General features: G+C 45.1%; 1 protein-coding gene across 3 annotated transcripts; it reads left to right on the top strand.

The window, feature by feature from the left end:
- The first annotated feature begins 349,759 nt into the window (after positions 1-349,759).
- On the top strand, positions 349,760-933,681 carry SPRED1 (sprouty related EVH1 domain containing 1). 3 transcript variants are annotated; one of them, XM_078659440.1, is made up of 8 exons: positions 349,760-349,899; positions 437,516-437,689; positions 748,982-749,156; positions 842,120-842,288; positions 861,667-861,716; positions 892,472-892,597; positions 902,506-902,655; positions 919,188-933,681. In XM_078659440.1, exons 2-8 carry the CDS (start codon positions 437,685-437,687, stop codon positions 919,845-919,847), a joined length of 1,335 nt encoding a protein of 444 aa, XP_078515566.1. In that variant the 5' UTR covers positions 349,760-349,899; positions 437,516-437,684; the 3' UTR covers positions 919,848-933,681. The 3 variants fall into 3 exon arrangements, with proteins under 3 accessions (XP_078515566.1, XP_078515565.1, XP_078515567.1); XM_078659439.1 differs by lacking the exons at positions 349,760-349,899; positions 437,516-437,689 and adding an exon at positions 563,356-563,772; XM_078659441.1 differs by lacking the exons at positions 349,760-349,899; positions 437,516-437,689 and adding an exon at positions 563,589-563,772 and having other exon boundaries at positions 892,472-892,561.
- The last annotated feature ends 180,083 nt before the right edge of the window (positions 933,682-1,113,764 follow it).

Here is a 1,113,764-nt window from a genome sequence, read left to right on the forward strand (position 1 = left end):
TGCTTTATTTACTTTGCCCAAACCCTGTACTCCCCCTCCTCTTTTACTCCCATATTTTACAGCCCCTTTACATCCACGTTACTCTTTTTTCAAACCACCTACTCCCTCTCAAGCTTTACTCCCTTTTTACATACTATTCACTCTTTTTTTATAAATCCTTTCCTTCCATTCCTGCTTTGCCCTTTATTAAAAATACTTACTCCCCCAGCTTTTCTCCTGTTTTCTATAAACCCCTAACTCGCTTACCAACTTTAGTCAATTTGTTTTAATAGCCTTACTCCCCCTCCAGCTTTACTCCTGTTTTTATGAACCCCTACTATAACTCCTGCTTTGCTCAATTTGTTTCAAGCCTTTTACTCTCCTTCCTGCCTTACTCTCTTTTTTCCAAACTCTTTATTCCCCCTCCAATCTTACTTCTGCTCTCATTTTACTCCCTTATTTGCAAACTTCCTTCTTTACTTTATTTTTTTTAATTCCCTACTCCTTTTCCCATTTTAATTTAATTGCAATCCATTTTTTTATTATACCTATCCTACTTTATTCCATTTTTAGCAAAGTCTTTACGATTTCCCCATCTCCATCCATGCCTCCCGCCACCCTGTAGCCCCACCCAGTGTCCCCCTCATACCTATTTATCATTCCGTGCTTTAAAATAAACATTTACATTTCCCCTGGAAAAATTATATTTTCCTTCAAAAGGCATCTGTCATTTTAACTTTTCTTTAAATTGATGCTATGTCAGGCTGTTTTCTCCAGGCTGACTTTCTTCAGTTTGGAAATGTATCAAAATGACAAATTACCAATAAAATAAGGATGTCAGAGACAAATGTGAGGCACACCCTGATGCCAAACTGAGTCAGCAGCAAGGGAGGGTTCTACAGAAACAGAAGGACAGGAGGCTTGAGGAATCACCATGAACCAAAAAAGCATATTATAAGAAGAAATAGGCATTTTTACGGATCAGATGAAAATGAGCCTTTTTAAATGGGAGTGGGCTTAGAACATAGATAATGGAGACAGTAATAGGAACATCACAGATAATTGGCCTTAAATGAAATAAATAGGGATAGAGAATCTATTTGAAATCATGGCTCAAGTAAGTAAAACTAGTGCTAAATTTGTAAAATAAGTGAGTGCAGGAGTCCAATGTTTTTCCTAGGTGCAGCCGAATGCCAGGATTGCCAAATAACAAAGATGTGTAGAGGCTTTAAAAGATCATGGCGCGCTGAGGTGAGTTGCAGTTTTCTTTTTTATGCACATTTGTTCCTGCGGTATTGCTCATTATGCATTTGTCTCCATCCTCTGCCCCTTGTACAGATATATTTTCACAGTCCAGCCTATTGTTTTAGCTTACAGCACTTTCCATTCGTAAACTTATAGGGCCCGATTCACAGAACTAACTTAAGACAAAATCCTAAACTTACTGCCACTTTGCTATTCACAGAAGGCACTTACTCATTTCGCTATTCACAGAAGGCACTTACTCATTTCGATATTCACAGAAGTTAGGAGTCCAAACTTTAGGCCTCCTAAATGCCTTCTGTGAATACCGAAAGTCTTAAAGTTAGGATTTTTCTCAGTTTAGGAGTATTAAAGTTAGGACTCCTAACTTTAGGACTCATTATGCCTTCTGTGAATACCGAAAGTCTTACAGTTATGATTTTTCTCAGTTTAGGAGTCCTAAAGTTAGGAGTCCTAACTTCTGTGAATACCGAAATGAGTAAGTGCCTTCTGTGAATACCAAAATGAGTAAGTGTCTTCTGTGAATACCGAAATGGTAGTAAGTTTAGGATTTTGTCTTAAGTTAGTTCTGTGAATCGGGCCCACAATTTTTCTTCCCACCATAATGATGGCCCAACCCAGACCGTTTTCTTCCACCACCCAGCACTTTTCGTTCATTTATGTCACATTTGCAAGCTCTTTTTGTCCTTTCTACTCTCTTGTTCACTTTTTTCCTATTTTTCTCTTCCTTCTTTCCCTCTATTTTGCCTTTCTCTCTCTTGATCTGGGTCAGAGAATGATGATGGCAAATACGTCATGAGCCCCAAAAATGAGTGCCCACCACTGTCATTCGCAGTATAAAATGAAGCAATATGTAAAATTGTTGTCTGCAACACTCTTCGGCTGGCCACATCACTGCTAACAATCCTCATTGACATCCCTGTACATGACCAATAGAGGTGGGATTCACACTGACCCCCTCTCAATCTACAGTTTCAGTCTGGTGACAGTGGCTCTTGCTGCAGTGCAGTCCAGAGATGCCGAACGTGTTTGCAAGTTAAGCTAGGAGGGGGAGGGGAGTGCTCATCATGATGGCTTTGTAAATGATGCAGCTGGTTTTGAAGATGGTGTGGGCCAGCAAGGGGAGACCGGGATGGGGTGATGTGATTATACTTCCTCTGGACCTGGATGATGTGCTTGGGTGTGCATGATGCCCTACAGGGGTGGAAATGTGGTGTCTGGGAGGCCCGGAGCAGGGCGTTACCACCATCAAGATGCAGGAGTAAGGAGGCTTGAACTGCGGTTCTGAAGTCGCGTCCTGAAGAAACAGTTTCTCTTTCTTGAGGTGCCAGGCCTTCTTTGCTTTTTGAACATACGTTCCTTGAGGGTGAGGTAAATCCAAGTGGTTTGACATTCAATGAAAGTTGGGGTTTAACCCCTTCCACACTGATGACGAGCTGGGCTCGTCATGAGGTAGCCTCCTGCTACGCTGATGACGAGCCCAGCTCGTCACGTAAAATGCGGTTTCGCAAAACTCCGCGTACGAGCGGAATTCCGCCCGCAGGCATGCGGTTAATGTTGTCACAGTTCATTTTACGGTTTCTTGTTTATTGTTCTTTGCATATAGCAAGAATTCTGTCTTGATTCAAATGATTTTCAGGTAAGCGCTGTGCATCCTGGTCTGGATGATGTACAGTCAGTGTTTGAAGCACTGGGTGTCTGAAGAAGAGGAGGATTTCAAGTAGAGTTGCTTATCATTGCAATATTGGTAAATCCAGATGCTGTTATCTATGTGTAGATTACCAGGTGGTGTTATGTAGAAGCTGAAAATTACAGAGAAGTGTTTGGAATCCTGGCACACTGACAAGAAGGTGCCCCTTTATATAAGTGAATGATCAGAGCCCCCCCACTTCCAGACACTGCCCTCTCACTGGGATTGGATAGCTGGAGGCTTGTCTCCTCCTCTTTCTGTATTTGATTATCCTGATAGGATAGCTGACGTTGGGGATGACTGTAAGCTCCACCCTTGTATGTGCTGACCCAACCCGCAGCCTGGGATGTTGTTGCGTTTGAGAATGATAGGATATGGCAGCATCCTTAACCCCTTGGCGGGATCCATACCACTCACTAACTCCATCAACTTAAGGTAAGTACTTGGCATGTGGTGAACTATGGACCAGATTCATAGAATAGAATAGAATAGAATATGCTCTTGTATAGCGCATGGCTACCCGAAGGTATCCTAGGGCTGCAGACATGCGTTAGAGAGTAGATGGAATGTTATTATTTCTTTTTATTTTATTATGGAAAGAGCCAGGTCTTCAGTTGTCTACGGAACGCTAGGTGGTTGGTTTCCTTGCGGATGTGGAGGGGCAGGGAATTCCATAGTCTAGATGCATTGTACGAGAAAAGGCGCCCACCAGTGCGGGACTTCCTGATTCTAGGGACCTCAGCTAGAAGTAGGTCATTTGAGCCAAGGTTCCTGCTTGCTTTGTAGGGTTTGGTGAAGATAGGGGGTCCTGTGCCCTGCATATTTTTATGGGCGATGCAGAGGGCTTTGAAATGAATTTGTTCTTGTATCCCAATAACGCTGCTGCCCAGCCACGAGAGTGGGAGAGAGTGGGAAGGTCCATTTAAGAAGCCTCCACCACTTCTCGTACTGCTCCCCTAGTGGCACTGTTTATGGGGACTTTCACCTCCCAGCTCTGTATGCTATAGGATGGCTCCCCATCATGTCTATCAGCACCACTGCCCAACCGGCAGATGCTGGCAGACAGACAAACACATATTAACCTGTAGCCTCAACATTCATGTTACTTCCCCTACACAGCATAGAACTAACAGTAAAACAATGTCAGTAAGTGACAGGATGGCACGGCTGACTTAGAGTTGGTTGGTAATGGGCCTTCTTTGAATTTCTGATGAAAGTATTAAACTCTCTGGAAAATTCCACTGGTGGAGTCTCCTGTGGAATTAGCCCTTCCCCCGGACAACTGTGGATTTCTGATTACCCCTCAACTCTAATTCTTTCCTTTTAAGGGTTTCCATTTATACTGTTTGATGAAGGAGTGAGTGTGGAAACACAGAGAGGAGCCTGAAAAAGTTGGTATAACAATCTTTGGCTGTTTTAGGCTTTAGTCTAGACAAGCAGGAGCCGGGAAGGCACCTGAGAGGCTTGCCACGACCAATACCCCTGCACCTCAAGTCTAAAACAAGTCTGCTGTTGACCAGTTGGCCAACAGGTAGGAGGTTATATACATGTTGCATGAAATATGGAAGGGGTCATAGTTTGGAACGTATTTCATGGGTGATGGGTCAGGGAGTCACTGAGCTTCATGCCCTTAGAGCCAGGAAACACATTTTCAAACCCACTATATCCAATTTGTTATGACTGGAGAAAAAGACTGGAAAGCTATTTCTTTTTATTACTGCAATAGTACAAAATCAGGCCTCACCTTTTCGTCTTGGCGGCATGACGTTGTCAAAGCAAGCTCCCCCATGCCTTGCACAAAAGGCGCAGCTCCCTGGAGGCTGGGTGGCTTGATTTCAAAATAGATGGGTGGAGAGGCTTTAGAAGGCGGTCAAATCGCAACCACTCACAACATTGCGTAGAACTTTAAAAACAGTGATAGAATCCAAAACAATACTGAAAACTTTACAAGAACAGTTAAAGCTGTCATTTACAATGTTGCACAAGCTTTACATAAACAGCATTGGTATCTTTCATCTCAGAGAATTTACAAGAGAAGTAGCAGCAGAATTTGAAATACTTCTGAGAATTTACGAGAAGATACTAACATGCTTTACAAAACTGTAGATGGTTTGAGAGCAGTATGTGCAGTCATTTACAATTCTACAGCGATTTTACGATAATAACAGCACTCTTCATAAGACTACAGGGACATTACAAGGATACTAATATCACCCTTCTTAATATAACATAGCATTTACAACAATAATACCATGCTATACTAGACTACAGAGGCTTTACAAGAACAGTGATATCTTTCTTTATAAAGGTACAGGAACTTTATAACAGTCCTAAAATGTTTTATTAACCCTCAGAGGCTTTACATGAATATTAATATCATCCTTTATGATGGTACTGAGGCTTTACAAGAATAATAGCATCCTTTACGAGATTGCAGACACTACAGGAAGAGTAATGTATTATTTTATGATGCGCAAAACACACAAGATGATGGACGGAATGTTGCACAATGGCGAAACATTCACCCCCAGTCACAGATCTGGGTTTAATCCATCGTTATTTTGCTCACCAAGCCACCCCAGTTCAGACATGGCCATATGCAAATCAGTCTTGACCCTGTGCCTCATGGCAACAGTCCAGCCCGAACTGCCAAGCCATTGCTTCCCTGGACCGGAATCAAGCATCCTAGGACCGGTTTCTGGCTATCAGCCGTCTTAAGCTTGACTCCAGTGGCTTAGTGAGCATGGGACCCACACCTGGGCATACCCTTCCCACATAGGGTGAACAGAAAAACACACAAGATGATGGACGGAATGTTGCACAATGGTGAAACATTCACCCCCAGTCACAGATCTGGGTTTAATCCATCGTTATTTTGCTCATCAAGCCACCCCAGTTCAATCAGTCTTGACCCTGTGCCTCATGGGAACAGTCCAGCCCGAACTGCCAAGCCATTGCTTCCCTGGACCGGAATCAAGCATCCTAGGACCGGTTTCTGGCTATCAGCCGTCTTCAGCCAGGATAGCTTGACTCCAGTGGCTTAGTGAGCACAGGACCCACGTCTGGGCATACCCTTCCCACATAGGGTGAACATCAAAACACACAAGATGATGGATGGAATGTTGCACAATGGCGAAACATTCACCCCCAGTCACAGATCTGGATTTAATCCATCGTTATTTTGCTCACCAAGCCACCCCAGTTCAGACATGGCCATATGCAAATCAGTCTTGACCCTGTGCCTCATGGGAACAGTTCAGCCCGAACTGCCAAGCCATTGCTTCCCTCGACCGGAATCCAGCATCCTAGGACCGGTTTCTGGCTATCAGCCGTCTTCAGCCAGGATAGCTTGACTCCAGTGACTAATGTCATCCTTTATAATGGTACAGAGTCTTTACAACATTAATAACATGCTTTATAAGAGTACAGAGACTTTACGGTAAGAGTAATATCATCCTTTATTATGGTACAGAGGCTTAACAACAATAATAACATGCTTTACTAGACTACAGAGACTTTACAGGAAGCGTAATATTAAGGTAAAGAGGCGTTACAACAATACCAACGTTATTGCAGGGACTTTACACGAATCGTAATAATATCCTTTATAGCTCAGCTATGCGACTCTATCATAAAAACATCAGAGCTGCCCGTAAGTCCCACATCATCTCCCAACTCTCTGAAGCTAGTAACGACCCCAAATTGCTGTACCAGGTGCTTTGCACATTCACTAAACCTGTCGCCTGTGACAGTGCAGAGGTGCTAACCCAAAAACTGTGCGACGAAACAGCTGGCTTTTTCACGGAAAAAATTGACGCCATCTACCAAAAGATCTCCCAATCCAGCACATCCGCGGATGATAACGATCCCTCTTCCAGTTTACAGTCTGGAACAGCCTGCGCTGTCCCAGCCTCACTATCTCTCATCCCGGAGATCACCTTAGACCAGGTCAACTCCCTGATTGGGACCATCAAGTCAGGCAGCCCAGTTGACCCCGTACCCGCCCGTGTCATGCACCTTATTGGGAGTGTTATCAGCCCCTGTATTCAAACGGTGATCAATCGCTCCCTGTCTGAGGGACTGGTCCCCCAGGTGTGGAAGGAGGCCATGGTCAAGCCTATCAGGAAGAATTCCACCATTCCCTGGTCGGACTTGACCAATCTGCGGCCAATCTCTCTGCTGCCATTCATCGGCAAATTGACGGAGAAGCACGTCAACCATCATCTCTCCGCTTTTATTGAGCAGACTGGCAGCCTTGACCACTCTCAGTCCGGGTTCAGGCCTAGGCATAGTACCGAGACCGCCCTCCTCTCTGTTACGGATGCCATACGCCTGTCCCTGGACAGAGGTTTGTCTGTGGTGTTGGTGCTGTTGGACTTGTCCGCAGCATTCGACACCATATCCCACGACATTCTCCTCTCCAGATTAAAGGAGATAGGCATTGACAGATCTGCCCTGGCGTGGTTCACCAGCTTTCTCTCAGAGCGGACCCAGAAGGTGAACATGGGCTCCTTTACTTCCGCCTCGGCCAACATCATCAGAGGAGTCCCGCAGGGCTCCTGCCTTAGCCCTACGTTGTTTAACGTATATGTCTCCTCTCTGGCCAACATGATTAGGTCCTTTGGGTTTATGCCTATCTCCTACGCTGACGACACGCAGCTGCTGTTCACTTTTAAAACCTTTACCCCGGAGATAAGACAATCATTCTCCAACGGCATGACTGCAATTGCCAGCTGGATGGCCAAGAAATTTCTACAGTGCAACGTGGGAAAGTCTGAGGTCATGTTAATTGGGGAGGCGAAAATCCTCTGGACCCCAGACTGGTGGCCTTCAAGCCTGGGACATGCCCCGCTCCCTAAACAGGTGGTCAAAAACCTGGGGGTTCGTCTAGACCAGGACCTCACCCTTTCTCACCATGCCGGCACTACGGCGGGTTCATGCTTCCACGTCATTGGCCTCCTTCGGAAGGTGTTCCCCCTTCTACCCGATGACACCCGGAAGACCTTGGTCCAGGCCCTCGTTTTGAGCCGCCTGGACTACTGTAATGGCCTACTCTTAGCGGCCAGTGAGGGAGTGCTCAACAAACTACAGGTGGTGCAGAACACCGCAGCACGGCTGGTGACCAACTCCCCCCCTAGAACTCCTTCCCTCCCCCTCCTCAAAGCCCTTCACTGGCTTCCTATCCGGAAACGGGTAGAATTTAAGATCTGCTGTGTGATACACAAGAGTCTTCACAATCTGGGACCCCATTACCTGGCGGATAAATTTGTCTTCCATCGTCCGTCTCGTATCCTCAGGTCTACCAACCAACAGCTGTTGCAGGTTCCCAGACATTATAAGACCAGACAGGGAGGCCGCGCCCTCTCCATCATGGGTCCACGTCTATGGAACTGTCTCCCCCTCTCCCTCAGAGAGTGCCCCAGTCACCCAGCTTTCAGGAAGCGCCTCAAAACTGTACTATTCTAGGAGGAGGCTTCTCCACCTGTCCACATCGCAGCACCGCGCGGAGATACACCTTCGGGTGTGATGCCGGCGCGTAACAAACCCATAAATAAATAAATAAATAAAATAAATTCTGAAAAATGTGCAACATTAACAGCAGTGTTTTACAATACTGCAGATACAGTATAAGAACAATATGCTCACATACAAGACAGAAGAGACTTCGAAAAATCTTAGACCTCCTTCCCATTAGTGCAAGAAAAACCATTGTTCATGCCCTAGTCACACCCCATCTTGACTATGGTAATGTCGCACTAGTGGGCCTGAGTCAAAAGCACCTCCACCAACTGCAGTGCGTTCAGAACGCAGCTGCACGATTGGTGCTCAACCTACCTCGCAGAGCCTCTGGGAAGACTGCCTTAACCAAACTCCACTGGCTCCCAGTTAGGGAGCGCATCAAATTCAATTCTCTCTGCTTCGCGCACCGTATAGCCTATGGCAAATGCCCAGACTACCTGCAAAACCTTCTTGTTGTCCACCGTCTCATCCGGAACCTGAGATCGTCCGGAACAATGCTGCTCAAGCCCCCTCGCATCACACGTGCCAGGATGGGCGGGCGCTCGTTCAGGTATTTAGCTCCCAAACATTGGAATGCGCTTCCGCTGGATCTCCGCATGGAACCCTCGGAAGCCAGTTTCGCGGCAAACTTAAAACGTTCCTCTTCCCTCTGACTTAATCTCTTTCTGCTAAGGCCTTGGCCTCCCCCCTACCTCTGCCTCTCGACGATTTAGTAGCATCTAGCACGGGGACACACTGTTTTGTGCAGCCAGGCGCTTTAGAAATGTTTATTATTATTATTATTATTAAGAGACTTCACAAGTAGAGTAATAGCATCTTTTCCAAAACTGAAGACTTCACAAGAACAGTAATAGAATCTTATAATAATGCAGAAAGTTTACAAGATCAATTGTATATTAATACAACTGCTCTGGACAAAGTCAACTCAGTCATCCATCCTTCAAATGTTGGTCAATTAAGTACCATTATAGTGAGTAGTGATAACACTTCCTATTTACAGCACTTCAAGTCAGTAAAACTGCCACTGGAAGCATGATGTAGAAAATAGGTTAATACTTATCAGTCTTATACTGGACATTGTTTAGTTGATAAGGACTACAGTTACTGTAAACTAGAGGACCCTTGGAGGACTGCACGGACTTTACACGAACATTAAGATAAACTGTATATAGGACCTCATGGTTGTTCACAAGAACAAGACAACTTCACAGGACTGCATGGACTTTACAAGAACAGCAACAACTATCCGTTACAAAACTAAATGGAGTTTATAAGGACAGTATCAATAGCTCTTTACAGGATGTAGCATAACTATTCAGTAAAGTAAGAACTACATGGAATGTAAAAGAACCATTCCATTATTCCTTTGCAGATCAATATGAATGAATGAATGAATGAAGGAAAGCATTTATAAAGCGCAACGTTCACCCAGAGGAGCATCGTGACGCTGCCAGAAACATGGAAGTCTGAGGTGAGAAGATTAGGGAGCACAGAAGGATGTAGGGATTAGATGAGAGATAGCATTGTGTGATCTGGGGCAGCAAAGATCCAGGTTTTTAGGAGTTTCTTGAATATAGGTTAAGACTGCGCCAATCTCAGTTGAGTGGGAAAGCTATTCCAGGCTTTCATTCATTTCTAGGACTGCCATTGGCTTTCCCCCTCTGGATGTCAGGTGGAAGGGGGGGTGCTAGAATTTTTTTTGAAGATGACTGCAAGATCCGTTGAGTGATATAAGGTCTGATTCTGGACCTTAGGTATTTGGGTCCCGTTGCCCTGATGGCCTTGAAGATATTTACTAGGATTTTAAAGAGAAGCCTCTCTAAATGAATGGAAATATTTACCAGTGCTGTCCCTTGCTCACTTTGCCACTGGATTCAAGCAAGCTTGGCTGAAGACAGCTGAAATGCCAGAAACCGGTCCTCGGAAGCTTGTTTCCGGTCCAGGGAAGGCATGGCTTGGCAGTTCGGGCTGGACTGTTCCCATGAGGCACAGGGTCAGACTGATTTGCATATGGCCATGTCTGAATTGGGGTGGCAGAGTGGGTTAAGAAGGTGATGGATTAAACCCAGATCTGTTGACTGGGTGTGAGTGTTAGATTGGTTCAGATGCTCTGTCCATCACCACCCCCTTTTGTACCGCTTTGTGTGCCAATAGTACTCTGCAGTCAAAGTGAACTCATTTTATTTCAAATACTGCCTTGGTAATAGCAGTATAAATAACTTTAGTAATATCACTAAAGAAAAAGTCATTTTCTACTAATACTGACCATCTTAAAGTATTTAAATCGACATTTTCACTTGGTTCTTTTGGCCGAACACTGGTACCTGCTGTTAGCTGTTGTCACAAGAAATGAGTCAGCCTTCTAGCCTCCACACAGCCTGCCTGCCTGTTCCCCTCCAGGAGTCTGTAAATGGACAGATGGAGGAGTCAGGAGGGTTTCTAGTCTTTTTTTGACTGAAAAATTGATGTCATTGTCAACACTGGCAAGGAGAATGAGTGTATTTGCTGGAGTCAGTCACGCCGCAGGGGAGGGGAGGGAGCGCCGTGAACAAACAGCTTGTCTGCAATGTCTGTCGCATGTTTGTATCCAGTGAGGAAACACTCTGTGCCCGTATAAGAGGGTTGGTCGTGTATAGCATAGCTTCTAATGGCAGCTGGAACCTCGCCAGATTTGAGGTTGCCTGGCTGTTAATTTAGCAGTGCCAAAGGGGCTCGTTTTGTGCCTGCCATTAAGACCTACTGACTTTAATAAGCACACACACGATGTGTATATATATATATGTATCCAAATCAACGTCAATCCTCGAATTAACGAAAAGAGCCGCCACTCACAGCCAATGTCCTCTGCAAAGCATATATTTATTCAATGTGATCGCACAGAAAACCAACGCGTTTCGGTAGTCACATCTACCTTGTTCACGGTTACTTTTCACTTTGAAAGTGCATTATTTAAATTACCCATGCTTCCCAAAATCATGTGATTACCACACTTCCTGTGTGTTAACCTGCAGGGCATTCTGGATAATGTAGTTTACCTTATTCCCATCATGTTTTTACATAGGTATTAAAAAAGAGAAACCCCATCTGTTTAATCATACCAATTCAAACCCTCCAGTGGGCCATGATTCTCCTCATATTTTTACATTGGTATTGACAGAACCCCTGTCCCATTATTCCAGTCACAATACGTATGCAATATATTCAATATATACAACATATGCTGTTTTAGCCCTCCAGTGGGCATTTTGTAATTGTAGTATTGTCTTTTAATTAAATCCTTACTGTCCTCCAGTGGACTGTAATCTCAGTTTGTTATCGGCCTAGGGGGTGGGGGGCTGGATGGGGGGGGAGTAGAAAAGGAGGGAAAGTGTTTTGGGTGAGGGGGAAGGGAGGGTACAGTGTGAAACGGAAATCAATGGAGTGGAGAAAGTAGTCATTAGTTTATAAGTGGATGTACAGTTCTTCCGACTGATTCAATCCTAGAGGTGTCATGGTTCGAAAATTCAGAATGTGACGTGACTCTTTTTGTCTTAAAAGTTTTTCCCGATGGCCACCACGATCAGATAGAGACATAGTTTCCAGACCCCAAAATGTAAAAAGTTTCCAATTTCCATCATGGAGGCTCTCCATGTGTTTGGCTACAGCGTTGTTTCTGTCCTTGTTGACTGTTGCGCGGACATGCTGTAGGATTCGTATTTTCAGTTCACATATGGTACTACCTATGTACCTCAACTTACATGGGCATTCTATCATGTAGACTGTGTACTGGCTTTTGCAAGTTATGAGTTCTTTTATTTTCCAGGTTTTCTTGTTAGCCATAATTAATTCCTTTGTTGGTTTGGCGATCTCACACACTTTGCAATTATAACATTTTACGAATCCTTGTGTTTTTAGCCAAATGTTTTTGAGTTTGTTACTTTGGAAATGACTGTGGACCAGTTGGTCTTTTAAATTTGTTGCTCTTCTGTAGGTGATTACTGGATGAGTCCCCATCCTTTGTCCCACCATCGGGTCTAATTGGAGTATCTTCCAGTTCTTTCTCAAGATTTGTGAAATTTTTTTGGATTCTTGACTGTAATCCAATATTAATCTTATCGGCTCATCATCGGGTTTTTGTTCAATCTGTTTAGTTTTTAGGCACTCCCATCTGGGTTTTCTGTCTGCTTTTTCCCAACATTTGTTTATTAACTGTTTTGCATATTTCCTGTTCTGAAACCGTTTGATTGTGTTTGCCCTGTGTTTTTTCCATTCTGACTCTTCACTACAAATTCGTCTTAGACGGAGAAATTCCCCGTAAGGGATACTAGAGATCAGTGATGGTTGGTGAAAACTGGTTGCTTCTAGGGTTGCATTTGTTGCAGTAGTTTTGCGATGAAGTGTGGTCTCCATCCGGTTGTTTTTAACGTATACCTCCGTGTCTAAAAAGGTCACTTTGGTTTTGCTCATTTCATAAGTGAATTTAAGGCACGTTGTGCTGGAATTAAGATATTCAAAATATTGTTGGAACTCCGCTGCACTTCCACTCCAAATGATGAAGAGGTCATCAATAAACCTTTTCCAGGTTACTATGTGTTGGGTGAAGTTTTGATTTTGGTGGTTCCACGCCACTACTTCCTCCCACCAGCCCATGGCTATGCACGCATAGCTTGGGCTGAAGGAAAAGCCCATTGCAGCCCCATTTCTTTGCCGAAATATTTTGTCTCCGAATAAGAAGATGTTGTTTTCTAAACAAAGGGAAATCATGTTCAATATCATGTTGTTGTGTTCCGTGTAGTGAATATTACGGTTTTGCAGATAATGTTTGCAGGCTTTCATGCCCAATTGATTGTCAATGTTAGTATAAAGGGCGATTACGTCCATTGTTATCATCCAGTACTCGGTTTGCCAGGTTAGTTCTTTTATTGTGCACAAAAAGTTGCTCGTGTCTTTTATGTATGATTTCAGTGTCTGGACATAAGGGTTCAGGTAATAATCGATAAAATTAGCCATTGGTTCTAATATTGAGTCCTTTGCCGACACAATTGGTCTCCCTGGTGGTCTTTTAGGATCCTTATGTATGTTTGGTAAAAAATACATTGTTGCCATTCTGAGAAAATCCACCACTAGGTATTTCTTTTCATCCCAATCGATAAGTTTCTCAGATTCCCAAATGTCCAGTTTTTTATCAATTTCTCTTTTGATCTTGCCCGTTGGATTTGTTTGCAGTTGTTCATAAAAAAGAGGGTTGGATAATTGAGATATTGCTTCTGTGATGTATGCGTTTCTGTCCCATAACACCACATTTCTACCTTTGTCCGCCATTTTGATTTCAATTTGTTTGTCATTGATCAATTTAGAGAGTGCTTCCCTTTCTTGAAGGGTTAAATTATCTTTGCCGTGGGTTTTGGAGATGTACAAATCATGTGTCACTGCCTCTTGAAAGATATCTATTTTATTCCCAGGCGGTGATTGTGGATAAAATTTTGATTTAGCCTTTTTCTTGCTGGTTCCTGCCCCTAATTGTAAGATCACCGAATAGAGTTGGATTTCCTCACCCTCTTCAGAGTTTAGATTTAGTAATGTGAGGTAACTTTCAGCTTCTTTAGCCATTAGTGTGGATGTGGGTTTCGGAAGGTCTTGGATTGGTTTCGATTTATTTTTCAATTCCATGAAGTGTTTTGCCAATTTGATTTTTCGTATGTACAGATAGAAGTCTATTCTGGTTTGGGCCAGATCCATTCTTTTCATAGGGCAATAATTTATACCTTTTTTGAGTAACGAGATTTCTGCTGGTGTTATGTCTCTTTTGGATAAGTTTACCACTTGTAATTCGTCCTTCATTTGATCTGCCTTTGTCTCATACTGCGTGTCTTGGTGCCAATCCTTTCTGTGGAGCTGCCTTCTTCTCCACCCTCTTCTGGTTGTTGATTTCCCATTCTTTGTTGCCATGGCCTGCCTCTTCCTCTTCCACGTTGTTGTCTAGGCGCCCCCTGAAATTGTTCCCACTGGCGTTGCTGGAGAACGAGGCGCATGTCCCCTAAAAAACGATTTTTTGCGCTGTCCATTGTTAATTCTTCTTCGCTTTGTCCATTGGAGGATAGGGAGGTAACAGAAGATAAACTGGTGGATGATGCTCCCGTTGTATGCATTTTGGTTTTGAAAGGATCGAATTTCCGGGCAAATGTAAATATGCGTCCTTCTGCATAGTCATTAGCATCTCTTACGAATTTATTGTGTTTTCTCACTCTTACAATCTCTTCATGTTTCTCAATTTGTTTCTCCAAGTTTTCCTTGAATTTAACCATTTCCGGGGTTAATTTCATTTATTCTAATTCTTTTTCCACTTTCTTTAGATCTTCTTTAACGTTATCCAGGGCGATTTCAATATGTTTAACTAATATCTTGATTAATCCCAAGGATGTGTTTAATGTATATTCACCCCATTCACATAACAACTCATTGGTGGCGTCCTGTTGGCTTGGCATCAACATGATTCGGAGTCCTCTTGGGACTCTTTCCACCTCCAGGTATTTTCGTAATGCAATTATTTCCCAGGATTTATTTATTTCCTTTTTATTTAGTTTCTCCCAAAGTCTCAGCTTATTTTTGGGATCATTTTTGACGGCTGTGTTAGATTTATCCTGAATTTTGTCCATGTTGCCTTTGTCAAACATTGTTGTTATAAGTTCCTTCCTTTTAGCCTCTCTGATTTCCATTATTTTCTTTATATCTTTATCTCTGTGCTGTATTTCTTTTGTATGGTTGCAATTTTGACTGGCTGTGATCGTATTTCCGAAAGTATTCAAATTGTTTTAGTAGTGGTACAGTCAATCGGTCCAGTCTAGGACCTCTATGATGCAGTAAGGATTTAATTAAAAGACAATACTACAATTACAAAATGCCCACTGGAGGGCTAAAACAGCATATGTTGTATATATTGTATATATTGCATACGTATTTTGACTGGAATAATGGGACAGGGGTTCTGTCAATACCAATGTAAAAATATGAGGAGAATCATGGCCCACTGGAGGGTTTGAATTGGTATGATTAAACAGATGGGGTTTCTCTTTTTTAATACCTATGTAAAAACATGATGGGAATAAGGTAAACTACATTATCCAGAATGCCCTGCAGGTTAACACACAGGAAGTGTGGTAATCACATGATTTTGGGAAGCATGGACAATTTAAATAATGCACTTTCAAAGTGAAAAGTAACCGTGAACAAGGTAGATGTGACTACCGAAACGCGTTGGTTTTCTGTGCGATCACATTGAATAAATATATGCTTTGCAGAGGACATTGGCTGTGAGTGGCGGCTCTTTTTTTGTTAATTCAAGGATTGACGTTGATTTGGATTGTTTGGCGGCTTGGTTCGGCCGCGGGAGCAACGCACCGCTAAGCAGCGCCATCACGGGGGAAAACAGAACCACCGAGTTGGATATATATATATATATATGTATATATATATATATATATGTATATATATATATATATATATATATATATATATATATACATATATATATATATATATATTTCCAAAAAGTTGCCCAATGCAATGCAAAGAACTTTACCGAATGCGCTGTGATTGCCTCTGATGAAGGAGATTGAGACTCTGAAACGCGTAAAGCCAAGGGTGCACAAAACGGGATCGGAAGCTGCCTGTTTTATTGAATAAAAAGATGCCTCCTTACCTGCAATGTGTGTGCGGCCTCAAGCTTTTTGGGCAACTTTTTGGAAATATATATATATATATATATATATATATATTTCACACGAAGAAAATAATTACTCTGGCACTCCACTTGGTAATTTATATTAAATTATTCCACAAACTGTGATGGCCATATAGATAGATAGATAGATAGATAGATAGATAGATAGATAGATAGATAGATAGATAGATAGATAGATAGATAGATGTATATTTATATATATATATATATATATATTTCCCACACCATTCCTCCATCTAGAGAAACAAAACGGGTCGCACTCCACAGGTCGTTTTGCAATTTTTTAATTTTCTTACATTCTCTTGAGATTTAACACGGGCAGCTATAACGATCTACGCGTTTCGGTATTCCAGATACCTTGCTCACGATCAATCGACCACTTGGCTCCCCCCACTTATTATACTAAATTACATACCACATCATTTCCTGTTTGGGGTTTGCCAGCGCCTCTATGCTTTCTGGGAGATGTAGTTTTTATGTTACATATACAGTTCTTTGTTAATTCATTTGCTCATTATTATGCTATTTTACAGTCATTTTTCGAACTGTTGGTGATATATATATATATATGTGTGTGTGTGTGTGTGTGTGTATATATATGGCACTCACTATGGATTTTACAAGGCGCAAACTACATGAACCAGAATGCCTTGCGGATGGCACGCCCAATGGGGCGGGACCAATACCTTTACAACACCTGAAAATGATGTGGCTGCTCTCTTCCCACTTTGTACGCCAAGCCATGATTAAGGGAAACCTCTCCTGAAACGCGTAGGCGAATGGTGTTGATATTTTGAACTCAGCTTAAAGGAGAATTCATATCCGTTGTAGCTACCCTGCAATAAAAGGAGTAAACTACCGCTACGTGGGTGTCTTCATTTGCGGAGCAAATCTCTTTTGCAATATATATATATATATATATATATATATATATATATATATATATATATATATATATATATATATACACATACATCTGATCTCCCATGTTTTTTTGGTTGCCATTTGTACTTTCTTTGTAGGTTTCGCTATTTGGCACGCCTTGCATGCATAGCATTTCACAAATCCTGTTGATTTCAACCATATGCCTTTTTTTGTTTTTATAGACTTCCTGAAGTGGCTGTGGATTAAGTGATCTTTTAGATCTTTGTTGCGAGACTTTGGCTGTGCCTGTGATCAAGGGCGTTGTCCGCCCGAAACGCGTAAGGCTGCAATACTTGTTTTTTGGCTTCGAAGTTTGCGCACTCTCTGCACCTTTATTGAAGGAAGAAACTATACCTACCTGTGTGGCTCTTTCCGTAGGGGCAACTCTTTTTGTGTATGGAATAAATGACGGCCCGCCTGGTCGTGGAAAGTGCCCTCTGCATGTGTGCGGATCCTGGTGACAACAAAAAATGTGTCATCGCAAGGACTGGTGGATTTCCGATGAAGGCTGTGATATTTGTAGAGGGTATGTAAATCTCCGGAGTTCAGCCCACTGTGGATGTTAATTTTTGTGCCATAGAAGCGAACAACACGGAAACCCACGTGGGTAATACTACCAGAACTCCAAATACCAGAAGGCTTAGAAGCCCCATTGGGGGCGGGACTGCCATTCATTTAAACGGAGGAACTGTGAATCTGTGTTGCGAGACTTTGGCTGTGCCTGTGATCAAGGGCGTTGTCCGCCCGAAACGCGTAAGGCTGCAATACTTGTTTTTTGGCTTCGAAGTTTGCGCACTCTCTGCACCTTCATTAAAGGAAGAAACTATACCTACCTGTGTGGCTCTTTCCGTAGGGGCAACTCTTTTTGTGTATGGAATAAATGACGGCCCGCCTGGTCGTGGAAAGTGCCCTCTGCATGTGTGCGGATCCTGGTGACAACAAAAAATGTGTCATCGCAAGGACTGGTGGATTTCCGATGAAGGCTGTGATATTTGCAGAGGGTATGTAAATCTCCGGAGTTCAGCCCACTGTGGATGTTAATTTTTGTGCCATAGAAGCGAACAACACGGAAACCCACGTGGGTAATACTACCAGAACTCCAAATACCAGAAGGCTTAGAAGCTCCATTGGGGGCGGGACTGCCATTCATTTAAACGGAGGAACTGTGAATCTGTGTTGCGAGACTTTGGCTGTGCCTGTGATCAAGGGCGTTGTCCGCCCGAAACGCGTAAGGCTGCAATACTTGTTTTTTGGCTTCGAAGTTTGCGCACTCTCTGCACCTTCATTAAAGGAAGAAACTATACCTACCTGTGTGGCTCTTTCCGTAGGGGCAACTCTTTTTGTGTATGGAATAAATGACGGCCCGCCTGGTCGTGGAAAGTGCCCTCTGCATGTGTGCGGATCCTGGTGACAACAAAAAATGTGTCATCGCAAGGACTGGTGGATTTCCGATGAAGGCTGTGATATTTGCAGAGGGTATGTAAATCTCCGGAGTTCAGCCCACTGTGGATGTTAATTTTTGTGCCATAGAAGCGAACAACACGGAAACCCACGTGGGTAATACTACCAGAACTCCAAATACCAGAAGGCTTAGAAGCTCCATTGGGGGCGGGACTGCCATTCATTTAAACGGAGGAACTGTGAATCTGTGTTGCGAGACTTTGGCTGTGCCTGTGATCAAGGGCGTTGTCCGCCCGAAACGCGTAAGGCTGCAATACTTGTTTTTTGGCTTCGAAGTTTGCACACTCTCTGCACCTTCATTAAAGGAAGAAACTATACCTACCTGTGTGGCTCTTTCCGTAGGGGCAACTCTTTTTGTGTATGGAATATATATATATATATATATATATATATATATATATATATATATATTTATATATATTGCAAAAGAGATTTGCTCCGCAAATGAAGACACCCACGTAGCGATAGTTTACTCCTTTTATTGCAGGGTAGCTACAACGGATATGAATTCTCCTTTAAGCTGAGTTCAAAATATCAACACCATTCGTCTACGTGTTTCAGGAGAGGTTTCTCTTAATCATGGCTTGGCCTACAAAGTGGGAAGAGAGCAGCCACATCATTTTCAGGTGTTGTAAAGGTATTGGTCCTGCCCCATTGGGTGTGCCATCCGCAAGGCATTCTGGTTCATGTAGTTTGCGCCTTGTACAATCCATAGTGGGTGCCACTCTCAAGTCCCCTCACGTAGTGTTCCCCATCAGGTCACTCTCCGGGTAAACTCAGGCCCGTTGCGTTTCTCGTGCTGTTCCTGTAGGGCCCGCTGCTCCATCAAGCGTGTCTCTGTTAAGACAAACGGACCTGCCCAACAGCGGTGGGGTAATCTTCGTGACCCGAGCCGGCCACACAACATTGCAAGGAGATTTGCTCCGCAAATGAAGACACCCACGTAGCGGTAGGTTACTCCTTTTATTGCAGGGCAGCTACAACGGACATGAATTCTCCTTTAAGCTGAGTTCAAAATATCAACACCAATCGCCTACGCGTTTCAGGAGAGGTTTCCCTTAATCATGGCTTGGCGTACAAAGTGGGAAGAGAGCAGCCACATCATTTTCAGGTGTTGTAAAGGTATTGGTCCCGCCCCATTGGGCGTGCCATCCGCAAGGCATTCTGGTTCATGTAGTTTGCGCCTTGTAAAATCCATAGTGAGTGCCATATATATACACACACACACACACACACACACACATATATATATATATCACCAACAGTCCTGAGCCACAGAGTATATCCGGTAGACAAATCAGGTACAGACCACAGAAGCGCGATGTATGACATTTTCAGTGCTTTATTTCTCCGAAAATCAGCATGACGCGTTTCGGCTGCGTCACTGCAGCCTTGATCCATGACCCCCCGGATACAAGTTAGTGCTTATATAGTGACTTCCTGGCTGAACAGATCACGCGCCGTGTAATGTAGAGCTAAACAAAATACTTCAAATGTCAGTATATTTGGAAGGATCATACAAAACTCTGTTAGTTGTATATAAATAATTAAAATCTTATAAATATACATACCATACATAAAAGATGTAAAAATATGATTTACAAAGCAGCAAAATACATAGGAATTGTTAAAACTGTTTAAAATACATGATCAACACAATGGTTCCTAATATCATGCTAGCCAAGTGGCCCAATGCTATGTCTATACATGGGATGTATGACGTTACAACGCATACTTTTACCACGCCTACCTTTACCACGCAATTTTTACAACGCAGGATCCATTACAACGAAGTACCATTACAACGCATGTATTTACAACGCAGATACCTTTACAACGCATACCATTACAACGTAAGTATTGGTAAGTTTATAATAATTTTTTTTATGTAAATTAATTAAAATTAATATAATTTAATTTAATTTGATTTAATTAATTTAATTTAATTTAATGTAATTAATTTAATTTAATTTAATTTAATTTAATTTAATCAATTTAATTTAATGTAATTTAAATTTTACTGTACTTAATTTTTACCCTGTACCCCTTTACCCAAATACCCAAAACTGACCCTGAACCCTAAAAATACCCCTTTACCCAAAAAAACCAAAACTGACCCTGAACCCTAAAAATACCCCTTTACCCAAAAACCCAAAACTGACCCTGAACCCTAAAAATACCGCTTTACCCAAAAACCCAAAACTGACCCTGAACCCTAAAAATACCCCTTTACCCAAAAAAACCACAACTGACCCTGAACCCTAAAAATACCCCTTTACCCAAAAACCCAAAACTGACCCTGAACCCTAAAAATACCCCTTTACCCAAAAACCCAAAACTGACCCTGAACCCTAAAAATACCCCTTTACCCAAAAAAACCAAAACTGACCCTCAACCCTAAAAATACCCCTTTACCCAAAAACCCAAAACTGACCCTGAACCCTAAAAATACCCCTTTACCCAAAAAACCCAAAACTGACCCTGAACCCTAAAAATACCCCTTTACCCAAAAACCCAAAACTGACCCTGAACCCTAAAAATACCCCTTTACCCAAAAAACCCAAAACTGACCCTGAACCCTAAAAATACCCCTTTACCCAAAAACCCAAAACTGACCCTGAACCCTAAAAATACCCCTTTACCCAAAAACCCAAAACTGACCCTGAATCCTAAAAATACCCCTTTACCCAAAAACCCAAAACTGACCCTGAACCCTAAAAATACCCCTTTACCCAAAAACCCAAAACTGACCCTGAACCCTAAAAATACCCCTTTACCCAAAAACCCAAAACTGACCCTGAACCCTAAAAATACCCCTTTACCCAAAAAAACCCAAACTGACCCTGAACCCTAAAAATACCCCTTTATCCAAAAACCCAAAACTGACCCTGAACCCTAAAAATACCACTTTACCCAAAAACCCAAAACTGACCCTGAACCCTAAAAATACCCCTTTACCCAAAAAACCCAAAACTGACCCTGAACCCTAAAAATACCCCTTTACCCAAAAACCCAAACTTATAATATTTTTGATAACATTATATACTTACCAATACTTACGTTGTAATGGTATGCGTTGTAAAGGTACCTGCGTTGTAAATACATGCGTTGTAATGGTACTTCGTTGTAATGGATCCTGCGTTGTAAAAACTTGCGTGGTAAAGGTAGGTCGTTGTAAAAGTTGCGTGGTAAAGGTTGTATACCCTATACATCATATAATGGATCCTAGGCTCTCATAAATACATTCAAAACGCCTTGTAATCAGAACAGAATAATAAAGTGCTTGTGCAAAAAATTCCTAATGTGCAAAATAGTGCAAAGTGCAAAATATCACGGCGTACTTGATATTAAAAATTCCATATAAAAAATTCCAGGATAAAATAGTCAATAAAACATTAAATAGAGGAAGCTTTGCGATATTAGGGTGAAAGTGCTTGAATCATAAATCAACCCCAACATTTAAGTGCAAGTGCATTAAAACCATTAACCTCTTCTCTTTCTGAATCTCAGAGGTGGTCACTACAAAAATGTATATATTCCAAGATACAGCTCTGGAATGACCTCTTACTGTTATATAGCATAATTACGCTGCATAAATGACTGAGTGCAAATTTTACAATTACCTGAGATGTAATGTAGGAAAATAATTAATCGTGGTGGTAGAATAGCTAGAAAGTTATTGTCTAATCACAGTGGTTACAGAGAGATACACCCATGATTCGGCAAGTTACTGGCTAAACTCATACATTGTCTGATACGCCTATGACAAGGGGGTTATTATAGTTTCCTGCTACTGTTTAAAGGAAATTGTGAAGATCTTTCCCTGTATTCAGCCCTTTAGGGATCCTAGTGTCTAATAGTAGGATGTACTTGTTTTCCAATTATCTTAGTTGTTTTTCCCTATTGCCGCCCCTCACACTTTTGGGCACTGAGTCAATGATAAAATAGCTCAAGTCCTTCAAATTTTTGTTATGTACTAATTTGAAGTGACAGGCTACCGGATAACTATCATCTGAATTTACTATTGCCCTTAAATGCTGCAAAATGCGGTTGAATGCTTGCAATTTGGTGCTGCCAATGTATCTCAGTTTGCAAGTACATTCTAATATATATATAGTTGTGTGGCGGTACCACGATTGTGATTACCACGCATGCCGGTTCCACTCAGTCTTAACCACGCAATTCTTAACCTTGCATATGCCTTTATCATGCATGCCTTTACAACGAGATTTGCGTTAAGTCAAGTATAGCACAGACATATATGTGGTTAAGACTTATCAGGCAAGTGTCCCCATCCCTGAGACCTAAAACTGCCCCATCCCTCCTGAAAACCAACCCCCTCCCCCAAGCCCGTAAAACTTCCATGTCCCCCCAAGCCCTAAAAACAACTGAGCTCTCCCCTAAGCCTTCAAAACTACCCTAACCCCCCCAGCCCCAAAAACTACCTCAACCCCCTGAGCCCTAAAAACGTCCCGACCACCCACTAAGCCTTAAAAACTACCCAACCCCCTGAACCCTAAAAACTACCCCCAGCCCTAAAAACAACCCCGCTTTCCCCTAAGCCCTCAAAAGTACCCCAACCCCCCCGAGCCCTACAAAGTACTTCAACCCGCTGCGAGCCCTAAAAACTTCCTGACTCCCCACTAAGCCCTAAAAACTACCCCGACCCCCAGCCCTGAAAACTACCCCCAACCCTTAGAAACCACCCCAAACCCACCGCTAGTACCACTTACCTCACTGCGTCCTCTCTCGATCCTTACTGCTTTTGCCCATTCCATAACCAGACTGGACATGCATGATGTGTGCTGGACTGGTTTTGTGGCTGTGCGTTGGTCATTTTTGTTCCTCTAAGTACCAACAAGTGCCACTCCTTTGCACAGATTAGTGTCGCATGGGCATGGAGCAATGGCGTCACTTCAGGGGAAGTTGGGTGCAGATTTATGTAACTTAAATCAGATGAAATGCTGTCACCTGCACTGGTGCTGCTCTGCCTTTCCCACCAAGCCTCTGATCCCACAACATGCTCAAGCTTCCAGTCAACACCCGCTGCCCAGCCCACAAAGATTGGCAAATGGTAGGATTTGGATGTGCAGGCCAATGGGGAACGAGGCAACCGTGACTTGGCCAATGAAATATAGAGGTGCACGTTGAAGGAGGGGGTAGAGAGGAGAGGGTACAGTGTTGCCTGGTAGGTTCATTGACTAGACTGGCCAGAATTAATATGAAATGCATTAGATGGGGGAACCCACAACACTGAGTAATTTGATGAGTCACAGGTCTCTAACAATCCAAGGCATCGCATGTGGGGTCCAGCTGATTACAACTCAAGGGCTCAAATGTTACTGTGACAATAGGGTGACCAGGCGTCCCGGATTTGGCCGTACGGTCCCTGTTTTTCACCTGTTGTCCGGGCAAATTTCAGGAAATTTAGCTCTTGTCCCGGTTTTTAGAGAGGGGTGACTGAAAACTCTTAATGTTTTGCAGAGCAAGGATAGTTAGCAGTTGTTTCAAGAAAGCAATCTAATTAACAGGCATGTTTCTGGGTTTAAAAATTGCATTTTATGTATGTTCTCGCTGCCTGTTGTGTAATTCTTTGCTGAGGAGCACTGTCATTCTGTGCGCTCGCTTGAAATTAAACTGCAGTCCTTCTTCTATTTTCGTGAAATGTCCCGGTTTTTAGATTTAACATTCTGGTCACCCTATGTGACAAGTGAGTCAGGTTTGAGTATGGTGCAAGTGGCAAAAGAGCAAAGACTTCCCAAAGCACATACCAGATATGAATAGTGATATCTCCCCATCTAAACCCGTCTCCATGAAGGTATACTTTTTAAGTCTTGCCTCAGAAAGCCCATGCGCTGTCTCTTGTGAGACCTTTTGTTAACTAAAAGGGTCTTGGAGCCCACCAATTGCTTACTATTTGTTGGCTTCGTTGTAAGGCTTATTTGCTGGCTCCTGATTGGTCAACACATGCAAATTTAACTTTTTCTTCATTAGTTTATTCCTTCCATGGAGCAAGGACCAAGTACTTGCTTCTTTTTGATTAGTGTCCTTCTACTGCTCGTGCTGGGATTAAAGTCCTTTTTTTTTCTTTCTTTTTTTTCTGTCATTGTTTTTGTTGCTTGTTCCCCTTTCCACCCTCCAGTGTCATTTCTCGCCCGTTGTTATTTGCTCCAAAGAGCTATTTGGCTTTACCATCGTGTTTTTAGCCGTGTTGCACAGCAGCATGGCTGCTGTGAACCAGGGTTGAAAGTAAAAGCAAAATCATATCACTTTTGTTTTTACTTTCAGCCATGCTGCAAAGCAAACACGCTGCTGTACAACAAGGCAAAGAAGGGGAAAAATATCGACAAAGCCAATGCAGCTTGTTTAGGCGAGACCTATTGGCTATGCCAATGCTTGCTTTAAATGAATTTACATATAGGGCCAACGGTCAAAAGAAGACTGTGTCGCGTAGCCTGGACCACCCACCATGTGCGTTCTTACTTGTAAATGAGGCTGTGACTTACAAGTCATTGTAGAAGAGGTACCCTGAACACTATCATGTCTACGCCTGGCCAATAGGATCCATCTCTTGCACTCATACAGTCTGTGAGGTGCGGTCTTCGGAGGGGTCATTTTAGGCTCACCGTAGTCTGAGTGTTCGAAATTGTTTCTCCTATTGGGAGAAGGAAAGCTAAAAGTCAGCTGAGAAGTATGGCTGCCTGAGCCCCTTGCCCAATTCTCCAATTCTCTCACCCTCCCTCCCTTCCCTACTCTGTTGACGCAACAGTCACTTAAGTCACTTAAGTCACAACAGTGACTTAAGGAGGTTCTGTATAGATTTCTAGTGTACAAGCAGTCTTCACCTCTAGCACCCTGATACAGTGGTTCAGTGTTCCTGGGTTGTGTCAACAGAGAAGGTTTCAGAGTTTCCAGGGCTCACGCGAGAAATACAATGATGCTGATGGGCTCACGGTCACTGTACCTCTGTGGGTTGACTTCACCTATCAAGCAGAGTCAGGAGTAAATGAAGACAAGGCTGCATGGTTCATCTGTTATCAGTCTGGGGGTTTAGTCCCAGAACCCACCAAAAATGTTGTCCAAGCAGCTAGCTTAGGAAAATAATCTGTTAATGGAAAAGTCAACAAAAATATATGGGATGGGAGATGTGGCATAAGAAGAAATGTAAAAGATGTGACTCATCACTTCTGAGGCACAATAATTAAGATAGAACTGGACCTGAAGACACTACATAGCAAAGAACTATAAGTGTTAAGAGCAATTTAATACTACATTGACCTGGTGTCTAGCGCAATGCCCATGGAACGCCGCACTCATGTAGAGTAAGGCAGCACAGCGATTTGCCCTGCATTGCCTTACTCAAGAATTATGAAGCCACTCAAAGCCATGCAATGTGTCTTATTCTTTTCATGCGATTCAATCACTCCTCAAAGACTTCCAATCTCCGGCAGACCTGATGTCTCAGTAGAAAGACACATCTCCTATTCTGGCTGTGGTGGAGTAGCAACAGGTCAGACTTTTGTCAGGCATTTTTTTTACTCCCTAGGTGTGGCGGCATCTACTTCAGGATCTTCGTGGGTTGAGGTCATGGAAAGCCGATGCAGCTAAAAAGGGATTACTGATGAAAATTCCTTTTTCAGGGATGAAATTATACGGCCCTCCTTTGGATGATGAAAAGAATCAGCGGAAGATGGCAAGCTGCTGGCTCCTGAGAAGACAGCAGGTCCTCAGTTACTTGGAAACAGAAGAGCTTTTAGTCCAGGCCATCAGGGTAAATCAAATCAGCCCTTTCATGGTAGGGGGCATGGCAGGGGTGCCCCTACCCACGACAATTCCCGGTTTTAGCAGCTAGCTTCCTCCTCAACAGCCACGCCAAACCCTGACTATATGACAGTGCTATCTCTCTAATTTCCAAAGTCTGGGAGAAAACTCTGACAGACCAATGGGTGCATCAGGTGGTTCAAGAGGGGTTCAGGATTGGTTTTACGGAAAACCTGCCAGATGTTTTTCGAGTCAGTCCTTGTCCGCTGGTTGGGATGAAATGTCAAGCTCTCATAGACAGTATTCAGAGCCTCCTAACAATGGGATCCACTATTAAAGTGCCTTATTTGCAGGAAGGGCAAGGTATTTATTCTTTTCTCTTTCTGGTGGAAAAGCATTCAGGCAATCTCAGGCCTGCAGTAGATCTGAAATGGCTGGATAAATTCATCCTCAATGTAAAGTTCAAAGGATGCTTCTTCAACTGATTCTGCCCTTCATCAATCATGGGGACTTCTTGGCATCTCTAGACGTGTAGTTGCATGTGCCAGTCCATCTGACATCTCCGGGTTTATGTTCTGGGTCTCCATTACCAGTTCAAGGTATTACCTTTTGGTCCGTGTTCTTCAAAAAGGCTGTTTACTAAGGTTTTGTCTCCATTGATTGGTGTTATGCATGGTTTGGGCATTAGATTGTTCCCATATTTAGATGATTTGCTGATATCCGCTTGTTCTTTTTCCAAGGAGGAACAGCATGTCATGGATGTCTGCATGGTGTTGCGGGATCATGGATTTTTGGTGACCCCGACACAGAATCTGACTTACATTGGGGCCCAGTCAAGACTCTGGTGGGAAAGGTTTCCCTGCCTGGAATGTGACTTTGGTAATGGAAATTCAGAGGCTGCTATCACAGGGTTGTTCCCCAGTGAGCCATTGGTTGAGGCTTTATTATGTCTACTTCTCTGATGGTGTGGTTTTGGGCTCATTTGCATATGTATCCAGTGATCAATCACAAGTTGTCCAGAAGTCCCAACTGGGGGTATCAGTAACTCCACATGTCCAGGAGGTTTTGAGCTGGTGGTTGAAACATGTGAATCTGTCCCAGGGATGTTGTTTTCATGTGGTGCCTACCAAAATTGTGACCACGGATACCAGCTTATTGGGCTGGGGAGCAAACTTGGAGGGTTTTCTGTTAAAGGGAAATGGTCGAAGATTCAGACGGCTTGTTCTTCCATCTACTGGAAGTTAAATGCTGATTGGTGAATTGGGGTCTTTCTTGAGACCAGCACAGTGATTTTGAGGGCTCACCCTACTTTTGTTCCTAAAGTTGTTTCGTATTTCCACAGGTCTGCATACGTGGTGGTACCTGTTTAGTTTCCTGATCCTCAGGTGTGGGAAGACTCCCTGTTGCATCCCTTGGATGTGAGAAGGGCATTATTGATTTACTTGGCCAGGACTGAGCCATTCTGTATGGTAGACAGTGTCTTTCTCACATTTGGGGTAGTTCAGAATGGTTTGAAGCCTTCAAATTCTACCCTTAGTCACTGGATCAAGCAGAAATATTTGTTGGCCTCTGAGTCTCAGGGCAGGGACCTGGAGAACCATGTTCTAGGTCATTCTATGAGATCTTTTGCTGCTTCTTGGGCTTCTTTTAAGGGAGCATCCACGGAGGATATTTGCAGGGCAAACACACGGGCTACCCCTCATACCTTTAAGAAACATTACAGGCTAGAGTTTGGGGGTAGGGCATCTGCTTCTTTTGCTACTTCTGTACTGAGTTCCAGTGTGGATCAGTATGCATGTATGGGTAGATAGATATGTTCTTGATTTTTATTAAAGAGGGTGCTGCAATTTTATACTTTCTTGAATGTATTGTTTGCATGTTTTCATGAAGTCGACGTTTGCTTTGGTATCAGCTCATCATCTTATTACTGTGGCAAGGAAGACGGAAGAGTAGGTAATGTCCCAGTTACTTACTGGTAATATCCATTACTCCAAGTCCCAGTCTTCTACACCACAGTATATTTTCCCAACCCTCCCTACCCTGTGTATGGCTTCATCCTATTGATTGATTTGTTTACAGGTGAAGCTGTGGGTGCACTTCCTTCTTCTAGTGTATGGAGGAAGAGGAAGTCGGCCATAGTGAAGAGATGTGAACGAGTGTGCTAACTTTTATTAGATGTTTCTGTAGGCAGACTAAAGCTCATGATATTATTACTGTGGTGAGGAGGACTAGAACTCAGAGTAATGAAGATTACTGGTAAGTAACCGGGGCATTCTGTTTGCAGAGTTCTGATTTTCAGTACCTGTTTAATTGTGTTCACCTGGCTCTCTCCCTGTGCTTCTGCTCCTTCCCAGAGCTGCTAGCTATACCATCGCTCTGAGCCCAGCACACAGTGACCTTGTATATGACTTGCTGCTGAAGGCACATGAACCTTGCAGCTCTACTCCTGGGCCTCTTAGCTCCTTTTGGCTTGTTTATCCTGTTTCTTGATGTCCTAGATCCTGTCTTGATGTTACCTATCAGGTTGCAGCACCAACCTTGTTTGCAAAATATTATCTGTAACTGTAATTGTAAATAGGGATATACTAGCAATATTTCTGCATAACTAACTCTCCATACACCAATTGAGCACATGGGAATTTGTGAAAGCTAAACAGAAGAAAACATAAATATCTTTAAAAATGCATGTGCACTCAAACCTGTGCCTATATTTAGACTATCTAATTCACAAGTAGTCTTTACATGCTCCATGCGTAAGATGCGTATATTTTGTTCTTGACTTCTGTAGAATGCAGAAATAAGGGACCCCATTAGCAACCTGTGTGTCCCTTCTCTAAATAATATAGACACATGCTGAAAATCTGATACCTTGCACACGCTGTTCAAAAATATATACATTCATCTGTAATGTTCTCTTTAAGAATCAGTCCTGTTCGGTGACAGTGACTTTAAGCAGAACACACAACCACTGACTTAGACTGAAGATAACTGTAACCCAGCCTTTAAGAGTTTAAAATACACGTGCCAGGAATAGTTCAAAGTTTGCTTTCAATCACACATGACTTCAGGATGCTTCAATGTATTCATAAATATCCATAGAACAATCCTTTAAGAAGCCAAAGGTCTTGACAGATGGAATCTACCATCCATGTTGCAAGGTGATGGCTGCAGCAATATTGTAGCACTGTTGCCTAGCATAGATGCTGTGGTCACTGTCTCTCTACACATACAAGAGTATGTGAGGCCTGATGGGAACTGTAGTTCATTGTCGGTGCTCTGACACACAGTGCATCCTCCATCCGCTCACAGCTTGAATCCAGCCAGCACGCGCACTCTGCAATGACATCCAGTCTTTCCTTTGCTGAAAGGCACTCAGGGTTGAGAACTTCAAAGCACTGCTTCCACACACTCAGACCATACTTAATGCAAAGCAGTACTCCCAGCCCACTTCCTGACAATACCCCCTTCCTCTTCATGTTCTCTTATGCTGTAGAACCCTTGTTTTGTACTCTGTGGTTGCTTGCTCTATTTTGCATATTACCTATCCTTGCTTTTTGTATCCACCTTTCCTAGTCTCCTCTATTTGCCTAGTTTTCCAAGGTAGTTAGTTTGCTTTCTCTCCTCTTAGTGTATTCTGGTATGCTTTCCCCGTTCCCTGCAATCCAGTCGCACTTTTCCTGAGCCCTGTTTTTCCATTGCTCATCTCCCCCCATTCACAGTTTCTCAAAATCCAGTCCTGCTTCTCCAGGGCCCTCTTTCTGACTTCTGTTCCTCTTGCTCTGTTGCATTTGTCCTCTCTTGTGTTTGTGGTAGTACTGAGTTCTGGGGCTTGGTGGTGCATTGTCCATTGACTCACTTAGCTCTCATTGAATAGAAGCTGCTGGGCGCCTGGCACAACTCTGTGAGGTGAACTGCTGTTAGCCTTTATTGTGAACTTTTGAGTTACAGAAGGATCATTTCCCATGGAGCATGCAAACTAGCACTTATAATAGTTATGCTGTTGTTCTTCAGTGTTGTACTTCCCTGTTGCCATTATATTTGTTTATTGTACAACACATATGTTGTCATTCTAGTTGTCTCTCCGACAGGTATTACCCCGTTTCTGTCCAGTATTCGGATACCAGCCCAGGGCAGCCTCGCCCAGTCTTCAGCTTCTGTGTTCCTTCTTATGCAGATCATATAGCTATCTACACCACAAACCCAAGTTTAGCAAGAGAGACTATACAGAGCTTGGCAGGTAAATTGGTCGGTCAATGGTTGGTTTAAACTAGTTGTGTTACAATATTAAGGTCAATTACCTTAAGGTGTGACTCTGCTGATGAATGTTCACCAGTGTACTGGGTGCACAGGCATGGATCAAGAATCAAACTACACCAATTTACATAACAAGAAGCAAATTAATACACAATTGTTTTGAAAATGTATAAGTATTATTATTACCAATCACTGTGCAATCATTTCAATGGCAGTATCAGTTTTCACATTCATTGTGACTAATCAAGTATAGAACAACTGAAAATCAAACATGTGATTAAAGTCGTGTGCAACAATCTAACACAATTTCGGTGAAAATAACCAGCCCAGCCCAATGCATTTCGGGATCTGATGCATCCCTTCTTCAGGGGCCATGGTTACTGAAACAGCCGTGAGCCACAATATGCTACTGTACCACAGTAACTTGGACTCTGGATTTCACAACTGAAGTAAACTCAGCCCAATAAAGGAGATTGACTAATACGTCACAGGAACCACCAACAATCTTAAAAACCTGACAATATGGTGGACATGCAGAAACTACGTTCCGTTCTGCTCTTGGACACTCCCTTCTTTCAGCTTGCTGTATCACTTCTCAAATGTCGCCCCACGTAATCCAGGATTACGTGGGACGACATTCACATTAGTAACACAACTTTAATCACATGTTTATTTTCCATGATTGATTTTCATTGTACAATGAATGTGAAAACTGATACTGCCATTGAAATGCTTGCACAGTGATTGGTAATAATAATACTTATACATGTTCAAAACAATGGTGTATTAGATTGCTTTTTGTATGTAAATTGGTGTAGTTTGATTCTTCATCCATGTTTGTAAAGAAAAAGAGGTACCCCCAACTATTATTCCTAAATCGGGGCAAGTAAAGCAGTGGTAAAAATATATTTAGGAAGAACAATTACAAATGGACCTGGACACAATAACATATAATACCAATAATTTGACATTAAGAAAGGTCGTTCATCGAAATTCTAATCATGGCTACCTGATGAAGGCTGATAGCTGAAACGCGCGTAGGATCTACTTATCTGTCGAGCCATGAAATTATTGTGTATTGTTTATGCTTTGAAATAATGTTCTGTGCCTATATGAATCTTTTGTATCAATTTCTGATTATATGTATTTTTGGAGTCAAATTGAGCACATATAAATATCAGACATCCATTATACAGATAATATTTTTTATACATCCAAATCTGTTAATAAATATAAAAATAAAACTCGCAACTCTTTTTGAACTCCGTTCCCTCCATTTTTGTTGGTTAATTGATTATCACAGCATATCTATATTGTTATTATTATTATTATTATTATTATATGTTATTGTGTCCAGGTCCATTTGTAATTGTTCTTCCTAAATATATTTTTACAACTGATTCTTGATCCATGCCTGTGCACCCAGTACACTGGTGAACATTCATCAGCAGAGTCACATGTTTTATAGGTTGGCTGCCTCTCACTGGGTAGCACGCAACTTTGATCCAAATAGATTAAGTTCATTCTTTTGGTACAAGAGGAGTGCACTGACAATTTATTCATTTTCAATTACCTTAAGGGCCATTTATTGCAGCAAAGTATTTAGAAGTAACCATTATAATCAGCTCCCCTTAATTAGAAAGGTTGTGCTCTCCTAGAGTTCATGTTCTTTTGCTGGGCAGCTCTTGGCATCTGAATGATGCGATTAATGAGTAGCAATTTGTTTGGACAAAGTATTTACTATCTGATGTTTGATGTGCAGTACGCCTGACTACTTAAAGGTTGATACTATTATATGTTACAATAAAGTCAAAATGAAGACACAGCAATGTTGTATCAGGTCTGTCGGTACATGAGGCAAACCTTTGGGTCACCGAAGATTATCCTTTATACTCCACTGTAGGATAACCCTACTATTCCTGATGTTAGGAATCAGGTTAGGCGACAGACACCTAGAGGCTGGAAGCACTTGAGAAGTTTATACGGGCAGGGACTCTAGACTGCTAATACCCTGAGGATGCATGTTTACTCACTTCCTGGGCTGAGGTAATTTCCAGGTCAGGAGAGGTAGAGCCCTATTTACACTTCCTGAGTTCTTAGCTCACTGCCTGGCAACAAGTTGATTAGTTGCTGATGTGATGTCTTAATAAAGAAATTCTGGAAAAATATAAATTGTAGGTTCTTAGGTTTATTGTATACAAACGAGCTACCGCTCCTCTCGCCAAGACAGAGAGGTACCAACTGACACAACTCAGAACCCGAACCCCACCAACCCCATGACAACAGCAGAGTTCTGGAAGATATGCAACTAACAAACATATCTAAATACAACATTATCTCTTTTTTTTTTTTTAAATAATACAAATATTAAACAGTACAAGAAAAAAATGAACAAGTAAAAAAAACAAAAAGAACACAAAATAAATTAAACAAAATTACAAGGCATAAATCCACGTACCAACCAAAGATGCATAAAGAACAACAATCAATAGGTTTGTTGTATACAAACGAGCTACCGCTCCTCTCGCCAAGACAGAGAGGTACCAACTGACACAACTCAGAACCCGAACCCCACCAGCCCCATGACAACAGCAGAGTTCTGGAAGATATGCAACTAACAAGCATATCTAAATACAACAGTTGCATTGGCGTTTGCTATTCTTTCATACCCATTTTGCCATCACCTACTGCTGTTGTTTTTTCTTTTGGTTCCCTCAGTTCCATCGTTAGTGCCTCTTTAGTTTTTACCTCTTGGTTGTCTGTCTGTTATCCTCTTCTATTGTGTGTGTCCGGCAGCACCCAGGAGCCTTCGCCGGATTCCTGGTCAGCTGTGGGCTTTTCACAGTATCACCCACTGCTGGAACCGGTAACATTTGTTTTAGTTGTAACCTATATGTTACTTTTCTGCTGGTATCTATACTGCCCCTCTGCCCTCTGCTGGTCAGATCCACCCAAGATCCATATCTTCAAGGCAGAGTGGGGCATCCCTGGAAACACACGAAGTCTATGAGAGTGAGCATCCATCCTGGATTTATCTCTTCCACCTCATGGCTGTTTCTCCTCCGGTTGTTGTGTCTGGTGATACTTAACACTATTATTCAGCTAAAGGGATAGCGGGGGCTTTCAGCGGGCCCCTGACTCCAAATTCTGGCACCTGATATATTTCAGGGAGCAAGTTCAAGATGCTGGAAAAGTGTGGGTACCACACAATCTCCACAGTTATGTGATGGGGAGAATGAAAGCATTACTGTGTACCAAGCTAAATTTTGCTTATCTAAATCAGAGGTTTTTTAAATGATGATAGTAAAGCCGGTTGCGACAAGCAATCCAAGCAGGCTGACGGTGGTAGTTTACGCGAGACGCCTCCTTTTCCCCATCATAGAACAGCACCTTGCTGGAGTTGCCTGGTCTTAGGAATTATGCACCCCATAGGAACCAGATTGTGCAACTTGATATTGCCCCTTCCAAAACAGTTTTCGAAGATGTTACCATGTGACGCATATTAGGGGTGCAATACGAAGGGTTTTTGTGTTGATATATTTTTTGGAGTATAATTTTCCTTTTCTTACTCTTTCACTATAAGCTCCTTTTTCGAAAGTAGTCCCATGAGTAGTATGAAGGGCACTGGGACACTAACAGAACAAGCAAGTTACTCACATTGGCATTGTCCTCTTACCAGTAACTGTCCTTGGATTTCTAGACAAGGTCTGCCACTCTTCTGAAACACCGTATAACACCTGGGGGATATTTACAATAAAATTGCACAGCGCGGCGCGGCAAGCAATTTTTCTGCACTGAGTGGCATCATTTAAGAAATGCAGGGATGCGCTGTATTTACAGAAATATGGTGCACCCCTGTGCTCTCCCCTGCGCCAGCACTAAAACAGCAGCTGTGCGCCCATGCAGGCACCCAGGCGCCAGTGTGCAAGGGTGCCTGCGTTGCAGGGATGATAGTGTTTGTGTAGGAAGGACCACTTTCCTGCACAAAAACAATCATTAATGGCGTTTTGCCTCTTCTATGTGTGCTGCCAAATGCAGCACACATAGACAGAGCAAAAAAAGAGGACAATAAAAGTATTTCTCCTCGTTGCGACACTTTAACACCTCCCCCATGGAAGGCGTACGTTTTTGGAGCCGCCTCAGATTTACCAATCCTTGAAAATCTGGGGCAGTGTCAAAAAGCCATGGGTGTGGCGTGGGGACACCCACAGCAACACCCATGACACGCCCCTTTAACGCAGAATCCTGCGTGAAAGGGGGTCATATTTACAAGGCTGTGTAAAGCCACGTAAAGTGGCTTTGTGTGGCCTTGTAAATATGGACCAGCACACAGTGCCAGCGGAATGTCAAAAAAGTGACTCTCCAGTGGCACTAGGGTGTGTAAAGATGAGGGCGACATACACGTTTGCTATCATTTTGTGTTCCGAAGAATGCCTCCATTTTTATGCGAATGACACCTTGCTCTTAGACAGTGCTGACTTTGCACTTGTGGCAAAAGGAGAATGCTGTATCTGTTGCAATGAAATGTCTGGGACTTCAACATGAAAAGAAGAATCAGGGAAAGATGTCACACTACAAATGCTATATTCAGCTACTCCCACTTCCTCTGGCGGTGCTTTTACAGGAAGTGGGAGGAAGCTGGTTTTCATCTGAACAATGTGGTCTCCACGCCATCAACCACAGAGACAAGGTTTAAATGTTTCGAACCGGAGGTGTTGTGACACTACTCCGTCCTCAGGGCTAAGAAAGTAACCACACCGATTTGGTCAAAAAGGATCTCCTTGAAGGAATTTGCTCTTGATCCAAGTTGGGACTGCTGTTACAATTAATGGGGTAACCCAGTAACCCTCAGAACCTGGGTAAGGGATATATACAACCAGTCCTGATGAAGACCCGCCATAGATGCTCATAAATCAACACATCACATCTAGGGTCGAAACTCCGACGTTCTGTCTATATATCCGTCTACACAAAGTCCCCATGAACTAAAGAAATGATTTAAGTCTCCTGGGACTATTGTGAGTAACGGTGGATATATTTTTGATGTATTGTTTGTTCTAAGTGTAGGATTTGGTCTGTATTTTGTTTAACCGTTTTGTCACTAAGTCACCGGTCACGACTCACTCACTTAATGTATTTTTAGGTTTTGTATTGTCTTGTTCTGGACAGCTTGCCCAATGCATTTCTGACTATCTAAATACTAAAGATTTACCTTCCCTTCTATTGTGGTCAGTGTTCATTTGTTGTCTAATTTAGAATTCACGGAAATATTGTTTCCTTATATGTATTCAATAAATTTTTTCAATTCTATTGTGTCCCCAACAGAACCAAGTTGGGGCTGGCCAAACTGAGTCGAGACTACTGGCAAAGCCTTCTCCTCATTTGGGCTTACTACTTTGTATTTCCTACTGCCTACATCTGAAACACGGTGCCAGCAGGGGGCGTGCTCTGGTGGTTAGGTTATACATTTAAAATCAGTAGACCTGGGTTCTATCCCTTGCCTTCTCCACTGGACAACGATACACTATCCTGGGAACATTGTTTGGTTCTCAGTTGCCTCATTTTATGTATTTGACAAAAATTGCAAGTCCTTAGAGGCAAGTGGAATTCTGATATTTACCAAGCAGTGGTTCACCAAAGTAATGATACTGGTGGCATCTTCAGGTGGCAGATCTCTTTGAAACGACACAAAACTCATTTATAAAAAAAATGAATAAATATGATTATTTTTCAGTTATCTGACTGAAAAATAAAGTTTCAGATTAACAATTGACGGGAGGGAATCTGGATTAATAATTGAATTAATTGTGGTACTTGAAACGCAAACCATGCCCAGGGATTTCTTGAAACCGGTCCCCTAAATCTCATAAAAGGGGACTATCTTATGGGTCTGTCGCCCCTACCTTTTAGTTCTATAAACGCATGATCAGCGGTCTTTGCTCCTGGGTCTTTAGCTTTGTAGCTGGATGCTATAGAGTGAGTCTTTCTTCCAAGTATCCAGGACAACCCTGTTTATACATTGTAAAATTAGCGCCATGAAACCAATCCGGTGTGCATGCGCTTTATAATACATTTTTACGTAACATACAACATTAGTGTGCCTAGTAAGAATAACATTCTGTTCTGGACTGGCAGGCAGTGTAGTGTAGTGTGGGGGTAGTGTCTTCTCCCTAGCCCTAGTGTCGAACGTACTGCTGCGTTCTGTGCTCTTTGCAAACACTGGATGTGGCGAGGTGGATGGCCGAAGAAAAGGCCGTTGTAGTAGCCCAGGCAGAGGTTTTTACTACTGTTCTACTAGTTTTGTGTTGTAATCTCACTTGTTCACTTGGTTCCTTCCGCCCCCCCCCCCCCCTCCCTGATCGCTGTTGGTATTGCCCACACAAGTATGTTCAACATTCCACAGCAGCCTTTAGCTGACTGGAACCTGTGATGGTGTATGGTTGGAATAAAGAAGACCTCTTTCTATTTACCGTGTATGCTTCACTTTATTACATTTTGCTCTTTGTTAACACCTCTATCTTCTGGCTCTTAGGTCCACATTCTTTTCCTGGAAAGAGCCCTAGTTTGTTCGGGAGCTGCTGCCATTTTCTCTCTTCCTCCTCTGCCAAACCAGAGCAGCCATCTTTGTCGACAGAAGGGCACAGCGGATATGCTGAAAGCATGCATAAGACAATCCTGTCTGTGCCTGTCTATGGCTCAGAAGGGGTCTAGCGAAAGGATGCTGTTTCTCTGTTTTCTCAGGTCAATAGCTTATTTTGTCTCTTTGTGATACCACTTTAAGCACTCTAAAACCAGTGCTTAATTGGAGCCGTTGGATTCACAACCCACTGGCTCTTGTGCAGGAAGGGACACCTTCCTGCACAAAAACAATCATTAATGGCGTTTTGATCCTTCTATGAGTGCTGTCGAATGCAGCACACATAGAAAGAGCAGAAAACGAGGAGAAATAAAGTATTTCTCCTCGTTGCGACACTTTAACACCTCCCATTGAAAGGCGTAAGTTTTTGGAGCTGCCTCAGATTTACCAATCCTTGAAAATCTGTGGCAGTGTCAAAAAGCCAAGGGTGTGGCGTGGGAACACCCACAGCAACACCCATGACACGCCCCTTTAACGCAGAATCCTGCGTGAAAGAGGGTCATATTTACAAGGCTATGTAAAGCCACGTAAAGTGGCTTTGTGTGGCCTTGCAAATATGGACCAGCACACAGCGCCAGAGGAACGTCGAAAAAGTGACCCTCCAGTGGCACTCGGGGCTCGTAAAGATGAGGGCGACATACACGTTTGCTATCATTTTGTGTTCCGAAGAATGCCTCCATTTTCATGCTAATGACACCTTGCTCTTAGACAGTGCTGACTTTGCACTTGTGGCCAAAGGAGAATGCTGTATCTGTTGCAATGAAATGTCTGTGACTTCAACATGAAAAGAAGAATCAGGGAAAGATGTCTCACTACAAATTCTATATTCAGCTACTCCCACTTCCTCTGGCGGTGCTTTTACAGGAAGTGGGAGGAAGCTGGTTTTCATCTGACCAATCTGATCTCCACGCCGTCAACCACAGAGACAGGGTTTAAATGTTTCGAACCGGAGGTATTGTGACACTACTCCTTCCTCAGGGCTCAGAAAGTCACCACACCGATTTGGTCAAAAAGGATGTCCTTGAAGGAAGCTGATCTTAATCCAAGTTGGGACTGGCCAAGATGAGCAGAGACTACTGGCAAAGCCCTCTCCTCGTTTGGGCTTACTACTTTGTATTTCCTATTGCCTACATCTGACACAGGGTGCCATCAGGGGGTGTGCTCCAGTGGTTAGGTTGTAGATTTAAAATCAGCAGACCTGGGTTCAATTCCTCGCCTTCACCACTGGACCACAATCCAGTATCCTGGGAACATTCTGATATTTACCAAGCAGTGGTTCACCAAAGTAATGATACTGGTGACTTCTTCTGGTGACAGATCTCTCGGATGCAAAGACAAGGAGATGATGGACAGAGACACTTTTCAAACACGCACCCCTAGTCACAGATCTGGGTTGAATCCATCATCGTTCTTTAGCTCACTTCGCCACCCCAGCTCAGACACAGCTATATGCAAATCAGTCTTGAACCTGTGCCTCATGGGAACAGTCCAGCCCGAACTGCCAAGCCAGGTCTTCCCTGGACCAGAAACTAGCATCCTAGGACCAGTTTCGGGCTAACAGCCCTCATCAGCCAGGCTAGCTTGAATTCAGTGGCAAAGTGAGCAAGAGACCCACGTCTGGGCATAGCCTGCGAACGTAGGGCGAACAAAGCAAACACAAGGAGGTGATGGACGGAGCACTGAAACTTTTCAGACACTCACCCCCAGTCACAGATCTGGGTTGAATCCATCATCGTTCTTTCAGTTCAGACCCAGCTATATGCAAATCAGTCTTGACCCTGTGCCTCATGGGAACAGTCCAGCCTGAACTGCCAAGCCATGTCTTCCCTTGACCGGAAACAAGCATCCTGGGACTGATTTGCATATAGCTGTGTCTGAACTGGGGTGGTGAAGTAAACTAAAGAACGATGATGGATTCAACTCGGATCTGTGACTGGGGGTGAGTGTCTGAAAAGGTTCAGCGCTTCGTCTATCATCTCCTTGTGTTTGACAGATCTCTTGGAAACAGCACAAAACTCATTTATAAAAAAAACTAATGAATAAGAATATTTTTCAGTTATCTGACTGAAAAACAAAGTTTCAGATTAACAGTTGAGTAGAGGGAATCTGGATTAATAATTGAATTAATTATGGTACTTGAAACACAAACCATACACAGGGATTTCTTGAAACCGGTCCCCTAAATCTCGTAAAAAGGGGACTCTGCTTCCCCTACCTTCTAGTTCCATAAACGCATGATCAGCCGTCTTTGCTCCTGGTTCTTTAGGTTTGTAGCTGGATGGTTCAGACTGAGTCTTTCTTCCATGTAGCAAGGTGCACCCGTTTATATATTTTAACATTAGAGGGCCTAGTAAGGATAACATTCTGTTCTGGACCGGCAGGCAGTGTACTGTAGTGTAGGGGTATTGTCTTCTCCCTAGCCCTAGCATCAAACGTACTGCTGCGTTCTGTGCTCTTTCCAACACTGGATGTGGCGAAGTGGATGGCCGAAGTAAAGGCCATTGTAGTAGCCCAGGCAGATGTCTTTACTACTATTCTGCTAGTTTTTCTCTTTGTTACCCCCTCTGTCTTCTGGCTCTTGGGTCCCCTTTCTTTTCGCGGAAAGAGCCCTAGTTTGTTCGAGAGCTTCGGCCATTTTCTCTCTTTCTGCTCTGCCAAACCAGAGCAGCCATCTTTGTCAGCAGAAGGGCATAGCAGACATGCTGAAAGCATGCATAAGACAAGCCTGTCTACTCCTGTCTATGGCTCTGAAGGGGTCTAGGGCAGGGATGCTGTTCCTCTGTCTCCTTAGGTCAATACACTATTTTGTCTCTTCGTGATGCCACTTCAAGCACTCCAAAGTGCCTAATTTGAGACTGTGGTTTCCAGTGCTTGGCACCAGAACTTAGTTGCTGGCACTGGCATTTATGACAGGTGCCACATGGTGGCACTGTCGGTCTCATTTAGAGATGAGCAGAACAATAGTTTATTATTAATATACACTAATAGCTGGCTCCCAAGCCATTCTTAAAGCTTTGGGGGTCTAGAATAGTCTGTAATGTCATTAACAAATTAAGCACTATGCAGCTATATATCTGGTCTTGCAACCGCCAACTCTAGTGCCTGAGCAAAAACTAATACCTCAGTGCCTGAATCTCGTTACCTCACCGGCCATCCCCTTTAGTTTTCTTTTTTGCGTCCCAGACTATTCTGCCTTAAGTGACTCCGTTACTCCTATCCAACACTTCTCTCGCTTCCTCAAAGACAAAATTATGAAGCTACTTCGCTTCTTTCCCTCTGGTAGGACACATATTCCTGCCTCTTTTCCTTATACCACTTCTTTTTAGCATACTTAGGGCCAGATGTAGGTCGCCAATTACAGGTCGGTAACGGCTGATTTCGGCCGTTACCGACCGGTAATTGGTTTTCGAGATGTAGGGGCAAATATTTTACAGATTCGGTAAATTTACCGAAACGGTAAATTTACCGAATCTGTAAAATACCGAATCGGTAATTTTACCGATTCGGTAAAACCCAGATGTAGGTAGCACTGTTGACAGTGCTACAGGCCTTCAGAATTCGATATTTTACCACCCAATCCAAATGGGTGGTAAAATACCGAATACAGGCGTGCATGCACATCTGTGCATGCACACCTGTGCCATGTGGCACACAGACATGCCCTTAGGGCATGTCTGTGTGCCACATGGCACACATGCCTGTATTTGGGGTGCTAGAGGGTGTCAAAGTGACACCCCCTGCACCCTTGCTGTAATCGGTATTTACCGAATCTGTAAATACCGATTCGGTAATGCCCATTCGGTATTAACAGAATCGGTAAATACCGAATCTTAACGATTCGGTATTTACCGATTCAGAAATACCTACATCTCCCCCCCTCTATTTTACCACTTCTTAAATACCGAATCGGTATGATTCGGTATTTAAGAAGTGGTAAAATAAAATTACCTACATCTGGCCCTAAAGCTTCTGTCAGGTCATCTTTTGATGCTGTAACTACAGATGAAATTCTATCCAAACTTATTACCATAATATCAGGCTCCCCGTTAGATCCCTTCCCAGCCAAAGTTGCCAAAGCAGTTGCCTCCTTTATTGCTCCATATGTGAGCTTGCTTTTTATTACCTCATTAAACTCCGACATAATTCCTGATGATTAAAAAAAGCAGAATACATACAGATATATCCCTAGGTCTATGCATATATAGGTACACGCATAGTACTTCACATCAAGGCTTTCTCTATAAACAATCCTGAAAAAATATTAAATACATTTTCGGATTCCCATCACTTACCCAACCAGGTGACATGCTTCATCATCTGGGTCTCCTTAGATAGTCAGACTACTGACAATCAGGGATACAACTCTACCATATTGATGGAGGAGCCCAAGGATGTTTTATGACGCTTAACAGATGTGAGCAGAAAAAGATTTTAGTCCAGGGTATGGGAAGATAGTGCAGTGCAATAGTGAAAGTGCAAGTTAAAATTAGAGAGTGGCAAGACCACAATTTTATTCCTGTCTGCCAAGATCTAAATTATAAACAGTGCAATGAAACAGTTTCAACAGATAGCTGTTTTTAATAGTTAGATGGTCAACATGTTTCAGCACTCATAGGCAAATCTATACCCCGTGCTTTCATCAGGACCTTTCCAAATATTTATGCTACTGCAATAGTGAAGAAAACTAATAAAGAAGTTTAATAAAGAGGTTATCAGTGTGACATCTGTCCAGATATATGACTTAGTTGGAAACAATACAACCTCGTCACCTGTTTCCTACTGTTTCTATTCCATCCTCAAGCAGATAATCATAACTCTCGAAGATTCTCAAATACTTGAGGGACTTCTTTCCCTCCGGTAGGACACGTATTCCTGCATCTTTACCTTATACCACTTCTTTTTCGCATACTTCAGCTTCTGTCAGGCCATCTTTTGATGCTGTAACTACAGATGAAATTCTATCCAAACTTCATACCATATTTTCAGGCTCCCCGTTAGATCGTTTCCCTGCCAAGGGTGCCTCGTTTATTGCTCCATATGTGAGCCTGCTTTTTATTACTTCATTAAACTCCGACATAATTCCTGATGATTAGAAAAAGCCCCTCATCATCCCCTTTAGAAACAGGCTTCTCTTGACCTCTCTCTTCTGTCCATTTATCAACCAATCTCCTTGCTTCCTCAGACCACTAAAATCTCTCAACTTTCTAAGTATGTTGCGGCTCATGCTTTGTTTAACCCCTTTCAACCTGGTGTCCATTCTATTTTTAGCACTGAGACTGGATTACTTGCAGCAGTCAACAGCATCTGGCTGAGCTTAGATGCTGGTGGACCAGCTGCACAGCAGCTCTCAATACATTCTCCTGAGTCACCTTGCTGGACAGATGTGACGTCAGTCGCGTCAAGGGCACAGACTATAACTGGTTCTCGTCCTTTCTACAAGGACACTCTCAAGCACTCGTTCATTTTCGTTCCTCATTCAACACCATCCTCTGTGGGGTCGCCCAGGGCTCTATGGTAAGTCTCACACTTTCCAAAATCTACGAGACCACCCTAGCCACACCCATTTCTTCTTTGCGCCATCGTTTTTATGTGCATGTAGGTGACACCTAGTTGCTTCTTCATCTTGACAGAGACCTTGATCTTCTGCATAACCGGTTCAATGGATGGCTTTGCTGGGTGCACAACTGGATGACTTCCAACTCCCTCAGGGTTGATGCAAATAAGAAGAAAGTCCCTGTGTTTGGCAACACCTCTATTAGGTCCTTAAATTGGCGCTTGGTTCCCTTGGCCTTTCTCATGTGCTATCTACCAGTGCTCGGAACCTTGGAGTGACCTTTGATGACAAACTCTCTTTTCAGGCGCACTTACCTTGCCTCTACTTGTTTCTTTATGTTTCAAGTTATTAGGAAAATAATTTCGCTACATAGTAGCTGCCCCAGGAAATCCTTGGTGCAAACACTGGTCATCTCGAAGCTGAACTCTTTCTTTATAGGCCTACCCAGATACCTTCTCTATGAGTTTCAGTTTATTCAGAATGTGATGGCTTGTCTTATCTAAGGGTTAAGCAGTTATTATCAAAGCCCATCTCCCTTCACTGGCTATCCATACATAATTATTGTAGTTTCATGGCCCTCTGTTTCTGTCATAAGGCACTATATACCTTCCCCCTGATAGCTACATAGCCTGTAATTTCTCTTCCCACACTCCTGTGAGATTTCTTCCTTCTAGCACTCTACATTTTGTTCATATTCACAAATTTAAGAAAGCTTGCATTTTTTTTTTTGGTATTCATTTTGAATGTATTGTTATTTTTTAATTCGTAATTAATTTTTATTAATTGCCAATTAATTTGTATTAATTGATTAACTGTTAATTATGTTAATTTTCTAAATTTATTTTCTGTAGCGGGTTGTGGGTTTATAGGGGAATAGGGTGGGAAGTAATTTAATTGTAATTAAGTAATTCATTTTTTTCATTTATTGGTATTGATTTTAAATTTATTGTTAATTAAATTTTAATTGGTAATCAATTTCTATTAATTGGCAATTAATTTTTATTAATTGGTAATTGTTTTGTATTAATTAAATATTTGATAATTATGATAATTGTATTAATGTATTTTCTGTAGTGGGATGTGGGTTTATAAGGGAATAGGGTGGGAAGTAATGTCATTGTAATTAATTACATATTAAAAATACTTTTTGTGTATTGATAATTAATTTACTGTTAATTTTTAATTGGTATTAATCGTATTATTAATTAGTTTTTGTTATTAAAAATAATTAGTTGTTAAATAATTATGAATAGGTTATTAATTGTTAATAACTAATATGTAGTTGTATTTTTAATTAATTATTACATAATATTAAATTGGTTATTAATTTCAATTAATGTTTTATTGGTATTGATATTTAATTTATTTGTAATAATATATTAAATCATTACTTTCCCTACTGTTAAACTCACTGGAGTGGGAATAGTAATTTTCACCCTCCCGCTATCCAACGCTTTCCCTACTGTTGCACTCTCTGGAGTGGGAATAGTATTTTTTACCTCTACGCTATCCAATGCTTTCCCTACTGTTGCACTCTGTGGAGTGGTAATAGTAATTTTTACCCCTACGCTATCCAAAGCTTTCCCTACTGTTGCACTATCTGGAGTGGGAATAGTAATTTTCACACTCACGCTATCCAACGCTTTCCCTACTGTTGCACTCTCTGGAGTGGGAATAGTATTTTTTACCCCTACGCTACCCAACGCTTTCCCTACTGTTGCACTCTCTGGAGTGGGAATAGTAATTTTTACCCATATGCTATCCAACGCTTTCCCTACTGTTGCACTCACTGGAGTGGGAATAGTATTTTTTACCCCTACGCTATCCAATGCTTTCCCTACTGTTGTACTCTCTGGAGTGGAAATAGTAATTTTTACCCTTCCAATATCCAACGCTTTCCCTACTGTTGCACTCTCTGGGGTGGGAATAGTAATTTTTACCCCTACGCTATCCAACGCTTTCCCTACTGTTGCACGCTCTGGAGTTGGAATAGTAATTTTTACCCTCCCGCTATCCAACGCTTTCCCTACTGTTGCACTCTCTGGAGTGGGAATAGTAATTTTTACCCTTTTGCTATCCAACGCTTTCCCTACTGTTGCACTCACTGGAGTGGGAATAGTATTTTTTACCGCTACGCTATCCAACACTTTCCCTACTGTTGCACTCTCTGGAGTGGGAATAGTAATTTTTACCCCTACGCTATCCAACGCTTTCCCTACTGTTGCACTCTCTGGAGTGGGAATAGTATTTTTTACCCCTACGCTATCCAACGCTTTCCCTACTGTTGCACTCACTGGAGTGGGAATAGTATTTTTTACCCCTAAGCTATCCAACGCTTTCCCTACTGTTGCACTCTCTGGAGTGGGAATAGTAATTTTTACCCCTACGCTATCCAAAGCTTTCCCTACTGTTGCACTCTCTGGAGTGGGAATAGTATTTTTTACCCCTACGCTATCCAACGCTTTCCCTACTGTTGCACTCACTGGAGTGGGAATAGTATTTTTTACCCCTACGCTATCCAACGCTTTCCCTACTGTTGCACTCACTGGAGTGGTAATATTAAATGTTACCCTCCTCTAATCCTACGGTAAAATATTGTACATTTTTTATTAATAACTTAAATTAATTATATCTTAATTTTAAGGTTATTTGAGTATTTTTAAGTATGTTTTAGTTAATTATATTTATTATTTCATTAATTTTAAATTACCTTTAAGACATTTAAAAAAATTCGATATTTTGACTGACTATATTTTTTACAGACTATATTTTGGATTCAATATTTTTGTACTCACCTGTTTGTAGATAGGAATTCGATATTTTGGCATTCTATATTTTGGTGACTATATTTTGGTAAGTCTATATTTTGTCATTCTATATTATGTCAGTGATCCAGTTCAAACATGTGCGAACCTCAACATTACCACCACTTCCCCCTCTTTGTCCCACTCCTTAAGTTATTAAAAAGGAATCTGGTTTCATGCAATATCAAAGTCCAGACCTGCCAGCTCACAAGTGTGGGAAGCTTCACTGACTATGACACAACTACTATGGAAGAAAAGGGGAATGTTGTCATGGGTCATTACGAGTTCCTGGGAGAAGAGGGGGTTGCCGACTAGTATGTATGAGTATGAATGTATGGTAAGTATGAGAAGGACTGGAGTGGGCGTGGGGACTACGAGTAATAAGCTATGTCATTGTATATATATTTGAATTGAGTAAATTATTGTCGCAATTGGTAAAACTATATGCAAACAATGTATTTTATAATGTGTTACGCTACCAAGATGACATAGATAATGAGAAGTTAGATAAAGATATTGAAAAAGAAAGTGGGTCAGCTAATAATCGTATGATTAACTCTATGGAGAAGAAATAGATGTTAGGGACAATGTTTACAGCTGAAAGAGTTGGTAATTTCCCCCTTTCCTAAAAACTTTTCTTGGGGTTCCCTATGTGTCTTGAACTCACAAGATGCCACCGTGTGTCACACGATATCCGCTTCCTTGACAGTCACCCGGGGAAGAGTAGATAAGTTGGAAACCCCACTTTGTGAGTTTTATTTGGAGGCTATAAGCAGCCAAAGTCCACTAAAGGGTGTTAAATGGCCCAGGACATTAGCAGCAGCCTCCGCAAGCTTTTGTTTGTATTTTGTAGGGGAGGGGTGGGCAGGGTCGCCTTGGGGGTGGGGGCAGAGGTGCATCTAAGGCAATCCATGGCATGAAGCCCCGCCCTCTAAAGCTCTCACCGCTTCTTCATACTATGACATGTTTATGGACATTTGTTGGTAGGCCTGCACTTCACTGTAGTAATTATGAAACAGCACTTCGGCGCTGTTTGGTAAACTTTACCAGACCACTCTGATGAAGTGCCAAGCCACAATGAGTGTTTCATTTGTCAGTACTGCTCTTCAACTACCAGCAGAGGGCGCATAAAGCACAGGAATGCCCCACGTTAAATCTCCGAAAACGAGAGATACTTTTATTTTGCTTTTTCTTCCTAATGAGTCCAGCTCCACGCTTTGTGGGCCAAATTCGTGAACAAATGCTGGAGGTGCTCGCCCATGCTCCTGAAACAAGCACGGGGAAAAACACAGTTAAACCTGTTGTTCCTCCCAAATGATGCGTATATCAGGCGATGTTTGCTGCTCTGTTTTGCAGCCTCTGGAGTCGGGTTCCTGTCACATCCCACATTTTCGCCTCCTGGATCTGGGCTGCTGACGTCACACAGGGCCTTCTGTCTCGCGCGCGGCGTTCCAGTAAATTGTTCTGTTTTCCCCAGCCCCTTGGCTCGCATCTCGCCAGTGGACAATCTGGAAGCGCGCGGCGGAAGGGAGTGGGAGGCCTGCCCGGGAATGCGAAGAAAGGAAATGCATAGAGTTCAGTCTCCAAAACACACGAGCTTTGCAAGTGCATCACATCCGGTGACAAGTGTCTCAGGCAACTCACTCAAGGTCACTGGAAGTTCGAGCACATCACGATCTCATGTCGTGCGTGCACGCCACGCATACCGGAGGACCCCTCCGCAACCGAGGGTCACGGTGCAGGCCATGACGTACCGTGTGTGAATAACAGGTAACCAAAGAGTAACCGAAGAAGCTACACGTATTGTCTCCTACTACCCTGTTACTCTCAATTTCTCATGTAACGTTCTTTGCTCTACTGTAGATAGGGTGCCCAACTGGCATGGGTGCAAATTCAGGACAGTGAGTCTAAAAATTCAGGACAAAGGGTCAAAATTCAGGACAGAAGGTCAGAATTCAGGACAAAAATTTAGGACAAAAGGTACATTTTACCGACACATCAGAGGAGGTCGCGCAATATTACATAAGTTAACATAAACTTATTTTGACTTGTACTTGTGTTGGCTGTCTATTAGATTGAGAGAACCTTGCACTGCATCTGTTGTGTGCTGGAGTGAAACTTAAATACCTGTGTTTGCATATTGGATGCACCTGGGTAACATTAGCCAAAATGAAACCTCCACCCCCCAGAGCTGGGCCCCTGGTGAGGTGACAGGAGCCCATAAACTAAAACAGTTTGCCATGCCCTGGGCTCCGCAGGAGCAGTTGCCGCTGGTTACATTTGAAAGTGGTGGGCGTAAAAGTTTGTGATGAGTGCCCGGTAGCGAGCCTGAACGTCATTAGGAGAGGTGGTGGTGGTAGGGGAGTTCTTCCCTGGGAAACGTTTGCAAAAAGAATGGGCAAATGGTGCCTTTCCAAGAATATTTGAGAAAGAAAGATGGTTAATAAAGCAATTGTGAAAGTGTAGGTATTACATCAATAAGGAGATTTGATGTAGGAAACCGCTTATTTAGTATAACCACATAGCTGTTAGCTTGTCTGACATGGCTGCCCATATCTTTCTGCCCTGGCTCCTCTCGAGCCCCAGCCTCTATCTTCCCTCCTGCCAGGCCCTACTGTTTTTGTGCTCTCCCTTATCTCCACCTAGTTCCTAGACAGTCAACCTCTTGTGCTGCCTGTGTTCCCTCGGTTCCAGCACATTGTTTGTGTGCTAGAAGTCTCATGTACTATCGTTTGACACCTTTACATTGCTCGTATGCTCCCTTTCCAACTGATGCTCTTTCTGGGCAGTCAGCCTCCTGTGCCTACACACAGGCATGCATCCATCTATCCCGGCCATGGTCCCACCATTCGCTGTCTCTCTAGGTCATATCCACCACCAACATCCATGCATTCCCATGTCCACCCACACCAAGTCTGCATGCATCAGTCCAACAATACAACTGTTTCAATCTCCCCACAACACTGTAGACACCCACAGCTTTGAACTGCCTACTCACCCTTCTTTACACAGCCATCAATCCACACATTCATCCAACTGTCATATAAATATGACTGTATGGGGTCTTATATGTGTTGTTTGACTGAATGCATATCTAAATACATTTCTCTGTGTGTTTCTGAGTGTATATGTGCATCTTGGTATTGTCTAGTGCATATGGGGAGCTTAGATGTGTTTTTTCTGTTCATGCAGTATACAACCATGTTACTGAAGAACATTCAACACATAAACCTAAACAAGCCGTACCTATTGGCTTTGCCAGTGTTTATTGGTAGTGTGGCATAAGCAGTAAACCCCCGCCCTCTTGTGATGTGTGGTGTTTGCAACCAAACAACAATGCTGTTAAAAATAAGAAGAATTAAAGGAATACATTAATTTTAATAAAATGGGGAAGGAATGGTAAGTGACAAAAATCACAGGGATAATGCTAAAATATACCTACTTACACAAAAAGCAAACAAGTTGCAGGTTACCAGTATGTTTTCCAGTAGATTCATGAGAAGAGTTGGATATTGCTCCCTGCTGTTGGTACGGGAATTATTCCAAGTAGCACACACACTGGCTTAAGATGTCTCCTGTTCTGGCAGAGTGCCAACCTTACATCTGAGGAAATCTCCCAGAAGTCATTGTTAGCAAAATCCAACGTGGCCCAAGTCATCATCAAGACAGAGCTCTTCACAAGGTTGCCCTTTCCCAAGTACAAAGGAATTCGAGTGCCTTCTAGAACTGATCCCAACAGGGCATACCAAAAACAAAAAGCATGTGCAATTCAATAGGTTTAGCTTTTACGTGAATTTGAACTATTCACATTGTAAATAACAATGCCTTTTCTTTTTGTTTTCGTTTTAAAACATAAATATAAGGCATTGTTATTTACAATGCCAATAGGTTAAACTTGCGTAAATGCGAGACCTATTGCATTGCAAATGCTTGTTATTCATATCTCTGCTCTTCCAGTCGTCCACTGAGTAGTAGTTCCACTACACCCTAACAATGCTGAGCGAGTAGGACAAAGAAACTTAACTTATCCTAGCTTATTAACCCCATGGATGCTCAGCATATTCCCCTGCTGTGCTGAGAAATCGGAAATCCCACCCATCATGACGAGCTGGGCTCGTCATGAGCGTGCGAGGAGGCTACTTCATGACGAGCCCAGCTCGTCATGAGCGTGGAAGGGGTTAAGTCTCAGTACACTTGCCTAGTTAGCGCCGAGATGCCCCAGGGTGATTTGAGCGCTTTATAAATATTTACATAACATAACATTTAACATAACACAGCATAGACAGGAGTATATAAAGCTTCACTGGTCCCTGTTAACTGAAGCCATTAATGGAACCCCTTAACCTTAAAGATGAAAGTGGCATTGCAGTGGCAGCTGGTAACTCTCACTGAGCAATGCTGCTGCTCACACGATCGATCTGAGAAGAGCAGTGAGTGAAAGAGGAGGACCAGCAAATGCTGTCACTGGCCCATTATCATTCAGTATGTGATAATTAGGCCGACATACAGAATGATATTGGGCCTGATAGCAGTCTGTGCCAGGTCGGGGAGGGGCTGCCACAGGCCACTGATCACAGCAGGAGCGCAAGATGGCCCCTGCTGTGACATTTACAGGACTCTCAGACTGCTAGCAGGGGGCATCTGAAATTACGGACAAAAGGCGTCCGTGAAAGAATCCTTCACGGACAACGGACAAGATGCCCAAATTACGGGCAGTCCGTGAAATTTACGGACGGTTGGTCACCCTAACTGTAGAGCGCTCTGACACCTCTGGGTAATGTCCGCGCTATATAAAATAGCATAAATAAATAAGGGAGTTTAATGGAGAGACAATCCATGCCCCTGTGTTTATTGCTGTTGCACCATGACTGCCTGCACGTACCCACACCACAGACCGGTCCAAGGCCTGACACATCATACCCCAAGCACCGGATTCCTCTGTCTTAACTCTTTTCAAACACTTCCTACAGGATAAATCCTTCCAGGTTCTGCAACGCCCCTTTAAGTCTGAGATATGCCCTCTGTCCCAAGGGGTGACACCGGGTTCTGCCCTCAGCCCAACGTTATTTAATGTGTATATGCGTCCACTAGCAGATATTGTATTGAAACATGGGGTCAGGCTGTCGTCATATGCGGATGACACTCAGCTGATCATCACTTTGGTGCAGAAGGAAATAGAGGCTGCGCCTAAATTCAAAGCCTGCCTAATTGATTTGGCAAATCGGATGAAGTTCAGTTGCGTTCAATGAAATGCAGGTAAAACTGATATCATGATAATTGGCAAACAGACTTCCATCTGGTCCCATAGAAGGTGGCCAAAAGAATTAGCGCCAACCCCGATTCCCCAAAATTTGGGAGTCTGGTTTGACAACACCTTATCTTTTACAGAACTGATATCAGCTCTGGCCGGCATATGCTTTGGCCTTTTAAGATTGCTACGAAAAATCCTAAATCTTCTACCTCTAGATGCCAAAAAGATTACTGCAATATCCTCTACTTAGTGGTCACTAAAAACAATATGAAAATGCTGCAGAAAGTCCAAAATGCAGCTGCCCAGATGATATTGAACATCTTGAGGCGAATCCCTGAGGGGGCTACATTGGCTACCAGTGCAGTCCAGAGTTAATTTTAAAGCTCTACATTTCTACCATAGGATTGTCAATGAGAAAGGACCTAGTTACCTTCGCCCCTTACTCATCCCTTACAGACCCATTCGGAATCTTAGGTCCGCGGGCACCGATAAGATGGTAGTGCCAAAAATTCAAAATGCACGTTTGGGAGGCAGATCCTTTAGTTTTTTATCAGCTGAAGCCTGGAATCAACTGCCATTGGAGCTGAGGATGCTGCCCTCTGAAGTGCTGTTTCGTGGAAAAATTAAGACATGGTTCTTTCAGTCATCCTCAGGGGGCTGGTGTTAATCTCTGCTGTTTTTGGATAGGGCTTCTCTGTTAAGGACTCTGGTTTTTTTTAGCATAGGGATTTGCTGTAAGGACTGGGATGTCTTAGCGTGGGGATACTCCATTGGAGTAACCAAGCACTTTATGAGCTTCAATCTAATCTAATTTCTTTTCACTTGGTATGCCCGTGTGCATGTGGCATCTCTTTCACCTACCTGTTTGCTCCTCCCAGAAATGGTCATCTGGTTGTTCAGCAAATAAATTGAACGAAAGTGCATGAACTGTTAGTGAAAATCATTGGTGCACCGTGAGCTGGTGCACGCTCCTAAGTGTGCACATGATCACCACCACACACGCTGCACAGTCTCACTATCTTCAAGTCCTGGCAAATCACCAACAAGGCTGTTATGGCAAAACCACCACCTTACCCGACTGGAATCTGGCCTTCTCCTACAGTCATAGCATAACAAGAGCTAAACCCTTCCAAGCCTGTGAAAGAAAAAATAACCACCACCCTCTTTCCAAATCAGATTTCCCCACAAACCTACAATTTAGGAAGAGCGCAAGGGTCATCTGTGTGATATTATATCACGGTGTAACTTAATATCTGTCTTTTAGCTAAATGTCCCAAGCTTGCCTCATGGAGTGGGGCTGGTTAATGCCAGGGCATCTCTCCCATCACGGCTCCTACACAGTTCTTGTGTCTCTACGGATTCTAGTGGCGTGGAGAAGTGTGGCTCAATGGTTAGAGCGGCAGACCCTGATGCAGAGGTCTAGCCCGGGACCAGGGTTCAATTCCCCGCCTCGGCGGGTCTTGAGCGCAAAAATCCCACGGACCTGATAATTCTCGCCTTGGTGCCTATTCCAATCATGGAGTCCCACTCTGCAACTCTGGGCAATAGCTTGCTTAATCTCCACAACGGCCCCCACAACACTAAGGATGCCTGGCCTCCAACTTGGGGGTGCCCAGGAGTGAACACCTCACAGGGAAAGCCAGGATGGGTTCCACAGCGGTATTCGTACAAGCGTTGAGACCCTTGCGGGTGAGTAGTGCGCTATACAAGTATCAATTTACATTTTTTTACATTCTATGTTTGCCACACTATCTTGCTTCTGGGATGGCGAAGGCTTAATCTCTGTCAGTGGTCTGCCGAAGCATGGTGTATCCGGGCAGGAAAACATGGTGGACGGGACCTTAGAAGGGAGGTCCAAACGTCGAATGGTGGTGGTTGGCCAATCATCCCCGTACTGTATATCGATACGCTTTATGGGTAATTCTCTGCTTATGTTTATAAATGGCTGATTGTCCTCAGTTCAAAGGGCTGCCAATGAACTTGTCCTAAGAGCTTCATTTTAGAGGCATGAGGTAATGGAGCATCAGCAAAAACGGGCAGATGTCTGGTCCGCTCAAGTCTACTAGCCACGCCTCATTTAGAGTGCAGAGAACAGACTGCTGAGTTACCAGCAATTGGGCCCTAAGGGAAATCCTCATGGTTGGTCAATCGATCGCATTCGATGGCATATACGGCATCAGAAGACCCACCCTACTTAAGGCCAGCCTTCAGGGGGTATGCCCACCACGCTTTATCGTGTCTGAATCCACCATTCTGGTCATGGCAGTCCCAGGCACAAAAATCAATGACAGTCTCCCACATGATGGAGACTTTAAGTCTATGAGGTTCCCACGCGGATAATAAAAAAATCTACTATGTACTTCAATAACAATTTCTCTTGTGCTTTCTTTTCTTCAGAATAATCAGTTTTTCATATACACAATCTTGGGTCCCCACCTCTGACTTTAAGGACTTAGGAGTGACTACGTTAATCTCAATTTGTATTAATGTTAAAACATTCAGTGAACAGTTTACAATACCAATAGAGAACCACAGTACATACAGTAAACCATCAATGTTCAGACTAAATCACCCACCTAACAGTTTCATGACTGTCACCCTCAATAGCAAGAATCCAGTAAACTGCTCCAAATTCTTTTAAAATCACTTTTCTCGTGCAGTTTCCCTGGTATCCACTCAAGAATCCTGAGTTCCATTTCCTTTCAATCATTTCACTCTTTGAAAATGTTCTCAAATATTTGTATAGTGTGGTTTGATCCAGATTAAAACATGTTTACTTAGGTTTTTCATAGCTGCTAAGACGCTAGAGATGATTAATGAATCACATTCCTGTAATCGATTTCGAAACTATTCCTTTAAAACGTTTTCAGTTTCGGAATAAAAGGTCTATTACAACATGTGTGGGATTAGAAATATAGGCTCGCAGGGGAAAAGCCCTTCCCGCTTGCTGTTTTGAAACGGAAATAAGATAATTAGTTATTTCCTTGACCATATGAAATTTGCAACCACTTTCTCTAAAACCCAATGGAAAAATGTATATAAATCATCTCTAGTTATAGGAAGCACCTATATAACCAAATTATTGCTGTCCCAAAGAAAGTCATTCATGGGAAGTCCGGACGATCAAAAATATATTCACAATTCAACAAATGTTTTTTCAACAATGATGGTATTGATGGAGCGAGCTCCAGAAAAATATTTTGTTTTGACTCGCAAAGTTATACTTCCATAATAAAATAATCGTATTAATCAGCACGAAGTGAAATATACTAATCAACTTAGATTAAAATGTATACACGACATAAGGGACTAATATGTGTGCTCTATGTTGCTACAGCAAGTATGTGAAAAATAATAAACTAACCTTGTCTATTGTCTTTGTCAGTATTAAAAACGGCTGTTTAACTAATGGCATGTGCTTATTTGTGTGTGCTTATGTTATGTCTTTCCGTCTTTATGTGGCACAAGCTCGAGAAGAATTTCGTGGCCTTTGAGGAAAAAATAAACACGGATGCTGCTAAAATGCTTTGGCTAGGTAACATTTATTAACGGGTTAATAATTAGCAAAGGAGGGTGGGTAACAGAATGAACTCTAATTCTTTCATTAATTGATGTCTTGTGTTTGTTTATACATTAGTTTTCGAATGGGCCTAAGAAAAATGGCTGGCAGTGCTACAGAATATGAAACTTGACCAGAGTGAAGCCTTCACTCATGCGCAGACGAAAGAGCTTTTTTGCTGAACAATCAACGTTTAATGCAGAAGCAGTTTTGGTCGAGTTGAATGTGTTCTTGGTGTCATTTCCAAGGACAGGATGTGGCATGGCCTGCCAAGATTAGGAAGTAAAGTTTTGTGCTCGGATGAATGTATATTTCTTGAGGAAGCAAAAAGGATGGACAAACTAAGAACAATAAGGGCTATGATGAGGCCCCGGACTTGGTCAGGAGTGTATGACCTAATGGTGGACTGACATGGCTCAGCCAATTGAAAGTTCGGATTTCCAGAAAGAATGTGTGATAAAGATACTTTAGCTAGTCAGAAAAGGTATAAAAACTGTCCCCTTTGGCAGGAGGGCGCTTCTCGCTTTCCGATTCCTGAAGGGCGTTACGTACTGAAGGACTTTTGGAGCACGTAAGGATAATAGGGTTAAATGACTTTTCCTTTAAGGTGGTGCGAGTTTTAGACAGGGAAGTTAAGGCTTAGGTGATGGAAACTGTTTATTCATCTTTAATCATGCTAATTGATTTTGCTTGGAAATGCCAGTCTAATTTGCTGATCCTCAATTAAAAGCTGCTAACTTTATGCTAATAAAGAGAAATTTTTAAAAATGCACTTTCTTTGAATAAATAGTTAATAAATAAGATTTTGAAACGACAAGTTGGTCTTGTTCATTCATGGTCTTGTTACCATCAGCAGATCCATTTGCCTAAGTGACTTAATTAAATGATAAGAAATTCAAAAATCATGATAAAATCGTTATACTGCAGTTGTATATAAATGTTTAAATATATTGTGAATAGGTTCTGATTAATTAGGTCACATGATTCAGTTGCCCAAAAATATTTCCCGTTAGTTTATGGGCCTTGTGGATGTTTTATGATTAATGGGGAGTATTGTGGAGTTGGGTAGCGTTGCTGAATCATTTTTTCTATAGGGGCGCTGGATCAATTCTCTGGTAGCAGAGTTCGGTTGCTATGGTAACTGACATGTTACATGGTAGTTACATAGGATCTATGACTAAAATATGTTAAGTTTGTCAAGTTGTTATATGTTGTCGAAAGGTTTTTTCCAGCAGTGTGAAAATTCCTAGTTGTGCCGGCACACAAGTAGTGTGACAAGTGAAGTTGCACAGTGCATTTGTTCTGTTTCAAAATAGTGGTATTGTCATATATCACTAGTGTTGTGGACGTACAGCACAAGTTTAGGGATTTTAGGTGTGCTAGGTAGAATGTATAGTGAGGATTGTCTATGAAATTATAGCTTTTGAGTATAGGGACTTGAAGCCTGTTTTAAAACTCACTGCGAAAAAGATTAGAAGAATTTATCTAAGCTTGAGTGAAGGTTAAGGTAACGTTGTTTATTTTACTGGCAAATGTGGTTTCCTATGGTTGGTTAAAGTCCTGCCAGGAATTCATGTATGTATGATTAGGGATACTTTCTGTTTGAAAGTGCGTAAATGATTTTGTAATTCCGTTCGAGTCAAACTTTGAACTGTTACTTTATGTGCATTCAGAGGGAAACTAGTTCGCTATTACCTGTTAGAAGGGTAGAGTAAAGCTTACTTTATCAACGATTGAATATTCTATAAGAATAGCGTTGTCTATTCCGCGCAAAAGAATACTTGAATGATTGTAAAAGCTATCACTTTATTTTAGCGAAACAGACAAATGGTTTGTTTTTCTGTTGTTATTAATTGAAAATCATTGAAAAAGTTTTCTTAAAATGGCGCTGTGAAAATATTTTGTAAAGGAGGGGTGAGCTCTAGGAGTGAGAGATGAGAAGCGGCAGCGGCAGTGTACGTCACAGGGTCCGCACTGTGATTGGCTAACGTACGTCACAGCTAGTGCGCTGATTGGTTCACGTGACTAAGTCAAGCTGTAAGCTGATTGGCTTATCCTGAAAGCAGCAATTCTATTGGTTGAGCAAGGTGGTGACGTAGCTTAACCTGATTGGCTTGTTGGTGAGTTTCGCGCACGGATTGGCTGGTTTTGCGGAACAACCAGGAAACATTTACGATCATTTAGATTTAAGCGGATTTTGATTAAAAACATGAGTTATTACTACAAGAAATAGGAAAAGAAGCTTACATGGTTTCAGAAATTGAGGAATATATTTAAACCTGATAAGAAAATTGAAACGCGAGGTGGAAAACTACTTCATAAGTACAAAACACCTGCAGCCTATATGGAAGGTGAATATGGTTATCATACTTGCCTTTGGTTTGATAATTGGATGGAATATACCAAAAATGATGGTGTATTAGAATGGCCGGAAGACGGACCATTTAATATGAGGATTTTGAAAAATTTGAGAGAAAAAATGATGGCTCTTGTGCCGAAGCCTAGACCTACACAATTTGAAGCTTTAGTTGAATGGGAGGATGAGATGTTTGAACTTGAACGGGAAACCAGAGGTGTGACAAGAGGTCCAAAATTAGACATTAATAGAGAAACTCATGAAGATAGAATGCGTCGATGGAGACGTGCAGACATGTGTGATGGTTTGTACCCAGTAAGAGTGATGATTACTGAAATTCCAGGTCAAAAGAACACCCAAAAGAAAAATAATATTGAAGAAAGTGAATTAGAAGATCCAGTTTTAGAAGAAATTTAAATTACAAATCAGAAACAGACTCCTTTTAAACCAGCTTGTACATGGTCTACCCCGATGGTTTCTCCAGGAACCACTCCAAGTGCACCACCACTTAATGAGGAATCACCCAGATTATATTCGAATAATACAGAAACTCCCGAAAGAGTAGAAACGAGAACTAATTCTAGTATATATGGTGAAAATAGAAATTTTCCTGAAACCCCAGTTTTGAGAAATGAGATTTCCAGAAATCTAATGAGAACTGGAAGAGGTGAGGAAACTCCAAGTACTTCAGAAGGTAAACAACCTTTACAATGCAACTTTTACCACGCAGTGCCTTTACAACACAACTTTTACAACGCAAACCATTACAACGCATTGCGCTGGGGGGCGCTCTAGGATAGGGAATAGGTTTAATGTACTATCCAACACCTTCCCTACTATCCACGGGGACTGGAGTTGGAATAGTAAATTAAACAATTCACTATCCAGCGCCTAAAAGCACTATGCGTTGTAATGGTATGCGTTGTAAAAACTGCATTGTAAAAGCATGCGATGTAAAAGCATGCGTTGTAATGTCATACATCCGTAACAATTGGTCCTGTTCGACCAGTATTTGATCAAGGAGAAATTAGACATACAGGTTTAACTATGCCATTAAATGCAGACATTCAGAAAGTGGCTGAAAATTTTTATTCAGATTTATCTGAAATGCACCGAGAGAAAACAATGATGCCTGATTTAACTTTTATTCAAAGTCCAGCATGTAAAACTCCAGCTGGTGCAGAATCTGATACTGATACTCCAGAAAAGAGTGTAGATAAAATAGATTTAACAACCCAAAAACTTGATGTCGCAAGATTAAAGGTAGACTTAGAGGAATTAATTATTGGCACAATTGGACCTGACAATTTAAAGCATTATCAAGATGATGAATTATTATTTATTTGTAAAAGCATTCAATGGAAAACGAAAAATAAATATGAACAGTTAGAAGAATTGGCTACTGAATTAGAAGTTGATTTGAGCAAACAGAAAAATTTGGGAAAACATTACAGAATTGAATTCTCTGAAAAAGACATTGAAAACTTCAATACAATGGGAAGAATATTGCATATAAAAGATTTGATTGCATACATAAAAAGATTAGGAGATTTAAGTAAATGGAGAGTGAAATGGACAAAGAAAAGAGAGGAAGAAAGGAGAGAAAGGGGTATGGTGGCTAATCAGTATCCAATGAGAGAAATAGCAGGAGGTGGATATGTGCATGTTCCTTGGTCAATACAGGACATCTTATTGTTCACAAATGATTTTCCTCGGCTGAGAGAAAAGCCTGTGGAATGGTATCGACAGGTGGATAGATTCATAAAAGTCTCAAAAGTTTTGTGGATTGATCTTGATGGATTCTTTGACATTGTTGTCCCATCAGATCTTTGGACAAAATGTAAAGTTTCTGTAAGTTGGCCAAAAGTAGAACCTGCTCGAGATGCTATAACAGGTGCTCCATCATCAGAAGTTATGGGTCTGTATGATAAAGTAATTTACTGGTTGAAAAACAAGAATCCCCCGAAAGAAGTTGCTTGGGTTAAAATAGACAGAACAAATCAAGAGCCAAAAGAATCAGTACATTCATTTTATGAAAGATTACTGCTGGTATTTAAACAATACAGTGGCTATGAAAAATTAAGTGAAAAGGACATGAGCCATTTCATATACAGGTCTGTTTACTGCTTGAGACCTGAAATTGGTGAGATGATTAGAAATGGAATTGTAGGATGGCAATCACTCTCAGTTGATGACATTTTGAGGAAAGCAAAATACTGCAGTGATGAGATAGATGCAAAGCAAAAGAAGCTTAAAGAAAAGGCAATGTGGGCACAGATGAAGGTTGCTGAACAGCAAATAGCAACTCTTGAAAATAAAAATGTCAATGTTAATCAGAATCAGAATCAAGGTAAATTTAAGGGTAATTATAACAAGCCAAAATTCAATGTTAATATTGAAGAGTTGAAACAAAAGCTCCCTTGTTTTAATTGCGGCGAAATTGGGCACTGGAAGCGTGAATGTAAAAATACGCCCAGAAATTTTAAAAATGCATCATTAAATCCACAGATGCAGAATGATGTAAATCTGCAGCAACAGCTACAGCGACAGTTAAATGAAATAAATCTGCAGCAACAGCTACAGCGACAGGTAGTGAATCAGCAGAGTCAGATTCCATAACCGCCACTTCCAAATTGTGTGAATGTGCAGAGGTACAATACAGAAACGGGATTCTGTGGAGGTGATCAGGTAAATAGATTACAAAGAGTGAATGTGCCAAATGTTTCTCAACAATTTTTGATGACAGAAAATGGAGGAAGTGATTCTGAGGATTACTTATGACGGTGCCTGAGAGAGGAGGAAGAGTGTGTGCTTGGAGCCACTCTTGAGGTAGACCAATCTGGTCCATTTGTAAATGGTAAAGTGAAAGATGTAGAAATCCCTTTTCTTGTGGACACTGGTGCTACCCGTTCTACTGTTAGATCAGTGGAAATAGAAAACCTGCCTCTCTCTGGTGACACCATCCAAGTAGTTGGCGTAGCTAATCAACAAATTAAAACAGATTTGACAGAGCCTGTCAAGGTTGAAATTGGCAAATTTAAAGACAAACATAGATTTGTAGTTTGTAACAGCAGTCCTGTGAACTTGTTAGGAAGGGACATCCTTTGCAAAATGAATTGCAAAATGTATTGCTCACCGGAGGGTATTGAGCTTCAAACACTAGAAGAAGATGGGCTGTATAAATTAACGATGTTAATGGTTGCAGCAGAGGAAAGTAAATTATTTCCTGCATTTGATAAAGATAATCTACCTGAAGAGCTTAAAAAGACAGTCAAAGCTGAAATTTGGGATTTGACAGGAAGTGAGATGGGTTTGATGAAAAATGTAGACCCAGTTAAAATTACAGTGAAACAAGGAATAGATTTTCCAAACATTCCTCAGTATAAAATGAAAGCAGAAACTATTGAAGGTGTCATACCTGTAATTGACAAATTCATAAAACAAGGTGTTCCAAAAGAAATTGAAAGCAGTCCTTGTAATTCACCGATTATGGGGATCAAAAAGCCAAACGGAACTTACAGGATAGTTCAAGACCTGAGAAAGGTTAATCACATAGTTGTTCCATGTTGCCCAGTTGTTCCAAACCCAGCGGTGATTCTTTATCAGATTCCGCATGATGCAGAATGGTATACAGTTATTGACCTTTGCAATGCATTCTTTACTGTTCCATTGCATCCAGATAGTCAGCAAATTTTTGCGTTCAGGTTCCAGGATCGCATCCTAGCATGGTGTCGTATCCCTCAATGGTATACAGAGAGTCCATCTATCTTTAAACAGTTGCTAAAGAAATCTTTGGAGAATTTAGATTTACCTGGAAAATCGACATTAGTTCAATACATAGATGACCTCCTTGTTGCAGCAAAAACACGAGATAATTGTGTTACAGATACTATTACTCTTTTGAATCACTTGGCAGATGAGGGACATAAAGTGTCTCCTGCAAAATTACAGTTTTGCAAACAAGAAGTAAAATATCTTGGTCACAGAATTGCAAAAGGAATCAGACAGGTAACAATTGAAAGAATAAAAATGATTCAGGGAATGCAACCTCCAAAGACACAGAGACAGGTCAGAATGTTTCTGGGAATGGTTGGTTATTGTCGACAATGGATTAGTGGATTTTCAGTAATTGCAAAACCACTGCAAAGACTAACAAAAGCAGATATAAAAGACCCAATTGTTCTTACAGAAATTGAAATCGAAGCTTTTGAAAAGCTAAAAAGAAGCTTGTGTGAAGCTCCAGCTCTGGGTATGCCAGACTACCAAAAGGAGTCTGAGTTGTACTGCAGTGAAAGAGAAGGATGTGCATTGTCAGTTTTAATTCAGAGACATGGGAAACTGAGAAAGCCAATAGCATACTTCTCAGCAGTGCTTGATCCTGTTGCAAAAGCATTACCAGGCTGCTTAAAAGCAGTAGCTGCAACTAGCGTGAGCCTTGAGCAAAGTGAGGGAATTATAATGGGATTTCCTGTAAAAGTTTATCTACCCCATTCTGTTGAGATTCTTCTTACCAGAAGTAAAACACAGCATTTGACAAGTAACAGGCTTACCAAATACGAAAAGGTTATTCTGGGATCAGATAACGTCTCGATAGCAAGGTGTGTGAATTTAAACCCTTCCACATTGTTGCCTGATGGTACCGTAACAGAAATCAGAAATGAAAATGACATTGATCACGAGTGCTTGGATGTTTTGGAATATTGCACCAAACCTAGGCAGGACATTAAAGATGTTCCTTTGCCTGAGTCAGATTTTGTTTACTTTGTTGATGGTTCTTGCTTGAGCACAGACAAGGGTTTTCTGAGAGCAGCATATTCTGTCTGCACAGTTGCAAGTGTGGTTGAAGCATCATGTCTCGAAAGAATTCGTTCAGCTCAAGTAGCAGAATTGATTGCTTTGATTCGTGCTTGTGAAAGAGCAAAAGAGTTACAAATCACCATAGTGACTGACAGCCAATATGGATACGGAGTTGTCCATGACTATGGTCAGCTCTGCTCTCAAAGAGGTTATTTGACCTCTGCGGGAACTCCCATCAGAAATGCAAAATTGATCAAAAGATTGATTGATGGCATCCAGTTACCAGAGAAAATTGCTGTTGTGAAATGTGCAGCTCACAAAAAAGGCGAGGATTATATCACAAAAGGAAATGCCTATGCAGATGAGATTGCAAAGTACTGTGCGAAAAACAATTTTTCAATCAATCGGGAAAAAGACAATGAACATGTTTTGAATTCACTCATGCTAACATCTGTAGTTGAAACATGGCAAGGAGTAAAAGATTTACAAGATGAGGCAAAGGATGAGGAAAAAGACACTTGGTTAAAAGCAGGTTGCAGACAGCGAGAAGAAGATGAGATTTGGGTTTACAAAGATGACAGACCAGTTTTGCCAAATAGCATGATTGCTGACATGGCTAGAATGTACCATGGTCCAGGACATATAGGAAGAGATTCTATGATAAGGCTATTCAGACAAACTTGGTATAACCCAAAATTCAGAATAATTGCAGAATCTTTTTGTCAGAGGTGTTTAATTTGCCAGCAAATGAACCCAAACAGAAAAACAGTTGTGAGCATGGGAACCATAGGACGGGAGGGTGGTCCTTTCACCAGGTTGCAAATGGATTTCATTGACATGCCACCCCATAACAAGCTACGATATGTCCTTGTGATAATCTGTTTGTTTTCAAGGTGGGCTGAAGCCTTCCCAACATGTCACAATGATTCAGTTACTGTTGCAAAATTACTTTTAAGGGAGATCATACCAAGGTACGGTTTTCCGGTCACTGTGGAAACTGATCGTGGAACACATTTTGAAAACAGACTATTACAAATGATTTGTGAAGCATTGAACATAAAACAAAAGTTGCATTGTGCCTACAGACCAGAAGCATCAGGTGTTGTAGAGCAAGTTAATGGTACGATCAAAAACAGAATAGGTAAAATGTGTCTAGCTACAGGAATGAAGTGGACTGATGCACTTCCACTTGTTTTGATGTCTCTAAGAAGTACTCCTGATAAAAAGACAGGTTTAAGCCCACACGATATTGTCATGAGCAGAGTCATGAGACAAGCATTTATACCAGTAGGGAAATTGATGAGTATAAATGATAGCGTCATTTTGGAATACTGCAGGAACCTTTCTGACGTCCTGACTTCTGTGTTCCATCAGGTGGGAACCGAAGTGTTAACGAGACTGGGTAAGAACAAAAGTTCACCGAAGAAAAAATTGTCCAGTACCCAGGTGGCAGAAAGCAAGACAGGTGATTCTTGTCACAACAAATGCAGTAAAGTGCAGGGGTTTGAAAAGGTGGATTCATGCGAGTCACACCATTCGTGTACCACCACCTGAAAATCCTGACGAAGGTGACACTACTACTGATTCAGATTCTGAAGAAGAACCTGAGAAAAATCCAGATCCTGAAGATCGACAGGAGAGTCGACATCTGGAGAGTTCAATTGCGAATGAAGCTTTGAATGAAAATCCTGAAGAAATTGTGATAATAGACTCTGGAAATGAAGAGGATCTGCTAGAAAAAGAGGCAGAAAAAAAGTCTGATCAAATTGTGATTCAAGAACAGGAGAGTATTGAAAAGCAGAACAGAAGCTCTGAAAGCAGGCACAGGAATTCTGAAACTGGGAAGTTGAAGGTAATTGAAAAAGAAGAAGAAGACGAATTACCAAGTACCAGCTGTAAGGATGATGTTCCTAACAGAGTGAAGCTGCCGAGTAAAGAAGGTCCTAAGTACAAATTTGAAGTCTCAGATACAGAATCTGAAGAGAGTGATGAAGATTTTGAAATAAGAAAATTCAGAAAGAGAGCATGGAGAGCAGAATGTAATGTGACTGAGCCAAAGAAGGAATTAACGAGAAAAGGTGATGACTGGCCAAGAGAAAATGAAAGCTTAAAATATAAATTGGTGAACAAATCAAAAGAACAGGTGAATGAGGTGTCAAGTCAAAAAGGTGATCCTGAAAAGAAAGGTGAAGCAGGAAAGAAAATAGAAGTCATTAGTAGTAGGGCAAAGAGAGTTGTAAAACCTAACCAGAAGTACAAGTCCCCTGAGTGGACATACATAATCATCCCACCTGTGGTGGAGGTGAACAGTAGTAGTCAGGAAGAGTTAGATGACGCAAGTGAAAACGATTGAAATGTCTTCTGTAAAAATTTGAGGTTTTGTTTTTGGCATAAGGCTGAAGAAATTGTGTTAGGTGACACAAGGTCGAAGAAATTGTGTTAGCTGGAAAAACACATTGATGTAAGACGCAAGGTCGAAGAAAAGCTGTTAGAAAGTGGAGTTTTCTATTAAAAAAAAAAAAGGAGTGACATACAATATGCTTCCTCTTACTTATGGCATAACTTGCAGTGTGATAGCTAGTTTATTTTATCAGACTGGTCGTTTAGAATACTACTATTCGAACCACGATGAGATCTTTGCAAACTTGAAAATTGACAAAAGCTTAAATAAGCATAAACATGCTAAACAGATGAGGGAATTTTTCATTGTAACTAATGAACTCACCTACGAGTATGCTTTTAAAAACAATTTAACTTGTAAGTTGAGAACTGAGGAAAAGTCTTTCTTGAATTTAATTGAAGAGAGAAGAGCAATTTATAAGAGAAATGAAATGCTTAAGCAAACTAAATCAAAGTTTTGGCAAATAGAGGACAAAAAGCTTAATGGTAGATCTTTTGAAAATGTTGCTATTCACATAAACCTGTTAGCGGAAAATTTTGTAATAGGAGAGATAATACGCTGTTTGACAATTACTTTGTGGGTGCCAGTCAATGTGAGGATACATAGAATCAAATTATGGGTGGATGGGGATTCAAAGGTGGCAAGGATCCGATTTTCCCTGGAATTTATTTTGTGTGTGGAGACAAAGCCTATTACAACCTCCCAGACCACTGGTATGGGACTTGCTTTGTTGGATTAGTTTTTCCAAAAATATTCCATGTTGACAGAAATGCAGAGGGTTCATTTGAAATCAGCAATCATCTAAATAGATTTAAAAGAGAAAGCGTCTCAGAAATTTTGGGAGATATTTTTGAAGCAGTAATACATTTAGTGGGTATAACCCTGAATGCAGTTAAAATGAGAAAACTGTCCACAATTGTTGACAGATTGTCAACTGATACAGCTAGTGGCTTCCAATTAGTGGATACTGAGCTTATTGCCATAAGGTCCATGGTGATGCAGAACCGTCTTGCCCTAGACATTCTGCTAGCTAAAGAGGGAGGAGTTTGTGGCATTTTGCATGTCCAACATTGCTGTACCTATATTCCTGATAAGAGCCAGAATATCGAGTTGTACATTAAAAACATCACTGAGTTGCAATCCGAATTAAAACCTTTAGAAGTTGATGATTTTTCAGAACGTTTGAGCAAGAGATTTGCAGCAATCAAAACCTGGTTTCAAGAGATTGGTAGTTCAATCCTAGGCAAAATACTGACACCTTTATTAGTTATAGTCTTTGTGATACTGTTGTTGAAGATCAGTTGCATGTTACACAAGAGAAAGAAATATCTTAGAGAGAAGAAAAGAATTTATAAGCTCAGAAAGGAACAGGAGAGGGAAATAGAGCTGGAAGAGTTTTCGTAGAACTCAATAAGAGAGTTGCAGATAAACAGCTGAATCAAGACTTTAGAAATACTAACACAGTGAAAATCAAAACATGTTCAAAGAATACAATTTTGCTAAATTTTTGGGTGTAGTTTGGTGATTTTGAAATCACCAGATGAGGGAGTTGATGGAGCGAGCTTAAAAAAATATTTAGTTTTGACTCGCAAAGTTATACTTCCATAATAAAATAATCGTATTAATCAGCAAGAAGTGAAATATACTAATCAACTTAGATTAAAATGCATACACGACATAAGGGATTAATATGTGTGCTCTATGTTGCAACAGCAAGTATGTGAAAAATAATAAACTAACCTTGTCTATTGTCTTTGTCAGTATTAAATGCGGCTGTTTAACTAATGGCATGTGCTTATTTGTGTGTGCTTATGTTATGTCTTTCCGTCTTTATGTGACACAAGCTCAAGAAGAATTTTGTGGCCTTTGAGAAAAAAATAAACACGGATGCTGCTAAAATGTTTTGGCTAGGTAACATTTATTAACGGGTTAATAATTAGCAAAGGAGGGTGGGTAACAGAATGAACTCTAATTCTTTCATTAATTGATGTCTTGTGTTTGTTTATACATTAGTTTTCGAATGGGCCTAAGAAAAATGGCTGGCAGTGCTACAGAATATGAAACTTGACCAGAGTGAAGCCTTCACTCATGCGCAGACGAAAGAGCTTTTTGCTGAACAATCAACGTTTAATGCAGAAGCAGTTTTGGTCGAGTTGAATGTGTTCTTGGTGTCATTTCCAAGGACAGGATGTGGCAGGGCCTGCCAAGATTAGGAAGTAAAGTTTTGTGCTCGGATGAATGTATCTTTCTTGAGGAAGCAAAAAGGATGGAGAAACTAAGAACAATAAGGGCTATGATGAGGCCCCGGACTTGGTCAGGAGTGTATGACCTAATGGTGGACTGACATGGCTCAGCCAATTGAAAGTTCGGATTTCCAGAAAGAATGTGTGATAAAGATACTTTAGCTAGTCAGAAAAGGTATAAAAACTGTCCCCTTTGGCAGGAGGGTGCTTCTCGCTTTCCGATTCCTGAAGGGTGTGACGTACTGAAGGACTTTTGGAGCACGTAAGGATAATAGAGTTAAATGACTTTTCCTTTAAGTTGGAGCGAGTTTTAGACAGGGAAGTTAGGGCTTAGGTGATGGAAACTGTTCATTCATCTTTAATCATGCTAATTGATTTTGCTTGGAAATGCCAGTCTAATTTGCTGATCCTCAATTAAAAGCTGCTAACTTTATGCTAATAAAGAGAAACTTTTAAAAATGCACTTTCTTTGAATAAATAGTTAATAAATAAGATTTTGAAACGACAAGTTGGTCTTGTTCATTCATGGTCTTGTTACCATCAGCAGATCCATTTGCCTAAGTGACTTAATTAAATGATAAGAAATTCAAAAATCATGATAAAATCGTTATACTGCAGTTGTATATAAATGTGTAAATATATTGTGAATAGGTTCTGATTAATTAGGTCACATGATTCAGTTGCCCAAAAATATGTCCCGTTAGTTTATGGGCCTTGTGCATGTTTTATGATTAATGGTGTGTATTGTGGAGTTGGGTAGCGTTGCTGAATCATTTTTTCTATAGGGGCGCTGGATCAGTATCACAGACAAACATTTGATAGGAATACATGGTTTGTCTCAGAGTGAAATTTGGAATTATCTGCGTTAAAGAGACTGTCTGCATAATATTCTACCAAGGATTCTTAAACCAAACTCCAGGGCTGAAAATATTCTGAAAACAATTGGTTTGACCACAAGTAGACAGGTCAATGACTTTCCAACTTCTTTCTTTTAAACGAACATGAACTTGTCTGGAAAACTAAAATACTCTGGGAATATGCACAAGGAAGTGGTGAAGCGCGGTGTTATCCACCCTGTCTCAACGCTGCGCTCCGCCACTTCTGAAACGCAAGGCTGCGCCATATTTACAAGAATCTGGTGCTGGCTTGCGTTTCCCCATGCGATGGTGCTAAGTTTAGCAACTTAGCGCCAATGCAGGCACCCTTGCACCATAGTGCAAGGGTGTCTGCATGCAGGGGAGTATGGTGTAGGAAGGTGTCCCTTTCAGCACATTAACAATCCTAAAATGCCATTCTGTCACTTTCACGTGTGCTGATTCATGCAGCACACATGAAAGTGACAAAATTACATTTTTGTAGTGGTTTGTTTATGTACTGGAAGGGACACCTTCCTGTACGTTAACAAACCATGGCATTTTGCTTTTTTATTTGTGCTGCACAAGGCAGCACACATGGAAAAAGCAAAAACGAGGAGAAATAATGCATTTCTCCTTGCTTCTCCTACTTAAGACCAGGATTTACCTGGTCTTAATTTTGGTGCTGCCTCCTATGTATGCCACCCTTGTACATAGGGGGCAGCATCAACATGAATGGGTGTTGAGGTGGAACGCCCACCGCAACACCCACTGCCCCCCCTTTCACGCTAACCATAGCGTGAAAAGGGGCCTTATGTACAAGGCAGCGTTAAGCCATGTTAAGTGGCTTCACGCTGCCTTTTACATAAGGCGCAACCCCTATCGCCACCACAACGTCGGTAAAAGTGACGTTGTGGTGGTGATAGGGGCTTGTACATATGCACCTCTGTGTCACAATTTGAAAGGACTGTTAAATTATGTCATTCAAATACACAAACTTGCTGTAACTTGCATACTGTGATGATACAACAAAATATTCCAACAGCTATACCCCTACTAAATGGGAAAGCTGGGTATACTGCAGAAAAGAAACTGTTAAAATGCCAAAATCTTCAAGTTGGAAACTGTTGGCTATATGTCGTACTGGAGTACTATATGTGAGATATGTTTCTAGCCTGTTTGAATTCACAACAGGTAGAAAGGGCTAACAACATCTACAGCATTAACTCTTTCAATTAAATATATTTTGTTTAATGACAGCAAGAAAATAAACATGTTAACTGCAAATCAAATTAAGTGCCTACTACTGGGCTTAATGGTGGCAAAGAAGATTTTGCTAACATCGTGTGTTGACTTACAAGTTATGGAAATGGCGAATCTAGACAAAATTGATAAGGTAACTTACCAACTCAGAGTTCACAATTACAGATTTAAGGGAATTTTAAATGACTTTTGAAAATTTGGTACTGGGCCTTTTTAAAACAGTATTGCAGATGTGTGTTGTTAACTAACCCTCCATTAAGCTCGCTCTGCTGCCTTTCCTGTGTGATTGTCTGAGTTACAGTATTTTAATTGGTTAACAGACTTTCTTTTTCAGGCTAAAGTCTTCAGAAATCTTAACAAGTCTATTTTAAACTTCTGGGGAATATAATTTTGTTAATTATCTAGATTACTTTAAAAGATGAGCCAACGCTTTTTAGATGTTTGAAGTAAACCTAGATATGTGTATTTGGTTTCATGTTTAACAACATTTTAGGAATGAAAAAGGTCTTTTTAGCCAGAGGAATAATTTAGGAAATTGAGTGAGATAAAATATCAGAATGAGATAGGACTTTTGATAGCACATATATGCTTTCTTCCTTCCATTTGTATCGGGATAAATAGTGTTGCAAACATTATATGTATGTATATGGTATGTTTTTAGTGCAAATCTAGTAAAAAGGCAGTGGAGAGCTGTACGTGGTCAAAACCACTGTTCCAACTACTTTCTCAAGAAGATGCAAAGAATACTGGAGATATGCATACAAGTCCAAAACTTGAACTAGATCTCAAAATCCAGGGAATCCTAACAGCAATAACTCTATAATAATTAAAACTTCCTGAAATGTTAAATCATAGAAGACCTATATATCTACTGGTATTATGTTGGCGTTATATGCTCTCAGCGATGGTGTCACAGCACAACTAATTTACATTCTAAAGCTTATAAAACAGTGGTGTGTGAAATCTGTAACTTTGACTATAAAGTGTTTGTGAAGTTTATCATCTTTGCAAAGAATCCTGAAAAAAACAAGGATTTGTGGAATTATCTGTGGAAGAATGTTCTTGCGCAAGCCGTTCTTCCAAGAGAAGTCCCCCATGGGAGTACATTTCTGAATGAGTATTTGGGTGTCCTCGGTGTAGTTATAACAAGTGAGCCCGAATGTCTGTAAAAAGACAGGCATGGGCTTGAAGACACCGAATGAAAAAGAGGTGTCGGATGGGAATCTTACCAGGCCTAACAGGTAACCACTTGGGAAGAGTAGTGCAAGTGGAGTCATCAGGGTGTGCTCTGCCAGGAAAGAGTAACACCAGCCCAGGGCATGGTCATTGATCCTAATAAAAGAGATCACAATGGAGTTGCTGTGTCAAGGGCTACACTGCCATTGCCCTCATCCAGCTCTAGCTGGATGCTGCTGAGGACTGAAACAAGTTCATCCACCATATATTATGCTCTTTCACCACGGCTAGTTGTTTCTGGCCTCCTTCTCTTCTGATGTTGACCATGAATCGGAAGCCAAGACAGTGGCTCTAGCCATCCTGTCTTTGGTGGAACTTGATCGTTGTTTCTGTCACTTGACTATTGCTTTTTTCTTATAGGACTCCTCTGTGCGACCCGTTATCCTAGTTTCCTCAATTTACGAGCATCCCAAACAAATGGTGGTCTTATGTTCCCGTCACAGAATCCTCTACAATTTGATCAACCACTCCCTATACAGGAAAAAGACCACGAGAAGATCTTCAAAAAGTCCTACAGAAAGAAGCAGTCATCTACTCCTTCTTCAAAGTAGCATAGTGCATACATACAATGTTAAATCTAACCACATGAATTTAACCGATTATACACTCTGCTCCTTTGCCTATTCATTCCTTGCGGTGGGTTGTTTGGAAAAAGGAGGCGGCTAAGTCACGCTTTTTTCACAACTGTGTGTCTAGGGATGGAGCAACTATTTAAGTGACTAAATCATACCAGGAGTGCCTCAAAGATATTTTATGCTAGTAGTAAAGAGTATATTTTTCTGTCTCTCTCTATAGATAGCAAGCAAGGGTAACATCAAAGCATGTCTTACGTGTATCCAACACAGTTCTGGTATGCCAATTCATCGGCTGTCTCCAAACTAACATCTCCATTATAATTGCACGTTGTTCAGGCGCGTACAGGTACCTTTCCGCTATTCCAAATCAGCACACAAGGCACATTCTCTGGGACAATGAAGCATGTATCACCTTAGCCAAGGCTAAGTGTTGCTTCGTCTTTAGCACATCCATATGCTTTCACAGACTTACGTAGCCAAACTCGATACACTTACTGTTACAAAGACGCCTGGAACAGGTAGGTGAAGTTCAAGTTACTCTTTTATTATGGCCTCCACTCTAGAACCTCTGACACGTCGCTGTGAAGGCACAGCTCACGAACTCTGCCAGGCCGGCTGCACGTGTCAACATTCCAAGGCAGCCTTTGGCTCAACTGTAGGAACATTCCAAAGGGTAGAATGAGGAAGGGGGGCAGAGATAGAGAGAGAGAGACCAAAGGAGGTACATGGAAATGCAATAGTCCAAATAGTAAAAGTGGGTGAATTATTACACTTACACTTCACACAATAGCAATAGGGTCATGGGACCAAACATTGACACCCTAACCACACAACCATATCCTCTCATAAACCTACATATCAAACCCATTCAGAACATATTACATTAAACATACAACACCCATACGTGCACAACATTGCATCAAAGTCATATAGTCAGCTAAGGATGCCTCCCAACAAAACAGCGTCCTCAGGCTGAGCAATGGACAACCGTGCACCACAGCACAATGGAACACACCATCCTTTCAGCATAGACATCTGTACTTAGAATGCACAAACATCCCTGACTGGATCACCCACATTCTATTGTGCCCTTTCACCAAACTAAGCCACTTCTATAAATTCATTGGACAGACAGATCTACCTTAAATAAACACAAGGAGAAAACTCATAAACTTGACTTTAATCAAAAGGAATGCCAGTGTTGAAAAGTGCACTTGGGTGTCAATAACTCTATTCGACCATACGTATGATCGAAGTGTCTTGATAACACGACATAGAACATGATACAGTACCTGCATGGACCAGGTGGAAAATGGCATGTGTGTCCACGGCATAGATTGTCCATAGGCATCATCTCTTTCAGTTTTGCTGGCAAGAGAGTATTAGACAGTGGCCACCAGAAGCCCAGATGCAGCTGCTCATCAAGAAGAATTTACTGGTTGAGCCAAGAATGCCTGTCCCTCTATTGGGGGTAGTTTGGGGTTGCAAATTGCAGAGAGGGGTGAATGCAAAGGAGCCAGAACAGTTGTGGCGCACACATCATTAAAACGTTATCAAGTTGCACACTTTGAAACTTGCACTCACAGTGCAAAGGTCCTGAGGTTGCAATAGGCAGCTACCAAGCATACAGACCAGATGTGAGGTTCAATGCTGGTGTCAATCATGATCATTTTATTTGATTTGAAAGAAAATTGCTCTGCTGATATGGATGCATTGTTCAGGTTAAGGAATGGGATTCCTGATATCCCAGGCCAATGTAAAGAGACCTACCTGACAGAAAGCAGCATCTAAAGGTACTCTTTAGAGACTTTGCATGTCCTCTCATCATCTTTCTTGTTTCTCAGGACTCTTCCTAACTCTTAGGGTTCCCAGATAAGCTTTACGTTTCTTATCTTCACTGAGTCTGAGTTTAAGTAGTGCCTGAGCTCACAAGACCCAGATATTCTTGCACTCATTTCATCTTCTTTTATGAAAAGCTGACATTCTCTTGGGTTTTCCACCCTCCTAATATGCGTCATCCTTATCTTCACAGAGGTTTGGTGCATCTATAATAATCTTTTCCACTAATCTTCATGTAATCTTCAAATTCAAGGGCTTACATACCTTCCACCTCTCAGTATTTAACATATAAGGTAAGATCTACCTTTTCCTCACTTTCCTTGCACCTAGGATTCTTCTGTATTCAAATCCTCATCGTTTACCTCTTGATCCATATTTTTAATTTCCACGGCATCTCGCAGATTTCCCACTCATGTAATACAACAATACAAAGTCTTATTTTAATTTTTTGCAATTGCAGAACCATGTGGCGGAAAGCATCTGTGGTTGATGCATGAACACATGGCTGTCTGTTAGGGAGGTAAAGCAAAGTGTCCATCATGCACGTCAAAGACGCCTCAATGTGGATCCTGGAAAGGTACTCACACTTTGGGTGCATCCTTCCAAGAACCACGTTTGGTCCATGGGGAGCAAGTTGCAAGGTGGTGGAGTCAAGGCAGGAGCCACAAGAAAGGGTTGGTGTCATGGTGATTAAAGGGAGGCAACCAAGGGAACACGGGAGGCAAGGTGTCATTTCAAAGGGTGGAGTCTAATGAAGCACAGGGCATGTCACTGGGCTGAGGGATGGAGGAGTCATGGTAGGTGAGACATGAAGGTGAGTGCCAACATCTGCGGTGATATTTTTTCACCAGCAGTTACTCCTACCATTCAGGAGATAGCATTTGTATGTAAACATTAGCAAAACTGCAAGGTCTTGCCATTGAGACCTACTGGCTTTAGCCATGCCGTACAGCATCAGCGAGATGCTGTGCAGTATGGCGAAAAGAGAAATTAAAGTTTTAGAAAAAGGCGTGCCAACAAATTGATGCGGGTGCCATTTTTTAAAATTTACCAATCCAAGATGGACCAGTAAATATAAAAAAAAGAAAGAAACAGAAGTAGCACAAAAGCACTTTTAGGTGGACAGGGCTGACAGCAATTTACTGTATATACGCAGCAAAACGAAAAACAAAAAAATTATAAAAAGACTGCTGGTGGGGAACAGGAGGCAACGAGGAGCAGGAATGAAGTGACTCAAAAAGCAATGGGGGAAGAAGCACACAAGGTCAAGCACAACAGATGGGGTTGAGGAAGAAATATGTGGGCAAGAGAGAGCAACCTGGAGTGCAGCAAGGGGTAGAGAAGTACTTAGGGGAGACAGCTGCAAAACACATGCACTCTCATCGAGAGCTTAATAAAAAAAACAAAAATGCTGCTCACAAAAAGTAGGCAGTAAAAGGACAAAAGTAAAGAGGCTGTGCTCTAGGGGAGGGACAAACACTGAAGAGGAAGGCAAGCCCACAAAAGGCAATGAATAAAAAGCAAGCTAATCAGAGAGACACTAAAGCTGGCAAATTGTAAACAATGGGTGGCTCTAAGTCTGCTGTAAACTCACAATATGTCTTTTGCAACCAGACAGCAGAACTATCTAGTAGGCTCGACCTAAAAATACTGGCCACAATGCTGGGATACTAAGTACCAAATTACAAGTCTGGTGGTCCGAGGACTGCCAGACTCGTGGTGGTAGCACAGCAGTGGCATTCTAGCCACTGCCGCACCGGCGGTCCAACCTCCCTATTTTGACTTGGGTGGTTGGACTGCCATGGGACCGCCGTGAGGGAACAGCGTTCCCTGAAGGTGGCGCAGAGGTCCTGAGGCCCAATATGTTTTGCAGGACTGTCATGGTACCGCCAAGCATATTAGGAGTTTCCTCTCCGCCACCGTTTTCATGCAGTTCCACCCCCATGAAAATCGTGGCAGAAAGAAATAAAAGGGAGCCCTACAGGGCCCCTTTGTGCTTCACGCCATCTGTATGCACACAGGACAGCATAACATGTCCCCCCTGTGTGCATGCACACCAGTTCCTGCATGGCCTGGACGCTACAGTCCATGCCGTGCAGGGACCTTGTGTGACATTCCCATTGCGGTACCTTTTTCACAAGCAATACCGCTTTTGAAAAGGGTACTGCCACGGGACCGCCCCCCCACCAGACCATTTTTAAGTTGTAATCTGGCGGGCAGACGGAAACGACTCTTGGCGGTGTGGAGGCACGATGGTGCCTGGCCGCCCACCTTTGCACCACAAAAAAGCCGTAATCAGGCCCTAATTATGTAGGCAGTTTAACAATGGGCCTCTAAATGATCTCCTACATCTGAAGAAGAAGCGTTCGGTTGAATTTCCTCCACTATACTATCCCGAAAGTGACGTTAATTCCACTGATGGATTCTTTGAATTTAGCATACCTTTGAACAATTGGAAGGTTTTCGATTATCACCTAGGTATTAATCCTTGACGCTGAAAAGTTACAATGAGACCAACAAGTTGATTGGGTCATTGTGTCTAATTATTGTGACACAGGCAGGTTTCTCTAATTACATCTATTGGCATTTATGTCTGTCTGCCAGGGATCAAGCTGTCGGGCACATGCATCAAGCTATTTTGCAATTGCAAACAGAGCGATTTGCAAAATTTGCCGTTTGCGAATGCAAAATGGCCTCTCCCAATGCATGTTTTTTGCTTTTGTAATTTAGGTAATCGCAATTTTTTGAGATTCCCTAAATTGCAAATGCAAATATGGAATCACAATTTGCGATTCCCTAATGCACATGCAAGAAACCTTTCCTAAATGCGAACTGTGCATTCAGGAAACGCTAATTAACATCAACTTCATGTTGATGTTAACCATGTGCATACGTTGAAAAATGCACAAACTACATTTTTCAAAGTGCCATGTGGCGCACACATGTGTACCTTACATGTGCACCTTTTTCTTTTAGGGGCGGCACAGGAGAGCCTTAGGCCCCCGGGCACCCTTGCCTTTCTATTACCTAATTTGCGATTACCAATTAGGTAATCGCAATTTAGGTAATGCAAGACCATTCTCACCTATGGGTCTTGAGGCCCACAGGAAAGAATGGAGTCGCAATTGCAAACAGCGATTCCCTAATTGCGTTTGCGATTCTTAAAGAATCGCAATTAGTGATTCACTATTTACTGCCTGTTTTGTTGCATTCCATTTTGCGCTTACCATATAGTGATTTCTGAAAAATCAGGATTTGGTAATCGCAAAATGCAACTTTTATGCACATGCCTCTAAATGTATTAACAATTTAGCCTGAGGGAGACTTTTCTGTAAAACAGATTCTAGTGCAAGTCCATTGCTTCCAAAGGAAGGGGAATAGAGTAATGAGGAAAAACAGGGAACTTCACTAACAAACCAGCAATGAAAATAAATTACATTTAAGAAGTCTTACAGGGTTGTGGGCCATAGGCACTTATAATTTGCCTAAAAGGAAAGACATTTAAGTATCTGCTGTTTGAGATCAGCAGCCGGAAATCAGCAGGCAGCCATACAGAAGACAGTCTATTTTTGTTAACTATGTGGGCAAAAGCAGAATAAAAGGAACATCTGTGTCTCTGTAATTCAGCTCTGTCTCTAATTATTCCCGTGGTTGAACGATGTGAAATTAGTGACTTGGGCACCTATCAGATCTCCAATCAGGCATATTTTAAGATTTCAGTACAGGCTGTCTCATACCCGCCCACATTCTCAGACTCACATGCATGCACGCTTAAGGGGAGACACACAAACACGTGTTTATTTAGAGCCGCATTTAGTCTATGTCTTGGTAGTTTATGTTTTAGACTGATTTGGTAATTAAAGTATAGGGAAATTCAGTTAATATAATATGTTGCTTCGTTAATATATACAAATATATTTATATGTCAAAACCACTTATACCAGTTATAATAATCTCAAGTAACTATAACTCGTGCCCTCAACTAACTATGACTCACGCCCCCACCATGTAGAGTTGTCATCAATTATGTCATTTCAGATGTTGCAGTGATGTTATCAATGATATTATACAACATGTCATGAGTAATGTAATATGTGAGGTAGTTAGCAGTGCTTGGTGAGGGTGTTAATAAACAATAGCAACCCCTGGCACATGTTTCGCTTTAATTAGAGCTCATCACAGAGATATAGTTTTGTCCAGATGCAAGGAAGCGGAGAGGAGGAGAACTACCCAGAGTTCCCTGCTTTCCTTTTTGCATGATTTATGCGCCACTCTAAGCCTGAACGGGTATTGCCTTGACTTATACTGGGTGCTCCCTACTGTCTGGACAAAGTTATGCCTCTCTGATGAGCTCTGATTAGAGCGAAAAACGTGTCAGTGGTTACTTTAGTTCATTCCGTTGGTTTGGGTGGTAATTTAACTATCCGAAGCTGTAATACTGTGCCTGGAGTGGTAAAAGGCTTTTTTCATTTTACCACTCGGCATGGATCGCACTGTGCTAATCCTATGTATTTAAATTCTACTAGAAACACAGACATTTGATGTGAGTAAATTCAGTGTCTGTGGTATTGCATGTGCTCCACATAAAGGAGCTGCTCTCTGCCTAAAAAAAGAATCAAAGGGTAGTATGTGCAGCTGTCTAGTTACAAAATTGCTATCTCGGTGTAGGGTTTTTAGTAAAGCCAGGAAGATTGGTGCTCAGGCTAGTTCTCGTTGTATCTATAATGCTATTATTATTATTATTATTATTATTATTTATTTTTGTAAAGCGCGTAGTCACCAAGAGGTATCCCAGCGCTGGTAGACCCTGTCTCCTAAGTGCGAAAGGACGGGGGGGAAATAAGAAGGGGGGGAAATAGAAGGGGCAGAACAGTCAGGAATATGGCAAAAGTGACTCATTGGGGAAAAAGATAAGTTTTAAGCAACTTCCTAAAGCGGAGATATTGTGGTTCTAGTCGCAGGTCATGGGGAAGCAGGTTCCAGAGACGTGCAGTGTGGACCGCGAAACGTCTTCCTCCAGAGCGGGCTTTCTTATGCCTGGGGGTCGTGATAAGGTTTTCCGTGATCGAACGGAGGGGTCTTGTGGGTTTGTAGGGTATAATGAATTTCCTGAGGACAAGGGGGCCTTGATTTCGTAGTAATTTGTGAGTCAGGCATAGAGCCTTAAATTTGACCCGCTCCCTTATCGGTAGCCAATGGAGGAGTTTTAGGGCCGGTTTAGCCGAAGCTCTGGCAGGGGTGTTTGTGAGAATCCGCGCCGCCATGTTCTGGATTCTCTGGAGCTTGTTCAGCGTTGCTTCGGGGGCGCCCAGATAGATCACATTGCTGTAATCCAGCCTTGAGAGTATTAGCCCTTGGATAAGCAGTTTTTGGGATTTAGGCGGTAGTAGGGGCAGGACTTTCCTCAGTGATTTCAGAAGCCCGAAGCAGATCCCTGCTACTGTCTTTGCTTGTGTAGTGAACGTGAGGTTTTTGTCAAGCCACACACCAAGACTTTTTACTTCTTCTTTTGGAGCAGGGGGGGGGCCCATACAGGCTGGCCAGATGTTGGAGGAAAGTGTGAGTCCTTTCGGGCCAAGGAGCAGAACCTCAGTTTTTGTCCCGTTTAGTTTCAGGGCCGAGCTGTTCATCCAGCCGTGGACCTGCGTGAGGCAGTTGAGTAAGTCAGCTGATTGTTGTCTAGGGTGGGATAGCGACACCACTAATTGAGTGTCGTCCGCGTAGCTTACTACGCTCACTCCGAACGGGGTGATAACCTCCTCCAATGTGGACATGTAGATATTGAATAATGTTGGGCTCAGGGAGGAGCCCTGAGGCACCCCACATTGGAGGGGAATTTCGGAGGAGCGAGCGTTTTTCTCCCAGATCTGATAGTTCCGTTGGGTCAGAAAAGATGATAGCCAGGAGAGTGCCAGGCCATCTACACCAACTCTCTTGAGTCTTCTGATGAGAAGTTGGTGATTAACGGTATCAAAGGCCGCACTTAGGTCGAGGAGGATCACTGCCACTGACCCCCCTTCGTCCAGTAGTGTTCTGGCCTCCTCTACCGCCGCCAGGAGGGCGATGTCGGTGCCCTGCCCCGGGCGGAAGCCCGTCTGGGAACTGTTTAGTTTATTATTGTCCTCCAGGAACTGGGAAAGTTTCTTGTTAACCAGCTTTTCAGCAATCTTGCTGATTCCTGGGAGTAGGGAGATGGGCCTATAGTTGGCTAGATTTTCGGGGTCGAGGGAAGGTTTTTTTAGTAGAGCTTTTACGACCGCTGTCTTCCAGCTTGGTGGTACAACAGCCTGTTGGAATGAGGCGTTGATCAACTGGGTCAGAGAGGGAATAACCGTGGGGGCTACCTCCTTGAGGATCCGAAGTGGGGCGGGGTCCCTGGGGGATCCGCTCTTTATGGTTTGTAGCGTGCTGCCTACTTCTTCGACCGTGACTTGGCCCCAAGAGGAAAGGCCGCTGGGTATTGAGGAGTGTGGGAGGTCGTTTTCTTCGCAATGATCGGCAGTGGGGATTGTATCCAGTATTTTTTGGATTTTTTCATGGAAGAAGTTGGCCAGTTGTTGGCATTTTTCCTGGTCGGCTCTGGGGTCTGTGGGGTGTCTCGGTCCCGGATCTGGGGTTTTGAGGAGTTCTTTAAGGATAACGTAAGATTCCTTGCTTGAGCTTGCCGCTTTCTCTATTCTTTCCTGAAAAAAGGAGCTTTTGGTTTTCCGAATCATGGTTTTATACCTTGAGAGAGAATTCATATAGGCCTCTTTGTTTGGTAGCGTTTTATTTTTCCTCCAAGAACGCTCCGTTCTCTTACATTCTTGGCGCAGTGCTTTGAGCTCTGGGGTGTACCATGATGTAAGCGGTACTCTTTTGGGGTGTTTAAGAGAAGTAGTTTTGGGGAGGAGGGTATTAAGAGAGGAAGTGATCCATTCGTTGAACTGCGTGTCAGCCGTGGCCGGATCAGTGGAAAGCTCGGGGCGGGACTCTGCAAGGATAGTGGCCCATTCCCTAGGTAGAAGTTTCTTCCACCTCCTATCCGAGACCTGGATCTTAGTGGTTTGGACGGTGGTGGTGGGTATTTCCCAGAAAATAGGTACCAGAAGATGGTCTGTCCATGGAAGGGTCAGGGGTGGCCTGGTGGTAATGGTGGCTACATTGGTAAGGACGGGGTCTAGTAGGTGTCCCCTATCATGGGTGGGCTCGCTGTTGACCAGTCGAATGTTGAGTGTCAGAAGGTCTTGAAGGAGGTCCGTGGCGATTCGATCAGTAGGGTCCATAAAGTGAAAGTTCAGGTCCCCTACGATCAGAAAGTTGGAAACTGAGGATGCTAGTTGTGAGGCGGATTCAATAGCAGCATTGAGGAAGTTCCCAGGAACTCCTGGGGGGCGGTATATCAGAAGCCCTGACAGGGAGTTGGTGGGTGAGGTTTGGATGGCGAATTGACAGCTTTCGCAGTCCTCGATGTTAGCGTTGGAGATTCTACAGGTCAGTTGTTCCCTGAATATTATGGCTACCCCTCCTCCCCTGCCTTTGGGTCTATGTAGGGCTTGGCAGAGGTACCCTGGGGGGAGGGCCGTGACAATGTCTGAGTCGGAACTATCAGATAGCCACGTTTCCGTTAGAAATAATAAATCGAGGTTGTGGTCTTGGATCATTAAATGCGTTTCAAGCGCATGTTTGGGGAGGGAGCGGCAGTTAAGAAGTCCCATCCGTAGTCCGCGGTCTGCTGAGCCCATGGGGGTAGGGTTGCAGCGCTTGCAATTAAAGAATGGCTTACCGTTGGTGTGAGTATGGTAGCAGTCCAGGGTTTCCTTAGGTTGGAGCGCGCGGAGCATATCTCCGGTGTACTCCTGCCGCTTATGGAGGACATCCGGCAGAGTCTCTGGGCCTGGGTCCGGCTGGGCCCGGACGGGCCCAGACGGGCTTGCCTTTGGCGCGCCTTCGGCGCGCTGACGGCGCGTCCGCTGCGCTGCCTGAATTGACACATAATTTATGGTCGGGGGCTGAGCGATGGAGGGGTGGGCGTGGCCACTGGAGGTGGGCGTGACCGTTTGCTCCTCGCGGCCGGTGATGGCGGCGAGCGAGCGGAGTTCTGTCCTGACGGTGCCAAGATCGACCGTCTGGAGGACGTGAGGTCAGTGCTGGGGGGGAGTGCACTGTGCAATTTTAAAAACAACAAGTTATCACAATTTTAAAAATTTCAGGTAGAAATCATGCAAGGGTTCACTCCCGGCTTTCCGCCTCAGGAGACTCGAGATCAATGCGGCTCTAGTGTTCAGAGCGGGCTATTTGTAGTCTAGTGAGGGGTGGGCGTGGCCACTGGAGGTGGGCGTGACCGTTTGCTCCTCGCGGCCGGTGATGGCGGCGAGCGAGCGGAGTTCTGTCCTGACGGTGCCAAGATCGACCGTCTGGAGGACGTGAGGTCAGTGCTGGGGGGGAGTGCACTGTGCAATTTTAAAAACAACAAGTTATCACAATTTTAAAAATTTCAGGTAGAAATCATGCAAGGGTTCACTCCCGGCTTTCCGCCTCAGGAGACTCGAGATCAATGCGGCTCTAGTGTTCAGAGCGGGCTATTTGTAGTCTAGTGAGGGGTGGGCGTGGCCACTGGAGGTGGGCGTGACCGTTTGCTCCTCGCGGCCGGTGATGGCGGCGAGCGAGCGGAGTTCTGTCCTGACGGTGCCAAGATCGACCGTCTGGAGGACGTGAGGTCAGTGCTGGGGTGGAGTGCACTGTGCAATTTTAAAAACAACAAGTTATCACAATTTTAAAAATTTCAGGTAGAAATCATGCAAGGGTTCACTCCCGGCTTTCCGCCTCAGGAGACTCGAGATCAATGCGGCTCTAGTGTTCAGAGCGGGCTATTTGTAGTCTAGTGAGGGGTGGGCGTGGCCACTGGAGGTGGGCGTGACCGTTTGCTCCTCGCGGCCGGTGATGGCGGCGAGCGAGCGGAGTTCTGTCCTGACGGTGCCAAGATCGACCGTCTGGAGGACGTGAGGTCAGTGCTGGGGGGGAGTGCACTGTGCAATTTTAAAAACAACAAGTTATCACAATTTTAAAAATTTCAGGTAGAAATCATGCAAGGGTTCACTCCCGGCTTTCCGCCTCAGGAGACTCGAGATCAATGCGGCTCTAGTGTTCAGAGCGGGCTATTTGTAGTCTAGTGAGGGGTGGGCGTGGCCACTGGAGGTGGGCGTGACCGTTTGCTCCTCGCGGCCGGTGATGGCGGCGAGCGAGCGGAGTTCTGTCCTGACGGTGCCAAGATCGACCGTCTGGAGGACGTGAGGTCAGTGCTGGGGGGGAGTGCACTGTGCAATTTTAAAAACAACAAGTTATCACAATTTTAAAAATTTCAGGTAGAAATCATGCAAGGGTTCACTCCCGGCTTTCCGCCTCAGGAGACTCGAGATCAATGCGGCTCTAGTGTTCAGAGCGGGCTATTTGTAGTCTAGTGAGGGGTGGGCGTGGCCACTGGAGGTGGGCGTGACCGTTTGCTCCTCGCGGCCGGTGATGGCGGCGAGCGAGCGGAGTTCTGTCCTGACGGTGCCAAGATCGACCGTCTGGAGGACGTGAGGTCAGTGCTGGGGGGGAGTGCACTGTGCAATTTTAAAAACAACAAGTTATCACAATTTTAAAAATTTCAGGTAGAAATCATGCAAGGGTTCACTCCCGGCTTTCCGCCTCAGGAGACTCGAGATCAATGCGGCTCTAGTGTTCAGAGCGGGCTATTTGTAGTCTAGTGAGGGGTGGGCGTGGCCACTGGAGGTGGGCGTGACCGTTTGCTCCTCGCGGCCGGTGATGGCGGCGAGCGAGCGGAGTTCTGTCCTGACGGTGCCAAGATCGACCGTCTGGAGGACGTGAGGTCAGTGCTGGGGGGGAGTGCACTGTGCAATTTTAAAAACAACAAGTTATCACAATTTTAAAAATTTCAGGTAGAAATCATGCAAGGGTTCACTCCCGGCTTTCCGCCTCAGGAGACTCGAGATCAATGCGGCTCTAGTGTTCAGAGCGGGCTATTTGTAGTCTAGTGAGGGGTGGGCGTGGCCACTGGAGGTGGGCGTGACCGTTTGCTCCTCGCGGCCGGTGATGGCGGCGAGCGAGCGGAGTTCTGTCCTGACGGTGCCAAGATCGACCGTCTGGAGGACGTGAGGTCAGTGCTGGGGGGGAGTGCACTGTGCAATTTTAAAAACAACAAGTTGTCACAATTTTAAAAATTTCAGGTAGAAATCATGCAAGGGTTCACTCCCGGCTTTCCGCCTCAGGAGACTCGAGATCAATGCGGCTCTAGTGTTCAGAGCGGGCTATTTGTAGTCTAGTGAGGGGTGGGCGTGGCCACTGGAGGTGGGCGTGACCGTTTGCTCCTCGCGGCCGGTGATGGCGGCGAGCGAGCGGAGTTCTGTCCTGACGGTGCCAAGATCGACCGTCTGGAGGACGTGAGGTCAGTGCTGGGGGGGAGTGCACTGTGCAATTTTAAAAACAACAAGTTATCACAATTTTAAAAATTTCAGGTAGAAATCATGCAAGGGTTCACTCCCGGCTTCCGCCTCAGGAGACTCGAGATCAATGCGGCTCTAGTGTTCAGAGCGGGCTATTTGTAGTCTAGTGAGGGGTGGGCGTGGCCACTGGAGGTGGGCGTGACCGTTTGCTCCTCGCGGCCGGTGATGGCGGCGAGCGAGCGGAGTTCTGTCCTGACGGTGCCAAGATCGACCGTCTGGAGGACGTGAGGTCAGTGCTGGGGGGGAGTGCACTGTGCAATTTTAAAAACAACAAGTTATCACAATTTTAAAAATTTCAGGTAGAAATCATGCAAGGGTTCACTCCCGGCTTTCCGCCTCAGGAGACTCGAGATCAATGCGGCTCTAGTGTTCAGAGCGGGCTATTTGTAGTCTAGTGAGGGGTGGGCGTGGCCACTGGAGGTGGGCGTGACCGTTTGCTCCTCGCGGCCGGTGATGGCGGCGAGCGAGCGGAGTTCTGTCCTGACGGTGCCAAGATCGACCGTCTGGAGGACGTGAGGTCAGTGCTGGGGGGGAGTGCACTGTGCAATTTTAAAAACAACAAGTTATCACAATTTTAAAAATTTCAGGTAGAAATCATGCAAGGGTTCACTCCCGGCTTTCCGCCTCAGGAGACTCGAGATCAAAGTATGTATGGTGCTACCAGGTCGGGGGAAATACCCTGTAACCCCCGTAAATGTGTGAGTCAAGAAACCCACACCAATAATGAGAACACTGTCCCGGGCACACATAATAAGGAAAAAACAATGGTTGAAGAGTCTCGTATTGTAAGGGTGACCTACACCCTATACCCACTCTCTTTGAGGACTACAGGTTGCTATTGGGCCTCACGATAAGCGAACCCAAGTCATATGGTTACTGCTTTAATGACACTGAACCGTCTACACCACTACCATTTCCGCCGTACACTTTCCAACTGGCGGACACCACTTTCCGCTACCTCGGGATCCAAATCTACAGAGGGGCGGAGGAAATGATAGACGGCAACTTGGGCAGGGCAATGAGAGCGCTCAAATGACAGGTGCAATTCTGGCTGTCACTGCCGTTGTCAGTCGCAGGTAGGGTGGCAGTCTCCCAGATGGTGGTGCTTCCCCGACTCATTTACTATTTCACTAACTTGCCATTCCTGATTCCGGCCTCTACCTTCAAGGCACTAGACACATTACTAACGGAGCTTATATGGGGATCAGCCGGAGACGCATCGGCATTGGACGAACATACACGACTCACTTGCCAGAGCAGGAACTTCCTTATTACCCCGCACCCTAGAACACACAATTCTAGGGCTAGGGCCAGGCGCGCGTAAAAGAAGTGTGTCGACACGCTTCACTGATATGGCCATGCTACTTGCGAAACGCGCGATAACCATGCGGTGGAAATCGCCCAAACCACCGGAACCTGACATGTGGATAGCGGAGGTTATACGGTGGGGCAAAGCAGAGGGAGAGGCACTGCAGCGAGAGGAACGTAGGGGCCACAGAAAGACACTGATATCGCTGGACTGGTTCACCATACTAGGAGCCTTTGAGTCGGAGGGGGAGGAGGGATCTGATGTCTCGTTATCTGCAGCTTGAACTGTGAACCACCCTCATTGCACCACACCCTACCGCGATACTGACGGGTGCACCTTGAAACGTGCCAACGGGGAAACCCACGCATTTTGTTGTTTATATCTCTGGCTGATTGTACAGGTCGATGTATTAGGAAGGAGCTATGTATGGGAGCAGCCAAATACCACTTGATAACTGCAATCACAAAGTATGAGTGCCGAGGGTGGGTTTAATAGGGGTGGTGGGTGGGAGGTTCATGGGGGTTCTGTTGAGTTAACTACGATGCAACAAAATAGAAAATTTACATTACGACTGTTATTATTGTACCGCAAGGAGCATGCCATTATGAGACTGCCTTTTTTATGTAGACTGTAATACATTTATGCTCTACTTGATATGCAAATAAACAAATTTTCAAAAAAAGAAGAGTCTCGTATTGTACCAATATCTATGGTCGACCCCAGAGTGTTATTCAAATGTATTTAATGATGCTACAACGAAAAACAACCAGCCAACACGTGTTTCGTCACATGAGACTATCCTGTGACTTCTTCAGGGCTGTGTGGCATTGCAGAGTATCATGTCAGTGTCAAAAGGCCGGCGAAAAAATCCAAACCGGCCTGGGAGTGTAGTATGCACTTGCATATTAAATAAGTAAGAAATCCTGATATTGTTGAGATTGAAGTTAAGATTTTATTTCCAGATAAGGTAACCCACGACCAGCTCAGAAGTTCAACAGGATTATAATAACGGTAACATTAGAAACATCACATTCTAAGAATTAGTTATGACATATTACAGAATGTAAGTGAAAGATTCCTAAATAGAGATTCTTTAAAGAAACAGTATAAGTTAAGAAGTACACATACTACACATCCTTCCCCTAATAAATAAACTTAAACAAAAGATAAATACAATCAGACATAAGAAAATAAATTAATACATTAAATGAAGCAAAGTAATATGAGTGTGAAAAGAAACTCTTCTATATGCAAACTAATCTAAAACATAATCGTGCAGTCTTAAAGGAACTATCCCACCCTCGTCGCCAATAAATGTAGTATGCACTTGCATATTAAATAAGTAAGAAATCCTGATATTGTTGAGATTGAAGTTAAGATTTTATTTCCAGATAAGGTAACCCACGACCAGCTCAGAAGTTCAACAGGATTATAATAACGGTAACATTAGAAACATCACATTCTAAGAATTAGTTATGACATATTACAGAATGTACGTGAAAGATTCCTAAATAGAGATTCTTTAAAGAAACAGTATAAGTTAAGAAGTACACATACTACAGGGAGTCAGCGAGGACCAATAGGTCAACGTAGCAGAACTTGCTATCAGGGGATCCCAGAGTAGTGAGACCCCTGCAGGACAGTGCTGTTAGAAGGATTCATTCCGCATCCGAAAACCATTCCAGAACCAGTGTCTTTTACCCCATAGCACAGATACTCGAGATCATCTCGAATAGTACGGCGTACCCGCCCTCCTTATTTCGTGAGACACTGGACGGATCCTTATAATATTCCTCATGGCTACTCATATATCGCCATACTTCACTCCGGCGCACTCACACGTCAATTCCAGACGTGTCATACTCTATTTAGAGGTCTGCCTCCATTTAGTGGCTACACCGCCCTTCTAACAGCCCTGTAGGGCTAGTCCTTAAAGGTTTCTTTACCACTGAGAGCTACGCAATGAGTTTTTCTCACAAGTTTTTCTTACTGCCTAGCATGAACATTGCTGTCTGAATAATAGTAATAGTAAATAAATTAGGTAAGTAGGTCACATTTGACTTCTTACAGTAGGTGCCATACATAAGGATATTCTATTATGCTTTTCTGAAAATGTTCAACATAAATTTCATCCTAACTCACTACTTGTTCAGTTTTTGCAAAGGTACGAATTGCAGTTGTCTGCATACAATGACAACTAAAACCATCTGGTGGCACCAGCACAAAAACAAGCACCGGCAAAGCCAATAGGTCTCGCCTGTGTGAGATCTATTGGCTTTGGCAATGTGTTTAAGCTGTGTTGTACACCAGTGTGGCTGCTGTTCAGCATGGCTGAAAGTTAGTGAGTGAGTATAGTGAGGTGGGGTAGATTGGAGTGAGGTAGATTGGAGTACAGTGGAATGGGGTAGACTGGGGTAGAGTTGAGTGGGGTAGATTGGCGTACAGTGGAGTGGGTAGATTAGCGTGGTATATTGAATTGTAGTAGATTGGAGTGAGATAGACTGGGGTGGGGCAGATTGGATGGGGAAGATTGAAGTAGTGTAATTTGGAGTGGAGTGGGGTAGGGTAGACTAGAGCTGGATGGAGTGGGGTGGAGTGGGTTAGATTGGACTGGAGTGGAGGAGATTTAGGTGGCATGTGGTAGATTGGAGTGGAGTGGAGTGGTGTAGATTGGGATGGAGTGGAGTATATTGGGTTAGGGTAGAGTAGATTCGATTGGAGTAGATTGGGGTAGATTGGAGAGTTGCGGATTCGATGGGGTAGATTGGAGTAGGGTAGTTTGGAGTGGAGTGGAGTGGGGTAGGGTAGGGTAGTGTAGATTGGAGAGGGATGGAGTGGGTTGGATTGGGGTGGAGTGGGTTAGGTTGGAGTGGAGTGGAGTAGATTTAGTTTGCATGTGGTAGATTGGAGTGAAGTGGAGTGGGGAGGGGTAGATTGGGATGGAGTGGGGTAGACTGGAGTGGGGCGGATTGGATGGGGTAGATTGGAGTTGGGTAGTTTAGAGTGGAGTGGGGTAGGGTTGATTGGAGAGGGATGGAGTGGGTAGATTGGGGTATAGGGGATTAGATTGGAGTGGAGTAAATTTAGGTGCCATGTGGTATATTGGAGTGAAGTGGGGTAGATTGGCTATAGTAGAATGTAGTGGGGTAGATCTTGTGGATTTGAGTCGGTAGATCGGAGTGGGGTAGATTGGGGTACAGGGGAGTGGGCTAGCTTGGAGTGCAGTGGGATGGAATGGAGTTGGATACATTTGAGTGGAGTTGTGTAGATGTGCAGTGGGGTAGATTACGGTCGAGTGGGTTAGATTGGGTGGATTAGAGTAGGGTAAAATGGATTGAAGTAGGGTATACTGAAGTGGGGTAGATTGAAGAGGGATGATTGAAGCGGGGTAGGTTGGAGTACATTTGAGTGGAGTGGGTTGGATTGGGGTGGGATAGAGTGGGGTGGGATATTCGTGTACAACGTTCTGAAGTCTTGACATTTTCTATCCAAAACATGTTTTGTCTTATGCTGTAAGTACACCAGCAGACTTCATTAGGGCTAGTATCATATCAGCAGTGTATACATTTGACTCCAATGACACAAATAAGAGGACATTGGGGAATTTTACATGAAGGAAATTTGCACTGAGCATTTGGGAGTGCTTGGGGTTCTCTTTTTTATGCCTTGAACTTGTTCCTACATAACAAGATCTGGTGGCTTTTCTTCATCACCGAGCACCCAGGAGTTAATGCATTCAACTGATTGTATATTTCTTTGTCTAATTTTGTCTACTGAGCGTGTGTGCGCTGCACTTCCCCAGCCTCCTTCTGTTGTTAAACATTTGTGAAAGGGTTTACCACAATGTCACAGCCGTTGGTGGGGTAGATAAAAAAAGGAGTGACCTTTGATAGAGGGCAGGAGAAAGAGGAGGTTTTCCTATAGCCTTATAGCCCGCCGTAGAGGGCTATACTGGCTATTAAAGGCCCTCTCTAGCGTTAAAGGCCCGATCCAAAGGCAAGGGCCTTTAACAAGGGAGAGGGACTTTAATAGCCGGTATAGCCCAGCTACGAAGGGCTATAAGGCTATTAGAGCATTCTGTCAATAGAGGGCAGAATGTTCTAACAAAAAAGAACAAAGCCTTATGGGAGCGTGAGGGGATTTGAATCCCCTCAGGCTCCCTGAAGCCTTTGTTCACAGCCAGAGCTGTGAACAAAGAAACATTGGAATGTTGGAGCTCCAGGCTTATACGGCCCATAATAAGCCTGGAGCACTCCATTGTATTCAATGGAGCTCCCAACATTCCAATGTTCTAATAGCCGGTATAGCCCAGCTACAAAGGGCTATAAGGCTATTAGATCTTTCTGCCACTAGAGGGCAGAATGTTCTAACAAAAAAAACAAAGTCTTAAGGGAGCGCGATTAGATTGAAATCCCCTCAGGCTCACTGAAGCCTTTGTTCACAGCCAGAGCTGTGAACAAAGAAACATTGGAATATTGGAGCTCCAGGTTTATACCAGCCATTATAAGCCCAGAGCACTCCATTGTTTTCAATGGAGCTCCCAACATTCCAATGTTCTAATATGGATTAGGACGTCATTGGTGTATGCCTATGCTCCTGTAACTGATGTAATTTTGTAATTCGCTAATCCTCATGTAAAGCGCTATGATACCTCCGTGTCTAGCCAGCGCTATATAAAACTCTGCAAATAGATTGCAGTTGGTTGGAGTGAAGTGGTGTAGAGTGGAGTAGATTGGAGAGGAGTAGATAGGGGTAGTTTGGGGTGGGGTAGATTGGGAAAGGGTGGAATGTAGTAGGGTGGATTGGGGGTGGGGTGGATTGGTGTGTAGAGGGTTAGACTGGAGTGGAGTGGGGTAGATTTGAGTGGAGTGTGGTATATTGCAGTGGGGTCAATTGGAATGAAGTGGAATGGGTTAGATTTGGGTTGAATGGTGTTGAATGTGGTAGAGTGGAGTGTGGTAGTTTGCAGTGGATATGGGATAGATTAGAATGTGGTAGATTGGAGTAGAGGGGCCTAGACTGTGGTAGATTGGAGTGGGGTAGATTGCGGTGGAGTCGAGTTGATTGGAGGGGGGTAGAACAGAGTGGAGTGGAGTTGGATAGATGACAATGGAGTGTGGAGTGGAGTAGGGCAAACTGGAATGGAGTAGGGTAAATTTGACTGGGGTAGATTGGAGTAGGGTAGAATGGGCTGGAGGTTGGTAGATTGGATTGGTGAGGGTTGGATTGGGGTACATTAGAGTGGGGTGGTTTGGAGTGGGGTAGATTAGAGGGGATTGAGTGGAGTTTTCTTACATCGATACTCAGCAGGATTGTCACATAAATTCTCTCACTTTGAAGTCAGAGAAAGAAATGTAAACACCAAGTTCCCTCAGAAGAAGGAGCTTGACATTTGACCTCTGTGTTTGAGTGCACTGCAAATGTGACAAGATAAGAACATGATTTAAAGGCCTGTTTACTGTAAGTGAGTTTGTGTAAGAATACAGTAAACAACTTTTGGGCAATAGGAAGAACGAACTGAAGCTGGACAGCCTAAAGCAAATAAAGCCAGCATATAGAAAGCCAGAAAATGTGAGTTACAAACCACAAAGCCAATGGTAAGCAATGTGTGGAATGTATTCCTAGGTCAGCTTTCTGGATGTCCCCAAGATGTGTTTAGCAAACCAGACAGCTTTGCTGTCTGGTAGGCTTCGACCTAAATAGCTGTTTGGTGTAATTATCTCAATACAAAATTGGTGAAACAGACTGGAAAAGAGGAACTTTATAAGAGAAAATCATAGTATTTTATTACAAAAACGCACAAAATTGACTTGCATGTTTGTGCAGGTTGATTATTCAAGGCTTCACAAGTCACATTTGCAACCTTATTTCGCTAGACGATCCAAACACACCGACCACAAATGGTATCTGTGTAGATCATAGCTAGAAAGTTTTGCTGTGACCTTTGAGGCTTCCATTGTCTGCTTAGATATAGTAAACAGGCTAGGAAGCAGAAGACGCATCTGGAGACTGGTAAGTCAATCGTTATTTTGGCAGCAGCAAGGTAAGTACTGAGTAATCTAATTGGCTGCTGCGGGAAAAAAATGCAGTTACTCGGCTGACGTAGCCACTGCTAGACACTCACCTCCTGCTCCACAGTCTGTGTACTATGTCCATGGGGTTTGTGAAGTTTTTTCTATGTCCATGAAAGTATTTATTATATTGTATTAATATATATATAATGTTTTCCATCCCCCTTCGATGAATAAGGCGATAACCTGTGTGTTCCGTTGTATAATTTATGTTGCACTTCACACTCCTGGAGAGATTGCCAAGCACTCCGATTTACATCAGGTTTAGGAGTGCCCTTCAAAGTGCATGGTTGAAAGGTGTTGTTTGAACAAATGTGTGTCATGTTGATCTGGTGCATGATGTTTGATGATGCAGTGGGTGCACTGTACAATAAGTGTCGCTGTGCATAAGCACTGGTGTAGCAGAGAGTGTGAAGTCTCCACAATGTACCACCTTTGGAGTGAGCTCGATTATACACAGAAAAAACATTTGATTCAGTGGGGATGATTGTGGTATATACGAAGCCCACCCGGGAGCATTAGAAAAGCTTACCCATTGGAGGTATTGTAAAACCCCCACCGTGCATTATATGGAGTCTACCTGTGTGTGACAGAGGAGCAACCCAGGAATGACAGAGGACAACCTATTTAAAAAAGCTTTGAAAGCTCCAAGATGACAAATGGGAAGGAGCTATTCTAGGAGGTCCTGGGTAGGGTGTAAATCTCTGAGAAGCCCCATACAGCAAAAAAATGAAATTGCCACAGAAACCACAAATAAAGCATAGTGGAGAAAGCATGACATGGGTGAACATGTTGGGGAAAGATACTGAAGGGCACACACATACCACAGAATGCCGATAAAACTTCCAGTGATCGTGGGGAAGAGCGCTTACCATCCCAAACCGCCCTGGCCACCTCTTCTCACTCCCCTCTAGTTTAGATCAAAGAGGGACTTACCGGTGGTAGCTAGATTTTAGAGAGATCAGGGAGAGTGACAAGGAGTCAAAACCAGCCACTGTGATCTCTTAGAACGTATAGCTGTACGCTGTCTGGAGCGTTCTACTCACAGTACATGGTTGTGCAGCGTGGTCGATCTGTTGGAAGCCATCAGGAAGTGGAGCAAACAGGGGGGAAAACATTGAATAGAGGAGGAGCCTCTAAAACAAAATCCTACCTTTGTGTCCTCCAGAGTTCAGAGTTACATTCCAAAATGCAATCTCAGATTGGCCCACCATGATCTGCTAGTTGTTCCTAAATTTAAAAAGAAGAGACTAGGTGGTGCCAGTTTTTCTGTGATTGCTCAGAATCTTTGGAACTCTTTTCCTCATGACATAAGAACTACAACTGTTTATCCTAGATTCAGGCCACTTTTAAAAACCTGGCTTTTTAAACAAGCTTTTGGCTAGGCTTTAACTTTGGTTCCCTCTGTTTACTCAGCGTCATGAAACCTTTTTGGCGTACAGGTGCTCTACAAAATCTGTATAACATAGCATAACATTCTAAAATTCCTAGATGATATACGAACTTCCTTAGACCAAAACATACCTTGTCTGCTCATATTTCTATATTTATTAGCAGCGTTCACAAGGAAATCCACAAAGACTCAGAGAAACATCTGAAGTCAGAATCGGACTATCAGGAACCGTCCTTAACTGGTTCAATTCCTTCTTGCAAAAGCAACAATAAAGAATACAAATCTGCAACTATCCGATGTAGCAGACATCAACAGGGGCGTCCCGCAAGGATCTACAATTTCACCAATGCTCTTAAATCTATGCATGAAACCACTCACTGAAATCCGTAAACAATCGAAAATCTCGTACAACATGTATGCAGATGACACGCAACTCTACATCAATCTCTCCTCTCAAAATGATATCCGGAGACTGGATGATACACTAAGTATACATAGGCCTGGCTGGCACACAACCATCTAAAACTAAATCCACTGAAACCCTAATTCACACAATTCTCCCTACCACTTAGACCCGAACAACCTCAATCATGGTCTCTCAATATTAAATCGCTCAACTGGACCCCAACCTTTTGCCACTCCATAAAATCCCTCGGCATTACAATAAACTCAAATCTAAACATGCGAGCTCACATAGAACTGCAACCAGGAGCGTTAAACTACATCTGCACCTTCTGAGGAAACTGAAACCCTCCATACTGCCAGAAGACCTCAAAACAGATGTTCAATCTCTAGCGCTTTCAAGACTGGATTATGGAAATGCCACACCCATAGGTCTACCTAAAGCTAGCCTAGCCCCAATGAAAGCGACAATAAATATAGCAGCAAGACTCTTAACAGGCACACGTTGCTATGATCACTTTTCCCCATCACTCAGAGCCCTCAACTGGCTCCCAGTTGGAGCTAGGATAGGACTGAATAACATACAAAGCTCTCCACAATGTTGGAGTCTACCTCTGAGTGACAGAGGAGAAACCCATGAGTGACAGAGGATCAACGCATCGGGGGTACTGTTAGATCACTAACAAGCAGTATCTGGTGTCTTCCCAAGAGTGACATAACAGAGACACATTGGAGGCACCGTTAAGGTGCCATGGCTCTTTATTTTAATGGCACCATGGAGTCATTGGAAGCAACCCAATGGAGTCGGGAAACATCCTTTACGACGCAACTTTTACCACGCAGTGCCTTTACGACGCAACTTTTACAACGCAAACCATTACAACGCATTGCGCTAGGGGGCGCTCTAGGATAGGGAATAGGTTTACTTTACTATCCAACACCTTCCCTACTATCCACGGGGACTGGAGTTGGAATAGTAAATTAAACTATTCACTATCCAGCGCCCCAAAGCACTATGCGTTGTAAAGGCATGCTTTGTAAAAAACGCGTTGTAAAGGCATGCGTGGTAAAAGCATGCGTTGTAATGTCAAACATCCAATGGAGTCATGTGAGGTCACCAAGGCGCATTATATGGATTCAGCCTAAGAGCGACGGAAGAGCGACCCATCAGAAGAACTGTTAAACCACCAATGAGGATTGTATGGCGTACTCCTGTGAGTGACAGAGGAGCGAACTTTTTGAGTCACTGTGAAACCACCAAGGAGCATTATATGGAGTGCACCGAGAGTATTCCACCAAAACACAGACTGCAGAATATTGCCGGGCAAATATATTACAACTGAGGTCAGATATTGATGACCAAAATATCATGAGCGTACTTTTATATCGGTAAGCATAGGTTTACTAATTTAACTCCAAATTTATGTACCTGTATGGTATTTATACACATAGATGTGGAATTTAGAATAGTAAATCTCTACTTACCTATAAGCACTTACCTTCTCTGTGTTCTGGTCCTCAATATTTAGGCCTTAATATTTTCCAATTTGATATTTTTGGACTCAATATTATGTCATACAATCCAAACCAGGAGCGACTCACTGAAGGCACAGTTAAATCCCAGGTGTGTACTACAATGGACTTTACTCAGGAATAATGTAGTAAACAGCTGTGGCCAAACAGAATGGGAGAGTTCACCAGTGACAAATTGGTAGGTAAATATTTAAAAGTACATACCTGGAGTGTCCTGTTGCCGCCTTGCCTCAGCTAGAGAGCTGTAGCTCAAAGAAACAAAATTGCAGAAGCACACACTCCTCTGTAGATGTAGGAAGAAAATTAAAAAAAACTCCCAGCTGATGGCCTGCCCTACCCAGAATTGCTTTACAAACCCACATAGATTAGGTACTTCTCCTTATTTTATAGAGACAAGAATTACTGGGCACGCAAACTTTGAGAAGGTGCAGGTAGATCTGATTGACCTAGGAGTAGAGTGACTAATGCCCAGAGCCTTCAGTGGGTGCCGCGCGGAGCCATAAGTGCACCTTTGGAATCTCACCCATGGTCATCTGCAGTGAAGATGCTACAGCTATAAAAGTGAAAGCTACAAATGGAAAGAAGGTTGGCCCTTGAGCAGTAGAAGCAGACTGACCTCAAGGAAGAGGAGAAGAAAGGAGATTGCTTCAGCTCTATACAATGAAGCATACAATGACCCTGGAAGAGAGAAAGAAGAGACTAAAATAGCTCGATTGGAGGCCTTATCAATGAGTAACCACAGCTCTCATCTCTGCAGACAAGAGGTGCAAACACACACACACAAACACGTGATTAAAAGTAGTCCTCATAGCTTGCTGGTTCTCACATAGCTGGTAATTGTCTGGTTTTGTCATGGTTTACCAGCAGTGTGAGGACCGGTCTGGTCCTCACAGTGGGGGTTGAACATGCCTAACCCTCCCCTTTTTAGATCTCGACTATTATATCCCGCAAGGGATAAATAGACGAGAGTATAGTGGGCAAACCAAGGTCTTAAACCATTGCTTATTTCGGACAGTTCGTGTGGTGCACTCGTGCGGAAAGCGCGTCCACATCAAAGCCATCAGCCTCCCTCCCACAGGCATCTGTTGCTTCACCAGAGTGCGCAGTGCGCGCTCGGCCTCACTTCTCCTCCCCCCTATTTACATCCCTTCTTTCACTTTCACGCCCGCGAGGCCATGAGCTTCACTTCAAAGAGATCCGCTCCCCCGCCCCCTGCTTCACAGTACAAAGGAATGCGCATTTCCCGGCCGCTTTTCATTATTTCTTTCGCCGATGTTCTTGTTTAGATAGTCTGCTTGGAACCGCTTCAAAGTATTTGAAGAAGTTTTGGACTAGTACCAAAAAGCCAAGCCTATCTTTGGAGGTACAACTCGACGCAGCACTGAGGTCATTCGGTGGCTGAATAAAGGGCAACAGCACTTAGACAGATATAAAGTGGGTGAGTGTTCTACAGGTTCTCCAAGACTTGCCACGCCGGGGTCAGTGATGCTAGTGAAATCGGTAGGACAGCCAATCATCATTGTATGAGTCAGATGATCGCCAACATGATGTGGGTGGAATTTAAAAAGAGTATATCCAAGGCACTATTATTCAGCAAAGGAATAGGGGCCTCAGAGCATCTGAAGATTGAGAAGAGATGAGGTGTACAGAAAATTAAGATTGTCCCCAAGATAAGCAGGATTTGAGAATTGTCAAAGTACAAAGAAAGCACACCTCTACATCCAGGAGCACACACTATATGTAGGGCAGTAGAATGCCCTACAAGGGGCAGCCTTCACCCTGCCCAGCCTGACTACCGACCCCATTACCCTGTGGCAATCAGACTTTTCTTGTCCCCATCTGCACAGACTGGGCGGAGCTGGAAATGACCTACAAAACACATGCAACAGGAGCGTACCCTGGGAAAGGAAGCAGCTACAGGACTGGAGACCCAAGAGGGTGTGTGCTGCTGCAGAGACCCATTTAAAAGAAGGGGACAGGAGCTATCCTGTAGCAGGGTGTTGAATTAAGGGTCATAGCAGACTGTTGAGAGCTAGCTAGAATGGTTGTTGAATCTCCTCTCTCCGAGTTATAGGGAAGGCACTTCACAGCCAATCAAGCCTGATGTAGAAGGGGTGCAAAGGTAATGGCACATTCAACCCATTGAGGCTAGAATATTCCAAAATAAACAGGATGAAACACAAAGCCAAAGATTGGAATGTTGGAGTAGAAAGGCTTTATCTACAATTATTGGTTTTGTAACTCATTCATTTTAAACAGGGCTTCCAACATTCCAGGGTTCTAACATGCCTGCTAACACTGTCCGGTACCTCCAGAAATACTCAGGCAATTTAGTGGACTTTCTTTCCTATTATTATATCTGTGTCTTTAATAACTTAAGCATTCAGCAGAAACAACACTGTATGATAAACTCCTAGAATCTGTGATGTTATGTCTACGTTTATAATAAAGAGCTGAAGGGTGTCATGGTGCAAAAAAAGTAATAGAAACCCAGATTTAAAAAAGCAGACCCATGCGAGCATAAATCCAGGTGATCTTGGCTTGGGGAATTGTACAGGTGTGGAAATGGCATGAAGCTGAGCAGGCAGGATGTGAGTTGTGATAACGCCGGATTCTTATCTTATCTTTATCTGATGTCACCATTGCTAAAAATCATTAGTCGACTGGATCTTTTTATCTGCTAGGAAGAGTAAAGGAGAGAACTCAAATGTCCTTATCACAAACAATGTGCACTGATCAACTCGGACTCGGAAAAGACCACTAACTCCACCTTACCATTTAGAGATTTTATTACAAAGCCAAAAATAACTGAACATACAAACACCGCATGAAAAGGTTAAAAAAATAGATGGGCAATGATAGAAAAAGCATTGTATGTATCAATCTGATTCGGTGTAACATAAAAAGGATCAATAATTCTATAAAAATTAGGCAAGCAAAGACTGCTCCAATGTCTAAGTAAGTCTTCATCAGTTACATCAAAAGGAAAAAAGTTATCAGTTAGTTCTATCCCTACTCTAGCACTAAGGTGACATCCCCATTTACCATTTCCCAACTCAGATCGAGTGAAGGTGTCAGATCATGATGACTTCCTAAGAAGTACACTCACATTGCATGAGTCTATAGTCAAAGCTGAGTCTCTCTTCTAAGATTCGATTCCTCTCTTCCTTCCTAACTGTTCTCTGCTCCCATCTGCTCTTCTCTGCCCTTCTCTCCTCTCCTCTCTTCTTCTCTCTCTCTTCTTCTCTCTCTGCCCCTCCACCCTCGGACACTGTCCCTAATACAAAATGAACAATGAATAGAAGATGCCCCGAAACACCTCCTTTGGCTGAACACCTCTTGTAGGTAACTTTCCAGAAATGTGCACTCTGTCCAATAACGGTTTGCACGACCTTGGGTCCCAGGCTTCTCCTGCAAGCTTCCAATTATCAGCATTCCACAATACTCTGTAGCAGGTCTCCTCCATACCTAACTCCTAAAACAAAGAGCATCAGTCTAACTAACAAAGACGATGTCCTTGCACCTGCAACGGAAAGCATGAGAATCGAAATAACCTTGTACGTACCTGAAATCTGCGGACTGTCTTCATCTGAAAGCTCTTCCAGGGAAACGCATTTCAAGCCTACACGATTCGGTTAACATAAGAAATAATTAGGCCTTTCAGAACAAACGTGAACAACCAGTTAGGCCTTTACACATCCAGGGTTGCACATTCAAACATTACATTTATAAGCAATGCATTTATTCACGTTAGGGCACATTTGAACATCTATACTCGTGCAGACTTTTGTGATGCATGTTTAAATCTAATGCATTACATTACACATTAACTAATCCATTAGGCGATTGTAATACGCAGTTAAATTTTTAAATGTCATTCGCCTTTTCGTCTACCATTAACTAAACTTTTAACATTGCATTCGCATTATTCATTATTACATTAACTTTCTAATGATTACCTGTTAATATAATCCAATAACATATGTGGGTGCGGACTATCAGTGATTATGATGCACCCCTACAATTTCCAGAACATCTTGGCACTCTATCAGTTATATGAAGTCGACAGGAGTGGTGGCCAAGTTGGGCACGGTGAAAGAGGGGACATTTTGCAGACAATGGATACAGATCTTAACTTTCTGGAAGGAGTCTATTTAAGGCATGCATTCCCAGTGAAGGTGTATCAGAGGCTAGAAAACTGTTTTGAACAGAAACAGGGTGAGCTTTGTAAAGAAAAAAGTGGGCCAATAAAGTTACCCCAAAACAGGAGACTGTAAATCGAGCTGCTGCATTGTATGCATCTGCTGGCTCCAAACTCAATCTCGGAGTTCAAGATATCTGGTGTTTCCAAAACACTGGCTGGCAGAAATAGAGGCATTTACTTCTAACCACTCTACAAAAATTACAGCAGAGAGGGGAAGACCTGTTGAAAACTTAAGACTTGTTAAACCACAGAAATCTGAGTTCTCATAGTGAGATAAGAGCCCACCAAAAAACCCAGGGGCCTGATTCACAAAGATAAACTAACATTTTTGTGTAACTTTACGATTGTTTGCTATTCACAAAGGTATTTTACAAGTAGGGTCTTTACGAGAGCAGAGTCTCCGCTCATAAAAAAATTGGGGACGGTCCTATCTTTTTACGTGCACAGATGCCGCAGTTGTTAAACTCCTACAAGTAAAATAATTTTGTGAATAGCAAATAATTGTAAACTTGCACAAAAGTGTAAGTTTACTTTTGTGAATCAGTCCACAAGTGTTTACCAACAAAGTTGCAGGCATATACTGTCCCGCTGAACAGGCATATACTGTCCCGCTGAAGACAGGCAAAAATGTACTTGGTTTTAGTCATCATGCCATGATGCTTAAAGAAATGCTTTGTAGGTAACAAGGACCCCCTGATTTGAATTGTGCTCCTGGGTCAGGGAAAACTGTTTTTTGTGCAAAGGTAACAACCCAGGCAGACAAATAAGAACAAAAACTGGCTAATGAAAGAGACACATATTTATAAACAACTCATTAAAAATGCAATGGACTGTAATGATATCAAAAAGATTGATTTTAATATAATTATAAAAAATATATATGTGGATAAATCTGATTCAATAAAATACAATGATATGATTTGAATAGACATGAATCATTTAAATAATATATGGCAAACGAACATATCAATATACATAATACTAAACATAAGACACTTTGTTCTTAAAAATAATTTCTCAAGTACAAGATGTTTCTAAGGCTGTTTATTTAAATGATTCATGTCTATTCAAATCATATCATTGTATTTTATTGAATCAGATTTATCCACATATATATTTTTTATAATTATATTAAAATCAATCTTTTTGATATCATTACAGTCCATTGCATTTTTAATGAGTTGTTTATAAATATGTGTCTCTTTCATTAGCCAGTTTTTGTTCTTATTTGTCTGCCTGGGTTGTTACCTTTGCACAAAAAAAAAAAAAAAAAAAGGTTAAAGAAATGCTGCCTTGAAAACCAATTTCTCCTGAGATTCAGAGACTAACATTGAATCCAATTTAAAAAGCCACAAAAAGGTTTCTCATGCCCCGATTGTCAAAGCCATGAAGTCAAAAACAAAACACTCTAATATCCAGAGTCTTACTTCAGGCCTATGATCTGCGGGCGCTATACTGATATGTTAGCAGGAGAGTCCTTTGGGCCAAAACGTCAACTTTCTAAGATCCCACAATTTAGGCTTGGGAAGTACTGGGTTAGGCGTGGGTGTCCAGGGTGGGCCTTTCTGTCTCGACAGTGTGAATCTAGGAGAACTTCAACCTAGTTGCTTGTTTTGGGTTAGTCTGCTGGAGCCGGAGAATAAACAGCAGCAGTAAAGACCCCTCCAGGAAATTGGTGGTCTCCTTCCTGTCTTGCTAGGACATTCATGCTTCCAGAGGTTGTTGACTGGCCCACTTGCCCCCAACCCTCCTCTTCCTCTTTACCCACACCCTCTACATCCCACAGTTGTGCACCTCCCCCACCCTCCCTCCCACCAGCAAAGATTACTGTTTAGGTCCGGCCTACAGACAGCTTTACCTCTCTGTTTGAAAAAGACCTTTTGGAGACCATACCAAATACCTGAACCCCCCTCACACGTTCTGCTTTCCCTCTCTCTTGTGCTTCATCTCCGCCCCCAATGTGATCTGTGTTACGCTCTCTCTCATGTGCTGCTCTCGCTTGTATGCTTCTCCCCCATGCTCCATGTTGTTCTCCCCCTCGTGTGCTGCTTTTTTCCCCTTTCCTCATACCCAGCTATATTTGTTTCTATTGCCTCCCCCCATCTCCTCTCCACTGATATCCCATCCATTGCCCCTCACAGGTATTTAAATGTTTTCGATTTCTGAAGGCCAGGCAGCTGCCCTTTGCTGCCCGTGGCACCTCAATACGTGGTATTGGTTAGTGTTCGAGAAAAACTGGAAAGTGTTAAGTGAGAGGGGTGTAGTAATTGAGGTAGAGGTGAAAGGTGCATCTTCATACTTTAGTAGGGTGAAGATGGCCTTCACTCGGTTTTGGATGGTAGAGGAACAAGTTGAGAAATGACAGAGGGCATAAGAGGGTGTGCAACGTGTTGGGTATTCAATGTGAAAGGGATGGCAGAAATTAAGGGTAAAGTAGGTAGTGTTTTTGAAGGGCAAGGAATGATTGAGGGAGAGAGAAGTTCCCTTCTTATTTTGTTAGGCAGAGTAGAGGTAGCAGGAGTCTTTTTGAGGAGGATTGGACTAAGAAGTTGGTGTTTGCGTGGGTGCCAGGAAACATGAGATCAATGTGATATTGTGAAGTTGGCTGAGAAACGAGAGGAAGATAACGTGGGGGGGCTTTTAGTAAAGTAGGGGCTAAGGGGCAAAATGGTGGATGGGAATCTGGTGTGTGAGGCAGGGTGAGAAAGTTTCCAAGAAGAGAAAGTGGGAGGGCTAAGGTAAGTTTGGAGGGGGAAGAGGAGAGTACATGAAGAGAGTGTGGAGTTACATTGAGGTTACAGAGAGAAGAAGTACTACCTGAGAAGGAATGAAGGAGTAAAAGGAGGCACTGTCAGGGTGGAACAAGTGATGTGTATGGAGGTTGGGAACAAGGGAAGAGCTTAGGAATATGAGTTGATGGTGAAGAGAGAGAGAGTAACATTAAGAGAATGTAAGATGGAGGCAGAAGAGAGAGGTTGTGTGGTGGCCTTAGAGGTTAGAGAGATTAAGAGGGGGTGCAGGACACACAGGCAGCGATGACACAGTGTCAACACCATTTATTTGCCCTTAAAGATATGTTAGTCTGTAACCCCTATAACCATTGTTTACATGTGTGCACACATTATTGTACACACTATTTTATATTTAGATTGAGTCAAGTGAATGAACCATAAGTTTGAATACCTTTAATATTAAAATGTGCAATCAAACAAGAGTGGGCCTAGGTGTACTACTTCATATTTTTTAAGTTAACTGTGTATTGCTGCTTGGTGTGTGTAACTCTTCTTCTGTTTCGGGCACCAGAGTCACTGTGTTCTCACAAAAAATATTATTCTTAGTTAGTTTACAGTATAAATGTCGTAGTGAAGCAATTAACTATCTTGGGCGATGATTCTCAGCACTAAGCCTGGGCGGTAAACTCCACTCGCGGAGTGCAGAAAACTCCACTTTGCGTAGTGCAGTGGAGGCTTTTCCCCGCAGCTCACGTAGAATTTCTACTTGAGCAGCAGGAAGATCCGCCACTTGCGAAACTCAGCTGAGTTTTTTTGTCACTATGCGGAGTTCTGTATAGCGCAACTACGCGAACTCTTCCCAGGCCTACTCAGCACCTGCACAGGATGGGGGACAGAGGAAATGAATACTCCTTTGAGAGATATTCTCAAGTCCATGATGATGGAAAAAGCTGGCATTGTATTATCCCTGAGAAGATTGACACAAAGTGCAGATGGAACACTGATTTTAATTTGTTTTTACTCAGTGGGAACCTGTAGAATGTATCTGTGGGACTTAATGTCATGTTTTTACTGAATGAACTGAGTTAGTTAAAACACTTGCCCCATCCACCCTTATGAGCAAATGTCCTCTTACTCATTTGAGATTCAACGTTCATTACACTTCTGTTCAAAGACTTACTTTCTAGAGCAAATACTTTACTCCTTTTCTTGATCTGAACCTTCATTTGGTTCTACTTTCTATGCTATATTTGCGGACACCAGCTGCTTTGAAACTTTCCGACTTGCCCACAACCTTAGCTTAGTAATAGGGAGTTTCCTTTAGCTGAATAGAATCTTAACTCACTTTGCATGTGCTGTCTTTAATAACGTGTACTTGCATTTTGGCTGGATTATATTCATATGTGCTGTATTCAGGTGACTATTGATTTATGCTTAATTGATTCGATTTTAGATTGTAACTATATTAACTTAATAAATCTTTGCAGTTTGCAAATTTACTCCTCTCTGTCTTTACGGCAGCCACGGTCCATGCAGGTAACAGCGGTGGGGCAGTGGGGCCGAGTAAAGGGGGATTTCGAGGGATGATGCCAAGGGAAAATTAATAATTTATTTAACTGTCCCTCTGCATCGTCCCTCGAAATCCCCCCTTTCTCTGCCCCACCGTTGTTTACTGCACAGACCACGGCTGCATTACGGTGGAGCAAAACATGCTTCACTGTGATTGAAATATTAAAATAGAAGACTGTAAGTCACAGTTCGAAATCACGGTTCCACCAGAATACGCGCAGCGTGACTGGAGACTGCGCCTAGTTTGTGCAGTGCATCCTCAGCGGCATCGAGGGACTTCGAGGCGTGATGCAAAATGTGTCTGTAGTATAGGACATCCTTCGGTTATCAGGTGCTGATGACCTGAGGTTCTTGTAGACGAACGTCTACGTGTGCGGTATGTGTATTTGACTATTATCCTAATGCATGATCATTATTTCAATGAAGGGGTTAATTACTGGTGCCTGGGAAAGTCATTCATAGACACCACTTATGGCCAAAGGGTCTGTGGAAGTTCCCCTTTTAGGAACAGACTTTCGGTGCTTAACTGTGGACCAGCGGGAGCTCAGGCAATTCCATTACTCTGAAAGATGCCCCTGCGCCTGCCTAGAGTATCTCCAGATACCTGCTGCCGCCCACGTCTACAAAAGACACACAATTGATGGACGGAATGCAGAACAAATCAAAACATTCACCCCCCAGTCAAGAGATCTGGGTTAAATCCATCATTCTTTAGCTCACATCGCCACCCCAGTTTAGACCTGGCCATATGCAAATCAGTCTTGACCATGTGCCTCTTGGGAACAGTCCAGCCCGAACTGCCAAGCCAGGTCCTCCCTGGACCGGAAACAAGCCTCCTAGGACCGGTTTCTGGCTATCAGCCGTCATCAGCCAGGATAGCTTGACTCCAGTGGCGTGGAGAGCACGGTACCCACGTCTGGGCATACCCAGCGCACTTAGGGCGAGAAAGCAAAAGACACACAATTGATGGACGGAATGCAGAACAAATCAAAACATTCACCCAAGTCAAGAGATCTGGGTTAAATCTATCATTCTTTTGCTCACCGTGCCACCCCAGTTTACACCTGGCCACTTCTACTGCAGACATAACATAATATAACGTGTATTTGTAAAGCGTACATTCACCCATAGGCATCTAGGCGCTGAATAAAAGATGCTTACTGTACATTGTATTTATATAGAGGGTGCAAATTCTCTGTGTGGTGAGGGTCATTGAAAGGATTGAAACAATCGACACAACAATTCACAAAACCAAAATCCATGTTTAATGCAAACCATAACTTTTTGTAACTAAACTCACCTTGTGTGTTCGTGGGTGCAAAACCACTCTTTTCTGACACTCACTGGACGACCGGCGAGCCAAGGTACAGAGCGGGATAGCCAGTACTTTGTTACTAAATACAGAAAGAACATTTTATTGAATAAAGATGTTCAAAGGCCATAACTCACTCTGCGCTGGCCAACACATGTGAATTGTGCTGTGGTCTAAAAACACGTCCCATGCTCCAAATAAAGGAAGGGGAAACCTCTGGGTGGGATGGGGAAACATAACCCCTCGGGGGCAAATTCCCTTCCACTTTCCTAGTGAGACTTAAGTACTTCCTGGCTGGGAGGCCGGAGAGCTCGCGAGGGCAGGCAGCGGTGCCCGCGGAATGCACCGCACGTGCACGGCGCAGAGCCTTTTGTTGTAGGCCCGTCTTGGCCCCCCAGCCCCCCCCGTCCTCCCGTGCTCATTATGCATCGGGGAAACGCAGCCCTCCGCCGGGGAGGACTTGGCCCCGGTCCCGCAGGCCTTCTTTCCACGTCGGAGGCCAGGGAGGAGGGGGTGGTACCTAGGAGGCCGCAGACGCAGCGGGGCGGTCCTTTTTCTATTTTTAAATGGCTGGTGGAAGGGAGGCTGGGAACGTGCAGGGGGGTGGGCGCGGTGGTGGAGAGAGAGGGCTCATTTCTATTCCACCCCATCCGGCCGCTGCTGCTTATTACGGGCTCTGCGGGAGCGGAGCGGAGCTGGGGGGCCCGCAGGGAGGGCCGGAAACAATGGCCCCATTGAGGCTGAAGGGCAGCATCCCCTCTGCACCACTCTCTGACCACACCACACAGAGGCTGGCTGGCTGACTAGGGTGGTGGCAAGCCCGGAGCGCGCGGGCGCCGAGGCCACTTGGGTATTCTGGATTTGTCTTGGGCCACGAAGACTTCCTCTTTTTTTTTTGTTTGTTTACCAGCGTGAACCAGAAAAAAAAGGTCAGATAACTGTGTCAACCTAAGAAGTCTTTTCAAGGAGTCCCAGCAACTGGGTTTAAAATTCAAGGCGAGCGCTTCGCCTTTGAGGCTGAAAACACGCTGTCTTCCAGCACAAGACACATGTTTTCCCCGGTTTTTTTCTTGCATATGGGGTGATGCAAAATGAAATAAAATTATAACCCATTCCCTCTGATGTACAGATAATTAATTTCTATTAGTTGTGGTGTTGTTATTTTAGTCTTCATTTCAGCTGAAAACTGCCCAGTGTTACACCAACCAGCACAGCCATGGCTTTCTACTCCTTGTTAACAGCACGTAAAGAACCTTTGCAGAGGGCACTAACGGCTGTTAATGGTCTGCTCTCTAACGCCTTAAAACAAAAGTGCATAATGAGGAAAAGGGCAACAGAGAACTGTTAACACCCAACACTATGTGGACAGTAAGGTTATTAGCATCCATCGCCCTAACCTCACCCAACAGAGGCCAAAAAGCAAACTTTCTTTCTTCGTGCCCCACCCACACTGACTCTATAACACAAGCAGGGCCACTGGAATTGTGCGACTGGGACGACCATTTTACGTGCAGAGGTGACTAAACTATGCGGCAAGGAAAGGTAAATTATGTGGACTAATGCAGGACATTTCCTGATAGTACTATTTCATTATTTTGTGCAGATTTTCAACCTCGTTAGTATCAATTTAACTCCAAAATACAGCAATAAGCAGCAGAAAGTTGCGAACAGTGAGTCTTTGCAAAGGGCCTTCCACAGAGCGCAACAGGTGTTGCTGCGTTTTTAGTAACTTTTGATCCATTTGTGCTAGAAACCATTTTGTTTTGTTAAAGTCTGCACATTTTGCAGCCGATAATGGATTATGTGGAAACTGTGGCAGTCCTATAATCCACATAATTCTAGAGGCCCTGGATACAGGCATACGGTAGTTAGTGGTAGCCTTTTAAGGATTGTGAGTGACTGAGCCAATAACAGCATTGCAGGGAGGGTATGATTAGGTGTCACTGTGACTCTTCAGGGCACTAATCATGCGTTAACTGCAGTTAATGCATTCGCAACAGGGCAGAAAGCACTGTTAATTGCCCGCACTGCAATTATGGGCCAACAGTGTAGGCTCATAATCAGGAGAAATACAATTTACAGCTATTGACACCCAACAGCATGCGGGCAATAAAGCTATGACGATGAAGGGTAATGTTATAATGATTGTTCCGGCTCGCAGACACAGGGCCGCTTCGTGGCGCTAGGCCGCTTTCAGAAGGCGTCCCTGTGTGTCTGCCATCTCCAGGCCGTGCCAAGTCCCTGTCCCCGGAAGCATCCGCCCGCCGCGCCTCCCATCTGCATTTTCAGTGTGATTCAGTGGTTAGTCTATCATTAGCCTGCTCTCGGCCGCCATTCCCAGGCTTGGAAATTGAAAAGCAAGCTTTCTGTAACCGCAGTGGTTGCAGGGAGATTGTTAGTCATCGGTTTCCATGCCTATTTTTTCCGGGTTCTTTTGCATTTAGAGTCTGTTTGGCATTTTAAAACGAAGCGTGCAGGCAGCAGGACTGCGAAGGCAAAAAGTTGCTGGAAGGCAGCAGTGGTATGAAATGTTAGTTTTTCACATGGCACAAGTCTCATGCCATGGGGATGGGAAACCCACTGTCGAGAGTCCGAGAAAGCGCTCTAAAGAAATGCAATTGCAATTGTAGACAGTTGAACCGGAAGTGAATATTCACTGAGCTATGCCCTTCCAATCAATCAATCGATCAGGGAATTGTGAGGCCCACTACCATACATTGCAACATTTTAGGACAGGGACATGGGAGATTTAAATTAAAAAATCGGGGGGATTAAAATTCCCCATTGACTTCTATTGTTGAAAATGCAATTTCAGGCGGGTCTGAATTGGGTCTATTGGCATGTATGCCACTACTCACCCACGAGGGTCTCAAGGCACTGAGGAGTGGGATGGGGGGGGGGGGGAGCAGCTCCGTTCAGTCAAAGAGCCAGGTCTTGAGGCTGTTCCTGAAGATAATCAAGGAGGGGTCGCGTCTGATGTTGATCGGGCGCTCGTTCCAAGTCTTTGCTGCAATGTGGGAGAAGGCTCTTCCACCAGTTCTGGCTCTGCGGATGCGCGGGTTTCAGCAAGGTCGGCGGATCAGAGGTTTCTCTTGGGTACTTGGAAGGGGGTTCTTTTTGTTGAGATATTGGGGTCCGGTGTTGTGGAGGCATTTGTAGACGTGGGTGAGTATCTTGAAGGTTACTCTCTTCTTGATGAGGCGCTAGTGGAGGTCTCATAGGTGTTGGGTGATGTTTAAGCGTCGAAGGATGCTGAGGACGAGTCTGGCTGCTGTTCTCTGTATGGTCTGGAGCTTGCGGAGCAGAGATTTGTTGATCCCGGCGTTGAGGGCGTTGCCGTAGTCCAATCAAATGCCATGGTAATGCATGAATCCTCACACACACCCCAGTGCCCGCACATATTCCCACTACATGTAGAGTTGGATACACAGAAGGCTGTGCCAGGGGCTCTGCTGGTGTCTAAGATTTAAAGCCAGAGGAAGGATGCTCTTCCTGGGAGCCCATGCTTCCCACTGGCCCCCCTCGTGGGGATGGCTTCTGATCTTGGGTATGGACATTCCTTTGTTCAGGATGCTCTTCCTGGGAGCCCATGCTGCCCACTTCCACCCACCCCCCTCGTGGGGATGGCTTCTCCTCTTGGTTCTGGGGCATTCCTTTGTTCGCTCTGGCCTCCCTATCTGGAGGTGAGCTCCTAGGTGGTAGCCTCCGCTGGTGTTGCGTACCCATGATGCTGTTGCTTCTTGCTACCTCTTGATTAAAGAACCAGTAGATTCCACTAAATCCAGTTCTCATTTCCATTAGGTTCATGTATGTGTTTTACATTTTTCTGTCTCGCCTGAAGAAAAAAACCTGTTGAGTACAATATCAATATTTACAGTGAGCTTTGGGCCCGCCTATTGCTTTTCATTGGCTGGCTTTCTTGTCAGTCTTGTTTGCTTGATTCCCATTTGATAACTTTTCTGTGTTTATCCCTCACATAGAACATCACTTCTTTATGACCCATCTGACTGCATAACTTGTATCCTTCCACTGCTTACATTAGGAAAACATTTTTCTTTTTTGCTTTTAGCACTCCATTGGAGTGCATATGTCTTTTTGCTGTTCCCTCTCCACCTTGAGCAGTTTCCTTTTCACATACACCCCACACTCTGTGTTCTCTCCCACCTTGTCTATTGCTTCCCCTACCTCTTCCTGTCTCCCTTCAACTATTTTCTCAACAACTTTTTATTTTCATTTTATTGCATTACATATATGCCTGATTGATATGATCCCCAGATAGCACTTTATGCATTTAGGCACTATATTGAAGTTTATTCTTTAAAAATTCCTAACTCCGGTTCTACTTATTGGATCTTTGTCGTTTTGGTCTTCCTTTGTTCATAAATTAAGTTATATTTATGTAACCACATGTGGGATCTTTTTGTGTGGTGTTTTCACTGTTTGAAGGGTTGCACAGATTCTTTACACATTGCCTCTAAGTTATGCCTAACTGCTCTGTGCCAAGCTACCAGAGGGTGAGCAAGGGTTAATTTAGGGTGTGTTTGTGACCTACCCTATCTTGGATTGTGGTTACTGCTTGACCAGGGCTTATACCCAAGTCAACTAGGAACCCAGTTTTCAACAATCCCCTCCACTGGGGGCCTGTGCTGGTATAAGTGCAAAAGAAAGGGGGTTTGAGGCTGCGGGGTGAGGGGGTGGACTGGTCAGAAATCTGGCTGGTGTTCCAACGTGGTTTGTGGGAGCCACACCTGTGGCCCAGAAAATGCAAATAAGCCTGCTGGCCTTGGAGGCTGGGAGATAAAGGACATGGTTGGTAGCTTCTCCCGTCGCTACAGAAGGGGTGAAAGGCAGACTAGGGCTGGCAGGGGACCAAGGGGTGGCCCAAAGACCTGGCCGTAGCTCTGCTCTCTTTAAAGTGCTCCATCGCTGAGTCTGCCTTTATCATCAAAAAGGCAAGAGCCATCAAATCACTTGTCTACGTGGGAAGTTTGGACATCCCCTGAAAAGCCATTGCTTCTCAACAACACATGGTGTCTAAATGTCAGATATGGCTTGGGTGAGTATGGCTCTGGCCTCTTCCAAGACCATATGCAGCACTCATGCAACCAAATCCCACAAAGTGTGTGTGCACTGGCCCAAAAGGCAGGCAGTGTTCATTGACTCCAGTGCTCGGCTGGCAGAAGAGAACAATCCCTTGCCAAAGGTATCCAGCCTTTTATATTCCCGCTCCAGCGGAGTGGTGGGGAATGTACCGGGTTTGAACCTGGGGATGGAGGCTTGGATCACTAAGCTTTCTGGGTGGGTTGCTGCTTGAGGAAATTGAGATCCCCAGGAGCGAGTTGATGGCGGAGGGCAATCGCACTGTGCTCAGAAACTCCTGTGTAGGGCTTGGACCAGGCCCCAAGTGGGACATCAGTAAAGGCTTTTCTGAGTCGGGGGAGAGGTTCGAAAGGGGTGACTTCAGGCTGAAGTACCCTTGTCAAGTCGTTCATCTTGACTGCCAGCGAGGGCAACTGAAGATCCAGTACCCCTGTCACCTTCTGCACCACCATTGCAAAGGAGGCTCACTCCTCCGTAACTACGGTAGGAAGAGAAACCAAGCCAGTGTCTGGTGAAGTGTCTATCCCACTGGCATCCGCCAGTTACTCATAACAGTTGTCGTCTGGTTTATCAAGGGTGTGATGGAACCTCTCCTAATCATCTCCCTCTCTACACCTATCAAAACAAAAAAGGCATTGGCTCTGACTTGGAGGGCATGGTACAGGTCAGCGCCGGAATCAACATCGGGCGAAGCTGGTCCTGGTAGCTTAGTAGACTAATGCAGCCACTGTAGGGGCTTGTTATGACCTCATCGTCACTGATTCAAATCCTGGTGGGTCCACTCAGCCTTTCATGCTTCTGAGGTTGATAACACAAGTTGGGTAACACTATATATCTGTTATTCAGAGTCAAGATATCCTTGGGTGAACATGTGCTTTCCAAATACATGTGTTATGTTATGTTATGCTGATCCAGCTCTGTACCAGAGTCAGGAATGACCACACTGAAGCAAACTCCTTGGAAGGTCGTGGTCTTGTGAGAGCAGTCACTCTAGATCCAACACTGGATCAATGGAGCCCTTACTCAATCACCAAAGGTGTATCCAGATTGGCTTTGCTAATATAACGCTGACCCTATGTCAGACTCCTAATAATTATTCCAGCTGCACACTCCTAATGACAAATGAGAGATCTCCCACTCAGATGTCAACTGTGTCTGACTGCCCCTTCTGTGTTGGTCCACAACACCATTCCCACTGCGGTTGCTAACTGAGCCTAAATAACTCCAACCAGCAGAGCCACTAGAATTATGCAATTGTCTGACCGCAGCGGGTTTCACATAATTATAGATTTGCCACATTTGCCACAATATGCATCTTCTGCCGCATACTCTGCAAAGTTTAAGAAAAAAAATGTTCCTAGCTCAAACGGTTCAAAAGTTAAAAAAATGCAGACACGAGTTGCCACGTGGTGGATGGCCCTTTCCAAAGCTGGACTGGTCACCGTTCTTTTGCGTATTGCTATATTTGGGTGTTAAACTGGTACTGATGAGGTGAACAAATGTCCAGACAGCGCAAAAATTGCGAAATAATGAAATAATACTATTAAAAAATGAGAGGCATTATGCTGCATAATTTGTCCGACTCCTGCCGCATAATTCCATTGGCCCTGGTAATAAGTGAATCTAAATGACACATATAACAGACATGCCCTCATCTTTCTCTTTCATACATTCTGTCCTACTTGCGGTTGCGGTACACCACTGAAATTACTTTATATTTAACCATATTAATTCACCACTAATCCTTTATAGGCTTCCTGAATAGCGTGCGTCAACAAGCGCTATATAAATACAAACCTTTGTCCTCCTCTATCCTTCTGCTATCATTCCAAATCCAAATAACTGACTAACCTATCCACCACTTAAAATGTACTTACTTGCATGTTTCACTATACTAATTCAACACTAATCCTCTATGGGTCCCGGAGTAGCGTGCTACTCGCCGAAAAAGCGCTTCGACGCCTCGTCAGGGGTAGTAAACGCTATATAAATGCAATTACAATACAATACAATACATGTGTCAGCAGCTGGGAATAACCTTCCCTCAGTGGCACTCAAGTGGGATCCCGGGGTGTCACGTGTCTTCCTGTGAAGTTTGGGTTCAACCCTCGCCCTCAGTGTCACACTGAAGGGGGGTGGGGGGCGGGCGTTTGGCTCTACCAAAACAGGCCATGCTTTCAGAAGCCCGGGCCTGTCTCACCTTTAAGGGAGAGATGCAGTGGGTAGTGCATTAAAACAAGAATTAACCGAGGGGTCACATGTTTGAAGTCTGGCAGTGCTCTGCTCCTGGCCTCCCACACTCCGAGATCAGAGCCCACGCTTGAAACATTCACCCCACACAGTCGAGCACACAGCTTCCTTGGAGCACGCATACGGGCATTCCATGACATCACAGGGTGTTCCAGTCCTGGCTGCCACTGCAATGTTCTCAGTAGAAAGCAATACACAACATTAGCATAGTACAGTGATGGCGGCAGACAAGACATTCCACAGTGTAAAACAATTCGTAAAAACATACCCAGACAGAAGCAAGAAGTTTTACACCACGGATTGTGAAACAATCACTTCTGTCAGATCATGCATAAAAACAAATCAGGACTGGACACTCCACAAGTGCTATCTCATCTTTTGTATCGCGTGCAGTCTCACAAAAACCTCTTTAGACAACAGAGTTAGTTTAAATGGGGTGACACGAATATAAAGCACCTTTTAGAGCTGCACAAATAAATTGGTATGAAAGGTTTTCTTATGCGCATTCTCTTCAATAAAAAGCTTGTCACATAATGATTAGCTGAATACCACATTATCAATTTTATTACAAATAATAGCTAGAACAAGCTGAAGAGCAGGTTCCCTCACAAAAATGGCCCAAGGTACATAATTTACATTTTGCACCGCTCACTTGTACCCTATCGAGGGGGAGATGGGTGCAGATACTGGTTTGGAAGAGAACAGGGTGGGAATTTGTCTCACCCTAGCCAAACTTGGTGTTGGGTGCAATCTGGCAAGAGATCAAGGGCCACATGCATCAGACTTAGGAATTGTGATTCGTAAATTGCTATTTTTGCAATTCCATATGCATGAAGGAATCACACAAAAATGTGCAATTGCTACACATTCCTTATTTGCGACTCGCAAATTGCATATCGCAAATAAGGAATGGCTTCCTATTCAATCCTATGGGCCTAGAGGCCCATAGAAATCAATGATAATTGCATGCACAATTTGCGAGTACCAAATAGGTACTCGCAAATTGTGCATGCGATTTCAAGGGTGCCAAAAGGCCATCCTGATGCACCCCTGAAAGTGCAATTAAAAAGCATGTTGCACACACACATGCCCCACGGGAATGTTTGTGTGCAACATAGAACTTTGAAAAATGCACTTCTGTGCATTTTTCAAAGTTTTCGCAAATTACCATCAACTGTAAGTTGATGGTAATTTGTGTTTCGTAAAAGCAAAACCAGATTTTTTTGTTGCATTGCATTTAGGGAATCACAATTTGCGATTCCCTAAATGCAATAGCAATGTAAGTAATCGTAAATTTTGCGATTACTTAAATAGCAATTTTTGCATTTGGAATGATGCATCCCAAATGCAAAAATTGTGGTCGTAAGGTGGCAAATTCTGCGATTCTGCCCTTTTGCGACCGCAAAATACAATGATGCATGTGCCCCTTGCTCTGTTATGTTTTGTTATATGTTATGTATACTGTTATATTATATTTTATGTTCTATTATGTCATTTCACATGTTATATGTTATGTTATTTTATGTTATGGATTTGTATATTGCGCACATTACTCTGGTCAGGATATCCAGCACTGAAAGATTACTGGACTAACTGGAGAAGATTCAGTAAAAAATAGAAAAGCCAGGTTCTGAGTTTCTTTTTGAACTCTTAAGAGGAGCATGCGGATCGCAGGATTAGTGGAGGTCTGGCAGTGGGGTTTTGCACCATTTGTACCTCTTAAACAGATTATATGGTATGCCTATAAGGAGGGTGTTTCAATAGATTAGTCTGCTTATGATAGGTGTCTACATGACAACCCGCAGTTGCAAATGGGCAGCCAGGAAAAGGTTTTGTGAAGAAACTTCGGAATGCTGAAGCAGGTGACTGAGGCAGCTGTAATTTGATTGGACTTCAAGAGTAGACTGTCAATTATAATTAGGGCTCCCGGTTTTATGGTATTTATTTTTTAACATTTCCATCTGTATTTAGCCATATTTATTTTTTTGCCATTTTATTGGGATTTATCCATATTTATTTTGTGTTTCAAGAGTATATGTAGCTGTAAAATGGTATATTTCTGCGTTTATATAACTCTTTGACGTGCACTCAAACATGGATGCCTGCCACGTTTTAGCAAACTAAGCAGCCACGTATAACAAAAGACTACACTCACAGGTACATATTAGCACTATACTACAAATATATGTTAACATATGTCTGTATTTAAGAAAATATCCTGTATTTTAACCCTCCCTGTTGTCTGCCTGCTCAGCTGTTGTTTAGAATTCATGAAAGACAGGTTGGAGTGTTTCTCACAAGAAGCATAATTTTCAGTCTTTTTCCGTTTTTAAAAGTAAATACAGTCAGGAAACACATTGCTTTCTGTCTGTATTTATCTGTAAAAATCAATAAAAACGGAAGACCGGAAGCCTTATTTATGATCTTCAGGTTCTTAGCTGAAGTGACTGGGATTGCCGTAGGATCCAGTTCTCATGGTCACTAGTCTCTGGACAAGTGTGTAGTATTTTTTTCAAATATGTTTACCTTGGACTTCTTGCCCTTTTGCTTCAGGCTATTTCAATGGATCCAACAAGTGACTTCAAGCATGCAAGTGTTAAATTTGAATAGAGTAGCGCATGTCATCAGATGAATATGATGAGGTGAGTGTCATCAGCGCAGGATACAACCTCGAAATCTCGTTATCCCATCACTTCTGCCAGGAGAGCAAGTTACACATTAAAAAGTGCAGGACTTAAGAAAGATCCTTGAGGGACTCCACATATGATTTTCGAGAAGTTGGACTGGAATGGAGCGAGGCATACTGAATAGGTGCGTTCAGCCAGAAAAGACTGATGCCATTTAAGGGCAGACACACAGATGCCAAAACCAAGGAGCGGTTTAAGCAACATGGCATAAGAAACTGTGTTGCAAGCCACTAAGGGTCTATTAGGATAAGGACTGCAGAGGAACCTTAATCCAAAATGCAGCATATATCGTACATTCTGGCAATCAGGGCAGTCGCCATGTTAAAAAAATTTCAGAAACCTGAATGGGGGCAGGGGGAGGGGGGTCAACTAGCTAGTTAGATTAATTATTCTTTCTAGGGCGTTAGCAGGAATGGGCAGTAAGGAAATAGGCTTAAAGTTGAGAATAGCTGGAAGTGGGGTGAAGGGTAGGGACTGGCCCAGTGCTCACAGGATGCTAGCTGCTGTCTGTTAGTTTGCAATGTGTCCTGGGTAGCTATGTGTCTCAATGTGGCCTTAGGTCGACAAACCGTGCCTTAATGAGTCAGTCGATGTGCGTATGTGATGTTCTGATGCCAAATGGGGGGATGTTATTGTATGTTATTTTGCACAAAATGATAAAAAAATACAGTTAAAAAAAAAAAAGTTGAGAATAGCAGTGGCCCACTGCGGGGAAGAACATTGGCATGCTTCAAGCCAGCGGGCTAGGTGGCAGGGGCAATAAATTGATTAAAAAGGAGCAGTGAGAGCCCGATCTACAGCCAACAGATATAAAGACAAAATGTAGTGAGTGTAGGGGGCACCAGGAGAGCCTGATCTGATGGTATGCCTAAAAGTGATGACATTGTCTGTGCTGATTGGGGTAAGGTTGGACATAGTATTACCAGTTGCAAAGATGCCCCAAATGCCTGCTATAGACAAGGGCCCAAAACCTATTGTGGAGACATCAAAATGATCTATGACAAAACGACCTGGTTTTGAAAGGGGGGCATCTGCGTTTTTGTTCCTGGGCTCAGCGGCCATCTAGGGAAACCTATCAAACCCAGACATTTCTGAAAACTAGACATCTGGGAGAGTCCAGGCAGGTGTGGCATATGTGGATCACCCAACATTTTCTTACCCAGAATCCCATGGAAACCTCAAATGTTGCTAACAAAATCAAATTTTCCTCACATTGCTGTTTGGATCACCATGCTGACACAAATTTCCTGGAAGGACTCTGTACTGATAATAGTTGCAGTAAAGTGAAGATATTTGTGGTGTTTGGGATGTATGGGAATGTGGAAATATGCATTCTGTAAGTCCAGAGTTGTCAAATAGTCTCTGTGGTTTAGAAATTGCAGGATGTCAGAAAGAGTGACCATGCGAAAGGATTGCTTCCACAAAAATGTGTTTAACTTCCTGAGGTCTAAGAAAGCCTTCCATTCCCATGTTTTCTTTTTGATAAGGAAATAATGGGAGTAGAAACCCACACCTTTCTGGGAAAATTGAACTTTTTCGATTATTCCATTGGCAAGTATGATGAGGGCTTCCATTTTGAGTAAATGAAGACGAGGGGGGTGCACTCCCCCTGGTGTATTGTTTGGCGGTCTCTCGATAAACTCCAGGATATGGCCATAGGTGACAAGATCCAATGCCCATCTGTCTGAAGTTATTTTTCGCCATTGATTGAGTTAGTCTGTAATGTTCGCACCCATGGAATGAGAAAAAGTGGAGGTAGACGGGACCTGATTGAGGTCACTGTTTACAACCGGTGTCTCAACTCTGGGTGGGTTGTTTCTGTTGAGAGCCTTGCTTTGTATATGTCGCTGTGGGCAGTTGACAATAAGGTTATTGCTGGTAAGTAGCTCTGTGCTGTGAACAGAAGAGCTTACACTGAAGGGAGCACTGGTATCCTTCTATGTAGGTCAAAAAACATCTTCCACGGCCCCTTGAAAGGGCATCTTTCTGAATTGCAGAGTGCCAAGAGATCTGGCCATATCTATGTCTGTCTTGATGGCCAACAGAGCATTATCTGTGTGCTTTCCAAAGTCGGTTTCCCCATCGTAGGCCATAGCCAGGATTTTGGACTTCACTCCCAGCCTGAAGGTTGTTGTCTTGAGCCAGCCATGCCTTCTTAAGACTGCTTCTCCTCCCAATTGGCAAAAGCCAGTGGTGGCTATGTCCATTGCGCAGTCTATTATTTCGGATAACGTGTGCTTGCCTTCCTGTAAGATCTTTCTTGCCTCCGATTTCTTGTCTTCGGACACTAGGTCAATGAGGGCACCAATGTCAGACCACATCTGACTATCGTAGTGACCCTGAATTACCAGGGAATTAGCTGCACGAACAGTGATGGCAGACAAGGTGGAGAACCTCTTGACTATGTTGTCCAAGCGTCTCCCCTCTTTGTCTGGTGGGACACAGATTAGAGCGGAAGGATTTTTAAAGCTACACTGTGCCACTTCAAAAATAAATAACTGAATCTGGCCTGGGATGTCCTGTGAGGCAAGAAGGAGAATCTTCTGGGGCCCTGTATTTCTTGTAAATATGAGGCAGAACTGCTGCCATTGTTGCCGGTTTCGGTCTAAATATCGATTCCAAAATATCGAGTAACCTAAATATCGAGTCCAAAATATAGAATGGACAATGTACAGGAATTTATATAGCGCAAATCACCAAGCGGTCTCTAAGCGCTTGCTTAGGGAACCCGTCCTGGTATTCCCCTGTGAGATAACCCCGGCAGGGTATCCACAAGGTGAATGCCAGGCATCCCGCCGCGAGGGGCCGTTGTGGAGATTAAGCAAGCTATTGCCCAGAGTCACAGAGTGTGAACCCATGAATTGAGTAGGCACTGGAGCGAGAATTGTTGAGTCCATGGACATTTTAGGACTCAAGACCCCGCCGAGCCGGGAATTGAACCCTGGTCCCGGGCTGACCTCTGCTTCCAGGTCTGCCTCCTCTAACCAGTGAGCCACACTTCTCCACAATATATTGACTGGACAGAATATAGACATCCAAAATATCGTTTTGAAGGTAAGTACTGTAATAACAAATTAAAAATATAGACAGTCAAAATATCGAAGTACATAATATAGGTTATTAAAAATATCGACTTTTTAATAATATCAAATTTTTTAAAGTGTTTTGTATGTTAGTATATGTGTGAAAAGTATATATTTATTTGTAATTTATTGTAAGTAATTAATTTTATGTTATTTAATTTTTGCGTAATTTAATTCTGTAGCGGGTTGTGCGTTTATAGCAGAATAGGGTGGGAAGTAATTTAATTATAATTAATTAAATATGTTAAATAATTAATTGGTATTTAATTTGAATACATTGTTAATTACATTTTAATTGATAATTAATTAATTTTTAATTGGTAATTAATTTTTATTAATTGATTAATTAATAATTATGTGAATAATATAATTTTATTCTCTGTAGCGGGTTGTGGGTTTAAAGGGGAATAGGGTGGGAAGTAATTTAATTATAATTAATTAAATATGTTAATTAATTAATTGGTATATATTTTGAATATATGGTCAATTAAATTTTAATTGGTAATTAATTAATTGTTAATTAATAAATATTTTTTATTAATTGATTAATTGATAATTATGTGAATAATATTATTTTATTTTTAGTAGCGGGTTGTGGGTTTATAGGGTAATAGGGTGGGAAGTAATTTCATTATAATTATTTAAACATGTTAATTAATTAATTGGTATTTATTTTGAATACATTGTTAATTAATTTTTAATTGGTAATTAATTCTAAATTGCTAATTAAAATGTATTAATTGATTAATTTATAATGATGTGATTTACATTAATTTATTTTCACTACAGTGGGGATAGTAAAATTTACCCCTATGCTATCCAACGCTTTCCCTACTGTTGCACACACTGGAGTGGGAATAGTATTTTTTACCCCTACGCTATCCAACGCTTTCCCTACTGTTGCACTCACTGGAGTGGGAATAGTAATTTTTACCCCTACGCTATCCAACGCTTTCCCTACTGTTGCACTCACTGGAGTGGGAATAGTAATTTTTACCCCTACGCTATCCAACGTTATCCCTACTGTTGCACTCTCTGGCGTCGGAATAGTAATTTTTACCCCTACGCTATCCAACGCTTTCCCTACTGTTGCACTCACTGGAGTGGGAATAGTAATTTTTAACCCTACGCTATCCAACGTTTTCCCTACTGTTGCACTCACTGGAGTAGGAATAGTAGTTTTTACCCCTACGCTATCCAACGCCTTCCCTACTGTTGCACTCTCAGGAGTGGGAATAGTAATTTTTACCCCTACGCTATCCAATGCTTTCCCTACTGTTGCACTCACTGGAGTGGGAATAGTAATTTTTACCCCTACGCTATCCAACGCTTTCCCTACTGTTGCACTCATTGGAGTGGGAATAGTCATTTTTACCCCTACGCTATCCAACGCTTTCCCTACTGTTGTACTCTCAGGAGAGGGAATAGTAATTTTTACCCCTACGCTATCCAACGCTTTCCCTACTGTTTCACTCACTGGAGTGGGAATAGTAATTTTTACCCCTACGCTATCCAACGCCTTCCCTACTGTTGCACTCTCCGGAGTGGGAATAGTAATTTTTACCCCTACGCTAGCCAACGCTTTCCCTACTGTTGCACTCACTGGAGTGGGAATAGTAATTTTTACCCCTACGCTATCCAACGCTTTCCCTACTGTTGCACTCATTGGAGTGGGAATAGTAATTTTTACCCCTACGCTATCCAACGCTTTCCCTACTGTTGCACTATCTGGAGTGGGAATAGTAATTTTTACCCCTACGCTATCCAACGCTTTCCCTACTGTTGCACTCACTGGAGTGGGAATAGTTATTTTTACCCCCACGCTATCCAACGCTTTCCCTAGTGTTGCACTCTCTGGAGTGGGAATAGTAATTTTTACCTCTACGCTATCCAACGCTTTCCCTACTGTTGCACTATCTGGAGTGGGAATAGTCATTTTTACCCCTACGCTATCCAACGCTTTCCCTACTGTTGCACTCACTGGAGTGGTAATAGTTATTTTTACTCCCAGGCTATCCAACGCTTTCCCTACTGTTGCACTCTCTGAAGTGGGAATAGTAATTTTTACCCCTACTCTATCCTACGGTAATAATATTGCGTATTTTTATTACTATTATGTTTATATATATATATATGTTTTAACAGATATGATAGTATTTTTTTTATAAGTTAAATTAATTATTTAATCATTTAAAGGTAATTTAAGTATTTTAAAGTATATTTTAGCTATTTATTTATAATAATTTTTTTATTTTACATTATTTTTTACAAATTCGATATTTTTACAATGTATATATATATATATATATGTATATATATATATATATATATATAAACGATATTATTTTGGACTCAATATTTTGGTACTTACCTGTTTGTAGATAGGAATTCGATATTTTGTCCGTCGATATTTTGGGTAGTCTATATTGTGTCCGTCGATATTTAGTCGGTGATCCGCCGGTTTCCTCATCATTTTAATCCCCTCATCCCATACATAATCTATAATGAGGATGGCTCAGACTGATTTCCTCGCCTGCTCCTTAAAATCATATAGGAAGCAGTGGAACTGCTTGACTGAAATTGGTAGGTGAAACCTTATTGCAGCCCGGTCCATTAAATCATGACAACCTCCAATGTCCTCCGGAGGAGAGTCCACAGGCTGTGGTGCTGGAGGTGATGTAAGTGGGTATGAGGTAATTGTTCCATTCATCTCGGGAAGCTGAGGATCTGGAATTTCGCTTTCTTCTCTATCATCATCTGATGATGCTGGGTCTTCTCTTGGTGGCACTGCTTTGTTGGAAGCAGGTGTAGTCCTGGGTGTTATAGGTGGAGGAATAGACCTTGGAGTTGCAGGAGATGTCTGCTTAGGTGGAGCCACTGGTTGTTAATGTTGAAATTCAGGGAACCTTTTTCGATAATCTCTTGTAACATGGCCTGTATTTTTGAAAAAGTGACATAGGACACTTGAATGTCACCCTCTGTGGCATGCAGTTCAGTATAGTACTGATAATGCTGATCGTAATGCCTCTACTTTGCATGAGGATTATAGTAATGTCCATAATATTGTTCTTCCTCCTCAACATCATCGTCATTCTCATATTTAACTTGGAGGTCTGTAGTGACCGGGTTTTTGGCTCTATTTCTGAGTGATGGTGACTTTAAGCTTGCTACCATCCTGGATCCCTATTCTTGGCTTGGTTTGGTCCTTTTCAGGCCTTTTTCCAGACCTAGAAGCATAAACTAGAGGATAGCTGCTTTATATGATGATAGATCCCTTATTCCTGACTCTAATCCATCTATTGCCTATTGGCTTTGACATAATTATGTGTCCTTTCATCATCCTACCTATAGTAGAGGGTGGATCCTGTAGTCCTGACTGTATAGTATGGTTTGTGTATGTACTCTGATAGAGTTAAGAGTCTATTTCATCCTTTTCGGGCCTACAAGGCCCAGAACCAGAGAGACTCCATTTTGCTTTCTGTCCCTGCAGACTGAGATGCTTGCAGGGTAAAGGTGATGTTTTAGTTATGAGGTGTTGTTCGCCCTTTGCAAACTGGAGAGAACCGGCCAGAGCTGAATCTTATCAAGAAGTGTCCCAGGGCTCAAGTCTCTAGACGAAACAAGCAGCTGATCACTGTGAAGGCGTCTAGAGCAGGGAGCCTGGTACATGGACCTGGTGGGAGGGGGCTACTGGCTGGAACTTTCCACTAGAGGAGAGCATTCTATATTAGCGAATTGCAGAGAGGCGGAGGGGAGCAGTTGGTATTGAAGCAGTTGGTATTGGAGCAGTTGGTATTGGCAGCAGAGAGAAGCAGATGTTTGTTGGAGCCGGAGAGAGCAGTCAGATGAATCCTGGAATGAAGCTGGAGCTGCCAGTTTATATGCATTAAAGCAGAGAGAGACAGTTGGAGGAGTGATAATAACAGGAAAGAGGGGTTCCGGTGACTTGGAGGAGATTAGAGAAGAGACAGAGCATAGCGTTGCAGACGTGTATCCGTGACTGCAGGGGTGGTCCCAGAGATGGTCCAAGGACGAGCAGGGACCCGAGATGACGACTGAGTCCTGACCCCATACTCACAAGGTGAATTCTACCCTTTCTTAGTAGTGTGCACATATCTATTCTAATTCTTATTGCTTTCTAGGTTATATGTCTATTAGTGTTATTGTTGATATTGTGTAATAAAAGGGACCCCAGGTTCATAGCGAACCAGTGTGTGTGTGTGTGACTCGTGTTCCATGCCAAAGCTAACCTTTTCTTCTAGCTGGATGCTGCTGTGTGGACGGAGGCTTTTCCCGTCCGGGTAAGTGGTGTACAGACAAATAGGAAGAGGGGAGAGTTTGGGTTGTTCTACAATTCCCATACACCATGATTTTGGCCATATTTGTGTGAGAGGATTGGATCACCATTCCACTACATACAGAATTCCAAACATATATATTATATACCATATAGTAGATAGATAGTGATGTGTCCCATATAGATAAGGAGGTTTATATAGGAAGAAATCGCCGCGGCGTAGTGAGGCCAACGCCGGATTGTGTTGGTCGTGTGAAGTGCCGGGAGGATACGGTACATATGTGGCAGTGCGTGACACGCTGGGGGGATACAGCGTTTATACCCGACGGAAGACCGCGGCTTGCGTGAGCACCAACCAGGGTTGGTGTGTAAGAGTAATCTCATAGGACCTGCTCCTTCACAGGTGGAAGTGGGTAGTATAGCCTGGGTATGACCTACCGCGAGGCTACTGAGTATGAATAAGTGTAGTTTAGACTAGTAATCCGATAAGTATTGTTATTAGCAATCCCTATAGGTGTAGAGATATTGTACATATATGTATATATGATATAAGCTTGTATATTGCTTATTCCCCATCCTCGGGTAGGTACCCAGGTGCCTGGACAGATAGATCCTGAGGAGGGAGGTGGTTACGTTTCGGCTGGGTGTGTGATATTCTGGTGAGCTAATCCATCTAGTCTGAAAATCCAGTCGTTACAAGGTCTGAAGGGCTGTGAGCTCCTTCAAAAGGGGCCTCATTATCTGACTCATCCAGGTCTAGCAGGTGACTTGGGGAGAGAGGAGAGAACTTGCTGGGGGAAGAGAGTTCAGGCCGTACGGTAGCTTTTGTATTTTTTGTAATTTTGTTGTTTTGTTGTTGATGGTGTAGACGGCGACATTGTCGTCAAGGTGATGGTCACTGGCATGAAGGTGTGTGGCTACCTTAAGGTTTTTGGTGTCGTCGTTGGCGATGTCCTCGACGGTAGCGTCGGCATGGTCTTTGACGGAGTCTTCATCAACGATAAAATTCTCGTTGGCAAAATCAGTGGGGCGATGGATGGTGTTGTTGTCTTCGTCATCGGCGGGCTCGTCAATAAGATGGTAGTAACCGTCGTCGTTGACGATATTGCTGTCGACGGTGATGGTACCGTCGATGGGGCTCTAAGATAAGTCTGGTGTCCTGTCATTAATGGCTCTGAGGAAGATGTGTGTGAGAGGTCCCCAGCCCTGGTAGATGGTGTGCTGGGCTCAGATTAGGCAGCCTCTGTAGATATGTGTTTCTTTTTCTCCTTTTTCAGAGCTTCTTTGGCCTGGTGGGAAGCTTTAAGGGTCTTTCTGTTTTCCTCAGAGGTCCCTTGGTCATGGGGCCTTGCTCTTTTGTGAGACTTGCAGAGGTATCACAGTCCTTCTCAGAAGATGTAGATTTCTGTGTTTTGGCTTTCTGAAGCCACAGAAGAAGCCCCCTTCCTTTAAGGTTTTGAATGAAAAAGGGAGGGAAATTTTACACTCCTTTACCTTGTGCTGCGGTAGGAGGCAGTGGAGACAGTCCTTATGTGGGTCATCCACATGTAGCCTTTTCTTTCCACAGGTTTTGCAGGGTCTAAAAAGGCCTTTTTTCCCCCGGATATTTCAGACATTGTAGCAGTCATATTAATAATTTACAGAATCTAGATTGAAGAAAACAGATCAGAGCTGAGTGAGACTCCCTTCATGCAACGTGCGGTAGAAAATCACCATTCTCAACGGGTACTTATCTTACAAAATGTTTAACTACAATAACTGCTTGCTATTCTGATTCAAGCATGTGAATCTATGAAAGATCCAATATTGGAGAAGAAAATGAGTTACTTACCTGTAACTGCAGTTCTCCAGTATTGGTATCTTTCATAGATTCACATGCAACCCACCATCCTCGCCTGCGAGGATCCCCATGTAGCTCGGGATTGTTTCATTCCCACTTGTGCTTGAAAATATGAGGGATTCAGCCTTGCTTGGTAGTGTTCTACAAAGTGCTATCACTTGATTGGTTAAAGTGTAAAGCTTGGTCTATTTTAAAAAAGGACGTAGATAGGCTAATAAAGTGATTGTTCATTGCCATTATAGCCTATGATAGGGATACATACTGCTTTATTATGGTACCCTTGAACTTCCACTTCTAAGACAGGGAATAATTCAAGCATGTGAATCTATGAAAGATCCCATACTAAAGAAGCATTATTTTGGAACAGAAGAGAAAATAGTACTTAAATGTCAACCTTCTCCACAGTGGGTGTTGGTGAGAAAGAATTTGCTAATTTTAACATTGCAAAGCATATTATTAACATTCATTATTGTGTAAAAGTTGATGTATTTGAAAGGCAAAGGTTTATGCCAGCCAGCAATTATCAGAGGAATCAATGAAATGTTATAGTTTGCAAGGACAGAAACTTACATTACAGACACAATGGTTTAGGATGGCTCAAGGGTGCTCACACAAACTATTCATAAAGGTAGAAGCGCAATCCAGAGTGCTTTAGGAGTATAATGTACCTGTGATATTGAGGGAAGGTTTGAAAACAGAGTTGGTATATTTTTCTACTGAAGGAATAAATGAGTTATACAAAACAACAAGGGCACCCAATCGAGTCAGCACAGGACCTCGGGGAACATATTAATGACAACAACAATGGTCCCATGCACAAAACAGTTTAAAGTGCAAAATAAATATAGACACAATGGAAGCTATATTAAGTCTTGACTTGTCCAGCCGGACAGAGGTCCAATTTTTACTTTAGACTGCAGATGCAATAAAAGGATACCTTCAACAATTCCATAGAGAGGGGCACAAGCCTGTACCGAAACATGTACAAATTGTCACAGAAAAGAAGGTGACCAGAGAATAGAACAGAGTTTTTTAGGCAAAAGCTGTTGTTTTCTGTCAATATTACAATAGCAGAAATTCCATTAACACCATTACTGGTTCACCATAATAATTTATACATTTCACAGTATATGGTGTTGTAAATTGTCGACGGCGTTTCGATCCCATTTAAAGAATCATAGGGATCATCATCAGGACTGAGTATTGCCTAAATAATACAAGCCATGATAGCCGCAATGGGCCCGATAAAGTTTGACGAACACGGGGAGATCTATCCCAACTCGGAAACCTGATACCTATTACAAAACGGAACATATCCCTCGTTGTTCCTACCCTGAATTAAATTCACCCTATTCTACCTGGCCGGCATCAACTGTGTCCAGACCGCCCATTGCGGCTATCATGGCTTGTTTTATTTAGGCAATACTCAGTGACCACATCAGACAAGATTACATTAGTAGCCACAATAAATCAAGATTACCTGTGGTGATCAGGCAAGGTTGCCTGCAGTAATGTAAAAAAAAGCTTTATCAATTCGGAATGCCCTTACCAGGAAAATATAAAACAGCCATATCTGCAGTGCCCATGGCAGCAAGGTAATAATATGTAAAGGACACTTCTATAGCGCTCCTATCACTCCAAGGAGTATCTTGGCGCTCACCCAACCCAGATGAAGGGGTTGGAGGGAAAAAGATGACCTGCACACTGCACCACATATTACACCAGCGCCCTACATGCCGCATCGGATAAGGAGAAGACCCAAGTTTTTAGTGCTTTCCTGAATTGGGTTTCTTGGGACAATGATCGTAGAAAGGGCGGAAGCTTATTCCAGGCCTTGGTGCCTAGTACAAAAAGGGATTTACCACCTTTTGTTACCAGCTTGAATCGAGGGATTGTGAGCAGATTCTGACTGGCAGACCTCAGACAGCGTGTTGGGTGATATCTTTTAAAACCATTACACAGGTATTTTGGACCTTGCTGATGGAATGTCCTGAAGGTGATTATAAGGATCTTAAACAGGATTCTTTTACCTATTGGTAGCCAGTGGAGTGTATTAAGTGCTGCTGAGGCTGAAGACCTACGGGGCCAACGTAGTTCAAGGCGGGCCGCTGCATGTTGGACCATTTGTAACCTATGGAGAACGGTTTTGTTAACTCCAGCATATAAACCGTTACAATAGTCCAACCTGGAATTTATTAAGGCCACTGCAACCGTTTTTCTGGCCGGCAACGGGAGAAGATCAAAAAACATCCTCAAAGCTTTTATAATCTGGAAGCATCTCCCAGCTACAGCCACCGCTTGATGTTTAAAAGATAGTTGGTCATCGAACTTGATGCCTAAGTTGCGCACAGATGTAATTGTGTTGGGAGGGACTTCTGCATCCGCAGGCCAACATATTTTTGGGGAGAACAGATTGTGATTCCCAAATGGCAGGATTTCTGTCTTTCCAGCATTACATTTTAAATGATTGTCAGTCATCCATTTAAATGTTGCTGCTAGACATTCCTTAAGATCTTCCTCGGCACCAGGCCGTTCCCTGTCCAACACCAGGATGAGTTGGGTGTCGTCAGCGTATGATATTGAACTGATCTGAAATGATGCGATCAGTTTCACTAGGGGTACCATGTACAGGTTAAAAAGTACAGGGCTTAGACTCGAGCCCTGGGGGACCCCTGAGCTGACGACCTTTGCTTCAGACTGGTATTGACCCAGCACTGTGACTTGGCGTCTATTGTTGAGGAAATTCCTGAGCCATGCCAGGACCTGCCCCCCTACACCTGCGGCAGCCAACCGGTCCACTAAGACGTTATGTGAGACCGTATCGAAGGCTGCCGACAGGTCGAGTAGGATTAGGACAGCCTTCTTTCCCTGGTCCATGGCCGCTCGTAGGGTCTCTGCTGTAAATAGCAGGGCCGTCTCGGTAGAGTGTTTTGACCGAAACCCTGACTGGTTGGGGTGGAGAATGTTATTCTTCTCCAGGAAGCTCGTCAGTTGACTATTGACAAACCTTTCTGTCAGTTTGAACAGCACAGGAAGCAGGGAGATGGGACGCAGGTTGGAAAGAATGGTAGGGTCAGCAAGTGCCTTTTTTTGGAGCAGCTTGACAGTTGCAAGCTTCCAATCGTTAGGAATGACTGCCGTGGCTAATGATGAGTTAATAATCCTATTAATTATAGGATTGACCATCTCTACTAGGGTCTGTAAAACTAGAGGGGGACAAGGGTCAAAAGGGGATCCAGATTTGCTGGTCAGAATAGCCGTGGAGGTCTCTTCAAGAGAGACCGGGCAAATTTCTCCAGGCGGGCAGAGGTCCTCATCTCCTCTGTCAGCTCGGAAACCACCGACATAGTTGGCGCTGAGGGAAAAGTCTTCACGATGGTAAGGATCTTATTGTCAAAATAGTCAGATATCGTCTTGGGACGGAGGAATCTCCTGCGATAGAGCTGATGGATTCATAAAGTCCTTTACAATCTTGAAGATTTATTTTTGTCCCTGGCCCGCCGTGGAAAGGGCCTGTAGATAATGGGCTTTCTTGGCTAACTTTATTCCAGCATGATGCTTCCGTCTCGCTGACCTATAGGTATTACGGGTGGTGGCATCATAATTTCTACGCCACCTCCGTTCCAAAGCTCTTACTTCTCCCAGTTCTAATTTCAAGGCCAATGAGAACCAAGGGGCACTCTTTTTGGTCTTAATGGTTCTTGAATTATTATTGCTGGTTGATCTTAACAAGGCCCCCGCTCTGGCAATCCAGTCACAATAGGTCTGATTGTCTGCAGAGGTGTGGCCACATAAAGCCGGTATACTGGCTTTTAATTGTTCTACGACATCCGATCTACTGGGTAGTTCTTTCCAGTTAGGAGTGTGTTTATCTTTGGGACTTTTAGTACTTATTATAGAAGTGATTATAGATGTGGAGTTTAATACAATATGGAAAGGGATGAGAAAGTGATCGGTCCAAGTCTGGGGGCTGGGGGATTTAACTCTCAGGCTAATGGAATTAGAGCAGATACAGTCCAATAGATGTCCCGCTAGATGAGTGGGTTCATGATTCAGGAGAGTGAGTCCGAGCACATCAATGATGTCCATAAAGCAGCCTACTCCAGGTTCTTTAAGGGAGTCTAAATGCAGGTTTAAGTCACCCAGTACTGTGAAATGGGAGAATCTAAGCGCTAATTCGCTCAGTACATCACCCATAGTTTCCAGGAACTTTGTTGGGGGTCCCGGAGGGCGATAAATGAGGGCGCCAGAAAAGGTAAAAGAGTCATGGATGCCCAAAGAGAAGGCTAACGCCTCTGCCCCTTTAATATCCGCCAGTTCTTGAGTAGAACACTTAAGAGAATTACGGTAGATAATAGCTAGGCCCCCTCCCCGTGATTTAGTTCTATCCAAGCGCTGGATGAGGAAATTCTGCGGGAGGGCTATGGCTAAATCGGGATTACTCCAGGGATTTAGCCACGTTTCTGTAACCAAGAGCCAGTCAAGGTTAGTCTCCACGATAAGATCATTAATATTCTGGGCATTCTTGGAGAGAGATCGTGCATTAATTAATCCTCCCCGTAGGACAGAGGAATACGAGGATGTTTTCGGGGTAGGCTCAGGGGTCAGCGTGAGCCTACACCGACTACAACAAACTGGGCCAAGCCAATTATCAGGATGTAAAACATCATGCCAGGATACATGGGGCCCTTTGTGGGACAACAAGAATTCCCTAGACATACCTAGATGTGGGTAGGCGAATGGCAGTGTTCGCGTAGAGTCTCCCGCCTCACTCGCCTCCTTAGCGCTGACGGGCGCAGACGGGCAAGACTCTGGCTCGACTCAGGCGCGAGTCGGGCGCGCCCGCTGCGCGTCACCACTGCGCGAGTGGTGGGAAGATTAAGTAGAGGCTCACCTGATCGTCCGCCTGAGCACTGGAGCGCTCAGCCCGATGGCACCATGAGAGCTCCCCGGCTACCCCCAAGATGGCGGCAATACACCACGAGCACTAACCACAACCACAATTCTGTCCGCTCAGAACAGCGGTGGGGACACAATTATTGTGCAAGTGTGTGGGCAAAGGGATGAATTAAAAGCAGGGGGAAAATAAACGATATTAAAATAAAATACAATAATGCGGTAAGTTTTAAAAAAAAATGCGCTAGTAAATCCTATTGCACGCTCGCTTAAGCGCTGGTAGAATATGAATGCGCCGCGAGTACAAAATACAGCCTTTCCAGCCTTTTTCATAATATGAATAATATGTCTCTCCAAAGCTTCCTAATGTATCACTCAAATACCAGCTTTGAAAATATTTTGAAAAAACAATGCTTCTCTCCAAACACCAGTCTAAGATTCCTGAAAAACACACAGTTGAATCTCATATACGCACCTTTCAATTTTGGTATAAAAATATTAATTCAACCAAGAAAAAACTTCTAATTTAGTAGGCTGGCTGTACAGATGAGAGCTACTTAGATGTTGCTGGAGACCTACCAGTAGCTCACAAGCTACTCGTTGGAGAACCCTGTTGCTCAAACAAGCAGAATTCGCCAACAGAAAATTGAACTAGCAATGAAAAGAACATGATAAAGTCTGCTCACAAATCATTCACAGGTTCAGGCAAGTTCATGAAGGCCTCCCCCCTCCTCTCCTCCTGTTGTCCAGAATATCTTTGAAGCAAGGAGCTGCACACATGGTAAGGCTGGACCATCTACAAAGTTAATATGTTTCTCTCTATAGCCCAGATGTGGCAAGAGTCTGCATATGGTTTAAAATATTGAAGGTTCGTAACTTAAACATGGTAAGATGCACTTGAAAAGAGATTTAACACGTTGCATAAACTCTACAAATGAGACCAGTTCTGAAAAAAATCTTCTTTATGGCCACATAATATAGTACTTTTGTAACTGAACAATGTGGCCTCTTCTACTACACCTGGAACCCTTTGCACCTGTAAGGTCCTTTACATCACCAGGAGCTTGTCGATTGCTGCCTTGATAAGCCAGATCAAGCCCTTGCTTGGCTGAGTGAAAAGAATGCCCTCTCACTAAACTAAAAGCTATTTGTTATATTTTCCTTTTATATGTGACATTCAGGCTTGTTTTCAAGCTCAGAAAAGAGAAAGGTATTGCATGAATTGAGTGCCTTTTCTGTTACCGGCAAGCCGGGTGGGGAGCCACTGCTGTGTACCGCTGCATAAAAACAAATACAGTGTGCTGGCTCTGCTCCACATAATGCTAAGGTGAGTGGAAGGAAATAAGTTCTTAACCCCTGCCGTGCTTATGACGGTGGCCGTGTGCTCATGACGAACTGAGCTCGTCATGACACGCGCGGCGCTCACATGCGGTGCTAATTCCCCCGCGGTGCTGAGCATTCTAAGAAACGGGCACGGTCATACGAGCTTAGCTCGTCATGAGCACAGCGCCACCGTGCAGCGTGACGAGCCGAGCTCGTCACGAGCACCGTGGCGCTGCGCGCGACCCCCTCCCCCTCAGCGCCGCAGGAGAATTAGCCCCGTGGCGAAGGTATTAAACCAGCTACCTGAAAAGAAACTACACACCAACAAAGGGCTGGTGATGGGGATGATGAGTCCACCAGGACATAGGACACAGGATACAAGCACACAAAAGGGCAGCAAGCTTGTAGGCAATCTCTGAATACTTCATGCAGCAAGCCTTTACCAATGAAGCGCCCTGATTGGATGCCCAACTCTCAACGTTCTACTAGCGGTGATACCCAGCCTTAAAACCCAACAAGACATCATTGAAAGAGTCATTGTGGAATACTTATTGATGTGGTTGCTTGTGCTGCCTGATTGGGTAAAGGAAATTAACCCCTTCCACGCTCATGACGAGCTGGGCTCGTCATGAGGTAGCCTCCTCGCACGCTCATGACGAGCCCAGCTCGTCATGTAAAGTGCGGTTTTAAAAATCTCAGCGTGCGAGCGGAATTCCGCCCGCACGCATGCGGTTAAGGCACTTTAATCTTTGCTTGATGGTCTCCTTAAAGTGTCTTCAAGAATGAAAAGGGCAAACTCGACTAACCAAAAACTAGGAGTAAACAGCGGACTTCAGCGCGTCCTACACAGATTTTAAAGCAACTCCCCAAAACATGCTTCGGGGAAGATGAACATCTGTTGTTGTTTACAATGCCCTACCACATCAGAGCAGAGAGAGTTAGATGAGTTTTTCAAGGGGGGGCTGAAGTTATCATGTTCCTTCTTGGTACAACCACAGAGCTGTGTGGTGTCACCGCGAAGCTGTCTGTCCCATGACAGAAATTAAGGTTGGAAGATGGTGGCAGAGTTTCCAGGGAAAGACTAAATCTTCACAATAACCAGAAACAAATGTTTAGCACCTACCTGAAGCGTAAACCCACCAAAAGAGAATTCATGCTGTTCACCAAAAGCAGCAAGCAAGAACTCATCCAAACCTGGCTAAAAGACATGAACCTGAATGGATTCAACCCTGAACTTTAACCCAATGGCAAGTCTCTTGGATTCCCTCTGGAAACATATCTTACCCTCTAAAAATACATTACCAAGAAGACAAAGAATGGCTGGTGCTATGACTGTACTAAAGAAAGTGAAACCATTCCTCCCAGAGAGCAACTTCAGAACAGATCTGCTGATTCCAGTCCTCCTATTCTTGCATATGGATGTTGGCCATTCTTTGCTCCACTGCCTCTCAGATTTCACATTCCCCTTCGTAAGGACATCCTACATGCTACAGCATTCCCTACCAAGAAACTGAAGATATATGACCACATCACCCCCTACCCTGATGGAACACCCACTGCCCACAGCACCATCTGCAAACAGTTGCATCGTCCCCAAAATCACTTAAAATGAGACGAAAAATATCCGAAAACAGCAAACGCCTTAGGACAGGTTCAGACCCTTCTAAGAGCTCTTTCCTGGCCTTCCAGTATTGATGTAGGTTTACCTTGAAAGGTAAATGTTATATATGATCTAGAATGACCCACAGTCCCAGGTTTACTTGTTTAGTTCCCTTTTTTCAAGTCTGTGCCAGCAAATTTCAGCAAATATAGCGCATGATTTGGTTTTCAGATAGGGTCAACTGAATACACTGGGAGGCAAGTGTTCTTCTATTACTCTGTAGAATTAGTGAGCAGACCTTAGCAGAACGCAATGAGTTAAGCCAGATGATACTGTCTGTAGATGTTGCATTTAATTATCATTTAGTGCCGCAAAGTCTGCGTTTTCCATGTTGATGAGCACTGTCAATTAATTCATTCTGTGCCCCTCGAGAATGGTAAATTGTAAACATCAAGTCTGATGTGATGGTCATCCCCTGCCCCAAGCTCACACGCCTGCCTTGGTGTGGTAGTGATTCTCGGGTTGTGGTGCGTGTACAAAGAAGGGTGGTGGTGGGCTATAAGGATCCCTGAGCTCACCTGGGTTCTCAGTCCGGGGAAACAAATGTTACAACGCAGTCATTACATCGCACTACATTTACAACCCAGTCATTACAACGCAACAATATTTTACATCACATGCCATTACAACGCAGCCATTACATCGCATGTCACTACAACACATGTCATTACAACACATGTCACTACAATGCATGCCATTGCAATGCAATATAAGGTAAGTAATAAGGAATGGTAATTTGTACCCCTCCCCTATCCAATACTTACCCTACTGTTGCACTGGGTGGGGATAGCAATTTTTACCCCTACTTATCTATATATAAGCCCCCTAGCAACAACACAGAGAAAGTACCATTAAACAATATGGCTGCCTTTAGCATTTGTAAAGGCAGACATTAGCCAATCAGATAATGCCTTGCCATCTGTATGTAGCGCGGTAGTTTCACAAAATACTGCAAAATTTCACGAAACTACTGCAACAACAGATATCGCTTAGTTTAAATGCCTTACAACGTAAAAAAATACTTCCCCCTCTGAAATACAAAACGGATCATCTGCACACCATAATCTACAATCCTGCCACATTTCATGGAAATCCGACGGGGTGTTTGCCCGCTATGCATGAGTACAAAGTCTATGGAAAAATGCATTGGTGCTCAAACCTGTTTTGGGATCCCTCCATTTTATCTTTGCACCCTCTTGACCAATCACCACAAAACTTTCCATCTCCACCAATGTAGGAAAAGCAATAGGTTTGGAAAGTTTCATAGAGATTCCTCAAATGGGGCAAAGTTACCAGCTTTAGTGATGGTGGCGCGTGATGTTCCAATCGTTTTGGGCGCCCACCCCAATGACCTCCTTCTCCACAGATTCCCTCACTACCATCCTTTATTTCTTTCACATGCATTTCGTTTTATAGTGTTACTCATACCAGTGTAGGGTGTCAGCGCACTATACATCACACACATATTATACACAGACAATGAATTATACGTGTGCAATTCAGTCAATAGGAAATATTGCATTATTGAAATGAGGATTAAAGGTGTAGGAATTGCATGTCATCCATACTGGTAGTCAGTGTATTTTAAGAATGTTTGGTCTGGAAAAGCACAGACTCAGGATTTAAAAAAACACCTCAGTGGTTGTGGTTGGCTTTACTAGTAAGAATGTATTTCTACCTAAACTAACCTTTTTTAGCAACATTATGAAAATGAAAGACTGGGAAATAAACATAACGTTCTAACCTATACCATGCAGTTTGCATGCAGCTTTTTGATGAGTTGATAAACTGCTAGTAACTAAAGGATCTCTATGACAAATGCCGTAACCCGCTGAGATTTCTGAATAAAATACAATTCTGTGATCTACATGGTACACATTTTTTGCAGCAGACATATTAACCCTCTGCGCTATTTTATGATGAGTCGAAACTCCCACTAAACAAAACCTTGACACTTTTATTGTTGCCTTAAAACTGGTGGGGTGTACATTGGAACTTTGCAGCAGGTGCTTTTAAACCTATATTGTTTCTAAACACAGCACCCTCCAAGGTAAGTGCCAGGTGCGGCTGCGCTGGTTGCACCCCACTAAAGCTGGTCCTGGCCCTAACTCCCACCAAAAACCTATTCAGCTTGTGGGCAGCTCTGGTAAACAATAATGGGGAGACTCAAGTTGAGATCTGAGTGCAGACACTATGAAAGGGGGGGATGTCAGTCTCCAGCTCCTCTGGTCTACTTCTGTGCGTAGTCAGACACCTCAATTGGCTTCCATGCTTTTTAACCCTCTGATAGGTACCGTGCTCACCCTAAACACAGACACATAAATTCATACTTTCATGTTCTATCTTCATAAATCTCCTTTTGCCACGCCTTACCGTAAGTTCACCAACTTACCAATAGCTGCCAAGTTTCCCAGGTCTAATAATAATTTATAATGGAATAAACAAGACTACAAGTCCCAGAATTCAAAGAAATAACCTGGCCTGGAGCAGCACATCAGGCATGGACCCACACAAGTTGGCAAGGCTCAAGAGGAAGCTGGGTCTGAGCTACAGACCGTGTGAGCTAGAATAATTTGCAAGCACTCCCTGTGTAGAGTCATTGTGCATGGGGAGGGCAACACCACACCCTTCTCAATCAATACCTGAAGGTCGGTTACCCATAATGCTCAATTTGGTTCCAGGCAGTTAGGGAAAGCTCATTCTAATTACAATGCACCCAAGATTCTCTCTTCACTGATCATCAGGGATGCATTCAGTGACGTACAAGCAAACAAAAATAACACAAACTTATGTCAGTCCTTAGTACTATGGAACTTGAGGTTTCACACTTAATATGTTAAGTATGTTATGAAAACCCAATCATGCAAAGTGTTGGCCTAAAAGTCAGATCTGGTGTAAGGCGTCACACATGCAAAAGGGCGTTGCCAGCTCGGTGTGTGCAGGGACTCAACTACTTTATATCTGTGAAGTCTGAAGGTGGCCAGTTCGTAGGGTTGTTGAACTACTCCATGTTTACGAGACAACACGTCTCCAGCACCGGTCATTCTTTTAACAAATTAGAGCATTCTAAGAGATGTAGTCTGGGCCACTAGAATTATGTGGCAGGAGAGCACCAAATTATGTGGCAGGGTGCACCAAATTACGCAACAAGAAAAGGCAAATTATGCAACATAATGAGGCATATTTTGTGATTGTATTATTTCTAATATTTTATGATTTCTACACATGGTAACACTGTCAGGGGAAATATTTCACCACATGGGGCCCTGTTTAACTCCCTAAAACAGCAATGAGCTAATAAAAAAATGAGCAGTCAACTAACTTTCCAATGCTTTGGAACACGTTGCCACGTTTTTATATTAACTTTTGATCTATTTAAGGTAGAATCATTTTTTTGGTAAAATCTGCAGTTTATGCAGTAGATTATAGACCCATAATTATGCGGATAACGCCACGGTTACAAAACCTCATATTTCCATTGGCCCTCGTTATAGCCATCATTATATTTCATTAAACCAAATAGCCCAGAGCACCTGTTAACAATTATTTATAAAACAAACATGGAGGAGTGGAAACTTGAAGTTGTGTTTGATGTAGGTGGAAGAAACTGGAAAACTTACAGTGAGGTTTTAGTCTTTCCCAGAGTACACGAGTTACCAGAGCTCCTGGTGAGGTGTGAAAGGTATGAATGAAGTGAACTGTCCACATCTAGCTGAGGTCAATCCATTTATTCAGCCCTCTCAAGTGTGCCAGGTCCATGCCAAATAACACATCCAGCCAGGAATTATCTTTGCATTCTGGGACTTGTAGTTCAGATTTTACAACGGAATAAGCAAGCCAGATGCCTAAACAAAATTTGCGCTGGTTGAGCTACCCACTCATGCTCCCGCAGAAGTCGGAAACTCTGGGGCAGATTTACAAGCCCCGTACGCCACTTTTGTGCCGCTGTTGCGTCACTTCTGTGACGCAGCATAAAGCCAGCGCCATGCTGCGGGGTATTTACAACATGATGCATCTAGGGAGATGCATCACGTTGTAAAGCCATGCGCCACATGAAACCTGCATCAGGTTTCATGTGGGCGTTCCGACGCATGGTGGGCGTTCCGGTGCAGGACCGCCTCGGAAAAGTGGCTGAGTGAAATCTACAAGTTTTCACTCAGTCACTTTTCCGACCCCACTGCGTCAAAACCTTGAGCTTGCTTGAAGCAGGCGTACGGTGTGATGCATCAGGTTCAAGATAGGCCGGGTTTGCACAGTGCTGGAGTTGCGTCGCACCCGCGACACAACTCCAGCACTGTGCCAACGTTACGACAGCAGATGCGACACACATCTGCATTTCCTTGCGCCTTGTTGCGCATCCGTGGTGGCGCAAGGATTGAGATGCGTGTCACAAGTTTCCTGGCGCATCCCTGCTGATTTTCAGGGATGCGCCAGGAAACGTAAATCTGCCCCACAGATTTTAACATGCAAGAAGATTTCTCGGCAGTACCCGGGACTCCACAGATGTACCTCAAGCTGTCTGAGCCTCCACTCGGATCTGTAAACAAATGTAATACGGTGTCTTAGGCAAATCCCTCCCCCACTCTCTGCTGCTTATTTATCTAAATTACAGGAAAGCTTAGCTAAATTGCGATCATGTGTGTCCTCGGCACGCATGGCTATGAGAAAAGGTCGGCATTCCTGCACTTTGTGGTGGGCGAGGCACCGCGTTCCCTGCTCAGGGCCTTTTCATCATGCCTTGCCTATAAGAGTGTTTGTGTGACACCCCTTTATCTCAGAGCACGGGTGAGTGTGTCCTGTTACTAGATAACCACTCAGAACACATTATCTGGCATGGCCGGACACCGGGAAGGTTTCCCTGAACTGAGTCCTCTTTGGCCATCAAGTTACCTCTCCTGAAGGGCCTTTCACCTACAAATCACTGCAATAAGGCACTTTAGTCTGCCAAGGTCTTTTTAAGAAAACCAAAAAATAGTCCTCCCCTGGAAAATAAAGCCAAAAACAACAACTTTGGGTGACACTGCACCTGCACAAAGTGTAAGTGTAAGTAAACACTTCACTATGAAAAGTGCACTATGTAAGCATTTACTAATAATGTAGGCCCAGTGAACAAACCATATTTTAGAGCAAGCGAAGCAGCACTACTTATGTACTATAAAATATAGGGGGATATTACCAAGCAATAGCGATAATTATCGCTATTGCTTGGTTAGAGACCTAATTTTACCGCTGAGCTGCGGCGATTCTTACCGCAGATAAACCTTGGTATTACCAAGGTTTATCGCAAATGCGATAAAAAACGGCCGCAATGCATGAATATCGCTGAAAAGTCCGCGATATTCATGCATTACCGAGCTAATGCTCTTAGCCATGTTATCCACATCCCATTGGATAACATGGCTAAGAACTGCTCAGGGCAGGTGTTAGCTTTTGGAGATATTCGCGCTTAGCGCGAATATCTCCAAAAGTTGGTAATAGGAGATAGCGATGTTAGCGACTGTTTCCAGTCGCTAACATCTTGGCACGCCCACTTTGCATGTCATTAGTGATAAATATCACTGACATGCAAAGTGGGGCCCAAGATGGTCGCTATCTCCTACTAGCTGTCGCTAACTGGTGTTAGCGACTGCTAGGTAATAGGGAGATCATTTTATCTCCGCTTTCTTGGCTTTTAAAGCCAAAAAAGCGGAGATAAACCCCCTTGATAATATGCCCCATAGTTCCACTCTTCCCATATTTTCTGTGCAGAGGTTTCCACCATGTGTGCGATATCTCTGCTCACACAGATATACGTTTTTAGGTCAAGCCAGAGCGCATGCGCTGCTCTGGCAGACTTGTTGTGGTGGAGTAGCAAATAGAAGCACCGCCCACTCTCCACCCATATTTGCCATTGGTCCCTTCTTAGTACTGCCTCCTCTTCATTTGTTACCTTCCATGGCGACTGGCCCCTTTACTTTGGTTGTTACACGGTACGTGTTATGTAGACTGTGGGCAGTATTTCCTTTATTCAGTTTCTCTTACTGCAGGCACGACGTGCTTTGATGCCTTCTTTACTCCCCCCCCCAGTGGCGTAGCATGGTCAGGTGGTACCCGGTGCGGAAAATGTGTTGTCACTCCCGGCTTGACAAAATGGCAAAAATATGTGTTTAAAACACATATTTTTTACATTTTGTCGCCAGTGATCAGTGATGACACCGGGGCGGCCCGCACCCACCGCACCCTCCTTCCTACGCCACTGCCCCCTCCCTCCCGCTGTCATGCCATGTTTATCCTCCCCGCCCACCCTCCCATTGTCCGTGCATTCTCACTCCCTGTCACCAACCCTCTGCTTTTCGTGCCTTCTCCCTCCCGTCCTGTCCGCCCTCCCATTGTCCGTGATGTCGTGCATTTGCAATGCAATAGGTCTCGCATATACGCGAGTTCCAGCTATTGGCATTGTAAATGACAATGCCTTTATTTATGTTTTAGTTTAGGAATTTGAATTTTTAAATCACAATTTAGGTAAAACTGCATGTATATACGGGCTTCCTAAGATTCACAAAAATCCGAATGATCCGCCCTATCGCCCAATAGTTTCAACCATAGGCACTGCCACTGAGCCACTATCCAAATACATAGATAACTACCTACGTCCGTTTATACCCAAAATCAAATCATATGTGCGAGACACAGGTGACATGATACAAAAGACAGAAGGTTTAGCCTTCAACTTCAAACGAGATCTCTTAGTCACGATGGACGTCGAGTCCCTGTATAGCAATATTCCACTCACTGAAGCAATGAAAACCACATCTTGGTTCATTGATCTGCATAACATCCCTTTCCCTAAAACATTCCTGCTGGCATGTTTGGAAATTGTTCTAACTGACAATTTTTTTGAATTTGGATCTAATACTTACCGCCAGATCAAGGGCGTAAGTATGGGCGCATCGGTGGCACCTTCGATCGCAAATATATACATGGCGGCATTTGAAGAAAAATACATTCATAATGAAATGGCCCCCTTCTTTGAGTCTGTCTCCCATTGGTCCAGATATATAGACGATATATTCTTTGTCTGGACCGATGGGAGGGAGACTTTGGATGAGTTTATCTCTTGGATAAATGAGGCAGACCCCAATCTTCGTTTTACGTCGCACATTAGTTGCGATAGAGTGGAGTTTCTGGACATTGAAATTATAAATGATGTGGGCATTTTGAAAGTTGATTTGCATATAAAACCCACAGCTAGGAATACCTTGCTACATTACAGCAGCTTTCATCCCAAATCACAAAAAGACTCCATTCCATTCTCTCAATTTCTAAGAGTCAGACGAAACTGCACAAGTCTGGCAGATTTCGATAGACAAGCCCTATTGATGAGAAGCAAATTTATCGAGAGAGGTTATCCTCACCGGTTAGTGAGACACTCCTACAAGCGTGCCCGTTATTACGACCGTGACTGCCTACTCCAATCCAAACCTGCAAAAACTAATGAACAAGTGATCTGTATAACAAAACATTCAACCATTGATGCCAAAATCAAGCAAGTAATAAACTCGAATTGGCATATTTTGAATAGCAACTGTACCTTGGAACAGAAATTAGCCAAGCCACTTTTCGCCTACAAAAGAAATAAAAACATTAAGGAATATATTGTTCATTCACGTTTCCAAACCACATCGGTCGGAAGAAATTTGGCCCAAAGGTCGATTGTATCAGGCAACCCAGTGAAAGGAACTTTTCCTTGTTCCTCTTGTACTAATATCATAAGAGGAGAGGAATTCACTCATAATGGCCATAAAACAGTTGCAAAAGAAATGTGGAATTGTAGATCCTCAAATTTGATCTACTTTATACAATGCCCCTGTCTCCTGGGATACATAGGAGAAACATCCCGTGCAATACAGATACGTCTGAATGAACATCGCTCTGCGATTAGAACTAAAAAACTTGCTGCTCCAATGGTGAAACACTTTTTGGAAAAAGGACACAATGCAGAAGACTTTACATGGAGAGTCTTAGAAAAAATTCATACCCCAGACACTAATGGTGGATCTGCCATCAGAAAGAAAAGGGAGGTGTTTTGGATATTTGTCTTTAATACCTTCCGTGAGGGAATGAATAGTGAATTGCCTTGGGAACACGCCATATGCTAGAACAGAATCAATTCCTTACAGTCCTTCCTGCCCTATTATAAACACACTGTATTTCACTTTTTTGTTTTAATTATTTATTGTTTTATTTCTCCACTTTATAGTTTGGAAGCTACATGAATCTTATCTTTCACAGATAACCGTTACAAAATTCTTTGTTCCCTCCGCTTGTATGAGGTTTTGTGAATTTAATAATATACATATATAATCTTCTTTTTTAAGTCATTTTTAATAGGATCACAGTTCCCTTTTCATTTTGTAATAGTAACGATTTTACTGTCCCTATATCCCCTGTATAATTTTTTTGGTTTATGCACCGCTGGTTCTGACAATCTACATGCAGTGCGCTAACATGTAGCGTATAGACAGCATTAACTAGACTCCGTTTTTTCATATAAAAGGAGTCCCTCTTCTATCACGCTCCTTTGCAGTCCCCCGGAGATCCCATTGACTTTGCATTCCGTCGTTTATTTCCATGCCGGAGAGCATCGTCGTTTAGAGTCAATGCGATTTCCCTTAAGAACCAAGTCCTCTCTTTATTGCTCCGATCAGTTGGTCCGTTTTTTCTCTTTACACGGAACACAGCTGCACTAAATCTTCCAATTGGCGGCAGTATAAAAATGCAACCTCAGGCGCATTCAAACACTATCGCTCGTGAAAGGACTACAGAAACCTCGTGTCCCGCCGCCGGAAACCAGGAGCCCTGTTAATATCAATTGGGTAAGACTAAATAATCACTTAGCGTGATACCTGTAGCTTAATATTTTTACTACTGACTTCTTACTCATAATTATAAGTCTTCTATATTATTTTTATATTTTTATTTTGCAGACAGGGAGTTATTTTAACCTTACCTAACCAACCCTATTGGAACATAACCAAAAAGGTAACCAATATTTACTTGTCATTTCATGAACAAAAATTCACTAAGCTGTTACTTGATCATAAAAATTAAACAAACGCTTACTGCGAAACATTTCCTTTTAACATACAGGAAATTACCTCTAACAAGATCCCCACATCAGGAGGAGTGTATTTTCGCTATATCAAGCAAACAAATATTCTTGTGATTCATACGCTGTTTCCGGTCGGCGGGTTTAAATGAAACTCTTCTTCACACTTCAGGTAAATTAATCGACCTGAGTTAACAATGTGAAAACGCTTATTGTGCATATCTTTAGTCATAATATTTCCTAAAACTTAAAGATCTACTTATATATATATTTTTTTAGGAAACATAAAACCAAAAACACTAATACCTGAAATCATCTGACAGCATTGACTTCATTTGGAAATCCATCCCTGGACAGAAATCGAAATAGGTAAACACCAACTCTGTTAAAACCTTGATTTCGAAATAGTAACCATGGACCTATTTATAATATTACTTTGTCCCCCCATTGTTTTCTTTTGGTCTATAGTACTAGCTTCAGAAATCAAGAGAGGATATATTCTTCGCTTATGAACCAGATTCATTCTTCGTGCTATACATATTATACTCCATTTTTTTAAGTAAGTGATCCTAACCATTGGATATACGCATTTAAACAAACGTATAGGTCCCTTTATGGTCAAATAATAGGAGAGTATAACCTTTCACTTACGATTTTTATTAATTTAGGCCCCATATGTATAAACTTTTATCTTTATATAAGTGGCCTGCAATTGAGGGATTTATATTAGGAACTTTATATTATATATCCTTTTTCAAAGTTTCTTATTTGCAATCTTTGGTATCACTACTCCTATATAATATATCATCTCCTGTGATTATATTTTATAGCTAGAATTGAATGGCTCCATCTTAATATCCTCCAGCCTCTGCCACTTTTTGGGTCCCCATATATGTCTCTATATCCCAAAATGCATTCCAAATTCTGTGACTGCCAGTGAGGCAAGGAAACGAAATTAAAAAATGTTGAAATGTCAGAATGTTATGTTCAATGTAAAATGGAAAGACTGAGACTACTGTTAAAACATTAGAAATTAGAAATTTCATGTATTAAAAACTAGGATTTAAAGAATATGTATGATATTATGTATAATTTTCCTTGTATGGTATTTTCTTTTTAGAAATTATCGTGGCTGCTCCAGAAGAAGGCGCTGGTCCGCCGAAACGCGCGTAGAGATATAATTTGCCACATTCTCTTTTTACTGTGTTTCTATTTTATGTATATCCATATACACAATTGGATTTCTCTTTTTTAATGATGTTCTGATTTTCTATTTTATTGTGTTATATTTGCCAATTGCTGATATTGAATTTGTAATTTGTAACATGAAATTATGTGTTTTGATAACTCTGAATAAAATTGTACTCTTTTTAGCAAAAACCAATGTTGTAGCTCAGTCCCTTCCTATTTTTATTGTTTTTGTTGCCTAGATTGGTACATATCATTCATTTGTTTTTCCCTGGTCTAGGAACTGCATTTCCGTGTATTCAGGGGGTCCTTGTTAAATATATGCTTGTTTTAGTTTTTAAAACATAAATAAAACACATTGTCATTTACAATGCCAATAGCTTAAACTTGAGTAAATGCGAGACTTATTGCATTGCAAATGCTTGTTATAGAGGGGCTGGAAAATGGGGAAAACTTGCTAGTACTATTGGGGGCCTGCGGGTGCATTAACATATTTTTGAACTTTAAAGTAATAATAATAATAAACTTTACTATATTTCCCTAAACTTTCCTCTAGGGAGATCTCCATCACCATAGTGGAAGCCTCCGCTCCTATGGTGGACACGTCTGCCATCAAGGCTGAATGTAAAATACGACCTTAACTGTAGTAACTTTATGGCCGTAAATCCAACCCATGCAGGCTCCACCCCTCATTTGAGGCGGTGGAGAATTTGCAAGTTTACACAGAGGTGTAAATCTCCACTCAAAATGGTGAATAGAAAAAAGGTGTAGTATTATATATAGGCCTAAGTAAATAAGCACACGTATAAATCAGGCACATGATAATAACCTTTGATGTTATATTTAGAATTATAATTGTTTTTGCATTTGTACTCTGCACACATCACTACAGCGACTCTTCTAGGCACACCCCATGGCACTTTTTCACATACTTCAGTCAAGGGGGTTGGTAAAACTCTTTCTGGATATTATCTAATTACAGACTCATCACCTTATGAATTTCCCTCAGGTGTATGAACAGTTCTGAAAACTCTTGCAATAGCTGCTGCCCACCGGTAGGCCTCGGTGAAGCCTACATCCCACCTCCAGATATGATGACACAGAGCCGCAATTAGGCGCCACCCCTGCATGCTAATGTCAGTTTATTCATTAGAATTTTCTGCGTCCACAGACGCAGAGCATGATTGACGTACAGAAATGAACTGGCAGTGTGTGACTCTAACATGGAACCGTACTAATTTCAGAAAATGGAGACGAGGGCGGGCATTGGGGAATATGTGGTCTGACAGAGCATTCACCACCAAGAGCTTTACAAAAGGAAAGTAACTGTAGACCTAATTACGAGTTTGGCGGTCTATTGAACCGCCAAGAACACGGTGGAGGTGCGGTGGTGGCCGGGGACCGCCACACCAGTGGTCCAACCGTTGTATTACAAGAATGGCAGTCGGACCACCATAAGCCCACCACAACCGCCAGGGATCCACGATCCCTGACAGTGGTGCGGCAGTCAGGGGAAGCAATATGCTCAGTTGCAGCCGGCAAGACTCGCAGATGGGGGTATGGGGGGAGAGGGTCGCACAGGGAATTCAAAGGATTTCAAAATACAAAAAAAGTACCTTACCGGGTCCCGTGCTGCCTCCGCTCCTGGCCACGTTTTTCTGCTGCTTTGCTGCTCTCCTGCCTAAGGCAGGAACAGGAAGTAGGCAGCCTCCCTCCCCTCCCCAAGCCAATCACAACGCTGCAATGGCAGCTTTGTGATTGGTTCAGACGGCATCCAGCCAGGCACCTACTGGGAGGCCATTTTCTCTATGTAGGCTGCATGCAAAGCAGAGCCCTTTCCAACAAAATGGAATGTACACTGGGAAGGTCTGTAGAACCTAAAGGAAATAATGGCCCTCTTGCGGAATAGTGAATTGAGGCAGCAATGCTTGGTGAAAATATGAATGGATGTTCAAATGGCCACCAGGAGAATGACCAAAACAGGTGCTCACCAAGCCCAAGACATAGTCCTGGCTTTCACCGCGGTGGAAAGAACATTAAGGCACTGTAGAGGATCCTTATTCGCCAAGGCATAACACAGTTTTATGCAAAGGACAATTAACTGTGATAATTCCGTTTCAGGGTCACCTTCTTTTCTTCGCACTGGCATATGCAACAATAAAACAGATCTTCCATCCAGACATTAATTGCTGACACTTATTTCAATCAGCTGGGGGGCGACACATCTATGCATTCCCTGTTCTTTATGGTAGACACCATGTCGTGGCAATGTTCTTTCATGCTCCATTATTTAAACCTCAACAGCTAAATGATACCCGGAAGACAACATAAAGTAGTTCCCTCTCCGTCAAGTTCAGTCCCCATAACGGGAAACATCCTTTACAACGCAACTTTTACCACGCGGTGCCTTTACAACGTAGGTTTTTCAACGCAAGTCATTACAACGCATTGCGCTGGGGGGCGCTCTAGGATAGGTAATAGTTTAATTTACTATCCAACACCTTCCCTACTATCCAACGGGACTGGAGTTGGAATAGTAAATTAAACTATTCACTATCCAGCACCCCCCAACGCAAAACCTGCGTTGTAAAAGCATGCGTGGTAAAAGCATGCGTTGTAACAACGTACATCCCTCATAACGATACATTGTAGCAACAATGGAAGGATAATGGTCCAAGATAAGCATAGTACCCTACAGACCACTGAGCATCAGTTTCCTATTCTAAAAAACACCTGGCTCAGCCAAAGTCAACCTGATATCGACCACGCTGAACTCTACACAACTCCGACTGCTCACCTTACCCCCAAAACCGCATTTCAAATAATCCTAACAAGCTCAGTGCCATCTCCTATGATGTATTTTCCACACCACGATTTACCGATCTCATCCCGGATATAAAACTTTATTCACTTTTTGCCTCTCCTATCGCGGTTACTGTCACCCACACATCACTCATGCTAATCTCCCACTCACCACCGGGCAGACCCATCCAGACTTCCTGGAGCCTGGCATGCCAGCCAGCTCCAGCCAATCACGCTCCATCACCCTCACAGCACATGCACACATATCTCAATGTCCAGAAGTAACACTTCCCTTCTAGACACATACAAGCCGCACATACCATTGCGCAGCATTCACTCTCACGAGTTCATACATACTAAACTCGAGCCTGCACTCCCCACACATCAGGAACTACCAGGGCACACACATTCCCCATGCATTCCTATGGGAGGGCAGGCCAGCCATGCTACACGCACGCACTTTCACTCTGGGACCCAGGGAAAAGTGCGCAGAGACCCAAAATCACTGACACAGGGTCACACATAAGGCAAAAAGTTCAGGGGCGAACCTGCCCTGCGGGCCAAGTCCAACAGATACATTGTAGCAACAATGGAAGGATAATGGTCCAAGATAAGCATAGTACCCTACAGACCACTGAGCATCAGTTTCCTATTCTAAAAAACACCTGGCTCAGCCAAAGTCAACCTGATATCGACCACGCTGAACTCTACACAACTCCGACTGCTCACCTTACCCCCAAAACCGCATTTCAAATAATCCTAACAAGCTCAGTGCCATCTCCTATGATGTATTTTCCACACCACGATTTACCGATCTCATCCCGGATATAAAACTTTATTCACTTTTTGCCTCTCCTATCGCGGTTACTGTCACTTCCACTGATGTCTCCTCTTTATCACTTGCCAAACACCTTATTTTGGGTGGCCTCATTGATGCTAGATCTGCTGCAAAAAATTTCCTTTACATATAACATCTCATCATTTCTCATATATTTCAGTTCCTGACCATCACAGAAACTTAACTCAAAGACTTCTGTCACTTACATTGCAAACCTACTTCCACCCAAACTACAATATAATATTGCAAAATAGAGTCCAAGGTCCAGGGGGAGATGTAACTCCAGTACATTCCCTCCCTTTCAAAATTCTCAGTGGTCCATATTTCACCTCATTTTAGTACATCCTACAGAAGGGCATCACCTCCTCCATGGTCTGCACAGTTGTCTGCCATCCCCTAAAACAGTCTACCTTCCTTTAATTCAGACATAATAACCTATTGGCTTTCTAACCATGTTTTTGTCCTTGGAGGTATGAATATCTGGTCTGATGAATCCGCAAACACGTTCCCCAAAACCCTTTTGAAGGACATAGACACCATACACAGAGGATGATGGAATCAATTCATGAAGGTGGCCATATTCCTAACCTCTTGTTTTCCACTCTCACCGCAGTCAACCTCCTCAGTACCGACGCCTCCTGTCATGGTCAAGCAACTTCCTAATTGCATTCATACACATTGTGCTAGCCAAAGTCTGCAATCCTTAGCATAGGACCTACTCTGCATAAAGCAACCTCAATAACTTGCAGCCAGATAAATTCACTCAGTTGACTGATGAAATCCCAGACCCCCACTCGTTCAATCTGGAGACATTTGGAACCACCTAACCACCAAACACAACTCACTGGCCCACTGCATTATTAAGAAGCATTCTCCAAAGGCATGGTAGAGCCCTGTGATGGAATACATTCAAGCTTCCATCCAACCAAGCCTGGTCCAGCCTGCAGAGCATTTAGCCAACTTAGTCACTTCCACCCAATGACATTACGCTGTTGGAATTTGCATCAATATCTGAGTGGAAATGAGGAAAAATATTGTCCTCATTCAAGAAGTCATTTCAATGAAGGGACGTACCCTATGCTAAAGTCATCGACCTAGAATTACCTGCATTCAAACTAGTTATTACCAACCTTGCAAACTACTCCATAGTTAGCCAGAAAACCTACCAAGGCCTCAAACATGCAACAATTCCCCCCATTCTGCAGATCCCAGTCACTTGGCAAATTATAGACCAATCTCTGATTTCCCCTGCAATGCCATGGATATCTTAATAATTGTGTCTTCATTACTCTCCCACTATCATGAGATCAACAACCTCCTCCATGACCTCCAATCAGGACTTAGGCCAAGAAAAAGCATAAAAAGTACCGTACTAAACACAAAGGAGGAACTGCATAGCCCACGACCAAGGTCACCACAGTGTCCTGATACTTTTAGCTCTCTCTGCTGCATTTGGTACCATAGACCATGAGATGCTCCTTCAAGGATCATCAACCATAATGGCCATCAATAGCACAGCACTAGCATGGTTCACAGGATTCCTTCACAACTGCACCCAACAAATTAAAATTGACCCCTTCTTTCCCTAGACCTCCAATATTCACTGTGGTGTACCCTAAGGATCCTATATCATATCTGCATGGCACTGTTGACATGCATCCCGGTTGCCTATAAGATCTGATTCCACTTGCATGTGGATGACACCCACCTCCATCTAAGGACAGACGTTGATCAGGGCTTCACAACCAAGATTTCTCTGTGCCTGTCTCACCTCTGACAAAACAGGAATCCTACTTTACAGGAATATAAACTCATCCTCCCTGTCCCTCCCATGGCACAAGGACCTAGGCTCTCGCCTAACTCTTGTAAATCAAGCTCATAATCTGGATGTGATCTTCAACCGTGATCTTTCACAGCGTTGTGAAAACATATTTGTTATATTTGATCTATGTCTCTTTTCCATGGCTGGGATTTTTAAAACAATATCCTTGTATTCATATTGCTTTCACGCTCATGCCCCCCTGTACCTGTACATCACAACGACGCCAATATATTTTGTAATCAAATGAGGATGTTGCTTTCTATTAATCGGCAGTGCCCTTTAGCTTCAATATACCTGCTAAGTTTTATGACTCCAGTACGGCAACAAGTACATATGCACATTTCATTTAACTTGTAGCAAATTGTAGCCTTGCTTTCAATGTTGATAACCGGAAGCATGATTTTAAGGAATTAATGAAATCAGCAGTATGTGCATGTATTTGTGTCTTAGTTTTAAGTGTCACGTGGTCCATGTGGTCACTGTTGTTTCCCCTATGATAGGATAAACCCAGGGCAGACTGCCTTCTGCTTTGCGCATATTAGTATACTAACGTATTTTTGCTTTGTACCATAATGTAACTTTCACACAGAACATACTGTTGTGTTTTGCGTTCTGCTCTTTCCTAGGATTTAGCCTGAATACTGCAGACAAGGTCGAACAACAATGCCCCTTGTTATTCTGTTCTGGTAAGGCCCTAGCACCTAGACAAAACATACAGATGCAACTGTTGTTTGGGAACAAGTACTTTGATGATATAAGTATACACGGGTGGGTAGCACATTTGGAGAGGGATCTTTCCAGAGAAGGGAGCGTGACAGAACTTATGATGTCAGTCTTTCATCTATAGACTGAGGTACGGGGTCTGTTGCACATACCCAGAAATCTTCTGATATATAATCATTTTGGTTCTATAGAAAGGGAGGGAGGTTAGGCTACTCTGTCGTGCACAATGACAGTACCTTTATGGATTTACAGACTACTTGCTATGCTAACCGTATTTCTGATAGGCATTTTTCTTGTTGTGACATGTATACTGCACACTAGGAAAAATACATTTTAAACTTCCCTCGTGTCTCTGTCAGATCTTATTGCGGACTGGTACAAGAGCGTGAGTGAAAGGCTGTGTGCTGCAACTACAATTCCTGAGATGGTCGGGAGAGTTGTGTTCTGGTGTATCTAATCACTTGTTCCTCTGTGAGTGAGTAGGAGGGCAAGTGAGACACTATAACTAGTCGTCCCCGGGCTCATGGATACTCAGGTGGTGGGAAGACACAGTTCCTGCCAACTAAGGTTCCATGATCCAAAGCATAGTTCTGGGACTCCGCAGAATCCCTGTAACACAAGGAGGTCTCACATTTTTTTCTGTGAGAAGATCCTCCCACCTGCAAATTAGATGCGTTTTACTGAAGTAACAGGTTTCTGTCTCTTGTTTATGATCTTTAGATGTCTACTGAGAGACAAGGGTATCAAATGTGTAAACATTTTCATTCATTCTAGCACAGGCGTCTCCAATGAGTAGCTCACAAGCTACCAGTAGCTCTCCAGCTTCCTGTAAGTAGCTCTTCTGTGTGCAGCCCAGCCTACTAATATACCAGCGTTTGCTTGGTTGAATTATTTATATTCATATCAACATTTAAAAAAACATTTATTCGAAATGAAAATGTGTGTATTTTCAGTACACATAAGGTGTGTTTGGAGAAGAATGGTTGAACTTTCAAAATGTATTTAAAGATATTATTTGAGTTGGAGAGTCTTATTATTCACATTATTACCTTGATGACAGGTGAGTTGCAGATACGGCTGTTACGCATGACCCATTTAGAAGCATTCAAAATTGATAATGCTTTTTTGCTTTTCTGCTAGCAACCCTGACTAATGCACTGTTGTGATCATTGCTGACAATCCTGGATGGAGTGGTCACTACTATGTCACAAATATTAGTAGCTAAGTATGATTTTCATTTAATATAAATAGCTCTTGTTACAGAAAAGGTTAGGTACACTGGCCTAGGGTCATCCTTGAATTGTTGAGCATGTGCTTGTTTAAGAGCCTTTGCTATTTTTAAGTTTCAAAGAGACTTTATTAAGAAGAGATTGCATGAAATAAGGGTACAAATACGACAATATGATAAATAAGCAATCAGCACAAAATAGAAGCAAAAATATCTTACGAAAAAGAAAAAAAGGGAAAAAGGGGGGAAAAAGAAAGAAAAAGAGGAGAAGGAAAAGAAAGGAAAGAGAAGAAAAAAGAAGTAGTAAAGGAAAAAGGAGAAGGATATAGAAAAAGGCATTAATGAAGCGTATCAGGAATAGAGAAAATCAGAAAACAGGAAATAAGTAAAATTTCATAAAAAAGTAATGCCAATACAGAAACAGCAAATTATGCATATACAGGAAAAAGGTAACACAGTCAATTCAGGGGGGTTTAGGAACTTCTTCATGGGTAGGGGTATGCAAAGGACGGGATTGAGCAGATACATCTAAAAAAGTAGTAACTGGTAACCACAATAAATCACGTTTGATAGCAAGTTGAATAGGGTATACATACGCTCTGTCAAGTCTATGGTTGTAACAAACACCATACCACCATGCTTGAAATGAAACATGCGTGGCATTTTTCCAAGATTTAGTAATCTGTTGGAAAGCAACTGCTAGGAGAAGGTCGATGATGGAAATATTAGAAAAGGAGGTTTGGGAAGACCATATGTCCGAAATACTACCTAGAAAAATATGAGTGAGTGAGAATGGAAAGTGTGTAGAAAAAATGGAATTGATTTGTTTCCATACTTTGGTCCAAAAAGTGTGAACAAGAGGGCATGTGAAAAGCATATGTTTAAGGTCTGCATAAGCAGCAGAACAGGACCAACAAGTAGAGGGAATAGAAGGGTTGATAGTGTGTAATTTAGAAGGAGTAACTAAAAGGCGATTATAAATAAAAAATAAAGTCTGAGTGGTGTTAGCGGCCCTAGATGATTTCCGTATTTTATTCCAAATGTTTTGCCATACTTGAAAAGAGAAGGAAGTATCAAGATCAGATTCCCAATCCTGTTCTACTTTCGACTTGTCACGAGTATGAGGGGCGTCTTGGAGACGTTTGTAAATCTGAGAAGCGGCAGGAGAGGATGAGAGAAAAGAAATAGTAAGCGAAGAAGAGGTAGGAGGAGCAGAAGAAGAAGCAAAAGAGTCATATGAAGATTGAACGACAGTACATAATGAAATATATTTGGAAAGGAAAGAAGCAGGGGGAGAAAAGTCAGATTGGATAGATGAGAAAGGAAGACAAAGACCGTCTTGTAAGAGTTGATTAACCCAAAAGAGACCAAGGGAATACCAGTCTTTCCAAAAGAGAGTTTTATTTTTAAGCTTTATAAGTGGATTGTACCAAATGGAAGAATGCAAAAAACGTGATCGATCATCCAGACCGTCAAAGAAAAGAGGAAGAAAATTTTTCCTGGAGAATTTAAGAATAGGAAGAGACAATCTAGGGGGGACATGCTTTAAAGAAACAAATTCTTTAAAGGAAAAAGGACGAAAGAAAGAAGATTCAAGATCGCACCACAATGGGGAGGAAGAAGTATCTTCATGTGATTCTAAAAGCAAAGAAGAATGAGAAAGAAAAAAGGATGCATGATAAGAAGAAAAATCCGGAAAATTAACACCACCTAAGGCTTTAGGACGTTTAAGTTTTGCAAAAGACATCCTTGCCTTTTTGTGGTGCCAAAGGAAATTGGATAGAATAGAGTAAATGGATTTAAAACAGGATTGTGGAACATTGACCGGGAGATTAGTGAGATAGAATAAAATTATTGGGACCAACATCATTTTGATAGAGTCTAGTCTACCCCACCAAGATAAAAACAAAGGGTGCCACCTAGTAGTGGAATCTTTTAAGGACATAAGAAGATTTTTAATATTTAATGCAACCGTGTCTGTAATCGAAGGAGTGAACCACAGGCCCAGATATTTTATTTTAGTCGGACTCCAATGAAAGGAAGAAGACAAGAAATCCACGTGAAAACAAAATTTATTAAGGGGAAGGATTTCGCATGTCTACATTAAGCTTATAACAAGAAACATTAGCATAAGAAGAGACTTCAGATAAGAAAGCTGGGATAGAAGTAAGAGGGTGAGAAAGAAATAAAAGAATATCATCTGCATAAGCAGAAAGCTTTAATTGAGTATCCCCGTACGGAAAACCTGATATAGCAGAATTCATTCTAATTCGAGATAAAAACGGTTCCAACGCTAAAATAAACAGAAGAGGAGAAAGAGGACAACCTTGACGTACACCTCTAAAAAGGGGGAAAGAAGAAGAAACCAAACCATTAGCAAAAATGAAAGATCTCGGAAAGGAATATAATAAAGAAATATAAGAAATTAATTTAGAGCCAAAACCAAACCAAGATAAAGTAGATAACATAAAAGACCAATTGACCCTGTCAAAAGCTTTCTCAGCATCTAAAGCAATAGCAGCGAGAGGATGGGGAAAATTAGATGACTTGCTGAGAACATTAAAGAAAAGGCGAGTATTATCGGAAAGATGACGACCTTTGATGAAACCAGATTGCTCTTTGCCGATAAGTTGGGGAAGAATTTTATCTAATAGTAATGCAAGAATCTTAGCAAAAATGTTATAATCTACGTTAATTAAAGAGATTGGTCTATAATTTTTACATAGAGTATGGTCCTTGTTATCTTTGGTGAGAAGACAAATAAGGGCTTCCTGAAATGAACCTTCTGATTTTTTAGATGTAATAAAGAAAGAAAATAATTGATGGAGTTTAGGAAGAAGAAAGGAGGAAAAATGGGAATAGAATTCAATTGAAAAACCATCTGGACCTGGGGCCTTACCTGTCTTAAGGACACGAATAGCTTTTAAAATGTCTGCAGGAAGAATATCTTTATCAAGAGATGAAAAATCCACGTTTTCAACTTGAGGGGGAGGAATGGAGGAAAGATAGGTTTCAATATTCGAGGGGGAAGGAGGACATTCCGGGGTATAAAGGGTTTGATAAAAGTGAGTGAACTCGTCTAAAATCTCTTCATCTTTATGAAGAGTAACATTAGTAGAAGAGATGATTGACTCAATTTTTGTCCGTTCTTTTTTAATTTTAAGGTAGTTAACAAGAACATTACCAGCTTTATTTTGAGAAGAATAAAATTTAGCACTGGATTTAAGAAGAATTAAATTAGCAGAGTCAGTGGACAGTTTATTAAAGGAGAGTTTAGCTTTAATAAGTTGATTAAGAACAGAAGGAGATTTAGTAGAGAAAAAGGAATGTTCCAGTTGTTTGATTTGGGAAGTTAAAGAGGACAAGGATTGTCGTGCAAGACGACGTTTTTTAGCAACATATGAAATAATGAAATCTCTAGAGGCCGCTTTGAAGGTGTCCCAAAGTAATTGGGGGGAGGTTTGAGGAGACTCATTTTCTGCAAAAAAGCGGGGAGCAAAATCCAGAAAAGCAGATGTGAATTGTGGATCAAAGAGAAGGAAATTATTGAATTTCCATCTACGGGTTCCTTTAATAGGGGGGAGTAAATCAAGACCTAAAGAAACAGGGGCATGATCGGAAATCAAAATGGAGCCAATATCTGAGTGAGTAATGTGTTGTGTCAGAGATTTGGAAATAAAGAGATAATCGATTTGGGATTGGGAAGAGTGTACAGGAGAGAAAAAGGTATACTCTTGTGAGGTAGGGTGGCAAAGTCTCCAAGAGTCTACAAGGGAGCGTTGAGATATGGTGTCTTTAAACTGAGAATGGGCTTGGGATGGGGAGAGGCGAGAAGTAGATTTTCTGTTTAAAAAGGGGTCTATAATCATATTACAATCCCCACCTAGAATAAGATAATCATCGGAAAGCTGCATAGCAGAAGACAGAATTTGGGGCCAAAATAACTTATCGTGCACAGTGGGAGCATAAACATTGAAAATCGTCAAGGGGATCTTATTAACTAATAATGATACAATTATCCAACGACCTTCAGAGTCTGTAGTTTGATTAATGAGTTGAATAGGGAGACGTTTATGACACAAAACAGCAACCCCATTGCGTTTACCAGAACCCGGGGAAGCAAAAACCTGGCCCACCCAATTTCGACGTAACTTAGAAACTTCAACATCCTTAATATGAATTTCTTGAAGTAAAACAATATCTGCTTTTAAATGGGCTAAATGTGAAAGAACACGCTGTCTCTTAATAGGAGACCCTAAACCTCTAACATTCCATGAAACTACGTTTATCGACATTCACATTTGTTGTTGTTGGAAAATAACAAAAGGCATAATAACAATGCATTAAGAACAATAAGAATACAAACGAAAATATAAAACGCCATAAAAATGGGTTGTAAGAGGAGAAGAAGAAAGGATAAGAAGAGAAAAGATGATAGAGAGAGAAAAAAGGAGGAAGAGAGTAATGGATTGAATAAAAACAGAGCAAGCAAGAAAAAAGGCGGGAAAATGAAGAGAAAAGAAAGGAGATGAAAAGAATGAGAAAAAGATGAGGGAAAAGAAGAGAGCAAGAGGAGAGTACTCAACGAAAGGTATAATACCAAAAAACATACCACAGAAAAACGAAAAGAACAGGGTGGTGAAGCCACATGAGGAAATGGAACGCTGAACAGGAATCTCCAGTACGGGACCATGAGGAGAAGAACAACCCTCAGGATGGAACAAATAAGATAAAACGATGGGAGGACCACAACACCGCTACCTACAAGGGGAATGAGGAAAAAGGGGATTAGAAACTGCAACAAAATAAACATAATATAACAACCAGAAACCGCAAATACGAAAAACAGTACAACATAAAGAACAAAATCAGAAAATATGAATTTATCCTGAATAAAACATCAAAGAGAGATCATCAGTTCATCATGGCAGAGGTACTTCCATGGAGCTGCTACCACAATTGTCCAGGAAACGTTGAAGTAACGCAGAATCTTCATACGTGATGGTTTTATTATTGTAAGTCACACGAAAAAGGCAAGGGTGAAAAAGACCGTAACGGGCATTAAGACTGCGTAGTGCAGGTCGCATTTCCAAGAATTTCTTTTGACGGTCCGCCGTTGCCTTAGCATAGTCTTGGGCGAAGAAATGGTTAGAGCCATTCCAAGATATTTTACCACGTTGTTTCGCTGCATGAAGCACTTTGAGCAGTTCGGTATATTCCAAAAAATAAAGAATAACCCCTCTTGGCTTTGAAGAAGTAGAAGCAGAATGAGGAGGAGGACCAAGGCGATGAGCTCGTTGAATATTCAGAGCTGGAGTGTCAGGAAGCCCCAATAGAGTTGGTAGGAATGTCTGAAAAAAGGATATAGGATTAGGGCCTTCCAAATTTTCCGCCAGTCTATAAATACGCAAATTATTGCGCCTGTTACGGTTCTCTAATTGCTCAACTTGCTGTTTGAGAGATTTCCTTAGACATAAGGGGAACTTGATCTGTGATACCCTGAACAAGGTCCACACGAGACTCCAACACTCCAATCTTTTGTTCAGTAAGCGACCATGAAGACTAAAAATTTTGTAGACGAGTATTAGTTTCTTCCATATGAGGCTTAAGAGCCCGAATCTCTTCCAGAAGGAGCTCCATGGAAATTGTGGAAGACGAATTAGTCGGAGAAGGCGGATTTGTTTTCACTCGTTTACCAAAAGGAGCCGACGATGGCAAGGGCACCTTAGTAGATGGTTTGGAGCTGGAGCGAGAGTTGGAAGTTAATGGAGTCGACTTAGAAGCAATGGAATCAGCGACGTCTCCGTCAATAGATTCTTGTAAAACGCTGAAGGGATTGTAGTCATCCAAAGCAGCTGGTTTCGAAGGAGTAGCACGGTTGTGACGAGATGACGCCATGAGACGATTATGAGGAGTCTCGAAAAAATAGCAATTGGCAGAACAGCAAGAGTAGTAATGTCACAGTTCACGAGCAATGGAGAAACAGAAAACGTGAACAAAAAAGGAAGAATTCTTGAGAAAAATTAGCGGAATCATTGGAAACAAAATGGCGGCCACAGAGTTACGCTGAAGAGCAGCAACAAAATGAAGAAAACTCAGTCCAAAGGCTCACCATGAGTGCCGTTTTTTCGTCGCATTAGATGCAGACGAGGTTCCGACATGCAAAACGGAACAAATTGAAGTCCGGACAGAAGAAATAAGTCCTCGGGTCGAACTAATTCCTCACGTCGCGGCGGAGCTCCCAAGAACCGCGGCCATCTCCGAAGGCTCCTAAGCCATGCCCCCCAGCCTTTGCCATTTTTATCTTGGGTCCGATCTCCTTCTCACTGACCCCATTATGTTACACTAGATTGCGCAAATTTGCAGTTTGAAATTTCAAAAATTAACCCATTCTTTTCCAAAATACTTTGTTTTTTCCAACATGGAATTGTGCCCCGTTTTAGTAGACAGTATGACTACAATATCAGAAAATACTTTATGCCATTAACTCCCTTAAGAACCCTGAGATACAGCAGCAACTGATGCTAACCCAAATGAATCCAGCTGGATTGGACACCCCCCAGTGGAGTTATGAATGCCGTATGTTTCTTGATGTAAGGGCGCAATGGAACTTGATGTTATGAAGAGATAGTCTGAGCTCTAAGTTAAACTGTTTAGATGCTTTTGCTTCACTTTGGTCATGGGTATATGCAAACATTTTTCCAGGGGCCAAAACGTTTGGTGTGTGACATGTCCACGGGACTCATTGGTGCCAGCGGGGTGGCGGTCGGGTGACTGGCGGTAAGGTGGGCGTAGGGAAATCAAAGCATATACATCTAGTGGCTGAACTGAACAATGTGAAACCAGTAAACCTGGGATTATTGCTGACTTTCCCACTTTACCAAATTGTGTGATCCTAGGCAATTGTTTTATTTCACTATCCCTCCTTTTTCTTCATTATCACATGCAAGAGGACCTCGAAATACATGGCTTTGTGATGTGCGCTGTACTAAACCTTCTCCTTAAATGCTGTTCATTTATAATAGGAAGCCAGGTCAACCCAAGAGTAACAACTGACTTGCCTATTTAGTTCACTGCTGGCATTGTTCTAAGGGTAGAGGGAGAAACGATGCTCCTCACCCAGACACACAAGGCACTCCACAACACCGGACCAGCGTACCTCAACAGCTGACTCAACTTCTACACCCCCACCCGCCAGCTCCACTCCACCGACCTCGCCCTGGCCACAGTCCCCCGCATCCGAAGAGCGACCTCCGGCGGCAGATCGTTCTCCCACCTTGCCGCCAAGACCTGGAACACCCTCCCCATCCACCTACGGCAGACCCAAGACCTGCTGACCTTCAGAAGACTCCTCAAGACCTGGCTCTTTGAGCAGTAGCAGCACCCCCCACCGCCCAGCGCCTTGAGACCCTCACGGGTATGTAGCCATGATTGATGCCATGATTGATTTATTGATTGATGTTTCCTAATTCATGTTTCAAACCTAGCACTTCTAAATTAATGCTTCTAAATGAATTGATATAATAAGTTGTACCAGGGTGAAAGGGTTCAGGATGTTAATTAAAAACACTTTTTCAATGTTGAAGAGACTGATATTTTTAAACATTTGCTGCAAGATGTCTTTAAAAATGAAGGCGTTCCTTAAGTTAAACGGTGCAGGAATCCCTAGTTACATCCTTTCTTTAACACCAATTAACCTTTAAACAAACTCTTGCCTGTGTATTTAACATCTCTTTATTGTTACTTCTGAGTGGAGTAAACAGCAGCCCAGTGCTTCTGTTGATACATGTCGGCTGCATGTAAACATCAGGGGGGTTGCATGCTATACTTGGGGGTATCAATACTTTAGGTCAGCTGTGAATGGTGAGTCGCGCATTTCTTTCCAAATTCTGTGTCGCAGATCACGTGGATCATTTCATGATTGACCTATTTTGCAACAGAGTGCAGGAGGTTCTTATTCACCAGTGAAGGGGGATAAGTGGCAGAGGTGAACTAAAGGACTGTGTTGTTTTTTTTATTGACAGCAGGAGTTACCAAATGTCAGCACCCAAGATTATCAGGTTAAATTGGAATACCCCATTTCTCCCTTGCTTGGGAAGGAATATAGGGCCATATGTATCATGGAAATTCGCATTCGCAAAGGCCGAAATGCGCAGAATTTTAGCCTTTGCGAATGCGAATTTGCTAAATGGAATGTATTAAGCAAAACTGGTGCAAAATAAGGAATCACACAATTTGCGTTTCCTTATTTTGTAATTGCATTTAAGGAATCGCAAATTTTGCGATTCCTTAAATGCAATGTATGTAGCAAAAAAATGTAGGAAAATGCTGTTAAGGAATCGCAAATTACCACCAACTTCTAGTTGGTGGTAAGTTGCGAATTCCTTGAAAAATGCACATTTTTGCATTTTCCAAAGTGCCATGTGATGCACATACATGCCCTTAGGGCATGTATTTGCGCCACATGTGCATCCATGCACATTTCAGGGGTGCAACAGGGTGTTCTTTGGACACCCCTGCACCCTTGAAATTATTCTCAATTTGCGATTAGCAAATTGCGAATCGCAAATCGAGAATAACTTCCCATTCATTCCTATGGGCCTCCTGGCCCTTAGAATTGAATGGGAAAGTATTTCTTAATTGCGATTCGCAATTTGCTAATCGCAATTAAGGAATTCTAAGAAATCGCAAAAAAATGCGATTTTGTACATACATACCTATTTGCGATTCTCAAATAGCGATTTCTTAAAAATTGCTATTTCGGAATCGCAAATGGGTATCTTTATACATATGGCCCATAAAAGCCATAGCTGAAATCAAGGCATGCAAGTCTCTCCATGGACGAGGCTCCCACCGTAGGGTACTTGCAAAGCATGAAGGCAGACAGCGATCAAGGTTAACAGGAGCACTGTCCCTCCCCAGGTCACAGGTAGAGAGCTGAGGTAATCCTTGAAATGATGTCTTCGCTTTCCCTTGCTTAACATTCTCCCATGGTGAGTCTCACACTTCTTAGACCGAGCTTTACTCAGCCTCATGTGCTCTCCATTTGATGCTGAACCAATGTCTGTTGCAGGCTTCCACTTTATAACTCTGACCACAACACATTTTCTAAACCATTGTTTTTCGATTGTTCATATGAAACCTCTACCCTAATAGACCCCAAGTATTGTTCTCCAGTTCAAATAATCAATTTACCTTATTTCGGCTCATATATAACCATAAAAGTGCATTCACCAAGATCCAACAAGGATTCGATTTAAAATACAAATAATCTATGCAATATCTCTAAAATAACAACATGTGAATACAAAAGTACTAAAATCTACATATATAAAAACAAAAACAGTTCAACCAAAGGGTGGGGGTATAATATTCAGCGTATGTGCATATATTAAAACATACTCCCAGAATGAACTGGCAGATCTAAAGTACTTAACCCATATTGTTCTCTAGTTCTTTATGTTCTTACCTATTTAACACACGACCCACCGTGGAGCTCAATCGCCTTCCATAATGTTCCCTGCTCACACTCTATTGAGTGATTGGTTTTGCGACTTGTGAGGTGCACTGCTCCAATCAGCTCTGACCGAGAATGCACAAGCTGCCCCATGTGCACTGCACGCGTCTGGTACCATCTGAAACTCCTAAAAGAAGAGAGCAGCATAAGGGAGGGGGCACAGGGCAGGCATCCAGTGCCAGTGCACAGGCCGGTAGAATGATACCTGCACTGTAGGCTGCACCTGAGGGCTTCCAAAGTCACTCTGCTCCCACCGGGAGCCGGTGAAGCTTTCAAACATGGAAGCCGTTCACAGAGTCAGGAGGAAGACCAAGAAGGAGGCATCCAGCAGTAGTTTGAATAATTTGATGGACGAATATGACATCTTTCGTCTATTCTCTGCTGTAGGCACTGCTCTAATCTAGTGTAAGTGAGAATGAGGCTTGGGCGAATTGTTGACATCCATATTTCCCCAATGCAAACATTGTTCTTGTGGTCTTCGACAGCCAGAACACAGGTGACAGCCCCCCTGCTTACTTTCGGGCCCAATGCGAGTCATTAGTAAGGGTACCAATACAGCAATTGTTTCCCACAATAAATGCATTGCCCTCTACATTGTAGAGTGGCCATTTGCCCCCGCAGACATGATGCACAAATCTTTGCCTCCAGCCAGCACTGTGCGGTAGTGATTCAGTAGTCATCAACCTCTACAGCACTCGATGGCCATTGTAGACACGATACAGTGGTCATTGTCTTCATACCAGAGCTTGTCGTGGAATGGGTGACACAATATTTTGCTGATATCTTCCCTACAGGAAAGACGGGAAATGCAGCCTCCCAGGGGCTCACCCGGGTAGGGGCTCTGGCTCCACCCACATGTTGGAAAACAGGAAAACATGTTTTGATTGGGCAGAAGTTGTGTGCTTCCACAAAGAAGTACTTGCCCTCCACACAGCTGTGATCATTTTGCTTATTTATTTAGCTGCCCAAGTTTGAACTTTCACGGGCACACACATGAGACTGTAAAGCTATTAAAGTGTTTCAGAAAACGATGTAATCTCTGGCAGCAGCACAGATAGGAAGAGGACATTAACCTACATTAGGGTGACCAGAATGTTAAAGCCAAAAACCGGGACATTTCACAAAAATAGAAGGACTACAATTTTACTTCAAGCGAGGAGAGCGTTCCTCAGCAGAGAATTACAGAACAGGCAGTAAGTGCATTCATAAAATGCAATTTTTAAGCCCAGTAGCTTGCCTGTTAATTAAATTGCTTTCTTGAAACAACTGCTAACTATCCCTGCTTTGTAAAACATAAAAAACACCTCCCACCGTTTTCAGTCGACCCTCTCCAAAAACGGGGAGATGAGCTAAATTTCTTGAAATTTGCTGGGACAGCTGGTTAAACACAGGGACTGTCCTGGGAAAACGGGGACGCCTGATCACCCTAACCTACATGGATGTTTAGGTCTGGCTTGACAGTGCAACTGTCACCTGACCTTTTAAAACTACACCAATATTATTCTACAGTTCTCTGCTTCCACACAAATACATATCCCTTCCTATGCTATTTACTTGTAATGGCTCATATTACCATCCAGCATTCCTTTAAAACAACAAGTATTGTCATAACCTCATCCTGCTACACTGTTTACCGGAGATCCTAGAATCACTAACAGAGAAAACGGACTGCAACACCGGATGGCGTCAGCCATCTTTGTCCGGGGCACACAGTCTTTCCACATTCCTGCCTACTCCAGCCTCGACATACCTCAACTAGGATAAACTGGAGTAGGACTAGCCACCATCTATCCAGCAACAGACAGCCATTTTGGAGGCTCTCCCTTCCAGTAAGGGCACAAAAACTGCTGAAGGACTACTCCTTCTTCTCTAGGGTCTATTGTAATGCTTGACTGACCCAACCCGAATAATGTTAGGCCGAGAGGCACAGTCCCTGATGGCTGCAGACAAAGGGACTGCCATGTGTGTATGCCCACCATCTGTCTGAAAATGGATCATTGTGTACTTCCATCGTATCTCGTTTCGTATACTATCTTAGGTCTACTTTCGGTATACACTGTTGCCTGTGTATATCATGCTATGCTATATAATATCATCATGCTATTTCTATATCCTTTGTGCCCACTCCCTGCCAATACTCTTTGAGCTCACTTCCCGCCAATATTGGCAGATATCTACGCTGTTAGTTTAAATTGCACGTCTCTCATACGGATTGTAACATTTTCTTTTTGTGTTTAGACGCATGTATCTATTTTTTTTAAACAGATTTTATTGGCATTTATCATTCAGCGCAATACAATTACATTATCCTTTTGAGCAGTAAACATCCACAGTTCCCCCTGCAGGATTAGTCGCAATATGCTCAGGTGCTGCCCTTCCCAGCTTCCACTTAACCTTCGACTGACTACCACATTTGGCGATGGTTGCCACATTGAATTCTCGACAATATTAACAGTCTAACAGTACCCCCCCCCCTCCCCTGCTGCTGCCGACCTCCTTGCCACTTCCATTCTCGCTGCGGATATGGTCTGGGTCCTAGTCTTGCTCGCCATACCTTTGTGCCTTGTTCAGAGAGCACGCCATGTGAGTGGAAGTCAGGGTACCATGGCCCAGTTACATCCCCTCCTCGACTCTGTCCTGATTCTGCTCCCCAGGACCCACCTGCGGAGATCCCGCCCGTGGTGAACTAGGTGTCGACTCTTGGTCCTCATTCTGCAGGTCATCGACCAACACCCCCTAGGCCTGCGCCCGCTCCAATCTCCCTACACCCCTTTTCGCATTAGACGCATGTATCTATTTTGTATCTTGTATGTAATCCATGTACTCAGAAGTACTTATGTAATGTAACTGGTTCTATTGTAAAGCGCTTTGAGACCTTCGCGTGAAGTAAGCGCTATATCAAAACGCATAAATAAATAAATAATGCCTGTCGTGATCTGTGCTGTGCCCCTCGCTCAGCATACCACATCACATGCATAGTGAGCACCCGCCTGGTCTGCAGCTGAGCAGACAGGAAGTGAAAGGAAGGAAGATCCTCTCAACGCCCTATCTTCTGCCCCTCGCATCCGTGAGAAAGCAGAAGGATGTCATGCCTCAAACAGAAAGCCACTCAGTGTTCTGCTTCCCGAACAAAAACCACGCATGAGTCACAATCCTTTGTTCGCACGAATTGGAAATAGGTGCGAGATAATCAGACGGTAACCGAGGGGATGTCAGCTGGGCCGAGTTAAGAGGAACCTTTCCAAGAGAAAATAAAAATAAACACATCTGTTTTCAAATTTTAACTGCGGTTTTTTGATTATTTCTTTACCAGAACATCCTCAATTAATGATCCATAGCTTCTGTTTTAAAACAGTTTTTTGTAATTTTTTCAGTTTTTGAATAGCTGTCTGTGAAACTTTGTTACAGCTCTGGTGAGTCAAATCACATAACTTTTGAAACACCACATAATTAAAATAAAGTTAATCGTCAGCTAAAGGATTCTGAGTATTCACTTCCCTAAATTAGATTTCCTCCCCCTCAGTGAGATTAGGAGACATTTTAAGTGAAAACCCTTTCTAGCCTCTTGATAGAGGATAGACCTAGGAAAAACACATTGCTGCTACAGTCTATAAAATTGCCACCATCCTGTGACATTCAAGCTCTGTTTTGACTGTGATGAATCTAATTTTTCAGTGGCTACACAAGCTGAAGCAGAAACAAGTACTTACCAACCACAAAGGTTTTATCGAATCAGTACCTTCAGTTTAATTACATGATTAGTTTATTCTTTTTTTTTTTTTTTTTTTTTTAAAACCTTTATTGTACAGAAATCGCTCACAGATACGGGCCTACAACCCATCGGGCCGGCCACCACAATAAAAGAAATATATCAGGCAATACAGAAGCTCCCACAGGACATCACAGCGATCCATACGAGAAGGAAAGGCAAAAAGCCACCGAGCAACCATCACGTACAGGTTGAGAGAAGGTTGATTTTATAAAAGAAGAAAGGGTGTCTCAGAATAAGGGCAATCCGTAAAGTCCAGAGGGCCGTGGTGGGCCGCGAACAAGCAGAAGCATCGAACACAGGAAAATTAAAAAAGAACAGGTACATTTTGGCAAAGGCAGAACGTGAGCCCACAGTAATAAGCAATTGCAACCGCTGCCCAGCGCCCTCCCACCACTACGAAAACACACAATAATACACAAAACTAAAAGTAGGCTTACAAAACAAGGAGCCCTCTGCCACAACAACCCAGGGGAGGAAAGAAAAAGGGGGAGAGGGGAAAAAAGGGGGGGGGGAAGACATAGGAAAAAAAGGGGGGGGAGAAGTAAGAACGCAGCATCCCTGCACGCGCCCCACGGCTAACGAAGCACTCAAGAATAGATCAGCACATGGAACCAGTGGTAACAGGAGGAATGAATGCGTAGTAAACCGTGACTGCAGGAATACCAGAAGGCCCATGCTAGCAAAAACACCCCAGGGGGCCACATGCCGACACCGCGTCTCGAAAAAAGGGGATACATAAGAGCCATAGAACCAAAAAAAAAAGGAAAGAGGGGAAAACACAATATGACAGACCCCCCCCCACCCCGCACATCCCACCCTGCACCCCTGCAGAAGGCTATGGCCTACCCCCCGGCAGCGTGCCTGTCGCCCTAATCAGAACCCGAAATATAGAGGAGATAAAAGTAAGAAAGAACCACAAAGACAAAAAGAAGAAGGGAAAACAGGGAAGCAGCAACGGGAGAGGAGCCATATAATCATAACCCCATCAGCTCCCACCCTCCCGTCCGAAAATACTCAGAACCCACGGGAAGATAATAAGCACAAGGATAAACTCCAGGAACATGAAGGAGAATCGAACACAGTCATACAGTTACAAACGGATCATCCGACCATACCGCAAGATAACAGTCCACCGAGGCAAGTTCATCTCAACCCTGTCCTTGTTTATCCCAAGCTGTAGTCGTCCAACGCACAAGGAACCAGATCATGTGGAACAGGAGGTGAATAACAGGGAGTCCGATCGGCAATCCACACAAGTCATATCGATTGCGACCCGGATGAACAGGAAAGGACGGCAACCACCTCAGGCAATGCAGGCACAGTTCCGACGACAATATGAGGGAAGCCGATCCGGCGGAGCAATCACAGGATCTTCGTTCGGCCAATCGAGGCAGAAAAGGAAAGGGAGATCCAACAAGGCCGGTCCGGACGGGACCCGGCCGGCGGACCCCCTGCACAGGGGGGAGCACAGGATGAAGGAGGGCAGCGGACATCCGTACATCCACACCAACGGCAGCCGCCGGGCCCACGACCTCCAGGAAAGTTCCAGCAGCACACAACAGAGATGGAGCCGCACACACCGGGGGGGGCTCAGCAGGCCCGGCAAAATGATCCTCCTCCAGGTCAATGATAGGTGCGGCCATGGGAGCACTCCAGGAGCGCAAGGCGGCGAGGATGTCGCCAAGCGTAGGCTCACCTTTACGGTATTCAGGAAACGTGCCATGCGGCGGACCAGCGTCGCCAGTCTCGGCCAGACCGAGAGACATGGGGTCGGCCGCCATCTTAGAAGCCCGGCGGGGCCGCGGCAAACTCCGACCCCCGTCCGGACACCAGTGGGGCAAACAGGATACAGCCGACCACCAGCAGAGGCACCACCAGAGCAGGACGGGGGGCCACCAGAAGAAGGCAGGTCGCCGGCTCCCCACACGCTACCGGCTCCGTTCTCCGAGTCCGGGCGGAGGGACTCAAAATGGCCGGACCGGAAAACAAAGGGGAGACGAGCCACATACACGGTCAACCCCGTCCATGGAAGGTAGCGCCCCAACACCAGGCCGCATGACCGCCGGATCAGGCCCGGATAGCCGTAATCGGTCTAATTGCACATCGGCCTCTCCGACCGAACCCACACCTCCACCAAGGGCCGGCCACAGCGCTCCGCCCCGCCCGGGCGCCGCCAAGGAGTGTCAGGCCCGCTCGCTCCGGAGGCCCCGAAGCAGACAAGGGTGCAGCCCAGCATCCGCGGCACCCAGGAACAAACGGATCAAACGGTAAGTGCCTGTGAAATGTCGTAGTTCCATAGTCTATCAAAGAATACTTCCCGGGGCAGGATAAAACACAGGATAGACGTTCCAGACAGGAAAGCGAACGGAGCCGAGCTAAAACGCGGCCATCTCGGACGCGAGCTTGGCTCCTCCCCCCTATTCTTAATCTTAAATACCTGGCATGTGGGAGGAACCAGGAATTCTCCTATTAATTTTGCCTAACGAACCCAGCTGGTTAAATCCGAGCACAACATGTCAGATCCGTACTTTAGAGAGTAAATAACAGTGATCTCAGAGCCAGGGCATTGGTACGGCAGGACTTACAGAAGTCGCAGAAGACATCTCTGCCGAAGAAGAAAGCACATTCGAGGCAGAAAAGAAAACAACTTGTTTGTGTACAAAGTAAACCACCTATAGACTGAATCCAAGGGCATTGGGGAGGCATAGATGACACAGAAGGACGCATAAGAAGAAATAATATAAGCTTGGCGGGAATACTGGAGGGTGTGGAAGGCAGTAAACTTGAAATTTGTTTGCGAACGTGACTGGAATTATAAGTATTCAAGGAACAGTTATCTTACTTCTTCGTGTTAGAGTGAGCACACTGGGCCTTGATGTCAAAACCACTGCTATGCACACTACCTAATTCTCTGCTGATCCTTTATGGGTTCCGGAGTAGCGTGCTGTTCACAGAAAAAGCACTTTGTCGCCTTGTTAGGGGTAGTAAGCACTATATAAATGTAAACCTTTTTCCCTTTATCTCTCCACTATCCTTCTCAATCCAAATAACTGACTAACATATTCACAGCTCAAATTAATTTCATGTTTTCGCTATACTAATTCACTACTAATCCTTTATGGGTTCCGGAGCAGCGTGCTTCTCGCCAAAAAGCACTTCAACACCTTATATGGGGTTGCAAGCGCCATATAAATGCAAACAGTTTTCTCTCTTCTATCCCTCCACTGTCCTTCTCAATCCCAAAAAATAATGTATCCACCACTCAAATTACTTTAATATTTCACTATATTATTTATCACTAATCCTTTATGGGTTCCAGAGTAGCGTGCTACACGCAGAAAAAGCACTTCAATGCCTTGTCAGGGGTAGTAAGCACTATATAAATTTAAGCCTTTTCCCTCTATCCCTCCACTATCCTTCTCAATCCAAATAACTGACTAACATATTCACCACTCAAATTACTTTCATGTTTTCGCTATACTAATTCACTACTAATCCTTTATGGGTTCCGTAGCATCGGGCTTCTTGCCAAAAAAGCACTTCAACACCTTATCAGGGTTAGCAAGCGCTATATAAATGCAAACCTTTTTCCCTCTTCTATCCCTCCCCTGTCCTTCTCAATTCAAATAACTAAATTACCCACCACTCAAATTACTTTAATATTTCTCTATACTATTTACCACTAATCCTTTAGGGGTTCCGGAGTAGCATGCTACTCGCAGAAAAAGTGATTCAACACCTCATCAGGGGTAGTACGTGCTATATAAATGCAATTAAAATACAACAATACCTAGAGCAATCATGGCCAAATTAATGAATTAAGCAGCTCGAGGTAACATCCTCTGCATGGCTCATCCCCAAGGCGATATAAAATATAATTCTCACAAAGAATGCTGTTCCCTAAATACACTAAACAAGTACAAAAATAACATAAACATTCCAAGGATTAAAGCAGAAACTACATGTCATTCAGCTGGACTATAAGCTTCTACATCTGGCCAAACTAAAAGTGATCCAGCAAGGGGTCTTTTTCTTTGAGACTCTGAAGGTGCTTGTAGCTGGATCGAGGAAGGGGGTCATCTACTACCTCTGTAACATCAAGCATTGGCAATCACTTTTAGCCATGTCGTAAAGCAGTGTGGGTGTTGAACAGCATGGTTAAAAGATATTAAAGAAGTGCTACAAGTGTTTATGTTGCTTAATAACTTTTACAGCACTTTATTTCTTTATAACTTTTAACCATGCTGGAAAACAGCCTTGCTGCTCCACAACATGGGCACAAGACTATGTCAAATCTAATAGGTCTCATATAGGTGAGAAATATTGGGTTTCCCAAAGCTTGTTTGTGAAAAAATGCAGAACTCAGCACACAGTCCTGTCTCATTAGAGAAGGAAAGTATCGTGTTTCATCTGCCTTGAGCCAGGGAGAGGCTATGCACACCTCTTGGAAAGGGGAAGGCGTCTGCTGAGAAGCAGGACACTGTCATATTTACATACAGCACGAGCAGATCACACAAGCATATATGGTGTTTAGAGTTCAGAAAACCCACATGTATACATACAGTGTGTGCAGAATACACAGGCAGACACTGCACAGACTGTAAAGTCCATATTCATACAGCATGCAGAGAATACACAAGAACACGATGCACAGAATGCAGAGAAAACATGTTTACATGCAGTATGCGCAGAACACACGCACATGTATAAGGTGTATAGAATGCAGTGCATGCGTTTACATACAGTATTAGAAACATAACGGGAAGAAGAAAATATAAAAATAAGTAACATGACAACAAGGCAAAAAAAGCATTGGCAAAGCCAATAGATCTAGCCTACAAGAGCTATTGGCTTTGGAAATGTGTTTAGCCATGTTGTACACCAGCATCACTGCTGTAAAGCATGGCTAAAAATTAATGGCATAGAGGAGAGTGGCGTGGAGTGTCATAGACTGGAGTGTTGTGGAACATGGTAAAGTGGCGTAGTGGTGGGTACGGTAGAGTGGAGTACAGTGGAGTGGAGTGTCATGGAGTGGTGTAGAGTGGAGTTGAGTGACATACAGTGGAGTAGAGTGTAGTAGAGTGGAGTGGCATAGAGTGTCATAGAGTGGAGTGGTTTAGAGTGAAGTAAAGTGTCATAGAGTACAGTGGAGTGGCATAGAGTGGAGTAAATCGGCATAGAGTGGCATTGAGGTAATAGCGTGTAGTGGAAAAGAGTCTTGTGGTGTACAGAGTAGTAGATTGTGATAGAGTGGAGTAGAGTGTCATAGAATGGAATGGCATAGAGTGTCATGGAGTGGCATAGAGTGTTGAGTGGAGTACACGAAGAGTACAGTGTTGTGGAGTGGAGTGGAGTGGATTGTCATGTAGAGGCATAGAGTGACATGGAGGCAGTAGAGTGGAGCAGAGTAGAGTGGAAGGTTTAGAGTAGAGGGAGGTGGAGTGGCATGGAGTGAAGCAGAGTGATGTAGAGTGGAGTAGAGTGGCGTAGAGTGGAGTGGTACCGAGTAGAGTAGAATGTCTTAGAGGACAGTGGAGTGCATAGAGTGTCATGAAATGTCATGGAGGGAGTAGAGTGTCATAGAGTGAAATAGATTAGAGTGTCATAGAGTGGAGTGGCATAGAGTGGAATGAAGTAGAGTTGAAAGGCATAGAGTGGGGGAGCATAGGGTGGAGTAGAGTGTTGTACAGCGGAGTGACGTAGAGTGGAGTAGAGTGTCGTAGAGTGTCGTAGACTGGAGTGGCATAGATTCTCGTAGAGAAGAGTAGAGTGTCACATGGGATGGCATAGAGTGGAGTAAATTAGAATGGAGTGGTATAGAGGGAATTGTGCTATATCAAAAAGGACCCCCTGAATCTGCTAGATGTTCCTAGGACAGGGAAACAATGATTAAAGTAGTATCAATTCCTGTCGTAAATCAGGTCTTAGACATAAAGAATAATAAACAGCAACTCAGTGTACCACAAAGGACAATTAAGAACACTTCAGTTTATTCATACATATATTTTGTATTAAAACAAATACCATAACATCAATGACATGACAAGAAAGATGTAATATTATCTTCAATTTACATCCATCCTTGCATGAAGATACACAAAGGACACATACATTTACATCATATAATACAATAAATCAAGAGTCTCTAGATCTAAGTAGATGAAGATGGTAATCTCTACGCACGTTGCGGCGTAACCAACGCCTTCTTCTGGAGTCACCACTTGAATTTCTAAAAATAAATTTGTGAACCACCGGGAAGTAGACCACAGTCACAAAGAGCTTGATATAGCTGTCCTCAACCTTGAGTTGCCCGATGGAGGATATACGAAAGGGTCAAGAACCATAATCTGAACTCCCTGGTAAGGAATCTGAAAAACTGGTCACCTCTGGAGTGGAGTGGCGTAGAGTGGCATGAAGCGAGTCGAAAAGAGTGGAGTAGAGTGGAAGGGTATAGAGGGGAGAAGCATAGAGTGGAGTAAAGTGTCTTACAGTGGAGTGGAGTAGAGTGTGTTAGAATGCAGCGGAGTGGTATAGAGTGGAGTAGCATAGAGTGGAATAGAGAATCATGGAGGGTGTAGAGTGTCATAGATTGGAAAAGAGTAGAGGGGTGTGGAGTAGAGTGTTGTAGAGTGGAGTGGTACAGAGTGTCGTAGAGTGGAGTAGAGTGCCACTGAGTAGAGTGGACTGACGTAGAGTAGAGTAAAGTGGCATGCAGTAGAGTAAAGGGAGTTCCGTAGAGTGAAGTAGAGTGCTGTTGAGTGGAGTGCCGTTGAGTGGAGTGTTGTGGAGTAGAGTTTCATAGAGTGGAGTGTTATAGAGTGGAGTGTTATAGAGTGTTGTTGAGTGGAGTACAGTGCTGTAGGGTGGAGTGGCATAGAGTGGAGTAGTGTGGAGTGACGTAGTGGAGTAGTGTGTCATAGAGTAGGGTGGAGTAAAGTGGCATGGAGTGGAATAGAGAGATTTACGTGCAGTGTCACAGAGTGCCCTAGAGTGGCATAGTGTGGCGTAGAGTGGAGTGGCATAGAGTTTAATGGTGTAGAATGGAGAGTTCTAGAATGGCGTAGACCGGAGTAGAGTTTCATAGGGTGCACAGACATAATATCGACTCCAAAATATCGTTTGGACAGAATATCGAGTTTTAAATATCGTTTGGACAAAATATCGACAGGACAGAATATCGACAGCCAAAATATCGTTTTTAAGGTAAGTGAAGTAATATCGACTGTAAATAATATAGAAAGTGAAAATATCGTTTTTTAAATAATATTTAATTATTTATAGTGTTTTTATGTTATAATATGTGTGAAAAGTGTCATTTTATGTTATAATTATTTTTAATTAATGATTTTTTTTTTATTATTGTGTAATTTTATTCTGTAGCGGGTTGTGGGTTTATAGGGGAATAGGGTGGGAAGTAATTTAATTATAATTAATTAAATATGTAAATTTATTAATTGGTAGTAATAATTAATTAATTGGTAATTAAATAATATTTGTTAATTATTTAAAATGTAATTGGTAATTAATTTAATTTAATTGATTAATTGCTAATTATGTAAATTAAAATAATTTATTTCCTGTAGCGGGTTGTGGGTTTATAGGGGAATAGGGTGGGAAGTAATTTAATTATAATTAATTAAATATGTAAATGTATTATTTGGTAGTAATATTTAATTAATTGGTAATTAAATAATATTTGTTAATTATTTAAAATTTAATTGGTAATTTATTTAATTTAATTGATCAATTGCTAATTGTGTAAATTTAAATAATGTATTTCCTGTAGCGGGTTGTGGGTTTATAGGGGAATAGGGTGGGAAGTAATTTAATTATAATTAATTAAATATGTAAATTTAATAATTGGTAGTAATATTTAATTAATTGTTAATTAAAAAATATTTGTTAATTAATTAAAATGTAATTGGTAATTAATTTAATTTAATTGATTAATTGCTAATTCTGTTAAATTAAAGGGGTATTTTTAGGGTTCAGGGTCAGTTTTTGTTTTTTGGGTAAAGGGGTATTTTTAGGGTTCAGGGTCAGTTTTTAGTTTTTGGGTAAAGGGGTATTTTTTGGGTTCAGGGTCAGTTTTTAGTTTTTGGGTAAAGGGGTATTTTTAGGGTTCAAGGTCAGTTTTTTGTTTTTGGGTAAAGGGGTATTTTTTGGGTTCAGGGTCAGTTTTTAGTTTTTGGGTAAAGGGGTATTTTTAGGGTTCAGGGTCAGTTTTTAGTTTTTGGGTAAAGGGGTATTTTTAGGGTTCAGGGTCAGTTTTTAGTTTTTGGGTAAAGGGGTATTTTTAGGGTTCAGGGTCAGTTTTTAGTTTTTGGGTAAAGGGGTATTTTTAGGGTTCAGGGTCAGTTTTTAGTTTTTGGGTAAAGGGGTATTTTTAGGGTTCAGGGTCAGTTTTGGGTTTTTGGGTAAAGGTTTTTTTTTAGGGTTCAGGGTCAGTTTTGGGTTTTTGGGTAAAGGGTTTTTTTTAGGGTTCAGGGTCAGTTTTGGGTTTTTGGGGTACAGGGGTACAGTGTAAAAATAAAGTAAAATTAAATTTACATTAATTTAATTTAATGAAATTAAATTAAATTAAATTATATTAAATTATTTTTAAATATTTTAAATTATAAAAATTATTATATACTTACGTTGTAATGGTAGTGCATTGTAAAAGTTGCGTTGTAACGTCATATATCCACTGTTGCACTCTTTGGAGTGGAAATAGTCATTTTAACCCCTACGCTATCCAACGCTTTCCCTACTGTTGCACCCACTGGAGTGGGAATAGTAATTTTTACTCTTTTGTATTTGTACGTTAATAATATTGGCTATTATTTAATTAAATGTTGTTACTATATATATATATGTTTTAAGAAATATGATAAAAAAATATTATTTTTTTACTTTCATTAATTATTTAATTATTAAAAGTTATTTTAAGTATTGTTAAGTATATTTTAGTAATTAATTTTTTATATTAATGTAATTAAACATTGTTTTTATTAAAGTCGATATTTTTTACAACTATATTTTTGTAAACGATATTTTTAACTCGATATTTTTGTACTTACCTGTAGATAGAAACTCGATATTTTGTCTCTCGATATTTTCTCAACGATATTTTTGTTGGTCGATATTCTGTCCCTCGATATTATTTCAGTGATCCGTTTCATAGAGTGGATTAGAGTGTTGTGTCGTAGAGTGCTATGTCATAACAAGTCATGTAACGAAACTTGAGACACCCCCGCTGCAAAGTACATGGAGGGGCCCCACTCCGGACTCACCCAGGAGCCCTCAGGCGAGGCTACTGTGTGAAGGGGGCCCCATGGAGGTCGAGCCCCCCTAGCACCGTGGGGCCTTCATTACACCACTGGTCGTAGCATAGAGTGTTGTGGCATAGAGTGCTGTGGCATAGAGTGGATGGGCATACAGTGATGGGGCATAGAGTGGAGGGGCATAGATTGGGGAGGCATAGATTGGAGTGTAGTAGAGTGGAGTGGTGTGTCATAGAGAAGAGTGGCATAAAGTGGAGTGGTGTGCTATACCGTAAAGTGGAGTGCAGTGGAGTGGTGTGGTGTGTCTTAGAGGTGCGTGTCATGGAGTGGCATAGAATGGAGTGGCATGTCGTAGAGTGGCGTAGACTAGAGGAGCATAGAGTGGAGTAGAGTGTTGTAGAGTGGAGTGGTGTAGAGTGGAGTACTGTAGTGTGGAGTATGCATGGTGTGGTAGCGTACTGCTATTACAGACAACACATTGTCAATTGAAATAACTAATGTCATCACCTAGTGTATTGATTTGTTTTGATCGCATTCAAATATTTGCTTCCACCACACTTCAAGATTACGAAAAGATGTGCTTTATTTGTGCTTTCCCAATTTTTTTTATATATTCTGCAATATCTGTACAGTTCATTTACAATCATTTACATTTTGCTTTGTCCTTGAAAAAAGCCTCTGCATTCACAGCAAGATTGTCACACAAATTCTCTCATTTTGAAATCAGAGAAAACAAAAATGAAGACCAAGCTCCCTCGGAAGACAGAGCCTGACATTTGACATCTGTCTTTGAATGCACAGTAAATGTGAATAGATAAGAACAAGATTTAAAGACCTATTTACAGAAAGTGAGAGTCCATGGAAGAACGTAGTAAACAGGCTATGCTTCACGGGAGCGACAAACTCAAGCTGAACAGCCTAAAACAAAGCCAGAAAACATATAGCAAGCAAATTTGAGTTACAAAATACAAAGCCAATGGTAAGCAATGGACAGAATGCATTCCCAGAAAAGTTTTCAGAATGTCACCAAAATGTTGTTAGCAAAGCAGACAGCGGTGTTGTCTGGTAGGCTTCGACCTAAAAAAGAAAAGTGCCTCAATCATAGTGCTGGCTGCGGAAAAACCCTAATCAAGCTGAAGAGATCTGTACTTAGTTCACACTCCAGAGGTAAGAAGAGGAAGTGAAGCTGGTACGCGCTAAGTGCCAATGAACCCAATGACTGCTAAGCAATGGGCGTCTCAAAGCCCATTGTGTATACAATATCTCTTGCAAGCAAGAGTGCATGCAGTATATGCACTGTCGCAGGTGAGGCCTAAAATAGGGAGACTCATCAAAACGCACCATTCTGATAAGACTCCCTCGGTCACTATAAAAGAAAGAAGCAACTCCTTATGTAACAATGGCGTCCTACTGTTACACAGCAACAAGCAGGGCAACAGGATATGGCACAGGAGCGGAGAAGAATGAGAACACAGAAAATTAACTGTTTTTGAGGATACTGTCCAAATTATGACTGGAGAGAGAGGCTCAACTAGAGCCAAATTTCGGGGGAAGGGGCTACAAAAAATGTCGGGGGCTGATTCTTCCAGCAATAGGCAGAGTGGAAATGCAAGGGCTCTAAGAAGGAGTGAAAACACAACAAAGCCTTGTTAGCAAGTAAATTGTATGTTAAAGACCTGTGAAGTACTCGGGTGCGGCTGTGTGTGTGCACGGAAAGCTACGGGGGGTGTGGCTGAAGCCCTTTGAGTCCAATGGGTGTTGCGCGCCTGACTGAAGGTTACCAAACAGACATTGATGGCGCTATATTAGCTTACTAGATTCAGGAGAAAACTGACATGTTTGTACATCAGAGTCATGCAGCCACTGAAACGCTTACAGTACATGATGAATAGGTGAAACCAAGTCATGTTTACATGGTTAAAGCTGTACGAGGAGGGGTGGAGTGAGCAGATGCGCATGGGACATTACTAATTGGACATTATTTGTGCCCTGAATTGATGAAAGATCACGACTAGACATGCATATCTTACAAGATTGTGGCACCCTCAGTTGATGACTCTACGAACTCCCAATTTACAATCTCCAATACGTGCAGCCAGGTGCGTACCGCTCATTGGGCTCAAAGGGCTGCAGACCTCCCCCCCCCCCCCCCCACGTCGTGTGTGGCAGCCGGGGCTGAGAAGTATGCCTCTATGTGGTTAAGTGATATTGTAATATGCAGCACCACCTTGGAAGACCATACTGATTATCTACCAGCAGTTATTTTTGATTTGGAACACCTCAGTCTTCATATTAATGCAAAAAAATCTATATTTTCCCATAATAAAATTAAATATTTAGGCTATGTGTGACTAAATTGTCTCAGTGAACCATAAAAGGACGCCTCTGAAATTGGGATTGAAGCGGACCTTTCTCAGCAAGATGCAGTGGGTTAAAGAAAAGTCCATCCTATTCATCAGCCCTAAGCTATTTCCCTAAGAACTACATTATAATTAGGGTTCCCGGTTTTATGGTATTTATTTTTTCTACATTTCCGTCTGTATTTATCCATATTTATTTTTTGCCAATTATTTCTGTATTTATCCATTTCTATTTTGTGTTTTCTGTATAAATGAAGCTGCCATGGGTATTTTTCCACATTTACTTGACTGATAAATGTATTCTCACCTTGGAATGCCCAAAAGGTTTCAGCAGTATACCATGCAATAGCGTTATCTGAAAACACTTGCATTGTAGAATAGCATCAATAACTGTAAATCTGCACCTAATTAAGCTTAACTAGGAAATCTGTTGCCTTTTTTCATCTCCCCTAACTCTCAATCTGTACACCTACTGACCTGCAGGCCCGGACTGGCCGTTGTGGGCACCGGGCAATCCCCCGGTCGGCCGCAAGGGTGGGGGCCGGTTTTGGGCCCTGGGGGCCGTTTTTGTTGCAGAGCCGGTTTTGCAGCATAGCTGCAAAATCGGCCCTGTAACAAAATCGGCTGAAAAGCGGCCCTGGCAAAGCGCTCGCCCCCCTCCCGCCCGGGGTGTGGGGCGGCCAAGCACTTTGCCAGGGCCGGTTTTGGTTCCCAGTCCGGCCCTGCTGACCTGGCACTCTTGATTGACAGCAGAAAAAACATCCAAAGAAGACATATTTTCCATATTTTTCTGTATTTCAAAATAAATACAGACAGGAAAAAAATAGTTTTCTGTCTGTATTTATCTGTAAAAATCAGTAAAAACGGAAAACTGGGAGCCCTAATTATAATGTAATTGACCAAGAATGCTTGACTATTAAGTGGGCAGTAGATAAGCTAAGCTATTATCTAGGAGGGACTCTCTTTATTCTCTAAACCGACCATGCCATACATACATACATACATACATACATACATACATACAATACATACATACATACATACATACATACATACATACATGCCCCCTAACTTGGTTAATCCGCATTAATGGTTTTTATACTACAGTTCTCCAATGGTTCCTGTCCCTTCAACCCTTTAAATTTGAGGTGCCACATCGCGAGGGTAAAGGACAATGTTCATTTTTAGTTTATAACTCCCCCATTTCTTTATGGTATCTGAAAATTATAATTTAAAGTTTTATGTTATCAGATTCTTAATCAGTTAATCAAAGTCTCTATTGATACTCTTTTATCATTGAACTCCAATCCAAGTACTCACCAGGAGTATTCTGTAAAATACACAGAACAAAGGGCTCACAGGAAAGCCTATCTTTGCGTACACCAAACTACCATGCCTCTGTGGGACGGGAAGGGCTGTAGTCTCATGGGGTGGGGATTGGGGTGTGACATCCCCAAAATGCATTCTTGGCTTCATAATTGGTTCTGAGGGCCTTAAGTCAGGTTCATGCTCTCTTTATCTGTTTTTCTCGTTGCTCTCATTTTACTTAGAACTTTTAACTTGTTCACTTTTTGGATCGGAAGCTTAAATATATAGTGACTGGTTTAACAAAAAAAGAGTAAATCTGCATCCATAGAAGTATGCCTTGAATGGGTGCAGATGTACTGCTTTTTGGAATTCACAGACATTGCCAGTAGTGGCCTGTAAAGCTGTGTCAGTCTCAAGGTTCCAGGCATACGACTGGCAATCAAACACCCAAAAGGTGATGGGATGAAATCTAGCAAATAGTCTAGCCAGTGGCACTCGCTTGTGGTAACGTTGAACCCAACGTTTTTCACCACTGTGCCACACTAGACAGAGATTCTCCACATAATGCAAATCTGTACTGATCCTGTTCCTTTTTGGAACAGTCCATCGCGAACCTTGGTCGTCTCACCCTTGCACCCTGCAGCCCACTGCTCTTTATTTGGGAAATCTGAGAATCACACCCGACTTCCGTATCTCACTGACTAAGCTTCACCCCTGCTCACCAGTTAGGGTTAATATATAAAACATTCATGCGGTTCGAGCCAATAAAATTAAAATAAATACAGTTCTGGAATGGATTATTTAGTTTGCTGATAATGTCAGTCGAAAACACGTCATATTAGAGACTAAGAACCAGATAAAAAAAATAATGCAATGCAACAAGCCAGCTTCCTGCTCTGCATGAAAGGATAAGGGCAGGAATGCACCATATTTGCCATTATACAGTGCATTTCTGTCCTTTCCTAGCACTGGCACACTTTTGGCTGTCTAGTGCCAAAGCAGGCATCCTTGTGTCATCTTGCAAGAGTGTCTGCGTTACAGTCAGGATTGTTTTTGTGCAGCAAGTGGCACCTTCCAGCACAGAAGAACAAGTTACTTCCCTTCGGTAATGATATGGCTGTAAGAAACTTTAGTCAGTTATAGATTCCTTACCTTAGATTTACCCCCAGGCGTCAGACCGGATCAGGAAAGTTTTTTCGTCAGCAGTACCTCTGCGCGGCGGAAGGTGGCGTCGGTCGGCTCCGTGTCCATCATTGGCGTCGTGGTCGCCAGGATGACGTCGCGGTAGCTACTTAGATGCCGCCATCGCGCGCTGACGTCAGTTCTGTAAATTACTTTCCACGCCAGAAACGCAGAGTCATGCAAGACACTGACCACTGGTGCACAAATCTAGGACCCTGGAAGGACATCCTTAACCCTAGAAATCAGTTTGCAGAATGGAGGATAGGTGGAGTGGTAAGGAATCTATAACTAACTAATGTTTCTTACAGATATATCATTACTGAAGGTAAGTAACTTGTTCATCTGAAAGAAACACGCTAGTTATAGATACCTTACCTTAGAATAGATACCCCAGCAATACCAACCCTGTAGGTGGGTCTTCGAACCAAGATCACACAAGAAAGTCCTGGAGAACAGAACGGCCAAAGAAGCCATCACTCCGAATTTGATTGTCAAGGCAGTAGTGTTTGGTAAAGGTGTGCAACGAAGCCCACGTAGCTGCCTGACAAATATCATTCAGAGGAACTCCATATCCCAAGGCAGTAGTTGCTGCAGTCGCCCTGGTGGAATGGGTGCGCAGCCCCACTGGAGGCTCCTTCTTTGCCAGGGAATAACAGGCTTTGATACACAAAACGATCCATCAGGAGATAGTCTGCTTGTGTACGGCCTGACCTTTTTTGGCGCCCATGTAGCCAACAAAGAGCTGGTCATCCACCCGGAACTGTTTTGTGAGAACCAGATAAAAGGAAAGCGCAAGTTTTGAGTCCAGACGATGGAGCCTCTCCTCCTCTTTCGAAGGATGCAGTGGCAGAAAGAAGGTAGCCAAAGTGATGGTCTGCCCAATGTGAAAGGCGGTACAAAAGGGGATGGTGATGGACGGAGCATCTGAATCAATCAAACACTCACACCCAGTCAAATCACCGTCCATCACCACCCCCTTTTGTACCGCTTTTGGCTGCCATAAGTGTGGCAGGGTATGCTCAGACGTGAGTCCCTTGCTCACTTTGCCACTGGATTCAAGCAAGCCGGGCTGAAGACGGCTGGAATGCCAGAAACCGGTCCTCGGAAGCTTGTTTCCGGTCCAGGGAAGACATGGCTTGGCAGTTCGGGCTGGACTGTTCCCATGAGGCACAGGGTCAGACTGATTTGCATATAGCCATGTCTGAACTGGGGTGGCAGAGTGGGCTAAAGAACGGTGATGGATTAAACCCAGATCTTTTGACTGGGTGTGAGTGTTTGATTGATTCAGATGCTCCGTCCATCACCACCCCCCTTTTGTACCGCAATGTGAAAGGCAGTAACAACCTTGGGCAGGAAGGATGGATGAATCCTGAGAACCACCTTGTCCGGATGGACAGACAGGAAAGGAGGCTCGGAGGAAAGGACCTGGAGCTCACTCACCCGCCAGGCAGATGTGATGGCTACCAGGAAAGCAGTTTTAAGCATCAGAAGCCTTAAAGGACAGTTGTGAAGGGGCTCAAAGGCAGCGAACATTAAAAAAGTTAAGATTAGATTCAAGTCCCACTAAGGTATAACAAAGGGGATAGGAGGAAAGAGATGAGTTATGCCTTTCAAGAAAGGATTAACATCCGGGGACTTGTAAAGAGAAGGCTAATCGGGAAGCCAAAGGAAGGCAGAGATGGCAGAAAGATAGCCTTTGATAGTGCCCAGAGTAGAGCCCTGCTGGGCTAAAGAAAGAAGGAACAAGAGAACTTCAGAAAGAGGGGCAGAAAGAGGGTCCACATCCTTTGCTGTGCACCATGCCACAAAATTGTTCCACCAGCAGGCGTATACTGTCTTAGTGGAGGGGCGCCAGGACTGCCAACATGCCAGGGAGGCAGGCCAAAAGACGCCAACTGCCGCCTCTCAAACTCCATACAAGGAGTTGGAGGTTGGACAGATTCGGGAGGAGGACCACTACCCTGCTGCTGCGACAGAAGATCCTCCCGTAGAGGCAGTCTGATCGGAGGATCGATGGCCATGTTGAACAGCTCGGGATACCAGACTCTTTGTGCCCAATCCGGAGCCACAAGAATGATTTGGGCCCGGTTGCGCCTGATCTTCTTCAGCACTCTGGGCAGAAGTGGTATAGGTGTAAAGGCGTAAAGCAGGCCGCAACTCCACTCGCGATGAAAAGCGTCACCTAGCGAGTGCCACCATGGAAATTCCAAAGTGCAGAATTGCTGACATTGCGCGTTCTCTTTGGTGGTGAATAGATCTAACCAAGGCTTTCCCCACTGTCGAAAGAGACCTTGCACCACCTCTGAGTGAAGAAGCCATTCGTGATCCATCATGCACCTGTGGCTGAGTTCGTCCGACCTGACGTTCAGGGAGCCTGCCAGGTTTTGAACCACCAGGAATATGCCCTGATGTTCCAGCCATGTCCAGAGGCGGAGGGGCTCCTGACATAGGGTCCACAACCCCACCCCGCCCTATTTGTTTCAGTACCACATGGCGGTGGTGTTGTACACCTGCACTACTCTTCCCCGACAGAGGGAAGGAATGCCTTGAGTGCAAGACGAATCGCCCCAAGCTCCAGAACGTTGATGTGGAGCCCAGACCAAAAGCCTCGGATCTCCACCTCTCCAATGTGGCTGCCCCATCCAAGAAGGGATGCGTCCATCCCTGCCATGTGCTCTGGTTGGGGAAGGGAGAGGGATCTGAAGTTGACCCAATCCTGGTTCGTGAGCCACCACTGCAACTGTCGAGCAGTGTCCACCGAGATCTGGACGCAATTGGACAGATTCCCCTGATGCTGCGCCCACTGGACCTTCAAGTCCCACTGCAGAGCCCGCATTTGCCACCTGGCATGATCGACCAGCAGGATGCAGGAGGCAATGAGGCCCAGCAGCACCAGGGTCATTCGGACCAAAACCCCGGGATAGAGGCTGAAAGATTGGAATCATAACCCAAATATCCCAGCTCCGCTGTTCACAAGGATAAACCTGAAACCGTGTCATGTCCAGAACTGCTCCGATGAAGAGGAGCTTCTGAGAGGGAATCAGGTGTGACTTTGGCACATTAATGGAGACCCCAGCGAATGCAGGAGGTCGGCCGTCGTCTGGAGGTGGGAGCCTACTGCCTGGGGCGAGCCCACCTTCAACAGACAATCGTCGAGATAGGGGAAGACTGGAACCCCTGATCTACGACCACCACCATCAGTTTTGTTAACACCTGAGGGGGGCTGGTAAAGCCAAAGGGCAGCACAGTAAACTGAAAATGCTCGTGGCCTACCGTGAACCGCAGGTAATGCTGGTGGGCCGGCAGGACGGGGATGTGACAATAAGCGTCCTGCAAGTCCGACGCTACAATCCAGTCTCCAGGGTCGAGGGCAGACAAGACCTGAGCGAGCATCAACATCTTGAACTTCTCCTTCCGGAGGAAGCAGTTGACATTCCTGAGATCCAAGATAGGACACCGGCCCTTGTCCTTCTTGGGTACTAGAAAGTAGTGGGAATAGCAACCACGACCTACTTCTGGGGCAGGAACGCACTCGATGGCTCCCTTGGCCAAGAGAGCCAAAACTTCCTGTTGGAGAAGTGCCAGGTGATCATCCGACATGCGGTGGTATTGAGGGGGCATGGCTGTAGGGGGAACCTTGAAGGGGAGGAAGTAGCCCCTTCGGACTATTTGCAAAACCCACCTGTCCGATATGGTGGTGCGCCAGTGGGGGAGGTGATGGCGAATCCTGCCGCCCACTGGTGTTTGATGGGCCTGAAAGGTCAGACTAGGAGGGTTTGGAGGCTGCTGCAGAGGGGGTGTTGGTGGACTGGCCCGCCCGCTCGCCCCCTGAACCACGGCGTTGGTTCCCACGTCCCTGGCCGCACGAAGGTTGGGAAACTTTCTGCAGCCTATGGCTCTGGGCGGGACGTAGTGTGGCACCCCTTCCGTAGTCACGAAAGGGGCGAAAAGCAGACTGCACCGGGCAGCTGGAGAAGCCCAAGGACATGGCCGTAGCTCGTAAGTTCTTGAAACGCTCTAGAGCATTGTCCGCTTTGTCACCAAAAAGGCGACGGCCATCAAAGGGCATGTCCGTCAAGGTGTTCTGGACATCTCCCAAAAAGCCAGTCGATCTCATCCAGGCGTAGCAACAAAGGGCTACAGACTTAGAAATCGTCCTGCCTAGAGAGTCAGCGGTATCCAGCCCACAACATATGGTAAACTTAGCCTCATGCCTCCCGGCGGCGACAGCCGGGGAGAGCACTGTCCGGGCCTCCTCCGGACACTGAGGCAGCACCTGCGCAACCGAATCCCACACAGGGGGGGATAACGGCCCAATAGACATGCAGTGTTTACAGAGCGCAGTCCCAAGCTGGCGGAAGAGAACATTTTCATCTCAAGATGTTCCAGCTTCTTGGATTCCGTTTCCGGTGGAGCAGTAGGGAATGCGCTCTTGGAAGTGGAGGCTTGGACCACCAAACTCTCTGGGGTGGGGTTTTGGGAGAGAAAAATGGGATCGCCTGGAGCCGGGCGGTGGCGTCGGGCAATCATCCTATCCACGTGCCCAAAAGGACATTGGTAAGGGCCTCATTGAATGGCAGCAGGGGCTCCGAAGAGCTTGCTGTCGGCTGAAGCACCTCTGTTGGGAGGTTAGTCCTGACCGCCACCAAAAGAAGCTCAAGGGCCTCGGCCACCCTATGCAAAACCACTGCGTATGACGTTCCCTCCTCCGTAGCCACGGTAGGAGGAGACAACATTCCATGGTCAGGAGATGTGTCAAGACCACTGGCATCCCCCAGTTCCTCTCTCCAGTCCTGCTCAGATTCCATCTGATCAGTTAAAGGGTCACCTGACCCCTCTCAGTCCTCCTCATTCTCAGGGCACCAATCTGTCCGAAAAGGGACCCCAGGAGTGAACAGGGGCACAAAAACCCCACTCGTCGCCGGATCCGGCGTCGGGCGACGCCGGTCTGGCTCCGGGTCCACATCGGGATGGAGGCCAGGGTCGACGCCAGCCGGGGACACGACCGGTGTCGGTTGCGGTGCTGGAGGAAGCGGAGCCGGTGGAGGAGTAATAAGGTCAACCGGCTCCAATTCGGATCCAGGCCTGGATCCAAAGTGGGCCTGCGGTGCTGTGGCCGGAGCTGACGGCAGAGAAGGCCTAGGCCCCCCCAACCGAGTCCATGGGGCCAGAAGGCACGCCGACGGGTTCGGTCTGCCCAGAGATGGCATGCATCGCCTCGTAAAACTTACGAAGTTGGGCGGGAGTCGCTCCGGGTCCCAGGAAAGGAGGGAAGCCTAGAGTTGACTATTCGGGCTACGTGCGCGGAACCTTGGGCGGGGCACCTCCCGCATCCCTCGTCGCGTCAGCCGACCAACAGGGAGAAGTCGGAGAGCGACAATACTTCTTCGACTTCTTTTTGTGCTTCAATTTACCCGAGTGCGAAGACTTCGATGATGTGGACGAGTGGTGATGGCTCCAAGACATGTCCCTCTACCTCCCTTGCGACTGGGACCTCGAACGGGGCGGAGCCGACTGCCGGCACTCAAGCAGCTTTCGGGGCAACTCCCGCAAAGCCTTCGGCGCCATCGACCGGCAGTCGGAGCACAACTTGGGGTGGTGGTGGCGCTCCAGGCAAAAGAGGCACATGCAACATCATTCGGTAACAGGACCCACATGCCTTGAAGCTAGGGCATCCCTCGTGCACCAGCAGTCAATGGACTCAAAAAAGGTAGTTGACAAAAGTCGAGAAAAAGTCAGTCAAAAAGTGACTGGAGGTACCACTCTCTCTGGATCTGCACTGGCTGTCGCGGAAAAAGAAAGAACTGACGTCAGCGCGTGAGGGCGGCGTCTTAGTAGCTACTTCAAAGTCATCCCGGCGCCCACGATGCCAACAACAGACGCGGAGCCGACCTTCCGACACGCAGAGGTACTGCTGACAAAAAAACTTTCCGGATCCAGTCTGACGCCTGGGGGTAATTCTAAGGTAAGGAATCTATAACTAACGTGTTTCTTTCAGATACAATACTCAGAAGCATTTTCCTCTTTCTAATAGAATGCAGCACACTTAGAAAGAGGAAGCAACTAGGACATATAAAAGATATTTCACCTCGTTGTGCCTCTAGTGGGGAGGCGTACAATTCTGATGCATCCCAGGTCTACCAATGTTGGTAAATCTGGCAATGTGTCAGAATCCATGGGGGAATGCTTGGGAACACCCATGCTCCACACATGGCACGCATCCCTGCCGCAGAGTTACTCAACGCAGCGATTTGCGCTGCTTTGCATTATTCTAGATTTATCAAGCCACCAAGCGCCAGGCAAGGTGGCCTTGATCAGCTTAGTACGCATGTGCATATGTAGTTCGTGCAAGATGTACGCGAGGAGGAGGAGGGCAGCTCGGGGGCACTGCAATAAGGTAAGCTACTTTTATTCTTTTTAAATTATGTTGTACCAGTATTTAATTTATGCAGGGTAAAGGCGGGTGGCGGAGCGGAGTTCCATAGAGTTTCCCCCCAACTCTGTGGAACTCCGCGTAACTGCACTCCGCCAGCTCCGCCCGGACGGAAGAGCATTGCAAAACCTTGATAAATATGCCCCTACATTTTTCGCATCATAGGGCCTCATTTATGAAAAGTGACGCATCGCTGCGTGAAAACAGCGATGCGTCACTTTTCACTTTTCACTGCGCACGCCTTGCGACACCAATGATGCGTCATATTTACAGTATGACGCATCATGGCGCAAGGAGTTACAGATTCGTCAGTATTTCTGACGTATCTGTAAGCGCAAAAGTGACGCATTGCTGGAGTGTGTCACAAAAGTGACGCAACTCCAGCAATGTATCCTTTCACATGGGGCAAGCCCCATGTGAAAGGGCCTGCGCCAGTCTTACGCCTGCTGTGAGGCAGGCGTAAGAAATTTACGCATTTGTGTCCTAGAAGTGGCACAGTGAAATCTTATAGGTTTCACTGCGTCACTTCTATGACCCTTTCTTGCGTCATAACGCCACCCCTGCATACATTATACCTGGCGCAGGTATAATGTGGCGCAGGGGTTTCCAAAGTGACGCATCTACCTAGATGCATCACTTTGTAAATATGGTGCAACAAGGCACATTATTTATGCTGCTGGTGCGTCACAAAAAGTGACGCACCGGCGGCGTAAAAGTGACGCCCGGCCTCATAAATGAGGCCCATAGTATTTAGGGCCCTTGTCACTCAACTGGTTTCTGCCCTCATTTTTTGCTGCACTCCTGGGGTCAAATTACTAAAACTAAATAACAGTTGAAATCCATTTGCAACATTTCAACTGATTTTGTAAATGTAAAGGAGCAAACATATATTGTTTCAGTCCTTAATGCAGAATAATGTTTGCACCAGTCCAAAAACGGAGAAAACAAACAGATAAACAATATGTTATACATGTATTGGTTATAAATATTTCTAAAGTGATACACACTTTTACAAAGAAATCTCACTACGTGATGAACGTTAAAATAGACCCAACTACGCGAATAGCGTATGACAAACTGACGAGGAGCTGGTATGAGGGAGGCGTAGCTTTACCTAACATACAACTGTATTATTGGGCAGCACATCTCAAAACAATCAACCAATGGATACATGCCCCAAGAACCGACCCAGCGTACAAGGCCGATTGGTCACAACTGGGATCGGACGGCATGCTTGCAGTATTATATAACAAGCCACAGGTACGGACACTATGGGGCCCGACACACCACACTGCGACCATATGGCACATTGCACAAAAGCGGCTGTGTTGGCAAGGGACACTCACCAAAATGACTCCACTCTGGGACATAAAAGCCCTGGGGGCACTACGTTCCTGCAAGAGATTCACACAATGGGACCGTATAGGTATCTCTACAATCGGAGACCTATGGGACAAAGGTACAGTGATCGGGTTTCCGCAACTACAACGCCAGTACGACATGGGCTCGACTGAGACATTCCGATACGTGCAGATAAGGCATGCACTACTTCGAGCGATCCCAGTGGGAAAAGACTTACCAGAATCCTCACCGTTAGAAGATAGACTATTAACTGACTTCATGCCACAAAGCGCCACCTCCCTCACATATAAAAAATTGGTCAACAATATGGGAGACCCAACAGAAAGGCTGAAAGATAGGTGGGTTGGAGATATAGGAGAGGTTACTGAATCTGAATGGAATGAGGCACTGGCCTCCCCACGAGAGGTCGGCATCTCGGCAAAATTCAGACTGGTTCAACTGAAAATCTTACACCGTGTTTATTACACTAGGACACTGCTTCATAAAATACATCGGGCTCCACATCCCTTCTGTCTTAGGGGATGCGGGGAGGAGGGGACACTATACCATACACTCTGGGAATGCACACAGATACGAGAATTCTGGAGACAGGTTATGCGCACTGTCTCGCAGGCGCTTGGGGTCTCAGTTCTGCCAGAACCGCGGAAATGCCTATTGAACATTTGGGACCATAATGACCTGAATAGACACGGACAGATATGGGCTACATTAGCCATGATGGTAGCGAAGCGAGATATTGCGCAGAAATGGGGAGTGCCGGACTCGCCTACAGCTTCTAGGTGGGGTTTGCCCCCGCAAATGGAATAAGATATGGACGGCATGGAACACCTATAGGGGTGACCTCTGTGAACCACTGCCGGAAGAAGAAGACCTGGAGTCTGAGGACGAGGAGGAATAGAGAGCGGGGGTGGGGGGGTGATAACAGCAAATGCCATGGTGGGCCTTATGCAGCGTGGAGGCAGGTTATAATGAGAAATGGCGGGGGAAGTGCGGGGTACCTCTGAAACGATATCGGTGTTGCAAATGTACCTATGGATGATGACTCTTTTCACTGTTTAAAGTTGATATATTGTAGACTGTTATGTTACACACTGAAAGCAGAAGATCCTTGTGCTTACACGTACAACAGCAGTGGGGGTAGACGTTCAACGGTCTAAACACACTCATGCAATGAACGCATACTATTCTTGTTGGCATATGGAAATGTTATGTTTTGCAGAGGGAAGACGATACACAGATGGAATAATGCACTGAAGAAGATCTTGTGATTGTAATAAATGCTGACATCAATAAAAAGTTTTTAAAAAAAAACGCTGAAGGAATGCCGACTAATAAAGTGAGTTTGTGGATTTGGAATTTTGTCAATAAATATTAAAATCAGTTTGCCGCAAAAAAAAATAAAAAAAATAAAATAAAAATAGACCCAACTATTTTCCCCCAGGTTTGCTCTTGCTGTAATAAAAATTAAGCAAACTTCTTTTGGCTCAAATCTAGTGTTAATGTTCCAAATGTATATTATGTAAACACGGGGAAAATAATGTGAAATCAGTTTGCCAACTTCGTCATCGTGCAAATACCATGTCTCCGTTCGCCTGTTGCATAAGCAACAAAGATAGTGCACATTTTTATTTTATTTTTTGCACTGGTGCAACGTTTGTGTAATACTGCCCCTGATGATTCACCTATCGGTGCACCATGCAGGGCAGAGGGAAGGCACGAGGAAGTGACGCAGTTCCTTCCAGGTGGTCGCTCTGGCTCTCTGAAGGCTGACACCGTGAAACTCTATGGCATTTGAAAGTAACTCTAAATACATCACTCACTGTGGGGATAAAAGTGACGTTCAGTTCAGGTGGAGGTGTGCCCTTCCAAATAGAACATTTTAACATATTAATGAGGTAAGTGTTCCTCCCAGGGAAAGATGCAATCGTTGACTTTGTCTTTCCAGCAGAATATTACATCAATGGAGGGACATCACTTACTCAGAGCCGCAGCAAGTCTGAGCAGCGTGTAAGGTAATACCCTATTAGGCAGCACAGGCCTCTGGTGCAACCGAGTCTAATAATTAGTTTAATGAAAGCTGTTAAACTGGGTGACAGGGCTATTGTGTTACGATTATGCTTGCTAATTCCACGCCATCCCTTCTCCTGCTGCATAAGTGTCATGGATTATCACTGCTTCAAGGACTGATGGCTGCACTGAATTTAATGCTCTAATGGGACCATCGCCAACTGACTGTGCTGCAGGTGCAGCTGACACCTGGATTAGTGGTCGTTCCTGTCCCACTGTTTAGGGAAACAGTAGGTTTCCAGTTTTGTCCAGAAAGCTGGCTGGGGTTCGGCGCCTGTGCCTTTACCTTCTCTGGTGCAGTTTGGTGTAATTCAATCGACAGGGGAATCTCCCTTTCTGCATCTGCAGACTGATATAAGAACATTTTACTGACAGAGGTGGGTATCTCGAAGCCGGCCACAGAATTTCCAACCATCCGATCTTTTAATGGGAGGTATATGCTTAGAGTGGTGTTAGAAAACTGAGGCCAGCGTTGATTGGTGGGAAGGCATCCAGTCAAAACTGTCGCTGCTGCAATTCTGATTGGCAGCCCTACAAACCAATCCGAAAAGGCTCCTATGGTTTCCCCTGTTCTCATTGTCTCTTAGGTAGGAACTCAACATAGTAAAGGACAGTTTATCTCTCTGTGGTGTTAGCAGACCAGGAAGGTACAAGCGACCTGAACTTAAGTGTTTCCATGTGCAGGTATGCAGTCTGCTTGAGGGGGGATTTTATTGATTTGTTAAAGCAAAATCTATTCTGCAGATGGGCTAACAAAAGGTGGGTGTGGTGTGTGCACTTGTGTCTGTGTATGTTCACTTTTTGTTGGATACTTATGCCCAGTCTACAAGTGCTGGCTAGAAGGTGGGGCGTGGTGGAGCAAACACACCCAAACGTGTATTTACTGTATGTGTTGCAGAGAGTGCAACATGACTGCCATGCACAGTGCTATGGAGAATGTTGCATGTTCTTTTTTTTATTTTTTTATTTTTTACTATTTTTTATTGTTTAGCTTGACACCCTACATTGTTAAATAGCATACAGAATAGTATATCATGGCAATCATTAAGCAATATTACGACTAAACATATTTACACTATATACAAAATCGAACAAAGGAAATCACAAATTTCATGGCGTTCAGCTGATTCCAAAATATGAAGAGCAAGAATCCTTGCTCTCCAGTTAATAAAGGTAGGGGGGTTAGGATTAATCCATTCAGAAGTTATACTTAACGAATTACAGACATAGCAATACAAAGGAAAGCAGATTCATGAGCTGATCTAGTAAACAAACAATCGTTTTCACACCCAGTTATTACTAACTCAGCTGAAAGCGACACGGGAATCTTAAGAGCACTACTAATGAAAAATTTAACATCTTGAAGGAATAAGTCCAGTTTCGAGCATGTAAAAAACATATGAACATCATTAGCTACTGGTTGGCCACATCTTGGACACCCATGACCACTGGCACCTCCCCATTTAGATATTTTAGCCGGGGTGTAGTAAAGATCAAAGAGGGCCATATAACTTTGGGAGCGTAAACTCCCAGAGATTAGAACCGAGTTGGCTAAATCCAATATTGATGAAATATCAATGCCACTCTTACCTAGCTTGATATCCAATTTAGTGTTCTGAGAAGAGAGACCGTCTGGTAAGCCTGATAATAAATTATTATACAAAGCCCCAATACGAGCCTTTCTCAGAATAAGTTCCATAAGTGAGTTTTTGACGAGTGCAGTAGGAGTGCCTTGCAGAAGTTTATCAATATAGCTACGTAACTGTAAATATTTAAAGAATTCATGTGTGCCTAGTCCGAACTTTTCTTTTAGAAATTAAAAAGAAGCCATATTGCCCTCATAGGCTAAGTCCCCCAAATAAAAATACCATGTGTTCTCCACCTGATTCTAACAAAATCTTGAAAAATAGAGGGTAACACCCTAGCAGCAGCCAATGGTGTATAGAAATTGACCATTTCCGTCGTATTTTCCTCCAAACCGAGTACATTGCTTGAATCACCTTGAACTTGTTTTTTTTTTATAGTAGCTGGGCTCAAGCACCGAGAGAAGAACCCCTTTTCCGTCATCCCCCAGACCTATCTCAAAAATAGAGGGGGAACATGCTGGTGAAATTGGAGCTCTTGCCCCAAAAAGAGGTATAGCTAAGTGTTGTAACAAAGCTGACCAATTATACAGCAACAGATCGGGGACTGACCCCCCCCCCATCCAATGGTAAATGTATTCATTTAGCAGCCCTCCGAGGGGAATGATAACCCCACAAAAACCTGTTACGACACCTTTCTGCTCGAGCTAGACTGGACTGAGCAAATTCCAGAGGAATAGTCCTGAAAATGTACAAAAACTTTGGTAAAATAAGCATTTTTAAAACATTCCTCCTGCCAAATAAAGAAAGATGTAGATTATCCAGTCTACTCAAAGTAGCATTAGTTGTTTCAATGATTGGCAAGATATTTATTTCCGGTAACAATTCCACTGCTGCTATAATTTTGACCCCCAAATATTTTGCAATTTGAACGACCGGCGCATCCGAGGGGCCCATAGTGGTAGTTTGTATAACCTGGGTTTTCTGAATATTTAACTTATAACCTGAGAGTTGGCCATAAGTATCTGCCAAACTCTGTAAAGCTGTAAATGAAGATGACACATTAGTAGTTAGAACAGCAATGTCATCGGCATACGCCAATACTTTGAATTCGTGCACGTTAACTTTGACAGGAACAATATTTAAAGAAGACTCTATTTTATTAATGAATGGATCAATATATAAGGCAAATAGCAGGGGCGAGCAGGGACACCCCTGTCTAGTGCCTCTACTAATATCAAAGGAATTTGAAAGGAGGCCTGATATAGATAGCATTGCTCGGGGGGGGCGATATAGAGTGATTGTATAGCATGTATGAAACTTGGACAAAACCCCTTCCACTGAAGGACCTTCCACAGGAACCCCCAGGCAACCCTATCGAACGTCTTTTCGGCGTCCAATAGGATTAGCCCTAGCGGAGATTTTGTAACTTGGCCCAGTCCAGTAAAGCTATAACTCGACGTACGTGATCCGCCGTGTCCCTTCCAGGAATAAATCCGTGCTGACGGATAGAAACTAAGGGGGATATAACTGATGCAAGTCTGGCAGCCAGGATTTTTGAGAACATCATGCTGTCCGTGTTGATTAGTGAAATCGGGCGGAATGAGGCAGGATCCAGCTCTGGCTTGTCTTTTTTTTTAATCAAAATGATGGTTGTCAGACGCCAAGAGTCTGGAATGATTCCAAGCTGGGCATCTCTAAAAGTTGTTAGGAGATCCTCACGAATCTCCAACCGAAATGTAGTGTAAAATTCTAATGGAATGAAGTCAGGACCAGCTGCTTTGCCTTTAGCCAGAGAATTTAGCGCTGATTCCACCTCATCCCACCCTATAGGAGTGGTGAGAAGGGAATTCTGATAGTCCGAAATTTTACAACTATTGAGCTCAGCCACAAAAGTACCAAATTCCTGATCTATGATAAGGTCACTGACTTCCTCAGTATACAAAGACTGATAAAATTCCGAAAAAACAGTTAGTACCCCTTCGGGAGTGTCATGTACATGCCCCTGAGTATCTTGGATCCTAACAATGCGGTTAGCCAAACAACGCTGCTGAAGTCGCTTGGCGAGGACCCTACCTGACCTTTCGCCAAACTCGAACATTGTCGAGCGGTACTGTAAATATTTGGCTGCAAGGTCCTGGCCAAAGAACTCCAGCAGAGAAGCCTTAATGCAAGCAACCTGTAACTGAATAGGAGCTATGTCATGGCCATCCCTGATCGCACTAATAAGGTGAATCTCTGCCCGACGTAATTCATCAACATGCTCATTAGTTTGCGCTTGGACTAGCCACTGACGAGAGAATGAGACGCTTTTGGTCTCACCACGAATTGCAGCCTTAAATGAGTCCCACAGAATATCGCTGGAGGCAGAACCTCTATTAATGTCCAGGAATTCAGTTATCCAAGATCTCATATGGTCTAAGTATGTTTTATCCAATAATAATTTTCTCTCAAACGTCCATGACCTTGGGGTTCTTGCTACGCCTTTTAAAGTACAACTGATAGTCAAAAGATTATGATCTGAAATGATTCTAGGGAGGATAGAAATTGAAGTGGTATCTACAAATTGATCTGACAGAAAAAAATAATCTAGACGAACCATTTTTTTGTGAGGGGCTGAAAAATATGTTGAGCCATCTATATTCTTACAATGATGAAACCAAAGGTCTACCGTTGGGTGTTCTTGGACCAAAGCTTGCAAGGCCCTAAAGACCCTGGGTTTCTGACCCACATATTTCTGACCTTCAACTAAATTAAAATTAGCAGGTAAATTGATATTAAAATCCCCACAGAGACACACAGGGTGCGGCCAAAAGGCCAGTACTACGTTTAGATAGTCCAAGATTGTGGGGCCATCAGAATTTGAGCTGTATACAGTGCATACCGTGAAGGATGTACCATTGATCAAGAGCTCGGCAATTGCCCATCTCCCCGCAATATCCTGTTTAGATCTTACACATGAGTCCAATCCACGTTTTAATAATATAGCTACCCCTCTTATCATGGAAGTCTGTTGGGAACATGCTACTAAGTCAAACCCAGGAATATTTAAGCAATTGCGATTGTTCCAGGGTACATGTGTTTCCTGCAGACACAAAACCTCCAAATGAAGACCCTGAATAATTCGTGAAAGCAGAGCCCGCTTCTTACCATTATTCAGGCCACAGACATTCCATGAGGCTATATGCATTTTACCCAACGGCATTAAAGTATTTATAAAAAAACATCGCAATTGAGATAATTAGCTGTTTTAATTCGTGATTACCATAATCATTTTTTTTTTTCAAGCTGATTTTTTGGATGCGCCCACACCCCTCCCCCCGACCAACCCCCCCAACCCTGCCACCTACCCACCGCCCCCGCGCCCCCTCACCCCCAATCTAGGCAACAGGACCAAAGTCCGGGTGATGGAGAAGCTGGTATGAGCATAGACCCTCCTCACAGTCACCGCCAATTTACAAAAAAAGAAAAATAATGTTTGTTTTTAACAAATGTGGGATATGCCCCAACGAGGTCTAAAAGAGGATAACTAGAAACGCTGTATTTCAATAATATCCCCTACAGGAGCATAATCACTGCGACTGGGAGAAAAGGAGAAAAAGAACATAGTACCCCATTATAGTATACACTTATACTCATACATTTGCAAATGTTACATCTATTCACAATGAGTCCAGGAATAGTTTCACCTGGATTTCTGACTCAAAATATCTGGTCTGGCCTTGATAAATAATCTTGAGTTTGGACGGGAAGAGCAAAAAAACCTGCGCCCCCTTTGACTGAAACGGGGTGATAAGCTGACGGAGCTGCCACCTCCGCTCAACCTTAGCTGGGCAAAAATCTGGCCTAACAAAAAATTGGCAGCCCTTCCCTGATCTTTGTTTATCTGGCCTGGCTAGATCATAAACTCTTTCTCTGGCTAAAAAATTTTGAAAACAAATTAAGGGTCTATTAGTTGTTTGACCTGGTCGTAGTTTAAGCTTAAAAGGAAAGCGGTGGGCACGTTGGATGTCCAACTGCCAGTCCCATTCCTTAACTTCCGGGAATGCCTCTGCAAAAAGATCAACAACAAATTGCCGGGTGTCCGACCCTTCCGTGCCCTCGGGCACCCCCAGAATCCTTAAATTATTGCGCCGTGCACGATTTTCCATGTCCACAAGTTTCATTTGAATGTCGAGCCTCTGCGATTGAATTGCATCAATTGTAGATTTTTGGGCAACTACCTCGTCCTCAAGGGTAGAAATCCGGGTTTCTGCCTCTGTAATCCTGGTTGCAATGTCCGTACAAGTCTTGATTACTCTACGGAGGGAGTTTTGTACTCTGCGGCATGACCCCTGTGCTCGGGCACTCTCCTGACGTGTCTCCTCCCGATGGGCCATTATCGTTTGATAGAGTATAGCAAGTGTCATCTCGCCCGGGGGAGATCAGCGTTAGAATCCTGAACATTTGAGACTGGAAAACAGGAATTATCTTGTAATCCAGGATGGGTGGAAAATGAGTAATCCCAGGCAAGGGGTCCAGAGTTTAAACCATGGCCAGAGTCTTGAGGTAACTTACGAATCTCTCTATGAGCTACAGTTTCACAATGATTTCTGTGTATGGCCACTTTGCTTCAGATTTATCAATATTTTCTAGGTCTAGACTGCAGGAGCTAAACAGGGACATATCCATTTGGTCACGCCCCCGGGTGCAATCCTGTTTATATATTTTTTGAATTAAGAATAACATACATTTACCATTAGCCCCCTTCCTTTTATCAAGTAAGCTCTTGGTCCCTAGCTGCTTTTTTTCTCAAATTACAGCCATTTGCCAGAACTCATCTATGCCCAGCCTCAGCAGATTCAATCAATGTCTATGATTTGCAAAGCTGTGACAGTCCACAGGCAAGGGAGCTGGATTTCTCTATATCATTTGGCTAGTGGCTTGAGGTTCAGAGTAAACGGCTGGGGGACTCAGAGCAACCTTGTCTGTCTTCTCCTCTTATTGGTTATATCAATCAAGTGAGCCATTTTGGTGTTTTTTTTTTCTCGCTTCCCGCAACTTCTTCACCAGTCGCTCCAGATCCCTTCCGGATTACGTGTGGGGGTAGGTTTGCAGGCAGTGACCTCACACCGCATGGGTCCCTGACTCTTCTGTGCAGGTCCCACAGAGCAGACTGCAAGGCATCTTAGGGATTCGCTTAGGGTTGCATTACTCCAGGCAGGACCAGTTGGCCTGTCCCACTACAGACCTTGAGACAAAAGGTTGTATAACTAAAAGGTTTTCACTCACTGTGTAGTACTAGCACTAAGGTCCTGAGGAATTGCTAGATTAGCAAGAAACATGTCGACCTAAACTGAGGGTTGCAGATATCTTCGCCGCATATACTCGTGGCGTCTATCTCCCCTCCCACCATTTTTAATCAAGGGAGTTAGCCACATTAATAAAGTTCTTTGTGGACTAACCCACCTTTCTTAATTAACCACCACTTATCCACGACTTCACATTCACCTACCCTCTCACACGCATGCACCATATGGCTGGAACAAAAGATCTCCGCTAAAGAGCCCCTTCGCGGGCGCCCGTCAGACATTGCAGCACCAGTCTGACGAGGAGCAGGACCCATATGATGAAGCATGACACCTAGCTTGCTGGGTGTGTGAGGGTTCTAGTTCCCAAGAGGGAATTCCCCCTCCCCTTCCCTCTTGGTTATTTTCCTTCTACACTACACACACCTCCCTTTCCACCCAGTCCTCCCGGGGAACTTTGTGTATCTTGTTTGTTGCTAGCCATTTTGGTGGTGTCTGCAACCAGCCTCTTAGAGATACAAAGCCGCCAGGCCTGGATGTATTGTTTTGGGCAGATTGTGCAGCTTTTAAGCCAAAATCTAAGTAAAGACTGAGGGGCATGTTTATGAGAGGCATGCGTCACATTTGCATCACGCAACATGGTACATACATGACGCAAACCTCTAAATCAGACTTTTGAAGCCACCCAAAGCCACTTTTATAAAATCCTGCTTGCACGAAAAGTATGCTAACAGGTGGGTGGCTAACCTACTGGATATTAAAGTGTCCCTAGATTTTGCAGTAGGGGAGGAACTCCAAGGGTTGTCTGCTACACAGCAGAAGAAAACTTTAAAGCATTTAGTAAAGGAGGGCTCTAGGAGTAGCGATTAAGAAGATGTATACAAGATAGATAATCTGAGTCACCTAAAGGATGTAAGGTAGGGGGGCATATTCAACTTTATCTGCAGGATATAAAGAGTAATTACATAAGGCGGGTGGCACTGAAGGTTAGATTGTTGCAGGTACCAGCTTTTATACGATGGAAGCTGGTTCGGCAAGGTGGTTTGGATATAGGTAAGTGTCCCTTCTGCCTAAAATGACTACTGACCTTTTTACCCTTACTTATAACTTGCTACTGTTTTGCTGCTAGTAGAAGAAAATTGTTGCTACCGACCTTTAGATTGATTCAGAACTGTCAAACATAGGGTCTAATGCAATTAATTTTAAGAAGCGACAACATACCTTTGTGTTATGTAGTAGGGAAATTCTTGTCTGTCATTTAAGATATGGTAATGAAGCAGCACAGCTTCCATTAAAGATGTGGAATGGATGAATTGAGGTTGCTTTGTTTTAGTTAAACCTTCAATATAAAAAGGGTATTTAACAGTATTTTGTATAAAGCTCATGTATCTTGCATTTTGATTGTTTTATTTTGCACACAGGAAATAGCATTTTTGCACATTAATAATTGATCTTTTTTAGTATAGATAAGTCTGGTGTCTGTTCTGACTAAGTGCCCTCGTCTAAAGTTGATTGTAGATTTATAATTCCTCCTGCATTATCATTGATAATGCATGATTACAAGAAATTGTCTCTGTGTATGGTGAATTGTTTATCCAATGTCTATCTTGCTCACTTGCTGAAAGAGATAAAACAATAATTGCATTTATAATACTACTGATCTACTTAGCATTTAGTGGATTGTATTTTGCACAAAGATAATGTTAACAATGTTCGGAAATAAGATTGAAGAAATATTCCTGCCGGGGGTTAAGGTTGGTTGATTTATTATGGATAGAAAATAGATAAGATTTTAATGTTTTTTAAATATTGATTGGGTAGCTGGTATAATGAATATTTGTTGATTTAAATGCAATTATGTTGGTGGATAAGGTAAGGTAGTAACATTTTTTATTGTAAATCCATAAGGTTTCACATGATCTGTGTTTTTTTGGATTATGTGTATGCATGAACTGTTTATATTGCCTTTTTAGGGATGATGTCAAACTGTAAAAAAACTGAAGCCTAAAATATCTGGAGTAACGCAACACAACGCTAATCGCTGATTTACTCTGCCCTGGGAGGGCGTTCCATAAGCGTTGCATGGGTGTTCCCATGCAATTCCCATTGTATTTGAAGCAGTTACCAGTACTGGTAAACATGGGAATGTGCCAAAAAGTTACACCTTCCCAGAGGAGGCATAACGAGGAGAAATATTACTATTGCTCCTCTTTTCTTCCTCTTTCTATGTGTGAAATGCAGCACACATAGAAAGAGGAAAATGCCTCTATGAATTGCTGTTGAGTAGGAAGGTGCCTCTTCCTGCACAAAAACAATCCTGCATGCAACACAGGCACTCTTGCACTGGGGTGCAAGGGTTCTGCATTGGTGCTAGGCTGCCAAAAGAGCACAAGCGCAGGGGAAAGGACATGAATGCATTGGATTGGCTTAAATACAGCACATTCCTGCTCTTTTACAGTCTCACAGCACATCACGATGACTTGAGGTGCTGCATGGCTTCCCTTTCACATAAATGAGCCCCTTAATGTCTACATTTCCAAGTTTCAACAGTACTGATGTCCTAACCTCTGTCGGTGTGTCAAAGCTGTTTAATAGCTTTGTTATAAAGCCTATTAGCACTTTCAACAAGGCTGTGTAGAGGATGAGAGTAAGCCTATCATGGCCAGGTGATTCATTGGGTTGAAGAGCTTTGATCACCTCTTCCTGAGTGATCCGGATCCCTAATGCTCCTTTCGTACTCTCTATGCTTGTATGTATTGGGACTTGCCTCAGATAGGTGACCGTCTCATCCATGTTCACTGATTTCCTCAGATATATGCTGTGGCAGAACTGGAAGAACAACTACAGTATTTCTTGTTCCTAGGTCCATTTCCTGCCTGTCCCTCCTCCACACAACATGCATGTGCTTGGGTTTGTTGCTTTCTCAGCATTGTCGCTAAGGAGCACCTCGCTTTTTTTTCCCCCTTGTAGTATTTCAGTTTGAGTTAAGCGAAAGCATTCTCACTCATATTCAGTTCAATTAGTTGCATCTGGCCCCTGTCTGCTGATATTTTTCTGCACCAATAGGGTTCATTTATGTACGGGCTGCAGTTTATGGAGGTGACTCTGAGCCCTTGTGTGTTTCTTCCCCTTCTCACGTGACCAGATAGGTCGGGGCTCAGACTACTCCGAATCATGCAAATCTTTGGAGAGACATCTGGTCTCTATATGAATGCTCGCAAATCATATCTGTGGTATTTACGGAGTGGAGGACATGTGGGCGAATGGGCACGCGAGGTGACGGTGGCGCGTGAGGGATTTAAGTATCTTGGAGTCTTTTTGTTGTCCTCTCAACCTATATCTTGGGAAAAGAACCTAGCCCCGCTGTGGGCACAGATCGAGTAACAGACCCAATCCTGGTCCCATTTACCGCACTCCCTATCTAGCAGATCCACCATCATTAAGATGGTCACACAACCTCGCTTATTATACCAGCTCCAAAATCACCCATACCTGATCCCTCCCATGTGGTTTAGACAACTAATTTCCTTCTTCGACATTTCCTCTGGAAGGGTTGTGAAGCTCAGTGGCACTGAAAACATGCTTCCAATCCACTTATTGTGGAGGCATAGCGACACCAGATGTTCAAGCATATTATGCGGCCTTCCAACTTCTCGTCCTGAATGATTGATGGTATGGGGACAGAGGGGATCCCGCTTATGCACTTGAGTGCCTGCAGATGGGTAATATGTCACTTCATATAATTCTATGTACAAGCTCAACCCTGAAAGCACTGCCTCCAGCTACTGTCAGGATTTGGAAGAGAACTTTGCAACAAATGGGATGGTGGGGTCGATTAACAAAAGAGACGCCTGTTTGGCACAATGGTCTCCTCCCTTCCCTGGCGGGGCTACCCGGGTTCTCTGGTTGGGAGGCCATAGGTATTTCCAGGATAGGCGAAGTCCTTCATGGTCAGACACTGAGGTCCTTTCAAGAAATGCAACAAGAATATACAATGCACAAATCACAATTCTATAAATACCTCCAGTCCGTCATTCCTTTTCCCCTATCTCACACACCAGGAAACCATGCCAGAATTCAGCCCCATTGAAGCTAAAGTATTTATGGGAGACCTAGGGGAGCATAAGATTACCAAGATCTACTGAACATTAGTAACAAACAGCCCCACTACCCTTGATAAAACACGTGCTCGGTGGCAGCAAGATATTGGCCCACTAGATGATGATGACTGGGCAGAGGCTCTGGAATTCCCAAGAACTACGGCCATTGCGGCATGTGTACAATTTATCCAATTTAAATATCTTCACAGGGTCTACTACACCAGGAATAAGCTCTGGCGGGCCGGAATGATTACCTCTTTGCTTTGCCTGCAGTGCCAAATGTCCGATGGTACTCTTAAGCACACGGTGTGGCAGTGCACCGCACTCTCCAGGCTTTGGCAGGGGGTTATTAATGTTTGTCAGAGGTTCTCGGGTGACACATCCCTTACATACCTCGTCTAGCCTTACTTCACATTACAGATGACATTGGGGGTAGCATCTATAAACAAAATGTACTATTACTGGGTCTTACATTGGGTAAGCGTGACATTGCACAGGCATGGATAGATGCGTGTGTGGAAAAAGGGCCTCGATTTTTGCATGGGGTTAGAGTTGCCAATTTTTAAAGCGAGAGGATGCCCGCAGAAACACCCCAAGATCTGGAAGAGGTGGGCGGAATACCGTGGGCTGCTTCTGGAAGCTATCTTGGTGGTCTCCATAGATTAATATGTGCGACAATGGAGGTGGGGATATGCGGGGGGACATGGGCGTGGGTGTATGAATAATAGAGCAATATGGCTAGACCTGATATATGATAGGCAATGCAGCGGTGATGTGACACTCAGCTCCCTGTTGGGGCATTATGCTAAATTGTTGTTGTTCTTTTACTGCTTGATAGATATAAAAAAAAAGCCACCATCTCATTCATGTACATGTATCTTGTATTGGTTGGCTACCTGGCCTTGCCAGGTCCATTGTGACTGCTGACAATAAAATTTGTTGTGAAAAAAAAAATATGGAATCCTTAAGCAAGTCACAACTGGATTCCCTTTGGTGTCAGCGGCCGGCCATTACAAAGTTCCGATTAGCAGGGCGTCAGGCCTCCATGGCCCATCATTATCAATGCACACAGTATGGGAACAGTCCACAAATGACATATTGATCCTGGTGTATGTATTTTGGGCCACCTATAATAAGCGTAATATGTCTCCCGGGGCTACTTCTCCCTCCAAACGTATAGCAATACCATACCCTCAAACCACTCCCTTCAGAAAGTGCCACCGTGCCCCCATATCTATGATCAATTTTATCCCTATGTTTGTCCAGCTACATATTCCAGCGAGTCCCCACCCAACCTCCATAAGAAGCGGCCCCGGAGGTTTGTCTATGAGTGTCTCTGCCACTCTCCTGTACAGGGGCACTCACCCACCAGAAGACTAACTCTCTTGATATATGTTCATGTGCTCAAGGAAGAACACAGGAACGGATGTATGATGGTACAACGCGATCAAAATGATCGCGATACATCACAATGCATCTTTAACAGCGCAAGTCGTTACCACGACTTGCGCTGTAGGGTGCTGGACTTAGGAATAGTAAGATTTACTATTCCAACTCCACCCTACGTACAGTAGGGAAGGTGCTGGAATAGTAAATCTACTATTCCTTAATCTAGAGCGCCCTTGCGCAAGTCGTGGTAACGACTTGCGTTGTAAAAGACGCGTCGTAATGGCACCGCGGTGTTTTGACCGCGTTGTGCCGTCTGCTCACCCAGAGGAACACATTCTTTAAAAAGATTATCCTCCATTTTTTAAAAGGATAATCTCTGGATATTATTTCTTACAAATAAATACAACAATAATGTCTAAAATTTGAATACCTCAAGAACAGTACCCTGAGGCGAATGACAGAGATGTTCTCTGTTGAAGGAGAAGCATTAAAAGAGAAGCGCTTCCAGAATGTCAAGGGCTTTGACCTGAATGTTTGTTTCAAAGTTTTCTACATTAGTTCTGTATTGCTGTTGAAGGAGTGATAATTAAAGGGAAATTAATATAAAGTACAGCCTCCTCTATGTATGTATTTACATTTATAGGTATGTATATGTTTCATATACAGTGCATATACAGTGCAAACCTTGCTGAAAGACAGCAGATCTTTGTACAAGCTCCAAGGCAAAAATAGGGTAGACATGTGACAGCAAAGATGGCTGGTTTGTTGCAAATGTGGACTCTTACTGCGTCATGATGTAGTGTCTTTAAAGAACTGGGTCTTCTGCACTGTTCAAAATCGGAGCTGAGTTGGGGCAGTCCTATTGGCTACTGGGTGCACAGAGAGAGAGGGAAAGCCTGCTGCCTTTTTGTTTAATTCCCTCTTTTTTAACACTACCACCAGTCTGATGATGGGCTGTGGTGTGCCGAAAGCCACCACATATGATGAGCTTGTCAGCCAGGTAGGTATTGATGTTCCTGTAAATGATGCCGCTGGTTTTGAAGATGCAGTCACTGCCATCAGGGTGGTCGTACTTCTTCAGGCCCTTGATAGGTGTGCTGCTGCAAGTAAGATGTTTATGTATATTATTATTACTAGCAGCACATAGAATGTGTGTAATGTGTGTATTTGGCAAGGGCAATTTATTTTAAAATCTCGCGGTAGACAACATTTTTTGTTTCATCAGAATAGGGACAGAGAAGGGCCAGCTGCAGCCCTGGTTGATGTTAGCAGGCGCGTGTAATTGGTGTGGTGATCCGCTGCCTGAGCCCGGCTACAGCCCTGGTTGATGTTAGCAGGCGCGTGTAATGTCGTTGAATGAGAGAGTTATCAGCCGCAGGTAAATCCGTTTAATGAGAGAGTTGAGTGACAGTGAGTAGGAGAGGCTGCAGTAATTGTCCCTGCAGACACGCTCATTTGCGTGTTCCTCCGCTTGAGGCCCAGATGCAGGCCTGTTTGATGTTAGCAGGCGCGTGTTCCGCCGCTTGAGGCCCAGCTGCAGCCCTGGTTGATGTTATCAGGCACGTGTAATTAGTGTACTGATCCGCCGCTTGAGCCCGGCTAGAGCCCTGGTTGATGGTAGCAGGCGCGTCTAATTTCGTTGAATGGGAGAGTTCAGTAACAGCGCGCAGGAGAGGCTGCAGTAATGTTACTTACCAGGCCTCCAGCTGAACGAGTTTGTCATGCCCCCAGTACACGGCCACAGCAGACGATCTTCTGATTAATGTACGACCCACATGGCATTAAGGGCGGAACGTAGCACACGCCCCCAGCGTTTCTCACGCCCCCAGAGTGCCCCTTGATGCGGTGCAATTGCGTTCACATGGCATGAAGGCCGGACACACGCCCCCAGCGTTTCTCACGCCCCCAGCGTTTCTCACACCCCCAGCGTGTCACGCCCCCAGCGGGCCCCTTGATGCTGTGCAGCAACGTAATTGGCGCCTGTATGTATGACTCACATGGCATGAAGGGCGGACACACGCCCCCTGCGTTTGTCACGCCCCCAGCATTGCACACGATGTGATGGCCGTACCACACGCCTCCAGCGTTAGTCATGCCCCCAGCCCACGCCAACAGCACAACGCAGACACGCCCACAAGGAACTACTTTGCTGGCACGGTTCTTTTACTTTTTAAATGTATATGGTGTCCTACGGTACAATTGTATGTCTTGCACTGTATGATTGGGATGAACACCACTGTTTCTTGAAAAGTTAATAAAAACAATTTAAAAAATGTATATGGTGGGCGTCTGCATAGCCTATGTCCTTCTTCTGCAACTGCCCTTTCCAATGCTGTATTGGGTGTTGTGATTTGTGCTGTGGTTACTGAGATTACCCGCCTGAAAGGTTTGGGCTCTCTCTTTATAATGTTAGTATGGATTATAAGATGTTTATTGTATAATACTACAATCAATTAAAGTTAATGGGGCTAGTATGTCCTGTCTTGACATCAAACATCTTGATCTTTTTTTTAGCTATATTTTCACGCCCTTCAGTAGGAGTGTCTCCTAATTATTTAAAGGACGCTCTCCCTACTTCACTTCAGGATCCGGGGTCTACATTCTACTTCTCCAGAGAAAACGAACAAGAAGAGGCACTGAAACTAGGGGCGCAGGGGGTGTTGCAGCACCCCGCCCCCCCCCCCCCCCCCCACTTCATGGAGGAAATGAAAACCAGCTGGATGATAAAAAAAATAATGATGCCTTTCTTTTGTAGCTTCTTTGTTCAAATGCTGTGAAGTTCTTTGTTAAGTGACAATACACCGTATACACCATAAACAACGTTTAGCAGGTATTACTTGGCAAAGAGTGCATCTAGAATAAAACACAGGTTTGTATTTGCTTTAGACACGTGATGTTAAATTGAGTGCAAAGAAACATTTGTACTTAATTTTACATTTTCCTCTGGACTCTTAATGTGGCCTGCATGTTATTTTTATTTATTATACCTTCTAGGAGATAATTCATAAAATTGCTTGGTAATGGCAAAGCCAGCTCAGCTCACTTTGTGAAAACAAAACATTGGTCTGCAATTCCATCACGTGATTGCTTGTTCTGTTTCCTAACAACTCACAAAGTAAAGCACAGAGGCTTTTTAACCTCCCTGCTGTCGCCAAGCATGGACTGGCCACAAATAGTAACCATATGAAGAAATGGAGTGATCATATCTGCCAGCTTACACTCTCTACTAAAAAAGGCTTTTAATGATAGAGTTATTCGAACTTGTAGATCTGCAATCATTAGAGGACTTGGCACTACAGACCCGCAGCTGACTTGTAAAATGATGAAATTCCTCTTGTTTTATGAGAAAAATGATGTCGCACTACAAGATCAATAATGTTAAGTAATCTAAAGGAACATAATAACAATGATGTTCAGAACTTTATTTCAATTTTTTAAAATTGTTTAAATTGTTTTATAAGTCATTTAGTACTAAAAACCATAATTTGACAATAATATGATGTTGTAGAATTTTAAACAAATTTTTAATGTGCATTATGATAAGTACACCGCTATCGCTTTTTAGGTCTAAAATAATTAATAAGTTTTTTTAATACTTTTTTATACAGTTCATATGGATACCATATTTGTACTATGACATTGTTATGGTTTAAAATAACTTAAACAATCAAGATTACTTACTTACTCTCAATCTCCAGACTGTGAGCATTGCTAAGATCAGGCAGCATGCTCGTGGACCACAGAATTTGTCCACCCCCCTCTGATATCCATTTCACAAGTAGTCACTTTTTGTGGCTCTGCAACCCTTGTTCCTTTAAGGCACAGTGGTCTAAAGGCTGGAACATTGCTGAGACGGAGTTCTGCCCTCTTATGCAGACCTCCATCCCAGCATTCACTCCTGTTCCAAAGGAGGCTTAAGATCAAAACTCAATAAATATGTTTGAATGAGATAGGTGTTGTGCTCCTCATTATGCACAACCTCTATGTACTGAAAAGGATTAGAAAATCCATCACAGCACAAAGAGCGAGGCTGCTTGTAGTCCAAGTCATTCTATCAAAACACAAATGCAACCCTACTCAATAAGAACCAGGATCTTGAATAACATTGTAAACAACAGCGGTTCTCATTGGAACTATACAAGTAATGGGAGACAGCCATGACAATGCGGGCTTTACACCGCGCTGCCATTACGACGCTGCCATCACAACGCAAGTCGTTACAACGACTTGCGCTGGAGGGCGCTCTTGGTGAAGGAATAGTTTTATTTTCTATTCCAACACCTTCCCTACTGTTACGTGGGCTGGAGTTGGAATAGAAAATTAAGCTATTCCACAATCCAGCGCCTACAGCGCAAGTCGTTGTAACGACTTGCGTTGTAATGGATGCGTCGTAATGGCAGCGCGGGGTAAAGCCAGCGTTGTCATGACATACATCCCAAGTAATTTCCTCTAACCAGGGATAAGTCTGCTCAGTTACTGTTTGTCTTTCTTCCTAAACACACTGTACCCAACAGGTCCCCCGTGTAAGTACCCTTACTCTTGTAAACACGTGTGCTGGGTTGCACTACTTTCTGTTTCATTCTCTTCCATCTGCTTTGCCTTTAACCCCACTATTAACTTTCCTATATTTTCTTTCACTAAGGAATTTCTCCATTTATTTTGTTTTCTCAGGTGTCCATTTCATTCTTTGATCCTGACGAGACGCCATATCCTATAGAGGGTTAAAAAGTCATCAACAGTGCCAAATGAACCTTACAACTCCACCCTTTAATTGATAAGAGCTGATTGATACACACATTTATACTTGTTTAGATCGTTTGTTTAAAACTTTGGAAACATTTTCTTCTATGTCTTAGTTGTATACTGAGATCACTGTACTGTTGTTTTTTTGTGTATGGCTGGTTCCGTTTCACTTGGAACACTTTGTGCAATGTATATGTATGTTACATAAATTTATATTAATGATTACAAAAACTACTGGATATATGGGACTCCTTTTGAGTGTCTCTCTCTAGCTACATCCTAACACAGTTTAATTTGTATAGTTCATATGTAGTCCAAGTCAAGGACTGCACTGCAAGTGGCCTCATTGCGAATCTGCCCTTGATGACATATCGCGGTAATTGCAAACACAACAGTGATGGACAGAATGTGGATCAATGTCACACATTCACCCCAGTCAAAAGATCTGGGCCCAAATCCATCGTTTTTCCACTCCACACCACCCTGGGTTAGAAAATGGCGATATGTAAATCAGCGCTGACCCTGTGCCCCATGGGAACAGTCCAGTCCGAACTACAAAAGCCATGTCCTTCCCAGAACGGAAACAAGCATCCGAGGACCGGCCCGGTTTCGAGGTAACACCTCTCATCAGCCCGGCTAGCTTGACTCCAGTGGTGTGGAGTGCCTGGGACTCACGTCTGAGCATCCCCAGTACACTTAGAGCGGTAATTGCAAACACAACAGTGATGGACAGAATGTGGATCAATGTCACACATTCACCCCAGTCAAAAGATCTGGGCCCAAATCCATCGTTTTTCCACTCCACACCACCCTGGGTTAGACAATGGCGATATGCAAATCAGCGCTAACCCTGTGCCCCATGGGGCACAGGGTTTCTTGATGACATATCATCAGATGCATAACTGTGTCATTGGTGCTTCCCATCGGTTTGGGGCTTTGCGGTCAGTGCACAAGGTGCATGCACCCACTGATATATCTTACCACTTAAAATATGATTCATCGCTCACCTGCCTGTTAGGAGAATCCTTCTGCTCCAGTTATTGAAATTCAGACAACCAGCATACTCTGTCATGCACATGGTGTTGAGAACAAACAGCCAGATTCATGAAGGAAAAATCGGCTCGCAAAGGGCCGGTTTCTGCGAATCTGGCCCTTTGCGAGCACTTTTTTTGCATTTGGGATTCATCATCCCAAATGCAAAATTCTGAAATCGCTAAATTGCGAAGAATTGCATTTAAGGAATCTCTATTTGAGATTCCTTAAATGCAATTCATAAACCATTTTAGAATTGCGAATTCGCAATTTTTGGCCGCTATTTACCGCGAAGTCTGACTTCGTGGTAAATAGCGAAAACTTAGAAAAATGCACTTTAGTGCATTTTTTTAAGTTGGGTGTTACACACACACATGTCCTTTGGACATGTGTGTTCGCAACACCAGTGTAAATCACGATTTCAGGGGTGCTACAGGGTGTCCTTTGGGCACCCTGGCACTCTTGAAATCGCTTTCTTATTTGCGATTCGCTAATTCCTAATCGCAAAAAATGATTGACTCCCCATTCATTCATATGGGCCTTTGGCCCATAGGAATGATTGGGGAGTCATTCCTTATTTGCGATCCGCAATTAGCGAATCACAAATAAGGAAGATGTAGGAATCGCTATAAATTTTGCGATTTCTACATGCATCTCGTTTTGTGAGTCTTTAATAGCAATTCCTTAATAATCGCTATTAAGGACTCGCAAAAGAGGAGCATGATGAATCTGGGGGAAAGTACCTATCAAATGTAAATACATTAGTGCTTCCAAATGTATCTGTATTTAAGAAAAATACAGAAAATATTGTTTTAATTATACTTTAAAAAGAAAGGTTAGCCACACAAACATTCATTGTTTACAAGTTCCAAAGTAAATGAAAGATATCACAAGACAAATGTAATACATTTTTAAAGCTAACTGGTAAGGTCGCTCTGCAAGGCTGAGTAAATTACATTTGAGTGTTTGGCCAACTAAGTTTTTCATCTTTCAGAGATCAACACACCTAGTATCAATAAAATGGGTACCAATTACAACTGTTCTTTATAGTGCTTAAAAAAATAAAAAAATATGTAATTAAGAGCTTGTTAAAAAGTAATCAATACCAACAGCATAAATGCAATGGACAGAGGAAGGCAGCAATTCATGAAATACCTAAAACACATGCTAATTTGAGAAGTTGGACACTCAGAATCTACTTGTCATCTACCAAGGAAGGTATAATGATCGCATTATAGCCAGTATTCAACATGAAGGTACGCCATCCCTGCACATCTGACACTAAACAGTGACTTCCCAAGGACTTATACACTACTCAAGAATCATCTTTGCAAGTAGCATATACCTAATGGGGTCTTCAATTCTACATGAGCCCTCTTTATCACAACCTCAGCCATTCTCAGCTTACTCTAATCAGTAATTTGGCCCAAGATCCGACAGTCTCCTACCAACGTTTTGGATGACTGTCACTTATCAAGGTTCAATATCCATATGACCAGACTGTCTCCAATAAGCATTGGAATATCACTACCTTTGGCCATGTTTGATCTCAGCTGTTCCATTACTTGCCTCACTTATAAAACCTGTCTCTTAATCCGAAAATCATTCTGATGCTATTGTTATTGGCACATAGAGCTTTACAAAACCACTAATTAATTAATAGGATTATTTGTCACATAAATATAACTAATCCCACGGTAAATCAAACTGTGAACTAAAAGACCGCTCTAAAAAGCAAAGACTAGGAATTTAGGGCTAGATGTAGGTAATTTAGATTTACCGATTCGAAAATACCGAATGTTACCGATTCGGTATTTTCGAATCGGTAAATGCAATGTAGATAATTATTCGGTAAAAAAGTACTGAATCGGTAAGATTGGGTATTTGCCATTCATTCCTATGGGCCTGTAGGCCCATAGGAATGAATGGCAAATACGGAATCGGTAATTACCGATTTGGTAAATACCGAAAAATTCAAGGGTGGCAGGGTGTCACTTTGCCACCCTGTTGCACCCCTGATTAGTGCTGGTGTGCACATCTGGCATACATACATGCCCTAAGGGCATGTATGTCTGTCACATGGCACAGGTGTAAATGCACATTTATGTATTTACATAGGAATTCCTAATTTACCACCAACTAATAGTTGGTGGTAAATAACGAATTCTTAAAGCTCAGAAGCACTGTTTACAGTGCTTCCTACATCTCATTTACCGATTTGGTAAATACCGTATCAGTAAAGGATGATTCGGTAAATACCGAATCGGTAAATACCGATCCGTTATTTCGGCCATTACCGACCGGTAAAAGCCTACCTACATCTGGCCCTTAATTCATACTAGAAAGGAGTCTAGGTATTATCGAAACCAGAGCTTGCAGTTCAGGTCATTATCATGAGTAGATGCCCAAGTGAGTATGAGTGTTATCAGTGTTAATTCTCATCAAACATAGAGCCCTCTGCAAGAGTATCTGTTAACATGACCAGAACATTGATCAGTTTGAAGACTTGATATTACACGCAGAGGCTCTGAGTAAGTCTCCCTGTTAACAAGCGTAGAGCTACAAGTGAGTTGGATGATACATTAGGATCTGTGTTTACCCTGGGTTTTTGGAGCATACCTCTTAGTGACACTGTGTATCTTCAAAAGTAGAACTCTCAGTAACTTTCGTTTTTATCAAGAGCAGTTCTTTTCGTCAACCACATTATTGAGAACGATCAGTGAGGTTATCAGAGGGTGACTGTATTATCAAAGGTCAGAGGTCTGAGGAGGAGGTATTCCACTGATTTAATCTGTTTTAACAATTAAAAAACAACAATGGGCCATTTCATGTTCATTGTGTAGAACGTTACAGAGTCTGCTCTGGGTTATTAATTGTACATCAAAAACAACCAGAAAGCAATTTAAGATACTTTTTTGGGGGCCGATTTACAGAACTAATTTAAGACAAAGTCCTAAACGTACTACTTTTGGTATTCACACAAGTTAGGATTTTGTCTTAAGTTTGTCTTAAGTCTGTTTAAAGTCGGTCTTAAGTTTGTCTTAAGACAAACTTAAGACAAAATCCTAACTTTACTACTAAATGCCTTCTGTGAATACCAAAAGTAGTACGTTTAGGATTTTGTCTTAAGTTAGTTCTGTGAATCGGGCCCTTTATATTGTATATTATTACAATTCTTCTCTACATTCTTATAGGTCAAAAGCCTGATCTGATGCAACTCATGATGCAAGTACTCCTATTGAACAGCCTTGTATTAGCAAACAACTATATGAGTAAATCACTGAAATGTATATCCTGAGGCAATATTATTTAATATACTATTCTTTGAGTTTGAACTGAGTCTGATATTTGGAGAGTAATTGTTGGACAACAGAATATTTTGAGTGGCATAGTACCAATGCACCAACTATGAGGCATTGATTTTAAAGTGTGCATACTTATCATGGTGGCTAGTACGTTTACTTACGCAGTATGTTTGATTGATAATATATCTGTGAATTGGTGACTTGCTCAGTGTTTCAGAATCTTGGTGTTATCAGTAGCATAACTGTCCTTGATATTTGAGTACTATCAGGAGTGAACTTTGTGTGAGTCTGAGTATCATCAATCAATCAATCAATCAAAGCATTTATATAGCGCACTACTCACCCAGAGGGTCTCAAGGCGCTAGGGGAGGGGGGTCCGCTACTGCTCGAACAGCCAGGTCTTGAGTTGCTTCCTGAAGGCGAGGTGGTCCTGGGTCAGGCGGAGGTGGGTCGGGAGGGAGTTCCATGTCTTGGTGGCGAGGTAGGTGAAGGACCGTCCCCCTGTGGTGGCTCTTCGGATACAGGGGACGGCGGCGAGGGCGTGGCCGGTCGATCGGAGCTGGCGTTTGGGAGCGTAGAAGTTGAGGCGACTCTTGAGGTACCCTGGGCCTTGGTTGTGTAGGGCTTTGTGTGCGTGGGTGAGGAGACGGAAGGTGATTCTCTTGTTGACCGGGAGCCAGTGCAGGTCTCTCAGGTGTCCGGAGATGTGGCTGCGACGGGGGATGTCCAGGATGAGTCGTGCTGAGGCGTTCTGGATCCGCTGGAGTCTCTTCTGGAGTTTGGCGGTGGTTCCGGCGTAGAGGGAGCTGCCGTAGTCCAGGCGGCTGTTGACGAGGGCCTGGGTGACCGTCTTCCTGGTCTCGGTGGGGATCCACCGGAAGATCTTACGTAGCATGCGCAGGATGTTGAAGCATGACGAGGAGACGGCGTTGACTTGTCTGGTCATGGAGAGGGAGGAGTCCAGGATCATCAAAAGCTTAACATTGAAAGAGTCTGAGAATTGTTAGTGACACTTGGTATTATATGGCCCACATCTCTGAGAAACTCTGTGGATTTAGAAGAGAGCCTCCTGCTAGCCTTTACATCACAATGTGCCACTTCCATCCAGATCTATCTTCAAAACCGACCATAATTCTTAATTTTTTTTAAAGTATATAAGATCGGATTGTTAACTCATAAAGACTGATTTGGTACAGTTATTTCTTTTTGGTAATTTCACAGCACCAGGAGGTCACTCGAACAGATAATACAGTCCTATAAAGAAGCATAACAAAGCCAATAGATTTTTTGCTCTGGAGGAAGTCAGAGCGCAAGTCCTAAAAAAAGAAGTAGGGGAACTAACCAAGTTAGGCAGTATGCAAGTGACATCATAGTGCATGATATCACAGCGCATGACATCACAGTACGAAATTTAATAAGGTAGCATTACTGGAAGTGACCTCACAGGAAGTGACCTCACAAGAAGTGATATCAGGTTTTAAGACCTCACACATATTTTTACCAGGTCTAGCATGAGTACATGCAAGTGCATTACGAGATTTAAAAAATGAGATTTTGCTTTGGGGTTGTGCCAAAAAGTGGTGCAACTGGTGCATTTTAAAAAGAAAATCTGCCACAAAGAAATTGGCAACTAGGAGGGACATAGCAGTAGAAATGTTCTGCTTAATTGGTTGCAAAGTCTCCATTTTAAAATAGCTTAATGCACCTTCTGCAGAGATCTTTGTGTGGCCAGTAAATCTCAGGGAATTATTATAGTGGTAAAATAACTCGGGACGTTAACACATTTGCTGGAGAGATCTGTGTTTTGTCAAGTCCCGGATTGGAATTAAAGTAGTATAGTATAGTTTAGTGTGTCTCCTGTAAAGCACATCATGTAACATGCAGATGACATATTTTAATTTTATGTAGATAGGTAAATGGGTTACTGCTTTTAACACAGAGTTCCTTTTGTTACTTGCAGTTACTAAACTGTAATGCTTCTTCAATAGCAAAGTGAGCTATGAAGGACGTGTGATTCCTACTCCTTGTAACCCTCACTGTCTTAGGTAACACATTGTGTACATTGATTTACACACTTGATTTATTATTAATGTTTAGTGTATATGTTACATAAAGTGCTTTGACACCCTATATTGGGATAAACAGTGCTATAAAATAAATACAATGGTGGTATTTACATTATTTGTGTAAATACTATGACAGACCAACACATCAGACATTTGTATAGTGCAAGCATATCTCTTAAATACAAGAACTGTACAGAGTCAAAAGCATGCCTCTCTTAAGTGCCTGTGAAGTGATAACAAGCTGTGTTATTTTTCCCCTCAAATGAATTTGCATCTAAGTGTGAGGCTACAGACCGCACCCAGCCAGGATCATACTGGAACAAAAGGAGGCATGATGGCCCCTTAACATTGGCCTTTATCTTTGAGCCAGCTGGAAGTAAAAATAAAAAAGCCCACTCCCTACTTGCACATGCAGGCGCTGCTGAATGTGTCCCGGTGCCTGAAAATTACACTGGCCAATTTCAGCATATTTCAGTGGGGTCCAACTTCTTCACAGGGTTGACTGAGTTTACCCTATGAAAATAGTGGTGGGATGCCGTCCAGGGCTCGAAAATTCCACTCGACCACTCGCATAGTCGAGCTAAATTTAACAAGGTCGAGCTGTTTTTAGGTCCTACTCGCCCTTTCTGGCGAGTAGGAAAACAAACCGACTTTTGTCCTCTATCTGTGAAAACGGAGCAAATGTGACAAGATAACAAGATTTAAAGCTATTTTTATTGCTCACAAAGTTAATGGGCAATAAAGATGCCTTTAAATTTTGTTATCCTGTCACATTTGCTCCGCTTTGAGAGACAGAGGTCAAGTAGGTTGCAGTTAGGTCGAGGACATTTTTTAAGGTACTAGTCCTGCAGGACTAGTACCATTTTTAGGTTTCGCTGGAGGGCGGAGCTCTTAGCTCCGCCTCCAGAGAAATCTCTTGATTTCCAGTAAGGAGAATGGAATACGCCCCCCTGTCCCATTGGCTAGCTCCATAAATGGAGGCTAGCCATTGGAACAGAGATCTGTCCGTCAAGGCCGGACCAGATTCGGGGGCGTTCCCGAGATTTTTTCCCAGGGCGGAGTTACGTTTTCTCCCGTTCCCTCCCCTTTCACTGATGTGCTGTCCATTTCCGCCCCCCCTCGCTGTCCTGTGCACGTTTCCCACCGTCCCTGTCCTCTCCCCCCCCCTCCCGCCGTCCGTGTCCTGTCCCGCCCCCTCCCGCCGTCCGTGTCCTCTCCCGCCCCCTCCCGCCGTCCGTGTCCACTCCCGCCCCCTCCCGCCGTCCGTGTCCACTCCCGCCCCCTCCCGCCGTCCGTGTCCGTAAAAATCAGCCCCCGCCTGCCTACCTAAGGAGAAGGGCCGCTGCGCTGCCCGCAGCGACCCGGAAGTGGTTGGCCGGCCAATCCCAGCGCGGCCGGCCGGAAGTGCCCGCCCCCGCAGCCCGGGGGGAAGAAAGAAGAAGCATGGCGGGGCGAGGCAGGGCGCCATCGCAGGTATGAAAAGCTCACACAGACCTCTGTACCTTGACGCACGGGGAGGTCGCTTTGTTTTGAGGGGCTCGGGGCCGCGCAATAGGTGTTTCTCTGCCTACGGCTTATAGAATTTTGTGATCAGATATATATTCGCTGTCCTTAATGCACTTTAATGATTCGCGGGACAGTTCAGTTCTCATGCAACCTGGTATAACCTTTGAGATGGGAGTTTTTTTTTACCGCGGTGCATTAAAAGGGCCGTATTCGGGCTGCCCGTTCCTTATCGAATAAAACGGGACCACCCATGTTCTGGTCCCATCATTGTATTTTAACTTATTTTATATAGTGATTTTGCAATTGGATTTCTCTGATGGAAACTGAGGATGCTACAATAGTAATTACTTGTAACCGGCGTAGATTTGGGGGCTGGGGGTCGCGAGCTTTTACCTACAAATTCGTAATTGCCGGACGTGCGAGATCTGCACGCGAGAACCTCTATATACAGCTCAACGTAAACTGCAATCGACTGCCCACCCCACGTGTGATAATCTTGATATTTACGGGATCCTTCCTTGTGCCGCACCCTTGCTCGCTTCGGTTCTCACGCGCACCCATTCTCTGGCACTTGCTTCTAAAAGCTGCCCGCCCCTGTATACATTCATTTCAAAGTTGCCAGGACCATGCCTCATTCAGTGTCAACGTCCCCTCCCGTACATTGGCTTTATGTTTGAAGAGCATGCCTTGCTGGCCATATAGTACTGCGCATTTTATTCACTACTCAAACAAGTTTCGCCTCCGTGGCTGCCCTCGACATCACCCTGCTGGAGTTCATGTTCTCCATTATAGTGGGTTAGAGCTCGATGGTATGAAGCACGTTCGCCCCTTCACGTGCTCCGATTTTTTGTTTGTCCAGAATCCCCCCAAAAGCACACACCCCCTAGAACCAATGCACATTGTGTATGACTTCCAGGAACCCCGCCATCCTCCGAGCATTGCACTGATGTGAGGTCACAGATTCTTTTGTATCATCTGTTTAACCTCGCCGTGTTTGCCGAATCACAAACATACATACCAACATTTGAACAAGCATTTACAATGCAACGGTTTCGCCTTTGGAAATGTTAAAGCTATTTGCAATGTAAATGACAATGGCAATTATTTATCTGTTTTCAAAACCAACACATAAATACAAATGTTGTCATTTACAATGCCAATAACTCAAACTTTTCCAAAGGCGAAACCGTTGCATTGTAAATGCTTGTTGGATTTTTCGAGCCCTGCCGTCTACCCGTGTTTACCCCCGACTTGTGCCCATACTTTAAAGGCTCACTTTGACTCTTTTTTTATGGAGAAGGATGGTGCACCAGAATTAGCAGTCCAAAGAAGCTGTAGTATTTTTGAAAAAAGACCTTTATTATTTTCAATCTTTAAAAAGGCCTCAGCCAACGCGTTTCGTTCACATACGAACTTCGTCAGGGCATCCGGAGCTGGCCACAAAGAGCTCCACTGTCAAGACAGCAATCAAATTTTATGGAGAAGGATGGTGCCTCAGCCGAGGCCTTTTTAAAGATTGAAAATAATAAAGGACTTTTTTCAAAAATACTACAGCTTCTTTGGACTGCTAATTCTGGTGCACCATCCTTCTCCATAAAATTTGATTTCTGTCTTGACAGTGGAGCTCTTTGTGGCCAGCTCCGGATGCCCTGACGAAGTTCGTATGTGAACAAAACGCATTGGCTGAGGCCTTTTTAAAGATTGAAAATAATAAAGGACTTTTTTCAAAAATACTACAGCTTCTTTGGACTGCTAATTCTGGTGCACCATCCTTCTCCATAAAATTTGATTTCTGTCTTGACAGTGGAGCTCTTTGTGGCCAGCTCCGGATGGTAATGTGCACAATGTCATACTGACAATCCGACATTGAAATTTATAGTGCGAAACCTTAGTCAGCCACAGTTGTGTTGTTAACACACTTTGACTCTCTTTCAGAAATGTCAAGGGGAGGGAACAAGGTGGTCGCCACTCTCCTACAGAAAGAGTTTGGCCATTTTTAGGCCGAGCTTAGGCAGCGCTTGTGCTGTCTCTTCAAGTCATGTGGAATATACTTTGTGGGCTTACAGCCTGCCCATTGCTTTTCATTTGTTTCTTCGGGTGTCCTTTAAAATACCTTGCTTCTAAGTGTTTAATATTTCCTATTTGTCCCTACTTTAAGTGGGTTGGTCCCTCCCACAGAGCACTGCCTCATTAATTGTAGCCTGACATTTATCCCATTTAGCAAAGTTTTGGGGACTACTTTGTTCTTTGATTAACAGCATTTTTCATGAGCGCTCATGCTTTCACTTGTTTCTTGATCTTTGCACCATCCTTGAGGGTAAGTCTTTGTCAGCCTGCTGTATTTTATTTTTATTTGAAGCAATACTGCTGACTGAACTGCCCAAACCCCATGAACCATGCTCAATTGATGAGCAGGGTTCATGGGTTTAGAGCAGTTCAATCAGAAGTATTGCTTTGTTTTAGGCTTCACCACTGCTACCGTTTTGGAACTTCTACTACCCCAGCTGGGCATGGGTTCTAATCCCTCTCCCGTTCCATGAGCTATATCGGTTCTTTCGCTCCAAGTTCGTTTGCCTTTGTAATTTTGCAGGTTAGTGCTGAAAAGGCAGGTGGTTGCTGCAAACGAGTTTACCTCTCCAAGATGTGCAAGAGAGCTGTAATTAAGGAACCAGGTTGGAATCCCAACCTCAGCTCAATTTTCTGTGAAGTGAGATGCTGCACTCGACACACAGCTGTAAACAGCTGAGCAAATGTTTGAAATGTAATGTTTAGCACTCACGTGATAACAGTGTAGTTGGGTTGCAAAGCACTGAAATACCCCCATACAGAGTGCCCGCTATACGGATCCACGGATTACATACATAAGCATCCCATGTGCCTTTCCTTTTTAAAGCTGCAATGTTATTTTAAGAACTAGTTATAGTATTGAGTTGAACAAGAAAAGTATAAATTAGTGCAACATTCCTCCATAGTAATGGGCCCAGGCATCTTATCTATTTGCTTATCGGCATGAAACATCGGCGCAAAACTCACAGGAGAGAAATAATGTGGCATTACCACCAGAGCTGCCTACTTTAGAGCTAGTGAACCAGTTTTGAGTCTCAGCTTTGGCTCACCATCCTGTGATTCTGGGTAAATCACTTCATATTCTAGTGCCTAAAATAAAAACATGTTTAATGTAACCAGTGCTCAGCTAAAGCCCTTCTTCTGGTCTGGTTTGCAATTAATGCGAGCAGCTTTATTCAGAAGAGGTCAGCGCATGTCTAGCACCTCGAAGGCCAAAAATGCTGCCTACACATGCCAGGCAGTGTCGAGAGGAGGCCACTGTGTATACAACTCCCGTTTTTTATTTCATTTAATCTAATTTGTGTATTTACCTTGCTTTTAGGTTGCGGGTCGTCCTCTCACTTGCACTATAATTGTTTAGCACCGCGCTTTGGCGGGTCCCCGGATTCACTTCTGACTTTGGCCGCCATCTTGGGGGAAGTTTTTGGATGCCTGGCGGCGCCATTTGGGCTAGCAGACCAGCTGTCACAAGGACACGCTGACCTGCATATAAAGCGACCATTCTACGTGCAGCGTTTTCGCCGGAGTCACGCCGGAGTCACGCCAGAGTCCATCCCGTCTGCGCCCGTCCGCGCTAAGGATGGGCTAAAGGGCTGTGTTATACTGGACCTGGCTCGTTTTTGTTATGTTTCCCAGGGTAGACCCTCTATACTCCCATCAGGATCTTATTTGTCTGAGACCCGACTGGCTTCCATGCCACTTTTCTTGCTCCCCGGACACTCTTCGAGAACCCTTCAATTGCAATTGTTCCAGCACTCATGACAAGCCTCCGTCAGCTTCTTTCAGACCTCCCTTTCCTACTGCCTCCTCCTCTATGGTGCCTCCCATGAAGGAATGGGGTTTCTTGATCAACACTAGATCTTTGGTGAAGAAGAACATCGCCTTTCGGGATTTTGTTACAGCAAGGAAACCCACATGGGTGTTTCTTACCGAAACTTGGGCTAATGAGTCTTCGGAACCGGACCTGGTGGAAGCTGTTCCTGACGGGTACTCTCTAGCTAGAATGGATAGAGCGGGGCGTAGAGGAGGTGGTCTTGGTATTCTTTTCAAAACCTCTCACTCTTGCCACACTATTCAACTTTCCAAGCCCTCTGATTCATTCCAAGCCCTTTATTACCTTATTAAATCCCCAGAGGCTGCTCCTTTTGTTGGCATCTTGGTGTACAGACCCCCCGGGCCCAGGACAGATTTCTGCAAGTCTCTTCTTGAAATCTTGGACCCATATTTTGGATCTGCTAGTTTGACTGTCCTGGGCGATTTAAACTTTCACCTGGATGATTTGGACTCTAAAGATTCCTCGGCCCTGCTGGAGTCACTATCTGCATGTGACCTTGTTCAATTGGTCAAACATCCTACACACCAGGCAGGTCATATATTGGATGCGGTATTCTCCAATGATGACAGGCTTAAAATAGAGGTGCCCTTGCCATTGGCCTGGTCCGACCACTTTGCTGTCCCTTTGGCGTTGTACATCGCCCCGTCTCCGGCAAAGATTGGGGCTGCCAGTAAATTTACATCTAGGAGAAATTTCAGAAAAATCACGAATGCCTCACTGGCCCCATTGATGCACAACTATAAGGCTGATCTCTTTGAGGATGTTAATCATGCCGCTTCGGAACTGTCCAATATCATAAGAGCTGCAGTTGATGTGCTGGCTCCCCTGTCTTCTTGCTATTCTGCTAGGAAAAAACCTTCGGCACCCTGGTTCTCGGAGCCTCTTAGGCTCATGAGACAGGGTTGCAGGAAGCAGGAAAGGGTGTGGCGGAAGAGCTGGAGTATGAAGGAGAGGGACAAGCACAAGAATCTCCTTAAGGAGTATAAGAGGGAGACTGTCAGGGTGAAGCAAGAGTACTTTGCTAACCTGACAGTCGCTCTTTCTTCTCCGAGGGATCTTTTCAAAATAGTGGACACGCTCTGTACGTTACAGATGCCGGATCCCGTTGTAAGCTCCCAGGAATTCTGCGATGAAATCGCAGGTTTCTTTCACTCAAAAATCGCAGATATTTACTCTGATCTTGAGATACAAAGATCTGCTATTCCTCTCCCACCCGTCTCTTCTGTTCTGCTCGCGAAGGAGGCTCTTCCCATCATCTTTAAGACTTTGCCTGAATTTCCGCCTATTTCTTATTTGGAGCTTGATCTGCTTTTGAATAAGATAAAGTCGGGGTCTCCACTTGACCCTTGCCCCCTTAAAGTCCTGAATGAGTGCAGAGACTGTCTATTGCCCCCTCTGTTGGATATCATGAACAGGGCTAGGAGTGTGGGCATTTTTCCATCTCAATGGAAGAGCGCGGTGGTCAAGCCCCTTTTAAAAAAGCCTACACTCGATCCCGAGGTGCTTAAGAATTACCGCCCCATCTCTCTGCTCCCAGCACCGGCAAAGATGATGGAGACCTATCTCGATCAACATCTGGCGGCTTTTCTGGACTCCTCGGGTCTCCTGGATCATTCCCAGCATGGATTCAGGAGGTACCATAGTACCGAGTCGGCCCTTACGGTGGTTTTGAATAACATCCGCATGGAGGTAGACCAGGGACACACTACCATTCTGGTCCTTTTGGACCTGACAGCTGCCTTCGATACCTGTCCCCTTCGGTTTTAACATCTCGCCTGAGGGAGATAGGGGTCGAAGGGACGGCTCTGAGTCTGCTGGCCTCCTTCCTGGACCAGAGAGTGCAGAGGGTCAAGTTGGGAGAGTTCCTATCTCCATCCCTTCCGGTGCAATGCGGGGTCCCACAGGGGTCGGCATTAAGTCCGACACTATTCAACATCTATGTGACCCCGCTTGCTAGGCTTGTAAGATCTTTCGGGATGGAGGTAGTCTCTTATGCCGACGACACACAGATCTTGGTGTCCCTTTCCCATCTGGGGAACTTGTCGCCGTTCAGTTTTAGGAGCTGCATGGAAGCAGTTTCCTTGTGAATGATTCACAATTCACTTAAACTGAACGGCGAGAAGACTGAGATCTTGGTGTTTGGCCTTAACCAGAACATCTGGTCGCCTGATTGGTGGCCGCCCTCTCTGGGAGCCTGTCCCACGCCTACGGAGTCGGTGCGGAACCTGGGAGTGCTGATTGACCCCGCTCTGTCCATGTCCTTGCAGGTAAACAGAACGGTTGCGACCTGTTGGGGTATTATTAAAATACTCAGAAAAATAAAACACTATCTATCCCCTCAGGCGCGGAAGCAAGTGGTGGTAGCTCTTGTCGCTTCGCGACTTGACTACTGTAATGCGCTATACATTGGCATGAATAAGAACTTGCTACAGCGTCTTCAGACCGCCCAAAACGCGGCAGACAAATTTGTTCTGGATGCTACCAGATCAGCGTCAGCAACAGCAGCCAGGAAGGCCCTACACTGGCTTCCAATTGAATCGAGGATTACTTTTAAAATCCTTTGCCTTACCTACAACGCTCTCTCTGGTAAAGGTGCTGGGGGCGTTAAGAAGTTGCTTCTACCATATGTACCGGGGAGAGAGCTTCGCTCCTCCTCAAAGAATCTGCTTGTGGTACCTCGTTTCCGCAGGATTAAGTGGGGTGGTAGGGCCTTTTCCACAATCGCTCCTAAGCTATGGAACACTCTCCCTGGCGAAATTAAATCAAGTCCCTCCGCTTTGCTGTTTCGAAAGGCCTTGAAAACTTGGCTTTTCGCTAGGGTGTACCCGTAGTTGCTTTATACTTATTTTTATGGTTTTGTTGTTAGGCGCCTTGATGCCTTCGGGCTTAGTTGCGCATTATAAGACTTCCTTCATTTCATTTAATTTCATTATGTCTTGTTCTGCATGTTTGAAAATGAACAGAAGAAATTGGACACTGATATTCAGAGTGTACCAAATTCCACTTCTAATACAGGTTTACGGAAGCGTGCATAAAGAGTGCCTCAGGCAGCTTGCCCCCATCCACAGGATGGTTAACATACATTCAGGGTACACATAGATATAGTATATGTACATGGAGCAACAATGATTAAAGAAAAGTATAATTCTGGCACAGTGCACTGAATCTAACATTGCCGCCACCATATTGATCCTCATAAATGCAATTTAAGGCGGAGGGCACTTTCGGTGCCTGGACTGACGAGTGATTACCAAACACAGGGAGTGGAGTGTACGCAATGAAACAGCCTTTCCTTATTTGCCATTTGCATTATTAAACCATTAATACATGATTAAATGTTTAATAAATACTATCAATCTGCAATACAATCACGGAACTTACCTTATCCGTGTTTTGGGAGGTTTACCATTGTTAATGTCCAACAGCAAACTGTTGTGAATGTTTATTGTACTTGTTGAGATCATGCACTTGATGCTGCTATTGAATTGTCGATTGATTGCTGGGTCCACGGCATGTTGTGTTGGCATGGCATGGTGTTCTAGCAGAACTTCGGGGCGGTTCTCTCAGCGGATTAACATTTTCATCGCCAAGGGTTAGTTTTTATGTGACATCGCATGTCTGCATCCATTTAACATGGTCTCTCTCGGTGTGACCATGTTTAACTCACAGTGTAGCACCATTTACTTTGAAATGTATATGCTCTTGCAGTGTGGGCACAATGTAAAACTATATGCATAAAATATCCTCGCCAGTTCCATATTGTTATTTGCTCTACCAAACCCCCCAATACAGCATCAAGCCGCCAAACTGGCGGGCACATATGCATACATGCCTAAGGACTCGATTAAGGGGTCGATTAGGATCGCGGATGGACTTGAGTCCGTCTGCGACCCCTGAGGAGGAGGGAACGTCCGCATGGGCTGCGGCGTTCCCTCCGAGCAGATTAGGATGTGACCGCCAGGGTGGCGGTCACATCCTCTATCTTTAACATTGTGGCTGGTGCTGCTTCAAGCTGCACCCGCCGCAATGTTAAAAATGCATGCATCGCATTTGCATGCACAAAGGGGCAGGCACCGCGCGGTGCCTGCTGCTTTGTGCACCCAAATGCAGGGGGGTACCATAGGTACCCCCCATGTGCACCCCCCACCCCCTCCCCCCTTCACCCAGTGGGCCCGCAACGGGCCCCCGAAGTGAAACTCCGTATGCTTTTCCACGGCGGAAAAGCCGCCGCAGAAAAGCATGACATTCACACCATCCTAATATGGCTGGCGGTGTCTGACAGATACCGCCAGCCATGTTAGAGCTTTTACGCCGCGGTCGGAAGGCGACCGTGGCGGAAAAGCTGCGGACGGAATCCCAGACGCACCCCCATCCTAATATGGCGGTGGGTCTTTTGAGGCTCCGCAGCGGTTTTTCTGCATCCTCCGGGCCGGCGGTTGCTTCCGCCGGCCCGGAGGATGCGGGAAAAAACGCTATCATAATCGGCCCCTATGTTGGGAGACTCCTGAGTTTTTTAAGCCATAAATAGCCTTATTTTGTCTGTCCCTTGCCCTAATAGAAGTCGATGGGGGAAATACTTTCTCCTAAATATTTTTTTTTTTTTTAATCTCCCACTTTCCACTTCTACGGTGTTGGTATTATGTACAAGCCACCTTTGGCATGGTACTGGAAGCCTCTTGCAAGCATAAAATATCTGACCTTCACATACCATAAGGCGTTTACTGCTCTTCCAGGCACACTATTGGGATGGATTTAAATCATTTTAAGAGCTGGGTGGTTTGTTTTTATTACAAAATCACATTCATATTTTGTGCATAGGGAGAATAATATTGTACCCAGAATCAAAGGATGCCAAGACTCAAACCTACTTCCCCAGTTCCAAAGTCCGCAGCTCTGCCCGTAATCACATCTTCCTGCTTCATCCTCTGAGCAAAAACGCGTGAGACAGTTTTACAGCTAGCAACATATTTTGTTTTAAGTCCCCTTTAAAGCCAAAACAAATACCTGGTAAAGTCAATGAACCGCATTTTATTACAGTCATGCTGCAAGCTGCAAACAACGCCACTTAGAATAATTTCAGAATCACTGATAACAATCCAAAACATTGCGATGCTACATTCGTATTTGTAGAAGAGGGATGTTGTCTTTGTTTAAAAACAGGGTTACACAGCTAAAAGAAATTGGCAAAGCCAATAGCTCTTGCATAGGCGCGACCTATTGACTTTGCCAATGTGTGCTTGTTTGTTTAGGGTGGAGCTTGCCAGAGCATGCGCTAGCGCATGCTTCTCACTTGCAAGACACTGTTCTTAACAATAAGGGCTTGTAGCCCGCCTGTTGTTTACCATTTGTTGGCTTGCCTGGCACCTTTCTATACATCCTTGTAACTCGTCACTGCAGGCCTAGGATCAAGTCAGTTCTTATCTGTAGAGCAGGGATCAACCACTGATTGATTCAACTTGATCAGTGTCTGTCCTCTGTTCCCTATGTGATTACAGTGCTATATATTTTTTTTTTACTTTTACTACCTTGCAAACGGAAGGCTTGTAATTGGCAAACGCGTGCCCCGAAGGACAAACACAATTGTAAAGATTTCTTTTCTATAGTTAACTTTCTTTTATTTTGCGAACTCTTCTTTAGCACTCATGTTTTCTTTTGTTTTTGCTCTTGGTTGTTTTTCTCAAAAGATAAAGATTATCTTGTTCTAAACATTGCAAAGCAATATTATTTCCTACATATGTGTATAATTTCAGAAATGATGCTTTAACACATAAACATGCAGTACACCCCAATTCACCCCACTCCAATCCTCCCCACTCCAATCCACACGAATCCAACCCACCTCACCCCACACCAGTCCACCCCAGATGAATCCAATCAACCTGACTCCAGGTCACCCCACTCAAACCTAAAACAATCTGTTCAATCAATCAATCAATCAATCATAACATTTGTATAGCGCGCTACTCACCCGGAAGGGTCTCAAGGCGCTTGAGGGAGAGGGTCCGCTACTGCTCGAACAGCCAGGTCTTGAGTTGTCTCCTGAAGGCGAGATGGTCCTGGGTCAGTCGAAGGTGGATGGGGAGGGAGTTCCAAGTTTTGGCCGCCAGGTAGGAGAAGGATCTTCCTCCGGCGGTGGTTCTGCGGATGCGTGGAACGGCGGCGAGGGCGTGGTTGGTCGATCGTAGCTGGCGGGTGGGAGTGTAGAAGGTCAGGCGGTCGTTGAGGTACTTGGGGCCCAGGTCGTGGAGAGACTTGTGTGCGTGGGTGAGGAGCCTGAACGTGATCCTCTTGTTGACGGGGAGCCAGTGCAGGTCCCTCAGGTGGCCGGAGATGTGGCAGCGACGGGGGATGTCCAGGATGAGTCGGGCGGCGGCGTTCTGGATGCGTTGGAGTCTTCTCTGAAGCTTGGCTGTGGTTCCAGCGTAGAGGGTGTTTCCGTAGTCCAGTCGGCTGGTGACGAGTGCCTGGGTGACCGTCTTCCTGGTTTCGGTCGGGATCTATCGGAAGGTCTTGCGGAGCATGCGTAGGGTGTGAAAGCAGGATGAGGAGACGGCGTTGACTTGTCTGGTCATGGAGAGGGAGGAGTCCAGGATGAGGCCCAGGTTGCGTGCGTGATCTGCTCCACTGCAATCCAAAACAATCTACCCCACTCCAAAACAATCTGCCCCATTTCAATACAAAAACAATCTGCCCCACTCCCTTTCAAAACAATCTGCCACACTCCACTCTTCCCACTCCAATCCACCCCACTCCGATCCAAAACAATCTGCCCCACTCTAATCCACCCAACTCCAATCCAAAACAGTCTGCCCACTCCAATCCGCCCCATTCCAAAACAATCATCCTCACACCAATCCATTCCACTCCAATCTTCCCCACTCTAATCCAAAACAAAATGCCCAAATCAAATCTGCCCCACTCCAATCCATTTACTCTAATCCACCCCACTCCAATTCAATCTAGTCCAATCCACCCCAATCCCTGCGCACCAATCCAATCCTCCAGACAACAATCTAATCTACCCGACTCCAATGTAATCTACCTCACCCCAATCTAATCCACCCCACTCCATCCACCACAATCCACCCCACTCCAATCCAAAGCAATCTGCTCCTCTCCAATCTGCCGCACTCCAGTCAAAACAATCTACCCCACTCCAATCTAAAACAATCTGCCTCACTCCAATTCAAAACAATATGTCCCAGCCCAATCCAAAACCATCTTCCCCACTCCAGTCCAACTCCCTCCACTGTAATCCACCCCACCCTACTCCACTCCAATCCAATCTACACCAATACACTGCACTCTATTCCAATCCATCTCACTGCACTCCAAGCCACCCCACCCCACTCCAATCCATCCCACCCCAAACCAATTCCCCTTAATCCACCCCCTCTAGTCCATTCCAGTCAACCTTAATCTGCCCCACTCCAATACACTCCACTCCAAACCACCTTAATCTACCCCACTCCAATCAAATCCACCCCACTACACACCAATTCAATTCACCCTACTCCAATCAAATTCAACCCACTCCACTCCAGTCCAATCCATACCACTCCAGTCCAATCTACCACAATCCACCCCACTCAAATCCAGTCCAGTCAAATCCAGTCCACTCCATTCCAATCCACCTCACTCCAATCCACCTCACCACACCTCACCCCAATCCAAACCTCCTCATTCCAATCCACCCTACACCAATCAAATCCACCCTAATCCAATCCACCCCAATCTAGTCCACCCTACTCCCTTCCACCCCACTTCAGTCCAATCGACCTTGTCTAATCCACCCCACTCAATCCATTGAACCTCACTTAATTCCACTCCTATTCAACACAATCCACTGAACTCCAATCCACCCCACCTCACCCCAATCCACCACACCCCACCCCAATCCAACCTACCTAGCCCACCCCATCCAATGCACCCCATTTCAAGCCACCTCACTCTAATCCAATTCAGTCAAGTCCACTCCAATCCACCCCACTCAATCAGCCCAAATCCATTCCAATCCACCCCATTGTACTTCAATCCACCCTACTCTACCTCATTCCAATCAGCCCCACCGCACTTCAGCCCAACCTACTCCAATCAATCCAGCCCACCCTTCTCCAATCCACCCCACTCAATTCCAATCCAATCAACCTCATTCCACTCTACCCCATTTCACTCCACCCCACCCTAACCCTGTCACTTCAATTGAATGTGCCCACCTCAATCCAATCTAATCCACCCCACTCCAATCCACCTCACCCCATTTTAATCCACCTCAATCCACTCCAACCCACTACCTCAATCCACTCTAAACCACTGCACCCTATTCCACCCCATGCCACTCCACTCTATGCCACTGTACTCTAGGAAACTCTCTGCCAATGAACCATTGAACTCTACACCCCCTACTCAACTATACAACACTCCCCCCTACTCCTATCTATGACAATGTACTCCAACAAATCCACTCTACGACACTCCACGCCCCTACCTTTTGGCCATGCTGAACAGCAGCCACACTGGTGTACGTCATCACAAAAACACAATGCCAAAGCCAATAGCTCTTGTATAGGCCAGACCATATCGGTTTTGCCAATGCTTCTTACACTGACTTGTTTGCTATTATCACTTTAGTTCACAACGCCTATGACTTTGGTGAGGTGGTGCCACTACAAAACGGTTCCAATACCACTGTTAAAATGCACTTGGTTGAAAGTTTTAAGGGGCAGTTCATAGACTTTGATCTCAAATGGGTCAAAACAAGATTGCAATCTATACTTGTTGTTAGAATGTTTTCCCCTTGCAGCGGGCATTGTGCACTCAACACATGCTGCTTTTCTTGCAAAATGGAAATAAACAAGACACTTCAGAGTCCTAACTGTGCTACTGCGTACGTGCATTATTATTAGGGCTCCCAGTTTTATGGTATTTATTTTCTTGACATTTCCGTCTGTATTTATCCATATTTTTTTTTCTTCAAATTTTATTTATATTTATACATTTTCATTTCAGGTTTTGTAAGACAAATGAAGCAAAAATAGTACATTTCCACATTTATTTTAATGATAAATGTAAACGCTTATCTAAATGCATGCGCGATTTCAATAATATGAAGTCCGACAGATGATAAATCAATGCACATATATGAAAATATGAACGGTCTAGTATCAACCTTTTGCATATATACGGGAGTTAAAGCCTCATAACAATAATTTCTTTATTTTTTAACCACTTACCTGTAAATCTACACAGCTATTGGCCTGACAGTCATGACTGATAGTATTTAGAATCACTCTAAAAAAGAGACACATTTCCGTTTTTACCTACATTTACATATAAATACATACATGAAAAAATATGGTTTTCTGTCTGAATTTATCTGTAAAAATGGAAAAAAGGGAGCCTTATTTATTACATGTAATCAGTAATATTTCAATGTCATTGTTTCCTACTGTAGACACGAACCGTGTTTGTACCTGTTTTGAATTTTACAGGTTGGCCTTGTTGGCGGCTGTGCACTGCAGCAATGCACACTTTAAGCTCTCCTTTCAAGGTAGGCTTATCGGTTCATTTGCAAGCATGTTCCTGAGTCGGCCTCACTGAATCTGAGCTTTTCCCGAGGCAAACTGACCTGTATTTACTTCATGCTCCACCTACTGTCTAAGACAGTCCTTGCACACCTCTGCCTACCTCTATTGGGGAGCCTATTTCCTAGTACCTTAGTTATAAAGAAATAAACCATATACGGAATACAACTACTGTTAATATTGTGGTTGAACTTTTACACGGCATTGGGTAAAAGGATGCAATCCATCTCGTCCAGTGACACCTGGCATCCGGTTATTCCGGTTGTGCATTATACACTGCTCTGAAAACAGCTTTGCACAGGGCCTATCAGCAGGAAGTGAAAGTAGCATTCTGCTAGTTCAGCAACCCTGGTCTGTGTTTAGCATAATTACAGAGATGTTTTAGACTTCCGCATTTTGTTGTTGACATAACACGAGGTGCAGGAGACAAGCAGAACCTTTCTGGGGATGTGTTATTGTGGACACATCCGGGCGATTATATTTATATTTAGTCAATATGTGCTCAGTTGTGATTGGACTTGGATTGTAAGTGCATTTTGTCGACAATACCTGTGCTCGGAGCACAGACTCTAGAATCAAGCCCAAGTTCCTTTAAAGAGAGGGCGTGACAGTTTGGTAAACCATTCCATGCAGTGTCAGTTCCTGCTGCGCAGTCAGATGGCATTTAATTAACATTTTTAAAGTTTCTTGGAAAGACGCAAGGTGTTTTATTATGTTTTACGCTGGATGAGGGGTTGCAAACGTCAGACAATTGGGGCTCCTTTATTTTTGGTACCGAATACCATGGCAATGATGCAGCTGGGAGCATTAACATTTTCCCAGCATCTATCTCAACAAAAACAATCTCTAGATTTCCAAGCATCCGTCTCAAAAGGAAGTAACATCACTACATTCCCAGCATCCATCTCAAAAGTATGTGACATCACTGCATGTGGCGACCCACGAATACCACATATAATATACAGTCATAATTATACATATATATGTCTTTTCCACAAACTAGTGTTGTTGGATTTTTTTATCCCACAGAGGGGCCTCTAAAAATAACTTGAGCTGGTGCCGTGAGAGGCGAGGCTTATCCCTTGAGAAGCAATGGTAAGCCTTTTCTGGAACTTTTATTAACAATTTTGACTAGGTATGATGACGTTGGAAGGCTATGAGATACAGAGATATGTAATGCTCATTTATTATTTTTCCTAGATGCAGTAAGACATCATGCTTTTATAGAGGATCAGAATACTGATACAACAGAATCTGTACTGTATGTATGACTTTTCGTGTTTTTGCAGTGACAAAATTTTGTCTAGGTCCTGAAGAAAGCCAGGGAGAATAATCCTAGTGGCTGAAACATGTTGACCATCGAAACAGTGATTAATTCCTAACTGTTTCCTCTTTTTTCACCTTCACACTGTTTTTAGTGGGAAAATATACTAGAGATTGTTAGGAAAAGTACTAGAAAGGGTAGTATCTCATCTCTGTTGTTTATCCTTTTTAATCACAGTTTTTTGCACTGCATTCTATAATTATCCTAATTACTAATACTAAAAGTAAGAGTCCCGTCTGTATTTATCTTTCCTTTTGTGAGAACCACACAGAAGGATACAACTTATTCTCCCTGTTCCCCTCTGTGAACTAAGAGGGACGGGAGAAGGTTGTTCGGAACCCCAGATGATGACACTGGGCACATGATTGTGTATTGATGAGACACCAGCCATCCTTAGGTGGTTCTTGAGTATATTTTCTCTGTTTATCTTTGCTTTCCTTTCTCTACCTAATACTTATCAGCACTTCGGGCTGTCAGTGCCTCCATACTTGTTTTTTGAGGTACGTTTTTTTCAGGTCCACGGATTCCATTACGTTTTGTGACCTACGAATGCCGTCAAAGGCCTGAACCCCCACACTTTTCCACCCCAGAGTCTGTCACCGAGGTATCCCAGCCAAAAAAAGCAGCCAAGACAAGGGCATTGCCTATTTCGACTTGTTTAGGCCTGAAGGACCCAGGGCCAGAACCCCGACTGCCGACTCACAAAGACCCCGTAAACATATTCACCATACTTGCACATGTGACACCAGCAACCGAGACTACCCACATCACCTACATCACACCATCTTCAACTCACGTTTATAAATGCACACTCATCAATGAGTCCTGCACTGACATCGCCGACATCATCAAACACTGCAGCCCAAATACTCTTTACATCACAGAAACCTGGTTCACCCCTCCTCCTTACAGATTCTTGATATTCTCCTCCACTCTGGATACAACATCCAATATATAGACCGCACCTGCAGAACATGGAGGTAGGCTCGTGGTGTTATCCACGTCAACATGGCTCTGCATCAGCTTCAAAATGGCCACATCCAAGTCATTTGAGCTGTTCTCCAGCTACTTTCCTCTCTTAGACTGCAAAGCCTCCTTTCATTTCATCTACAGACTACTAGAAAGCACAAGGACTTCAAAAAAATATATCATATATCACACCTCACCACCTCTGCCTCCATCCAACACTCTTACTGCACCTTTTTTCGGAGACTTCATTCTGCCCAGCTTCTTCAGCATCAAAACCATGAAGGAACCTTCTACTCAACATCCTAGAAAGAAACACAAGATCACCAACCTAACTCAGTCCAAAGGAAAAACCTCTGCATCCCAAAAACATTAACTTTCCAGCCCCTTATACTCACTGACTGAATTCATCATCTTGCCATTCAATTTACCATCACAAATGCCACTCCTTATGACGAGCAGCAGAAGAAGGAAAACGTTTTACTTTTCGCTTCATTAAGGACTATATTATAGATGAACTCCAAGAAAAAACAATTCATTTGCCCCGACACACCCAGCCCTCAAAAGATATAAGCACCCTTCTCAACATCTACAACACCACTCTGAAGAATTGTGTGGAATGCTACGGACATCTACATACCAGCATCTCTAAGCCTAAGCTGCCAGCACCCTGATACACCCCAGAACTGAAAACAAGCTCAACATATGAAGGCGGGAGAAGAAATAGTGTAGATCAAAACAACAGGAGGACCTTACCCGTCTAAAAGTGCTTCACTGCAACCATTGTTCTGTCACCATCACAGCTAAAGTCACCCACTGCAAGACCACTATCAGGTAAGCAATCAACAGAAGCAAAGCCATCTTTGAGGCCATCAAATAATGTGCCAACCTAATCCTAGGACCAGCTTTATCACCAACAGCTGATAGATGCAACGCTATCAATTGTTTCTTCTTGGAATAAAACCAAATCTAACATCACCCATTCATCATCTTCAACCATTCCATCAGTTATACCCAGCTGCTACACCCTTATTAACTAGTCATCCATCAACATTATCTCCCACACAAACCTCTCCAACATTCTGAACTCACTCAAAACCACCTTCTATAAAGATGACATGCTTCCCGTCCTCCATCTTCAAGTCTCTGCTAGGAGACGCTCTCATACCCCTTCTCCGCATTGTCAACTATTCGCTAATCCAGGGCACCTTCCCAGCACCCTCAAGACCAATCCTCTCAGTACTGAAATACCATAAACGTGATGCAAACATTCCTGCCACCTTCTGTCATACAACCCACCTTTCATTTGTTGGAAAAATCACCAAGAAAGCAATTACCACCCAGCTATGGGAGCACATCAGAAGGAATAACCTTCAAAACTATAAATTGAGGGTCAGACCATAATGTAGGATTGAAACAGCTATGTTCTCCGTAGTCAACAAAGCCCTCTTCCTAACTGAGACAAAAACAAGCCTTGCCTTCTGATTTGGCTCGAGCTTTCAGCAGCTTTTGGCATCACCCAAGCATCAATTGGCACCCTGAAAACTGGCATGGGCTTCACTTGCACAATTCCACAATGGTCCACATTCACCCTCGAGAACCCACAGCAACTTGTTCAAGTAAGAACTATCAGATCCAGGGCTCTCCACACCTCCTCCAGAGTCACCAAGGGTTCCATCCTGCCACTCATCATTTTCAACTTTTCTATGGAACCCCTGGGAGCCATCCTGGCAGACAGCAACATCAAGACCCTCCAGCATGCCGATGAAACCCAATTCTATCTGAAAATCACCCCAACCAACAACATACAGAGACTCAAAGACTGCCTCCAATGCATCCAATTCTTGATGTCAGCAAACTACCCGATGCTACACCCCACAATGACTGGATTGCTCCTATTTGCCAACAACGCCAAACATTCTCTGATTATGTCATGGCTCTCCAACTTTGACCTAACAGGCCTCACATCCCAACAGAGATTGCCAAATATCTTGGATTAGCCCTTAACTCAAAACTCTCACTATAGAACACAGTGCCAAGAAAACCACAACAGCCTGGTTTCAACCTTTTTTCCTAAAAATGCAAAATCGTTTTTCTAGGAGAAGACTACAGAATGGCAGTTCAAGCCATAGTCCTTTTCCACCCAGAGGCAATGCCCTGCTCAACGGCACCCCCAAAACACCCTGGCTCCCATGCAAGGGATCATTCATGCAACAGCACAGCTCATCATGAGGCTGAAGAAATCTGATGACATCTCTCTTGCACTAAAGGATGTAACCTGGCTCGCCCGCAAGCCCAGATCCTATTCAGGATCACCTGCATCACTTATAAGGTCTTTTACACTAAGACACCTGTTTACCGAACTAACAAACTATTAATAGCTAAACGTCTACGTCAGACGAGGAGCTACAGCATCGCCAGCTTCAACATCGCCAGTTTAGAGGCTAAAAGTTAAAGGAAGGACAAAACAAGCTTTCTTAGCCCACTCCCCCAAGTTTGGGAAGAACAATCCCTCTGAAATCAGAACAGCACCAAGCCTCCTAAAGTTCAGGAAGCCACTGAAAAGGCACCTTTTCAAAGAACACTATCTCAGATAGGCTGACTTCTCACCATCTCACCACTTACATTACCTCTACCTCCTGCCTCTGTCCTCTTCTGCTCCCATGTATCTTCCCTAAGGATGTTTCCTGCACAGAGCTCCACTGTTAGCCAGCTGGGTTCACGCTCTAGAAACACCAAAACCTACATACAAATATTATAACAGCACTGTAACTGTATTTCATATGCATGAGAAGCATGATAACTTTTTCTAGTTTCTTGTGCATAACATAGCCACTGAATTATCTAGGACGGTTGTACGACGGTACTATGCAGGTAAAGACATCGCATGCATTAACCACGCATGTTTTTACTACGTATGTTTTTACCACAAACATGCTTTTACAACCCATGCCATTACCACGCATTCTTTTTAAATATAAAAACAATGTATTTGTGGCGGGAGACCCCTGCACTCCCAACTTACCTTAAATCCATGGTAATGGCATGCACGTGGTAAATATATGCATGCTAAAACATGCGTGGTAAAGGCTGCTTCCGGGAGATATAGCTTGACTCTACACACAACTTAAAGCTGTAACCAATGTGTCTGAGGTTTGCAAGAGGAGGTTAGAGTCATCGGTGAAATATATAAATATTGAGTTGTTCTTCAAATCCACTGTAATTCACGTTCGCGAGATAAACTTCGCTTTGGACTGGTGAAGTTCTCCTGGCACGAAGGATGCATTATACCTTGGATGGATTTAGTTTGCGGTAAGCACTTCCCATCCTTATTTGGATAACAGGAGGCGGTCAATGTCCTGGATTGTGGTGACCTTCTATGACATTTGAGTATCATCTGCATATTGTATGTATATATGTACTGATATTTATCTAGCTGGGAAACAACACAAAGTTGATAATAGTGAATGGGGAACAACCATACACTTAAAAAAGAGAGGCGCTCAACAGGAGAGAGTGTGCTACAAAGGCGCTCAATAACACCAGTTACTTGTGTTCAACTGAATTAAGAGCCAAAATCACAGGCAATATTGGCTCACTCCAAGGTAAGTAATGGTGTTAGCGCATACATCGGTACAGCTGTCATCATTCCCATCCCCACTACCAATAAATCAGTGATTTGTATTTTTCGGTCTTTTGCTTCGTGTTATAGGAGCTGCATCCGAGGGCATTTACCAGTGGTTATGGACTGAATTACGAGGAATCAGATTGGCTACACGGTGTTAAAAATCCAATAAGTGCTCCAAGGAATGTTTTGCACACTGATTTTAGGTCACGCTATTAAGTAGACACAGATAGCCATTTCTGCCAAAGTAGGAACTTCTGGTTAAGGTACTGAGTTTATACACTAGATAAAAAAAATTAAAAGGCATTACACAAAAAGTTGGCAACCACTGCGTATCCAGAGAAGAGCAATTTCAAGGACACCTCTATTTACCGAAAGCAAACGCAAGGGCAACCAACAGAGCTTCCCAATAAAAACCTGTTGACTGTGTACCAAAGCTGGGAGCTTGGAACTGAAGTTTGTTTCTGGTCATTAAATGCACATTGACGGAAACTCATTAACTAGCTGAATGCTTTTCTGACACAATACAAAGAAAACTCGCAGAAGAAAAGCCAAGCAAGACCCGATTGGTGGCTGAATGCCAGTGCGCAGAGCATTAAATGACTGATTTATAAGTTATAATGCTGATTCCCTTACAAGAAAAATTGGACATTGCATGGCACATAAGCTCATTCGCCAGAGGACCATTAGACCTCCACATATGATCATATGCAATGCAAGGCATGGAGTTTTATCTACGTGACTTCTGTAAAGCTAAAATGCATGAAAGCATGTATGCATGCATGTTAGGGGGTTTATAAATCAAGAACCTAGGCCCAGATGTAGGTAAAAAATATTTACCGATTCTTAATTACCGAATTTTACCGATTCGGTAATTAAGAATCGGTAAATATGAAGGGTGGACATGTAGGTCCATCCAGATGTGTATTTTACCGAATCGGTAAAAATCGGTATTTACCGAATCGGTAAATACCGACCGGTAATGCTCCATTCATTCCTATGGGCTTTGAAGCCCATAGGAATGAATGGGGCATTACCGGTCGGTATTTACCGAATCGGTAAATACCGATTTTGACAAGGGTGCAGGGGGTGTCACTTTGACACCCTCTAGCACCCCCAAAAAAGGGTCGGGGGCCATATGGCAGGCATACCTGCCCTAAGGGCAGGTTTGCCTGTCATATGGCACAGGTGTGCATGCACACATGTGCATGCACACCTGAATCGGTATTTCACCATCAAATTGAATTTGATGGTAAAATACCGATTTCTTAGGCCTTGTGGGACTCATAAGAGTCCCACCTACATATCAATTTTACCGAATCTGTTAAAATACCGGTCGGTAAATTTACCGACCGGTATATTTACAGATTCGGTAAAATTACCGATCGGTAAATTTACCGAACGGTAAATTTACCGATTCTGCCCCCTACATCTCAAAATCCTTTTACCGGTCGGTAACGGCCGAATTCGGCCGTTACCGACCGGTAAAACCCTACCTACATCTGGCCCCTAGATACAAAATAATGAAGTGCTGAACAAAAAATAGGAGTCCAAAAGTAATGAATGATTGCACATAGCAGGTCTTTTCAGCAGCTGCCAGACCACTAGGAATTGTAGTTCATATAGATGAAATGTTGCTTGAAGAAATATATTTTAAGCGCTTTCTGAAAGAGAAGGAGTGAGGAAGCCTGTCAGATCTGTGTCTGGATGGACTTTCTGATTTTAGCTACATAACAGTGAAACCTGTTCCCATCTATAGATTCACGGATGCCCGAATAGGAGTAGTTGCTAGTTATTAATGGGATCTCCTTTTTCTTTTTTGCCTCATTCTTGCATTCTCTTTTTCAATCAGAACGACATGTAGAAAAATCAGTTTACCTTGAGACTATGAACCTTGCTATTCCCATGTTGACGCGAAGTACAAAAAACCATGAACCAGATTTACTTACATTTGACGAAGTGCAATACAGCAAGATAACTTGCTTCGCTGCGCCAAATGCATAGAGCAGGAATGAACCATATCTACTAAAATATGGTGCATTTCTGCTCGCTCTCTCTCTTTCTCTCCCTCTGTGCTCGTGCATACAGTGCAGCCTAGCGCCAATCCAGGCACCCTTGCACCAAGGTGCAAGGGTGCCTGCATTACAGGCAGGATTGTTTTTGTGCAGGAAGAAAAAGTTTCTTGCACCACAACAATACTCAGAGGCATTTCCCCCTTTCTATGTGTGCTGCACAGAGCAGCACTCAGTGCAGCACACATGGAAAGAGGAACTGATGAGGAGAAATAAAGATATGTCTCGTCGTTACGCCTCTGCTGGGAAGGAGTACCATTTTGACGCATTACAAGGTGTATTCTTCTTAGCTAAATCTGGGAATGCTCCAAAAACATGGGTGGATGTGTAGGAACACCCAGTATACATCCAATGAACGCTCTCCCAGCCCAACGTAATACAAGGCAGCGACTTGCGTTGCCTTGCATTTCTCTAGATTTACTAAGACACACAGAGACATGCAAAGTGACATTACGTCTGAAGCCCTTGCATTGCCTTGCACCTCCTTGCGTGACACAATGACAGTGCAAAGGCTTCATAAATCTTGGCCCATGTATCTGAGAGTCGAATCCTAAAGTTCACCAGGTAGGGAGGATAGCGCTAAGAATATTCAGGCAGAAGGCAACATAGGCCTGTCTTCTGCCACCTTGTCAAGATGGTGAAAAGAAATTATGGAGCAGGCTGGTGCTGATGGCAATTTTTGGTTACATTCTGCATTGCATGGCCGTAGATCCTGATTTTATTAAAGTCGAGGAGGCAAATAGTATCCCTCTCTTTGAAATAACTCACCCTTAAATATATATGTATATGTACAATTTCATTTTTTTAGGGTAATGACAATGTGGAATTATGTAAAATAGAACGGGATGCGGAAAGGCATCTAAGGAAGAGAAAAAGGTTTTTGAGTTGACAAATTTTAAATTTGTATGTTTTAATTTCGCAGGAAAAAAATAACAGCTCCTCGTTGCTTTGTTTTATGCTTGTTCTGGAATTTTGAATTTTTCAATTAAAATACTGTTTTGAAGTATTGCTTTTGAATGGGACAATAAAACAAAACATGCATAAAAAGTGTTGATGTGTATTTCCATCGGTCACTCTTTCCCATCCCTCCTAAATTCTGTTAAATCAGTTCTCGACTCTTCCGTCATGTGTAATATGTTTTCCTACTTCCTTTGTTATAATAAACTTTTCTATGGAGGCTAACAGCTCAAGAGACTATCTGGCACATGCATCAAAAATGGCATTTGCGATTTCTTATTAGCGAAAAATAAGTATTTGCTAATAAGGAATCGCAAAAGCCTATGCATGTAGAAATCGCTAAAAAAATAGAGATTCCTACAAATTCCTTGATTGCGAGTCGCAATTAAGGAATGGCTTCCCATTCATTCCTACAGGCCCTTAGGAGTGAATGGGAATTGCATGCCCAATTTGCGAGTACCCAACAGGTACTCGCAAATTGCGCATGCAATTTCAAGGGTGCAACGGTGCCAAAAGGACACCCTGTTGCACCCCTGAATTTGTAATGCAAACCCATGTTGCGCACACACATGCCACAAGGGCAAGTGTTTGTGTAACATGTAACTTTGAAAAATGCACTTTAGTGCATTTTTCAAAGTTTTTGCTAATTACCACCAGGTATAATTTTCCGGTAAATAGCGGACCCTAATAGCGAAATCGCTATTTTAAATGGCATCTCGCATTGCATTCAAGGCATCGCAATTTGAGATTCCTTAAATGCAATTGCAATTTGCGATTTTTGCATTTGGGATGATGCATCCCAAATGCAAAAATACCGGTCGCAAAGAAGCAGATTCTGAGAATCTGCCCGTTTGCGACCGTTTTTTTCCTTGATGCATGTGGGCCAATGTTCCTCTGTGAAAGTGAAGCCACCCGGTTACTCCAGGAACAGACCAGTGTAAAGCTGTTTTACGTCTCCCATCTCCACCCTTGAACACTCGTCTCCCCCTTCTGAGAGGCTGTGACCCTGCCCTGGTGCTGTCATCTAAACTGACTTGTTCACCTTGACAATCAGTTGTGCTTTTTGTAGTTTAGGCGATATTTTATGTTTTCTGTGATCAGGAGACAGCTGGCCCTTTAAGCCTGGAATGTTGTCCCACGTACACATGCAGGTAATGGTAAGATCAAGTGTGGGGGTCATCAGCTGTTGACCACACTCAAGTATGGCACTGTATATGGACAGCTCAGTGTGGTGCTTCATGCTGCAGCTCCGCCCCCCTGACACCAGCAGTCCCTTAATACAGCAGGGGAGAATGGCATTAAACGTGGGTGCAGATAAACCTCACGACTGAAAGGGATAGTGGAAATGGCGGAGGGACATATCAAGAGGTGAGCTGGGGGGGCGAAATATTCAGGCAAATAACGCAACATGCGAAGTTCCCCAGTCTTTTTTCTGCCTGCGCAGCGGAATCAGCAGTTCCAATGCGCAGGCAGGTGGAAAACAATCCCAATAAATTTGCTTTTAGGATCACTGTGCAAGATCAGGTAATGTATTTACCGTGGTGATAGTTGCATGACGGTAAATACATTGTCTGGACCTCTTTCTGTGCTCTTGAAAGAAACTTCCCCTGCGGGCAAAGCTTCGTGCAGTGCCTGCTTGAAGTGTCGCCTGGTGCTCTATGAGGCATGAAGGAAGTGCGGACTCCCTTGCTGGTGAACGTGCTTTTATGCAATGTCAGCAGCTGGGCAGTTTTATTACCTTTATGGAATTACCATTAAGTTAAGTACATTATCCTGCCCTTGACAGTGCTGGACAGCACAATCATTTCTCATTCCAAGCATTCCTCACTGCGGGAAACAAGGAATTATTGTATAGTGGGTCGTGGTGACGGCATTCCCCCTTTTGTTTAACTGAAAGTGGGCCAATGCGAAACTATAGGAAACTGGCAGACTTTTCTGAGCTTTTACATCTACTTACTGTACAATTCCCAACTTTCTGCTCAACATTCCAATCCATCCTAGCCCCCAATATATCTCACACAATCTTTTTTATTGAGCGTCATGCCTGGATGAACTTCATGCATGAAATCCAGCAATCTCTTTCTGAACATCACCCCTCCGTCAATAGAGGTTTCTGCTTTCAACTTCTTGTACACTTGCAAACCCAATGGCAGAGCACTTTCCCTGGGCCACCCTCTCTTGACACTACATTTTTTTCAAAAAGTCAACATCTGTCTCAAGGGGCTTGCTCCACTCCTGCTCTTTGACCCATTCTTTCTTGGATCAAACAATACTTGCCACCAAGCATTTCCCATCCTCTAAGACATCCATGCCCTTATCATCCAACCTGCTCAGCTGTAGCTGTTAAGGAAAGTCCACTTTGGGCGGGGCGGAGCACTGACAAATAGGTTTCCTGTTTCCCGGGGTGTTAGGCAGGGTTGCGTCCTTGCCCCTACTCTTTTTTGCCTGTATGTGAACAGCGTCATCTCACACTTAGCTAATGTTGGGGATAATGACGCCCCAGTCTTGGCAGGCAGGAGGGTACCAGCAATCATGTTTGCTGACGACACCCTCCTGCTTTCCAAATCACCCATGGGAATCCAGAGAATCCTTGATGGCTTCGATCTCTTCTGCAGGCAGCATGGCCTTGAGATAAACGCAGGGAAGACCAAATATATGATTTTTAACCCTTCACCTACAACCAGACCTAATCCATCCCTAAATTCTACGGTCCTAGAGAGGGTTAAAACATTTCAGTATTTGGGTGTAACCCTCCAAGAGAACCTCTTATGGGGCCCTCAGATCGCAAGCTCGCGATTAAGTCTCTCTCAACTCTCCGGGGCTATTCTAAAGGTTACTAACACCTCAACATATAAACCTATAGCTCCTGCAGTTGAGATGTATAAAGTGCAAGTCAAACCTGCTGCACTTTACGGTAGCGAGCTATGGGGGCACCAAGCGGCAACAGAGCTGGTAAGTGCCGAAAATAGTTTTATGAGGCGTCTTTTGGCCCTCCCAACTGCAACTCCCCTGCTCCCCTTACGTCTTGACCTGGGTTTACCTTCCATTAGGGAGGATCTCAAATCCAAACCTATAAGATTCTGGCATAGACTCTGGTCAACAAAGGAGCTTAGTCACTACAGGCATGATCTTGTACATGTTATGAGCCTAAACCACAATGACAAGATCCCCTGGCTAGCCTTTGTTAAAAAAGAATTGTATAGGCTTGGCTTTAATGAGCTGTGGGTGACTCCAGAAATTGGTTGTAACAAGGTCTCCAGGAAAAGACTAGTGGAAGTATACAAAATCTTGCATCCCACATGACTGCACTTAATATTGGCACCCTAACTAATTGTTTTACTCAATCCAAAAACTCTTATAAATGTGAAACTTTTTTGGATTTTATATATCCGATCATGGCAAGGAAGCTGTTCATACAGTGGCGGTTTGGCTCTCTACCTATTAAATCCTTCACTAGTAAATGGACCAATGGAGGGGATAAACTATGCCCTGGCTGCAATCTGTGTGATGAGGAGGAAATCCATGTTCTGTTTTTTTGCCCCACCTATAAATCCCCAAGGAAATATTGGTTGGTGCCCTTATGCAGGAACATGGCTATAAGGAACTGTTTGACATCTTACAGAATATTGAAATCTGACCCCTCCCCCCACATTGTTTTTGCAGTTTCAAAATTTCTCCTTGCCATGTGGCGTATTAGGTCCAAGCTGGTTAAGGATAAACCAATATAGAATGAATGTCCTTGCCTTTGCCCCACTGTAACATATGGCTTCTGTTGGTAAATGCCTTTTATTATATTGTTTATTTTTTCCCATGTCATGAACTATGCTGTTCCCTGTTTATGTATTTTAACTATATGATTTTTTTTTTAATATTGCTGTATATATTTGCATGTATCTTTTATGGTCTAGATGGCCGAAATAAAGATTTTTGGATTGGATTGGATTGAAAGTCCACTTTCATGCCCCGACCCTAGGAACATATTCAACCTCAAATTGGTGATCTTAACAATTTATAGCTTAAGGTCAGTGAACATGCATGGGCTTTCTCGATCCAAAATCCATGCAGTTAAGGAAAGGAACCAAGGGTTTGTGGTCAGTCTGAATGACAAACCACACCTCCCAAATATAAGTCCTGAATCTATGCTCTGGCCATACACACACCAGCATTTCTTTTGTATCATAGACTGCATGTGTTTCTGACTCGTCAAAGTGCACAAAGCAAAGGTCAAAGTTTTCAGTTTCTCTGCATCTCTCTAGGTTAGCACATCTCCCAAACCGCATTCACTTTCATTCACCTTAACTGCATCGGTGCGGCACATTTTCCCGCTGTGCGCTGAACATTTGAAAATACCGCGGTTCATGACGAGCTCAGCTCGTCATCAGCGTACGAGAGGTGTACCTCATGACGAGCTGAGCTCGTCATCAGCGTCGATGTGGTTAAAGCTGAAGAACATATGGACTGCGGCATACACCAATGATGTCCTAATCCAAAGGAAAACCTCCTCTTTCTCCTGCCCTCAATCAAATTTCACTCCTTTTTTGATCAACCCCACCAACCGCTGTGACAATGTGGTAAACCCTTCCACAAATTTTTAACAACAGAAGGAGGCTGGGGTAGTGCGGCACACACACGCTCAGTAGACAAATAAATATACAAACAGTTGAATGCAATAACTCCTGGGTGCTCGAAGATGAAGAAAAACCACCAAATCTTGTTCTGTAGGAACAAGTCCAAGGCATAAAAAAGAGAATCCCAAGCATGCCCAAATGATCAGTGCAAAGTTTCTTCGGGTAAAATCTTTCAAAGTTCTTTTATTTTTGTACATTGGAGTCAAATGTATACAATGCTGATATGAAACAAGCCCTAATGAAGTCTGCTGGTGTACTTACAGCATAAGACAAAACATGTTTTGGCTAGAAAACGTCAAGACTTCAGAACGTTGTACACAAATAAAGGACATTGGAACATTTTACATGAAGGAACTTTGCATTATTTGGGAGTGCTAGGGATTCTCTTCTATATGCCTTCCACAAATTTTGTATGTGCCATACTCATGATCGATAAGAGCTGTTTTCTACATCTGAGTGCAGGTGCTTCCTCAATGGCCCTCAACGACCTAAGCCTACATGCGATGCACCTCCCGAAAATCAAATGCCCAAAGTATTCAACCTCTTTCACACCCAGAATTCAGTTTTCCTTCCAGAGTTTGAACCCTCTGCTCCTCTTTTCCAACAGTGCATCCAATCTTTCAGCACGTTCCAACTCAACACAGCCATACTCAAATGCATCATCATGAAAAATCAGCACCCTTTAATACCTTCAAACCACCTGCATCAGTCTGTTAAATACATGACCCACTGATGGAAGCCTAAAAGGCATTCTGAAGAATTGATATAACTCTGTTCTGGTGTGACAAACACTGTTGAATCTTGACTCTTTGGCCAAAACTATATGGTAATAAGCTGTGCATATCTGACTCGGAGAAAATGCATGCCCCATTATGTCTACCTACCATCTTGTCAAAGGGAGGAAACTGATAACTGTCAACCCAAATGGACATGTTGACGCTGCTAAAGTCAATGCACATTATCCGTTCCTTGTTACATTTATTTGCCACAACAGTAGGTGGCAACCACAGGGAGCTACCAATAGGTTTAGTCCTACTTTGCTTCAGTTAACATTTAATCAACTCCTCCTTGTTGCTTCATGGCACCTCCCTCAACTTATGTTTGACTGGCACCACACCATTCTTGGTCTTAATAAACATTTCAAATCTTGTACTCATACCCAGTTCTTCTTGAAACACCGGGATTTCTTACAATCACAGTCCACAGAATACATATCTCATCACACATGCTCTTTTCAGTTACCAACAGTAAAAGCCGTTTGGTCCCTGTTTTGTTTCGTAAGCAACCCTGGTGATAACACCCCAAATGAAAAGCACAGCTTTGTAAATATAAACGTTGCCCCAGATACTGTGTCCTTAAAACCAACCTCTCACTAAAGATCAATTTCCTTGCCCTCATATTCTCCTGGGTTCACATCTGAGGATAAACGTTTCATGACCTGTCCACAATATCCACTGTCTTCTAGGACTAATGGTATGATTTTATCATATCATTAGTGTTTCCTGTATTTTTTTTATTATAGCCCCTTGTGACAAGGTGGTCTCCTATTAAAGGCTTTGTAAAACACTCAAACTCACATGTTGCTGCCAGGGTTCATGTGTTTCCTCACCAAGTTAAGCAGCTTATTGAAGTGTCACTCCAACCTTTTCACTGCTTCCTCATTACCATTGACTTCTTCAGCACCTTCCCCAGATTTAAAAACATGCAAATGTTCAAAACTTTCCTGTCCCCATATACCTTTCCCGTCAGGTTAAAATGTAAATCCATCTATGGCACCCATACACAAATGTAATTCCCTAAACCTAATTGCAAGAGGGGTGGAGAAAAAAAGATGGCTTGCATAGACCGAAAATAAGTGGAAAGAGAAAAACAAGCTGATTGAAAAATTAGCAATAAACACCCTTGCGCTGTCACTGTCGTTAAGTCACACCAAGTACATTTGGATTTTCCAGAAGATGCCCAAAAACAATTCAGTGGGCAAAAAAAGCTTTATTTTGCAATAACAAATCCATGATGAAAAAAACATTAAGAACCTGAGTACCAATAATTTCCTTCTGCTGTGTGTTTGCAATGTGTCCCTGCATCCCCAGTTAGTAATCCACCTGTGGCTGTAAAGAACAGGGAGCCAAAAGTTGCTGTTACAGCACTCAATATAAATTTGTTTTAGTAATGATTGGTCCGATGCCAACGCAATGCAAGTACTGTTTGATTTCCATATGGCACACTTCATCAGGTTTTTGCTTCACAAGCATGTTAGATGCTCTGGGTCACATGCGTCTCCAACTTGAAGAGCATGTTGCAAGGTGACAGTGTCCTGAAGCCGAGGAGGCAAGTCTGTCAGCCGCGCCTTCAACCACTGACAATAGCAACCTCATGATGTGAGAGTGTTTGGTTTTGGAGAAAAAGAAATCAACATGTAAGGTTATTTTATTGCAGATATTTCTTTCAAACATAAGACGATTATTGGCAAGAAGCACGCCTCTCTACTAAAGAAACCAACAGCAGACCCCACCGAACTCAAGAACTACGGCCCCATCTCGCTCCTCCCGTTTCCAGCCAAAGTCATTGAGAAGACAGTCAACAAGCAGCTGGCCGCCTTCCTCGAGACGAATGGATCCCTCGACCCCTCACAGTCGGGCTTCAGGGCCAACCACAGCACCGAGACCGCCCTCATCGCTGCCACCGATGACATCCGTGCCCTGCTTCACAACGGAGAAACAGCGGCCCTCATCCTCCTAGACCTCTCCGCGGCATTCGACACTGTCTGCCACCGCACCCTAGTGCAACGCCTCAGGAACGTCGGAATCCAGGAGAAGGCACTGGAATGGATCATCTCCTTCCTCGCTGGAAGAACACAGAGAGTCCGCCTACCCCCGTTCAGGTCAGAGGCCACCGAAGTCATCTGCGGCGTTCCTCAAGGCTCCTCGCTCAGCCCCACCCTCTTCAATGTCTACATGAGCCCCCTTGCGGCCATCGCACGCCAACACAACCTCAACATCATCTCCTACGCCGACGACACACAGCTGATCCTCTCCCTGACCAACGACCCCGCCACCGCCAGAGCCGACTTACACGAAGGGATGAAACACGTAGCCGAATGGATGATGACTAGCCGCCTGAAACTGAACTCAGACAAGACGGAAGTTCTCATCCTGGGCTCCTCGCCCTCCGCCTGGGACGACTCCTGGTGGCCACCCGCCCTGGGCTCCGCACCCAAACCAACAGACCACGCACGCAACCTGGGCTTCATCCTGGACTCCTCCCTCTCCATGACCAGACAAGTCAACGCCGTCTCCTCGTCTTGTTTCAACATCCTGCGCATGCTACGTAAGATCTTCCGGTGGATCCCCACCGAGACCAGGAAGACGGTCACCCAGGCCCTCGTCACCAGCCGTCTGGACTACGGCAACGCCCTCTACGCCGGAACCACCGCCAAGCTCCAGAAGAGACTCCAGCGAATCCAGAACGCCTCAGCAAGACTCATCCTCGACATCCCCAGACGAAGCCACATCTCCAGACACCTGAGAGACCTGCACTGGCTCCCGGTCAACAAGAGAATCACCTTCCGCCTCCTCACCCACGCACACAAAGCCCTGCACAACCAAGGCCCGAGTTACCTCAACAGCCGCCTCAACTTCTACGCTCCCACATGCCACCTTCGATCGACCAGCCACGCCCTCGCCGCCGTCCCCCGCATCCGAAGAGCCACAACAGGAGGAAGATCCTTCTCCCACCTGGCCGCCAAGACTTGGAACTCCCTCCTGACCCACCTCCGCCTGACCCAAGACCACCTCGCCTTCAGGAAGCAGCTCAAGACCTGGCTGTTCGAGCAGTAGCGGACCCCCCCTCCCCAAGCGCCTTGAGACCCTCCGGGTGAGTAGTGCGCTATACAAATGCTATGATTGATTGATTGAAGGTGTATGTTGCAATTAATGGGTTACATGTTCTGGGATGGAAACATCAAGCTAGATTTAACATTAGATTGAATCCCAATGCTAAAGTGTAAGTGTGTATCATAGAAGAATTATTATCCATACAAAATGACTATAATTAAAAAAAAGAATTGGAAGATTTCTTAAATGAGTATAAAGAGTAGGGAAGAACTTGGGGAAGTAAAAGGGTTTTCCCACAAGATTCAACTTAAGAAAAATGCAATAACAACTAAACACAAATTAAGACATGTGCCATTATCTGTCAGACATGAGTTGTCTGATATGATCAAGAAATTATGTGAAGAGGGTGTAATAGAACCGGTAGATGACTGGGAATGGGTTTTGCCTTTTGTTTAAGTTAAGAAGAAAAATGGAGAGCTCAGAATGTGTGTGGACCTGAAATATGTCAACAAACAAATTTTTGTTGAGTGTCATCCGTTACCCAAAGTGAGTTATTGGCGAAATTTGATGGAGCTAGATATTTTACTACAATTAATTTAAAAGCAGCGTACCATCAAATTGTACTGACAGAGGAATCCCGATATATTACTACATTTATAACTCCTGAAGGTACTTTCAGATATGTCAGGATGCCTTTCCTTTGTAATCTGCCGCATTGGTTTTCCAGAAGTTGATGCATTGTCTTTTTAGAAATATCGATGGGGTGGTGGCATTCCAGGATGACATCCTGATTTACTCTAAAGCAGCTAACAAAAATCGTGAGATAGTGGGAAAAGTTTTGACCACACTCAAGCAAAAGGGTATGACGGTTAGACTAGATAAGTGTACATTTTTTACTTCAAAAGTGGAGTATTTAGGCCATACCATTAGTAGGTCAGGTATTGCCCTAAAGAAAGATTTACTTGACTCCATCTGGAAGATGGCAGAGCCTCGGAACTAAGATCAACTCAAATCATTTTTGGGGCTATGCGAATATAACTCTAGATTTGTAAGCAAGTTTGCGGGCATAGTTCTTCCTTTGAGAGTTTTGTTGAAAAAAGGATTTAAGTTCCTATGGTTAAATGATCACCTTGAAGCTTTTAATGCAGTTAAGGAAGCGATCACTGGTTGTGAACTGTTAACTACATTTTCACAAAATGCGACCAATATTGTCACTGTAGATGCTAGTGCCACTGGTCTGGGAGCGGTGTTGAGTCAGCTGACGGGAGATGTTGAGAGTACTGTTGCCCTTGCGTCAAGGCCACTCGCCATCAATGAAACAAAATACTCTTAAATAGAGAGTGAGGCTTTGGGTTGTACAATGTTACACCTGATGACAAATTGATTGCTCATGAGGAATGAGTAGTTGCTTCTGTGGAAGATGTGGTACTTTCTATGGGCCAAGTTACATCGAAAGAAGAATGGATGGTAGCTTCTTTGGATGATGAGACAATAAAAGTATTGAAAGATTATATCATTAATGGTTGGCCATTAGAGAAGCACTTATCCGAGGAATTGTGTGTGTATTCGAAAGCCAGAGAGGAGTTTTCGTTGAGAAATGATATTTTGTTGAGAGGTGAAGTAATTGTTCATTCTGTTGGGATTAGAAAAAAGTTGATATCTATTGATCATTTGGGACATCTAGGGCAAACCAGTACCATCAAGAAAGTAAAGGATCAATTTTGATGGCCATACATCGACACTAATATCATTGGTTTTGTAAAGGATTGTTTAGCATGTGCAGATTCTGACAAAGTACTAAAAACTCAGCATGTTACCCATTTACATTCAACTGTCTCTAAAAGCCATGGAAAAGGTTAGCCATTGATGTATTAGGTCCCTATGAAGGTATCTTATTAGCCTATATTATTGTGGTGATAGATTACTTTTCCAGATGTCCAGAAGTTAAATGGGTGTCACATGCTCATTCCGACACTGTAGTGGAATTTTTGCAGTAATCGTTCAGGAGGGAAGGTTTACCAGAGTTTTTAGTATCAGACAATGGTACTCAATTTACGTCTAGTTCTTTCACATCTTTTCTCAAGTAGGCCAACATTCAACATTTAAAAACAGCCTTATATTCACCAAATATGAATGGTTTAGTTGAAAGATTCAATAAACGTTAGTTGACGTCATTTAATTAGCTCTTAAAGCACACACGGATATTAGAAACCATGTATCTGATCTCATTTGGTCTTATCACAGTACACCTCCTTTTACGACCAAATGTTGACAGTTTTTGTTACTCAAAGGAAGGAAACCTAGACAGGAGTTAAACCCTTCTTGGTTAAAACCAAAAGAGAATGTGATTGATATCAAAGAGATGTACAAAATGATGAATCAAAATTGTATAAAAAGAAATAAGAGCATGGTGGAAGGGAAAGTTTGCAAACAAAAATTGAGTATAGGGGATAATGTTAAAATCAAGCTACCTTTACATGTAAGAAAGGCTTTTCCAAATTTTGTAATTCCAAATTTGTAAACTTGGTAAAACATCGGCTTATTTAAGCAATGGTTCTTGGTGGAGTCTATCCAGGCTAGCCAAAGTGACTCTTCCTACACTTAATGAATGTGATAATGACAATGTTCCTGATTTCAGAAGTGACACTGTGGAAGTAAAACATGTGGGACCTTTGAACTTTGTGTCAGATGGAATTGCTCGTAATTCCAATTTGCAAATTAGAAGGAGATGTTTCCCTAAAAGATTTGAAGGTTTCATATTTTACTGATTTTACAAAGTTATTGTGTTTGTTTAAAAAAAGGCTATTGTGGTTTATCTTTAAGTTGCATTTTTTTAATGTATTTTTTATAAGGAAGGAAGCTATGTGGTACTGCAGTCGATTGTTAGTTATAGAAGATCCAGATCTGGGTTGAATCCATAGCTGGGTCTGAACAGGGGTGGCGAAGTGAGCTAAAGAAGGATGATGGATTCAACCCTTATCTGTGACTGGGGGTGAGTACTGAAATGTTTCAGCACTCCGTCCATCATCTTCTTGTGTTCACATTTCTATACACAACACATTGGCTGGTTGAACGTGTTGCCCTAAGCCAGCTTTAAGTGACCATACACCTTCCGGTGCTGAGGGAGGAGGAGGAGCTGGCAGGCTTGGAGTGGGGTAGCATAGCATAGCAGAGGAGGAGTAAACTTGTGGCCCTAGCCAGAAAGTGCCATGGGGCATGTTATTGTGAAGGACCATGGGGCATGTTATTGTGAAAGGGTCACATCTTCCATGGTGGGGAGCTCCGTATAGGGTTCACCAGAGGAAGTGGGATGAAGGCTTCACTTACCAGGTTTACCCACCGGAGACAAGCACACTAAGCTGAGGCTGGAGCAGTTTTACCACACATACTGTCAGAATGCTGTATGGTTTGGGACCCAGACTGAGGGCTGTGAGCATTCAGAACAAGGAGTTGTGGTCTTATTAGTACAAGAGTGTTAGATAAACATAAAATATGGGTTGCTTATAGCTATAACTTGACAAAAGGAGCAGGAGGTAGGTTAGGCCAGTGGGAGGATGGGCTTGTTTTTGGAGTTGTAAGGTCAGTGTGCTCCTTTCACAGCTGAAATAGGGCCTGGGAACATTTCCTGAAGAAGTCACTGGGGCTTGGTCAAGATGGCAGCCGCATCGCACGCTCAGTAAACGAGCTCTGAAACCAAGCCCATTAATTATCTTGAATCCCGCCACCCACCTTGTAGATAAGGTCCCGAGGGGGGTGGGGTGGTGGGTACCGGAGCCTAAACGAGCACCCTAGTGCTCTGATTGAGTCGACAGCTGCGGTGCCTCCTTCTCCTAACAAAGATTGCGGAGTGCAGAAGCCTGGCCACTTGAATTGCAGCCTTGGCTCCTGTGCTGGACAATGCCAGGAAACCTGTGGGAGCATGGAGAACAGAAGTGGTGCAAGCCAGGGTTGGATTGGGATTAAAAATCGACCCGGCCACGCTAAAAAGAAAGTGGCCCACATTTGTATATTGCCTTAGGCAAAATTGTATTTAAAAAATGGGGGAGGTAGTCTGGGATTGCCTTGTACTTCACAAATTTTGGAGGGGGGTGTTCTCCTGTCTGTCGGAGGTTTTGGCCTGGGAGCTTCCGTACTCTCCGAGGCTGGCATTGTTGCATGTGCTGGAGGGTATTGGGGGCAATAGATATAAGCATCACCTGCTACTGCTGGGCCTCACACTGGCAAAGAGGGATATAGCCAGGGCTTCGCCGCTGGCTGCCTGGCGATCTGGGATGGACTTCTGCATGGGGCTCGAACTGCCAATATTTCTTGCTAGAGGATGCCCCCGTAAGCATTTTAAAATTTGGAAGAGATAGGCGGACTATAGGGGATTGGAGCTTGACCCGCCGCCAGATGGGCCATCCATTGTACCTGTCTGAAATGGGATGCTGATAGTGATTTGTGGGGTGCGGAACGGACTCAGTGCACTTTATTGGTCATGTAATCATTTAGTTGAGATGGCATATACGCAATCGGGGGGGGGTAGGGGTTGTTTGTTGATATAAAAGTCTACGGCATTATTGTAACTTCATTGATGTGTGCTGCAGTCTCCGGATTACAAAGCTATGCGATATATGTGACCTGTGACAAATAAAATCTGTTTAAAAAAAGAAAAAAATGGGGGAGGGGTAAAAAAATGCACAGATTAGTTTAAACTGTTGAAACACACCTGAAACAAGTTAGGCCACTTCTGCTCAGGCCCCCTGCCCCGCTCAGTATACATACATGAATGGGCCAGCCCAGCGAGAGAAAGGGAATGCCACCTTTGCCGTTGATAAAAGGGAGGCAATAGAAGCCCATCTGCCTCTAGAAAGGCCACTCAGACACCCACTAGGCCGCTGGCTGTACCCAAACAACAGTGACACCACCCAAATCGGCCCCCAGACTGCTAAAAAAAGCAGCCCACAAATGGAACTGGACACTGGCCCCTCGGGCATTGCCCGAGTGCCCGCATTACCGATCCGACGCTGGTGCAGGCACCTCAACAGGAGCAGGATTCCTAAGACCGGAGGCAGGGATGGGTGCTGAAAAGGCACACGCTGATAGTGATCTGACGGCAGCCACGGCCTGTGGAGGGAGTTTCGGTGGGGCGGAGAGGCGGGGCAGGGGAGGGGCAGGCTGGGGGTGCTAAAAACTGGTGTATGGATAATTGAAGGTAAGTAAACAATTTAATAAATAAAACGAATTTCGTAACGCACCCTGCATCGCATTTTTCACCCCCCAATGCCCCTCCCCCGCCCCGCCTCTCCGCCCCACCGAAACTCCCTCCACAGGCCGTGGCTGGTGGCTACGCAAGACCCTGGGACACCGCCACACCCAACAAGAGTACAGCGGTGAGTGTGACCAGAGCCTGGTAGAGGGGCTGAGTCCTGCACCTCAGCCACAGAGCGGCCTGCAGTGAAAGCCCAGATAAGCATTTCTAGGAAAACATAGCTCGGCAAGCCTCAGTATCGGCCTCTGTGAGGCCTGCTGCAGCCTGAGGGCCCCCCTGGAAAGACCTGAAAGAGCGAGGTAGCTCTGGCAGGAGATGCACTCCTGGAGGCCCCCTAGATTGATTGCGGGCCGCCATGTCCCTTATGCCCCCCTTGAGCGAAGCCACCTCATAGTGGAGGGAGCCTAGATCACAAGGTTAGGGGCATCATTATACCTGCTTTGGAAGACTGTGATACGCCCTGGAGCCCACAGGGCAGGCGGGAGACGCATTGAGACCTGAGATCCTGTGGGAAGTAAATAGCCCTGTGGGTCATGATGCAGGATTGGCACTAGCTGCATAGAGAACCTGCAACCCGCATGGGGCGCGGAGAGACAGCACCACAGCACCTCTTCCCCTACTGCCTATTTGAGGGACCGGGAAGAAGTGCACACAAACAGAAGGCAGAGACAGGAACACCCACAGTGCTCCCATCGGCACACAGGGAGTGTTTGCGGAGGAACTGCCCCACTTGGGTACCATCCTAGACTGGTGTTTGCCCCAAAATTCCTCACGCTGGTGACGGGGCCACCCTGGGTCTGATGAACTTAGCTGCTGCAGAGTGAGATCGGTTTACTCCCAATGCTGTGCGGAAGGAGAGAACTGCCAGTTTGTGTCTGTTGAGAAGACGCAGGATTTTCGGAACACAGGACCTGCCCTGCCGCAGCGCCGAAAATGGGGAAACCCAGAACCAGACATGGAGGAGTCCCACCTGAAACCCAGAACCCAGCCCACGATGCTCCCACAGAGACTGATACGCCCCCGTGGACCCCGTATGGCTCCAATTGGACAAGATCCTGGTGACCATAACAGATACCAAGGCTACCCTGCAGCAAAACATAGGTGCAGTGTCTGTGGGCCTGGGTCTGCTGAGGGCAGAACACCACAAATTAGCACACCGCGTCAAGGGAGTGGAAACCTCCATCACCGAGCTGAAACCGGAATACAAGATGCTCTCCAGCCTAATTTCTGAACTGAGAGACAGCGTTCAACTCCTTGAAAAACATGCTGAAGATGCGGAAGGCCGCAACAGGCGCAATAACATTAGAGTAGTTGGCCTGCCAGAAGAGATCTAAAAAGGGAACAAGGTGGATTTTCTGGAAAACTGGCTACGAACTGAAGTGGCCCCGGAGTCGCAGATTTCCTTTTTTGCGCTGGAGCGAGCCCACCGAGTTCCATCAAGGCCGCTGGCCCCGGGCATGCCCCCCAGAGTGTTACACTACCGAGATCGTGACGCTATTTTGCGAAAAGTGCTCTCGGAGGGCCCCTTTATTGTGGTCAACAGTAGTGTCCATATTCCCGAACGACACAGCGGTGGGACAGGCCAAAAGAACCACTTTCTTGGAGGTCAAGAAGGCGCTCAGGGACAATGGCATACAATACTCCCTGATGTTTCCCTCCAGACTCAGGATAGCAATTGATGGCACCACATATTTTTGTGAAGAGGCGGACTCCACCTGCACATAGCTGGAAGCATACAATGCTGGGACGACCCTCCAGACAACACACTCAAGATCATTATCTCCCAGGAGAGGGAAACACAGGTGCCCTTGTGGGGCCAGATAGAGTGGAGCCAGGAGTGGAATGTCTCCTTCAGAGGCTGAAATAGAGAGAGCGGCAGCCCTACGGACAGTGGTGGAGATAGGGTCAAAACAACAGAAGACCCCGGAGATGGATACCTCTGAACAGAAATCAGAAAGATCTGACTCTGTCTCCTCGAGAGGGTACGAGGCTGGCCTTCCTGTGGTAACACCCCAGATGGCAGATGATATAATCTGATATCCTTTACCGAACGCTACTCTGATGTTATGAAACTGTGGAGAACTCAGATGGGAGGGAAGGGGGAGGGGCAGATTCATTTAGAGCTGCCTGCCATTACCAGGGGCCCTTGTCTGCAATTTATTATATGCAAAGCAGTACATGAGCCAGGAGAACCACAACCTACTAATTAAGAGATGGGCTAGCACAGAGTGTTTTTGATACACCCTTCTTGGGGAACCCCTTCTGGTGAGGCCCTTATAGGCTGACCAGAGGAGATATTGGCTAAACGCATGTTTGTACTTTACAGTTTGGATGGTCAGCCGTTGCTGCACTTGTCTGGGCATTGTTGTTAGGGATTGTTTATGTTTCTTTTTGTTTTCTTCCCTTTTTTGTTTGCATGCGGAGTATAGGGCCAAACATGGGACTGGGGGATGGGGGAGGAATAGAGTTAAATGTTGTCCCACATGCCTAACCCCAGACGTTCAGTGACACTCATGTCCTGGAACATTAGGGGGATGGTATTGGCGTCTAAGAGGCATAACATCCACAGATATGTTAGACGGAGAGGGGTCCAGGCGGCCATGCTCCAAGAGACGCATTTAGTTGGGTCTGAGATAAACAAGTTGAGGTGAGGATGGCAAACTCTACGCCACCTCTTACTCTGCGTACTCCAGGGGAACTTTAATATGTATACGAGCCAGGACAAAGTTTGAGCTAATTTGTACACTGACGGATAAAAAAGGCAGATATATCCTTCTGGAGGGCAGATTGTGTGGTAAAGAGATTACAGTAGGGTGAATCTATGCCCTTAACCAGGATCAGACTACCTTCATCCATTCCCTTTCGATGCACATAGCAGGTACGTCACCAGACAACTTGTTAATAGGGGATGACTTCAACTGTGTACTAGACGTACAGCTAGATCTCTCAACCCCCCCCACCCTAATGGAGACTGCAGCTAGAAGACTGGCGGAAGTGCTTTGAGATTGGGTAGGCCACTGGGGACTAGTAGACGTTTGGAGAATGCAACATGGAAACAAATGCACCTTTTCATACTTCTCCCATGCACTTAGCTTACATACCAGAATAGATTGTTTTGTGTGCTCCCAAAAACTGGCCCAGAGTATCGCCCAATCCGAATATTTAGGGCAAAGTATATCAGAACGCAACCCTGTTTTAATACTATTTGTACCAATAGGGGAACGCGCACCCGCCCCAACATGACGGCGCCTCAATCAGGACTAACTACCACAACTCGGTGGCAGAGGCGATCTCGGATTATTTTACTAATAACCAAAGCTTGGCATCCTCGAGCCTAATAGAATGGGAGGCTTTCAAGGCCGTAATATGAGGCCAATGTATTGGGCTAACAGCCGGCGTCCAGGTGGAGCTACACAAGGAGCTTCAGGCCTTGGAGGACAAACCACACGCCCTAGATAACTTTCTTGGTACCCAACTCAAACTCTTAGAGGAGGTCAGAGAGACGAGAAATCGTTACAATACCATACTAGAAAGGCTGCGGGCCCACAACTATAAACAAGTATGTTGCAAGAGTTCACAACGAGGTAGGGAAGTCCAGCCTACTTTTAGTGTGGCTTATTCGGACGGAATCCTGAGGGTCTCCTATTAAATACATGCGGAAAATTGATGGTCAGCTTCTGTACTCACCCACACTCATTAATAACGAGTTCTGTGACTATTACACAAGTTTGTATTCTGCCCCCGTACTCCTCCAGGAGGAAGATCTAACCACTTTCCTGGTGCACATACCCATGAAAAAATTGACCAGAGAACACCGTACAGAACTGGGAACCCCCATTACTATTCTGGAAATTGAGCAGCCATCAAGGGCATGGCGACAGGTAAAATGCCAGCCCCTGATGGCCTCCCAACCGCATTTTATGCTGCAAACATTAGAACTCTGGCCCTACGCCTCAAAAAGCTATATGCAGAATCCTGGCGGCTTGGTACCCTCCTGGACTCCTCCAATTATGCCGTAGTTATCCCCCTGCCCAAAGCTAAGGCACAGGGAGCTAAGCTCCAATAGTTCCGCCCCCTTTCTATGCTAAATTTCGATTTCAAAATCCTCAGTAAGTTGCCTGCCCCCCGGCTACTCCCATGCCTGAAGGCACTAATACTTATGGAGCAAAGTGGTGTTATTCCCTTGCGTAACACCTCCCACAACATCAGGAGACGCTACCATGTAGTGCATCACTCCACAACAAGTGTGAACCAGGAAGCAATGCTGATGTCTGTGGACCTTGAAAAAGCGTTTGATACAGTATGTAGGGATTTTTTTTGCTGTGATGAAGCAGATGGGGGATAATTGGATGAACTGAGTCAAACTATTATACACAGCCCGACGGCCAGAGTTAGGACTGGCACAATGCTCTCCCCACAGTATCAGGTAGGCAGGGGCACAAGGCAGGGATGTCCACTATCCCCACTGCTGTTCACCCTGGCTATTGAGCTCTTGCAGAGCTCTTCAGACAGAGAGGTCAGGGCTGGGGATTGGTGGTCGCGGGGCGGTAACATATTATCTCATTCTATACGGATGATGTACTCCTTTATTTGAGAGAATGGAAGTCTGCTGTTCCCAAAGCTCTGGAGCTCCTACGAGCCTTAGAAACAGTGTCTGGCCTTCGGGTCAACAAAGCCAAGACCCATGTGCTCTCTGTCTCCCCTGAGGCAGAGAGACCCGTGGGTTTACCTCTAGATCTGATCTGGTCACCCATCTCCTTTAAATATCTTGGGATACGGATATTCCACAGAGCAGAGGACCTTCGAGATAGTAACCTAGGAGGGGCCCTCAGCCGACTAAGATACTATGGGCTAGATGTAGGTAAATAGGATTTACCGATTCTAAAATACCGAATTTTACCGATTCGGTATTTTAGAATCGGTAAATGCTATGTAGGTAATAATTCGGTAAAAATTACCGAATCGGTAAGATTCGGTATTTACCGATTCGGTAATTGCCATTCATTCCTATGGGCCTGGAGGCCCATAGGAATGAATGGCAATTACCGAATCGGTAATTACCGATTCGGTAAAATAGGGAAAGAGTCAAGGGTGGCAGGGTGTCACTTTGACACCCTGTTGCACCCCTGAATAGTGCTTGTGTGCACATGTGGCACACATACATGCCCTAAGGGCATGTATGTCTGTCACATGGCACAGGTTTAAATGCACAGATTTGCATTTACAGATGTATTCGTTATTTACCACCAACTAATAGTTGATGGTAAATAACGAATCCTTAAAGCACAGAAGCACTCTTCAAAGTGCTTCCTACATGTCATTTACCGATTAGGTATATACCGAATTTGTAAATGATGATTCGGTAAATACAGAATCGGTAAATACTGATTCGTTATTTACCGAATCCTCCCCTAAATCCCAGATGCCCAATACCGGTCGGTAACGGCTGAAATTCGGTAATTTCGGCCGTTACCGACCGGTATTGGGCCACCTACATCTGGCCCTTTATACCCTTTTGGAGATTGTTCAAGTTGCCCATTATGGAACGAATGGCGATCCCCAAAATGGTCATGCTACCGAGACTTCTATATTTTTTTACAAATCTACCGGTGAATATGCCGACCTCCAGGTTCAGACAATTGGACGCCCTGCTGTGTGACTTGCTTTGGGATAAGAGCCGACACAGGATATCACTGGCAACTCTTAGGCGTCCCCTCGAGGAAGGAGGCCTGGGGTCACCGGACTCCGAACTTTATTTTTTAGCATCTCAGCTCCAGTGGATCACACTGTGGCTGTTTGGGGTCCACCAAGAAGAAATGGGACAATCTGAACGGACGTCACAAATAGAACTATTAGTGGCCAGAATTCTTAATTCCTCAATAATGATTCAAAACCCTGGGATACTGTTCTCGACAGCATTGTGATGTTGGCGCAGATGTGTCCTAAAAACTGCAGGAACGCCCTTATATGCACCAGCATTGCCCCTGGCAGGGCTCCCACATGGCAACCCCATTACCTACTTTACTCAGGGGTAATTATCCGCCTGGACAGAAACCGGATTGATCACAGTTGGAGATTTCTATCAACAGGGTTCATTGCTCCCGATGGAGGAACTAATGGAATGTTATAAGTTGCCTCCAGGCCAGTTTCTTATCTACAAGGCACTGACTTGAGCGTTACAAGACCTGTGGAGGGGATGACGGGGGAACCCACGAAACACGATGTCCTACAACTACTAGTATCGATGGGCGCAACTAAACATTTGGTGACTTGGTTTCACAGATCCCTCACGGGTATGGTAAGTAGCCCATTGACTGCTTTATGGAATAGATGGGAACACATTTTGAGGCTCCAACTAACAGACCCTGAATGGCAGAAGATACTAGCCTCCCCCCAAAAAATCTCTAGGAATAGAAGGCTGAAATACTTCCAATTCAACTATATACATATGACCTATATGACACCACATAGGATAGAAGTGGCCTATGGAGGTGACCCCAGCCCCTGTCCTAGATGCAGACATTTGAATGCTGATTTTGTTTGTATGGTGTGGGAGTGCCCTCGAAACAGCCCTACAGGGGGGAGGTGCTCTCAGCCCTGGATTCCACACTTGAGCGTTCCCCCCGCTCCTTGGAGGCTTGTATTTTGGGATTATTGTTTCCGAGACCAGCCTTGAAGAAAGTAGGACCTAGGTTCCTAGACCTGGCACTTGGCTTGGCCAGGGGGCGAATAACTGTGGACTGGAAATTAGCGGCGGGTCCACAGGCTAGGGCTTGGAGGGCGGAGGTATCACAAGGGTACTCATAAAATGTGATAACACACCATGGAGCCATGGTAAGGCGCATTGAAAGAAATACAAGGAGGAACACAAGGTAGAAACTCACAGAGGTAGTAAGTTTCAGTGGCGTCTGGAGGAGGCAGCAATGGGAACAGTCTGACAGGCCGAAGTATGGCCGAGGTATTTTGGATAAAGATTAGGTGAGCCAGTGTTAAGGACCTATGGTTTGGTGGACAAAGTAAAAGTGGTCAGGGTAGCAAAGGACATTACATCGGCCACCCTACCTTTACTTCACCAGCCAAATTTAGAGATGGCCAACTGCCCCTCGAACATCTATATCCATTGGCTTAAACTGCCATCATGGCAATTTCTGTCAATGTTGGAAAGTTTGACAGATAACTCTGTTAAACATAAAATACGGCTGTCAAATGTTTCCTTAGTTTTTATTTTTTTAATTTGAAAAACAATTATTCACCCCAACGGCCTTGGGAGTTTTCTTCCATGTTGTGCGGGTATTTTTCTCTTTTTGTTACTATCCCTCGCTGACAGGATATACCTGGTGGTGACAGACAGTGAAAACAAAAATATTTGACTGCCCACTGTAATAAAGGCAAACAGCCAGATAGTTTACCTCCAACAGTCCCTACTCCTTTGGGCCACTGAAGGATGGTTTATGCCTTAGTAAGTTAGTACATTTAGTACATATTACTCCATCGGTCTGCTCATGTCTAATTATGGCGGACGGACCAAGAGTTTAGTGGAGAGGGTACGTAACTGGCATTGCAATGGAGTGCCCTCCGCGCCAACCTCCAAATAAAGGGTCTTATTTAGGGTTTGGGGAAAGGAGCAAAGGCAGGCAGGTTGGAGGAGGACTTTACATCTGCCACCCTGCATTTACTCAGCCTGCCAAATTTAGAGATGTATGACATTCATGGTGGCTCCTGTCAATGTAGGAAACGTTTGATGGACAGGTCTGAAAAAATGACGGCCAGCTGTCCAACATTGTGGCCAGTCGCAAAAACTTTCCTAGGTTTTGTAGGAGTTTGTTTATCAAAAATAAAAAGCTAATGACTGCCCACACCACAGGCGGTTTCTCCCATGGTGTGGAGGGCATTTTCTTTTTTTACTCTCTTACTGCCATGTGAAAAAAGCCACCAAACCGCCCACCCTAAATAGGGCGGACATTAGTATGGCTTACATCTGCCAGCCCTTTGATCTTGGGACATTAGGAGAAGGTTTATGCCACTGAACAAAATTTTACTCCATTGGAATAAACCTGGCAGAATGCTCACCTCTAAAATAGGTGGGCGGACTGAGAGTTCGGGAGAGAGGGCACGCCTTCTCTGCCAAACTCTAACATAGCCCCTACGTTGCTTAAGGCACAAAAGGTGATAGTAGAAATGCTTGAAAATAGTCCAACCTTGGGGAGGAGCAAAGATGGCGATCGGGATGGGTGTATAAACGCTTGGCTCCGTGCGCCCTCCCGCCTTGCACGCATATCCTGGTGCTTATCCTGAGCAGCGTCTGTAAATTTGAGTAGGTGAAGGGAAACATTCACTTACCGTCTGCTTCTGCGGCCCCTCCGTGCAGTAGACCCGAAGAACTGTCCCTTATCGTTTGGCGGCCTTCGAGGTGTTGAGACCGGGATCCCAAGTGAGGAGAGTGTCCGGCCGGAAGTGAATCGCCAACGACCTCTGGTTCCGCTGGGACGCCGGTCGTAGAGATTCTAAGATCCGCGAACCGAAAGAGATGAGATCCACCCACTCCCCATAGTGGGTTGCCCGGCGGAAGGTGTGATATAGCTGTGCCGGTGAGAAATTCGTGATGCCCAGCTCCCCTTTGGTGAGATCCCCGGTCATGTTCACAGCCCGCCCCGGGAGCCTCTGGGTGGCTCCCGAGAAGATACGGAGGCTGATCTAGCCTTTTGGTGTCTCTCCTTTCTGTCGCCTGCCCCGACCTGAGATCCCGTTGAGAATCCTGCAGTGGCCGGGTGCTGGACCCGTTCCCACGGTGAGGTGGAGGGACGAGAAACCGAAACGGCTGAGATGGCGGATGATGCCCTCCTGTGTGCCCCTCACCCGGGCAGGGAACCCAGTGCACTAGAGAATTCCGGGGTTTGGCACTGTGAGAAACCACCCACTCCCAGAGATGTCCTGGCTGCATTAACAACTTTGCAAGCTACCCTTATCCGGGAGGCCCGAGACTTGGGGGAAAAAGTGGCCGCCGTCTTTGTTCCGCCATTTTGTGATGACATGGACCGCTCTCATGGTGGCGCCGCTGTGTCTGCCTTTGATACATTGACCCCGAATGAATCTGCTCTCGTGGAGACGAGGATAGCTTTGGTTCATGAGCTGGCTGTGGCTACACCGGTTACGTATGTGATTGTCTCCTTGGGGCATATCTTTCAACTGCGTGTGGAGGAACAATATCGGTCCATGGATTGGGCGGCTTTGGCATGGTATCGGCGCTTTCTGCTTCGTGTGATTCCTTGTTCAGGGATGGCGGGACTGTATTCTGACTTGAGACTGTTGGCACTGTTGATATCGTCCCGATCCGTCTCCCGCCGTGCATCATTGACGAGACTCCGGTGGCTTGTGTCCTATGGCACGACGGCATTGCCAGGTCCTCCCGGTGCGATCGAACCTTAAGTGCTATTTGATATCCTGTCTGAAGACTGGTTCGACGTTGGTACTATCGACAGAAGAGGCCAAGGGTGAATTTGTTTGGGACATGGAGGGACTCATAGACGGTTTATGGTGATTTAAGGGGCGCTTTGCAGAGCTATAACTGATTGCGTTTTACATGACTGCTGTTATTTGTACTTTTCGTTTGCTGCTGTTTAGATTTTTTAGCATGCGGAGGTGGGAGGAGCCGGGACATTAGATTGAGGGCCCTCCTCCTGTATATTTTCTTTTTCTTTTCTCTTTTTCTTCTCTGTATTTCGGGTCTCTTATTTAGGGCGACAGGCACGCTGCCGTAGCCTTCCGCAGGGGTGCAGGGTTGGGGGTTGGGTGTGTTGTTTTGTTTTTCTTTTGTTTCTATGGCCCTTTGCCCTTTTCTTTTTTGATGTCGTTGTCTTTCATGTCACCCTTAGTGTGTTTCGCCACGAGGGGTGGGACTTGTTCGCCATGATTACTTAGTGATTGTCGCGTTTCTCCTTCCCTGATGCCCCTTTCCCCTCATTCTCAATTTATGTATATCGCTGGCGTAATTTCTTGCTTTTAAATTAGCTGTACTGGGGGTGTGTATGACTGTGCGACATTGATACCATTTAATTTTTTTGATATTGCAAAATGAACCGTCTCTGATCCTTTTTATTGCGTGAAACTTTAAACATATGACATATCCTGGATGTTGATCTGCCTTCGACCCCCGGACCGCTGTGTCTTGTATATTATATTGCTCCTTTATCCTGATTTGCGTAGCGGCCGGCCGGATTGGTTGTAGGCCCATGATTGTCTCTCTATGCTGATACAATAAAGGTTCTTAAAAAAAAAAATAGTCCAACCTTAAGGAATTACTCATTGTAGCATTCCAACCCATTGTTTTTTTACCCACTAAGCCACTGTAGACACAAGTCCGCCTTATGCAAGTCAGTCCTGTGCCTGCCCCTCATGGAGACAGACCATTCTGTGAGGCGACGCCCCCTCCGAAAGAGAAGACAAGTAACTCCAGACCAGTTTTGGATTATTTAGCCATGTAAGTGAGAGGTAGAATGGGTCCTCTGGCAAACTGAAGAAGGAACCCTCTTATCATTTAGGTTTCTGATTTAATGTTGTCAGTCTCATGCAGCAATTTTTCTGCAATTCCTTTAGATGGTGGAGGTAGTGCACTGTAATATGTCACAGTTGTAAGCCTAGGGTTTTCTTCTCCATGAAGTAATGTGAGCTAGGCCTTCTTTCAATTACACCTTGAAGTAGCCAGCGAAAGTGCCGAGTGCAATGTTGAAGACAGGTTTGAGCCAAAACTTGATTGAAGAACCATGGACAGAATTACAGATCAGGGCTAAATGTGTGCACTAACACCGAGCAAACTATATTTGTGTTCATTTTGCATGTAATATTAATCCTCGAACTATGAATTTCATGTGCAAGTTAAGTTACACCAATTACTACTTGGTAGCACATGCCAGTGCAAACATAGGAGTGCCCACAAATTCTGCTGGCATTGTGATAGGGGCTAGTGCTAAACAGGCGCAAATTTTATTGACACCCATATTGGTTGTACGTCAGAATATTGTGTGGGAAATATTGATTTGTCAAAATATCACAGCCTAAATGCCGAGGACCAAATTATCAAGAAGGTTAAGTCATACCTGACAATTCACACGGTGCCACAGTGTGTCACACAATTTCAGCTCTCTTCACACTATCACCCGGAGAGGAGCGAAAATCACAGGTGGCTGGGAAAACAAGCTAAAAACCATTGTAAACAGTGGATTTCCAGCTCGTTAGCAGAGGCTGTAAGCAGCCGATGTCCATTAAAAGGTGTAAAAATACCCCTGGGCATCGGCGACAGCCCCAATGAGCCTTTATTTTGGGGGTTTTTGGGACGTGGGTGGGGGGCTTGGTGAGGGGCAGAGTGCCTCTTAGATAGCTGTCAGCACCACGTTCCGCCCCCTCCTCACACAGTGAAGTTATTTTGTAAGCTTGCAGGTATGGTAACTATATATATAACTAAAGATTTACTTAACTCCACATCTATGTCTCTTGAAAATATATATGTTCTCAAGGTACATGTAAATGGAGTTATGTACAGTAAAGCTATACTTCCCTATATATGCTTACCTTCACAATATTTGCATCCTTTATTTTCAGGCTATGATATTTTGACACATCGATACTCACCGCACAATATTCAGATAGCATACCACTGATTAACACGAACTAGCTGGTGGGGCTAAATACCCCACCCATGAATACTGTTCCATCTGACTCTTAATCAGGTTCTAACCCGAGTGTCATAATGTTTTTGAACATAAACTCGTCCTATTAAAGCAGCCTTTTACAGGCTACTAAAGGATCTAGTCAATTATGCGGTTTCACCAAAAGGAGCTCGGAGGGGAGTTAAGATATTCTGTTCCACTGGTGCAGTCTACCTTAACTAGCCATCCCTCAGAGGCATGTGTTGGTTTTAGGGTTGGATTATACAGTCTTACCCCCAGATGCATCAAGAACCTATTTTGCTATTCCTTAATAGCGAAAAATAATGATTCGCTATTAAGGAATAGCAAAATGAAATGCATGAAGAAATCACTAAAAAAATTGCGATTTCTTAAAATTCCTTAATTGCGACTCGAAAATTGTGAGTCGCAATTAAGGAATACCTCCCCATTCATTCCTATGGGCCTAAAGGCCCATAGGAATGAATAGGAAGACATTCTCAATTTGCGAATCGCAATTAGCAAATCGCAAATTGAGAATGCGATTTCAAGGGTGCAGGGGTGTCCAAAGGACACCCTGTTGCACCCCTGAAATTGATCTGTGCACATATGTTGTGCACACACATGCCCTTAGGGCATGTGTGTGTGCATTATGAAACTTTGAAAAATGCACTTTAGTCATCAATGTCTGCAGTCTCTATGCTGGACTTAATGTTGATTCTCCAAAAGACCTTACAAGGTCTATAGAAGTAACCCTATCTAATAATACGGTGTTAAAAAATCAAACTGTTTACTTAGGCAAAATAGAGGGGGAGCTGCAAGGGATAAGGGCCCTCATGCCAGCAATGGGAAGACAAATCCCCGATCATGAGTCATCAATACAGATACAGGAGGAAAGTAATAAACCACCCTTAGGGAAGGAGCTCTTGTTAAAGATTGCTGATAAAACGTCAATGCCAGAGAGAGATATTAAGGGGAAAAGTCAGCTACAAACCGATAACCTCCTCAAGGAGAAACCTCAAGCATATATATCAAAATGGCCTATGAGGGTAATAAGGAGACCAGAGCATAATAGACGTGGACATAGAAGCAGTGAAACCAAATTTGTAAGGGGGGTAGGTAAAAAAATCGTAAGTAAAAGGAAACAAATAATGGTTGAGGAAACGGGGATGGTAAAGGCAGGAGGTACACAGGGAAGAGTCATAAAAGGATCTATACACCCTAGTGGGACACAAAAAAAGGAAACTGCAAAAGGGCAGTTAAACGCGACGCCCCGTCTTAAGAGTTCGAACTCACAAAAGAACCTAGATAGAAATAACCCCCTAGCAGTGCCCAAAGTGACCACGAGGCAAGTGGGAGGAAATCTGCAGTCCTGGGTCACAAGGGAGATTAGACAAGGTAGTTCAAATGAAAAAGTAGTTAAAGCAAATATGAAAGAATTATCAGCACCAACTAGAGTAAGAAAGGAGAAAAACAGGAACATGGTGTTATACTTTGAACAAATTCCGAAAAGAAACGGGGGGAAAAATCTTGGAAAGAGGCCGCCCCTGAATAGGTCACAACTGCTGCAAGGTTTTGCAAAATGTCAGAATCTCAAAGCAATTGGTACAAACGACCTAAGGGTAGTGGGATTCAGTCAGGTCAGAGAAGGGAAGGAGATTACAAAAGTTACACTGTATTCCAATCTGGTAATAGAGACGATCATGAAAGCAGCGACTGAACTACATAAGGAGGGAATAAGATTGCTAGAGGAGAACGAATTATTGGTAGACATAGGTGAGAAGGAAGGGCAGGGACAACACTTGCTTAAATGTCACGCAGGTCTAAGAAAAAGACAGGTCAGGTTGTGTGAGTACGAGGTTGAGGACGGCGAGACGCCAGGAAACATAAAAATAACAGCAAATAACTCAAATATTGACCAATGGTGGGGGAACTGGAGCAAGGAGTTAGAGCAGGGAGGCCCATCACAGAAATTCGTGGAAGAACAGGGGGACGAAGGTTGGTTAGAGGACATTGAATAGGAAAAAGGTATGCCACATAGCATAAGACTGGCCTCCTGGAACATAAATGGTCTAGGAGCTGATGAAAAACAAAAAAACATAAATGAACTTGGAGAAAACGTAGAAATTATGTGTATCCAGGAGACCTGGCTATGCGGCAAGACTCTAATCTTCGATGGTTTCTGCCAGTTAGTTCGACCTGCAAAGAAGAATAGATTTGGGCGTCCAGCGGGTGGAATAATGACCCTGGTGTCTACAAGAATTATGGAAAAAGTAGTGGAATTAACTGTAAGATGCAAATGGCTGCTGGTATGTAGGATAATGTTATCAGAGTGTATAAATCTTGATACAATACTGATTATAAATGTGTACATCCAATGGGCCTCTATGGAGCAATATGTGGTGGAAATGGCTCTTTTTAAAGAGGATCTGGTTTCTCTATGTGAAAAGTATTGTAAGGATATCATTTTGTTTCTTGGAGATTTTAACCACAAATTACACACAAAGAATGTAGACTGTTGTTTTCGAGAATTACTAGAAGCATTTGACATACCGCAGGCAATATTCCCAAAATGTGTACTAGGTACAAAGGACACACAGTTGGCTAACTTCCTAGGAGCAAAAAATCTCTTCTGCCTAAACGGAAGGGGCCCTCAAGATTGTCCTGCTAAGAGAACATTTAAATTGGGTACACAGAGCTGCCCCATTGACTATGTTTTTTTGGCACCCTGGAACTTCCATTTAGTCTCAGGCTTTAGCATCACAAATAGAGAAGGGAGTGACCATAATATGCTATCACTAGAATTTCCTGTAGTAAAGGTAGAATCGCACCCTCAAGTGTTAGAGCAACAGATGGATTACCCTAGACGCCGTACAACTAAATTAACGGATGAATACATCTCAAAACTAATAAGGTTACAACAAAATCTAGACCTACAGATAGCTAGTGGACAAACCCTTGACTGGTATGTAAGAAAAATAGAGGAGGTTGTCCTAATACTCTGTAAAGGTTTAAGAGATGGTAATGGGGGAAATAACAAAACCAAAGTGAGAAATAAAAAGATAGGTAAAATAACAGGCTGGTTTACAAAGGAATGCCTAGAAAAGAAAAGAGAAGTTAGGAGAATGGCTCGCCGGTTTGCCCGTTATGGGAATCAGGCCAGTGGAAAGGCCTTGGTGGCCCTAAAAAGAGAGTATAACATGTTAACAAGGAGGGTAAAAAGAGAATTCAAAGAAGGATGTTGGTTAAAACTTCTAGAGACAATTGAAACAAGGAACCTACGCCAGTTCTGGCAGTTAGTGAACTCAGCAGCAGAAGGCCACAAAGGGGCTATGAACTGCGTTGTCGAGGAGGCGGCCTGGGAGGAATATTTACAGGACCTGTATAGCGCAAAAACAGATCAGGTAGAGCACCTGTACACAGACTGGAGCGGTCTGGTAGTAGGTATGAAACCTGAATTTTCTGTCGATGAGGTTAGAAAAACGATAAAGAGTTTAAACCTCACAAGAGCGGTAGGTCCTAATAATCTCCCGGCACTGATAATTAAAACACAGCCAGACTGGTGGCCAAAATTCATCGCGGATATGTTTCAAATAATCCTCGAAACCGGGAGAATCCCTGACTCCTGGAAAGGGGCCATAATACGGCCCATACATAAGAAAGGGGATATGCATAGTCCAAAAAACTATAGACTAATCAATTTACTTGACATTTGGGAGAAGATCTTTGCCAAAATAGTCCTAGGTAAATTAAAAAACTGGGTAGAAGTAAACCTAATCGTCCCTGTGGAACAGGGAGGATTTAAGGAAGGCCATTCCACAATAGACCACTGCTATGCACTTTGGGCGTTGGCCCGGAAGTCGATAGAGCAAAGGGGAAACTTGTTCTGCTGTTTTGTCGACTTCCGGGCAGCCTTCGACTCAGTGGACCGCGGGAAACTTTGGGAGTGCCTGATTAAAAACAATATCCCAATTGACCTATTAGCAATACTAAAAGAACTACAGAGAGGAAACTGGGCCCAAGTAGTAAAAGATACACAGGGAGCTCTCACAAGGAAAATAGCTATAAACAATGGACTCCGACAGGGCTGCGTGTTAGCTCCTCTACTCTTTTCAATCTTCCTAGCAGACTTGCCGGTAGTATTGGAGGTGGAAAAGAGCGCTAGCCCCAGAATAAGTGGCAAGAAAGTATCATGCTTATTGTATGCAGACGATCTTGTCATTACTGACCAAACAGAGTTGGGGCTACAGAGGAAATTAAATGCTTTTAATGAATACTGCAAGAGTAAACTGTTAATAGTAAATATGGACAAAACAAAGGTTATGTGCTTTGGTAAAAAGCCAAAAAGCTTTTGCTGGTACCTAGATAAAATTAAATTGGAAACAGTAAAAGAATATAAATATCTGGGCCTATGGTTTGAATCATCTTTAAAATGGAATAATCATGTAAAAAAACAAAATGCAAAAGCTTCTTCCTCCATCTGCGGCCTGAAAAAATTCAATAAAATGTACGGAGATATGTCACACAAACCGATGATAAAAGCTTTCTCAGCTATGGTCCCCCCACAAGTACTATATGGGGCAGAGGTACTATTCCTTAGTGGTAAAGGGGATTGGAATCGGGAGGAGGGTAAAGCTGTAAAAACACTACTGTCCTTGCCAAAGTCAGCCATGCTACAGGCAATTAGACTCGAAACAGGATTGGTAGGGTGGAATACCCAGGCCAGAATGGCGGTGGCTAGATTTTGGAAACGCCAAACTCTAGAGGAAGCACAAAAAGTGTCACATTGGTGTAGTGAGGAAATACAACACAGCAACCTATGATGGGCAGTGGAGACAAAAAAGAAGATAAAAGAGACAATTCGTGGCCTAGATGTGGGTACAACCCAAAACCCCCTAGAAGTAGTCTTCACAAGAGTGACACTTAGAGCAAAAGGAAGGGAGCACTCGAGAATGCAGGACCTAGGTTATTTAAGAAATAAAAAATCGGTAAAAAACATGATAGAAGTATGGGAAACCGATATGGGATATCCATACCTAGAAGCACTCCCGAACTATGGCTTTAGATGGGATATTTTAAAAATGAGAATTGGCATCAACCCCTGGCGAGTGGAGGAGAAAGTCACGGCAGAAATGATGTACCCAGATGGTTTATGCAAATGCGGTATGGGGTCTAAATGTGAGATCATGCACATTCTTCTTGATTGTCTCATGTGTGTTGAAGTGAGAAAACGGATCCTACGACCCATATTCATTAAATATGACACAAGAGTGAGAGCCCAAGCAATTGATTTAATGCTAAGAATGGAATATCTAGAAATAGCTATAGCTCTGGGTTACTACCTGAAAGAAATAAATCTAATGGTCAGGGGAAAGCCCAAAGAAGTGCAGTGAGAAACCCCAGTTACCGTGCAAAAGATAAAAGAAGAAGAGTAACTTAGACGGGACAAGTCCTATGGGTATTAATATCTTTTTAATCTCCTTACTGTAGTGGTGCACCGCTGAAGATAACGAATAGCCTTGATTTTAAATGTCCAAGACGATTTAGCTTTTAAGCAGAATGTTTTGTACATTTTTATACCTTTTAAAGATTTTAACAAAAGCTGTATATTGTTTACTAATAACTAATTATGTACAATACCCTGAATTTTACTCAATTGGTTTTAAAGACTAAGGTCTAAATAAACAGAGTTTTTCTCTCTCTCTCTCACTTTAGTGCATTTTTCAAAGTTTTTGCAAATTACCACGAAGTTCCACTTCATGGTAATTTGCGATCCCTATTAGCAAAATCGCTATTTTTTAAATTTTAATGCATTATTAAGAAATCTCCATTTGAGATTCCTTAAATGCAAGTTATCGCAATTTTGCGATTTCTTAATTTGCGATTTTTGCATTTGGGATGATGCATCCCAAATGCAAAAATACCGATCGCAAAGGGGCAGATTCTGAGAATCTGCCCCTTTGCAAGCGGATTTTACCTTGATACATCTATGCCATAGTCACAGGAACCGTCACCGTGTTGTACGCAACATTTGCATTGTGCAACCACTATTGCCATTTTATTCTGCCTCCCCAGTGGTTTTGGGATAAGATATGTCAGAATATATTTCGCATTGAACTTTTTGATGTTACAGAATAGGGATTTGAATATGTGACCCTTAACCCGGTCACTCCACTCACCGCACGGCCCCCGTGTGCCCTGGTCACCGCTGCTGCCCTTCTTGCCGCCACTCCTGCTGCCTGGGCTTCCGCCCTCAGGCCTGCCCCCTCGCCGCTTCCTGTGACTGCTTTTCCCGCCGCTGCTTTTCCCGCCGCTCCCTCCGTGACTGCTTTTCCCGCCCTTGTCCCCCCCGCTCACCGCTGCCGCTCCTCTGCGGCTCCGCCCCCTTCCTTCTCCCCGGTCCCCATTCGCCACCCCGCTCCCGCCTCCCAGCTGCTCCTCCCTCCCACTTGGCCATATATGGCGGGGACCGCGCGGCAGTGAGCTGTGACCCTTAACCCGGTCACACCACTCACCGCACGGCCCCCGTGTGCCCTGGTCACCGCTGCTGCCCTTCTTGCCGCCACTCCTGCTGCCTGGGCTTCCGCCCTCAGGCCTGCCCCCTCGCCGCTTCCTGTGACTGCTTTTCCCGCCGCTGCTTTTCCCGCCGCTCCCTCCGTGACTGCTTTTCCCGCCCTTGTCCCCCCCCCGCTCACCGCCGCCGCTCCTCTGCGGCCCCGCCCCCCTTCCTTCTCCCCGGTCCCCATTCGCCACCCCGCTCCCGCCTCCCAGCTGCTCCTCCCTCCCACTTCGCCATATATGGCGGGGACCGCACATACGCGCAGCGGCCACGCACAGCGGGCGCGCCAGATGCGTGCCAAAGGCAAGCCCGTCTACGCCTGGACCGCGCCCAGAGTCAGGACCCCTGGCCCCCGACGATGCCAGCCCACACAACGGACCTACGACGCCGCCACCCTCAATGCACTCAAACCCGGCCGGAACCCCGTCTGCTACCAAGCCACCCCGAAACGCACCCACGGACCCTTCACCTGCCAAGCCTGCAATTTCACCTGCCTCCGGACCTGCACCGCACCCGAAAAGCCTGGCACCAGCAACAACCACCTCAAGTGCGTCCTTCTCAACACCCGCTCCGTCCACAGACACGCCGTCGAACTCTGGAACCTGCTCGACACTACATCACCAGAGGTCGCCTTCCTCACGGAAACCTGGATGAACGCCTCCTCAGCGCCCGACATCGCCATAGCCATCCCGGACGGATACAAGATCACCCGGAGGGACTGTGTCAACCAGACCGGAGGAGGCATCGCCATCGTCCACAGAAGCATCACGACCAACTCCGACGACACCCTCACCGCCGCCGAGCACCTTCACTTCCAGATACACACCGACCCCAAGACCACCCTCAGAGGCACTCTCATTTACAGACCCCCGGGACCACGCACACAATTCAGCGAAGCCATCGCAGACTTCATCAGCCCGCACGTTCTCACCTCCTCAGACTACATCCTCCTAGGGGACCTCAACTTCCACCTGGAGAACAACAATGACAGCAACACCACCACCCTGCTGGACAACCTCGCCAACCTCGGACTCAAGCAACTGGTGAACACCCCCACCCATTACGCCGGCCACACGCTTGACCCCGTCTTCTCCTCCAGCAAGCACATCTCCTTCAGCCACTCCACCGGACTTCATTGGACTGATCACAGCTGCGTCCACTTCAACTTCAGGAGAACCACGACCCACCACCACCCGCAACAAGTTCCCCGCAGGAGCTGGAGCAAGATCACCGCCGACCAGCTCACCACCTCCCTCAGCCAGAACCCTCCCGCCAACACAACGGACCCCAACGAAGCAGCCCGCAACTTCACACAGTGGCTCACCAACTGCGCCGACGACCTCGCACCTCTGAAGAACCCACCCAGCAGACCCGGCAGCAAGAAAGCCTCGTGGTTCACCAACGAGCTCAAAACCTCCAAGAAAAACTGCCGCACCCTCGAAAAAGCCTGGCGACACGACCAGACTACAGAAAACATGACAGCCCTCAAGAACGCCACCCGCATACACCACCAGTTGATCCGCACCACCAAAAGGACAACATTCAAAGAACGACTGGACAACAACACCCACAACAGCAAGGAACTCTTCAGCATCGTCAAAGAGCTCTCCAACCCCAGCACCGGAAACAACGACATCACACCCTCGCAAGACCTCTGCGACTCACTCGCCTCGTTCTTCCACCGCAAGATCGCCGACATACACAACAGCTTCGGAGCACAGACCACGCACCCAATCACAAAACCATCGCCCCCCACCACCACCCTCTACAACTGGACCCCGGTCAGCACCGAAGACACCACCCGCACGATGAACACATCCACTCCAGCTCCCCTACCGACCCCTGCCCCCACCACGTCTTCAACAAGGCCGTCTCCATCATCGCACCCCAACTCCGGGACATCATCAACATCTCCTTCACCACCGCCACCTTCCCGGAGAGCTGGAAGCATGCCGAGCTTAGCGCCCTCCTGAAGAAACCGACAGCGGACCCCACCGACCACAAGAACTTCCGCCCCATCTCGCTCCTCCCTTTTCCTGCCAAAGTCGTCGAGAAGACCGTCAACAAACAGCTTGACGCCTACCTCGAGACAAACGGATCCCTCGACCCCTCACAGTCCGGTTTCCAAGCTAACCACAGCACCGAGACCGCCCTCATTGCAGCCACCAACGACATCAGATCCCTGCTTGACAACGGGGAAACAGCTGTCCTCATCCTCCTGGACCTCTCTGCAGCGTTCGAAACAGTATGCCACCGCACACTAATACAGCGCCTCAGCAACACCGAAATCCAAGAGAAGGCACTGGAGTGGATCATCTCGTTCCTCGCCGGAAGAACCCAGAGAGTCTGCCTCCCCCCGTTCCTATCCGCGGCCACCGAAGTCATCTGCGGCGTACCTCAAGGATCCTCGCTCAGCCCCACCCTCTTCAACATCTACATGAGCCCCCTCACAGCCATCGCACGCCAACACAACCTTAACATCATTTCCTACGCCGTCGACACCCAGCTGATCCTCTCCCTCACCAACGACCCCGCCACCGCCAGAGCCAGCCTACACGAAGGAATGAAAGACGTCGCCGAGTGGATGAAGAACAGCCGCCTGAAACTGAACTCAGACAAGACGGAAGTCCTCATCCTGGGATCATCCCCCTCCGCCTGGGACGACTCCTGGTGGCCCCCTGCCCTGGGCACCACCCCCAAGCCGACGGACCACGCACGAAACCTGGGTTTCATCCTGGACTCCTCCCTCTCGATGACCAAACAAGTCAATGTCGTCTCGTCATCCTGTTTCAACACCCTGCGCATGCTCTGAAAGATCTTCCGATGGATCCCCACCGAAACCAGGAAGACGGTCACCCAGGCCCTAGTCACCAGCCGACTGGACTACGGGAACACCCTCTGCGCTGGAACCACAGCCAAACTACAGAAAAGACTCCAGCGCATCCAGAACGCCTCACCACGACTCATCCTGGACATCCCCTGCCACAACCACATCTCCGCCCACTTGAGAGACCTGCACTGGCTCCCCGTCAGCAAGAGAATCACATTCAGACTCCTCACCCACGCACACAAGGCTCTCCACGACCTGGGCCCCAAGTACCTTAACAACCGCCTCACTTTCTACACGCCCACCCGCCAGCTGCGATCGACCAGCCTCGCCCTCGCCACCGTCCCACGCATTCGCAGAGCCACCGCCGGAGGAAGATCCTTCTCCTACCTGGCGGCCAAGACATGGAACTCCCTCCCCATCTACCTACGGCTGACCCAGGACCATCTTTCCTTCAGGAAGCAACTCAAGACCTGGCTTTTCGAGCAGTAACGGACCCCTCCCCTCCCAGCGCCTTGAAACCCTAGCGGGTGAGTAGCGCGCTTTATAAATCTGTTTGATTGACTGATTGATTGATTTTTTGCTTTAAGACAAAGCAATGCTGCTGCGGTTGGGACAGGTCAAACAAGACATTTGAGTGGTTCACAGGTTCTGATGGTTGGTTTTGGTTGCTTCAGATACTGGTGTGACAGCAGTACTTACTCTGCTATGCACACAGGTAACTTGAGGAGCCTTGGAGCCATTAGCCTTGGGAGAGCTATTGACCCCAGGCTGAAGGGTTATTAAATCCAGGCTGAAGAAGAGTGACTCCCTCAACATGAGGGTGAGAAGAGGAGCAGAGAGCCCAAACTTAGGGGCCTATTAGGATGGCGGACGGCCCTGCGTCCGTCCGCCACCCCTGAGGTGGAGGGACCGTCAGCAGGGGCAGCGGCGGTCCCTCCGGTGCAATTAGGATGTGACCGCCACCCTGGCGGTCACATCCCGTATCTTTAACCTTGCGGCGGGTGCCGCTTGAAGCAGCACCCGCCGCAAGGTTAAGAATGCATGTTTCACATTTACATGCACAAAGCGCCAGGTACCGCGTGGTGCCTGCCACTTTGTGCATGTAAATGCGGGGGGTACCATAGGTACCCCCCATGTGCACCCCCCCGACACCCTGGGGGCCCGCAACGGGACCCCAAAACACCAAAGACCACATGCTTTTTCACGGCGTAAAAGCCGCAGTGGAAAAGCATGTGTCAATACACATCGTAATTTGGCTGACGGTGTCTTGCAGACACCGCCACTAAATAGCCCCCCACACCCCGCGGATCAGCGGCAGACGGACCTGCCGTCCGCCGCTGGTCCCACCGCCATCCTAATCTGGCGGTGGGTGATGACTGTGGCCGTGGCGGTGAATCCGCATCCTCCAGGCCGGCGGTGGCTTCCGCCGGCCCGGAGGATTCGGATTCACCGCCATCCTAATCGGCCCCTAAATACTTCTCAATAATATCACCCATTTGAAATCAAAGGCTGTAATAGTGCTTCAAAGATCTACAGCACACAAAGGATTTCAGGCATCTCATCTTGCCCCCACCACTTCCTTTCTGCTCATCTGCTCATGCAGTATTTTTTTTCCCTCATCCCACACGACTCTCTGAGATTCCTTTTTTTCTGTGTATGTGGGAGGGTTTGCAGATTGACGGAGGCAATAAGGAACTGAAGTGAATTTAGAAAAGCAAAAAAAAAAAAAGAATATTGTTACTCATCTGATTGCTGCAGCAAGTCTTTTTTAAGCTCGCTCGGGAAAGAATCAGGAGGCATGATTACTGTATTTCTGTTCAAGCCAAACAGCAAATCTAATAAGCCCTAGTACAGTGAGTGTGATGCCTGCTTAGCTCATGTGGCTTAAGACGTTGTTGGCTCTGTACCTGGAAAGCACAATTATTAATAGCTGTTATGTGCCAACCCTTCCTCTTTTAAAGAGAATGAATATAACATGTCAGACTTATTTCTACATGTATCTAGGACCTTACACTGTGTTTGTTAATGGCCTTATTTGCCTATAAGAGGGGACTACCATCAACTTATTTTTTATTAGTATAAATCCTCAATGTGCACACTCCACTACGCTAACAACTTTTCTGGGGTCACATTATGCCACCTTCCTTCCCTATAGGGTTTTTCTGAGTGTATAGAATATGGGTGTGAATGCTGACTACAGGAAATAAGTAAGGACCCTCGACTAGTCTGCAGGGCCAGTGCTTTCATAGTGTGAGCAAAGGAAGACGTAGGATGTCACCTAATTGTGGTGCCCAATTATTACTAAAGTCAGAGGGTCCTATTTACAACTGCCTTTGTAGTACTTTAGTAGTACTATTAAAGTTCTACTAAAGTACTACAAACTGCTCTACACACACCTATGTGCACTGGTCAACGCCTCCATGTCCTGTCTATTTCTGTGTGGGGATCTCAGCCGCAACTCAAGAGTCTTCAGGCATGTAGATATACATTTTACTATAAAATGTGAAGGGGAAGGGGGAGTGGCTGGAAATGGACATTACTTACTACTAAATATTTAATTTGCCATTTTCAAGTCAAAATTAATTGTATCCTAATTTTTTATAAAATGTTTAAACATATTTTAAATAATTCTAAGCACGACTTTTAACATAGTTGATACATTATAAATTAAAATTAAATGTATACTTATTTGGGAAATGTATTTATTTAAACTTACAAATACAATGTATTTGAATTTAATACATGAAAACTATTTTATTAATTAACTATTATATAAGCTAAAAGTGCAATAGCATTTGAAATCATTTCTACAAAATGTTAATTAAATGTATCAAATGATTTAACATTAAACATTTTTTAAATTATTTTATATATTAACTTTACTAAACTTTAAAACATATTCCTGTAGTTTTCTATATGGAGAACTCCACAACAATTGCAGAGGCCCGCAAATTGTCCAGAATTACAAAGAAGGTCATACATTCATCACCAGTAGTAAATGTATGGTTGTATATGACGTTTTTACTGACTTTCAGGATGTGGGGGAAATGTAAGGCTACACTTCTGCGTTACTTTACACCCAGACTTTGGAGTAGTGCATGGTACTAAAGTTACTTAAGAGTTTAAGGGTAAATTATTTGCTAAAAAGTAAACCTGCACTTGAATATTTACATGTGTCAATAAGCTCAAGAGGAACTATTTTTCAGTGCATAAAAAGCGCCCCCTGAGGAAAAAACCTATCTTGCCTTTAGCGCTGAAAATCTTTGCACCATACTTATTGGTCAAGGAAAAGCCTATTATTCAACACAACTGTCAACTTTTATTCATCTAAAACATTAACGACCTGACAAAATTTCACTTACCACACACATTGTGATGATTAAATCACTTTCCTGGGAGGTCTACAAACATAATTCATATAGGGCTTCATACCCTTGGAGAGCCCCTCAATCACTCCAGTTCCATTCAGGTGCCAGGGTGGCCTATGGAGTGCATGGCTGACAGGGTTTTGTTTGGCCTATGTGGAAGATGTTGATTTAGTGAGTTATGTTTTTTGATGTGGTGGGTGCAAAGTGGGCTGAGCGTAACTACGGGTGAGCATTGGTGTTGCAAAGGGTGAGAGAATAGACACAGCCTTGCATCTAGGTATGTACAAACCTCTGGGGTCAACAGTACCATATGAAGAAACCTCAGTTGATGTGATGTGTTGGAGCTCACCCAGAGACATTAAAGGAGCCAAACTCTTAGACCAGAAAAGAGCGTTAGATGGAATTTAACCAGTAGCGACAGATGAGAAACTCACTGGAGGAGCTGTTAATCATTAAGGATCATTATATGGATTCTATGAAGAAACTACGATGGAGCATCTTATTGAAGGCACTTTTAATTCATCAAGCAGCATTATCACAAGTCTTTCCAGAAGCAACGCATTGGAGGCACTGTTAAACCATCAAGGGATATTATATAGATAGTACCCAGAAACAATGAGGAGAAAACCATTGTAGGCATTGTTAAACCACCAAGGAGCGAAAGAGAAAGAACCCATTGGAGGCGCTGTTAAAACAACAAGGGGCATTATATGCATTCGACCAGTAGTCAGAGAATAGAAACCCATTGGAAGCGTTGTTAAACCATCAAGGGGCATTATATGCACTCTACCAGTAGTGAGAGAAGAGAACCCCATTGGAGGCACTGTCTAACCACCAAGGAGCATAATGAGAAGTTCTCTACCCAGGAGCAACGCTTTAGACTTAGAGGCACAGTCTAACCACCAAGGGACATATTATGGATAGTACCAGGGAACAATACGGAGCAAACCATTGGAGGCATTCTTGAACCACCAAGGAGTGAAAGAGAAGGAACCCATTGGAAGTGCTGTTAAAACATCAAGGAGCTTTTGTATGCATTCTACCAGTAGTGACAGAGGAGCAACGCATTGGAGGCACTGTTAAACCATCAAGGGCTATTATATCGATAGTACCCCGAAATAATACAAAACAAACCATTGGAGGCACTGTTAAACCATCAAAGAGCGAAAGAGAAGGAACCAATTGGAGGCGCTGTTAAAACCTCATGGAGCTTCATATGAATTCTACCAGTAGTGACAGAGGAGAAAACCATTGGAGGCGCTGTTAAACCATCAAGGGGCATTATATGCATTCTACCCAGGAGTGACAGAGGAACAATGCGTAGCAGGCGCTGTTAAATCATCAAGGAGCATTATATGCATTCTACGAGCAGTGACAGAGGAGTGACCCATTGGAGGCGCTGTTAAACTATCACAAGAGCTTTATATGTATTCTACCAGTAGTGACAGAGGAGCAAACCATTGGAGGCGCTGTTAAACTATCAAGGGGCATTATATGCATTCTACCAGCAGTGACAGAGGAGTGACCCATCGGAGGCGCTGTTAAACTATCACGGAGCTTTATATGTATTCTACCAGTAGTGACAGAGGAGCAAACCATTGGAGGCGCTGTTAAACTATCAAGGGGCATTATATGCATTCTACCAGCAGTGACAGAGGAGTGACCCATCGGAGGCGCTGTTAAACTATCACGGAGCTTTATATGTATTCTACCAGTAGTGACAGAGGAGCAAACCGTTGGAGGCGCTGTTAAACTATCAAGGGGCATTATATGCATTCTACCAGCAGTGACAGAGGAGTGACCCATCGGAGGCGCTGTTAAACTATCACGGAGCTTTATATGTATTCTACCAGTAGTGACAGAGGAGCAAACCATTGGAGGCACTGTTAAACCATCAAGGGGCATTATATGCATTCTATCCAGGAGTGACAGAGGAACAATGCGTAGCAGGCGCTGTTAAAACATCAAGGAGCATTATATGCATTCTACGAGCAGTGACAGAGGAGTGACCCATTGGAGGCGCTGTTAAACTATCACGGAGCTTTATATGTATTCTACCAGTAGTGACAGAGGAGCAAACCATTGGAGGCGCGGTTAAACTATCAAGGGGCATTATATGCATTCTACCGGCAGTGACAGAGGAGTGACCCATTGGAGGCGCTGTTAAACTATCACGGAGCTTTATATATATTCTACCAGTTGTGACAGAGGAGCAAATCATTGGAGGCACTGTTAAACTAGCAAGGGGCATCATATACATTCTACCCAGGAGTGACAGAGGAGCAACGCATAGGAGGCGCTGTTAAAGCATCAAGGAGCATTATATGCATTCTACCAGTAGTGACAGAGGAGCAACACATTGGAGGCACTGTTAAACGATCAAGGAGCCTTATATGCATTCTACCCGTGAGTGAAAGAGGAACAACACATAGGAGGCCCTGTCTAACCACCAAGGAGCATAATGAGAAGTTGTCTACCCGGGAGCAACAATTTGGAGGCACGGTCCAACCACCAAGGGACATATTATAGATAGTACCAAGGAACAATACGGAGCAAACCATCGGAGGCATTGTTAAACCACCAAGGAGTGAAAGAGAAGGAACCCATTGGAGGCGCTGTTAAAACATCAAGGGGCATTATAAGCATTCTACTCAGTAGTGACAGAGGAGCAACACATTGGAGGCGCTGTTAAAACATCAAGGAGCTTTATAAGCATTAAACCAGTAGTGACAGAGGAGCAACACATTGGAGGTGCTGTTAAAACATCAAGGAGCTTTATATGCATTAAACCAGTAGTGACAGAGGAGCAACACATTGGAGGCATTGTTAAACGGATAAAATCTTTGCATCTTCTGATTCTGTACCACAACTGCATTTCATATGTTTGTATATTGATGTATCGGAGCGCCATTTTTTCATTTATAAAGTGTGCTGCGCTTAGTGTTGATTGCAGATGTATATCATATAACATGTAACATTTGCTTTACTATTGCTTGATGGTACATCAATCATTCATAGATATGTATCAGTATGATTTATAATGTGTGACATAATTTAGTGAAAGTGCAACAGATTTCATATTCTAATTCTTGAATTTTATATCATTCATTACAAACGTTTAAGCTTGGTATTGACAAGTATTAGGCAAAGACGAATTCTCAGCTTCCTAGGAGACTGGAAGTGAAGAACATGTAAGTTGAGCTGCAAACATCACAAGTTAAGGCCAAACTCAGACCCAGTAAGAGAACAGTTTACCAGGCTTGTTTTTCAGCTAAGATTTGTGGGCTAGAGGCCACCTTAAGAAACTCAGAAAGGCACATTTTGGCGTAAAGACAGGTCAGCTGAAGGCTAGAAGGAAGAATTTGGTTAACCAAGACTAATTCCATCATTCAATGCAATGATTTGCTGAAACACCATGCTGCAATTCTTTTTTAAGACACCTTATTACCGATCTCAGTTAACATTGTACTATATGATATCTACCTAGGAGTAACAGAGGAACAACCCATTGGAAGCACTGTTAAATCACCAAATAGTATTGTACGTAACGTAGTCTACATAAAGTCATGGAGAAAAACACGGATCTTCTGGCTTCATGAGCATTTCCCCTGAATAACTAAAGTTGTGGGTGTCTTCCTTAGGAAAGCGATGAACCACAAAGATCTACGATAACCCTGTGTGAGAAGTTGGCCTGATATATGATGCTCACTAGTTCTAGTGATCACCTTGTATCAGTCCAAACAACCCTTATGGTGATTGGTTGTAAGTCAACCTTATAGACCAGCTATCCTAATGGTAGCATGGACAAAGCAGTCTTAGGCTAAACTCTTTTGGCATGTGAAGCCAGCTGTTTTACCACAATATAACCCCTTGAATACCAAGTGAAAGGACACCACACAGGTTGTTATGAAAATAACCAGTATATTTATAAATAACAACACCTCTGAACTCTTTATGAGGTCAGAGGGCTAAGCACATGACAATCTCTTTCGAAAAATACTACAAGTTGCACAAAATTACAATGGTGCCCTAGGGGCACGACAAACCATATACTAAGTAAGTGGAATGTGAAAGTCGATAAAAGGAGTGGAGCTGTCCAGAGGCTGTAGGATCGATGGGACCACGCTACACTAACTTCAGGTAAGTCATAGGAGGCCCACGGAACGCGTGTGCAGAGTGTGAACTCACACGCGAGATGCGTAACAGCGTCTATGGACAGTACAGTTCAAGTTAAAGGTGAGTACGGACAATCCTGACTAGGTAGGACTAAAACGACTGTGGAACTGGACACTAGGACAGTTAAACTACCCTTGAGCACAGAAATGCTCTCGTTACCTCACCCACGGGCTGCGGGTGCATAGGTGTCAAAGTGCGTCGGGTTCTCGCGTTGAAGTCAATGGAGCCTGAAAGAAAAGATGCTGCAGGCGACCAGGAGGAAGATGTCCGGTGCAATCCAAGGGTGGATTGTTGAAGAAGAAGACCTGAAAGCAGAGGGGACAATGTTCACAGTCACTAGCCAGTGACTGGAGTGGAACCAGGAAGGAACCAGATGTCGTCGTCGCGATCAGGTGAAGAGTGGACGCTTGACTCTGCAGCCACGTGGACCAGGAGGTGTCTTCGACGACCAGGATGGAGGCACGAGCTGTCCCACGCAGGCTCTCGCTGTCGGCGGTGTCGGATCCGGGATTGGACTCAAAAGGCCTTGGCAAAGGCAACCCACGCGGTGAGTGAAGAAAGCGTCTGGTGCGGACTAGGAGAGTCCGGGGTGCCCCTCTTTTGGAAGGGAGCAAGGGCCAGTCTGGAGCAACCAGACCAGCAGCAAAGATTCAAAGGTTCGTCGTCTAGGAGGCCACTAGCCAGCCGGCAAGTGACCAGACAACGCGTCGAGCAACAAACAAGCAGAAGGGCCCCACGCAGGGATGTATGACGTTACAACGCATACTTTTACTCCGCGTACCATTACAACGCGGTATTTACAACGAATACCGTTACAACGCATAGCGCTTTGGGGTGCTGGATAGTGGTAAGTATAATTTACTATTCTAACTCCAGTCCCCGTGGACCCTAGGGAAGGTGTTGGATAGTAAATTAAACTTACCTCTTATCCTAGAGCGCCCCCCAGCGCAATGCGTTGTAATGCCATGCGTTGTAATGCCCGCGTTGTAATGGTAGTGCGGAGTAAAAGTTGCGTCGTAACGGGTGTATACCCCCACGCAGATCTCGTGGATGCTGGAGGGCTGATCTTCGGTGCAGGGGCTGATGGGGGCTGGGGCGTCTCAGTCCCCAAAGCACTTGGTCGAGTTTACCTCGGGAGTCGTGCTGGAAGTGAAGTGCAGTTTCTTCCAAGATGGCCGGTCCCACGTGTCTCGTCGCACCCACGGATCTCAGCTGTGCTGCAGATGTAGGTTGAGGTCGGAGAGGTCTGGGAATCCGGGTCTCGTCGGGCTCTGAAGTCTGGATCCTCGAGGGAAGACGACAAAGGGAAGCCGCTGGACGCTTGATGGTGCCTGCAGTTGCAGGGTGGACACTCCTTGTCCACAAGGGAGATTCTTCAGTCTTCTGTGGAGCAGAACGTCGAAGGCCAGAGTTTCTTCTTGTTGAATAGTTCAGGATAATCTAAACTGGAATGGGACCAGCTCCTACCTTTATTCTCCTAAAGGGGGCTGCACTACTGACTAGGTCCCTCCCCCGGGTGGGACCCGGAAGGGGGGTGGCTACACCCCCTATCCTTTGTCCGGTTTCCCGCCAGAGCTGGGGCAGGGATGCCCCAGCAACTGGTTTGAACCGGTGTATGCACAGGGCACCTTGTGTGCCCCAGGCATGTCTCATTCCTTTCAGGCCTCCCTACCTCAATACACAAAATCCTGTCTGGGGTGGTGCTAGCACCTCCCAAGGCAGGAAACCCTTTGTCCAGGCCATCCTCGCTGGAAGGACTCCCAGCAGCAGGAGGTCAGACATGTGTCTGTGGTGGCAGCATCCATTTTGTGATGCTGAGGCTCGAGTTAACTTTAACCGGGGTTCACAGTTACATACATGTTGTGTCCCTCTAGAAGAGTGGAATGCTACCCCCGTCGCCAGAATTGGCGAGGGGGTAGTATTCCAAATCGTATGACACCTTACTCGACATGTTTTGATAATGTTATACCAGAGTTCGCATTTAACCACGAGGTTGATAATGCACTTAAGAGTATATGGTATAGCGTTATCATGGAACAGCTATTAGGACTTGGTTCCGCAAGCTGCAAACGGGCTCAGCTCATGCCAGAGCACCATCTCACATAATTCCAAGCACTCTGCCTTCAGGATTGATAAGGCCTTCCATAGGAGTGACTGATAGGAATGTATGTGTCCATTTTAGGGTTAGATATAGGTATACTATATCTACAGCAAAGGGTGTTTACACCACCTTGCCCCAGCTGTCATGCAGCCAGTTGTGTCAGATTTAGATGGCCAGCCAGGGGTGGCATAATACATGCTTCAGCCCCTGGTAGGCCCTGGGTGCACCTATGCCCTGGGTACAGGGACTGATAAGGTGGCCCAGTACCAATTGGTAAATGCACCTAAAGTACATGTTTGTCAATTTAGAGAGAGAACAGCTAGGCTGTGGGTCTGATTAGCAGGCCCACAGCCAGGGAAAGTCGTAAACCAGTGAAGCAAAAAGCAAACATCTGGGGTGACCATAGGATTGCAGACCCCACTATCCTACATACCCCCCCCAAACTTAGGGACATTAAACTAACCTTGACCAGGTGAGTCTTCCTGTTCTAAGTGGAAATACCTGGAGAGATCATCTGCATTGCCATGGTCAGTCCCTGGTCTGTGCTCCACTGTAAAGTCCATCCCCTGTAGGGAAATGGACCACCTAAGAAGTTTGGGGTTTTCACCCTTCATCTGATTTAGCCATAAGAGGGGCTTATTGTCGGTCTGAATCTTGAAGTGAGTTCCAAACAAGTATGGCCTCAACTTCTTCAGGGCCCAAACCACAGCAAAGGCCTTCCTCTCAATAGCTGACCAACGTTTCTCTCAAGGGGTCAGCCTTCTGCTTATAAAAGCAATGGGCTGGTCATGACCATCAATATTCAGTTGAGAAAGAACAGCTCCCACACCCAATTCAGATGCATCTGTTTGGACAATGAAGGTTTTGCAGTAGTCAGGACTCTTGAGAATAGGTGCAGTACACATGGCCTGCTTTAGGTCATCAAATGCCTTCTGACAGCTAACTGTCCACTGAACTTTCTTTGGCATTTTCTTGCTTGTCAAGTCATTAAGTGGTGTCACAATGGACCCATCATTTTTGACAAACTTCCTATAGTAACCAGACAGGCCCAAGAAAGCTCTGACCTGTGTCTGGGTGGTTGGAGGAGCCCAGTCCTTTATGGCCTGTATCTTGCTCTCCAATGGTTGAACCTGGCCTCCACCCACAAGGTGGCCCAGGTACACAACCTGACTCTGCCCTATCTGGCACTTAGTGGCCTTGATAGTGAGGCCTGCCTTTTGCAGGGCCTCCATAACTTTCCTCAGGTGGATCAGGTGATCCTCCCAGGTGGAGCTAAAGACAGCAATATCATCTAGATATGCTGCACAGAAGTCATCCAACCCAGTGAGAACTTGGTTCACCAACCTTTGAAAAGTGGCAGGTGCATTTTTCAAACCAAAGGGCATCACCACAAATTGGTAATGACCTCCTGGGGTAGAAAATGCTGTTTTGGCCTTGGCATCCTCAGCTAACCTGATCTGCCAATAACCAGCTGTTAGGTCAAATGTACTTAAGAAAGTTGCAGAAGCCAACTTGTCTATCAGTTCATCTGCCCTAGGTATTGGATGGGCATCTGTCTTAGTGACAGCATTGAGACCCCTGTAGTCTACACAAAACCTCATCTCTCTCTTACCATCCTGGGTGTGAGGTTTAGGCACTAGAACAACAGGACTAGCCCAAGGGCTCTCTGAGGGTTCAATGACTCCCAATTCCAACATCTTTTGGACTTCTTTCTTTATGCAGTCCCTGACGTGGTCAGGTTGGCTGTAGATTTTACTCTTGACAGGCAGACTGTCACCAGTGTCCACCTCATGGGTGCACCAGTTTGTCTGACTGGGGGTCAGTGAAACCATTTGCCTGAAGGATTGAAGAACCTGTTTACAATCCTCTTGTTGATGGGCAGAGAGGCTGTCAGAAAAGACTACACCATCTACTGACCCATCATCAGGGTTCTGAGTGAGCAGGTCTGGCCATGTCCTGGCCATGAGCAAGCCCATGTCCTCCCTGCTGATAAATGCTTTGAGCCTGTTTACATGAAGCACCCTGTGGGGGCTCCTGGGAGTTCCCATGTCCACCAAGTAGGTGACCTCTCCCTTTTGCTCAATGATGGTATGGGGTCCAGACCATTTGTCTTGGAGAGCTGCTGGGGCCACTGGCTCCAACACCCACTCCTTCTGTCCTGCATGGTAAACAGTTAGGACAGCCTTTTGGTCATGCCAAGCTTTTTGAAGTTCTTGGCTGGCCTCAAGGTTTTTAGATGCCTTCTCCATGTACTCTGCCATCCTGGAGCGGAGACCACGTACATAGTCCACTATGTCAAGCTTAGGCTTTTTGAGAGGTAACTCCCATCCTTCCTTCACAAGACATAGGGGTCCTCTTACAGGATGCCCAAAACAGAAGCTCAAAAGGGCTGTAACCAACCCCCTTCTGTGGGACCATTCTGTAAGCAAACAGGAGGCAGGGTAAAAGGATGTCCCATCTTCGCCTGAGCTTTTCAGGTAACCCTTTTATCATCCCTTTGAGGGTCTTGTTGAATCTCTCAACAAGCCCATTGCATTGTGGGTGATAGGGTGTGGTGAATTTATAATTGACACCACACTCCTTCCACATTGCAGTCAAGTATCCTGACATGAAGTTTGCACCTCTGTCAGAGACAACCTCCTTAGGTAACACCACTCTCGAGAAAACTCCAAGTAGGGCCCTGGCCACAACAGGAGCTGTAGTGGTCCTAAGGGGAATAGCTTCTGGATACCTGGTGGCATGATCCACTACCACCAGTATAAATCTGTGCCCAGATGCTGTTGGGGGGTCCATTGGTCCAACAATGTCAATCCCCACTCTTTCAAAGGGAACCCCCACCACAGGTAGTGGTATAAGGCGGGCCTTTGTTGTGCCACCTGATTTGCCACTGGCTTGGCAAGTGATACATGAGCGACAAAACTCTTTAGTGTCTTCAGACATGTGAGGCCAGTGAAAGTGTGGGGCAAGCCTGCCCAAGTCTTGTTCTGGCCTAAGTGACCTGCAAGGGGAATCTCATGGGCTAAGGTGAGAAGGAAACCTCTAAGAGACAAGGGGATGACCAGCCTCCTGGTAGCACCAGGCTTGGGGTCTCTTGCCTCAGAGTATAGGAGTCCATCTTCCCAATATACCTTATGGGCACCTGTAGCATTCCCTGCAGCCTCAGCAGCAGCCTGCTGTCTGAGGGGTTCAAGAGAGGAACAATCTAATTGGGCCTGTCTCAAGTCTGCCCTAGAAGGTCCCCCTGTCCAAAGAAACTCAACCTGATCAGGTTCAAGTTCTTCCAGGACAGTTCCTTCTGGGGTCTCTGGGTCAGCCTCCTGAGAGGGCTGATCCTCAACCTGAGGCAGGGGGGAAGGCTCTGCCTTAACCCTACCATTCCTTCTCTTGGGTAGTGTCTGATCCATTCTTCCAGGATCTAGCACTTGTTCAGCTGGGCGCATTTCTTGGCCTGTGACCTAGTCACAGCAAGGACATGTGAGGAGAGACCTAGCATTTCTACATGAGTCCTGTACTCCACATCTGACCACAGTGAGGATTCCAAGTCATTGCCCAAAAGACAATCTACTGGGAGGTCTGAACTAACTACAACCCTTTTGAGGCCAGTTACCCCTCCCCAGGAGAAATTAACAATTGCCATACTGTGATTGGTAGTGACATTGCTAGCATTGGTCACTAGGTAATCTGAACCTAGCATGATCTGGTCAGGGTCCACAAATGTTGGTGTCACCATGGTGACACTGGCACATGTGTCCCTGTAGGCCTGAGCCATTTTTCCATTAATTAAAGGCGTTTGTCTGTATTTGCCCAGAGTACTAGGACTTACAGTAGGGGTCATATCCATGTCCCCAGTACAAACAAGAACTGCCTGAGTAGGAATTCTGACTAAGTCAGAACCCACCTCAGTTCCCAGGGTTAACCCAACTATAGCCTTGGGAGGTACACTACCACTACTAACTGTACTAGGGGGTGCAGGTGTCTTAGGGACAGTAGTGGTAGGAGTTTGGCCTTTCTTGGTGCACTCACTAAACCAGTGAGTCTTACTTTTACAGTATTGGCACCATGGTTTCTTAGGACCATCATTCTTCTAATTTTGGGAAGTTTGGGACCCACCCTCCTTAGGTTGTTGGGGCCCTGTTGAAGACTTCTGGTCATTTTGCTTATTCTCATTACCCTTCTGGTCTGCTTTCTTCTGGCCACCACCCTGGTTCTGGTTCAGCTGCTTGACCCTTGTCCTGACCCATCTGTCTGCCTTCTTCCCCAATTCTTGGGGAGAGGTCAGATCTGAGTCAATCAAGTGCTGATGCAACAACTGGTTCTGACAATTATTTAAGATTTGCTCTCTCATGATTAGATTATACAATCCTGTGTAATCAGTAACTTTACTTCCCAGTAACCAGCCCTCCAGAGCCTTAGTGGCACAATCAACAAAGTCAGTCCAATCTTGAGCCTGAGTTTTCTGGGTATCCCTGAACATCAACCTGAACTGTTCAGTGGTTAAGCCAAACCCATCAATCCGAGCAGTTTTCAAGACTTGGTAATCATTTACATCCTCATCTCTAACAGTGAGGAGCTTGTCTCTACCTTTAAATTCACAGGAGAGCCACAATATAGCTGCCCACTGACTTTGGGGTACCTGCTGTACTTTGCAGGCTCTCTCCAAAGCAGTTATCCACTTGTGGATATCATCTCCTGTCTTATAGGAGGGCACTATTTTACTCAGGTGTCTATTATCAAAACTCCTGTCTCTATCCCTAGGGATAGTGCTGCCACCAGTGGGGACTACCCCACTCAACTGTTGCTCTCTAGCAAAGGCAAGCTTCTCTTTGGCAGGGGCAAGTTCTTCCCTCTGGATCCTCAGATTAGCCTGCTTCATCCTTGCTTCATGTTCTCTCCTCTGAGGGGAAGTCATTCTCCTCTGAGCAGAAGCATGAGAGTGCACAGATCTATTGGAGTCCCTAGAATGAGATCTATCTCTCCTAGCTCCAAAGTTAGGCCTGCTCAGGGTCAGTACTGGGGGTCCCCCAGATCCTTCCCTATGTAGGTCTAAGTTGGCCCTTGTGAGTCTGCTGACTATCACAGAACCATTGTCTGCCTCATCCCCAGACTGGTCTTCTTCTTCCTCCTCCTCTTCTACATTCTCTGTTTCAGGGAGGTCTGGATCTCCAAGAGTACCTTCTAAGGCTGGCATGCTCCCATCTGTGTTAGAAGCCTTTCTAGCATCATATGTCTCTAAGAGACCTAACAGAAAGGGAGTGGTAGGGTTAGAACCCTGTTTCAATTTCCTGGAGGTACACAATTGTCTCATCTCCTGGAAACTGAGAGCTGCATATCTGGAAAGGACCTGTGGAGGGTCACTAACCACAAGGGGAGTCACTGAGGTCTCTCCTGTGGTAGACATGCTTTCTAGTGAGGTGTAAGTGGTGCACTTACCTACGCTATGGGTTTTCCTACTGATCCCTTGCTAAGAGTTGTAGTCAGGGTGTGCTAGGCCCTTTCTACTACAACAGCTGGTTCAGTAGAACTGAGAGTATTTCTAAGCTTGTTATATGTACCTAGAGTACCTTATGTGATCTTTCAAATGATATTTCAAGATTATATGTGGTAAAAACAACAGCAAGCTCAAATCCCAACCGCTGCACACCAATGTGAGAAGTTGGCCTGATATATGATGCTCACTAGTTCTAGTGATCACCTTGTATCAGTCCAAACAACCCTTATGGTGATTGGTTCTAAGTCAACCTTATAGACCAGCTATCCTAATGGTAGCATGGACAAAGCAGTCTTAGGCTAAACTCTTTTGGCATGTGTTTTACCACAATATAACCCCTTGAATACCAGATGAAAGGACACCACACAGGTTGTTATGAAAATAAACAGTATATTTATTAATAACAACACCTCTGAACTCTTTAGGAGGTCAGAGGGCTAAGCACATGACAATCTCTTTCGAAAAATACTGCAAGTTGCACAAAATTACAATGGTGCCCTAGGGGCACGACAAACCATATACTAAGTAAGTGGAATGTGAAAGTCGATAAAAGGAGTGGAGCTGTCCAGAGGCTGTAGGATCGATGGGACCACGCTACACTAACTTCAGGTAAGTAATAGGAGGCCCACGGAACGCGTGTGCAGAGTGTGAACTCACACGCGAGATGCGTAACAACGTCTATGGACAGTACAGTTCAAGTTAAAGGTGAGTACGGACAATCCTGACTAGGTAGGACTAAAAACACTGTGGAACTGGACACTAGGACAGTTAAACTACCCTTGAGCACCGAAATGCTCTCGTTACCTCACCCACGGGCTGCGGGTGCATAGGTGTCAAAGTGCGTCGGGTTCTCGCGTTGAAGTCAATGGAGCCTGAAAGAAAAGATGCTGCAGGCGACCAGGAGGAAGATGTCCGGTGCAATCCAAGGGTGGATTGTTGAAGAAGAAGACCTGAAAGCAGAGGGGACAATGTTCACTGTCACTAGCCAGTGACTGGAGTGGAACCAGGAAGGAACCAGATGTCGTTGTCGCGATCAGGTGAAGAGTGGACGCTTGACTCTGCAGCCACGTGGACCAGGAGGTGTCTTCGATGACCAGGATGGAGGCACGAGCTGTCCCACGCAGGCTCTCGCTGTCGGCGGTGTCGGATCCGGGATTGGACTCAACAGGCCTTGGCAAAGGCAACCCACGCGGTGAGTGAGGAAAGCGTCTGGTGCGGACTAGGAGAGTCCGGGGTGCCCCTCTTTTGGAAGGGAGCAAGGGCCAGTCTGGAGCAACCAGACCAGCAGCAAAGATCCAAAGGTTCGTCGACTAGGAGGCCACTAGCCAGCCGGCAAGTGACCAGACAACGCGTCGAGCAGCAAACAAACAGAAGGGCCCCACACAGATCTCGTGGATGCTGGAGGGCTGATCTTCGGTGCAGGGGCTGCTCGGGGCTGGGGCTTCTCAGTCCCCAAAGCACTTGGTCGAGTTTACCTCGGGAGTCGTGCTGGAAGCGAAGTGCAATTTCTTCCAAGATGGCCGGTCCCACGTTTCTCGTCGCACCCACGGATCTCAGCTGTGCTGCAGATGTAGGTTGAGGTCGGAGAGGTCTGGGAATATGGGTCTCGTCGGGCTCTGAAGTCTGGATCCTCGAGGGAAGACGACAAAGGGAAGCCGCAGGACGCTTGATGGTGCCTGCAGTTGCAGAGTGGACACTCCTTGTCCACAAGGGAGATTCTTCAGTCTTCTGTGGAGCAGAACGTCGAAGGCCAGAGTTTCTTCTTGTTGAATAGTTCAGGATAATCTAATCTGGAATGGGACCAGCTCCTACCTTTATTCTCCTAAAGGGGGCTGCACTACTGACTAGGTCCCTCCCCTGGGTGGGACCCGGAAGGGGGGTGGCTACACCCCCTATCCTTTGTCCGGTTTCCCGCCAGAGCTGGGGCAGGGATGCCCAGCAACTGGTTTGAACCGGTTTATGCACAGGGCACCTTGTGTGCCCCAGGCATGTCTCATTCCTTTCAGGCCTCCCTACCTCAATACACAAAATCCTGTCTGGGGTGGTGCTAGCACCTCCCAAGGCAGGAAACCCTTTGTCCAGGCCATCCTCGCTGGAAGGACTCCCAGCAGCAGGAGGTCAGACTTGTGTCTGTGGTGGCAGCATCCATTTTGTGATGCTGGGGCTCGAGTTAACTTTAACCGGGGTTCACAGTTACATACATGTCGTGTCCCTCTAGAAGGGAAGAATGCTACCCCCGTCGCCAGAATTGGCGAGGGGGTAGTATTCCAAATCGTATGACACCTTACTCGACATGTTTTGATAATGTTATACCAGAGTTAGCATTTAACCGCGAGGTTGATAATGCACTTAAGAGTATATGGTATAGCGTTATCATGGAACAGCTATTAGGACTTGGTTCCGCAAGCTGCAAACGGGCTCAGCTCATGCCAGAGCACCATCTCACATAATTCCAAGCACTCTGCCTTCAGGATTGATAAGGCCTTCCATAGGAGTGACTGATAGGAATGTATGTGTCCATTTTAGGGTTTGATATAGGCATACTATATCTACAGCAAAGGGTGTTTACACCACCTTGCCCCAGCTGTCATGCAGCCAGTTGTGTCAGATTTAGATGGCCAGCCAGGGGTGGCATAATACATGCTTCAGCCCCTGGTAGGCCCTGGGTACACCTATGCCCTGGGTACAGGGACTGATAAGGTGGCCCAGTACCAATTGGTAAATGCACCTAAAGTACATGTTTGTCAATTTAGAGAGAGAACAGCTAGGCTGTGGGTCTGATTAGCAGGCCGACAGCCATGGAAAGTCGTAACCCAGTGAAGCAAAAAGCAAATATCTTGGGTGACCATAGGATTGCAGACCCCACTCTCCTACACCAAGTTGTGGAATACTCTTCCTCTGACATTGAGGAGTAGCCTTGATCTACTCACTTTTAAAAGGGACTTAAAGACCCATTTGTTTCCAAGGGTAGTGTAGTTATGCAATAGATGGTTCTGGATCGATCTCAGCGCCAGGATGCCCTTTGGGTGACAGCTGCGCTTAACAAGCAATAAAATACATACATACATACATACATACATACATACACCCTGTAGCACAACTGTCGGACCCGGCCTCGTGGCGTGGTTCGCCTCTGTCCCTCCACACCCTGTGAGCGTAAGCCTGCACCCCGAGCCTGGTCGTCCCCCCCCCGAGAACCTCGACCAGGCCTGCCTTTTCCGCTCCACGCCCGGCTCCGAGCGCCTAACATTGCATGCCCCACAAGGCCCGGACGCCATCTTCCCTTCCCGACATCCCTGTCTCCCTGGGCCTAGCGTGACCCCGGCCCCAGCGAACCCCAGACTCCAAAGGCGCGCCAGTCCCGGCTGGGGGGTAAAGGGCTCCCCGAGTGAGATAAGCCGATGGCACCTCCGGCCTCCCCTGAGGGGCTGGTTTCTGTCACACCTTTGGCCCTCCCCTGTGAGCCAGTTTCGATCGCACCTCTGGCCTCCCCGAGCGCTGGCTCCAGACCCGCTGGGCGTCTGGGAATTCCCGGACCCATCTTTCAAAGGGATCAAAGAGCCGACCGCCGGACCTCGCCAACGACCAGCCCCCTGGGCAGGAGACCTCTGCCTGCGAGGGTCCGGAGATCAAAGAGCAAAAGGACTATAACTAGGCCCGCCCGTCAACTAGCGGGCAGTTGTATCTTGGACCTGAAGCCTGCTGATCTGATCGCGGCTGACCCTAAGAAGACTCATCCTGAACCTCTGAGCCCTGCTGACGCTGTCGCGGCTCCTTCTTCGCCTTAAGGAACTGAACCACCTGAGCCCTGCTGACGCTGTCGCGGCTCAAGCTGAACTTGTAACCATCGGAGCCCTGCTGACGCTGTCGCGGCTCGATCTCTCAGACCACCGGAGCCCTGCTGACGCTGTCGCGGCTCAAGCTGAACTTGTAACCATCGGAGCCCTGCTGACGCTGTCGCGGCTCGACCTCTAAGACCACCCGAGCCCTGCTGACGCTGTCGCGGCTCCTCACGAACTTCTCCAGATTGAGCCCTGCTGACCTCGTCGCGGCTCGAGGAGTACTCTGGTCCGGCTGGACCATCGAGACCACCATCACGACCAAGCCGACTCGACGGAGGTGAGGCAGCCAGTACGACCATCATCCCGTATCCCCCCGGCTCGAGGATTGAGAGCTGTGCGTAGGGTACGCCTCGTACTGACCCAGGGACTAAAAGACTGTCCCGCTTCCCCCTTCCTGAATCCTCCAAGACTTTGTGGTCCCGCGACCACTGTGTATATAAGAGTGCTTCCTTCGTTTATTGCTATATAAAGAACTTGTTACTTGAATCCAACGGTGTGGTGTCTGTTCATAGTGTGGTGTGAGCTCCGTGTGTACGGTCCTAGACTCGAAGTCCTCCCCGGTGAGGACCTCACAATCAAGACTCGGCAAGTTCTGTGGAAGAGGTGGGTCTTGGGGTGTCTGGGGGAGCACAACCTGGCCCTCTGAGATGGCCTTTTCTAACATTGGTAGCAGCGTCGCAATAAGAACCTATGTCTAGGGATCGTACAGCACTGACACACTACCCGAACGAAGAGCAACCATGAGCATCACCAACGACGAAAACCACCTTCCAGATGGAACTTCTGGGAGATTATACACACCGGCAGCTGAAGCAGTTTTGCATAAATCGCCAAATCCCGACAACGGGACTAAACACCAAAGAGGACTTTCAACAAGCTCTAACAGCCTGGATGGAGACCGGAGCCCAACCTCCAGCACCGACAGAAGCCGATGGAGGGGGAGCCCCCCGGATCGAAACCCACGCCCCAGAGCAAGAAAGAGCAGAGTCCCCGACGCGGACTCACAGCACAGAGAGAGGTCTATCTCGAGAAGAGATGACCGACCGAGAACGCAACCGAAGCCACGAGCTAGAACTAGCCCGTTTGAAGATGGAGGTAGAACTCAAGCTGGCCGAGAAGAAGCTAGCCATCGAGCAGCTGCGGCTGCAAGGAGAACTGGAGGACAAAAAACTCCAAAGAGAACTGGAGGAGAAGAAACTCCAGCGAGAACATGACGGAAAGAAGCTCCAGCTGGAGCACGAGCGCAGCATATTGGAAATAGAACTAAAGGCCCGGAACAAAGACAACCGAACAGCAGCGACCCGAGAGTCCGTCCCCCGGTGGAACCCAAGGTCCACATCCCCAAGGATATGGTCAAAGAATATTACAAAAACGATGACATCCAGCAATGGTTCAAGGCCTACGAGGTCGCCATGACCTCCCACCGAGTTTCGCAGAAAGATTGGGGAGCCGGGCTGTGGGGTCGATTCCTGAGTGAGGGGAGAGACACCCTACTCGACCTACCGTCTGCCGAACAGACCTCCTACAGCCACATGAAAGAGGCCCTCCTCACAAGGTACGGGCTCACCCCAGAAATGTACCGCCAACGCTTCCGAGAATGCAAGAAGATCCCCGGCACCACATGGGTAGAATATGTCAATTTCTACAGCCGGGCCCTGAAAGGGTGGATCAAGGGCAGCAAAGTATCCACCTTCGAGGGACTCATCGACCTCATTGCGTATGAACATTTGTCCCTGAATTGCTTTGTGGAACTCCGACAGCACCTCCTGGACAGCAAGTTGGCTGACCCACGGAAACTGGCCGTCGAGGCCGATCGCTGGGTGAGCACCAGAGTACCCCGGGGGCCCGGGGGAGACTCTGGCCGAAATGAACAGGGATCTTCCCGCCCAAGGGGAGGGGATCCCAGGGAGGGTCCCCGCGCAGCCCCCCCAGAAACCAGCCTGGCACCTCGCCTCCCACAGCGCGCGCAGGGTTCCCCCCAGCTAAGCCAGGGCCCCGGGTCAGCCAAGCCTGCTACCATTGCCAGCAACCAGGGCACTATGCCAATGACCCCCGCTGCCCTTTGTTCAAGAAGCCTGCCGCTGCAGGGCCCCCAGTGCGCCACATCACCTCAGTAGCCCTAGAAGAGGAGGGGGAGGAAGAGTTCGAGGGAGCGGACCCCACAGCGATGATGTTAGTCTCCCTGGGTGATAGGGATATGGTCCCAGGAGCCCCCCTACCCGACAACACAGAGAAATACCGACAGCAGGTGACTGTCAATGGCCATCACATAGGGGCGCTCTGAGACACGGGGGCCAGTATCACCGCTGTCAAACGGCACCTCGTCACCAAAGCCCAGATTGTTCCCCACATTTCCTGCAGGGTGATCGCAGCCGATAACTCCGTCCGCACCTGCCGGATAGCTCAAGTCCCGTTCGAATGGGGGGGTGTCTCCGGAGAGTTACGAGTGGCGGTCCGCTCAGACATGCCCGTGGACTGCCTGCTCGGCAACGATCTAGAGAGCTCCCCATGGCAGCGGGTTGAGAAAAGGACCCACTTGGAGATGGTGGGCCTGCCCGAGTGGGCCTGTGTGAGTACCCGGTCGATGACCGCCCGATGACCGCCTGAGCTAGTCAGGCCGAGTGCTGGTGGTACCCCTACGCTTCCGCGGCTTTCTCCTGAACCTGGCCCACGATGTGCCCCTGGCGGGACACTTGGGTCAAGACAAAACATATCACCGCCTAGTCACCCACTTTTACTGGCCGGGCATGCGCTCCGATGTGGAGGCCCACTGTAAGTCCTGCCCCACGTGTCAGTCCAGCGGAAAGAGCGGGGGGAAGCGCAAGGCTCCCCTCCAACCCTTCCCCGTGGTCAGTACCCCCTTTGAAAGGGTGGGAATCGACATCGTGGGCCCCCTCGACCCCCGGACCTCCTTGGGGCACCGCTTTATCCTTGTCCTGGTGGACCCGATACCCCGAAGCCATTCCCCTCCGAACGGTGACCGCCCCCGTAGTGGGGCGGGCCCTCATGGCCATCTTCTCCCGGGTGGGATTCCCCCGAGAGGTCGTCAGCGACCGAGGGACCAACTTCATCTCGAAATACATTGACACCCACATGCATCATCCCGGCCGTTTGCGAATTCCAAATTGCGAAAAATAGCGAATCGCAATTTGGAATTCGCAAAACGGGATGCATGAATATTTTCCAATAATATTAGCGATTCGGTAAAATTCGCATTTTTTACCGATTCTCAAATATTATGCGAATTCTAATTTGCTAATTCGCATTTCCCATTGATTCCTATGGGCCAAAAGGCCCATAGGAATCAATGGGAATTGCGAATTTGCAAAATAGAATTCGCAATATGTTCATGCATTCCATGGGTGCAGGGGGGGGTCCAAAGGACCCCCCCTGCACCCCTGAAATGTATTTTTAAGTGGATGTTTCACACACACATGTCCTAAGGACATGTGTGTCTGTAACATCCAAGTTGAAAAAATTCATTTTTTTGCTTTTATTAAAATTTTCGCAATTTAACACAAGGGTCAACCTCGTGTTAATTTGCACTTCCAATTTCCAAATTCGCAATTTTAAAAAAAATGATGCATTGCATTTAAGGAATCGCACAAATGCGATTTTTTAAATGCATTCGCATTTTTTAGAAATGCTAAAAAATGCGAATTGTGCAAGAAAGTTTGATGCATCCAAAAAAAAGATTTTGCATTCGCAAACGGCCGATTTTTCCGAATCGCACCGTTTGCGAATGCAAAAAACGTTGATGCATGTGGGCGTAAGTCCCTGTGGCAACAATGTGGGGTGACGTACAAATTTACCACCCCATATCACCCCCAGGGTAACGGTCTGGTGGAGCGATTCAACCGGACCCTCAAGGGAATGATCATGGGTCTCGAAGAGCCCCTGAGGCGTAAGTGGGACATCCTCCTTCCCTGTCTCCTCTTCGCATACCGCGAAGTCCCCCAGAAGTCCCTGGGGTTCAACCCCTTCGAGCTCCTCTACGGGCACCCCGTCGGGGGACCCATCACCCTGGTCAAGGAAGGGTGGGAGACGGCGGCCCCAGAGCCCCCTCCCGATGTGTTTCGATACATTCTGGCCCTCCGGAACCAGACGAGGAAGTTCAGAGAACTGGCCGAGGCAAACCTCGAGGCCAGTCAGGAAGAAATGAAACGGTGGTATGACCAGAATGCCACTCTGGTCGAGTTTCAGCCCGGACAACAGGTCTGGGTGATGGCCCCCGTGGAGCCCTGTGCCCTGCAAGACAAGTGGACAGGGCCCTTCAAGGTGGTGGAACGTAAGAGCCAGGTGACCTACCTCATTGATGTAGAGTCCCCCAGGAACCCCTTGAGGGTCCTCCACGTGAACCGCCTCAAGCCCCACTTCGCCCGGTCCGAGTTGAGCTTGCTCCTCGCCACGGACGATGGAGAAGAAGAAGAAACGGAGCCTCTCCCCGATCTCCTGTGCGTGAAAGAAAAATATGGCTCCGTAGAGGGGGTGAGTCTCTCCTCCTCCCTCTCTCCCGAGCAGCGCGAGGACTGTCGCCAGTTGTTGGGACAGTTCTCGGACCTCTTCTCCCTCACCCCCGGCGTCACCAACTGGTGCGTCCACGACGTGGACACCGGGGACAGCCCACCGGTACGGCACAGAGCCTACCGCGTCCCTGACCGAGTCCGGGCCTGCATCAAGGCCGAGGTATCAAAGATGTTAGCTCTCGGGGTGGTCGAAGCCTCTGACAGCCCATGGGCTAGCCCTGTGGTCCTGGTTCCGAAGGCAGCCGCCCCCGGTGCTGTTCCCGAGCTGAGGTTCTGCGTTGACTACCGCGGGCTCAACGCAGTCACCAGAACCGATGCGCATCCCATCCCCCGAGCCGATGAGCTTATCGATCGCCTCGGGGCTGCTCGCTTCCTTAGCACGTTCGACCTGACCAGTGGATACTGGCAGATCGCCCTCACCGAGGGAGCTAAGGAAAGATCCGCTTTTTCCACCCCGGATGGTCACTACCATTTTCGGGTGATGCCCTTCGGGATGACAAACGCCCCGCCACCTTCCAGAGGCTGGTGAACCAGGTACAGGCGGGGTTGGAGGCGTTCAGCGCTGCGTATCTGGACGATATCGCAGTGTACAGTTCCCACTGGCCCGAGCACCTCCAGCACCTCGGGGCGGTGCTGACGGCCCTGAGAAGGGCCCGTCTTACCATTAAGGCGAGCAAGTGCCAGATCGGACAAGGGTCCATAGTCTACCTCGGGCACCAGGTCGGAAGCGGCCTCGTAGCCCCCCTCCAGCCCAAGATCGATGCCATCGTGGCCTGGGAGGCCCCCACGACCCAGACGGAAGTGCGGGCGTTTCTAGGGCTCACGGGGTACTACCGCCGGTTCATCAAGGGTTACGGCAGCATCGTAGCCCCCCTCACGGAGTTAACCTCCAAAAACCAACTGAAGAAAGTCAGATGGACCTCCACCTGCCAAGAGGCGTTCGAAACGTTGAAAGACGCCATGTGCACCGCCCCCATCCTACAGGCCCCCGACTACTCACGAGAGTTTGTAGTCCAGACGGACGCGTCCGAGCATGGCATCTGAGCAGTCCTGTCCCAGGTGAACGAGAGCGGCCTAGACCAACCAGTGGCATTCATTAGCCGGAGGCTACTCCCTCGAGAACGAAGGTGGAGCACCATCGAGCGGGAGGCCTTCGCGGTGGTTTGGGCCCTGAAAAAGCTGAGGCCCTACCTATTCGGTACTCACTTCCGGGTCCAGACCGACCACCGACCTCTCCGGTGGCTAATGCAAATGAGAGGGGAAAATCCCAAATTGATGCGCTGGTCCATCTCCCTCCAGGGGATGGACTTCACTGTGGAGCACCGGCCTGGTTCGGACCACGGCAACGCAGACGGCCTGTCCCGATTCTTCCGCCTCAGCGAAGAGAACCCCCAAGAGGATGGGTAGTTCTCCCCGCCTTCAGCTGGGGGGGACGCGTGTTGGACCCGGCCTCGTGGCGTGGTTCGCCTCTGTCCCTCCACACCCTGTGAGCGTAAGCCTGCACCCCGAGCCTGGTCGTCCCCCTCCAAGTAAACCTAGATCCCCCGAGAACCTCGACCAGGCCTGCCTTTTCCGCTCCACGCCCGGCTCCGAGCGCCTAACATTGCATGCCCCACAAGGCCCGGACGCCATCTTCCCTTCCCGACATCCCTGTCTCCCTGGGCCTAGCGTGACCCCGGCCCCAGCGAACCCCAGACTCCAAAGGCGCGCCAGTCCCGGCTGGGGGGTAAAGGGCTCCCCGAGTGAGATAAGCCAGGGAGTTTCGATGGCACCTCCGGCCTCCCCTGAGGGGCTGGTTTCTGTCACACCTTTGGCCCTCCCCTGTGAGCCAGTTTCGATCGCACCTCTGGCCTCCCCGAGCGCTGGCTCCAGACCCGCTGGGCGTCTGGGAATTCCCGGACCCATCTTTCAAAGGGATCAAAGAGCCGATCGCCGGACCTCGCCAACGACCAGCCCCCTGGGCAGGAGACCTCTGCCTGCGAGGGTCCGGAGATCAAAGAGCAAAAGGACTATAACTGGGCCCGCCCGACAACTAGCGGGCAGTTGTATCTTGGACCTGAAGCCTGCTGATCTGATCGTGGCTGACCCTAAGAAGACTCATCCTGAACCTCTGAGCCCTGCTGACGCTGTCGCGGCTCCTTCTTCGCCTTAAGGAACTGAACCACCTGAGCCCTGCTGACGCTGTCGCGGCTCAAGCTGAACTTGTAACCATTGGAGCCCTGCTGACGCTGTCGCGGCTCGATCTCTCAGACCACCGGAGCCCTGCTGACGCGGTCGCGGCTCAAGCTGAACTTGTAACCATCGGAGCCCTGCTGACGCTGTCGCGGCTCGACCTCTAAGACCACCCGAGCCCTGCTGACGCTGTCGCGGCTCCTCACGAACTTCTCCAGATTGAGCCCTGCTGACCTCGTCGCGGCTCGAGGAGTACTCTGGTCCGGCTGGACCATCGAGACCACCATCACGACCGAGCCGACTCGACGGAGGTGAGGCAGCCAGTACGACCATCATCCCGTATCCCCCCGGCTCGAGGATTGAGAGCTGTGCGTAGGGTACGCCTCGTACTGACCCTGGGACTAAAAGACTGTCCCGCTTCCCCCTTCCTGAATCCTCCAAGACTTTGTGGTCCCGCGACCACTGTGTATATAAGAGTGCTTTCTTCGTTTATTGCTATATAAAGAACTTGTTACTTGAATCCAACGGTGTGGTGTCTGTTCATAGTGTGGTGTGAACTCCGTGTGTACGATCCTAGACTCGAAGTCCTCCCCGGTGAGGACCTCACAATCAAGACTCGGCAAGTTCTGTGGAAGAGGTGGGTCTTGGGATGTCTGGGGGAGCACAATCTGGCCCTCTGAGATCGCCCCTTCTAACAACAACCAAATAATTAACTAAATTAAAGACAATCCAAATATTATGTGTCTATTTGAACAAAGCTGAAAGTCTCAAGATGAATGTAATATAAAATTACAAACTGGATCATATTTTCCTGTGGGTGTCCAGGCACTAGGCAAAATTCAGCAGACCACAGCAAGTGGGCCCAAGCCAAGCAAGGTGTAAAAAATAACCATGTCTTGAGATGTCTTCTGAAACTTAACAGGGTTGGAAGGCATCTGAGAGATTCAAGAAAATGGAAACATTTGTAAAGTCAAATAAGGAATCTGAGGAGGAATCCCGCGCTCTCGCACTCTCCTATAATGATCCTACCATCTCCTCCAGTCCCCTAGACCTCACAGAAAGTGAAATTCTAGCCATCATCCAAGACCACAACTCTGTCCCAACCATCCCCCGCCTGCTACATATGAGTCCTGAACACCCCATCAGCACAGTTACCATCAACCCAAACAAGGGAGCCACTCCCCATAACAGAAGTGTGGTAAAAAGCAACCTCGAGCCTATATCCATATCCGCCCAGACTCCTAGACACTCCTCCAGACACCCCCCTATCTGGTCTATTAATCTACTGCCGTTCAGCAGTCAAACATGCCGCTGATATTGCTGAACTCGTCCTGGACAAAAACCTAGACCTAGCCATACTAACTGAATCTTGGCTAAACTAATACTCTTCTCCATGTCTGGACCTATTAATCCCGCCTAATTACTACATTGCCAGACTGGACAGACACTCCAACAAGAAAGGAGGAGGCATTGCCTGTATCTACCGATCCTCTCTGCTTGTCACAGAACTAACAACAATCTCCACTGACTCCTGCGAATACCTTGCACTCTCCGTCAGCAGCAACTCATTACACCTTTGTAACCTGCACATTTTCTACCACCCCCCAGGCTCCAACGACTCTTTCACTGATCACCTCTTAGAAATCATGACAACAAAGATTTCCTCCAATTCCACAGAGATTTTCCTGGGTGATTTCAACCTGCACTGGAACGACACTAATGATCCCCACGTCATCACAATCAAAGCCCTTTTAAGTGACCTAGCCCTGACTCAAGCCTGATCACGGCCAACCCACTCAAAAGTGGCCATCCTAGACTGGATCATCTCTAAGGATTCCGCAGTCAAGCTCATCTCCATAGACCCTTGTGACTGGTCTGACAATCACTTCATCTCTTTCATTTTACCGGGGGCCCGCAAGACAAAGTCGTCGCAACCGGTGATTCCCAAACGCTGGACCAGAGATACTAAGAATCTTGACCTGATGAGACTTGAGTCACGTTGCAAATCCGACCTCCCCCCTCTTCGCACATAACCATGGTCAGTGACCTCAATGAGCATTACTCGTCATCCATCTCAAACATTCTGAACGACCTTGCCCCCCTTAAACTAAAAAGAACTCAAATCAAACACAGAAACCCGTGGTTCACTATCTCCCTCAATATGGAGAGGAGATCCCTACGGCAATCTGAAAGAATCTGGAGGCAACACCCCTCTGCAACGCATCTAAAGCTCCTCCTCCAGGCGAGAAATGCCTACAATAAGCACATCCTCAATTGCAAAAAAGAATATTTCAGATCAGAACTGGGGAACGCCAAGAATAGACCCCAAAAACTCTTCGAACTGGTCAAACTCCAATCTAATAAACTGGCAAAAACACCAAAAGAATCCCCCAAATCGCTTATTTCGTCAGATGAATTCTCCTCTTTCTTTGCTGAAAAAATATCGGCACTAAGAATTGAACTCAGTACCACCACCAACTCCCAACCTCTTCCCGCCCTGCCCCATTCTACTGTACCAACCGTCCTAGCCCCACCAAAGAACAAAGCCCACTGGACTGACTTCGAATTCTATTCCGAAGATACTATCTCAAAAATCCTCTCTACATTAAAGCCTAATAACCACTTCAACGACCCGCTACCCTCCAACTGCCTCGCTGCTGTCTCCCAATCCATCGTCCCTTGCTGGACTACAATTAAAAATGCCTCTCTTCAACAAGGCCTGAAGCCGGACCCCTTGAAAGCCGGCCAAGTCCTCCCCAGCTTGAAAAAGCCCACTCTGAACCCAGCCTCCCCTGACAATTTTAGACCTATCTCCAATATCCCGCTTTTAGCCAAAGTTTTGGAGAAGTGTGTACAACAACAACTAAGCCAGCACATCAACAACTTCCACCTACTTGACGACTTTCAATCTGGCTTCAGACCAGGGCACAGCACTGACACTGCTATGCTCCACATCGTGGATGATGCCCTCCAAGCCCTAGACCAAGGCAAAACCTGCCTTCTAATCCTGCTTGACCTATCCTCTGCGTTCGATACGGTCAACAATGAAAAACTACTTGAACGCCTCAAAGTCAGGATGGGTTTGGATGGCATGGTACTGGAATGGTTCAGGTCCTTCCTCAATAATCGCTCTCAGAGATTTCTCATTAACGGTAACCTATCAGTTCCCACCCCGGTCACGGTTGGAGTCCCCCAAGGCTCAACCCTGTCCCCCACCCTCTTTAATCTCTACCTAGAGCCACTCACCGAAGTTCTCCGTACTGCCAACATCTCCTACCATATGTATGCGGACGATACCCAAATTTACATCAATATCTCTTCGCTCAAGGAGATCCTCCGCCTGAACGAGACCCTGGAAATTACCGTTCAATGGCTAGCCAACAACCAACTCAAACTTAATGCAAAGAAAACGGAATTTCTCCTAATCTCCCCTTCTAAAACCAACCCGGAGATTCAAAATTGGATCAAAACCATCACAGCCCTGAATTGCCCACCAACCATTGTGGACTCTGCCAAATCCCTGGGCATAATCCTCGACTGCAACCTAAACATGCAAGACCACATTGACGCAATGGCTAAAGCAGCCAGATTCCACTTGAGCTACCTCTGGAAGCTGAAACCTTTCATCGAGGCTCCTGACCTAAAAATGGCAGTTCAAGCACTAGTCATCTCCAGACTTGAATATGGCTGTTCCACCCTCACTGGACTGCCCAAGATAGCCCTAGCGCCTTTAAAAGCCTGCCTCAACGCGGCCGCCAGGCTACTTACAGGCACTGGGAGATTCTACCACATCTCGCCACACATGAAAGCACTGAACTGGCTCCCTCTAGAGGCCAGAATTCAGCTGAAACTTGCATGCATTACTCACAAGGCCCTATACACAAACTCCCCCGCCTACCTGGCACAGAAACTAGTGCTATCTGGAGGAAGCAGGAATTCACGGTCCACTAGAAACCTCCTACTCCAACCTGCCTCCTTTCAGAAAAATAAAACCTACAACAGGGCGTTCACCGGAGCAGCACCAAGAATTTGGAATTCTCTCCCACCATCCATCAGAAGAATCCCTTCTCTAGCACGTTTCAAAAACGAGACCAAAACCTTTCTCATGGGTAAATTCCTCGTCTAAGACATACTCGCAACCACTGCATTGCCTGACTAATCCAAGACTACCACTTTCCCTGATCACCAACTCTTTACACCGAGAACTTATGGGTCCTACGGGAGTACAAACTTTCTTGTGATTGTAACTTTACTTGTTGATCTTGTATATTTCTGCACTAAACTTTTCCTATTTGTAGCACTGTATATCAATGTAAAGCGCTCTGATACCCCCGCAGGTCAAGTTCGCGCTCTATAAAACATAATAAATAAAAATAAGAAAAGCGATCCGCTTCTAATCTTGCTGCGGGATTCTTGGAATAGTCAACAAATTGAAGGAGGTGAATAATGCTGAGTTTGACTTATTTTTCATAAGCAAAGATTGTAGAAACCTGAATCGTATGTCATGATAAGGCTAGAAAGATAAGCAGATGCATTTAAAAATAACTGTTTTGTGCAATGCGAGCTAGTGAAGAACAGAAATATGGTGGTTAACATGTTTTGCAGTTATGCATTTGGGATCCCCCAATTAGTTGCGCAGTTTAAGTAAGAAAAAATTGCTGCCTTTATTATGATCCTTCACTATGGTGAACCACAGACCTATCTATAGAATGGACAGAATTTTTGTCAGTGTCTTTAAATAAAAAAACTGTTGAAAGTGAACTTACTCACCTGAGATTTTTGCATAGGAACAAGTCAAAAAGCAAATCAAAACCAAGGAAAATGATGGACTGACATGACTGACACTGAGGGGCCCTCAGCTCAGGGGCCAGGTATACAGCAGCATTAAAAAACAAATAATCAGCAACAAGTAACATTCCTACAAACAATGCCACGTCTAGTTTTTTTTTTTTTAAGTTTATCTTGTCACCTCTATTTTCTACAAGCAGATTTTCTATTTGGCAGGGCTTATGATTAGTGCATTGTGCTCATCCAGATGGCAACCGCTTTACGGCAGGTTTTCAAGTGTTGCCGTATCACTCTGAAATTGGTGTCTATAGTAGGAATGTTTCTCAAATCATGTTTTAAAACTATCACTTTTAATAAATACATGCCTGAAGCATGAGGTGGTAGCACACTTATTTGCAATCAGCAGATTTCCAATTGAAACTGACACATTTCCCACTGATATGTGGTTTTTCTGATAAAACTATTTAGTGTACAGTGTTTGGAAATCAAGTTTCTGCAAATATTTGGCATTTGCACATCACCAAGTAAACTGTTCAGATCTGTTTTGCTCCTACTTAAATCGTTGTTTGCATAACACTTCTGAATTACCTAAAGAAATGTTTTTGTAATTCTTGATATATTTTGAAATACTTGCACTATTCATTTACAAGCTGTTTAAATGTGTGTTAGAAAAAACCTGACATCCTACTGCCTTTTGTTTCAAAATGATTGTCAGACAGCTCACTTGACAAAATCCTCCAGGATAAGATGAAAAACTATTAACAAAAAGAAAAACTGACGTTTGACCTCTGTCCTTAATCAGACAGCAAATTTGTCACTTTCTCAACCTGATAAAATCTGACTAGCCATTGCGAGTGGGCGAGTAGATTTTTCGAGGCCTGATAGTGCATGTGCTCTGCTCTTAAAAGGGCACTGTGAAACTAGTTTCAAGCAATTGGTGTATTTAACTTTCCAGTAAGGCCATTACAGGTTGGCAAAGAAATTGCACCAGTAGAGTCGAAGTTAAATGTCAGATGTGCGTTGCACCACCCACATATAGGACAAACGTCTATGGCAATCAGGAGCACCACCGTGCTCTGTCTAAGCTGCAGCTTAAAAGCATTCCAGTACACGACTGGGGAAGTGCCTTTGCCATGTAGTAAAACCTATTTTATATTTACTAAGTCACCCCTAAAGTGTGCCTCGTAAGCCCATAGGGCTGAGTGCTTAATATATAAAGAGTGGCATACTACATATTAGGGACAGTATGCCCTCACAGTGAGTAAAAACGAAAACGCTGTGTTACTGTGTAGGCTACATTAAATTTTCCATAAATAGACCTGGGAGAGATTAAACTCTTTATTTCATAACTAGGCTTAGAAAAATTCTAGTAAACTGATTCAAAGTTAATTTCCACTTAGAGTTATAAAAAATCTACTTTAACAGTAAATTCAGATAGTGATAACTTTAGTGGAAAAAGTGTACTTTGTGCTACACGATCCAAAACTGGTCCAGAACGAGCATGACACTCAGTCACAAAACAACAGCTTACTACACATTTCTCACAAAAAGTTAGCAACCCTGTTCCCAGAAGATAATGACTTGGGGCCCGATGTAGGTAGAATAGATTTACCGATTCTTAATTACCGAAAATTACCGAATTTTACCGATTCGGTAATTAAGAATCGGTAAATCTAAGGGGTGGATATGTAGGTATTCCAGATGTGCTGGAATACCGAATCGGTAACATTCGGTATCGTGTTCCGAGACTTACCGAATCGGTATTGACCGATTCGGTAGATATCGATTCGGTAATGGCAATACAACCGTATGGTTCAAAAGTCCCATAGGAATGCATTGGCAAAACTGAATCGGTATTTACCGAATCGGTAGTTCCCGAATCGGTAAATACCGAATAGGTAAATACCGAATCGGTAAACACGGAATCGGCAAGCAAGAAAGTGAAACTAATGAAAGCAGCCAATGAGGTGAAAGCACCCTCCCCCACCCTAGCAGGGAGTGGCAACCCAGGCAGGTGCAACTCATCAGAACTTTCTGGAGAGGCAGCCAGAGCTGAGCAGTGAGAGTGAGCAGCAGAGAGAGTGTTTGGAGATCTGTGAACACAGTGGAAATGGCAAGCAGCTCTGAGAGCCAGAAGGCTGAGAGAAAGCGCAAGGTGAAGTTCAGCAGCATGGAGCTGCAAGTATTGGTGGAGGAGGTGGTGAGGGTCCACAGGCAGCTGTATGGGAGGCTGTCCCTCACAGTCCCTGAGTCGACAAAGAGGAAACTGTGGAGTGCCATCAGTGAGAGGGTCAATGCTGTTGGTGTGACCCCCAGGAGCATGGATGACCTCAAGAAGAGGTTTTATGATATCCGGAGCCTCACCAAGAGGAAATTGGCGGAGCTGCACAAGCAGGCAGGACTGACCGGTGGAGGCAGGAACCCCGCGTCCCCCCTCACTGAACTGGAGGAACTGGTATCCACAACGATTGAGACTGCGAGTGTGGTTGGAGTTGGGGACATGGACAGCTCAGCCAGAGCCAAAGCAAAAGGTAAGAAGCATGCACCGCATGACACACCCTACCAGACACCTCCCCATTGGCCCCAATGTACAGCCAAACCCCAGTCCAGTACTGCTAGCAAAATACATGAGCAATGCATGATGGAAAATGTAGACAGCTAATGTAGGAACAATTTACAGTGCACATTACACTACAATGCACTTTAAGAAAGAAGCAGAGTAATGAAAATGACATGTGCAATGCATTTATTATAGTGACAGTAAGACATTTCCGCTCAGTTGACAAATGCTACTTTATTCCTAGGGGCGCCATCAGGTAGTGGAGCAGCAGCTGCACAAGTCTCAGCTCCAGCAACAGCAGACAGTGCGGTGGCAGGGCCAAGCAGCATGGATTCCTCGCAGGAGGTGGAGGACAGCAGTGCCATGGCCAATGAGGATGACTCAGGACATGCCCTCTTATCTCCCCACTCCCCCCAATTGTCACAATCCTCACCATTGCAGTTCTCACCAGAGAACTCACCCACACGGTCCCAGCCAGCAACTGCCACTGCTCCAGCCAGGAGGAGTATTGTGGCCCCATTGTCCATCATGGAGGGAGCTGCGGGTCAGTCACCAGCACCCACACCTGTGACACCTGTGGCACAGCAGGACACCCAGCAGACCAGCACCAATCGCCGCCACCCACGCACTTCCAGCAGTGCAAATCCATCACGGGAGGGCACCGTCTTCCAAGGGCTTGAGGGGAGCATGGTCCGAATCCAGCGGATGCAGGCCAAGTCAATCCTCGCTTGCCACCGGCAATTGCGTGCGCATAACCTGCAGATGGTGGAAATGACAAAGGGATTTGCAGAGTTTGTGGCAAGTAACCGGGAAATTGCAACAGGAATGGGGCGCATTACAACTGCCATAACACAGCTGTGTGCCAAGATGGACCAGCATGAGCACATAAGGCGCAGGGATGCCCGTGTACAAAACCGGGCAATTAACCGGCTTGCCGCAGCAACAGCCCTGCTATGCCGCCGAGGGGCAAATATGGAAGAGTGCCTCACTCAAAACACTGCGGAGGTGACCAGGGGCATGGCCCGCATCACCAGTGCCATGGAGACACTCATCATTTCCAACGCAGTGGTGAATCCTGCCCTGGACGTGGCCGAGGCTGGGGACAGCAGCAGCCGCAGCAGTCCGGCCAGCACAGTGTCCGAGCCGCGCCGGAGCTCCAGGCGCTCCGCAGAGGTAGCCGGACATGCAGAAGGGGAGGAGCCGCATCCCAGTGGGTCTGCAAAGCGCAGCAGGAAATGACACTGCCAGTGTGGGTGAGGTAACCCGGCCAATTTCCTGTCCCCACATTGTAGTTAATCATTTCATTTGTTGCACATCAGTGCTGTAACGTTGTACCACAATTAAAAAAGTTTCATTTCTTCACATCCATAACGTGTCTGTGCATCTGTGCTCACTCAGAAATAGTTGTCTGTTATCTCCTCACGTCTGACCCTGCCATCACTTGGTGTAGACACTCCAGCAGGTTGTGTTTGTGGCACAGCAATGTCATCGTCCTCGTAGTCAGACAACTCTACCTCTGTGCCCTTCTTGACCGCAAGGTTGTGCAACATTGCACAGACAGCAATTATCTTGCAGCAGGTGATGGGGGTATATTGCCTTGCACCTCCCCTCTTGTGCAAGCATCTGAACCTGCTTTTCCAGATGCCTAAGGTCCGTTCTACATCATTCCTTGTGCTTTTGTGCGCACGGTTATACCTCCTTTGGCTGGGTGTTGAGGGGTTGAGGTAGGGGGTGAGAATGAATGAGCGGAGGGCATATGCACTGTCGCCTAGAAGGAAAAGGGGTAACATTACTCACATGCATACATGTACTTCACACTGCTAATTAGGTTATGGGGGTCTGACACTGTGTTTTACCTAGGAGGTATCCTTCACCGAATTCCCCTGCCGTCAGCCGTGCATAAATTCCGCTATTTTGGAAAATGTAGGAGTCGTGGGTACTCCCTGGAAATTTTGCTACCACGTCAGTGATGACACACTTCGCATTACAAATCACCTGCACATTTATGGTGTGCCGTGACTTCCGATTGCGGTATACGTATTCCGTGTCAGCAGGGGGGCAAATCGGAATGTGTGTGCCATCTATGCAGCCAATGATGTGGGGGAATCCTGCCATCTGGTAGAAGTCTGCTTTTGTCTGTACCAGTTCTGCATGGGTTGCAGGGAAGGAAATGTATTGGTCCATCCTTTGTATCATGGCGTCAAGGAACTTGTGGAAGAACCTTGACAGGCTGCTCTGGGTCACCCCTCCTACCACAGCTGCTGCACTTTGATAGCTGCCAGACGCAAGCATGTGTAGGCTGCATAGCACCTGCACGTGCACTGGGATTGCGTGTGCCCTTGGGGTGGTGTGCTGCAACAGGGGTTGGAGGTCCCTAATGAGCTCTAAGATGGTGTCTGGGTCCAGCCTGTACCTCTGTAGGATCTCTGCATCTGTCAGCATGGACAGGATGATCCGCTCTCTATACACCTGCTCCTGTCTCAGCCATTCCCTCTCTCCTTCCTGCTGTAGCCGTAGCCGTCTTGCTATGACATAAAATGCAGCCATGGTGCAAGAAGTAATGCATTTTGGGTCCATTTTTATAGGTTGCACCTGGTTACCACCTGATTCCAATCTATGGTAAATACTGACTCTTAAATACCGAATTTGAAGCTAATTCAGTATTTCAGAGCTTTCCTACATCTCAATCTTCAGTTTTACCGAATCGGTATTTTTAACGAATCGGTTTGTTAACTATTCGGTATTTTTTTCCGAATCGGTATTCTACCAATTCGGTGATTTTTCCGAATCCCTATTTTTACCGATTCGGTTCGTTAACGATTCGGTATACTTACCGATTCTGTGTATTTTCCGATTCGGTATTCTACCGAATCGGTAACTTTTCCGATTCGGTATTATCACCGATTTGGGCGGTTTTCGGACTGCTACATCCCGATGGCTCGATACCGATCGGTAACGGCCGAAAATACCGATTTTCGGCCGTTACCGACCGACCTACATCGGGCCCCTAGGTCTTTGGCCCGGAAAGACAGGGAACTCTCTGCTAGAAATAATACAACCAGAGTGAGTATTATGAGCATTAGCTACTATTGTGTATGTAAGTACAGGTGAATGGGAGTTATCGAAATCAGTAGAAATCATGGTCCTGAAGAAAACCTTTAACCCCTAGTGGCCCTCAGAGGCTGAAACATGTCGACCTAAGAGACAGGGGAGAAAAAATGTCCTCTCAATACATTGAGAGGACATTTTAGTTTTCCAGGATCTCTTGCCCCTGAAAGTGGAATTTGACCAAAATCAAAGAGCTTTCTGTAAACACAGAAAGTCTATCCACACCCCTAACAAATTGTCGTGTGTCAACCCAAAGATGATTCATGCCACCTCGGTTGGTGGGTGCGGGTTTGTCATAATTTTTAATAAGAATCCTGAGACATCTACAGTCAGAGCTAATAGGATTCCCGGATCAGAAAATTCTTCTTTGGATGACTCATTAACCCAGATAGCCCATTTTGTTTTGTGTTTTTCTTCTTGTCAGCCGTTTTTTTCGAGGACACTATCCAGGTTTATGTCTCAGTCCTTGACTGGCAAAGTGGCTTGTGCAGACGATAGCCCCAGCTTCAAGTCACGAGCATAACAACAAAGAACCCAATCGTCTTACCCAACCTTTGAGAGATTGTGACACCAATGTCGCCCGTCAACAATGGACACTATTCAAATTCTTTCAGGAGACTAGCCAACAACAGAGTGTGAAGATGGATATTCGTCAAAAAGAAACTAACATTTTGTGGTAATCACTTTCCCTCCGAATTACAAGTCTCTGTAGGAACTTTACATTTTGATTGCAATCCGAAAGAGTTCTTAGATTAACTTATGGCGCATTTTCCTTTCCAGCCTACACACTTTTCTCTAGAAAGAACCAAGGTAGAATATATGATCAATTGCCTTACTGGAGCCGTCCTGCGCTACCCCCTTTTTTCCTGCAGATCCCAGTTTGAATGACTATTCAATCTACCTGACAGCCTTTTTTCGTATGTTTGAGAGATCTAATGTAGAGAGCTCTGTGAAGAAGGCCCTCTGTGAGATGCAAAAAGTAACACAAGATGCGCTAACCTAAGTTACTAACTTCAAGCATTTAGCAGCTGAAACTATGTGGGTCCATAAGGGAACCTTTTTAACCTTGTTCCGACGCAAACTAAAAGAGGAAATAAAGGACAAGTTAATCCATGATCCACACCCTACGCCCCAACTGAGGCTTTTGAGTCCACTTTATACACTGAACACCATCTAAATGAGCAAAGAAAGGAAAAGCAGGGGGTCCTGATTCAATCCTCACCAGTCCAGTCTATTCCGTACAGAGCAGAGGTTCCCAGTCCATGTTCTGTCACCGGAGAACCTATGTAAATAGGAATTACTGTTATGTTAAAAATAATTTGTAGAGTGCACTTACACCGATTGGTTTCATGGCGCTGTAGAAAAAGGCAGAGTGCGAAGCTCGAGAGGAACTTAGTTGTAAGCTTGCTTATAGAGCCAGGTTTTAAGTGCTCTGAATGTCATGAGGTCCAGGCAGGCTCGGATATCGAGGGGGAAGGAGTTCCAGAGACGAGGAGCGAGTGTGGCAAATCTGCAGCCTCCTGTGCGCTTCCGTCTGAAGGATGGGTATGGAGAAGTGAGAGGTGAGCCGAGCGTAAGTTGCGGGTAGGGGTGTGCCTGACTATCAAGTTGTCTATGAATTTGGGGCTTTTGCAGTGCAAAGATTTGAAGATCATGCAACCAGTTTTGAAGGTGCAGCGTTGGAGCATGGGGAGCCAGTGTAATTTCCTAAGTAGTGGGGTGGCAGGTTGCCATCTGGGTTGGCTTAGGATCAGTCTGGCTGCGTAGTTCTGGACCATCTGCAGTCGCTTCAGTAGGTAGAGAGGCATGCCAAGGTATAGAGAATTGGCGTAGTCCAGGTGAGATAGGACAGTGGCTATCAGCACCTGGATAAGGGCCTCTGGTGTAAGGAGGCAACGTACCTTTCTTATTTTCCTGAGTTGGAAAAAACATTTGGAGACCACAAGACCCACTTGTGATTTCAATGAGAGGTCGCTATTTAGTGTGACTCCGAGTGTTTTTACCGATGGTGAGGGAGAAGGTGGTGAGCCCATCTCTGAAGACCAATAATGTGAGCCCCAGTGCTTAGGACTGTCCCCTGTGAGTACCAGCTCAGTCTTGCCAGGGTTTAGTTTAAGATGGTTTTGGTCCATCCAAGATTGGATGAACCTCATGGTAGACTAAAAGATGGTAATTGAGCTCTCGGTGTTATTGATCGTGAAGAGCAGTAGTAGGTCGTCTGCATAGTTGAAGACCGTCACCTTCCTGTCTCTGAGGGACTGAATTAAGGGAAAGATGTAGATGTTGAACAAGTGGGGGGACAGGGAGGAGCCCTGTGGGACACCGCAGGTGATTCTCTGTTTAGGGGCAACCAGTTTGCCAAGGCCGACGGCCTGGGATCTGTTCTCCAGGAAGGATTTAGCCAGCTGGCCGCTGTGCCCTGGATGCCGGCCTGGCCGACACGGTCGATCAAGATGGTATGATCGACCGTGTCGAACGTGGCCGAGAGGTCCAGGAGCACCAGGGCCTGGGGGGAATTATTGTCTGAGCAGTTGCAAAGTGTGTCCAGTACGGTGAGTACGACAGCTTTCGTCGAGTGCGCAGGCCGGAAGCCTGCCTGATGGGGCTCGAGATAGTTGGACTCCTCCAGAAAGTTAGATAGACATCTGGCTACATGTGCCTCCATCACCTTTGCTAGATAGGGAGATGGGGCGGTAGTTTGACATGCATGTGGGGTCAGCCCCAGGTTTTTTCAAAAGCGGCACAACTGTCGCTTCCTTGAACGGGGAACTTGGCCAGATGATAAGGAGCAATTCAGGAGGGTACAGGCAGGACCTGGGAGAGAAGAGAAGCAGTATTTTAGTATGTGAGGGGGACAGCTGTCTGAGGGGGCATCCAGATTTGACTTTAGCATGGAGCTCTTGAAATGTCTCTAAGGTGATGGGGGGAAGCTGTTGATAGTGCGATTATTATTGAGCGTAGCGATGGCGGCTGTGTTGGTCTTTTGTCAAATTAGGAAAGAAGACAAAGCCAAAAGGGTCTTTGCACGTACTGTGGACAAGAGGGATGCCTGATATGTAAATGTCCAGTCAGATCGAATAAACCTGCAGGAAACATGTAACAAGTAAGCTCATCCTTTGACAGAATGGAGTCCTACTACCACTTCTTAAATGTATGTTTTCACGAATCTCTGACAGTAGTTACCTATTTATTTTGCCAATATCTGTTGTCTCTGATGGAATGGCCCTTTTATCTACCATGGCCTTCTTGGACAACAGAACAACTGGAATATTTATTGAGAAGGATTGGGCATCTCTGCATTAATCTCTTCATAAACATCGCAGACAAGCACAGAGTAAAGTAGAAATAAAGCAGATGGTGGATGTTTCCAAAATGTTTGAGACAAATCATTGTCTCCGCGTTGGACTTTTGATTGTGCCATAAACGTGTTACCAGGAGCCGAAGTTCCTTATGGAAGAATGTATGCTTTCTATGAGCCTGAGAAGAAGGTATTCAAACAATATTTAGATGAGAATCTGGAAAATTGCCTGATTTTTCTTTTTACCTCTCCTGCAGCAGCACCCCTGTACTCTGTTTCGAAGAAATGAAATGAGTTGAGGCTATGTATTTTTAACCAGGGATTGAATAAGAACATAGTAAAAGACCATTACCCTTATTGAAACGGTCAAGGATGGTCAAATCTTCACAAAACTTGAGCTCTGAGGGGCATATCATTTGCTTAGAGTAAGAGCTGGGGACAAACAGAAGACAGCTTTCAGGACGCCATTTTGGGTATTTTGAGTCCCAGGTTCTGCACTTTGGTTTAAGTAATGCGCCTTCAGTGGCACAATGCTTTATGGCTGGAATCTTTTCTGACATCTTTAATCTTCATGCAATAATTTATTGGATGACATCCTGATTTTTTTTTTACGTCTTTGAGAAACATCAGCGATAGGTTCGAGTTGTGTAACGCTTGATAAAAAAACGATTAAAGTACAAATTAGATAAATATTTGTTTGAACAGTTTGAGATTGAACATTTGGGCTTTATATTGTCTGCTGAAGCATCAGCCATGGACTTCAAAACGTTAAAGGCAGTGTTTATTTATTTATTTATTTTAACGATGCGTGCAAATACCCATGGGTGTCTCAGCGCTAGAGGATCGTGGACTGGTTTCAAATATCAGCGAGCCGCTGGCTGAGTAACCGGTTCTTGTCTTCCTTCTATTGGTTGAATAACTAGGTTTTTGTCTTTTTTCTGAAAACCAATAGAGATTGGCTGGATCTAATCTCTGCTGGTAAGGTGTTCCAGAGTTTTGCAGTGGCCACGGTAAAGCGTCTATCTCCCCAGGTAACAGTTCTTGTGCGGGGGATCAAGAGGAGATTAGCCGTGGAGGACCTGAGGTCTTTCGAGGGAACATATGTTTCTAAGGCATTGTTGAGGAAGAGGGGGCCAGCTTTGCGAGATGCCTTGTAGGCAATACATAGAGCTTTGAACCTTATGCGGTTTCTCCCAGGAAGCCAATGATAGCGTCGGATGATGTGCGAGATAGATTGTCGTTTCGGGGTTCCAGATAGCATACTGGCTGCGGCGTTTTGCACAAGTTGAAGTCTGCTAATGACTTTAGTTTGGGCATTCATAAATAGAGCATTACAATAGTCGATGGTAGACATCACTAAAGTGCTAACCAGTGTTTTCCCTGCATTTAGGGGTAAGAATGGGAGTAGTTTTTTTTATCATTCGCAGCTTGAAGAATGAAGATGATACCACAGTATTTGCGTGAGGTGCAAAGAACAACCTGTCATCAAATATGACACCCAGGTTTCTGACTTTGGTGACAGGTACGGAGGGAGGGCCCTGTGACGCCGGCCACCAACTGGGTGACCAAGTAGGCAGTAAATTACCGAATATCATGACCTCTGTTTTCTCAGAGTTCAACTTGAGACAGTTTGTGGTCATCCAACTGCTGATGGCAAGCATGCCTTTCTGAAACTTGGCTGCTACTATGTCACCGTCATTATGTACCTTGAGCACCAGTTGGGTGTCATCGGCGTAGGATGTGAGTCCCATCCCGTGTGATTTGATGACTTTAGCTAAGTCCGACACATAGATATTAAAGAGTGTCGGACTTAGGGATGATCCTTAGGGAATACCACACGGGAGGGCTAGTTGAGAGGAAAAAAGGGGGCGATGTTTACCGATTGAGTACGGTCGGTAAGGAAGGAAGATAGTAAAGCTTTGGCTGTCTGCTGGATGCCCATGTGAGAGACACTGTCGATCAAGATGGTGTGATCGACCGTGTCAAAAGCTGCTGATAAATCCAGCAGTATATGGACAGCCGTTCCTCCTTGATCGAGAGTGATTCTTAAATCCTCAGATGCTTTAATTAACGCAGTCTCTGTACCGTGGCCTTTACGAAAGCAAAACTGAGTATCATCCAAAAGTTGGCGATCTTCAATATGTTTAGAGAGCTGTGTGTTGATCACTTTCTCAAAAATGTTGGCAGGGAAAGGAAGACTTGCTATTGGCCTATAGTTCTTAGGTTCATTCATGTACAGATTAGATTTCTTTAGTAGTGGTTTAATAAGGTTTTTTTTCCAAATCTTTGGGTATGTGCCAGATGCAAATATAGCATTGCAGATGGTACACAATGTGGGTGTGACTAGGTCCACTAGTGGCTTAAGTATTGATGGGGGACAGGGGTCGGTAGCAGATCCAGATTTAATAGTAGCTATTAAGTTTGAGATCTGTTCAGGAGTGGTGCTTTCAAATTTTGCTAAGGAGTGTTCGCATTCGGGGGTTTCATGGTTCAATGACAGGTTGTTTTTATGAGTTTGAGATGAGAAATTGATGTAGATATCGTTAACCTTTTCAAAGAAGTAATCAGCAAGGGAGTTGCATAATGTCTGAGAAGGGGCTGGATTAGACTTTGGTACTTGTCCAGATAATTTACCAACTACCTGATAAAGCTGTTTACTGGAATTTTGGGCGGTCTCAATCTGAGTAGTGTAGTACTTGCGTTTCTCCTGAGCAATTAATAGTTTGTATTTGTTGAAGGAGTCTTTGTAGCGAGTTTTCTCTTGATTATTGTAGTTTTTACGCCACTGCCTTTCATGATTCCTGCAGATTTTCTTCTGTGCTCTTAGGGTTTCAGAAAACCAGGGGGCTGATGGGGAGCAGCGGTTTTTCGAAAATGTTTTTTTTGGAACTAGTACATCAAAAGCATTATTCAGCCAAATAGAGTAGTTTGATGCTGCTAAATCAGGATCTGGGCAGGGTTCTGGTTGGGTGAGGGTTAGGTGTGCTTTGAGTAGTTCAGGGTCTATACTCCTCCATGCTTTAGTGGGTATATGGGGAGTAGGAACAGTATGCAATATTGATTTTCTGTCAGTAATAATATTAAATATAATGGTGTAGTGGTCAGTCCAGATCAGGGGGGAAATGGTTTTTATAGATATGTTCAGTGCATTGGATAAAAGGTCATCTAACGTGTGTCCAGCTGTGTGTGTAGGGTCAGCTATTTGTTGTGAGAGACCCAGTGCCTCTAATTCTTATAATAGCAAGATTGTATCGTTATCAGGTTTATTTTCGAGATGAAAATTAAAGTCACCCAGGATGGTAATGGTGGGTTCAGTGGCCACACGTTCCAGCAATTTATTTAGTGAGGCAAGGAAGGCAGCCCGCGATCCTGGGGGTCGATACAGCAGGATGCCTTTGAAGATTTGGGAAGGGGTGAGCATGATGGAAAAGCTCATTGCTTCGCAAGTTTGAGGAGATATATTTTCAATTTTAATGGAGATTTTTTTGCGGTAGATTATCGCTAGCCCTCCCCCTTTTTTGAAGGGTCTATCTTGACGGACGGATGTGTAACCCTCAGGAGTGGTGGCCGTGAAGTCTGGACCTGAGGATGCGTCAGTCCAAGCTTCGGTTATAAACATCACATCAAGGTCATGTTCCGTGATAAAATTATATATCTCATATGGATTGGCATTTTCCCTCTTTGGTGAAGGAGACCCAGTGCTTTCTAGGATTTGACAACTTTTATTTGGAAATGTATTTTAACAAATTGCCAAGCAAGCCTTTTAAGCTTTAAAAAGAAAATGTACTATGTGCTGGTCTCGACCCCACCAAGAAATGTATTGTCATGTATGATGTCCCTCAAATATCTGTTGGTGAAGAGGATGATCATTTGGAGCATCTAATTTTCTACTATTCCACTACGTTATCCACCTCCAAACAAAACTAATCTATAATTGAGCGGGAGCTAATGGTCATTAACCCCTTCGATGCTTGTGACGGAACGGTTCCGTCACGAGCTCCGGTTGGGCAGTGCTTATGACGGAACCATTCCATCACGGACACGCCCGTTTTTTTAGAACCTTCAGCACAGCGCGAAAATTCGCGCCGCGCTGAAGGTGTTAAGGAAGCTTGTCTTGAATGGAGACATAATTGGCAAGGAACTCTACACCCTTTTGAAATCAGGACTGATTACCTCAATCTCCAAGTATTACAATAATTTCCTTGCAGGAAAATTCAACCTCATATTTTTTCTCTCAACAGAACTTTGTGATCACTTATGTCAAAAATGTCCTGGCACATGCTTTGTCCCTTCAAGATTCCGGCTCCCAGTATTTACTGCCTCTAGAACGCATAGTTTTCTTGGCAACTTCTTTGCTAGAATAAGTCAACAGGGCCTATCCAGCCATGGATCCAGACAAATTTCGGAAATGATGCGAAAGGTTTAAATTACAAAAACAATATCAGTGGTATTTCTGGAAAAAATGCTTTGTTTCCCTCTTCCTCTCCTCAAAGAACGGCTCTAAATATATGGCATAATTCCTTGGGTGCTGACCATCGTGGTAAAAGAAAAAAAATTATACTTATTTCATTGATCCTACTAGTGGCCATCGTTGGCACCAGATGTGAATTGATATGTTGCATCTTGTACTATCTGTGCTCAATTTAAAGCAACTCATTCAGAAACATATGGAATGTCACAGCCATTACTCAATGAACCCAGACTATGGGATACTATCTTTATAGACTTCATAATCAAACAACCACTTTCTGAAGGATTCACTCCCCTCATAGTTATAATGTATACATTTTCCAATCTGGTCTAATTTTTCTGCATTCAAAAAGATTTCAGCAGAAGTACAGAAAGCTAAATGTTTTAACAAGGGTATCTTTACTCTTAACAGACTGCCCTCCGTGATTATTTCAGACAGAGACTTGCAGTATTTCTCTATATAAGTCTTAGAAAACAATGGGGTCGATTACGATCCGGTAAAAAGCGCTCCGAATTGCTGTTCGGAGCGTTTTTCCCCGTACGATCACAAATGAAAGCGTCACTCCGTACGACTCGTAAAAAACACCGTACAAATCGGAAATCCATACGAATTGCAGTCGGCTGACGCACCACGCAGCGTCCGTACGTAAATAGACCGCGCCTTCCGACCCAGGAAGTACGATCCGTGTTGAACACACTCTGTACGGCTCTTTTGCTACGAGAGCTCCAAACTACCGTAAACCCACACTCCGTCAAAACCGGCACCCGGTACACGACAAGCAGGACATGAACGCCATCGTCCGTGTCATCCCTATCCTGTACGCCCACCACCTCGTATTCAGAAACCGACGACGGCGCAGAAGGTGAGTACAACGAACTCCAACATACCTGTACGTGTTGCCACACGGGCACATCTCCATTGCACGACTGTCATGTCTGGGTATGTTGCACCACACACTCCCGCACTTCACCAGTGTAATACGGAGACGTACTGCACCTACGTCATCGACGTCGGGGTACGGTACGTCACCGCACAACACCAGTGTAATACGGAGACGTACCGCACCTACGTCATCGACTTCGGGGTACGGTACGTCACCGCACTCCACCAGTGTAATACGGAGACGTACCGCACCTACGTCATCGACTTCGGGGTACGGGAAGTCAGCGCACTCCACCAGTGTTATACGTGCCGCATGTACGTCATCCAGCTCGGGGTACGGTATGTCACCGCACAACACCAGTGTAATACGGGTGACGTACCGCACCTACGTTATCGACTTCGGGGTACGGTAAGTCAGCGCACTCCACCAGTGTTATACGTGCCGCATGTACGTCATCCAGCTCGGGGTACGGTACGTCACCGCACAACACCAGTGTAATACGGAGACGTACCGCACCTACGTTATCGACTTCGGGGTACGGTAAGTCACCGCACTCCACCAGTGTTATACGTGCCGCATGTACGTCATCCAGCTCGGGGTACGGTACGTCACCGCACAACACCAGTGTAATACGGAGACGTACCGCACCTACGTCATCGACTTCGGGGTACGGTAAGTCACCGCACTCCACCAGTGTTATACGTGCCGCATGTACGTCATCCAGCTCGGGGTACGGTACGTCACCGCACAACACCAGTGTAATACGGAGACGTACCGCACCTACGTCATCGACCTCGGGGTACGGTAATGCACCGCATAACACCAGTGCCCCGCATCAGAGTGTGTGTGTGGCTAAGACCCCCACCAGTGCCCGGCATCAGAGTGTGTGTGTGGCTAAGACCCCCACCAGTGCCCACCAGTGCCCAGCATCAGAGTGTGTGTGTGGCTAAGACCCCCACCAGTGCCCACCAGTGCCCAGCATCAGAGTGTGTGTGTGGCTAAGACCCCCACCAGTGCCCAGCATCAGAGTGTGTGTGTGGCTAAGACCCCCACCAGTGCCCACCAGTGTCCACCAGTGCCCAGCATCAGAGTGTGTGTGTGGCTAAGACCCCCACCAGTGCCCACCAGTGCCCAGCATCAGAGTGTGTGTGTGTGGCTAAGACCCCCACCAGTGCCCACCAGTGCCCAGCATCAGAGTGTGTGTGTGGCTGAGACCCCCACCAGTGCCCACCAGTGCCCAGCATCAGAGTGTGTGGCTAAGACCCCCACCAGTGCCCACCAGTGCCCAGCATCAGAGTGTGTGTGTGGCTAAGACCCCCACCAGTGCCCACCAGTGCCCAGCATCAGAGTGTGTGTGTGGCTAAGACCCCCACCAGTGCCCACCAGTGCCCAGCATCAGAGTGTGTGTGTGGCTAAGACCCCCACCAGTGCCCACCAGTGCCCAGCATCAGAGTGTGTGTGTGGCTGAGACCCCCACCAGTGCCCACCAGTGGCCAGCATCAGAGTGTGTGGCTAAGACCCCCACCAGTGCCCACCAGTGCCCAGCATCAGAGTGTGTGTGTGGCTAAGACCCCCACCAGTGCCCACCAGTGTCCACCAGTGCCCAGCATCAGAGTGTGTGTGTGGCTAAGACCCCCACCAGTGCCCACCAGTGCCCAGCATCAGAGTGTGTGTGTGGCTAAGACCCCCACCAGTGCCCACCAGTGCCCAGCATCAGAGTGTGTGGCTAAGACCCCCACCAGTGCCCACCAGTGCCCACCAGTGCCCAGCATCAGAGTGTGTGTGTGGCTAAGACCCCCACCAGTGCCCACCAGTGCCCAGCATCAGAGTGTGTGTGTGGCTAAGACCCCCACCAGTGCCCACCAGTGCCCAGCATCAGAGTGTGTGTGTGGCTAAGACCCCCACCAGTGCCCACCAGTGCCCACCAGTGCCCAGCATCAGAGTGTGTGTGTGGCTAAGACCCCCACCAGTGCCCACCAGTGCCCAGCATCAGAGTGTGTGTGTGGCTAAGACCCCCACCAGTGCCCACCAGTGCCCACCAGTGTCCACCAGTGCCCAGCATCAGAGTGCCCACCACTGCTCAGCTCGTACATCAAAAACATACCATTGCAACCTCATTACCCTCAGGAGATAGACTCATTTTAGTAGACCTAAATGTGAACATCACACCAGCTCCCAGGCACCCAGTAGTCACAGACATCATCACACAAACTACAAATCTGAAAATGAAAAAATTTGCTTTATTCAGCGGAATCACAAAAGAAAAGCAAATGAGAGTCCTCGCTCATTAAAGGCCAATGGCCAGTCCTATAGAGTCTCTGCAACAGTTTGTGCCTCCATGGGTGTCATCTCACCCAAACCTGCCTGCACATGGCGTTTAATCAGCTGTGCTGACCATGGGGGCACCATCTGTGGAATCCTCCGGCACCGCATGGACAGGAGAGGGAAGGACAGGTGGAGTGGGTGCAGGTGTAGTGGAATCATCCACACTGGTTGGGGCTTCGCCGAAAGCAGATTCAAAAACCTGGCTGCACACCTCAGCCAGGGCGGAAAAACTACCACCTGAACCCGGGGACACATTGGGGGTGGAGGTACAGGGCTGTGAGTCTGTCCTACTGGGTGTGTGGATGCGTGTGTGAGGTGTCTCCCCTCTCCCTGTGGGTGTGCCTACTTGCCCTTGAGACGGTGTGCGTGGAGCTTTGAGCTTCTTATGCTGTGTGTGTGCGCTGGGTGTGTCTGACCTGTGGCGTGTGCGTGTATGCTGTGTAGGTATGTGAGAGGCAGAGGTGGATGGCTCTGAAGGAGGGGGGGGGGGACAGATGCTGCTGGGTGTAGAGAGGTGCCGTCAGTGTTGATTCAATGGCAGCCACACTCCGACGCAGATCAGACATGGCTGATGACATGCCCTCCATGAACGACACCACCTGTGTCAACAGTTGTGTATGTCCATGGAGGACAGACAGCATGGATGTCTGACCTACAGCAATCTGCCGGAGTAGGTCCACTGTCTCAACACTGAGGGCAGCAGGGGACACAGGGGCAGGGGCTGCGGTGCCGGGAACAAAGGAGACACGGGGGCTAGCACGGACCCTAGGCACACCAAGGACTGGGAGGTTGGAGATGGGACTGGAGGAGGGGAGGGCAGCCAAAGATGAATGAGTGACCATTGCTGCATATTCCCCCCCCTCTTGAGAGTCTGTCTCGGATTCGTCGGCATGGTAAGATGTGTCAGTCACATGTCGTCCGGCCTGCAGACTCTCCTCCCACTCTGTGCCACTGCCTCCCTCTGACACCTCAAAGCAGGTGGCACTGTCGGTGTGTCCCTCCGCCTGGTCCGCGCCTCTGTCTCCTCCAGATTCAGATGATGATGCTGTGAGCAAGGAGAAGAATGAAAACATATCAGTCACCTGTACACATCAGACATATCAGCTGCAAATCATTTGGCCTCATTCCTCAACATGGCATGCATCATGAGTCACATGACACATAACTCTTCATGACAATTCTACTTGTGGAGAAATGTCACAGACACAAAGCTCAATGTAAGGTAGGAGACAAGGTATAGGCAAGGAAAATACTTGTATGAGAGACACAATCATGATCCACTGCCTGACAACAGGATAGCTGATGATGCATAACAGTTCATTAGCCAACCCTGCCACCCAAATCAAGACCTGGTCATGTTTGATTCGCTTTGACTCTGTGCCACATTAGAAAAGTCCTGGGCGAACTGCCATGTGATGCCATCCTGGGACCTGAAACAAGTCTTCCATCACCTCACACTGCCATCACCGCTTTGTACATCCAAAGTCACATTGTGTGGCAAACCATCAATACTATGTACAAAGAACATGCCACAGATGTTGAGAATATGCACACACGCACTGCCCAGTGTGAGTATGCAGAAGCCCAAAATATAGCACATGTACATTGTGCACCTGTAGCTAACACAAGATAATTAGAAAGTGTACCATGGACAAAGGCCACTGAGGCTGACTTGTGCATAAAACACTTGTTGAGACTCAAGAACAGTGCCACAATATGAAGAAGGGCAGACATAGTGCACATGTGGTGCTACATTTAAGGTACGAACAGGTGTCACATACCCCCCTACAACATGATGATGTGCAAAGGAAGATGCAATCTGAGACACTGCACCATAGGAGTACATGTCAAAAACAAGCATTAGCCAAAGCAAACCTCTACTGTGGAGTAGGGCAAGGCATGTAAAGAAGCAGCTGCTGACAGAGGGACAATCGAATTCCAATGCATGAACTGCCTGTCTGACCACACCACTCAAACTATGGGAGTGTGACCATGCCTTAGAGCTCTTCAGGTACCATTTCTCACACACATGACTACAAACAGACATGTACCTACCCCCTTCGTACTGCTGTTTCTCCTGCAACTGCCTATGGAGGTCTGGGAACACCACTTCCAGGACCCGGAGCATGTTGGGGGTGAGTTGGCGGCTGCCGCCATGCCGGCGTGGAGCTTCCAGCTTCAGCTGGACTCGGGCGATGCGGCGGCTCCAGCACCGGATGTCCTGCCACCTCTTCTTTATGTTTCGAAGCCTCCTGCGAGGCCCCCCCTCTCTCCGGACAGCCCTGGCGATGTCCACCCAGATTTCACCCTTCTCATAGGCAGATACCTGTCACAAATGTAAAGTTACAGAACATCAGTATACCTGGTGCATGTTCCCGAGACACCCATATGTGCACAAAATACATGAGGACAACAGGGCAACGTATGGCACACACATTAGCATCATTGTCCAGGAGTATGTGGCCTGTGTGCTAACACAACTGCTTTGCATGACATTGAAAATCTACAGATTACATCAGGGCTGTAAAACACTCTTTGAGCATGACACTCACTGAACAATATATGCTATATCTGGGTGCAATGCAGCACGTGACATGCTGTCACACACCACACTACAACAAATAACTCTCTTCTAACAACACTGTGCACCCTGGCACTCACTCACAACAACATTGCATCTATCCACTATTACTACACAGTGGCTATGATGTCACACACACAACAGGTGCACACTCCAAGGTATTGCACACATCACTCACCTGATCCTCTGGTCTCCCATACAGCTTGCTGAAGTTTGGCAGGAGGGCATCCAGCAGGGCCTTGTTCTCACCATCAGTGAATGCAGGTGCCCTCTCCATGTTCAGCTGATCAGGGTCCAGAGGATTCAGAGACAGCAGCTGTGGTTAGCACACCAATGTTGTGCAGGCAAGTGCCCTCCCACAGCCACATGCTGCCTTATATCTGTGCTGCAGAGGGTCTGTGAGTCCAAGGAGTAGTGTGTGATAGGCCACTATAATTTGCATCCTATGTTCCATCCAATCACATCACACCTAAGCCCATTACACACATATGCATGGTTTGAAAATAGAGCCAGAGCAGAACAACAACTTTCGCAACATTGTATACTTTTTGCTAACTGATTCTTCCTGGACACCTGTAGGAGTTTAAAAAAACTCTGTATCCATGACAACCTGGTTGCATTTTGAACAGTACACTGTTCCCCTAGTTGTTCCCTATGCATATTTTAAAATCCACACACAAGTACGGTGACATTGCCATTGCCAATGCTACACATTGAATGGTGTAACGATGCGTACACACGCACGTACCATTGGGGTACGCTTAGCTCGCGTAGAGCCTAAAGGCGATAGGGAAACGATGCGTACACACGCACGTACCATTGGGGTACGCTTAGCTCGCGTAAATGTAAATGTAAATGTACAGGAATTTATATAGCGCAAATCACCAAGCGGTTTCTAAGCGCTTGCTTAGGGAACCCGTCCTGGTATTCCCCTGTGAGATAACCCCGGCAGGGTATCCGCAAGGTGAAAGCCAGGCATCCCGCCACGAGGGGCCGTTGTGGAGATTAAGCAAGCTATTGCCCAGAGTCGCAGAGTGTGAACCCGTGAATCGAGTAGGCACCGGAGCGAGAACTGTCGAGTCCATGGACATTTTAGGACTCAAGACCCCACCGAGCCGGGAATTGAACCCTGGTCCTGGGCTGACCTCTGCTTCCAGGTCTGCCTCCTCTAACCAGTGAGCCACACTTCTCCACGTAGAGCCTAAAGGCGATAGGGAAACGATGCGTACACACGCATGTACCATTGGGGTACGCTTAGCTCGCGTAGAGCCTAAAGGCGATAGGGAAACGATGCGTACACACGCACGTACCATTGGGCTACGCTTAGCTCGCGTAGAGCCTAAAGGCGATAGGGAAACGATGCATACACACGCACGTACCATTGGGGTACGCTTAGCTCGCGTAGAGCCTAAAGGCGATAGGGAAACGATGCGTACACACGCACGTACCATTGGGGTACGCTTAGCTCGCGTAGAGCCTAAAGGCGATAGGGAAACGATGCGTACACACGCACGTACCATTGGGGTACGCTTAGCTCGCGTAGAGCCTAAAGGCGATAGGGAAACGATGCGTACACACGCACGTACCATTGGGGTACATTGTGTCAGACATGGTCAAGTGAACGATTGTGTAGGCTGCGTCCCTGTCCACCTTCATGTCACCATTGGGAGAGTCACACCAGGAAATCACACAGCAGGGATGTAGTCTACACTCATGTCAACCATGTGGATGCATACATCAGCATGGCACACATACATCAGTATGTGCCAGGTTTGGCAGACATTGAAGAAGCACAGGGATTGTGACCCTGTGCCTCAGTTGATGTGTGAATAGCTTGCACAACATGTCATCATTCATGATGCACATGTGCATCACATGCATTCAACAATTTCAACACGATTAACGTCTGCAACATGTAGCGAGGCACATGAACACTCGAATGGGCCACAATTCAGTACAGGGAACTGGCACATGATGACAGGAAGATGCCCACTGTCACAGAGGTGTCATAGCCGCACAGCATGACCCTGTGTGACCACGTCATGTGTGTGCCATGTGCTACATTGTGCATGCTGTTAGCATATGCCATGAACAGGTCAGTAAAGTATTACTCACCTCAGAATATCCCCACATGTCATCCTGGACATGGCAATTTCCGTAATACCGTACACTTGTGTGTTGGTGTGTAAATCCTCTGGCTCTGCAAGTATCCTTGGCGTTGTGTGTGCCCTGATGACGTTATCTGAGTAGTCATATGTCACCTCTGCGTCCACACGTCAGGTCCTCTGTTTGTTTCTCAACACCAACGCAGGTCCGGTCTAAGTTAAAGCTTACACATTTTGTACCCTAAATCATTGTACTAACACTTCAGAACATTTACCTTTTATTGTCATACTCAAGACCGTGCCAATAGGGATGTCACTTACAAAGCCTGTGAGGAATGAAAACGCCTCATGTTGGTGAGTGACCCTCACCGTCTGTGTCTCCACGGTTTTCACGTCAGGCACAACAACAAGAGCTGCTCCAATTGCGGGGACCTGACATATGAATCCAGGTGTGATATGTCCCACAAGCCACTCAGACTCCAGCAGTTGGCACAGCACCACAATAGCTCATGGTTGGGATGTAGGACCAGTGCATGTGTGTGGGTGTGGAGACATGTGAGCACCTTATTAGTACATCATTCCCCAGGGCAAACTCGTCAGGTAAACAAAAAAAGTCAGAGATGTGTAATTGCATTAACAAATAACCACGATGCAAGTGCAATGCAGCATGGGATTAGGGTGACGGCGACCACACGGCTCCATCAGAATAGCAGCCATCGTAGCCAGCACCACGACCTACGGTCCCAGCCCTGCATGTGACACAGGAGGAGTAAGTGCACTTCCTCATGTCCATGATGTCCCTCACCCCGCCCACTGACTGCGCATCAGCTTCTGGCCCACCGTACCCGTCAGGGGGCAGTTGCGCCTCTGTTGATATGCCCCTGACGCCATCACTCGCTGAGTGACGGACGCAGGCGGTGCATACGTCCCAGAACCGCTGTGACAGACATGATCGGAATGTTCATCCTGGTCCCCGCTGGTTCAACTCACAACCTCACTGCCAGATCTCCCCCAGGTGTCAGCCGTGGCACCATTCTGGGGTGGTGCTGGCCCCGATACCACACACCGTACGGCTCCGCCGTGGTAACTGTGTGGCAGAACACCGCTCTTAATGCTGCATGGGAATGTAAACATCAATGAGCTGGCCACACCTCATTACAATTGGCGCTAATGAGTATTGGGAGGGTCAAGAAGACCCACTGGCACGTGAGTGTCAGTCCCAAGACCACAGGACAGGTGGACTGGGGGATGCGAGTGTTGTGGACACCTAGCCAGACACAGGTGATGTCTCAACTCAAAAGATGCATTTGGATGATTGGGCAACGTTCAGTGTAGTGTTTATGTGGGCGGTTGGAACCATGGCCCTTCATCTCCCTGTTGCTGCGGTGAGGACCAACTTGTCACTCAGGTCCTTCAACTACACTAACGCTACGCTGAGCCTCTGCAGGCCTATCTTGATGAGAGTACTGTATGTATATTGGCAAGCATGTACAGCCACGCAGCATGTTTGTCTGTACATAGGCACGTTGTCAGACCCCCACTGCCCTACCCGGACTGACCATGTTCCCTGTCCTACCACCCCATCCCAGGAAGCATCTGCATGCAGCCCTCAAAACTACAGAACACATTCCCGTTAGCTACGCTGTAGAGGGTATCCAAGAGGTACAGGCACTACGCAAAGATGTCATCATCCTCCCTGACTCTGGGAGTGATGTTTAGCTACTTGACATGCATCTTTGCCTGCTACCCACACTCTCTGTGGGATATGTTTGTGTAACAGCTGCCAGTGTATGCGTTGTAGGTACGGCCAAAACGTGGCCACGCCCTTGTCGGATGCCAATCTACAACACTGGTTTTGTTCCGGTGTGGCCTGGATAGCCACCACTCACTGGTCAGATCGATGCCACCCAGGGAGGCTAATTAGTCCTAAGCTATGTATGTATTGAAATGTGACACTTTGCTACTGCCTACTGTTCCTTACAGATATTGGTTTACAAAAGGTAAGTAACTAGTCCTTGAAAGTACTGTGCATCTGCTGTAGGAGCATCTATGTTGTGTCCTTGCTGTGATGGCAGGGTGACTAATGTACACACACCATGCCACGTGTGTTAATGACCCGTTCACATGTGTGATGGCATCACAGACCATCAGTGACAAATGTAATTATCATGCTGTAGGATGATGGTCATGTCATTGTCACTGAAAGTACACACCGCGACATGACTAAGGCTGAACAGTGCAAATGATTGCACATGTGGTGTGTGTATTGCAGTCAGCCCTCTGGATGTGCAGACAACCTCCTACTGACATTGACATGACGTGTCTCACTGACATGATACATTGTCATGGTCACTAAGACCTTTACATCTGATCGTTTGTATGCATGTCACATCCATTCCACACACTACAGGTATTTTCCTTCGCCACGGAGGAGTGTGTGGGAGCTGGCATCAGTGTGTATCCCACGCCACACTCCAAATTGTCTACATTATTTGAAGCAGTGTTGCTTGTGCCATGTACATTGTTATAGTCTTAGTCAGACAGTTGTAGACATTTCCTTAAAATTGTGTCTTGCAGGGCACCCCCTCTGGAAAGGCCGTTGCCTGACTTGGAAGCCATGAGGGAGCGCAACTGCATCCGTCGATATTGCTTCGGCAGACAGTTGATCAAGGACCTGACGGGCAGGCTTGAGGCTCACCTACAACCACGCCACAGGTATCCAAGTGCACTGACACCCAAGGTAAAGGTGATGGCAGCCCTCCATTTCTTTGCCACAGGTACCTTCCAATTTACCATAGCTGATGTGGGAGGGATGTCTCAGACCATGTTTAGCCGGGTATTGGGTGATGTTTTGGGAGCAATGTTGCTCCACCTTGATGAATTCATTACATTCCCTACTCCAGAAGAGTTGACAGATGTCAAGGGGGAATTCTATGGCCTGGGCCGTATGCCACATGTAATTGGTGCAATTGATGGTACACATGTTACTCTTGTCCCACCACAGGCTCAGGAGCAAGCGTATCGCAACAGGAAACACTACCACTCGATAAATGCCCTGGTGGTGTGTCTTGCCAACATGATTATCTCACATGTTTGTGCACGTTATCCAGGATCGTGCCACGATGCTTTCATCATGAGGCGTAGCAGGGTACCACAGATGATGCTTCAGCTGCACAACCACCGGGCATGTCTAGTTGGTGAGTATACACTGTGAGCTCTGTATGTCAGTATGTCACAACTTCATGATCTGCATCATATGATTCACTCTTGTACATGATGTCAAATTGCAGGAGACGCTGGATATCCAAACATGCCGTGGCTAATGACTCCGCTACGCAACCCCAGGACAGCTGCAGACCAGCGTTACAACAATGCTCATGTGAAGACCAGGCAGGTGATCGAACGGACCTTTGGACTCCTGAAGAGCCGCTTCAGGTGCCTGGACAAGACAGGCGGAGCCATCCAATACAGCCCACGCAAGGTGTGTGACATCTTCACCGTGTGCTGCATGCTACACAACATGGCAGTGGAGAAGGCTGTGCCACTCTACCTGGATCCTGATGAGCTGGAACATCCGCCCGTTGAGGATGAAGGCCTTGGCCAGGATGCCAGTGACGAGGAGGGTGAAGATGATATCCGCGGTAACCTCATCCGCAACTTCTTTTCATGATGGTGAGTCCTTTCATCTTTTAAGTAAAAGATGGACTATAGAGTTGCATGGGTAGCATGCTGTGTATGCAACAGACTGTAAGCAAGATCACTTTGATGTGTGTTGTGCTGTGTCACATGTTCAGTTGTAATGCTACACACATACGTGCTATGTGTGCACTTGGAATGTACAGGTGTCATACTACATCTGGCTATTCAACAGACATTGACAAAATGACATTATACCGAACTTGACCCCTTGTGTGCCACTCTCATCCACAGCTCGCCCTGCCTGTTGTCCGTTGGGGTACATCGTGGTCATCCTGCTACTGCTCATTATGATTGCAACGTCAGCCACATCAACGGAGCATGCTTGAACATGTGGAGAAGTCAATTTGGGTAAGGACTCATATGAGGCTGTTTAGCGTTGGTATGTGTAGAAATGTGTGGTACATGTTCATGTGCATGTGGTGTCATCTTGCATACATGCTACTCCATTATGTACCTCATGACATGTATGGCCACTCCCATGACAGGATAGTCACCCCTTCTGTCATCTGTTGTACTTTGATACTCTGGTGAATGCATCAATGTGTGTAGACATTGCCACAGCAACATTGCACATACCATGGCATGACATTGTGTCAGAGGTCACAACCACGGACTCTGTGGGGGATTGCAGCCTCACTGTGTGCATTAGAATGTGACTGGATCCTCACCTCCAGCTTGTGGGCCAGTCCAGTGTGATTACCATGAAACCATGTGGTGTTGGTGTTGCCCAGTGTATGTTCCACATCTTAAGACAACTGTCCTGTGAATCAGTTAACATGGATGCATTGCCCCTTGCAGCAGTATATCATGTCACTGTCATGTCGTTACCTCAGTGCAGGTTGAGAATACTGCTACGCCAGCCTTCACAGTGAGTAGCCGTGATGTTTAGATGCACATGATGCCATGTATGTTTAGCATGACAAAGTAAAAAGTGTGAAAGATGCATATGTGAATTTCTGTGTAGCACCAGTGGAGTGCGGTCATTCACATGAATCTCTGGTCGCCGGCACCATTACTGTGCTATGGTAGGGTCTGATTATGTAGCTTGGATGGACATCACTTGCACTTAATATTTATTGTACATGCATATCATGTTTAGCATTGTGATGCATACTTGACACACCAAAAGACTGGCTACAGAGTGCCTTCATTGCATGTCGATCATTAGCTTCCTCATCATATGTGATACTAACAGCTGGAGTGGATTTGCTCAAGTTAGCCTACAGGGCCCTTATGGCTAACCAATATCACATACAGACTTTAGAGTTAGCGGTAGTTGGATTTCCATATGTTTCCATTTGTTACTGAGGTCCACCTCATCTGTGCCTGGGAATGTGTTTATACTACATAGATCTTTTTGCATGGGTGCTCACTTGTGAGCGTTACACATGACTCTAATGGATGACAGACTGTCCCAGTTTTTATGTGTCTGTGTCACAGCATCGTATCTGATGTGATGGCATGATTAATCATTATTATTTGTCACCAGACAGTACACTTCACAGGTGTGACTGGTACAGTGTAGCTAATGAGGTTTTTGAAGTGTCTGTGACATGAGAATGTTGTCCGAATGCTTAATTGCCTCTGTTTCAGGTCTCCCTCCCAGCAGTTCCCATCCTCTCCTTCCCTCGCCTGATCACCCGTTTGTGTCTGTTGTTTGTACTCAGACCAATGGGCTATTTGGAGGTGGAACCCTTAGAGCATCACACCAGTCTGATGAAGAAAGGTACGGCCAGTCGTTGACAGCCTTGTAGGTATTCGTAAAGCGGCATTACAGGTGACATCATGATTAGTGTAAATTGGACTTATTGACAATGCACATGTATGATTGTGAAAGCTCCATGGGCTCACAATGTAGATTATCATGTTGTGCATGACGTCTGACTCCTACAGAATATAGTGCCTGCTTGTGGCTCAACACACATGTCCGTCTAATGTGCACATATACTATTTTGAACGTAGTTACCTCATGCTTGTTAGGTGTGTAACTGTATATTGACCACACGCATGGGGTGGGTGAAGGCTAGAATACTATGTTGTGTGTGAGGTACATGTCTTTGTTGGTGCAGTTTTCCTTTGAACATACTAGCTCTTGTATACACCTGCTGACGCTGTGTGTCTTGTGCCCCACTTGACCGTAAGGGCCCTGATCCACTGACTGTGATGTGTGGTGATTACTGTGCCATTTAGTTGTCAGTGATCCTGAGTGAGGCAGACACTCCTGCCTTCACATCCACATGTCACTTTGTGCATTGCGGGTGCCCTTGTGTTATGTGTTTGTTTAGCAATTAGTCACACCCCTCCTGCCGTCATGTATTCACTCATTGCTGCAGCTGCATACACAGCCAACATGCAGCGCACACTATCCAGGAACACAGACACCTACAGGATGACCCTCCTTCCATCCATTAATAGAGCATGCTCCGGCCACCCTACACACAGACAACACCAGACATTCACCCTCGTGCTATAAAAATGCTTTGTACTCAGCCATAGCTGCTGCTATGCGTGTGTGTGCAACACATACTGGCACGACTATGCAGATTCACATGACATTGGGTCTACGTACCACCAGGTCATGTGGCGTGTCCAACACACACACACCTTACATAGGCACAATATTGTACAGTGTTAGCTTGTCAACACCACTAGATCAGAAAACTGTTAGCTTACAGTCACGTGCCAGAACACAACATGCTCACACCACTTCAACATTGCTGTCACAGTCAGTCAAGTTGGCACATGGGACACACACCATGACCCTGTCTCTTGGGTGTGGTGTGATTTGGCCGTTCCGGGGTTGGTATTTGTCTGATGTGTGTCGTTTTTCTGTATGCGTTGCTCCCATTACAGTAGTATAGTACTTGTAGCTCCATAGGGGTAGGTCACCTAATCAGGTGTGCTTGTCTAGAGTGCTCCAGCCCATTGCCCACAGTCTGTCCTGCCACCGTAATCCTGTGCGGCATTAATCACATACACAGTAATGCATCATGCTGATGGTAGCTCACATACCTGAGGACACAGTTGTAGGTACTCCCTACATGGACTACTACTTTTGTGACACTGACATGTACTCCTCAAAGTGACTCTCCTGGGCCTGCCTGTGCTAGCAGTATTGGGATTCAATCCCCCCTCCAGCATTGACTGTCCCACACAGGTGTGTCTTACCATCCATGTATGTAGTTTGTGGAAATTTCTGACCAATGTGTGTCCTCACTCAGATTCTGATCCAAGTGTGTGGATGACTGCTGTTTGTTGTATACCTTGCATTTATGACATTTGCTGACACATATACATGTATGCTGTTTCAAAGATTACTCACCAAATGCGTATGATGTTTACATTATTTATTGGGTGCTCTAGTGCATGAAACGTGAATAGGTGCTGTACAGAAAGGGGGGGAATCCAAAATTCACTGCTGGAGATGAGATGCCTTACTGTTTCAGTCAACAGAGTCCAGCCCACAGTGCCTGACATCATTGGGCAGACTGGGACCAGCAAGTCCATGTGGGAGAGTCTCATAGGGGATGCTGTTGCACCCAGGGGCTATATGCAAGGTCCAGTGTCCTGGGAGAAGTCCATGGGCCTCATACAAAGCTAACTCAATTGAGAAAGCACCTCTGCGCACAACAATGAAGACCAAGAAGTCTAATTCTTTATAAACATGAGTGTAAAGTCATTGATTCAAAGTGAAGTATTCATCAGCTGTCACATTTTATTCATGTCTTGCAGATGAGAATCAAAAGAGTATATCCAAAACGTGAATTTCAACCCACAGATAAGGCTATTCCAGACATATAGTCACGGGTCCCAATGCATTTCGGGCCAAGCCCTTCATCAGGGGAATGTTCTAAGAAAACAATCCAAATGAAAGCAATTCAGTCTAATGTTCAAATAAAACATGCTAAATTACATGCGTCGCGTAACAGTGAATCAAAATGTATTGTAAAGTCAAAATGTATTATCATGCCACAAAACTTGAAAAACATAAAAATTATTAAAAACAAAAAGATTTGCGTGCCCCCTTGATTAATGATAACAAAAAAACGTGCCGGTGGTGTTGCAAGCAAACGTTGCGATAAGCTATCGGTAATCTTTAATCTCGAGGTGAGGAAAAACAAAGAGTGAAAACTATCAGGTAGTCCGCTGTAATGGTGGTTTGCCTTAGCCCAAGAAGCGTGATAGACATCGGTAATCTGTGAACGTTAAAACACCTCGTGTTCCCAAGTCAGGAAGAACCCAAGTGTCATGCAGCTAAATGCGTCCGGGCGCCGGTACTTACATCGTGTGGGTGTTAGATCAGCTCTGAGTGGAACCGCCAGGTCGGTAAACAGTCAAAGGAGCCGTGAAAGAAGCATTCAATAAATCAAGAGTGATCCGGAAACCGAGTCCGGGAAATAGACAAGGGACTATCGAAGTCAGTTAAGAGAAATGTAGAAACCCAAAATGGGGGCCATCTTAAAACAGCAAATAAAGTGAAAGAAAGTGAAGGAAACGAAAAAAGCATGCAACATGGATAACAAAGTGTACAGTAAGATAACGAAACAGACATGTAATGAGAACGAAGCTATTGATATGGCCACAGGCCCTCAACGTCTTCGGCGTGGGCGACCTACCTTCCTTGGGGGACCCTCATGTGCAGGCATGGACGGTGCATGGGACGCTACGTCAGAGGGTTCCTCCTCCTCCCTCTCCTCCCTCCCTGTGGCTGGTGTTGCACTTTGCCGTGATGTTGCTGGCCTTGTGACACAGGGAGGGGGCTGCATGTTGGCAGCCATCTGACGTAGCACATGGACAATGTCCCTATGCACCATCAAGAGCTGAGCCTGGTGTGCCTCCACCCGTCCATAATGCAGGTCTTGCCTGGCTATTTGCTCTGCCTGCTGTTCTTTGAGCTGGTTGAGGGTCTCCGCAAGCTGGCTTACCTCACTGGTGTCCCGCCGGTATGCCTCAAGGATGTTACCGAGTTCAGCCATACCGGTCCCTGCAGCTGACTGCCCAGATTCTCGCCTCCGCCTTGCGCCACTCCCACCACCCTGACCCACATGAGCACGGCCTGCGCTTGTGGGCACATCCGATCGACGGGCCCCCCCGAGTGCTGGGAGGGTGGAGGTTGTCACCAACCTCAGGGGCGCCCGACAAAGGGTGTCCCTCATTTTCAGACTGGCTCTCTTGTGAATCATGGGCAGGGCTCTGACCTGTCTGCTGGGATGTGGTGGGAATAGGTCCGGTGGTTGGCAGAGATGTAGCTGGTACAGTTGCTGCAGGGGTTTGGGATCCAGAGGAGCCAGGTTGGTTGGGATCATCCACAGTGCGTTGAGGGACGGCGCTGGCGGTGGGGTCTGGGTCCTGCTGAGCCTGGGACTGGGATCCTTGGCCCCCCTGGCTGGGGGGGAGATCCGCACGTTGCCCTGTGTGTGGGAGAGAGAGACACTGTTAAGGCAATATCAAGTGACATGTGGTTTGGTTATCCATTATCAGCATCACTGTTCCACAAGCTATACATTGTTGACATTGTACAGTTGTGTATTTAGTGGTAGAAAAAACAATAGTACGATGGGGTATATACATTCTTCCAATCTCTTGACAATGACTGACACAGCCATTGCTGTGTCTTGTGTTGCCGGCACCACACGTGTAAAGCATTTGTAAGTTTCACGCAACATCCTGGATACGGTGAAAATTCTTATGTGTGCGTCAAGCATGCACAGAGTTTAGATGCAGCATGTTGATGTAAGAGACAGAGCATCATTATTTAGCATGTCAGCTACTACTTTGGATGTCTTTTGCTGTTCCATGCTGGCCAAACAATGCCAACACCGCTGGACCTGTACACCCACTTGTAGATCATGGCTTTAGAACTTGGCACTTCTCTAAGACGCATCACCTTGTCAATACCCATGTCCATGTTGGTACTTATGTACATCCACAAAGGTAATGAGATGGGGCACAAGCTTTTTTAGAGGGGCACAATGGACTGGAGCTTCTGTTATGTGCATGTATGAGTTGTATGCATATTCATATGAGTACGTGTTTTGTTGTGGTACATGGCAATTGGGACAGTGTTGCAATACAACGCCTGTCCCCCGGGGATGAGTTTCTGTAAGGGGTGTGTACAACAGGCCATGCTATTACTTTGTTTGAGAATTGCAAGCGTCCATTGTTCATGATTTGGCTGTCCCCTCATGTGGCATGCTGCCATTATGTTGGATTTGTGTTGGTGCACAGGATGTGTGACCTTGTCCTGATGTTTGTGTTAGCAATGAGCACAGGAGGGACTTGTGCTGCCTACACCTGTGCCCATTGTGTACTATAGAGCTTTCTGAGATGTGTGTCCTGACACAGTACAGTGTTGACAGCAAATGGTGGGTGTCTTACAGGCACATAGCAGATGTTTGTTGGTACTTGTGAGACATCCCTTAACATTCAGCTCTATGGAGTTTGTGAGGCCTGTGCAGTGCTTGTGTGCAACTGTGTGTGTGCCCCAGGGATGTGCGTTGAGGTGACCGAGGGACAAACACTGACTGATGGAGACAGAGGGAGAGGGAGACAGAGGGAGAGTGCGACAGAGGGAGACAGAGGGAGAGGGAGACAGAGGGAGAGGGAGACAGAGGGAGAGGGAGACAGAGGGCGACAGAGGGAGAGGGAGACAGAGGGAGAGGGAGACAGAGGGCGACAGAGGGAGAGGGAGACAGAGGGAGAGTGCGACAGAGGGAGAGGGAGACAGAGGGAGAGGGAGACAGAGGGAGAGAGCGACAGAGGGAGAGGGAGACAGACACAGAGGGAGAGGGCGACAGAGGGAGAGGGAGACAGAGGGAGAGGGAGACAGAGGGAGAGGGCGACAGAGGGAGAGGGCGACAGAGGGAGAGGGCGACAGAGGGAGAGGGAGACAGAGGGAGAGGGCGACAGAGGGAGAGGGTGACAGAGGGAGAGGGCGACAGAGGGAGAGGGAGACAGAGGGAGAGGGAGACAGAGGGCGACAGAGGGAGAGGGAGACAGAGGGAGAGTGCGACAGAGGGAGAGGGAGACAGAGGGCGACAGAGGGAGAGGGAGACAGAGGGAGAGTATGACAGAGGGAGAGGGAGACAGAGGGAGAGGGAGACAGAGGGAGAGGGCGACAGAGGGAGAGGGAGAGGGAGACAGACACAGAGGGCGACAGAGGGAGAGGGAGACAGACACAGAGGGCGACAGAGGGAGACAGAGACAGAGGGCGAGACAGGGATGGAGACAGGTAGATTGTGCTTGCTCTCTTGCTACACTGCCTTACTTTGTCACAAAATGATGCATCTCTGTAAGGTGTGTCAGCAATTAGTAAATATTTAGAAGCTGTGGTCTAGTATCTTGTGTGATCTTTACCTATCCCTATGCATTGGTCATTATGCTTGTGTGTGTCCCTGGGACATATGGCATGAGAGCAGCCTCTTACCCTACACATTGCACCCTATGTGCCTCCCCCTTGCAACTACCACCATTTGGTTGTGTACTGCTTGGAGTCATGGCCACCCACCCCATGCTGCTGGGCACTGTTGTTAGTCTACCCATGTAACTTGTGTTTTTTGTACACTCACCAGACTCAATGGCTCCTTCTATTCCATGTACTCCCACCGCTGGCAGTAGGACCATGACCTTCTCCTCCCAGGGCTGGTATACAGGAGGTCTGCGGGGACCACCGCCTCCAGTGTGGTGTGCATTGGCGTAATCCTGGGCCATCTTTTTCTTCACCATTCTCCGCAGATCGTACCACCTGGACTGGCAATCATCCCTGGTGCGTCTGATGGGTGCAACAGCATTGACCCGGTCTACAATCCTCTCCCACAGGCGTGTTCTTTCTGCCAGGCTGGTCTCTCTGACCAATGCGCCAAACAGCTGCGGCTCGACTCTGATGACTTCATCAGTAAGTATCTCCATCTCTGGGTTAGTGAATTTTGGATTCTTGTGTGCGGTCATGGTGTGTAGTGTATGTGATTGAGGGGTTGATGGTGTGTATGAATGAGGGTGTTTGGGTCAGAATGTGAAGGGGGTGGTGTGGGTGTAGGTGAGATAGGGTGTATGTGTGAAGGTATGTGTCTGCAATAGTTTGTGTGCTCTCAGTTTCCTCGCAAGAATGGGTATGTTGCAAAGGATGATGGGTTGTATGTGTGGTCCCTTTTATTGGTCAAATGGTGGGTGTGGCTTAATTTGAATTATTGGGGTGGGTGTTATATGGGGTGGGTGTTGGTGTTGTCCTCTGTTTGGCTGCTTGGCTGTGACCAGGACATTGATTGTCAAAGGTGTGTACACAGGAGACATGTTCAGTGTGGTAGTGCGACTCGTTAGCAAGTTCCTTGTGGTCGTTTTGGTGTTGGCGTTATGTGTGCGTGTTGTACTTGTGCGTGCGAGTGAGTGGTACCGGCCGTTGGCGTGTGGGGGGGTTCGCGTAGGCTTGTTGGGGGGGTGTGCGTGTCGTATTTGTGCGTGCGAGTGAGTGGTACGGGCCGTTGGCGGGTGGGGGTGTTCGCGTAGGCTTGTTGGGGGGGTGTGCGTGTTGTACTTGTGCGTGCGAGTGAGTGGTACCGGCCGTTGGCGGGTGGGGGTGTTCGCGTAGGCTTGTTGGGGGTTGTGCGTGTCGTACTTGTGCGTAATAGTGGTACGGGCCGTTGGCGGTGTTCGCGTAGGCTTGTTTGGGGGGTGTGCGTGTCGTACTTGTGCGTGCGAGTGAGTAGTACGGACCGTTGGCGGGTGGGGGTGTTCGCGTAGGCTTGGCCGAGGGGTGTGCGTGTCGTACTTGTGCGTGCGAGTGAGCGGTACGGGCAGTTGGCGGGTGGGGGTGTTCGCGTAGGCTTGTTGGGGGGGTGTGCGTGTCGTACTTGTGTGTGCGAGTGAGTAGTACAGACCGTTGGCGGGTGGGGGTGTTCGCGTAGGCTTGGCCGAGGGGTGTGCGTGTCGTACTTGTGCGTGCGAGTGAGCGGTACGGGCCGTTGGCGGGTGGGGGTGTTCGCGTAGGCTTGGCCGAGGGGTGTGCGTGTAGTATGTATTGGTGGAGCGTGCAGTGAGGCGAATGTCCCGTACAAATCAATGTAGAAGCGTGAATACTTTGGCCCGTGCGTATCTCGCTCAGGCATTTCGTTCCGAATCGGAATAGTGAGTTTGTACGGACTGATGACGAATCGTACGGTGGTGTGCACGGGGCTTATTCGTACGGGTAAACGAATGTCATTCGTACGGGTCGTAGCAAATCGTACGGAAATCAATGGAAACGGATCGGAATTCGCTGGTCGGACGGTAGTTTCCCATTCGTACGGAATCTGCTACGAATACGATTCGTACGCCGGATTATTTTACCGGATCGGAATCGACACCAATGTGTTCTATTTCCAGAGCCTTGTCTTCAGGTTTTCACCCTCAGACAAATGGCTTAAGGGAACAGAAGAACCAAAATGAGGAATAATTCCTGAGATGTTTTTTAATGCCATTTGTAGCAATTGGGACTCTTAACTACCTTATGAGGAGTTTGTCTACAACAATAGCCACAGGTGTGTCACCTTTTTTCGTTAACAAGTATTCACCCCAGAATGAGTCCTGAGCAAATCTCAGATAATTCTTTGGAACCAGCTGTTTCTGGGTTCTATAAATTAGAATCTTCAGTTAGAAAAAACGTCAAGGAAAGTTTAACATTTAGCCAAGTGTAGAATGAAGAATCAAGCCGACACATCTAGATGAACTTAGACTAATTATTCTGTAGATAACAGTGTCTGGGTATCTTCTCATTTTCTGCTCCTTAAGGGTAGGCATCCTCAGCGTGGTCCTCATTTCTTAGGGACTTTCTCTATTACTGAAGTTGTGAATCCTGTGGTGGTGTGCCCTGAGTTACCGGTAACCTGGTACGTGCACCAAGTATTCCACATTTCTCAGCTAAAGCCTCACGCCCCTGATCCATTTCTTCTTGATAACACATGCCTTCCTCCAATCCAAGTTGATGTGATACCTGAATTTGAAGTCTCAGATATTTGATATTCCTGTTATTTTTCACCTCTCTGGGGCGACAATTTTTTACCTTCTAACCAAATAAGCCCGGAGCACCGAAAGGAGGCTATACTGTTAAGCCGTTCCCATGTCGGACACGTGTTCAAGTTGGCACTCACTGGTGGGTGCCCTCTGGGGCAGGAAACGTCAAGATCTCTGTGCCCACACCTCTGTGTCTTGTTCCGGGAGCGGTTCTGCAGGGTGTTGCCAGGTCTTAGTGGAAGGAGGGGCGAGAGCTCTGTCACCCATAGATGGAATCAGGGAGGGATGCCGAGATGGGAATTCAGCAATGTCATTTCGGCTGGGACTTCCAGTTTCCCAAAATATTTTTTTTCTGGGTCATTTCAAATTCTTACAGGTCAAGCTAAGCTATTTAAACCTGGCAGTCAGGCATGATGGTGCGTAGCAGTGCTTCTGGATTCTTTTACAACTGTCCTTCACGCCAGAGTCCCTTTCTGCCCCTTAAGTTTCCCTAGCCGTATTTCTTCCTCCTCGTTTCCTTCCTCCCTCCTTACTGTTCCCGCTTGTCAGCTCTGTTTCACTGTTGTCAGCCAACCTGTGTTTGCTATTTTTGTTGCAATACTACAGGTTTTTTATGCCACTGTTTTTTCCCTCCTGTTGGAGGGCACTCTCCATCTTCTTCTCAGTCACTGGCTGGCAAAGTGGCTTCAGTAGATGATCATCCCATCTTCAAGTCACAAAACTATAGACCAAGAAACCAATTGTCTCACCCAGACCTTGAGAAATATACTGGCTGAGAGACATGGCGCACTATTTACATATGGAAACTGATATGTGACTACAGAGTTTTCCGATATGTGTACAGCTGTAGGAAAAACCAGGAACTAGCGATGAAGTCATGCATGGGCTATTGAGAAGGATCTGGAAATGGACAAGAAGACATTTATGTTGCGTTAGAAATACTGAAGGTATGGCATACAATATAGCAGAATTAAGAAACCGTGCACAGACATAATATCGACTCCAAAATATCGTTTGGACAGAATATCGAGTTTTAAATATCGTTTGGACAAAATATCGACAGGACAGAATATCGACAGTCAAAATATCGTTTTTAAGGTAAGTGAAGTAATATCGACTGTAAATAATATAGAAAGTGAAAATATCCAAGTATATAATCTAGATAGTAACAAATATCGTTTTTTAAATAATATTTAATTATTTATAGTGTTTTTATGTTATAATATGTGTGAAAAGTGTCATTTTATGTTATAATTATTTTTAATTAATGATTTTTTTTTAATTATTGTGTAATTTTATTCTGTAGCGGGTTGTGGGTTTATAGGGGAATAGGGTGGGAAGTAATTTAATTATAATTAATTAAATATGTAAATTTATTAATTGGTAGTAATAATTAATTAATTGGTAATTAAATAATATTTGTTAATTATTTCAAATTTAATTGGTAATTAATTTAATTTAATTGATTAATTGCTAATTAAGTAAATTAAAATAATTTATTTCCTGTAGCGGGTTGTGGGTTTATAGGGGAATAGGGTGGGAAGTAATTTAATTATAATTAATTAAATATGTAAATGTATTAATTGGTAGTAATATTTAATTAATTGGTAATTTGTTAATTATTTAAAATGTAATTGGTAATTAATTTAATTTAATTGATTAATTGCTAATTATGTTAAATTAAAGGGGTATTTTTAGGGTTCAGGGTCAGTTTTTAGTTTTTGGGTAAAGGGGTATTTTTAGGGTTCAGGGTCAGTTTTTAGTTTTTGGGTAAAGGGGTATTTTTTGGGTTCAGGGTCAGTTTTTAGTTTTTGGGTACAGGGGTATTTTTAGGGTTCAGGGTCAGTTTTTAGTTTTTGGGTAAAGGGGTATTTTTAGGGTTCAGGGTCAGTTTTTGGGTAAAGGGGTATTTTTAGGGTTCAGGGTCAGTTCTTAGTTTTTGGGTAAAGGGGTATTTTTAGGGTTCAGGGTCAGTTTTTAGTTTTTGGGTAAAGGGGTATTTTTAGGGTTTAGGGTCAGTTTTGGGGTTTTGGGTAAAGGGTTTTTTTTAGGCTTCAGGGTCAGTTTTGGGTTTTTGGGGTACAGGGGTACAGTGTAAAAATAAAGTAAAATTAAATTTACATTAATTTAATTTAATTAAATTAAATTAAATTATATTAAATTAATTTTAAATAATTTAAATTATAAAAATTATTATATACTTACCAATACTTACGTTGTAATGGTAGTGCGTTGTAAAAGTTGCGTTGTAACGTCATATATCCACTGTTGCACTCCTTGGAGTGGGAATAGTAATTTTAACCCCTATGCTATCCAACGCTTTCCCTACTGTTGCACCCACTGGAGTGGGAATAGTAATTTTTACTCTATTGTATTTGTACGTTAATAATATTGGCTATTATTTAATTACATTTTGTTACTATATATATATATGTTTTAAGAAATATGATTAAAAAAATATTATTTTTTTACTTTCATTAATTATTTAATTATTAAAAGTTATATTAAGTATTGTTAAGTATATTTTAGTAATTAATTTTTTATATTAATGTAATTAAACATTGTTTTTATTAAAGTCGATATTTTTTACATCTATATTTTTGTAAACGATATTTTTAACTCGATATTTTTGTACTTACCTGTTTGTAGATAGAAACTCGATATTTTGTCTCTCGATATTTTGTCAACGATATTTTTGTTGGTCGATATTCTGTCCCTCGATATTATTTCAGTGATCCTTAAGAAACATTTACGGCTCTGAAGCATTAGTATATGGACCACGAAAGCAAGACAACACGGTAAATATGGGTGTGCATGAGGAATTCGTACATAATTACTAACAGTTTTCATGGATGAATTTAATTTGGAGTTATTCTTATTCAGAGCAATCAGCTTGCATAGGTCTTCTGATAGGTGATATGAGATACTTCAAACAAGTTGAGTGATTGTTAGATACAAAATAAAATACAAAAAATTAGCTGCTGTTGAATAAATGAATTATGGAGTGAAATTTCCAGGAATAGACAAAAAATATTAGATGAATAAATGAAAGCAATAATAATCCAGATGTAGTGTGCTTTTTGGGGTGTTCATATCAAATAAATATGTTACAGTGAGATAATAGTGACTATCCCTCAGACCAAGCGATTTATAATTTGCACCTAAAATATATGGAATAATATACTTTGAAACATTCCGTAATATGCATTTATAAAGTGCGCATTGACCCCTTGAGGTACCTTGGTGCTGAAAAACAGACGTTTATTGTTAATTAACTCAGTGGTACTCTTTTATCAACCTCAAAAGAATTCAGCCTGGCAGGACTTGAAACTGTGCCCATGGGGTCAAACACAGCTTTTGGAGTGGCTGCAATAGTAAAACGGAGCTACCAGAGCAGGCACATATTCCAAACATCTGAAGCCAAGTAGTAGCTTTGTGAATGATCCAAAGTTGTGATATGGTGTACTTAGGGAACCTATATGCCTACAAGGGCCCACGTCTTAAAACACCCTTTCACCACCCAGACCTACTTATAATCCTTGTTGGCAAGTGAGACCTATGAAGTAAGGTTACACAAATGCTCAAAAGTCCATGATTTAGAACCTCCCATGCCCACTCTCAGTTATTCTCAAAGGCTGCCACCAAACCATTCTAAAACTCTATTTCCAGTAACTTGGGAGAGTACCCTATCCTGTTGTATTTCCCTTTGTGGAAACTAGCAGAGATGGCTGTTAGCATGAGCTGAAGCCATTTTGCTTGTGGCATCCATTTTAGTTAGCCATGTGTTTGCCATGTGCTTCCCCGTCTTCGCTGTTGCCTGCTTCTCTATTACGCCTGAGTCATCATCTATAGTTAACTCCTTCAGCACTGAGCCTGAGCACTGTGCATGCTCAGAAAGGCCTGTAGCTGCTAGAATGCACCTGTTACAGACTTAACTGTCAGGCTATTTTAATTGATGTCAGCAACTATTTAACTCCTCCCACTCTGTTGACTAACTGATTCTCATGTACCCTTATATGTGAATAGTTATTCGTGTGTACACGTGTACCGCCTCTTTTTGAACCTCCATGCTTACACTGCAACTATCACAGTGTAAAAGCACCATGGTTTCTGGGCTCCATGGACTGCCTCACACAATGCCTAAGGGTTATGTATCGATGCAGTTCCACTCATGAGTGTTAATAAAATATTGCTTTAATATTACAGCTTTTGTGCCAATCTCTATTTTGTCAGTCTAAAGGACCAGTGCGCAAAGAAGGGTGAACCCCTGCACCGGTGGGCCCCTGAAAAGGCTCACCCCCACAAATTGGCACCCGTCACGTAGGGCTCATTGGCGACTCGGATGCCTGATGGAGTGGGCTCGACGGAGGTTTGGAATCTCGCTAAGGATGTACATTGCATGAGGAGACCCTTGTCGAAGCAGACCGAAGTGCTTTACCGATTTTCCCGAATTGACCCTCCGGGTGTTGCCGGTCTCCGACTGAGATCCCTTTGGCGTTCGTCTTACAATGACCATTAGGTCGATTCAGAGCTTGGCAGTTGAAGGCTGGAGACTTTGGCTTGGTAAGGTCGCTAAAAGCAACACTTTTTGTTTTGGGTTTACTTGGCCAAGATTCTGGTTTAATATATAAATTGCAATTTATATAGGCAGGCAATGTGGAGATTTTTCTCTAAATTGTGAATTCTTGAACGGTACTGTATTTGCGATAAGTATTATTTTTGATATAATATTATATTTATAATAATATTTTTGTCATGCCTGTTTATTTATTTATTTATTTAAAATATTTATAAAGCGCGACTGTCACCTGGCAGGTATCCTGGCGCTGTTGGCTACTCCTAAGGTTCTTAGACGGAAGTTGAACAAAGGTTAGGGATTTAAAGGGACGGGGGAAAGAGCCAGGTTTTAATTCGTTTTCTGAAGGGAAGGAGATGGGGGATTTGGCGAATATCGACAGGCAGACTGTTCCACAACTTGGCAGCAGCTACTCTGAACGATCTTCCCCCAGTCCTGGCCTTCTTACATCTGGGCACTTTCACAAGGCAGGCAGTTGTCGACCTAAGTGTTCTGGTGGGAGTATACCACGAGAACAGACGTTGGAGAGGCCTGGGTCCGGCACCGTGTAGTGCCTTAAAGACCAGGCAGAGGGCTTTAAAGGCAATGCGTTGCTTCAGCGGCAGCCAGTGCAGCTCGGCCAGTGCTGCAGTGGCCGAGGATCTCCTGGTCCAGCCAAGGGCCAGTTTGGCTGCTGCCGACTGAACTCGTTGGAGTCTGTCCAATAGTGTCGCAGGAGATTCAAACAGGAGCGCATTGCAATAGTCTAGGCGACTAAGAATAGTACACCTGACTATCAGTGCTCGGGCAGAAGATGGTAATAGAGGTAAGACTTTGCGCAGTGAGCGCAAGAGGCCTGAGCAGGTGGCGACTGTTCTTGAAACCTGCGTTTCCATGCTTAGTTGGTGGTTAAGCATGACGCCCAGATTGCGGACACTAGTGACCGGTGGCGGGTTATTAGAGTTTTCCGGGGGCCAAAACTCAGCAGGCAGAGGGCGCGGTATTCGGCTCGCCGGGCAAAACAGAACCTCAGTTTTCGAGGAGTTAAACTGGAGGGAGTTTCTGTGCAGCCAGCTCGCAGTGTCTCTTAGACAGTTGTGAAAAGCTTCTAAGGGGATGGAATCTTCGCCCTCCCAAGAGAGAAGAAGCTGCGTGTCGTCCGCGTAGTTTACAGTGGTCATGTTATATGATTTAATTAGGGTTTCAAGCACGCTTCGAAGGATGTGTTGCTTTCTTGGAGGTACCAACATGGATTTAAAACAAAGTCAGCCGGCTCCCCCTGAGGGGACACCAAATAGGTATATGTACATTAAAAACTGTGTTTCTTCCATAATATATAGTGCATTGTGGAATAAATACACTAAAAGGGATCCTGATTTACAATGGCCAATAAATGGGTCATTTGATCTTAGAAAGATTCAGTATGTGGAACAATTTATGTTTAAGGGCAAAAGTAGACAAAATATGTTTGACTGTGTACGAATGTGGGAGAAAGAAGTGCATGAGAGAGTGAGGAAAGAGCAAGCTTTAGTAGATAAACAACAGTGCAAAAACATCTATATGAAAGCACAGGAAATGAAAAATAAAGAAATGTAGGAAATAAAAGAGAAAGAGGGCTGTAGCGTCGTCTACAGGTAAATGGCCAATACCCTGTCCGGCGCCCTCTCTATCCTCTACTTAATAAACCACAGGACGATTCAATTTTGTTAGATCGATCTCCACCTCTATATGCTTTAACCTTTGCCCCCGAGGATGATTCTGATGACGATCAATCTCACTCAGGTCAGAAAGGGACAGAAAAAAACACTAAACAACAGACTCGCTCCTTTTTGACCACTGACCGTGCGGCCACTCTCAGATTTGCTGCTCGTAAAGCAGCTCCTGGTGACACCTCTGCTCTAGACATTATAGCAAATGTTCAGCAAAGGCCGGAGTCAGAGCAGTTATATTTTGTAGAGTAGTTTACTGGAGAAGTAATAGAAAATTTCAGGAAACACTCCAAAAACTTAGACCCTGTTGATATAAAAACTGATCATAAACATTTGAGTGACTGTCTTTTTCTTCCTTCCCAGGTGGCCGATTTAATTGCACGTGTGGTTAAACTACGAACTGATGCGTTCCGTTTGCGAGAGGAGAAAAAGGCAGCTGCTGCAGCTGAACAAACAGCTCAGATCCCCGTGCCGCAGGAGGAAGTTCCAGGGACAGATAAGGATATTGTAGTTCATGGCAAACCAATGCGTGAAGATGCGCCTTTATATGTCCCTCCTAGGGGTGCGGGAACAAGCGACAATAAAGATTCAACTGTTGGGAAGGGATATTTTCTTTATAATTGGGTCTATACTCCTTCGAGTAGAGCAGATGTCATGGCTTTTAAAGTTGCTTTGCCTGACCCGCGAAAAAATCCGGTTGCTTTTTATGAAGAAGTTGAAGGAGCTATTAGTTCTTGCATTATGACTTTGCCTGATATTGATATGTTTTTTGGGCTTATCTTACCCCGATATGTAGAGATCTATTTGTAAAGTAGATGATCGTACAGCTTTTGCAAACATTTGGGCAGAAATAGAGAGAAAAGATGTAGGAAGGGAACCTGCACAGAAACCGCAACAAGAGATATTAGACCTCCCAAAGGCTATAATAACTAAACTGAATACCTTTATACCTCCTAAAAAGATAGATTGAACTATGTTAGCGTCCTGTAAGCAGAAAGCGGATGAGTAGATTTCTGATATCTTTACAAGTTTTGAGGACACATTCCATGATTTTAGTGGGCAGTCATTGATAGATGACACGAGCAAGCATCTGTTCGTTGACAATTTTGTCACAAACATGTTGCCAGGAATAGCCAGTTGCCTAAAGGCCAGCGAGAGTTCATGGACTACGTCTTCCCCTGTTTCCCTCTTGACTATGGCCCAGTATTATGAACGTCAGGAATTGGAAGACAAGGGCAAGGAGGATAAAAAGGCAAGGACTTAAAAACAAAGGTGATGCTGGCTCAGATTTATGGGCCATCTTATAGAGGTGGTGGTAGAGTTGGACGTGCGATGTTTCATCCTGGCGCACCCTCTTTCCCTCAAGCTACTTTGTCTTCTGATCAGTGTGCTTATTGTAAGGAGATTGAACATTTGGCGTTTTGAGTGCCCACTTTTGCGAGGTCAACAGTATCAGCGTGGTAGAGGATAAATGAGAAGCCGCCCAGGGAACTCAGGAAATAGGGGAGGTATGGATAATCACACTAGGTTTGAGGCAGTAGAGCAATGGTTCCCAAAGTTCATCTACCAAGAATGAATCAGTTGCCGTCATTAAGAAAGAATAAAATTAGACCATACAATAATACAAATTCTTCCTCAAAGCCTACAAACAAATTTTGTTCACAATGTGGCAGTAAAGGTCACACGTCAGACTCTAGGTTTTGTTTTGCCTCGAACAAAGAATGCTTAAAATGTGGTCGTCTAAGACATTTTTCTAAAATGTGTAAAGACTCAATGGGTGAAACCAATAAACAAGGAGACAGATTGTTAGCTATTGATATAGATGTTTTTTCTGATGATGATAAGAGACAAAACAGACCTAAAGCTCTTTTCATGATTGACGGTAGGGAAGTGTCCCTAATGGTGAACACTGGTTCAACATAACCATTATTCCACAATCCTTGTTGGAAAGTCAATGGGGAATTACATCTCTAGTTAAACGTGGCATATCTCCAACTGGGTATCAGGGAGACACCATTGACATTTTAAGGTATTTTAAGTAAAATATACTCTTCAAAAACAGATCCATCAATGGTAGGATTTATGTCTCTGTTGATAGCCCTCCTATACTAGGATGGGTCCATCAATATGATTGACATATTATCATTACTCCCAGAGCACCCTCTCAAGTCATGATTATTGATGATTATTCTTTAGATGTTATATTACAGGAAACTAAGTCTGTATTCGATGATGAGTTAGGTGAATTGAAAGGTTATTCACACTTCATTCAGTTGAAAAAAATAGTCTTCGCATCCAACATAAACTCAGAAGAATTCCTTTATCGATTAGGGATGATGTTAAATCCTTGTTGAATGAAAGTGGGGTAATTGAGCCTGTTGAAGCTTCCTCATGGGTGTCTCCGGTTGTTAATACTTAAAAATCGGACGAAAATTGAGGTGCTGTGTGGACTTAAGATCCTTAAACAAATGAGTTGTTGCCGATACCTTTCCTCTACCAAATATTGGAGAAGTAGTATCTACTTTGCAAGGAGCCAAGTTCTTTTCGAAATTAGATCTTAAGAGCGCGTACCATCAGATAAGACTCCATGAGGAGTCTAAACATCTTACTGCATTCATAACTAAAGAAGGTACGTTTCAGTTCACGCGATTTCCTTTTGGTCTAATTTCAGCGGCCAGCGTGTTTCAATACATGGTTACAGAAATTTTCAAAGGAATTCTGAAGGCAGTGTTTTTCCAAGACGACATTCTTGTGTTTGGAGACTCCATCGCTGATCTCAATCTTGTACTCAGGGATGTTTTGCACAGGATTTTAGAAGCCAGCCTTACCTTGCGAAAGGCGAAATGCTCCTTTGTTGTGCAACATATAGAGTATCTTGGTTATGAAATATCAGCACAGGGAGTCAAACCCAAGAAAAATCTCTTGGAAGCAAATCATTCGGCCCCATGTCTCACTGATAAGGACCAGCTCAGGTCGTTCATGGGGTTGATAGAATATTACTCCAAATTTGTGAAGACTTTCTCTCACAAGATGTTACATTTGAGACTACTGTTAAAAAATGTGCAAAATGTGTGTGGGAAGGTGAACACAATTCTTGTTTGAAGCAAATCAAAAGAGAAATATGTGAAGCCAATGTTTTAGCTCCATTCGACACAAAACGTATTTCTGTTATCATGGTCGATGCAAGTGCCACTGGTTTGGGTGCTGTTCTATTGCAGAAATACACTGATGGGGAGCGAGCATTTGCTTTCGCCTCTCGCACTCTCATGTCCTCAGAACAGAATTATTCTGTCATTGAGAAAGAGGCGTTAGCAGCTGCTTGGGGTGTCCAGTACTTCCGCACTTATTTATGGGGCACCAAATTCCATCTCAAGACTGACCACAAACCCGTAATTCGTATTTTGTCTCCTGGTGGTGCAGGCAAGGTTTCTCCTAGGTTAGCCAGATTAGCTGCTAAACTTCAAGAATACCAATATGAGATCTCTCATGTACAGGGTTGGCGAAATTTCCAAGCGGATTGTCTGTCTAGACTTCCTATTAAGTGGGAGGACCTTGATGATGTTTCTTTTGAGTTGGATAATTAAGAAGAGGCCGTTGCTTATGTTCAAGATGTTTTAGCATTCAGCAAAGGCACTTTTACACAAGATGATTTGTGCAAAGCTATGGCCAACGACCATATGCTCAAAGAAGTTATTCTTCTTATTAAATTGGGTTCCAGATGGGAGAGTTGTGTTCATATTTCGGCTCGTCCTTTTTTAAAAGTTCTTGATGAATTATCAATTTGTGGAGACAATATTCTCATGCGGGGTAACAAATGTTTTTCTCCCTCTAATTTAAGAGAAAAGTTACTTGACATTGCCCATGAAGGACATTTGGGACAAACATTGACTCAGCATATTTATTTATTTATTTTGAAAGTTTTATAGAGCGCGAACAAGATCCTGACGGATATCAGAGCGCTGTACAACCATTAAAAGTTACTTATACATGAGACTTAAAGCCAATTTTTGGTGGCCTGGCATGGATTCACATGTGTCTTCGTGGATTGAAAAGTGTTCAGCATGTAAGGAAGGTGAAAAAAGGCTTAAGGTCGCTGTTGGTTCTTCCATGGGTCATTTAACAAATCCTGGTAGTCCATGGCATAGCATTTGTCTTGATTTTATTGGACCAATAAAAGAGCTACCTTTGGGTCAACGTTTTGCCATTGTTTCCATTGATGTGTTTTCAAAATGGCTTACAGTTAGTTTTGTCAAGGATATCACTACTGAAAGTACCATTACATTTTTAAAAGTACTATTTCAAGAAGAGGGATATCCAAATGTTCTCATCACAGATAATGGTACTCAGCTTGTGTCCCATAACATGTGTTCTTTTTTTATCTAGTTGTGGTGTCACATATCATCGCACATCTTTGTACAATCCACAGGGTAACGGCCTATGAGAAAGGTCTAACAGATTGGTCAAAAGTATAATTCAAATGGCTTGTTCTAGTGGTGTTTTTGCTCATGATTTGGTTCAAGATATGGTTTGGGCCTATTGTACCACGACACCTGGTTCAAATGAAAAATCACTGTTTGAGTTGATGCGTGGCAGACTACCTAATACTAAACTTACTCCTAGCTGGTTCAAAGAGTGGGTTTCTAAAGGTGGTCATATTGAGTCCTCACCACTGTTCCCTGGAAGGTGCTTGCGTGGGCACGCACCCAGCTATTACACTCCGAGCGCGCAGTGTCTTTTATGGAGCGCACACCCACACAGCACATCCCCTAAGAGACAGGTGTTCATGTTAATCGCAGCGCCCTGTAGAAGCATGACAGGCACTGCGATCAACATGAATACTTTTTTAAAAAGCAGACAATCTGCACCAGCCGATCTCTATGAAGAAAGGGCACATCTATATCTTCTATCACTTAGGTGAGCCGGAACACTGATTTTACAAACACCAGGCACACGCGAAAGTGCAGGGATAAAGGAGCAACATGGCTGGAATACAAGAGCATTCAGGAATATCCCTGTACTGACATATGAAGGGGAGCATGGCTCCCTCATGCATTGCACATCCCTAGAATATGAGGATTGTAGTGAGAATTCACGTATCAGACGGCTGACAGTGCAAGAATATATTGGATACTTGAGGTGGGAGTACGCACCTCCCGCTGAGCATTTTACAGAGGGTTGCTTGTTTCCCCATAGGACGGAGACCCTGCTAATCCCTCAGCCCCACGGCTCATCCTTAACAAGCATGCACATATTACCGACCGTCTATCTACAGATCACACCTAGGGGTGTGTTTCTCTTTATTGTATACCACCTGCCCCTCGGCGACCACCGGCAAAATCTGTTCCAGGGCTTATCTCACCGCTAAGACAGGTCAGTGAGTTTACTGTTCACTGCTGACATCAGGGGTGACAGTCTGGTTACAGCTTTTATTTCTGAGGAGTCCAACTCCCTCTGCTATCCTTCCGAGGTCAGTACATGGCGTGCCATTCTTTGGGTATTGGTAATGCTATATGCACGACTTGTGCTTTCACAATCACTAACATATATTAGTGATTGTGAACGCACATGTCGTGCATTTAGGCTTGCTGCGTGCCTTTTGTTTATAGAGCGCGGCAAGCCTTAAAGCATGACGTGTGCTTTTACAATCACTAATATATGTTAGTGATAGCGAAAGCGCACAACGTGCTTCTGGACTTGTTGAGTGCCCTTTCTTAATAGAGCGTGGCTGCAGGCGGATTGTGTGCATTTTTTAAAAGTATTCATGTTAACTGCAGCGCCTGTCATGCCTATACACTGCGCTGCAATTAACATGTGTACTTTCAAAAATGCACACAATCTGCCAACAGCCACGCTCTATTTACAAAAGGAATGCAGCAAGCCCTGGGCTTTAAGTGGTCGGTCCTGCTGGTACGGGTCCCTATCGGGCTCTTCGTTTTTGCCCTCACACTCAGGGTAAATCTTAAATCTGCAGCAGTGCAACTGCTCAAAGCCTTTGGTGTAACTGTAAAGAGACTTGCTATAGTTCTTTCAGTCTCATCATTTCAGAACTGAAGCATCTTCAATATTAGATTCAACAAAGCCCTAGTTGTGGCTTATGTATCTTATGCAACTAACAACCATTGACAAAGCCAATAGTCTTGGCTTGTTGTAGGTATAATGTTACTTGTTGTACTATATATTACAAAAACGATTCACAAAACAAAGTGCATCTGAGCTACAACAGCCTTGTATTGAACCTTCAGGAGGACAGTTTTGCTAGAGCAAGGTACGTATGCAGTTTTTGTTATACTCACAGATTCTTCTGATGACTCTCTGTATTGGACTTTAATATTTACATGTCCACCTGAGATTCATCCTGTTCTGTACGCCTGCGGGGAACAGGGGTGCCTCTGGGGACCTCGTGCCAACTGTTGCCAAAAGCACTGGAAGTCTCATCCGGAATAGCATGCTTAGTTTACAGCTGTTGTGCCAAGTATTTCTTGGACAGTTATGGGGCTATTTCCTGAAATAATTCTCCAGAAGAGTAAAGATATTGGAAGCAGTAGAAACCGACGATAATCCCACAAAAAAGGGACAGGAAATATGATTATTAGATTTTTTTTTCAGCTGAAGTAAAGGTAAATATTTTTTTTCTGTTTGGTAGGCCACCAGAATCTCCAAGTCATGCTTTACATAGACTAAGGCATGGTGTATTAAAAGAGTTATTGGTACAGAAATCAGTAACGCCTTTGAGGGGGAACGGGTTGAGATATAAAGTTAAAACATTTTTTTTTAAAAGAATGCTGAATAAACAAAAGGTACTCCAGTCAAGCATTAGGACATTGATCTCCAATTTGGGTGTTGTGACGTTTGTCTCTCTCCCAGCAACACATACACACAAATCTACCAGGAGGGACTACCTCCCCATGATAAGATATCTGCACCATCGCACTCCTTACCTCAGGTCCCCTTTGTATATTTGTATCTCTTAGAGCGAATCTGTTTGTTCTGCATTCCGTTATAACGGATAGGAGTCAATGGGAAATGGTGAATAAGCTGAATTGCCTATAAAAGCTTACTGTCTCGGTGCCCAGTGTAGCTGTCATTAGGGCAACTGGAGAAATCGCACCAACATAGAGGGGTAACAGTGGCTCTTTGCAAGCAAGTTATGCTGCAAGCAAGTTATGCTGTTCAATCAGTTTAGCAGTGCTTGCAATGGAGCACATGTCTAAATGCAGGATTAACATGCAAAACCCCACATAACTCGGTATTTTAACATGTGTTTTCAAATAAATGCTGAATTTCACATGGAGACACAAGTCCAAAAATTGGCAGGTTCATGCTTTGGCATTTTAAGATCCCCAAGGAAATCCTTGCAGATGCTTTCTTTCCCTACTAGAAGGATAGTTGTGCAGAGTTTTATATAAAATATATATATATTTCTAAATCCTTCCCTCTTCTTTCCCTCCACTATTCTTTTCAATCCAAATAAATGACTAAAATATCCACCACTCAAATTACTTTCATATTTCACTATACTTATTCAACACTAATCCTTTATGGGTTCCAGAGTAGCATACTACTCGCCAAAAAATTCTTCAACACCCCATCATAGGTAGCAAGCACTATATAAATGCAATTACAATACAGCATATCTGATTGCAATGACCGAGGCAGCACAATAACAATCATGTGGCAAACTATGCTAAGCACAGATTTTTAGCTCATATGTTTTTAATCCTCACCCTTAATTACATCAGTCACGCCCCTTTGAGAGACCCCCCCCCCAGTTTTTTCATCTCACTTAAAGCCCTGAACAAGCCTAAAAGAACCATGTAGGCTTTCAGAATAACTAACATACATTAGTGATTCTAAAAGCACACGTGGTGGACTTCTATGCACATTCCTCCCCCTGCGTATCCAGGAAAGCATCTGCAGAGCTGATAAGTGAACTAATGATTATCATTTCTGAAGAGTGAGTGGAGGGACCCCCCATAGAGCCGACTCTGTTCTGCAGAGTCTTGCCCTGCTTACCTTGAATAACTCTTAAACAGATTGTTGCAAATAGCATATTCTTTTAATTTATTTTAAATCTGGGTAATGTGTGAGAGTCTGTTACAGACAGTTTGTGACAAATGTGTTTTGGTTGCATGCAGCATTCATAAAACATTTTCTTTTAGATCCTAACAGGATCTCAGATATGAGAAATAGGAGGATGTCACAGTGACTATTTGCAGTAGTATTAGTGAGCCACTACTATTTTACAATATTGGAAAAATACATCACCATCCCTGAATATTAACTATAAACACATTTAGAATATGAACCCATGTGTCTGTGCACTGTTTGTGATCTGGCCAAAGAAGACACGAGAGAGCTGAAACGGAATCATAAATTCAAAGGGGATCAGCACAGGGACCCCTAAATACATTTGGCCTAGGGCCCTTAAAATGCTGAAGATGTCCCTCAGTTGCGGCTGTGTAGTTAGTTAGGAAAGCAGAGGTTCACTGGCACTGTGGATTGAGGCAGGTTGCCCTGGTTTACTAATATATATTAGTGTAGCTTTGTTGTGGTTGCAGATGCTCTGCACTGCATCTGTTAATTTCCAACATGACACAACCAGTGTATGTCAGTCACCAACAAGAAAGGCCTTCCCCAGGGCCAGACTGGCTGTAGCAGGATACTGGAAGGGTGTGGGCCCATTTAGGAGCAGTGGGGGACGGTGTTGTTACTGGGGGCAGTTTTGCAGTGATGCTCCAATATCGGCCCCAGTAACAAAAGCAGCGGTGCTGGGGATCAGTTTTGTTCTGCAGTGGTTGACACTTGCCCCCTCCCCCCAACCCCTTCTAAAAAAATCACCAGGGCTGCTCTGGGTTCTCAGTCAGGCCCTGCCTTCCCCATCACAAGGCCTCCTGCATTCCAGTACCTAGGTCAGTTATCTGCACAATCAAGCAGGAACCCTTCTCGCTGTACCCATTCGCACGGTTGGGTTCTTGGTGCACAGAGCCTTGGCGGCAGTGCACAGAAACCTTACACTGAGGAAAAAAATTAGAGGGAACATTGGCTCCTCACCTATCATTCATTCAAAAAAATGTGGGTTCTCATATTTCTAAAGGTGATCTTGTCAAAGTAAAACCTGGAAGAATTTCAAAAGGTTTATCTAAATTTAAAGGACTGTTTTGTGTTAAAGAAGTGTTTCCTCACTATGTTGTGTTGACCAATGGTGAGAAATGTAACCTTCGTCGTGTTGCTCTTTATCAAAACAATCCTTTGGTTGTAAGGATGTAGTTGGTAAAGTCTTATCACTCTCCAGTTAACAGTGGTAATAGTGGTTACATGTTGTCTACTATGGATGATACTACCATATCGTCTGTTCCCGTCAGAAGAAGGAGTATAGGTGATGGTGATGTTTGTAACTTAAACAATACTTGTGATTCTAGTATCAATTCTAACAACCTTCTTAATTTTCAGGATTCTTCTTTGTCTACAAACACCAGAGTCACAAGGAGTCGCAGACCACCAGCATATCTTAATGATTATTGTTGTTAATCATATATTTATAGTATTTATTTATTGTTTTTTTTATTTCTTTTCTCTCAGGAAGGTGTGTTGTACATGTTACTTATTGTAATATGGGCTATGTATTTCGTGTGTGCTTTCTTCTATGTTTTCTTTCTGTACCCTTCCAGAATACCTGTGTGTATTCTCTATTCTATTCTAATATTCTGAGAGTTTCAGTTAGTAATTTGGTCAGCTGGCACTGTGTTGTTTCTAGCTGTGCTCTACAATAAAATTACTACTACTCACCGATGAAGTGTCCAGAGAGTCATCTTCAACATACTGCAAGTAGAAAAGTGGCCTTCAGGTGCCCAGCAACAAAACTAGCCCCCACTCTGCCAGCCCAACAAAATGCCCGGTAGCCTGACCAGTATTGCCAACTGAATGGCACTCATTCATTTGCAGGAGGAAGGATGCAATAGAAATCAAACCTGAGACTTTCCATTCATACATCCAAAAGCCAGATGCATTTAACCCAGTAAGCTCAATGTCCAGAGTGATTTACAAGTGTGCAGCCTCCAACAAGCAAATAGCACAATATTTCCTTGAACAGACTGGAAACGTACTTTTGGCCAACATTCAGCCAGGAGTGTCTTTCCGAAGATAGAATTAAAAATATTTCATAGAAGGAATTTTCAAATCACTCTTTTCTCTTTTGAAAGATCTCTATGAGCATCATATAAACGGTGCAAAATCCAGTAAAACATCATGTATAAAATACACCACAAATCACTCACTTTTCTTGTATTGGCACTAAGAATAGCTCCGCCCAACTGTATGAAGCGGTAGTCCGCCCCAACTCCACACTCGCCCAGACTAAAGTCCAGGTTTAGTTGCGCTCTTCCTGCTTCTAGCATGGAGACCTGCGTGGGTAAGTAGTGCTTAAATAAACTTCCTGTTAGAAAGACCGTTTAGCTCTCTTCAGAACCAATCATTCACGCCCGATGAACCTGGGCTTTGATTGGCTGGCGGTGTCGCCGAGTGACGAGTTCCGGTCCTAATATATGGCTCGTTTACCACGTTCCGCAGTTGAGGGCCCCATTGTGTCACGCGGCCTCATTCCTAACCTGCAGTGCGTAGTTCTTCCGGTGTCATCAATCGTGGTGCGCACGCGCCTTGCCGCAAATTTCCCGCCAAATCCCTCTCAAGGCGTGCGCGGCCCACTCCTCTTAATCTCGCGTGTACGGCACGTGCCCGGTTGCGTCAGGGGTTTATCGGTTACAAGTGCCTTCGGCGAACGTTTGGCTCCGGCCGGTCAACCAGTTGGTATCTCCCGCCTGTCACGCACGCGCGCTCCTCCAGCGCTTCCTCAGTCTCTTCAGGCAGGTCATAAATACCCGGCGCTCGACGTCTGATTCGACCTCTGGCCACGGCAAGAAGTCAGTAATGTTTAAATATTTAGTTGTGTGTATGGGTATTGACAAGGCTTTAAGTGAGATGAAAAATATAGGTGGGGGGAGGGGGGGGGGTGTTAAAGGGGCGCGGGCTGTGTAATTAAGGGCGTGGCTTTTAAAAACACTGAAGCTAGAAATCAGTGCTTAGCATGGTGAGCTGCCCGACTGGTATTTTGCTGTTTTTGTCATTGCATCTGGATAAATAATATGGCAAGTAACATACCTACAACAAGCCAGGGCAATTGGCTTTGACACCGGCTGTTAGTTGCATGAGATAAATAAGCAAGGACTATGGCTTCCTTGTATAGAATATTGAAAATGCTCTGAAGTGAAGAGATTGTGCAAGAACAATAACGAGTCTCTTTGAACTTACAACACAGGCAGTGAAGGGTGGTGCTGATGCTGATGCAATATTTTTTCCCCCACTCTGAGGGTGAGGTCAAAAATGGATAGCCAGATAGAGACCTGTTTCGGCACCTGCTTTTTAAAACTGCTGGTGCTGAGCACAACCTGGCCCACTTAAAGCCCCGTGTATTGTATTCTTGAACTTTACGAACCGTGTGAAAATTACTCAATGCATTGTCAGATAAGAGAGAGACACACACACACATCTCTTATTAAAGTGTTTGGAGCCAAATTGCACTACGCAGTGTATTAAGAGTGCCATAGGCCCTATTACAAGCAAGTGAGGAATATAACTATCAATAGTATACTGCATCGCTCAAAAGGTGTCTGAGCAGGAGGGCCCACAGCACCTCAGTTATAGTTATAACTGTTTATTACCAAATCAGGGATGGGGACCCTTTATCTTTGCTTACACTTGATCCCCTGACACCCTTGCTACATCAAAATACCCTTGTTTTGTAGTAAAAGACAACCTTCAAAAGGATCCTAGAATTTACCCAGCCTACAGCACTTATGATCACTATGCCACTCAATGTCTCTTCTCATACTTTTCCATTCAAGATACATTTGTTATTTTTCGCATGCTTTTTACATTTTAGATAAGAAATGTGTGGAAAAGCCTCTGCAGACCTGTTGTAGTGCGTTGAGATACATTTATTCCAAGTCATGAGAGTGATTGTTACCAGTACTAGTTTTGAGCAACAACACCGAGCAAGCGGGGACATTTGGGCACATGCCATTTACGGTATAAATAAAACTATCTGCATCAATCTGTATTGTATTGTAATTTCATATATATATAGCACTTACTACCCTTGGCGAGGCGTCTAAGCACTTTTTCGGTAAGTAGCATGCTACTCCGGAACCCATTAAGGATTAGTGTTGAATTAGTATAGTGAAATATGAAAGTAATTTGAGTGGTCGATAGGTTAGTCAGTTATTTGGATTCAGAAGGATAGCGGAGGGATAGAAGAGGGAAAAAGGTTTGCATTTATATAGCGCTTGTTACCCCCGATGGGGTGTTGAAGCGCTTTTTTGTCGAGTAGCACGCTACTCGGGAACCCACAAAAGGATTTGTGGTGAGTTAGTATAGTGAAATATGAAAGTAATTTGAGTGGTGGATATTAGTCAGTTATTTGGATTAAAAAGGATAGCAGAGGGATAGAAGAGGGAAAAAAGGTATGCATTTATATAGAGCTCATAACCCCGATGGGGTGTTGAAGTGCTTTTTTGGCGAGTAGCACGCTACTCCGGAACCCATAAAATGATTAGTGGTGAGTTAGTACAGTGAAATATGAAAGTAATTTGAGTGGTGGGCTGGGAAGACAGATTACAGACATTGTGGAGATCGCGCCACGGGTATTTGGCATGGCACTGAGGGCATTTCCAGATGGTGCATCACCCTCTACACTTTCAGAGTCGATGGAGGAGCTATGAGAAACAGGGGCATGTCTTCAGTAAAAGTCTCCAAAGCATGTTGAGGAAGCAGGCAAGGAGCGACCATCAAATAAAGAATTCTTCTTAGCGACTGGAAAGGAGGATTTGACCATGTGGGCATTGCATACTCCCTGCAAACAAATTGAATGCTTAGTGATTTTGCTGAAGAAATAGGACTTGCGTAAATGTACAACCTGGACAACTTTTTTTCAAGCATTCTGTGTTGTGTACAACAGAAGAAGCAAGTTTACATAGGTCTAAAACTTTGTGGTTGATTTAGAGTTTAGTTGTGTTGGTGTTAAATATTGATGGGACTTCCACCTTCCTACACTCACAATTCCATGCGTCATTTTGCTATGGTGGAACCAATGGTTTTAGGATGGCGAAGCATTAGCTAGATCCACCATTGGAAACCCTTGACCTAGTAACTCATCATCAGGAGGATGCAAGCATGCAGACCATCAGTATGCAGGGACTCTGCCAGTGATTTCCCTAACCTGGGTCCACCATATGGACAAACAGGAAGAGTAGTCCTCGTGTCAGTCAGATCAATTGATTTACTAGTTTTGTGCAAACAAGCTCTAGTTTTGGGAATTTGTGTTAAAAAAAAACACTGCATGTGGCCAAAAACACAGCGCACTATCTGAATTCAGCTGTGTCTATAGTCCTTCTGCCTCATGGGCAGATGCACTGTGAGTGAGGATAGCTCATAGGCAAAGGGGTCCATTGACATGCAGGGCCACTTGCTACACTTTTTATCACCCCCTTTTTCTTACATGAATTGTGATGTTATTAGCAGGTTAGGTCTTGAAACAATCTCATATTTAAAGTAGACATCACAAGGTGATTTGTCTTTTGATGTAGAAGTAACAGCTATTATCATTATCTAATTTAATGGTACTCCTATTTATCAATCCTGGATGGATGAAAGGCTGAGTTGCTCTTGCAAGGATATTAACCTATGGCCTCCAGGATTCTCAAAGATATTTGCACTGCCTGTTCTTTCGTCTGCCTGGTGTCAGTATGATTTGCAATGTTCAACACTCTGTCCATCATCCCCTTTGGTTTTGCTTTGTTCGCCCAACGTTGGCAGGGTATGCCCAGAAGTGGGTCCCTTGCTCACTTTACCACTGGATTCAAGCTAACCTGGCTGGTGACGGCTGATTATCCAGAAACCGGTCCCAGGATGTTTGTTTCCAGTCCAGGGAAGACATGGCTTGTCAGTTCGGGCCGGACTGTTCCCATGAGGCACAAGGTCAGACTGATTTGCATATCGCAATGTCTGAACAGGGGTGGCGGAGTGAGCTAAAGAATTATGATGGATTATACCCAGATTAGTTCACTGAGGGTAAGTGCTTGCAATGTTCAACACTCCGTCCATCATCCCCTTTGTTTTGCCCTGGATATTATGTGGCACAGGAATTCTGTATTTGTCAACCTAGTGCATGCCTCTGTCATGCCGAAGATCATATCTGTTCTGGTGTGTAGTTTGTGTAATGCAAATATTCCCTCCCAGTGGAGTGTAAATCCCTCCAGAGGTCCATCACTTGAGCATTGAGGCCCTTTATTGTAGTGTGCGAGTATTGGCGAAGTCTTGTGCCCCTGGCAGCCGCAGCCTGTGCATGTAAGAGCGGTGGGGGGATTTCGACGGACAATGATGAGGGAAAATTAAATAATTCATTTTCCCTTGTGGTCGTCAGTCAAAATCCCCTTCCAACCGGCCCCACTGCTCTTACCTGCATGGGACGCGGCAGGCCCCTGGTACCAGCGGAACAGATCTATCAAGATCCAGATCTAAGACACAATTAATGTCGCTGCACCACAGCTTTGGGATCTGGATTGTAGATAGGTGTGCTAGGTTGAGTAATGTGTACAATGGCCGTTGGTGCATATGTTGCCACAAGAGCACGCGGAGCACCATCTAGCTCGCCCTCCACCACAATGTAGCACCCTTCTGTGTCTATTCGATGACAGTGTGCGACAAACGGTACACCGGAGGCAATCCACATCAGCACCCCTCTGGCGTAACTTGAGTATGTTGTGCCATATACTCAGCCGCGGCCCGTGCAGATAGGAGTGGGGGGTGATTTCGACAGACGATGACAAGGGGAAATTAAAAAATAAATAATTAATTTTCCCTCATCATCGTTCGTCGAAATCCCCCCCAACCCGGCCCACCGATCTTACCTGCACAGGCCGCCTCTGCTTCTTTTGGCTATCTTCTGCAATTCCCCCTAGTAATAAATGGGTCTCCTGGAGACAGGCAAAATACACCATTCTGCACTTCAGGTATAAATGTATTTTATAATGTTTTGTATGCGTGGCCATGCCACATACAGTTCACGTCAATAGGTTATACTTGTTGAGTGTCATGTTGTCCTGAGTCCTAGTATTCCCCCTGTCTCCCCTCCCTAACACTTCTCCTCCCCATCATCCCAACCAAACTTAAGTCTTGATTGACCATTTGTTCATCGGTTGTCCCAAAGTGTCCTGTCAAAACTCCCATCTCCAAGCCAAGGTGGCAAACAAACTCCACCAAACAAAACACATAACAATCCGGTGTGTGTAACTCCTCCATTCTGATTGTGAGGGTCAATGGCAATAGACAGTCTACCCGTTGACAAGTACATGTTCATTCAGGCGTCTGTGCTTAGCCCCCTAAGGTCTGAGTTACCGCCCTTCCCACGGTCGCCCATGCCTCATGAAGAAGTAAAGCCGGTGAGGAACCCCATGTCTAATTACAATGAGGGATTTGTGATTATCACTCTCATGTCACCAATTCTACTGTTATGGGGGTGACCACAGGCCCCGTGCTTAGGGCATCCATCATCTCATCAATTGTTTTATGGCTAGAAAATGTGGAGGCTGATTATCGTGGTCCAAAGTTCGCTGACTCAGGTCTCCCTCATTGCTCTCTGGCTGCTCCAACCTGTGCTCTTTCTCACATAGACTACTTCTCCGTGGGCTTATGCCCTCTTTACCGGGAGGAATGTTTGCCACTCCTGGCAGGGAACCATCCCATGTCATTCCTTTTTTTGTCTGGTCGGGTAATCACACCCTTGGACTCCAGCCAATCCCATGCTATTTGTGGTGTTTGAATGGAGAAAATCTTTTCCCCACCCTGATCCAGAGTGGTCCGGGAAACAACAATGTATTGGATGTGCAATTGACGCAGCTGTCACTTAGCTTCTGTGAAGGATTACCGCTTTCTTCGAACATCTGTGGCTTATTCGGCAAATATCATTACTTTGCCGTTTTTCACCTTCCAGGGGACCCTGGAGCAGACAAGCTGCAGGATATTGTCTCCGTTCTGACAATTAAACAACCACCCTACAACCGGGCTGGGCAGAGTGCTGGGATGGGGCGGCCGGGCTGGGACTCTGCGTGCCCTTTCCACTGAGAAATGGTGGATGCTTTACCTCAGAGCACCGTGTTGGGCAGCCAATTTTAATTGAAGAGTTCCTTGCTCGGATCTTATACCTGTTCCGGCAGCCCCACCAGTTTGATGTTGTTGTGACAAGTGCGTCCCTCTGCATCTTCAGCTTTTTGTCTCAGGAGTCTCACTTTGTCTTTCAATTCCTTTATCTGAGATTGAGCTTCAACCAGGGATGGACACATCGCAGTCAGGATTGATTCAGCGGAGTCCACCCTGTCTCTGAGCTTTTTATGGTCTTCACGCAAGAAGCCTACGTCTGTAACCAGCATGTCTATCTTTGGGCCCATTGAGGATTCTATGTCGAGGACAGCCTGCAACAGCTCAGCAAATGCCTCCAAGTTAGCCTGCAGAGTTTTCTGCACAGAATATGATTGAGATATTGCTGTAGAAGCAGCTGTGGTGTGGTGCAGACTACTTGATAGGCCTCCTCACCTTCCTTCGGTCCTTTTGGTTTCCCCATTGTTATGGCATACGTGTTTGGCGTATCCTGAGAGTTGGAATTCTAGTGTAACTGGGGAGAGGGGGCACCCCGGAGTCCCCTGAATGTCCCCTCAAAGGTAGGCCATCAATGGATTGCGAACAAAGTGTAGCGCTCATGTCATGGCTATAGGTCTAGTGTTACGGGGCCAGCAGCAGCTGTGCACTGTGGTCTAGAATGAGTGTATCTTCTAATTGTTTAGTGCCGGTCCTCCTGTTGATTTCCACTGGTCAGTAAGGTTGAGCCCCACGCACTTCCTCCCCTCGCCTCTGGCAGCTCCACACAATTAAGTTCAAGACGGGCTTGCCATCTCAGTGTACACTGCGTTCAGTTGCCCTTATGAGCATCCGCCTTTCCTCCAGGGCCCCCCTGGCTCAGGCAGCAAGCTGGTAGCTGAACCCTGTCGGCCCACATCTCTCGTCTCCCCCAGTACCACTGATTGTGCGTTTCTTGGCTCCTTCTGAAGCCACAGTGGTTCACCAAAAAAGGGGGGAGTTGTCAAGCACACTCTGCCGGAAAGGAGGGCCGATCCCGCGGCACAGGCAGTCTGCTGCCTCTCACTGCAACCCAATGCAGCCTCACGGTCTCTCCGATCTAGGCTGCACAGGTTTCGAGGGTTCCCTTTCTTTGTCCTGCGCTAGGCGGCTCCAATAGAGGGCTCGTAAAACTCACTCCTGACTCTCTGCTTTTGTATTTGGGTGCCAGGAAGGGAAAAATCACAGTATTACAAAAGGATTATAGGAGAAATGATCCAGACAGCGTGTGGTATTCGCATGGGACGCCCGCGCTTTCAGAGGGTCCGGAAGACAGGAGGGGTGCATCAGAGATGCAGCTTGCATCTGGTCTCCAGGCTATTAAGCTCATATTCTAGAGTCTTGTGTACCCCAGACTGTAAGCCCATGCAATGTCCCCTACTCACCACCTTAAGGTTGTACGGCATTACAACGCAGGCTTTTACCCCGGATGCCATTAAAAAGCAGTTTTTACAACGCAAGTCGTTACAACGACTTGCGTTGGGGGGCGCTGGATAGTGGAATAGTTTAATTTTCTATTCCAAATCCAGCCCACGTTGACAGTAGGGAAGGTGTTGGATAGAAAATTAAACTATTCCCTATTCTACAGCGCCCTCCAGCGCAAGTCGTTGTAACGACTTGCATTGTAATAGCAGCGTTGTAATAGCAGTGCGGGGTAATGCCCGCGTTGTTATGGATGTTTCCCGCAGGGAATCACGGAAAACCTCGTCGAACAGGAACTCCAGTCGGAGCCTCCACCAGTGTAAAGGCAGCATGAGCAGTTTGTGGTCAGAGTAAGTACAGGCCAAGTATTCAACTGTGCGGCCTTGTCAGTGACCGCAGGGGATTCCAAGATCCCATCCAGATGCATGTGGTGGTCGTGCACTGGAGAGTAAAATGAATACTCCCGCCTCTGGTTGTGGTGGATCTGCCAGACGTCCAGAAGGTCCCTGTCTGTCATCCATTGCTGAAAAATCGTAGCTAGTCTCCAGACGGGCGAATATAGTAGCGGTGGGGAGGGGCTGTCTACAAATAATCTCCTAGCAGCCTGTAAGGACATACCCAGGTGTGGTGCCAGGGTTTCCGGTAATGCGGACTGATTAACATTGGGGGCGTAAATGCAACCCAGACCCAAAGGAGTAGGTATCACCCGCCCTTGTGATAGAGCGCGCAGGTCACCCGACTATAATTTTACCATATATGTATTGGACCCATACATTTTCTCAATACACCATATTTATTAATCGGGTAACCTTACACTCTACTACCAGTAACCCTGTTCCTTCCTATTGTATTTCCAGTGTACCCGACTTACCAATCCACCGCTACGGGTACCTATGACCACAATGGATCAGGGAGCTAGCTATAAAAGAAAGGCAGACACCAAAATACAAAATACCTTTTCTATGTTTACACTCATATAATAACCACATACTCAGGAAGTTTTAAAACCTTTATCTAGTTTTCATCAAGTTCAGAAAGCATAAGGTTTACAGCAAGTAAACTATCAATAACTAAGATTATAAAGAGCACTTATCCATATAAGAAGAAAATAAGACCAACCATTTAAAACTCTAAAGGAAGGTAAGAACAGGGAACATGCTAGTAAGAACTTTCAGGAATTTAGACTAGATGTGGAGTGACTAAAGGACGGGGAAAAATAAGGAACATACTAGAATGTCACAATATCTCAGAAATTAAGCAAATCACGGGAGCTTTTAATCAGTCTAAGGAAACGTGAAAGGTAATATGTAACTATAGGGAAGGTAAAAGTGGAACACGCTAATTTTCCAGAGAAAAATCACTTTATTGGGCTAAAGGAGGGTAAAGAGAAGGAACATCTATATTTTATGAACAGTACGTAAGATAGATTACTTATAGGATGGGGAAAATTGGAACATGCTAGTATAACAACTATAATGTATGACTTTTTCATTTATCAGTGCAAAAGGAAATACATGGAAAATCAATATGCAAGAACACGTCTTTATTAAAGCAAGAAAGAATGAAGGATGCAGAATAGGTTCCCCCAGCGTTATATTTACCTAGAACGGTGTGAAGACCAACCCTGGCCACGGGTCAGTTAAGGACAGGAGAACCCCCAAGGAAGGACAGTCGCCAGTAGGCCAGCAGGTGCAGAATGGACACCCCAGGACAGGACAGGAAAACCAGATTAGGATCAGGACAGGACCATCAAGGAAAGACCAGCACCCGCAGTTCGGTAGCAACGCCTGCGCTACACCCTCTCTGTAGCTATTAGTCAGAACCCCGATTGGGTTATCGAATTCCCCAGCAAAGTGCTCCGCCAGCACTTAAGGTTCTTAAAACCCCGCTTGGGTCTATGGAAATTTCGGACAGAGTGCTCCGCAGCTCTCTGTATCAGTCACCTATTGAGTGCGTTGGGTCAGTGACAGGTCAGCTATTCGGACAAGTCGGACAAATTCTCTAGCTAAACCTAGGCTAGTTATACTGTTTTCGGGTCAGTGTACCACCCCCCAAATATTGCAAGTGTAAGAATCCCCAATTTCGATTGGTCCTCAAGTAGGACAGGTCAACACACCAACCAGGATTAGACTTTTACAAGCCCCAATTTACATCTTTTGGGGCCGCCTATTGAATTTGGGGTTCCCAGGATATGTGCTCTACCTAACAATGGTGCACACAGATTTTATTACAATTGTTTCAAAATGCAGTACATCTCGGCTTCGTCCTGCTGAGTCACAGGTCGGTTCTCATGAGCATCTTGACCGTGGCTGCCAGCTGGCTGGGTTCCACTGGTACAAGGTTTTCTTCCCTCTGCCAGGGTGACATGCGCAGTAGGGACTTCTAAGATGGGGTTTCATACACCTCCCCGGCCCAAAAGACTCGCCACATGAAAAGTAAAGGAAAACAATTTAGAACATAGAAATAAATGAATACACTGTATACCAGGAATCCCTATATGACTCCCCTTACTTTATATTAACTATAGCATTAATGTTAGTGCAAGACGAACAGCAGTGCATAAGCTGCAGGGCAAGCTTCGGCATGTGAGAACACAAAGCGGCCATTTTAATGCTAGTGCGCAAGCGCAAAGTTTTCCCACCAGAACTGCGAGTACGTCATGTCACGTGAGTGTGACCGACGCATGCGCAGAAGAAATTTCTGCTACGGAGCGGCCATTTTAGTGGCAAGCGTTTTAGTATACGTAAACACATAGGCAAGCATCACTGGGACACCCAAAGTGGCAGAATAAAAGGGAAATTAATAACACAAACAGATTGATTTAGTTCATTAAGGTTATTCGAGGTTCTTGAATACGAGCAAGTCGCTTTACGTGCGAATCCTTGCTCCATCACTTGTTAATGTGTTGGGACTCGCAGTGGACGGGGATCCTGGCTCGGATCCATATGAGTGTGCCCCTGCCAAAGGAGGACTAGCTGGTGTGTCAGTTTGGGCCCTGACAAGTGAGTTTCCTGGAGAAATGCAATGTCCATCCCCCACCTTATTAGATAAGAGTATATCATGAGTCGTCTGTGGACTGAGTGCATCCCCTTAACATTCCAGATGAGGACAGTTTAGCAGGGGATCTGTATGGTCATCATATAGTGTGTATGAATGACAAGAATCCCTTGGCCCCCAGCGCAGCCTGGCACGAGGGTCCAAGCTGCAAAGACATTGACCTGAGGCCCAGCACTGCCCAGGCATGGGTGATGTGCTCCTTGTAGGACAAATGTGAGGAGCTCAGTATGTCCAGTATGTCGTAATAAACCAACCCCTTTTCCCATCCGTCCGTGCACACTGACAACAGTCAGGTGACTAAACCCCAACAAACCAATAAATTGAGTATCACCAGGTGTACAGAGGCAAGGCTCACCTTGGATCTCCAAGGAGCGCGCCTGCACCTCTGATTACAGCATTGGGGCGAGGTGGAAGTCCTGGAACTGCCACCCCTGCACAGTGAAACTTGATCCAGAACTATGCTTCTAGTGGCGTATCACAGAAGAATGAGGGGCCATCAGAATTTTTTTTAAGGCGAGTCGAGAACAGCAGCATATACTGGAGACCCAAGTCCCGGAGGGAGCGCTTTCTCTCAGAATGAGAGGCCCGTCTTTGCTGAACTACCAGGGTATATTCTGGGAAGAAGGTGATTTCGACGTTTCCAAGTTGTAAAGGGCGATTCATGCGGGCTGCACATAACAGTAGGTGTGCCACTACTGGAGGAGGGTGCATCCCTGGTGGGGGTGTCGCTCCCGCACTCAATGGGACCTTTCCAGCATGAAGAACTGGGGCAGGCTTTGAAGCACTACCACTGTACGGAGCTATTGTTCAAGAAAGGTCACCATATTGAGCCCCTCTGTTCCCTTGGGGTGGCCAACCAGTCTGATGTTGTTAGGCCTGCTGTGGCCCTTTGTGTCTTCAGCTCGCTGATCCAGCAACGCGTCCTCCATGGTGTGGGACACCACCTGTTTTTGGAGCGCATATACAAGAGGGTGCACCTCTTGAAGGATAGGTTCGCTAGTTTTCACAATGTCTGCCAATTTACGATGTTCGTTGCGTACGAGATTCTTGTCAATCGCCATCCCATTGATCTTGGTCTCTAAAGTCTCATGCGATGGCCACTAGAATGCTGTCAAGTTTGTCTGAGGAGCCTCGTGGCACCAGAGGTTCATCACCCTCAAGGTAGGTCTCCTCTACATAGGGCGGCTAAGTGTCTGACCAGAGTGGGCATATTCCCCAGGGTGTCTGGTTGACCTCGTGCGACCCATGGTATCCATAGATAGTTCACTGGGCAGGTGAGGGGGAGGGCTGCGAGATAGGTGAGAGTGGAGGCCACAGCCACTCCCCTGAACCGGAAAACGGTGTCTCCTGGAGGCCTCTCAGTTGTTGACCACTGAGATATAAACAATAGTTGTAGGAGTGGCGCGTCTTCATTAGGTGCGGTACCTGTGGGTGGGCGCTGCCTGCCCCATGTTTTGCTGTGACTTCCTCCTAGGGGGTATTCAGCCCTGCCACTTCAATGGGGGTCATAGGGTGGGCTGTCACAAGGTGCGGGCCCTCTGCACTTGCAGGCGTTTTCATGCGCTGTTCCTAGCAGCAAAGGATTTACGGTTCTAGTGTCCAGCACTGAAACCAATCACAGGAGGCCTCAGGTTCTTGGGCCTCACTGTAGGGGGTTGTGTGGGATACAGCATGGGTCCTGGAGTAAAGTCCTCCGCCTCAGGGCATCTTGTTCCCACAAGATGTGGGTCCCTTAGCCAGTCTCATCCTCCAGGGTGTACAGGTCGAGGGACTCACAGCGTGAGCATTATAGAAGGGCCTTGGCTGCCGCCAATCCTCTCTTGTGCAGGCCTCGTGTGTTGGTTCATCAGTGTCCCCTGTAGGAGGCACTCAGATGGCGTTGCCCCCTATATGACTGCGTGTCTCGCAGTGGGGTCCAGCCCTGGCTGGGGGTGTGTAGAATTAAACGGGAAGCTCGTCATGCCCGCAGCTATTGGCTCTTCTCTGCTGTGTTGTTGCAGCCGATGTAAAGAGGTGGGTCGCCGCAGCCCCAAGTCTGTAGGTGCCCCATAGGTGACATGCATGAGAGCAGCGGAGCCAGCTGCTCCACGTTGTCTGGCATGGTGCTCTAGGCCGCGCCCTGGTCCTCCATGACTTCTGGGCTGGTCATGGGCCACTCTGCCTCCGCGCACCAGAGAAAACCCCCAGTGGTGCTCCAGTGCCCATCACCCGCCCCCACAGTATCTGGCCTCCGGACTACTTCACCCCCATAATGTGCCGGGGCGTGATATGACACTATTCTGGACAATAACAGGGGCAAAGCATCACATCAGACCAATTGGTGCTTCAGATCGTAGAGCATGGCTACTTCCCACCTTTTCTGTCCTCTTCCACCGACATGTGACACATATCGCAACACTTCCCAAAGGATCACTTGTCAATCCCCCGTGAAAAAGTTCAGGCTCCCTTAGCCATATGAGCAAAAGAGAGGCTACCAGCACTAGAGCTCGGGACTGGCTATTATTGCTTTTTCCCCCTGCTACTGAAAATGGGCCGAGGCCTTCGACCGAACCTAGATCTTTGCCCTCTTAACAAGTTCCAAATGCTCACTTTGGCCCAAGTTCTGTCTGTCCTGGATCTAGGAGACTGGATGGTGGCACTCGACTTGCAGGACACATTTTTAATTTCCCTCACCCAGCAGTCCTGCAGATGTTACCTGCGGGTCTAGGTGGGCCAAGGGCACATTCAGTTCCATATGCTCCCTTATGGCCTGATCAGTACACCTCATGTATTCTCGAAGGTGATGGTGGTGGTCGCAGTTAATCTGTGGAGGTTGGGCATACCAGTCTTCCAATATCTTGAAGACTGCCTACTGAATGGGGCCTTACCTCAAACAGTCATAAACCACCTCTAGACAACGGGCAATCTATTAACATTGTTGGGTTTTTCCATTAAAGTGCCAAAATCCCACTTGACTCCTTCACAGCGGCTCACTTTATCAGAACCATCCTGGATACAGTACTCAATGAGTCCAAGACATCCGTACTATGATCCCGATGTTTCAGCCATTGACCTGCATCTCTGAGAGAGAGGCTCTGAGGATCCTGGGCCTTTTGGCCTCCTGCATTCTGCTTTTGGACCATGCCAAGTGGCACATGAGGACTCTACAGTGGTATCTGAAGTCTCAGTAGGCTCAACACCAAGGCAACCTGTGAGACTTCACTCAGGTGTCGAAGGAGATGAGGAAAGGATCTTCAGTGGTGGCTGTTGGACCACAATTGGACCAGCAGTAGACCCATCTCCCAACCCCACCCAGAGCTAACGGTAATGGCAGATACATCATAGGTGGGTTAGGGAGGTAATCTGGAAGAGGTTTTCGTCTGCATTGGGGATCGGGACTCCTGTATGCCTTTCCACACCTCCTTCTTCTGCCCAGATTGCAAAAAAAAAGATCAGTAAAGACCGTGCACAATTCATCCTAGTGGATCTGGACTTGAGAGTGTGGTACCAGAACTTCTGGCCATGAGCATTTGTCCTTCATTCTAGCTGGCTCTTCGGGAGAACCTCCTGTCGCAACAGCATTGCCTGGTCTGGCACCCAAGCCTGCACTACCTACACCTCCATGCGTGGCGATTGAACTATGACAGCTTTTTATCTTCCACTCAAAGTAGTTGGTATCATTCTGGCAGGCAGGCGCCCTTCCACTAAATCTGTAAATTCAGGGCGCTGGGAGAAGTTTGTTGCTTGGTGTTTCCCCCATCATGTTCAACTTTTGCAGGCAAGCTTGTCATACATCCAGCAGTTTTGTCTTTCATTGGCCCAACTAGGCCTTGTGTGGCCACAGTTAAAGGTTATTTGTCTGCCTTTTTGCCTTTTTACAGTTGCTGGATCAGCTTCCCCTCTTTAGGTCACCTGTTGTGATACGTTTTTTGAAGGGACTGACCCACATGTTCTCACCAACACCTTTTGTAATGTCGAAGTGGGAACTTAATTTGGTTCCCTGTGCATACCTCTTCCAATGAGCATGGAGATCCAGAAATGGACTCCCAACCCAGGAGATCCAGAGACTCGATGATGCACAGAGTGTTAATCAGTAAGAGAGTTGACATTACCAAGTGGGGTTCTTTGGGATTTTAGTGTCCATGATTTGAATGCCGCATTGGCACATATGATGTTTACTCTGTGAGGGTCCTGGCAATTCCTCCAATATGAAATGTGATTTGATACTAACACTCGCTAACATGCTCTTCCTCTATTGGGATTTTTGTTTGTATGTATTCCAATTAAATTTTAATGTGCACCTCATTCAAACTGTTGCACAGTTACGCCTAATGCATATTTGCCATCAAGACGGTGTTCCTTGGCCCAAACGCATCTGCTTGATGAGTGAGTAAACTCCAGGCATTGTGTGTCCAACAGCCATTCACTTCGATCTTTCTGGACAAACTAGTCCTCCAGACAAAGTTGTTTTTTCTGCCAATGGTGGTTACGGCCCCACATAGGGAACGGGAATCCATGCTCCACCTCATCCCTTTAAGGAGAAAGACTGACTTCACCTTGACCCTAAGAGGGCTCATATTTTTACATCAATCAAACCATAGAATACCAGCAAGATAACCAGCTTTTCGTTGGCTTCTCTGGAGTGAAAAAGTTAAAAGCGTAACAGAAGAGCACCATCTCACGATGGATTGTCCTAAGCATAAAGATCCGCTACTGACTAACTAGGAAGCAGCCTCCAGAAGGGTTATGTGCTTACTCCACCGGAGCAAAGGCTGCTACCACTGCGCTGCCATGTGGTGTGCTAATCATTTGCCAGGCCACTACGTGGGTGTCCCTGCAAACGTTCACAAAGCACTACTACCCGGACAACGAGGTTCCGCGGGATGGGCATTTTGTCTGATCTGTCTTGCAGGATATCCTGGTCTGAGTCAATCTCAGACCCACCACCTACAAAGGTACTACTTTACTATTTATGCACAAGGTGAGGAATCTGTAGTTAGAAGTCTCTATCAGAAGAATAAGTAACTTACCTTTCTAATTCTGTTCCTAGAATTAGACTGTCACGCATGGGCAGTCGATCCTTTGCCTACTTAGGCTCCACTTTGTGAAACTCTCTCCCTGCGTCGCTTCGCAATGAAACTGTCTGAGAATTTCCGTAAAAGTTAAAAAACGTGGCTGTTTAACCAATAATCATACCTTTCCTTCTGGTCCTTTCTAGTTGGTGCCGGGAAACCCTTTTTGGGTAGCTATTGCACCTTACAAATTAAAATTAACATAACATAACATTACCTTCTGTAATGACTTTTCTGGTGGAGACGTTATCTTATTATAGATTCCTTTCCAACCCACCCTACTCCCCGATCTGGTTAATGGACTCAGCCGATTAATAAGATCCCAAATCTGAAATCTCTGTACACTGTTCTTCTGATTTCACTGTCTCTGCGTCCGACAGAACGGATGGAGAGCAGAAAGAAACTGTCATCAGTGCAGGGCAGTGGCAGCCCTATAGTGGCCCTGACCTCACATCCAAAACCGATGGGCCTGACACAGAGCCACAGGATGACACCAGTCGGCACGCACGGGAATTGCTATTAAAGTTTCTGGATGCAGGCTGGGGCCTGGGAGAAGTTCACAAGGTGAGGAATCAGTTAGATAGAGTCTCTGCCAGAAAAGGCATTACTGAAGGTAAGAAACTTGTTCTTCACCCAATTGGAATAGGAGCTTGCACTATTTCCAACAGATTAAAAAAACATGAGATTAAATAAAATGGGAAATGGGGAATCGACCTTTACAAGTCAAGCGCCTACAGCCAGTAGGAAACACATACCTGAGCTGAAGGAGGTGTGCAATATTACAACTGACATAACCACAATTGTTTGGTTTCTTAAGTGTGCCTTCCAAAATTAATCAAGGGGCTAAAAAATGTGTGTATGGTGGCTGGACACCAAATGATATATTTTCTAGATTTCTCTCAAGCAGAGTTTGGCTTATAGAGCCCTGGAACTAAGGTCTCAATCAATTTGCCAACGGAGACAAAAAAAACTGTTGTACCGTGACCATCCCACAACCAACTAAGTAATATTTCAAGGAGATGCAATTCAGGTAAAAATCTGTCCCATGAGACATTGCAACGATAGTTGGTGGAAAACAATTCGCATTTTCATTAAAGAATATCATACTCAAGAACACTAGAACACAAGGGATACATTTTAAGGATTTATTTTAAACCCTATTCTAGTGTGTATGATATGAAGTATAACTACAATAAAGACAAATAAAATGGCAGCAGCAACATTTGCCAAAAGGGTGCATAAAAGGAAAACTCCAACAATTTCACCCCATTCTGCTACATATAAGCACTAAGATAATTCTAGCAGAGCAGAATATAAAAACCTAATTCAAGTTTCAGAGGTGGTCCACACCTGCATACCTGTTTGAGCAATGCAACTTGTGTTTAGTATAACAGCAAGGCCTGCTATTCTTGTCGTGCAAGGCCACCTGCGCTGATAAGTTCCGTGGGTGAAGGCTAAGTGCCTCCTATTTAGGTAGCAGTCCGAATCGGTGATATGATTCTGTACGTCCTGTCCTATTGCCGCCTGGCATTGAAGTTTCCTCTCTAGCCCCTTACACTTTGTGCTCAGATTTTAAAACATGACTTCACTGTTGTTGAAACTCTCAGAATAAACAACCAGCAGAGAGTGGCTGATGCTCTTTCATTTATTTTCAACCTGCAAGACTGTGTTCTTTTGAACAACAGCAATCAAGACATGAAGTTCTCAATCTTTTAGAAACTCTTGAAAATAAATAACAAATAATGTGAAACAGAACAACCAGTGTTTAGATTTAATCCTGCAAATGTATTCAAACAAACTATATTATCAGATTGAGGAACCAAATAATAAAAACATAATTAGACAGTCTATTTGTACACTTATTCTTGTTTGATTGATTGATTGATTAGCTAGCTATCTCAAAAAGAGGAATACCCAGAAGAGAAAAGACTTAAATTTCATGACAAAGCCTTTACTGCTTGCAGGAAATGTCCTTCACAAACTCTTTTTTCAGAGTGTGAGTCATTAGTGGATTCCTTGAGGTAATAAAAAAGTATTTGTACTATCCATGGGAAATAATTGCAGTCCTCTCAAAATTCATGGGTCCACTATTTAAATTGATGCATAAAACTTCCTTCCATCATATTTTGTGGAAGGATTGCCTTTAGTTTAGGAATCGGATCAACATGCATAGGTATAAAGTTCAAGTCCTGTGCTCCAAGTACTCCTATACTTTATTCCATATGAGTAAGGTAGTCATGAGAAAGTATCTTCACACGTAGGTATCAGATTTCCACCTTAATCCATTTCATTTTCAATCTTTTTTCCGAACACTTCCTTTCTGCCAGAAAGTTCTTTGCAGACACAAGATGTAGGAGGGCCCTAAAATAATACCAAGATAAAAGACTCTAGAAAGGCTAAACATTTGTTTTTTAATGTTGGGCTCCCTCATTCAGAATTACCCACTTCAAAATAGTACAGGAATGAGTGGATTGTCTCTTTTATCACATGTTATCAGAAAGACAACAAGTCCCAATAGGAGAGAAGAGAAACTCACTCTGCTAGAAGTAAAGCTGTACAAGCACTCCGACTCCTGGACCCTTGAACTCTAGGGTCATGCCATCTGACTAACTCCCTCAACCACAGCATTCGAAAAAGCCCATACTGGCTGGCACTAAAACACACCTGGACACCGAGAGACCCAGTACCTTGAACTTCCATAGTAGGCAGAGATATTTTTATGCATTAGAAAAGGTGATGCGTGCTCTATCCATCAAATATGGTTTCCAAATAATGATTGCATCTGTGCTCTGGTGGCTGTTTCAGTGCCTCCACTGAAACATTTGCCCCTGTTTACGGTCTATATTCTTAATAAACTCAGGAGCTCTAGATTCTTAATACATCCAGAAGCTGTGAAATAAAACCAGCTTTGAGTTGTCAGTTTCCAAGGCAATGGAACAACAAATGCAGAGCACCAATGATTTAATATATAACCTACAAGCTAGACAGTTATTTACTACATCCTTTCTGCCTACTCAACTATTACGAAGATTATGGTACATGGCACTTGTCCAGTGTGGGTCTGTACCATGATGCCGCTCTTGCACCCATTGTACTGGGATGTGAGTGAAGGGTGCACATCACTATAAAGCTACATAATAAGAACTTTGAGTGGTTGGTGCAATTCATATGAAAGGGGTTTTACAGAAGATCTGCCAATTTCTCCTAACTGGGATACTAAGGGGTATATTTACTAGGAATAGGTGCAGTGTTGCGAGCAATTTAGCACCCTTGCGCCATAGTGCAAGGGTGCCTGCCTGTGTTGCAGGGAATCATCCCTGCAACGCAGGCAGCCTTGCAAACACCTTCCTGCACATAAACAATCTTTAAAGGCGATTTGCTATTTGTATGTGTGATGTAGAATGCAGCACACATAGAGCAAAAACGAGGAGAAATAAAAGTATTTCTCCTTGTTGCCCCAATCTAACGCCTGCTATTCAGTGGCGTACGTTTTTGGTGCTTTACAGATCCTTGTAAATCTGGAGCAGCATCAGAAAGCAATGGGTGTTGTGGTGGAACCCCTATAGCAGCACCCATTGCAGATACCTTCGTGAAAGGGGATGATATTTACAAAGTGGCGTTAAGCACTCAAAGTGAATTAATGCTGCATTATAAATATGGAGCAGGGCTTGCACCACCGGAGCGCTGAAAAAAGTGACATTCTGGTGGCGCAATGCCCTTGTAAATATGCCCCTGAGTGTCTTATGAGAGCTTGATGGGTGTTTATTTCATTAGTTGCAGATTACCACATAATACCAATCATAAAATAGATGCTTTGTAATCGCTATGTGGGCATTTCAGTAACAGGCATGGACAGAAGTGCATTTTCAGAATCTTATCAAGTCTTGTCCTGAATAGCAGAGCAAACTGCAAATTCAGCCCTATACATTTTGCAGTAGGTCTAAATAGGTATCAAAATCATACATACATTTCCCCCTACATACATTTTAATGTGCACATATCACACTATGAATCATTTGCTTCCATTTATACCAAAAACTGGGGTTGGGGTTTATAAAGTAAATCAACCAAGTATGAGGGAAGTGAGTTTGATTGCATTTAGGGATTTACCGGTCGAAATATTTGTTGGGCAACCTTCGTGTAACAATGAGAATTTGTCAGTATATATTTCTGACTTTATGTTTTTGCAAAGGATGCTTATAATTAATTTCATTAATGTTTTTAATATTTATAAAATGCAGCATCCACCCGCGGCTATATTGGTGCTTCCAAAAACAATACAGTCACCACAGATAACACTACTGGCAAACAAATAACAAAACTGAAAAAAGCCAGGTTTTCAACTGTTTCCTCAGTTTCAGTATTTAGCCTTCGGAAAGCAAACATGGTGGCCTAGCTACTGCGACCAATAAAGCTCTGTCCAAGGTTGATTCGACTAATGAATGTGAAGTGTTACTAGTATAGCCTTTTCAGACCTTAGGCATCATCTAGATTTGTAGAAGGAAAACGCCTGCGGTAAAGGCTTTGAGTTGCGGGCCAAAAAGCACTTCATGGACCAAGCAGAGAGATTTATTTAGAAAAAAAATTGGGGGATTTTCCACAATATGATAACATTAGCATCTGCTTTACAACATAATCCAATATTGAAATTACACAATGACAGTAGTTTGAGTGGCTTAGGCGGGATGCCCAGTGAATCCTAGCCAGTGAGAAGGAAGGTCCACATTGTTCTCAGTATTGCCTCACATGTCCATAGTAGAACACATTTATGTACAATTTACACGAGTCGTAAGTACAAAAGGAAAACCCTTCATCATGACACTGATCAATTCCATCATTGAATCATATGTGAGCAACAATGTAAAATAACATGAAAAAGAAGAACTATAGGTCGATCTCTGCGTGTGGGCACAAGTCAAAGTGTACCTGTCAGTATAACTTATCAGTGGGCATCATGTATGCAGCTAGATGTGCGCTGTGGACCACCCGGTGTCGATGAGCCGAGCGAGAGGGCAACGGGGAGGGGGGGCAGGGGGGAGGGGAAGGAAAGGGGGAAAAGGGGCGACTAAGAGGGGGAGGGTTTGTCCCAGCCAACCTGGCCTCAAATAGTGACAGGTAGTCCCGCCATTGAGTAGGATTCTGTCGTGGGGGCGCTAACGCTAGCTGGTTCGTGTGTTCCAATACCAGTGCCCTCCGGAGATCCAACAGCCACGAGTGTATGCTGGAGCCAGTCTGCGCCTTACATATCATGGCTATTTTGCATTTGGCGAGGCCCAGGGCTAGGAACTTTTTCAAGCCTTTACGTGAAGCTCTGCGCTTCATGACGCCCAGCAGCAAATGGGTGTGCTGCGCCATCACCTGGGTGTCAGCTGCTTCTGTGAGTATAGTGGCTATATTTATCCAGTACGTTTGAATGCTTGTGCATGTCCACACTATGGGGCCGATTAGGATGGCGGACGGACTTGCGTCCGTCCGCCATCCCAGAGGTGGAGGGACCGTCCGCATGGACTGCGGAGGTCCCTCCATGCAAATCAGGATGTGACCGCCACCCTGGCGGTCACATCCTGGATATTTAACATTGCGGCGGTTGCTGCTTCAAGCAGCACCCGCCGCAATGTTAAAAGTGCATGTGTAACATTTACATGCACAAAGCGGCAGGCACCGTGCGGTGCCTGCCGCTTTGTGCATGTAAATGCTGGGGGGTACCATAGGTACCCCCCATGTGCACCCCCCACCCGCCTACGCCCTGGGGGCCCGCAACGGGCCCCCAAAAGCAAAAGTACACATGCTTTTCCACGGCGGAAAAACCGCCGCGGAAAAGCATGTTTACTAATGCTTCCTAATTTGGCTGACGGTGTCTGATAGACACTGCCAGCCAAAGGAGAGCTTTTCCGCCGCGGTTGTAATCCGACCGCGGCGGAAAAGTAGCGGACAGAATCCAAGACCCACCAGCCATCGTAATGCGGCGGTGGGTCTTTGGTGACTCCGCAGAGGATTTTCCGCCTCCTCCGGGCCGGAGGTGGCTTCCGCCGCCCCGGGGGAGGCGGAAAATCCTCTATCATAATCGTCCCCTATGTGTGTGAATGTGGCCCCCAGGTGACGGCACCTGAGGCATCTGTCAACAGTTGTTGGGTACATGAGGTCTAGCCTGTGGGGTGCAAGGTACGTGTGATGCAGGTAATTGAGTTGGGTGTATTTCAACCTAGCGTTGGTTGAAAACGTTTTTGGGTGGCTGAGACATTGCACCCAATGTTTATCTGAAATAGTGGTGGCCAGCTCGGCTTCCCAGTACGCACGTAGGGTTGTCAGTGCAGGTGTATCATCCAACCTGAAGGAGGTGTAAATGGCTGTTACTGCGTGTCTGCCCCGTCCATGCGTCAGTAATGTTTGCAAGAGGTGCGATGCGGGAGGTTCAGTATGATCATTGCCCCACGTTTGTAGGAAGTGGCACGTAAGCAGAGCATGTAGGAGGAATGAACCCTGTGGCACCTCATAAGTATCTACTAACTCTTCAAATGTTTGTAGTTGTGAGTCTGCATACATGATACCCCAATACCCTCTCCCTCAGGGTCCGAGCTCCAAGTGTCCTTGGCAGATGAATGTGCCGGGTAGTACCTCCAGTGGCAGGCCAGGGGCATACAGAGCTGTACGGCCTTTGGGTAGCACATATCTGGAGCAACTACGTCTGGCCGCCATCATTAGGATGTTTCCACGTTGTTTCTGGATCAGAATGATAGTGCCCGACAACCACTCAAGTAATATTGTTTGATCCCAGGACATGGCCTCCGTTATAAATTTGGTAAGGTTACTCCTACCCAGCCATCTCATTGGCCATTGCAATTGTGCTGCAGCGTAGTAGAGCCCATTATTCGGAGCACCTTGGTCACCCTCTGATAATGGCAGATATAATTTATGTAGCGCCACCTTGGCCCTAGAATGTCCCCATATGAGGGAGACCAAAAGGGATTCCATATTTTTTAGAGTTTCCATGGCAGGCGATAGGGGAGTGTGTAAAAAAAGTACATGAGACGCGGAAGGACCAGCATCTTGGAGATTGCCACCTGTCCCATGGGGGATAAAGAAAGGCTTAACCTGAATGGTAGACCTGGACCCCCAGGTATTTAAAAGTATCAAACGCCCATTCCAGTGGCTTATTCGGTGCAGCCTGCCTCTGGATTAATTACATACATGTCATCAGAAACAGCTATATGTAAATCAGGCTTTACCCTGTGCCTCATGGGAACAGTCCAGCTCGAACTGCCAAGCCATGTCTTCCCTTGACTGGAATCAAGCATCCTGGGACCGGTTTTGGGGTAACACCCCTCATCAGCCAGGCTAGCTTGAATCTAGTGGCAAAGGGAGCAAGGGACCCACGTCTGGGCATACCCTGCCAACTTAGGGCAATCAAAGCAAAAACAAGGAGATGATGGACGGAACGCTGAAACGTTTCAGACACTCTTCCCCAGTCACAGATCTGGGTTGAATCCATCAACGTTCTTTAGTTCACTGTGCCACCCCAGTTCAGACACAGCTATATGCAAATCAGTCTTGACCCTGTGCCTCTCGGGAACAGTCCTGCACCAAACTGCCATGCCATGTCTTGCCTGGACCGGAAACAAGCATCCTGGGACCGGTTTCGGGGTAACACCCCTCATCATCGAGGGTACCGAAACTAGTCCTGGGATGCTTGTTTCCAGTCCAGGGAGAACCTGGCCTGGCAGTTTGGGCTGGACTGTTCCTATTGGGCACAGGGTCAAGACTGATTTGCATATGGCTGGGTTCAAACTGGAATGGCATGATGAGCAACCAAACAATGGATTTAGGCCCAGATCTCTGTACTGGGGTGAATGCATGGCATTGTTCTGCATTCTGTCCATCAATTGTTCTTTTTGCATTTGTCACCCTCAGTGGGACGGGTATGCCCACACGTGGGCCCCGTGCTTTCTGTGCCACTGGAGTCAAGCTATCCTGACTGATGAGGGGTGAAACCCCCAAACCGATTCTAGGATGCTTGTTTTCAATCCAGGGAGGGCCTGTCCTGGCAGTTCGGGCTGGACTGTTCTCATTGGGCACAGGGTCAAGACTGATTTGCATATGGCTGGGTTCAAACTGGAATGGCATGGTCAGCAAAAAAACGATGGATTTAGGCCCAGATCTCTGTACTGGGGTGAATGTATGGGATTATTCTGCATTCTGTCCATCAATTGTTGTTTTTACACATGCTTTTAACTACAGTAATGATATACTAGTGTGTGGGGCCACACGAAAGTAGCATGACAAAGCTCTTACACAAATATGTTGTCAGCTCGCAGATGCAGGTCTCAGAGAATTGTGAGTTTCACTAGACCAAGCTCAAATTCTTTGGGCATATTTTCTGTGAAGGGGAATGACTCCAGACCCTGAAAAGGTGCAAGTATTGTCATCCACCTGTCCACTCAAGAAGTAATCGTGATGCGATCCTTCTTAGGCATGGCCAGCTATTGCTCCAGATACATGTGTGACTTTACCACGGTGAGTGCCCCATTAAGAGACTTGACAAAGAAGAATATTTCCTTACACTGGTCCTCTGAATGTGACCGAAACTTAAAAAAAATCAAGCATGCAATTGAAAATGCAACTGAATGGCTTACTTTGATTCAAAGGTACATACTGACATTATGGTAGACCCAAGCCCCGGGGGTTAGGCGCGATCCTTGCTCAACACAATGGACATCCAAATGCTCAGAGACACATTGTAGCCTTTGCCAGCAGAAGTCTATCTCAGACCGAAAGTACCTATTCTCGCCAGAAGAAGATAGCCTGGGCACGGGGTGAAGATCGTAGCTTATCTCGATGGAACACCAGGCTAGACCCCCCACCCCCCATTGACACTGTTATAATGGGAGCGTATTTGCAAATTAACTGGCAGACTAACCCCAAATGGAAATCTCAGAATAATCCACTTGAAATGTATTCACCAAATCTACCATACACCTCTTAAATTACATATTATAGGCCTCCGGAACAACAATAACTGCAAACGGTGTGGTTGCCCCGATGCAGATTTCTGGCACCTAGCGTGGCAATGTGATCTTGTCATGAAATACTGGGAAGAGGTGGTAGAGTGTCTAAGGAACATGTCCAATGTAATCTTGCAGTGTACACCTTCGATTTGCTTGCTGTGTTTTGTGCCACAGGTTAAGGGTACTGTGGGGAAGTTTTTAAGAATTGCTCTGTTATTGGCAAAAAGACGAATAGCACTTACTTGGGAGAGTTTGTTGGCCCCCGTACTGAGCATTGGATAAAGGATATGGTGTATTGCAGAGAAAACCTTGAACTCTATGCAGGAGAACTCCTGTCATCGTCCAAGACCAAGGACATTTGGGAGCCGTTGAGGCAATATCTGGTAACAAAAGCCCAAAGCGATTTCATATGTGATGGCTAAAAGGTATCATTATGTAACATGGATTCCTCTCTTTATGATTCTGGTGTAGTATGTGGTGATCAATATATGCACACAAAAACTGTGATATGTACAATCAACTTGGTTTGTTGTTCTTTGATTGTTTAATGATCAATGTGTTGCCTTGAGAGGCGACATTGTGATTTAAAAGATTTAAACAACAAAAAGTTAGCCTGGCAGTAGTGTGGCCTTGTGAACATTTTCATGTGTTTCTGTTTGGAAAGCATTTTACCATTGTCACTGACCATCAGGTATTGCTCACCATTTTTGGAAATCCGAAAGCCAAGATGCCCCCTCCCATCGAGAGGTGGGGGTTGAGAATGCAAGAGTATGATTACCCTATTGAACATGAGCCGAGGAAAGATCAAAACCCCGCACATCACTTCTCGCGAGTGCTGTTACAGCTTCACAGTGCAACGTCTAAAGCGGCTGAAGAATATATCAACTTCATAATAAAATCTAGCACCCCTGCAGCTCTATCTATTGAGCAGATCATTGCTGATCACAACACCAACAGAAACATGCTCACTCTCAAGTATATCATTGCAATGCAATCATGGAGAAAACATATTCAACCTCCCACAGATGATGCTGAATATAACAAATTCTAAAATGTGCCGCAAGATCTGTCACTCAGGAAGGCATTATACTAAGAGGTTCGAGAGGCTACAAGTTATTGAGCTTGTACACGAAGGACATCGTGGCATTGTAGCTACTAAGCAAGCCCTCGAGATCAAGTGCGGTTTCCTCGTCTTGACGAATGAGTTGAGAAGGAACAAAAATTATGTCACCTGTGCAACTGCTTATCTCCCAAGACAATACAGTATTCGCTAAATATGTCTGATCTTCCAAAACAAACTTAAGAGAAAAATGCAGTTGATTTCTTTGGACCTTTAAACAATGGCCATCATCTCATTGTAGTTATTGTTGAATACTCACAACGCTTTTGTTTCCTGGGGTTCGTTAGCATCTTTGTGCTGTTTCCCTTTGCCAGACCGGAGCACTGCCTGCAAACACTATCGCCACTGCCCTTGACCCCATCCTACCATCGTTGCAGTCCTCCCGCCGCCGCTATTCCCATCAGTGGCCGCCGAGTGGAGGACTGCACTACCCAGGGGGCCGAGCGGCAGGAGCCGCCAAACGTCATCATCAGGCACCCGCGGCGCTATTAATACAGCGCATTATCGGCGGAGCGGCTGTCACGCTTTTGTTTCCTGGGGTTTGTTAGCATCTTTGTGCTGTTTCCCTTTGCCAGACCGGAGCACTGCCTGCAAACACTATCGCCACTGCCCTTGACCCCATCCTACCATCGTTGCAGTCCTCCCGCCGCCGCTATTCCCATCAGTGGCCGCCGAGTGGAGGACTGCACTACCCAGGGGGCCGAGCGGCAGGAGCCGCCAAACGTCATCATCAGGCACCCGCGGCGCTATTAATACAGCGCATTATCGGCGGAGCGGCTGTCACGCTTTTGTTTCCTGGGGTTCGTTAGCATCTTTGTGCTGTTTCCCTTTGCCAGACCGGAGCACTGCCTGCAAACACTATCGTCACTGCCCTTGACCCCATCCTATCATCGTTGCAGTCCTCCCGCCGCCGCTATTTCCATCAGTGGCCGCCGAGTGGAGGACTGCACTACCCAGGGGGCCGAGCGGCAGGAGCCGCCAAACGTCATCATCAGGCACCCGCGGCGCTATTCATACAGCGCATTCTCAGCTACGCGGGACGCGAGCGGGACGCCGGGCGAAGCCCGGGCCAAGGGCGGGCCCGTCCTATCCCGTCACATACCGGAACAGACTGGACTGGGCCCCCCCTCCAACATCTGCTATCACCTACAGACACGGGACTTTCAACCAGCTGGTCTGTATATAGACATATAAGGCGTAAAATTATCCCTAATGTGTATCCACCATTTCAGTTGTGCTTGTAATTATTAACATGTCTCCTAGAGGTAGTCGTAGCAAAACAAAGCAACGCATGGCTGAGTTTACAGGTCCCATTGACCAGTTCATCATCAAATCCAACAAAGCCATAGATCAAGGGATAATACTGTTGGACAGAAGAGTCTCACAGGATTTAGTACAGGCAAGACGACCCTCACTTGGGTCCCTGGCAATGGCCCAGACTCCCGCAAATCAACGTGAGAAGGCCCTAATGTTAGAAGTAGACGCAGATGTACATGGTATTCCCAGTTTAGTTGATCTTTCTGCTACAATGTCTATGTCGGACTCACAAACCATAGAGGCCCTTGAAAAAAACCCTGACATCTTTGCAACACAATTGCTAACTGACCAGGCACAAGCCGTAGAAAAGGGAATTAAGGAGGGCGCTATTCCAAAACAGAAAAAGCCAATCAATAAGAGAAAGAAAACAAAAAACTTAAACCCAGGTAACACTCGACATAAATTACAACCTAACATCCAGGGGAAGGGTAAGGTTACATCTGGCTCCACAACGAACAATTCTAATTCACCTAACACAGATAATGAAAGTATAAATCTCCTTTCCACGGCTGTGGATCTTAGCGTAACAAATAGAACTACAGACGATCGTGCTAACAATGACATATCGGGTAATCAAATAGGGGGTGGTAACCATACATGTGGTGCTGACCAATTCTTGCTAGCTCAAATTAGAGAACTAATAAAAACGCAATTACAGCCGTTCCAATTGAGTCTAGCAATTATTGAAAAACAACTAGCAGTCCTAACGTTGACTTTGAAGACATCTTCCTATCAGAAGAACTTGGAGGCAACAAATGCAGGAGAACTGAAAACCAAGGACACCAATCCTAAAAAAACGGAAGGCATAAAGAAAATTCCCTCAGGATCCGCAACTCCAAAAATTACTGCCCAAAAAGAAATTGCTAATAAGGTCCCTTCACAACAGGAAAAGATACCCCCAGTAGCTGCCACTCCTGTAACTCTAAATCCTGCTCCAATCCTTTCTAAACCAGCTCAGACAAATAAGGACCAACAAGACCCTCCGCTGAGACATAGTCAGCTGGGACAAAGGCCTAAGGGAGGGGGGCGCAAACCGATAAATCTACCCCCTGAAGCAACTCCCTACGTAGTCGTGATGACAGGGGTCCCTGAACTGACCTACAATAGTGAGGAACCAAACTGGTCCCTAAAAAATAAGGTCCAGTATTGGTTGAACAATAATAGACCACTCCCAAAAAACTGTCCTAGTAGGATTACTGCAGTGCGTAGAGTCCCCTGGATAGGCTATCAACCAAAAAAAATCTCTGGTGACTGTATTATAGTTAATTTCGACGACCCACATACAGCGGATTGTATCTGCTCGTGGGGCTCGATGAGTAAACCTGACGGGATATCAACTAAACGACTGTCTTACTTTTACCCATCAGCATCCCGCCACAACGATGGGCTATACTGGCCCTGGAATGAACCAGTTAACTATCAATGGGGTGGGGACACAGAATACACCAGACAGGAGAGGAATGATTGGGCAGTATGGGCAGGCAAGGATAGGAGAAATCTACCATATAGGGACACTTGGGGAGGGATACCAACATTTAACAGGTACAGTGGACTGGAGATGGTTGATTGACCACTATTAGATAATAAATATGATAGCTTAGGTCTGACGCATTTAAGTAAACTAACACCACACACAGTGAAGGAATCCACAGGCCACATTAAAAACTATTATAGTATAGTTGCCCCAGAAAGCTGTTCCACTACTGCAGTATCTGCAAAAGATGGTCCCAACCTCATAGATAGTACCCTGAAAGTAACTACTGAGATACGGAGGGTATACTCTCCTATGACATCGACTAATGAGCTGCCGCAGACGCCTCCTAGATTATCTACTTCGGTAGCTTCTGATAAACAAGTCACCTTTCTTTTTTGGAACATAGCAGGTTTAGCCTCTAAGCACATGGAAACTAGTTACCTGCAGACTGCCAACTCAAGCAATATTATCTGCTTACAAGAAACATGGCTTAACGAACCAATACATCTTTTAGGCTATAAGACCTACTTCTCGCCAGCTAAAAAGTCCACTGCTGGTAGGAGTAAGGGAGGGCTAATTACTTACATCTCAAACCTTTGGCCCTGCTATGATATTACCCCTGTGAAAGTAGAACTTAATTATCAACTACTTACCCTCCAAAGATCTACCCAGGTAGTATATTTCTTAATTAATCTCTATAATAATTTGAACTCATCCGATTTCTTATTATTGGTAGCTGAGATCTTTGATCTCCTTCAAGCCCTGCGTTTAAAATACGCCAGTAAGACATACACTTTAGTCTGGGGAGGGGACTTCAATTTGCACTTGTACTTAAAAAGTAATACCCCTAACTGCGGGATCATTGATGAACAAGATAATGGGCACACACATTTCACCCACACGCCTGAGGGAATAAAAATGTATGAGATAATGGTGGAATTAGAGATGGGCTTTGCCAATGAATTAAAAACCCCAGCAGCTGCATTTTCTCCAACTTTTAATGGAAGAGGTGCACAAACTGTGATTGATTATATTTTAGTTTCCACTAACAAAGCCCCTCACGTTAAGAACTTTCAAACTTTTAACAATGCACTCAGCGATCACTCTCCTTTAAGTGTGACCCTTCAGACTGGGAATAGTCAAATCAACGTAGATTCATTGCAGACCAATGTTTTGGACCAACAAGAATTGGTATTGGATCGTCTGAATGGTTACACTTTAAAATGGGGCAAATTAGACCAGAAAGCAGAAGTGGCAAAAATAGTGGAGGAAAGCAAGTCACATATAATGAAGTGTCTTGACCCTTTGACTAACTCGGTCCAAATTTTAGCTAGCTATGCTGCGATTGTTGAAGTCATAAAGAAGGATTTGACCAAAGTCTGCAAACATAAGAAGAAGCCTAGGAAGGGATGGTTTAGTCCTGTATGCACTAAAGCATACACATTATTAAGAAAGGCCTTAGCTAAGGAAACGAGATAAAGACGAGATTATTAGCTTAAGGAAGGCCTACTCCGTAGCTATAAAAAATAGAAAAAAGGAAATTAAAGATGATCTGTGGGACCAATTACAGAAGGGCAGCGCCCTAAAGGATAGTTCTGCCTTCTGGCAGGTAGTGAGATCCCCTTTCCTCCTTGCTCAGGCAGACGTTCCAACTTTGGACGTTGCTATTGACGCCAGAGAATGGGTTGAGTACTTTTCGGAGGTCTTTCGTATGGAGAATCCCCATGAGATGGCTCCTACTGAAGCACTCTCCCATGTTAAATATCCACTAACCCTCTGTTTTGATCATAAAGAGGTACAAAACGCATTAAAATTATCTAAAGGGGGGAAGGCGCCAGGCCCAGACACAGTCCCAGTAGATCTCTTCAAACATAACCCGCACCTTTGGACCCCGATTCTTACAAACGTATTAAACGCAGCCAAAGAGGTGGGCCTGGTAAAATCGTGGTCAACCTCGATACTGGTCCCCATTTACAAAAAGGGTGATAGGAACAGTCCATCCTGTTATAGACCCATTTCACTCCTGGACTCGCTCGGGAAGATGGCTGGACGCATTCTTCTCGAGCGACTCCAGGAGTGGACAAATCAACAAAATGTGATCTCGGATTTGCAATATGGGTTCAGGGAGGGACTGGGTACGGTTGACCAGGCATTGAATCTGACGCTCTTGGCTGAGAAATATGTACATGCTAAAGGTGCCTCTCTCCATATGGTATATGTTGATTTGTCCGCAGCCTTTGATTGCGTTGTGCACTCAAGGCTGTGGACAATCATACTCCAGATGGGCATTGATCCACCGATTGTGGATTTCCTGCGAGAGCTGTATACTGGGGCTACAGGGAGAGTTAGATACGGAACTAACGGCCAGTTAACGGATAGCTTCCGGGTAGAGAAGGGGGTCAGACAAGGGTGTGTTCTGGCCCCCTTCCTCTTTACCCTTTACACAAACGGGCTTGAGGCTGCTCTACTCGAGGGCACGGATGACCTTCCAGCCATTGGTCGTCGGTATATTCCAGCCCTACTATATGCCGACGATGCGGTTCTCCTTGCCCGAACCCCAGTACAGCTTCAACGGGTTCTGGACAAGTATTGTTCATTTATGGCTGGCCTGAATCTAAAAATAAACATAAAAAAAACCTATGTGATGCATGCTGGCTTAAAACATAGAAACCCGAAGACAATTTGTGTTAACAAAGTGCCCCTTGAACAAACATTAACATATCCTTATTTAGGAATTTTAATTGATAACAAGTTTAAATGGAGGGAAGCTATTAAATCTCGTAAGTTAGTATTTCTCAGAATTGTAACAGCGCTCAAATCCTTTGCGCAAAAGTTAGGGAAAAAACCACCATCAGAAATGATTAAAATATATAAGGCAAAGTGTATAAGCGCCGCAACCTATGGGGCAGGGGTCTGGGGAGAAGCGAATACGGACCAGCTCCAACTAATTGAGAACTCTTTTCTAAGGTATCTGCTATCGCTTCCGAGAAGCGCGACTACTTACGGATGCCATAACAAACTGGGATTAGACTACCTCTCGGATATAATAAAAATTCAACCAATTATGTTGTGGCGGCGAATTTGGGTTACGGACCAGTGCCACCTGACAAGGGCAATTGTGCAGGATTGTCTGAAGCTTGAAAACATGAGGAGGATCAATTGGTTGGCCTATGTTAAGACATTTCTTAAGGACATGGGCCTCGAGAAATACTTTGATGATCCCCCCGCAATAGCGGACATAACAAAAACTGAACTAAGAACAGCTTGCCTGTCACATTTGAGCGAATTGCGCCTATCGAAGGGGGCCGGGAAAACATCAGTTCAACACTGTCTCTTAATCCAAAATGTGCCCACAATTCAGCCGTACCTAAATTACAGTATAAATCAATATGGGAAATTTTTGTTGACCCGCTTTAGATTTAATTTGTTACATCGTATGCTTTCCTTTCCACTTCAAAATGATTGGTCCTCAAACCTATGCCCCTGTCCGTGTGATTCCACCTCTCCACAATCTACCATTCATGTGGTATTTTTTTGTAAGTTCTATACGGCTCCACGCAAGAGGTGGGTTGTTCCTATTCTGAGGGTAATGGGGTTGCGGCAGTGCCGCCCAGCATATCTGGTACTCCAGTACCTGGAACATGAACTGATTGCTAAATCCCTAGTTTATTTCTTCAAATTCTGTGTTAGCCATCGTCGTAACCTATGATGTTTTGTTCGTCTATTGCATCCTGTGATGACACTAGTATGAGCTAAGTGCTCCGTGATTAATTTTTAAATGTTGGCTAAAGTAGCTTTTTATAAATATATAATATTTTAAATTCTGCATCTGTACATTTATGTATAATTAGTTTTTAAAAGCCGTGTAAAATTCAAATCGCTTTTTATTAATTTTAAACAGTTATCTAAAAGTTGCAATGTATTTTATGTACTTTCATGGAATTTCAATAATTACGGAAATCCGAATAAAGACAATTTGATTTGATTTGAATACTCACATTTACCCTTAGTGGAAGATCTATTATTGACCATACATGACAAAGTCACTGAGAGGCTGGATGATATCTTCACAGCGTAGGGTGTTCCATCCATTCTTAAATCTGACAGTGGTCCACCCTTCAGTAGCAGAGGGTTTAAAGACTTTCTTAATACCTTGAATGTAAAGCATCAGAAAAGCACACCGCTTTGGTCACAGGCCAACAGCCTTGTTAAACAATTTATGGGCACCCTGAATAAAGTGGTTCAGCATGTTGCGCTCGAAGCAATTGATCTCAAGACAGCCCTTCATGCCTATTGGTCAACTCCCCATTCTACAACAGGTGAAAGCCCTTCCACCTTGCTGTTCGGGAGAGCCATTGGGACAAAGCTACCACAGTGGACCATGAGCTGAGTACTATTATTATCATGGCAGTTTATAAAGCACCATGGTTGCTCCATTATGAAGTGTCCTTGCATTGAATTCCATTCAGAGGCTGAGATCATGAATAGCATAAAGGATAGAGAGATTCTAGGTAGCTAAACCTTTCCTACAGAGCCAAGTTTTGAGTAGCTTCCTAAAAGCTACTTCTAATGGCTCCTGTCTGAGGTAAACGGGTAGAGAGTTTCACCTCTTAGCTGCCACATACCTAAAAGAGGTACCTGCCGAAAAGTTTCCTATAGAATTTAGGAATGCAGACCAGTCCTGTTCCAGCTAATCTCTGGCTGTGCGTGGGGTGGTAGGAGTGTATCATGGGACGAATATATTTCGGGCCCCTGCCCTGTAGTATTCAGTGGACATAGCATAGGGCTTTAAAAGAGATCCTCTCCTCAACAAGGAGTCAGTGCAGAATCTCCAAAGCGCTACCAGTTGGGGCAAGTCTAGGGATGTTTAAGGGCATCCAAGCAGTCACTTTTTGCCCCATCTGGAGCATATGTATGCTCCTCTTTGGTGCCCCCAGATAGAGGACATTGCAATAGTCCAACCTGGATGTTACATGCGCCTGTACCACTGTCTTCCTAGCATTGTCCGGGATGAGTCCTAAGATTTTTTTCAACATTTTTAAAATCCCAAAACAGGTGCCTGTAAGGGCTGTAATCTAGTCAGAGAAGGATAGGGTTGAGTCAAACCAGACTCCAAGACTTTTAACTTTCTGACTAGGGGAAGGTGGAGATCCCAACACGCTGGGCCACCATCTCATTGACCTGATGGAGGGTTGTTTTCCCACCTCTAGCATGTCTGTTTTGCTGGCATTAAGCCTAAGGCAGCTATATTTCATCCAATTTGCCATGTCCTCCAGGCAGAACTTGAAATCCACAGCCGCTTTTCCATTGTCATGGGCCAGGGTAGGAATCAGTTGTGTGTCATCTGCATATGACACCGTCTGCACCCCATGTTTGTTCAGCAGATCTGCCAGAGGACACATATATAGTTTGAAAATGGTCGGGCTCAAGGCAGAACCTTGAGGCACCCCTTGTTTCAGATGTTGAATAGACGAGACATAAGGTTTTAGAGTAGTTTGAAAGGTACGGTCTTTCAGAAAGCTTGCCACTAGTCCATAACCAAGCTACCTATGCCAGCACGGTGTAGTCAGTCAAGTAGCAGGCCATGGGAGACTGTATCAAAGGTGGCGCTTAGGTCAAGCATGATAAGGGCAGCCGTTTGACCATTGTAGTGAGGTTCCTATTTCCCTTTAGGCTCTGCGCATTGGAATAATATACACTATAGTTTTAGCATAGGACTGAGGTCAGTATGCTCCTATCGAGTACATTAAACTTAATTACTTTATGTGCCAGCTAATTCAGAGGTCACTAGAAACTTCTAGAATGAACAAGAAGGGATTAGTTTCTGACAACCGCATAAACATGACAACTTTGTTTCCCTTTAGAATCGGAAGAGTCTCAGAATCGTGGAAACAATAGATAACAGCTTCACTCAGTCAATCGTGCATGCTCCGTTTCCGCAGAGTTACACAGAAAGAATAGACGGGCGTTTCAATAAAAGGATTTATCGAACAGTCTTATTTCTCGTGCAAGAGATATGAGCTGTTTCTATCGTTAAACAGTGTGCAAGATATAAAATGTACAGCGTGAGCAGTAGGCAGAAATAATCTTGTAATAGCATTGTCTTTTACCTATGACCTATATTCATATACATACATAAAGAACACAGGCTAAAATGTGAATACTCGTCTGGTGCTTCTAAATAGTTCTACTCCAGTGTACCTACCCTAAGTGTAGTATGAGTTAAGAAGTAGATGGTATGCTATAGGTTAAGTTTAGTTAGGAAGTATGCAAGAGTCCCTCTAGATTCTAGTCTGCTCCATACCTTAGAATGTGTATCTGGGTCTCGATCTCTAACACCCTGCGAAGGGAGTCAGAAAACACTGGAGCTGGATTCTCTGGGAGGAGGATGACAGCGCCTGCTCAGTGCGTCAGGCGGGGACTCAAATTCCTTCCGAACTTGCCATGGCGAGCCGCAGCCGAGCTGTGCAAGTATGCAGTCATGCCGTAACTTGCCATGGCAAGTGAAAGTATATTTATACCTGGAAGGTACTTAGGAATGCTAGCATTGACATAAAGTCGGGCAGAGGAAGACGTCATGAATGAACCCTTAGGGTATAGCGGTTCATGCCTAATAAATGAGTTCTTGAAGAAATCAATAATCCAAGCAGGGAATGTTCCAATGGCTTAAGGGTCTGGTTTCTAAGAACTCGTTGTGACGTGGGATGGACGAATGTAGGGGACCATGCCTGTATTTGGATTGCATGGTCAATGCCTAAATAAGGTCTGGGATTCTATGCCGAAAAAAGGGCAATGCGAATTGTGCCTATATAAGGACATGATTCAGTAATCCTATGTACGGGTTTCTAAATCGACAGACAACACCATCATCAGCAATTTTGCGTAGTGAATCAGAAGCTAGAAGTAGTAGTGCTGGTTCCACGCTGAAGAGAGGTCTAAAACCAGACTGTGTTTCATGGAGGAGATCGTATTCCTCTGCAAACTGCATTATTTGTTGATTGATGAACTTCTCAGCCACATTTGCAAAGTAAGGGAGTAGTGAGATTGGTCTTAAATTCTCAGGCTGTAAAGGGTCTAGGTTAGGCTTTTTGAGCAGGGAGTGGCTCTGAATTTGACACTGACCGGGCTGCTGTTTGACCCGCGACTGGTAAACTTACGGCCGGTAATTACCCTCCAAACCGACGCCGAGCACAGCTCCCACATTGAGCTGCACCGAGGCACAGCTGCCTGCAGCGAGTGAGCTGAGGATCTGGAGAAATTTGTGGCTGGCCGGGGCAAAGTACCAGGCCCTGTGGGTGCAGGGAGATCCCTGACTGAGTGACTGCAAGATCGGACGGAAAGGAGCTGCGGCATGATGGAGGCACCTGCGGCGTAGTCCGGCCTGCGTAGACGGTGGTGAGGGTGCTCGCTGTGGAGGCAGTAAAGAGAGTGGAACTGGGACCCTGCAATGATCAACGAGGTCCCGAGAAGCTAAATCAAGCCCCCCCCCCGTGGCACACACGGCTCATATGTGGAGGCTGTAGTGAAGTCTTCTGAGTGACAGCCATATTGGGAAAATATTTTCGAGCTGACCGGCACAAGATAACGCAGCGGACCTTTCAGGGCATCTTTGTTTTCATGAAGAAATCGCAATGCATGGAGGCATGCGACGGACTGTGTACTAGGGAAAAAGATCAGAATATAGTGGAGGTAGGGCTCCGGGAAAGTTTGGTTGCTGAACTTTCCCCCACTAAGGATATGAACATATTTACAGCCATCACATGGAATATTGCAGGTTTGGGGCTGAAACTGTTGAACCAGGATTGGCTAAAATATATTGACACTTTCAATTTAATATGTCTCCAAGAGACTTGGGTGAAGGGCCCTATCAGTTTAGATGGTTACATGTCATTTCACACCCCAGCAATTACTTGAACTGCTGGGAGGGCAAAGGGCGGCATTGTGACCTTTTTAAACAAGCATTTGCAATGCAATAGGTCTCGCATTAGGAAAGTGTGAGCTATTGGTATTGTAAATGACATTTTTTTAAATATGTGTTAGCTTTGAAAATACATAAATTAATAGCATTGTTATTCACTAAGCCAATAGCTTACACTTTCCTAATGCGAGACCTATTGGCTATGTCAATGCTTGTTGGTAGCAAGCAAGGACAGTGCTGTTGTGGTGCTGAGTGATGCTGTTGTGGTGCTGAGTGATGATGTGGTTGGGCTGAGTGATGTGGTGGTGTCCCAGACTGATGTGGTGGTGTCCCCGAGTGATGTGGTGGTGTCCCTTAGTGGTGCCCCTGAGTGATGTGGTGGTGTCTCTGAGTGATGTGGTGGTGTGTCTGAGGTAAGGTAAGTATACTTGTAAAGCGCACTGTTACCCCATCTTGGGGTGTCCTGGCGCTGTATACCGCTGGGGAACCCGTCCTGGCTTTCCCTGTGAGATGGTCCCTCCAGGGCACCTCCAAGGTGAAGCCAGGCATCCCCGGCGTTGATGGGGCCGTTGAGGAGATTAAGCAAGCTATTGCCCAGAGTTGCAGAGTGGGACCCATGGTTAGCGTAGGCACCTCGGCGAGAATTATCGAGTCCGCGGACATTGACACAAGACCCTGCCGCACCGGGAATTGAACCCTGGTCCCGGGCCGATCTCTGCTTCAGGGTCTGCCGCTTCTAACCAGTGAGCCACACTTCTCCACTTCTGAGTGATGTGGTGGTGTCCTAGAGTGATGTGGTGGTGTCCTAGAGTGATGTGGTGGTGTCCCAGACTGATGTGGTGGTGTTCAAGAGTGATGTGGTGGTGTCCCAGAGTGATGTGGTGGTGTCCCAGAGTGATGTGGTGGTGTCCCCGAGTGATGTGGTGGTGTCCCTGAGTGGTTCCCCTGAGTGATGCAGTGGTGTCCCTGAGTGATGTGGTGGTGTCCTAGAGTGATGTGGTGGTGTCCTAGGGTGATGTGGTGGTGTCCTAGAGTGATGTGGTGGTGTTGTGAGGCGTGCAGCAGTATGAGGCGTGCAGCAGTGTGTGGCGTGCAGCAGTGTGAGGTGTGCAGCAGTGTGAGGCGTGCAGCAGTGTGCGGCTTGCAGCAGTGTGCGGCGTGCAGCAGTGCGAGACGTGCAGCAGTGTGTGGTGTGCAGCAGTGTGTGACGTGCAGCAGTGTGTGGCGTGCAGCAGTCTGGCATGCAGCAGTGTGTGGCGTGCAGCAGTGTGTGACGTGCAGCAGTGTGAGGCGTGCAGAGAGAGAGGTAGAGAGAGAGAGAGAGGTAGAGAGGTAGAGAGAGAGAGAGAGGTAGAGGGAGAGAGGGGTAGAGAGAGAGGGGTAGAGAGAGAAGTAGAGAGAGGGGTAGAGAGAGAGGGGTAGAGAGAGGTAGAGAGAGAGGGGTAGAGAGAGAGAAGTAGAGAGAGAAGTAGAGTAGAGAGAGAGGTAGAGAGAGAGAGAGGTAGAGAAAGAGGTAGAGAGAGAGAAGTAAAGAGGGAGGTAGAGGTAGAGAGAGAGAGGTAGAGAGAGAGGTAGAGAGAGAGAGGTAGAGAGAGAGGTAGAGAGAGGTAGAGAGATAGGTAGAGAGATAGGTAGAGAGAGAGAGAGGTAGAGAGGTTGAAATGCAGATGTTCACCCTGGGGCAAGTTATAAAACTTTGCAGTGTTTTGGGCTTTTTCTTAAAGTGATTTTTTTTTTACATGATTGGGAACACATTCATGCCTCCCGCCCTGACGACTTTGCCACGAGTGCACAAAGAGTCGATGTGGGTAAGACAATGAATGCCAGCTAAGCTTTTCACGTCTTTCCAATGACAGCAGACTGAGCACGGGTGAATTTTGACAAAGCAAACCAAGTTACTTACTGGTTAGCGCTGAGAAAAAGCAAACTGCAGCATTTGGTGCTATCTTAAAAGAAAGTTATAATCAACTGCCAATGTAGCGGAGAACAACAAGCATCGGGGTTTATTAGTCAAACAAAGACGCAAGCACAGTGTGAGGGGGCAAAGCAGGGGGCAGGATTACAAACGCCACGGGAGGGGGGAGCAATTGGAGTGCGGCGGAAGCATCAAAGGGCTGGGAATGCGTGGGGGGAAGGGGCGCACCACTGTGACATGGAGCAAGCTGGCGCTGCACGCGTACACGCGCACATGCACGCAAGCATGCAGCCAGGGAAAACAGGGGTAGCAATTTAAAAAGCCCCTGTACAAAATGTTGGGCAAGCTCGACCTAAAAAAAAATGGGCTAGTGGCATTAATATCTAAGAGATCTGATCTGACAATCATGATGGCAAAAAATGACAATGAAGGTACGTGGCTTCTCACAAGACTGCACAAAATGGCACTGAGATCTATGCTTATATCAATCAAATCAAGACTCTCAAAACATCAGGGTAGTCTCAGTATAGCTGCTTTTTTCTAAATACCAAACAATCTTTCCGGGAAGTTTCCATTAGACTGTAGAAAACAAACAAAGACCCCCCTCCTTGACTCTTAAATGAACAAGACCTGATACAAACTCTTCAACTATTATCAAAGATCACAATGAACTGTACCAGCATGCAAAGTGAACATAATAAACAGTAACGAGAACTATTGCATTGTAAATGCTTGTTTTAAAAGTCGTTATCTCACTCCCATACATGAGTGCTAAAAGCGAGCCTTAGCGCCTTGACAGCCTGTAGGTGGAATGGGTGCTACACAAACCTCTGATAACATTCCAGTTAGATCGTAGCCTGAGGTTAAGCTAGAAACAGCAGAAAAGAGAGGAAGATGGAGAGATGAGAGAGAGCTAGAGACGGCCCGAACAGAGAGTCTGCGGGGGGTGGGGGGTTGGCTGGAGGAGAGAGGAAGAGCAAGAAATGAGGAAAGAAGAGTAAAGAATTGTTGAGAAAGCAAGGGGGGGTGAGACACGGAGAACGATTTAGAGGAGGGCAGAGATTTAGGAATGACGGGACAATAGAATAGAGAGGCGGGGTGGGGGGGAGAACAAGTCGGGAGAGAACCGGCTGGGCGAGAAGCGGAAAGCTAGAGAGACAGCAGCGAGATAAAGTGAGGATGGAAGAGAAACTGGGGCAGAGAGAGGGGGAGAGAGACGGGCCTCTGCAGAGGAATAGCAACGAGTGACTTGAGCAGAGAGTGACAGACAGACGCGGACAGAGCAAAGTAGGGAGGGACAGTGCAGAGATAACAATGGACTGCGCGGATTTTAAATGAGGCCGGGGGAGGGAGAGGGCAAAAACAGAGACATCAAGAGAGAGGCAAAACGGATTGGAGAAAACACAATTTCGGTGTGTCCTGCTTCAGGGGCGTGTGTCCCCTGCACCTGCTATTATTTTCGAGTTCTGCTGGCAGAAGTTACTGAAACCTGAAATATAATGCATGGAATTACCACAAACACCAGATGCAGAAATGTAATTACTGATGCCCATCCTTTGCATACAAGCTCTTGGCATTGCTGTGATTAGGGGGGGGGAGAAATGCAGCTCGGGAGCAAATGGTAACGAGCGCGTGAATGGGAAGAGCGGCCGTGGGAGGTGGGAGGGGAAGTTGGAGAGTGCGAAGTGCAGCCGGGGGGGGGGAGCCGAGCCTTTGAAGTGTGTGTGGCTTTCATGTGGTGATGCGAGGCAGGCGGATAGAAGCGCGTTCACGAGACCACATGCACTTCTGGAAATCCGCATTTTTCGAAGCTTAGTTTAGCTCTTAGTTTAGCCCCAATAGTCTCGTCCTATCCATTCCTTGCGGAATGGGATAGGCGAGACCTAAAAATACTTTAAGATTCGAAATCTTATCTTCCTATAATGAGTTTCAATTTTTTAATATGTTACACCTCAAAGGCCCTGATGGCAATACTATTTTATTGATCAATTTTTACAATAACTTGTTTGGGAGTGAAATGTTTAAAGTGGTTGCCATAGTGGAGGAAAACATGAATAAGATCTTAGGCGCAAGTAAGAAAGACCCATTGTTGCTTTGGATAGGAAACTTTAAAGTACATCCTTGCCCTGCTGCATTAACCCCAATCTGCGGCCTTGTAGATGAGGTTGGGGGACCAAACATTAATTTTACACATGACCCCTATGGAAACGCTCAAAATAAATTCATTGTTATAAATAACTTGGAGGTTATGAACCCTCTATCTGAATCTACTGGTCTCCCGCTAGAAACTTTCTGCTCCCCCTTACATAGCTCCTCCATAGATTTCTTAATAGCATCAGCCAGATTGGGAGAAAACCTGAACAAGAGGCAAGTTGAATTCCTGGGTTTTAGTGACCACACAGCCATAAGCTGGCATATGAACTGGCCAGGTATTCACGTCACTACCTTTTTTCATTCAAAACCCACTATAGGAAGAAAAAAAACGGGATAACACTCAAGTGGGAGAGCATTGATAAGATTGTACTCATTCCCCAGGTAATCTCAAACACAATGAATGAAATAGAAATATGTCTTGACCTAAATCAGGATCCAGGGTCCACCATTGAAGCCTTCAAAACTATCCTGCAAGAGGTCAAAAGGAACCTCTCTAAGAGTGGCGGGCCTCATAAATCTAGGGGACCGAAAAAGTTCGACCATGAGTGCACTAAAGCACGTTTTGACTTACACTGTGCACAATTGTAACAAAAGATCCCCTACTTGTGAAACAGGCCCGTATAAGTTCTTTGATGGCAAGGAAGAATAGATTAAAGAATCTGGAAGTAGAAGCCTGGGAGAAATTATTGGCTGCATCTGTCACAAATAATGTAAGGGATTTTTGGCGAATGATTAACGCCCCATTTAAAATATAATGCGGAGCCGACTTTTGGATACGCATGTCGATGAGGACTCATGGGTGGCGCACTTCACTAACATCTTTAATGTACCTCCAGCGAGCCCAGGGCCTATGGATGCAGAGTCTGTTCCATCTTCTATTAATACCCTCGCTTTTGATAACGGGGAGGTACGTGTAGCCCTGGATCAAAGTTCCAGCAATAAGGCGCCTGGCTTCTATGGTGCTCCAATAGAATTTTTCACGAACTGCCCTGACCTTTGGAGTCCACTGCTCACTAACACCTTTAATGCAATAGCGGGACCTCCCGCCTCCTGGATTAAAGCCATTTTAGTTCCAATTTTTAAAAAAGGTGACAAGCAAGACCCCAGGAATTACAGACCTATTTCCCTTCTAGATAGCACGGCTAAATTAATGGGCAGAGTGCTATTAAATGGATTGGAGACATGGGCATCGACAAATAATATCCTGATCCCTGCACAATATGGGTTTCAAAAAGGGAGAGGCACACAAGATCAATGCCTGAATTTGAACCTGCTTATAGCAAAGTATACTCATGCGAAGCAAGACAATTTATACCTGGCCTTTATGGACCTCAGTGCGGCCTTTGATTGTGTATCTCACCAACAGCTTTGGAGAATTATGAGGGAAATGGGGGTAGACCAGGCAGTGATTACCTTTATTAGACACTTGTACTCAAGGGCTGAAGCATGTGTTAGGTATGGGTCACGGGGAGAATGCACTAGGCGGTTTCCAGTAATGAGAGGAGTTCGCCAAGGGTGCGTTCTCGCACCTTTTTAATTTTCTCTGTATACTAATGGGGTGGAGTCCAAATTACTAGAAAAAGCGATAGATGTGGCCAGAATAAGGAAATTGCACGTCCCAATTTTATTATATGCAGATGATGCAGTTTTAATTGCGCAAACGGTAAGATCCCTCCAGACAATGTAAAACACTTATGTGGATTTTATGAAAAGTTTGGATCTCCGTACAAATGAATCCAAGTCATTTGTTTTAATTGCAGGGCAAAAACTGAGTAAACCACCATCCTTTTTTTATCTCAAATCGTAAAGTTGCACACACTATGGGGCTCATTAGGATGGCGGACGGAAGAGCCACCGCGGCCCTGGAGTAGGCGGAAAAAGCCTTTTCCGTGTCCGCCTGCCGCGGATACTCCGTCCGCCATATCAGGATAGGAAAACGTGTCAAATTTCCGTCCGCGACGGAAAAGCACGCTCCGCCGCCGAACTACACACGAGACCGTGGCGGACGGAACACATCCGGAGGCCCCGCCGTACGTACTGACGTCGAAGACCGTCCCCCAAATCAAGATGGCGGAAAATACACATAAAACCGCAGCGGAAAAACAACCTGTCTGAACACGGCGGAATCCCCACTGCGAAGACAGGTGACATAGCAGAGATACCCACCGCAAGCTGACCAACACCATGGACCCAGCGCTACACGCTTTCCCGATGCTCTTCGCGATCCACCACGTCCTAGTCATGGCCCACCATGGACGACGACGCAGGTAAGGCACAAACCATTGGCTGTCTGCAGTGGAATACCAGTAAGGGACGTGACGTAGGGAGGGGGAGTGTCATGTTACCGAAACCATGATGAGAAGCAAATACAAATACACATTAGTAGTACGCAAGCAGGAATGACAACGACAGACCACGAGACCTGATAGACTACCTTTATTGTACAAAATAGGGGTTAAATCACAGTGTATGCGTGAGCATGGGCAAAGTGGGCACCACAGCAGCTACATCATTGGCAGTCAACGAGAGGGCAGAATGCAGTATCAGAGCATCAACAGGGCATTGTGCAGTACAGAACAGGTACATCAGAGCAGGTAACGAGAGGGCAGCATGCAGTATCAGAGCATCAACAGGGCATTGTGCAGTACAGAGCAGGTACATCAGAGGCAGCACGTGAGAGGGGCAGTATGCAGTATCAGAGCATCAACAGGGCATTGTGCAGTACAGAGCAGGTACATCATAGGCAGTAAACGAGAGGGCAGAATGCAGTATCAGAGCATCAACAGGGCATTGTGCAGTACAGAGCAGGTACATCATAGGCAGTAAACGATAGGGCAGAATGCAGTATCAGAGCATCAACAGGGCATTGTGCAGTACAGAACAGGTACATCAGAGCAGGTAACGAGAGGGCAGCATGCAGTATCAGAGCATCAACAGGGCATTGTGCAGTACAGAACAGGTCCATCAGAGGCAGCACGTGAGAGGGGCTAAGTGCATCAACAGTCCATTGCACAGAGCAGGTCCATCAGAGGCAGCACGTGAGAGGGGCAAAGTGCATCAACAGTCCATTGCACAGAACAGGCCCATCAGAGGCAGCACGTGAGAGGGGCAAAGTGCATCAACAGTCCATTGCACAGAACAGGCCCATCAGAGGCAGCACGTGAGAGGGGCAAAGTGCATCAACAGTCCATTGCACAGAACAGGCCCATCAGAGGCAGCACGTGAGAGGGGCAAAGTGCATCAACAGTCCATTGCACAGAACAGGCCCATCAGAGGCAGCACGTGAGAGGGGCAGTATGCAGTATCAGAGCATCAACAGGGCATTGTGCAGTACAGAGCAGGTACATCATAGGCAGTAAACGAGAGGGCAGAATGCAGTATCAGAGCATCAACAGGGCATTGTGCAGTACAGAGCAGGTACATCATAGGCAGTAAACGATAGGGCAGAATGCAGTATCAGAGCATCAACAGGGCATTGTGGAGTACAGAGCAGGTACATCATAGGCAGTAAACGAGAGGGCAGAATGCAGTATCAGAGCATCAACAGGGCATTGTGCAGTACAGAGCAGGTACATCAGAGGCAGCACAACTACGTGTCCCTACCAAACCGTCACAGGGACCACAAGAGTGCCACGCAGTTCTCAACGGACACACCATGTGAACTAACATTTGAGTGAAGTGTACAGCACCTCACATCACAGAATCAGGGGGACTGCGTGAACTACCTGCCTCGGACACACTGGCAGCACCAGCAACAGGAGTGTGAGACACAGCCACAGCCCGAGTGACACACACATGGGCCACGGACCCAGACACACAGGCAGCACCAGCAACAGGAGTGTGAGACACAGCCACAGCCCGAGTGACACACACATGGGCCACGGACCCAGACACACTGGCAGCACCAGCAACAGGAGTGTGAGACACAGCCACAGCCCGAGTGACACACACATGGGCCACGGACCCAGACACACTGGCAGCACCAGCAACAGGAGTGTGAGACACAGCCACAGATGTAGTCACTGACACGTGAGCCACTGACCCAGACAGACTGCCAGCACCAGAAACAGGAGTGTGCAACACAGCCACAGATCTCCTAACTGACACGTGAGCCATAGACCCACATACCCTGCCAGGATCTGCAACAGGAGAGGGCACAACTGACACTGTGCCACCATCTGATACATGAGAATCAACTGCACCAGCGCCACTGGGACAACTGAAATGATGAGCCACAGGGCTGTATGGGCCAGGAGGCAGGGTGGGCCTGGGAGCTGGGGATAGCTCACCTAGAGCCAAATCGGGGTTGGCAGGTGTCAATGGTGTGTGTCTGCGTTTCTTAGGGAGGTGTGAGTGCACCCTGGACAGGACAGGACTGCCAAGTGGTGGGGACTCCAAAGAATCACCACCCAGCATAGGTGGAGCAACTGCTGCCGGGGATCTGGTTTCGGGGGACGTGCTGGAGCCTGCTTGTCGTTTGCTCTGTGCCTGCCGCCTGGACTCGGAATGATGTGTAATGGGGGATGCAACAACAGGGGACACCCTCCTCTGCTTCTGACTGGCCTGGATGGGAGTGGAGGTATGGGGGGACTCCGCCGCGGAGACATCAGTTTGGCGTTTAGTAGAAAACATCAGCCTCAGTGCAGCCAGGGGTGAAGTATGCCTGTCCTTGATAGCGCCATTGTCCATGCTAGATGCCTTGTCCGTAGGATGTGCCTTATCCTTAGGTGGAGTGTTGTCTCTGGATGTAGCCTGTGCCCTGCTCGCCGCCCTGTTCCTGCCAGCAGACTTGTCGTCTGTGGTGCGCCTGTCTCCAGCAGACACCTGCTCTCTGTGTGTGTCCCTGCCCTTGGGAGTGGTCCTATCCACTGCTGTGGGCCTGCTCTTGGGAGTCTCCCTGCTCTTAGTAGGTGCCTTAGTCTTCTCACTGTCCTTGGGAGTGTCCCTTACCTCTGCTGTGGGCCTGCTCTTGGGAGTCTCCCTGCTCTTAGTAGGTGCCTTAGTCTTCTCACTGTCCTTGGGAGTGTCCCTTACCTCTGCTGTGGGCCTGCTCTTGGGAGTCTCCCTGCTCTTAGTAGGTGCCTTAGTCTTCTCACTGTCCTTGGGAGTGTCCCTTACCTCTGCTGTGGGCCTGCTCTTGGGAGTCTCCCTGCTCTCAGTAGGTGCCTTAGTCTCCTCACTGTCCTTGGGAGTGTCCCTTACCTCTGCTGTGGGCCTGCCCTTGGGAGTCTCCCTGCTCCTAGTAGGTGCCTTTGTCTTCTGACTGGCCTTGTCCAAGGAACAGTCCATGGACATGTGAGTATCCCTTACCTTGGGAGTACCTTTCGTGTTGAATGCCTGTGTAGCTCCGGAAGGCATGTCCCCCAACAACACTTGTGGATCCTGTGTGTGTACTCCAGTGCATCTGACGTCGTCTACGTGAACAGATTTAGCTGATCTAGGGGATGGGGTCTGTGCCCTGCGTGCCCTGACGTGCTGTCTGACGCTGCTTCTAGTGCAATAACCTGTATTTGAGTCCTGCTCAGAATAATCACTACCCCCTGAGACATCCAGCGGTGTAGATGGTGAAACAGAAGTAGCACCCTGTTCGTTCGACTGTACTATTGCAGACGACACACTGCTTGCCAATGACTGCACTGTCCTGTGTAGACCTGCAAGATCGCCATGCATCCCTTCCATGAATGCCACCACCTGCCCCAACTTCCTATCATGGTCCTGGAAAGCATTTGTCATATTGGTCTGCCCCACACACAGCTGTCGCAGCAGATCAACGGCCTCAGCACACAGTGCATTTTGGCTCACCGTGGCAGGGGCAGCGGTGCCTGCACCGAACGCCACTCTGCTCCCCCTACTCCTCCGGCCACGAACAGTACATGGTGCAGTTGGCGGAAGTGTGGGCCCTGTGTGCTGTCTTACGACAGAAGGTGATGAGTGCCCACTCCCAGTCTGTGACAACAGTGCAGGCTCACCAAGAGTGTCCGACGAGGAGGACGATGGTGTCTCCACATGCGAGTCCTCAGGGACGGTCCTGTCCCCCTCTCCGGCGCTGGCCTCCTCCGTGTCAGTCTGCGTGTGTGCGAAGTCTGAGCCGGACTCATTTCCTCGGCTACTCTCCACCGTCTGTGGCTGAGTGTCCTCTGTCAAAGCTGAAATGCACAGAAAAGATGTGTGAGTCATGGGCACACTCACGTACAGAAGGAACAGGATAGCCAAATCACATAGCAGACAAAGGTTTAGGAGCCCTCATCCTGCACATGGCCCACCCCTACCAGTCATCCTCACATTTTCTGCCATGGGGCCATGGACCACTAGGGGATGTGCTTTTACACTCAACTACTAAGCAAGTGGCGTGTCAACATGGCGGACCTGGATGTCAAATGAGTACCACCCAATGGGACCAAAATGGCATCACAGGCATACATACGCAACACGGAACTCAATAGTGTGTCTGTGCACCAATACATGCATAGCACTCACAAGTTTCCTACACAGACAGTATGCTCACCGCTAGTTTGCTGTTGATCGGCACTCAGACGTTCGGCCAGTTCAGGATGCGTCACTGCAATGATACGGTGCATGAGAGGGGTCATGGAGCGTCGGGACAGACGGGGCGTCCTTGGAATCAGGCCCAGTGTTACTTCCGCTACATTCTTGCTCAGCCTGGAAATGTCGTCCCAGCGTTTGTGGCAGTGTGTATGTCGTCTGTTGCACACCCCCAATGCCCGTACTTCCCGTGCTATGCTCCTCCACAGGTCCTTGCGAAGGTGCAGCTTGACCTACCATGATGGGAGACAAAAGGGTGTAAGTCAGTGGACAGGTGGCCTGTCACACACATAGGGGCAAGACGTTACTGTCAGCAGCCATGCACAATCAGGAACATATGTCTAGCCCACACTACACAGCTAAGATAGAAATAGGCCTGATCATTTGGCCCCCTCATGCACACCAACATGTCCCACACTGCACTTACCACCCGTCCCGGTGCGCCGTAGAGGCGTCCATAGTTGCGGAGTACACCGTCCACGAGGACATCAAGCTCCGCGGCGGTGAAGGGTCGAGACCGGATCTCTTTGCCTCTCGACATGGCAAGATCACGGAGTATGGCACTAGAGCAGCAGTCGGTGGTCAGCTCAGCAGCAGCAGCAGGTCGAGGTGATGGTCACAGGCAGCAGTCGGTGGTCAGCTCAGCAGCAGCAGCAGGTCGAGGTGATGGTCACAGGCAGCAGTCGGTGGTCAGCTCAGCAGCAGCAGCAGGTCGAGGTGATGGTCACAGGCAGCAGTCGGTGGTCAGCTCAGCAGCAGCAGCAGGTCGAGGTGATGGTCACAGGCAGCAGTCGGTGGTCAGCTCAGCAGCAGCAGCAGGTCGAGGTGATGGTCACAGGCAGCAGTCGGTGGTCAGCTCAGCAGCAGCAGCAGGTCGAGGTGATGGTCACAGGCAGCAATGGTCCCCAGGGTAGGAAGTTTCATTTTGGCCAACACACATATATAGGGCCCTCAGCACGTGTCAGTGGCATACGTCGCCAGCAATTGGTCAGCCCTGGAAGCGTGATCGTGAAATGGGCCAATGACTGGCCCTGTTGTTGCGGTGCACAGCTTCCGCTACTTGCGATTGGCCGTATGCGGCCAGCGTCCCTCTTCCCATTGGCTGCATGTGCAGGGACCGTCACGGGCACACATCGGCAACCGCACGTGCAAGCCTCAGGCACGGATGCTATAGTTGCAACAATGTACTATCACTGGCGCCTCCATGGCGGTGCACGTACACAGCGGGGGAGGTGCAGGCCTATACACCCTGTAGATGTACTCAATGGACATGCCAGTTCATGACCCCCCTTACAGTCACCTTGCATCATCCACCGTACACCGGCCGGAGCGGCCGGCCCATGAACAACCGCCGTGCCAGGCCCTGCCCAGGACCGCCGTGCCGGCCATGGCAACAACCGCCATTGCACGGCCCTTCCACTACCGGCGTTCCCTGGCGGTCCGTGCAATGGCGGTTGTTGCCATGGCCGGCACGGCGGTCCTGGGCAGGGCCTGGCACGGCGGTAGTGAAAGGGCTGTGCAATGGCGGTTGTTGCCATGGCCGGCACGGCGGTCCTGGGCAGGGCCTGGCACGGCGGTAGTGGAAGGGCCGTGCAATGGCGGTTGTTGCCATGGCCGGCACGGCGGTCCTGGGCAGGGCCTGGCACGGCGGTAGTGGAAGGGCCGTGCAATGGCGGTTGTTGCCATGGCCGGCACGGCGGTCCTGGGCAGGGCCTGGCACGGCGGTAGTGGAAGGGCCGTGCAATGGCGGTTGTTGCCATGGCCGGCACGGCGGTCCTGGGCAGGGCCTGGCACGGCGGTAGTGGAAGGGCCGTGCAATGGCGGTTGTTGCCATGGCCGGCACGGCGGTCCTGGGCAGGGCCTGGCACGGCGGTAGTGGAAGGGCCGTGCAATGGCGGTTGTTGCCATGGCCGGCACGGCGGTCCTGGGCAGGGCCTGGCACGGCGGTTGTTCATGGGCCGGCCGCTCCGGCCGGTGTACGGTGGATGATGCAAGGTGACTGTAAGGGGGGTCATGAACTGGCATGTCCATTGAGTACATCTACAGGGTGTATAGGCCTGCACCTCCCCCGCTGTGTACGTGCACCGCCATGGAGGCGCCAGTGATACAACATTGTTGCAAATCGACCATCCGTCCCGGAACCTTGCACATGCACTTGCCGGTGTGTGGGCGTGACGGTCTGTGCACGTGCAGACAATGTGAATGTCGAAGGCGGCCCGCGTATGCCCAGACGTAAACAGCGGATGCAGTGCACCGCCATGGCGTGGTCAATGTTTGCATCTTAGCCGATGATGCACCTTGTACCATTGTCTGCAGCTGCCTGCTCACGGTTGTGTGCGTGATTGCGTGGCTACACATGTCATGCTCCATCCCATGTGTGTCCATACCATGGGCATCGGTGAGCCACAAGTGTCCATCACGTGTGCATGTCCACATCGGGTAGTACCCTACACAATTTTGTCGTACCTCACATGTACACAGTAGATCCCGTATGTATGGGCACCTGTGAATCAGTTGTCAGTGAGTGGTATGTGTCAGATGATGACTATGGTGGGGGTTCTGTTGTGTACTGTACATGTGTGTTGCCTATTGTGTCCCCATGCATGTGATGTCCGTATGCCCACCATTCCTGGTGTTGCCATTGGTGCATCATGATATGGGGGGGTGGGGGGGTGTTTAATTTAGTATGTGTGCATGTACTTGCATGTGTGCATGTGATGTTGGGCCTACACATGTGGGTCATGTCACATGTCTGGTTGGCAGTGATGTTGAGGTGAGACAGTGTGCATTGCACATGTTGCTAAACATCATGTTGCTAGTGGATGCACATTGTTGCTACGTCGATCCATGTTGTCCTGACAATCAGAGGAGTCACACATATGACAAGCATACACTGGATACTACATGTTGGTAGAGGGCGTTGACATGTGATTGAGGTGCACACACATGCGTTGTATGTGATTTGACTTCCATTCCATCTACTCCCACACAGGAGGGCTCCAAATGTCCATCGCCCATACACTGTGCTGGAGGATATGGTGGACGAGGAGGTGATCCGGAAATTCAGGCTGGATCGCCGTCGATTGTTGGAACTTGTGACCCTATTGTCTCCTCACCTGCAGCCGCGAAGAACCTATCCAGGTTCCATGACACCCACGCAAAAGGTGATGGCGGCACTCCATTTCTTTGCAACAGGCACATTCCAGTACACAGTTGGAGATGCCGGGGGAATGTCACAGGCCATGTTCAGCACGGTACTCCGGGATGTACTGACAGCCATGATGCTGTACAAGCATGACTATATACATTTCCCTCAGGCGGCGGAGTTGGCAGCGGTCAAAGCTGACTTCTATGCCCTGGGTCGTATACCACACGTTGTGGGTTCCATTGATGGCACGCATATCGCTCTCATTGCACCACGGGCACGTGAGCAGGTGTATAGGAATCGGAAACACTTCCATTCCCTGAACGTGCAGGTGGTGTGCCAGGCCGACAACATCATCTCACATGTGTGTGCAAGATTCCCTGGCTCTGCACATGACGCCCACATCATGCGGAGCAGCATGGTCCCCCAACTGATGGCTAATCTGCGTCCGGCACAAGCGTGGCTTGTTGGTGAGTATGCTGTGGTGACAGGAGTGATATCTGTGTGGCATGGTGTGCCCCACAATGCAGGTTGTGATGTTTCTCTCTCTCTCTCTTCCACCAACACAGGCGACTCGGCTTACCCAAACAGGCCATGGCTGCTCAGTCCCTTACGCAATCCCACTACAGCTGGAGAAATGAGATACAATGATGCCCATGGTAGGACACGTCGAGTGGTAGAACGGACATTTGGCCTGCTCAAGTCTAGGTTTCGGTGCCTGGATAAGACTGGAGGGGCCCTGCCTTACTCACCAGGCAAAGTATGCAAGATCGTGATAGCGTGCTGCATGCTTCACAACCTGGCTGTGCGCTATAACATTGAACTGCTCTTGGACCCTGATGAACTGCAAGTTCCTCGCCCTCCCGACCCAGCCATGTCAACTGATGAGGATAGTGGTGAGGAGGAAGGTGTGGACCAGAGGCGCCAGATCATTGATCGCTACTTCCCTTGATTGTGAGTGTGCTCCTCTTGTGCTGCTTGGGTATGCCCTGTGAATGTGTGCTGGTGTTGTGGCATAGTGGTGTGCTTCATCTCTGTGTTCTGCTATGTGATGCATGCATGTGTGTGTGTGTGCTAAATTGTGGCCAATGCACGTCTCCATGATGTGTGTCGTCTCATCCATTACTGTTGTGATGCGTGTGGGTTGTTAAATGTTGCACTGCAGTGTGTTCTGATGAGTGTGATCATGTTTCCTGACGTGTCTTTGCGGTTTCTATTTTCCCTAGGTCACTCCCGCAGCGCCATGATTCTGTACCAGTTGGATACCTGTACCTAGTAACATCTGTTTCTGATGCATTCATGTGAATAAACATGGAGGCAACACATGATTGAGTGAGTAAGTGGCTTTTATTTACAAATTGTGCATGGGTGTAGGTGCATATTTACAAATGAGTGAAGGGGTGGGGGAGTGAGAGTAGAAGGTTATGGCAGATGAAATGTCCGTGCGGACACCACATAGGGTGGTGTCTGCCTAGTACAGCAGGCCTGTGGCAGGTGGGACCGGATAGTTGGCAGGGTGAATGGCATGCGCAGGTACTGGTACAGTCATTTTCTGTTCCTCTTGGAGCGTGTGGCAGCTGCTTCCACACTGCTGTCGCCCACTTCCAGCCTCGGACGGCCCCTCCGTCTTTGTGCCGGTACGGAGTCAGCTGGTTGCGCTGGGGCATCGGGTACCACATCCGCCGCAGTTGGCGGTGGCGGTGGCGTTGGCGGTGGCGGTGGCGGTGGCGTTGTTTGTGGCCTGATTGTCCTGGTGAAGATGTCCACTAGTTGGCCAAGCCGCCTCTCAATGGCCCCCAACATTGCAGTGTTATCTACAAAGTCCTGGTGGGCCCGGTCTGCCTGTGCCTGACCACGTTGGTAGCTCACCTCCACCCTGCCCAGTGCCTCCAATGACTGTTGCACTGGATTGGGTGTGTTGGTATCCTCCCGTCTTCTTTGGCGTATGCTCCTGCCTGCCGGATCTGGCCTTGCATCTCTGCCTTGCCTCACACTCTCCCTGCGTGGCTGGGATGGCGCTGGCACGGCGTTGGCCGTTGGGTTGGGCAGGGTGGCAGGGGCAGGAGTGGTGGTAGTAGTGGTGGTGGTGGAGGTGGTGCTGGTGGTGGCTGTGCAGGTCACAGTGGCCGGTGTTGTCACAATGGCAGAGGCCGTAGTTGTTGGTGCAGGGGTGACCTGGGAGCCAGATGGCCCTGGCTGGCTGCTTGTGCCGGGATCATCCTCTGCCCCGGAGGTGGCTGGCCAATCGTCCCCTGAGACGTCTGTGATTGGCGAGTCTGGAGGGCGGGTGTTGCTTCCAGCTGTCAGATTAGGATGACCTGCAAAACAAAAATGTGAGGATGAGTAATGTGGACTTGACAGGTTGTTTTCACTTTTTTTGCCGATTCTGTCTGCACTGGTACTCACCCCACCCACCACCACCACCGCCATCCCTATGGACATGGGGGCCTGTTGGGAGTTGTAGTTACATCCCCTCACACCCACCACCACCCACCACCACCACCACCACCGCCATCCCTATGGACATGGGGGCCTGTTGGGAGTTGTAGTTCCATCCCCTCACACCCACCACCACCCACCACCACCACCACCACCGCCATCCCTATGGACATGGGGGCCTGTTGGGAGTTGTAGTTACATCCCCTCACACCCACCACCACCGCCATCCCTATGGACATGGGGGCCTGTTGGGAGTTGTAGTTCCATCCCCTCACACCCACCACCACCGCCATCCCTATGGACATGGGGGCCTGTTGGGAGTTGTAGTTCCATCCCCTCACACCCACCACCACCCACCACCACCACCACCGCCATCCCTATGGACATGGGGGCCTGTTGGGAGTTGTAGTTCCATCCCCTCACACCCACCACCACCGCCATCCCTATGGACATGGGGGCCTGTTGGGAGTTGTAGTTCCATCCCCTCACACCCACCACCACCCACCACCACCACCACCACCGCCATCCCTATGGACATGGGGGCCTGTTGGGAGTTGTAGTTCCATCCCCTCACACCCACCACCACCGCCATCCCTATGGACATGGGGGCCTGTTGGAGTGATTTCGACGTTGGTGAGTATGTGGACTGCATGCATGGGTTGGGGTCTGGGAGATGTGTCTTCACAGTTGTGTGAGGCACACCATGTAGTAGTGCTCGTGGTGCTTGGTTTGTACTTACCAGCCTCTTCTCCCTCAGGAAGTCCATCAAGGCTCTCAGGGTGGATGATGGTCATCACCTTGTCCTCCCACTCGGTGTAGGGTAAGGGCTCCGGAGGGGTTCCACCGCCGGTGTGATTAGCCCGGAGATAGTTCTTGGCTCGTATGGCTTTGACTCGGGTCTTTAGATCGTGCCACCGCCTCTGGATGTCCTGCTTCGTCCTCGGGACGCTCCCGGAGGCATTCACCCTGGTGACTATCCGGTCCCACATGCTGTTTCTCCTGGCTATGCTGGTCTGCTGCACTAGGGCCCCGAATAAGTGGGGTTGCACACGGATAATCTCATCTACCATAACCTTCAACTCGGTGTCAGTGAATTTTGGTTTTTTTTTTGGTGCCATGGTGTGTGGTGCTCGGGGTGTGGGTTTGCGTGGATGGGGAGGTGCAGGTGTGTGGTGTGTAAGAATGGTGTGGTGGGTGTTTGTGTGGTGGGTGTGTTTGGGTGTGGGTTGTGTGAATGCTATTTCTCTTTGGTCTCAGTTCAGTGGTGTGTCCTGCTAGCAGCTATGCTGTGATGCAGAGGAGTTGTGGAGTGGGTGGGAGTTCTTTTATGGTGTGTGTCTAGACCGTGTCTGAATGGTTATTGGCAGTCAGGTGCTAGGTGGGAGTGCTGCCAGGTGTGGATTGTGTGGTGCTTGGCGGTGGATCATTGTGTGTTGGGATTGGTTTGGATGTTTTCGGTGGGTGGGCGTTTTTTTTCGTGTGTTTGGTGATTAACTTCCGTGCCAATGTATGGCATTGGTTTGACAGTAGGGATGTTGTTTGTGTTGTCGTTCCGCTGTGGTGCACGGATTCTCGGTGCATTTGTACCGCTGCGGACGTGGATGGCGGTGACTACCGGGGTACTTGCGGAGTTATCCTAATAGCGGACACGGACATTGCGCAGGTATCGCGGGGGTGGTGGATGTATTCGCGGTCATGTGCGTACGCGGCGGTCGGTGTTTTTACTGTTCCGTCCGCCTGCCGCGGACTCAGGTGTACTCCGACCGCCGCGGACGGGGATTGGTGTGCTCCGTACGCCGCGGTCGGCGTTTTTTGCATGTTTTATCCTAATTGCTGTTGCGGATTTTCCGCGGACAGGTCCGGAGTATCTTGCCACCTTCCGCGGCGGACGGTACACGTTTCCGTCCGCCATCCTAATCGACCCCAGAGTCTTTCCCATACCTAGAATCACTTTCGACTATAAGGCATCTTGGAGGAGTATGGTAGAGAACCGTGGTATTATGTTAGAAAAGAGCACTAATGCTATTCGCTCATTCTCAAATAAGCTGGGAACAAGAAACCCAGACATTTTAAGAAAGGACTATGGGGCTGAATCAAGAGCAGTAGCCACGTATGGTGCAGGGGTGTGGGGCCATGTTGACGCAAAGAGGATCCAAACAATAGAGGATTTGTTTTGGAAATCAATGATGAGTCTCCCCACCAGTTGTCACAATTTTAATTTACATGAAGAACTGAGCATCCCTTATATAATTGATTGGATAAATGTTGCTCCCATCCTCTTATGGCACTCCGTTTGGCGTAGAGACACAGTGTCATTGACCTAACAAATAATACAGGATTGCCTATCCCTTGAGTACAAGGAGAACATTTTATGGCTAAAGTATGTGAAAGATACTTTATACACTCTTGATTTAGGTAGCTTATTTGAATCACCAGATAAATGTAGCTCTGTCTCGAAACAAGTACTAAAGACCTGTTTTATGATCGCTGCTAAAGAAGGGAGATTGAATGTACAGCGTAATAAACCTACCGTTAGAGAATATATTGAAGGGCCATTGCAGGTTGAGGGGATATTCCCCTATCTGGACTTTGTAACAATCCCACGGCACACGTTTATTTTGCTAAGGTATCTGCTCAATTATATCTCTTGCATGTTGGGCCACCCCGCTGGTATCTTTTCTTCGAATGATCTCCCGTGTTGCCCGTGTGATGACACTTCACGACAGTCTGATTTGCACATCTTTCTTTTCTGTAAATTTTATTGTAACCAACGGAAAAGGTTTTTAATTCCACTTTTACGTAAGCACAATTTTAGACAATGTCGTTTGGCCCTGTATTTCTTACGTATGCTGCCTGATCTGCTAACCTGTTACAGTGTTGCCTCTTTTTTAATGTATGTGTCTCAAATCCAGGAAATCATTTATTGACTGATACTGATGAATTGCTTCTTTTAACATTTTTAATAGTGATGTATACATACTGTTATGATTAACTTGTATTAGTCAAATAAAGTAATTTTGATGATGATGATGAGCAGGGCAATTACCTTGGCGGGCTTCCACTCTTTCGGAACTATGCCAGAGCAGAGCGACAGGTTGAGCAGCTCCGTTAGTACTGGGGCAATGGCAGCATTGCCTTTATCCAGGATGGCCGGGGATGTGGGGTCTAGAGGGGATCCTGATTTGATTCTCAGCATAAGGCTGTGAGTATCAGCCTCAGCGATGGGTTGTAAATGGAGGAGCTTACCCATGGTGTCTGGTAAGGTGTTGGAGAGAGGCAGCATCTTAAAGGTCCTAGCACTCTTCAGGAAAGAGGTGTAGATGCTATTCACTTTATTAACAAAATATCCTGTAATTTTATCACAGTGCTCAGTAGATGGAGGGATTATCGCTGTGGTAAGTTCTAAGGAGGTCAGTGTTTTAATTATCTGGAGGAGCTATCTTGTGGAGTTTTTGGAATGTTCAATTTGAAGGGCATAATACTTTGCGCAGGTCTGCCCAAGATCCTTGTGGTACTTTTTTAAGGCTGCCAGGTAAGTGGATTTATGATGTTCGTTGAACTCTCTGCTCCATATTCGCTCTAACTTTTTGCATGACCTCTTTGTTTCCTGGAGTTTTCTGAGAACCAGGGTGCAGAGGGCTTAGATCGCCTGCTAGTGATGGATTAGATGATGCTAGTGTATCCAAGGCTAGATTAATCCACCCCTTAATCTGAGTATTTGCTGCCGATGGGCATTCTACGCGATTTGGTCTGTGAGAATTTTAAACCTTCGTGAATGTGGAGGGTGGAATCCGTGTCCATTTACGCGCGGTAGGTTTAAAGGGCAGTGCAATTTCCAGTGAGGGTTATTTAGTTCCAAAGGGAATCAAGTGGTGGTCTGACTACGCCACCGGGATGGGTTCGGCTGCTGTTGGGGGAGGCGAGTTGGTAAAAATGGGGTCCAATAGAGGGCCCAGCTCATGTGTAGAGACCTTAACTAATTGAGTGAGTTGGCACGTACTCAGATCACCTATTAACTTTTTCGTGACCGGACAGTCCTTTTTATCTACGTGAATATTTAGGTCCCTTAAAACTCTGAAATTAGCATATCTGACTGCGTAGTCCGGAATCATATCGGCTAAGCTTTAACAAAAGTCGGTGCTGGACCCGGTGGATGATAGATTAGATACCCAGTCAGTGGCGCAGCTGCGCAATTGCAGTGAATTTGTTGCCCGCCTCTAGGGGCGTGGCTACAGGTCCCACTCCACCTCAGGAGATCAAAGGCAACTGAAGCGACGTGGCAGGCAGGCAGGCAGAGCAAGGAACCACGCCTGAGCTGCAACGCAGCAGCGATAAGCACAAGGTGAGAAAAAAATTAATTTTTAAAAGCCAGGACAGTGCAGGGGAGCCAGGCTTCGCCTAATGCGCTTACAAGGAACTAAATAGGTATAAATTAAAGACAAAACATGTAGGAGCCAGGCAACTCTCAGTGCCTAGCACGCTTACAAGGATCTTAAAAGATAAAAGCTAGAATTTAAAAGGGCCAGTAAGCTCAGTGGTGATCACTCACCAGGAAGGAATCCACTCTAACTGTGCAGCTGCCATGAATTTGTAGCCCGCCTCTACGGGCGTGGCTACAAGTCCTTCTCATGGAGATCGGAGGCATCTGAAGCGGATCACTGACATAATATCGACTGTCATAATACCGAGATGTCAAAATATTGAGGTAAAAATATCGACTGACAAAATATCGACTTCCTATCTTCAAACAGGTAAGTACAAAAATATCGACTTTAAAATATCGAGTGTAAAAAACATAGACTGTCAAAATAACGTTTTTTTTAAATGTCTTAAAAGTAATTTAAAAGTAATATAATAATAAATAAAATTATTTTTAACTTATTTAAAATACTTAAATAAATATAACATTAAAAAATAAATATTATAACTTTAAAAATAGTAAATTATTTTGAATACATATATATATATATATATATATATATATATATATACTTATTATTAACAAAACATATACAATATTTTTACCGTAGGATAGCAAGAGGTTTAAATGTACTCTAACGACTCCAGTGAGTGCAACAGAAGGGAAAGCGTTGAATAGCGTAGGGGTAAAAATTACTATTCCCACTCTAGAGAGTGCAACAGTAGGGAAAGAGTTGGATAGTGTAGGGGTAATAATTACTATTCCCACTCCAGTGAGTGCAACAGTAGGGAAAACGTTGGATAGCGTAGGGGTTAAAATTACTATTCCCACTCCAGAGAGTGCAACAGTAGGGAAAGAGTTGGATAGCATAGTGGTAAAAATTACTATTCCCACTCCAGAGAGTGCAACAGTAGGAAAAGCTTTGGATAGCGTAGAGGTTAAAATTACTATTCCAACTCCAGAGAGTGCAACAGTAGGGAAAGCGTTGGATAGCGTAGGGGTTAAAGTTACTATTCCCACTCCAGAGAGTGCAACAGTAGTGAAAGAGTTGGATAGCGTAGGGGTAAAAATTACTATTCCCACTCCAGCGAGTGCAACAGTAGGGAAAGCGTTGAATAGTGTAGGGGTAAAAATTACTATTCCAACTCCAGAGAGTGCAACAGTAGGGAAAGAGTTGGATAGCGTAGGGTTAAAAATTACTATTCCCACTCCAGAGAGTGCAACAGTAGGAAAAGCGTTGGATAGCGTAGGGGTAAAAATTACTATTCCAACTTCAGAGAGTACAACAGTAGGGAAAGCGTTGGATAGCGTAGGGGTAAAAATTACTATTCCCACTCCAGAGAGTGCAACAGTAGGGAAAGCGTTGGATAGCGTAGGGGTTAAAATTACTATTCCAACTCCAGAGAGTGCAACAGTAGGGAAAGCGTTGGATAGCGTAGGTGTAAAAATTACTATTCCCACTCCAGAGAATGCAACAGTAGGGAAAGCGTTGGATAGCGTAGGGGTAAAAATTACTATTCCAACTCCAGAGAGTGCAACAGTAGGGAAAGCGTTGGATAGCGTAGGTGTAAAAATTACTATTCCCACTCCAGAGAATGCACCAGTAGGGAAAGCGTTGGATAGCGTAGGGGTAAAAATTACTATTCCAACTTCAGAGAGTACAACAGTAGGGAAAGCATTGGATAGCGTAGGAGTAAAAATTACTATTCCCACTCCAGAGAGTGCAACAGTAGGGAAAGCGTTGGATAGCGTAGGTGTGAAAATTACTATTCCCACTCCAGAGAATGCAACAGTAGGGAAAGCTTTGGATAGCGTAGGGGTAAAAATTACTATTCCAACTCCAGAGAGTGCAACAGTAGGGAAAGCGTTGGATAGCGTAGGTGTAAAAATTACTATTCCCACTCCAGAGAATGCAACAGTAGGGAAAGCGTTGGATAGCGTAGGGGTTAAAATTACTATTCCAACTTCAGAGAGTTCAACAGTAGGGAAAGAGTTTGATAGCGTGGGGGTTAAAATTACTATTCCAACTACAGAGAGTGCAATAGTAGGGAAAGTAAATACTTTATATATAAATATAAATAACATAGATAGTAATACCAATTACAAATTAATTAAAATATTTAACAATTGGATAAAACATATTAAATAATTATTTATAAATACAAATTAAAATTATTTAATTATAAAAATTACCTACTAATACTAATTAATTAACTATTAACAATAAATTAATTTACAATTTAAAAATAAATCTATTAATTTTAATTACAAATTATATTTTAATTAATTACCAATTCATAATTATTTAACAATTATTTCTAAATAAATATCAATAAATAAATTTACAAATTTAATTAATTATAATTAAATTACTTCCCACCCTATTCCCCTATAAACCCACAACCCGCTACAGAAAATAAATTACTAAAATTAAAATATTTATCAATTAATCAATTATAATGAATTACCAATTATATTTTAATTAATTACCAATTAGTAATTAATTAACAATTAATTCTAAATAAATATCAATAAATAAATTGACATATTTAATTATTTATAATTAAATTACTTCCCACCCTATTCCCCTATAAACACACAACCCGCTACAGAAAATAAATTACTAAAATTAAAATATTTATCAATTAATCAATTATAATTAATTACCAATTATATTTTAATTAATTACCAATTAATAATTAATTAACAATTATTTCAAAATAAATATCAATAAATAAATTAACAAATTGTATTAATTATAATTAAATTACTTCCCACCCTATTCCCTTATAAACCCACAACCCGCTACAGAAAATAAATTACTAAAATTAAAATATGTATCAATTATAATTAATTACCAATTATATTTTAATTAATTACCAATTAATAATTAATTAACAATTAATTATAAATAAATATCAATAAATAAATTAACATGTTTAATTATTTATAATTAAATTACTTCCCACCCTATTCCCCTATAAACCCACAACCCGCTACAGAATTATATTACACAAACAATTAAAAATAATATTAACTTACCTTAAATTCGATATTTTTGTTGTCTATATTATGTCTAGTCGATATTATGTTCATTCTATATTTTTGATTCGATATTATGTCCATTCTATTCGATATTAATTTTTTCAAGTCGATATTTTTGTTGTCTATATTATGTCTAGTCGATATTATGTCCATACTATATTTTTAACTCGATATTGTGTCGAGTCGATATTATGGACTCGATATTTTGACTCTATACCATCTGAAGCAACGCAGCAGGCAGACAGGCAGGCAGAGTAAGGAACCACGCCTGGGCTACAACGCACCAGCTATAAGCACATGGTGAGAAAAAATTAATTTTCAAAAGGCGGGACAGTGCTGGGAGCCAGGCACCTCCCAGCGCCTAATGCGCTTACAAGGAACATAAAAGGTGTAATATAAAGACAAAATGTGGTGTAGGAGCCAAGTAACTCCCAGCGCCTAGCGCATTGCATGGAACTTAACCCCTTCCGCGCTCATGACGAGCTGAGCTCGTCACGAGTTGTGCCGCTCGCACGCTCATGACGAGCTCAGCTCGTCATGTAACGCGGCTTTTTCAAAACCGACGCGCACAGCGGGAAAACCGCTAGCGCGCATGCGTTTAAAAGATAAAAGCTAGAAGTGAAAAGGGCCAGTATGCTCAGTGGTGATCACACACCAGAAAAGAATGATGAGATTTGTGTCACGGGCACTTCTCGTAAACGAAAGATGAAGGCCATGCAGATAAGCGCAGATGCACTAGGGACATGGTTTTCGAAGAAGGAGTCTCGGCCCTAGTCAAACAAAAACAGAAATGCAAAATTGATGATCCGTTTGATGTTGAAACATTGAGAGTCATGACATGTAAAGGACATATGGTGACCGCTCAATGTCCAGGAATGTCCTTTGCGAGAGACTTGTCACATATCAAGCATCTGCCTCGAAGTTCATTGGCTCCAGACCATTACGAGAGAGACAAGTCTACCTGAGTGCCTAAGTCAAGCATCTGAGCCTACATCTACGATGCCCGATGATAGTGCAACTCTTTCACCTCATACGACTCGATCTGGAAGACTGGTGCGAGCACCCCGACGATTCATTGAATAACTCTAATGTATATATTGTGTCCGTATTTATTACTTAACAAAGAGGGAGATGTAATGTGTGTTCATGAGCAGCAGGACCCTTGTGGCGGCATCCTTACAAAATTACGTAATCAGCTGGGAGGTATTTGGATGTGTCTGGGTGTGGTTAATAAAGTCTGTGATGCATTGCATTCAGTTAACGGTTGTATGCTGAAGAATGAAAACGTTTATTAGAAAGCTCCATGTGTGGCGTAGATATTTACCTGCTCCAGAGCTGGGGTGGATGCTACAACTGCGACACATTTCCAATGGGGATTGTGAACAGCAACCTTATTCAACGGAAGTTTTTTCAACCTCCTCCGTTGACAACTGTGATTAATGCTTCCACCTTAGGGTGAGAAGCTCCTCTGGAGGAACTGGAGATCAGATGTCGTTGGTCTCAAGAAGAAAAGATTTTACACATTAATCTGTTGAAATTGCGAGCAATACATCTAACACTCAAAGCCTTTCTCCCTACCCTTCTCGGTCAGTCGGTCCAGATCCTAACGGCAACACAACTGCAATGTGGTACATCAACAAACATGGAGGAGTGGTGTTTTCTTTTCTCTGCAAATAAGCTCTATAACTGGTCCTGGGCTCAGGACCACCAGATTTGGGTATTAGCAAATCATCTAGCGGAATGCTCACTTTTGGTACGGACAGTCTCAGTGGATCATCTAGTTGAACAAGAGTGGCTTGGAATTTGTACTTAATGTTTTTTTGACCACTCCTAAGATAGACCTCTTTTCCACTCAGGACACCATGCACTACTCGACATTCTGTATCCTCCAGTATCCACTTTAGAAGGCATTGTAAGACACATTTCATTTGAACTGGAGTTCTTAACTTCTCTATATGTTTCCTCCCATACCTTTGATTCCTCTGGTGCTGAGGAAGATTCGCATCAACTAAGTCCAAGTAATATTGATTACACCAGACTGGCCAAGAAGGGTGTGGTAAGCATACCTCATCCATCTCTCCCTGCCCCCTCCCCTCCGTCTCCCTTACAGGGCAGACCTCCTCTCACAGTCGCAGAGGCAGATTCTTCACCCCCACCTCCAGAGCATGCACCTACCTGCCCGGAGTTTGAACAGGGCAATCAGAGTTATTTTCTTCTTAATCCTGAAGTTGTAGATGTTATATTATGTTCCAGAAAATACTCCACCAAATCCATTTAAGCTAACAGATGGGCAAAATATGTTAAATCGTGTGAGGACAATGCTTAGATCCTCTTCACACTCACCTTCCTGACATTCTACGTTTTGTTCTTTCACTAGCCCAACAAGACTGTGCAGCTTCTACAGTGAAAGCTTATTTGTCTTCCATTTCAGATTTATATGTTTGTAACATCAGCCATCCCTGTTGAAATCTCGTATTGTTATGAGATTGATTAACCTCTTCGCTGCTGGGCCGCTAAGCCTTTTTTTGGCTGTTTGGTGGAGTTCGCGCTTAGCCCCCTGTAATTTTTTGACCACATAAGTTGTCCACACCAACTTTGCGTCCTTTTCTTCCAACATCATGGGGATTTTAAAGGCACCCCGGGTTTGTTGATTCCCCTGGATGAGATCCAGAAATTAGCCAAAATACAGCAAAATGTTGTTTTTGGGGGGAAACATGGGAAAAAAGTGCTGCAGATGAAAGCATCTGTTTTTTTCCCTGCAAATGGTATCAACAAAGGGTTTGTGGTGCTGAAATCACCATCTCCCAGCTTTCAGGAACTCACAGACTTTTGTCAGAAAACCAACATTTTTTACACAGTTTTGGCATTTTGCTGAGACTTAGCCTAGTTTTGCTATTTTTTGTGCTTTCAGCCTCCTTCTAGTTAGAGGTAGAACTGGGTATGAAAGCAATAATGGATCTTGGAAAGCTATGCATTTCAGAAAAGTAGACAACATTCTGAATTCAGCAAGGAGTCATTTGTGTAGATCCTTCAAGGTTCTTTTTATAGAAACTAACAGCTGACACATTTTTTAAAGCAAGATACTGTTACATCCGCTGGACCCTTCTGGTTGTGGAGATATATAGGACTAGTGGGTTCACCAAAAACCCGATACCCAGAGCCAATAACTGAACAGCGACTTGCAATGATTTTTTATTGTGTACCGGCTATGTAGCAGTTCATTTGGGAAAATTGGTATGAAAGACACCTATGTATTTCTGAAATGGGAAAAAAATATAGAGTTTAGAAACAGTAGCTATTTGCACATCTCTGAAATTGTGGGTACCCTTACTAGCATGTGAATTATAGGACATTTTTCAAAGTGACTTCTTTTGATTGTCTTACATTTGGAAGGCAGAAAAGCATCAAAAGTCAATAGAAAATAACCATTGTTCTACCATTCCGTGTTCCTGTAAGTCTCCGGATAAAAATGGTACTTCACTTGTGTGAGTAGGCCTTATGCCCGCAACAGGAAATGTCCCAAAACGCAACGTGGAAACTCCACATTTTTACAGTGAAAACCAACCTCTTTTTTGCAATGTGCCTAGCTGTAGATTTTGAACCCTAGCTCTGCCGGGACATAGGGAAAACTAGCAAACTTATACATTTTTTAAAACTAGACACCCAGGGGAATCCAGGATGGGGTGACTTGTGTTACTCAAAATCCCTTTCAAACCTCAAACTTAGTAAAAAAAGAAAATCCCACATTTCTGTGATGGAAAGTTCTGGAGTTTGTGTGGGTCCACAAACTTCTACCCACCCAGCATTCTCCAAAGTCTCTCCAAAAAAAGGTATCTCACTCGTGTGGGTGGGTCAAGTACCCGCAACAGGCAAGAGCCCAAAACGTATTGTGGAGACACAAAACAACCTGGTTTTGCAAGGGGTGGGCACATGGGTTTTTGGCACCGGGCTCCGCGGCCATCTAGGGAAACTTACCAAACCCACACATTTCTGAGTCAATTGAGGTATGGCTTGCGTGGATCCCCCGTTTCCCTACCCAGAATCCCCTTCAAACCTAAAATTTAGCACAAAGAAAACACACTTTTCTCACTTTTCTGTGTGGGAAAGTTGTGGGACCACTGGGCTGACACAAATGTCCTACCACCTAGCGTTCCCCCAGGTCTCCCAATCAAAATGGTACCTCGCTTGTGTGGGTAGGCATAGTGGCTGCAAAAGTAAATGGCCCAAATCGTACTGTGGAGACTTCAAAATTACCTATCATAAAACTGCTGGGTTTTGCAGGGGGGGGTGGGGATGGCCCCTTACCAGATTTCACCCGATGGTTCTGACAAGTGAATGCGGCTCTCGGGCATTTCCTATGGGAAAGGGGGTAAGGTGCGTGTGGCCATGCAGACGTGCTTTTTGGCTACTTATTGCGGGGGCTAGCGTCCTCTGACATTCTCTCATATTATCAGGCTTCACATCTGCTAGTCTTAAATGAATGGTGGTATGGCAATAGAGAGGATCTGGCATACGCAGTCGAGGGACGACTTATGGGAGAGTGCTCGCTACATACGATCCAGTATTCAGCAACGCTGCTGGGCTTGCTGCCGTCAGCAACAAGGGTTGTGTTTCAGGTCTGGAGGCAGGGGCTGCGAAGGATGGGGTGGTGGAATACAGTGACTCGGGAAACTCCCCTCCGGAATAATGGGTGTTTGCCGCATCTGGCAGCCCTGCACGGATTCCGGGGGTGGGATAATATCAGCATCTCGGTCTTGGGTGATGTTATTAGGGCATTGGCACTCAAATCCTTCCAGGACCTTCAGACAGAATTTCACATATCGAAGTCCCAATTCTATTGATACCTTCAATTTCGGCACGCTCTGTCTCCTGGTATAGAGGGCTTGGAGTCCTTGTCGGAGTTCGGCCCGCTAGAGGCGAAAGTTTTTATCGGAGACCTCCAGGAACGTAAATTCTCCAAGATTTATCAATCCCTACTTACCCATTGCTCCCCCACACTACAAAAACTCCGGGGGTATTGGGAGGGTGATGTGGGTCGGTTGGATGAAGAAGACTGGACAGAGACTTTAGCTGCTCCGCGGGGGGCTGCCGTAGCAGTACGACTCCGCCTCGTCCAGTTTAAGTATCTACATAGTGCCTAGTTTACACGGGTACGTTTGTGGAGGACGGAGCTGATTGCCTCTCCTGTGTGCCTTCAACGCAATCTGGAGGAGGTTACACTTACACATACTTTTGGCAATGTCTCTCCTTAGATCGCTTCTGGAGGGGGGGTCTTTACCCGTCTATCAGAGGCACCGGGTTGGGATCTCCCCCGCTCGCCGAAACTTGCTGTGTTGCATGTCATGGAGGGGATAGGAGGCAACATTTATAAACGACACCTAATGCAATTGGGCTTTACCCTGGCAAAAAGGAACATAGCTAGGGCCTGGAAAGCACTGAGGGCCCCTTCAGTAGCTGCGTGGAAGAATGGCCTAAACTTCTGTATGGGCCTGGAGAAACCCATCTTTATTGCCAGGGGGTGCCCACACAAACACTTCAAAATTTGGAAACGGTGGGCAGACTATCGAGTACTGCTGTTGGAGCCGGACTCTGTGGCAACCCCCCTATGATGTGATTCTTATTTTAATGGTGGGAATGGGGGGTTTCCTTGTGTGAGATGGGATACTCTGATGGGCAGACCTTTTGTTCTCTCCAAAAGATTTGGTCTAACTGTGGGTGTATAGTGCGATCGGGAGGGGTTGGAGGGGAGTTAGATTTTATTTGTATTGCGTTTCTATCTCCTGTGTTTTAAATTAAAAATGTCAAAGTCAATATAAGAGATCTGATTGTGCAGATGTCTCTGGGGTACAGAGCCCTGCAATATATGTGTAACTTGACAAATAAAATCTGTTTAAAAAAAAAAGACCAATCATAAAACGACATTGTTTTGCGGGGGGGGGGCGGATGTCACCTGGGTTTTTGGCCCCGGGCTCAACGACCATCTAGGGAAACCTACCAAACCCATGGATCCTCCAATGTTTCCCTACCCAGAATACCCTGCAAACCTCAAATTAAGCTGAAAAAAACACATTCCCACACATGTTTCGGGTCTAGAGATTCATCAGTCAACAAGTACCGACTTGCACCCACCTGGGTGATCCACTATTGAACTACAAGTGCCAGAGTCCTGAGGGGCGATCCGGAGGAGGGGCTAGCGGTGTGCGCTCCATTGCGGTGGTTTCTATCACTTGTTTGGGTGGGCCAAAGGCCTGTGACTGGGAAGGGCCAAAAACATATGGAGTAAAGGTATAGCACCACAAATTCTAAGCGCTACATTTAAAAAAAATACGTTTTTAACTGATTCTACATTCGAAAGCCACACAAGTGAGGTAGCATTATTCTGTCAGTGGGGGAGATGGCATGCCCATTTTGGGCAGCCCCCTCACCTATGTATATTAAAAAAAAATCCCTGGTGCCTAGTGGGCTATCTCCTCCCCCGGGGGGCAGATCAGGGGCTATTGCCCCCATCTGCCTCCTGCTGGGGTAGAAAGTATTTTGCTTTCTTTGGGAGATAGGGGGGGGCATTCGCATGCCCATTTTGGGCAGCCTCCACCCCTGACCTAAAAAGAATATAGTCCCTGGCATCTAGGGTGCTTTCTTCCCTCTGGGAAAGGAGATTGGGGGGCTCTTGCCCCCATCTGCCCCCGGGGGGGGGGGGGATGAAAGACTGTCTGTGGCAAAATGTAATAGGGGAGCAAAGGCCCTGGTTGCTATGGGGTGGAAAGCAACCAGGCTGGGATCCACTAGGCAAGGGTACCATTGGGAAGGAGTGATTCTCCCCTTTCCAATGATACCTTTCCAAAGTGTTTTGGTGATTGGGGGCTCAGAAAGCCCCACAAGCACCGAAACTTTGAAACTGAAACTGAGTTTTAGTTTCATTTTCAATGTAATGACGACAGCGCGCCCATTGTGCGCGATCGTCATTACATTGAAAATAAGAAATAGGCCTCGGGAGGTTGGGGAAGCTCTTACCCACCTCCTGAGGTCCACCTAAAAAAGGAAGTCCCTCTGCGTTTTGCAGCAGAGGGATTTAGTGCGCCTGTGCACATGACAGAATGGTTTTGCTCATGACGGAACCATTCCGTCTTGAGCACCGAAAGGGTTAAAGGACTTAGAAGGACGTTCCCTCCAACTCCGTTTATTATGCCACAGTGGGATCTGAACTTAGTCCTTACATTTCTTATGTGTTTTCCATTTGAACCTTTTCACAGCTGCCCCTAACGGTTGTTCACTTTCAAGATGATTTCTTAGTGACAATCACTTCGGCCAGAAGAGTTAGTGAACTCCAAGCCTTATGAAACCTCCATCCACCTCCTTTTTCCCTGGCACGTTGGTGTTGAGAATCAGAGCTGCTTTCCTACCAAAGGAAGTTACTCCATTCTACTTAAGTCAGTCTATCACCCTCTCCATGTTTTATCCTCCTCCACACCCTACTAGAGGAGAAAATACTTCATTGCCTCCATCCTAACGGAGCTGTAAGCTTCTACATAGATAGAACTCAAGAGTTCAGGCTGGACGATTAACTCTTCATAGGCTACATTGGAAACATGAAAAGCAAGTCACAAGTGAACTATCTCCGGATGGATTATCCTTTGCATCAAGATCTGCATTGCTACGGCTCACAGGGAACCTCCAGAAGGTATACATACACATTCTACTAGAACAAAGTCCTCTACTTCTGCTCTTCCAAGAGGTGTATCAGTAACGGATATCTGTAAAAGAGTAACCTGGTCTTCCCTTCACACTTTTGAAAAACATTATTACCTGGATTCTTAAGTGAGAAGGGATGGGTACTTGTTCTGCAGGATTTTTTTTTGTATAATCAACCGCCGCAAGGGGAAATGCTAGGGGAATCTATTCAAAAGATGAGAAATCCGCAGGTAGATGTATCCATCAGAAGAACAAGTTATCTTCTGTAATGCGTTTTCTGCTGGATATAGTATCTATTTGCAGATCCATCACCAACCCACCCTCCTGCCCGTTGCATGTCTGAAAATACCAAAATGATCCTGTTCATCTATTTATTTTTAGGTCTCGGCTCTTGACATCGCATGCGCTATCTTGAAAAGAGTCATATTGTAACTACTTTGTAGGCTTCAGTCGGCTCATAGGCTTCCTATTTGCTGGCTTGATCGTCTCTCCATTGTTCGTTCTCCCTATTTGACCATGGCATGCATGTGTCATGCCTCTTCCTCTGTTTAACCCTCCCTGAGAGCATGGACCAATTACTTATACCATTTGAGGGCATTTTTTCAGGACTACTTTTTAATTTGTTTAAGAGCGCTTTTCACAACTGCTCCTGTTTGTACTTGCACCGTTCTCAGCGGCAACTGCTTTTTTGCCTAGCAATATACCAACCTACAACTTATTTCGGCAACACGTACGATTTTTGTGCCATAAGTATGTGTACGGGTCCGCTTCTGTTCTGCATATCTTCTCCATGTTGCTAACACCCCTGCATGTTGTCCGTGTTTGTTTACAGGGCACCTTTCATCAGCCTCCTTTATCTCCATGCGGGAAACATGACAGTTGAATAGCACTCCTGACGTCTTGCATTTTTGTTTTTAAATTGACCAACTGACTCCATGGTCATAGGTTTAAAGCAGGAGTCTCTAACCTTTTCTGTAACAAGAACTACTTATGATCAATGAAAATCATCCAGAGCTACTGATATTATTAGTATTGTATTAATGACCATATCAGACAATATTGAATTAGTAGCCACTCCATTGAAGATTACTAGCCATGATCACCTCAGTGCATTATCCATGCTAGCCAGAATGTGAAAAAGGCTCTGTCAATTTGAAATTCTTTTACATAAGTAATACATATTAGCTATAGCTATTCAGTTTTAGGTCTCGGCTCTAGACAAAGCATGGGATGTCTCAAAAAGAGACATGTATCTACTTTGTGGGCTTCAGCCCGCCCATAGGCTTGCAATTTACTGGCTCCATCGTCTCTCCATTATTCGTTCTCCCCATTTGACTATGCCATGCATATATCATTCCTCCTCCAGTGTTTAGCCCTCCCAGAGAGCATGGACTAATTACTCCTAAACATTCATAGCGGTCATGTGAGGGCATTTTTTCAGGCCTACTTTTTAATTCAAGAGCGTTTTTCACGAGCACTCTTGTTTTTACTCACACCGTTCTCAGCAGCAACTGCTTTTTTGCCTAGCAATATACCAACCTACAACTTATTTCGACAACTCATAAGATTATGTACCATGAATATGTGTACGGAATGCTTCTGTTAAAAGTATCTTCGTGTTGCTACCACCCCTGCCTGTAATCCATCCTTGTTTACAGGGTAGCCGCCTTTCATTGGCATCGTTTATCTCTGTGCGGGAAACATGACAGTTGAATAGCATTCCTGGAGTCTTGCATTTTTGTTTTTAAATTGACCATCTGACTCCATAGTCATAGGTTTAAACAGTAAGCATTTTAGCCTTCGCCAGCATTTCTTAATCATACAATAAAAACTTTAAAGAAATCAGTCATTCTATATTAAAATAAAACTCTCTTAAATGATGGGGTTTGTTCTCACATTTAGTACTGTTTTGCAGTAAATTCTGCATGTTAAACCTGGCTCATACACTGACACAAGCTAAACAAATCAACGATAAAGTGTAAACCAGTAAACTGACCAATAAACAGGCAGCTTACAGCTACCAATTAATGCCACTTTTCTTCTGCAATCTATAGCTGCTTTACGACTGCTCTCCAGAATGTAGTTTACAGAAGATGTTTCTGTTTTGAAGATGTCTTGTGATTTTGGTGCGGTTCTGCGGCTTCACTTTCACTCTTTGGAGCTAATGACCTGATGCTGACCGGAAACCAGCCAGTAGTTGTAAGAGAGAAGGCAAGGGGCACTGAATCACTGCTGGAGTTTGGAGATTTTAAAACGGGGTCAAGATGAGCGGTTCACCCGTGCACACTATAAAGAAATGGGACCCTCTCACTTCACCAGGGATCTGTGCCCAGATTATCATTAAATGTCGGTGCAGCATGTAGCATGCATTCCGGTACTTCAATGCCCAAGACCAAGCAATCAAGCAATGAACCCAACCTGGCAACTTCAGAAACTTTAGATGACAATGTTAAGAGAAACATAATTTTCAGAAGACATTCTCGAAACTTCAATATTATTGGAAGAAATTAGCAGATTCTGTTAAAATTAAAAATGTTCTTGAAGATTTGTAGAAATGGAGTACTTGATAATTAGGCTAAGCACCGCCATTTCACACATTTTGTTTTGTTTCTTGTGACAGATCAAATCTCAGTAATTGGTATTTTTATGCAATTTCTTCACATAATCACATCTGCCGTAACTAGAGAGCTTGGTAATGCCAGCTGATGTGTGTGGTCTCGGATTTGGAAAATAATGCACGTGAACAGAGCCGCAGACAAATGGGGACTGTGCACTGCCTGCCATATTGATCAACTCCATGCAGGACTCTTGGGACCTTCCTTTCTGGGTTTGCACATTTAATTAACCATTCCCGGAATAAATACACACTCACAGGCTCATCACATGAGCATGTGTAAAGGCGCACAAAACACACATGCATAGGCAGCCCGATGACACCTAATCGCACTCAAGCACTGCTATATCACACAACCTGTAAACACACACAAACATGCACACATAACACACAGCTACAGGCACCCCCTCAAAAGTAATAACACACACATTTGAACACAGGCACACACGACTCATCAGCAACCTCCCAAACATACAGCTAAAAAACATTCGCATTGACACTGCCAAATGATCAGAGCTCTGCCATTGCCAAGACCTATTGGTATATATGTGTGTGAATTTAATGAAAACTGCACCTATACGTTTGATGTTAGTTTCATCCGTTCGCCTTGAAGACACATAAAAAAGAGATAGACCCTGATGTCATCACCCTAACGGGGGTGCTTTATGGCTCCAGTGATGTCACACAGTGCTGCGCGCAGTGCTGTTTTGGAGCAGGCGCCCCTTATGGGCCTGGGAGAGATATTGGGAAGTTTCCGGTCCCAGCTGGCACATGGGGATATTCAAAAGGTAAGGTTGATACTATATCCACCAGAAAAGCGTTATCGAATGTAAGTAACTTGTTCATCTGCCGCAACCTGCAACTATAAACGTGCTATGATGGAACAACTCCGTACCATATGAAGGAAGTCAGCATCCGCAAGGGTACATGTGAGGTAGGCCAGGTCAGTGGCGCACAACATGACATTCAGTTGGTGGAATGTGAGGTATGTACAGAACAGATATAAGAAGCGTGCTAACTTAAACAGCGTCATAAGGCTCATCAAGGGATAACAAAGAAACAGTGCAGGGTGGTATAACACCACTGCGCTATCCAAGACCAGCTGACCAGCTAACTGGTACATCAAGGTAATAAAGAGTAGGGAAAAGTGGTGTGTACTAATGTAACCCAGGCTACTCCCCTGGACCCTCCAGAATTCAAGAGTTCACATTAAGTAATGGATACAAACAAAACAAGCTTACCTATTCACAACACAGATTCTGATGCCCTTCTCATCATAAATATACAAACTTCTCCTACAAGGGACCTCCATTGATTATCGTAGGCTCCGAATAGTCCTGCCCACGTTCAGGATTCAGGAGTATTTTTTCCAAAGCCACATTTTGTGTAGTATCTTCACCTTACTTCAGAAAGGACAGATAGTACTTATGACCGAAATGTATAGTTGAGCCTAAAAACAGGCTATATTGCCAATGGCAGAAAATACATGCAGCCTTACCAGGTCACTAAAAAGAAATAAAAATTACATTTAAAAACTTCCTTCACACACCCTTTTTATTTTTTGTTAAATGGAATGATAAGGAAGTATAGGGCAATATAACTGTATATGCTGCAGCAATGTAAGTAAGAAAGTAGAACACTGCTTTTAAGGACACCCTGATCTTCAGTGTCTCGTCATGCCCTGTATGTGGCAGTTGACTCAGTTTTGTTTTCTGGCTCCTGCTGACAGGATCTTAAGTGTAGGTTTTTTTTCACTTTAACTGACTTCAGAACCTTTTGAAAAGCCATGTTCGAGGCATATGAGCTGCAGAATGTACACTTAGCATTAGATCGCCACCTGGTGTTGGGCTCGGATGATTGCATGTTGTTGTCGTCTTGGAAGAAGTCTTTGTAGTCACGAGATAGGTGACTCCTCCCTTGGGCGGTAGTGCGCATGGGCATCGGCTCCATCCTTAGATTGTTTTTTTCTGCCACTGGGTTCGGATGAAAGTTTTCCGCTCCGGCTAGAAATACACTTTCCCAGCACTTCGAAGTGCAAAAAACGTCCCAAAATTCTCCAAACTAATTTCGATACCGACTAACATTGTCTCGATTCCGGTCGTCGACGCGGGCCGTTTGGCCTATTCACGCTGTGAGGCCTACACCTCATGGAAAGGACGCCATTCAAGAGATGCTCCGGGTGTGGAGCAAAGTTTCCACGCAGTAACCACCGCGAACTCTGCAATCTCTGCTTATAGCCAGAACACGACAAATCCAGCTGTACAGCCTGCGCGTCCTTTCGATCCAAGAAAACCATCAGAGATCGGAGGGCCCGTCGACACGACATGCAGAGATCAGCTCCGGAACCAGTGGACATCTTCGACAAGGAGGTTCTGCTCGTACCTGAAGAAGATTCCGATGATCTCCAAATCGTATCAGAGGCAGACGACTCAGATGACTCCATACCATCGGGTCAGCGCGTGAGTACTACTGCCCCTGCACCACACACAGCACCCAGACCGAAGGCAAAGGTTAACACTCCGCCTCCGGGGCCCAGTCGCGACCGAAAAACCACTTTGACAGCCCCGCCATCGAGCCCGGCTCCGAAGAAAATTACTAATACTTCCTGTAGCTCAGTACTGAGCAAGCCGCACGTGCCGATCCCACCAGCTCCCTCGGCACCAAAACCGAAAGGAGTCTCGGCTCCGAAACCGTCAACTTCTAAAGACAAGGGTACCAAGCCAGCATCCGACGTCTCGGAGCCGACGAGACCAGCTTCCACTCCGAAGACACTGTCTTCGATGCCGAAACCGACAAGGCCTGATTCCGACGCGTCAAAGCCCTCGAAACAGCCTACGACACCGAAAACAACACCTTCGGTGCCGAAAACTATGCCAAAGGACACTGTAACACCTCCTAAGGCTAAAGATAAACAGCAACCTCGTCCGGTACCGAAACAATCGGCGCCGACAAAGGTTCCACAAGGAGAAGAACATTTTCAGCCAGATCCTCTGCAAAAGAAGATCTACATTGACCCAAAAACAGGTCATGTGTCCACTACACCACACAAAAAAGGAAGGCAGATGAAACACCCACACCTGTGGTTCCTGCCAAGAAGGACTCTGCCACATCCGCTATGCACCCTTCTTCACCTATACTTCCTTCTCCTTCATCTCCTGTTCCTCCTAACAATTCACCACAGATGTCTCCTTCACATTCTCCTCCTTTATCCTCACACTCACCTCAAAATGATGATGAGTATAGTTTAGGAAGAGGAATAGACACAGATGAGCCTTTCCCATTCCCTATAGATGATTACAGACTGGGAGTACCCAAACCCACAGGATACACTAGATATTCCTGACCCACAGTCATACCCTTCAAAACCTTCTCCCCCAGAGGATAACATTGGTATTGGGCACCTATTGAACAGAGCTGCCATTTACCATGGGGTCACTATGCATTCTGATGAGGCAGAGGAAGATTTTCTAAACTTCACCAGGAATATAATCCGGTCCGGCTGCTTTACCGTTAGCAGAGCTTTTTACTGCTTTATCCAATTCTTCCATAGTGAATGGACTATCCAGCCATACCTTATCACTATCTTATTCACTATCTTTCAACTGCACAAACTCCCCTAGATCGAATCTTGCACTTGTTGTATCAGCTAATTGTTTTGTGTATAATTCTGCATAATACTGTTGAAGTATATCCAGAATTTTATCAGGGTCCTGATGTAAGTGACCATATTTATCCTGCATCTTAGAAATAGACCTTGAGGTTGACTGCATCTTTAACCTTAGGGCCAATGATCTCCCAATTGCCTCACCATATTCATGCACTTGCCGTTTGTGAACCAAATACTTTTTCGCATTTTCCCTGCTCCACACCCCGGTTATCTTAGCTCGAGATCTTGCAACCTTATCCTCAGCGTCTACAATATTCCGTTGAGTCCTTTTTTGAATTTTCCTCTGTAAATTCTCTTCAGAGTTTCTTAATAACATGTATAAATCTTGCATTTCACCCCTGATTTTTTTCTGTCGAAAATTCCCATAACTCATCACCTCCCCTCTGAAGCAGGCTTTAAGTGTGTCCCACACTATATCAATACTGGCAGTATTTGCGTTAAAATCAATAAATTCCGTTATCCAGTTAGCCATAGTTGTCTTAAACTCTGCATCAAAACATAGTTTCCTATCAAAAGAAAAGGTTTTAACATTATAATCAATCGAAGCATCCGGTATCCTTAACATGATAGGTGCATGATCAGATGTTACTTTAGGAAATATTTCAAGATCAGCCGTTGTTAATATCGATAGGGGGGCAAAAAAATAATCTAATCGTGCCATTTTTTTATGTGGGAACGAATAATAAGTATAACCGGGTGATGCAGATTTCAAATTACTCCAAGTATCTACCAGGCCGTGATCTGTAACCAAATTATATAAAGCCTTAAAGACCCGAGGTTTACGTCCCACATAATTATCAGGACCACCCTCCAGCTCTGTATTATTTAAATTAATATTCAAGTCTCCACATATTATCAGAGGAGTGGCCCAATTTGCTAATTCCATGTTCAAATTAACTAGTACCTCAGGTTCATCCAAATTTGACCCATACACTGAGCACAGAGTTATATGTGAAGATTTGATTTTTATCTCGGCTATAGCCCATCTTCCCCATTTGTCAGTTAAAGTGCGAATTTTTGTATACAATTGTAATTTACCTAAAATCATAACACCCCGAGTAGTAGTAGTCTGTTGAGATGCACAGATTAACGAATACCCCAGATCATTTGCTAAAAGACGATTCCCCCAAGATAAATGCGTCTCCTGGAGACATACAATATCAGGTTGAATGTAGCGAAGCTCCGAAGCCACCTTATAGCGCTTTTTCACATTATTTAAACCGGAGACATTTAAAGAACATATTTTAATACTGCGAGCCATAAAGAATCAACTTAACATTCCAGCCTAATATGCCCATCCCTCTTATATTCAAAAAACTCATGATGCCTATCATTTTTAAATCAAACAATTTTCCTATTCTGTGCTGTTTTTTGTCCCCATCAGGGTTTTTCCCCTTTTAACCCCCACCGTGCCACTCCCCCCTTCCGAACCCCACCACCCAAAGTTCCCCTCCCCCCTCCCCCACACTTCTCCCCTTCCCCACCCACTTACCGAGACTTTAGGACTTATGGTCCTTTGATGTAGAGCTTCCCCAGTCTCCAGCTCCCCCCTGCAGGGATACCAAACACAAAACAGACTAATTGTCCTTAACTAATCACAAGAGAAAACTAACGCCATTAGGGTTACATCCGAAATGACCTGCTTAACTCATTATACCCCGCTTTTTCCCTGCATACTATGCAAGTATTCCTTTGCTGCCAACACATTAGTAAAATAGCGAGAATTTTCATTGTGAATCACTTTCAATTTGGCAGGATTCATTATGTAAGCCTGCGCCCCCTTACTCTGGAACTGTATAACCATCTGCCGTAGCTGCCATCTAGTATCCATTGTGTATTTAGAAAAATCAGGCGTTGCAAAAAACTCAAAGCCATCCCCCTTTCTTTTCTTGTTAGGGCGTGTATTCACATACACGTCCTCCCTAGCCAAAAAGCTATTAAAGGCTACCAGAAAGGGCCTTGGTCTGGCATTAGATGCACCGGATTGTATACGAATGTTGAATGGAAACCTATGCGCCCGCTCTATTTCTCTATCCCAGTCCCATTTGGTAATCTCCGTGAAAGTCTGTTGAAAAAGTTGTACAATAAATTTCCGTGGATCTTGTCCCTCTTTCCCCTCCGGAATGTTCATGATTCTCAAGTTATTACGTCGGGCACGATTTTCAAAATCGGCTAATTTCCATTGTACATCATCATTATCCGCCCTCAGCAGTTCTGTTGTAGATTTCTGCTGTACCAATTGATCTTCTATATTGGAGATCCGAGTCTCAACTTCCACGATTCTTTCTCCAAAGTCAGTGTGGGATTTTGCCAACCGTCTTATAGAGTTCTGGAGTCTTCGACAGGAGTTTTGTATCCTGGCACTGTCCTGCTCCGTCTTATCCATATGTGCAAGAATAGTTTGATAGATAGTATGTAGGGTAATGTCCTCTCCTGCAGACACTGGTATTCTGCCACTGAGAACTTCTCCTGGTGAATTACTATCTGCCACTCTCTCATTCATCGATTGGCCCCTTTCCCGTATAGTAGCGGGGCTGCTTTCCTCTAATTCAACTGAGTCCTCTAACTCAGCATCACTATCCTCTCCCATATTCATTTGTCTAGAGTATTGCGCCGTTAGGTCTTCGCATGATGAGATTGACCCTTCCGATACAGAGTAGAAATCCCCTGATTCGGCGTCTATAGGTGGAGGATAATCTGTCCTAACTGACGGTGACAAAATAGTAGATTGAGTCTGCATGGATGCCGGTGCCTGTACCTGTGTTTCATTCGTGTTGGGGGTTGGATTTATATCACTACTGCATGCTGCATGTATATTGCTAGTAGCTAAATTTGTATCTAACACTGTATCTAAGTTCTCAGTCTCATTAATCACTCTCCCCACTGACTCTGATATTTCCATTGTCCCCACGCTACTCGGTACAGCTTTCTCCAAATTGCTCTCCACATTAATCCTCCCCTCAGTTGTGCTAGTTCCGGCACTGCTCGCAGTTGCACTTGCACTGTATTCTCTCGACATCGAATTATCCGCCTTATCAGCGTTCGCGCCGGTCACTGTACTCAATTGAACAATTGCCGGTTTGGGTGAAGCAGCGTCTAATCTCCCCTTGCGCTTTTCCTCAGCCACATTAAATATTGCCGGTATCGTGGTAATCTTAGACTTACCAGCCTCAGCTCTCTTCTTATATTCCTGGTGAAGTTTATAAATTATTTTTTGAACAATTAAAACATATTATGATAGATACTTTCAGAGCTGCGCAGAAGGGTAAATCACCAAACTCATGGAATGATGCCCTGATTGCTGTGTTCAGTAAAAAGGGCAAGTCTCCAGAACTTCCGGGATCATACCGTCCAATTTCATTACTCAACTGCGATAGTAAGTTATATTCTAAAATTTTAGCAAATCGAATTTCAAAAGTCATAACTCCACTAGTTTCTCCAGATCAACATGGATTCATCCCTAAACGCAGCACAGTGACACACATAAATAAAGTCATTACTCTCATGGATGTGGCTCAGGCTGAAAAACGCCCACTATCTTTGATATTATTAGACGCGGAGAAAGCGTTTGACCGTGTTGAATGGCATTATTTATGGGAGGTAATGAGAAAATCAGGCTTTGGAGAGAAGTTTATTACAGCAGTGCAGGCGCTATATACAGCTCCTAATGCAAGAATTGCTGTTACGGGGAGGAAATCAGCAGTGATTAATATTACAAGAGGTACAAGGCAAGGTTGCCCTTGTTCCCCCTTACTATTTGCCTTATTTATTAATCCATTATTAAATAGTATATCTCATAATCCGCTAATCAAACCCTTTGTAGTGCAAAATATCCCACACACGGTATTCGCATATGCAGACGATGTGGCAGTTATGACGGTTAATCCGCATGAAACAATAAAAGAAATTGAGCGGTTGGCCCTAAAATTTGGTTCATTATCAGGGTATAAATTAAATTCTGGTAAGACTCAAGTGTTATGTACGGAAAATATGTGTTTTAATGACCCCAGAGCTGTATCTGAAGTAATATATCTGGGCATTATAATTAAAACCTCTATGACTGACATAGTGGAAGCCAATTGGAATAGTACATTTCGGCACATTCAGCAGTCGCTAGAAAGGTGGGGACGATTACAATTAACACTCATAGGAAGAGGGAATATTATTAAGATGAGTATCTTGCCGAAAGCTCTTTATATTTTTAGAGCTATCCCATTGGAGATTCCCTCTAAATATATACAACAGCTACAGTCCATCTGCGCAAGATTTTTATGGTCACCTGGGAAACCTCGGAGAGCGATGAAACTGATGACTCTCCCGGTTGAAAGAGGTGGTCGGGCGATTCCTGATTTTTTGTTATATTTTTATGCTTGTTTTTTACAGAGATTGCGATTGTTATTAACAGGGGAGCCGGTAGTGGAGGTGGCTGAAGCGCCCTCAATATATTATTTATTGTTAAGTATTCATGCTAAACGTAGTTTATTTAAAGAGCTAGAGGGAAATTACTATAAGAGAACACAGTACAAAGTGATGGAATCAGCTTTCGCAATATGGCGAAAGGTGGCTAGATTGATAAATATAGGGAAAGTGTCATATTACACGCCCTTTAATGCGGAGAAAATATTACCCTCTGTGTTCCAGGATCAAGTTGCTCTAAAATGGGCACAGTGCGGGATTTCGCAAATTGGGGATTTGTTCGAATTAGATGGGACATTTGCCACTTACGAGAGTTTGACTCTTAAATATCATTTGACTAAATCATCTTTCTTTAAATATCTTCAATTAAGGGATTTCATCAATAGAAGACCTATGGCTGTCGGAATAAGCCCCGTAGTAGAAGCAATTCGTAAAGGGGAGAAAATAGGACTGCTTTATAATTTATTATTGGAACATAGACCTGACGATTTGCAGAAGTTTAATCTGTATTGGCAGAATCAATTCGGGGAACCTTTTCTGTTAATGGAAGATGTTCTAATTATGTCTAAGGAAACTTTCCTTTCTGCTAATTTGAAGGCTCAACTTTTTAAGACTGTTTTCTGTTTATATTATACACCAGAACGTATGATGAAGTGGGGTTCACAATATGATGGGAAATGCTTCCGATGCAAATCTGACAATGCAGACACTGTTCATATTTTTTTTAGTTGTAGCAAATTACGCCAATTTTTGATTCATATAGAGAATTTTCTTTCTATGGTCACACATACCACCGTCGAGATTTCTCCAGCTTTGATGATCCTAGGCATGGGTGAAAATGTGAAGAAGGGCACTGTTTTATTTAAATTTAGATATTTGTTATTTGTTGCCATGACCGCTGCCCGTCTTTGTATTGCATCTGATTGGTTACAAGAAAAACCCCGCCCTTTTGAGTTTTGGCGATCGAAGATGTATAATCTTTTTGAATTGGAATGGAGTCTGTTCGCCTTGAAGGGGGTTAGGAAACGCCAATTGGGAATATTAATTTGGGGTGCAATCCAAGAACATTTGGAGATGTGAAATGCTAATTATTGTATTTTTATGTTTGATTTATTTATTTATTTTTATTTTTTTTCCTGACAGTCAAGCTTTGTAAATATTGTTTATTTCTGTGCTTATGTCTTGTCCCTACGGTGGAATAATAAAAAAATTAAAAAAGGAAGATTTTCTATTAGACACATTTGAACAATCTGTTCAAATTCTTCCTATGATCAAAGGGGTCATTAAACATGCTCCAGAAATTTTTAAAGACCCTGTACGTACTAGGATTTTGAACCCTAGAATTGAGAAAAAATATAGGCCTGCACCTACAGATCCAACCTACATTAAAGCACAACTACCATTAGATTCACTAGTTGTGTCAAATGCTTGTAAGAGAGCAAACTCACAAACTTCCGGTGAGGCACCCCCACCAGACAAAGAATCCGAGGTCATAGATGCCTCAGGCAAAAAAATAGCTGCGCAGGCTACCAACATATGGCGTATAGCTAATACACAAGCCCTCCTTTCCCGATATGATAGGGCTCATTATGATCAGTTAGAGAAACTGCTAGAACATCTACTTGACCAATATAAAACACAGGCAAATGATCTTATACAAGAAGGCAAGCTTATTTCCAAGGCCTCAATCAAGTACGCACTAGATGTAGCAGACACTGCATCTAGAGCTGTAACTACTAGTGTCGTACTTCGAAGACATGCGTGGCTACGCATTTCACGGTTTAAACAGGAAGTACAAACCACCATTTAAAATCAACCATTTAATCAAAACCAATTATTTGGACCAGAAGTAGACACATCACTTGAAAAAAATTAAGAAGGATACAGACATTGCCAAATCTATGGGAGCTTTACAGTCCACACAAACTAGAGGTTCCTTTCGTCGCTCCTTCTATAGAGGGGGCTCCAAACAAACTGGTGCAGACAACACAACGTCCTTCAAATCCAGCATACAAACATCCTCTAACAAGGGATATTTTAGAGGAGGATATAGAGGGAATAACAACAAAGGAAGAGGTCGGGTAACAACAGTAATCGAACCTCTTCCGCCACAAAACAGTGACTTCCCTCTGCTCCCCCAACAGCATTCCACTCCTGTGGTGGGCCGATTAACACAAATCTTGCCTGTCTGGAACTCCATCACAACAGACAAGTGGGTAGGACAGATTATCCAGTATGGCTACTGCCTAGAACTTACAGCAACCCCTCCACACATACCGCCCAGGCAACGTCCAATCTCTACAGAACACCTTACTCTGCTCAAACAAGAAGTTCTGTCACTTATACAAAAGGACGCAATACAAATAGTTCCTTTACAAGAACAAGGAACAGGGGTTTACTCGCTGTATTTTCTAGTTCCCAAGAAGGACGGGACACTAAGACCAATTCTCGACCTCAGGCCCCTCAATCATTACATATAATCAGATCATTTTCATATGATCACTTTACTACAAGTGCTCCCACTGCTGCAACAAGGCGATTTCCTCACAACACTAAACCTGAAGGACGCCTACTTTCACATTCCTATACATCCTGCTCACAGAAAGTATCTAAGGTTTGTACTGGAAGGACAACATTTTCAGTTCAAAGTCCTTCCATTCGGAGTGACAACGGCACCATGAGTATTCACAAGTGCCTAGCAGTAGTAGCAGCAGATCTCAGGGGACAAAAAATACATGTCTTCCCTTATCTAGACGATTGGCTCATAAAAGCCAAGTCATCCAATCAGTGTGTTCAACACACACACAGCAGACAATTGAAACATTGCACGACTTAGGGTTCACAATCAACTACACCAAGTCGCACCTGCAGCCCTCTCACATACATCAGTATCTAGGGGCTCCAATAAACACGTCTACGGCTCTAGCGTATCCCAGTCCAGCAAGGATACAGAGCATTCAAGCCTTAGTCACAGCCTTTCAACGGTTGTATGACATTACAATGTGGGCTTTTACCCCGCGTGCCATTACGACGCTGTTTTCACAACGCAAGTCGTTACAACGACTTGCGCTGTAAGCGCTGGATAGTGGAATAGTTTAATTTTCTATTCCAACTCCAGCCCACGTTACAGTAGAGAAGGTGTTGGAATAGAAAATTAAACTATTCCTTTTCCAACAGCGCCCTCCAGTGCAAATTGTTGAAACGACTTGCGTTGTAAAAGCAGCGTTGTAATGGCAGCGCGTGGTAATACCCGCGTTGTGATGGCTGCTCACCCCTTTCAACAGCAACAATCTCTGCAAGCCAGAGTGTTCATGAGACTAATAGGCATGATGGCATCTTGCATTTTCATAGTACCATATGCAAGACTACAGATGCGTCCGTTACAGGAATGTCTAGCACAACAGTGGAACCAGGCTCAAGGTCAACTAACAGACCTGGTGTTGGTTGACAGCCACACACATCGCTCTCTGCAGTGGTGGAACACCAAAAACTTGACTAAATGGCGGCCGTTCCTCGAACCTGTTCCACAACTAGTGCTCACAACAGATTCATCCCTCACTGGATGGGGAGCCCATCTCCCACATCATACAATGGAACAGTCAACAAAAGTTGTTCCATATCAACAATCTAGAGCAGCTAGCAATATTCTTAGCACTCAAAACTTTCCAAGTACTAATGCAGAACAAAGCTGTCTTGATCCGGACAGACAAAATGACAGCCATGTATTATATACAAAACCAGGGGGGGGACACTCTCTACAACTGTCCCAGCTTGCCCAGAACATTTGGAGATGGGCCATTCCACAGAACATATATCTGTTGGCAGAGCACCTTCCAGGAGTTCACAATCAGATAGCAGATCTGTTGAGTCGGCAGACACAAAAAAATCACGTATGGGAACTACATCCTCCGGTTCTTCAACCATTCTTTCACAAGTGGGGTCATCCAGACATAGATCTGTTCGCCACACACGAAAACGCAAAATGCCCAACCTTCGCCGCCAGGTTTCCACACCCGCTGTCCAAGGGCAATGCGATATGGATGAACTGGTCAGGCAGATTTGCGTACGCTTTTCCGCCACTACCTCTGATACCATTAGTGGTACGCAAGCTCAGACAACAGTCTCTCAAACTAATCCTAGTATCTCCCACATGGGCACGTCAACCGTGGTTCACCACACTGCTAGAACTTTCTCTAGTTCCACGCAAAAAGGTACGACTGACTCCATCCCTGCTAACGCAGAATCATGGAGACATCCAACATCCAGACCCAAATCATCTGAATTTGGCGATTTGGCTCCTGAAGTCTTAGAGTTTGGTTATCTTAACCTACCACCAGACTGTATGAACATTATTAAAGAGGTCAGGAGACCTACTACCAGATCTTGCTATGCTGCTAAATGGAAAAGATTTTCCATTTACTGCAACATTATCCAAATTGATCCCTTGGATGCTTCCATCCAGAATATCATTTGTTACCTTTTACATTTACAAAGGTGTAACTTGGCATATTCATCCATACGCCTACACCTTGCAGCAATTGCAGCATATTTACAAAATAGACAACATCTGTCTCTTTTCAGAGTGCCTGCAATTTTAGCATTTATGGAAGGATTAAAAAGAATTATCCCTCCCAGGTTGCCACCTTCTCCAGTATGGAACCTAAACGTTGTTCTTACAAGACTCATGGGACCCCCTTTTGAGCCTTTACATAAGTGTGAACTGCAATTCCTCACGTGGAAAACAGCTTTCCTTATTGCCATTATCTCCCTTAGAAGAGTAAGTGAAATACAAGCATTTACAATACAAGAACCATTTTTATAACTACATCGTAACAAAGTGGTTTTAAGAACTAATCCAAAATTCCTTCCAAAAGTCATAACTCCTTTTCATTTAAACCAATCTGTAGAGTTACCTGTGTTTTTTCAAAACCCAGACTCTGTGGCAGAAAGGGCTCTACACACATTAGATGTTAAAAGAGCTCTTCTCTACTATATAGATAGGACATAGGGCCAGATGTAGGTAGGGAAAATGTACCGATTCTTATTTACCGAATTTTACCGATTCGGTAAATAAGAATCGGTAAATAAGAAGGGGGGAGATGTAGGAACATCCAGATGTTCCTTTTACCGAATCGGTAAAAATCGGTATTTACCGATTCGGTGAATACCGACCGGTAATGCCCATTCATTCCTATGGGCTTTGAAGCCCATAGGAATGAATGGGCATTACCGGTCGGTATTTACCGAATCGGTAAATACCGATTTTGACAAGGGTGCATGGGGTGTCACTTTGACACCCTCTAGCACCCCCAAAAAAGGTTCGGGGGCCATGTGGCAGGCAGACCTGCCCTAAGGGCAGGTCTGCCTGTCATATGGCACAGGTGTGCATGCACACATGTGCATGCACACCTGAATCGGTATTTTACCATCAAATTGAATTTGATGGTAAAATACCGAATTTGTAGGGCTTGTGGGACTCAGAAGAGTCCCACCTACATCTCAATTTTACCGATTCTGTAATAATACCGGTCGGTAAATTTACCGACCGGTATATTTACCGATTCGGTAAAATTACCGAATTGGCCTGTTTCCTTCCCTCTACATGTCAAAAGCCAAATACCGGTCGGTAACGGCCGAAATCGGCCGTTACCGACCGGTATTTGGCTACCTACATCTGGCCCTAAGTCTTTTAGGAAAACAAAACAACTGTTTGTGTCTTTCTCTCCACCTCATAAAGGCAACCCCATCTCTAAAGGTGGGATTGCAAGGTGGATTGTAAAATGTATACAAATATGCTACCAAAAAGAAAAACGTACATTAACAGTTCCTCCTAGAGCGCACTCAACACGCAAACTAGGAGCCTCTATGGCTTACTTAGGAAACATCCCCCTAGAGGACATATGCAAAGCAGCAACATGGTCTACAACACACACCTTCACTAAACACTACTGTGTTGATGTGCAAGCCAAGCAGCAAGCTGCAGTAGGCCAAGCTATCCTTAAAACTCTCTTTCAAACCACTGCAACAGATACAGTTGACCACCGCTAGGGGAGACACTGCTGCACAATCGATGCTAAGGGTACAATCTGCAGCTCATATGCCTCGAACGGAAAATGGTACTTACCAGTATGCATCTGTTCTTGGCATGTAGAGCTGCAGAGTTGTACACGCCCTCCCACCTCCCCGGGACCTATATCTGTTCCAGTTTTATCTTACTTAGATGCACACGCATGGACATCATTTTTCTTTACTTCTACTAACACCATCATTTCCCATCATGGTGAAAAACAATCTAAGGATGGAGCCGATGCCCATGCGCACTATCGTCCAAGGGAGGAGTCACCTATCTCGTGACTACAAAGACTTCTTCCAAGACGACAACAACATGCAATCATCCGAGCCCAACACCAGGTGGCGATCTAATGCTAAGTGTACAACTTTGCAGCTCTACATGCCAAGAACAGATGCATACTGGTAAGTAGCATTTTCCTTACTCAATGTCCTTTAGGGCAAAAAGTATTTTTCTGTAATTATCTGCATGAAAAATGCGTAAAATGCTGTCGCTTTTTGAGAACTGCTCGGATTTTGGGTTGATAAATGGCCAAAACAGACCCTCACCTGCTCTGCAACCTATGTTTGCCAGATTTTCGTAACCCCTGAAGATGCTGTCACTACAGCTCCTCTCCAGGTGTGGAAATGTACCCCTGTGAGGGCACACTGGTGCAGGGTCACCCTCTCGTCCACGGGTCCAAAGACTAACAAAAGAGAGATCGCACTGGAGAGAAGTAAAACAAACCAAGTTTATTAAATGCTCGTGAGCAGAACTGCGTACGAACAACACCCTCAAGTGTTGTGGGAGGAAGTACATTGAATACAAAAACCATCACCCTTATATACAGTTTGTTGCAGTGTAATCGCATTGGAAGGAAAACTGGAGGGAACAGGTTTAAACACCGAAATAGCTACAGGCAAACAAGAGCGATGGGTGACCAGGTGGAGATGAGGAGGGGGAGTAAGGAATGTTTATGGCGGCAATAAGCAATCAATTGATAACATCTAAGACCAGGTGCACCGGCAGCTGCAGCTCCTCAGCACGTACATCAGATTGACCATGTCAGAGAGGTCAGCTAAAGTTAAGTACACAGGCTGGTTGAAAAGGCGAACAGCAGAGAGTAAAATGAACAGGGCGGAAATTAAATGGACGTGACAGACAAAATGGCTGCCGCTTATGATAAAACAGAATTTTCACTTCTCCACAGACAACCCTTTTAGCATAAGCTAAGACAATTTCTGTCCCTTCTAAGGGGCATACCATACATCCTCAACGTCTAATATCATTAGCCTATGTATTTCTTGTTCCACTGCTAAGCGGGCATTTACATTTTGGACATTTGCTGTAGACGGTATGCAGGCAGTACAGGCAGAAGTACAGAGTAAACAGAGCATTGGTCCACAATGAACACACAAACAACAAGAGAAGATAATAGCTACTAATATGAACAGAACTGATAATACTTTCAAACCCCCAAACTGAAAGTAAGTTCCAAAACCACGCAGTCCAAGTCCATGTTCCTGGGTCTTGATGTATTTCAGTAGCTATCTTGTGTAGTTTGGAGATGGCTGCATAGACAGATGGTGAATTGTCCGGTATGAAAACATAGCAGCTGGATCCGATGACACGGCATGCTCCACCACAGTCAGCTAGAACAACATCTAGAACAAGTCTATTCTGTAAAGTGACCATGCAGATTGATGCTTGTTCTTCCGTCAAGTTTGCTAAGGCCGCAGTTGTCTGATTAATCACTGCCTCCATTGTACGAGTGAGGCGACTGGGCCAACTAAGAAGAAAAATCCATTATTAAAGTCTGTATGTTGTTCCCATGGCGTCTCTGCCTGATCGACTACAGAGACATCCTTAGCCTTAGCTCCACAAATGAAATAAGTATGACATGATGCGAGGAAGCTGCTTTTGGCCCCTCGTGGACATTTGCAACACTGTAGAACAATTACTGTGACCCACTAGCACATTGCCTGTACTCTGTACACAGAGGGGGGCCAGTAGTCAGAACAACAGAGATAGCAAATGACCAAGCTTGGCACGAGCCATTGTGAGAAAATGGCAGTGGTGACAATGGGATTCTGATGAGGAGGAATCTTGCCACAAACCCAGCAGTTAGTAGCATTGCTTAGCTGGTGTGTCTGATGCAACATTTGAAGAAATTAATTGTTTTTCAGATTTTTCCGGTACCCCTGTTAATGTTGCGGTAAATCAAAATAATGGTGTTCCTTTGTAGCAGGCGATGTAGCAGTATTGTTGAGAAAGGAAGCCCCAGGCATTGCTTCCTCCACTACCACATTACAGTAGCGACAATGGAGCGACAATGGCAGCAGTCAGGGTCAGACCAAGGATACAGATTGTACAGCCATTACACGTTGTCGCAGCGATCTCCTTCTTCTTAGGCACGCTCATTCTCATTAGCAGACGACAAGAAAGGTAGTGCCCTAAGAGTCCTGAGTGGACGTCGGTTTCTTCACTAACATTGAGACGAGTAACCACTAATAGGCGGCCCCATTTTGTAGTCAGACTTAACCACTCAGGACAATGGCTTCACCGGTCTTGTTTTGCACTGGAGAGCCTTTCTTCCTGGGTCGAAGTAGGTACCTGGATGTACCGGGGATCGTGTGGTCGGTGAAGACTTCCTCAGTTCTTTCATCTGATGTAGCTCGTCCTTTCTCTGTGACCCAGATGTCGCGGTGATCCTTTAACGCAGTTGGATCCACGAGGGCGAGCAAAACCTTTTTGCAGTGAGTGGCGTGGATCCAATTCTTTTTGTTGGTCACTCGGACTGCAGTTCGGTGGCGAGGAGGACTTGTTCGGGGCCCTTCTAGCGAGGTTCCTGACAATTTGTTTGCTGGAAGGCCTTAAACATTACTAAGTCTTCCAGCCGCAGGTCATGTCTGTAATCTTGTGACCTGTCCGGGAGAGCTTCTCCAACCTGCTGATGAATAGAAAGTAAACTGTGAGTCAACTGAGACAGATAATCACTCATTAATTTGTGAGGCACATCGTATATAGGGCGAGGCTTAGGAACCCCCCAAATATTCATGGACCTGCCGAACACAACCTCATAAGGGGTAAGCCCAGAGCATGTATGAGGTATTGATCTTATGGAAAGCAGTGCTAAGGGCAAGGCATCAGGCCATTTTAAAGAAGTGGAAGCTTGTATTTTTGCCAATTTCAGTTTCAATGTACAGTTATAACGTTCCAGCAAGCCTGCTGACTGTGGGTGAAAAGCAGCATGGAACTTCTGTTTGACCCCTAGCCCTTTCAAAACATACTCTACAACCTGTCCAATGAAATGAGGCCCATTTTCGTTCCATAAAACTCGACAAACACCAAATCGAGGAAAGAATTCCTTCAGGAGTATTTTCGCAGTTGTGAGGGCTGTATTGTCTTTCGTAGCACATGCCTCCACCCATTTGCTGAAGGCGCAGACTACTACTAAGAAATATTTAAGGTTATTGCAGCGCTCAAACTGGATATAGTCCATCTGAAAGACCTCAAAAGGAGCAGATGGTGTCGCAAATCCCCCTTCTTGCTGAAACAGTTTTTTGTTGAAAGAGTTTTGACTGAAAGAGTTATTTTGCTGAAAGAGCTATGACCTTTGCTTTTTAGATTATTGCTGTTCCAATATTGAAACTAGAGTTATACATCTATATTGGCCGATAGAATGTGCTTTGTGCTGATTGATGTTTGATGTATAATAATTAACTTAGAGCGATGTGGTTATGTGTTACAATCGCTGTTGAATCAATTGTTGTTGAGACTGTGTTTAGAAGCTTGTAGTATTCGTTTGCTTACGATCCTGTTATTTATCTTTTTGTCGTCATACTTTGAGAAAGAGATGGGCCGTTGTTGAGTACACCTAAGATGGCCGCCATATACATGATGTCTCCGACGTCCTCTGACGTTGCATGTGTTGATACGTGGTGAAGGTTAAAGTTTCTTCAGACGCTGCCGCCGTACTCTGTCTTTTATGGCGGGTGGAGAACTGAGCGATACCGGAGCTGGATGAAGTAAGTTTACGCTGCATTTTTACAAAGTGGAAAGTTCTATTTTTCGATTTTGATTACAGTTCTAAACAGATGTTGGCGTTATCGTTTTCAGGCCTATATTGTTGATTCTCATGTACGGCTTACTTGTGAGTATTGTGCCTTAAAGGTTAATACTAGATAAGTTAATTGTGGTAGAATTGTGGTTTAATCTATAGTGATACAATCTGATTTTCAGATTTGGATACTATTGATTTTAAGGTAAGAGGAGTTTCCTGCTGTGAGTTTAATGGACTAGGTGTATTTTGATTTTTTTTGTAGTGATGATTGGAATAGTGTTTTACGGATTTATTGGAATTTGGAGGTTGTAGAACCTTAAATTAGCCCTAAATATTAGGATTAAATATGCCACTTGGTGCTGTGTTGTCACTTGATGGTGTGGTGTAGGTCACTTTGAGTCACCATTGGGTTAGGCATGCTTGTTGGCTAAAGAGTATGGTTAGTGGTTAGTTTGGCACTTTTTTGCACCTTAATAATTGCACATGGTATTTTGTTTGTATAAGCACACATTGGGGATTCGTTTTCCATGTACTTTTTGAGTTATGAGCAGACGATACTGTTGAACTCAGGGTTTTTCTTATATGTTGTTTATGAATGTTTTTATTTTACTAGATTCATGGTGCAACAATACCGCACTTAATATGGTCTTTTGGATCTTTTAGACCGGTAGAGAGACCGAAACATCAACGCTATTACACCTTTTTGTTTGCATTTATGTTCTTTGATGCATAATGAAAGTAATGTGAAAATATCTGATTGATTTTGATATATGGTTGATTTCTATCCATATGTATAAAAATAAAAAGGTGTTGTGCTACTACTGTGAACTATATGGATGAAGTCAGTAGTGTAGTTGCCGTACATGATAAATTGAATGTTTTTCTGAAAATGGATTAAAAAACAAATATTTATAAAATACTGTTTTATGAGAAATTGCCTGATTGTTCCAGAAAATTTCGTTCACATCTGTGACATTTCTGAAATATGAAATGATAGATAAATGATTCCTCTATGGACGTTTGTATTTTGTTATTGATTATACCCTGTCCCAGGGGGATTATTGGGTTGCCCTATTTTGTGAAACAGATTGAAAGTGCAGACGCTGTCTTCAAGGGCCCTTTTTTGAAAGTGGTTTGTCGTTATTTTGTATCTGTCTGCATATTTGTTGTGAAAAAAAATTTGTGTTAGTTTATTTTTTCTATTCTTTATATGTTGATTTATAATTTCCAGTGTCTCAACAGGAGACTCTTACATATACTGATGAGTATATAGCAAAAATAGCAGGAGGACCATCACTTTTAGGACCCCAAACTAGTAGTACAAGCCACAATGCTCAACAAAGCGTAGTACGTAATAATTTGGAAAGGTTACATAAAAAACTAATAAGAACAGAGTTACATGCAAAAATTTCTGACTGATTGGTTGAATAATATTATTATTCCAATAGGTTTACAAGTGCGAAATATACCTATCATTTTTGTTGATGATGAGGACTTCAAAGTAGGGTTCAGCTTTGTTTTAAATAAATGCTTGCGAAGCTGGCTGGTCCTCATTATTGAGACTGCATTACAACATATTGATAAATTGAAAAACGAGATTGCGGAACTAGAAAAACAAATTTTGGAGGATCTCGCTACAGCAGATGCTCGTGAGTTTCTTAAAAAATTGGAAACAATATCTGACTTCCAAAGAAATAACATTCTTAAAAAGACTGAGAAGCTCCAAAAAGATATTAAGAATTACAGTAGGGAACACACTTACCCCTATTTAAAGAAAGATTTTTTCCAACAAAATCCGAATCAGTCTAACTGGATTCCAAAACACACTACCTTTTCAGACACAACATCTTCTAGTGCTGACCGGAACAACAGTCGAGGTAATACTCTGAATTATAGATCTGGAAGAGGACACAATCCCTCTTTTTTATCGAGAGGCCAATTACCACAGAGAGGTCGGGCTCGGAACACGAGGAGGGGTTGGTTCAGGAACCAATAAACTCTCGGGTTCCGTCAAACCAGGAACAGTTACTACGAATGGTAAATTCAACTGTGGACCATGGCCTCCCTCCCCCACACACCCCCTGCACTACTCTGACATTCCCTGAGGACACTTGACCTCTTTCTTGACTGCGGAGTCCGAGGATTATGTCCGACACCCGGTGGAGCTGCTCTGTTCAGCTAATGAGGAGTGTGAGAAGTTAGCCTGGCATATGATGTCCACTATTCTAGTGGGCACCTTGCACCAGTCTAATCGACCCTTATTGATGGTGGTTGTAAAGTGAACCTTATAGACAAGCTATCCTAGTGGTAGCATGGACCAGCAGTCAAAGGCTAAGACTTCAGAGAGCATGTGAAGCAAGCTGTTTTACCAATTATAATCCCTTGAATACCAAATGAAAGGACACCACACAAGGTATATATCAAATATATATGTATTTATTCTAAACACAACCCCTCTGCACTCTTTATGAGGTCAGAGGTTAAAGTACATCACGAGTTACTCAATTAGCATACGATAAGTTGCACAAATACAGTTATGCCCTAGAGGCCTCACAAACCATATACTAAGGAAGTGGTATAAGAACCATGTGAGAGTTAGACAGCAGGCCTAGGGCCTGTAGAATCGCTGGGACTACACTAAACAACCAAAGGTTAGGAAGTAGGAGGCCCACGGGAGGTGTATGCAGTGTCTAAACACAGTTGCGAGTTACCATTGACTTATAATGGGAAACTAAGAAGTTACAAAGTTACTGTTTAAGGACACTTCTGGATGGACTAGGATGGAACCCTTTTAAACTAGGACACTTCGAGAGTCAAGACCCACGGGAGCACCGGAGTACTCGTGTTACCTCACCCAGGGAAGCCGGGCGCATAGGTGTCTTTTATGTCGAGTTTCGTCGTCATTTTCTATGGAGATCTGCAAAGAAGTGCTGCAGGCGACCAGAGGAAAAGTGTCCGGGTGGATCCAAGGGTGGATCGACGATGTGAAGAACCTGAAAGCAGAGGGGTCAGAGTCTGGGTCACTAGCCAGTGACCAGGAAGGAACCAGGAAGGAACCAGGCGATGTTGCGTTCTTGAAGGTGAAGAAGGTGAGCTTGTCTCTTCAGCCACGAGGTCCAGGAGGCATCGACGATGACCAGGCGCTGGATTCGAGCTGTCCCACGAAGGATCTAGTTGACTGCAGTGTCGGCATCCGGATTGGACCTAACAAGCCTTGGCAAACGCAACCCATGCAGGAAGTCGAATTTGGTCTGTTGCAGACCAGCAAGGTCTGCGGCGCTTCTCCTTTGAAGGGAAGCTGGAGCAAGCCTGGAGCAACCAGGAAAGCAGTTTAGTTCAGAAGAAAAGTCTACAGGGGGCTCACTAGCCAACAGGCAAGGAACCGGGAAGACGCGTCGAGCTGAAATGCAAGAGCGGGCCCCACGCAGCACTCGTGGAGTGTGGAGGACTGAGCTTCGGTGCAAATGGTGCTCGGGTCTGGGGCTTCTTGTACCCCAAAGCACAACTGCGAGGGTACCTCGGTAGTCGAGCAGTTAGCAAAATGCAGGATGTCCAGGGTGTCCGTTCCCACGTCTCTCGTGTCCGCCACGGGTCTCAGCTTTGCTGTGGATGTGGGTCGGAGTTAGAGAAGTCTGAGAATCCAGTTTCTGTGTCGCTGAGTCTTCGGGTTCCGGCGGGAGCATCGACAAAGCAGACCAGCAAGTTACTGGTGGTGCCTGTTTGCACAGTGTGGTCACTCCTTGACCACAAGGGAGATGTCTTCCATCTTCTAGTCAGAATAGAATGTTGAAGGTCCAAGAGTTCTGTATCAAAGTTTCTTTCCAGGATAATTTGAAGTCCTGGGGACACAGCTCCTATACTTATACTAAGTATTGGAGCCTGGATTACCTGCCTAGGACCCTCCTATGGGTGGACCTGAGAAGGGGGTGGTTATACCCCTTTCCCTTTGTCCAGTTTCGCGTCAGAGCTGGGGCTGGAGTGCCCCAGCAACTGGTTTGAACCGGGCTATGCATGGAGCACCTTGTGTGCCCCAGGCAGTGTCTAGATGCATTCACTGAATGCAGCCCTCCCTGCCCCAAATCACAAAACCCCTGTCTGGGGAGGTGCTGGCACCTCCTTTGACAGGAAACCTATTGTCCAGGCCGCCCTTGCTGGAGTATCCCCCAGCAACAGGAGGTCAGACTCGTGTCTGTGGCACCAGCATCCATTTTGTGATGCTGAGGCTCTGTTTAACTTTAACCGGGTAAAGCAGTAGCATTCATGTCTTTTCCCTCTAGAAGGGTGGAATGCTAACCCTGCCGCCAGAATTGGCAGGGGGGGGGGGGGGTAGTATTTCAGTGTTTGACAACTTACACGTCATGTTTTGATAAAGCCAAACCAAAGTTAGCATTAACTTCGAGGATTGTAATGCACTTAAGAGTATATGGGATGGCTATATCATAGAACAGCTATAAGGAGATGGTTCCGAAAGCTGCAGAGGGGCTCAGCTCATGCCAGAGCACCCTCTCACATAAAACCAAGAACTCTGCCTCCAGGATTGTCGAGGCCTAGGAGTGACTTATAGGTGCATATGTGTCTATATAAGGTAGATATAGGTATACTATATCTAAGTAAGGGGTGATTACACCACCTTACCCAGGATGTGTGAACAGACTTGTGGTGTCAGTTTGGTAGGCAAACCAGGGGTGGCAAAATACATGCTGCAGCCCCTGGTAGGCCTAGGGTGCACCTATGCCCTGGGTATCCAGGGTACACTATACAGGGGCTCACAAGGGTGACCCAGTAACCAATCTGGTATGTACCTAAAGTACATGGAGTCCAGAAAAACATCAGGAAAAAAGTTGGGATAGCCATATAGGCAGATTCCACCTTCCTACACAAACCCCCCCACCCCTCCCCCAACAAAAGGAGATAAGGCTATCCTTGTCCAGGTAGGCCTATATTGACTAAGCGGCCATAAAAGGGCGTACCTGCACTAGCATGGTTACACCCTGTCTTATGGTCTACTAAGTAATCCCTCACCCTCAGGGTATCAGAGGTTCTCCACCATTGGGATTTACTTCCTATGGGGTGTTTTGGCAAAGTAAAAGGATGGTGCTGGGATGGAGTACTGAAGTGAGGCTTCACTAATGTTGGGCTCAGCTTCCTCCAATCACTATCCACCATGTATGCCTTTCTTTCCATGACTGAGTTGCACTGTGCTCTCAGGGTCAACCTTCGGCTACCTACAGATGGAGGTTGGGCCCCTTTGGTTGGACCACTGGAGGGGCAGGTCAGGTTTGGGACCACTGAGTCCCAGGTTTGCCTGTGTCCAACAGAGTCCATCTGGGGGAGGTTCTTACACAAGGGTAAGGGAGATCCCTCAGAGTGTTGAGGAATTTTCACTTGACTAGGGCTACTAGACTGGGTGCCCCTTATCTGCTGATGGGGTGTTCCTCTGGACAGGGGGCCCGTTGGGGTCCACTGGCCTCCCTGGCCTCTACAGCCCTGGGCTGACTGAGGCAGGGTAGAGAGGGGCAGGTTACCTGCTCCAGACTGGGTGCCACCTTGGAAGGGTCCACTGACATCAGGGGCTCTGCCAGGCGAGGCCTGACTACCTCTGGGGCAGTTCCTTCACAAGGGGTAGGGTCAGTTTCCTGAGGAGGCTGACCCTCACCTAATGTCTGGTTGGAGGGATACTTTTCTTCCTCCCCAATGCTCTCTGTCTGAGTGGAGTGATCCATAGTTTCAGGCTTCACAACACAACAATCTGTTTGGGTTTGGGCTGTGAGCATCACAGCCCTACCAACCTTTTCAGGAAGGCCTACCATTTTGAAATGGGTTTCTTTTTCTATTTCAGCCCAGGCAGAGATCTCTAGATCATTGCCCAGTAAACAATCTACAGGCAAATTTGTAGTCACTGCCACTCTCTTTGGGCCAGTGACACCTCCCCAGCTGAGATTTACTACTGCCATGGCAGGATCCTTCTGCTGTAGTGTAGTTCCTATATTCCCAATAGGCTCTGCGCATTGGAATAATATATTCAGCAGTGTAGACGTAGGACTGAGGTCGACTAGGTCTCTACTGACTATATTAGACTTAAGGTTTGCCAGCTAGCTCAGAGGTCACTAGAAACTTTCTCGAATAAACGAAGAGGAGTTTAACCTCCCTGGATAGACAAGAAGGGATTAGCTTCCGACAACCATATAACATGACAACTTTGCTCCCTCAGAATAAGAGTGTATCTCTAGAGTCGTGTGAAAACAATAGACAGCTATTTCACTCAGTCAAGTGTGCATACTTAGTTTCACCAGAGTGCAGAGAAAAGAGAGACGGGCGTTTTCAATAAAAGGTGTAATTTATTGAGCAGTCTTCTTCCTCATACAAGAGAAATGAATTGCCACAATTGCAATACTCATAGTAAAGTAAAGTGCGTACAGTAAAAGGAGGATTAAGAAATAATACTGTAAAAGCATTGATATGGTTTCTTAGCCATAAGATACTTTAAAATAGATAAAATATATACATACTTATATACATTGACTAATGTACTCAACTGGTGCTTCTAAATACGCCTACCCCGGTGTACCTGACCTAAGCCTAATACGTGGGAAGGAGTAAGTAAGTAGCAGTTTAAGTTAAGTTGGTTTTGCCAAGAATCTGACTCAAGAATTCTCTTCTAAGGTTTTAGTCAGCTCCGTACCTGGGTAATAGAAAGCAGGAGGTCTTGTATCTCTCTCTCAGGACTCGATATCCCAGTGACCCGCGAAGGTATCTGGAAACACCGGAGCTGGATTTCTCGGCAGGAGAAAAGACAGCGTCTCTCTCAGTGCGTCAAAAGAGGAGGGGCAGTGTCCGTGGGCTCTCGCATCAGCTGGGCTCTCGGGCAAGTAGATAGCTGCTCTGCTCCAAAACCACCACCGTGTGTTTGCTTAAGGCAACGTTGGTATATTTATACCTGAAAGGTGCCGGGTTTGACGTAAGGTTGGACATAAGACGTCAATAAAGATGTCACTAAGAACTGGCCGTTCTTACAGTGCTTTACAGGAGTTCTAGGCTGAAATCAAAACAAAAGCAAGGGGGATTTCCCAGGTTGCTGGAGGTTTGGATTGTTTAGAGAACTCGTTGTGCTTTCTAGGGGGCCGGGGAAGTAGCCTTGCTTAATGTGACAGCATGTGCTACGACTGAATATGGATATGATTATTATGCCGTTATAGGGATATTATTGATTATAACCGAACAAGGGCATAAAATAGTAATATCGATTTAGGCTCCTGGATAAAAACACAATACCCACTCCACGATCTAATGTCCATCATTACTAAAACTAAGCAATAGTAAACATTTATAGGTGCATGTGTATTCCAACCCACCCCAAAATACATTTTTTGCATTTGAAATGGTGTATGCGAAATACATGAAAATGATATTGGTACTGTACGCTTGTCAAGCAGTGTAATCATTCAGTTAAAACGATGCATATATATGATTAGCTGAACGATTTGCGAAATTTACACATGAAATGGCTCTTAATACAGAAAAGAAGGTCGAGACCATTCCATCACATATAAATACAGTCTCTGTAAATGTGCTAGAGCTTGAGGTAATATATTGTTTCTAGAGTTCCTAAAATAGAAGCTCTGTTCTCTAAGAATAGTTCTACTTTAAGCAGAGTACACGTGCCAGAAAAAAGTAAATATTTTGGAATCGAAGAAAAAAATAATTTTGCTTTTAGTGGGCGAAAAATAGTTCCAAATATTTTCAGTAGCTTTTGTTTATCAAAGCTGAAGGCCGAATTCAGAGTTCAGGGAACGCTGTGTGCTCGTTTGCTTAAAAGTTATTCTTTTTGTTCAGGGGAGAACATCATTTCAGACAGACTCGCAAAAAAGTGGTCTACCGCTTCAGGTGAAAGTTCGACCAAGTTGGAAAATGCCGCAACCGTGCAGTCGTGAGAATGATTGCTATCATCGATGTCAGGATCAGCAATGCTCACAGAAGGTCGTACCTGGGTGATGTTGCTCTCATCTCGTACTTCACTACCCCCTAATCGTAGTGGTGAAGTCTCAACGAATGCCGTCATCAGGATGGGTAACCGCGGGGGACAACACGATGCATGAGCCGTTACAGGACTTAGCAAAGTATCTGTATCCAATGGTACTGCTGATGGTAGTGTAAGACAGACGTCCAACACGCATTCTTCTCCGCATAGCATACTTCGAAGCACAGGTAAGATGCAATTCTGCCAGATGGGTCTGAATGAAAGAAACCAGGTCATATTCAGATCTCTTAGCCGGGCTAATACAAGGACTTTAGTTATGCGGTCCCGATAGCGTATTGCTAGGATCGTCTCTTCCATCGTTGCTGGAGTCTTGTCTGCGACTTGGCTTGCCATATCGAAGCAGAAGTATCAAAAATAAAATGCCTGCTACGAGTCCCAACAGAAGTGGTAGGCCGCCAAAGACAGAATGGACAAAATTAGGAAAAATGCCCAGAACTGTTAACAGTCCCGAAAAAATTGTCTTAAATATATGTGGGATACCACTGGTATCAGACATATTTAGGATTTGGCTCGGGGCAATTTGTTGATAAAAGGGTATGTATCTCTGCCGTTGTCCTTGCAACTTGCAGATCATACGTTTCTTTTGATGACGTCAAGGGCACAGTTGTCTGTAAAAGAACAGACTTCATTCTGCTTAAAGTATTAATTCGAATAGAAGAGATATTAAAAAAAGGCCAAATTTTCGCCTCAGTGTCTGGAGTGCTGTTTGGATACAATACTTGCATACAGCAAGTGACCATGGAACTAACGCTCACAAGATACGCTTTTCCTGGCACCATGCCACAACAGCTGTGGTCCACTATTAGAATATAACTCCCGTTAGAAAGCCGTCTAAAGAATGGCTCTATTTTAGTTGCAGGTGTGCCATGCTGGTGACATGAAGGTTATTTGATTTGAAGTCCCCTCACAGGCCCCATGCAGGTCAATACCTTGACACAGAAGTATACCGCTTAGTGATTGTTTGCAATTTTTCCCACTAAGAAATACATTCTGTTTCTTTTCACTATAACATGTGTGTGTGTAAAGCAATTTCCATGATGACTTTATGTACCCTTTACCCAACCTTTCATACTGGCCTGCTGCTGGTATATACTCTTGACAGTATTTAAATTGGAAAGTTGTTATCGGAATTGTGATTATTCCATGTATTATCCATTCAATGACAGGTCTTTCTGACATTGTCAATGGTAATCTCTCAAGTTTTTCAAAGCTCAGTATCATATAGTCTATTCCTTTTTGTGCCAAACTGATTTGTGTATCAGTAAGGTTAAAGATAGAGAATAATGATGTTGTGTTAATTGAACGCCAGGGCACGTAGCCTGAACGCAGATTTTGCAACGTCCAGCCAAGCTGTACAATAGAACGTAATTGGGACTGACTGTGTTGTAACATTAGTTAGTCCTGCTCTATGATATCAATAGCAGAGGATACAATACTGTCCAGTGAGTATATTCTGGAGGACAGAGTCATTAACCCATTGTCCACAACAGAAAATTATTTTTCCAAATTAATACGATCAATTTCTCGTATTTTTTCTGCTGTTTTGATTTGCATCACTTTCCAAGCTTCGTTGTAAGTAGCGTATATACCGGCCGATATGAAACGTTTTTGACGCTGTTTGCGTGGCCCCATTATGAAATCGCGCAAGTCAGCACCGTCTTTAAGTAAAGTCAAGTGTTGCTTAATTTCTACCAGTGTGGATGTCTGTAAGCATTCGAGGCATAGTTTTCCTACACTGTATGTTGTAACTATCCCTGGATGTTGTCTCTGGGAGTATCTAGGGTCTGGCCTGGTCATTTTTAACTCCTGTGTTTTGTTCAGGAATCTATCTTGACAGTTATTTGTGTCTGTGGGCCAGATCAACCATTTTTTCCAATCAGGATGTGTTCTGTTTTGGTTAAAAATATGGGATACGTCTATCTCAACATCTGTAGTGCTATTACTGTCAGGTGTTGGCTTTGGAATAGATGGTTTGTTTAAGTCTTTAATTTTGGCTAGGCCAAGACAGATTGTCTGTTGAATGGTGTCATTCAAGAATATTATTTGTTCTGGGATCATGCAGGCTCGAAATAATGCTTCTAGACCTTGGACCTGCCAATCTTTGGTACCCCAGATGGTTTTTGTTTCAATGTTGTTTTTCCAGAAATCAAAACCAAATGTGTTCATTTTTTCATAAAATGTTTCTGAGTAGATCAATTTAGTATTTGTCAGCATCGTTTTCATTCCTGTCTTATTTAACATTTTGAAATAAAACGTTTCTGCATCACTTGTGTTAAATCCTGAGAAGTACGGAAATTTCCCGAAAAATGTTTTTGAACTACCTTTTGGTGGAGTTGCACAATATTCCCATTGATTATAATTAAAAACATTTCTAGGTTGAGCAGATTTGTGCAAATAGTGATGTGCATAGTGGTTGTAGCAGTACATTTCTTCATAATTTGATGAACCCTGTAAATAATCATGTTCTGTAAATTTTGCTGACATTACTAAATCTGACATCATATCATTAATACTTTCAAAGTCCCAATCAACAGAGAGTGTACTCTGTTTTACAAAGTCACTTAATGAAACCTTAAACTGGTGTGGATATTTCAATAGTTCGACCGGGCCATAGATTTCGTAATCTGTTTTGTCCCATGCTACCCCACCGGGTATTGGATTGGCTGTGACATTCACTGATGATAGTTCTCTTTTCTCGATGTGAGATGACTTGTGTGGCTTTAGGACCAAGTTGATGTTCTGACTTGCTGTGTCCACTGTACTGTATTTTCCTTCAATGAATTTTCCCAAACAAAGAACCATGATGAGCCAAAGCAGGAGGAAAAGTACACCTAACACAATCCAAAATTCAATCCATGGAGAAATCCGATAGGTTTCTTTGAGTTGATGAAAGAGTTCTGTTACTTTGTCTTTAAAAGTTTTTGTTGTTGGCTGTTCTTCAGGCTCGCTTGGATCCTCAGAAAAGTCAATATGGTAACTGTTAAAGCAAGAGCGCACTGCAGGTAAAGGAATATGCATAGAATCGGACCCTAGAGGAGGAAATAGAATACTAACATTAAGGAGGAAGGAAGTTACATGGCTGATAAAACTTAAAGCTGTAGAAATGGGTTTAAATATAGACCATGAATATGAATTCTTCCTGGGAAATGAATAAATGTTTATGTAGTATAACATTTGTATTCTGGAATATAAATAATATGAGTCTGTATTTTATATACGAAACTGTACATTGTGGCTATTAGGGTGACTGTATCTGCTATAGCCTTAGATTAATGAAATCGTAAATAACGGATGTCTGTAAATGTAATGTTATCATTTTTTAATTTTAATCAGATATTTGCTATTACTACTTGTAAAACAGAGAACTTGATTACGAATATAGTTAACAAACTCTACTTCACATGTAGTTTGTAATTTTGATATGTGCCTACAACCTCTTCTCTTAATCTCCTATAATCCTGCTTGGTATCTAATGACTAAACTATTCGGTGAGATGCCGGAGGGGTTGAATTCCAGTGTTCCTTCACATTAGTTATGAAATTAAATTAGCAACAGCTGATCTTCTATTAAGCAAGTTATAATTTTACGAAGCGGACCATTGAATTTATGTTCTAAACACAAAACATCATAATGTATAGACAACCTGTACATTAAGATTATTCTAAATTAGTTTCGCAACTCTAGGAACGTTCTGATCATTTTATAACATCAAGACTACTCGTCTTCAAAACTACTCCAAGATGGCGTCGTGATTTTAGTAAGGTTCTGACAATAGGTTCATGGTAAACTATCTGAGAATCGATAAAACTTAACATTTATCGTTAAATGAAGTGAATTAAGAAATTATACATTTGAGATAATAGATAGAGTGAATTTAGAAATAGACCTAGCTTCATATTTTAACTTTTCGATAAATATTAACAATCACGATGTCTATTTTTGAATAAGAAGAATAACTTATATTGATAGCGTATCTCTTTGAAATATACTTAGTAAGATACGAGCCTCAAAATAATATCAACAGATACGTTATTTGCGCTTTACTCTAATGGCGCCTGCCTGTTTTCGTTAGTATAAATGAGAGTAGCAAGATGGCGCTATACTAGAACGCCAGGATAGAGAAGAGCACTCCGAGGTACGAAACGCAGTACGATAGGTAAGAAAGCTTTCTTAAAATTACTGGAAGACTTGCAACCCGTAATACTAGAATAGTACTCATAATTTACTCAGGATAAAACGTTAATCCGGGTTTTCAAATTACAGGTGACGAACACGGACACCTGAATTACGAGCAGAGTAGACTGTTGATATATGTGAACCCGCAGAAGTAACAGGTAAGAATATTAGATACCAGGGTCAATATAATGCAGGAGATCTACTATTACTGCAAGACAGTAATAATATTTCAGTTCGCAATAATAGTTTTATTATTTTGTATAGAACCTAACCTGACAGGAACAAGACCGGATATTTAGCTACGTGGAAAAATATAGGTATGAAACCCCCCAGCATGTTCGCATTTACTATAACTAATTTACTATCATAAACTTATGTATCTTTAAACCTACCTTACACGGTATAGGTTACAAATCAGATCTGACTCTGATCACATTATATGATGGTGTCTCTAGCTTACACTTGGTGACTAGTCCTAACTGACTTTTTTCTACTTCTCCTATTGAGCACACGTAAGGTTTGGGATGTTTCCCTTGAAATCCTCGACATGCTTGTAAAATTGAAACCTTACAGTATATTATATATTAACATACTGCTATTGTTATATTTTGTTTGGGTTGCAGCCCTGAGGAAGTCTTTTGGTCTTAAAAGACCAGACGAAACACGTGTTGGCTGCATGTAGAATGAAGAATGTTTACTTTTGAAGGATGTATCCAATGAAGATGACAATTGGAAAGAATCAAGATTAAAATCGTTGCAAGATAACAACTACTGAATATTTGTTTGGACTTTTTGAGGGAACCTGAGCCTTGCACTGACCTGGGAGGTCACTTTTGGGGGTTGAGGACAGCTGCAGACCGAGCGCTGCTCCTCCGAGAAACCGGACCTTGTTGCCAGCCTGCATCCCGATCACCGCGGCGAGGCGGTAGATCATAAACTACATTACCCAGCACCCTTAGCGCCCAGGAAGGCGCGCATCCAGCATCCTGCCCCGCCCCCAGAGGTGCGCTTAAGGACAGCGCGAGCCCCGGGGGAGCAGGGAACCTGAGCCTTGCACTGACCTGGGAGGTCACTTTTGGGGGTTGAGGACAGCTGCAGACCGAGCGCTGCTCCTCCGAGAAACCGGACCTTGTTGCCAGCCTGCATCCCGATCACCGCGGCGAGGCGGTAGATCAGAAACTACATTACCCAGCACCCTTAGCGCCCAGGAAGGCGCGCATCCAGCATCCTGCCCCGCCCCCGGAGGTGCGCTTAAGGACAGCGCGAGCCCCCGCGTCGCGGGACCGCGCGCGGACTAAGCCCGGGCAAAGGGCGGGCCCTCTGTGGCACGAATAGGTCGGGTCGGGCCACCCCACTTGGCTGCTACGAGGTTGGAGGTATTTTATTAATTTTTCTATAAACTCTGACATTGTACTGTGTTACCATCATGTCCATATGGGAGGAGCTGAACGCCCTGTGTGGTACGAAATACTCCCCGATTGTATCTACCCCCTCTACAGTGGGTAGACATGCTGATGACTTAAACAACGAAGACAATGAGAATATTGACAAAATGTGCACTAGTCCCTCACCCAAACCCTCCTACCCGTCAATAATACCACCAACTGAGGAGGCGAACAAAACACCTGTCCCAGTATCACCACTTCAATTGACTCTACTGGCACAGATTGAGCAACTGTTAACAACTGCACTATCACCCCTGATCACTAAAATCAATAATTTGGGAGATAGGCTGACCAGCATCGAAAATAAATTATTAAGGAACCATATCTCAACGGAAACAACAGCCACACCCATTGACCCAATTCTTCCCAGTAACATTGACAATTTCAAATCTACGACACTTACGACAGCTCGAACTCCTGAACCTCTTATCTCTCTACCTAATTCAAGAGGACGGAACATTATTTCTAACCCCATACCTGTACCCCACAGAGCTCCTAGGCGTGTACATAAAAGCAAGAATTGGATCAATTTACCGCCAGAAGCTGCCCCTTACGTGTCTGTTCTTTCTGGGGTCCCTGCACCTAATCAGGGTAAATTTGAAACTCACCAGGACTTGTTAAATAAAACCATCTCCTGGCTTCAACAACACAGACCTTTGCCACCTGCTCTAGATGGCGGCATCTTGAGAGTTAGGAGGGTGGGGTGGCTTGGTACGTCACCCAAAGACATCCCGGGCGACCTTGTTCTAATTAAATTCAAGACTTTGAACACTGTCCCCTATTTGCGATCCTCCCAACCTAAAGAGGGAGATGGCCCCATTCGCATCTGGGACTTGTACGATTCTTACCCCGGCCCCCGACCCCATCCGTCCCTAAGGCAAACGACATGGAACCACAATTCATGGTAAAAGGGGATGTCATGTACCCAGTGCTACCAACACACTACCCCTTTTCCTGATGTTTGCATGCACCTTTTTATATAGCTGAATGGACAAACTAATTTTACTTTGTTTTTAATAGTTGGTTCTTCTTTTTATCTTGCTAATGATTTGTCGAGTCATTTATACATGTTTTGTATTTCTTTGCTGCTTTTATGGTTTCAAACAAAAACCGAATAAAGCTTGTTTGATTTGATTTGATTTGAGTGCTCGATAAAATATTTAGGTCCTCAGAAAAGTCATCGAAATTGATGAAGTAGCCAGATGCAGTTCTGTCAATTGTTGGAATCGCTACTGGATTTTCAGTTGCTTTTGCATTTTTCTTTGTTTCATTAGCATAGTCTGAGGCTACATCGTTGTAGACAGGTGTTTCTTGACGAACTGTTACAATTTGGGTTTCAAGAGGCACAAGTTCCATGGCATTGTTGCATAGTCCTTTTTTATTCATTGTAGGTTTATCAAATGTGATTAGTCTCTCAGTTTGAACCTCTTGTATTGTAGCAAGTTTAGGTGTTCTGCTACATCTTGGGAGTCCACTGGGCCTACTACTTATTATTGGCCACATGATTGTGGTTTTACCAGGTCGATGGATACAACTCGGTTCTCCTTTTTACCAGCAAGGGGCGGTAGTACAACTGATCTTGTTCCGCTGACAGCTAAGACCGGCACTGCTTTTCTGTAAAAGGCCCAAATTCCTTCTTCACCGCGATCTTCTCTCTGACCAGATTCCCAATCTTTGGAATCCAGACAGGCCTTGCTGGGAAAGGTGGTTTATCTTCAGTGGCTGTTGGCTGCTGTTTTAACTTTACGTTGCTCAGGCCTTTTCTTGTTTCATTTAAGTCCTGTAAAATAGCCAAATGATCTTTGATATCAAAGCATTGTTCTTCTACCACTGAAGTCTGACTATCTAAGTCCTGAATATGCATTCTAGTCCCGAACAATAGTTCGTACGGGCTGAAACCTTTCAGAGAATTTCTTGGCAGATTATTAAGACTACGTTGGACACTTGTTAAATATTGGACCCACCCATCACCCGAACCTAATACCATCGCCGTTATAGATTGCTTTATGTCTCGGTTTTTCTTTCCACAATCCCATTTCCCTCAGGATGGAAGGGACAAGAGAACCGCAATGCAATGCCCATGCTGGTCATGGCCTCCTTATAAGCTCGAGAGCTAAAAGCAGGACCCTGGTCAGAATGTAGCATGCCAATTGCGTATGTGCCGATATAGACTGGCAAATCTTTTATAACAGTTCTGGCGTCAGCCGAGCGCTGGGGCCACATTTCAAGTGAATTTAGTCTTAAATAATATACAGTGGGACACATTTTTCCTGTTTGATTATGCTTATAGATCGCCTTATGCTCTCTAATTGGGGTCCTGGCACTACTCTGGCCGGTTCGCCACTGCGATCTCTGTTGCAGTTTTGACAGCTCATTACAAATTTGTAATTTTGCAGGCTCATCCCCGGCAACCAGTATTCTGATTGTAATTCTTTCAGAGATTCCTTGATCTCTCGGTGCCCTAGACCTTCACCCATGTGTGCGTCTGCTATTAACAAGACTCTCCTGTTCGTGTTTGGAATTACTCTATCCCCCACTCCAGGGATTCGAGCAAAAGGAACGGAGTTTGCATCTATTATGTATGTATAATTGAGTGGATAGTTCACGGGTAGTGCTGCACAGTCGCCTTTTGAGGACGTTTTTACCGCCAGCATGGTTTCCCCGTCTATGTATTTATCGGAACGCTTTTTTGTGGCTACGGAAGCCGGTTGAGTTGCTTCCGCTGTGGCTTTGTGAGCCAATGAATTCCCTGCAGCGTGAACGCCATCATGCTGATGACTCAGTGTATGTATCACGTGAGTCTTTTGTAGTTCTTTTTGTAAAATAACTATTTGTTCCTAGAGCGTTTTTTGCTTGATTGTGGCACCTGTGTCATCTTTGTAACCGTTTTGAACCCAGTTCTGCAAGTCATTATTGTAAGACTTGACGCAGGAATGCGAATTGCACACTATTAGTGTCGGGAATTCGCGATCGGCAATATCGAGCGCCATTTTTAAAGCTATTAATTCAGTTTGTTGACATGAATTGTCTTTTACAGATTGAGACATTGTTACCAGTGGTCTCAATTTACCTTCGTGCCACCGGCATTTAACAACCTCGCACGTAGCATTGTAAGCTTGTTTTCCCCAAACTGAGGGTTCTGCATATCCGTCTGTATATATTACACAGGCGTACTGTCGTAGGGGCAGAATTTCGATTGGCAGAGGATATTCTTTTTCATACGTTAGATCTATCAGTTTTTTCATGTTCGGGTCAAAATAGTATTTCACTTTTTCTGTAGCAAGAGAATTTTCCCATTGTATCCATTTTGGATCTAATGCCACGGTAGTTAAATTGCGTGGGCTTGTTAATGACTCAAAGGCTGATTCTGCTGTTAAAACAGTTATCCTTTTGCCTTCGGCTTGGGCTCTTTCTTTTGCTACAGCAGTTTGAACCGCGTTTACAATGTTTTCTGTAATACTGAATGTTTTTTCAGCTTGTGTGTACAAGTGTGATTTGTAAGCTAGTGGTACCTTTTCTCCCTCATTAGAGGTCAGGTACGTGAATCCGCATCTTCCTGGGATGACTCGGATTACAAGGTTGCGTGTGTTATCGCGAGTTTGTAATTTTGTTTTAGCTAACATGTCTGTTTGCAATGATCTCAAAATTTCTGTGTGTTTTTGAGTCCAATTGATTGGTTTAAAATCTGGTTTTATTAATTCATAGAGAGGTTTAACCCTCTCTGCATAATTTAGAATGTAAGTTCTTCCGAAATTCAGGAAACCTAGTATTGATTGTAAGTTCTTCAGCGTTTTAGGTGCTTGGAGTACAGCGCATTTCTCTAAGAAATTGTCCGCTAGGCTTTTGCCTTCACTTGATAATTCATATCCTAAAAACAGGACAGTTAGATGGGCAATTCGTGACTTTTTAAAGTTGAATTTGTAACCCTCTGCTGCGAACCCAAGTATTATGGTGTTCACTCTTTTCAAGTGAGTATCCAAGTCATCATCTGTCAGATAGATGTCATCGACATATGATAATGCCTCATCATCATATATTTGTAGTAACTCTGTTACTCTTGCTGAGATGAATCCTGGGCTATTCTTGAATCCCTGTGGGAGTCGACAGAAATTTGTCTGTGACCCCATTATTGAGAAAGCGGTCAAATACCTGCTTTCAGGTGCAATGTTTTGACAAAAGAATCCATTAGAGATGTCTAATGTTGTTTTGTATTTTTTGCGCACGATATTATTCATTAGTGCTGCACTGTGTGAGTTTTGTACTGCAAATGTTTTGCAACACGAGTTAAGGTGTCTGTAGTCCAAAACTAGATGATATGAATCATCTGGCTTGGAGACAGGAAACAAAGGATTGTTCATTTGAGAGGTGCATGTTTCAATCACCCCTTGGTATTCAAGTTGATCTAAGATCTCCCTGACTTGCTTTTTAGCTTCTTGTTTTATTGGGCACTGCCTTTGTGCAGTTGGTTGACATTTTAACTGGATTTTGTGAGGAGGAGAGTCCTCATCCCATCCTACATGATTTTTGTATAATGCAGGAGCTTGGGCTACTGCCCATTTTCTTGCATATGTATATTTTCTATGAATTGGAATATGATTTGAGAAGGCAGGCATAATCGTTTCTTCGCCATGAGGGCACTCCCTGACAAACTCTGGTGGCCAGTCTTTCTCAGCTAAAAGGATGTCAAAGCTTTTGGAAAGGTTATCCCAAAATAGACCCCTTACTTTCCTAGTCTTATCTCCCTCTATACGTAATGTTATCTCGTATATTTTATGAGGTTTGCTAACTCTGGTATCTGCAGTTTCCACTTGAATGTATTCATTCGTGTCCACTGTCTCCAGATGATTCATCAGGATCTTGCGAGCTATTGTCACTTCTGCTGCGCTGTCTAGCATTGTCTGGGCCCATTCTCCGTTTTTCAGTTGTGTCCTCAGTATCCTCGGCATGTTTGATTATTTTAATACTGGCTACCTTCTTTTTTGGAAATTGTAATTTTTTACTTTGATGAGCAGGTTCCTTGTCTTTGGACTTGACGTGCTCTTCCCTGTGTTCTGACCGTCCTCTTATTTCCGATTTCTGCGAGGAAGTCTGAAAAGATCAAGAGGGACGTGTATCAATATCTTGATATCTATCAGGTTTCTTTAGATTATCCCTATTTCTAAGGTTGTATCTTTTCTCAGAGGGCTCCCTCTGGGGAGACTTGTGTCCTTGGTCCGGGGATTTTTCTCTCCACTGAGGAGACCTTCCTCTGGACTGGAATCTTTTCTCTTTGGGAGTGGATTGTTTATTTCCATCCCAGCTCTTTTTTGGAGTGTTTATATTATTTTAATAAATATGTTTTCAGGATTTTCAATTAGTTGGGGTTTTACTGGCTTTCCACCCAAACTATCTCTACCTAGTTCTTCATAGGATTTTTCTATGATTCTGGCAAGTTCAATTGGTTGGTCTGCTATATCTGTCTCTTTCAATTTCTGGCGGATCGCCACAGATGCTGCTTCTCCTTTTATGTTGGCTAATAATATAGCCGAGACCTGCTTGAAGTCTTTCAGTAGTTTCATACCCAGAGTTAAAGCAGGTTCTGGACCGTATTCATTTTGAATCTGTCTTAGTACATCTGGTATTACCGCCATGGACGGAACACCATGTGTTTTTGTGTAAATGGAAGCAAAGACTGTGCCCCAAGTGTCACAGTCCTCCACATGTGGTGCGATCCCCATAGGGAGACAGATAGTCAGAATTCTGTGTTTCTCAGTAGGGGTAGTATCCGGAAATACTGCCTCTATTTGAGTGATTTTTTGTGCTAACCAGAATGGAATTTGTTCCCGTTTTGCGGGTACTTTACCCAGACATGATTGTATGTTCTGTGGTGTTATTTTGTTTTTTGTCCCCTGATGAGGGGTCAGCTGTGGAATGTTAATTGCTGGTTGGACTGTTGTAGTCCGCATTACATATTGGACTAATTGTCTATGTATTTTAATCAGTTGTTTTAGCTGGGCTAAAAGTTCTGGTACTGACATTTTTTCTATGTCGGGATGTGGTGTGTAGCTGGCTAGAACCGGCCACGTTGCTCCTGGTCTACCTAGTGGACCGACCCTGGTGATGTGAATATTATGTTTTAGGGCGCCTTTAAACCAGAGCAGGTGCTCTTGGTATTTTAATGGGATTTCCACCTCCTCGAAAGGGGTGTACTCTTCCGGAGGTTCCTCTATTTTGTAATAGTGGAAGTCGTGTGTGACAGCGTTTGCTGCTGGAAAGTTTATCCATGAATAGAATACCTCTGTCTGCCGATATTCATGAGCCTCAATTACGAATACGACTATTCCACCTCTTGGTGTTAGTCCATTTTCTATAAGTTTAAGAGTTATAGTTCTTCTTATGTTGACCGGAATGAGTATAGCATTCGGGTCATTCTGTTGGAGAGTTGTGTCTTCCAACAACAGTTGAGACGCTCTAGCATCTCTTTCTTCGTCTCCGTCAGGCATTTTTCTGACAGAAGGTTTTTTGGTTGCAGATCAGGTTTCAAGGAAACAAAGATTAGGTGCACAATATTTTGCAACACTGTATCCTTCAACGTTGACTATACCAAAAACTATACATAGAAATCTCTTTCTACGAAGTTCCGGCGGATTTTAACCTTTTACCCACTCCAGACGTCTTTTGGAGTATTTACGGGAAAAAGGGTCTCTGTGAAAAAGCACGACTGAGTAACTCTAACGTCTTGCGTTAGATTTATCGCCTTACCAAACGTTGGGCGCCATGTAGTGTAGTTCCTATATTCCCAATAGGCTCTGCGCATTGGAATAATATATTCAGCAGTGTAGACGTAGGACTGAGGTCGACTAGGTCTCTACTGACTATATTAGACTTAAGGTTTGCCAGCTAGCTCAGAGGTCACTAGAAACGTTCTCGAATAAACGAGGAGGAGTTTAACCTCCCTGGATAGACAAGAAGGGATTAGCTTCCGACAACCATATAACATGACGACTTTGCTCCCTCAGAATAAGAGTGTATCTCTAGAGTCGTGTGAAAACAATAGACAGCTATTTCACTCAGTCAAGTGTGCATACTTAGTTTCACCAGAGTGTAGAGAAAAGAGAGACGGGCGTTTTCAATAAAAGGTGTAAATTATTGAGCAGTCTTCTTCCTCATACAAGAGAAATGAATTGCCACAATTGCAATACTCATAGTAAAGTAAAGTGCGTACAGTAAAAGGAGGATTAAGAAATAATACTGTAAAAGCATTGATATGGTTTCTTAGCCATGAGATACTTTCAAATAGATAAAATATATACATACTTATATACATTGACTAACGTACTCAACTGGTGCTTCTAAATACGCCTACCCCGGTGTACCTGACCTAAGTCTAATACGTAGGATGGAGTAAGTAGCAGTTTAAGTTAAGTTGGTTTTGCCAAGAATCTGACTCAAGAATTCTCTTCTAAGGTTTTAGTCAGCTCCGTACCTGGGTAATAGAAAGCAGGAGGTCTTGTATCTCTCTATCAGGACTCGATATCCCAGTAACCCGCGAAGGTATCTGGAAACACCGGAGCTGGATTTCTCGGCAGGAGAAAATACAGCGTCTCTCTCAGTGCGTCAAAAGAGGAGGGGCAGCGTCCGTGGGCTCTCGCATCAGCTGGGCTCTCGGGCAAGTAGATAGCTGCTCTGCTCCAAAACCACCACCGTGTGTTTGCTTAAGGCAACGTTGGTATATTTATACCTGAAAGGTGCCGGGTTTGACATAAGGTTGGACATAAGACGTCAATAAAGATGTCACTAAGAACTGGCCGTTCTTACAGTGCTTTACAGGAGTTCTAGGATGAAATCAAAACAAAAGCAAGGGGCATTTCCCAGGTTGCTGGAGGTTTGGATTGTTTAGAGAACTCGTTGTGCTTTCTAGGGGGCCGGGGAAGTAGCCTTGCTTAATGTGACAGCATTTGCTACGACTGAATATGGATATGATTATTATGCCGTTATAGGGATATTATTGATTATTTATAACCGAACAAGGGCATAAAATAGTAATATCGATTTAGGCTCCTGGATAAAAACACAATACTGCACTCCATCAATATTGGTCACCTGGTATTTGAACCCAGGTAAAATCTGTTCTAAGGGGACTATTCTCTCAGTCACCATAGTGATGCTAGCCCCTGTGTCCCTATAGGCCTCAGCTTTCTGACCATTGATGTGGGGCTCCTGTCTGTACTTCCCATGGTATTGGGACAAGCAGTGAAGTTGGCAAACCCCATGCCATTCTCACAGACTAGAGTTGCTGTAGTAGGGGACCTGGTTAGGCCAGAGCCCACCTGAGTTCCCCAAGTAAACCCATCCAAAGTTTTGGGGACACTCCCACCACCTGGGGGATTACTACTAGTAGTAACAGGAGGTGTTGGAGTATTACTTGGAGAAGTATTTTCCTTATTGCTGGCTTTTGGGCAACTGCTGTCAGTTTTCCAGTGGCCAGGTTGCTTACATACATGGCAATAAGGTTTCTTACAGTAGAGGAAGGAGTTTGGGAACCACCCCCCTCAGAGGATTTTTGGGGCCCTGTAGTGGATTTGTCCATAGATTTATACCCACCTTTCTCTTGTGGTTTGGTAGAATCTTTCTTCTGGTCACCACCCTGATTTTTAAGCCTCACCCTGGTCCTGACCCATCTGCCTGCCTTCTTACCCAATTCTTGGGGAGAGGTCAGATCAGAGTCCACCAGGTGTTGGTGCAAAAGCTGGTTTTGACAATTATTAAGGTTCTGCTCCCTCATAATCAAATTGTACAATCCTGTATAGCCATTTACTTTACTACCCAGTAACCAGCCTTCCAGAGCCTTAGTAGCACAATCTACAAAATCAGTCCAGTCCTGAGTCTGTGTCTTCTGGGTGTCTCTGAATAGCAACCTGTACTACTCAGTGGTTAAGCCAAACCCATCTATCAGAGCACTCTTCAGGACAGTGTAGTTGTCAGCATCCTGTTCACTAACTGTGAGGAGCTTATCTCTGCCTTTATCTGAAAAGGAGAGCCACAGCATTGTTACCCACCGCTCCCTGGGACCTTTTGCACTTTACAGGCCCTTTCCAAAGCAGTTATCCACTTGTGGATGTCATCCCCAACCTGATAGGGAGGGACAATCTTGTTCAGGTTTCTATGGTCATGAGACCTTTCCCTATCTCTGGGAATTATGCTGCCACCAGTGGGCTCTAGCCCACTCAATTTCTTCTCTCTCTCAAGAGCCAGGGTCTCTTTTCCAAGGGCAACTTATTGCCTCTTGATCCTAAGCTTGACTTCTTTCATCCTAGCGTTGTGCACTCCCCTCTGAGGGGAAGTCATCTTCCTCTGAGCAGAGACACTAGACCCTACTGAGGAATCAGAATGCTCAAAACCACTGGAGTGTGATCTGTGCCTTCTGTTTCCTGGGTTAGGCCTACTGGGGTGAGTGGAGGGGGGCCTGACTTGGCCCTCTCCACCTCCAGATAGTCCTAGGTCACCCAGGTCAGTTTCATCAACTGCATCCTGGTCATCCTCCTCATCAGAGACCAGTGGATCTTCTCTAGTGGTATTTTCCTCTGTTGAGAGATACCCCCCCTCTTTACCCCCTTGGTTAACTGGGTCTGATGCAATCTCTACATCATACTCCACTAAAATATCTACCAGGTGGTTAAAGGTTGGATTCTGTCCTTGTCTCAACTTTCTGACTGCACACAGGCTTCTCAGTTCCTGAAAAGTGAATGAGTCATACTTAGAAGGCACCCTCTGGGTTTCGTCTTGAAGAGGTCCACTAGGGCCTGCTTCCAAGGACATTTTCTAGTGAGGTGTGGTGTGTGCACCTACCTACACTAAATGGTTTCCTACTAGAACCTCTCTAGGAGTTGTAGTCAGGGTGTGCTAGGCCCTTACCACCTACAACTGCTAAGTTCAGTAGAACTTATGTATTATAAGAACTTGATTTATGTGTACCTACAGGTACCTTAATGTGATCTTTCAAATAATATCTCAAGATTATATGGTAAAACAACAGCAAGCTTTTATCCCATCCGCTGCACACCGATGTGAGAAGTTAGACTGGCATATGATGTCCACTATTCTAGTGGGCACCTTTCACCAGTCTAATCGACCCTTATTAATGGTGGTTGTAAAGTGAACCTTATAGACAAGCTATCCTAGTGGTAGCATGGACCAGCAGTCATAGGCTAAGACTTGAGAGAGCGTGTGAAGCAAGCTGTTTTGCCCATTATAGTCCCTTGAATACCAAATGAAAGGACACCACACAAGGTATATATCAAATATATATGTATTTATTCTAAACACAACCCCTCTGCACTCTTTATGAGGTCAGAGGTTAAAGTACATCACAAGTTACTCAATTAGCATACGATAAGTTGCACAAATACAGTTATGCCCTAGGGACCTCACAAACCATATACTAAGGAAGTGGTATAAGAACCATGTGAGAGTTAGACAGCAGGCCTAGGGCCTGTAGAATCGCTGGGACTACACTAAACAACCAAAGGTTAGGAAGTAGGAGGCCCTCAGGAGACGCGTGCAGTGTCTAAACACAGTCGCGGGTTACCATTGACTTATAACGGGAAACTAAGATGTTACAAAGTTACTGTTTAAGGGCACTTCCGGATGGACTAGGATGGAACACTTTTAAACTAGGACACTTCGAGAGTCAAGTCCCACAGGAGCACCGAAGTACTCGTATTACCTCACCCAGGGAAGCCGGGTGCATAGGTGTCTTTTCGTGTCGGGTTTTGTCGTCGTTTACTATGGAGATCTGCAAAAAAGTGCTGCAGGCGACCAGAGAAAAAGTCTCCGGGTGGATCCAAGGGTGGATCGACGATGTGAAGAACCTGAAAGCAGAGGGGACAGAGTCTGGGTCACTAGCTAGTGACCAGGAAGGAACCAGGAAGGAACCAGGCGATGTTGCATGCTTGAAGGTGAAGAAGGTGAGCTTGTCTCTTCAGCCACAAAGTCCAGGAGGCATCGACAATGACCAGGTGCTGGATTCGAGCTGTCCCACAAAGGATCTAGTCGACTGCGGTGTCAGTATCTGGATTGGACCCAACAAGCCTTGGCAAACGCAACCCACGCAGGATATCGAGATTGGCTCTGTTACAGACCAGCAAGGTCTTTGGCGCTTCTCCTTTGAAGGGAAGCTGGAGTAAGCCTGGAGCAACCAGGAAAGCAGTTGAGTTCAGAAGAAAAGTCGTCAGGGGCTCACTAGCCAACGGGCAAGGAACCGGGAAGACGCGTCGAGCTGAAATGCAAGAGCGGGCCCCACGCGGCACTCGTGGAGTGTGGAGGGCTGAGCTTCAGTGCAAATGGTGCTCGGGTCTGGTCTCATGTCCGCCATGGGACTCAGCTTTGCTGTGGATGTTGGGTCGGAGTTATAGAAGTCTGAGAATCCAGTTCCTGTGTCACTGAGTCTTCGGGTTCCGGCGGGAGCGTCGACAAAGCAGACCGGCAAGTTAACGGTGGTGCCTGTTTGCACAGGGTGGTCACTCCTTGACCATAAGGGAGATGTCTTCCGTCTTCTAGTCAGAATAGAATGTCGAAGGTCCAAGAGTTCTGTATCAAAGTTTCTTTCCAGGATATTCTGAAGTCCTGAGGACACAGCTCCTATACTTATACTAAGGATTGGGGGCTGGATTACCTGCCTAGGTCCCTCCTCTGGGTGCACCTGAGAAGGGGGTGGTTACACCCCTTTCCCTTTGTCCAGTTTCGCGCCAGAGCTGGGGCTGGAGTGCCTCAGCAACTGGTTTGAACCGGGCTATGCATGGAGCACCTTGTGTGCCCCAGGCAGTGTCTAGATCGGCGGTACTCAAAGTACGGCCCGCGGGCCATTTGCGGCCCGCCAGGCCATTCCATGCGGCCCCTGTGGAAATCAGCAGGCACAGAAATGGTATAATTTCTGCCTACATGCGATGACAAACAGTGTCTCGCAGGCTCACCCATAGCCCCCCCACCCTCACCTCCATCTCTGGCTTCACTTGCTCGCCCTGCCACTGAGAACCTTGGCTGTGCTACTTGTACGTACTGCTCACAGACAGTGGGGCCTCTTTAATATCTCGATTGGTGCCACTAAAACAGAGCTGTCTCTGTAGTTAAATTTATGTTTTGAAGGCCTCTGGTTAGGGTTTCCGCCGAGCCCAAATTTACTTCCTGATGGTCTCAGAGCAGACACGTGGTGTTAGCAGAATAAATCAAATAAGGATCCAGCAAAGTCTTCACATGGCTGCGCCTAGCCATTTGTTTCATGCATGGCTTCACTTTAGGTAAATGGGATGCTACAGGCTCTCGGTTCACAACTGTGGTGCTACCGAAAGTTTACAGGTGAAATTGGGGGAGATGCAGTTTATTCACAGTTATATGCCTTGGAAGCAGCCCAGCAGAATAATTGTGTACAAATCCCAGCTTCCCCACTTTATTAAATTGTATGATTCTGAGTGAAACATTTATATGCCTGTGTTGTGGAAAATATTTCTACCGTTTTTAACAGGCAATTCAGCTTGCTTTGTGCATTTCTTTAGAAAGTATGTTACTTTTTAGTCATCCAACACTACCAGTCTGAGTCGTTGCACAGATGTAGCATCAGGTCTTTTATGCTGCAGAATTGAACAGCAAATAGTTATTGGTTGTGGCACACATTAGGTAGAGTCAGAGCTGAGGGGATAGGGGCACAGTGTGTACATAGAGATGAATGGGCAGAGGCAGAATAAGACGGCAGAGGTAAAGGGAAGGGACAGAGAAAGGAAAAACAGAGGTACTGGCAGACTTTGTATGAGTAAAGCATACAAGCAGAATGAGGAGCGCAGTGAGGAGGTATAGAAAGGTGAGGGGTCAATATAAGAGAGCAAGGGAGTAGGAGCAATGTCAAATATGAGCGCAGAGTAATGATATTGCAGGTTATGAGGAGTGTGAGGGGGCAGGAGCAGAGTAAGGACAGGACGAGTGGGCTGCTTTACATGTAAGGCTTATATTGTCAAGGATATGGACAAGGAAATAGTGAGGGGTACAACACAGTAATGGAAGCCTCATTAACAAGTAAATGGTCTTTTAAAGACCTGTGAAGTACTCGGGTGCGGCTGTGTGTGTGCCCAGAAAGCTGGGGTGATCAACAGAGGGTGACCGACAGAGGGAGACAGAGGGAGGGAGACAGAGGGAGGGAGACAGAGACAGACAGAGGGAGACAGAGGGAGACAGAGAGAGAGGGAGAGAGAGGGAAACAGAGGGAGAGAGACAGAGGGAGAGAGAGGGAGGGAGACAGAGGGACGGAGACAGAGGGAGGCAGAGAGTGAGATTGAGGGCGAAAGACAGGGAGACAGACAGAGGGCGAGAGACAGATAGAGGGAGGGAGACAGATAGAGGGAGGGAGACAGATAGAGGGAGGGAGACAGATAGAGAGAGACAGATAGAGGAAGACAGACTGAGGGAGACAGACGGAGACAGACAGAGGGAGGGAGACAGAGAGAGAGGGAAACAGAGGGAGCCAGAGAGAATGAGACAGAGGGAGGCAGAGTGAGACAGAGGGAGGAGACAGTGGGAGGGAGACAGGGAGGGAGACAGAGGGAGGGAGACAGAGAAAGGAACACAGAGACAGACAGGGAGACAAAGAGAGGGAGACAGTGAGAGAGGGAGACATAGAGGGAGACAGATAGAGAGAGGGGGGGAGAGGAAGACAGAAAGAGAGAGAGAGGGGGGCAGACAGAGTGAGTGAGACTGAGGGAGACAGAGAGAGAGAGAGATAGAGATAGAGACAGATAGAGGCAGAGATAGGGACAGGGGCAGACAGATAGAGGCAGAGACAGACAGAGACAGAGGGAGGGAGACAGGGAAAGACAGAGACAGGGACAGACAGACAGATAGAGGCAGAGACAGGGACAGACAAATAGAGACTGAGAGACAGTGAGGCAGAGAGAGAGACGGAGAGGGAGACGGAGACTGAGGGAGACAGAGGGAGAGAGATGGAGAGGGAGGGAGATAGAGGGAGAGAGAGGGAGGGAGAGGGAGGAAGACAGAGGGAGACAGTGGGAGGGAGTCGGGGAGACAGAGGGAGGGAGTCAGGGAGACAGAGGCAGACAGACAGAGGAAGGGAGACAGAGGGAGACAGAGAGAGAGGAAGAGAGAGGGAGACAGAGAGAGAAGGAGACAGAGAGAGGGAGGGAGACAGACAGAGAGAGGGAGGGCGAGATAGAGAGAGGGAGGGAGACAGAGAGAGAGAGAGAAAGAAGTGTGTATGCCGAGCCTGCCTGGTGGCTCAGTGGACGAAGGCATCCGCTGCAGGGGCTTGTGTTCAACCTCTTGGTCACAGTTTATTTTGCTCTAGCCCTGCCCCCTTCCCCCACCGACCCCTCCCCACCGGTGCGGCCCTCGGCCACAAACCACACTGTAAATTTGGCCCCCAAGAGAAAGTTTGTGAGCACCCATGGTCTAGATGCATTCTGAATGCAGCCGTCCCTGCCCCAATGCACAAAACCCCTGTCTGGGGAGGTGTTGGCACCTCCCTGGACAGGAAACCTATTGTCCAGGCCACCCTTGCTGGGGTTTCCCCAGCAACAGGAGGTCAGACTCATGTCTGTGGCAGCAGCATCCATTTTGTGATGCTGAGGCTCTGTTTAACTTTAACCGGGTAAAGCAGTAACATACATGCCTTTTACCTCTAGAAGGGTGGAATGCTACCCCTGCCACCAGAATTGGCGGGGGTAGTATTCCAAAGTGTTTAACACCTTACACGACATGTTTTGATAAAGCCAAACCAAAGTTAGCATTAATTGCGAGGATTATAATGCAATTAAGAGTATATGGTATGCTATATCATAGAACAGCTATAAGGAGATGGTTCCGAAAGCTGCAGAGGGGCTCAGCTCATGCCAGAGCACCCTCTCAAATAAAACCAAGCACTCTGCCTCCAGGATTGTCGAGGCCCACCATAGGAGTGACTTATAGGTTCATATGTGTCTATATATAAGGTAGATATAGGTATACTATATCTAAGTAAGGGGTGATTACACCACCTTACCGAGGCGGTGTGAACAGACCTGTGGTGTCAGTTTGGAAGGCAAACCAGGGGTGGCACAATACATGCTGCAGCCCCTGGTAGGCCTAGGGTGCACCTATGCCCTGGGTACCTAGGGTACACTATACAGGGGCTCACAAGGGTGACCCAGTAACCAATCTGGTATGTTCCTAAAGTACATGGAGTCCATTTTATAGAGAAAGCAGATAGTCTGGGGCCCTGAAAAGCATGGTCCCAGGCCAACTAAGTCGAAAACCAGCAAAACACCAGGAAAAAAGTTGGGGTAACCATATAGTCAGATTCCACCTTCCTACAAGGAGATCGGACTTGGTTCACCCCCTGACCGTCACCTGCCCAGCCGGACCTTGGACACAGTTTTTCTCCCCTTCTCCCTGTCTCGCCCACCCTCCCCCTCTACTGATCTCTCCTTCCCTCCTGTTATTGTGTCTCATATATTTTGATGTTACGTAAATTGTTATTAATGTTGTAACTTTGCTGACCTTATGTAAAGCGCTCTGATACCTACGGGTCTAGCCAACGCAATATAAAACTCTTTAAATAAATAAAAATAAATAAGAATAAATATGAGTATTTAAACAAAAAAGACTACTCTATTCCAGCGTTCTATACACTACCAAAAATTCATAAGGACAGCACACATCCTCCTGGTAGACCTATTGTTGCGGGTTGTCAGTCGGTTTTGCAACCTATGGCTGAATATGTTGATTTTTTTATCAAACCCTTTGTTCCCTTTACACGATCTTATACTAGGGATAGTACAGATGTTATTACACAACTAGAAGGTCAACCATATGATATACTAACTAATATTCTTGTTACAATGGACATAGAGAGCTTGTATACAAGCATACCCCAGGTAGAAGCTCTGAAAGTCATTGGAAAAGTTTTGAATGAGAGATTGCGTCCACGTCAGGTTCCTACTGATTTTATTGTAGATTGTGCAAAAATTGCCCTTGAACAAAACTATTTTATGTTTAATGGAGAGTTTTATGGCCCAAGTGAAAGGTGTGGCTATGGGTGCAATTTTTGCACCGGATATAGCTAATCTTTTTGTTGCTTCTTTTGAAGAGAAGGTGATCTATAATAATAATCCATTTCGTTCCCATATAAAGATATATCTGAGATACTTCGATGATGTATGTTTAATATGAGAAGGCTCTCTAATTGAATTACATGTATTTCATTGTTGGCTCAACCAACAAGATATGAGTTTACAATTTACGATTGAAAGCAATACATGTGCCATCAGTTTTTTGGACTTAACCATCTAGAATGACAGAGGGCATTTATCAGTGAGTCTTTACACAAAACCAACAGCTCGGAATACGCTATTAAAATACACTAGCCATCATCCACGCAACTTGCGCGATAATCTCCCTTTTGGGCAGTTTTTGCATATTAAACGCAACTGTACCAGAAGGGAAGATTATTTTAAAGAGGCAACATTGTTATTATCTAGTTTAGTGATGAGAAGTTACCCGTACAGATTAGTGAAACATTCAATGAAACGTGCGTGGTATTATGATCGATAAGCGCTATTGCAAAGGAAAAAACTCAATAAGAAAATCAATATGATTCAGTTACTTGTGTTACAACTTTTGGAACTGAGTCTAATACAATCAAAAAGATTGTCTTAAAAAACTGGCACCTTATACAGAAAGTTGAACCACTTTAAAACAACCACGATTTGCTTTCAAAAGTGCCAGATATTTAAGAAATCATTCAGTAAGAGCTTATAATGAACCAGCCCCAGTAACAATACAAAATATGTGGGGTTTAATGCCTGCAATAGGAAATTATCTGTGTGGAAATTGTGCAGCTTGTGCAACTACTTGTGTGATGAAATACTTGTACCTTGAATTAAAAAGAATGGAAACTACGATACCACTCGAACTGTTTGTCTAAGAATGTCATTTATTGCATACAGTGTCCGTGTTCTTTATTTTACATTCGAAAAACTAAGCAAGAGGTGAAGAATCGTATCATGCAGCATCAGTCACGGATTTATTGTAAAGTTACAACTGCACCATTTGTGGAGCACTATTTGCAAAATTCATATACTCCCTCTGACATGAAATGGTTCGTACTTGAGACTGTTAAGAGTTCAAAGAGACGGCAGAATGTCGATCGTCTGCTCACACTCAAAGAGAACAAATGGATTTGGTCATCTAAAACTGTGGAAAAGGGATTGAATTCATTTGTTGAATGGCACACACTGGCAACTCTGTAGTATGGTATGCTAGTAATATCTCCATCCAGCGGGTGTAACATACTGATGTTTCTATTAGCTGTGGAAAGGGACACTATATGTAAAAGTTGTGTAGGGCAGAATTGAGGTCTAACAGAGCCCTTAACTAAAGTGTGCAGCATACTTCTGTTACGGTTGTGTTGTTAATAGTTCTGTAAAGGTACACAATTTGAATACGTTTTATGGGGCAGGATTGAGGTCATATTGAACCAAGGTCTCATTGGACCTGAGGCTCTTTGTGTTCTAGATCATCGTCGCTCTATTATTGAGACAATGTGTTTTTTGTGTTTCTTGCTGAAACTGTTTTTTGATGAGTTTTGACTGAAAGAGTTTTTTTGCTGAAAGAGCTATGACCTTTGCTTTTTTGCTTTTTAGATTATTGCTGTTCCAAGAGTTATACATCTATATTGGCCGATAGAATGTGCTTTGTGCTGATTGATGTTTGATGTATAATAAATAACTTAGAGTGATGTGGTTATGTGTCGCAATCGCTGTTGAATTAATTGTTGTTGAGACTGTGTTTATAAGCTCATAGGATTTGTTTGGTTACGATCCTGTTATTTATCTTTTTGTCGTCATACTTTGAGGAAGAGATGGGCCGTTGTTGAGTACACCTAAGATGGGCGCCTTATACACGACGTCTCTGACGTTGCATGTGTTGATACGTGGTGAAGGTTAACGTTCGTTCAGACGCTGCCGCTGCACTCTTTTATGGCGGGTGGAGAACTGAGCGACGCTGGTCCTGGATGAAGTAAGTTTACGCGGCATTTTTACAAAGTGGAAAGTTGTATTTTTCGATTTTGATTACAGTTCTAAACAGATGTTGGCGTTTTCGTTTTCAGGCCTATTTTGTTTATTCACACGTATGGCTTACTTGTGAGTATTGTGCCTTAAAGGTTAATACTAGATAAGTTAATTGTGGTAGAATTGTGGTTTAATCTATAGTGATACGATCTGATTTTCAGATTTGGAGACTATTGATTTTAAGGTAAGAGGAGTTTCCTGCTGTGAGTTTAATAGACTAGGGGGCATATGTAGGTAAAATATTTTTTGCGATTCGGAAATTGCGATTTTCTGCGAATCGCATTTTCGGAATCGCAAAATGCGATGTAGGTAAAAAATCGCTAAAAAATAGCGATTACCAAACATTTGCAGAATTAAATAGCGATTACTCAAATAGCGATTCCTTAATGGCGAAAACGCTAATAAGGAATCGCAAAAAAAGAAAATAGCAATTCAGGTGCAGAATGATGACATCACAACCAGGAAGTGTGACTGCCCATGCTGCACCTGATTGCCAGCACCTGTGTCTGAGTCATTTGCTGCCTGAGAGACTGTGAGGAGGGAGTGTGCTTTTTACTCTGCATTTGCAAGAAGCTGAAATGGATTCTCAGGGGGGTGAGAACCAACCAGAGGATCCCAGCAGAAAAAGGAAACAAATGTTTTCAGAGAGGGAGCTTTAGGTGCTAACAGAGGAGGTAGTGAGGCAACATGACTTCCTTTTTGGCAAGAGCTCACTCCGTGTTCCAGAGGCAAGGAAGAGGAGAATCTGGAATGACAACCAAGAGAAAATTAACGCGATTGGCGTAACCCACCGCTCAATTGATGATTTACGCACGCGGTGGTATGACATGAGGCAAAGGTCCAAGGAGAGGGTGGCCACCAGATTAGCTGAGGCAAAAGCGACTGGAGGTGGGACCTCAACTGTACCAGAGTCGACGCCCCTGGAGGAGTTGGTGAAGGGCACACTTATGCCTGAGTCTGTGACCGGCGTGGCTGATCAGGACAGCTCTGACAATATGGACACCAGACAAGGTAAGATGCACGCCAATATCCCCAAAACATACCCATCCCACTCACAGCTCCAGACACCCATGCCTGAGTACAAATCCAGTACATGTCTACAAGCACACCTAGAATTGCATTATGGGAAATGTAGTCCCATGCACTGATACTTGGTCCTGTGACACATACAAAGGGTACATAGGGTTGAGTCATACTTGCAATGTGCAAAACAGACAAGTAGCAGTCATGTGATTAGTTGTTTAACAAACTTTAATGCAGAAACAAAAACATGACGCACAACTAATGTGTGCATTTAATTTTACAGCACCACCAACAACACAGGAAACAGTGGCTGAAGGGGTGGAGACACCAACAAATGTGAACGTGGCAGGGCAGGAGGAGCAGGGAGCATCAAGACAAACACAACCAGCGCCACCCAAACGGCGCTACATTGTTTCATCACTGCCACCGATGGCAGCAGAGTCAACAGATGCGGATGAGGAGTTACAGACAGGTCCAAGCCAAGTGCCAAGGCAGAACACACCACAGTCCAGTGTACAAACAGCAAACGGCAGTGTTGCAAGACGCTGGGCATGAGCCACCACCAGCAATGCCTCATCCGAAACAGACACGGTGTTTGCAGGTCTGGAGGGCAGCATGTTACGGGCACAGCCGCCTGCAAGGCAAAGGCATTCTATCAATACAGCGTCAACTAGCCGCACACAACAGTCATATGTCAGAGTTGCGGCTCGGTGTGAATACAATGTCTGGAGCTTTGGAAGCTCTTTTTGTAGGGAGATCAGGAGAGACAGGCTAGCCAGGCGCAGAGAACAACACCGCCTACACACCCGGCCGGACCTCTTCACTAAGGCTGTGAACCGCCAATCCACCGCCATCTCCCTGCTAGCTAGGAGATGCGTTAGCATGCAGCACGAAATGGCACACTGCTGGTGGGATAGGGACACTGGGCAGCTTGGACACTGATGGCCAGTCAAGCAGGAGCATCCCAACTCCTCCAATTACTGCTGAAAGACGCCGGAGTGGGCGTTAGGGCAGAGCAGGTGAGGCCAGTGCGCAGCCCAAACGAGGGGCAACAGGGCGTGCATGCAAGAGATGAAGGGGCAGCATGCACTCATGGCAATTTGTGAGGCAACACATGCCATATGGACTAAGTGACTCTGAACAATGATAGCTCTGTGACATCAACATGTGCAACCAACAACATTTCAGTCACGCTGTGTGACATAATTAATCCTGCTGTTAAGTTCAAGTTTATTTTATTTAGCAGAGTTACTTAAAACCATTGCTACAAATAACTCATTGCAAGTTCAAAAATTAAAATTGATTAAAAGACATTATAGCATTTACCATCCATTAAAAAAGCAAGCAATTATTCTAGCAGTGTCAGTCTCTTTCCTTGTCAGCTGCAATGCGCCCCTACAGGAATGTCAGATCTCTGCGTTCTAGTTCAAAAAATCTTCTTACCACCTCTAGATTTAACAAAACACGCTCTGGGGGGAAAATCTTCCAGGCCTGTGCCGCATCCCTCTGGAACAAACTCCCTCTTGACATCCGGATGATCCAGGAGGAGCTTCCTTTTCGTAAGTCACTAAAACATTCCTCTTTTGCTAGATCCCTCAGTAAGATTTATTTACACTCTCAGAAGCGCCGGGACACCCCGTTGGGGTAGCCGTTAGCTATATAAAATACACTAAATAAATAAATAAATAAATGAATGCTGATGTGATTTAGCATTTTCTTCTCCACTTTTCCAAAAAATTTCACAAACCTGCAGTTAAGCTGGGTGTCCCCAGGTGCAAAGCACGCTAACACGGCCTGTCTGCGGGTACGGATACCTCTCTGATTGATAAGAGGTTTTAAAAGCTGTCTTCTTTCCTCTGTTAGATCTTTGCACGTACAGAGGAGATGCAGCATATCTTCTTGCGCTGTCCCACACAGACGGCAGTTAGAATCAGATTGTTTTTTCAGCCAATATAGAAAGTGCTTTGTGCATGGCAACAAGCCAAGTCTGTATTTTAAAATTTTGATTTTTATATGTTTGGCGAAGCCAAAAGTTAAATACTGTTGTGCAGCCAGAGAAGAATAGGTGCCCAGGATCATCCAGCCATGCAACCTCTTTGTTAGGGCTGCCTTATCTTCAATCCAAGATTCCTGTTTTACTATTTCCTTTGTAGCTTTTTTGAGAAGACAGTGACTTGTCGGAGTTGCCCAAAGTTCGGTAAGGCCCAGGATTGACACACTAGTAGCTAAATATTTTGCTGCTGGAGATGACTGTTTCTGTTGTAGCTCAATCCACAAGTGCCAGTTTAAGGTACCTGGTTTAGATTTCCTTACTCTGTCCCAGAAAATAACTGTTGCGCCTTTCCTTGCAATGGTCTGTTTTTGCACGCCAAACTCGAGCCTGATTTGTGCTGGAGAGACTCGTGTAGGGAGACCTAAGACAATTCTGTATACTTTTGCAACCACGGCGTCCAAGAGCTTCGAATCCCTTCCTCTCTGTGCCTCGCTCCCGTAGGTTATTGTGGGAAGAATTTGTGCTCGTATAACTTGAACCAGAGGGGTGAGTGAGGGGCCCGTTAATCGGGAATTTAGGTTTCTCATTGACTCGGCTAAGGCTATGCCTTTCCTTTTAATTACATCTCTTTGGGTTACAAAGTGCCCGCCTTTATCAATGGTCATCCCCGAGTATTTATACTCTGACACTGAGGGGTCCATTAGTATGTCGGGCGGATTGCCTCCGCCAGGGTGGCGGTGGCCACCGCCACCCTGGCGGAGGCAATCCGCCCGACAAGCACTCTTGTTTTCCCCTCCGCCAGATTAGGATGGCGGAGGGCACAGAGGCGGACGGAAAGACCGTCCGCCACTTTACCGCCGCGGTCGCCTTGCGACCGCGGCGGTGATGGAATAATATGGTGGCGGTGTCCAATGGACACCGCCAGCCATATTATGATGCCTGAAATTAGGGGCCTTTCCGCGGCGGCAATGCCGCCACGGAAAGGCAGGCGGTGATTGCTGCGGGGTCCCCCTGTGGGCCCCCAGAGTGACGGCCAAAGGGGGGTGGCACACGGGGGGGTAACTGTGGTACCCCCCTGCATTTGCATGATTGCAGCGGCAGGCACCGCGCGGTGCCTGCCGCTTCGATTATGCAAATGCGTGCATTTGTATTTCACATTGTGGCGGTTGGTGCAGTGAGCACCGCCCGCCACAATGTTAACTTGAGGAATGCGCCCGCCACTGTGGCGGGCGCATCCTAATGCCAATGGTGGGACCCCCGCCCTTCAGGCGGGCGGTCCCGATCTCCGTTAGGATGGCGGGCGGACAAAGTCCGCCCGCCATCCTAATGGACCCCTGAGTCTATTGGAATCTTATCCCAAAACCAGACAGGTATTTTTTTAAGGTTCTTTTTAATTGTCATGGTTTTGGTTAAATCATTAGCCTCCGAATATTGGAACGTGATGTCTAGAAGACACTGCAGACCCACCTTCGTTTGACTACTCAATACTAGGTCATCAGCGTAGAGCAGGCATGGTAGTACTAGATTCCCAATCTTTGGGGAGTGTGTGTTGCAGGCATTTAATAACGGGATCAAATCTGCAAGAAACAGATTGAATAGCGTTGGGGCCAGTACTCAGCCTTGCTTGAGGCCTTTTGTTGTTGGAATTTTCCTGGATATTGTTGACCCGTCGCCGAGCTTTACTTGCACCCAAGTTTCAGTGTGCAAGTTGATTAACAGGTAATCCTGCTGTTAAGGGAATAAACATATTTTTTGAGCATCATCATTTGGCATTGTGTACTCATTTCTCACCTAGAAGTAGTTCTGTGTGATGTCATCACGTCTCAGGCGCCCACCTGCACGTCTGCGTTGGGGAGCTGGATCCTCTTCATCTGATGTGGCTGCATCTGTCAGATCCACTGGGGTGGCCTTCTTGGTAGCGATGTTGTGTAGCATTGCGCAGGCCACCACAATTTTGAAACACATCTCAGGGATGTACTGTAGGGTACCTCCCCTCTTATGGAGGCACCGGAACGGCTTTTTAGGATTCCGAAGGTCCTCTCAATGGTGCATCTTGTAGCTCTGTGGGCACAGTTGTACCTCCGCTCTGCTGCTGTGGCTGGATTGAGGTAGGGTGTGAGGATGTAGTCACGCACAGCATATGCATTGTCACCTGCAGGGCAAAAGTAGGTTGATGTTAAGTACTGTCCTGCCAGTTCATACCTTTCCTACTTGTGTGTTTTTGTGCCATGCAATTACTAGCAGGTATCCCTTTCTAAACTCGCCATTTGTGAGTCTGCGATGTAAACCACAGTGTCGGAAAATGAAGGAATCGTGTGTGCTTCCTGGGATTTTTGCTACAATATCTGTGATTACATGTTTAGCATTGCAGACTACCTGGATGTATAAGGAATGAGAGGATTTTCTGTTTCTAAACAAATACTCGTGTGACGGGGGTGACAGAGCGACATGGGTTCCGTCTACGCAGCCAATCACGTGGGGGAATTGTGCTATTTGGTAAAAATCTTGTTTGGTCTGATCAAGTGCCTGCTGTGTGTTTGGGAATTGGATGTGATGATGCATCCTCTGAATCATAGCATCAAGGAAAGCGTGGAAGAAACGTGAAAGTGCACTCTGGGAGACCCCTCTTGCTGCGGCTATTACCCCCTGAAAACTTCCTGATGCTAGAAGGTGCAGTGAGCACAAAACCTGTATGTGGATGGGAATGGTGTGTAACCTGTATGTGGGGTCCTCAAGTATGGGTGTCAGCTCCTCTATCAACTCCAGGATACTGTCTGGGTGCAGCCTGTAGTGCACAAGGATGTTCTCCTGGGTTCGCTGGAAAAGGGTGATGCGTGCTCTGTAGATCCTCTCCTGGCGTCTCCTTCTCTGTTCAGCCTCTCGGATACGCATCCTCCTGGCTATCACATACAGGCCAGTCATTGTGAGAAGCCCCAGTGGCATTGTGGGCCTGTTTAAATAGGTTGCACCTGGTTACCACCTGGTCAGAGTTGGTGGTATTAGAGAAGTGCAAATTAGCGAATTTCATAAAATCGCTAATTGCGAATTTTTGTTACATCTCAAATTGCGAATTCGCAAATTGCGTGAACAATATTTGCGATTTTTGCAAATACTGAGACGCACCTTGCGAATTCGCAATTTTATTTGCAGATTCCTTGTCACGCAAAATTGCTAATCGCTAAGTTTGCGATTCGCATTTTTGCGAAACAAAATACTTACCTACATCGGAACACTCACTTTTGCGATCGCATACACCCGGGATTCTGCGAATCGCAGTGTTTGCGATCGCAAAACACCTACCTACATATGCCCCCAGGTGTATTTTGATTTTTTTTTGAAGTGATGATTGGAATAGTGTTTTATGGATTTATTGGTATTTGGAGGTTGTAGAACCTTAAATTAGCTCTAAATATCAAGATTATATATGCCACTTGGTGGTGTGTTGTCACTTGATGGTGTGGTGTAGGTCAATTTGAGTCACCATTGGGTTATGCATGATTGTTGGCTAAAGAGTATGGTTAGTGGTTGGTTTAGCACTTTTTTGCACCTTAATAATTGCACATGGTATTTTGTTCGTATAAGCACACATTGGGGATTAGTTTTCCATGTACTTTTTGAGTTATGAGCAGAAGATACTGTTGAACTCAGGGTTTTTCTTACATGGTATTTATGAATGTTTTTATTGTACTTGATTCATGGTGCAACATTACCGTCCTGAAGATGGTCTTGTGGATCTTTTTGACTGTTAGAGAGACCGAAACGTCGACGCTATTACACCTTTTTGTTTGCATTTATGTTCTTTGATGCATAATGAAAGTAATGTGAAAATATCAGATTGATTTTGATATATGGTTGGTTTCTATCCATATGTATAAAAAGCAAAAGGTGTTGTGCTACTACTGTGAACTATATGGATGAAGTCAGACGTATATTAGTTGCCGTACATGATAAATTGAATGTTTTTCTAAAATTGGATTAAAAACCAAATATTTATAAAATACTGTTTTATGAGAAATTCCCTGATTGTTCCAGAAAATTTCGGTCACATCTGTGACGTTTTCGAAATATGAAAATGATTCGTCTAGGGACGTTTGTATTTTGTTATTGTTTATACCCAGTCCCAAGGGGATTATTGGGTTGCCCTATTTTGTGTAACAGATTGTGGGTGAAAAGCAGCATGGAACATCTGTTTGACCCCTAGCCCTTTCATAAGATACTCTGCAACCTGTCCAATGAAATGAGGCCCATTATCGTTCCATAAAACTTGACAAACACCAAATCGAGGAAAGAATTCCTCAGGAGTATTTTCGCAGTTGTGAAGGCTGTATTGTCTTTCGTAGCACATGCCTCCACCCATTTGCTGAAGGCGCAGACTACTACTAAGACATGAACCAAAAGTCCCGTGCACTTGTAAAGATTAAGATATGGTCATGATACTCATGGAAAAAACAAATAACCGTATTCAATGAAACAAGGTAGACAAATCAGAAATGTTGATTTTCAAAATGAAATATATTTAGCCTTCCTGATAGGAAGGATAACATCAAAGCAAATAACCAGCCGACACATGTTTCGTCATGCGGATGCTATACCTGTGACTCTTCAGGGCTTTTAATGGTTATGTAGTCATGTGTTCGATATGCCGGTGCACGGGACTTTTAGTTCTAATCATTGAGTGAGCCCCTGTCACTCCCTACAGAGGTTTTAGGGTCTCCTCTGACCTGTAGCACCGCCAGATAGGTCATACTTTTCATTAATCACTTACCGCTACCAGCACAGGCGCCATTCTTCCTGCACACTCAGAAACCCTACACAGAACCCTCAGTACTACTAAGACATATTTAAGATTATTGCAGCGCTTAAACTGGATATAGTCCATCTGAAGGACCTCAAAAGGTGCAGATGGTGTCGCAAATGCCCCTGCTGGAGTTTGCATTCCTTTCCCAGGGTTGTACTGGAGACAAACCAGGCAAGACTGGACTATTTTCTTAGCTGTTCCATCAATATCAGGATGATCCCAGACTTGCATGAGCTCTTTTGCTACTGAGAATGCACCAACATGTGCTGAACCATGTGCCATAGGGATCAGAGGGCATAGGTATGCAGTGGGCAACTTCCATTTAGTCATAACTTTGCTCCTTCAGCAGCACTCATCATGCAATGCTCCCTCCTTAGACCTTTGGTCTAATTCCTCGAAGGAGGCAGATTGTTGCATATCCAATACTTCCTGTCTGGCATCATGCCAACGTTCAGCTTGCGACTTAACCACATACATAGATGTGGTGTTTATCTGTGTTGCGGTTTCACGAGCTGTGTTATCTGCAAAGCCATTACCCGCTCCTACTTTATCTGTCACCTTCTTGTGTGCATTACACTTAACGATAGCTATTTTCTTGGGATCGGTTAAGGCAGTAAGAAGATTGTGCACTAGTTCTCTATGCACTATCTGTGTTCCATGTGAAGTGAGAAAACAGCGTTCTTTCCACAGGTGGACAAAAGTGTGTGCTACCCCGAACACATGCTGACTATCAGTGTAGACATTGACAATCAGGTCTGTACTAAGCTCACATGCTCTGGTTAGAGCAATCAATTCAGCTACTTGGGCTGATTTCTGTGGGATATGAGCTGTTTCAACTATTGTCAGGAGTGTCGTAATAGGCAGCAGATGTAGTGCCATCGGGCAATTTCAAACATGACCCATCAACCCATAACTCCTCATCTGTAATGGAGAACGGAGTGTCTTGCAGGTCAACTCGACCTTTTGTTTGTTCCTCAGTGAGAAATATACAATAATGTGACTCTTGTGACTGAGGCTGAGTGGATGGAAATGGTAACAATGTAGCTGGATTTAATGTCAGGCATCTTTATAGCGTGATATGGGGGGCCAAAAGTGTCAATTCATATCCTGTCAGACGATCACTAGTCAAATGCTGCCTCTTTGTTTGGTTTAGCAAGGCATCAACTGAATGGGGTACTACGACAAGTAGTTTGTGTGATAACTATTCCTTCACTCTGGCGTATTGGATACAGCCGTTGCTGCCACCGCTCGGAAACATCCAGGCAGCGCGCGAGTGACTGGGTCAAGGACATCTGAAAAATATGCACACTGACGTTGCTTATCACTGTGTATTTGTGCTAGAGGGCACAACCTTCCCTTTCATGTCCATAGAGTCTGAAAGTTTTAGTGTAGTCCGGAGTACCTAATACTGGTGCAGAACAGAGGGCTTGGCTTAACTGTTGGAAGGCACTCTGGCATTCAGCAGTCCATGGGAGGCGCAGCGGGTGTCTTTGATCAAATGGGCTAACAAAGGTTTAACAATGTGCGAAAAACTGGGGATCCACTGCCTACAAAAAGATGTAAGACCAATCAATGCACGGGCAACCTTTTGAGTACAGGGCACAGGAGTATCTAGAATGGTCTGAATGCAATCAGGTGTGAGCGCACATCCCCTCTTAGACAGGAGGTGACCTAAGTAGGTAACCTGCTGTCTACAATATTGCAATTTCTTTCTAGAGACTTTGTGATTAAGTGATGCAAGAAACGATAACAGTAACAATGTACCTTCTCCACATTGCTCAGGAGTATCTGCAGCTAGCAGAATGTCATTGACATACTGAATGAGGGCCACCCCTTTTGTACAGGTAAGGAATCAAGTTGTCTCTTTAATGCTTGACTGTAAATACTAGGACTTTCTGTATAGCCCTGTGGAGCTCTACAGAACTGGAAGGATCTGTTTTTCAGTGTGAATCCAAATAGATAACAGCTGTCCGGGTGAATGGGTATTGAGAAGAATGCGTTCTTTAAATCAATTAATGAGAATGTGGTGGCAGTGGGAGGAACCATAGTGAGGAGGGTTGTTATGTCAGAAACTACTGAATATTGGGGCACCACTATTTCATTAACCTCCCTCAAATCAATTATGAACCTGTAAATCTTAGTATCAGTGTCCTTTTTCAAAATAGGAAGGATAGGGCTATTGCAGGTATTATAAGGAACCTCTTCCACTATACCCACTTTAATAAAATCCTGGACGATACCTGCTAGTGCTTCCTCGCCCTCTCGAGATATCTTATATTGGGGCAAATGAGGCAACGAGGCACCCTCCCTCACTTGAATGTGTACAGGTGGAATAACCATTTGGCCCACATCAGTGTCCGATCTAGCTCACAAAGTGCAAGGTAGGGACGCCTGAGCGGCGTCTTCATTGATAAGGCAAGATCTATCAATAATTGGATAGTTGTCATTAAGGATAACACGTACACCTTCTGGGGAACAGCATATTGTAGCGCAAAAATATTTTAGCATATCAATACCTACAATATTATCTGGAGTGTTAGGGGAGAGCAAGAATGGACATGTTGCAATGAATTTATCTAGTCAGAATTCAAGTGGCTGGGATAGTGGGCTAGGTGTAGGTGTCCCATCCAACCCTATTGATGTTATCAATGTGCCAGACAGAGGAGCCCTAGGAATCAGTCTTTTAGACAGTGCACTACAGGTAGCCCATTATCAATCAGAAATTGATCAGTAGATCCCAAGACATTTGCGTCAATATAGGGACCCATTTGATCTACTGGCACCTCAACCGGTCCCACACCTGTCCTAGGCATCCCTATGCATAATCAGAATCTGTAGGCGTATCAGCAGAGTAATCACTCATTTGGTACTGGTGTGGTTTGTCAAACGTATTAGGGTAGTTCGGTCCCTGTTCAACTGCCTCAAACCGGGGGTGAACTCCTGCACCTCCCCTGCTTCCTACATTCCCTGGGCGCCCTCTCATACTTCCCTGCTGGTATTGCTGACCCTGCATACGGGGGCACTCAGAACGCCAGTGCCCAGTTTCTTTACAATAGGCACACTGATCAGGAAACAAATTTGCCTGAAGGAGAGGGAGTGCTCCGGGTGTATGCATTGCACGTCCGCCTCTTACACCTCCCCTAAATGGTGGACCATACACTTGAGCCATCATAACCTTTGTTTTCAAATCTTTAACCTTTTTATCCTCCCTTCTTTTCACTTCTTGTTCCTGTCGTTCATAATATTGTGCCATTGTCAAAAGGGAAACTGGGGAGGACGTGGCCCAAGAAGTTTCAGTGGCCTTGAGGCGACTAGATATTTCAGGTGCATCAAATTTGTCAATGACCAGTTGTTTACCCGTTTCATCGGCCAAGGACTGTCCACTAAAATCATGAAATGTCTCCTCAAATCTTGAAAAGAAGTCTGAAACTGACTCATCCCTTTTCTGTTTACAGGATGCTAACGTAGTCCAGGCTATTTTCTTAGGGGGCATAAGGGTCTTCAATTTAGTCACAATAGCCTTGGGAAGATGGAATATCCCCTATTGGGGCTTCTGGGCAGGTAACCTATCCGCATCTATTTCTTCTAATCTTTCCCATTTATCACCAAATGCCCCAGCGTAATTCATTTTACGTATTCTTCTCCATATATCAGGGGGCAAAAAAGGCCGAAAGAACATATCTATATCCGGTAAGGTCATAGTGCAAGAGCGGATGGCTCCCTCCACCTCCTCATAGAAGGCGGCGGGGTTTTTCCTGGGGTCGGGCAAAGGGAGTCTTAAGGGCCATAACATCTGCTGTATTCCAAGGAGTATAGACCCAATTATAAATGAAATATCCCTTTGCATCATCAGAACCTTTATCATCACATGTTCCAGCACCCTTCGGGGGAACATACAGAGGTGCGGCTTCACGCATTGGTTTCATTGCAAAAGTACTACTACTTGGATTATTCGCATCGATTGGGACATTTGCATTCTCTGTCTGAGGCTTTTCTATTTCTACGCTTTTATACTGCTGTTTAGCTCATTCTTTTTCCTTTTGCAATTTCAATGTGTCATCCCGTAGTTTAACCGCTCATCTAATTGTATCAGGTATGTTTTTGAAAGGGTAAGTCCGATCTCCTAACTGCTTATAATCCGCATTCAAGTCTTTTGGGCCTGGTTCATCAGAGATATGTTGCCAATTATATAATACATCCCAACAGAATTTTTCTAAAAAATATAACTGTTTTGCATCTTCCCAAGCCTGAACCATAGTTGCGAGGACTGTCGCTGTGGTTTTCCGCCGAGATTCCTCTCTAGCACTGCCCTTCCAATTTATCTTTCTCTATGCTAGACAGAGTGGAGCGAGTATGTCGTATGAGTTGCTTATCTTTGTCCAACTCTTTTGAGGGAAATATTTCCTCATCTGAAGTACCTCCCTCACCGGTACTCGGATCAGGAGATTTATATGGGAGTGGGGGTTGCTCTAATAAGATAGAATCATCATGAGGCTTATTAAGTATTGGATTAACAGGACGTCTAATAGGGTTACGGACCATTTACCTGCAATCGACGTTCCCTATCTTTCTTTTCTATTTCATCCTGCATCTCTTTATCTCTCAATTCAGCACATTTCTGATATATTATTTTCCACTTTTCTTTCTTCGCTATAGCTTCCGCTTTCCTCTCTCTCTCTCTCGCATTTCCTTATCCCACATACGCAAACAATCAAACATATCCTGTCTACTCTTCCTTTTGAACACTGTTCCACATACTGAACCATCTTAAAATCAAATGATCCATTCACTAGCCACTGTAGATCGGGCACTTTCTTTGTATATTTGTTCCACAATAAGCCATACATTATGGGACAAATACCATATTTTATATACATATCTTTATTTGGGGTCTCTTCTGGGGGAGCCGGCTGACTTTGTTCCAAAAAAGTCCTAGTACTACAACAGCAGCACCACTTACAAAGTGTGCTCAAAGCAGGCATGCTTTTACAAGTATATGTATAGTATTACTTATCCAAACAAGTTTCAGAAGGAGAACAATCCCCACAATACCTGCCTTCAGTCTTTGCAAAGAATGAATACCAAAACCAAACCAAACAATCAAGAGTGCTGCATCAGCGACCTTACCAAACAGAAGTCTTCAACTCCCACCTGCCGATCTCTGGTCGACCTAATGGTCACTGAAAATTCACCAAAGAAGCCCCTGTTGAGACCGGCCACCACCCGGAGCGTCAAGTCAGGAACACCGAAAAGTTCACGTTGGCTACAAAGACAAAAGTCTTCTCATGCAGTGCGCGTCTTCAGTGATAATTTCGATCTTCCCCAAGACCACTCCTTCAGACGGCCGCGTCTCCGATGGGGCCCCACAACCTGTGTGCCAATTGTGGAAATGTACTTACGTGAGGGCACACTGGTGCAGGGTCACTCTTGCTTCCACGGGTCCGAGGATTAAAAAAGAGAGAACGGCACTGGAGTGAAGTAAAACAAACCACGTTTATTAAATGCTCATGAGCAGAACTGCTTCCGAACAACAGCCTCAAGTGTTGTGGGAGGAAGTACATTGAATACAAAAACCATCACCCTTATATACAGTTTGTTGCAGTGTAATCGCATGGAAAGGAAAACTAGATGGAACAGGTTTAAACACGGAAATCGCTACAGGCTGGCTTCCACTGGTAAATCCTGCAGACATTCCTCCAACCATTTCTACTAGGCCTCCACTAGCACTTGCTCCAGATACACCTCCACCAAAGCATTCCAGGTCTCATCCCGACAACCAGACATTGCCATAGGTCTAGGTCATAGTCAAGGTATCACCATAACCAATACCGTTCCGCTCTCGAAGGTAGTCTCGTTCAGTACGTAGATGAGATTCCACATCCTGATCGAGGTGTTCAAGATCTTATCACACGACCATCTCCACTCGTCGTTTCTCACTTACTCTTCCAGACTCTCCCCAGCACTGATATCTCCTCTGGATGACATCACTACCTTCCACAAAGACTTTAGAGAAATCATAAAAGAAGGTATGATATTATCCAATCAAAAAAAAAAGTTGCTAGTGCTGCAGGGTATAATTCTTTTCTAGAAGCCCGTGGATACTGCTATGGCTTGGGCAAACGTCGTTCATCTTGGCCTAGACTAATGGGACTGAACCCTGAAGCCCAACGCAGGATTTTGAGACTCCCATGTTCAAGAAACACATTGCTTTGATCACATGCTGATGTCAAGATGTCTTGCATGAAAATAGAGCTAAAACACCCTGCAGGAGGTCGAAGAAGAGAAGGACATTCAGAAACATTCCTTCAGACCCTACGTCAGCCGATATTATCCTCTGAGGATTCAAACCCCTCACTGAAATTTGAGGTCAACAACAGCATAGGCATCAACAGCAGAGGTATCAATCCAGAGGGAGAGGAGGTTACCAACAGTCTGCACCAACCTCTAAACCTGCCACCGGTGGCAACCCCTCTTTTAATAGCCACTCTGGTGGGAGGGAGAATTACTTTGTACCTGGAAGAATGGGAACACATTTAACCAGTGACAATGGGTTCTAAATATTGAGGAAATGGGATACTGTCTAAGATTCAAGTATCTGCCAACAGCAGTTCCTCCAAAGAAGTCGACCCCTGTTCATCAGTAACAACTCTATAAAGGATTCTCCATCTTCTTCCTAAAACAGGCTGTGGAAAGATCCCAATTTCTCATAAAGGAATTGGATTTTTTTGGGTTACTTTCTAGTAAAGAAGAAAGGACCAAACAACGCGTTTAGACCCATTCTAGATCTGAGGAAAGTAAACAAGTGGAATTGCAAAGGAAGGTTCAGAATGTTGGCCCTGCACCAGCTCTATCCCCTACTCCATCAGGGGGATTATGCTCTCTTGATCTGCAAGATACCTATTTTATCATACCAATAGCCGAAAAGCATTGCAACTTCCTGAGGTTTACAGTGGGAAGCGACCATTACCAATACAAAGTCCTTCCTTGCGGTATCAAGTCTGCACCCAGGACCTTTTTAGAATGCATGTCGGCTGCTGCAGCACATCTCAGGAAGTCGAAGATTTTCTTCTACACTACCTATACTCCAAGGTCCCCTGCACACGCTAGTAGTACATAGATTTAAGTTGGTACAGTAACGAGTGTAGGAAAGAAAGAAACACTGTTGATCCACTGCTCTGTGTGGTTCCAGGATTTATTGTCCTTGTTGTGCGTTCCTTGATACAGATTCTTAGCCTAGCCAACACGTGTTTCGCCGATACCATGAAGTACACAGCGACTTCTTCAGGGCTAAATTCCTATGATTACGGTCCTTATTGTTGGTTGTACTTCCGTCTCGAGGTAAATAGTGGTAGATGGTCTCAAGGGTACCATGGACCAGAATTCCATTTAATTAAAGTTTCCTCATGAAGCACATTCTATATTCTGTAATGCAGATGAGTATTCAAGTGGTGGTGGTGGAAGAGGTGTGGCGCCGCGGCCAGGGCGACTGACGCTGGAATCTGGGGATCACGGTTCGATCCCCGGCTCCGGCGGCAGGTTAGCCCAGCACCATGTGACTCTGGGCAATAGCTTGCTTAATCTTCCCGACGGCCCCCAGCGCCTAGAAACCCTAACGGGTGATATGCGCTTTACAAATGCGGATTATTATTATTATTATTATTCAAAATATACAGCTTCTAATTTTTGTGAGACCCTATTCGTAGCATTACTCCAGTATTGGAACTTTCATAGATTCCCATTGCTTGTATCATTCCCCGTCGTCGGAATGGGAGCCTCGGTAATAATATATATATATATACCTAGGTAAATACACCCTAATAGGTGCAAAAAAGTAAAAAATTAGGCCTAGGCCTCATTACATTTTGTAACCTATAGGTGTCCTTATGTAAAAAGACCCAAACTTACACTAGCAACCAATCAGATTAGCCTCACCCTGTGGAACCTTCCTGAGAAAGCTCAGAGCCTCAGATTTTCTACTGCATCGTTGGTGACAGGGAGTCTCCTTAGAGCTCTGCTCTAACTTCTACTTTGAGGTATTATTTACACAGTTTTTCTGTGAGGATTTGTTGAAGTTTCAACTATGGCTGATAAGGAAAAGAAGAGCCTGTTCAGGTCTTGTGCCAGTTGTGGTAAAAAAACGACTTTATGCAGAAGACAAGCACAAAGACTGTATATATTGTTTATATCCTGACCATAAGGCTGAGGAATGTAAACTATGCAGGATGATGTCTGTTAAGACCCTCCGGGACCGTGAGGGAAGATTACTAATTTGGCTCAGGAAGTTGGAAAAGAAAGAAGTTGTGGTTTCCAGTGATGAGGATGATGCCAGGTCGACGTCTTCCAAGACATCTCTGAAGAGGGGTAGATCATCTGTGGAGGTATCATCTGAACACCCCTCTAAGGCTGTGCGTGGGACCTCTGATAGGTCTGGCAAGCCCGAGCCTGGCGAATCTCCTCACGGAAGTGTAAAGGAGAGGGAAAGGCAAGCACCTCTGGTGCAGAAGGCAAAACTTGATGAGGGCTCAGCTGGGCCTTCACATCAAGATAAAGTTTCTAAGTCCTTCAAGAAACCATCTGTAGAGGCTTCAACAGTGGTTAAGAAAGGCTCTAAGGCCTCTTCAGTGACTTTGTCTCCTCAACCGTCGACGAGCCATCCCGCGTCGACGAAGACGACGACGGCGAAAACTTCGACGACGATGCCGTCGACGAAGAATATGTCGACGACGGCGTCGACGACGATCACTACGTCGACGGTAACCACCTCATCGACGAAGACAATCCCGTCGACGACGACAGTTCCGTCGACGGTGGCAATCACGTCGACGATGACAATCTCGTCGACGAAGACGGTACCGTCGACGATCCCGTCGACGATGGCGAATCAGTCGACGACGAAGATGATCTCGTCGACGCTCCCGTCGACGTCCCCGTCGACGATGGCAACGGATAATGTGGACTCGTTTATAACGCCGTTGACGGCAGTCCCAAGGAAAAGGAGGATAACACCTGACATGACATCACCTAGAAAGGTGTCCCCATTCCCCCCAGCCCTGTTATTGGAAGAACAGGACTATTCTGAAGAGGAGAATGAGATGTATGGGGATGCTTATAGTCCATCGCAGTTGCATCTTAAGTACCATGAGTCTGATGAGGAAGATGGGTATTATGGCCAGCAAGAGCAGCGACAGCAAACTCAAGTCGCATATCAGGAAGCCCAAGTACAGCCGGGCATGGTTTCTATGCCCATGAGCCTTTTGACGGACTTACGGGCTATGCTAGAGGAATATAGGGGCAGAAAGGTGTCGCGACCAGTGGAAGGTCAGGCGAATGTTCAGCCAGAGGTGGTGGCGACTCAGTCGGTGCCCCCGGCACATGTGGAAGAAGAAGGGGAATGTCATCGGCAAATAGACCAGGATGACACTTCAGATGAGGATGGAGCAGGTGACAATCGTGATCAAAACCCGGATAGTGAGTGGAATCAGTATATTGTTCCGGATTCGGCTGCTCCGGTGCCGGACCCGATAGATTCACCTCCGGCGGATGTAGGAGGTTTCTTCAACTTAATGGAGAGAGCCACGGCACGCTTCAAGCTGGCAATGCCTACAACATCTACGGATTGTTTTTTATATGATTTTAAAGAGGCTTACCGTAAGGCAGTGCGTTCGATTCCCATTGTAGAGCACATATGGGAAGAAGGAAAGAAAGTAATCCAAGCCCCAGCGACGGTTATTCCAACTCTACCGCGCCTAGAAAAGAAGTACAAAGCTCCTGATGACAGTCCTGCCTGCTTGATTGGACAACCAAGACCGGACTCAGTCATATCGCAAGCAGCGCAGAAAAGATCGCGGAATCCTTCAGCCACCCTCACAACTCCACCAGACAAGGAGGGTAGAAGGTTGGACAACGCTGGGAAGCGTTTTTCATCAATGGCGAGCTTGCTGGTCAGGGCGGCCAATGCATTAGCTATTCTGGCTAGGTACGACCGCCAGATGTGGAGTGATGTCGCGGCATATATCGACCTACTGGAGGATGACCCTAAGGCCGAAGCACTGAAGCTTCTTGAAGAAGGCCAACGTTCTTCTTCAGAAATGATTGACTGCGCGATGGACATCGCAACCACTTCGTTCTGTGCTCTGGGTAGCGCAGCAGTTCTTAGACGGCAGGGTTGGCTGCGAGCAACTTACTTCCGGCCGGAAGTTCAAAATAAGATTCTTGACTTACCCTTTGATGGGGACATGTTATTTGGAAAACATGTCGATGACACCCTGCAGGGGATAAAGAAGGACACAGAGACTGCTAGGGCTCTGGGTACCCTACAATATAGGAAGACACCGTTCCGTGGAGCACGAGGAAGAGGCTTCACTTCGCCAAGAGGTGGCTATCAGCAACAACGGTACTCTCAGCAGTCACAGTCGTACAGACCTCAGTATGGCAATCAGTATTATCAGAGGCAGTCACAATCTCAGTCTTTCTCTCGTCAGAGTTCTCGTGGACGTCAAGGGCGTCAGGGCAAGGACGCTGGCAAGCGTCAATAGCGGCCTCCTGACTCTGCCAACTGTTCCTCCGCTCCATGGTTCTCCAGTGGGCGGCAGGATAACTCAACATCTGAGCAGCTGGGAAGAAATAACATCGGATCAGTGGGTATTGAATATCATCCAACATGGGCATACGCTAGAATTCCAGGAATTTCCACCTACAAGAGCTCGCCACGCCACTACTTCGAAACATCTCAACCTTCTGCAGTTGGAAGCTCAACAAATGCTTCGGAAAGGGGCGATCCAACGTGTTCCCCTATCACAAAGAGGAGAAGGTTTCTATTCACGATTTTTTCTGATCCGCAAAGCAAAGGACAAGTGGCGTCCAATCCTGGATTTAAGGGAGCTCAATACCTATCTCATGAAACTGTCGTTTCGGATGATTTCACTCCAGGACATATTGCGCCTCTTGAATCCGGGCGATTTCATGGCTACGTTAGACCTGGAAGATGCCTATTTTCATATCCCGATCCACCCAGCTCACAGACGTTTCCTTCGCTTCACAGTAGGCAAGAGTCACTTCCAGTTCATGGTGCTCCCATTCGGATTAAGATCCGCACCCCGGATATTCACGAAGGTGCTGGCCCCTGTAGCGGCTTTTCTGAGAAGACAGTCGCTGGAAGTATTTCCGTACTTAGACGACTGGCTGCTGAAGGCACCAAGTTTACAAGCAGCGTCAGAGGCGGTGGAGACATGTTTGAATCTCTTCACTCACCTGGGTTTACAACTCAACAGAGAAAAATCGGTTCTTCAACCAGCATGTTCAGTAAAGTTCCTGGGAGCAATACTCGATACTCAGGTGTGCAAGGCCTTCCCATCGGAAGAGAGACAGATGAAACTCAGGTCTTCAGCCGCTCGATTACAAAAAAAAAGTTGGATGACAGTCAGGAGGTACAAATCTCTTCTAGGGTCGATTTCCTCCTGTATTCAATTGATTCCGCACTGCAGGCTGCGAATGCGCCCCTTGCAAGAGGAACTGGACCTTCAGTGGAAGCAGGTGGAAGGGTCCTTCAACGACAGGGTAACTGTCACCCAGCGGATGAAACAGTCAGTTTCATGGTGGATGACAGGATCTCACCTCTCGGTGGGTCTCAGTTTCAGAGTGGCGCCAGCTCCTCGCGTCATTACAACAGACGCCTCCCTTCAGGGTTGGGGAGCGGTCATGCAGGATCTGCAAGTAAGTGGACACTGGACGCCAGGAGAACGTCGCTTACATATCAATGTTCTGGAGCTGAGAGCTATTCGATGGGCAATGTTGGCTTTCCTTCCAAGGATTTCAAATTCGGCCATCCTAGTGCGTACGGACAACACCACCGCAATGCATTACATCAACAAGCAGGGAGGCACAAGATCGCCACTGCTTTCTCAGGAGGCCCAGCTGCTATGGGAATGGGCAATCTTGCAGAACATCAGGCTTGTGGTGGAACACCTTCCGGGAGTATGCAACACGAAGGCGGATACGTTAAGCCGCCTGAAGGCAGTCTCACACGAGTGGGAATTGGACGACGCAGTGGTCAAGGACATCTTCTCCCGCTGGGGGACCCCAGCGATCGACCTGTTTGCCACTCCGGTCAACAAGAAATGCCGGTGTTACGCAAGCAGGGAACACCATCGAGGATCGCTGGGGAATGCCCTTTTGATGTCTTGGTCCGGCGCATTTGTTTACGCCTTTCCGCCATTCCCCCTCATTCCTCGGGTCCTCAAGAAACTCAAGATGGACAGGTGCAGGATGATACTGATTGCGCCTGCCTGGGCTCGCCAGTTCTGGTTCACGGAGTTGCTTCTTCGGTCGGAGGAACAGCCCATTCAGCTTCACTCCAGCCAGACTCTTCTATCTATGTCCAAAGGCCAGGTCCTTCACCCGAACCCGAGCTCGCTTCAGTTGACAGCATGGCTCCTGAACACAGAGAGTTTAAGGATCTAGACATTCCGGAGGAATGCAGGAACATATTATCACAAGCAAGAGCTCCTAGCACTAATAAAACATATAGATCTAAGTGGAAAAGGTTTTGTTTATGGTGCCATAGAGAAGGAGTACAGCCATTCTCATCAGCTCCACATCAACTTTTACCATACATTCTTTCTTTGGCTCAGGCAGGTCTGGCTCATGCTTCCATCAAGGTCCACTTGGCAGCTATTTCCAGATATAGGCGAACAAGATCTGGTCCTTCTCTGTTATCAGCAAGAGTGATAAAGCAATTTCTTAAAGGACTGTTTAGAGTGTTTCGGCCAGTTCGGCCTCCACCCCCGGTTTGGCATCTGAATGTAGTCCTGGCTCAGCTGATGAGGTCGCCATTTGAGCCAATACATAAGGCAGACTTAAAGTTCCTATCATGGAAGGTGGCGCTTCTGCTGGCACTCACCTCGGCAAGGAGAGTGGGAGAACTTCAGGCTTTGACGATCAAGAACCTTACTTACAGTTCAAGAACGATACATTGATCCTCCGGATGAACCCCAAATTCATTCCGAAGGTACCGACAGACTTTCATCTTAATGAACCGGTGGTTCTGCATTCTTTTTTTCCTCGGCCCTCAACCCAGGCGGAGAGGACACTTCATTCTCTGGACGTTCAGAGATGTTTAAAATTCTATCTTCAACGCACAGCTGGATTTCGGAAGACGCCCCAGCTGTTGGTGGCTTTTGGAGCCCCAAGGAAAGGATTTCCATTGTCAAAACAAGGGATTTCTAGATGGATATCGAGTGCAATCCGTTTCTGCCACCAAGCGGCAGGCAAACCGTTGGAAGGACAGATGAAGGCACACTCTACAAGATCGATCTCTTCATCTACAGCACTGTTTGCAGGAGTATCGATAAAGGATATTTGTAGAGCGGCCACATGGAGCAGTATTCACTCATTCATGAGACACTACTGCCTGGACGCGGCTGCAAAGGGGGATTCGGCTGTTGGTCAAGCTGTCCTGAGAAATCTCTTCCAGTAAGAGGTGAGCTTTCCTCTCTTCCCTCCTTCCTATGTTTTTTCTCACATTTCGTTTATTATGCTGTGGTTACTAATTTATATTTATGATGATATGTGGTATCATTTGTTGATGATAATGAGTAACTAGGAACGAAATGTTTGAGGCAGGCTAACTGCTATCTACTCTGATACAAGCAATGGGAATCTATGAAAGTTCCAATACTGGAGTAAGAAACAAGTTACTTACCTGTAACTTTAAGTTCTCCAGTATTGGTAACTTTCATAGATTCCCATGCGCCCACCCTCCTCCCCTGGGAAAGCTCACTCTTGGTCTAGGTGATTCGGTGGCTAGGCAACGGCTACGAAAATCTGAGGCTCTGAGCTTTCTCAGGAAGGTTCCACAGGGTGAGGCTAATCTGATTGGTTGCTAGTGTAAGTTTGGGTCTTTTTACATAAGGACACCTATAGGTTACAAAATGTAATGAGGCCTAGGCCTAATTTTTTACTTTTTTGCACCTATTAGGGTGTATTTACCTAGGTATATATATATATATATATTATTACCGAGGCTCCCATTCCGACGACGGGGAATGATACAAGCAATGGGAATCTATGAAAGTTACCAATACTGGAGAACTAAAGTTACAGGTAAGTAACTTGTTTCTTATGGCTGTCAGCCAGCTTAGATCGTGTTGCTGCTGGTCACCCGATCCGGAGAAGCAGCTGGTGAAGTCTCTTGCGTGTGAGAGGGACAGCGTTCCTCCCTACGAATAGTGTCTCAAAATAATTAGTAGCTGCATATGGTGGAAGAGGTGTGGCGCAGTGGCCAGGGCGACTGACGCTGGGCGCTGGGGATCACGGTTCGATCCCCGGCTCCAGCGGCAGGGGTCTGCCCAGCACCATGTAACTCTGGGTAATAGCTTGCTTAATCTTCCCGACGGCCACCAGCGCTATGACACCTTCGGGTAATTGTTCGCGCTTTACAAATACTGGATATTTAAATTTACATTTACATTTACTCTGAATACTCGTCTGCATCACAGAATATAGAATCTGCTTCATGAGGAAACTTTAATTAAATGTAATTCTGGTCCCTGGTACCCTTGATACGTTAAGGCATAGGTACTCACAAACTTTTGTTTGAGGGCCAAAATTACGGTGTGGTTTGTAGCAGTGGGCCACACCAGTGGGGGTGAGGTTAGTTGGGGCAGGCTAGAGAAAAATAATAAAATCTTTCCCAAACAAATCAAAGTGGTACTGTAACAACTATGAGTGACACTTTCTCGCAAGCAAAATCAAGCAAAATGAAACCTATCAATATCAGAGGAATACATACGATTTTGTTTACAGTCCTGTTTAGCATCACAAACGGGCCTTTGCAGACTATTAAAACAGCAACAAATAGTGTTTTTTCTTGTGAAAAGGTGGCAGCCCTACTGGCAGATGTGTGTAGTCCTGCACTTGTCAGTGTGCACCCACGCCAGACCAGACCAAGGCGCGCAACTCCCATTAGGCTGAAAGGGCTTCAGCAACCCCCCCCCCTCCACGTGTGTGGCAGCCCTGGCTGAAACAGCTTCCTGGGCACACACACAGCCGCACCCCAGTACTTCACAGGTCTTCAAAAGACCATTTACTTATTAATGAGGCTTTGTTGTTTTTCACCTCTTCTTAGCGCCCCTGAATCTCCACCCTGACTATCACTGGAATAGGCCGGCCCCCTTTGAGCAGAATCTCTCGGAGTCCGCGCTGCTGCAACCAGCAGTGTTTGCTGAAACTCTTTAAAAACAAGCATTGGAAATGCAATAGGTCTCGCAATAGGATAGTTTAGAGTTTTTGGTGTGGAAAAGTTTTTTTTTTTGTTAAGTTTTTTTCCCTTCTAAATAAAAGTATTAATATTGTTTTTAGATTTGTGATTATTTTAGAAAAAATGTTATGTTAAATGTGTAACAGCATGTGTAACTGTAACATCCCCCACTGCATGCGGAATCAGTTGTTGTTGAAAGGTTGCACAGATTGTTGCAGGGCAATTTATCTTCTATCAACACTGCTGATCCCCCACTGCATGCGGAATCAGTTGTTGTTGAAAGGTTGCACAGATTGTTGCTATGGTGGCTCTGAATGACAGCCGCATCTCAGGCAGAGCGGAAAGAGCTGTAGCGAACTGACTTATGAGAGTTGTAAAACTGAAGGCCACAAGGTCATTCGTGTACTTATCTACTGCAAGAATGTTTAAAACAGCCAGAAGGATTTCGAAACAGTTTGCAGGGACAGAGAATATAGAAAAGGTGGTAGGGCCAGCGCGCCGACCTCTTCCTCGACAATTTCCTGTTTTAGTTATGTATACATAGTTCCTTTAGACTGTAGTACAACACATGTTGATGACCTAAACTGTCTTTCTCCTGCAAATGGGATTTATTGAGTCGAAATGTTCTAAGATTTATTAAATACAGACAAAAACATAAAAATCACAAATATTTTTAAAAGCGCCGAAAAGATATGTCTGTGATGTGGCTGAGGTCAGCAAGTAGGGTGATGGCCGAGGGGGACGTTGCATGGGGGCGGAGCGGGAAGAGCTGCTCTAGGCGGGCTGGGGAATAGATGGTAATTAAAAAAAAAAAGTCTTTGATGCAGCAGGGGGCGGAGAGCAAGAGGCGGAGCGGGAAGAGCTGCTGGCGGAGCTGGGTTGCAGATAACTGAAATTTCAGATGCATTGAGGATTCCAACTGTCTGAGGTGTTTGGAAGTTGTTCAACTGCTGTGCCTCAAAAAAAGAACAGGGAAGCAGGGGAATTTCCTTGATTGAAGAGACAGACCACTGTTTGCGCATATGTCCGAATTATAAATGTGTCGGTAAAGTTCAATGGTCGGTGTTTCACCTGAAAAATTAAGGCAGAGCAAACCTGCAGAAATGGAACAGATGGAAAAAAGCCCTATAGATACCTGGACTTGAAGATTTGTGTTGCAGAATTTAGTGCTTGCAAGCACTAAAATCGACTTGGGCCATTTTCGGGTCTGCATTCTTAATTTTTTTTTCGCATCATATATATATATATATATATATAATTCCTAGGGTGTCGTTATTTATAGTGCCGATTAAAGGAAAAAATGCAATTACATATTAATTAATCGAAGCCTAGAATGTTTACTATGTGTTATTTGAGAATATCTTACCTGATTCGTACTTAACATCCAAGTAAAGCAAATAAAAAAATATCATTGATTTAGCAAGTAGTTTAATTAAAAACGACATTGTTTGGATGGCTGCAACGTAAACGTCCACGTCAGAATAGTGCATGGTGTCCTCGAGAGCAGAGAGAGTTGAGAACATATGAGAAGAGACAGACTGAGGAAGAATGTGAGGAAAGAAGAAACGGAGCTGAGAGATCATGCGAGTCATGAGGAGTCGACACTAAGAGAGAATGTGAGGGCACATGAGACAGAGCTGGAAATGAGGGGGAAAAAAGTAAAAAAATAAGGAGACACGGCCTGTGGCCGTGAAACTGGAAGTACTGATTTAAAAAAATAAAAACAGGGGGCGGAGCGGGAAGGGCTGCTCTCTCTCTCTCTCTCTCTCTCTCTCTCTCTCTCTCTCTCTCTCTCTCTCTCTCTCTCTCTCTCTCTCTCTCTCTCTCTCTCTCTCTCTCTTGAGAGAGAGAGAGAGAGAGAGAGAGAGAGAGAGAGAGAGAGTATGTTAAACGAGGTGTTCTAGAAATAGAAAGAGGGCTGGTGCGATGCTGCGGGAGATTGCGATGTGAATGCGAGACATAAACGGGTGTTAACACGCTGTGAATTAGAAGTTTAATAACGGAATGTATATGCCATGAAAATGAAATGGCAGGGGCCAATTAAGAGAGGGGAGGTGCTGGCGGCTGGGGAGGGGGAATGTAATGTTTCGTAGCAAGCGGGCATGGCATGCTGAGCGCGTGAAGGGGAGAAGCCGGGAGGTGCTGGCGGCTGGGGAGGGGGAGGTGTGCTGGGAGAGAGAGTAGGGAGGGGCGGAGCTCTTTTTGCTTTGAATTCACTTTGATGCAGCAGGGGGTAATTAGGGGAGGAGAATGGCTGGGCTGAGGCAGAGCGCCAAGCCTTTGATGCAGCAGGGGGCGGAGCGGGAAGAGCTGCTGGCGGCACTAAGCTGACGATTTGATGCTGTGCACGCGCATTTTAACTAATTGCGCTTGCGCATTGAGTTAAAAGTGCACATGCACTTCATCAAATCGCCAGTGAATCGCCAGTGTAGGTAAGCTCTGTTTAAGCCCCCATAGTCTCGCTCTGCTCAATGCGCATGCGCATTGACAGGCGAGACCTAAAAAATCACAGATACGATGTCTGCAAGGTTCGCGAGCCGTCAAGGAAGGCTTGCCGGGCCGCTGTGGGCCCGCTGGCCGTACTATGAGTACCCATGCGTTAAGGTGAGCTAAGCACATTTGCATCCTTTAACATCACGCAAATTCTTTACGACCCGTATTTGAAAACCTCTCTGTTCAAATAGCCAACCACGAAAATTGTGTTTGACCCATATTTGAAAACCTCACAGTATAAATACTATGCCTGTGAAACGTTATTTAATTCTTTCACTATTTTTCCATTATTTTGCCGATATATATCCGCAAAATGGAAGGTAATTGATCAACCCGTCGTTGTGATGCACGACTGCATACATTGTATTGCACTCTAGAGAGTTGTACGCATAACGTTTAACAACTTGCTAGGGTCGACTCATCATTGATCAGCCAATTAATTTAGCAATTTACTAATAGACCTCCCGCATAGTACCATTTTATCTTGGTACTCTGACCCCAACATTAGCCTCTTGGCGATCGGCAATGTATATGTCTGCCTAGCATTGAAATAGATTGCTGTATATTCTATATATCGGCAGCCTCCTATGTTTTGGCATCAGTTCTACTTCAATTGATTGTACTGCACATGGACCCAAGTTAGACTGTTTGTTATCTATGGGTCACGAGGCCATTTTTTTACGTGTGATTGTACTTTTAATGGCTTAATTTTCTCAAGCCCTTATGGTCCATTTAGTGTCAATGTTGACCACTGTATAACTTAGAGCTATAGTGCTATCTGTTCATTGCTAAACAGGCATTTTTGCTTTGCGTTTAGCCTGGAAATTCTCCAAGTCCTTGAACAGGTTATCATTCCGGTGTCAGTGACCTGGAAGTTTTTTAATCTTTGCGAGTCGCCTGGTTCAACAAGCTCTTTGCTTGACCAGACATAAATATGTTTTATTTAGCTTTTTCACTTCTTTAGTAATTAATGATCTGGTGGTGTGTTTCTCCTTTACCTATGGGTCTGGTTTCACTCTTGTTGATGTATTCGGTTCAACTGGACAAGTGGCCTATCTTTGGTTCTTTCTTCCCTTCTTTACACATGGGTGTACTCTTTTCTCTTTGGTAGCAACATTGAATGTTAGACCAATAACAACATATTATGTCTGTGCAGGGGACAATCATAACTCTTTACTCATCGTCCTGAAGATGGTCTAACGGACATTCTTGCCACCAAGACTGAAACGTCCACCAGCTCATCTATTTCCCCAGCGATTCATTTCTCAAGGAATTGTTTTCTGTTGTTTTCAGATTCATTTTCCGTTGTAAAAATATCTTTGAATAGATGTTTACATATATGACTCTGGGGTTTCGATTTCTGTACATTGTTGATGAACCTCGGTCATTATGTTCTGTTATACCTTATAGTACCCTTTCTATTTGTTTACATTAAATAAGTTTATATTTTGAAAAATGTACACTCGTGTTTAGAATGTTCACTGTTGATTTATCGTGATTCAAATTAACAAATTTAATTATTGATTGTTCAAGTGTCAGCTACATGTGGGGGATTGACAACAAAGTGATATATTTAATTGGTTTTAACTTAGTTTTCTTGGAATCAAAACCCTTATAGGTTCATTACCTCAGAGCAGTTTTAAAGTAAACACAATCAGTTTCCTTTCAAAACATAACATTTATCTACCCTTCATAAATGTCACAATCTGAATAAAAGAGCCCCCCAATAGCAAGACAAATATCATCTCCTAGGATCAATGGTATTCTGCATCTTTCTGGTACCAAAGGCACGCCTGAACAAGAGACCTCTCCAACAATATCTGAAGGATCAGTGGGACCAACTTTCAGGCAAATGGGAAGACAAAGTGACCATAACAAAGCATGTAGAGCAATCGCTCAGTTGGTGGTGTCTTCCAGAGAATCTATTCATCGAAACATTCAGACACAGACGGATGCCTCCATCTTGGGTTAGGGTGCTCATATGGATCTCAAGGCCCTTGGCCTACATACCAACAGACATACCACACCAACCGCCTGAAATTGAGACCTGTACATCTAGCTGTGAAGGCTTTCCTTCTGTCCTTCAAGACAAACTCCCTCCCTGTCCGGAGAGATAATACAACAATCATGCATTATCTAAACAAGCCGAGAGGAGCAAGATCTAGAACGCTGTCCATGCGAGCTCAAACAATCTAGAAATGGCGAGAGTCCAGGAATCTCATAATTACGGTTGTCCGTCTGCCAGGCATCCAGAATTTTGAAGCAGAACCATTGAAGAGTACACAAATGGGCATTAAACTATGCCATTTTGCAAGAAATCTTTTGAAAATGGTGTTTCTCTCAATTAGACCTCTTTGCAAACTGAGAAAAGAAGAAATGCCCAGACTTCACCTCAAGGTTTTCCCAGCTAGGTACATTGGGGAATGCCCTATGGTTCAACTGGTCAGGCACATTTCTTTATGCCTTTCCTCCCATCTCCCTATGACCATCAGTGTTTCTCAAGCTAACTCGCTCGAAGGCCAGAATGATTCTTATCACCCTGGAGTGCCCTGCCAATGGTCGTTCACAGATCTTCCCCACCTCTTAGAACAGCTGCTGTGCAGATCTTTTTCACAAGTTCGGAGGCCAGATACTACACCCCAATCTTGGCAACTTAGATCCTGCACACTATGGCCATTTGAATGTTCCTCTAGAGTCCAAGGTGCCTGACTCCGGACCACAGGGTTCACGGTTCGATCCCTGGCCCCGGCGGCAGGTTAGCCCAGTGCCTTGTGACTCTGGGCAATAACTTGCTTAATTTTCCCGACGGCCCCCAGCGCCGGGACACCTCTCCGGAGGTAGCTGTTCGCTTTACAAATGCTGGCATTTACATTTATTTATTTATTTGGACATTTTGGGATAAGCCAGAAGACTATCTACAAGATACGGGAATCACAGCGGCCCTCTCCGATCACTCCCCTCTGGTCCTACGCTTCACCCCACTGGCGACTAAACACAAAACTCCTCACCTATGACAAAGTATGGTCGGACACGCTGACAGCATTGCACACCTATTTGGAACTTAACGACACCCCTGGGACCTCCATTAGCACACTATGGGAAACACTAAAGGTGATCCTTAGAGGACACTTTATTGGGATAACTGTGGGCTATGCTAGAGAAAGAAGGGAGAAGCGCCGTCAGTTGGAGGGGCAGATCAAGGACCTAGAGACATCCCATGCTTGTTCCGGCTTGATGGCTGCCCGCCGAAAACTGACCCCAGCAAGGAAGCAGTTGAACACAATAGATATGGGAAAAGACCAATACACTCTTCTTCGAACACGTCACAAATTCTACCCGATGGGCAGCAAGGCGGGGCGCATGCTAGCGCACCGTCTCCGCGCTCAGGCCATGGACAGACGAATACCTGAAATCCAGGGGCCAGACAGTGCCATGTGCTTTACAGAAGCAGATATAGCAATTACCTTTGGGGACTTCTATAAGATCATCTACACAGCTGAGCCCCTTCGGGATGTGGACGTGGAAACATATCTAGCTGCAGTGTTCCCCACTGCCGCAGGAGCGGCTTCTTTTACAGACCTAGAAGAGGACACAGCTATGTAGGAAGTCGTACATGCCATACATAAACTACAACTTAACAAGGCACCGGGCCCGGACGGATATGGGCAGACTTTTACAAACCTTTTGGTCCCCACATAGCGCCAATTCTGAAACGACTCTATAACTCGCTAATTAAGGAGGGTAGTCTACCGGAATCAATGCTCCACGCGACTATCAAAGTGATTCCCAAATCGGGAAAGAATCTTAAAGACTGTGCATCACACCGCCCGATTTCCCTCCTAAACGTTGACATGAAAATATTCACAAGCATCCTGGCCCATAGACTTACCCCTTACGTACAGGGACTCGCGACCTTGACCAAATCAGATTCATCCTACAGCGAGGGTGTAGCGATAACACAAAAAGGCTGTGCCACCTCCTGGACAAGGTGCATCGCTCTCGAGTACCAGCCTTGTTGCTGACAAAGCATTCGACCGGGTACATTGGTAGGACTTGTATCGCGCACTGGAACGAATAGGCCTCTGACCTCGATTCCGAAGATGGATCCATGCATGTTATATGGATCCTCAAGCCAACATACCAGTGAATGGGGAGAAATCATCTACCTTTCCCATAGAACAAGGGACCAGACAGGGCTGCTCTCGTCCCCTTTACTAATTGCGCTCTACATGGAGCCATTGGCTGAGCGAATAAGAACCAACACCCCCAAATGTCAGTCATCCTGATGGGAGGGAGAGAACACAAGATATTGCTGTATGTGGACAATGTTCTTTTGACCCTCACTGACCCAGACACCTCCTTAGCGGCATCACAACAGAGCTAACTGCGTTCCCGGCAGCCTCAGGGTTCAAAATGAACTCCAAAAAATCTCTGGTCCTCATCCTGACGGTTTCCGAGGCAGACAGTGCTCGACTCCGCACTCAATACTCATATCAATGGGCTGAGAACAGAGTTCCATCTCTACGGAACGTGTGGCTCGTGTGATTCCTGGTGTTGTGAGGAAGTAATCTATGGGTGCATACGTCTCGTGGGAGGCTGAGAAAAACATGTAGCCTACTTTGGTGGGATGTGTATGCCTCCATGTATCTGTGAGTTCCACTTCATTTCATAAAGTCTTTATTTCGATTTACGGATCATAAAAGACATACATTTTAAAAAGAAAAAGGGAACATAAATATTCGAGATTTCATATCAATAACAATAAGCTCAGGAGGAGATTTGGTCGATAAGTTAGTCCATCCAATACGAATAGGTTCATTTAAAACCCAGTTAAAAACATAGCTATACAATGCATAAAATAAAGAATCCAGGGCAAGAATACATTTAGCATCACAGAATAGGTAGATAACTATATCAAATATGTATAAATATTTACTAAAAAAGACAGATTCTTATTTTTGGCTTAATTTGCGTGCACGAATTGCCCACATCCAATCTAAAAATTTGGCAACAGCAACAGCTATAGGTTCTGAGCAATTAGTTTTCAAGATCCTTAGTGCCTCAGAGCCTGTGGTGATGTCCAACTGCAAACAAATAGGCTTCAACCATGTATGCCTGGGATGCTTATACTCTGGGCAAACGAACAGGATATGTGCTATGCTTTCCGGCTGGGAAGGACAGAATGCGCAACTTGGGTTGGTATTGGCATTCCATTTAGCTGTAAAGGAATTTACAGGAAGCGTACCCACCCTAAATTGGTGGTACAGTTTCCTGTCCCCAGGAAGCGTAATAAAATCCCAGTAGTCCTCATAGGCAGCCTCGTGTTTTAACTCCAAGTATTCCCTTGAGAGTGAAGGACTGGTACAAATCCTAAACCTTCTCGAGGAAACCATTGACCAGTATAGCTCTCTAAAAAAACTTCCCAGGCGGAAAAGGATTGGCAATAGGGTTCTCCCACAGAGACTTCAAGCCCATGGCGGTATAAACAGCCCTTGCCTCACTCATCCACGAGATTCTGCGGGCGCTGGCAGAATCTCTAACCTCGAGGAATGCCCAAGCATACTGGGAGAGCTCGGGGGTTTGCCATCCAGCTTAGGGGCCTCAGTTGGATGGTTATCAAAATACTGAATCACCCTGTTAATGTGCAGAGAAAAGAGTGTTGGTGCCAATACACACCTTTGGCGTATCCCCCTGGAAATAGGAAACCTGTCTGTTACTTTTCCTTGCTGACCCCAACGAACTTGGGCCAAAATTTGCCTGGCGCAATTTGATTAAAAAAGCCAATACAGCATGCAGCATGCCCTGTCCTGCGAAGACACTCCACATCTTGGCACGTGGCACTAAGTCAAAAGCCGACTTAAGGTCGACAAATGCCGCAAAGAGGGTGCCTCCCTTAAGTAAAACCACCCGCCAATAAATTAAAACAAATCTAAAAACTTGGTCTATGGTGTTCGTATGAGAGCAGAACCCCGCCTGGAGAGGAGACAAGATAGCTTCCTCCTCAATCCAGGTTTGGATTCTAGTCAGAACGAGCCTAGCTATTATCTTCTGGATGCAATCTATTAAGCTTATTGGCCTATAATTTCCTGGATCAGAGCGATCCCCCTTCTTAAAGATCGGATTGATCTCAGCGCCCTTCCAGGTTTCTGGTATGGGAGAGCCGTTGGCAATGGCATTGGCAAGGAACTGGATATATGGCACCCATACTCCCTTTTCATGTAAAAACAGATCGGCTGGAACTTGATCGAACCCGGGCGCTCTACCCTTTGGGATGGTGTTCAGTGCTCTTTCAACCTCGTTTTTACTGAAGTATAATGGTATAGTATCTATGGGGATGTTCAGCGGATCTGGGTCCAACTCGATGTCAGGAGCCGAGAGGGCAAACTGGGTCGCAAAATGTGAGACCCAGAGATCAGGAGAATCATGATTAAGGGGCTGCCCCCTTGGGAGCCCCTTACCCCATTTGACCAGATCCCAAAACATGCTCATGTTCCTTTCTCAACTGGCGTGATATAGCTCCCTCCAGTGCTCCTCATCCCAAGCACGTTTGGCATCCTGCTGCGCTTTCTTATAGGCCATGCGTGCATTTTTGATATCGTCCCTGTTTTTCCCTCTAATAGCCTTTGCCAGGGCTTTATACGCTTCCCTACACGATTTACCATACCAGGACTCCTCCCTATTTTTAGGCCACTTCTGCGTGTGAGATACCTTTGTAGTAAAAAAAGACCTGAGTTTATTCAAAAAGATTTGTGTGGATAGGAATAGCTTTAGCCACCAAATCTTCCTGAGTTGTACATTCCTGGAGATCTACTGTCGCCACTACCGCGAGCTCCTTCATACTAGCTAGGTGGTCCTCTTTCAAAAGACAATTTGACTATTTTACTCTCCTGGTGTCATTGGAGAGAAAGGTGTCAGTCCCTTCTGAACATTCTTCACGGGGATCACATACGGCCAACTGGAGAGAAAGTACTAACGGATCATGGTCGCTTTCCACTCTTTCTAATACGACCATGTCCTTAATAGATTGCTGTGGTGCCAAGTCTAAGTACCCCGTCCTGTCCCAACCGTGGTGCAGCCCAGTCCCTACTAGCGTCTATTGCAATGTTGAAGTCTCCTCCTACTTATCTGGGGAGGTTAGCAGGTGACCCTCTATTTCTCTAAGAAATGCTTCCTGTCTCTCATTCGGGAAATGTATTGTAGCCATTATGAACCTGTTCCCCTGTATTGAAACCTGCAACGCTAGTAGTCTGCATGGGTCTTACACAAAGACTGTCAACCTTGTTCGCAAAATGTATTGCAAACAGAATCGCCACCTCGCCCTTTTTTTGTGGCCCCTGAGGAGAAGTACTGCCGATCAAACCAGCGGGATTGTAGTCTCCGCAGTCACATTGGAGCAGGTGGATTTCCTGCAAACATGCAAATATCGCATTTTGAGTCTTTAAGAAATGCAAGGACTGCTAGCCTCTTAGCCGGGGCATTAAGGCCTCAGACATTGAGGCTAAGTAGAGACACTACCATAGCTACTTACGTGAGGAGATATTTGTCCCTTCTGTTGCGCTCCATACCTAGCCAGTCTCCCGGAAAGGGGGTGCGTGACAGGGGTAGACATTCGGGGAGTGAAAGAGTTAATAAAGAAAAAAAAGTAGGAGCTTAAGATAGGAATAAGAAGAAACTTTCCCCGAATGGGAATACTCAGATAACAGCAAGAGTAGGAGTCCATGTCGCCGGCAAGCACTGCCACAGTTAGATGCCAACAAAGTGGTGCTCCACCAGATGCATTGTGGAAAATTAGTGCGTTTTGGTGAACATTATCTGCGCCATCTTGCCTCTTCCCCTGATGCCACACTTTTGTCGTGCGCGCCCGCCATTTTAAGATGTCCCGATCAGAACAAACCCTTTTGCATGCCGCTGGCCTCTGACATAGCCCTTTGCCTTCACCAAGCCTGCACGCTGACCACCCCCCCCTGCTTGCACCTGCCTTGAGTCATAAACCCCTCTTCGGCGCTGCTCTGCCCCCGGCCCTCATCCTGTTCCCAGCGCGACACCTCCCTGCTTTCCTTTCATGATCTCCGGCCCTTAGATGCAAACCCCTTTTTCCCCGTGTGCCCGTTTTGTCCTCCCCGTTCCCAAGCCGACACCCAGCTCTGCCGATACCATCCTTGCCCCTCCCCGTACAATAGAAAGCTTCCCCCATCAAAGAAATCCCCGGGTTGATCAAAGCCCCCCACCCCATGAGATCCGATCAGACTCCCCACATTCCGTGAATCGGCGGATTATCCAGCTGCGCGATGCTCATCACCTGTTGTGATTAGGGTGGGGACTTCAACTGTAAATGTGTGTGGGAACGGGCCCCAAAGGGGGATTCCGGGTATGTCTTTCCGTATATCAAAGCTTTGTCACATGTATGTAAACTGTAATAAAAACCATAAACACTGTATATAAGGGGCCAGGCCTCAAACGTAAGTTAGAGCACCTCAGAACGATACCTTCTGTCCGTTTCGTTGTGTTCTCCTCCGGAGAGAATAAAAAACCTTGTTTCCTGCTTTCCAGTCTCCAGCGCCTGCCTCTTCATTGATTTAAATAACTAGAGGGTCACAGAGGCAATAACGCCGGGCAAATATCGATTGTCCCCGACCCGATTGAAACTGTTTTTACAATTGGCGTCCCAAGCGTGGGGCCCATCAGCGACTCGTGGATCCAGTGGGAGAGGTCCCGACGACAGAGTGAACGACTGCAACGATCGGGAGAGCTCTTGCCCAATAGACCCTCGTCTGGCAGCCGATCATCCGAACTTCACTAGTTCCGAACAGACCTCTCTCGAGTGATCTACGGTCCTGACTGGGAACCATCAGGAGTGCCGTGAGAAATACGAGAAAAAGAGGACGATCGGGCGCTGGATTCGGAAGACAAGAAACTGTCCACATGGTCCGGGTAAGGTCGTGTTGCCACGACAAGTTGCGAAAGAATTTGTTTTGATTGCTTGATTGTTCAAAAATACTAGTATTGCCTTGTTTATTTTTATTTAGAGATTCACTGTCTGCAAACGGAGAAGCAACAGGCTCTCTCTCCCTTTGCAAGCAGTGGAGGATAAGTAGGGTAGCAGCCGTGCTTGTTCTTTTTCTCCCCCACTCAATAATTGCTTGAAACTGAACTGTTGTTCACAAACTATTGTTTCCTGGAGATTCTCTGTCTGCAAGCAGGGAAGAGACCATCCTTTTTGCAGATAGTGAAAAGGGTAGGTAACGCAGATCTTTGCGGTCCTACTCATTCTCCCCATTGTTATTTTGTTGGTCTATTGGTTTTTTTTGGATCCATGAGGTATTCACTGCCTGCAAACAACGTAGAATAGAAATATTCTGTCTAGTCTTTGCACCTAGTGATAAGATAGGCAGTGCTGACTTTTTAGTCCCTCGTTACGAGCCGTCATGTCTGTCTTCTCCCCATTGATAAATAGCCTGTTTAGCCCGGACCGGGTGTTAGAGGTGGACCATATGGCTCCACTAGAAGGCACCCCTAATAAGGACATGTTCATAAACTATGGGTTAGTCACCATAGCTTATAATAAATTATGGCACAGGTATACCGAAGATAGCCAAGACAAACAGTGGCCACTGGCAGGATCCTTTGACCTTGATAAAATAGAAACGTTAGAAATAGCCCTTCGAAATAATAAGACGACGCCAATTATGCTCGACAGTCTCGGTATGTGGCGCAGAGAGGCTACGAGACGACAGAGAAAAGACGAGGATAAACCAAGTAGGGAAATATACCGACAGGACAACCCCAGGACACCGCTACCCACAACTTATCCCCCGACACTATACAAAGGACGACCAGACTTAGGGTCAGACCAATGCGCTTTTTGTAGGTATGTCGGACACTGGAAAGCCCAATGCCCGACTCTACTGAGCGTGAGTAAAGGCAAAGGGCCGACAAGAACGACAGACCGACAGTACGAGAAAAGGCGCGAGACAGAGAAGAACCCGACTTACATAGACGGACCAGACAGAACTACCACGTTTGATTATGCCCGATGGCACAGATTTCGCCAGGAAAATCTCAGCGGCATGATCAAGTTCTCCTAGGTCGGCCAATGTCAAGACGGGAACCCAGCCTCGTTTAAAATTCACAGACGGAAAGAGATAATTATGACCAATAACTGTTTTTATATTTGTCTTGGGTCTTTGTATGTCGTACTTGTACTGTCCCCCGTCTGAGTTCGTGTGTATGTAATGTACAAATCTGCGTCACCCCTCTACACGTGTTTCCGTGTTACTCGACCCCTGTTAGCAGAAACTTAGCATAAAAGCAACCTGGAAAGAAAGAAATGATAAAACAAAATCCGTAGAACATTAATAAACTTGAACTTTTAATTTAACACAACAAACAAGGAATAATAACGATAAACTGTAGAAAGTAGAAGTCAAACAGAACATTCGCCCCCCCCCCCCATTCTGGAACCTTCCAAAGTAGGGCAGGGTTACGGCTACGCCCAACCAACGGCAACCCATATAAGGCGAGCCCCGCCGCCAACTCTTGGTCAGGAAATCTTAACGTATGGGGGAGCCGGAGGAGAGGCGGGAGCCCGCAGCCTGGGCATTTGCAGGTAGTCCCGCCACATGTCTCCTTGGCCGGCCGCAACGGGCCTGGAAAGACTAAGGTAGTCCCGCCACATGTCAAGAGGAGAGCGAGGCACCTCTTCCTTTTCTCTTCCGTCACAGCCGCAGCAGTCCTGGACGGCGGGATGTCCTGCACGTACCTCCACAACAATTTGTCCAAGTTGGGCTGGGAGGGAGAGGCGACGCGGACGAGCCTCTCCCACCTCCACCGGTAGGAGGTTTCCCAGCCCCCAGCCCGGCGCCGAACACCCCCAGTCAGGCGATGGTGCCCATACTTCCACAGCACCGGACACACCATGGTGGCACCCCAGTACTTGCGCAGCACCGAACACACAATGGTGGCACCCCAGTATTTGCGCAGCACCGAACGTACAATGGTGACGCTTGGGGAACACCGGATGTGGAGAGGCCTTCATGCGGGGCGATGAAAAGGAGCGGCATGGAGTGCACTGGGAAAAGGAGACGATGTGAACGAGTCTCCCTCGCCCCCCAGGTGGGGGCATCACAGCTGCACCCCAGCTGAACGTCCCGCTCTCACAAAACAGGGACCTCTTCCTTTCACTCCGAAGGGTCTCTTTCATTCTTGCAAACTCGACGAGAGTGGCCCCTGTAGGGCCTCAAAATGGCGTCTGGATCCGCTGGAAGGCGGGCCCCGGCCACTAGAGTAACTTTGGCCAGCCATACAACTCGAACATTTGTCCCATGGAGCACGAGCCCCCATCTCCGACAGCATCTCCGCAGCCTTGAAGATCATACAAAGGTCCCCGGCGGAGCCTTCGGCCTTTGCAGGTTTCCGGTAAGGGACGGCTGCTTCGATCGCCAACGAAACAAACATGACATTGCCACACCTTCTGTTAGCGTGAATTCTAGAACTGCCGAAAAGGACTCTGGTCCAAACTGCCAGTAATGGAAACATTTCCCCCTGATGCTGCTTCCGGACTGTGCCGGCCCCGCCCAAAATGGCGCTGGTATCAATCGGAACTTACGAACACCTCGTGGTGTTCCTTCGCACTAATATAAACTTGATGTTCTGAGATTTTTGTGATCCTTTGTACACTTGGCTAGAAAAGACAAGGAGAGCTCACTCGACGAACAGTATGAAAAGATCCCCGTTACAAATGTTGACTACGAATATACTATGTATTATATTTTTATAACTGATGTAAACCTCATTTACGATGCATACGTACGGTATGCATATAGGAAATCTGATTACAACTGTTATGATTATGTTTCTAAATTATGAAAATATATGCCCCCGAACCCCCAGCCAATTAATAGACGTTTTAGTCTCTTACAAATGAATGAGTAAAACTTTTCCGATGTTTTTACTGTTGCAAACGACACCCCCCACTGTACGCACTTTAGCCATTGCCACGACCGACCAAATACGACCACACCCTCCTAATCCATATGCTGAAATGAATTTGCAAAATAAAGTCTTTGAAACTATGGACGGGTATTGCATGCTTTATTTTAAAACAATATGGGATGGGTAGGAAAGTTCTTTTTCTGTGCACCCTACTCTGCTCTCTCTTTAAGGTTAAAGGAAGATGGTTGCCCAGCCCTGGAGGACGGATCGGATTGACAACACGACACTCCGTCTTAAAAGTACGCGACTGACTCATGAACTCTCGCGTAGAGGAAGACCGTGACTTCCAAGGATGGGTAAAACGAATGGTGTAAATGAGGGAATGTAAAAGGAGGGTGAAATGAAATAATGTAAATATTGTAAAGTACAACGTTCCGAAGTAGCAGGGACCCAAGAACCGAAGAACTTTAGAACGCCACGGCGTTGAAAGAGGTTTAAGGATCCCGATAGTGAGATATATCCTTTGACTAGATACCTCGCACTAGGCACCTCTGGTTTCCTTCTTATGTTTCCCCGCACACGCCCTACATGAACACACTACCGCCCCCCGACTCCGAAAACTATATCCCCGGGGACCCTGCCCCAAGGAGGAAAGACGAGTAAGAGGTAAGTAAAAGACTTATGAATCCATGTATTTGAATGCGCGCGAATGCTGTCTCCCCCACCCCCCCCCTTTTTTCCTCCCTCTGCAGGTTACATCAGAGATTACGGCCAAGGTGTGGCGAAGATCTGAGACCTAGCCATGTCTAAATACACGAAACGGACTAGCGCCGCAGGGTGGTGTCTAAGCACGCCTGCAAACTACTCACGTATCGAACAAACCCGAAAAATTAGCACAACCTGATAAAAAGTGATCACCCTTAAACCAGACCGGACGAATGAACCCACGTTATGTATGATGCGAAACTGTGAGGGAATGTGTGTGTGTGTGACTGAAGCGTTGACCCAACTGGTCAAAGGACCGAGAATGCGAGAAAGTGCGACAAAATGGTACCTCCTTTTTCTTCTTTCCTTTTCTCAAAGCACGTCCCCTCTACCCTGCCTAATGCTCAAACTGCATGATTACAAGATTCTACCGTGGACTCGTGAATACCCTTTACTGTGTAATGCACTAAATAGCCTTTCTTGAATGCACTGCCGCCCTCTCCGTTGCACGTGCACTATTTAGCCTGCCGTTGCACACTCTCTCTCTCTCTCTCTCTCTCTCTCTCTCTCTCTCTCTCTCTCTCTCTCTCTCTCTCTCTCTCTCTCTCTCTCTCTCTCTCTCTCTCTCTCTCTCTCTCTCTCTCTCTCTCTATTTTTGCACTACCACTCTCCCGAGTGGTTAGCCCCGAAATTGGCAGATTGCCACCCCTAGCACACCACCTAATTGGCTTCAAATACCGTCAGTATTTGCACAAACGCTTGTCTTTAATACAATCACCCTGAGGCCGCGTCATTACCTCTCCTTTTCCGATAGAAGTCAATGAACCCAGGTTGGGCCGTAAGGGAAAGGACAGGTAAGACGACAGAGGTTCCCTAATCTGGCCCGAAATGAGGGAACTACATGTCAACGGCTCCTATAGTATAAAACAAGGACCTCAGAATACGCGACCCTCCCCTCCCCGAAACGCCGCAATACCCAAACCAGAGAAACGATCACCCCCGCTACCTCCCCTGTCTATGTCCCTGGTTGTCTCCCATAAAACCCCTGTCCTTCCTAGTTAAGTAACCGGGCCGTAAAAGGTTACGTAGGACCCAGAATGATGTTTTACAAGGTTAACAGACTAGACCAAGGTAAAGAAATCATCAAAATGAACCCCGCAGTAGTTGAAAAACAGGATGCACCGATAGAAAGGAAATGTTTAGCCATGTTCGTCTCTCAGCAAAATACCTGTGTAGTACCATGTTGACGACTCACTGTACCCTTTTGTAAATGTGAAACTCTAGAGAACGGCATATCTTTGCCAGATTTGTCTCCCGAAGGTGGGTTACCATCAGATGAACTGTCATGCCTGTAATAAATGATTATGAAGGAAAGTCATAGTAAATCCAGCAGGTCCGCCACCGGTCATTCATATGCCAGTTGAGAACGTTAAAAATGACGGACATTTTCATTCTTTGCCTGGAGCTGGGAGAGAAATAGACTTTTTTGATTATCTTCATCCGAAAATTTTCTAAAAGACTGTCTTTTCAAACTTGTTTAAGGGTACTGCTGTTGGAGGAGAGAAGGACCGGATGTGGGAGCACGAGGCCCGACTGCAGACTAAGGGACACCTGCGACATTAGCCAAGGCGAGACCACGACTGAAAAGAGCTGCAGGACGAGGCACTGTTTTCGACAGCATGAAAAGAAAGGGTCGACCTGATGCCCCTGCTCGACGTCCAGTGCCTGTCGACCAGTCCCCGCTCTCTGAATTCCGTCACACGCCCGCCTATTTGAAGTCTCTCGTTCCCCTAGTTTGTCCCTAATTTGGCCTTGCTCCATCCCCCTTTTTTCCCTCTGACCTACCCTATGGACTGTTTTGAACGCTCTTCTTCCATCGGAACTTTCTGACAATCACCTCAAAGGACACAGGGCGAAAAGGACCTTTCCGACCAGAAACGCGAGGAAAGGGTCGTGCCCTGCAACGCAGAACTTAGAACAGAGCCGGACTTGTAGCTCCACCGCCGGTGCTCAACAGCGCCAACGAAAGACCACAAAGAACAATGAGAACTCGTAAACTTCGAACATTTGACATCCTCAATCACCGTTTTTTGCCTCATTTCTCTCCCAGCCGCCATTGTATTGAGCCTGCTCCAAACCGAATCTGAAATATGTATTAACCTGCCAGTTCACGTTATGATATGTACTTGCTGCTCGCCGTTTTTTTGTATTTCATTCCTATGACTTTCCTGCTGAACAAATTTATCAAAGTTTATCAAATAGGTGCACCTCCTAAAAACTAGGAACCTCAAAATGTATTGTTTACAACTCTTTTTTCGAGGGTTCCTACCGGTTTCTTTCTCATGCCCACCACAATAGACCCGAGTAGAAAATGAACCAGCAAGATGTCTTGAATATGTTAAAGGGAGGACTGTGGAAAATTAGTGCGTTTTGGTGAACATTATCTGCGCCATCTTGCCTCTTCCCCTGATGCCACACTTTTGTCGTGCGCGCCCGCCATTTTAAGATGTCCCGATCAGAACAAACCCTTTTGCATGCCGCTGGCCTCTGACATAGCCCTTTGCCTTCACCAAGCCTGCACGCTGACCACCCCCCCCTGCTTGCACCTGCCTTGAGTCATAAACCCCTCTTCGGCGCTGCTCTGCCCCCGGCCCTCATCCTGTTCCCAGCGCGACACCTCCCTGCTTTCCTTTCATGATCTCCGGCCCTTAGATGCAAACCCCTTTTTCCCCGTGTGCCCGTTTTGTCCTCCCCGTTCCCAAGCCGACACCCAGCTCTGCCGATACCATCCTTGCCCCTCCCCGTACAATAGAAAGCTTCCCCCATCAAAGAAATCCCCGGGTTGATCAAAGCCCCCCACCCCATGAGATCCGATCAGACTCCCCACATTCCGTGAATCGGCGGATTATCCAGCTGCGCGATGCTCATCACCTGTTGTGATTAGGGTGGGGACTTCAACTGTAAATGTGTGTGGGAACGGGCCCCAAAGGGGGATTCCGGGTATGTCTTTCCGTATATCAAAGCTTTGTCACATGTATGTAAACTGTAATAAAAACCATAAACACTGTATATAAGGGGCCAGGCCTCAAACGTAAGTTAGAGCACCTCAGAACGATACCTTCTGTCCGTTTCGTTGTGTTCTCCTCCGGAGAGAATAAAAAACCTTGTTTCCTGCTTTCCAGTCTCCAGCGCCTGCCTCTTCATTGATTTAAATAACTAGAGGGTCACAGAGGCAATAACGCCGGGCAAATATCGATTGTCCCCGACCCGATTGAAACTGTTTTTACAGCATTGTCTGCCTTGCGTAGGTGGGTGTGTGGTCATGTCAACTGTTACTAGGCCAATTGGCCGAGCGGGGAGTGTCATTGAGATGAGGTAAGGCTAATTCCTCTCCATCCATCATTAGTGGTCATCTGAGGTGTCCAGCCGGTCGCTCTTCTGTTGCAGTTGGCAGAGTTACCACAATCGCTCCTCAGGGCTGTCTGCTTCAGTAGGTTTGCTTAGTGTTTTCTTCCTCAATCAAGAGGAGCGACTTTAGCTGAGACTTCCACTCCATGGCTTCTGGGTAAGCAACCCAGGATGTTCTTCTGGTGGAATATCTGGTAACTCACAAGCCTCTTCTAGTGTGCGGATCATTCGGACCTCCTTACTCCATATGAACAGGAGACGGAAGGGTTGACCACATTTGTATCGAGCCTTTTGGGTCTGCAGCAAATCTGTAAGTGGCTTGAGAGACCTGTGTTGCTGCAGAGTAATCGGAGAAAGTTCTTGATATAACCATATTCAGTGACCCTCAAAATTCCCATGCTGCTGCCATGATGGTCTCTTTCTGTAGGTAATAATGTAAGCAGGTAAGGAGATCCTGAGGTTGGCCCGGTTTCGGCCAGTCTCCTGGCTCGATGCGTATGGTTGAGGGTAATCTTTTGGTCTTTGAGGGAGCCATTTGTTTAAAGAGAGGACTAACAAAGTCTTGTAGGCTGACAGTGACTGCTAGGAATATTGGAATGTTGAGACCTATTCTCCAAATGCTCTACCTGGTATTGGAGCTCTCAGTTCTGTTCAGGTATTGCCAGTATCTCCTGAAAGTGGCTCCCGAGTTCCTCTTCCCTAGCATCTTGGGTCTGTTCCATCGAAATCATCCTTTGGTCCATAGCTTTGACGTCATGCTGAATCCCTTTGACGTTGACGGCTATATCCTGTTTAAGTCCAGCAATGTAATCTCTGAGGGATTCATGTAGTTGCTCCAGGAATGCTTTGGTGATGGGGGATTCATCTCCTCCAACTTCGCCATCAGGGTTGGCCTCTAGTGATGTTTCTGAGCTGCCTCATTCTGGAGCAGCCTCAGCCTTCTTCATGGTGGGCTTGGCGAACATGTCTTTTACTGATAGATCTTTTTTTGTTGTCTGGTGGGAGGACAGGACTGTGGTTGTTGGATAGTTCACCGCACTGGGGGTGTATCACAGTACAGATAGGTTCACCATCCAGTGCCGTAGCGGAGTCTCTGGCTGGTCAGCGAGCATTACGAGGGTCGGGTAGTGTCTTATCTGGGAGCGTAGTCCCAGGTCTCCCCCTCTGCCGCTCCAAGCCCAGGGCATTTCAAAAAGGGGGGTGGTGATGGACAGAGTATCTGAGTTCATCAGAACACTCCTACCCAGTCAACAGATCAGGGCTTGATCCATCACCGTTTTTTAGCTCACTGCACCATCCCAGTTCAGAACCTGGCTATATGCAAATTAGTCTGTCCCTGGCCCAATGCATCATGGGAACAGGGCAGACCAAACTACCAAGCCAATTCTTCACTGGAAAGGAAACAAGCTTCCGGGGACCGGTTTCTGGCATTACAGCCGTCTTCGGCCCGGCTTGCTTGAATCCTGATGGTGCAGTGAGCAAGGGACTCATGTCTGAGCATACCCTTCCACACTTGTGGTGGTCAAAATATTTCAAAAAGGGGGGTGGTGATGGACAGAGTATCTGAGTTCATCAGAACACTCCTACCCAGTCAACAGATCAGGGCTTGATCCATCACCGTTTTTTAGCTCACTGCACCATCCCAGTTCAGAACCTGGCTATATGCAAATTAGTCTGTCCCTGGCCCAATGCATCATGGGAACAGGGCAGACCAAACTACCAAGCCAATTCTTCACTGGAAAGGAAACAAGCTTCCGGGGACCGGTTTCTGGCATTACAGCCGTCTTCGGCACGGCTTGCTTGAATCCTGATGGTGCAGTGAGCAAGGGACTCATGTCTGAGCATACCCTTCCACACTAGTGGTGGCCAAAATATTTCAAAAAGGGGGGTGGTGATGGACAGAGTATCTGAGTTCATCAGAACACTCCTACCCAGTCAACAGATCAGGGCTTGATCCATCACCGTTTTTTAGCTCACTGCACCATCCCAGTTCAGAACCTGGCTATATGCAAATTAGTCTGTCCCTGGCCCAATGCATCATGGGAACAGGGCAGACCAAACTACCAAGCCAATTCTTCACTGGAAAGGAAACAAGCTTCCGGGGACCGGTTTCTGCGTGGGTGGATGTTTCACCGAAGAGGATCTGCAGACAGTTCCAGCAGGGCATGTTAATCTATGTTTCAGGGTTCCTGGTATATCACTTATGTGAAAAGGCCGCTGGTGCAGGTAGCTACTGACAGTCACCGAGGGATGGGCCGTTTCATTGCTTGTATACCGCAGAAGGCTGCTGCTTCATGCCCTCATCGCTCTTCGGTCTCTGGGTTCATAAGAAGGGGCGTAGGGGGAGGCTCACCCAGTTCAAGCCCTTCCTCTTGCTCGCCAGTCTTCCTCCTCAAAAATCAAAGTAAGCCTGGCGCGGGCATAGCGCACCCGGCCTTTGAGGCCTGATGCCGTAGGGACAAACTTAGCCTGCAATGGCAAGTAGGAGTTTGGGGAGCGCCGGGTCGGGGGTCCTCAGATAGCCTATTCACTGACGACCCTCGCCCCGCGTTCTCCTCCACTAGACTGGGGGCGAGATCTCGCTCTCCTGCTGCCTGCTTGCTTTGCCACCGCAAGTGGCCACACCGGACTTCCTCATCTGGTTCACCTCCTGTGTGGGGCCACCACCCCCCTACAGCGAACTCCGACGACTGGAGCCTCAGCAGCCGGACCCCCTCGGAAGCATCACGAGACGCCTCTGAGAAGGGGGGAACCCGGCTCAGCTGCGGTGGAGCACAGATGTGGTGGCCCGCCCCCTCTGGTCCCCTCACAGATGCCCACCCCCTGCCCTCTGGGTGCTCTGCAGTTGGGTCCCTGGACGGGGATGGCGTCTACTCCCTGGGCCGGGCCGCTTACAACTGCTCCCACTCCTCACCTCTGGAACCTCGCTGCCACTGACACCACCATCCTGGACCCCCTCTGCCGCAGAGTCACCGCGATAGAGAGGCCGTTCGTCTCCGGTGCTCAGATGGGTGCCAATGGCACCGTGTGATCACCTCCTCTGCAGTAATGAAGGTATAGGGCCTAGGCGTCAGGCGGAGCTCCGGTGACTGCGTCTTATTCTGCAGCCATCTTTAACACTCCCCACATATCAACATTTACAGTGAAGATAGGCCTATTGCTCCCACACTCAATGGGTATTTCCCTTTTTAGAGAATGAGGGTTATGATGGCCTATTGCCAAGTGGTCCTAGTGATACGGTCTTTTTAGCTTATTTAAAGGTATTTTGTAACATGTGGACAAGTTGTCTTACATTTTTTATAGAATCCCCCTAGTAATCTATCTTACCTAGGGGATCTGCAGGACGGGCAACCTGATAAAGCTTCGTTAATCTCATCTAATTTGATCTCACCATCTAACCAGGTTCACTCTTTATCACTTAAAGACGGTAGGCCAAGTGACTTCAAGAAATCCTTCTCCTCCAGAGTCACCTCAGTTTGTAATATAGTCTCTCACAGGAATAGATAAAGGTGTCCATGGGTTTCTCTTCACATTGTAGCTGGCAACCTCTTCCATCATGGATTATGGGTATGGCTAGCTAAGCCTCTCTTTTGTGCAGTTGGTAAGTACGTAGTTGTTTTCTCTCTGTGCTAGTTATGCCTCCATTTAAACCTCAGCAAGGCATTCCCTCCATCGAAAGTATACAGTGAGTTATGGGCAATATTATCTGCTTCTAAACTATTTCTAAGAGCAGGGTTAGGATTAGTTATACACTGCTGTCAGTGAGATCATATTGTATTCCAATGTGAGCTGTTCTGAGAAAGATTTATTTTTAGATATTACAGTAATTCACCTATTTAGCCTGCCTTGCCTGCCGCAACACCATCCGAGCTGTAGAGAAAGTGTTCCTTCTCTTCATTATAGCAGTGTATAGAGGAGATAAGGGCATGGTTGTATTCAGGGAGCCTATACTTAAGACCTGAGGAGGTTCTCCACCTACAGAGCAAATCATGGAGAGGTCTTCATCTGTGGCTAGCTCAACCGCCTAGTATTGCCAAGCTCTGATATGGAATATAACTTTCAGGTGCATAAATGTATGTGCACCTTGTAAAGTACCCGGAATTAACATCTTCTGCTGTTACCATAACCCATGAGTAAAATATTTTAGTGGTATAATGGCCATTTGCCCCTACTATTAATGAGGCATTACCTCTTGCAGCTGACGAACGTTGTATTACGAGAAACTCAGTAATAGGTGGATGTACATTATTTGGTATATTTACGGTAGCCATGATTTAAAGATCGGTACTAACCATTAATTGTGACTTTCTTTTAACTACAACACGTAAGAGAACTCAGTAGGACGTGCTTACAGGCTGCAGGCACCGCCGTGAGGGGAACAGCTTCCGAATTATCTACCTGCACTTTCTGCACTTCAGCCTGCCATCAGCCGTGAGGGAAACGGCTTGGAGCCCACACCGCTTAGCCCACCAGGTCCCGCTGTGAGGGGAACGGCAGAACATAAACTACATGCCCCAGCAGGCTTTGCCAGTCGCCTGCTGTGGGTGTCATCGCGGCGCTAGGTGGCACCATAAATCTCCAGCCCCACGGTGCGGGACACGCTTACTTGCTGCAAGCACCGCTGTGAGGGGAACGGCTTCCGAATCATCTACCTGCACTTTCTCTTCCAGGGGATACTCATTAATAGTCATAAGCACTGAATTATCTCCGCCCATGAGCGGGAACCCGGAACACATAACAATATACATATATATGTGTAAATATATCAAAAAGTACATAGTACTAAACTAATTATACACATATAAATGTATAATAACCATAATATGCAGCCTAACATATATACATAGGCTAATAAAGCCAACATTACACACGTTCTGAAGCATGAAAATATGCTATATATAATGCAATAAACAGGCATGAGCCCAAAATGCATTTCATAACCATGAAAAACTTTTATTTTCATCAAAGAACCTGTTGTAAACAGTTATTAGCCTAAAAGGCTGCATATGAAAAATTGTCTGTGTACAGAAAATCAGACTGGCACCCTGCCTTTAAGGCCCCAGAGAATCTGCACACTTTGCCTTTAAGGCCTCTAGGAGAACTTTGTTCCCATCATGCACCACAGGTGACAGTTAGGTCAGTTCTTTTTTCCGGCTTGTTCTGTGAGGAACCTGGAACTTGAGCTCTGCTCATTTGTGGTATTTTTCTGTCAGAAGTTGTTTTTTTCTTACCTTTTTTTGACAAAAGATTATTTTGGTGGTGTTTTCTATCTTGTTCTGACTAACTGTTGGTATTTTTTAGTCAGAATGCCACCTTTATTTTACAAATGTCCTTCCTGTGGGAAGAAGATGTCAAAAACGGATCCACACTCTGTTTGTGTGGTGTGTCTTCCAGCTTCTCATAAGGTGGAAGATTGTTATCACTGCCTCAACCTTTCTAGTAGAACTTTAAGAGAAAGGGAGAAAATGAGGTTGCTGGGCCTCCTGGAGAGAGAAAACCGTGGTGAGAAGAGTTCCAAGGGCTTATTATCATCTGCTAAGCCATCTTCTCATCCTAAACGTCGAAGATCAGCGTCTCCAGAAGGTAGAACTAAGAAAACTCGACTCCAGGGAGCGTCGCCGTAAAAAAAGGTGCGGTCGACGTCGAGATCCAGATCGCCGTCAGCATTGTCGGCGTCGAAGAGGGCTCCGTCGACGTCGAGGACTTTGCCGGTGAGGCAAGGTTCAGCGTCTAGACAGTCGCCGTCGAAATCTTTCTTGACGTCGAGACATCTGGTGTCGATTGCTGTAAAGACGACGTCGGGGGTGCCACGTTCGACGTCGAAGACTCGTGAGAAGTCTACGTCGAGGGAAGAGAGGCGTTCGACGTCGAAGGATGGTGTGTCGGCGTCGAAGGATGGTGTGTCGACGTCGAAGGATGGTGTGTCGACGTCGAGGAAAGTGTCGACGTCGAAGGATAGACCGAGGTCGAGAGAGAGACTTACGACATCTTCGAAGAAGAGGTCGACGTCGAGAGAAAGGACGACGTCGAAGGAGTCGACGTCGAGACCTAAAAAGAGAAGATCAAGGTCTCCATCGCGACATAAGTCGATGTCGAAGTTTGCTTCGGGTTCGAAGCATGGAGTGTCTAGGTCTCCCCCACCTGAACACGGGTCGGCGTCGAGACTATCCAGACCGGCCTCTCGGATCTCAATTAGGTCTTTGTCGAGGTCAGACATCAGTCCAGAACATTTGTCTTCTCCGCGAGACCAGCAAGACGACAGGTCTGCGGTGGGGCAAGAGGTAGTGCACCAGGACTCGTCTGTGGTGGCTCATTCGGGCTCAACCTCAGGGCAGGTGTCGGATGACAGACAATTGGTGCCCAGACAACGGACTCCATCTGGCTCATTGGTTTCTGAGCACAGTGTAGTTTCCAGAGCCTCCAAGTCTTCAACTGGACTGAATATTGTGCAGGTGTCACCTGAGGCTTCACCTGAGCGTGTAGGGCGGCCTGTTAACTTGTCTCCGAGGTGGCTGGAAAGCCTGAGACATTGGAAGATGCGTCCAGATGCAGGACTGATGGGGATGAGGGCTCCGGTCCCTCAGACGGAGCTGTATAGAAGATCACGCTCGAGGTCCTTAGTGAGAGAGAAATCACGTTCAAGGGAACGAAGGAGGCAGCGATCGGCAACTCCTCAGAGGCGGAGTAGGACTCCTTCATCATCTTCTACGTCATCTAAGTCTTCTTTAAGATCTTCATATAGAGACTATTCTCCCACAATCTCATCTACTCCTCCGTCCAGAGTGTCTCCAGTGGATGATTTGGGCACATTTAATGATGTGTTGTGTCGTGGGGCGAATAAGTTCAAGATCAAGATGGCAGTTCCTCAAATAGCAACGTCAGTCATCTTTGAAACCCTACATCACAAGACGACTGGTAGGCCTCTTCTGCCGTTAGTGCCCGGGTTGATAGAACCAGCAATGAGAACATTCTTAACTCCGGCCACGGTGGGTTCTGGTCCTTCTAGGATTGCTAAGAAGTACAGGGCTCCAGCAGAGGATCCTTTATTTTTGCGTTCTGACCCTCCTCCAGATTCACTTATTGTGGCGGCAGTCAGAAAAGCACATTCTGCGGCATCTACCTCTTCTGCTCCACCTGAAAAGGATAGTAAGAGTATGGATTCCTTGGGGAGAAGAATGTGCAACACCTCAGGTTCGGTCATGAGAGTGGCCAGTGCATCAGCCTTATTGGGCCGCTATGATCGTCTGCTCTGGGACTCAGTGGCTCGTTTTGCAGATAAACTCCCTAAGGAGGATCAGAAAGACTTCCTGGAAATAGTGGAAGAAGGAGGATTGGTGGCTAACCAGAGTATAAGTGCGGCTGCTGATGCGGCGGATCTGTCAGCTCATGGCTATGCACATGGTGTTTGTGCTAGACGTACGGCTTGGCTTCGCCTTACGGGACTAAAGCCAGAAGCGCAGAGAAAAATGGTAAATTTACCTTTTAATGGTTCGACTCTGTTTGGCTCTCACGCTGACAACGAAATGTCTAAAATGAAAGTGGAGTTAGACACTTTGAAGGCCGTCGGTCTTGAAAAGAAAAAAGAATTTAGACGTCGGGGTAATTTTCGTCCCTTTGACAAAAGATCTTTTCAGCAGAGGGGCCAACAGTCGAATTGGTCCTCGCAAAATCAAGGCCAGAATCAGCAGAGGTCGCAATTTCAACAGCGACGACCTGGACGAGGCAGAGGCAATGGAAACAGGCAGCAATCCTCTGCTACCAAGCAGCCTCAAAAACAATGAACAAATGCTTCCTCCACAACCGTGTGCCACTCCGGTTGGAGGAAGTATTGTGTGGTATCTGGACGAGTGGAAGCAAATCACAAAGGACAGATGGGTGCTGAGTATCATTCAGAGCGGGTACCTTTTGAGATTCAAGAAGCCTCCTCCTGTCATTCGCCCCCTAAAGATGGTTCAGTGGAATATAAGGCGCTTGCAACAGGAAGCGAACGTCCTTCTGAAGAAGAACGCCATAGAACCAGTACCATCTCAACAGAGAGGTCAAGGCCTGTACTCTCGATTTTTTCTCGTAAAGAAAAAAGGTCCAGCTACGGAGTTCAGACCCATTCTGGATCTGAGAAGATTGAACAAATTCATTCGGAAGGAGAAATTTCGAATGCTGGCTCTTCATCAGATTTTCCCTCAATTACACCAAGGGGATTGGATGTGCTCCATCGATCTGAAAGATGCGTACTTTCATATTCCGGTATCCAGAAAGCATCGCAAGTTCCTCAGGTTCCAAGTAGGGGCTCATCATTACCAGTACTCAGTACTCCCTTTTGGCCTGAGATCAGCTCCCAGAACATTTTCAAAATGTATGGCGGTAGTGGCAGCTTGTCTTCGAAAGAGACGGATTTTCATATATCCGTACTTAGACGACTGGCTTCTGAAGAGTTCATCCCCATCACTACTAGAAGAACATCTATCGATATGCCTCCAACTCATGTGCAAGTTGGTCTGCAAGTCAACTACAAGAAGTCCATAATGAATCCCACCCAGAAGATCCACTACCTGGGTGCACAACTGGACACAGAAAAAGAAAACGTGTGTCCTTCGGAGGAGAGATGGTCATCTATCAAGGCGAAGTGCGTGCTTCTCCTCCAGTATGCACGTCCGACAGTTCGGCAAGTATCCTCTCTTCTGGGGTCCATGGCATCATGCATATTCATCGTGCCAAACGCACGTTTGCAGATGCGTCCTCTGCAGCAGTGTCTGGAAGATCAGTGGAAACAGAGGACGGGATGCTGGGAGGATCGAATTCATCTCCAACAGTCAGCAAGAGATTCCATTCGGTGGTGGATGAAGAAGGCACACTTGATGAAGGGAGTTCCTTTTCATCAGGACCCACCAACGCAGACTCTAATCACAGATGCTTCTCTCCTAGGTTGGGGGGCACATATGGGCCCTCTTCAGGTACAAGGGCTATGGTCAGACTTCGAGAAAGGATATCACATCAATCTACTCGAACTCAGAGCGGTCCATCTTGCTCTCAAGTCTCTGGCTCCATCTCTACAGACTCGGTCCCTTCTGGTGCAAACAGACAATACAACAACAATGTATTATCTAAACAAGCAGGGGGGTACCAGATCCAGGACTCTGTCCATAGAAGCCCAGACCATCTGGCATTGGTTACTTGCACGGGACCTGTCCATAACAGCAGTTCACCTACCAGGGAGTCTCAACTCAGAGGCGGACGGCCTCAGCAGAGACTTCGTCGAAGCGCACGACTGGGTTCTCAACGAAGACGTCGCGCACAGCATTTTCCAGGCTTGGGGAACACCAGACATCGATCTGTTTGCAGACGCGGCAAACACAAAATGCCCCGTCTTCGCGTCCAGGTTTTCCCAGAAAGGGTCTCAAGGGAATGCCCTTTTGATAGACTTGGGTCAAAATTTGCTGTACGCCTTTCCACCGACACCGTTGATACCAGCAGTGATCAACCGGATGTACAAGACCAACTCCAGAATGATACTGATTTGCCCGGAGTGGCCACGCCAGTGGTGGTTCCCAGATCTCCTCCAGTTGTCAATCAGGCCACACAGGAGATTGCCTTGTCGCCCGGATCTTCTGTCCAAGCAGGAGGGGCGAGTGTTTCACCCCAATCTGCCCTCCCTGCGCTTGGCAGCATGGCTCCTGAAGTCATCCAGTACGGACATTTACAGCTGAATCCGGAGTGTATGAACATTCTTAAGGAGGCAAAGCGGCCTTCTACAAGACAATCCTATGGATGTAAGTGGAAACGCTTTTACCTCTGGTGTCAGAGTAAAGGTCTTGACCCTATTCATGGTCAAGAACAGGTGATCTTGCCTTATCTTCTTTACCTTGCTGAGTCTGGTTTGCAGTTTAGTTCTATCAAGGTCCATCTTGCTGCAATAACTGCTTATAGAAAATCGCCAACACAGATATCGTTTTTTCGGATGCCTGTGGTGAAGGATTTTCTAGAGGGGTTAAGGAAGGTGTTTCCTCCGGTCAGGTCTCCTTCTCCACCTTGGGAGCTTAATTTGGTGTTGACTAAGTTGATGGGTCGCCCATTTGAGCCCATACTTAAAGCTTCTTTGCAACATTTATCTTGGAAAGTAGCATTCCTGGTAGCCATCACTTCTGCTCGTAGAGTGAGCTAAATTCAGGCTCTGTGTTGCAAGGAACCGTACACAGTTTTTCATGGAAACAGAGTGGTGCTCAGGACTCATCCGGCTTTTCTGCCTAAGGTGGTGTCGGATTTTCATGTTAACCAATCCATAACATTGCCTACTTTCTTTCCAAACCCTTCGAGTCCAGCTGAGCGGACTTTGCATTCATTAGATCTAAAGAGGGTTTTGAAATTTTACTTAGATAAAACGAAGTCTTTGAGACACACGGACCGTTTGTTTGTGAACTATGGTCCTACGAATACTGGTTTGGCAGCGTCCAAGAGATCCATTTCTAGATGGATAGTGTCATGTATCTTACTGGCTTATCAGCTAGCCCACAAGTCTTTATCAGGTAGACCTAGGGCTCATTCTACGAGAGGGAAAGCTTCTACCACAGCTCTCCTTAGGAATGTGACTATGTCAGAGATATGTAAAGCAGCTACTTGGTGTTCAGTGCATACGTTTACACGCCATTACTGCTTGGATTCTGATGCGCAGGTTGATGCTCAAGTGGGACAAGCATCACTCAGAAATGTGTTTGCTGTTTCTAGTTAAACACTGTATTTTTAAAGGTGCAGCTATGCATTTATCTGTTCGCCCGCTTCTAGTGGGTATGAGCTTGCTACTCTATTCAGTGCTTATGATTATTAATGAGTATCCCCTGGAAGAGAAGGATTAGTTACTTACCTGTAATCCTTGTTCTCTTCCAGGGGTATACTCATTAAAGTCATAAGCACCCTCCCGCCTCCCCGGGCGAGCAGTGGTATTGAAGTTTTTTCAATATGTATTGTGAAGTTTTTATGTGCAGATTCCTGCTAAAAGTTTACTGTACCGTACAAAAGAACTGACCTAACTGTCACCTGTGGTGCATGATGGGAACAGAGTTCTCCTAGAGGCCTTAAAGGCAAAGTGTGCAGATTCTCTGGGGCCTTAAAGGCAGGGTTCCAGTCTGATTTTCTGTACACAGACAATTTTTCATATGCAGCCTTTTAGGCTAATAACTGTTTACAACAGGTTCTTTGATGAAAATAAAAGTTTTTCATGGTTATGAAATGCATTTTGGGCTCATGCCTGTTTATTGCATTATATATAGCATATTTTCATGCTTCAGAACGTGTGTAATGTTGGCTTTATTAGCCTATGTATATATGTTAGGCTGCATATTATGGTTATTATACATTTATATGTGTATAATTAGTTTAGTACTATGTACTTTTTGATATATTTACACATATATATGTATATTGTTATGTGTTCCGGGTTCCCGCTCATGGGCGGAGATAATTCAGTGCTTATGACTTTAATGAGTATACCCCTGGAAGAGAACTAGGATTACAGGTAAGTAACTAATCCTTCTGCACTTCAGCCTGCCATCAGCCGTGAGGGAAACGGCTTGGAGCCGACACCTCTTAGCCCTCCAGGTCCCGCTGTGAGGGGAACGGTAGAACATAAAATACACACCCCAGCAGGCTTTGCCAGTCACCTGCTGTGGGCGTCATTGTGGCGCTAGCTGGCGCCATAAATCTCCAGCAGCCCTCCCACAGGACGCGCGTGGGCACCAAGGGTGGCCCGTCCTGCGCCCATCATCGCCAGGGCAGGGCCACCCCCTTTTCATCCGCAATCGAGGACCCTTGTGCAGGCTTTGGAGCTTGTTTACAAGTACTATTGGCTCCATGGTATAATTGTTTTTTTAGATGACCGCCAGTTCAAGAGTTGTTTTGACACCCGCATACTCTTAACGTACTTTGCCCTGGCGGCAAGGAGGGCCTACACCACTTATACCTAATTTGGCTTGGACTCTGACCCATGCGCAAGGATCCTGTACCCCATATTGCACTTTAGCGCTCCTACTGTGATTAACTGTTTTCTAATTTGACTGCCATCCACTGTACAAGTATCCAGCACTTTGTAATATATAAAGTTCTGAGGAGCCTTTTTAACTTGTTATTTTTGTTGTTTTACCATTGTCCTGCATTTTGCACATTGTACATTACACTAGCCACTTTGTCTTTAAAAGCAAATTTGCACTTTACAAGGGATTAGAGAAAATAACCCTGTGTGCCAAAAAGTTGCTAATCATGAATAAGCGGAAAGTAAATTTGGGGAAAAGTGTGGCTGGAACTTTAGACGCTTTCATAACGAGGGCCGAATCTGTCCTCATTAATGAAATTAAATTGACTGAACGTCGGCTATCCCTTGAGCCTCAACCCCCGCAAGGTAGACTCTCCTTGACTCCTGCTTTCCCTGACACTCTGCCGGTGTCCAATCAGGATGCATCCCTGTCCCGGCTGAGCCAGTCACCACTTGTTGTCCCAGTAAGATTGATTAACTCTGTTTCCTGCTCATCCCTGGAGCAGGAATCCAGCCCTGTAAAATCCAAAGCGACAACCAGAGGGCAGAAAGCAAAATCAAAATGTGTTAACGAATCCCCCGCCGTAAAAAGGAAGTGCCGGGGAGCAACGAAATCAAACAAATCTGCACAGGGCACATCTGGAAGGAAAGAATGAGTTGTTCCTACTACAAGTGTTGGTAGCGAGGGAAATCTTACTTCCTCGAACCAGACTATGGCTGGGCCGCTAACTGACAGTACGCAGGAGGGGAACTTTTGGGGCAGGCTCGAAACCATGCTGAACACCTTATTAGACCCTATCTTTAAAAAAATATGTCTAGTGGAAGATAGGTTCTCTAAGTTAGAAAGGATGACGGTTTGTACTCCGCCGGTTATTCCGATAACCAGCATAAATATGCCCAAAGCCCAAACAGCCACTGAGGGTGAAAGAGCGGGGTGGAAAGGAAAAGGGGTAGCCCGTAGTGTGAGGCCAGCAGCTAATAGTGAGGCATCAGACAAGAATTATTTGAACAGTACCAGGCCCACCAGTGTAGATACTCCAGTTACCACACAGCAGTCATCTTTAAGAACAGGGTCCCCAGTGCCTCAAAGGGACAGGAGGCCAGAGGGCAGGGTTCCCCAGGCGACGAATCTCCCAACGATTGATCACCCACCCGAATCCACTCCGTATGTTGTGATTTTGGGGCGTGTACCCGCCCTCCCCAATGGGACGAGTGAAGTTTTTGGGCAGTTGTTAAATAAAATCAACCACTGGTTCACATACAATACAACCCTGGGCGCCCATGTGTCCAAAAACCTCCTCATGGCACGTAGGGTCAGCTGGATTGGGAGTTCAAGTAAACAGGGGACAGGTGACTGTGTTAACATAAATTTTGATAACCCCTTCATCGCAGGCCGTATTCTCTCCAGGGACTTTAGCCTTACCCATTTAGTGGGATCTGTCATTAAGGCATTACCCTTGGGCTATTTTTACAGGCAGGTCCCCTTTGGGGACACGACTGCAATTGGCCCTAGGGTACCTAACCGAGGGGGTTACTTAAATAGACTGCTCCCTAGACAACAGCCCAAACCTATGGTCCAACTACCACAAGAATTAGATAGGCAATTTGGCACCGCCCATACATTGGTGTCGAATAATAGATTTGCTGCCTTAACCAGCATGGAGGAATGCGATTGACTGAGGGGCCCTGTATCTCCAGGGCCAGAGACGGTTGCATCTCTCCAGTCTCCAGGGGAGGTAGCTGTGGGGCTCTCAGCGGTGAGATTGAACAACTTCCTGTCCTGGAATATTGCTGGGTAGGCAGCTAAGATTACTCCAGTATTGGAACTTTCATAGATTCACATGCATGAATCATTCCCCGTTGTCGAGACGGGAGTCTCCGGTATATAAAAAAGCAGTGCTTAGTAGTATAGCAAACTGAAAAGAGGCCTAGGCCCATTTCCCTTTTGCAACCCATAGCCTTTGTTATGTAAAAAAGGCCCAAACTTTTCTCTGAACCAATCAGAGCTCCTCACCCTCTAGAACACTCCTGAGAGAACCTTCTGCCCCTCAGGTTTTTCTACCGCACGTTGTGCTAGGGAGTCTCCTTTGAGCTCTGCTCAAACTCTGTGTTTTTTAACTTCTTTAAGGAACTATCAGCCTGATTCATCATTCTCCCGTTTTGCGAGCCCCTAATAGCGATTCATAAGGAATCGCTATTAAGGACTTGCAAAACGGGATTCTTGTAGGAATTGCTAAATAAATTGCGATTCCTACACATTCCTTATTTGCGATTAGCAAATTGCTAATCGCAAATAAGGAAGCGTTTTCAAGGGTGCCAGGGATGTCCAAAGGACACCCTGTAGCACCCCTGAAATGCAACATTACACAGGTGTTGCGCACACACATGTCCAAAGGACATGTGTGTGTGTAACATGCAAAAGAAAAAAATGCACTAAAGTGCTTTAATCTATTTTTTCGCTATTTACCACGAAGTCAGACTTCGTGGTAAATAGCGGCCAAATATAGCGAATTCCCAATTTAAAATTGGTTGATGAATTGCATTTAAGGAATCTCTAATAGAGATTCCTTAAATGCAATTCCTCGCACAATAGCGAATTCTATAAAAGCGATTATTGCATTTGGGATGATGAATCCCAAATGCAATAATTGCGCTCAAAAAGGGCCAGATTCTCAGAATCTGGCCCTTTGCGAGACGATTTTCGTTTCTGTTCTACTATGGATTATCTTCAAATACACTCTTTAAGGAATGTCTGGAAAGGAGAAGAAAGGATCATTTAGAGCCTGTACAACTTGTTCCAAGAGGTTGCACTGCACTGATTAACCTCACACTGACTAGATTTACTGTCTATACCCGCAGGCCACAGATCGCAAGGTATGTCGCATTTTCTCAAATAAGTTCTGAGAGGTCGTTGAGGCCGCCCTTTTATAGGGTGTCAAACGCTAAGGCCAGAAAGGAGGTTTTCCCCAGTGACAGTGATGAGGCGGCGTCTAGGAGATCTCATAAGAGATAAAAATCTCCTCAAACTCATTCCTCGAGGGAACGTCCTGAGAAGGCCCTCAAAAAGACCACTCATGGGTCTTATGGGCGCAGTCCTTCAAAATCTCCTCACTCTGTGAAAAAGGAGAAGAAAGGACATGTTAAACCTGTGACGGGTCGGGGACAATCGGTATTTGCCCGGCGGTATTGCCTCTGTGACCCTCTAGTTATTTAATCAATGAAGAGGCAGGCGCTGGAGACTGGAAGGCAGGAAACAAGGTTTTTATTCTCTCCGGAGGAGAACACAACAAAACGGGCAGAAGGTATCGTTCTGAGGTGCTCTAGCTACATTTCTGAGGCCTGGCCTCTTATACACTGTTTTATGACTTTATTGCAGATTACATATTCATGTTAAAGCTTTGATGTATGGAAAAGACATTCCCGGAACTCCCCTTTGGGCCCGTTCCCACACACATTTACAGTTGAAGTCCCCACCCTAGTCACAACAGGTGATGAGTATCGCGCAGCTGGATATTCCGCCGATTCGCGGAATGTGGGGGGTTTGATCGGATCTCATGGAGTGGGGGCTTTGATCAACCCGGGGATCCTTTGGTGGGGGAAGCTTTCTATTGTACGGGGAGGGGCAAGGAATGGTATCGGCAGTGCTGGGTGTCGGCCTGGGAACGGGGAAGACAAACGGGCACACGGGGGGAAAAAGGGGGTTTGCATCTAAGGGCCGGGGATCGTGAAAGGGAAGAAGGGAGGTGTCGCGCTGGGAACAGGATGAGGGCCTGGGGCAGAGCAGCGCCGAAGAGGGGTTTATGATTCAAGGCAGGTGCAAGCAGGGGGTTGGTCAGCGTGCAGGCTTAGTGAGGGCGAAGGGCTATATCAGGGGCCAGCGGCATGCAAAAGGGTTCGCTCTGATCAGGGCATCTTAAAATGGCGGGTGCGCACGACAAAAGTGTGGCATCAGGGGAAGAGGCAAGATGGCGCAGATAATGTTCACCAAACCGTACTAATTTTCAACAGTCCTCCCTTTAACATATTCAAGACATCTTGCTGGTTCATTTTCTACTCGGTTCTATTGTGGTGGGCATGAGAAAGAAAACGGTAGGAACCCTAGATGAAAAGAGTTGTAAACAATACATTTTAACATTTCTAGTTTTAGGAGGTGGACCTATTTGATAAACTTTGATCAATTTGTTTTAGCAGGAAAGTCATAGAAATGTAATACAAAAAACGATTCTGTAGCGAGAGCAGCAAGTACATTTCATAACGTGAACTGGTAGGTTATTACATATATCAGATTCGGATTGGAGCATGATCAATACAATGGCGGCTGGGAGAGAAATGAGGCATAGCAGAAACGGTGATTGAGGATGTCAAATGTTCGAAGTTAACGAGTTCTCATTATTCTTTGTTGTCTTTCGTTGGCGCTGTGGAGCACCGGCGGTGGAGCTACAAGTCCAGCTCTATTCTAAGTTCTGCGTTGCAGGGCACGACCCTTTCCTCGCGTTTCTGGTCGGAAAGGTCCTTTTCGCCCTGTGTCCTTTGAGGTGATTGTCAGAAAGTTCAGATGGAAGAAGAGCGTACAAAACAGTCCATAGGGTAGGTCGGAGAAAAAGGGGGATGGAGCAAGGCCAAATTAGGAACAAACTAGGGGAACGAGAGACTTCAGATGGGCGGGCTCGTGACCGAGTCTGGAGAGCGGGGACCTTTCGGCACACATTCGAACATAGAGCGGGGGCATCAGTTTAGCCCTTTCTTCTCACTTTGCTGGAGGTAGTGCCTCGTCCTGTAGCTCTGTTCTGTCGCGGTCTCGCCTTGGCCCATGTCGTAGGTGTTCCATAGTCTGCAGTCAGGCCTCGTGCTCCCACATCCGGTCCTTCTCTCTCCTGACAGCCGTACCCTTAAACGAGTGTGAAAAGACAGTCTTTAGAGAATTTGCAGAGGAAGGAAATCACAAAAGTCTATTTCTCTCCCAGCTTCAGATAGAAATGAAAACGTCCGTTATTTTAGGGTTCACAACTAACATATAAATGACCGATGACGGGCCTGTTGGAGGTATTATGGCTTTCCTTCATAATTATTTATTACAGTTTCGACAGTTTATCTGATGGAGACCCACCTTCGTAAGACGGGCTTGACAAAGTTATGCCGTTCTCTAGGGCTTTATATTTACCAAGGGTACTGTGTGCTATCGACATGGTACTAAACAGATATTTTGCTGAGGGACGAACATAGGCTAAACAGTTCTTTTTATCAATGCGTCCTGTTTTTCAACTAAACATTTTTTTTTTATATTTTTACTTTCAGCAGGGTTCATTTCAACGACTTCTTCACTTTGGTCTAGTCTTTTAATCTTGTAAAACATCATTCTGGTTCCTACGTAGCTTCCTACGGCCTGAGTACTTAATCAGAAAAGACAGGGGTTTTATGGGAGACAACTAGGGACATAGAAACTTGTGGTAAGGGCGTAAATCGACCCATTCCTCACAACCGGGAATGAGGGGTAGTTTCATAACTCCAGTTTGGAGCGGCTGATACAGGGGATGTAACAGGGGTGATCATTTTTCCTGTTTGGGTATTGCGACAATTCGGGGCGGGGAGGGTCGCGTATTCTGAGGTCCTTGTTTTATACCATAGGAGCCGTTGACATGTAGTTCCCTTATTACGGGCCAGATTAGGGAACCTCTGTCGTCTTACCTGTCCTTTCCCTTACGGCCCAACCTCGGTTCATTGACTTCTAGCGGAAAAGGAGAGGTAATGACACGGTCTCAGGGTGATTGTATTAAAGACAAGTTTTTGTGCAAATACTGACGGTATTTGAAGCCAATTAGGTGGTGCGCTAGGGGTGGCAGTCTGCCAATTTCGGGGCTAATCGCTCGGAAGAGTGGGAGTGCAAAAGTAGAAGGAGAGAGAGAGAGAGAGAGAGAGAGAGAGAGAGAGAGAGAGAGAGAGTGCAACGGCAGGCTAAATAGTACACGTGCAACAGAGAGGGTGGCAGTGTATTCAAGAAAGGCTATTTAGTGCATTACACAGTAAAGGACATTCACGGGTCTGCGTTAGGATCTTGTAATCATGCAGTTTGAGTATTAGACAGGGTAGAGGGGACGTGCCTTGAGAAAAGGAAAGAAGAGAGGAGGTACCATTTTGTCGCACTTTCTCGCCTTCTCGGTCCTTCGACCAGTTGGGTCAGCGCCTCGGTCACACACACACATTCTCTCATAGTTTCGCATCATACGTGACATGGGTTCATTCGTCCGGTCTGGTTTAAGGGTGATCACTTTTTATCAGGTCGTGCTAATTTTTCGGGTTTGTCCGATACGCGAGTAGTTTGCAGGCGTGCTTAGGCACCACCTTGCGGCGCTAGTCTGCTTCGTGTATTAGACATGGCAAGGCTTCAGATCTTCGCCACACCTCGGCTGTAATTTCTGATGTAACCTGCAGAGGGAGGAAAAAAAGGGGGGGGGAGGGGAGAGAACAGCATTCGCGCATATTTAAATACATGTATTCAAGAGTCCTTTACTCACCTCTTACTCGTCTTCCCTCCTCGGGGCAGAGTCCCCGGGGATATGGTTTCTGGAGTCGGGGGGGGGGGGGGGGGCAGTGTGTCCATATAGGTCGTGTGCGGGGAACGTGAAAAGGAAACCAGAGGTGCCTAGTGCGAGGTATCTAGTCAAAGGACGTATCTCACTATCGGGATCCTTAAACCTCCTTCAACGCTGTGGCGTTCTAAGGTTCTTCGGTTCTTGGGTCAGTTCCGTTCCCTGATACCTTGGAACGTTGTACTTTATAACGTTTACATCATTTCATTTCACCCTCCTTTTACATTCCCTCATTTACACCGTTCGTTTTACCCATCCTTGGAAGTCAAGGTCTTCCTCCACGCGAGAGTTCATGAGTCAGTCGCGTACTTTGAAGGCAGAGTGTCGTGTTGTCGATCCGATCCGTCCTCCAGGGCTGGGCAACCATCTTCTTTCAACCTTAAAGAGAGAGCAGAGTAGGGTGCACAGAAAAGAACTTTCCCACCGATCCCACATTTTTTGAATAAAGCATGCAATACCCGTTCATAGTTTCGAAAACCTTTATTTCTCGGAATCATTTCAGTACGTGGATGATGAGGGTGCAGTCGTATTTGGTCGGACATGGCAATGGTTAAAGCGCGTACAGTGGGAGTGTCGTCTTGCGGAAATAAATACATTGGAAAGTTTTATTCATTCATTTGCAGGAAACTAAAATGTCTATTAATTGGCTGGGGGTTCGGGGGCATTTATTTCATAATTTAGAAGCATAATCATAATAGTTGCAATCAGATTTCCTATATGCATACTGTATGTGTGCGTCGTAGATGAGGTTATACATCAGCTATAAAAATATAATACATTGTACATTTGTAATCAACATTTTTAACGGGATCCTTTCATACTGTTCGTCGAGTGAGCTCTCCTTGTCTTTTCTAGCCAAGTGTACAAAGGATCATATAAAGTCTCAGAACATCAAGTTTATATTAGTGCGAAGGAACACCACGAGGTGTTCGCAAGTCCCTCTTGATACCGGCGCCATTTTGGGCGGGGCCGGCTCAGTCCGGAAGTAGCATCAGGGGAAATGTTTCCCATTACTGGCCGTTTGGACCAGAGTCCTTTTCGGCAGTTCTAGAATTCATGCTAACAGAAGGAGTGGCAATGTCATGTTTATTTCGTTGGCGGTCAAGGCAGCCGTCCCTTACCGGAAACCTGCAGAGGCCGAAGGTTCCGCCGGGGACTTTTGTAGGATCTTCAAGGCTGCGGAGATGCTGTCGGAGATGGGGGCTCGTGCCCCAGTGGGCAAATGTCCGAGTTATATTGCTGGTCAAAGTTACTCTAGTGGCCGGGGCCCGCCTTCCAGCGGACCCAGACGCCATTTTGAGGCCCTACAGGGGCCACTCTCGTCGAGTTTGCAAGAGTGGAAGAGATCCTTCGGAGTGAAAGGAAGAGGTCCCTGTTGTGTGAAAGCGGGACGTTCGGCTGGGGTGCAGCTGTGATGCCCCCACCTGGGGGGGCGAGGGAGACTCGTTCGCGCCGTCTCCTTCTCCCGATGCACTCCATGCTGCTCTTTTTCATCGCCCCGCATGAAGGTCTCTCCACATCCGGTGTTCCCCAAGTCTTGTGCTCAGTGCTGTGGGAGTATGGCCACCTGTGGCGCGCATTTGGCGCGGCACGAGTATCGGTGCAGTCATTGCAGGTTCGGTGTTCCGAAAATATGGCCACCATTGCACGTTCGGTGCTGCGCAAATACTGGGGTGCCACCATGGTGTGTTTGGTGCTGTGCAAGTATGGGCACCATCGCCTGACTGGGGGTGTTCGGCGTTGGGCCGGGGGCTGGGAGACCTCCTATCGGTGGAGGTGGGAGAGGCTCGTCCGCGTCGCCTCTCCCTCCCGGCCCGACCTGGACGCATTCCTGCAGGGGTATGGACAGGGCATCCGCCGCCCAGAGCTGCTGCGGCTGTTGCGGAGGAGAAAAGGAAGAGGTGCCTCGCTCTTCTCTGGACATGTGGCGGGACTACTTAAGTCTATCCAGGCCCGTTGCGGCTGGGCCGAGGAGGCATGTGGCGGGACTACCGGCAACTACCCAGGGCCGTTTCGGCTGGATTCCGCTGGCCCCTGCCTCTCCTCCGGCTTCCCCATATGTTAAGATTTCCTGACCAAGAGTTGGCAGCGGGGCCCGCCTTATATGGGTTGCCGCTGGTTGGGCGTAGCCGTAACCCTGCCCTACTTTGGAAGGTTCCAGAATGGGGGGTGAATGTTCTGTTTGACTTTCATTTTCTACAGTTTACCGTTATTATTTCTTGTTTGCTGTGTTAAATTAAAAGTTCAAGTTCATCAATGGTCTACGGATTTTGTTGTACCATTTCTTTCTTTCCAGGTTGCTTTTATGCTAAGTTTCTGCTTAACAGAGGTTGAGTAACACGGAAACACGTGTAGAGGGATGACGCAGATTCGTACATTACATACACTCAAACTCAGACGGGGGGGGGGGGGACAGTACAAGTACGACATACAAAGACCCAAGACGAATATCAAACAGTTATTGGTCATAATTATCTCTTTCCGTTTGTGAATCTTAAAGCGTGGCTGGGTTCCCGTCTTGACGTTGCCCGACCTAGGAGAACTTGAGCATGCCGCTGAAATTGTCCTGGCGAAATCTGTGCCATCGGGCATAATCAAACGTGGTGGTTCTATCTGGTCTGTCTATGTAAGTCGGGTTCTTCTTTGTCTCGCGCTTTTTCTCATACTGCCGATCTGTCGTTCCTGTCGGCCCTTTGCCTTTACTCACGCTCAGTAGAGTCGGGCATTGGGCTTTCCAGTGTCCGACATATCTACAAAAAGCGCATTGGTCTGGCCCTAAGTCTGGTCGTCTTTTGCGTAGTGTCGGGGGATAACTTGTGGGTAGCGGTGTCCTGGGGTTGTCCTGTCGGTATATTTCTCTACTTGGTTTGTCCTCGTCTTTTCTCTGTCGTTGCATAGCCTCTCTGCGCCACATACCGAGACTGTCGAGCATAATAGGCGTTGTCTTATTATTTCGAAGGGCTATTTCTAACGTTTCTATTTTATCAAGGTCAAAGGATCCTGCCAGTGGCCACTGTTTGTCTTGACTTTCTTTGGTATACCTGTGCCACAATTTATTATAGGCTATGGTAACTAATCCATAGTTTATGAACATGTCCTTATTAGGGGTGCCTTCTAGTGGAGATATATGGTCCACCTCTAATACACGGTCCGGGCTGAACCAATTATCAATCAATGGGGAGAAGACAGACATGACGGCTCGTAACGAGGGACTAATAAGTCAGCAGTGCCTATCTTATCACTAGGTGCAAAGACTAGACAGAATATTCCTATTCTACGTTGTTTGCAGGCAGTGAATACCTCATGAACAAAAATAAAAAGTAACCAAGAGCGCGGAACAATCAAGCAATTAATAAATAAATAAATAGGATAGAAAAAGGACAATGGGGAGAGTAAGTAGGGCGCAAAAGTCTGCGTCCTCTACCCTTTCACTAACCGCAAAGAGGAAGCTGTTGTTTCCGGTTTGCAGACAGAGAATCTCCAGAAGACAATCTGTGAACAGTAGTTCGGGGTTAAAGAACCCAGTTTAATCAGTGAGGGAGAGGGGAGTCTCCCAAAAACCGTTAAGAAATAATAGAGTCAGTGGGGGAGAAAGATAGGCGCGACGGTTACGTTACCTATCCTTCACCGTTTGCAAAAGAGAAGGAGCCTACTGTTTCTCCGTGTGCAGACAGTGAATCTCCAAATAGGTCAAACAAAGAGTAATACTAGTATTTTATAAATAATCAAGCAATCAAACAATCAAGCAATCATTTCGCAACTTGTCGTGATTACACGACCTTACCCGGACCATGTGGACAGTTTCTTGTCTTCCGAATCCAGCGCCCGTTCGTCCTCTTTTTCTCGTATTTCTCACGGCACTCCTAATGGTTCCCAGTCAGGACCGTAGATCACTCGAGAGAGGTCTGTTCGGAACTAGTGAAGTTTGGATGATCGGCTGCCAGACGAGGGTCTATTGGGCAAGAGCTCTCCCGATCGTTGCAGTCGTTCACTCTGTCGTCGGGACCTCTCCCACTGGATCCACGAGTCGCTGATGGGCCCCACGCTTGGGACGCCAATTGTTAAACCTGTGACGGGTCGGGGACAATCGGTATTTGCCCGGCGGTATTGCCTCTGTGACCCTCTAGTTATTTAATCAATGAAGAGGCAGGCGCTGGAGACTGGAAGGCAGGAAACAAGGTTTTTATTCTCTCCGGAGGAGAACACAACAAAACGGGCAGAAGGTATCGTTCTGAGGTGCTCTAGCTACATTTCTGAGGCCTGGCCTCTTATACACTGTTTTATGACTTTATTGCAGATTACATATTCATGTTAAAGCTTTGATGTATGGAAAAGACATTCCCGGAACTCCCCTTTGGGCCCGTTCCCACACACATTTACAGTTGAAGTCCCCACCCTAGTCACAACAGGTGATGAGTATCGCGCAGCTGGATATTCCGCCGATTCGCGGAATGTGGGGGATTTGATCGGATCTCATGGAGTGGGGGCTTTGATCAACCCGGGGATCCTTTGGTGGGGGAAGCTTTCTATTGTACGGGGAGGGGCAAGGAATGGTATCGGCAGTGCTGGGTGTCGGCCTGGGAACGGGGAAGACAAACGGGCACACGGGGGAAAAAAGGGGGTTTGCATCTAAGGGCCGGGGATCGTGAAAGGGAAGAAGGGAGGTGTCGCGCTGGGAACAGGATGAGGGCCTGGGGCAGAGCAGCGCCGAAGAGGGGTTTATGATTCAAGGCAGGTGCAAGCAGGGGGTTGGTCAGCGTGCAGGCTTAGTGAGGGCGAAGGGCTATATCAGGGGCCAGCGGCATGCAAAAGGGTTCGCTCTGATCAGGGCATCTTAAAATGGCGGGTGCGCACGACAAAAGTGTGGCATCAGGGGAAGAGGCAAGATGGCGCAGATAATGTTCACCAAACCGTACTAATTTTCAACAGACATGCTTTTGGGGAAAGATCATGTTACAAAGACAACTTATTCCAGTATTGGAATTTTCATAGATTCACATGCCTGAATCTAGGAGATCTCATAAGAGATAAAAATCTCCTCAAATTCATTCCTCAGGGGAACGTCCTGAGAAGGCCCTCAAAAAGACCACTCATGGGTCTTCTGGGCGCAGTCCTTCAAAATCTCCTCACTCTGTGGAAAAGGAGAAGAAAGGACATGCTTTTGGGGAAATATCATGTTAAAAAGACGACTTCTGAGCCGTCAAAAGCACTTCCTCTGGTCAAAGAACCCTTCAGGAAGCAGTCTTTTATACCTCTGAGGTAAAGACTAAGGCAGCCTCTCCGTCGACGGCGGCATCGTCTACGGCGGCATCGTCTACGATGGCATCGTCTACGATGGTTGTCGTCTACGACAGTGGTCGTCTACGACCGTGGTCGTATACGATGGTCGTCGACGGTGGTCGTCTACGACGGTGGTCGTCTACGATGGCTGTCTACGATGGCCGTCGACGACGGTGGTCGTCTATGATGGTGGTCGTCTACGATGGTGGTCGTCTACGATGGCTGTCTACGATGGCTGTCTACGATGGCTGTCTATGATGGCTGTCTACGATGGCCGTCTACGATGGCTGTCTACGATGGCCGTCGACGACAGTGGTCGTCTACGATGGTGGTCGTCTACGATGGTGGTCGTCTATGACGGTGGTCGTCTACGATGACTGTCTACGATGGCCGTCGACGACGGTGGTCGTCTACGATGGTGGTCGTCTACGATGGTGGTCGTCTAAGACGGTGGTCGTCGACGACGGTGGTCGTCTACGATGGTCGTCGACGACGGTGAAAGAACCTTTTGGATACGCTAGTAGTCCATCACAATTACGTGTGAAGTATGAGGAAAGACTATGAGGAGTACCAATATCCTCAGCAACAGCACTATCGCCATGAGTGCCAGGAAGAAATGGTTGGAATGCCATGCTTCATGATGATAGATCTGCAGTTTATGCTGGCAGACTATGTAAAGAGGTTTCCGCCGGCACCAGCTGCTCAGGAAATCCCATCCCTACAACTCCAGTTAGAAACAGGGAGCCACAACAAGAAGTTAGGCTGGCAACTCCTCGAATAATACACCACCAGAATCCGGTCACCGCAGAGGATGATGATGACCAGGAAGAGGGAGAAATGACAGATCCCAACAAAAAATGGGATGATTACTTGAATCCATCTCCGGCATCTCCCTCACCAGGTCTGGTGGATTCTCCGCAGATTCCATAATATAATGGAAACAGCTGCGAGAGATTCTAGCTTCCTATGTCGACAATACGAACGTATTACTTCTTATACGATTTCATGTAGCCATTCAAAACCATCCAAAATCTCATTTTGTGTTTTAGCAAGTGGCGCAACAGGAACCTAAGAATCCCTCTACGCCTATATCAACACCTCCTAACAGGGAGGGGAGATGCTTGGACAACGCAAGACAGAGATTCTCATCCATGTCTGTTCTCTTAGGCAAAGCAGATAATGCCTTTGCTATTCTGGGCAGTTAATACAGGCATATATGGTGCAATATGGCGCCTAACATGGACCTCTTCCCAGAGACCATTAGACATGAGGCGAACGAAGGTGCTAACGAGTCAGAGGTGGTTAAGGTCGACTGCCTTAAGACCAGAAGTCCAAAATTAGGATCCTGAATCTCCCCTTCGATGGTTAAGATTTATTGGGAAACAAGCGGATGAGGCATTTCAAGGTATCAAAGGAGATACAGATACTACAAATACCCTGGGTATACTATGATACCGTTAGGTGCCTTTCCGAGGTGACTGGGAAAGAGACCTGTCATCCTACAAAGGGAGTTATCAACATGGGAAGATAACCCCTTTTATTCCTCATCATCACAACCATATTGTCAACAATAGGAGGTACAACAAACTATACAAAGTCTGCTCCTAGAGGACGAGAAGGTCGTCAAGGGAAAAAACATTGGTAAAAGATAATGACAACCTCAGGGATCTGGCTGCATGTTGCCTTTCCTCTCCACGAGTTCCATTGGTGGGAGAGTTGCTTCCCATCTATATTATTGACAGAAAATAACAGACAGATGGGCCTTCAATATACTAAAATTCACACACTCTTCAGTTTTCTTCGATTCCCTCCCTCCAACACTGCAGACAAGTCAAGAGACTTAAAACATCTATCTCAGATTCGTTTGGAGATTCGGACAATGCTCCGAAAGGGAGCAATAGAACCGGTGCCGATCTTGCAAAAACAAAAAGTTTTTTTACTCCGGTTTTTCTTCCCAGTTCGGAAGAATGCCCTGCAATAGCGCCCTATTCTAGGCCTGAGGGTTCTGAATACTTACCGTAAGAAGCCATTTTTTCCAAATGCTGTTCCTAGACATTCGGCTACTCTTAAACCCAGGGGATCATATTACCACTCTAGACTTACAGGATGATTATTTGCACATCCCCTTCATCCTTCCTTTAGACTGTATCTTCGATTGGCAGTAGCCGGAGGACCATTAATCTTTATATAGTGTCCGACTCCAGCGACATTTCTGGGGGCAATATTGGACACGGAATGCAACAAAGCGTTTCCCTCCTAGGAAAGATAACTGAGGATTATGTCCTTCTTCCAAGAGTTGGTAAAAAGAAAGTCTCTTTCAGTCCGCAGGTACAAATTCTTGCTGGGCACGATGTCCTCTGATATTCCCCTGGTACCTTGCTACAAGCTAAGGATGAGACCATGGCAGGAACAGATCGATCTCCAATGGCATCAGGCGGAGGGATCCTTTGACGATACATTAAGGGTGACACCAGTGATGATACAGGCAGCAAAGTGGTGGACACAAAAAGCCAATGTGTCTCAAGGACTGACGTTTCTGGCAAGAGCGGCTCCACTAATGGTAACGGCGGATGCGTCGTTAGAAGGATGGGGAGCTTTCCTTCAGGACTTTCAAGTCAGCGGTCGTTGGAAGGCGCAGGAGCAGCAGTTACACATAAATCTGCTGGAGCTCAGAGCGATCCGCTTGGCATTACTGGTTTTTCTGCCAAGGATAAGAGGTTCGCTGGTGTTGGTAAGAACAGACAACACTACGGCGATGCATTATGTGAACAAGCAAGGGGGAACGAGATCTCTCTCCCTGTCTCAGGAAGCCCAGGAGATATGGGAATGGGCTCTTCAGCAAGGAATATCATTGGCAGCAGAACACCTCCAAGGGGATCAAAACGTCAAGGTGGATACTCTCAGCAGGCTAATATTGTCCTGCCACGAATGGGAGCTAGACCAGGGGATCCTGGACAGCGTCTTTCGAAGATGGGGAACACCGATAGTGGACCTTTTCGCTACAAGGGAAAACAGAAATTGTTAGTACTTCGCAAGCTGGCTTCCCCAGAAGGGATCTTGAGGGAATGCGTTTTCCATGGCATGGTCAGGCATCTTTGCCTATGGTTTTCCTCCAATTCCTCTTCCCCCGTCGTACTAGTGAAGATCAAGAAAGAGCCGTGCAGGCTGATCCTAGTAGCCCCGTGGTGGCCCAGACAACACTGGTTCACGGAACTGCTGCTGCTGCTGTCGGAGGACCGTCCAATTCGGTTGCGCCTTATTCCATCGCTTCTGACAATGTCCAAGGGGCAGGTGCTCCATTCGGACCCGAAATCCTTGCGATTAGCAGCCTTTCTCCTGAACACTGTGAGTTTAGCCATCTGAACATCTCACACGAATGTAGGGAGATCCTGTCCAAGGCCAGAGCGGAGAGTACCAACAAAACCTACCGGATGACATGGAAAAGGTTTTGTCGGTGGTGTAAGAGACATGATGGTCACCCTCTTACTGCTGCACCTCATCAAAATTATACCTTACATTCTGCCGTTAGCAAAGTCACGATTAGCACACGCCTCCATCAAGGGGCATTTGGCTGCGTTATCCCGCTACAGGAGGTCATCGTCAGGCCCATCTTTATGGTCCTCAAGGATTATCAAACAATTTATGAAGGGGATATTCAGAGTCTTTCCTCCAGTAAAGCCTCCACCACCATTATAGAATCTGAATGTTGTACTTTCTCAATTGATGAAACCACCGTTTGAACCGATACATAGGGCAGATCTGAAGTTCTTGTCCTGGATAGTGGCTCTTCTCATTGCATTGACTTCAGCGAGAAGAGTAGGTGAACTACAGGCGCTCACGATTCAGATGCCTGTCTTACAGTTTCAGGAGGATAGAATGATCTCAGGACAAACCCGAAGTTCATTCCGAAGGTGCCAACTGATTTTCATTTGAACGAACAATTGGTGTTGAAACGTTTCTTTCCTCATCCATCGACAGCGGCAGAACGAGTATTGCACTCGCTGGACGTTTAGAGATGTATGAAATTTTACTTGAAAGAAACTAAGGCGTTTCGCAAGTCTTCTCAGTTATTCGTCGCCTTCAGCGCACCCAGGAAAGGTTTCCCATGGTCAAATAGGGGAATTGCCAAATGGATTTACAGTGAGATTGTCTACTGTCATCAAGCTGCTGGAAAGCCTTTGAATGCACAAGTCCGTGCCCATTCCACGACGGCGGTGGCCACATCCACTGCACTGTTTGGAGAAGTGTCAATCCAGGATATCTGCAGAGCAGCAACCTGGGCATCTACGCACACCTTGACCAGGCACTACTGCTTGGAGGCAGCCGCAGAATCGGATGCAGCGGTGGGAGAGGCGCTAATGCGGAATATCATCCAGTAACGGTGAGCCTTTCTTGCATCCCTCCATCCATAATTTCTTTTCTTTACAAAGTCACATTTTATATAAGTATGTATATATATGTATATGAGATTATGCTTCATTTTCCAATGGTATTGCATGATTATGTAATGTATCAGGAAAATGTGCTTTGTTTTTTCACTGCTCGCTATTCTGATTCAGGCATGTGAATCTATGAAAGTTCCAATACTGGAGTAAGAAAACAAGTTACTTACCTGTAACTTTAGTTCTCCAGTATTGGAATCTTTCATAGATTCACATGCACCCACCCTCCTCCCCTGAGAGGCTCACCTCGGATTTAGCACAAGAAGTGTTCTATGCACAAGTGCGCGAAAAATCTGAGGGGCAGAAGGTTCTCTCAGGAGTGTTCTAGAGGGTGAGGAGCTCTGATTGGTTCAGAGAAAAGTTTGGGCCTTTTTTACATAACAAAGGCTATGGGTTGCAAAAGGGAAATGGGCCTAGGCCTCTTTTCAGTTTGCTATACTACTAAGCACTGCTTTTTTATATACCGGAGACTCCCGTCTCGACGACGGGGAATGATTCAGGCATGTGAATCTATGAAAGATTCCAATACTGGAGAACTAAAGTTACAGGTAAGTAACTTGTTTTCTTCAGGACCCACGGTGGGTGTGTCATGTCAAGCAATTCTTGGTAATTAGCCTCCAGGAAACGTGGTCTGTAGATTGTGATCTATTCCTGGAAGGCTACAAGGCCTTTTTTTGTCCCAGCCATACCATCTGTGAGTGGAAGACCAAAGGGTGGACTAGTCACATACATCTCTGTGGCCATTGATTGTAAGTTGCAGGTGATACTAACTACACACCAAGGAATTTTTGCACTGTGTTATGTTGGAATCTTACCTGTGTAAAGATTCAGTGCACGCTCTGTTTGAGTTCTTTATTCCTTGCTAGAATGTCAGGCGTACGACACTCGATAGTTGGCAGTTGTTCTGTGCTGTCAAGGTGGTCGGATGCCAGGTTGCTTCCTTGCATTAAACTTAACCTGGAAAAGGCCTTGTTTGTCGGAATTGTTTCTGACCTGTACCAAGAAGCGGCACAACATTTTTGGCGACGGATTCCTGGTGTCTTCAAGTTTGTGCAGACTCGACTGACTCGGCGCACCGTCTGGAAAGCAACCTGGTGATCGGACGTCATCTCCTTTGGTTCTGCGTCCTTCTGGTTCTCTGAAGATTGGCCTTCTATGTTTGAATTTGTGTTGCCTTCGGTTAAGGTACTGTTTCTTGAAATTTACGCTTCGCGCTCTTGCAAAACTCTCTACGTTCCAGACTTGACAGTTGCAATCCACTCTGTCACTGCAACGCATCTGACGTCAATGGAGCGCTGACGCTAAGCTACGTGACTCACGTTTGACGAGTGGCTTTGACGCTCGGTGTTCGCTCTGTCGTTCCACGTCACTGAAGCGCACACGTCATTTGGGGCATTGTTACGCGCTGGAACGCTCTGCCTTCCTGTAGGCATTGTGCGCGTCATTTAGTTCTTTTGGCATTTCGCCCACGTTATCGTGTGTTCTTCGCGTCTTCAGCGTGACAGTCCTTGTTCTTAAAGGAACTTCTCTGACTGTCCCAAGAATTTGGATTTTGGATTTCGATTGCTGGCCTTATATTTGGCAATCGTTCTACGGTGATCTGCTCACCTGGTTTTGGCTGATCCTTTCACGGTGATTTGCACACCTCATCTTCTCTGCAAGTCTGTACGGTGATTTGCACACCTGTTATCTCAATTTCTTTTTCTGTGTTATTAACTGTGCTTTTGAGTTTCTTTAAATTATAGTTTTGTTTGGGTAATTTCGTTTTTACCATCATGGCTTCAAACATTGTTATGCCTCTAATGTTTTTATCCTCTCCAGGTACACCTATGATAGAGTGGGAGGACTGGGTTGAAATGTTGGATAATTATATTGTTGCCCTAGATGGGAAGAATTTTCACCCTGAAAGAAAGAAGGCACTTTTACTGAGTACACTAGGAAATGAAGGTCAGAGAGTTTTTAAATACTTACCAGTAGCTCTTGGTCCCAATGGTCAACCTATGGATGACGTTTATAAAGAGGCACTTAAGAGACTTGAAACCAGATTTTTAAAAGAAGTTAATTTGGGCATGGCAAGATACAGTTTTTATACTCATCCTCAAGCTGAGAATGAGAGTATTGACGATTTTGTTTCCAGGTTACGCGAACTTTCTATTAAGTGTCGGTTTGGTAACATGTCCGATGAGCTTATTCGTGATCAGCTCATCGTTCAATCTCGACACAGGAAAATTCAAGAAAGGCTGTGGGCCGCGAAAGACCCATCTCTAACAGATGCAATAGACATGGCCAATGTGATTGAGGAGTCACAGAAATGTATTAAAGAATTAGAACGCAGAGATCAGAATTCTTCACAGATTGGGAATGTTGAAATGGGTGATTGTGAGGAGGGTTGTGAAGTTAATGTTGTTTCAAAACGTTTTAACAAAAATAATTCCAATAAATTTCCCTCCAAAGTCAAGGGTAAAGAGTGTTGGCGTTGTGGGAGTCAATTTCATTTGGGTGATTTCAAAAAATGTAACGCCTTAGACCAAACATGAAGGAAATGTGGTCGTAAAGGTCACTATTTTAGGATGTGCAAACAGGGTGAGAGTGGTGACAAAAGCAAACTTGTTGATAGTTTTGAAAAGGTCAAGTCTAAGGTAAATGTAATAGGCAATAGAGTTTTAATGATTCAGCAAAATGCGGACGAACTTGTTAATGTAACTTGTGATTCTCCTAGATTAACAAGACCCTCCGCTCTTTTCACCGTTTGTGGTCAAAATGTTTCAAACATGGTTGACTCTGGCTCTTTGTTCACAATAATTCCCGAATCTACATTTTCTTCTTTATGGCATGATGTTTCCTTAGCTGAAAAAGACATCAGTCCAGTTGGGTACCAAGGTAAACCCATTGATGTGTTGGGTTACATGTTTGGTGCCATTGTTTTCAAAACCAGGAGTATTAAGGGCACAGTATATATTGCCAGAGAGGGTCCTCCAATTTTGGGTTGGATGTATCAGTTCGATTTGAATATCATAATTAATCCTAATTCACCAGATGTGGTCATGGTAATTGAGATTGACATTCAGGTTAAAGATATTTTAAATGCTGCCCATAGAGTATTCGAAGATAAATTGGGTTGTGTCAAAAATTATGTTCACAAAATCGTTTTGAAACCTAATGCTTCGCCTGTTCAACATAAACTTAGGAGGGTGCCTTTGTCTGTAAGGCAGGGTTTGAAGGAATTATTACAAGACCTATTGTTCTAAAAGGTTATTGAACCTGTTGAAGCTTCTCCCTGGATTTCTCCAGTAGTTATAACCCTAAAATCCGACGGTCGTTTGAGATTTTACATCGACCTCAGGTCACTCAATCGGGAGATTATTACTGATACCTTTCCTCTTCCCAATATCAATGAGTTATTGCAATCGGTGGGTGGGGAAAATTTTTTCTCTAAAATTGATTTAAGAAGCGCATATCACCAGATTAGATTACATCCTGACTCCAAATCTCTTACTGCCTTTATCACGACCGAAGGTACGTTCCAATTCACTCGTATGCCGTTTGGCCTGGCCTCGGCTGCGAGTGTTTTTCAGCGCATCCAACATGTTAAAGGGATTGTCAGGTGTTGTCTATTTTCAGGACGACATTCTTGTTTCAGGGAAAACTGTTAATGACCACAATTTGGTTTTGCGTCAAGTACTTTTGAAGTTGGAAGATACGGGTTTGACTGTCAATAAGGATAAATGTGTCTTTTTGACTGAAAGCATTGAGTATTTGGGATAGACTATTTCTAGTGGTGGAATTGCTCCCAAGAAGAATTTGTTAGATGCCATCAGTCATGCTCCAGCCCCTAAAGATAGAGATCAGCTCTGATCCTTTTTAGGATTGGTCGAATACTATTCGAAGTTTGTCAAGGGTTTTGCAAACTTGTCTGAACCTCTGAGAGTTTTGTTGAGGAAAGGCAATAGATTTGTCTGGTAACAGCAGCAAGAAAAATCATTTCAACAAATCAAGAACAACATTTGCAGTGCTGGGATTTTGGCTCCTTTTGATCCTGCGTGCAAATCATATTTGACTGTGGATGCTAGTTTGACTGGGATTGGGGTGGTGTTTTCGCAGCTTCAACATGGTGTTTAAAAAAACATTACATTTGCGTCAAGAACGCTAACTCAAGCTGACAGGAATTACTCGGTCATAGAGCGAGAAGCGTTGGCTGCTGCATGGAGTGTTGAGTATTTTAGAGTATATTTGTGGGGGGTGAAATTTGTTTTGAGGACTGATCACAAGCCCTTGTTAAAGATTTTGTCAGCTGGTGGAGCTGGGAAGGGTTCGGCACGACTTGCTAGATTTGCTGCCAGAATGCAAGAGTATTTGTATGATATTTGTTAGATCTGGGGGTCTCTAATTGGCAGAGGTAAGTACCTTAGACCAAGTAGGGACCCTTGCTTCTAGTCAGGGTGAAGGAATACACACAGTAGATAACCTCCGCTCTCCCTCTAGGTAGCTTGGCGCGAGCAGGCAGGCTTATCCCCAAGGCAATGTGTATAATAATTGCACTCAACACAACAATAATGCCCAATCCACCACAAACTGAGACCACACAGGTAAGTATATTTTATAAAAATATATATATCTTTATCTAGTTTCAGCAGTAAGAATCATCAATATATGTTAATTACTTCTTCAGGTAAATGTTGCACATAATCTTAGTGGTTGCACTGGTAAATAGGAAGTTCTTTAATCAAAGCAGTCTCAAGTCTCTTGTCCTTCAATATTAAAAACGAGTAATATTGAGTTACTTTATATTAGCTCGAAAAACGAGCAGTAAAAACAATGCCAGCTGTTAAATTGGCCAAAAGAATCAGCCCCTAACGCCAGGGGCCCTTCGCGCTACAAGCGCGCCTCACCGGAATGCTGGGGGGACTCCTTTTCCCTCGTTCAGCGCTTCCTCAGGCCTCAGGCGCACCTCACCTATCAGCGCTCACTCGCGCTCAGGCCCGGCCGGTCTCAGCAACCTCTCCGCCCGCTCTCAGTCCTTCGGGAGCGGCGGGGAGCAGAGACGGCAGGCCGGGGGCTGGGGCACTTCGCGAACTCCCACGGCGAGGTCGGGTCACTCTTCCCCGGGTCCGGCGGTGATCGCGCAGCACTCCCCGAGGACCTGAGGCCGGGAACCAATCCGGTCGCGGCGTTCGGGTCGAGCCTCCTTCCACACCCGGGAGTCAGCCAATGGCAGTGCGGCTCCCGGGACAGATCGGCGATGATGCTCCGCTCCTCAGCCAATCACGGCGCGGCAATCTTGATGACGCTGCGGCGCACGGGCCTATCCCGTCGCGGCGTTAGTGAGGGGGCTCGGCCCCTTCAGCCAATGGGAGCGCGGCGGCTCCGATCTTCGCCGCTGCAGCTCCCGTTCACGAACGGTCACTTCTAGGGATATTCCTGGCCCTGGGCCGCGGCGGTGAAGCGGCACACAGTTGTTTTCAGTGCGTCTTGCACTGGGAAGGCCCACAAACCTCAGATCTTCACCCCACACGTGTCGATGAACACGTCGATCTCGGCCACACGGCAGGCTGGGTCAGCGCGGCGCCCTCACTCAGATTAGAGAGCAGCCAGTGCGCTACACAGCCAAACAACAGTGTTTCACGATTTCTTTACCACACAGCAGCTTCAGGGGGCACAGCAGAGTTTTGTAGTCCTTGGGCAACCTTTATGTCCCTGGGTTGCAGACAGGGGACCAGCTCTTCTCAGGCCCTTGGAGATTCAAGTTGCAGACACAGCACACAGCAAAGTCTTGGCAGTTTCAAGCAGGTAGGGTCACAGCACACAGCAAAGTCCCTTTCTCCTCCTCAGCTTTCAGTTGCGACAGCAGAACAGGTCAGCCCTTAGAGCACACAGCAAGGCAATCTTCCTTCAGTTCTCCAGCAGTCCTTCTTCCAGCAGAGGTTCCTCTTGATTGTAGAATCTGATTTTCTGTAGTCAGGGGTCCTTCTCTTATACCCCAAAAAGTCTTTGAAGTCCTTTGAAGTCTTTGTGCAAGTGGACCCTGAGCCCGGTCTAAACCAGTTCTGGGTGTAGCTGAGGCACTGGGGGTTTCCTGGCTTCCTTCTTCCTCTCAGTATCAGGGACAGAGGTGACAGTCGCCCAGCAAGGGGGTGGAGCCAGCTTTGTGGTCAGGCAGGCACAGCCCTGTCACTATCAGGTGTGATCTCCTCCCACTTCCCTGGCAGCAGATGCTGCCTTTCATCCACGGGCTGACTCAGACAATCCCCTGGGGGCTCTGCAGCCCCTGTCACACTCAGGCCAGACAGTCAATCCACAAACAGGCCCAGGCACACAGAAAGGTTAGACAAGAGAACAGCCACTTTCTAAAAGTACTATTCTCAAACACAGGATTTAAAAACAACCTTCACTAAAAGATGTGTTATTAAATTCTGAGTTCAGGGATATCACTCACTTATGTCCCATCTTGTTCCTATGGGAAGATAGGCTGGTATCCATTGGGACCAGCCTCCCCCATGTTACTCTATGGAGCAAGATAGCCTTACAGCAGTGAGCACACAAAATGGCTGCCGCTCACTACCAGAGCATGTGACCTGCACTAGTTCATGCTCTACCTTATCCATACACTGCACCCTGCCCAGGGGGGTACCTTGAGCCTTCCATAGGGGTGACTGATGTGCACAGACAGGGAAGGGTTAGGCCCAGCCAGTGGGGACACTGGCCAGGCGGACATGGCAGTGACTGACTGCACACAGGCCCTGCGCTGGCAGGCCTGAGTCACCATTTTAGGGCTACTCATGTGGGTGGCGCAATCTGCGCTGCAGGCCCACTAGTAACATCTGTCATCACCAGCCCTGGCACACACAGTGCACTTTACTAGGGACTTCATGGTGATACAAATATGCCAATCAGGTATATCCAATCAATATGACAATTTACAGAGGGAGCACTTACACTCTGGCACTGATCAGCAGTGGCAGAGTGTCCAAAGCATCTAAACCAGCAAAAACGAAATCCAGCACAGCATCAAAAATACATGAGTCAGAGGCAAAAAGATGGGGGGAAAACCACGCCAAAGGTGTCAGGTCTAACAATATTGTTTTTATTCAGGGCTGGAAAAATGTTCAGGCAGACTGTTTGTCTCGTTTGTCTGTTGATTGAAAATTGGTTGATCAAGATCTGGAGAAATCTAATACTGATGAGGCTGTGGCTTCGGTTAGTGATGTGTGTGAGTCTTCACTAGGTGCGTTTTCTAAAGATCAGTGGTTAATTGAAATGGAGAAGGATTCAACGTTAAAATAAGTGGTTCTTTTAATAAAGAGAGGTGCTCCCAGAGAGAGTATGTTGCCTGTTCCTATCAGAACTTTATGGAAACTGTTAGACGAATTGTCACTTTCAGGATCAGAAGTGATAATGAGAGGAGATCGCTTTGTACCACCATTTGGGTTGAGATTGCATATTTTCAAATTATCTCATGAGGGACATCTTGGTCAGGGTATGACCATTAGGAGGATAAAGCAAGAATTTTGGTGGCCAGGGATGGATGATCAGATCAGAGGTTGGGTAGAAAATTGTAAATGTTGTAAGGAGAGTGAGAAGAGGTTAAGGGTTGGACTTCAAAGTAGTAAGGGACATATCACCGATCCGGGGAAACCTTGGTCTAACTTATGTTTGGATTTCATAGGCCCTCTTTCTGGTGTATCTTTGTATATGCGCTTTGCTGCAGTTGTTGTTGACGTACATTCGAAGTGGCTTTGTGTCGAATTTCTTAAAGATATTACCACTAAGTCCACTATTGAGGTGTTAGAGGGTCTCTTTTCGCAAGAAGGTCTTCCTAATATGATTTTAACTGATAATGGCACACAGTTAACTTCTAATTAAATGAAATGTTTATTTGAAAAATGTGGTGTCAGGCATTTTTGTACTTCATTGTACAATCCTATGGGCAATGGTATGGTCAAAAGGTCCAATAGACTCATTAAAGGTACCATTCAACTTGCGTTGGCCAACAACTTAAATCCCAAACGGTTGGTTGAGGACATGATCTGGTCGTATAGAACCGCTCTCCACAGTGTCACACATCAATCTCCTTTTCAGATCATGCGTGGGCGTTCTCCTGGTTCTAGGATGGTTCCAGCTTGGTTAAAAGATTGGGTACTGTCTGATGGTAAGAGTTTTCCGGAGGTTGTTGCTGGTAAAATTGAAGTTGGTGATTGGGTCAAAATAAAATCTGGTAGAACCAAAGCTGGTTTGCATAAATTTAAGGGGCCATTCCGTGTTGTTGCTGTGAGCAAGTATTCCCTGATTATTGAAGGTGGTGAGAGGTGGAATTTGAGGAATGTTGCTCTTTATCAGAAAGGTGGTTCACTTGATATTCAAGCTTCCAAGGTGGATGGTTGTTCTGGTGCAATGCTTATGCCTGACTCGGCTTTCAAAGATGCTGGTGCTCAACAATCTGTTTTTGAGCCTGAGATTCTTTCTTCTCGTGTTATGCATGAAGTTGAGAAGGTGAGTAATGAGAGCTTGGCTGCTGAACGTAGGGTTTGTAAGCCTCCAATGTATCTTAAAGATTATGTTACTTTTTAGTTTTATTTTCTCTTAAAAGAAGGATGGATTCTATGTTCTTTAAATCTACTATGCTTACTATGTTTTTCAAAATTTATGTTCACAAAATCGTTTTGAAACCCAATGCTTCGCCTGTTCAACATAAACTTAGGAGGGTGCCTTTGTCTGTAAGGCAGGGTTTGAAGGAATTATTACAAGACCTATTGTTCTCAAAGGTTATTGAACCTGTTGAAGCTTCTCCATGGATTCCTCCAGTAGTTATTACCCTAAAATCCGACGGTCGTATGAGATTTTGCATCGACCTCAGGTCACTCAATCGGGAGATTATTACTGATACCTTTCCTCTTCCCAATATCAATGAGTTATTGCAATCGGTGGGTGGGGGAAAATGTTTCTCTAAAATTGATTTAAGAAGCGCATATCACCAGATTAGATTACATCCTGACTCCAAATCTCTTACTGCCTTTATCACGACCGAAGGTACGTTCCAATTCACTCGTATGCCGTTTGGCCTGGCCTCGGCTGCGAGTGTTTTTCAGCGCATGATGTCTGACATGTTAAAGGGATTGTCAGGTGTTGTCTATTTTCAGGACGACATTCTTGTTTCAGGGAAAACTGTTAATGACCACAATTTGGTTTTGCGTCAAGTACTTTTGAAGTTGGAAGATACGGGTTTGACTGTCAATAAGGATAAATATGTCTTTTTGGCTGAAAGCATTGAGTATTTGGGATATACTATTTCTAGTGGTGGAATTGCTACCTTGCATTAAACTTAACCTGGAAAAGGCCTTGTTTGTCGGAATTGTTTCTTACCTGTACCAAGAAGCGGCACAACACACTGTCAGCCAGAAGGGGGGATATTAGCTGGGGAATTGTTAATTTTTATAATTCACTGACTTACCCGCATGAAGCCTGTAACATAACTGCCCTGGGAACAACTATAAAACAATCCTTGGGTCCAAGTCTTCATGACCTTTTGATTTCTGGAGAATTTAACATACACCCCTGTGGTAAGCCAACAACATCTTGCATTTCTGAGCTGGGTTGCCCCCGCATAAAGGGTTTTCATTTTGAACATCACGCTCAAGGGGAGCTGCTGAATATAATGATAAATGAGTTAGACATGGTGGCTACAATGTCCTTAACTGACCCGTGCACTAAGTTTCCTGTGCCAACTTTCCAAGGGCACGGGAGGGGGTCTTTTATTGATTTCATTTTAATTTTGTCCTCTTTGCAATTCTTTTTTAATAATTTCAATATTATAGAAAGTGAATTTCATGATGTCAACCCCTTAATAATTCACATGACAGGTCCACTATCAGTAAAATTTGGGGATGCTCTAAGCAAGGGCGTATTGAGACCGACAGATGGGAAGCGTATACTAAAATGGTCCCAGGTGTGGAATTTTAGTTCGTGAACTGAACATCATCTGCGCCATCTTGTTCATTCCTCAGACCCACGTATGAACATACACGACAGCCATCTTAGGTACCATGGTCTCCCTGTTCACGATCGATCATCAGCGCACTTCCCTGACACTGCAAGCATCCCCCATGCACCCTGGCTGCCCCCGCGCTCACATGCACAAGTCATGAACCCTCCTCTTCCGCATGACTCTGTCTCTGGGAATCACACCCCGCGCCTGACCAACACCTCCTTTCCTTCCATGAATACCCCTCTTTTGATAAACCCTCCCTCTATGCTCGATTATCCACACTGATCCTTTCTTCCATGAATACCTCTCCTTTGATGACCCCTTCCTCTGAGCCCGATTGTCCGTACGGACCGCTGGTCATCCCTTGGCCTGAGGATACAGTTTATTGCCCACTACTGTATGCACTCGACCCTTTTCAAAAGACGCTACTATTGATCATAGCTTCCCCACCCCTTGAGATTCGATCAGGCGCACACATTCCAAAGGAATCGGCGGAACACTCAGCTGCGTGATAACCTCCTCTTATCGTATGGGGGGTGAGGACCTCTACTGTAGCCACGTGTTGGAATGAGCCGGAACTGGGGGGGCACCGGGGATGTCATCTTTCGTTACTTCACAATGTCTTTATTGTAATAAAGAACGGTCACATGTCGTAAACCAGTGTATAAAAGGCCAGGTCTCAGAGAGGCTGTCAGAGAGCACCTCGAGACGATACCTTGTTGTCCGATCTGATGTGTTCTGCTCCGTCGGAATAAAACGTGTTTCCTGTCTTCCTGTCTCCAGCGCCTGCCTCTTTATTGATAATCTTCATAAGGTATTAGAGGCGTTTAAACGCCGGGCAAAATTACTTAAGAAACATCGACTAAATCGCCTGACCATTTTCCTGACTTTCCACAATTGGCGTCCCAACGTGTGGGGCCCATCAGCGACACGTGGATCCAGTGGGAGAGGTCCCAACGACAGAGTGAACGACTGCAACGATCGGAAGAGCTCCTGTCCGATAGACCCTCGTCTGACAGCCGATCATCTGAACTTCACTGGTTCCGAGCAGACCTCTCCCGAGTGATCTACGGTCCTGACTGGGAATCATCAGGAAGTGCCACGGTAGCAGCAGAGAGTAGAGGACGATCGGGCGCTGGAAGCGGAAGACAAGAAACTGTCCATACGGTCCGGGTAAGGTCGTGACACACGGCGAATTGATTGATTGTTTGATTGATTGAAATACTAGTATTTGCATTGTCGCTCTTTGAGATATTCGCTGCCTGCAAACGGGGAGGAATAGGAATATTCTATCTCCCTTTGCGGATAGTGAAGGGTAGGTAACGCGGACTTTTGTCCCCCATTGTAATCTGTCGTACCTATTTTTCTCCCCATTGATTGATTGTCCGAACATAGATTGTTTGGAGTATAGTTCTTTTGAGGTTCTCTGCTTGCCAATAACGTAGAATAGCCATATTCTGTCTAGTCTTTGCAAACAGTGAAGGATAGGTAGTGCGGACCTTTGTCCCCCGTTGTAATCTGTCATGCCTGTCTTCACCCCACTGATTGGTAGTTGGAACAACCCGGACCGCTTATTAGAGATGAACCATCCAGCTCCATTGGAAGGCACCCCTAATAAGGACATGTTTATTAAACAAGGACTAGTCGCTATAGCTTATAGTAAGTTATGGCATAAATATACAAAAAAGGACCCCGAAAGTCAGTGGCCACTGATAGGTTCCTTTGACGATCATAAAATAAAAGCATTAGAAGCAGCTGTTAGAATAAATAAAGTAACACCCACCATGCTCGATAGTATCGGCATGTGGCGCAAAGAAGCAGAGCAACGAAGGAAAAGAGAAGAAGTAAGAATAGGGAAAGAGTTACGAAAGGCAGCCCACCTGGCAGCGAAGGAACTAGATGAAGAGATAAGAAGGAGAGAGGAAGTTAGACAAACGCAAGAATCAGGGTCGACAGGCCAATGCCCTGTTAGGACCCCCTCTACGCTCTACCCAGAAATGCCCTCCAAACAACGGGCAAACGACGAGTTACTGCTAGGTCCTCCGATCATCTACATGCCCCCTCCTTATGCCCCCTGCCAGCCACTGGCACAGCACCTACCAGTTCTGAGTGCGGGCGAGGGTGACCCTAGCGCTAGTGCCCCGGCTCTTACGGCCTTCGCACCAGCCACATCGGTAACAACATCAGATGAACTCGAGACTAGCAAGCAGCTAACGGCAAGAGCAAATAGGTTGAGCAAAGACGAGCGGGATGGGATTGACAAGATAGCAAAGACACTGGTAGAACGGAAAGAGAGCGAAGAATATGCGATGGATATGTACAATTCACATGCCGGTAGCCACAGACGGCATTTCATTTTACGGTTCAGCTTCCACACCCTGAACGCATATGAGGATAGGTATCAAACCAAGGGTCCTGCTAAGCTGACGGCTCTATATAGAAAGATCGATGTTGGAGATGGGACTGAGCATGATGTGACGGACCTCTTCATGCAAACGCTTGAGGTCTTCCGCCACCTCACTGAACAGAAACCAGAGGTCAAGATCACAGTCTCTGAAACGGCTGAATCCCCATTAGAAGTAGCCAACACTATGATGCCTATCAGAGAAGCCGCCCCCTACTGGGTTCCCCCAAGAGGTCAGGGAACAAACGACGATATCAACCACGCAGATGCAAAAGGAAGGGTTGTGTAAATTGGGTTTACCAACCATGGGATCGACAAGATATTTTAACCTTTAGGCAAACCTTGCCTGATTTAAGAAAGAACCCGACGGCATTTTACACTGAATTAGGTACAGCCTTGGGCTCAACGATAATGACTCTAGCAGACATTGATTTGTTTTTCGGGTTATGTTTGCCAGCTGACATGTGGAAGCAAATCCGGAAAGCCGAACACACAGATCTGTTCGGACATACCTGGAATCAACTCAGTGAGCTAGATAGACGACGAGAGCCCGGAAGGAAACCGATAAAAGACATACTGGAACTTCCGGACAAGATAGTTCAGAAGCTAAAAACCTTGATCCCAGAGAAAAAGGTAGATTGGTCAATAGTCACGGCTTGCCGTCAGAAACCCCAGGAAGACGTATCAGAATACTTCTCCCGATTTGAAACGGTGTTCTCCGACTACAGTGGCCAAGACATGACCACCGCAACCGGACAACACCTATTTGTGCAAAACTACGTAAAGGGTCTGTCACAAGAGGTTTCCCAAAAGTTACAAACGAGCGAGAGTAGTTGAGGGGCCTCCAAACCCGCCGCTATCCTCCAAATGGCTCAGTACTATGAACACCAAAAGAATGAGAATGATAGGGCAACCGAGAGAAAGAAGAAAGATTTGAAAGAAAGGGTAATGATAGCCCAGATACAAGGCGTGGCAGTCGGGAAAGAACTACACAGGGGGAGCTATCAATCAATCGCCCCTAGAAATCCACCCCCAAAGGATCGCACACCCACTCCCTACTCTGGACGTAGGGACATAGAAGATAATCAGTGTGCATTTTGCAGAGGATTCGGACATTGGAAGTCTCAATGTCCGGCTCTTCTGGAACTAATTAAAAATAAAGAAACGAGGGACATGATGAATGGCCCCAGGACTAGAGGACAGGGACGGGGATACACAAACTACCCCAACAACGACAGGCCAGGAAGATCGAACACATTTGACCGTCCTCGACAGAACCAGTACCAACTATCTGACAATGAGAACACCCCCGACTTCGCATAGGACTGCCAGGGGCAAGGGAGGGATCCAGTCGAGCTCTGTGTTGACCAGCAAGGTCCTTACGTCACTGCTAAGGTCTTGGGTACAAAGTCTCCATTCTTGGTAGACACTGGAGCGACACGTAGTGTATTATCAAAGCGACTGATTCCAAGGGCACCCTTGTCTGGCTCACACATTACCTCGATAGGTTTCGATGGAACGCCCTCCACTAACCCCCTGTCTGTACCTATCTCCTTTGACCTAGGAAACAACTCCACGGACACAACATTTCTGCCCTCCTCCAACTCCCCTGACGCCATTATGGGTATTGATCTACTAAAACATTTCCGAGCTACTATTAGGTGTTCCCCAGATGGAGTCCGAGTCATCCTGTACGACAACCCGAGCATGTCCAGATCCTGCCCCGCACGACATATGTACTCTATAACTGATACTGACCTATCTTTGCTCGACACCCTACCCCTGTACCTATGGGCCAGAAACGACTCGGATGTAGGACGAATGATGATCGATCCTGTGCACATAACTGTTCGACCAGACGCAATACTCCCGAAACTCCCACAGTACCGGATATCGCCCGAAGGCGAGAAGGCATTGGTAGCGATTATTCAATCCCTGGTAGATGCAGGAGTGGTAGAGGAAGTGGTTAGTAATGTTTGCAACAGCCCTATCCTACCCATTGTCAAGAAGCAAGGTGAGGGAGATGAGAAAGCGTACCGCTTCATCATCGACCTGCGGGAAGTCAACAAAGTGGTGGTGCCACAGTACCCCGTAGTCTCAGACATCACCACCATTCTGACCCTCATCCCGTCCACTGCCACCACCTTCACCGTTATTGATCTCAAGAATGCATTTTTCTCTATCCCCATCCATCCAGACAGCCGTTATCTCTTCGGCTTCACCTTAAAAAACCGTTCGTATCGATTTTGTAGAGCTCCTCAGGGCTACACTGAAAGTCCCAGCATTTACAGCCAGGCCCTCAAAAGACAGCTGGACGCCGTCCAGTTACCAGATGGAGTGGTGTTGATCCAATATGTCGATGATATCCTTTTGGCGGCCGACACCACTCCTCTTGCAATCACAGCCACTATCCAACTCTTGCACTTTCTTGCGGAGAATGGCCACAAAGTCTCCAAAAAGAAACTGTAGTTTTGCCAACCTCAAGTGACATACCTAGGCCATCTCCTGTCCAAAGAAGGGAGGAAACTTACACCCGACCGAATCCAAACCATCCTAGACACACCCATCCCAAAAACACAGAAGCAAGTCCGTTCATTGGTGGGCCTTACCTCCTTTTGCCGACAATGGTTACCAAATTTCAGTCTCATTATAAAGCCCCTGCTTTCCCTGTTGGCCAAAGATGTTCCCTTCCCACTCCCTTGGACCCCCGAATGCCAAGCGTCCTTTAAGGAGTTGCGGGATGCCCTTTGCTCGGCACCTGTCCTAGGAACGCCAGATTATTCCAAGCCCTTCTCTTTCTTCACTCACGAAAGGGAGGGATGCGCATTGTCTGTTCTAACTCAGCCCATCGGCTCCAAACAACGCCCTTGTGCCTACTTCTCTGCCACTCTTGACCCAGTCGCCAGAGCTTTACCTGCCTGCCTTCGAGCAGTAGCCGCCGCTGCTGTCTCTATCCGTCAGAGTGAGGGAATTGTACTTTCGAACCCCCTCACGGTGTTAGTACCCCACGCAGTTGACACCCTTTTGAACCAGACCAAGACTCAACACCTGACTAGTGCGCGACTGACGGGGTACGAATTGACTCTACTTGCACCCCACATCACTCTGAAGAGGTGCACAACTTTGAATCCTGCTACACTGTTGCCCTTGCCTGAAAATGACCCCGATGTGCCCCCTATACACGACTGTGTGACCCTCACGGACGAACAGACCAGAAGTAGAATTGACCTCAGAGACACTGCTTTTACAGACCCTGATGGAGAGCTATGGGTAGACGGCTCTTGTATCAAACTCCCAGACGGTTCCACTTCAGCTGCCTATGCGGTGACAACAGCCCAAACAGTAGTTGAAACCGCCCGCATCACGCAACGATCCGCACAGGCGGCAGAGCTAATTGCCCTCACACGAGCATGTATCATAGCAGCAGGAACCACGGCGAACATTTACACGGACAGCCAGTATGCCTTCGGGGTGGTTCATCATTTTGGGCTCTTGTGGAGGGAAAGGGGATTCCTGACGTCCCACGGCACGCCCATCCTTCACGGAGATCTAGTCTCCGCCCTGATTGAAGCCGTTCTCCTCCCCAAACGATTAGCAGTGATCAAATGTCAGGCACACAAGAAGGTGACGGACTTAGTTGGACAGGGAAACGCACTGGCCGACATCACTGCCCGAACCACAGCTGAGAATAGGACGACGACACGCATATATGTGACCAGGTCACAAGCAGAAAAATGGACTGACGCTAGGGAAACGATTAGGGACATCCAGTCGGCCAGCACACCTCACGAACTGACTGAATGGGCACGGGTGGGAATGAAAGACGATGAAGGCTGCTGGCGGACAAAAGACGCAAACAAATGGTTGCTGCCTGACTCATACTTGATTCCCATGCTGACTATGGCACACTCCCCTGCACACATAGGTTCTGCCCCCATGATTGAACTCATTTCCACAGTCTGGCACAACAACAAAATCCCCGACTCAGCCAAATGCCTGGTCCAGCAGTGCCTTATCTGCCTACAACACAACCCTGGGAAAGGAACTGTAGTACCCCGGGGAGGGTTTGGGATCCCCGACCACCCCTTTGAGGTCCTCCAGATGGATTACATCCAGCTGGAGAGATGCCAAGGCTTGAAGTACGTATTAGTCATTGTATGCGCCTTCAGCAAATGGGTGGAAGCCTATCCAACCCGTGATAACACTGCCATGACTACTGCCAAAGTACTACTGAAAGAGTTTTTCCCTCGCTACGGCCTTTGTCGAATTTTATGGAGCGACAATGGCCCCCACTTCATAGCTGAAGTTATCCAACTAATCTTGAAGGGGTTGGGGGTAAAGCAAAGGTTCCATGCGGTCTTCCACCCCCAATCCGCTGGCCTAGTTGAGCGACACAACGCCACACTGAAACTAAAACTGTCAAAAATAGTGGCCACCACAGGACTTAAGTGGCCAGATGCCCTCCCACTGGCATTGCTATCGATGCGCTCCACTCCCACTAAGCACCACTTGACCCCCTACGAGGTTGTGTTCGGGCGACCAATGAACCTCTGGACTGCCCCCAAACCAACCTCCATTCATGACGTCCCCGATGTCTTGCTGTCAGATTATTTGTGCAAATTAACTAAAACGTTGTCTATCATTCATCAACAGGTGCAGCAGGCCATCCCCGATGCTTCCAGGGGTCCCGGTCACGATATCCAACCGAGAGATTATGTTCTAGTCCGGAATTTTCAACGGGCAAAAAGTCTGGAACCCCGGTGGACGGGCCCCTGGCAAGTACTGATCACCACTCGGACGGCTCTTCGAGTAGAGGGGAAGAGGCACTGGCTGCACGCACACCACTGCAAGAAGGTCTCCTCGACCCTGGCCACGACAGAAAACGTCGACACCCAAGAAGAGCTCCTGAACAAAGACCGGCCATCACTGAATTGCTATCCTGATACAGAGGCACTTGAACTTGCAAAATTCCCTGATCCCACTGTGCCATCCCGGGAAGGGTATTTCCTGCGTCGAAAGGAGGGAGCTTCGGCTAAGTAGACCACGGACTAAGTTAAAAATCTCAGAACGGTGGCCCAAAAACAACCAAGGGTTACCCGGAGAGAAGCTAAACAAAGTCTGTGGTTCTGCCCACTACCGAGCACCTCGAAGATGATGGAAGCGCCAGATAAGAAGATGATGGAAGCGCCAGACAAAAAGATGATGGAAGCAACAGGAAATACCCACTACAAGAACCCAAAGACTGACAATTTGCACAAATCAGAGACAATCGCCTTCTTCATTCTCTTCCTCTTTTGCCTCCTCCTCATGACTTCCTTCTGGATCTTGGAGGACAGCACACCCGCTCATCAAATATTGCTGACCACTGCACAGCCAACCACCATGAAAGAGAATCACCTGATTTCCCTTTCGCCTCAGCTCCGAGAAAGGCGTAGGGAGTTCTGGAACAATTCCTTCGTGCAACTATTGCACCAGCACAACCTTGCTGCAAATGCCACGAACTGCTGGATCTGCGGGTTGCTCCCGCATGCCACTGGACACTCCATCCCCTTCATCCCTTCTCCTTTCTCAGTTCACGGCTCCTTCCTCGCCTGGTTGATCCTCCTGCAGGAAAGCCACAAGGTCAACGCCGCTTCTGGTCAAACAGTGTCACACTTCTACTATGGGTTCTGGCTGAACAAAACAGGAAGGACGTCTGCCCCCTTTTGTCCTGTATATTTACAACAAGGGGTGGTGAGGGACAGAGTCTCTGAATTAAGCAGAATACTCTCACCCAGTCAAAAGATCAGGGCTAGATCCAACACCGTTTTTTTAGCTCATTGCACCATCCCAGTTTCAGAACCTGGCTGTATGCAAATTAGTCTGTTCCTGTCCCAGTGCATGATGGGAACAGGGCAAACCAAACTACAAAAGCCAATTCTTACACTGGGAAGGAAACAAGCTTCCGGGGACCGGTTTCTGGCATTACAGCCGTCTTCGGCCCGGCTTGCTTGAATCCTGATGGTGCAATGAGCAAGAGACTCATGTCTGAGTATACCCTTCCACGCTTAGGGTGGACAAAAATATTTACAACAAGGGGTGGTGAGGGACAGAGTCTCTGAATTAAGCAGAATACTCTCACCCAGTCAAAAGATCAGGGCTAGATCCAACACCGTTTTTTTAGCTCATTGCACCATCCCAGTTTCAGAACCTGGCTGTATGCAAATTAGTCTGTTCCTGTCCCAGTGCATGATGGGAACAGGGCAAACCAAACTACAAAAGCCAATTCTTACACTGGGAAGGAAACAAGCTTCCGGGGACCGGTTTCTGGCATTACAGCCGTCTTCGGCCCGGCTTGCTTGAATCCTGATGGTGCAATGAGCAAGGGACTCATGTCTGAGTATACCCTTCCACGCTTAGGGTGGACAAAAATATTTACAACAAGGGGTGGTGAGGGACAGAGTCTCTGAATTAAGCAGAATACTCTCACCCAGTCAAAAGATCAGGGCTAGATCCAACACCGTTTTTTTAGCTCATTGCACCATCCCAGTTTCAGAACCTGGCTGTATGCAAATTAGTCTGTTCCTGTCCCAGTGCATGATGGGAACAGGGCAAACCAAACTACAAAAGCCAATTCTTACACAGGGAAGGAAACAAGCTTCCGGGGACCGGTTTCTGGCATTACAGCCGTCTTCGGCCCGGCTTGCTTGAATCCTGATGGTGCAATGAGCAAGGGACTCATGTCTGAGTATACCCTTCCACGCTTAGGGTGGACAAAAATATTTACAACAAGGGGTGGTGAGGGACAGAGTCTCTGAATTAAGCAGAATACTCTCACCCAGTCAAAAGATCAGGGCTAGATCCAACACCGGTTTTTTAGCTCATTGCACCATCCCAGTTTCAGAACCTGGCTGTATGCAAATTAGTCTGTTCCTGTCCCAGTGCATGATGGGAACAGGGCAAACCAAACTACAAAAGCCAATTCTTACACTGGGAAGGAAACAAGCTTCCGGGGATTGGTTTCTGGCATTACAGCCGTCTTCGGCCCGGCTTGCTTGAATCCTGATGGTGCAATGAGCAAGGGACTCATGTCTGAGTATACCCTTCCACGCTTAGGGTGGACAAAAATATTTACAACAAGGGGTGGTGAGGGACAGAGTCTCTGAATTAAGCAGAATACTCTCACCCAGTCAAAAGATCAGGGCTAGATCCAACACCGTTTTTTTAGCTCATTGCACCATCCCAGTTTCAGAACCTGGCTGTATGCAAATTAGTCTGTTCCTGTCCCAGTGCATGATGGGAACAGGGCAAACCAAAATACAAAAGCCAATTCTTACACTGGGAAGGAAACATCACCACCCCCTTTTCTGAATCATTTTGTCCACCATAAGCGTGGAAGGGTATACTCAGATGTGAGTCCCTTGCTCATTGCACCATCAGGATTCAAGCAAGCCGGGCCGAAGACGCCTGAAATGGCAGAAACCGGTCCCCGGAAGCTTGTTTCCTTCCCAGTACAAGAATTGGCTTGGTAGTTTGGTTTGCCCTGTTCCCATCATGCACTGGGACAGGAACAGACTAATTTGCATATAGCCAAGTTCTGAGCTGGGATGGTGCAGTGAGCTAAAAAACGGTGATGGATCAAGCCCTGATCTTTGGACTGGGTAAGAGTGGTCTGCTTAATTCAGGCACTCTGTTCATCACCACCCCCTTTTCTGAATCATTTTGTCCACCATAAGCGTGGAAGGGTATACTCAGATGTGAGTCCCTTGCTCATTGCACCATCAGGATTCAAGCAAGCCGGGCCGAAGACGCCTGAAATGGCAGAAACCGGTCCCCGGAAGCTTGTTTCCTTCCCAGTACAAGAATTGGCTTGGTAGTTTGGTTTGCCCTGTTCCCATCATGCACTGGGACAGGAACAGACTAATTTGCATATAGCCAAGTTCTGAGCTGGGATGGTGCAGTGAGCTAAAAAACGGTGATGGATCAAGCCCTGATCTTTGGACTGGGTAAGAGTGGTCTGCTTAATTCAGGCACTCTGTTCATCACCACCCCCTTTTCTGAACCCTTTTGTCCTGTGACCTCAGGTTCCGCCTTCCATATGAACATTCCTGCCAAAGAACGAGTTGAAATGCAAGTGCTCCACAATCCAGCTAGACCCGCCTTCTCCCACCTGCGGAAGCGAACGGCTGCCACTCTGACTGTGGCCCTCTCTGTCATCAATGTTACAGGTCTCGTGTGCCTCAAAGGCCAGGGAACACAGCTGGTGGGTCACAGTTCTTGCCGCATCACCAGAACATTGGTCTCAGTGGATCCCCCCTCCTTTGTTGCCTCTCCGAATATGTACTTTGTTTGTGGCATCAAAGCTTACACTTGGCTCCCGAAAGGTTGGAGGGGTACGTGCTACATCGCCTTCATTCTCCCCCCCACGTATGTGGCCCCTGCCTACCATCACCGGCAAAAGCGCGCCGGAGACATTGGACAAGCCGACTCCACCGGAGCACAGTTTCTGGATGCTGTGAAGGGACTTGTTCCTCTGTGGGGCCCAATGGCAAATAGCCGTGCTATCCGACACCTGACTCAGGCAGTAGAAACAACCATTAACATCACGGCTGGCATCCTCGCTAACAACACGGCTGAGCTCCAGGCAGTCCGCCTGGTGGCTCTTCAGAACCGCCTTGTCCTAGATGTGGTTCTGGCCGACCGTGGAGGAGCATGCCGCATCATCGGCTCCAGCTGTTGCACCTACGTGCCAGATAACTCGCCTTCAGTCTACAAAGCAATCGAACACCTCCACAGACTATCCTCAGAGGTTCACCAGGAGCAAGAAGGATGGTCGCTTGGAAGTTGGTTTTGGGACATTTTGAAGGACTGGGGTTGGAGGTTGTTTACATTTATACTGATACCAGTCGTGATACTGTGTGGGTGTTGCTTAGGTATTCAATGTTTGCCACCTTTGTGTTCACTCATTTCCAATTGTATGTGCCCTAAGACTTTGGACTTTAGAACTGAGCACATGAGTCCCCTCTATGAGATAGAAATACGTGGTCTTATGGGGATAGATCCGAATTGACAAGCTGGCGAGACATGTTAAAAGGGAGGACTGTGGAATTTTAGTTTGTGAACTGAACATCATCTGCGCCATCTTGTCCATTCCTCAGACCCACGTATGAACATACACGACAGCCATCTTAGGTACCATGGTCTCCCTGTTCACGATCGATCATTAGCGCACTTCCCTGACCCTGCAAGCATCCCCCATGCACCCTGGATGCCCCCGCGCTCACATGCACAAGTCATGAACCCTCCTCTTCCGCATGACTCTGTCTCTGGGAATCACACCCCGCGCCTGACCAACACCTCCTTTCCTTCCATGAATACCCCTCTTTTGATAAACCCTCCCTCTACGCTCGATTATCCACACTGATCCTTTCTTCCATGAATACCTCTCCTTTGATGACCCCTTCCTCTGAGCCCGATTGTCCGTACGGACCGCTGGTCATCCCTTGGCCTGAGGATACAGTGTATTGCCCACTACTGTATGCACTCGACCCTTTTCAAAAGACGCTACTATTGATCATGGCTTCCCCACCCCTTGAGATTCGATCAGGCGCACACATTCCAAAGGAATCGGCGGAACACTCAGCTGCGTGATAACCTCCTCTTATCGTATGGGGGGTGAGGACCTCTACTGTAGCCATGTGTTGGAATGAGCCGGAACTGGGGGGGCACCGGGGATGTCATCTTTCGTTACTTCACAATGTCTTTATTGTAATAAAGGACGGTCACATGTCGTAAACCAGTGTATAAAAGGCCAGGTCTCAGAGAGGCTGTCAGAGAGCACCTCGAGACGATACCTTGTTGTCCGATCTGATGTGTTCTGCTCCGTCGGAATAAAACGTGTTTCCTGTCTTCCTGTCTCCAGCGCCTGCCTCTTTATTGATAATCTTCATAAGGTATTAGAGGCGTTTAAACGCCGGGCAAAATTACTTAAGAAACATCGACTAAATCGCCTGACCATTTTCCTGACTTTCCACACAGGTATCCCCAGAAAGATTTTATAACAAGGTTAAATTAGTCTGTACTGATGAACTGTTACTATGCACAATGGAGAGGTTCCTCCCAAATGAGATTCTTGGTGCATTTGAGTCTATATCGCAGAAAGTGAACTGTTATGCGCTCCAGCCAGAGGACACACTTTGTCTGGCCCTAGATGGTTTGATTCCCATTGCTCTAAGGCAGCCAAGAGGCTGAGGGAAGTCTTGTCAGCAAAACCTAAAATTCAATCTGAAGTTTACGCCTGTCGAATGGAATACAAGTTAGACCTTCCAATCGGAAGGAAGCACTGAAGGAAGAAGCGTGGAAGGAGCTGATTGATTCCAGTACTCTCAGAAACAGTTCGAGGTTCTGGAGTGTTGTGAATAGGCCTCTGTTCGACCAGTAAGGGGGGGGGGGGCCTCGACTCACACATCACTGAGGAGGAGTGGGTACTTCATTAAAAAAAGAAAAGAAAAAAAAGAAGTAAAAAAACAAACAAGATATAAGGACATGTTTCCCCTTCCAAAAGAGGGAATTTCACTCACTTTTTATATTGTTAACTTGACTTCTTAAACTTGAAGCCCTTAAAGGCACATAAAAGGGTCAAGTCATCCTGGGACCACTGATGTGAGTCAAAAGATGTTTTGGCCTCATGGTTAAATTTCCCGTAGACCTCATATTAAAACCACTTTAGCACAATCGAATAATTAAAACGTACAAAAATATAGAAAATACCTAACATGTTATTTGGAGCTAATTTGAATTCCTGAGGATTTTACAGCAGTGTAGACTCACTTATCCCTTTATAACCCCCATCTTAAGTCAGAAATGTTGAAGACACCCTTTTCCAGTCTGAACGTTAGGGTTCATAAGGAATGCACTCAGCTAATTGGCATACTGCATAGTGTCTCTTGGAAATCCAGAAACTCCTTCTTAAAATAAATACAAACCGTATAACCTATTTCACTCAAAAAATATTAGAACTGTCTTTGATTTGTCCCCAATTAGGCAACAGCATCAGAAGCTATCTTTGCACAATGTAATAAAAATCACTACACATGGGTCGTGCATGTGTAGAGACAAAATAGCTAGTGTTCAAATGTTATTGTTAACATGGTTAACATATTCATATCACACATGCAAGCAAATCAAAATGATCATGAAACAACAGAAAACTTTCATTCCTGTCTCTTCTCATGTCCACTCCCCTTCTTATGCCACACGCTCCTCTTCTCCTCCCTCTTGCCTTTCTTTCCCCTGCCCCTGTTCTCTCCCTCTGTTGTCCCGCTGCTGTTTTTCCAACCATTAGTCATCTCAGCGTCCCCTCTTGTCATCCTTCCTCTGTTTCCTTCCTTCCGCCTTTCCTATCTCTCAGCCTCCCCCTCTCCCTGCCTCTTTCCTCCGCCGGCCCCACATCCCTTCCTCCCGCTTCCCCTTTCCTCTCCCCCTCCCCTCTTCCTCTCTCTCCCTCGCCCTCTCTCCCTCCCTCCCTCCCCGCTCGAGTGGTGACGCGCCCCCTCAGCCTGGCTGGCTCTGCCTGCTCTGTCCCTCCTCCTGCTCCGGCTCAGTGTGCTCGGCTTGGGCTTTGGGCCTCTCCCTGCTCTGTCGGGATCTCCGCTCCGAGCGTGCCTCCTCCCCAGAGCCCGGAGAGATGCGGCGCTGGAAGCCCCGTGCAGCCGGCGGAGGCAGTCCGAGCCTTGCCCCCTCCTCGCCCTAGAGAGCCGGGCTCTGGCTGCAGGGGGTGCCGGCCGGCCGAGAGTGCAGGAGGGGCCCTGCCGCCGCCGTGCAGCCTGTGGATTGGGATTGCCGTTTCCCCTGGAGGGGGGCTTGGCCTGCTGTGTTTTTTTTCGCATTATTTTTCTTTGCCCCACGATGGGTTTTCGGGCGGGTGGGGCCTCCCACGCTCTGCCCCAGGCCGGATCCCGGTGAGAGAAAAATGAGCGAGGAGACGGCGGCTTCTACCAACGAGTGAGTGCCACATTCAGCGGGGTGTTTTGGGGGCGGCGGGGGTTCAGGTGGGGGCGGCGGTACATGTGGGGTGTGGGTGTCGTACGATGCCCCGGGAAGCATTTCATAGCCAGAGCGTTGCTTTAAAGAAGCATCAATAGTGGTGGGTTTGTTTTCTGACAGCGCCGCATGTGTGGGGGTACGTTCTGCCCGGAGTGGCGCATGCACGGGGGCATGGAAGGGGTTAACGTTCATTCCAGAAGCCCGCATGCATGTGCAGTAACATGGTGCACTGTAGACGTGCAGCGGCTGCATTCCGGGCTTTGAAGACGGCATGCATGTGCTGGTAACATCCGCGCTGAGGCTGCCATGCAGCGCCGCATTCCTAGCTCGGAAGAATGCATGCGTCCGCGTCTCCTTCCTGCCATAGGGCCGCTTTGATTGCCCGTATGTTTTGAATACCAGCAGTTCCAGCTGCGTGGGCTTCTTAGCACTGACAATTGCATGCATTAGGCAGGGGTTTGGTTGCACGCACAGGCGACTATGCTAAGCTTTCTAGTCCCAGGAAGCTAGGCCGGTTTCAACCAGTAATTTATGCAATGGGTTGCAACTATCTACCCCATAAATCCCATCCAGAGGAATGCATTCCTCCTATCGCCCCGTGAATATGCTCACTGCGCCGGAACTGTGCTGTTTGCGGTCACGCACACACTTCAAACTGTTGTGTTGACATGTGTTCTGCACTTGAACCGGGTTTTACTGGTTAGTGTGCCACATGCATTGAGGGAAGAGTGCCTAACCGAGCATCACTTGCACCTACCAGTCGTAACATGCGTCATGCATTGGACATGGGGCGTCTAGCGAAGCACACTTGACCCCAGAGATGTTCTCTCGATCCCTAGTATTAAAACTCACATTTCTTAAAGTAACCACACTGGGCTCCGTACAGTTGATCAGATATGTGTCATACCTGCCCATGCATTGAAACAGGCGTGTCGAGCCAGCTGCCTGGGTTATTGGGCTGTTTAGGTGTAATGCAGAAGTTGAGCCCTGTACTTGTGATGCTAGATTGTTTAGAAGCACCATCTACACAAGCATACCCATCGGATGGCGTGCTGCATGCAGTGGGGCCGAGATGTCTAGCCATGCATTCCTAGCATCAGCCTACCCATGTGCTCCATGCAGGCTGGAGGAAGGTCACAAGCCAGGCACCCGTTGATGGTCTCCATACCTTGGAGCACATGTCAATGGAGCCACATTACTAAACAAGCAGCCTCGACACAAATTGTTAATGTGCTCCCTGTATTGAGTGTTGGTGTCTTGGAAAGCATGTCTGTTGCCATTCCGTGAACACAATTGAAACACGGCAGTGGTGGTGTTAAGGCAAGCGTTGGTGTCTACCCAAGTGTCCCTGATTCCATGCCAGGGGCCTCTTGTTAAGGTAGAATCAGATGTTTAATGGCCTTTGCATTGAGTGTGTGGATGTCTAACCGTGCATTCTTGCAGCCAGTCTGTTTACACATGTAAATACACTGCTGCTGCTCCACCCAGCTGAGATGCTGGTCGGATAAATGGTGCATGCCAGGGGGTAGTGGCATCCGGTCTATAATCTGTGAACACAGTCTGGTCATTTGGAGACTCAAGCCAAGCTCTGAAAATTCAGTGAACACATGCATCCTTTGTCTGGTTATTCCGAATTCTAATCTAGAAGCATGCAGCTTTAATGGTGAAAGCAACCCCCACAATATAGGTTAGTTGCTGGGGAAACTCGCCTACAAATTCCTGTTAAGGCCTTGCATGAACCAAGGCAGAAGCAGATTGAAATATGCATCTTATCACGCAGGCCTTTGCACACCATGCATCGGGCAAATAGCTGCACGACGTTGTCAGTCAAGAGCTGCAGGAGTTGCATGCGGTAGAGGGGGGATCTGGGCAGGGTTTCCCAGTACCATTCTAACGAATGAGGGGGTGCCGCAGACTTGGTGGATTTTCTTCATCACAGCCATTTTTTTCTCTCACTGGCACTTGCACATTCTTTGGGACGGAGGTGGTCAACCAATCCACTAGGCTTGCAGAAGGATTCTCCTTTACCTCTGATGCGAATCAGAAGGTAGCCAAAGTCTCTTTTGAAGGTGATGCAATTGTGGGTTGGTATGCCCTTGCCTACCGCACACCCAGCAGCCCCCAAACATGCAGTGCCCTTGTCAGTCAGCTAAATGCACGCATTGAGTTCACAGATTGCTCGCCCTTGCAACCATGCCCACGTTTGCATCCATGGTGTCGTCAAGAATAGGGCTGTGCAGTCATGGCGTTCATTCTGCCAAGTGATATATAGCTTACGCTTGCATGGCCGACTATCTTTTTGTGTATTTGTATGGCAGTTGGTAGATGAGCAGTGGTTAGTTTGTGTCAGGAACCATGCAATGGCTTGCTGCAAGGAATGGCATTTGCAGCTCGCAAAAGAAGCGGTCTTCTTCAGACTATGGTTAACATGTTCAAGTAGGCCTGCATTCCAGTGGCTTGTTGGACCGCTGCTCTGGCTACACCGGACATGTTGCAAATGTGATGACATTGGACGAGGTCATGCTGCCTTTTTGCTCTATTTTGATGTCCTCTGTTTAAATGTAACGTCCAGAGATTGTTTCTTGAAGCAGAAGAGCGTGTTCGGAGGCCGCAACATCCCCACAAAATGCCTATTTTTTGGCGGCTCTGCACAAAGGTCCTTTTGAGTCCCTTATGGGTGAAATCCCACGCATCCTGCTAGGCAGCGCATGAATGTCAGTCGGCACGAATGCGATTTTATACTGGATGCTGCAATCGAGCGTCTGGTGGTCATTTTGTATATGTTTTTTTAAAACACATACATTTCCATGCCCAAGTAGGTAGAGCCCATATTTGTATTTTTTCTGCTAAAATGCTAATCTCGCCGTTGAGTGTCTGCTTTTGAAGTGTTGCAGGTCTATATTTTGTGCGACCCTTTTGTGAAGTGTAAATTTGGGGAACGTCGTCTGATACCTTTTACGGCTTTTGAAGGCAAGGCAAGGCAAGGCAAGGAAGGTATTTGTTGTAAACAAGCACCGGATTTAGTAAAAGCTACGGCGAGTGTTATACATTATGTGTATCTACAAGTGTTTATTAACCACTGTGGTTGATGGTATTACGTGGACTGGCCATGTCCTAGAATACACACTTTCCATTTACCCCATCGTTGATTTTTTTTATAATGCTTTCCAGAGGAAACGGATTTTAATTCGACCATGTGGAAGAGTGCTTAAACTGTAGAATCGGTACCAAACGGGAGGCGGGGGGACATTTTATAGTTCAGGTTTATTCAGACCGTCCCTTCTGAAATTAATGGATTCGTTTCGTTATCGATGTATCCCTTTTATGTGTTTACATTTATATAATTTTAAACAATCACCGAAAGTGGAAGCTATGTGTATTAATTGTTCTATATGCATACATATACTGATAGGAAAAATCGACTGCAGACAGATCCGCCATGTTCTTTTTTTGTGAATCGCTGCAATTTGCATGCCACAGTGTTCATTCATGAAAAAACCATAACCGAGCACACGAAAGCGGCAGGCGGAGCTGGAGGGGTAGTTCGGGAGGGTCAGCTCGCCACCGTTGGCAGGGGACCTGGGGACCGAGCAGGCTGCAGGGAGGGGAAGGGCTGCCGCCGCCTTGTTGACACCGTTCATGTGAGAAAGGAGTACAGCAGCTCAGGGAGGCTGTGGGCGTCACGTGACCCCCCTCCCTCCATTCATAAAATACCTGCCGTGTCCATTCACAACACAGTACAGTGTGTGCTCTGCAGACAAGCATTCACAAAAAGACCTCGTTATCAAAGGGGGGAAGAGAGACAAGCGGAAGTGCGCCGGACAAAGCCACTCCCAGGCCTTCGGAGGCGAAAAGACAAATGTGTTTTTGTCGGGCTGTGGAAGCCGAACCTTTCTGCCTTCGCAGGCCTGGGAACGGCAGAAGTGCATCAGATTTCGGCCAGCGCCGTAGCTCTGAAAGCACTCCAGGGGTGAGTCATGCTCTGGGGGAGGGGAGAGCGCGGGGGAGCTGCACAAACAGGCCACCCCGTCTGTCTGTATCTGGCACTGGGTTTGTAAAAGCCCTCATCTGGGCCAGCAGGTTGGTTTTATCTGGTTACAGAAAAGGGGGAACCGAAGGCAAAATTGGAAACATGATTTTAGAACAGCATTTCTATTACAGTGCTTTCACCGGGCAGTTGATGTACCCGGAGTGCACCTACAGCCCACGTCCATTCAGGAAAAGCTACATTTGAAAGGCAGAAACGATGGCTTTTCTGAGGTGAAAAAAATAAAATTCACGATGACCTCGTTCATTAGCGCCTGTAGGGCGTCTGAAATGGGCATCCCTTTAAGAAAATTGCAAATGATTATTTTTGCCGCATCCGTAACAGAGATAGCCGTACTGGCTGACTGCGTGTTCTCCAAGTAATTCATAAAATGGCTGACAGTATTGTAGACTTATGCACACAGATCTTGTGCCTCTTCCTCAGCCGCACACAGGCTGCTGAGACTGATCACCAATAGTCCACTTTCTGTGATTGATAAGGTTTTGAAACGCATCATGTTTGGAAAACATTTTTACATTTCTAAACAATAAAGAATACACACTGTGAGTAGATTATGTATGTAGGAAGCACTAGTGTATTTTTAAGCAGTTGTAAATAGTGCCACAGGCTGCCCGAATGCTTCAGAGCTTTGTGTATTTACGCGCCTTGGGAAGGATGACTTTGAACCCTTTCCCTGAGGGAATCAGCTGTCACTGGGTGCAGTACCTGGAAGGCAAGAGTGCTCTTGTTTACCATTGGTGTCCCAGAGCCCTAGGCACTTTTACCCTCCACTTGCCTAACCAGGTTTCTCCATATATACAATATGTCAACCAGCCAAGGCTTGGTGCAGAATGTGGAAGAGGGTGATCCTTAGAAACAGTTTGGCACAGTGACCACACTCAATAAGTCCTACAGTCAGACCTATATATACCCTTCTTAAACAAACATTGGCTAAGCAAAAAGGTCTAACCTATAGAAGGGCTATTGGGTTTGCCAATGTGGTGTAGCCATGTTGTACACCAGCGTGCCTGCTGTTCAGCATGGCTTAAAGTTAGTTGAGTGAAGTGTTGCAGAGTGGAGTGACGAAGAGTGTCTTGTATTAGAGTCGCATAATGCGGCGTATAGTGGAGTAGAGACGAGTGGACTGGTGTAGAGTGCATTGGCGTAGTGTTGCAGAGAATATGGAACTCTCTTCTTAGCGATCTACGATGGAGCCCCTCCTTCCCTTGCTTCAAAAGAGACCTGAAACTCCTCCTCCTCAACAAATACTTTAACTCTTCAGCTTACTGAACTTTGATTATCTCTCATTACAGGACTAGACCCTCTGTCATAGTTGGTTGTTTGCTTCTGTTGTTTATTAGATCCTCTCTCCTTTAACACTTACTATTATTTTGACCTCTTTTGGTTCCCACGCGCACTAACACATTTACTTTGTTTTTCTTTGGTGGGTACTAGAATCTATTGAGTCTCTCTTCATATGGTATTGCGTTCTTGATATACTGTATTCTTCATGATCATGTAAAGCGATCTGACACCTTCTGATCTAGCTAGCGATATATAAAACGTATGAATAAATAGTGACGTAGAGTGCAGCAGCAAAGAAATCACTGGCGTGCAAAGCAACATCGTACAATGCAGAGGCATAGATTGGAGTGGTGAAGAGTAGAGTGGCGTAGACTTCAGTGGTGTGGAGTAGAGTGGTGCGAGTAGAAAATAGTGCTGTGGAGTGGTGTACAGTGGAGTGAGTGGTGCAGAGTAGATTTGCTTTGTTAAAAAGTGCCTTTTTTGACATGGTACCCCCACTGTTTGCTTTAGATACTGTCTTTATAGATCTGGAAGTGCACTGGGATCTGGTAATCCGGCCCCAGTGCCAGAGCTTTTTCCCTTAAACTGTAACTGTTAAGTTGATACACTCAATTGGCACGCACTTATCACTCCTTATAAGTCCCTAGTAGATGGTACACATTGTACCTAGGGCAAGGGTAAAAGAGGGGTCAACCGGGGCTGCAGCACTTTATTGCGCCACCTTGTGTGACCCAAGGAAAAGTATGTCTGCAGGTCTGCCACTGTAGCTCTGCACGAGCAGGCTGTGTGCTCGAGAGTGACTGCACCCACCAGAAGCTGCAGAGCCACACTACTTCCTTAATGTAAGCAAGCCACTCTTTAGGTTGTCATCCTAAGCCCAGGAGGTAGAGTGCATTATATTAAAGGTGTGGATGTATATGTACAGACATGTATATCCCTACAGTAATATACCAAAAATAGGAGAATGGTCATCCACACCAAAGGGACAGGACACAATACTGACACAGAGTCAAAGAAAATTCCCTTTGGGACTCCTCAATAGCATACAATGGTACTCAAACCTCAATCACACCTCGCTCTTATATGGACTATTGAAAATGCCAAAGAGTACTATATAAATGTTTTATTCATCAAGTAAATGCATAAAAAGCTCTTTTTTAAATCTAGCAAGATATATATACCTCATATACAAACAACAAAACAATATGGTTCAAAATATTAAAAAATACTTTATAAGCCACATCAAGAGGATAACTATTTCACAATTCAGCATTGTAATCAATCAACATTTAGTACACAATTAAAAATATATCATATATATGTGAACATTTCATATATGAGCATCATAAAAAAACAAAATGACAAATAAATACAAAAATGACCAAGGGCAACACGTTTCGGTGGTAGTAACTGGTCCAAACCACCTTCTTCAGGCTTTCTTATAAAAATGTGTCCAAGGATCCTAACATCTATATAAAGAGAAGATAATATATATGTATATGTGGATATGGCAATTAATTAAACAACAACAGTACTGCAGTTTAAAAGATGTCAAAAGCTTCCCCTTTAAATAAATCACCCATATACAAACCCAATGGCATTATCTTTATTAAAACAGACCTGTTTTATATACATTTCACACGTACTCGCTCACCACTGTATCCACACAAGGTTCAAGCTCACATACAGCTTAGAGCCAATGCCATCGAGAGCTTATTCAAAACTCTTTCAAAAGCATTATCCACAGGAATTATAGCTCATCCCTTTTATTCCAGGTATTCCTGTCATATTTCTAAAAACAGTATAAAAAACCTGTCAACCCACGTTATGTGAAAATGTGGATTCGATGACAGGGGAATTTCACTCTCATTCTCCTCCTGCTAGTGCCAACCATACCGTATGGTAACAGATTAGTTACCAATGGGGGAATCTAGTTAAAAAAGTTTAATAATGAGATAACCCACATAGGTCTCAATGTCAAATTACTATCAGTTGTCCTAATGAAAATAAAAAAAGGCAAATCTTGCACATACCTCACACAATAAAACAAGACAATTAGAAACTTGGTGGTCACAAAGATAATCCTACTCAAGTATCCTTCCAGAGAGATTGATCAATTTTAAAAACGTAGAGTGGACAAAAGATACCTCCACGGGTTGTCCTGAAAATGATGTCAAAAAGACATGTATTAGATCAAATAATAACCCCAATGGTTTGATCAATAAAACCTCCTCAAAGCGATTCCATTATGCATATGATTTACCTTATTGGTTATTATTTGAAGCCACAAAATTCTTCATATACTCAAAAGGCCGCCGGGCACCTCTTCCCTTCAGTTTTTAACTATATCTTAATATTGAGAAATGGGAATCTGTGAAAACAATTAATATAACTTTTATGCCTTTCTGTATCCTGCTCCATGGTGACACCCTTTTAAGTCTTAACTGATACACCGTCCTATTTGTCTAATTTCACCTGATACATATCTCCATAGCTCCTACGATCTTCTAAAAACAATGACACTAGTTATTACTATACGTTCCCCATTTAAACAGGCCATGGGCTGCTCTTCCCTAACATCTAGTTTATAACGGCCCATGACTCAAAATGCAACTTATCTTCAAAATCATGGTTTGTCAGGGACCAGACCCACAATCCTACTTCTTCCTAATTTAACACCCTACTCAAGTTTAAAAACAAATATAAGGGAAAATATCCATTCTTGTGGCCCTTCATTAGTAGAAATGCTCTATATTACGGCCAACATACGACTGCCTGCGAGACGTAAAATATCTAGGTCCCCAATTTAACCGCCATATTGCCGCTTACCGGGATATTAAAATCTCCAAAATAGCGTGCCCGTAGCATCGCCTCTTCCAAATGCGGATGTGGAACTAGACATTAGGCATACCTATTTATATGCCCCCGGAAACTGCTTTCGGCGCGTAACAACGCGTACACACAATCCCATAAACAACGGACTCTAAACGCTAGCGCCATCTGCGTCATAGAGCGTAAAAAGAAAGAAAGGACTCCATACGTCTGTAAAACCTCGCCGCCATACTGAAATGGAGAGAAGTAAACTACTTATTAGCCACTGATTGATAGACCGCTTATGTCCGACCTGTTCATTTCAGAAGATAATGAACATATAAAGAGCCAAAGCGCACATTAGGCCTATAAATAAAACTACAACCATATTTTTTGTTATTCCAATGCAACTTATAACATAGTCCATAAGTTTTCATAATGCACTGGTACCATCTTCTTTCTTGAACCTAAGATGCATATCTATTGGCATAACGAAGAACGCTGCTGCACAGCTTAATAAATTTGATAAGAAGTAACCCTGTAAAACAATGTTTTACTGTAAGTGACCGGCGGTCCTTAGAAGTAACATGGGCTGGCTACTGAGAACTCGAGATAGCCAGTTCCTTTATGGAACAACCAAATTGTGTGGTGTTTGGTATCAAACACAGCCGCGGTCCGTGTAGGTAACAGCGGTGGGTACGTGTAAGGAGTGATTTTGAGGGACGATGCAGAGGGAAGATTATTTATTTCATTTTCCCTCTACATCGTCCCTCGAAATCCCCCCTTACACGGTCCCACGGCCCCACCGCTGTTACCTGCACGGTCCGCGGCTGATCAAACACCATGCATTTTCATCCCCAACATGATTCTAGTGACATACACAGAGGGCAACTCTAGGTGGGAACCCTCCTTGGATACAAAGCTCCAGTGCCTTGGCGGGCTTCCCCGGAGCCACTTGCCGCCAAGACAAGAGTCCGTCCTCCTGATGGGATATGTGCTAGCACTTCCCCAGGATGGAGACAAAGGCCTGGGCAGAAACAAGGTTACACCTCCACCCTCCCAGGATGGCTAGTGTGTAGTAATCAAGTCGGTGAGCCTAGAGTGGCATAGTGTGCACTGGTAAAGAGTGCAGTGGTGTAAAGTGGCTTAGATTGCAGTAACGTGGTGTAGAGTAGAGAGGTGTGGAGTGGGGCAGAGTGGAATAGAGTGCAGTGGACTAGTGCAGAGTAAAGTGGCATAGAGTGGAGTATGCATTGTATGGCAGCACACTGCTATTACAAATAACATGTTTTCAATTGAAATAACCATTACATTTGCACAGATACCAACACACTTTAGAATTAACAAAACATTTGCTTCATTTGTATGTTCCTAATTCTGATATATTCAGAAATACTTGCACAGTTTATTTAAATATTGTGTGCTAGAAAAAAAACGTTGATACACCCAGTATCCAGAAAGATTGTCACATAAATCCTCTCACTTTGAAGTCAGAGAAAGAAAAGTCAAGCCCAAACTTCCTTGGAAGACAGAGCCTGACATTTGACCTCTGTCTTTGAATGTACAGCAAATGTGACGAGATAAGAACAAGATTTACAGGCCTGTTTACAGAAAGGACCATTTGCAGAAGAATACAAGTGGAGTTGGTGTGAAATGGCCTTGGGAGGGAAGAAGTCAAACTGGACAGCCTGAAACAAAAAAAAAACCTGCAAATAGAACGTTTTCTGTTTATAGGTAGGTTAAAGGGCAGAGGGTTCCAACTCAAGCATAACTATGGTGCATATGTGGTCCCAGTAAGACATTAGAATCAAAGTAGCATTGGTGTCTATGTACAGCATTCACCTATGGGTCAGAGAACCAGAGTGATCGCCAGAACCTTTTGAGTGTCTCTTCTTTTATGAGCAGTGTTTCTGAATGCATCAAGGTGCCAGACAAGCTCGGGTGTATGATTGTTGGCATTACGCAAAAAAGGAATTTTTTTAGCCGACGAGACCCCGATTTACATTGATGTCATAAAAATCTTCTCCTTTTAACACTTTTGTGGTTTTATATAAGATGTAGCCAACCTTCAACTAGCCCCCGGTTCTCCAAAGTCGACTCTGGAGGGCCGATCCATGCCAGTTTTTTTAAATAACTTCATTTATCTAAATGGGGATATGCTAAAAATATAACATGGATGGACCCTTCAGAACCAACTTTGGAGAACCCTGATCCAGAACTGACTTTGGAGAACCCTGATCTAGACCTTACCAGTTACTAAGTGTGGATAAATCTAGCCTCATGATAACACACAAGGTTCACATTGTCATTATTAAACAAAAATAGCCAACATCCAGTAGTCTTGTGTGAAACAGGAAATGCACCTGATAATTTATTAATACGTGGAACCACCTAGCAATAGCTTGAAATAAACATTTCTCCTTAGACTTTGTCTTTTTCTTCAACGATGAGGATTCCGGCACCACTCTTCCTTAAAATAAATGCTTAAGCTTGGTAGTGATTGATGCTTCTCATTTAAGCTCAGTTCTCTTTAGTTCCTCCCTCCCCTTCTCAACTTGATTGAATTTTGGATATTGGCTTGCACATTAAAAATGATGATTGTTTTCTTTGTAGCCATTCTGTAGTAGATTTACTAGAGCATTGGTCTGTTGCTTGGTCCTTTCGGCTAAGCTTTTATGGTTAAGGTGTAGTTTTACAATGCTATGTTGTGTAGCATTGTTTTTGTGGAGGGATAGGGTTTTCTCCTGACTAACCTCCCATGACAACAATACTTGTTGAGTCATTTCCTAATGGCAGAATCACAAACTCCAAAGTCTACTTTGTTGGCGGACACCTACAGATCACCGGGTGTAGCTTTGGGGTTCTTTCTATGTCCAGTAGGATTGTTTGGTCTGGTCATGGGGTGAATTTATTGGGATGCATGCTGCTTGATAGTTTGTCAATCATCTTCAGCTTTCCACATTAGAAAATAATGTTTATCTCTTTGAATTGGTGGACTTCATATCGTTTGGAAATTGCTTTGTAGTACTTCTCAGATCAATAAGCAGCATCTTGTCTTTATCTTGTATGGTCACAGATATATTTTGGTCTAAGCATGATGTGCTGTCGCAAACCTGAAGACTTTAGTTCAAACTGACAAAGGTTCTCTTTTGTATAGACAGTTGTTAGCACTTTTTAATGATCAAATAATAATTTGCGCTGGTTTAGCAGCACCTAATTCTGATTATCTTCTTAACTGATATGAAAGCAGTACATTGGAGGGAGCTTACTATTTCCATGAGCCTTCTGATACCCGGATATTTTGTTTAATATTTAATGACAAAGTGCAAATTGTGTGCTATTTGCCACATAAGGTTAAATCTATCAAGTATCAGGAATTGATGAGGATTATACGAAGATCTGATACATGAATATATAAAACTGTAGAATATTTCTCATTTATTTAATCACTTTACATGTATGCAAGTGGTTCTATGCGTCATTTGCTTTGGCCTAAGATAACAATAGCAATACAAACCCATGGGTAGTGTATCAAGGGAATGCCCTCAACACATTTAGTCTATGTAATTTCTAACATTAGCACAATAAAACGTTTTTTTAAAAGATTGGTTTACGAGATCCTTTTTTATGGAAGACTGTTTTAGCACGAAGAAAACTCCCAAACAAACATTTGAAGTATTGAGATAGTAGATATATTTTCATAGTATTATGAATTCACAAATTACATGTAAATGGAAGTGATTTAGACTTGCAATGCTTCCTATTATGGGAGTTTAGAGGTACAAAGAAATAAATACCCGGATATCCCATTACATTTTAGATTGTGTGTATATGGAATAAATAATCAATGCATATATTGTGTAACTGTTTGGAGTTGATCTTGTTAAGACTCCTTTATTGCCCCCAGTGATTTAGCATACAAAACTAGCTCCATTACAGAGGCTTTACAGTTTGATTAAAAGGAGCAGCCAATAATGGAATTTGTGTCTGACCATTTTTTATTTTAGTACTAAGAAAAAATTGAGTTAAGGTTTCAGAAATAAATTCTCAAATACAATTTGAAAAGGTCCAGTGAAATTACTGGAAACTTACGATTTAGAGATGTGTTTTCAAGCGATGGACACTGCTTGGTGGGAGGGGTGTCAATCGTGTAATCTTGAAGGATGATTGTTGTTTTATGCCATACTGGTTAATCCAGAGTTATTATAATGTATATAAATAAATGACAATAAATTCTACTGCTACTACTTAATTATTTTTCATTTTTTAGCTTGATGTAATTGAATAATTATTTTCAAGAGTTGCACTGCACTGTTTGTGGCCATCCAAAAAATAACAAGTGTGTGTGTAGCTTCTTAGTATGGTGATGGAAAGCTGTTTGGCAAAGGCTTTTACAGCAGTGGTATTTATGCTGTATCACTCACTAATCAAAGCTAGACCATTTATTTGGTGTTGTGAGATATTTTAATGGGTAATAGAACAATCTTTGATTTTGATTTTCTCCTGCTCTGACAGAAGAACTGCACATTATTGTATATTTGTTGTAGTTTAATTATTATTTTCAAAATCTTTTGATAGAGCACAGTACATACTGGGACCATTGGATACATTGTTTGCCTGTTAGCCTTAGACCACACAGTATTGGACACTTCTCCAATGACATGCAGATTACTGCCAGGTAATCTCATATGTACCCCACCAGTATCTCGAGCGCAGTGAAGAGGCTACCTGGTTTCAAATCTCATATCGTATTTAAGCTTGACATGGGCTAAGCTCGCTGGTTGTTTTTGTGGTTGTTTTTGTGGGCAATTGATGGGGATGAGAAGCAGAACAATAGGTGCCTTGCACTGCTCAGTGCCGGATACCTTTTTTCTTGCATCAAGTTAATGAAGCACGTGATGCAGACTTAAACCAGCAGGAGACCTTCGCTGAATGCTTTGATCTAGATGCTGACCCAGTATTTGCCCTATTAGGTTAATGGCCAGTCTGCCCTATGCCTTGTTCTCATTACTTGCCTGGGTTTTCATTTTAAGGCTGAAGTCAAAATAGGTGCCTCTGTGCCCTACGTAGGCACAGATGTTAACTATGTATTTATATGCCCACCCCTGATTCTAGGGACGGCAAGTTGGCCTTACAGGGCGGGGTTGGTAAAGACCAACAGACATGCGATTTGGTGGGTATTTTCAAAGATTAGCATGGCACTGGATAGGTCAGAGATAAAGCTGAAGTTAAAAACCGGAGTAAACCTCTATGGAGGCTCGAAGTGAGGGTTGAGCCCCACAACATTGCTTAGGGTGCAGAGAACGTGCTTTCCCTTTGGGTAACATACTTCCCCCACGTAGTAAAAAGAGGAAAAACTTAGCAAGTGCATATGTGGTTTTGCATTTACACACACGCATATGTACCACCATATGCATTTACACATTGGTCATGTATACAGATTGGCACACTGCTGTAATGCTGGGCTGATTTTTTTTAATGTCAATTTACTCCAAATTGGGAGTAACGTCCAGGAGCCCATTTTTGTTTTTTTTTGTTGGTATTATCAGTTCCTGTTTAAGGGTTGAATGTTCACTTTTTAATGCGGTTTATATTTCCACTTGCCTCCACCTGAGAGCTGGAGCGCCACCGCCGTTAGGTTTATCCTGGGATCCAGGCTGGGATCCAGGGGAGAGATGTACCGATACAGAAGTGATCCTGCTATGCTGGTCCTCAGCTCGCTGAGCTCTGCTGCTTTCACCAGTAGCCTGTACACTCGGCACTGTACGCACAGACGTGCAAATATTTACTGAACAGAAGAGCACATCTTTTCCTTAAGGGGCCCGTAGAGGAAATGCTTTTATACCGCACCATATTAGAAACACAGCTTCTCGGTTTCAGAAAGCCGTGCTACACCCGTAGGGGCAAGTTGATTACATTTTCACAGAAATTTCGCAGCTTCTTGTTTTGGGATTTTTTTTCTACGTGGCAGACGGTCGCACAAGTGTAAGGACTGATGTAGACTTCAACGTGCTGCTGATTATCAGAACATTATGTTTACCTTTGCTTTAGTTGTTTTTTATTTTAACTCATTTAGGCAGCTTCGAAATGCAAAGTGGTTCGGCATTGCTTGAGCAATTATTCCTTTCTAATGGAAAAAAAGGATTGTAATGTTATGTTTTTCTTCCTGCTAATTTTTAATCATGGTTGTTTTAAATACTTTGCATGTACCTCAACCCCAGCTTGAGGCAACACCTAGATATCTGTATTTATATTTTTATTTCTAATGCCAAAATATTTTTCTTACATAGGTCATGACACCAGTTACAGAATGGAATAGTATAAAATACATTACTCTGGCCCTTCCAATTATAGGATGAATAAATCATGGACAGGTTTACAAAATATAATAATTGTAGGATTTGATAAAGCAGCAGCCCTTCTAAAGGACTTGCTGTGCATAGGCCCAACAGTAGACAAGAACATTAGCAGTTGTGCTGGTTACATAGCGTGGAATTGGTGATAGTGATTTAAGTAATGACATGCGGACCGAAGCATAAACTATGCTAGCTGCACAATTTTTTTTCGAATTTAAAGGATGGTCCTCTTGAATGGTTTTGCAGATAGGTGAGTTAATGTTGGTCGCACGATGGTTTTGTATTGTATTAGTATTTATGTAGTGGTTCTGACGGGCGGTTGATGTGCTCTGCGGACGGGTAGCATGCTACTCCATGTGAGTGCCACGGGTGGAAGAGTATGCATTTCATATGGCCTTTTAGGGCAGTGTAGTTGATGTGCGTGTGGGCCAGTTGTGCTCTGCATCCTGTTCTTGTCCTTGCTGTGCCCATGCATCAACTTTAAAGTAAAGAGGAGTGAGGGATAGAACTCTTGTGCATAACCCTTGTGGTCATGAAAGCATATACGATTGATGCCTGTAGTTAAGGAACAGTGGTTCAGCTCTGTTCAGTAGAAGTGGCTTCTTTTTCCAATGAAGGAAAATATCAATATAGAATATACATTAATAATCACATGACCCATAACTTTGTCTATCACATATAACATGTTTAGCGAGTAAAACACCAATCTGCAGTGGAAAACGTATGTATTTACTTAGTTACACTTAGCGTGTGTGTGTGTGTGTCTGTCTGTTAAAATCTCACATGCCTGTCCGCAAAAACACAAAGTCTCACAAGTCTTTCCACAAAGGAAAGGTAGCGTATACAAGGGTTGGAAAAGTGAAGGGAGTACAATACAAGGAGAACGTACGTATACAGGAGAAAAGAGCAGAAGAGGGTAGTAGCCATGGAAGAAGGAATAGGTGGAGAGGTTACTTTAGGGGAAGCCGGTAACTGGAAGTAAGCATGAGGCATTGCTCGATCTTTCCCACCCTCCTTAAAAGCAGAGGTGGGAAGGGGCTGTACAGACCTGGGAATGTCTCATTTTCTCCTTCCTGTCAGTCCTGGTCTCCAGTCCGGTAATGGTAGTTTGCAGACATGAAGAGACCCACTGGCGATGGTGAACTTGCATTTCAGGTGGTGGAGTTTACCCCTTTGCAGATGATGCGCATCCTTCTCCTTTCAGGACCTAGACACACTGTTCCGTAAATATGAAGGACAGAGAATACCATTTGTCACTTTGAGTCATCCGTTTCACCAGCTTTTTGTGGCTTTCAGAGACACTTATTAAGCTGAGGCCTTGCCATCCTTGTAAGTACCCCCCAAGTTCTAATTGTGAACAACTCTTTAGCGTGGGCAATCCAGTCTCTGGTCTGTGCCCTATCTTGGGTGGCACCAAATGCATGACAGTGATGCAGGAGAGCAGACGCATGGAAGGTGGTCAATAAACAAAGGATCTACCATTCATTGCCACGTATGACACGCATTCGTCAGGTAAAAATGTTGCACCCCCAGAAATCATGAGCGGGCCTAGAAAAACCCTAAAACAGTTACTAGACCTGCAGGTCTAGTGGCTTAAATAATCTACTAGACCTAATGATAATGCTGTTGACCCATAAACTGGTTTCAAATTATATGATCCTGGGCAAATATTTTAGCTCACTGAGCCTCGAATTTTTTTTCACATATGAGAGCACCTTCAAATTCACGTGTACAGCATGTCTGCTGTACAGAAAACACTTTTGTTGGATTTATGAGACTAAACTTTTGCTCCATATAAAATAAATTTCTAGCGACATATAGGAAACACGACCACTGATTTACTTCTTAGTTCATTATTCGCAAGGTCATGGAGGCGGGGCAGAAACTTTCCCCCAAACCTGTTCAAATACGATCATTTTTTATTAAATACATACCTGAAACATGAAGTGGTAGCACACTTATTTGCAATCAGATTTTCCATTGAAATTTCCCCAACATTTCCCACTGACGTGTTTTACTGATAACACTATATAGTGTACAATGTTTGGAAATGGAGTTTCTATAAATATTTGTGATCTGCACACCACTAAATAAAGTGCCAGAATTGTTTTGATCCCATTTAAATCTGTGCATCACACTTCTGAATTACAAAATGTTCTTTCATAATATATGATATATTTTGAAATACTTGCGCTATTCATTTACAAACTGTGTAAATGTCACTGCCAGAACGAACAAGTAGGTGGTAAAATAGCTCAACCTGATCAAATCTGACTCGCCATAGCAAGTGGGCAAGTAGATTTGCCTGATCAGAGTTATCCCGTAGGGAAATGCAGTGGATTCCCAAGTATCCAAATCAGTCTGATCCAGTCTGTTTCACTCCTGAACAGAAAATGGTGCTGAAGTGAGAGAACATAAAATGCAATGTTTGAGGAGCGGTGCAGGAGGTACATCCTCATTTCTGCAATCAGCTCGGGTGAACTTCTTTTTATGACGCTGCAGTGGCAGTCCTGGTCCTAGGTAACTTTTTTATTTATGGCTAAGACTAGGGGACTGGGTTTGTTGGGCTTGTCGCCTATATTGGCCAGTACAATAATTTCATTAGGCTTTGGGACAGCCCATTGCCTGCCATTGGTTGATTTTCTTGTCAATCTTATTTGCTTGCACTTTACCCAATGGCTTCCGTTCCTCTTCTTGTGTTTGTCCCTCCCCTCAAACATAGCTTCTTTTACATCTTCTTGCTTAGATGACTTGTATGTTGTGATAGCTTTACATCAGGAAACTACTTTATTCTTTTTATCTACACACATCTAATTGCATCTTTTCTCCCTGTCTGCTCTGTAGTTTTCCTCTGATATCCCCTTTACACTTTCCCTGCTATTCCTCCTCTCTCCCTAGCTTGTCTGTTTCTTCCCCCTCTGCTTACTTACCTCGCTTTTTTCTATTTTCATCACCCTCCCTGCAAGCTTTTGATCCCCCAACCCTTGCTCTCCATTGCTCCAGCTGCAGCATTGACTTTCACTTGCCTCTACCTGCTCTTCTCCTTTGCTCTCATGCCCCTCTCTTGATCTTTTTTAGGTCTCGCCTAGCTTTGCTGCGCACATGCTCAGCTCGCTCGGCGAGATTTATTGCAGATGAGTACTTTTACAAAAGGGCTTTAACCCCTGCCCCTCATTTCCATTGGCTGGTGTCACCGTTTATGCTAAACGGTGGCCAGCCATTGGAAAAGAGCTATGTGTGTTCCCTCCCTTTGGCTTTTTGTGCCGTCCCACTTGGACTGGCTCGCCTGCTTTCCGTGTGTCGTGAAGACTTTCCTTATCTGCTTGTTCATTTAACATGCAGATAAGAAAAGTCTTCACAACAGCTGTGAAGCAGGCACGGAGCTCAAAGGCGCACGGGGTCACAGGGAGGACAAGGGATTCCAACTCTCTGTACCCTGGCATCGATGCTTAGTAAGTGTCTGTGCCCTTGCTACTAGCTTTCAGTCTATATATCTATTTACCGGTCATTTCATTTCATTTATCTCCATATCTTACTCGATCGGGAGGCTTCAATTATTGTTTTTTGGAATCTGTTTTCATTTCAAGATGTTTTGGAGTTTGTTTTGTAACTGTGTGTGTGCTTCGTTGTCTGTCTCTACATGTGTCTGTGTTAGTGGATCTGTGGGTCTGTGTTCGCTGTAACTTTCGTGATGACTTTATCTCGATGTTTTGCTAAATAGTTGCGTCTCGGAGTTTATGTGCTAGTATCTGTCTTGAAATTGCGGTTCTAATATCCATGCATGTCCAGTCCTGTGCTTCTGTGTCGGTGCCCGTGTCTCGGTGGCCGTCTGTGCATCTCTTGATCTCTATATCTACATCTGTTTCAGCGCCTGACTTTGGTTTCCTTCCCTAGTTATTCTCTCTGATTCCTTGTCCGTCCCCAGGTGCTTCAGAGTTTCAGTTTCTGTCTGCTTCTGTGTACTCAGCTACCCCTGCCTGAACCTCTCTACCCCCTCCCCCTCGCCTGGCTTGGGCGCACGCGCGCAGCGTGCCCTCAGTCGCCATCCTGCACCTCTGCAGCGAGACGTCAGCGTCGGAGCAGCTTCAGTCGACTCACCCCTCTCCTGCCCGGCCGGCTGCCGAGCAGTGCCAAAGTCCTCAGGCTCAAACTTTAGTCAGTGCTCAGCGTGCTCATCCACATGTAAGCACCAGCTGCGTGGGATGCTGGTCTGCACTGCAGTGAATGGAGGCAGCCCCCTCTCTCCCTGGACAGCTCTTCCGAGCCCCTCCAGAAAAAAGACTGCAGCGGGCCGAGCGCCTATGCTGAGCAGGGGGCGAGAACATCACTGTGCACAGACCACAGCACAGGCACCTCTCCCTGGAGCTCAGGATGAACACGGTAATATTGGCTGGTGTTCACTATCCTTCCACGCCGTCGTAACCCTCCATTGTATACCCCCAACCCGTGCATATCCAGATTGTGCCTGTTCTGCATACCCTCCTCTGTCAGTTCTGCACACCTTTTTCTGAGTTCACTAAATAGACTCCTTTTGTTCCCACTCTGCTTGCCTCTCCTGTGCCAACTCTACATGCCCTTCCAGTGCCCACCCGTGCATACCCTTCCCGTGTCTGTTCTGCACATCCCACTTGCACACCCTGCCGTCTCCTCTACATGGCTCTCTTGTACCTACCATTCATACCCTCTTTGAGTCATTTGCATAGCCCTCCTTTGCCCATCCTCCAAACACCTCACATGCACACGTATCTAGTCTGAACTTTCTGGTGTGACAATCCTGCATACACCGTTGTGCCACAGTGCACGCCCCTTGTGCAACCAGCATGTGTCTCTCCCTATTCCACTTGCCCCCTGCATTTCGCACTACTGTACTCTGGTATGCTACTTGTATTCACCTAAAAGTATTCCCATGCACTTCCTCGACCACTGTATGACCCGTGCTCGGACCCTCCTTAAACCGATGTGTGGCTTTCCTGCATATCCCCGTGGTTTTGCACACACACCTCTGTGCCAACTTGGATATCCCCGACTGTCTCCACTGTGCTTCACCCTCTGCAACCACCTGTTTCACACTGGATGTCCCCGTGTTCCCTGCCTAGCCCATCTATCCCTGTATAATCTCCTTACCTTACCCCGCATAGCCAGATTCTTACTCTGTATATCTCCCTCTGCTCCCCTGCATTTCTCCTCAGCACACCCACGCCATAACCAACTTGCATATTCCCCAATTACCCCATAATATCTTATTAGCACCCCTTGCGATGCAGACTATGCATAACTCTGCCTCTGACCCCTGATACTCTCATCTGTGACCCTTCTAACTTTCTTCCGTTGCCTACTGTGTTGGGGCCACTGTTCAATTTCCCGTGTGATCCTGCGTCCCTCCTTCCTGCACCCTAGGCTGTAATTTGCCCTCCACACATGCGTATCTCCCTGTGTCCCCCTGCATACCGCCCTGAGTTCCTACTGTACACCGTGTGCCTCCTTCCCACATGCCTCTCCGTGTCCCCCTCCGAATGTTTCCTCAACTTCCACCCCGTTCCCCCACCCATCCACCAATGCACCTGCTGCTTTCGCCCGTCCCAGTCGCACCGTTGTTCGCAGTCCTGCGTACCCTGCCGTCGTCGGTGTCTGTCAGGGGCTTGCCCCAAACTCCAGACAGACAGGGCTTCAGGGGTGCCAGACTTGGCTCGGAGTCTGATCTGCTGATACTGGCCCCTTTCAGATCACCCTCGGCTCTGGTCTGTTCTCCAAACTCGATAGCTCAACTTTCGCAGTCGGTTCTGTCTGAAAAAGTCAGCTGGGAGCTGCGGATGGTGGGGTGTACAGCCAGGCGAGCGTGTGGCTGATAGGACACCGACACCGAGGGCATGGGCAGTGCGTGGTTGGATGTGGCACAAGGATCGCAGCCAGCCTTCGTATCTAGGCCAGAGGCGGGTAACATTCAACGCGCCATGCATGCTTTCACTTTCCAAGCAGCTCGGGACAATGTCGGCCGCTTCTTTAAAATGAAATAGGTCTCTCATTTACAAGAGTTTGAGCTATTGGCATTGTAAACAACAATGCCTTTTATTTGTGTTAATTATCAAAACAGATAAATCAAAAGCATTGTCATTTGTAATGCCAAAAGCTTAAACTCTCGCAAATGCGAGACCTATTGCATTGCAAATGCTTGTTCTTTTTTGAGGGTTTGAAAGCTTCTGTTTGCTACTGGGTTGGTCCTTTATTTTTCATATGTTTCTACCCTTTTAAGAAAAAATTACTACATTAAGATTGATTTCCTGCATCTTGAAATATTTAGAATGGTACATTTATTTATTTAAATTTAATTAAAAAAAATGGCTGCCACATCATGACGCATACGTGCACATGTGAAAACAGGCATGCATGAACTTACAATGCTGCTACTTTTTTTTTTTGAGGTTGTTGTGCATTGGCAAGCAAGCAGTCTTTTTTTATTTTATTTTTGCTGACGCCGAGCATCATCATAAAAAAACATTGGCATAGTCCAAAAAGAAGGTAACAGGTGAGACCTGTTGGCTTTGCCAACGCTGGTTTCAGTTGCCTTTACCACTCTATGGGGGAACATAGGTTTTCTTGCTTTCTTCCCATCTTTGTGTGCTGCGTCTCCCTTAACACCTCACTCTGTGTTCTGTGTATTGCTGCCCGACCTCCCAGCCCCTCTATTGCTCCTCCTTGGTCACTGTTGCTGCTTATACTGGAAATCTCCGATCTCCTGCTGCTCTCCCTGTCCTATGCATTGTTTTAATTTAAGTTTTTAACTTTTTAAGAGGACTCAGCAGCTTCAGTTTGTTGTCAGGCCACTTCTTGTGAAAATGCGCTTTCATGCACATTTGATATATTGTTTTACTTTGGTTCTGCAATTTGCTTATCCACCAGCTTGGAGCAATAACTTAAAAAAAAAAAGACAGGTGTGTTATGACATGCGCATGTGTGATGATGGAATCCGATAGAAACTTCTATCCGCAGATTCCTTACCTTAGAAAATCCCCACGTGTCAGACTGGATCCTCAAGATTTTCAAGCAGTACCCCTGTGTGTCAGTAGGTGGCGTAGTTTTGCTCCGTGCCTCTACGTCGTCTGCTCCAAAAGTGACGTGCGCAGTAGGTATATAGGCCACACCTCAGCGTGCTGATATCAGTTTTTTCTTTCCAGATTGTGCTGATCCCGTCTGAGCTACCTCTTAGTCATTTTTTGACTGGTCCTTTTAGCCCTTTTGTCAACTCTTTGAGATTTTCATCTCCCGATGTGAGGATGTCACCGTAAAAACTGCCTTGTTTCAAACCATACGGAGCCTGCCGTAGGTAAATGTCAGTGAAAGACCCTCACGTAGTGTGTTTGTGGTGCCTTGAGCCAGGACACAGTTTTTTCTTTTTTCTATTTCTTCCAGTTTCCTTGTCAGTAGGTTTGTGATAGCGTGCAGATTGGTATGTGGCATGCCCAAATGCCACCGGGTACGACCTGGACACGACACAACTCCAAGGCGTGTGAGGACTGCCGCGGCATGCACCCCAAAGGGCTGAGGGAGCGATACTTCAAGCTACTCGCCGCCCGACTTCGGTAGTCTCTGCGACGTTCGAGGTACCATTCATGAGGGAGATCCTGGGACCGTTCACGGAGCCTCTCCAAACTTCCATCGACACATTCGAAGTCATCGGTAATGTCCCTCAAACACAAGAAGTCAGAGAAATCCAAATGCTCTTCGACTTCACCATGTATGTCTAAGTAAACAAACGAGATAAGGAAGCGGCGGCACTCTAGGCCACGTGAGTCGGCTGGCTTGATCCTGGGTCCTCTCCGCGCTTCGCTGATTTTCCCGGTGCCAGAGCGACTCCCTCCCAACTATAAGAACTTTGAGGCCAAGCGCCTCATGTTTGGGCCGCAAAGCCTTCGGGCCTCACAGGCATGGAAAGGGCCGCTACTGGGACCACGCTGGTGAGTTCACCCTCTGCTCCAGTCTGGCCACAGTGCTCCCTCGCTGGATCCGGAGCTGAGCTGCAGGTGAGACCAAGACTTTCCTCAGTGCCTGCTCCAGTGCTGATGCCCCTGTTTCGGCTGATACCCCAGGTGATACCATCCACATCGTTATTCCCGACTCAGCGCCAGATGGACATTGTCCGGCGCCAACTGCATACTTCCCTGAGCAGAGCCAGTGCCTTATTTGATGGATAGGCCTGGTGAGGGAGATGTTTGGGAAGGGGTCTATTGACCCTTATGAAGATGAACAAGTTGAGTAGGAGAACAAGTGGTATGAGGAACTGGGTGAGGCCAGTGGGTTGGACACCTCACCTGACACTGACCTGTTTTTCCCTCGTACTGTGGCATAGGAGGAGGATGTCATACTTGGGGCCTGGTCCAAGCCCAGCACTGGGGGGATCCTGTGAATAAGATCATTGCCTACCGCCATTTCCCGTTCCTGGGATCCTAGTTTCCTCACCAAAGCACCACACCCCAGAGAGCCTGGTAGTTCAGGGCTCAACTTCCAGAATCATCCCTGGCACGTCCCTTACCACTCCACCGGATAGGGAATCCGAGAGCCTGGTCACCTTCAGTAAGAGAACATTCTCTTCCTCTAACCTGCACTGCGACCAGTGAACACTGCATACCTGTTGGCCCATTGTTCTCCTACACTATGGAATTCGGTTGAACAAGGGCTGTCTATTGTCTCTGAGGAGGCCTGGGCCATGCTCTCTCAAGCTGTTGCCAATGGGAGGGATGCGGCTAAGTTCACCATCCACTATGGACTTGAGACGACCAACTCTCTGGTCAGCACAGTTTCATTGTTGGTGGCATTGTGGCACCATGTCTGGCTGAGAACACCTGCTTTTCAGGGGATGTCCAGGCTACCCCCATGGACATGCCCTTTGATGACTTTCTCCTTTTTGAAGACAAAGCAGATTCAGCACTTAAGTGCTTCAAGGACTGCAGGGCTACACCAGGTTCTTGGGCTTGTCTATGGCCCCTTGTCAACCCCAATCCATCTTTCGCCCCTTTTCTGGCCACAGACGGGGTCTCCACTCGAACCCATACCCTCCAAGCCACCACGGGCAGCAGGCTTCCCAGACTTTTTGTGGCTGAGAGCGCGGGTCCCATTGACATGTGGGACAGGCGGCCAGCAGTCTAATCATCTAACACCTGCCCCGCTCATGCAGATGCTCACCGACAACACCACCACCGCCATATGGTACTGCAACAAAAGGGGGCATGTGTGGTCGCAGACCCTGTTTTAAGAGGGCGTTGGCCTCTGGACTTAGCTGGAACTTCTCCCTGGTGCTTCAACATCTGGCAGGCTGTCTGAACGCCAGAGTGGACAAAATCAGCCGAAGATGCCTAGTGGATCACAAATGATGTCTTCATCCAGAGGGGGTGCAAGGTCTCTTTCAGCAGTGCGGAGAGCCTTGGTTATTTTTGCCTTGGTTCTATTTGTCACCCCTGAGAATGCGGTGTTGGCAGTTTAGCGCTAGAGTTTCAAGGCAACTTGCGTTCTGAGACAGTTTCCGTTTTGAGTGTAGCTCCGGCCTCTTGTACGCCTTCCTGCCCATACCACTCCTGCCCAGCGTTCTCAAAAAGATCAGTAACGACTGGGCCCAAATCATTCTTGTGGCTTCTGATTGGGCACCGAGAGTCTGGTTTCATCAGCTGTTATGCATGATAATCGGTCCTGCGGTCAGCCTGCCTCTTCGGTAGGATCTTCTGTTTTAGCAACACGTGTGGAGTTTGAGCGGCGACAGTTAACAGCTTTTGCACTTTCAACCAAAGTCTTGGATGTTACTCTGGCAGCCAGGCATCCCTCCACCAAGTCTGCCGTTGGGACAAGTTTGTGACATGATTTGCTTCCCACAATGTTGAACCCCTTTCTGCACCTTTATCCAACTCTCTTTTGTTTGCATGGCTCTGCTGTTGGCACTGTCAAAAGATATCTTTCTACAATCTCTGTATTCCTATGGTTGACGGACCGACCTTCCTCTTTTCAAATCCAGGTTCCTTAAAAGTCTGCAGTACATGATTCCCCCTCCCCCCCATGCCATTTATCATGCCCCAGTGGGACCTCAACCTTGTTATCCCTTCCCTGGGGTGTGTGCTGTTTGAACCTTTACACAATTGCCCTGTTTGACAGCTCACCATTAAAGCTGACTTTTAGTGCCCATTACATCGACCAGGAGGGTCTGTGAGTGACAGCCCCTTTCTGTGCACCCTCTCTACATCTCCATTTACCCAGAAAAACTGGTTCTCCGGACACATGCCTCCTTTCTTTGAAGGTTGTTATTCCCTTCCATGTAGGCCAGAGTGTTACCCTGCCTACCATCTTTGCTCCACCTCATCCCTAAATAGAGGAGGAGAGAGACTCCACAAATTTAGACCCCAAAAAAGCATTGCCATTCTAGCTTGATTGTACAAAAGAGTTCCAGGTGGATGATCAACTCTTTGTGGGCTATGTCAAAGCCAAAAAAGGGAAGGCTGTGCAGATGCCAACAACCGCTTAATGGATCGTACTGTGCATTAAGATCTGCTATGGACTGGCCAAGAAACAGCCCACTGAGGACTTGGTGACTCACTCCACCAAAGCTGCGACCACTACGTTAGCACGCTGCATTCTTCTCCTGGACATCCGCCAGACGGCAGTGTGGCTATCAATGCTCACGTTCACAAAACATTGCTGTCTAGATAGTCAGGTCTGTCATAACGGGCATTTCGCCTGTTCAGTCCTGCAGGACTTTCTGATCTAATTCAGTTCACAGACCCACCTCTGGGGAGATATTACTTGTGCATCTATTCTAAGGTAAAGAATCTGTGGCTAGAAATCTCTAGCAAATAAACAAGATATGTACCTTTGTTAATGCATTATCTGGTAGAGACTATCTAGCTGCTGATTGCTTACCGACCCTCCCATCCTCCCCGCTCTGCAAACTGGTTAAGGTGTAAGGGACACCCTTTTCATAGTCTTTACCTCACCAGTGGTCATTTCTCATCATGGCTCTGCGCTCCTGGCATGGGAAGTAGTGGAAGTAACAGACGTCAGCACGCCAAGGTGGCGCCTATATAGGTACCACAAACTTTACTTCCGCAGTGGACAAGGCCAATGCCGCTACCAAAAGACACCACCTACTGGCATGCAGGGGTACTCCTTGAAAATCTTCTGGATTCAATCGGATGCCTGGGGATATTCTAAGGTAAGGAATCTACAGCTCGCTAGAGTCTCTGCCAGGTAAGGCCTTACCAAAGGTAAATAACTTGTTCTACACATTAATACGCCATCATGTCATGATGCTAGGCTGCCGTAGAATTGTGGCACATACGTGCGTATGCGTGATGGAACATGCACGTTTATACATCATTGCCCTTTTTTGCTGATGATGTTCACAATCAGCAGTAACCATTTTTATTATTTTTGCATTGGTAAGTCCTAATGGAGACACAGATTGGCTTTACCTATGCTTGTTTGTTGAGAAACTAAATGGCATATTTAGTATTTAGCCTTGTCTGGTAATACAAAGTGGCTCAGAAAGAAGAGAATTTGGTGCTAAATTCTGGTGTGACATGGAGATCTCTTTTGTGGATGCCAGCTAGATTAACTTGGCCTTTCATTCTTCCAAGGCCTATAAATTGAGTACAGGTTAATTTGGTAATACTGGCGCCTGTTGTAAACCGCATTTAGAAATGATTAAAGGTTGGGGGTATTATGCGTTTTATAAAAACGAATTATTATTAATGGCCGTGAATCAGCATCTTATAGGTTATCAGTTAATTGGCCCTAACGTTAAGAGATCTTCAGTAGCTCTAACCAACACAGAATCTGTTAATGGTTCCTAATATTAAGAGATCTACAGTTGCTCTATTCGTCTTTGGATGTGTTAAGTATATCCTAATTCTAAGGGATCTACAGTAGCTCTGATTGTCAGTGGATGTATGAATAAACCTGTAGCTCTAATCCACTAAGAGTCTGTTATTGGACCTTATTTCTAAGGGGTCTACAGTAGCTCTGATGGTTGGTGGATATGTCATTAGACCTTAATTCTAAGAGAGGTTTTAATGCTGTTTGGACCTGTTGTTAGACCATAATTCTAATGGTTCTTCAGTAACTCAACCCACTAAATATATGCTAATGGGGCATGATTCTAAGGGACCCACAGTAGCTCTAATCCTCTGTGGACCTATTAGCCACTAACTGTAAAGGATCTGCAGTGGATCTAATCTATTTGAAACTTCATACTGGACGATAATGGTAGGGGATCCTCAGTCGCTGTAATCCATTCTGGATCTATATTACTTAGTGATATTCAGAGGTTGTAATTCTCCGCGCATCTTTTAGTTGGCCCAAATGGATTTGTTTTAGCTTTATTGAATGCTGGATCTGTTAATAGGCCATCATTGCAGGAGATCACCAACAGCGCGAGCCACTCTGGGTCTTTGTCAGTGACTTTAATGCAGATTTGTTGCGCCTTTTAAAATGTGTATGCTGAACGTTATCATGTTTTGAATAGAAACTGAAATCATTCTTGCATTTAGCCAGTATTGAACTATCTGTCTCAAAGGGAGGTTCAGAGAGGAGCTCTACCACACTCAATCTTAATCAAACAAGTCCGTTTCTGTGGTGGTCAGTCACTGCCCTTGAAATTAAAGGAGACGCCACATGACATCACTGGTTATACCATGTCTTTGTTCTTTAATGTTCCATTTCTCAGAGTTGGGTGTGACTTAATTCTTGGCAGCTGTTGAATGACGGTCTAAATTGTAAGCAATGAAGTTAAGTAAATGGGAGATTTAATGTTTACAGCTGGAAATTGGCGCTAATCCCTGCTGATATTCTAAACTTGAACCATTCCTAATATCAGGGCTCAGATTCAGCTGTATATTGCCTACACATTAATTACTGTCTTGCACAATTCAGAAATGGCTGCATCCTGTGATGCACCTTTAGTTGTAAACCTCAAGTGCTCTGATGATACAACACACCGACTCTTGGTGATGTTATCTTGCAGTCTTTTTGAGCAATGAAACACAGCAATCTTCCACATGCCAAGTACTAATCTGCAGGTTTAGAGAGATATTCCTGGGGTGGTATGTGACACCCACAAGACTTCATGTAAATACTCGAGGTACCCCTGGAACAAGAAGTATTGAAGCCCCCTAACAGCGTGGCAGATTGGTTTTTCCCGTAAATGGCTCAGGGTAAAATCCTTTTTTGTTGGGACATTTACGCTTCTATGACGGGGCAAAATCCAGATAGACTGATATCCCTGAGTCATTTCGCTTCTGGACGGGATTGGATTAGTGAGAGGCTTCTTTAGACCATTCACTAACATAATAAGGTTGGAAAGTTTGGAGTGAGAATTGAATTCCCCTTCCAGAATTCTTCAGCTGTATTCTCACCAATTGCAAATTAATGTTTAGGAAGAAAATGTGGACCAGGCTTTCAGAAATGAAGCGATTGTCAAAGCCAGCGACTATAGGAATGGCAGGGCCTTGGGCATCTTCAAGAAGCCGTGGAGATGAGCAGCAGTGCTGCAGGCATTTGATTCGCTCATTGTATCACCTGCTTTAGTTCAGAAAGCAGATTCGTTTATAATCATTTGGGGACAAGATTTGTTTCTGTCACATACTCAGAGGGACAAGTGGCAGCCTTGCACATATGCTGTGTGTTGTGATTTTTCGTTCTGGTCCCTTTATGGACTCGAGGTTTTAGGACTTCCTTTTTTAGGTCTCGCCTACGCAGCACGCAAGCGCTGATTAGGAGGGATCTCTTGGAATCGCTCAGGACTTTTTGGGAAACTCGTCCTTGTACTGCATTGTTCCCAATGAGCCCTCGTGCATGTGTGGCGTTTACCTTGCGGGAGCGAGCAGCAGCGCCATCTGCTTGCAATTATCGCACCCACCGCTACTCGCTCCCGCAAGGTAAATGCGCCGCTTTAACTTACGTGGCTGCGCTTGTCTTTTTTAATAGTGTATATTGGTTGCCAAGGACGCGTGGGCGTGCTTGTTAAGTATTGCTTCCGCACATCGCATCTTGCACCTTTCTGCTTGTTTACTTTGTTAAAGATTTGGGGAGTTCAGTTCAAGGGGCCATTAACTTCTAAAACGTTCATAGTTTCATTGGATCATATTCGTTTTGCTTTTAAAAATAGAATTACTCCCTGTTTTCGAAGAAAACAATGTAATGGATGCAGGGAGTACACACTGCTCACAGATCTACTACTTGCATCAAGGAAGCTGGCGGATCTTACTTTTCATAACACCTAGCTGAAAGTTTTCTAGCAGTGCTTCGGTTGATTGGAGAGAAACACCAAACTCAGACTTGAGTCATGATGATGTATTTGGATTAAGGTCAGAAGGTGACGCCATGTTGTGGAAGACTGCATATTCCTTCTACAAAGTCATTATCATGAAAATTGTTAAAGCAGTCAATTCAGCTGATGTGATCCACAACTACAACTCCCAAAATGCATCTGTGGTGTGAAATGAAAGTCTGTGACTGGAAGGCAGTGTCTGACGCATTGTCTGGTATTCTTAGTAACACACTGCCTTTTGATGACCTTTACTTGGTGGCTTGTGACTGTTGGGTGCCTTCCTCCGTGTGCCCCGCCACTCCCTGCCTCGGTTTCCTTGGAAGCCCCGCCATGAACGCTCGAGCCTCCTGCATTGTGCTTTATTTGCGGCCTTTGATGTGGCATGTTCCCGTCCGCCTGGAAGGGATAGCACATTTACCACCTTCCCTGTCCCTCCCCAGGGGGGCTGCTCTTTTAACTCCCTCTCACTTCATTCAGTGCAGCATTGAGTGCACGTCTGACTGCCTTTGAGGTCTTATTCTTTTGGTTTATGGTGAATGAGGTGGTATATGTTTCAGTGCTTTGCACCTTCACTTGCACATCCCAGAAACAAGGGGTAGTTTCTACCATTGGCCTAGTGACCAACTTTCAGAGCCAAGTTCACCTGGACATTGACAGATGTGGCATAAATACCGAGAAACAGATCAAAGGTTAAATGTTACTGGGGCCTGACTAAAAGGCGAGACTGATTTAGTTCTAAAATTAGTAGAAAGCCAAACGCGGGAATAAATCGTTAACTGTCGCTCCGGCTAACAAGCAGGCCAGGATAGAAAGAATTATAAAAAATTATAGGGCAGCACATTTTAACAAAGCGCACAGGTAGGATGGTATTTCTAAGATCCTAAAATGGAGGTGTGTAAGACTGTATACAGTGCACGGAGATATAGCCAAGCTGTTGGAGTCCTGTGAGGACTTGCTCTGTTGTCTCAGAATGAGCTTCGACAGTGGTTGCATCTTTCAAAAAAGGTTCAAGCCCTACGCCTGCAAGATTGGTATAATTTGTGACGAGTGGGTCTTCCCTCTAGTGAAATAAACCCGTAAGATGGGTGCGTTATAAGAAATGGGTCTGCACCGAGGCCTCGTGATTGTTTCAAGCACGCAGACCAACTGAGAGACTGGCTACTTAAATAGTGCTTAGAAGCAATGTTCCCTCTAATTTTTTTCCTCTGTGTGCGGCAGTGTAAGGTCTCTGTGCGCAGGGGCGGCTCTAGGCTCATGGCGGCCCTGGGCAGGGAGCATAGGTAAGGGGCCGCGGAAGAGGGGGTCCGGGCGGGGCGGAGCGCGGACGCCAGTGAAGAGGGGGGGGTCAGGGTGTATGGAAGTGGAACAGAGCCGGAGGCTGCCAAATCCCTGCCAGGGGCCAGCACGCAAATATGTATCCATCCTCAGAGGATTATTATATTAAGGATATATATTGGCGTGGTGGCCCCTGGGGTGTGGTGGCCCTGTGCAGGTGCACAGCTTGCACATGCCTAAGGCCGCCCCTGCTGTGCGCTGCAGCCCGGCTATGTGCGCCGGGAAACAGACCGCGTGTGTGGGTGCAGCTTCAAATACCACTCCACATTTTTGCTTAAATAAGTGAAAGGGCGGTGCATTTCCACACCTGTAAAACCACATGAAGTGTCTAAAGGCAGGTGTTCAAATTAGATACACACACCAGCGTTGTCAAGGTGATCAGGACTGACTCCCTAGACCTACTTGCCCCCAAAAATAACACAGAAGGTAGGGATTCCTTACCTATCGGTCAACACTATTTGTGCTAGTATTCTTGTTAATTTTAGCGCTGGTGTGCACTGCAATTAAAAAGAATACTATCTCAAAGGCCCTCATTCAGCCACGCACTTGTAATAAAAGAAATGCAGGGTCAAACAAGGCATGTGATTCTGAAAGCACACGTTGTGTTTGACCCTGTGTTCGTTTTGCTAATAGTGCGTGGCTGATTGTCAGCCTCTGAGATAGTATTCTCTTGTTAATTGCAGCGCCGTGTGCACTGCAATTAGCAAAAAAATGTATTTCAAAGGCCCACATTCAGCCCCGCAGATTCCCACTACTAGCAAAGGAATGCAGAGTCAAACGCAACGTGTTCTTTCAGAATCACCTGAAAGAATACTTCCTGCTTTAAAGTGCCACATTTCTTTTCCTAATAGTGCAGCCAGCGGGGCAGATTGTGGGCCTTTGTAAAAGTGTTCAGGATAATTGCAGCGCACGATGGGGCTGCGATTTACTTGAATACTTTTAAAAAGGCCCACAATCTGCCCCCCAGCTGTGCACTATTAAGAAAACAAGTACAGGCGCCACTTCTCCTGAACACGAGCCCACCCGAACCATTCAGGACATGAGGAAGTCACTTTCCCGATGATTGGCTGTGTCCTCTCGCCTTCCTCTCCAGCTCAGCCTCCAAGAATTTACCGTTTTTCGCGCCGCTCACATTTTAAAAGCGGCGGCGCGAACGGTTTTAAGGGCTGTGTTGTGTATGAGCGTGCTGAAATTGGGGCACTGCGCGCTCGGTGAGACTTTTGTGAGCGCGCGCGCACCCGCACACGTTCTAGGGAACAGTGCTTAGAAGTATACTTGATTGGTGCTTCAAGCTGTTCTCCCATCAGTTGTTTGCAGCGCACCTTGATAGCTCCTCCTCAGCAACCATCTAGTTTGCACCCGCACCTAGTTCTGGCCGTGTTAAGGGAAAACCCCCAGGAGCCTTTTTACTTGGTTACCAATTGCTGGCGGCCAGTTTGGAACTAGAGCGACTGATTGTAAATTTATAAGGGGCACATTGTACTGTCTGTGGGAGAGGGCAAATATTCCTTCCTGGAGGCCACAGCCTAATCTTTTTCTACATGCACAGACATGCTTTTTATTTTAGTTTTCTTTGGCATATCTTCTTAGTTGTACGCCTGTTTTTGTTTGCTCATTGTGGCGGGTTTCCATTGTCTTTTTTTGCTTTTGCTTTTCATAGAAAACATTTAAAGCTTTGGTACTTATGGTGCATTGCTACGGATGTGAATGAAGTGCCCATGGAGTGTATAAACCGCTACATATCTGACCACCTACCTGCGTCTAAGAATCATGTAAGGCCTTTGACCCGATAAACCTCGTCAGATCTATTATCGTAGCGTAGATGGTGTGTTAACTTCACCTCATCACAGTGTCAACGTTTCGCCATTCTCGGGTGTTGAGTCTTTGCGTCAAAGATGGAGGGAGTTGTGGGTTACAATGAGTAACAAGCATTGGCATAGCCAATAGGTCTCGCGTTTGGGACCTTATAAGTGTTTAGTTATCCAGCAAATTATCCTTGGTGCAACAACATCAACTGAACATCAACTGTTGCATGGCTAAACCCTTATAAGGTCCCAAAGGCAAGACCTATTGGCTTTGCCAATGCTTGTTCCACCAAGTCCTGGTTCTGATGTCACAATTTATCACTTTGTTGTCCCTCACATGCCTGTTCTTCTGAATGCATGCATGCTGCCCATGATGATTGTGTGTGTCCATCTGCCGTGAAGTGAGCCTTTTGTAACCCTCGATCAAAACGAATTGTTTTAAAGTATTTGAAAACGCCATTTTAAGCAATTGACCGGTGCACCAAGCGTTCAGGTATGGTAGAGAGTGTTTAAATCCCTACAGCCCTCTTTGCTTTTCAAGTTCGATTTTAAAGAATGTAAATGTCATGCGTAAAACCCGCAGGACCAGTCTGTCGGGGCGGTACCTCCTTTTCTCATTATCTTCCCTCAACAAGTAGGTAAAGGGCTTCTCTTTGTGAACACAGGAGAGCGTACCTGCTGTGTCCTAAAGAAGCCATTTCTAATTCTTCAATCCTAGAGCCATAAAGAATACCACGGAAACCCTCGTCGCTCGAGTCCTCGTTTTCCAAAGATTAAGAAAAAAATAACACTTGTTCCTGGGTAGAATTAAAAGTTACACAGACTGCAAACAGCAGCCTTGCTTGATCTTTCAGCTTCCTGGGACGATACGCCAGTTACCTCTCAATTACAGGTGTAAACGGTGTTCATGACCGACCATTTCAATACATCAAAGAGGAGAACACAAGAGGCCTGCTAGTAACAGTAACCTCTTTACAAATCGTAATCTCTCGCCAAAAACTGTGTTATTGGGTAACATAATAACACTGCCGAAGAGAATGTAAAGAAATGACTTTAGAAGGCCAGTCATTGTCTGAGTTTTCCAGAACTGCAGTGCTTTTACTGTATGAAATGGATACTACACAATTGATTTGTCACGTGAGACGTTTTACATTTCACAGACGTTTTTAGTAATCGGTTTATGAAAATCCACCCCACAAATGCTCTGATTGGTTTTTTTTTCGTTTTAAATAACATAACATTGCTGATAGCAGCCTTTACATGCTCTCTTGACCATATCTAAACTGGTGTGCTGTGCTTTTGCTGTGAATAAACATATTGTGTAATGCACTTGCTGTGTTGTTTGCTGTATATATTGGCCGCACTACAGAGCACGAGTCCTGTTCAGCTCTCCCATTCCGACACCTTTCGGTACATTCTGCCACCTGTTGGTGCTGTTGAAAATTTGACTGTTGATGTATTTATTGGTAGTTTTATAAATCGCAAACCAACCCCACTGAGTGAGGGAAGGTTGTCAATTATAGGTTACACCAGTGATCGACGTGTACAGTAAGCAGCAACAAGCAGATTATGGTTGCAAAATTGCGTTTCATGTGTAAATGTTTTACACTGCAGACTTGCGCACAGCTTTAAAGCACTACACAACACCGGCCCAGCCAATGTCAACAGCTGTCTCATTTCACAAACCTATCAGACACCTGCACTTGTTCGAACTCCTCACTTGCACACGTCCCGCGTATACACAGAATGAGAAGTGGGGGTCGGCCTTCTCTCAGGTGGCTCACTTTACACCTTTCGCCTTTACACTTTGACTTCAGAGCCTCCCCCTTCATTCTTGGGTTCTGAAGAAGTTGCTCTTCAAATAAGCCTGCTCGCCAGACTTACACCCGCATCAGAAACAGGATAACGTCCTAGGTGATAGCACACATAACGTAACAGGGGTTCCTGCCTGAATATACGGCTATGCATGACAACGGATGTGTGACAAACTCATAAAAGGAATAAACACAAGTGTAACAATAGCACTCTAACACATAGGGTAGGTAGGCTGTTCGTAGAAATACCCCTTCTGCCATTCAGTTAAATGCAAAGGAGACAATTGAAGGACGGAATGCTGAACAATGCAAACATTCACCCCCAGTCGCACAGTCTGGGTTTAATCCATCGTTCTTTTGCTGCCATTTTGTTAACAAGCATTTACAATGCAATGGTTTCGCCTTTGGAAAAGTTAGACCTATTGGCATTGTTGGTTTTGAAAACAGATAAATAAATGGCATTGTCATTTACATTGCCATTAGCTTAATCTCTGCAGTCACTCTGCACTCCCTAGCACTCCCTAGCCCTCCCTAGTCACTCTGCACTCCCTAGCCCTCCCTAGTCACTCTGCACTCCCTAGCCCTCCCTAGTCACTCTGCACTCCCTAGTCACTCTGCACTCCCTAGTCACTCTGCACTCCCTAGTCACTCTGCACTCCCTAGTCACTCTGCACTTCCTAGCACTCTGCACTCCCTAGCACTCTGCACTGCCTAGCACTCCCTAGTCACTCTGCACGCCCTAGCACTCTGCAGTCACTCTGCACTCCCTAGCACTCTGCACTCCCTAGTCTCTCTGCACTCCCTAGCACTCTGCAGTCACCCTGCACTCCCTAGCACTCTGCAGTCACTCTGCACTCCCTAGCACTCTGCACTCCCTAGCTCTCTGCACTCCCTAGCTCTCTGCACTCCCTAGCACTCCCTAGCACTCCCTAGCACACCCTAGCACTCTGCACTCCCTAGCACCCTGCACTCCCTAGCACTCTGCACTCCCTAGCACTCTGCACTCCCTAGCACTCCCTAGTACTCCCTAGTCACTCTGCACTCCTTAGCACCCCCTAGTCACTCTGCACTCCCTAGCACCCCCTAGTACTCCCTAGTCATGAACAGATATAAGAGTGTGAAAGTCAGACTTTATTTCCGGTGGAAGGGTCTAAACAATGCTGGCTTCCATACTGGATGATGACTCTTCAGAAGAAAAAAAGGCCTTTAACAGTCCGAGCGGATGCTATAACTGGTTGCCAGTGATTAAGTCATAATTAGGTACCTTTCATATGGCAACTCTAAAGGAAACTGCTTCCAGCTGTAACCGTGCATCAGTTACACCAGTGCCAACAAGTGTGTATTATCTTTTGTATATAGTGCTTGTGTCGCTTTGAAGCTAGCAGTTCCGGGCATTGTCAAAGTCATGGTGCAGGGGCTGATCAGGGCTTAATTTGTTAGTAAATAAATGCATGGGAGCAAAGTTTTTCTTAGGAGCAACCCACCGGCGCTGCTGAATGGTTGGGATGCCCAATACGGAGGCTGTCTGGTTTTGATTACACTAAGGTTATCAAGAAGAGTGTATCCAAGCAATACTCTGTTGTTAAAGTCTCTTCTAGAATAGTAGTGGGACCCTCAATGACTGTTTCCTTTTAGTGGTATATTGTCTCCACTCGAGTACTTAAAGTAACTGTTGTGGAAAGCTCTAGAAAATATGTTCATGACCATTCATTTCAATGGAGTCCCCCAAAACCCTTCAGTGTCACCCGCCTCGGGGTCTCTAATGTGCCCTTTGCTGCAGGCATAACTGGCACTGCGAGGTGGCTGTGTAAAGACCTCCAGGCAAGAGGCCCTGAAGAAGTTCCCACTGGACAGACTTGTGTTCCGCCATTTTGCCTCTCATTTTACCGAATGCATCTACTTTTGACTGACATCTTTTAAACTGCCGTAAACTAATTACGTGTTATGCACCTGAAATTGTCTGACTAAAGACCTGTTACATGCCTCACGGTCTGCTTCAGACCCAGGCCCGAAAACAACGCTTTAATGCGGCAAATACACAGTTAGGGGCGGGGCTCAGCACAAAAGCATTGAGAAATGTCTATTATTTCATTATTTTGCCAGTTGTAGGTCCCTAGCTTGCAACAGCTTGCAGCAAAATGTACAAATCCAAATGTGCTGGTTCCTGAGCTCCCATCCCCCACTGTGGCAGCCGCGAGTGGTCAGTCTCGGATAGTGTGTGATGTCGAGGACAGCAGCGGAATGGCTGATTCATGGGATGTCTAGACAACATCAAACAAAAGAAAGCTACCACATGCAAACAGCAGCAGCCCCCCTGACACTGCGTCTTCTTCACATGTCTGGTGGCTGAGGCTTTTCCGGAGCATACCCGGTTCCCGGAGCTGTTTTACTCAGATAATAATCTAAAGCCCATATTTTGGAAACACTTGGACTGTGCCATCTATTTCACGGGAAGGTGAAAGGGTCGTCGTTTCACGCACTGACTTCTCATTGAAGAGGGAGAACTTCAAAGCCATTTCAGAGACACTGCTGACGTCATTCCATTCTCCCCTACTATGCACGGACAGTGGGAGGGGGCGGGTTAACGGACAGCGGGAGGGGGGGCAGGCACACGGACAGCGGGAGGGGGGCGGGTGAAAGGGCTCACGGACAGCGGGAGGGGGGCGGTTGAACGGGCTCACGGACAGCGGGAGGGGGGCGGTTGAACGGGCTCACGGACAGCGGGAGGGGGCGGGTGAACGGGCTCACGGACAGCGGGAGGGGGCGGGAACAGGATGCTTACCTGCTAGCAACTCGAAATCGCGCAGCCCACCCCTGCAAGGCACACGTTGGAAATGAAACCAACATGCCGATACAAAAAAAAAAAAAGACCACCGCCGGAATGATGTCACAAAGGGGCGGAGAGGGAAAAAATCACCAGAAACGCCCACCAATCGCCTCGCTGAAAGACGGACGCCTCTCTCTTCCAATGGCTAGCCTCCATTTATGGAGCTAGCCAATGTAACAGAGAGGCGGGAATAAGCCACATACTGGTAAACAAAAGTTTTCGCCTGCGCCGAAAAGCTGCGCGGCGCAGCGTTCGACGAGGCGAAACCTAAAAAGCAGGAGTGAAATGTTTTCTGTTCTGATAAAAGAATGTGCAGACGGACCCAAAGGCTCTTAGATGACATCATAGGGGGAGAGGGGTTCCAGACCTGTATCGGAGGAAAATTACCTTTTCGTCTTGTGTTCTAACACGTGCAATCATTGCACATGCATTTGTATTTTAGCTAAGCCGTGCAGTGGTGACAGGCAGGGTTGTATGACGGAACAACCCAGGTAAAAACATTGCATGCCTTTACAATGCATTTTTTACCCTGTATTTTTTTAGCACGCATATGCTTTTACCTCGCATGACATTACCACGTATTAGTAGTCTGACTAAGGTAAATATTTTTAAGGTAAGTTTAAATATATATGAATAAATATATATATATATAGGGCGAGGGGGGCGTGATCCCCCCAAATCCCCATACTTACCTTAAATGTGTGGTAAAGTCGTGGTAAAGGCCTATATGTGGTAAAACCTGCCTGATAATAAATTAGTGGTAAAGGCATTTCGATGAAAAAACACGTTGTAAAGATTGTTTCCTGACAGGCAGTCTGCTCTTAAATATTTTGCAAGATACTGCAAACGCTAAGATTTGCGCCGGGTTTTTCGTTACATCTCTGGCCTTGGCCTCCTAGGTCTCTTGCATGCTTCACCCCTCACATATTTTCGTTGCTCCCTGGTGGGGCTTTGTAGTCCGTAAATTCTCTGTTACCTCTTGACGCTCTGGAGTACTAACTAATGTGCGTTTGAGGGTGTGCATGCGTAAATGCACATTTGTATGTTCTTGAGAGTTCAGAGGCATTATCTTGTGATGTTTATATCATAAATTGGAGTAGTTAGTTCAGTAGTGTGCCTGAATCTGATGTTGGCAGCTGCACTTTTTCGCTACAGTAGACTAAGTTGTTCAAACAACTGCATATGTGTGTTTCATTCTGGAACTTGCTTCTTTAGAGCAAGTTGAACCTGACAGAAAGTTGCAAGATTGAAGTAGCCAGTATGGACTGCTTTGGTCATGGACACAGCAAGGTTGTAGTAAAATAGAGGAGCCCGTGTGGAATCAGTGTCACTTAACACACCTCAGTTTCAAAGAATATTGTGCATTATTGATTTTGTTGATTACAAAGTCACACTAGCTCGCTGACATCGTGAAAAAACTCCTGACAAGATCCTGGGAATTGGAGCATAGCTAAAACAAGTACTGGCAAACCCAATAGTTCTAGCTTATGACAGCGTGCTAATGTCTGTTTGTATTTTTTCATTACTTATGGCATAAATCATTGCAAAATTGAAGATCTGTGCACATGCATGTGCATGCTTGGATGGGTATTTTGGAATAGCTTTTCATTAAACAGGGTCAAAAAAATCCAAAATGATTGCATTGTGTGTGCCTACATGGCTGCCATCTTGGAATGTTTTTATTAAGGTTTATGAAAAACCGTTTCAAGGTGGCCATCCAAGCATATCCAGAGTCTTAATATTTTTTTTTTTGCCATAAACCATGTCAAAAAACGTCCATGCATGGGTGGTCATCTAGGAATACTTTAAAACATCCCAAAATACTGCCTGCCACTTTATTAGCACTAGTTGGAGCGTTGACTGCACAAGACAGTACTGGTGTGGCACGGAAGTCAAATAAACAGAGTAGCGGTAGGACCGAAAGCAAGGAAAGAGAAAAGATAATTCCTCTTACACTGCAGTCCAAGGTTTTGACTTCAGCAGTGGAAAGAAACAATTCACCAAATCAAAACAAAGTGAGAAAGATGTGATCCTCTACGATGGGATAAACACAAGAATAGAGAGGAAAGTCATCGAATAAGGAGCAGGGAACTGATATAGACAAGGAAGCTATTGAATCATGACTTATCCAAAGTATCTAAGTATATTAAATAAAATTGGTTTGTTGCCAACAGACAGCTGAAGCTCTTTGTAGGTGAGACCTAAAAAGCAGTCCTTTTATCTTGGCAAATTTTTGCCAGACACAGTTTGGTGTAGTCAAAAGGGTCATTACTCCGGACTCCAATTTAGAGGTCGTCGTTGTAGGAACAGAAGCTGTCAATCACAGTTCAAGCCAGTGCTGCTGGCTTAAGAATAATTTTAACACGAGGCCAAGAGGACTGCGTTTTGATAGGATTTTCATCTAAACTTTTGAAAGAATCCACCTGACATTCCCCTTGTTTCGAAGAAATCTTTAGCTTGTGTTGGGGGAATCAAAAGGACGGTCCTGGCCGGACCACTTGTTCTTATAAGAGCTGAGCGTAGCCTTCTTACATTTTTCATAACAACAAGAGGGCAGGACAATGTTTTACTTCACATTTCATTTATGCAGCATGGTATTAGCGCTTCAGGTGTTTACATTTCAGTTCAGGTGTTTATTTACCTGGGGCAAGTAACCTCGCTGCAGATTATTTCACAATTTCGTATGCAAGAGATTTGCAAGGTAAAGACTAGGTCAGCGATGATCTGGGACGGGCGTTTTTGCAGTGGCAGATGATTTTGCTAAGGAAGAAAAGACAGTTAATGAAGAAGTTAGAGTGATTTGAAGCAGGTGACCAGTTATGCAGCTGGCCTGTTACCGAAAAACATATGTTTGAAGGTAAGGCTAGCAATTTCTTTTAGCAAGAACTTGGAATTGCGAGGGATTTTTCTTTTTCACAGAAGGGATGGTGCGTACACATGTTTGTTCCACTAATTTGGTTTTGGGAGAATAGTCTTAATTTAGTTGATGAGCGGCTAATGTTCGATCAAACAGTAGGAGCTGATTACCAGTGGCCGTGAATGGACTGCATACATGATACCGTAGTAGAAATGTGTGTGTAGGGCTAACAAATTTCAGCCCGTAATGGCTTCGGCTCATCACAAAGCTGATTTGACTGTGGTTACTGTAAATGGGGCGGTTTGCATATTACCTTTCACATGTGTTAGAGTGGACACACAATGAATTTTATGTGATGGATTGGAGAAGCATCACCTTTGGTATCCTGGAATAAAGTTTACCACTGCTCTGTGACGGCTTACATGTAGCTTGTGTTACAAACATATTCTACAATATTATGTTTATTTACGATGCATTGGATCTGGAGCAATATAAGATGGAAAGTCGTCATCATATTAAGCATTATTCGGATGGACTTAAAACAATAAAAGCACAACAGTCAATAAACAGAAAACCATTATAGTTGCTGCACTCTATTGCTCCCATATTGCTCTCTGCAGCTCCAATACAGCTCTCTGCAGCTCCCCTACCGTTCTCTGCACCTCCCCTACCGCTCTCTGCAGCTCCCGTGCTGTACTCTGCAGCTCCCGTGCTGTACTCTGCAGCTCCCGTGCTGTACTCTACAGCTCCCGTGCTGTACTCTGCAGCTCCCTTGCTGTACTCTGCAGCTCCCTTGCTGTACTCTGCAGCTCCCGTACTGTACTCTGCAGCTCCCGTGCTGTACTCTGCAGCTCCCTTGCTGTACTCTGCAGCTCCCTTGCTGTACTCTGCAGCTCCCTTGCTGTACTCTGCAGCTCCCTTGCTGTACTCTGCAGCTCCTGTGCTGTACTCAGCAGCTCCCTTGCTGTACTCTGCATCTCCTATGCTGGTCTCTGCAGCTCCCATGCTGCTTGCTCTCTGCAGATACCCTTCTGCTCTCTGCAGCTCCCTTGTTGTACCCTGCATCTCCTATGCTGGTCTCTGCAGCTCCCATGCTGCTCTCTGCCGCTCCTTTGTATGCTTTTCTGACATAAAGTTTACTGACGGAGGCTACCTCTGCTAGGGTTAGAAAGCCGGGGTGGAGGGAAAGCAGTTATAGTTTCTTTCTTTAGTACTGCTCAGGCAGCCTTTCGCTGTTCACGGGCTGACCTTTCAACTGGAAGACCATTAGGCGATCATTTTGGATTGTTGTGCATGAGGAAATGGTTTGTGCACATAAGTACGAGTGCATCTGTGTATAAGCCATATGCACCCTTAGATTAACGAGAACAGCACATTTCCTGCTGCCTGGCAAATGTAATCAGTTTGTGCTGTTGAGCTCCTGGTTGTAAATGTTGGTAGACTGCTGGGGACTTTATTCTTCAGCATTTATTTGCTTCATTTTCTCCCCCATGCACTTGACTTGTGTTGATGTTTTAGACAAAAGAACGAACCACCGTGAATCAGAACATACAGTAATATACAAAATGTTTTGTAAACAAAGTCAGATGTAGCTGACAAAAACCAGCATAAAGTAAACCTCTACTCATGAGTTGGACATTACAGATCTGGCCTGATATAAATGAAGGTAAACATTGTCAGGTTGGGCTCATTGGATGGATCCAGATTTGTTGGGATTTGCGGGAAGATAAAACTTCTCCATATTCCCCATCGCCTCTCTTGCTGTGCATATCTACTCTTGCCTTCTGGTGTGGTGCGAAATCTATCCAGCATCTTTTTGCTTTTTTACACTAACCCTCTTTCTGTTGCAATAAAAAAGAAAACTTTTCTGCAGCATGTATAAATTGCAGAAGAGAATCAATTTCCTATGGATGCCGTGTAAGGTGAAGGACTTTCTAGAATGTAGCTCTTGACCTGCCTAAAACTGTAGCAGGTACCCTCACACTGCTGTATTTTTTTAGATGTAAATTCTTAAAGATTGAGTGAATTAAAAGAGTCTGTGTTGATCTGCAAATTGAGAGTAGTAAAAAGTAGAGGCTGTGTTTGAACCACTTGGTTTTTAGACAACATGACCAGGCAACTTCTCCTTGTGTTCGATAACCTGGCCAGTTCTGGGAAGCAGTCTTTAAGGCTAAAATCAGGCCCAGCACCAACTCGGAGAAAACTCCAGAGGCCCCCAAAAAACCATGAATATACCTGATGGGCCTTTAGTCTTGTTTTATTTCCAAGCAAGAGTTGTCCACCCCAGCTATAATTCTAGAACAGGATTTTGATATCCTCATGCCGAGTGAGAATGTTTTAACCAGAACTTGAAGAATGCTTACATCACTTCTAACCTAGCCACCTCTCCTAAATTGAAATGGAACTACATCAAAGCTGTGGCTTAAGTATTTCAGAATTTCATCTTTCATCTTCAAAAGCACTACAATTGAGGCAACATTACCCTTGAGGGTGCCCATGGCAGATGCTTTTGCAGTAATGTTCCCAGAATCTGGAATGCACACCCCTTTCATATCAAGAACGCTCTCTCTTTTCAGTGTTTAAATCTCAAAGATTCTGTTTCTTGGGGCCTGGCCATTTAATCTTGTTTCCTGTTTTTCGTATCAGTGCAGCGTGATACTGGTTAATGTGTGTTTTCTCCCCCCCCATCCGCTTTGGCTACTGCGCCTCAGTCCTTAAGCTAATGTCTCTCTCTTCCTAATTGAGTTAACTCCCTCCACGTGCATCTCTACTGCTTGTTTTCCTCTCTCTATCTAGCCTTTAAGTTTCAACTATCAATTTATAACTACCCCCACTAGTGAGTTGCTGCATTTTAATCATTCTGGTCGGAAATATAACCTGTGTGCTTCTTGACTCACACCTCAACGTTGGGCTGACCATAGAGCACCTGTTAATCCTGCTCCTTTTAAATCTTCATGACTTTAATATGAATGGATGTTATCCATGTTCAACCTATGTCTACCTCGATTTGACTGCCTTTATTTCAACTTAAATGTGTGTATCTTGTCATTTTCCACTTAGTAGAACGACTTTTTTTATTATTACCTTTATTTAATTCTCAGAATAATTGTGAATTCAAGATGTAATTCAAACCTTGCTTTGTTGTAGAGGGCTCTGAACCCCGTTTTTGGTGGAGTTTGTGCTTTCAGAGACAACATATAAAATAATGCATGCTTTACATGCTGTGTATTCTACATTCTGCCATATCGATATGTATTGCATTTGTTACTTCCTCAAATACCGGGGCACTTGTAAGGAGGTCCCTACTTGTTCCACCCACAAGTTCACGTTCATTTTTTAGGTTTCGCCCTGGCGTTGCAACTGCGTAGCAGTTGCTCCGCCCAAGGGCGAAATCTAATGTTAGCTCTATAGTGGCGACTTGAAACCGCCCCTTCTTCCATTGGCTAGCTCCATAAATGGAGGCTAGCCATTGGAAGAGATTGGCCGTCAATCACGTTTTCCAGAGAAAACGCGATTCGGGGGCGTTTCTGGGTCTTTTTTAAGCCCCGCCCCTTGTTGCCGTGTGTCCCGGGCCGCGCTGTGATTGGCTGCAGGCCCGGGACACCCCAGTTACGTCATTTCCCGGGCCGCGCTGTGATTGGCTGCCGGCCCGGGACACCCCCGTGACGTCAGCCAATCACAGCACGGCCCGGGACCTGACTTGTTTCACTCGTGCCAACCAACAGAATGCACGCGATGTTCATTACTTGACCAACTATAACATACCCCCAACATCCCCGATGCAGGTGGGAAACTCCCGATTTTACCAGCCAAAAAGTGCTTCATTGTAGCGGCCTCGCGTCTAACGTTGACTCTGGCTCAATAGAAGTCAAAGGGGGGAAAACAGTCCCCCGATTTTTTTTCTCAAAACCTCCTCCACTTTACAGGTATAAAATGTTGGCATGTATGCCATACGGAGTTATTCCATACACAGCACGCAGTATTACATTTCTTCTGATGTCCCCTATTGCAATCAGTCTTATTTGGAAGGATAAGAAAGACGGGTTGTGATAAAGCGTGTGGAACTACAGCTTGAATGAGCTGTACAGCTGGTCTCGCGGACAGCTAAGCCACCCCTCCAGTCTCAATCAATAACCCCAGCAAGAGGACACAGCCGCTGCGCTTGGGCGGGTTTATGATGAAACAAGGGGTGGCGCAGCAGTGGCCATCAGCTGCCCCAATTGAATGCCCAGCGGTGCGGAACCTTACGACATAATGAGCCCACCGCCACTGAGCTCAGGTGGGAAGCGCTGATGAGGGCGGGAGGGAGATTAAGCCGGCAAACAAACATGGCTGACTGGAACGCGCCGCTCAATAAATTACTTCCTCCGAGTCTACGCCCTTTTAAGGAGCAGGAAGGCCCAGAGTGACAGAGGTATGTGAAAGGAGACGGACACCGTCTAATGCCCAGCTCCCCGGGTGACAAGAGGGCCTGGCGTTATCTTCCAATGCGTAACTTCTTTTTTGACCAGTGACGTTGCTAGACTATAAATTCATCAAAGGACGGTTGTCACGTCGCTGTTTTGCTGTAGTCAAAATTTGTGCTCATCAGAGCAAGTTGTTTGGCTGTTCACTGGCGACCTTCGCAGGTGAGCCCATGCAGCACGCACTGTGCTGCGACACCGCGTCACTGTCTGCAGGGCGTCACAGTAATATTGTAGGCCCACCATAAAAATCGCACCCACTTTTAGTCCGAGAATGTGTTTGGAATAGGGGTGACAGGAAATTAATTTTCCGTTCTGCTGTCTCTAGATAAGTCTAACTACTGCTTTTAACACTCTTGTGGTAAACGCCGCTTTTTGTAGGTTTTCTGAGGAGTGTTGATGTAAAACCATAAGCAGTCAGATGCTGGCCTTTGCATCATCAGAAAGGCTGTCTCGGCCTTCTCGCTCACTGGCCTGTCTATGATTGCCTACAAGACAAAAAGCAGAAAGCTAGGAACTATATTTTATTTTCCATTTCACAACTCTGCGCTTAGACTCTAGGGCATATGGTACCATCATTTGTTATTTCCACCAATAGCATGTTGCTTTGTGGGGCTGGTTAGTTTTGCTTTTAACAATTTCACCGTGGACTCAAAACCCCAGCACTCAAATGTGCTGTTGGGTGAAGTGCCAGAATTGGCCATTTGTCAGCTATGTTTTACAATTTTACAAATTTGACTTGTTGGATATCTTTCAATGTTTGCAAAACTACTCCATGTAAAAACAAGCATTTACAATGCAACGGTTTCGCCTTTGGAAAACTTAGAGCTATTGGCAATGTAAATGACAATGCCATTTATTTATCTGTTTTCAAAACCAACACAAATACAAATTTTGTCATTTACAATGCCAATAGCTCAAACTTTTCCAAAGGCGAAACCGTTGCATTGTAAATGCTTGTTTATGGATGCTGGTAAAATAACCTGGTTGCTTAATGTTTCTGCTGGAAAGAACCTTATGCCACTTCTAGGCTAATATGGTCAACGGGGAGAGCTGACATTGTCTTTTGTACTGTGACAGGTCAATAAAAGGAGCATAATTGAGTAGGATAATATTATTAAGCGCCAAGTGGCCATTAATTTCATGGTGTGTTAGGTACTTGAAGTCAGAAATTGCATGTCAGGTTGTATGTACTAAGTCATGTAAAAACACCCCTACTGGTTGTAGAACATTTTTTCATCGTGAAGCCCATTTAGCGCATGTAGCCTTCGCCTATGATAGGACCATATACTTCCTAAATTATGAAAGGTGTAAAACAACTGTTAATATTTATGTCTTGCTTATCACAGCATGCGCTCTGTCTCTTATTTCACCTTTTGTTTTCTTTGAGGGAGTTTGCAGCCTGCCCATTGCATACCATTGGTCGGCTTCATTGTCTCTCTCATTTGATTGACTCTTATTGGTCAACTTCAATAGGCTTCCTGCATCTTCTTTTGTTTAGCCTCCTCTGAATGCATTACTTGTCCTACCACTGCAATTTTTTTCAGGTGCTATTTTTTTTATTAACCCCTATATGAGTATGTGTGTTAAAGCTTTCTCCCTTATATACTCCACCCCTCTCTTTGTTCCTCCCAGTTACCCCCAACCACTGACCCTCTGTTGTCTGTCTGCTTCCCACAGCCCCTCTCAGCCACCCTCCGTTTTCCATCTGTTTGCCCAGACACTCCCAACCACCCTCTGTTGTCCGTTTGCTTTCCACCCAGCCACTCCCAACCCCTCTTTTTCCTGTGCTTTACAATTCTATTGATTAGATGACGTGTATCCTTCAGGGTTCACATCAGGAACGACTTTTTATTTTTCTTCAAGTGCTGCATGAGAGTGCATGTCTCTTCTCGCTCTTCCCCATGGGCTGCTTCCACCTCCCATCTGTGTTCCTCCCCACCCCTCCTTGTTGATCTGTAAGCAACAGGTATGTCTTTACCAGGCTTGACTAAAGACCACACCATATCAAGTTGGTTTTCTATCCTTCCCTACCGTCCACACGGTGCACGAAAGCCCGGACTTTAGCTCACATCTGTAGCATTTATAGCACAGAAGGTGGGTGGATGAGGATGGGGGGGGGGGGGGGGATTGAGTGAGTTGAGGAAAAAAATTCGCCAAGATGGCCATAAACCTATTCTCTGGACTGCTGCAAAGCATTAAACAGCCAAAACATGTATTCCAGTCATGTAAATGGCAAGCGTTTGCTTTAAAGTCGGACAATTCCGCAAGCTATGTTCCTTTAAGTACCTTCAACTCGTCTATTTTGTTATTTTTAAGCTGAATCATGCCCAAATGGCTTGTTAAATTCCGTTCAGTTTTCTAAAGAAATTTGTATTAAAAAAATATATATATATGCAGTTTATAAAGATTTAACACATTGAATTCAATGTTCGGTTTTGAGATTCCTTTAAAATACGTTTGCTTTTCCTCCAGTGATTTTTAAATGTTTAAAAAAAACTTTTTGTAACAATGCTTTATAAACCAGCATTGGCCAAGCCAATAGCTTGGCACTAGCTTTAGAAAGGCGAGATCCAGTGCCTTTGCCTATGCCTGTTTTTAGGTCTCGCCTATCCCATTCCGCAAGGAATGGATAGGACGAGACTATTGGGGCTAAACTAAGAGCTAAACTAAGCTCTCAAAAATGTGGATTTCCAGAAGTGCATGTGTCCTGTACACACGCGCTTCTATCCGCCTGCCTGCCTGCCTCACATCACCTCATCAAAGCCAGCCATCTGTTGCTTCCCCAGCGTGGTGCCGCCAGTGGCTTCACTTCCAAGGGATCCGCTCCGCCCCCTGCTGCATCAAAGGCTTTCGTTTCGCGGCCGCGTTTATTTACTTTAATTTTGCGGCCGCGTTTATTTACTTTCCTTTCGCGGCCGCGTTTTCCTTATAGAATTCCTCTTTTACTATGTTTTTTGTGTGTCTTGAAACTTCACAGTCAAACATGATCCCATCTCTTATTCCTCTGTACCTATCATTTTTTAAAATCTGTTTTCTAGTTTTGTCCTTCACTCTCGATTCCTTGAGGATAGCCTGCACATTGGTTGAGGGTCCAGGTATACTGTCACGGGATCACACATCATAAATAGTGCTTTTACCCAAAATAGACACAACGAGCACAACATGTGACCGTTATTGCATTTCTCGCCTCATCCGACAATCAAGGTGCACGTTCTAGTTCTCATAGACTTGGCACGTACGTGTCTGACTGCATCCGGTACGTGTCTGACTGCATCCGGTACAGAACGCGTTCCCGGTAGTGTGTGGACTTCAAAGCATACTCGCTGAAGGTAAAAATATAATAGGTTTCTGATCTGGCACTTCATAGACTTGTTTGCTCTTTGTAATCTCCTCTGTCGCTTATCTCTCTTCCTCCTCGCTCTCTCGCTCTTTCGTTCCCTCCCCATTTACTTCTCCCTCCTGAGCCCACTCTCTGTCTCCTTCTCGCGGCCTCTCTTTTCTTTGTCTTGCTGTCCATTTGATTCTTTCCCTCCTCTCGTTTTCTCTCTAATCCCTCTATTTTCCTTCTATTTCTCACCCCCCGCCAACTCCCCCTCTGTTATTTTCATTGTTTTGAGCTCTGTGTTGTGGCTGGCATGTGCCACAGGTGCCAGTGCTCATTGGTTGTTCATTGTACAGCCGGCCCAAGTTCTTGGTGCTAGTGCAAGAGCGCAAAGTTAGTGTTGTGTGATACTAGTCATGGGACTCGACTCTCGTGCTGATGGCTATAGGGATCAGTGGTGGTGCTGTGCATTGTCGACTCCACTGCCTCTTGGTGTGACGGTGTCTGCACGTACCTTCATGCAGTGAGCATCGCAACGTCCAGAGTACGCCTGGGGTGCTCTGGACATGCCCTCACGCACCTTCATGGCACTTCATAGACTTGTTTGCTCTTTGTAATCTCCTCTGTCGCTTATCTCTCTTCCTCCTCGTTCTCTCGCTCTTTCGTTCCCTCCCCATTTACTTCTCCCCCCTAAGCCCCCTCTCTGTCTCCTTCTCGCGGCCTCTCTTTTCTTTGTCTTGGTGTCCATTTGATTCTTTCCCTCCTCTCGTTTTCTCTCTAACCCCTCTATTTTCCTTCTATTTCTCAGCCCCCCCCTGTTATTTTCATTGTTTTGAGCTCCGTGTTGTCGCTGGCATGTGCCACAGGTGCCAGTGCTCATTGGTTGTTCATTGTACAGCCGGCCCAAGTTCTTGGTGCTAGTGCAAGAGCGCAAAGTTAGTGTTGTGTGATACTAGTCATGGGACTCGACTCTCATGCTGATGGCTATAGGGATCAGTGGTGGTGCTGTGTATTGTCGACTCCACTGCCTCTTGGTGTGACGGTGTCTGCACGTACCTTCATGCAGTGAGCATCGCAACGTGCGTGCACACCTGGGGCGCACTGGACATGTCCTCACGCACCTTCATGCAAACTACACAATGAAAACACAGTACTTTGCTTCAGGCACAAGTTGCCTACATTGCTATTTGCACCATCTCAGTCCCTCGGCCTTCTAAAGTTGATATATTGAAAACACCACACTTTTAACTAAAACATTAAGGTCTTTGTATCGATTTAATCCACAATTAAAAGCTCTCCAATTGTTGGGTACATCAAAAGCTCCCATTTCTCACTCAGCGCAACCCCTGCATCACTCAGCGCAACCCCTGCATCACTCAGCGCAACCCCTGCATCACTCAGCGCAACCCCTGCATCACTCAGCGCAACCCCTGCATCACTCAGCGCAACCCCTGCATCACTCAGCGCAACCCCTGCATCACTCAGCGCAACCCCTGCATCACTCAGCGCAACCCCTGCATCACTCAGCGCAACCCCTGCATCACTCAGCGCAACCCCTGCATCACTCAGCGCAACCCCTGCATCACTCAGCGCAACCCCGGCATCACTCAGCGCAACCCCGGCATCACTCAGCGCAACCCCGGCATCACTCAGCGCAACCCCGGCATCACTCAGCGCAACCCCGGCATCACTCAGCGCAACCCCTGCATCACTCAGCGCAACCCCTGCATCACCCAGCGCAACCCCTGCATCACCCAGCGCAACCCCTGCATCACCCAGCGCAACCCCTGCATCACTCGGCGCAACCCCATCATCAATCAGCACCACCACATCATCACTCGGCACCACCACATTATCACTCGGCACCACCACAGCACCACTCAGCATCACCACATCATCACTCAGCGCTACTCAAGCATCACTCAGCACCACCACATCATCAATCAGCACCACCACATTATCAATCATCACCACCACAGCACCACTCAGCACTACCACAGCACCACTCTGTACTACCACAGCACCACTCCGCATCACCACAGCATCTCTAATCACCACCACAGCGCCACTCAGCACCACCACAGCACCACTCAGCACCACCACAGCACCACTCAGCACAAGCCCAGCACCACTCAACAACACCCAGAAACACCACACCACCACTGCATCACTCATAACCACCACAGCTTCACTCTAAACCACCACAGCACCACTCAGCACCACCACAGCATCACTCAGGACCACCACAGCACCACTCAAAATCACCACAGCCTCACGCAAAAGCACCACTCAGCATCACCACAGCATCACTCAGGACCACAACAGCACCACGCACAACCACCACAAATGCAATTAACACCACCCAGCAGCACCACTCACCACCACCACTCACCACCACCACATTATCACTCAGAACCACCACAGTATCACTCAGCACCACTAAGCACCACACAGCATCAGTCAGCACCACCACAGCACAACTCACAACCACCACAAAACTACTCAGCACCACCACAGAAACACTCAGCACTCCACCCTCCAACTCCACCCTACAAATCCACCCTCCAAATCCACCCCCAACACCACCTACACCCTCCACCCTACAAATCCACCATCAAAAAACAGGCTCAAACAACAAAACCACAATCAAACTCCACCCTCCAAATACAAGTCCACCAAGTTATTTGCAAAAGTTTTACCAATTACCATTATACATTACAATAACTTTTATTTAAAAATTAATTCATACATTTCATTAGAAGACATTGTTATTTGTAATATCAATACATAGAAGTCACATACAAACAACACATATTCTATTACAATTGCAAAAGGTGTCACATTAAAAAAATTAAAACTATTGGCATTGTAAAATACAAAACTATTAATTCCTATATTTTCACTATTAAAAAACATAAATAAAAATAAATATCATTTACAATACCAAAACATCAAACTTTCCTAATGCGAGACCTATTGCATTGCAAATGCTTGTATTACTTTGCAGCCCTGTAATGTTAAAATAATTAGTGGCAGGTTTGATTGTTTGCTAGTTTTGTTGATCATGACCCAAAAAGCAAAAAGTGATTGCGATGTCTGTCGTGTGATGTTTGTTATTGTAATAGGGCCTTATTTTATTTCATGACTAACACAGTTAATAAGGTGAAGTGAGTATGTGGGTGCTACATTCGGTAGAATAGACGGCACAGCGGAAACCTTGGCATGTCAGTTGAAAGCGGCACTCTTCACATCTTTGGTAAGGCGACAGTTACAGATTGGCAGCGAGGCAAGACGGACTCATTTGGTTAAACTAACATCCTATTTTGCAAACCAGCCAGGTCTGTAGTCCTAAAAAGAAATTGTAGGGATATATTTGCCTGCATGTTTCCTTGGGAGTTTTGTAATGGGATACCAAAATATTCTTTCTTCCTTTTATCTGTAGTTTTTTTGCTAATGGTGCTTGCCAAAATTCGTGTCTCTTTTGGCTTTTGCTGTTCCGGATTTACCGGCGTCTGACAGTAGCTGGGAAGTGTGTTCAGCACTGTGGAAGCTCAAGGGGGATGATGGGTGTCAGCGTGCCCCCATGAGCACCCCTCCCCGAGGGGCTTCAGGGAGAGCACTACATTTCAGAACGTGCCCCCTGTATAGTAGTCATGTTTATACAAGCGAGCTTGCAACCTACTCGCAGGGCCACTAGAATTATGTGGAGGAGAGGGCCGAATTATGTGGCAGGGTTGAGTATATTTTGTGGCAAGAAAAGTCAAAATATATGGCATGTTTTGTAATTTTTAAACTTAGTAAGACTGCATGAGCATTGATTGCACCTCATTATTATCAGTTTAACACCCAAATATAGCTTTAATCAAAAGAAAGGTGATCAATCCAGCATTGCAAAGGGCCTTCCACTGTGAGGCAACACGTGTCTCTGCACTCTTATTCACTTTTGAACCGTTTGAGCTAATAACAAATTTGTTGTTGTTAAAATCTGCAGATTATGCAGCAGATGATTGATTATGTGGCAAATCTATAATAATGCAAAAATCGCATAATTCAACCAGCGCTGTAGACTCGTCATGATCTTGAAGCATTTCTGTCACTTTAGCTCGATTTAATACCTGAGTCCAAGAAGTGTGGTCTAACTTGCAGCCTTGTGTCAGAGGCAATTGTCTCTCGATGACAGCTCTCTCATTGGGACAGCTGTCTTAGGACAGCTGTCTTATTAGAACTGCTGTCTCTCTAGGAAGGATGCCCCCCTCCCTGGAGCAGGCTGCTCGCCAATACAGGTCTCGCTTTGGGAGAGTTAGCTCTGTAGGACAGCTATATCTCTAGTAGAGCCAGATTTCTGGATCTCTCTCTCGCTCTCGCTCTCCCTCCCTCTCTCGCTCTCTCTCTCTCTCCCTCTCTCTCTCTCTCTCTCTCTCTCACACAGCCTCCTGTCTGAGACTTCTCCCTCTCTCTCTAGAATAACCCACTCATTGGGTCGACCTACCCTCTAGGATAGCTGTCTATGCGACAGCCAGCTAGCCCACGACACCCAGCTCTGTAGTACAGCCCTCTCGGTTGTGCATTCGATTTTCTGGGACAGACCGCTGTCTGGGAGATCTCTCTGTCTGGTACAGCTTGCTCTCTTGGACAGCCCACATTCTGGGATAGTTCTTTGTGTGACAGCCATTCTCTCTGACACAGCTTTCTGTTTGGGACAGCTCGCTCCCCGGAACATCCTGTTTTCTGGGACAAGGAGCTCACTTCTATAGCTCTCTATTTCTAGGAAAAGTCGATCTCGCCTCCTGCTCCTTGTCGCACCAGGCACCCAAGGCATGGAAAACCTCCCCCTACAAAACCTCCCCCTACACCTCAGGAAAGCACCGTCGCTCCAACAATTCAGGAAAGATCTCAAGACCTGTATGTTCGAATGATCATAACACCACGCAGAAGCCAACTTCTCCAGTGCTTCGAGACCCTAATGGGTGATTTGCAGCGCTTTATAAATATTTGATTGATTGATTGATCTCTGCTTTCTGGGGCAGCCAGCTCTCTCGAAAAGCACTCTGTCTTGGACAGCCCGTACCTGTGGAATGCCTGCTCTCTCGAACAGCCCCCTGTCTGCTATTCGCATCCTGGAACTGTCTGCTATCTGGGACAGTCATTCTCGACAACTATGTGTCTGACACAGCTTTCTCTCTTAGACAACTTTCTCTTTTGTCCATCATGTATTCGGAGACAACTGGGGTCTCAGGACAGCCCTCTCTCAGTAGTCCACTCTCTTGGGCATACCGGTCTGGTGGACAGTCCACTCTCAGTAGTCCACTCTCTTGGACTTACAGGTCTGGTGGACAGTCCACTCTCCTGCACAGTCTGCTTTCTGGGACTGCCCACTCTCTGGACTGCTCTGTCTTGGAAGCACTCTGTAGAACAGCCAACTCTGTATAGAGACATCTTTCTGGGACATTCCTTTACTGGGTCAGTCTGTGTTTTGTATCTCTGGGTCATCTGTCTCTGTGACAAACCACTCCCAAGGGACTGCCTGTTCTCTGGGACAGTCTGTTCTCTATGACAGCCCATTATTGACAGCCCGCTTTTTGAGACTGCTTGCTTTCTGGGACAGCCTGGTCTCTGGGGCAGTCTGCTCTCTGGGACAGTTCCCACTCCAGGACAGCTTGCTGTCTGGCACAGACTGCTCTTTGAGACAGATCATTCTTGATCGCCCACTCTCTGGAACTGCTCACTTTTTCGAACAGCCCACTCTCCGGGACTATTCGCTGTCTGAAATGGCCTATTTTCAAAAGTTCTCTCTCTGTGACATCTCTGTCTTGACTCTCTGGATCAACCTGCTTTCTTCTGGCATTGACGGACTTCTCTGGAAATGTCCGCTTGCTAGGATAAACTATTCTCATTAGCTCACTTTCTTGGTCTGGTGGACATCCCCTTTCTAACATAGCCTGATTTCTAGGATAGCCCATTTCAGGTAATGTCCACCCTCTGGGCCAGCCTGCTCTGTACCAGACCCTGCTCTCTGGAACAGACCACTCTCCAAGCACACTCTCTGGAAATCACTGTTCTTAGGGACAGCCGGGTTTTGGGAAAGCCTGCTTTCTGTGACATCCATCTTTATCGGACAATCATTTTTGACATCTCTCTCTACAACAACTTGCTCTCTTGGACACGCCGGTCTGGTGCACAGCCTCCTCTCTGGAAAATTCTGCTTTCTGGGTCAGCTCTGTCTTCGGTAGAGCTCTCTATCTTGGACAGTCTGCATACTAGGATATCCCTCTCTCTGGGAAATCAAACTCTTTAGGACAGCTGTTCTCTAGGAGAAACCAATCTCTGGGACATCTCTCTCTCTCTCTGGGACAGCCTGCTCTTTGGGGAAAGCTCTCTGCCTTGGATAGCCTTCTGGGTCATGTATTACTGCCTGCTAGATCACTTCTAGAAGGAGCGTCTCTTCCCTCATATTTCAAAGGTGAATTCACACTAGCTAGTCTTCCAGTATGTACCGGGAATCACCACATTTCATTTCATTGCATACCACCAAAACAAAGAGAAGATCCCAATGCAGTCATTTCTATAATATAATTGCGAAAGAATCATACAATTTAAAATTTTAAGGTCTGAAGTTTGATTTTATGGCAAGGCACGGAGGCCAATATTATGCATGTCTCTTTAATTGCCAACTCACAGCAGCAACTACAAAACAATTAAAATAACTTAGAATAGTAAACCTAACATTCTAACGTCTATTTAATCTCGGTGAGGCAGCCACCTTCTTTGTTGCTGCTCACAGCTAAGATAAGTTTGCTTTTGTATTCCTGCTTATTTTTTTGTGTGTAAGGCGCTGTAATGACTCTGTGCACGTGTGTTGCTTAATGTGCTTTATGGCTGCTTAATGTGGTTTAGGGTACAGAGTAAAGAGGGGTTCCAGAACAAAGGGATAAATAGAGAAATAAAACAGCAATTTTTTTGTTTTTCTTTTTTAGGAACATAATGTTAATTAATCACAAAGTGCTGAAAAAACGTCTTATTGTACTTTACATTTATATATTTTTTCCAAAAGATTGTAGTGCCCAAAGGTAGGGAAAAAGGAACGGAGGTGAAGTGAGTGGAAGTGGTGACAAAATAGGGATCGTGACAAAAGGTCAAGCATACTAAATAACACACAATTCTTTTATGCTGGCTTCCCAGGGGAGCCAGGCAACGTTACATTAAATGTCACAATTATTTACATAGCCAAACTTCTATAGGTAGCAGAGTAAATCACACTCTGGGTAGAAGTTGGTGTTAGGGTAGTGGTCTACGTTTCGGCCCAGGAAGGTGTAGGGTCAGTATCCCTTACAGAGCGGGTCTTCTTCACGACAGGGGAGGGGTAGGGCAGGCTTCACGCAAAACAATTAGGTTCACTCCACGAAACAGTCGGGCTGGTTCGGAAACATCTGTGGCCAAGGGGTCGCAAACCTGATAGTTTCAAGAAAAGACAATGGAGAAACGGTCACTCGTACCGCGGTGGCCTGGAAAGGGGTAAAGACCTCCGTAGGACATCCATTCTGCCGGCGCGACTTCTGCAGTTGCCTTTTCTTGGTTGACCCTTACTTTTGTAACGTAATGTGGTTTATGGCTGACTTGTCAGATCTTTATCATAGACCGAGTAATGTGAGTCAGGGGGCCCTTTTAACCTTAGCCGTCTCCGGCGCACGCTGGGTAGGCCGGAGCCTTTGTTTTGTCTCATTGAGCATATTCCATTGACACCCGCACTAGGCAGGGACCTTTGGTTAACCAGCCAAATATCCCCATCAGTTGCTGTTAACTTGTTTTCTGGCGCACGTTCTTGATTGACCGATACGCTCGAGCCATCGAGGAGGCTGCTTTCGTTGCCTCTCCTGCTGGGCTTTAAATAGGCCTTGCGAGCGGAAGGTTTCCCCTTGCGCTCTGCTTTGATGAAAGCGATGCCGTTTTGTAACGCTTTCCGACAATGCTTGTGAGCGGGAGCTTTCCCCTCGCACTCGGCTTCGATGAAATCGATCCCGATGCTTTCCGATTCACAAGCTTGAGCACGTACGGTCGCAGTCAGTTTTTACAAAAAAAAAGAAAAACTGAAGGACTTGGTAAGGACTTGGAACCACGCTTCCCGACCCTGCCGATCCAAGGGGATTATGCCTGATTCATATTTGCCCCCAGGCCACCGTAGGAGCGTCACATGACACAGTGGCCATTTTAGGTTGGCTCACCTTAGGGAGATTGCTTACAATACGGTCGGCCATCTTTTGGGCAACTAAAAGAGGCTGAGAAACCATTTTTTTCCAGTCAGCTTGCTGAGGTCAATAGTGCAGGTAGGGGCTTGGTGTGTATCTCAAGGTTTTTTGCTTGCAAGAAAGTGGTATTTCTGCGCAGGAAGACTAATTAATACTAGTGCATCTGGATATTCCTGGTGGTTAAGGCTGGTTTAAATGGTGCTTATTGCTATTTCTTAAGGAATATGGAGCAGAATGGGGCTACTGAAGGTAATGTGGAGGCTAAAGACAAGGAGTGTGTTGAAAAGGCAGTCTCTGCCTTGGCGTCTCAGTTGGGAAAGAGACTGGATGACTGCCTAGGGAAGTTGGAAGGTAGATTTAGTCAGAGAGTAAACAAGGAGCAGTTCTGGTCAGTTGAGGAGGTAGTTGGTGATTCCACTGCCAGTGGAAGTAGTAAAAGAGCTACTCAGAAGAGGAAGCATCTGGGAAAAGAGAAGGTTACTAAAGGAAATGGGGCCTTTAATCAGAAAGGCATTGGGAAGTCAACTCGCAAGGAGTTGAGTGAGAAGGCTATAAAGGCCACTAAAGGTAAGCGCAGAGCTATTGCCTGCAATGAATCCTTTAGCAGTGGGGATATCAGAATTTCATGCTACTCAGATATTGACTTCTAGTAGGAGGAGGTAAGGAGGATGAGAGTTAAAAAGGAGAAGAATGAGAAAGGTTTTGGACCAGGTCATGGACCCTTGTGTGACCTTAAGTTTGACCCCACCACTATCCAGCATCCCCTCTCTCCTCAATGGGTCCTAACCAAATTGTGACTCAGTAAGTTGAATACTGGATAAGGAGAGAAATGCCCAAGGAGGTTAGGACGAGACTTCGTTCGGAGTGTCGAAGACCTTCCCTTTCAAACAAGGTGGCCTATACACCCGAGTTGGATGCCAAAATGCTGGCCTTGTTAAATAAGTTGGGTAGAGGCCGCAGAAGGGGGCTTGATAAAGGGCTGAAGGGGTGTCAGGACCGCCTTCTTGATATGTTTGGGCCTTTGACTAAGATATTTGATTTATGTGAAGAGGCTTACCTGCAAGAGCGTGCAGTTAATGCTCTGGAAATAAGACAGTCGGTGCAAAGAGCAGTATGCTTGTTGGGGAATGCAAAAGCATCACTGTGAAATGAATGTATGAAGAGCCTACTCATGAAGATAGACCCAAAACTAACCGAACTAGCAAGGAAAGAGTCGAGCCAGGAGGCAAATGCTTTCCTCTTTGGTGAGGAGTTTGTTATAGAGATGGCTCGGTATGCAGGAGCCTTTAACTCTATCCAGAAGGTCCAAAAGGTCATCAGGAAGGTTTTTGGAAAGGCCGGGAGAATGCGGGGTCGATTCCCTGGCCGAGGCATTGGAATCTCACGGAGCTCGTGGTTTCAGACCCGGAGGTTTTCAGTCTGAAAACTATACTCACGGTTTCTACCCTCAGAGGCAGAGGGGAAGAGGACCATTAAGAGGAGAGAGGAGATCAAGACTTCAAGGTATGTTTGGCAAATAACCCTTTGTCTATTCCGGAGAAATTGAGTGGCAGACTTGCCCATTTTTTAGTCAGGTGGAAACAGATAACGTCTGATCCATGGGTGTTACAAACTGTCAGTAGTTATCAAATAGACTTTGTAGAAAATCCAGTCCAGTTAAGACGACCAGCCCCCTTAAAATTTTTAAAAGACGAAGAAAAACTGCTAGACCAAGAGATTCAGGAGCTGGAAAAGGAGGGTGCCTTAGAAAAAGCAGCCAATACCTCTGTAGGGTTTGTAAGCAACCTATTTCTCATCGAGAAAAAGGACAAGGGCATGAGGCCAGTGATAAATTTGAAGGACTTAAACGAGTGGGTGGGGTATAACCACTTCAAAGTGGAGGGTATTCATATGTTGTGGGACCTTTTAAGGAAAGGGGATTGGTTAAGCCGCCTAGACCTAACGGATGCGTACTTGCCCGTTCCTGTCTGTCTCAAGCAGAGGGACCTTTTGAAGTTCCAATGGCAGAGAACCATGTGGAGATTCTCAGGCTTTCCCTTCGGTTTAACATCAGCTCCATGGTGTTTTTTTCAAAGGTGATGAGACCGATAGCGGCATGGTTGCGCACGAGAGGGGTAACGCTGATAATCTACTTAGAATATATCCAGATTATATCTCCGAGCAGGGAATTGGCTCCGGAACATACCACGTTGGCAGTTCGTGCAATAGAGGATTTGGGTTTTGTGGTAAAACAGAAAGAAATCATTTTTGGAACCCAGTCAGGAGACTGTTTTCTTGGGTTTTCAGATTTGCACCGTAGACTGTGTGTTGAGGTTATCAATGGAAAAGGGGAGGAAGATTTGCAGGGAAGTTCGGAGAATGTTAGTAAGCGAATGGATAACTTTGAGAGAGATAGTGAGAGATCTAGGCCTCCTTTCAACCTCCATACAGGCGGTTTTCCCAGCTCGCTTATATTGTAGGGCTCTCCAGAGGCTAAAAGCTATGCATTTGCGCAGAGGGGCAAGATATTCACAGAGAGTTCAGACAGATTCGGAAAAGAAAGAGGAATTAAGATGGTGGTTGGAGAATCTGGAGGCTTGGAATGGAAGGGCAATTTTCAGGCCAAGCCCAGGTATAGTAATAGAATCAGATGACAGCCTTCAAGGCTGGGGAGCGAAATGTGGCTCTTTGATGACAGGAGGGAAATGGACAGGCCAGGAACTATCTGGAGTTGTTGGCATGTTCTTTTGCAGTAACGAGTTTTGTCAAAGATCAGGCGAGATGCTGTGTACTCTTGAGGATGGACAACATTTCGGCAGTAAGATATGTAAACAATTTGGAGGGCCCTCGTTCGAAAACTTTAGCAGACTCGGCAAAGGAGTTTGGGCATTTCTGCCTGAGCAGAAACATTATGATTCAGGAACAGTACTTGCCAGGGTTAACCAATACCACAGCAGATTAGAATTCAAGGCAGCTGAAGGGTTTCAGCGATTGGAGATTGAACAGGGAAGTGTTCAAATCGATAGACAATAAATGGGGCTCTCTGGTGGTGGACCTGTTTGCGAACAGGGTGAATGCTCATATTCCCAGATTTTATAGTTGGAGGCCGGACCCAGCAGCGGAGGCAGTAGATGCTATTCGGCAAGTCTGGGGCAAGTTACTGAGTTATGCGTTCCCTCCTTTTGAGAGTGTTACTGAAGATGAAAAGGGAGAAGGCAGAAATAGTGTTAACAGCCCAGTTTTGGACTTCCCAGGTTTGGTATCCAAACGTTATGGAAATGCTAATTGCCAACCCGGTAATTCTTCTGGATATCCCAGAGTTGTTGACCAATTCATCAGGGGATTATCACAACTTGGTTCTTCATGGGCACACTAAAGGTTGATGGCTTGGCTGGTCTCGGGAGAGCCTGGCGAGTGTCAGGCTGATCTTTGGAGGCTTCAAAACTCATTAAGGAGTCATGGGCTCCAGGGACTTCAAAGGTGTAAAAGCTGGCCTGGAGAAGATAGGTTTGTTAGTGTGCCTCGAGGAGTCTGCATCCCGAATAAGCACCTCTGGTGGAGGTAGTGAATTATCTGACTGAAGTTTTCCTTGAAGGTAAATCCTACAGCTCTGTTAATGTCCGCGAGTTGTCTATCTCAGCAGGTCTTGACTTGATAGACAGCTTCCCCGTAGGTCAACATGATGTGGTTAGAAGACTGTTTATGAGCGTAGGAATAAAGGCCCCACCAGGAGCAAAATATTTGTCTCTGTGGGATGTGGATCTGGTGCTAAAAGAATTAGTGAGATGGAGCGAAAATGAGTTTTTGGTTCTAAGGCAACTTTCTTTGAAGTTGGTCATGTTGTTAGGCTTGGTTTCTTTTAGAAGTGTTTCAGATGTAAGGGCTTTAGTTATTTCAGGGCATAGGTTTGTTCGAGAAGGAGTTTGCTTCTATATCACTAAGAGAACCAAAACAATGTCTAGAACTATATTTTATCCCAATTTAGATGACTGTAGGAAATTGTGTGTTGTGGGATGTTTGTGTGAATATAAAAGAAGAACAGAATGTTTGAGATGTAATGCGGACTCCCAATTGATAATTTCTTTAAGAAGCCCACATAAGGCTTTATCCACTCCTACTTTGGCTTGCTGGGAAAAAGAGGTCATGAGAAGAGCGGGGATAGATCTGTCTAAGTTTGGAGCTCATTCTACTAGGGGAGCTATGGCTTCTAAGGCCCTGGTATTGGGGTCAGGATTACCTGGGATCCTATCTGCGGCTGATTGGTCATCAGATTCAGTATTCAAGAGGTTTTATTTTAAGCCTGTGGATTGTGCAGAAAGGAATATTATGGCAAGGTTTTACACATGCATAATATTGGCTTCTGTGCCTTGCCATAAAATTCAGATTTTCCACCGCTAGGATGGGTAGAAAATCATGATTTTATTAAAGACGTGGAGGCTTAGATTAACCCTCCCTTTTGATTCCCTCCCAGTAATATGTTGTTTGTGGTTCTTTTCAGTGGAAGACTACAAGGAGTAATGTGAAGAAGAAAATAAAATGATTTTTGTTCAAATTGACATCTAAGGATTGGCTTATTTAACAGATATATTCCCGGTTCGAACTGCCAAAGATATTTGCAGTAAAAAGAAGGAAGATGGCTGCCTCACACAGGATTAAATAGACATTCGAATATTAGGTTTACTATGCTAAGTTCTTTTCATTGTTTTGTAGTTGCTGCTGTGAGATGGCGATTTAAGAGACAAGTATAATCTCAGCATCCGTGTCTTTAATAAAATCAGGATTTTCCACCCATACTAGCTGTGGAAAATCTGCATTCCCCCTTGACCCCTTTTTGACAGCAACCTGGGACTCTTTCCTGCCCATCTTTTGAATAGGCAGACTTTAGTAAAACACTTAGCATCTGCTTACCTGTTATTTGCGTAGTTTCTATTCAGTCAAAGGTAGGCAGCACTTCCCTCAAGCTGAGTCTGGGACAGTTTAGATGAACTCCTCGGCTGTCTCAGCACAAAATGCTGCCGGATGAAAGAAAAAGACGACAAGACTTCTTTTGGCAAAATAGTATAAAATGTAAGCATGTGTGCGGAAGGTCACACACCTCAGTGGAACTAGAATCTGAGCTTCTACTTATAATGTGGCAACCAGTTTCTTTTATATACATCATATGTTTGCATAATCTATCAGTTCACTCAAGCATATTATAGCAAAAGTAATACTTTCTAAAAAAAAAACGAATCACTTGTTTATAAAATGCGATACATGTGCACGTTATTTTGTTACGCTTCTACACACCTGCTTGTATTTCCGGTTGGTTGTCCTTGCTTGTCTCTTTGAAGCCTAGCACTGCTCTACTCCCTACATGTCTACTGCTCTACAAGGCCTAATCTCACACCTATCCTGTGCTACCTTATTTACATATTTTCTCAGAGATGTGTTCTTGCATTGCGGGCCTATAACTTTCCATTTCTGCTATTTCCAAATATATTTCTCTATTTTACTGAAGTTTGTCTCTACATTCCTCCACCCGATACCTGTCTCTATTTTGTGCTGCTTTTCTATTCTACTATAGCAGATAGCTTAGGCCTGTATTTCTCTTTTAATATGTACATCTGCACACAACTTTCTGCTGATGTTTGCATTTACCTGAGTGGTCCTTCTTCATTTTCTACATTTATTACGATGGGACCTTAAATGGCGGTTGTGTGGGGACAGATGTTCAGCACTACTAAAGTTCTTGCCGATAGGCCTTTGAGCTAGTGAAGCACCATTAAGTGACCCTGAGGCCTGAGCTGGCAAGTAGAGGAGAGGGGTTGGCCTAACGGCTAAGGCGCTCGACCTCGGACCTGGGGATCTGGGTTCGAGTCTCGGTAACGACACCAAAAACCTCCTGTGATTCTGGGCAAATCACTTAATCTCCGCGTGCCTAAAAAAATGAAAGTGTGTCCTCATGTAACGTAACTGGTGCTATGTAAAGCGCTCTGATACCTGATTCGGTTCGGGTCTAGTTCGCGCTATATAAAACTCTGCAAAAAAAAAAAAAAAAAAGTAGGGCACCACAGGCGTTAGAAGAAGAAGTGGCAGCAAGTGTGTCCCTGGGACATTCTTCTAGGTCTTTTCCCCTTTCGGTGACTGGGGGCAGCGGACTGTACATCCCGAGGGCTGTAATGCTCACAGTACCCTTGACAACTCCCTGGTGATGTGTCCTCAGCAGCAGCATTACAACAGAAAAGGCAGGAATGTTATCCATTGCCAACAACTGATGTAACTGAGCTAATAGGGCCATGTACCTGCTCTCAGATGGGCGGAAAATGTTTTCTACCTAGACGGTCCAGACATAATGCTGGAGGGGAGGCAGGATTTATTCCTTCCGGGCTGTTTCACATTCTCTGTCTCATGTGCATGCTCTAAATCTGGCTTCTCCAATGAGTATCTCGTAAACAACTGGTAGCTCTTCAGCTACCTGTAAGTGGCTCTCCTGTGTCCAGCATAGCGTACTAAATTTGAAACTTTTGCTTGGCTAATATATGTAAACCAAAATAGAAAAGTGTTTATTCAAGACGAAACTGATTGTATTTTCAGAACTCTGAGGCTGATGTTTGGAGAAAAATGGTTGGATTCCCAAAGTCAATTTAAAGCTTAGTAACAGTATTTCCTTAGTGACCGGGCCTTTCAATCAAAAGCTATTTTTTATACGTATGTAAAGGCATTCTAAACTGAGAAGTCTTTTTCACGTTACTCTTGGCTACCCTGTGAGGTGCTCTGAGGGGATCATGGCTAGTAATCTTGAATGGTGTGGCTACTAATGTAATCTTGCCTGATTTGTTCACTATTCCAACAATATTAGTAGCTCAGGATGATTTTCATTGATCATAAGTAAGGCTCCCTGTTTTCCGTTTTTTACAGATAAATGCAGACAGGAATCTGTCTGCAGTTATTTTTTTAAAGTGAATAAATACAGAAAATTGTGCTTCTTTGAAGTGACTCTCCGTGTTGTTTTTCATTAATTGCACCCCATCAGCTGAGCAGATTGACAGCATTGTAAATTAAAAAACAAGATGACATTTCTTAAAATAATGGCATTTTTCCACATACATTAGTGGTATAATGCTAATATTTAGTGGATGTATTGTTACATAAAGTTTGGCACCTTAAATAGCTAAATGACGACAGATTAAATAAATATGGAAATGTAGTTTTACAACTTCATTTATGCACAAGACACAAAATAAATATGGATGAATACACATAAAATGGCCCAAAAATAAATACAGATTAATACAGATGGAAATGTTAAAAAAACAAACAAACAAACCGGGAGCCCTAATCATAAGTAGCTCTTATAACAGAAAACATTGAAGACCCCTGCTCTAAATGATGTAAAGCTTCACTTTTTGAAACTGTGTGAAAATTGCACGTGCGCTGTCATGATGCCCGTGTTCCGCTCTCTTTTTAGTTCGTTCTCACGCTTGATTATCACTGCCTTGTCTTTGGTGGGAAGGGTCAGGTGGTGCACCACCCATCCCCTTTCTTTCAAAAAGGGAGTTTTGGTCAGCCCGATATCTAATCACAAGGCGAAGCGGCCGCAATGGCTTTATTTTTATTTTTTTATTTTTGTAGAGTTTTATATAGCGCGAACTAGACCCGAACCGAATTGGGTATCAGAGCGCTTTACATAGCACCAGTTACGTTACATGAGGACACACATTCATTTTATGCACGGGGAGATTAAGTGATTTGCCCAGAATCACAGGAGATTTTTGGCGTCGTTACCGAGACTCGAACTCAGATCCCCAGGTCCGAGGTCGAGCACCCTAGCCGTTAGGCCAATATGCGAGCACTATGCATATGTGATAACACAGCACCTTTGGTTGTAAAGAAAAGCTGTACTCTCAAAATTGACCAACAGTCTAAAATCTATTTCTGCCAAAGACGAGTCTGTACCCTCTTTAGATAATATGGAATTGATAAAACATGTATCTGTAATACACCTTTTCTTAGACGTGCAGGATGCACGCTGAATTGTTGTCACTGTGGTTGTAATGTCCCTTTTTAAGATCTGGCTTAACAGCTCAGCGGTCACCAGGCAATTCTTTAAGCATCACTAGAACGGGGATTTGGCTCCGCCCAAATGGTAGGAGCCAGGAGTACATGCTTTAATTGAGCAGAAGTTACGTAATGCATTTATCAAAACTTAGTGAGCAAAAATGTGCATCTGTACCTACAAAATCACACATCCTGACTAACGGAATCGAGAGCTGAGGATTTCTGCAGTCTCAGGTGGCACTACTGCAAAAAATGCCTCCGGTTGCTACATTTTTCAGTCAATAGTCTTGGGTAGGGATGGCTCAGTGGGTATTCTCCTGGGAGCACCAAGAGAGTTGGAACTGCCTATGGCAAGAACACCCATAGAGCTGTTTATTTCGGTATTCACAGACATTCGAAGTGCCTTTAGCAATTCTCATTACACTTCCATCTTTTTGAGTAGGTACGAGTGCTATAATGGATGCTGGAAAGTTGTCTGAAGGCTAACAAATCGGATTGCTGCCCTAGAGCCTTTGAGTGAATTCCAGGTCTCTGGAGCCTAGCCCGAGACATCACAGATGAGTATAGGTCCTTCAGTAGTATGCTGAATATGATATCTTGATTCCTCCTGGTGCTTTTCAGGGAGTAGCAAACTAACTATCCCTATCCCACATTTGGTAACATGTGAGTAATAGGTACTATGGTTAAGTGTATATAACACGTTGTACCATGGCCTGCTTATCACAAAACATGGCATAAGGATGGATAGACTCACTGGTTGGTGCAACAGAGCAAGTGAAAGGCTATGCCCCAAATTTGCAAGGCATCTGAGGTGTACATTAAACCGACATCTGACCCACTTCCATCACAGCTCACGTATGCCTTATATCAGTCTGTCCTGTCGCTTGTCACCATAACCAACTCAGACCTACTGTCTTCGTCAAAAGCCTTCCCACAAGGCAATCATCACGTAAACCATAATAAAACTACAAATATGTATAAAAAACAGTTGTTCGAAAAATATATAATCCTTATTAATAAAACCTAAGAAGTATTCTTGCAGTGCAAGTCATCTATCCCCATGGGTTGTTCGAGTGGATCACCAAAACATCTGCAAGATTCCATTTAACCAAATACCTGCCTACAGGCTTTAGCGCAGTGTGATAGCAATTCACCCTTTTAAAAGTCTACTATCTTTTGACAAGCTTTTCACAATAATGAAGTATGAACTTTGCGCTATGCATTACTTGGTCATTATAAACCGATCACACACAAAGAATTTGACAAAGCATTTCCCAATGAACCGATGAGGCCTCCAGCCTTTAACAACAAGGCTTTAACAACAACTGTTTGACACTACATACAACACATGCCTGCTGAAGTGTGCATGCGCTAGTAACCATCAGGCATACATTTTATAAATTACAACTGTGTACAAAATTTCAGTAGGCACAACAATATACAGCCCCTTTCACTAGGACCTAACAAAGATCATCAAAGTGAAATTCCAAACCATAGGTTTGTCAGATTGGGTGACGAACACCAAAATTAGTACCTGTTATGGTAATTAATCTATGAGAGTACACGTAACCCAAATACCTTTCTGCGGTCTGTAAAATAATGTGATAACAGCCCACTGTTAGAGGCCAATCGGCTTTACTGTACGGTTTAGACAACAAATAAGCCAGGCTTACTGCTTTTGTTTTCACAATAAACTGTTCAGGCCTTTGGTAACTTGCAGAACATTTGCTTGCACATCAATAATTGGCTTGTCACCATAACCAAGTGAGGCCTTCTGAACGGAACGTAAGCTTTCTTATAAGTTAGCTGTCAGCATACAGTCATAAAATTGAAAATGTATACAAAATTAAAGTTGGCAAAGCAACATACTATCGCTCCTGGCAGGGCTTAGCAAGGATTCTCACAGTGTGCATCTTTTGTACCCATGGTTTTCCAGAGAACACCAGACCCCTTGCACATTACGGTGATTTGTGAAAATCCATGTAACAAAATAACTGCCTACAGTTTTTGCACAGTGTAATAACAATCCATACTTAAAAACCTATTATCTTTAACACCTGCTTTTTACGATAAGTAGGTAAGGTCTATCGGCTTTGTTATAACGTTTCATAACAAACAGATCAAACCTACAAAATCTCTCATGACTTTTCCCAAACCGATTTAGGCTTTAATTCAGAGTAACAATAATCCACCCTTAAAAGCCTATTGACTTTTAACATATGCTTTTCACAAGCAATATGCCAGGCCTAGTGCCTTTATCGTAATTTCTCAAAATAAACAATCAAGTCTGTATCCTCTATCATCCGCTTGTCACCAGAACCAACTCAAGACTACTGTACTATGCGTAAGCTTTCCACTAGGCAACCAGCCGGCATTCATTCATAAAAGTACAATTGTATACAAACTTACAATTTGTAAAGAAAAATACTGTCTCTCCTAAGTAGTTCAGACCTAATGGCTTTAATATAAAGTTCATAACAAATCTGTCATGACTTTTCCCAATGAACCGATGAAGCCTTTACCTTTAACCATTGGCGTTACACTTTACCCACTACAGTAATCTGTGAGATTACAGGGAACAAAATACCTGTCTCTGTGTAGAGAGTGACTGACAGAGCCACTGCCGGCATAGAGCTGGCTCTCATAATGAGTCCACAGGGTGAGAGTGAGAAGGGCTAGCAGCAGGACACCAGGTATTGTGGTTTTTTCCCTTCAAATTAATTCAAGGAAAGTAGTTGGGATGGCCAGAGAGAGGTGGGAAAGTTTGATATGATAAGTATTGTTTTCATGAAAAAGCTTGTGGGAAGAAGGATGAGTTGATGAACAGTATTTTGTGTGTTGTTTCCCTACGACCTTTCTCCGTCTACACAGCTTATCCGTGGGATCAGCACCCAAGAGACGGATGGATGTTCATGATGCCAAGTTTAATTTTGTAAAGTGCTCAAATGCCCTTGGGCGTCTTGGCACTAGGGAGCTAGCTACCTGAACTGAAATACTTCTATGGAAGAGTTTATTTATTTATTTAAAGTTTTCTATAGCGCGAACATGACCCGAGAGGGTATCGGAGCGCTTTACAAATGATCAGGGTAAGAGAAACAGGCAAGGCCTACAGTAATAAACATTAATAACAATCGTATTAACAGTACAGAAAGTAGGAGTATCCAGGTTTGGGTGAAGAACTCCCATTAGACCAACATAGCGCATATAAATGATCAGGGTGAGAGAAACAGGCCATGCAGCTACTAGTAAACAATAATAAGCATCACAATACCAGTATCATGAGAGCCAGAGAAGGAATTTATTCATTAACAGCACTTTCACTTGGTTTATGAAAGATGCAGGTGAAGGATTAATTCAGATTTTAGATCTAGATTGAGAAAAGCCAGTTTTGAGCCCTTTCCGAAAACGTGTCAAGTTTGAACTGAGAACTCCCTAATAGAAAACACCCAAGCGCACAAACAAAACAGTGAAAGGAGCTCAAACTCTATAAATACGCAATTCACTAGTTCTTATTTTACCAAACTTGGAAAGATAGGCTGAATCAGCCCAGCCTGCCAGCTGAGCTATATTCAGGAGAGTGGCGAATTATTACATATGTGTTTTATTTGGCAAAGGGCCTCCTGAAGTTCCGAAATGGTTTATCTTCATATTTGCAGCAGCTGGCTGGAGTCTGGCTTTCAGAAAGCCTTCGGACCTCCCATTTATCTTTCCTCCATGATTAGCAAGGAGTTGAAACACTTTTTGATACTTTCACCACAAATGGTACACTTTTTTGTAAATTCAGTTTGCCCGTCCTGCCAGCGATTTGAAGGGATGTGCTCTGTTTGTAAAATGTTTAGGTTTGAAGTGCTTGCTGCATTTATGCAAACATAGTGTATTGTGTGTTTTACTTTAAGGGTCTTTAGGTCAGCCTCTGGCTTCTTTTGTCTTGTACTCTTCTGCCACTTGGTTCACCTTACAGGAGGATTGTAGTGTCAAAATGTAACTGCTTACTCTATAGGTGTATTTTGGCTCACATGAGAGAATATTTTACAGTTTGCTAGCGGCCCGTTAGCAGTAGGAAATGAGCGTTGACAGAAATATATGAACAAGCATTTTTAATGCAATACATCTCACATTTACAAGAGTTTGAGCTATTGGCATTGTAAATGACAATGCCTTTTATTTATGTGTTGTTTTTAAAACAGATAAATAGAAGACATTGTCATTTACAATAACTTAAACTTGTGCAAATGCACGACCTATTGCATTGCAAATGCGTGCTATAAACATTTTTTAAAAAGCGTTAGAAGAGAGTCTGTCCTTCTATTTGAGAAAATCATGCTCAACTGTTGTAATTAAATCCTACCGAGTAACAACACACCTAACAGGGGGTGTTGCATGAGAGGTTACAAAATGAGACAAGGCAGTTCTAAGGAGGAGCTTCTAAGCCTTTTGACCAATGAACAGCCACAGTTTACAGTGGACAGTGACAAAAGCCAATGAAAATTATGGGCAGAGAGTGGGCGGAGCTTCAAGTCCCTATCTGAATACAACCTGCCTCGCATAGCAGCGCATGCAGCGCATGCACTGCCCAGGCTCGACCTAAAAATGAATCTGGAGCACCCTTTTTAACATGCTTTTATCTGTGCTCATTGCCCAATAAATAACCAGCATTGGCAAAGCCAATAGCATTCAGAAACCCATGCATCTCCGGGAGCTTCTACATACAATGATACATTTGGAGTTAAGAATGTTAGGCTGTGCTTCACGCAGTATCTCCCTGACTACTAGACTAGGGGCAATCCTCTAGCTATGGAAGTTAACTAGTGCAGTATGGTCCGTGCATACATCTCTTAATGTGTAAATCACCAACTTGCTCATCAAGAAATCTTGAAGAAGCACTCCCTGCAGAATGATATTTATAGGTGCCATTTGGCTGAAAAGGGTCTGACTCTAGGAGATTGTAAGCCTACTGGAGGGACCTCGCAGAACTCTCCCAGTTAGGCAGGGCAGTGTCTTACTAAGGGAGCAACACATTTTCTTCTAGTCTTCTCAATCTCTAACTTTGACTACTTTCTGCCTGAGTCTATAACTAGAGTGAATCTACGAAGAACAGTCCTGTAGAATTGTAGCTACAGATAAGTTACATTTTAATCTTTTGTCACTAGGACCTAGTCTAGAAGTGGAATCTGCTGTAGTTCTCAAGGAATTTCACTTTAAACTCTAATAATTTATTTTTGTGGGAGATACTTATTGTGTTATTAAATTACTATGTCTTTGCTCCTGGGGCCTACAGGAATACTTCAGAGTTTTTTTTAATGTTCCAGAATGATAATGTTCAAAACCATTTTGATAGCATTCTCTGATTGATCCCCGCCGTTAGGGTGCTGCATGCTCAGTGCTGTTTGAAATGTGTTGTTTGTAGTAAATTGGCGATTTTGGCAAATTGTGACTGTCTGCTCTTGAATTCATGAAAGCAAAGGGATCTCTCAAACACCCTTTTACTTCCACAGTTGTCGATGGTAAGTTTTTCTTTCACTTCTCGAAATCTACCAGAGCTTCAGTATGTTTTGGCTGCTGAGCTGAAAATGTATATTAATCTGCGCACCCCATTCAGCCATTCACAAATTTCACCTCTTGAAAACCTGTTCCCACTTGTTGAGAATAGGAGTGAACTAGGTATATCTGATACTCTAAGCCAGCTGTTCTTAACCAGTGGTCCGGGAGCCCATTCGGTGGGCAATGTCTACTCTGGGGCTCTGCGACTGCTTACAAAATTATAAACATATTAACAGATTAACAAAGTGTATATAAAAAAAAAGCAAAATATAAATGTAACATTTTTCAAATGTTCTGTAAATGAGGAGCAATTTGAAATTGGCGATAAAATGCAAGTTGGTATCCACTGATTGATTCTTGGGAGCAGTGCATGTGCATCAAACAGAATATAGTATGGATGATGGCTGGCCTCAATTGAATTTAGAAAAACTCCAACCTTCCTATTAAAGTTAACATTTTAAGTTTTTTAATATTTGGGAGTTAAATAAAATATTTAATAATTAGTGTATTTGGCTGATGAAAGCTTGTTTCTGTAATTTTGTCCGTTGCTTTGTGATTCAAATAGTTGAAATTGCTTAAGTCCGGACCCCGGATTCCAATAATGACTTAGTGGGGGTCACTGGATTCCAATAATTATTCAGTGGCTGTCCCAGGATTCCTGTAATGATTAAGTGGCGGTCCACAGAAGTTAACCACTTAAGAATCACTGCTCTAAATCCTTCTTTTTGCTCCATATTCTGTGCCACCATTAGTCACTGTCTTGTTACTGCTTGGTGTTAACTCTAGGGACTGATTTAGGCATAGAAGGGGCACTTGAATGAAGTCATGTCATTGACACTCATGGAACAAGTTATTTTTTCCATTTCAGCACTATCTTTAGAGAGTACTTTCAAGCACATGATAATGACTGTGCACAGAATGCACTCTGTTTACTTTTTTTAATTTAACATCACACTTGGTAGTTACCGTTTGTTGTACCTTCTGTGTCTATTATTTTTAGATGAGAGGTTTCAACTATTAGAACGATATTGTTATAAGTTGTAATTTGAGGATGACTGAGGACCAGGATTCTGAAAGGACCAGGATTCCGACAGGGCCATTCTTCCTTTATTAAACATTTTCGTATAAAAGATAAAACCTGAAAGCAGGATACAGCCATAACAAAGCTTAACCACAGTACCTGCGCAGACCAATGACAATCCCAGACATGACATTCACAATACAATAAGCAAATAAAAGAAAATAATTAAATTTGAGCAGTTAATTCTCCACCTTTATGCCAAAGGTGTCAGTGGTGTGAATTATTCTCTATTAGAACGTTGGAATGTTGGTAGCTCAATTGAAAACAATGGAGTAGCTCCGGGCTAATAATGGCTGGTATAAGCCCGGAGCTCCAACATTCCAATGATTGTCTTTGTTCACAGCTGTGGCTCTGAACCAAGGCCTCAGGGAGCCTGAGGGGATTTCAATCCCCTTGGGTTCCTTGTTTGAACATTCTTCCCTCTAGTGGCAGAATGTTCTAATAGCCTTATAGCCTTTTGTAGCTGGGCTATACCGGCTATTAAAGTCCCGCTCCCTTGTTAAAGGCCCGAGCCGACGCTGGAGCGGGCCTTTAATAACTGATATAGCCCACTACGGCGGGCTATAAGGCTATAGTATAAGAAGAGAATTCTTGGCGACTACCTCTCAAGAATAGAGCAAGCAGTATGACATAACTGGCAATAAGAAATAAGCAATTGTGGCAGAAGACTCGTGGACACAAGGCATATGTATGCCTTCTCTAATGAGCCACATTCTAGGGGTCGATCAGGCTATTGTCTCCTGTGAGGTCTCTTTGCATGGCTCTGCAGTTGTCCGGTGGTTTGAATCTATCACCACCCACTATATCATAAATTCTGCAGGCAGTCTTGATAGGGGAATTGCCCTAGGTTGATATAATTTCATTACTTCGTGTACATCTTGTGAATCTTCATTTGTCATGGCCTGTAATGTAGGAACCAGGTGTGTCTGACAAATTCCACATGCACGGTGATGGCCCTGGTGGCGATTTTCGCTTGTCAGTAATTCCAGTTTTGATATTTTATCTCAATTGCTCAAATACTAAAAATACCTTTTGATGGACAAACCTGTTGGGCTTTCTTGGATACAGCTCATTTATATTTGTTAGTGTGTGTGTGTTAGTAATGAAAGACCAGTGCATGGTGACACATCCCAGAGTAAACCAGTGGAGCCAGCGTGCCTGTGAAAAGCAGCGAGTCTTCTAAGACCCCCAATGCTGCCCGGAGCAGGGTTCACATTTAATTCACCTTGGGTTCGCTATCAAAATAATGAGGCAAGCGCTGGGAACTAGAGACAAGAAAAAGGTTTATTTCTCATGAGGAGACCACGTCAACTGCAGACACCTGGATGTCTGGGGGAGGTGTTCTGCTGGCATCTCTTTTGGCTCTTCCTTTTATACAGGTTTTACACAATGCATTTGTTTCATCAACATGGTTACACAAGCTTGGAGGCCCCAGGGAGGTTTCCACACAAGCCCAACAGTAATTCTCTTCCCACCCAGGTCAAATAGACAATCTTATCTTGCAGCTGGACCTTGCTTCAGGGTATAAAACATGTGAGACCGGCCAGGTCTAAGAGTCTGTTCTGTTGATCAAACAGATCCTATTGTTGGTAAAAACAAGTCCTGCTGTTTGCAGTGCAATAAACCATGTTGCAAGGGTCATTTTAGTGTCTGGTACCTTTTTGTGTAACTAGGTGCGGTGAGGGGTAGAGTGATCAAAGGTTTGCCTGCAAACAGAGATGAAAGGAAAAACGAGTTTGTGGCAGCAAGTGGCGCTGAGGTTTGTCGTGACAATAGGGTTTATAGCCCCCAGCACACACATCAGGTTTGGTCAGAGGGTCAGATGGATTTCTAGTAAGGGCAGGGTGAAACAAAGTTGACCAACAGAGTACAAAATGGCTGTGATGGATAAAATGGCTGCAGCTTATGTGCACATAGAAATTTCCATCAAACAAGATGGCGCAGGCAATGTTCACGATCGTCATTTTGCTTTTAACATGCTCCACCCCCAATCTCCTTAGTTCAGAAAACTACTAGTATTAACGGAATTAGCGATTTAGGCAACCTTGATTGCTGGACACACACACACACACGCACACACAGGCTGCAGATGAGTTTGACTGTGTATAAGAATATTGCCTTTCCAACTGGCCAGTGTTAGCAACAGCTGTGTTCAAGGTGCATTACATGCCATGACGGCTATATAGGAGGGATTCTAAAGAGCCTTCTGCATTATGCTTTTACCTCCTCAAGGTTTGCTGCTGAATGTTTATGATTTCTTGGATATTCATCATTTTTATCCAGTATAAATCTCTAAATCTTATCCCTTGAGCCATCTTCTTCCCGAGGGGCAATTTATCTTCAGTTGCACTCTCTCTTACAGGTATCGGCGGAAACTCTCACATCTCTGCTCAACTGTTTTGTTCACTCCCTTGGCTACAACTATCAAAGGAGTGGTAATAAATCCCAGTGGTGTCCTACATGTGTGCTTTAGTTAACCCTCTCTCGCTGATGCTCACCAATGTTGACTTCGACTTTTTGTCTTTTTCCCTCTTCCCTTCCTTCATGCCTTAAATTGAATCTATGTGATTTTTACATAGCACTGGTTTCACAATGAGGACGGTTCATGGGTGGGCTGCATTTGGGAACAGAGGGCAACTGACTACATTGGCAGGGTTGCAGACTGTAATTTTACCACAAATTCCTCTAGCCGTTCTACATAATTCTCTTCCAATTTACCCGTTTGTTTTGTTTCTCCGTCCTGAACTAAAGATGTCATGCTCGCTATCTTGGTGTCACAGCAGTGGAAGAAGAATACCAGAACATGTGTAGACATAGGGCTAACACTGGTAATGCATGTACCACAGTATGCGACTATTCATTTAGAGAATAAACAGATTTGATCCCAGACATCACTCAGAAAAAGCAAACCACTGAAATTGTCAGGATTTTTTATGCCAATCGGCAAAACACTTCAAGGTAAAATTAGCCTGAAAACGGTCCCTGAGATCTTAACTTTTGTGATGCCAATGCCCTTATTTATCAGTACCACTAAGAATCAACAAATTGTGGTCCATTGTTCTGCTTTGCGTTGGCTTTATTCTTTCAAAACTGGATGTTAAGCATGCTCGACGGGTGGAACCAGTGACACAATGTGGACCAGCTGTTCTCTTACTTTTCTAACTGCTATTGCACAGTTTATGGTCCCAACTCAAGTCAGCACACAATTCGTACAAATTGGTGGAAGGGTATCTATTTGCTAAGGTTTCCAGAGTTTGTCCTCATAGCCTACTTTTTCTTCTTTCGAAAATGGACAGAACGGCATTGTTTGAATTGGAAAAGTCACCTGTGTGCTGGAAAGCACCTACATGATCTGGGCATACTACTGTATGTTGACCTACTGAATTGTAAAATCCACAATGGTTTTTATGCAAACAATCTCCACTGAATGTAATTCTATTTAAATATGCCTCATTCATATTCATTATAAAAATCCTAAAAACATGATTAGATTTGACTGTTTGGTGGATCAATAAACCAAGCCATAATTAAGATCCACAGATTCTGATTGGCTACCTTCCTAATTAAAATGTAGCACTCTGTAAGGAAAACCTGGCTTTGCTTACACTTTGGCATTGTTTACTCATGAGCATATTCATTCACTATCAGTCATTTCCACCACTTGGGATTGTCGCTCCATCATCTGTTGCATCTCCTATAAGTGAAAACAGCCTTCGAGTGCTTTTTGTCTTGAACTATCATGCAGGTCGAACAATCTGACTTTCTTGAGCTTTTCAACTGGACAAAGTTGATATCATTGGGTAAAATTTGGAAAGGGAAATAATCTATTAATGTAAGCTAGTATTATTGATAATGTACATTTCTGTGTTCCAGTGTGTATTGTTTTTCTGTACATATACGAAGCCCGTTTTCTAAAAAACACAACAAGCTTGGAAATATAGGTTGGTTCCAAGTCTCAGTCTAATGCATCGTGCTGGGGCGAGAAAGTTTGCTCGTTTTAATGTAAAGGAAAGGGTTTTTTTCCTGGTGAGCTGAGCTGTTGCACAACTGAGCAGTGGGAAACTCTGAAATCAGGGAGAAACCCACAAGAAGTGCTTTGTGTCCCCACAAACCGTGATGCTTAATTTTCCTGCGGCACCGCCTGGCTGTGTTCCGCTTGCAGGATGAGAGGAAGCTTGAATCACATATCTTGCTCCACGCCATTTATAGAATCCCCAGGGTAAGGCTGCAGGGTGTTTCCTGGTTCATCCATCACATCCTGTTATAACACATAAACAGCGTAACTGCTGGGAACCATGGGGAAATTTCGAAACAATGATTATAAATAAAAGTCTGTGTCGAATTTATAATTTGCAGAGCTGTTCTCAGAACTCTCTTTCCTCAGCTCACTGGTCTCTTTATGGATAGAACCCATAGAAAGCATTGCACCTTTATATTGATTCCCATGCCTTTTAGTATCCTCTCTCATCAAGAGTCAAATCCAGAGTTATTTGTATGTACCCCATAGGGCTCACAGCAGTCATCCCCATTTTCCTTCTCTTTCTATGGACAGCTACACCTGAACACAGTCTAATTCACCGAATCAGGGAGACTTTAAAACTTTGTCTTTATGATGTTTCATGTATGTAAGAGAAGGGAACCTTTCTGCTTTTGTAAGGTCCCTTGATGCTCCTGGACAGTTGGAATTTAGACCCTTATGACAAATGCATGCTTCAGCATTATTTCCGTGATTCAAATGCATATGTTATGTGCATTTGTCTTGTGTGTACCACTATCCGTAATGTCTTTCAGAATCTGGGGATGCTTAATTGATCTAGTGTTCCAAAGTCAAGTGGTCTGTTGACCCTGTATCTGGTTGAGGTTCGTATTGTGTTGAAGAGATTCATATTGAACATTGGTTAGTGATGCCAGATTAGACTTCTGTATTGTGTAGTAGTGGACTATGTGGCTAGTGGGTTAACACTAAAACCTCGAGGGTTTGAGAGATGAACGTTTGAGCTGCTTTGGCACGTTTTATTTTCATCGTTATGATTCTCATAATTCAGACCCTGAAATGGCTTGAAAATAAAAGAAACAAAAAAGGTAATGTTCTAAAATGTAATCACCTGTCTTTTTAAGGTCGCCCAATGTCACCTTAAGTGCAGCAGAAAAATATGATATAAAGATGTTGACTTATTAGTTGGAACAATACTATCCCCTCAAACTAGCACATACATCTTAAAGGAATGAGGCCTTCTCTAAATACATTGTCTGTGACATAGCAGTAAAAGGCACAACATGTCTTTACTGTTATACGTTTACACAATAAAATACGTATAAAAATCATAAAGAACACCAATTATACAAGGGCTTAATAACACTACATTCGTTCAATCTCTTAATTCATTAATCCTTTAAAGTCTATACAAAAAGTAATGTAATTTGTAACACAGCTGGCGCGCCTGGCCTTCATGCTGGAGGCGCATTGCTGTCTTACTTCTTCTGTATCCTGTTTTTATAAAGAACATGTACAATCACGTTTTAAGGTTGAGCCTGGTCAGTGCTTGCGCTGCTCTGCAAGGCATGCTGTATTCAGGTATGGACTTGAAGCTCCGCCCACTCTTTGCCCATATTTTTCATTGCAGTGTGTCATTGTCCTTTGGAAACTGTGGCTTTTTATTGGTCAATAGGCTTAGTAACTCCTCCTTATTACAACCTTGTCTCATTTTGTAACCTCCCATGAGGATATCCCCTTTTACATGTGTTGTTGCTCAGTAGGCTTTAATTACAGCCTCCGAGCACAATTTTGTTTAATGGTTTTCACATGCCTGCTGTTGCAGGCAGCACATGCTCTCCCGCAACGCTTTATTTTTTTATTTTTAGATAGCACACACGGCAGTTCACGCTGATAGTGGTGGCCGTGCCTTTGCTTTACTTGCTGCACCAAAATTTGAGCGCATTAATTATTTTATATTTAATTGCCCCATGCCACACTTACACTTTAATGGAGGCTGCGCCCCTTTCCTTAAACGAGACTAAGGAAAGGGGCGCGGCTGCCATTAAAGTGAAAGCGCTTCATGGGGCGCTTTCACAAAAAAAAGCAGTTGTTTTCAACTTGACAAACAAATGCTTTTAATTGTAAAAGAGTCCCATACTGCGCTTTCACTTTAATGGCGGCCACGAACATTTCTTTAGACACGGCTCGTCTAAAGAAAGGGGCGCGGCTGGCATGAAAGTTAAAGCGCAGCATGGGCGTTTTTACAAACTAGCATTTGTAATGCAATAGGTGTCACCTTTACGAAACTCTAGTAAATGCGAGACCTATTGCATTGCAAATGCTTCTTTGCAGGTTGCAACCCATTCCCACATAAGGGACAGATATGTGGCTAATCCCCACAGGCTCCTGTCACCCATAACACCTTCTGTCTTCTAATTTTAAAATGTATGCAAAAACGCCAAACTTCCTTACTAAAGATACCTACGAGGTAAAGGTAAGGTATTCTGTTACATACATTGGTGCTAGAGAACCCTCAAATGAAGGCTTACTGGAGAAAACCAACCCATCATGCTTTAAGAGCTTAGGTATTTTTATGAATACCCTTAAGATAACACAACGTGTACCTCACTTCATGTAAACATCAGGATTACGAGGTACCCCTCAAGAAGTGTTAAAACATAACATACTCACAGTGTTGTGAGTAGTACTTATGTGATAGTTCAAACAAAAGTGAAATGAAGATCATTTGTATTGTACCAATGCAAGGGGAAGACCGAACAAGGATCCCATGTTTGGCTATTATCAAAATTATCTTAGTGATTAGAACCCCAGAATATTTGATTGTGAGTTGTAGGGGTCTGAAATAAACAGACAATTTTTTTCAAGGCAATTCATTCTCTTTGCCCATTGCCCTATTCAGCAAATTTACTAATTGAGATAAATGTTTGACAACGTACATTCCCAGTTTCTTTTCATTTGACAAAGTAATTCTCCTTCCGGGGATCTCCACTGACAATCATAAGCACTGAATGGTGCCACGCACATACGTGATCCCAGAGCAGGTCTTCAAAATATATCTTTCGAAGTGTACATTTTTGCCTTACTTCAGGAAGGCCAAGCTTTTGCTTATACATTTTTTTTTAAATGTTGCAGCTTATAAAATAGGTTTTTTTTTGCCAATTACATTCATTTACTCTTAAAAAGGCCAAATTAATTTTGAAAAAATGGGCAAATTACTGTAAACCAGATAATCTTTCCTTTCAAATCTCATTCACAAAACTATTTCCACTGATATTATGATTTTCCTAATAACCCTTTCTAGGCTATCCCCTACTCTATCCCTCCTTTGACTCATCCATACCTCCTTTTACTACTATGATCGCCCAAATAACCCTTCCGAAACTCTTCCTTCCTGTATTCCTCCTTTATCCTTTTAAATCCGCTACTCAAATTACCAACTTATTTTTCCCTATACTAATCCACCACTAATTCATTTTGGGTTTCGGAGTAGCAAGCTACTCACTGAAAAGCATGTGAACACTTCGCATAGGGAAGTAAGCACTATACAATTGCAATTACTGATGCTGGCCATGGAGTGCTGTTTCCTTGTCATAAAGTTGCTTCAGCATGTGCTTCTCTGGTGCCCTCCCCTATTCTTGGTAGTTAATTCAATTCCAGGCTATCTAGGACAATTCCTACAGTACCTGCTTCCATAACTACCCGATAGGCCGCCTTGGGCTGTATCTCAGGCGAAAAGAGATGAGATAGACCAGGCCTAAAACTTATACCTTGATTTTTCCCTATGTATTCTAGTTCCAGAAAATTTGCATTACATGATTTCTCAATCCTATTCCACCCACACATGACACCAACAACTGGGATGACAGGTGGGTGCCATTTGTGGGTTACTGCCTTTTAAACTACTTCCTCTAAGGGAAACAGACTTGGCAATCCAACTACAGAAAACACGTTTACAGTGTCTTCAATGAGATCTTAAGCTGAGAAGAAGATAAATAACCTTACCAATACCTAGATTCAAAGATTTAGACCTTCTGCACTCCAACACTGTCTAAACCATCCTTCCGCACCCTAGTTTACTAACGAACTAGCAGGAGAATGCAAGCATGTAAGCAATTAGAATATCAATGGAGAAATGAATACCCTGAAACAGACACAACTCAGTAGAAAGCTGCCTTGAGCACATATCACAATTATCTGAATCTTGCACAATGCGCTTTCTACTCTTAACAAAATTAGTGGAGCGAATTATAACGTCAAAGAGATCTTTAAAGTTGTGCCTGATTTTACTGATCCAAATGTTTATGTTTATGTTTATGTTTATGTCGGTTTATATAGCGCCAAGTCACCGACAGGTCTCAGGGCGCTTTTGACCGCAATGACATCACAGCTCGGGCAGAAACAGGAGGCGAGCTAGGTCTATACTGAGCTCAACGCTGTTCTAAATAGAGTTGTCTTCAGGGCTTTCCTAAAGCAAAGCAGATTTCCTTCCTTGCGAAGAGCTTCCGGCAGCTCATTCCACATTTTGGGCAGTAGGACCGAGAAGGATCTCCCTCCTTTTGTTGCTAGCCTGAACCGAGGACATACCAGCAACTGAGCCTCGGAGGACCTTAGGCTTCTTTCGGGCCTGTATATAACTAGTCTTTCCTTGATATAGGAAGGGGCTTGCCCATAGATGGCCTTGTGGGCTATGCAAAGGCTCTTGAAAGCCGACCTTTGCGTCACTGGTAACCAATGAAGATTCAGCAACAGCGGGGATGCATGTGATCTCCTTGGAAGTCTGAAGATTAATCTTGCCGCATCATTTAAGACTACCTGCAGTCTGTTTGTTAAGGCTTTAGGTAAGCCCAGGTAGAGCGCATTTCCGTAGTCCAGCCTCGACAGTATGGTGGCAGAAACTATCGTGCGGATCATGGACTGGGAAAGAAGTGGGACAAGTTTGCGCAGTTGTCTTATGATGCCGTTACAGGTACCTACTACCGCAGAGATTTGATTGGTCATTGAGAGGGCGCCGTCTATTCTAATGCCAAGACTTTTGACCACGATTGCTGGCTTAGGGGTGGGCCCTAATTCCTGGGGCCAGTAGAGGTCACACCAGGGGGAGCAGGTGGATGACACAATTAACACCTCTGTTTTCTCGGGGTTAATCTTCAGGAGATTCCTGGACATCCAGTTGACTGTGTACCTAAGAATCTCCTGTGCCAGCGACTGGGCCCATACGGTGTCATCTATGCTCAGCAACAACTGGGTGTCGTCTGCATAGTTGAACACCCGACAGCCCATCTCAACCAAGGTGCTTATTAGTGGTTGCAGGTATAAGTTGAACAATAAGGGGGACAAGGCAGAGCCTTGGGGTACCCCACATGTCAGATCTCCTGCTCCTGATACCTCCTCTCCCAGCTGAATCCTCTGGGTTCGCCCGGACAAGAAGGATTCCAGCCAGAGGTAAGCAGAGCCCCGAAACCCAAACCCGGCCAACCTATCCAGGAGTATGGTATGGCTGACGGTATCAAACGCCGCTGATAGGTCTAAAAGTATCAAGGCGCTTGGTTTCTTTCGGTCAGCCAACCCTCTAAGGTCGTCCAGCACCGAGAGCATGACTAACTCGGTGCTATGGTGGGCACAGAACCCTGCCTGCATCTCATGGAGCAGATGGTTAGACTCCAGGAACGCAGCCAGGGACTTCAAAACATGCTGCTCAAGCACCTTGGATAGAAATGGGAGCTGGGAGATGGGCCGATAGTTTTTTAATACTTTGGGATCGGCCCCAGCTTTCTTGATTAGGGGCCTCACTCGGGCCTCTTTAAAGCTAGCTGGCAGCTGTCCCGTGTTCAATGACCTGTTTAGCATGGACAGAATGCGTTCCTCTAGGCTGAGGCGGGCTAGGCGAAACACACCAGGGGGGCATGGGTCGGCTGGAGAGCCTGACTTTGTTTTCCTCATTAAGGTGTCTAGGTTCAATGAATCAATCGGGGGAAAACTAGACAAGTACATTCCACCTGGAGTTTTAGCAGGATGTAGTTCAGTGGAGCCAACTCTGGTACTTGTTATTTCTTGTAAAATACCCTCGACCTTTTCTAGAAAGTATTTCTGAAAGGTGTCGCAATTGAGGGTGGTCTCTATAGATTGAGTTCTTTTACTTAGTTCCGTGAGGATTTTAAAGGTTTCCTTGTGAACATTATCTGCCTTATTAATACGATTTTCGTAGAATGTCGCTTTAGATTCCTGTATATGTTTTTTATAGGCTCGAAGCAACTGCCTGTATTGTTCACAGGATTCGGGGTCTTTTTTTCTCCTCCAATTTCTCTCAGCATTACGCAGAGTTTTCCTATGCTCTCTTAGAGCTGGTGTGAACCAGGGAGCTCCCTTCCCACCACTATTCATTTTCTGGGATTTCACTGGTGCAATCTGATCAATTGCCCTTGTTAGATCACCCATTAGATCTCTACACTCTTGGTCTATGTCGGCGACTGGCGCCGTGGGTTGAGTGAATTCCCTGAGCGACAGAGTCAATGTTTGTGCATCAACATTTTTCCATTGACGAGTCTTTTTAATTTTTGGTGGGAGCTGTGGGGGTTTTGCGCCAATAGGGACATCGCAATATATCAGGTGGTGGTCTGACCAGATACAAGGGAGAACTTTTACTGAGGTGATCTTGGGATCCAACACCCAGACCAGGTCAAGGATATGGCCCTTTATGTGCGTAGGGGAGTCTACCAGTTGCCTGAAGCCAAGCGAACACATTGTTGTCTCCAAAGAGCTAGCTGCTGGCTCCTTTTTCTCCTTGTCCCAGTGTAGATTAAAGTCTCCCGTGACTACTATGTTCTTATAACGTGAGCATATATCCGATATGCTGGCCATAAATAAGTCGTTAAAGGCCGAGGTGGAATTTGGCGGGCGATAGACAGTGAGGATGATTAAACACAAATTGTCAAACATAACTTTCACTGCCAGCAAGTCGGCCAAGTCCACTGTTTCTGCCAAGATTTTAATTGAAGCTAGGTTTTTCTTAAAGAGTATAGCTACTCCTCCCCCACGGGCGTTCCCTGCGCGATTATGCCAGTGTATGTCATAACCTGATGGAACTGCTGCTATAATGTCTGGTAGTGAGCTTTCCCCGAGCCAGGTCTCAGTCAATGTTAAAACATCGATTTCTCCAGCTTGGAGTAAGGTGAAAATCTCAAGACTATGGCATTGCAGTGATCTGGTGTTTAAACTAGCCAGTTTCAGGGTATGAGAATGGGAGGTGGACTTACTGCTACATGAACGGCGAATAGAAAGTTCTTCTAGTAAGGCTAGCGTAGTTGGATCCAGGGACTGGGTACCCCTCTGTAGGTGGTATAAAGCATCCCGTGTGTATGAAAGCCCGCAGCCAAGAGCCCCAGCCCCAGCACCCGTTCGTACGTGGACGGGCGCAGACGGGCTGGACTCTGGCGTGACTCCGGCGCGAATCAGGCGCGTCCACTGTGCGCGTCCGCTGCGCGGAGTCATGACTAACCGTTTTTATACCTGAGGCTAGAGCGCCGAGTCAATGTAGCCCTATCAAAGATGGCCGCCGTCAATTTCGGCCGAGCACGATGAATGAATGGCCCTAGAATCGGCCACAGGTGTCTCAATCACCCCCAAAGCAATGAAATACCCCAAAATGCTATGGAGGGATCGTGTGACTGTCCTGGGTATTATGGGTGTCTATGCTGGCTCCGATGTCAGAAAAACGGGGGGGGGGTCGGACACAAAGGAACAACAGTGCAATGCAGTATAAAATGTCTAAAATACACAGATTTAAAAGTTAAGCAGCCAAGCTGCTGTGGTGTCAATGCAGCGCACCCCTTCTCAAGACTAATGCATCTCTATGCACAAGATTGAATACGTTCCTTGAGGACAACATTTTAAAAATACATGACAAACTTTTCAAAATGAAGGCAAATGAGCCTACTGGCCTTGCTCTATTCTAAATCAAATAATGCCCCTGCTCAGGGTAAACTGGCAAATTTTAACCCTTGCACTGTAGAATTACTGAAGGGTCTTCTTAACAAATGCAAATCTGGTTACCCCTGGACCCTTTCCCTCCTAATATTATGAGATTAATAGGTGATAGCTTAAGCCCAATATATCAGGATCACTTCTCTACTTCATTGCGATCTGGGATAGTCCGATCCTACTGGAAGAGGGCGTATGTCACCCCCGTCAAAAAAGAGAATGCAGACCCAGAAATCCTCTCCAACTTCAGACCCATCTCTTTGCTCCTGGAGGTCTCTAAGGTAATTAAGACCACAAACACCCAATTAGACTATACCTGAAATCCTTCAATCACCTCTACCCCTCACAGTCCGGCTTCAGGGCTCACCACATCACGAAGACAGCGCTTATGGAAATAACAGATTCAATTAAATTTAGGCTGGACTCTGGCCACAACTCCGCCCTAATTTTATTAGACTTTCCTGCGGCGTTTGACACAATCTCACATGAGGTCTAGTTACAACCTTTAGCCTCTATTGGAGTGAAGGGGTGGACCCTAGCATGGTTGAGTTGCTTTTTGGACCTTAGAGAACAGGTTGTGTGGATTAAGCCATTCTTTTCAGAGGCAAAGATTCTTAATTGTAGTGTCCCTTATGGCTTGGCCCTAAGCCACACACTTTTCAATGTCTAAATGACTCCGCTGGCATACCAAATCTAATAATTCAATACCACAGTGGTCTCTTATGTAGAAGGCAACAAGCTTCTGCTGATGTATGACAACACTGTGTCAGAAGCTAAGGTAAAAATTTCAACTTGCATTGTAGCAGTAATGGGACGACTTAAAGCCAGCTGTCTAAAATGTAACCCTGAGAAAACTAAGGTCTGGTTGTTTGGTACCAACCCCTTACCTGGATAGTCAAGGGCCTGGCCGAGTAGTTCGACTCTACCCCAAACCCCCACGGAAATAAGAGTGCATGTTGATACCCATCTATCTTTCAAAATGCAGATTTCTGCAGAGGTTAAAGCCTCCTGTTGGATTCTCAGGATTCTAATTAAATTGCTTAAACTCCTGCCGTGGGAGGCTCAGACTTTTCTTAAAGAAGCTTGTCCTAATTGAACATCTGTTCCAGCATCTGAATTGAGACAACAGTGGCTCGTAAAGTAGTGGAGAGACCTCCATGTCGCTGCCTAGCATATTTCCGCAATGAAAATATTCCTCATGGATGCGGCCATTACAGATTTACCTCTGGTAGAATTGGCTTTTGGGTTACCAGCTAAAGTTTTGTTTGCTTTGATAGCATAAAAGAATGCAAGAAGCTATCAAACTGGAGAGAGTTTGTTTAGATGTAGTTAAACTAATACATAACTGGCCATAGTTCACAAATAACTGTTTGTACTTGCAAATATCTTTAGATTTGTCAAGATAACATTTTAAAACACTTCTCACATCTAATATGTGGAGAGATCTTTCTACTGAAGTAGTAGGGTTCCTGAAAAAGTTAATGGCTTGATTAATATGAATATCCAAAAATGTTTTAGGTAAACATTTTGGATGAGTTTTCATGAAATCTTTTTTTCTATGAATTACTTACTGTGTATGGTTTATTGGAGCATAAAGCTTGGATTATGCTAACCCTGCTTGCCAATATTATCTCAACAGGGAAGGTGGCTTTCCAGGAAAAGTGATGTAAGGAGACTTTATGGATAGGTTGGAATTGAGAACCAATTTGACATGAAAGTACAATGTTAAACTTCCAGGAGGTATTGAAGGAAAACGTTTTTAGCCGCATGCGTGCGGGCGGAATTCCGCCCGTACGCTGGGTTTTTTTAAATCGCACTTTACGTGACGAGCTGGGCTCGTCATGAGCGTGCGAGGAGGCTACGCCATGACGAGCCCAGCTCGTCATGAGCGTCGAAGGGGTTAATACCTTTTAGAAGTCCTTAACAGTAGGGCCCTTGAAAAAAGAGGATTGTGAGACATTTTCGGTAGGCACTGATAGCTGCCAAATGGATCTTAATAGAAGAAAATTGTATCTCATATTTCGCCAATTGAAGCAAATATAGTAGCAAAACTTTCTCTTGGCATATATATGGTTGTATCAAACATCTTGTCAAAACACCAGATACAAAATCTCTTCCATTTGGAGCAGTAAGAGGCTCTTGTAAATGGAAGTTTAGCCTCCTTTTAGAATGTCTAGGACAGTATTGTAGAAGGCTCAAGTGTCCATATTGTACAAGTTCAGGAGCCAGGTTGCCAAGCTCAAAGATGAAAGGTTGGGATGAACCACCTGGCGTCCAAACTTGATGAGAAAATCTGGTTTACACGGCAGCCTCATTTGTGGTCATTCCGACATGTACGCCGGGTCTGTGAACCTCCATTGCCTTGGCCACTTACGAGCTATTAAAATCATTCTGGTTCTCAAGTAAGACAGATTGTTTATCTCTGCTGGAATCAGGGCTATCAATGGAAAGGCATAGAAAACGTTGCCAGACAAACTGACCCATAGGGCATTCCCCTTTGTACCTGGTTGGTAGAACCTCTAGGCGAAGTCTGGACATTTTTTGTTCTCTGCGATAGGGAAGAGATCTATAGGAGAAAAGCCCCATGTGTAGAAGACATTGTGAATGACAGTGGTTGAGGACCCACTTGTGATTTTCTTAAATACTGTCCTCTTGAATGTTCTGGAGGATGTCAGGGAGATGGGCTGCAGTAATCCTCAAGTTTCTGGCTAGCAATCAATTCCAGATAGTTTGAGCTTCTTGTGGTAAAGCTCTGTACCTCGTTCTTCCTTGTTTGTTCAGATAGTGCATCATTGTTGTGTTGTCCGTCTGATCAAGGACTGAGTCTGTATTGAAAGAGGGTTGGAAAGACTTCTGAGCCAAGTGAACAGCTCTCAGTTTCAGTAGGTTGATGTGGTATGCTTTTTCTTTTGTGTACCACATTCCCTGTTTCACCCCAACCTGAAAGGGAGGCATTGGTCCTTGCCTGTGACAGCATCTCCTGATGAAAGCCCAGTGCGGGGAGGTGATTTATCAATTGACACCACCATTTCAGTATCTGTGGAAGGTCACCAGAAGGGCCTTGGTGCTGAATAGTGGGTGTTGCACAACTCCTAGCATATCTGTTACTATATTCAATGTAAGCAAGGTGGTCTGTCTAATATACCTCCTGTGCATAAGATTGATCTCGACTTGGGGTAGGTTTCTCGCATGCTTATATTATAGGCTCTTCATTGTGACAGCATAGCCACTGGGCCAGTGGAGAACAAGAAGAACGCAGTAACGTAGGCTGCGCCTTTTACTAACGCCAAGTGCCCTCCAGGCAGTCCCAGGGATTCGAAGCCTTGTCCTTGAGCTTGAAGTTAGTAGGGTTCGGCCACAAGAACCTGTAGGAAGGGTGTTAGGACTCATAGCACAACTGCACATTTTAATCATAGGCCTGGAAACAGTGTCTGCCAGGCTGCAATATCTCCCTGTGTGAGCTGCATGCATAATTTCATTCGAGGGATACTCAGTGGTCAGGTTACGGGCAGGCCCATTCGTGAGACCGCACAAATGAACACAATATTGTGCGGGAACCTGATCTAAGAATAACTTTAATCATTTTTTAAAAATCCTCTCTTTTACTTGACATTATCCCCAGCGCTGTAAAATCCTCATAGGCTGCTCAAACAAAAAAACATGTGTTTGTCGAAACCTAATCCCGCCAGATCAGTGTTGCTTTTTGAAAGAATAGCCTTGCAGAAAAGCAAATCTATTTGAATGTTAAGCCGCGTAAATGGCATATCTTTTTCCTTGGCACTCACTGAAAGGCCGTGAATTCAGAGTGAGTGCAGCACCAATTGCATTGTAAGGGATTAAGTTTCCCATGAGGGATTGACATCTCACGTCGTGTGAAGGGTTCAGTGCTGTCTCCTTGTGCTCTCCTTAGGCCAATAACTGAAGTTAGGAGAGGTTATGGTAATCGAGGTTGAAATTTCAGTCGAACAACCCCATCTTACAGATGACAAACAAAATATGCATTTGTAAATAGTGTTTTTGAAACTAAACAACTTATTACATTTTTAAAAAAATATATATATATATGTATGTATGTATGTAGATTTAATGAAGATGGGAGTAAAAGAAAGAACCCTTTGTTTCCTTTAAATTTCGAACGAGTTGAAAAGAAGGTTCTTCAGACTGCAAACAATGGCACACCTGAACTAGCCTTTTTGAGGAATGCTAAAATTCTGCTGGAATTGACACCCTGGAGGTATTTATTCAGCAATATCTAGAGAAAAGGCTGGTTTTCGGGATCATTGCAAACCAGCATTGTCATAAACCGTATTTGGCTTCAGGAAAAGCAACCAGAGGAAAGTGGCCCATATTGAGGCACCTCCTCTATGCTGGGTAATAATACACGTGTAACTGCCACCATGGAACGTCTTTAATATTTATAAACTATATAACAATAAAGATAACCTGTTCTAAAACAGTGCTTGTGCCACACTTGTACTGTTCCCTAGTGCCATAAAAATACAGCTGTTAAAATAATCAAATTTAATGGTGCTCCGTTCATTGACCTCCAAAGGTTAAAAGAGACAGTCCAAAGCACACATACTGACATCCCTTTGCAGTGCTCTCCTTACACACTTGTTGAGACAGAAAAATCCTCTCCATGGTAAGCGACATGAACCCCTACCCTGAATGCCCAACTGTACTGTTGTCTGGGTCCCTAATGCTGACTTTTTGTCGTAGGCAAACATGGATCATACGTGTGCGCCATGACATAGGCCTGTCTTACAGACTGCAGTCTTGTTGGACCAGGAAAGGCGCTCAAAGTGGTGGAAAGCTACTGCCTTCACCAAAAGTTAAGAAGCTCAAGTGAGTTGGTGGCACTATACTGAGAAGTTATCAGTAGACGTGAACAGGTCCTTTTTACCCTGTGTCACTGGAGTGAGGCCTACAATCTCACTCTCCATTTTGAAAGTTCTGCTGCTGTGTTCTTAACTCACCCTTGGGCTACATCAGGTAGATGTAGAAATCTGTGGAGTGACTGCACTGGATGTGTGAGTGCCTGCTAAGGGTATAGTACAGGGATAGAGCAGTACTGTGCAGTGCATGTATGGTTAGTGCATGTATTGGGTGTATGTATACCTGCAAGAAATACATCACATGAGAGATGTCGCGCTGTGCAGTGCGCGTGCAATACAGGCATGTGCTGGATGGATGTATGTGTGCTTGCAGGAAGTACTATACAGGAAGGGCAAAGTGTTGCGCAGCACACATAGTAACAGGGACAGGGTGGACCCCCAGAGGGTCTAGAGATTGAGGCAGCATGCGAAACACTTGATATGCGCATCTCACAAGCGCTGGACGACACAGCACCCTGGACCAAAAATAGACCCTGGAGGCAAACTAAAAATGCGCCATGGTTTGGGCCCGAGCTTGTTAAGGAAAAGGCGGCGTGTAAACGGCTCGAAAGACGCTGGAGGAAAGGCTTCTCCATGGCCGACAGGGTGGATTATAAAATCAAACTCAAGAGCTACCATGCTTTGATTAGGAAATATCGGACCTCTTACTATAAGGACAGAATAGAGGGAGCTGATAACTCAGCTAAGGAATTGTTTGCTGTGTTTAAGGAAGCATCCTCTCTGTCCAGCTCCACCGCACCTCTGAAAGGTTCTGTAGAATCCTGTGATCGGGTGGCACAGTTCTTTGAGGATAAAGTGGGAAAAATGTATTCATCATTTCCGGCGGAGGCTAGAACAGATGGTAAGATAGAAGAGGTCAATGTAAAACATAAAGGATCTGAGTTACTAGTAACCTTTAGTATCCCCCAGCAAGATATCTTAATTGATATAGCGTCTGAAATTAAATCAGGTTCCCCCAATGACCTGACGCCCGTGAGAATACTCGGGGAAAGCATAAAAACTCTGGAACCCCACATACGACATCTGTTAGATCTCTCCTTTGGGTCGGGGAGTGTCCTGTCAGCCTGGAAAGAGGCTGTGGTGCTCCCTCTCAAGAAAAAACCTAATATTAGCGCGGAGCAATTAGACAACTTGCGCTCAATCTCTCTCCTTCCCTATTTCTCTAAAATTGCGGAGAAAGTTGTCAACATACAACTGACAGAACACATTGAAACACGTAAACTACTCCACCCCACCCAATCAGGCTTTCGGGCGTCCTACTCGACCGAATCTGCCCTACTTCTATCAACAGAAACCATACGTAAGTTGGTGGATGAAGGTCAGACAGCAGCGCTTATCCTTTTGGACTTAAGCGCTGCTTTCGACACTGTAGCACATCACATCTTGCAGCAGTGTCTAAAAAAAGGGGGAGTGGCAGGAAGAGCTTTTGAGTGGCTGGAATCGTTCCTCCAGAACCGCAGCTTCCAAGTAGCCCAGGGACCCTATCGGTCGAAGAGTACCAGGCTGAATCAGGGGGTGCCTCAAGGGTCCAGCTTAAGCCCAACCCTTTTTAACCTCTACGTAATTTCGATAGCAGAGATCACTGAAAGGTTTGGAGTACAAGTGGTAACCTACGCTGATGACACCCAACTTCTGGTGTCTCTCGCTCAACCAGATGAGGCAGCAGCCAGTAACTTCTCGATGTGCCTACAAGAAATAGCAGCCTGGATGGCCAATAATTGCCTGAAATTAAACGGAAGTAAGACTGAAGTGCTGGTGGTGGGGAACGCACCACCGTCTGTGTGGACATCGGCATGGTGGCCACAGGTGCTGGGGCCTCAACCTTCTCCCAGCGAACAAGTTAGAAATTTAGGTATCTGGCTAGACAATAAAATCTCTTACGAACACCATACCAGACGCGTGGCAGGACAGTGCTTTGGTATTCTGAACAGTATGCGTAAGACACTTGATCTGCTTCCTACTTCGGCCAGAAAAACCCTTGTCCATGCTCTTGTCACTTCTAGGCTGGACTATGGGAACATCCTGTACCTGGGAGCTAATGTCAAGTGTATCACTCGGTCACAGCGTATACAAAATGCGGCTGCCCGTATGATCCTGATGCTTCCCAAAAGAGCGTCATCTAAGAAAGCCCTTAAATCCCTTCACTGGCTGCCTATTAAAGAACGGGTGCTCTATAAAACCCTGCTGATTAGTCACCGTATCATGCGGGGGGAAAGGACCTTCCTATCTCTTGGACCTACTGACCCCGTATACTCCTGTGTGCCATTTGAGATCTTCCGGGACAGGGCTGACTCCCACCCGAAATGCGATCAGAGACCTCGGAACGCATATTCCGGAAACAACTGAAAACCTGCCTCTTCCCTCTGGATAGAGAATGGGGAGGTTTCGCATCTGAGGACTGAATACTTGCCCGCTTAATTGTTGCTAACTACGCCACAGCGCGGGGACACATTGACCTCAGTGTAACCAGGGTAACCAGGCGCTTTATGCATTTTTTAATTATTATTATTATTATTTATTATTGTACTGCAGTGTTCAAGTTTGCAAATTGCACACACTAGTACAAGACAGAAAAGCTACCATACTGAGCAGTGGGAAGAGACTAAATGTGTGTGTTGAATGCATGTGTGTCTGTAGTGGCACACTACATGGAGGTGACAGTACTGGAGAATAAGTGTGCTGTGAAAGTACACTAAGTTTAAGAGTGCCTACAATGTTTCATTACATGGAGGACCCTGGGTTTCATTTTGGGAAGCCTAGGCCTGCCTAGTGAAGACATGAGCATTAGAGGAATCACCCCAGACAGATTTATGTATTGCTGCATCCTGTGAGCTGAGTGGGACATATGCTGGAGGAAGGAAGGAAGCAACTCCCTCTTTACATTTCAAAACTTTGCTCTTTGATTCAGTGATAGATCACAAGGAAGGGGCCTGGACACATCTCAGGAAGGAGATGGGGCTGATAAGTGAATCATAAAGAGTCTGGCTGGGAGGTGAGGATTAACCTTTTAATGCACATATTACGGTGACTGACATACAGGTATGAACTCTGATCCCTCTCATGAACTTTGTTGTGGGTTTATCAACTTTGGGGACTTTCCTGCTGGGTCAGACAACCTTTCAAGAGGGATTAAGACAAAGGAAAAATGTACACTTTAAAAGAAGCAGCCCCCCCACATAAGCTTCCAAGACTTTGATCCTAATTCACAATTGGTGTCTGGAAAAGGACTATGACATGGTGAGGTCCCAAACTTGGTCCACAGCTAAGCAGCGAGATTGGCTGTGTGAGAAGGCCAAATTTGACAAGCCATCTTTCTGCCTGTGACCAGGGCTGGGGGTCAAGGCCTGCTAGTCTCCCTCCTGGGAAACCCAGGGAAACCATGACCACCTGCCCTGGAGCCTGGAGAACCAGCAGCTGGCTGCTTACCAAGATCAGTGTGCCCTGTGTGGAAGAGGAGAACATTGGAGGGAGTGAGATCCAGTGGGGAGCTTTTCCATGAGGACTTCATGCACGAGGTGTGCGGATTCGGCTTTGCACTGATGGGGGTTTTTGCCCGTGTTCACGATTGTTTTCGGCTACCTCCCCATATGCCAGGCATAGGCCACCGTTGACTGAGCCATGCAGGGAGCGCCAAGATTCTGACTCGTTGCCGTGACCTGGTATGCCAGAGGGGGACACTGTGAAGTATTTGTGTGACCAGCGTGCAAGAACTCATGAACACCATAGCATAGACCCTGTGTGCCAGAAGGGAACCCCTGGTGTGGGTGATTGCGCTGGAGGAGTCTGTGTTGTGTCCAGAGGTACCATGGCAACCCTGTATGCCAGGAGGAGATGCTGGTACTAGATTGTCAAAGATTTCGGGCCATTGTCCGGGACTAGTGTGAGGTTGTAACCAGTGGGTCAAGCCCGCACAAAGTGATCTGCTCTGACTGAATCAAAAGGACTGCGGAGGAAGCTATGGTTGAGAGCTGAAGGATTGAGTGTCTCCCCCCTCCCGCTCCCCGCATCCACTTTCTTCCTGCGGATTGAATATTAACTTACCATATCTTCATGAGCTTGGAGCTGCTCCAAACATTGGGGAGAGCTGGCAGCATCGTACGGGGAGTGGAGCTTGTGCCTGCCGGGTACTGCCACGCGTACCGCAAGCACACCCACTTTTTCAAGCAGGATCAGAACTCATGAGTGCCTGCGCCCTGGACACCTGAAGTAACACTAAACACTTCCATGCTGCAGGAGCAGATACAACTTGAACTGTGCCTGTGGACCACAGGGGACTCGCTGCTGAAGGTGCTGCGCAACCATAGACACTTTTGACTAACTCCTAAGAGTGAAAGGGGGAACTCTTGAGTATGGCCTACTAGTGTGTATTCCCTAGATGCTGCCACCAGTGAATGGGTAATAACCCAGACAATATTATAAGGAAGGGGGGGGGAGGGGCAGCTATTTGCCTTACAAACATTAGAGCCCTGACCGTTAGGGAATTGGTTGATTGCTTATTAATGTGGTTATACCTTTGAATGTGTAGAGTTATGATAAAATAATATTTTTTATTATAAAAGCAAGTATTTGACTGGACATTGATTTATTGACAGTACTGTGTGCACTTATGAGTCGTGTTCACTCACCTGTATCCACAGTCCTCCACCATCCCCCTCCCCAAGGGAGCCATTAACCTCTCATCCACAGCTACCACTGAGAGTCAAGTGCAGAAGGGGTAGTTGCCCTAGTTCCTGATCTATAGTAAGTTGGACCATGGGACTTCAGGAGTAAAAGCCCTCCACCACCACGGTTGGGCCTAATAGCCACTTCATGCCCCGTGTTACACTGAACAGGTTTCTGACAACACTGAATTAGGCTTAGCTAAGATATTGCTGCCCCTATCAGAGCACACTTTGAACGATGGTGCCCTGCCTCAACTTCATCATCATCCTCGTTGCACATACAATGTCGTTTCTTCCCATAAGGGCCAAAAGAACAGCTATATGGCTAATTTACAAGGCACTAACAATGAGCAGTAGATATGTACTCAGTGATCTGTTTCAGTTTCGCTAAAGCTGCATTTCACTGTACAATTTCCGTTCTGAGCAGAAGTGATTGGGTAAAGTGTACTAACTTGCATGGGACAAAGTGCAATCCAAATGAGAAATTGACAACAATCTGATCACAAACCCAGCATCACATCCCAAAGGAAGAGAGAAAACAGTAGGGGCTGTTTGGTGGTGTACAATGGTCAGGTTGGTACTTAAGAGAACAGTATTTTATATTATTTTAGATTTTACTGTGTAATTTCTCAAGATGTCTGTGCACCAGGCTGTAATGCTGATGAGGTAACAGTGTTTGGGAGTTTTCTAAGGAGATTGAGTTGATACAGTTATAAAGTTGCATGGTTACTCTAATCACAAATTCTGTTCACTCTCCCAATCCCCCTGGCTCTCCTCACCTGTTTGGCTGATCACAACATGCTTCTCTTCACCAACCAGCTTCCGCTCTCCCTCCTCCCATGTACACTTAAGGCCTTATTTAGATCTTGGCGGGACTGGTCCCTCTTGCTTGTTCTGCGGTCTTCCCGCCCAAAGACTTGGTGGTCCACCCGCTCTATGTAGATGTTGGCAGGTCCTTGGAAGGAAGACCGTTGCAGTTCTGCCACCTCCACCAGTAGCTTTATCCCGTGATGACGGTGTCAGAGGCAGAAGCAGCTGTTGGAGGGAGTCCTGCTATCCTGATTACAATGTTTCTTTCCATCGAGGCAACTGTGGCGCTAGGACAACGCCAACACAACGGACATCTAAATTGGCTTGGCGCAAGTCTGCCGGCCTGACGATTATGGAGTACTGTTAGCCAGCAGAGAAGACGGCTGCCGCAATGGGAATCTGCCTATTGCCACAACATCTAAATACGGCAAGCAGACCACCGTCTGCTTGAAGGAGTACTTGGAGCCACTGCTGCAGCAGGACGACGATAATACTGCCAATATCTAAATCAGGCCCTTAGTATTTCAGAAAAATGTGACACCCTTGAGAATCTTTTCGCCCAAAGCTTGGTGTGCCGTTTCTATCCCAGCATTTGCTGAGGTGGATGGATTGGGAAACATCCTTTACCACGCGGATTTTACTCCGCAAGGCTTTAACAACGCGTCCATTACAACGCAAGTCGTAACCACGACTTGGCTGGAGGGCGCTAGAGGATTAAGAATAGTATATTTACTATTCCAACACCTTCCCTAGTGTCCACGGGGACTGGTGTTAGAATAGTAAATTATACTATTCTCAATCCGCGCCCCCAACGCAAGTTGTGGTAACGACTTTCGTTGTAAGGGACGCGTTGTTAAAGCACGCGTTGTGACGGTACGTGGCGTACCGTCATACATCTGGATGGATTGTCCTGTTAGTCACTGAAATTATGTTGCTCGTTTAAAAAAAACAACAGCATTTATTTCCCTGGCTGCGGGGGGAGGGGAGAGGCTTGGGGGGGGGGGGGGGTCGGGATAAGGCATAATACTCTGTTTTATAATAACTTAATATTTTAGAGAAAAATAATTTGGCCATCGAAGCCTCTATAGAAGTATAATGACAATCTTGGATAAGTGGCGAATTCTCTAATGACATGACCTTTGCTCTTGTGGTTGCTGATGTTGTTAGGACCCTGGGTATTGATTGAAACATTACCATGCATAGCTCAGTGAAGCTTTCATCTCTTATTCATAGTTGTTAATAAGACGTATTTGTGTCCTTGTGACTGCTTAGTAGACAGTGCTGGTATACCGCCAACTTTAGCAGGGTAGCATAGATTATCAGAAGTCAAGAAATGCAATGATGAGTATCTTGCAACATCAAGCCATCCTTAGTTGCTTACAGCTTGTTTTCATAAACTATATTTTTTGTGCTACTTTTATTTTATGGTATAAAATAGTGTTATTTAATAGGCAAAAAACGCTAATTTCACACAGTGAATGATTGATGTCCTGGCACACTAGTGGCTACCATTAGCAAAATAAAAGGTCACACATGTTTAACAAGGTATTTTTTGCATATGATGCCCTTAATCTGAGAGGTGACCAAGCTCCTTAAATTTGTCCCTGACAGTGTCATCTGTTGGCAGATTCTTTGTCGGTCCCATATAAATCGTGGGTTTATGCAGCATTTTACTTTGGAGTGAAGGGGTATTTTTAACCTTTCATACGAAACTGTTTTTATTACTTTAAAATTGATACAGCTATTTGCTTTGGTGTGTAGCTAAGCATCTTCTTTGGCGCTCCAGAATTCTGTTCAATTGTTTTATTAATTTTAGTCTTATATAAAAAAAAAGTGTATTGATAAATGAAACACCAATGTCGGTTGTTGTCATATTCAGGTGTAACATTTTAAACATGCATTTTCAATGCAATAGGTCTCGCATTTACAAGAGTTTGAGCTGTTGGGATTGTAAAGGACAATGCCTTTTATATATGTGTTTTTTTAAAACAGATAAAAGGCATTGTCATTTACAATGCCAATAGCTTAAACTCTCGCAAATGCGAGATCTATTGCATTGCAAATGCGTTCAGCATCTGTGCTATAAACATTTTTTTTAAAAGCGTTAGGAGAGGGCGTGTCCTGCCTGCAAAGGCAGGCAGGACAAAGCTATTTGAGAAAATTGTGCTCGGAGGCTGTAATTCAAGCCTACCGAGTAACTCTCGTAACAGGGTGTGTCGCCATGGGAGGTTATAAAATGAGAAAAGGCGGTACTAAGGAAGGACTACTAGCCTATTGACCAATGAACAGCTACAGTTTATAGTGGACATGACACAGGCCAATGAAAAATATGGGAGGAGAGTGGGCAGAGCTTCAAGTCTCTACCTGAATACAGCATGCCTCACAAAGCAGCGCATCCGCTGCCCAGACTGACATAAAAAACACGTCTTAAAACACGTCCGGCTTTTCTACAAATTATCTTGACCAATTTGGTAACATTCAGCAGATGTACATTTTTAAATTAGCTACATTTAAACAAGCATTGACAATGCAATAGGTCTCGCCTTTGATTAAGTTAAAGCCATTTGCTTTGCTAATGGTATTGTATAGCAAAGCAAATGGCTTTAACGTAATGAAAGGCGAGACCTATTGCATTTTTAATGCTCATTCTACTCTGTAGAACTAAATATGTGCATTTCACAGTGTCCTGCGGTATGCATGGCTCCCCCAGCATTCTTACCTTCATACTGCAAGTCGAACAACACAAGCAGGAAGGGAACAAAGGAGAGAATTCTGTTGGCGCAGGCGCTGGGAGACACCATACTGCTGTTGTGTGCAGTCACCGACCCGATCTTCCTTCCTTTTGAAGTACATCCAACCAGCACACAACATACACTAACAGGAGCTGCACTGACAATGCGCTCATCTGCTAGTGGCAGGGACAACAACTACACACACACACACACACATACACCCCAACCTGTCACACCCACAACACAGGGCTGCCAGCTACCAAACAACACGGAGCAGGGATGAGAACCAGTCCACCGTGCCCCCTGCATTTCTCCCCTGCAGCCCTTTAATAAAGTAAAAGCGCGGTGTGTGCAAACATTAATTCTTAATTTTCAACAGCACTCACACCGCGTTTTCACTGTCGTGACGTTTTCAAACATTAATTCTTACTTTTCAACAGCACAAACGTCACAGCAGGGAAAGCGCGGTGTGTGCGCTGCTGGAAAGTAAGAATTAATGTTTACAAACGTTTACGGCAGTGAAAGCGCGATGTGTAAATCACTGCGTTGCGGTTACTAAATGCAAATAAAACACACCCCATGAGGAGTTAAGTGAATAATAATAACCCAAAAAAGTGCTTACCCTCTAATTTGGCCGCCGCGATCTGAATAAAAGCAAAAATATAACAAAATAAATGAAGCGCGGTGTCAACATACAACCTTAAACATCACGCTTCAAAGCCGGAATGACCAAAGAAAAGTTCTCTCCCACTAATTAAGGAGAGAGTATCATGCCGCAAGTAAAACATCCAGTACAGGTGGACGTGGCCTAAAGTGGACAGGATAGCAACCAGGAGGGGCCAAAGACACTATGGTGCAATCAACAAACTTGGTTTAACATAAACAGTGACGAGAAACGACGCTCACCAATCAAATGTACAGGCGGAGGAGAGACATGAGACACAAATCCGTATTGATTCCAAGAGGCCCTCGCATGGCAAGAGCAGTGCATGCACGCTGCTTACGCCAGGCGAGACCTAAAAAAAATGAGAGCGACCATACTTCAGCTAAAGATAAAAAATAAGTTTTTTCTAAAGCTGTACCACTTTTTTAACACGTCGGAAACTACCACACTGATTCGGTGTGTGTATGGCTATAGAGGTGTTTGTCATTTGGTATCAGTAGGTAAATAAAGTGTTACTAGAAGTGCACATAGACCATGTTGTTTGTCCTGGAGTAAACGTTTAAGGAATAATTGAGAGCTTACCAGTAGTGCAATTCATGCTGTGCATATGAATAACAGAAGGTACTGGAAGAGAGCAATTGTCTTAAAGTAGTAAATAGTTAAGAATAAACTGCTATCGTCCGGTTTAGAAATTACTGGAAGTGAAGAGTAGTGAAAGTGCCCAGAACTGGAAGTTCACCTGGTAAGAATGGTGTGGTTGCCAACGTGAATAGGGAGCACAATATAAATGTAATGAGTACTTTGCCAAAATAACTACGCATGGTCTCGGCCATTGGGCTCCAGATGGATGACTTGGTGAGGAGGCTACCTCTATGATCCTTGCCAAAAAGATCTTAGCCCCGCCTTGCATATTCAGCTTTTCTAGTCACGCATGTACCACACATCCAATTCAGCATTGTACCCAAGCTTTATCATGTGTACCTTTTGCCATCCTTATGGTATGGTTAAGTACAAGAGAAAACTTCACATTGTCATCGAACTGGACTTAGTCATGCAGGTATTGGGCCACACCACAGGATTGTCATGTGTAGGGCCCAGACACAGTGCGAGATGGCTAAAAATTAACTTGCTTTCACAGTGGTACAATATTAAATGCCAGTGAGTGTTCCTGTTTTTCCGTTAGCAATGGGCTAGAATGGAGATTGCTCACCATTCCTTTCACTCTTAGGTTTCTATGGTATTACCGAAGGTCCCAATCTTCTCATTATGCAAGTTCTGATAATATACGTTGTAGGTGTGCTTCAGGTAAGTGGAATCATTTGTACAGTCCATTAGCTGATTCCCGGCTATCATTCTGAGCATGAAAGCAGGCTTGGGAAAATGCTATCCCTGTATTTTGGTTGTGTTTTTTACTCCAGCAACTGTCATTAAGATCAGGTTGCAAGGGTCTGTGGTCAATAGGAGATTCGCAATATAGCTCCCATGTCATACCCTCACATTGATGTGATGAGAAGTCTTAGAAGCCTGGGTGTGTTTGTATTTTCCTCTTGCCCCAAAGGTTACACCCACCCTGGTTAAAACAACTGTGATGCTCATGACCATTATTGAGTAGGGTATTCCTCAGTCTCAGCTATATTTCAGGTGGCTGTCCTGCAAGTAGGAGTAATCTATCTACCTACCTACATATCTATCTGCCCATCATAAATAAGCCTTACTCCAGTATTGGAACTTTCATAGATTCACATGCTTGAATCATTCCCCGTTGTTGAGATAAGAGTCCCTGGTAATACAAAATAGCAATGCAAAGCTAATACAAACTGGAAAAAATAGGCATAGGCCCATTTCAGTTTTGTAACATATCCCTTTCTTTTTGTAAAAGAGATCAAAAGAAGCGCTTAGCCAATCAGAACAACCGCACCTTCTAGAACTCTCCTGAGAGAACCTCAGACCTTCAGATTTTCTACTGCATGTTGTGCTAGGGAGTCTCCGCTGAGCTCTGCTCAGATTTTTCCATAATTGTCCTATACCTTTTCTTCAGATTTATACTTATTGAGTTTAGTTTACCTTCTTTCCTGATGTCGGACAAGGAGAAGAAGGTTCTCTTTAGAGCCTGTGCCACCGCTCTTAGAAAAGACTCCACATGGATGACCCTCATAAGGACTGTATCTACTGCCTGTATCCTGACCACAAAGCCAAGGATTGTAAGATATGTCGTACCTTCTCCACCAAGACTCTGAGGGATCAGGAGGAGCATCTTCTCATTTATCTCCAGAAGCTGAAATCCAGAAAGGAGCCTCATTCTAGTGAGGAGAGCGATGAGGCCTCGTCTTCTTCATCTTCCAGAAGGTCTCACAAGAGGGGAAGATCTGAACCTCACTCATCTGAGCAGCGTCCTCATAAAGCCTAAAAAAATACCATGGGTCTTACAGGCTTAGTCCTACAGAATATCCGAGGGGAAAAGGAGAGGAAAGGACATCCTTCAGGAGAGGAAAGGACATCCTTCAGGGGATAGCAGGGCGAAAAAGGCAAGTTCTGTGCCGCCTTCAGACCCTCCTGAGGGCAGGGAAACCTTCAAGAAGCCTTCTTCTGCCCCTCCTGAGGAGATACCGTAGACAAAATCATCGTCGACGAAGAAATGTCGACACAGAGATAGGTTATCCAGGTCTCCACGACTAAGAGTCAGTCTTCATCTTTGTCGTTACCTTCTCCAACGATGGCATAGACGGCTGGATCATCATCAAGGGCTCTACAGGACTCGCCGGTCACTGTTCCGCCAGCATCTTTCTCACCAACGGTTACATCAACGACAACGGTGGTGATGATGGCAACAACGACTACAGCAACAATGACGACAGCGATGACGGCGGGTCTGTCGATGGCGTATAGTTTACCGTCGGCCCTGTTGACAGCGACAGTGGCTCCGCCGATGTCTTCATCCACGACCTTGGCGACGAGGGAGAAAATTCCGAATACGAAATTGAGATTAAGGCACTTAACTTCAAAAGTCACTTCACCTAGTAAGGTTGCCACTTTCATTCCTTCACATCTCTTGGAGGAAGATGATTCGGAGCATGATGATGGCCCCTTTGGTTACGCCTACAGTGTTTTGGAGTTGCATGTTAAATGCCAGGAAGGCGATTTCGAGGAAGGCTATGAAGAGGAACACTATTATGTGCCTCCTCAGGATTACCGCCAACAGTATCAGGTAAAGATGGTCTGTATGCTATCTTCTTTACTTTCTGATCTACGGTTTATGCTATCGGACTATAGGAAAAGATTTCCAGCTCCTTCTACTGTTCGGTAGCAGACCGCAGTGCCTCCTAAGAATTATTCAGTGCCTTCCACTTATTAGGCAGTATCAACGTTACAGAAGGTCACTGCTTCACCATCAACACCACCTCATGACCAGCATCCGGACACCTCAGATGATGACCAGGAAGAGAGGGAGCTTCTAGATCCGCACAGGGAATGGGACGACTATATAATCCCCACTCCTTCTTCACCCTCACCGGTTTCTATAGACTCTCCACTGGAGAACATCAGTAGTTTTCACAATCTTTTGGAAGGAGCAGTCAAGAGATTCGATTTGCCAATGCCAACTTTGCAAACGGAGTGCTTTCTGTATGATTTCAAGGAACCATTTAGAAAATCAGTGTGAGCCATCCCTATTGTTGGTTACATATGGGAGGAAGGCCTTAAGGTTATGAAGACCCCAGCTACAGTGGTTCCAGTTCTTCAATGATTAGAGAAGAATTGTAAGGCCTCAAAAGATAGTCCAGCTTGCCTGGTGGGTCACCCAAAGCTAGACTCAGTAATATCACAAGCGGCTCAAAGGAAATCCAAGAATCTGGCTGCTCCAGTCACAACGCCTCCGGACAAGAAGGGCAGATTCCTTGACAATGCAGACAAATGGTTCTCTTCGATGTCAGGGCTGCTAAAGCTCTGGCAATTTAGGTCATTATGATCGGCAGATGTGGTGCAACGTAGCCCCTTTCTACATCCAAAACTGGCTAAAGATAACGGATCAATGGGTGCTCAACATCGTTCAGTTTGGCCTTACATTGGAGTTTATTTAACTTCCACTATCCACTCCACCTCGCTTACAAGTGACAAAGCATTTACATCTCCTGTGCCTAGAAGCCCGGCTGATGTTACAAAAAGAGGCAATAGAACCAGTTCCTTCATCCTAGAGAGGGAAAGGGTTCTACTCACTATTCTTTTTGAAACAGACGGCGTGCAGAAAGTGGCAGCCTATCTTAAACCTGAGGACACTCAACACCTATCTCAAGAAAAAGTCTTTCCGTATGGTCTCCTTACAGGATATACTACTGTTTCCTAAATTCAGGAGATTTCTTGGCTACTCTAGGCCTACAGGACGCTTATTTCCATTTTCCCATTCATCCATTGCACAGGAAGTTTCTTTGCTTCACTGTAGCCGGGAGCCACTGTCAGTTCAAAGCTCTGCCTTTCGGCATAAGATCAGCGCCAAGGATAATTACAAAGTGTCTGGAACCAGCAGCAGCTTTCCTCAGAAAGCAACATCACCAGGTGTTTCCTTACTTGGACGCTTGGCTGATAAAAGCTTCTTCCATGGTGGCAGCCCAAGATTTCGTGACAGCCTGGACAGCTCTTTTTGAAAGTATGAGGCTCACCCTAAACAAAGAGAAATCTGTCCGAAAAGCACTACTTTTCTGGGGGCCACACTGGACACGTCTCTCAACAAACCCTTTCCGTCGCTATAAAGGCAGACCAAACTAATGTCTATGGCCCAGCTCTTCCTAAGAAAAATTCATTTTCAGTTCGCTGTTACAAGTCCCTTCTGGGGTCAATGTCATCCTGCATCCCCCTGAGTAGCTTCTGCCGCCTGCGGGTGCGCCCCCTTCGGGAACAACTGGACTTACAATGGCGCCAGGTGAGCAGGTCCTTCGAGGATATCATCAAGGTAACATTTCAGAAGGTCTCTCTTTTCTGGCATCCCCGTCTCTGCGAGTGATAACCACAGCTGCTTCTCTGGAGGGCTGGGTAGCTCTCCTACAAAATCTTCAAATCTGTGGCCATTGGCAGCAGCACCATCGTCTTCTCCACATCAATCTGCTGGAACTACGAGCAATATGTTTAGCCCTTCAAGCATTTTTTCCAAGTATAAGAAACTCATCAGTTCTCATCAGTACAGACAATAAAACGGCGATGCATTATGTCAACCAGCAGGGGGGGCACAAGGTCCTCTCTGTTGTCATTGGAAGCTCAAAGCTGTTGGGAGTGGGAGATCCAGAATGGGGTTTTTCTAAAAGCAGAACATCTTCCTGGGAATCTCAATGCAACAGCGGATACTCTCAGTAGGCTCAAGTCTACCTGCCACGAATGGGAACTGCATTAGGAAACCCTGGACATCATTTTTCAGCTGCGGGGCAAGCCACCCATAGACCGATTTGCAACGCCAGAGTACAGAAAATGCCGTTACTTCGCTAGTTGGCATCACCATCCGGGATCCTGGGGATATGCGTTTTCGATGGCATGGTCAGACGACTTTGCTTACACTTTGCCTCCCATTCCTCTCCTGCTAAGACTTCACATGAAGATGAAGACGGAGTCCTGTAGGATGATTCTCATAGCTCCATCTTGGGCTCGCCAGTATTGGTACACAGAGCTTCTTCTTCTATTGGAGAGACAGACGATCCTCTGGGATCCCGTTCCATCTCTGCTGACGATGTCCCAGGGTCAAGTGCTGCTCCCGGATCCTAAATCGCATCTCTTAGCGGCATGGCTCCTGAACACAGAGTTCGATCACCTGAGTCTATCCACGGAGTGTGAAGACATTTTTTCTCACGCCCGGGCTCAGAGTACTAACAAAACTTATCAAATGAAATGGAAGAGTTTTTTTCTCCGGTGACAAGAATTGGGCGCTCACCATTTCTCTTCTTCAGCTCATGAGATTCTTCCTTCATTGGCCAAAGCTGGCCTAGCTCACGCATCTATTAAGGTTCAACTCGCAACCATTTCATGTTTCAGAAGAACATCTTCAGGCTCTTCTTTATGGTCGACGAGAATAATCAAACAGTTTATGAAGGGACTTTTTAGAGTTTTCTCCACCACTCTGGCACCTTAATGTGGTCTTGGCTCAACTCATGAAGCATCGCTTTGAACCTATCCACAAGGCAGAGTTAATATTTATATCATGAAAAGTGGCGCTTCTTTTGGCATTAACCTCTGCTAGAAGGGTTGGTGAAATGCAGGCCCTCACTATCCAGGAGACTTTTCTTCAGTTCAAAGATGACAGAGTAATGTTACGTACCAACCCCAAGTTCATCCCTTAAGAACCTCTGGTTCTCAAGACTTTTTTCCCGCATCCTACAACGACGGCGAAGAGAGATCTTCATTCTCTAGACATTCAGCGCTGTTTGAAATTCTATCTCCACAGAACTAAACCATTCTGAAACTCTTTGTGCCATAAAGTGCTTTTCGTAAGGGCTATCCCCTCTCTAAATGAGGTATTGTACGTTGGATTTCTAGTGCCATCCAATACTGTCACCAGGTGGCTGGAAAGCTCATCCAGGGGAGAGTCTGTGCACGTTTCACTACAACAGTCTCTACCTCGACTGCCCTTTTTGCGGTTGACCTATCCAGGAGACCTGCAGGGTACCAACCTGGGATAGTAGCACTACTGCTTGGATTCTTCGGTTTGCAGTGATACAGCAGTGGGCCAAGCAGTCCTGACAAACCTGTTTCAATGATGGTAAGCTTTCTGTCTCATCCCTCCTTCCTATGATGATTAAGAGAGCATTTTTACTGCTGGTAATAAAAACTAAATACTTTCACATTGATGGTGCTGCTCTTAGAGCATTAATCGGCACACCTGACATGCCCATCCTTGATACCTATCAAAGAAGATTGTAAAAGCAAAACCCTGTCAGCAAGTATATGGCATTGCAATTTTTGTGGTTTGTAAAGGTCACCAGAACAGCTCCATGGTAATATAGACCCATATCACACAGTTACCCGTTATGTATTCTCTGTCTTTATAATATAGCCTTATAGCCTCTGCTGAGGGCTATAATGGTTATTAAAGGCCCGGACCCCTGAGTTATAGTCCCGAGCCGCAGGCAAGGGACTATAACAAAGGAGAGGGCCTTTAACAACCGGTGTAACCCGAGGCAGAAGGGCTACAAGGCTATTAGAACATTCACCCACTAAGGTCGAATGTTCTAAATTAAAAAAGAAGAAACAAAGACAAACAGTGTCATGTTGGAGCTCAGGACTTATGTAAGTCATTATAAGCCTAAAGCTACTCCATTATCTTAAGTGGAGCGCTCAACATTCCAGTGTTCTGTTATAGCCTTATTCCAGTCGTCATTAATGGCCCGCTTCAGATTTAAAGGCCTGAGCTGAATTAGGGCTTTAAGGCTATTAGAACATTCTGCCCCTTGAGGGCAGAATCTTCGAATTGTATAAAAAAAAGACCTCTCGGAGCTTGAGGGATTTGAAATCCTAGAGGCTCCAAAGCCTTTCATTCACAGCTGTTGCTAATTGTTCAACAGCTAACAGCTACGTGCAGGGCCATGGCTGTTAGCTGTTGAATATTCACAGCAAAAGCTGTGAAATGGGGCTGAAGTCAGCCCCTGGTTCTCCGTGGGCTCGGCTAAACTGCTTTTTCTCGTTCAGTCAGGCCAAGGAAACCCAGGAGCTGAGCATCATTCTCCCTCCCTCCTTCTGAGGCTCAAGTGATTCTGTGAGCTACAGAGGAGGAAGGGGAATGCATCAGTGTGCCCTGCAGCACAGCCTCTACTTTTCACTTTCCCCTATCCACTCCATATACAATCAGAGGTGAGCCTTGTGATTTTTAGGTCTCGCTAGGGACAGCTTTTACCAGTCTCTTGTTGAACTCCTTTTGTGGGAAAATTCATACTTTCAGTGTGCTTTGGGTCTGGCTATTGCTTACCTTAGGTACTGTGTCTTGTCAGTTGCATTCTCTTATCTTAATTGCTTTCGTGCTGCTTCTGTGTTTGTCCTGTGGAGTATAACATATTTGGCACTCTTTTGATTGGTGACTTGCATTCTTATACATCTCCACATCGGGGAGCTACTTTCTGCATGTTGAGGTTCTTGTCTAGAATTAATCCCAGTGATCTTGCTGAATCAATGACCCGTTGAGGGCTGTAAGATATTTCAACCGTTCTTCAATGACCGGTGACGGGTTGGGTGGGGCGAGTAGGAGGAATTCGTTTTTGAGTATTTAGTTTGAGGTGACTGGATGTCAGCCAATTTTGAGTTTTCTGTAGAGTTGTGTTGAGGGAGCTGATGTCTTCTGGAGAGGTAACTTTTAGGTAAAGTTGGGTATCATCAGCATATATGTGGTAGCGGATTCCCGTAATCATCCTATGGTAATTAACATGCTTCTGATGAGTACTTTGAATGGGATACAAAATAATGTGATTGCAATGGAATACCAAAACAATACCTTGGGCAATGGGGCCTAAAAAAGTGTCATGCATGATTTCAGACTTCGGAGTAAGTACAAAAAGTCTGATCTCTGCAACTAAAGTCTGACCTATACCATGTCTATTTGAAGCAGTCCTGATTTTATATCTAATTTTCAACAGCGCAGAATCTAACAAATGTAATGAACCTTTAATCATGGATGGTAGTAAAATTGCATTTGGCTAGGTGCATAGAGAGTACTTAACTTTTATACCAGAAGAACTATCTCAGCAAACAGAACACTGCCCATTCTAAGCTACCGGACCGGCCACGCCACGCTGTCACCACCAAACACACACAGCACAAAAGTCATCCGAATCATACTACACAATGCTGCTCGGACCAACCACGTGGAGTTCACGTGGCATACGGTCAATGACCCACAATCTTAGCACTGAACAATTGCTGTAAAAAAATCCATGCCAGGGAGTGTTGCCCCACTGCTCTCAGTGCGGGAAAAATAAAATTATAATATCTTTGTTATTATCATTTTATTTTTTGTAGGTTCAGGGCTGGGTTAGGGTAGGGCGCGTCTGGACTGGTGGCACAGGGGGAGGAGTGGTTTGTACACTTCAAGTGCACATGATGGTTTGGCCGCCCGTCTTGGCCTGGCCAAACAGGCCAGGCCACCAGGCTGTAATGCACACCCTGGTGAGGAGCATCTCAGGCTCCCACTGCCTGTCTGCCGAACCATGGCTCTCAGACCAATCACAGCCCTGCATTGCAGCATTGTGATTGGCTCAGGGGAGCCTTGGTGTGCTTCCTGGTTCCGGCTGGAGCGGATGGACGACAAAGGAGATACGTTGCGAGGAGCTAAGTGCTTTTTAGGTCTCGCCTGCAATTAGCAACGCGCATTCGCTGCTCTCACCATGGATTCCAGGCGTGCACGCTGTGGGACAGAAGATGTGCACGCGGGGACTGGCTGCTTTATTGGCGGCGTGATACTCGGGGGGACTTTTATTTTCGCCTCCAGTAAAGCCAGTCCCCGCGTGCACATCTTCTCTCCGCCCTGTAAAGAGCCGTTCACGTCCCATGACGTACCTTCTTCCTGGCTTAGTGCGGCTACGGAGCATGGCCAGCGTTCGGCTTGGTGCAAAGGATGAATTTCGGTCTGCTGAACAGGATACGTTGATATTTAACCCCTTCAGGAAGCCATTTCCATGACTGGGGTTTCTGCATACAGAGCAAGAGTTCAGGCTGAAGAGATGTTTACTGTAATTATGGCGGCTGCGTGTTTCGCCAGGCTTTCTTTAACTTTTATTCTTGTTTCTCTCTGTCTCCACAGTGCTTGTATCCGTGTTCCACCTTTCTGTTCCTTGTGTGTTCTCCCTTTTCTGCTTTACCGTCCCCTGACTCAACCCTCTCTTCGCCCCTAACCCTCTCTTCACCCACTAACCCTCTCTTCTCCCCTTACCTCAACTAAATCTCTCTTCGTGCTATCAGTGACAGTCATGTACTGTATGGCAGGTAGCCTTCGTAGCACCCTCACACAAGCCCCATGGCATGTACAGCGCCTTGCAGTAATGACAGCTGCACTCTCGGCGCTGCACAAAGCACAGTGTGCAATGGAAGCCACAACACTGACATGATGTCGCTCAGTCACATTCTTCCTCCCATTTTCTGCTCAATTGTCTTCTCTTCTTCTCAATTTCAGACTCTTCTCTCTCTCTCTCTATTCCTCCTGCCTCTTGCAGCTCTCCTCGGGTTTGTGTTTTCTCTTCTGTTTTTTTCTTTCTCACCACAATGGTTGTATCTATGTCCCACCTTTCTGCTCATTCCGTGTTCTCCCTTTTCTGTTCTACCATCTCCTCACCCAAACCTTTCTACACCCTGTTACCCTCTCTTTGCCCCTCACCCCACCTAACACTCTCTTCATGATATCTCCCCATCTTCCTTTCACATACGTCTGCCCTTCTCCTCCAACCTCAAGCTGAAGACAGTAAACGGGAGGTCCGCACCAGGCAGAGGTCTGGCATTGCTAAACACTTATAATCTCCTAAAGGCCACTGCACTCCAGCCAAAACGAATAGGTAAAATACATTGTCATTTACAAAGCCAATAGCTCCGACTCTAACAAATGCGAGACCAATTGCATTGCAAATGCTTGTTATTTTGGACCCACCACCCTTCCACCCTCGTTCCCTGCAAGCCATTACTGTCCATGTTAGCAGTTTTGCTAATCTTTATTTATCACATTTCATTTAATTTTGCATTCCCTAAGAGTGTTAGCTATTTCCAGGATCTTGTGTTTCACTCAATGCAGTTTTCTACGTTTAAGCTGTGTCCCTAATTACATAGGCCACGCCCTTTTGAGAGACCCCACTTTTTTTCATCTCACTTAAAGCCCTGGCCAAGCCTACAAGTGACCCCAGCACATCTAAAGCCCTGTGCTGACACAGAAAAGGGACCCCCAACAAGCGGCAAGCCCAGAGTATCCGTTAAGGGCAATAAATGCGGCCTTTATCTTCAGAGTAGGACATTGATCTGTGGTACACAGTTATCATTATTATGCGCGTGCGCGTGGAGCAGGGACACATACAATGATGTGTTTTATGGCTTGATCTTTCTGGCTTTTCAAAAACACTGATGTTTGTTGACCTTCACATAAAAATAATACAGATAAAGGCTGCTCTAGAACATGACTGTTTAGGAAGTGCTATATTTCACTGCTGTGGAAATACACTCGAACTCTTGATATATTAGAATAAGCAACAACAATAAACACCGACATTTTCGCAAGGGAAAATGTGCATATTTTTTCATTACATCATTTTTCTCATTCTTTCCAAACAAAAATACTCTCAACAAAATTAAATTACTAAAAAAATAAACTGTTACAGATAGTATCCTTGCAAACGCGCTGTACTTTCTAAAACTACACATGACCACCTCATTAATACTCATGCTTTCTTGCCCTCACTTGTGCTGGGGGCGACCCAACAAATTTACAGGCCGAGCCGATGCAGAGCACAGCCAAGGATCTGGCAGGGCTCTAAGAGCTGTGCACGAGCCGAGCCCTGAAAATAGTTGGCAAAAAACGGAGTGAAAAAAAGCATACTATCTTTATAATTAAAAATGCAATTTCTTTGACATGCAGAAGGGTTTCACCTCAATAAATCATATTATTTTTGTACAGCGTACACCCTGAACTTGCGTATTGGAAGTTGAATTCATATCTGATAACAAAGAAAAAAGGAGGCTCTGTAAAATAAAATATTTGCCTAGGATCACACAATTTGGTCAAGCCAGGATTGGTCCCTGGTTTCACATTATTCAATTCCCTCACATGATGTCTACCTCTTTTTCTCCCTTTTAACACCAAAGGTTTATGCTTTGTTTATAATTCTTGGTGCATAATGGTAGAGCGTGTGTGGCAGGCAGAAGCCACATTCAAGCTCGACACCCTTTGGGCTTGAGAGTCCAAGAAGACCTCGACCTGAGACTTTAACTTGTCCACCTCCAAGTACAGTGTGTATCACCCAGTAGATTTTTATTCATCTATGCTGTTCAGTCGTAATATCTATTGTGTAGGGATAAGTGAATCTTGCTTATTGGTGATTGTGTTCCATATTTTCCAATACTAATTAATTGTAACGAGGGAAGCAGAAAAAACCTTTAAACTTAAACATTTGATATCAGGGTTGACCTATACATGCAGAAGGGAACACACACAAGCAAGTGGGTTACAGTAATCCCTAGAAGAAAGGGGTTTAGTTTTTTTTAATTATTATTTTAAAATACCCCTGGTTAAGGGGTTTCTCAATAACGTTGCTATCTGATGTAAGTAATCCAGTCCGAGATTCTCTCCCGTGTAAAGGTCAAACTCTAGATTTAATGTTTAGTAAAACTGTACATTAAGTATAATTAATGAATAGGTGATCATTACCGGAGATTACTGCTGTACATCACCCGTTAACTCCAGCTTGAGAGACTACGTTAGAAGAGCAATTCAAAATTCAAGATGTTGGTGCTGTGTACTATGCAATGCCGTCTCCACCGTTTCTTGTTTTTTTGACAAAGAGAACAGTGGAAAATATATTCATCAGCAAGGCAACGAGAGTTGGATACCAGATGAGGAAATGATGCTCAAATTAGCATTCACATTGACCTCCGCGATTTTTAGATGTAGTTTCCTACTTTTGGGTGTAGTCCATTTATGAATTACCTTTGACCTTTAAAACAGGAAATGGCAGTCGAGATGAAAGATCCTATAGTATCTGCATCTGTCAGAGCAGAAAAAGTGCAAAGTAAAAGGTTTAGCAAAAGGTTGTATTTTATTTTCTAGGCACAAGAAATTGCAACCATATTCTTCTCACATTTGCTGACAGACAACTTCCCGTCCTCCTCCTGATTTGACTCTGTACCATTTATTGAATGGTCTTTACAAAATGTGGGACATTTCAAATTTTAAAGATAATTACAATTTTTAAAAAAATGTATAGATGGGAAGTGTTTTGATCTATAAATTAGGCACAAAAGATCAAACATTGAGAGCATGGCACTGCATAATTAATTTTTGTAAAAAGTGTTTTTTTTGTATAGTTTTGTATTGTAAATTGAATGAGCATGGTCAGGGAGTTGAAGGATTTCTAAGTTCCCCATTTTGTTATTTGCAGTTCCTCAAAGGTGATGACCAGAGCCAGCTAACATGATCAATACCAAACATGTTGTACCGTGAAAAACGATGCTGTGGTGTGATGGTAGTGTGAAAAACGATTCTTTAGTGCTGTAGGTCTATTCTAACATAAAACGGTATCTTCCTGTTATTCCCAACAAGGCACCCAAAACAGCGTAAACAGCCTTTACAACGTGGTTTGTACCACTTATTACCACACATGTTTTTAGAACGCATATGCTTTTACAACGTATGCCTTTACCACACATTTAAGGTAAGTTCAGGGGTTTAGGGGTCTCCCCCCACAAATACATTGTTTATCTATATACATATATAAATAAACAATGTCTGGTAAAGGCATTCGTTGCAAAAGCATATGTGTTCTGAAAAATGGGGGTAAAAAATGTGTGGTAAAGGCATGCAGAGTATTTCTGTGCGTTGTACCATCATACAACCTCAAACAGTACATAGTAAATTCTGCTTCCCTCCTCCCCTAAACACACTACCTGCTTTGGCCTACCACCCTATTCACAGTCTGTACTTATTCATCGTTCATTTATACTGAACTTGCAAATCCTTCCAGCAAATCAGTTTTAGCCTTCATTGTCCTATCTCTGTTTTCTTGAACCTACCAGCCCCCCCTGCTCATTCTGTCCCTACTAGCCCTCCTCCCCTTATTAACCACTGTAGTCCAACCTCCAGTTCTGGAGTAATTTGTCCTCATTTAGTTCCTGTTTCTAGTGGTCTTCTCTCTTGGACCAACCAGTCTTCCAAAGATTACTGACTTGCCATGTTCCCAACTCTCAGGAGGGCTGGATGAAATAGATTTTTACCTTGTATTGATATCAATAGTGTATCCCAAACTCTTTGCCTATGTTGGATACCTCCGGCCTTACACAGCAAACAATCTGAAACAGCGCAAGGGGAGTGACATACCTATAAACCCCACACTCTCCCCACTTATCCCCCAGAGAAAAAAGGGGAAAGACCAAAACAAAATAGACATGATAGTCAAATACCCCCACCTATGCTGAGCAATATCCAATCCCCATAGGCATTCATCCCGACTGCTCCATCTGCAGAGTAGGTTGAGGAGGAGGCACAACATACTTCCTCCATGTTTCTTTTGCCAAGCAAAAGGAATAAGAACGGTATAATAGTCATAATAGCCCACATTCCCATATTTATTTCGGGGAGTTGTGGCCAGAAAAGTTTTGTTTTGTCAGTATCGAGAAGAGTATTTCTGTCTTTATCTTGGAAAGTGTGTATGGTCCTTTCAGTGTCACTGGCCTTTGGTCTTCAGCTTGATTTTCAGGAATGGTGAATGGGAGGTAATCCTTCCTTGCCTGGATTTCTAGCATAAAATGTAGATCCCTCTCCTGCTGGGCTTGGGAGGAACCAAAGCTGCTTTGTGGGTTCAACAGGCTGGAAAGGTAGGGGACAGAAGCCAGACGGTAAGGGATCAGCAGCGGAGGGTTGGAGATAGCAGCCGTAGGCGGCAACCACAGACCAGGCGGGGCGGGCGCAGCAGGAGTAGCAGCACCTCCTCACAGGCTCTAGGGGCACTGCAGGACATTCCCTTAAGGTACACACTATGCATCCCATGCAAATATCTTATTCTGCTCGTGAGCACGGAGCATTGTGTGCAAGGACAGGCCACCGATAGCAGGAGGAAGACGGGAGCAGAATGCTGGGTGAAAGGCAGGTTAGAAATGTGTATGTATGGCAGTATCATCAATCAGAATGCCTTTGTCATATGTGCATTAATTTCACTCTTCAGTTATCCTGTACTCCTGTTGAGTGTGAATAATAACGAATGCTGTACATGCACATCGATGTGCAACAATTGGATCATATGGTGATTGCCCTTGATGTGGAGCAGTGGCATATTGCGCATATTCTGTGTAGTAAAGAAGTCTTGTGTGTAAGAGCTGCAATGAGCAGCAGTTGACTAATGCGCAATCCGCACTGCAGCTCTGCGATCATACACATGAACCCCCAGTATACAACACTGGACATTTCGGCATCCTTGTGCACCAATCAAAACCTCTATATTCAGCGTTTCCTGTAGCAGTAGAATTGCGTGGTACTCTTCGGCGTGCAGCAGTGGGCATGTGTGAAGGAGCATTGTAGTGCATTCTATGGTCCGAGTGTGCAGTAATGTATGTGAGCCTGGGTTGTGCTATTGTATGTGTGCTAGCATCGGTGCGCAGAAATGGAATTGCACGTATGTGACAGTGTGCTGAAATGCAATTAATTCTACTTAGTTCAGATGCACACATTTTAATTGTTTACTACTGTAAGCATCACATGCATGGGTGTGTGCAACATATGATTTGCATGTACATGAACACTGGTGTTTAGCAAGGGAAATCTGCCTCTGCGTCCAGACGGCAGTCATTGCTTGTGCATGAACCATTGTGTGTTCTTGATCATCAGCATGGAACGTACCCGAGATATGTGCTTTAACCTCTTATGCTATCAGCAAATATCATACGTTCATAGATAGCTGTGTTCATCACTGCAATGGAATAAGAATTCTCTGTGCAATGATGAACTTGTGCATGACTTGTTGGACACTGCTTGTTACCTTTGCAGCCTCTCTGAAGTTATACTCACGAGTCTCGACTTTCATTCCCACAAATATACGATCATTAGGAGAGATTAGACATGACTGGTAACTGTGCTGCCATTGTAATGTGTGTTTGAGTCCAGGCTCCTTTATGTTCGCATATGAGTCTGGGCATATTTGTAAAATATATCCCTAGGTGAACATGTGGTGTCTACCGCAGCAGAAATATTTTACACACACGGATGAGAGTAAGAGTCATCAACAGGTGAGCACTTAAAACGACTAGCTTTTTCGTTCTTCGTAAAATGCATTTATAATTTAAAAACATTTTTTATTTTACACGCGCCTCCCTCTTTAACCCAGTGTTTATTTGGGAACACTTTGTGAGTGTGCTGAGACAAAGGCTTTGTGATGTGCAAGTGTAGTGGCCAACAACGTCTTCCCCTCGTTCTGACAGAGATGGCCCAACCTGCCCACACCTCTCCCCCCTTTGTCTGACTGTCTGGTAGTAAAACAGAAGGACCAACTGCCAGATACACCTAGTCATATGACCCCGGATACAGACTGCAGGCACATAATGGCTAGAATAGGAACATGTAATCAACAAAGAGAGAGAAAGGGTATTCAGTGGGTTCCTCCTCCTCGGTCCCCAAGAAATCAATTAAACCAAAACAAAAGAAAGGAGTATCCCCAGGATAAGAGTCCTAATTGAATTAGCACGGAGATAGAGAATTGTTGGAAGAAAGAAAGATCTTTCTTTTAAGAAACCCCTCACTCACCGACCTGGTCGGTGACATGCTTCATCATCGGGGTCCACCCGAGTGACCGAGTGCCACTCAGGTGTGCTGCGACGCCTGCAACTGCAGCGGAGCTCGTTTCTTTTGGGGGTGTGGAGAAATTGTGAGGTTAAAAAGTGTACTACATGTACTCCCTATAGACTTTATTCTGGAGTCAGTATAACACTACTAAAAACAAGTGTGATACTTCTATTGATTTTAATTGACCAGGTAGTATCTAAATGTGCATAAAAATATGGACCATATTTTTATGCACATTTAGATACTACCTGGTCAATTAAAACCAATAGAAGTATTACACTTGTCTCCAGAATAATTGATGATGAAGCATGTCACCGACCAGGTCGGTGAGTGAGGGGTTTCTTAAAAGAAAGATCTTTCTTTCTTCCAACAATTCTCTATCTCTGTGCTAATTCAATTAGGACTCTTATCCTGGGGATACTCCTTTCTTTTGTTTTGTTAGAATAAGAACATGCCAACTTTCTAAAAGTGGCATTTTCAAAATTGTGACTTAAAATCCAACTTTACCGTCAAAGAGGGTTTTCAGTTACAATTCTTTAGCGACCAAACTTGATATTCTCACCTACTCCCATTTGAAAGTTATCACTTCTTAATGTAATAAGACAACCGAATCTCGGTGTCAAAAGCAGTAGTCCATTTATCTATTTAAATAAAGAATAACAACTCTCTGATCTGTATGTACACATTAATTTCATTTTGTTATTTTTTTAAATCCTTTCCGTATTTCCTTCCATCTTCCCTCTCTGTCATCCCACACCTTTCTCACTACTTTGAACTCCCAAACATCCTTTTCAAAGTTTCACCCCTCCTATTACCCGTGTCACCCAACTAACAAGCACACACAATCACGACTTTCAAAACATGGACGACTTCCGTTTCTCAAATCCATTTCTATCTTTCTATCCCTGTTCCAAACTCCCATTTTCAAATCCGTTTTTATTAGTCTATCCCTGCTCCAACCGCTTCTAAACATGCATCAAATCAAGAGCACAAACCTAACGCAACTAATGCAAAATAATAAAACATGTGTACTAACCAACTAACTACTAATCCTGGGATGTGGAGTACTGCCTTCTAGCCGAAAAAATTGTGAAGATAGGGGATGCACTTCTATTATCTGCTTTTTTTTCCTTACTTCTTATTTTATAAAACAGGGGTGCCTGCCCACCGCCTGTCTTGACCTGCCAGGCTATTAATGACTGAAGAAAAACCAGGATAAAAATCCTGACTGTGGGTGGCGCTGTGCCCTAGTGGTATTAAATACCCTTAATGATGCAAAATTATATTCAATAAACACAATTTGAACAATAAATAAAACTCACGTTTTTGTTAGGTCATTGTTATATTCATGTCACAATGCAATGTTCAATACGAAAATATGATAATCATGTACAACAATCAATATAGTGATTATTTTCACAAATCGTGCTCCACACTTGTGGTTTACAATGTCATCAATTTGTCATAAATTGCAAACATATATTATCTTAGTGTTCCAAAAAGAAATTATACATTAGCCCAATGTATTTCGGGACTTCTGTGTCCCTTCTTCAGGGGAAAATCTGAAACAAACAGAATAGATGAACACTTTGTTATAAATAAGCAACTGGAGGTACCTAGTCTATTAACAGATCCGGTTAGTTAATATAAAAATAGCACCATTATACTCCTAATCCAGCGCGCAGCTGTATATCTACTCGAGTGAGTATTATAAAACAAGGTGAAATGACCTTATTGTAAAGTGATGTGCCGAAACTGTAATGGCAATGTGCTCTGTGTATGGATATAGGAAAGAAGCTCACCTGAGGAGCCTCAATATACATCCGAATTCTCTTCTTTTTAAATAACGCGTAATGGAACAACAGATAGCCTGTAGTGTGAAAAACTGTTATTAACACGGTAATGAGTTAATTCTGACAATTGATCCTTTGACTAAAAATAATAAGCTCTTGCCCAAATACGAATGTATTGCAGAACGAAGTTTGTCATCCTGTAAAAACGATATATTTAATTTCAATGTCCACGTGTACATAGTGTTGAAAAAAATATATATGTAGTCTCCTGACAGGAAGTCACTTACCAACCAAGCCGGTGTTCGTGGACGATTTAACTTGCTCGTTTTTACTGGAGCTTCAAAAAAAGAATAACCCCGTGTAAACAGTAAGTATTATGACAGGGCCCATAGCAGGGTCCTGGATGAATAAGTGACAGGAATCGGTTCGAGCTTACCGGTAGTGTTCTGGAGAACGCCGTGCGTGGGGTTCTAGCACAATGGTAGAGTGAATCGCTGTGTTTGGTTGTAGTAAACGTAAAAATAGGACTAATTGACATGAATGAAGGACAAGGTGGCTGGTGCCAGACCGAGCCGGAGTGTAAATAAGAAGAAAGGACTAACATTATTATTACGTATTTTAAATAACAGAGGTAATCTCTGTCATTAAATGAAAATATTCAGTGGCGTAAAGATAACCGTAACAACAGATGTCAGTCTGAAAACGGGTGAAAATACACCGTTGCCATTGGAGAAAAGTGTGTTGAAAAACGGAAAAGATATGGATACCATATTGGAATGGAACAGTGCTTGGATGTGTTGTTAATCTGAAACCTTCCATGTATAAATGTGTGATTACATCAATCCAAAGAGTTGTCAACCAGATTTCACTGTAATTCATGGTACAAAAGTCAAGTAGCACATATACAACATTTGACTGCGACATTTAGACTGCTCATGTATTGCTGAAGCTCTATATTATGGTGTAAAAATAGGGAAAATCAATCTACACTAACCATAGCATAATAAGGGTAAGTATGTTGTAGATAGCCTGTGTCCAGTGATATATCTACATCTTTAGAACTACTTGTATGTTTTTTGGTGTTAAGATGGAGATAAGGACAAGTGTCTTATCAGCTTAACAGCTGTAATCAATGCGATCATTCAACCCTTTTGGGGAGGCTGTGCCCAACTTTTCTATCCAATAGATTTCCCGCTGTAATAATCGTTTGCGATTATCTATCCCTTCTAGGATTTTGCCCACCTCTATTATCTGACCACGTATTTGAGAGATGGAATGTCTTGCTTGATGCCAATGTACTGCTAAGCTATAACTTTTGTTATTGGTACGAATAGTACTTTTGTGTTCAGTAAGTCTTGTCTTGAACTTTTGTTCCGTTTTACCCACGTAGGCAAGTCCGCATGGGCATTACAGACAGTAGACTATATTTACTGCATTGCAGTCTGCCGAATGTAGAAGTTTTATATCCTTGCCTGTATGCGGATGTGTCAGATGTTGGCCTGTTAAGATGTTGTTGCAGTTTATGCAGTTGGAGCATCGTTGCGTGCCCTTATATTGTGTCGAATACATTTTTCTGGGCGATGCAATAAGTTCCTGTAAATTTCTTCCACTGGTGTATGCAAAAGTGGCTTATTATCTGTTGTATCTGTTTTGAACTGGTGGAATACTTTGATACGTACGTTGGAGTCTTAGATGGAATTTTTCTGCGTGTCTCGAATAGCTCAGTGCGATTTTTAATCTTCATTCTTTCCAGGTTAGTTTGTACCACATTTTCCGGATAGCCTCTTTGTATAAATCGATGTTTGAATTCTAATGATTTTGCTTGCGCTGTTTCTGGATCCGAACATATCCGTTTAATTCTGATGTATTGTGAGTACGGAAGGTTGTGTATCAGGCTTCTTGGGTGGAAAATGAAGTGAACTGTTGTGGTCCGTTGGTTTGGTGTATAATTCGGTGTGAAGATTAACTGAGTGTATGTCTTTTTTAATCAAAACATCCAAATAGTTAAGTTGAGCTGTGCTGATGGTATGCGTGAATTTGATCCTCGGATCCTTGGTGTTGAGTTTTGTTATGAGATTTTCAAGTTGCTGCTGTGATTTGGTCCACAATACGAAGATGTCATCTATATATCGAGAATGTTGAGCTATGCCATCCGTCCATTCTGTATGCTGTAAGATGTGATCGTGCTCAAAATTGGCCATGAAAATGTTGGCATACGCCGGGGCTCCCGAAAAGCCCATTGATGTACCAGTTAATTGCGTGTAGAAGTCAGTCTGCCAATTGAAATAACTGTGATGTAAACAAAAAAGTAACAACTGTAACAAAAAGACTTAATCCACCTCCAAATCCTCCATTGTGAGGTGGGCCCATTCTACCGCTTCTAGGCCTGCTTCATGAGAAATCGAAGTGTATAGGGCAGTCACGTCAATAGTGCACATCATCCAATGATCTTGTACATATGGTTGAATACACTCCAATTTCATGAGAAAATCTGTAGTGTCACGAGTATAGGTGCACCAATTTTGTACAAATTTCTGGAGATAGTAATCAAGAAATGTTCCAATGGGGTCGAACAAAGATTTACATCCAGACACTATCGGTCGAAATGGTGGGTCAACCGGGTTTTTATGTATCTTCGGTATCATGTAGATACGCGGTCTCCTTGGGTTGTTAGTCATCAGAAATTGTTTGCATGATGTGTCAATGTATCCCATTTCTTCAGCTTTATTCAAAATGTCCTTTAACATGGTTATCAATTGGTTGGTTGGATCCATGCTTAGTTTCATGTATGTTGTCTCATCTGATACGTGTTGGTTGACCTTATCATTGTAGTAAGTAGTATCCATCATTATCAGTGCTCCACCTTTGTCGGCTGGTTTGAATGTAAGATCCGTGTTGTTTGAAATAGAATAAGTTATTTTCTTATCCTGTACGTTGAGATTTTGATGTTGTGGCTTCCTGTAATTGATTATTGACAAATCCTTTTTTACCAAACATTCAAATGCGTCAAGTACTTTGTGTGAAAAAGGAGGTTGAAAGTCGCTTTGTGGTCTGAATTTGGTTATGTTCTGTGACTCTCCTTCAGGCTGAGTTTCCATGATGTTAGTAAAATAATGTTTCATGTGCAATGTTTCAAGCGCAACTTGCGCATGACCGTGTAAAATTCCACTTCCGTATCCAATTTGGTTGTCACTGTAGTTGGAACAAATGTAATGCCTTTTGACAATATATCCGATTGTCGGAATGTAAGAGTGGCCGAAGATATGTTAATTATTAAGTTCTGTTCGTGCTCCGGAGGTTTCTTCCTCCCTTTTCCTCTCCTCTATTTTTGGTGGTGTCTGTGGTTTGTACCAACGGTGGGTGGCTTGAATCCCCTGCCTGTGACAAAAAAGCTGCAGTTGTAGTTGATGATTGTTGTGATACTTGTATCGATCCTGTTGAAGGTGTTGTTTCTACTGTAGCCGCTGTGCTAATGCTGATTGGTGGACGATTAGTAGCTGTGTCCTGATCTGTTGCCACACTCTCTTCAGATGAAGTGTTGGTTTTGGGTTGGTTAAATCTTCTTCTAGCATAAATCTCTGCCCATGTTTAGACTTCGTTTAACTTGTAGTCTATTGTGTCACGTCGAAATTTGCGTAGCTTCCCCACAATCACGACTTTCAAAACATGGACGACTTCCGTTTCTCAAATCCATTTCTATCTTTCTATCCCTATTCCAAACTCCCATTTTCAAATCCGTTTTTATTAGTATATCCCTGCTCCAACCGCTTCTAAACATGCATCAAATCAAGAGCACAAACCTAACGCAACTAATGCAAAAAAATAACATATGTACTAACCAATCAATCAATCAATCAATCAATCATGCCATTTGTATAGCGCACTACTCGCCCGGGAGGGTCTCAAGGCGCTTGGGGGGAGGGGTATGCTACTGCTCGAACAGCCAGGTCTTGAGTTGTTTCCTGAAGGCGAAATGGTCCTGGGTCAGCCGAAGGTGGATGGGGAGGGAGTTCCAAGTCTTGGCAGCCAGGTAAGAGAAGGATCTTCCTCCGGCGGTGGCTCTTCGGATGCGTGGTACGGCTGCGAGGGCGAGGCTGGTGGACCGTAGCTGGCGGGTGGGCCTGTAGAAGGTCAGGCGGTCGTTGAGGTACTTGGGGCCCAGGTCGTGGAGAGACTTGTGTGCGTGGGTGAGGAGCCGGAACGTGATCCTCTTGTCGACGGGGAGCCAGTGCAGGTTCCTCAGGTGGCTGGAGATGTGGCTGCGTCGGGGGACATCCGGGATGAGTCGGGCGGAGGCGTTCTGGATGCGCTGGAGTCTTTTCTGTAGCTTGGCTGTGGTTCCGGCGTAGAGGGCGTTTCCGTAGTCCAGTCGGCTGGTGACGAGTGCCTGGGTGACAGTCTTCCTGGTCTCGGTCGGGATCCAGCGGAAGATCTTGCGAAGCATACGCAGGGTGTTGAAGCACGATGAGGAGACGACGTTGACTTGTCTGGTCATCGAGAGGGAGGGGTCCAGGATGAAGCCCAGGTTGCGTGCGTGGTCGGTTGGCTTGGGTGCGGTGCCCAGGGCTGGGGGCCACCAGGAGTCGTCACAGGTGGAGGGCGAAGATCCCAGGATGAGGACTTCCGTCTTGTCCGAGTTCAGTTTCAGGCGGCTGTCCTTCATCCACTCGGCGACGTCTTTCATCCCTTCGTGTAGGCAGGTTCTGGCGGTGTCGGGGTCTCTGGTGAGGGAGAGGATCAGCTGGGTGTCGTCGGCGTAAGAGATGATGTTGAGGTTGTGCTGGCGTGCGATGGCTGCGAGAGGTTTCATGTAGATGTTGAAGAGGGTGGGGCTGAGTGAAGATCCTTGCGGGACGCCGCAGATGACTTCGGTGGCCTCGGAGCGAAACGGGTGGAGGCGGACTCTTTGTGTTCTTCCGGCGAGGAACGAGATGATCCACTCCAGTGCCTTCTCTTGGATACCAATGTTGCTGAGGCGCTGGACTAGGGTGCGGTGGCAGACCATGTCGAACGCAGCGGAGAGGTCCAGGAGGATGAGGGCCACTGTTTCCCCCTTGTCGAGCAGGGTCCGGATGTCGTCGGTGGCTGCGATGAGGGCGGTCTCGGTGCTGTGGTTGGCTCTGAAGCCGGACTGCGAGGGGTCGAGGGATCCGTTCGTCTCGAGGAAGGCGGTCAGCTGTCTGTTGACGATCTTCTGGATGACTTTAGCAGGAAAAGGAAGGAGCAAGATGGGCCGGAAGTTTTTGAGATCGATGGGGTCCGCTGTAGGTTTCTTCAGGAGGGCGCTGATCTCGGCGTGCTTCCAGCTCTCCGGGAAGGTGGCGGTGTTGAAGGAGGCGTTGATGATGTTCCAGAGTTGGGGTGCGATGGTGGAGTCGGCCTTGTTGAAGACGTGGTGTGGGCAGGGGTCGGTCGGTGATCCGGAGTGGATGGTGTTCATCGTGCGGGCTGTGTCTTCGGTGGTCACCGTGGTCCAGGTGCGAAGGGTGGCGGTGGGGGGCGTTGGTTCGACGGTTGGGTGCGTGGGTCGGGCGCCGAAGCTGTTGTGGATGTCGGCGATCTTGCGATGGAAGAACGAGGCGAGGGAGTCGCAGAGGTCTTGTGACGGAGTGATGTCGTTGGTGCCGGTGCTGGGGTTGGAGAACTCCTTGACGATAGTGAAGAGCTCTTTGCTGTCGTGGGCGTTGTTGTCCAGTCGTTCCTTCAGGGATTTCTTCTTGGTGGTGCGGATGAGCTGGTGGTGCTTGCGGGTAGCGTGTTTGAGAGCGGTCATGTTGTCGGTGGTCCGGTCGAGGAGCCAGGCTTTCTCGAGGGTGCGGCAGGTCTTCTTGGAGTCCTTGAGGTCGTCGGTGAACCAGGATGCCTTCTTGCTTCTGGGTCTGCTGGTAGGGTTCTTTAGTGGCGCGAGGTCGTCGGCGCAGGCGGTCAGCCACTGTGTGAAGTTGCGGGCTGCTTCGTTGGGGTCCGTTGTGTTGGCGGGTGGGCTTTGGCTTAGGGAGGTGGTGAGCTGGTCTGCGGTGATCTTGCTCCAATTCCTGTGAGGTACCTGTTGCGGGTGGTGGTGGGTCGTGGATCTTTTGAAGCTGAAGTGGACGCAGCTGTGGTCGGTCCAGTGGAGTCCGGTGGCGTGGCTGAAGGTGATGTACTTGCTGGAAGAGAAGACGGGATCAAGCGTGTGGCCGGCGTAGTGGGTGGGGGTGTTGACCAGTTGCTTGAGTCCGAGGTTGGCGAGGTTTTCCAGCAGGGCGGTGGTGTTGCGGTCCTTGTTGTTCTCCAGGTGGAAGTTGAGGTCCCCGAGGAGGATGTAGTCAGTGGAGGGGAGGGCGTGCGGGCTGATGAAGTCTGTGATGTCTTCGCTGAATTGTGTGCGTGGTCCCGGGGGTCTGTAGACGAGGGTGCCTCTGAGGGTCGTCTTAGGGTCGGTGTGAATCTGGAAGTGGAGATGTTCGGCTGCGGCGAAGGAGTCGTTGGCATCGGTCGTGATGCGGATGGTGTTCCTGTGGACGATGGCGATGCCACCTCCGGTCTGGTTGATGCGGTCCCTCCTGATGATCTTGTACCCGTCCGGGATGACGATGGCGATGTCGGGTGCAGAGGAGGCGCTCATCCAGGTTTCCGTGAAGAAGGCGACGTTCGGTGATGTATCGTCGAGGAGGTTCCAGAGTTCCACGGCGTGTCTGTGGACGGAGCGGGTGTTGATCAGGATGCACTTGAGGTGGTTGCTGCTGGTGTTTGTCTTGGTGGGTGCGGGGCAGGTTCGGAGGCAGGTGAACTTGCAGGTGCAGCAGGTGAAGGGTCCGTGGGTGCGTCTCGGGGTGGCTCGGCAGCAGGCGTGGGTCCGGCCGGCATTGAGTGCGTTGAGAGTGGCGGCGTCGTAGGTCAGTCGGGTCGTCTTGTCTCGGCGGGGAGGGCCAGGGGTCCTGGCGCTGGGCGCGGGCCAGGCGCGGACGGGCGCAGACGGGCTTTCCTTTGGCGCACCTTCGGCGCTCAATCGGCACTCCCGCTGCGCGCGGTCGCTCTGGGGGCGTCATAAGGAGCCGGGAGGGAGGAGCAGCTGGGTGGCAGAGCGGGGCGGCGAATGGAATCACAGGGGGGCGGGGCTGCAGGGAGGCAGCGGCGGGAAATTCCAAGAAGCAGCGGGCAGCGGGAAATTCCCAGGAGCAGCGGGAAATTCCCAGGAGCAGCGGGCAGCGAGCGAAGGAATCTGCAGGCAGGAGGCGGCGCAGGCAGGAGCGGCAGCAGTGAGTGGGGCGACCAAGCCCTGTGGAGGGCTGAGCGGTCACCAACCAACTAACTACTAATCCTGGGATGTGGAGTACTGACCTTCTAGCCGAAAAAGCGCTTCAATACCTTGTCAGGGGTCATAAGCACCTACATTTACAATTACCCAAAGTCAGCAGATTAAGCAGATGTCGGGAGTTGCATGTTTTGTGGAATCTTGACAAAAGAAAGTTAGAGGGTGGGTTTCAATCATTCTTTCAAATTAATTCCATTTTCAGTTTTGGCATGCTTATTGTGGAATGTTAAAGAAGGTACAGGCTGCCAATCGGTTTGTTATTATGTACTGCACATGTTGTGAGTGGGTGGGCCATGAATCATTTAAAGACCATTTTCACAGGCAAATGGCTCTGCAGTGCATGAATGTTCCGCCCCCAAAGGATACAGAGGGGAGCGGAACCATTGCTATGACCAAAATAGAGGTTTGAGGAAACATCAGCCTCAGCCCAGCTTCTTCTAAATACAAAGGTCCAGTAAAAATAGTACTTCTTTATACTCCCCAAGATTGTAACAGCCGAAAGAGGGTGATTTAAAAAAAATAATAAAATAATAGGGGGGTATTTTCTCCTTTGATTTGCATTTGAGTGGGGGAAATACCAGGCGGGAAAAAGCTAAATTAAAGCCATTTATCTTTGAAAATAGAGAGTGTTCTGCCTGAATCAGGCCTGTTGTCACATATGGTACTTAAATATTGGCGCTTACTTCCAGTTTGGCTTGGTAGGGAATTGAGACAGGGGGAAGTGAAAAGATTTGCCTGGAATCGCAGCAAGCAATATCCTATCATTATCAGGGAACTCCAGGTTTAGAATCCAGGTCTCCAGGTTCATGACATAGTATCGTCCATAATAATAGGAGGGTGGAGGGGTGCATTGACAGGTTTCACACATTTTCCAGTGGTGTTGGTTGGCTTTGTGACCTCCCAGGGTAGGCTGGTCACAGGCCTGCCAATTTCGAAAAATGATGCACTGTATGTGAGAGGAGATGAAACCACAGAGAAGGCGTGGGATGGAGAGGGGGTTATGACATTCAGACCATCACTCCCTGAGCAGCCACGGAGGGACATTGTCTGCGGTGGGGTGAAGCAGCCGCTCCTACCCTACTCAAAAACATAAACTAGAGGTTTGGGAACCTACCTGCCAGCTTCAAGTAAGATTACAAAATCTGTAATGGATGTGAATTGTACCAAGCCTTCCAGGCCATGTCTTCACCACTAGAACTGATCTATTTCATCTTCTGGAAAGTGATCTATTTGATTCCAGTGCACTCCATCTATTTAATCCAGGATCCGACTAAATCTGTGCCCATATAGCCTTGGATTTTCTTTCCCTGCATGGCAGCATTGGCGACATGGTCTGATGCGGCCACATCACAAAAACCATAGTACCTCCAAGAATCCTCATCAAAAATATGGTTTCAAAACTTTATCTAAGAATTTAGATACCGGGATTAGTAGGAACAACATGTCTTCTCCCTCTAGAAGGGTGGAATGCTACCCCAGTCGCCAGAACTGGCGAGGGGGTAGTATTCCAAGGAGTATGACACCTTACACAACATGTTTTGATAAAGCCAAACCAAAGTAAGCATTTAACCGTAAGGTTCATAATGCACTTAAGAGAATATGGTATGGCTAGATCATAGAACAGCTATAAGGACATGGTTCTGAGCGCTGCAGACAGGCTCAGCTCATGCTAGAGCACCATCTCACATAAAACCAAGCACTCTGCCTTCAGGATTGTTAAGGCCTGACATAGGAGTGACTTATAGGTGCATATGTGTCTATATATAAGGTTAGATATAGGAATACTATATCTAAGCAAGGGGTGATTACACAACCTTGCCCCAGCTGAGTGATCAGCCAGGTGTGTCAATTTGGATGGCCAGCAAGGGGTGGCAAAAGATATGCTGCAGCCCCTGGTAGGCCTTGGGTGCACCTATGCCCAGGGTACTTATAGTAACCTGTACAGGGACTCACAAGAGTGACCCAATTCCCAATTGGTGATGTTCCTAAAGTACATGGTGTGAATTTAGAGAGAGAACAGCAGGGCTGTGGGTCTGATTAGCAGGCCCACAGCCACATCTAAGTCGAAAACCAGTGAAGCAAAAAGCAAAAAAGTGGGGTGACCATAGAAAAGCAGACCCTACTCTCCTACAATAACTAACTGTACTTATTTGACCCCATATGCTTTACTTTTTCTTTTTCATTGTCCAATCATGGGCAAAGTCTTATTTTAAGCAAGCCTTCTAATTACTGTCTGTGAAATACGATTGCCTCCCACTAAGGCAAGCTATGTATCTATTAGTACAATTTTTTTAACTTGTATATGATTCATTAATGCTAAAGCCTTTACTATTAAGTCGAGTACTCTTAAGGGAATGCAGTGAGCTCAGTTTGCATTACTGACTGTGGTTTCAGTATACAAATATGTTTGTTAGCAAAATGTAACAGTTTGAAGCGACTTATAATGTTTCCAGGTTGCACCTTAAGTATATGCAAATACACGCAGATTCAAAATAAAATGTACACAACCCAAAATTGTAACTTGAAAAAAAATGAGATGGCCAGATAGACAGAATATCAGGGGAAGATTTTTGTTTTAAAAGAGGGACGACTAAGGTTTCTTTTTAGTAGTTAAGGGCCGAAGCCAGAAGCAAGTGACAGATTTCTTCAGTAAGTAGTTACGTGAGAATCAGTAAGAAGGACCCGGCGGATCAGAATTTTAATTGGATAGAGGTTAAGTGGGGAATTGGAAGAAAGTGAATTAAGTTTATTCGTAACAATTAACTAAGTTGGGTGAAGCAGATGAAGTTGGTCTTTTTAGATAGGCGGACGGAGTTCCCTAGATCGCAGGAGCAACAGATAGGGGAGGAAGGGAATGGAAAGAGGCGAGCTGAGAGGAAGAAATGCTGCAGATACCTTGAATTTTGTATTGAAAATAAAAAAATTTACAACGCATTGGCCTTTGGCAAGACAGAAGGTGGCACAACCCGAACAACTTTCCTAGGAGTAGAAGTAGACACCAGGGACTCCTATCCTATCTACTATTTGACAAGCTGGAGGCTTTATTTTTTCAAATCCCTTCACAGGGTAGTCTCTTAAGACAAGATCACACTGGAGCCAATAGAGGAACTGATAGGGAAGGAAGCTTGCAAACCACATCATCCCAGCAGTAGATTGTTTGCGAGGACTCATGCAACTTTGGGCAAGACACATAAGCATTAATTCATCAGGTTTGGTGGTGGAATGAAAGAGCATTTGCGCATGTGGCCGATATTCTTGTTCAGCAGATGCCATTTATGTCAGTCTGCAGGATTGTCCAGCCTACATGCACAGTGGTTCTAAGCTACCTAGGGCAAACGAGGGTTTGAAGCCCTGCTGGGAACTGCATGGTGTGAGGAAAGTGGCCTGCTTCATGGTATTCACACAGCAGAACCAAAAGCTTAGCAGTCCTAGAGCTTTTCCTCACCCTTGCTGTACTGTACATTTGGCCTGACAGATTGTACAACCACAGGCTCATCATTTGGTCAGACACCGTGGTCGCAGGCCAAACAAACTTACAATTTGTATCTTGTCCCCTCTCTCCTAGGCTTGCTGAGGAAACTAATGCTAGCCACTTTGCACTTCAGCACTGAAAACAAAGCTAAGCATGTGGGAGAATTTTAAAGGCGCTGAGCGAACCTTGCTCTCCTTCCCAACTGGACAGGTTCTGTATGGAGAAGCCTCACAAAAAAAGCCCTGTTTCTGCCCAGAACTGTGATAGTTTGTGCTCTGGCCGAGAGACTGGAGGACATAGCCTCGCTGGCTCCGGCCCTAAGCATACATCAACATTACCAACAGTGTTGGTACACGTATCTGAGATAATTCCCAACCTATTAAGCCCTAGAGAGAGCCGGTTACAGCTGTTCACTCACTGGGTCAAGGACACAGGGCAATCCAGTTCTTGGGTCACTGAACACCTGGTATCCTTGCTTACAACCACAACCTACAAGCTTGGTAAGACCGCACCAAGTGTTTCTTTACTTAGCCAAGCTTTGAAAGAAGAGCCCGAGGTGTGCGACAGTTCATTTCAGGCCAGACACCAGTAATATGAAACTCCTACTATGAGATATTCCTCTTCTGTGCTGCTTTTTCTTTGCCATTGGAGTTGGTGGCTCTCTTGAAGGAGGAAGCTAGCTTTAGGGCTTTAGGCATCAGTGTGGTGGGAGTGGGGTAGTTTTGTGTCAACCTGCAAGTCCATTTCAAAAACTGATCAGCATAGTAAAGGGAGGATGGTAAAACTAAAGAGCTTATGGCCGGGCGAATATTTATAGCTAATTGACTTTATCTTCATCCCGATGTTTGGACAAAACATCCAGTTATAAATATCGGAAGACAGAAATATCAGAAATAAAATCTATTGACACAGATATTGTGATGCACAAATATCGCTAACAAGAATATCATTTTTTGAGGTAAGTAATATCGTTTTAAATAAAACCAATGTTTTAAATGTTTTCAATTATATAGTTGCTAATGAATATTGTTTTTTAATTATTTAAATGTGGTTTAGTCAATAAATTAATGTTATGTGTTACTATTGTTTATATAAATTTTTTTTTTAATATAGCTTGTAATTATAAGTGATTTTGATTTTTTTTAATTTAATTTATAATACGAATTTAGTGTCTTAGCTTGTGGGTTTGTAGGGGTATAGGGAGGGAAGTTAATTAAGTAATAATTAACAATTAATTGTTAATTTCTAATTATTTAATTTATTTTTAAATATGTAATTTATGGAATTCTTACTTATTTTACTTACATTTTATTTGTGGGCTACTAGGTTTGTTGGGGTCTGGGGTAGGAAGTTAATTAGTTAAAAATTGAACTACAACTATTTATTATTTGATTATTATAGTAATTATATAAATTGATACTTGTTTTGAGTTTTTTAAATACATATATAACAATTTTTTTAAACCATTTTTATATTCAGTGTGTGTTACTTATATATGTAATGGGGTTGAAGTGAAGTGCTTCGCTACTCTTGTTTAGGCTGCAGCAGGATTAGTAAAATCAACCTGTTCGGAGTTCAACACTTTTGCGCTGTTTGGAGTGGGAATAGTAAATTTAACCTTTCTGACATCGAACACTTTCCCAACTGTTGCGCTGTTTGTAGAGTGGGAATAGTAAATTTCACCCCTCCACATTCCATTGCTTTCCATACTGTTTCACAGACTGCAATGGGAATAGTAAATTTAGCCCCTCTGAAGTCCAACATGTTCCCCACTGTTGCACTGTTTGGAGTGGGAATAGTATATTTAACCCCTCGGAAGTTCAGAGCTTTCCCTACTGTTGCACATATTGAAGTGGGAATTGTCATTTTGCACTGACTGGAGTAGGAATTACAAATGTAACCCTTACCAAGTCCAACACTTTCCCTTCTGGGGCATAAACTAGAGTAGGAATATTTTATTTAACATTCTTAGACTCGAGTATTTTCATACTATGGGTTGAATAGATTTTATAACATTATATTTTTTTTTAGTTTTTATACTATTTGGTTTTTATTTTTAAATGTATTTTAATGTTTATAGTATTTTTAGTAAAGGTGGCACTGTCAGTGCATCCCCTGATAGCAGCCCTCTGGAGGGGGGAAAGGGGGCCCTATGGACTCCCCAGACATTCACTTGCAGGTGGGTGCAGTCATTCACTTGAATGCGCTGCTCCCAGGGCAGCACGACTTTGCGGCTGCCCTGGGGGCAGCACATTCAATGTAATATGGTGCACTCTCCTTGTTAGTGCAGGCGCACTTTTTGAAATTAGGAAAATGCGCTGCATTGCATGATAAGACGCCTGGTATGATTCAATTCTTCATGAATGAGTTAAGCGCGACGACCTCAAGTGTACCGCCACTACCAGATGGACACGGGGTATCCCTTTCTGAGTGAGGGGTACTGGTATGAATGGTCAGCTGATAAAGAGGGAAGTGTCTGCGAATGTTCACCAGAACAACTGAGGATGAGGGGAGTGCGGGAGAGATATAAAGCTGTACAAATTGAACCCACGACAGATCACTTGCAGCCAATAAACTATGGCCTTAGTCTTGCAAACAAATACATGTGTTGTCTCTTATTATTGGGAATAGGGAGGTCGCCCACATGGGTTATCTCTGCTGTGTAAACTGGCTTTTTATTTAGCCAAATCTGGAGGTCCGTAGCTACGATCTCAAAATACCAATTGAATAATGAATTCTGGCTCTGCATAGGTCGCCTTGTGAAGCAAAACAGAAATGCAACTTCCCTCTTGTTAGATGGCTTGTCAAGGTAAACGCACGGCCAGGTGGGACGCTTCCTTCTTGTCACTGCTGTCTAGCAGATCTAAAGCATTTCTCGTTGCAGCCAAACATCGTCCTCTCCCTCCCCCAGGCATTCACTGACTGCCAAGGAAGGAATTCACCACAAACCCTTTCCGGCCTTCTGCAGCCGCTCACTGTATAGCAACATTCCTTCAGGGACTCTTCCAAACAGAAATGACAGTTTTTAGGTCTCTGGTCATGTTGTATCTCCTTCTTTGGGCTTTCACCACGCCCACCACTCTCATTTGTTTTTGGACAGCCTTTCAAAATTCCTTTGTTGTGGGTAAAAGCTTTACTTTGTCCCGCCTTTTGGCTGTCTGTTCCCGCCCTACAGACTAACACTGTTATTTTTATTATCGGCCATATATAGTGTCTGCGCAGTGCTTTCTCTTTTGCCATGGCTTCTTATCTTAGTTTACGGCCTGAGGTCCAAGCTCTGCTCCTATCTCTGAGCACCGTCTGTTGTCCGTGTTGCCTTTGCTACCGCCCCCCTCCCTTGTTTTTTAATGTAGCAGATGCACATGCACTCTGCTAGTTTTGTTTGTCTTGCGGCACCACTTTACGTCATGCATGCTTGTTATATGAGCCCTTTCCCCACCCGCGAGCACAAATGCAGCATTTCCCTTTGGTCGTCCGGAGGTTTGAATGTTTGGACGAATGAGGGGCACGTTGGGCTCACACTTTGCCCTCAAGCTGAACTGCTCTCTAACAAAGTATGGAAATGTTGATGCACTTGCCCCATGTGCTTCCGTCTTCTCCATCCAGCTTCACAACTTTCCTGTCTCTGGCAGAATGACCATGAGTAACACCGCTTCCAATACTTGAACACATGTCCAACATGGCTGCCATTTTCCCCTATCAGGGACACATGCAAGTCCTTCCTCACGTTCCATGGCCTTGCCCTGACACCAGTATTTATCCCTGCACTCCACATAGGACGCAGTTTTGCTGTACGGTGATAACAGTATGTCACTTCCCACAGCGGTGCACTTACTATTTCTTTTTTGTATTGTGCCGCTCTCATTTTCATCTCCTTTTCTAGTAGAGACGGGTTACCAGGCACGGGTATCTTGTATTTGGATCATCTTAGGGCGGCCCCATGAGAGCGTGCTCTCTACAAATGCACCATAGATACGCGACTATTTATTTATCGTATTGTCCAATTCTAGGGTGGTTCATGAATTGCTAATTTTTATAGATTACTTTATTCAGCCCAGTTTTTTCTTTTTGTGGAGTGTACTCATACTTGCCAGTACTGCTAATCTCATGGAGGTTACGTTCCCGTGATTCCTTATGGGCCCCTTCCCTTATTTTGGTACTGATGTACCTATCGCTCCTTGGTAGGTGCCTTTATCTATGCGCACATTACACAGTGTATGTATATTGTGGTAGTATTCTTCACATGTGAGGGTGTGTACTGAAACTCCATGTTGTACTCATACTTGCCAGTACTACTAATCTTTTGGAGGTTATGTTTTAATAATTCCTTATGAGCGCCTTCCCTTATTTTTTGTAACGCTGTACCTATTCCTCAGTGGGTGCCTTTATTTATGTGAACATTTGCACAGCTTTCTATATGTATATTGATGTAGTATTCCTTAATTTCAGGGCATTATTACCTTATTAACTTCACCAATCCTCGATATTTAGCATTTTTCAGACAGCTGGTTGTCCATTGGGGATGAACTGTTTCCCGTCCCCGCATCCTGGTGGGACCGGTACTGGCCCCCAGCTGCAGACAATGTGCTGCACAGCTAAATACTTATAAAGCCCAAAAGGCGAGACTGATTGCATTGCAAATGCTTGTTAAGTCTCCATTACACAATGCACAACTGGCTATGAGGGCATAGAACTGGTGCTCGCAAGACACAATTTTCAACTATTATTTGTTAATTTCGTGTTAGCGCTCATTACCAGTGGTCCACCGCCCAAGCCACTAATCTTTACAACAATTACTACAAATGGGGAAGGAGCACTCTCAAAATTACAACAAGTATTTCAGTCCAAAATTTGACAATTAATCTAAAAAACGGTGTTGGCAGGCCAAGTGTTCGTTGTGATGAAATATTCCGTTTTTATTCCACAAATATAAATGACAGCATCATCTGTTCAATATCAAATCATTCTTGTTAGCCTACACATTTCATCCTTTGTTGGAAGTCATCAGGGCTGCAAGGAAAATATATATTTTCACACCAGTCAGTGTTACAAGTTGATGGTCATCACAAAAATAACAATACATTACAAACTCAAACAAACTTTTTTTCTCAATTATCAAGATCGACTTGTTAAGTCTTGTCTAGGCAGCGCTTGCGCTGTCTCTTCGAGACATGCTGTATTCAGGATATGTGCAAAAAGGACAGTTGATGGACAGAATGCGGAACAATGTCATACATTCACTCAGTAGAGAGATCTGGCATGGTGAGCTAAAAAACGATGGATTAAACCCAGATATTGGTGACTGGGAGTGAATGTTTGCCTTGTTCAGCATTCCGTCCATCAAGTGTTCATTTTGCATTTGTCGCCCTAAATGGGAAGGGTATGCCCAGACGTGGGTCCCGTGCTCACTGTGCCACTGGATTCAAGCTAACCTGGCTGATGAGGGGTGATGCCCCAAAACCAGTCCCAGGATGCTTGTTTCCGGTCCAGGGAGGACCTGGCTTGGCAGTTCAGGTTGGACTATTCTCATGAGGCACAGAGTCAGCACTGATCTGCATATGGCTGGATCCAAACTGGGGTGGCGTTGTGAGCAAAAGAATGATGGAGAAAACAAAGATTTTTGTGACTGGGGGTGAATGTTTGCATTGCTCATGATTCTGTCCATCAATTGTTCCTTTTGCATTTGTCACCCAAAGTGGGAACGCAGGGTATGCCCAGACGTGGGTCCCGTGCTCACTTCGACGCTGGATTAAAGGTCGCCTGGCTGAAATGGGATGATGGCTCGAAACCGGTCCCAGGATGCTTGTTTTCAGTCCAGGGTGGACCTGGCTTGGCAGTTTGGACTGGACTGTTTCCATGAGGCACAAGGTCAAGACTGATTTGCATATGGCCGGGTCCAAACTGGGTTGGCGTGGTGCGCAGAAGAGCAATGGATTTAACCCAGATCTTTGTGACTGGGGGTGCATTTTTGCATTGTTCAGCATTCCGTCCATCAATCGTTCCTTTTGCATTTGTATTCAGGATATGGGCATGAAGCTCTGCCACTTTCCACCCATCTTTTTAATTAGCTGCAGTCACTGTCCTTTGTAAATGGTGGCTTTTCATTGGTCAATAGGCTTAGTAGTCCCTCCTTAGTACCGCCTTTTTCTCTTCTTCTAACCTCCCATGAGGACACCCCTTGTTACATGTGTTGTTACTCTGTACGTTTTAATCACAGTCTCATAGCACTATTTTCTTAAATGGCTTTCTCCCGCAACGCAAATTTTTTATATGTATCCAGCGTGGCACGCCTCAACTGGAATAATGGCAGCGGCGCCTTTCATTTGTTATTTGCGGCGCCAAACATGGCTGCTTGCCTTTTTTTCGGTTTATTCACTTTTGTTATAATGTCAGCACCTGCGCTTTAGCTTTAAACCGCTTAAGCTAATGCGTGGTGATGCGATTGCTTCAAAAGTAAAGAAATAGAAAAAAAGGTGCATTTTAAAAATTATTTCCTTACTTTTGAAGCAATCGCGGCTTTTGCACTGTAGCTTAAGATGTTTAAAGCTAAAGCACAGGTGCCACCATTGTAACAAAAGTAAATAAATAGAAAAAAAGCATGCACCGCCATTTTTTTCTATTCATATTTCATTATACTAATTCAATACAATACAATTTGTTTACTTATGTTACAATCTCAGCATCCACGCTTTAAACATATTATGCTAAATCGCATGTGCCGCAACCGCTTTAAAAGTAAAGACATATTTAAAAAAAAAAAATCTATTTCTTTACTTTTGAAGCAGTTGCGGCACCCGCGCTTTAGCTTAAGATGTTTAAAGCTAAGGCGCGATTGCTTTGCTTTGCAATGCGGGTTCCGCAGCAACCACAACACCGAGACTGCCCTCTTCACCGCCACCGATTACATCAAGTCCCTGCTGGACAACGGAGAAACGGCGGCCCTCATCCTCCTGGACCCGTCAGCCGCCTTCGACACGGTCTGCCACCACACACTACAAACATGCCTCCACAACGCCAGAATCCAAGAGAAGGCCCTGGACTGGACCACCTCCTTCCTGTCCGGCAGAACACAGAGTGTCCGCCTTCCCCCACTTCCGCTCCGAAGCCACCGAGATCATCTGCGGTGTAGCCCAGGGCTCATCCATTAGCCCAACTCTGTTTAACATCTACATGGCACCGCTCGCCTACGTCGCCCGTCGGCACGACCTCAACATCATCTCCTACGCCGATGACACCCAGCTGATCCTCTCCCTCACCAAGGACCCCCACACCGCCAAAACCAACCTTCACGAAGGAATGAAGGCCGTCGCTGAATGGATGAGGAACAGCCGACTGAAGCTGAACTCGGACAAGACGGAGGTCCTCATCCTTGTATCCACCCCTTCGGCCTGGGATGACTCCTGGTGGCCGACCACACTGGGAACCGCTCCAACACCCACTGACCACGCACGCAACCTAGGGGTCATTCTCGACTCCACCCTCTCCATGACTAAACAGGTCAACCCCGTCTCCTCCTCCTGCTTCAACACCCTCTGCATGCTCCACGGGATCTACAAGTGGATCCCCACTGAAACGAGAAAAACGGTCACCCAGGCCCTCGTCAGCAGCAGGTTGGACTACGGAAACGCCCTCTACGCAGGAGCCTCGGCCAAACTCCTGAGACGGCTCCAATGCATCCAAAACGCCTCTGCACACCTGATCCTCGACATCCCTCGCCGCACCCACATCACACTCCACCTGAGAGACGTGCACTGGCTCCCTGTAAACAAGAGGATAACCTTCAAGCTCCTCACCCACGCACACAAGGCACTCCACAACACCGGACCAACGTACCTCAACAGACGACTCAGCTTCTACACCCCCACCTGCCAGCTCCGCTCCGCTGACCTCGCCCTCGCCACAGTCCCCCACTTCCGAAGAGCAACCTCCGGCGGTAGATCGTTCTCCCACCTCGCCGCCAAGACCTGGAACACCTTCCCCATCCACCTACGGCAGACCGAAGACCTGCTGACCTTCAGAAAACTCCTCAAGACCTGGCTTTTCGAGCAGTAGCAGCAATTCCCACCCCAGCACCTTGAGACGCTCACGGGTGAGTAGTGCGCTTTACAAATGATATGATTGATTGATTGATATCTCTCTCATTACTAAAACTTTGAACTATTGGCGTTGCAGTATTATTAGCAGCGCCAAAAGTTCAAACTTACCTTAATGCGAGACCTATGGCATTGCAAATGCTTGTTTTTTTAGTTGTCTCAAGAACCAAGAACTTCCGAACTGATCGGCTCTACTCTACGCCAGTCATCCGGAGGGGAGGTGTCCGACTCTTCTTATTCTCTGACTTTTATTTTGCAATAAGAACAAAAATAGATTAACCTGCATTTTCCCACACTAACGGTGTCGGACTGTCAGCCATTTTTTATAATCAGAAGCCTATTTTTGCTTGATTTTAACTTGCAGTTTATACTTTTTTAACTTCAAGAAAGTTGAAAAAATTACTACGTTTTGAACAAAACATCACGAGGTATTTATGGATGCGTGGACCGAATTATTGCACATTCAGAAAATGTGGGCACACTTTCTCTGGTGTACATATCAGAAGCTATGAAAGAGCTTTCAGTCTTCACAGTTATGCTGTTTTCCGTTGTACAATTAATTGTAGATCGGGAAAGATTATTTTCGGTCTCCACGTGTAAAAAAAGAAGTGAAAACAAGGGCATTATTTATCCGAGCTTTCTATCTTATGTGATGCCTAACAAAAGTCCAGAATAATGCAGCGCCACTTTAAAATGAAGTTTGTTTGCCAAGGACATACATCAATATGTTGTACTAGAAACCAGTCAGGAGAAAACCAAATAGCAAGAGTAATAGACAGACTTTTCTAAACACTCTACGCATGCTATATTTTTGTACTACAGAAGCCAACTTAGAATATCATCTGAATATGTACGCTAACAATCCCTCCATACTAAAACTTGTAAGAGCATCACGAAATAAATAACATAAAACATTGCAAATTTTACGTATAGGGGTGGAATCTGTATCCCTCCCACAGTTGAACTACGCAAGGGGAGAGATGGGGCGATCCAACCGCAGTTGTGAGGGGTAACGCACAGAAAAGAAAGATACTGCCAGGTTAAAGAAAAAGAGACAAGTAAGGAGAAAAAAACGACTCGATTTTGAGATCATTAAAATTTAACAAAGGCTCAGTAGAAGCATGCCCCTCCTACAACAAGGAACAAGTTAACGCCAGAGACCAAAATTGAATAGGCAGATAAAAGATGATGTTTTGAAACCAAGATGGTTGATCGTTTGCAAGAGAAAAATGAATCTTATGAGGCATTGCATGCTGTTAAGATCCCTTTAACACCAGGTCAAAAAGGCTGAGGTAAAAGCTGAAGAAGTTGATGGGGAGAGTAGACCTCTTACACTAGACCCCTCCAACTGCATTCTGAAGATGATAGTGCAGGTGGAGATGGCCCACGGTACCATCACTTTTTCAAAACGTTTTTAATTATGATCAAGATGAGAATAACATATGGCAAATGTTGAAACTGATGCACTTAATGAGTAGCCTGAATCATACCTATCTCTGCATGCTGGATTATCTTTATCCGACGGGGTAAAAAAAGAGCTGCCGGGACCTGTGGAATGCAGTTAAAAGAGGAATAGGAAAATCCTATTTTCTCTTAGAAAAGCGAGGTATCTGTTCCTCCCAATGCTGCCAAGCACCCTTCACCAGGGAAAGAAGGTGATCGAAGGCATTGTTAAGAATGTATGGTCATCATCAAAGGGAGAGATGGAGTAGCTTATGTAGCATCTTGCAGAAGAATAGAGAACAAAACTGCAAAGCACGTAATACAGGACCAAAAGGGAAAGACCCACTGCAAATACAAGTTTAAATCATCATTTGATTTTGCAGATACAGCCGGCAGACAGCTTTTTACTGGTAGGATTCTAGGCAGGAATACATGGCTGAGGCTCACTGCCTCTGTACGGAGGTACAGCCATTCATCATTGTAACACCTTTCGTAGGTTAAGATCATTTTGAAACGTCACAAGGTGATTACTTTCATAGAATGAAAAAGTCAAATGAAATGGCAAAGGCAGTGGAAACATTACACGCCCGAGCCAATTTTTGCAGGTGCTCAGCAGACCAAAAGAAGAGGGCAACATAGCCCTCCCTTTTCCAAACAGCGAACAGGCTCAACAAATTACCATGGTAGTGCAACCAGTATCTCAACGACCTGTGAACTAGCAAAGCAGGGCAGACTTTTTGTGACAGAAGAAGAGAAAAACTCCAAACCTCAAGAGGAAATGCCCAGGCCAGTAAGTGACTGCTTATGAGTGCCCCTGCAACACTCAAGACCAATAGACAACAGAATGGCAGATTATTTGCCACAGGAGATAACCGACAAGCCAGATGTATGTGGCAAAGCACATTGCGTAGAATTATTACCTCTTAACAATAGGTGTAAACCATACCTTAACAACCATTATATTTAGTGCAGCAAATTCAACAACTACGGCTGAAAGGAGCAATAAAAAAAAGTACTGTACAAAGAGTGGAACAAGGGGTTTACTTCTTAATACCATAAAAAGAATTAACATTTGGGGGCTGGTTACAGGTTTGCACTGTACTGGTGGGGTGGTAAATCTGCACATGAAAAAATTGTACTTTACTGTAACCCTTCTCTAGTACTCTGTGGTTCTGAGTTAAGCCACAAGGAATGTGGAATTAATGTGTGAAACTGGATTTACCAGTCATAAAACCAAATGAAATTCCCAATTCTGTGGGGTTTAATCCATAAATGTATCAGCTGTTCTGAGCAGGTGGTAAATGTTAACCCTGGGCGAAGTACTACGCTATGCTCGCGTAGTTTGCGAAGTTTGCGCAGCTTCGCACTACGCAAATTGCACGTAGCACAGTGCAAACACGCGTAGCGTAGTGCAGCGGTCATTTTTTGCTTGCTCGCGGTCCTCAACGTCAAGTTGGTGACCTCGAGCTAGCAAAATGACATCCCGGTGGGACTTTTTCCTCTTTCGCGATCAGAAACATCAGGTTGCCGATCGCGAGTGTGTAAAATAAACCTCCCGGTGAGATTCTCAACGCAGGGAGGTCAGGTTTCTCATTGCGAGTGGTCGCGTATGCTCGCGACCGCTCGCGATGAGAAACTACCAGTCGGCGTTGAGAAAGCTGCTCTTCTAGTAGAAATCTACTCGAGTGGCAGAAAACGAACACTTGCACTGTGCAAGATGTGGTTTGCACTCATTGCACAGTGTGGACAAGCATCCGGCACTGTGCAATCAGTGCGAACAGCATTTTGCACAGTGCACTAAGCAGTTCACGTAGCTACGCATAGCTCGCGAAGTGCACTTCGCGAAGCTATGCGTACTAAGTGCTACTAGGCGAACTAGGCCCAGGGTTAGTAAATGTATACTGTGGCTTCTGTGTGAGGAGTAGGAAATGGAGGTTCTGGGCATCATCGTATGATCCCTATCTTCCCGCAAGTAAAAAAAAACTGAAAGAGGCACGGCTGCTGTAGCCAAATCCTCATGAGATTTTTCTGGGAGGAATTATCACCCAGTAATATTGGTTCAGGTGTTCCAACTAAAGGGTAAAATGAGTGGGATGCCCGTCCACTCAGAATTCCATAAACTAGTTCCACTCTGCCTGTCTCCTAATCAGGACCTAAGAATGTATTACGAGAATTTCTTCCAATTACCAAAACAAGTCTTGACATTAAGACCTTTTCTGGAATCCAGATGACAGATCTTCAGAATAGGTTTCTGCCTATTACAAGAAGGGGATTACTTGGTAACAGACCTAAGTAATGCTTACTTTCGCATTCCAGCTAAAAAACGGTGATGGATCAAGCCCTGATCTTTGGACTGGGTAAGAGTGGTCTGCTTAATTCAGGCACTCTGTTCATCACCACCCCCTTTTCTGAATCAGTTTGTCCACCATAAGCGTGGAAGGGTATACTCAGATGTGAGTCCCTTGCTCATTGCACCATCAGGATTCAAGCAAGCCGGGCCGAAGACGCCTGAAATGGCAGAAACCGGTCCCCGGAAGCTTGTTTCCTTCCCAGTACAAGAATTGGCTAGGTAGTTTGGTTTGCCCTGTTCCCATCATGCACTGGGACAGGAACAGACTAATTTGCATATAGCCAAGTTCTGAGCTGGGATGGTGCAGTGAGCTAAAAAACGGTGATGGATCAAGCCCTGATCTTTGGACTGGGTAAGAGTGGTCTGCTTAATTCAGGCACTCTGTTCATCACCACCCCCTTTTCTGAATCCGTTTGTCCACCATAAGCGTGGAAGGGTATACTCAGATGTGAGTCCCTTGCTCATTGCACCATCAGGATTCAAGCAAGCCGGGCCGAAGACGCCTGAAATGGCAGAAACCGGTCCCCGGAAGCTTGTTTCCTTCCCAGTACAAGAATTGGCTAGGTAGTTTGGTTTGCCCTGTTCCCATCATGCACTGGGACAGGAACAGACTAATTTGCATATAGCCAAGTTCTGAGCTGGGATGGTGCAGTGAGCTAAAAAACGGTGATGGATCAAGCCCTGATCTTTGGACTGGGTAAGAGTGGTCTGCTTAATTCAGGCACTCTGTTCATCACCACCCCCTTTTCTGAATTACTTTCGCATTCCAACAAATCAGGAACATTAATAGAATCTCAGGTGCATAGGGGAGTGTTTTTATCAATTCAGGGTGTTGTCATTCGAAAATAAAGTTTGGGCCAAGAGTCTTAAAATATCTGTAGTGGTTGCAAACCTCAGGCAACAGTCCATTCATATTTGCCCATTTCTAGACAACGGTCTGGTGAAAGGACACTTTTTGCAAGCATGCCAGATCAGTAAAAATCAAGTCAACATGTATTTCTTAGAAGCGGATTAGACTATAAGGACAGCTATTGAGGTCCCAACACAAAAGAGAATACCTCCGGTTCAGGATCTAGTAGACCTTCACCAGACCCCGTAGGGCTTGATTTAAGGTTTGTTGGACAGAGTACAGTCCGTCAGGCTGGCGGAGGACTTTACCTATGCCACCCTGATGGACTGCTGTCCGTGAAATATAGAGATGACCAGGCCAATAGTCATTTCTGTACATTGAAAAGAACTGGTGTAATGGCGGTTTGGTGGAAATCCACTGTTGATTTTGACAGCCTCCACCAAACTTTTTACATGTTTTTCAGAAACACACTATAAAAGAGCTGCTTTTTTTCTGAAAACAAAATATAATGAACCCTGTGAGTTTACTCCCAAGGTGTGGGAGTCATTGTGTTTTCTTGTTCCTCAAACTCAAAAAAGACTTTGCACTTTCCACCCTAATTAGGGCGGCCGGTGTAATGTCTTTCATCCGACTGCCCAACTCTTTCAGTTCTTGGTGGAAGTATTCTGTTGATAGAGTCAACAGGGGCTCCGCTCCGTAAATGGAATACTTAAGGTCCGCCGGTCTCTAAATGAGGAGTGTTGACCTAAGGGTTTCGCAGCAGTGAACACTGTCACATGTGTGACAGAGTACTCTGCCTGTCAAGCTCATATTTGTACTCCTAGTCTCTGCCAGTGAGAACTGTGATGAGAATGTTAGAATGATGATACCATGCATTCAGTTAATACCATATGCATCTCTGCATATCATATTAATTCAAGCAAGAACAGATCAGTGGTGAAATATTCTGGAAGATTGGGTGAGTTTTGTCACAAGTAAAGTACAAAGAGAACTAAAGTGGTGGACAGAAGACAACATGACAAACAGCATAGATTGTAAGCAGTTAGTCCCTACTGTGACTAAAACAAAAGATACATCACACAAGATGGAATGCGCAGTGGCTACTGGGTTTTCAGGAGTGCATTGAAGCAGTGTTTCTTGCACAAAGCCTTTCCAAATAAAACAGGCATTGGTGAAGCCAGTAGGTCTCGCCAGTGCAATAGCTATTGGTTTTCCCGATGTGTTTTAGCCATGTTGCACCCCAGCGTGGCTGTTATTTAGCATGGCTAAAAGTTAGTGGCGTAGAGGAGAGTGGTGTTGAGTGACGTAGAGTGGAATGACAAAGAGTGGAGCAGAGCGTTGTAGAGTGGAGTGGCATAGAGTGTCATGTATTGGAGTCGCGTACAGTGGTGTACAGTACAGTGGAGTGGAGTAGAGTGCATCAACGTCGAGTGTTGCACATTATAAGGGCAATACGTGCAGTGGTGTAGAATTCAGCTGCGTAAAACGCTGTGTTGTATATTAGCTTAGCATTGTAGAGTGCAGGCAGTACTGCAGAGTAGAGAGGAGTGGTGCAGAAGTAGAATGGCACAGAGTGCAGTATTGTAGAGTGGGGTAGAGTAGAGTTGCAGAACATAGTGCCATAAAGTGCTGTGGCATAGAGTGGAGTGCTGCAGAGTGCAGTGGCGTAGAATGGAGTTGTGCAGAGTAGAGTGGCATAGAGTGCAGTGCTGCAGAATAGAGTTGCATAGAGTGCAGTGGTATAGAGTGGCTTAGAGTGTATTGGCGTTGAGTACAGTGGTTCAGAGTAGAGTGCAGTGGTGTGGAGTTTTGCATCATCGCGTAGAGTGCAAAAGCATAGAATTCAGTGGCGTAGATTAGAGTGGTGCATAGTACAGTTCAGTGGTGCAGAGTAGAGTGGTATAGAATAGAGTAGCAGAGAGTGCAGTGGTGTCGAGTGGTGCTGAGCAAACGTGTTTGAGTGGAATGACACGAAGTACAGTTGTGCAGAGTAGAGTGCAGTGACAGAGTGCAGTTGCATAGAGTAGATTGTTTCAGAGTGGATTGGTGCAGGGTAGAGCATAATATAGGAAAGTGGTGTAGAGTGTAGTGGCATAGAGTGCAGTTCTGCAGAGTACAGTGGATTGGCGTATCAGTTGGTGCAGGATATTTGCTTATTCCCCTCCACCCCAGTACCAATACCAATGCCAACACCATACCAGTAATGCATGTAGTTGTCAGCAGGTGCAGGGCTTGCCACATAAGTTAAATAGTGATACACATTCAGCAAAACACCAGTTGTACTTTTACTTCATGGCAATATTGAAACAACATATCAGGTGGTTGTAAGTTAGTAATACTGAAGAGGGAAACATTTTTCACCCAGAACCAAAAATCATAATTGTGTATCTCAAATGACGACCAGGTCACCAGTGTAAAGCCACACAATGTGCTGGGCAAGAGGGCGGTGCAGTGCAGTTAGTTCCAAAGCGACACTCTAACCTCCCCCACCATTTTAGAACCCAGTATAACCAAGAGTGACAGTAGCCCACATGTGCGAACAAATAAGAACAGTATAACACATCTTCCCACTAAATAATACTAGAAACAAGAAAAAGAAATATGATTTCTGATAGACTTCTAACTGCATCTTCCTCACTTTATGAATTTCCACAGGCGCTAGACTGGATACAGAAACTTTTGTACCAGTCCCTTTGTGTGTCAATGGAGTCATGCGGCCCCTCATCAGATCCGTTTGGATATGATGTCGGGGACCTCATACATGCACCACCTCTGTCAGTTTTTTGTCTTTACGCGCCTTCTGGCACCGATCCAGACCTAGCAATATCTCTACTTGACAGACTTTTCTCCATAAATTGTGCAGATATGGCCCAAGATGACACAGTTTAAACCATATCGTGACTATCCTGACCAGATTTCGGTGACAGAGGCAGACAGTGTCAGCCTCTGGTGCCTCTGAAATGCGAAGACTCGGAGACATGCCTTGCTGTGTGGGGATGAAATGCAAGGCCATCTGCAACTGTAAGGCCAAGTTGACCGTCGTCACACTGCAAAGCTGTCCAGTTGAAGGTGCAGACGTGCTCCCTTTCTGGAGGATGCTCAAACTAAGAATGTCACTTCGAAGTCCCGGAGTTCAGGTAAATCCAGAAGGTCAGACAAGAAACACAAAAAATACCAAACTTGGATCTCCGACATCCCACAGCTCACACCATGTACTTCCAGGCTGTGGAGCCATTCTATGGTACGAACTCCTGAGTTGCTGACGCTCAACCTCCTTCCCCAGCAAACAACAACAGTGGACAGGATGCATCAGCCTTGAGAAGCCATGACCAAAGTCTTTGGTACCCCAACGGATACCACTAGAGCACCTCTGGGATTCCAGGTGGCTGCCAGATGGACCCACATTGGCAGCCCCGTTCCCAATGGTGATTCCTCCACTTGATCTATATCTGAGGTCATCCTCTTCTATGAACCCGGTGCAATGTCTAACACCGTCCCCAGTGCCGTGACCAACGCACAGGCCCGATCTTCAACACTGTTACCATTGGCATCAGATATGGATTTGATAGTTTTGTCGGACTCAGAAACTCAGCCCCTACTCTCTGGACATTATTCCCATTCAAACCCAGAAACTGTTTAACAATATGATGAGGAGGAAGGTGACTGTAAAGGGGATGTTTATGAAGAAGGGGATATCTTTGAAGACCTTCAGGATGGCAGTGACCTAGACACCTCACCAGACATTAGGCTATCCTCTCCAAACCAGGCTATTGCTACTGAAGACGTTGCCTCCTTCACCGCGCTGATCAAGAGGGTGGTGAAAGTCTATGACCATACTCTGTCTATGCAGGAAGTAAAAAGCAAAGTTCTAACTTAAGTCCTTAATTCAGTCCAGACCAGTAAGGAATCTTTGCAACCTTTTAATGAGGCTGTCATTAATGTTCTGGCGGGCACCTGGGCAAAACCAGGTTCTTGCACCTCCTGTCAACAGACAAGTGGCAAGACGATATAGACCTGCCGCTGGCGAGCCGGACTTCCTGCTCCAGTACCTCCAGTACCACAAACTGGAAAGTTTGGTGTTACAAGCATCCTCCAGCCCCCTCAATGCAATATTTTCCCAACCATTCCCCCGGAAAGGAAATCCAAACAAATGGAAATGTTTGCAAAACAAATGTTCTCCCACACTACTCTTGCACTCAGGACAGTCAACATGTCATGCCTCATTGTGGTACAGGGTGGTGGACAAGACGTCGGGGTTTCCCGAAAGAGATCGGGTTGATCCTCCCAGGCCTGGACACAACTGCCTGTCTGGGTAGGGCAGTCGCAACCAACGTGGTACTTTTGGCAACACGCCTGGATTCGCTCCTTTGACTTTTCATCAGACGTACAGCAGTCCCCCAGGGATATCCCCTTTGATGTCTTGTAAATGTTTGGAGCACAGGCTGACTCAGCCTTAGAGACCTTCTTAGAGAGTAAAGCCACCGCCTGCTCTTTGTGTCTAGAGCACACTGCTCTGCAGTTCCCCCAACAACAGCACCTCTTTCGAGGCTTCAGTAGGGGGTATCCGTAGAGGCAGCAAGAATATGTGCCTCAGCACAGGCTTCCTTGTCCTGGCATGGTTGAGGTCGAGGAGCAAGCTGATAGTATCCAGGCTTCCATGGGCAACATATCACACAAACGCCAGTAAACCTTCCTGCAGCCACTGTAGAACTGCTTTAATTTACCCTAAGTGGCGCATGATCGCCCAATAGGAGGAGGCGTATCATTTTAGACCAATGAGTGGGTTACAGTGAGAGTGGCTCTGAGGCTTCTGGGTCTCTTGACTTCCAGGTGGCATAAGCAGCCTCTGCAGTGGGATCTGAAATCTCAGTGGGCTCGGCTACATCTGGACTTGTCTGAGTCCATACAGGTGTCGAAGGGGACTGTGAAAGACCTGCAGTGTTGGCTGCTCCATCGCAAGTGGACTGACGGCAGAACGCTCTCCATACCCCACCCAGGACTAATGGGATGCATTGTTAATGGGTTGGGGTGGTAGTTTGGGAGAGGTGGTGAACCGAGGACTCTAGTCTCTGGCAGAAGCTTGTCTCTGCAACAACTGGCTGGAGTGACGAACGATTCATTTGGGACTGAAAGTGTTTCTCCCGACCATCAAGTGGCAGGTGGGGGACAGGTTCTCATGGACAAAGTCACCACCTTGTCAGTTTCTGGAGGAGTCCATATACACTTCCTTCACTAATATGGAAGTAAACATTGTGATGAATCCACCCCTGTACCAAGCAAAGGAATCCACTTAGTGTTCTGGAAAATATTGGAATTGGAGCTTAAAACTAATATCTAATTTGCTTAAATAGGCTAATTACTTAGTTAATGCATGCGCCGCGGAAAGCGAAAGCGCGTGCACAATTTAAAAGATCATTGGTTAAATCCTCAGCAATACCGACTCAGTCCTTCATTCTTCTTTGGCTAATGAAATGAGGACTATTGATGACAGTAACTTGGAAACTTGCCCAGAATTAACCCACAAAAGTTGATGGACTCGCCTGTGAAAACTCATGTAACCTGGAAATATGTGTATTTCATTTGGACTTAAATATTCCACCACTAATGTAGAGGTATTCTGGACAAATTGGGTGGTTCAAGCGAATAAGTTGCATCCATATCTAGCAGTAATACCTAAAATGCTTCAAAGTTCCAAATCTATAGCCACAAGAGCTTATAATAGGAAGTTAATGGTATTATTAATATAATATAGCCCTCATTTCTCTCTTCCATCACAAAGCATTTCTCGATTTAACATCCTCCCACATCATTCTCAGCCTCCGTTTCACATCAGTTTCGACCACTCCAATGACTGTTGGTTGGCAAAGGGTCCACTGCAAGTGAATTAGAAGCAACGGAATAACAAGCATTGTCAAAGCCATTTAGTTCCGGCCTTAGCAAGCTGTACAATGGTTAATTTTCTGTTATTCTTTATTACAAGGATATCTCGCAAAAAGAAACAAAAAAAGCCAAACCATGGCTGTGAGGTGCTTGCATTAGAATTTTACATTTAAAAATGATTTACTGTTTTTTTCACAGCTGGTGTCATTTAAATCAAAACCGTTCAGTTTTGCCATTTATTTTATTATTATTATTTGTGAGGAGACGAGAATAAATCACTACATAAACACTCCAATCACAGGCAGCTACAATTTTATTTAAACACTATAAATTCTACAAAGAGGCAGAAAATAAATCCACATCTAATTATTCAAAGAGCAGGCAAAAGAAATAGTTGGTATTTACGGTTAATATGCAAATTAAATACAATAAAACAACACTTTAAAGTACGTTTGTCACTGAAGAGTTAGGAACTACTTTTAGGTGGCTGTTAATATATTCAAAGGCTTTTTGTAGTCACTCAAAGTTTTGTGAGCCAATGGATAAAAGTGGGCTGACCCATATCTCCATACTGTGTGTTGTAGTGGGTGGATGCAAAATGTGAACGACAATTTACGAGACCTTTTGATAGTCGTCTGACCAAAAGCCCTCAAAGTATGTATATTGTGTATGCATTTTTTTAAAAAAACAATAGTGTGGGGAGATCAGGCTAAACCAGAAAAGAGCAGAGGAGTTGTCACATTGTGTACGTTCAATTTTCGGATCTTTCACAGGCGGACTTCATTTTTTTTTTCTATTTTTAAAACAAGGAAAGTGAAATATGTGCTTTCTAGTGCCATTTTTATGGAAATGTTCCTTAGAGAAATGTTATCCATTGCAGTAAAACACAAGCTGATCAGATACTGCCTGTCATTAGCAAAGGGGGAAAACTAAAGCACCGTTTTAACTATTGCCTGCCAGTCATGTAGCTCTCTATAATAGGTGCTCGTTGTGAAGATCTATATGTAGCCTGATGGTCAAAGGTTTCAGTTGCAGCAAGACCAAATCAGCCTTTCGCCTTTCTTAAGTCAACAAATTGAGTAATATCCAGTTGCTAATAAAATACCTATTTTTTTTTGCTTGATAATATGAAACGGTGATGGCAGCGGCGATATCAGAAACCAAGGATAATCATTAAGTGAAATTTTATCCAGAAGATTCAGCAAATAAACATTAAGAGGCCCGTTCACAAAGGTTAACTTATATGTGAGTAAACCTACATGTATAAGTTTACTCTTACACTTATTCCTGATGTTCCAAGAACATGTAATAGCGCCAGCCAGGAGTAGCTTGTGATTGCCCTCTGTCGTTTTACTCCAAGAGACTATATTGTATGTGGAGTGTTCTAATCCGTATTTATTTAGTCTGTTTTGTTTCGACCAGCAATCCATAAAGCAGTGTTCAGAGAAACAACTAAAATGGGCTGTATCAAGACAGCATCAGCTGGTATCATGTGTGTGCCTTCCTCCATTTAGATAGCATGTTTCAACCATACATATGCTGGTTCAGATGTTGATACATGGCAGTACATAGGCTGGTACACAAACAAGGTTGAGCGCCGGAGATTTATTGGCTGTGCCTGCGGTTGACCTCATTTGTTGGTTTGAGAGTTTGTTAGACAGAGCATTTCCGCCACAAGTAATATTCCTAGGTCGAGAAGGTGGGGCGGCCATGGGGTATCACTTTAAGAATTCGTTTTCTACTTATTTTTTCCAGCTAATTCTGACACCTGACCTGATTAAAAAGTGAAGTAGATTAGCTTCAGAACTACTTAAGCCTTGAATTGCTCTAAGCGGGATTAGCTTAGAATTTACTTTGCATCAGTGTAATGGAACGCAATGTCTTCCCTTGTTGGAGCAAAGGCATGGGCACCAGTGCCTTACCATTAAAGTTTCAATTAAATGTTCAAAAATGTATATGATGTTGGGTACCTTGTCATGGAGCTGTGTTTGAGTATTGGACTGAGCCTTGATGGCTGCTCAGAGACCGGCAGTGCAAAGGTCTTCTTGGGACGCAGGATCTGCCTGAAGCCCACACTCTGTTGCCTGATGTCACTACACCGATGCTCCTGCAAATACAATAGTGGACTTGGATGCTCCTCTCCATAGAAGCAATTGTGAAGGGCAAACATTCTTCTTCCTCGATGATGATGCCATACCTTGCATTCCAAGCTCCCATCGACGGTCACTCACTTCACTGCACAACGCATCTTGACGCAGTACCTCACATTGGAAGCTCCACGCGGACAGTTTTTCAACACCGTCTAGCACAACTCATCTAAAGGACTTTCCATCGCACCCCAACCAGGATTTAAGGTACTCTTCTTCAGCGGACCTAACTTGCCTGTAGCTGGCCGGTGTTCCATTGTGATCACCCTAAACTTGTGACTTTTTCCCGGTCCGGTCCGACCAGATAACCATAGTTGGCACTTTGTGCTTTTTGTCGCTATTGTCACTAAAATATTTTAAAATGCATATCTTCCATTTACAGATTGCATTTCTATTGTTTTGGTGTCAAATTGTTTATTAAATGTTCCTCTATTTGTCAAAATTGGTGGGATTTGTGTTATGGGTGTTTGCTCTTTATTTCTGTTTGATGTGCTGCATAAATACTTTACACATTGCCTCTAAGTTAAGGCTGACAGCTCTGTGGCATGCTACCAGAGGTATGAGCACAGGTTTATTTGGGGTTTGCTTGCAAGTTCACCCTGACAAAGATTGTAGTTGTTGTTGTTTGAACTCCCTGAACCAGTAACCCGATTTACAACATTCACTATAAGACCCAGCACTACCAAGAATCTTTAAATATATCCTTTACTCAACCTGTGCAGGAGAAGTAGCCAGATGCCTTCTCAGCAAGTCCCTAGAACACAGTTAATTCCCAACCTTAAAACATACATCAGACCTCTCCTCAAAAAGAAAAACCTCGACCCATCGTGTCCTGCAAACTATAGGTCCATGTGAAATAGACCATTACTGGAAAATAGTTTTGAGAGACTGTGTTTACTCAACTCTCTAATTTAACTGAACGTCATTGCTTACTGTCAGACCAATAGTCCGGTTTCAGACCAGCCAAGGCACAGAGTAAGCCATCATATTGATCTGGGATGGTATGAAACTCATGGTGGATAAAAAACGAGGTAGATGTCTTACTACTTCTGGATTTATCAGTTGCATTTGACATTGTCCACCACCACATGCTACTGCAAAGATTTTACAATATTGCAATCACCTCCTCACATACAACACTGTGGCATTCCTCAGATGTCCATCATATCCCCTCTGTTATTCAACATCTACCTACCCCCCTTACCAAACCTGACTAAATCATATAACCTCACCTGCTACAACTATGCAGACGACACCCAAATCAGTTTGAAAATAGATAGCCCCAAAGGCCTCTACAGTGCAAAACTTATTGACTGCTTTTGTGCCATAAACACATGGATAATGAAGAAACATCTAAAACTCAATACCGCAAAAACAGAGATAAGGACATGGGGACACTGGCAAAACTATCAGCCTACCACCATATGGCCAAAGGAACTTGAAGCCGCTCCAACAACATTATGAGAAGTTAGATACCCAAGGATTCAGACTTATCCTTAATACCTCATGCTAACAACTACACATAGAGTGCCTTCTGCACAATGAACACTACTTCGCATCTTCCCATACTTTGCATACCAACATAAACTGCAAGCTATCCTCTCCCTCGTAATCTCCAAGCATGACTCTCGCACCCGCATTTATTATTCACAAAATACAACTCATTCAAAATGTTGCCTTCACCATAAGAAAGCTACCTGTAGCTAGAAATGCAATGTTAAAGGCACTTTGCATTGTCTGCAGAGCCTCCCAAGGAAAAGGTACGCTATACATACAAGTTAAATTCAGAACACAGCGCTCCAGGTTTGCTCCATTTATCACCATGCCACCTTACCTTTAGAAATCCATAGGAGGGACTCTGCTTTCTTCGTACAAGCTGCCAAGCCCTGGAGCTTGCTGCCAAGTTCTGTAATACATATCTGCCAGCCAGCATTAGAATCACCCAGGAGCACTTCCGAAGACAGTTAAACCTTGTATATTTTTTAGATAACTGTACCACCTGCATCCAGGTAATAGAGCCCAGAAAACCGCCACACCCTTAAGCACAATCCTCAGCTTATAACCAAGAATTGCAAACAACTCAACCACCAAACTGCGTTCATTATGCAGATATGCAAAAAGGGCTGACCTGTGGTTTGCTTGACACATATATAACTGTTATGGCTCAAAATAATACAAAAAGCATACTACACAGCGGTCAGCAACTAAGGGGCACATTATGATGGAGGATTTTCCGCATCCTCTGGGCCGGCGGAAGCCACCGCCGGCCCGGCGGATGCGGAAAATCCTCTGCGGACCCACCGCCACATTAGGATGGCTGGTGGATCCTGGTTTCAGTCCGCTGCTTTTCCGCCGCGGTTGGCTTACAACCGTGGCGGAAAAGCTCTAATATGATGGAGAGCCAGACATATTGGGATGGCGTAGAAGAGATGCTTTTCCGCGGCGGGTTCTCCGCCGTGGAAAAGCATACGGATCTTCACTCTGGGAGCCCGTTGCGGGCCCCCTGGGTGAAGGGAGGTGGGGGGTGCACATAGGGGGTACCTATGGTACCCCCCTGCATTTACATGCAGAAAGCGGCAGGCACTGCGCGGTGCCTGCCGCTTTGTGCATGTAAATGCATTGCATGTGTTTTTAACATTGCGGCGGGTGCAGCTTGAAGCCGCACCCGCCGCAATGTTAAATATAGAGGATGTGACCGCCAGGGTGGCGGTCACATTCTAATTGCACAGGAGGGAACGCCGCAGCACATGCGGACGTTCCCTCCTACACAGGGCTCGCGGACGGACGCAAGTCCGTCCGCGATCGTAATGGGCCCCTAATTGCAACTTATACCTATTATATATATATATATTACACCGCCAAAGGAACAAGCATGGATTAACTGAAGAGATATGTCACATATTACTTTACGATTTTGGAGAACTTTATTATAGTCCATTCACTGTTGGTCCAAAATATCTATACAATCTCTAAGGGTGTGAAATGTTATAACATATTTATATATCTATGGGACAGGCTGCTTCATAAATGTTCCAGTCCTGTAAAAAAAATCCACTTGTCCCTTTAATGCCACATAGTACAGCAACACATTTTGGCAGCAATCTAATCATATAAGAGCTCTGATTATAGCAGCTCTGATTATGCCCGGCCTCATATTACACATAGTAGGTATTTAATTCTAGCAATTGACTTATTTTGCCTTCTTTCCCCAGATCTACATATTGAGGCTGGAGGCAGATGTAAGCAATAGTTTGTGTTGGAATGCCCTTTTGAGTGTATGCAAACCTGCCACCTTTCTTTTTCTAGGGGAGTTTTCACTGGTCTTCTGTAATCTTTTTCCAAACTGAGAAAGGTGGAAAACGTACCCCTGACAAAGACTGAAGGAAAACATCTTACAAGGTTGGGAAAAAGGGGTTGAAGGAAAAGTGAACTTGTAAACGCTTAGTAGATTTCCCCATGCACAAATCTAAACATGCATATTTACTCGTGCTAAAATGCAGTTCTCAAATATTTTCTAGGAGTGCAATTTCCTGGCCTACTTCTGTAAATTCTTGTACATTTTTGAAAACCATAAATCTGAACATATACCAAGAACAAGAAAATATACCATGGATGCACTTTTGTGACTTTCTTTAAGAATTGGCCCTCTAATTAGGTCTGGCGTTAACCAAGACCATTTGATTTTATTAAAATTCGATCTCTCTCTTGTGGCTGCCTTTGGTATGAGGGACAGCATTATGATGTTTCACAAGGAGCAGATCAGGACACAAAATTGTTTTGTTCAGTGCAAAGGACTACTGTGGTAATGTGTACTTTTTGAGACCCCAAACGTACTTTATGCTTTTTTCCAATATTTGTTCTAATGGTGAGGGCCCGGCAGCTTCCACAACAATGCAGTTTTATAAAAACAAATGTCAAAACAAGACACACATTGATAAAACCAAAAGGATGCCCACCAAGAAAAAAATATGGGTGGTACGTCTTTTTCTGTTCAAGCTGTCAAGCTATGGAATTTCCCAAACATAAGATCTGCAGATAACTATCTTCTCTTCAGAAGACTACACAAAATAATCATAGTTCTGTTTCTATGGCAATGAGGGAATCCAATTTAGCCAAAGCCAAGAAGCCTGTTTGGTGGATGTATGTAGTCAGTTAATTCTTCCTTAGTCAGAAGAGGGTGGTATCCAGATAGATCGACCACCCCCCACAGGGTATCAATGTTCAATCCAGGCTAAATAGTTCTTGTCGACGTTTTGACCCGACGAGTACAAGAGGTAGATTGGGTTGCCGCTGAAGCAAGGTACGATTCATTCGTCGAGACTTGACAGCATTTGGAATCAGTTTCCTTTTCCCAAGCGGCCACGCACCATGTATCTTCGTATCTTAATGGACGAAAGAGACTACGCCACATTCATTGGGGACTTAAAATGGATATTGTACATTGAATCAACACATCCTTTTCACTCTCAGTGCCGCTGCACCGCTGTGAGGTTGCCCTTTAATTTTATTGCATAATGTCCTGATGAAGACACGCATGCTAGGACCCACCAGAATATTTTGTTTCCGAGACTAGAGATAGGCAGAGCAGTCTCACTCTGACTCTTAAAAGAAAATGCAGATGTGAAAATTTCTAAGGGCACGAGGGATTCAGCATGAAGGGCAGGGTGTCCCAGTGGAGATGGGAGAGTGCTCATATGGAAGACAGCAATGGGGGTGTTGGCGGGGAGAGGATTGAAGAGCATCCGGTGGAAGAGCTTACCTGCTTCAAGCAAGACTAGTTAGTTGAAGAACAGGTGCCTGCCTGTCTTACCTCAAAAGTACAGCGAGAAAAGCCGCAGCGGGAGAAACGAAAAACATTCCTGCTGATTCGCTCAAAGGAGAGCAAGTTCTGAGTATTTGTGTGATGGGAGGCGGTCTCGAGACTCGCATCAATAATTCAAGAGCGCGGATAACAAGTACCTGAGTATTTGTGGGATGGGAGGTGGTCTTGAGACTTGCATCAATAATTCAAGAGCGCGAGTAACAAGTACCTGAGTATTTGTGTGATGGGAGGTGGTCTCGAGACTTGTATCAATAATTCAAGAGCGCGGATAACAAGTACCTGAGTATTTGTGTGATGGGAGGTGGTCTTGAGACTTGCATCAATAATTCAAGAGCGCGATAACAAGTACCCGAGTATTTGTGTGATGGGAGGTGGTCTCCAGACTTGCATCAATAATTCAAGAGCGCGGATAACAAGTACCTGAGTATTTGTGTGATGGGAGGTGGTCTTGAGACTCGCATCAATAATTCAAGAGCGCGGATAACAAGTACCTGAGTATTTGTCTGATGGGAGGTGGTCTCCAGACTTGCATCAATAATTCAAGAGCGCGGATAACAAGTACCCGAGTATTTGTGTGATGGGAGGTGATCACCAGACTTGCATCAATAATTCAAGAGCACGGATAACAAGTACCCGAGTATTTGTGTGATGGGAGGTGGTCTCCAGACTTGCATCAATAATTCAAGAGCGCGCATAACAAGTACCCGAGTATTTGTGTGATGAAAGGTGGTCTCCAGACTTGCATCAATAATTCAAGAGCGCGGATAACAAGTACCTGAGTATTTGTGGGATGGGAGGTGGTCTCGAGACTTGCATCAGTAATTCAAGAGCGCGAGTAACAAGTACCTGAGTATTTGTGTGATGGGAGGTGGTCTTGATACTTTTATCAATAATTCAAGAGCGCGGATAACAAGTACCTGAGAATTTGTGTGATGGGAGGTGGTCTTGAGACTTGCATCAATAATTCAAGAGCGCGGATAACAAGTACCCGAGTATTTGTGTGATGGGATGTGGTCTCCAGACTTGCATCGATAATTCAAGAGCGCGGATAACAAGTACCTGAGTATTTGTGTGATGGGAGGTGGTCTTGAGACTCGCATCAATAATTCAAGAGCGCGGATAACAAGTACCTGAGTATTTGTGTGATGGGAGGTGGTCTTGAGACTCGCATCAATAATTCAAGAGCGCGGATAACAAGTACCTGAGTATTTGTGTGATGGGAGGTGGTCTTGAGACTTGCATCAATAATTCAAGAGCGCGGATAACAAGTACCCGAGTATTTGTGTGATGGGAGGTGGTCTCCAAACTTGCATCAATAATTCAAGAGGGCGAGTAACAAGTACCTGAGTATTTGTGTGATGGGAGGTGGTCTCGAGACTTGTATCAATAATTCAAGAGCGCAGACAACAAGTACCTGGGAATTTGTGTGATGGGAGGTGGTCTTGAGACTTGCATCAATAATTCAAGAGCGCGATAACAAGTACCCGAGTATTTGTGTGATGGGAGGTGGTCTCCAGACTTGCATCAATAGTTCTAGAGCGCGGATAACAAGTACCTGAGTATTCGCGTGATGGGAGGTGGTCTTGAGACTCGCATCAATAATTCAAGAGCGCGGATAACAAGTACCTGAGAATTTGTGTGATGGGAGGTGGTCTTGAGACTTGCATCAATAATTCAAGAGCGCGGATAACAAGTACCCGAGTATTTGTGTGATGGGATGTGGTCTCCAGACTTGCATCGATAATTCAAGAGCGCGGATAACAAGTACCTGAGTATTTGTGTGATGGGAGGTGGTCTTGACTCGCATCAATAATTCAAGAGCGCGGATAACAAGTACCTGAGTATTTGTGTGATGGGAGGTGGTCTTGAGACTTGCATCAATAATTCAAGAGCGCAGATAACAAGTACCCGAGTATTTGTGTGATGGGAGGTGGTCTCCAAACTTGCATCAATAATTCAAGAGCGCGAGTAACAAGTACCTGAGTATTTGTGTGATGGGAGGTGGTCTCGAGACTTGTATCAATAATTCAAGAGCGCGGACAACAAGTACCTGAGAATTTGTGTGATGGGAGGTGGTCTTGAGACTTGCATCAATAATTCAAGAGCGTGATAACAAGTACCCGAGTATTTGTGTGATCGGAGGTGGTCTCCAGACTTGCATCAATAATTCTAGAGCGCGGATAACAAGTACCTGAGTATTTGTGGGATCGGAGGTGGTCTCGAGACTTACATAAACAATTCAAGAGCGCGGATGTTACTACGTTAGATGAATAATTTGCAATTATTTTTAGGGTGGAAATGTTGTACACACTGAATGATAGAACAGAATATTCCGCCTTACACTGACAAATACAAAACTAGCATCGTGGACATAGAAAAAAAAAGACTTATACCTCTAGCCTCAAAATACAGCGGCATACAGGATGTCTTGTAAAAAGGAGTACGGACTGGGATGAGTAACTCGGGCCGTCTTTGCCAGAGCGTGGGAAGGCTGCAGGAAATGAACGGGAGGACAGCGCCTGTATGGTCAGCATGAATCAGACTGAATGTCCAAACCGCACGTCTCCTCTGGGACCTGTTCTTGCAGGAGGCATATGTGGAAGTCAGAAAGCATCACTAGGCCTCGAAAACGGGACTCTCCTGCACAGCCTGGCTCTGTGAGGGAAGTGCCTGTAAATTGAGTCGCACTTCGAACTGCTGAAGCCTTTACCTATGAATGTCCCCCTTTTAGGGCAAAGGAAGGCCTTCTGGGTGTAATTCCCAAAATCGTTCATTTACAAAGTTGAGAGCTGTACTGAGAACTTATATTCACACACATCAAACTATAACAACTGCTATTTCGTTGTTATACCTGCTTAGAGTTCCCTAAACATAAGGAGTATTGCACACTTGCACTTATTTGAAATAAGCTGCCATTCTGTTAAATTAAATATTTCCATCAAGGTTAACAAATAGATTATGGATCTGAGAGTGCTAGTTACAGTCACGGTCTGGGTTGGCCGCTACGAGTCACTGCTGCTCTGGGTCCGACTCCACACTCGAGCTGCATTCATCATTGGATGCCACAGGCACCGCAATATTGGCGGCATAACCGGTAGTGGGGCGAGCGGCTGGCGGGCTGCCAAACTAATTTATGAAACCTAAACTGCCGCCCATTAGGTTGTGTATCGACTTACAATTGGGCGAATAATTCTTCCAGTCTCCGTGACACCGTCATGTGAATGCCGCAGTGAATAGAGAGCAAGCCCCCAGGCCTGCAGTAGTCTGTCAATCAAACACTCTGTGGCCTTTGTCCAGTACTAAATATAGCAGTGCTCAAGCCTATAAATGCGTGACTTTGCATTTTAGTGCGGTGATGCGCACTACCACCCTAAAATGCGACAGTCTAACGCCTGATGCGTGGTGTTTGACAGGGCTGGTTCTCTCGTGCTGCAAATTTAGCTCAACCGCCCTAGTAAGTGTCGCCTTGTTCTGGAGTCGGCAGAACAAAGCGAGGATTACAGAAAATGCCCGTGCGAAAAACGTTCCAATCTCCCAAGATGTTCTCGCATTCTTCCAAGAAGAACCTGGTACCTGCTTGCTACCTGCTCCCTCTTCTTTTCCCTCACGCAGAGATAATGTGTACATAGGTATCACCAATTCTCAAACTCATCAAGGGGTGGAGCTCTAGACCGTTCACTTGTTGTTTTGTCTGCTTAATTTGATTCTTGCTGGCGATATTTGTTTGCATTACCATATGTTAGACTTCTAAAGCGCTTTCCCAAGTGTTTGCTTTCTTTTACAAGATAGAAAATGTGATTCTGCCGCTATGGCATTTTCAGCGTAATTATTATGGTTTTACTGCACTTGCCACTTATCTGCTGCAAGATTTGCAGATTTTGAAAAGTTTCTTTCTCAAAGTTACTAAAAGAGAACCACGCCCGGTGTCTTGCAGCAGAAGACTATTTGCAACGTTTTTTGGGGCACTTTTCTGCTGCTGGTTGCCGTTTTCTCGTGTTACACTGTTAGCCATGAGGTGAAAGCTTTGCCCAGACAGTATGGTTATCAACTCGCACAGACAACTTAGTTTGGGGTGTGCACAACAGAGAGCACTAGATGGTTATTTAAATATTATTATATGTATGAATCCCACCGCAGCACTGTGGGAGGTAAAACGGTCTCCAGTTCATGAAGTAACACTGCACCCATTACAAAGGGTACGGGATGACCCTTATTCCTACGGTGGTGTTTCCTGCCTTGCCTGCACCGAGTCCCAAACAGCTGCACAGCAGCGTCTCCTAGTGTATTTGGCGTTGAAGGAGGCTTGAGATTCAGTGTGAGAACGACATGTTATTCTGAAATTGAAAACATGACTTCATATATTGCTATATTGCTGTTCTCCAGATTGGCAGCATTTAGGATCAAGCATTTCACGTGCAGGAAATATGAAACAGTGAGTACCTGTTCTTGGTGTGCTTAGAAGGCTGGTTTGTCGCCATAAAATTGAAACAATAGTGAACTTTGTGGTGCATTAGCGCACCTCAGGTTTTCGTTTTCTGTCTTCTTTAGTGTCAGTTCACGTGCAAGACCATTCAATGCAAAGCAACACATTGAAGTGCTGTCATTGGTGTGCAGAAGTGTTTCTTTGAAGGTTCACCAACAGTGAATCTTTAATGTAGGTTGGTTGAGGCTCCGGCGGATGTTACACAGTTGGAGTTGGGGGTGGGTGCTCCAAACACGTCAGCTGAATGAAATACCAGTCTATCAAAAGAACCGTTTTGAATACTTCAATACTCAAGGCTCTGAGCATCCCCACTGGACCTTGTCCATTGTAAACCCTGGTAAACGTTCCACAACAGCAGCAAAAGGAAATATTGGAATAGCACAGTCCTTGAAACTGAGCAGAGCATACTGTTGGGTTCAAAGGAGATCATGCCCCAAGTTGAAAATGAGGTTCATGTCCCTTGGAGCCAAACCCATGCGTATCCAAACATGAAGACAAAAATCAAGACAATTCTACAGCAAAAATTATTTTGCCAGTGACTTACAGCTTCAGTAACCAGTTATACTTTCATAATTTAGAGTATCATGCCCTAAGCGTAGTTTCTTTTGTGGAATCTGATACAAATAATGGCATAGTGAAGTCAATTTTCAGAGGTTTGGAATCTTACGGCTAGATATTTGTAACTTTAGAAATGCAGTTTCCAAATAGTAATTTTTTTCTGAATCGTTGTTTGGTAATCGTTACCCTAAATTAAAGTTTCCTTTTTAGATTAGTGTTTTCCAATTGGTCACAAAGCGATCTACCTCATGAATACTATTGAGGTAGGTCGCAATTTGCGACAGAAATCATTTCCATCTCAGGAGTGCCGGCCTGCTTGGGAGAGCAGCCTACTTCATGAGTTCGTGTGTTTAGAGGTTTCCAACTCTAATTCTAGTTGGCCAATACTTTATCTCTGACAGCAGAAAAAGTCTTATAATGCAGAAACGATGGTTTATGACTCAAAAGAAAATTTTTCAGCAGAGGAGATGTCTTTGGTGTAGGTGCTGTAACCAAAATTCATAGGAGTAGTAGTGACGCAAGCCTTGTTTATATGTGATGATACTTTGGATTATTGAAAACGGTGCCCACCTGTGTGTGATCATTGACCTTAGAGGAGCAAAGGAACATAATAGCTAAAGAGAGGCCATGGGATAATATTTACTACAGGCCTAGAATATGAAATAGAATCGGAACAGAGTACCTTTTAAAATGAGAAGCTCTTGAAGCTACTCCTGTGGATTTTACTTGATCTCAAGTCAGTTCTCAGTAACCCAAGTATCTTTATTTTGTAAAATATTATTGAATACTTTGAATAGCTGTTTCAGTTCAGTTATCCCTCCGACCCCGGTGATCTGTGGTTCCTTTTAGGTCAAAATGGTTGCAACTCAAAATCATTCACAGCGTATATGTGCAGATACTCCTTCAAATTGATATTGGGAAATCAGAGGTAGCACTTCTTTATGTAAATTTATATAATATCATTGCTTTAAAAGTTGGAAATGTTCAATATTGTTAAATTATTTACAATCTTGTTATATGCTCTTGTTTCTGTGTGAAGTGGTCAGGGCTTTCCACCTGGCAGTGTTAAATCTTTGGATGGTTCTCGTATTAATGGATTTTGGTGTGAGCATGCCAAACAGCCTTTCCCTGGTTGGGAAGCATTGATCCTACTGCCAGACCAAAACTACTTTAGTGGTTACACTTGGGACATCTCTGTTAGAAATATGCAGAATTGCAACTCAGTCTTGTGCATAAACAATCGTTATGATGACCTCTTGAGATTTGCACGCCTCCTATACTAGCGTACGTGTCCCACGTTCTAAATCTTTGGGGCATAGTATTTAAATCACACAAGGAATGTGCTGAAGGTACTGGTTTGCAGACATTGAAAATATTATCGGTTGTTTGTAGCTGCTGTATCATTGATCTTCTGCTTGTTGATATAAGCAGTGCCAAGCTTTCTCGCTCCCTAGCTTAGCTTGGGATAAAAGGATGCCCTGGATCCGATTTACAAGGTGCATTCGCAGTTATGGGCGATTTTTGCCTCTTAGGCTGCAGTTTTCAGGTGTACTGCGATGGCGACTGCACAACACATTCAGGGATTGCTTTACACTTCTGTCATCTAAGAATACTTTTCAATAAGCATAACCAGCTTGTAGAACATCATTCAGTGATTCACAATTCACTTGTATCAAGGATGGCAAGCTACTGATACTTTCCAAAATAGAGTCGCATTTGATGTCTTCAGCATCTTTTTGATGTCACTAGGATTTGCACTGTGCTAATGTACCTTAAGTCCTAACATTTTCTGTAGAGAACACATGTAGTTGTATAAAGTGTCATTAATACTAAACGATGTAACAATACTGAAATTGCATTTTAAAATGTAATGAACCTGTAAAGAGAATTTGCAGGACATGTTTGTTTGTTTAGTACTCCTGTGTAGTGGGTTATATAAAGACAGTTTGTATTGTGTTCAAATAAAATTTCAATTAGGAGTTGACTGTCTGCTGTTGGTGAACATATATTACTCATTTGGGAACTGTTCCTGGAAATACCATCAGACAATTGATTAGTCGCGGTCTGATGATGTCGCCGGTAGGTCACTGTCTGTTGATGCACGGAGAATGAAGGAACTGATGTAATGTCAGCATTCCATTTTCACATTGCTGTGCTGTGAGTATTTTCTAGTCATTTTAGTAGATTTGGTGTCCAGAGTACGTGGAATGTGAAACCATTGATTTTTAACACGGCAGAATAAGGATGGTTCTGGGAATGTATACTCTGTTGAGGATGTTGAATAAGATGTTGTCTTGCGTAAGAGTTTGCCTCACATCAGTAAGAATTCAGATGCAAAACAAAAAAAAGCTTGTGGAATCCTCCTTTTCTGTACTTGAAACAGTAAGCATCATTTTTAGTAAAACGTGTTTTTCTTAAAATCTCTTCACAACATTTGTTTGCAGGATAATGGCACAAAATAAAAACATAACAATGGGATTGTGGATAGTTTGTGTTCTGTAACGTTTCTGAAGGACTAATATATGTAACTGCAAGTTATTGCTTCTACTAAAGCTTTTGCCGGTGCCTCTATGTATGCCATCTCTTGCCTAGTCAATCTACCCAGATTGTATGGTTCCTCTCCTCTCTTTTTTATTGCCGTTTATCATGTAATGTTTAAAAATGTCATCGTATCCGCTGTGAAGTTATCTAATTTATTTCATGGATATATATATAGAAAATTATTAAATGTATGCACTTTCTATATTTTGATGTTAAAATTCTTCAGGTACTATCATTGACGAGGAATCTCTTTGTGCATTGATGTTTGAAGAGGGTGGTGGGGTCGTAGTTGGGGGAGGAGTTTGCTGTCTCTTTACTCAGCGGAAGTTTACATGTCGTCCTCTGTTAAATCTGTACCTTGTATTTGACCCCCGTCCTGCCCCCCAGAATGAAGCCCGAGATCCTCCAATGATCACTTCCTTCGCCCATTTCTCTATGAGCAAACTAGTATGTGAAGAAGCAAGGTCTTTTGTCGATAAATAATCTTGCCTCTGGGACAGCTTGCCTAACAGAAGTATGCTTGAACTTGACTGTCAAAAACCTGAAGGCATACTTTTCTAAATCAGGCCTTCTTAGTTAAGTTTATTTGGTTACTGGTAATTAGCCATGGCACCCAGAGATGTCATAAAAGTGCTACAAATGTCTAAAAATCCTGTTTTTCCCAACTGAGAACATTATAAAAAAAAACTTTCCATTCCCTTGTTTACCCCAAGTTATTCCTGCCAAAGCCTTTATCTCTTCACTGCTCAATTTTGGCAATCCCATGTTAACTGACGCTTCCTGAAAAAAGTCTTGCAAGACTTCAAAACCTACAAAATGTCACCATTAGGCTAATTTTCAGTCTTAGAAAAATTGAGCACATTTCTGCTTAGGGCGAGTTCCTCCATTCTGACTGCTTTAACCAACTGCTGGCTTGTGTTTTTGTTTAACCATAAATAATTACTAAATGCATTATCCTACCAAAATACACCCTCTCATGCTTTAACAAGATGCCTGATTGCGCAACGGTCTGCGGAAAAATGTGTTTGGTCTATTGCTGGCTCTACATTTTTAGTGTATGAGGTGGATTGTATTCTATTTTCAAATGCTGGACATTAATTTAGCTGACTTACCGAAGCCTAGTGGTGCTTCTAAACGATGGTGTTAAATGATTTTAAAGTCTACATGCTGTACAATCGGTTTGGGTGGCTGTTTTTCCGAATATCTTTTCCTGGCTGCTCTTTAGACACAACCTCTGTATAGTGATGCACCTCGCTCCAGGGTAGTGTCCACCCTGAAGCACTGCCAACAAAGGCACATAAAGATGTGTTTTGCACTTTTTGACATCAGACCAACAGAAAGTGTGATCAATGAGGACAAAAGGCTATGCTTCACCTAAGGCGCCCCTTTCACCTTCACAACATAATCTGCAGTCCCACCCTCCACCCCCTACCATAGGGCAATGCTCCAGGAGATCTAATCAGCAGACCCTTAATAGCAAAGTCTTCATTGAATTTCACTGTCTTGCTCTCTACCCTCCAGCCGCAGGAATGCACTGCAGGCAATACACTTCCACTGACTGTGGGATCTGTATTCGCCCTCCATTTTATGCCATGTCAAACCAGAGGCATCCAAAATTGTTCCTACCTTGCTTTACAATTAATAGTGCGAGCCAAGCTTAAGAAGACATCCACTCTAGCATTTGCAAAATCTAATTTCAAAGTTTGCACCTAACAATTATTTTAAGCTTGCAACCCCAGAATTGATCAGCTGTCTTCACTGAAGCGGTGGTCTAGTAGATGATGTTGCTTCTGTCTAGAGTATTGCATCCTCAAATTGCACACGGTCTCAAGTGTCCTCTTTATTCATGAAATCCGGCATGAAAAACTGATCTTTTACATAAATTTTTTCTCTAACCACTATATAAATGCAGTTGCACTAGAATTGGCTGGTGACAACAAAAATAGTATTCAGTTTACAGCTGCACACAAGACGCATAAGGCTTACTCTGACTTCTCTGCTTTTCTTGAATTTTTTTTAAAAAGTACTATGCAACCCACAAATTAGGATCTGGCAACTCCTTCTCCTTCACAGTTCGTAAATTCAAGCTACAGAATTGTGGAAGCAGAGCATTTTGCGTTCAAGACCCCCACTCGCGGGAATCTCTACCAGTCATAATAAGAAATTAACCAATCCTGTTGAAATTACGAAAACCCCTCAGAACCTGGGTCTTCACTCAATAAATTGTTCAGACAGCACACTTAGTTCTTTTGAGTCCCTTTTTTCATAATCAAACTCTTAGAGTCTGGCCATGAGTGACTCTATGCTGTACAAGACAAATAATATAAACAAATAAATACTTATTTTTATTTATGAGCTGGAACGACAGCTCAGTGGACTAATGCATCTATAGTTGAAATTGTATTGTAACTTAAGGGCACAGGTTCGGATCTTTGAGGATCCAGTAAACCTTCAGCCTTCTACAGTTGATACAAATGTTGTCATCCTAGTGATCTGCAGAAGGTGTGATGATGACAGTCTTGGCAAACAAGGGCAAAGATAATGGACTTGAGTCCAGTAATCTTATAAATATGGTATATTACACTGTGGGAAAGATAAGTGGAAATGAATGGAGCCATTACAGATAAATCAAACGTCTATGCCAAGATACTAAAATGAATTTTAAAAACCACGAGAGTGACATAATCGGTAAAAACAAATTCATCATGGTGATTGGCTCAATTGTTGAGGGTCTGGAGGATGCACACATCATTTAAGTGATCCTCAGATTATGATCCAGCAATCACAGCCTCATGGGTAAGCTGAGCCCCTGGGGTGCTGAATCAACGACTTGCTCCCAGAGTTCCAGCTCCTCTGGCAAAAGTTGGCCCTTTTCTAAGCTCTGGTGATGTGATCATGTAGCTAATTTGCTGCTTTTGGAACCAGAAAACTAATAATTTAGTCCTGGCTTCTCCACTGTCGAACATCAATTGATCCTGGGCGCACCACTTTTCTCCATGGGTCTCATATCCCAAATCGCCGAACTTAGAAACATATAGAAAGTGACTGTATCAATGTAAAGCATAATCCAAATGTACTGTATTGCTGGGTAGCTCCCTCTACCCACTTCCTTACAAAACAGTTGCAGAAAATTGCTAACAGCCAAAATTACAGGGAAAACCAAATAATTGCAAGGAAGTTGGCCAATACCAAATGCCCTTACTGAGGTCATCATAACCAAATAAACCAAGTAATGCAACATACGTTGTTTTCATGATTTGCGGTGTATGTTAAGGGCGGACTAGAGAGAGGAGCTGGTGAAATTGACTAAACAACTTTACCAGTTGGCCAAGGTTAAATGTTTATAGTACAAAACTACTTCCGTCAGAAGAATAGCTAAACACTTTACAAAAAGGTATGCATTGCATGACTTATGTGCAGGATATTTTGGTCACATGAAACATTAATTTGGTTTTTAAGATGTTTTCATGTTTAAATGATATTTGCAGAGTGAGGTGGCTTAATAGTAAACCTTTGATCGGGCTCTCTTCAATGTAGCGCTAGTAAATAGCACTGTTCCTCTTACTCTAAGGTCACCTTGCTACCACTACACCATACTCTTCTGGGTTTACTTGTAAGGAGGAGGGGCTAAGATTTTTTTAATAAAATTATAGTGCTGTCTATTTTCCAGATATGGCTCCTCTCCTAGCATAACACCTGTGGCGATGTGGTAATGATGGCGCTACTGGTAGGGTAAAACGCTTGTGAAGAGTTTTAGCAGAAGTGGGAGGTTGGCACGCTTGTTTAGAGATGGCTCTTGAGAGCAGTGCATGCTGGATATTTCACCCTTGTGAGAAGAGAGTGATGAGAGCTGAGTGAGTTGTCTACTTGGCGAAATGATTCCACAAAATGTCATATTTTTCTATTCTGGGAGTTGAAAAGCAGAGAACGAGTCTAAAAAAGTGAAAAGGATTTTAAGAGCCACTGATGTAGCACAATGTAGGGGTTATGATAGCACTGTTAAAACAGTAGATAAATCTCTAATGGTCCCAAAATGGATAGAGTGGAGCAGAACACTGATGTAGGAACATTGAAGTTCTAAAGAAGCTGGTGGTATATTCAGCAGTGGATAATATTTTGTTACCGTTTTACTTAATCGTGTGAAGTGCAGATTAGAGACTAAAGAACGGCTTCCATAAAGTCCTAGGATGAGATCCTTACTGGTCCACAAATATGCAGTCTGGAGAAGACAATGCAATGGGGAGATAACACAAGAGCCATGCCAGATCCTCACAAACTATACTTGGAACAAGAGACGTGAGCCTAGAGCTGGAGCCTGGGGTGCTAATGAGTAATTACATAGAGTACGTGGAACTGCCTCCAAGCGGGAATGCGTAGCGTGAAAACCGAAACCCACAAATACAAAGGTACCAGACCAACACAAGCCAGCAATATTGTCGGGGAAGAACGGGACGGCCGGGTGATCTAACTCCATCTGTTTACACCACAAACAAATTGGGCTAATGCATGTAAGGGTTTCTTTTGAAAACACAAGATTAAACTCACTAACCCAAAAAACCCCACTACATTTACCACTTAGGTTCCGGAGTTGCCATAGAACACGTCTATGTTTCGTCAGGCGGTATGTTAATGCAGTTGCAATAGTATACAATGATGTCTAAGTTAGGATGGGCCAGGATAAGCCGAGCAGATGGGCTGGGTCAGACTTAAGGCTGTGAAAGCAGCAGTTTTCGACATAGCAGGGAAACAGATGAGGTGCTTTCCAACCTCTCTGTTTTAAGCGCATGGTGATGTCTAATATCAATTTTTCTCATGTGGAGTGGTTTGGCATTGAACAGCTATGATCTAGGAAGTAAATCAACTCTTGAACGGAAAGGAAAGCCATCAAATAAGAAGCAAGCAACTGATGTAGAAAAACAAGAAAGAAGCCACAAAGACCTGACAACAGGCTGCCCCAAAGCCCACTCTTAGTATTGGTGTTGTACACAATAGGTCATTTGACGACATTCAGCTAAAGCTGTCTGTAGTCAAGCTGTCTTTAATGTCAAGATGGCTTATTTAGTTAAACACAGGCGTCAATGCCTGCAAGTGTATCTCAGTGTAACCTTTCATTCACGGTCTATAATTGGTCACCATTGTCCTGCGTAATAGCAAAACCTGCTGTTTAGAGTGCTTTAATGACCACATGTGTGTTATAAAGTCGCGTTATTATTAGTAGTATAAAAGTTGCAAAGAAGTCTTTCTACCTGGGACTGAAATCTTCCATCGCAGTTACCTGAGATAGAGTGGCTAATGTCCAGATGAAGAATCCAATTTAATGCTGAAGTCACAAATGATGTATTAATATTTTATACTGTAAAATAGATAAGTGGTAAATAATGGTGATAAACACTGATAACAGTTGTACACAATTTATAGACCTCAGCTCTTGTCAGAAAGCTTGTTCAGCAGGGGTCAAGGAAAATTAATTTTCATATACAGAGATCTGATAGAGACTTCTAGGTGCAAGTTCCTTACCTTTGAATATCCCCAGGCGTCAGACTGGATCTGGAAGATTTTTGCCGGTAATTGTCATTGTTTGGTTCGGGTCATCCCCCATGGAAGTGACGTTTGTGATGCCTATATAGGCGCCATCTCGGCGTGCTGACGTCGGTCCTTTCCTTTCTGCACCCAACACCAGTGATCTGGACTGAGCTACCCCTCTGTAATTTTTGACTGCCATTTTTCAACTTTTTGTCAACCTTTTTTTCTGAGACTTTGTTTTGGTGTGAATAGGTCACCTAAGAAATCGACTGGTTTCAAACCACATGGAACCTGTCACATGCAAATGTCGGTGACAGACCCCCACTTGGTGTGTTTGTGGTGCCTACAGCCAGGATACAACTCCAAGGCTTGTGAGAACTGCAGCACCATACACCTAAAGGTGTTGAGAGACTGATCCCTCAACCTCTGTACCGCCCAACGTCAGTCGACTCCATGACGCTCAAGGTCCCGTTCACGTGGCAGGTCCCGGGACCGCTCGCACAGCCCGTCTTGACGTTCCTCGTTGTATTTGAAGTCATCGGGGAAATAGGGTACATCCCATAAACAGCAGTCCAAATGTAATTCGACTTCCCCATCACAGTCATTCAATGAGATGAAGGAGCATTGACCGGGTCTGAACCTAAATCCTCTCCACTCTTCTCTGATTTTCACAGAGTTGGAGCGACCCCCACCCAGTTATATACCTACACAAAAAAAAAATACAGTCATATGCATTTATGTTTCTCTTCAGTGCAGAAGCTATTCACTTAATTGGCCTACATATAACTAAAATCACCTATGCATACACCTTAAAATTCCTGCTTGCCTAGCCTTTGGAGAACCCCGTGGAATATTTTCTTCACGATTGTTACCTTAGAGCAAGCATCTTTTTGAGCACATTATCGGTATTTTTCTCCTGCGGTTGCTGCTTCTGAGCATTGGTTGCTAAGGAAAAAGGACCTCAACGCTGAATGCAAAAATAGTAAGGTGAAAAAAAAATGCTAGAGTAACTGCTCGTTTCTATGGGGTCGTTTTGTGACAAATAGAATGCTCAGAGTCTCTGCACATCAACTGTCTTTACACCTCTGAAAATATTTCTAGTTGTTCTCAAATGGTGGCCCAATGAAAAGGCTGTTACAGCTGCTCTCAGTACCACCTTTATGAAGTGTGACACAAATTACCAAGTTACTTACCTTTGGTAATACCTTATCTGGTAGGGACTCTATCTAGCCTCAGATTCCTTACTTTTGAATATCCCAAGGTGCCAGACTGGATCTGGAAGATTTTCATGCAGTACCCTTGGGCGGTGGTAGGTGGCGTTATTCGGTTCCTTGTTGTATGTATTGCGACTTATATAGCGCACGTATCACCCGAAGGCATCAAGGTGCTTGCTTAGGGAACCCGTCCTGGTATTCCCCTGTGAGATACCCCGGCAGGGTATCCACAAAGTGAAAGCCTGAAGTTGGGAGATGACTGCCTGGGGCGATCCCGCCTTCAATAACCATCGAGGTAAGGGAAGACTGAAATCCCTGACATCAGTAGATAAGCTGTGACCACCGCCATCACCCTGGTAAACACCAAGGGGCGCTGGTAAGGTTAAATGGGAGCACAGCGAACTGAAACTGCTTGTGGTCTACCGTGTCCCACAGGTAGCGTCTTTTGGAGGGTAGGATTGGGATGTGGATATAAGCGTCCTGCAAGTCCTACCATCCAGTCTCCCGGGTCCAGGGCAGACACTACTTGAGCGAGCGTGAGCATTTTGAATTTCTCCTTCAAGAAAAGGGTTTAGAAGGCGCAGATCAAGGACAGTACGAAATCCTCTGTCCTTTTCTGCCACCAGAAAGTAGTGAGAATAGCAACCACAACCTAGTTCTGATGCAGGCACCATCTCTATGGCTCCCGTGGCACTTCTTGATGGAGCAAAGAGAGATGGTCCATTCTCAGCCGAGCATAAGGGGGTGGAATGGGTGGAGGGGGTGCCACAAGGGGGAGAGAGTAGCCCCTTTGGACTAACTGTAGTACCCAACAATTTGATGTTACTGGCCACCAGTGGGGGAGGTGATAACATATACTGCCTTCCATTGGGTGCCCATGAGGATCTGAGGGCGGACTAAAGAGTCTAGGAGGCAGCGGCTGCGGGGTGGTGCGGTTGGTGGACTGGCCTGATCACTGGCTGCCTGTCCAACATGGTCACTTGGACCAGCGCCCTCGGCCACGAAATGGCTGGGAAGTCTGCTTATCGTAGTGACTGGGAGGGTATGGAGGTGACTAGAGACCCCTTTCGTAGCCACGACAGGGGCAGAAGGCGTATTGAGGTTGACGAGGGGTCATGGACAAGCCTAAGGAGCTGGCCGTAGCTCTGCTGTCCTTGAATCACTCCAGCGCTAAATCCACCTCGTCTCCAGATAGGCGAGAGCCATCAAAGGGTATGTCCATGAGGGCAGCCTGGACATCCCTAAAAAAACTGATGTTCTCAGCAGTGGCGACTGGTAGAGGACGGGGGTGGCGGGCGGGAAGATGGGGGGTGTTGAAAAATATATATATTTTTTAAAACATACCTTTTCCGCAGTCTCTCCTTGTTGTTTCTGCTTCTCTTCTCTTCCTGACTCCAGTGCTGAAGATTGAGGAAGCACACAGGCTCCTGATAGCCAATCACAACGCTGCAATGCAGCGTTGTGATTGGTCTGAGCGCCGTGGATCAGCTCACAGACGGGGACAGGGAGCCTGTGCATGTTCTCCACCAGACTGTGTATTACAGCCTGGTGGGGAACAAGCATATTGAACATGACTGTTTGGCCGATCCAAGACGGTCAAGCAGTCATGCGCACTTGGTGTGCACAAACGACTCCACCTTCATGAGCCACCAGCCCCGCGGCAACGGAAAAATAAAATGATAATAATGTTATCATTTTATTTTTCCCTTTTTCACTACTCCAAGATCAGTGGGGCGACCCTCACCTGCCTTAGCGGAGGAGCCGCCCCTGGTTCTCAGCCAGGTGTTGTGCCGCAAGGCCACCGATGATGAAATCGCTCTGACTTGCGAGTCGGTTGTGTCAAGTCCATGTCTGATGGAGAACTTTTTTGCATCTCTTCCGTCAGCCACCGCATGGGACAGTATGGCCGGGCCTCCTCCTGGACTGTAGGCTACACTTTTGCAACTGAATCCCGTAGTGTATGGGAATAACGGCCCAATAGGCACACAGTTTTCACCTACTGCAGTGCCGGGCTGGTTGAAGAAAACATTCTCTATCCAAAAGTGTCCTGCCTCTTAGATGCTCTATTGTGTTGAAGAACGCACCAGGGTGAATGCATGATGAAGTGTCTTGGACCACCAGTCTCTCCTGGGTGCTGGGTATGGGTATCCCCAGTGCAGGACGATGGCGGTGGGCAATCGTCCTATTAACAGACTCCCCTGTGCAGGGCTTGGACGTCCATAAGGGCTTCATTATATTGGAGTAAGGTATCCGAGGAGGAAACTCCTGGCTGAAGCACCTCTGTCAAAACGTTGGTTTTGACTGGCATTTAGGGTTGGTTAAGGCCCAGGACCTGAGCCGCTCTGCGCACCAATATAGCAAAAGAGGCTCCCTCCTCCATAGATACAGGAGATGGGGAAACCAGGCCGGTGTCAGGTGACTGTCCTCAACCAGTTCCTCATGCAAGTTGTCCTCCTCAACTGGATCCTCTCCATAAGGGTCCATAGACCCCTCCCAAAAGTCGCCATCTTCAGGCTTAACCATTAAATAAGGCTTCGGCTGCATTCCGGAAGGATGTCCTCGGTCGGTGCTGGATGCGACGTTATACAATGCCCATCCGGCTCCGTGTCAGAGTCGGGTATGACAGTAGGGATAGCGCCGCCTAGGGGTGTCGACAGCACTGAAGTGGGTGCCGAGGAAGGTCTCGCTGCGGCTCCACTCTGCATCCATCAAGGGACACATGGGGTCTGACAGACCGAGGGCGAACCCGCAGACGTTCCAGTAGGTACCCCTCACATGCCCGTGGGGCCCAGCCACCCACAAATGAGGCAAATGGCCTCATAAAATTCCTTTATCTTTTTTAAGCAGCACCATTAGCAGCTAACAGTTAATCCTCCATGTTGGGAAAATGATGGCTAGGTACATGTAATATCCTAGAGTTTTTGCATAAACAACTTGTGCATTGCGTAGTGATTTGTCTAGGCAGACTTGCAGGGGAATGAATGGTGCCGACGTAGCCACCATAACATGATAGGGTGTCTACCAAAAGTTAGCTGTTCTGGGTGCATTTAGGGTTAAGTCGGTATGGAGAAACAGATGCAGAGAATTCCATACTTAGAATATGAAATGGAAGGTCATAATTTGTTGAAGAGTGGGTCAGCAGGACTTAACCAGTGGGTGGAGCTTGTCTAATGTTTTAAATCTGGAGATGAGGAGGGGAAAAACTAACAGGACCCCAGTTATGAGGCTAGCAATGGAAGAGACCGCCCAGGGTTAGGCGTTTCCAACCAAGCTGCTCTCTGCTTGTCTCCTCATCATTCTGGTATGGCTAGGACCCCAGTCTCGACAACACAAAGTCCATTGTGATAATTTAAGCTGCATGAGATGTAGACTTCAAGGTAGCAGCATTGTAAGTGGGCTTGAGGATGCTTTAGATTGGGTACCAGGTACACTAAAACTTAACTACAAATGAGGCGAGGCCAGTGTGTGCTTGCCTGAAAAGAAGTTCTATTTTCAAGATTATGAAGACATAATTTGCCATTTCCCCTCATTGAGGAGATCATGCGGGGATTGCTGATGTGAATGATGAATCAACGATTGATTCCTCTATGTCCAGGGAGAGGGCGGAAGAGGAAGACATTGTTAGCAGGAGATGCCCTGGTCCTGCTGTGTGCAGTAAATGTTAGTGAGGAGAACTTCCTCATTCAAGGCAGATATAAGGTGACTCCCATCTGCTATCGCATCTTTAATGCTCTTCTATACATACATATGCTGTTGATGATCTTGGCATTAAGAGACCCCCCTGGTCTCACCAGAAGCATGAATAGTTGATGTATAATAGTACATGAAGGCCCAACTACATTTGCAGGGGAGAAGTTTTGTCGGTGGTAGATTTAATCTTCTCATGAAACTTAGTTAAATAAAAATAAATGCTCTCTAGATATGAAGAAATGTAAAACGCACAGCTGACGCAAAGTAGAATTGAACCATTTGTCTATTATACAATCCCTCGGTTAGCTCAGTCATTCCTCAGACACGAACGTGTGTTTTCCAGGTTGGGAATGTTTGTTGGCAGGCAGTCTTTACATCTTTTCTCATGTTGATACAATGAGTACACTAGAGTGAGATAGTAGTAACTCATGCTGTTCACGGTTCTTTAAAGCTGAATGGGGAAGTGATGGAGACAGAAGGGACATTGGCAAGCAGAACCTGGGAAATTCGGATCACAGTGAAAATACGTAGCCTTCATAAAGATTAAGTTACGTGACTTAAAGGGCATTCGGATGGAAACGTCAGGCTACTTTGCCTACTATACGGTACTAAACAGAAACATCCTGTGAAGACCCAGCGTCAAAGGAAGGCTGTCTAAATCACTCCCTCTCTGAGGAAAGGGAGTAGTAAATTATTCAAGTCCTTTTAGTTCCAACACATGTTTGAATTGACTGCTGGAACAGTGTTAAAAGTGCAACACTTATTTCAGCTGAGGCTGGGAAAATAGTAGTTCGCTTAAGGATCCCTGATTAGGTCTCGTGACCTATCAATGCGCATGCGCATTGAGAGAAGCGAGACTATAGGGCTTTAAACAAAGCTTAACTAACTGTGGCGATTTTGTGCCGTGCCCGTGCGCTTTTAGGTCAATGCGCTTGCACAGCATCAAATCGCCAGCCATCTGTTCCCCAGCTTGGATCTCCTGGCTGCTCCTCCCCTAATTATCCGCACATCAAAGGCTGCTCCCGCCCCCTGCTTCACACTTCAAACGAATGCTACCGAGAGCATTTCCCGGCCGGCCGCTTTTAATTTCATTTCGCAAGCAGTTCCCCCTCCTCCCTCTCCTCCCTCTCCTGACTTTCTCCTGCCTGCCACACCAATCCAAACTGAGGCGCTGCTGCTCCAGTCCCTGTATTACTCCCACTCATCTATGATTAGGAATAAAAGACTGTCGGTTAAAAACAGTTTCAAGATAAAAATGGTTTCCCATTACTTTTGCAGAATGTTCTGCATTTCCTTAACCGCCTCCAACTCTCCGACTTTCACATGCACATACCACTTTGCTGATACTGACCGAGACATGCGCTTTATAAGCAGGAAATAGAATTCTACAGGAAACAATACTACCGAAGACCATTCGAGGGTGTGAGCTCAATGCCACCGAAGAGTACGTACAATTATTATACTTATAGTTCAGTCAACTACCCTTGATGCACGGACAACCTTTGAAGAAAGTGAAAAGCATGTACCCTCACCCTCACCCTCACTCACCCTCAACCCCTCACCCTCACCCTCACTCACCCTCACTCACCCTCAACCCCTCACCCCCTCACCCACCCTCACCCTCACTCACCCTCAACCCCTCACCCTCAACCCCTCACCCTCAACCCCTCACCCTCACTCACCCTCACTCACCCTCACCCTCACTCACCCTCAACCCCTCACTCACCCTCACCCACCCTCACTCACCCTCAACCCCTCACTCACCCTCACCCTCACTCACCCTCAACCCCTCACCCTCACCCTCACTCACCCTCACCCTCTCACCCTCACTCACCCTCAACCCCTCACCCTCACTCACCCTCAACCCCTCACCCTCACTCACCCTCAACCCCTCACCCTCACTCACCCTCAACCCCTCACCCTCACTCACCCTCACAACACATATTGTGTTACAATAGGTGTCACATTTGCGAAAGATAAAACTATTGGCATTGTAAATAACAAAGCTATTAATTTCGCTATTTTCAAAACAAGCACATAAATAAAAAATGTGTCCTTTACAATACCAATAGCTCAAACTTTCCTAATGCGAGACCTATTGCATTGCTGTGCTTCTCTCCCCTGCTGCACTCTCCTGCTCTCTAGAGATGTGGCCTAACGACCAGAGCTGCCATCTAAGTCACGTAAATACAAAACATGTTGCATTCCAAATGCTATAGGTGTCACATTCGCGAAAGTTATAACTATTGGCATTGTAAATGACAAAGCCATCAATTTAGCAATTTTAAAAACCAACAAATAAATAAAATATGTCATTTGCAAGACCAATAACTCCAACTTTTCTAATGCGAGACCTATTGCATTTCCAATGCTTGTTTTTTGCCTTGTATTTATTTATTTATTTATTTACTGAAGCCGTGCTGCATGACGCTGGGAGTAGCTGGCTGCGTCAAAGAATGTGAAAACCAGAGCAGCCTTTTAGATACATTGTGAATGCGAGTGTAATGAGAAAGGGGATGAGGAGAAGGTTAAGTTGATATAAACAGTAAAACAGTTTGAGACCACTTGCCAGTTTTTTCAGAGTTAATTTGTGGTTGCTGTTGATGATTTACCTCTGGTGCCATCCGGATGTAGCTTCCCACCACCCTTTGTAGTTTTTTTCAGCTGTGCTTTTATGTTTCTACGCTTTACTTATGCTCCCCCATTTTTACTCAAGTGTAAGAAAAGAAAAATGTCCAAAGGTTGCAGAGATGATCTTTTTTTAACACGCATGGACACTATATGTTTGTCTCCTGCTTGGAGCTCTAGCATTTAAGCGTTCGGTAAAGGTAGATCAGTGTAGTAGACGGAATTGGTTAATTTAAGCCATACCTTGCAGGGGGTGATTTTCTGATTGTATTGGTCGCCTTTTAAGTTGGCTGATTTTCTTGCTGAGCAGTTATAATCTTTGGTGGAATAGCAACCTTATTGTATGTTGTCTCACTTGTTGAGTTGTCAAAAGGTGGGTAGGTGCTAAATTGCACAGAACTGGTCTTTGGCAAAAAAACTTCATTGGAATCTAGACCTGACTGCGCTTAATTATAATGCATGATCCAATAGACCTGCCAAGGTATGTAAGATTACAAAAATATATTTTCTAATCATTGAAAAATCTGTACATGCCTTCAGGCAGCAGTGCCCTGAACAAGGGACAAGACCACTGGAACGATGATATCATTGGGGGATGGTTAAGATTATACTGTTGTGTCTTGGTGTCAAGGGTAATTGTCCTTGAAAACATGTGCCTCAGGTTTGTGCTTAATTGTAGGAGAGCTGTTTTGGAATTGGGGCCAGACTGCTGAGCAGGGCATTACCTGAGTCCAGATGGTAGAGGACTAAGGCTTGTATGGTGGATCTGAAGGGTTGTAACTAAGCTGTCATTGTCTTTGTTGCAGTGTGTTGCTTGAAAGGAATATCTTTGTGGAGGCCGAATCCCAGAGATTTTTCATGCTTTGTCAGTGACGTCTGGTAGGTCAAAGTTGGAGAATAAGGCTTAAATCTGGGTTTGTTTGGTGCTGTTAGAAAATGGGAGGAATTTAGTCTTTGTGGGGTTTAGCTTCGGGAAATTAGTTAATATCCAAGATTGTATGACTTAAAGGCAGGATTTGTCTATATGACATTTAGTGAATATATTTTTAGGTGGATTTGGGTATCATCGGCGTATTGATGGATCTTGATGCTGTGGTCTGCAAGAATGGATCCAAGATGTTTCATATAGAGGTTAAAGATGATGAAAGAAAGGATAAAACCTTTGAATACTCCACAGAAGACTGTGGGTGTCCGTGATCTCCTGCAACCTATTTGCAAGAACTGTTGCCAATTAGTGACTTAGGATGTGAACCAGTTCAAGCGAGTGCCTGAAAATCCATGCACATTTCTGGGGGTTTAACAGCCCTGGATGGTCGATTGTGTCAAAGGCTGCTGGGAGGTCGAGCAAGTCCAGGAGGCAGGGGTCGTTCGCATTTTTGAGGAGGAGGGCATCATTAACTACTTGATTTGTGGCTGTCTCGATGCCGCAGCATAGCCTGAAGCCTGATTGGTAGCCATGTTGAAGATTATTCTTGCTGATGTGCTTCTGTAGCTGAATGGTGGCTGCTTTCTCAATGATTCTCCCTATGAAGAGAAGGTAGGTAGTAGGACAGATGTTGGTGAGGTTGACTATATCCAGGAATGGTTTCTTAAGCAGGGGAAGGATCAGACCTGTCTTTAGGGCATTTGGGAATTTCCTTGGCTTATGCATTGACAGTGTGGAGAAGGGGTGTGAGATCCTCTCCATGGAGCAGTTTGATGATGAAAGAAAGAAGGGTGTCATGTTTCATAGGAGGTTGGCTGTCCTGAGAGGGTTCAGTACAATGGAAAGATCCATATGCAAGAATTAATTTAGGAAGGTCCTTTGTTGAATGGTTGGAAGTGAGGGGTTTGAGGAATTGGTAATGATGTGGATCTGATTTTGTCGTTCCTCTTGTTGAAAAAGAGGTTGATGACATTGCGTTTGTTGACTGATGCAGGGATTTTAGGTTCAGGGAGAGGATTGGTGCAGTGTTTGACAGCCTTGAAGGACGCATTGCTTATGTTGGTTGCTACACTGATGGTTAGCTTGTAGTTAGATAATTTAGGTGTGATGATGAGAGATCAGTGAATAGAGCATAGTGTTTTGAGTAGGGTAAGGTCATCCAGAGGATTTGTTCTTCTCCATTTCTTTTCCTGTTTTTGTATGGTACGTTTGTTATCGTAAAGCTCTTGAGTGGGCCATGGTGCTGAGGGCTAGGGCTTTGGCTTGATATTTTCAGTGGAGCATAGGGTTTGATATGAGTTTTCATTGGGGTGCTATATATGTTGAGGAGTTTGTTGACATCTGTGGCAAGCAGTTTGTTTGTTTAGTTCTAGTTTTTTTCCAGCTGTAAGTCTTTGAGGAAGGTCATTTTTCCTCTTTTTAGTTGTCCTTGATGCTGAAGGGGATGGGAAAGTGGTGGGTCTACTCCAGGGCTGGAGGTGCCTGTTTTGGGAAAGTTGGCTGGAGGAGTTCCAGTATATTGCATTCGAGTAGGTTGGGTTATTGAAGAGTTGTTTAATTTCCATTGTGTTGAGAAGTATGTTGAAGGTTTCTTTCATATATTTTGTGTTGTAGTGCTTGGGAGATTGAAGTGTATAAAGGATGCAGGGTGGGTGTGGTGGAGGAAGGCAGAATTGATTAGGTCTGAGATTTCTTCTAGGAAGTTCATGTTTGATCCAGGTGGTCTGTAGATCAGATAAAATGGGTCTGGTTTAGTTACTGAGTGAGAGAAGTGACTGGAGAGGAGCTTGAAAAACGACGTAGGCGTGTTAGAGTTGCCTCGTTTGCTTCTAGTTCACAACAACTCTGGGTTTCAATTTAAGTAAGGGTAAATCAGGCCTTGTTTCAAAATGTTTTAAATTTTGGTACTAAAGGAAAATTAAGCACAGGAAACAATTTCCTGGAAAACTACCCAATATATTGAGCTTTGCTGTAGTTTGAAAACCTTGTGCAAGAAGGTCTGATGGCATATTTCTAGAGGAAAATCATAATTCTCCAAAAGAGATGTTCAAAAGTGCCACATGAACAACAGGACAAACATTCAGCAATATAACTATTCAGACTCTCACACTGAGGATGCTGTTAGATTTGGCAGAGAGCTCTTACAATGTGTTTTCGGGGCCTGAATGTTCATTGATTCTTGTATAACGCAGACCTGTCTGAGAAGCAACCACGAACTCAGTAAACAATACAACTATTTACAAGAGGCACCTAAAATATTACACGTATGTATGATCAAGTAAGTATATTTAAATAATGTCCATCCGACCATAATTATTTGTGTAATAAATACAGTTTTTATTCATGTTGAGGTTTGTTGACATTAAATTCCAGTTGCAGTGTTTTGTAATCAAAGTTGCTTTCTAAAGGATTAATGAATCATAATATAAGGTGGTTCTGAATAGGTTTTCATTTTCATGCTGCTGTGAATATAATCCAAGCTCATTAATCAATGTATGAATGGATTGTGTGGCCAGAAAGACAATTCTCTCAATATTCATAAGGTTATTATCTAAATTGCAGTGTTGCTTTTCATAATGGCAGATCACTCAGTGTACATAAGAGTATAAAAATAACAGTTCTGTTTTTTCATAATTGCAATTCTCTGAATATTCAGAAGATTCTTTAAATAACGATAATAGCTAATCTTTCAATTTTCATAAGATCATTAACAACATAATACTTCATTTCCAAAACATTCTTACAATTCCTCTCTGCCACTGCTGTGCTCCTGGCCCTGGTAGTGTCCTGATTGGATTAAGCCAATGCTCTGTATGCAGGCCTTCCTCAATATCTGCTGCAAAAATTACAGATGGTCCAGAATGCAGTGGCCCATCTTGTACTCCATCTTGAGATGGTGTTGATGACTACCCATCTTATCAATCTACACAGTTTACCTGTCAGGAAAAGAATCCTGTTGAAAATCTTGACACTTGTGCACAGAGCTCTCCATCAGCCTGGGCCAGTGGACTTGTCCAATAGGGTTCAGTGTTATTGTCCCTTTAGAACTCTACGGTCACCGTCTGGTCATTTTGCCAAGGTCCCCAGGGTTAGGCTAGCAAAAACAGGAGGTAGACCTATTTCCCTCCTGGGCCTGCAAGCTTGGTTAGTAGCGAGTGAACGGTCTTTTGAGAAACAGCTGAAGACTTGGCTTTTTACTCTTTGATTGCTCCATCTTTCTTCTGTTCTTGCTTGTTCACTAGCGCTGGTACACTCCAGGGAGTAACCACGTGCTCTCCAAGGTCTGCAAATCATTCATTCATTCATTCATATCAGCAATTTTCTCAATATTCAGATTAACAAATGTCTGCTGTGTTTCATAGCACCAGTTGTACCTATATTCACAAGATTATTTTTATTAAAATAGTGCAGATTTCCAGCAGTGTCATTGGTTTCACAAGCATTTCCATTACATATATAGGACTGTCCTACTGCAACATTATTGGAAGTCCTTCATCTATTTCTATCATTCAGTTTTATGCCTTTATAAGAACATCATTATATTTTACACTGGAGCTACTATAAGTATTATCACCATTCCCCCGTAATGATGGTGAAAAAATGTATGACACCTGATAAATATTCTTCTTTGTAACTGAGGATAAAACGTGTCAGTGATACGTTATACGCCTATTTCATTGGGCCCACCATCCTACATCACATGCTGCATTGCTGGGTGGTGGAAATATGTAGCTGTAACTTCAGCAGAGGATGAGGACCAAGCATTGGCAAAATCAATCAACACTGCCTTTTGGACCTATGGCTTTGCCAGTGCTACCCCTATGCATTGCAGTATTGGCAAAAAGCATTTTTTGCTGTTGCTGTGCAGCATCAACCGAAAAGAACAAACATTAGCATAGCCAAGAGGCCTCACTTTGGGACCTTATAAGTGTTTAGCCAGGCAGCACGTTTTATTTACTTATTTATTTATTTATAAAGTTTTATATAGCGCAAACTTGATCCCGAAGGATATTAGAGCGCTTTAGAATACTTTTTATAACAACAGTTAAACCGCATTGTAACAGTTAGGAACATCATTCAAAACAAAGAGTGAGACAACAAATCACCGAGGGCGCATGCATCAGGTGCAACCACTCACATGCTTTACTTAATCTTGCATTCCCTATGAGTGTTTGCTTTTTCTAGGATGTTGTTAATTTTTTTTAGGCAGCATATCGCTCTTGTCTAGTGCGTAAATAGAATTGAGTCACATCCGGGTGTTTATAGCGGGTCAGTGCAGTGCATTGGTCTTAGTGTGCCCGGTGTCGCCACCCTAGATTTTTAAGATAAGTGGGCCACTCAATTGCACACAAAGCAGATTGTGGTCACTGTTGGCACTTCCCTTGCTCCCCCTGCCCCAGAGGGTCATGAAGGCAGTGACATGAACAGAAAGTAAAAGTAACTCTGAAAGCCTTTTTAAGGTCTCGCCTCGGCAGCGCGCATGTGTAATATACCATATTTATAAACTTACTAACCTGGGTGTTGTACCGCCAGCTATTGAAGAGCTATACAGTTTCTGTCAGGGGCAAAAAGATGTCCAGAATAAGTGGCATCCAATCCTTGGCCTCTCTCCAAACAGTACAGACCGATGGTCACGTGTGCCAGTTGTAGTTCTGATTCTGTGCAAATATGTAGGTCTACTGGCACTCGATTTGAATGTATATGTTTAAGCCACGCCCTTAATTATACAGGTCACACTTTTGCAGGAAATTCCCAAACACACTTTTTTGATCCCACTTAAAGCTCTGGTAATTGTAAAGGTAATTGCATTGATGTAGCGCTTACTACCCCAGACGAGCTGTTGTAGTGCTTGGCGCCTGGCGGCACACTGCTCCAAGACTCAAGGTTAATGGTTAGTGCAGTGTTATTGTTTACTGTATGTTATTAGGATTAGTCTTGGGCGCTCAAAGCAAACCATTCCATGCAGTCATTTGTTTTTTATGGTGGACTAAAGTAATGGTGGCTGGCTGTAATCATTAGTGATTGGCGGCAGGTGAGCTCAAGCACATTGTTGGTGGGATTAATGCAAGGGTTAGAGAAGATTAGGTATTTTTAGTTTGCATAGGTATGACTTTCAGCAGAAGGAGGAGAGAATGTGATCTTGTAAATCAGTGGTGGGAAATGTTCTGAACTGGAGAACAGTCAAACGTGCATATGTTAGTGTAGAGAGTAGGTTGTGCTCAGAGAGAGGACGCATTCCAAGGATGGAAGGGAAGGAGAAGGGCATTTGAAAGAGAGAAGAAAAAACGAGAGGCGACAAACAGTAGTTTTAATTAAAGGACAGTTTTTTAATGCTGGATTTAAGGAACATAGTGAATATTTTTGAGACAGCATGAAGTTTGAGGATGCAAGAATGTAGAAAGAAATAACATTATTTACTTGTGAGGATTGTGCTATATTGGGAATTTTTAAATGGGTACTAGAATTGGGTAAACCATCTTTCCATTGCTAGACTACTGCTAGAATCAGGCAACCCATCTCTCAGTTGCTAGACTACTGCTAGACCACTGATCCAGCCAGGTCACTTGATCAGCTCAAAGATTGAAAGGGAAAAAATAATTGGTTGAAGCTTATGTTGAGGAAATACATGTGAAATAATGTACACATTGAAAAAGAGATTCTGGTGTTCATCCTCAGGTGTGACTTGGAGTATTAGTTGAACAGCAGAGTGGGATACATTTAAATGTCTCTGGTTTGCATTGGCACCAGATGGAAGGTGAGGGCAGCTTCCCAGACAGTGGAAGTGTATTACCTGCATTCCATTGGCTTGATGACCGGGGATGCAAACATTGGTGTGAGTGAGGGGATGGTGGAAAGGTTACCTTTTCAAATTCAGTGAACACTTTGGTTAGCAAATGGCTGCTGATTAGACGTCCTGAAGCACTGCCTTTTTTAGGTAGATGATATGGGTGAGGAGGGGTGGTGGTGCAGGTTGAAGCTAACCTGTTAGGTGAGGCCAAATATTTGTTTACCTTAATCACACTTTAGTGCAGAGCCCTCACACCTCTTTATGCCTCTGTTGTGGGGGCTTCAGGCTGGAGACCCCTGCTGTGAGAGGCATCACTACACAACGGCTGTGTCTGGAGCGCAGCCTGGAAGACATTTAAAATGTAAACATATTGAAATTTACCTTTCCTTACCAGGAAAGGTAGCTGTCAAGGTCCTCCGTTTTTTGCTGATATGTGCAATTTTAACCCCTTCCACGCTCATGACGAGCTGAGCTCGTCATGAGTTGCGCCGCTCGCATGCTCATGACGAGCTCAGCTCGTCATGTAACGCGGCTTTTCGAAAAACGCCGCACAGCGCGAAAAAAGCCGCCGCACGCATGCGGTTAAAGGCAGGATATGGATGGTTGTGCGAGTCTACACAAAGTAGAACGATTCAGCTATATTCAGCGGTCCTTAAATGCAGAGGAAACAAAGAAAATCAGTGACCAATGTAGTGACTGCAGTGATTGGGAAGAGTCTTTTAGTCTGGCTTTAACGATTTGAAGAGAGAGGGCAGGCCTGGTATAAGTGAGGTGGATAGTCCATATAATGGGGAACGTCCTGAGAAAATGTGTTTGAGGGAGGAGATCACTTTCGAATGCAATTTTTTGAGTAGCACTGCACCTTTGTTTCTCATGGTCCTTTTCTGACCAAATGCCTAGAGTTTTTGAGTGAGAATTGGTTGAGGGGGTGGAGGGGAAAGCCGTATCACTCTATAGTACGAACAGATATACATGGTCAGATTACAGGTTAATGAACATATCGTGCAAACATTATGCTTAATTGCATAAACTGCAAAAAATCATGTATCCTTTATATTTGATACTTATGTTAGAGAGTGGAGCAAACCATGTTGTATTTCCATAATTCACGGCTGATGAGTAAAGCGAAAAATACATTCAATTAATTTGTTATTATGCATACAGCTAAAATGGTGCGTGATTAATTCTCCCTGTTTCTGCCTTGGGGGGAAACAGTGCAAAACTTTATTCTATTTGGCCTTTTTGTTTTATTTGTGCAGTTTGAAAAACATCAATGCAATCACAGTTGAAGATAATCGTGCTGTTTGATCTAAAGTGCAGATTTCTTATTGCTGTAATTGCGTTGTCTTTGTGCCTTGCATAAGTTTTCTTTTTCAAACCCTGGAAGTTTCGCACAATTAATCTCTGTAAAGGGTTTCCTTTTGCACTGCACCACCTGTCACTCAGTATTTAGACATTGGTTTCTGCGCACTCCCTTCATCAGGTCATGTGTATGCTGAATACATGCCTGCAATAGCCTCAACCTTGAGTTGGTGAGTAGCTGATGGCTACTGGAAATTAGTAAGCTGTGTGTACGCGTCCCAAATAGAAGTTGTTGCCCAGGTACTGCCTAGTCCCGCTGCTAGGGAGTAAGTTTCCAAGTGTACAAGGCGCTCGCTCAGTCACCAGTGTCACTAGTTTCAGCTTCCGTTCAGGAGCGCTTCCAAAGAGCAGCTGCAGGTAAAGCCCGCCCAGCAGCAAGTACTAGACAGGCCAGAGCCCAACTCAGAGAGCCCTCCATGCTACTGCAGTGCTCTGTGTCTGAGGAGCAAGATACACATGACACAACAGAGAAGGGCGGGGGCTATTCTGTGACCTCAAAGAGGGTATAGAAGTGTGCCGAGGAGGCTCATGTGACTGGCTTTGTTTGAGATTGTTGCTGCAAGGCAGCGTTACAGCCTACAACCTGTGCTGCCACTGTAAGGTAATACTATCCCATCTGGGCGTAGCCGTGTCCAATGCGTGGCCATGACAGGGCACACAACAGGAGAATCAGCTGAGGGTTATCATGGACAACGGGAGGTGGTTGGAGCAGGTAATTTACAGAAAGGACAGCATGAGGAGGGGAGTGAGAAGCTAAAGGCAACATGGACAAAGGGGTTTGATGGTGAAACATAAAAAGCGGGCACGCTCACTCCAAAAGCATACACGCTAACTCCTTGGAAGAAAACAAAAATGAATCATGAAGCGCGGCTTCCGCGAAGTGGGCGCAGTACTCATAAAATAAAAGCTGCAATTTTGTGTACACACCCAAACAAACGCTACTGGTTGAATAATGCAAATACCCTCCGAAACATGACGCACGTCATCCGTGAAGCGAGCGCCGTGCTGATACACAAGCTGAGGCAAACAAAAAAAATTGCACGCACAAATAAACATAAATAAAATCAAGAGTAAGGCCACATGTAACAGGGGCAGTCTCCTGGCAGTCTCCCGGCAGGGTCGGAAATATCAAAAGGTGGGACTAATTAAGTATATTCGCCAAACTAAAGCAGGCATTTACGAAGGTCTCTAACAGGAACTAATGGAGAAGATAGGATGTGCTTGAAGCACACATTGAAGATACAGCATGCACTGCCTTGGCGTGACCTAAAAAAGCATATTGAAGTGGCTTCTGCTGGGGGCAGCATCATTTTGTAGGTATGTGCATTCATGGTGACTTGTGCGTGCATGCATTACCACGTAGGCGCAGACCTACAAAATGGCAGCTGTTGGGCGCTCCAAATAATTAAAATAAAAAAACTAAAGGACTACAGTGGGTGGAAGGGCAATGGGGAGCGGGGATGGAAGGAAGCAGCAGGGAGTGGGCGGGGGATGAGGGAGAAACACAGGTAATCATGGTTTGGCCCAGATGAAGGAACATATTTAAAAGAAAAGACAGGAAGCGGTTGTGGAAAACAATGGATACGTTTGGGTGGGGCATGAGGGAGCAAAAGAGAGAGTGGATGTCACACTGAGCGCTGAAAGAAGTAAGTATTCCTCTTAATATGAGCAGCAGAAGAATACAAGCATCCAATCAAAAGGATGTTAAAGAGGCTGGACAAACAGAAGAAGAGGAAGACAAGCCATTGAAGGAGAAGCAAGCAAATGAGGTTGGTAATAAAACCAACCAATGGCAAAGCAGTAGGTAGGCTTGCAAGCCCACTTATGTTTTTGTTATGGTCTGAGAGCTAGAATCTGTCTGGTAGACAAGACCTAAAAAGGCATAATTGCCCACAAGGATGCACTAATGAAATAGTGAAGTTGAAGTTACTTAAGGACAACCACCTCTTTTCCCCTATTGCTCTGAGCATAGCCGGATGTTACTCCCTTTCCTACTCACCTGTGCCTTCTTGTTGTCTGGTAAAAGAGGCAGAATGTCCAATCTTCCAAAAAGGCAGCTCTTGAGAGCACTCCAGAAATAATCTCCTTACACTCAGCAGAATTTTCCAGGGATTACAGGGAATCGTTTAGGATGATATGCTTGTCAGATTGGTAAAGTTAGATGCGTGACTTTGTGGCTACTTTTTCGCAGAATTGTCTTACTCCATCTTGGGTGACTGAAGTGCTGCATCTGAGGAACAGCCTGTGTCTGCTTCTGCCCTCAAGTTTTCTAAAAGCTTCAAGTCCATTACCTGATTAATGCAGCTTGCATTCAATGCTAGTTGTCGTTGTTTTTCTAAGCCTAACATGTATTTATAAACTCACCCTGTTTTATATATATTTCTGAAGACTTGGGGCCAGATGTATCATTTGTTCACGCAGTGAAACGAAGCAAGCCACCTTGCTGTGCATTATACAGCACTGTTCTGTCCTTTCCTAATGCTGGTGCACTTTTATCTGTCTAGCGCCATCCCAGGCACCCTTTTGTCACTGTGCAAGCGTGCCTGCGTTGTAGCCCCATTGTTTGTGCAGGAATGTGCACTTTCCTGCTTAAAAACAATCCTGAGTGGCATTTTTTTTTATTTCTATGTGTGCTGCAGAATTCAGCACATATAGAAAGAGGAAAATACGAGGAGAAATAAAGATATAACGCCTCGCTACACCTCACCAGAGGTGTCATAGTATTTTGACACATTCCCAGGTCTACCACTAATGGTAAATCTGGGAATGCGCCAAAACCCATGGATGGATGCGGGGAACACCCATGCTCCACCCTTGGAATGCATCCCTACTGCGGAGTAACACAAAGCAGCGATTTGCGCTGCATTGCGTTACTCTTGATTTATCAAGCCATGCAGGGCCACACATGGTGTCATCTCTAAGTGACAGTTAAATATCAGGTAATGGGGGTGGGAGCTGGTCACACGCGACCCAGGGGGTAGAGGAACAACGAAATCTGGTATTCTGTAACAAATAGCAATTGCTGGCTGCTATGTATACCTGCATTTGCCGGGGAAACTGGCGAGGGGGGTGGGTCAAAGTCTGTCTTTTTGATAGTGAGTATGGAAGCAAAGACATGTGAGGGCAGTTCCGCCTTCGGGCAGTAAGGACTGAAAGGATGTTCTCTTGCCTACATATAAACTGAGTGAACAAGATAAGCAAATTGGAAGTTGCCACTGGGTTTAAAGATGGGGATGTAGCCAGGTACATTGCAACCACTGACTGCAGAGGTCCGTTATTTTTTCAGACTATAGGAATATATTTTTCCAAGTTGCTCAAGTTTTTGTTGGTGACACCAGTGGGTGTGTGGAGTTTTAATACCCGATTTTTGTAGGTACTGGAACCACACAGAAGACCATAGTTTCAGTTTGCAAGGCTTTATTTCGATAAAAAATATCTTAAAAAGCATGACATAACAACAACACATTTCTGGTTGGTTGATACACAATATAAATAACAAAACAATTAATTACTAAAATAGTTTAAATATAAAAAACAGTGAAGATTTTTCTTTAAAAATTATTTAGAAAGGTTTTTATAATACACTAATTAAACAATTTCATTTAGCCTTTTCAGTCTAATAGACCAAGCCCATCCTAAGAACTTTGAGAGACCACAGACATACACGGTCCGGGTATCCGACATCAAAATTCGTAGGGCAACAGTATGGAGCCTTGTACCTATCTCTCTACATATTGGTTTTAGCCATCTGGATCTAGGTAATTTATAAGCCGGACATTCAAACAGGATGTGGGCAACAGACTCTATTCTAGTCAAACAGATTGGGCAAAAGGGCGAAGTTTGGAACGGGGCTTTCCAGCGTGCAGTCAATTCACCCACAGGGAGGATGCCCACCCTGAATTTGAAATATAATGCCCGATCAAAGGCCTTTAAAACAATATCAAGGTAGGGTTCCCTAGCTGGTTCATCCTCCATCCTCAATCAACAGTTGCCATAGATGAAGTTAAAAAGCTGCGAAATGTGCGTTTGTACTACAATGTGGAAGTTCGGTGCAAACATCAAGTAGTTGAAGTGGCATTAGAAGGCTTTAAGGGTGTCCCTTTTATAATGTGTTAAATCAGGCGAAATTTCTGAATTATTTGTCATTTTAAAATCCAGTAGACCCTTTAATGATTTTGAGAACAGCTGAGCTGAAAAGGTAGACGAAACATAGGGTGTCAGCTTAATAAACATTGTGATTGTGGGTCCAGGATATCAACTTCTGGTATGAAATTGAACTAGATCAAATATGGGAGGGGTCTGGCACGTGGTGATCCTGATAGGTGCATGAATTAATATTCGGGCACAGTGGGGTGATGGAGTAGGTGATGGGGCCTACACCCGCTCTGAGGCTTGCATGCTTCTTGAGAAGGCATTGCACTATAGCATGTACATGAGATAGAATTGGATGGACAAGATGATGAACACCGAAACTTTGATATACAAGAGGTGGAGGATTTTACCAGCAGATTACATTTATATAAAACTTAATTTTGTTATTGCTCAGAAGGGTCTCATATTGTGTTTCTGCAGGTCGTTTGGAGGCCTGTTTTGCTCCAGTGAAAAGTGGCTGTTCTGATGAAGGCATTTTTGTTCGCATCGCGCGTACAGCAATATCTATAGCCACTATACGAGTGAATATTGTTTACAGCCAATAAAGGAAAGGTTATAGAAAAGGAAAATGTATAACAGTCATACACTGAACAGTAATGGAAAGAACACATGGAAATAAGTGTATATAGTAACTATATCGATAATTGCTAAATGAGGGATATGTTTAAAGAAATAAAAAGTCCATTTAAGATGTTTTTATGAAAGTGGAAGAATTAAATGATTGGGAGGGAGAGTTGATGTATTGGATGAATGGTATTACATTGAGCATCATGCAGTGGTTTCAAATAATCATATCTTTTGTACAGTGATCTGCAGATTATCTATCCTTCACTATATATTTGAGTTTTATAATAATTTAATATATGTAGTAATGGAGATAAAAAACAATATTAAATAAAATTGCTATTTAAAGAATGAATATTTCTGAGCATAAAGTGTTTTTTTACTTAAATGCATGAAGATATTATGGTTAGACATTTTTTTTTCTTTGGTATATAATATGGAGAGGAGCCACAGCTTATGCGTGGTCTTGATGGCACTTTGATCCCTGGTAATAAGTAGCATATTAATCTGTCTGCATCTTCATATATGGTTCATGCCGTTCTGTGTTTTTTCAACTGCAATAGGTATAAACAGAGGTGTTTAACCATAACCAGAGCACAAGGTTGAATCTGTACATTGAGATAGAATCACAATACCTAGTCCTTGTAAGGATTGCCTCAGTTGGCTTCGTCTGTAAACTGATTCTCGAATGAAATTTGTAGGTCAAGCTTTGTTTTCTTAAGTCAGTTACTGAGACAGCAATGCTTCACCTTTTGTGACTCATGACCCTTCCCTCACCCTACAAAATAATATAAATTAAAAAAATTCACGTCAGTTTCTCAATACTGAGGTGAAAACATGTAATCTGACCTTTGAACTGTAGTATTGAATGTGTTTTTGAGTACAGTAGCTCTAAATAATGTTTTTGGCCACATTTATTTTCACTGATATTTCCCATATTTCATGCTTCTCTGAGAAAATGGTGTTTTCAGCTACTGTATTTTGTGCAATAAAAGACCCAAAACTTGAAGAAAATAAATACTATTTATATATATATATATATATATATATATATATATATATATATATATATATATATATATATATATATATATATATATACATACATATATACATATACATATATATATATATATATATATAAATAAATCTTATTTGTATTGAATCCTGGTGAATTTCATCTCGCCTTTTCACATGGAGTTATTTGAGTTTTATGTTTGATGGGAGTGCTAACCCTTTGCTTTTCCTCTCTTATTCTCTTGCAGTAATAGTTATGCACGTGTGCGCGCTGTGGTGATGACCCGGGATGACTCAAGTGGTGGATGGGTACCACTCGGAGGTGGTGGACTTAGCTGCGTTACTGTTTTCAAAGCCCCTAGGCAGGAGGATAATGGCTGTGGAGATTTTCTTGTCCGTGGAGAGCGACTCAGGGACAATACGGTAGGAGCTTGAAAACTGTTTGTGCACACTTGCATTACAGATGAATCATTTACTGGGACAGGCGTATTTCTGTGTATTTACCGATCATGATAAAGTGCTATTGGGTGAGATTAAAGTCACACGGAAACATGACCTAATTCTGTGTTTACTTGTGTTATCATGGCTTCCTGCCTTGCCTAACTTCCGAAATCAGCTGGTCTTTGCCCAAAGTAGGACTAGAAAACCTGCCTCAGTAGTTATTACCTCTTTAATCATTTTGTTTGGCACCTCACCATGGCTGGTCCTTCTACCTTCCTCCACATGTGTATCACCCACCATCCCAACCACTTTCTGTTTTTTTACCCGTCTGCTGGGTTTAGAGAGTTGCTTTACCAGGTGGTTGCTCCTATTTATTAACGCCGAATAGGAGCACCACATTCACCCTAGATGGGCCTCTTCGTGATATCAAGAACCCAAACAATTTGTTAGTGTGGCCATAATAATGTTTTATTGTAGGTCAGGCAAGCCCTTCATTCCCTGCCACATTCTCTTGGAAGGGATATTTTTTGTTTTTTCTAAATGGCTAAAAAATAAAAACCTTGCCTTCCACTTCACCACTGAATGGCGATTCTCCCAGCAAAGTGAAATGAGAATCAAGATTTCATTAAAGACACGGATGTTACTTTATGCATTACATCTTTTAATGCTACTTCTGCAGCACTTTTAAAGAACTTTATAACAATAAAAAAACTAGAACCATAAAGATCTTTTGTCCAGAACATTTTCCGTCTTTTAATTTCCACAGTTTCTCTGCCTTCTTTATCCATCAGGTTGCCATCCAAATCGTCTTTCTTGATCGCCAGTCTGTTGAGAGAAAAACACTAATCGCATCAACATTCTACTTTCTCCACATAACTTTCATAATGACAAAACAACTTCAATATATTTTAACCATACAAAAATATAAAAATATTTGCCCTATTCACTGTTAATCCAAAATCTCCCCTTCATTCTTTTTTTTAATTTTATTTATTTAAGGGAGGAGGAGGTGGGTGGGATAATGTTAGCCTCCGTGTCTTTAATGAAATCTTGATTCTCATCTTGGAGAATCACCATTTCATTTCAAGACTGGAGGCTACCAATATGCATTGTGAAAGCCCTTTAATACTACATTTGACACGTTTTATTGATCTAAAATAGTGCTTTGCAAAAAATTCATACATTGGACCAATCCGCTGCTTTCAAAAATTCCTCAAACCGACCACCAGACAAATACTTGCAATTTGAATGTATCCACATCATTACCACCTTCCTTCATACATTTTTTAACCCATCTTGCAGTTGTTGCTGCGCTTACTGCACCAAGAGCCAGTTGTAGGTAGGCTTTTACCGGTCGGTAACGGCCGAAATCGACCGCTACCGACCGGTAAAAGCCTTTTCCTATGTAGGAGGCTATTTTACTGATTCGGTAAATAACGTATCGGTATTTACCGAATCGGTAAATGAGATGTAGGAAGCACTTTCGGCAGTGCTTCAGGGCTTTAAGGATTCGTTATTTACCACCAACTATTAGTTGGTGGTAAATAACGAATTCCTATGTAAATGCAAATATGTGCATTTGCACCTGGGCCATGTGACAGACATACATGCCCTTAGGGCATGTATGTGTGCCACATGTGCACACAAGCACTAATCAGGGGGGCAGCAGGGTGTCAAAGTGACACCCTGCCACCCTTGACTTTTTTCCAATTTTACCGAATCGGTAATTACCGATTCGGTAATTGACATTCATTCCTATGGGCCTCCAGGCCCATAGGAATGAATGGCAATTACCGAATCGTTAAATACCGATTCGGTAATTACCGAATCGGTAATGTTTACGGATTTGTTATGTACATAGCATTTACCGATTCGGAAATACCTAATGGGTATTTCCGAATCGGTAAATCAAAATTACATACATATGGCCCCAAATGGTTTCACATATGATATCAATAACTGATTTTCTCCATGTTTTCTGTATTCCATGACTCTGCTCTCAAATTCATTCATATATTCCACTACCCACAACTTTCTTTCCTTTGGTAACTTTGGATAAAAAATTTACTCTGACATTGCCTTTGTCCTCTTCTAGATCTCAAAATACACCCCATCTGGACCGAATATTTTACTACTTTCCTCTAACTCTTTTTTTGTATTGTTAGAGTTCTATATAGCGCAAACTAGACCCGAAGATATTGGGTATCAGAGCGCTTTACATAGCACCAGTTTTGTTACATGAAGCCATATTAATTTTTGCTAGGCACAGGGAGATTAAGTGATTTTCCCAGAATCACAGGATTTTGAGTGTCGTTGCCGAGACTTGAACCAGGTTTCCCAGCTTCGACGTCGACCACTCTAGCCGTAAGGCTACATCCACTTTCACATCTGAAACTCTCCTACATGATACCAAACACAGCAATGTCACCAGCTTCCCTGCAAGTCTCTTTTAAACAAAATATTTATTTGTTGGCCAACGTGAAAACAGGTTCAACACTGCATTGACATCCCATAGCACACTGTATCGGGCTCTAGGAGGTCTTTTCAACCTCATACTCATCAGAATTCTACAAACCATAATGTTTCTCCCCACTGACTTGTCATCCACAAGAGTATGTCCTGTAGCAATTATTCATATGATAACCTAATTCTTTTTCAAACTTTCCCACCAAAAACTTTACCACTTCAACTACAGGAGCCTTTACGGTATCCACACTTCTTTCTATGCACCAACTAGACCATATTCTTCAGATCCCTTTATATCTACTTCTAGTTCCTGGAGCCCATGACTCCTCCAGGAACTCTGCAGTCTTACTCTAAAGTCCTTTGAACCTGCTAGATCTCCTGACACCCTCAAACAAGAAGGATCAGCACCCTGCTCTGAAATAAAGGATGATCCTCCGCTTCTGCGTTCCTTAGAAGTCCTTCTCTTGCAGGATGAAAAAGGTTTTGCACATGCTAACGCCATCATTGATGGGAAACAGACCTGTGATACCCAGAATGGCGTTACCATCACTATTTGACTTTTCAGTTTCACCTTCAATAGTACCCTCTGTATTATTGCAAAAGGTATATGTCCTCGTTCCTTCCCCGAGTTGTTGGAATGCATCTGTCGCTGACTGCAAAGGATCAGTGGTGGCTGGCATGGATCGGGTGCGGCCGGCCTGGGAGGGGCTGGTTGGTGGAGGGGTGTTGGAGGTGGGGGGATGTAATTTTTTTTTTAACTCACTTTATTGCTGCTGCGTCGCTCTTCCGTGTAGGAACCAGGAAGCAGCCAGGCTCCTCTGGCCAATCACAACCCTGCATTGCAGCGTTATTATTGGTAAGCACCCTAGCTCCCCTGACCAATCATAACGCTGCAATGCAGCATAGTGATTGGTCTGGCTTCGTGGTTTGATGCTCAGCCAGGAACATGGAGCCTGGGCATGTTCTCATGCAGGCTGTAATGCAGCCTGCATGGAGAACAAGGAAAGTGCGCATGACTGTTTGGTCGGCCCAAGATGGCCAGCCAAAGAGTCATGTGCACTTAGGAGTGGGCAAACTACTCCTCCCCTACCCTGCTCATTCCAGCAGAGCAGCCCTGCATGCCCCGGCCGCAGGAACAAATAAAATGATAATAACATTCTGTTATTATAATTTTATTTTCCCTTTATTTACACTGCTTAAAAGCAGTTGGGCGATGCGGAGGAGCCGCCACGGCAAAGGATCTGGTCTCCAACTGAAACATCTCGCTATCTGGAAATCAATTGACTTGCAAGCAGGTCCACCTCCAGTGGACCCCACAATTCGTCAATCCTGCAAAAACAATTTGTATCCAATTTCCAATTGCTGAAATCCCTCAAATGTCTCTAATTCCAATTCCAATCTGCCGCCTGATTCAAATCTCCTGGTAGGTACTCTGCCTTCACCTCTATTTTGTAACCCAAACAAAAACTCAGTTGCCAAGCTTGCCAATCCTCTGGATCTTGTTCCTCCCAATTAGTTTATATATGCCACTGCTAACACATTGTCCATCCTTATCAACACAGATTAATCTCCTAGAGTTCTCCTGAAACATTTCAATGTATACAACCCTGCACTTAGTTCCAAGCAATTTATGTGCACCGCCTTCTCTACCTTTGACCAAACTCCACCGGTCTGCTTTATTCCTAAACGTGCTCCCCATCCACTCAAACTTGCATCTGTCTCCAAAACATAACCGGAGAACTCCCAAAGATTGCCCGTCCATTCCATGCCTCCATATTGTCCATCTACCAAACCAACTCCTCTTTCGCCTCCACACTCAGAGATTCTGTCTCCATACCATAAACCTTTTCTCAACATCTTCCCTTTCACCCTCTGCAAACCTCGGTAATGAAGGGGACCCGGGAAAATTGCTTGTATTGAGGAACCCCCTAAACATGCTATCCTTGCCAAATCCCTTAACGTCATAAACACCTTTCTCATATTTTGATGTATCTTTTTTTTATCAACTTCTCCCTCTTTTCTGGCAACAATAGTAAACTCTTCACGGTGTCTACCTGAAATCCCCAAAACTCCATCTTTTGAGTTGGTTCTAGAACGGATTTCTCTGTGTTCACTATAACCCTAAAACCTGTTTCAAATGTTCCTTCAGCTCCTCCTGTGACATTAACAAAATGTCGTCTAAATAAATTATCATACGTATACCTCTTTGCCGAAAATACGACACAACCAGCCTCATCACCTTCGTGAGGCACCAATGTGATGAAGATAGGCCGAAAGGAAGACACTGAAATTGGTAAAGAATCCTTCTCCACCTGAATTGTAGACATTTCTCACTTTCGTTTTTCATCGGAATAGTGAAATAAGCATTCTTCAGATACAATTTCACTAACCAATCCTTCTCCATCTCACCCAAATAATGGATTTTCTCCATCTTGAATGTCTGTATACTAAAAACCTGTTTAGATCTTGCAGATTTATGACCGGTCTCCATCCCTTGTCCTTCTTCAGTAAAAATATATTGCTCACAAACCCTTTTGTTGAATCCTTGATGCGTTGTATTGTACCTTTTTTAATTAAAGACTAATTTCCAAATCTATGATTAACGTGTGTTCCTTTGACATTTTTATCTCCCATTTCTCTTCTGCTTGAAGGGGGCAATCCATACATTCAATTACATACCCTTGTACTGTTTCTAATACCGAAGAATCCTGTGTAATCGTGTTCCATTCCTCTGTAAAAAACCTCAGACATTCCCCTAAATTTTCTTGGATAGAACCAATAAAATTCTCTGTACTCACCTTGTCCACTTTGTAACTGGCCATTTCCTCTTGAGAATCTTCCTTGTCCTGCTCTACCCATTCTTCCTCTGCTTGGATGAAATTCTGCGGTTGATTGGTAACCTCTTCCTCTATAAGAGTTGCCGTATTGGAAATAATACTGGGTACTATACTGGGACCTTTGTAACCCTCGGCCAGTACATTGTCCCCTCCTACTGGCCCCGCCAAAATCACCACTTCCGCACACCTTTCTCGTTTTCCCTTGTGCCTTATCCAAGGCAGTGAAAGTATTCACATACTTCCCAATACTCTTCATAAGACCTTCTCTGAAAAGCAACCCTTTAGCATCCTCACTAGTCTCCTTCTGTGCCGTGTCCCCCAGTTTCGGACTTATTTTCATGAGGATTGCCCTTCTTCTCTCAGTCAACAATCCTGCATTAGCGTTCCCTAGCATCACTACACCTCTTTGGCTTCATCCTCCAAGTAAATCTATGTCGACTGCTTCTTCATTAGCGTAAGCTTCCTCCTCCATGTTCAAAGTGCTGGCTAATGGACCCAACACATCTAAGACCTTATCTAGTCAAATTGTTAAAGACATTTCCACTCCTTTTCTAGGATCTCTTCCAAGGCGAAACAAAAAACTAATATGTTTGGGATCCAAATTTGGAGTATTACATACTCTTTCACTTATTACAGGTCTAGTACAGTCTGCCCTCATCACTCTTCCAATGGTTTGCGAATCCATGATTTAATAATTTTTGCAATGTGCTCCATGTGCCACCATTCCCCACTTCGTAGGTGCTTAATATTTAAAGGAGTGAACATCTCGCCTCCAAACTGGTCTTTAATTGTATCATTAGAACATGGCCACTCAACATCATCAAATTCTTTATCAAAATCTTCATCTTGATGCAAATCAAATATATATTCATCCATTTCTTTCTCGTTGCCTACACCAGTCATGATCATTTCCCTATCAAAGTCGTATTCATCTTGTGTGCCGGCAAGGGCAACCATTCCATGCGTGCCGCTAAGGACACCTTTTCTTTGCGTGCTACCACAGACACCCATACTTGTACTGGCAATCAAGCCATTCTTTCTTTTTTTCTGTACATCAATGTCCTCTACATACATCAGAAAGAGAAAAATATTCTTCTCTACACTCTATCTCTCTTTCTATTCTTCAAAACACCATCCACATCCTCCTTTACCTGTTACCTCATTGTATGTTGGATAAGCCTCTTCACTACCCCCTCATTACCCATTTCACCTATCACAGCAAACTTATTGTCTTGTTCCTCTGCCATATTCCTTATAATGAATTAACTAGACCTGTTTACCACAAGCATATCACCAAAAAATATAAATATATTGCTCTTCCTCTAGCTCAACCTTAATAGCAAACCTGACAAGAGTTTGTTACATGTTCGACAGTTCAAACGCCTCTGTGCTAGCATATTTCTTTATTATTCAACCTTACTCAGCCCAAACTAAAAAGGCTGCCTTCCTCTCGTGTGGTCTTCTGCGTTATTTCAATTACACCACACGCGCTACCCACGCACGAACTAATACGTGCTGCCCATGTGCGTGTGTTTTCTCCCCGCTCCCCATACAACGGAGCTCCCGACTGCACGCGAGCAAACGTGTCTCATGTAGCACTACACATAAACAGGTAACGCGTCCCGTATTTAAAAAAATAATGAACCACGACTGACGTGGTTCAAACTACGCTAAAATAAATACTTTAAAATAGCCCTCTAACCTTCATGTTTCTTCCTTATTCAAGCATGCAAGTGCTTCTAAATGTATAACTTTAAACAATAAATATATAAAAATGACAAAACAAAGAACCTATGGTTGTATAAATTTGAAGCTCAGGTTAACTTGAGCAAACTGTTGACATAAACATATTTACCCATTTACATATATTATTTACCCAATAACTTAAAATTAACACAAATATTATCTAACCTCAAACCTTAAAGGTACTTATCTTTCCTGGAACAACAATTAATAAAGGAAAACAGTTCTGGACAAGGGATATTTAAGGACTGGAGTGTTCTAATTCTAGTGTTTTTTTTACTGTTATAAAGTTGTTTAAAGGTGCTGCAGGAGTAGCATTAAAAGATATAATGCCTAATGGTAGCCTCCGGTCTTGAAATGAGATGTATACAATAGCCTTTAAATAATACAGCGAGGGCAGAGGGAAGTTGCCACCGATAGACCTCACAATTCATCCATATCTTGTGTGGAGAATTTCCAACTGGTGAGTTCTTGCTTCTTCTATTCTGGAATTCCGCAAAGGTCACTGAGGATGAAAGTAACAAATAAAGGACTCGTACCCAAGGAGACCCTTACTTTCATCATAGAATGTAAGCTGTCGCACAACAGTAAGAATTTGAGACGATTGCTGTTTGTGTCGTCATGGCACCACGGTACCCGTGTTCAAGCTGCCTCCCCTCTACAGGAGCCCTCTGTTGCTTGTTCATAAGGGGCACCAACGCGAGTACCTCCTGGTGGCAAAGGCCAATGTCATTTATAAAATACATCGCCTTTTGTGACATTATATTACCTTTTTTGCTAGCATATTTGTGAAGGTACCACACACAATGGATCCTGCCTCTGTGCTGGTGGAGCTTGTCCCTAAATACGCTGGTGTTAAATAAGCTCCGTAGCTCAACCCCCCCAGGAAGATTCTTGGACCCACATACCAGGTCTCTTCTGTCAGTGCTTGAAACTAGCTGCCTCTAAGGCGTTCCACATTGAAAGTACAGGTGTTTACCAGTTCCTATGTGGCTCTACAGGAGAACCTGACATTTCCATCCTCTCATGTGGTGTACATATGGTGCATCATACGATACATGAGGAAGAGGTTCTCATTCAGTAAACAAAAAGGTGCTAGATATCACCATCAATGAGTCTTCTTAGTTGCACCTGAAGAATACCCAGAACAAGTGGGAAAAAGAAGAACTTGTGGCTGTGGCTTCCTTTTCCGGTTCCATCATTGGCGACATTGGTACCAGCTGTCAGGTGTATCCTCTGCTGTAACAAACGTTGTATCACAACCTCTGGTAGCTCATCAGTCTTGCACTATCAAGTTGTGCACCCCCAATGCCATTTCGAACTGTGAAATCTCATGCTTCCAATCATTTAAGGAGGAGGGAGAAATCAGTCAGAGTAATTTAAGAATGATTTCATTGCATGTTTAGACACTGTCTCCTTCACAGCACCCATCCAGACAAATTCTATGTTGGAAGGAACTTGGGCTGGGATGAATGGTGATACCTTGCTACGAGTAGTGTAGTCACCAAGAAGGTGCTTTCAAAATGTACTTTAGTACTCAAAAATAGCTTCAAGAATACTGTGCAGGAAAGTACAATTTTACAGTGTCATGCAATGTAGATTTACTTTGCCCAAAATGTTAGTACATTGCTAGATACTTAGATTATCAGCAGCAATTTTCAACCATATTTCTGAAATAAAATGTCACTGTTTTCAATACTTGTGACTGTATATAGTTTTCGTCTGAGAGTGGTGTGCAGCAACTTGAAATGAGTTGGGATGAGCAATAGGACACTAAAGCGAATGTGACAGAAATAAATGTTGCGGTTGGTAGTGGCAGCGCAGTTATGATCTATTTGAACAAAGCTTTTATGGCATTTGCATGGAAGACATTGATTGTACAAAATAATTGTGTTTAAGCATCAAAGTGATTACCCGCTGCCGTCCACAGGTAAACAAGGCATGTTGATGGGTAAATTGTCATGAACCCCTAAGTGGTGGCCAAGCAGCATTCAGATATGAGGTTTGGGGTATTTTGGGAGGCTTTGTATAAATAAAATGTTAGGGTGGACAGTGCCTAGATGTGTTGCTCTGTTTAGCCAGTGGTCAAATGCCGCAAGACAGTGGTGGAAACATGCATGTGAAACTGGTCAAGTTGTAACCCAATTTTGGGCAGTATTTCTCAAGACAGACGGATTGGGCAAAAATGGGTAGGATGTTAGAATGTTATAGAGGGCGGGCATGTCGAGCATTAGAGGTGCTCATCCGTCCCCAGTTTTGATTCCATGCAGTGTTCAGCCGCACACTTACCAAGTGTCACAACCTTGAAGATGACCGCCACTCATGCAGCATCATTGGACAGAACTAGATCCAGCACTCGGGACATTGGATCCAAGCTACTGGTTTGAGAAGCTTCAACAAAGATGGCTTACATTCCCCCTGAAAGAAGAGCAAGTGGGAGAGCCTGCTTGGGAGTTAGTAAAGATGCAGTTATGTACAAAAGAATAGTTTGCGTGGGCAGAATTCTGCTCCAAGAATGGTCAGACTGCTCTTTCGCATGAACGGAAAAGATTATTCCTCATTGAGATTCTTGGCTATGGCGTGGTTTACTGAACGAAAAGCTAAGTCTTCTTGTATTCGTAGGGTCAATAACTCTCCAGTAACCTTAGACTTTCTTCATGGAATGCCGGACAGCATTCTCTATACAGGATGTGGATTAACTGTGAACACAGGGTACAGGTCAAGCACCAGGCTGAATGGATTTGGAAAATGTGAGAAGAGGGGGATAACCAGTCTGCCTATGTCCATGTACTCCATCTCTGAAGTAGTCGCAGTCGCTCATCTGCATGGTAGATGGTGGAAGTCAGCAGAAAAGGACATACCGTGGGCAGGACGCTCTTTGTTGTTGGTTTTACTAAGTGTACTTCAGTTCCTATGTTCAGCTATGTGGTTTGCATGTTGGAATCCAGCAAGAAAGGTGTGATCAGGGGCAGCAGGTTGTCTTGTAGAGTTAGGTCCAATAAATTCAATCAGAATTTAAGTATTTGACTTTGATCCAATTAAGGTACCTTTGAGGGACAACATCATGTGCCGCTCAAAGGATTATTTTGCCCCTGCTTACTATTTAGCATTTTGGTCACGTCTTCTTTTGGTCAGTGTGATAAAGATGGCATATTCCTATTCAAACACATTTAAGGCTGCTTCCTGCTCTTCAGGCCACATGCAGCAGCGTCCCCTCCCTCGCTATCCTCTCTGTACACCTATAGGCTTGCGGGCACCAGGAACACAAGACGCCTCAGGCCTTTCTGCTGCTACAGGTTCAGATGAGGCTGGCACCGTTGCAGGGGGCGCAGAACAAAATGGCAGCAAATTGGAGAGGTACAGATAAGATGGACATAGTTTTGCATCTCATAGGGACTCTATCGTTATTACTAATGGTACGAGTTACCTAGGGTGTGAAGTGAAATTTCTGAAGGTTCACTATTAAGTGCGCTAGTGTCAGTGTATGTACACAGATTGCTACAGTATGCACCAGTAGGACCAATAGTTATGTCTTTGATATGGGTATAAAAGTGTGTTGTTAAAGAAAATGTAATACAGCTTTAGAAAAGAATCTTCATGTGGATAAGCGCTCAGTGATACATTTAAATAGTAGCAAGGTACAGGCCAAACATAAACTAAATATTAAATCTATCACTTGCTAAGACAAAAGCAGGAACTGATATCGTATTACATATGGAATAGAAAACTAATCATACTTGCCTGCCTATGTGGCTGCTTAACAAGAGGGGTGAATTGGAAATCGGCCACTGTAAAAGGGACATATCCTGACACATTCAGAGTTTGTTGTTCAGATTGATGCACTATGTTCGGTGTCATGGGCCCTCAGCACATTCAACATATAGAATAATAGGGGGTTAATAGTGACTACCGGCAATGTTTTTCACCCATGGGTTTGGAATCGCGTGAAGAAGGCAACAGGAGCGAAGTTGTTTGTACTGTCACTCAGAACCATGGGATGAAAATACTTCCCATTATTCACTTTGTACCCATGTATATTGTTTTATGCTATGGTTAACCCCCAAATCATCTGGCCCTGCTTTCAACCGCTACACGGAGGCCGAGTAATGTGGAGTCATGCATAACATGGCTTCTTCTCCCTGTTTCAAAGTTATAAAAAACAGCAACAAAAAATGGTCTTAAACCAGTATGAAACGTATAAGATTCATTTACAGAACCAAGGAGAGAGCGCCTAGCTGCCATTAAGGTGTGAAGGAAGAAGGTTCAGTTTGCCTCTTAGGAATTCATGTTTTGCTCTTTCATAGGTTCCACAAGCCACTACGCATATTTCAAAACTAACGTGCCTTAGTTCAGACTTGTGATCTACCAGTAGAAGGGTCGAACAATTAATGTAAAGTTGTGATAGCTCTACTTGAGAAAAGTAGGTATCGTTTTCTCTCTCCTTACTTATTATAAGATTGGCTTATGTTCTGCTTATGGTGCTTTTCTCATTTCCTTTATTAGGACATTTCGCAGCTGTGGCAATTATAAGGGAGTTTACCATAGAAAAACTCTAGTTCTAGGAATAAAATGTGTTTTTATAACATAAAGTCGCCATTTTCCTCATTATTACAAATCCTCTCAAAACCCTTGAAAGTTGGAAATGTACACTAGTGGACATTTTCTAGCAAATACGGCAAGACTTGAGTTTTCATGGAATTTAGAAAAAGTAATTTATTTTTAGATGTAGCCTGTATGTTTTAAAATGTACGTATATAGTGGGTCTTCCACCTTATGGAAAGGTCTGAAGGCTTATGGGGCAAATGTGCTTAAGTACATGTAAATATCATTTCTGTGTGGAAATATCTTTCTTCATCTAGACAACCTTTCATTAAGTTTGGTGTGCCCCTCTTCCCTCACTAGAAATGCACTTACTCCTGCCATTGACTCTATTAAAGTTATGTATGTCTAGGGCAGAGGAAAATATCAGCAAGATCTATGTGAGTTAATAAGTAACTAAACCTACAAGTTATTGAGGGTTTACCTACTCGCAACACCAGCAGACATTTTTTTTAATTTGTGCTCAGAAATTCTAACTTTTCGAGGGTCAAAATCTGCCATTGGATCCTTTGATTTAGGATAGGGAACTGGACTTCACATTTCTTACCGTCTATCTGCACAGGAAGTGACATCACTGGTTTCCCACTAAAACCATATTTAAAAGAAAAAATTGGCAAAAGAATTAAATTTCCCATTATCCATCCGCATAGGAAGTGACACCACAGGTTTCACGCTAAAACCATCTTTAAACCAGGAAGAGGACTTCTTTTACCACCATCCATCTGCACAGAAAGGTGCTTTTCCCTACTTATATCAACTCTTCAGGGCATCCCCAGCTAAAGGCAGACACCTACAAGTGAGCTAAGAAGGGACGTGGGTCAGATCCCATGTTCCACTGAAACAAGGTAAGATATAATCATTTGCCTCACCCAGTACCCTATTGTACCAATCCCCAGCCACAGAGAGTTACTTTGTATCCTCAGAGCACATGGACCCAACCTCATACACATCCCACCAGCTACCACGATCCCTCGGTCTATAAAGCACATTCTAACTCAAGCTAATTAACACTCGCTCTGTAGTTATCCAGTATTAGGGTATTTTTCATAGATTCACATGCCTGAATCATTCCCCGTCGCCGAGGTGGGAGTCCCAAGGTGAAAAATATAAAAACAGTGCCTTAGAAAAAACAGTAGTAGGCTAAAAGAAAAAGCCCATAGGCCTAAAACGTAGTAGTCTATCTACATCATTATATGAAAAGAACTAAAAAATAGTTCCAACCAATCCGCTATCAGCACCCTCTAGAACTTTCCCAGCAGAGGCTGTTCTCTGAGATCTTCACCGCACGTCGTGTGGAAGGGAGTCTCCCTGAGTGCCTACTCAGTTTCTTCACCTTTTCTTCAAGATGTCTGACAAGAAAGCTCTTTTTAGAGCTTGTAGGACCTGTCAGAAGAAGAGGGTCCACGTGGACGACCAGCACAAGGATTGCATTTACTGCCTACATCCTAAACATGTTGTTAAGGATTGTAGAATCTGCCGGACTTTCTCTGCTAAAACTATTAGGGACAGGGAAGCAAGGCTTCTTTTATGGTTGAAATCTTCCTCGGCTGAGGAGGATGACAAGGCCTCTACATCTAGCAAGAGAGCTAGATCTCATGACGGCTTCTCCAGCGAGGGAAGGAAACATCATAAGTCTTCCCATGAAGTCTCTGACCAGTCACAGAGGTCTCCAAAAACCTCCTCTGGGTCAAAGCTGTCTTCATCTCCTGAGGTTTCCAGTAGGCCTTCAACCACCAGAACCATGAGTAAAACCCAGATTAAGACCCTCTCTCTGGTTTCCTCACATACGGTTTCTGTGACTTCTGCTGCCCCGATGTCTACTGCTACGGTCTCCACTACTTCCATATATTCGCCTATTGTATCTTCTAAGATCTCCACTTCTAAAAAGTCTATGGTGGCGAAGGATTCCTTCTCTAAGTCTCCGTCGACCGACGTCGAGCTCGTCGATGACAGCGTCGACATGGAGCTCGTCGATGGCAGCGTCGACGTCGAGCTCGTCGATGACCGTTCCATTGACGACGAAGGTAAAGACACCGTCTACGAAGAGCCCATCGACAACGACACCGTCGACGAAGTCACAGTCGACGAAGACTGCTTCAATAAAGATTATCCCATCGACGACTAAGAGCCCGTCGACGAGGACTTTGTCAACGGCGATTCCTCCAGTATCGCAAACCACGTTGATCTCCTACACTCATTTCCAATTGAAGACTTACCATAGACAGGATTATAGTAATATATCTCCTCTGCTTCCATCTCATATCCTGGAAACTTGTGTTGATGATGACGACTTTGACAAGGAAGATGATGAGGGGCCATTCGGCATTACTCAATACCCCTCTGAGCTTCAAGTAAAGTGTCAGGAGGACGATGAGGAAGAGGACTACCAGGAGCACCTCTCTACACCATATCAAAGACCTCCCAGAAGGGTTCCGGACCCAGGAGAGACAAGTCATCCTCCTCCTACACTCATCCAAGATCTTCAAGCCATGCTGGCTGATTACCGGCAAAGCTTTCCTCCAGTGTCAACCGCCCCTGATTTGCCTCCTGTACCTACTGAAGTACCAGTCTCTCTGCCGCAAACGGATGTTCCTAGTTCTCCATCACAACCTGGAGCAGTTCCTCAAACGCACCATGATACTTCTTCTTCAGACGAAGAGGGTGTCGAAGAAGGGAAATTAACCGACAATGCTGGCAATGTGGATCCGTGGGACGATTATGTCATTCCCATGCCTTCACCACCTATTCCTCAACCGTCAAGACTCTCCGCCAGAGGACATCGGCGGTTTTCACAGCCTAATGCAGCGTGCTGCAACAAGATTTCAGTTACCAGTCACAATTGAACATACGGATTTCTGCTTGCATGATTTCAAGGAGGAATACAGGAAGGTGACTAGAGCAATCCCCATCATTGACTACATTTGGAATGAAGGGATAAAAATAATGAAAACGTCTGCCTCTATACCTGCAGTACTTCCACGCATTGAGAAGAAGTACCGTGCTCCTCCAGACACTCTATCTTGTCTACTAGGTCATCCTCGACCGAATTCAGTCATATCTCAGGCTCCGCAGCAAAGATCCAAGAACCCAGCTACGCCAATTTCAACACCGCCAGATAAGGAAGGAAGAAGGTTGGACCGCACAGGGAAAAAGTTTTCATCCAATGCAGCAGCCTCCATTAAAGCAGCAAATTCACGGGCCATACTGGGTCGTTACGACCGCCAGATGTGGTCTTAACTGACAGAGTTCTTAGAACTTATCCCGGAAGACCGTAAACAAGAAGTGCAAAAAATTATCTTGGAAGGAGAGCGAGCCGCATCCGAGATTATAGACTGTGCTCTAGATATTGCCAAAACCAACTTTAGGCAACTTGCTGGAGCTGCAGTACTCAGACGCCAAGGATGGCTTAAAGCTACATCTTTTAGGCCAGAGGTGCAAACAAAACTATTGGACATGGCCTATGATGGTGATTCCTTATTTGGAAAGCATATAGATGAGGCCCTTTCAGCCAAAAAGACAGATACTGATAGAGCAAAGTCTTTTGCTGCTCTCCAATACAAACGTGGATTGTTCCGAGGGGCTAGAGGTCGTGGGTTTACTTCAAGAGGTGGATACCAGCAACAAAACAGACAATATCAAACGCAATAGGCAACCATACGGCCAATCGTCTTACAGACAATCTTCCTCAAGTGGTTTCTCTTGCCAGGGCGGGCGAAAGCGATCAAACAATCAGGGTTGCAATTCCAATAGGAAGCAATGAGTCCAGCAAGACGCCAGTCCTCACTACTTCCCTCCCTGTGGGCGGAAAGATTTCAGCCTTTCTTCAACAATGCCAACAAATCACTTTGGATCAATGGGTTCTCGATCTGGTCAACAAGGGTCACACCCTGGAATTCGTCAAAGATCACCTATTACCCCGCCCAAGGGTCCCCCCTCCCACTTGTCTTCACTTACTTTTCAAAGAAACCTTAAAAATGCTCCACAAGAATGCTATAGAAAAGGTTCCATCATCTCAGAAGGGAACAGGGTTCTACTCTAGTTTCTTCCTCACAAAGAAAAACTCAGGAGAGTGGCGCCCTATTCTCGACCTTCGCAAGCTCAACAGGTTTTTAAAGAAACAGAGTTTTCGGATGGTGACGCTTGCCGAGGTTTTAAACTGTCTCAACAAAGGGGATTTTATGGCTTCTCTGGATTTGTAGGACGCATACTTCCACGTCTCTAAACATCCCAAACATCTACGATTCACAGTGGCTGGCGACCACTATCAGTTCAAGGTTCTCCCATTCTGACTGAAATCGGCACCAAGGATCTTCACGAAGTGCCTCACACCAGTGGCAGCATCTCTGAGATCTCAAGGAATACAAGTGTTCCCCTATCGCGACGATTGGTTAATCAAGTGACCTTCTCAGCAGGTAACCGATGATGCCATATCGACATGCCTACATCTCTTCTCAAAGTTAGGACTCACTCTCAACGAAAGCAAGTCACAATCACGTCCTCTTAAAATAATTCCCTTTCTGGGAGCGATGCTAGACACAATACAGTGCAAAGCATTCTTGTCAAGAGATCGCCAACAACGTCTGCAAAAATTGGCTATATCAATTTCAAGAAGAGAGTCAGTTTCTTTCCGAACATTCGCTTCTCTTCTGGGGATGTGCTCATCGGCGATAAACCTGGTACCTCTACCATGGCGCAGAATGAGACGTCTGCAAGAGGCAGCAAGCCGTAGGGTCATTCGACAACTCCATCAAGGTCACATCGCGCATGATAGACTCTCTACATTGGTGGTCTCAGAAAGCGAACTTGACTCCGGGCCGCTCTTTCTTGCCCACTCCTCCAGAATTCGTTCTAACAACAGACGCCTCCATGGAAGGATGGGGAGGTCATCTCCAGGATTTACAAATTCAGGGAAGATGGACCCAGGAGTACAAGCAACAGCACATCAACAGACTGGAACTGCATGCCATCTTTCTCTCTCTGCAAGCATTCCCCCCGAGGATTGCTGGATCTTCCGTGCTGGTCTGTACCGACAATACGACCAGCATGTATTACATCAACAAACAAGGGGGAACAAGGTCACAGTCTCTGTCGCAGGAGGCTCAGGAGTTGTGGGAGTGGGTCACAGCCCACAATATAACATTAAGAGCAGAGCATGTCAAAGGACTTCAAAACACTTTGGCAGACACCATGAGTGAGCAGATCTCTCTCAGGCTGTCACGAGTGGGAACTAGAACAGGAACAACTGGAGAAGATCTTTCACGTTTGGGGCAAGCCAACATTAGATCTTTTTGCGACAAGGGAGAACAAAAAATGCCAATATTACGCCAGCAGATTCCCTCAACCGGGATCCAGAGGGAATGCCCTGTCCATGCGATGGTCAGGGATTTGTGCATACGCTTTTCCCCCGATACCGTTGATCCTGAAGGTGCTTCTAAAAATGAAGAGAGAAGGCTGCCTTCTCATACTAATTGCACCCCGTTGGCCAAGGCAATATTGGTTCCAGGACATGCTCTTACTATCCCAGGACAATCCTATACGTCTAACCCCGACGCTAAGGATGCTGACAAGGGAGAAGTGTCAAATTCTTCATCCATATCCACAGTCACTGTGTTTGCACGCATGGCTCCTGATTTCCTAGAGTTCAAAGACCTGAACATCTCTCAAGACTGCTGGGAAATTCTAGCTAAGTCACGTGCCCAGAGTACAGTTAAAACCTATTGCTTAAAGTGGAAGCGATTTTGTCATTGGTGCGAGGCGAATGATCTCCATCCCATTCAAGCTCCGGCGGAGGATATTCTTCCCTATTTATTATCTCTGGCAAAAGCTGGGCTTGTGTTCTTCTCTATCAAGGTTCATCTTGCTGCAATTCCAGATTTCGGAAGCGCTCTAACAAACCTTTGTTCCTCTTCTCTTATCGAACAATTCATGAAAGGACTTTCTCGAGCTTTTCCGCCAACACATGCACCTCCTCCTGAATGGGAGTTGAACACAGTGTTGGCTCAATTGATGAAAAGACCGTTTGAACCCATACACAAGGCTGAGCTCAAATTTCTAGCATGGAAAGTGGCAGATTTATTAGCTATTACTTCAGCTCGAAGGGTTAGTGAAATTCAAGCTTTTACCATCTCAGAACCCTTTTTGCATTTCTCCAGAGATTACGGCCCTTTAAGGACAAATCCCAAGTTGATCCCTAAGGTACCGTCTCAATTCCATTTAAATCAGCCTGTAAAACTTAAAACTTTATTTCCGGACCCAACCACACCAGCCAAAAGAGCTTTACACTCGCTCGACGTCAAGCGTTGTCTTAAGTTCTATTTACAGAAAACTAAGTACATCAGACAATCCAATCAGTTATTCATCGCCTATGGCCAGGCCACACTCGGAACTGCTGTACCTAAAGCGACAATAGCCAGATGGATTGCTTCAGCTATTCATTTCTGCCATGACAAAGCCAACAAACCTTTGCAGAGAAAGGTCAAAGCGCATTCCACTAGAACTATGGCAGCATCTACTGCGTTATTTGCTGGCGTGACATTGGAAAACATTTGTCGTGCTGCGACATGGAAGAATGTCCACACGTTCACGAAACATTACTGCCTTCAATCTGCATCGCAGGACGATACAGCTGTAGGACAAGACGTTCTTCAACATCTGTTTCACTAAGGTTACACTTATGTATTCATTTATGCTGCATTATATATATATATATATATATATATATATATTTTCACCATACCACACTTTCCATCAAAAGAAGGCGCTGACTCCGTGTATCAATATACAAGCGTTTTATTCTCAGTTACAGCTTCTGCTCAGACGCGTTTCGGCGGCTAACTCCCGCCTTGCTCACTAACATCTGACCATCTCACAGTGCACTTATATATACAAACAGCGATTGGAGCACAGACGTCACACACATAATTAGCATTGCTTGTTGCTAAGGTGATTCAATTACATCCTGGTTATTGACGTCACAGTTGTCTAAACAAGGCACATTAACCGCATGGCCGTAGTCTATTCATACATAGTGACTATTTGTGTGATATTTAAACATTACATCATGTCTACATTAATATCGCATCATCCATTGTCAGCTTTGCCCTTGGACCAGTGAGACAATATATATTGTATTGATCGTACAATGAGGCTATTACTGTAGGTTTATGTAAACAAATCTCCGTTCTAATTGTGTCATCCACATTGCGCCCTCCCGTGTCCGCCCTCGTTACGCTTGAATGGGTTCTGATACGTCAGCTTCAGTAAACTTGGAGACGTGTGGATCCCTGATTGGCTAAGGACTATTGTTGTGAGTATAACCCTAGCAACCATGCCGGCAACTCTGGTTTGCTTCCTGATGCGCGGAGACAGTGCGCTCGAGAGTTGGTCGGTCTGAGGCGCGGTTTCTAATGGCGGCATAGTGCCGGTGGGCATCTACGGTTACTGGTATGTACCTACCCTAATGGTTTGGCTCAGGTGGGCGCGGGATGAAGTGGTGTGCCTCGGAGATTTGTTGTTGCGATTGTGAGCCTCAGTGTACATGATAGTTGTTTACTTGTGCTCGACCGCAGTCAAGTGAATGTAGTGAAATAAAATGATGGTGAGACGTGCTTCACGGGTACTGGGGGAAGGGAAGGAGGCTACTAAATATGGACAGTAAGGGCTTCATCAGCATTCAGCCCTGACGGGATCTTGGAATTCAAGAGGATTATGTATCTTGATTCCAATCGACGTAAGGCTAATTTACGGTTCCCGCCTCTCACATTTTTGGGGATGTTGTCAATCACAAAGTAAGTTAGACCAGACGAATCCCCCCCATGTGCTTCATGAATGTGGCGCGCTACTGGGTAGGTTTGGTCTTTGTTATTTATAGCACGCAAGTGCTGTAGTATCCTGACGTGTGCTTGATGGATGGTGGATCCCACATATCGTTTCCCACATTCGCATGTTAAAACATACACTGCGAATTCGGTTTTGCAGGAAAACTGATCTCTAATGGTATGGGGGTTTTTTCTGAAGGGCGTCACCACACTGGTTGTGTTAACCCCGTGCGTGCATGCCTTGCATTTACTGCATTTTTTGAAACCAGTTTGTGATTGCAGCCAGTTTTTCTTCTTTTTGATTGCCGGGGCATTGCAGACTAGTTCTGCCCGCATGGATTTAGCCTTCCTGAATGACACCAATGGGTGATTGCCCATTAGGTTACCTATGGTGGTGTCATTGCTTATTAGGGGCCAGTGCCTTCTCAAGATTTTGCGAAGGTTCGCATGATGTCGATTATACCCTGTGATTAATCTTGGGGGTTGTCTTTGTTGTGCGGGTGTTTCCGATGTCTGGGGAAACAGTAGATTATGTCTGTTTTTCGTGCTACACTTTGTTTCAGCTTTGTTGCAGGTTGCTTCAGAGTAACCCCTACGTTTGAGTCTTGTGAAGAGATTACGTTTTGCATCAGTCAGACCCTCAGCAGTGCTACAATTTCGTGTCATCCTAAGGCATTCAGCGTAGGGGATCGACTGCTTTAGTGGTGTCGGGTGGAAGCTGTTGGCATGGAGGATGGAATTCCCGGCAGTGGGTTTGCGGTATGTGCGTGATTGGATTTTATCATTCTGGATGAAGAGTTCTACATCTAAGAATTGGATGTTTTCCCTGCTAGTGTTGCAAGTAAACTTCAAATTTAAAGCGTTTTCATTTAGCTTTTGAGTAAACAAAACAGCACTTTCCACACTGCCCTCCCACAAAATGAATATGTCATCTATAAATCGTTTATAGATGATAACATTTTTCGACATAGTTTCTTGATACCCTTTCATGAGTACTTGCTCCTCCCACCAGCCCATGTGGAGGTTCGCATAGCTGGGAGAGAAGCAAGTACCCATGGCTGATCCTTGGATTTGTTGGTAAAACAGTCTATCAAAGATGAACGTGTTATTGGTCAAGCACCATTCTGTCATCTCTAGAAGCATTTTGGTATGTTCAAATAGTGTTATTGGTCTTTTCCCCAAAAAGTGTTTCATGGCATTGAGTCCATCTTTATGTCTGATGCTCGTATACAACGATTGGACATCCAGGGTTAGAAATAGGTAATCTTCTTTCCATTTGACATCATACACTTTAGTTAAAAAGTCTCTCGTGTCTTTAATGTACGCTGGTAACTTGCGGACTTCAGATTGCAGGAAGTGATCAATGTAAATGCTGGTGTTTTCAAATAAACTCCCAATTGCCGATATGATCGGCCTTCCTGGTGGTTTTTTGTCGTCTTTGTGAATTTTAGGGATGAGATACATTTGAGCAGTCACAGGGTAGTCGTTCTTCAGGAAGTCAAACTCCTTTTTGTTTATCAATCCTTTCCCTTTCCATTTGTAAAGTTCCACGTGGTATTTCTCTTGGATTCCGATTAAATGAGTTGGGCTGATTCTCGCATAACATTCTCTGTCTTTAAGTTGGCTCAGAGCCTCATCGTTGTACATCTCCAAGGGCCAGAGGACAATATTTCCCCCTTTGTCCGACCACCTTACCACTATATCTGATCTTGATTTGATTTTTTGCATCAGAGCGTTGTATTTTCTATTGTGGTCTAGGTTATATATATATATAAAATATATTTACGAATTTCAAGTGATGCTTATTCTTGTATTTTAAATGTATCTCTCTTTAAGTACAGTTCATTTACATGCATTCTATAATCTGATACTGTATATTCCTTGTAATGTTCTAACCTTCCCGGATGTGTTTGGGAGTATATAAACCTTGTCTCCCACCGTCTGCAAACAACACTATTTGGCTTAATGCTTGCTATTCTGATTCAGGCATGTGAATCTATGAAAGATACCCCAATACTGGATAAGAAAACAAGTTACTTACCTGTAACTACAGTTATCCAGTATTGGTATCTTTCATAGATTCACATGCACCCACCCTCCTCCCCGGCAAGACAGTTCTTTACTTGGGATCCCTGCTTCCCACTTGTACTACGAAAATCTGAGGAGAACTGCCTCTGCTAGGAAGGTTCTAGAGGGTGCTGATAGCTGATTGGTTGGAACTATTTTTTAGTTCTTTTCATATAATGATGTAGATAGGCTACTAAGTTTTAGGCCTATGGGCTTTTTCTTTTAGCCTACTATTGTTTTTTCTAAGGCACTGCTTTTGTATTTTTACCGTGGGACTCCCGCCTCGGCGACGGGGAATGATTTGGGCATGTGAATCTATGAAAGATACCAATACTGGATAACTGTAGTTACAGGTAAGTAACTTGTTTTCTACTCCATGAACCAGACATTACAAACCTTATGACCTATCACAATCTTGATGCCATCTTCGTCACAGAAGCATTGCTCATCCTCACACATCCTAGACACCTTTCTTCACACAGACTACAGTACCCATCATGTGGTCCATGCAGTAATAAGATAGGAGGCTTTGCTGTCATCATTAGGTCTTCCTGGTCCTGCACCCTTGGCAAGACGTAACACTCAACTTGATGAAGCTGCAGACATACAATTTCTCACTCTGCAACTCAGACCTCTACCTTCCATCCCATATACAATCCTACTTGGGTAGATCAAATATTTAATTGATGAGTTTCTGTATCTTCTCACCAGCTCGTCCATCAGACAGGCCCACACCACCCTTTTAAGTGTCTTCAAGCACCAGGAATCACACAAACTTTATAAAACAAGACACCCTCTTCAACTTCATCAACACACACAATGTGGTATAGCATGTTACCCAACCAACATAGTGCAGAAGGCCACATCCTCAACCTTGTCTTTTCTACATCACCAACAATCCATTGCAAACACCCATTATACCCTTGGACTGGACTGATCTCTCATCCGTCTCTATCTTCCTGCTCATCATCCTACAAACAAACCAAGGTCAACCCAAAAGAGCCGTCCTAAGCGTCAGATTCTTTGAAGACTTACCCATCGACGTCCTAATGTTTAAACTCGTCTCCCACATTATCAACTCCACGTCCTATAGCAACACTCTACTAAACCACTGCAACACTTTTTGGAAAACTGTGAACATCTGAGCGTCAATTCAAACTTGTAAATGCAAGCCTCTGCACATCATACAGACCTGGATGTCCAGTTTCTGCCTGAAACTCAACCCAACCAAGGTAGAATCGCTGTTATTTCTTTAAAAAAAGAAGCAGTACATACCTGGTTCGGCGACATGAATTTTGACCGCTTCAAACCCCAACTTTCACTGAATGCTGCACACCAACTTTTCTGCTGCACACTTTTCCAAAAAAACAAAGACAACCTGTTGCCTGCTCTTTTTTTCTGAAGAAAGCTGAACTGCTTTTTCCAGAAAGGGTCTTCAGAGTTGCTGTTCAAGCCCTTGTACTCTCGAATCTGGATGGTGATAACACCCTGCTCCATTGCCTCCCACACTCCACACTGGCTCCCATTGTACACTCTGCAGCACAACTCTTCCAGGGCCTGAAGAAGTGTGATCACATCACTCCATCCTGATAGACCGGTGTTAGCAACCCTTGCAGTCCACCCCATCTTCAAAAGAAGCTGCATCAGCCATCATCACCCAGAACCTGGCATATCCTGCACGCATGGTCATCTCTGATAATTCTCAGTACACCTGCAGTTAGGAACCCATCAGAATACAGAATAAGAAGTGTAAAAAAGAAACAAACAAGGGAAACCGGCCATTTCCATTGGTGCAACTTGTATCTTGAACTAACATTCCATTATCCATCAGTATCATTCCAATGCAGCATAAATTTATGAAAAATGTGAGCATGCACCCTTCCAAAGAACCTACGGCACAATGCATTAACCATCCACAAACAAGCTACCTTTCCTATCACTTGTTGACTTAATGGTCGTCTTTGACCCTGTACAGCACTCCCCTGCCTTTTAGCTAGTTTTGAGCTATAGAAATGGCTACCACATTCATGCATGCATAGAGACATACAGCCGTTCATACATTAGACTCTATTTCCCTCCCCTGGTATGAACTTAAGTGCTCAGAATGCTTTGAGACTCGGGTCCTATTTAAATTAGACAAATTTTCTTGTGAAGGTGATCAGACGTTTTAATCACATTACATTGACTAAATAGAGCTGCTGTTTCATACATCCTAGGTCTGTAGTATGTGAATGTGGTGGTTTTTCACTGAATACATGATAAATCAAACACACACAATGGGTTCTAAAAGCACCCGCCACCACTTCTTGGATTAGTGAATATTGATTTCTAGCCATGCTCTCCTACCTCAGCCTTGACCTGGCTCTAAATGGATTACTAGGTGTAATCCTTGAGTGAGGATCTGAGTGACTAGCAAAGAGAAAAGCCAGGTTGAGAAAGATCTTCTGAAAGTGAGGTAATTCTGTAGAAGCCCCCGGTTCGTGAGGAACGCATTTCCAAGCTTCTTCTGCTAGAAATGAGAAAGAATGCCCTCTTGTTCTATTCTTCCTAACTTTAGGGGCAATATTTTTTCTTCTCCAACTGCTGAAGACATTAAAGCACAGCACCAATGCCTTAGTCTTATTGTGACCCTCCTGCGCTCTCTCAACTTGTATGTATTACGGCAGTGTTCACCCTATTTCTGCATTTTAGGATCCTCACTGATAGCCATACATATAATATTCCCACCAAAATGTGGGCCTCCCGGATCGCTTCTTGTTAATAGTGCCGTAGAAAAGTTGTACCATACAGAACATACTATGTCTACATCCTTGGCTATAACAATGTGCATCCCTATGCATTGAACTAATTCACAGGTTGTGGTAGCCTTCTTCAGATGGCTTTTGCTCATCTGAAGGCAAGTACTGAGATGCATGTCCCACCAGGCGCTAATATGGCAGAGGTTCATCCCGTCCCAGGTCTCTTCTCCTTGGGCCAACTGACAAAATTAGGACACACACTTAGGGCCCTATTCTGATGCGGTTAGCAAATCTTCCCGATCTAATCGGTTTGGAAATTATTTCCGACTGACTAGGATCGGGAGAGTCCGACCGACCGAGTATGATGCATCCGGATGCTTCCAGATATGAATTGGTTGGACTCCCATTGACTTCTATGGAAGCCTATGTTCCTAACCGCATTGTAATCTGGCCCTCTGTCGGGAAGACATGTTCCCGATCCGATTCCGAAGGAGCAAATGCCGTTAGGAGGTCTTCCTAACCGCATCGTAATCGGGCCCTAGGTGGGGATGCTTTCCTAACCGCATCGGAATGGGGTCCTTAGTAGAACACCTTCATACATTTAAAAAAATTCTATCCAACATATGGATGCAAATTGATGATTAACCTTTCACTGAGTAGTACAATTGTCCACTACGGTAATTGGACGTTTCTTATGAGTACACTACACAGCACTTTTATCCCAAAGCTAAATCTATCTAATGTTATAGAAGCGTTTGGACACTGGTTGTGTTCTCCTTCACAAGCATTACAGAATTTAGACAAGGGGTCCAAACATGCAGCAATTAGCCTACTAGTAGCTCTGCAGTTAGCAAATAGCTCACAGATGTGGCGCTCAGCCCAGTATGAAGGGTCTAAAGCTGAGCAGTGCTGCCCCCTACGCACAGCAGTTAGTAATGTATAGTAACTGTAAATGACAACTGATAATTCAAAGTAAGAAGTCATTGTTTTTTGTTTGAAAGGAATTGATTTTAACCAAAGTGAAAATATATATTGTCAGAAACTTGTGTGTCTCAGCAAAAGTGTTCAATGCTGATGTGTGAATGACAATTCATCGTAAGCGTAGACGTATTACTGGTGTTATTTCATTGCTTTGAATGGGCACCCTACTGCTATGCTATTCATTATTCATTTAGGGTTCAATCACGTTGAAAAAGCTTTCTATGAACTCTCTTATGTTCCCCTCACCTGATACTCTGGAGTGGTCACTACTGATAGGCCTGCATGGGTGGTCAGCATTGCAATCTTGTGCGATTTAGTGACTACAGTAGCAGTAACATTTGTGAGTAGCTTAAGAAATTATTTATTGATCAGAAGTGGTTTAAAACAGTCTACAAATACACTTAGGGCTCTATTGTGAGTCAGGCGGAACAAAATGAACACCTGCTTTTATGCGTTAATTTCACTCCGACCATGCAATTCATAATTGGGAGAAAATTTCTTGAAACAAGTCAGTGCAACACATTTCCATCATAGACCTGCATGATGCTGCCATTACATTTTGACTGCAGCTGAGCATGATCATGTGCAGAATGATGAAGGGGCAATGGCACGCGTGTGTGCGTGTGGCGACAGGATTGGGGGAGCTCTGTCATCGGCAGTGATGTGTGATTCAGATTTTAAATTGCTCCCTTCATTTGCATTTCTGGCAGATCCCCCCTTCCCCACTCTGTTGCCATACGATTGTCTCCATGACAACAGCTTGATGTCTCAAGTACAGAATTATTAACTTCATTGCATACCAGATGAGACAGACTGTTGGTGGGAGAATCAAATGACTTCAGTGTGAGTCACTTGGTACATGCAAACCTTTCTCTGCTGCAGATGATGGGAGGATGTTCATGTTTTTCATGTTGAACAGTTCCTTTTTTTAACCCCGTATGTAGCAGAACGCATCGCTATGAGAGCTACGAAATTTGTCTATTTTCGAATTTTCTTGGATATGCATAGAAAGTAGAATGTCTTTGTGCAAGTAAAGGTTCCTCGAGAACATTTAAAATGTTGTGTTACCGGTATTTGGTTAGTGCTTACCGCCAACATTATTTCCTCATGGCATCACCTATATCTGGTCACCCTTTCGTCCGGACCTGGGAGTGCCTATACATTAGGGTGTATGTTGGGGTTTGGCTGTGAGAAGGATTTATTTTCATTTTTTAAAGTGATTTTGTTAAGACAACCGGCAAAAGTACCAGCTACAAATTGATGCAACAAGAACTCATATAGCACACAGTAGAACTGCTGACATCAAGGTTCAGATACCTGCATGGAACTTAAGATTTACTGAAGCTTATACCCGTCTTCATTTACCCACTTCTGTGAATCATTCTGCTTTACGGAATAATACTGTTGATGGGAATGGAAGGGTATCCCTGGAAGCCAATGGAAATGACTAATTTGGGACTCGCTAAACGCCAAAAAAGCTAGAACAGCGGCAAGGAATTATCTGGTCAGTGGAGTTTTAACACCTTGCGTGCGGCGCTGATTTCCCCCCGGTGCTGGACATTCCATAACTGGGTGTGGTCGTGACGGAACCATTCCGTCATCCGCACAGCTCAACCGTGAGGCATGACGGAATGGTTCCGTCACAAGCATCGAAGGGGTTAAGTAACCTCGCATAAGAGTGACATACAATTCAGGCATGATTGTTGCTTAGGAGTGACAAATCAGACCAACAAAAACTTCCTATGTACTTAATGTCTAAATCATTCTTGCTCACTTGTCATCCTAACTCCCTCTTCTCCCCACACTACCATACTTGCTCACTTGTCATTTTACCAACCTCCCTAACCCACAACTTCCTTAGTGCATACTCATCATCTGCCTACCTCATCCACAATTTCTCTCTTCACCCTACCTCTTTACCACAGCATTCCTCTTCTTCCCTCATCCTACCTACTTTTCTTCACTACATAATTTCCTGTTTCCTGATCGTCCATGCTGTCTCTAACCAACACATCATCCCACCTCCACCTTCTTCCCACAACATCCCTTCTGCATCCACTTCTTCCTACCTTAATCTCTAACAATCTACATTCCTTTTACTCCCATCACTTTTTCAACCTCTGGACTTAAAACATCCCTGTCAAACCCTGATCACCTTATCTCTCTCCTTTTCATCCCGCCTCCTCCCCATCCCATAACATAACTTTTCCACACTCATGATCTTACTTCCCTTCCTTGCTATGGGCATGCCTCTTGCTACCTCATCCTTGCTACTTCACTCACAGCACTCCCTCCTTTTTTCCTTGTCACATGTTATTGCTCCCTGTTCAACTTACTTACTTCTCTAACACACAGCAGCCATCTTCCATGTTGAAAAAGACAGGTACATTTTGACTATGGTTTATACTCCACTTGTCCCATCGGTTTTATTTCAGTTGTGGATGTGACCCCAGACTCTACCCATGCGTAAGTGCCCTATGCTATGCATGGCTTCTGTGTTGCAGGATCTTCATTGATAGTCATGAATCCCCACTGTGTTTTGACCCCGGAGCACTTTTCATAGATGTATTGTCTATTTAAATGTCACACAGGGTGTCAGTTGTCATCTGTCCTTATTTTGCGCAACACCCTGTATTAGCCTATCAGGTGGGTAGATTTTTCCTAGAAATCCTTTAAGGAGTAATTTCAAGCCTGTATTACAGCATTTGACGTGCATGAAAGGTGTGGTAGTGTATGAAAGGGAAAGGAAAAATGCAGTGTGATAGGCTTTCATTGAAAGGTGAAAAAATAGGCCAGTATCTCTTAATAGTCCAAGAACTTCCACTACCCATGAAGAATTGTACTGGCAGTTGCCTAATAGTGTCAGTTCTTTTTATGTTGAGCCTAAGCAGCGCATGCGCTGTCTCTTCAAGTCATGCTGTATATAATTTGTGGACTCAGAGCCTGCCCATTGCTTTTCATTGGTTTCTTTCAGTGTCCTTTAAAAATCCTTGCTTCCAAGTGGTTAATCTTTCCTATTTGTCCCTCCTTTTCGTGGGTTGTTCCCTCCCACAGAGCACGGCCCCATTATTTGTAGCCTTACACTTGTACGATTTTGGCGTTGTAAAAGGGACTACTTTTGCCTTTGTCTAAGAGCACATACACACGAGCGCTAAATGTTTTCAGATACTCTGAATTCTGTTTCTGTAAACAGGGCTGTAATTCTTGTTTTTTTGTTCTGTCATTACTCACATGCCTATGATTAGTAAAATGTTGTCGGAGTGGGTGGCCTTTTACGTAATACAGATTCTCGCCTTCTGACAGTTTTTTTAGGAAGATTTTCATTAAATGTTCCTATTGTATGAAGCAGTCCCCAAGGAATCATAAAAAACGGGCATCTTTAAATGGAGACAGCAGGACATTTGACATAAGAATACCAATTGATGCATTTGTCATTATACATAATAGATTTGTAATCACGTATGTCACTGGGAAATCAGATTTTTTTTAAACTAGGAGATTAATTTAAAATAGATCAAAATTAAGAAATGTATACGCTCACTTTTTCGCATCCTTATCTGCTATTACGATTCGCGTTTTTGTTTTTTACTCTTAAGGAAGGTGGTTTTCAAGTTTGGTTTTTGGTTTTCTTGTTGGACAGTGACGTACTAGCATTTATTCGTAGCTATTGTTCATAGATTGCTCCCTAACCAAAATGGTGCTATTCGGACTTCAGAAGGGGGTCCTAGTGTCTGGTCTGCCAGGCTCCGAAAGTGTGGTGGCTGTGGTGTCATTAATTGTCCCGCCTCCTGCTTTCCCTATGTCTCCCTGGGATGCGCGTCTAGTATTCGACAAGCCAGACGGACTTAACACCTTGGCTGCTAGGGAGATTTTCATGCTGTGCTGCATATCCCGATTTTGCATTGTTCATGACAAGGTCAGCTCGTCATAAGCACACGATCAGTGTACTGCATGACGAGCTGAGCTCGTCATGAGCAAGGAAGGGGTTAAGAAAGGAGGCGATTTATACGCCCTACAAAATGAGTATTGCCCCCTGCCGGCTCTGACATTGCGAAAAATCCATACCGATCTCCGCTCTTTCTTGTGGCTGGGGAAGCAGTCCCGGGTGGCACTCACGACTATGCAGCGACACCAATATAGTGGGGGGCTCTCATTGCCTAATCTGGAGGCCTATTACTGGGCGGAACACCTTACTCCGATCAACGATTGGATACACGCCCCGGCTGATCACCCCACCTATGCACTAGAGAGATCTAAATGGGGCAATAGGACGGTGCTCCACTTCTTATATGGGGGGAGAGGGGGCCGCCAGCTCCTCCCTGCAACTAAGATTACCCTGTTGGCGTGGCGCAGAGCGACGGTTAGAATGGGCTGGCATGAAAGGCCCACCCGCCAAACACCCTTATGGTCATGTAGGTGGCTGACTGAACTGAACAAGCTGCGAGGGTTTCAAAGATGGGATGACATTGGCATCTCCACAGTTGGGGATGTCATAGCAAGGGGGGAACTAAAAACCTTTCAGGCACTGCAGCAGGACTTTGGACTCCGGAGAACCCAATACTACAAATACATACAGCTGCGACATGCATGGGGTGCACAAAACATATCTCTCACGGACATACCCCAGTTTGCACCACTCGAGGGCCGCCTACTGCAAGAACGAATACAGAGGGGGGCGGTGTCCATGACCTACAAAACACTGACAAATAACATGTTGGGTGATCTACAGGCTCTCAGGGAGAGGTGGGAGGCAGATGTGGGCACGCTGGAGGACCTGGATTGGGAACTAATACTCATGCACCCACGAGAAGTGGCCATAAAATCGAGGCTTCGCCTCATTCAGTTTAAGGTCCTTCATCGGGCCTACTTTGACAGAGTGAGGCTTTTCCGGATGGGGAGGGTTATCGACACCGCTTGTCTACGATGCCAGCACCAGACAGGCGATTTCTTCCACATCATTTGGGGATGCACAGTGATACAGGAATATTGGGACGAGGTTTTCACTGAATTGAGTGCGATACTGGAGGTAGAGATACCTAAGGACCCCAAACTGGCGCTCTTGGGAATGTCCACGGAGGTGGATATCACGCGATACTTACTCATTTTTCTGCTGCTGGCCCTGGTAGTCGCGAAAAGAGACATTGCAAGGCTGTGGGGGGCGCCTGGGAAACCCAATCTCGAGGAATGGAGAAGAGGACTAGATATGTACATGGCAGCTGAACGTGTTACATATAAAGCTAGAGGGTGCCCACGAAAATTTCGAAAAATATGGGCTAAGTGGAGGCACTACCACGGATTGGAGTAGGAGGGTGGGACCGGTGGGGGAAGGGGGCGGGTGGTAGGGTGGATCACAGAGATGGTGTGTAGATCGCTGATTCCAGCAGTTGTACCCTTAATGGTCTCGGGCCATGGGGTTTGCTTATACTCAATGTCACACAACTTAGAGGGCCGAGGGAGTCACGAGGGTCGGGGAGGGGGAGTGGTTGAGAAGGGTGTCACGCTGCTTGGGGGGGGGGGGGGGAGGACGGGTAAGGGGACTTCGAGGAGAGGTCTCCCAGTTACTGCCTTTATCTATAGTTGATGGGGGGGGGGGGAGTTCGGGGTGAAAATGAAAAATAAGTTCGTCAGGATGAATGCAATGTAACTGACTATTTCAAAAGTTGCGTAATGGCGGGTAGAGCGGAATGTTGATGCTCCCCCGCAATGTCTTGTTTCTAACACGTATGATTCGCCTGATGCAACGATAAAAAGAATTTATAAAAGAAAAGTAAAAAAAAAAAAAAAAAGAAAGGAGGCGATACCCTCACTCCGAGACGCTTCTCTAAGCTGCTGCACTGTGGATGCCCTGGGCATGAAGAGAACGTGGACCACCGGGTCCTGTAGCTACCGAGGGGTGGGGGCTATAATGTGGACAGCATCCCTGGAGTCGCCATGCAGGGGGAGACTGCCCTGGTCAGTTTATGTAACACCGAAACCAGGCTGGAGGTTCTGGGGCTGCAGCACAAGAGCACCCCTGGGCCTCGAGGGCCAGGGCGCACTGGCTACAGTGGTGGCAAAGGCTAGCAGTACAGGTACATTAACCCCTCCTTCTGCTAACTGTCACACTGTACCCAGTCTGTCTACATAATGCAGCCTCTGAGGTAAATGCAGACCGGATACATTTTAATACACACCATCTCAACTATACCTATCGCCCTTTTAACACCTCTGACAAGAAGGTAGTTTATTGACGCCCATGCAGAGCGTGCCGTAGCAAGAGCTGACAGTATGATGTTTAACCCAGACATCCTTCTGGCATAGAATAAATCCTAAGGGCCAGCCAAACTGCCACGGTTCATAAGAACTACTCAGATGAACTCTCCCAGAGACAGTAAGTAAAGTTGGAGTACAATTATGGTACATTTAGCAAATGCTGGCACAACAGGTTCACCCCCAGTGGCGCAGCAAGGGGGGGCTGGTACGAATTCTGTGGCTGCCCCCCTACCCCCTGCTCTTATCTGCGCCCGTCACTGGGCAGCGAGCACAAAGGGATTGCCAGCATCCCCAAACCCCCCACCTTTATCTGCGGCAGTCATGGGTGGTAAACGCGGGGACCGCTAAAGGCGGCAAAAGGTCTTGAACGCCACTGTCCACCCCATACCCTCTAATAGTAGCATTTAATCATTGTACCTTTTTTTTCTTCAAAGGGTGGACACACTCTACCACACCTGGTACCTTCAGCAAATAACTACATTTGACCCATTCACTTCAGGGGGGGTCTTCGAACGCCTTTGCTAGACACTTTCTCCACTGCAGTCATTCCCTTGCAGTTAGTGCCTTGTGTGCATGACATGCATACACATCTAAAGTTTTTTGTCACACTCTGTTTGGAATGTGTGTATGTCAGTAGTGAACCTGTATCTTCTTTGTGGGCAGAGATATAGCTCTGTCTTCAAAAAGTCTGTAGAGTTTTATTTCAGCAAAAGAATAGCTCAGTTGTCTGAAGAAAACTTATCTAAGACTTGTATAATCTGTGAGAAACCCTTTGTGTCCTATAAAGCTTATTCTTGGTTTTATTTGAAGGGCTGATGTGGTAGGCACGAGCCTGCCAGATTTATGAAATCTGAGGTATAGATGCAGAGCCTGAAAGCGAATGTCTGTAAGATGACGGATGGCTCTTCTGCCAAAAAGATAACATTTCTGAAACCCGAGGGTTAGCAATGTTGTTGCGTGAGGCCTAAAGCTGCATGTATTTCAGGATTCAGTGATTCATGCAACATAATGCTCCAGAATGAACTGACCACTGAGCAAAAGGGGAGTGCTTTTCCACCAAAGCAGGCTAATTTAGTGAAAAGAGGCCGACTCAAGGACTTGAAACTGCACACTTGGAGATGCCCATATTTGCCGTTTGTTGGACCTGACATCCTTGATGTGGTTTTCCCCCAACTTTTTGCCTTCCAGCCTCCAGTTTTTGCTGTATTAGTTTGTTCTGGCTTTAGGACTCTGCACACTTTACCACTACTAACCAGGTCTAAAGTGCGTGTGCTCTCTCCTTTAAACATACTAACATGAATACTCACCAGCGCAGGTAAGCCTTCAGGTAGCCATGCGCTTTACACAACATAAACATAAATATTGGCTTTCACCTAATTGGCACATCTAATTTACTTGCAAGTCCCTAATAAAGCGGTACATCATGCACCATGGGCCTGTAAATTAAATGCCACTAGTGGGCCTGCAACACTTATTGTGCCGCGCAGTTAAGTAGACCTTTATACATGTCCCAAACCTGCCACTGAAGTCTATGTGCGCAGTTTTAAACAGTCATTTCGGCCTGGAAAGGTAAACCGCTTGCCAGGCCCAACCCTCTCTTTTTAATGCATACAAGCCACTAATAACCTTTAGCCAGTCTGAACAGCAGCTACTCCAGTGTTCAACATGACTAAAACATATTGGCAAAGCCATAGGCGGGACCTTTTAGCTGTGTCAGTGCTTGTTTTTTTCAGCTACTGTAAGATCTCAGAGCACATGTGAGGTTTCACAAATCTGTTTGACAGATGTTTGATAGCAAATCTCACACCTCTGTTTGACAGATGTTTGATAGAAAATCTTTGCTTCATCATTTTCCTTTGACGTATTTAACATCAATTTGTTTCTTGAAGGGATATTTTTTCCTGAACTTGAGAAGGGAAACAACTTGCCGGGTTTGGAGTATGTGATACTTCTATAGTGCAAACCTATTGAAAAGGTAGCAGACCATTATACATGGTAAAAGACAAGCATATAGCCGACGAGCGATAGGAGAGGTAGCAGAGTTATGTATGGATTGTGATGTGGTGTTCAGGTGCGGCCCGTGCAGGTTAGAGTGGTGGGGCAGGTTGGGGGGATGGAGTAGACAGACGACGTGGTAAACTTCAATTTTATAAAAACGAAAACCACTTACCTTGCACTCGGCGCATAGCCAAGTCTGCGATGCGGCAAGCTTAAGATAAGTGTTTTTCATTTTTTAAGTTTATGTTTACCTCTTTGTCTTTCGACTCCCCACCCGCCCTCACCCCTCTTACCTGCACTGGCCGCGCCTGGTGGTGTTCTTTATAGAGGTGAGTCTTCAACTCTCTCCTAAACTGAAGTAGCGTTGAGGCGGTCCTAAAGGATACAGGGATGTTGTCCTAGCAGCATAGATGGATAAGGCCTGCTGCCGTTTTTTCTGTTTTAAGTTTTTTAGTCTGCAGTCTGATGGTGTCCTGGCTGTGTCTGTGAAGAGAACCACCAGAGATGGTGAGTTTGTCGTAGGGTGTTGGTCGTGATGGATTTGTAAATGATGCCGCTGGTTTTCAGGATGGCGTGGATCAGAAAGGCAAACCAATGGAGCTCCATTAGCAGGTGGGTGGTGTAATCATAATCATTCGGACCTTAAATGAGATGTGCTATGGCACATAGGATGCCCCTAAGGGGAGTGCCAGTGCGGGGTCTGCAAGGCCATGGAGCAGGGTGTTATCACCATCCAGATGCATGAGTAAAAGGCTTGTTCAGCAGTTCTAAAGTTGCTTTCTGGAAGAAACGGTTTTATATTATATAGGAGAGAGCTGGTACTAAGCTGTTTTTCTTTTGAGTGGTGGTTTTGCAAAGTGTGGATGTGCAGCAGAAAGCTTGGAGTCTGGGCCTTTTCTTTTTGCAAGTTTCCATTTTTATCCTTTAGGTGCTGGTTATCTGTGTTCAGCCTGAGGTTTTGTTGGTATTGCAGCTTGTGTGGAATGTGAGTCATCAAATGGGACACAACCAATATCTGTGTTTCTGCCTTGAAGTTGGATTTTGGAAGAGTATCCTTCAATTTGAAGAGCAGGGGCAGTTGAATTAGGCAGTCTTTGTCTTTATTTGTGAGAGATGTGGCCATTGAATCTGAGGTTGGAGTTGATGCACAAGCCCAGAGACTTTTTGAAGTATTAATGGATATTGAGGGTTTTGTCATCCAGCAGGACAGCCAGAGGGCTCCATGTAATGGGCCAGGATAACTTGTCAGAGAATAGAGTCTAGGGAACATCACAGATCTCGCAAGTGGTCGGTTGGCTGCTGCAGCCAGGTAAGTGTGGTGCAGTATGTCTACTTTCGTAGCCTGGTTTATTACTTGTACACTATTGACTTCTGACTAGCTAGACTATGATGGTGGTGCTTACATGTTATTTCAATAGCTCAAAGTACTAGAGTGTTTTCTGTTCTTCTCCAGGGACTTCTCTGTCTACACAGGCTTTTTTGTAGGTTGTGCTGTACTTTTGTAATGCCCCTTGATGTGGAGAAGTTACTGACGTCATGCCAGGTGAGCGTTGTGGGGGAGGGAAATCCTTTTAAGAGTCATTTTCTTTCTGGATTTTCCTTCTCTTCTTGAAACGCAAGAGCCGCAACATTGTGGTGTCACCAGGGCTTTAAGTGGCAGCTTTTTCAATATTATATGTAACAAGCCATAGTTGCAAATTATTTATCTTATGCAACTAATAACCATTGACAAAGCCAATAGTCCTGACTTGTTGTATCACATATCTGGATGCAATGACAGAAACAGCAAAATACAAGTCGGGCGGCACACTATGCTAAGCACAGATTTTTAGCATACGTGTTTTAAAGCCACGCCCTTAATTACATCGGCCTAGCCGCTCTGAGAGACGAGGGGATGAGGTTGCGGTTCTATATGAAAAAATTAGGTATGATGCACATCTGAGCTCAAATAGTATATTTTTCTTCTGAGGCATGAGTTAATGAGGAAGTGTCTGGGGAACCGTTTGTGTTTCGATAAGTACCTCCACTCAAGAATCACTTTTTATTTATTAACTTGTTTAAGGAAATAATAATTATGCAAAATTAAAATATGTTTTCGCTGCAGGTCTATGTTGTCATGGATGTTAGTTAGTGGTTACCAGGGGTCATACTTGTGATGCCTGCCTTGCCTCTTGCGACTTCTTGCAATGCCTTTGCGACCTCTGATGCATATTTTATTTAGGATTAGGATCCCAAAGTTTGGTCTCTTTTTGCATAGAAGTGACCATGAATTGACAGGAAAAGACTGAAGTGATAGTATTCGGATGCGCAAGCAGCAAAAAATTGCTACCTTTTGGGCTGCTGTAGGGAGATAGCCAAACCCAGTATGTTATAAAATAACGCCATACGAGGCATCCCATGTTAAAACTGGTATAGAGAGTCACAAAGGCATACTTCCTATCCCATTGTTACTGTATGTAATCTTGATACTCTTGGTCATGGAAGTGAATAGGAAGAGGTCAAGAAAAATACTTGCAGATGGAGATGGAAAGAACACGTAAGAACTGTTAGTGAAAAAACACAGTATACCCAGAAAAGGTACCACATTTTCTCATGCACAAAGAAACACCAACATTCACGCATAGCTCATGGAGAGTGAGGGACCCAGTTACAAGGCATAGTGATAATTTGCTACAAAGAAACAGTAGTTTTTTGTCACCAGTGATCCCAGATAAAAAGGGCCCCTACACCTACAACTCCATTGACTGCCACAGAAAATCTGCCTTTTCCTAGCCTGGTTAGAGGAATAGCAATGTTCCCTAGAACCCAGGGGCAACTCTTCATTATGAGCTTTGGGGATTCTCCCTTCTTCTTTTCTGCCCCTTCTTCATTATAACGATAATGAGTAATTTCGCTGGCACTTTTGTAAAAATCGCGGCATTTTTACAAAAGTGCCGGTTTCGCGGGCACTTTTGTAAAAATAGCGGCATTTTTACAAACGTGCCGATTTCGCGGCAAACCGCGAAATCCTTCAGGGTCTGACTATACTGTGGAAACCAGCCTTTTTAGGGGCTCACCGGTGCAGGGGTTTACCCTTCTCTGTCCATGGGTCCTTGAACCAACAAAATAGAGATTGGCACAGAAGCTGGAATATCAAAAAACAAGTCTATTAATCACTCATGAGTGGGACTACATCCATACCACACCCTCGGACACTGTATGAGGTAGTATAAGGATTACAGAAACCAAGGGTCTTTTATACCCAGTTTGTTGCACAGTAAGCATGGAGACTCAAATAGAAGGTAGAAGCATACACCGGAATAGCTATCAACTAACATGGACAGATAGAAACTACTTTGTCAGCAGAGTGGGAGGGGAGATAGAACTGCTTACATCAGTTGGAACAGCCTGGCGGTCACATTCTCAGACAGGTGTATTCTAGCAACTACAGGCCTTTCTGAGCTCATACATTGTTCTGGCTTAGAATAGAAGGAGTTAACTAAAGCTGATGACTCAAGCAGAATAGAAAGTCAGGCAACAGTGAAGAAGGCAGAATCACATGGCTTAACAAAATGGATGCCACAAATAAAATGGCTTCAGTTTAAGCTAACAGCAATTTCTGCGATTTCCACAAAACAGAAAGTACTGCTGCTCTGAATAGAAATGACACAATGTAATGTGGAAGTGTGTCTGACATTGTAGCCAGTGGACTGTTGTTGCGACTGATGATTTTCTGATAAATAGACATTTTTGACACTTGCTGTACTCTGCCAGCATGACCAGTTTCCTATTGGATAGCTTTCTGCTGCTCCATGAAAATGTTTGGCCATGTGAACTGCATTGTCAGCAGACATGTTATTTTTCTGCCAGGTGATATTTTTTTGTGAGATGGGGCCAATCAACTGAGCTTATTTTAACCACGCTTTCTAACAACTTTAAGAATGTTTATTTTGCAGATAACTGTAAACCATTGAACAACACCATGTTGATGGGAAATAATTGTAGCACTTGGATCTACGAAAGATGTGTATCCAGGAGAAGTGTAGTTACAAGTTAGAATTTGTTTTCTCTACTCCAGCAGTTGATCATTGATTCATCATAGATTAATCATAGGTTCACATGCTTGCAGTTATCAGTGTAACAATGAGGAATGATTCAATGAGGAAGTCATTCTATAAAAATGACCAACTCTGGAGATCTGTAGTGAAGGGTGACTTTTGATAATCATTGTAACCAAACGTTCAGAAACATCTTTGTCAATGATGTGCAAGAAATGGTTTGTCTGCGTAAAAGGCACCTATGGAAGTTAACTTGAGATTGCCTTTGTGTAGTTAGATTAGTCCTGCATTTCAAACCACTTTAACATGTGTCTTTTTATAGACAGTAAATGTCCGTTACCTGGGTAGACATAATTTCTTCAATGCAGCAAACGCACTCTATGAACCTATCTTCACCCCCTAAACCAGTGATACCCAAAGTACGGCCCGGGGCCTGCATGCAGCCTTCCTGACCCCTGAGCAGCAGCAGCACTGGGCTGCTGTTTACTCGATTCAGCACAAACGCATTTTTTTTTTTTTAAATATGCAGCAAGCACTTCGTTCAAAATGTATTGCACTTAAACTTCATTTTTAAAGACAGCAAACGTAAAAATAGATAGTCTTTTCAAAAAGTGTATTTCATTCACTTGTAGAACAATTTTACGTTTGTAAATCAAAGTTTGAGGCATGTGTGCTGTAGATACACATGCTTTGCATAATCCTGCCATCTAGTGTTGGGTCCGGATGCTTGCAAGTTGTTTTTCTTCAAAGAAGTCTTTTCCAGTCACGAGGTATGGTGACTCCTCCGTTCGGTAATAGTGCTCATGGGCATTGACTCCATTGTTAGATTGTTTTCTTTCTGCCATCGGGTTTGGACGTTCTTTGCGGCGCTCCGGTTTGCAACTGTCCTTCAGGTTCCCCTCGGTGCACAATCCAATGTCCCCTGTTCTTGTACATGTTTCAGTATTCTCCGTGTATTGAATAGATCAGAAATCTCTCCATCTTTGGTCAAGAAGACATTGTGGGCAACATTCGGGCCTAGCCGCGTTGGTCGACTTCTCCTCTGTTCCGTACTAGCCAGTCTTCTGCCGATGGAACAGACTCCATTTCAATTCTGTCCTCTATGCCACTCCAAGTACCCACACCCGACCTGCCTAAAGCCTGCAACTTGTGCCTCTCACCAGAGCACAAAGAAGAAGATTGCACCGCTTGTCAATCATTCGGATCGAAAAAGACTTTGCGGCATCGTCGGGATCGACGAAGAGACATGCAATGACAAAACATTGAACACACTCCGGATATCTTCAGGGAAGATACCAAACACGAAGAGATGGAAGTGTCGACGGCAGAAGAGGAGGAATCCTTCTCTGTCCCACAATAGGATTCCAAGCTGGAAATTGAGTTGGAGTCCGAGGACGTTACACCAGGACAGGGTGCCGTGAGTAAAAAAGCCCCATTGCCCCTCAAACTCTCTTTGATTAAACATAAGTCCTTGGAACCACCACTGCTTTCGGGCCATGGTCGGCATAAGATGATGTTTCCAACGCCCCGCCCTCCGGCCCAGCGCCAAAACAGTTAGTCAAGCCTTCTGGCTCGGGACCGAGTCGACAAAAGCCATCTTCAGAACCGAAACCTTCGGCTCCAAAAGAAAAAAAAACACAAGTTTGGGTCCGAAATCAAAAGATACCCTTCAAGAGCCTCTGAAACCTATCCTGGACATTATGAAGGAAAAACTGGACCCTAGGCAAAAGAAAATGTATATTACTCCAGATACTGGACATATATTAGCTAAAGGAACTACACCTTCTAAAAGGAAAGCTGACGCGGAGGACACTGGCTATAAATTTCCTCTAAAAAAGAAGGCCATGGCTACAAGCCCTATCTATCCTAATCCTCAATCCCCCCGCCATCTTCACCACTACCACCATTGCCAGGCTCAGATCCTTTACACATTACACCTCAGGGTTCTCCACATGCACAGCCTGATATAGGGGATGATGATGATGACAATAGTCCACTACCAACAGACCCATGGTATGACTATAATATCGAACCACTCATGGATAATGATCCTGATTTATATCCAGCAAAACATTTACCTCCCGATGACAATATGGAGTTGATGCCCATGCACGCTATCACCGAAAGGAGGAGTCACCTTACCTCGTGACTGGTAAAGACTTCTTTGAAGAAAAACAACTTACAAACACCTGGACCCAACATTTTTTTCTTCTGAAATGGCATTACCTCCCGCGTCTGCACTTCCCCTCCTCTTGGAAACTTCCACTCCGGCGGTCTTGGTAGAAGAGTTGGTGCCAGCACCGGCGGTGCAAACAGAAGAGCCGTCGTCAGAACAATCTTTTCCTGGTCATCTTCAAACAGCTGCTATGGCCAAGGCGGTGGCAATCCTGCTTCCTCTTTATCCTACCAGTGAGAAGGAATTATCACATCAGTCTGATACTATTGAGCAAGCGCAGCAAGCACCATCTGCACTGTTAAGGGCTCAAGCTCAAGAACAGGCTTGCACCAAGATATTTGAGTCTTCGACATCTACAGATATTCATAAGTCCTTGTCAGGTGATGCAGAATTTGATCATGCAATTCAAGATGAGACGACCACCACGCACCAGATTGATGTTAAAACAATGCTGAAATTAATACTCAAAGAGATTCGGGATATGAAGAAATCACAACAAATTTAAATAGCGGCGCTACATCTTTGATTGGGAAAAATAGAAGAGGTATTCGCAAGTTTGCCTATTAGTATTCAAGAGGCCGAATCAAGGATCTCTCAAGTGGAGGATCAAATGAATGTTATTCTCCAACAAGTAAATACAATGTCCCGGTACAAAACCATCATGGAAGACAAAATAGAAGAACTCAATAATTTCTCACGACGTACACATTTGTGGATAGTGGTGGCTCCGGAGAAGTCCGAAGGGACAAACACACAGCAATGGGTGGAGTCTTTTCTTTAAAAAGTGGTGATTACTGAATTCCCTGGTGATTTAACATTGTCTAGGGCTCATCGGGTTCCAGCTCATCTTCCACCTAATTTGAAGTTCCCCCGCACTATTCTAGTCAACTTTGCGGACTATCGTATAAAGAAAAAAATATTGACAAAGGCAATCCAGATGAGACAATTCGACATTAATGATGGAGTTAAATGCAGAATTTTTTCTGATATGTCCGTAGCGGCTGCAAGAAGGCGAAAGTAGTTTGTAAAATTCCTGTATCTTTTTAAAGCCCAAGGGGCACATGCCTCTATCATGCAACAGTCGAAATTTAAAGTGCTTGCGCAGGGGAAGTTTCATTTGTTAACGAGAATTGAAGAGGCCCAGGAGTTACTTAAACACATTTCAGCAGCGAAATAATTCGATCAAAATTTCTTTTTTTGTGTATATATAGGAAGGCGGTCCTTCTTATGTTTTATCATCCAAATGGTTTTGTTTTGAGAGGGGTAGGTCACCTATGGTGCAATACCAGGGCACCAGTAGTCTAGAAGGGGGGAGTTAAATGGGGCTAGCGGGGAAGGCCACATTTTTGGGGGGTGGGTATGGCGTTTGGGTGGGCATTTTAGGAGAGGGGGAAGCGGGGCTAGGGTGCAAATAAAAATGAGTAGTAGCAAACAGCGGAATAAAGCTTTGAGGAGAAATTTTTAGTTTAAAAAGATGCTTTTATATAGGTACAATGAGCGTAAATAGAACATGTTCTGTAATTTCATTAAATGTTAACGGGATATTGAACAGACAGAAATATGGTGGCTTAATTAGATGGCTTATTACGTTAAAACCGCAAATTCTTTTCATCCAAGAAACCCATTTAAAAACTAACTCAACTAAATTATTTATACCGGACTCATTTTCCTAGACTTTTTTCGCCTCCGCGGGGTTAGCAGTAAGAGGGGTTGCAATTTATTTTTCACGTGAACTACACTGGGAATTCTTACAAGTGCAACGGGACCCTCAAGTGAGGTGGATTTGGGTCCAGGCTAACATTAACAAGCGGGTATTCAATTTCATCAACTACTATGGGCCCATAATAGATGAGGTATCTTCACTACAGTCTATCTGTAAACAACTGAAATTGACTGGTCAAATTGTGATAGGGGGTGATTTTAATTTTATCCAAGATTTAAAAATAGATACATCAAATAGGAACAAGAAACAATTAAAACCTAAGACAAAACAAATGTTATATGCTGTAATAGAGGATCTTCAGGTCATTGATCCATGGCGAGTGTTCAATCTGAACGGTCGGGAATACAGTTGCCGCTCTCGCCAATATCAGACAGCCTCACAAATAGATTTCTTTTTGGTCTCACGCTCCTTGGTCCTCAGAACTGCTGCAATAGGCGCTAACGCCTTTTCTGATCACTCCTATGTTCAAGTTGATGTTGAAATAGGGGTCCAGAGGAGGAGTCGACCTAGGTGGCAGATGGACCGTCTTCTCCTTCAGGATCCCCTCTGGCTTGAACAGTTTAGGCAACGGATATTAGAATACTTTAATGTAAATGAAGGAACAGCGGATATTTTCTCCGTTTGGAATGCCTTTAAGACTACGGCCCTAGGTCAGATGATAGCTGTATCAGCGGGTAAAGCTAGGGAACGAGTAGGAAAAATTGTAGAGCTCCAGCGCTCTCTCGAAAACGCTTCCAGATTTTCTTCCTCCTTAACTCGGGGTCAGTGGGAAGAGGCCAAAAAGGCATTGAGAGACTTCTTCGTTTTAGAAGAAATTAATAGCTCCCATACGTATTTACATGAGGTCTACAAAGACAGTTAAATGGTGGAGAAAATGCTGGCCTGGTCTACTATGGTTTGACAGGAATCAGCATGCATTCCCGAAATAATAGATCCAAAAACCAATTTTATGGTAACTGAGAGGGATGATATCGCCCAGGTCTTCGTTAAGTATTATTGTCAATTATACACTACAAAATATTTAACCTCCATAGATGATATCCATGAATATTTTACCAAAGTCCAATTACCCAAAAATTCGCAGAATACAGCTACTCAGTTACTAAATGAAATTACTGGATCAGAGTTTATTATGGCTGTAGTGAAATCAATGGCAGGGGCTAAAGCCTGTGGGGAAGATGGAGTTCCTATTGAATTCTATAAAATGTTTCTAAAAGAGTTGACCCCTTTTCTTCTAAAACGTTTTAATTATATTAAAACTGGTGGAGCGGTTCCGTCCAAGTTCAAGACAGCGATTGTAGTCAGTTTTATAAAAAAGGGGAAACCTCCAAATAATGTGAATTCTTTCAGACCAATTAAGCTCTTGAATGCGGATTACAAAATCCTGATGAAGATTTGGGCACAGCGCTTTACTCCTCTGGCAAATGAAGTAATTCATACTGATCAAACAGGGTTCGTAGCCGGGCGCACTATGTCCTCCAATACAGGTTATTTGATTTAGGCTTTAGATTATTTCAACGTAAATAAGACACCAGCCTGCATCATGATGGTTGCTGTGGAAAAAGCTTTTGATTTAGTTAATTGGGACGCTTTATTGTTTAGGCTTTTTAGGTTTGGGATCCCGGCTCCTGTAATTTCAATGCTCCAAAACATCTATCAAGGGGTGCAGGCGCAGTTAGTAATTAATGGCGATCAAATAGGGTCTGTTGATATTAATCGAGGGACCAGACATGGTTGCCCCCTCTCGCCCCTTTTGTTTACTTTTTTTATAGAACCATTAATTAGCTAACAAAATACGTGGAAATTGTGGTATTAAACCTCAAATTGTCGGCATGGCAAAATTAAAACTTTTCGCTGATGATGCCATCTTGTATTTATCTCCCGAAAAATTCAGTATGGAATGATTTTGAAGGAATTTTAATAATATGAATCAATAGGGGTATACAAAATTAACCCCTCCAAAACTGAAATTATCATTTTAAACACGGGGCTGAGTTTCTGCCTGAGAATTTGAAACTGCTCGCATTAAAAACTGATCCCATTCGCTATTTGGGGATTTTCGTGACAGCACAATATGCCCAGTTGGCAAAATTGAATTATGGGGCCACTAGTTTTAAAATTCAGAAACTATTCGAAAAATGGACCTGCCTCCCGTTAACTCTGATAGGCTGAGTCGTGCTTCTCAAGATGTCTATATTACCTCTATTGTTATTTCTTTTTTCTAATATTCCTATTAAAATAAATCTCAGTTATTTCAAAGGAATTGGTTCTATGTTTAGATCTTTCATTTGGAATAAAAAGGCCGCTAGAGTGAAACTCTCGGCTTTACAGTTAGATACTCAATCAGGTGGTTTAGCACTGCCGAATATTCATTTGCATTATGATTCTGCATTTTTTAATTTTACAGCCAGTTTAATATCCGAATCTAAAAGGATAGACAATTTTTTTAATATCTAAAATGATTTGAGAAGCCAGAACTCAAATCTCTACATTTCTTAAAACAGCTAAACTTCCGGAAAAACAAGGTACAAAACGCTTTTGGACTTTTCAATTAGACTTCGTAATGTTTTTAAACAGAGTACACTCCCCGGTCTTTTCTCCTTAAAACGAAGTGAATGCAGAGAACTGGTCCTCTATCTTCACCGGTCTTGGGGCTGTTAATCAGTTTATTATTCAGGGGAGAATAATTACTATGCCATGGTCCGAATAAACCTGCATTTTTTGAATATATTCAAATAGTTTATGTAGTCAAGAAATATAATTTTTTACCTAATAGCTCCCCATCGAAAATAGCAATTGCTTTGTTTACTGCCAATATGAGTGGCATAGGCAATTGGTATTGTTTAATTCAGACTCAAGGCAAATCTCCTCTGGTTACTCAGATCTGAAAGAAACAGGTTAGTATTAGATTCCTTACCTTAGAATATCCCCAGGCGTCAGTCTGGATCCGGAAACTTTTGCGTAGCAGTACCCCTGCGCGTCGGTAGGCGTCGTCTGCAGGCGTCCCCTGCGGCTCCGCGTCGTCGGCGTCGTGCGCCGTGATGACGTCGCTGGAGTATATAGACGCCGCCTCCGCGCGCTGACGTCAGTTCTTCTTTTTTCCGCGCCAGTTAGCGCAGATCCGAAGAGCAGTACTCCGGTCTTTTGACCAAGTGTTTGTAAAACTTAATCTTTCTACGGTGCCGGTAGGATGCCTGGGTTTAAGAGCTGCGACGAGTGCGACCGCATGATGTCGGTCACCGACCACCATCGACTCTGCCTCCGGTGTCTGGGCGCGGACCACGACGTGGAGTCCTGCGTCGACTGTCGGGCCTTGACTGGAAAAGCTAGGCGGGAGCGGTCCCGCAAGCTTCTCGAGCTCCGGGTGTCGGCCCCGCGTCGAGAGCGGTCCCGGTCCGGTCGGAGGTCGAGGGAGCGGTCGAGGGAACGATCGCGGAGCCGCCATGGGCGCTCCGGGAGTCGCCACCATTCCTCCGGCTCGTCAGGTAAGCACAAGAAGTCGGGGCGTCGCCATCGCACCCCCGACGCCCGCGTGCTGCGGCCGGGGGCTCGGGTGACCCCACCCCCGCGGTCCCGCATGGGTCGCCGACGCCGTCTGCCCCACACCTGTCGGTCCCTGGGGAAGGCGCGTCGCGTGAGGAGATCGAGGCCTTCCTCATTGCTATGAGGGCGAGGTCTTCTCCGGCGGGGCCTTCGGCGCCTGCGGGCCCGTCGGTCCCGTCTGGGGGCCCGAGCGGTTCGGGTGCTCCTGCCCCGGTGCCGCCGGTGGCTCCGGCCCCGGCGCCGCTGGTTCCCTCTGGTTCGTCGCCGGCTGGTCTCCCGGCCTCTCCGGCGTCGGTTCCTGTGGGTCAACCCGTGGTACCGCCCCCGCGTGGTGCAGCGACTCCGCCGTCGGCTCCGGCCGGCGTCGGGTCACCTGCGCCGACGCCGCGCGGCGCCACCCCCCTTTCCTCCCCGACTCCGGACGCGGAGCCGGACCGGCGTCGATCGGCGCCGGATCCGACGCCGATGGGGCCCGTTGACCCCGATGTCTATATCGTCGACCCAGAATATGGGTATGACGAGGAGGAGTATGGAGAGGGTTGGGAGGGGTCTGAGGACCCTCTATCCCGTGCCTGCCAGTACGATGTGGACTGGGTAGGTGATCTGGGTGATGCCAGTGGCCTGGACGAGTCGCCCAACCCTGGGTTTGTCTCTCCGTCCCCTGTGGCGTCTGAGGCAGGTGCTGCCTATTCGGTGGTCCTGATGAGGGCTGCCAAGGCCTTACACCTTGAGCTCCCCGTCGCGAAGGTCAAACCGAATATTCTGACGGAAGTGTTTAAACCGCAGTCATGCCCCCAGGAGCCTCTGCTGCCGTTTAATGAGGCCCTGACGGATGTCCTTCTGGGCACCTGGTCCAGGCCCGCTTCTGGTGCGCCGGTTGACCGGAACGTTGCCAGGCGCCACCGTCCATGCTCGGACGACCCTGCCTTCCTATCCACCCATCCCTCCCCGGAGAGTCTGGTGATCCAGGCCTCCACTTCACAGTCCGCATTCCCGTCGGCTCCGCCCGATCGGGAATCAAAGAGGTACGACCAATTTGGTAAAAAAGTGTTTTCCTCTTTGAGCGCTGGGCTGCGGTCTTGTAACACCGCGTGCCTCTTGGGTCGCTACACCCACTCCCTGTGGGATACGGTCGAAGAGTGTTTGCCGCAATGCCCCCAGGAAGTGCGGGACAAGCTCACCCGGGCCTTGGTTGAAGGCCGGGATGCGGCGCGGTACTCGATCCGTTGTGGTCTGGACACAACAGACTCACTGGGGCGGGCCATGTCCACTACGGTGGCGATTCGTCGCCATGCCTGGCTGAGATCTGCCAACTTTTCGCCAGACGTCCAAAATACGCTCATGGACATGCCGTTTGATGGCAGTCGCCTGTTTGGTGACAAAGCGGACCACGCGCTGGAGCGCTTCAAGGACTCCAGGGTCACGGCCAAGTCCTTGGGTCTCTCGACCCAGCGCCAGCAGACGGGTTCGTTTCGGCCCTTTCGTGGCCAAGGGAGGGGAGGTCCCACACGTGCTGCCAGCCACGCGACGCAGAGCGCTCCCCAGCGCGGTGGCGCCCGTGGTTTCCGCCGTGGTGGCGGTAGAGGCCAGCGTCGTGGTCAGTCCACGCCCCCCTCCGCTGCTGCATCCAAGCCTTCCTAGTCCGAGCTTTCGGGCTCACGTGACGCCAGTGGGTGGCAGGGTTCGCCATCACCACTCCCGCTGGCGCGCGATAACATCGGACAGGTGGGTGCTGCAGCTTGTCCGAAGGGGCTATGCCCTCCCCTTCGAGTCCACTCCTCCAGCCATGCCACCGCAGAACCACCGTGTGTCGGGGGACCACTTGACACTTCTGCAGGAGGAAGTTACGGCCCTCTTGGCCAAGGGGGCCATCGAGCGCGTTCCTGGGCCAGAAGTAGGGTGTGGTTGCTACTCCCACTACTTTCTGGTACCCAAGAAGGACAAGGGAGGCCTGCGTCCTATCTTGGATCTACGGAACGTCAACGGCTTCCTCCGGAAGGAGAAGTTCAAGATGTTGACTTTGGCTCAGGTCTTGGCTGCTCTAGACCCACAAGACTGGATGGTAGCGTTGGACTTGCAGGATGCGTATTTTCACATCCCCGTCCTGCCGGCCCACCGGCGTTACCTGCGGTTCACGGTAGGCCACGGGCACTTTCAGTTTATCGTGCTCCCATTCGGCCTTACCAGCGCCCCACGGGTGTTCACGAAAGTGATGGCGGTGGTCGCAGCTCATCTGCGCAGGTTAGGGGTTTCAGTCTTCCCCTACCTCGACGACTGGCTGTTGAAGGCGGGCTCGCCCCAGACAGTCGTCCACCACCTTCAGATGACGGCAGACCTCCTGCACGAGCTGGGGTTTTCCATCAATGTGCCGAAATCACACCTGTGTCCCTCTCAAAAGCTCCTTTTCATCGGAGCGGTTCTCGACTCGGCGCAGTTTCGGGTTTATCCTCCGGAACGGCGGGTCCGGGATATTCAGGCTCTGATTCCCATCTTTCAGCCGTTATCCCGGGTTTCGGTCAGGTTGACGCTGCGGCTTCTGGGGCTGATGGCCTCCTGCATCCTTCTGGTGCATCACGCCAGGTGGCGGATGCGGGCTCTGCAGTGGGACCTGAAGTTCCAGTGGGCCCAGCATCAGGGCAACCTATCCGACCATGTCCTGATCTCGGAGGGCACTGCGAGACAGTTGCAGTGGTGGCTTACGGACCGCGATTGGGTCAGGGGCAGATCCCTCTCCCTTCCCCAACCGGAGCACGTGGTTGTGACGGACGCGTCCCTCCAAGGCTGGGGTGGCCACTTGGGAGAGGCGGAGATCAGAGGCCTCTGGTCTCCGGCGGAATCCCGGCTCCATATCAACATGTTGGAGCTGCGGGCGATTCGCCTGGCACTGAAGGCATTCCTCCCCTTTGTCAACGGGAGTGTGGTGCAGGTGTTCACGGACAACACCACCGCCATGTGGTACTGCAACAAACAGGGCGGTGTTGGGTCGTGGACCCTTTGCCAGGAGGCTCTGCGCCTCTGGCAATGGCTGGAACGTCAGGGCGTGACTCTGACGGTTCAACACCTGGCAGGTTCTCTGAACGCCAGGGCGGACGAACTCAGCCGTCGGTGCTCGGTGGATCACGAATGGCGTCTGAACTCGGATGTGGCGAGAGGCCTCTTTCAGCAATGGGGAGAGCCTTGGTTAGATCTATTCGCCACAGAAGAGAACGCGCAATGTCATCAGTTCTGCGCGTTGGAGTTTCCAAGACGGCACTCGCTCGGCGACGCCTTTCGGCGCGAGTGGAGTTGCGGTCTGTTGTACGCCTTTCCGCCTATACCACTTCTGCCCAGAGTGCTGAAGAAGATCAGGCGCGACCGGGCCCAAGTTATCCTTGTGGCTCCGGACTGGGCTCGAAGGTACTGGTATCCCGAGCTACTCAGCATGACAGTCGGTCCCTCGATCCGCCTGCCCCTTCAGGAGGACCTTCTGTCGCAGCAGCAGGGGACGGTCCTCCACCCGAACCTGTCCAGTCTCCACCTCCATGCGTGGAGATTGAGCGGCGACAGTTGAGGCCATTTGACTTGCCTCCTGAAGTCTGTGATGTCATTCTGGCAGCCAGGCGTCCCTCCACAAAGTCGGTATACGCCTGCCGGTGGAACAGATTTGTGGCATGGTGCACAGCAAAGGCTGTGGATCCCCTTTCTGCCCCTCTGTCTGAGGTTCTCCTCTTCCTCCTTTCCCTTGCCCAGCAGGGCTCTGCTCTGGGCACTATCAAGGGCTATCTTTCTGCCCTTTCCGCCTTCTTGAGGCTACCTGATCAGCCATCTTTGTTCAAGTCCCCTATTGTGTTAAGATTCTTGAAGGGCATCACGCACATGTATCCTCCAACTCCGTTCGTGATGCCTCAGTGGGACTTGAACTTGGTTTTGACTTTCCTGATGTGCGCTCCCTTTGAGCCCCTTCATTCCTGTCCTCTCCGTCTTCTCACCTTATAGACGGCCTTCCTGGTAGCCATCACCTCTGCCAGGAGAGTGAGTGAGCTCCAGGCTCTTTCTATTCAACCTCCTTTCTTGTCTGTTCATCCTGATAAGGTGGTTCTTCGGACTAGACCTTCTTTCCTGCCCAAGGTAGTCTCTGCTTTTCACATTGGGCAGTCCATCACCTTGCCCTCCTTCTTCCCGCCTCCGCATCCTTCAAAGGATGAAGAGCGGCTCCATCGTCTGGACCCAGACTTCGCGGTAAATAGCGTCCAGAAATTGCGAATTAGCAAATTTTAACAGTTTCATGAATTGCATTTATGGAATCTCAAATAGAGATTCCTTAAATGCTATTCCTCGCTAAAATGCGAATTCTGTAATAGCGAATTTTGCATTTGGGATGATGAATCCCAAATGCAAAAATTGCGCTCGCAAAGGGCCAGATTCTCAGAATCAGGCCATTTGCCAGCGCAATTTCCCTTGATGAATCTGGCTGTTAGAGCTGCCAATTATAAAAGAATGGCTTTCCTTGCACATTGGATGGCTTATTATACTCCTAAGACTTTAAATAAAATGTACCCAGAGGTCAAAAAATAGGTTTTTCATCGTTGTGCTAGATTGGAGGAGGGGTGGAGGCATATATTTTTCTCATATCCTAAGCTGCAAGTTTTTTGGGAGAATTTATTTAGGTATTTCAGTCGGGCGATTCAAAAGCACCGTGATCCAATAGCAGAAGCAGCCCTGTTTGGTGTAACTAGCCGGGAGGTTTCCAACACCTCTCTCACCTCAGGCTGTGACACAGACTCCCTTCAACTAGGACAAATCACACCCATTCGCAAGAAACCTGAGGCTGACCCTAATGATCTTAATAACCTCAGACCTATCTCTAACTTCCCATTCCTTGCAAAAACATTAGAGAAATGTGTTCTCCTCCAACTCAATAATCACAATAATGAGTTCAACCTCCTTGATGCCTTTCAATCTGGTTTCAGAAAAGGCTGTAGCACGGAAACAGCTATGCTCAACTTCGCCGACGACATTCACAAGGCCCTAGACGAAGGAGATGCCTGCCTACTCATCCTTATTGACCTATCTGCGGCAATCGACACAGTAAACCATCCAGCCCTTTTGGAGACCCTGTCGAAACGGTCCGGCATCAATGGCACAGTACTAAAATGGTTCGCCTCCTTCCTTCAACACCGCTCGCAACAAATTAAAATGAACTCCTGTCTCTCAAAACCAACGAAAGTTACACTTGTGGTCCCGCAAGTCTCGATCCTCCCCCCGTCCCTCTTCAATCTCTTCATGGAGCCCCTCACAATCATATTGAATAAAGCCGGAGTGAATTACCACCTTTACGTGGATGACACCCAAATCTATTTCAGGATCAAGTCTCCCAGCGACATCCAACTCCTCAATACCACCCTAACCGAGATCCAAACTTGGTTTTACGTTAACCACTTAAAGCTCAACCCAGACAAAACGGAACTAATCCTATTCTCTCCAAAAAGTAACCATCGCCCAATCCAAGAGTGGCTTAAGAATCTGGTTGCCCTAAACTGCCCCCTTACCCTATCCGACTCAGTCTCTAGGCATCACCCTTGACAAGAACTTATCAATGGAGGCCCACATCAAAAACTCTGCAAAAAGTGCTCTTTTCTCTCTAAAACACCTCAAGAAACTGAAACCTTTTCTACCCCATGATGACCCCAAGACAGTAGTCCAATCCCTAGTCCTCTCCAAAATCGACTACGGGAACGCCATACTTACAGGGACTCCAAAAGCTCACCTAGCCCCTCTAAGAGCAGTGCTGAACATGTCCGCTCGACTCGTATCTGGAGTTAAAAGATTTGAACACATCACTCCAGCTCCCAACTGCCTCAATTGGCTTCCCATGGAAGGGAGATGTATCTATAAATTGGCCTGCATCACACACAAAACCCTTCACTCTCCTGCCCCCAACTACTTAAACAACAAACTGATTAGAGCAGGTCAATCCAGAACTCTAAGAAGCTCCAACTCACTCCTTATTCCTCCAAAAGGTAAAAAGAAAACAACCCAATACCGATCGTTCTCTGGCAACGCTCCCAAGATATGGAACGCTCTCCCTGGAGTCCTCAGATGCAACCCCTCCTTCTCCTGTTTGAAAAGGGACCTGAAACTCCATCTCCTAAACAAATACTTTCATGACCAACGTCAACTAACCTGGTCTTCTTTATCCAAGTTGTCTCCCCTCTCCCTGGACTTTCAAGGATAGTGGGTGACCGGACTATGTCTTGCTCGGCCTTTCTTTTTGCTCTCTCCCCCTCCGCTGCACTGCATATTTATTCCCATGCTGTATTTTTGTCTTTGCTTCCTTCCTGCCGGCCTACTATGTAATGTAATGTCCTTCTGCTGTTTACTGTGTGTATGTAAAGCGCTCTGATACTTACGGGTCGAGCTAGCGCTATATAAAACAAAAAATAATAATAATACAATTGTCAAAAGCTGAAGAGCTTTTTCAATGCTGGTTGCCTGATCGTTGATTTTACAAAATTGGAGAACACAAGAACTACCGGTGTTTGAAAAATGGTTTAATAAAATGATCCGTACAAGAATATTTGAAGAAGCATATGCTAAGCGGATAGGGGCAACCAAAAAATTTGCTGCCATTTGGAAATTTCTTGTATAATTTTAACTTAAGATTGATAATAATGATGTTTTGTAATACGTCAATATGCAATATTTTCTCTGAAAGCTCTACTCAATAAAAAAATTAAAGAATTTCGAAACATTTATGCTTTCCCCCCACTGACCCCACCCTGACAACAATGCCATTAGTGATCATCCAAGCCCAGAAGATGGTTTTGTACAGCACACATCCTGAAGGCATGTATTTCAGGGTTCTCTTATATCTGACAATGAAGAAAAGAGGGAAATTGAAACAAAATAATTGCCTGGGGTCACACAATTTGGTCAAGTGGAGAAGCCAAGATTCATCCTAGGTTTGCTGGTTTCACATTGCGCAATTGAGTTCAGCCAGTAGATATACATGCTTTGCTTCCCTATACCCACGTTACACACCCCTCCCGCGCTGGCATCAGTGCGGCCCTCGCTCACACCAAAGACCAAACTTTGTGAGTACCTAGTATTTATTGGAATCGCCCACCACGCCGCACTAGGTCTCACCCATAAAGTTGAGCAGCATGAACATATTTTCATGTTGGAAGCTTAATGAAGCAGCATGCGTTTACTTTGCTTTTCTAAAAGCCTGACTGCAGTCCTGTGGTCTCCGGTGCTGAGCACCAACCGCAGGAGCTGGGTCTGAGTACTGGAGCGAGGGTGGCAGCGGTGATATTGATTTCAGCGGCCTGACTGGCTTGTCTAGATCTGCCTCGGAATGTAGAGCCGCCTTGCAGAATACCCTTGAACATAATTACAAACTTCCTCCTCCTAACCCTCACCTTCCTCCTGCTGGCTCCAGCCTGTCTGCTGCAGCCAGCCCTGCTTTCCTCCTCCCTCCCCTCTGCCACAGTGCCATCCATGGCTGATAGCAGTGAGCTCGGTGCTCCCACCCCTCCTCCACCATTTCTTTTAGCCAAGACCAGTGCCTTCTCAATATTGCGACGTTTTATTGAACATACACTAATATTAACACATTGAAATCAATCAACAATTTTGAAGCCAGTTCTTACTTAGTTACAAAGTGCCATCATTTTTAGTCTCGGCTACCGGCAGCGTTAACTTTTTTGTTGGTAGACCTATTGTTTTCAGTAGAGAACACACACAGCGAGTGGGCTTTAGGTCAGCTCCTGCTCAAGATCCTCTCATGTGTCTGCTCATAATTTGCTGGCTTTCCTCACCCTTCTTGTGCACCCAGGGGCCTTTTGGTCTCATCGTGTTCCGATTAAATGACTTGTATCTTTCCACTCTGGCTCAGTTATTTATTAGTTTTTACCGTTCTAAAACGGCATTGTGCCATGTCAGAACTGTACATTTAAAATGGCCGCAGTGCATCATGATGCACACATGCTTCACGCTGCATGTGTAAGCATCGGCAGCCATTTTGCAATGGGGTTTCTTTGACAGAAAACCTGTTGCCAAATTGCCATCCATGCTTGCCCACACCTCACAACGCATACCTCCGCATGTAAATGCAGTCTGAAAAATCACTGGCAAAGCCAAAAGGTCGACCTTTTAGAGCAGAGACCTGTTGGCTTTGCCAGTGCTAGTTAGTGTTGGTAATTGTTGTGCTTTTCTCCTTTCACGCACAATCCTCCTTACTCTGATGTGAGCCCTATATTGTTCCTACAAATTAGAATGCATGGCTGATAAACTGTTTATCAGTGTGAGCATTGTGCAGTGGTAAAGATTTAGGTTGCCCTGGTGAGGCTGGATGAACTGAGTAGCCTGTTTGTCTGTCTGGTGAGGGCTTGAGGGGAGGTCAAAGAGAAGCGTGACAGGGCTTAGGATGTTTACTTGAACATATCCGCTAACATCATGTGTTGGCACTTAGGAACAGATGATGTAAAATGTTTATGTACTTTAAGTCATGCCAATAAAAGATTAAATTATACAACATCGTCACTCCATCCTTTTGTTTCAACAAAACTAACGTGAATGGTGTTTTTTCAAATAGACCAAGTGATTACTTTCAAATAACAACGGAGAACCTTTTGATTAATTCTGTGTGATATCGTTAAATATCTTTTTTTTTCGTATCGCCACAAGGAGGATTTTACACAGTATGCTTAAATCCAGAGTGATGGCAATTTAACATGGTTGTTGTGTCCCTCATTTTGGGTATGTAAGCAAAGGAGTTGCTTATGGATTCAAAACCATTCAGGTTTTTACAGTTGACTCTTATCTTTATTTACTTTTTCAGAGTTCTTTTGGATATATTTGTCAAGGAAATATTACAGTTTTTGTTGAACAGTATTAGTAACCTGAACCACTAAACTCTTGCCACTGGTGCAGAGGGGACAGCCACTTTAATTTTACACTGTATCCATTACACTTAGAAAAGGCATTGGCAAAGACATTCGGCCTTGGCAAGACAGCCATGGTTTTGATTGATTTATTTGCAAATATATACAAAAAGTGTTAAACCTGCAGATAATGTAACCAGAAAAGAGTGGTGAACCAACCCTGGCACTGAGTTGCACTCCTTTTCAGGCGGTTGTGGCGAGGCGATCAGACAAAATGCCATCTCTCACAGTAAAGAAAAGCCAAGGGATGAAGAGTGCCGACCCCTTGCCCATACTGTATGGCGTGATTGGCAAAAGCAAAAAATGAATGCCTCTTGACAAGACCAGTGTATGAGAGGGCTGACCGAAAGCACCTCTATATATGTTCATAAGTTAGTAATTTTATTACCGATTTTTTGGAAACATTAAGGGCCAGATGTAGGTCGCCCAATACCGGTCGGTAACGGACGAAATTACCGAATTTCGGCCTTTACCGACCGGTATTAGGCTACTGAGATGTAGGTGGTCTAAATTGCAAATTCGGTAATTTAACGATTTATTATTTTAAGGAATCGGTAAATTACCAATTTCTTAACATACTGAATCGGTAAATTACCGAATGTAGGGAGCACTCAAATGAGTGCTTTTCTCATTTTGGGATTCGTTATTGAAGGCACAACAGTATAAAATTCCAAATTGAAGACGCTTACGATCATCATCACCGCAGTCATAAGCAACATACAAAAGAATGTGTACGAGCTCCCTAAATCACCAAGCGAATCTGTGACCCACTGTAAGGGATGAAGCAAATCAACTCTGCTTAGAATTATAAAAGCTGCAGCGCATAAAGGCAGTAGAAGAATAGACCACGCAAAGCTGGCAGCCACTCTCCAACTCAACACCTTGCTGAGAAACCAGTGCTCCTGCCTTAAGGCACTCATGGTGTGGCCGCGAAGAGTTTGTAAGGAATCCCACTTGAAATTCCTGGTTCAATGGGGTTTTCTGACGTGCTCAGGCACCGCAATGACGAAATACTGTCAACCCGCAACAAGCGGGTACGCATCAAACAGCACCGCGCCACTTCCATTCAAAGTGCCTGCTCCGCGGCTTTTCGAGGACCCCGGCCATGGGATTCGTTATTTACCACCAACTATAAGTTGGTGGTAAATAACGAATACTTTTGAAAATGCAAATCTGCATTTTCAACTGTGCCATGTGGCAGACATGCATGCCCTTAGGGCATGTATGTGTCTCACATCTGCACACAAGCACGATTCAGGGGTGCAACAGGTTGCCAAAGTGACACCCTGGCACCCTTGAATGTGTCAGTAATTGCCATTCATTCCTATGGGCCTCCAGGCCCATAGGAATGAATGACAATTACCGAATCGGTAAATACCGATTGGGTAAATACCGAATCTTACTGATTCGGTAATGTTTACCTATTTTTTTGCTACATAGCATTTACCGATTCTAAAATACTGAATCTGTAAAATGCTGTATTTTAGAATCGGTAAATGTACTTTACCTACATCTGGCCCTAAGTCTTCAAGACAAGTGTAGCTGTCCTTAAGCCAGACCTAAAAACGAAAACAGGACATTTACTCTGTCGCCCTGGATGAAGAAGCTGTGACCCAGCAAATCTTTCAGAGCGGTGGGAAAAATAGAGCATATTGTTTCTTTTTCATGAACTTTTCTGTGGTTATTCGGGCTAAGGTTGTCTCTTAGTGAAATAAGGGGTGCATGTGACATACCGTGCCAGCGAATGGGTGATCAGTTTTCCTGTGAGCTGTGCACCCTGAGAGAGAACCAGAAGGGTACTGCTGTACTGAGAAGCCATTTTTCACAACTGGTCACAGAATGCCAGTATCTCATGTCCCTTCAGAGATGTGATTCTAGTGAGTCAGTCTGAGCCAAATGGGATAGGGCACAGCGGAGGGTCAGGGAGCTGGCAGCAACACAATTGTTCTTGGAGTATACAGACCTGCCAACCTCAAAACGTTTATCACTATGTGAGAGAGGTGGTCTGGCGTGGGAGAGGGGTGAAGCTCTTGAGTCTCTTAGAGTCTGAAAAGTCAGGGTTGGGGAGGGACACGGAAAGTTGGCGGGGCATGGAGCTTGCCATGATTAAGTAGCCTCTCCTCTGCCAAAATACACAAACGAAGGGTTAAATACCACCTTGTTTGTCCTGGCGAGGAGGAACATTATTGTATTATGCACTGGTACTACACAAGGCCATAGTGTATGCATCACTCACAATGCCATTTTGTGGTGAGATCTGCTGGGGGCTGGATTGGTAATAAAGCGCTCCCACCTCCTTTCATTTTTTTTACCTCCAGTTACCACATAAATGTCGCAACATGAGTGGGATATGAAGACACGGCGCAAAGCGTCATAGATAACCAGTGATTTGCCAGCAACACTATTGTTTTGAGAGATTCTTTAAAATATATATGTATATTATTTATTTAGTCCGATGTGTAAAAAATAGCTTTGATTGCCTTAAGAGTGCTGTTACTAAGGTATCACAGTCGCACACCTTCAAAATGACCTAAGATCTTACATAATGGTGCATGCCAGGGCAACAGTTTGGGAGACACTCAGTCTCAGTTGTATTGTGAGAATGATGTTACTCTGGGTTTTGGATTATGAGTTCTCCGAGAGACAGAGATGTTGTACTCCTTCCTGAAGAAAACGCTTGCGGGTAGTTAGCAAATCCCGCTCATTTATACGGTGAAGTGTGTTTGTCCTTCGTAGGGCTCATAGAACTTTGGTTAACATCTTGAAAACTTGGGGTCGAGGCAAACCTTCACCCAGAATGTCGAAGTTTTCTACAAAATGTTTGAAATTTGGATCTAAAGTAGAGTATTACCAGGTGTGAGAAATGTGAGGATTGGTTTTCCCTCAAGATCTTGTAGATGAAAAAGAGGCACTGAGGAGAGAGGAAGAATGTTTTTGGAGGTGTTTATTTAGGTGAATAATTCAAGAGTGAAACGATGTGTATTTCTTATCCCAATCGGTTGGTAGCAGTGACTCAGGACCAAGCTGTGTAAACTGTGATGAAACATTGTTTGGATGGATGGCCCGATAGGAAAGCCTTGTCTGTCATTGACAACATGCTCACTAAAGTGGATTAGATTGTGCCACCTAGTCCTATTAGAGGAATCTGGGTTCCACGCTCCCCAGGAGCGGGGTTAGAGAGCTGTACTGTTGGCCGTCAATGGATAGAGGGGTCAACCTGAGAGTTAAGCTCTGTGTTCAATGATTGCTGAGGAGGAAGCATTATAAAACACAAACTCCGCCCCACGCCCTGTGGCACTGCCAGATTAACCGGGTATAAACTTGCATCTGACTTCCTAGAACCTTTTTCTCTCTGTGCACACAGCTGTCCTACGCCCTGTTTTAGTGGATTACTTTTCTAAATGCGTAGAGGTCCGACTTTTAACAGCAAACACCAACATTGAAATTTACTTTTTTCTGAAGTTCTGTCTAGTGGAGACCTCCCCAACCCCCTGAGCCAGTGTCAGATAACAATGTCCACTTACTGAAAGCCTTGTTGCTTAAACCAAAAGTGATGGAAATAAACACAGAAGAGCCTCTCTGCCTGGTTTCATTGATTCCTTTACTGTGCCAATGAGTACAGAAGCATATATAATATCATGTGGTGTGTGTTGCAGCATCCGTGGAGGTAATATGGAAGTGTGTGCAAACATTTGTAGAATGCACAGCATATGAACCGTACATTATGTAGAAACTGAAAGGACTGATTCAGCAGAACAGAAGCGGAAAATTAAGGTATATCAGAGTTTTACTAGTGTGTGTTGCAAGTGTAGGGCTTGCATACTTTTTAGGTCTGGCGTGTAATCGCTCTTGTGCCATTCTTGACAAGCATACTGTATTCTATACAGACTCCGAGCAGCTCAGGAATCGTGAGCCATTGTTTTGCTACTTTGTCAATCACATCTTTGATCAGCCTACATAAGTATTTTAGGTTCTTTGCTGTGTGGGTGCACCCTTCTCCCTCTGTTGGAATTCATGTGCGGCTGCTTTACATCTGACAAACATACTCAGAGGTCCCACACTTTGGGTATCGTTTACTATTCACATCTGCAAACAAGGGATGTGCAAGTGACACACACAATGCGACCTCTGTAATAATATGTCACATGCAAATTGTTTATTTACAGGGTGCTGCAAAAGAAATGAATATTATTTAGACCGTTCACAATTTTCAACCCCTTTGATTGACAACCTTACATTTGCTTAGAAAATATTTTTAAAGCAGTCCATCTTCATTAAAGGTTTGATCACTTTTAATTGACTGATTCTGTTTTTCATTTCTCGTAAAGGATGTTTCGCGTACCGTGCTCCACCCCTTGGTGCAAGCTATGTGCTCGATAAACTGTATAAACGGAAATATCTGGAGAATGTAAAGTTACATTTTGAAGTTGTATAGAAATAGAGTATTCCAACCACTAGCGGGTATCTTTAGCATGAAGCACGGTGCTGAAGGGGGTGAGTACTTCCCCACCCCCTCTTCCAGAACGAGCGCTCGGGAAGGAGGGTGATCTTCATTTCTTATATGGTTCAGGGCACAAAGCAGGCAAATTTATTCGCAATAAAATAGAACCAAGTGTACCTACTCGTCCTGTCTAACACCCCGCCGGCTTGGACGCCAGGCCCACCCTTTCTTTTTTGGTCTTCCTGGTTTTTTGTCTTTGAGCGGCACCCTCAGTGGCTCCTTCTGGCTGAAGGAGGGTGCAGTTCTCATACCAGATCGTCCCTAACCAGTCACTACCACTGGTAAAGCTGAACTTCAGAAGATGGGTTCAGCTTCAGGAAAGAAGGTTTATCCAAGAGAGATCCTCGTCTCCTGTTTCGTGATTAGTGGACACTTGTATTCCGAGCCAAGCTGCACGATGTGCTAGCACATGCTGCTCACTTTACTCCTACTTGGACACGCATCCTTTTGTGTTCAAGTGTGTCTGGATAGGGTACAGCAGAGGTTAAAGAGCAAAGTGTGGGTTATTGCTGTAGGCTTTAATTTGTCATGTTCAGCAGGGGTTATATTTAGTTTGTATTATTTTTGTATACTTCTATTCTATTGAAATCTCTTCTCTTGGGCTGGACCTGTTGGGGGATGCCATGAGGTCCCCTGCTGTCACTGATACAGAACCCGGTACATCCCTTGGACAGGGTGGTCAACCAACATGACTATAACTCACTTTCAATGTCAATATGATTGTGTTTTATCATGTAATATGGTGTTTTTTCCTCATTTGCACTGTGTTATATTGTATTGTAATTTCATTTATATAGCGCTTACTACCCCTGATGAGGCATTGAAGCGCTTTTTCGGCGAGTAGCACGCTACACTCGAACCCATAAATGATTAGTGGTGAATTAGTATAGGGAAATATGAATAAATTTCAGTGGTGGATATGTTAGTCAGTTATTTGGATTGGGAAGGATAGTGGCTGGATAGAAGAGGGATAAAGGTTTGCATTTATATAGCGCTTGCTACTCCTGATGGGATGCTGAGTCGCACATGGAGAATTCCCAACCTCATACACTATGAGGTTCTGCCAATATAATTTCATGTGAAGAAGATTGTCACAGGACAACACCTTACCAAACAGAATGACTATAAGATGAGGAAGCAAACATTATCACCCATACATACAAAATAATTTGTAGTAGTTAACAGACTTCAACTCTCTGTACAAGGGTACAAGGGTATGTGGAATGTCTATCAATCGAACAGGTTGATATGTTGGGGCCATTATGGTACTCAGCACCCTACTACCAGGGGTGTCAACACACATTGGTCCCCAAGTTCCTCTGTGTAAAAACTGTAGATAAAGATACCAAAGCACCCAATGGAAATCCAAGCACAGTCAGCCCATAAAATAAGTATGGAACTACTGCTGCCCATATAACTGTGTATTATGTAGTTGTCCTTCACTCGACTGTTGTTGCAGTTGCTATGACAATGTGTTTATTACGATAATCTATAAAATAAAAATACATTTAATTAAAAAAACTCTTCTTGTGACACTATAACCGGGTTAGGGACGCAAGATATAAACGTCTGAGTTCTGTCAGATCATTGTTTGACACATAAACAAAACACTTGTATTGCTTGGAGATGTGTTTCTTTCTGTTTAGGATCAGCCATTCATTCAATGCAACTGGAGGTCCGAATAGCCGGTTAACCTGACATTTGCAAAGACAAAATCAGTTCTCTTCAGCACTAGATGGCATCTTCTCTGTATTCATCTGCCTACTTTACACCTTGCTTTCTGGGAAACAAGCTCTCCACTAGACTTTTTTTATTCATTAGGTGCCACCTTTTTATGACCTTGAAAGGTTCAATGCGGTCAATTTAGGAGTAATTTCCGAGAAAAGTAGCATGGTGGCTCATTCCAAAAGGGCAGCATGTGAATCTGTTGAAGGTACTTGCTCCAGGAAAATGCTGTTGCCTTCAGTTACCTTTTCTTTCCAGATCTTTCAAGGATACAGCCTTCATGTTTTCTGTGAGTTCCTTTTTCAGAACATGCTCTCAGCTCTGTGGGTCGTCAGGACTTCCTTGGTTAGAATTAATTGTGACTATGAGTCACTTAGCAGTAACTCATCTCAGGGGTAGAAAGTGTCTCTGGCTGTGCTGGTTAGTGGTGGACGAGAGGAGGGGCTTGCTTCAGGGTTTTCTCTTTCAACACATTTTGTGGTTCCTTAGTCGCTCAAGGAGAGATTCCACGTTTCGGCACAAATTCATTTTGCTTTACAAATTTGCATTTATCAGGTGTTACAATTTTCCTGAAGGCCTAGCTGTGAGCAAGCAGGCGTATTTATTTATTATAGTGCTTGAAACAGGATATTGGACTTATTGGTGTTCAGAGTGATGGAAATGCTTTCTGTATCTTAGGTTAGTCACCTCCTTGCGTGATTTCGGTCATCTTCAGTAGAGCTTGTTAACGTTATAGTTTGAGGAATTGGCATAATTCTCTGGACTTTATATTGTGATCTTGGGGGTTATTTACAAGTTCTTCATCGATGCTATCCAGGTGAGTGTCCTGTGATTTCATAACACTCTCCATAGGGGCTACAAAGGTTCGGTGCTAGGAAAACAAGACGGAGGGAAGGCAGAGAAGGGGAGGGGGGAGGAGAAATGCGACACGGCGGGCAGGGGAGGGGGCGGAGCGGGGAGAGCGGCGATGAGGGTGTGAAGCAGCAGGGGCCTTTGAAGTGAAGCTAAGCTTCACTTCAAAGGTGTGGGAGGAGTGCTGCTGGGGAACAGATGGCGATTTGATGATGTGCACGCGCATTTTAGGTCAATGCGCTTGCGCATTGACCTAAAAGCGCACGGGCACAGCATCAAATCGCCAGTCAATCGCCAGTCTAGGTAAAGCTTATTTAAGCCCCTATAGTCTCGCTCTGCTCGGCGAGACCTAAAAAGGAACATTTAAGCAACACAGAACTACAAAGCCACACCACCACTTAGGACAGTTAATGTGCATCATGGTGTTAAATTGTTTAACCTTATTTCATCTTCCAATTCTTTTGCTTGCATCGTGCTGCTTTTGAGATGTTCCCTCAGGCTGCCATTCTGTCCACGTCGAACTTATTGTTGCTAAACGATTGAACATCCCAGGTTTTTTTTCCTGAAGGTTGCAAATGTTTTATAGTCTGTTAAACAGATTATTGGTACTTTTATTCATAGGGTATTTAAGAGATTCTATACTGTACCAGAGGTATTTTCAGCCAGTGTCAAGCACTGTGTCTCAGTATATTTTGGGGAGAAAGTAAAGGGTAGCAAGTTTGACTCCCTTTGTTTGTCCAGTCTTCCTACATTTTGGTGTAGCGTATTTTAACTGCATGTGCCTATATGCTTGTTGTACGTAGCAACTGGGCTGAATATGGCTTTGCTCCAACTATGCCTGTCGTTTGGAGGTTTACGATCAGATGATTGTTTTAAAGAACATATGGTTCAAGAGAACATAAAATGTGCATCTGTTTTCCTGATCAATGTTATATACCAGATTTGTTTCTGTTTTTGAAGCTTTTTTATTCGCCCAACAGGTTTTGGGTTGAATTCCGGTGGTGAGGCTACTTTGAGGATTTCATACTTAATGTGCTTGATTGTCACTGATTAGTGCTGGCAATTTAATTTCCAGCTCTGATGCCGGAAATTTCTTTGACAAATATTCTTGTTTAGGAAACCAAGATCACAGCACAGTTCATTTGTATCTGTTAATGGAAAAAATCTGCCAAAGGACTCTCTCCCTGACATATCATTAACTAAACAAGCATTTACAATGCAACGGTTTCGCCTTTGGAAATGTTAAAGCTATTTGCAATGTAAATGACAATGGCAATTATTTATCTGTTTTCAAAACCAACACATAAATACAAATGTTGTCATTTACAATGCCAATAACTCAAACTTTTCCAAAGGCGAAACCGTTGCATTGTAAATGCTTGTTATTAATTGTTGGTACTAGCACCTAATTCAGTGTAACTCGCGGAATTAAAGAAATTGTATTTACCTCAGGGAAACTGGGATAATAATATTAAATTCAAGCTATTTTCTGCAGTTTAATTTGTGAAAGATGGGATTGCGCTCAAAGTTGTTGTGTTTTATCTTTTTAATTTAGTATTGAAATATATAATCTGTCCTCTCTATTTAAGGGGGCATTGTGGACAAGGGTTTATTAAAACCTCTCTGACTCGAGCAAATGATTTTTTAGCAAAAATGGGTGTTGTATATTCAGCACTGGCTCCACAACTTAATATAGGCCTGGTGCAAAAATCCTTCTGTAATAATGACTGCGGCGCAAATAGCGGTTGCCCAATTCCGATCTATACAAGCAGTAGAAATTGGTGCAAACTGCTTTTGCTCCGAGTGTTCGGTTACTGTAACACCCCGCTCGGGGGTGGCGGTCTCCGGCGTCCCTTGGATCGGTCTCTGGCTGCAGCCCGAGGTACCTCTGCCACAGCGTGCACATGAGGATACAGTCTAGGCTAGTGGAGAGGGTGCTTCGCGCGCCTGTAACAGGTCGAGGGTCGTGCGCGGCCACGACTGGGATTCTAGCAGGTCAGTGCATGAGTGGTGTTTTATTTGTAATGATATTTCATTCTCCGCGCAGCCCAGCGCTCGAGTGTCAGCATCGACCGCCCTGTGTTCGGTTGCTCTCTTCGCCCCACCCCGCCGGATGCCCGCTCTCGGAGCTGGCTTCTCGGTTAAATACGAGCAAAGTGGTGTTCATAATAAAAGGGGATGGGGCGAAAGGCATGCCCACATTTTCTAACCGATAAGCGACCCTTTGTGAAAAGTCACGCTACTCTGTTTTTGGCAGCGAAAAAAAATGTGAGAGGGAGCAAATTGGTGCAAATTGCCTAAGTGAAGCACGCTCGCTTACACAAGTGGGTGTGCACGGAGGGCTCGTGTGTTGTGGCTCTGACACAAGAACGTGGCTCTCAAAAAAAGAGAGCTGTGCTAGAGTTTCGCGCGAGTGGCCATGTGTGCATGTATTCGTGGGTGTTGTCAGTGTCTGAGTGTGTCTGTGTATTTGGGTGAATATATTTGCCAACGTTTAGGATTGCCTGTATCTGTGTGTGTGTGTGTCTGTGCAGGTGGGGTCAGTGTCTGTGACGTGTGTGCGTGCCTGTGCCAACGTGTTTGGATGTACGTGTGTTTACGTGTCTGTTTGTAGGTAAATGCCACTGTCTGTGACGTGTGCGCGCGCCTGTGCCAACGTGTTTGGATGTGTGTGTGTGTGTGTGTGTAGGTGGATGTCACTGCCGGTGAAATATGTATGCCTGTGTGTTTATAGGACTGCGTGGGTGATATCAGTGGAGTGGGTGCTTGTGTGTAGTGACTGGGTGTACGCGCCTGTGGGTTGCAGGGGTGCCCACCGTGCCCACAGCCGAGGATTCCACAGTGCAGAAGTTTGGTTTCTCCGGTTGAAGATGCCCATCTGGGTGTATTCCGAGTACCTCACACTCTGTATCTCACCTCACACATTGCATGGGGCACCTATCGCGCCCCAGCCCCCCTCCAGTGACCCACATCCACGCAGACCTGGGTAGCTGGGTTCGGGGTGCCCCAGTACCTCTCACTGAAGGGCGCAGTGCGCCTATCCCGGGGTGAATACCCGGATACTGACCGCAGGGTGATAACGCTGCCTGCCTCGCAGGGTGAAGCGCGGATTTATGAGCAGGCGGAGTCCACCCTTCGGGAGAGACGTCTCTCGCGAGCACGGCTTGGGAGCTCACCCTTTCTTCCTGGGTTCTGAGCTGCTGCAGCTTCACCGACTGGTCTTGTAGGGAAGGAAATCTAAAAACCCTCTCTGAGCCCCTCTTACCCTGCTACTCTGCTGGGACCTTTCAGACCCCTCCCACACACACCCAGAAGCAACCACATTCAGCCCCGCAGTCTATGGAGCTGCTCCACTCTGCCCTGGAGGGGAGGGAGGGGCAGGCTCGGGCTGGCCCATAGGGCAACCAGGCAACGCCGGGTGAGCTGACCTGACAGATCCGAGTGTGGGCCTGTATTCTGGCAGTTTGTAGACCTGTTAATGCTCTGCTGGGTCAGCTCACTGTTCATTGATCTAATATGAAAACAAGCATTCCCTGCAGCAAGCTCACGCTCATACCTTGCAAAACACGTTTACAAGTGTCTTTAAATGCTCAAAACTGACCAATGTGTAAACATGGGCCGCTTTTCATATATCTAAATCGCTAATGGAGCCACTTGTATTTTGATGCCTGGGCCTACTTTCTCTCCCATTCCGACACTGGCAGGGAAGGGATGTCTGTAGTGCAGTAGTTACTCCAGTCTGTGCTGCCGATGGTCTGGGTGGGAGGCATGTCTGTATCTACCCCACTCTGCCCTGCAGAGAGCCTGGGATGAGAGGTGGTGCGTGCGTCTGCCCCACTCTGCCCTGCAGAGAGCCTGGGATGAGAGGTGGTGCCTTCGTCTGCCCCACTCTGCCCTGCAGAGAGCCAAGGATGAGAGGTGGTGCCTGCGTCTACCCCACTCTGCCCTGCAGAGAGCCTGAGATGAGAGGTGGTGCCTTCGTCTGTCCCACTCTGCCCTGCAGAGAGCCTGGGATGAGAGGTGGTGCCTTCGTCTGCCCCACTCTGCCCTGCAGAGAGCCTGGGATGAGAGGTGGTGCCTTCGTCTGTCCCACTCTGCCCTGCGGAGGGCCTGGGATGAGAGGTGGTGCCTTCGTCTGTCCCACTCTGCCCTGCGGAGGGCCTGGGATGAGAGGTGGTGCCTGCGTCTGCCCCACTCTACCCTGCAAAGGATCTGGGGTGGAAGAGAGTGTCTTTATCTGCCAGTTTGCCCTGCAGAGGGCCTGGAGTGGGAAGCAGTGCCTATATGTATATACTAATACATACATCATTCGGCCCTGCTTGAGGGCCGTGGGAGCAGGAAGTGCCCATATCTAATCCCCTCTGCCATGAGGGTGGCAGAAAGTAGTTACAGTTACTCCGCTCTACCCTGTCGAGAATTGGGTGGCAGAATAAGCCTTCTCTACCACAGTCTGCCCTGCCGAGGATCAGAGTTGGTGGGGGGACCTATGCCTACTCCACACTGCCCTGTTGAGGGTCTGGGTGGCAGAAGGTGCCAACATATATACCCCATTCTGCCCCGGCGCCTCTGTCACCTCATCTTGTCCGCTGGGGGACTGCCGATATTTACATCCTGCCCCGCCAGGGGTCCGGAGGGGGCCTAGTCCTACAGCCACGTCACGGCGACCTGCGACGGTCCCCGGTGGGGAGTGGTGTCCCGCGGTCGCTTCCTGCGTCTGCCAGCGGTGTACAGCATCTCATCAGGACCCCCACAGACCCTTGCAATGTTCATCACTTCCGCCTGGAGCCCTTAGAGGAGCCGCCGTCGCTGCTGTCTCAGCTTGATGGAACTGAAATTACGCCAAACTACCCGATATACCAAACACATGTGCACAACACACAACAATCCCGCTTAAAAGGGGTAGAGAGGAGTCATTCAGATAAACTAATGCGAACACTCACCAGCCTCTCCCAGGTCAAGAGCTCCGTCCCTCACGTCTGAGGTGTGACTTTCTTCCCCCCGGGCTGCGGGGGCGGGCACTTCCGGCCGGCCGCGCTGGGATTGGCCGGCCGGCCAACCACTTCCGGGTCGCTGCGGGCAGCGCAGCGGCCCTTCTCCTTAGGTAGGCAGGCGGGGGCTGATTTTTACGGGCAAATGCCGGGTGGGCACCGGCTCTAGATCACCATCAATCGGGGCGGGAGTGGACACGGACGGCGGGAGGGGGCGGGAGTGGACACGGACGGCGGGAGGGGGCGGGAGTGGACACGGACGGCGGGAGGGGGCGGGAGAGGACACGGACGGCGGGAAACGTGCACAGGACAGCGAGGGGACAGCGCATCAGTGAAAGGGGAGGGAACGGGAAAAAACGTAACTCCGCCCTGGGAAAAAATCTCGGGAACGCCCCCGAATCTGGTCCGGCCTTGACGGACAGATCTCTGTTCCAATGGCTAGCCTCCATTTATGGAGCTAGCCAATGGGACAGGGGGGCGTATTCCATTCTCCTTACTGGAAATCAAGAGATTTCTCTGGAGGCGGAGCTAAGAGCTCCGCCCTCCAGCGAAACCTAAAAAGGACCTGTTTATATCATACACCTCAATGTGAAATTCATAAGACCGAGAACCATCGAGGTTGATGGAAATTTCTTTGCTTTGCAAGCAGTATTAAACGGGGGTCGTAGATTTATGTGAATCCCTGTTTGTCCCGCACGCCTTCTTTCCACTACAATGAACACAGGTGAAAAAAGAAATCCTAACTTATGTTCCACGTTTCCAAAGGAAAAGGCACATTCTTCTAAGTATGTCATCCTTTCTTGTCAAGAGAGAAAGTTTCTTGAAAAAAATAATTAAATGACGAGGTGGAATGTTACATAGTTTTGTCCGTATTTTGTACTTGTATTTTGGTGCCTGGATCAGATAGTTTGATCGAACAAGGAAGCATTGGTTAGCCCTCTTCTGATTGCAGTGTGGATGGACTACGTAGCCACTATCAGACTCCTTCTCTGCTCACCTGCCAAAAATAAAAACTAATTTCCATTTTATGGTCTTGGTGATTTGTGCTTCGATGGTTCAGGGTGAAAACTAACACAGGAGGTTCTGTGGTTCCATTTTAAAACCCGATCAGTACCACATATGTAGACCTGTAAATAAATACTCAAGACAACAGTTTATGACTTAAAAGCAAAAAACAATTTCACTGGTCTTGTTTTACAAAATTATATTCTCCTTGAAATATAAAAAACGGTCTTGTGAGTGAAGACGGCACAGTGCTCAAAAGTGCATGTGTGGAACAAAAGTGATATCCATGCTAATTCTTTGTGAGTTAAATACTAAGTAATAAACAATCCCTGAGCATCAGTGACATTTCAAACCTTTCCTAAGATTTTGAGGCTTCATCACGTCGCAAATTGTGCCATCTATCTCATGTACCTAAGAGGGTACAGAAAGGCCTGTCAGACACTCGTTAGTGCCTAATAGCCCAATCTATGTGTGACCTACCTCCAACTCCGTAATAGATACACTTCAGAAAGGAGGTGCCATCAATGTATGCAGTACATAGTAAAGAAGGCACAATGTCTATTTTCCATCTGGTATCAACCACAACATATTGAACTAAGGGACCCGTATTCCCGCCATTTTCAAAATCATGCAACCGAGCCTCGTGTTGCAAGTAGTCGACCACTAAGGCCAAATTGCAACTGTGGGCCCGCAGTCTATGTATGATATGTACCATAGCAGGGCCAACCTATACTATACTTATGTCTCTGTTGTGTTTATACTCTTGGCATCCAGGGCCATCCATGATTATGGAAGCCACCAACAAGTTACACATGCCAGTTCAGTAATTCCAGACAAAAGCACAACTCCGCTCCAAAATAACTTGTATTACAATTATACGCTCAAATAGTATATTGTTGCCATCAAAATATCAAAAGCTGGTTTAACAGTTCTGGATCCAAGTGCAATGAAATAAAACGACCATTTGCTTACACTTAACTTGTGTTGCACTAACTCACTCAAATAAAAACCAGCTGGTTTAGCAGTCCCCGACACAAGCGTAACAAAGTTGCATAGCCGTGTTCAACACCATGATTCTTGTACTCACTTCTTCACTTGCTCAAAAGTAGGCAGAAGCTATCCACTAGGATTAGCAAGAACTTGCAGCTAGAGAAGCCACGCTCATGGTCCGTGCAATTCAAACTTTGCCTCGTGGCAAGAGCACCTATGCTCATATCTCCACTCACAATGATCAATCGGCTACTATACCAAAACACAGACATATATCGTTGGTCATGTTGCGAGGAATTAGCAAACTACATTATATGGTGATCATTTCACAAGTCAAACTGGTTAAACACAGAGTAAATCAAGAAAACATGTATTGATAGCAGTGTGTAGTGCATCGAAAGTGAAAAATCTCTGGAAATTTAACTACATCTCATGGTCTTCCGATCTAATGGGGTAAATTACCCAAACCTGTATTAAAGGCATTGTGTTTAGCATTAAATGTATCACAACACTAGCCCTTACTCAGCATAATTATATAGTGTGCTTGACCATGTAACTGTGTAATGCTGCCAGTACACCCTAACTCCAGAACCTCACACTGTCTGACTACAAATAGATGGATCATCTCAAGAGCACAGAAAATGGACTGGTTGTACGATGGTACAACACAGGTAAAGACTTTGTATGCATTTACCACGCATCTTTTACCACGAACATGCTTTTACCGCGCATGCCATTTCCACGCATTGTTTTTATTTATAAGAACAATGTATTTGTGGGGGAGACCCCCCGCACTCCCAATTTACGTTATATCCGTGGTAAAGGCATGCACTGTAAAGGCATGCACAAGGTAAAAATATGCATGCTTAAAAATGCGTGGCGAAGGCACAACAAGGTAAAAAGCTTGTTGTAAAGGCAGTTTCCCAAATGGACTCAATGATGCCTGTGAACTGAGAGGCTTAGCAACTACTCTCAACACTTGAACACTATACAGTGATTGTAGCTCAAAAACTATTAATTCCTGTTTGTAACAAGGTCTCATCCGACCTTGACTATGCTCAATGGTTTAAATTGATTGTTTGAATTGTATTGCAAGATACCATTGAATAAGGATCTGCAGTTATGTCATAGGTCTTTGATATATTTTGCTACATCTGTGGTTGCAAAATAATTGTATCTCTTCCTATAGTTTCCACTTGCGTACTTGTGACGATAATGAGTCTTAGATTGCAAATGGGGCAATGGCTGCTATGGAAGACATGGTTGGTGCTTAGTCTTAGGCCTGGTGGCAACCAAAGGAAGGTGGTGCTAGTGTTTTTGTGTGGATTGTCACTTAGGCATTCTTTTCATCCTACACCTGGGGTGGTATGTGTCCCTTACCTTGCCTACAGACTTAAGTTGGATGGTATTTTGAGTCAACTCTTGTTTGGTGCGTGTGTACGCAGCAGTGTGCCCTTCTTCACAGTTTCTAGATGTGTAGTTGCTGTTTCAGTTGAGCTTTTTTCTTGCCTTGAACTGAGCTTTGCTCCTTTCCTGTTTTTTTTAAGGATGAGCTAGATTTGTGGCCGAGAACAGGAACTTATGACTTCTACTGATATGGTGGCTGGCGGCCAGTTAAACCCTGCTTAGCTGAAAGCCTGAACTCTTAATCGACGTAGGTGTTGTTCTTGTTCCGACAGACATGCACTGATGCAGGTTACTGGTTGGCATGCTTTACTTTTAGCCAGCACTCTTCTCTTAGCGGCATAGGTGGTGAGCGCTGGTAGAGTGACAGAGGTGGGCAGCGCCTTCCTGAGACTTCTGCTGGCTCCGTTTGATGGAAGGCGTGAAGCCGCCTCCTCATAGCCGGTGTTATTTTGGCTGAGCGGACTCTCTTGAAGGACGACTCGCACACAGAACGGGTCATAAGCAGCTTCAGGAAGATCCTGCAGATAGGCTTTCTAGGCTTTTGTTTGTAACCACCTCACTGTGCGTCAAACCATATGGGACAGACGAATGAGAGTGAATGTGGGGAGGCGTGGGGGTGTCAGTCACAACCATTTGCCCCTGATAAGTGTTGCTCATATGCAACACTAGAATGATAAAGCGTGATGAATACGTTTGAGGTAGTAACTTGCATATGGATAGCTACTGAATGAAAATTGATATCTGTAACTCATGAGGGGGATGGGTGCTGCCGGGGTTCACGACAACGAGACCGGGCCCCATTCTTTGGGTGGCACGTACGTGTCGGTGGCTACACCCAAGAACCACAGAATTAGAAGAGATTGTTTTGGCCATGAGATAGGTTTGTGCCTAATATATATTGATAGGTTCCTGGGGTAAGAAATATCAAAGTCTGAAATGTGTTTTAAGGTATATTATTCTGTTCTTATTTCACGCCGGAAATAAAGGTAACCAAAGAAAAGCTGAAACGTGTTTCGCCCGTATTGCCGGCAGGCCCAGGGCTTTCTCAAGGCTGGTTGGAAAAAGATAGGCATAATATTAAACAGAACATATAAATACAGATGATATAGTTACATATTATCCAGGATCATCAACAGATCCAAAAGCAAATGGAAGTACATATTCATATAGTGTAAGAGGGTAGAATAAGGTGAAAATGAAAGGTGAGAAACATCAATATAGAAAGACTGTCAATTGTGAGAAAAAAAAGTTCAATGAAATTATGAGAAGGAAGAAACAAAAAGGTACCCAAGGTAGGAAATTAGAAATAGGGCGCAAGTGAGGGAAAGATAAGACCACAACGAACAGCCAAGTTGTTTAAACCGAAGGTGGGGAAGAAGGTCAGAGGTGATAGAGTAAGGGGGGAAGAAACACAGAGAGGGGAATAATCAGCAAGTTCATATATCCAAAACAATTTATGGTCTGCTTTTTCATTAAATTTGTGCAATTGCAAATAAACAATTTACATTTGGCAACACAGCTTTCATGCCTCTTACCTTCTTCCCCACCTCCGGTTTAAACAACTCGGCTGTGCTTGCTCTTCAGCTTTGTACAGCAGGCGGTGGCCACAGGGCCAGGTTTCACGGTTGGCCCTGTGCTCAGCACTCTTCCGACACTCAACCAGTGCAGTACAGGGCCTTTGCCCGGGCACAGTGGGGGTTGGCCACAGGACCTGGCCTCAAGTTCAGGCCCTGCACCCAAACCTCAGCAGATGGCCAACCTTGGCTGCTCCCAGCCTCTGGCCGCTTGCAGCTGGGTTTTTCCACTGGGCCTGTGTCCAGTGGCCCACGGGTGTCCCTCTGCAGGCCCTTCAACCATTACTGTGCACAAAGTTTATCTACCAAACGTTTTACTGTTTTAAAATTAGGGAACTGTTGTACTACTGAGAAGATAGGTAGGGTGAGTAAACAGATAAGGAGGAAGGATGCTGTACTTATTCAGATGTCTCCCTCTTCAACTATTTTTTGCCACTTTAAAAATATATTATTATTCAAATTACTAAAAACCCTTACCTCCCTCACGCTCATTTACTTCTGCCTGCTGCTCAAGCGTCAAATGCTCCTGTTCCATCACACAAGCATTCGGAGGACAGGCAACGTTCCTGTGGGAATTAATATGTAAAATCAAGGTTTTGGGAACACCTTATTATGCCTTTACTTGACCGATCACCGTGAAACTTTCAATGAAGGAGCCAAAGAGGATGAACCTTTTTTGTGGGGTTGGGGCTTAGTTTGTGCAAATTCGCCAAATGGCGCCAAAGTTATTTTAGAAAACAAAAATCCTTTTCGTATGGAAAGTCTGACCTAACTAGAACTACTCTGGCAACATTGCCGGAGAGTAATTAAAAATCACTCTATCTCTTTTTTTCGTATACACTTTTGGCCAGTACAGTTTATACTTCGGAACAGTAGGATCACTTGCTGCATTGAGCATTTTCTTCTTCCTTTATTATGATACTGTTCAATTGTATGTGTTTCTTGAATTTGACAGAATCACTTCAATTGCAATCTACATGGAAACTGAAAACCGGAAGCCTTAATTATGTTAGACCTCAGTGCAGTCTGTCCACAGATTCTTTGATCATGCTACAAGGGCCTCATGATAGCAACAACAAAGCAACATTCTCAGCTGACTGTAAATAGTTTCACCGACTCGTTAAGGAAAACTTTGTAGTCGAAGGAAAACTTTGTAGTCGATGGCCCCTTTGACCAAAAACAAGTCAGTAGACAAAAAATGCAGTAACCTCGGTTTACTGTCGTAATACTATGAAAGAAACCCTAGGAATCTAAACACAGTTACGTAAAACTATTTATTTGAAGACAATGTAATTGGCAAATTCTGAATCTCAACTACAAAATAGATCTTAAAAAGCAAAATAATTTTGTTACACTAACCATAATTATTTTGTCCCTAAATATCTGTAGTATTTTGTCCATTTTGAATAACCATGAAGACCCCACTTACTCTACCCTTATAGACACATCCCTGAAAAATGCGAACATTTTGCTAAATATTTCGGTGAGATCAGTTTAATATTCTGGAATCTAAATATTCGAAATAATAGCATTCCTTCTCCAGACAATGGTGATGTTGTTCACACTGATACAAACTCTCTAATGATAAACTCCTTAATAAATTTGAAGTCGATGCTATAATAAAGGGATGTCAGTGATATCGGTCTCCAGATGACGAGCTTCCGGCCTAACTTCTTAAAGAATTATTGCAAATTTGCAAGCCATATGTTAAAAGCTCGTTGCAAGAAGGAAAATACCGCATGACTTTAAATCTGACTGAATTCATATATATTCTAAGGAAGAATTTGTTGGTCCAACCGTTGTGGCTAATTATAGGCCCATTTCACATCTCCTTTTTTATCTACATTCTAGAAAAGGCAGTATGTAATCAATTACAGGAATCTGTAGAGTCAGTTAAAATTCTCCACACTGCTCAGACCAGTTTTCAGTCAGTCGGTATTCCAGAGGTAGTGAGAGGTTGGTGCCTGTAGCACTTATTTTACAAGCTATATTGGCGGCTTTACACACCTTTGACCACCATACATTGCAAACTCGTCTGTATCCTATTGGTGTTAAGGGCACGGCTGTAACTTGGTTTTTAAGATTTCTTCCTATTACATTATCTGAAAGTAGTCCGGTTGCCTTTTTGCTTCCAGTACTTGGCCCAGCTATTGTGGAATTTTTTATAGGTTCATCTTGACCCCTTCATTTTTCAATCAGTAAATTCATTATTTCAGCTACAGTTTCTTTATGTATGCCAGTGATATGCAAATCTTTATCAACCTTGAAGGGGCGGCTCCTCTATTTGAGGGGAGAAGTGTCACCCCACAATCCCAGAGCTTAAAAGTAAAACGGTAATAAAGTTAATTTATTACCGTTTTATTTTTCAGCAACCCGTCCTGAACTAAGTGTCAGGACGTGCAAGAACAGCACTGCCAAGTGGCAGCAGCAGAGAGCTGTCCGCTTTAAAATGCGCATGTCTTTTTGGCCGGTCGTCTTGGAACGACCAGCCAGACACATGCATTTTAAAATTCTCTAACCTAGCTGTCTTAGACAGCAAGGTTAGAGAAAGCGCAGTCCTCCAGTGCTCTTAGGAGCGCTGAGAGAGCCTGCTCTAACCAATCCTGGCACTCCTTCCATGCTGTGAAAGCAGCGCCAGGATTGGGTAGTGCAGTTTCCAGTATTGGGAGCTTCCATGAGGAGAAAAGACACCAGAGGGAGGAGGACGTTGTGCTGCAAGATAAAAGGTAAGTCTATTTCAATTAATCTTTTTTTGTGTGCCCCTCCTCCACGACCCTCAGTACAAGCCAGCCGTCACTGTTTTCGTGCCTTCGACAGGTAGGAATACTGAATGAGCAATAACGAACTGAAGCTCAGTGCGGACAAGATTGAGATATTAGCCCCACTTGCATATTTCAGGCAATATCAATTTGGCCTTCAGAGTTCGAAACCTGCGCACAACCAGTCTCCCAAATGAAGAACTTGGAAGTAAACCTGGGCGCTAATATCTTTCTGCCCAGATCAGTGCCATTGTCCGCACCTGATTCTTTGATCCTCTCTCTCTTAAGAGAATCCATCATCTAATCGCCTTCTCTCACAAAGTGACGATTTTGAATGCTATTATCACTCACCTGAATCTGCCAGCAGGTGCTATATCTAGACTCCAGCTAATCCAAAATGCAGCTGCAAGAATTCTTAGTGGACTCTCTAGAATCTCCCGCTTTGAGAACCCTTTATTGACATATACAGGCAGTCAAAGAGAAGTACCTCCTTCATGAGACTATGTGTCTTGGCTGAGTTACCTACCCCCTTTTCCCAACCGACTTACCCACCTTGTTTGATCTGAGGATCAGAGTTTTCTTTCTGTACCTACATGCAAGAAATGCAGGTAGAGCTTTCTCCATCCCTGCTCCAAAACATGACAATCGACCTCCGGTGTACATTAGATTTGAAAGCACGTTGTTCAAATTTAAAAAGGCCTTGATACCCTGGCTCCTCGCTGCTCTATGAATCATCTGTCAGTGCTCCTGCTTGATATTTTCTCTTTTTTGTAGTAAGATGCCTTTGGGAGCACTCTGTAGAACCCAATTTAGAATACAAACAGTGCAGGAAATGAGAGGGATCCAGGCGGATCTCAGATCCAGCAGCTATCGTTTAGCTGGGTCCGCGGTCTGGGCTGGCTTCAGTAAAATATGCTGAATTTGTCCGCATGCAATTTGTCGACACTGGGACACATTCAGCACCTCTAGGTTGAACCAAAACCGGTCCCAGGATGCTTGTTTCCGGTTCAGGGAAGACCTGGCTTGGCAGTTTAGGCTGGACTGTTCCCATGAGGCACAGGGTCAAGACTGATTTGCATATAGCTGGGTCTGAACTGAGGTGGCGAAGTGAGCTAAAAAACGATGATGGATTCAACCCAGATCTGTGACTGGGGGTGAGTGTCTGAAAAGTTTCAGTGCTCCGTCCATCATCTCCTTGTGCTTGCTTTGCTCTCTGTTCAGAGCCACAGTCTGCAGAGCCAAAATAAAGGCCTGATTAAAAGGTTCTCAGCTGGCATCATCCTGGCTTGGGAGTTAGCTGGATGCCAATGCAGTGGGCGGGGAAGCAAAGGCACACAGTATGTTATCACTTCAAAGAACTTGAAAGAAATCGTGATTTTAAGGCAGGTTTTTGACCTTGTCCAACACCTGTATGTAAAGTATATAGATGTACTGTACGAATGTGAGATGTATCTATCTGTATGAGTAATTACACAAATAATGATTTAATTAAGGCATCATAAAGTGCTTTTTTATGTAATTCTTGTATAGCGCTGCTCATCTCAGTGTACAGTGTCAAAACGCTTTACATGACACAGACTCATTATACAGAGATGGTAAATCGAACAAGTGTGTAAATCAATGTACAGAAAATGTTATATAAGACAACGAGGGTTACATGGTGTAGGAGTCGCACAGCGTCCATTCTGGTAGGCATTATATGTTAAAGAGTGCATGGTCAGGAGAAACACAAAGTCAGGATTTAAAACCCAATACAGTGGTGAAGTTGGTCAGTAACCCACTTACCTCTCTACTCAAAATGGAAATCTGGGATCTGCATTTTACGCAAAGTGCTTTTGCTTTTAAACAAGCACGTTGACCCTCTGCTACTTTGAGTCAAAACTGTCATTAGACAAAACACAGATCTCTCTCTCCAGGAAGTGCATTATCCCCTGCTAAAACTGGCCACCCAGAGATCGCTGCACAGATACCTAAACCCCGTAGTTTAAAATACATCCTCTGTGACAAATGGAAGCAGAGCAGCTTTGATGTCAAATTGTCCTCCTTCTCCGTTTGTTTATGGAAGTATTTTTAAAAAAAAATACTTGTTACATCTCAGAATCTGCCTAACCTGACGCGGCCCCCTTTCGGCTGCCACACTTTGACCTCCAATTTATGGGGATCCCGAAGTAATTGTTTTAGTTTTCCAGCACCGAATGCAAAAAATTAAACATCGTGACTCACGATTGAAATACTAAAAAAACACAAAATGCATCATTATTTTTCCCCTTTTGTTTGCCAAACTATTGATCAGTTATGAGTAAAATCGTTTTTTTTTTTTCTATAGCCTCTTGCTCGGACTATCTCGGGCTCATTTACTCGGCTAGATCACAGTTTTCAGCCCCCTCGGGCCAACTCACCTTCCTTTATGGTTGGAAAATCAGTTAACAATTGTTTTAAAAGCGTTCTAGTTTGGTGTTGTCAATGGAATGCTAGTATTTTCTGCTACAACACTGGTTAATATATGCCAGTGCCCTTGAACCCTGGACTAAGGCATTGGAGGGCGCAGCCGCCTGCGGTAGGCGATGGCTGCTCTGGCGTGGATCGGTGGCTGGTACCGGCCTACAAGCTGCCACAAAATGGCCCATTAGATGGTTTTCGGCACTGTCTTCAAAGCACAGATCGAGAAGGCATTCGTTGACGCCACGGCACGGGAAACTTCAGGACTACAGCTCCTCGGAGGGAAATCAGACATCTGTGGCACAACTGACCTAAGGCCATCCCTAAAGCTAAGCGAACAGAACCCAGAATGAAAAGATGCTTTTAGCTTCAAGATCGATTCAACCCTGCACGACAGCGGCTTCCATCCGGCCAGCGGGTCGCAGTAAAACGGAGCTGGTGGATGCTTGGATGTGAAGGGGGGACCAGCCACGCCGGCCGAACATTCTGTGACTTTTAATTCTCACAGGACAGTGGAGGAGGCCTTCAGCGTGTCACGTGCTGTGGCCGCCACGTGGGCGTGCGTGTGTGTGCAGTGCGCACCGCGAGAATCCTACATTCAGAGAAGAGTAGTCTTGATTTATTTTTTATTTAAGAGCGAACAAACCTGCTTCAAGGCAGATTTGATTGCCATGGTAACAGAGGGAGAACGACGACTGGGCGTGAATCTTCGCTAATCCTTCCGGCTTTGCGATGAAGCAGTGTTCCGTCTTGTCCCCTTGTAGCTCCCAGGGAGCAGGCGCTGTGTTGTATCTCCTTTGCACATGCCAGTGCGGGGAAGGATCCGGCCTTGTACGCCCAAGGTGTGGCCCGGGCCCTGGGGTGATTGCACCCCGCCGCCTCGAGAGGCACGCCTCCTCCGGAGTGCACCGGGCGGCTGCCCTGCAGCGGTCTGTGCCGCACTCAAACTTTCACTTGTTGCTCACATGTTTTTTTAGAAATCGCTTATGATTTTAGTTTTGATATTCGAAAAAGGCTGCTGGTTACAGACATGTAAGTGGCCCTTTTCCCTTCAGGATTCGCCCAGTGGGTGTCAGTGGTGAGAGCCAGTGAAATGCATATGAATTTATGTATTCTGATTGGCAAACGTTCCGAGCAGTGTAAACAGCACACTTTCAGGTGGGAGAAAGTGACTCGAGGAATACTAATTTAACACGCAAGCAAGCCACGGGCGAGAGTGGATGACTGTACCGAAAACATGGCCTCTTCCATACATTGAGCTGGAGATGTAACACAGAGGGACAGCTCTTGTCTGCTACTCAGGGAATGTAGTCACCCAGGGCTATTCTCCTTTGACTAACTCAGAGACTCCTAAAATGTCTCCAACGAGAATATTAGGAGGTCACAGAAAAAAATCCCTGTGAAGAATATAGTGACGTTCAAAATGAATGTTGAGAATACTAGTAAATACCCCAGAAAACTATTTGCTTTTCTGAAACAGTTACCTCAAATTTCATATTGAGATGAAATTGACACCAAAAGAGCAAACCATATTCGAAGATAAAATCTCATCTCAAATTTGGCAACTTGTCTCCAAGGAAGCTTATCTAATTGAGGGAAATTCCTGTGGTCACTCGCATCCTAGATTCATATAACCATTCTCCTAAACATCCCCTCCACCCATCAGAAACCTTCGTGTTGTAAATATTGACTGGCCAGCCAACCTGAAAACAGGTAAAGTATAACTGATAATCGAAAAACCACCACTCTCTCCCATGGCCTTTTCCTGGCCCAATTCAAAAGTGCAGAAATCTCCCTGTGGCCCAAAAACTCCAACTTGGATGCTGAAAATTTACAACACTTAATGCTGACATTTTTTCAGTTACCATTTTGGATAAAATCATTAAAAAAGTTTGTTTCCAAGGACAATTTCTGCACAGCTGTCAAACTTGTTTTAGACCTAAATACAGAAGTGAGACCACCATCTTGTAAGTTCTAGATGACAGGCTGCAGATTGTTGACATATGCCTCCTGGTCCTACTCAACTTATCTGTGGCCTTCACACAGTCGATCACAAGACACATCATCACCAACAGTTTAGGCATGGAAAGCCATGCACTAAGTTGGTTTGTTTATTACAGCTATTTTGTGCTGTTGAAAAGAACCTGTTCCTCCACAGTTTCACTGGTGTGTAAAGTCCCTCAAGGCGCAACACCTGCCAAGTATTTTCACAGTATATGTTGATCCACATGAATCAGCAATATAGGGTGATCGTTAAGATGCCATTCATGAGTATTCTGACAAAACACGTCCATAATTCAAACTTATATCTTTAAAAGTCACTGAAAAGCAGAAACTCCTCCTTCCACCTTGCGATTCAGACGTCTGCTTTCCCATTGATGTTAACTCTGAGCAAAAATCAATGTCTTCTCCACAAAGTCAAAACTCAAACGGAAATCCAATGGTTGTTGGAACAATGTAAACCTGTATGCAGTATGCCATTGGTAGTCAGTTCCACCAGATTTATAGAACGACCTCTTATCAACACTGCATCTCGTCAGTCAATGTACTGTCACTTCACTGCTCCGTCACGCCACCGTACGCCCAAAGATTCCTTTCCACCTGTCATCGCAGCTAGGCTAGCACTGGGAGCCAAAAGGTTCAAGCACATCTTAATAAACAAAGTTCAGTATTGCACTCACTTGTTCAAAATTGTCTATTCAAGTTGATCAAGTTTTCTATATGTCGTCGGTGCATAGGTAGGTACCCTACTGAGCGTTTAGGGTATATGATATAACACTGGACATGCGTGTTCTGTGACTACAGGACACCCTCCTACTTTGCACTCCTTTTTACTTTTTAGGCATGATTACTCCAATCGTGTGAATATCAAATCATAAAGTTTATTTAAACATTCTTTTGTAGCGAGTTTTCTTTTTTATCAGGATTGTATTTCATTCATACAAATTTACATGTTCATCTTGTCATCCCAATGCATTTCAAGCATAATGCTCTTCTTCAGGGGATTTATTTAATCTGAAATTATAATACATGAAGTAAGTACCTGAATTTGTTTTACCCATCAGTTTTAAGCAGTTCCCAAATTATACAATCTTCACATTATATGCATGTTCTATGATTCTAAACAATGTGCGTTCCTCTGTACCTTATAGCCCCTGCTCAGCTGATCGTTTGTATCGTCACTCATATAACCTCGTGCTCTTAGCCCTTATATATCTGTGCCACAACTTATTCTAGTGATCGGAACTCCACCCGGTTATCCCCTGAAGAAGAGAAGTAAAAAGGAGTGCAAAGTAGGAGGGTGTCCTGTAGTCACAGAACACGCATGTCCAGTGTTATATCAAGCACATCTTACCCATCTTTGTTGGTTTGCGCTGGTAGATTAATTTGCCAGGTCATTTGCATCACCTGTAAAGCTGTGCACATACAAAAGCCAGCCTGCTTATATGAACAATTCAACATAGCTGGAGCAACTTGCTTGACAAGAAGCAAATCCCACATGATCTTTGAAATCCCCAGATACAACAAAACCAAAACTGCAAACCAAGCGTTCTTGAGCTATGTCCCGAAAGTGTGGAACCTGAAGAACTGAAACCAACGCCATCCCCATTATTTCATGAAAACGTGAACACCCAGCTATTCAAGATGCTTCTGGTAAGACAGTAACCTACCCTGTACATTCTGCTCCCTCTTACTGTTGTTTCTCTGTACAGTGCGGTGATGGTTGGCATTACGGTGTAGAATGAATACATAAAACACAGTGACAACAATAAGTGCAGGGATTTATTGAAGAGCAGAAGTAAGGATGGAGAAAGTACATTTGTTGATCTGAAAGAAACAGGTTAGTATTAGAGTCCTTACCTTAGAATATCCCCAGGCGTCAGTCTGGATCCGAAATTTTTGCATAGCAGTACCCCTGCGCGTCGTTAGGCGTGGTCTGCGGCTCAGCATCCGTCGTTGGCGCCGGGATGACGTCGCCAGAGTACTTAGATGCCGCCCTCGCGCGCTGACGTCAGTTCTTCTTTTTTCTGCGCCAGCAAGCGCCGATCCGGAAAAAGTGGTACCCTTCAGTCATTTTTTGACTAAACTTTTTCGATCCTTTTGATCTGTTTTTCGAAGTCGAACGACTCCATCGGTGCCTGTAGGGATGCCCGGGTTCAAACCCTGTGCCGACTGCAGCCGACTGATGTCGGTTACCAACCCCCATCGCCGGTGCCTGTATTGCTTAGGCGCCGACCACGATGACAAGTCGTGCCCCGACTGCCGGGCCTTGATGTCGAAAGCTAGGCGGGAGCGGTCCCGTAAGGGCCTCGAGCTCCGGCAGTCGGCCCTGCGCCGCTCGAGGTCCCGGTCCAGGAGGAGGTCGAGGAACCGGTCGCGGGGCCGGAGTCATCACAGCTCGGCGAGTCGACACCACTCGTCGGGCTTCAACTCCTCAGGTAAGAGGCACAAGAAGTCAAAGAAGCTGCACCGCTCTTCTGACTCTCCCCGACGCTCGCGCGACTCGGCCGGGGGTTTGGGGGACACCGCCCACGCGGCTCCGCTGGAGCCCCAGACGTCGCAGCCTGCTCCATACCCGCCGGTCCCTAGGCAGAACGCGATGCCGGAGGAGATCGATGCCTTCCTCATGGCAATGAGGTCGCTCGCTCCTCCGTTGGGTTCTGCGGCACCTTCGGGCCCCGCAGTCCCGACTGGGAGCCCAAGCGGGCCGGGTGCTTTGGCGCCGTCGGCGACTTCGGTCCCGATGCCGCAGGGCCCCGTCGGATCCGGGTCGCCGCCGGTCGACCTAACGACCCCTCCGCCGGCATCGACTCCTAGGGTGTCGCCCACGAAGCCGTCCCCGGACTACGTCGTCCCCGGTTCCCCCCCGCCCCCCCACCCCCCTCGATCTGGTTCAGACGTCAGAACGGCGTCGATCGATGCCGAATTTGACGCGAGAGAAATGCAATATTTCTATGATCCGGCCCCATCATTTGAACCTGAGTACCAGGAGATGGAGGGCGAGGCGGATTGGGAGGGGTCTGAGGACCCTCTGGCACAGGAGTGCCAGTCTTTTCAGGACTGGGCAGGTGAGCTAGGGGAGGCCAGTGGTTTGGACACTTTGCACGACACTGGATTTGTCTCCCCTCCTACCGTGGCTACGGAGGAGGGGGCTACCTACAGTGTGGTGTTGACGAGAGCAGCCAAGGCCTTGGCTCTTGAGCTCCCCGTCGCGGCTGTGAGGACTATCCTCCTCACTGAGGTCCTCAAACCGCAGGCAAGGTCTTCGGAGCCTCTACTGCTGTTCAACGAGGCCTTAACTGACATTCTGTTGGGCACTTGGTCCAGGCCCGCTACAGGTCCTCCTGTAGATAGGAAGTTGCCCAGACGCCACCGCCCGGGGCGACCCTTGCTTCCTGTCAACCCACCCCACCCCCGAGAGCCTGGTTATCCAGGCCTCTAACTCCCAGACCGCATTCACGACAGCTCCTCCTGATCGGGAATCCGAAAGGTATGAACAGTACGGGAAAAAGATGTTCTCCTCACTTAGTTTGAGGTTGCGATCGGTCAACACCGCTTGCCTTTTGGGCCGTTATACCCACTCTCTGTGGGACACAGTCGCAGACGTGCTGCCACAATGCCCGGAGGAGGCCCGGGTTAAACTCGCCCAAGCCCTTGCGGAGGGTCGAGATGCGGCATGGTAGTCCATTCAATGTGGGCTGGATACCACGGACTCGCTGGGCGGAGCAATTGCAACGCCGGTGGCGGTTCACGCCACGCCTGGCTGAGGTCCGCCATTTTTCGGCTGATGTCCAGGACACCCTTATGAACATGCCCTTTGATGGCCGTCGCCTCTTTGGCGACAAGGCAGACAGTGCGCTTGAGCGCTTTAAGGACTCCAGGGCTACAGCCAAGTCCTCGGGCCTGTCGGCCCCCCCGCCAGCAGACTGCTGCTTTTCGCTCCTTTCGTGGCCAAGGAAGGGGCCCCCCCACACATCCTGCCAGCCACGGGCCGCAGACTAACATCCAGCGTGGCGGCAGACGTGGTAACCGCCTTGGCGGTACCAGGGGACAACAGCGAGGCCAGTCCACATCCACCCCTGCAGCATCCGCCTCAAAGCCTACCTAGTCCGAGCTTTCAGGCCCATTTAACGCCAGTGGGGGGCAGGGTTCACCATCACCTCCTCCACTGGCGCGACATCACATCGGACAGGTGAGTGCTGCAAATCGTCCGAAGGGGCTACTCCCTCCCCTTCGAGGCGACCCCTCCAGCCATGCCACCACAATACCACCGCGTGTCGGGGGATCACTTGGAACTTCTGCAAGAGGAAGTTACGGCCCTCTTGGCCAAGGGGGCCATCAAGCACGTTCCTGGGCCAGGAGTAGGGTGTGGTTGTTACTCCCACTACTTTCTGGTTCCCAAAAAGGGCAAAGGGGGCCTACGCCCTATCTTGGATCTGCGGAATGTCAGCGGCTTCCTCAGGAAGTAGAAGTTCAAGATGCTGACTCTGGCTCAGGTCTTAGCAGCCCTAGACCCGGGAGAATGGATGTTAGCGTTGGACTTGCAGGATGCTTATTTTCACATCCCCGTCCTGCCGGCCCAACGGCGCTTCCTTCGGTTCACGGTAGGCCACGAGCACTTTCAGTTTACCGTGCTCCCCTTCAGCCTTACTAGCGCCCCTCGGGTGTTCACGAAAGTGATGGCGGTGGTCGCAGCTCACCTGCGCAGATTAGGGGTGTCAGTCTTCCCCTATCTCGACGACTGGTTGTTGAAGGCGGGCTCGCCCCAGACAGTCGTCAGCCACCTCCAGACTACGGCCGACCTCTTGCACCTGCTGGGGTTCTCCATCAATGTGCCGAAGTCTCACCTGTGCCCCTCTCAGAAGCTCCTTTTCATCGGAGCGGTTCTAGACTCGGCGTAGTTTCAGGTTTATCCTCCCGAACAGCGGGTTTGGGATATTCAGGCTCTGATTTAGATCTTTCAGCCTTTATCCCGAGTCTCGGTCAGGTTGACGCTGCGGCTTCTGAGGCTGATGGCCTCCTGCATCCTTCTGGTGCATCACGCCAGGTGGCGGATGCGGGCTCTGCAGTGGGACCTGAAGTTTCAGTGGGCCCAGCATCAGGGCAACTTGTCTGACCATGTCTTGATCTCGGAGGGCACTGCAAGACAGTTGCAGTGGTGGCTCACGGACCGCGATTGGGTCAGCGGCAGATACCTCTCCCTACCCCAACCGGAGCACGTAGTTGTGACGGACGCGTCCCTCCTGGGCTGGGAGGGCCACATGGGAAAGGCGGAGATCAGAGGCCTCTGGTCTCCGGCGGAGTCCCAGCTCCACATCAACCGTCTGGAGCTGCGGGCGATCCGGCTTGCACTGAAAGCATTCCTCCCCTCTGTCCGGTGGAGTGTAGTGCAGGTGTTCACGGACAACACCACCTCCATGTGGTACTGCAACAAACAGGGCGGGGTGGGGTCCTGGACCCTGTGCCAGGAGGCTCTGCGCCTCTGGCAATGGCTGGAACATCAGGGCGTGACCCTGGTGGTTCAACACCTGGCAGGTTCCCTGGACGCCAAGGCGGACGAACTCAGCTGTCGGTGCATGATGGATCACGAATGGCGTCTGAACTCGGACGTGGCGCAGGTCTCTTTCAGCAGTGGTGAGAGCCTTGCTTAAATCTATTCGCCACAGAAGAGAACACGCAATGTCATCAGTTCTGCACGTTGGAATTTCCAAGGCAGCACTCTCTCGGAGACGCTTTTCGTCGCGAGTGGAGCTGCCGTCTGTTGTACGCCTTTCCGCCTAAACCACTTCTGCCCAGAGTGCTGAAGAAGACCAGGCGCGACCGGGCCCTAGTCATCCTTGTGGCTCTGGACTGGGCACGAAGATACTGGTATCCTGAGCTACTCAGCATGTCAGTCGATCCCCCGATTCATCTGCCTCTTCAGGAGGACCTTCTGTAGCAGCAGCAGGGGACGGTCCTCCACCCGAACCTGTCCAGCCTCCACCTCCATGCGTGGAGATTGAGCGGCGACAGTTGAGGCCATTTGACTTGCCTCCTGAAGTCCGCGATGTGATTCTGGCAGCCAGGCGTCCCTCCCAAAAAATCGGTATACGCCTGCAGGTGGAACAAATTTGTGGCATGGTGCACAGCAAAGGCTGTGGATCCACTCTCTGCCCCCCTTTCTGAGGTTCTCCTCTTTCTTCTTTCTCTTGCCCAGCAGGGCTCTGCTCTGGGCACTCTTAAGGGCTACCTCACTGCCATTTCCGCCTCTTAAAGCTTCCTGATCAGCCCTCTCTTTTCAAGTCCCCAGTTGTAAATAGGTTCTTGAAGGGCATCACTCATATGTTTCCCCCTGTTCCTTTCGTGATGCCTCAGTGGGACTTGAATCTTGTTCTGACTTATCTGATGTGTGCTTCCTTCGACCCACTTCATAACTGTCCTCTTCGTCTCCTCACTCTTAAGACTGCATTCCTGGTTGCCATCACCTCTGCCAGGAGAGTGAGAGAGCTCCAGGCTCTTTCTTCACAACCTCCTTTCCTTTCTGTCCATCCGGACAAAGTTGTGTTGCGGACGCGACCCTCTTTCCTGCCCAAGGTAGTCACAGCCTTCCACATCGGGCAGTCCATCACCTTGCCCACCTTCTTTCCGCCTCCGCATCCCTCGAAAGAGGAAGAGAGGCTCCACCGTCTGGACCCAAAACAGGCGCTCTCATACTATCTGGATCGCACACGCCAGTTCCGGGTGGATGACCAACTCTTTGTTGGTTACGTGGGCGCTAAGAAGATATGGGCGGTGCACAAACTGACCATTTCTCGATGAGTCGTTTTGTGCATCAAGGCTGGTAATTCACTGGCTAAAAAGGAGCCTCCTGTGGGGCTGCGTGCCCATTGCACTCGGGCCACGGCGGCTACTACTGCCCTGGGTCGGGGAGTCCCCTTGCAGGACATCTAACAGGCAGCTACGTTAGCCTCGCTGCACACGTTTGCACGACACTACTGCCTGGACAGCCAAGTCCGGAGAGATGACTTTTTCGGCCGTTACGTTCTCCAGGACTTTCTGGTGTGATCTTGGTTCGCAGACCCACCACCGGGGTTGGTATTGCTGGGGTGTCTATTCTAAGGTAAGGAATCTAATACTAACCTGTTTCTTTCAGATGCACAAGTTACTTACCTTTGGTAACGATATATCTGTAAGAAACAGTAGTTAGTATTAGATTCCTTACCGCCCCACCCATCCTCCCCATTCTGCGCACCGATATCTAGGGTTAAGGTCATCCCTTTTCAGGGCCCTAGTTTCATGGCACCAGTGTTGGTTTTTATCATGGCTCTGCGTTTTTGGTGCAGAAAAGCTGTGTATAAGAACTGACGTCAGCGCGCGAGGGCGGCGTCTAAGTACTCCGGCGACAACGACGACGGACGCCGAGCCACAGATGATGGCTACCGACGCGCAGGGGTACTGCTACGCAAAAATTTCTGGATCCAGACTGACGCCTGGGGATATTCTAAGGTAAGGAATCTAATACTAACTACTGTTTCTTACAGATATATCGTTACCGAAGGTAAGTAACTTGTGCTTTTGGGCTTTTCCCGCCTTAATTGCAGTACGCCGATTAGCAGTGAGGTCCCTACTGATGCACACCTATGAGAACGGTCCTTAAAACCTGCAGATCAGGAGCAATTCCTTAATGCTGTGGCTGTATTCTAAGGATTAGCTTGTAATCATTGAAACTAAAAGTTGCATCTTCCCGGCTAAAAAATGAGCAACCTACAGCTTGCATGAGTGACTTGATTCTGAGATGAACTTTTTCTGAAAGTGTTGTAAAAAATGCTAGCAGAAATTGTCAGGGGAAAACAAAGGATCACAATTTACTAGATTACAAGCTAGCACGAAATTATAAAAAAAATAAGTTTACCAATAACTGGTGGAATTAAAGCCACTAACTAGCACCTGAAAAAAAGCCAGCAGGAATTAATGACAAAAAACAAATTATTAAAAATAACTACAAAACAAGTTTGCAAAAGTGTATTAAATAATTTTGACCAAAAACATGTGGAAGGAATGTAGGTAAAACACCTGCTGAAAAACCACCTAGCAGACTGTGTTTTGGGGAAAAAATAGCAAAATGTATTGTAATACATACTAAGAAACGTGGTGAAAAACAACCTAGCAAAATGGAGGGGTGTGAACTATCAAAAGCTGCTGAGATGAATGCCAGCATAAAGTGTTAGAAAGCAAGCGTTCATAATGTGCTAAAAACGTGTTACAGAGTATGGTGGAATACAAGCAAATCAAAAAATGTTGAAAAACCAGTTAGAAACTCTGTTGGCAAAGTCAATCAGTCTGACCTTGGATAGCAGGTGCAATGATGTTTTTATTTTATTGCAACCATATGCCATAAAAAAATAAAACATGAAGAAAAAAGCAAACATACTGTCCATATACTTGCAATTAAAATCAATTAAAAAAAAGCCATCACTTGTAATTTTAATAGTACAGAATGGGTGGTTCATAGCAATCGGGTGTACTTGGCCCAAGTAAAGAAACCATTTTTACTTATAATGCACATCAAAGGAATATGATTCCTGTTGCTGCTAAGAAAGTGTACTGTTAGCTTTCAATCACTTTGACCTGAATACGTAGTTTCAACCCACGAGGATGACTTAAAAATGATTAAGAACATAAAGATAAAGCCATTGGTAAAGTAAAGCATTACTCTACCAGCCCGAGCACTGAAGTGCACTCCTTTTCAGGCAGATGTGGAGTTTTGACAAGACAAATGCTGACACTCATAGTGCAGTAGGGCTGAAGTAGCCTGAACCATTGTTCCATGTTATGTGCTGTGGCAGGTGGAAGCTGAAAGTGAATGACAGTTGAACAGACCAGTGGATGAAGAGGGCTAACCCAAAGCCTCTATGTGTACGCTATATATGGACTTGTGTTTTATGTATGTTCTTGTAATTACATCAGGCTGGAGAGCTAGCTAAGCCAGAACTGAAAAGGTGCTGGTAAGCAAGCTAGCAAATTTCCATTCATTCAGCTACACGCAGTTGAAACCTACATTTAGATCTTATGTCTACTGATGTGATGAGCTAAAATGTTAGAAGGTAGATTTACACGTTAGTTTAATCCATGCAAATACAACTACTTGCTCTTCTGATAGCTACTTCACAATCAATTCAGTGTCTAATGGTCATGTTCCATGAAACGGTACCTTCAGGTTGTCCAAAATATTCACTGTAGCAGTTGGAGGGGGCACCCCTGTCCCCTTTTACATTCCATCTGAAGCTGCAGCATGCCAAACATTGAGAAGTGGTCTCTTTTAGATGAAACTGGTGGCCTACTACTTCCTGTGCAGAATATTTTCCTAAAGTAATTGTTCAGTGAATCAAGGATTTATAAAGTACTGCAAATCACCCATTGATGGTCTCGGGTCCTGGAGTTGCTAGCTTCTTCGTGGTGATCTTCATTTGAACAGTCAGGTCTTAAGTCTTTTCCTGAATTTCCGTAGCAATTAGTTGGTCCTGAGGTGCCGGGGAAGGATATTCCAAGCTTTGGCTGCCAGGTGTGAGAAGGAGCCTCCTCCGCTGTTGCATCGACGGATCTGGGGGGTATCTGCGAGGAAAAGGGAGGTGGATTGTAGGTGTCTGGTTGGTTGGTGGAAGGTCATGTGTTTGTTGATGTAAGCTGGGCATTCCTTGTGCAGGGCTTTGTATGCATTGGTCAACATCTTGAACTTGCATCTCCTCTGTATCGGGAGCCAGTGTAGGTTCTTGAGATGGGGGTGATGTGGGTCCGTCTGGTGCGGTAGAGGACGAGTCTTTCAGCTGAGTTTTGTACTGTCTCTTCAGATGGTGTGATGTGATTTCTAACTAGAGTTTGTTCCCGTAGTCCAGCCTGCTGGAAACAAGGGCCTGCGTGACTGTCCATCTGGTGTTGACTGGGAGCCACCTGAAGATCTTACGGAGCATGCATACGGTGTGGAAGCTGGTGGAAGAGACTACACCACACTACAATTGTTAATTCTTGTTGTATTTGTGGCAAACTATGCTTCAAAGTGATAACCCACAGTCAGCCTGTGACAAAGGGCATTTAAATGTTGTAACATCAGTTGAGGTCCTGATATACCAAACTCACAGTCAACGCACCTCATTCAGAATTGGGGGACCCTTAAATGTGCAATGGCGGAACCTCAACTGGCTCCACCATTGCAAACCTTTGACTGCCACCTTATCCACCAGAGAGCCGCCGTTCATGGTCTTGTCGAAAATGCCTGCCGTATTTAGTGTAGGCCTCAAAATGTTAACTTTTCGTGTTTGCGAATGCCAGATAAAGCCTGGCAATCACAAATAGAAATAGTGAATCACCGTGCACGATGAAAACACTCCCAGCATATCAGTGACATTGATATTTTCTTTTTGGGAAACAAATTAGCCTTTGGGGGTTGTTCCTGAAATGCAAAATATAATCCTAGCTGGCTTCAACATGGCGGGCCTCCTGGTATTTATTTGTGCATTTAGAGCTTCAGCCGAACCAGTAGAAACACTTCATCAAAATGGCCACACCAACATGTCAGAGATATTTAAATTGGACTAATAGTGCTCTGCCGCACTGGCAGCCTGGCCAAATTCGAAATGAGCCCCTCCATAGTCTCAGTAAATAAATGGGTCCACATGAAAAGCCAATTGAGGACCAGTATGGGAATTGACTTGGATGTTTTTTTTTTTTTACAAAATCAGTGGTCAGATTTAAAGAAAACTTTAGACCTGCTGAAGCTCCTTGACTCCCTGAATAATTATCCCGGGGTTATGGTGTCAGCTCCTGACTCGGTTGTATCAACACTTGACCTATTGTGGCTTGACTATTTATTCTTGCTGCTAGATACCTTCTACACAACAGTCCATTGACGACACAGTACTTGAACCTCCTTTTTGGAAGTCAACTACTACTTCCATAGTAAAGAAGTTACTCTCTAGCTGCGTTAGTGGAGGGTAATGATCAAGGTGGGGTACATACAATCTATATAAAATAGGTATTTGCAAAGTGGCGTTTAGTGTAGGAAATGGTCTGATAGTCAGACACTTGTGGTATAAAATGTTAAAATTTGAAAAGAGTAGGAACCAGATAAAAATGACTTCAACGTCGTTTAGCTCTTAATAGCGAATCCAATGATTGTAATTAACAGGCTTTACTATGAACCTATCTAATGGAACTCAGTTTACCATCCCAAGCGTAAAAGACTGAGTTAGCTGTGCTTGTATTCATTATTGTGACCCGCAGGCCACGGACGAAGTTATTGGCCGGTGTTTAACTCTCTGGGCCATGATCCTGGATTAAAAATGAAATGAGACATTTGGCCCTGCTAAAGCTCCATCACTGTCCGGTATGTAGGCCTCCAAATGGTTGTGGTTGATATCCATAGAACAAAAGCTTGTGTCCTAGTCAGACTGGCTCCGTTCCTTATTTTCCTGTTCACCCACCGTCAGTCAGCCCAACACCACACAGGAATCCTGTCCCTGACAAATTTGTAAATAAATGCGTGCCAGGGCGCTTGTCAGGAGGCCACTGCGGCTTGCACCACACATTGTCCCTGCCATGCTGCCAATGACAGTAGCAACACAACTACTGACCATCACACTCCTCCAAGTGTGAAAATTCAGACTATTCCAAAGCTATAAGAATGGCTTGAGCTGCAGGTATTAGTAATAAGAATTGATGAACAACTAACTGTTGCTGAGCTCATCTCAAAATGACAGAAAGAGCGCCACCATGTGACAGCCGTCATAACTGCCGAGCACCGGAAACCACCGGTACATATAAAGCACTCACTGATGATGTGCTACATGACAATATTGATTGCTGCACAGTGTGAGCAGATGGACTTTTTGTTCCCTAGAGTGTTTTTGTTTTCTTTGCACGAAGAGTGTCGTGTGCTCCGATATCTGCGCCTATACGAGTTGTTTTGCGGCTGTGCTGCGAGAGGACGGCGGTTCTGTGCCCTTGTTGGTATTTATAAAAGCATTGTTTTTAACTGTCTGCTGTTAGTGATTGAGGTGACTTCAGTATTGTACAAACCAGGCTGTCCTGTGTCCATGGAACAGGAAGATAGTGGTGACGTGTGTGAAGGGGTTTTCAGTTTCCTTGCATTTACGCCAGGGCCTCTGTAATTATGCGATTGTGTGGCGTTGTTTTTTCCCCCCGCACAGTTTTGTATTTGCCACATAATCCACAATGTGCTGCATAATCTGCAGATACTAAAAATGCAGCAACGCGTGTTGCCGCACAGTGGAAAGCCCTTCTCAAAAATTGACGGGTCCCCATCTGTTGCGCCTTGCTGTACTTGGGTTTCAAACTGATACTAATGAGGTGAAACCTTTGCCGAGATAGTGCTAACGTGTAAACATTACAAATAACGAGGTAATACTTTAGAACCATGTGTCCCACAGGCAGCACGATTTGCCGTTTTTTGCTGCATCATTTAGTCATCCCTGCCGCATAATTCCAGTGCCTAGATTTAAGTACGTGGCCATGTCTGTGCTAAACCGGTGTAGGTGCCCTGCTCGTTTCACCTGTTACGGGTTGGTATCGTGAATGCAGTCATGCCTGAGTGAGCATGTTCGCACCCCGCGCTCTGCAGAGCCGGTGGAAGACCACGGCCGAATGGAAACACGAAATATTGTACAGAACTCCAAAACCCAGGAATATGACACCGAGTTCCACCACCAAAATAGAGCCTCGGGGGTGTTTGGGAAGCCGCTGTGATCAACGGAACATGAGCTTCCGGCTTAAGTGCGGAAGCACTTTCTAGGTCACATAAATAATATACGATTCATGCACAAAGCGAGATTCCACGACTAATGGACATTTAAAAGAAAGCGGACGCACAGGGTGGAGGATCTGAGAAGTCAACAGTGAAATCAAAGCTGCCTCAAAATTATTCTGCAGGAAGCAGAGTCCATTTTGTGAGATACTGGGTACGTGGTTCGAAATGTTCAGAGAGTGTGGAAAGCATTTGGTTTGAAACTTTTAGTTTGCAACGTGAACTTACTTATACCTACCCTTGGGTGTGGAGCTCGGGGGGCTTGGACTGTGGTTAGAATAGTAGAAACGAAGTAATACCAGTGACAGATGAAGCTATGCTCAAAGTTGGAATGGTCACCTGGTCGACGTGGGAACACAAAGGGATTTTCACATTTTTTAAACAACTCATGCAAAGTGTTTTGAACCTTTTTTTTAAATGTGTCACCAAGAAAGTGGAACAGTAGCAAAGACGTGAACGTGGAGTCTTCTTTTTATAATGTTGAATACAAGTGGTGATGTTCTGAAACATGTGTGTTATGTGATTACATTCAAAGTGGTTGCACCTACGACTACGTCTTCTCTACTTGGAAAGCTCAAGCGCATTTTGGAATTGTTTCAGAGAAACTACAATGTCTCGGTGTTTCGGAAAGACAACAGTGTTTTCATTTTTATAAATCATAATTGTAAATGAAATTAAATTCCACAAAACTCAAAGATGCAATACATTTACCGATACATGTATGTAAAGCTGAGATAATAGATTGATAAGATAGTTTACTAGCAATAGCAGATAAATGAAAACATCGGGATGGTCCCCATGTTTACAAACCTCAATTTTATCTGAGATTGTTCCTGTTATAGAGACATTTAATATCGGAATAGTAAATTGATGACTCGCATACCTCACTGTGTGTATTATTCATTTATCGGGCATTTATTCATGTTTACATATTAACTGTACTTGTACTAGCTTGTAAGAGATTTATGTCACATCAGCAACTTATATTACACCGATATAATCACAACCTCTGCCTTATCTGTGTTTGACAAGATAGGATCATATTGTTCTCAGGAGAACTTTAATTACATTTTTTTGTTGACGAAGTTATCAATAATTGTAGGTTTCTTGTAGGTTGTGAAGCCCCATATGTTGATTTGATAATTTACTAATGCATATCTTAATTAGGGCTACCGGTTTTATGGTATTTATTTTTGGGACATTTCCGTCTGTATTTATCCATATTTATTTTTTGCTAATTTTATCTGTATCCATATTTATTTTGGGTTTTATGGAGAAATTAAGCTAAAAATTGTGTATTTCCACATTTATTTAACTGATAAATATGCACTCATGCTTGAATGCCTGCCAGGTTTCAATGCTGTGAACATCCGCAGAAGATAAATCAATGCAACTATATGAAAATATGCCAATTTCAGTATCAACCTTGGACATGTCTACTGCTGTAAAATTCTCTTTACTAAAATTCCTTTATTTTTTGATCACGCAGCTATTGTCCTGGCATACAGTATTTAGAATTACTGAAAAAGCAATGCAATTTCCGTTTTTATCCACATTTAAAAATTAATACAGGCAAGATAATACATGTTTTCTCTCTGTATTTATCTGTAAAAATCAGTAAAAACAGAAAACAGGGAGCCTTAATCTTAATACACTTGTATTTTCTGATTACCTTCTTTTCCTCTGTACTCAAATTTGTAAGTGAAGATGACAAACTTACTGATAAAAGAAAAATACTCGTGTAGTGGGTCAAATAGGCATCTTTTAATATTAGAAAACACATTTGTTTAGAGATCATTGCAGTCATCCTGATCTCTGTTCATCAACAAAGTTCAGTGTGAGGAGTGTTGCGGTGGCAGCCAGGTCCGGGTGGGGGGCTGTTAAACAACTCGAATGGTATGTTAGAAGCAGCCTTTTGTGCATCAGCCAGAACTCCAGCTCTTACCCATGTGCACTACAAGCCTTGCTCACTCAGATTAATACACCCCTGCTTCCTTTCCTTAACAGGTGGTCCTGGAATGTATGCTACAGAGGAACCTCATCTACAACAAGGTCACCCCAACGTTTCACCACTGGAAGATTGACGACAAGAAGTTCGGCCTCACCTTTCAGAGCCCAGCCGACGCTAGGGCGTTCGATAGAGGCATCCGCATAGCCATAGAAGACCTCACACAAGGTACTCCCATTAGGGCGCTGCGCTCTGAAATTCTTTGTGATTCAATAGTGCTTTCCAAGAATGTTCTGAAGCTGTGTACAATACTTGTGGTGCCACAGAACATCATTGAGTGTATCTGAGTGGTCCTTCAACCATGCTCGCTGCCTGTGACATGACGAAGCAATATTGCTTCATTGAGGTGTGGCGTGAATGGTCCTGCACAGACACTGCTATATATGGACAGATTTCCTGTTTGGAGAGTACTGGTACTCCATAGCGTGAAGCGTGAGTGTTACCTAGGCTGACCTTTACATTTTGGTGTAGTCTATTTTTATTGTTTGCTAGGAGGGCACAACTTTCACGGCTATAAACTTTTTGATACATTGTATTTTTCATTGTTTCCATGGATACAAAAAAAACGAAATAGATTTCTACTAGGGAAACTGGAAAAATATTTGTGTAGTTCAAGCCACCATACAGGCTGCCATGTATGTTAAGAAATATTCTTTTTTAGAAAACCAATCTTTAAGAGGTTGAATTGAAGATGCAGGTATCCCACTGTTTTTATTGTGTTCCTTCGTATTTCTAGAGTGCCCAAAATCTCTGGGATTCTATTGAAGAGGAGGAAGGCAGCATACCTCATTTCCAGGAAACTATATGAGTATGATTGGGGATGATCCGAGGATCCGGATGACTACCAGAACCCCTTAGAATAACCCAAGGACAACTGGTATGAGGAACTGGCAGATGGCAGTGGTCTGGACTCCCCCCCCCCCCCCCCCCCAAGCACCGGCTTGTTATCTCCTCCTAGTGTGGCTACGGAGGCAGAGGCTTTCTTTGCTCATGGTTTTGAGGAGGGCAGCTAAGATCCTGAACCTTATCCTGCTCTCAGTGGTAGAGGTGCCTCAGCCAGGAGTCGCTCCCACAGAACATCTCCTCCTTTTAATGAAGCCCTCATAGATGTGCTCAGGCATGGGTCAAGACCTGCACTGGGGCTCCTATGCACAGAAAATTGAATGCCACCACTGCCTGTTTCTTGAGACCCAGCTTTCCTCACCCATGAAAGTGTGGTTGTCCAAGCCTCCACCTCCAAAGCCTACCCTGATGCGTTCCCTATCACACCACCGGATAGTGAATCCAAGAGACTGTTTACCTTCGGTAAGAGGATGTTATCTTCTGCCAGTCTTGCACTGCGGTCGGTGAACACCATGTGCCTCTTGGGCCGATATACCCACACAATTTAGCATTCAGTTACTCGAGTGCTGTTCATCGTCTTGGAGGAGGCCTGAACCATCCTGACCCAGCCTGTTGCCTATGGCAGGGACACAGCATAGGTCACCATTCACTGTGGGTTGCATACGACTGACTCGCTACGCAGAGCGATTGCATCATCAGTGGCACCCAGAAGCCACACCCAGCTGAGATCCTCTTGCTTCTTGGGGATGTCCAGCCATCCCATATGGACATGCCCTTTGATGGCACCCGCCTCTGGGATAAAGCAGTATTCCGTACTGGAGCCCTTTAAGGACAGCTGGGTAACTGCCCAGTGAATCGGTCTTTCCATTGCATCACGACAACCTCAGTTTATCCAGTATTGGGGTATCTTTCATAGATTCACATGCCTGAATCATTCCCCGTCGCCAAGGCGGGAGTCCCACGGTAATATTATATACAAAAGCAGTGCCTTAGTAAGAAACTGTAGTAAGCTAAAAAAAGACAAGAGGCCCAAAAGGCCCACACTTAGTAGCCTATCTACCTCATTATATGAAAAGAACTACAAAAAATAGTTCCAACCAATCAGCTGCCAGCACCCTATAGAACCTTCCTAGCAGAGGCAGTTCTCCTCAGATTTTCTTAGCACAAGTGAGAAGTAGGTATCCCAAATAGAGAACTGCTCTGCCGGGGAGGAGGGTGGGTGCATGTGAATCTATGAAAGATACCAATACTGGATAACTGTAGTTACAGGTAAGTAACTTGTTTTCTTATCCAGTATTGTGGTATCTTTCATAGATTCACATGCCTGAATCAGAATAGCAAGCAGTAATCCCAATAATGTCGTTTGCGGACGGTGGGAGACAGAGCGTATATAAGCGTAGGAGTTTTGCGCTTGATCTGTGAATAAATAACATCTTTACCCCCAAGAAGTGTGCCGCGCCATCATTTGTTTGTGAAATATTTGATTCCCGGTCTCCAACGCGGACACCAACAAAGAGTGTTCCCTCTGCTACGGGGATATTTGGAATGATACATACATATATATATATATATATATATATATATATATATATATATATATATATAGATTCAATGCTCACTTTCTGGTACAAAAGCAGGCGGAACACAGCTACGGTTTTCAGGTGAATTTAATGAAATATTTCCAGCGCGGTCGAACTCACAGGTCCATGAAACGCTAGGGCAGACGCGTTTCTGGCCGGAACGGCCTTCATCAGTGCCAGTTTCACAGGTAGGTTGCTTCACCTGGTATCCCAATTAGTAGTCTCTCTGCCCCTCCTCCTTAAAGAGGTGTGTACCTCCTCGCGCTGCATCTCCACCATACTGCATGAGGGGTCGTGTAGTTCATCATAGGAATCCGTACAGTGATGAATTACATCCAATACACGAAGTGGTGTCTCACACCGTGACAATGAGTCACACTCCTCCGCAGTTTCCCAGGGATTCGATCTTCCGGTTCATACCACTGCTGATCCCCTTGTCAGGCAGTACTATACTGCCTCCTCTCTCCCCACGCTGAAGCTTCCAGCACCGTGGCAATTACTCCGCTCGGGGGGGGGGGGCTCTGTGTTTTACATTTTCGTGCACAACCAAAGATTTGCTGACTTTAACACAGTGCTCCTGATCGAAAGGGCGTGCTCCCTGGCAGTGTCAGCAACATATATATATATATATATATATACATATATATATATATATATATATATATATATATATATATATATATATACATTCTGAAATTAAGAAGTTAAGAAGTTACAGTAAATTAACATACTGTGCTGTAAAATCCATCAATTAACAACAGGAAACATAATAGAGAATATGATCATATTCTGCAAAATAAATGCAATATAAGAGACATTAAAAATGCTAACCTTAAGGTAGATAGGCTACTAAGTTTGGGCCTTTTGGGCCTCTTGTCTTTTTAGCCTAGTACAGTTTCTTACTAAGGCACTGCTTTTGTATATAATATTACCGTGGGACTCCCGCCTCGGTGACGGGGAATGATTCAGGCATGTGAATCTATGAAAGATACCAATACTGGATAACTGTAGTTACAGGTAAGTAACTTGTTGGGGACGCCACAAACGCTATTCCTCACCTGGGTGCTGTTGGAGCTGGAGTAGCCTGCCCTTTGTCCCTCGGGATACCGCTGTTGCCGCCACTGCTTGCCGCACCCGCTTCGCGGGTGCCGCTTCGCGGTCAGCAGCGAGGGGTGGAGGCTGCTTGGACTGTTGGTCTCGTCGGGAGGAGGAGGACTTAACGACCAACGAGGGCTTGTGCTAGCAGGGACTCACAAGACCAGGAGTCCCTGCGCTGTCCGGGTGTGCACGGCCGCGCCACCAGCGAGACACGCCCCCCCCGCCTGCCAAGATCTTAAGGCGTGCGCTTCCTGTGTGTGGTGGGACGCCACAATCGCTATTCCTCACCTGGGTGCTGTTGGAGCTGGAGTAGCCTGCCCTTTGTATGTATGTATGTATGCATTTATTTATTTGTTAAGCGCGGCTGCCACCCAAAGGGTATCCTGGCGCTGAGACTACATCTGTGCTACAGGCAGGACTACCATTACATTATTCTCGGGAACAAGAAGGTCTTAAGGTCCTTTTTGAAAGAAATAAAATCTTGTCTACTCCTCAACGTCAGCGAGAGGGTGTTCCAAAGAGTAGCGGCCGTGAAACTGAACGCACGGCCCCCCATCCTCACTCTATTGATCCTCGGGACCGTCACTCGAAACGCAGTGGAGGATCTTAAAGATCTGGTAGCACAGTACCAGGAGAAGAGATTTTGGATCGGTATCGGCCCCTGTCCATGCAGGGCCTTAAAAACAAGACATGCTGCCTTGAATGATATTCTCTGCTGGACAGGTAGCCAGTGAAGATCAGCCAGTGCTCTGGAGGAGGAGGCAGAGCGAGGGCGAGATAGGGCCAATTTAGCCGCCATATTTTGGATCCTCTGAAGTTTTAAGATTAAGGTTTTTGGGGCCCCCAGAAGTAGTGCATTGCAGTAATCTAAACGACTAAGAATAGAGCTGCGCACTACTTCTGTCCTTGCCTCTTTAGGAAGAAGCGGTAATATCATGCGTAGGGCACGAAGTAAGCCCATGCACGCCGTTATAGTTCTGTTCACAGAAGCATCAAGCTGCAAGTTGGATTCGAACAGAACTCCCAGATTACGGGCCGACTCAGCAGCCTCTACCGTGCCAGGAATAGATGTAGGCCAAAAGTCGTCCGGAAGTGGACGAGGGGTGCGGTCTAGGGAGCAATGAACAACCTCCGTTTTTGATCCGTTAAATTGGAGCGAATTAGCACGCAGCCACTCAGCCGTAGCCGACATACAACTATGAAAAGTATCTTTCGACACTGCCTTGGTACCCTCGAAAGAAAAAATCAGTTGGGTGTCATCGGCATAATTGATGACCGATATGCCGAATGACTTTATCAGGGTAACCAGAGGTCGGAGATACAAATTGAACAAGATCGGGCTGATCGCCGATCCTTGGGGGACGCCCTGATCCACATAATGAGTGGCAGACTGATAAGGTGGTAATGCCACTGCCTGCTGTCTATTGCTAAGATAGGATGTTATCCAGATCAAAGCCAGGCCAGTTACTCCTGTAGCCTGTAGACGGCTCAGCAATACTGCATGGTCCACCGTGTCGAACGAGGCCGACATGTCAAGCAACACCAAAAATGCTGACTTGCCCATGTCGACACGCGCTCGTAGATCGTCCAACACGGCGACCAATGCAGCTTCCGTGCCGTGAGCCGGCCTAAAGCCGAACTGCGATGTATCCAGGCCGGAGTTATTTTCCAGAAAACTGGATAGAGTTCTTGTGACCCACTTCTCTACAACCTTTATTATAAAAGGCAACAGCGAGATGGGCCTGAAGGGTCCAAGGAGGCCTTCTTCAGCAATGGTCTAACAATTGCCATCTTCCAGCTTTCTGGGACCACTGCTGTACTTAATGACTGACAACAGATGGTGTGGAGCGGAGGAAACAGCTCATTTTGAAATGCCTTCCAGATCTTATGAGGCATAGGATCAAGTGGCGATCCTGAGGACACACCATTAGCCAGAAGGCAGAATTCTTCCAAGGAAGGGCACGGAAAGCAGGACAGCCGAGCCGCCGTGACAGGTGGTTCTACGAGGGAGAGCGAGGAAGGTGTTGACTGAGCAGAGATCTGAAGTCCGCTCAGGATTTTCCTGATCTTCTCCTCAAACGCAGAAGCCACAGAGTCACACAGGTCCTGGGAGACGGGAATAGTCGAGGCAGCACACGACGGATGGGCTAGGTTGTTGACCAGTTTAAACAGTGCCTGCGATTTGTTAGAGGCCTTGGCCAAAGTATCCGCCAGAAATTGGGCCTTAGCTTTCTTCAGCTGGATCTTATATTCCTGCAAGGTCGCTTTATATGCTACCTTGTCAGGCTCCCTGTATTCTCTCCTCCAAAGTCGTTCCGCCTGTTTGCAGCGGAGTTTGTGCTGGCCAAGATCCTCCGTGAACCAGGCATTAGTTCTTCTAGGTCTGCCCCCTACCTTCCTTAGAGGAATCAGTTTATCCAAGGATGTCACAATCTGCTGGCAAAAGGCCCGATAACTTTTGTCCACATTATCCTCCGCCACAAAGGATCTGGGCAACAGGATAGGTCTAGTTGGGGATTTCAGAAGACGGGACCATTGCCTGCCGATCCTGGCAGCACCTGGATCACCTGTCCCTAGGGTACCTGGCAGAAAGACAGACAGCAGAACCAATGCATGGTCAGTCCAGCATTGAACCATGACTTCTCCCACAGAGACTAGATCTTTGTCGGCAAATACAAGATCTAAAGTATGCCCTCTAGCGTGAGTAGGTGCCGTAACCAGCTGTGCAAGTTGTATATTGCTACATGCTTGGCAGAGTTCTCTGTAGGCCAGATCTTGAGGGCCGGAGGGCCAAAGATTAAAGTCACCTAACACTAATAGTCTGGAGTGGGAATTTGAGAGGTCGTAGATCAAGTCAATCAGTGGCTGGATATCCGCGGTAGTTGGGGAAGGTGGTCTATAGCATAAAAGACCCGCCACCAAGGTACCGTCCTGGGCCATGATGGAAAAGCCCATGAGTTCGAACCCTGATACCTCCTTCACCTCCAACTGTGTAAACGAGATTGAGTCTCTGAATATATAGCCTAATCCACCTCCTCTGCCAGTTGTTCTAGGGGAGTGTTTTATATGATAACCCGGCGGACAGGCCCATCCAAGCTCTACTCCACAGTCAGACTTAGTCCAAGTCTCTGTTACAAAGAGCACATCTAGATATAAAGAGTCTATCAGCAGAGCAATTTCCGCATGATGTTTTACAAGAGATCGAACGTTGAGTAGGCCACAAGAAAGAGAAGTGGCAAGGGGAGGGGTCGTAGCACGATCTCTACCGGCATTAGTATTCGCGCCGGAATCCCGAGGATGTATCAGGGGATCCGACACACGGAGTGTGGCCAAGGAGGACACACCAGACACGCCCAGGACGCGAACGGGCGCAAACGGGCTTACCTCTGGCGCGCACCCGCTGCGCGTCATCGCTGCGCTCTGACCGTCTGCCCATCACTTATAGCCCTACACGTGGGAGGAGTGTGAGGGGAGGAAACTATTCCCCTAGCAAAGATGGCGCCCGTAAATCGGCTGCCACGAATGCCCTCTCAAAGATGGCGTCCGCGCATGCACCCAGTAACAGTCCCTAGCTGCCCTGATTCCTGCAAATGCAGGGTGAACCACCTTTTAAATGCGGGTAAGAACTAGCGCAATGCTAGAGGTACAAAGTACACGGCGCAGAGATAGTTAGCGACGCAATTAAAATAACAAGTGACAAGTGCGGGAGTTTAAAATAAAACAGCAGCCAGCGCGCTACAACAGCAAGTCTACCTGTGCGCGATCGTTCTGGCGGTTAAATACGCTCCTGCACGCTCTTTCCAGACGTGGGAGGAGTGTGAGGGGAGGAAACTATTCCCCTAGCAAAGATGGCGCCCGTAAATCGGCTGCCACGAATGCCCTCTCAAAGATGGCGTCCGCAAATGCACCCAGTAACAGTCCCTAGCTGCCCTGATTCCTGCAAATGCAGGGTGAACCACCTTTTAACCACCTTTTGTCCCTCGGGATACCGCTGTTGCCGCCACTGCTTGCCGCGGGTCAGCAGCGAGGGGCGGAGGCTGCTTGGACTGTTGGTCTCGTCGGGAGGAGGAGGACTTAACGACGAACGAGGGCTTGTGCTAGCAGGGACTCACAAGACCAGGAGTCCCTGCGCTGTCCGGGTGTGCACGGCCGCGCCCCTAGCGAGACACGCCCCCCCGCCTGCAACGCCCCATACTTAACAGCTCGCCTGACGCTCAGCGGGACGCCGAGCGAAGCCCGGGCAAAGGGCGGGCAGTCTGTGGCAGTCAGGGGCTGGCAGAGGCTGGGCTGGGCCACCCATCTTTCACCCACGGCTCTGAGACGTACTGGTCTACCGGTAGAGGGAGCTAACACTATCATGTCTACTCGGTCGGGGAAAAGCATCAGGGGAGGGGGGGAGGGAGTTGTTGGGAGTGCAGTGATAGGAACAATGGACAAATGTATAACCAGAGTAGCCGCTGTCATAGAAAAAGAGATAGCAATGACGGAACGCCGCCTATCTCAGGATTATTTACCGGCTAGACGCTCCTCACTTGGTCCTATGGCACACGTTCTGTCCCCTACCACTGTGCCAAACCCTTCCCCTCTGCTCCCTGTCACGTGTGAGCAACCACGGATGTCCGCTATACATGTAAGCATTGACCGGCTGGAGAGCCTGGTAGCTCAATCACCATCTCCCGACATCAGCCCTATGGTCCAGGACCCCCGCTCTTCAGATCTTCCTTGCCCTGTTATCGGCAAGGTTTTGCACCCAACACACCAAGATCCTCCTTTGCCTCCCCCTTTGTCTTGCAAGGCCCATGACTCTCACAACCAGAAAAAAAGGAAATGGGCTGTTACCATGCGGAAAGGCAGCCATACCTCATTGTACAAGCGTCCCAGGAACCAACTGGTAAGGGGTACGGGTATGAAATCAGGCAAAGGCACACTTGTAATGGACCCTGATGGGATGTGGGTTAACCGCCCTCTAGGGCAGCAGCCGACAAGGTAATCTCCAATCCCCTAGATATTTCATCAGCTTCTCAGGCTCCTGTCTCCCTCAAACAAATCGAGGACCTGATTAAAGCATTATTAGTCCCGCTCACCGACCAGGTCAAGGGTCTGGAGGCTAGACTGGATACATTTGAGCAGTCCACCCTTGACAACTTTTACTCGCTTAAAACGCTCATCAAACTTCAGTCTAGAATCACCGATGACAACATGGGGGGGACTAGGGGAAATCGGGCACCTGTAGATATAGTGCAGGCCCCTCCATTGGTAACGTCTGTACTTACTGTTGTAGCACCTAAGGACCTGACTGCAACTCCTGAGGTCCTTACTTCGACCCAACCGGGGCCCATTACACATACTGCCCAGGTCCATGCAAGATCCCCCAAGACCACTAAAGCTTCGAACAAAAAACAAGACAGTGTTAAGCTGCCAGCGGGTGGGGCGTTGGCTAAGCCTAGACAACCGATTCAGGGAATTGACCAGGGCAAGAGAGCAGGGCCGCTCCCTTAGTAAAACATAGTACGAGCCATTCAGGAGCTGGTCCACCAGCAGTCATTACTCCGAAAAATACCCACAAGACCCCCCCTGTAAATCTCCCCCCGGAGTGCCACCCATACGTCGCTGTTCTTGTAAATGTCCCTCCCCTGAAAGATGCCCAGTTTGAGACCCACCAGACCCTAAAAAATAAAACCCTGCATTGGTTGAAATCTAACAAACCACTACCTAGGGGTATGGAGGGAGTAATCCTGGGAGTTCGCAGGGTAGGCTGGATAGGACAGAGTAGGAAACGACTCGAAGGGGACTGCGACTGTAGTCAATTTCCAAGATAACAGAGTAGTACAAACAATTTCTAACCTGAATCAGCATGCGGGTGGCCTTGGCATTAGCGTGGTGGACCTGTCCTACTTCTACCCCCGCCCCCCTATCAATCACGTCAGTCCAGTAATTGGGGAAACAAACTATAGCTCTAGCGACCGTCCATGGCACTCGGTGGGACCCCAGTTCTACCCCCAGGCAGTATGGCCAGGATCGATCTGGGGTCCAACAGGGTATTGACTTGAAGATCCCCGTGGGCTGGTCCCTGGGGTCTCTAAAGTGAGATGGGCTACTAATTCTACTGAAAGGCTGACTGGCTTGCCCCCCTCACCCGCTACATCCGCAGTAAATATTGTCTGGAGCGACTCTGAGGGTGGGCAGGTTACCAACAGTGTGGGCGATGGCTCATTTGTCCCGCTTGGGGGCGTTGCCGACTGCGAAGTAGAATCCAGTCGCATCCCAGTTGTAACGGACCCAGCCTTTAGGGTTTTCAGCTGGAACGTGGCTGGATTAGCTAGAAAGCTTGCCCTGCCTGACTGGAATGCTCTTGTGGAGGAGCACTCGATTTGCATCTTCCAGGAGACGTGGAGTAGGGAGCCCATCCATAAGGCCGGATACTCCTCTTACTCCATTCCAGCTGTCTACCCAGAAGCAGGGAGGGGACGCCCCTCTAGCGGTCTTCTCGTCTGGGTGGCTGCCTCATTAAACTGTAGGGTAGAGGTCCTCCAGACCAACAGCCCTGACCTCCTCAATATCATACTGAAAGATGTCCGGGGTCGTCCCATTCTGAATATTTTTAACATCTATGAACGGGGCACAAAGCGAGGTAGACAGTCGCCCACAATTGCCCACTTGGAGGGCTTGTTAAGGACAACTCCCTATAAGTCATGTACCCTAGTTGCAGGTGATCTAAATTGCACGTTCGAGCCATTGGGCTCGGACGACACTTTGGATTTGGAGGAGGCGGACCAGAAAAGAGGGATCCCACCCTTAGAGCTAACCCCGATTAAGAGGTGGACTGGAGTTTGATCTGAGGGCACTCAATGGGAGGTCACGATCAGATAGGGCGGGTGTCCACACATACAACAGGCCTAATCACACGTCGAGAATTGATTACATCTTGCTCGACATGTGCCTATGGCCCTTGGCGAGGGACATGGTAATTATTCCGTCTGTAGAGAGCGATCACAACTTGCTCTCGCTGACCCTGACTCCTTGGTGGTCAGTTAGTAGAGGGGGTCCCTTGCTTATTGTCACTGCCATCTCTGGGGACTCAACAGTTTCACATTGTGGCAGGCGGTTAAAGTGGCCAAAGTTTAAGCTCTCTCTCGAGAAGGTTGAGGCAATACCGCTACTCCTGGCTGCAGCCCAATGTGATTTGGCTAACTTAGAGGGAGGCCCGGTGGGGGTGTCAGGGAAATTCTGCGACCTGACCAAGGCCATAAGTAATTTGTTTATTCTACCTACGAGACATAAGGGGGCTAAAACAAGGCCCTTGAGAAGACAGGAATGGTATACCCACAACTGCAGGGTAAGGAAGAAAATGTTGGTGGGTGCAGTTAAGTCAAAATCCCAAACTAGGATTAGGGAGGCCCGGAAGCTCTACTCCCAGAGTCTACTAATAGCAAAAAAAGAATGGGAGGATAAGTTTTGGGAGGACCTATTAGCCGCCAGCAAAGGAAAAGATGCCAGGGGCTTCTGGAACCTGGTGGGTTCTAGGAGTCGTCCCGACGATACACTGAGGACCTGTACCATCCCGTCCCAGACCTGGTCCAATCATTTTGGGGCTTTATACTCCCCGGTAGAAGGGCCTCTTAATGAACCTTTTGTACCCTCCTCCTTAGGTTGGAATGGAAATACTGACCCCTTCACCGTTCGGGAGGTAGCAAATGTAATAAAGTTCGTGGTACCCATGAAAGCAGCCGGCCCAGATGGGCTTCCGGGGGACTTACTTAGAGCATACCCGTCCGAATGGGCCACCCTGATCTCCACCCTTCTGAATGCCATCATGGAAGGCGGACCTGTCCCAGAATCTTGGAAGGGGGGCGGAGGTGGTCCCCATATTCAAAAAGGGATGCCGGGAGAACCCAGGGAATTACAGGCCAATAAGTCTGATTGACTCAACACAAAAAGTGGCGGGGAAGGTGATTTTAGGGAGGATCCTCCACTGGGTGGATGAAAACTATATCCTATCGGACTTCCAGGCAGGATTCCGTTCAGGAACGGGCACTATAGAACAAGTCTTTAGACTTATGCTTCTACACTGGAAGGTGGTGGAACTGGGTAAGGGCAGTCTCTACTTGGCCTTCATCGACCTAAAGACTGCCTTCGACCTGGTTCCAAGGGAGGAACTTTGGAGGGTCCTCCAGGGCCTTGGGATTCCTCCCTACATTCTGTCACTCCTGATAAAACTCCACACTGACAACTTTGCCCAGGTGCGGTGGGGCTAGAGTGGGGAAACGACCGAAAGGATCCCGGTGTGTAGGGGCGTCCGCCAGGGCTGTGTGCTGGCTCCCACCCTATTTTCCCTATACGTAAATGGTGTGGTAGATGCTTCAAGAACCTGCGGATGCACCCTCCTTGGGGGGCGTACGGATCCCCACATTATTGTTTGCGGACGACACCCTCCTCATCGCCAAGACTCCACAGGGTCTCCAGAAGCTTTTGACCCGATTCCAGGACTTCTGTTTGGCAAGGGGATTGGTGATCAATGTGGACAAAACAAAATATCTGATCATGCATCCACCACGGAAACTAGGACGCCCTCCAGTTTTGAACTCTACCCCGCTTGAGAAAGTTTCCGAATTTGATTATCTGGGAATACGCCTGTGTGACACTATGAGCTGGACGTCACATATTAACAAGATGGTCCTCAGCCACAAAAGGGTAGGGGGTGCGTTGCTAAAGGAGTATCATGCCTCATCTAAAGAGTCTGTGGCACCGGCAATAGAGATTTATAAAGCAAAAGGAGTCACCTCCGCACTTTATGGGGCAGAGATATGGGGCTTTTTTAATCTGGAGTCCCTATCCAAGTCAGAGAGCAAATTTTTGAAAGACTTACTTGCTCTCCCCTCGAGTACCCCCACAGTCCCGGTTTGTTTAGACGTGGGCTGTAAGACAATTAAGGACCAGGCTCGTCTCCGGCCGTTGCTACTATGGGCTCATTTGTGGAGGGTGCCAGAGTTAAAATCTTATGCTGACGGGCTGTCTGAGGTGATGGAAATGGGGGGCTGGCATAAGATTAAGTGGCTGAGGGAGATAAAAAACCTTTTGGGGGAGTTGGGCTTGGGAGACTGTTGGACCTCAAAATCTGCCCCACCCAAGGTTACCTTGAAAAAACTGTATTGGGACTGGGTTTCCTCCCAACTTATAGGTAACCCACGTCACTGCAATTTGACCGCAGCATTTCTTAGAATCAAGGACGTGGTGGCCTACGAACCCTACCTGGATTTGATCACCATGCCAGTTGATAGGGCTCTTTACATCAAGTTCAGAATAGGCACTCTCCCGATTGGGGACCTTATATCCCGATGGAAATCGCCAGTGCAGCTTTCACCCTTTTGTGCTCTCTGCCCTAAAAGGCCTGAGACGGTGGCACATATCCTTTTTGAGTGCCCAGACTATATCCGTCCAAGGAGGTGCTGGCTCAAACCCCTATTCAAACGCCTTGGGACACGCGAACATTTGGTAGCGCTACATATTTTGTTAACAGACACATCTCCTCCTATAGTGTGTGGTATCTCTAAAATATTTTAATGGTTGTGGATACTTCGCAGAAACAGACTGTCTATTTCAATTTAATCTAGTTTTAACTAACTTATTTCATGCATAAAATGGCATTTTTATTTGTTCTTAACTTGCGAGACACTTGTATTGTTTATCTGCAGTTTCCTACTATTTGTAATGCTTTTAAGATACAATTGTTTATCGAAATAAAGCTTTTCAACAACAACTTGTTTTCTTACCTTACACCCCTTCCGTGGCTACGTGACACACAGCCAGAGGCCTACCTAGTTTATCACTTCCAAGCAACCGCAGCCTCAATACCTCTTCATTTTGCCCTCTTACCAACAAGGGAAACCAGTGGGAAGCAGGATCCAACACCACCTGCCCTGCTGGCAGACCATAACATATGACAAGTGGGTACATCAAATTGTCAGCGATGTTATTCCATCCCTTTCTTAGAAGCCCCCCTCCACCCATGCCACCATCCTCATACCAGCTGATGGAGCGCCACCTTTCCCTGCTCCGTGGGGAAGTGCAGGCTCTCTTTTAGCCAAAGGAGTCTTCAAGAGGGTGCTAGCATCAGACATAAGTCGTGGTTGCTGTCCCCCCTCCTACTTTCTGATGCCCAAGAAGGACAATCACCCCTATTTTAGACCGTAGCCCCCTCAACTTCTTCCTGGCGTAGGTTCTGTCTGTCCTGGACCTTGGTGACTGGATAGTAGCACTGGACTTGCAGGAGACCTACTTTCATATACCTCTTCTGCCTACCCACAGGTGTTACCTGCTGTTCGCAGTGGGCCACGAGGGCTTTTAGTTTGCTGTGCTCCCTGTTGACCTCTCCATCTTCCCTCTGGTGTTCATCATGGTGAAGGACATGGTTCCACCACATCAATGGAGGAGATGGACGTGGTTCCACCACATCAATGGAGGTCAAGAGTTCCACTCTTCCCCTACCCTAACAACTGTTGTTGAGGGCGGGATCGCCCCAGGCAGTCATCTCTGACCTCCAGATCACAGCAAACCTCCTTCATTCGCAGGAGTTCACTATCAATGTGCAAAAGTCGAAATTGACTCCCTCCCAGATTCTCCCTCTCATTGTACCTATTTTGTGCACAGTGAAGTTTCGCGCCTATCCTCCAGTGTATTTGCGCTATAATACTGATGTTTCAGCCTCTATCCTGGATTTCGGTGAGACTGACTCTGAGGCTGCTGAGCATTGTGGCCTCCTGCATCCTGCTAGTAACACGATGCCTCAAAGATTACATATGGTGTCTCCATACGGAGGTGGTGCAGTGCATCTTCAGAGATTGGGGAGAACCTTAGTTCACCGAGAACGTGCAATGTCAGCACTTTTGCACGCTAGAGTTTCCAAGGCTACTCTTGCTACGAGACTCTTTTCATCTCAAGTGGAGCTTAGGCCTCCTGTACGCCTTTCCGCCGATATAATTCCAGCCTAGAGTTCCCAAGAAGATCAGGAATGACTTGGCCCAAGTCATTCTTGTGTCCCTGGATTGGGCACAGAGAGTTTGATATCCCGAACTCCTGAGCATGCGCATCGCTCCTCCGCAAGGCTGCCCTCTAAGACGTATCTACTTGCAGCAACAGGGCAGGCTACTGCACCAAACCTGCGCACGATCTGCCATCATGCATTGAGATTGATTTGCAGGAGTTGACAGTTTTTGACCTTACCTTACTGCAGAAGTCTGTCATGTCATTCTGGCAGCTGGGCATTCCTCAACCCAGAAAGAATACTGCTGCCTTTGGGACAAATAAGTGGCTTGGTGTGCTACCAAAAATGTTGATCTCCTTTCTGCGTCTTTGTCTGAGGTGTTATTTGTACTTTCGTTAGCCCGTCAAGCTTTGCTTTGGTCACAGCTAAAGGTTATCTTTCAGCCATATCAACATTCTTGAAGTTGCCGGACCAACCCTCTGTTTAAGTCAACTTGTGACTCATTTTCTAAAAGAACTACAACACATACCCCAATGGAACGTGAACCTAGTTTTGATCTTCTTGATGTGCTCGCCTTTTGAGTTCATGCACAACTGCCCTTGACGTCCTCTGTCAATTAAAACTGCCTTACTAATGGGCATTACATTGGCCTGCGGGTTAGCAAACTGAAGTCCCTCCCAGTGCACCTTCCTAACATGACATTGTTCACAGATAAACTGGTTCTGAAAGCACGTGCCTCTTTTCTACTGAAATTAGTGAAACCCTTTCACGTAGGTCACACCATAACACTGCCGACCTTCATTGCTCCACCTCACAGTTCCAAAGAGAAGCAAAGACTACACGACCTGGACTCAAAAAGAGTATTATCATACTACATCGTTTGTACCAGAGAGTTCTGATTACGATCAACTCTTCATTGGGTTCGTCCGGGCAAAGAAAGGAAAGGCCGTGCAGAAAAGGACCATCTCAAGATGAATTGTGCTCTGCATTAAAATTTGCTGCTCTCTGGCCAAGAAGCAATCCCTTGAGGGTTGCTTGCTCTTTTTACCAGGCTGCAACCGCTGCATTAGCTCACAGAGTTCCTGTCTTGGACAGCTGTCAGGCTGCTTTCTGCGTGTCTCTGCACACATTTACCAAGCACTACTGCCCGGACAGTCCGGTATGTCTTGATGGGCACTTCGCCCGTTCGGTCCCCCGGGACCCCCGGTATAAATCTGTTTTGCAGACCCACCTCCTCAGATGAACAAGTGGCTTACCTTTGGAAATGTCTTATGTTATGTTATGTTCTGTTATGTTAAATTAGCTTATATAGCGCTCAGCTGCCCCAGCGAAGGGGCGTCCCGGCGCTGTTTAGCAGATGTATAGCTGACTCCAAGGAATTCAACAGGGTATAATTCCAGAAGAGTTTAATTTAGGGGAAAGAGACGAGTTTTAATTGCCTTCCTGAAGTCTAACAGGCCTTCCAATTCTCGTATGTGAGCTGGTAGGGTGTTCCACAGTTTTGCTGCTAAGAAGCGGAAGGAACGTCCTCCCGCTCGGCAGCGCTTAATCTGGGGTACTCTGACCAGGTGTTGACCTGCAGAGCGTAGTGTGCGGGTTGGAACATACAAGGTCAACAGGTTACCAAGCATTTTGGAGGTGGCAAGCCCCTAATATTTTAAAGGAGAGGCATAGGGTCTTAAACTGAACTCGCTGAGCCACCGGGAGCCAATGAAGCCTCCGGATGGTATCCGAGATTGAGCAAAATCGAGGGAGGCCTACTAAGGCTCTAGTAGCCGCATTTTGAATGCACTGCATTCGGGTAATTTCTGCTTGATTTGCACCTAACAGCAGGGAACAGGCATAATCTAATCGGGAAAGAACCGTCAACTGGATAATCAGCTGCCTTGTGGCTGGGTCAAAGAATTTTAAGATAGGTTTTAGACCGCGCAAAATGCCAAAGCATGTGGCGGAGACTTTTTTAGTGTATGTGCAGAAACTAAGGGAGGAGTCCAGCCAAATCCCCAAATTTTTAACTTCAGTTTTGGGTTCTGGGACTTTGCCTAGAGCATTGGGCCACCAGTGATTGCCCCATAAACGGGTGTTGTTTCCGACCAGTAGCACCTCCGTCTTATTAGCATTCAGCTGCAGACAATTAGATGTCATCCAGTGTGCCACGGCGGTCAGGCCATTTTTAAACCTGGCAAGATCAGGGGCCGATCCTTCAGTAAGGGCGACCACTAGCTGCGTGTCGTCAGCATATGAGACGATGGTGAGGTCCCATTTTTTTGGCGACAGCAGCTAGTGGCTGGACATAAAGGTTGAATAAAGTAGGGCTCAATGCCGAGCCCTGGGGAACACCCTGCTCAATAGGATGTGCCTGAAATAGGAAGGGAGGGGTGGAGACACGAAATGACCTCTCGGTTAGAAAAGATCTAAACCAGGCAAGGGCCATGTCAGTGATCCCTGCCTCCTCAAGCCGGTGGAGCAGAATCCTATGGGAGACTGTGTCAAAGGTGGCACTAAGATCCAATGATCCATGATCAACAGTAGATCGGAGGTGTTCCGACATGGCCAGGAGAGCAGTCTCGGTACTATGACCGGCGCGGAACCCATGTTGAGTTTCATCCAGAATGTTATTGGAGCTCAACACGTTGGTAAGAATAGTATTAACATGTGATTCAGCAATCTTTGCAATCCAGGGAAGAAGAGAGATGGGCCTGACATTTTCAGGCCTCAAGGGGTCTAGATTAGGTTTCTTAAGAATAGGAGAGACCCACGCTTGTTTCCATTTCACTGGAATAATGGCCGATGAAAAAGAGGCATTAATCAGCTGATGAAGCGGGACTAAACAGGGCAGTGAAGATTCTCTAAACTGGGCAGGCTTGAGCGGATCCTCCGGAGAGCCGGACTTAATTTTCACAGTTAATTTATTAAATTCTTCCCAAGAAATTTCAGAGATAACCATCAGATTGGAGGCTAGGGTTGGTCTAATAGAAGGAGCTGGGCCGAACATATTCATGGGAGAAAAAGATTGATAAATGGCTCGTATTTTCTCCACAAAGAAGGAGGCCAATTTTTCACATTGGGATACTGACGTGGGAATGAGCGCTGGAGATTTTTTGACGCTGAGATCTTTGAGAATTTTAAAGATGACTTTAGCGGGGTTAGAACTCAGTTTAATCTCAGATGCATAGTACTCCGCTCGAGTCCTGCATATAGCTCTGTGATATGCTTTAAGTTCGGCTAAATAGTAAGCTTTCTTTACAGGAGAATAATCTTTCCTCCACTCCCGCTCTTGTCTTTTACAGGTATTTTTCAGGACAGCCAAGGTGTCATTTTACCAGGGATTTGAGTCCTGAGTGCGCCCCTTAATCCAGGTAGCCGGTATAAGAGTATCAAGTGCCCGGGTAATCCAGGCACAAAAAGAATCATATCCTGTCTCAACATTACTAAATGAGCCTAGAGGGTCTGATCCTAAAAGTGTGTGGAAATGTTCCAGTCGGAACTTGCGCATGGTCTTTTAAAAACCGAACGTTGAATGTTAGAAGGTACGGATATAGGTGTAAGAATAGTCATTTGTACTAGAAGATGATCGGACCAGGTCATAGGAGTAGGAGTAGGAGGAGGAGTACTCACAGTGGCCATCTCAATATTAGTGAAAATAGGGTCTAGCAGATGTCCTACTTTATGTGTAAGAGTTTTTAACTAATTGAAAAAGCTGAAAAGCAGCTAAGTCAGCAAGCATAGTGCGAATAGTCGGGTCCTGTTCTAAGTCAAAGTGGAGATTAAGATCGCCAAAAATGCTGAAATTAGCTGAACGCACGGCAAATGCCCCTACTGTCTCTAAGAGGATGTTGTTAAAACCAGAGGCGGATCCGGGAGGTCTGTATATTAAGAGCCCGGAAAAGGTAAAATGGGTGCTCACGGAAATACTAAAGTGTGCGCATTCCCCACCCTCCATATTGACTTTCTCAAAGAGGCAGGAAAAAGGTAGACCTGGTGATTACAGCGATACCACCTCCCCTGGTGGCTCTATTCAACAAAGAAATCGAGTATTCAGGGGGTAATGCCAAATTCGATATGGCCGTCATGTCATCACTCAACCATGTCTCCGTCAAAAAGAAGATATCAGATATCAGAAATGTGGTAGAGACTCTATCTAGCAACAGTCATTTCTCGACCCTCCCATCCCTCCACTCTGCGAATACATTTCTCTACATAGAGGTAACCCTTGTAGATCCCTAGTGCCTGCACACTGGTCCATCTGCATTGTGTTGTGGCTCTGTGCTTCTGGTGCAAACATGTAACAAAAATAACGGAGGAGCAGCTGACAGGGTTACAGTATAAGAGTTACAAAACCATTCTGTCCTACTATGGCTCCAGTAGCTTCCACAGACCACGATGCCTTTTACTGGCATGTGTCTCAGAGGGAGTTACTTTTGAACTGAATAGTGGGGACTAGGAAAAAAAAGTAAGCTTATTAATTGTATGCCTAAGAAATGAAGCTGAGGACGCAGTAGGGTTTTTTTTTACTTCAGTGTAAAGATTCCTATGATGCAGAACCATGGCTACAAGTAAGTAAACATTTTTTTCTACATCGTAGGATCTTTCTTAATAGTTAGAAATGTTAGAATAGAATTGCAAGCAAAACATTTTTTGTATTACTCTTGCAGGTCTTGGGCATGAGGAACAAAAACTCTTAATTCACACAAGGCAGTGGAGGAACTCTGAATAAAGAGTTATACATATAAGAGAGACACTCATTAATTTGTTCCCTCGGTGTGTTTTATTGTGGATTAGGTATTCTACTTAATATGATGACAAATTAAGAAGTGCCTCTTTTTCCCTTGAAATGTGTCAGAGAAAAGCAAAGAGAGAGACATGTGACTTTGTCAGTCTCATTCAGTTCATATAGTTGGAAAAAAGTAACAATAGCTACAGTGACAGACATGAAATGACTGGATGGTTTGGGGCATCATTTCTTACTCTCTTGTGTAATCGTTTTTGTCTTCTAGCCTGCTACACATTTGGTCTTATACTTTACTGTTTTCTTTTCCTTCAGGTTGTCCATCATCACACACTGACACAGAGGTGACGGATGATGTTTTCCAGGTGAGTTCTAAAGTTCTGTAATACATCGACTGTCTTCTTGGTATGGTAAAGTAAGTTGTCATCATTTTGTCCTATGTCTGTAACCTTCAGAGAGTGCTCGTGATGGCAAAATGTCATTATGAAACCATGGGTGGGGGATGATTTTTTGTTGCTATTCCTTTTTCCAGGAATTATACTCGTTATTTCAGCATCGTGCCTAACACAATGTAAAAGCACACCAATACGTCTTTAAGTTTTGCATGTAGATGTTTTGCATTATACTCTTCATGCACCAAACATATTCTCAGTTGGAGTACTAATGACAGTTTTCAGGATCCTGCATTCAGGTAACCAAGGACAGACAAAAAAAATCTGTCCATGTTAACTGTAGAAGACCAAATCTCCATCTCTGGTGATAGTCCCTTCATTTATCCAGGTAAACATTAACACAAGCCCGCTTCAGTGAAAAACAAAAGAAAAAACTTTTGCTTTCTGCATATAATGCATCTATGAGAAAAATAATGTTATGTTAGATGATTCAGTGTACTTTAGAGATTTAAAATAGTCCCTCATTTGTTGCAATGCTAGCACTCAATAGAAGGCGTAGTGAGGCACCAACCAGCTAGTAGCGCGAGATGAAAGAGGATGCTCATCTTTCGGGGCCAAATCCTGCTCGATCCATATTTTAAAGCATTATTAAAAGTAAGTCTTGCAGCCCACTGCATTGACAAGCCAGACCTAAAGTTGGGTCACCTTTTGCACCGACTCCCTGGCTCCCCTCACACACAGCTGTACAACAAGAACTAGACCCCAGGCCAGTTGGTACATAGAGGAACTGGGACTGATGAAACACCACTGCAAACACTGGAGCGTAAATGGAGAATGAGCCAGGACAGTAAAGACGGGAGTGCTTTCAAATCCATGCTACCATGCTGCCACCAAATGAATCGGACCATGCACAGCTCTGGTGGACCTCCTTGATCCCAGCACCAACCAAAGCAAAGAAAACTTGCCCATTGTAAATGATTGCACCTCTTCATCGACTGCCTCCAACTTGATCACCCCTTCGCAGGAGCTCTGCAACAGTCTCTCTCAATTCTTCAGCAACAAAATCACCATCATTTACAGCAACTTCAACCCAAAATTAGACCCGAAAGACTTCGCCAAGCACATCCCAATTTGATCCAAAGACCAGTGCTAACCACAGGGCCCGTCATGAACCCAGAAGGAACCGCTACCGCCACCATGGAGTTCATCCACTCAGGGGCACTACGACCTCTCCCTCCGCCACGCTTACACCAAAGGACTGCAACCCTTTAGTGCCATTCTCGCATCCATTCTGAATGCCTCCACCACTTCCCTGACTTTCCCAGACGCTTGGAAACAAACAATTGTCCTCCCATTGTTGAAGAAATCCTCCACGGACCTACCCTTCAATGCTCGCCAGCTACAGACCGATCTCCCTGCTACCATTCCCGGCCAAGGTCTTAGAGAAAATCATCAACAGATTCCTCAATGACTACCAACTCTCCAACACCACTCAAGCTGCCCTCATTGCCACCACGGATGACATCTGCATGACTCTGGACAGAGTAGACACGGTGGCCCTCACCCTCCTGGATCTCTTTGAAGCATTTAACAAGGACTCCCGTCCCATCCTCGTCCAACGCCTACACAACATCGAAATCCAAGAACACTCTCTCTGATTGGATCTGGTCCATACTCCAATATTGAAACTTTAATAGATTCACATGCTGGAATCATTCCCCGTCGTCAAGATGGAGACTCCCATCTCGACGATGTGGAATGATTCAAGCATGTGAATCTATGAAAGATTCCAATACTGGAGAACTTAAGTTACAGGTAAGTAACTTATTTCTTACTAATTAGTAGTAGTATTCTTTATTTTGTTAGAAATATAACCATAAAAGATACAAATTAACCATACATTGATAAAACATGTAAAAACATATATACAGTTAAAATACACCATGAATCAGTAATTACTATTGGCGAATTGCCAATACTCAGGGGTTATTAGCAAGGTATGACCGGGCCCATTGGGATGAGATAGAGGAACTCTTCCAACATCTTTGTGAGGAGAACAAAAAAAGAGGCCATCTAATTGTACAGCAAGGTAAATTAATATCCAATAACTCCATCAGATGTGCCCTTGATTCTGCAGATAGCCATCAGGGGGATAAAAAAAAGCATACTGTTATGTAGACATGCTTGGCTACGTATATCTGGCTTTAAGCGAGAAGTACAGCAGACACTCCTTAATGTCATTTTGATCAACAACATCGATTTGGTCCCCAAGTGGACCAAACGCTAGAAAAAATTAAGAAGTACACAGAGGTTGCTAAATCAATGGGGGCACTTCAAACCTTTATTGTAGTTTTTTACGACACCCCACATATAAACTGGGTAATAAACCAACTTCAGCAGATGCCTCTACCTCTTCTTAAAGGCAACAGCATCACACCTCCCCATCAAGAGGTTATTATAGAGGCACAAATAGAGGGAATAATTCCAAAGGGCATGGAAGACGTACCTCCCCTCGCAGCACGTCCTCCACTTCCAAACAGTGACTTGCTTCTCATTCCCCGGACCATTTAAAATCTGTATGGGCACGACTACAATGTTTTTTCCCCAACTGAAAAACAATAACAGAGCAGGGGGTTACTGCCTGGAGCCCATCAAAACACTTCCAAACATCCCACCTCGCAGGCACATACTTTCCAAACAGCACCAAACCTTGCTCAAACAGGAAGTACAGACACTGGTGCAGAAAGGAGCAATAGAGCTTGTTCCTCTAGCACAACCAGTTTCGGGTGTATCCTCTTTATACTTACTCATTCCCAAGAAAGACCGTCCCGTTTGTCCCATTCTAGACCTCAGACTATTAAATCAGCACATCCTCTCAGAGCACTATCGCATGCTAACTCTTCAAGATGTAATTCCTCTGTTAAATCAAGGTGACTTTGTCTGCACTAGACTTAAACAACTCCTACTTTCACATCCCAATACATCCTGTTTACTGAAAAGACCTCAGGTTCGTCATAGGAGGAACACATTATCAATTCAAAGTACTTCCATTCAGGGTCACTACTGCAAGAAACTGGTGTGGGAGCACACTGCTTCACCTCCCAGCAGAGTCGCCCCTGGGCATCATGGTAGATGCAGTTCAGATCGACAAGCGAGTACACTTGGAAAGTCTTGAGTGTTTCACCAGGTGGGTGCAGATTAGTGCTGGCCATCTCTGGACACGTGTTTCTGGATTATTATCCGTCATCAGCAGAAATTAGGCAAAATTATTTGGGGTTGCTGAGCAGGCTGCCGTATTCTTGGAACGCAGTATCTCTCCAGGCGCGCAGGTGCCTCTCCAAGAGCTCGTCAGCTCAAAGCGGCTTGAGGGAGCTTTTAAGTAAGAAACTGGTGTGGGAGCACACTGCTTCACCTGCCAGCAGAGTCGCCCCTGGGCATCATGGTAGATGCAGTTCAGATCGACAAGCGAGTACACTTGGAAAGTCTTGAGTGTTTCACCAGGTGGGTGCAGATTAGTGCTGGCCATCTCTGGACACGTGTTTCTGGATTATTATCCGTCATCAGCTGAGATTAGGCAAAATTATTTGGGGTTGCTGAGCAGGCTGCCGTATTCTTGGAACGCAGTATCTCTCCAGGCGCGCAGGTGCCTCTCCACGAGCTCGTCACTCAAAGCGGCTCGAGGGAGCCTTTAAATAAGAAACTGGTGTGGGAGCACACTGCTTCACCTCCCAGCAGAGTCGCCCCTGGGCATCATGGTAGATGCAGTTCAGATCGACAAGCGAGTACACTTGGAAAGTCTTGAGTGTTTCACCAGGTGGGTGCAGATTAGTGCTGGCCATCTCTGGACACGTGTTTCTGGATTATTATCCGTCATCAGCAGAGATTAGGCAAAATTATTTGGGGTTGCTGAGCAGGCTGCCGTATTCTTGGAATGCAGTATCTCTCCAGGCGCTCAGGTGCCTCTCCACGAGCTTGTCAGCTCAAAGCGGCTTGAGGGAGCTTTTAAGTAAGAAACTGGTGTGGGAGCACACTGCTTCACCTGCCAGCAGAGTCGCCCCTGGGCATCATGGTAGATGCAGTTCAGATCGACAAGCGAGTACACTTGGAAAGTCTTGAGTGTTTCACCAGGTGGGTGCAGATTAGTGCTGGCCATCTCTGGACACGTGTTTCTGGATTATTATCCGTCATCAGCTGAGATTAGGCAAAATTATTTGGGGTTGCTGAGCAGGCTGCCGTATTCTTGGAACGCAGTATCTCTCCAGGCGCGCAGGTGCCTCTCCACGAGCTCGTCAGCTCAAAGCGGCTCGAGGGAGCCTTTAAATAAGAAACTGGTGTGGGAGCACACTGCTTCACCTCCCAGCAGAGTCGCCCCTGGGCATCATGGTAGATGCAGTTCAGATCGACAAGCGAGTACACTTGGAAAGTCTTGTGTTTCACCAGGTGGGTGCAGATTAGTGCTGGCCATCTCTGGACACGTGTTTCTGGATTATTATCCGTCATCAGCAGAGATTAGGCAAAATTATTTGCGGTTGCTGAGCAGGCTGCCGTATTCTTGGAACACAGCATCTCTCCAGGCGTTCACTACTGCACCCTGAGTGTTCACCAAATGTCTAGCAGTAGTTGCCGCAGATCTACGCAGACAGGGTATTCATGTCTTCCTGTATCTCAACTACTGGCTGGTCAAATCCACTACTCTTCAGTTGTGCCTACAACATACAGAAATCACATTGTCAACCTTCACAGACTCAACCTTATCTAGGGGCTATTCTCAACACACAGCTAGGATTAGCCTACCCAAATGTAGCCAGGATTCACAACATCACACAACTGCTACATCACTTTCACGCCAATCAACACATAACAGTCAAAATAGTTCGACTTCTAGGCATGATGGAGTCTTGTATTGCAGTAGTGCCTAAAAATGCGTCCGCTGCAGGAGTGTCTGGCAAGTCAATGGTATCAGTCCCAGGGTCATTTAGAAGATCTAGTGTTGACAGACAGCCTCACACATCGCTGTCTGCAGTGGTGGAATACAGTGGCTGCTCCTCTACCCTGTTTCCCAGATCATTCTCACAGTGGACGCATCCCTTTCAGGCTGGAGTGCACACCTACAGGATCTCACAGTTCAGGATCTCTGGGACACCAAACACCAGGGTCTTAACATCAACAACCTAGAGCTTCAAACAGTTCACCTAGCATTGAAAGCATTTCTAGTTCACCTCAAAGGCAAAGTTCTCTTCATCTGGGCGGGCAATACACCAATCATGCTCTATTTACAAAAAACAGGGGGCACACTCTACAGTTATCACACCTATCTCAGATGATCTGGTGTTGGGCAATATGTCACAGCATTCACCTGTTAGCGCAACATCTCCCAGAGATGGACAACAATTTCACCAACCTCCTCAGCAGGATGCAGCAACAAGTCCATGAGTGGGAACTCCACCCCAGAGTTCTCATCCAGGGGATACTCATCAATAGTCATAATCTATGAATAATCCCCACCCATGGGGGGGATCCCGCACATGGGCGGGGATTATTCATAGATTATGACTTTGATGAGTATACCCCTGGATGAGAACTAGGATTACAGGTAACTAACTAATCCTTCTCCTCCCATACTTCCACAGGTGGGGGTTTCTACAGATAGACTTCTTCCCAACCGCAGACAACACAAAATGCCCAAACTCTGCCTTCAGGCTATCACACCCACGATCCAAGGGCAATGCTTCATGGATGAACTGGTCAGGGATATTTGCCTACGCTTATCCACCTTTCCCTCTTCCGTTTGTGGTGCGGAAGCTCTGGCAAATGTCTCTCACCCTCATTCTAGTATCTCCCACTTGGGCTTGGCAACCATGGTTCACCACACTACTAGAACTTTCAGTAGTGCCACGCGAGAAGTTTCCCCTCAACCCGGATTTTTTCACTCAGAATCATTCAGAGGTCAGGCACCCAATTCCAAAGGCACATTACCTCCCGATTTAGCTCCTGAGGTCATAGAATTAGGTTACCTAAAACTCCACCTGAATGACCATTCTCAAAGAGGCTCATTAACCCACATTGAGGGCGTGTTACGCTGCAATATGTTTTCTCCTGCCATGGTAAACACAATGACTTCTTTGATGTAACTGTGAAAAACATTGTCTGCTATTTACTCCATTTGCCGACTTCTGGACTAACGTACACCTCAATACGCTTGCATCTAGCTGCAATAACTGCCTGTCTGCAAAACAGACAACATTTATCACTGTTCAAAATAGCAGTTATTAAGGCATTCATAGAAGATCATAAAAGAGTAATTCCACCCCGGTTTCCCCCTGCACCTTTTTTGAATCTCAACATTGTACTCATCAGACTTATGGGTCCACCATGTGAACTCTTGCATAACTGCCCTCTACAATTCCTATCTTGGAAGGTAGCTTTTATGGTGGCCATCCTTCCAAAGGTAGTTTCTACTTTTCATGTGAGTCAGTTAGTTGAATTGCCTGTCTTCTTTCCGCAACCTGATTCAGTTGCAGACGGAGCCCTTCATACACTAGATGTTAAAAGAGCTTTAATGTACTATATTGGTGGAACTAAAGAGTTTAATAAAACCAAACTACTTGTTGTGGCTTTTTCACCCCCTCACATAAGAAAGCCCTTTTCAAAATCACTGAATTCTAGATAAATAGTTAAATGCATTCAGACATGTTTTATCAAATCTAAAAGAACTTTGTCCACAACTCCTATAGCATACTCTGCACGCAAAATAGAAGCATCTATGGCTGTCCTTGGCAATATACCAATAGCTGAGATTTGTAGAGCAGCTACATGGTCAACCCCACAATCTTTCAGTAAACGTTACAGTGTGGATATATTAGCATGCCAACAAGGACAGGCAGTGCTACATATTTTTTTCCAAACAACTGCAGCACCTACAGGTTAGCCACTGCTCTCTGGAGGGCATTGCTTTCTAATCTTGGCAAAGCATGTGTATCTACAGCCACATATGCCATCAAATGGATTATGTTACCCTGTAAGCATCTGTTTGTGGCTTATAGTGCTGTAGATTCATATGCGCTTGCCCTCCTCCCTGGACACCTGAGGCCGTTGCGGTACCTACTTACTGTGTCATATGCATGGTCATTTCTTTATTAGCTCTTACACTCCATTCTCACCCAACTACGGGAAAACATCCCAACAAGGGAGTCGATGCTCAGGTGCAACATCACAAGAGGAGAGGAGTCACTTTACCTTATGACTCAAGAGACTTCTTTGAAGAAAAATAACTTGCACACATCCGGACCCAATACTAGATTGCAAGAGTATGCAAAGCATGTGAATCTACAGCATTACATGCCATGAACAGATGCTTACAGGGTAAGAAACATAATCCTTACCCAATCCTGTGTTATCTACATTAAGGAGTCCAGAGTGGCACAGTTATTCTCTAGAGTTCGCCATTACACAAGAGTCCTATTCTGCCTTTTCTGATTGCTTTACTTGTTTTTTGACCTGCCGGACCCATCAGGAGTATCCCTTGTGGGCTGGAGCCCTTGGAAGCCGGTTTTGAAAGCTAAAGGCTGCTCCTGGTACATCTGTCACTTTACCCAGCTCACGGAGGTTAACTGCAGAAGACAGGGGAGCCTTCAAGAGAGAGTAAGAGAGGAAGCGAAGTTGGAGAGAAAGCAATCTGAGAGTGAGAAGAGAGAGAATGGATGAATGGAAAGGAAGAGATTGCACAAAGAAACAAGGAAGTGGGCTAGTTTGAGCATCTTTGCCAGGGTTTCGTTTGGTTCCCCGACACTGGCCCTGAATGTCACTCCTCTCTACATGAAAGAATTTCCTGAGGCTGATCTATCCTGTATAGCTACCTAAGATCAGCCAGCATCAGGATGCCCATGAGGGATGGAAAAGGGGAATAAAAACTGACGAGTAAGACCATGTCTTGGAATAATAAAGGCTAGTAATCAGATCATTATTCCCCCATCCCTTGGATCGTCTCAGCCACGAGGCTGTGGCAATGCCAGAGCTTCAACCTCTTTTGAAAAAGGCCAGAGGCAACCTATTCCTATTGTCAGACTCATGATGTCTAGTATAAAGAGAAAGCAGGAGATTCAGAGTAACACAGAATCCAAAGAAGGAGGAGCATCATCTGACTCCCACAATGGATAACACATAATAAATATGAGTAAATAGCCTTGTGGCTGCTCAACATTTATCAGTTACTGGAACACTGCTAGCAAGCTTCTGAATGAGAAGCCACAATATCTCTTGCAAACCTCTGTTGAACCGGCATTGAAGCAGATCCTGGCATGAGAATTGGTATCTGCGATAGTAGAATTTCTCCATCTGCTCAGGGTAGCTGAGGAAGGCATGTACACAAACAAAAAACAATTGACTGCTAGGCCTTCCTGCAAAGAGATAGTTCGTCTAACACCAATGAAGTGCAGGGGCACCACCTCAGGAGAGGAAGAACCTTGAAAGAATTTCAGAAGCACAATCTCAAAATTCACATAGTAGGAGGGGATAGTGGACAAGAATTGGGGCACGTGTCCTTAGAGCCAGTCATGAACCACCTTTAAATAGGAAGGATAAGCCAGGAATGCTTCTGGGACCTGACTTAGGTTTCTGCCATGAGGTACAAAGCCTTGAAGCTGCTGGAACTCATTGGAATATTCCACAAAGATTTACCTAGTTCCTCAAAAGTTCAGCTGGTGCAAGTCAGTGTGAACCAGAGTTACTATGAGGGAGAAACATCCTGCAACAATCAAACTGGAGCTTGCAAAGTTTGTACACGAATGAAAGATTCCAGATTAAGATGATGTGCCCTGACACGTTGACGAAGGGGCTCAATGCTGAGGAGTCGGTACTTAGCATAAGGCTATGCCCTGAGTTGGTCTAACTGTTGCTCCCGGAAAGCTTGAATTGTGCTGCAATGATCTCGCAGGCTAACAATCAACGCACCCAGAGGGAAGCCGTGAATGGAGTGAAAGAACCTGGATAAAATGACACTGCAAAGGAAAGGACTCATCCTAGAATCATCACTAGTGCCTCATATACGCTGTCACAGTCACTGTTCAATTGCCTGAAACTGCTTTTCTCAAGCACTTGTCGCATTACTATGGTGATGTCAGTAAAAAAAACGTAGTCTGAAGTCCCAAGTTCTCAATCAACAAAATATATGTCCCGTCTGGGTGAGGGACCTCTCTGGCAAGACATAGGGTTCCAAGGGCTAATAAGACTCCCACAGAAGATCCCTATGAAGATACAGCCTGCAGACTGACATGGGGGAAACCCCATCCTAGAGATACAGCAGGAGTGGCATGTGGCCCAGACTCCTGATTTTGTTCAACACTCGATTGATCAAAGAAAATGGATTGAAAGCTGACCCAGTGCTTAATTTAAGGCAGTGGTTGCCGGTGCTCTGCACCAGCATTAATTGATTGCCGGTGCTTGGAACAGGCACTTAATTGTCATCACCACACTTATAAAACTATGCCTCATGGTGGCTTCTCATCTAATATAGAGATGAGCAGAACAACGGTTGTTTATGAATACAATATACCAGGGCTTTAAGTGGACCGGGTCTCATCGGTGCTGAGCACCCCCAGTTTTTTAAATGTGGCCTCGAAACGGGTCTCCATCGGTCTCGGTTTTGTGCCCTGGCACAGGTGGTCCGTTTTTGTCCGGGCTGCAGTGAGAGCATGCACATCAAGTGTGCTTGCCACTTCTCACTAGTGGAGAAGTTACGGCATAACATCATGCCAGGGGAGCTTTGTAGGGGAAGGGGAATGCTGTAAAGAGTCATTTTCTCTCTGGATTTCTCTTCTCTTTTTGAAACTCAGGAGCAACAACATTGTAGCGGTATCATTAGGGCTTTAACTGGAAGTTTTTTCAATGTTCTATACAAGCATAGTTGCTGCTTATTTATCTTATGAAACTAACAACCATTGACAAAGACAATAGTCCTAACTTGTTGTAGGTATGATGTTACTTGTTGTATCCTATATCTGGATGCAATGACAGAAACAGCAAAATACAAGTCGGGCGGCACACTATGCTGAGCACTCGTTTTTAGCATACATGTTTTTGACAACCCTTTGAGAGGTCCCCCAGTTTTTTCATCCCACTTAAAGACCTGCAATATACATTAAAAGAAATTACTAATACCTGCCTCACCAGCCAGTCCTTTAGTGTAGGGACCTGGAATAATCTGAGCTGTCGCAATTGCAGACGAAAGAGATGGTTAGTAGTTGTTTTGGTAGGTCATTGGAGGCGAGTACGGTGCAATGGGTGGTGGCCTCCTGGTCAGCGTCAGGGCCCCCCGGCACTTATTATTTTACAAATGAAGCACTGGGCTGATCTGAGGATACGGTCAAGTGAAAGAGCCCACTTTTCATGCTGAGATATATTGCTATCAATATACATAGAATTGCCTTCGTGTCCTCCCCTTTCAACCACCAGCTTTCTTCGATCAGCTGCTTCCAGCCACTGGTTGGCGTGATCTTCATTTCACGACGTGGAGCAGGCATGTCTCGATTCTGTCCGCTGCGGCTGGCTCATTGGGTCTCGCTCTAAAGTGCTACTGCTGCATGGCTTACCACTTTACAACCAAACCCATTTACTTTGCCAGTGCTTGGTTTTTTCATGTGATGGGTGCCTGACCCGATGGCCTTTTGTATTAAAGAGTCCTTACCCATTGTGCCCGGCGTGCTCCAGAGCAGCGTGCAAGGGTCGCGGTTGAAGGGAAGGCAGCTCTCGGGTTTCCGGCCCCGGGTGGGTGGCGGGAGGAAGCCGAGCCGGGAAGAGGGGGCGTCGACGAGGCTCTCCTCCGGCGGCATGGAGGCTGTATTGTCCGGAGGGCGCTTTGCCGCTTTTGTGCTGAAGTGGTAAAACCCGTGCTATGCAAGCAGCGTTTGGAGCTTTTTGCTGCAGGCGGCCAGGAGGGGAATAGTACTCGGCTTCTCGGTAAAGGTACCATTTAATGAGCTTCCAATTTTATGTCTATGAAAGAAATACAGGCCCTGCTCTTCGGCGTACAGAATGGGTTTCATGGTATCATGTGACATGCCCTCTGTATAAATGCGGTCTAATTCACCAAAGGCTTGCACGCTGCTCTAGTTTTTTTTCTTGTTTCATGAAATTAAAGTGAGTAAAGCTTTTTTTCCACTTTGTGTTTTTAATCATGGATGTGTCCAGTTCGTGTAATATAGGTTCTGCTGCCAGACAGGCAACTCTAAGGCAACAACATAAAAGGTTTGCTGATTATTGACTTTTGTAGGGAGGAAGTACAACTGTGAAGGATGATATCAGCACGATGAGTTCAGAGTGGAGACTCTTGTTATAGTAAGTAAGCAGTGGCGGCTGCTCCAATGTACCTGCGCCCGCCACCGTGGTGCTCCTCTCCTGACACTAGTCACGCTGCATAGGCTTCCAGGGGCCCATCATGGTGCTGCTCTCATACATGATAGGCCTCAGTGGGCTGAGTGACCCTACCTCAGGTCCATGCCTGGGCCTATTCTCCAACTCGGCTCTTGCAACACAGCTGGGTTGCAGAAACATGAGTGAGCATGTCTGTTTGGCCGGCCTAAGATGACAGGCCAAACTGATATGCGCACCTACAAGTGCCCAACACTCCTCCCTAAAGCGTGACTCTCGTCAGGATGGCCCTGCACCCGTCCTAAACCCGGCTAGCAGTAACGAAAATATGTGCCCGATGACCCTTCACCACCCCCATCCCTCACAGAAGGAAACCCTCGTACAGCGCTACTCTGAGGCACTGTGACGGACCTGGGGCCCTATGGGACGTATTCTGACCTACGTTTGATTGTAATGTTTGTTCCCCAGTTTACAACTGTAATGGGGTGGGTAACACGGGGGAAGGAAGAGAGTCTGAAGGCTGAAACAGTGCTTTTAACGAAGGCTTTATTTTAAGGTAGGCTTTCTTTCTCCTGTTAGAGAGTCTTATACGGGCGAATTCATCTGTCTCCGTCCTGACGCCTTTCGGGAAAAGATGGAGGTCCAGGGTGGCTCTGCGACGTGCAGGGGTTGCTGCCGCCAGAACGTCGGGATCGCCGTCGACCTCCAGCCGGAGTCCGGGAGAACGCCACCGGAAAATGAACAAGAAGAAAAGAAGGGTTTCAGGGGGAGTGTTTTACTCACACTCGTCGAGGGAGCGGGAGTGAGGGATTCTGTGCCACAGTGTAATGTACAAGGCGAGGTGACGGAGTGCCAGTGAGGAAGGGCTGCAGGGAAACGTAAGGCGGAATATAGTGAGCAGGTCATCCGCTCCAACCCGCCCAGCCCGCAACCTTGCCCCGTACCTTTGTCAGCCACGCCCCTCCCGCGGGAGCGTGGCAGGGCGATTCGCGGAACCGTTGGCCTCCTGGCTTGACGTCTTCCGTAGAACTGGTTTCTCTCCGACCCGTCTTCAGCGTCTTCTCCTCACCACAGTCGACCTCCGAGGAAGTATTCTCCGGCGTCTTCCGGGTTCCGTCTCCTTTTGTCGTGACGAGCTGTACCCTGGGCGGAGTCACTGCTACGTAGCTGTCAGCGTTAAAGGTACAGTGTACTGGATCTGTCTCTCCACCCCATGGGTACGCAAAGTCCGGGCTTGCCCACTCCTCTTCGGGCAATGAAGTGTTTTGCTGGAGGGGACGAGAAAAGGGCAATTAAGGCACAGCTGACCACCAGTCTTGCGTAACTGTTCCCTTTTCCCCGTCAACCTCACTGGGGCGACCCGCCCCGTCACAACAACATTTCTTCTTGCCGGGGGCACCCCTGTGCGAGGTGTCGTGCACCTGCATCTTCTTACATTGCAATGTGGCATCTGTATATTATTCCTTGCGGAGTCATTGCTATGCCATGCTAATTTTGACTGGTGGAAGACACTTTTTGAGAACATGTTGTATATTGTTTGTAAAAACCTTGATTTAACAGATTTCAAGCCAAAAAAAAGTCGAAAAGGAGTGAACATCCTTCGTAGCACGTCTCCTGCTTCAACATCAAGTTCTGTAGCACCCTGTCCATAAGTTCAGACAAGGCGACCTCTCGCAAAACCGCAGCCTCGGCCAAAGGATTCCAGTGGCCTTGTAGGGATTCTGTACACGTCATGAACGAAAGGCGACCCACCTTTAGTAACAGTAGAGAGTCAACAATACCTTCTCAGTCGCTGCCCGGAGAGCCGCAGCAGGCCCCTTGGATGAAACCCCTGCAATCCAGAGGTCTGCACCTCCCTTTATTCTCCCAAATCTCCAGCTTGGTGTCCCTGATGATAATGTTCTCAATGTTTCTCCTTTGAAACCTGCAGCCTCCTCTTGGGTCTTTCCTGTCTCTTTTTGACCCTGCTCCAGAGTACTGGTCCGAGTCGCCTGATGCCACTGTTTTTTCATCCGATTTTATTCTTTCATCGACACCAATATGTGCGACCATGGTGCTCTGCAGGGACTTCATCGGCTGCAAGCACATCTTCTTCTCACCAGTTAAGGCTCTTTGCTGCATACGCTATTCCTTATCCGATTATCACTGACATGAGCTAGGAACTCATCCATGGCCTTCTCCCCAGCCATAGTTATGCACTGAAGGGAATGGGGTCTATCAGGCACTATAGCAATTTCAACCCTGGACCACTTCTGTGTCCTGCTCCTTGTTTGACATCGTTAAGTGTACCAGTCAACAGCAGGGAACTTCAGCGGCTCACCACGCTTCCTACTGTCAAATTCCTCCCCGATAACCAAGGGAAAGACCGTTGTGCTATATCCTTAGTTGGGACATGTATAGAATCTGGCATCACCCGTGCCACTTCTGCAGAAGGGCTCAATGAGATTGGCTCAGTTACACAGAACTCTAAGGACACAAACCCACTATGGCATCATAGTGTTGGGTGCCACTTTTATTCGTCTTCCCAGGACACATCTCTGTAAAAGAACAGCCCAACCAGTAGAGGGCCACTTCCCCATTAGTTTCATCACCCCTGGTGACCGTCTGGGCCATCATGGCACTCAAAAATGTGGGGTTATCATGCCTATTATGAAGACGCCCTAAGTATGTGATAATTTACACAGTAACCAGTGGCCGCCCCTTTTCCTTTGCCATTTTTTGCTCACCTCTGTTTTATTGCCGGACTTGAGAAATGGGGTTAAAAAGTGCATTTATTTTTGTAATCAGATAGAAGATTGACTATTTGCTTGTTGTTTCGGAAGTTTAGATTGACAAATAAACATTTCATTCTTTTATAATACAATTTCAAGTTTTAGGCCACAACACACAACTCAGATGGTCTATTAGGATCCATGCTGATTGAGCTACAAGCTATTACCTCATTAGACTTTGAAATGGCTACAACAGGAGGCAGCGCACAAACACCACTGGGGGCTGTATCGTTTGCCAACAAGGAATTGTCAATCTGTAGCATGTCTGCAGTACGTACATCCTTTCAAAAGTGTATTGGAAACATATTTAACATCTAGCTTATTTCCATCTGTATATTGGATTCTATCGAAGAATTTGTATATCTTCTTTCCATATGGAGTGAGATATCCTGGGAAGAGCCTGGTTTGTATTTTATAATTTAATTTAATGACAAGAACAGCTCACTTGGACCAGATCCCGATGTAGAAATGTATCAGTGTTAAATAAACCCATTTACAAATTTGAAAGGGTTTTGCTGCTTTCCTCTAGCAACTTTTCCAGTCTTCTGTTTCCCAGAGCTGTGGAGTGTGGTCTTTAGTGGTGTACAAAGTGGCAGGCTTTTCCCAAAGCTTTCGTCAACTTCTATGCAAAGCTTTTCAAATTGATAAAATGTTTAGCTTGGAACTTGTGAATGTTGTGGTACTTTGTCATAAAAGGTAACTTGCAGAGGAAAGAATTGCATACATTTGCTGTTGTGCATAGAAAACATTTTCACGCGTTTTCTAGTTTGACTGGGTTTGATTAGTAGGAAAATTAGCTCACAGTGCAGTGAAAATCAGTGTGCAGTGCGGAAACACTTTGCACTGCTAATGGCAAACTTAATCTGGGAAACTTCACAAAGTTTGTGCTTAGCAAACTTCAATTAACGTACAAAACATCCCTATGTGACATACTAGTGACTGTCTTTGTTGGTTGAAGAGAGTAGGATATTCACTTGGATAAGGATTTCCATAGTGCCTACAGGGACTGATTCTGATTTCACGAGGCACAAAAAACCTTATAGAGCTTCATCCTCCCCAATAAAAAAAACTTTGAACATCTCTACCCACCGGGTGGCTGTGTTCCCTGCAAGGGCACGCTAAAGAGTACTGGCAGGTGGGGCCACATGGGGATACAGTCGGCTGTTTGGCACGTGGACCATAGCTGATGGGGCAATGGGCACCTTGGCCTTGACTGCGAAACTGCTGGGCTCCCTTTGGGGACTGGATAAGTAGTCAGTTAGGGATGCCTCGACCAAAGCTGCAAAAGACACGGTGGTACTGTGTGGGTGGCGAGGTGGGGTGGAAAGGCACAGAGAGCAGTCAATAGCCCTGCTCTAAGCAGAATCAGTTTTGTCCCCGAACAAGGGAGTCCCATCAAAAGGCATGTCCATCAAGGAGGACAAGACATCGCCTAAGAATTCAGACGATCGCAGCCACTCGTAGCACCAATTGGCAAACCTGGTGGCCTGCCCGATGGAGTCAGTGGAGTCTAGCCTACAGTGAATCCTGAATTTGGCAGCATCACAACCATCTTGAATTGCCTGAGAGAGTGCATGGTGAGAATGCAAAAAACCGAGACCCAATACAGAAAGGCGCTAAAAACTTGAATCTTCGGAGCAACAGACGAACTTTGCCTCTCTCTTATTTAAGACCATTAGAGCTTCATCTCACCTCAGTATCAGTGCCAGGATGCTCCCTTCGGAGTGACAGTCAGTGCTCTAGAAATACCGACTTTCATTTCTTTTCATTTCAGGGTGAATGCTTTGGGCACACCAGGGAGGACTTGTGCCACCGACTACCTGAGGGCTTGAGTAGCATCCCAACAAACAGCTGGCATTAGCAGATTGGAGGGCCAAGCTGGAAGATGGAAATACACATCTGCTGAATGTTTCGGCTCACTTAGATTACCTATCAGGGAGTGTGGCAAATGTGTTAGGATTAGAGCGGCTGGTGGAAGCCTGCATAACAAGGCTTTCTAGCGAGGGGTGCTGCGAAAGAAAAGCCGGGTCGTCAGGAGCACGACTATTGCGCCTTGCAATTTGTCTATTGCCAGGGCTGAGGGCGGCAGAGGAAGGTTTGGCCCAAGCCCCCAATAAGGTATCCATCTTAAGTCTTGTAGAAAGGAAGAAGGGTTAAGATGTTTGGGGAGCTGGAGGTCAAGGACAATGGTATTGAAGTGAAATCTGTCCTACAAGTGAGGAATCTGCAGGTAGAAGTATCCATCAAAAGAAACATTTTCTTATATACGGTAACAATCTTTCTAGTGGATATTCGTATCTTTCTGCAGATTCCTCACCAACCCACCCGCCTTCCAGCATGATGGATAGGTCATAGGGAAAGTTATTAAGATCCCCTTTTACAATGTTTTGGTAATGCACTTCTTCATCGATATTACTCTTCCTCCCGCCTCGTATGCTTGGAAAAAAATGGAGGGACACTGACGTCATTGCGCTTCATGGTTCATAGATGTCGCCTGAGGTTACTTCTGGCACCGACCGTGTTCAGCACCCTCTACTGGCGATGTCTTTGCTTTGAAGTTTCCAGATCCCGTGTGACGGCTGGGGTTTGTTCTACAGGTGAGGAATCTGCAGGTAGATAGAGTAACCACTAGAAACATCATTACCACAGATGGGTTTCTGTTTCTAGCGGTAATGTGAATGAAAGCCTTATTATAATGGCGTATCTGTTATATTGGGATGTTATCACCATATATTGTTAAATAAAGCACTCAACAGACCCTCAGAAACGAACTGTGAATATGGGCTAGAAGCGAGTCATAAAGAGTGACGGGAGACCATCACAGGCACTACCACTGGTGTCCAGGCCTTGCTTATTTTAGTAGCAAGTGGAAAGAAACGTTTGTGTTTTTTTTCTCCAAGATATGACTCAGAAGTTAAACTTTGCTGTTAAAGACAATTTTAGCCGTAGTGCTTCGTCGACATTCAGGTATTTTGCTGCAAGAAAGCAGCTGGGAAATTATGCCATTTTCTGATGGGTCCCCAGTGATATTTGAGTTTACTTAAACCTTGGAAATATATGAAATTAGGGGCAAAGTAATGGCTTTTTTATTCTCATAAGCATCAACATTGGCCCAAGATTGGTATATTTCTTCTAGTCCATTGCTTTTTAAGCTTTAGAGTCGGTCAGGTAGAGTACCTTTGCATGAATTATTCAGATCGTTCTGTTGGACTCACGAGGAAGACAGGACCGAGAAGGGGTTCACATAATAGACGTATACAAGACATGGTGTTGGAATGGTCCAAGTACTGGAAGATTTTTTAAAGGTAAATAATAGGACAGAAAAGATGAGTTGACGTGGGGTATATGCAAAGTCTTATTGAAATGTAGAGTTTTGCTTTCTGACATTTGAATTGGTGAGAATTTAACAAGGATTTGTTACAGACGAATGAGAAAATTAATAGAATAAAACATGAGCTTTTGATTACTCTCGAGAATCAGAGAAGTAAAGGCTCTTATGCAATCTTCCAGTGGCTGAATGAATGTGTTCTTTATTCAGTCGTTAAGCTAATTACGTTTTTCCACTCAATGTTTCCATGAACAGGAAGAGAATGCTGGCCAACTAATATAGCTTGATAGACATGAAAAGTGGATTATAGATCCCACACTGTCCGGGTCAAGTTAAACAGTAAAACTGTTCATTAGGGTACTGAGGTCAACGCTGGCACATGAACCGTGGGGGCAACTGCCTACAGGGGTCATTCGGTGTAGAGAAAAAAGTACTATTCTCTTTGCCCAGTTCTACATCTCTAACAAACATCACAATAGGCCTTTTAGAATGTTTGTTTCTTTGAAGCTGTCATCTGAGCTCTGTTGTGGTATCATTCTTTAGATGACCCCTTAAATTTAGAACACACATAATGATTCGGATAGATTTAAACGTTTTTTTCATGGATCTCTTTTACACTATTGATGCAACACAAACATTTATTCCAAATTAGAGACCAATTCAGTCAGTATGCTTTTAGACACCATTCCTCGTAACAATCAGACAGGATTTGTTCTTGGAAGACGTGGCAGTCTTGACATGAAAGGACATGAGGCTTCTCTTACCCATAATGACTTGATGTGCCAAACAAGCGTTTGCTGAAGCTTGACCGGGAGTTCTTTGTGAAAGAGTTGAAGTCTGAACGATAGAAATAATAGATCTCTTAAGGCAAAGTCTATGCTAGTCCTCCGAGTGATTTCCTCTCCAGTAACCAGGCTCTGATTTTAACAAATGCAGCATGGTCATGAAGGAACCTTCTTGCAGTTGAGGTCTGGCCAGGTTGTTATGGCTGGGAGTGTCACTTGAGGAACTGCTCAGGTCAACAAACTGAGTTGGTGGTTAAAAGCTTCAAAGCCATGATGAGCAGGATCAGTTCCCCACTGATGGACACTGAAGAAAGCCTGAGAGAAAATTTGACATGTGGCACTTCAGAACGCTGGTAAGTCGGGGCCTTTACTTTCAATTGCTTAGTCCCTTCTCAAGTGGCTTAGTCTTTTCTGCTAGTACTTCCCATCTCCACCCATCCCACACATTTCCTTGAGTATGGATGATCTTGTGTTTCAAGTGAGCTGCTGGCAGGATGGTTTGGAGGTGGCCTCTGCGCAGGATCAAGTTCCTTCGGCCCCGTCCCACCTACTCCAGCTTCCGCCTCTAGTGGCGGCAAGGCCGGCCCTAAATCGGATTGACCAGGACAGCACCGTGGGCGGAAAGAAAATGTGGTGTTTGTTGTGTGGGTGGGGGTCGTTGCTGTGTGGTGGCAGGAGATGGGAAGAGGGCAGGTGGTTGATGCAATGCTAACAATTACGCTGAGGTACATTAAGGGCTGATTATAAAGTCTTTAACTGGACCAGATTGAGACCAAGTGGGATGGACGATCTGCTGTTTGCATGACATTGTCTGGCAGCCAACACCCTGCTGCGCCCCTCGGAATACTGGCGGCTTGGTCCTGGGCAAAACAACAGTTGATGGACAGAATGCAGAACAATGTCATACATTCACCCCAGTACAGTGATCTGGGCCTAAATCCATCGTTTTTTGCACTCCACACCACCCCATTTCAGACATGGCCATATGCAAATCAGCCTTGACCCTGTGCCTCATGGGAACAGTCCAGCCCTAACTGCCAAGCCATGTCTTTCCTGGACCGGAATCAAGCATCCTAGGACCGGTTTCTGGCTATCACCCGTCTTCAGCCAGGATAGCTTGACTCCAGTGGTGTGGAGAGCATGGGACTCACGTCTGAGCATACCCAGCTCGCCCATGCCCCAGGTCAGCCCTAAGGGGCTGCAGTGATGCATGGATGCCACTCAGAAACACCACAGACCTGAGGGATGCCTATTAAGATGAGCGAGAGACTGGGGAAGAGGGGCTTTGGAGTCCGGCACCGACCAGCCGCTTGCACCTGCCTTCACATTCCAAGGTGGGCCAGGCCCAGATGGAGAGTAATCCCATCCCTCTGAACAACGCTTGCCAATTTACTGGTCAGTGGAAGCAAAGTAATGATCCTCCTCAAAACCAGGGCACATTCCTCCTCAGTACTCTGAAGGGGCTGCAAGGGGAAGCGGAAAGTGTCTAATGGACAGGCCTAGTGCATGAGTCACCTGGGTGATTTACTTGTCTTGTCTCTGATGGCACGTCTGTATCCCGCTTCAGGCCATACCTAACATCACCAGCCATTTAAATATCCCAGATGCTCTGTCTGCTGAAAGGGGCTCCCTCCTCTCCACGGAATCGATATTCTCCAGTATTGGGGTGTCTTTCATAGATTCACATGCCTGAATCATTCCCCGTCATCGGAGTGGGAGTCCCACGGTACATAAAAAAGCAATAATTTGCATATAAGAAACCAAAACTCTTGGCAATAACCAACCAGTAAGTAAAGTAGTCCTAAGCTACAGTGTAAAAAACTTCCACACTTATGACTATCCTAGTCATTTTGTATAGACCAAACTGCAGCCAATCAGGCGTCTGCAATCACCAGAATGTTCTCCCCAGAGGCTCAGGCTCCCAGATTTTCTACCGCACGTCGTGTGAAGGGAGCCCCCTGAGCTCTGCTCAGTACTTCTCAACCTGACTGGTTTTTACCTATTTTTGGAATGTCTTCTTCAAAATCTCTCTTCAGACCATGTGAGTCTTGTGGGAAGCTTATGCTTTTTAAAGAAGATCCCCACAAAAATGCATTTATTGCCTGTATCCAGACCATGAGGTAAAGGATTGTAAGATCTGCAGAACCTTTCCTCAGAAGACTCTCAGAGACAGGGAAGATTGGCTTCTACTATGGTTACAAAAGATCAAGGACCAGGATAATCCTCTATCTGAGGTAGGAAGTTTGACTTCGGGTCTTCTATTTCCTCCAGAAAGAGGAAGATTGAGGAAGAAGTATCTTCTCCTGGGGCTAAGGTGTTGAGAAAAGCTAAGGATTCAAGCTTGCCTTCCTCCTCTACCACAAAAAAGGCTTCTCCACCTTCAAAATCTGGACTTAATACGCCCCCGAGAAAGTCTGCTAAGTCTTTACCATCTACAAGACTGTCACAGAAAAGTTTGCCTCAGAAAAAGACCTCGCCGACGACTGCATCGTCGACAATACCGTCTATGACGTTTCCTCTACGTCGACGGTTACTTTCTCATCGCCAAGACCTAAAATGGTAATGCCGTCCGCTTCCTCACCGTCGACGATGGTCTTAGTTTCAGTGAGACCCATCTCGTCGACGAAGATATTGCCATCAAGCGCCGACGCTCCTTCGTCGTCGAAGACTAAAAGGATGTCGTCGAAGAGCGCATCGTCTACGAAGCTTAGCCCGTCGACGAGTGACGGCTACATCGTTGACAAAAATTCCACCGTCGTCGACGACTACATCATCGTCGAAGAAGATTGCCTCGTCGTCAAAATCATCGTTGACATTATTAGCCCCGTCGACGAAGATAGTGTTTCATCGTCTGCCACAGTTCATACAACATCCCTGTCGACGATACCGTCGACGGTTTGTCCGTCGACACCTCTCCTTTCTTCATGCAGAGATTTGCAAGTTTGGTCTGCTGCTCTGTCTGCTGCCTCCTTTACCCCTCCGTCTACAGGGGTTTCCTTATTGTAAAGAAGAGGCTCTTTTCAAACGGCTCTATCACCGTTGAAATTACCTGAGCAGCTTCTAGATTCAGAAGAAGAGGAGGATGGACAATCTGGCGAGGATGACCGATTTCGGGCGGCCAGAAGTCCTTCAGAACTGCTGATAAAGTTTAAGGAGGATGATCAGGATGAAGAACAACTTCCTGAGTCTATAGATCCAACCGCTCCTGCGGTGCCAACAGCACAGATGCCATTGGATCTCCTTAACAATCTACAATATATGTTGAACGACTATTACCGCCGGTTCCCTCCATCTGAATCTGTGGAGTCGCTTCCTGCAACACCAGTGCTTCAAACACCAGCTTCAACCTTAAGAATCCCAAGACAATCTTCTACAACACCAGCACCTGACGTACGTTCCACAATTCCACCTTCTCCGGCACAATCTCACCATACGCAGGGAGATGTAACCACTGATTATCACAGAGAGGAAGGAGAGGTGGATGATAAATCTGTATTGTCGGAGTGGGACGATTACCAGACGCAAACCCCATCACCTACTGCTCCTCATACTGCGGACTCTCCGCCTGTGGACATTGGGGGATTCCATCTCGTAATGGAAAGAGCAACAAAAAGGTTTCAGATTGCTATGGAAATTAAACAGGACAATTGCTTTTTGTATGACTTTAAAGATCAGTCACAAAGACAAGAAAAACAATCCCAATTATAGATTTCATTTGGAAGGAGGGCCTAAAAATCATCTCGACTCCAAATTTGTTACCCGCAGTCTTACCTTGTGTAGACAAAAAGTATAAAGCGCCTCTCACATCACCTGCATGCCTTATAGGACAAGCTAAGACAGAGTCGGTTGTCACTCAAGCAGCCCAGAGACGAGCCAGAAACCCGTCCTCACAAGTGACCGCTCCACCTGATAGAGATGGCAGACGTCTGGACTCTATTGGTAAAAAGGTGTTGACGATAGCTGCAACTACAATACGTCCGGCAAACTCCCTAGCAATACTAGGGAGATATGATAGACAGATGTGGTCGGATAATTCACCATATCTTGAAAAGCTTCCGGAACCAGAAAGATCAGAAGCTAAGAGGGTACTACATGAAGGACCTGCGTAGATGATTGATGCAGCCGTAGATGTTGCGTCTACAGGCTTCCGACAATTGGTAGGTGCAGCAGACTGAGAAGGCAGGGGTGGCTGAAGTCAACATCCTTTCGCCAGGAGGTCCAGGCAAAAATAATAGATATGCCTTAAAATGGAGAATTTCTATTTGGCTAGCACATTGATGAAGCCTTGCAGGCCATAAAGAAAGATACTGAAACCGCAAGGTCGCTGGGAAACCTGCAGTTTCGCAAATCGTCCTTTCGAGGTGCCAAAGGACGTGGGTCCTATTCTAATAGAAGGGGTTACTCCCAACAACGCTTGTACCAATCTTCACAGGGTACCCAGCGATACCAGCCGTACAAGTAACAAACATACGGACAGCGAGGCAACAACTTTTCGCAAGGAAGAAGAAAGTCCTCTTATAGGGGACGGGATTCTACCGAAAGGCAATGAGACCTGCCACCACCTCTGCCCATACCAAGGTCAAAAGTTGGAGGAAATATATCCCATTACATCTCAAATTGGTCCAAAATTACTACGGACAAATGGGTCCTGGATGAAGTGGCCAGAGGATACGCCTTAGAATGTGTCAAAACCCCTCCAAATTCACCGCCAAGAGGTCCACCACCGACTCACCTCAAGGAGCTGTTCTCCCAAATAAATATAATGATTCGGAAAGGTGCGATCGAAAAAGTTCCTCAATTGCTGAAGGGAAGAGGTTTCTATTCGAGGTTCTTCCTCATATGAAAAAAGTCAGTGGAATGGCACCCTATCCTCAACCTGCGTGCCCTCAACAAATACCTCAAAAAACTGTCCTTCCGGATGTTAACACTTCAAGAAATCCTCCAGCTTCTTTTTCCAGGAGCGATCACATGGCCACCCTCGACCTTCAGGATGCTTACTTTCACGTACCCATCCTCCCCAGGCACAGGAAATTCTTAAGGTTCAGAGTGGCTGGCAGGGATTTTCAATTCAAGGTTCTCTCATTTGGGCTTCGTTCAGCACCCCGAGTGTTCACAAAGATATTAGCTCCAGTGGCGGCACATCTTCGCTTGGAAGGCATTCAAATGTTCCCATACTTAGACGATTGCCTTATCAAGGCCAATTCTTTGGGAGCAGCAAGAGTACATGTTCAAAGATGCCTGTCGCTGTTCCAATCTCTGGGACTCTCAATCAATTTCAAGAAATCTCATCTTGTTCCATCACAGAGGGTATTGTTTCTGGGAGCCACGTTAGACACTCGGCTCACTCAATACTTTGTCTCAAAAGAAAGACAACTCAAGATTTGCAACATGGCCCTCAGCTTGCGGAAAAAAGAGTATGTTTCAGTACGACTGTTCAAGTCATTCCTAGGGATGCAATCATCCTGCATCCCTCTCATACCCAACTGCCGTTTTCTCATGAGACCATTCTAAGAGGAACTCAACCTCCAATGGGTTCAGGTCTCGGGGTCGTTCGACGACAGGATCACCATAACTTACCACATGAGAGAAGCTTTTCTTTGGTGGGTTCAAAAGAAAAACCTACAAGTAGGACGTTCATTCCTGGCGGAAGTTTCAAGGTATACCATCACCACGGATGCTTCCCTGGAAGGATGGGGGGCACACCTACAGGGAATGACTGTCAATGGAAATTGGAATACACATAATTTGATTAACTGGTCTCAGATATATGCATACGCCTTTCCGCCAATTCCTTTGGTTCCCAGGGTCATTCGGAAAATTAAACCGCCACCATGTCGCCTCATCCTCATTGCACCCAGGTGGCCTCGTCAGTATTGGTTCACCTAGCTTCTACTTCTCTCGGAGTGCAGTCCCATACAACTTCAACCAATACCGAATCTTCTGACAATGCAGAGGGGTCAAATTTGTCATCCGGACCCAGCGTCATTGAAATTAGCAGCTTGGCTCCTCAACACGTTGAATTCGCCCATCTAGATATCCCAGAGGATTGTTAAGAAGTTTTAGCCAATGCTACTGCTACTATTAAGACATACAAACTTAAATGGAAAAGGTTTTGTGCCTGGTGTCTCACAGCCAATTTACATCCGCTCCATGCTAAACCAGAGCAGATCTTACCGTTTTTTCTTCAGTTGGCTAAATCTGGCTTGTCTCATGCCACATTGAAGGTGTTTTTGGCGGCCATTTCCAGGTTCCATCAAGATGGCTCTAATTCTCTGTATTCCACAAGAATAATTCAACAATTCTTCAACGGTCTATTCTGAATGTTCCCCGCTGTCCGGCGTCCACCACCTTCCTGGTACTTGAATGTGATGCTCTCTCAACTCATGCTCCACCCCTTTGAACCAATTCATAAGGTGGATCTCAAATTCCTTTCCTGGAAGGTTTCTCTTCTTCTAGCACTGACATCGGCACGTAGAGTCAGTGACATTCAAGCATTTACCAACAAGTGTCCGTTTTTATAATTCACTTCAAATTCAGTGGTGCTTCGTACCAATCCAAGCTACATGCCTAAAGTTCCATCTGACTTTCATCTTAACAAGCCAGTAATTCTAAAAACATTCTTTCCTAATCCGCAAACGGTAGCGGCAAAAGCCTTGCATTCCCTTGACATAAGAAGATGTCTCAAATTCTATCTTCAACGAACTGCCACCTTGCGTAAGACAGACCAGTTGTTTGTAGCATATGGAAGGATACGTCGAGGATACGCTGTATCTAAACAGACTATAGCCCGCTGGGTGTCCTCAGCAATTAGTCTATGTCATCAGCAAGCAGGAAGGCCATTGCAATCATTGCCAAGGGCGCATTCTACGAGAGCGGTCTCCTCCTCGACAGCCCTTTTTGCTGGAGTACCTCTCCATCACATCTACAGAGCGGCAACTTGGTCCAGCAAGCATACCTTCACCAAGCACTATTGCTTAGATGCTGCCAGCGATGCAGATACTTCAGTGGGACGAGCAGTGCTTCGCAATCTTTTTAAATAAGGTGAGCCTCTGTTCTCCCTCCTCCTCTATGCTCTTTTAGACGCTTATTTTACATGTGATTCTTGTTTACAAAGCATGTGTATGCACTCTGATATAAGAAGCGTCTATGAGCAGGATGGTGTGTCCTGCTATCTACTCTGATTCAGGCATGTGAATCTATGAAAGACACCCCAATACTGGAGAAGAACAATAGCTACTTACCTGTAATCTGTGGTTCTACAGTATTGGTGTCTTTCATAGATTCACATGCACCCGCCCACCTCCCCTCAGAGGCTCCTCAGGCGATAGCGTTGGTTTCACTCCTGTGCGAGAAAATCTGAGAGCCTGAGCCTCTGGGGAGAACATTCTGGTGGTTGCTGACGCCTGATTGGCTGAAGTTTGGTCTATACAAAATGACTAGGATATTGTTATTACTTTTCCTTTTGGACCAGTTGATACAGTCCAAGGCCCATGGGAAGTGAGTGCCCGGGCCTCCCAGCTTCCCAGACTCGCGTCCTCTAAGATGGTCCCTGGACTCCTAGACAAGCATTGAGTGAGTGATGGCTGCAGCGGAAGGGGACAGCCAGCGCGCTGAGCCTCTGCGGCCCTGGCCTAAGCCTGACCAGAGCCTCTGCCTCGCACTTCTTCCCTGTACCCCGGAAGCACTGTCCTTGGTGGGGTGCGCAGCGAAGGAGGGCTGATATGCACGACTTGTGCGCATTTCAGCCTCCACCCGCCCCCATACTTCGCTCCCACTCTTAGCTGTCACATACCTGCCAACTTGAAGAACAATCTCACAGTGTGAGGGGCCTCGAAGGGGCGGGGCGTTGTGCCGAGAAGTTCACACGAGGCACTTTTGAACTGTGGGATTCCGTTGCCATTACGGCAAATTGGATCAGCACAGCTCCTGCGTCTGGCCCGGGCGAGCTCGGTACCCGGGCCCGCGGGAGGGGTTCTGCGCGTACTTAACCCGAAGGTGTCAGTGTACATGAACTACATATTAGGAGAGTAAGAGAGCAGGGTAGCAGAAGAGAGAGGAAGGTAGAGAGCAGGACAATTAGGAAGAAGAGAGGTGGACGGGTTCTTGGAGGAGAGGAGAGAGATTCAAATGTTCAGGGAACTACTGGTAAGGGAGGAATACAGGAGAGACAGACAACTAGAGGTGGGTAAAGAGCGATGCCAAATTAGAGGGAGGGGCATGGAAGTATTGTATGGTGTATGTGAACGGCCGTGTTAGCTTATCGGACATGGGGCCTACAGATGTGTGCAGGGGTTAAAAGGCCTTTATTGTATGTCACGCATTTCTTTGGTTTGTCACTGTGGGCACCGAACTAGTGCGTTAAATGTCCAGCAACCCCCAGCTACTATCAGCTAGATTCATCATTGTTAAATCGGCTCGCAAAGGGCCAGATTCTGAGAATCTGGCCCTTTGCGAGTGCAATTTTTGCATTTGGGATTCATCATCCCAAATGCAAAAATCGCTAATTGCGAAATCGCATAATTGCGAGGAATTGCATTTAAGGAATCTCTATTTGAGATTCCTTAAATGCAATTCATTAACCATTTTTTATTTGCGAATTCGCTATTTCTGGCCGCTATTTACCACGAAGTCTGACTTCGTGGTAAATAGCGAAAACTTAGAAAAATGCTCTTTAGTGCATTTTTCTAAGTGGTATGTTACACACAGACATGTCCTTTGGACATGTGTGTGCGCAACATCTGGCTACATTTCCATTTCAGGGGTGCTACAGGGTGTCCTTTGGACACCCCTTGCACCCTTGAAATCGCATCCTTATTTGAGATTAGCAAATTGCTAATCGCAAATAAGGAATGACTCCCCATTCATTCCTATGGGCCCAAAGGCCCATAGGAATGAATGTAGCCAGATGTTGCGCACAGACATGTCCTTTGGACATGTGTGTGCGCAACATCTGGCTACATTTCCATTTCAGGGGTGCTACAGGGTGTCCTTTGGACACCCCTTGCACCCTTGAAATCGCATCCTTATTTGAGATTATCAAATTGCTAATCGCAAATAAGGAATGACTCCCCATTCATTCCTATGGGCCCAAAGGCCCATAGGAATGAATGTAGCCAGATGTTGCGCACAGACATGTCCTTTGGACATGTGTGTGCGCAACATCTGGCTACATTTCCATTTCAGGGGTGCTACAGGGTGTCCTTTGGACACCCCTTGCACCCTTGAAATCGCATCCTTATTTGAGATTAGCAAATTGCTAATCGCAAATAAGGAATGACTCCCCATTCATTCCTATGGGCCTTTGGGCCCATAGGAATGAATGGGGAAAAGGCCCATAGGAATGAATGGGGAGTCATTCCTTATTTGCGATTAGCAATTTGCTAATCGCAAATAAAGAAGCTGTAGAAATCGCAATTAAAATTACGATTTCTACATGAATCCCGTTTTGCAAGTCCTTAATAGCGATTCCTTAATAATCGCTATTAAGGACTCGCAAAACGGGACAATGCTGAATCTAGCTGTTATAGTGCATTTTTGCCCTGGTGCAGAAACCTTTGTGCTTTGAACTTGCTCTATTGCCTAGTTCTGCGTCAGTTTCTCACGTTTTCTTACTGAACGTGTTCTAATTTCAGCCCGACCCCGCACAACGTGATAAAGCGCCTCGTCTTCCTTGGTGCTAGATCTGCGCTATACACAAATACCGAGACAAATGATTATATTAAATAGGTCTGAAAGTACGTGTGGTAGATTCATGCTGCTCTTTCTTTCCCCCATGGTTATGTGTTTTTAAAGGGTTTAACACAAGCACCTACAAGCTGTTTCTTCGTACGAAGAGGTAACCTACATATCTTTATTACTCGTTGTCTCCCTTTGTCCCAATGACGGTGAACCCTGGACATTCAATACGATTTCTGTCGAAGCTCGCAAGGTGTAGTTTTGATTTGTTGATTTGCGCCACCTACAGTTGGTCTTTGGTAAACACGTTGTTCAGAGCCGCTAGTACCCGTAAACACCCTCGTCACTCCATCCAATCTTCCCTTGACTGAGGCAGCCTGTGAAACTTGATTTACACCGACCTTTGGCGTTTTTTCTATTTAATTCTCCCTATAGTCCTGGGAAGCTGAAATACTCGCAGATTTGTAGAACAACTCACTATGGTAATTCTTTAGACATACGTAAATGCGCAGGGTTTACATACATGCAATGTAACTGTTTATCAGAAGGACGTTTGCACTTGCTTGTGGAGAATGTTTTGCAGTATGCAATGTGAACTTCTTTCTCTGTATGTTAGAATACAGGACGAAAAAAAAGCAATTTCAAACCCATGTATACTCTCACCCTTTAAAAAAAAAAATACATGAATATGCAGAGAGCAGTGCACCCTCTGGTCCTTCACAGTTTTTCTTATTTCGTTTAAAAACGACAATTATATGATAAATACAGGGAAGAACAAATTAAATGAATTGGTAGAAAAGTCTTGTCCTGTGATTTTTTAAATATCGCACTAACATTTAATTTAAAAAAACCTCATATCAAACCCCTATGACAACTATTTTTTAATAAAAGATGGCACGTCTATGAACTATTTTAGAAAACTCTTGTTAAACTCTGAGCATTTGTTTAAATAACATAACTCGTATTTTTAAAGGGCAACTTTCACCCTGGAGTATATTTTGAGGTTGACGCTAAAATGCAGGTGTTCATTGTTACCCAGCGTATTTATTTTATCAACCTCGGAAGAATGAAAGGCTGAGTGGGATTTGAACCTGTGTCCATGAGGTCAAACACACATTCCTACAGTGGATACATTAGTCTCCTGAGCCATGGATCCAGCATACATGTCACACTTTACTATTCTAACGTCTTAAGTGTGCGTAATTTCCAGTTTTCTTCATGTTTGTGTTGTTTCCAGTACTCTTTACTGATGTTTTTTCTTCAATTGCTTAAAAATAGATAAAGTGAGGGTGCTAGGGCTGAAGGAGGAAAGAACAGTGATTGTGACCATTTCAGGGGAGAACCCCAAGACTAGAGACACTTTATAACACTTGAAAGGAAGGGATACGGGTGAGGTGAAGTTAAGGACACCCTTCCAAATGTGTAATTAGTGTCCATTCACTTTGGCTACAATTCCAAATTTCCTCTGGGCCATCAGATTCCTTTAAACCTCGTTCCTCCGCGTTGTTTTTTAAACTCCATAGATAGACACGCTCCATGAAAAGACCAGAGTGTGGTATGGTTCCCAGTTTTCTTATGCTGCAGGCATGCCGCTTGCAGTGTTGGTTATGGTTTACCTCGACCGCCCACCTGTAGCCAGATAATTATGTGAGAAAGAATCACCAGGAGAGGGGCTTTGGCTCCGCCCACATGTTGGGAGCCAGGATTACATGTTTTGATTGGGCAGAAATTGTGTGCATCCTCAAAAAGTGCTGCGCCTCCACACAGCTGTGATCATTTTATGTATCCAGCTGGCTGAAGTTGAACTTTCAGGGCCACACACATGACTGTGTAATGCTATGAAAGTGTCTTAGATAACAGGATCATTTATGGTGGTTTTCTCTGCAGCAGCACAGATGGGAGGATGGCAGTCATTACTCTACATGGGTTTTTAGGTCTGGCAGTGGAGCTTCTTACCTACACCATTATTATTCTACAGTTCTCTGCTTCCACACAGATACACATCCATTCCCATGCTGTCAACTTGGAATGCTTCGCATTACGATACAGCTTTCTATAAAAAAACAGAACTGTTGGCATTGCCAATCCTTGTTTTAGAGTCATGACAACATGTGTGTTGCATAAATACACATGTGCACTGTTACGTCCTGGGGCTACGTTGTGAGTTCCCTGGATGAGGGCACACTGGAGGGCTGGAATCTTAATTCCAAGCGATATCGCTGCTTCTATACCTGAGGGCAACGATTTGGACTCCTTGGAATGGGGAATAACACATGGACGTGGGAATACTGGATCCAGTTCTGCGTGTTGTGTCCCGTCTTGTAGAAATAATGCTCCCAAATCTGCACACATTTATCAGCTGCTTGGAGGGGATGGTTAATGTCGGCCATTGTGCTGGAAGGTAGGGGGCAATGGGAGAACAGTACTGTTTTACTTCAGCTCTGGGCAGCCTTTTCTTTTCCCTTTCCCTTCCACATGCTGCTGAAAATGAGGTGCCGCTGCTGTCCTTGCAGATGTACCCACAAGTCCGGTGCCTCTGGGGCCAGAATGATCACTTTGGGTGCTAGTGCACTCCATGCTTTCAGGCCCAGAGTCACCAGGAAGCTCGTATTTGCCCAGAGTGTTTTTCCTCTAAGACGCTGCTTCAGGCACTTCACACTGGAGCCTGTACTAGCAGGTTCCCCACCGCTGTAGTCCTATAGTCTTGCTGCTGGTCAGAGCGCTGCACATTAATTGTAATTTCTTGTTTACGTTAACAGTAAAAAAGTTCAACTTTTGTTTTAATGTTCTCCATTTTTTTTCCAGGTTTCTGTGTCTACGGTGGCTACGAAAATCGAATCACTTGAAGGAACGCAGGGGAGAACATTCCAAATTCTGAGTCCTCTTACTGAAAAAGTACGTCCTCCCAGTGTTTCAAGATTCAACTTTGAGGTAACTTGACAGTGCTGTTGTTGCATGTTAGCCAGTTTTCAGTTCACACGTTCGATTAACAGACATTGTCTGTAGGAATGGACTCAAAAGTATTGATGTGCACAGTTGGCAAATTTCATTCCGCCAACATGTCATTTTTTTTCTAAATACCACGGTAATTAAGCAAAGTTGATGAATCAAAATAAAACAACTGAAAATTCATGTAACTAGTATTTTTTGCAGGAGGAGAAAAAAACCTGTCAAACCTGCCTTCAGGAGCAAAAATTCTTCAGTTATTTGGTAAAAAAAGCTTCTGCCAAACACATTTTTATGTTTAAATCTTTTAATTTGTCCAAGAGATGACGGTGCAAAAACTTCCACAGTACACCAAATCAAAGAAAACATCAACAGTCTAACAGTATAATTCGAAGTAGGAAACTCCTTTTTATTATAGCCACTTCCCATTGTGATAATACACCACACAATGTGCCTTGAGCTTGGCAAATCAAACTCAGCCTGGCACAAGGGAGCTTAATAGTGGGAACAGAAAGAGCAGAGACAGATTCAAGAAATATAATTAGCAAAACACATAATCTAATTGATTGAAAAGTTTTGGCCTCTCTTTCGCGGATGGCCCACCGCCCGGGAAAGCGGAGGTGATAACATCCACTGTCCTGGAAGACTACTGCCTACCGTATTCAGAAATCTCACCAGTGTGGTAGAGATGTCTAAGCCACCACAGCACTTCCTGCCTTTCTGTTTTCCACTTTTTTACAAACTTGTCTAAAGTTGCTATGGAATCGGATTGGTCCTTTTCCCTTCTAACCATATCACTTCTTTTTCAGTTGTGAAACATTATTTTTGTCTTCAATGATGTTGACTACATGCACCCTAGAAAGAAAAATATGTTCTTTTTTCCTTTACTGGACGATTGGCAACTGAAATCCTCGATTTCTTAAGAGGTTCAGCAGCACTTCCAGTTAACTAAATCAATTATACAGCGCTTGGGTGTAAGAGCTATTCAGAGTTCGACGGTCCATTAGATCTCTTCTGTGCTGATGTCCATGACATCGTGCAGCTTCCTAGTTCGGCATGCAGAAATACAGATGAGAACATTGCAAAAGTATAAATCGTCTTAAGTGATGAAGCTTATCCAGTCGGTACTGAAAACATGTTATGACATTTGGGGCAGTTGTTCTTAAGCTTTCATAATTTCTTTCCACACAAAAGGTATCCAAGTCGAATCTGCATCCTTTCCCCCCACTTTTTAGATTATACAGGTACATGGGGTTTGTGGATTGAATGTTGCAATATTTTAAGGATGGGAAAATGTGATGTGCAAGAAAGTATGTGTTTTTTCTCCTCTAAAAATGGCATCAGTGTGCTAGGATTAGCATTATCTAGATTAGATTATGGGAATGCTTTATATGCCGGGGCGAGAGTACAGATTTTATCTAGGCTACAACGCCTGCAAAATGCAGCTGCAAGGTTGGTAATTGTTATTCCCAAATATGAGCCAATTGCACATAAATTAAAAATCTTACACTGGCTTCCAGTTGCAAAAAGAGTGCAATTTAAATCACTGTGTTTGGCATAAAAGGCTGTTCAGGGATCAGGCTCAAAGTTCTTGAGAACCAAACTGAAATTGTATGAACCCTCCAGATTGCTCAGATCGAGCCAATTGAAACTAATTGGAGTCCCGAAAATCAGACGGGCCAATTGGGGTGGAAGGAGCTTTTTGTACATACAGCACGGGCTTGGAACCTGCTGCCACTCATTATAAAAAATAGCCCATCTCTAGGCTCTTTTAGAAAAGCAGTGAAAACTTGTCTCTCTACTGCGGCCTGTTAGGTGGCCCGTCCGAGAGGCCTGCTGTCTGTCATAAGCGCCAAGACGCCTTCGGGCATTCGCGCGCTTTATAAGTTGATAAATCAATCAAATCAATCAGGATTCACTCTCTTCCCAGCTTTCAGGATCACACATAGTTGTAAAAAACAACATTCTTTACCAGTGGTAATCAATATTTCCTATGATTATAGTTTGTTCCTACTCACAGTTTGTGGTGGATACAGTTATGAAACTAATGGGTAAACCCAGAGAGCTCTTTCTGAAAAGTAGACAGAATTCAGCATTGCAACATTTGTATAGATCACTTACGGATTTCTCCCAAAAACCAATCATTGAAGAAAAAAAAAAAAGAAATACAATTAAGTAGAAAAAAATGGGAAAAAGTGACAAAGTTTTGATCTGTAAGTTGTTGCCCCAGTGTCCGATTAACAAAAATAACATACTATTACATCCGTTAGACTCTTCCGGTCGCAGCAATTTCAGTAACATACTATTACATCCATTAGAGTCTTCCTGTCGCAGCAATTTAGTGTTTGTTTATTGTTCAAAGACGCACAATACCTAGAACCAAGCTGCAGTGTATAATTATTTTTCATTGTCTAACGACCAGATAACAGTTTACAAGTTAAATCTATTGAGTGGAAAATCGTATGAAAGTAAACTGCATTTTTAAAATGTGCCAACGAATCGGAGAAGGTTATTTGTACGACTCTGAATTTGGGGTCATTCGTAGTATCAAGTGTTTCAGAGGGCGGTTTCAAAAATGTATTCTTTCACACTGACTTGAGTTTGAAAGACAAAAATGTATAAAATTCAATAACTAATACCATATGTGCTACTATTCTGTGTTCCCATACTTCTTCCGATCACAACTGTACCCCGACACCTGTATAACTGAAGGTAGTCCAGGGTGGACTAGCTTACGTGGATTTCATCATTTTTCTACCTAGTATGAACTGTAAACAATGGTTAGAATTTCAGACTTTTCTGAAGTGTCTGACCCAGAATGTTCTAAATTCTACAGCAGTCCACATAACTCCTACCACCCAGCATTCACATTAAAAATGGTACCCCAGTTAAACCGCTGGGCCAAACACCTGGGCCATGAACAGCAGCTGGTAATGTAGTGTGGAGGTCTTGAATGTTTAGTCATCCACTCTAAATAGGCTAAAGGGTATGTTTTGCCAGTCTTAGGCACCTAGGTGGATAAACTAACACCCATGAAAGCTATGGTCCATTTGTTCCCTTGATGGTACCGATAGTAGAAGTATGGGAAAGGTATTTCTATTCATCAGAATACACCTTGACAAACTTTAATGATGGATTCCTTCCTCCTGGAGTGAAGAGCACACACATAGATTCAAGGCACACGTTCAGAAAAGGAAACGTTTTATATTAGTGAACTAAAGCGGAGAGCAGTTAATTTGGCTCTCAAATCTTTCCTTCCATATGCCAAGCCGAATTCTGTTCTGATTCAGACAGACAAGATGATGATAGTGCATTATACGTAGAAGCAGGGAAGAACTCGTTCCAGAATTCTCCTTATCGAAGCTCAGACTGTCTAGAACTGGCCCGGACTCTTAACTTTACAGCAGTCCATCTCCTGAGAGTTCAAAACTTGGAAGCAGGCTGCCTCCACTAGATATTTCAAGTAAATCACAAGTGGGTGTTAAATTGTGAAGTGCAGCACAATGTCATTTGTGAATGAGGAGCACTGCAGATTAATATTTTCCCAAATGCAAAAAAAAAAAAAAAAGCCCAAAGCATTCCTCAAGGTTTTACCAACCTAGGTACATTGGGAATGCTGTTTAGATAAATTGGTAAAAAAAGCTTCTTTACGCATTTCTTCTGATGCAACAGATTCTAACCATCTTATCAAATTGATAAGAGTCAAGGCTCAGATAGATCTGAGAGCTCTGGTCAAGCCAAGGTAATGGTGGTACACCGAGATTTCACACTTCTGGAAATGTGTGCATAAGCACCTTCCGTACAGATCGGATCTTCTTCGCAAGTTCCTGGGATCAGATCCTGCTCACCAACATTCCATTCTTGAGAGTCTGTTTCCGGAATTCTTGCAATGCGCCTTCGAAACTGTTCCATGAGACTACATGGGCATGTTAAAGGTGGCTAAGCTTTCCTCCACCAGGACATTTAATGCTTTTGAATGCAAGAACTTCAGTATCTTTGACATCCAGCATACTGACCCAACCAGATTCTTAAAGGAGGTGGTACTCCCTTATCTTCTATGCTTGGTCAAGTCTTGGTTAGTGAGATTGAGCCACGCTGCTGTAATGTACTGTATTTTGTTTTCCATAAAAATGAAGTTTTAAGAGGACTCCTCAATCTTTAAAGTAGTCAGACTTTCACGCCTATCCAATTATTCCCTTTCAATTTTGTTTTCAAAATACCTCCTCTACAGCAGAAAGATATTTACATTCTCTGGCTGTGAAGAGTGTTTGAAAGTCCTGCGTGGATGAGACTAGTGATATAAGACAGAAACATTGGGGCACATGCATCATTCATAGGTTTTGCGATTCTTAATTTGCGAAAATTACCGAATCGCAAGTTAAGAATTGCAAAATGCTATGCATCATTTTTTTCGCTATTTATTTGTGATTCGGTAAAAATCGCAATTTTTACAGAATCTCAAATAAATAGCGAATTCCTAAGTGCATTTTCGCAATTCCCATTGATTCCTATGGGCCGAAAGGCCCATAGGAGTCAATGGGAAGGCATTTACGAATTCGCAATTTGTTGATGCATTCCAAGGGTGCAGGGGGGGTCCAAAGGACCCCCCCCTGCACCCCTGAAATGTATTTGGAAGTGCATGTTTCAAACACACTTGTCCTAAGGACATGTGTGTCTGTAACATGACAGTGTAAAATATGCATTTTTTTGCATTTTGAAAGATTTTCGCAAATTAACACGAGGGTCAACCTCGTGTTAATTTGCACTTCCAATTTCAAAATTTGCATTTTTTTAAAAATTGATGCATTGCATTTAAGGAATCGCACAAACACGATTCCTTAAATGCATTCGCATTTTTAAGAAATGCAAAAAAATGCGAATTTTGAAAAGGTGTTTGATGCATCCCAAAAACGTATTTAGGAAGTGCAAACAGACGAATTTACCGATTTGCACCGTTTGCACTTCCTAAATAGGTTGATGCATGTGCCCCGTTGACTTTTCATCAGCTATGGCCTGTTCGTACTGGTTTAATCACTTTGAAGAAATCTATTTGTACTTGGATTGTTTGATATATTTGTAAGTTATTGTAATCCTAACAAAACGTTATCCGTTAAGCATAGCACCCACTCTTCAAGCGGTAAAGTGGCTACTGCTACATTATTGAGGAACCTATCCATTTTCAATAATGTGAGGCTGCCAATTGAATTTCCATGCATACTTTGTGAGACATTATTTTCTTGATTGAGATTGCAAAGCATATGCCCAAGTTGACTAAGCTTCCTTACATAATCATTTTGCATAGAAAATCTTTTCTTTGTCTCATTTTCTGATCCTTGTAGGGGTGGGGTTTCAATTCTATGCAGTGCTTAATTGTAAATGAAGACCCACTGGAGGAGATGTGATACTGGATCATCTAAGGTCATGTCAGCAGTGGCCACCAATGTGCTTTAGTGCACATCTAGCGCTACTTGGACATATCAAAGGTCATAAAGTTGTTTTGTCTTGAGATGCTGGGTTCTTTATTGGTCATTCTTCTCCTTTTGTAGGTTACGCTCTTAGTAAGTGACGGAAATGTGTCTTGATTCCTTTTTCGGAAGTTTACTTCATCCTGGCTGTGCTGAGCACCCTGTTGTGAATTAATTTCCTCACTGCCATTAACTCCTAGTGGGTGCTGGCAGTTCATCATACTTGAACCACTTTTACAGCCATCTGGACTGCCACTATTGTGTGGCAGTTTCTAAGGGCGTTTTGGTTCATGGCATTATGTTCTTTTTCTGTCTCTAGTGTAGAAGACTTCAGCTCCATATGGCTCTTTATTGGAGCCAAGAATCCAACCCTCCGTTGGCTTGGATCCTGTTGTCGAGAAGAACTGGACCATCTGCTGTGGCGGCTCCATGGCTCTTAGGTCAAAAATGGCAAAAGGAAAAAAAAGCAAAGCATGGAAAAGTTGAAAAAAGGGTAAAATAGTTTAAAGGAAGTTTGAAAAAATAGTTGGGGCAATAAAAAGGAAAGGATTAGTTATGGATATTATTATGTTTAGGCATATAATAAGGCAAGGTCCGAAGAAGAGTTAGAATATGGGTTAGTTAGAAGGCTTGGTTAAATTCTTGAGTAAAGGTTTTTCAAAGGGATTGATGGTTAGTTGGGGCAAACACTAGGATTACATTTAGGTCTAAGCATAGAGACAATCATGGTAAAGTGCAGGGTCCCGTTTGGGCTATGGATAACCTTATACGGAAACCATGGGTTAGGTTGAGGGATAGTCCAAAGCCTAGGATTAATGTTAGGTTTAGGGGTCTCACTTAGGGGTTATATTTAGTAGTTATTAGTAGGCAATGCAGGTTCATTTAGGGTAAGAGGTTCAACTTCATAATTTAATAGAGAAAATATTATGGATTTGTCAGAACCCGTTCCAGAGAGCCATGGGGCAAGCAGGAGTTACTGGGCCCAACCGTGGGCCGAGATGGGCCCTGAGTAACTGGGCCAAGTACTACCTCTTTCAGCTTGTGACACTCAGTGGTAGCAGCTCAAGGCTCTTCAAAGGGGAGGTAGATGTGATGCATATACAGGCTGAAGAATCAAAGTACACACAGTAACTGTAAGATGAGTGTCCAGCCAAATACTTGCTTTTATTGAAACAGGAGTATTTTAATGTGATCACACAAAGAAGCCTCTTGTGGTCCGCGTTCTAGTGCAGCCCTGGGCTGAATCCTTGAGTCTCTCTGTCCCCTTTAGTGGGGTTGATTATTTCCCATTCTATACTGGAGGTAACTCCCAGCAGTTAGAAGTCTTGACAACCTTCTTCAACTGATGAACAATGTTTTTTAACAACTTGGGGGTCTCATGCTCCCGCCCTTATAGTCCCAACTTCAGGCACACGTGATTTTGTTTGTGAGCCTTTAAAATTCGGGTTATGGGTGTCAGCTCCTTTTAAGTGCTCTCTCCTCTCCACTCCACTGCCCTTTATCAAAGTGGCAGTGTGCCACAGCAGAAGTGGCTCCAGTTCTGATTGATATACAACACAGGCCAAGGGAATAACCAAGCATCTGGCTGTCAACCTCACTGAAATATGCCTCATAAAGGTACAGATACTTTAACCATCCTCCCCATCAAGATTTCCTGGTCCACGGTTCAAACCTTTTCTGTCTCACCATCTCTCTGACAATGGGCCCCAGACCCACCATTCCTGAAATCAAAAAGACCTATGATATGCACCGGTGATGCTCTGCTCCCATTCCTTTAGAGTAAGCTCCCTTCCAAGCCCTCACGAATGTCAGCAATACACATCTCCTGTCTGAGGGTGGCAGTCCTTACCTCTCATAGCCTCTCCAAGCCATGTGTTTCCAAAATGGGAGCCACAGGTCTTCATGTTATGTTAGTACCATAGACAGGCACACACACATCCCAGCATGCACATGCAAGTATTATGTGCTGCCCGACAGTACACACAATCCATATAGGCCAAGGGTGAGTTGACCACACTGCCACAGAATTTTACATGAGTGGGACAATAGGCACCACTACCTTGATACTGGTAAAAAGGCCTATTCACATTACTGATCACTATGAAACACAGAAGGGGTATGCTGGAGCCACAGTGGTCATGTCAACTAACTCCTGGTAGGGCAGTAGCCCTCTAATATCATGAGGGTGTTGCTTGGTTCGCCCCTCCCAGTCATACAACCATGAGACATCATTACCACGAGACAGGCCTAGACCATAGCGCGCACACATGATCCATTTCTACCCATGACCAAATATCATTGTCGGGGCTACAGGTATCCATGCAGCTTGGGCACTTAGGACAGGAATGCACATCCGTCACTAAGCAGGAGATGTTTCCCATGGTTCCAATAGGATGAATACCTGTATACAACATTTCACAGTCTGCTTGTCCTGTGAAAGAAGTCCATGTCTATTGATGTCAGGCATTGAGGTTACACATTATTGCACTATTCCTATTGTGTAAGAGCCCTTGAAGAATTGGGCCCTTAGTTTACTTTCATATTGCCTATTATGTGTTAGCAGGGATTATCCATTATCTTTTCCCCCTCAAATATTGGCAGGAATTAAACATGTTTTACTAAGTAATGTCTCAGAGAAGCATTCTTGGGGCTTGAGAAGTGGTATCAAATTGTAAAATTATGCAAACGTATGCACATTTTTATACTGGCATCACTGTCAGTAATGCAAGCTGAGCTTACAACTCACTGTGTTTATGTGTGTGTTTGTATAAATATATTGCCTTAGAGGCAGAGACAATCAAAGATCCATACTGTGTTACTGTAAACTGGCAGCCAATAGCGCTTGTGCTGCAAGTGGGTGGGAATACTTCTCCACTGGAAAAAATATACATGAAAAATGATTGTCTTTGACCCCAAACAGTAATAACGAGGTCATAAGAAGTCCACACCCCTGGCCTGCTCAATTATAAGTTAAACAGGATTCATATATCGTTTAGAGGGCATAAACCTTTTGCATATCACACTTGAGTTACGTATTTTTTCTTGAGAATCTCACTATAAAGGGTTTCAAAAAATGTTCAGACTTACACCGTGACTCAGTTCCATGAAGCCAATTTATACTTCACATGAATTCACTGACTACTGAGAGTCTGTATAGGGATGGGAATGTGTGGTCTTTAGGTGGGCAGTTCTAGCTCCAGAAAAAGAACTTCCGTCACAGCAACATCCGGGCTCGACTTGATGTGTTCCCCAGCTTCCTGTTTTAAATGTGTGGCTACAGTGTATTAATCCTTGCAGTCAACACTGCCAAATTACTCTTCATCAACAAGCAGGTGGTGCGTGCACTGCCCTCAACTGCGTCATCAAGTTGTCGATCTGTGGACCTGAGCTTCTGCTCAGATGATCTGGGCTCTACTGTGCTGGGTCAGGCAACATTAACGCTGACCTGGTAAGCAGATGTTCGTGTCGCACACAAGTGTGAGCTCCATGATTTCCTGATTATTCTACTTATTTACAACTTGAGGGTTCCAGTAGTAAATCTTTTAGCTTCCTGGCAGTACTGGGATGGATGTGTGCTTTGCAAGAGCACGCAACGCCTCGCTCTAGTGAAAGTGCTCTTGCTTTATTTGTCAAAGGTCTGCTCTCCTCTTCATATGATCACCAGAGTCATCTCTATGTGTCACATGCCACTGGACATTACTTCACCTGTAGTTCTTTTTGGGCGAAGGAGTGGCTCAGCCAGTCCATTGATCTGCCTAACCACATTAGCTAGTCTTCTCACTCTTGCTGACAGAGATTCTGGGAGTCTCATCTTCTGAAGGTCTATGCATCCTCTGCACTTTAAATGCTTAACTCACTCCAGAAGCTCAGATGTTCTCCAGCGTTTAGTCTTTCGTAGATTCACATACTTAATTCATTCAGTATAGTCAAGGTATGTGTCCCACATCGACAAAAGGGAATCAATCCATCAAGTGAATCCATAAAACACACCCGTGCTGGAGAACTCTAGTTAACAGAAATTAGCATTTTTCTTTCCATTTCACTTACCTTAGCACTGACCTAGAGATGTCTGGGGTTCCATGCAGCACTGACCTAGAGATGTCTGGGGTTCCATGAATGAGCCTCTCTCTCTCTCTCTCTCGAGTGGTCTACTTGTTTTAGGCCTTAAAGGTTTTCCTCACTTTCCAAATGCTCCTTCTCTGGTACTTGTCTTTCACTGATTTGCTACAACTAAGGACACTATTTTTTCTTGGGAAACAATGTGGGGTTGCAGATGCCATACTGATCTTGTTTATTGATCAGATGTGCAGACCTTGAAAGCAGGAGGTTTTGAATCTCATGTGGGCATGTTGTGGATTTACCCCTCTGAAATTGTGTTTATTTTGAGATGATGTTTAAATAAACTATACAAATATTTCCTTGTTTCAGGCACACCAAGATAACACTTCCAATTCTTTTACAAGAGAGCATTTTTTCCGGCACGGATCTATAGTTACAGATGAACCTTACAGAAGCTCAAGCATCAGGTCTACAGCTTTTGAAGAACTGAACTCTAGAAGAACGTACTGTCACAGCCAGGTAATTGTGTGCATCTCGGTGTCTGCTTTTCTTATATGGGATTCCAGATATTGCATGATGGTTCCCCAGGTGTCGTTTACGTTATTGTCATTTGTTTTTTACAAGTAGACCTTTATTGATAGTTTCGATATCCATACAACATTGACGTGGTATGTAGGCAGTAATTAGCAATCAGGTTGTACAAGAAGACATGGATGATACAATATTAGGGACAGTATCACGACAACATTGATTGTATAAACCCTGTATTATGCTCTCCCCGTCCATGCTGACAGCCTCACGTGTCTTGTGTCACCCTCGCAGGAGGGAATGGAGCTAAGTAAAAGCCCTTTGTCAAAAAAGTCTCTTGCTAGTAATATTTATCACCAGAAGAAATGCCCCACCGGGGCATAAATGTTGTAACTGGGTGGATGTGAATTAGCATTTCTGACTGTGGAGACAACTAGATGTCCTGATTTCCAACACCAAGCTGAGATTGTGGATGGTGGGGGAGTAATGTTAGCGGATTCAACAACTTGAGAGAGGGAAGAGACAAGACACTCTCACTCCCCCAGGTTAGTTTATGTCAAACAACAAAAGAGTGTCGTGAGAGTAAAGTTTATTAAGCACATTATTAGGGAAGGACGAAATCAGCCTTTTAGTTCGCATTGGAAGTCATTTAGGGATTTCTTTTTTGAAGCCCTCACTCACCACCCTGGGTGGTGACATGCTTCATCATCGGGCCCACCAGGAGAAGCCGAATGCCTCCCTGGTGTGCTACAACGCCCGATTACTGCGGAGCTGTTTTTTTGTGACAATAGTGTGAAAAGCAGTGTGGATTAAAAAATGTCAGCAAGCTGTACCACTTTAAGTGGAAATACCCAACACATTAGTTGGTTAATTTCCCGACACATATATTTTAATAATGTCTGGCTGACCACAGAATAAAGTGTTTTGGTTGGTACAGCTTGCTGACATTTTTTAATCCACACTGCTTTTCACACTATTGTCACAAAAAACCAGCTCCGCAGTAATCTGGCGTTGTAGCACACCAGGGAGGCATTCGACTTCTCCTGTTGGGCCCGATGATGAAGCATGTCACCACCCAGGGTGGTGAGTGAGGGCTTCAAAAAAGAAATCCCTAAATGACTTCCAATGCGAACTAAAAGGCTGATTTCGTCCTTCCCTAATACTGTGCTTAATAAACTTTACTCTCACGACACTATTTTGTTGTTTGACATGGAGTAATGTTAGCACCAACATTGTGACTTGTCTGCTAGGAAGGTGGAGTTGCGAGGGGGTAGTGGGCGAAAACTGGGACCACTATATGCCTTGGGTGTGTGTGATTTGGTGAACGTTGTGGTTTTTAGGGCATCGGGCGCCTGGTAGCGGTGGAGGTGTACACCCTTATGGCGGCCTATCCACATTATTGTCATCATATTGTTAATAGTGTGGGAATATCAGCCAGAGAATTGGTAAACAAATGTAGCTAAGCTGTACAGCAGATGCTAACAAATTAGCATGCAGGAAGTTCAAATTAGCACAGATCACTTTATAGAATCTAGACTTGAGCATCAACTGCCATGCAATATGCATAGGGGTAATTATCAATTACTATTTTTGTTGGAGCCTCACATCAAGATAGTTTCCTCATCAGGGCATATTACTTTACCTAAGTGAACCATTCAGGTAGTTTTTGAGCATGAAACTACAAATTCAAACGCGAGCTGCAGTGTTTTGAATGCGAGCGACAGTTCCTTTAACGTGGGTGGCCAACAAATATTTCAGATACATTTTTTATCGAATGAACCTCCTAGGTAATGTTTAAGTTCACATATACAAATCCGAACCCGAGTGGCAGTGTTTTGAACGTGAGTGACCAAAAAAGTATCTCAAAATTACATTACTGAGTTGAATATTTACCCGAACAGACCACTTGTGTAATTTTTGGAGTGCAAGATGCATTTAACCTAATTATGCATAATGTCACCCATAGTGAAAAGCCCTTCAGTTCGGGGTGTGAATTTGGCCTTCCAGGCACCAGAAAGATTGTGTTGTACATAGGCACCCAGTGTCATACAGTGGTGAAGGGGAATGTTCCAGTTGCTTTTTTTCAGTTGACTGAACCTGGCTATTCTTATAAAATATTGTATGTGCATCCTGAAGAGACATGTGCAGTGCCACATAGTATCCTCAGTGATGCCAGCTAGCAAGCTATATTCCTACACCTGAAAATAGTCAAATGGTTTTAATCAAGGTCACTTTCTTTTAATCTTCGCAAGAGTGGTTACTCCCCTCTGAAATTTACTAACCACGTCAATAGCATTCCATTACAGGATTTTTTATTGTTACAAATTGCCTCAGGTAGTCACTGTTGGTTGTCTATGGGGCAGTGTTTAATTTGAGCCGGTGGTTTCCGGTGCTCGGCACAGGCACCTAATTGTCAACAGCGGTGCTTGTGACAGTCTGCCACAAGGTGGCATTGTTTGGCTCATTTAGAGATGACCACAGCAACAGTCAATTATTAATTCAATATACAGTATACATTACTATTATCTGCCGCCCAAGCCATTCTTATAGCTTTGGGGGCCTTGAAGAGTCCGAACTGTCACACTTGTAGGAGTGTTATGGTTAGTAGTTGTGTAGCTACTGTGGCTGGTAGGGGTAATGAGTGGTTTAAACTGCAGTGGGCTCCTGACGAGAGCCCTGGTGCTTACATTTTTTATACAAATTAAGCACTGCTATGGAGCCTTCACCTTGTTTCCTGCCTTATGTTGCATACCATCCCATCAGTGAGCGATTGAAACTGCGAGCAGTATCCTCTGAACAATCAGCCCTAAGGTGACTTCCAAAACTCACCTCACCTCTTCCCTCTCTCCCTCTCAATCTACTGGGTCACAACTATCCACGCCTTCTCCTCTGTATAGGACCACATGAGCAGGGTGTTTATAGAGCCAAAACTCAGACTACTGCAGCATAGGATTGCAACCGACAACCCCCATTGTAGTCCTCCACCCCACACTTCTAAAAAGGAATTCTTTGTCTCCCGTAAATGTAATACCCATCAACTGGTAGCAAAGACCGCAGTAATAAACAGCGTCCCAGTCTTTACTTATCTACACTGCTAATAGGCCCTCATTGCATGCATCACACTCAAATTAATGAAAGGAAAGAATGTGGTCAGAGACGCAGAATGGGAGTGGGCGGCATCAAGCCCCTTCACCCTTCCAGTCATCGCCTCATTACAGGGAGACCAAAGTCAACCAAATCTATCCTTCGGAGCTACGTTAGCGGGCATCACCTGATCTCCGAGATGTTTACATTATCTGCCTGATTGAAAGTTTGAGAGTTGAGGTTGCCGCCATCGAAAGCAGATAAGTCGGCTTCTTGGACCTTCCTCGATTTGCAGGACACGGACTTGGCCTTCGTCCGAGACATCTGGGTCAAGGCGGAGGCTTCTTGGACCTTCCTCGATTTGCAGGTCACTGATTTGGTCCTCCCCCTTTATTTGAAACATCTGGGTCTAGGCGGAGGCTTCTTGGACCTTCTTCGATTTGCAGGGCACTGACTTGGCCCTCCCCTTCGTCCGAGACACCCGGGTCTAAGCTGAGCCACCGTTGACCATGTGTCAGTTCCGGACTAGTCTATGTTCCACTAGTGCTCGGATCGGCACCTGCTCCTCCATCCAGTTCCAAGCTGCCTCGACAGTATCAATAAAAAAAACTTTGCCTGGTGAATGTCTTTTAGACTTGCCGGGTACATCAGCATGTATTGCATCTCCATCACCCTCAGTTTGACCTTAACCTCTGCAAATCTTTTCCTTTGCTGCTGGACTCGAGTGGTGTAGTCAGTGAAGATCATGACTTTTGAGGAGATACGAAGGACTGTCCGCTGGTGATAGCATCTCTATCCTTATTTTTCAGGAGCCTAAGGATAACTGGGTGAGGTGGAGCTCTGGGGGCAGCTTCTTGATGAGGCCTCTATGCAACCTCTCCGTCACATAGCAAGCTGGCCAGTCCTGTGCGGGGACCCAGGATCTGAACCAGTCAGAGAAGAACATTTCATGTTTTGTCCCATCAAGGCCATCGGAGGCTCTTACTGCATGCAAGTTGTTAAGTCGTGATCTGCGCTGTGTGTCTTCGGCCCTTCGTTCAAGCTGTAGTGTCACCTTCTGAAGCCTTTTGAAGTCCTGTTGAAGCAATTGCCCAGATCGAGGCGAAGAAGAGGAACCTCAGCACCATAAACCAGACAATTCGGAGACTCACAAATTGCCTGTAATATTTCTGCAGATGGGATCGAGTAGCCGTCACTATTGTGTGAGTCTCCAGCAGAGGAGCTTTTGATGCCCCCATCCCAGGATTCTTAAAGCGGTCAATGCTGCACTGCGAAGAGGGCAGCTCCCTTCCATCCTTCAGCATCTTGTCAAAGCAGGCTCTCCCATTCCTCAAAGACCACTACCAGTCTCCATAGATCGAGAAGTTGGCGAGGGGATAGACGCTGGGTAGTGGACGTTACAGGGGCCCTGAGGGGGTTGGGGGTCACCACAGCTTTAGTGCCCGATGGGTGCATCCCTTACTTATTAATAAGTACGTCCTCCATCAGGGGATGAAGCCCTGCCAGGACAACCGGTCCCCAGTGTATGAGGACTCCAGAAGCCCCCTAGTTACCCGCGCCTTCTGTTCCACAGTTTTATCAGCCCCTTTACCAATGAGGTGTCTAAATCAGGTCCCGAAGCCACCACAGCTTACGTTCTCAAGCAACAGCCATTCAGTCCCTTCTCAAAAAGCTTCATAAAGGTTCAAAAATAGGAGGCACCAAATGGCATTTATTGAAGTAAAAATTGCTTCACAAATTGTTTTCTAGAATAAATAAATAACAGGGCAAAATCCAGTGTTCCGAGATCCTTGTTTCAGAGATTGGAAATAGTAACTGCTGGCTAACTGTTAATGCAGTGCACTTTAAGGCTATTGATCAGCTTGGCTACCTTGAAGAAAAGCTCAGTTAATTTAGCATAAGACCTCTGGCTCTCTTCTCAGTTCTCCACTGCCTTTTGGCTGGCTTCTCACTGTATAAATATTATAGACAAACTGTCATTTTTATTTTTACAATAATAATAACACCTTTTATATAGCGCCTGGTTACACTAGGAACAGTGTGTCCCCGCGCTTTAAAACTGTTTACCAGCACTAAACCCCAAAAACAAAAAGGCCACTGAGGGAGAGGTCAGGGGAGTATCAAGATTTAGGAAAAAGGTGAGTTTTCAAACTACGCCTGAAGCTTCCTTCTGATGGCTCCATCCGGGGCTCAATGGGGAGGTCATTCCATTGTTTGCTAGCCAAATATCTGAAAGACCGACCCCCCATCCGTGCCCGTTGAATTCTGGGCGCCTGAAAGAGCATACGGCCCTGTGATCGTAAAGGACGATTGGGGTGGTATTTGGTGAGTCGCTTTCGCAGATAGGCGGGACCTCTCTCATAAGCAATATGATGAGTCATACACATGCTCTTGAAGATGATACGTTCCCATATAGGGAGCCAGTGGAGTTGAACTAAAGCTTGTTTCCCTGAAGATCTTCTTGAAAGATTGAGAGCTAGTCTCGCTGCCGCATTTTGGACACACTGTAGCCTATGCAATCCTTTCTTACTCAAACCTAAATACAAGGCGTTACTATAGTCAAGGTGGGGCATCTCCAGAGTATGGATGAACGTTTTCCTGCTATTTGCAGGGAGAGAGTCCAGGGTCTTGCGTAGGACCTTAAGAATCCCATAGCATTTCCCTGCTATCCCTCTAGTGTGGTGTTCGAAGGATAGAGTCTCGTCCAATCTGACCCCTAAATTTTTAACCTGATCTAATGGTTTAGGGATGGTGCCGAGTTCTTTAGGCCACAATGCCGATGACCAGATGGATGGAGATTTCCCCAACACCAAAAGTTCAGTTTTATTGGCGTTGAGGCGTAAGCAATTGGTATTCATCCATCCGGCTACTCCGCTCAGATATGCCGTGAAATTGGCTGAGGCCTCTTCCGGGGGCTGAGACAGTATCACTACCAGCTGGGTGTCATCAGCATATGACACTATCTCAACCCCGTACTCCGCAACCAGCTTGGCCAGGGGTGCCATATAAAGATTGAACAAAGTCTGGCTCAGAATTGATCCCTGAGGCACCCCGTGTCTGAGCGAACGCACCTCGGATTTAAAAGGAGGACAATAGACCTGGAATTGTCTATTCTCCAAAAATGAACACATCCACTCATGAGCCAGACCCTCGATACCCGCCTCAATAAGAAATAACTTTTAAAAGACTTTTTTGTCATGCTGTTTTAAAATATAGTTTTATTCCAATGTACTTATGCACAAGAAATGTTACCTCACACAGCATAAGAAATGTATTTTTAAGAAATATACATTTTTGAAAAAGGGTTTTCTGTTTCCACATATGGGGAAAATATTGGTCATACATTTAATGACGATGCCCATGATTAAGAACAAAGTTTACAAGTCTGTATCGCTTCCTTCTAAACCTCTGTGTGGAGCAACCGAGGCATAGGATAATTATTCATAGTTAAGCAACGTTAAATTCTCTTCCAGGGGATACTCATTAATAGTCATAAGCACTGAACTATCTCCGCCCATGAGCGGGAACCCGGAACACATAACAATATACATATATATGTGTAAAAATATCAAAAAGTACATAGTACTAAACTAATTATACACATATAAATGTATAATAACCATAATATGCAGCCTAACATATATACAGAGGCTAATAAAACCAACATTACATAAGTTCTGAAGCATGAAAACATGCTATATATAAATGCAATAAACAGGCATGAGCCCAAAAATGCATTTCATAACCATGAAAAACCTTTATTTTCATCAAAGAACCTGTTGTAAACAGTTATTAGCCTAAAAAGGCTGCATATGAAAAATTGTCTGTGTACAGAAAATCAGACTGGCACCCTGCCTTTAAGGCCCCAGAGAATCTGCACACTTTGCCTTTAAGGCCTCTAGGAGAACTCTGTTCCCATCATGCACCACAGGTGACAGTTCGGTTAGTTCTTTTTTCCGGCTTGTTCTGTGAGGAACCTGGAACTTGAGCTCTGCTCATTTGTAGTATTTTCTGTCAGAAGTTGGTTTTTTCTTGCCTTTTTTTGACAAAAGATTATTTTGGTGGTGTTTTCTATCCTGTTCTGACTAACTGTTGGTATTTTTTAGTCAGAAAGCCACCTTTATTTTACAAATGTCCTTCCTGTGGGAAGAAGATGTCAAAAACGGACCCACATTCTGTTTGTGTGGTGTGTCTTCCAGCTTCTCATAAGGTGGAAGATTGTTATCACTGCCTCAACCTTTCCAGTAGAACTTTAAGAGAAAGGGAGAAAATGAGGTTGCTGGGCCTCCTGGAGAGAGAAAACCGTGGTGAGAAGAGTTCCAAGGGCTTATTATCATCTACTAAGCCATCTTCTCATCCTAAACGTCGAAGATCAGCGTCTCCAGATGGTAGAACTAAGAAAACTGGACTCCAGGGAGCGTCGCCGTCAAAAAAGGTGCGGTCGACGTCGAGATCCAGATCGCCGTCAGCGTTGTCGGCGTCGAAGAGGGCTCCGTCGACGTCGAGGACTTCGCCGGTGAGGCAAGGTTCAGCGTCTAAGCAGTCGCCGGCGAAATCTTTCTCGACGTCGAGACATCTGGTGTCGATTGCTGTAAAGACGACGTCGAGGGTGCCGCGCTCGACGTCGAAGACTCGTGAGAAGTCGACGTCGAGGGAAGAGAGGCGTCCGACGTCGAAGGATGGTGTGTCGATGTCGAAGGATGGAGTGTCGACGTCGAAGGATGGAGTGTCGACGTCGAGGAAAGTGTCGACGTCGAAGGATATGCCGAGGTCGAGGAAGCGGTCGACGTCGAGAGATAGGACGACGTCGAAGGAGTCGACGTCGAGACCTAAAAAGAGGAAGATCGAGGTCTCCATCGCGACATAAGTCGATGTCGAAGTCTGCTTCGGGCTCGAAGCATGGAGGGTCTAGGTCTCCCCTACCTGAACACGGGTCGGCGTCGAGACTATCCAGACCGGCCTTCTCGGACCTCAATTAGGTCTTTGTCGAGGTCAGACATTAGTCCAGAACATTTGTCTTCTCCGCGAGACCAGCAAGACGACAGGTCTGCAGTGGGGCAGGAGGTGGTGCACCAGGACTCGTCTGTGGTGGCTCATTCGGGCTCGACCTCAGGGCAGGTGTCGGATGATCGACAATTGGTGCCTAGACAACGGTCTCCATCTGGCTCATTGGTTTCTGAGCACAGTGTAGTTTCCGGAGCCTCCAAGTCTTCAACTGGATTGAATATTGTACAGGTGTCACCTGAGGCTTCACCTGAGCGTGTTGGACGTCCTATTAACTTGTCTCCGAGGTGGCTGGAAAGCCTGAGACATTGGAAGATGCGTCCTGAGGCAGGTCTAATGGGGATGAGGGCTCCGGTCCCTCAGACGGAGCTGCATAGAAGATCACGCTCAAGGTCCGTAGTGAGAGAGAAATCACGTTCAAGGGAGCAAAGGAGGCAGCGATCTGCAACTCCTCCGAGGCGGAGTAGGACTCCTTCTTCATCTTCTACGTCGTCTAAGTCTTCTTTAAGATCTTCATATAGAGACTATTCTCCCACAATCTCATCTACTCCTCCGTCCAGAGTGTCTCCAGTGGATGATTTAGGCACGTTTAATGATGTGTTGTGTCGTGGGGCGAATAAGTTCAAGATCAAGATGGCAGTTCCTCAAATAGCAACGTCAGTCATCTTTGAAACACTACATCACAAAACGACTAGTAGGCCTCTTCTGCCGTTAGTGCCCGGGTTGATAGAACCAGCGATGAGAACATTCTTAACTCCGGCCACGGTGGGTTCTGGTCCTTCTAGGATTGCTAAGAAGTACAGGGCTCCAGCAGAGGATCCTTTATTTTTGCGTTCTGACCCTCCTCCAGATTCACTTATTGTGGCGGCAGTCAGAAAAGCACATTCCGCTGCATCTACTTCTTCTGCTCCACCTGAAAAGGATAGTAAGAGTATGGATTCCTTGGGGAGAAGAATGTGCTACACCTCAGGTTCGGTCATGAGAGTGGCCAGTGCGTCGGCCTTATTGGGCCGCTATGATCGTCTGCTCTGGGACTCAGTGGCTCGTTTTGCTGATAAACTCCCTAAAGAGGATCAGAAAGACTTCCTGGAAATAGTGGAAGAAGGAGGATTGGTGGCTAACCAGAGTATAAGCGCAGCTGCTGATGCGGCGGATCTGTCAGCCCTTGGCTATGCACATGGTGTTTGTGCTAGACGTACAGCTTGGCTTCGCCTTACGGGATTAAAGCCAGAGGCGCAGAGAAAAATGGTCAATTTACCTTTTAATGGTTCGACTCTGTTTGGCTCTCACGCTGACGACGAAATGTCTAAAATGAAAGTGGAGTTGGACACTCTAAAGGCCGTCGGTCTTGAAAAGAAAAAAGACTTTAGACGTCGGGGTAATTTTCGTCCCTTTGACAAAAGATCTTTTCAGCAGAGGGGCCAACAGTCGAATTGGTCATCGCAAAATCAAGGCCAAAATCAACAGAGGTCGCAATTCCAACAGCGACGACCTGGACGAGGCAGAGGCAATGGAAACAGGCAGCAATCCTCTGCTACCAAGCAGCCTCAAAAAGAATGAACGGATGCTTCCTCCACAACCGTGTGCCACTCCGGTTGGATGAAGTATTGTGTGGTATCTGGACGAGTGGAAGCAAATCACACAGGACAGATGGGTGCTGAGTATCATACAGAGCGGATACCTTTTGAGATTCAAGAAGCCCCCGCCTGTCATTCGCCCTCTAAAGATGGTTCAGTGGAATATAGGGCGCTTGCAACAGGAAGTGGACGCCCTTCTGAAGAAGAACGCCATAGAACCAGTACCATCTCAACAGAGAGGTCAAGGCCTGTACTCTCGATTTTTTCTCGTACAGAAAAAAGGTCCAGCTACGGAGTTCAGACCCATTCTGGATCTGAGGATATTGAACAAATTCATTCGGAAGGAGAAATTTCGAATGCTGGCTCTTCATCAGATTTTCCCTCAATTACACCAAGGGGATTGGATGTGCTCCATCGATCTGAAAGATGCGTACTTTCATATTCCGGTATCCAGAAAGCATCGCAAGTTCCTCAGGTTCCAAGTAGGGGTTCATCATTACCAGTACTCAGTCCTCCCTTTTGGCCTGAGATCAGCTCCCAGAACATTCTCAAAATGTATGGCGGTAGTAGCAGCGTGTCTTCGAAAGAGACGGATTTTCATATATCCGTACTTAGACGACTGGCTTCTGAAGAGTTCGTCCCCATCTCTACTAGAAGAACATCTATTGATATGCCTCCAACTCATGTGCAAGTTGGGTCTGCAAATCAACTACAAGAAGTCCATAATGAATCCCACCCAGAAGATCCACTACTTGGGTGCACAGCTGGACACAGAAAAAGAAAACGTGTGTCCTTCGGAGGAGAGATGGTCATCTATCAAGGCGAAGTGCGTGCTTCTCCTCCAGGATGCATGTCCGACAGTTCGGCAAGTATCCTCTCTCCTGGGGTCCATGGCATCATGCATATTCATCGTGCCAAACGCACGTTTGCAGATGCGTCCTCTGCAGCAGTGTCTGGAAGATCAATGGAAACATAGGACGGGACGCTGGGAGGTTCGGATTCATCTCCAACAGTCGGCAAGAGATTCCATTCGGTGGTGGATGAAGAAGGCACACTTGATGAAGGGAGTTCCTTTTCATCAGGACCCACCAACGCAGACTCTAATCACAGATGCCTCTCTCCTTGGTTGGGGGGCACATATGGGCCCTCTTCAGCTACAAGGGCTATGGTCAGACTTCGAGAAAGGATATCACATCAATCTACTCGAACTCAGAGCGGTCCATCTTGCTCTCAAGTCTCTGGCTCCATCTTTACAGACTCGGTCCCTTCTGGTGCAAACAGACAATACAACAACAATGTATTATCTAAACAAGCAGGGGGGTACCAGATCCAGGACGCTGTCCATAGAAGCCCAGACCATTTGGCATTGGTTACTGGCACGGGACCTGTCCATAACAGCAGTTCACCTACCAGGGAGTCTCAACTCAGAGGTGGACGGTCTCAGCAGAGACTTCGACGAAGCGCACGACTGGGTTCTCAACGAAGACGTCGCGCACAGCATTTTCCAGGCGTGGGGAACACCAGACATCGATCTGTTCGCAGACGCGGCGAACGCAAAATGCCCCGTCTTCGCGTCCAGGTTTTCCCAGAAAGGGTCTCAAGGGAATGCCCTTTTGATAGACTGGTGTCAAAATTTGCTGTACGCCTTTCCACCGACACCGTTGATACCAGCAGTGATCAACCGGATGTACAAGACCAGTTCCAGAATGATACTGATTTGCCCGGAGTGGCCACGCCAGTGGTGGTTCCCCGATCTCCTTCAGTTGTCAATCAGGCCACACAGGAGATTGCCTTGTCGTCCAGATCTTCTGTGCAAGCAGCAGGGGCGGGTGTTTCATCCCAATCTGCCCTCCCTGCGCTTGGCAGCATGGCTCCTGAAGTCATCCAGTACGGACATTTACAGCTAAATCCGGAGTGTATGAACATTCTTAAGGAGGCAAAGCGCCCTTCTACAAGACAATCCTATGGATTTAAGTGGAAACGCTTTTACCTCTGGTGTCAGAGTAAAGGTCTTGACCCTATTGATGGTCAAGAACAGGTGATCTTGCCTTATCTTCTTTACCTTGCTGAGTCTGGTTGCAGTTCAGTTTAGTTCTATTAAGGTCCATCTTGCTGCAATAACTGCTTATAGAAAATCGCCAACACAGATATCGTTTTTTCGGATGCCTGTGGTGAAGGATTTTCTAGAGGGGTTAAGGAAGGTGTTTCCTCCAGTCAGGTCTCCTTCTCCACCTTGGGAGCTTAATGTGGTATTGACTAAGTTGATGGGTCCACCATTTGAACCCATACATAAAGCTTCTTTGCAACACTTATCTTGGAAAGTAGCATTCCTGGTAGCCATCACTTCTGCTCGTAGACTGAGCGAAATTCAGGCTCTGTGTTGCAAGGAACCGTACACAGTTTTTCATGGAAACAGAGTGGTGCTTAGGACTCACCCTGCTTTTCTACCAAAGGTGGTGTCGGATTTTCATGTGAACCAATCCATAACATTGCCTACTTTCTTTCCAAACCCTTCGAGTCCTGCTGAGCGGACTTTGCATTCTTTAGATCTAAAGAGGGTGTTGAAATTTTACTTAGAAAAAACGAAGTCTTTGAGACACACTGTTTGTGAACTATGGTCCTACGAATACTGGTTTGGCAGCATCCAAGAGATCCATTTCTAGGTGGATAGTGTCATGTATCTTACTGGCTTATCAGCTAGCCCACAAGTCTTTGTCAGGTAGACCTAGGGCTCATTCTACGAGAGGGAAAGCTGCTACCACAGCTCTCCTTAGGAATGTGGCTATGTCAGAGATATGTAAAGCAGCTACTTGGCGTTCAGTGCATACGTTTACATGCCATTACTGTTTGGATTCTGATGCGCAGACTGATGCACAAGTGGGTCAAGCATCACTCAGAAATTTGTTTGCTGTTTCTAGTTAAACACTGTATTTTTAAATGTGCGGCTATGCATTTATCTGTTCGCCCGCTTCTAGTGGGTATGAGCTTGCTACTCTATTCAGTGCTTATGACTATTAATGAGTATCCCCTGGAAGAGAAGGATTAGTTACTTACCTGTAATCCTAGTTCTCTTCCAGGGGTATACTCATTAAAGTCATAAGCACCCTCCCGCCTCCCCGGGCGAACAGTAGCATTGAAGTGTTTTTCAATATGTATTATGAAGGTTTTAAGTGCAGATTCCTGCTACAAGTTTACTGTACCGTACAAAAGAACTGACCTAACTGTCACCTGTGGTGCATGATGGGAACAGAGTTCTCCTAGAGGCCTTAAAGGCAAAGTGTGCAGATTCTCTGGGGCCTTAAAGGCAGGGTGCCAGTCTGATTTTCTGTACACAGACAATTTTTCATATGCAGCGTTTTTAGGCTAATAACTGTTTACAACAGGTTCTTTGATGAAAATAAAGGTTTTTCATGGTTATGAAATGCATTTTGGGCTCATGCCTGTTTATTGCATTTATATATAGCATGTTTTCATGCTTCAGAACTTATGTAATGTTGGTTTTATTAGCCTCTGTATATATGTTAGGCTGCATATTATGGTTATTATACATTTATATGTGTATAATTAGTTTAGTACTATGTACTTTTTGATATTTTTACACATATATATGTATATTGTTATGTGTTCCGGGTTCCCGCTCATGGGCGGAGATAATTCAGTGCTTATGACTTTAATGAGTATACCCCTGGAAGAGAACTAGGATTACAGGTAAGTAACTAATCCATCTTGATCATAGGATTTGACATACTAGATTGCTGTTGTATAGGTATGGGGACGTCTCCAGTTTCCTACATCATTCCTTGAAGCCTTAAATTAAAAACATTTTGCCACTTTTATGGAAATTTTGTTTTTCTCCTGAAGTCCATAAGTTCTCTGAATGAATATCTTCACTTGTCAATGTTTCGTACCAATGGAGTTCCCTTTATTTTCCTGTCAACCGTGGATGGACACTTTTTGGTCACTTTGTGATTAGTGAAACTAACAAGTTTTGTTCAGCTCTAGATTGTATCCTGAGGTAATTGCCATCAATTAATATTATACGATAAAGAAGTTGGAAGGGATCCAATTAATCACACTGCCCCCTACTGTTGAGAAACAATTACTTTTTAAGGCACTTCAACATTGTCAAGAGTAGCATTCTTTGAGGCGTTCAAGTAATAAAGAGCTTCCACCAACCACATAGCGTAGGCAGTACAAGAACTTTCCGCCTCTTAAGTTTAGAACATGGGCACTTACAAACATTTTCCCAAGGCCCAAGAAGTGTGGTCTGTGGTGTGACTGAGGGCCGCGTTGAGGCCAGCTGGGTGGCGGTTGGGCACTGTAAGGTGGGTGTAGGGGATGTGAAGCATGTACATCTAGTGGATGAATAGCACAATGTAAAACCAGAAAACCTGGTATCAAACCCGGTTTCCCCACCTAAACAAATTGTGTGATTCTAGGCAGTTGTTTTATTTCACTTTCCCTCCTTTTTCTTCATTATCACACACGAGAGGACCTTGAAATACATGACTACAGGATGTGTCATGTAAGAAATATTCTCCTGTGTATGATTTCATAAACTATATGGTTGTCCATGTGTAATAGCAACCCAGGCCACCGAAAGAGTGGACATAACAAGTGATTTTCTTAGTTCACTATTGCGATTATTGTCGTTGTGAGCGGAAGGAAGCATGAATGTTTCTTAAATTCATGTTTGAAAAATGTTACAAAAACAGTTCTGAATACACTGATATATTTTGATGCACTAACGTGAAACAGTTGTGCATGTTAATGAAACACAGTTTTTGAATTTTGAAGAGACTATCATATTTTCATACCTTTGTTGCAAGATGTCTTTATAAATGAAAGTGTTCCTAAAAGTGAGTGGTGTAGGAATCCTTAGTTACTTCCTTTCTTTAACTTCAATTAACCTGAAAACAAATGCTTGCCCATTAATTTAAAATATTTTTAATGTTCGGGCTGATTCGAGTAAACAACAGCTCAGTGCTGCTGTTGACCAGTGGGCTGCAGCTGCATCTGAAGGTCAGGCGGAACGCATGTGGCCCACGGGCCATACTTTTAGTATCACTGGTTTAGGACATAATTTGCTATCTAATCTAAATCGTGTCTTTTTGTTTACTGTTATTCTTTGAGTCCTGATTTCCTTTACTTTCATGTTGACTGCTTTTCTTTAAACATCCACAAATAAAAAACCTGTTCACTCCCCCAAAAAATTTTAAACTACCAAATATGCTTTTTATACTAATTTTCTTTGTATGATAACTCCTAAAACTTTTAACTAGTTAGGCCACCTTTCTGTGTATTTCTCCAATTTATAATTGCCTTCATTTGCACTATAATGTTAAAAAATTTGTAGAAATCTGGGACACAACAGCCGCATTACCATTTCCCTTTAAAGTATGATTTTGTTTTTGTAATTGTTATCATGTATGGGGGTCTTTTTTACCGTTTATTTTCTTGTACAAACAACCAAAATTGTGCACCGCATTAGACAAATTGTGTAAGAGTGCACCAGGATACAAAAAGAAGACATTGGCTTATGTCCCAAGCAGCACCGTAAGACATTACTAGGTAGCTGCACCAAACCATAAGGGATAAGAAGTTTATCCTCTCCATAGCAAAGAACATTTGTGAAAAAGTACTGTTTTTTCCCTCTGATTCAGGACCCGAGTGAAAGCCCAGCCTGTCTTTGAGCTCCTTCTCTCTTTTCCACCCCCATAATTTTTACTCCATTTTCTTATCCTCCTGATCCTCTTCCCAATGCAATCAGCTGCACATTTCCCACACTTAGATGTATTGCAAGACAAGGCATATCTGGGCAGATTGGTTAGAACTTAGCCATTACTTCATTACCTTAAGAGTAGTTGATTCAAAGTACCCCTTTTTGGGGATAAAATCTCACCTTCCCACTCATTGGAGATGTTCGGTAATTTCGGAATGGGAAGGAAATGTGAATTACTTTTTTGGTCCTAAAGAAAAAAAGACAAATATTTCCAAGTAAAATCAGTGTATTACAGAAGTTTTCTAAACACAAGGGATTGACGTTGATCATTAAAGATGTTGAAGGAAAAAGGGGTTTGAATTATGATCAGGTCAAGAAACAACCATGTTCAAGGCATTGTGTTGTGTAACTTCTTTTTTTTTAAGTTCAGAAAAATTTTATTGAAAGAATATGAGCAAAGTTTACGAAATAAGACAAAGAAAATAACAAGCAAAAGTATGCATCAAGATAGGTAATGGCATAATACAAGCTGTAAAAAGAAAACATAAAAAATTGAGAATAAATATAAGCAAAACTGGCATCTGGTATGATATAAGGCAATAAAAGACATACTGAGTATACATTATAGTGATAAGGAAAGTTAAAAATAAAAGTAATATGTTTAATAAATTATAGGAAGTCATGGAGGTTTAGGAACTTCTTGCTGTAACGAGGATAAAGACAGAGTAATTTGAGCACTCAAATCAAAAAATAATGTAACTGGACTCCACACTTCTCTTCGCTTAGTAGCTAAAGAGAAGGGGTACACAAAAGTATTGTCTAACCTGTGGTTGTAGCAAACAGCATACCACCAAGCCTGATAAGATAGTTTGGTCAAATCTTTCCAATTTTTGGTTATTTGCTGAAATGCTGCTGCCAACAGTAAGTCAATTATTCTAACCCTGAAAGTGCAATGATCCCAAATGGGAGCAATACTCCCTAAGAAAATATGAAATAGAGAAAAGGAGTGAGTGGAGGAAAAAATCTTGTTAATTTGAGATGTGTTGTGTAACTTCTGTGTAGAACGGACTAACCTGCATAAGACTGCTTTCACTCAATGTCAACGAGATTTACAGCGTCTATTTTTTTCTTCACAGGTCCCACTAAAGTCAATTCGACATGTCAGCTTTCAGGATGAAGAAGAGATTGTCCGAATTAACCCTCGCGACATTATCATCCGACGGTATGCCGACTACAGACACCCCGACATCTGGAAGAACGATCTGGAGCAGGATGACCTGGACCCCAACACTCCGATGTCCAAGTCTGACCAGAAGAAGTCTGACTATCTCTACTCCGGCATGGATGGGGCCGAGCTGAACTCTCTCAAAGACTCCAAAGGCTCGGTGGTGTTCAAGACCCAGCCGTCCTCTCTAAAGCTTAAGAAGTCCAAGCGCAGGATAGAAGAAGGGGAAAGGTCACGGTGCATCTACTGCCAGGAAAGGTTCAATCACGAGGAAAACAGCCGAGGAAAATGCCAGGATGCCCCTGACCCCATCCGCAGGTGCATCTACCAAGTGAGCTGCATGCTTTGTGCAGAAAGCATGCTGTATCACTGTATGTCGGACTCGGAGGGAGACTTCTCGGACCCTTGCTCTTGTGACACTGGTGATGACAAGTTCTGCCTGCGGTGGCTAGCCTTGGTGGCCTTGTCCTTTATCGCCCCCTGTATGTGCTGCTACCCCCCCTTGAGAGCATGCCACCACTGCGGTGAGGTGTGCGGGTGCTGTGGGGGGAAGCACAAAGCTGCTGGTTGAGAAGGGGCAGGCCTGCAGAGCAGGAGTTGAAATGTTGGTCCTAATTCCAGGTTGAAATGTGGCCTGGGTTTTCTGTGGCTTTTTCAGCGGAACAGAAGGGAATCTTAACCTACAAAGAAGAAGGCTGGTGACGTCGCCGAGAGAGTTGTGTGATCCGCGGACCTTGCTGTTCTACATAATTGCTAACCTTGCCTAATGCTAACCTTGCCTAACTTGCACTCTCTGGGCACATGGAGTGACATTTCGCATTGTAAAGAAGGGTTGGGTTGGAAGCCATCTTTTTTTGCTTTTCCGTGGCAAAAGAAAGCATCGGCTGAGACCGGAAACGTACTTGAAAGGGATTCATTTTTGTAATTGCATTTTGTATATTTGCAGTTTCCGGTGAAAGGGGCGCTTAAAAAGGAAGGAAAAAAAACATTTGCCGACAACGTGTAAGTGAACTTGAAAGTGCACTGGTGCCACGAGGTTGCTGTTGAAAGCGGTTCGTACTGGACAGTGGGAAAAGGAAAAAGGCAACTAAATCATTTATTAGTAGCTAGGTTTTTGGAAACAATTTTATGTATAAATAACAAATGTTTATATTTAACTAAATGTACGGTACAGATGATTACATGTTGATTCTCTCTTCTCCTATCCCTTAGTTTCCTCGTCATCACCCTGTTACTTTTGTAGACGCGGGGCATCGCTCCAAACCCACATTCCAAGGTGTTCAGTGACAAATTATCTATTGCACATAGATAGATTGAACCTTTGTATTGATGTACAATGCCCCTTTCTCCTTTTCAAAGACCTTTCAGATGTTAATTCCAGTTGTGTGGATTGGCACTATTAAGGTCAACTTTTTGTAAAAAACAGATACAACTGTCTAAAATATTCTAAGAGGAACATAATCTTTATTTTTTATACAAATGTGACGTTTAGTTTCAACAGTATAGCAAAAGGAAACAAAATGAGAAAACGCTCAGCCTGCTCTAAGATCTCTTTTTTAGGGTTTCTCTCGAAAGCATTCAGCAAGGTGAAGCCACCTTATTGTAAAACCTGCAACAAACTCACTATGGCCATATACCATAAGCTGCTCAAACAGCTGCCATGGCGTCGCGCGCAAGCGGGAAAGCAGTATTTAAATGTTGTCGTTTTATAGCTGTATTTGCTTTCAAAAATGTCAGCCATTGCCTACGTCTTGTTTTATTTTTTATACTTTTTTTTTTAAACAACGTGCACCACTCAGCCATTGGTTTCACTAAGAATTAACCCCCTGGCATGTCGAGTGAATTCAAGTGAGTGGCTGGGGTGACTGCAGGCCAAATGTTCAGATTTATAAAAAGTTAAGATGTCCTAAGATGGTGGCATTTCTGATAATAGCAGATCTAAACATTTGGACAGCATCGTACACCGAGGGACCGCTCTCCAGACCCTGAAAGTATGGTAACCAGTGCTGCTTTACTATTAGGTGTCACCCTTCACTCCCACCGCCCCAGCCTTGCCTCGCATCTGTGATCTCATGCCCCAGTAAAATAGTCAAAATTCACAAGGGAAGAGAACAGTGGAAAATGTGAGATGACGTGCAACAAGCGTCATAATTATGCCAGGATATTTGCCACCGTCGAAACAAATGTACTTTGCATTACTAGAGCTGTCAAATTTTGACAATTCCTACGAGTTTAAACCAGTACCATATTTGATGACATTAAAGGAAGTGATGTCACACGTGCCTGACATTATTAATAACAGCAGAAGTGAGTTCTGTCAAATGACAAAAAAATCATAATGCACATCAAATCCATGAAATAACGCCAAAACTTCAAGTAAACCCGTGTTTATGAATGTAGTGGAGCAGCGTTCTGGGGTGTCTGAGGCAACTGGTCCTATCTTCTGAAATGGTGGAAAGGAGGGCTTCCTCCTGCCTGTTTTGCACACTGCAGAGCTGTCTGCTCGCTTTTCTTCTCAGGCGGGGCATTTAGCCTGTTGTCAGATCTCATCCTAAATTCTACACGTGTGAAGCTTCTCAGATGTCTCATCTCTTGGGACGTTATCTTGCAAAGACTGGCATTAAAACATATTGTGACAATGACTTACGTTATTCGGGTACATTTTTGTGTACATACGATATACTCGGACATTGTCCATATTTTAATGATGTTTCAGCCGCTCCAGTGGTAAGAGGTACCTGGCAAGGAGACCTCTTACACTGCCTAAAAAGTTGTATGTAGACTGAAATACCTATATCCTGAACTGAAAACGTGTTCTAAAATCCGAAAACAAGGGGGAAAAACTTTTTCCCACTCGAAGTCTAGTTGTACGGCTTAGAATTCTCACACAAGTCTTTGTCTTGCATTATTATTGATGGGGTCCTCAGATGTCCCGTCTCACCGTTCGCTGCCTCTTTCCTGTTGTCTGCAGATGAGCGGTGACCCTTGAGCCTCACATATTTTCTCACTGTCTTTTGTCGATTTACTTCTCTAATGGGTTCTGCTCATGCCAGTTCTCCGGGTTTATTCCTGCTTCTGTCTCTGTTCTTCCTCTTGCCCCTTCCTCATAATTGACCCTTCTCTTGCCATATTTGTTGTCTGCCTCTTTTCCAACCTTCAATCATCACCTTCAAATTTTATGCCCTTATTCCCTCACTTTCCTTTTCCTTTTCACTCACCTCTCACAAGATCCCTTCTCTGTCTTACTCCTGCTTCAGCTGCCTGTTTTTACAGGTGTTTGTTGTGTAATTTTGGCCTACCGCCCCTTTCCCTTCCCTTCCTGTTTCTCTGAGACGAGGGCACCATCTCCTGTAGATGCTAGAAAATAAAAATATGGTTTATGTTAATCCAAAACAGTTAGTCTGATAGACCTGAAATGCCCTTCTGCAGCAAAGCATTACGAGGTTCTGTTGTATAGAAATAACTCAATAGATGCAATGGAAACCACCTCATCTGGATGGCAAGCATACATCTTGTCTTATGCTTTTAGCAGCCATTAGACATGTGATATGCTTTGCCATTGACATTAGTTGGTGGCTGTCCACATTTGTCTGGCCTGGTTAAATTTTGTATAGCGGTCATATAGTGGGCAAGTTGATTTATCCATTGATAATTTGTAATAGTAGTTACAAATCAGTGGGACAAAAGTTTGCTCCCCTGCACGGATATATTCAAGAGCATCGAGAGCTAAAACACCCTAATCTTGTCTGCAATGTAAACTACTTCTTGGCTATATCAAAAGAATATCCTCATCAGCTCTGGGCCCCTTATGATTAGTGTTCAACTCCTGCACCACTTAGAAAACACTTTGGTTCGTCTTTCTGGATTCTGTCAGAAGAAAACATCGCCTTGCTCCAAAGCATCGCGTAACCCAGGATAATCGTGTTTCACCCAGGATAATCGTCCATGTCCTGTAAGATTCCCCAAAGGGGGTTTCTTTGATCACAAAAGGTTGGCCACCCTTTTTGAGGTACTTCGGCTACAGGCTCACTGATGTCCGGAGTTACTTGTGGTTTCCCGCAATCCACGAACAAAGACGTATGGGCCAGGGAAGGTCCAGGTGGTTAAAACTTTCAAGATATCCACATCGACGTTAGATAGATCTGCATACAATACATCTAACTCATTCCCATAATCATGGTTATCTTGAAAATCTGGCAACAAACTAGTCTTGCTTGTGGTGTGACGGAAACCCTGCTCTCTTTTAAAGCGCTATTTCGATTGCCAGTCCAAGTGTTTGCTGACAGAAGACCATCCCCATTTAAGCAACTAAATTAAATCCATCTTCTGCTTAGTATGTCATTGTAAGCCTGTGTGAATCTTCCTGCTGGACAGACTTGATCTAGTTGATCTAGACCTCTGTGATATACAACAATCCCCACTAGCTCACAGTATGAAACAACACTGTAAACTTCTTTTACTAATCCAAGTCCCACTAAAAACACTACTTTTTGTAGCTCAGTCTTTGCAGGACATAAATCTACAGGATCGAGTAAGCAAACTCTCTTCCTCCCCCAGCAGAGATGGAACACTCCTGAAGTCCTCAACTCTGCTTTACTAAACCGTCCACCTTTTTTTGGGTGGCTTTTGGACTAGTTCATTTAAAAAGTGTAGTCTGTATGGCCTTCTGAGCAAGTCAAATTTGGAATACACCTTAGACAAAACTGCTAAATTTAGAAATTGGAATTTACATTTACTGATCAAATCAAGATGACAAAACTTCTGCAAAGTTTTTTAGAGTTAAAATGCCTGTTGCATAACTTCCTGTTTTGCCCATTCTTTACACAGATGTTTTACAGGCCACCTTTCACATCTGTTTTTGAACAATAAAGATTTCGGAAATCTGTTTCCCTGTACCTGGCATTGGTACCCGTAGTGCCAAACTGCATGAGCCATGGGCAGCTGTGCAGAGGCATACTGTAGCTGTCTCACTCACTGTCTTGCCACTTTGTGAGTGTGGACCACCGAGGCCAGTCAGGGGGATTTGAGGAACAGGGGTCCAGGAGAGCAGAAGTTTGACTATGGGCTGCCTGATTGCACCACTACTCCCGAGGCAAGGGGGTCACAGGGGGTTATGTCACCCCACTTGAATTCAAAGTTTTGGAAGAGCAACCAACTCCCCTTTTGAAATTCCTGGGCGGGGAAATGTTGCCTGTATTTTCTCCATCATTGACACCGGTCTTTCATGGTTAATGGAAGTGTTACCGCACATCTGTTGACAACTATCTCAATACCCTATATCCCTAACTTTTTTAGATTCTGAAGTTGTTGCACACAGCTTACTTATTTGAATGAGAACAGAAACGGCATGAAACTATAGTTTATAAGCAAATGGCTCTTCTCAGACAGCGAGTTTAAAGTATCATTTACTCAGATGCTAACAAAGTATTGAAAATGTCCACAAGGGTATACACGTTCCAGTATTGTGACTTTTGGAATGCGTTTAAAAGCTTATCAGTCTTAGTGAATGAGATATACCATTACAAGAAATTATGATTCCCCTCCGATTCCGTTCTGTTGTGTCACAGACGCAAACCTAACTCCACTAAATTCAGTGCATTTTCTATGCAATTTTTTCTTTTGTTTCGTTTTTGTGTATTTGTAGTTCCAAAGTGTAAAATATTTTGTTTACATAGCCCATGTAACAAACTCTGAACAAATGTAAATAACTCGTTGTAAATTACACTCCGAACCCCCTTCAGCTGCTTTATCTTTTATGTTATTTTATTTTATTTTACCCAAAATATAGCATATATATTTATGGCAGTTTAAACTGACACCATTGTGTACATAGCTCATCCTGAGTATTTCACATTGAAACGTGGATACAAATGTTTATGGAGAACTATAGAAGCTCTGGAAACAAGAGGTTCTTTCTAGTTTTTTACTAAAAAATAAAAAAAATAGAAATGAGAAAATTGGTTGGAGGAGATAAATTCAAGGAAACAGCCTCAAGCAACGACAGACGTTTCTGCAATATTTATGATTAGAGCTGCTCTTTGGCTGCCTGTTGCATATTATACGTTTCCAGCTTGCATCTGCGATATTTTACGCGTGGAGCAATTTAAAGGAATTCCCTTAATTTTAGAACTGTCTAGTGGGCTGGTAGTAAAATATTTCTTTTGCAACATGGATTTTTCTGCACAGTGATCCATCTGTTTGGGTTGGTGTATACACTTGAATGGTCAACTTTAGAAATTAAGGGCGTGGTTTAGAGTTCCGCAGAAGGGTCACTTCACCACTAATGTGACGAATATCCCGTCCGCCATATTACAAGTGCACTTGAGTGTATTATTAGGGCCGCTTGAATTATGCGCATGGAGGGCCAAATTATGCAGCAGGGTTAACTCAATTAGGTGGCAAGAAAAAAACAAAGTTTGAGGCATGTGAGCTGGGCCGTCTAGTGTTGGGTCTGGATGTTTGCAAGTTGTTTTTCTTTGAAGAAGTCGTTCCAGTCACGAGTTAAGGTGACTACTCTTTTCGGTGAAAGTGCACATGGCCATTGACTCCATTGTTGGATTGTTTTTTTCCACCAACGAGTTTGGACATGTGTTGCTGCCTTCAGCAAGAAAAATCTAATTATGTGGTGTAATGTCGCACATTTTATGATAGTATTATTTAATTATGTTGTGATTAATTCATTTGTTAGCAAAGTCTGTGCATAGGATGCACCTCATTAGTACCAGTTTAACACTCAAATGTAGCAATAAGCAACAGAAAGGTGACCAGTCAACCTGTGCAAAGGGCCTTCCACTGCGTGGCAAAATGTGTTGCTGTATTTTTAGTAACTTTTGAACCGTTTGAACTGGAAACACATTTTTTTAAATTAAAATCTGCAGATTATGCAGCAAATGATGGATTATGTGGCAAATGCGGCAAATCCATAACTATGCGAAAAACGCCGCCGCTGCACAATCGCACAGTTCTATTGGCCCTGGGTATAATGCACTTGTAATACGGTGGACAGGACATTCGTCACGTTTGTGACGGATAAACTGTTCTGCCAAACTCTAAAGCAGGCCCTCATCTGAATTGTCATCTAAGGATCAACAACCGCGTTCAGAAGATCAACTAAGTGCACTCTGTGTCCTCTATTGGCCTCCTAACAGAGGCATCCGGGTCACTTGTAATGCCAGTCTGCCCTATGTGGTGCTTGGTTCTTTATTACAGAAACAAGGTGTGGCTGTTTCTGAGACGTTTTAATATGTAATACATTCCTAAATGATAGTCTGCAAGCAGCTGGACGTATGAGGTGGTGATAGCAATGGGCCCTGTAAATACAGAACTTACTGGTTTGATAGGTAAATGTTGTAAAGTGACACTGTTGTACATACTCTCTCTTGGTGAAATTGTGCTTCGCAGTTGTCCGCGTAGAGCACTTACCAGCATAGTGTGATGCGTGGGTCTAGCTGGGTTCTAAGAGCAACATTTGCGCTTCAGTGTTTGAAATCGTTAGAAATGCTTGTGATAAGTAGGCTCAGGTAACCACGTTGCTGCTGGGAATAATGTGCGCCCTCCTCCTGCGTGTCCATCAGATTTCAGTGAACACATTTGAGGAAACGCTTTTTGTTTCTAATGATTTAGCCCGTATTGTTTGATGCTCCCTAATAATTCCCTGCCCCAAGTCCACACTCACCCTGTTTTTTTTTTTTTTTTTAATAGATCTCGTAATAATTTTTATTTTTGGCTTTTCAGTGCTTTATTCTTACATAAAATTAAACTTTTTAACCAGGAAATTCCATAAAATAAGTCTCCCAGAAGATTGGCGAATAACTGGAACAGTGAGTTATCACTGTGTACCGCTGTTCTTTTACGCGCTCTGGGGCACGTTTCGATTTATTTTACGCAGTAGCCGGCCTGAAAACAGCTTGGACACGGGAAGAATTGGACACAGGAAGAATTGAGAACCAGCTGTAAAGGCCTGCAAGGCTGGGGTAGAGGCTTCTCGGGGGTTGAAGGTCTTACAAACAATAGCTTTTCTATCATAGAAATAAAAGAGAAACCCTGTATAGAAGCTTGTCACAGCCAAGGGAGAAGCAGGCGTGGGACTAATGGGTGGGAAGAGATAAGTGTTTTTCGAATTTATTGTGCATAGGCGGACTTTTGTTTGGCAAGCCTACATATACAAAGTATGCAAAGCTTATTTGGAAACCCCGTTTCTGCTTTACCAGGACCACCTTAGCTCTTGCGTGCAGTGTTACTAGAGCCACCAGAAAGGCAAAGCTGCATTTCTTCCCATAATCCCTCCCGTGATCATGCAAACCACTGGCTGTCATGTGCTGTGATAAACAGGATGTCTCCTGATTAGTGGTTAAAAAACAAAAAAACAGCTGTGGCCTTGGCAAAGTTTCCTCATGACTAGTCTGCAAACATGCCCAGCAGAAGGGAGATAGCACAGTCAAGCAAGCGGGTGTTGGCAGTGAGATGGGTACCTCGCTCTACAGAGGCAGGAGCAGGCAGGTGTTCGTGATTCACATGCACAACTAGGTTGACAAAGCAGCTAGATCAATAGCAGCTAGATCAATAGGTGCAGCTCTGTTCACACAATTCTCTTGATGTCATTGAAGGCCAAACGAAAGCAGACTTGCTATAACTTAATGCAACAATTGTTGTAAGGACTACCGTCACCTAGCTTGTGCAAAAGAGCACAGAACGCCTCCTGTTGTTGTGTGACCCTTAGCACCCAACAGTGGTATACCTACTACAAGATACACTTGAGTGCATCCTTTCCACTAATCCCCGCCAGACACAGGAGTTTTGATTGATTTCAAACCCCCTGTACAGTGTGAAAGTTGCAATCACAATTATATAAATTTCTTTATTCGGCTTTACACATTGGAAAACCATAAAAGCAACATTTTGATAATACAATTTCATGTTTTAAGGGGATAAAAAAGGTAAACATGTTACAGACGAAATTCAAACAAAGTCAGGTTAATACATTAAAAATGAGGGATCGTATTGTTTCATTGCTTCAATCACAATTAGTAACGTAGAGGAGAAAGTTGAAATCATCGAGGAAAACTATGTGGAGGACAATGTTACATTCACATTTAACTACCATATTATTAAGATGTGCTGCTGTTTTCTTATCTCGGCTGACATCAGGCCCACTAGTCAATGCTGCCCGATGTGAACACAGGCAGGCAGCATGGAGCGGGGGACGATGCGTCCTTTTATTCCTGTAGGAGCCCTTCTTTTAGCATCCTTCTGCGTGAGAAAGTTATTCTAGAACAAACTAGTCCCTAGGGTGAAGTTGTTTGGTGTCCAGGTTCCATGCCTGGTAGACCCTGATTTCCTGCCCGACTCTTTTAAGTGATGCCATACTTAATTGTAAGGTAGACACCTCATGGAGGGGCGACTCCATTAGAATGTTTTTCCATTGAGCAACACCAGTGTTTCCACATAAACACGGAAAATGTTGTTCTTTACTTATTCCAATTAACGTGTCTCTAAGATAGCATGCTTTGGTCTCATCCAGTAACAGCAATTTGTGGTAAAAGGTTTGGTGGTAAAAGACAGCAATTTGTGGTAAAAGACATGGGCACTCCCGTGCCCATGTCTAGGGAGTGAGATTATCCTAAAGAGAAACAGGAGCCCTCCCTACTCCATCAGGAAAAAAAGAGGATTATACAACAGCAAAGACTAGCCAATCAAATCTGTTAATTTTAATTGCTAATCTAAACATCACAAAACGTACTTGGTCCACAGCTTTCCACTTGAATTCCATATCTGAACAACTATTGGTGCTGGTGGTGTAATAGGAAAACAAACGGGCTAAAAAAACAACTTTGTGTTCTTTCATGTTTTTCATCAGTTGAATTCTTAATTATTAGAGGACCTCAGATCAACTCATCAGACTTCTCTTTGAATGTTAGCCACTATAGTAGTTGGAAAACATCAAAATAGCCAATCAGAATGCACACCTCAATTTCATAGCCAGTGCCGGTTTGGATTATGTTGAAATACATTTTTTTAAAACAGTGACTGATCACATTACTATCTTTGATAAGCTACGCTGTTTGTTGCTTTTCCATGTTGCTTGTTGGTAGTCAATGAAAAATAGACATAATCAGGTGAAAACTAGGTGCTAGAACAGACTGGCACAATTGTGGCATTCTTTGAGGATTTGTGGAATCGGTTAACTTGGGGTCAACCTGTATGCATTCTTTGTGATCTATGTGTAGGTTGTCACTCCATCAACATAAACTCAACAGTGAACCCGTTGTTGTCATCTAGATGTTAAACAGACATAATTTGAACCCACAAGAGTTGTTGGGATCACTTAAGGTGGGAGATGAGAACTTGCATGGATGCTTTTGGACAACCGCTCAATGACATTTGTGCAGTCCTTTTGAGAAACCTTATTCCTCATCAGAGGAAGCCCCCTCTCCTTTGCGACATAGACATTTTTGAGAACGTAAACAATATGCAAACTAATAGGCCAAGGTCTTCTGCACACTGTGATAAACCCCCAATCAAGATTTAAAGGCCATACACACTTTTCGGTTTCTCTGATAGCTGACATTTTTGACCTGTGATTCTTAACTTGGAACATTTAGCACAGTTCTAATCTTGGCCAAGTCCGGTCCATTATTGCCAATGCAAAACTCTTTATCAAGAAACCATAGACTAGCTTGCTCACCCGAGACATCATCTTATAGGCTTCACAGTGACTCGAGGCACCCTTTCTATCTTGGCTGTCTCATTATCCCAACACGCATTCAGCTTTATTGCCACATTAAATAGTATGTGTTTAATAGAACCAGATACATGAAAGATGTGTTCGCATTGTCTGTTTTATATCTTTTTGGGGTTCTTTCAACTATTTGGGGACAAATGCATTAGAATACATCTGATGGACATTCTGTGCCTTGTCAGTCCCATTCTCATTACTTTACAAGCAGTTGCACTTCAAGTGATATTTTGATAACAGATATGTTTATCTGTATTTATTGTCCAATATCACTTCTATTTAGATAAACTAGTTGCTATTTTTTAGTGGTTTATTGTTTAGCAAATAGTAAAGCAGTTGGTTTCCAAAATAGAAAGAAATGCTTGTCCATTGACAAGACCATTCATCTGTTGGAAATTAAATAAGACCGAATAATACAACCTATCAATGTATAGGCTTTGCTGGAGTGAAATATTGCTGGAATCTGTGGCCATTCTTCGACTTCTGGTCTTCTTATGCCATGTTAATTGGATAAAAAAAATTAAGAAAATTGAGCTTCAGCCAAATGCTAACTTCTGCAGGAAACTAGGTCTTTAAATGACTGAGCACTTCTGTGAAAGTAATAAATGTTAACAAGAGATTAGTTGAAGGAGACTTAGGAAAAAGAAACATTGATCCATAGATCCAGAGAATTTGGCGTTAGTTAAGAACCAGTATCCAATCCACTCGACTTGTTTACTCCGTACAATCTACATGATCTCTGGTTTCACACCTCACCTACATTTTCAGTACCATTGTTCTCCAGTTTTCATTCTGTTACCATTTGTGTCTCCTCCAGTATGCAGGAAAGTTCTTTGATGTGGTCACGGAGTTTGCTACTATCCTTGACTCTTAAATATCTTCTCCTACTGACATAAATCGCTTGCCTTGTATACCGCTTAGCCCCCTTAAGAACTGAAAAGCTCTGTGTTGCCTGTGCTGCTTTTCCTTCACCATAAATCATGTTTTATTTTTTTAGCCCCCCTCTAACTTTCTAACTTACCTGTGAAAATTGTGCACCATTTTGGTAGTGTATCTCTGTGCTTGCTTTAGTCTGGTGTCAACCTTCTGACAAGGCCTACAATATGGCTGGTTAAAGTAAGCCTTTTGACTCAAGATATGGACCAATTGAGTGAAGGAGAATTTCAACAAAAATAAAAACTCTTCTATTTACATTTTTATGGAATGATGGAAAGAGTGCAAGATAGTTTCTACGAAAGGTTATTGAGTAAGAATGAAAAAAGCCTTACTAAGGGCTGGTCACCCACCCAAACAAGAGTCCACAAGCACTATGTGCTGCGAAGAGCTCAGCATTAGAAGTCGAACTCCAGCAAAGAATGTCTTGTAAGCCAAGTGTGGGGGGGGGGGGGGGGAGGGCTGCCCCTGTGCACCACAGTCATTACCAAGTACCTGATTTATAGTTTCGCAGATGGGCTACTCCGTCCCCAATATGGTGGATATCCTGTCCGCTGCATTACAAGTACAATAGAATATAATACGGATGAGATATCAGACACATTTGCGACAGAGTATCTCATCTGGCCCAAGTTGCTTGAATTAAATATAGGGTAGATTAAAGGTGCATATACAGAGAATAGTACTTCTCTAGCATTGAAATTAATTAAGTCTCTTGCATTAGAAACAAAACCATCCTTCGGTTCTGCCCTTGTGTAATGATGAAAGAGGAATTTGAAACATCCCATGGCAGTACAAGTCAGAAAGTTGCTCCAGGAAGACAGATGTGTCTTGGTCTGTGTTGCGCGGTAGAACAGTAGAATTTATATGTCAACAAAATTCAGTAATTTCTCATATGCCATGCTCATTCAGAACGTCCGTCACTGACAAAGGTTACAGCTTTTTGATGACTTTTTTGGGCATACATGCAGCTCACACTCTTGGATGCATTTTATGTGCTTAGTCACTTCCGGTTAGGTTCAAGGATCGAGGAGAGGGGTGTTCAAATTTGAAGCCACAAGGAATGGATCCATGCCAGATGCTCATAATATCCACATGGGATAAAGTGACTATAAATGGAAATCCTTTACATAGTTGTGAGTTACACTAGAAATCTAGCATGCATCTAGCCCTCAAACAAAGTTGCACTTCCATAAGATAGGGTTTGGACAGAGCGTATTTTGCTTGGAGTAAGTGGGCTTAGTTTTCAGACCACTGCTTTTACTTTTAGTGATACTGTACACATTTGGAAGGAAATTTTGAGCACTTTAAAGAGTTACTTTTCAAATGCAAAATTAAGGATTCTGAAATTTGTTTGAGTCATGGTATTTCGTATATTAGATTTTACAGTGTTAAAACTGCACAGGCTACAAAATCTGTGCAGCTTGTTTTTGTGCAGTTGAGCAAGATTTCAGCAGGACTTTGGTGATTTGATACCACCTACCTGCAGGAAAGCCATCTGGACTAGGGCCAAAGCACTTAGGTTCATTGGGACTGTGGGGAATTCCTTCAGGAGGAATACCATGCACTTACTGCTCCACTGCTGAGTATGGCTGACTTCCAAAGTGTGGTTGTAGGCACGCCGTTGCTAAAAAGTAGTGACTCGCACGTTATTTCTCCTTGTAGCCAAACTGCGACTATATATCCTCTATTGGTGCCCAATAAAGCGCGCATCGGTTGTGTTAGATGAATAAGACAGAAATCGTTCCACTTCACCCATGTCATTAAGACTTTTCAGCTACTTTGGGACTTGTTAATGTAATCTTGAATATACTGTCTCCATTAGGCAAAGTATGGCAGTGCTTTGATGTATTTGGGTATCCTGAAACATTGGTGGCTTTGGGTGCCCTGTAGGTTGCATCCCTCAAATGTTGAATCATATTTAGTTTTCATAACAATGTACACCATATTACTGCATCCTGGCACCTGAGAACACACTGAAACATATTCACAAAACATTAACACTAAATGGAAATCCAAAAATGACTGTCAGCTACCTGGGGGGAAATAGTCTTTCCCATACTTGTCTGGCTAGTTGATGACACTGCATGCTTTGTTGCACCAATAGACAAATTAAAGCTCATCTGAAGCCATCAGTATCTATACAAAGACGGTAAGCTCTTGTTTGCAAAGCACTTGGTTACTCCTGTGGGGTAGCATCTCTATCTAAATGCACATAACATGGCTTAAGTCACGCATTCTTTCTCTTCCGTCTCCTCTAACAAACAGAACACAGCCAAGTTATTTTTAAGAGCTTCAGCCTATAAAGAAATCTTAGCTGGTTTGTTTTTTGTTGTGTGATTCTGCGGTATAGTTGGTACGTGCAGTTTTATTTCTACAAACATCGCCTAGTCCTCTACATCTTGCACTGCGCCATTGGCCCCCTCATCTTGCCGACCTCAAAAGTGCCTCACTTGTATATTATTGCCATTCAAATTTTAAATTGCTTTTTTATTACTAAGTGACGTATGATTTTGTTTCTAACCCTGGCCATTGGTGTATTTCCTTTTTATGTATGAGATTATAGCTTGTTACTTTTGACTATATAATGTAAATATTGCATATATAAGTTTGTAACTTTGTTACATCATACCCTTGTAATTTGACATATCAAATAACAATATCATAATAAAACAGTTTAAGTTTTAATGTTTTTCCCTGTGGTTACCTAATGATTAAAACAATCATGAACTTACAATTTGAGAGATGTTTTCTTTGTTTCTCATATTCTGTGAAATATCTTTTGTGTTGTTCATGTGCCTTAAGACCTGCATGAAATCGACTGCTATCATTCCTTTAACAGTTAGCTACCACCTTGAAGCTTTCAGGCACTCTCAGTAAATTATCCTATTCTTGGGTAACTCACTTGTACACAGTTGGTGCCAACTTTCTGACGTAAGGCTGAAGTTGGAACCTGTGACAGCACCATCAATTATTGTTTTGTTACTTTTAGGTCTCCCCTACCAGCAAGTGTAAATGGTCTGATTGGAAAAGACTAATTGTGGGTTTACCAAGAACTTGCAGTGGGCTTTTAGCCCACCATTCCTTACACTTGGTTAGCTTTATTGTCACTCTGAATTGCCCTCTTCTAATTCAATAGCTTGCCTTGTCCATCTTGTGTTTATCCCTCCCCTTGGGCATAGCCTCTTTACGATTCTTTTGCTTGGCTGACTTGTATTCTTCCACAGATTACTTTTAGGGAACCACTTTTTCCTTTTTATTTGAGCATTCTGAGTTTGCACATGTGTGTTTTGGAGTTCTCTCCGTGCCATTTTCCCCTTGCTAATTTCTGCAATCTCCTGTGTTTGTCCTCCTCCTGCATTTTCTACTGCCCCAGATCCCATCGCCTCAACACTTTGTCTCTGCTTTTCCTCCCTCCCCTGCTCCCTTTGTTGCTATCTTCCTTGTTTGCTGCTTGCCCCCTACCCCCCTGGCCACTTTTCGCTGTTCCCCCCACCCTCTCTTTCATTTTCTCCGCCCCACAGTTCTTTTTAAAAATATATTTTATATTTTGGGGAGGGTCAGGTCTTCATAAAAGCACTTCTGCACACCTTATTTTTGCACTTATCATTGCTTTTCAGCATTGCCAGAAATCAAAGGGGAAACCTAATTCCTTTGCAAATGCTTGGTATGAATATTGTTAAAGAAGAGGAAATAACATCTGATTTAACGATTAAGCAATATGAGCATCTTCCTAATGGTCTCTTGGACTATTCTACGGTAGAAATGGATATTGCCGGTTTTATAATCCTCATTCAGCTTACAGAAAATCGCATGTGGAAGAGGAACATTGGTTCTCAGAAATTAGAACAGAAATGACCCTGTTCTTTTTACGGAAAGAGCAGTCTGCCAGTGTAGACATAGTGTGGTGTGTGTTTAATGCCACTCTCAGGGTTACTATAATAGCCCAGGATATAACAGAGAGAAGTAAAAATAAATCAATAAAGTCCTGGCTAAAGAGGTCCACAATAGATATATATCTATAAAGAATAGTGCAAATCACTGTTCCCTGGAGAAACCAAATCAATACTTTCTGAATTATTATTTTAAGAAGACCTATCTAAATAGTAAAACGTATATGCAAAAAGTATATGAAGCGAGTGCGTATTCAGGGTGGTTTCTGGTATGGCATATGTGAAACATTGTCTAAAAACGTGATTAAGGCATTTTATTGCTCTCAAACTAAGACCTGAATTAATTACTGATATAAAATTAATGTATGAAATGGTATTGCAGCAGTCTATGATCATCAAGAAATAGATCTCAGTAAATTACAGAACTTTTTAAAAAGTCTTCCTATGCCTATATTGCCCCAGACCTAAGCGCATGCTACAGTAAAATGTTTTACATTGGATGAAATAGCTACTGTTATCAAATCTTTTTCAAACAGGAAAACTAATGCAGAAGATGAATTCCCTACAGATTCTTGTTTTAAACTCTGAATTTTTAATAAGAATATCTTAAAATTGGCAAACCATATATTAAAATGTGGGAGAGTTTTGCCTTCTTTCGACACAGGGATACTGGTGATGGTCCTTAAACCAGCTAAAAATCCAGAAATTTTAAATTCATATAAACCTATGAATCTTCTCAACACAGACCATAAAATAATAACGAAATCATTGGCCAATAGAATGAATCAGATAGCCAACCTGATAAATGCAAACTCAAAATGGGTTTATATCTGGGGGACAATTATCCACCAATACTAATGATTTAATTGAGCTTTAAGCTGGGAATGTCTTTTTAACATTTTAGAAGCTTTTGTGTTGTCCTCCCAGCTTAGGGGTATTTCTTAGTCTTTATAGAGTAGCAAAGGTCAGATTAGTTGTGAATTCCATAAATATTGGTTCATGCAAAGCTGAACGTGGAACTAGATAGGGATGGCCAGTTTCACAAACAACAATAAGGGATTTGACGGTCCAGCACACGTCCCCCCCAGTTACTAGAATAATTATACAACAAAGTAATGTGCTGATCTGTTGGAAGTGTAATACTTGAATGGTATTTCAAATCTAGTGAATGGTCAGACCAACAAAACATCCTTCACCGGATACACCAGCCCTCACCCACTTAAGTAGCATGCTTCTGTATCGGGCCGTTCTCCTTGCTAGGCGGGCGCCAAATACTCTGAGCTCACCATCAAGGTTGATAATGGAAACTTGACAGCCGTGACATATAATTAAGCCACGGATTGCAATAGTTTGTTAAGATACAACAGTCATCACCCAAAGACTCTATGACAGAACCTACAATTTAGGCAATTCCTGGGTATATGTAGAAATTGTAGCCATTTGGAAGACTTTGATAACCAAGCTGCAGAACTGTCCTGCAAACTCGGAGATATGGGATATTCAGAGAAAATCATTTGTAACACAAGAAAATGAGCAAGAAATAACAACAGAGAAACACTACTAGATACTTTCCCCAAAGAATGACTGGATTACCTATGTAACTACCTTCACCACCAGGTCCAACGATATAAAAAAAATTATTCATAAACAATGTAACATCCTGAAAATGGTGGAAATGGATTTCACTAAATCCTTGTTTGCTTTCAAAATATCGAAAAACTTGCAAGATCGATTAGTCCACGTAAGACCCTGGAGATCTGTGGTCCCACAGTGTTTATTGGCCAAAGGTCTACCAAGGGTCATTACCCCAGCGGGTATTGCAACATCTGTCACCTCACAGAGATCACTAAAGAAGTTAATATTGGTTTACAGCATAAATGGGAATTACAGGAACACACACACTGTAGCACATGTACCTGCATCTATTTGATTCAATATCCAAGCCACTTACTATATGTAGGCATGACCAGCAGACCACTCAAAAACAGGATAAATGAACACTGTAGCACAATCAGATGCGGACAGACAGCAATGAATCTCACAAATTACTACATTTTGAAAAATCATAAACACTTAATGGTTTGAATGGATTATTCCAGAAAAATTTTGTGATGGACCAGATATACAAAAGAAACTCATGTCTAAAGAACAGTGTTGGATTTACAAACTCAGAACAAATATTCTGGGCTTAATGATGAAATACCTTGGATGACCCATTTTTAAGTAAGGGATCCCATAGAAAACAAATAAAAGCTGTTGTCAAATGGTGAAGCCCACAACATGATTACTCTGCTTCATGAACAGAATAGCAGGCCCACCCAGCTGACATTTGTTAAAATGTTCTTGCCCCAGTATTGGAACTTTCATAGATTCCCATGCTTTGTATCATTCCCCGTCGTCGGAATGGGAGCCTCCGTAATAGAAAGAATATCATAGCAGTAGGTACAAAAAAGAAAGAAAGGCCTAGGCCTCATCTCATTTTGTAGCCTATCCACCTCTTTTTTGTAAAAGAGACCAAAAAACTGCAACAACCAATCAGAGGAGCCTCACCCCATAGAACCCTCCTGAGAGCCTCAGATGTTCTACCGCACCTTGTGCTAAGGGAGTCTCCTCTGAGCTCTGCTCAGTTTTTCTTTCTACAGCTTCAAAAACAACTTTATTTTTTGCTCAAGATGTCGGATAAGGTGAAGAAAGCCTTGTTCAAGGCTTGTGCTACCTGCTCAAAGAAACGGCTTTATGTGGATGACAAGCATACAGATTGCATTTATTGCTAGTACCCGGACCACAAAGCTACGGAATGTAAGATCTGCAGGACCTTCTCTACTAAGACATTAAGGAACAGAGAAGGAAGACTTCTGACCTGGCTGCAAAAGATGAAGTCTAGAAAGGAGGTCATTTCCAGCGACAGTGAAGATTCCTCTTCAGCTTCCTCTTCAAGAAGATCCAAAAAGAGGGGTAGGTCTTCCCCTTCAACATCTGCTGAGCCTCCTTCTAAGACCTCTCAAAAGACCTCTGATAGGTCTAGTAGGTCTAGTCCCCGAAAATCTCCTCACCGAGGTGCAAAGGAGAAAGTGGGATTGGTTTCTGAGGTGGTTTCTTGTTAGAAGGGGTCACCAGGGCCTCCTGGTACCTCTCCACCTACTGGGAAACCAAAAGGTTTGAAAAAACTTGTTTTCCTACCTCAGGAATCGAAGTCTGACAAGAAAACCCGCTCATCGACGATGACATCTGCAGGTACGTCGACGACGGCGAGAATCCAACAAACACCCATTTCTGCCACGACGGCGCCGACAGTGGTGTCGAAGACGACGACGACTATAGCAATGACGACAACTTCTTTGATTCTGACGGCGAGCTCGTCGACTATTTCACCTCCGTCGACGATGGTTTTCTCTAAGTCAACGGCGCTCTCGTCGACGACTACCCCATCATAGACGACGACGATCCCGTCGACGGTGCAAATAGTGAGAATTTCGATAAGAAGATGCCAGATAACACCGGACATGACGTCCCTGCGAATGGTGACAACCTTGCCTCCTGCCTTACTTTTAGAGGATTATTCAGAAGAAGATGATGATGAGGACGATGGTCCATATGGAGATGCTTACAGTCCATCGCAGCTCCAGGTAAAATACCAAGATTCTGATTCAGATGGCTACTACGAAGAGGTGCGTCAACCTCTTCCCAGAGAGAGGAATCAAGCGCAATCTCAACAGGGTATGGTTTCGATGCCCTCTTCTTTGATAACTGACCTGCAAATGATGTTAATGGACTACAGGAGACGTTTTCCTTTCCAAACTCCTGAAACCATTCAGACGCCCCCTCCACCATCGCCACCTTCCACTTCAGCTGAGGTTCAGCCAAGGGAACAAGAACCTGCGGAGGTGCGTCAAGGGATAACCTCAGGTCAGGTGTATGGGGACAATGATGACGATTCCTCGGATGATGGTGGGAATGTAACAGAGGTCCCGAATCCGGATAGAAAATGGGACGAGTACATTATCCCAGATCCACCTTCTCCTTAACCAGATCCAGTAGATTCACCACTGGCGGAAATTGGTGGTTTCCATAACCTCAAGGAAAGAGCTTCAAAACGGTTTGGCCTGCCAGTTCCAACAGTTCAATCGGACTGCTTTCTTTACGATTTCAAAGAGCCATACAGGAAATCCGTCCGCTCTATTCCCATCATAGAGCATGTTTGGTCTGAGGGAGTGAAGGTCTTGCAGTCTCCAGCAACCGTTATTCCGGTCCTACCGTGACTGTAGAAGAAATACAGGGCCCCTGATGGTAGTCCTGCGTGCCTGGTTGGCCAACCGAAGCCGGACTCCGTATTCTCCCAGGCGGTACAAAGGAAGTCAAAGAACCCTTTGGCCCCTCTGGCCTCTGCACCGGATAAAGAGGGTAGACACCTGGACAATGTGGGCAAAAGATTCTCGTCAATGTCAAGCCTCCTGGTTCGTGCCTCCAATGCACTTGCAATTTTGGGACGATACAATCGCCAAATGTGGTGCGATATGTCTCCGTTTGTAGACCAGTTGCCGGAGAGTGCTAAGGCGGATGCAAGGAAAATCTTAGAAGAAGGGGAGCGTTCTTCTGCGGAAATAATTGACTGCGCCATGGACATCGCCACAACTGCTTTTCGAGCTCTAGCAGGTTCGGCTGTCCTCGGGAAGACAAGGCTGGCTTCGGGCTACCTGGTTTCGTCCTGAGGTGCAAAATAAAATATTAGATTTGCCCTTTGATGGGGATATGCTTTTCGGAAAGCACATAGATGATGCCTTACAGGATATCAAAAAGGACACTGAAGCAGCCAAGTGCTTAGGCACTCTTCAATACCGTAAGGTGCCTTTCCGAGGAGCAAAAGGCAAGAGTTATTCCAATAGAGGAGGATACCAACAACGTTATTCCTCGTATTCCCAATCGTCACAAACCTACAGGCCACAATACTCACAAAGACAGGGCCAATCTGCTTCTTTCTCTCACCAGCCAGCAAGAGGCCGACAAGGTCGCCAGGGCAGAAAGTCATCTATCCGGCAATAGCGGCCTTCTGGCTCTTTCTACTGTTCCTCCCCCTCCGGTAACATCAGTGGGGGGCAGGATTACTCATTGTCTAAGCAGCTGGGAGATCATTACATCAGACCAGTGGGTCCTGAATATCATTCAATTTGGTCACACGTTGGAATTTCAACAGCTTCCTCCTTCCAGAGCTCCTCGCGCCACCGAGGCAAAACATCTGCGACTTCTACGCCTCGAAGCCCACCAGCTATTCATCAAGGGGGCGATAGAACCTGTACCTCACTCTCAAAGAGGAGAAGGATTTTACTCCAGGTTTTTCCTGGTTCGCAAGACTGAGGAGAAGTGGCGTCCAATATTAGATCTAAGGGAGCTCAACACCTATCTCATAAAGCTGTCATTCAGAATGGTCACCCTTCAGGACATTCTACGTCTTCTAAATCCAGGAGACTACATGGCAACTCTGGATCTAGAGGATGGGTACTTCCATGTACCGATCCATCCAGCTCACAGGTGATACCTACGCTTCACAGTAGCCAAGAGCCACTTTCAATTCAAGGTGCTTCCTTTTGGTCTCAGATCCGCACCACGGATATTTACAAAAGTACTTGCCCCAGTGGTGGTGTTTCTCAGAAGGCAATCTCTAGAGGTCTTTCCCTACCTAGACGATTAGTTGATAAAAGCTCAATCCTTTCAGGCAGCTTCCAAAGCAGTCAAAAGCTGCATTCAACTTTTCAACCAACTGGGTCTTCAACTCAACAAGTCCAAATCGGTCCTTCTCCCACCCAGGTCAGCCAGATTTCTGGGGTCCATTCTGGATACGAATCGCTGCAAAGCTTTCCCTTCGGAGGAATGACAGAAAAGACTTATTCTCTCAGATCGTCTCTTACAAAGGAAGAAATCTCTATCGGTCTGTCTGTACAAGTCCCTACTAGGATCGATCTCATCTTGCATACCATTAATTCCGCACTGCAGGCTTCGAATGCGTCCACTACAGGAGCAACTGGACAAACAATGGTGCCAAGCTTCTGACCACAGACACCTCACTGGAAGGCTGGGGAGCAGAGTTACATGAGTTACACGCGAGCGGTCATTGGACGCCCAAACAGCGCAAGTTCCATATCAATCTGCTAGAACTCAGGTCAATTCACTTAGCTTTACAAGCTTTCCTTCCGAAAATTCAAAATCGCATGGTGCTAGTTCGCATGGACAATACGACGGCCATGCACTATATAAACAAACAAGGCGGAACAAGATCCCAAGTTCTTTCAAGGGAAGCCCAAGATATTTGGGCAATTCTCCACAAGATTTCTCTTACAGCGGATACACCGAGTCGTCAAAAGTCAATCAGTCATGAGTGGGAATTAGATCAGGACATTCTCGAGGAGGTCTTCTCAGTTTGGGGTACTCCGACCATAGACCTGTTTGCAACCCCAGAAAACAAGAAATGCCAGTTCTACGCAAGCAGGGATCACCATCTAAGGTCATTGGGGAATACTCTTCGATTGCCTGGTCCGGCGCATTTGTTTACGCCTTTCCTCCAATACCCCTAATTCCGAGACTGATCAGGAAGCTCAAGGCAGAACCTTGCAAAATGATTTTGATCGCACCAGCGTGGCTCCGACAGTTCTGGATCACGGAGCTTCTCCTACTCTCTCAAGAACAGCCAATTCACCTGCGGCCTATTCTGTCTCTATTGACAATGTCTCAGGGTCAAGTGCTAAATCCAGATCCGAGCCCACTCCAATTGACAGCGTGGCTCCTGAGCACGGAGAATTCCAGAATTTGAACCTCACTAAGGAGTGTAAAGAAATTCTGTCTCAGGCCCGTGCTCCAAGTACGAATAAGACTTACCGGGTGAAATGGATAAGGTTCTGCCTGTGGTGCCAATGGCAGAATCTCCACCCATACATCCGCATCAGATTTTACCTTACATTCTTTCTCTGGCTAAATCAGGTCTGGCTCATTCCTCTGTCAACGTGCATTTGGCGGCTATCTCTAGATTCAGGCGGACATCCTCAGGTCCTTCTCTTTGGTCTGCAAGAATTATCAAGCAATTCCTAAAGGGCCTCTTCAGGGTTTTTCGTCCAGTCCGGCCTCCGCCTCCAGTCTGGAAGCTTAATTTGGTTTTGGCTCATCTTATGAGAACCCCGTTTGAGCCTATTCACAGAGCGGACCTTAAATTTCTATCATGGAAGCTGGCTCTTCTTTTAGCCTTGACGTCGGCTAGGAGGATAAGTGAGCTCCAAGCGCTCACTATTGTGGAACCTTTTCTGCAGTTCAAAAAGGACATTCTAATTCTGAAAACAAATCCAAAATGTATTCCAAAAGTCCTATCCGACTTCCATTTGAATGAACCTGTGGTTCTGAAATCCTTTTTCCCTCAACCAACTACACCAGCAGAAAGGTCGCTGCATTCCTTGGATGTCCAAAGATGTCTGAAATTCTATCTGGAACTGACAAAAGTCTTCAGAAAATCTTCTCAGCGCTTTGTTTCTTATAGTGGCCCGCGGAAGGGATTTCCGCTTTCAAAGCAAGGCATTTCTCGTTGGATCTCTAATGCAATTCACTTTTGCCACCAAGAAGCGGGCAAACGGCTGGAGCGACGTGTTCGTGCTCATTCGATGAGATCAGTCTCATCATCTGTGGCTCTGTTCGCAGGAGTCCCTATCAAAGACATTTGTAGGGCAGCTATGTGGAGCAGTACCCACACTTTCACAAAGCATTACTGCTTGGATTCTTCCATGAGAAGCGAAGCGGCTGTTGGACAGGCAATCCCGAGAAACCTTTTTCAATAAGAGGTGAGCTTTCCCTACAATCCCTCCTTCCTGTATTGCACATTTTGTATCAGATATTGTTTTCTTTTCTATGGTAACATATCATGTTTTGTTTCCTATGAGGATAAGTATGATAACATGTTTTGATATTCATATAACAAAATTTGCTTTTATGGCTTACTGCTAGCTACTCTGATACAAAGCATGGGAATCTATGAAAGTTCCAATACTGGGGCAAGAAAACAAGTTACTTACCTGTAACTTTGGTTCCCCAGTATTGGCAACTTTCATAGATTCCCATGCGCCCACCCGCCTCCCCTAGGAAAGCTCAGCCTATTACAGATGTAGTTACTGTTACACAACGGCTACGAAAATCTGTGGCTCTCTCAGGAGGGTTCTATGGGGTGAGGCTCCTCTGATTGGTTGTTGCAGTTTTTGGTCTCTTTTACAAAAAGAGGTGGATAGGCTACAAAATGAGATGAGGCCTTTCTTTTTTGTACCTACTGCTCTGATATTTTTTCTATTACCGAGGCTCCCATTCCGACGACGGGGAATGATACAAAGCATGGGAATCTATGAAAGTTACCAATACTGGGGAACCAAAGTTACAGGTAAGTAACTTGTTTTCTTATGAGTGATCCTATATGTATCAGTGGCCGCATTACCTTATTAAGTCCTCTGTTGATAACCACATTATTCGTTAGATACACCAATAGAACATAATACATTGGATCTAACTAAATGAGCCACTCCCAAAAAGCACAATTGATTGGGTATGGCATTTTTACATGCTCTTTTCAGAAACAAATTATAGTTTTCCCAGATCTCCATCTACTCAACGATTAGAGGCATCCTTTTCGTGTTGCCCACATGGGCAGTTAATTTTTAACTGTACAAACAAACAAATATTTATTATTATTTTTTTAAACGTTTGTGTAAAAGTTCAATTTTTCCCCAAGATTTTCTGGAATTCTTTCTAGTATGTCTGTACAAACACTTCGTTTATAGATTTTTTGACTTCACAGATTGTGTTTTGGAATACATTTTTTAGGTCAATATATTTTAGGACAAAAATTCCGTTCACCCTGAAGCCTCCAAACATATTCTTTACTACATCCAATATTTGTTTGTGTAATAAAACTTTTTTTCAGACAAAATTTTTTGCAGTCTCATTAAAGCTCTATAAGTGTATATGAAGGCCCCTTAACCCATCCAACATGACAGCCCTTTTTCACTCAGTACTGGCAATCAATCAACCAGGAGTTCTAGAGCATGCTAATCACCCAAAAGGGTATCCAGGCGCTGGGCCCGGGCTGATCGGGGCTTCAGTCGAAAAGCGAGATCGAGTCCCCTTGTGAACTCCTGAAGGCAGGGTGCTGTCTGAAGGTGGATGGGGAGGTTGTTCCAGGATTTCGTGGCTAATTTGAATTTATAGCGCGCACATTCACTATGCAGATTCTTGGCGCTGGAGGATTTCTGAGCTGGGGAGGAGACCGGGGACTATAAGCTAAAAGCTTGCTGAAACAAAAAAGTCTTAAGAGCTTTGCGGAACTCAGTGTAGGAGGGGGAGGATCTGACGAGGGGTGGAAGAGTGTTCCAGAAGGTGGGCGCAAGGACCGAAAATTTCTGGCCTCCCGATCGTTTTTTCTTGAAGCGGGGGATGACGAATAATGATTTAGTGGAGGAACGTAGGTCTCTAGAAGGGCTGTAGTTGGTGATGGCAGAGTTGATGAAAGCAGGAGCAGTTCCCGCCCGGGCTTGAAAAGTGAGGCAGCCGAGTTTGAAAAGGGCTCGTTGTTTGATGGGGAGACAGTGAAGGGCCGTGAGAAGGGGTGAGGAATGATGATATTTAGATAGGCCATGCACCAGGCGGGCTGCCTGGTTTTGCACCAGCTGAAGGCGTTGAAGTGCATAGGCGGGGGCACCATTATAGATAATGTTCCCATAATCGATCTTGGATAAGACCATGGCCATTACAATCAGTTTAAGTGCAGAAGGAGAGAAAAACCGGGATACTTTCCTAATAATATGTAGGGTAAAGAAACAATAAGAAACAACAGAACTGATGTGGGTGTGAAGTGTCAAATGATGATTGAGTGTGATGCCGAGGGTCTTAACTGAGTGAGAGGGGATGGGAGGAAGACCAAGAGAGGGGGGCCAGAATGAGGGCGACCAGGGGTTGCCGCTGCCTCCAGTCAAAATCAGCTCTGTTTTATCCGGGTTGAGTTTGAGGTGGTTTGCGTTCATCCAGTCCCGGATAAACAGCATGACGGACTGGAAGCTAGTGATGCCTGGTGAAGGGGAAGAAAAATTAAAGATAAGTTGGAGGTCATCAGCATAGTTATAGACTGTGACCTCCATTTGTTGCAGTGCAAAAATAAGGGGAAAAATGTAGAGGTTAAATAAAAGGGGAGAGAGAGAAGAGCCCTGAGGGACACCACATTTCACCCTGCGGGGCGGGGCCGAGAATTCAGCAAGGTGGACCGCCTGAGTACGGTCATCCAGGAAGGAGCCTATCCAGGTCAGAACCTCTTCCCCTATGCCCGCCGCCTTGACACGGGACAAGAGGATGGAGTGGTCCACCGTGTCAAAAGCGGCGGACAGATCCAGGAGGACCAGGGCCTGAGGGGTGTTGGTATCGAGTCCCTCCCTGAGTTGGTCCATGACTGAAATAACCACCTTCTCAGTAGAGTGGCGGGGGCGGAAGCCCGCCTGGCAAGGTGCAAGGTAGTTACTGTTCTCTATAAAGGAGCTGAGCACCTGGGTGACATGGGACTCTGCTACCTTTCCCAGATAGGGGAGAAGAGATATAGGGCGGTAGTTTGCCGGGGAGGAAGGGTCGGCCCCCGTTTTTTTTAGTATAGGGAGGATTATAGCTGTCTTAAAAGGGGCCGGGACGAAGCCATAGGTGAAACAGGTATTCAGGAGGGTAAGGGCAGGGGATGGGCATTCAGTAAAAATCTGACGGAGAATGCGTGCCGGGCAGATGTCAACTAGGGAGCCTGACTTGACATGCCTAAGTAAAGGGGGCAAGGATTCTCTAGTCAGTGCGGGAATAGAAGTGAGGGACCGATTATTGCCTGGTGGTTGGGGGTGAGTGAGAGTGGACGGAGGGGGGGGGATGTTGGCTTTGATGAGGGCTATTTTTTCAATAAAAAACTCGTTAAGCGAGTCGCATAGGGCCTGGGAGGGGGGGATCTTGGGTAGAGTTCTGTCCGATGATGCCAGCTCGTGGACGGTGGAGAAAATCTCGCGAGGCTGGCTTTCTGCAGCTAGAATGTGACCAGAGAAATATTCGGTTTTAGCTGTCAGAATGGCTTGTTTATATTCACTAAGTAAGGTGATAAAATGTTTTCTTCGGGTGGGGCAGTATGCTCTTCTCCAAGCTTGTTCGGCCTGCCGTAACTCTAGTTTCTTGGCTTTACGACCAGGGCTGAACCACTTGTTGGCATTGTGGGTGCGGTTGATGGTAATCCGCTTCAGGGGGGCCACTGGGTCACAGGCTTTGGTAAGCCAGCGATCTAGGATGGTAGCCTGGGAGTGTGGGGTTGAACCCGATAGATCTGGGCAGGTGGCGGCTAACGAGTTACAGAGAGATGGAATGTCGACTTTATGCCAGTTCCTTGCCCAGGTGTTTTTGGGGAGGGAAGGTGATGTTTTATGGCTCAAATCCAAGGAAAAGGCGAGCAAGAAATGATCCGACCAAGGACAGGGCGAAATAGTAGGAGTGGAAGTCGGGATGTTTAGTGTCCAAATGTGATCGAGAATGTGGCCCCGGATGTGGGTGGGACCTTGAACGTGCTGAGTGAAGTTAAGGCTGAGAAGCAATTGAGTAAAGTCTTTGGAGGTGGTGTCCTCGGCGGGGTCAGTAGGCCAAAAATTAAAGTCTCCCAGTACGAGGACAGAGGCACTATTGACTACTAAGGTGGCCAGTAAGTTCTGGAAGGCGGGGAGATAGCCAGGGGATGGCTGGGGTGGCCGATACGTTAATTTCTCCAGTATTAGGGGTGTCTTTCATAGATTCACATGCTTGAATATTCCCCGTCGTCGAAGTGGGAGTCCCACGGTACATAAAAATAGCAATATTGCTAATATAACATAAATGATAATATCATAGAGTAATAAAAAATAGAGATAATACACTGTAAAACCTCTAAATGGTAACTTCCATAGGAAGACATTACAAGAGAAAAAACTCATTTGTAACATATCAGTGTCATTATGTTGGTCCAAACTGCAGCCAATCAGGCTCAAGCACCCTCTAGAACCTTCTCCTCAGAAGCTCAAGCCCTCAGATTTTCTACCGCACGTCGTGTGAAGGGAGTCTCCCTGAGCTCTGCTCAGTTTTCTTCAGAGTTTGTCTCTTCAACTTATTTTTTCCAGAATGTCAAGTAAGAAGTCTTTGTTTCGAGCTTGCTCTTCATGTGGGAAACTACGGTTGTTTGAGAAGGACCCCCACCAAAAGTGTATTTACTGCCAGTACCCTGACCACAAGGTGGATGAATGTAAATTCTGTAGAGCTCTTCCTTCTAAGACTCTCAGAGACAGGGAAGGTCGTCTTCTTATATGGTTGAAGCGCCTCCAAGATAAAGAAGATGTTCTGTCAGACGCAGTAAGTCTTCAGTCAGGCTGTTCCACTGTCCCTTCCAAGCGTGGGAGTGTTCAAGACTTGCCTTCTCCTTTTCTTCAGAAAAAGAAAAAGCTGGCTTTGCCTGTGGCACAATCTTCAAGTTCTATGCCTTCTGTGTCAACGCCCACGAGACCTGGCTCTCAGGCGTCTTGTCCAGGCTCTATCAGTATTCTGACAGTCTTGACTCCCAGGTCGTCGACGGGCTCGTCGACGACCGTTCCGTCCACAAGATTGGCTTTGCTGTCTTCGTCGACGACCTCTGTGACGACGACGTCTGCTTCCTCGTCGTCGACGACGGTGATGTCGACGTCCTCGGCGTCGACGAGAGCTACTACAATCCCGTCGACGATCCCTATTGTCTCGTCGGCGACGAAGTTGCCGTCGACGAAGAAAACCTCTTCGACGTCGAAGGATTCATCGTCGACGAAGGTCCCGTCGACGTCAGCCTCTCCGTCGACCACCTCGTCGACCTCGTCGACGAAGAAGGCAACGATGGTTTCGACGACGAGAGCCCCGTCGACGTCGAGTGCTCCGTCGACCAGCTCCACGACGACGGCGTCGTCGTCGAAGAAAGCGACACCGGTTCCATCGACGAAGGTACCGTCGACGAAGGTACCGTCGACGACGATGCCGTCGACGAAAGTATCGTCGACGAAGATACCGTCGACGAAGACACCGTCGACGAGGCTGCCGTCTCCTCAGATCCCAGCAAAGAAGACTCCGTCGACGCACGTTCCGTCGACGACGATACCGTCGACGACGAATCCCTCAGTGGGCCCTACCTCGTCGACGATGGCGATTTCCTCAGCGGCATGTTCAGGATCCTCGTCAGGATTGGGTTCTTTTGCCACCATGCCTCTGGTACCACTGCCTTCCTTGACCTCTGGCAGGGATTCTTCTCTGCAGTTGCCACCTCCTGATCTCCAATTACCCTCACCTTTGATGGCAACTGATCACGAGACTGGATCTATGGGGGACGATGATGACGATGAAGCTCACAGTCCATCGGAGTTAATCATAAAATGTCAAGACTCCAGTTCTGACCAGGAGGAGGTGGAGGAAGTGGTCCAACCGGATGACCAATTGGTCCAGTTTCCTATGGCATCTTTCCCAGTTTCTTTGTTTTCAAACCTCCAGCATATGCTGGATGACTACAACCGAAGGTTTCCGCCTACCCCTCAGGGTACTCCAAGCCACGCTCCTGCGGAGGACTCCGGCCCTGCCACCCATCCGCAGTCTTTGGAGCAGCCTGCTTTGCCAGAGCTTCCCCGCCCTCACCCCCCTCTTATTCCGCAACCTGGTGCGCACGGGGTGGATGAGTCGGACAGTGAAGAAGGAGAATTACACCAGGATACTGACGATGAGCAGGATCCAGATATGGTGGATTACGACGACTATCGGATACAGACACCTTCTCCGCAACAGCCAGAGGCAGGTGATTCTCCTTCCATTGATACAGCAAGCTTCCATGTGCTGATGAATAAAGCGGCGGACCGCTTTAAATTGCCAAGAGAACAGCGGCAAGAAGATTGCTTTCTCTACGATTTCAAAAACAAACCATACAAACAAATTCACACCATACCAATCATAGAATTTGTATGGAAAGAAGGGATGAGGATTATGAATTCTCCAAACTCCTTGCCGGCACAAGTCCCTCGCCTGGAAAGGAAGTACAAGGCTCCTGCAGGTTCTCCTGCTTGTTTGCTGTCGCATCCCAAACCAGACTCGGTTGTCACACAGGCGGCACAGCGACGGTCCCGTAATCCGGCGACTCCTCTCACTACTCCACCGGATAGAGAGGGTCGACGTTTGGACGCCATTGGGAAGAAATTTTCCACCATGTCCTCTACGTCTGTACGCGCTGGAAATGCATTGGCCATTCTAGGTCGTTTCGACAGGCAAATGTGGTCTGACATTTCCGCATTCGTTTCACTAATTCCAGAAGCGTCCAGAGCGGAAGCCCAGCAAGTTCTCCAGGATGGCATGAGGGCGTCAGAGGAAATGATTGACTGTGCGATTGATGTGGCGAGTACGGGATTTCGCATCCTCGCCAGTGCTGCGGCTCTCCGCCGCCAGGGCTGGCTTAAATCCACTTCTTTCCGACAAGAAGTCCAGTCGAAGATACTCGACATGCCCTATGACGGTGAATCTCTTTTTGGCGCTCACATTGACGAGGCGCTTGAGTCAATTAAAAAGGACACCGATACAGCAAAATCGCTAGTCTCTTTACAATTTAAGAAGCAGCCCTTTCGTGGCGCCCGTGGAAGAGGTTCGTCTTCCACAACTTTTCGAGGAGGACACACTCAGTACCGCCAATTCAACCAAGGCAATCAACGTTACTCCTCCCAGCAGTCTACTCGCCAAAATCAGTCAAGACCCTATAAAGGAAAACCTACTTATAGGGGTGCCAACAACAAACGCCAGTGACTCTCATGTCACACAAGGAGTTGGAGGGAGAATCTCGCAGTTTTATTCCCAATGGTCTCTGATAACATCGGACCAATGGGTATTGGACATTGTTCGCAAGGGTCATGCCTTGGAGTTCACAGAGATTCCTCCTCATTCTCCGCCATCAGGCCCGCCACCTCCCCATTTGCTAGAATTGCAACATCAAGTTCGTCTTCTCATACTAAAAGGTGCAGTCGAAGTGGTTCCTATATCACAACAAGGGACAGGTTTCTACTCACGTTTTTTCCTCATTGCCAAGAAGACGGGAGAGTGGCGGCCTATACTGGATTTGAGGGCGCTCAATTTCTTTCTAAAACAGCAGTCTTTCCGCATGCTCACATTGTCAGAAGTCTTGCGGCTTCTCTGCAGCGGAGATTTTCTGTCCACGATAGATCTGCAAGACGCCTATTTTCATGTGCCGATTCTGCAACAACATCGCCAATTCCTGAGGTTCAAGGTGGGCACTGTCCATTACCAATTCAAGGTGCTGCCTTTCGGCCTGCGTTCAGCGCCTCGTGTTTTCACGAAGGTCCTGGCCCCAGTCATGGCTTATCTACGTCTTCAAGGAGTGCAGATTTTTCCTTATCTGGACGATTGCCTCCTGAAATCTCCGTCTCCTCTTCAGCTGGCTCACGACACAAGTCTCTGCCTGCGGACTTTCGAGTCACTGGGGTTGACCATCAACGTGGACAAGTCACACTTAACACCATCACAAAGGAGGAACTTCCTGGGTGCCATTCTCGACACGGAATTATCAAAAGCCTTCGTTTCCCAAGAACGACAGGTGAAAATAGTACGTCTGGTCACCCTCATCCGTTCAAAACAGTCAGTTTCTGTGCGCATGTTGAAGTCCTTTCTGGGGATGGCGTCGTCCTGCATCGCTCTACTCCCGAATTGCAGGCTCCGCACTCGCCCTATTCAGGAGGAACTAGACCTGCAATGGCGCCAAGTGTCAGGATCCTTCAACGATCTAGTGAGAGTCTCGTCTCGCATGAAAGACAGTCTCCTTTGGTGGAGAGAACCATCCAACCTAAACGAAGGAGTTTCCTTTCTGGCCCTTCCTCCGGATCTAACACTGACCACAGATGCATCCATGGAGGGTTGGGGAGCTCATCTCCTAGACCTTTCAATCAAAGGAAAGTGGACTCCGTCACAACGAACATGGCATATCAACAGATTGGAGCTGCTGGCGATCTTCCTTGCTCTCAGATCTTTTCTGCCAGTAGTGCAAGGAGAGTCCGTGCTGGTTCAAACGGACAACACAACCAGCATGCACTACATGAACAAACAGGGCGGCACAAGATCTCAGCCCTTGTCTCGGCTAGCTCAGAAGATCTGGAACTGGGCTCTTCGCCATCGAATCTCCCTGACGGCGGTCCATCTGCCGGGGGTTTCAAACATACTAGCGGATTCGTTGAGCAGGTCCACATCATCGACCCACGAGTGGGAGCTTCATCAAGAGACTCTGGACATGGTGTTCCGCCGATGGGGTCGTCCCCTGATGGACCTTTTTGCCACTCCACTGAATCGGAAGTGCCCCGCCTTTGCGAGCTGGCATCCTCATCCGGGGTCCAGCGGCAACGCCCTTCTCATGGACTGGAGCGGCCTGTTCGCCTATGCATTTCCTCCCATACCATTGGTGCCGAGGACGTTGTGGAAGATGCGCAGGCAACCCTGCCACTTGATACTGATCGCACCTCGTTGGTCCAGACAGAACTTCTTCTGTTGTCCCAATGCACGCCCATTCGTCTACATCCACGTCCAGACCTTCTGTCCATGGACGAGGGCCAAGTCTGCCATCCAGACCCGACCACTCTTCAGTTATGGGCATGGAACCTGAATACCTCGAATTCGCAAACTTAGAGATGCCCCAAGAATGCAGAGAGATTCTAGCTTCTGCTAGAGCTTCCTCAACTGTTCAAACGTACAAACTAAAGTGGAAACGGTTTTGCCATTGGTGCGCAGAAGCAAATGTCCATCCACTCACTTCTGCCCCGGAACAGCTGTTGCCTTTCTTTCTAAGCCTTGCTCAGTCTGGCCTCTCTCATGCCACCTTGAGGGTCTTTCTGGCAGCTATTTCACGTTTCAGGCATGATGGCTCAACCTCTCTCTGCTCATCCAGAATTATCAGACAATTCTTTAAAGGTCTCTTCAGGAAGTTTCCTCCTATCAGACGCCCGCCTCCGGCATGGCAACTCAACGTGGTATTGTCACAGCTCATGAAGCCTCCTTTTGAGCCAATCCACAAAGCAGACAACAAATTTCTTACCTGGAAGGTCGTTTTGCTTTTGGCCCTAACATCTTCTCGCCGTGTGAGCGATCTTCATGCTTTCACAATCAAGCCTCCTTATTTGCAATTCAAAACCGATGGAGTATCTCTTCGTACCAATCCCTCTTTTTTGCCAAAAGTGCCTACAGATTTCCATCTGAACGAACCTGTCTTCTTGAAGACTTTCTTCCCGAATCCACAGTCACCGGCAGAACAACGCCTTCATTCCTTAGACATCAGCCGTTGTCTAAAGTTTTACATTTCAAGAACTGCCCCTTTCCGCAAATCAGATCAACTTTTTGTAGCATATGGAAGAATGCGAAGGGGACATTCAGTGACAAAACAAACACTTGCAAGATGGCTCTCAGCAGCCATATCCTACTGTCACCAACAAGCTGGCAAGCCTTTACAGTGTCCTGTGAAGGCGCATTCGACGAGAGCGATGGCGTCTTCCACCGCCTTGTTTGCCGGAGTGCCTCTACACCAGATTTGCCGGGCGGCAACGTGGTCGAATAGGCACACCTTTACCAGACATTACTGTTTGGATTCCATCAATGAGGCGGATACCGCAGTGGGGCAAGCAGTGCTTCGCCATCTCTTTAAATAAGGTGAGCCTCTGTTCCCTCCTCCTTTTTCTTCTGTGATTGCTATATGCTTTTAAGCTATGTGTTTACTTCTTGTGAAGATGCTTGCAATCCCAGTGCTAAGGAGTTACTGCTATCTATTCTATTCAAGCATGTGAATCTATGAAAGACACCCCTAATACTGGAGAAGAACTATCGTTACTTACCTGTAAACAGGTGGTTCTCCAGTATTGGTGTCTTTCATAGATTCACATGCGACCCACCCTTCCTCCCCTCAGAGGCTCTCTTCTCCTCATACGCTATTATTACTAGTGCTACGAAAATCTGAGGGCTTGAGCTTCTGAGGAGAAGGTTCTAGAGGGTGCTTGAGCCTGATTGGCTGCAGTTTGGACCAACATAATGACACTGATATGTTACAAATGAGTTTTTTCTCTTGTAATGTCTTCCTATGGAAGTTGCCATTTAGAGGTTTTACAGTGTATTATCTCTATTTTTTATTACTCTATGATATTATCATTTATGTTATATTAGCAATATTGCTATTTTTATGTACCGTGGGACTCCCACTTCGACGACGGGGAATATTCAAGCATGTGAATCTATGAAAGACACCAATACTGGAGAACCACCTGTTTACAGGTAAGTAACGATAGTTCATGCAGGTGATTGGGACCTTGAAAGAGGTGGAACGTACTACGAGGCAGTCAGCTGCTGGTAGTATGGGCGATGCAAGTGTCTGAAAATGAAATCCCTTGCGAGCAATCATAGCAACCCCGCCACCTGCTCTCTTCTCAGATCGATCAGCACGGAGCATAGAGTAGTGGGGCGGGAGGGAGGCCAGGATGCTCGGCAGGGAGTCAGATCTATACCATGTTTCGGTTAAAAACAGAAGGTCTGGGGAATTGCAATCTAAAAGATCAAATATTTCGGTCTGGTGCTTAACGGCTGATCTTGTGTTCAGAAGGAGGGCAGCAGTGGGAGGGGGGGACGGGCGTGATAGGCATGGGCGAAGCAATGCCAATATTTTGAGCATAAGACAATGTAGCAGGGTTTAGCGGCCAATTTTATTGAAGGAGCACAGTTGTTCAGAGGTATATGTTAGAGATCGCGCATAATGGTGTGCCCCTTGCCCCGGACGGGCGCAGACGGGCTTGCCTTAGGCGCGCCTTCGGCACGCAATCGGCGTGCCTGCTGCGCTCGTCCGCTGCGCAACCGGAAGATGCAAATTTTTTATACAGGAAGGGAGATGGCGAAGGGGGGCGTGGCCTCTCGAAAAAGGGGCGTGGCCTGTGTGCGCGGCGGGAATGGCGGCAATGAGTTTTGAAATTTGTCCCGCAGCAGCGCTAAAATCCGCTGCGCGGGTTTAGTGATGAGCGTGGAGGAGCCCTGAGCAAGGTAGCGAAATGAGAACAGGTAAAATATAAACAAAGTAATTGTGACACTCAATATTTTTTTTAAAAGTTCGTGCAAGCCTACTCCCGGCTTCCGCCTCAGGAGAAATCACTATCAGCGTGGCGCTTGTAGTCAGCATCTTTTGTAGTGGCAAAGGGGGGAGTGGCCTGTGTGCACGGCGGGAATGGCGGCAATGAGTTTTGAAATTTGTCCCGCAGCAGCACTAAAATCCGCTGCGCGGGTTTAGTCAGGAGCGTCGAGGAGCCCTGAGCAAGGTAGCGAAATGAGAACAGGTAAAATATAAACAAAGTAATTGTGACTCAATATTTTAAAAAAAAGTTCGTGCAAGCCTACTCCCGGCTTCCGCCTCAGGAGAAATCACTATCCAAGGCTAAGTAGGAGAAGGAATGACCTCCACTGTTGCTGTGAGGGGTGTGAGCGAGGCCGAGCACAGAAGTCTGGAGGGAAGGTGGGAGCTCAAGCGTTGGTTGATGAACGATGGTCCTTGGTTGTGGAGGGCTTTGTAGGCGTGAGTTAGAATCTTGAATTGGCATCTCTTGTTTGCAAAGTGCCAAGCTGTGGATTTTGAACCCTAGCTCAGCCGGGACCTTGGGAAACCATTGCAAACCTATACATTTCTGTAAACTAGACACCCAGGGGAATCCAGGATGGGGTGACGTGTGGGTCTCACCAGGTTCTGTTACCCAGAATCCCTTGCAAACCTCAAACTTTGGAGAGAAAAAAACACATTTTCCTCACATTTCTGTGATGGCAAGTTCTGGAATCTGCGTGGATCCACAAATTTCCACGCACCCCACATTTCCCAAAGTCTCCTAATAAAAAAGGTATATCACTTGTGTGGGTAGGCCTAGTGCTGTTAACAGGAAACAGGCCAAAACGCAAAATGGATCACCACATTTTTACAGTGAAAACTGACCCATTTTTTTGAAAAGTGCCTAGTTGTGGATTTTGAACCCTAGCCCAGCAAGCCCCTAGAGAAACCTAGCAAACCTATACATTTTTGAAAACTAGACCCCTAGGGGAATCCAGGATGGGGTGACTTGTGTGTCTTCAATGAGAGTTGATCGACCGGTGCACAGCTTTTTTTTTAAACAAATTGTCCAAATGCAATTTAGGTTTGGTAGGTACTCCTGAGGTATTGTCTGACCACCCTGGAGACGAGTGCGTTTAAAGATACATGAGTGCTGTCAATTAAAAACTGATAGCATCCCTCGGGCCACTCTGGATGAGGATACTATCCTCCGTTTAATGTTCTGAAAAGATTTACTCTTAATGATTTGAAGATGTTCTTTTATTTACATTGCTTCAATAATTCATATTCATCCACATGTTCAATAAAGTTTTGTTGAATAAAGTTGCTCGTTGTCAAAACAACTTTCTACAGCTCCAATGCATTTCGGGCTACCGCCCATCATCTGGGAGCATCTACAAGAACAACATAAATTGCGTACATATCAGGTGTTGATGATGAAAAAATGCGTTGCATGCAAGGTGACTGAGCTAAGTGTCAATGGTGCTGGTGACAGTAAACAAACGATGGGTGGTGAAAAATCTGATTAATGGTGATATAAACGGTGATGAACTATAAGGCGCATTAGAGCAGTAGATTTTGAACCCTAGCTCGGCCGTCACCTAGGGAAACCTAGCAAACTTATACATTTCTTAAAACTTGATAACCATGGAAAGCCAGGATGGGGCTACTTGTATGGCTCGCACTAGGTTCTGTTACCCAGAATCCTTTGCAAATCTCAAACTTTGTCAAAGAAACTAATTTTTCTCACATTTCTGTGATGGAAAGTTCTGGAATCTGCGTGTATCCACATATTTACACCCACCTCACATTCCCCAAAGTCTCCTGATAAAAATGGTACCTCACTTTTGTGGGTAGGACTAGTGCCCACGACAGGAAACTGGCCAAAACACAATGTGGACACACCACATTTTTACAGTGAAAACTGACCCATTTTTTGCAAAGTGCCTAGCTGTGGATTTTGAACCCTAGCTCAGCCAGGACCTAAGGAAACCTAGCAAAACTATACATTTCTGAAAACTAGACACCACGGGGAATCCAGGATAGGGTGACTTGTGTGGGTCTCACCAGGTTCTGTTACCCAGAATTCCTTGCAAACCTTAAACTTTTGCAAAAACAACACATTTACCTAATTTCTGTGATGGCAAGTTCTGGAATCTGCGTGGATCCACAGACTTCCCCCCACCCCGCATTCTCCAAAGTCTCCCGATAAAAATGGTACCTCACTTATGTGGGTAGGCCCTGTGCCCGTGACAGGAAACAGCCCAAAACGCAACGTGAACACACCACATTTTTACAGTGAAAACTGACCCTTTTTATGCAAAGTGTCTAGCTTTGGATTTTGAACCCTAGCTCAGCCGGCACTTAGGGAAGCCTAGCAAACCTATACATTATTGAAAACTAGACACCCAGAGGAATCCAGGATGAGGTGACTTGTGTGGCTGTCACCAGGTTCTGTTACCTAGAATCCCTTGCAAAACCTCAAACTTTGTAAGAGAAAAAAATATATTTTCCTCACATTTCTATGATGGAATGTTCTGGAATCTACGTAGATCCACAAACTTCCACCCACCCCACATTCCCCAAAATCTCCTGATAAAAATGGTACCTCACTTGTGTGGGTAGGCCTAGTGCCCACGACAGGAAACAGCCCAAAATGCAATATGGGCACACCACATTTTTACAGTGAAAATAGATCCTTTTTTTGCAAAGTGCCTACCTGTAGATTTTGAACCCCAGCTCAGTCGGCAAGTAGGGAAACCTAGCAAACCTATATATGTTTTTAAACTAGACACCCTGTGGAATCCAGGATGGGGTATCTTGTGTGGCTCTCACCAAGTTCTGTTACCCAGTATCCCTTGCAAACCTTGTAAAATAAAACAAATTTTTCCTCATGTTTATGTGATGGCAAGTTCTGGAATCTGTGTGGATCTACAAACTTCCACCAACCCCGCATTCTCCAAAGTCTCCCGATAAGAACGGTACCTCACTTGTGTATACGGGCCAAATGCCCACGGCAGGGAAGGGTCCAAAACGTATTCTCAATACATCAAAATTACCTATCACGGGGCTGGAGCTACGCTACGGAGCTCCCGGCTCCGCTGACCTCCGCCAGCAGCTCGATTATCCTGTCTTCAATCCTGACCTTACACCTGATTTCCTTGTTTATGAAGGTCTACTGCTTCTAAAGGGGCAATCCCGAGATTTCTACCTCATCGGCTGACGAAGATACGCCGTGTTTCCATTCTCGGCCTAACAACGTGTGGAAGCCGGGGCCTCGATTTCTAGACTATCCGGGTCAGAGTTGAACAACATCGGCCGTGAGACCTGGACTGAGCCCGGTCTCCCGAAGAGTGCCAGAATTGTTGACTTTTTGTGACGATCCTTTGAACGATCTACACCGAGGACGCACCAGCGTGCCACGCCGGCTGCTGTGGTGGGGGTCCGGTGCCCGGAGACTTTGCTGCCCTCCCGGGGTCGACGGGCTGGGGCCCTCTCTGACGGCAAAGGTGTGTTCTGTAAGACGAAGAGCGCCCATTACTTGATTATCAGATTTGCGTGGCCTGCGACTCCGGAGCAGCCGGCCTCCGGGGTTCAAGTCCGGCTCTGTCGCCTATTGAGAGGGGATGGAGCGGACGGAAGGCGCGCCATCGCTGCAGGCCGTTGTGGCTGCCATTGGGGCGCTCCATTCGCACACAGTCGCTGTGTTCCGGACACTGATGGTGAAAGTGGACGGTGTCCTGGAACCTGAGGACGACACCTCGATTGGTTTCCAGCTAGAGATGGTACCAGCGGTGCATTGCGCATCAGAGGTCGAGGTCCCCGTGCATAACCCGGAGTTCATGAACCTTGACGGTCCCCTATTACCGACAAGCCAGCCCGTGCTTCTCGCTAGCGTCTCTTGCCTGATCCTGCTGCCGCCTAACGCATCTATAGACGGTCTTCCATGTGGCTACGAGTTCCTTGGTGATGGTTTGGGATACTCGCTGTTTTTGGACACCTTTCTTTGTTCGAGCCGTGAACTTTTATCCTGTATTCGATCCTCCTGTGCTGACAAGAACTTTTGTAGACGCTTTGCCTTTTCCTTCAAAATGGCGGCTCGAGTGGCACAGACTCTTATGACGGACCGTACTGGCCAGGGCTGAACTTTATCGCTGGGTTCCGATAAAATAGCTTTTAGCGATGCCGGGGTTGTGCCTATATTGTGACGAGAATTGGGTGGTTGTTGTTTATCCTCCCCTGACTGGTTTGTATAATTGCTAAATATTGATTTTACCATGTCTCGGGGTGGTCGCTGTTGGCGGGGGGTACGGGAGACCGGGAGTGTGTTTGCTTTCTCCTCCTCCGCTTTCTCTTTTCCCTTCCTTTAGAGTAGTTCTTGGGCGACAGGCACGCTGCTAGTGGGGTTAGGCCGTAGCCATTGCAGGGGTGCAGGGTGGGGGGTTAGGGGTGGGGTTTTTTATTTTGCCTTCTTTTGTTCTATGGCCCCTTTTGTCTTTTCTTTTTCCTTCTACGAGAGATGGGCTGTTTATTTTTCACGAATCCTTTATTGTCCGGGTGTCTTCGCTGGCTTAATTATCCTGTAACATTGTGGACGAGGTCACGCGGGTGGGATTGCTTTGATTGCTTAATAGATTGCTTATTTCCTATTTCCGTTATGTGTACCCGTGATGGGCCTTTTACTTCTTACAGTGATTATTGTTTGTATATTTCCCCCGCCTGGCCCTGTTCTGTATTTTACTGCGAAACACCTGATATCTGTATTGCCTGCTCTTGTCTTACTGTTAAAATAAAAAAATATATAACAAAAAAAAAATTACCTATCACAAAACTACCTGGTTTTACAAAGGGGCTCACCTGAGTTTTTGCCCCTAGGCTCAGCGGCCATCTAGGGAAACCAACCATAGCCAGACAATTTGGAAAAGTAGACACCCAGGAGAGTCCAGGGGGATATGGCTTGTGTGAAAAACCAAACGTTTTCCTACCTGCAAACCTCAAATTTAGCTAAATCACATTTTTCTAAAATTTCTGTGTGGGAAAGTTGTGGGATCACCAGACTGACACAAATTTCCTACCACCCAGCGCTCCCCCTGGTCTCCCGATAAAAATGGTACCTCACTCGTGTGGGTGGGCCAAGTACCCGCGACAGGCAAGGGCCCAAAACGTATTATTGAGGCATCAAAATTACCTATTACAAAACGTGTTTTGGTTTTGCAAGGGGGGGGGGGGGTCACCTGGGTTTTTGGCCCCAGGCTCGGCGGCCATCTAGGGAAACCTAGCAAACCACACATTTCTGAAAACTAGACACCCGGGGGTGTCCAGGCAGGTTTGTTTTGCGTGGACCACCCCAACTTTTTTCCTCCCCAAAATACCCTGCAAACCTCAAATTCAGCTGGAAAAAAAATCTAATTTTTCCCAAATTTCTTTGTGGGATCACCAGACTGACACAAATTTCCTACCACCCAGCATTTCCCCAGGTCTCCTGATAAAAATGGTACCTCACTTGTGTGGGTGGGACAAGTACTCTGCAACAGGCAAGGGCCCAAAACATATTGTGGAGACATCAAAATTACCTATCACAAAACGACCTGGTTTTGCAAAGAGGCTCACCTGGGTTTTTGCCCCAGGGATCGGCGGCTATCTAGCGAAACCTACCAAACCCACACATTTCTAAAAAACTAGACACCCTGGGGAGTCCAGGGAGGTATGGCTTGTGTGGCCCCTCCAACGTTTTCCATGAGAGGCACACCACCCAGTATTCCCCATTTTTTTGTTTATTTGTTTAAAAAATATCTAAAGTTGGTAGATTTTTCCTAGAGACAAACTTTGCCTTTTTGGAGGGGGGAATAATTCCTTATTGAGGTTTTTGCATTTTTACAGTAACCTCAATATGTATGCAAAACACTGTTATAAGGTTCATCTTCCCTTGACGTGAACCTGGGTAATACATGACACATCTGTTTAACAACACAAAAGGACTGTCAATGGTCTGTACAACTTATGGGGCAAAGAAAAATGTGACAGACTCTGTGTCTACCTGTAAAGTGTGTACAACAAAAAGGAAATGAATCCCATCAGCCCACCCATATGGCAGAGCTTCATCATCTGGGATAGAACAAAAGATGGTCCGGTTAAGGAGCCACACACCTGTTGGAATTATGTGCTTCTCCAAACCCAAGGAACCACCAGTGATGGATCATACCAAAAATCAGTTTGGAATGGTGTGGGATGTTAAATTGCAGTGAGAAAAAATGTGTGCAAAAAGTGAGATGTAAAATTGGCTACCATGATTTAAGGAAATCTTTATTAGGGAAAATCATGGTGTCAAAATTAAAATGAGTGTGAGACAGTTTGACACAATAACTGTTTACATAAGGATGGTATGGTCAACATGTTCCAGCCATTGTAGGAAAGTTAAGCCTACCGGGCTTTCGTCAGGACCTCTTAAACACTACTGCAATTAAGCTTAACCTGAGCTTAGTGAAAAAAGCTCAGGATCAGTCCAGGGGTACCGACGGACAGAGCGGGGCCTCCAACCCTGAGCAGTGGCCAGGAAGAGGTGAGGCTTTCTCCCAAGAATTTTTGGGAAAGAATCCTAAATACTTTATGAAACAGACATCCCCCGTCTGGAAAATCCAATGTACGGTAGGCTGTTTGGTATCATTTATTTGCTTTTTTCACTAAGCTCAGGTTAAGCTTAATTGCAGTAGTGTTTAAGAGGTCCTGACGAAAGCCCGGTAGGCTTAACTTTCCTACAATGGCTGGAACATGTTGACCATACCATCCTTAATAGACAGTTATTGTGTCAAACTGTCTCACACTCATTTTAATTTTGACACCATGATTTTCCCTAATAAAGTTTTCCTTAAATCATGGTAGCCAATTTTACATCTCACTTTTTGATTCTTTTTGCACACATTTTTTCTCACTGCAATTTAACATTCCCCACCATTCCAAACTGATTTTTGGTATGATCCATCACTGGTGGTTCCTTGGGTTTGGAGAAGCACATAATTCCAACAGGTGTGTGGCTCCTTAACCGGACCATCTTTGGTTCTATCCCAGATGATGAAGCTCTGCCATATGGGTGGGCTGATGGGATTCATTTCCTTTTTGTTGTACACACTTTACAGGTAGACACAGAGTCTGTCACATTTTTCTTTGCCCCATAAGTTGTACAGACCATTGACAGTCCTTTTGTGTTGTTATACTGTGACTTTGGTCTTTAAATAATTTTCCCCTTAGACCCTCCACCAACCTTGTTTTTGACACATCTGTTTCACAAAAAACACAGCCCAAGCGATTGATGATTAATAATTACGCATGTGGATGACAGTTGTCCTATACCTCATTTGCAAGTAATTATCAAGTTTATAACATAATCAAAGGGGAAACTAACGGTGTCTATATTACTGTATTAACAAATAACAATGTGTAACTGCATTGCGGACTTAGTATCCCCACATCATATGTTATATGCTGGTTGTCGATTTGCTCAGGGTACAGTCTCATGACTGATTGTTGCCCGTTATTTTCGTGGAGTGGGGAGCCACATTGATCAATTGCATCTACACTCTAGTGCAGATTGTGTCATCATTAAAGCAGGGTTATCCAGTATTGGGGTATCTTTCATAGATTCACATGCCTGAATCATTCCCCGTCGACGAGGCGGGAGTCCCACGGTAAATAAAAAAGCAGTGCAAAAAGCACTTTGTAGTAGTAGTAGGCCCTAGGAATAGGCCTGAGGCCTAAATTATAGTAGCCTATCTACCTCATTATGTAAAAAAGACCAAAGTCTTTGCTCCAACCAATCAGCTCACAGCACCCTCCAGAACCCTCTCTGCAGAGCCAGCTCTCCTCAGATTTTCACCGCACGTCGTGGGTGAAGGGAGTCTCCCTGAGCTCTGCTCAGTTTTTTCTTCAGTTTTACTTCTTTTTGGATTACAAGCTCATACTTCATTTTTCTGACCCAATTAAGGCGGTAATATGGTAGAATGGCAGTAAACAAGGTAATAGACTATGATTTATGTCTAACCTTTTCCTCAATCACTCTCACGTTCTGAGCGATGAGGCCGCTTTGGGTCAGAGACTTTTACACTTCTGAGGAGGATGAGGAGAGGTAGAAGTGAGAAGTCGCGCCAGGAGCCTACTGAGGGCGCGCATAAAAACCTGCCACTTCTGAGGAGGATGAGGTGAGGTCGAAGGGAGAAGTCGCGCTACTGAGGGCGCGCATAAAAGCCATAAGATTCACCTTGAGTCTTTATAGGCACTTCTCACAGAGGATAAAACTCCCTTTTTTCATCCCTGACACTACATCAGGGAAGCCCTCTTGACCGGACATTAGGAGTATATACCGAATATCTCCATGTCTAATATTACTGCCTCACCAAAATGATCCTCATCTCTGATGATCATCGACGACGGCATCTTCCTCGATGGTCGTCGACGATGGCCTCTTCTACGAGGGTTGTTGACGACCGCCTCATCTACGGTGGTCGTCGACGACAGCCTCGTCTACGACGGTCGTCGACGACGGCTTCGTCTATGACGGTCGTCGTCGACTGCATTGTCTACGACGGTCGTCGACGACGGGCCTCGTCTACGGCGGTCGTCGACGACAGGCCTCGTCTATGACGGTCGTCGACGACGGGCCTCGTCTACGACAGTCGTCGACGACGGGCCTCGTCTACGACGGGCCTCGTCTACGACGGTCGTCGACGACGGGCCTCGTCTACGACGGTCGTCGACGACGGGCCTCTTCTACGATGGGCCTCGTCTATGACGGGCCTCGTCTATGACGGGCCTCGTCTACGACTGTCGTCGACGACGGCTGCACATTGATGACTGCGGATCTTTGATAGTGTCATCTACAATGGCAATGCCTAGCTACGACGGACGTCTATGACAGCTTTATCAAGGTAGCTTCATATACATATGGCCTCATTTGTGCATGGTCTATACTACACATGGCTCCATCTATGCATGGTATCATCTATGGCTGACCATCATTCAATTGCCTCATCTATGAGTGCCTCATCTACGGAGGATATCACCTATTTTAACCTCATCTATGATGGTATTGCTATGACTGTCTTCTATGACGGCATCATTCACTAACAATGGCCACGTTTACCAATGGCCACGTTTACCACCAATGGCCTCGTCTACCAATGGCTTCCTCTGTAAAGGGCTTGCTCGAATAATGGCCTTGTCTTACAATGGCCTCGTCTACCAATGACCTAGTCTATCAATGGCTCTATCTATCAATGGTTTTATCTACCAATGGCCTCATCTCCTGATGATCTCATCTACCAATGGCCGCATCTACCGATGGCCTCATCTACGAAGGGCAAATGGCCCCATTTGTTACCCTCATCTACGGATGCCCTCACTTATGAATGCCTCATCTTCAATGGCATTGTATATGGCTGTCGTCTGACAGCCTCGTTTGAAAGGGTTGCTCATGACGGTCATCTATGACGTCGTGCTAGTCTGCAATTACCCCGCTTACATGACCATGTCTACGACAAAGTCTATCATGAGATTGGCTGAGATGGCTTCAGCGGTAAGAGCATCATATATATTCTTAACGTAGTGGGCAACAGCTAGATTTTCACTGCCAACTACAGGCACACAGAATATATCCTTCATGGTTTCGAGCAGGTATGCATCACGAGAGTGGTACGTATAATAAACTAAGTCTATTCCAGCAGTTTTTCTGCGCATAGAATAGAAATAATGTGTACCTACTAGCAGCCCATCCAATCTGATAGGCCACCGTTCGACCAGATTCAGTAACTTCACAGACTGCTCATTAGCAATCTACAATCCTGCAATACCTATCTCCACACCGCCTTACAAAGAAGGATGTCGTCTGAACCTTATAAAAAAAAAATATATATATATATATTACCTACTGGCGGTCGCCAGTAGGTATATATAGTTAGGATTTTTTCTCTATGGGTTTTTTGAAAATTCTATGTCTAATAACTTTGGCGTTTGTGGACGGAATTGGCTGAAATTTTCAGGAAAATGGCACATTTTGTTTCTGAGCAGCCCTTGAAAATTTGGGGGGGTTCGTCCAGTGGGGGCCGAGAAAAAAGGGGGGTCCCAAAACGTGTTTTTAACATTGAGTTTTCCATAGGGCGGTTGGCCTCACTTTTAGCCCGAACGGCTGAATGGATTTGCACGAAACTTGGCAAAATTGTAGGGACTGGTAGCCCGATGTGCCTTTTGTAGGTCTCAATATATGTGCTCCAGTGGATTTTGAGAAATTAACGTTTAAAAAAAGATATATATCTGTAACAGCGGACCGGGCAGCGCACTGGTTCGCGGACCTTTCGCGCAACGGAGCTTTGTGAAGCGAAGCTGATTGGTTCTCCGGCGTCTGTCAACATTCCAAACAGTCCGTAGCGGCCGCCATCTTGTCTCTCGGTAGGATCGAGAGACAAGAGGAGGTCAAAACAAAGGGGGAAATAACTATAAGGGGGCATAGTAGATCCTCGCTGACCCCCTAGGTTTGATGTGGAGGTTTTAAAAGGGCCCCGCGGGGCAAAAAAAAATAATAATAATAATAATTGAACGGCTGAATGGATTTGCACGAAACTTGGCAAAATATTAGGGACTGGTAGCCCGATGTGCCTTTGCTAGGTCTCAATATATGTGCTCCAGTGGATTTTGAGAAATTAACGTTCAAAAAAAGATATATATCTGTAACAGCGCTCCGCTTCGCGTAACGGAGGTTTGCGAAGCTGATTGGTCATTCTGTCACTGGGCTATAGTTGGGCTACATCTGGCTGATATTTGGGCTACATTTGTTTTTTTGTGTGTCTGGCGGCCATCTTTGGGCTACATTGGGCTACATTGGGCTTCATTGGGCTACATTCGGCTAATTAGCAAATAGCTCATCGCAAACTAGGAATGGTAAAGAATCGCTATTTATTCCTTAAAGTTCGCTATTTAGGAAATGCAAATAACTTTGATGATACATATGGCGGTTCATCTCTAACAAGATAAGAAGCATAGGGATACATTTATGATGACTGGCGCATCACCAGGGATGTGTTAGTCATTTTGTGCCGCTGTTCCGTCACCTATGGTGTGCTGCATTTACAATGCGGCGCATCATGGGGCAAAAACAGCACAGATGCGTGATGTATCTGTGCCGTAAAGGTGGCGCATTGCTGGAGTTGTATCGCAAGTGTGATGAAGCTCCAGCAAGGGTCGGGGGTGCCCCTGTCGCAGGGTTTCTGTTCTCACACAGAACTGTGGACAGAGGATTGGAACCTCGGCGAATGCATTGCTGGAGTTGTATCGCAAGTGTGATGAAGCTCCAGCAAGGGTCGGGGGTGCCCCTGTCGCAGGGTTTCTGTTCTCACACAGAACTGTGGACAGAGGATTGGAACCTCGGCGAATTAGGGTGTCCCAAAACTCACGTTAGTAATCAAAAACTCCTTAGCAAGCTAGGTACAGTGTCACATTGGATATAACAAACTCTCAATGTTTAGACAATCCAGAATATGAACTTATAGTACCTCAGGATACGTGGAACTCATGAACAGTCGGTCGTTATAGATTTCTTAGAAACCAGAACATGGAGTTAAGAAGAACAGATGTGTATTTGAAATGTTTATTTACTAATGCCGTCTTCTCAGGCGTAGTACCTTAGATAATAAAAGTACACATATTATCAGTAGCAAAATTACCAGCATAGTTACTAGTACATAAAAAGTGAATGGTGATAGTATGTTAACATGCTGTAAATGAATAAGAGTTAGCAACACTTATAAGCAGCCGCGGGCCGTGGAGGGAGTTACGGTGAGGCAGGGAGGCGGGGAGGGGGAGAAGCAGGGTGGAGAATACAAGTACACATATTATCAGTAGCAAAATTACCAGCATAGTTACTAGTACATAAAAAGCGAATGGTGACAGTATGTTAACATGCTGTAAAAGAATAAGAGTTAGCAACACTTATAAGCAGCCGCGGGCCGTGGAGGGAGTTACGGTGGGGCAGGGAGGCGGGGAGGGGGAGGGGCAAGGTAGAGAGGGCTCCACCCTGCTTCTCCCCCTCCCCGCCTCCCTGCCCCATCGTAACTCCCTCCACGGCCCGCGGCTGCTTATATCTCACCCTCCCTAATACACATATTATATTATTTGCTAAGAAGGTCTCTTTGTGTTGGTTTAGGGCGTGCCCATACTTTAGTGTCTTAGATTTGAAGGAATCACATCAGCATACACCAGCTCTCTCTTCATGTGAACCGCATCAACTGTTGTGTATGTGTGTTCGGCAAAGCAATATAAAACCCGCCTCATGCCCAGAATTGGCAGAAGTTGCACTTATGTTATGAGTATGAAGTCGTGGAGATCAGACCTCATAACAATTCTGTATCGTGTTGTTCTTGAAACTTTAGCACTCGCTGTACAGATATAGTTTAACAAGTAAAGCAGATAGTAGACCAATAACATATTATTCTCATGTAAACCACGATGAACTACTAGGTGGAAAGCTAAAGCAACAACTAAGTGTCGTGTGCAGAAGTTGCAAAAAAGGAAAAATGGCGTTTAAACCGGTAATGAGCCCATGCTAACTTAACACGGTGTAAAGATATCCAGGACCTAGATGACACCTCCTCATGATCCGGAAACGAACTGAATAAGATAATAGAAGTGCCATCTCATGAGAGCAGATTGCAAGTTTATATGTGGACGGTCCGCAAGGTAAAGCATTAAAAACTAGGAAAATTTAATGCTAAAGAAAAATAAAACAGCCAAGTACTTTATCGAGTCTTAAGCCAATAGGCAAGGTAAATAATAAAAACTTGACAAATAAGTCAATGAATTGTCAATGAAATGCTAGTACTCAGCATATCAAACATGAAAAAGGTCTATGACATAACTGTGTATGCAAAATAAGCTGCAACAGCCTCCAATAGGAAGTCACCGTCTTCATCCGAAAACAGTTCAGCCATCCAATTTAAAAGCGGAAAAGAACATACGTGCTCTCCCAGCACCGGATCCTCTATCACCATCAGAGGACAGCTCGGTGGGTTTTCAAGAAAGCTCTGTTCCAAGAAAGACTGTGCTGCCGCCAGTAAATTCCAGGGACCAAGTAGTCCATGCATCAATGCCACAGCCATAATCCTTTCGCCAGGACAAACCAACTCGTGAGTAATGATAGGAGTCATCAGCTGATTAAAGTCGACGTCAGGAGAAACCGGTCCGCAGAGACACAAATCAATGGCCCAATCGAAATCACAGGTCAGGCAGTGAAATACAGGCTGGACACAGGTGAAGTAGGAGAACCGAAAAGATAATCCATATGCCGTGCTTAATATCGCCAACGGCATTGTGCCATAATATTCTAGCATGCGATTGCGGAACAGTGTCAGCAGCTGCAGGGTCGGAGGTTGCATAGGAGGGACATCCATATTTAAAAATGTAAAAAAGCACAAGAGCGTCCGCTGGTAATGCAAGTAAAAATGCCAATCTACGGACCAGAGTGCAGAAAATACAATGAAAGGAAGCAGGGATGACTCCAAAGATTTTCTCAAATGAAGTCACGAGACCACTGGTAACAACTTTAAAAAAGTGTGTCAGGGACTTTGTGGAGGATGCGTTAAAGATAGTCGGAAACATGTTGCTGAAATTGAAAGGCAAATCTTAATTGAAAAGGGTGTGCACCTCTGTATGGGTGTTCGCTATGTGAAGTACGAAAGTTTCACGGGCCGAACTCAAGGCCACCTCTCTCTGAGACAAAAGAGCTCTTATTCTTGCCATGCCGTTGAAACGTGTCCCAAGGTTGGTATTTGTGGCCAGATTGAAAACTCCCTATGTTCATGTGTGGGAGGAAATAGAACATTTCTGCAGCAAATAACCCGTTCACTTACTGTTACGATAAAAGGAATACTTTTAATTAACTCAGAACAATCTTCATTATTGAGCATCAAATAACTACCATTTTACAACAACTTGAACGTGGGGATGATAGCAGGAACTGGCGTGCCTTGCAACACGCAAGCCATATTTGGTCGGTGTTTGTTGCATGAACCGTGTAACTGTATGTGCCTACACATTAGTGAATGATCTGGCGTCTCAGTGCATTCCTCTCCATTCAGATAAACTTCTTGATCATCTTTGAAACATCTGTATGTGTATGGAAGCGACCAGACCTCATGAAGAAAAGCACTACCTAAAGGTTCATAACGACCTATTGGTATATATTTCATACAATTTGAAAACTTGGTGGTGGCATTGCTATGGCTGTCAAATCCTGCTTCCCAGCAGAATGGAAGCCATCAGGACTACCCGCATGTGAAAGCGCTATTTTTAAAGTCGCCTTCTCCCATCAGTTCACCTTCAGTGGGCTGCTGGTCTACCGCCCCCCCGGCAATGACTCGGTATTTAGATCCGCATTGGCCGATATGGTCAGTCCTATAGCATTGGGCTGTGCCAATTTTAACATTCTGGGTGACCTTAACATCCATTTTGATAACGGGTCATCCACTACCGTTAGCTCCCTGTTGGCCGACTTGGAAGCCCTCCAACTTACTCAGCTTGTCACCCGTCCAACCCACGTTGGAGGCCATATCCTTGACCCCTTCTTTTCCACACTTGATGGGTTAAGGGTGTCAGATCCAAGGAGGATAGGGTGGACTGATCATCTACTTGTAGAGGCACTTTGCCCGGTCCATGACAAGCCGTTTATATCCAGGGAAAGGCTAACCCTTAAAAGGCCGTGGTACAAACTTACGCTGGAAGAGTTCTACGGTATATTAGAGCGGAAACCTCTAAACAATCTCACCAATGTGGAACAAGGCTACCAACAGTTTTGCCTGTGGATAACTGACGCCTTGGACTCTCTGATACCTTTACGATGGGCGAAAGGCCGGACAAAAGTACCTAGCCCCTGGTATAACGAGTCTCTGGCAGAATTGAAAAGATCCTGCCGTAAGACAGAGAGGGAATGGAGACGATCATATGACCCGGCCCTGAAAATCCGGTATTTCACTGAGTTGAAATTTTACCACAGAGCTATATGCAGAGCTAGAGCTGCATTTTATGCCCAGGAATTTGCCACCAGTACCAACCGCTCAAAACTGATTTTTAAGGTACTGAAGGACCTAATGAAAAATAGATCCTCATCAGAGGCGATTTGCACAGACTCACACTGTGATAAATTGGCCTCTTTTTTTGTGGAGAAAGTGGAAAAAATATATCACGGGTTCGACACACTCCACCAGGATCGAGAAGCCACTGTCTCTGATACATTGGATCATGAGCCTCTGGCTATCTTACCTGAATTGTCGGTTGAGGCCTTTGACAGACTCAGCCTCAAGGTCAAATCAGGTTCCCCGGCGGACCCGCTGAAGCCTGCCTTCATTAATACACTCTCCCCGCTGTGTCGTAACCCCATACTGGATCTCATTAATATGTCCCTGTCTTCTGGAACTGTACCCGCGGCCTGGAAGCAGGCAGTGGTTACCCCCATATTAAAAAAAGCAAATTCTGACCCCCGACTGCCAGAAAATTACCGACCTATCTCCCTGTTGCCGTGGATTGCCAAGGTAACAGAAGCGCATGTCAACTCGGTTCTGTCCGAGTATCTGGCTTGCAACCAGATCTTGGACCCCAGCCAGAATGGATTTCGGTCAGGACACAGTACCGAGACGGCACTACTTTACATCTTGGAACATCTTCGCCAGGTACTTGACTTAGGTCATACTGCAGCGCTTATATTATTAGATTTAAGCGCTGCTTTCGACACTGTGTCCCACCAAATACTTATCCAGCGCTTACAGGAGGCGGGAGTGACGGATGTCGCTCTCCAATGGTTCCGGTCCTTTCTGGCTGATCGTACTTTTAAAGTGGCTATACCACCTGGCCAATCCACTACTTACCCCCTGAAGACGGGGGTTCCACAGGGATCTTCATTGAGCCCGACTATATTCAACCTCTATGTGAAACCGTTGGCTGGTGTCGTCAAACAGTGGGGTCTTACGATGGCCTCATATGCGGACGACACACAGCTAGCGGTGACACTTAGCGGAGACCCCGAGGTAGCAGCTCCGAGATTCCGTGCGGGTCTCTTGGCAGTAGCCAGCTGGCTTCGCACCAACTGCCTCCAGTTGAATGCCACCAAAACGGAGGTATTGGTTCTTGGGAAGCACGCTGAGCTATGGGGTAATCAGTGGTGGCCGTCAGAGCTTGGTGTCACACCTATTCCAGTGGCTGGAGTGAGAAATCTAGGAGTCTGGGTGGACTCTGCGCTCTCCTTTAAGGACCACACCATGAAGGTGGCTGCCACATGTTACGGAATACTGCGTGGTATTAGGCCAGTCTTGAAGTACTTTGATCCCCCTACCAGACAGCTTGTAGTTCAGGCCTCAATACTATCTAGGCTGGACTACGGTAGCTCACTGTTGTTAGGGGTGAATCAAGCGGAGGCCTCTAGGCTCCAAAGAGTACAAAATGCCGCGGCACGAGCCATTGTGGGCCTTCCCAGACACTGTTCAGTGTCGGGTACCATCACGGCCTTGCATTGGCTCCCGGTCAGACAGCGAATCATGTTCAAGGCGCTGTGTCTGGCCTTCAAAATTTTGAAAACTTCTTCGCCACCGGCACTTGTTACTCTACTTACGCCCTATGTGCCGTCGAGATCTTTAAGATCGGAGGGTCTTCATCTGGCTGTCTGTCCACGCTTCAGGTTGAGCAGGATGGGTGGCCGTTCTTTTAGGGTTCTAGCGGCTGGCCTATGGAACTCGCTACCAGTTCACATTCGAGCTCTTGAGGATATGTTCGCCTTCAGGCAGGCCATTAAAACTTTCCTCTTTCCAGTTTCTGGCTAATCTTTTTAGTGTGTTATGTTATAGCATCTGTCAAAGCGCCAGGACGCCCCTTTGCTGGGGCAGCTGTGCGCTCTAGAAATTTTAATAACATAACATAACATAACATAACTTATATAAAGCAAAAGGCAGCGTTATTAAACCGTGGATAAGGCATGTTGCCAAAAAACCCGCAATCCTCTGCTGATGATGTCACTGAGCATGTCATGAATGATGTAATATGTGACATCATCAGCAGTGGATTACGGGTAATGGTATCTCTAGTTTACTCCCTTATAGCTGTGTTTCTTTTAACATAAGTGTCTGTTTCCTTCCCTTATACTTACTGTTTTTGGTTCGCTTCCGGTTCGCGTACCAGCGAGCGAACTAGGAAGCGAACTAAGAGAAATAGAGGTTGGCACAATTCCAAATATTGTACCAATTTTTTAATAACGGGGAGGTAGTTCTGAAAAGAACTTTTTTTTTTATTTTTCTGAACATTTTTTTACTGTTTTTGAATTTTTCGGAACAGTTTTATATTTTTTTGGGTTTTTCTTGGAGGGGGCAATGAAAACGATTCATTGTAAAGGGCTCAACAGGAGCAACAAAACAAAAAAAAGAAGTATTTATTATTTTGGGCGTTTCGGACAAACTTGCATATGATAGTCAATAGCTCTGTTGATCAGAGTGATGCTTTTTTCTCCGTAGGAAATGAATCCATCGCAAAATGCGCAGATGTGTTTTACATCACCAAATCTCATTTGTATATTTGGCACCATCTCCCTGCCCTCTGGTCCCGTTACTTCCGGTACAACAGATCTTCTGGCCATAATAGGGAGATTATCTAGGTCGTTCCGAAACTGTGCAGCACTGTAGTTGTTAGGATGCCACCTAGTCATATGGCGATGCATTGTGTAGTTTCCGAAACTGTATTTTTTGTCGGTCCCTCTGGACAGTCTATCTTGACATATAAGGCAAGTTACGTATCTTGCATTTACTTTTTTCTGACCTTTGGGAATTTAAAAAAATTGCCAAATGAAGTTTTCTTTCCGGTGAGACGTCCTGGGCTGCTCAGGCAAAAACTGCCTCTCTTCGTGCTCGTCCTCCTGTTCCTCTTCTTCTTCTTCTTGTTGAATTAGAACTTGAGCAGGTGGTCCACTCTTCCTTGGATGTGGTGGAGGTGGTGGGGAAGCACCAGCTGAAGCTACTAAAGAAGCCATTGCTCAGTGATCACAAAGGGTCTTTCTCTCACAATGATGAAAGTCAGAGTGAGGAAAGAAGGAGGGATTTTCATCATTTGGGAAAAACAAGAGTTCTCAACCAATCAAAAGTGTTCATTTTAGATTATATGACCTAGTCTTACATCATTAGGAAACCAAAAGTGAAATGAACCAATGAAAAGTGTTATTACCAAGTCACATGACTTGCTGTGTTTACGTTAAGCGCTTTGCAGGGCCTCCCGGTTTGCTTCCAGAAACCTGCGCTTTGCGACTCGCTTCGCGTACCAGTTCGCTAACGTAGCACGTCATATGACGTATCACGCGACAACGTGAAACGTCATGCGGACGGGAGGCGTCACAATGTTGTTTTCTAACGCGGCACTTGCGGTAAAGAAACGTTTACCGGCTCGCGGTCTATTTCGCGGCATCAAGGTCAGCTAACGGGAAGCTTCCCGATTCGCGAAGCGGGAACGAAGAAAAAAAAATATTTAAAAAAAAAATTATTCATAAACATATAAAATATATTTTTGGATTTAAAGAAGAATACATTTTACAGCTACAGATATTAGCTGTTAAAAAACCAATGAAATTCACAGAAAAAACCATAGGTTATAGACCATATATAGTTAGGAATTAGCATTTACAAAACCTTGAAAATTCACTGAAAAAACCATAGGTTATAGACCATATATAGTTAGGAATTAGCATTTAGAAAACCTTATTTTACTCACACAAAACCATTGAAATTCCATATATAGTTAGTTGCACTAACTATATATCGCGCACCCGCAATCCACTGCTGATGATGTCACATATTACATCATTCATGACATGGTCAGTGACATCACTGATGACATCACTGATGACATCTCAAATGACATCACTGATGACATCACTGATGACGTCTCATTTGGCATCATTCTTGTGCTAATACGATAAACTTCTTCAGACTCTAATATAACCTTAGATACACTCAGTGTATACAGACACTCACACACTGCCACTCATCCATGGAGTTACTCACACACCCAGTCAGTCATGCAAAGAAACAATCTCACCTCCATTTCTTCAACTATACAGTTATACACACCTTACTTATTGAAACATATACTAACACATATATACTCTCTTATACAATCCCTGATACAAGTTCACAATGATCGATACAACCACTCACTCAGTGGCTCTCATGCACAGTTATTTATATATGCCAACTCTCACATGTACTGTGTTTTACATATGTACTTACTATGACATGTAGCATTGAGATATCCATTCACTCATCAATACACTCATGCACACAGTCAACTGCCCATGTAGCTGTTTTCACATGCACTCTTGAACTCATACACCTAGTGAATAAACTGCTCACACATCTATGCACAGAGTCACACACCTTCCAGCCACCCCCACACAAACTCAATCTCCCATAGAAATACTTGGGCAACCAATTAATAACACATATAGCCTCTCGTATAGCTAATGATCAACACATGCAGCAGTTTACATCACAACAGACATAATGATGCACAAATTAAGACAGTTTAGTCACTAACCCGTGCATTCAGTAAGACGCATTTAATCACTCACTCATACAGTCAATCACGCACCTACTAAAACCTTCATTCAGACACTTATACATCCACTCATTCTTCAATATGTAAAACATATTTAAACTTTACAGAAACACATAATCACTGGATGTTGTCATCAGTGATGTCATCAGTGATGTCACTGACCATGTCATGAATGATGTAATATGTGACATCATCAGCAGTGGATTGCGGGTGCGCGATATATAGTTAGTGCAACTAACTATATATGGAATTTCAATGGTTTTGTGTGAGTAAAATAAGGTTTTCTAAATGCTAATTCCTAACTATATATGGTCTATAACCTATGGTTTTTTCAGTGAATTTTCAAGGTTTTGTAAATGCTAATTCCTAACTATATATGGTCTATAACCTATGGTTTTTTCTGTGAATATATATATAAATATATATATATATATATATACACTCTACTTTGGCAGTGGCCTCTAGTAGAGCTGACAATCTTTTATCCTTGATCGGTTTCTATGATCGTCCAATGTGGTTGGACATGGCGAATTTCAATGACCTCATTCCTGAGGACCGAAAGCGGGATGCAGGAAAGATTCTGTTGGAAGTTGCACGCCAGGAATGGCTTAAAGTCGCTACCTTCAGCCCTGAGCGAAGTTTCTGGGCATGGCCTATGATGATGAGTTGTCGGTTTGATAAACATTTGAATGACGCCCCCTTAGTTATAAAACCGGGCACTGATAATGCACGATCATTAAGCACCCTTTAATATGGGCGCGGATCTTTCAGAGAAGCGTGATAAATGGGTTTTCTTCAAGAAGAAGATACCAAAACCAATCGGATGAACAGTATCAATCTCAGTACAGCCTTGCAGCCAGGCATCTTTCCGTAGATAGTCTGTCTACTTTCTCCCGTCACGAACGAGATTTAAGTATCCAGACTGAGACACTAACAGGAGGCCATGATCACCACAAGGTTCCACTCATTTTATCCTTTTCTCGCGTGATCCCGAAGGTTTCAGGTTTTTGTTTCCAAGCAACAAGGAACTATATCGGACCAATGTGTTCTAAACCTAGTAACCAATGGCCACTCCCTGGAATTCATCAATCAGCCATATACTACTCCGCCCAGGGGTCCCCCTCCCCCTCGTTTTCACAACAATTATGTTATTTAAACAAAGGATATTTTATGGCTTCTCTGGATGGAGAGGGTGCGAATTTCCACATACTTGTCCACCCCAAACAGCACGAATATTTTCGCTTTCACGCGGCTGACGCCCATTATAGGTGCGTAGTGCTCCCGTTTGGACTGAGTCGTCACCAAGAGCCTTTCACGAAGTACTTGGTACTAGTGGCAGCAACATTGAGATCTTGAGGTATGCAAGTGTTCCCCTATCTAGACGATTGGCTGCTTAAAGGTCCTTCTGAACACGAAATCAGGATTGCCACAGTAGATGTACCCATATCATTTTTTCTCTGGAGCTGATTCTCAACGACAGCATATTGCAGTTAGGTCCTCTCCAAGTAAATGTATTTTCTCGGAGCAGGTTTAGACACAATCCACAACAAAGCATTCTGGTCACACGACCACCAGTTGTGTTTTAAAAAATGGGCAAGGTTAACTTCATAAGGTCAGTTTCAGTTCAAATGTTTGTTTCGTTCCTGAAGATGTGCTCTTCAGCGATACATCTCATACCATTAGCATGGCTCAAAATGACACCTTTTCAGATAGAACTACAGTTTAAAGATCAATAACCAATGGGTTCGTTCGATACCATCAAGGTTACGCCGTGCATGATCAATCCTGTACATTGCTGGTCGCAGACAGAGAATATTGCCCAGGGTCGCACGTTCCTGCAAACCATTCCAGGGTTTGTTTTAACGATTGATGCCTCCATAGAAGGATGGGGAGGTCATCGGCAGGATTTGCAGAATTCAAGGAACATAGTCTCAAAGACAACAACAACAGCAGATCAACAGGCTTGAGCTCCACATTGCTGTTCTGTTCCCCCAAGCATTTCGCTTGAGGATTGAGGTTTTGTCTTTGCCAGTACAGACCGCAAACACCATCCGCATGTCTTATATCAATACACAAGGAGAAACTACATCTGCTATACTCTCGCAAGAGGTTCAGGAATTGTGCGAAGGAGTTGCATTGCACAAGATGTCTTGAGAGCCGAACACGTCAGGGCTCTCCACAATGCTCTGAGCATGTCTCAGTCGGACTGTCACGAGTGGACGCCGGAAAAGGGACAGGTGAACCCAGTTTTTCCAAGTTTGGGTTAATCTGGCACGGGATCCATTTGCATTCAGAGAGAACAAGGACGGCCGATATTATGCCAGCAGGTTTCCTTAACAGGAATCAAGAGGGAATGCCCTGTCCATGCAAGGGTCAGGGGTTTGTGCGTATGAGTTTTCCCCCAATACCATTGGTTCCGAAGGTGTTCTGCAAGATGAAGCTGCAAGGTTACCATCTCATTCCGATTGCACCCCGTTGGTCAATATTGGTTCTCGGAACTTCTGCTATTGTTTATAGACAAGCCCATTCGGCTGCAGCTTGGGCCTACGATATTGTCAGGGGACGGAGATCAAGTGGTTCGTCCGGATCCACAGTCATTACTATTGCACGCACAGCTTATCATTTGTTAGAGTTCAAGGGCATCAACGTTTCAAAGAACTGTTGTGAAATTTTGGCCGATTCTCGTGCCCGAGGCACAATCAAGGCTTATCGCCTCAAATGGAAGCGATTTTGCGGTTAGTGTGAGATGATAGCAATTCACTCAATTACAGTTACTGCAGAACAAGTTCTCCATTATCTGCTCTTCTAGCCAAGTCTGGGCTTAGTTTTTTCTTCAACAAACAAAATGCGTCTTGCTGCTCTTTCCAGAATTAGGAAATGTTAAATTTTTTCTTTTTTCTGCTCTTCGGCGCTTGTCAGACAGTTTATGAAAGGGCTTTTCCGAGCCTTTCTCTCCAGTGCGAGCACCCTCCCAGAGTGAGCACTCTGCATTGCTAGTGCGGTTAATGCAGTGTACATTTGAGCTGATCCATAAACCAGCTCTCAGATTCCTCACCTGGAAGGTTGCCCATTTACTGGTTCTTACTTCGGAGAAAAGGGTTCGTGAAATCTAAGCTTTCACTATAAGGAACACCTCACTTTTACATTTTCCTCGGAACTATGTCACCCTTTGGTCGAATCCTGGGTTCATTTCTAGGGTACCGACACAATTTCATTCTAACGAACCGGTAAGATTAAGGACATGCATGTTTTCTTTCCAAATCCTTCAACCCCAGCGGACAGAACATTGCATTCTTTTGACATCAGAAGATGCTTAAACTTCTACTCCAGAGAACCAAGACTTTTAGAAAATCAGATCATCTGTTTGTGACTTATGGCCAGATTACATTGGGTATAGCGGTCACTAAAGCTACGTTTTCTAGATAGATAGCCTCTGCCATCCAGTTCTGTCACATCAATAAACGACCATTGACAAGGTCTGTTCGATCTCATTCCACAAGAGCTGTGGCAGCATCTGCAGCTTTGTTTGCAGGGGTGACGCTTGAAAACATTTGCCGTGCTGCGACATGGAAGAATGTCCACACGTTTACAAAACATTACTGCCTACAATCAGCAAAGCAGAACGATGCGGCAGTGGGCCAAACTGTTTTTACATATTTACAACAAGGGGTGGTGATGGACAGAGTCTCTGAATTAAGCAGAATACTCTCACCCAGTCAAGAGATCAGGGCTAAATCCAACACCGTTTTTTAGCTCATTGCACCATCCCAGTTTCAGAACCTGGCTGTATGCAAATTAGTCTGTCCCTGGCCCAGTGCATCATGGCAACAGGGCAGACCAGACTACAAAAGCCAATTCTTACACTGGGAAGGAAACAAGCTTCCGGGGACCGGTGTCTGGCATTACAGCCGTCTTCGGCCCGGCTTGCTTGAATCCTGATGGTGCAATGAGCAAGGGACTCACATCTGAGTATACCCTTCCACGCTTAGGGTGGACAAAAATATTTACAACAAGGGGTGGTGATGGACAGAGTCTCTGAATTAAGCAGAATACTCTCACCCAGTCAAGAGATCAGGGCTAAATCCAACACCGTTTTTTAGCTCATTGCACCATCCCAGTTTCAGAACCTGGCTGTATGCAAATTAGTCTGTCCCTGGCCCAGTGCATCATGGGAACAGGGCAGACCAGACTACAAAAGCCAATTCTTACACTGGGAAGGAAACAAGCTTCCGGGGACCGGTTTCTGGCATTACAGCCGTCTTCGGCCCGGCTTGCTTGAATCCTGATGGTGCAATGAGCAAGGGACTCACATCTGAGTATACCCTTCCACGCTTAGGGTGGACAAAAATATTTACAACAAGGGGTGGTGATGGACAGAGTCTCTGAATTAAGCAGAATACTCTCACCCAGTCAAGAGATCAGGGCTAAATCCAACACCGTTTTTTAGCTCATTGCACCATCCCAGTTTCAGAACCTGGCTGTATGCAAATTAGTCTGTCCCTGGCCCAGTGCATCATGGGAACAGGGCAGACCAGACTACAAAAGCCAATTCTTACACTGGGAAGGAAACAAGCTTCCGGGGACCGGTTTCTGGCATTACAGCCGTCTTCGGCCCGGCTTGCTTGAATCCTGATGGTGCAATGAGCAAGGGACTCACATCTGAGTATACCCTTCCACGCTTAGGGTGGACAAAAATATTTACAACAAGGGGTGGTGATGGACAGAGTCTCTGAATTAAGCAGAATACTCTCACCCAGTCAAGAGATCAGGGCTAAATCCAACACCGTTTTTTAGCTCATTGCACCATCCCAGTTTCAGAACCTGGCTGTATGCAAATTAGTCTGTCCCTGGCCCAGTGCATCATGGGAACAGGGCAGACCAGACTACAAAACCCAATTCTTACACTGGGAAGGAAACAAGCTTCCGGGGACCGGTTTCTGGCATTACAGCCGTCTTCGGCCCGGCTTGCTTGAATCCTGATGGTGCAATGAGCAAGGGACTCACATCTGAGTATACCCTTCCACGCTTAGGGTGGACAAACATATTTACAACAAGGGGTGGTGATGGACAGAGTCTCTAAATTAAGCAGAATACTCTCACCCAGTCAAGAGATCAGGGCTAAATCCAACACCGTTTTTTAGCTCATTGCACCATCCCAGTTTCAGAACCTGGCTGTATGCAAATTAGTCTGTCCCTGGCCCAGTGCATCATGGGAACAGGGCAGACCAGACTACAAAAGCCAATTCTTACACTGGGAAGGAAACAAGCTTCCGGGGACCGGTTTCTGGCATTACAGCCGTCTTCGGCCCGGCTTGCTTGAATCCTGATGGTGCAATGAGCAAGGGACTCACATCTGAGTATACCCTTCCACGCTTAGGGTGGACAAAAATATTTACAACAAGGGGTGGTGATGGACAGAGTCTCTGAATTAAGCAGAATACTCTCACCCAGTCAAGAGATCAGGGCTAAATCCAACACCGTTTTTTAGCTCATTGCACCATCCCAGTTTCAGAACCTGGCTGTATGCAAATTAGTCTGTCCCTGGCCCAGTGCATCATGGGAACAGGGCAGACCAGACTACAAAAGCCAATTCTTACACTGGGAAGGAAACAAGCTTCCGGGCACCGGTTTCTGGCATTACAGCCGTCTTCGGCCCGGCTTGCTTGAATCTTGATGGTGCAATGAGCAAGGGACTCACATCTGAGTATACCCTTCCACGCTTAGGGTGGACAAAAATATTTACAACAAGCGGTGGTGATGGACAGAGTCTCTGAATTAAGCAGAATACTCTCACCCAGTCAAGAGATCAGGGCTAAATCCAACACCGTTTTTTAGCTCATTGCACCATCCCAGTTTCAGAACCTGGCTGTATGCAAATTAGTCTGTCCCTGGCCCAGTGCATCATGGGAACAGGGCAGACCAGACTACAAAAGCCAATTCTTACACTGGGAAGGAAACAAGCTTCCGGAGACCTTTTTCTGGCATTACAGCCGTCTTCGGCCCGGCTTGCTTGAATCCTGATGGTGCAATGAGCAAGGGACTCACATCTGAGTATACCCTTCCACGCTTAGGGTGGACAAAAATATTTACAGCCGGGTTCTGAAACTGGGATGGTGCAATGAGCTAAAAAACGGTGTTGGATCTAGCCCTGATCACTTGACTGGGTGAGAGTATTCTGCTTAATTCAGAGACTCTGTCCCTCACCACCCCTTGTTGTAAATATTTTTGTCCACCCTAAGCGTGGAAGGGTATACTCAGACATGAGTCCCTTGCTCATTGCACCATCGGGATTCAAGCAGGCCGGGCCGAGGACGGCTGTGGTGCCGGAGCCCGGTCCCCGGAAGCTTGTTTCCTTCCCAGTGTAAGAATTGGCTTTTGTAGTCTGGTCTGCCCTGTTCCCATGATGCACTGGGCCAGGGACAGACTAATTTGCATACAGCCGGGTTCTGAAACTGGGATGGTGCAATGAGCTAAAAAACGGTGTTGGATCTAGCCCTGATCACTTGACTGGGTGAGAGTATTCTGCTTAATTCAGAGACTCTGTCCCTCACCACCCCTTGTTGTAAATATTTTTGTCCACCCTAAGCGTGGAAGGGTATACTCAGACATGAGTCCCTTGCTCATTGCACCATCGGGATTCAAGCAGGCCGGGCCGAGGACGGCTGTGGTGCCGGAGGCCGGTCCCCGGAAGCTTGTTTCCTTCCCAGTGTAAGAATTGGCTTTTGTAGTCTGGTCTGCCCTGTTCCCATGATGCACTGGGCCAGGGACAGACTAATTTGCATACAGCCGGGTTCTGAAACTGGGATGGTGCAATGAACTAAAAAACGGTGTTGGATCTAGCCCTGATCACTTGACTGGGTGAGAGTATTCTGCTTAATTCAGAGACTCTGTCCCTCACCACCCCTTGTTGTAAATATTTTTGTCCACCCTAAGCGTGGAAGGGTATACTCAGACATGAGTCCCTTGCTCATTGCACCATCGGGATTCAAGCAGGCCGGGCCGAGGACGGCTGTGGTGCCGGAGGCCGGTCCCCGGAAGCTTGTTTCCTTCCCAGTGTAAGAATTGGCTTTTGTAGTCTGGTCTGCCCTGTTCCCATGATGCACTGGGCCAGGGACAGACTAATTTGCATACAGCCGGGTTCTGAAACTGGGATGGTGCAATGAGCTAAAAAACGGTGTTGGATCTAGCCCTGATCACTTGACTGGGTGAGAGTATTCTGCTTAATTCAGAGACTCTGTCCCTCACCACCCCTTGTTGTAAATATTTTTGTCCACCCTAAGCGTGGAAGGGTATACTCAGACATGAGTCCCTTGCTCATTGCACCATCGGGATTCAAGCAGGCCGGGCCGAGGACGGCTGTGGTGCCGGAGGCCGGTCCCCGGAAGCTTGTTTCCTTCCCAGTGTAAGAATTGGCTTTTGTAGTCTGGTCTGCCCTGTTCCCATGATGCACTGGGCCAGGGACAGACTAATTTGTATACAGCCGGGTTCTGAAACTGGGATGGTGCAATGAGCTAAAAAACGGTGTTGGATCTAGCCCTGATCACTTGACTGGGTGAGAGTATTCTGCTTAATTCAGAGACTCTGTCCCTCACCACCCCTTGTTGTAAATATTTTTGTCCACCCTAAGCGTGGAAGGGTATACTCAGACATGAGTCCCTTGCTCATTGCACCATCGGGATTCAAGCAGGCCGGGCCGAGGACGGCTGTGGTGCCGGAGGCCGGTCCCCGGAAGCTTGTTTCCTTCCCAGTGTAAGAATTGGCTTTTGTAGTCTGGTCTGCCCTGTTCCCATGATGCACTGGGCCAGGGACAGACTAATTTGCATACAGCCGGGTTCTGAAACTGGGATGGTGCAATGAGCTAAAAAACGGTGTTGGATCTAGCCCTGATCACTTGACTGGGTGAGAGTATTCTGCTTAATTCAGAGACTCTGTCCCTCACCACCCCTTGTTGTAAATATTTTTGTCCACCCTAAGCGTGGAAGGGTATACTCAGACATGAGTCCCTTGCTCATTGCACCATCGGGATTCAAGCAGGCCGGGCCGAGGACGGCTGTGGTGCCGGAGGCCGGTCCCCGGAAGCTTGTTTCCTTCCCAGTGTAAGAATTGGCTTTTGTAGTCTGGTCTGCCCTGTTCCCATGATGCACTGGGCCAGGGACAGACTAATTTGCATACAGCCGGGTTCTGAAACTGGGATGGTGCAATGAGCTAAAAAAAAACGGTGTTGGATCTAGCCCTGATCACTTGACTGGGTGAGAGTATTCTGCTTAATTCAGAGACTCTGTCCCTCACCACCCCTTGTTGTAAATATTTTTGTCCACCCTAAGCGTGGAAGGGTATACTCAGACATGAGTCCCTTGCTCATTGCACCATCGGGATTCAAGCAGGCCGGGCCGAGGACGGCTGTGGTGCCGGAGGCCGGTCCCCGGAAGCTTGTTTCCTTCCCAGTGTAAGAATTGGCTTTTGTAGTCTGGTCTGCCCTGTTCCCATGATGCACTGGGCCAGGGACAGACTAATTTGCATACAGCCGGGTTCTGAAACTGGGATGGTGCAATGAGCTAAAAAACGGTGTTGGATCTAGCCCTGATCACTTGACTGGGTGAGAGTATTCTGCTTAATTCAGAGACTCTGTCCCTCACCACCCCTTGTTGCAAACTGTTTTTACGCCACATGTTTCCATATGAATACATTCAGGTTCTAACGTTGGCTTATTTCTTAAAAAGTACATACAATTCAAGTTGTTGTTTATAATATACAAACATGTGTTATCATATACTGAGTTTCTATGATACTAAGGTTCCTTTCCTGTAGGAAATTGCATGATTTCTATGTTGGTTCGGAAGATGACTTGTTAATAGGTCAATCTCTAGCCGATTGTTGGTTGTTAACGGTACATTAATGGGGGTGCACTACAATAAGTCTCCCACCATCCGCAACCGACTTTGCCAGGTTTACTGCTTGCTATTCTGATTCAGGCATGTGAATCTATGAAAGATACCCCAATACTGGATAAGAAAACAAGTTACTTACCTGTAACTACGGTTATCCAGTATTGGTATCTTTCATAGATTCACATGCACCCACCCTCCTCCCCGGAGAGTCAGTTCTCTAAGATTGGGATACTTGTTCCCACTTGTGCTACGAAAATCTGAGGAGAGCTGGCTCGGCAGAGAGGGTTCTGGAGGGTGCTGTGAGCTGATTGGTTGGAGCAAAGACTTTGGTCTTTTTTACATAATGAGGTAGATAGGCTACTATAATTTAGGCCTCAGGCCTATTCCTAGGGCCTACTACTACTACAAAGTGCTTTTTGCACTGCTTTTTTATTTACCGTGGGACTCCCGCCTCGTCGACGGGGAATGATTCAGGCATGGGAATCTATGAAAGATACCAATACTGGATTACCGTAGTTACAGGTAAGTAACTTGTTTTCTTATGTGTCATGTGTCACCAGGGAGGAGTCTCCTGTTGTTCTTATGTGTAGTGTAGCAGGGGGTCACACCATAGTAGCGCCCACATCTTGCCTGCCTACCACATCTATAGTTTGTTGTTTGTCATTTGCTATTTTGGTTTCAATCACTGTAAGGTATGCCCTGCATTTTGGGGGATTTGTTGCCTTCTGTAAGTCTGCCTGTCATCCCTGTATGATGTTTATTTCAGCCATTAAGACCTTATGTAGGTCTTTTAGCCTTTGGAATATAGACGGGGCGCCCTCGCTTTCCAGCTCATGGCTAATCTAAGTTTTGCAAAAGCTAGCGCTAAATCCAAAAATGTATTTATTGCTTTGCATTTGGGTGAACGCTTAATGATCCGTAGTAGGAAGTGTTGTCCAAGTGGCAGCACTGTTGTTTATGTAGCCTCAGATTGTATTCCTGCTATTGCGTCCCAGTACTGCACTATTTTCGGGCATGACCATACCATGTGTTCAAATGCAGCCATAGGGGTGCCACAGGGTGGGCAGCTGTCTGAGGAGCCAGGATACATCCTAGCTATTCTGCGTGGGGTGAGATAGGTACGGTGTAAATAGTTGAATTGAGTATACCTTAGCCTTGCATTATTTGAAATGCTATGAGGGTTAGCCAGGCATTGTGTCCATTGTTTGCCAATGTTAGCGATAGTTTCTCATCCCATTAAGCCCGTAGTGCTGTTAAGTGAGGTGTCCTATCCCGGCTTAGAGATGTGTGTAGCATTGTAATGGCCTGTCAGGCAGTGCCATGTGCGAAGAGTGTTTGGAGGCGGTGGGATTCTTCTGTGTTTTTTTCCCATATCGCTCGTAAATGATTTGTCAGCATGGCATTTAATAAGAAGGAGCCTGGGGGTATTCCGTATTCCTCTACCAATGTGTCAAATGCGATAAGGATGGAGTCATTGAACATATCCCCCCAGGTTGTTAATCCCACATTTTAACATTCCGTTACTTCCGGTCTTCGAGCATGTACTGTATAATTCAGGGCTGCCCATAGCGGTAGAGCAGCTGCATATGGGAAAGGGGAGTTCAGCTTATGTACATATTGACGCCATCAGATTTTGGCTGTAGACATCAATAGATTATCTAACTTTTTTGGGATCATAGTCTCAGTGCAGAGAAGCTACTCCAAGATTATATGTGGTTGGACTGCATCAACCCAACGTCCCAATTCAAATAAATTGTGTCCTGCAATCCACCTCATCGGCCTTTGTAATTGTGCGGATGCGTAATAGTCTTCATAATTTGGGACTCCCAGTCCCCCTTCAGATAGTGGTGCATATCATTTCATGAGTGAGACCCGTTGTCGACCTGTACCCCATATTAGAGCTGCCAGCAATGCCCTTAGTTCCAGAAAGATTTTTTGAGGTACTTGTATTGGGAGGGCTGAGAAGAAGTAGAGCAGTCTTGGTAGCAGTAGCATTCTGGAGATGGCGATACAGCCCATGGGTGACAAGGGTAGTCCTGTCCAGAACTGCAGGTATGATTTGGTGCTAGTCAGAGTTCTGCCCAAGTTTCCGTCCATTAAGTCAGAGGGTGAGTGGTAGATTTGAACACCTAAATACTTGTATGTGTCACAGGTCCAGAGCAATGGGGTGGCTGGGAGCTGTCCCGCTGTTTTGAGGTCAACATTGACAATGGGAAAAGAAGAGATTTGCCCCAGTTAACCTTGAGGCCTGATATTTTCCCAAATTAGTCCAGCAGTCCCATCAATTCTGGTAGGTTCAACTCATTATCCTTAAGGTATATTAATGCGTCATCTGCATATAATGATATTATATGCCATTCATCGTGGACCTTTAATCCCCAATCTTGTGCATGTTTACGAAGTGTACATGCCAGGGGTGCCATTGCTAGGGCGAATATAATATGGGTTAATGGGCAGCCCTGTCTTGTGCCCTGTTCTTTACTGAACGGCTCCGAGATGATTGTGCCATTGCGGATTCGCCCTGTTGGGGAGTTATATAGTAATGACACCCATCTCAGGAAGTGGGAGCCTATTCCGTATCACGTTAGCACTTCCTGAAGGTACCGCCACCTCAGTGTGTCAAATGCTTTTTCTGTGTCGAGTGATGCCACCCAGCCATGTGTTCCTTTTGATTTCACCCAGTCCATTAGCATGAATAACCGCAGATTTAAGAAGGAGCTCCTGTTCCGTATGAAACCGTTCTGGTCTTGGTGCACCAATATTTGTGTCAGGGCGATTAACCTATTTGTGAGTATTCTTCCTAGGATCTTATAGTCCGCATTTAATAAGGATAAGGTTCGATATGAGCCAAGGAGTAAGGGATCCCTACCCGGCTTAGGGAGTACCACGAATATTGCTTCCTGCAAAGAGGGAGGTAAGAATCCTTTATCATACGCATCCATGTACATAAAGTGTAGTTTTCGGGCCAGCTCGGTTCGGAAGGTCGGATAAATTCTGGGGGCCAACCATCTGCCCCAGGTGTTTTTCCTCTTGCCATTTGTTGTATGGCTTCCTCTATTTCATTTATTATTATAGTGGTTTCCAGGTCTGTGTACCTTGTCAGCGGTATCTGTGGAAGTGTTATGTCATCTAGAAATAAATGTAAATCAATTGTGTCTGCATTCTGTGTGGCTCTATATAGTGTCGCATAGTAAGAGTAGAACGCCATGTTTGTCATTCTGAGTGTTTACTGCGTAACCCGTCCCGCCTCTGATAGCTAGTGCCGGAGTTTTCAGTACATCGGAGTGTAATACCCATGCCAAGATCTTGCCTGCTTTGTTGCCTTCTGCATGTCTTTTATGCATGTATTCCCTGTAGTCAATTGCTCCTAGTCGGTCTAATGCATTGCCGATCTACTCTTATCCCAGGATAGCCACAGCTGCAACGGGCTGTGGTCGGACAGAGTGCGTCCGAGGTATTCTGCTTGAGAGACCTTTGCAAGAGCTTCCTGAGACCCCTATATTATATCTGTCCTGGTATGTAGATTGTGTAGGCCCGAGTAGAACGAATATTCCCTGCCCTCTGGGTGTAGACCTCTCCATGCGTCTTGGATGCGTAAGTCTGTAGACCAATTATTTAGGCTACGTGCTAGTGCAATAGCTTGTGACCCAGATATCGGAGGACAGGAACGATCCATATCTAAGTGTGGTGTACAATTGAAGTCCCCTCCCCAAAAGCAGGGGCCAACATGTCCTGCAGTAACACAGAGGGTAAGGAGTGCAAATAGGAAGCCTGATTGGTGTTCGGAGCGTAAACAGATATCGGTGCTATTGGTTGGCCATCTTGATGCCCCTCAATAACTACCTATCTGCCCTCTGTGTCATCAGGGGTGTGACTGATCTCCAATGGTGTTCCGGGTGCCACCCATATAAGTGTCCCCCTAGCATAACTGGAGTTGGTGGTGTCTACCAATTGGCCCCTTCAACGTTTACGCATTGCCTCCAATGCTTGCTTGGTGAGGTGTGTCTCCTGTAGCAATGCTATTGATACTTTCCTTCTCCTAAGATATTGGTAGACTGAGTAGCGCCTAGTATTGCTTGCTAGCCCACGAACATTCCATGTTAATATGGATGTTAACGAAGTTGTGTATGACATGGATGGGTGTATTGCACTAGGGTCCTCTGCCATTTCCAAGTGGAAGGGCCCCCCCACCCTCCAATCCATCACATTCCATCAAAGAAGACCCGAGCATGGTCCTCAACCTCGTGGTTAAAGAGTATACATCCATCTCACAGAGAAACAATAACACATAATCGATAACGTGGCCCAACTCCCATGCCCTAGCCAGGACGCCGACGGGTGCCTGGCCATTTGCACTTAAATGCATGTTTAACTGTATTATTTGAAACATTAAGTAAGGTTCTGTACAGAATTTCCTGCTTTGCGGGAGGAGGTGTGTTGCATTTTCTTTCATTCTCTCATGTTCCATTTCCCTTTAATTATTGTTTCCTTTTGTTTCTTACATTGCCTTTTAATAGATTGTATTCTTATGATTGTGGCTCATGCCACTCTGTTAGTAATTCTATTTGGAATCTCATGAAATGAGTTATTGAAGCTGCAGCTGTTGAACTGGAGCTGTTGTACTGTGCCTCATCCATTAAAGGATTTCTTCACTTTCCTGAATTCTGCTTTATTTACGTCTTGAATTCAACAAGGTGTCAAGCGGTCTATCTAGTCCTTTGATTAGTCTGTAACTCCGCAGGCTCACTACACTAGCTTGGCATAACAATGCAAAGGTGGCAGGGGTGATTATAGTGCCCCCCCGCCTCCCATACCCACTCCAAACCTCATAAAAGTAAGTCACATTAGTTCATCTGCCATTTGTGGTGTGACTGTTGGACCGTCCCCCACTGCCGCAGCTATCTGGGTGACTGAGAGGGGCCTTATATCTTCCTGTTGTATGTCCGACTCCGAGACAGATGCAGTGTGGGAGGATGACAATACATTTTTTCCCTTTTCTTGCACTGTTTTGACCCTCTTCTTTGCTGTTTGTTCCTTGGTGGGCCTTTAGGGTGGAATTTAGAGTGCTTTCTTCTCGTCCGTTGCGTCTGTCACCCCTGCGATGAGGCTTGCCTGCCTCCTTTTGTTGGTGCTAGTCCTTTCTGCTCCAGTCAATCCCATGCTGCCTCTGAGGTTTTCCAAAATTTGGTTGTGTCTTCGTGTTGGATTCGCAAGGTTGCTGGAAAACTGCAGTGCCTATTTTATTCCATAATCACGGAATAACCTTGTCACTGCTATGAAGAATGACCTGCTTCTTAGAAACTCCAAGGTATAATCTGGGTAGATTTGTACTTTGGCATTATCTACAGTCCATGGGCCCTTTGCTCTTGATACTTGGACGATGTGGTCTCTATCCCTGTAGTTGATTAGGTGTGCCATCACTGGTCTTGGCGTCATGCCCAGTCTGGGTGGACCTCCTGGGACTCTGGTTGCTCTCTCCACCGACAAAAAGGTAGACTGTTTTCCTTGCATTATCATCCCCACAAGCCAATCTTCTAAGAAGAGTTCCATGTTGTGGCCCTCTGCCCGTTCTAGCAGGCCCACTATGCACACATTGTTGCACCTAGAGTGCCCTTCTTGATCTTCAAGATGGTCCCGCAGGTAGTTCACCTCTGTTTGCAACGGGTGTATATGCTGATCTGACTCTTTCACTGTGGGGCGTAGCATTGCTTAAGTAGATTTGGTTTCCTCCATTTGTTCTTCGAGTTTCTTGTGATCTTCCTTGAGGATTCCCATTTCGATGCAGATCGAGTTGAGTTTTGTTTCCAGTGTCACTTTGATGTCCATGATAGCCGTGAACAGTTCCTCAATTTTGCTGGAGTGGTCCGACAACGTGGCTGACAGGGATTTGTCCATAGGATCTTTGTCATTGGAGCGTGAAGTTACCACTTGTGTGCCGCCAGTTCCAGTCTTATCAGATTTTGGTTTCACCATTGTGATCCACACAGTGACAGGCACTGCTAAGGAGATACGTCACCCAGCCTTATATTGCTTTGGAGGCAGAAATGTGGACTAGTCAGTTAGCCGAAACAGTAGCCTGCTACTGTCTTGTGAGCAGCTGTGTTCAGTGGGGGTTGATTATCTGATCGGCGTCTTCAGGTGCGGTGGGTTGTTGTGGGTCTAGCCCATCTGCCTTCACCATCCTCCCTACACAGGCCTGATTTGTGAGTTGTTTGAGCAGCATGGCCTCCCAGTGCTGTTTAGATTCACAGTGCTCCTTGGTGTTCTAATGGCGATTTGTATGCTCCTGCCCGGTCGAGATACTGTCTGACTTCAGGTGTGTAAGTGTTCGGGGAGCTGTCCTCCCCGTCCCGGACCACCCGCATACCCTCAGGTAGTGCACTTTTTGTGATCATGTGGCACTCTTTGGCTGAGTGTAGCTCATGCCCCGGGCCCAGAAAATGGCCTCATCAACGGGTCTCCCCAGTTATCTTGGATACTGCGCTGTGTCCGGGCTGTGAAAGTTGAGGGGGGAGGCCACTCATCTGATATCCCCCGTCCCTGTGTTCTTCAAGTCCACAACCCTGCCGCTGCTCCACACCTCACGGGCTCCTCAATGCCAGACACAGCGCACTGCTCACGACCAGGCCCTGGTGATCTGCAGGGTGCAGGGATCTGCGACACGGCAGCGAGCTGTCTGCCAGGCCTCCTCAGGCCAGGGCAGAGAAGGTGGTTGCAAAGGTAGGAGGAGGGAGGCTCGGGGAGGCGCTGCCACCCAAACTCACCGGACCTCTGCACTGTTGTCTTGCAGACGCTCTTTACTACAATCACACCCCGGTATGGGGTGTAATTAAGCTTTTCGGTCAGGTCGGTGGCAGCCGATGCAATGTGCTGAATATGGCTCGTCTCACAGCTATGGGTCAGCGCGTTCCTGTTTCTCCACACCACATCCTGGTCTCACCTTGCAGTGTCCAGAGAATCAGTGTCTGCCCCTCGTGGTGCAGAGAGCTGCAAGAGGATGAGGGACCCACAGGATATTTTCAGGCCTGTGCGGAGCTCGTTATATTGCTTCCGCCATAGCAGCCATCTTATCACGCCCCGAGACAAACTACACCTTAGCACAGAAAGACAGACAAGACAAATATGACTGAACTATCCTTCTGTTCACCAAGTACACATATATACTGGTTGGATTTGGCATGAGGGTTTATGACGTGTATATTTTACTAACAAGAGATTTCATAAAAGGTTAATGCACGGTTAATAATTATAAGGTTAAAAACCTGAACCAATGACTCACAGCTCGTAAGCTGTAAAGCCACGGCAAGGCACCAACCTCTTTACAGGCCATTAACACACCTTTCATACGTGACACACACAAGACCATTCACACAGCCAGCCACGGTCCTAGACATTACAATATTCACATCAAAAGGCAGCTCCATTCAAGGGCCTATCACTTTCATACGCCCCCATGACTGACACAGCAATCACACCGGCTGGCAGTTGACATAGTGTTTGCATTGTCGTTTGGCTAGCAGTGTGTGTACTGACCAGTAACAAGTCACTATTCACATACCACTAGCCAAATGCCAGTCCACCCACACTGCCAGCCAAGCGCCAGCCCACGCACACTGCCAGCCAAATTCCAGTCCACGCACACCGCCAGCCAAGCGCCAGTCCATGCACACCGCCAGCCAAGTACCAGTCCACGCACACCGTCATCAATTTTTTGGTTTTTAACAAGAAAGAAAACACAAACCAATTGGAACTAAATACAAAACTCCAAACACAACACCGGTTACTAAAGACATCATTCTAATGCCAACCGTGAAACTGAACAACAAATATACATACAGACCAGGCAGTACACTATTAAACTCACGATTGCTCCCAAAAACTCTTTTGAGTGTGATACAATCTGAAACATGTTGGCACACACAGCCCAGTATTATAAGGACAATCAGCACAGTGCATATGACTCTCCTTCCGCATACATCTTCGCAAATAGACTCTACGTCTCTTACTGGGTTAGTTTTTTTGGGCGTGGAAGGAATTAAATCGGGAAAGTGGCGATCTTTCAATCCAGCCACATCCTCCACCTCTCCAACTCTAGGAACATTTGCCTGTTCCACTACAACAAGGCTGTCTATCACAGACTCCTGAAATTGAAGAAAAGTCACCCTTGACACTGGAAAACACTCCTTGAACGCAACAAAAGCATTAAACGTTGCTTAATGGAAAAAATGGATGGCCAGCTTCTTATACCAAATGTAAGCCTTACGAACAGCAGTGTAAGGTTCCAACCTCTGATCTACTCTATCGACACCAGTCTCCGACATTGCGGTCTTCTGATGCTCGCGGCGTACTCGCTGCCACAGATACCTACATCGGCTTCTACTCTCCCGGTCGTAAGCCGCGCACAACTTCCCGGCGCACTGCCTGAGATTCAGGCACTTCTTCACAAGGTCGATGCACAGAGCATACTGGCTGCCTCCACTTTCAGATCCACTTATGATCTACACTATTGCACCTATCACATTTTTCCAAACACTCACTTCCCTTCGCCAGCCAAGACAGAAGTGTAACCGGCCGAGAGATCAATATTTCTTTTCATTTGCCTTAAGCCCTGAAGAAGTCTTGGGGTACTTCCCCAGACGAAACATGTGTTGGCTGGGCAACCGTTCAGGATTTAAAAGAAGAACAAACAATACTCCTGACTGTTCATCTTCATTTTCATAGTATTTTTGTAACACCGTATATCCACTCAGTGATAAGTTAGGATACAGAGAAATTGCTCTGAAGATACTGTTAACGTGTGCACAGGCTAGTTGTATCTCTATCGACATCACCCATGTGCTTTTCGTAGTCTACAATGCACACAGGTTTGCGCACTTCAGCAACCTGACCCCATACAGTCACAGGTGAAGTACTTTCATCATGGATGGTAGTCAGCATGTACACATCCCTCCTGTCCACAAATTTCACAGCTAGTAGTTCATCACTACGCAAGGCACTGCACAGTCCCCTCTGAAGCTTTTTGCAAACAAACTTGACCACTTTGAACAATTCCTTAAACAATTGCACAGCAGTGTAGAAGTTACCTAGGTACAAAGGGTGACCTTTGTTAAAAAGTCCTCTAGCAAGTTCCCACAACATTTTCTCTGAAACTCCTAAAGTGGATGGACAACCAGTGGGGGTCAATAGTGGAATCCCTACCAGTGTATACCTGGAAATTATAGACATATCCTGTCCTACTCTCAGACAACAATTATATCTTAATTAGTAACGTGCCCTCTTTCTAGGAAAGTACTGCCTAAAAACCAAACGGCCTTTAAACAGGACCAAAGACTCATCAACAGCTATTTCTTTCCCTGGAGTATAGATCTCTGAAAATTGATGTACAGAGTGATGAAGGACAGGCTGAATCTTAAAAAAACGGCCACAGTCAGGGTGATCTTGTAGCAACGCCAAAGAATTATCAACAAAATGCAGCATTTGAAGCAAACGTAAATACCGATCATGACTCACAATTGCAGAAAATATGGCTGTTGCCATCAAGGAACTGGTAGATCAATATGAAGCCAGGGACGGCTTCTTTATCACGCCCATCAAAAAAGTTCAACCCAAAAACTTCTTCATCTCATCCAGATTTGTGGGAGTCCACCGGGTAGCTCTAGAACAGGGCCTAAGTATGGCACTGTTGTCCCTCAAATATTGTTCAGCACACAAATTAGTCTGCTCAACAATCTCGGCCACAAATACATCATTCATAAACAACTGAAAAAAACGGTAGAGACAAAAACTTTTCACAATTCACTCTACACCCATTATCACCACTAAAGGCAGGAAACACCGGCTGCACCTTGTTTGGATCAAGTCATCGTCCACCACTTCCAATGGGAAGCCTTGCTGCCCCAGGCTACAATCCAGATGCCTCTTGTTGCGCCATTGACGTATCAGTGTCCTCTAAAACTGGCACTTCATCTGCACTGAGAGTAGCTTCATCAGCACTGAGAGTAGCTTCATCATCCTATGATTCCTCGTAGACAGAAAAGTCACTGCCAGAATCTTGCACTCCCTCCTCTCCCTCAGATGTACTGTCAGTCTCATAATCATGGTCAGAGGAAGATTCAAAAAACATACCAACCACCTGCTGAACACCAATTCTTCAGCCAGCCATAATCCTTACTAATAAAGGTAACTTGTCAAACAAGTCAACAACAACAAACACTTAGTAAAATAAATACTAAAACAAAATGTGGCTTTATCACAAAGATCTATATACGCCAAAATGATACAACTCACTTGCCTGAAACAGCTAGACTCACCACCACCTACTCTGCACAAACACAGCAATGACCAACAATATCCCACTAAAAAAAAAAGAAAAGAAAATTACAGATAAGACAACGCAAAACACATTGTGCTCAAATCCAAAAAGAATTACACGCTCAAAACACTAACTAAATATGCTGCTATTATGACACCACTTACAAAAGGTTCTTTCATGCATGACAATAATACACAACAAAAATGTTTTTCTTACCAAATACATACATTTACGCAAACTGCAGATCAACAACTGCCGAAACTGCAAACAAGAATCAAAAGCTTTGCACTTGAATAAAAAGGAGAAATAAAACATTACAATCACATATGCAAATAATGCACCAGTCCACACACAATCCACCAGCCAAGTTGGGGGTTAGGTGGGCCTAAAAACATAAGGCCTATCTGCCCCCAAGGGGGCAGAAACAGTCAAAATATTCACCCCATAAAGGGGAATGACCCTAGCTGAAGGGGTTGCTCCCCAACATTAAAAAAATAGAAATCTCTGGTGGCCTAGTGGGGCACACAAAACTAAAAAAAAACAGCCGTAATAAATGCTCCCCAAAGGGGAGCGACCCTTACGCAAGGGGCCACTCCCCAACATAACAGTTAAAAAAAACCTGCTGTCTAGTGGCTTCTGCCCCCCTTGGGGACATATGGGCCTAAAAACATATGGCCAATCTGCCCCCAAAGGGGGCAGAAATGGCCACAATAATTACCCCATACAGGGGAGCAATCCTTGCCCAAAGGGCCGTTCCCAACAACAACATTTAAATAGAAAAAGATGGTGTCTAGTGGCTTCTGCCCCCCTTGGGGTCAGATGGACCGGAAAAGGATATGGCCGATCTGCCCCCAGAGGGGGCAGAAACGGCCACAATAATCACTCCATAAAGAGGAGCGACCTTTGCTCGAGGGGCTGCTCCCCAACAACATAAAAAAAAATCCCTGGAGTCCAATGGCTTCTGCCCCTTCCTTGGGGGCAGATGGTCCTAAAAACATGAGGCCGATCTGCTCCCAAGGGGGGCAGAAACGGCCAAGATAGTCACCCCCATAAATGGGAATGACCCTTTCCCAACTGGCCGCTCCCCAACATAAAAAATAACAGAAATCCCTGGTGGCCAAAAGGCAGAAATGCCTCAATAATCACCCCCATAAAGGGGAGCAACCCTTGCCCAAGGGGCCGCTCCCTAACAACATTTTAAAAAACCATGGTGTCTAGTGGCATCTGGTCCCCCTTGGGGACAGATGGGCCTAAAAACATATGGCTGATCTGCCCACGGCCACAATAATCACCCCATAAAAGAGAGCGACTCTTGCCCAGGTGGCTGCTCCCCAAAAATATTTAAAAAATCCTAGGTGTCTAATGGCTTCTGTCTCCCTTGGGGACAGATGGGCCTAAAAACATACGGCCGATCTGCCCCCAAGGGGGGCAGTAACGGCCAAGATATTCACACCCATAAAGGGGAATGACCCTTTCTCAAGGGGCCGCTCCCTAACATTAGAAAAAACTGAAATCCCTAGTGGCCTAGTGGGCACACACAAAAAAATAATCAGCGGATCTCCCCCCCAGAGGGGCAGAAACAACCAAAATAAATGCTCCTCAAAAGGGAGCGACCCTTGCCGATGGTGCCGCTCCCTACAAACATATCCCTAAATACAAAATCCCAGGTGGCCTAATGGGGCACATAATATTATAAAAAGTGGCCCAATCTGCCCTCCAGGGGGGCAGAAACAGCCAAAAAACTTACATTGCATTAAACATTACAGTAGTTTTAAAGAAAACGTATTCCCTGCTGTCTAGTGGGCATTCCTGCTGCACGGTTGTGCCCCATGTGCATTTGTACAGCAGGAATTCTCAAAAGAGACATCGAAAGACAGGAAAACGCTTTCCTTTTCTCCGACGCCTCTTTTTTTAAATCCCACCCTCCCCCGAGGAGAATCTTACCTCCACTCTGCTGGACGCGCTGGAAGCAAATGGCTTCCAGCACGTCCTGTTGCATCTAATGACATCGGCGTGTGGTTTGCGCTGACATCATAAGATGATGTGGAGGGGAGGCGGGGGGCATGGGAAGGGCTTCTGCTGGCCTCTCTGGTGGGCGCAACTTGAAGGGCGGCCCACGAGAGAGCGCCAGAGCTTCCCCCATGGGCGCTAGGACGGCATGGAGCTATCTGGCGCACACACCCACCATGCCGTGGGACAGCTTCCGGCCGTCCCATGCACGGAAGGGGTTATGCTGCCAATGCCAACCCCAATGTTTAGTTATTGGCCTGGCAGTTCTTCATATGTGCCTTCTACCTCGTCTGGACTTATGGCCCCTTTTCATCTCCTGTTTCTTATCGAACAGGGATTCCTTGACTACCCTCTCTGGGATGGTTCGCACAGAGATTGGTGATCTCCTGGGATTCTTTCTGGAGAGATTTTCCCTTGCTTCTTGCAAGCGCAGATACAGTTACATTGTCCTTTCAAATGAGGATCATCCTAAATATGATCCTGGGTGACGTCAGAACCCTCACTCATGATGACATATAGCTTGTTGTCCCAGTACAGGTCGTCCCTTGCTCCCAGAACTTTACTTTTGCTTCTAGTCTCAGCGCTTGTTAAGTTGTGGGCATTGCCCCTCCATCTGTTACTTCGGTTTCTTACATTGGATCTTTGGTTGGACCTTTGCTTTTGGCACTGGTGTTCCCATACTAGTTCCTCTGTCTTATCCGCTACTTTAGACAGGTCCACAGAAGGGGGTTAATAATCTGCATAGGCCTCCATGTGTTGGCCCTGTTTATCTTGCCCCTTTTCTACATTTCCCCATAGTAGGCTTATTTCTCTACCATATTTAAACAACGGGAGAGCAAGGGTAACGTAGTCACTCTTCTACCCCTAAGATAATCTATACAACAACAAAAGAGCAACACAAAGGTGCAAATAAATATTCTATTAAACAATGCAACCTATGTAAGGACTAGTAAGAATATGTAAACCATATAGCCCAGGGAAGGAGTGATGGGTGGAAAAATCTAAGGCTTATAAAAGAACCCTCACTCACCAACACAGGTGGTGACTTGCTTCATCATTGGGTTCTTTTCAAAGGGCCAGTGAGTTCGTGCCCTGAAAGTTGAAGTGAAAGTGAAGTTAAAAGAAAGCCAGCTGGCGGTCTCTGATGAGACCAGGACAGCGCTAGACCTTCCCCTTACGGCGGAGGAACTAGGAGACGCGTTGGGACAGCTCAACACAGGGAAGGCACCTGGGCCAAGTGGCTTCCCGAGTGAATTCTATGGGAAATTCCAGCTCCAATTGGGGTCCCATTACCGAAGTGCGCTGGAGGCGGCTCGAACACAGGGTAGACTGCCAGCTGACTGGCGACATGCCGAAGTTGTGGTCTTCCAAAATCCGGGCAGACCCCCTGACAGACAGGACTCCTATCGCCCAATATCCCTGCTCAATACCGAGGCTAAACTGCTGGCTAAGGCATTGGCGAACCGCCTTCTCCCGTATGTGACTGACCTGGTCCACCCAGACCAGGCCGGCTTCATGCCACATAGGGCTACGCGGCACAACATTAGACGGGCACAGGCGCCGGTCGATGCTATGGGGGCCACGGGGGAGCGGGCGGCTCTGCTACTAGCAGATATAGATAGAGCCTTTGATTCGGTCAGTTGGGCATACCTGTTCGCGCTCCTGCCTCGCCTCAATCAGGGCCCGGTGTTTATCTCCTACATCAAACTGCTCTATACCGATATCACGGCATCTGTGCGTGTCTCCGGGGCGGTCTCCGAGAGGTTTCCAAACGGCGGGGGACCCGGCAGGGGTGCCCGCTCTCCCCGTATTTATTCGCACTGGCTATGGAGCCCCTGGCCTCTTGGGTACGCATTGACGCGCAGATGCGGGGCTTTGAGTGGGGCGGGAAACTCACCGATAGAATTGCACTATATGCAGACGATGTCCTCTTCTTCCTTACAGATTTAAACAGATTGGGCCACCGAGTCTTGGAAATTATGCGTATTTTCGGTGAGGTATCGGGCCTTTGTCTAAACCCGCGTAAGTCCACCCTATGGGTGTTGGGTGGCGGGGTAGAGGCAGACCCTTGGGCATCAGCGTTGCAGGTAGCAGCAGGGGGATTGAAGTACCTGGGAGTGTTCCTCTCAGGATCCGCAGATATTGCATGGGAACGTAACGTGGTACCAGTGTGGGAGTGGGTCCAGACGGATGTCAAAACGTGGTCCCGGATGCCTCTTACTATATTCGGTAGGTCTGCGATCTTCAAAATGGTTGCGCTCCCACGCCTCTTATACCAGCTGCAGAGCTACCCGCGCCTAATCGCTCCCCAGTGGTTTCGGGGGTTAACTTTGTTCTGGGCCGTTTCCTGTGGGCTGGAGGTGCTGCCAGGGTGGCGCTGCGGACATGCTTCCTGTCCACGTATTGTGGTGGCCTGGCCACGTCGGACCTATTGTCCTATTATCAGGCCTCCCACTTGCTGGTACTTAACAAATGGTGGTATGGGGACAGAGGAGACCCAGCATATGCCCTGGAGCGCTCACTGATGGGGGACAACACGCTACACATGATCCTGTACTCAGCCAGGCTGCGGAGGAAGTTGCCATGTGCCACGCGAGTGGTCTTTGTTATATGGCGACAAGCGTTGCGTCGCATGGGCTGGTGGGGTAGATTAACAGCAGAGACTCCGTTGTGGAAGAACGGGCGGCTCCCCGAGCTGGCCTCGTTGACGGGGTTCGGTGGATGGGACGCCATCGGGTTCTCGTCATTAGGACACGTGCTGACCGGGGTCACTCTCAAATCATTCCAGGAGCTCAGCACTGAGTTCCATATGCCCAAGACCCAATTCTTTCGGTACCTACAGTTTCGTCATGCGCTAGCACCTAGCATCGCTGACTTGGAGTCGCTACCGGAATTCAGCCCAGTAGAAGCAAAAGTTTTCATGGGAGACCTCGGGGATAAGAAAGTATCCCGAATCTATCAAACACTGGTCACTCACTGCTCCACCTCCCTACTTCCCCTCAAAGATGCCTGGGAGAAAGATGTTGGACCCCTGGATGACGATGATTGGAGGGAGGCCCTGGAGTCCCCAAGAGGGACTGCCATAGCGGTACGACTCAGGCTAATCCAATTCAAATATTTACACAGGGCCTATTACACCCGGGAACGGTTGTGGAAGGCGGGCCTGATTGTGTCTCCGGAGTGCCTGCGCTGTGGAGTAGAGAGGGGTACGCTGCTGCACACTGTGTGGTCTTGTGCTGGCCTGACCAGATTCTGGAGTGGTATTTGGAATTGTTTGTCAGAGGTATTGGGATGGGATCTTCCCCGCACCCCTCGATTAGGGCTTCTCCATGTATTGGAGGGGGTAGGTGGAAATATATACAAGCGCCATCTCTTGTTACTGGGGCTAGTTGTTGCCAAAAGGGACCTGGCACGAGCATGGAAGGGAGAGCGAGCCCCCCCCCCTGTGTGCATGGAAGGCTGGACTGGACTACTTTATGGGGCTGGAGCGCCCAGTGTTTGAGGCCAGAGGATGCCCCCGTAAGCATTATAAAATCTGGAAAAGGTGGGCGGAGTATAGGGGGTTGACTCTGGATCCTCCAGCAGAACCGGAGGATGGAATACGGCTGGAGGATGACCCTCGGGCCTAGGGAGGTGCGCCATACCTAGCACATTACGACCAAGTACTGAAGGCTTTATATGCTCACGTGCATAGGGTTAGGGAGGGATAAGGGGTGGGTAGGAGGGCAGTTGGGTGGTTGGGGGAGGTGGGTGGAGGAGGGGGGGTTCTTGTTTTACTCTTTTCATTGATTAGGCTTTGCAATAATACTAAAACGTGTCATGATACTTGGTGGTGATCTCCTGATTGTGGAGAGCCGCATATATGCTTTTACCTGATCAATCAATAAAATTTGTTGTGAAAAAAAAAAGAAAGCCAGCTGTTCCCTGTACCTGTTTTAATAAAGGGACAGCCAACCTCCAATAAAAACAAGTGAAGCGGACGACCAGTGGTTACGTTAATTTGAACCCATGTGTCCTATGCAACTATAGTGGTCAACATGTTTCTGCTGTTAGATGCTCATTATGCTCAGCATTCGTCAGGACCAAAAAATGATATCCCCTGGTGGTCTACGCACGCTAAGGCGTACCCAATCCGTGGAGATATATGATACTAAAATACAAACTCACGGATATCCCGTGTGGGCTCGCCTTGTATTCTCAAGGGCCTTAAATCTGAAAAACAAAGGGTTGGTTCACAACGGATTTGGCGTGAGCAACAATATGACAATACAACATCAACATTATATCCATGCAAATAATCATTGTGTAGTCATGACGCCCTCCGTTAGCCATTATACGTTAATAAAACCAGTTTAAAGCCACCTTTATCACCAAGATGTGATCATCAGTCGACCCCCGGGGAGCCAGTCAATTATATGTAACCACTGGGCTGGTGTCATTAAGAAAATGCTTGTATTTCAACATTTCCTCAAGACATAGGCACTGTCAATGCTTTTCATGTACTTAGCGCCTTAGTGCATATTATTTGGTCTAATAAGTTTATTAATATCAAGAGTTACCATTGCACCAATCAGGTACACTGGGAGCAGACAGAGGCGGTGGGCGACAACACGAGGTGCAAGACTCAAGAACAGAGAGCAGGCCAAAGCAATCTGAGAGCCTAATTATCAATTTATCCTCTGTGACGTTAAGTCCAGCAGAATATACGGTCTTGGAGAAGGGTTTGGGTTTTGTACCCACAGCCCGCCTTGACCGTTTCAGATTGCACTGCGAACTAACAGATTTTTTTCGCAAACAGACTCAAGAGTTTTTTTGAACAACAGACGATGGAGTCAATTTTTTGGTCTTGACGAATGCTGAGCATAATGAGCATCTAACAGCCGAAACATGTAGACCACTATAGTTGCATAGGACACATGGGTTCAAATTAACTTAACCACTGGTTGTCCGCTTCACTTGTTTTTATTGGAGGTTGGCTGTCCCTTTATTAAAACAAGTACAGGAAACAGCTGGCTTTCTTTTAACTTCACTTTCACTTCAACTTTCAGGGCACTAACTCACTGGCCCTTTGAAAAGAACCCAATGATGAAGCAAGTCACCACCTGTGTTGGTGAGTGAGGGTTCTTTTATAAGCCTTAGATTTTTCCACCCATCACACCCTCCCTGCGCTATGTGGTTTACATATTCTTACTAGTCCTTACATAGGTTGCATTGTTTAATAGAATATTTCTTTGCACCTTTGTGTTGCTCTTTTATTTCTCTACCATACATCGATTGTCTTCTTCCCTGTGGTTTTTCTTTTCACTGATATAAATCCATGTGGTGGGTTGCCAGCTCACCCTTGTTTCATCTTGGCCCATGAACGGCCTTGTGGTAGTTTATATGTGCCCTTCTTACACATCTGTTGTTATACAGTATTCTTTCTATATATGTATTTGTTTCTATCTATATTCCCTACTGGCGGTCGCCAGTAAGTATTTATAGTTAGGACCTAGTTAGTCATTTGACAAATCATCACAAAATTTTCAAAACAGATATAACGCTTGCTTCAGCTGCTATTTTGAAAGTATCAGGGTGATTCGTCAAGCAGGGCTGAGAACCAGGGGGTGCTTAAAAGCACCTTTTTCCTTATGTTAATTCCCATACGACCTTTATACACAACTACAGCCCGAACTGCTGAACAGAATTACACCAAATTTGGCAGGAAGGTAGATGTTGGTCCAAGGAAGTGTCTTTTTGTGATTTGGTGTAAATCTGTTTGGTAGTTGTGGAGAAATAGAAATACATTTAGACATATATATATATAGGGATGTGGTGGATCTGCCCTCCCTCCCAATCTCGTGCTGAGATATTTTTGGCTGCCAACACTTCAAACCAGGAACTGTTGGCAGCCATCTTGTGGCTCGGTTGAATCGAGTCACAGAAAAGGCATTTAAAGAAAAGAAAAGGGCCCCCAAGGCCTCTTGTGTGGGGTGGGGGGTGGGGGGTTGAGGGGGTCCCTGAAAAAGCGTCTTTTTGTAAAATACATTTTTTTTAATGAAGTGCGATCTCCCGTGCTTATTCATTAATAATCCCCCAGGTGGGCCAGGTCCCAGGAGCATTGTGGAAACACAGGAGAGGGCACACATGGCTCCCCTCCTCAGGCTATTCAAAGTCCTGGGGGTCAGGGTCTTAATCCACCAAATGCTTCTCCTGGCACACTACTGGTTGGGGAATTAAGTCCTTTTGGATGCTGAGGAACATTGGGGCCAAGAAGCCCCCCTGGTACTTTCTGTGAGTCCTGCACAGCGGGATTCCTGAGAGCTGTTCATAGGCCCCGCTTCTTGCTGTCCATCGAGCGGAGGCTGGTACAGGTAATCAGAGACAACACCCCCATAATGTGGTACTTCAAAAAACAGGGCAGTGTGGGATCCTTGGTTCTGTGATGAAATGCTTTTAACCTCTGGAGTTCGCCAGGACATCAGGGCATTTTCACCACCTGGCAGGATCTTTAAACGCCAAAGCGGACAAGCTCTGCCGACACTGCCTGGCAGATCAAAAATGGTGGTTGCACCCCGTGGTAGCACAGGACATCTTTAAACAATGGGGAGAACCCTGGCTGGATCCTTTTGCCACTGCCAAGAATGTTATGTTATGTTATGTTGTCTTGTAAAGCGCATGGCTACCCCAGCAATGGGGCGTCCCAGCGCTGTAGACCACTGGGGAACCCGTCCTGGCTTTCCCTGTGAGATGATCCCTGCTGGGTATCTCCAAGGTGAAACCAGGCATCCCCGGTGTATGTGGGGGGCCGTTGTGGAGATGAGGCAAGCTAATGCCCAGAGTTGCCGAGTGTGATCCCTGGTTAGAGTAGGCACCGAAGTGAGAATTATCGAGTCCGCTGACCCTGGTCCACGACCCTGCCGCGTTGGGAATTGAACCCTGGTCCCGGGCCGTCCTCTGCTTCCGGGTCTGCTGCCTCTAACCAGTGAGCCACACCACTCCACAAGAATGCGCAGTGTCAATACTTCTGGGCACTGGAGTTCCCAAGAAGGCTCTCTCTGGGAGACGCATTCCGACTAGAGGAGAGCATGGAGCTCCAATATACCTTTCAGCCCCTACCTCTCCAGTCCTGACTTCTGAAGATAATCAAGAACGACTGGGTCTAAGTCATCCTAGTGGCCCCAGATTGGACAAGGTGGTGATACTTGGAAATCATGGGCTTAGCATCTATCTTCCGATCAGGCTTCTGTCACAGGAGCAGGGCAGGGTTCTGCACCCAGGCCTGCACCGTCTACACCTTCATGCTTGTTGATTGAGTGGCAGCAGTTGACTGCGTTCAACCTTCCTTCTGAGGTTGTGGATCTTATACTTGGTGCATGTGGTCCTCTACAATTTGATTTACACTGGGCGCTAGGACAGATTAATGGCCTGTTGTGATGTATGCAACGCAGACCCCTTACTATGCAAACTGTTGATGTCTTATTGTTTGTTTTGTCTTTGGCCCAGCAAGGATTTGCAGTGGGCACCATTAAGGTTTATTTGTTGGCCTTATTGGCGTTTTCCTGGACCAAGCGTCCTTGTTTAAATGACCTGATGTGATGAGGTGTATTAAAGGTTTACCACACATGTTCCATCCCAACCTGTTTGTGATGCTATAGTGGGACTTTAAATTGGTTTTGGTGTTTCTCATGTGTACTGCCTTCAAGCGTATACACAGCTGCTCATTGTGTCATCTAACTTTGAAGACTGTCTTCCTTTTGTGATCACTTAAGCTTGTTGCATAAGTGAAATTCAGGCCTTCGTGGTACAACCTCCCTACACCACCTTTTTATCCAGGCAAACTGGTGTTGAGCACCAAGCTGATCTTTTTGCCAAACGTTATGACTCCTTATTACATTGGCTTAGCTATTACCCTTCCAATGTTGTTTACCCCACCCACCAAATGAGGAGTAGAGACTCTATTGGTTGGAACCCTAAAGGGCTTTAAGCTTTAACATCAATCACATTAAAGAACATTGAGTGGGAAATCACTTTTTTCTAGGGTTCTCTGGGATAAAGAAGGAAGGTTTGGTGCAGAAAAAAGTACTTTATCAAGGTGGATAGTTCTTTGCATCAAAATCTGCTATGCAGTGGCCCGGAAGCAGCCTCTGAAAAGACTAAGGAATTCCACCAGGGCAAGGGGTACCACCAAATGCAGAGTGCTTGTTCTCAACATTTGTAAGCCGTGCCATGTCTGTCCATGCATATATTCACGAAGCACTGCTGCCTTGACTGGTCCTACAGGAAGGGCATGTTGCCTGTTCAGTCCTGCAGCACTTTTTGACCTGAAACAATTCCACAGACCCTCCACCTTGGAAGGTACTGTTGTGATATCAACAGCAGCCCGTGCAGGTAAGTGCGTTGGGACGGGGTGGGGAGGGAGTCGGCAAATGACAACAAGGGAAAATGACATTAAAAAAAGAAAACCATTTACCTTGTCCTCACCGCATCGCACTCGGCGATGCGCCGGTGGCAAGGTAAGTAGTTTCCTTTTTTAAATTTAATTTTACCTCGTCGTCGTTTATCGCCTGCCCCCCAACCCTGCCCTACTGCTCTTACCTGCACGGGCTGCTCCTGTTTGGTATGCATTCTAAAGGTGAGGAATATGCAGTTAAGCAACATCCATACAAAGATCAAGGCACTTGTAGCTCTCTTTCTGCTGGATATGTGTGGTATCTACCCTTTCCATTGTTCTATGATGTACTAGAATTGTATTTGGTCATGGCCATCTCATTGATCAAGCATTCATTTCCTTTTAGAATACTAATGTTTTTGGTTCAATTGTATGTCAGTTGGGGAACGGCCTTGGGCTCTTGTGTATAGAGGGCTTGGTCGCCCCACTCACTGCTGCCGCTCCTGCCTGCCTTTGCCGCCTCCTGCCTGCAGATTCCTTCGCTCGCTGCCCGCTGCTCCTGGGAATTTCCCGCTGCTCCTGGGAATTTCCCGCTGCCCGCTGCTTCTTGGAATTTCCCGCCGCTGGCTCCCTGCGGCCCCGCCCCCCTGTGATTCCATTCGCCGCCCCGCTCCCGCCACCCAGCTGCTCCTCCCTCCCGCCTCCTTACTTATGACGCCCCCAGAGCGACCGCGCAGCGGGAGCGCCGATTGAGCGCCGAAGGTGCGCCAAAGGTAAGCCCGTCTGCGCCCGTCCGCGCCTGGCCTGCGCCCAGCGCCCAGCGCCAGGACCCTTGGCCCTCCCCGCCGAGGCAAGACGACCCGACTGACCTACGACGCCGCCACTCTCAACGCACTCAATGCCGGCCGGACCCACGCCTGCTGCCGAGCCACCCCGAGACGCACCCACGGACCCTTCACCTGCTGCACCTGCAAGTTCACCTGCCACCGAACCTGCCCCGCACCCGCCAAGACAAACACCAGCAGCAACCACCTCAAGTGCATCCTGATCAACACCCGCTCCGTCCACAGACACGCCGTGGAACTCTGGAACCTCCTCGACGCTACATCACCGGACGTCGCCTTCCTCACGGAAACCTGGATGAACGCCTCCTCTGCACCCGACATCGCCATCGCCATCCCGGACGGGTACAAGATCATCAGGAGGGACCGCATCAACAAGACCGGAGGTGGCATCGCCATCGTCCACAGGAACACCATCCGCATCACGACCGACGCCAACGACTCCTTCGCCGCAGCCGAACATCTCCACTTCCAGATTCACACCGACCCTAAGACGACCCTCAGAGGCACCCTCGTCTACAGACCCCGGGACCACGCACACAATTCAGCGAAGACATCACAGACTTCATCAGCCCGCACGCCCTCCCCGCCACTGACTACATCCTCCTCGGGGACCTCAACTTCCACCTGGAGAACAACAAGGACCGCAACACCACCACCCTGCTGGAAAACCTCGCCAACCTCGGACTCAAGCAACTGGTCAACACCCCCACCCACTACGCCGGCCACACGCTTGATCCCGTCTTCTCTTCCAGCAAGTACATCACCTTCAGCCACGCCACCGGACTCCACTGGACCAACCACAGCTGCGTCCACTTCAGCTTCAAAAGATCCACGACCCACCACCACCCGCAACAGGTACCTCACAGGAATTGGAGCAAGATCACCGCAGACCAGCTCACCACCTCCCTCAGCCAAAGCCCACCCGCCAACACAACGGACCCCAACGAAGCAGCCCGCAACTTCACACAGTGGCTGACCGCCTGCGTCGACGACCTCGCGCCACTAAAGAACCCTCCCAGCAGACCCAGAAGCAAGAAGGCATCCTGGTTCACCGACGACCTCAAGGACTCCAAGAAGACCTGCCGCACCCTCGAGAAAGCCTGGCTCCTCGACCGGACCACCGACAACATGACCGCCCTCAAACACGCTAGCCGCAAGCACCACCAGCTCATCTGCACCACCAAGAAGAAATCCCTGAAGGAACGACTGGACAACAACGCCCACGACAGCAAAGAGCTCTTCACTATCGTCAAGGAGTTCTCCAACCCCAGCACCGGCACCAACGACATCACTCCGTCACAAGACCTCTGCGACTCCCTCGCCTCGTTCTTCCACCGCAAGATCGCCGACATCCACAACAGCTTCGGCGCCCCACCCACGCACCCAACCGTCGAACCAACGCCCCCACCGCCACCCTTCGCACCTGGACCACGGTGACCACCGAAGACACAGCCCGCTTGATGCACACCATCCACTCCGGATCACCGACCGACCCCTGCCCACACCACGTCTTCAACAAGGCCGACTCCACCATCGCACCCCAACTCCGGAACATCATCAACGCCTCCTTCAACACCGCCACCTTCCCGGAGAGCAGGAAGCACGCCGAGATCAGCGCCCTCCTGAAGAAACCTACAGCGGACCCCACCGATCTCAAAAACTTCCGCCCCATCTCGCTCCTCCCTTTTCCTGCTAAAGTCATCGAGAAGATCGTCAACAGACAGCTGACCGCCTTCCTCGAGACGAACGGTTCCCTCGACCCCTCGCAGTCCGGCTTCAGAGCCAACCACAGCACCGAGACCGCCCTCATCGCAGCCACCGACGACATCCGGACCCTGCTCGACAGGGGGGAAACAGTGGCCCTCATCCTCCTGGACCTCTCCGCTGCGTTCGACATGGTCTGCCACCGCACCCTAGTCCAGCGCCTCAGCAACATCGGTATCCAAGAGAAGGCACTGGAGTGGATCATCTCGTTCCTCGCCGGAAGAACACAAAGAATCCGCCTCCCCCCGTTTCGCTCCGAGGCCACCGAAGTCATCTGCGGCGTCCCGCAAGGATCTTCACTCAGCCCCACCCTCTTCAACATCTACATGAAACCTCTCGCAGCCATCGCACGCCAGCACAACCTCAACATCATCTCTTACGCCGACGACACCCAGCTGATCCTCTCCCTCACCAGAGACCCCGACACCGCCAGAACCTGCCTACACGAAGGGATGAAAGACGTCGCCGAGTGGATGAAGGACAGCCGCCTGAAACTGAACTCGGACAAGACAGAAGTCCTCATCCTGGGAACTTCGCCCTCCGCCTGGGACGACTCCTGGTGGCCCCCAGCCCTGGGCACCGCACCCAAGCCAACCGACCACGCACGCAACCTGGGCTTCATCCTGGACCCCTCCCTCTCGATGACCAGACAAGTCAACGCCATCTCCTCATCGTGCTTCAACACCCTGCGTATGCTTCGCAAGATCTTCCGCTGGATCCCGACCGAGACCAGGAAGACTGTCACCCAGGCACTCGTAACCAGCCGACTGGACTACGGAAACGCCCTCTACGCCGGAACCACAGCCAAGCTACAGAAAAGACTCCAGCGCATCCAGAACGCCTCCGCCCGACTCATCCTGGATGTCCCCCGACGCAGCCACATCTCCAGCCACCTGAGGAACCTGCACTGGCTCCCCGTCGACAAGAGGATCACGTTCCGGCTCCTCACCCACGCACACAAGTCTCTCCACGACCTGGGCCCCAAGTACCTCAACGACCGCCTGACCTTCTACACGCCCACCCGCCAGCTACGGTCCACCAGCCTCGGCCTCGCAGCCGTACCACGCATCCGAAGAGCCACCGCCAGAGGAAGATCCTTCTCTTACCTGGCTGCCAAGACTTGGAACTCCCTCCCCATCCACCTTCGGCTGACCCAGGACCATCTCGCCTTCAGGAAACAACTCAAGACCTGGCTGTTCGAGCAGTAGCATACCCCTCCCCCCAAGCGCCTTGAGACCCTCCCGGGTGAGTAGTGCGCTATACAAATGGCATGATTGATTGATTGATAGGAAGCTGTGTCTTATTAAAACCCAATAAATATCTACAAGACCACTTGAAGTGGAGTCTGCTTCTATACTACAAAATTGGTGACGAACTAGGTAAGCCTTTTGATGCTTCCTGGGTTTTTTAAGATACTGTGTTGTTTTTACATTTCTCAGCTGCCAGCGCTAAAGATATTTTGTCAGTGCATGTGAGTGCAGAACACGTCCCTCTGCACATGAGCAAGGAGCAATGTTTGAAGATTTTACTGGCAGTGAGCTTGTGGCAGCAGTTCAAAAGTGGCCAACAGGCAAGATAAGCTCAAGGAGACAGTGCTTCCTTTTCAGAGGGAGCTGCATTACAATAGTAGCTCGCGGTTGCGGAGCATGGGAATTGCGATTGGCTGAGGTTTGAGGCATTGACAGCACAGCATTAGTCTACTAGAATAATGAACAATTGATTACCTATGCTGTAATGGTGGCTGAGTGCGGAGGAACAGAAAATAATTTGGGATAGTGGCAGAATGTATCTGTAAAAACTAAGGAAGGACTATGAGGGAAGTGTTTCAGTCGGGGCATTGAAACAAAGGGAGGACATCTTTGCAGGACACTTTTGCAACCATCTTTGAAAGGCTTGAACATTGGCTGTCAGATAAAGGAAGGACTTTGTCCTGTTTTATTGTTTTTTTCTCTTTTTTGCAGCACAAGTTCAGTTTATATCATCATACTGCCGGTGAAGTTTGTCTGCAGCGTTATCTAAGGTTGTTAGCAAGTGGAGCTTTAGCTGACACTCCAATCTTCTGGTTATGCACTGGTATTTTTCAGTGTTCAGCACACTATTGATTCCATGGCTGGTCTGTTACAGTGATTAGCACAATATTTCTGTGACTGTGACCATCACACTACTTGGAGCTGATTCAACTGTGATTAGCACACTACTTTATGCTGATTTCTCTGTGTGGTCAAATCTTGGTTGCTCGTATTATAATAATTTTTTCAGGGTTCAACAACCATGTATTGTGGTATTGACTTTTAATTTCATTTCCTCGTCTTGCGGTTTCTAGTTTTTTGTTCACACTTATTTGCCATGATGCAAGCAGTCATGCCACCAGGTCAATTTTTACATTCCTTTAAATTGGAGAATTTGGTTCAGATCATTTAATGCATACTTGGGGGCTATTGATGGGATGAAATTTAAGCCTGACAGAAAACATAATTTATTATATTATTATTTAGATATTGAAGGCCAAAAAGTATTTGATCATTTACCTGAATATGTGTGCATAGATGATGAGGAATATGAGGAGGTTGAGGTGGCTGTGAAACAGTTGGAAATGTATTTTGAAAGGAAGATCAATTTGGTTGTACGACTTCACAAGTTTTTCACGCGTGTAAAGGCCCCCAATGAATCAATATACACTTATGTTACAGCATTGAAGGTACTTGCTGAAAAAAATTTGAAGGTTTTACTTCACAACTTATTAGGGTCAAATGTTATTGGCCTTCAAATATTCTGCTCTGAATGAAGCACTAGATATTGCAAAGAGTATTGAGCCGTCACTTGAGGATTCTAAACAATTAGAACAGGATAAATTGACAAATTGTATAGCTTAAGTAACTCAAGTTAATCCACACAATACTCATACACAGCATACATTTTATCAATAAACAGTTGGGTTCAAAACAGACTTGTGTTGGGTCTAACAGTGACAAAATGTCTGCTTGTGGTATGCACAAACCCTTTTGTTACTGTTGTGGTTCACTATCGCATTTGTCAAATTCTAATAACCATCTGGCCATAACCCAAGAATGTTGGAAATGTACAAAGATTGGACATTTCGTAAAGTATGTAGAAGAAGGAGTAAACAAGCAGGTATAAGAAGTGTCACTATGGAGGATGAAGATGACGTGCAACAAAGTAGAGGAGTTAGTATTCTCTGTAGACTGTATTGAGATTAGAAGTGTTCAGAGCAATAAGATATTGGTTGATTCTGGGGCCAGAATTACACCAATTCTATTGGTAAATACAAGGAATGTTGGGCAGATAAAGGTCTTCTGCCTCCTGAGGTTAACACATTAGCATTTAAGGGCAGCAGAACTGTTTTGGTTGATTACTTCTGGGCAAACATATCTTTTGATACTAAAACTGTCAAGGATAAAGTATATGTAGCTTATAAAGGAATTAATGTTCTGGGTTGGTGGCCTCATGAAGGCTTTAATTTATTGATCAGACCAGGACACAAACATCCAGTAACACTGATCAATTCTGCAGTGGATATTGACTTGAAAAACAAATTCAAAAAGGTTTTTTAGAATAAAGTAGGTAACATTTTAAAAAGGTGTGCATTAAATAAAAGTCAAAGAGCGGGTGATGCATGTAAAGTACAAACTAAGGAATGTACCACATAGTTTGAGACGTAAACTCTCTACTATCTTACAGGAAATGCAAAATGATAGAATAATAAATGCCTGTTGATGCTACTTTGTGGCTTTCTTCAGTTGTTTTATCGAAAAAAATCTGGAGAGTTAAGGTTATGCGTTGATTTTAGATCAGGCAACAATGACATGTGGGTCAAAAGTTTTCCATTACCATGCATTGATGATCTCATTAACACTGTACGTCAGTCCAAGTGGTTCTCCAAACTGGATCTTCAAGCAGCGTATTATCAGGTGGAGTTGGATAAACTGAGTCACCATCTTATGGCATTCATTCCTGATGGTACATTCCAATGTTGCCACATGCCATTTGGACTGGCTTCAGCTGCTTCTGTTTTTCAGAAAGTTATGACTAGGATGTTTGTGAATGTGTCCAATGATGTCGTATTTCAAGACAACTTTTTAATTTAAAGCTGCGATCATACACAGAGGGGGCAGGACTGCAAGCCCCTTGAGTCCCTGCGGAAGGAGCCACTGACGTCCCCACTTTGCGCTTGGAGGCGCTGTATTCAATCAGGCGGGGGTCCCGCTGCGTGGGATGTGCCCGTTCATGTACCCGGACGAAGACTGGGCCCGTCTTCACCTGGAAGACGCCAGGCTGTGCCAGCCCCCTTCAATTTTGTTTCAGTGATCTACCGGCTCAATGTGGTGAGGGAGTAGTCATATTTGATACCCTATATAGATGGGAATAAGAATTGGCAAAAGGAAAGATGGGGCATTTTTGTCCCAACCCCCAACTACCTCTACCTCTATTGATAAGATGCTTCATAGGGTGCTAGGGGCAATCACAACAGAAATTGAACTTACTGAGAGATGACTATCCCTAGGCAGAGGTGAATCCATAGAGGACCCTGGCCCTTCCTCCCTATCTACAAATTTAACTTCTACTGAGGTCCCTGATCAGCAACGCAGTAATTCAAATGCTAATCAAAGGAAGAAGGCCAAAATATGTGCTTCCCAAAGAAGTAAAGACACAAAGCATGAACGTAAACTGGGAGAGTCAAAGCAAGCCCCCAAAAAGCTAAGCGGGCTGTAAAGATGAAAAATACCACTGAGTTGCATTCTATTGCTCCTGTTGATCATGTGCAACACTCACCTGGCCTTGCCTATAATTGGAGCAACAGGGAGGCCCCTGCAACTAGTTCAAAGCTCCAGTGGCTAGACAATTTCATGGAGTCATTCATTGACCAGGTAAAGGCATTTTATTGGAACACCTGTATCCTATAACAGCCAAACTGAAGGAGATTAATATATTTATCAAAACAACTCCCAAACAGTGCCTTAACAAGGCCTTGATTCCTATGAATTCAGCACCTACTTCCCAGGGGCCCATGACTGATCTAACTTCCATGCAGCAAAGACAGGAGAAGCATGGAAATACTACCACCAGTAAAAACATCGGGTCAATTAACAGTTTGCCAACTAAAACTAGCGGTCTGGAGAAATAAAGTTCTGCCAAGTATGTATCTTTTTGTATCCCAGGGAACCCCAACCACCATGGGGGTGCAAGAAAACAGGGGAGGGATGCACCACCAAAAAACCTTCCGGCAATTAATGTACCACCAACAGCATACCCTTATGTGGTGGTGATGGCAGGAGTTCCACCATTGAGAGATGGCCAGATCGAGTCTCCTATGGATTTGAAGAACAAGTGCCTAAATTGGCTGGGAAAGTTTAGGAACTATCCAGTGTCAAAAACCAACAGCATAATTTTTACCTGTCGAGTGCGGTGGATTGGCAGGGGAATAAAAGAACGCCCAGGTAACTGAGTAATCATCAACTTTTGGAACCCTGCTATGGCCCACACATTGTTAATCAGTTTTAATTTCCAACAGACAAGGGGCACTGATTTAATACTCCTTCTGATGGGGTACTTTTATAAACCTCCTATTGGCTTCCTGGGGGGCAAAGGTTTAATTTTGAACAACAATTACACACCTCCCGCTGAACTTTCCACTCAGCAACCTTCGTTAGGTGGTATTCAGTTTAATGTGCCAGTAAATAATGGGTTTGCACTATTGGATCATGTTGACTGACTTAATGATGTAGTACACAGTGCATTGGTGAGAAATGTTTTGGTGATAACTAGATCAGAGGGCATCCATAACAGGACTTAAGAAGTTGAAGGGTTCCACATTCATTATTAGTGTCTGAAAAGGATACTCCATGTATAGCCTTCTCTTTTAATGACCGCCTAGGACAGACACCCCAGTTCTTCAATCTGAAAACCAGGAAAATGTTCCCGGTATATATGGGGAGGGGGCAGTGGGTGATATCGAACTGCCCATTAGGGGCATATTATCATAATTTTTCTGGGGAACAGAGCCCAGAAACCTTTCTCCCCTTCACCAACGAATGTGTCCAAGTGAGTAGAATTAACCCCTTCTACGCTGGGCTAATTCCCCTGTGGTGCAGAGGGGGAAGGGGCCGCGCGGTGCTCGTGACGAGCCCAGCTCGTCATGCTGTACAGTGGAGCAGTGCTCATGACGAGCTGAGCTCGTCACATCTCCGCCCACTCCCATAGAATGCCCGCACAGGCTGGGAATTAGCCCCGCGTGGATCGTCCGCTGCCGTTATGACGAGCTCAGCTCATCATGAGCATAGCTCCACTGTGCCTCATGACGCGCTGAGTCATAAGCACACAAGGGGTTAATAAAATCAGTGATGATGACTATCATAAACAAGAGTCCGACAGGATTAACACAACAAAAAGGGAACTCTCTTCTCTTAACGTGATCTCCTTAAATGTCGCTGTATGGGCAAAAATCTTGAAAATCAAGATTGGGGCACTTTTATAAACTAATCGGATTTCTGCCTCTTCCAGGAAACATGGCTTATGTCACAAATAAATAGAGGAGGCTATGCTACCTTCAGTGTTGAGGCAGTGTACAAAGGCCGGGTTGTTTTGATGATCTGGGTAGGCACACATCTTAATTGTAAGGTGGTGGGGTGTGAGGTCATCTAAAACCAGTGGAATTACTATTTGTATATACAATCTTTATTTGATACCTATAGGAACTAAAAAAGAATCTTTAGCAGTTAGCCAGCTTACCTTTCATATGAACAAACTCAATCCAGGGGTTTTAAAAATAGTGCGGGGAGGCTTAATCTGTCAGTTTGAACCCTTAGATCGCATTCACATGGACAATTTCTTGGTGAAGAACAGAATTTGGTCCATTCCTGATCTCACCATCTATTAATCAATCAATCAGAGTACTTGTAAAGCGAGCTACTTACCCGTGAGGTCTCAAGACCCTGAGGGGATGTGGGTGCCGCTACTGCTCGAAGAGCCAGGTCTTGAGGAGTCTTCTGAAGGCTAGTAGGTCTTGGGTCTGCCGTAGGTGGGTAGGGATGGTGTTCCAGGTCTTGGCGGCGAGGTAGGAGAAGGATCTGCCGCCGGAGGTTGTTCGTTGGATGTGGGGGACAGCGGCGAGGGCGAGGCTGGCGGAGCGGAGCTGGCGGGTGGAGGTGTAGAAGCTGAGTCTGCTGTTCAGGTAGGCTGGTCCGGCGTTGTGAAGTGCTTTGTGTGTGTGGGGGAGGAGCTTGAAGGTGATCCTCTTGTCGACGGGGAGCCAGTGTAGGTCTCTCAGGTGGGGGAGGATGTGGCTGCGGCGGGGGACGTTGACGATCAGTCGGGCGGAGACGTTTTGGATGCGTTGTAGTCGTTGTAGGTGTTTGGCTGGGATTCCTGCGTAGAGTGCGTTGCCGTAGTCCAGTCTGCTGCTGACGAGGGCCTGTGTCACCGTTCTTCTTGTTTCAGTCGGGATCCACTTGTAGATCCTGTGGAGCATGTGGAGGGTGTTGTAGCAGGAGGAGGAGACGTCGTTGACCTGTTTAGGCATGGAGAGGGAGTAGTTGAGGATGAATCTTATGTTGCGTGCATGGTCGGTGGGTTTCGGTGCTGTTCCCAATGTGGTCGGCCACCAGGAGTCGTCCCAGGCTGAGGGGGTGGGTCCGAGGATGAGGGCCTCCGTCTTGTCCTAGTTCAGTTTCAGACGGCTGCTCCTCATCCAGTCGGCGACGGCCTTCATTCCCTCGTGGAGGTTGGTTTTGGCGGTGTGTGGGTCCTTGGTGAGGGAGAGGATGAGCTGGGTGTTGTCGGCGTAGGAGATGATGTTGAGGTCGTGATGGCGGGCCACTTGTGTGAGAGGGGCCATGTAGACGTTGAACAGTGTCAGGCTGAGGGATGAGCCCTGGGGGACGACGCAGATGATGTCGGTGTCTTCAGATCGGAAGGGCGGGAGGTGGACGCTCTGGGTTCTGCCAGAGAGGAAGGACGTGGTCCAGTCAAGGGCCTTTTCTTGGATTCCGGCTTCTAGGAGGCATGTCTTTAGAGTGCGATGGCAGACCGCGTCGAAGGCGGCTGACAGGTCCAGGAGGATGAGGGCTGATGTTTCTCCGTTGTCTAGTTGGCGCCTGATGTCGTCTGTGGCGGCGATGAGGGCTGTCTCGGTGCTGTGGTTTCGTCTGAACCCGGACTGGAACGGGTCCAAGATGTTGTTGTCTTCCAGGTGGCGGGCCAGTTGCATGTTGATGATTTTCTCGATGACCTTCGCCGGGAACGGGAGCAGGGAGATGGGCCAGAAGTTCTGAGGTCCTTGGAGTCCGTCTTGGGCTTCTTGAGGAGGGCGTTGATTTCGGCGTGCTTCCAGCTTTCTGGGAATGTCGCTGTTTCGAAGGAGATGTTGATGACCTTCCATAGTTGGGGTGCGATGGCTGTGTTTGCTTTGTTGAATACGTGGTGTGGGCACGAGTCTGACGGAGATCCTGAGAAGGAGATCCTGAGTGGATGGAGTTCATGACCATGCGTGTCTCGTCGTCGTTGACGTTGGACCAGGAGGTCAGGCGGTAGGCGCTGGTGGTGTTCACAGGCGAGGTGGAGTCTGGCGTAGTCGGGGCGGTCGTGGTGTTGAAGCTGTCATGGATGTCAAAGATCTTGCGGTGGAAGAAGATGGCTAGTGAGTCGCACAGTTCTTGTGAGGGCGGGATGTCGTTGGCGTTGGCGCTGGGGTTGGAGAGTTCCTTTACGATGCTGAAGAGCTCTTTGCTGTCGTGTGCGTTGTTATTAGACACCCCAGAACACAGAACTCCCAACTCTCTCAGGAATTGCGGTTCCAAGACACACCCTTTTGCTCACTCTCTTGTACTCGTCAACAATAAAATCTGACAGACACACGAAAAAAATGTAAAATGTTTATTTTAACTAACATGCTCTAGTATGCAGTGTACATGCTACAACCAGTAGGAAAATGCCTAACACAAATATGGTCAGCATAGCAAGCAGTCCATTAATCATAAAAGGAGCTGTCAGGATATAGGACAGAGGAACCAACCTCCTTTCCCTTGTATAAAAGCAAGAGGAGTATATATTAGAAGGAGATCCTGAGTGGATAGAGTTCATGACCTTGCGTGTCTCGTTGTCATTGACGTTGGACCAGGAGGTCAGGCGGTAGGCGCTGGTGGTGTTCACAGGGGAGGTGGAGTCTGGCGTAGTCGGGGCGGTCGTGGTGTTGAAGCTGTCATGGATGTCAGCGATCTTGCGGTGGAAGAAGATGGCTAGTGAGTCACACAGTTCTTGTGAGGGCGGGATGTCGTTGGCGTTGGCGCTGGGGTTGGAGAGTTCCTTTACGATGCTGAAGAGCTCTTTTCTGTCGTGTGCGTTGTTATCCAGGCGGTCTTTGAAGGGGGATCTCTTGGCTAATCGGATGAGGTGGTGATGTCTGCGGGTGGCGTCCTTGTGGGCTGCGTAGTTGTCCGGTGTGCCTTCGTGGAGCCATATCTTCTCCAGTTTCCGGCATGCGATTAAGAAATGGTCCCCTCCGGCAATCCAAATAAATGCATTGGTGTTAAACCATAATTTAAGAGCCTGCAAGGGGAGGACTAGGTCCAATAGAGTGGGCAGGCATACTTTTTATGGTCCCAACGGTTCAAGCTTAATCTACAATTTTTTAGTAAATGTTAGGATGTGGCCCTTGGTCAAGGATATGAGTGTTTAAATTAGACATGATAGTAATCATAATCCTCTGGAGTTGGTCTCCCGAAGGTATCTATATCCGGTACCTCCACTAGCCCGTTGAATGATAGGTGCCTCCTGACTCATAAATAAACAGATGATTAATTGGCGCACAGTTTCACAATCAGACCAAGCAGTGAGGTCCATTTACTCCCATGTGGAACAGTCTCTTGTGGAACTCTGTAACTTAAATCTGGACTTGATCGCAGAGGCTGTCCAGTTAAAGATAGGCAAGGTATATCAATTCCTATTCGAGAATTGGCACCGAGGGATCAGGGCCATAAGAAGAGTGTTACATCTTGGTTTGATAGTCAGTATAAAAATAAAAACTGCTTCGGTTAAAGCAATACAAACTAAGAATAAGGAGAAAATCAGAGCTAGGAGAACCAAAAACAAAAAGGTCCTAAGCAAGGCCAAAAGGGAATTGGATAATAGGAGGTGAGTCCAACTCTTTGACGCCTCCAAAGATAAAAATCAAACCGTTTTTGGAATTTAGTGGCCAGAGGGAATGCAGAGGGCTCTTTAGAATTTGACAATAATATAGCAGCAGATGCATGGGTTGAGCATTTTTCCTGCATATATTCGTTAGGACCAGGACCCAGTGGGCAAAATATTGATACAAGTAGTCCATGGGTTGCAGGGATTCTGCGAAATCACAGAACTATGCTTGGGATTATGGGACCTTAGTAGGCAGGGACTGAGCTATCCTACCTCCTTAGTACCCATGAACCCAGGAACTACTACCTATAGTGTCTCACTTGCCCTTCTACTCACTCACAGAGGAACAAGTGATTAGACACTCCAGAACACAGAACTCCCAACTCTCTCAGGAATTGCGGTTCCAAGACACACCCTTTTGCTCACTCTCTTGTACTCGTCCACAATAAAATCTGACAGACACCCGAAATAAATGTAAAATCTTTATTTTAACTAACATGCTCTAGTATGCAGTATACATGCTACAACCAGTAGGAAAATGCCTAACACAAATACGGTCAGCATAGCAAGTAGTCCATTAATCATAAAAGGAGCTGTCAGGATATACGACAGAGGAACCAACCTCCTTTCCCTTGTATAAAAGCAAGATGAGTATATATTAGAAGATCTCTGGTTGTTATTAGCAGACTATAGGTAGTAGATCTACATCACATGCTGCTGTCACGCTCTTCTCCCTGGAAACGTCTCTCCCCAAGTATCCGTGTTGCCTATCCGTGTACCCTCAGATGACCAAAGTATGTGTTGCCAAACAACAACTGCATCTGCATGTTTTGTCTAGGTGCAAGGGCCTGACCACAACAGAATAACAAGGGGCATTGTTGTTCAACCTTGTTCACAATGTTCAGACTAAATCCCAGGAAAGAGCAAAGTGCAAAAACAACAGCATGTTCGATGTGAAAGTTTCAATGTAGCACAAGCAAAGTAAATTCATATATTAACGTGCGTAAAGCAGCAGACAGTCAGCAACGTGCTCATGCTCACATTGGGAAGATGACAATGCCCATATGGGCCAAGTAACACCCTCCCTTAGGTCAGGACAATAGCACCAAGTGGTGATAGAAGTCAGAGGTAAGCAGAAGCAAAGCGTCTCTGGCAAGCGTCCAATGCAAAAACATGGCCAAAATAGAGAGAGGAAAAGGCTGGGGAAAAAAGTGTTGTTCGCAAACATATGTCCAATTACAGCGCATCTGTAGGGCCCAATATATAGTTTGCCAAATGGAATGCCTTAAGCTCCAACAATGCCTCTGACCCTTCCATAGTGAAAAGCGCTGCCATCCAATTAAGCAATTCAAATGAACAGACCTGCTCCTCACATACAGTTGTCGTTAGGAGCATCCCCGGTGAACCTGTGTCGATTTCGATGAAACTCAGATCCAGGAGGTGCTGAGCATGGGCACAGGGACTCACATCAGCAGGTGGCCCCAGGGATGGATTGTACTAAAGCCACATACCCAAATAACAGTCCTGATTATGGAACATCAACAAAGCCATCAACAATTCAAAATCCAGGGCAGCGTGTGCCGTGGTAGCTAGGCAGATGTCGATGGCACCACTGAAAGGGACACCGGACACAGTAAAACACTGTTTGCACACAGGTGAAGTACGAAAAATGGAAGGTCAGCCAAAAATCGACATCTAGAGCTTCCAATGGCATCAAACCAAAAAGCTGTTGCATCCGATCACGGTACAACTGCAGCAGTTCCCGGGCTGGTAGAGCCAAAGATGAAGCAGCCCTTGCGGAACATTAGTAACAGAACAAATACACCATAACCCAGGAGGAGCAGCAAAGGGAACCCTCCAAATACGCTGGAAAAAATAGAATGACTAAAGGCAGGGATTGCTCCAAAAATAGTTTGAAAAGAGGTCACGAGGTCAGATCCCACAATTTAAAAAAAATGGCCTAGGCCTTTTGTATCAGATGCATTAAATATTTGGTGGATTAATTCCCCAACATGTAGGGGGGAGATTCGTGTTCAACAATGATTGTATTTCACTGGACGTTCCAGCCACCTGCAATTTGAAAACCTCAAGAGCTGATGGGAGAGACACTTCTTGTTGAAACAGTAGTGTTTTGAGTCAGCTTAACTAATTGAAATCTGTTTTCAAAGTTGGAATGGAAGGCCATAGCGAACTATCTACACTCCCATGTGGGGGGTGGCGAACAGGACATTGTTGCAGCAAGTAACTCATTGTGAAACTGTTACTACGTATGGGATGCCTGCCCGCAAACCGCAGCAGTTCTGATTATTAAGGATGAGTTAACTGCCATTAAAAAGCAATGTGAGAGATGGAATAATAGTGGGAACAAGGGTTCCTTTTTAGAAAATAAGCCAAATTAGGGGCTGAAACATTGCAAGCGCCGTGAAGTTTTACTTGCTGGCACACAAGGGAATGTCCAACAATAGAATCACATTCCTCCCTTGTAAGAAAAACCTCTTTCTCAGCATGCTGACAACGAAATGTAAAATCCAAGGACCATAGCTCATGGATGAAACTGCTCCCAAACGATTCATATCTACCTACCAGATAATGTTTCATGCAAGTAGAGAATTGAAACAGTGAGATTGGCAATGAAATAACTTTATGTATTATCCATACCGCTGAATCTGTCTCTGCCACAGTGAATAGTAATTGTTCTAGTTTTTCAAGATTAGGCAATGTGTATGCAGTATATTTCTTGGCCATTAACATTTGTTTGTCCATCAAATTAAAAGGTAAAAACAATGCTGATGCATTCAGGTAATCCCATGGTACGCTCCTATTTTTAAGTGTTTGGTGTGTCCACACAAATTGCATAACAGATCGAAGTTGATTCTGACCATGATACGATGAAGACATTTCATTATGAACAATATCAATAACAGAAGATACAATGTTATCTAAAGTGAATATACTGTTATCGACAACGGCAAGAACTTTATCCAAATTATACTGATTAATTTAGCGTAGGTGTACAGCAGCTTCCATTTGTGACAATTTCCAAAATTCATTATAGGCTGCATAAACAAAATGTTTTGCACGAGGGGACTTTAGGCCTAGAAGGAAGTCAGAAAGGTCTATGACTCCCGATAAAAGGGAAAGATGTTGCTTTACAGAAGACTTTGTGAAATGTTCCAACCATTGTTGACACAATTTACCAACCAAAAATGTGGTATCCGTTTTGGAATTGGGAGAATGTGGGTAGCGTGGATCAGGTCTATGTAGTGTAAACCCACTGGTAGTATTCATAAAGTGTGAATGACAAGCTTCCTTGTCTGTTGGCCATATCATGGTCTGTACCTGGGAGCGACAGGGTCATACCTAAACAGGCTCCAATGTGTGCAGAACGCAGCAGCGAGGCTGATCCTCATGCTACCCAGAAGAGCATCGACAAAGAAGGCCCTAATTTCGCTCCACTGGCTTCTTGTCAGAGAGAGGGTGATGTTTAAGGCACTCTGTATGTGTCACAGCATCTCGCAGGGGAAGATCCGGCATATCTGGCTGATTTCATTTCTCACTATGTGCCCACTAGGCAGCTGAGATCCTGTGGCTCGGGTCTGCTGAAAGTCCCTAAGATACATAAGTCTAGAATGGGGGGCAGATCATTTCGGTGTCTGGCCCCACTTAATTGGAACAAGCTGCCTCTGAGCCTTAGGTTGGAGGCAGCGGAAACCAAGTTCAGGAAGGACCTGAAAACCCATCTTTTTGGTGTGGGCCTAGGTAAGCTCTAACTCGCTGTCCTTGCTCTTCCTGCGGCTCGGCGGCCTCTCACTACAGCGCGGGGACACACCAGCTGGTGTAACCAGGCGCTCTATAAATCTTTGTATTATTATTAAAACTCACCCATGTAGATTCATCTTGGAAGAATTAAAGGTACCATTTTTTAGCATATCATTTTGCTGATCTGCAGTCTAGTTGGTATAAGTCTGCCATGTCTCATAAATGGGCGGGGATGGAATAGTAAGAGTATTCATATTTTTAAGTGTAGCCAATCCCAAACAAGTAGTTTGCTGGACCGTTTGGTTAAGTAATATTATCCGAGTGGGTATCAGACAGGCACAGTGCAAGGACTCAGTACCCTGCGCTTGACAGAACTTAGTGGGCGATACAGATTTCAACTCCACATTCTCCCTCCAATATTCATAACCTTTCAAGGCCAAATCAGCAATGAAGGACAAGGAATAAACTAAATGAGTTTCAGTAAGCATGTATCTGTTGATGTTTAATTTGAAGTAATATGAGGCATGGTCAGAAAGGCTGTAAACGTTGAAATATATATACTTACTTTTTTGTATTTCAAAACCCTTAGATGGAGTAGGGCAATGTTTCCATTGTGTATAAAGTGATGCCAATAATGTTGACAACAAAAAAATCAGCACAATTAGCTGAATTCAGATATACATTTTCTATATCAAAGACAATGTAATATTGCAAATCAGAAAACAAAGAATTCACAGCACCAACATCCCAATAATCTGAATGCAGACCAGGTATAAGCATCATCCACAGAAACACGGTAGACATATGATATCTGTAGGGTTTCCGTAGGACCATATACAACAAATAGCACTTTACTCACACAATGCCATCAGCAATTGGGACTGCTGAAATGTTAACAAGGGTTTGCTCTCTTTTCATTTTATGTAAGATGAAGGTGGGGCCAATACTCCGTCCACTAGTTCCACTGCAGAGCGTTCAGGGAGGTCGTGGCCATTAATCAACAAGAAGAACACAGTCACAAATCCAATCCACATGAAGAGGAAAACTATTGAAAAAACGATCCAGATATAAGTCCAAGGTGGACCAGGTAAGTGCGTTTTAACCAAGCGATGAATCCACAGATCCATGCAGGCGGCGGTGAGATAACCGAAGACAATGAAGAACTGCCTGATGAAAAATGATCTTGATCAATATAGTAACCAGTAGAACTTAGCTGAAAGAACTGTGTCTGTTCAGGACTTGGACTTGAATCAAGTTCTATCGCTCTGGGTTTAACAGGCGGGAAAGCATAAGGAATTTCCATGGTAGAATATGTAGAAGGTAAAACCGATAACTGGTCACCTGAAGACTCAGTCTCCCCTCCTGGCAGCTGGGGTGAATCAGAACAAACAGAGTTCATAGGTTGTACTGAAACATCCCGACGTGGGATGCTTGTAGGCATACTATTGAGTATTGGCCACATGGTGTAGCTTGACATGTTCAATTGAAATAAAGCGATTGTCATTGGATCCTGGTAGTGAAGGTAAAATCACAGTTCAGGTGCCCTTAAGACCAAGGACTGATGCCTTGAAACAGCCTTCAGTTTAATCTTCCAGTTGACTCTTGTAACACACTGCTGTACTGCGATCCTTAAAGTCTGATTTGCTAGCAACGCAATACTTACAAACTAGAGTGAAAACTACCAATTTGGTCATGCGGATTGTTCCAGGAGCAATCGGTTTCACTTACGTTACTTTCAATGAGGGGGCACAGTTCCTTTTGCATATAAATCGCATCTGTACACATAGGCAGAGTTGCGTTTTTCTTTGACTGGTAAAATATTAACGGCTGTGCAGATGATGATTCTGAAGTCACGTCCTCTGGCTCAGGGTAAACGCAGTTTTGTCATTTTTCCAGTGCCTGCCTTGGAGGCAGTCACGAAAGCTAGCATACCAAATTCTAAAGCTCTACATCTTCATTGGATACAAGGGGCTTCATCCTTGACATCGGCTGATGTCAATTTTGTTTTTGATCCTTCTTTACAAACACAAGAAATTCTTCAATATGAAGATTTTCATCCTCTTTCTTTTTTGGTTCTTCCTCTTGATCAGTATAAATATATCATTTACACTGATGGTCCCGCATAGCCGGCCATCGGTTTTAAACAAGCTTATTCTGCAGCCTGTTCAATTATAGCAGGTACAATTGTGAATGGTGCATTTCAGTCTTCGTTGGTTCACACACAGTCCCTTGGGAATTACACTGCACAGTTGGCTGAGTTATGAGCTTTACTTGTAGCATTTGAATTTCTGAGTTGCTTACACTTGTGAGCGACTCTTTTTACTGTGTATAATCTTTTAATGACAATTATTTTTTATAGAAACAAAATGATTTTGGAGATTCTAAAGGTGGAGCAATAAAGCACAAAATGTTGTGGGTCTGGGTGGCCGCTCTTAAATATTGTTTGCTACTTACACATGTTATCCATACATTAGGACATCAGCTTGCAGGAGCGCACACTGTCGGTAACTCTGGCTGATGAAGCTGCCAAATCTGCAGTAGCCACAGTAACAATAGCAGCTGTTACAAGGTCCATGACTAAGATTGATGATGACATTTTGGTGGCTGATGCCGCCCCAAGGGAGGGTACTTCATTTCCAGGGGCGGTGGGTGACATTTGAAAGTGGTGGGGCGCAAAGTGATTTGCATACTGCACCGTAGCGAGCGAGCGCAGCGAGCGAGCCTGAACCCCAAAAGGGGGGTTTGGGGGGATAACCCCCCCCAAGAAAATTTTGAAAAAAAAGAAGAAAAATCGTGCATTTCCAAGCAAATTTGAGAAAGCAGGAAGGTTAATAAAGCAATTGTGAAAGTGCAGTTATTACATTAATAGATGGCATAACATAGGTAGCTGCTTATTCAGTATAACCACAGAGCTTCATACATTCCGTCCTATTACAGACTCCGATATTGGCATTAAAAGTACCCTCCAGCTTATCAGCTTCAGCAAGGTTTCCAACAGCATAGCACCCCTTTGCTACACACAGATTACAGGTTCAGCCACATGATGAAAATAGCAACTCATTCAGTGTGATAATTAAGGGAGCAGAGCGCATGGAAAACATAGTGATGGGCCGAGCAAAACACAACAAACAAATTAACTTCTTTCATCTCCTTTATTTCAAACCATTTACAGGGCTCAGGTGTTTTAAGCCTTGTGAAAACAACAAGCTAATTTGTTGAAAGCATACTTAGAAATCTGTATTTATGTATTGTAATTGTAGACTGGATCAAAAAAACGAGGGAAGGGGCTCCACCAAAGCCCCTCTCCCTTAATTATTTACATATAAATTTCATGCAGTCTGACAAGTCTGCCAAAGCTGCAGCAGATGAGCTGGGGCGTTTACTCCTGGTCTGTGTAATGCTGCAGAGCTGCAAACTAAGGCGCTACCAGGTAACCAAGACTCAAGTGCCACCACAGCATCAATCTGTGCAACCATTCAACAACTGGTTCAAATATGTTCTCTCAATGTTTCAAGCTATATTACAAATGTCACCAAAAGATGTTAATATTTTACTTCTGTTCTTGGATTTTCATCACAATAAAATACACTGAACATAATCTTCACATAATGCCATGTACGGCCTCCAGCGTCACCATTTTACCACAGTTATTCATGAAATCAAAAGACTTTTCTAGAATGCAAATATAAGAGAAATGCGGCAGACCTGGAAGAAGTGGTAAAGTACAGAATTAGGAGAGGTGTTCTGTTACTGCGGTCAATACCCAGTAGAAGATAATAAGTGCCCTATATACAGAACTCAAACAAGCCACAGAGCGCGGATTACACAAAGGGAAAAAAACTAAAACTGCTTGGGTGTGGCGGTCCTGGCAGGCATGTAAACCAAAAGAATGGGCAGTGAAGGAAGCACTTTCAAACAATGAGTGGGAAGAAATGTAGGGAGTGCCAGTTGATGTGCCTCTGCAGCTCTACATAAACGTGTGAACATGCCACATCACATGCTCTTCCTCAAAACAAAGTATGACATTACTTCTCTGCATTAAAACCGTGTCAGTAGTATCAATTTTGAAAAGTAAGGACAATATCTGCGTATAAAAAAAAATCATGGATAAATAAACAAGGATTCATAGAAGAAATATGGTAAAATGGAAGAAAAAAAATAAGCTGCCTCTGTTTTACAGCCTGTTCTAGAAGAGTTGGGCTTGTAATATGTAAACTGCTTTCCGATGTATCATATATTAGCACATACTAGAACCGTTTTATAGCTCACATTGAGGCATCTGGTTCAGGCACCATGGAAACACAATCAGTAGTAGCATAGTATCACTGGGATAATAGGAGAGTAGCAATAAGAAGCAGGTGTCACGTTAGAGGTGTGACCATGGAAATGTTGGTAGATCACTGCCCGCTGCTTTTTAAAGCTCCACTTTTTACAAAATTATACAATTTCATTGAGCATTTTCCCTGACCATCACATTGCCAGGCTGTTTATTGCCCCAAGATACTCGCATCTGTTCAGCATTTCCTCTGCCTGCGGAGTCCTTGGGGCATGAGGCATGATGAGCTTTGCTCTACATCGATCATCCTCGAGACATAGAACATGTAGGTCCTTCACAGCAGCCCCAACTAGCAGTAACTTTGGCCAGTGCTTAGTTGTACTATGGTCTCCTACCCACTTGCAGGAACATTATTACATAGTTATTAAAACGTATCTAATGTCTTTCTGGCTCTTTTGTCAGGCTTCTTCGTGCCGCTAACTAATGGAACACAACTACAGGTAGCAGGCTCAAATAGCCATGCCCTAAGCAACCCCAAATGCAGATGGGACCATACTGAAGTGATTGCTTGCCCTTTTACTGAGCCTGCTAAGTATGGACACAGCACAGCTGAATTTCAACATGATGAGCAGAGGCCGTTCCCTATGCTGCTATACAAGGAGATAAGACTCTAAACTTCCACTGTCCAAACTCCCTCTACAGTGCAAAGCATTCAAACAACATCCTAGAAAGAAGTAAAAACACCAAGGATGCGATTACAATTAAAGGCAACCAGCACAAGACACACGCATCAAGCCAGATGGGACTGACGACCATTTCAGCGCACATTTACCTGCGGAAAGACAGATGTCCTGATAAAAATAAACAGATTTTGGAATACCCATTAGAGTTTGGAAGGATTGAAAATTGCACAACGTGTTCCTTCCTGCCCTGCATTGCAGGCTGGGCTGCTCTGTGCGCAGGGCCACAGACATTCTTTGCTGGGGAAGCTGCCGGTCAAACAATGCCCGCGTGCCACTGATTTCATTAACGGAGACAGGCGTGTGTGAGCTCCGAGGGTCGCAAACACACCAAGGGTCAGGGATGCTTACGGCGGGGGTCAACGAGGTGAGGTCGTCAATTACCCTGGAACCACATAGTATTTTATTTTATTTATGCGATTTTATATAGCGCAAACTTTACCCGAAGGTGTCAGAGCGCTTTACATAAGAACCAGTTGAAAAACATAAGGACTTAGGATTACATGCGTTACATAAAGGATACAAACAGAAAAAATTGCAAATGTACAAGATGTAAAGTCACACAAGGAGGAGATACAAATGGATATACTCTAAGAGTCACATAGGAATGGTAGAGAGCACAGCGGTCTACTGCATTTACTAGTGATTAGAGTTATCTCTATATACATAGGGAAGGGATAAGACTGGATATACTCTAAGAGTCATGTAGGAATGGTAGATATACAAAGGTCTACTGCATATACTAGTGATTAGAGTTATCTCTATTTACACAGGGAATGGGATACAAACGGATATACTCTAAGAGTCACATAGGAATGGTAGAGAGTACAAAGGTCTACTGCATATACTAGTGATTAGAGTGAAAAGCGTTCGAGTACTGAACACACCTTTTTAACAGGCACAAAATGTCTATTGAACGATCTCACTACACAGAACTGAACTGCTTCCGCCCTCCTGGCACTTAGAAAAAAAAAGAATTCCACACCTTTTCTTTACACAATAGAATACCTCTCACTCCACCACCTAGTTAAACTTTTTATCCACCCACAAACCTGGTTTAACTGGATCAATGTTATTTGCTTTGGAGTCTCTAGGTTCTTCCCAAAGTACACGAATGCCTCATGGTGAAGAAGCACTATATAAAATATGCAAAATACTATACATAAAACATGCAAATTAGAAATGTTTTCACCATATAAATAAATAGCTTGTTTTTGTTTTTTACCAATATGCAAAGGTGAGTGTGTACTGAAGCTTCATTGCCCGAGATTTGTTTTCATGCGTACCAGGTGAAACATCTCTATGCAAATTTGCACGATGAGCCAGCACACCCATTCACCAAAGCCATGTTGTCTGAAAATGTTTACTCCAGGTGCAGGTTGTAATTTTGCTTTTGCATTATAAATACAGTACTAGCAACCGCTAGCACAGACCTGGTGGGAGGTATCAAGCATGGCATAGGCCATGATGACCAAAGTGATGTTTCTCAAATGCAGAAATCTGCTTTAAATGCATTTACTGCCAATGCCTGCCTCAATTTCAAGTTTGTGTGGGTGTGGATCCCACAGCAGTAAAAATAAATGTGGTCCAATAACTTGTTATTTAGAGCAACTGTACTAATAAGCATACATCCCCGCATTTATTACAGATCAACTGTCATATTCAAGCTTATTACCACAATACAGTAACATTGACATGTAACAATTGCTTGACTTAGGGCAATATCTCTCCTACTAGTCAAGAGGTTTCTTCTATGTGATGTGTTTTTAACATAAAGTACACACTTAACCCCTTGCATCATGGTTTTGGTAATATATCTTTTGCAAAAAAAAAAGTACACCTGAAAAATGCAGTAGAATAATCTATCTAATGATACGCACAGAGTGGAACATGCAGTTTTATTACACTGTTGAGGGTTAGGTGGGGAGTCAGGTTCGCCTGTTTTGCCTCTTTTGTTTCATGACCTTTCCCCATATTAATATACCCGTATGCAAATACCTGAAACATTCACTTGAACAATGCTTGGATCCATACATGGACATGGTTTGTGCCAAACAAAAATGCTAAATAAAAGGGGCTGTCGTCTGGGCTCTTCTAAAGGGCACCCTCGGTCTCCACAGATCACTCTTTTGCCATAACCATTAACACATCCCTACTGAGAGCGAACCTTCTCTAGGCGCTATGCGTGTGCAGATAATGCACACGCATCTCCATCAGTTGTTTGGAGCACTGCATTCAACTAATTTGGCCGAGCACAACATGAATGCACTGCTCTCTCCGTCTCACCTCGAGTGGTATATTTTTGAGAGGTCTTTTCGCGGCCGAGAACTCATCACCTCTCAATAACTCCCTTCCTGCTACACATTGTTTATGCCCAGAATGAACATCACCTTGGAGTCACACTGTCGCATGGCACCATTTGTGACTTAATGCATTGTTCATTCTTTAGCTTTTCGATGCGTTGATTTTGCATAGGCGGCACTAGCATACTCCAAAGCGAGAAACCAAATATTAGATCCGTATATGATCTCATGGCTTTGCTCCTGTGCACATGCAACCCGGCTGCAGACACCCTCGAACACTTTATTTTCTGCAAGTATGTTCCTAACCGCCAACAGACCTACGGCCATGGTGACACCTTCCATCCCTTCGAGTATTTTCGCCAACAGAGTTGTGAACACCAAGGCGTGAATGCCACTTGTTAGACTGGGAAACAACTACAAGTTCCAGAATGCACTGGGCTACCAACTAAACAGTGGAGGCTCACTGACGGTGTCCCGAATGTCAAGTGGGGGCTATCCGAATGTAAACATCAAAAGGTATGTGATCATATGATGTTTACGTTCGGATAGCCCCCACTTGACATTCGGGACATTCATATACTGTACCACTACCTGCCTTCCAGGGTCCCAGTTAGTAACCTCCACCAAATAGTTGTGCTCTCCGCTGGGGCCTCTTCTGAGCAGGGCTCCTGGCACAGCTGTGCTTTACTTGGCACACACGAGGTCCAAATGGGAAATCTTAGCCTCTCTTACATGTATATTGACAACTCTCCCCTGAACAGGCAACTATGCACACTAACTTTAACTGTCTCTTCCTGCACTTTTCCTTTCTCGCTGTACATAAACGAACGAAGCACTTAATTCTGCGGTACAATGGACGGCGGGTTCGAGTCGAGCAGCTTACACAACAGGCTGTATGTTATGGCTTTAAAAAGCATTGGTAAAATGCATTCGGTTTTGGCAATACAATATTTTTTACAAGTCGTCCTGAAAAAAAAAAACAATAACGGGAGAAAGGTTCCCAAAGTGTTCTTACCGCGGCGCCGACATCCTCGCAGTGCGTGCGTCAGAGTGACACTGTGTGTGCCACCCCCAAGCGCGGCATCCAATGGGATGCTGCACCGGTGGACAGCAGCGCAAGGATTGGCTAGCGTGGCATATTTGCTGCTCGCCCTGTCGCCCTCTGTAAACCCGGGCTGTGGCAGGCGAACAGCACCCCTGGGTCCCGCTGGGGACCTTATAGTGCGCATGCTTGGGAAAGTTTTCAACTTTCCCAAGCATGCGCACTATAAGTTCCCCAGCGGGACTGCCCACTACGGTCTGCTGCAGCCTGAGTGTCTGTCACTCAAGCTGCAGCAGGCCACACCCCCCTGCACATTCCCGGCGGCTGATTGTTCAGCGCAATGTCTTTTATAATAGATAGGCCGGCAGCCGCGATGCGTCCATGGTGGCTGGTGGGGCTACGCCCCTACGCCCCAATGGACGCACCGCTGCTGTTCATTTCTGCAAGGTTTCCCTTCATGCTACACATATCAGATAACTACTGACAAAGTACCCTTTGTCACTATTCCTACGGTTGGTGATCGTTTGATTCCCAACAATGACTGCAGACTTTTGCTCATTGTGGCCACCCATGAAGGCATGGCTTCTGCTCATGGAGGAGTGTCACCTACAGTTTCTCTTTTACAGCAATGCTATTGGGGGTGCGGTTTCCACCAACAGACTCACAAATATGTGCTTTCATGTGACATTTGTCAACAAATCAAGAGTTCTACTGTGTCATTCCCAACGCAGACTCATCTTTTCATTTCAAATCATCCGTTAGGTGTATTTATCTTGATCATTGTGGTTCCTTAATATCCGATAATGCTTTCAAATATATTTTGGTTGCAGTGGATTCATGCACTAGGTTCCTCTGGGTTTGGCTGCAACGCTGGTCTGATTCTCGTACTGTTATAACTGATTTGCATGTCTTTGTAGGGACTTTTGCCTGTGGCACCTTCCATTCAGACCAGGGACCATCTTTTGCCTCTAAGGCTTACCGTGATTCGATTAAGACCATGGGGGTGCAGATGCATTTCTCGTCTCCATATAGGCCCAAAGGCAATTCCTTTATGGAGCGGATGAACCGTGACTTAAAGCAATCTTTAACAGCAAGGGTAGTAGGTACGGATTGTCGCTGGTTAACTCACCTTTCTGGGGTTCAACGTGCTCTTAATAATCTCCCTCGAAGATCTCTGGGTGGGCGGACCCTGTACGGAATGCTGACATAGCGCCTCTGATTGCCAAGAGAGCTGAATGCGGTCAAGTCCCGGCTCTCCAGAGCCAAGGTGTGACTGAAAAAAACATTCAAAATGTCCAAAGTAGTTTTACATATTTTACGTGCAATATTATTGACTAATGCTGTACTGTGGATGTTCTGTATGCAAAGGTACACACACGACTATTCAAATGTCTATAATCCAGAACAATACGATACGAACCGTCTGGTTTCAATATCGGAAAAAGAGGATTATTCATCGAAGAGACATAGGACTCAATAACACCCTGATATTCCAATTGAGTGAGAATGTCACTAACGGACACTTTAGCAACACGTTTAATGGGATATTGAGGTTGGGGCTGCGGAGTAGACCGTAGTGCAATAACATGTAAAGGAGAATCCTCCCCCCAACCAGCCTGATTGCGATATAAAGCAGCAGCTAAGGCTAGTGCCCACTCCGAAGCATAAGCATGCTTAGCCTCACAAGGGACATATTGAGAAAAAGAAGCAAGTATTATTTCCTTGCCCGAGGAGAAGTGAGGACAAATGCGGTAGGTCAATCAACCTCGTCCAGTAAAATGTCATAGAAAGACGTTAAGTTGTCACAGAAAACTGCATTTATAGTGCATTTAATATCACCCTTAATCTGAAGGCCTACATGATAAAGTCTATCCGGGGGAGCCACATGGGTGTCTGCGGTTTCAACAGTTGAAAGTGTCAGTTGCTTTCGCCTCCAGAAACTAGTTCAGTGTCTGGTGCACTACGGTAGCTTCCGCCTCTCTGTCGAGGAGAGTCACCGCCTAACTCCTGTCCAGGAGGAAGGTTCTCACCGTCTTGGGTATATTTCGCTGTCAAGGCAGCAACTTTTTTCTTCTGAAACGGGGCGCCATATGGAGGTGGTTCCTCCTGTTTGACTTTCACGTCAAACTGTTGCTGCGTGTCTCCCTTGCATGGACTCGCCTAGTCGGAGATCCTGTCGTCCTGAAAGGAACGAGGCGAATGAGGATCAGGAACCTGGAACCTCTCAGGTGTCTTATTTTTAGAGCGATCACGTAAATCATATCTACATTCAGAAGCCTCAGGTTGTGGTGAACCAGCAGGAGACCTAGGCTTCTGTTGCTGCTTATTTTTGTCCCATGTCTTCTTTGGAAAGACCGTACATCCCTCCTTGTCAGAAGGGAGTTTACCCTGAGTTTGGGTAGCTGGCCTGACTCCTAAATTATTGCGGCCAACAATGTATAAACATCAACAATAATAGTTGCAACTCACGCTCCCCATCAATATCTGCCACCGCAGCAAGGTAAAATACCCACTAACTTCATCGCCAAATCCAGGCCTGGACCAGCCCTGTGTTCATTCTGCACTTGTTTTAGAATGCTCTGAAGAATGCTTATGGAAGGGTTGCCCAAAGAAAGTGTATACACTGAGGCAAACACTGCTCCCCAGGTGTTGCAGTCCGCTAATGGAGGAATCAGACCTCCCGGTAAACACATAGGTAGGACCCTGTGTTTCTCCAGAGGACCAGTGTGTGGGAAAACAGCATCAAGCTGTTCAATCTTCTGAGCTATCCAAAATGGAAGGTCCTTACCAAGGGCCTTACGATGTGGCTAATTTCAAGGCCTCTGTCTTGTATCTGTAATGAGGGTGCCGCTCCAGGCAGAGCTACAAGAAAAGCACGAGAAATGAACTGGATCAAGCGTCTATAGAGAAGAACCACTTGAGCATATAGTAAGCGTTCTTCCGCCACATTAGCATTAAGATAGTTAGGATGTGGCGTAAAACCAGCTAATACCGGCCATGTGCCCCATCAGTACTTAAGGGGCTCATACGAACAAATGAGATAGGATGGAGAAGGGCGCCATTAAACCATATTTGGTGCTCCCAGGACGTAAGAGGAACTTCAATCACCTTATAAGGATGATACGCTGTCAGTGCAGCAGCGACTGTATAAACATAAGCATGAAAGAAATCATCATTTGCATTAACTGCGGGATATGTAACCCAGGAATAGAAGACCTCGAAGCGGTATGCAGGAGCCACCTCGACAACAAAGACAACTGGAGACCCCGCATTTGGGACCCCATGCTATAAAATGCTATAACAAATGATGTGTAACTGCCGGCATCTCAGTGTGCCGGAATCGCGATCGGTTGTGCCATTATATGTGGCAAAAGGGGACTAAATGGTAGCACAAAACAGGTCAAAAACCTTTTAGAATTCAAGCTTGAAAAACCTACAGCAATAGATGAATCCTACAAACTGAGGAGACAAAGCCCTTCCAGCACGGATGTGTCTGGGAACCGGTGAGAGGTTATCGTGGACAAGCACAAGCACTACTCAGGGGTCTTGTGAATAAGTACCAGACCAAACATTGGTGGCGCCATGTTGTTCGGATGCTGCGAAATCACAGAACTATGCTTGGGATTATGGGACCTTAGTAGGCAGGTACTGAGTTATCCTACCACCTTAATACCCATGAGCCAGAGACTGACTAGCTACAGTGTCACACTTGCCCTCATACTCACTCACAAGGGAACAAGTGATTAGACACCCCAGAACACACTACTCCCAATTCTCTCAGGAATCAGGGTATCAAGACACAACCTTTCACTCACTCTCTTGTACTTGTCCACAATAAAATCTGACAGAGACTCGAAAAAAGTTTTCAATGTTTATTTTAACTAACGTGTTCTAGTATGCAGTATACGTGCTACAACCAGTAGGAAAATGCCTAACACAAATACGGGCAGCATAGCAAAAAGTCCGTAAGTCATAAAAGGAGCTGTCTTGATATATGACAGAGGAGCCAACATCCCTCCCCTTGTTTAAAAGCAAGATGAATATATATTAGAAGATCTCTGGGTGTTATTAGCAGAAAGTGGGGTAAAAGCAATATCAAGCTTACTAATTGTATTTATTCCCTTCCATGGGAAGATGTTTGGATTGGTCTTTCTATTGATTGTTGAATTCTAATTTTTGTATCAAATGAGACCAAGGTACAAGTGTTGGGCTCTATAAATGTCTCCCTCTCCCTCATTCAAATAGTGCGGCTGTTTTCAGGTATTTCATGTTCTTCAGCATTGAATCATTCATAGATTCATATACTTCAATCAATCCTCATCAAGGTTGGCAATCCAATCAAGACATGTGGAATGATTCAAGATATGAATCTCTGAATATACTAAGGCTAGTGTACTAAGTTAAAGGCAAGATAGTTTTTCTGTCTGTAGAATGTAGATTCGCTGTTATGATCCACAAAGACGTATACAACCATTTACTGCTCCATAGGGAAGAGAAAAATCTACTGGCACTATAATGTCTTTGGCAGGCTTGAGGCTTGAAACTTTCTGACCCTAGCACCATTTCCTCTGATGGTAGTTTCTCTAGACATTAAGAGCTGCTAGCTTCGGCTGAAATAGTCTCAGTGGCAAAAGAGAGGGTCAGAACTACATTGAGTAACAGAATCTCCCTAGGGCCCAGAAGTGTTCTTGGATGGAAAGGTTATAGGGCTTTGACTCAGAAACCATATTCATACCTCATAAAGATTATCGTCACATGGAAAATGATGATGTTTAGGCCAGCAATCTGTTTCCGTCTTCTTAGACTGATGCTGGCCTTTATCTTGGCCTACAAAGTACCAGTGGTCTAGATGCCGCGCCTTACCCCGGTGAGCCCTGGTGAGCCTTGATCAAAATAATTATTCTCCCTTACCACAGCAGTTTGTAAAGCTGCAGAAACTCTAGAATTGACTTTGCCCTCCAAGGAACAAAAGTCTAATATGTTGAGGAAACTTTTGCAGTCTACATCTTCGGTTGCAGTGCGATGTTTCCCTCTTTAACGAGGCACTATTGGAACCTGTTTTGCCTGCCTCGAAAAAGCCAATTTTGGGACCAGAAATCCACAGGCAAATTGCCAGATGCCGGGTGATCCAAAATTCTTGTCCTCAAATCCATAGCCGAGAGCCTGGTGGTTGAGGCTTCGTCTTCTAAACTGAAGCCCAGTGCCGTCCCTTCCTCCCTCCCCCACCCCAGACAGAGTCTAAGTGCCTGGTCACCATGGGCTAGATTATTTCTGTGTTAGGCAGCTTCACTCCATATGTCAAATATCATATACCTTCTAAGCCACTATTTTCCTGCCTTGTTGGAATTTGCAAAACTGGCCATTGTAAACCTACCAAAGCACATGAAAAAGCCGTTCACTAAATTGGTCGGTTATTACTTGGATCAGGGATACTCAAAGTACGGCCCGGGGGCTGCATGCGGCCCTCCTGACCATTAATTGTGGCCCCTGGTGAAAAGCAGCACTGGATAGCTGTTCACTTGACAGAGCACAAACATTCAGAAAACTGTAAAAGAAATGGGTTTCCTTTATTTACACGTTAACTGAAGTAATGTAAAAGAAGGTGTCCTGGACAACTTATCTTTAGGAACACCTTCAGTTTTAAATACATCTTGCACTAAACATGAAAAAATATGATAAACTCTCTGCAAACTTCAAATAAGTGTATTTTATTAAAATGCATGTGCGTTGCTTTGACTTTAATTCTTGGTGCATGCAAATAGAGCGTTGGTGGCAGACAGACATCGCGTGATGGCTCGGTTTGTTGTCCAGACACCATGCATCTATTTTAAGTCCCCCTACACCCACCTATCACCACACCGATCCTTGCCCTGCAGGCATTGGTGCGGCTCTCGGGGATACTTTGCGGCCCCGGGGGATATGTTTGCAAGTACCCAGGGCTTGGATGTTTCAAAGGAGATTCTGAAATGCAGCTCATGTGCAGTGGGTAGCATGGTCAGGCCCACATCCAATACCATCATGCTTTGCCATCATGCCTGATTGTGCTCCACTGGTTTCTTGGGAGAAGTCCCTTCCTTTCTGATGGACATGCATTCAGGGCTGCTGAGAAGGGGCCCTGTCTGATCTGTATCCTAAGTACCTGTAGAGCAGCTTCTGGTTTGAAGGTTAACTGGGACAATTCCCTCCTGGTGCCTATACAAGGTGACTGCCAAGATAAAATTTGGCATACCGAGATCTCCATACGTCAACTAAGTTTTTTATATCTTGGCATAGACATTTTCTGGGATCCAGATCTTATCTGGTGTCTCAATCTTGGCCCTGTGGCGAGGAAAGCATGTGAAGATCCCCTTACCGGCTGATCCCTTTACAGGAGAAATAGGAAGGGTGGGTGGGAGCCCTGGACGAGACTGACTGACGGGATGCTTGCATGGCCCATCACATGCTGGCAATCTGGGTGAGGCTTTGGCTCATATAATTTAGGTTTCTGCATCAGACATACCTAACACCCCTCCAGCTATAGAAGGTGGGAACCTGAGCCTCGCCAGCATGTGGTAGGTGCCAAGGCAGCTGGGGTGAATTCTATCAAATGGTACAGTCGTGTTCAGTTATGCAAGTGTATTGGAACACCATCATATCTACTTTAGCCCGTGTATTGAGACACATCAGAGAATAGCACTGCTTGGCATACTGGAAGATTTAAGGCCCCCTAAGGAGACAGAACACTAGTGGATTTGGGCATGGTGGTGGCTAAAAGGGATATAGCCAAACAGTGGATCTCTTTTGTGGCCCCTTCGATAGTGGCATGGACGAATGGCATGGACTGGTGTGCCAATATGGAAGAGACAGTATACGCGGACTGGGAATGCTCCGTAACTACGAGAAGGTCTGGAGGTAACGGTGGTCATATAACAGACTAGATGGATGATGATAGTGTAGCACAGGGATCTCCAACCTTTTCTGTAATAAGAGCTACTTAAATGAAAATAATTCCGAACTACTATTAGTATTAGTGTTTTAATAGTGACCACATCAGACAAGATTACATTAGTAGCCACAATAAATCAAGATTACCTGTGGTGATCAGGCAAGGTTGCCTGCAGTAATGTAAAAAAAGCTTTATCAATTCGGAATGCCCTTACCGGGAAAATACAAAACAGCCATATCTGCAGTGCCCATGGCACCAAAGTAATAATATGAGTAATAAGTCTCTCCAAAGCTTCATAATGTATCACTCAAATACCAGCTTTGAAAATATTTTTAAAAAACAATGCTTCTCTCCAAACACCAGTCTAAGGGGCCCGTTAGGATGGCGGGCGGATCGCCCACCCCCATGGCTGACGGTAGCCACCGCCGGCCTGGCGAGGGCGATCCACCCACCATCCTTGCTCTGAAAACCCCCCCGCCATATTAGGATGGCGGGGGGGACCACGGCGGACGGTAAGACCGTCCGCCTTGCGACCGGGGCGGAAAAGGTATAATATGGTGGCGTGTTAATGATATTATTATGACGGGCCAATGTGAATGCCTTTCCGTGGCGGCAATGCCGCCACCGAAAGGCATGCGGAGAATCCCTGCGGGGGCCCGTTGCGGGACTCCGGGGGGTGGGGGGATGCACATGGGGGTACCTATGGGGGCATTTCGCTCGGTGCCTGTCATGTTGTGCTTTGAAATCCACTACTTGCATTTTTACCATTGCGGCGGGCGGCGCTTTCAGCACCGCCTGCCGCAATGGTAAAAATACAGGATGCGCGGCCGTCACTGTGGCGGGCGCATCCTAATGTCCCTTTTTCTGATGGGATGGTGGGCGGACACTCCATTGTCCTTCAATAGTTCCTCAGGAACATCTTCCCTGCTGAAAACATCCTGCAAATATCGCACCACAGACTTGCTATTTGGTACTGACACACCTCTCCTTTCCACCCATCTAGATAAGTGTGTGTAACTAGGAGACTAGGAGGGTGGATGGGAGTTCTCCGACTGTAGAATGGTGGGTTGTTGACTCTGCTACCCCTCCCTCTCTCTCACCAAGCCAGAACGAGTGGAGTACGGACAAGCACCCACTATGGACCACACAAGATGAAGAAATGTTGGAAGGCTCCTTTAACTGGGCGTATATGGGAGAAGAGGACACGCATCCAGCTGACGCACGTTCGGTTGGATTGGCCAAAAGGGAGGAAGTCCAGAGAACGGCGTGTGACATCACCCAGGAGGAGTTTGCACTGTGTAGATCAAGAGGCGTTTGGAGAAGAAGGAGAGTACCGGAGCAGAAAGGCGAGTGGAGAACCACCCGAGGGAGTTGCAGCGCCAGGAGGCCAACGTCCCCACGAGTCGCCGAGCCACACTCCAGGAGGAGTGAGGCTTAAGCAGGTACGGCAGCGGGTGTCAGGCTGGGTTGGGAGGCGCAGAGACTCGTCTCGAAAATAACTCCCCCGACCTGCTAGTGCCTGTGTTCCCTTTGTACATAGTCTTCGCAGCCCCCTCTTTTCCGTTACCCCTATCACGCTCTCCACACAAACCACGCACCTCCCACCTATTTAGCTTTGCTGTGTGAATACACGTAATCAGTGGTGCTCCCATCACTCCCTGGTTCTCCCCCGGGCATTATAAGAAGAGAATCGTGTCCTGACGGCCGTTATATATTTTCTTTCTGCATGTCCAGCGGTGAGGAAACCAAGGAGGAGCAGTACTCATTTGCCGAAGGGAGAAGAGCAAGAACGCCGAGACTCCCCAGAGGGCACCAGTTACAACGGATCCAGCCGCATATACCCGTGAAAGACTTACTTCACGCAGTAAAAGGACCTTTACAAAAATAAAGCCTTATTTATCCAGATCCAGTCTCCGACCCCTTTCTGCGACCCTGCCACAGTGATCTAATAAAACAATGAAATATTTCATACTTTTGAGTAAAACAAGAAAAGACCCTAAAAGATCTACAGCAACTCTCTGACATGCCTTATCGTGAGACAAAACAGGGTTGGAAGGAGGTGTAAATATGACCAAATGTTTGTCACCATAAGGACATTGCATGCACCCCCTCACCAACATCTTAATCTCCCGATCCACACTGGGCCACCAAAAATCATGCCTAACTTCATTTTGTAGCTGACATTCCTAAATGCCCAGAGTGAGCAGTTTCTAAAATTGTATCACTAGAACACTTTAGTGGCACCAATTAGTCACTCCTAACTAACAAGTTTTTATTCTAATGAAAGCTCATCAGCCACTTTTCAGAATGGTTGCAGGCCCTCATCCACTGAACTTTCTTTGGGCCAGCCAGTGACAACAAACTTCATGACTTGTTTCAACACCTGATCTGCTTCCAACAGATTGCACCACTCATCCCTATCCGGACAAATCACTCTGTCGTCAACATTGGCAATAATACATTCCTGAATCTCCTCCTGTACTTTCATGTCCACTACTCCATTCTCTACAGGTAATCTGGACAGAAAATCTACCTTTACATTTTTCCCCCTGCAATGTGCATGACAACAAAATTGAACTCCAACAATGCCAATCTAGCTACTCTGGCTGTTGCTCTTTTTATTTTAGAACCAGATAAAATATCAACTAATGGTTTATGATCACTTCTTAACCAAACTTTTCTACCCCACAAATACGGTTTGAACTTTTCTATGCCCCACACACAAGCCAACATCTCCTTTTCACTCACTAAATAGCGTAGTTCCACTTCCTTCATTTTTCTGGAAGTAAAACCTACTTTGACTTCTTTGTTACCATCCATTTGCAAAAGTACTGCCCCATCCCATAAGAACTGGCATTCACAGTGACATATATCTCTCGACCTTCAACATAAGCCTGAAGAGCGAGAGATGCCACAATGCTTTGTTTAATCAACTGAAAATGTTCCTGACAATTTGCAGTCCAAATGAAATCAGCTCCCTTGTTTAGTAAATATCTAATGCATTCAGTAAGACTAGCAACATTTCTACTGAATGTAGCATTAAACTCACACAGACCAATGAATGAGTGCAGTTGGTCCTTATCAGTGGGATGAGGACATTGACAATTCCTTCCACAATACTAGGCTCTGGCTTCACTCCATACTGAGACAAAATGTGCCCCAGTTACTCAACCTCATTTACCATGAAAATATTCTTATAATTTCTGATGGTCACAACATTCTTCTCCAAACTTAACAATACTTCCTCCACAACCTGACTGTGAGTTTCTTTAGTATCAGTGTTCACCATAATATCATCATGAAAGACGACCCCATTGGTAATGTGTTGTAACATGCCAGTCATAATTTTCTGAAATACTGATGCTGCAGAGGCCAGTCCAAATGGCATGCAGCAAAACTGAAACATACCATCAGGTGTAAAAAACGCTGTTAGATGCCAAGACTTTACATCCTATACTATCTGATGGTACGCTGACCAGAGGTAAAATTTCAAAAAACACTTGGACTGGCCAACCCCTGTTATCAGCTCTTCAGTGCGTGGCAGGGGGTAGTTCTCCACCAGATGCTATCTTTAAAAGTTATCTTAAGTCCACACATAAACGTAAATCACTAGTTTTCTATTTAGCTAATACAATTGGAGACAGCCATAATGTGGCATCAGCCCTTTCAATTATACCATTTTACTGCATAGATTTCAAAATTTTACACAATTCCCTTCTTATGTTGTGTGGAATATTGCATAGTCTGTGCTTCACTGGGGTGACTCCCTGCTTGATCTTAACAGTGTGAATAAAATCCTTTATTTGACCCACTTTTTCTTGAAGCACATGTTTTAATCTGTCTTTCCAAAATTCTTGATCTGTTACAGAATTTATCAAAGACACAGGGCACTGTTGACCATGTTTGATGACCATTCCAAATTCTGCTTCATGCCACCAATCCTAAATCATTTATGCCTTTGTAGGCTACATAGACCTTTCCTTGTATAGTCTTACTTTCAAAAGTGATAGCACTCCAAAAATACCCTGCGAAATCTATCTTACTGCCCTCAAAAGCTGTAGTCACAACATCTGGTGGTAACAACACATTGGCGTGACCAACCCTTCTAGTATTTGTTATTGGAAATTATGGCAATCCTTGTACCTTAATTATTAAGGAGGGGCATGGTAACGCCATCAATTTTTACACATACCAATGGGTCACTAATGGATTCTTTCTTCTCATTTGGAACAGTATTCATTTCAGTACAGTTCTCAGTCAGTACTAATTCTTCCACACGTTTCTTAACTGCCCCATCATCATTATCACATCCCCGTGGGTCTAGAACACTCCTCACATGTACTTGTTTACCTGCTCTACAAACCTTGCCAACATTTCCTATCTTCCTACATTTCCAGCACTCCTGTGCAACAGCTTGACAATTGTTATAAATTATAATTCAACTCGTGTGTTGTAGAACCACACCTAAAACACACTATTCTCTGGCTTCCAGCTAAAGCTCTACCACCTCTACGGGGATTCTCAACACCTAGTATGGCTCTCCAAATTACCTCTACTGTTCTTTTCATGACTCCACTGGGAACCGTTTGACAATGGCCTTTTTGAGACATAACTTTAACAATAGAAATGTGCGGGTTTTCAGCTTCCAATTGCTTAGCATCTTGTTGTGAAGACTCTTTACCCTTGGCTATATTGATTGCTTCATCCAATTATGGATTTTTGCATGACAACAATCTTTGTTTTATTTCTTTAGTGTTACATCTGCAAACACTTGATCTCTAATCAATTGCGAGGTCAACCCTTCAAACTTACAGTACCCTGTTAATTTTTTTAAGGCAGTTACATAAGAATAAATGCATTCACTAGGACCCTGTGTCTCATAAACGCACAAAATAGAAGATCCTCGTTCAAGCCGCTTTCTTCACCGACAGTTTAATGCAGCAGACACAAAGCATGTTAACCCTGCACAAAAGCAGGATAAACATCACGGAAAACAAAACGATGTAAATGTAATGTAAAGTCACGAAGTCCAGGCACGAGATTATAAAGTAACTTATATTTATTCATATAAGCCAGCAACAGGTTCACAGAGTAAAGGGCCCAGGAGACCAGCACCAACTGCCATCAAAGTTCTGTCCCTCAGCCCCATGAACACTTTCCAAAGAACAACATTCTACACTCTAACCTATGCATGCATCACTAATGCTAGACACCACATACTCCCTCTTGGTGGAAGAGTAGAAATAGTAAATACATACTGGGCAGGACCCTGAGTCCCTGATCAAAAGGAACTGGAAGTCTGGTCGTATGTGCTCCCTTAAAGGAACAGTGATGGTTTTCAGCCTCTTAAGGCTGTAACTTATTTATTCACGTTGACCTCTTTTTCCCTCACTTTCCTTTTTAAAAAAAGTTGGTGGGAGGAGCCAAGCTCGCGTCCGAGATGGCCGCGTTTTAGCTTGGCTCCGATCACTCTCCTGTCTGCAACAAATATCCTGTACTTTATCCTGCCCCGGGAAGTATTCCACGATGTGCAGTGGAACGACGATAACTCACAGGCACTTACCGTTTGCTCCGGTGATTCCTGGGTGCCACGGATCCTGAGTTACGCCCCTGTCTGCTTCGGGGCCTACGGAGCGGCCGGGCCTGGCACTCCTTGGCGGCGCCCGGGCTGGACGGGGCGCGGTGGCCGGCCCTTGGTGGTGGTGTGGAGTCGGTCGGAGGGGCCGATGTGCTAATAGACCGATTGCGGCCTCCCGGGCCTGGTCCGGCGGTCCTGCGGCCTGGTGTTGGGGAGCTGACTTCCATGGACGGGGTTAACCGTACATCTGGCTTGTCTCCCCTTTGTTCTCCGGCCCGGCCATTTTGAGTTCCTCCGCCCGGACTCGGAGAACGGTGCCGGCGGCGTGTGGGGTGCCGGCGCATCGCCTTCTTCTGGTGGCTCCCCTTCCTGCCCTGGTGGCACTTCCGCTGGTGGTTGCCGGTGTCCTGTTTTGCCCCGCTGATATCCGGGCGGGGGTCGGTGTTTGCAGCGGCCCCGCCGGGCTTCTAAGATGGCGGCCGGCCCCATGATTCTCGGCCTTGCGGGGACCGGCGATGCGAGTCCGCCGCGCGGCACGTTTGCTGAATACTGTAAAGGTGAGCCTACGCTCCGCGACATCCTCGCCGCCCTGCGCTCCTGGGGGGCACCCATGACCACACCGACCGCTATCCTGGAGGGGGGTCCCTTTGTTGGGCCTGCCGGACCCCCCTCGGTTTGTGCGGCTTCATCTCTGTTGTGTGCTGCTGGAACTTTCCTTGGGGTCGTGGACCTGGAGGCTGCTGATGGTGTGGATGTGCGGGGGTCCGCTGCCCTTCTTCGTCCTGTGCCTCCTTCTGTTCCGGAGGTTCCCCGGCTGGATCCCATCTGGACCGACCTCGATGGGTCTCCTTTTCCTCTTTTGCCTCACATGGCCGTACAAAGATCCTGTGACGGTGCCGCTGGACCGGCTTTCTCCGTATTCTCATCGGAACTTTGCCTGCTTTGCCTGAAGTGGTTACTGTACTTTCTGGATCATCCGGGTCACGATCGCTACAACTTGAGTGTATTTTTGATTCGACTCCCTGTTATTCACCTCCTGTTTTATGTGATCTGGTTCCTGGTGCGCTGGACGATTACAGTTTGCGAAAAACGAGGACAGGGTTGAGCTGATCTTGCCTCTATGGACTGTTATTTTGTGGTATGGTTGGGTGATCCGTTCATAATTGTATGATTATGTTTGATACGTCTTTACGTTCCTGGAGCTTATCCGTGTGTTTATTATCTTCCCGTGGGCTCTGAGTATTTTTGGGCGGGGGGGTGGGAGCTGAAGGGGTTTTGATTATGTGGCTCCTCTCCCGCTGTTTTTTCCCTGTTTCCCCTTCCCCCCCTTTTTAATCTAAGTGATTCTTTCTTTCTTATATTTCTCTATATTTCGGGTTCTCATTAGGGCGACAGGCACGCTGCTGGGGGGTAGGCCATAGCCTTCTGCAGGGGTGCAGGGTGGGCTGTGCGGGGTGGTGGGGGGGTCTGTTTATTGTATCTTTCCCTGTTCCTCTTTTTGGTTCTATGGCTCTTATGTATCCCCTAATTTCGTGGCGCGGTGTCGGCACGTAGCCCCCCGGGGTGTTTGTGCTGGCATGGCCCTTTTGGTATGTCTGCTGTCACGGTTTACTACGCATTCATTTCTCCTGTTGCCACTAGTTCCATGTGCCGAATTAGTATTGGGTGCTTTGTTAGCCGTGGGGGGCGTGCACTGACGCTGCGCCCTCACTTTCCCCCTCCCCTTTTTTTGATGTCCTCTTCCTCCCCTTTTTTCCTTTTCCCCACCCCATTTTCTTTTCCTCCCTTGGGTGGTTGTAACGGAGGGCTTTTAGTTTTGTAAACGTATTTTTCGCTGTTTTATTATTATGTGCCCTGATAGTGGTGGGTGGGTGCTGAGCAGCGATTGTGATTGTTCTTGATGTGGGACTCACGTTCTGCCTTTGCCAAAATGTATTGTTCTGTTGGTCTTTTCCTGTATTCGAGACTTCGGCTTGCTCACGGCCCACCACGGCCCTCTGGACTTTACAGATTGACATTATCCTGTGACACCCTTTTTTCTATTATAAAATTAACCTACTTTTATCCTGTCCGTGATGGCGACTCAAAGACTTGTTGCCTTTGCCTTTCATATGAGCTATTTAGAAATCCTGTTGTCTCTCCTGTATTGCCTCGTATGTTTCTTTATTGTGGTGGCCGGCCCGGTGGGTTGTAGGCCCGTATCTGTGCGCGCCTTCTGTACAATAAAGGTTTAAAAAAAAAAAAAAAAATTGGTGAAAGAGTAGTGTAGGGCATTATTCATTCTTGAGCGACTTTTTTAAATTAATAATGGCTGCTTTTTTAAAGAAAAAGAAAATAGGTCAATGTGGCCTTCAATAGGTTGTCAAAATTCTTTTGATTTTTAAAACAAAAAATTGGCTTTTCTAAAAAAAAAAAAATAATTGGACAATTCACTGCTATGATTTCAGTGGAGAATCCCATGGAGGAAAACCAAGATTACAAGTAACCAACTTCACCCTCCAATTACTCTTGCATCCTTGACTGAGGACATATGAAACAAATGGTTCTGTGGGTCTCAGTAATGGTTACCCGTGAAGTTATAGTGCACACTGTAGGAATCTGGTTCTTTATATAGTATACCAAGAGAAGTATACTGTGCAAAGAGTCCATGTATCCCTTATTAGTGGACAGGGCTTGTTCTAGCAATCCAAAGATGCTCTCTTAGGGGGTAGTGTGGTCTAGCAGCCTTAGGCTTATCAGAGAGGAGTGTTAGGCATCTGCAATACACACACAGTCAATACATGATATACACAACTCAATAAGGAGATCTGTAACTATGTATACAAAAAACATTTATCTTCATACAATTTTTGGCATCAAGATCATCAAAAACAAGTAAGTACGTTTGGAGATCGAAATGTTTATAGTTTTCAAAAAGCAACAATTTCTGAAGCAGTAATGTTATCCTACGGAGGAAAGACAAATACTGCTTACAGGTACTTCATAGTGACTTACAGGTCTAGTCTTCAGGACTTAAGATGAGTATGGGGCAAGGTCCAAGGTAGCACCAACAGGCCACCTTGGGCAGCACTGGGGTGACCGGCTGCAGGCATGCAATACAGTATTGGGTGCCTGTAGTAAATGCTTATTTCTTTATAAGTGGTTGTAGAACATTGTACAAGCAATGTGGAATTCATGACAGTGGAATCCTGTGTATGTAATCACTGTTACTGTTGTTCATTAGAATGTTATAATTCAGTTGGTTATGCAGTCAGCTACACTTGAGCTGCTTGTACCTTTTATTCCTGCATCTTACTTATGCAAATAAACAGGATTATCTACTCTACACAACTATTTCAATTCCTTCAAAATTACTACAATTTTTGGCGACAGGATGGGATCACATCGATTTTAAAGAAACATTTACTTTGTTATTTTTATGGACTGATAGTTTGTGAGTACTTTATCCTATTCTACTCTTTTTAATGATCTACGATTTCACTGACTGTTTGCTAGAGAATTTTTGGCTGACTGCTATCAAAACGCTGCGCTGTACAACATTTCTGAAGCTTTTTACATAATTTCTATGTTTTCCTAAAAACTACTGGCAGTTTGTAAGCGAACCTGAAACGCTTACGTTTGAATCCTCCGCGTGTGTCTCTTCGACTCATTGCAGCGCTTCGCTCCTGACCGACATTCCACTCATCGCGTCAATTGCGAGTCGTCAAAGCGAGATAGCGCTCACCTCTACACGTCGGAAGGGACGTCATCGCGCACAAGGTCACGCAAAGCCGCCATTTTGGGAAAACAAAGGCTTCAGTTTCCATAGCGACCGAACGAGTTATCTTTGCCGAATAAACTCCTGTTCGCTTTTCTGGCTTTTATAAGGATTAATTGAGTTTTAAACAGCGGCGATTTCAACAGGCACTTTCTAGAATTCCAGGAAGAAGGTTACTTGCAACATCAAATTCTGGATGTGGTATTTTTCTTTTTCATTTTGTTATGGTTTCTTCGTGATGTGGTGAAAATGTTAATTTTCTTTTCAAACTGTTCTTATACCATTTTCTTTACCCACTTCTATCAACAGTTAATTTGACTTTATAGAAACATGACGACTGAAACTTCCTCTTCAAGACCTAACACCTCTTGGGATAATAAGATGCCTAATCTTCAAATTAACTCACCTAAAGAATTTTTATCGGTTCCAGGCGAACCTATTGTTTCGTGGTTAGACTGGAAAGAATACTTTTTGAATTATCTGGGTAACTTAGAAGATGTTAATGGTACATTTTCTCCAGAAAGGAAGAAGAGAATGCTATTATATTCTCTAGGTCCTGAAGGTTTACGTATTTTTAATGATCTACATACACAAGAAAGGGCTGATGGCGATTTAGATGTTTTTAAGGTCGCTTTATTGAACCTTGATGATCATTTCTCACCTTCAGTTTGTATTGGTGTTACCAGACATTCTTTTTTCCACAGAAAACAAGAGAGACATGAATCCGTTGAAGAATATGTTTCAGCTTTGAAAAAACTGGCTGCCAAGTGCAAATTCGCACAATTGCAGGAAGATCTGATCAGGGATCAGGTTGTCATGTATGCTAAAAACAAAACGTTACAGGATAAGTTGTGGGTCGAGGATGACAAATGTTTGAAGGACATTATTACCATGGTAAAAAAGGCAGAATTATCTGAAAGGTGTGCAAAGGTCACTCTTTCTCAAGAAAAAAAAGATCCCGAAGTGGTGGTTGGGAAAATTACTGAAAAGAAAATGGGTTTCAAAAGTAACAAAAATTATTCTAAGTATGAAAAGAAGAAAACAAATTTTCCTGACAAGAAAAGCAATGAGGGGCAGAAAAAGTTTAGCACTGTAATTTGTTACAGATGTGGCAGCTATTCTCATTCTGCTACATATGATAGATGTCCTGCTAAAACTGCAAAATGTATTGAATGTGGTTTGATTGGTCATTTCTCCAGAGTGTGTAATCGTAAAACCAAGAAACCATCTAAAGGTAAGGTGGCATTTGTACAAGATTCTTCGTCCTCTTCTTCAAGTGACACAGATTCACAAGTGAATATAGTTCAATTGAAAAGGTTTGTATTAAATATCAGTGACGATATCTCGTCTAAACCTTTATGTCACATTTCAGTGGGAGGAGTCATAATACAATTAGCAGCTGATTCTGGTTCACCTTTTACAATTGTATCACAGCATGTTTGGAGAAATAAATTTGTCAACCACATTGGAGAATGGTTAGAACCAAATGACATTGCAGCTGAAGGATATACTGGCAAAAGCATAGAAATGTTAGGATATAGGACTTTGATCTTCCGCTTTAAGGAAAGACAGTGCACTGGTAAATTGTACATTTCCGAGGAAGGACCATCAGTTTTGGGATGGAAAGACCAGAAGATGTTAGACATAATTCTTAATCCCAATAGTAAGGAGCAAGTTCTAGTTTCCTGTGAGAGTGTAGACACGAAAAAGCGGGTCTTACAGGAGTTTCCTGAAGTATTTGAGAGCCGCATGGGTAAATTAAAAGGTTTCTCGCATCAAATTCGTTTGAAGGAAGGAGCTGTTCCGAAAGTTCATAAGGCTAGAAACATCCCTTTCATTGTCAGGGATGAGGTCAAAAGGGAGTTGGATAAAATGCTTGCTAACAAGATTATTGAACCTATAGAAGCGGCTGAATGGGTTTCGCCTTTGGTCGTAGCCCATAAATCCAATGGTAAGGCCCGTTTATGTGTTGACCTTAGGTATCTAAACGATAACATTTTGGTTGACCAGTTTCCCTTACCCAGAATTGATGAAATGCTTGCCTTGACACGCGGTGCGAAATGGTTCTCAACATTTGACCTTTCCGCAGCATATCATCAAGTGGTTCTGGACAAAAATAGCAGGCAGTTTACTTCTTTCTGTACACCCTTTGGGTGTTATAGGTTTAGACGTATGCCTTTTGGATTGGCTTCGGCAGCGGCCATTTTTCAAAGGCTTATGTCTAACCTATTTGGCCATATCAAAGAGGTTGTTTTTTTTCAAGATGATATCTTAATCATGGGAAAAGACAAAACACAGCATGATGATTTATTGAGAGAGATTTTGTGTATTCTGAAGAGCAATGGATTGGTAGCTGAGACTACTAAATGTAAATTCTCAGAGAAGTCTGTCACTTACTTGGGCCATGAGATTGGAGGCGAAGGTATCAAACCCAAAAGTACCTTGGTGGAAGCTATTCTCAATGCTCCTGCTCCTAAATCAAAAGATGAATTGCGGTCATTCTTAGGTCTAGCCGAGTTTTATGCGAAATTTGTTTGTAATTTTTCGCAGAAAACTTATGAAATGCGATTGCTAATGAAAAACAAGGTTCCTTTTCTTTGGAATGAAGGGTGTCAGAAATCTTTTAACAACATCAAGAATGCAATTGCGAATGCACCTGCATTGCAGGGTTTTGATCCTCGTGCAGAAAACATAGTCACAACTGATGCCAGTGGTACAGGTTTGGGTGGTGTTTTGTCTCAAATCTCAGAAAAAGGAGATGAAGTAGTCATTGCTTTCGCTTCCCGCTCTTTATCTCCTGCTGAAGCCAAATATTCAGTAATAGAGCGAGAGACTTTAGCATGTGTATGGGCCATGGAGCATTTCAGAAAGTTCATATGGGGTAAGAAATTTCTGCTGAGATCAGACCACAAACCTTTGACGAAGTTACTTACCACGGAAGGTTTATCCAAAGCCTCTGCAAGGATTGCTAGAATGTCAATGAGAATTCAGGATTTTGTGTATGATGTACAATATGTGCCTGGGGCTAAAAATGTCATCGCAGATTTCCTCAGTAGGCTTCCTTTACCTCTCCAAGAAATCGATCCTGACCCTTGGAATGATATGTGTGTAACGACTATCTTTACTGAAACCCCTGGTTTACCTAAGGATAGGTGGGAGGAAGAGAACTTGAAGGATGAACTGCTACAAACAGTGAAAGACAAAGTCATTCAGGGTTGGGGTAAGGATTGTAAATTGGATCCTAAATTCAGACCTTTTTGGGAGGTCCGTGACGAGTTAAGTGTCGATGGTGCGTTTTTATGCAGAGCAGGGAAATTTGTACCTCCTGTTGGCATGAGAGACAGTGTGGTAGTTTTGGGTCATGAGGGCCATCAAGGTATTTCTCGTACCAAGAGGAATATTAAAGTATTGTACTGGTGGCCCAGAATCGATTTGGATATTGAAAGGCACGTTCGTGATTGTATCTTGTGTGAAAGTGCAGATAAATCACAAAAGACTCTTAATCCGCCCATGTCTTCGTTAGGTTGTCCAAATTTACCTTGGGAACGTGTTGCGTTGGACATAATGGGTCCTGTTGTTTGGCAGGATGGTATTTCCAAATACATTTTGGTTCTTGTGGATTTATTTTCTAGGTGGATCGAAGTTGAGGTAGTCACTAGTGTTAATACACAAGTGGTCATCGAGTTCTTGGATAAATGTTTTTTAAGGGAAGGGTTTCCTGTTTCAATTTTAACAGATAATGGTGTGCAGTTTAAGTCTGAACTTATGGAAAAAAGTTTGTCTTACACAGGGTTTACAGCCTTGTACCATCCTAGAGGGAATTCTGTTGTGGAGAGAATGAACAGAGTTTTGAAAGGTTTGTTGCAATTAGCAAAGAAGGGTAATACAAATTGGGATGATGAGCTTAACAAATTGATTTGGTCGTATAGAGTCACCGTTCATGACACGGTTGGTGAGAGTCCGTTTGGATTGATGAGAGGTAGATTTCCCCATTGTAGATTGAATCCTGGTTGGATTGGTAGGAGTGAAAAGTATGAATGGGATCCTGATCTGGTTAAACAAGCCATCGTTAAATCTCAGGATAGAAATAAATCTTACTTTGACACTAAACATGGTACCAAAGAGGTGAGCATCAAAGTTGGACAATATGTTAGAGTTAAGTCTAGTAGAAAATCTGGAAAGTTAGAACCTAAATTTTCCAACCCGAGAATTGTTACCAAGGTTATGAGGAACACGGTTGAGTTAGATGATGGTACTATTCATCATTTAAATCGTATTGCTTTATCTGATAAGTCTGTAGTTATAGAGGAGAATACACGTTCTAAGGAAAGGAACTATTGGTGGTTGGAAGCTTTACCAAATTTGGAGAAAGGGGATGAGTCTGGAGTTGTTATTGAAGGTCAAACACAAAATCGGGTTTCTCTGGAAGGTTCAGTTGATCCTCACTTGGTTTCTGGTGATGGTTTGGTTGATTCGTCTTTTTGTGTTTCGGGAGATGGCAACCATGCTACTCATGATTCTCATCTGATTGGTTCTCATGATCCTTTACCTAGAGAGGAATCTTCTGTTGGTGAAAGTATGAAGGAATCTGGTAGTGTGTGTGTTAACAAATCCACCAGAGTTGGAAGACGTGTAGTCACTCCTAAGAAAATTCAGGATTTTATCCGTTCCTGAATTTTGTTTCTTTTTATTTCTTTTTTATCATTTATCTTTCTTTTTACATTGGTTAAAAAAGGGGGATGTGTAGTAAATGCTTATTTCTTTATAAGTGGTTGTAGAACTTTGTACATGCAATGTGGAATTCATGACAGTGGAATCCTGTGTATGTAATCACTGTTACTGTTGTTCATTAGAATGTTATAATTCAGTTGGTTATGCAGTCAGCTACACTTGAGCTACTTGTGCAAATAAACAGGATTATCTACTCTACACAACTATTTCAATTCCTTCAAAATTACTACAGCGCCCCTTGTAAGTCATTGGGGATCGGTCCGGTCACAAAGTCTCTGCAGGCAGGGACTGGGAGAACCCGCACAAGAGCGTAACCCTCACGATGCTCGGGGACGTGGGGACACCTTTGGTTCCCTTTTTCATGGGCCCGGGAAGCTGGATGCAGAGGTGTTCGGAGACATCGGGATTAAGTCACCAGAGACACTTGTGGATGAGGGGGGCCTGCACAAAGAGGCAGAATGTGGGGTCAGGAAGTCCACAGTTAGAAAACCCAAGTGGCCTTCATCTCTGCAGGGTCTGGGGACCACACTGGCACCATTGGCCCACTCTGACTCGGGCTAGGCGGCTTGGGTACAGTGGTGCTTTCTGGTGTCGGGTTTTGGCGGTCCATAGTCCTCCCAGGTCTCTTGGTGTGCCTGCAAGGAAACAGCCTCGCTACTTTGGTGTTGGGCTTGCAGGCTTTTGGAGGTCCAGCAGCTCCCAGACAAGTTGACTTTGGTAAAATGGTCGAGAACAGATAGCAGGCCAGCAGGCCATCAAGTCAGTGCTGCTCCTCTGTTCTTGCTTTTGAGGCTCTTCAGACTCAGTCTTTTTCTTTTAGTCAGCCATTCTTGGTGCCATGGGCTCCCCTAAATACTAGCTTTAGGGGCAGTAGGTGAGCCAATGGGCTACTTGCCCCTGGGTCACTAAGCCCCTATATGATCACTTCCTGTGGAAAGTGGGCATAACTCTCTCCCAGAGTTCCTAATTCTGCTATCAACAATATGGCAGACTTTTTAATTTTGTATACACATCAGGTAGCCCACCTAAGGTGTGAAACTAGCATGAGGGTGCTCACGCCTCTCTGGCTGCTAATTTTTCCTCCTGTCCAGGCGCCAAATGGACCCTGGTGAGGGGGGTTGGCATCCCCTCACCTCTGAGGGAAATCAGATTTGCATACAAAAGGCAGTGGGCTCTTTGAAGCTACCTGCCCTGGAATGATAATTTATAGGTCATCCTGTTGGAAAGGGCTGTAAACCTCTTGCCTTAGAAGGCTTTGTTCCTGACCTCCTGATTGACAGGTCCTCACCCCTGGGGGTCAGAAACTCATCTGTAGTGGCAGACTGGTCAGAACCAGTCAGCCAGCATACTAGTAGTTGTTAGGTTTTCAGGGGGCACTTGTAAAGTGCCCTCTGGATGTATGTATTAATAAATCCATCACTGGAATCAGAGTGGGTTTATTAGTATAAGATGTTTGATTCCAAACATCTTTAGTTTCATTGAAGCCATCATGTCTCCGGGGAACTCGTTTTTGACCAGTGTCCAGCACATATTCTTAAAATGGCTTCCCTGTTCACCGGCACTAGCAGTCATTCAACTAGCCAGCACAGGGCCATATCTGTTCATGCAGGTGCGCCCACACATGTAGTAAAATGCACCCTGCCTTAGGGCTGTAAGGTCTGCTGTAGGGGTGACTTATTTATAATGCATGCAGTCTCTATAGGCAGGGCACACAGGGCTGTGTGCCATGTTGTGTTTTCACTTTTGTCTGCACCAGGAAACACTGCCTGCAATGGCAGTCTGCATGGGTTTTCGTGAGGGGTGCCTTAGGTTGGCACAATATGTACTGCAGCCCTTAGGGACCCTCTTTAGTGACTCATGCCCTAGGTACTGGGGGTAACATTTACTAGTGATTTACAGAGGGCTCTAAAGGTATTGCCAATTGGGGTACAATTGCACAGATTAGGGAAAGAGATCTAGTACTGGGGACCTGGTTAGCAGGAACCCAGTGCACTTTCTACCAAAATTGCATCAAATACTAGGCAAAAAAAGTGGCAGTGCCCATCTCAAAAAGGGGCACTTTCCTACACACACCGGTTTTGATCATCTACATTGATCACGATCTTTCATTCTCCCAATGGATGCTAAATTAATCGAAAAAGTGTAGACAGCGCAGTGGTCAGAAGTGTAGTGGCAGTGGTGAAACAATTAAAATATGATACATATCTGCAATAAGGGTATCCACAAGTTTAATACTCAGTTGAGCACAATTACTGATGCAGGGTTGAAATCTATTCCTATTGGATAATCCCCATTTCATTGTCAACGTTTCGGCTCACAAACCAATTTCAGTGGGTCTTCTCAGGACAAAAATCCATCTGAGAAAACACCTCTTAGCTGTGTCTATTCTTCTCATGTAGAGGTTTAATGGCGGGCTCAACAAAGATCCCCAGTCACAGGTTATGATTACACCGCTGACACCAATTGAACAACAATAAAGAGAGCGCTTTGAAGCAGCCTTCCTTATTGGGTCTAGTGGGCGATTCTAGGTTTTGGAAGCACATTTAGCCAGCCATGATGTTAGGTCTTATGACGCCTCTTGATACTGGGACATGTGGGGACACCAGATTGAGATTTGATGTACGTGGAACCTAAAAGCAGACTCCAGTAGTGCTTGGCATCACAAGGCACGCTGCCCTGGTAGAAAATACATTTTCAGTACCTTTGCACTCTCAAATTCCCTTTCATACAAGAAAGTAGCTTCTGATCAGAGATACTAGGGGGTTGTTTTACTTGTAGAAATGTGAAGCTGAGCTGCAGCGCGACTGCCATGTAGGGTATTTTAATAGGTCACATCAGGAGTTAATAAACAAGCTGTTCAGTCTTAGAGTGACACATAGAATACAAGGCCACCCTTTAAGTCTGCAATGAAAGGACTTCAGTTGCGGTGCGCTCATCCACCCATTGGATATTGTACTTAAAGTCTGTAACATCACACAGCTGTTAGGACTAGATAGGGTGACCTCTGGAGACATACAATGTTGGTGGGGTTATACAACACATTTTTGTGCTCACAAATGCTCTGATTTCGGAGTTTGTCAATGCAAAAATGACTTTTGCAATGTACTAAACCCATTTTAGTAGTCTGTAACTTTTATCAGCCTCCTAAAATGGGCTTCGAAATTGATAAAATGTCACTCTTTGCAAGGGGCTTGTTGCAGACATCTCTTCCAAATAGCAATGCCTATCAATATATTACAATGGTTTAGGACCAAAACAGCAGTTGTAAAGCATTGAAAAGTTACTGACCCCCAACCTGGTGTGGTTACCTATTCACAAAAGGGAAGGGATGCTCTTTCCTTTTGTGAATGTTAAAAAAACGTTTGTTGGGGAGTAGGCAGCGCGCCACAGCAAAACTTCTAACTCTCTCCAAAACTTTTTTTTTTAACGTAAAGTTTTATTTTTAAATGAATTTCAGTTTCGATTGTGGAAAGCAGGGTGCATTTAAAAAAAGCATTAATTTACTGAAAGACAATTGCCGACATAGAGGTTTGCTGACCCCAGCGGGTCGATGTCCTTCAATCTGAGTGAGTGAGATGCAATTTGCGATGGACCGCGTGTACATTAATGCGGTAGATCAGAATGCGAATCACTCTGAATCTAAATTTTTGGAAATTATCTATCTGTACCTAGGTCAGTTTGGAAAATAATTTACTGGTCGCAAAAATACTGGTTGCAAACGGTGAATCAATATGGTTTTATTCCGACTGCAACAGAGCCAGAATGCAATGGTCTTGGTCTTCCTTCTTGGATCAAACCTGGCAGTGTTTGCTACAAGGATTTTCTAGTAAACTTTTATGTGCCAGAGACTTCTTCCCCTATTCCTCAATTGCACACTGTTTTTAACTATACATTTTAATGAGAGTTAAATCAACCAACAAATCAGTACATTTACTCGCGAATTGTATGTGTATTAGCGGTTCTTCCGCTCTTTTATGATTTAAACTAAATCAAATAAAAGTAATTTTTCAAAATTTCTCTAAACAGTGTTCTCCACTATTTTCCACGCAGACATTAGTTTTTCCAGATGGTTTCTGTGACTACTGGTGAATTTGAAGAAAAATATCAAAACAATACTTAAAGTAAAGTTGTGGATATAACACTTTCTCTGAGAAATTGGCAGAAAGTTGCACTGGATGGATCTCACAGCCAGTATAGTGACAACATTATTAAAGATAGTTGAATGCAATGTTCATGGTCATAGGGGGTCCCAACGCCCACGTGGTGTAGCAATAGTGTAGGGGTAGCTTTCTTTGAAGCAGAAGTAGGCATCTATGAAATGCACCATAGAGATGTCTTAGATTGGCACGTCTGCCCCAGAGAAGCCTCATATCGCTGGTCTTGAAGCGATGCCAGGCAGTGGCTCGCGCGCTGCACCCAGCAGTCATGCCCAGGCATGTGCTGGTATACTTAGTCCGGGAAGGCACAACACGTGGACTGACTTCACCCGGGCACACAAAAGAGAGCGCGAGGGAGGAAGGCTCTTCAGATGTCATTATGGGATCAATGATTCGGAAAATAGCCTTACCAGAGGCTTTAGGGCCAAGAGTCATCGGGCAGGGCTCTCATCCATGGTTGATTACTACAAATATGTTGTGCTTAAAGTCAGCAAGAACTCAATCGGCAAAAGTAAAAATATATATATGCATGTCATACTTTTTGTCTTATCCTTGTTTGTCTTTAGGTTCAATCTGGCATACTTTTCAATTATTTTTAAATGTGTTATTTTTTGCTTACTTTTTTATGTTGGTGGGGGATAAAATGTGAACACCCCAAACTTTTAGGAAGCCCAGTATTGAAAGATGCAGTGCTCTGAAGGTCTTCTTCAAGTGTTTGTTCAGTTTTCATACCCCCTTTTTCCCTAAAAGTACTCTGTGATTTAGGGGCCTGATGTAGGAGGCCATTTACCGACCGGTAAATGGGTATTTGTGATGTAGGTGGCCAATTTTACCGATTCGGTAAATTTACCGAATCGGTAAAATACCAAATCGGTATTTTTACCGATTCGGTAACTGCCAGATGTAGGTGGGACTCTTCTGAGTCCCAAAGGCCTTACAGAATCGGTATTTTACCACCCAATCCAATTGGGTGGTAAAATACCGGATCCAGGTGTGCATGCACATGTGTGCATGCACACCTATGCCATGTGACAGACAGACATGCCCTTAGGGCATGTCTGTGTGCCACATGGCACACATGCCTGTATTTGGGGTGCTAGAGGGTGTCAAAGTGACACCCCCTGCACCCTTGGTGGAATCGGTATTTACCGATTCTGTAAATACCGATTCGGTAATGCCCATTGATTCCTGTGGGCTTCAATGCCCATAGGAATCAATGGGCATTACCGAATCGGTATTTACAGAATCGGTAAATACCGAATCTTAACGATTCGGTATTTACCGATTCAGAAATACCTACATCCCCCCCCCCCTATTTTACCACTTCTTAAATACCGAATCGGTAAAATTCGGTATTTAAGAAGTGGTAAAATAGAATTACCTACATCTAGCCCCAGGTCCCTTGATCTGAGAAGGGGAGGCCAAATGGTATCAAAGAAACAAATGACAACGTGTTCTCAGGGAATGGTGAACTTGTGGGTGATGCAACAGCGGAGTACAAATGGATGCAGACAGAACAACGGATCTTTGGTCTCTCGTCCGTGAATGAGAATGCAAATTAAGATTAAGATCAATGAAGATTAAGCCACTGCTGAATCAGGAGAAAGACACAGCTACTTACAGGAAAAGCTTTGCAATTTGGCCCCTCAAAAAGTAGATGTCTTTAAAATGGTGGTGTCCTACGCTTCCCTCTGCAAGCCTCTGGGCCTGATTTAGATCTTGGCGGACTGGTCACTCCGTCACAACGTTGACCATTATCCCTAAATATAAATCCAATAGGATATAATGGGATTTACCTTTCGGCGGACGGGATCTACAGTTTAATTTAGATCTCAGTGGATGGGTTACTCCGTCACAACAGTGACGGAGTAACCCGTCCGCTGGGATCTAAATTAAGCTGTATATCTTCTCAAACAGTATTTATACCAGAACTACTGACATAAGTTCCTTTACGATATGCGATAGAGAAGATTTTCGGAGGATGGCTTATGCTAAATCGGCCATGTTTAGCCCAAATGACTAATACAGAAAGAACATCTCCTTGTGTTTGCTTTGTTTGCCCTAAGTTGGCAGAGTATGTACAGATGTGGGTCCCTTGCTTACTTTGCCACTGGATTTAAGCTAGCCTGACTGATGGGGGTGTTACCCCGAAACCGGTCCCAGGATGCTTGTTTCTGGTCCAGGGAAGACCTGGCTTTGCAATTCAGGCTGGACTTTTCCCATGAGAACAGGGTCAGGACTGATTTGCATATGGCTGAGTCTGAACTTCGTTGGCGAAGTGAGCTAAAGAACAATGGTGGATTCAACCCAGATCTGTGACTGGGGGTGAGTGTCTGAAAAGTTTCAGCGCTCCGTCCATCATCTCCTTGTGTTAGCTCAAATGACTGCAAAGCAGAGTAGTTGTAAGGATACAAAATTTGGAACTTGGATTTAGTGCCTCTGCATTATGTAAAATGTAGAGGGTACTGGAGGTTGTTCTTTCTGTCCCGGGGGCTAATGTTCTACCATTACACTCCGGTTGAATTCCTCCTTCTGTACTCCACCCACAGTAGCACCTGGGTGCAGCTGCGAAGTGTGGCTTGCCTGCGGCGCATTGTTGTCTTGGGCCAGGGCTGCTGCGAAGAAGGCTACAGAACACATGTGAATGAGTCATTCTGTGCTGTAGGCATGGGCCCTTTCTGATCAGTAACTCTTATTTGTGTTTTGAGAAAACGTGAAGAAAAGTGAACATCAAACATAACACATGAGCGGATACATGACAAAAAATTTGGTGTAAGCAGTATGAGTATAGGGGCAGTGCTGAACTACTAAGAAAAATATTAGCAGACTGATGGACCATTAGCCCTTGCCAGGAAAACAGAATGATTTGATGTGAGAAGCAACCCCAAGTATGTGGTAGAAGTGGTGAAGTTTCAGAATCTCTTGCGAAGAGTCGACAGCCTTTCGATGGCCAACTAAGTCCAGTTGGTGACATGTTGATGCAGACATGGAAGCGTCATCATATTGGCACAGGGGGTAGACTCAAGAGAGTCATCATCCCACCTGCTCTTGAGGTTGGTAGGATGAAGCGGCTTTGGATGCTCTATCAGGGCGAGTATGAAGTGGTGCCCAGGAAAGGATTAAGAGAGATTAAGGACAAGTTTATGGTAAATGTGCCATTTCACATTATACCCTGGGGTGCAGAAGGGAGTTGTTTGATTCTTCTAAATGGAGCTTATGTTTTACAAGACACAGACCAGTGAAGAAGTCTGAGCTGATAAGTTCAGAGTATGGATCCCTGCTGCGGTCTTGACTTGTGTAGGGATGTTGTGGTGTCTGGGTTACATTGTTGAAGACAGTGTTTCCGACAAAGTCCAAGACAACGGCGAGTGGTGCATTTGTGGTCCTCGGGCACCACAAATGAAGTTCCTCCTCCAAAATTGATCGCACCTTTTTAGTCTCTTTTTGACCAATTTTTCTGGTCTCTTAGGACTATGCGTGCAATGAAGTCGAGGACGTAGAGACCTTTGGTTGTGTGGAAAGATTTGGAGCACGGATTGAGCGTTTGGGAGAGTTCAGTCCACCTTTTATCATTGCAAGTTAATTCTAAGTTTGAATTCTACGCTTAATGGCCTTATTTGGTTATCACTGGGGTCATCTTCGCCAATACTCTTTTTAAAACCAGAAGGTCTCAGTGCAGTTGGAGGACATCATTTCACTGGTGGCTTTGAAAGTGAAATTTTGGTCAGCATGAAATGAATGAAGATCAATTCGTTTATTGATAAATAATGCTATAGCTCGGTGGTTAAAAGATTAAACTAAAATGTAGTACGCCGTAATTTTGCATGGTTGAAGTCAAACATATGCTCTGTCCATCATGATAGGCAATCTTTGTTAAATGTGAAGGCTTTCTCTTCGTTTTGTTCCTTGGTGGGAATAGTAGACGCTTGATCCTGATGTGGCATCATTTTAGTATGGGAGGACCTAGGCCTGCTGGAATCATCTTTTTTTTTCTCGAATTGTAAAAAATGTTTTTTATTTTTGCTTTTATTAAGTACCAACATTAACACAGTACATCATTAGCATTACCATTCCATTGGGACAGTTATTAAGTGCATTCGAACAGTCAAGATATATGGTGGTTCTTAGTTCTGGATTGCTAACGGTAACTGTGAGTTCTATACCTGTGTCCCATTTCCTTGCATGTTAGAGCGCCCCGCTCACATAGTTCGGGGGTGGGGGGGGAGACAGAAAGAGCAGAAAAGAGAAGAGGGTGGGGGGGTTGGGGGTGCTCTCTGGCCTCCAAAGATGATGTGTGCAAGCTGCACGAGCTGCGCTGGCTGTGCGCCCGTAGGTACCGTCTTCCCCACTCCCAGGCCCGGACTGGCCGTTGCGGGCACCGGGCAATTCCCCGGTGTGCCGTAAGGGTGGGGGCTGGTTTTGGGCCCTGGGGGCCGTTTTTGTTACAGGGCCGAAATCGGCCCTGTAACAAAACCGACCGAAAACCGGCCCAGGCAAAGAGCTCGGTCGCACCCCCAGGGGGCCGGCCGAGCACTTTGCCACGGCCGGTTTTGGTTCTCAGTCCGGCCCTGCCCACTCCTCCCTACTCGCCTGCCGTGGTGGTCTCATTCTGGGCCAGTGAGTGAAACCGGAGGTAGCTCTGTGACAGTTCCCAGATATCCTGGGGGCGTGCCTGTGCAGGCATCAGCTCCTAGTATTCAGACAGCTGGTCATGGCAGAATGCCGCATCTTTAAGCCAGTCAGTTATATGCGGACTCCTGCGATGGCCCCAACAAATCACGATTCTCCTCTTGGCCAGCAGTAGAAGCATGGCCACTAATTTCCTGCATGTCGCCGGCACCATTCGCACATACCCAAGCAACGCAATCAGAGGGGAGCGCTCAAAAGTGTGCTCTATCATCGCCTCCAGCACCTCAAATGTGGTTTCCATAGTATCTCGCAATATCTGGACAAGTCCAGGCCAGGTGTAAGAATGTCGCACCTGAAGCCCGGATCTCACATATCTCGCATCCTCAGTCAGGCTGATTTTGTGCAACCATTCAGGTGTCCTGTAAAGTCTGTCTATGAACTTAAGGTAGATCAGCCTCAGCCTGTAGTTAGGGGACAGCTTCCTGGCCTGCGTGCAGCAGTAAGCCCATGTATCTTCCTCTATGGGGATCCCAGTATCTCCTCCCACTCACGTCGCGCTGAAGGGCCACTGACAGGTGCTGTGCGCTGCATGCCTGAGTATAGCCTGGTAATGAGTTTACGCGGTGACGGATCACCTAGAAAGTCTTCTAAAACCTGGAATGTTGTGGGGGCTATCAGGAATGAGGCAAAGTGGCCTCGCAACGCCGCTCAGATCTGGAAGTATGTCATTCTGTCAAGTAAACCCGTATTCTCCCCAAACAGTGCGCTGTCCAGTGATATAAAGGACCCATTGGGGAACATGTTCCCCATTGTGTGTAAATGGAGCTTCTTCAGTCTCTGGCATACTCCTGTGTCCTCAGAGAAAGGTAGCGCTGGGTGTCTCAGCAGCGGCATTGAAGGGGCAAACATTGTCTCTAGTTGTGCCCTGCGACTCAGCTCTCGCCATGCCCAAACACTGCATCCCACCATGTTTATCTCCAAGCGCGACCTAGTCTGTGGTCTGTAGAGGACTATGTGTAGCGGTGTTCGAGCGGCTTGTTCATGTTCAGGTGCCGTCTGCGCCATGAATTGGGTCAGAAAGAGCCAGTAGAACCCAAACTGGACCTGTGCACAGTTGTGATACAACTCCGTGTCTGGGGCATCCAGGCCCACCTGTACAAAAGGCAGCATCAGAGTCTCCCAGGGGTTGTTTATCCGCCCAAGCAAGTGCGATCATATTCGAACGCAGTTTGCACCTGAAGTCGGTGCTAAGGGGTAGCGGGAGATTGACAAATACATACAGAAACTTAGGGAGCACTACCATTTTTGCTATGGCTAGCCCAGGTATCTAGTGAACTATATACCTCAGTATTCAATGTTTGATGATTTGCAACATCAGCATGCTCCCAGCAGATAGACTTGAGTGCATAGAGTGGCTAGAAGCATGCCCTAGTGCTTGCCTGATGTGAGCTTGTACCCTAATACCCTTGAATAAAGGTGTTTTCATTGAGTACTTCATTGGTGGAGAGTATAGGGTCTGTGAAGGGAAGAACACCATCTGTGCAGAACCATAGTCTAACCCCTCCACTGCGCCCGCGATTTTGCGGAAGTGCGTCACTTCCGCAAAACGGGCGGGCCGCGTCAGCCATTGGCCGATGGCAGCACCAGCAAGGTAGCGTTGCCGTCGGCCAATGGCCGATGGCAGCATGGAAGGGGTTAAATAAAGTGTCTAGAACTTCACCACCTTGGATGTTGGGTTTCCTCTTATTCTGTCCCGAAGGGCTCTTTGTGAGGTATGAACCCAAAAGGGAGGAGTGAACGGACCGCCAGTCTAGCTCCTACTAAAGCGTAAAATATTAGGAGGAGTGTCCATACACAAATAGACAAGCTCTGGGTTTTGTGATCTGCAGCCTTAACAGGGGACAGGAAAGGAAATCAGCAACAACAGCTGGCGGTGAATGGAAGGCAGCAGGAGTGGGGGTCCTCGTGAATCTCATGGTGCCACTGAGAGGGAAAGCGTGGCATGCAAACCAAGAAAGGGTTCCAGGCCCAATGGTGGCAGTGCAACACCAAAGCCTGGCAGTGTGTCAGGAAATGCATCATGTAACACTTCTGCAACACTTTGGGGCAAGTTCACCTGGGGACAGTGGGAAGATGGCTTGACGCAAACATGGGCTACTTTGTTTATTGGGAGGGGAGTCTCTGCGGCACTGGGGAGGGGGCTCTGGCACTCTAACCTATGTGTGTGTGTACCTTGTCACTCTCCCATACCTTTAGAATCAACCTCTCTCGTGATATGACTCTGTAATGTGTGCAGGTGGATTTTTTGCAGTGGAAGCCCTTCCTCTTCCCAGCACTTTCAGTGGTGGCTGTCCTTGTTGGCTTGTGTGGTCCTTTGACTCTGTCCCTAACCCTGGCTTCCTCTCAGACACTCTGCAGGCTGCAGTGAGTGGGTCAGATGAGGTTACTGTTGAGTAAAGAACAGGTATAAGGAGCCACAGTCATGGTGGTGCTTCTGTGGTGCATTGGGTGGCACTGGTTAGGTACTCCTGTGGGTGCCCAATACTCTGTGTGCTCCTGAAACACAACAAGGGGTGCTGCATGGTTCTTACATATCTATGCGTTAGTGATGCGTCCTCTGAAGCCATCTTTTGGTTGGCAAATGTTCTCAGGTGTGCCGGTGTGACAGCGGGCTCAATGTCCCATGCCTGAATAGTTGAGATGTTCTAAAAATCTTTTTGTTAGGGTTAAACTGTTCAGTTAGGTACAGCATTTACACACATTTGATATTCACTGCAGGTTTTAAGAAGGAATACGTTACAGCATTGATTTTGGCACCCCCTCTACCTCTTCTCGAGTGTCTACGATGGAGCTCCTTTCACTGTTCCTCCACTCTGTGGCCTCCCTCCGATTATCTGAGGAACTGATGCATATTCCTCCCCTGTTTGTGTTCCATTTGCCCCACATCTGATCCCATTTCGCCGGGGGAATAGTTGAGCTGTTGACCATAATAGGGGTCTTTGGTGTCCAGAGTTACTAGGTGTTTGCTGATGTTGTTGACCCTGATGGAGACATGCAGCCACTGAATCACTGTGAGTGCCATATTAGCTCATTTGACCAGACCGGTGGCATGTTATATTTCCTATGTTGCCCTGAGGAAATGTTGTGGTAGGGTGTAATCCAGCATGTCTTCACAAGGCAGCTGCTTTCACCTCAGGGGAATCGGTGAGTCGTGTGTGACTGAATTAACTTGTAGTGGTCCAGTGTCATACGTGACTCTGTGTGCAGTTCACCGCACAGGACCTTGTCTCTATATGAGTTTTCTTGCATTCACCTCAAAACTCTGCTGGCATCCGTGGTGGCTGCATCATGCAAGGAACCTAGAAATCGTATGCAGTATGCAACAAAGCTTAGTTTTCCAACACATAGTTCATGGATGCTAAGATTTCTTCATCCTTCGGGTTTAAACTCGAAGGAGCATCTTTGAGGCCTTGAGGTGCCTGCCACGGGGTGCAGGGATGAACTGCACCTCCAATTTTACAATAGGAGCATTCCTTCTGGCCGGTTTACATCCGGAATGCATGCTCCCATTGTAAAGTATAGGAATGTGACCGAACAATGTTTGGTCGCATCCTAATTAGTCGGTCAGGACCGCCGACCGGTTGCCGGTTGGTCCCATGACTGAGACGATGTGGGGCAGAGGAAACTCCGCCCCACATTGTAATCAGGCTCTAGGTGTGCCCTGCACCCTTCTCTCCAGGTGCTATCATGGTTTTATATGTAAATGTACATGTATTTATATAGCGCAAATCACCGACACGGTATCTAAGCGCTTGCTTGGGGAACCCGTCCTGGTATTCCCCTGTGAGATACCCCGGCAGGGTATCCACAAGGTGAAAGCCAGGCATCCCGCCGCGAGGGGCCGTAGTGGAGATTAAGCAAGCTATTGCACAGAGTCGCAGAGTGTGACCCCGTGAGTCGAGAAGGCACCGGAGGGAGAATTATGGAGTCAGTGGAATTTTAGAGCCCGAGACCCACCGAGGCGGGGAATCGAACCCTGGTCCACGGCCGATCTCAGCTTCCAGGTCTGCCGCCTCTAACCACTGAGCCACACTTCTCCATAGGTGCGGGCTTAATATACCCCCACCTATGCCCTTTTGTTGCTTCTGTGCCCTCATTAGGCGCCCACCCAGTAGATGCGTCATTTTGTAGGTCTCACCATGCCTAAGGCTTTCTTTTTATCCTTTAGCCATGCTTGGCTAATAAACATTAGCAAACCCAATAGGTCCTAAAGGCGAGACCTTTTGGATTTGCCGATGCTTGTTTTATACAGCTGAGAAAGGCAGATGTCTCCCGCCAGCCCCGGGGGCTCCGTGTGCACTAGACTCCTCCAGGAGAGCTGATATGTTTATAATATAGCACAGGTAGATGCCCCCCCTCCACCCCCAGGGGACTCTACGTGTGAGCCTGACCCCCCAAGGGGTTCCAATACGTTTATGTAAGGCTCCCTCTTTTCTGTTTTTACTGATTTTTACAGATAAGTACAGACAGAAAACATTTCTTTTCTTTTCTGTATTTATTTTTACACGTGGATAAAAACAGAAATTGGGTTATTTTTAAGTAATTCTAAATACTGCCTGCAGTGACTGCCAGGCCAATAGCTGTGTGGATTGATAGGTAAAAGGGCTAAAAAAGAAAGGACTTTTAGTAAAGAGGCTTTAACCTCATCCCTGCGGCGGCTATTCCGCCGCAGCGCTAAGGGGGGGGGCGCGCGGCACGCCCATGCTGGTGACGGAACCGCTCCGTCACCAGCCTCGGTTGAGCTGTGCTCATAATAGAGCGGTTCCGTCATGGCCCCGCCCGCTTAATAGAACGCGCCGCGCAGGCGCGTCGGGCGGGCCATGACGGAACCGCTCCGTCATCAGCACAGCGCCACCGTGGCTGATGACGGAGCGGTTCCGTCATCAGCACGGAAAGGGTTAACAGCAGAAGTGCACACGGTTGATACTGAAATTTGCATATTTTCTTATAAATGTATTGAATTATCTTTTGTTGATGTTCACAGCATTGAAATCTGGCAGGCATTCAAGCACGAGTGCATATTTACCGGTTAAATAAATGTGGAAATATACTCATTTGCGCTTCATTTTTCCACTAAACCAAAAAATAAATATGGATAAATACAGACGGAAATAGCAATAAAATAAATACCATAAAACTGCTGGGAGCCCTACTTTTATATTACAGTGCAGGTGTATTCCTACTCTCCCCTCCCACACCCCTTACCTGTGTGTGCACTAAACCCCAGCTGAGGCCCTGATGCTCTTATAAAGCAGGTCGCAGGTGCAGGTATGTGCCCCTCCCTCGCTCTCAAAGCCCCCGCCCCCTCTCTGCTCACAGACCGGGGTGCACCACAGGCCTCTCCTGTCAGGGGAGAGTGCCCGGGAAGCCGTCTCTTCCCTCCGGCGGTGACTCACCCCTGCTCGTCCGATGTAAAAATACATCGATTGACTCATGCGTTCGTGGTGAGCAGCGCCGGGAAGTGACGGTACCAGGGACACGGTCTCATCCTGGTCCCCCTCGGAGGGCGGCCGGCCGGGCGGTGCTCGGGGGCTGTAGGCGCTGCACGCATTATTTGCCGATGGGAATATTTCTTAGAATTTCAGGGCGCCTGCGTTGGGCTGAAACCCCCCCACTGGTGAGGCAAGGCTCCCGAGGAGGCTGGAACAGGCTGCTGTCGTCTCTACTGGATCCTTCGTGCTTACACCGACCTTTAGAAGGATGAACGCCTCTGCAGTCTCCTTTGGGATGAAAACGTGTGAACCCCGAGAGAGAAAAACTAAACTTGAATTTAAATCAAAATGTCAGCAATATTTTAGTAATGCCTCCACCCGATTTCTTAACCTTACCTTTACACTAACTCTGGATTCGAATATAGCACTTAAAGTAACGCTTAATCAAACCATACTGCCTAATCCTGCCCCAAGGAACTCTGGGGCATATTAGCAAGAAGCTTGTTAAAATTATCGCCGTTTTAGCGGCAGGAAACTGCTGCTAAAGCGTCGATAATGGGCTTGCTAATATGCGTTATAGAATTCCAATAGAAGCCCAGGTTAGATGTGCAGGACACCTAACCTGGGCTTCTATTGGAATTCTATAGCGCATATTATCAAGCCCATTATCGCCGCATTAGCCGCTAAAACAGCAATCATTTTAACAGTTTAGTTTAGTTTTTAGTTTTTATTAATTTAGCACAGTTACTTAAAACCATTGCTATACAAAATCTACTTTAGCACGGTTATAAAATTTAGCTTTTAGCATATTTATCAAATAAAAACAAGGCTAAAAAAACAATTTTCCAGGCTTAAAGACCGATATGCTTATTGAGGAACAGCATTATGGTTGCCTGTGTGAACGTTTTGCTGTGCTTGACCAGATAAAAATAATGAAGACAAAGAGCACTAGGCCAAAGGACGAAAAAAGTCTGTAATAAGTCTTTGAGGGGGAGGGGGAGGAAGCGTTTTAACAGGCTTCTTGCTAATATGCCCCAAAGTTATTTTTTTCTGAGGTTATTTTCATTTTTAGGTCTCACCTGAGTTTCGAAAGACCTTTTGTGAGTGATACACAGGGCCTTTCTGCAGCGTTTCTCTCAGAATTACGAATTTGCCGCATTTGAGAAACACTCCTTCGTCTGCTGCATAATCTGCAGATTTTAACAAAAAAACAAAGGGGCAGATTTACAATAAACTAACGCATCTGTAGAGATGCGTCAGTTTCCCTTCGCTCAGCCTGCAATACCCTTCCACCACCATGGATATGGCACAAGGATTGACAGATGCGTCAGAAATTCGGACCCATCTGTTGGCCCAAAAGTCACGTATTGCTGGAGTCGTGTCGCAAGCACGACACAACTCCAGCAATGCATGGGCAGGCCTATACGCAGTGTACCGCGTCCCTCCCTTTAAGCAGGCGTATGGTTTTTACACAGAGGATCCTAGAAGTGGTGCAGTGCAATCTTGTAGATTTCACTGCATCACTTCTGCAAGGCTTTCCTGCGTGGGAACGCCCACCCTGCATACATTATACATGACGCAGGTATAATGTGGCGCAGGGCTTTACAAGATGACATTGTAAATTGGCAGCATTCTTTACAACGCTGCTGCGTCACAAAAGTGACACAAGGGCTTGTAAATCTGCTCCAAAATGTTTTTAGGTCAAACGATCAAAAGTTATCTATACATATACATATATATATATATATATATATATATATATATATATATATATATATGACACAATAAAGCCGATTACAAGCGTTTCGTCTATAGCAAACATCCTCAAAACTACGCGCAGCTGTAAAATGAGGCAATCTTCAGCACGTTTCAGTTGTGCTTCCTCCAAGAGTGAGAAGCCAATAAACCTCTAATGAATATCATAGTGAAAATTCTTACAAATGGGCCTCACATTCCCTTATCTCGTAAGCACACCAATGGTACCCATCTGTTATCAAACCTCAGGCAGACCCAGAAGTGTCTGGCTCTGGCCAACGTCAGCTCTTGTACAGGTGGGTATAATCCAGTGTGGCTACTCAACTCTCACCGTGCATAGAAAACACTACACTTTTCAGTATCCTCCATTCCTACCTCTTCCTACATGGAGGGACCAAAATCTCTCTTGAATATCAGAAGCGGAACCAGAGAGCAGGGCCAGCCTGTACTTTGATTCTCCATGCTCCTGCTGTGGTATTCCACCTATGGTGTTCCACTGCCCTTTATCTCTTTGCTTCTTCTCTTTATGCTTTTGGCTGCACCCTGGTGCCTTATATCTTCGATGAGTTTCTTCTTCAGTTTCTGCCAGATGGGGTCACATCTGCAGGAAGCTCTTGTAAACAAAGAGATATGAAGCATGTCATAGTCACTGCTATGCTTCAAGTCAGCATTTAGTCATAAGGCTTCTATTTATGGCTCAGCAACCGTCCCACTTCTATCGGTAGGATTTTATTTACTTCTCCCCTTAGAGTTGGAATTGCTCTGCAGCCCACTCATGCCCCAGTTTCAGAGTGTAGGTGACTTATCATCCAACTGCAGAGGAAGTGACATCACTGGATCTCCCATCATCCATCTGCACATGAATGGACATCACTCCATTCCTTGCCAAAAATGCCTATAAAGGAAGCCAGCGAGAGGACTTCATATCCCATCATTCAGCTGCACAGAAGATTACAAGGTAAAGTATAACCATGTGCCTCACCTACACCTACAGTCCCCACACTCACACCCAGACCTAGATGATCAAAACACCTCACTTAGCATTCCTACAAGACATAGACCCAACCTGGTACACATCCCACTGACTGTCACACTCCCTGTGAACACACATTCCAACTCATGCTCATTTACGCTCGGGTTGAAGTACGCCATGCAGCAGACATCACAGACCTCACCACTTTCACATGCTTGTTGCCCTCTTTATCACAGAAAAACATGGCTGCCCACAACATCTTTACACATCCTGGAAGTCCTTCTCCCCAAAGGCTGCAGCATCCATCATGTGGACTGTGCACATAATATGGGAGGAGGCTTTGCATCCATAAGTCCTCCAACGCTTGCATCCTAGGCAAGCAAGTAACATCCAACTTCATGGAGCTGCTAACATGCCATTTCCCACTCTCTGCAACTCACACCCCCCGCTTCAATCAATCAATCAGGAATTTTTTAAAGCACGGAAAATCACCTGTGAGCGTCTTAAAGCTCTGGGGTTGCTTGCTGCCTGGTGGTGTTCTGTTCATTCGAACACCCAGTTCTTGAGTCCTTTCCTGAACTCCGGGCGGAATGAGGTGGTCCTGAGGTGCAAGGAGAGGTTGTTCCAAGATTTGGCTGCTAGGTGGGAGAAGGAGCCTCCCCTGCTTTTGCTTTGTCGAATAAGGGGGTGTACGCAAGGAAGAGGGAGGTAGATGTATGGTAGGTTGATGGAAGGTGAAGTGTTTGTTGATGTATGCTGGTCCTTCATTGTGCAGGGCTTTGTATGCGTGTATGCGGGGGTCAGCATGAACTGGCATCTCTTTTGAATTGGAAGCCAGTTTAGTTTCTTTAGGTGTGTTGTTATGTGTGTCCGTCTAGGGAGGTTGAGGTTGAGTCTTGCTTCTGAGTTATGTTTTATTTGAAGTCTCTTCAGGAGGGGGTCTGTGATACCTACGTCAAGTCTGTTCCCGTAGTTCAAACTGCTGGTGAGGAGGGCCATCTCATCTACAGACTTCCCTTGGAAAACAAGGAGTTTACTGATGAATTCTCAGATCTCCGCAACACCTTGTTCATCCGACATGCTCATGCCACCTTATTGGGTGACTTTAACCTCTCAGACAACACAAGCTCCAAGAAAACAAGAGCCACCCTCTTCAACCTCATTGACTCAATCTACGTGGTATAGCATGTCACACAACCAACACATTCCAAAAGTCATATCCTCAACCTGGTCCTCTCAACATCACTAACAATCCAATGCAAACTACCCATATCCCTGGACTAGATCAACCACTTTGCCATCCCTATCTCCCTGCTCAGCATCCTTCCGACAAACCAAGATAAATACAAGAAAGAGAAACAAACTTTCAGATCAAATGCCAACACCCTTCTAAACAACCTCAACACTTTTTGGGAAAACGTTGTGACCGTCCTCCCCACCCCCCACTTAAGAGACGTAAGTGTAAGCCAAAGCCTTCAACACCTGGTACTAAAGAGACCTTGCTGACAATCAACAATTCACCGCAAGCATGAGCAAAAATGGAAGAAAAATGGAACTCCCAATGACCTCTTCATACTGTAGTTCCTCAGAGCATTACTGACAGCTCATCATATCAGCCAAAGCAAACATACCAACACCATCAATGAAGCCACCAACAGAAGCAGATTGCTATTCAAGCACTGCATCACCCTCTGCCAGACTCACCTATTCCTTACTCCACAGAAAAATGCAATGCCACCAACTTCTTCTTCAGTAAAAAAATACAGAAGATCCAACCGCACATTAACAGCACCAAGCCTATTTAACCTCTTACGCCCACCCCTTCCCAGAGAATCTTGCAATACTCAGCCTTCAGATCTCTATCTCTGGGAGATCTTGCTGACTCCTCAACTCCCTTAAAGCCACTTCTTATGAAGATGATGTCTCACCTTCATCCTTCATCAAAGCTCTCTCTGGAGATTCTATCCTACCCCTAATTACCACTGTTAACACGTCTCTCACTCAAGGCCACTTCCAGGAGTGCTCAAGACAGGCCAGATGTTTGCAGTCCTAACGATACCTACACTAATCTCCGATGATGTTGCTAACTACCAGCCCATCGCTCACCTATCATTCTTCAACAAGACCATTGAAAAAGCAGTCTCTGTTCAACTCCAAGATCACGTCAGTGCTAACCATCTCCTTCACAACTAACAGTCAGGCTTCAGACCATGCATCCACACAGACACTGCTTCCTTACATGTCGTCAGCGATGCCTTGGTGACTACAGATAAAGATGACGCCTGCCTCCTGATGTTTCTAGATCCCTCGACTGCCTTTGAGACAATCAACCATGCCACTCTCCTCCGCACCCTGAAGTCTTGAGTGGGACACACTGACAATGTCCTTCACTGGTTCTCCTCCACTGATGTTTACAACCAACACCAGTTTGCTCATGTGGGCACAAGTTTTTTCACATGAGGTTCTTGAGGTCACAAAAGATCCCTGTTACCTACGTAGTCCCCCAGGGTTCTAACTCTCTCCTGTCATCTTCAACCTTTACATGGAGCAGCATGGAGCTGTACTCACAGATAACACCATAAAGCGTCACCTATATGTCCTCAACCTTACTTGAAAGTCTCCTCATCTTCAGACATCAAATGCTTCAAACAGAGCCTGCACATCATCCGGACCTGGACATCCATCACCTACCCGAAGCTTAACCCAACCAAGTCAGAATTCCTGTTATTTGCCATGAACAACAAACAAGAAACAGTACAAACCTCTTACAGTGACATAAAATGTAACAGCTTAAAACCCAGCTTTCACTGGATGCCAAGTAACTTAGAATCACCCTGGACACCAACCTAACCCTCAAAGAACACATGCTAAAAAAACAAAGACAGTCTGTTAGCAGCTCTCTTTTCTAAAAAAAATGATTTTTTTTCCTCCAGAAAGCGATTTCACAACTCCTGGTCAAGCCCTCATTGTCTTGCATCTGGATGGTGGTACCGCCGTGCTGCATGGCTTCTGAGACGCCACACTGGCACCTGGTAAGGGCATCCTATATGCTGCAGTATGTCTCATCCAGGACCTAAAGGAGTATGACCCCTTCACCCCATCCGGATGAAACTCCATCGCCCCCCTTTCCAGATAACACCATATTTAAAACCAGCTGCATTATTTACAAAGCCATCACAAACAGCAACCCACGTATCTTACAGTTAAACCCACCATCACTGGTGGTTCTTGCCACACCGACAGTCATACGCAAACAAATGATGGACAGAATGCTGAATAAATCATACATTCTCCCCCAGTCAAGAGATCTGGGTTAAACCCATCATTCTTTTGCTCACCATTCCACCCCAGTTTAGACTCAGCCATATGCAAATCAGTCTTGACCCTGTGCCTCATGGGAACAGTCCAGACCGAATTGCCAATCCAGGTCCTCCCTGGACCTGAAACAAGCATCCTGGGACCGGATTCTGATTATTACCCTTCATCAGCCAGGCTAGCTTGAATCCAGTGGCATAGTGAGCCCAGGACCCACGTCTGGGCATACCCATCCCACTTAGGGTGAAAAGTGCTACACAAACAAATGATGGCTGGAATGCTGAATAAATCATACATTCACCCCCAGTCAAGAGATCTGGGTTAAATCCATTGTTCATTTGTTAACCATGCCACCCCAGTTTAGACCCAGCCATAGGCAAATCAGTCTTCACCCTGTGCCTCATGGGAACAGTCCAGTCCGAACTGCCAAGCCAGCTCCTCCGTAGACCGGAAATAAGCATTCTGGGACTGGTTTCTGGGTATTTTCCTTCATCAGCCAGGTTAGCTTGAATCCAGTGGCACAGTCAATTGTGAAAAGCCAGAAACCGGTCCTAGGATGCTTGTTTCCAGTCCAGGAGGACCTGGCGTGGCAGTTCGGGCTGGACTGTTCCCATTGGGCGCAGGGTCAAGCCTGATTTGCACATGGCTGGGTCCAAACTGGATTCGCATTGGTTGAGCAAAAAAATGATGGATTTAGGCCCAGATCTCTGTACTGGGGTTAATGTTGTTTTTGCATTTGTCACCCTGAGTGGGACGGATATGCCCAGACGTGGGTCTTGTGCTCTCCATGCCACTGGAGTCAAGCTATCCTGGCTGATGAGGGCTAAAAGCCCGAAACCGGTCCATGGATGCTTGTTTCCAGTCCAGGGAGGACCTGACCTAGCAGTTCAGGCTGGACTGTTCCCTTTGGCGCAGGGCCAAGACTGATTTGCATTTGGCTGGGTCCAAACTGGATTTGCATGGTTGAGCAAAGAAATGATGGATTTACCCCCAGATCTCTGTACTGGGGTTAATGTATGTCATTGTTCTACATTTTGTCCATCACTTGTTGTTTTTGCATTTGTCAACCCGAGTGGGACGGGTATGCCCAGATGTGGGTCCCATTCTCTCCATGCCTCTGGAGTCAAATTATCCTGGCTGATGAGGGCTGAACGCCCGACACCGGTCCTAGGATGCTTGTTTCCAGTCCAGGGAGGACCTGGCCTGACAGTTCGGGCTAGACTGTTCCCATTGGTCGCAGGGTCAAGACTGATTTGCATATGGCTGGATCCAAACTGGAATGGCATGGTGAGCAAAACAATGATGGATTTATACCCAGATCTCTGTACTGGGGTGAATGTATGCCATTGTTCTGTATTCTGTCCATCAATTGTTGTTTTTGCATTTGACACCAACAGTCTTGACACCATAAGACTGCAGACTAAGAAGTGTGAAAAAGGAAAAACAAGGCACCTGGCCTTTTCCGCCTATGCACCTAGGATTTGAACAACACCACCAAAGACTGTCCCTATGACGCTCCAATTTAGAAAAGAGTTGTAGACTCACCTCTTTAAAGAACAATACATCACAATGCATTAAATATCCACAATCCAGCTACCATTCCTGTCCGTCGTTTATTTTATTCTTGTCTTTGACCCTGTACAGTGCTCCGCTGCCTGTTGGCTTAATTCGTACCATAGAAATGCCATACACATTTATATATACAATATTCTTTTCCAAATGTGCGCTAGATAACATATTCTTGATATCTGTGATCGTGTTTGTACTTTCTGTCTTTAGTAGAGTCAGTGCTCTCCCATTTCTGACTTCCCAAGGAAGGCGTGCACCACCTTGGTAGCCACATCGATGTTAGGCTGAATCCTACACCGCACTGTACCCTCTTCTAAGTACTCCGAACCCATTCTTACTTGGTACTAAATCCTACCTTCTTGAGGTCGTCGCAGAAATGGTTCTCGGCCAACCTGACTACAATGATAACACACAGGAGCCCAATTGAGTATTCCATAATGTTCTCGATGCTCACTTGGAACCCAGTACTTGCAACTATCCATCAGAAAAGATGTCCATCTGGTTACATCAGTCTCATGATCAATCATGTTCCCTTCTTTTTTAGTAAAACTGAAGGTCTCCTCCATACACAGTCACTCCTTCTGGCATTGGACTCTCTAGCTGCATGATGACCAAACTCGGAGCTAGACGTACCATAGATGTTCCTATCTAAAGGCGAAATAATTACTAGTCATTTTCCTTGTCTAATTTTTGCAATATAGTTGAGCTGAAGTTGGTGACTCACCTTCCATGCAGGCTGGTCAATGCACTATGCATGAAAGGACATGGAAACACCAGATTGATAGTACCTGCTTTTGCTCAAACTCTAGACCACTATGACGTAGCAGTGTCACATAGACTTCTGCATTCCGGCATCTTCAGTGTAGAAGGTCCATGGGAATTTACAAGGAACCTTCGAGTCTACCACGTTAGATTGCACTCTGTGTTGACTTTCAGGATGAATCACTGAACTAAATGAAATACTGTACATTCTTATGAAGAGCATCCATTTTAAATCACTATGGGCCAGATGTAGGTAAATTCAATTTAGTGAGTCCTTAATAGCGATTTTTACCAAATCGCTATTAAGAACTCGCTAAATTGAATGTAGGTAGGAATTGCTAAAATATTAGCGATTCCTTAATATTCCTTAATAACGAATCACTAATTGAGATTAGGTAATAAGGAATACCTAGCCATTCATTCCTATGGGTTAGGAAGCCCATAGGAATGAATGGGAAGAAATTCACTATTTGCAATTCGGTATTAAAGAATCGCAAATAGCGGGAGCTATTTCAAGGGTGCCAGGGTGTCCAAAAGACACCCTGTTGTACCCCTGAAATGTGCATGTGTGCATATGTGGCGCACATACATGCCCTAAGGCATGTAAAATTGTTAAATGAAATCGCTACTTACCACCAACTTGAAGTTGGTGGTAATTAGCGATTCCTTAAGGCTGAAGTGCACTTTTTTTAGTGCTACTTACATTGCATTTAAGGAATCGCTACTTCCGACTCCTTAAATGCAAGAGCAAAATAAGGAATCGCAATTTTGCGATTCCTTATTTTGCAAGTTGGTTTACATTCACCTACATTGGTCTCAGCCAAATACCAGTCGGTAACGCAAAAATTCAGCGAATTTCTGCATTTCCGCTCGGTATTTGGCCACCTACATCTGGCGCAGATGTTTCTTATAAGAAATATTTTCTAGGTTCTGCATCCTGATCTAGAACCCGTTATCAACTTCTTACTTTATCGGGAATGTTGTCCCTACGATCCACATTTATTCACAAGGTCACTAAATATGCTCTTGTGCTACAACATTGACAACCTCTTAATCCATGTTTGCGTATTCATTCTCATACTCAATGCAAACTCAACAACATTCATCAACTCTGCACTTTCCTTAAATAAAAGCAGTCGTTAAAAGTATGAGACAACGCATTATCTGATGTTAGCAGTTCCTCTGCTATGCAACTCCCTCCCTGTGCTCCCAAGTGTAAGAAGAGTGATAGAGGGACTGCCCATTTGTACCCCCTTCAGTTCTTCATTTGGAGGGTCAATGCTGGTGAAACTCAGGTGCTTTAGTGTAAGAGAAGTGTCTGATACTCATCCTCTGGTGAGTGCAGGTGGTTTAAATATTGAGCCAAGGCTTCATTACCTGGTACCTGGCACAGTGCATCCACTATGTCTACTCTTCCAACCCTAGCTATGGAATATCTCATCAAACAATAAACATTTGCATGACATGGGATTGATCAATCATTAACTTTATTTAAATTCAATATATGTCGAATGATAGACCTGTGTCAAGACTATTGTGACTAACAATCTCCGGAACATGTCTAATGAGTGACAGGGACTTGTCCCCTCTCTAACACCCTACCCACTTAGCATAACCTAAACCAAAATATCAAATATTAGATTCCCTCTTCTGGAGCCCACCCCTGAGCCATGCTCTGTGCTGGGTGGGGAAGACCATCATTACTTTTCACGGAGGCCATAGATGCAGTCGTATCATTACTTGTCATAGACACCATAGATACAGCTGTACCACCACTGGGCATAGAGGCCATACATACAGATGTATCGTCACTTGGCATGGAGGCCATATGCACAGTTGTGTCATCACTTGGCATGGAAGCCTGAGATACAGCCGTTTCATCACTTGGCATGGAAGCCAGAGATACAGCTGTTTCAACACTTGGCATGGAAGCCAGAGATACAGCTCTATCATCACTTGGCATGGAGGCCATAGGCACAGCTGTATCGCCATTTGGCATGGAGGCCATAGATACAGTTGAGTCATCACTTGGCAATGAGACCAGAGATACAGCTGTTTCATCACTTGGCATGGAGGCCATAGACAATGTTGTGTCATCATTTGAAATGGAGGCCATGGACAATGTTGTGTCATAACTTGGCAATGAGGCCATAGATGCAGCTGTATCATCACTTGGCATGGAGGCCATAGACACAGCTTTATCATCACTTGGCAATGAGACCATAGAAAATGTTGTGTCATCGTTTGGCAATGAGGCCAGAGATACAGCTGTATCATCACTTGGCATGGAGGCCATAGATGCAGCTGTATCATCACTTGGCATGGAGGCCATAGATACAGTTGTGTCATCACTTGGCATGGAGGCCGTAGACAATGTTGTGTCATCACTTGGCATTGAGGAAAGAGATACAGCTGTATGTATGATCACTTGGCATGGAGGCTATAGACACAGTTGTGTCATCACTTGGCATGGAGGCCATAGATACAGTTGTGTCATCACTTGGCATGGAGGCCATGGACAATGTTGTGTCATCACTTGGCATTGAGGCCAGAGATACAGCTGTATCATCACTTTGCATGTAGGCCATAGACACAGTTGTGTCATCACTTGGCATGGAGGCCAGAGATACAGCTGTATCATCACTTGGCATGGATGCTATAGACACAGTTGTGTCATCACTTGGCATGGAGGCCATAGACAATGTTGTGTCATCATTTGGCATGGAGGCCATAGACAATGTTGTGTCATCATTTGGCATGGAGGCCATAGACAATGTTGTGTCATCATTTGGCATGGAGGCCATAGACAATGTTTTGTCATCACTTGGCATTGAGGAAAGAGATAACGCTGTATAATCACTTGGCATGGAGGCCATAGATACAGTTGTGTCATCACTTGGCAATGAGGCCATAGACAATGTTGTGTCATCACTTGGCATTGAGGAAAGAGATAACGCTGTATAATCACTTGGCATGGAGGCCATAGATACAGTTGTGTCATCACTTGGCATGGAGGCCATGGACAATGTTGTGTCATCACTTGGCATTGAGGCCAGAGATACAGCTGTATCATCACTTGGCATGGAGGCCATAGACACAGTTGTGTCATCACTTGGCATGGAGGCCATAGACAATGTTGTGTCATTACTTGGCATGGAGGCCTTAGACAATGTTGTGTCATCACTTGGCATTGAGGCCAGAGACACAGTTGTGTCATCACTTGGCATGGAGGCCGTAGACAATGTTGTGTCTTCACTTGGTATGGAGGCCATAGACAATGTTGTGTCATCACTTGGCAATGAGGCAGAGATACAGCTGTATCATCACTTGGTGTGGAGGCCATAGACACAGTTGTGTCATCACTTCGCATGGAAGACATAGACACAGGTGTATTATCATTTGGCATGGAGGCCATAGATACCTCTGTTATCATCACTTGGTATGGAGGCCATAGATGCAGTTGTGTCATCATTTTGCACGGACACCATAGACACAGTTGTATCATCACGTGGAACGTAGGCCATGGATACAATGTATCATCATTTGGCAGGGAGGCCATAGATACAGCTGTGTCATCACTTGGCATTGAGGCTATATTGAATTAATTGATCTTCGATGACATCATCTATAGCTGTTTCAAGAGAGACAACAGCATACCTATCCTCATCTATAGAAGTCCCACCACCCATGAATGTTGTGCTGATGTAAGAGTCCAGTATCCACTGTGTACCTGGGGCCATATTAATGAGTTTTCCTCCAAAGTCCAATGGGCATTTGATCCCGTCTAACACTCTCAGGGCACTTTGGTATTACAGAAAAGGTTGCAAGTGTTGTTTATGTGGCCAAATCTACAGACGTAAAGTTAAGACCTATGCAAAGAAAGGTAAGTTATTGTCTAATTTGAAAGTGTCTGCTGCCCCATGCAATTAAGGAAATGTCCTTGATGTTGCACCATGGTGCACATGAAGGCAGGCGGTAAACAAGGACCTGGAAAAGTGCTTTAAGTGGGAGCCACCCAGGATCTGGCACATGTGTCAGCACACCCCCTACAAGTTGTCTTTGGTGATGAAGCTGAAAGGTACAAGGGACACTCCGGGGTATCACCAAAAAACGTAGGGGTACAGTTCTAAATATCATTACTCCTAAAAGGGGGCTGGCTGAAATTGTAAAAGGAAAAGCACCAGGGCCCAAAGTTGTGTCCAGAAGCCTACTGCCGGCACTGCTGAATGTACAACTTGCTGAAAGACAGGTCATGGTTTTCAAAGAGTAGAACCATTGGAACCCTACTGCAACTACTGTCTCAAATTAAGCACTGGGGGGCTTGTGTTCAAGGATAAATAGAGATATTTTTCCTCTTTACGCCTCTGTTGGGTAGGCACACCATTTTGGCACAAACCCAGGTTTACAAGTCTTTGTAAATATGGGTTTGCATCAAATTACATGGGTGGATGTCTGGGAACACACATGCTCCACCCGTGCAACGCCTACCTGATGCAAAGTAATGCAAGGCAGTGGAATTCTCCATTGGAGAGCTCACTGAAGTGCTGTATTACAGTTGTCTCAGAACATGTCAGCAATATGTCTTCACCCTCTCCTAACTTCTTATAGAGATGGTGCAATTCCAAACCTATGCTGATGATGCACTGCTGGTACTATGATGAGCGATGTCAGCAGGGGAGGGTATCCCAACAATGCACTGCACCCACAACGTAATAAAGCAGTCCTTAAGTAGGACCAATCTGTATGCACCTCTCTATACAGCAGTCTCAGTTCCTGCATAGACACAGGCCACAGGCTTCACAGAATTCCGGCGTAAACCCAGAAAGTAGCATTCAGCCTACAACCTAGACTAGAGATATTCAGGGGGGTAAGGACGAAGGCGCTACCTGTGATGTCATCCTCCATAACGACCTGGTTAGTTATAGGGCAGATCGACACACAGGTTGGTCAACATTACAATGAATGCCTTTATCATGCATGCCTTTTCAATGCAGCCTTTACTACAGATGACTGTACCATGCAGGGCAAGTATATTTAAAACAGAAAATATATGTATTTATATATGTGTTTATATTTATATAGAGAGAACTTCATGTATACATACACACATATATTTTGAATTTAATATGTAATTTATTTATTTGGATTTTTGAGGGGACCCTCCCTAACCTGCCTTTTTAAAGTGTACTTTTAATCTTCTTTTGCCACTAACCACACCTACACAGTAAAATTAACAAAACCTTCCTTTACCACTACACACCAATAACATTAAAATTTACTTTAAATCCCGTTACCACTACTCACCAGTATCCAGCCCTAAACCCTTCTGGATGCTGCCTGCTGTTGCCCTATCAGAGCCCGTCGGGTGCCCATGTCACTCACAAGGAGTCACCCACCCTTTATCTCTGTTCATAAGCTGGGTACGTTCAACGATCGTCACTGAAAACACCTTCATGTGTAGAAACAAAGAGTTGTGTTAAGGAGAAGTCATATTCTGGTCTAGTGCTCCCAAGCTCCTCCTCCGTGTGAGAGTGTGCTCCTTGGGCAAGGAATTAAGTTGTCATTAAAGTCCAGGGGGCATATTACCAAGGGGGGCGATAGTCAATTATCGCCCATTTAGCGGCCGTTTTCAGCCGCTAAGCGGTGATAATTCTATCGCCCTATTAGCAAGCTGTCGCTAACTGATGTTAGCAACAGCTTTTAGGCGATAGCGAGCGGTTTGGGGCCCGCTTTGCATGTCAGCGATATTTATCGCTAATGACATGCAAAGTGGGCGTACCCAACCCATTAGCGACTGAAAGCAGTCGATAACGTCACTATCGCCTATTAACAAGACAGGCGTAGCGTTGGAAATATTCGCGCTAAGCGCGAATATCTCCAAAAACGAACGCCTGCTCAGACCAGTTCTTAGCCATCTTATCCAATGGGAGGTGGATAACATGGCTAAGAGCATTTTGTCGCTAATGCGTGAATATTGCTGTATTCTCAGCGATATTCACGCTATCGCCAGAAAATGTATCGCTTTGTAGATAAACGTTGCTAATATTTGTTGGTAAGCCTAGTTAGCGATAAATATCGCTAATCGTTGGTAATATGCCCCCAGATTTACTAAGATTTTGCATCAGGGTTGCATCACTTATTTGGTGCAATCCCAAAGTGAAGCCTATTTTGGAAATTAGAAAGCTATGCAAAGCTCGATTTGTGTGGCTTTGTGCGGCTTTCTAACGTGTTTGGGAGGAGTTACATGGATGGAGCTTGGGCGTTCCTGTGCACCCACCCATGTATTTTGATGCAAATCGATATTTACTTAAGTCAGTAAACATGGGTTTCTCAAAATGGTGCACCTACCCGACATTGGCGTAACAACGAGAAATATCAATTTCTCTTCCTTGCTTCGTGTTTCCATGTGTGCTGCATTCTTCAGCACACACCCACAGTGGAATAAGCCTATAGGAATAGTTTTGTGCAGAAAAGTATATTTTCCTGCAAAAAAACTGTCTGGCCTCAATGGAGCCCTCTGCTCATCTTGTTCCAAGGGTGCCGGCGATGGGGTTAGGCAGACATAAGTGTGCCAGCACGTGGAGAGAGCAGTACTGCGCCATATCTGTAAATATTGCGTAGTTCTGCTCTCTTCCTTTCACATATCACAGCAACATCCTTTTCTGCGAGGCGTTGCTTGAAATCTTAGTAAAATATGCCCGAAAAATAAATCTATACAGGTTTTTTGGGGGAGTTTAATGTAGTGCAAACTTGACCCCAAGGTATCAGGTATGAGAGCGCTGTACATGAGCACCAGTTGCGTTGCGCAAGTACATATTTATTTTGTTAGGCACAGGGAGATTTAGTGATGTGCCCAGTATCACAGGAGCGTGGTAGCCGAGACTTCAACCCTGTTCCCCAGATTTGACGTCTCCCACCCTAGCAGTTAGGTCACATCCTCTCCCCAAGGTTTATTGTTCTGCATTGTTTACTATTTGTTTTTTCGAAATTGGAAAAGAAGGATGAACCATTGTGTTCTGAGTAAGTATTAGCACTAGTGGAGAAGTGTGACTCAATGGTTAGAGCGGCAGACCCTGATGCAGAGGTTTAGCCCGGGACCAGGGTTCAATTCCCCGCCTTGGCGGGTCTTGGGCTCAAAATTCCACGTACCTGATAATTCTTGCCTCGGTGCCTATTTCAATCATGGAGTCCCACTCTGCAACTCTGGGCAATAGCTTGCTTAATCTCCACAACGGCCCCCACAACGCTAAGGATGCCTGGCCTCCACCTTGGGGGTGCCCAGGAGTGGACACCTCACAGGGAAAGCCAGGATGGGTTCCACAGCGGTATTCGTACAAGCGTCTTGAGACCCTTGTGGGTGAGTAGTGCGCTATACAAGTATCCATTTAAATTTTTTTACTAGTCCCCACTGCCACCGTTTTGAGTCAGAAAGATATTTTTTGGGGCGAAGTGTGCAAATTATGCAAGAGATGACGGGTTATACAATGAGTGTGGCAAACACTTTATTTACAATAGAGCACACTGTACAATCCTGGCTTTCCAGTGGCCCTGGGTATCGTTCATGGTTTATGGTGTTCCTACCAAGGCTTTTTTTTTAATGATTCTGTATAATTCACAGGACTGTGGCCATTTCCTCTGCATGTGTTCCATTGGAGTCAATCTTAGCCCCAAGGTAAGGCGCTCTGACCTCACACATATCCACCACTAATGTGGGGAACCATATACCAACACCCCTGAAAAAACTTTGAACACCCCTTTTCCTATCCAGTTATCCACCTGTTCCAGCTTGGGCCCCCCTCCTCCTCTCTCTCACTGGGCCAGACATCCCCAGTTGGGCTCCAGATTGGGAACTCGTGGTAATTATTAGGCCTGGGCGGCAAATTCCGCTCCGTTCGCGTAATCTGGGTAATTTCGCATTCCACGGAGAACGCAAAATTGCCCAAAATTGTCCGTTCCGCTACTTGGCACAAAACCCACGCCAAATGCTTGATTGAGACTGGCGGTAATTCCGCCGGCGGATTCTCCACCGTGGGGAAATCCGCCAAGGGAAAATGTACCAGTCTACTCCACAAGTCGCGTTTTAGGTCTCGCCTGTCGATGCGCATGCGCATCGAGCAAGCGAGACTATAGGGGCTCATCCAGACTTTATCTAACTTTCAAGGAATCGTGGCGATTCCTTGCAGTGCCCGTGACTTTTAAGCTCAATGCGCATGTGCATTGAGCTTAAAAGCGCGTGCACAGCCGCCCGCATTCCTCCGACACCTTTGAAGTGAAACTTAGCTTCACTTCAAAGGCCCGGCTTGTTCACACCCACATGCCGCTCTGCCCCGCTCCGCCCCCTCCCCTGAGTCATCCTGCCTGCCCCTTCCCGCCGTGTCGCATTTCTCCTCCCCCCTCCCCTCTCCCCTCTCCCCTCTCTTCCCTCCGTCTTGTTTTCTTTGATGCTGGTATTGCTGGCAGCGGCATTGCGCTTGGAGGGAGAGCAACAACATAAAACTGACCATGAAGTTAATCACAGGACCCTGCAGCCGAAGGCTTCGTGCACTGAGCCCTCCCGGCATACACATAATTTTATCGCTCTCTTTCTCTCGCGCTCTCCCTACATCTATAGCTCCCCCTCCCTCTCTCCTGTCTTCCTCTGTCTCACTCTAACTGTGTTCCTCCCTCTGTCTCACTCCCCCTCTCTTTTTCCTCCTCTCTCCCTCCCTCTCCGTCTCGCAGCTTAGATTCACGTTTCTGCCTGTTTCACTCTCTCTTCCAACTCTCACCCCCCTCTCCATTTACTTACACAAATCTCGCAGATACCCCAAGCAGCGGTGCACGCAGTACCAATCCTTCTGTTATGCCACATCTCGCAGCTTAGATTCTTTCGCTCTTTCTTTTAACTCTCCACGTTTCTGCCTGTTTCACTCTCTCTTTTAACTCTCACCCCCCTCTCCATTTACTTACACAAATCTCGCAGATACCCCAAGCAGCGGTGCACGCAGTACCAATCCTTCTGTTATGCCACATCTCGCAGCTTAGATTCATTCCCTCTTTCTTTTAACTCCCCACGTTTCTGCCTGTTTCACTCTCTCTTCCAACTCTCACCCCCCTCTCCATTTACTTACACAAATCTCGCAGATACCCCAAGCAGCGGTGCACGCAGTACCAATCCTTCTGTTATGCCACATCTCGCAGCTTAGATTCATTTGCTTTTTTTTTTAACTCTCCACGTTTCTGCCTGTTTCACTCTCTCTTTTAACTCTCACCCCCCTCTCCATTTACGTTTCTGCCTGTTTCACTCAGCCACGCAACGCCACTCAGGCACGCAACGCCACTCACGCACGCAACGCCACTCAGCCACGCAACGCCACTCAGCCACGCAACGCCACTCACCCACGCAACGCCACTCAGCCACGCAACGCCACTCACCCACGCAACGCCACTCACCCACGCAACGCCACTCATGCACGCCACTCACACACGCAACGCCACGCACACATGCAACGCCACTCAGCCACTCACTGCCACTCTGCCACGCAACGCCACTCAGCCACGCAACGCCACTCAGCCACGCAACGCCACTCAGCCACGCAACGCCACTCAGCCACGCAACGCCACTCAGCCACGCAACGCCACTCAGCCACGCAACGCCACTCACCCACGCAACGCCACTCACCCACGCAACGCCACTCACCCACGCAACGCCACTCACCCACGCAACGCCACTCACCCACGCAACGCCACTCACCCACGCAACGCCACTCTGGCACGCAACGCCACTCTGGCACGCAACGCCACTCTGGCACGCAACGCCACTCTGGCACGCAACGCCACTCACCCACGCAACGCCACTCAGCCACGCAACGCCACTCAGCCACGCAACGCCACTCAGCCACGCAACGCCACTCAGCCACGCAACGCCACTCACCCACGCAACGCCACTCACCAACGCAACGCCACTCACCCACGCAACGCCACTCACCCACGCAACGCCACTCACCCACGCAACGCCACTCTGGCACGCAACGCCACTCTGGCACGCAACGCCACTCTGGCACGCAACGCCACTCTGGCACGCAACGCCACTCTGGCACGCAACGCCACTCACCCACGCAACGCCACTCACCCACGCAACGCCACTCCCCCACGCAACGCCACTCCCCCACGCAACGCCACTCACCCACGCAACGCCACTCAGCCACGCAACGCCACTCAGCCACGCAACGCCACTCAGCCACGCAACGCCACTCACCCATGCAACGCCACTCACCCACGCAACGCCACTCACCCACGCAACGCCACTCACCCACGCAACGCCACTCACCCACGCAACGCCACTCACCCACGCAACGCCACGCACCGACAGCAGCAGTGCAAGCTTCCCTCACACATACATCAGGTACAGCACAGGCAGCTGCAGTGCAAGCTTCCATCACACACGGAGCAGGTATAGCACAGGCAACGGCAATGCAAGCTTCACTCAAACACGGAGCAGGTACAGCACAGGCAACAGCAGTGCAAGCTTCCCTTACACATGGAACAGGTACAGCACCGACAGCAGCAGTGCAAGCTTCCCTCACACATACATCAGGTACAGCACAGGCAGCTGCAGTGCAAGCTTCCATCACACACGGAGCAGGTACTGCACAGGCAACGGCAATGCAAGCTTCACTCAAACACGGAGCAGGTACAGCACAGCCAACAGCAGTGCAAGCTTCCCTTACACATGGAACAGGTACAGCACCGACAGCAGCAGTGCAAGCTTTCATCACACATACATCAGGTACAGCACAGGCGGCAACAGTGCAAGCTTCCCTCACACACGGAGCAGGTACAGCACAGCATACCCTCAGACCCTCACCCTCAACACCTCACCCTCACTAACTTCACCCTTATCACCTCACCCACAATTCCACACCCTCACTCACCCTCACCATCACTCACCCTCACTCACACTCAACACATCACCCTCATCTACACTCAACATCACCATCACTCACCCTCAACATCTCATCCTTAACACCTCACTCTTAACACCTCACTCACCCTCACTCATCCTCAACAAGTCACACTCACTCACCCTTAACACCTCACCCTCACCCTCAATACCATTCAACACCTCACCCTCACCTTCACTCAACATCACCCTCACTCACCCTCAACGACTCACCCTCAGTTACACACACTAACACTCAAAAACGCAACAGCACTCTGCCTCTCCATCATTCACACTCTATCCATCATTCACACACTATCCATCTTTCAGAAACTCTGCATCATTCACCCACTCACCATCATTCACCCAATCTCCATCATTCACCCAATCTCCATCATTCACCCAATCTACAGCATTCACCCAATCTACAGCATTCACCCAATCTACAGCATTCACCCAATAGACAGCATTCACCCAATAGACAGCATTCACCCAATCTGCAGCATTCACCCAATCTGCAGCATTCACCCAATCTGCAGCATTCACCCAATCTGCAGCATTCACCCAATCTGCAGCATTCACCCAATCTGCAGCATTCACCCAATCTGCAGCATTCACCCACTCTGCAGCATTCACCCACTCTGCAGCATTCACCCACTCTGCAGCATTCACCCACTCTGCAGCATTCACCCACTCTGCAGCATTCACCCACTCTGCAGCATTCACCCACTCTGCAGCATTCACCCACTCTGCAGCATTCACCCACTCTGCAGCATTCACCCACTCTGCAGCATTCACCCACTCTGCAGCATTCACCCACTCTGCAGCATTCACCCACTCTGCAGCATACACCCACTCTGCAGCATACACCCACTCTGCAGCATTCACCCACTCTGCAGCATTCACCCACTCTGCAGCATTCACCCACTCTGCAGCATTCACCCACTCTGCAATTTGAGGAATGTTAGGCCATTTTCTTACACATAAAGAAATTTCAGGACGGAAAACAAGGGGGTCGACGGAGTATAGCATCAGATACGTTAGACACAAAAAAAACTTAACATCATTGACCTAAAAGGATGCAAGGATGTTAATCAGTCTTCGGGCCAAAAAGTAAATTTAATTCGTACGATATTACAACAATATTACACAAAGGAAACAAATACAAATATGTGGCAGGAAGCGAGGACGAGGAGATACAAAGACACAAGTGAAACAGGCAACTTTTTCGCCGGGCAATAAACAAGCACTATTCATCCGGAGAATGGGACGGTTTAAAGACAGTAGTCAACAGTTACACAAAAAACCGGACGCATACAACAATAGCACTTCTTCTCACGGAATTCCGTCTAATATAAAGCAAATATGACGAAATAAACAAAAATTCAGAAACAATCAAATTTTTCAGAGGGAAATAAACAAGAACGATTCATCCGGAAAATGGGACGCATTGAATACAATAGTCGAGATTTACACAAAAAAAAGAAACGCTTAACACAATAGCATTTATCCAGACGGAATTAGTTCAAATACAATAAAACATATTACGAACATAGAAAGAGTCAGTCACAAAAATCTAACGAAAAATACATTAGTTCACTGTACATGTCGTTCATACATTGCTAAAAATACTACAGTCAGCAAAGACACAAAGTTTCATTTCATACTTCAAGTACGTCAATAACAAATTATCCGACTACTTCAGCATCACACAAAAAAATAATAAAAAAACAACTTACATCAATATATTACAACACATTTACCACTTCGAAATGAAACAAACCCCTTTTGTATGTCAAATTACCAAAAAAAGGACATTAATACATTACATTACAGTTTAACAAAACATATGCATTACACATCGCCAATAAAAAACACTACTTTATGTTACATTACAAACATTTACAAATATTACGAGTGAATTAAATAAATTTAGCAAGTATTTAAATTTTACATAGTATATATACTACATTACATTACATTAAAATAAACTTAGGAATACATTCTTACCTGTCAAACGACGCAGCAACACCACCGGGACAAGAACACGCCTTCCGCACACCAACATTCTCGATCAATGGGGAATTCAACGGTTGACGTATGCAAATCGGAACGCTACGTCAAAAACGTCGCGCTCCGATTGGCTAGAAAAATACGTAAACAAAAAACACACACAACTCAAAAATAAACTAGACCGCTAAACATAGCAGACGTCGACGTGACGCTATACGTCGGCCATTTTAAAAAAAAAAATAAAAACGAGACTACACAAACATGTTACAAAACATACACATAGTTAGTACAATACATACACATTTAAAATTACATACTAATATACACATAAGACTGAAGTAATACAAAGGGGACACCTTTAGTTACAAACAACACATTACTTAATTATTATTAACATATACACACACTCTTAACATCACCCTCACACAACAAAACTATCACACTCTTTCACACACGCTCAGTAACGCTAAAACAACCACGCAACGCCACTCAGGCACGCAACGCCACTCACGCACGCAACGCCACTCAGCCACGCAACGCCACTCAGCCACGCAACGCCACTCACCCACGCAACGCCACTCAGCCACGCAACGCCACTCACCCACGCAACGCCACTCACCCACGCAACGCCACTCATGCACGCCACTCACACACGCAACGCCACGCACACATGCAACGCCACTCAGCCACTCACTGCCACTCTGCCACGCAACGCCACTCAGCCACGCAACGCCACTCAGCCACGCAACGCCACTCACCCATGCAACGCCACTCACCCACGCAACGCCACTCACCCACGCAACGCCACTCAGCCACGCAACGCCACTCACCCACGCAACGCCACTCACCCACGCAACGCCACTCACCCACGCAACGCCACTCACCCACGCAACGCCACTCACCCACGCAACGCCACTCACCCACGCAACGCCACTCAGCCACGCAACGCCACTCAGCCACGCAACGCCACTCAGCCACACAACGCCACTCACCCACGCAACGCCACTCACCCACGCAACGCCACTCACTCACGCAACGCCACTCACCCACGCAACGCCACTCACCCACGCAACGCCACTCAGCCACGCAACGCCACTCACACACGCCACTCACACACGCAACGCCACGCACACATGCAACGCCACTCAGCCACGCACTGCCACTCTGCCACGCAACGCCACTCAGCCACGCAACGCCACTCAGCCACGCAACGCCACTCACACACGCAACGCCACTCACACGCAACGCCACTCACACACGCAACGCCACTCACCCACGCAACGCCACTCACCCACGCAACGCCACTCACCCACGCAATGCCACTCTGGCACGCAACGCCACTCTGGCACGCAACGCCACTCACCCACGCAACGCCACTCACCCACGCAACGCCACTCACCCACGCAACGCCACTCAGCCACGCAACGCCACTCAGCCACGCAACGCCACTCAGCCACGCAACGCCACTCACCCACGCAACGCCACTCACACACGCAACGCCACTCACACGCAACGCCACTCACCCACGCAACGCCACTCAGCCACGCAACGCCACTCAGCCACGCAACGCCACTCAGCCACGCAACGCCACTCAGCCACGCAACGCCACTCACCCACGCAACGCCACTCAGCCACGCAACGCCACTCACCCACGCAACGCCACTCACCCACTGACACTCACTCACACTCAATCACTCTCACCCTCACTCACCAGCAACACCTCACCCTCAACGCCTCACCCTCAAATCCTCACTCACCCTCACTCTCACTCATCCTCAATCACCCTCAACATCACACACTCACTCACCCTCACTCACCCTCAACACCTCACCCTCACTCACCCTCAACTCCTCACTCACCCTCATTCTCACTCATCCTCACTCAACCACCCTCAACTTCAATGACCCTCAACGCCTCACCCAACACCTCACCTTCACTCACCATCAACATCTCACCCTCACTCACCCACAAAACATCAGCCTCAACACCTCACCCTCAATCACTCACCCTCAACAATTCACCCACACTCACCCTCCCTCACCCTCAATTCCTCACCCACACCCTCAACACTTCACCCTAAACACGTCACTCATCCTCAACGCCTCCCCCTCCCCCTCACTCACCCTCACCCTCACTCACCCTCAACACCTCACCATCACTAACACTCAACACCTCACCCTCACTAACTCACACTCAATCACCCTCAACACCTCACCCTCAACACCTCACCCTCAACACCTCACCCTCAACACCTCACCTTCAAAACCTCAACCTCAACAACTCACCCTCAACACCTCACCCTCACTCACTCTCACTCACCCTCACTCACCCTCACTCACACTCACTCACACTCAGTCACCCTCACTCACCCTCACTCACCCTCACTCACCCTCACTCACCCTCAACTCCTCATTCACCCTCACTCATCCTCACTCACCCTCAACACCTCACCCTCACCATCACCCACCCTCAACCCCTCATCCTAACTCGCAATAACCCTCCCTCACCCTCACCCTCACTCACTCTCACTCTCACTCACCCTCAACACCTCACTCACCCTCAACACCTCACTCACACTCAACTCCTCACTCATCCCCACCCTCACTCACCCTCAACACCTCACCCTCACACAGTGCAATAGGTCTCGTAGGATTTTTAGTTACAGCTTTTACAATTGTTTATTGCTTTTTTGATTTGTAATTCTTTAGCATTGGCAAAAAAAAAAAAAATGCAAAAGATTTACAACAAAAAACCCATAAACAATTCTAAATGCACTAACTCTAATGCTGCGAGACCTATTGCATTTCCAATGCTTGTTTTTTTTGTGATTAGAAACAAGCGAAATACAGCATAAAGCGCTAGATGACACAGGCGTGTGTCTGCATTTCAGAAGAGCGATAAGGAACAGGCGGCTCGACGTTTTTTAATGCCAAATAATGTGTCACCAAAATACAGAGGAAAATCGTGTCTCGTTTGACATCAAGTATCTGACACATCTGAAAGGTAAAAGCTTTTCCAGACAATGTATTTAGGCAGAAGAAAACAGTTTAACACTGCTGTAGCCAGGCACAGAATAAGTGATTGAAGTCTGCCATCGTGTGGCCACTGGTAGAACGGCAGGCGATATGGACTAGTGCTTAATTGATACTGTTGAACAAGGAAACTGTCACGGGAGTCTTTTTCACCATAATGTCAGGGGCTGTGTAAATGACACCACGCACCCCTGCTAACGTCACCTCAGCTGACATCTTGAGACATTTGATCCTGGTAAAATCACAGGACGTTACATCTTGTGAGTTTGACATTTAAACCTGATGCTTTAAAGCCGAATCCACAACACAGACCGGTTTACAAGGCTCTTTATTGCAACCGGTTCCAGAACTCTAAATACGCACTAATGACATCAACCGTAGGTATTTATTGACTGCAGGGTGGCTGTAGGCAAGCCGACACTAGAGAGGCCATCACAGGAAGTGACAGCCCGTGAACTTTTGAAAAAGTATCTAGTGAACAATTGTTCACCACTGGCACATTTCGGGCAGATACTAATAAGATACGTTCAGGGTTTTGTCAGTGATTTATGTGAAAAGACGGAACTGAATTATAACCTGTCACTTTCTCTGCATGCCAGGGTGTCCCTGGGCCTCTGGTAAAATAGCGCGCAACGTGCAAAATAGGAAAGTAAAAGGCATTATAAAAATATATCTTATTTTCGAATGATTCCGGAGCAAAGCCTAGCCATAGCTTTAAGAATTGAAACAACACTCAGTGTGAACGCACCTTAATTGTCCAAGAACCTGGGGGCATATTACCAAGGCAGGCAAAATGAAATTATTACCGCTTTTCCGGCATTTTTCGGCCACAAAGCGGCGATAATTTCATCACCCTATTAGCAAGCTGTCGCTAACATCAGTTAGCGACAGCTTTTAGGTGATAGCAAAGCCGCTTTGCATGTCAGCGATATTTATCGCTAATGACATGCAAAGTGGGCGCACCCAACCTGTTAGCGACTCAGTCGCTATTATCGCTATCGCCTATTATCAACGCAGGCGTAGCGATGAAAAAATTTGTGCTAAGCGCGAATATCGCTGAAAACTAACGCCTGCTCAGACCACTTTTTAACCTGTATATCCAATGGGAGTTGGATATTCAGGTTAAGACCCCATTGGCGTTAATGCCTGAATATCACTGGATTCCCAGCAATATTCACACATTTCGCCGCTATTGCCGGATATTTTATCGCATTAGAGATAAACTTTGCTAATAGCACATTATCTCTGCGATAAAATCCGGCAATGCGCGGCGATAAAAATGTTTTCGCTAAGCTTATTTAGCGATAAATATCGCTAGTTGTTGATAATATGCCCCCGGGTGCGCATGTGATAGGCAGTACATTCTTCAGAATAGAACACACAGCAACTCTGTCCAAGTTCTCTGATGTGAGGTTTCAGTGTGACGATGAAAATGACTATCTTTTCCAATGGCAAGTTTTCCTGCATCATTTGACTTTCTCACAGCAGGCAGTCACATTTCAAATACACTTGGGGTTGTCGGGCATCACGGGGGCAGTGCTAGGTCTAGCAGAGGGTAAGCCTGGCATGGCCGCAGCACTCTTGACTACTCCTAACTGACATCCATGAAACTCACTGCAAAGATGCAAACATATCTATGGGGAAATCTAAAAAGTAATGCAAAATGCAGGCACAGTAAAAAAAAACAACATACGGGCATTATAATTCAGAAACGATAAGTGGGGAGAGAGATGCGGCCTCAAGTAGAGAAAACTTAGTTGAGACGCTGGAAGGGTAGTAATAGCTATGCTTTTTACTCATCAGATCCTGTTTACCAGTTGCCAGGGATACTGATTATCCCTGGCATTACTCACTATCCCTGGCTGGGTGTGCTGCGGATTGTGGAGGTAATCCTGTTGCTCCTCTGCTATGCCTAGACTGTACTTCTGGAACCTAGAAAAAGTCATTCCAGTTGCCATGATGCATGCTGATTCTCCTCCCCCCACGCCATCCTTTGCACTTCGCATTACGCCTCCTCTGCAACTGCTGCCAATCTTGTCGCTGCAAAGAAATACAAGCCCTCTTCTGGGAGCACCCTCTTGTTGACATGTAGGACCTGCTTTTGAAATCTTTAATTCTTGGAGAGCCCTTCCAGTCCCCGAGGAGCCTGACCACTGCTCAGGGCCTGTATGGGTTGTGGGTATCATTATCGACAGCTTCTTGTAGTTGTAGGTAATCTGTGCATATCGCGCGGCGCGCGATACGCACGCGATATTGTTCAGCGTGATTTACCATGTTATTGTTTAAATGTATGTCCCGCGCATGTTGTGGCTGTTCCTTTGGAGACTTCTAACGTTGCTGTCAGTCACCGTTGGGGTTTACCATTGAGCGGACGCATCGCGCGTTGGGTGGAGTTATCTACTGGAAATAAACTACTTTAAAGGATCTCTTGGAAATCGTGGATTCCTTTCTTTCTACATTTGGCGACGTTTGGGAACTGACTCCATCCATACCCACGCATAAATTTTACATCGGATCACTATCGTTAAAGGAGGACGTACCTGCTGCTTTATCTCCCGTTGGTTCAAAATTGAAAAGCACCCGGGTAGGATTTTCAGTACGTTTTACCCTTGTGAACGAGGTACGTCAAGCGCGATTGCTCAATTTTTAAACCCATTTTTTTTAAACTTCGTTTTGATTGACCTTTATGATATCCATGTGACTGCTGTTGTTCCTACTCGATTGGCCATTGAATTCTACTGCTTGTGACTCTGTTTTGCTCGTGACCTGTTTGATTGGATCACATATTCTGCCATCTTCATTGGCTGGAGTACTTTGACCGGCATATCTCCGGAACCTGCCGTGTTGTTTGGTATCGGCGCGTTGCCTCAGCGACGCGCACGCTTACTAAGACTTTGAAGGTATTTGGAGTATTAGCGCGTTGCTACAGCGACGCGCACGCTTTGAAAAAAAAAACTTCGAAGTTGTCATTTACGCTTTCAAAGGCTTTGAAGTTGTTACTTTCATCAGCGCGTTGCCACAGCGACGCGCACGCTCTTTTAGACTTTGAAGTTATTTATTGTATTAGCGCGTTGCTACAGCGACGCGCACACTTGTAAAAAAAAAAGAAAGAAGGAGAGAAGAGAACATCGTACTTGTTATTTGCATTAATGTGTTGTCACAGCGCACGTTTTTGGAACCTGACAACTTGTTTATAAGATCTGCTCATTGTTACAGCAATGCGCACGCTTTTAGTAGCAGTATTTAAATCGCTTATGCATTAGCTCACTAGTTTGTTCTCTATATGTCATTACAGTGTCACACACGCTCAATTGTGATTGTTTTTGAATCAGTTCTTGATTAGAATTCATATTGTCGTTTTATTGTCACATCAGCATTTTTACAAGGTGATTTAAGGTGATTTTTCCTTTATTTGGCTATCTTCACTTAATTGATTCTCCAAGAGCTTTAGCCATTATTACGTTTATTACAATATGGCTAATTTACAGCTCCAACAAATCACACAACCTCCTCCTTTCTTAAACAAACCTGGGAGTCTCGAAATTATTTGGAAGGAGTGGTTTGCTTTATTTGAGAATCACCTTATTGCTATAGATGCCGCTGCTTGTTCTCCCGAGCGTAAATTCGCAATCCTCTTTGGTTGCCTTGGTCAAGCTGCACAAAGAATTTTTAAAAGTGTTCCACCTATTCCCCCACCAGCATCCCAAAGTGGTGGAGGTGATCGCCAGTGGAATGTTTATCTTGAGGCAGTGGCTCGTTTAAGGAAACAATTCGCAGAGGAGCTGAACATTATGTTAGAGAGGCATAATTTTACGCAAGGAAACACAGAGAGGATGAAAAGGTTGAAGAGTACATTTCCGCTCTTAGAGTTTTAGCAACAACAAGTGACTTTGGTCCTTTGTGTGACAACTATATCAGGGACCAATTTGTCTTTAACTGTTCTTCACGTAAGATCAAAGAAAGGATTTTAGGATGTAAAAATCCTTCCTTGGACGAAGTAATCGACCTTTCATTATGCATTGAACGTTCTACTCTTACGAGTAAGGTGATGGTTGATGCTTCAAAGAGTGGAACCAATTCGGTTAATGCTGTTGATTCATGTCAAGACAGTTCCATTTGCTCTGTAAATGTTAAAAATAAGAATGTGAAATTTGTTCAAAAGAAACAATCTACTTGTTGTTATAGATGCGGGTCCAAGAACCACATTGGAAACTTCCAAGGGTGTTCGGCCATCAACAAGCGTTGTCTCATTTGTAAAAAAGTGGGGCATTTTCAAGGTGTTTGTAGGAACATAAGAAAAACACCTATGGTAAATTGTATTGATTCTGATATTGATTATTGTAGCAATGCTTTTAACAATATAGTCGTTACCTTAGATTGCAATGGTGAAATTGATGACATAAAAGGTCCATTATGTTCTGCAATAATCAACGGTATTCCCTTACAGGTAATGGCGGACTCCGGTTCTCCATTCACGATTTTAAGAGATTCTACTTTTTATGATATATGGAAGAGAAAAGTTGATCTGTTACAATCGGACGTACACCCTAAGGCTTTTGGGGAAAAAGACATCAATATGATTGGTTATTTTGAAGGGTTGGTACAATGTTTGGGTAGAGAAACTTTAACAAAGATATATGTTGCAGAAAAAGGTAAAGATATAGTTGGCTGGAAAGAGCTCGCCCGCATGGGCTTATACTTAGTGCCCGGGGACAAGGACCCTATCAAAGTCAGGGAACTACCTGTCTCGAGTGTTGAGTGTGTCTCACCTTATACGCAAGAGTTCAACTCTAAACAGATTATGGAGGAGTTCAAGTCAGTGTTTAGTGACAAGGTGGGCAGTGTAGTAGGTTTTGAACATTGGATTAGATTAGTTCCTGGTGCTCAACCCGTGGCCCATAAGGTTCGTTCCGTTCCTTTAAGTGTTCGAGCGGAATTGGAAAGTTCTTTAAAAGAATTGTGTAATCAAGGTATCATACGTCAAGTGGATTCTTCTCAGTGGGTGGCGCCAATCGTTGTCGCGCGTAAGAAAAACGGCGAAATTAGGCTTTGCGCGGATTTACGCGCCCTAAACAAGAATATTATCGTCGATTGTCACCCACTGCCGAAGATTCATGAACTCCTCGCTAATCTTGGTGGTGCTAAATGGTTTTCTCTGATCGATTTGAAATCGGCCTACCATCAGGTTGAGTTATCTAAAGAATCGCAGGAGTTGACTACTTTTATTACACCGTTTGGGGCATATACATTTTTACGCCTTCCCTTTGGCTTAGCATCAGCTGGAAGTGTTTTCCAGAAACTCATGGATTCTCTTTTTCATGAGGTTGTGGGGGTTCAAGCATATCTGGACGATATTTTAATTTATGCAAAGTCTTTAGAGGAACACAACTCTATCTTGAGACGTGTTCTCACTATCTTGATGTTCAAAGGTATGACCGTCCGTGGTGACAAATGCAAGTTTGCTGTTAATGAACTGGATTATTTAGGACACACCGTTTCTTACGAGGGGATTAAACCTAAATTCTCGGTCATCAGAGCCATTGCGGATGCTAAGCCCCCATCTGATAAAGATTCCCTTAGGTCATTTCTGGGGTTGGCGGAATATTACGCTAGGTTTGTGCCATCCTATTCCCAATTAGTCGAACCTCTTCGTGTGTTGTTAAGGAAAGGTTGCAGCTTTGCTTGGTCCCCTGATTTGGATAAAGTTTTTAGTGATGTTAAAAAGTTGATTGTGTCTGCCAAGGCCCTTCACGCTTTTAGAGACGATTGTCTTTCAGTCATAACAGTTGACGCTAGTATGTCAGGTCTGGGCGCAGTGTTGACTCAATGGGTTAAGGGTCATGTACAGACCGTTGCTTTCGCTTCTCGATCCCTTAAGACTTTTGAGTCTAGGTATAGTACCATCGAGAGGGAGGCGTTGGCCTGCGTTTGGGCGGTCCAAAAGTTCAGGACGTGTATTTGGGGTCGGAAATTTGAACTGGTTACCGACCGCAAACCCCTTATTTATATTTTCAACAGAGTTAATTCGTCTTTTATGTCTGCGAGGTTAATGCGAATGGTTTCTAAATTGCAGGAATATCATTTTGAAGTTAAGCATATCAGTGAGGGAAAGAATTTCCGGGCTGACTGTCTTTCGAGGCTTTCCATGGTAAGGGCAGTTCCTTCTTGGCTTCACGATTTGTCTGGTCATAAGAAGATTGATCTGGGGGCTATTCGCAAGAAGGTGAATGACAAGTGTATGCAAATGAAAAACAATTTTGATATGAGAACCAATTCTGTACAGGTAGATATTGTTGTGGGCGATTGGGTTTTTATTAAGAAGCCCGACAGAGTTAAAAAAGGGGAGCCGAAGTTTTTTGCACCTTTGCAGGTCCTAAAGGTTAGTAAAGGTGCTGCATTTGTGGATGGGAAGGGTTCGTGGAATAAACGGCATCTTGTAAAAGTCTCACATCATCAAGCAGATATCATTAAGAGTAGACAATGCGAATCTGTTGAAGACCTTGATTGGAGTCATTGGTTGGATGTTCCTATTAATCGTGCTAATACGAACCAAATTGTTAATTCTTATGTTCACCCTATAAGTTCCTCAGTTTCACAGAATGTTTCATTGTCTTCTCGCGGCAGAACCATCAGAGTTCCTAGGAGATTTGATGGTTTTGTCAGATTTTGAAAATATGCACTGTTGTCGTTTTTTTTTCTCATTTGCTGTTGTAAGGGAGAAGGTGGTGTAGTGGTAGGTAATCTGTGCATATCGCGCAGCGCGATACGCACGCGATATTGTTCAGCATGATTTACTATGTTATTGTTTAAATGTATGTACCGCGCGTGTTGTGGCTGTTCAATGGAGACTTCTAATGTTGCTGTCAGTCACCGTTGGGGTTTACCATTGAGCGGACGCATCGCGCGTTGGGTGGAGTTATCTACTGGAAATAAACTACTTTAAAGGATCTCTTGGAAATCGTGGATTCCTTTCTTTCTACACTTCTCCTGGCTGGTTTGAGCCCCATTCGGGTAGAATATATAATGTGTATCAGTCCCAGATGTGGGGCCAGATTCTTCAGAGATACAGATCCTGGCAGGAAGAGTGGTAAGACTTGCTAACTCTCTGGTGGAGGCAGTGCAGCGGCTTTAAATTCTAGAAAGGGTACCCTCCTGAAACAGGCGCAAAAGCAGCAATGTGAAGGTGCAGATACCCAAGTCTGGGATAAACCTTGGGTAGCCTTGCACAAAGCCAACCACAATATTGAAGGCATGCACACAGAGTCGTCCAATAAACTCCCCCATGAATTTAGTCAGAGAAGCACATAGACCTCACACTCCCCCAGATGTGTACGTTCTCCCTCCACACGTCTTAGACATTATGTAGGTAAAAGACTCTGGAAAGGGTGATTGAATGAACCTTTTACATGAGGAAGACCAGGAGCTATCTTCCCTGAAAGGATAGGAGGTCAAAAGACCTGTCCCTTCACTATAACTATGCAGCCACCACTGCCAGTCTCTTCTTTATTGGACAGAGAGCACAGGAGAAGTCAAATAAGTTTTCGGCGCGTTAAGGAAAAATCCAACAATGTCTACAGGTTGGTAGTCATCTGGAGGTGGTTTGTAACTTTTTGAAGCAAGCCCGCCTTCAGCAGCCAGTCATTGAGGTATAGGTAGACCAGTATTCCAAACCTCTTCAGATGGACCCCGACCACCACCAGCACCTTTGTAAACACCCGAGACCTACTGATAAGACCAAGAGGCAGCATTGTCATCTGGAAGTGCTCTTGGCCTACCTGATACCGCAGGTAACATCTGTGGGATTGCAGTATGGGGATGTGAAAATAAGCAGCCTGAAAATTTTGCTCTACAATCCAGCCTCCAAAATCCAGGGCAGATAGAACTAAGGCAAGGGTGAGCATCTTAAAATGTCCTGAAGAAAGAACTTCAGAGGGCGAAGAACCAGGATGGCACAAATGTTTCCATCCTTTTTTGGCACCAGGAAATAATGGGAGTAGCAAATAGTCCAGATCTCTAAGGCTGGCACCCTCTGTATGAGTCCCTGGGCCAATAGAGCTTGAACTTCTCAGTGGAATATGGACAAGTGGTCCTCCTGGAGCTCTTACAGTGTGGGCGGCATATCCAGGTGGTACGAGAGAAAGGGGCGTGAGTAACTATTCTCCACAATCTCGAGCACCCATTGGTTGGAAGTGAAGTTCCTCCACCCGGTAATGTTAGAGATGATGCGACCTCCCACTGGGTGATCGTGTTAGGTTGTTGCTATGTTATGCAGATTTGTAGAGCGCACTGTCAGGAATAGGGTAGGCTGGTGTTGAGCAGGTATGAAGATATGCACACCTAGGGCCTATTGGCACTACTCGAAAGGCCATGTCTACATCTTTTTGTGGAATTCAAGCATAGAGCAGGAGGCTCTTATGTGTAGACCAGGTTGTTCCACATTTTAGGAGGGATGTAGGAGAAGGCTCGACCGCCAGATCTGGTTTTCCGTATATGTGGGATTTGTGAAGTAGGAGTACGGACGAGAGCAGGTGTCTGGAAGGTTTGTGAAAGCAGATACTATTGTTGAGGTATGCTGGGCGAGTGTTATGTAGTGCCTTGAAAGTGTGGGTGAAGAGTGTGATTTGTGCTCAATTGTGAATGGGGAGCCAGTGGAGCTCTTTCAGGTGTCCTGTGATGGAGTACGGCGTGGGCGGTTAAGAGTGATCCTGGGTGCCAAGTTCTGAATGGTCAGCTGCCTTGTGGTGAGAATTTTGTTGATCCCAGCATAGAGGATGTTTCCATAGTTAAGCATGCTTGTGACCAGGGCATGTGTGATGGTTTTTCTGGGTGCTGATTGGGCGTCATTTGAAAATCTTCGTCAGCATCTTCAGGGGATGGAAGCATGAGGTGCTGATGGTGTTGACTTGTGCAGTCATGTCGAGTTTGCTGTTGATGATGATCCTGAGGTTCATCGTGTGGGTGGTGGGGGTAGGTGTCAGTCCTAGCTCTGTTGGCCAGCAGTTGGAGTCGGACTGTGATGTGCTCTTCTCGAAGATCATGATTTCGGTCTTGCCATTGTCAGCTTTAGACAGTTGCTCTTTATGCAGGGGGCGATTTCAGTCATGCAGGCATTGAACTTGATCTGGGTACTGGGCGTCTGTCCCTGAGGGAGAGAATGAGTTGTGTGTCACTGGGGTAGGCAATGACATTGATATCATGAGCAGAGGAAGTTGGCTAGAGGGAACATCTGTGTATTGGAGAGGGTCGAGCTCACGGATCTTGGATGAGGTGTTGTAGAGCTGGCTGAATGTTGCACAGAATGACGTGGGACTATCTCCCCAGAAGATAACTGGCATTAACTGACCTTAAAGCAAGGCTTGCCAACGAGATCCTCTTAGCAAAGGTCTCCATGCGCTTCAACAATCTATCCGTCAGGGTGGTCGGAAATGTGCTGGGGTTCAATCTGCTAGTGGAAGCCTGCACCACTATGCTTTTAGGAGAGTGGTGTTGTAGGACAAAGGAAGGGGCCCTCAGATCCAGTCTGTGCCACCTTGCAATCTGCTTGTTGACTGGCAGGCAAGATCCTAGTTTCATCATTGAATGGCAGTAGAAGTTCTTGAGTCATTTGTCTTGGGTAGAGGACGTCAGTAAGAACATTAGTTTTGACTTCAGTTGGTGGAAGAGTCAGATCTAAAACTTCAGCTGCTCTCCTAACTACAGTAGTAAAGGAGACAGTCTTCCATGGCCACAGCAGGTAGAGGTGAGAGGAGGCCAAAGTCTGGCGAGGCATCCAGGCCACTGGCTTCTGGCTGGTCATAAAAGAGGTTTTCGCCATCATAGAGATGTGATTGATTATCATCATCATCATATTAATGTAAGCGGTGTGAAAGTTACTCCAGATCAGGCAGTGGATAAGGATAGATTTGATGTGATGTCACTGGAGGTTGCTCTGCATTTGCTTCAGTGTCCAAAAAGGCTATCCTCTCCACCGCTGGCATTGGTGGTGTTGGTGCTAACTTCGATACTTGGGGCTGCATTGTGGATTTTGGCACCGTAAGAGATGTGGACGGTGAAGTAGGGGCTGACCTCAGGACGAGGTTGATTGGCTCAGTCGGGGTCCATGGTCTCATGTAATTGCCTGATTTGTTGCAGCATCTCCTCTGGACCTGGTGAATCAGGGAGTAATGGAGAAAGGTCAGAGTGGGATCTGGAGTTGGAGTCCAAGTTCGCAACCTAGAAGTACCCAGAGCATCACGCCACTCTACATAGTGGAAGTGGCGAAACAAAGTGAAGTCATATTTGAACCGTTTATTTTTCTTTTACGTTTTGGATTTACTTGAAAACCACCACTTTGACAAAGAGCAGCAGTGAGAGCAACCTCAGGAGCGGGTACGCATCCACGTCCTTGACTTTGACCAAGACTGTCTTGCCTTCGACTTCTTTCAGTGTTCCGCGTCATACAGCTTGTCTTCGCGGTCATGGTTGGCCTAGGGGTTCTTGTTTGCGCATCAGTCACAGAACGCTGAATCACGTTTGGAGCAAAGACACCAGAGAAAGACCTCATGAAGGGCGGTCATCAACATCTGCTCATGGAAAGCTTTACACGGTTTGAAACCTTTTAGGTGCAAACATGACCCACTAACACTGGAAAAATGTTGAAGAAAAAGCTATGAGAAATCTCTGTCAGGAATCTGACCGAAGCGAGGGAACGAGCTCCAGATTCAAGTCGGAATGTGCGGAAGGAAAGGAAATGACGTCAATGCACTGACGTGGCGCAGTGGCCCTTATGTCACATCCAGGGCGGTACAGACCCGTTGTGGAGCCAGTAGGCACACAAAGGGAACTGCTGTTGAGAATTGTCTGGATCCAATCTGGCGCCTTGAGATGAGGAATCTGCGGTTAGAATTCTCTATCAGAATATTTACTTATAACCATCACTCTTTTTGGTATGACTGAAACCATATTTTTTAGTTTACTGCAGCCTGCCTGATTGGAAATGCAGTGAGTTATATGGCTCCTATTTCTGCATATCTTCGGTGCTCTTTAGAGATCGACTCAGACAGTGCATGCGCTGATCTATTGTTCTAAAGAAATCTACAAAGAGCCTACAGCCCACCCATTACTTACCATTGGTTGGCTTCCTCGTTACTCTCATTTCTTTTGTTTTCATTGGTCAGCAGCAGCTCTGTTCACTCCAGACAGCTTGGAAGGATTTGACTCTCATTTTTTAATGCACAAATGGCTTTATTTTAGCTATCTCCTGCCTAAAATTGTCTCTGCTTCAATAGACTCCAATTTTTTTTCAATCTCTCCCATTACCTGCTCTAAAATGTTGGCATGTATGGGTTCCACCCACACACACACACGCACGCATATCCACCACCAAGCTTTGAGCCCGCACTGCGTATTTTTATCTTTTGCAGTTTTGTATAGCACAAACCCAACCAGGCGGCATTGGAACCCTTTACATGAGCACCACTTGTATGACATGGTCACATTCATTTTCAGTAGGCACCGGGAGATTAAGTGATTTACCCAGAATCACAGGATGTTAAGCCGACGCCAGGACTTGAACCTGGCTCCACAGTTCAAAGGTCAGCAGCACTGGCCCTAACACCATACCCTTTCCCAGTAACACATATGACATTTCTCAAAACTGTGACATACAAGTTGCACCCAATGTCTACAGCCAAGACACTAACACCGTGGTGTCTGCTAACACTACTTGTGTTTGATTCCGCAAACATTGTAGATATCAGGACTGGAGTAATATGAATTCCTAACTCAATTATTTATTTTTCTGGATTATCCAATAAGACAGGGTCTTATTGGATCCTTGTTTTGTTCACCCCTGCCTGATGCTGGAACCATGGCACAGCAATGGCGCCGATCGCTTGCGAACAGAACGGATGGTGATAAGAGCGTACCTTTATCTGTAAGATCATTTGGCCACTAGACGATTGTTAGTACACTCGTAGTGCCAGATCGTCAGAAGAAATCAGTGATTGTTCCATCAGCATTAGGATTTATTACAAGATATCTAAGGATTACATTGAGAACTTCAACTATACCCCTGAAGAAGAGACTCAGGTCTCGAAATGCATTGGGTGTGAAGTTAATAATGTACATTGTAATGTTGATTGTAACATATGAAATTATGTGAAAAATATTGTTTTTGTAAAATTCTTCCATGAACCTTTTGGAAATATAAAAAGTTTATCTGAATGAACAAATGATAAAATGAATTGAACGTTTCATTACCTAAAAACTTCTTGTTGTTGCATGTCGTTGTCCCAGTCGCCCTTGAGGGGCTGGGCCTCCAAAGTTTACAGCACAGACCTGGAGCAGGGTCAGATTGATGTGCCGGGTTGAAATCAGCCCCAGTGAAGGCAAACAGAGACCGTAGTGCAATTTACACCTTGATATGGATGGGCCAGCCAATTACCATTAAACTGCCAAGAGATGCCATTATTGGAGCCAGCATCTACTGTTTCCAGCTTTCCCAGTGGCAGTGGTATGAAAGTGACCTAGTAACTGTTGGATCCCAGGTACCTTTGGGTCTGTGTGTATTTCTTTATCTTTCAGTCTTTAAAGGAGATTAAGTTTCCTCTTTCTGCGTCCGCAGTCAAGCTGTGAATAGGATTTCTACCTTCTTAAACAGCCTGGAGGACTTTCATTTGTGGCAGTCTCTCACTGTTTGAAATATGGTATGGCTCAGATTATTACCTGACCGGTTTTCTACCTGCACCACTGGTATTTTGATGTCCTGGCTGGTACAAAAATAAGCAAAATGTCCTAATGCCGGTATTTTTGGCCTTTATCTCCACATACTTCAAATAGCAAATATAGAAAGCACTTTCAAATGTGTTCTAGAGCTGCATTAATGTTCCATGGCTAATAAATGAAGTAAACAATGACATAAAAGTTATTTTACAAATGAATACATACAAGTTTGTTTACAGTCCTATTTTGTATCACTCCCAGACCCTTGCCCACACTTTAAATAAACAACAAATGGCTGGTATTTTTCGCTTGCAAAGGTGCCAATCCTATCTGTGGTGTAAGCATTCTTTCTTTTTTATTTTTTTATAGAAAGTGGGATGTAAAGTTGTGGGCCCTAGGCCCACATACTATTTAAATGATTAGCACAGACACAAGTTTGTGGGTTACTCAACTGGCCACAAGCATGTGCACTAAAACCTTTCTATTTGCAGGGTCACCTGACCGGGGAAGCCTGCTGGGTGGTAGTAAAAGCCAGCCCTCTGGGAGTGGGTGGTAAAAACACTAGAAGGTGTCCAGCAGGAAGTGACAGTCCTCCCAAACTTTATTAAAAGCAAAAACAAGTCCAACCTATGGAAATAAAACAATACACACAAGACATCACTTAGTCTCTCAGCCTCAAGAGGCAGTCTGCAGGACAGCAGTGGACAGGTGCAGATGGAAGCACCCGGGCATCTCAGCACGTGTCCATGGTTTAACCAGCTAATACTGGGCATGAACACTGTGCATATGGAGTTCGGATACTTTGACAGCATGTCAGTGGGGTCAAGGTCCACTTATACACTGTTGCACGGTCCTATGCTTTTTATGGTGATATTGTTGCTGTCAACAGTTCAGACTTTGGTGCATCAGGAGCGTCTTTGAAGTCCCACTGCAAAGCTTACACTTGGGGCATCTTGGCTCCATGAAGACGTCTTGCCAGGGCTGGGATAGCATTGACAATGCTTGGGATGTTTTCCTCTGAAGCCTCGGTGCCTTCCAGTCGCTCGACGGTGGAGCAGCTTGCAGACCATCGCTCATACTTGGAAACCTTTGTGCACGAATGTCCTTTAGGCCCTTTTTGCTGGGCTGCCACAGGACTGCGTGAACTGTGCCTGGCTGCTTGTGGGCCACCTGGCAGCTGCTGTAGGATCATTGACAGAACCACGGCTGAGTCGTTTGTGCAAACCACAAGAGTGGATGTTACATGTTCATTGTGCTTACCAACTGGACCCAGGTGTGGGTAGCCACTGGTCTACCTACCGTCCATGAATGGCTGAAACATGTCGACCTTCCTAATCATCACAAGATAGTTACCATGTATTCATACTATCTAGCACTATTTTTAATCTTGACATTATGATGACCTCTCAATAAACTTGTCCTCTGGCATCATAATAGTTAATTTTAGCTTCACATTTTTCGTTCTCACACAATTTTCAACACTGCAATTTGTTTTCCAGCACCACTGCATCCTCATTTTGGCTGTTTCACATCACCGGTGGATCCTGACAAGGATGTCTCATGATAACAACTAGTGAGACACCTAGAAGAGATACCAGTTTATTTCTATAAAATCCCAGATGATGATGCTCCGCCACTGGGTGGGCTGATGGGTTTTCGGTACATTGTGGAGACACACACATATGATGGTCCCTTGGCGTGTTTTCCGCTGTCTCCACCGCCTTACTTACAGACCTTAACATAGCGGTACTTCTTTGTGAGCAGGTTTCGGGACTCATCATTTCTGACTATGACTCTCTGCTTGTTCGGGGGTCTCAATGACTTTTTGTTAAAACTTTTTCTGTGATGATAATACTGATCATATAAAAGAGATTTTGAACATCAAACCCGCACATATTAAGGCACCAAACAAACTCTTGAAAACTCGAGCTGGGCCACTCGAAATTTACGTCTCTAACAAACATCATTAAACATCTACGTGTCTCTTATAGACTGTCCCCTCGTGTCGTTACCAGTTACCAAGGTTGAATGATTGCTAATATGATAAAAATTGCAGGATAATACTTGTCTTTCTTGCTATTCTTTTCTTTTGCATATCTATAGAGCGGGGCCTCATTGCCTGAGCGAGTGCCAGGAGAGGTGAGGTCTGATCCCAAGAGTTTTCTGGGTGAGTCAAATTGATATACCAGATGGCTATCAATCACGTATGCTGATGGAATATAGAAGCTACAGCATATAGTAATGTGGCTAGTTATATGTTATTATAGTGGCGTTCAACAACTTGTCTGTGTCTATGTATATGTGTGTGTCTGTATATACATGTATGTATGTTATTTTGTGGGAAAAGAATCATATTACAGAGATATCATTTCCAGAACCTTGAACTCCACAAATGGTAGGGTGTTTCTCTGATTATTTACTTTTTCGCACCTGATTTTGCAGTAGTGTTATATTATTGGTCCTGAGGAAAGCCACTGGTCTACCTACTGTCCATGAATGGCTGAAACATGTCGACCTTCCTAATCATCACAAGATAGTTACCATGTATTCATACTATCTGCATTGAGCACAATATGCAGGAAAAGGTCTGCAGTGAGTCAGGGCACATCCTGTCACGTGACTTTACTCGCCCGAAAAGAAACAAGCGCCAACTCTCTGTCAGAACAAGGAACTAGGAATAAGATACACCAACGGACAACAGCGGTGCCCCTGAAGAAGGGATCTACCTGAAATGCATTGGGCATTGGGGGAGAGCGAGTCACGCCATCGGGCGGAGCCGTGAGGGAAACGGCAGCACTACAGACGCGGCCGAGAGCCCCGGGGGAGAGCGAGTCACGCCATCGGGCGGAGCCGTTAGGGAAACGGCAGCACTACAACCCCCAGCACTACAACCCCCAGCAGCCTAAGGGGCGCCTGTGACGCGAGGCAAGCGCACGGAGGCGCTTGAAGAGCAGACGCGGCCGAGAGCCCCGGGGGAGAGCGAGTCACGCCATCGGGCGGAGCCGTGAGGGAAACGGCAGCACTACAGACGCGGCCGAGAGCCCCGGGGGAGAGCGAGTCACGCCATCGGGCGGAGCCGTGAGGGAAACGGCAGCACTACAACCCCCAGCACTACAACCCCCAGCAGCCTAAGGGGCGCCCGTGACGCGAGGCAAGCGCACGGAGGCGCTTGAAGAGCAGACGCGCCCTCTCGCCCCGCGAGTCGCGCGCGGGAGGCGCCAGGGAGAAGCCCGGGACAAGGGCGGGGCCATCTGCGGCCATCAGAGGCCTGAGGAGGCCGGGCCTGGCCATCCCCCCTTGATTTTGAACTCTAACCGGAGGGGAACGGACTTAATGGACCTAAGGTATAAACCTCTTTTTTTGCCTATTGACTTTGTAAACCCCTTACAGATCTCTTCAAGCTGTTTCAGTAGCGGATTTAATGACCTGCCCCTGGGGGAGGTGATATCGCTTCAGTGTCCACAATAAAAAGCTGGTTCGCTATGAACTGCAAGGGGGCTACTAGAAATTTAGACACTCAGAGCAATTCAATTAGGGGAACAATGGATTATTACCTTAAGAGCTCTGTTCTCCCTATTGCCCGTGAATTAGAGAGGATTGAGAGCACGGTGGTTATGGTTAGTTCTCCGAGGGTCTGTTTGTCTCCACAGACTCCCGCTACGACCCAAGGATTTTCATTACTGGAGGGGCTAAATAACATGTGCAGATCCTCATATGTACCGGTGTCTTTAGAAAGTTTTCAATCTAGAGCTCCCATTTCCCCTATACCAACAATTAGCCCTAGGACTAGAATACCATCTCAATCTATCCAAACCCCACAGGCCACCCCACATGTTACATGCTCAAAGGAAAATACTTACAGCGCTGCTGTTACTCAGGTTCCCTCCAACCTGGTGTCCCCTGCTAGAAGGAAGAAGGATGGGGCTCGAAACTTGGGGGGACAGAACAAAAAATCCACAAATTCCCCACTTCCTAATACTCCTAGCTTTGTAAAATCTAAAGAATCTACCAACGCCACCTTACTGGCCTCGTTTGAAATTTTGATAAAATCTATAATTGCTCCACTAATTGACAAAATGACAAGCTTGGGGGATAGATTGTCTGGGGTTGAGGAAGCAATCAGGGCAAATCCTTTACTATTAAGAACCAAGGCAGGACCCAATCAGCCACCATGTACCTCTCGTCCACCACACCCAGGTCCCACACAAATATCCTACCCCACCATTCAAAGTAAGATCACTCACAAACAATTAGTAACTCCATGTAGTAAAAACTCAAACATCTCTAAGGTAGTTACACCTTCACAGAGTTCCCAGCCTAGAAAAGGGCCAAACCGAAAAAGGTCACCCCGCAAGGGATTAGAGGTCAACCCTGACAATGTCCTCCAAAAAACCAAACACCTAAACTTACCACCGGAGGCCGCTCCTTTCGTGTGCGTCATCTCAGGTGTACCAGAACTCCCACTGGGGAAATACGAGCACAATCAAGAGCTAAGAAATAAGGTAGTATTTTGGCTAACCAAAAATAGATCTCTCCCACCCAACCTTGATGGCACTATACTTAGCGTAAGAAGGGTGGGTTGGTTAGGACCCCTCCCGAAAAACATTGCGGGTGATCTGGTACTTGTCAAATTCAGGAACAGGCATGTCGTCTCATACCTCCATTCTCGACATCCTCAGTTAGGAGATGGACCTATATCCACTTGGAGTTTAACGGATTTCTATCCCAGAAATTTTATTCTCCTGATCTTAATGTTTAGTTGATCTATTGATTTAATCGTTGTTTAAATCATGTCAATTTTCATAAAATGAAACCTATTAATGTAATTGTTTTATTTTTGTGCTCTGCACTGTACATGCTTTTATTAAATGTTTTCTTTACTTTTCGAATAAAGCTAATTGAATTGAATTGAATTGAATACTATCTAGCACTATTTTTAATCTTGACATTATGATAACCCCTCAATAAACGTGTCCTCTGGCATCATAATAGTTAATTTTAGCTTCACGTTTTCCGTTCTCACACAATTTTCAACACTGCAATTTGTTTTCCAGCGCCACTGCATCCTCATTTTGGCTGTTTCACATCACTGGTGGATCCTGACAAGGATGTCTCACGATAACAACTAGTGAGACACCTAGAAGAGATACCAGTTTGTTTCTATAAAATCCCAGATGATGATGCTCCGCCACTGGGTGGGCTGATGGGTTTTCGGTACATTATGGAGACACACACATATGACACAGTTTACGCCACTTTGGTTTCTTTCTTAGCCACATACCATTCGACCACTAGTATCCCAGTTTGTTATTAGTACTGATAGGTGGTGATGCCTGGCTTGGAGTGAGGACGGCTGAAGTGACTTCGTAGCCACATAGCTTGGTCTGGTGCTTTGCTTCTCCCATGGCATGTGCAGTTGCGAGCAGGGATGCCATCTGGCTCAAGCAGCCGATGCTTGGGAACTGACAGTTGCACTGGTAAGCATAGGGAACAGATGATTTTTGCGCTTGCTGTTACCTTATGTTTGGTTCTCCCACTGACCTGTCGCCATGGATGTTGCTCCACCTCGGTGGCTGGCTTGTGACTTATAGGTGCACTCATATAGTGGTACAAGTCCTCGTTCTTGTCCCCTTGTTCATTTCTCTTACACACCTGTGGTCATTCGGTTCTTCAGTGTGACAGGATTGTCACACTCTCATCTCCAGTGTGACAGGTCTGGTCACACACTTCTCTTTCTTCCTTGGTTCTTACTTGTGATGTGGCATCCTGCCACTTGTCGCACGGGTAAGCTTCACCTTGTGCGAGGTGCATCAGGCAACATTTTGTCAGTCCTCCTTCCAGCTCCATCGCGTTTGTTGGACTGCACATCTTCCCCCGTCTTGGACCATACCGGTGCCGGTGCTGTCTATAGCACTGTACGACTTCTCGCATGCATGTCAGCCATTTTGTGGACGCCAGTGGAGGTAGGTGTGCTTTGATGGATCCGATCTGCAGCTTCTTCCATACCTTTCTTCTTCTCAACAAGGTATTCCCGGTGCAACTCAGGATCACCGTGGGAGGTGTGGGTCTCCTTTCTTTTGCAGTGGTGGCAGCATGCCACTAGGGGACATGCCTGTAATGGGCCTATGTGCATCACAGTCATAAGGCAGTGTTGGGGGAACACCCTGAACAGTCTTTGGCCCACTGCAGGCAGTGCTTCTGCCGTTGAGATGTAGATGCTCTCTTTTCTGCATTCAGGCCACGCTAGGCCCCCCCTTTTCTCTGGGGTAGCGATGGTGGCACTGGGCATGTGTGAGGTAGATGTCAGATCTCTCCTTACTGTGATGCTTCTCAGTCTGACAGGGTGCTCTCGGCTGGCTGCCTGTATGCCTGCTCTTTACAGGTGCTGCAGCCTGTGGTTCATTGACTAAAGTTACTGTACCCCTTTTTCTTCCTGTAGGGCATAGGGCGAGGCATGAAATGAAAAGTGACTTAGTGGTAAGAATAAACAATCAAATGAGTCAGGTAGGTGTCAGCAGGTCTGGGCTGCTTGGTATGGGGAATACCCTCTCTTTCTTGCGGTGGTGAAATGCAGGTACCAGGATCCATATGGAGTGTTCCTTCCCCCTCAGGGCTCACATTTCTTCACCTGGTAATGCCAAGGGAGGCAGGGGCGCTCTTGTGTGCATTTGTGCTCCTTCTGAGTTATGTGCTGCCTTATAGGTGACAGTAAATAAAAGTGGCTCTTGCTTCTGCGGATACCCGGGCTGCAGTGAGAGCAGATGCAGTCTTCTTGCCCACGCGGGCATTGACGATGGGGGAAGGTACACTCAGTGTTGGTGCGGCCGGGTATCTTTCTCCCCTGCTGGCGGGGTGCCACAATCGACTGGCCTCTAGCCGCACCTCAGAGTACGTGCAGGCCTTACTGGAGTCTGGTATGTCCATCGTTTGGTGGGCTCTCTTCTCCCCTCCTTACTGTACCTTGTGGGGGGTATGGTGTGAATTGTCTTGTTGGCATTGACCTATCCTCATCGCCCTGCCTCACTTTATATTACAAACAAGATGATGGACGGAATGTTGCACAATGGTAAAACATTCACCCCCAGTCACAGATCTGGGTTTAATCCATCGTTATTTTGCTCACTTTGCCACTGGATTCAAGCAAGCCAGGCTGAAGATGGCTGAAATGCCAGAAACCGGTCCTCGGAAGCTTGTTTCCGGTCCAGGGAAGGCATGGCTTGGCGGTTCGGGCTGGACTGTTCCCATGAGGCACAGGGTCAGACTGATTTGCATATGGCCATGTCTGAACTGGGGTGGCAGAGTGGGCTAAAGAACGGTGATGGATTAAACTCAGATCTGTTGACTGGGTGTGAGTGTTTGGTTGGTTCAGATGCTCCGTCCATCACCACCCCATTTTGTACCACTTTGTTCGCCATAAGTTGGCAGGGTATGCTCAGACGTGAGTCCCTTGCTCACTTTGCCACTGGATTCAAGCAAGCCAGGCTGAAGACGGCTGAAATGCCAGAAACCGTTCCTCGGAAGCTTGTTTCCAGTCCAGGGAAGGCATGGCTTGGCAGTTCGGGCTGGACTGTTCCCATGAGGCACAGGGTCAGACTGATTTGCATATGGCCATGTCTGAACTGGGGTGGCAGAGTGGGCTAAAGAACGGTGATGGATTAAACTCAGATCTGTTGACTGGGTGTGAGTGTTTGATTGGTTCAGATGCTCCGTCCATCACCACCCCTTTTTGTACCACTTGGTTCGCCATAAGTTGGCAGGGTATGCTCAGACGCGAGTCCCTTGCTCACTTTGCCACTGGATTCAAGCAAGCCAGGCTGAAGACGGCTGAAATGCCAGAAACCGTTCCTCGGAAGCTTGTTTCCAGTCCAGGGAAGGCATGGCTTGGCAGTTCGGGCTGGACTGTTCCCATGAGGCACAGGGTCAGACTGATTTGCATATGGCCATGTCTGAACTGGGGTGGCAGAGTGGGCTAAAGAACGGTGATGGATTAAACTCAGATCTGTTGACTGGGTGTGAGTGTTTGATTGCTTCAGATGCTCCGTCCATCACCACCCCATTTTGTACCACTTGGTTCGCCATAAGTTGCCAGGGTATGCTCAGACGTGAGTCCCTTGCTCACTTTGCCACTGGATTCAAGCAAGCCAGGCTGAAGACGGCTGAAATGCCAGAAACCGTTCCTCGGAAGCTTGTTTCCGGTCCAGGGAAGGCATGGCTTGGCAGTTCGGGCTGGACTGTTCCCATGAGGCACAGGGTCAGACTGATTTGCATATGGCCATGTCTGAACTGGGGTGGCAGAGTGGGCTAAAGAACGGTGATGGATTAAACTCAGATCTGTTGACTGGGTGTGAGTATTTGATTGGTTCAGATGCTCTGTCCATCACCACCCCCTTTTGTATCACTTTATATTACATCCTACTGTGGCCGGCACAGTGACTTATAGGAGACGAACAGTCTCTTCCCTTTCCCTTTCCACGGCGAGGAGATGGTTCCCCTTCTTCTAGAAGTGATGTACCTGCTGCTCTGGGTGGGTTAACGTGGCAAAGTTGAAGCTTTCCTCCCCAGCACCGCAGTTGAGATGTCATAGCACGTGGGGCACAACCCACTTGTTGCCAATGTAAAATTGTGGACCCTAGGCCCACATACTATTGAAATGATTGACACCGACACAAGTTAGTGGTTTACTCAACTGGTCATAAGGGTGTACAGTCATAATATCGAGTCTTTTATTTCGACTGGACAGAATATCGAGTAAAAAATATAGAATGGACATAATATCGACTAGACATAATATAGACAACAAAAATATCGACTAGAGAAAAATAATATCGAATAGAATGGACATAATATCGAATCAAAAATATAGAATGGACATAATATCGACTAGACATAATATAGACAACAAAAATATCGAATTTAAGGTAAGTTAATAATAATTTTTATTTTTTGTGTAATATAAGTCTGTAGCGGGTTGTGGGTTTATAGGGGAATAGGGTGGGAAGTAATTTAATTCTAATTAATTAAATATGTTAATTTATTTATTAATATCTATTTAGAATTAATTGTTAATTAATTATTAATTGGTAATTAATTAAAATATAATTGGTAATTAATTATAATTGATTAATTGATAAATATTTTAATTTTAGTAATTTATTTTCTGTAGCGGGTTGTGGGTTTATAGGGGAATAGGGTGGGAAGTAATTTTATTATAATTAATTAAATATGTTAATTTATGTATTGATATTTATTTATAATTAATTGTTAATTAATTATTAATGGGTAATTAATTAAAATATAATTGGTAATTAATTATAATTGATTAATTGATATATATTTTAATTTTAGTAATTTATTTTCTGTAGCGGGTTGTGGGTTTATAGGGGAATAGGGTGGGAAGTAATTTAATTATAATTAATTAAATATGTTAATTTATTTATTGATATTTACTTAGAATTAATTGTTAATTAATTATTAATTGGTAATTAATTAAAATATAATTGGTAATTAATTATAATTGATTAATTGATAAATATTTTAATTTTAGTAATTTATTTTCTGTAGCGGGTTGTGTGTTTATAGGGGAATAGGGTGGGAAGTAATTTAATTATAATTTATTAAATATGTTAATTTATTTATTGATATTTATTTTGAATTTATTGTTAATTAATTATTAATTGGTAATTAATTAAAATATAATTGGTAATTGAAAATAATTTATTAATTTTTAAATTGTAAATTAATTTATTGTTAATAGGTAATTAATTAGTATGAGTAGGCAATTTTTATAATTAAATATTTTTTTTGTATTTATAAATAAATATTTAATATTTTTATACACTTTTTTAATATTTTAATTATTTGTAATTGGTATTACTATTTATGTTATTTATATATATTTGTGAAGTATTTACTTTCCCTACTATTGCACTCTCTGAAGTTGGAATAGTAATTTTAACCCCTACGCTATCCAACACTTTCCCTACTGTTGCACCCACTGGAGTGGGTATGCAACGTTTACAACGCTACTTTTACTATGCACTACCATTACAACAAAACTTTTAAATTGCACAAACTTTTACAACGCATACATTTACAAAGCATGTTTTTAAAATGCAGATACCGTTACAACGCATACTATTACAATGTAAGTATTAGTAAGTATATAATTATTTTAAAAAGGTTATATGTTTGGGATTTTGGGTAAAGGGGTATTTTTAGGGTTCAGGGTCAGTTTTCAGTTTTTGGGTAAAGGGGTATTTTTAGGGTTCAGGGTCAGTTTTCAGTTTTTGGGTAAAGGGATATTTTTAGGGTTCAGGGTCAGTTTTCAGTTTTTGGGTAAAGGGGTATTTTTAGGGTTCAGGGTCACTTTTTAGTTTTTGGGTAAAGGGGTATTTTTAGGGTTCAGGGTCAGTTTTCAGTTTATGGGTAAAGGGGTATTTTTAGGGTTCAGGGTCAGTTTTCAGTTTATGGGTAAAGGGGTATTTTTAGGGTTCAGGGTCAGTTTTCAGTTTTTGGGTAAAGGGGTATTTTTAGGGTTCAGGGTCAGTTTTCAGTTTTTGGGTAAAGGGGTATTTTTAGAGTTCAGGGTCAGTTTTCAGTTTTTGGGTAAAGGGGTATTTTTAGGGTTCAGGGTCAGTTTTCAGTTTTTGGGGTAAAGGGGTATTTTAAGGGTTCAGGGTCAGTTTTCAGTTTTTGGGTAATGGGGTATTTTTAGGGTTCAGGGTCAGTTTTCAGTTTTTGGGTAAAGGGGTATTTTTAGGGTTCAGGGTCAGTTTTCAGTTTTTGGGGTAAAGGGGTATTTTTAGGGTTCAGGGTCAGTTTTCAGTTTTTGGGTAAAGGGGTATTTTTAGTGTTCAGGGTCAGTTTTCAGTTTTTGGGGTAAAGGGGTATTTTTAGGGTTCAGGGTCAGTTTTCGGGTAAAGGGGTATTTTTAGTGTTCAGGGTCAGTTTTCAGTTTATGGGTAAAGGGGTATTTTTAGGGTTCAGGGTCAGTTTTGGGTTTTTGGGGTACAGGGGTACTTTGTAAAAATAAAGTTAAATTACATTTAAATTAAATTTATTTAATAAAATTAAATTATATTAAATTATATTATAATATTTTTTATTAATTTATATTCAAAAAATTATTATATACTTACCAATACTTACGTTGTAATGGTATGCGTTGTAAAGGTATATGCGTTGTAAAATCTTGCGTTGTAAATGTATGCGTTGTAAAAGTTTTTGCGTTGTAAAAGTTTTGTTGTAATGGTAGGCATTGTAAAAGTATGCGTTGTAACGTCATACATCCCTGGAGTGGGAATAGTAATTTTAACCTCTACGCTATCCAGCGCTTTCCCTACTGTTGCACCCACTGGAGTGGGAGTAGTAAATTTGACCTCTACGCTATCCAACACTTTTGCTAATGTTGAACTCACTATAGTTGTAACAATAAATTTTAAACATTTTCTAAAATGTTATATATGTTTATTTAATAATATGTTTATATATATATATATATATATATATATATATGTGTGTGTGTAATTTTTGGTGATATAATTTTTTTAATTATATAAATTATTTATTATAATTACATTTTTTTTTTAATTATTTCTAAGTTTATATTAAATATATTTATTACTATATTAGTTTTAACTTAATTTTAAGACATTTAAAAAAATCGATATTTTGACAGTCTATATTTTTGTAAGTCGATATTTTGGAGTCGATATTTTGGTACTTACCTGTTTGAAGATAGGGAGTCGATATTTTGTCAATCGATATTTTTGACTCGATATTTGTGTATCTCGATATTTGTGTCGTCGATATTATGTCAGTGATCCGGTCATAAGCACGTGTTCTTGAACATATTATTACGTTACAATTACAAAATAGTACCTGACAGGGGAGATTCACACAGAATTAATGTAGGCCTGATATCAGTGCTATATTAAGCTGTCCAGCTGGACAGAAAATTTAATAATGTATCAAAACACATAAAACACAAGAATAAAGTGGTACACAATCCTGCATCCAACGCAACATATACAACAAAGACACAAATGAACAGAAATTCACAAATTCAGAAAAAGACTCAGGCAGGACAAAAATGCTTGCAACTTGTAAAAAGAAATGCAACAAGCAAACAATATGTAGAGACACCGTTACACATCAGTAACTAATTTAATTGCATTTACAGTGTATATAAGGGACTATTTTGTAATTGTAACGTACTACCCAATGTCCCTGACCATTACACTTGGGTTCCCTTGTTAATTAAACATGAACCATTTTATTGGCAGGGTCACCTGACCTGTGACACCTGTATTGGATCGGTGTGGGGTGGTAGTAAAAGCCAGCCCTCTGGAAGTGGCTGGTAAAAAAAACTAGAATGTGTCATCAGGACCCTACAGGGGTCAGGATATAACAAATGGAGATTTCATTTACTAACTTGGTTTATTGAGTGCGCTGTCTGGAGCCAAGTTTGGATGGATCTGAAGTATCTATTGGCCTTTTTAGATCTCGCCTGAGACAGTGCATGAGCTTTCGCTTGCAAAATCTACTGTTCCTTTAAAAAACACTTACAGAGCCAAATAGTATATCCATTTGGCTTCGTCAATATTTTGGTTTGCCATTTAGTACAGCAGTGCGTTTGCTGTGCAGCATGATTGAAAATTATAATAAGCATTTGCAATGCAATAGGTCTCGCATTTGTGAGAGTTTGTGCTATTGACATTGTAAAAGACACTGCCTTTTATTTATGTGTTTTGAAACCTGCAAACGGTGCTTATACACGTACTTTGTACTTTGCAGGTTTTCTTAACACATAAATAAAAAGCATTATCGTTTACAATGCCATATTGCATTGTAAATGCTTTTCACAGTGTTGTTTATTCTACAAATTGTCCCTTCTGTGCCTTCCATCTCACGCCTTTTTCCGTCATTCTCTCAGTTTCCATCGCTCCTCCCTGAAACTCTCTTCCAGCACTACTTACACAGTTTACACAGCAATGTAGTTAAAATAAAGCAAATCACTGCAGCTATGTATATGCTTCTTGGCATTTGAATCTTTCACAGAAAACAGGCTGCAGCTAGTGAATAAATAATTCACTGTCCTCGAAAGCACTTTTGAGTGTGAGATCACAAATATCGTTGTAGATAATGGTTCTCATGACCGGCTAGAGTGAGTGAGTAATGCTCCTGGCAATATAGTAACGCTGGTGAAAATCACAAGCGGCTCTTCCTATGAGGAAATGAAAGAATATCTGGGACTTAATGCTATGTTACATTCAAGTAGCAGATGCCTGATGCGCAGAATGGCTGCTGTCGCAAAGCATAGTAAAACTGGCTATTCGTGCATTAGCACGAAAAGCACTCTATTATGTAACCAATTTTC

Source organism: Lissotriton helveticus, chromosome 9, assembly GCF_964261635.1.
Source record: "Lissotriton helveticus chromosome 9, aLisHel1.1, whole genome shotgun sequence".
Classification (NCBI taxonomy): Eukaryota; Metazoa; Chordata; class Amphibia; order Caudata; family Salamandridae; genus Lissotriton; species Lissotriton helveticus.

What these genes read in the sequence shown, in the direction of transcription:
- SPRED1 (XM_078659439.1), top strand. Translation starts at nt 563,741, where the DNA reads ATGAGCGAGGAGACGGCGGCTTCTACCAACGA. An exon ending in CATAGAAGACCTCACACAAG is followed by an intron (nt 842,289 to 861,666) that starts GTACTCCCATTA and finishes CTTTTCCTTCAG; the next exon opens with GTTGTCCATCATCACACACT. An exon ending in GAACGTACTGTCACAGCCAG is followed by an intron (nt 902,656 to 919,187) that starts GTAATTGTGTGC and finishes TTTTCTTCACAG; the next exon opens with GTCCCACTAAAGTCAATTCG.